At 47.2% G+C, this 1,153,433-nt stretch overlaps 5 protein-coding genes, 2 long non-coding RNA genes, 6 other non-coding genes and 2 pseudogenes across 29 annotated transcripts; 10 read left to right on the forward strand and 5 right to left on the reverse strand.

Annotated features, from left to right (window-relative positions):
• The first annotated feature begins 31,209 nt into the window (after window positions 1-31,209).
• LOC140384568 (uncharacterized) lies at window positions 31,210-39,407 on the forward strand. Of its 3 annotated transcripts, none has more exons than XR_011933088.1 (6): window positions 31,210-31,334; window positions 31,859-31,887; window positions 33,156-33,355; window positions 34,724-34,878; window positions 36,568-36,668; window positions 39,122-39,407. It is a non-coding gene; the product is annotated as an uncharacterized lncRNA (long non-coding RNA). The 3 variants fall into 3 exon arrangements; XR_011933089.1 differs by having other exon boundaries at window positions 31,297-31,429; XR_011933090.1 differs by lacking the exons at window positions 31,210-31,334; window positions 31,859-31,887 and adding an exon at window positions 31,808-31,824.
• LOC140385008 (small nucleolar RNA SNORD14) lies at window positions 34,476-34,568 on the forward strand. Its single transcript, XR_011933271.1, has one exon. It is a non-coding gene; the product is annotated as a small nucleolar RNA SNORD14 (small nucleolar RNA).
• On the forward strand, window positions 36,337-36,431 carry LOC140385005 (small nucleolar RNA SNORD14). Its single transcript, XR_011933269.1, has one exon. It is a non-coding gene; the product is annotated as a small nucleolar RNA SNORD14 (small nucleolar RNA).
• On the forward strand, window positions 36,764-36,859 carry LOC140385010 (small nucleolar RNA SNORD14). Its single transcript, XR_011933273.1, has one exon. It is a non-coding gene; the product is annotated as a small nucleolar RNA SNORD14 (small nucleolar RNA).
• Window positions 39,408-59,553: 20,146 nt separating the features above from the next.
• rps13 (ribosomal protein S13) lies at window positions 59,554-77,792 on the forward strand. Of its 2 annotated transcripts, none has more exons than XM_072466381.1 (6): window positions 59,554-59,673; window positions 60,273-60,321; window positions 70,522-70,600; window positions 72,203-72,372; window positions 73,202-73,302; window positions 77,505-77,792. In XM_072466381.1, exons 1-6 carry the CDS (start codon window positions 59,651-59,653, stop codon window positions 77,536-77,538), a joined length of 456 nt encoding a protein of 151 aa, XP_072322482.1. In that variant the 5' UTR covers window positions 59,554-59,650; the 3' UTR covers window positions 77,539-77,792. The 2 variants fall into 2 exon arrangements, with proteins under 2 accessions (XP_072322482.1, XP_072322481.1); XM_072466380.1 differs by having other exon boundaries at window positions 59,596-59,810.
• LOC140385009 (small nucleolar RNA SNORD14) lies at window positions 71,968-72,060 on the forward strand. Its single transcript, XR_011933272.1, has one exon. It is a non-coding gene; the product is annotated as a small nucleolar RNA SNORD14 (small nucleolar RNA).
• Window positions 72,971-73,065, forward strand: LOC140385007 (small nucleolar RNA SNORD14). The gene has a single exon (XR_011933270.1). It is a non-coding gene; the product is annotated as a small nucleolar RNA SNORD14 (small nucleolar RNA).
• LOC140385011 (small nucleolar RNA SNORD14) lies at window positions 73,398-73,491 on the forward strand. The gene has a single exon (XR_011933274.1). It is a non-coding gene; the product is annotated as a small nucleolar RNA SNORD14 (small nucleolar RNA).
• A 15,696-nt stretch (window positions 77,793-93,488) lies between the features above and the next one.
• LOC140384570 (uncharacterized) lies at window positions 93,489-109,099 on the forward strand. The gene is made up of 3 exons (XM_072466382.1): window positions 93,489-93,875; window positions 102,552-103,402; window positions 107,978-109,099. Exons 1-3 carry the CDS (start codon window positions 93,728-93,730, stop codon window positions 108,188-108,190), a joined length of 1,212 nt encoding a protein of 403 aa, XP_072322483.1. The 5' UTR covers window positions 93,489-93,727; the 3' UTR covers window positions 108,191-109,099.
• Window positions 109,100-136,379: 27,280 nt separating this feature from the next.
• kgd4 (alpha-ketoglutarate dehydrogenase subunit 4) lies at window positions 136,380-136,971 on the reverse strand. Its single transcript, XM_072466831.1, has one exon. It carries the CDS (start codon window positions 136,876-136,878, stop codon window positions 136,549-136,551), a length of 330 nt encoding a protein of 109 aa, XP_072322932.1. The 5' UTR covers window positions 136,879-136,971; the 3' UTR covers window positions 136,380-136,548.
• A 57,456-nt stretch (window positions 136,972-194,427) lies between these two features.
• LOC140384574 (uncharacterized) lies at window positions 194,428-208,576 on the reverse strand. The gene is made up of 3 exons (XR_011933091.1): window positions 208,448-208,576; window positions 207,970-208,177; window positions 194,428-195,648 (listed from the first exon to the last, which is right to left on the reverse strand). It is a non-coding gene; the product is annotated as an uncharacterized lncRNA (long non-coding RNA).
• Window positions 208,536-921,737, forward strand: plekha7b (pleckstrin homology domain containing, family A member 7b). Of its 13 annotated transcripts, XM_072466383.1 has the most exons (29): window positions 208,536-208,663; window positions 208,798-208,874; window positions 209,031-209,088; window positions 613,874-613,957; window positions 677,935-678,046; window positions 702,936-703,040; window positions 712,337-712,409; window positions 715,070-715,170; window positions 741,863-742,038; window positions 752,916-753,392; window positions 772,030-772,549; window positions 776,061-776,147; window positions 777,655-777,774; window positions 782,860-782,913; window positions 791,921-791,986; window positions 802,623-802,703; window positions 806,926-807,075; window positions 813,388-813,489; window positions 817,582-817,690; window positions 821,836-822,059; window positions 823,474-823,665; window positions 829,509-829,626; window positions 831,163-831,254; window positions 832,998-833,195; window positions 889,949-890,098; window positions 895,915-896,048; window positions 896,620-896,762; window positions 902,831-902,918; window positions 920,824-921,737. In XM_072466383.1, exons 1-28 carry the CDS (start codon window positions 208,581-208,583, stop codon window positions 902,911-902,913), a joined length of 3,969 nt encoding a protein of 1,322 aa, XP_072322484.1. In that variant the 5' UTR covers window positions 208,536-208,580; the 3' UTR covers window positions 902,914-902,918; window positions 920,824-921,737. The 13 variants fall into 13 exon arrangements, with proteins under 13 accessions (XP_072322484.1, XP_072322485.1, XP_072322486.1 ...); XM_072466384.1 differs by lacking the exon at window positions 902,831-902,918; XM_072466385.1 differs by lacking the exon at window positions 777,655-777,774.
• Window positions 921,738-947,699: 25,962 nt separating this feature from the next.
• Window positions 947,700-973,920, reverse strand: c10h11orf58 (chromosome 10 C11orf58 homolog). 2 transcript variants are annotated; one of them, XM_072466396.1, is made up of 5 exons: window positions 973,742-973,920; window positions 970,711-970,800; window positions 959,914-959,974; window positions 958,768-958,877; window positions 947,700-949,367 (listed from the first exon to the last, which is right to left on the reverse strand). In XM_072466396.1, the coding sequence occupies exons 1-5, from the start codon at window positions 973,820-973,822 to the stop codon at window positions 949,164-949,166; spliced, it is 546 nt and encodes a 181-aa protein (XP_072322497.1). In that variant the 5' UTR covers window positions 973,823-973,920; the 3' UTR covers window positions 947,700-949,163. The 2 variants fall into 2 exon arrangements, with proteins under 2 accessions (XP_072322497.1, XP_072322498.1); XM_072466397.1 differs by lacking the exon at window positions 973,742-973,920 and adding an exon at window positions 973,310-973,498.
• LOC140384575 (large ribosomal subunit protein uL16-like) lies at window positions 951,668-955,599 on the reverse strand (annotated as a pseudogene).
• A 19,873-nt stretch (window positions 973,921-993,793) lies between the features above and the next one.
• LOC140384577 (heat shock protein HSP 90-beta-like) lies at window positions 993,794-996,129 on the reverse strand (annotated as a pseudogene).
• Between the last annotated feature and the right edge of the window lie 157,304 nt (window positions 996,130-1,153,433).

Raw genomic sequence — 1,153,433 nt, forward strand, 5'->3', positions numbered from 1 at the left:
TCCTTAAAAAAGGACCTCCGGACGCAACCTGGATTGTCAGAGGACTAAATGGGCCAGTCAAAAGGCACGTGTGTTCGCGCACTTGCGGGCTCTAAAGGCGGACGTAATTATGTTGCAGGAGACACATCTGAAAGTGTCTGACCAGACTCGGCTAAGGAAGGGCTGGATCAGCCAGGTCTTCCACTCGGGCTTGGATTCTAAGTCCAGGGGGGTAGCAATTATGATCAATAAGCGGGTTCAATTTGAGGCGGAGGGCGTAATCGCAGATGTCAGATGCAGATTCCTTATGGTAAGGGACAAGCTGGAGGGGAGGAGAGTGGTGCTGGTGAACATATATGCTCCGAACTGGGACGACGCTGACTTTATTAAAAGAGTGCTGGGGAAGATCCCAGACCTAGACTCACGCAAGTTGATGATGGGGGGTGACTTTAATACGGTCCTCGACCCGGGGCTAGACCGGTCATGTCCCAGAACGGGTAGGCTCCCAGCAATGGCAAGGGAGCTGAAAGGGTTCATGGACCAAATGGGGGCAGTGGACCCATGAAGAGCCAGACAGCCGACGGGAAGGGGTTACTTGTTCTACTCGCATGTTCATAAAGTATATTCTAGGATTGATTTCTTTATCTTGAGCAGGGACTGTGTAGGGGAGGTAAAGAATATGGAATACCCGGCACTCAGAATTTCGGACCATGCCCCACATTGGGTGGACCTGCAGGTCAGTGGGGCGAATTACCAACGCCCGCAATGGAGGTTAGACGTAGGATTGTTGTCGGAGGAGGGGATATGTGAGAGACTGCGGAAGTGTATGCAAAATTACTTGCAGGTGAGCGATACGGCGGATGTTTCAGCAACGACCCTGTGGGAGGCGCTGAAGGCAGTAGTGAGGGGGGAGGTGATCTCAGTTCGGGCTCACAGGGATAGGGCGGCAGAGCAGAAATGGATAGATTGGTTAAGGAGATTCACCAGATAGACGAGGGGCATGCAGGGTCCCTGGGGGAGGACCTACTCAGGGAAAGACGGAGACTGCAGGCGGAAATAGGGGCTGATTTAGCACACTGGGCTAAATCGCTGGCTTTTAAAGCAGACCAAGGCAGGCCAGCAGCATGATTCAATTCCCGTACAAGCCTTCCCGAACAGGCGCCGGAATGTGGCGACTAGGGGCTTTTCACAGTAACTTAATTTGAAGCCTACTTATGACAATAAGCGATTTTCATTTTCATTTCATTTCAACTGGGGGTGCTATCCACGCGTAGGGCCGTGGAACAACTTAGGCAGGCAAGGGGAGTGGTATGTGAGCATGAGGAGAAGGCCAGCAGATTGCTCGCGCAGCAACTCAGGAAGAGGGAGGCTGCCAGGGAAATAAGTAGAGTGGTGGACAGGAAGGGGAGCAGAGTGGAGGACCCGTCAGGACTGAATAAGGTATTTCTAGTAAGCTTTACACTTCAGAACCCCCGGAGGAGCCGGATGAGATGAAATGGTTCCTGGATGGACTAACCTTCCCAAAAGTAGGCGGGGGACTAGTGGACGGGCTGGGGGCCCCGATTAGAGCGGACGAGGTACTGGGGGGCCTAAAGGCCATGCAGTCGGGGAAAGCCCCAGGACCGGATGGATACCCAGCAGAGTTTTACAAAAAGTTCTCGGAGATAGTGGGACCGGTTCTGACTAGGGTTTTTAATGAGACGAGGGACAGAGGGACCCTGCCTCCGACGATTTCGCAAGCCACCCGCTGATATTAAAGCGGGACAAGGACCCGGAATCCTGCGGGTTGTACAGGCCAATCTCCCTGATCAATGTGGACGCCAAGCTCCTGGCCAAGATCCTGCCGATTAGAATTGAGGACTGCGTACCGGAGGTGATTGGGGATGACCAAACAGGGATTGTGAAAGGCAGGCAGCTGACAGCCAACTTGAGAAGATTGCTTAATGTGATTATGATGCCCTGACGGGCAAGGAGGTGGAGGTAGTGGTGGCAATGGACGCTGAGAGGGCCTTCGACCAGGTGGAGTGGGACTATTTGTGGGAGGTACTCGGACGGTTGGGTTTGGGGAGGGACTGGTTAATTGGGTCAGACTATTGTACCAGGCCCCAAAAGCTAGCGTAAGTACGAACAGGATAATGTCAGATTACTTCAGACTACATCGCGGGACCAGAAAGGGATGCCCACTCTCCCCGTTCATGTTCGCGCTGGCCGTAGAATCGTTGGCGATTGCGCTGACAGCTGAAAAGGGGTGGAAGGGAATGACTAGGGGGGGGTGGAGCCCAGAGTCTCTCTCTATGTGGATGACCTGCTCCTGTACATGTCGGACCCACTGGCCGGGATGGAAAATATACTGGAAACATTGAGGAAGTTTGGCCGGTTCTCAGGGTACAAGTTAAATATGGCCAAGAGTGAGATGTTTGTAGCACAGGCAAGGGGCCAGGAGAATAGACTGAAGGAGCTGCCATTTAGGCTGGTTGGGGAAAGTTTCCGGTACTTGGGGATACAGCTGGCACGGGACTGGGGCAGGTTACATAAGTTAAATTTGACTAGAGTGCTGGAACAAATGAAGAGGGAGTTTCGGAGATGGGATGCACTCATGCTGTCACTTGCGGGGAAGACGGTAAAGATGACAATCCTCCCTAGATTCCTGATCATCTTCCAGTGCCTCCCGATCTTTATCCTATGGTCCTTCTTCAAAAGGACCTGCAAAATCATCATGAGCTTTGTCTGGGCGGGAAAATCCCCGCGGGTGAGGAAGGAGCTGCAGCGAGGGGGGACTGGCGTTGTCGAGTCTGATCAACTACTACTGGGTGGCTAACATATCCATGATAAGGAAGTGGATGGTGGGTACGGGGTCTATCTGGGAGCGGGTGGAGGCGGCTTTGTGAAGGGGCACCAGTTTGGCAGCCCTGGTTACAGCTCCCCTACCGCTTGCACCGGCCAGGTACTCCACCAGCCCGGTAGTGGCGGCGGCCCTGCGGATTTGGGGCCAGTGGAGAAAGCATGCAGGGGAGGTGGGTGCGTCGGTCTGGGCTCCAATTTGTGATAACCATCGATTCGCCCCCGGGAACATGGATGGAGGCTTTCGAACATGGCGGCGGGCGGGGGTGAGGAGGGTGGGCGATATGTTCCTGGAGGGGAACTTTGTGAGTTTGAGGGAGTTGGAGGAGAAAGCTTGGTTGGAAAGAGGAAATGACTTTAGGTACTTACAGGTGCGGGACTTTGTACGCAGACAGGTCCCATCCTTCCCACGCCTCCCGCCAATAGGGATCCAGGACAGAATAGTCTCTAGAGGAGAAGGAGGAGAGGGTAGATATTTACAAGGTGCTCATGAAGGGGGAAGAGTCCCAGACGGAGGAACTGAAACTCAAATGGGAGGAGGAGCTCGGCGGGTTGATGGAGAACGGGGTACGGACGGAAGCCCTGAGTAGGGTAAACTCAACCGCAACATGTGCCAGGCTCAGCCTGATTCAGTTTAAGGTCGTTCACCTGGCCCACATGGCGGTGGCTCGGATGAGCAAATTCTTTGGGGTAGAGGACAAGTGTGCTAGATGCGCGGGGAGGACCAGCGAACCACGTTCCCCTTTTTTGGGCATGTCCTAAGCTTAGGGAAGGATTTGCGGGGGTCATGTCCCGGATGCTGAAAACAAGGGTGGTGATGAGTCCAGAGGTGGCAATTTTCGGGGTTTCGGAAGACCCGGGAATCCAGGGGGAGAAAGAGGCCGATGTTCTGGCCTTTGCTTCCCTGATAGCCCGGCGGCAAATACTGCTGGCATGGAGGGACTCAAAACCCCCGAAGACCGAACTATGGCTTTCGGACATGTCAAGTTTTCTGGGTATGGAAAAAAATCAAGTTCGCCTTGAGGGGATCTGTACTGGGGTTCGCCCAAAGGTGGCAACCATTCATCGACTTCTTCCCGGGAGCGTGGACATCAGCAGCGGGGAGGGAGATTAGAGTAGAGTAACATAGAATTTACAGTGCAGAAGGAGGCCATTCGGCCCATCGAGACTGCACTGGCTCTTGGAAAGAGCACCCTACCCAAGGTCAACACCTCCACCCGATCCCTATAACCCAGTATCCCCACCCAACACTAAGGGCAATTTTGGACACAAAGGGCAATTTATCATAGCCAATCCACCTAACCTGCACATCTTTGGACTGTGTGAGGAAACCGGAGCACCCGGAGGAAACCCACGCACACACGGGGAGGATGTGCAGACTCCACACAGACAGTGACCCAAGCCGGAATCGAACCTGGGACCCTGGAGCTGTGAAGCAATTGTGCTATCCACAATGCTACCGTGCTGCGGGATAAATAGGCGGATAGTGTCTATGGGAGAGGAGCGGGTATGTGCATTATGGTTTGGTTGAAGTGTTGGTTTTCCGTTGATGTTTGCATATTTCTGTAATCTGTAACTGTTTACAGTGCCAAAAAATACCTCAATAAAATTGTTTGTTAAAAAAAATGTTGAAAGTTTTACAAAACATGACTCAGTTCCCCACAATCAAGGTTCAAGGTCTTCCTTCTCTCATCAGTTTATTATCATTCATAAAGTCCACCGCATCCTCCGCCGAGCCAAAATATAGTCCCCGACCCTCGTAAGTCACCCATAGGCGGGCCAGGTACAGCAGTCCAAACTTTATTCCCTTTTCAGACAGGGCCAACTTGACCTTGTTAAAACTCTCCCTCGTCTTTGTGAGTTCTGCTCCCAGGTTCTGGTACACCCGGATCTCAACATCCTCCCATGTACATCGCCTCGTCTGACTGGTCCACCACATAATGCGTTCCTTGTCCAGGAACCGATGCAATCGTACTATAAGCGCCCTGTGGACCCGGTCCACCTCCAACGGCTTGTTGAACGCACCTTCTCCCAACAGCTTCTCCAACATCTTCCCCACTTACGCACCAATATCCGATCCTTCTATTCCCTCCGTCAGACCCACGATCCGAATGTTCTGCCTCTGAGAATGGTTCTCCAGGTCCTTCACTTTCTCCAGCAGTCGCTTTTGCTGGTCTTGCAGCATTCCTATCTCTGCTGCCATCGAGGTGGACTGCTCCTCATGCTCCCCCGCCAGCTCCTCCAGCCTCTGGATCGGCTGTCCCTGGGTCGTCAGTCTTGCCTCCACGCGGCCAACCACCGTCCTGATCGAGTCCACCACCCGGGCCAGAACCTCCGCACATTCCTTACATTGTTGAGTGAACTTTTCATTTCGGAGGCTCACCAGCTGGTCCGTCGACCACTGAGCTGGCGGGGCCAGGCCCTGCGCATCTGCCATTGCCACACTCGATATCTGGGCCGAGATTCTCTGACCCCCCGCCGGGTCGGAGAATCGCCGGGGGCTGGCATGAATCCCGCCCCCGCCGGTTGCCGAATTCACCGGCACCAGATATTCGGCGGGGGCGGGAATCGCGCCGCGCCAGTTGGCGGGCCCCCCCCCCCTCCCCCACGAATCTCCGGCCCGGTGCTAAAATGCCTGTCCCGCCGGCGTAGATTAAACCACCTACCTTACCGGCGGGACAAGGCGGCGCGGGCGGGCTCCGGGGTCCTGGGGGGGGTGCGGGGCATTCTGGCCCCGGGGGGTGCCCCCACGGTGGCCTGGCCCGTGATCGGGGCCCACCGATCAGCGGGTGGGCCTGTGCCGTGGGGGCACTCTTTTCCTTCCGCCTTTGCCACGGTCTCCACCATGGCGGTGGCGGAAGAGACTCCCTCCACTGCGCATGCGCGGGAAACTGTCAGCGGCCGCTAACGCTCCCCCGCATGCGCCGCCCGGAGATGTCATTTCCGCGCCAGCTGGCGGGGCACCAAAGGCCTTTTCCGCCAGCTGGGGGGCGGAAATTCGTCCGGCGCGGGCCTAGCCCCTTAAGGTTGGGGCTTGGCCCCCAAGATGCAGAGCATTCCGCACCTTTTGGACGGTGCGATGCCCGACTGATTTGCGCCATTTTGGGCGACAGTCGGTGGACATCGCGCCGATACCGGAGAATTTCACCCCTGGTCCTCACTCGCCACCAACTTCGGATTCAGATTTTTTTCTGGGCCGCAGCTCCATAAACTGAGGGTCCCCCTCCTTCTGTTCCTGCTTCTACACATTTAATTTACAAAATTCCTGCAACAATCCGGCGTAAAAGCCACAAAAAGACCACCATGAGCGGGAGCTGCCAAATGTGTGACCATTCACTCCATGGCCGCCACCGGAAGTCAGCTTAGTCATTTTCTTCCAAGGTATCTGCTACTGCAAACCCACTTTCCATCTCTGAGTGTGTCATCGCCGAGCTTTCACCTTTCTCGGTGTCCTGCACAGTTTGGCATCCCTTGTGATCACCTCGTCATTGTGTGGGCCGACCCCTATGGGACTGCTTCATTTTAATGGTTTTCAGTGTGACATGTTTCCCTTTTCTCCAGTCGATGTGGCAGCCTGTGCACCCCGTAATTGAAAATATGAAGAAGCCTGACCCATCAGGCCGTGACTCCATCTGGTATGTTTTTGTAAGCACCTCATTTGTGAAGTATTCATTCGATTCAAATTGAACTCCAGAGTGAAGCTCATTGGCTGTTCTTGGTCTGAAAAATCTACGACGACGTCTTGTCGTTGCTGCAGGATGGGCTCATCAAGCTCCTGTATCATGTCACTGAGCATGTCCTCATTTCAAAGACAGCAAACCATAACTATCAAGTGTCCTTTGGATCAGTCATCTCTGTCTCTGGTTGATCTTTCTCCACTTTCACTATGACTCGTATTTCATTGGACAATTACGCCAGTGTATTGAGTTGCGAATCAATGTAAACATCTGTCAGGCAGCACGATGCGCAGTGGGTTAGCCCTGCTGCCGCACGGCGCCGAGGTCCCAGTTTCGATCCCGGCTCTGGGTCACTGTCCGTGTGGAGTTTGCACATTCTCCCCATGTTTGTGTGGGTTTCGCCCCCACAACCCAAAGATGTGCAGGCTAGGTGGATTGGCCACGCTAAATTGCCCCTTAATTGGAAAAAATGAATTGGGTACTCTAAATTTATTTTTAAAATTGAAAACATATGTCACCTCGCTGACTGGGACGTTCAGCCGCTTAACTAGCTTCAGGGCCTCACATGCATTTGCCCCAGGATGGACTCACGTTTTGTGTCTACAATGGAAAATGGTATATTGTGATTTTTATTGTATACCCATGCTTCGCGTTCACATTTCCCCGCGACTCACTCCCACTGTAGTCTATCGGCAGTCTTGATTGATTTACGACTTTCGGTAGAACTCTCAGCCCTGCAAACCACACAGACAGAGGAGGTATGCCCTCGACCCCGTGTTGTGCTGCATTTTACCAGTGGGTCGTTCAACATCACTGAATTGTCCACCTGTTCTCGATGCTACCAGCTGGACCATCACTATTCTCCCTACTGGTCATTAAACTGGTTTCTCTTTGGGTAGCACAGTGGCGCAGTGGTTAGCACTGCTGCCTACGGCGCTGAGGACCCGGGTTCAATCCTGTACCCGCGTCACTGTCTGTCTGGAGTTGGCACATTCTCCCCGTGTCTGCGAGTGTTTCACTGCTACAACCTAAAGATGTGCAGGTAAGGTGAATTGGCCACGCTAAATTGCCCTTTAATTGGAAAAAGATAATTGGGTACTTTCAATTTATAATAAGTAAATAATACTTCTTCCTCTTTTATATTTGGACTCATCATGTCCTTGATTGAAATGACATCAAAGAAACATAATCTTCAAGGGGCACCTCACCAATTGCATTGATGGACCCTGTTTGGCCCAATGTCGGACGTGAAAACATTGTTTCGCAAAATGAGTTGTACGGTCACACCTGGAACATACTTTTCCATATGGCCGTGGGCCATGTCGATTGCCACATTTCTGGCATAAGATGACCGTTCCGGTCAGCCACCTAAAATGGCCACCCACACTGAGACCACATTTCTTACTGAACTGCGTCACAGTGCTGATGGCGCAGGCATCTTCTTCCACGTTGGTGCCCAAATGTTTCAGCTGAGTGTACTGATCTGCTGTGCAGCCAACTCACTTGCATAGCAAATCTTAATCGCATTTTCCAATTTCAAGTCTACTTCCCGTAACAATCTCTCACGGAGCTTATCATTCGATATGCCAAATACTATTTGGTCGTGGATCATCGATGGTTTCAGGTTACTGAAATTGCAGGACTGGGTCTTCAGCCTCAAGTCGGTAACAAAGCTGTCAAAATATTCGCCTGGTCTCTGGTATGCGTACGAAAAATGTATCTTTCAAATGATTCATTTTTTTCAGAGAGCAATGCCAATCAAAGTACTTTACCATTGTATCTCTTGCTTTCCTCTTCACCCTCAAATGCAAAGGTATTGTAGATTTCGATTTTTTTGAAGTGATTTGATTTGATTTATTATTGTCACATGTATTAGAATACAGTGAAAAGTATTGTTTCTTGCATGCTGTACAAACAATGCACACCGTACATGGGGAAGGAAGGAGAAACTGCAGAATATAATGTTACAGTTATAGCAAGGTATAGAAGTAATTGAATTAGAACATTGTTCGAGAGTTTAAAAGAGTTAGAATGAAGTTTTAGAAGCATAGAATTAGAGGGTATGCTGTGAGCAGCAATGCAATGTGCCTCTCATCAGGCTGTGCCTGCAGGCCAAGAGCTGCAACACAGAGCTTAAATTACTGTTAGAGACCGTGCCAGTTTTTGTCTACGTTACCAGAGACTTGAAGCAGGTGGGGTGCCTTTAAACCTTCCATTTTGAACTTTACCATTGTTCATTACGTTGATTTGCCAGGTTAGTGGAAGAACCTTCTCTTTTTCATTCTTTGGCCCAGTTTCACTTCGTCTTTTCTGCTCTTACATTTAAATGTTCGACACTCCTGGTACCATGTTGCATTCTGTTGTCTTGCCATTGCAATGATGCACACAGAACATTTGGTGACTGAATTAGAAAGATGCTTTATTGAAGAACACGTGGAAAAATAACAATCAGAATAGTGTACAGGCGAGGTTACTATGAAACTACCCTATGTGCGACTGTCCTGTTGTACGCCTTCCTACCCACTGGCCAGTATCCCAATAATTCCCCCCTCCCAACCCCCCCCCCCCCGCTAGATCCCCCACTAGCGTAGTTACACCCCCCATGTTGCTCCCAGAAGTCAGCAAACTCTGGCCGACCTCGGCTTCCCCCCGTGACTACGGCTCGCACCGTGCGACGCCCCCTCCTTCCTGCTTCCCTATTCCCGCCATGATTATCATAGTGCAGGAACCGAGCCCGCGCTTCCCCCTTGTCCCCGCCCCCAATGGTCAACGCCCCATCTCCTCCACCTCCTTTCCTCCCCCCCACCACCTCCTGTGGAAGTGAGAAAAGTTACCACATCGCAGGATTAATGACATAAAACTCCTCTTCCCCCCTTTTTACCCCCCTCTTCGCCCCCCATACTCGCCCCACCACTTTGTTTCAAACGTTCTTTTTTTAATAACCCGCTCATTCCAATTTTTCTTCCACGATAAAAGTCCACGCCTCATCCGCCGTCTCAAAGTAGTGGTGCCTCCCTTGATATGTGACCCACAGTCTTGCCGGTTGCAGCATTCCGAATTTTATCTTCTTTTTGTGAAGCACCGCCTTGGCCCGATTAAAGCTCACCCTCCTTCTCGCCACCTCCGCACTCCAGTCTTGGTATACGCGGATCACCGTGTTCTCCCACTTACTGCTCCAAGTATTCTTTGCCCATCTAAGGACCATCTCTCTATCCTTAAAACGGAGGAATCTCACCACTATGGCTCTAGGAATTTCTCCTGCTCTTGGTCCTCGCGCCATCACTCGATATGCTCCCTCCACCTCCAGCAGACCCGCCGGGGCCTCCGCTCCCATTAACGAGTGCAGCATCGTGCTCACATATGCCCCGACGTCCGCTCCCTCCGCACCTTCAGGAAGACCAAGAATCCTTAGGTTGTTCCTCCTCGCGTTGTTCTCCAGCGCCTCCAGCCTTTCCACACATCGTTTATGGTGTGCCTCGTGCATCTCCGTTTTCACCACCAGGCCCTGTATGTCGTCCTCATTCTCGGCAGCCTTTGCCTTCACAAAAGAACAAGCAAAGAACAAAGAAAAGTACAGCACAGGAACAGGCCCTTCGGCCCTCCAAGCCTGTGCCGACCATGTTGCCCATCTAAACTACAATCTTCTACACTTCCTGGGTCCGTATCCCTCTATTCCCATCCTATTCATGTATTTGTCAAGATGCCCCTTAAATATCACTATAGTCCCTGCTTCCACCACCTCCTCCGGCAGCGAGTTCCAGGCACCCACTACCCTCTGTGTAAAAAACTTGCCTCGTACATCTCCTCTAAACCTTGCCCCTCGCACCTTAAACCTATGCCCCCTAGTAATCCCCACCCAGACCCGATCCCCACCCAGACCCGATCCCCACCCAAACCCGATCCCCACCCAGACTCGATCCCCACCCAGACCAGAAACCCCACCCAGACCTGATCCCCATCCAGACCCGATCCACACCCAGACCAGAAACCCCACCCAGACCTCACCTGGTTCCCACGCAGCTGTGTCCCCCCAGGCGGTGCCCCCCCGCCCATCCCACCCCATGCCAGCTCCCCCCTCTCCCCAGCAGCAGCAAAGGTTGGGTGGGGCAGGTGTTCCATTCAGGGCTAGATGCGAAAAACAGGGGGGTGGTTATATTAGTGGGGAAGCGGGTAATGTTTGAGGCAAAGACTATAGTGGCGGATAGCGGGGGCAGATACGTGATGGTGAGTGGCAAACTACAGGGGGAGACGGTGGTTTTGGTAAACGTATATGCCCCGAACTGGGATGATGCCAATTTTATGAGGCGTATGCTAGGACGCATCCCGGACCTAGAGGTGGGAAAGTTGGTAATGGGGGGAGATTTCAATACGGTGTTGGAACCAGGGCTGGATAGGTCGAGGTCCAGGACTGGAAGGAGGCCGGCAGCAGCCAAGGTGCTTAAAGATTTTATGGAGCAGATGGGAGGAGTAGACCCGTGGAGATTTAGCAGACCTAGGAGTAAGGAGTTTTTGTTTTTCTCCTATGTCCACAAAGTCTATTCGCGAATAGACTTTTTTGTTTTGGGAAGGGCGTTGATCCCGAAGGTGAGGGGAACGGAGTATACGGCTATAGCCATTTCGGATCACGCTCCACATTGGGTGGACTTGGAGATAGGGGAGGAAACAGAAGGGCGCCCACCCTGGAGAATGGACATGGGACTAATGGCAGATGAGGGGGTGTGTCTAAGGGTGAGGGGGTGCATTGAAAAGTACTTGGAACTCAATGATAATGGGGAGGTCCAGGTGGGAGTGATCTGGGAGGCGCTGAAGGCAGTGGTTAGAGGGGAGCTGATATCAATAAGGGCACATAAAGGAAAGCAGGAAAGTAGGGAACGGGAGCGGTTGCTGCAAGAACTTCTGAGGGTGGACAGGCAATATGCGGAGGCACCGGAGGAGGGACTGTACAGGGAAAAGCAAAGGCTACACGTAGAATTTGACTTGCTGACAACGGGTACTGCAGAGGCACAGTGGAGGAAGGCACAGGGTGTACAGTACGAATATGGGGAGAAGGCGAGCAGGTTGCTGGCCCACCAATTGAGGAAAAGGGGAGCAGCGAGGGAAATAGGGGGAGTGAGGGATGAGGAAGGAGAGATGGAGCGGGGAGTGGAGAGAGTGAATGGAGTGTTCAAGGCATTTTATAAAAAATTATACAAAGCTCAACCCCCGGATGGGAGGGAGAGAATGATGGGCTTTCTGGACCGGCTGGAATTTCCCAAGGTGGAGGAGCAGGAAAGGGTGGGACTGGGAGCACAGATTGAAATAGAGGAAGTAGTGAAAGGAATTAGGAGCATGCAGGCGGGGAAGGCTCCGGGACCGGATGGATTCCCAGTTGAATTTTACAGGAAATATGTGGACTTGCTTGCCCCGCTACTGAGGAGGACCTTTAATGAGGCAAAGGAAAGGGGACAGCTGCCCCCGACTATGTCTGAGGCAACGATATCGCTTCTCCTAAAGAAGGAAAAGGACCCGCTGCAATGCGGGTCCTATAGACCTATTTCCCTCCTAAATGTAGACGCTAAGATTCTGGCCAAGGTCATGGCAATGAGGATAGAGGATTGTGTCCCGAGGGTGGTCCATGAGGACCAAACTGGGTTTGTGAAGGGGAGACAGCTGAATACGAATATACGGAGGCTACTAGGGGTAATGATGATGCCCCCACCAGAGGGGGAAGCGGAGATAGTGGTGGCGATGGATGCCGAGAAAGCATTTGATAGAGTGGAGTGGGATTATCTGTGGGAGGTGCTGAGGAGATTTGGTTTTGGAGATGAGTATGTTGGATGGGTGCAGCTGTTGTATAGGGCCCCAGTGGCGAGTGTGGTCACGAATGGACGGGGATCTGCATACTTTCGGCTCCATAGAGGGACAAGGCAGGGATGCCCTCTGTCCCCATTATTGTTTGCACTGGCGATTGAGCCCCTGGCAATAGCATTGAGGGGTTCCAAGAAGTGGAGGGGAGTACTTAGAGGAGGAGAAGAACACCGGGTATCTCTGTATGCGGATGATTTGTTGTTATATGTAGCGGACCCGGCGGAGGGGATGCCAGAGATAATGCGGACACTTCGGGAGTTTGGAGAATTCTCAGGATATAAACTGAACATGGGGAAAAGTGAGTTGTTTGTGGTGCATCCAGGGGAGCAGAGCAGAGAAATAGAGGACTTTCCGCTGAGGAAGGTAACAAGGGACTTTCATTACTTGGGGGTCCAGATAGCCAGGAATTGGGGTACATTGCATAGGTTAAATTTAACGCGATTGGTGGAACAAATGGAGGAGGACTTCAAGAGATGGGACATGGTATCCCTGTCATTGGCAGGGAGGGTGAAGGCAGTTAAAATGGTAGTCCTCCCGAGATTCCTCTTTGTGTTTCAGTGCCTCCCGGTGGTGATCACGAAGGCTTTTTTCAAAAGGATCGGAAAGAGTATCATGAGTTTTGTGTGGGCCGGGAAGACCCCGAGAGTGAGGAAGGGATTCTTACAGCGTAGTAGGGATAGGGGGGGCTGGCACTCCGAGCCTAAGTGAGTACTACTGGGCCGCCAATATCACAATGGTGAGTAAGTGGATGGGAGAAGAGGAGGGAGCGACGTGGAAGAGATTGTAGAGGGCGTCCTGTAGGGGGACTAGCCTACAAGCTATGGTGACGGCCCCATTGCCGTTCTCACCGAAGAAATACACCACAAGCCCGGTGGTGGTGGCGACTTTGAAAATTTGGGGACAGTGGAGACGGCATAGGGGAAAGACGGGAGCCTTGGTGGGGTCCCCGATAGGAAATAACCATAGGTTTGCCCCGGGGAGACTGGATGGGGGATTTGGAATATGGCAAAGAGCAGGAGTAACGCAACTGAAAGATCTGTTTGTGGATGGGAAGTTCGCAAGTCTGGGAGCGCTGACCGAGAAATATGGGTTGCCCCAAGGGAATGCATTCCGGTATATGCAACTGAGGGCTTTTGCGAGGCAACAGGTGAGGGAATTCCCGCAGCTCCCGATGCATGAGGTGCAGGACAGAGTGATCTCAAAGACATGGGTGGGGGACGGTAAGGTGTCAGATATATATAGGGAAATGAGGGACGAGGGGGAGATTATGGTAGATGAGCTGAAAGGGAAATGGGAAGAAGAGCTGGGGGAGGAGATTGAGGAGGGGCTGTGGGCGGATGCCCTAAGTAGGGTAAACTCATCGTCCTCGTGTGCCAGGCTAAGCCTGATTCAATTTAAGGTGTTACACAGGGCGCATATGACTGGAGCACGGCTCAGTAAATTTTTTGGGGTAGAGGATAGGTGTGCGAGATGCTCGAGAAGCCCAGCGAATCACACCCACATGTTCTGGTCATGTCCGGCACTACAGGGGTTCTGGGTGGGGGTGACAAAGGTGCTTTCGAAAGTAGTGGGGGTCCTGGTCGAACCAAGCTGGGGGTTGGCTATATTTGGGGTTGCACAAGAGCCGGGAGTGCAGGAGGCGAGAGAGGCCGATGTTTTGGTCTTTGCGTCCCTAGTAGCCCGGCGCAGGATACTGTTGATGTGGAAGGAAGCCAAGCCCCCGGGGGTGGACACCTGGATAAATGACATGGCAGGGTTTATAAAGATGGAACGGATTAAGTTCGTCCTAAGGGGATCGGCTCAAGGGCTCACCAGGCGGTGGCAACCGTTCGTCGAATACCTCACAGAAAGATAGAGGGAATGGAAAAGAAGAAGGCAGCAGCAGCAGCCCGGGGGGGGGGGGGGGGGGGTGGAGGAACCAGAAGGACTCTCAGGGTTGTTAATATAAATGTATAATATGTATAGGTTGTTCCTATAAATAATTGTATATTGGACTGTTAAATCATATTTTTGGAGAGTGTTTATCTGAGACAAGGCAGTTGCCATTTAGTTTTAGTTTTCGTTTTTGTTATATATTATTTATTCTTTGTTTATAAAACAGGTCATTGTTATTTATACTGTTATATTATTGTGTAAAGGATACACAATGTACTGTGATGGTTGACCAAAAATTTTCAATAAAATATTTTTTTTTAAAAAGGGGCATCTTGACAAATACATGAATAGGATGGGAATAGAGGGATACGGACCCAGGAAGTGTAGAAGATTGTAGTTTAGTCGGGCAGCATGGTCGGCACGGGCTTGGAGGGCCGAAGGGCCTGTTCCTGTGCTGTACATTTCTTTGTTCTTTGTACTCTCCTAGCTACCCCTTGGCCAGCCCCTGGCCACCCCCACCAGTCCCTGCAGTCCTCACAGAAACGCCCCTGGACAGAAGCCCGGCTTCCATCTGACTGTGGTGTTGGACACAGTCCGCAGCCTCCACCCCTGGTTCCCGACCGCTGAGACCACGTTAACCGCGCTGTCAGGAACCCAGCCCATTGGGGTCGGAGCATCGGGGGAGGACCTTCAGGTGATGGGCTAAGGCCGTGCCGATGATATGCAGTGTGTGGTGCGATGCCGCCATTTCGGAGAGGGCAGAGCATAAAAAACCTGCGTCAAACAGGCGTCGCCCCCGATTTCGGTATCAAAAGGGATTCTCCGCCCGATCCCGATTATGAAATCGGTGTCGCTGAACGGAGAATCCCGCCCCCTGAAATAAGGACTTTCTCTGGGCTGAATTCTCTGCACCCCGACGGCGAAATCACATTCAGTGCCGGGGCGCAGAATCCAGTTTCACAAATTAAATCGGGACTGGTGGCAGTTCAGCGATTCTCCGCCCCCGAAAAGCGGCATTCTCGGGGAGTACAACGTGCCGAGTATCCACCACCTGCGACCATTGCTTGAGGCTCGCCACGCTATTCTCCGCCCCTGACCGGCCAAAACCATGACGGCATATTTCTAATGTGGTCCCACCGCCCGTGATACCCGCGTGGCGGCTGTGGACACAGTCTGCGGCCGCCACAGTCGGGGGCGGGCTTATCGGAGGGCAGGGGGTCCTCGTTTGGGACTGTTTTTTATTTTGTGCAGATGGTCCGGGTCGGGTGAGCGGCCGACAGCGGGCACTATTTCTGCGGTCCAGATCCGCGGTCTGAGTCCGCCATGGAGCACGGTGTGGCCACTGGAGGCAGCCGCCGTGCGCATGCGCGACCTCTGGCTGGGAGGTGCGGGGGACCGTACCAGCAGCTGGACACCAGTTTGCACGACGGCATCGGGACATTGGGCTGGATTCTCCATTTCAGGGACGATGTCCCTATGCCGCCAGAAAACTGGCGTCAAAAGGCCACAGTTTCACAGCCCTGCAGGGGGCTAGCAGGAAGCTGTCGTGGAGCTCGCAGCTCCAGCTACTGATGCGGCCCCCCGCATCTCTAGGTCAGAGGCTGCGCATGCGCATGGCGATGGCCTCCAGCGGCCGTGACGTGCTCCATGTGACAACTCAGACTGCGGAGTGGAAATACTGCCCCCGATACAGCAGTGCAGCCTGACCAATACAGCGAGACGCATCCTTTTCTACACACGTTACATCACTGCAAACAAACCATTTTGCCATTCCCACCAATGCACATAAACTCACTGCCTCTCTACCTCTCTCCACATTCACTCCCTCTTCCGCACCTTTTATTCCCTCTCGTTCAATATATTCACCACAATCAAACTTTACAACACCAACACACACTTTGCACCAACCAATTCTCCACCAGCAACTTCCGGGTGCGGCGATGACCAGCTAAGTCGCACATTTCAGCAGCTCCCGGTGGAACGGACTTTTGGGCTCTTAAAAGGAACCCCAACGGCAATTTAAACGGCCAAAAACACTGTGCGGTAAACTAGAAGGGAATCCCCCCGGACACGCATGGATCAAGGAGAGGATAGCAGCCGGATTGCGGAGGATCCTCTGGATCAGCGGCAAGGAAGGCAAGCTCAAAGCAAGATGGCGTCGGAAGGTGGCCGTTTGTTATGGGGCCCAGACCAACAAGAGTTCCTGCGGCGCTGTGTGGAAGAGCTGAAAAAGGAATTGAAGAAGGAATTGTTGGCCCTGATATTACAGGCGATTGAAGGGCTAAAGGAGGAGCAGAAGACTCAAGTGCAGGAGCTTTGGGTCGTGAAGGCAAAGGCTGCTGAAAACGAAGATGAAATACAGGGCCTGGTGGTGAAGACAGAGACGCACGAGGCGCAGCACAAAAGGTGTGTGGAAAGGCTGGAAGTACTGGAGAATAATTCGAGGAGGAAGAATTTCAGGGTTCTGGGTCTTCCCGAAGGCGTAGAAGGGGCGGACGTCGGGACATATGGGAGCACGATGCTTCACTCGCTAATGGGATCGGAGGCCCCGACGGAGGGAGGGAGGGAGCTTATTGAGTTATGGCGCGAAGACCAAGGGCAGGAGAAATACCTCGAGCCATAGTGGTGAGGTTTCACCGCTATAATGACAGAGAGATGGTCCTAAGATGGGCGAAGAAAACTCGGAGCTGCAGGTGGGAGAACACGGTGATCCGCGTATACCAGGATTGGAATGCGGAGGTGGCGAGAAGGAGGGCAAGTTTTAATCGGGCTAAGGCGGTGCTTCACAAAAAGAAGATCCAGTTTGGAATGTTACAACCGGCGAGATTGTGGGTCACACACCAAGGGAAGCACCACTACTTTGAGACGGCAGAAGAGGCGTGGACATTCATTGTGGACGAGAAGCTGGAATAGTCTGGCGAGAGAAAGAACTTTTGGGACAAAGTGGTGGGGTGATTATGTGGGGCGAGGAAAAAAGGGGGGGGGGATGATTTTTCAGTTTGTTAATCTTGCGATCCTGTAACTTTTCTCTCTTCCCCATGATGGGGGGGGAGTATGAGGAACTGTGGGCGCCGGTCATTAGGGGCGGGGCCGAGTGGGAAACGCGGGTTTTGTTCCCGCGCTATGGTAATTATGGCGGGAACAGGGACGCAGGAAGGAGGGGGCCTCGCACAGTGGGAGCCGAGGACAAGAGGGGAAGCCGAGGTCAGCCAGAGTTCGCTGACTTCTGGGAGCAACATGGGGGGTGCAATTACGCTAGGAAGGGATCTAACGGAGGAGGGAGGGGAGGGGGGACTAACTGGGTTGCTGCGAAGGAGAAGGGGGAGCTGTTATGGGATGGGGTGGTCGAGGCGGGAGGGCGCCGTCGGGGGGATACACGGGTACGTGGGAACCGGGTGAGGAGCTGGGTTAAAAAAGGGGATGGCTAGTCGACAAGGGGGGGGGGGTAAAGAGCCCCCCAACCCGGTTGCTCACGTGGAACGTGAGAGGGCTGAACGGGCCGATTAAAAGGGCACGGGTACTCGCACACCTAAAGAAATTAAAGGCAGATGTGGTTCTGTTGCAGGAGACGCATCTGAAACTGATAGACCAGGTCAGACTACGTAAAGGTTGGGTGGGGCAGGTGTTTCATTCGGGCTTGGATGCGAAGAACAGGGGGTGGCTATCTTGGTGGGGAAACGGGTACTGTTTGAGGCAAAGACCATAGTGGCGGATAGTGGGGGTAGATATGTGATGGTGAGTGGCAGATTGCAAGGGGAGGCGGTGGTTCTGGTGAACGTATATGCCCCGAACTGGGATGATGCAAATTTTATGAGGCGTATGTTGGGACGTATCCCGGACCTGGAGGCGGGAAAGTTGGTAATGGGGGGAGATTTCAATACGGTGCTTGATCCAGGGCTGGACCGATCAAGGTCCAGGACCGGGAGGAGGCCGGCAGCGGCCAGGGAGCTCAAGGACTTCATGGAGCAGATGGGAGGGGTAGACCCCTGGAGATTTAGTAGGCCTAGGAGTAAGGAGTTCTCATTTTTCTCCCATGTCCACAAAGTATATTCACGGATAGATTTTTTTGTCTTGGGAAGGGAACTGATTCCGAAGGTGACAGGGACGGAATATACGGCCATAGCTATTTCAGACCACGCTCCACATTAGGTAGACCTGGAGGTAGGAGAGGAAAAAGAACAGCACCCACTCTGGAGAATGGATATGGGCTTATTGGCGGATGAGGGGGTATGTTTAAGGGTGAGGGGGTGCATCGAAAGGTACTTGGAGCTTAATGACAATGGAGAGGTTCAGGTGGGAGTGGTCTGGGAGGCGTTGAAGGCGGTGGTTAGAGGGGAACTGATATCCATAAGGGCACATAAAGGGAAACAAGAGGGTAAAGAAAGGGAGCGATTGCTGAAAGAACTTTTGAGGGTGGACAGGCAATATGCGGAGGCACCGGAGGAGGGACTGTACAGGGAAAGACAAAGGCTACGTGTGGAGTTTGACCTGCTGACCACGGGTAAGGCGAAGGCACAGTGGAGGAGGGCACAGGGTGTACAATATGAGTATGGAGAGAAGGCGAGTCGGCTACTGGCCCACCAATTGAGGAAGAGGGGAGCAGCGAGGGAGATAGGTGGGGTGAGAGATGAGGAGGGAGAGATGGAACGGGGAGCGGAGAGAGTGAACGGGGTGTTCAAGGCATTTTATGAGAGGTTATATAAGGCTCAGCCCCCGGAAGGGAAGGAGGTAATGATGTGTTTCTTGGATCAGCTGGAATTCCCTAAGGCGGAGGAGCAGGAGAGGGTGGGACTGGGAGCACAGATTGAGATGGAGGAGGTGGTAAAAGGGATTGGGAGCATGCAGGCGGGGAAGGCCCCGGGACCGGACGGATTCCCGGTGGAATTTTATAGGATGCATATGGACTTACTGGCCCCGCTTCTGACGAGAACCTTTAATGAGGCTAGGGAAAGGGGGCAGCTGCCCCCGACTATGTCGAAGGCAACGATATCGCTCCTTTTGAAGAAGGAAAAAGACCCGCTGCAGTGTGGGTCCTACAGGCCCATTTCCCTTTTAAATGCAGATGCTAAGCTCTTGGCCAAGGTGATGGCGACGAGGATAGAGGACTGTGTCCCCGGGGTGGTCCACGAGGATCAAACTGGGTTCGTTAAGGGGAGACAGCTGAACACGAACATACGGAGGTTGCTAGGGGTAATGATGATGCCCCCACCAGAGGGGGCGGCGGAGATAGTGGTGGCGATGGACGCCGAGAAAGCATTCGACAGAGTGGAGTGGGATTATCTGTGGGAGGTGCTGAGGAGATTTGGTTTTGGAGAAGGGTATATCGGATGGGTACAGCTGCTGTATAGGGCCCCGGTGGCGAGCGTGGTCACGAACAGACAGAGGTCTGATTACTTCCGTCTTCATAGAGGGACGAGGCAAGGGTGTCCCCTGTCTCCGTTACTGTTTGCATTGGCGATTGAGCCCTGGCCAGAGCACTGAGGGGCTCCAGGAAGTGGAGGGGAGTGCTCAGGGGAGGAGAAGAACACCGGGTATCTCTGTATGCAGATGATTTATTGCTGTATGTTGCGGACCCAGTGGAGGGGGTGCCTGAGATAATGCAGACACTCAGGGAGTTTGGGGAATTTTCGGGGTACAAATTGAATATGGGTAAGAGTGAGCTGTTTGTGGTGCATCCGGGGGAGCAGAGCAGGGGAATAGATGACTTACCGCTGAGGAAGGTGACAAGAGATTTCCGGTACTTCGGGATTCAGATAGCCAGGAGTTGGGGAACCTTACACCGGCTTAATCTAACAAGATTGGTGGAACAGATGGAGGAGGATTTTAAGAGATGGGACATGGTGCCCCTGTCACTGGTGGGTAGGGTGCAGGCGGTTAAAATGGTAGTCCTCCCGAGATTCCTCTTTGTGTTTCAGTGCCTTCCAGTGATGGTCACAAAGGCTTTTTTCAAGAGAATTGAGAAAAGTGTCATGTGTTTTGTGTGGGCCGGGAAGACCCCGAGAGTGAGGAGGGGGTTCTTGCAGCGTAGCAGGGATAGGGGGGGGGGGGCTGGCACTACCGAGCCTAAGTGAATACTACTGGGCCGCCAATATCTCAATGGTGTGTAAGTGGATGGGAGAAGGGGAGGGAGCGGCGTGGAAGAGATTGGAGATGGCGTCCTGCAAGGGAACCAGCCTACAAGCAATGGTGACGGCGCCGTTGCCGTTCTCCCCGAAGAAATACACCACAAGTCCAGTGGTGGTGGCAACATTAAAAATTTGGGGGCAGTGGAGACGACATGGGGGAAGGACTCGGTGCGGTCCCCGATAAGAAATAACCATAGGTTTGTCCCGGGGAGAATGGATGGGGGATTTGGAGCTTGGCAAATAGCTGGGGTTGTGCAACTGAGAGATCTGTTCGTAGACGGGACGCTTGCGAGTCTGGGAGCGCTGACGGAAAAATATGGGTTGCCTCAAGGGAATGCATTTCGGTACATGCAACTGAGGGCTTTCGCGAGGCAACAGGTGAGGGAATTCCCGCAGCTCCCGACGCAGGAGGTCCGGGATAGAGTGATCTCGGGGACATGGGTGGGGGATGGTAGGGTGTCAGACATATACAGGGAAATGAGGGACGAGGGGGAGATCATGGTGGATGAGTTGAAGGGGAAATGGGAAGAAGAGCTGGGGAAAGAGATTGAGGAGGGGCTGTGGGCTGATGCCCTACGTAGGGTAAACTCGTCGTCCTCGTGCGCCAGGCTAAGCCTAATACAATTCAAGGTTTTACACAGGGAGCATATGACCGGAGCACGGCTCAGTAAATTTTTTGGGGTAGAGGATAGGTGTGGGAGATGCTCGAGAAGCCCAGCAAACCACACACACATGTTTTGGTCATGTCCGGCACTACAGGGCTTCTGGGTGGGGGTGGCAAAGGTGCTTTCGAAGGTGGTGGGGGTCCGGGTCGAGCCAAGCTGGGGGTTGGCTATATTCGGGGTTGCAGAAGAGCCGGGAGTGCAGGAGGCGAAAGAGGCTGATGTCTTGGCCTTTGCGTCCCTAGTAGCCCGGCGAAGGATATTGCTTATGTGGAAGGAAGCCAAACCCCCTGGCGTGGAGACCTGGATAAATGACATGGCAGGGTTTATAAAACTAGAACGGATAAAGTTTGCACTAAGGGGTTCGGCTCAAGGGTTCACCAGGCGGTGGCAACCGTTCATTGACTACCTCGCAGAACGATAAAAGAAATGGGAAGGTGACAGCAGCAACCCAGGGGGGAGGGGGGGGGGGGTGCCCGGGTGGGTCCACAGGGGTGTTTGTGTATAAATATTTGTACCAGGTTATGTATATTGGACTGTTTGATTTTATTTTGGAGAGTTATTATTTTTGATAGGGCAGTTGCCATTTAGTTTATATATTATTTATTTATTTGTTTAAAAAGGCCACTGTTATTTATACTGTTTTACTGTTGTAAAAAGGAAAACCTTTGTATTGTTTTGATTGGCCAAAAAATCTGAATAAAATTTTTTTTTTTTTTAAATTCTCCACCAGCCCTCCACGCTCACATGCACCATTCTGCAATTGCCACTTTCCACACTGCACATTCTTTGCCTCCTCAATATCCACCTCACTTTAACTGCTTCCTGGTGCTCACGGCAGGAACTGCACTGACAAAATCTCCACTTTGCCCAGTCCTGTGAACTATGGCCACGAGAGGGCGCCAAACCCTTCGTCCTTCTCCACACTGCTCAAATCGCACACACTTTCCAGCACAAGGACCAAGCACACAGCTGCCTCTCGCCTCTGACACTTGCTTCTCACTCATTCATTCATTCATTCATTCACTCACTCACTTTGGTTACTCGCTCTACTGCCATCCACGCAAATGTGGACGCATATGACTGTTTTTCCGGCTGCAATGTGTGTGTGAGAGAGTGCATCAAAATGTTCATTCTATTTCCACTTTCAGAGTTGAATACCTGTCATAATGTACACCAGTATATCATGGTGCAGACATACACTGATGGACACACAGCGGGACCAATCAACATACACAACACCGCAGCCAATCACCAGTGAGAGCACATGCACTATAAAGACAGGGAGCATCAGAGTTCCCGCTCATTCGAGTTGCAGCTAGCTAGGAGGACAGAGCCCACAGCCTGCAACACAGACATTCACCATGTGCTGAGTGCATCGACTGGTTAGGACAAGGCAGAGGTCTTTAGTTAAAGCTAGCATCGTATTAACCCACAGTCTAAGTATGTTTAAACAGTTAATGATTCAATAAAATAGTGTTGCACTATTTCAAGTGTTGGTGACCTGTATGTGATCCAGAACACCCAACACATCATGATGCCAGGAGTGGTGGGACACTAGCACTTCTTAGACCTACCTGCAAGTGATCTGCCTTCCGCCAGCATTCTGTCATCCTGCAACATGGACAACATCAGCCCGCCGCCGCCGCTCCGCATCGCCGGCAACCTCGGGGCCAACTGGAAGATTTTCCAACAGCGCTTCCAGCTCTTCCTTGAAGCCACGGGCAGGGAGGGCGCCTCGGACACCAGAAAGATTGCTCTTCTCCTCTCCACGGCCGGGGACCATGCCATCCACATTTTCAACTCTCTCACCTTCGCAGATGATGAAGATAAGACGAAGTTCAAGACGGTCCTCCTCAAGTTTGACACTCACTGCAGCGTAGAGGTGAATGAAAGTTTCGAACACTGCGTGTTCCAGCAGCGTTTGCAGGGTAAGGATGAACCTTTCCAATCCTTTCTCACGCACCTCCGCAACCTTGCGCAATCTTGCAGCTACGGGCCTACCTCCAAATCCATGATACGTGACCAGATCGTTTTCGGTGTTCAGTCGGACCCCCTACGTCAGCAGCTCCTCAAAGTAAAGCAACTCACCCTAGTGACCGCCATCGAGGCCTGTGTCTTACATGAAAACGCCACGAGTCGGTAGTCCCATATACAAGCGGCTGAAACAGCGCGGCAAGTTCCCCATAAGGCGGAACGGGTCCAAGTGATTGAGCAACTCCAGGGCCTCAGCCTGGATGAGGGCGGCCATTTTGCGCACTTTTCGCGGACTCCCGTGCTTGTACGCACCAAACGAGGGGACGGCGACGTTGAGGAACGTAATGCGCAGGCGCACACCACGCATGACCGCACCGCGCATGCACGGTGGCGCAGCGAACGTGCTGACGTCACGACGTGCGGCAACTGTGGCTCCGCCCATTTAAAGCGGCAATGACCCGCAAAATCTCGACAATGTCTACAATGTGGAAGACTTGGCCACTATGCTGCCTGCTGTCGAGCAGCTCAGCCTGCCAACTCCCATCGCCTCAGCCAGCCTCGCAGGAATGTTCGGGCAATTCAACGCACGGTCACCGAGTCCGATGCGGACCTCTCACACAGCAGTGACACCAAGGACCCGAAGGCGCCTTTGCGAGTCGGTGTCGTAACGAAAAACAGGCTGTCCTCGAAGCAAAGACACCAGCCTCTGTCGGTATACAGCATCGATCCAGACGATGAGTGGTGTGCCACCCTGACGGTCAACTGGTCCCAAATACGATTCTGCCTGGACACTGGTGCCTCAGCCAAGCTCATGGCGTGGTCTGTTTTCCAAAGCCTTCGTGTCAAACCAGCCATCCTTCCATCGTCCTGCCAGCTATTGGACTACAATGGCAACATTATTCCTGCTACCGGCTCGTGCCAACTTGAAGTGACGCACAAGTCACGGACAGCCATCCTTCCTTTCGAGATTGTGGGCGCCTCGAAGGACTCCCTGCTTGGCGCATAGGCGTGCAAGCTGTTGAACCTCGTTCAAAGTGTTCACTCTCTCTCTCCTGATGACATGCCTGCCTTCCAGAACGCTGACTTCAGGGCGCAACTCAACGCCATCATCGACCAGCACCGCGACGTCTTCGAAGGCATGGGCACGCTCCCATATACTTACAAGATCCTACTCAAACAGAACGCCACGCCTGTGGTGCATGCACCTTGCAGAGTCCCAGCACCCCTCAAGGACCGCCTCAAGCAACAGCTGCAGGACCTCCAAGACCAAGGAGTGATCTCAAGAGTTACGGAACCAACCGAGTGGGTCAGTTCCATGGTGTGCGTAAAAAAAGCCTTCCGGCGAGCTGAGAATTTGCACTGATCCCAAGGATCTGAATCGCAATATCATAAGGGAGCATTATCCAATTCCCAAGCGTGAAGAGATCACATGTGATATGGCTCGCGCCAAGCTCTTCACCAAACTTGACGCCTCGAAAGGATTCTGGCAAATCCAGCTCGACAAATCCAGCAGGAAACTGTGTACCTTTAACACCCCCTTTGGCATATATTGTTACAACAGGATGCTGTTTGGGATCATATCGGCTTCAGAAGTGTTCCACAGGATCATGGAACAAATGATGGAAGGCATTGAAGGTGTTCGTGTCTATGTCAACGACATAATCATTTAGTCCACCACCCCGCAGGAGCATGTCAGTCGCCTCCAGCGCGTGTTCAAACGCATACGGGAGCAGGGCCTACGCCTCAACAGAGCCAAATGCTCCTTTGGCCAGATGGAACTCAAGTTCCTAGGGGACTGCATCTCCCAGTTGGGTGTGCGGCCGGATGCGGACAAGGTGGCTGCTATCACAGCCATGAAAACGCCAGAGGACAGGAAGGCGGTCCTCCGATTTCTGAGCATGGTCAACTTCCTAGGGAAGTTCATCCCTAACCTCGCCTCTCATACCACGGCTCTCAGGAACCTGGTTAGGAAGACGACAGACTGGGCAGCACGGTGGCACAGTGGGTTAGCCCTGTTGCCTCATGGCGCCGAGGTCCCAGGTTCGATCCCGGATCTGGGTCATTGTCCATGTGGAGTTTGCACATTCTCCCCGTGTTTGCGTGGGTTTCGCCCCCACAACCCAAAGATGTGCAGGCTAGGTGGATTGGCCATGCTAAAATTGCCCCTTAATTTAAAAAAAAAGGAAGACGACAGACTTCCAATGTCTTCCTGCCCACGAGCGCGAATGGAGGGAACTCAAAACCAAACTCACCATGGCCCCGGTCTTAGCCTTTTTTGATCCAGCGAAAGAGACAAAAATTTCGACCGATGCCAGCCAATCTGGCATTGGGGCAGTGCTCCTGCAACGCGATGAGGCCTCATCATTGGCCCCCGTTGCATATGCGTCACGTGCCATGACCCCCATGGAACAGCGCTACGCGCAGATAGAAAAGGAGTGCCTGGGCCTGTTGACCGCTGTCGTCAAGTTTCATGATTATGTGTACGGCCTTCCTCAATTCACTGTCGAGAGCGACCATTGCCCGCTGGTCAATGTAATACAGAAAGACTTGAACGACATGATGCCTCACCTCCAGCGTATTCTGCTCAAGCTCCGGCGATACGACTGCCAGCTGGTATACACCTCGGGCAAAGTCCTAATCATTGCTGACACTCTCTCCAGGGCCGTCAACACTCCGTGTGACCCAGCGGGATTCGTCTGCCAGCTTGACGCCCATGTGGCCTTTGTGGCCTCCAATCTACCTGCCATGGATGAGCACCTCTTCCAAATTCGCCGCGAGACAGTGGCTGACCCTTTGCTACAGCGTGTCATGCGCCACCTAACAGATGAGTGGCTCAAGGGCCAATGCCCACAGTTCTACAACATCAGGGATGATCTGGCGGTAGTCGATGGTGTTCTCCTGAAACTGGACCGCATTGTCATCCCGCACAGCATGCGCCAGCTCGTCTTGGAACAGCTACACGAGGGCCATCTTGTCATGGAGAAGTGCCGCCGACGGGCCCGAGAGGCAGTGTACTGGCCCGGCATCAATGACGACATCGCTAACACAGTGCTCAACTGCCCCACCTGTCAGCGGTTCCAGCCGGCCCAACCACATAAGACCCAACAGCCCCATGAGTTGGTCACGTCCCCTTGGTCCAAGGTCGGCATCGACCTGTTCCATGCGCTGGGCAGGGACTATTTTCTGATTGTAGACTACTTTTTAAACTACCCGGGGGTGGTACGTTTACACGACATCACATCGTCTGCAGCCATCCGTGCCTGGAAGGACACCTTTGCTCGACACGGCATCCCACTCACTGTGATGTCAAACAATGGTCCCTGCTTCGCAAGCCAGGAATGGTCCAACTTTGCCAGGAGGTACAATGTTGTGCATGTGACATCCAGTCCCCTGTACCCCCAATCCAACGGCAAAGTGGAGAAGGGCGACCACATAGTCAAACGGCTCCTCTGCAAGGCTGCCGATGCGGGATCCGACTTCTACCTCGCCCTGCTGGCCTATCACTCGGCCCCACTGTCCACTGGCCTGTCGCCAGCCCAGCTGCTCATGGGTCGCACCCTGAGGACTGCGGTGCCATCCATTCATGTCCCAGACCTCGACCACGCTCCGGTCCTTCAACGAATGCAACTGTCTCGTGCACAGCACAAGGCGGCTCATGACTCCCGTGCAGCTGATCTCCCTGCTCTGGCTCCAGATGACAACGTCTGCATCCATCTTCCTGATGGTGGCTGGTCTGCAACTGCTGTGGTTCTTCAGCAGGTGGCTCCCTGCTCGTTCCTGGTTCATCTACCGGATGGCTCCATTCTGCGCCGCAATCGACGTGCCCTTCGTCTCGTTCCGCGCTCGCTACGTGATCCTCCACCATTGCCACGCCCTCCTGTTGACCCTGATGCAGAGTGATTCCGGTCACTCTGCATCCTCCTCACTCTGACGCAGTCCAGCTCGCTCCTCAGCCGGCGACTCCCAACCCACCCTTGAGGCGGTCAAGCAGAATTCGTCACCCACCTCAGAGACTTAATTTCTGAACTTTGTGGACTTTCTGATTTGTTCTGTTCTTCTGTTTAATCGTTCAAGTGGTTTGTATGTAGTGTTCATCTCGTTATTCTTGTGACACACTGTTTTTTTCTGCACCAGGCACCTTCCCATGTAATTAGCTTAGTTTTTATGTACATAGTCCTGTAAATATTTTGCACACACGTAGTCAGGAACATTCACTACACTATTTATTGTCACGCAGGTACATTTTTTATAAAAGGGGGGAATGTCATAATATACACCAGTATATCATGGTGCAGACACACACTGATGGACACACAGTGGGACCAATCAACATACACAACACCGCAGCCAATCACCAGTGAGAGCACACGCACTGTAAAGACAGGGAGCATCGGAGTTCCCGCTCATTCGAGTTGCAGCTAGCTAGGAGGACAGAGCTCATAGCCTGCAACACAGACATTCATCATGTGCTGAGTGCATCGACTGGTTAGGACAAGGCAGAGGTGGACTCTGGGGCTTGAATTGACTGTGCAGTAGCCCAAGGGGTCGTACCATAACTTGGGGGCTCATCTGGGATCTTTGGAATGGTAGATGGTGACGTTTGTGCCATAGTATAAATAAAATGAGACACCAGGTTTGTAGCAATATAACAGAATGGCTCTGGAATCTGCTAAGAATTTACTAGGATGCTACTGGGACTTGAAGGTTTGAGTTATAAGGAGAGGCTGGTTAGACTGGGACTTTTTTCCCTGGAGCACAGGAGGCTTTGGGGTGATCGTGTAGAGGTCTAAAAAATAATGAGGGGCATAAACAAGGTAGATAGTCAACATCTTTTCCCAAAGGTAGGAGAGTCTAAAACTAGAGAGCAGATGTTTAAGGTGAGAGGGGAGAGATACAAAAGGGGCCAGAGGGGCAATTTTTTCACACAGAAGGTGGTGAGTGTTTGGAATGAGCTGCCAGAGGCAGTAGTATAGGCGGGTACAATTTTGTCTTTTAAAAAGCATTTAGACAGTTATATGGGAAAGATGGTCTTCAGGGATATGAGCCAAATGCAGGCAATTGGGATTAGCTTAGTGGTACAAAATGGGGACTGTACACCTCTGAGCACCCTGATGGGGGCTCGGGGATGAAACGGTTCCTCGATGGACTGGACATGCCAGTCGTGGGGGAACGATAGACAGAGGGAGCTGAAAGCACCAATAGGACTGGGAGAGGTCATGGAGAGCATTAACTCCATGCAGGCGGGCAAGGCACCAGGACCTGATGGGTTCGTAGCCAACTTTTACAAAAGCTTCGCACCGGCACTCGCCCGCACCTATTTGCAGATGTTTGTAGACACACTAGTGAGGGGCACCCTGACTCCAACACTAACACAGGCCACCATATTGCTGCTAGCCAAAAAAGACAAAGAGTGAACAAAATGCGGATCGTACTGACCTATTTCGCTGCTGAATGTGGATGCGAAAATACTCACTAAAGTCCTGGCCAAGAGACTGGAGAACTGCGTACTGGCGGTGGTTGCAGAGGGCCAGACACGCTTTATTAAGAGTAGACATCTAACTGCGGCCATCAGAAGGCTGCTGAATGTGATACTGACCCCATGGGGAGAGAGAACACTAGAGTTGATTGCCTCCCTTGATGTAGAGAAGGCCTTCGACAAAGTCGAGTGGAAGTACCTCATTGAGGTACTAGAGCGGTTGGGCTAGGGACAGGGTTCACCTCATGGCTGAAACTCCTGTGCAAAGTCTCAAGGCGAGCATTCGGACCAACATCACCAGCTCTGAATACTTCCAGCTGCACAGGACCAAATACGGAATGGGAGAGGATGGATGAGTCCTCCTGAAAAAGAACTACCCTCCGGGCCCTCGCCATGACAGCACTCCCATCCCCGCCAGCAAAGCACTCAATGAGCCCAGTGGTGGTAGCAACATTGAAAATCTGGAACCAGATGAGGCAGCACTCCGGTCGGATTGAGGTGTCTTCCATAGCCCCCATCTGCGGTAACCACAGGTTTCCGCCAGCCATGCTCGATGCCTCCTTTAGGAGGTGGAGACAGGATCGGGGGGGAGGGGAGGGGACACACACAACACTGAGGGTTAGGGACACTTACATGAGGGACAGACTAGCGACCTTAGAATAACCGACGGAGAGACTGGAACTACCGAACAGACAGGAACTCCGACATCTGCAAGTCAAAACCTTTCGCCGCAAGGAGACGACGACGTACCCAAGGACCCCGAGAAACGTTATGTTGGAGGAGTTACAGAACGCGGAAGGGGAACTGCGGAGAAATATACTGATGACTTTTAGAAAGGATACGCCCACTACTGGACAAATCAAGGGGGAAATGGGAGTAAGAGCTAGGGACGGAATTAGGTTATGGACACTGGAGCGAAGAACTGAACAGGGCCAACTCCACCTCCTGCTGTGCAAGGTTAAGCCTCATGCAGCTAAAGATTTACAGAGCACATCTGACAAGAACCGGAATGAGCTGGTGCTTCCCGGAGGTGGAGGATTAATGTGAACGGTGCCAGGGAGGCCCATCCAACCAAGCCCAGATGTTGTGGGCCTGCCCCAGACATGTCGGGATTTGGACAGCCTTCTTCAAGGTAATCATAGAATTTACAGTGCAGAAGGAGGCCATTCGGCCCATCGAGTCTGCACTGGCTCTTGGAAAGAGCACCCTACCCAAGGTCAACACCTCCACCCTATCCCCATAACCCAGTAACCCCACCCAACACTAAGGGAAACTTTGGACACTAAGGGCAATTTATCATGGCCAATCCACCTAACCCGCACATCTTTGGACTGTGGGAGGAAACTGGAGCACCTGGAGGAAACCCACGCACACACGGGAAGGATGTGCAGACTTCGCACAGACAGTGACCCAAGCCGGAATCGAACCTGGGACCCTGGAGCTATGAAGCAATTGTGCTATCCACAATGCTACCATGCTGCCCTACCGTAATGTCCAAGTTTGTGTGGGGTTAAGGGTAGAGCCATGCCCGAGTGTAGCAGTCTTTGGTGTATCGGACCAGCCAGAACTACATGTGAGGGAGAGGGCTGACACCCTTGCCTTTGCTTCCTTGATTGTCCGGAGAATCCTGCCCGGCTGGCGATCAGCAGCACCACCCACAGCTGCAGACAGGCTGGCAGACCTATCGGAATTTCTCCACCTGGAGATGATTAAGTTCACCATCCTTCAGACGATGGCTTTCACAAAGCGTGGGGGCCATTCACCAACTTGTTCTAAGATCTGTTCAGAGCCAACAATCAACAGACTGGGGGAGGGGGGTGGGAAGCACAGCGGCCACCGGGACCAGACAGAAATGGGGGGGGGGGGGTTAACAGGGTAAGACACCCGAGTAAGCAACACGGGGAGGCCAGAAACCGTCAAAAGCAGGCGAACAGGACAGGAAGAAAGAGACGGGAGGGGGATGGCTTAACGACAGGGAGGGCACTGCCCACATATATACACCAACCACCCACGGTGAAGGGCCTCAGGGAGGGGGAAGGAGGGTACTGCCCACATATACACACCAATCAACCACCCACGGTGAAGGGCCTCAGGGAGGGGGAAGGAGGGCACTGCCCACATATATACACCAAACAACCACCCACGGTGAAGGGCCTCAGGGAGGGGGAAGGAGGGTACTGCCCACATATACACACCAATCAACCACCCACGGTGAAGGGCCTCAGGGAGGGGGAAGGAGGGCACTGCCCACATATATACACCAAACAACCACCCACGGTGAAGGGCCACAGGGAGGGGGAAGGCACTGCCCGCATATGTACACTAACCACCCATGGTGAAGGGCCACAGGGAGGGTGAAGGCACTGCCCACATATATACACCAATCACCCACGATGAAGGGCCAAGGAAAGGACCCTGAAACAGCGAAGGAAAGATGTGGAGGGGTGCCGAAAAGGGACAACATGCATGCAAACTGCAACCGTCTCATCTATCTTCAACGAATGTACAGTGTAAAAATGTAACATTTTAATAAATATATATATTTTTTTAAATGACTGCGTCCCACTGCTGCGCTCCAGGATCCCTTCACAGGACAGTTCAGCATGGTGCCAATCCAGCCTCAGTCTCCGGCCAGCTGGATAAGAGGAAGGCCCCGCGCTGCCTGGACACACCCACCTTCCCGTCAGGCTGAGCTGATCGTGACGTCACCAAAGGAACGCGGCGTGCGACATGACGTCAGGGGTAGGGGAGGCGGGGCTTGACGCCGGGCGACGTGCTGACGTCTTTCCGGGCCAGCCGCTATAACTGGCGAAGGCGCGGAACAGTCGCCCTCTTCCCTTTCCGTCGCTGCTATGGGTTGCATGCACGCTCCTGGGTAAGGGTCCGGGTGCAGGAGGTCGGCTCGGCTAGGCTAGGCCAGGCCCTACCTAATTTAGACTGCGCGGGGCTCGCATCGATCAGACGCTTTGGGTTAGTCCGCGTGGAAGCAGCAAAGGCGCAGATCGGGCGGGCGGCGTCGCTCCCGGGCTGGAGTTATTACCCCTGCCCCCCACCTAACGCATTTTACCCGGTGCAGCTGAGCGTCGTCCGTCCGGAGGCTGCATCCGCCGCTCCCACTAACTGAAACCACGTTGGCGCAAGGTCTCGGGCCGGGGCCGCTGCAACACGCGGTCCCGCACCTGAATTTATGCCCCACCTCCCAGCATATGCTCCACGCAGCCCATTTGCTGCTAATACAGAAACGGTGGATGCTCGATTCCTTAAATAAATGATACTGGGATTAGTCAGCCGGGCAGGCAGCCTTCATTTTCTGTTCCATTAAAATTCTTGCAGAGAGCCGAACGTTATCGTGATATTAGATTCAGGTACTGATCATATTTCTATTTTGCTTATTTGCAGCTTTACCCTATCGACGCAGTGTGCCTACAGTAAGTCAATTGATTTTCTCCAGTAACAGGAGCTGGTAGACTTGGTTTTGCAACAGGGGAGTGCTGTTTGACGGAGGTTTTGCCAAGGATGTAACTAGTCGATAGATGTAGGATAGTTAGAATTCAATAGTGTGCCAGCCAACTGTTTGGTACCCAAGGGCCCAAAGTGTTGGCGATTATCTCGAATCCCTGCAAGGCAGACGGCCATTCGGCCCATCAAGTATGCACCAGCTCTTGGAAAGAGCATCCTACTTAATCCCACGTCTCCACCCTATCCCGACCCAACCGTTTGGACATTAAGGGGCAGTTTATCATGAACAATCCATTGGGTGAATGTACAAACTCCACAGTCACCAATTGATCCTGGGTTGCTGGTGCTGTGAGGCAGCAGTGCTAGCCAGCCACTGCCACCGTGCTGCCATGTTAGTGTTGCGTGACCGAGAAGGATCCAAGTTGACCTGTGTAGTGACAGACCAGGATCACGTTTGTTTTATATTTAGAGTGCCCAATTCATTTTTTCCAATGAAGGCAATTTAGTGTGCCCAATCCACCTACCCTGCATATCTTTGGGTTGTGTGGGGTGAAGCTCACGCAAACATTGGGACAATGTGCAAATTCCAAATGGACAGTGATGTGGAGATGGTGTTGGACTGGGGTGAGCACAGTAAGAAGTATTACAACACCAGGTTAAAGTCCAACAGGTTTGTTTTGATGTCACTAGCTTTCTGAGCGCTGCTCCTTCCTCAGGTGAATGCAGAGGTCTGTTCCAGAAACAGTGCGTTTCTGGAACAGACCTCTGCATTCACCTGAGGAAGGAGCAGCGCTCCGAAAGCTAGTGACATCGAAACAAACCTACAAATGGACAGTGACCCTGGGTTGAACCTGGACCTCAGTGCTGTGCAGCAGCAATGCTAGCCACTTGTGCTGTCTGAGGAAACAAATTATAATGTTAAGTCAGCATTTAGTGGATAGTTCTTGAAGGGTCATTGACCAATCTGATTTCTGTCCTGCTGACCTTCATTTCCTTTTTTAAAATTTAGGGGTGTTCAATGTCTGCAACCTGTCAAATCCACGGTGTTTTGGATATTTTCATCCTGGCTGGTTATGGTTGATCTGTTTAAATTTACATAAATTTTTCAGGGCGTGTAATTGAGCTTGCATTATTTCTTGCACGGTTTTGTCATGTAAATGAAAAGTAAAAATAGCTTAAATTGGAAAATCGTCGCTTTAATTCTGCATTTAGTTATATCTACTTGTCCCCCTCCTAGTGGCTCAAGCTAACATCGGATGATGTGAAAGAACAGGTTTACAAACTGGCAAAGAAGGGCCTCACCCCATCACAGATCGGTGAGCGAACAACTTAAAAAAGTCGCAAAGAATTTGCAGCACCCGAGTAGGTCAATATCTCGTAATACAAAAGCAAAATACTTCAGACCGGAAAGAAAGACCTTATGCAGGACATACTCAGGTCAGGAGAAACACTAATCTGAAGGGCCACAACCTGACATGTTAACTTTGTTTTTCCCCCATATTTTAAGGTGTTTTTTATGTTTTAAAAAAAATACACATCGAACTTTGACATTATAAATTGAAGCAAGTGCATAAACAAAGTGATCCTCAGCTTCTTGTAAATTGCTGGTTATGCAGGACAGAAATCCGATTGGTAGGTGTCCTTTCAGAACTATCCACTGAATGCTGGTTGAGTTGGTGTTTTGTTCATTTCTGTTACATTCTTTAGAAAGAATGTCACTATTTGAGGGTGTAGAGATTATTTCCTAAAATGGTGCCAGGCTTCAGTGAGACTACAGAAGTTGGGATTTTCTTGGAGCAGAGAAGATATTAATTGAGACTAGATAAGCGGACATGGGGAGAAATCTCTGGGCTGTTGGCAGAGTTGAGAACCAGAGGATGTGCATTTTAAGTGAGCAATGCATGATGGGCTGGTCAAGGAGATCTAATGACTACTTTTAGAAAGGAGTTGGCAAATGCTAGAAATGAAAATTTGCAGGGATATTAAAAACAAAAGTGGCATGTCCCTTGATTTAGCTGTACAGTGCAATCAATCAGCTGAAATGCTGGTTGAGCTGTTTATTCCAGTAAAGGCCCACAAGGAGTAAAATTTACAATTGTGTTGTCTGACTGAGGAACTTTCCTGTTCAGAATGTGTGAACCTGGTACCTGAAACCTTAACCCAAGACTTCCTGCTGTCAGTTCTGTCAAGAGTGTGATGCTCATTGTTTCTTATTTCAGTTGTACATTATACCGTGTCTGTCCCTCAAGGGTTTAAAATGTTTTTTCGTGTGCCAATTTTCTCTTCCGTTCCTGTGGAAATGTTTGCTAGCTGGGATAATTTGCAACTTTCTTCTGACTGCTAACCCACTGCACAATGTAGTGTGGGCAGGTTATTGGATCAGCATTAATTTTTAAACAGTAAATTTCAAATGATTTCTTAATGGCGAATTTAAAGCTATATCACTTAAAAATGTTTTGGTTGTGTATGTAAATACTTTCTGTGCACCTTGATGTAGTTTCATGGAGCATTGTTGTACTGTTTCAAAGGCTTTCTTGGCTGTGGTTTAGTGATTTGCTCACAATGATGCATGTTTTTCCAACCATTCGCAGTTTCCTCCAGAATGGACTGGTCCACGTGTTGGTTTGACCTTCCTTGGATGTCTGAGTGAGCATTTGAGTTACTGGCCACAGTTTTGTCAGGAATGAGAATATATATTCTGGATTTTTGGAATTGCTATTCTAGATAAATTGGGAAGGATTGTCTTCCAACTTGAAATTGGGTGAATTAGAATTCTAAAATCCGTCTTTCTGGTGTGATCCTTAGGGATTCCCATGCTGTTGCCCAGGTGCATTTTGTTACTGGGAACAAGATTCTCAGGATTCTGAAGTCAAAGGGACTTGCTCCAGACCTTCCAGAAGATTTATATCACTTGATCAAAACTGCCGTGGCTGTCCGAAAACCAGGAGAGGAATAGGATGGTTAGTATGGTGTTCAGAATCTAGTTACACTTCATTCAACACCGCTTTGTCAAACTTTTTTTTACAGCAAGCCTGTCAGTGTAACAATGGTCTCATCAATTTGATTGTAGTTGGTGTTGCCCATTTCTCTTTACTATGCTCCTTACTCTGGCTCTGTTCCAATTAGGGCAATCAGTGAATTTGCTGCCTTTCTATATTGTCTATGTCCGAATGCTTAGATTTGCCAGGTATCGAATGATACCACCAAGTTTCAACCGGCTATCTATCAAAGAGCCAAACGCCAGTTAGTTAGTTCAAGGTCAAGGGTACTTTATTTACATACAATCAGTCATGCAACATAAACACTACTAGTTAACTACACCTATTACTAAGACAACCTGTACTTCACTTTGGGCACCCGGTTTAGGTCAGGAAACAGTGGCTGCTGTTCAATTCTGGATCTCTTGGGTTCGAAGGGGTAACTGCTGCTCAGCTGGACTTGTCCTTCTGGTAGTGGGCGTTGAACTCTAACTTGCTTCTGGTGTTGCTGCGATTGGTGATGACTGACTGGGGTACCAAGGCCAAAAGAGCGAGCATATGGCGAACTCTTCCTTTATACTTGGGCTTTTGGGCGGTCCTTTGATTTGGGCCTTACTAATTGGGTGATCCTGATCACTATGTTCGATTCCTTAGCCAATAAGTGGGTGGGGATCTGGATGACTGGGTGTGTCTCAAGCGGTAATTGACCCTGTTGTTTGCGTTTCCCTTGGACAGGGAGTGACGCCGAAATATCTGTGACAGCCCTGGTTACTGGAGTACGAGTCCTTTGTGTTGGGGGAGATGGGGCATCACCTGCTATTTGGCCTGATTAACATGCTAATGGGACGGGGTTTCAATACTGTCTGGACTTTGCTGACAGATATGCATTTCAGGCTCAGAACCTGCCTGACTCTTGGCTTGTCCATTTTACCCATCAGTCTTTGTGAGTTGCTCTGCTTAGTTGGAAGCGGCCATGTCAGATGGCTACATTGGGGAGAGTGATTCTTCAACGGCGTACCCTCTGAAGAAGTGTTGGTACTGGCAGATGTTCTGTGGGTTTCAGAAGTTGCTATATGTTTCAGTGAGGGGAATGCTGGCCAACAGAGTTTCACTGTTGTGTTCAATGTAAGGTCTGTGCCATTTATGATTTTTGTGGCCTTCTGTAAACTTCCGAATCTTTTTGTAAATTTTGGTTATGGCAGAATCTGGGCCAGAAAGGCAGTTTAAGAGTAACTGGGTTTACTGGGTGCATGTTGGAGTAAGAATGGGATGGATAGGCTTTATTAAACCAAGTTTCACATTTCAAGTTTATACTGTGGAACATTGAAGTTTGTGTATTATCTACTTGTTGAATTTTATTTAATTCTAATGCATTCTTAAAGTTGCACGCCAAGTTTTGGTGATAAAGATCAGCTTCCATTGTCTTTAATGGAGGTTAGCTCACAATGATGATCGTTTTATCCACCATTCGCAGTTTCCTCCAGAAAGGGGTTTCTCCCTAATGTTGGTAAATCCTTCCTTGGATGTCTGAGTGAGCTATATGGCTATTTTTGCCGTCAGTTTCCGGAACCTATGGTGGTTCAACCAGCTGGTAATTAAGGGGTTGCCTGTTTAAAAAGTGCATATAAATGGTTCACACTCAGTCTGGACAATTCCATATTTACACTGCAGGATAAAGATGCCAAATTCCGTTTGATTCTTATTGAAAGCAGAATCCACAGGCTGGCTCGTTACTACAAGTCCAAGAGGGTGCTTCCACCCAACTGGAAATAGTGAGTATTTAATGGATACTGTATTATGTGACACTACTAACCAAATTGAGCATGTTAAAATGGACTGGCCTGCAATATGTGCTTTTGTGTTTAGCTCACAAGGATGACTGTTTTGTCCAACCATTCGCAGTTTCTTCCAGAAAGAGATTTACTCTTCATGTTGGCAAACCCTTCCTTGGATGTCTGAGTGAACTACACACAGTAAGATGAGGTCAAGTGGACGTTGCTAAATACCTAGGCCCACTTCTCTATCCCTGTAACTTTGGATATTAAAGGACAATTTTGTATGGCCAATCCACCTAACCTGCACATCTTTGGACTGTGGGAGGAAACTCTGACCACCTAGCAGAAACCCACATGGGCACAAGAGACCGTGCAAACTCCACAGTCACCCAAGGCTGGAATTGAAAACCGGTCCCTGGTGCTATGCAACAGCAGTGCTAGCCCCTGCGCCATTAAAATGTGCTTTGAGCTGGAAGTTTGTAGTTTGCAGGTGTGAACTTCATTGGATACACATAGTAAGAAGTCTTACAACAACAAAAAGTACAGCACAGAATTCAGCCCTCCAAGCCTTAGCCGACCATGCCCGCCTAAACTAAAATCTTGTACACTTATGGGGTCCATATCCCTCTATTCCTATCCTATTCATGTGTTTGTCAAGATACCCCTTAAACATTTAAGAGTCCAACAGGTTTATATGGAATCACACACTTTCAGAGTGCAGCTCCTTCAAAGACTCACCTGATTAAGACTAGTGATTCCAAATAAACACTGTTGGACTTTAACCTGGTGTTGTAAGACTTCTTACTGTGCCCACCCCAGTCCAACACTGGCATCTCCACATCATGGAAAAACATAGTGAGTGAGGTGTCAATTAAGGCTTTTCACATCTTGAACATGGGTAAGTTACAGGGCCCAGATGAGATGTAACCCAGGCTGCTCTGGGAAGGAATAGTCATAGCTCTGACCACCAACCCTCCGGCTCGGACCTAGTACTAGAGTACTGCTAACATTGTGTGTGGGAAAGGAGGAAGGCTTATCCAAAAAAGCTTAAGGCCAGTCAACCTGACTGACATTGATAAATATATCGGAAAAATTCTTAAAGGTGGTGTAAATTGACATTTAGAGATGCAGATTAATAATCAAGCATGTTATGGTTTTTTTTAAAGAAAAGTGTGCCTGATTTATCAGGCGTTATGGGGAGAAGGCAGGAGAATGGGGATGAGAAAATATCAGCCATGATTGAATGGCGGAGCAGATTCGATGGGCCAAGTGGCCTAATTCTGTTGGCGTTGATTGACTATTTTGAGGAAATAACAATATTTGATGTAGGTACCATGTTTCATGTCGTCTACATTTTTAAAAGTGATTGTTCAGCGGCAAGAAGCAAAGGTCTATGGTCGGCAAGTAATTTAGTTTGCAAAACTATTTCCAGTGGAGTTCCTGCTAGGACATGCACTGAATGACAGGATCCTGATACGTGGAGGAGCAACAGGGCTGTGGGTGCATGTCTGCAGATCCCTGAAGGTAACTGGACTGGTATACAAGTTGGCCGAGAAGGCAACTGAGATATTTCCTTCATAAGGCTTGGAATATATAAAACCAGGGGAGGTAATGCTAAATTACATGAAACACTAGATCAAAGAGCAAATTCTAAACATTACAGGAAGAACTCTAGATGGTACAGAAGAGTTAAGGATATTGCTGAGCATGGAAATCTTCAGTGACTAGGAAAGTTTGGGTAGGCTGTTTATTTGTAACCGAGGTGGCAAAGGGGAAATTTAATTAGTCTAGCTGCATAGTGTGGATATGACAAGACTTCTTGTCCTGGAGGTTAGAAACAGGAGGGCAGGGAATCGGTTAAAAGTAATTGGTGAAAGGATTTGTGGTGGTGAGCAAAGGTTGGTGGGAGTCTGAAACTCACTGCCTGAAAGTGGGTTAGAGGTAGAGAATGTGCACTTGGGTGGCACGGTAGCACAAGTGGTTAGCACAATTGCTTTATAGTTCCAGGGTCCCAGGTTCGATTCCCCTTTTGGGTCACTATCTGCGGAGTTTGCACAATCTGTGTGCGTGGGTTTCCTCCAGGTGCTCCGGTTTCCTCCTGCAGTCCAAAGATGTGCCGGTTAGGTGGATTGGCCATGCTAAATTGACCTTGGTGTCCAAAAGGGTAGACAGCGATAGGGTGGAGGAGTGGGCTTAGGAAGGGTGCCCTTTCCAAGGGCTGGTGCAGACTTGATGGGCTGAATGGCCTCCTTCTGCACTGTTACATTCAATGCCATAACCTACCTGGCTTTAGACCAATAATTGGAAGGTAGATTAAACTCAACAGCGTTTTCTCTGCAAGTGTGTGTACATGTCTGGATGATAAGCAGGGAGAGAACTTTGCCTCTTGGATGAGTTTTGACATTTTTGTTCATGCAGTGGCCTAATGCTGTATGTTTTTCTCTTCACAGTGAATCCTCCACAGCTTCAGTACTGGTGGCCTAAAAAGTTTCTTCATTGAAATAAAAGCACCATGCTGCAGATGCCAGAAATCTGTGGGGAAAGTGCTGAGTAACTCAGCAGGTGTGAGAATCTGTGGATAGTGGAATAGTTAACATATCAAGTGGGTTTTCAACACTAACTGATTCTCTCGCCACAGATGTTACCAGGCCTACTGTGTTTTTACAGCATTGTTTTTATTTCCGGCTTCTTCATTTGGACTTTTGTACCTGAAAAATAAAATGCTATGTTGTTGCAGTTATTAGTCTGTCTGTGATTTTTTTTTGATTCAATTTGGACTTGTGTTGTAAACAGCCCTGAAGCGATTGAAAATACACCAATTGCAGAACTTTTTTTGGCACTGTTGTGATTTGATTTGATTTATTGTCACATGCACTGAAGTGAAATGAAAATCACTTATTGTCACAAGTAGGCTTCAAATGAAATTGTTTGATAAACTAATAAGTATGCTGTTCATTGAAAGAAGCCTGATTCAAGTCTCTTTTATTCTGGGTACCAGTATAGAAGGTAAACAGTTGGCCATTTTGGTGAGTAAATTAAACTTGGAAATGAATTATGCAGCCTGCGGTGTAGTAGGGCTAGATAATCTGCACACTCCTCTAATCCCAGTCATAACAATATGCTTTTTTGATTTTTTAAAAATTCATAAACATGCATGAGTAACTTATACAATTTATAAGGGATAGAAAAGGTTTGCTCTTTAACATTTGGGGTGCCTTTGCACTATAATGTAGGGTCTACATCCAGCATCAGAACTGAACCTGGCGACTTTCAGGTAGTATGCCCTACAACCAACCAGTGATGCTTTCATTAGATTAGTCCATGATTGTGCTTGGCAAAGTACTGCAGGGGCTTGCTATTCATTGCCTTGTTGCTCTTATTAGCCGTAGTTTTTATTAGCTCTATTTCTGTCACCTTTGCTCACGAGTTGCCAGGTATCTTTCTGATACCGCCACGTGGTTCAAGCTCAAGTAATGATTAAATAAGACAGCACACTGCTTAGTAAATGTTAAATCAATGATCATTTATTATAAAGAGCAATAAATACTTACACAATAATACTACCTCTAGACTATTACCACTAAAGGCCAATACTTAACTTTGGTGATGGCCCACCACGTCAGGGAAACAAATGGCTTATCGAATTGGGTCTGGCCTGCGGGATTCAAAAAGGCTGGTACGGGACGATAGTCTGAAACATGTATCAGGTAGCGATCGCTGGAGTAAAACTTATTCTTTCATTGAAGGCCCTCGAAGGTTGCGAGTAGGAGAAGCAGGGTCAATCTGAATTTGGGCCCCTATTGTTATAGTTCACAGGGGCTTCCTGCCTCTCGGGGTGGACCTTGACCCTGGTCCCAAGTGATTGGACTTGGTCCCAATCACTGGGTTCGATATGCTCCAATAATGGGGCGATTCCTTGAGCGGGAGGGTGGTCGTTCGCCTTTCTTTGTCTCAGCCACTGCTGGCGCCAAGAGGTCTGGATCGGCTTTCAATTGCAAATTTGTTGCAATTGTTCCCGGGGATCGCCGATTAAACTGCAGATGGCTGGGTTGATGTGCTGCTAATGGTTGCAGGTAACGATCTGGGCCGACTTCCCCAGCGCCGAATACACTTCTGTCTGCAGCTGTCTGTTTGTGCCCTGTTGGCTGATTTTCCCATCAGCCCTTTTTAGTTCGCCATTTTACATCGGGGTTTGGTCAAATTAATCGGGAATCAGCCATTTTAGGTGGCTACAGCCTTCTCCAGTATTAGAACATAGAACAATACAGCGCAGTACAGGCCCTTCGGCCCACGATGTTGCACCGAAACAAAAGCCATCTAACCTACACTATGCCATTATCATCCATATGTTTATCCAATAAACTTTTAAATGCCCTCAATGTTGGCGAGTTCACTACTGTAGCAGGTAGGGCATTCCACGGCCTCACTACTCTTTGCGTAAAGAACCTACCTCTGTCCTATATCTATTACCCCTCAGTTTAAAGTTATGTCCCCTCGTGCCAGCCATATCCATCCGCGGGAGAAGGCTCTCACTGTCCACCCTATCCAACCCCTTGATCATTTTGTATGCCTCTATTAAGTCTCCTCTTAACCTTCTTCTCTCCAACGAAAACAACCTCAAGTCCATCAGCCTTTCCTCATAAGATTTTCCCTCCATACCAGGCAACATCCTGGTAAATCTCCTCTGCACCCGCTCCAAACCCTCCATGTCCTTCCTATAATGCGGTGACCAGAACTGTACGCAATACTCCAAATGCGGCCGGACCAGCGTTCTGTACAGCTGCAACATGACCTCCCGACTCCGGAACTCAATCCCTCTACCAATAAAGGCCAACACTCCATAGGCCTTCTTCACAACCCTATCAACCTGGGTGGCAACTTTCAGGGATCTATGTACATGGACACCTAGATCCCTCTGCTCAGCCACACTTTCAACAACTTTACCATTAGCCAAATATTCCACATTCCTGTTATTCCTTCCAAAGTGAATCACCTCACACTTCTCTACATTAAACTCCATTTGCCACCTCTCAGCCCAGCTCTGCAGCTTATCTATATCCCTCTGTAACCTGCTACATCCTTCCACACTATCGACAACACCACCGACTTTAGTATCGTCTGCAAATTTACTCACCCACCCTTCTGCACCTTCCTCTAGGTCATTGATAAAAATGACAAACAGCAACGGCCCCAGAACAGATCCTTGTGGTACTCCACTTGTGACTGTACTCCATTCTGAACATTTCCCATCAACCACCACCCTCTGTCTTCTTTCAGCTAGCCAATTTCTGATCCACATCTCTAAATCACCCTCAATCCCCAGCCTCCGTATTTTTTGCAATAGCCTACCGTGGGGAACCTTATCAAACGCTTTGCTGAAATCCATATACACCACATCAACTGCTCTACCCTCGTCTACCTGTTCAGTCACCTTCTCAAAGAACTCAATATTGTTGACCAGGAAGCTCTTGCTGTTACCACCTGCCATCAACTGTATTGAAGGAATTACAGGCTGATAATCAAGTGGTTTGGCTACGTCTGAACACAATCTCCTAGCCCACAAGACCTTGCAACCTGACTGCAGAATGAAAAGAATGTGAATGTTTATTGTCACAAGTAGGCTTACATTAACAGTGTAATGAAGTTTCTGTGGCTGAGGGGATATAGTGAGTACATATTAGACTAAAAGAATAATCAACAGAGTACATTGACAAATGGTATGTTGACAAACTGATTAGTTACAATGCGGAACAAGGGGCCAAACAAAGCAAATACATGAGCAAGAGCAACTTGGGGTGCCATGAATAGTGTTCTCACAGGGAACAGATCAGTCTGAGGGAGTCGTTGAGGAGTCTTGTAGCTGTGGGAAAGAAGCTATTCCTATATCTGGATGTGTAGGTCTTCAGACTTCAGTATTTTCTACCTGATGGAAGGGTCTGGAAAATGGCAAAGCCTGGGTGGGAGGGGTCTCTGATAATGCTGTCTGCCTTCCTGAGGCAGTGGGAGGTGTATACAGAATCAATGTGAGGGTGGCAAGCTTGTGTGATGTGTTGGGCTGAGTTCACCAAACTGCAGTTTCTTGTAATCTTGGACCGAGCAGTTGCCATACCAAGCTGTGATGCAGCCGGATAAGATGCTCTTGCACATCTGTAGAAGTTTGAGTCTTGCTTTGATATTGCTTACAATATTCCATTTGCTTTAATGGCCTTATTTACACTCTTCAAAATTCTAGAGACCCCCAGCATATGTGATGTATCTTGGATCTGAGTACATGAAATCAATAAGGCACTAACCCAAACATTTTCAAATTCCTAAATTCTGTAGATCTGATTAAGTGATGTAAAATGGTAATTCGGAGGATGGGACAGAGGTATTTCTATTTTTCAGCACATATCGCTTGACTGTGACAAAGTTCTGTAGCTCATTGCATTATTTCTCCACCCCACATTTCATCTCAATTATCATTGCCAGTAAGACCTATGGCAATTCTGTTTCAAGATCTCTGACCTGGAATGCGTTTGTCGCTTTTTACCTTCCGGGTATTGATACATTCCTACTTTTCGGTTGGGGGCGGGGGGGGTGGTGGCAGCAGCGAGATACTTGATATTTCCTGTGCTAATCTTTCTAATGGACAACATTTCAGTGAGACTGGGTTGTATGTATGCAAAACTTTAGGTTAGAATTTCACAAACCGGTTACACATGTGGGAGATTAAGTCTGTTACTGTTATTTAGCCTCTAATTTGGACAGGAGCAGCAATAATTCTTTGACAAACAAGGGAGTAGTCAATTTTTCCATTCACAGTTGGTGGTATTGGGTGGATTGGCCACGATAAATTGCCCTTAGTGTTGGATGGAGGTGTTGACCTTGGATAGGGTGCTCTTTCCAAGAGACGGTGCAGACTCAATGGGCCGAATGGCCTTCTGCACTGTAAATTCTATGATAATCTATGATTCATCTAGGACAAAGGTTCGGCACAATATCGTGGGCGGAAGGGCCTGTTCTGTGCTGTATTTTTCTATGTTCTATATGGAAACAGCACAAATGTTTTTGTTTTTACTTCTGAGCTACAAAGCCAGGGCTCAGTGTAGGTCAGGAGCGAACCCCTAATCCAGCTCCTCGCCTGCTCCAAAAACCTAATCCAGCTCCTCGCCTGTTCCAAAAATCAATTCAAATTGAATCCAATTCATGGTCCTCACAAGAGACTAGATCTGAGCCAAAAGGCTCAATCTACACTACACTTGATCTTAGCCAAAAGGACGAGAAGCGATGGAAACAGCACAAATGAGAGTTTTAAGAATTACGAAATATTGATAGGTGTAATAAACATGCAGGGTGCAACCATGGGTGGGATTCACCGTTCCCCGACACTGCTTTCGTAACTGCCGATCAGGTGGACAACCCCTTTGACGCTGAAATCGGGGGCGGTGCCTGTTTGACACTGGTTTCGTACACACCGCATGGCTTTAGTGCGTCTGAAGGCCTGCTCCCCCATGGGCTGAGGTCCCGACCGCATGGGGGCAGTGGTCTCGGGAGCCTGGCGTGTGGCTGCAGACTGGCCACAGTTGGGCGGGAGCCATGCTGCTTCCACGAGGGCTTGGGTGGGGGGGGGGCACACTATCTGGTAGGTCAGGCCCATGCACGGCCGGCGCCGCACACACTGATCGAACCCGGACCCTGGTGCTGTGAAGCAACAATGCTAACCACTGTGCCACCCAGGCACATGAACCCAGAAAATTGAACTTTTGTGTTAATTGGTCATTAAACCAGTACTATGTAATGAGTTTATGTCTTGTTAATCAAAATAATAGATTGCAAAACACTTGTTAAACCTTTGTTACTATAAAAATCAACAGTGGAGTTCCTTTGTGACGTTTTTAAAACTTTTGGTTTCTTTGAGGGAATCAGTTGGTTGGAGCTGGTGTGGCGCCTGTGATGCACGTGGAGATGGCGGAAGGGCAGGGAGCGGCCCTGCCAGCTCAATGGTCGGCGGACCAACTGGTGAGCTTCTTAAACGAGAAGTTCACCCAGCAATGGAAGGAGAGTGGAGGACCTGGCCCTGGCGGTGGATTCGATCAGGGCGGTGGCTGACTGCATGGAAACAAAACTGGCACCCCAGGGTCAGGCAGTCCAGAAAATGGAGGAGGTGGTAGGGTCACACGAGGAGCAGTTTGCCCCGATGGCAGTGGAGATGGGGTTGATGCGCGATCAGCAGAAGTGGCTTCAGAAGAAGTCGAGGACCTAGAGAACCGATCACGCAGGCAGAATATAAGGATAGTGGGCCTGCCGGAGGAGAGTGAAGGAGCCAGTGCTGGAGAGGGAGCGTTTGCACGGCCATTGGATGTGGATGAAATGCACAGGGCGCTAATGAGGAAGGCCCAGGAGAACGAGCCGCCAAGGGCGATGGTGGTGCGGCTGCAGCAGTTCCTAGACAAGGAGCGATTCATGACATGGGTCAGGCAGACGAGGCGCTGCACCTGGGAGGACAGTCAAATTCGAGTGTACCAGGACCTGGGTGCAGAGCTGACCAAGAGGAGAACGAGCTTCAACAAGGTCAAGGCAGCCCTCTACAAAAAGGGGGTGAAGTTTGGGCTATTGTACCCGGCACGTCTGTGGGTGACCTACGAAGGCCGGGATTGTACTTTGGCTCAGTGGAGGAGGCGGTCGAACTCGTCAGAGATGATGGACCGGAAGGAGAAGGTGGACTTTGAACTTTGGTGGAGATGCTGCGCTGTTGCGGTTAACTTATGTTTGGGGCCATTTCTTTCTTTTTCAGCTTCAGGTTTGTTTTTTGTCAGGGCGGCATGTGACGCAGTGGTTAGCACTTGGAATACGCCGCTGAGGATCCGGGTTCGAATCCCGGCCCTGGGTCACTGTGTGGAGTTTGCACATTCTCTCCGTGTCTGCATGGGTTTCACCCCCACAACCCAAAGATGTGCAGGTTAGGTGGATTGGCCACGCTAAATTGCCCCTTGGAAAAAAAAAATTGGGTACTCTAAATTTATTAATATAAGTTTTGTTCCTTGTCCTTACTTAAGGGATGGGGTGGGCTGTTTTTAGTTTGCACAAAGGGGAGGGGAATCAGCAGGGGGTAGGATGCTAGGCGCCATGGGCGGGGGCCGCTAGTTTAGCTGGGCGGGCTAGTTCACGGAAGCGCAATGGGGGGTGAGTGGAAGGTCAGTGAGGGGATGGGGGCAGGGGTTATTTCTGGGGGGGGGAGGGGAAGTACTGCTGACAGGGGAGGGTATTTACAGTGTAACGGGAGGATAGGTGATGGTGGGCGCCCGTGGGCGGGCCTGGAGTGGTGCTGGACACGGGACGAAGGCTGGCCCTTGAGATGCTGTGGTTGATCGGCAGTGGGGGGGGGGAGCAGGTGCCCCCTGACCAAGTGGTCAGGTGGAACGTGTGAGGATTGAATGGACCAGTCAAGAGGGCCTGTGGGTATGCACACTTAAAGCGATCGAAGGCGGATGTGGCCATGCTACAAGAGACGCACCTGAAGGTGGGGGACCAGATCAGGCTGAGGAAGGGATGGGTTGGGCAAGTGTTTCATTCAGGGTTGAATTTCAAAACGAAAGGGCTTTGGCCAATAAACGGGTGACGTTCGAGGTGGGAAATATAGTGGCTCTGGGGGAGGTACGTTATGGTAAGTGGGAAATTGGAGGGGATGCCGGTGGTGTTAGTAAACATCTATGCCCCAAACTGGGACGACATGGAATTTATGAGGTGGGTGCCTGGAAGATTTTGTACCTGGACTCTCATCGGCTGATTATGGGGCCGGTGGGGGGGGGGGCACTTTGATACGGTCCTGGATACGAGACTGGACCTGTTGAGCTCGAGGTCAGGGAGGGTTCATGGAGCATATTGGGGGGGGGGGGGTTTGCGGGTGGATCCATGAAGATTTGGGAGGCTGAGGGCGAAAGAATTTTAGTTTTACTCCCATGTGCACAAGGTGTACTCCTGTCTAGATTTTTTCATGGTGGATAAGACGGCAGGGATGGTGAATGTTGAGTATTTGGCAATAGTGGTGTCGGGCCATGCCCCGCACTGGATGGATTTATGAGTGAGCAAGGGGAGAGGGGGGGGGAAGTACCCACAGTGGAGGCTGGATGTGGAACTGTTAGCGGAGGAAGAGGTGTCTGAGCGGGTGAGGAAGGCCATCTGGGGGTATGTTGAGTTTAATCACACGGGGGAGGTTTCGGCAGGTACAGTCTGGGGAAAAAAAAGAAAGGGTGTGGACATTAGGAAAAGAAGGGACAGGAAAAAAAATCATGCACAAGGAATGGGAGAAGTTGAGATAAATAGAGAAACGGGCACAGGGAAGGGAAAGAAAATAATAAAGCAATATGGAGAAATGATTATCCGTCAGTGATAGATATGGAACCACCTGACAGTAAATACATAGTATTAAAGGCAGAGAACCATAATTGAACATAAACACGCACTAAGACTGAGATTAATTTTTCTGAAGAAGTCATACGGACTCAAATTGTTAACTTGGTTTCTCTATCCACAGATCCTGACAGCCTGCAGAGTTTATTCTGCATTTTCTGTTTATGTTTAAGATTTCCAGCATCCGCAGTAGTTCGCTTTTATTTGAATATTCTAATACTCCTGAAATTCACCTGCCATCCTCCAGTCTCTGTAAACTTCATCTCACACTAAACACTGCTGTCTGTATGCTCATGTATAGAAAATTCCACACCTGCTGACCGATATTGGCTACTCATCACCTAATACCATCATTTTGAAATTGTCATCCTCATGTTTATAATCCCTCATGGTATCACTCTTCCCTATTTCAACCTTTCCCAGGCCTACATTTCCCCAGAATTCTCGGTTTGTCTTATATAGACAGCAGCCTTTTCCTTTAATACTCTCATTTCAACTCACAAGAGTAATCAATAGCAGTTTCCGAGCTAAGTAAATGAAACACAGCAGAATTTTTAACTGAAGGGGCTGAAAAAAACATGTGGGTACTTTCGTGTGCATTGTAATCCTGCTGCAAAGGTGGGAAACTAAACCAACAAATTAAGTATTAGTTTCAGGCATAGGGCCAGTTTTTTTCTCTGGAAATGTTATAAATTTGTTTTAAATAAAACATTTCAACAAAAAAAAGTATTAGTTTCAGCCATTTACAATTATTTTCCCAGTCACACAAGGAACGGCAGGAAACTTATACAGCTTAAAATATTTTCCCTACTTGTTGCTCTAAGGACATACCAAGCATAAAATAAACAGTAATTAATCAGCACTCTTTTATATCAAGATAAAATAGAAATCATAAAGTAAATATAACATTGTGCATTTAACGGAAAATACATTCTTCTGTCCCTTTCCAGATCAAATGGAATAGGAATGTAATGTAATTTTACTAACAGGGTGGGAGATTTGTTTAAAAATGTTTAGACTGGGTATTCTTACAGTGATGATTGTCCCCGTGAGCTAGGCTGGGTGTTCCCTCCTTGGGATTCATTTTCCTTTTCTTTTCTTCGTCTGGGTGAGTATTATATTGGTTCTTATCCTGACCTGGTGGTCTTGAGTCCGTATGACTTCTTCAGAAAAATTAATCTTAGTCTTAGTGCGTGTTTATGTTCAATTATGGTTCTGAAGTGGGAAATGGTTCAAAAGGGCACTTGGCACAGAAGATGGCTGCCTGACACACAAGATGGAGACACAGAGAATAAAGCAGACATAACTGATGCCTGGAGTCCAGCGGGGTGCCAGTAGCACAGATAGGAACAGATCCAGGACAAAGGAAGCCAGACAGAAAGATTAAGAAATACATAAATGCGGGACACCACTTGAATAAAGCTGACTTCAGCCAAGGTGTACACAATGCTAATACGAATGTCTTGGGCCATTTCCTAAAAATAAGGGACAATCGATACTACCATCCTGCTGCTGCCTGTAACCTGTTAAACCTCTTTGACTGTGGCCATGTGTAAATGGCAAAATGCTTACAAGTAGCGATGTACAATCTATAAAATGTTTAAAGATAACAAGGTGATAATTGTTTTGTATCTGGGCTCATTGTAATAGCGATGTACAATCTATAAAATGTTTAAAGATAACAAGGTGATAATTGTTTTGTATCTGGGCTCATTGTGATAGCGATGTACAATCTATAAACTGTTTAAAGATAACAAGGTGATAATTGTTTTGTATCTGGGCTCATTGTGAACCCAAAGTATAAAATTAATGACTGCCATTCAAACTGGGAGAAAGGCTGGCTACTGTACCGCGGGGTACGTACCCTTTCTCCCGAAGCTTTGTGTAACAATAAAACTGCATTTAGCTGATCACAGCAAGTCTGACTCTTGAAGTGGTTGATATTTCCCACAACATATTGGCGTAGTCTGGCAGGATCTTACTTCTGGTGAGTTCCGATCGAAGGCCTCGATCGGAAAACCGGGGTAAAGATAGTTTCGAATCTGCTGAAGTTAGAAGGTGCAGTTTAAAATAAGGTACCTATAGTGATAAGTATAGTGATATAAGTCTTGACTGTATAATGACATGATAATAGATCAGATTTGGTACTAACTGCTGATAGTATTAAGGATTTGTGGCTTGTGCTGATCAACAAACGGACAAGGTAGTGCTGCCCCAAACGCCCAGCCTTAGACTGGCTGTCAAGAGGAGGAATCTCCCACGCGAAGGTCAGGATTTGAAGTGGGTATTGAGGCACCAAAGGCACTAAGGATTGTGAAGCACAAGTGGCCGAAATCGGCTAACCCCGAACTCTGTAATGGCAAACAAACGCAGAGTTCTTGTATGAAAGTAGAGCATAAGTTGGGTACTGTGCTGTCCAATGTCTTATTAGCGGTGCGGAAAAGGAGCTGATCAACTCTGACCGAGAGCCGAACTCCGGTGGAGAAGCACGTTGCCGAGGTGGTAATAGTGGACACTGTGAGTATAAGTCAAACCCTGAGAGACGGTAGCGATAGCGCGGCACTGGAATAGTAATAGTGGCTGGGGGGTAGTGAAGTCCCTTCAGTAGAGAGCACACTTTGCTAGGAGGCAGCTGCGGCCGTACAGACGGTGCTAGGATAGTAATAGTGGCTGGGGGGTTGTGAAGTCCCTCCAGTAGAGAGCACACTTTACTCATAGTAACCGGGGGTATTGAAGTCTGCGAGATGGCAGACAATGATATAAAAAGGGGATCTGCAGGTTCTCTTATCAAGACATATATGAAAGACAGACAAGTGTTGACAAAAAAGATGAAGAAGGACGGCTGCAACACTTTCCAGACCTTAGAACAGAGGGGTTGGATAGACAAAGAGAAGAGAAACAAGACTAAAAGGATAGGGATAATGTTAGTACATCAGTTAGCAGGACTAATTGAACAAGTAGGCACCTCTACTGAAAAGTGGAAGGAAGACAAAGAGAAGATCAGGGAATTAGAATCTAGAGTAAGGGACCTGGAGAAACACAACCACGTGTTGAGAGAACAACAAGGGAGCAGGGAAACTGATCCCCAACCCCCTTACGAGCCCACACAGCAGGGGCCAACCGCCCCTCCGGCAGGGTGGGGTGCGTTAGAATACAATTTAGCGCCAGTAACCTGAGGGAACAGAGGCGCAGCCAAAAGCGAATTATAAACCCTTTACCCCAGGTGAGAAACAGCAGATAATGGCTTCCCTGGGCAAATTACAACCGAGAAGCGCAAACACCAAATTCTGGGAAGAATTAGACACAATCTGGGTAGGACACCAGTTACACCTAAGAGACGTACACCAGCTGGTCAGGGCAGCCTGTCCAGCAGATAAGTAGAGGCAGGTAGCTGGCGGACCCGCCACTCCTGCAGCCCAGGATTATAATGGGGGACGGTGGACACATGCCGTTGCTTTAACAGCAGAGATAGATGCACAGCAGGACCCCTTCGCCCAATTTAAAATGGAAATCCAGAGAGTGTTAGGGAACGCTCCCACTAACTGGAGCAAGATCACGACCACAAGACAGCAGAAAGGGGAAGGAGCTTCTGAATACGGGGAACGATTGTTCCACGTGTACAAAGCGTGCTCAGGGCAAGGGAACCCATGCCGTAGGGATCGGACGTTCATCCAAGCTTTTAAAGATGGACTCTCTAGTGCCCACAAGCCTATCCTAAAAATGGGAGTGATTATGTCCCAGGATTACGACGAGTTGGTAGAGTGGGCTAGCGGTGTACAGGTAGAGGAGACGTCCCAGGTCAGAGCAAGACCAGAAAGAGTAGCAACCCCCAGTAACGGGAACTGGGCCAAGACGAAACTGACCTGCCACAATTGTGGCCGGCAAGGGCACTATGCGAGGGATTGCGGGGCCCCACAGAAAGGAGACAGACCAGGAGACAGTGGGAAGCATTGCAGCCACTGTAATAAGTATGGACACTCAGAGGCAGTGTGTTGGGAGAAGCATGGGAGGCCCCCGACCCGATCCAGGACCACCACAGAACCGGAGGAATCACGGAACCTCCGAGGTCAGCAGGGCTGACTGTCTGCAGCCCACACTCACAAGGGTAAAAAGGAGGGAAGAATTTATGTGTCTGCACTAGTAGGGGGCAGACAATGTGAGATGCTAGTGGACACAGGAGCGTCCATATCTGTTACCAACCTACCCTTACCCCATACAAACAAAATGATTCACCTAACCGGGATAGGGGGGAACAAAACTCCCGCCTACCTGAGCGAAACCACGTTAGTAGAAATAAATAACTTGTATATACCCATGAGATTCTATGTATGCCAAAATAACAAGGTTACAATAATGGGAAATTATTTAATGAAGGAATATAAAGTTTTAATAGATTGTGGAAAGGGAGAATTGATTTGACCAAGACAGGACGGTCGGAAAACTAAAATAGGGAAACCTACAAATCACTTGGAAATCATTAAGGTGGCCACAGTCACCGCCAGAAATTGGGAATTAGACACAGCCTAGACACAGTTCGGAGCCATCTGTGCTTCCATCCCTAGAGTGTGGGCGGAGACAAAATTAGATACTGGACTGACTAAAACGGACCCGATAAGGGTACCAGGACCAGAGCATAAGCCCCACTGACAGTATCCAATTTAGCCAGAGGCAGAAAAGGCCGTAGTAGCAATAGTCAAAGGGTTAGTTGAGAGGGGAATCCTAAGGGAGACCACAAGCACCACTAACTCCCCAACCTGGCCAGTAATCAAGTCTGATGGGAGCTATAGGCTCACGATAGACTATACCAGGCTTAATAAAGTCACGCCCAAATTGCACCCCATTGTAGCAAACCCCTCGACAATCCTGAACGGACTGTCGCAGGAACATAAAATATTCACAGTATTGGACATAGCCAATGGATTCTGGTCCCTACCATTGGATCCAGAATCCCAGGACAAATTCGCCTTTACAGTAGGGGACAGACAATACACGTGGACTCACCTACCACAGGGATTCCACAACAGCCCCGCTATCTTCCATCGGGTAATGAGTGACATCCTGAGTAGGGTAGAACTACCAGAGGGCAGCACGGCCCTACAATATGTAGACAATATCCTAATAGCTTCAGGGTCCAAGTCGGGACACCAGGAAGCACTGTACCTAATCCTACACGAGTTAGAAACTGCAGGGTTAAAGGTAAGCCCCAAGAATGCACAAATCGGGAAGGCACAGGTTCTATATCTAGGACACCTTATATCCCAAGGACTTAAAGAAATACCAGCAGATCGGAAGCTAGCAATTCAACAAATGCCACGACCCGTCACCATAAGAGGGGTCAGGAAGGTGTTAGGGTTATTCAACTATAGCCGAAGTTTTATCCCGGGGTTCGCAAAATTGGCCGAACCAATACAGGGACTAGTCAAAGGGGGAAAACCAGCGTTAGAGCCTGTAAAATGGGGACCGGAGCAGGAAGGGGCTTACACTAAACTAAAAATAGAACTAATATCAGCCCCTGGACTAGGGTTACCAGATTCGAATAAACACTTTCATATCCATTGTAGCAATGAGGGAGGATTCTATTCCGCAGTAGTGACACAGGACCATGGCAACAAGAGGAGACCAATAGGGTACTATTCGACTGTAGAGGGACCGACAGTCACCGGGTTGCCAAGATGCATAGCCGCTTTAGATTGTGCCGCCTGGGCCGTAAGAATTAGCGAACCAGTAGTGATGGCAGGGAACATAATCCTCCACACCAAGCACACCTTGGTGGAAATGTTAAATACGGGGAAATTGAGGTCAGTCTCGAACATAAGGAGGGCCAAGTGGGAAGCTGTCCTCCTACCCCCAAGCAAGTCCGCAGTAATAGTAAGAGATATAGGGGAGAATCCAGCAGAAGGGATTTTAGATACAGGAGAGCCACACACCTGTGGAGATGTAGACAGAGATGAAGGAGAAGGTAGAATAAAAGACACATCATTAACAACAGCTGAGGAGACCCTCTTTGTAGATGGGTCACGAAAATATGTGGAAGGATCACCCCGGACAGGGTGGGTAGTAGTGAATGATAAGTTAGAAACTATAAGGTCAGGAAGGATTGACGGAGTAGCAAGTAGCTGAACTAGTGGCGCTCACACAGGCACTAGAGTTATCTGAGGGAAAAACCGTGAACATATACACGGATAGCCGATATGCATTTGGAATTATACATGATTACATGACAACATGGGGAGGGAGAGGGTTCATAACTGGCGGAACCCCTATCAAACATCAGCAAAGTATTAAGGCGCTATTAAAAGCCAGTGAGAAACCCCGAGAAGCCGCAGTAATCAAAATTAAAGCGCACCAGAAGGAGCCAGGAAGAGACAACCTGGATTGGTTGAATTTCAAAGGAAACCAAGCAGCTGCTGCAGCAGCACAACTGGCTCTAGAACAAAAAACGATTAGCGAGCTACCAATAGCAGCTACAGAACCAGTAGAAGAAGAGTTAGATATTAGGGAATTACAGGAGAACACCCCAAGTGAGGAGCGAGAGAGAGATGGGAAGCGCAGGGTGCAGCCAAAGGGGCTGATAATGTTTGGAGACGAGAGGAAAAGGTGATAGCACCGGAATGCATACAGAACACCCTATTGGAATTACACCATGGGCTCTCGCATGTGGGTAGAGAGGCCATGATAACCAGCTTAGGAAGAGAATGGTGGTGGAAAGGGATGGGAAGAGACGTAGCCCGACACTGCCACCGATGCGTGATATGTGCACAACACAACCCTGGTAAACCCATCAAATTTAAATTGGGACACCAACCCAGACCCAAGGGACCCTGGGAACACCTGCAAATGGATTTCACAGGGCCACTATCACAATCCCATGGAAAAACTTATTGTCTGGTCATCATAGACCAATTCACCCGGTGGGTAGAAGCTTTCTCTACCAGAAATTGTACTGCTCCCACAGTAGCCAGAATATTGACAGAGGAAATAATCCCTAGATGGGGAGTGCCCCTACAAATTGATTCGGACCAGGGGACACACTTCACTGGGAAAGTGATGAAAACAGTATGTAAGCTGATGGGGATAAAACAAAAATTCCATATCCCCTATCATCCACAGAGTCCTGGGATGGTGGAACGTATGAATAGAACACTTAAGAATACATTAGCTAAAGCCATGCAAACATCGGGAAAAATGTGGACAGAGGTTTTGCCCACTATACTAATGAGGCTAAGAGCTACTACAAACCGGACTAACCCCTTATGAGCTAATGACAGGACGGGCGATGCAATTACCAGAAAGCATCATAACAGGTGGGACCGATGTAGGTCCGCTAAAAGACAGAATCCGGAGATATGTTTCAGAACTGAGCACCCAGCTAAAAGGGATGCGCAAATTCGTAAAAGACAATCAGGAACAAAAAGACACACAAAGGGAGCTTGAAATAGTCCCTGATGTCCCAGCAGCGGGAAGTCGCGTCCTAATAAAACACTACCTGTTAAGCCAGGATTTGCCCCAAAATGGAATAGGCCATATGAAGTGATAATTAGTGGAGACGCCTGTGCTGTATTGACATAAGAGGGAAGTGACCATGGAAACACTGGACCCAGCTCAAATTGTATAAACCTGAACATGACTGAACTAATCCGATTGCTTTCCCCCAAACACAGGAGGAGACCGCGACGCGAGCGAAGGACCAGTGTACTCGGAAAGTGTAGAACAGTTCTGCAAACAAGCATACAGACAGATTATAAACGATAGTGTTAGAATTGATACTTGCTCGTTGTAAAAATGTGTGTAACCACGGATGTGATTATGATACTTTGCATTGTTGCGACTGTACATCTGACTGGGCTAGAGGATAATCTATTTTACAAAGCCCACATCAACTTACACGGGAATCGAACTGTATGCTACCCATTAGCACAGTCGGTAGAAGCCCTATTTGTAGCCACCCCTGGGTGGATCCCGAGCAATTTATACATAGTTGATACATCAGGTGCACCCTGTAAGGGAGAAATCGAAAAGTATAAAAAGGGGATACAGGGGAGATGTGTGAAACTTGTAAATCCCACGGGGGGGGGGGGGGGGGGGGGGGGGGGGGGGGGGAGAGAGAGAGAGAGAGAGAGAGAGAGAGAGAGAGAGAGAGAGAGAGAGCTCCAAAAGGAGGGAGGGAAAGCTGGTCAAGATACAGCAAGCTATCCGCTTTGTTTCACAGGGCAGGGATGGGGATGTGCCTATGCCCTGCTCCCCACAAATAATTCCTGCATACAGACGCAATGCATCCGCCAGCATTGTCGGGTTAATAAAGGGCAGTTTACTTGCACCTGCAATTAACTAAAATGCCTGAACATAACTGCAGGAAGACAGCTCATGTGTGGGCAGTGCAATGGGAGTCACGTAAGCTCAGCCACATGGACATACCCGTTTGATACTTACCAGGTGGTGGAATCCAACGGGGAGTCAGGGGAACCGAAAATTGGGAATACAGACAGACTCATAATCAGGACACTACATGCTACCGGGCAAAAGATACGTCTTCCTCTTCAATGGAACGTACGCGACAGAAACACTACATCTCCCAGGCGTTTTTGCAGTGGGAATCATAGGACCACCCACCGTACCATGTCCTCAGAAGGGACATATTCGGAGAAGAATAGTGACCCGGGATATCAGCAAGGAATTCTGCGCTGATTGGGAAACCCCGGGCACATTAGGATCATCCCTGGGGTACGAGTTCCTCGGGACTCTATCTCTGGGGGGAGCAGCAGGAGTGATTAGTGCTAAGAACAGAAATGTAATTGTTTGTGGATTAACAATCTTGGGAAACAGTACCTCAAAAGCGCTAGAGGTTGTCAACCAAGAAATGGCTGAACTCAGATTATATGCACAACAGACAAGGTATGCAGTAGACTACCAGTTAGCCCAACAAGGGGGAGTGTGTGCAATCATAGGAGATAGATGTATAACCCATGTCATAGACGAATCCTATAATATTACAGAGGCCATTCACAACATCAGGGAACAACTGGATAACTTCAGACAGGGACCCACAAAAGGAAGTAGCTGGCGAGAGTGGCTAGTGGGAAATATCTGGGGACCCTATTTAATACACAGACTGGTCATGTTCATATCGGTCACACTGGTGTGCTGCCTTAGCTTTGGGTGTCTAAAAATCTGCTGTAGTACCGTAACAAAGGTCGTGTCAGGAGCCAGTGTCACCCTTAACGAAACCACAATATTCCCCGAAGACTCCAGGAGATGTGGAGAAAGACGGGAAGTTGTGGACCTATACCTGTGAAAGGTACCGTGGTGTTGGTCTACGGGGCTGTTGGGGCGACAACAGCCCGGACCAAAAGGAGGGGTTGAAGTGGGAAATGGTTCAAAAGGGCACTTGGCACAGAAGATGGCTGCCTGACACACAAGATGGAGACACAGAGAATAAAGCAGACATAACTGATGCCTGGAGTCCAGCGGGGTGCCAGTAGCACAGATAGGAACAGATCCAGGACAAAGGAAGCCAGACAGGAAGATTAAGAAATACATGAATGCGGGACATTACTTGAATAAAGCTGACTTCAGCCAAGGTGTACACAATGATATGCTAATACGAATGTCTTGAGCCATTTCCTAAAACAAAGGGACAATCGATACTACCTTCCTGCTGCCTGTAACCTGTTAAACCTCTTTGACTGTGGCCATGTGTAAATGGCAAAATGCTTACAAGTAGCGATGTACAATCTATAAAATGTTTAAAGTTAACAAGGTGATAATTGTTTTGTATCTGGGCTCATTGTGATAGTGATGTACAATCTATAAAATGTTTAAAGATAACAAGGTGATAATTGTTTTGTATCTGGGCTCATTGTGAACCCAAAGTATAAAATGAATGACTGCCATTCAAACCGGGAGAAAGGCTGGCTACTGTACCCTGGGTACGTACGCTTTCTCCCGAAGCTTCGTGTAACAATAAAACTGCATTTATCTGTTCACAGCAAGTCTGACTCTTGAAGTGGTTGATTTTTCCCACAACAGTTCTCTGCTATGTATTTACTGTCAGGTGGTTCCATATCTATCACTGACTGTGGATAATCATTTCTCCATAGTGCTTTGTTATGTTTCTATGGTTGTGCTGGAGAGTGTTGTGTTATGCTGCTTCGTGTAGCATAAGCTGCTTCCTTGATGTATGCATTGACAAAGGAAGCTCCAGACTATGAAATGAGTTCAACTTGTTTATTGAACTATTAACACAGTTCTTAAATGAGTTCGACTCTCTGCTAATCTAACTGTAGTAACTCAGTCTATCTTTACTAGCCTGCTCTCAGCCACGTGCTGGGTGTGATGCTGTTGATCAACCCTGATGTACTCTCTAGATGTCTGTCTGTGGAAAGAGGCAGAGCATGTGTGCCCTGTCCTTTTATATGGGTTGTGAAGTGCCCCCTTGTGGTAATGCCACCTCTGGATGTCCTGATTACCCATTAGTTGTGTCCTGTTGTAATGACCCATTGGCTGTATGTCTGCATGTCATGACATCTCTGGCGCTCCCTATAGTGGTTACTTAGTTGTAGTGTATTTACATTAACCCCTTGTGTATATACAGTGATGCATATCACCACAGGGAGGATGCAATTGACCCTCCCTCCCAGGGTGCCCAATTGTTCAATTGTTGGTGTCTTGAAGGTTCTTCTTATTCTCTTATTCCCGGACCGGGGCCTCGGCCTCCACCCCCCCCCCCCCCCCCACCCCCCCCCCACCCCCCCCTTTCCTCAACCCCCACCCCCAACCGGGCTGGAGTAATCATCCACTTGTGTTGCGTTGCCCTGGATGGGATCGAAAAGGTACCAGCTCGACTGGGGTGCAGGTTCTTATAGGTCATAGAATCTACAGCGCAGAAGGAGGCCATCCAGCCTATCATCTCTGCACCAGCCCTCTGAGCCCCACCTTAGCACACACTTCCAACCTATCCCAGTAACCTCACCCAACTTTTTTGGACACTACGGGGCAATTTAGCATGGCCAATCCACCTAACCCGCACGTCTTTGGATTGTGGGAGGAAACCGGAGCACCCGGAGGAAACCCACGCAGACACTGGGAGAAACTGCAGACTCCACACGGTCAGTGACCCAAGCTGGGAATCGAACCTGGGACTCGAGCTGTGAAGCAATTGTGCTACCCTTACGGTGCCTCTTGCGGTATACTGGAGGTCCTCGGGGTTTAGTTTCGTGTGTGCTGGATGGTGCTGGGCTAGGCTAGTTCCGGTGATGTGGCTGCTATCCTGCTGCCACCTAGGGCTCAGGATGTCCCTCCTTCGGGGTGTTGTGGGGAGGCTGGGTTTTGTTTCTGTGCCTCTCTGTTATACAGGAGCCTGGGGATCGGTCAAATTTTGTGCCTTGTTGGATATCCTGTTACTCCTCTTGGGGGGTTTGGATTGCCATCTTGCTGATTGTGTAGCCTGTTCTTGTAAGGTCTCCTCCTGCTGTTTCCTTTTTGCCCCATTTCTTTATTTTTGTTGTTATAATTTTGATGCATGGATGCTTAATGAAGCAAGGGACATGACAAATTCAAAAGCTACAAAACACAACACTGCGAGCTTTCAGACAGTAGAATCCAAACTTTTGAGCACCTGCGAGATTGGTGGGACTCGGTTCAATTCGTTGGCTGGTGGCAGTGGGGGCAGCATGGTAGCACAGTGGTTATCACAGTTGCTTCACAGCTTCAGGGTCCCAGGTTCAATTCCCGACTTGGGTCACTGTCTGTGCGAAGTCTGCATGTTCTCCCCGCTTCTACATGGGTTTCCTCCGGGTGCTCCGGTTTCCTCCCGCAGTCTAAAGATGTGCAGGTTCGGTTGATTGGCCATGATAAATTGCCCTTAATGTACAAAAAGGTTGGGTGGGGTTACTGGGTTCCGGGGATAGGGTGATGGCATGGACTTGTGGTGTGCTCTTTCCAAGGGCCGGTGCAGACTCAATGGACCGAATGGCCTCCTCCTGCACTATAAATTCTATGATTCTATAAATTGAACTAAAGGCCATTCCAGGCAGTGATTGCATCCTGCCTGAGTGGGATGATTTTCATAAGAGTTTGGGGGAAAGCAGTTGGAGACCTGGACACTCAAGAGGGAAGGACCTGCTCCTGCTCTCTTTTCTCTCTCGCTCCAGAAAAGCTGCTGTATTTCTGAAACTGCAGAGACTTGAATGAATCTACGTAGAAAACCTTTACAGACTGGAAACAGAAATCTGGAATGGAGAGCCTGGATTGAAGAAACATGCGCCAGAAACAACCATCTGAAACAAAGACTTTTATCCTTTTTTCTTATTTTTAATCCCCTTCTTCTCCCCGTTGTGTTTATCTGTCTTGTGTGTGTGTGTGTGTGTAGAGGGTAGGACGAGTTTAAGTCGGTGGGGGGGGTCTAGCAATTGATAATAGTTTTAAAAAATAAATTCAGAGGACCCAATTCACCAAAGGAAGGCAGAGTTCGACACGTCGTCAGGGGGAGGGGAGCTTGACTACGGGCGACGTGTTGACGTGTTTCCGGGCCAGCCGCCTCAACTGGTGCATGCGCAGAGCGTTTGCTCTCTTTCCTTTCCGTCGCCGCCATGGGTCGCATGCACGCTCCTGGGTAAGGGGTCCGGGTGCAGGAGGAGGCCAGCTAGGCCAGGCCCCACTCGATTTCGCGGCGGCGCCCCGGGGCGGGAAGCGGCTGGCACCGCCGTGTAGCACAGACGGCGTGAGGTTCGCTTCGCTCAGCCGCTATGGGTTAGTCGGCGTGGAAGCAGCAATGGTGCAGAATCGGGCGAACTGCGTAGCTCCCGGGCTGGAGTCATCACCTCCACCCCCAATCCATTCTACCAGGGGCAGCTGAGCATCATCTGCCCGGAGGACGCATCCGCCTCTCCCACTAACTGCAGCCACGTTGGTGCAAGGCCTCGGGTCGGGGCCTGACCGTTAGCCGCTGCAACACGCGGGCCCGCAATTGAATTTATGCCCCACCTCCCAGCATGTGCTCCACGCAGCTCCACTGGACATAGCTCCTCTTCGACCCATTTGCTGCTAATGCAGAAGCGTGGATGATCGATGTTTTAAATAAACGATACTGGGATTAGTCAGCCGGGCAGGCGGCCTCCATTTTCTGTTCCACTAAAATTCTTGCAGAGAGCCGAGTGTTATCGTGATATTAGATTCAGCTACTTATTATATTTCTATTTTGCTTCTTTGCAGCAAGGGCTTGTCCCAGTCAGCTTTACCCTACCGACGCAGTGTGCCCACAGTAAGTCAATTGATTTTCTCCTTCCGTAACATGAGCTGGTAGACTTGGTTTTACAAAAGGGATGTCCTATTTGACAAAGGTTTTTCAAGGATGTAACCAGTCGATAGATGTAGGATAGTTAGAATTCAGTTGTGTGCCAGACAAATGTTTGGCACACAAGATAAGGACCCAAAGGGTTGGCGATTATATAGAATCCCTGCAGTGCAAAAGGAGGCCATTCGGCACATCAAGTGTGCACCAGCCCTTGGAAAGAGCACCCTACTTAATCCCACGTATCCACCCTATCCCCATAACCTGGTAACCCCACCCAACCTTATGGACACTATGGGACAATTTATCATGGACAGTCCACTGGGGGAATGTACAAACTCCGCAGTCACCAATTGATCCTGGGTCGCTGGTGCTGTGAAGCAACAGTGCTAACCACTACCACCGTGCTGCCATATTAGCATTGGGTGACTACCTGTGTAGCGTGACAGAGAAGGGATCAGGTTTTTTTTTAAAAATTCATTTTTTCCAATTAAGGGGCAATTTAGCGTGCCCAATCCACCTACCCTGCACATCTTTGGGTTGTGGGGGTGAAACTCCCACAAACATTGGGAGAATGTGCAAACTGAGGTCCCAGGGCCTGGATCGAACCTTGGGACCTCAGTGCCGTGCAGCAGCAGTGCTAACCACTGTGCCACCATGCTGCCGAGAAGGGATCAAGTTGACCTGTGGAGCATGACGGTGAAGGGATCCAGTTGACCGGTGAAGTGCTGCAGGCATCAGTCAGTGCTGGGCGCTCAACTATTTATAATCTATATTAGTGACTTGGATGGGGGTAGCATGGCGCAGTGGTTAGCGGCCTCATGGCACCGAGGACCCGGGTTCGACCCTGATACTGTCCGTGTGGAGTTTACACATTCTCCCCAAGAAACAAAAGTGACTTGGATGGGGAGATAGTGATAAATCTTAAGTTTGCTGATGGTATTTGACTATGTTGGAATTCAAGCTCTTTGGAGCACAAAGGCTACAAAGAGCTGTAGACAGTTTAAATGATTAGGTAAGACTGGATAGGGTATAACTTGTGAAATAATAAAGCAGAATATTTTTTTAAAGATCTGAAATTCATAAATGTTGGCATTCCGAGAGATTTGGGTATGCTTGTGCAAGGAATAAAAAAGCTGGCATGCAGGCACAACAAGAATTATATACCCCAGAGGTTTGTGCAGTTTTTGAGGCTGAAGTAGACAACTTTTTGGTGTCTGAGAATTGGAAGGGATGTTTGAAGTGGGTGGGAAAGTGAAATCAAAGCCCATGATCAACAATTGTCATACTGTATGGTGCGGCTGAGGGCTATATGATCTGTTCTTATGGCTTGCGAACAAATGATTGACAGGAAATAAATAAAATGCACCTGTATGGCCATCCACCAAAACCGTGCCCGTTTAAACTGCAAATTACTGCTGACGCTGGAATCTGATACTAAAGTGAAAATGCTGGAAATCTCAGTCGGTCTGGCAGCATCTGTAGGAAGAGAAAAGAGCTAATGTTTCGAGTCCAGATGTCCCTTTGTCAAATCTAAAAAGCATAACAAGTGGGAAATATTTATACTATGGGGTGAGAGAATCAAAGATGTCCACAGGTGCTGTGTATACCAACATTTTCTACTTTTAACCCCACATAATTGTGATGTCTAATTCATCAGAAAATAATCCAAAAGCTATCGGAGAGAGAAGAAAGGGCAGATTAAGAACCCAAGCCAATTTTGCGGTGTTGGTGGATTCCTGTGCATGACAAATTTTGCACTGTAGAATTTTAAATCCTGTCCGATAGACAGATGGAAATGGGCAATTAAACCTAAACGGGGCACATGTAGAAAACAGTGGAATAAGAGGGCATGAGTAGTTAAAATTTAGTTGTTGGTCTCTTGGAGGTAAAATTATTGTTGGATGTAAGGAAATGGCAGAGATGTTTCTCAAAACTGTTCTTGCCTTCACTGCAGAAGACCAAAATTACACATCAGAGGTAACAAAGGGGCTTTTTAGTGACGGTCTTGAGGAAATATTTGTGGAAGATATTTTGCAGAGATGTAAGGGGGTTAAAATTGGCAAATCCCTGGACCTGCTAACCTATATCCAAGTGTGTACAAGAGCTGCAGAGAAAGTGGATTTTTAAAAATTGTCTAGATTTTTAGCAAGGTCCCAATTGATTAACAAATGTAAAACCAGTATTCAAGAAAGGAGTGAGAGAAAATGCAATTAGATGCCAGTTAACCTGACGTCAGCTGCCTGATACTGTTGGAATCTTATATTGAAGTCTTAAAGCAATTCAAACAATTGTAGTGTGGTTAGACAAAGTCGGCATGGTTTTTACGTGAGGAAAATAAGGTTGGTCATTTCTGTTGAGCATGTAACTGGCTGGTTTGATAAAGGGGAACCGGTAGATGTAGCAAGTCTGGATTTTCAGAAGACATTCTGCAAGATGCCAAACAAAAGGTTAATCCACTAGTTTTGGGTTCGTAGTGTTGGAACAATATGTTAACATGGGTGGAACATTGGTTAACTTTGGCAGCACTGTAGCATTGTGGTTAGCACTATGGCTAGGGTCCCAGGTTCAATTCCCAGCTTGGATCACTGTCTGTGCGGAGTCTGCACTTTCTCCCCGTGTCTGCGTAGGTTTCCTCCCACAAGTCCAGAAAGATGTGCGATGAAGTAATTTGGACATTCTGAATTCTCCCTCTACCCGAACAGGCACTGGAATGTGACGACTAGGCTTTTCACAGTAACTTCATTGCAATGTTAATGTAATCCTACTTGTGACAATAAAGGTTTTTTTTTAAAGTAGGCGCACGGTGGAGCAGTGGTTAGCACTGCTGCCTCGTGGTGCCGAGGACCTGGGTTCGATCCGGGCCCTGGCTCTGTCCGTGTGGAGTTTGCCCATTTTCTGTGTCTGCGTGGGTCTCACCCCCACAATCCCAAAGATGTGCATGGTAGGTGGATTGGCCATGCTTAATTTTGGGGAGGGTGGAAATGAATTGGGAACTCTAAATTTATTATTTAATCTTTAAAAGTAGGGCAACATGGGGCATTTTCAAATTGGCCAGCTGTAATTTGAGTACTGCAAGGGATGTTGCTGAGGCTTCAAGTCTACATTGGTAACTTAGACAGCGGACCCCAGGTTAGTCAGTCTACCGTTATTGATGGCACAACATTCACCAAGTAGGACTTGTGAACAGAGACATGCTGAAAAGAGTTAGAAGCAGGTTAAGTAAATGGACACCAAGGTGGTTAGTTGCATTGTAACCTTGGGTGTGTGTGAGGTTATTTACTTCTGGTAAAAATAGGTGAACAATATTTTTTTTAAGATGGTAAATTTGAGTGTGTTAATGCTCAGAAGAGGAAGTTGTTGTATTGTCTAAGGAACACAGTTAATATGCAGGTATAGCAAGCAATTGAAAAGACCAAGTGAATATTGTCTATTCAAAAGGAGATTGAGGTATAAGTGAATAATTCTTGCCACACAATGTGTACAACTTTGGTGAGACCACCAGGAAAATTGTGCAGTTTTAGTGTCCATATCTAAGGAAATGTACATGCATTGGAAGTGGTAAAGATTATCTTATGATGTGAGACTGAGTAAATTGAACCAATTCTCTCTGGAGTTCAGAAGAATGGAAAGTGATCTCAGTGCAACAGACAACATTCTGAAGGGGCTTGACAGGGAATCCACGATGTAGAAACATGGCCTCCGATGAGGGGTCTTTCATTTGGGACACAGAAGAGAAGAGATTTATTCACTCAGAAGGTTGTGCATCTTTGGAATCGTCTAGCCCAGAGGGATGTGGATGACTGCTGTATGTAGTAATCCAGGATCAGATCAATATATTTCTGGCAACTCAAGGGGTGGTGGATAGGAAAATGGCATTGAGGTAGGAGACAAGATGTGATCGTGTTGAATGGTGAAGCAGGCTGAAAGGGCCAAATAGTCGTGTGTTTTCAGACAAAAGTCCAAAAGTAGGAGTCAGTAGGTCTACCAAAAACCTGGTGGGTTTGAGTTAGAAAAGAGGGGCTATCATAGGTAATATAGATTTTCAAAAAAATTTTTTTACAGGGTGTGGGTGTCATTGGTTAGGTCAGCATTTATTGCCTATCTCTAGTTGCCCTTCAGAAGGTGATGATGAGTTGCCGTCTTGAACCACCGCAGTCCTTGAGGTGTAGGTACACCCACTGCTGTTAGAGAGGGAGTTCCAGGATGTTGCCCCAGCGACAGTGAAGAATCGATTGTTTTTCCTAGTCAGGATGGTGAGTGACGCAGAAGGGACCTCCAGTTGGTGGGGTTCCCAGATATCTGCTGCTCTTGTCCTGGATGATGGTGGTCGTGGGTTTGGAAGGTGCTGTCTGAGGAACCTTGGTGTGTTACTGCAGTGCATCTTGTAGATGGTACATCCGGCTGCCACTGTTCATCGTTGGTGGAGGGTTTGAATATTTGGGGAAAAGTTGAAAGTAAGAGGTATTTGCTGGAAAGAATATTTTGCTGGACGCAAGATCACATCTTGCCAACAGTCTGTTCAACCTGTGACAGAGTTAGTAAGGGCATCAAGTCCAGTGTGGGTCAAATGCCGTTGTATTGCCCTTCCACTGGTTGCTGAATTGCAGAGGAGCGGAGGATTTAAAAAAAAAAAAAAGTATTCAAATTTTCACAAAATATTAACAACAAAATACAGAAAGAAAAGACCCCCCCCCCCCCCAAACCACCGTATACATAAATACAAAATTAACAGCCATCATCAACACAAAAGCAAATATACACGTCCACTCAAGAAAAACAAAACAACCCCCCCCCCCCCCCCCCCCCCCCCCCCCCCCCCCCCCGGGTAGCTGCTGCTGACCATCTTCTAACGCTCTGCCAGGAAGTCTAGGAACGGTTGCCACCGCCTGAAGAACCCTTGCACCGATCCCCTTAAGGCAAATTTCACCCCCTCCAATTTAATAAACCCCACCATATCGTTGATCCAGGATTCCACGGTTGGGGGCCTCGCATCCCTCCACTGAAGAAGAATCCTTCGCTGGGCTACCAGGGACGCAAAGGCCAGAATACCAGCCTCTTTCGCCTCCTGCACTCCCAGCTCCTCTGCCACCCCAAATAATGCGAGCCCCCAGCCCAGCTTGACCCTGGAACCTACCACCATCGACACTGTTCTCACTACCCCCTTCCAAAAGTCCTCCAGTGCTGGGCACGCCCAGAACACGTGGGTGTGGTTTGTTGAGCTCCCTGAGCACCTAACACACCTGTACTCACACCCAAAGGACCGGCGTATCCTTGCCCCGGTCATGTGAGCCCTATGTAGCACCTTAAATTGTATGAGGCTGAGCCTCGCACAAGAGGAGGAAGAGTTCGCTCTCCCCAGGGCATCCGCCCACGTCCCCTCGTCAATCTCCTCACAACTCCTCCTCCCACTTACCCTTTAGCTCCTCCACCGGGGCCTGCTGCTCCTCCTGCATCACCTGATACGTTGCCGAGATCCTCCCCTCTCCAACCCCCCCCCCCCCCCCCCCCCCCCCAAACAGCACCATGTCCTGGACCCTGCGTGGCGGTAACAGTAGGAACTCCACCATCTGCCGCCGAACAAATGCCCGTACCTGTATATATCTCAATGTTCCCCGGGGGGAGCCCGAACTTCTCCTCCAGCTCACCCAGGCTCGTGAACATCCCATCCACAAACGGGCCCCCCATCCTTCTAATACCAACCCTCTGCCAGCTCAGAAACCCTCCGACCATCCTCCCGGGGACAAACCAGTGGTTCCCCTGAATCAGGGACCACACCGAGGCCCCCACCTCCCCCCTGTGACGTCTCCATTGCCCCCAAAGTTTGATGGTAACAGCTACCACCGGGCTCGTGGTATACCTCGTTGGAGGAAGCGGAATCGGCGCCGTCACCAGCGCCTCCAGGCTCGTGCTCACACGGGACGCTATCTCCAGCCTCTTCCATGCCTCCCCCTCCATCACCCACTTACGCACCATCGCCACGTTGGTGGCCCAATAATACCCACAGAGGTTAGGCAGCGCCAACCCCCCCTATCCCTGCACTGCTCCAGGAACACCCTTCTCGCCCTCTGGGTCTTCTGCGCCCACACAACCCCATAATACTCCTATTAACCCGCCTGACGAAGGCCTTGGGGATCAGGAACAAAAATCTCGGGAGCAGTGTCATTTTAACTGACTGCACCCTACCCGCCAGGGAGAGTGGCAGCACGTCCCATCTCTTAAACCCCTCCTCCATTTGCTCCACCAGTCTCGTGAAGTTAAACTTATGCAGGGCCCCCCAGGTACCTGAAACTCCTCTCCGCCCTTTTTAGTGGGAGCTCGCCAATCCCCCTCTCCTGGTCCCCTGGGTGAACAACCAACAACTCGCTCTTCCCCATATTGAGCTTATACCCAGAGAAATCCCCAAACTCCCTAAGGATCCTCATTACCTCTGGCATTCCGCCCCACTGGGTCCACCACATATAACAGCAAATCGTCCGCATAGAGCGCCACCCAATGTTCCTCCACACCCCGCACCAGCCCCCTCCAATTCCTCAACTCCCTCAATGCCATGGCCAGGGGTTCAGTCGCCAGCGCAAAGAGCAGGGGGGGCAGGGGACACCCCTGCCTCGTCCCCCAGTGTAACCGAAAATACTCTGACCTCCTTCTGTTCATGGCCACACTCGCCACCGGGGCTTCATACAGCAACTTAACCCACCTGACAAACCCCTCCCCAAACCCAAACCTTTTCAGCACCTCCCACAGGTACCCCCACTCTACCCTATCAAAGGCCTTCTCCGCATCCATCGCCGCCACTATCTCCGCCTCCCGTTCCACCGCCGGCATCATTATAACATTCAAGAGCCTCCGTACATTCGTATTCAGCTGTCTCCCTTTCACGAACCCAGTCCCCTATCCTCGTGGCTAAACTCTTCACCAACAACTTTGCATCTACATTTAGGAGTGAGATCGGCCTGTGTGACCCACATTGCAGGGGATCCTTGTTCCGCTTCAGGATCAAGGAGATCAGCGCCTGAAACATCGTCGGGGGCAAAGCCCCTCCTTCCCTTGCCTCGTTAAAGGTCCTTACCAACAGTGGGCCCAGCAGGTCTGCATACTTCTTATAAAATTCGACCGGGAACCCACCTGGCCCCGGTGCCTTCCCCGCCTGCATGCTTCCTATCCCTTTGACCAATTCCTCCAACCCAACCAATGCCCCCAGCCCTGTCACCTGCCCCTCCTCCACCCTTGGGAATCTCAACCGGTCCAGAAAGCGACCCATCCCTACCTCCTCTAGTGGGGGCTTCAGACCGATAACAGTTCCTCGGAGAATTCCCTGAAGACCCCATTGATACCCATCCCACTTTGCACCATGCTCCCTCTCCATCCTTAACTCCCCCGATCTCCTTAGCTGCCTCTTGCTTCTGAAGCTGGTGCGCCAGCATTCGGCTCGCCTTTTCTCCATGTTCATATACCGCCCCCTGGGCCTTCCTCCACTGCGCCTCCACCTCCCTGGTGGTCAACAGATCGGATTCGGCCTGGAGGCTGCACCACTCCCTAAGCAATCTGTCCTCCGGGACCTCCGCGTGCCTCTTGTCCACCCTCACCATCTCCCCCACCAGCCTCTCTCTCTTCTCCCTCTCCTTATGGGCCCGAATAGAGATCAGCTCTCCCCTGACATCAGCTCTCCCCTGACCACTGTCTTCAGCGCCTCCCAGACCACCTCCACTTGAACCTCCCCATTGTCATTAGCCTCCAGGTACCTCTCTATGCACCCTCGGACCCGCCCGCTCACCACCTCGTCTGCCAGCAACCCCACCTCTAAGCGCCACAGCGGCCGCTGGTCCCTCTCCTCCCCCAGCTACCCAATGCGGAGCGTGATCGGAGATGGCTATCGCCGAGTACTCCGTATCTTCCACTCTGAATCAGCGCCCTACTCATAACAAAGAAGTCAATCCGGGAATATGCCTTGTGGACATGGGAGAAGAATGAGAATTCCCTGGCCTCGCAAACCTCCATGGGCCCACCCCTCCCATCTGGTCCATGAACCCCCTGAGCACCTTGGCTGCCGCCGGCCTCCTATCCAACCTAGATATGGAGCGATCTAGCGCAGGGGTCCAGCACCGTATTGAAATCCCCCCCCCCCCCCAACATACTCCGCATGAAGCCCGCATCGTCCCAATTCGGGGCGTATACATTGACCAACCCCACCCGCTCCCCCTGCAGCTTGCCACTTACCATCACATACCTACCGCCATTGTCTGCCGCGATGCGCGACGCCTCAAATGATACACTCTTCCCCACCAAGATCGCCATCGCCACACACACCACACACCCCCCCCCCACCCCCGATTTTTTTTTTTTTTTTGACATCCAACCCCGAATGAAACACCTGGCCTACCCACCCCTTTCTCAACCTTACCTGATCCGCCACCCTCGGGGACTCAAAATAATGATGTCGGTCCTTGTAGGTGACCCACAGACGTGCCGGCTGCAGCATGCCGAACTTCACCCCCCCCACCCCCCCCCCCCCCCCCCCTCGCTCGATTGTACCCGGCCGTCCTCTTTGCCACCTCCGCGCTCCAATCTCCGGACCTCCGTGTTCTCCCACCTGCTGCTTCACTCCTTCTTGGCCCACCTTAGCACGCACTCCCGATCAGCAAACCGGTGGAACCGCACCAGCACCGCCCGTGGCGGCTCGTTGGGCTTGGGCCTCCTCGCCAGGATTCGGTGGGCTCCCTCCAGCTACAGGGGCCCCTGGAAGGACCCCGCTCCCATCAGCGAATTCAGCATGGTGACCACATAAGCCCCCACGTCCGACCCCTCCGGGAGGCCCAGGATCCGCAGATTCTTCCTCCTCGACCGGTTCTCCCATCTCCTCGAACCTCTCCTGCCATTTTATATGGAGCGCCTTCTGCGCCTCCACCTCACCGCCAGGCCTAGGATCTCACCTTTGTTCTCGGAGACCTTTTGCTGGACCTCCCGGATCGCTGCCCTTTGTACCGTCTGGGTCTCCACCAACTTATCGATTGACGCCTTCATCGGCTCCTGCAGATCTGCTTTGAGCTCCCTAAAGCAGCGCTGAAGAAACTCCTGCTGCTCCTGCGCCCACTGCATCGACACTGCCTTATCTCCACCTGCCGCCATCTTGGTCTTCCTCCCTCGCACCTTCTTTTGCTTCACTGCCACTTTTTTGATTGCTCCACTCCTGGTCCAAGCCATACACTATTGAGGGAATGTTGCCATCTCCTTCCCACGCCGGGAAACGTCGAGCAAGTGCCATTACGGGCTCTAAAAAGAGCCCAAAAGTCCGTTTCTAGCGGGAGGTGCGGAACGTGCGACTTAGCTCTGCATAGCCGCAACCGGAAGTCTAGAGAGGAGTTTATGATTGACTTACAAATGCTGTAGAGGGATCTGGAAGCCTGAAGATCAATGACTCATGGTGCAGTTTGTAACTGGGTTGGGATGTTTCATCACTATGATGGGTGGGAGGGAGGATACCGTCGGAGGTCCAGTTAGTGAAAGATGGTCATAGAGTTGGAAAGGCAGTGTTTTCAAGCACACAAGAACCAAGAGACGTTGGAGGTGGGCCAGTTGTTGGGATAAAGATTTGGATAGGAAGATGACCCGGGGGGAGGAAACCAATTATTTTTTTCAATTAAGGGGCAATTTAGTGTGGCCAGTCCACATACCCTGCATACCTTTGGGTTGTGGGAGTGGGGTGAGACCCATGCGGACAAGGGGAGAATATACAAACTCCACACGGACAGCGACCCAGAGCCGGGATCGAACCTGGGACCTCGGTGCCGTGAGGCAGCAATGCTAACAACTGTGCCACTGCTGCGCGAGGAAACCAATTATAATGTCAAGTCAGCATTTAGTGGATAATTTTTGAAGGGTCATTGACCAATCTGATTTCTGTCCTGCTGACCTTATTTCCTTTTTTAAAAATTTAGGGGTGTTCAATATCTGCAACCTGTCAAATCCACGGTGTTTTCCATATTTTCTTCCTGGCTGGTTATGGTTGATCTGTTTAAATTTACTTGTTTTTCAAAGCGTGTAATTGAGCTTGCATAATTTTTTTGCACGCTTTTGTCATGTAAATGAAATGTAAGAATAGCTTAAATTGGAAAATCGTCGCTTTAATTCTGCATTTAATTATATCTACTTCTCTCCCGCCCCCAATCCTAGTGGCTTAAGCTAACATCGGATGATGTAAAAGAACAGATTTACAAACTGGCAAAGAAGGGCCTCACCCCATCACAGATCGGTGAGTGTACAATTTTAAACAGTGGCATAGAATTTGCAGCATCCAAGCAGGTCAATATCTCTGAATACAGAAGCAAAATACTTCAGACCGGAAAGAAAGACCTTATGCAGGACATACTCAGGTCAGGAGAAACACACATCTGAAGGGTCACGACCTGAAATGTTAACTGTTTTTCTTCTTCACAGTTTTACGGTGTTTTTTCTGTTTTAAAAAAAATACATATAGGACTTTGACTTTTCAATGGAAGTGAGTGCATAAACAAAGTTATGCTCAGCTTCTTGTAAATCGCTGATTATGCAGGTCAGAAATCAGGTTGGTCAGTGTCCCTTCAGACCTATACACTAAATGCTGGTTCTGAGTTTGTGTTTTGTTAATTTCTTTAGAAAGAATGTCACTGTCTTTGAGGGTGTAGAGGAGATTTCCTAAAATGGTGCCAGGCTTCAGTGAGATTACAGAAGTTGGGATTTTCTTGGAGCAGAGAAGATATTAATGGTGCTCGTCATTGAGAGATTTTGATAAGCGGACATGGGAGAAATCTTTCTCTCTCTGGGCTGTGGTTGGGCTGCTGGCAGCGTTGATAACCGGAGGATGTGCATTTAAGTGAGCAATGCATGATGGGCTGGTCAAGTAGATCTAATGACTTTCAGAAAGGAGTTGGCAAATGCTAGAAATTGAAAAATTGCAGGGATATTAAAAGAACAAAGCGGCATGTCCCTTGATTTAGCTGTACAGTGCAATAAATATCAGCTGAAATGCTGGTTGTGCTTTTTTTAAACCAGTTTCCAGTAAAGGCCCGTGACGAGTAAAATTTACAATTGTGTTGTCTGACTTGAGGAGCGTTCAAACTTTCATGTTCTGAATGTGTGTGAACCTGGTACCTGAAACATTTAAACCCATGACTTCTTGCTGTCAGTTCTGCCAAGAGTATGATGCTCATTGTTTCTTATTTCAGTTGTACATTATACTGTGTGTCAGTCCCTTAAGGGTTTTAAATTTGTTTGTTTTGCCAATTTTCTCTTCCGTTCCTGTGGAAATGCTGTTTGCTAGCTGGGATTGTTTTGCAGCTTTCCTCTGACTGCTAACCCACTGAACTATTTAGTGTTGGCAGGGTATTTGGGGCAGGTTATTAGATCAGCTCACCTAATATTGATTTTAGACAGTAAATTTCAAATGATTTCTTATTGACGAATTTAAAGCTGTACCTCCTTAAAACGTGGTTTATTTTTAACCGTTAGAATCTAAATGGGAAACGTAAATTTCTGTGTCTTGGTTGTGTACGTAAATACTTTCTGTGCACTTTGATCTAGTTTCATGGAGCATTGTTGTACTGTTTCAAAGGCTTTCTTGGCTGTGGTTTAGTGATTTGCTCACAATGATGCATGTTTTTCCAACCATTCGCAGTTTCCTCCAGAATGGACTGGTCCACGTGTTGGTTTGACCTTCCTTGGATGTCTGAGTGAGCATTTGAGTTACTGGCCACAGTTTTGTCAGGAATGAGAATATATATTCTGGATTTTTGGAATTGCAATTCTGGATAAATTGGGAAGGATTGTCTTTCAATTTGAAATTGGTTAAATTAGAATTCTAAAACCTGTCTTTCAGGTGTAATCCTTAGGGATTCCCATGGTGTTGCCCAGGTGCGTTTTGTTACTGGGAACAAGATTCTCAGGATTCTGAAGTCAAAGGGACTTGCTCCAGACCTTCCAGAGGATTTATATCATTTGATCAAGACTGCCGTGGCTGTCCGCAAACACTTGGAGAGGAACAGGAAGGTTAGTATGGTGTTCAGAATCCAGTTGCATTTCATTCAACACAAGCATTGTCAAACTTTTTTTTTTACTGCCAGTGTAACAATGGAAGTTCTCATCAATTTAATTTTTGTTGATTGTAGTTTGGGAGAGTGACTCTGCAACAGCGCACCCTCTAATAAGGCATTGGTACTGGCAGATGTTATTCTGTGCATCTGTGGATTTCAGAAGTTGCTGTATGTTTCAGTGAAGGAATGATGGCCAACTACTCAGTTTCACTGTTGTGTTCAATGTAAAGTCTGTGCCATTATGATTTTTGTGGCCTTCTGATGGAAAGTGGATGTAAACTGGCAAGTCTTGTTGCAAATTATTTGGTTATGGCAGAATCTGGGCCAGAAAGGCAGTTTAAGAGTAACTGGGTTTACTGGGTGCATGTTGGAGTAAGAATGGGATGGATAGGCTTTATTAAACCAAGTTTCACATTTCAAGTTTATACTGTGAAACATTGAAGTTTGTGTATTGTCTACTTGTTGAATTTTATTTAATTCTAATGCATTCTTAAAGTTACACGCCAAGTTTTGGTGATAAAGATCAGCTTCCATTGTCTTTAATGGAGGTTAGCTCACAATGATGATCGTTTTATCCACCATTCGCAGTTTCCTCCAGAAAGGGGTTTCTCCCTAATGTTGGTAAATCCTTCCTTGGATGTCTGAGTGAGCTATATGGCTATTTTTGCCGTCAGTTTCCGGAACCTATGGTGGTTCAACCAGCTGGTAATTAAGGGGTTGCCTGTTTAAAAAGTGCATATAAATGGTTCACACTCAGTCTGGACAATTCCATATTTACACTGCAGGATAAAGATGCCAAATTCCGTTTGATTCTTATTGAAAGCAGAATCCACAGGCTGGCTCGTTACTACAAGTCCAAGAGGGTGCTTCCACCCAACTGGAAATAGTGAGTATTTAATGGATACTGTATTATGTGACACTACTAACCAAATTGAGCATGTTAAAATGGACTGGCCTGCAATATGTGCTTTTGTGTTTAGCTCACAAGGATGACTGTTTTGTCCAACCATTCGCAGTTTCTTCCAGAAAGATTTACTCTTCATGTTGGCAAACCCTTCCTTGGATGTCTGAGTGAACTACACACAGTAAGATGAGGCCAAGTGTGGAAGTTGTTAAATACCAAGAGGTCAAAACTGCAGTAAGCCAAGAGGAATCGAATATAGAAAATGGAAGGATAAATTTTTTAAAACTAATTCGGGAAGCAAAAAAAAGCCATCACCAGTAAAATCAATGAATACCCATGGGTGTTTAAAAATACATAAAGAGCAAGGGGAAAGAATAGGATCAAGTTCGTCAACAAAATAACTCATGAAGGCAGAATGTTCTTATTTGCATCTATGTTTACAGAGTGCAATGAAGCAGATGTGTCACAGAATCCCGACAGTGCAGGAGGCGGCCATTCAGCCCATCGACCTGCACCGGTGCTCTGAAGGAGCTCCCTACCTAGGCCCATTTCTCTATCCCTGTAACCCCACCTAAACTTTGGATGTTAAATGACAATTTTGTATGGCCAATCAACCTAACTGCACCTCTTTGGACTGTGGGAGGAAACTGAGTACCCTGCGGAAACCCACGCAGGCACAAGGAGACCGTGCAAACTCCATACAGACAGCCACCCAAGGCTGGATTTGAACACTGGTCCCTGGCGCTGTGCGGCAGCAGTGCTCGCGCCGGTGCCATTAAAATGTCCTTTGATCTGGAAGTTTGTAGTTTGCAGGTGTGTGAAATATTATATTGGATAAACATAGTAAGAAGTCTTATAACACCAGGTTAAAGTTCAACAGGTTTATTTGGAGTCATTAGCTTTCAGAGCGCAGCTCCTTCATCAGATAGACTCACCAGATTCCAAATGAACCTGCTGAACTTTAACCTGGTGTTGTAAGGCTTCTTACTGAGCCCACCCCAGTCCATCGCTGGCATCTCCACATCATGGATAAACATAGTGAGTGAGATGTCAATTAAAGCTTTTCACATCTTGAACATGGGTAAGTTACAGGGCCCAGATGAGGTGTAACCCAGGCTGCTCTGGGAAGGAATAGTCGTAGCTCTGACCACCAACCCCTTCTAGCTCAGACCTGGTACTGGAAGACTGCTAACATTGTACTATTGTTTGGAAAAGGAGAAAGGGTTATCCCAAAAAGCTAAAGGCCAGTCAGCCTTACTGATGTTGATAAATATATTGAGGAAAATTAAAAGGTGGTATAAATTGACATTTAGTGATGCAGATTGATAATCAAACCTGTTATGGTTTTGTTAAAGAAAGGCGTGCCTGATTGTCTTGATTGAATATTTTGAGGAAGTAACAAGATTTGAAGTGGGTAGCATGTTTAATGTGGTCTACATGCATTTTAAAAAATATATATTTTTTATTCTCCTTTTTCACATTTTCTCCCAAATTTACACCCACCAACAATAAACAATAATCAGTAATAAATATGTCAATCCCCATATCAATAACAACGATCCCATCCTCCCACCAAACCCCAAACATTAGCCCGCATGTTCACACAAACAAATGACAAAGTAATTAGGGATCACTCCTAATCGCCATTAACACGCACAGCCCCACTCCTCCCAACTAATGTTCGATGTTATCCAGTTTTCGAAAGCGCATAATGAATAATGCCCATGAATTGCGGAACCCCTCCATCCTTCCCCTCAGTTCGAGCATAACCTTCTCTAGAGCCAAGAATTCCAACAGGTCCCCCTGCCACGCCAGGCCACAGAGTGGAGAGATTGCTCTCCAACCTATCAGGAACCACATTTCGGCGATCAACGAGCCGAAGGTTACAACATCTGTCTCCGCACCCGTTTCCACCCATGGCTGATCCAACACCCCGAATATGGCCTCCCGGGGGCCCAGGTCCACTTTCATGTGGACCACTTTAGAAATTACCCTAAAACCTCCTTCCAGTAATCCTCTAGCTTTGGACAGGATGAAAACATATGAATGTGATTAGCCCCCCCCCCCCCCCGGCAACGTTCTCACACATCTTCTACTCCTTCAAAGAATCTGCTCATCCTCGCCCTCGTGAGGTGTGCTCTGTATACCACCTTCACCTGTATCAGCCCCAACCTCGCGCACGAGGTGGAGGCATTCACTCTCCTGAGCACCTCACACCAGAACCTCCCCTCCATATCCTCTGCCAACTCTTCCTCCCACTTTGCTTTGACCCCGTCCAGTGGTGCCTTCTCCTCTTCCAAAATAGCTCCTTAACCCGCCGACACTACCCCTTTCTCCAGTCCCCCTGTCGTCAGCACCTCCTCCAGCAATGTGGAGGCCGGCTCCATCGGGAAGCTGTCTCCTTTCTGGCAAAATCTTGAACCTGCATGTATCTAAACATTTCCCCTGCTCCGGCCCATACTTCGCTTCCAGCTCCTTCAATCCTGCAAACCGACCCCTAAGAAACCAATCTTTTAGTGTCTTAATCCCCATTTCCTAAAATTTCCATCCCACTTCCTTGGCTCAAATCTGTGGTTCCCCCGAATCGGCATTTCCCTTGACCCTGCCCCCAACCCGAAGTGTTGGCGTAACTGCCTCCAAATTCTCAATGAAGCTATTTTAACCGGACTCCCGAGTATTTCCCCGGGGCTATCTGGAGCGGCGCTGTTCCTAGTGCTTTCAATCCCGACCCCCTGCACAAATCCTCCTCCATTCTGACCCACTGGGAATCAACCCCTCTGAACCAGCTCTGCACCTTCTCCACCTTTGCCACCCAGTAGTAATACATCCGGTTCGGAAAACCCAAACCCCCTGCCTGCCTTCCCCTCTGGAGCAGCACCTTTCTAACTCTGGCCACCTTCCCTCCCCATATAAACAAAGTAATCCTTCCCTCAATCTCTCTGAAAAAAGCCTTTGGCAGGAAAATCGGCAGTCATTGAAAAATAAACAGAAATTGCGGCAACACGTTCATTTTAACCGCCTGTACCTGACCTGCCAGTGACAGAGGGAGACCATCCCACCTTGCCAGATCAGCTTTCGCACTCCCCACCAAACTAGAAATGTTGTACCTGCGGAGCCCTCCCCACTCACGGGCAACCTGCACCCCCAGGTATCTAAAGCCTATGGAATGGCAGCCTCCCCACCCCTGTCCCCACTCCTGGCCAAGACCCCTCACAATACTCACTCTTGTCTAGATTTAGTTTGTACCCCGAGAAAGACCCAAACACTGAAGCAGCTCCAATATTTCCCCTATTGACACACTCTGCTCCAACACTTATAACAGCAAGTCATCGGGGTCTACATGCATTTTAAAGGTGTTCGTTCAGTGGCAAGAAGCAAAGGATTAGGTTTGTTCAGTGGCAAGAAGCAAAGGTTTATGGTCGACAAGTGATTTTGTTGCAAAGCTATTTCCTGTGGAGTTTGTGCACTATGAATGGCAGGATTCTGATACGTGGAGGAGCAACGGGGCTGAGGCACATGTCTGCAGATCCCTGAAGGTAACAGGACTGGTATATAAGTTGGCCGAGAAGGCAACTGAGATATTTCCTTCATGAGGCCTGGAATATATACAACCAGGGGAGGTTATGCTAAATTACATGAAACGCTAGATCAAAGAGCAAATTCTAAACCCATTACAGGAAGAACTCTAGATGGTACAGAAGAGTTAAGGAAATTGCTTGAGCATGGAAAACTTCAGCGACTAGGAAAGTTGGATAGGCTGTGTTTATTTGCAACAGAGTTGGCAGTGGGCAAATTTAATTAGTCGAGCTGCCTCGTGTGTGTATAGGACAAGATTTGTTGCCCTGGAGGTTAGAAACAGGAGGGCAGGGAATTGATTAAAAGTAATTGGTGAAAGGATTTGTGGTGGTGAGCAAATACTTCACCCAAAGGTTGGTGGGAGTCTGAAACTCTGCCTGAAAGCGGGTTAGAGATAGAGAAACATTTGAGCGTGCACTTGAGATGCCATAACCTACATGGCTTTAGACCAAGAATTGGATGGTAGATTAAACTCAACAGCGTTTTCTCTGCTCATGTGCGTACGTGTCTGGATGGTGATAAGTAGGGAGAGAATTTTGCATCTCTTGGATGAGCTTTGACATTTTTGTTTATGCAGTGGCCTAATCCTGTGTTTTTTCTCTTCACAGTGAATCCTCCACAGCTTCAGCACTGGTGGCCTAAAAAGTTTCTTCATTGAAATAAAAGCAACATGCTGAAGATGCCAGAAATCTGGGGGGCAAAATGCTGAATAACTCAGCGGGTGTGGCAGAATCTGTAGAGAGCGGAATAGTTAACATATCAAGTGGGTTTTCAACGCTTTAACTGATTTTCTCGCCACAGATGTTACCAGGCCTACTGTGTTTTTCCAGCATTGTTTTTATTTCCGGCTTCATTTGGATTTTTGGACCTGAAAAATAAAATGCTTATGTTGGTTACAGTTAGTCTGTCTAATTTTTTTTGATTCAATTTGAACTTGTGCTGTAAACAGCCCTGAAGCGATTGCAAGTACGCCAATTGCACAATTTAAGTTTGGCTCTGTCAAGTGATGTAACTTATTTGTTTAAGCCACTCTGCTTACAATATTTCATTTGCTTTTATGGCCTCTTGTACAGTTGTTAAAAGTTCTAGATACCCCCAGCATATTTTTTTATTACAAATTTAGTGTACCCAATTAATTTTTTCCCCCCAATAAAGGGACAATTTAGCATGGCCAATCCACCTAGCCACATCTTTTGGGTTGTGGGGGCAAAGCCCACGCAAACAATGTGCGAACTCCACGCAGACAGTGACCCAGAGCCGGGATTGAACCTGGGACCTCGGCGCTGTGCGGCTGCAGTGCTAATCCACTGCACCACCGTGTTGCCCCACCCCCAGCATGTGTGATGTATCTTGGATCTGAGTGCGTGAAACCAATAATGCAGCGAGATACTTGATATTTCCTGTGATTTTTCAAATGGACAACATTTCAACGAGACTGCGTTCCATATTGCATGTATGCAAAACTTCAGGTTAGAATTTCACAACAGGTTCCACATGTGGGAGATTTAGTCTGTTACTCTTATTTAGCCTCTAATTTGGACAGGAGCAACAATAATGCTTTGGCTAACAAGGTAAGAAGTCTTACAACACCAGGTTAAAGTCCAACAGGTTTGTTTCAACCACTAGCTTTTGGAGCTGCTCCTTCCTCTGGTCAATGAAGAGGTAGGTTTCAGAAACATAAATATATATATATATATATATATATATATATAGACAAAGTCAAAGATGCAAGACAATGCTTCGACTGTGAGCATTTGCAGGTAACCAAGTCTTTACAGATCCAGAGATAGGGATAACCCCAGGTTAAAGAGGAAGGAGCAGTGCTCCAAAAGCTAGTGTTTGAAGCAGACCTGTTGGACTTTAACCTGGTGTTGTAAGACTTATTACTGTGCTCACCCCAGTCCAATGCCGGCATATCCACATCTTGACTAACAAGGAAGTAGGTCATTTTTCCATTATTCATTGTCTTGGTGGTATATGGAAACCACAAATTTGAGAGTTTTAAGAATTAGGAAATATTGATGGGTGTAGTAAACCTGCAGGGGTAGGTCAAGTCTACACACGGCCAGCCGGGAGTTTTAAGTTGCGTGGCTGCTAGCCCCTCACCGGTCGCAGGATCGGTGAGGGGGCAGCGCTGACAGTGACCCAAGCCGGGAATCAAACCTAGGACCATGGTGCGGTGAAGCAACTGCTACTGTGCCGCCTGGGCACATGAACTCAGAAAATTGAACTTGTGTTAATTGGTCATTAAACCAATATTATGTAATGAGTTTATGGCTGGTTAATCAAATTAGTAGATTGCAAATCACTTGTTAAACTTTTGTTGCTATCAAAATCAACAGTGGAGTTCAATGTGACGTTTTGAAAACTTTTTTGCTACAATACATATTGGTAAGCAGTTAGAGGTTTACAGTGTAGAAACTGACCCTTTGGCCCACACCCCTCGATATCCATCTTTCCAATATAACTCAAATACTGAGGAAGCTAGTGATTCAAAACTATAAGACAGAAGCAGAATTAGGCCACTCGGCCCATTGAGTCTGCTCCGCCATTCAATCATGGCTGATATTTTTCTCATCTCCATTCTCCTGCCTTCTCCCCATAGCCCCTGATCCCCATATTAATCATCTCTGTCTTAAAGACACTCAGTGATTTGGCCTCCACAGCCATCTGCAGTAGAGTTTCACAGATTCACCACCCTCTGGCTGAATAAATTCCTCCTAATTGTTGTGAACTTCTGGAACCTTTGCAAGGCCAGCACATCTTTCCTTTGATAGGGGGCCCAAAACTGCTCACAATAATTCAAATGGGGTCTGACCAGAGCCTGATACAGCCTCAGAAGTACATCCCTGGTCTTGTATTCTAGCCCTTTTGACATGAATGCTAACATTGCATTTGCCTTCCTAACTGCTGACTGAACCTGCATGTTAACCTTAAGAGAATTGTGAACAAGGACTCCCAAGTCCCTTTGTGCTTCTGATCTCCTCATTTAGAAAATATTCTATGCCTCCATTTCTTCTTCCAAAGTGCATAACCTCACACTTTTTCACATTGTATTCCATCTGCCACTTACTTGGCCACTCTCCTAGCCTGTCCAAGTCCTGCAGCCTGCCTGCTTCCTCAATACTACTTGTCCCTCTACAGATCTTTGTATCATCTGCAAACTTTGTATCATATGTGGCACCTTGTCAAAGGCCTTCTGGAAATTAAATAAATCACGTCCACTTGTTCTCTTTTGTCTAACTTCCTTGTTACTTCCTCAAAAGGGCTCTTAACAGACTTGTCAGACACGGCCTCCCTTTGACTCAGTCCTATTTTATCATGCACTTCCCAAGTACTCTTTTTAAACAGCGGTGTTACATTAGCCACTTTCCAGTCCTCTGGGACCCCTTCATCTCCAGTGATTCCTGAAAGATCACCAATGCATCCACAATCTCTTCAGCTTTCTCTTTTAGATCCCTGGGGTGTGGTCCTTCCGGTCCAGGTGACTTATCCACCTTCGGACCTTTCAGTTTCCGCAGAACCTTCTCCTGAGTGATGCACTCGCCCCTGATTCTCCTGGAGCTCTGGCTTCCCACTGGTGCCTTCCACTGTGAAGACTGATGCAAAGTAACTATTCAGTTCATCTGCCATTTCTTTGTTTCCTATTATTACTTCTCCAGCCACATGTTCCAGTCGTCCAACGTCTATTTTTGCCTCTCTTACCTTTTATATATTGAAAAATTCTTCATATCTTTTTATGTTACTTGCTAGCTTGCACTCAGATTTCATCTTCTCTCCCCTAATTGCTTTTTTAGTTGTCCTCTGCTTGTTTTTAAAGGCTTTGCAATCCTCTGGCTTCTCACTAATCCTTTCCTCTTGGATGGATAAGGTGGATAAGTCACCAGGGGCTGGTTTAGCACAGGGCTAAATAGCTGGCTTTTAAAACGGACCAAGGCAGGCCTGCAGCACGGTTCAATTCCCGTACCAGCCTCCCCACACAAGTGCCGGAATGTGGTGACTAGGGGCTTTTCACAGTAACTTCATTTGAAGCCAACTTGTGACAATAAGTGAGTTTTGTTTCATTTCATTTCCATTTCTTTTATGCTGTTCTTGACTTCCCTAGTCAACCATAGATGCCTTGTCCTCTGCTTAGCATGTTTCCTCCTTGGCATAAATTTCTGCTCTGCATCCCGAATAATCCCCAGAATCTCCTGCCATTGCTGTTCCACTGTCTTCCCTGCTCGTCTCCTTTTCCAATCAACTCTGGCCAGCTCCTCCCTCATGTCTTTGTAGTTACCCTTATTTAATTGTAATACCATGACAACTGATTGCAGCTTCTCCCCCTCAAACTGCAGGGTAAATTCTACATATTGTGGTCACTGCTCCCTCAGGGTTCCTTCACCTTAAGATCTCTAATCAAGTCTGCCTCATTACACATCGCCAAATCCACACGCTGCTCCAAAAAAACATCTTGTAAACATTCCACGAAATCCTTTTACATAGATTACATAGAACATACAGTGCAGAAGGAGGCCATTCGGCCCATCGAGTCTGCACCGACCCACATTAATCCCTCACTTCCACCCTATCCCCGCAACCCAATAACCCCTCCCAACCCTTATGGACACTACGGGCAATTTTTAGCATGGCCTTTTCTTGGGATCCACTACCAATCTGATTTTCCCAGTCCACCTGCATATTGAAGTCCCCCATCATTATTGTGATATTGCCTTGTTCACATGCTTTCTCTATCCCCTGATTTATTTTCTGCCCCACATCCTGACTACTGCTAGGGGACCTGTTCCTGAGTACTGCTAGGGGACCTGTACATAACACCCATCAGGGTCTTTTTACCTTTACGATTCCTCAACTCTCCCCACAGAGACGCCCACGTACATATGGTGTACCCCCGGATCGATTTCTTTGTCCTGGGTAGGGCCCTACTGGCTGGGGTGGTGAACACGGGATACTCGGCAATCACGATCTTGGACCATGCTCCGCACTGGGTGGACCTGCAGGTGAGTATGGATAGCAAGCAGCGCCCGCAATGGAGGTTGGATGTAGGGCTGTTGGTGGACGAAGCGGTGTGCGAGAGGCTGAGGAAGTGTATGTTGCATTACCTGCAGGTAAATGATACGGGGGAGGTCTCAGCAGTGGTGATCTGGGAAGCGCTGAAAGCCGTGGTGAGAGGAGAGCTGATATTGATCCGGGCCCACAGGGACAGGACGGATAGGGCAGAAACTGACCGACTGGTAAAAGATTCTACAAGTTGATAGGAGGTATACAGAGGCTCCAGAGGCAGGGCTTTTAAGGGAACGCCGGAGGCGCCAGGTGGAATTTGGTTTGTTAACCATAGGGAGGGCAGTGGAACATCTCAGAAAGGCGAAGGGGCGATTTACAAGCACGATGAGAAGGCCAAGGCCAGCAGGATGCTTGCACAGCAGCTCAGAAAGGGAGGCAGCTTGAGAAATAGGGAAAGTTATTGATGGGGATGTGAACTTAGTTGTGGAGTCGGCGGGGGTGAGCAAGGCCTTTCGGGACTTTTATAGCAGGTAGTATAGGTCGGAACCCCGTGCGGGGCCAGAGGGAATGAGGCACTTGTTGGAGGGGCTGACTTTCCCGAAGGTGGATGGGAGGCTGGTAGAAGGGCTGGGGGCCCCGATCGGGCTGGGGGAGATAGTGGAGGGTTTGAAGGCCATGTAGTCGGGTAAGGACCCGGGACTGGATGGGTACCCAGCCGAGTTCTATAAAAAGTTCTCTGGAATATTGGGGCTGGTGCTGATGAAGGTCTTTAACGAGGCTAAGGAAAGGGGTTCTGCCCCAGAGGATGTCACTGGCAACGATCTAGCTCATCCTGAAACGGGACAAGGACCCGGAGCTATATGGGTCTTCCAGGCAGATTTCCTTGTTGGACGTAGATGCCAAACTTGTGGCCACAATTTTGTCCTCCAGGATTGAGGACTGTGTACCGGACATTATTGTAAGGACACCGGTCTGGGGACGCTGGTAACAGTGCCTCTGCCGTTCCCGCCGGCGCGATACTCTACCAGTCCAGTGGTGGTGGTGCCCCTGAGAGTCTGGGGGCAGTGGAGGAGACGTGGGAGCAGGGGGGGCATTGGTGTGGTCCCAATCTGCAATAATCACCGGTTTGCCCCGGGGAGGATGGACGGGGGGTTCCGAATTTGGCGGAGAGCGGGGATTGAGAGGATGGGGACTTGTTTATAGAAGGAAGCTTCCCAAGTATAAGGGCGCTGGAGAAGAAGTTTGCATTGGCGGGGGGAAATGAATTTCGATATCTGCAGGTGCAGGACTTTCTGTGGAGGCAGGTACCAACCTTCCCACTCCTCCCGCTAAGGGGGATTCAATATAGGGTGGTTTTTAGAGGATGGATAGGAGAGGGGAACGTCTCGGACATATATAAAGAGCTTATGGGTTTGGAGGAGACGCAGACCGAGGAGCTAAAGCAAAAGTGGGAGGAGGAGCTGGGGGGGGGGGGGGGGGAAGAGATAGAGGAGGGTCTCTGGGCGGATGCGCTGGGTAGGGTCAACGCGGCCGAAACATGTGCCAGGCTCAGCCTGATGCAATTTGAGGTCGTTCACCGGGCTCACATGACAGTGGCCCGGATGAGCAGATTCTTTGGGGTGGAGGACAGGTGTGCGGGAGGGGGCAGCGAACCACGTCCACATGTTCTGGGCATGCCCAAAAGTGAGGGGATTTTGGCAGGCGTTTGCCGATACCATGTCCAAGGTATTAAATGCGAGGGTGGCAATGTTCGGGGTGTCGCAGGATCTGGGAATCCAGGAGGAGAAAGAGGCAGATATTCTGGCCTTTGCTTCCCTGGTAGCCCGGAGGCGGATATTACTAGCATGGAGGGACTCGAAGCCCCTGAAATCGGAGACCTGGCTATCGGACATGGCTGGCTTCCTCTGCCTGGAGAAAATTAAGTTCGCCATGAGAGTGTCTCTGTTAGGGTTCGCACCGGTGAATTTCAATGTGCGCAACAAGCTCATTTACCTTGTTGCGCATACTGCGTGCATTAAGGTACAATAGCCTCAGTCCTGCATTGACCACCTCCCTTCTCACACTTGTCACATTTTTTGCTCTGCCTGAGGATGATGTTGTTCTCTTATTTTTGTTCTCTATTTCCCTTTCTGTTATGACACCTTCTAAGTTAATGCTCTGGTTCCCATTCCCCTGCCATACTAGTTTAAATCCTCGCGAGTGACACAAGCAGACCTCCCAGACAGGATATTGGTGCCCCTCGAGTTTAGATGCAACTCGTCCTTGTACAGGTCCCACCTGTCCCGGAAGAGATCCCAATGGTCCAGAAATCTGAAACCCTCCCTCCTACACCACTGGTTTAGCCACGTGTTTAGCTACACTATCCTCTTATATCTAGCCTCACTGGCACATGGCTCATGGAGTAATCCTGAGATTACAAACCCGAGAGATCCTGCTTTTTAGCTGACTGCTTAACTCTCTGAACTCCTTCTGCAGGGCCTCGTCGCTCTTCCTGCCTATGTGTACTACGACCTCTGGCTGTTCACCTTCTCCCTTCAGGATCTCCTGTGTTCATTCAGAGACAAACCTGTTGGACTTTAACCTGGTGTTGTAAGACTTCTTACTGTGTCTAAACTTGAATCATAGAATCAGATTAAGGTGGTTCTATGGCCTGTTGTCTTTGTGTCTTTAGATCCTCTCAATTTAACCTCAACTCATTGTGGTGAATGTATTCACCTAATGCATGCATGATACTGTAACCTATGACCTATGACCTGGAAGTGGTAATACGAGCTGCGTCCAGGTACTGTACTGTAACCCCGGTGGGCTCCGTCCTCACCAGGGCCATATATAGACCAGCCGCCTGCGGGCGGCATTCATCTGTACAACCGACTCTGGCTAGGCAAGTTTATGACTAATAAAGCCTAATGTTCACTCGCTCTCTCTGCCTCTTGGTGAATTGAAAGTATATCAATTTATTAGTCATAGACAGCACTATGGAAGCCACTTTAAAGCCAGACAGGCTCGAACTCCACGCCCGCGCATCCGAAGCCAAGGAGATATTCGAACATTGGCTTTGATGCTTCGAGGCCTACCTCGAGTCCGCCACAACACCTCCCACGGGGACCCTCAAGCTGCGACGACTCCACGCTCGGGTGAGCCATCGAATCTCAGTAATGATTGAGAAAGCGGCCACATACGAGGCGGCGGTCGCAACCCTCAAGGCACACTTTGTGAAGCCCGTAAATGAGGTGTTCGCCAGACACCTCCTCACTACTTGCCGTCAACGCGCTGGAGAATCACTGGACGAGTATCTGGAAACCCTGACTCCACTCGTGAGGAACTGCAGCTTTCGAGATGTGATGGCGGAGGAACACATGAACTCACAGATCCGGGACACCTACGGGATTACTGCGCTGTTATGTTCTATGTGGCGGGGGTCCGCTCGAACTACATCAGGCGGCGCCTGCTGGAAAACGGGACCTCCTACCTGCGGGACACGATAAAGCTAGCTACCTCGCAAGAGGTGGCCTACCAGAACCTCTCTGCGTTCCCCGGAGGCCTTGTGAACCCCTCGTGGATACCTTTGTCGCGGCCCCCGTCGGACCTGACCACGTCGCAGGCCTGCGCCGTGCGGCTGCCAGCCCAGCCTTTGGGTAGACCAAATTTCTCCTCCAGCACCCCTAAGCTTGCAAACGTCCCATCGATGAACAGGTCCCCCATTCTTCAAATCCCTGCCCTATGCCAGCTCTGAAACCCCCCGTCCATCCTTCCTGGGACAAACCGATGGTTAGCCCTAATCGGGGACCACACCGAGGCTCCCAACACTCCCCTGTGTCGTCTCCACTGCCCCCAGATCTTTAGCGTTGCCGCCGCCACCACCGGGCTCGTGGTGTACCTTGTCGGCGAGAGCGGCAGCGGTGCCGTCACCAGCGCCCCCAGGCTCGTTCCTTTGCAGGACGCCATCTCCAACCTCTTCCACGCCGCCCCCTCACCCTCCATCACCCACTTACGGATCATCGCCACATTGGCTGCCCAGTAGTAGCCACCCAAATTCGGCAACGTCAACCCTCCTCTATCCCTGCTACACTCCAGGAGCCCCCTCCTTACCGTCGGGGTCTTGCTCACCCACACAAAACTCATAATGCTCCTGCCTACCCTCTTAAAAAAGGACTTGGTGATCACGATTGGCAGGCACTGGAACACAAAAAGAAACCTTGGGAGGACCACCATTTTAATCGGCTGTACCCTGCCCGCCAGCGAGAGTAGCAACATGTCCCACCTTTTAAAATCCTCCTCCATCTGTCCCACCAGCCACGTCAAATTAAGTTTGTGCAGTGCCCCCCAGCTCCAAGCTACCTGAGTCCCCAAGTATCGAAAGCTCCTTTCCGCCCTTCTCAACGGTAGGTCGTCTATCCCTCTTCCCTGATCCCCCGGACGCACCACAAAGAGCTCACTCTTTCCCACGTTGAGCTTATAGCCCGAAAAATCTCCAAACTCCCTTAGGATCTGCATGACCTCAACCATCCCCTCCACTGGATCCACCACATACAGCAACAAGTCGTCTGCGTACAGCGACACTCGATGTTCCTCTCCCCCTCGGACCACCCCCTTCCATTTCCCCGACTCCCTTAACGCCATGGCCAAAGGTTCAATTGCCAATGCAAACAGCAGAGGGGACAGGGGGCACCCCTGCCTCATCCCTCCATACAGCCGGAAATACTCCGACCTCCGCCGGTTCGTGACCACACTCGCCACCGGGGCTCTATACAGAAGCTTGACCCAACTAATAAACCCTCCCCCGAACTCAAACCTCCTCAACACTTCCCAGAGATACTCCCATTCTACTCAGTCAAAGGCCTTCTCCGCGTCCATGGCTGCCACTATCTCCGCCTCTCCCTCCATCGGTGGCATCATTATCACATTTAGGAGCCTTCACACATTGGTATTTAGCTGCCTACCCTTTACAAATCCCGTCTGGTCCTCGTGCATCACCCCCGGGACACAGTCCTCAATCCTCATAGCCAACAATTTTGCCAGCAACTTAGCATCTACTTCCAGGAATGAGATCGGTCTAAACGACCCACATTGCAGTGGGTCCTTATCCCGCTTCAAGATCAAAGAGATCGTCGCCTCCGACATTGTGGGGGGGCAGGGTCCCCCCTTCCCTTGCTTCATTGAAGGTCCTTACCAGCAACGGGCTAATAGGTCTACAAACCTCCTATAAAACTCCACCGGAAACCCATCCGGCCCCGGGGCCTTCCCTGCCTGCATGCTCCCCAGTCCTTTAACCAGCTCCTCCATCCCAATTGGCGCCCCCAAACCAGCCACCTCCTGCTCCTCCACCCTCGGGAACCTCAGTTGGTCCAAGAATCGTCGCATCCCCTCTTTTCCCCCTGGGGGCTGGGACCTCTACAGCTCCTCGAAAAGGCCTTGAATGCCTCATTCACTTTCACCGCACTCCGCACCGTAGTTCCCCTGCCATCCTTGATTCCACCTATTTCCTTCGCTGCCATCCTCTTACGGAGCTGATGTGCTAGCATCCGACTCGCCTTCTCCCCATATTCATATATTGCCCCCTGTGCCTTCCTCCACTGTGCCACTGCCTTCCCTGTGGTCAACAGGTCGAACTCCGTCTGGAGACTTCGTCTCTCCCTGAGTAGTCCCTCATCAGGAGCCTCTGCATGTCTCCTGTCCACCCTTAAGATCTCCCCCACTAACCTCTCCCTTTCCCTGCCCTCTCTCTTCACCCTATGAGCCCTGATGGAGATTAACTCTCCCCTGACCACCGCCTTCAGCGCCTCCCAAACTACTCCCACCTGCACCTCCCGTTGTCGTTGGCCTCAAGATACCTTTTGATGCACCCCCGCACCCTCCCACACACTTCCTCGTCTGCCAGCAGTCCCACATCCAACTGCCACAGCGGGCGTTGGTCCCGCAGCTCTCGCTCCACCCAATGCGGGGCATGGTCTGAAATGGCTACGGCCGAATACTCCGTTCCCTCCACTTTCGGGATCAATGCCCTGCCCAGAACAAAAAAATCTATCCGGGAGTAGGCCTCATGTATGTGGGAGAAAAAAGAAAGTTCTCTGGCCAAAGGCCTGGCAAATCTCCACGGATCTACTCCCCACATCTGATCCATAAACCCCCTAAGCACCTTGGCCGCAGCCGGCCTCTTCCCCGTCCTAGATCTGTGTTAAAATCCCCACCCATTATCAAGCTCCCTACCTCCAAGTCTGGAATACGCCCCAACATCCGTTTCATGAATCTAGCATCGTCCCAGTTTGGGGCATATACATTCGCCAGTACCACCTCCGTCCCCTGCAACCTACCGCTCACCATCACGTATCGGCCTCCATTGTCCGCTACTATGTTCTTGGCCTCAAACGACACCAGCTTCCCCACCAATATTGCCACCCCTCTATTCTTCGCATCCAGCCCTGAATGGAACACCTGTCCTACCCATCCCTTCCTTAACCTGACCTGATCTGCCACCTTCAGATGTGTCTCCTGAAACATGGCCACGTCTGCCTTCAGTCCCTTTAGGTGGGCGAACACTCGGGCCCCCTTAACCGGCCCATTTAGGCCTCTCACATTCCACGTGACCAGCCGGATTGGGGGCTACCCCCCCCCCCCCCACCCTCCGCCGACTAGCCATCTCCTATCTTAGGCCAGTCCCGTGCCCGTGCCTCCCGCACCCTCCAGTCCCCCAGATGGGGAACCCCCGCTCCGACCATCTTTTCCATGTTCTGTTCCCCTTCGGACAGTGCAGCAGCAACCCTAATGTCTCCCCCTCTCCCCCCCCCCCCTCCCCGCTAGATCTACATCTAGCACTTTTGCTCCCCCCATATTACTTCCGTGGGTCAGCTGACTTCTGCTGACCCCGGCTTCCCCCGCCTTCCCGTTGATCTCCCCCGTGTGGGAGTCTCTCTTCCTCCTTACCTTCCTCCATCCCCCCCCTCCCTAGCGCGGGAAAAAGCCCGCGCTTTCCTGAAGCAGCCCCGCCCCCTGTGGCGTAGCTCCTGTTGCGGCCTTTGGCCCAGTTCCCCCATCCCCGAGTCCACCTCCCTCCAGCACCGACGCCCACATTCCCCACCATCTCGTCTACAGAAAAAAAAAAAATTTTAACCAGAACTCTACCCACATCCCCATCCATCATCCCACCCATGAAATATTCTTTACCCATATTTACAACCCCGTATACAACCAACATCCCCCCCCACAACCACAGCCCCTCAGTTCGAGTCCAATTTTTCCGTTTGGATAAAGGTCCAAGCCTCTTCTGGCGTTTCAAAATAATGGTGTCGGTCCTGATAAGTGACCCACAGTCGTGCAGGCTGCAGCATTCCGAATCTGACTCTTTTTTTGTGCAGCACCGCCTTGGCCCGGTTGAAGCCAGCTCTCCTCCTTGCCACCTCCGCGCTCCAATCCTGGTAAACTCGGATCACCGCATTCTCCCATCTACTGCTTCTTGGCCCATCTCAGAACACTTTCTTTGTCCGCAAAGCGATGGAACCTTGCCACTATCGCCCTTGGCGGCTCATCAGCCAGGACCTGGTGAGCCCCTTCCAGCTCCAAGGGGCTCGGAGAGGCCTCCGCACCCATCAGCGACTGGAGCATCGTGCTCACATACGCCCCGGCAACAGCTCCCTCCACTCCTTCGGGGAGACCCAGAATCCAGAGATTCTTCCTCCTCGACCTGTTCTCCAGGACCTCGAGTCTCTCGGCCCACCTCCTGTGCACCGCCTCATGCGCCTCCATTTTTACCGCCAGGCCCAGGATCTCGTCCTCGTTCTCATTTGTTTTATCCCTCACCTCACGAAGCTCCATGGCCTGGGCCTTCTGGGTCCCCTTCAGCCCCTCGATCGCCAACAACATTGGCACCAGAGCCTCCTTTTTAAGCTCCTCCACACAGCGCTTCAGGAACTCCTGCTGGTCCGGCCCCCATGCTGCTCGATCTCCGCCCTCCGCCATCTTGTTTTTTCCCCCTCGCTTTTGCCGCTGCTCCAGAGCCTCTTTTTCCGACGCTCCACCGCTAATTTCTGCCATACAACATTAGGGGGGGACCTTACTTCACCTTCCCACACGGGATTAAATCAAAAAATTTCCATTGGGGCTCCTCTGGAGAGCCCAAAAGTCCGTTATAGCGGGAGCTGCCGAAATGTGCGGCTTAGCTCCGCATCGCCGCAACCGAAAGTCATTTATTATAATTATCACCTAGTCATTCCTCTACTTTTATTCCTCTTATCCGGTTTGATACATTCCCCATTACTTGATTCAATAGTGAATTTTCCCATGTTTTTTTTACATGTGTTAGAAAGGTGTCCATTGCACATCATAGGAGGTCAATTGCAATAATAGTGCCTATTTTAATCTTCTTGTACTTGGTAAGGTTTCCCTCCTTGGTTGTCCACAACTTTCACAGGAGATGCAAAATGAATAAAGTCAATAGTCACATTAATTTTAGAAGTTCAACAGATTTTCCTTGAGTCCTTGGAGGGCATGGAGCTTTGTGGAAGATTGTTCCAGTCCTAAATTGTTCTTGAGAGAAAAGAGTTAGCAAAGGAAAACTGTTGGGATATGTAGAGTCGGAGCTGTTACTTATGAACTCTTTTGAGCAACGTCACTCTTGAGCATAATGTACTGCTTAGAAATATTTAATTGTCCATTCAAAATTGTAGAGAGGCATGTCAATCTGTAGATCTTTCTTTGGTTCTGGAGACTGCTAACCTAACAACGCGATCAATTGGAAGGCCCTGGTATCTTGTGTCAAACAAAACGTAGTTTTAAGGGATTTATACCCAACTGTGTCATGTGAGAGTACCTTTAAGAAATGGGTGTTTATAAATGGGTATGTATATAAATATCTGTAGTGAGCGTACCTTTAAGAAATGGGTGTTTCCTACTGCAGTGATGTCAGAGAGTGGGTGGAGCTGGGCTGTCTGTCAGCTTTTTACTTTTGTTTGCTGCAGGGTGTGTTTTTGTTTCGTTTTGAGTGTTTGAGCTGAAGCCAGACCAAACAGCTGTACTGCTGTTCTCTCTGCCATCAAAAGATTATCTCTTGATCATTTGGTGAATTCAGAATTATAAATGTTCTCAGTAGTGAATGTAAACCTAATGTGCTTCTGTTGAAAGGTGTTTTTAAGTCGTATGAATGTTAAAAGGAAAGCTTAAAGGTTTACTTAGTGTTGTAGTCTTTGGGGGTTGTATTTGAATTAATGGTTGCTAAGATGCTCACTGTATATTTTCACAAGGTTAACTTGAGTTCATAGAATAAACATTGTTTTGCTTTTAAAAAATACTTTTCCATTTCTGCTGTACCACACCTGTAGAGTAGGCCATGTGCTCCCCATACCACAATCTATTAAAATTTGTGGGTCAGGTGAACTCCATGATACACTTTGGGGTTCTCTAAACCCTGGCCCTAACAAACTCCTATGCGAGAATATCCCGAAACCCCGAAGGGTAACTTGGAAGACCGGTTCTGGGTGGTGTATATTTTCAATTTGGTATACTGAGGCAAAATATGCGAAACAGAGAGGAATAGTTCCAATTACCTCCGAATCCTGAACTCCGAGATGCCCCTTTGTTCTCAAACAACATTGAATATTACATAACTATGAACCAAATCCAGTAGATAATTACCATGCACAGGTTATTTTCTTCACTGTAGTTGAAGAGTAATGGAAGTTTCAATTCACGAACCCAAGCACCTTGAAGCCTGCATATGTATTGTGTACATTTCACTTTTAAATTATTTTGGATGTGGATTCCTAAGTAACAGCATTCTTTAATAACTTCAAGGGAGGAAATCATGTATTGTGTAGTTGGATACTGATGCGATTATTGAGATCTTTCTGAAGACTAACCTTACCTGCTGCTGTAGCAATGGTTCCACAGACTAAGCAGTCACCTACAAAAACCTGCTCTGGTTTGATGTTTCAGACCTCTTGTCACTGCTAAAGAGGAGCAACAAGTGTGGGAAATTGGGGCATGCTCTTCAAAATTGGCATACAGTTTGAGTTTTCACCTTTCACTGTTTGGTAAGAAATGTTCTTATCCATTGCAAATTGCATAGTGTTTCCTTGATCTAGTTTTGGCATGTGGTACATGGTCAACAGCCTTGGAAATAGCTAGATCTCTTGGTGATGTTAAAGGTATAGGTCAGGTGATAGATGGTAAGGGTTAGTGTGAGTCTGTTGATCTAACTCCAAGAAAGGTATACTGCTGGTCAAAAGGATATCAGAAAGATGAGTCATTAGCTTACTAGCAATGATAGAATTGAACCATAGGATTGCTACAGTGCAGAACAAGGCCATTCAGCTTATCAAGTCTGCACCAACCCTCTGATGGTCTCTAGAATTTACAGCAAACACTCATATGCAAAAAAAAGGTTAGTAGTTTGCTGGATCGGTTTGGGGTCCTTTCTTGTAAGTTGGAAAGGGACAGCACAGTGGCTAGCACTGCAGCCTCACAGCGCCAGGGACCTGGGTTCAATTCCAGCCTTGGGTGTCTGTCTGTGTGGAGTTTGCACGTTCTCCCAGTGTCTGTGTGGGTTTCCTCCAGGTGCTCCAGTTTCCTCCCACAGTCCAAAGATGTGCAGGTTAAGTGGATTGGTTATGTTAATTTACCCCTTAGTGTCCACAGGTTAGATGGGGTTACAGGGATAGAATGGGAAAGTGGGCCTAGGTAGGCTGTTCTTTCAGAGGGTTGGCACAGACTCAATGGGCCAAATGGCCTCCTTCTGCATTGTAGAGATTATATGATAGTTGGAGCCAGTAAACAGATAATCCTCATTGAGCTTTAGTTGGATCAATGTCATTGAGGAGTTTTGTTGTAATTATAACACCAGGCACGTTCTGAGAAGGCTGCCTTCAAGACTACAGATTATTACTCAGGTGTTCAAATTCCTTCCTTGAAATCGCTCTGGAACTCTGACCTTTTCCCCTGTCATCCAGTAGTAACTTGCCCCGACATAAATTCCAATATTATCTTTTTAAAAATGTACTTTACTCTATCTCCAAAGTTTCATGGGGCCCTTTGTCCTGGTCAATTCGGCTTCGTATTCAAGAGGCACGTCGAATCTCCCTCTTGATCACAGTCTGGTTGGGTTCAAACTTAACCCAGGCTTCTATTTTCTTCCAAGGAGCGCCGTTCCCCCACGTATGTTTAGCGCACCTATATAGTTTCCCCTTTATATAGTTTCTCGTTGTGAAGTTACAAAAGTACTCTTCTGAGGTGAACCAAAGTGTGGGGAGGAACGTAGATAGGTAAATTCAATCATCGATCAAGAATCATTGAACTCAATCTCGAGGGGGGGGGGAAAGAGGTGTATTCTGTATTTTGATACTGTTAATAAACTAAAATACAATCTCCCCCACGATGTGGATGCTCAGCCCTTGATTGCTTTATTGAGGACGAGTTACTGAGGACAGGGCAGAAAGGTGGAGCTAATAAAGGATCGATGATGATGTTATTGGACGGCGGAGGAGGCTCGAATTGCCCATTCCTTTCTTATCATCTTTGTTCTCATTCTCTGTAGATCAGGGACAACAGTGTTTGCTGCAGTGACTCTCACTTAATGAGTCACTTTCCAATCGCGGAAAGTACGCTGTTATAGTAATTTCCCTTTAATGGGGGCGGGAGCTCTGGTTCGAATCTAGTTCCGCCGCCCACTTATCAGCATTGCTAGTTTTTAAAAGCAGTCAGACAGAAGGCAGACACGGGATTAAATCGGATTGGATATTAAACAGCTGAGAGAGAATAGTTATATATATTTGTTTGTGTGAAAAGAGAAGCTCCCGTGTGTCTTTCCGTTATCTACATCGTCGTTTCCCTGCTGTCTCACATGGATCTGGTGAAGCACATTTACACCGGAGACTCGACTGCCCTCATGGTCAGCGTCCTCAGCCCGCTCGCTGTACTATGGCACCTCGTAGTTGCCCTGATGATACAGTTGAGGGACTTCCTGGGTCTGTCCATCAAATTCCACATGGGTAAGTGGGACAGTGATATAAGCGAAAGCGAGTGCGCTGTTTGAACATTAAACGTGTTTGGTGTCCAGATGACCCTTCTACAGAATTGGTATTCCGGAATCTTGAGGCCCAGAATGTCCATTGCTAATGGATATTTTGGCATTGATCTATTAGAATTTTGATTGCTCGTCTCTGTTCCTCCAGCTCCTGACTAAAGGGGAATTACGGCGACCTGCCCGCCCACTTCCCTTGCTGCACGATTCTGTGATGTAGCATCCTGTCTGCTAATCTACGTCAGTTTTGGAAAGGAGAAATACGTAAAATCCCAGACCTAAATGTAATTTACACTTTCCTTGATCGTGCAGATTAACCATTTACCAGCACTAAAGCCCTCCGGAGCCATTGAAATGAAATGGCAAGTGTCTTGCCTGCCAATATTACATCTCTCAATGCACCTGTCGGTCTGTGAAATTGATCCCTGGGGGAGTAAACAAAATAATTTCCCCAGTACTGGGGACCAGTTTCAACATCGACATCCTTGTGCAATTCCAGAGGACAGTTAGATTTTAGTGTGAGCAAACTTGAAAGCTAATGGTTGCTGTCTGCAATTGCATAATAACATCAGCAATAGAAGCAGGAGTACTGTAGGTCATAATGCCCCTACAGCCTGATCTATTCAAGACGATCAACCATGATCTTGGAGGTCGAGGTGCACCTTCCTGTACTATCCCCATGTTCCTTCATTACCTACGTATCCAAAAATCTATCTCTGGCTTCAATATACTTATTGACTAAACATCCAGAGCTTGAGTGAAGATATTTCTTCTCGTCTCAGTCCTAAATGGGTAACTCAAAATTATGAGACCATACCTCCTAGTTCTATGCTCCCCAGTCAAGGGGGAACAACCTCCTGGCATTTATCCTGTGAAGCCCCTGAAGAATGTTGTATGTCTCAATGGGATCATAATATTATATAATTATTTATTATCATTAAGCCCCTTCAGAACATTAATAGGATCATAATAATTTATTATTAAGCCTCTTCAGAATGTTGTATGTCTCAATGGGATTATCTTGTTTTTCTAAACTCGAGGGAATATAGGGCTAGTCCAATTAATCTTTGCTCATAGACCATCATCTCATCTGACTGAACCTTATTTTCTCTCCCTCTTAAGGCAAATGTACCTTTCCTTCGGTAAGGACTCAACTGTAAAAATATAAGGCCTTGTATTAATTACAGCAAAACCCCTTTAGTTTTGTGCTCCAACCCCTTTGCAACAGAGGGGCTTTACTTAATTGCTTGCAGTACCTATATGTTGGCCTTCTGTGATTCATGTCCAGGGCCCCACTGACTATTAATATTTCTCAGTCTCACTATTTAACAAAACCTTCTGTTTTTCCACCAAAGTGACTAACATGACATTCCTCCATCTGCCAAATCTTCGTATTTAGCCTGTCTAAATCTTCTTGCAGGTTCATTGCACCCTCCTCGCCATTTAATTTCCCATCTAATTTTGTATTGTCAGCAAACTTGGATACATTTCAATTGATCCCCACATCTAAGTTATTGATATAGCTTATAAATAATATGGGAGGCCCAAGCACTGATCATTGCAGCAATTTGCCAACCTGAAAATGACTCCTTTGTTCCTACTTTGTCTGTCTGTCTGTCTGTCTGTCTGTCTGTCTTAGTCAATCCCCAATCTGTGCTAATAAATTCCCGCATCCAATCTCATGAGCCATAATTTTGCGTAATAACCTCTGGTACAACAAGTTACAGAATGTTTCTTTGAAAATCCAAATACATTCGCTGGTTTTCCCTAGTATCCACCCTACCAGCTTTTATTCATTTGTGTGGTGTGAATGTCACTGAAAAGACCGGAACTCATGGCCCAGCCCCAATTTGAGAAGGTGGTGATCAGCTAAGCCCCTCCCAAGTACTTCTCCAACCAAAGGATGTTCTTAACGCTAGCCCCGAGCAGGCAGCACAACCTTTAGAACTATTGGTTATAGTTGCATGAAATTGCATCTGTTCCCCTGTGATCATAATATTTTGTCTACCCCACCCCCCAAAAAAAAATATATATCCCAGTACTGTGATGGCATGAGCAGTTTGGTCATCCATTCTACAGTCTTTATCCTCGTCCATTCAGGTAAGCATCTCCAATCTTTTGGTTGTGGATAAGACAAGGCTCCTCCAACATTGCAACTGGAGTTCTTTACCTGACTCGCAGCCAAATCCGACTATGCCTGACCACTAACAAAATCTCTGCCACTTACTAACCTTTTTTTAAAAAAAAAAATGTAGAGTTCCCAATTCATTTTTTTTTTTCCAATTTAGCATGGCCAATCCATCTGGCCTGCACATCTTTGGGTTGTGGGGGCGAAACCCACGCAAACACGGGGAGAGTGACCCAGAGCCGGGATCGAACCTGGGACCTCGGCGCCGTGAGGCAGCAGGGCTATGCCACTTACTAACCTGAGGGGTGTGACTGCCTCCAGAAACTGTGTCCAGATAACTTTCCTCCTCCCTGACTCAAAGCAGGAGATCCCTGAGCTGCGAATGCTTACTGCAGACGAGGTTAAACAATCTGATAGTAGTGGCACAGTGGCTAGCACTGGGACTGCAACACTGAGGACCCGGGTTTGAATCCCGGCCCTGGGTCACTGTCCGTGTGGAGTTTGCACATTCTCCCCGTGTCTGCGTGAGTTTCACCCCCACAACCCAATGATGTGCAGGCTAGGTGGATTGGCCCCTCTAAATTGCCCCTTAATTGGGGAAAAAAATAATAATTGGGTACTCTAAATTTATAAATTTAAAAAAAAAAAAAACAACAACAACCTGGTGGTTTCTTACTGCAAGATCCATGCCATTAATGTCTGTTGAATCTCTTAATGACACCCAAGTAGTTTTTGGAATGATATACTGAACTCTAGCATACGTTCCTGTTAGAGGAGTGATTTTCAGGGGTGAGGAGTGTCTTGAAATAAGCCTTGATTCTTGCTTCCGACCCAGTGCAGTTTGATGTTTCCGATGTCCATGTGGACATTGTGATGCTTTGACTGGCTGAATATTCTGTGAACTTTTCTGTGTAGGCAGACACATGAAGTCTGTTGGCATTGTGGTGAACGTATTGCTACTGCAATTCACCACTGTATTGTACTGTATTATGTTGAGGCCCCTGTGGGCTCCGCCTGTGGCTCCGCCCCCTCAGGGATGGTACATAAACCTGCAGCCTGTAGGCGGCACTCAGTACAGAGCAGTCGCAGGCAGGCACAGATCTAGCTTATTAAAACCACTGTTCACTTCTACTAATCGTCTCGTGTGAATTGATGGTCGCATCAATTTAATAAGCTAAGATATCGCAATGGAAGCCGCCCTCAAACCTGATCGACTGGAACTCGACACAGGCAGCTGGAGCCAAAGGAATCTTCTCACATTGGCTCCGCTGCTTTGAGGCCTACCTCGCCTCCTCCTCGCCCGCCATCACCGAGGCACACAAGCTGAGTCTCCTCAACGACCGTGTGAGCCACAGACTCTTTCTACTAATCAAGGACGCGGCCATGTACGCAGACGCAGTTGTGATCCTGAAAAGACATTACGTGAGGCAGGTGAACAAAGTGTTCGCATCTCCTCATCACACGCCGTCAACGCCCTGGGGAATAGCTGGAGGAATATCTACGCGACCTGAGTGTACCCGCTCGGAACTGTAACTACAAGGACGTCACGGCCTCTCAGCACATGGAACTCTCCATCCGGGACACCTATGTGGCTGGAATCCGGTCCAGCTATGTCAGACAGCGCCTGTTCGAAAAGGGCGCCCTCTACCTAGAAGAGACGGTAAAACCACCCACCTCATTAGAGGTTGCCTTCCAGACCCTAAATGCTTTCCCCTCCGACCACGCAATTTCCTCGTGGGTGCCGGAGGCGCGGCCATCACCCGACCTGAGGTGTCCCAGGCGTGTGTCGCGTAGCTGCCCGCCCAACCTGGGGGGCCGCCGTGTGACCTACTGCGACAAGAAAGGACATTTTGCCAAAGTCTGCTTGGCCCGTCCCAAAGTTCCAAAATCGCAGGCGTGACTCAGACCCCACAGCGTGGCTGTGTGCCTGCTGCTACCACCCCCTTCTGAACCGTCATCCGCCTTGTGTTATCCGTGGGGGCCGCCATCTTCAACGCCAGCCGACATGTGCGACCGACGGGGGCCGCCACCTTGAGACCACGTCACTACCACCGACCACCCCGGCTACCCGCAGCTCGGCACGATCACTCTCGACCAGTCACGGCCCAAGCACCTCAAGAACTCCATGATGACCGTCCGGGTCAATGGGCAGGAAACACCCTGTCTGTTTGACTCTGAGAGCACGGAGAGCTTCATCCATCCGGACATGGTAAGGCACTGCTCCCTCCAGATTTCCCCTGCGTACCAAACAATCCCCCTTGCTTCCGGATCACATTCAGTGCAGATTTGGGGGTACTGTGTCGCGAACCTCGCGATACAGGGTGCCGAGTACGCCAATTTTAAACTCCATGTCCTTTCCCATCTCTACGCTCCTCTCCTGTCAGGACTGGATTTCCAGTGTAACCTCAGAAGCCTGACCCTGAAGTTCGGCGGACCCCTACCCCCTCTCACCGTATGTAGCCTCGCGACCCTTAAGGTCGCCCCTCCCTTGCTCTTCGCGAACCTCACCTCCGACTGTAAACCCGTCGCTACCAGGAGCAGGCAGTACAGTGCCCAGGCCAGGACTTTTATCAAGTCCGAGGTCCAGCAGTCCTGAGGGAGGGTATCATCGAGGCCAGCAATAGCCCCTGGAGAGCCCAAATGGTGGTCGTCAGGACCGGGGAAAAGAACCGGATGGTTGTGGACTACAGCCAGACCGTAAATCGGTACATGCAACTCGATGTGTACCCCCTTCCCCGCATAACTGATATGGTTAATCAGATTGCACACTACCGGGTTTTCTCCATGGTAGAGCTGAAATCCGCATACCACCAGCTTCCCATCCGCCCGGAAGAGCGCCACTACACTGCCTTTGAGGCAGACAGCCACCACTTCCACTTCCTCAGGGTCCCCTTCGGCTTCACCAATGGGAACTAGGTTTTCCGAAGAACGATGGACCGAATGGTTGGCCAGCACGGGCTGCGGGCCACATTCCCTTACTTGGATAATGTCACCAACTGCGGCCATACTTGGATAATGTCACCAACTGCGGTCATGATCAGCAGGACCACGACGCTGAACTTCAGAAGTTCCTCCAAACCGCTTAATCTTGCCTACAACAAGGAGAAATGCGTTTTCCACACAACCCGACTAGCCATCTTCGGCTATGTCGTGGAAAACCTGAGTCCCAGGGTCCGACCCCAACCACATGCACCCCCTCCTGCAACTCCCCCTTCCCCAAGGCTCTGAAAATATGCCTGGGGTTCTTCTCATTATGCCCAGTGGGTCCCTAACTATGCAGACAAAGCCCGCCCACTTATCAAAGCCACCATCTTTCCCCTGATGACTTGAGGCCCACCTGGTCTTCTGCCGCATCAAGGCTAACATTACCAAGGCCGCGATGCACGTGGTGGACGAGTCCATCCTCTTCCAGGTGGAGAGCGAGACGTCGCCCTGGCAGTTACCCTTAACCAGGCAGGCAGGCCTGTGGCCGCCTTTTCCCATACCCTCCACGCCTCCGAGATTCGACACTCCTCTGTTGAAAAGGAAGCTCAAGCCATTGTGGAAGCTGTGCGATATTGGAGGCACTACCTGGCCGGTAGGAGGTTCACCATCATCACCGACCAACAGTCGGTAGTCTTTATGTTCCACAACATACAGCGGGGTAAGATCAAGAATGATAAGATCTTGAGGTGGCGAATCGAACTCTCCACCTATAACTACGATATTGTGTATCATTCTGGGAAGCTCAATGAGCCCCCAGATGCCCTGTCCCGTGGCACATGCGCCAGCGTGCAAGATGACCAACTTCGGGCCATCCACCATTACCTCTGTCACCCGGGGGTCACCCGGCTTCTCCACTTCATCAAGGCCCGCAACCTGCCCGACTCTACCGAGGAGGTCGGGGCCATGACCAGGGACTGCCAAGTCTGCGCGGAGTGCAAGCCGCACTTCAGGTGGGCCTCCCGCCCCTTTGAGCGCCTCAGCGCCAATTTCAAAGGGCCCCTTCCTTCCACTGACCGCACCGTGTACTTTCTCAACGTCGTTGACGAGTACTCCCGCTTCCCCTTCGTCATCCCATGTCCCGACATGATGACCTGTCATTAAGGCCCTGCACAGCATCTTCACCCTGTTCGGTTTCCCCACTTACGTCCACAGTGACCGGGACTCCTCTTTTATGAGCCATGAGCTGCGTCAGTACCTGCTCAGTCAGGGCATTGCCTCGAGCAGGACTACCAGCTACAACCCCCGGGGAAACGGACAGGTGGAGAGGGAAAACGCGACGGTATGGAAGGCCGTCATTCTGGCCCTATGGTCTAGAAGTCTCCCGGTTTCCCGCTGGCAGGAGATCTTCCCCGGCGCGCTCCACTCCATTCGGTTGCTTCTCTGCACAGCCACGAATGAGACCCCTCACGACCATCTATTTGTCTTCCCCAGGAAGTCCATCTCCGGGGTCTAGCTTCCGCCCTGGCTGACAACACTGGGGCCTGTCCTCCTCCGGAAGCACGTGAGGAGCCATAAGTCCGACCCTCTAGTCGAGAGGGTCCAGCTCCTACATGCCAACCCTCAGTATGCCTACGTAACGCACCGCGACGGACGACCGGATACAGTCTCCCTCCGGGATCTGGCACCCACCGGTTCCCCAGCGACCATCAGCAACGTGCGCCCCCCCCCCCCCAACACCGCCTATCACCACCAACCGAATCCCTCATGGCGGGCTACCAGCTGCCCCCCTGGGGATCCTGAACACCCACCCCCCCGCCCCTACTAGGCTGACAACCCCCCCCCCCTTCCCCCATCGCCGACACACCGTGATGAAGCTCCAGACGACACGCTCCTGGAGTCAACGAGTCCAACACCCGTGCCCGCAGCGAAGCCGGAGCTGAGGCGATCACAGAACGATTAAGGTTCTGGACAGACTCGATATGTGAGCCCACTTCTCCCCCGCTGGACTTCAATTTTTAACAGTGGGTGAATGTGGTGAACTTATTGCTACTGCAATTCACCACTGTGTTGTACTGTATTATGTTGATGCGCCTGTGGCTCCGCCCCTCGGGGGTGGTATATAAACCTGCAGCCTGTAGGCGGCACTCAGTACAGAGCATTCGCAGGCAGGCACATCTACCTTATTAAAACCACTGTTCACTTCTACTAATCGAATTGTGTGAATTGATGGTCGCCTCAGGCATGTGGACAAGTAATTGGAGTACTGACCATGCCCATAGTACCATACTGTAGCATCTTTTCAGAGAGTGGACTGAATCGGTATCTGTAAATTATGTAAACCATTGGTGACCAGTTAATATTTCTGTATATTTTAATAATGGCATTGTAGTGGCCAATAAGTCTTTATAGAATCACTCCATCACAAGTGTGGCTGTATGACTGGCCATTCATGTCTGAATATGTATTATATCTGTGGGGATTTTGTTTTGTTTTTCATGTTTAGGCGTGTAGGATTAACAGCCACTTGATCCAAAGAATTATTGAAGTGGATAATTGAAGCTTCCTCCACTCTTCAAAGTCGTGACAGTTCTGAAATTAAAAAGAAACAGAATGGCAATCCGTTCGCTTTCAAATTATTTTTGTTCTGACAAGTGATGACTTCTAGCAATTTGAATGTTTGTTTGCCTTGTTTTTATTCGTAAAGTTATCACATAATAGAGCCATTCAAATCCTAAGGTCTTCCATTTCAATTTAGAGCCAGCTAGCAGGATATAATAAATTTATCTGAACCCTCTTGTACTAGAGAAGGGGAAGAAAAGCATTGACATTGTTGGAAAGTATATGGTTATAGGTTTTGTATAAAGGCACAGTCCAGCAATGGACCATGGCTGGATACCCTGCTGATACTGACTTTATAGGCTCATATGTGTATAGAATGGTTATTTTGTTGGAGTACAGGAGCAGGACTGAAATATATGAATGGATGACACCACAAATTGGTTTATTTTGCAAAGGAGTATAAAAATTGGGAGTAGATGCTGGTGGCGAGGCAAGATTGAATGATGTATGCTGCAACCCCAATTGTACCAAGCATGTGGAGAGAATACTCGTGATGTATCAAACTAGTTGATGGTTTTGCAAAAACCACATTCCTGGGTGTAGAAATTGATTTTCTTTTTCACCATCTCTCAGCATTTTGGGAAAAGGGACAAGATGCGTGTAAGAAGAAAATGGAAGAGTTCTACATTAGTCTTTGACTGTTTGGTCTATCCCCATCCTCATGTTTACATAAATCAAATTTTTTTAAAGTAAATTTAAGAGTACCCAATTATCTCTGTTCCAATTAAGGGGCAATTTAGCGTGGCAAATCCACCTACCCTGTACATCTTTGGGTTGTGGGGGTGAGACCCACACAGACACGGAGAATGTGCAAATTCCACACAGGTAGTGACCCGGGGTCGGGATCGAATCTGGGTCCTTGGCACCGTACTGCCCAGTATGTCTTATTTTTAATGAACAGAATGTCTTATTTTTGATCTGAATTTAAGCAATCCTTGTCAATTTGATGATCTTGACTTTGATATTTTGCAGTTCTTCAATTGTGCAGAACAATGCTTCAAAAGTTTGTAGAAGAGGCACCATCAAGTTGCAGTCAAATTGACAAAATCAAAAGTGACACAGAATTACCAATCTTCCCCTGGTTTGGAGTGGCCAGTACGATTGAAAGAAGTTGCCCACAGTGCAGTTCTATGAAGCAAGACAACCTAATTCATTCACAGTTGAACTTCACCAAATGTAACTTTAACAACAAAGGATTCTCTGAGGCTCCAATCACATCAGAAGAAAATGTTCAATTAAGTCCCGAGGGGAACAACAGTCAGCATTATCTGAACCGGTCCAACCAAGATCATTTCAGGAATAATGACGACTGTAGTGATGATGACAAATGTATATCTGTCAATCACTTGAGCAGTTGTTGCATAATTCCAAAAGATTCAGTGTTTCCAACCGAATGGAACATGATGACTACTGGAGGAGACTGTGACTCTGAAGAGTGGGAAGACTCTGATGAAGATTCTGACACTGTGTACAGCAGTGATGATTCTTTTAGTGAAGGAAGTGATCAGGAACTGGACGAAGTGGTCTGGAAATCTTTCTTTACTGCTGATCCTTATAATCCTTTGAACTTTACAGCTTGCCTTGCCAGCTCTTCCACAAAAAATGTGATTGTGGATTTGAAAAGTTTGGGAGAATGTGAGAATGGAAGAAAGAACTTGACCAAAGTAAAATTGTCAACATTGCAGAAACCAGTATTATCACAGAAACATTTTAAACACTTCTGCACTGGAGAAAATGTCAGATTTTGTACATGGAGAAAGGCAGCAAGTTCCATAAAATCAGGAGGAGAGAACAAGGAAGTTGAAAAATCAATTGTTAAAAAGGTATTCCATCACCGCAATCCCCATCCTCCCCAATTCCTTTTGCTAATCTATTCTAAAGATTTTCACCATTTCTGTGACTATCTTTTGTTCTTGTACAAAGGCAAGCTAGATGTTAAAAATGCTCAGTAAGTCGGACAGCATCGGTGAAGATGGGAACCGAGTGAATAATTCAGATTGGTGCTGCTTCATCAGAACTATTTGGTTTCTCATTTGATTATTTATTATTTGGCTTGCATCAGCATTTTTGTTATTTGATCACTCCTACCTTGGGGCCCATTATTAATAATAATAATCTCTATTGTCCCAAGTGAAGTGTTGGGTGCTCTGCCACACAGATGAACCAACACGGTTGTGAATGGTACAACGCAGTTTTATTCCAAACATCTATTTACATTGGTAAACTGTTTACTGAGGTTCGATCATGACTCTTGATTCTGTGGACCTATTCCTAATTCTATCTTGTAGTGGCACTCAGCACATGGTGGATGTCTGAGTGGCCTGCAATGAGCTCTGTGCCCTGAGCCGTCTCCTGCTCGAGTGCCCAGGAAGTGTTGTGTTCCCTGTTTTGTACTGTGTATGCTCTTGCCTGTGATTGGCTGTCGTGTTGTGTGTGTTGATTGGTCCGTTGATCTGTCCATCAGGTATGTATGTATGTGCTATGATGTTTACCTGAATATCATAACACCAAGTAGGCTTACTTTAACACTGCAATGAAGTTGCTGTAAAAAGACCCTAGTCGCCACACTCTGGCACCTGTTCGGGTACACAGAGGGAGAATTCAGAATGTCCAATTCACGTAACAAGCACCTCTTTCAGGAATTGTGGGAGGAAACCGGAGGACCCGGAGGAAACCCACGCAGACACTGGGAGAATGTGCAGACTCCGCACAGTGACCCAAGCCGGGAATCAAACCTGGGACCCTGGCGCTATGAAGCAACAGTGTTAACCACTGTGCTACCAGAAACCATTTTTGTTATTCTCCTGGTCCTCTACTTAAAGGTGTTTGTCTCTCATATCTTCTGTTCTGATGCAAGATCATTGACATGAAACATTTACAGATACTGCTTGAACTCCTGAGTGGTTCTAAATTATTCTATTTTAAATTTCCAGATTCTGCTGTATTTTGTCATTTTTCTCTTTCTAAAAAAAATTAGTAAATTTGAGTACGCAATTTTTTTTTTTTTCCAATTAAGGGGCAATTTAGTGTGGCCAAACCACCTAACCTGCACATTTATGGGTTCTGGGGGGTGAAACAGACACTGGGAGAATGTGCGAACTTCACACAGACGGGTCCGGGATCAAACCTGGGTCCTCCGTGCTGTAGTGCTAACCACTGTGCTGCCTGTATCTTGTCATTTTAAACTGGTTCAGCCACCCTGCTCTGCAGTTAATTGGTTTAAGTGGCCTTTCGTCCTCTAAATCTAGAGAGGATGGAGGGAGCATCGGCTAGCAGCCTATTTCTGTTCTCCACTTAGTTTATTGGATAATGATCATAGAATGATTACAGCACAGAAAGAGGCCATGTGGCCCATTATGTCAGTACCAGCTCTCTGCAAGAGTAACTCTGTTCATCCCACTCTCCTGTCTTTTTTGCCTATCCCAATAATTTTATTTTCTCTTCAGATAATTGTCCAATTCCATTTTTTAACAACTATGATTTTGATTCTGTTTCCCCCACAAGGCCATGTGTTCCTGATCCTAACCACTCGTTGTGCAAGATGTTTTTCCCTGTGTCGCCTTTGGTTCTTTTGCCATTATCCTAGATTGGATGTTCTCGACCATTCAGCCAATGGGAACAGATTATCCCTATCCACTCAGTCCAGACTCCTCGTGATTTGATAGAGATGTTCAAAATCACCTCAATCCTCTCTTTGCTGAGCTTTCTTGAATCTATGTAATGGAAGTCCCTCATCCCAGGAACTGTTCTTGTAAATCTAGTGCCTTCATATACTCTATGGTTCCCAGAATTGTGCATAATACTCCAGTTGAGGCCAATCCAGTATTTTATAAAGGTTCACCACTCCCTTCTTGTTTTAGCCTGAAAGCCTTTTATTTTTGATGCCCTGGATCCCATAGGTCTCAATAACCACTTTACCCAATTTCTGCACACAAACCCCAAGTCCTACTATTCCTGCACACTCTTTATAACTGGTTTTGTGTCCCCTCACATTTCGTCTGCCAATGCCCTCTTTAAGCTTATCACTGTCTTCCTTACAGTTCAAGTTTTGTCATCAGCAAATTTTGAAATATTACAGTGCCCTGCACACCCCAAAATTGACATGAATCAGGAAGAGGGGGTTGGCATCGCTGCCTCGTGGCGCTGCAGATCCGGGTTTAATCCTGGCCCGGGTCACTGTCCACGTGGCGTTTGCACATTCTCCTCGTGTCTGCCTGGGTCCCACCCCCATAACCCAAAAGATGCGCAGCGTAGGTGGATTGACCATGCTAAATTGCACCTTAAGTGGGGGAAAAAAAATTGGGTACTCTATTTTTAAGAAATGAATCCAGATGAGCAGTGCTCCTATTCCCAATCCATGCAGAAACCGACTGTATACCTTTCCCGTAGTTCGCCCACATCATAACTCGCTGCCACTGTCTGTTATATAATGAGCTTTTAATTTGCTGAGAAGCCTACTACGTGGCACTTTAGCAAAAACCTTTTGGAAGTTCATGTACACCATATCAACAGTGTTATCCTTATTTTAAAAACTCGAAATGATTTAATTGTGATTTACCCTGAGCAGTTATGTGCAAGTGCTGATTTTCCTTTTAACTAACTAATCTACCTTTGTCTAAGTGACTCAAATTTTTTAAATAAATTGCAAGTGCCCAATTATTTTTTTCCAATTGAGGGGTAATTTAGCATTGTCAATCCACCGACTCTGCACATCTTTGGGTTGTGAGGGTGAGACCCACACAGACCCAGGGAGAATGTGCAAATTCCACACGGACAGTGTCCTGGGGCCGTGATGCAGCGGTGCTAGCCACCGTGTCACCCCTCAAGTGACAATTTTGTGCTACATGTAACTCAACTAAGTATTTAAACCTGGAATTTTTTAAATCGGTATTTTATCACTGAGGCATCTTTTTTTATAAAAAAGACGCTAACATTTTCTACCTGGTGGAATCCCTTTTCTATAATTCATTAAATGTCACTTTGTTTACCTCCTCTTGCATCTTTCAGTATGGCAATCCAAAAGAGCTGGTGTCTCCCAGTGATCTGACAACTGATTAACAGCTCATTTGCACCTTGCTGTTAATCTTGCATAACATCCATAATAAGGCACAACTTTGACTATATATATTAAGCACTTTGAGACATTTACTTTGGTGATCCTCTCACTGCAATTCTACTACATAAATTGGAACATTCAGCTAATAAATGTGACATTTTCTATTTATTTTTTTGCAAACAAAATCTTGCCTTTCTGCTCTGCAGCAAATTGGGGATTTGTATTGTTTCCAAGCCAAAACAATGAGTTTTCTATCACAAATCAAAACCAAATATGTTGTATTTTCATAACACAGGTTTTTGAATGACATGTTTTAGGCATTTTCAAATACAATAGCCGTGAATATAAGCAAACTGAAGGGGAGGTTTTGCCAATCTTCCCCAACCCTGCTTTCTCCGAATTAATCATAGTTGGGATTGAACTGCCTGAATTTGCATACTGCCTGCATCCACCTTCCTTCCAAATTTGCTTCAATGTAATTTTTAAACTGTGGAACTAAGCGGGATGTTCTGACAATATCTTCTGACCACAAAACTGTACAACACCACTAATTTGTGTAAATGCTTTCCCCTAACTCATACTGTCTTATGCATCATTCCTTATGCAGCCTATTAAGAAAGTTGTAGGTTATTCATCCATGAGAAGGAACTGCTGGGGTTTTGTATCTGTTTAGCTGAGTTTCATCCTGCCCTTATTTGACATCTGAAATCCGGACAAATGCCTAATTTGCTGCAGGGCTGAAAGGTACAGATACTTGCTGAATTATTTCTTTCACCCACCCATCCGAATGTTTCATGTTGATGGCATTGTGCTAGTACAGCACTTTTTAATCTCCCAAGTTGTGCTTCTGTAAATTGTAAAATTGGGAGGAGGGACTTTTTCAATATTTTCCTACTGTAAAGTATGGATAAGGGTAGCACAGTGGTTAGCACTGTTGCTTCACAGCGCCAGGGACCCAGGTTCGATTCCCAGCTTGGGTCACTTGTCTGTGTGGAGTCTGCACGTTCTCCCTGTGTTTGCGTGGTGCTCCGGTTTCCTCGGGACATGCTGTTGGGTAATTTGGACATTCTGAATTCTCCCTCTGTGTATCTGAATAGGAGCCAAAATGTGGTGACTCGGTGATTTTCACAGTAACTTTATTGTATTGTTAATGTCAGGCTACTTGTGACAATAAAGATTATTATTAATGGTGGAATAGACTTTAAGGAGTAAATGTTCCTATTTTCCTACACTGATTGCATTGACCATCTCAATAAACCATTTGCAGAACTAGTTTGTGAAATTTAGTTCACTTTCTCATTCTTAAATAATTATTTTTACACTTATTTTTTATCTTTTCCAGCTCCGATTTGCTCCTCTTGTTGAGGTTCACAAGATGGTAACATGGTCCTTTGCATCACGGGAAGCTCGCAGGGGCCAGTGGCTACAGATGGCTCAGGATAGGATCAGATTTCTGTACAGGATTCGGGACACTGAGCAGGCAATTGATTACTGTCTACAGCGAGTTCATAGGAAGAAAATATGGGAACAAAATTCACAGGCACATCAGAACTGAGAAATGAGTCCTCACCCATGTTTAGTCTTGGAAATGTGTGATGGTCAAGCACATACATTGCTGGTCTTCGTTCTACACAATAATGCTGGTCTTCGTTCTACACAATAATGGCTAAGACAGTTCAGTACAATGTTTAATGAGATTTGGGCAATTAGGGAATTTTTTTTGTGTCTGATCATTATTTATTGTCCAGCTGCACAATTCTGTGAAGAATCTTACTTTGGTGTCTATTATTTGTCCAGCACACTGCACAATTGTCATGGAAGGTGGGTTTCTGCAAATGCTAGTTTGGGCAGGCATTCTCCACAAGAAGTGTGGATGCAAGGATAAGGAGTGTCAAGTGATCATTAGTTCTCCAAGTTACAAAGTTACAAGCCCTGTAGTTCAATACAGTCATTTAACTTGCTTATGGAAGATGGACAATATTACCTTTTATTTTTCTTGTTGAATAAGTGGGGCGGAAAGGAAATCACAGTAAATCTTAGATCAACTTACAACAATGAGCTGAGCCGTAGAAAGTTGGCTGAGCACCATAAGAGCAGGAAATATAGTACCCATGTGGCGTTGGACCACCCATGATTAGCATAGAGACCGAGCAATTGGCATTATATCAAATGGCAGCCTTTCTAATCTAGTGAGACTTTATAAACAATTAGTTTAATCTAATACCATTGAGAATATTGGTAATTCAATCAGTCTTTGACGAGGGGGGAAAAAAGCAAACTCAACCAAATTTAACTGAAACACTGCCTGAGGAGGAACAAATTGAGTATCAGTTTTACTTAATGAATGCTTATTGTTCCAGAAATATAATTCCAGAAATATCAGCTTTGTGATGTATTTAAGCATAGCTGGAGTCAGCAGTTGTATAACCATGCAATAAATAAAATGATGCTGCTGAGACACAAACTGGTCGTTTCCCCCTGTGCCTCTAGGATTTATCATATTCTTGCAGTAGCAATTTAACCATTGGTGCTGGCCTGCAGGAGGTTGTGCTTGAATTGCTGACTGAAGTGACTTGGTACTACCCATACAAACAGTTACCATTGGCCTCGCAGATCGTTCCATTACCATTGGCCTCTGCAGATCATTCCCAGCTAATCGTTTTTCAGCAATCTGGAAGTACAAACTTCTGTAAGCAGGAGCCTGTTTCTATGGATGTGTTGACAGATTCTACACCAGGAACAGCCAAATCTCGTGCAGAATGTCTTTTGGATGAAATAGTTTTGTCACATAAATATATAGCATTTGCAGCTTCTGATCAGGATGGCTCATGGAGCTCTATTCATTCTTTTTTTGTTTTTAAATGTATTTATTCAAAGTTTTTGAATAATTTTACAAAACGCTCAAAGGAAAATAATACTAAGAAAGAAGGGCAACATGCCAACAAAACAACTTTACCCTCTAAACGATAAACAGTTTAACAAACTAACACCCAACTCAAAGCGAAATGGGGCATACGCCCCTTACAAAAAGGAAAATAAATCGGCCCCCCCCCCCGCCATGTTGCTGCTGCTGTTGACCTCCACCTAACGCTCCGCGAGAAAGTCAATGAACGGTTGCCACCGCCTCGAGAACCCCTGCAAGGACCCTCGCAAGGCAAACTTTATCTTCTCCAGCCTGAGAAACCCCTGCCATAATCACTGATCCAAGCCTCTATGCTTGGGGGCTTTGCGTCCCTCCACATTAACAAGAGCCTTCTCCGGACTACCAAGGAGTCAAAGGCCAGGACTCCGGCCTCTTTCGACTCCTGCACTCCCGGATCATCCGATACCCCAAATATCGCAATCCCCAGCTCTGTTTTACCCGAGTATCCAAGACCTTGGACATAGCCTTTGCAAAGCCCTTCCAAAACTCCACAAGCGCCGGGCATGCCCAGAACATATGGGCATGGTTTGCTGGGCTCCCCGAACACCTAGCTCTATTCATTCTTAATCAATTTTGAGCCAGAAATAGCCTTATTCTCACGTTGAAAGTTTAACAGTTACGTTTCATTTGTAAATTTCAACCAAAATATTTGGTATGTATCCAAAATGTAGATAATTTTTTCATGAACAACATTTGTATATTAAACAAGTACTGCTTTATTTGCTGCTTTTGTTCAGATTGGCAATTTCAATCTAATATTTGGAGAGCGAAATCCTGTTGCACTTTACTGTAATGTACTATGTAATGGGTTCTGGTGAGATCACTTGTTCCCAGTCTTGGATGCTGCAGTTGCCACGAGGGAGATTGAGCAGCGGAAATACTGGACGCTCACAGAGGGAGGATGAGGAAGTAGAGTTGGGCTCTCAGTCTTACCACGGAGCAATTCTTTTAATTCTTCTTACTGAGGAACAGTGTGTATGAGACTACTCTGCCTTGGGAGGGAGGTACAGCGAGCATGTGGTTTTGCAAAGATGGTGGGTTTCTCCATAGTGTAGTGAGCCATCAACTGTGTACATGGCCTTATGGACACTATGTCTAAATGCAGAGATATACTGCAATCAGGAAGGCGGTTAGTGAATGTCTATCCTGACAGCAGTCATAATGCCTTTATTCTGCACTACTCTGCTATACCATTAAAGCTGTGTCAAGCTAGAGGATGACTGCTGAGGGTTATCCATTCAGTACCTGGCTCCTGACTGATGCACAGCCCAACCACATGTTGGCACCGTGCATATAATAAGAGCAATGCTACCACCCAAAGCATCACTGAGTAGATCAGGGTAGTGTTTTGATGCCCATGTCTGGACTGCCCTAGGTGAACCCTGCAGCACTTGCCTGTGTGTGTGGTAGTTCATCATGGTCTGCTGCATGCCACACAACCCTGCTTTTGTGAGGATACAGCCTTTTTTATTTAGTGAACAATGAAGACTCCCTCCCAACCCCCTTTCCAAGCTGGGTATCTGCGATCGGCTCATTCGACTGAGGTACCAGTGAACACAGCACTCATTTCCTATTCAACAACTGCGTCCACAGCTTGCCTTTCTTATCACAGTGTCCTCTTGGCCATAATGCTGAGATAAAAGCCTAGGTAAAAAAATATTCCAAACTAACTATCAAATGAGCCATTCCAATATTCTGCACAAAAATCAACTCATCACTCTTGCGCCTTTCCTCAAGTGCCTGACCTCAGAGTCCCTTTGCCTGTCCTAGTGTTCTTACACAGTGTACCCCTGTGGCTGCAGCATAGCTGGTGAAAGGCTGCTGATTTCCAGTAGGAGGGATTACAGACGGCCTTAAAGTCATAGAGTCGCACAGTGCAGAAAAGACCGTTCGGCTCATCGAGTCTGCACTGACAATAACTACCCCTACTCTCGCGCTAATCCCACTTGTCCCACATCCTTGAATGTGATGATGTTTCCAGTGCTTGTCCAAGTGCTTTAAAAAAAATAAATTTAGATTACCCAATTATTTATTTTCCAATTAAGGGGCAATTTAGCGTGGCCAAACCACCTAACCTGCCAATCTTTGGGTTGTGGGGATGAAACTCACGCTGACAAGGGGAGAATGTGCAAACTCCACATGGACAGTGACCCGGGTCCGGGATCTAACCTGGGCCCCATCCAAGTGCTTTTTAAAGGTTGATGTTTCCAGCTTCCACTTCCTTCCCAGGCCGTGCATTCCAGATTCTCACCACCCTCTTGAGTGAAAAAGTTTTTTCTTAAACCCCCTCTGAATCTCCTGCCCCTCACCCTAAAACTAAGCCCCCTCAACCAAGGGGAACAGCTGTTCTATTTACCCTGTTGAAACCCTTCAATCTTTAAAAAAAATAAATTTAAGAGTACCCAATTAATTTTTTCCAATTAAGGGGAAATTTAGCATGCCCAATCCACCTAGCCTGCACATCTTTGGGTTGTGGGGGCGAAACCCACGCAAATACGGGGAGAATATGCAAACTCCATACGGACAGTGACCCAGAGCCAGGATCGAACCTGGGACCTCGGCGCCATGAGGCAGCAGGGCTAACCCACTATGCCACCGTGCTGCCCTAAACACTTCAATCTTATACACCTCAATCATATGCCCCTTTTCTGCTCTGAAAACAATCCAAGCCTATCCAGTCTCTCCCTATAGTTCAGATGCTCCATCGCAGGCAATATCCTGGTGAATGAATCTCCTCTGTACCCCTCTAGTGCAATCACCTCATTCCTATAGTGAAGTGACTAGAACTGCACACAGTACTCCAGTTGTGACCTAACCAATGTTCTGCCCATCTCTAACATAACCTCCTTGCTCTTATATTCTATGCCACCACTGATAAAGGCAAGTGCCCCATATGCCATCTTAACTACCTTATTCACCTGTTCTGGCACCTTCAGGGATCTGTGAACAAGTACCCCAAGATCCATCTGTTCCTCTGAGCTTCCTAGTAACCTGCCATTCATTACATACTCCATTGTTCTGTTTCTTCTTCGAAAGTGTATCGACTCACATTTATCAGTGTTAAAGGCCATCTGTCACTGCTCTGCCCATCTAACCAACTCCTCTATATCTTCCTGTAACCTATGACCCTCTTCTTCACTGTTAACCACCCTACCAATCTTGGTGTCGTCTGCAAACTTACTTGTCATTATACTACTTTCCTGTCTATATCATTTATATGTAAAACAATGGGTGGCAGTGGTGCAGTCGTTAGCACTGGGACTGTGGTGCTGAGGACCTGAGTTCGATCCCAGACTGGGTCACTGTCTGTGTGGAGTTTGCACATTCTCCCCATGTCTGTGTGGGTTTCACCCCCACAACCCAAAGATGTGCTGGTTTGGCCACACTAAATTGCTCCTTGGATTGGATTGGATTGGATTTGTTTATTGTCACATGTACCGAGGTACAGTGAAAAGTATTTTTCTGTGAGCAGCTCAACAGATCATTTTTATTTTTAAATTTTTAAAAAATTAATTTATTTTTTAAAAAATAAAAAAAATTAGTGTACTCAATTCATTTTTTTCCAATTAAGGGGCAATTTAGCGTGGCCAATCCACCTGTCCTGCACATCTTTGGGCTGTGGGGGCGAAACCCACGCAAACACGGGGAGAATGTGCATGCTCAACAGATCATGAGAAGAAAAGGCAATAAAAGAAAATACATAATTGGGCAACACAACATACACAATGTAACTAACATAAGCACTGGCATCGGATGAAGCATACAGGGTGTAGTGTTAATGAAGTCAGTCCATAAGAGGGTCATTTAGGAGTCTGGTAACAGTGGGGAAGAAGCTGTTTTTGAGTCTGTTCGTGCATGTTCTCAGGCTTCTGTATCTCCTGCCTGATGGAAGAGGTTGGAAGAGTGAGTAAGCCGGGTGGGAGGGATCTTTGATTATACTGCCCGCTTTCCCCAGGCAGCGGGAGGTGTAGATGGAGTCAATGGATGGGAGGCAGGTTTGTGTGATGGAATGGGCAGTGTTCACGACTCTCTGAAGTTTCTTGCGGTCCTGGGCCAAGTAGTTGCCATACCAGGCTGTGATGCAGCCAGCTTTCGATGGTGCGTCTGTAAATGTTGGTAAGAGTCAATGTGGACATGCCGAATTTCCTTAGTTTCCTGAGGAAGTATAGGCGCTGTTGTGCTTTCTTGGTGGTAGCGTCGACGTGGGTGGACCAGGACAGATTTTTGGAGATGTGCACCCGTAGGAATTTGAAACTGCTAACCATCTCCACCTCGGCCCCGTTGATGCTGACAGGGGTGTGTACAGTACTTTGCTTCCTGAAGTCAATTACCAGCTCTTTAGGTTTGCTGGCATTGAGGTAGAGATTGTTGTCGCTACACCACTCCACTAGGTTCTCTATCTCCCTCCTGTATTCGGACCCATCGTAATTCGAGATCCGGCCCACTATGGTCGTATTGTCAGCAAACGTGTAGATGGAGTTGGAACCAAGTTTTGCCACGCAGTCGTGTGTGTACAGGGAGTAGAGTAGGGGGCTAAGTACGCAGCCTTGCAGGGCGCCGGTGTTGAGGACTATTGTGGAGGAGGTGTTGTTGTTCATTCTTACTGATTGTGGTCTGTTGGTCAGAAAATCGAGGATCTAGTTGCAGAGTGGGGAGCCAAGTCCTAGGTTTTGGAGCTTTGGTATGGGCTTGACTGGGATTATGGTGTTGAAGGCGGAGCTGTAGTCAATAAATAGGAGTGGGGGGGGGGGGGGGCAAATGAGGGGTCCCACGAAAAATGGGGTTTGTATATTTTGCATTTCGGAGAGCTAGTTACCGTCAACTGTTTGGGGTTGGTTTATGGTTTATTGTATTTGGGGTGGAATGTTTTTTTTTCTTTTGTAAAATGTTAATATGCTAAAACTTTGAATAAAAACACTTTTCAAAAAAAGAGAAAGAGTGAGACGAGTTGGAACACAATGTGATGAACGTCTGGGTGAGCTGTGCTCAGATGACTCACCATGTGCTGATTCTAGCTCTTACTCAATACTAGCCTCCAAGGCATGCACAGTGCCAGCATCTGACCTGGGGCTGCACGTGTCAGATCAAGCGGGGCTCATGTGGCTGAGCAGACAGCAGAACTTGGATGTTTGAAAGAAATAACTCAGAAGGGGAAGATTGCTGTGAGGAAAGCAAGCGATCCATGATCACAGCATCAGCAGCTTGCTCATTATGTCAGATAGCAGGATACGAGTGAGCTGGGAGTTGAGAAGGTGCAGAAGGGAGCAACATACCGCCATCCTCAATGTTCCCAGCGACATCAGATGCTGTGGGCCCCATCATGATGCAGAGAGTAGGGTTCGGAAGATTGTGTTGTCCTTGCATACACTCCCTTCCCCCCATGCCCTGCTGACTCTGCTCTGCTTCCTTCTATTGTATACAAGAGAGAGGAAAGAATGTCAGTGGTATTGTAGCAATGTGTTTGGGTGGCATGCTTACCTCAGTTGACTAACTGGAGGTTTTTGTGAGAGCTGGATGTGAGTCTGGGCCTATTGGTAGATGTGAGAATATGATTTGAAGTATGTTATGTCTGAGACTTGAACCAAGGATTGGTGCTGAGTGAGTGATGGGGCAAGGTGTATTGAGCAGCATCAGAGTCTGATGTTGAGGTATGTAGGAGATGTCATGTGAAGACGCATTCACTGAGGTTAACCTCCACATGAGGTAATGCTTCTTCTTGCGGCCCTGCTGTTGTCTAGACATTGGGAAATGACCTCCCTTGCCATTGCTCCCACTCCCTTTTGAAGGTGCTTCTTGAGGGTTTCCCGGGAACCCATGGAAGCATGCTGTATTTCTTTCTGCCCAGTTCCATCACTAATGCCTCCAGTATTACATCCACCATTCTGGAACCCTCTGCCTATTCTGGTGTTCATTTTGCAATAATTTATTTTGCAGTATTATTTTTTGTGCTGCTTCCTTTTAAGATGCAGCCAGCTTGCACAAGAGCAAGCTGGCTGTCCCACATAATGTGCTTCTGGGCCCTCCTGCTGTGCACAGGCAGTCTTCAAGAGCAGACAGTACTGCCTGGATCACTTGGACCAACACTATAATCATAAAAATGAGGTGGGTATATTCGAACTCGGGTCCCCAGAGCATTACCCAGGGTCTCTGGGTGACTAGTCCAGCAACAATTAGGCTACTGCCTCCCCATAACATGAGAAATGTACTGGTAGATGTATGAGTCATAGTGGCCCTCAAGGTAAGGGACTGAGGAATTTGAGTAATGAAACCCATTGGAACACCTCCTACAATCTTGCTGTTTGTATTTACATAGCCCCATCAACCTAACATAGTCCAAGGCACTTTCACAGGAGTGTTACCAAACAAAATCTGACACTGAGCCACGTATGGAGATATTAGGACAGGCGATGAAAAGCGATGGGTTTTAAGGAGAATCTGAAAGGGGAAGAGAGAGATAGGGGGCTGGGGTTCAGGGAGGGAATGCCAAAGCTTAGTCCCAAGCAGCTGAAGGCACTGCTGTTAATGGCGAAATAAAAATCAGAGATGCACAAGAAAACAGCAGTAGAGGAGAGGAGAACCTTGGAGGATTCTAGCGCCGGAGGAGGTTATAGAAAAAAGGAGTGCGGCAATGAAGTGATTTGAAAACAAGAATGAGAATGTTAATAGCAAGGTGATAACTTACTGAGGATCTCAATACAAGGGAAATATTGTATGGAACAAACAATGGATTGCATTGTTAAGAAGGATATATACAAGTATATATCTGACTGGGAACACAACTTGAACTGAATGACCCTTTCTCCTTGCTTTGTGGTTATATGGGAGGGTGCAGAATGATTGAACAACTGATAACCACAGTTAATATCAGAACAAGAAGTGGGCGGCACGGTGGCGCATTGTTTAGCACTGCTGACTCACGGCACCGAGGACAGGATCTAGGTTCAATCCCAGCTGACTGTCTGTGTGGAGTGAGCACATATTCCCTGTATCTGCGTGGATCTCACCCCCACAACCCAAAGATGTGCAGGGTAGGTGGATTGGCCAGGCTAAATTGCCCCTTAATTCATAGAATTTACAGTGCAGAAGGAGGCCATTCGGCCCATTGAGTCTGCACCGGCCCCTGAAAGAGCACCCTACCTAAGCCCACACCTCCACCCTATCCACCTAACCTTTGGAAAGTACGGGGCAATTTAGCGTGACCAATCCACCTAACCCGCACATCTTTAGACTGTGGGAGGAAACCGGAACACCTGAAGGAAACCCACGGAGACACGGGGAGAATGTGCAGACTCTGCACAGACAGTGACCCAAGCCGGGAATCAAACCCAGGTCCCTGGCACTATGAAGCAATGGTGCTAACCACTGTGCTGATTGGAAAAAACAAATTGGGTACTTTGAATTTTAAAACAATATCTGAACAATAAGAATGATGTTGGTGCTCATCGTTTCAATGGAAATTCTAGTTAATTTTCAGAATTCCTATCCCCATTCCAATCTGGAATGTCTCGCTCAAATGACTTGTTCTATTGGTTCAGGGGCAAATTAAAAAAAACAAGTTTGATCTAATTTCTGAAATTCTGTGGATACGTCTGCCTTGCCTCCTTCCACCCTCCACCACCAGCACATAGAGTGATGTCTCCATTAGTACAGATTTCATTGTGAAAGAGCGATTGATAAAAAATCTCAGCCTTTCAGTGGGCCACAAGGTGGTGCTGTACTGAAGTATGAAGGGGATATTTATAGGTTAGATTTTGACATGTGTTGCTGTGAAATTTCCTCAATTATGAATTCTTGTCTTTTCATATATTATTGGACAGTGAAAGCCATTCCACACATCTTAATTCATCCATCTGTAGAGATCCCCACCCCCCACCCCCACATGTCCATGTGATAATTACTTTGTGTGTAAAAGTGCCCTCAGAACTGTCCTAAGAGTACCCTTCTCTAGATTGAACATGTGTTCCCAATTTCTTCTCCCAGATTTAAAATAGTATTTTGAGCCAACCTTTTCTGTATCCTGAACAATCTTCTACATCTCCAAAGGCTGACCTCTCAGAGCCCAATTTGCTCCTGATTTTCTTCACAACTTAGATCCCTGGCCCTGCTCTGTAGCTCTAATATGAAAGCAAAATACCGTGGATGTTGGAAATCTGAAATAAAAACAAAAACATTTTGCAAATACTCAGCAGGTCAGGCAACATCCATGGAGAGAATATGAGAACAAGGAGCAGGAGTAGGCAATTCAGCCCCTCAAGCCACTCTGCCATTCAGTACAATTATGGCTGATCTCATCACGGCCTCAACTCCACTTTCCTGCCTTCAACCCATTACGAATTATAAATCAGTCTATCTCCTCCTTAAATTTACTCAATGTCCCGGCATCCACCGCACTCTGGGGTAGTAAATTCCACAGATTCACCTCCCTTTGAGAGAATGAATTTCTTCTCATCTGTTTTAAATCTGCTACCCCTTATCCTAAAACTATGACCACTCGTTCCAGATTACTCCACAAGAGGAAGCATCTGTTCTACGTTTAGTTTGTCAATACCTTTAATCATTTAATATACCTCAATTAGATCTCCTCTCAATCTTCTAAACTCGGGAGAGTATCGGCATAAACTGCTCAATCTCTCTTCATCAGACAAACCCTTCATCTCTGGAATCCTCTGAACTGCCTTTAATGCAACTGCATCTCTCCTCAAACGAGGGAACCAAATTTGTACACAGTACTCCAGGTGCAATGCCTTGTACAGTTGCAGCATCACTTCCCTACTTTCATACTCTATTTCTTTAGCTATAAGGCCAAAATACCATTTGCCTTCCTTATTACCTGCTGTACCTGCATGCTAGTTTTCTGTAATTCATGCACAAGGACACCCAGATCCCCCTGCACCAAAGCACTCTGAAGTTTCTCTCCATTTAGATAATAAATTGCCTTTCCATTTTTCCGAGCAAAATGGATAACCTCACACTTAGCCACATTAAACTCCATCTCCCAAATTTTGGTCCACTCACCTAACCTATCCATATCTATTTGTAAATTTCTTATTTCCTCATTGCAACTTACTGTCTTAACTTATTTTAGTGCCATCTGCAAATTTGGCATCCAAATCATTAATACAGATTGTAAATAGTTGGGGCCTGTGGACTGAACCCTGTGACATCCCACGGTTTACATCTTGCCAATCAGAAAAAAAATCCATTTATCCCGACTCTCTGCCTTCTGTCGGTTAGCCAGTTTGCTGACCAAGCTGATAAATTACTCGTAACCCCATGTGATCCTACTGTGTGTATTAACCATCTGTGCTGGCACCTTATCAAATGCCTTCCAGAAGTCCTCATATACTACATCTACAGGATCCCCATTATCCACTTGGCTTGTTGCATCTTTGAAGAACATTAGCAAATTAGGCAGACACAATTTACCCTTCATAAAACCATGCTGATTGTAATGGACTGTCTTTTGACTTTCCAAATGCCCTCTTATTACTTCCTTAATAATGGATCCTAACAATTTTCCAATGACAAATCTTAAACCAATCAGTCTATAGTTTCCTACTTTCTGCCACCCACCCTTTTTGAATAACAGCATTATATTAGCATTTTTACAATCCACTGGCACCTCTCCCACATCCAGGGAATTTTGGAATATTATAATCAATGGATCCACTATCTCTGCTGCCACTTCCTTTAAGGCCCTAGGATATAGGCCGTCAGGTCTGACTTGTCTGACTTCAATCCCAAAAATTTGTTTAGTACTATTTCTCTATTGGTGATGACTGTTCTACGTTCTCCCTTTCTATTACCTCTGCATTACCTGTTACTATTGGGATGGTACGAATGTCGTCCATCGTGTAAACTGAGGCAAAATATTGATTTATCATCTCCGCCATTTCTGTGTTCCCCACTATTAACTCCCCAGTCTCATCCTCCAAGAGACCAACATTCAGTTTAGCTACTCTCTTCCCTTTTTTATACTTTTTAAAATACTTTCGTTAAATTAAGGGGCAATTTAGCATGGCCAATCCACCTACCCTGCACATCATAGGGTTGTGAGGTTGAGGCCCATGCAGACATGGGGAGAATGTGCAAACTCCACAGAGAGACAGGGACCCGGGGCCGGGATTCAACCCGGGTCCTTGGTGCCTTGAGGCAGCAGTGCTAACCACTGCACCATCATGCTGTCCCCTCCCTTTTTTATACTGATAGAAGGTTTTGCTGTCCTTTTTTATATTTTGTGCTTTTTTAAAAAAAAATGTTCATTAAGAGTTTTTAAACAAAATTTTCAACCATACAAACAAACCCCCCCCCCCCCCCCCGCCCCCGTAACAGAAAAGAAAGAAAGCTTGCATAGCAAGACATGAACATGGCAAGTCAATATGATACAGAACTTTGTACATTGGATTCCTCCCGTACGTGTCAGTTTCCCCGATCATTCATGTGTTTTCTTGCTCAAATGCCCCCCAGAAAACCCCCCTTCCCCCTCCCTCCCTCTTCCCCCACCCACCCCCCTTGAAAGATTACCCCCCCCCCCACGCTCCTCCCCTGGATTGCTGTTGCTGCTGTCTGACCTTCATCTAACGCTCCACGAGATAGTCTAGGAACGGTTGCCACCGCCTGTAGAACCCCTGCGCAGACCCTCTCAAGGCAAACTTTATCCTCGCCAACTTGATAAACCCTGCCATATCATTTATCCAGGCCTCCACGCTGGGGGGCTTTGCCTCTTTCCACATTAACAAGATCCTTCGCCGGGCTACTAGGGACGCAAAGGCCAGAATGCCAGCCTCTTTCGCCTCCTGCACTCCCGGCTCGTCCACTACTCCAAATAGTGCTAGCCCCCAGCTTGGCTTGACCCGGACTTTCACCACCTTAGATACTATTCCCGCAACTCCCCTCCAGAACCCCTCCAGTGCCGGGCATGACCAAAACATATGGACATGGTTCGCCGGACTTCCTGAGCACCTCCCACATCTGTCCTCCACCCCAAAGAACCTACTCAGCCTCGCCCCCATCATAGGCGCTCTGTGCACTACCTTTAACTGTATCAGGCTAAGCCTGGCCCACGAGGAAGAGGAATTAACCCTACTTAGGGCATCAGCCCACAACCCCTCCTCAATCTCCTCCCCTAGCTCCACTTCCAATTTACCTTTCAGCTCCTCTACCAAAGCCTCCCCCTCTTCTTTCATCTCCTGGTATATCGTCGACATCTTGCCCTCCCCGACCCATTTGCCCGAGATCACCCTGTCTTGAATCCCCTGTGCTGGGAGCAGCGGGAATTCCCACACCTGCCGCCTCACAAACGCCCTCACTTGCATGTACCTGAAAGCATTTCCCGGGGGTAGTCCAAATTTCTCCTCCAGCGCCCCTAAGCTCGCAAATGTCCCATCGATGACAAGGTCCCCCATTCTTCTAATTCCTGCCCGATGCCAGCTCTGAAACCCCCCGTCCATCCTTCCTGGGACAAACCGATGGTTATCCCTAATCGGGGACCACACCGAGGCTCCCAACACTCCCCTGTGTCGTCTCCACTGCCCCCAGATCTTTAGTGTTGCCGGCACCACCGGGCTCGTGGTGTACCTTGTCGGCGAGAGCGGCAACGGTGCCGTCACCAGCGCCCCCAGGCTCGTTCCTTTGCAGGACGCCAACTCCAACCTCTTCCACACCGGCCCCTCACCCTCCATCACCCACTTACGGATCATCGCCACGTTGGCTGCCCAGTAGTAGCCACCCAAATTCGGCAACCCCAACCCTCCTCTATCCCTGCTACACTCCAGGAGCCCCCTCCTTACCGTCGGGGTCTTGCTCGCCTACACAAAACTCATAATGCTCCTGCCTACCCTCTTAAAAAAGGCCTTGGTGATCATGATTGGAAGGCACTGGAACACAAAAAGAAACCTTGGGAGGACCACCATTTTAATCGACTGTACCCTGCCCGCCCGCGAGATTGGCAACATGTCCCACCTTTTAAAATCCTCCTCCATCTGTTCCACCAGCTGCGTCAAATTTGGTTTGTGCAGTGCCCCCCAGCTCCTAGCTACCTGAATCCCCAAGTATCGAAAGCTCCTTTCCGCCCTCCTCAACGGTAGGTCATCTATCCCTCTTCCCTGATCCCCCGGATGCACCACAAAGAGCTCACTCTTTCCCACGTTGAGCTTATAGCCCGCAAAAATCTCCAAACTCCCTTAGGATCTGCATGACCTCAACCATCCCCTCCACTGGATCCGCCACATACAGCAACAGGCCGTCTGCGTACAGCGACACCCGATGTTCCTCTCCCCCTCGGACCACCCCCTTCCATTTCCCCGACTCCCTTAACGCCACGCCAAAGGTTCAATTGCCAATGCAAACAGCAGAGGGGACAGGGGGCATCCCTGCCTCGTCCCTCGATACAGCCGGAAATACTCCGACCTCCGCCGGTTTGTGACCACACTCACCACCGGGGCTCTATACAGGAGCTTGACCCAACTAATAAACCCTCCCCCGAACTCAAACCTCCTCAACACTTCCCAGAGATACTCCCATTCTACTCGGTCAAAGGCCTTCTCCGCGTCCATGGCTGCCACTATCTCCGCCTCTCCCTCCACTGATGGCATCATTATCACATTTAGGAGCCTTCGCACATTGGTATTTAGCTGCCTACCCTTTACAAATCCCGTCTGGTCCTCATGAATCACCCCCGGGACACAGTCCTCAATCCTCGTAGCCAACATTTTTGCCAGCAACTTAGCATCTACTTTGAGGAGCGAGATCGGTCTATACGACCCACATTGCAGTGGGTCCTTATCCCGCTTCAAGATCAAAGAGATCGTCGCCTCCGACATTGTCGGGGGCAGGGTCCCCCCCTCATTGCTTCATTGAAGGTCCTTACCAGCAACGGGGCTAACAGGTCTACAAACCTCCTATAAAACTCCACCGGGAACCCATCCGACCCCGGGGCCTTCCCTGCCTGCATGCTCCCCAGTCCTTTAACCAGCTCCTCCACCCCAATTGGCACCCCCAAACCAGCCACCTCCTGCTCCTCCACCCTCGGGAACCTCTGTTGGTCCAAGAATCGTAGCATCCCCTCTTTTCCCCCTGGGGGCTGGGACCTATACAGCTCCTCGTAAAAGGTCTTGAATGCCTCATTCACTTTCACCGCACTCCGCACCGTAGTTCTCCTGCCATCCTTGATTCCACCTATTTCTCCAGCTGCCATCCTCTTACGGAGCTGATGTGCCAGCATCCGACTCGCCTTCTCCCCATATTCATATATCGCCCCCGTGCCTTCCTCCACTGTGCCTCTGCCTTCCTGTGGTCAACAGGTCGATCTCCGTCTGGAGACTTCGTCTCTCCCTGAGTAGTCCCTCATCAGGAGCCTCTGCATGTCTCCTGTCCACCCTTAAGATCTCCCCCACTAACCTCTCCCTTTCCCTGCCCTCTCTCTTCACCCTGTGAGCCCTGATGGAAATTAACTCTCCCCTGACCACCGCCTTCAGCGCCTCCCATACTACTCCCACCTGCACCTCCCAGTTGTCGTTGGCCTCCAGATACCTTTCGATGCACCCCCGCACCCTCCCACACACTTCCTCGTCTGCCAGCAGTCCCACATCCAATCGCCACAATGGGCGCTGGTCCCTCTCCTCCCCCAGCTCCAGTTCCACCCAGTGCGGGGCATGGTCTGAAATGGCTATGGCCGAACACTCCGGTCCCTCCACTTTCAGGATGAATGCCCGGCCCAAAACAAAAAAATCTATCCGGGAGTAGGCCTTATGTACGTGGGAGAAAAAAGAAAATTCTCTGGCCAAAGGCCTGGCAAATCTCCACAGATCTACTCCCCCTATCTGATCCATAAACCCCCAAAGCACCTTGGCTGCAGCCGGCCTCTTCCCCGTCCTAGATCTGGAACGATCTAATGCTGGGTCCAGCACCGTGTTAAAATCCCCACCCATTATCAAGCTCCCTACCTCCAAGTCTGGAATACGCCCCAACATCCGTTTCATGAATCCAGCATCGTCCCAGTTTGGGACATATACATTCACCAGTACCACCTCCGTCCCCTGCAACCTACCGCTTACCATCACGTATCGGCCTCCATTGTCCGCTACTATGTTCTTGGCCTCAAACGACACCCGCTTCCCCACCAATATTGCCACCCCTCTATTCTTCGCATCCAGCCCCGAATGGAACACCTGTCCTAGCCTTCCCTTCCTTAACCTGACCTGATCTGCCACCTTCAGATGCGTCTCCTGAAGCGTGACCACGTCTGCTTTCAGTCCCTTTAAGTGCACGAACACTCGGGCCCTCTTAACCGGCCCATTTAGGCCTCTCACATTCCACGTGACCAGCCGGATTGGGGGCTACCCCACCCCGCCGACTAGCCATCTCCTATCTTAGGCCAGTCCCGTGCCCGCGCCTCCCGCACCCTCCAGTCCCCCAGACGGGGAACCCCCGCCCCGACCATCTTTTCCATGTTCAGTTCCCCCTTGGACAGTGCAGCAGCAACCCTAATGTCCCCCCCTCCCCGCTAGATCCAGATCGAGCACTTTTGCTCTCCCCATATTACTTCCGTGAGTCAGCTGACTTCTGCTGACCCCGGCTTCTCTCGCCTTCCCGTTGATCTCCCCGTGTGGGAGTCTCTCTTCCTCCTTACCTTCCTCCATCCCCCCTCCCTAGCGCGGGAAAAAGCCCGCGCTTTCCTGAAGCAGCCCCGCCCCCTGTGGCGCAGCTCCTGTTGCGGCCTTTGTCCCAGTTCCCCCATCCCCGAGTCTCACCTCCCTCCAGCACCGACGCCCACATTCGCCACCATCTCGTCTACAGAAAAGAAAAGAATTTTAACCAGAACTCTACCCACATCCCCATCCATCATCCCACCCATGAAATATACTTTACATAAGAACATAAGAACGAGGAACAGGAGTAGGCCATCTGGCCCCTCGAGCCTGCTCCGCCATTGAATGAGATCATGGCTGATCTTTGTGGACTCAGCTCCACTCTCCGGCCCGTACACCATATCCCCGAATCCCTTTATTCTTTAGAAAGGTATCTATCTTTTTCTTAAAAACTTTTAAAGAAGGAGCCTCAACTGCTTCACTGGGCAAGGAATTCCAGAGATTCACAACCCTTTGGGTGAAGAAGTTCCTCCTAAACTCGGTCCTAAATCTACTTCCCCTTATTTTGAGGCTATGCCCCCTAGTTCTGCTTTCCCCGACCAGTGGAAACAACCTGCCCGCATCTATCCTATCTATTCCCTTCATAATTTTATGTTTCAATAAGATCAATCTTTTTTTTTTAAATAATATTTTATTGAAAATTTTTGGTCAGCCAACACAGTACATTGTGCATCCTTTACACAACATTATAACAATACAGATAATAATGACCTTTTTTATTTAAACAAGAACAAAAGAAAACAACAACAAATAAATAAATATTAAATAACAAAAAATAAAAACTAGCCCTAATTGGCAACTGCCTTGTCTCAGGCCACACCCTCCCCCCCCCACCCCCCAAGTCCTGGGCTGCTGCTGCTGCCTTCTTTGTTCTCCCCTATCTGTCTTTCCGCAAGATATTCGACGAACGGTTGCCACCGCCTAGTAAACCCTTGAGCCGACCCCCTTAGGACGAACTTAATCCGCTCTAACTTTATGAACCCCGCCATATCATTTATCCAGGTCTCCACCCCCGGGGGCTTGGCTTCTTTCCACATTAGCAATATTCTGCGCCGGGCTACTAGGGACGCAAAGGCCAAAACATCGGCCTCTTTCGCCTCCTGCACTCCCGGCTCTTGTGCAACCCCAAATATAGCCAACCCCCAGCTTGGTTCGACCCGGACTCCTACTACTTTCGAAAGCACCTTTGTCACCCCCATCCAAAACCCCTGTAGTGCCGGGCATGACCAAAACATATGGGTATGATTCGCTGGGCTTCTCGAGCACCTCGCACACCTATCCTCCACCCCAAAAAATTTACTGAGCCGTGTTCCAGTCATATGTGCCCTGTGTAATACCTTAAACTGAATCAGGCTTAGCCTGGCGCACGAGGACGACGAGTTTACCCTGTTTAGGGCATCTGCCCACATCCCCTCCTCAATCTCCTCCCCTAGCTCTTCTTCCCATTTCCCTTTTAGTTCGTCCATCATAGTCTCCCCTTCGTCTCTCATTTCCCTATATATATCCGACACCTTACCGTCCCCCACCCATTTCTTTGAGATGACTCTGTCCTGCACCTCTTGTGTCGGGAGCTGCGGGAATTCCCTCACCTGCTGCCTCGCAAAAGCCCTCAATTGCATATACCTGAATGCATTCCCTTGGGGCAACCCATATTTCTCGGTCAGCGCTCCCAGACTCGCAAACTTCCCATCCACAAATAGATCTTTCAATTGCGTTATACCTGCTCTTTGCCACATTCCATATCCCCCATCCATTCCCCCCGGGGCAAACCTATGGTTGTTTCTTATCGGGGACCCCCCCAGTGCTCCGGTCTTTCCCCTATGTCGTCTCCACTGTCCCCAAATCTTCAGTGTAGCTACCACCACCGGACTCGTGGTATAGTTCCTTGGTGAGAACGGCAATGGGGCTGTCACCATAGCCTGCAGGCTGGTCCCCCTACAGGACGCCCTCTCTAATCTCTTCCACGCCGCTCCTTCCTCCTCTCCCATCCACTTACTCACCATTGAAATATTAGCGGCCCAATAATACTCACTTAGGCTCGGTAGTGCCAGCCCCCCCCCTATCCCTACTACGCTGTAAGAATCCCTTCCTCACTCTCGGAGTCTTCCCGGCCCAAACAAAACCCATAATACTCTTTTCTATCCTTTTGAAAAAAGCCTTCGTGATCACCACCGGGAGACACTGAAACACAAAAAGGAATCTCGGGAGGACCACCATCTTAACTGCCTGCACCCTCCCTGCCATTGACAATGCTACCATGTCCCATCTCTTGAAATCTTCCTCCATCTGTTCCACCAACCGCGTCAAATTTAGCCTGTGCAATGTGCCCCAATTCTTAGCTATCTGGATCCCCAGGTAACGAAAGTCTCTTGTTAACTTCCTCAACGGTAGGTCTTCTATTTCTCTACTCTGCTCCCCTGGATGCACCACAAACAGCTCACTCTTTCCCATGTTCAATTTATACCCTGAAAAATCCCCAAACTCCCCAAGTATCCGCATTATTTCTGGCATCCCCTCCGCTGGATCCGCCACATATAGTAGCAGATCATCCGCATATAAAGATACCCGGTGTTCTTCTCCTCCCCTAAGTATTCCCCTCCATCCCTTGGAACCTCTCAGCGCTATCGCCAGGGGCTCAATCGCCAGTGCAAACAGTAATGGGGACAGAGGACATCCCTGCCTTGTCCCTCTATGGAGCCGAAAATATGCCGATCCCCGTCCATTCGTGACCACACTCGCCACTGGGGCCCTATACAACAGCTGCACCCATCTAACATACCCCTCTCCGAACCCAAATCTCCTCAACACCTCCCACAGATAATCCCACTCCACTCTATCAAATGCTTTCTCGGCATCCATCGCCACTACTATCTCCATTTCACCCTCTGGTGGGGCCATCATCATTACCCCTAACAACCTCCGTATGTTCGTGTTCAGCTGTCTCCCCTTCACAAACCCAGTTTGGTCCTCATGAACCACCCCCGGGACACATTCCTCTATTCTCATTGCCATTACCTTGGCCAAGACCTTGGCATCTACATTGAGGAGGGAGATTGGTCTATAGGACCCGCATTGTAGCGGATCCTTTTCCTTCTTTAAAAGAAGCGATATCGTTGCTTCTGACATAGTCGGGGGCAGTTGTCCCCTTTCCTTTGCCTCGTTGAAGGTCCTCGTCAGTAGCGGGGCGAGCAAGTCCAAATATTTTCTGTAAAATTCAACTGGGAATCCGTCCGGTCCCGGGGCCTTTCCCGTCTGCATGTTCCTAATTCCTTTCACCACTTCTTCTACCGTGATCTGTGCTCCCAATCCCATCCTTTCCTGCTCTTCCACCTTGGGAATTTCCAGCCGATCCAAAAACTCCATCATTCTCTCCCTCCCATCCGGGGGTTGAGCTTCATACAATTTTTTATAAAATGTCTTAAACACTTCATTCACTCTCTCCGCTCCCCGCTCCCCCTCTCCATCTTCGTCTCTCACCCCCCCTATTTCCCTCGCTGCTCCCCTTTTCCTCAATTGGTGTGCCAGCAATCTGCTCGCCTTCTCTCCATATTCATACTGTACACCCTGCGCCTTCCTCCATTGTGCCTCTGCAGTGCCTGTGGTCAGCAAGTCAAATTCCACATGCAGCCTTTGCCTTTCCCTATACAGTCCCTCCTCCGGTGCTTCCGCATACTGTCTGTCCACCCTCAAAAGTTCTTGCAACAACCGCTCCCGTTCCTTACTCTCCTGCTTCCCTTTATGTGTCCTTATTGATATCAGCTCCCCCCTAACCACCGCCTTCAACGCCTCCCAGACCACTCCCACCTGAACCTCCCCATTGTCATTGAGTTCCAAGTACTTTTCAATGCATCCCCTCACCCTTAAGCACACCCCCTCATCCGCCATTAGTCCCATATCCATTCTCCAGGGTGGTCGCCCTCTTGTTTCCTCCCCTATCTCCAAGTCTACCCAGTGTGGGGCATGATCCGAAATGGCTATAGCCGTATATTCCGTTCCCCTCACCCTCGGGATCAATGCCCTACCCAACACAAAAAAGTCTATGCGTGAATAGACTTTATGGACATAGGAGAAAAACGAGAACTCCTTACTCCTAGGTCTACTGAATCTCCACGGGTCCACCCCTCCCATCTGCTCCATAAAATCCTTAAGCACCTTGGCTGCTGCCGGCCTCCTACCAGTCCTGGACTTCGACCTATCCAGCCTTGGTTCCAACACCGTGTTAAAGTCTCCCCCCATTATCAGCTTTCCGGTCTCTAGGTCTGGGATGCGTCCTAGCATTCGCCTCATAAAATTGGCATCGTCCCAATTCGGGGCATACACGTTTACCAACACCACCATCTCTCCCTGTAATTTGCCACTCACCATCACGTATCTGCCCCCGTTATCCGCCACTATAGTCTTTGCCTCGAACATTACCCGCTTCCCCACTAATATAGCCACCCCCCTGTTTTTCGCATCCAGCCCCGAATGGAACACCTGCCCTACCCATCCTTTGCGCAACCTAACCCGATCTATCAGTTTCAGGTGCGTTTCCTGCAACATGACCACATCTGCTTTAAGTTTCTTAAGGTGTGCGAGTACTCGTGCCCTCTTTATCGGCCCGTTAAGCCCCTCACGTTCCACGTGATCAGCCGAGTTGGGGGGCTTCCCACCCCCCCCCTTGCCGGTTAGCCATCATCTTTTTCCAGCTTCTCGCCCAGTTCCCACGCGGCTGTATTTCTCCCAGACGGTGCCCCCCCGCCCATCCTTTCCCGCACCCACTCCCCCCTTTCCCCAGCAGCAGCAACCCAGTAATTCCCCCCCCCCCCCCCCGCTAGACCCCCCGCTAGCGTAATTACTCCCCCCATGTTGCTCCCAGAAGTCAGCAAACTCTGGCTGACCTCGGCTTCCCCCCGTGATCACGGCTCGCCCCGTGCGGCGCCCCCTCCTTCCTGCTTCTCTATTCCCGCCATAATTATCATAGCGCGGGAACCAAGCCCGCGCCTCTCCCTCGGCCCCGCCTCCCATGGCCAACGCCCCATCTCCTCTCCCTCCCCACCTCCCCCCATCACCACCTGTGGGAGAAAGAAAAGTTACCATACCGCAGGATTAATCATACAATCCCTCTTCGCCCCCCCCCCCCCCCCCCCCACTCGTCCCACCACTTTGTCCAAACGTTCATTTTCGTAGTCCAATCATTCCAATTTTTCTTCTACAATAAAAGTCCACGCTTCATCCGCCGTCTCAAAGTAGTGGTGCCTCCCTTGATATGTGACCCACAGTCTTGCCGGTTGCAGCATTCCAAACTTTATCTTTTTTTTGTGAAGTACCGCTTTGGCCCGATTAAAGCTCGCCCTCCTTCTCGCCACCTCCGCACTCCAATCTTGATAGACGCGGATCACCGCGTTCTCCCATTTACTACACCGAGTTTTCTTCGCCCATCTAAGGACCATTTCTCTATCCTTAAAACGGAGAAATCTCACCACTATGGCTCTGGGAGCTTCTCCTGCTCTCGGTCCTCGCACCATAACTCGGTATGCTCCCTCCACCTCCAACGGACCCGTCGGGGCCTCCACTCCCATTAACGAGTGCAGCATCGTGCTCACATATGCCCCGACGTCCGCCCCCTCCACACCTTCAGGAAGGCCAAGAATCCTCAAGTTGTTCCTCCTTGCGTTATTTTCCAGTGCCTCCAACCTCTCCACAGATCGTTTCTGGTGTGCCTCCTGTATCTCTGACTTCACCACCAGGCCCTGTATGTCGTTTTCATTCTCTGCTGCTTTCGCCTTCACGACCCGAAGCTCGTGCTCCTGGGTCTTTTGTTCCTTTTTCAGCCCTTCAATCGCCTGTAATATCGGGGCCAACAACTCTTTCTTCATTTCCTTTTTTATCTCCTCCACGCAGCGTTTCAAAAACTCTTGTTGTTCAGGGCCCCATATGAAACTGCCACCTTCCGACGCCATCTTGGTTTCTGCTTGCCTTCCTTGCCGTTGTTCCAAAGGATCCGCTGCAATCCGGCCACTTTCCTCTCCTTTTTCCATCCGTGTCCAGGGGGAACACCCTTCTGGTTTACCGCACGGTGTTTTCAGCCGTTAAAATTGCCGTTGGGGCTCCTATCAAGAGCCCAAAAGTCCGTTTCACAGGGAGCTGCCGAAACGTGCGACTCAGCTGGTCATCGCCGCACCCGGAAGTCCAATAAGATCATTCTAAACTCCAATGAGCACAGTCCCAGTCTACTCAACCTCTCGTCATAATCTAATCCCCTCAACTCTGGGATCAGCCTAGTGAATCTCCTCTGCACTCCCTCCAGTGCCAATATGTCCTTTCTCAGGTAAGGAGACCAAAACTGAACACAATATGCCAGATGTGGCCTCACCAACACCCTATACAATTGCAGCATAACCTCCCTAGTCTTGAACTCCATCCCTCTAGCAATGAAAGACAAAACTCGATTAGCCTTCTTAATCACCTGTTGCACCTGCACACCAACTTTTTGCGACTCGTGCTCCAGCACACCCAGGTCCCTCTGCACAGCAGCATGTTTTAACATCTTACCGTTTAAATAATAATCCATTCTGCTGTTATTCCTCCCAAAATGGATAGCTTCACACTTGGCAACATTGAATTCCATCTGCCAGACCCTAGCCCATTCACCTAACCTATCCAAATCCTTCTGCAGACTTCCGGTATCCTCTGCACTTTTTGCTTTACCACTCATCTTAGTGTCGTCTGCAAACTTTGATACATTGCATTTGGTCCCCAACTCCAAATCATCTATGTAAATTGTGAACAACTGCGGGCTCAATACTGATCCTTGAGGGACCCCACTAGTTACAGGTTGCCAACCAGAGGAACACTCATTTATCCCCACTCTCTGCTTTCTGTTAGTTAACCAATCCTCTACCCATGCTACCACTTTACCCTCAATGCCATGCATCTTTAGTTTATGCAGCAACCTTTTGTGTGGCACCTTGTCAAAAGCTTTCTGGAAATCCAGATATACCACATCCATTGGCTCCCCGTTATCTACTGCACTGGTAACGTCCTCAAACAATTCTACCAAATTTGTCAGACACGACCTACCCTTTGTGAACCCATGCTGCGTCTGCCCAATGGGACAATTTCCCTCCAGGTGCCCCGCTATTTCCTCCTTAATGATAGATTCAAGCATTTTCCCTACAACCGAAGTTAAGCTTACCGGCCTATAATTACCCGCTTTCTGCCGACCTCCTTTTTTAAACAGTGGTGTCATGTTTGCTACTTTCCAATCCTCTGGGACCACCCCAGAGTCTAGTGAATTTTGATAAATTATCAGTAGTGCTTTACAATTTCCCTAGCCATCTCTTTTAACACTCTGGGATGCATCCCATCAGGGCCAGGAGACTTGTCTACCTTTAGCCCCATTAGCTTGCCCAATACTGCCTCCTTCGTGATTACAATCATCTCAAGGTCCTCACCTATCATACCTTTATTTCCATCAGTCACTGGCATGTTATTTGTGTCTTCCACTGTGAAAACTGACCCAAAAAACCTGTTCAGCTCCTCAGCCATTTCCCCATCTCCTATTATTAAATCTCCCTTCTCATCTTCCAAAGGACCAATATTTACCTTAGCCACTCTTTTTTGTCTTATATATTTGTAGAAGCTTTTACTATCTGCTTTTATGTTCTGAGCCAGTTTACTTTCATAGTCTACCTTACTCTTCTTTATAGCTTTTTTTAGTAGCTTTCTGTTGTCCCCTAAAGACTTCCCAGTCCTCTAGTCTCCCACTAATTTTTGCCACTTTGTATGTTTTTTCCTTCAATTTGATACTCTCCCTCACCTCCTTAGATATCCACGGTCGGTTTTTCCCCTTTCTACCGTCTTTCCCCATTTTTCCAACCCCGTATACAACCAACATCCCCCTCCCACAACTACAGCCCCTCAGTTCGAGTCCAATTTTTCAGTTTGGATGCAGGTCCAGGCCTCTTCTGGCGTTTCAAAATAATGGTGTCGGTCCTGATAAGCCGAAGCTGACTCTTTTTTTGTGCAGCACCGCCTTAGCCCGGTTGAAGCCAGCCCTCCTCCTTGCCACCTCCGCGCTCCAATCCTGGTAGACTCGGATCACCGCATTCTCCCATCTACTGCTCCTCTCCTTCTTGGACCATCTCAGGACACTCTCTCTGTCCGCGAAACGATGGAACCTCGCCACTATCGCTCTTGGCGGCCCATCAGCCTTGGGTCTCCTCGCCAGGACCCGGTGAGCCCCTTCCAGCTCCAAGGGGCTCGGAGAGGCCTCCGCACCCATCAGCGACTGGAGCATCGTACTCACATACGCCCCGGCATCAGCTCCCTCCACTCCTTCGGGGAGACCCAGGATCCGGAGATTCTTCCTCCTCAACCTGTTCTCCAGGACCTCGAGTGTTTCGGCCCACCTCCTGTGCACCGCCTCGTGCGTCTCCATTTTTACCGCCAGGCCCAGGATCTCGTCTCGTTCTCATTCGTTTTATCCCTCACCTAACGAAGCTCCACCACCTGGGCCTTCTGGGTCTCCTTCAGCTCCTCGATCGCCAACAGCATTGGCGCCAGCACCTCCTTTTTAAGCTCCTCCACACAGCACTTAAGGAACTCCTGCTGGTCCGGCCCCCATGTTGCTTGATCTCCGCCCTCCGCCATCTTGTTTTTTCCCCCTCGTTTTTGCCGCTGCTCCAGAGCCTCTTTCTCCGACGCTCCACCGCTAATTTCCGCCATACAACGTAAGGGGGGAACCTTACTTCACCTTCCCACACGGGATTAAATCAAAAAATTTCCGTTGGGGCTCCTCTGGAGAGCCCAAAAGCCCGTGCTAGCGGGAGCTGCCGAAATGTGCGGCTTAGCTCCACATCGCCGCAACCGGAAGTCCCCATATTTTGTGCTTGTTTACCTGTGCTCTTTTTATTACTTTAGTATTACCCCTTTGTTGATCTTTATTTTCTTAAAATATTTTATTCCAGGCATTTTCACATATATGCATAAAATATCAGAAAAACAATAAAACAACTCAATAAACAACCACAACCCTTCCCCTGCCAATCAGCCATACCCATTTTTCAGCCAGGCCCCAGCCCATGTCACGCGCCCCTCCAGGCCCACCCCCGGATGTCCACCACCATCGACCACTTCCCAACTGCGCAACACAACATACACCCATGTCAGCAATCCACCCCCTCCCCCCACACTGAAACCTCCATTCCTTCCTCCTTGCAACCCCCACTTCACTCCCATTAACTAGTCTACCCAGCTAGCATGGTGGCCCCCACCCAAGGCCTCCAACTTCTCCTCCTCCCTCCAGTTCACCATCCCCCCATTCATCCTAACCACCAAAACATAAAGAGTAACAAAAGGCACACTCACCATCTCTACTCCCCCGCCAAGGCTCGCCCAGAATACCCAGCCCAAAACACTGTAAAAAGCACATAACACTCCTCCAAAGTTCAATGCACTCACACTCCTGTAAATCTGTTGTCCTTCATAAAGTCTGTTGCCTCCTCTGGTATGTTGAAATAAAGCTCCTGTTTCTGGAAAGTCACCCACAGGCGGGCCGGGTACAATACTCCAAACTTCACCCCTTCTCAAAGATGGCAGCCTTTATCCGGTTGAACCCGGCACTCCTCCTCGCCAACTCCGCACACAGGTCTTGGTAGACTCGTAGTGCACTCCCTTCCCAGGTACAGTTCCTGGTCTGCCCCGCCCATCGTAGGATATTTTCTTTATCCAAAAAGCGATGCAGCCACACCACCATCGCCCTCAGCGGCTCCCCCACCAACGGCCTCCTCCTCAGTGCCGTGTGTGCTCGGTCCCACCTCGAAAGGCCAATCAAAGGCTCCCTCCCCCTTATCCAGCATACTCGCCACATACACAGCGGCCTCCGCACCTTCGATGCCTTCAGGCACCCCAACAATCCTCACATTTTGCCTGCTGGAGCGGTTCACTAGGTTCTCCACCTTCTCGGTCAACCTCTTCTGGCTTTCCCACATCACTCCCAACTCTGCCGCCAATGAGGCCATCTGCTTCTCATGCTCCTCCACTGCCTCCTCCACTTTCTGAATTGCCCAGCCCTGGGACTCCAGCATGTGCTCAACTCGCTCAATCCAGTTTTCAACAGCTCCACCACCTTGGCCAGGTCTTCCAGGGCCTTTTTTCTCTGCTGCTGAAACCTGTTATTCAAGAACTCCACCAGCTGCTCCACTGACCACTGGGTGGGCAGTGTGGTGCATCTGTGGTGCACCACAAAAACCGCTTCAACTGGTCTTTCTTTCTAGCGGCATTCCTCTTCTGCTGATCCATGCACCAGCCACACCAGAGGAGTATTACATTCCCTGGGCACTCCTGCACCTTTTGTCCTCAAATCCTACACCCTTTGGATGGGAAAAGACTGAAAAAATCCACCTTGAGTGGGAGCCACCAAATGTGGGACCATTCACTCTATGGCAGCTACCGGAAACCCTTTTGTTGATCTTTAAATGTTTCCCAATCTTCCAGCGTGCCACTGGCCTTTGCAACATGGTATGCCTTAGTTTTTGTCTTTATGTTATCTTTATCTTCCATGCCTAGCCATGGATGTTTTTCCCACTCTTACAATCTTTCTTCCTGCTCTGGAATATATTTTAGTTGGGAAAATTTGAATGTCTCCTTAAACAACTGCCCATACTCATCAACTGTCCTACCTTTCAGCCTTTTTTCCTCATCTACAAGGGCTAAATCTGACCTCATGCCTACGTAATTACCTTTGTTTAACTCCAGAAGCTAGTGTGGGACTCCAGTTTCTCGTCCTCAAACTGAATTTGAATTCTATCATGCTATGATCACTCTTCCCTAGAGGATCCTTATCTGTGAGGTCATTAATTTAATCCCTCCTCATTATACAACACCAAATCCATAACAGCCTGCTCCCTGGTTGGTTCCACAACATATTGCTCCAAGAAACAATCTCTAATACATTCAATGAACTCTCCCTTGAGGCTACCTTTGCCAATTTGATTAATCCAGTCTATATGAGTATTAAAATCACCTGTGATTATTGTTGCACCTTTCTTACAAACATCCAATATTTCTGGTTTATTGGCCCACTGCAGAACTACTGTTTGGGGACTTATAGATTACTCCCAGCAGGGACTTCTTTCCTTTTCTATTTCTTCTTTTTACTCAGACTGATTCCACCTCTTCATCTCCAGTGCCTATATCATTTCTCACAATAGCACTGATCCCTTACTTTACTAGCAATGCTACACCATGCCCTTTTCCTTTCTGTCTATCCTTCCAAAATACTGAGTACCCTTGGATGTTCAAATACCAGACCTGGTCTCCTTGTAACCGTGTCTCAGTAACCAGCACCAAATCATAGTTTTTTGTCCCTATTTGCGTTGTTAACTCATTAAACAGACATAAAGCCTTTAAGTTTTTTCTCTTATCAATTTTCCCCATTTTTGTCTGATTCCTTGGTGCAATATGGGGTTCACACGTTATGTCTCTTCCTTTTATTTTCCGGTAACAATCCCCTTCATCACTAACCTGCACTCCTACCATCTCCTTTAACTCGGATTTTCTAATTTTCCATGCAATGAACCCTCGCTCCCACCAGTTAATTTAAAGTCCCATATAGAGAGTTGATGTTTCAGGCAGAAAGGCCATCAACCGGAAACGTTAACACTGTTTCCACATTTGTTTCCTGACTGGCTGAGTATTTCCAACGCTTTTTATTTTTTAGCTTTGTAGTACTGGTCTGCAGTGGGTCCATGGAGGGTCTTTCTTTAATGCAGCACTGTGAGTGCTGAATTGTCAAATGTGCCATCATTTGAATGAGATGCTAAACTAAGGCTTTGTCTGCATTCTCAGATGAATGTCAAAGCTCTCACGGCACTATTCAAAGAGGAACAGGAGAGTTCTCCCTGGTGACCAATACGATTAACCCTGAATGATGCACCTAAAAAAAGACAGAAAATATGATCATTTTCACATTGCTGTTTTTTGGAACTTACTGGCATGTTTTTTTCATTACAACAGTAACTACTCTTCAAATAAGGGCTTAATTTACGATTACAGCAACATGGGATGTTCTGAGGTCAAGAAAAGCAAGTCTTTCCTTTGTTTTTGTCGAGGAGGACTGAATAATATATTCATTATGTGCTCTAAATACAGTATTATGAAGTTGATTATTATTTCCTCTGACTTTTTTTTTCAAATTTTCAATGTTTATTGAAACTGTGGTATGTACATCCATTCAGCCAGAGGATATGTAATCGGCACAGCAATATAAAATGTACAAAGGTTTGCAATTATATCCACAGCTTGAAAATTTGACAGTAGAAGCAGCCAGTGATGGATGACAGCAATAAGCAGTTGCTTTTACTCTGGTCCTCCACGCTGAATGTATTCCATTTCGTCTACTGGTATTGGTTGCCTTCTGTATTTCTGCGGTAGAGATCTTATTATTTCTACAGTGTCACGTGGACCAGACAGTTGGCTAATAGGAACAGAGACGGAGCTAGGTGCTGTTGATTGCCGACCCTGGATTGAATTTGGTAGTATCGGGTTATTCATCAACTGAAGCGCTTTGTGTACATTAGGGCGAGGGGAAATATTTCTATCTGGGAACCTAATTAATTGTTGATGTGGTTTCACAATCTGCATTACTCGACCGCTAGCCGCCATCTTACTTCCCCATAAGTTGCCCATGGCGACGCTAATTAAACATGCACTTCCGAGTCAAAGTTCCGCGTGTCACCAAGAGAGCGCACGCCCAATCGTCGGCGGCTCGTGCGTTCCTTCTCGGTTTCCTCTGACTTTTAGCCTGCTCTTTTGGCAATGTAGTTCAAAGTCCTATTGTTTCTGTTGATTTCTGCTCTGCATTGACTGAACATATTTGGCATTGAGTCGAATAAGACTCCTGCATCTCTTTTAGCTCCATCCTTAACTACTGCAACACCATTAATGAACTATGTATATTGTCAATTTTTTTCTCCTTTTCTAATTAGTAATGGCTGAAAGAGTTATGGAAAATGGGCAGGAAAGTGGAGTTGAGGCCGAAAGGCGATAGGTCATGATTGTATTGAATGGCAGAGCAGGCTCTAGGGACTGAATTGCCGACCCCTGCTCCTAGTTCTTATGTGTAGCATTTTACATTTATTAAAAAATATTTTTTATTCTCCTCCTTTTTCACATTTTCTCCCAAATTTACAGCCACCAACAATAAACAATAATCAGTAACAAATATGTCAATCCCCATATCAATAACAACGATCCCATCCTCCCACCAAACCCCATTAGCCCGCATGTTCACACAAACAAATGACAAAAAGGAATCAGGGATCACCCATGGTCGCCATTAACACACACCGCCCCCTCCCCCCAGCCCTCCAACCTATCCCTCCAACTAATAGAACATAGAACATAGAAAAATACAGCCCAGAACAGGCCCTTCGGCCTACGATGATGTGCCGAACCTTTGTCCGAGATTAATCATAGATTATCATAGAATTTACAGTGCAGAAGGAGGCCATTCGGCCCATCGAGTCTGCACTGGCTCTTGGAAAGAGCACCATACCCAAGGTTAATACCTCCTCCCCATCCCCATAACCCAGTAACCCCACCCAACACTAAGGGCAATTTTGGACACTAAAGGCAATTTATCATGGCCAATCCACCTAACCTGCACATCTTTGGACTGTGGGCGGAAAGCGGAGCACCCGGAGGAAACTCACGCACACACGGGGAGGATGTGCAGACTCCGCACAGACAGTGACCCAATTCGGAATCAAACCTGGGACCCTGGAGCTGTGAAGCAATTGTGCTATCCACAATGCTACCGTGCTGCCCTTAAGAACAAATTAATCTACACTATATCATTCTAACGCAATGCATGTACCTATCCAATAGCTGCTTGTAGGTCCTTAATGTTTCCGACTCAACTACTTCCACAGGCAGTGCATTCCATGCCCCCACTACTTTCTGGGTAAATAACCTACCTCTGACATCCCCCCTATATCTTCCACCATTCACCTTAAATTTATGTCCCATTGTAATGGTTTGTTCCACCCGGGGAAAAAGTCTCTGACTGTCTACTCTATCTATTCCCCTGATCATCTTATAAACCTCTATCAAGTCGCCCCTCATCGTTCTCCGTTCTAATGAGAAAAGGCCTAGCACCCTCAACTTTTCCTCATAAGACCTACTCTCCATTCCAGGCAATATCCCGGTAAATCTCCTTTGCACCTTTTCCAAAGCTTCCACATCCTTCCTAAAATGAGGCGACCAGAACTGTACACAGTACTCCAAATGTGGCCTTACCAAGGTTTTATACAGCTGCATCATCACCTCACGGCTCTTAAATTCAATCCCTCTGTTAATGAACGCTAGCACACCATAGGCCTTCTTCACAGCTCTATGTACTTGAGTGGCAACTTTCAAAGATGTATGAACATAGACCCCAAGATCTCTCTGCTCCTCCACATTGCCAAGAACCCTACTGTTAACCCTGTATTCCGCATTCATATTTGTCCTTCCAAAATGGACAACCTCACACTTTTCAGGGTTAAGCGCCATCTGCCATTTCTCAGCCCAGCTCTGCATCCTATCTATGTCTCTTTGCAGTTGACAACAGCCCTCCTTACTATCCACAACTCCACTAATCTTCATATCGTCTGCAAATTTACTGACCCACCCTTCAACTCCCTCATCCAAGTCATTAATGAAAATCACAAACAGCAGAGGACCCAGAACTGATCCCTGCGGTATGCCACTGGTAACTGGGATCCAGGCTGAATATTTGTCATCCACCACCACTCTCTGACTTCTATCGGTTAGCCAGTTCGTTATCCAACTGGCCAAATTTTCCACTATCCCATGCCTCCTTACTTTCTGCATAAGCCTACCATGGGGAACCTTATCAAATGCCTTACTAAAATCCATGTACACTACATCCACTGCTTTACCTCCATCCACATGCTTGGTCACCTCCTCAAAGAATTCAATAAGACTTATAAGGCAAGGCCTACCCCTCACAAATCCGTGCTGACTATCCCTAATCAAGCAGTGTCTTTCCAGATGCTCAGAAATCCTATCCCTCAGTACCCTTTCCATTACTTTGCCTACCACCGAAGTAAGACTAACTGGCCTGTAATTCCCAGGGTTATCCCTATTCCCTTTTTTGAACAGGGGCACGATATTCGCCACTCTCCAATCCCCTGGTACCACCCCTGTTGACAGTGAGGACGAAAAGATCATTGCCAACGGCTCTGCAATTTCATCTCTTGCTTCCCATAAAATCCTTGGATATATCCCGCCAGGCCCGGGGGACTTGTCTATCCTCAGGTTTTTCAAAATGGCCAACACATCTTCCTTCCGAACAAGTATTTCCTCGAGCTTACCAGTCTGTTTCACACTGTCCTCTCCAACAATATGGCCCCTCTCATTTGTAAATACTGAAGAAAAGTACTCATTCAAGACCTCTTCTATCTCTTCAGACTCAATACACAATCTCCCACTACTGTCCTTGATCGGAACTACCCTCGCTCTAGTCATTCTCATATTTCTCACATATGTGTAAAAGGCCTTGGGGTTTTCCTTGATCCTACCCGCCAAAGATTGTTCATGCCCTCTCTTAGCTTTCCTAATCCCTTTCTTTAGTTCCCTCCTGGCTATCTTGTATCCTTCCAGCACCCTGTCTGAACCTTGTTTCCTCAGCCTTACATAAGTCGCCTTCTTCCTCTTAACAAGACATTTAACCTCTCTTGTCAACCATGGTTCCCTCACTCGACCATCACTTCCTTGCCTGACAGGGACATACATATCAAGGACACGTAGTACCTGTTCCTTGAACAAGTTCCACATTTCACTTGTGTCCTTCCCTGACAGCCTATGTTCCCAACTTATGCACTTCAATTCTTGTCTGACAACATCGTATTTACCCTTCCCCCAATTGTAAATCTTGCCCTGTTGCACATACCTATCCCTCTCCATTATTAAAGCAAAAGTCACAGAATTGTCTCCAAAATGCTCCCCCACTAACAAATCTATCACTTGCCCTGGTTCATTACCAAGTACCAAATCCAATATGGCCTCTCCTCTGGTCGGACAATCTACATACTGTGTTAGAAAAGCTTCCTGGACACACTGCACAAACACCACCCATCCAAACTATTTGATCGAAAGAATTTCCACTCAATGTTTGGGAAGTTCAAGTCACCCATGACTACTACCCTGTGACTTCTGCACCTTTCCAAAATCTGTTTCCCAATCTGTTCCTCCACATCTCTGCTACTATTGGGGGGCCTATAGAAAATTCCCAACAAGATGACTGCTCCTTTCCTATTTCTGACTTCAAACCATACTACCTCAGTAGGCTGATACTCCTCGAACTGCCTTTCTGCAGCTGTTATACTATCTCTAATTAATAATGCCCCCCCCCACATCTTTAACCACCCTCCCTAACCTTATTGAAACATTTATAACCAGGGACCTCCAACAACCATTTCTGCCCCATTTCTATCCAAGTTTCCGTGATGGCCACCACATCGTAGTCCCAAGTACTGATCCATGCCTTAAGTTCACCCACTTTATTCCTGATACTTCTTGCGTTGAAGTATACACACTTCAACCCATCTCCGTGCCTGTAAGTACTCTCCTTTGTCAGTGTTCCCTTCCCCTCTGCCTCACTACACGCTTTGGCATCCTGAATATCAGCTACCTTAGTTGCTGGACTACAAATCTGGTTCCCATTCCCTTGCCAAATTAGTTTCAACCCTCCCGAAGTGTACTAGAAAACCTCCCTCCCAGGATATTGGTGCCCCTCTGGTTCAGATACAACCCGTCCTGCTTGTACAGGTCCCACCTTCCCCAGAATGCGCTCCAATTATCCAAATACCTGAAGCCCTCCCTCCTACACCATTCCTGCAGCCACGTGTTCAACTGCACTCTCTCCCTATTCCTAGCCTCGCTATCACGTGGCACCGGCAACAAACCAGAGATGACAACTCTGTCTGTCCTGGGTTTTAACTTCCAGCCTAACTCCCTAAACTCATTTATTACCTCCACACCCCTTTTCCTACCTACGTCGTTGGTACCAATGTGCACCACGACATCTGGTTGCTCACTCTCCCCCTTAAGGATCCCGAAGACACGATCTGAGACATCCCTGGCACTGGCACCCGGGAGGCAACATACCTTCCGGGAGTCTCGCTCGCGACCACAGAATCTCCTATCTATTCCTCTAACCATTGAATTTCCTGTTACTATTGCTTTTCTATTCTCCCCCCTTCCCTTCTGAGCCTCAGCGCCAGACTCAGTGCCAGAGACCTGGCCGCTAGGGCCTTCCCCCGGTAGGTCATCCCTCCCAACAGCGTTCAAAATGGTATACATGTTTTGAAGGGGAACGGCCACGAGGGATCCCTGCACTGTCTGCCTGTTTGTTTTCTTTCCCCTGGCTGTAACCCAGCTACTCTTGTCCTGTACCTTGGGTGTGGTTACCTCCCGGTAACTCTTCTCTATAACCCCCTCTGCCTCCCGGATGATCCGAAGTTCATCCAGCTCCAGCTCCAATTCCCTAACACAGTCTCTGAGGAGCTGGAGTTGGGTGCACTTCCCGCAGGTATAGTCAGCTGGTACACCGGTGGTATCCCTCACTACCCACATCCTACAGGAGGAGCATGCAACTGGCCTAGCCTCCATCCCCTCTTACCTTACAGAATATAGCTGCCCTGTGGACCAACTAGACCTCTGCCCTCCGGCTCTGCTCCCAGTCAGCTGCACTCTCTGTAAACTCCTGGCTCCCTTTTCGCTCTTTGTGGAAATGCAGGAAACGAAATGAAAGGAGCACCTTACTCCCTCCTCACCTAACTCCCTCAGTCACCAAGCTCTCACTATAGCACTCAAATGCACCAAATTCAGCACTCAGTGCAATGTTCAATGTTCAATGTTATCCAGTTCTTGAAAGTGCATAACGAATAATGCCCATGAATTGTAGAACCTCTCCATCCTTCCCTCAGTTCAAACTTAACCTTCTCAAGAGTCAAGAATTCCAACACGTCCCCCTGCCATGCCAGGGCACAGGGTGGAGAGGTTGCTCGCCAACCCATCAGGATCCGCCTTCGGGCGATCAACGAGGCGAAGGCTACAACATCTGCCTCCGCACCCGTTTCCAACCCTGGCTGGTCCAATACCCCGAATATGGCCACCCGGGGTCCGGGCCCAGTTTCACGTGCACCACTTAGAAATTATCCTAAAAACCTCCTTCCAGTAACCCTCTAGCTTTGGACAGGACCAAAACATATGAACCTGATTAGCGGCCCCCCCTCCCCCCCCACAACGTTCACACACATCTTTTACTCCTTCAAAGAATCGTCTCATCCTCGCCCTCGTGAGGTGTGCTCTGTATACCACCTTCAGCTGTATCAGCCGCAATCTCGCGCACGAGGTGGAGGCATTCACTCTCCGGAGCACCTCACACCAGAACCTCTCCTCCATATCCTCTCCCAACTCTTCCTCCCACTTTGCGTTGATCCCTTCCCGTGGTGCCTTCTCCTCTTCAAAAATAGCCCCGTAAACCGCTGACACTACCCCTTCTCCAGCCGTCCTGTCGTCAGCACCTCCTCCAGCAATGATGAGGCCAGCTCCACCGGGAGGCCCTGTATCTCCTTTCTGGCAAAATCTCGAACCTGCATGTATATAAACATTTCCCCCTGCTCCAGCCCATACTTTGCTTCCAGCTCCTTCAGTCCTGCAAACCGACCCCGAAGAAACAAATCTTTTAGTGTCTTAATCCCCATCTCCTCCCATTTCCGAAAACTTCCATCCCACCTCCCTGGCTCAAATCTGTGGTTCCCCCGAATCGGCATTTCCCTTGGCCCTGCCCCTAACCCGAAGTGTTGGTGAAACTGCCTCCAAATTCTCAATGAAGCTATTATTACCGGACTCCCTGAGTATTTCCCAGGGGCTATCGGGAGCGGCGCTGTTGCTAGTGCTTTCAATCCCGACCCCCTGCACAAACTCTCCTCCATTCTGACCCACTGGGAATCAACCCCTCTGACCCCTCCACGCTGTCACAATATACAACATTACATTATGGTGCAGACACACACACACACTGATGGACATGCAGTGAGACCAATCAGCATACACAACACCGCAGCCAATCACCAATGAGAGCACACGCACTATAGAGACAGGAGACAAGAGAGTTCCCGCTCATTCTAGTAGCAGCCAGCTCGGAGCACAGAGCTCACAGCCTGCAACACAGACATTCACCATGTGCTGAGTGCATCACCTGGTTAGGACTAGGCAATGGTCAACAGTTAAAGCTGGTATTGCATTTACCCACAGTTCAAGTATGTTAATATAGTTAACCTTATAATAAAATAGAGTTGCGGTGACCTGTTTGTGATCCAGAACACCCAACACATCATGATACCAGGAGTGAACTGGTTCAGTCCAGATAGCCATACCTCAGCGTACAGTGACAACCAGTAACGATACCCAGGCAAGATGTTCAAGGGGCTGGTATGGCACACTGTGCTAAATCGCTGGCTTTTAAAGCAGACCAAGGCAGGCCAGCAGCACGGTTCGATTCCCGTACCAGCCTCCTCGAACAGACGCCGGAATGTGGCGACTAGGAGCTTTTCACAGTAACTTCATTGAAGCCTACTCGTGACAATAAGCGATTTCCATTTCATTTCATTTCAAGATCCGGGTTCCGCAGCAGCTCCAGTGCCACGGCGATCTCCGCGAAAACCGGCGGGCATTCCGGCAAAAGTTTGAAATCTTTCTGCTGGCAGCCGAACTAGAAGACCTGGCCGATCCTCAAAAAAACAGAGCTTCTCCTCACCATTGCCGGTGCCAGAGCAGAAGAAATCTTTAAAAATTCAAGTTCTCAAAGGGGCAAATCAGGAGCGACTTCCAGGCAGTCCTAGACAAATTCGGCAAATACTGTGAGGAAAACACACTCCAACCAGCAAGGAAAGGTAAGAGAAGCGCCAGTACTCACCTCGAGGCCGAAATCCCAGAGCAGAGAACAATTTTGGTCGGCGGCCATCTTTCTAAAGGGACTGCACTTGCGCAGTTGCGCGACGGCGCGCATGCGCAATCACGAAAACGGCCATTAGTAAAGGAACCGCGATCTGCGCATGTGCAAACGCCTCCTACATGCTACGTCACGCGACTCATGACGTCAGAGGCCCCGGACCACGCCCATTTAAAGGGGAAAAGTCCCAAATCAAAGAAAAAATCTTTAAAAGCTGTAAAACAACCTTCCTTCACCTGAAATGACAGCACAATGCCTCAAATTGAACCAGGAAATGAAATAAACCTCCGAAGAACCCTGCAACAAGCAGTTACCTACGCCCAAACCGAGTCCGATTCCGACTTTCCGCAGACCAGTGACACCGAGGACCTGAGAGAGCCTTTTCGAGTCGCTGTTATAACAAAGAACAGGCTGTCCCCGAATCAAAACCACCAGCCGCTGTCGGTGCACAGCATTGATCCAGACAACGAGTGGTGTGCCACCCTGACGGTCAACCGATCCCAGATACGATTCCGCCTGGACACTGGTGCTTCCACTAATCTCCTAGCGTGATCAGCCTTTCAGACTCTTGGGGTTAAACCAACCATTCTTCCGTCGACCTGCAAACTAGTGGACTACGATGGCAACGTCATTCCTGCTACCGGTTCATGCCAACTTGAAGTGATGCACAACTCGCGAAAAGCCATCTTTCCCTTCGAGATCGTGGGCTCCTCGAAGGACTCTCTGCTAGGCACACAGGCGTGCAAACTCCTAAATCTCGTTCAATGAGTACATTCTCTCTCTCCAGAGGACACGTCTGCCTTCCAGGATGCGGACTTCGGGGCGAAACTCAATGCCATCATCGACCAGCACCGCGATGTTTTCGAAGGCATGGGCACGCTTCCATACACTTACAAAATCCTGCTCAAACAAGACGCCACGCCTGTGGTTCATGCACCTTGCAGAGTCCCAGCACCCCTCAAGGACCACCTCAAGCAGCAACTGCAGGACCTCAAGGACCAAGGAGTGCTCTCCAGAGTGATGGAACCAACCGACTGGATCAGTTCCATGGTGTGCGTAAAGAAGCCGAGCGAGCTCCAGATCTGTATTGACCCAAAGGATTTGAATCGCAACATAATGAGGGAGCATTACCCTATCCCCAAGCGCGAGGGGATCACGTGCGAGATGGCTCGGGCCAACATCTTCATCAAACTTGAGGCCTCGAAAGGATTCTGGCAAATTCAACTAGACAGGTCCAGCAGAAAGCTGTGTACCTTTAATACCCCGTTTGGCAGATATTGCTACAACAGGATGCCGTTTGGGATTATATCGGCATCAGAAGTATTCCACCAGATCATGGAGCAAATGATGGAGGGCATTGAGGGTGTGCGCGTCTATGTTGACGACATCATCATTTGGTCCACCACCCCGCAGGAGCATATCAGTCGCCTCCAGCGCGTTTTCAAACGAATACGGGACCAAGGCCTTCGCCTCAACAGAGCCAAATGTTCCTTCGGCCAGACGGAACTCAAGTTCCTAGGGGACCACATCTCCCGGTTGGGTGTGCGGCCGGATGCAGACAAGGTGGCAGCTATCCCGGCCATGCAGAAGCCAGCGGATAAGAAGGCGGTCCTCCGATTTTTCGGCATGGTCAACTTCCTGGGGAAGTTCATCCCCAACCTCGCCTCCCATACCACAGCTCTCCGGAACCTGGTCAGGAAGACGACAGACTTCCAATGGCTTCCCGCCCACGAGCACGAATGGGAGGAACTTAAGACCAAGCTTACCACGGCCCCGGTATTGGCATTTTTTGATCCCATGGAGGAAACAAAAATTTCAATGGATGCCAGCCAATCCGGCATTGGGGCGGTGCTCCTGCAACGCGATGAGGCCTCATCATGGGCCCCCATTACATATGCGTCACGTGCCATGACCCCCACGGAACAGCGCTAGGCGCAGATCGAAAAGGAGTGCCTGGGCCTGTTGACTGGGATCGACAAATTTCATGATTACGTGTACGGCCTCCCCAATTAACTGTCGAGACCGACCATCGCCCGATGGTCAACATTATACAAAAATACCTGAATGATATGACACCTCGCCTCCAGCGCATTCTGCTTAAACTCGGGCGGTACGATTTCGAGCTCCTATACACCCCGGGCAAGGACCTGATCATAGCCGATGCTCTGTCCAGGGCGGTCAACACCCCATGTGACCCAGAGGGGTTCGTCTGCCAGGTTGACGCCCATGTGGCCTTCACGGCCTCCAATCTGCCATCCACGGATGTTCGCCTTATCCACATTCGCCGCGAGACTGCGGCTGACCCCCTTCTACAGTGTGTCATGCGCCACATGACGGACGGGTGGCTCAAGGGCCAATGCCCACAGTTCTACAATATCAGAGATGATCTGGCAGTAGTCGATGGTGTCCTCCTGAAGCTGGACCGCATCGTGATCCCGCACAGCATGCGGCAGCTCGTTTTGGAACAGCTACACGAGGGCCATCTTGGCGTGGAGAAGTGCCGACGGAGGGCCCGAGAGGCTGTGTAATGGCCCGGCATCAATGAGGACATCGCCAACACAGTGCTCAACTGCCCCACTTGTCAGTGGTTCCAGCCGGCCCAACCACGTGAGACCCTACAGCCCCATGAGTTGGTCACGTCCCCTTGGTCTAAGGTAGACGTTGACCTGTTCCATGCGCTCGGCAGGGACTATGTTCTGATTGTAGACTATTTTTCGAACTACCCGGAGGTCGTACGCCTGCACGACATCAATCATCGGCGGTCATCCGTGCCTGCAAGGAGACCTTTGCTCGTCACAGCATCCCACTCACTGTGATGTCGGACAATGGCCCCTGCTTCGCGAGCCAGGAATGGTCCAACTTTGCCAGCAGGTACAACTTTGTGCATGTGACATCCAGTCCCCTGCACCCCCAATCCAATGGCAAAGCGGAAAAGGGCGTCCACATTGTCAAACGGCTCCTCTGCAAAGCTGCTGATGCAGGATCCGACTTCTACCTCGCCTTGCTGGCCTATCATTCGGCCCCACTCTCCACGGGCCTGTCCCCAGCCCAGCTGCTCATGGGCCGCACCCTCAGGACCACGGTGCCGTCCATTCACGTCCCAGACCTCGACCACGTTCCGGTCCTTCAGCAGATGCAACAGTCTCGTGCACAACACAAGGCGGCGCATGACACTCGGGCGACTGATCTCCCTGCTCTGGTGCCAGATGACAACGTTCGCATCCATCTTCCGGAGGGTGGCTGGTCTGCAACTGCTGTGGTTCTTCGGCAGATGGCTCCCCGCTCGTTCCTGGTTCGCCTGCCAGATGGTTCCATTCGCCGCTGCAATCGGCGTGCCCTTCGTCTCGTTCCACGCTCGCTATGTGATCCTCCACCAGTGCCACGCCCTCCTGTTGTCCCTAACCTGGACTATGTGGAGATTACGAATACTCTGCATCCTCCTCAATCAGCCGTGGCCTAGCCCATTCCTCAGCCGGTGGCTCCTCACCCACCCTTGAGGCGGTCAACCAGAATTCGTCGCCCACCTCAGGGACTTGACTTATGAGTTTTACAATATTGGACTCTTTGATCTGTTCTGTTTTCCTGTTTCATCGTTCCAGTAGGTTATATATAATGTTCATTTCATTGTTGCTGTGACACCCTATTACTCTGCACCAGGCACCTTCCCGTGTAAAATAGATTAGCCTCATGTACATAGTCATGTAAATAACATGCACACACATAGTCAGGTACATTCACTACATGATATTTATTGTCACACAGGCACATGTTCTTTATATAAAAGGGGGGATGTCATAATATACACCAGTACATTATGGTGCAGACACACACACACACACACTGATGGACATGCAGTGGGACCAATCAGCATACACAACACCGCAGCCAATCACCAGTGAGAGCACACGCACTATAAAGACAGGAGACAAGAGAGTTCCCGCTCATTCTTGTAGCAGCCAGCTCGGAGCACAGAGCTCACAGCCTGCAACACAGACATTCACCATGTGTTGAGTGCATCACCTGGTTAGGACTAGGCAAGGGTCAACAGTTAAAGCTGGTATTGCATTTACCCACAGTTCAAGTATGTTAATATAGTTAACCTTATAATAAAATAGAGTTGAACCACTTCAAGTGTTGGTGACCTGTTTGTGATCCAGAACACCCAACACATCACACACCTTCTCCACATTCGCCGCCCAGTAGTAATACATCAAGTTCGGAAGACCTAAACCCCCTGCCTGCCTTCCCCTCTGTAGGAGCACCTTTCTAATTCAGGCCACCTTCCCTCCCCATATGAACGATGTAATCCTTCCCTCAATCTCTCTGAAAAAAGCCTTTGGCAGGAAAACCGGCAGGCATTGAAAAATAAACAGAAATCGCGGCAACACGTTCATTTTAACTGCCTGTACCCGATCTGCCAGTGACAGAGGGAGACCATCCCACCTTGCCAGATCAGCTTTAGCATTTTACATTTATTATGTTTCATCGCTGCCTCATGGCGCCGAGGACCTGGGTTCGATCCTGGCCCTGGGTCACTATTCGTGTGGAATTTGCACATTTTCCCTGTGTCTGCATGGGTCTCACCCCCACAACCCAAAGATGTTCAGGGTTGGTGGATTGGCCACGCTAAATTGCTCCTTAATTGGAAATAAAGAATTGGGTACTCTAAATTTTAAAAAACAGTTTCATCAACTTTATCCTGACTGCTCTTGTCTAATTTGTTTTGCACCTCATAGAGTCATAGATGTTTACAGCATGGAAACAGGCCCTTCAGCCCTGCTTGTATATGCCGTCCATAATGGCTGAACTGCCTATTCCAACTCCACTGTCTCTCGTAGTTTGGCACCTTTTGCAAATTTTCAAAGTTCTGTTTTGACTCCAGATCATTTTTGTAACTTGTAAACAGGACTGGTTTCAGGAGAAAAAGAAACATGCATTGTATAGACGAGATCTTTACAATCGTACTGTTGTTTTGATAGATTCTAACCTGACTTTCTGGAATGCCACATTCTCAAAATGCACAAGAATGTTTGAAACAGCAGATAATTGCCTTCCAATGATCGCCCACAGAAGAAATATTGCAGCACTTGGTGAAACTTTCTTACGTTTCATGTGGTGTCTGAAAGAAGGGGCCATTTGTTAGTTGTTCCAATGAATTGTTCTGCACAAATCTAAATTAGTCCCTCATTTCCTTTTTGTGCGCTGCAAAAAGCAGCGTCTTGATTTGAATACTTGATGCTCATAATGGTGCAATGTGCCAGGAATGGAATGCCTTGTACCAGGGAGTGATGGGTGTAGTTTGGGATGGGAAGCATAGTCATGTTGATGAAACACATTACAGTGTTATCTGAAGAGACGGCACACTTTAAAATTTTTTTTAGATTACCCAATTATTTTTTCCAATTAAGGTGCAGTTTAGTTTGACCAATCCACCTACTCTGCACATTTTTGGGTTGTGGGGGCGAAACCCACGCAGACATGGGGAGAATGTGCAAACTCCACATGGACAGTGACCCAGAGCCGGGATCAAACCTGGGACTTCAGCGCCGTGAGGCAGCTGTGCTAACCACTAGGCCACCGTGCTGCCCGTGAGACGGCACACTTACCTGGAGGCAATTGATATTAGTGGCTGCCGTCAGTAGTGCAGGTTTTGACATGGAGCAGGATGAAGAACCGGAATTCGAGAACAGGATTCTAAGTATATGGCCACGATTCTTCTGCCGCGTTGCGCTCAAGTCGAGCACAATGCAGCTGGAGAATCCTGGGAGAGGCCTGCAGCAAGCCTCCCGACAGGCCTCGTGGGATTCACCAGAGTCCCGCGAGATGTCGGAGTCGGAACTCTGCCTCAAATGGGTGGGAATGAATGACGCTTGTGGAAGTAGGTCTTAAACCTACTTACAACCTACCTGCCCGGGATCCACCAGCCTCTGTTGATTCTCTCCCTAGGGAAGCTGCAGCTGGGTGCTAATCAGTGCTGGCCCACACAAAGTGGGCGGTCTCCTGGGCTATCGTAGACTCCTGGGTGGTCAGGGTAAGTGCAGAGCGGCCCCCTGGCCCTCCCCCTGGAATGCGGAAACCTTGGCACTGCCCAACTGGAACCTTGGCACTGCCTCCATGGCACTGCCAAGGTGCCTGGATGGCACCACCAAGCTGCAGGGGCACAACCCGGGTGCCAATGCTAGTGTGCCCAAGTGCCAGGGTGGCACTGCCAAGGGCCAGAGGGTAAGGGGGCCATCCCCATGAAACAAGGATGGAGGGGGTTTGAAAGGTGGGGAAGTGCAGGGCAGTTAAGTAGGGGCCTCCATGAGGGTGGGGGTGTTGTGTGTGGGGTCCTAGAAGAAGGGAGTGTTGTAAGGAGGCATGAGGGGGCCTGAAGAGGGGGGACCCCCAAGGACCTCAAACTAGGGTGTCCCCACTTGGGGGTGTGGGTGGGAGGTGAAATTACGACGCGTCTGTGTGTGGCCCACGCGCTGACTTAGAGATCGGTGCAACCATTCAAAATGGCGGCCCGATCTCTGAGTTCAGCTCCCCAGTGCTAAAAGAAATTCTAAGCGTGGGCCCAGGGCCCAAAAAAGTGATTGACGCCTGGATTCTCTGGCCACGTTTGCCCAGCGACCGGTGAATCCTCCCCGAGGTATCGGCATCTCGCCCGTGGCGTTCATGTGGCGGGCAAAGCAGAAGAATCCAACCCCTAAGTGTCATTGCTTAGCGGTGGGGAACTCGCTTGCAAAGCCGGTGGAAAAACTCCGTGAATATACCTGCCACAAATGAACTTAGAAACTTTTTGGGAGGATCGCGCCCTATGTATTTGGTGCTGTGTTTAAGCTGGGCAAGTTCTACCAGCCCAGGTGCCTTAACAAATCATAGAACCACTCTGCTTTAGAGATATGGAAATAGCATAAACCTTTACGACAGCACTCTAGTAGCTGTGACAAAACGGGGAGGGTGATTATGAGGGATTTATCTGTGGTTGAGGGAATTATGAATGTTGTCTGTTGGATGATAAAAGTCTACAAATGGAAACGTCTGTGACAGATCAAGCTGATCTATTCCTCCTGCCTTATTCTGTCAATGCATGACTCATTAATCCTGTTAGTACCAATAAAAACTTAATCTGATGGTATATCTCAGCTGATGGTTCACAGTAGCTGATAAGAAGATTATGTTGCATGTAGGTTTTTCCCTATTCCACTCTTCCTGCTAATGTTTTCACTCTCCTGACAGCCTTGGTCCCTCACTGAAGTAACGTTCTGAAATAGAAGGTTTTAGGTTCAAATCGCACTCTGACAATTAGAGCACAAATTCTAGCCTAATTCTCCTGGGCAGTACTGAAGGTGCTGCACTGTTGGCTGTGCTGTTTCATGAATGAGATCTTAAACCAAGCCCCTGTCTACCATCTATAAAATAATCCAATTGCACTTTTCGAAGAAAAGCAGGTGTGTCTTGGCCAATAGTTAAGCCGCCATTGTCCCAGATGGCCAAAGGCTGCTTTCCCCTTTGAGGGCGAGAGCTGACTGGTGGTGATTTAACCTCAGGCAAGGGGAAAGGTTGAGAAGGCAGGACCTTCTTGAATAACTTCAGCCGGTACAGGAATTGAACCCGCACTGCTGGCCTTAATCTGCATCACAAATCAGCTGTTTCGCCAAGTGAGTTAATATTTATCCTTCAACAAGCATCACTTAAAACTGATTATCTATCCATTAACATGTTGTATTTTGTGGGAGCTTGCTGTGCATAAATTGACTGGCACCTTACCTACATTGCATAATAACATAAGAAATAGAAGCAGGAGTAAACCGTGCAGCCTGACAAGCCTGCTCCTTCACACAATGCGATCATGCCATTATACCAGTGACTATACTTCAAAAGTACTGTCTTGGCTATAAAGTGCTTTGGGATGTCTTGAGGTCATGAAAGGAATTCTGTAAATACAAGTCCTTTTTTCTGGATGGTTGGACCCTCAGAATCATAGTCACAGAGTCATAGAGGTATCTCCAGCATGGAAAGAGGCCCTTTGGCCCATCATGTCTGTGCCGGCCATCAAGCACCTATGTGCTTTAATCCCATTTTCCAGAACGTGGCCCTAAGCCATATATGCTCTGGCATTTCAAGTGCTCATCCAAATACTTTTTAAATGTTGTGAGGGTTTCCACCTCTCCCACTGTTTCAGGCAGTGACTTCCAGATTCCAACCACCCTCTGGGTGAAAAGGTTTTTCCTCACATCCCCTCTAAACCTCCTGCCCCTTACCTTAAATCTATGCCCCCTAGTTATTGATTCCTTTGCGAAGAGGAAAAGTTCCTTCCTATCCAACCTTTCTATGCTCCTCATAATTTTATACACCTCAATCAGGCCCCCCACTCATCCTTGTCTGCTCCAAGGAAAATAACCCCAGTCTGTCCAGTCTCTCTTGGTAGCTGAAATACTCCAGCCCAGGAAACATCCTGGTAAATCACCTCTGCACCCTCTCTCATGCAATCACTTCTTTCCTATAGTATGGCGACTAGAACTGCACACAGCACTCTACCTGTAGCCTAACTTACGCTTTATGCAACTTAATCTTAAGATCCCTATTCTTATACTCTACGGCTTGGCTAATAAAGGCAATTATCCCATATGCCTTCTTAACCACCTTATCTACATGTCCTGCTGTCTTTAGGGATCTATGAACATACACTCCAAGATCTCTCTGGTTCACTGCACTTCCTAGCGAATTCCCATTCATTCCCCTGCCTTGTTAGTCCTTGCAAAATGCATTACCTCATATGTTTCAGGGTTAAATTCCATTTACCACTGTTCTACCCATCTAACCAGCCCACCCATATTGTTCTGTAATCTAAGGCTTTCCTCTTCACTATTCATCACACCACCAATTTTTGTGCCATCTTCACATTTACTGATCATACCTCCTACATTCACTTTCAGATCATTAATGCACACTACAAACAACAAGGGATCCAGCACCGATCCCTGTGGAACACCACTAGACACAGGCTTCCAGTCACAAATACAAACTTTGGCCATCACCCTCTGCCTCTGCCACAAGATTTGGATCCAAATTGCCAAATTACCCTAGATCCCATGGGCTTTTAGCTTATTGACCAGTCTTCCTTGTGAGACCTCATCAAAAGCCTTCCTGAGGTCCATGTAGAATATATCAACTGCACTATCCTCATATAAGCACCTAGTCACCTCCTCAAAAATTCCATCAAATTTATAAGGCGTGATCTCCCTTTGACAAAGTCATGCTGACTATCCTTGATTAATCCTTGTCTCCCCAAGTGGAGATTAATTCTGTCCCTCTGATTTTTTCAATAGTTTTGCTACCACTGAAGTTAGACTCACTGGCTTCTAATTTACTAGTTTATCCCTACCATCCTTCTTGAATAATGGCACCACATTAGCTGTCCTCCAGTCTTCTGGCTCCTCTCCTGTGGCCAGAGATGATTTAAAAATTGTCAAGCCTCTGCAATCTCCCCCCTTGCCTCCCACAGCAGCCTGGGATACATTTCATCTGTGAATGGGATTTTATCCACTTTTAAGACCACTAAAACCATTAATACCTCCTCCCTCTCAATGTTAATTTGTTCAAGTACATCACAGTTCTTTTTTCAGTAAGCCCTGCACTATCTATACTCGGCTAGGGCTTCCGCTGTATTGAGCTCTGCCATAAACTTCTCTTTTTTTCCTTATCCAACTGTAGATATCCCTTGGCATAAAGGGCTCTCTTGACTTGTTGCTCCCACCCTTCACCTTTACGGGAACATATTGGCCCCGTACTCTCTCTATTTCCTTTTTGAATAAATCCCACTGCTCTGATGTAGATTTGCCTACAAGCAGCTGCTCCCAGTTGACTTTGGCCAAATCCTGTCTTATCCTATTACAATTGGCCTTCCACTAATTCAGAATCTTTATTTCCAGTCCATCTTTTTCCTTTTCCATAACTACCTTAAACCCTACTGAGTTCTGGTCGCTATCAATAAAATGCACCCGTACTGAAACCTCTCTGGCTTCAATCCCTAGAACTAGGTCCAGCGCCGCCCCCTTTCTTGTCGAACGTTCTATTTTCTGGCATAAAAAGCTCTCCCGGATCAACACTATTCTTTATAATGATAGTTAGTACAGCTATGTGCTTCCCCCAAAATCCCAGCTGGAAGCAGGACCATTGACCACCAAACTCTCACACAGCTTACCACAGGGATGTTGAAGTTTGAGCAAGTGCCTTCTGGAGAGGTGGAAATCAAAAGTAGAGTGGAGGAAAAAAGTGCCACTTTTTTGTTGGAAGACAATAATTCAATTTTTAAAAATGTTTTCATTCAGTCAAGCATTAATTGCCCATCTCTTATATGGACTTGTTTAGACGTTAGTTCCTCCAGTCCAGTGCGGCCAATGGGCAGAAAGACTCCACAACCAGTTACAATCCATCACAATTTATTTCGCTCCTGCCCAGCTGGTGTCCCACTCTTGAAGGTCCTCCTTCAAAGTACTTCGCCAGGTCTTCTTTGACCAGCTCAAACTTCTTCCTCCACATGGTGAAGTCTCTTCCTCTCCCACTCTGGTGGGGCGTAGGTCTGGGAGGTGAAATACCTGTCCTGCCAGCCTCAGTCATCTCTTCATCATGATATCCCACTGACACCTCTGACCAGTCCTCCGTTGCACCTCTTCGCTTTTGATGCTGTCTCTCCAAGCGATGCCCAGGATTTACGTAGGAAAGCAGCGCTAGTGAAAGATGTGTAACTTAGGTTACACTTTTGCTGTTCTCTAAGGCAGCACGTGGCTCAGAAGTTAGCACTGCTGCCTCACAGCGCTGAGGATCCAGGATCGATCACGGCCCCTGGTCACTGTCCCTGTGGAGTTTGCACATTCTCCCCATGTCTGCAGGGTCTCACCCCCACAACCGAAAACTATGTGCAGGGTAGGTGAATTGGCCATGCTAAATTGCCTCTTAATTGGAAAAAAAAATGAATTGGGTACTCTAAATTTATTTTAAAAAACCTTTTGTTGTTCTCTTCCATGTCTTCCTGGCATAGATTGCAGCTGGTATAACTACAGACATGAAGAGTCACAGCTTCATGGTGTTGGATGCCCAGATTGTGTGCAGTCACTGGAAGACGATCTCAACATCACCCTCCCTGGAGTTATTGCTTCCCAGGTAGAGGTCCTTGATGTTCTGTTGCCTGATGCCCCTGGGATGGCCTTGTTGTTGTCCAGTTGTCATGGTCTTGGTCTTCTCGCAGCTGGCGCATAAACTAACCTTGGCACCACTTCTCTCAAGACAGTGTCATGATATGCAAACATGCAGCTAATGAACACATAGAATAGGACACGATCAATGAGCAGTCAGAGCACTCAGGGGTGGTATCTCACTGTAAAAGGGATGAGGCACACACACCCCCCCTCTTTCCACAGACCAACATCTACAAAGTGAGACAGGGTGTATCCTCAGCATCACACCCCAGCACGTGGCTTAGAGCAAGGCTGGTTCAGTTAGACTGAGTCACTACATTTAGATTAGCAGAGAGTCAAACTCATTGAGAACTGTGCTAATAGTTCAATAAAACACGTTGAACTCACTTCAAGATCTGGAGCATCTTTTACTCAAAACTGCATCAAGTGGCAGCTTGTGTTATTCCAAATTACATAACACAAGACAGGTAGTCAGGTTTTGGAGTGCACACTACAGCAAGGTGATGTAATCTGTAAAATGCAGGTCCGTCAACTGATGGCTTGCCATGGGATACCAAAGTCTGCACCCTTTATTGCCATACTCATTTTTTTTTTCATAATTTTATTTTTTTAAATTTAGAGTACCCAATTCATTTTTTCAAATTAAGGGGCAATTTAGAGTGGCTAATCCACCTACTCTGCACATCTTTGGGTTGTGGGGGCGAAACCCATGCAAACACGGGAAGAGTGTGCAAACTCCACACGGACAGGGACCCAGAGCCAGGAACGAACCTGGCACCTCGGCGCCGTGAGGCAGCAATGCTAACCACTGCGCCACTGCGCTGCCCGCTTTACTCATTTTTAAGTAGGTCATGGGACACTTATGAGACAGGGGGATTGATATTCGCAAAGACTATGGGGAATACACACTCCCCCACTGGGAGTGGGGCGGGGCATTCCTTTCTATATCCTGTATAAAACCAGAGGGCAATGAACTGTGCGTGGCTCCTGTAGTAGAGTAGCTGCTCCGTACTCTTGTTCTGTTGCATTAAACCTTTTTTTCCTTTGACTCAACCTGTTAGGCTCGGTGTGGATTCCTTTCTGGACCTTATAATAGGGACAGTACACAGGCTTGCTAAATTCCTGGATTGATGTTGAAGATGGTGTCCTTCCTGATCTTAAAGTAGCTGCTTGAGTCATGGTCAAAACTTTCAAGATGTTAAATGCTGCTCCAGGATGCTGTACTGCATTGTGATGCACCACAGTGACTGCCAATGGATGCTGTCGAAAGTCTTCTTGTAATCAATGAAATTTGTAACTCTGATACTCTAGCCTCTGCTCTATGATGTTTCTGAGCATAAAGATCAAAACATAATATGATCTGCCATCTCGGAAACTTGCCTGTTGTTCACAAATGGTTGTGTCTGCTTTCAACCTGTGGGCAGCACAAGTGGATTGCACTGTGGCTTCACAGCGCCAGGGTCCCAGTTTCGATTCCCCGCTGGGTCACTGTCTGTGCGGAGTCTGCACTTTCTCCCAGTGTCTGCGTGGGTTTCCTCCGGGTGCTCCGGATTCCTCCCACAGTTCAAAGACGTGCAGGTTGGGTAGATTGGCCATGCTAAATTGCGCTTAGTGTCCAAAATAAGTTAGGAGGGGTTATTGGGTTGCGGGGATAGGGTGGAAGTGAGGGCTTAAGTGGGTCGGTGCAGCCTCGGTGGGCCGAATGGCCTCCTTCTGCACTGTATATTCTATGTTCTATGTTCTGTGGAGGTGCACCATGCTGAAGACCTTTCCAGGAATTGCCAGCAGCATTATCTCCCTCCAGTCATTGCAGTTGCTGAGGTTCCCTCTCTCCACCAGCTTGATAATTACTCCTTGTCCCCAGTCATCCGGAATGTCCGCCGCAATCCCAACCTTGTTGAACAGGTCCATCAGCTCTGTTATGATGGTGTTCCTGCCCTGTTACAATAGCACTGCTGGTGCCTCCTCAATCCCAGATGTCTTGTTGTTCTTCAGGCTCTTGATGGTTCTTTGGACCTTTGATCTGGCAATTTCTCCCAGGTTGATGTTCAGCTACTGAGGTGCGATGCTGTCTCGAATGTGGAGCTGGAGCTGGGCTACTTGGATCCCCCAAAAGTGTTCCACCCATTTTGGCTCCTGCTCCTCGTCTGTCAAAAGAGTTCTGCTGTCCTTGCTCTTGATTGGTACAATGGTATTGCAGTCAGTTCCCGCATGATTCCATACAGTGTCTTTGAGTTAGTTCAATTTGTTTTTGCTTTCATACCTTTTAACTCTATCCATCCCTAATTGAATGATTTGCCAGGCCCATTTCAGTAGACACTTAAAAGTCAAACACATTGCTGTGGGTTTGGTGTCACCTCTGCACCAGATGAGCTCAAGGTGGCAGATTTCCTTCCCTAAGGATAGTACAAACACCAGATGTGTTTGTACTAGCACCTGGTACTTACATCGTCACCAAACGGTAATGATTACCCGCCCCTGTGGGAAGGGCTGTTTAGCACAGGGCTAAATCGCTGGCTTTGAAAGCAGACCAAGGCAGGCCAGCAGCACAGTTCAATTCCCGTAACGGCCTCCCTGAACAGACGCTGGAATGTGGCAACTAGGGGCTTTTCACAGTAACTTAATTTGAAGTCTACTTGTGACAATGAGCGATTGTTTTTCCCATATAATTTTTACTCATTTTGTTGCCCAGGGATTTGAACTCATGTCCCTAGATGGTTAGTGCAGCCCTCTGGATTGCTAGTTCAGTAACATAATCATGATGTTCAACAAGGATCAGTGCCGGGACCACAATTTACATGAACTTGGAATTTGGAATCAAAAACACAATTTGTGGATGACCAAATTGTAGGGAGGGATGAGGGGTTAGTCAGGTTAGTTAGTTTGCTTGCACAAAATTACAGATGGACATTAATACACTTGCCGAATGGGCAAATAATTGAAACACAGATATATTTGAGGCAGTACATTTTGGTATGAAGAATAGGGAAGTCACTTATACCTGTAAGGTGCAAATCTAGGTGGGGTAGACGAACAAAGGGATCTTGGGAGTATCAATAGCAAACCAGGCACTAAGTTTTATTTCTAGAGGGATTGATTGTAAAGAAGGGATATTCTGCTCAAACTGCATTGAATTTCAATTGGACAAGAATCAAGTACTAGCAGCTGCGCAGCGCCTGGCTTTGCCTGCAGATACAGCTGGAGAATGACCAGAACCGTTGCAACATGGCACCGGCTGCGCGCGGACCCGGCCTGCCAAAATCTGCCCCCCAGTAACCTGCCTCTCCACCCCTGGACCAGCTCCCTCCAGTCCCCCCAGCTCTCGCCGAAGCCCCTCCACTTGTCAAAGGAACGGCTCCCCCCCACCCGACTACAGCAGTGCTTGATTCAGTCCGCAGTCACCAAGAAAGGTCCCCGAGCGATGCCGTTGGGGACTCGGCCCATGGGGGGCGGAGCATCGGGGGAGGGCCTCAGGTGACATCCAGAGGCCGTCCATACACCGTGCAGTGTACTCCCCAAGTACGCCGTTTTTGAGGTGGTGGAGCATCACAAAAATTCCGGCGTAAACGGGGATTCTCTGGCCGATCGCCGAAAGCGATTTCAGCGTCGGCGATCGGAGAATTCAGCCTCTTATGGGTAACGGTGAGAAATGAAAAACAAAGCATAATTCATCATCGATTGCTAAGAAAGTGAAGTGTTACCACTGGGATGGGAGGAGTGTGCGTATGATCTAGCCCAACTACTCTGCAGGTCATACCACTAATTAAAAGTGGCACGGTAGCACTGTTGCTTCACAGCGCCAGGGTCCCAGATTCGATTCCCGCTTGGTCACTGTCTGTGCGGAGTCTGAATGTTCTCCCCGTGTCTGTGTGGGATTCCTCCGGGTGCTCTGGTTTCCTCCCACATGCCCTGAAAGATGTGCTTGTTAGGTGATTTGGACATTCTGAATTCTCCCTCTGTGTACCCGAACAGGCGCCGGAGTGTGCCGACTAGGGGTTTTCACAGTAACTTCATTGCAGTGTTAATGTAACCCTACTTGTGACAATAATAAAAATTATTAATATTATTAATTTAAAAGTTTAATTTTCTCACCAAAATGGCTAATTTTTTACCTTCTCTACTGGTGACCAGAATAAAGGCGACTTAAACCAGGCTTCTTCAATAATTTCAGAATGAGACTTTATTATATATATGTTTTAAAATTTAGATTACCCAATTTTTTTTTTCAAAATAGTGTGGCCAATCCACCTTGCCTACACATCTTTGAGTTGTGGGGTGAAATCCACGCAGACACGGGGAGAATGTGCGAAATCCACACAGACAGTGTGATGCGACCATCAATTCACACGAGACGGAGAGTTGAAATGAACAGTGGTTTTAATCAGCTAGAACTGTGCCTGCCTGTGACTGCTCTGCACTGAGAGCCGCCTGCAGGGCAGCAGATCTATATACCTCCCCTGAGGGGGCAGAGCCAGAGGCGGAGCCCACAAGGGCACCAACATGATACAATGCGATGTAATGTAATACAATGGTCCATAGGTAGAGCCCACAAGTGCATCAATATAGTACAATGCAATACAGTGGTGAATGGTTGCATTAATACATTCACCACATTCATCCCCTGTTAAAAAATTGAAGTCCAGCGGGGGTGAAGTGGCTCACAGGTTGAGTCTGTCCGCCGCCTTGATCGTGCGCTGCGATTGCCTGAGCTCTGGTTTCGCTGCGGGCACGGGTGTGGAACTCGTCGCTGCGCGCACGGGTGTTGAACTCATCAATGCGGGCACGGGTGTTGACTCCGAGAGTGTGTCTTCTGGAGCTTCATCCCTGTAGGTCGGCGATGGGGGGAAGGAGTGTAGGAGGGGGGGGTGTAGGCCGTGCAGGGGCGGGGGCGCTGTTCGGCGTAGGTTGGGGTGGTAGGTGATGGTCGTAGGGGATCCTGCGGGTGCCAGGTCCCGGAGGGAGACTGTATCTTGTCGGCCGTCGTGGTGCGCCACGTAGGCATACTGGGGGTTGGCATGAAGGAGTTGGACCCTCTCGACCAGGGGGTTGGACCTATGGCCCCTCACGTGTTTTCGGAGGATTACAGGCCCCGGTGTCGTCAGCCAGGATGAAAGCGAGACCCCGGAGGTGGATTTCCTAGGGAAAACAAATAGGCGGTCATGAGGGGTCTCGTTCGTGGCTGTGCAAAGGAGTGATCTAATGGAGTGGAGCGTGTCGGGGTGGACCTCCTGCCAGCGGGAAACTTGGAGACTCCTAGACCGTAGGGCCAGGAGGACGGCCTTCCATACCGTCGCATTCTCCCTCTCCACCTGTCCGTTTCCCCGGGGGTTGTAACTGGTAGTCCTACTTGAGGTGATGCCCTTACCGAGCAGGTACTGACGCAGTTCATCGCTCATAAACGAGGAGCCCCGGTCACTGTGGACGTAAGTGGGGAAACCGAACAAGGTGAAGATACTATGCAGGGCCTGAATGACAGTGACCGCGATCATGTCGGGGCAAAGGATTGCAAAGGGGAAGCGGGAGTACTCATCAATGACGTTGAGAAAATACACGTTGCGGTTGGTAGAGGGGAGTGCACTTTGAAGTCGATGCTGAGGCACTCGAAGGGCCGGGATGCCTTCACCAGGTGTGCCTTATCTGGTCGATAGAAGTGCGGCTTACACTCCGCGCAGATTTGGCAGTTCCTGGTTATAGCTCTGACCTCCTCGGTGGAGTAGGGCAGGTTGCGGGCCTTGATGTAGTGGGCGAGCAGGGTGACCCCCGGGTGACAGAGCTCGTTGTGGATGGCCCGGAGTCGGTCATCTTGCACGCTGGCGCATGTGCCACGGGACAGGGCATCTGGGGGCTCATTGAGCCTCCCAGGACGATACACAAAATCGTAATTCTAGGTGTGTCATGTATCATGTGTGTCATTTAAGAAATGGATGTTTAAGCAATGTACCTTTAAGAAATGGAGCTGTGGATGATATAAGGAGATAGTGGTGGGCAAACTAATGGGGCTAAAGGTAGACAAGTCTCCTGGCCCTGATGGAATGCATCCCAGAGTGCTGAAAGAATTGGCTAGGGAAATTGCAAATGCACTAGTGATAATTTACCAAAATTCACTAGACTCTGGGGTGGTCCCGGTGAATTAGAAATTAGCAAACGTGATACCACTGGTTAAAAAAGGAGGTAGGCAGAAAGCGGGTAATTATAGGTCAGTGAGCTTAACTTCAGTGGTAGGGAAGATGCTGGAATCTATCATCAAGGAAGAAATAGCGAGGCATCTGGATGGAAATTGTCCCATTGGGCAAACGCAGCATGGGTTCATAAAGGGCAGGTCGTGCCTAACTAATTTAGTGGAATTTTTTGAGGACATTACCAGTGCGGTAGATAACGGGGAGCCAATGGATGTGGTATATCTGGATTTCCAGAAGGCCTTTGACAAGGTGCCACACAAAAGGTTGCTGCATAAGATAAAGATGCATGGCATTAAGGGGAAAGTAGTAGCATGGATAGAGAATTGGTTAATTAATAGAAAGCAAAGAGTGGGGATTAATGGGTGTTTCTCTGGTTGGCAATCAGTAGCTAGTGGTGTCCCTCAGGGATCAGTGTTGGGCCCACAATTGTTCCCAACTTACATAGATGATTTGGAGTTGGGGACCAAGGGCACTGTGTTCAAGTTTGCAGACGACACTAAGATGAGTGGTAAAGCAAAAAGTGCAGAGGATACTGGAAGTCTGCTGAGGGATTTGGATAGGCTAAGTGAATGGGCTAGGGTCTGGCAGATGGAATACAATGTTGACAAATGTGAGGTTATCCATTTTGGTAGGAATAACAGCAAAAGGGATTATTATTTAAATGATAAAATATTAAAACATGCTGCTGTGCAGAGAGACCTGGGTGTGCTAGTGCATGAATCGCAAAAAGTTGGTTTACAGGTGCAACAGGTGATTAAGAAGGCAAATGGAATTTTGTCCTTCATTGCTAGAGGGATGCAGTTTAAGACTACGGAGGTTATGCTGCAATTGTATAAGGTGTTAGTGAGGCCACACCTGGAGTATTGTGTTCAGTTTTGGTCTCCTTACTTGAGAAAGGACGTACTGGCACTGGAGGATGTGCAGAGGAGATTCACTAGGTTAATCCCAGAGCTGAAGGGGTTGGATTACGAGGAGAGGTTGAGTAGACTGGGACTGTACTCGTTGGAATTTAGAAGGATGAGGGGGGATCTTATAGAAACGTATAAGATTATGAAGGGAATGGATAGGATAGATGCGGGCAGGTTGTTTCCACTGGCGGGTGAAAGCAAAACTAGGGGCCATAGCCTCAAAATAAGGGGAAGTAGATTTAGGACTGAGTTTAGGAGGAACTTCTACACCCAAAGGGTTATGAATCTATGGAATTCCTTGCCCAGTGATGCAGCAGAGCTTCCTTCATTAAATGTTTTTAAGATAACGATAGATAGTTTTTTGAAGAATAAAGGGATTAAGGGTTATGGTGTTCGGGCCGGAAAGTGGAGCTGAGTCCACAAAAGATCAGCCATGATCTCATTGAATGGTGGAGCAGGCTCGAGGGGCCAGATGGCCTACTCCTGCTCCTAGTTCTTATGTTCTTCTGTTCTTATGTAGCAGGACGAGAAATCATGATAGCCAATGCTTTGTCACGAATGTGATGAACGGAAGGATTTCGGTTGGAGGAAGAACGGAAAAAAAAAAATCGACTATATTATTATACCTGTTTGCGTGTGTTGTTTTTTTTGAACCTGTAAAGTGTTTTTACTGTGTGCATTTCTTAACTGATGGTGCAAAGGTGAAAAATGAAACCATCTTGAAGTTGATGGTTTATTTAATTTTATCGTGGGGGGAGCTGTCATGTGAGATCACCTTTTAGAAATGGATGTTTAAGCAATGTACCTTTAAGAAATGGAGCTGATCATATTACTGAAGTGATGTCAGAGGGCGGGGGGAGCTGAGCTCACTTCTGCTTTTTGTGTTTCAGTTTGAGAACGCAACTGGGTGTGTCTGTGTGTTTTGCTGTGAGCTGCATGAAGAAACACAGAGCTGGTCTGTTGATTTCTGCAATCCAAAGACTATAAATATATTGAATGTAATCTAATGTGCTCCTACGTATGAAGGTTTGAAGTCTTTTGGATGTTTAAAGGAACACTTTGAAGGAGTATTTACTGTTGTAGTCCTTTGAGGTTATCTTTGAAGTAATGGGTGTTAAGATATTCAATGTTTGTTTTTAAAAGGTTAACTAGAGTTCATAGAATAAACATTGTTTTGTTTTAAAAATCACTTGTCCATTTCTGCTGTATCACACCTGGAGAGTACGCCATGTGCTTCCCACACCAGAGCCTATTAAAAGTTGAACTCCATGACACACTTTGGGGTTCTGTAAACCAGGACCCATAACAGGTGAAGAGTTCGATCCTCCGCCTCAAGGTTTTATCGTTCTTGATCTTGCCCCGCTGTGCATTGTCGAACATGAAGGCAACCGATCGTTGGTCGGTGACGAGGGTGAACCTCCTACCAGCGAGGTCGTGCCTCGAATGCCGTCCAGCTTCCACAATGGCTTGAGCTTCTTTTTTGACTGAGGGGTGTCGAATCTCGGAGGCGTTGAGGGTACGGGAGAAAAAGGCTACAGGCCTGCCTGGTTAACAGTAGCGGTGAGGGCGTCCTCTGACGTGTCGCTCTCCACCTGGAAGGAGATGGATTCGTCCACCGCGCGCATCGCGGCTGTGGCAATATCTGCCTTGATGCGGCTGAAGGCCTGGCGGGCCTCAGCCGTCAGTGGGAAGATGGTGGCTTTGATCAGTGGGCGGGCTTTGTCCGCATAGTTGGGGACCCACTGGGCATAATAGGAAAAGAACCCGAGGCATCTTTCCAGGGCCTTGGGGCAGTGGGGGAGGGGGAGTTGCAGGAGGGTGCGCATGCGGTCGGGGTCGGGCCCTAGGACTCCGTTTTCCACGACATAGCCGAGGATGGCCAGTCGGGTTGTGCGGAAAATGCATTTCTCCTTGTTATAAGTGAGGTTCAGGGCTTGGGCGGTTTGGAGAAACTTCTGATGGTTGGCGTCGTGGTCCTGCTGATCGTGGCCGCAGATGGTGACATTGTCCAAGTACGGAAATGTGGCCTGCAGCCCGTACTGGTCCACCATTCGCTCCATTGTTCATTGGAAGACCGAGACCCCACTGGTGACGCCGAAGGGGACCCGGAGGAAGTGTAAGAGGCGGCCGTCTGCCTCAAAGGCTGTGTAGTGGCGATCCTCCGGGCGGATTAGGAGCTGGTGGTATGCGGACTTCAGATCTACCGTGGAGAACACCCGGTAGTGTGTAACCTGATTCACCCTGTCCGCTATCCGGGGAAGGGGGTATGCATCGAGATGCGTGTACCGGTTTATGGTTTGGCTGTAGTCTACAACCATCCGGTTCTTCTCCCCAGTCCTGCCGACCACCACCTGGGCTCTTCAGGGGCTATTACTTGCCTCGATGATCGCCTCCCTCAAGAGCCGCTGGACCTCGGACTTGATAAAAGTCCTGTCCTGGATACTGTACCGCCTGCTCCTAGTGGTGACGGGTTTACAGTCGGTGGTGAGGTTCGCGAAGAGCGGGGGAGGGTCGACCTTTCGGGTCGAGAGGCTACATACGGTGAGAGGGGGTAGGGGCCGGCCGAACTTCAGGGTCAGATCCTGAGGTTGCACTGGAAGTCCAGTCCCAACAGGAGAGGAGCACAGAGATCGGGGAGGACATTTAGTTTTAAGTTGGCGTACTCGGCGCCCTCTATCGCGAGGTTCGCGACACAGTACCCCCGGATCTGCACTGAATGCGATCCGGAAGCGAGGGAGATTGTTTGGAATGCGGGGGAAATTTGGAGAGAACAGCGCCTTACTGTGTCTGGGTGTACGAAGCTCTCCATGCTCCCGGTGTCAAACAGGCAGGGCGTTTCGTGCCCATTGGCCCGGATGGTCATCATCGAGTTCCTGAGGTGCTTGGGCCATGACTGGTCGAGGGTGACCACGCCGAGTTGCGGGTAGCCGGCATGGTCGGAGGTGGTCCCAAGATGGCTGCCCCTGTCGGTCGCATGTGTCGGGCGGCGATTAAGATGGCGGCCAAGATGGCGGCCCCCATGAGTCGCACGTGTTGGGTATAGTCAAAGATGACTGCCCCCACGGGCAGCACGAGGCAGATGACGCATCTGGAGGGGGCGGTGCCGGTAGGCACACAGCCATGCTGCGGGGTCTGCGGGCCTGTGAGTCTGAAAGTTGGGCCTGTGATTTAGAGGTTTTGGACCTGGCCAGGCAAACTTTGGCAAAGTGTCCTTTCTTGCCGTAGTCGCTACAGGTCCCGTTCCGAGCCGGGCATCGCTGCCTGGGGTGCTGGTGCTGGCCGCAGAAATAGCAGGGCAGCCCCCCAGGTTGGGCGGGCAGCCGCGAGGCACCTGGGGCACCCTCTGGTAGGGTGTCCACAAGGGGGTCGCGTGGTCGGAGGGGAAAGCGTTGAGGCTCTGAAACGCTACTTCTAGGGAGGTAGATAGTTTTCCTGTCTCTTCTAGGTCGAGGGCGCCCTTCTCGAGCAGGCGCTGTCTGACGTAGTTGGACCGGATTCCAGCCACATAGCTGTCCCGGATGGCGAGTTCCATGTATTGTGAGGCCGTGACGGCCTTGTAGTTGCAGCTTCGCACAAGTACTTTCAGGTCGCAAAGGTACTCCTCCAGTGATTACCCGGGGCGTTGGCGGCGAGTGGTGGGGAGATGCCGCGCGAACACTTCGTTCACCGGCCTCACGTATTGCCTTTTCAAGATTGTGACCGCGTCTGCGTACGTGGTCGCTTCGTCGATTTGCACGGAGATTCTGTGGCTCACTCGGGCGTGGAGGAGGCTCAGTTTCTGTTCGTCGATGACGGAGAGCGAGGAGGAGGTGGCGAGGTAGGTCTCAAAACAGCGGAGCCAGTGCAAAAAAAATCCCTTTGGCTTCAGCGGCCTGTGGGTCGAGTTCCAGTCGATCAGGTTTGAGGGCTGCTTCCAACGCAATGTTGTAGCTGATTAAATTGATGCGACCATCAATTCACACAAGACGGAGAGTTGAAGTAAACAGTGGTTTTAATCAGCTAGAACTGTACCTGCCTGTGATTGCTCTGCACTGAGAGCCGCCTGCAGGGCAGCAGATCTATATACCTCCTCCGAGTGGGCGGAGCCAGGGACGGAGCCCACAACGGCATCAACATGATATAATGCGATGTAATGTAATACAATGGTCCATAGGTGGAGCCCACAAGGGCATCAACATAGTACAATGTAATACAGTGGTGAATGGTTGCCGTAATACATTCACCACACAGTGACCCAAGGCCGGGTCGAAACCGAGTCCTCAGCACCGTGAGGCAGTAGTGCTAGCCACCCGAGAATTTATCATAAAACAAAAGTTTTTTTAAACAAATTGCAGGTATTGGTTAACGCACAATTGCAATCGGGACGTAAACTACCTATATCCTCGTAAATATTACCCTGCACACACACAGATAAACAAAAGGACAAACAGATAAAGTATTTCTGCAGAGATAGGCTATAGAGTATGTGCATTACAAAATAAAGGACATCTGGGCAGAAGCCCTGAGCAGAGTAAACACGACCGCAACATGCACCAGGCTCAGCCTTTTCCAGTTTAAGGTTGTGCACCGGGCCCACATGACGGTGGCCCGGATGAGCAGATTCTTCGGGCTGGAGGACAAGTGTGCCAGATGCGCCGGAGGGCCGGCTAACCATGTACACATGTTCTGGTCGTGCCCTAAACTCAGGGGGTATTGGCAGGGATTCGCAGATGTCATGTCCCGGTTATTGAAAACTGGGGTGGTAATGAGCCCTGAGGTGGCAATCTTTGGGGTTTCGGAGGACCTGGGAGTCCAGGAAGAGAGAGAGGCCGACGTTCTGGCCTTTGCTTCCCTGGTAGCCCGGCGACGAATACTGTTAGCATGGAGGGACTCAAAGCCCCCGAGGGCTGAGGGCTGAGGTATGGCTATCGGACATGGTGAGCTTTCTTGGCTTGGAGAAAGTCAAGTTCGCCTTGAGAGGTTCGCCATTAGGGTTCGCCCGAAGATGGCAGCCATTTATTGACTTCTTCGCAGAGGAGTAAGCGTCATCAGGGGGGACGGTGGGGGGGGGGGGGGGGGGGCAGGCTAGGGTAGAGTAGAGTAGAGTAGAGTAGGGGGATATTGAGGCAGGTCCATGCGTGAACAGAGTCTTGGTTTGCACTATGTTTAATTTGTGTCTTGACTTCTTTTTTTTGTACTGTGCAATGTCACTTTTTCTATATGCCTAAAATACCTCAATAAAATTGTTGGTTAAAGAACAAAACAAAATAAAGGACAAAGTTCACAGAGTCTGGACGCTGCTGACTTGGAGTTCCCTCATGTGACGTCTGGTTGACGTCTGGGAGTTCTCACCAACTGGCCTCAGCTTTGCAGACCAGTTACACTCAGATGAGTGATCTCTGGCTGCAGGTGATAACCACACACAATTTTAGGCAAGGTAGAGCCACAGAGAGAGCCAGTCAGGGTATCCTTCCTTCCCCAGCAAGACTTCCTTCAGAACCAGCAAGTTTAGAACTGAAGTTTTTTTCTCTTGCCCATGTGACTTCCAGGAAGTTACCAACTAAAGCTACTATATAAGGAGCTGAGGGCCAGTGTCCGCACAAATAACATCAGCTCGGAATACTTTCCTCCACCGCGGGGCTAGGCAGGATGCCCTATGTCCCCCCTGCTGTTTGCACTAGCGATTGGGCCATTGGCCATCGTATTAAGAAGTTCAGGAGTATGGAAAGGGATAGTGCAGGGGGGGATAGAGCATTGGGTGTCCTTATATGCCAATGACTTGTTCTTATACTTGTCGGAACCGAGTGTGTCAATAGGGGGTATACTGGAGCTGCTGCAGGTGTTTGGGTCTTTCTCGCGGTACAAATTAAATCTAGACAAGAGTGAATACTTTGTGGTGTCTCGGCCAGGGGTGGGGGGGCCGCCATTCCGTAGGGCAGAGACTCACTTTAGATACCTTGGGGGTGCAGGTTGCTTGGGATTGGGGGTGTGGGGGGCTCCATCGGTACAACATTTCTAGTTTGGTGGGGAGGGTGAAAGCTGACCTGGCAAGGTGGGATCGTCTCCATCTGTCATTGGCGGGTTGGGTACAGGCGGTTAAGAGGAATGTGCTACCGCGATTCCTGTTTATTTTTCACTGCCTGCCGAATTTCCCGCCAACGGCATTTCTCAGAGAGATTGAAAGGATGATTACCTCGTTCATATGGGGAGGGAAGGTGGCCAGAATTACAAAGGCGCTACTACAGAGAGGAAGGCAGGCAGGGGGTTTTGGTCTTCCAAACCTGATGTATTATTACTGGGCAGCGAATGTGGAGAAGGTCTGGAGCTGGGTCAGAGGGGTTAACTCCCAATGGGTCAGAATGGAGGAGAGTTTGTGTAGGGGGTCGGGATTGAAGGCGCTAGCAACAGCGCCACTCCTGACGGTCACGGAGAGTATGGTAGTAATAGCTTATTTGAGAATTTGGAGGCAGTTTCGCTAGCACTTCGGGCTGGGGGCAGGGTCAAGGGAAATGCCAACTCAGGGGAACCATAGATTTGAGCCAGGGAAGTGGGATAGAAATGTTCGGAAATGGGAGGAGAAGGGGATTAAGACACTAAAATATTTGTTTCTTGGGAGTCGGTTTGCAGGATTGAAGGAGCTGGGAGCGAAGTATGGGTTGGAGCAGGGGGAAATATTTAGATACATGCAGGTTCGAGACTTTGCCAGAAAGAGATGCAGAGCTTCCCAGTAGAGCCGGCCTCCACATTGCTGGAGGAGGTGCTGCCGACAGGCGGACTGGAGAAGGGGGTAGTATCGGCAGTTTACTGGGCTATTTTGGAGGAGGAGAAGGCACCGCTAGAAGGGATCAAGGCAAAGTGGGAGGAAGAGTTGGGAGAGGGTATGGAGGAGGGGTTCTGGTGTGAGGTGCTCCGGAGGGTGAATGCCTCCGCCTCGTGTGCGAGGTTGGGGCTGATATAGCTCAAGGTGGTGTATAGAGCACACCTCACAAGGACGAGGATGAGCCGGCTCTTTGAGGGGCAGAAGATGTGTATGAACATTGCGGGGGGAGTGGGGGGGGGGGGCACAAACCACATTCATATGTTTTGGTCGTGTCCAAAACTGGAGGATTACTGGAAGGAGGTTTTTGGGGTAATCTCTAAAGCGGTGCACATGAAACTGGATCCGGGCCCTCGGGAGACAATATTTGGGGTGTCGGACTAGCCGGGGTTGGAAACGGGTGCGGAGGCAGATGTTGTAGCCTTCGCCTCGTTGATCGCCCGAAGGCGGATCCTGTTAGGGTGGAGATCAACCTCTCCACCCTGTGCCCTGGCATGGCAGGGAACCTGCTGGAATTCTTGATGCTTGAGAAGGTCAAATTTGAACTGAGGGGAAGGATGGAGGGGTTCTACAATTCATGGGCGTTATTCATTGTGCACTTTCGAGAATTGGATTACATCGAACATTAGAGGGGGGGGCTGGGAGGGTTGGGAGGAGGGGGAGGGGGGTGACTATGGGTGATTCCTGATTCCTTTTGTCATTTGTTTATGTTAACATGCGGGCTAATGTTTGGGGGTTTGGTGGGAGAATGGGGTCATTGTTATTGATATGGGGATTGACAATACATTCGTTACTGATTATTGTTTATTGTTGGGTTTAAATTTGGGCAAAAACGTGAAAAAGGAGAATAACAATATTTTTTAAAAGAAAGAAAAGGAGTGTCTTGGACTTTTGACTTACCAAGTTCCACAATTATGTATATGGCTTACCAAGATTTACTGTAGAAACAGACCATCATCCACTTGTCAACATCATTGAAACGAATATAAATGATATGACACGTGACACCAAGACTACAACGATGAAATTGCGCAGATATGATTTTAATCTTGTATATACTCCAAGTAAAGATTTAGTCATAGCTCACACTCTGTCCAGATCTGTCAACACTGATATTCTTCAAGAGGAATCAATCAATGACATTTGATTTAAGGGCAGCACGGTAGTTCAAGTGAATAGCACTGTGGCTTCACAGCGCCAGGGTCCCAGGTTCGATTCCCCACTGGGTCACTGTCTGTGCGGAGTCTGCACGTTCTCCCCGTGTCTGCGTGGATTTCCTCCGGGTGCTCCGGTTTCCTCCCACAGTCCAAAGACGTGCAGGTTAGGTGGATCGGCTATGCTAAATTGCCCTTGGTGTCCAAAAAGGATAGGAGGGGTTATTAGGTTACAGGGATAGGGTGGAAGTGAGGGCTTAATGTGGGTAGGTGCAGACTCGATGGGCCGAATGGCCTCCTTCTGCACTGTATGTTCTATAACTGTCCTTATCAGTACTTTGCCCCATCAGTTAAAGTGATTGCAGTTCAAAACAAACAACCAGATCTTCTGGGAACCTGATTTGTAGCTCCAGGACACAGGAGGTTGAGAGTAGTGAGGTCATGAGTAAGGTTTTAAAGTTGCAGGAGTGTACCGGCAGGCAGGAAGGTGGTTTAAAGTGTGTCTTCTTCAATGCCAGGAGCATCCGGAATAAGGTGGGTGAACTTGCGGCATGGGTTGGTACCTGGGACTTCGATGTTGTGGCCATTTCGGAGACATGGGTAGAGCAGGGACAGGAATGGTTGTTGCAGGTGCCGGGGTTTAGATATTTCAGTAAGCTCAGGGAAGATGGTAAAAGAGGGGGAGGGGTGGCATTGTTAGTCAAGGACAGTATTACGGTGGCAGAAAGGACGTTTGATGACGACTCGTCTACTGAGGTAGTATGGGCTGAGGTTAGAAACAGGAAAGGAGAGGTCACCCTGTTAGGGGTTTTCTATAGGCCTCCGAAAAGTTCCAGAGATGTAGAGGAAAGGATTGCAAAGATGATTCTGGATAGGAGCGAAAGCAACAGGGTAGTTGTTATAGGGGACTTTAACTTTCCAAATATTGACTGGAAACGCTATAGTTCGAGTACTTTAGATGGGTCTGTTTTTGTCCAATGTGTGCAGGAGGGTTTCCTGACACAGTATGTAGATAGGCCAACGAGAGGCGAGGCCACAGTGGATTTGGTACTGGGTAATGAACCAGGACAGGTGATAGATTTGGAAGTAGGTGAGCACTTTGGTGATAGTGACCACAATTCGATTAAGTTTACTTTAGTGATGGAAAGGGATAGGTATATACCGCAGGGCAAGAGTTATATCTGGGGGAAAGGCAATTATGATGCGATGAGGCAAGACTTAGGATGCATCGGATGGAGAGGAAAACTGCAGGGGATGGGCACAATGGAAATGTGGAGCTTGTTCAAGGAACAGCTACTGCGTGTTCTTGATAAGTATGTACCTGTCAGGCAGGGAGGAAGTGGTCGAGCAAGGGAACCGTGGTTTCCTTCAGCAGTCAAAACACTTGTCAAGAGGAAGAAGGAGGCTTATGTAAAGATGAGACATGAAAGTTCAGTTAGGGCGCTCGAGAGTTACAAGTTGGCTAGGAAGGACCTAAAGAGAGAGCTAAGAAGAGCCAGGGAGGGGACATGATAAGTCTTTGGCAGGTAGGATCAAGGATAACCCTAAAGTTTTCTATAGATATGTCAGGAATAAATGAATGACTAGGGTAAGAGTAAGGCCAGTCAAGGACAGTAGTGGGAAGTTGTGCTTGGAGGCCGAGGAGATAGGAGAGGTGCTAAATGAATATTTTTTGTCAGTATTCACACAGGAAAAAGACAATGTTGTCGAGGAGAATACTGAGATTCTGGCTACTAGACTAGAAGGGCTTGAGGTTCATAAGGAGGGGGTGTTAGCAATTCTGGAAAGTGTGAAAATAGATAAGTCCCCTGGGCCGGATGGGATTTATCCTAGGTGTTATAACCTGCCTGCTTACCATTGACTGAGGACTAATGACAATCCCACAATCCTGTGGGAGTATGAGCTTCCCCAATGAGGGGGGCGGAGAAACCATTAGTAAACTCCATGTATAAATAAAGCTGGCCAGTTTGGAACCAACAGGAAGGAGTGTGCAGCAAGGGAAGTTGCTGCTGCTGTTATATATATATGTTATTGTAAATAAATTTGTATCCTTAAAACTCGTGCTGGATTCTTCGTGGCCCTTACAAAACTAGGATTCTCTGGGAAGCTAGGGAGGAGATTGCTGAACCTTTGGCTTTGATCTTTAAGTCATCTTTGTCTACAGGAATAGTGCCAGAAGACTGGAGGATAGAAAATGTTGTCCCCTTGTTGAAGAAGGGCAGTAGAGACAACCCCGGTAACTATAGACCAGTGAGCCTTACTTCTGTTGTGGGCAAAATCTTGGAAAGGTTTATAAGAGATAGGATGTATAATCATCTGGAAAGGAATAATTTGATTAGAGATAGTCAACACGGTTTTGTGAAGGGTAGGTCATGCCTCACAAACCTTATTGAGTTCTTTGAGAAGGTGACCTAACAGGTGGATGAGGGTAAAGCAGTTGATGTGGTGTATATGGATTTCAGTAAAGCGTTTGATAAGGTTCCCCACGGTAGGCTACTGCAGAACATACGGAGGCATGGGATTCAGGGTGATTTAGCAGTTTGGATCAGACATTGGCTAGCTGGAAGAAGACAAAGGGTGGTGGTTGATGGGAAATGTTCAGACTGGAGTCCAGTTACTAGTGGTGTACCAGAAGGATCTGTTTTGGGGCCACTGCAGTTTGTCATTTTTATAAATGACCTGGAGGAGGGTCATTTAGAAGGATGGGTGAGTAAATTTGCAGATGACACTAAAGTCGGTGGAGTTGTGGACAGTGCGGGAGGATGTTACAAGTTACAGAGGGACATAGATAAGCTGCAGCGCTGGGCTGAGAGGTGGCATATGGAGTTTAATGCAGAAAAGTGTGAGGTGATTCATTTTGGAAGGAATAACAGGAAGACAGAGTACTGGGCTAATGGCAAGATTCTTGGCAGTGTGGATGAGCAGAGAGATCTCGGTGTCCATGTACATAGATCCCTGAAAGTTGCCACCCATGTTGGGAGGGTTGTTAAGAAGGCGTACGGTGTGTTAGCTTTTATTGGTAGAGGGATTGAGTTTCGGAACCATGAGGTCATGTTGCAGCTGTACAAAACTCTGGTGCGGCCGCATTTGGAGTATTGCGTGCAATTCTGGTCGCCGCATTATAGGAAGGATGTGGAAGCATTGGAAAGGGTGCAGAGGAGATTTACCAGAATGTTGCCTGGTATGGAGGGAAGATTTTATGAGGAAAGGCTGAGGGACTTGAGGCTGTTTTCGTTAGAGAGAAGAAGGTTAAGAGGTGACTTAATTGAGGCATACAAGATGATCAGAGGATTGGATAGGGTGGACAGTGAGAGCCTTTTTCCTCGGATGGTGATGTCTAGTACGAGGGGACATAGCTTTAAATTGAGGGGAGATAGATATAGGACAGATGTCAGAGGTAGGTTCTTTACTCAGAGAGTAGTAAGGGCGTGGAATGCCCTGCCTGCAACAGTAGTGGACTCGCCAACACTAAGGGCATTCAAATGGTCATTGGATAGACATATGGATGACAAGGGAATAGTGTAGATGGGCTTTAGAGTGGTTTCACAGGTCGGCGCAACATCGAGGGCCGAAGGGCCTGTACTGCGCTGTAATGTTCTATGTTCTATGTTCTTCCTCAAGTACTATAAAGATGACAAGATTTCTTGGAAAAGGCCTGATTGTTGATTTTTCCTATGTGAATTTAGAACTTCCCAAAATAAAAATCCCAGGTTAGCAGCCAAAGTACAAATCATACCTTGTCCTTCCATTTCATAAAGTAAAAAATCAATCATGAGAGATATGGGGTGGAATTTTCCCCCAAAATGTCATTTTGGGCTGGAAAATGGATACGAATCATGCCAGCTGTTCCAATGTGATTTCCATCATGATCCTGCCATTCTTAGTCATGTTTTTGGAGGGAGGTGTGATTTGCTCTGGCATTGAGAGGGGTGGGGCCTAAACACAATGGCAGGTCCGGCTTGCCAGAGATCAGCAAACTCAGAATAACGTCACAGACTCCCCTGCATTTTCACCAGCATCAGTTCCCCGCAACAATCACTGGCATCAGGCCAGATCGCTGGTGACAGTGCCCCCCACATCCAGGTGACCGACACCCCACTAGGGGATCGTTGAATGCCTGCCCCTCAGGCCCTGTCCATCATGTCCTGCCCCTCATGCTCCGCCCCATCACACCTCACCCATTCAAGCCCCGACCCCTGGCAATGCCAACCTGGCGTGGTCATCACATCTAGGGCTGGATTCTCCGATTCTGGGGTAATGTCCCCACGTAGGTATGGGAACGTTGGCATTTTACACCAGAAAAACTGGCGCAAAATGGCCACCGATTCCCCGTTTTGCTGGGGGCTAGCAGGATGGCAGCGTAGAGCCCCTGGGTCTAGCTGCCGATATGCCTCGGAGAATTGCCGGGTCCGTGGCTGCGCATGCGCACGGCAGCGTCCTGCAGAGACTGCGCCGTGTTACATGGCTGAGACCATTTGCGGACCCGGCCCGTGAAATAGTCCCTCCCCCTTCGACCGGTTTGTGTACCCGGGACCACCCCCCACAGTGTCCCCAGCCTTGAATAATGTCCCCCCCCCCGCCCGCGGGATCGGCCATCCCCGAACTGTGGCAGTGCTGGACTGAGTCCGTAGCCGCCACGCCGAGTTCCCGACGGGTGAGACTCCATGCGGCCCACGCCATCGGGAACCCGGCCGGTCCGTTGCAGAGCATCGGGGGCGGGCCGCAGGCAATGTCCTGAGGCCGTCGATACTTGGCGTGGCATATTCTACGAGGACGCCGCTTTGGTCGGGGTGGGTCATCGCGAAAGCGGCGCCACCTCTGATTTGATTGGAATCGGGTATTCTCCGGCCGATCGCCGAACGCGATTTCGGAGTCGGCGATCAGAGAATCCCGCCCCTAGTCTCCGCTTGTGGAGACCAGTAGTGATTCGCGCTGGCTTCACGCTGCACTGGTGGGAGGAAGAATTTCAGGAGCTGGGAGAATCCGGTTTAAAACAAATTCTGCATATTTAAATAAAGATTTAAATATGCTAATTTAATTCACACTTAACGAGTGAGTGAAGCAGATTACGTCATCTGGGAGGCCAGGAACAATGCAAACTGTTTGGAATCCAGCGCAAATCCCGTTTCAGGGTTTACCCGGTATTTTCACAATATAGCAGGATTTGTGCCAGGTGCAACACGGCTGGAAAATCACCCCCATGATCCTAACAGGAGTTGTTGCAGAAACTTGTCCATGGTGCATTTGTGAGGGGACTGAGTGAGGGCAAGGGGAAGGTATCACTACCATGTACAATTCTGAAGAAGCAGAAAGACCAGGGGCGTCATTCTCCGACCCCCCGCCGGGTCGGAGAATGGCCGTTGGCCGCCGTGAATCCCGTCCCCGCCCCCGCCGAAGTCTCTGCTCCCGGAGATTGGGCGGGGGCGGGAATCCGGCCGCGCCGGTTGGCAGGACCCCCTGCTGGATTCTCCGGCCCGGATGGGCCGAAGTCCCGCCCAGAAATTGCCTGTCCCGCCGGCGTAAATCAAACCTGGTATTTACCGGCGGGACCAGGCGGCGTGGGCGGGCTCCGGGGTCCTGGGGGCGGGCGTGGGGCGATCTGACCCCGGGGGGTGCCCCCACGGTGGCCTGGCCCACGATCGGGGCCCACCGATCCGCGGGCGGGCCTGTGCCGTGGGGGCACTCTTTCCCTTCCGCCTCCGCCACGGCCTCCACCATGGCGGAGGCGGAAGAGACTCTCCCCACTGCGCATGCGCGGGAAACTGACAGCGGCCGCTGACGCTCCCGCGCATGCGCCGGGAAACTGACAGCGGCCGCTGACGCTCCCGCGCATGCGCCGCATTTCCGCGCCAGCTGGCGGGGAAACAAACGCCATTTCCGCCAGCTGGCGTGGCGGAAATCCCTCCGGTGTCGGCCTAGCCCCTCAATGTTGGAGCTAGGCCGCCAAAGATGCGGAGCATTCCGCACCTTTGGGCCGGCGCGATGCCCGTCTGATTGGCGCCAGCTTTGGCGCCAGTCGGCGGACATCCCGCCGTTGGGGGAGAATTTTGCCCCAGTTGTTGAAATTTTATATTGAAAGTGATTCACAAAACTTCATGCATTGGTCGAAAAATGATGAACATGATTGTGTTGTGATAGAGTGGAGTTGTCAGTGCTGGAGTGAAGGCTTTCCATGCAGCAGAGCCAAGCTCGACCACGAAACATGGCGGCTGGATTCTCCTCCGTTCCTGAAACTAGGGGCCCAATTCTCCGTGAAAACTTTCTAAGTGTTGTAGCGAGCTGGAATTGTCGTGAGCCTCCCGGTGCTCGACTCAGCGAGGCTAACGATGCCCTCTCTGTGTCTCCCATAACCGTTGGGAGAGGGTCCAGACTGACAGAGGGGTGCCAGACATACAAATTCTCACCTGCTTCGAGGACCGTGCCCTGGAGGTGACCGGTGTGGCCATGGACAGATTGGTCGCCAACGCGGAAGCTGGCGGATGCCGCAGAGGCCTGGAAGCACCGGGCTCCACCCAGAGGACCTGTCAAACGTGAGTTGTTATTACCTTACTGACTGACCCATCCCTCCCACTGACCACATGTCCATTCTCCCGCAGTTCTTCCAGCCAACGCTGCCGGCCCATCCCGGGCGGCACCCTCTCCTGACTCCGAGGAGACGACCTCGAAGGAGAGCTCTGAGGATGCAATCGTAGTCCCGGCACAGCTGTTATCCCCACCCTCCACCAGCGCAGATACACACACCTCGGTGGGACATGTTAGTGGACAGGCTCTGGGGGCACAATCTGGTGAGCACCACACCACTGATGATGCACATCAGGTGGAGGCAGGAACCTCCAGGCGAGATGGCGGTCGGAAAGCTGCTGAATCCCAGGACCCAGCTGGGTCCCAGCCTGATGCTGAGCCTGTACAGAGGCACCCCGAGCTGATGGAGACCAGCCTGGGCGTTCAGAGGGAGGTGTCAGCATCAGTCCAGCAGATCCATAGCCGTTTGGAGGAGTCCCGGAGACTAGGAGTGCAGGAGATACCCAATGAATGGCATTGAGGCCAACACTGCTATGGTGGCGACCGCAATGGAGCGCCTGGTGCATGATGTCAGTGCCAAGAGTGAATGTGTCCAAGGCATCGCGCAGTCGGTGACGGCCATGGCTGAGGGTCTTGGTAGAATGTCCGACTCGTTGGGGGATGTCATCCAATGTCAGGCCGTGCTTGATGAGGCTCTGAGAGACATGTCCCATTCTCAGACGGGAATAGCCGAGGCTCTGCGGAGCATGTCCCAGGCACAGCTGGGCATGGCTGAGGCGCTGCAGAGCATGTCCCACTCACTGAGGAGCATTACTGAGGGCATTGACATTATGGTGCAGACATTGGGGAGCCGCCAGATGATGCAGGGAAGGCTGGGGCTTGAACTACCTTCCCCTCCCTCCCAAAGTGAACCCTAGGGCCCTATGGGCACCGATCAGGAGGAGGGGCGCTGTGTGCCAAGCCGGACCCGTCCCATGGACTGGAGATGGTGGCCACCAGCTCCCCCAAGTTCCACCCCTTAGATGAGACTGCGTCTCGCAGTTAGCACACGGGACAGGGCAGCAGGTGTGTGTGTGTGCAGCCGACAAGTGAGCCGGGGCCAGAGCCCCCAGAGGACCCCTGCCAAGGCCACAGGATGAGATAAGCAGTTGGCAGCCTCCAGCTCAGATGTGCATCCTGGGGAAACAGCAAGACGCAGTGGTAGAACTAGGAGGAAAAGCACGTCAAGGATCACTGATGGTACCGGGGGAGGGGGTGCAGGGGTAGGTAGGGGGTGAAGGGGGGGGGGGGGGTGGGGGGTGGAGGGACGGGACATTAGCATTGGGAGTGGGGTTTGAAAACACATTAAACACCTTTTCGCAAAACAATTATGATGCCTCTGTCACTTTCTTCCACAATGCAGGATGACCTCCAGGATGCTTTGGCAATCTTTCCAGGCACCCCCCCCTCCCCTCCCCCCCCCCATTGCGCTACCCACCCTCCGGCCGTGAACATGTGTCCCATCCCATGGGTGTTTGGATGTTGCGTGTGTGGTGCTGCCTCCATAGTGTTCAAGCACAGTGTCCATGCATCAAGGTGTGATTGGGATTCTAGGCAATGACTACCACATGCTACATGGCCCACCCGCCCATGGGGATCCACTTGGGATTGTGTGTCACTTAAGCACGATTGTCTATTCCCTATCAGCAATAACCTTCAGCCCTGCAACCAGAGGCCTCGGCAGTCGGTGGGGGTTATAGGTGGTCATTGGTGCAGATGGGCAGGGACAGGGGTTGCCCCTGAAAGGGTAAACAATCCAGGGGTTGGAATGGTGGTGATCCAAGTGGTAGCCCCCCGATTGCCCCCCAGCAAAACCGTCCCTATGGCAGCCCACCCCTGCAGAGGGTCCCCCACCCGCAGCCGAGAGTCTCCCAACCTCCACCGATGGCAAGCCCAGTTCCCCAGGTCTCTTTGCTTGTGAGCAAAGATTTATTTTTTAAATTATAAATTTAGAGTACCCAATTCATTTTTTCCAATTAAAGGGCAATTTAGCGTGGCCAATCCACCTACCCTGCACAGCTTTGGGTTGTGGCGGCGAAACCCAAGCAAACATGGGGAGAATGTGCAAACCCCACACGGACAGTGTCCCAGAGCCGGGATCGAACCTGGGACCTCGCCGCCATGAGGCAGCACTGCTAACCACTGCGCCACCGTGCTGCCCCCCTGTGACCAAAGGTGGCTACTCACCTCCTCGGCTCCCCAAAGAAGCCCTTCCGCAAGGATAGCGTTTTTCAAAAGTAGTACTAATCAGCGCCAGCGTGTCCACTTGCTGGGGAGGCTGATGAATGACAGGAGGCTGTTGGATCTGGGGTTGTTATCTTTAATTCTATGAAAATGCAGCTGAATTGGTGATAATTGGTTTCTTGCCACGCTACAGCGAGATCCCAATTTTGCCTATGGGATCTGGCTGGTTGCATTGCAAATTATTTGGCGCCTGGCGAGGATCTCGTTTTTGCCCTCTGCCACTATTTACCGGCCTGTCTAGCTTGAGCCAGAGTGCAACGAGGCCGGAAAATCGCACCCTGAGTGTTGATGCCGGGGCAGGATTCGTGGACTTCTATGACAGCAAAACTGACTCTGCACCTGGACTGATTCAGCATCTGTTGAGGGGCTAGCACCGACGCCATGTGGAACACGATTGATTCCAATGAGAAACGTTGTGGGATTCGCTGGATTCGCGATTGACACTCGGAGGTTGACAAGCTGCAGCCACATATACACACTGTACTCCCCCCACACACACTATTCCCAGCCATCAAGATGGCACTGGTTGCACTGGAGCATGCCCATCCCGCTCGTTGGCCGGCTGGGCCAGAGGGCACCTGGGGGGAGACCCGTATGTCCTGTGACCATAAGTTCACAGTGGGCAGTCAGCTGCGTGGTTGCCTTGCAGGCCGCGGCAATGGTGTTCCATACCTATCCACCCTGACCTCACAGCCCACCTCCTGGTCAACCCCCTCCTGGCCCTGGCAGAAGCCCTCCGGCCAACGGCACAACAGTCAGCAAACTATGGCTATTTTGGACACTTTCCATACCCCCTCTCTCTCTCCCTCAGCAGCCACGGTGCCTGTTTCACGATTTTTGGAAGCCCAAGTGAACCTCGCCGTCAGGAATGCGCCCCAGTGGAGGTGGAGAATCGCGGAGGCACCAGAGAATACCATGTGGGCCCGGCAACGATGTTATTGTACGTACGTTCTGGAATGCATTGATGCCGTTTTTGAGACACTGGATATTTGCGATTTGTCGTGAACCCGGTGCCCGCCGTGGGGCTGGATTCTCTGCCCTGCCGGCGCCACATTTCTGTTTTACTCTGCCAAAGGGAGATGCTCCAGTCCGCCGGCTGGTCAATGGGGTTTTCCATTGTGGGGCTGCCCCACGCCGTTGGGAAACGCCCGGGCTGCTGACAAAACGGAACATCCCGCCGGCGGAAAATCCAGCCCATAATTTTGGCGTTGGAACCGATTCTCCGTCCAATTGCGTTTCCCAATTCCGGCGTCAGCCGACAGAACTTCCCGCCCCTGAGGTTTGGATGAGCATGTGGGTACACGACAGGCTGCAGAAACTAGAGAAACTTCATGGTATCAAGTTTTTAAAAGTCTGTGATGATAAAGGCCATGGCCTCACTGAAAATGTTATTGATTAATTAGCTAAACTAATTTCAGACCAAAGCTTTCACTAAACAAATTTACAGCGCTGACAAAACTAGTCTGTAGTGGCTGTCTGTCCCTCAGAAAATGCGAGGAGCAGCTCAAGAGAATGCACCAATGGGTGAGGATGCCAAGGATGGGTCTACTGTCCTTCATTGTGCTAATACAGCTGGCACACACCAATCTAATTGGCTGTATTCAGGCAAAGGCTAAGCAGTTCACTTGATTGACACCCTGTCCCTCCAACACCAATGCACAGTAGCAGCAGTGTGTACCATCTACACCATGTACTGCAGAAACTCACCAAGGCTTCTTAAGTAGCATCTTCCAAACCTACGCACACTATCATCTAGAAGGACAAGACAGCAGATACCTGGGAACACCACCACCAGGAGGCTCCCTTCCAAGCCACTCGTGACCCTGACCTGGAACTTTATCGCCATTTTTTCACTGTCGCTTGTAATGATATGTATATGTGTATATAACTAAAGGGTTAATTATAACATCTAGCTGTAACACCACCACTAGAGGGCATCACTAGATCCAGTATAAGTATTAGCTCCTAGAGGATCTTGGTCTCTTTCTACCCAGGAGTGTTTAGTAAGCAGTTGTGTATTTAGATAGCTCTCAGTAGATTGTTAGTATTTATAGTTGTGAATCAGTTAATACAATCATATTTAATTACTTGATTGCTAGAGATAGTTCTGTAGAGTGTCGAACTCAGAAATAATCAATCGTTACTTTAATAAATTAGTTGCTGAAGTTGAAGACTCGTGGTTTCTTCAGGATCACACCATCAGACCATCGGCATCAACAACAACTAGAAATGATACATATTACTAGACCAATAATATAACATCGTTGGGTCAAAATCCTGAAACTCCCTCCCTAACAGCCTGTGGATGTACCTACAGCATAGGAACCACAGCAGTTCAAAAAGGCAGCTCACCACCCCTTTCTCAAAGGCAATTAGGGATGGGTAATAATTGCTAACTTGTCCAGCAACACCCACATCCCATGTTTGAATAAAAAGAAAAGAGAAATGTCCCCGGTGCTTCAAGCGATATTACCTGTTCACTATCCTTCCAATAAGAACTAGGTAACCAGGGACATGTTTTCTGATTGGATTTCCAACTATTTGTACCAGAGGCATATGTACATTGTAAGGAAGCTGTATTTGAAGAAAACTGTAAACTCATGTTGCTCCTGAACAATTGTTCAGTGCACACCCTGGCTGAATTGTTGAAGAAGAACAATGTTTTCACTGTTTACTTTCCTCCCAACGTAACGTCATTAATTCAGCCAATGGACCATGAAATGTAATCATAAAGACTCCTTTTTGAATAGCTCGAGTTCTCCGGCACTCAAGGAAATATTATGGCAGTCCTAAGGATGCTAGGGAAGCTGCTCCGGAAGATTACAGATGCCAGACGATGGGCTATTTATTGTAAGTACTGTCACTGGGCACAGCCAAGGCAAAGTTATAAGAATAGGCAATACTCGTGCCATTCAGAGAAGCAGCCAAGGCCAACACAGGCTCATACCATGCAGGTATACCCACTCCCAGAAGCAGAGACAATGCAACTAAACCGTGTCATCAAGACCAAAGTCGCCACAATAATGGTGGAACTGCTGGTCAATGGTCATCCACTGAAGATGGAACTAAACACGGGGCTGCTGTCTCTGTCATTGGAGAGCAGACATTTCATCATCTCCAAAGTGGTATCAAACCCTTGACTTTAGAAGACACTAGGGCCAGACTAGCCACCTACACAAGGGAACCTTTGCAGAGTAAGGGCACCACAACAACCCCGGTGGCCTACAGGCAGCATCAGCCCAACCTCCATTTATTGTTGTGTGGGGACAGGGACAAAGTCTTATGGGGAGATTTTAGCTCCAGAAGATCAGGCTGAACTGTCCAGAGATGATTTTCAGTGTGGGTTTGGGAGGACTGTATGGAGTCATCAGCAAATACCCTGAAGTCTTCCAGGATCGTCTTGGAAAAATAAAATAATAATAATCACGTATTGTCACAAGTAGTCTTCAATGAAGTTAATGTGAAAAGCCCCTAGTCGCCACATTTTGGTGTCTGTTCGGGGAGGCTGGTACGGGAATTGAACCCTCGCTGCTGGTCTTGTTCTGCATTACAAGCCAGCTGTTTAGCCCAGAGCCAGAATTTATTTTGACCCTAACACTACACCTAAATAGTTTAGAGCAGGACTCATCCAAATTCCCTGTTGGAGAAGGTAGAAATGGAGTTTAGGGGCCTGGAAAATCTAGGTATAACAGATCTGGGCAATTTGCAGAGTGAGTAGCACACGTCGTCCCTGTCTCAACATGGACAAATTGGTCCGCCTCTATGTGCATTATAAGCTTACTGTCAATCGGGTCTCCAAACTGGATAGGTACCCTATGCCGCAAATAGAAGAGCTACATGTCAAGCTAACAGGTGGGCAGTTGTTCACTATGTTAGATATCAGCCTCACCTATCTTCAAATGAAATTAAATGAGCCTTCCCACAAATACATTATGATCAATATGCACAAGGACCGATATGAGTATACTCGCTTGCCCTCCAGGTCTTGTCAACATATGCCATATTCCAACAGATCTTGGAAAACATACTTCAAGGGTTACCCAAAGTACTCGGATGTTCTGAATATGGGGACTTCAGAACAAGAGCACCTGGTAAACCTAGTAATTTTCAAAAGTTGTGGTACACCTTAAAAGGGGAAAATGCATTTCTTAAGTGAGCGAAGTGACCTATTTGTGTTATCGGGTGGATAACAAGGATTACATTCTGTGGACGAAAAGGTGAGGGCTATCAGGAAAGCACCAACTCCTAGAAACGCCACGGAATTGAAAATCATCCTCGGACTAGTCAGTTATTTTGGGACGTTTATCCCAAATTTGTCCTCCTTGCTGTCTTCACTCCACATACTACTGCAAAAGTACCAAAAGTGGTCTTGGGAGATGCCACAGGCGGAGGGAGGACTTTGAGAAAGTAAAACAACAGCTGCTGTCGCCCAATTTATTTGCCTATTTCAACCCCAAAAAGGAACTCATTCTGACATGTGATGCTTCCCCTTAAGAGGTTGGGGCTGTACTTTCACACTGCTGGAAATATGGGATAGAAAGACCCATCGCCTATGCATCCAGGATTCTCTCGGATGCCAAGTGGAGGTATTCCAAAATTGAGCAAGAGGGCTTGGTGGTTGTATTTGGTGCAAAACAATTTTATAAGTATGTCTAAGTCAGACTTTTTCGAATATGACTGACCACAAGGCCATATTGAGACTTTTTAGGAGAATAAGGCAATCGCCCTATTGTCTTCGCCCGGATACAGAGTTGGGCTCTGTTACTTTCAGCTTATGAATATCTCTTTGAGCACCGCCTTGGAATGCGACTAGCTAATGCTGATGGTGCCTTGAGTCGCCTTCTGTTGCCCACAAGCCCTGCTCTCTTGCCACCATTGGAAGAGGTCAAGAAAACTCTAAATTTTTTAACAACATTATCAGTGTCTGCAAAGCAAATCAAACGGGCCCAGGACTGTCAAAATTGAAGCATATGATCCTGAATGATAGAGTCCGAGGACACCCCTCAGATGTCATGAAACATTATCTGACCAAGAAGGACGATCTCACTGCTGAAGACTTTGGTGGTCCTGGGCAGTTGTCCCCCGCCTAGTGCAGTACCCGATTCTACTGGAACTACATAATGGCCACCCTGGGGTCTCTAAAATGAAAATGCTTGCCAGGACCTATGTCTGGTGGCCTGGTCTCGACTCAGACATTACGGACTTGGTGAAGCAGGCGGATTATACCAGGAAAATCAAAAATTCCCTCCTCCAGTCTCCCTACACTTGTGGGAGTGGCCAGGCAGGCCATGGGTGTGAGTGCATGTGGACTTTGCTGGGCCTTTTATGGGTTCCATGTTTGTGATCCTGGTAGATGCACGTTCCAAATGGTTGAAGATTCACTGCATGGGCCCCATGTCCTCCCAATCTACAATCGAGGAACTATGGCAGAGCTTTTGCATTTATGCCACACAGGAAGTCCTGGTTTCTGACAATGGCACTGCTTTCACCAGTGGTGAGTTCCAAAGTTTCATGCAATCCAATGGCATTGGACACATTAGAACAGCACCTTACCACCCCTCATCAAATGGGCTGGCAGAACGGGTGGGCAGACCTCTAAAATAGGCATGAAAAAGCAACCAGTGTTCATAGAGACCAAATTGGCACAGTTTTTATTTGATTATAGCTCCACTCCTCATACTACAACATGTATCACCCCAGCGGAACAGCTAATGGGATGGCGGCTTCGTAGGAGATTAAAAAAAAATAATGTCCAATTAAGGAGCAATTTAGCATGGTCAATCCACCCACCCTGCACAGCTTTAGTTTGTGGAGTGAGACCCATGCAGACACGGGGAGAATGTGCAAACTCCACACAAAATTAAGCCTATTATTCACAAACCTGATGGGTAGGGTGCAGTCCCTACAAGAGAACAAGAAAATAAATTATGATTCTGTGAGATCCAAACGAATATTCAAGACAGATGGTCTGGTCTATGTCAGGAACTTTGGAGATAGCTCCCACTTGGTCCCTGGAGTCATATTGGAGAAAACAGGACCAGTGTCCTACAAAGTGAAGGCAACGGGTAAGGTCTTGAGGAAACACCTGGACCATCTCAGAAGTAGGGCGTCCGTCCTGTGATTAATGTAAGAAATTGTCATAATTTATATATTTTTTTAGGCAGCACAGTGGTGCAGTGATTAGCAGTGGTTGCACTGCCTTGGGAAAGTGGGCATCATAATCAAAGACTCCTCTCACCTGGATTATTCTCTCTTCCAACCTCTTTTATCGGGCAGAAGGTACAAAAGTCTGAGAACACGCACTAACAGAATGAAAAACAACTTCTTCATCGCTGTTACCAGTCTCCTGAATGACCTTCTTATGGACTGAACTGATCCTCCATGCATCTTCTCTATTGCATAGTACTACACTTCATATGCTTCACCCGATGTCTATGTCTATATATTTACATTATGTATCTGTCGTATGCCTTATGTTTTTCATGTACGGAACGATCTGTCTGGACAGTACGCAGAACAATACTTTTCACTGTACCTTGGTACACATGACAAAAAGCCAAATCTAAATCCAAATATAGGTGTTCTGCTAATAGGTCTTGAGAACCATTTACTTGTTTACAGATAGCAAGAAGTCAATGGAATATTGTTTAGGTTTGAAGGGCCCCTGAGGTGCAGATAATTTATGAGGGGTGTTGTGTTTGGTCCTGGCTAAACAGGCCAAGGGACATCTTGTAAGAGACAAAATAATGCCTTATGCTTTGGGTACAGGGTGGCAGGTTAAAGAACTCTAATCTAAAACTTTACCATTATGAAAAACTAAGGATTTTAATGATAAGCACGGACAGAGATTGCTGACTTATATATGGAAAATGATGTTCCTTGAGCTGCCTGAATCACGGAAATGCTTTAACAGGGAATTCAACCAGTTTAGTGGTTCCGTTGTTACTGAGACTAACTTTTTAAATCAAGATTTATTTATTGAATTTAAATTCCCTTGCTAGGTAACCACAAAACCACTAGATTATTGTAAAATCCCATCTGTACACCAATATCCTTTAGGAGAGGAGTTCTGCCATCCTTAGGCGGTCTCGTCCACATGCGACTCCAGACCCACGTTGATGTTTGACTCGATATTATCCATTGTTTTCAACATTTTAAAGCGTCAATAATGCCCCCTTTCAATCTCTTCTTTCTGAATTAAACACATTTAGTGGGTAATCCCCCAAATCATATTTATCAAGGTTTATCAGAATTGGGTTACAGTATTTCAGATGCAGATCCAGGTACCTTTTTAATGAGTTGAGTGTTTCAGCCTCAACCATCAATTTTGACAGTGAATTTCAGACTCCCCAACAGGGAGAGTGGGACTGCATCCCATCTCTGTCGTTCCTGTTTAACTTCCTTTGCCAGACTGGTCAGGTTCCACTTGTGGATCCATGTCCAGTCATGGGCTATCTAGATCCCCAGGTAGAAGAGATTGTTTTGGGCTATTTTTAATAGTAGACCCTCCTCGGGTTCACCAGGAGAACTTTGCTTTTGCCCAGGTTGAGTTTGTAGCCCAAGAAGACTCCAAACTCTCCCAGGGGCTTCGTGATTTCTTTCATGACGTTTTGCGGGTCCGAGATGTAGAGGAGCAGATCATCCGTGCAGAGTGAGACCCTGTGCTCTCTGATCCCTCTTTGGATTCCCTTCCAGCTTCTCGTTTCTCGCAGGACCATCGCCAGCATCGGGTATCCCTGCCTTGTGCCTCTCTGTGCAGCTGGTCATGTTGGTCTGAATGCTCACCTTGGGGTGTTGTACAGGAGTTTCACCCATGAGATGAACTGTCCCTAGCCCAAACTGCTCTAGTACCTCAATGAGGTACTTCCACTCAACTCTGTCTGCACATGCTTTCTTGACCACGTTGTCCAGCTGTCCTGCCACTTTCAAGAACCTGTGAACATGCATTCCAAGGTCACTCACTTTCTCAACTCCTCTCAATATCCTCCTGTTTATTGTGTAATCCCTTGCTTTGATTGCCTTCTCAAAATGCATTACCACACACTTTTCCATTTGCAGCTTCTCTCCCCACTCAACCAAACCATTGATATCATTCTAGAATCGACAGTTATACTCTTCACTATCAACTACAAGGTCAATTTTTGCATTATCTGCAAATTTCCCAAGCATGCCACCCACATTTCAGGCTGAACCGTGCAGGAGGACGTGGAGTTGATCGTGCGCAGTGCCTCGATCCTGACTCCTCCCCTATCTCCATGCCCAGATCCTCTTCCCATTTCCATCTGGTCTCGTCCAGTAGTATCCTGACCTTTTCTGTGAGTCGTCCATAGATGTTGCCACATGTGTCATCCCTGAACCAGTCCAGCTACCATTGTGTCCAGAAATGTGTGTCCAGGTCTCTGGGGGAACATTTTTGTCTTCCTATAGAGAAAGTTGCACAACTACAGGTACCTGAGCTCAATCCCTTTTAGGGGTTGGAGCCTCTCTGAGACTTCCCCCATGCACATGTCCTTCACTCTCAGCATCCCTCTGCCATCATCCAGGTCCCAAAATGTGGCATCGATCCTCGCTGGTTTGAATCTATGGTTGTTGCAGATGGGGCCTCTATGGACATCTCGCCAAGCCTGAAATAGTGCCTGAACTGATTCCATGTCTTTAGTGTGGCCACTACCACTGGGCTCCGGGAGTGTGTGTGTGGGGGGGGACGGGAGTGGTGCAGTAACCAGCGCTTGGAGAGATGTCCCCATCTAGGAGGCCTCATCCATTCGGACCCAGTCCGCTACCGGTGCCCTTAGCCACCCCCTCACCCTTCCGCATTTGCCGCCCAGCGGTAGAATAGGAGGTTCTGTAGTGCGAGGCCTCTCACGTGTTGCCCTCGCTGTAAGATGGTCTTGCATATCCTAGGGACTCTTCTCCCTCCCCCAGGATGAAGGCCATGATTAGCTCATCGACCCAGGTGAAGAAGAATTTGGGGATGAGAAAAATCGGGAGTGATCTAAATATGAAGAGGAACTGAGGCAGCATGTTCATTTTGACCGCCTGCACCCTTCCCACTAGTGAAAGAGGGAGTGAGTCCCATCTTTGCAGATCCCTCTTCCCCTCCCCCACCAGGCTGGAGAGGTTCAATTTGTGGAGCCTCACCCAGGTGTGGGACACTTGGATCCCCAGGCACCTGAACTTGGTTTGGATCACTTTAACCAGTAGTTCTTCCAGCTCTGCTCCTCCCTCTCGGGGATGCACCAGGAAGATTACGCTCTTTCCCGGATTGAGTTTGTAACCTGAGAAGGCACTAAACTCCATGCTGACTAGGGGGTTTGACATGTCGAGGAGAAGGTCATCCACATAAATTGAGACTCTATGCTCTCTGCCTTCTCTCCGAATGCCGGCCACCATTCCTCTGATCAAAGGACGACGGCAAATGGTTCAATAGGGCAGCACGGTAGCATTGTGGTTAGCACAATTGCTTCACAGCTCCAGGGTCCCAGGTTCAATTCTTGGCTTGGGATATCTTTGTGCAGCATTCGTTATTGTCGGGGAGAGTGCGTCCAGCCTCCATAGTGCGTGTTGGGCCCAACCCTTCTCCAACCTAACATCCATGTAATGTGGCGTGTGGCCGTAGATTAAAATCGTGGAGTATTCTGTCTTTGTTACCCCTGGAAGCACCCTTTTGCCTATGACCAAAAAGTCTATATGTGAGTAGGTTTTGTGCATCTGGGAGATGAAGCAGAATAATTTTTCTCTCGGGTGATTGAACCTCTATGGGTCTACCCACCCCCGCGCCCCCATCTGCTCCATAAAGGCATTCAGTTCTCGTGCCATATCAGACACGGTCCCTGTCCTGGGGTTGGATCTGTCCATTGCAATTAAAGTCGCCCCCAACCCCTGTCTTCCCCGTCCCCCCATGCTAAGATGTTTGGTCCGGGATTTCGGCAATTAAAAAAAAAAAATTTACATTTATTTATTTTAACCCAATTATATATTTTTTCCAATTAAGAGGCAATTTAGCGTGGCCAATCCTCCTAACCTACACATCTTTGGGTTGTGGGGGTGAAACCCACGCAGACATGTGGAGAATGTGCAAACTCCACACGGACAGTGAACCAGGGTCGGGATTCAGTGCCGTGTTCCAGTGCCAGCCACTACGCCATCGTGCTGCCCTCGGCCATTGTTTTTTGGTGAATTCTGCATCATCCCTGTTCGGGGCGCATATGTGTATATATTTACTAAGACTAGCAGGGCCCCTTCCAGGGTCCTGTTGACCATATGGTATGGGCCCTCCCCTGGGTCGGTCACTATCCTCGCCACCATGAATGAAACTGTTGATTAATATGGCCACTCCCCTTGTCCTGGTGTCGAAACAGGAATGAAACATTTATCCCATCCATCCCTTCCTTACCCGCAGTCTGTCCCTCTCTTTTAATTGTGTCCCCTGTAGGAAGGCGACATCCACGCTTAGACTCTTGAGATGGGTTAAGACTCTTAATCTCTTCACTGAGATCTCTCAAATTCCATGTTACTATCTGGATTGGGAGGGGGTTTGCCATACTCACCCTGTGGGCCTGGCCTTATTCGGCCAGGGCCTGCCCTTGCTCATGGGCCATTCAAGATGGCCACCGACTACTTCCTCATTTTTGCCATCTCTACATGTTGTCTGCTGCAACTAGCGCTCTACCCTCTCCCGCTCTCCTCTCCCCCTACCCCTTCTGTTTCTCCACCAGTAACCCCTTACCCTTCTGCTCCCCCTCCTAGCCCCCTTCCCCCCTTGGCTTTACCCCCTTCTGTACCACTCCTGATGCCTCCTTTTTGCACTATGTTTCTGTTGTAGTTCTGTTTTTCCCTTCCTCTCTGCCAGGCGCTCCCTCCCTTCCAGGAGACAAGCCGCAGCCTCCTCCTTCGATGTTCTTCCATACATCAGCCTGCTTGCTGGTGTAGCAGCTCCCCTATCAGTCGGATTCCCCTAATTAACCCCTGTCTCCACCTCTCTCCCCTTTTGCCCCTCTCTCCCTGCCTCTACTTATGGTCGCCCCAGCCCTTCTCAAATTCTTGCAGCCTGCATTCTGACCAGCACAGTGGGAAGCTCCGTTCGCTAGAAGCCCCCTGTGTAGCGATTTTAAAATGGCGTCCCCGATCTCCGAGGACCCAGAAATGATCCCCGACCTCCCCCGCCTCCCCACCAGTGTTCTGACCATTCCCCTCTGTTGTTGGTTGCTCAGTCCATTTGCCTGGGCAAACTTGTTGGCTTCCTCCGGGACGTCAAAGTACTGTTCTTTAACCTGTGTTGCTAACTTTTGGTTGGTTCTTAATTTGGCTCTATTTAATCACGTTTGCTCAAGAGTCGCCAGGTATCTTTCGACACCGCCACAAGGTTCAGAACCAAATACTGATCAATGACTCGATACACCAGTTAGTAAGTCCAAACGCAATGCTCATTTATTTACACAGTCAAATCTACTCATGCATAAACTCTACAAACTAAACTACCACTATTACGAAGGCCTATACTTAGCTTTGGGTGCCCACTCAGTCAGAGGAACAATGGCCGTTGCTCAGTTCTGAGGCTGCTGGGTTGAGCTGTTTACAGGGTAGCAACTAGGAGCGTCCATCTCATAGCGTGCGTTGACTTGGAACTTACTTGGTCTGTTGTAGCTGCTAGGCAGGTCTCTCTCTTCGCTGAGAGCCAAAGCCAAAGGAGAGCGGTCTCCCTTGGGGGATACCTTTTATACTCAAAGGGGCTTTGCGCTCTTTTGGGCGGGCCTTGAACTTGGCCTCAACTAATTGGGTCTTTCCCAATCATCGGTATCAATTTTCCTCCAATAGAGGGGTGGTTCCCTGATCGCTGGGCGTGTCCTGGTGACTGTCAGTCAGCTTTGTCTTAACTTCTTCTGGCACCGGGGAGTCTGTCCTAACAATGTGTATCTAAATGTTTCCCTTTTGTGCCCGGAGATGGCTCATTAGTATGTAAATCGTTTGGTAGTTTCTGTCCTGTCTGAGCGTTTAAGGTTCTAATAAACAGGCAGAGCTTGCACCTGCTTGTTTCTTAGCATTATTCAATTCTCCCTGCAGTCTTTGCAAGTGTCCATTTTGTAATCGGGACGTGGCCATCCCAGATGGCTACACTTGGTACATGTCCCATAGCGTGGCAGGGTAGAGCATGCCAAACCGCATTTCATTCTGTAGAGTGCGAATTTGGCACCTTTGAATTCTGCCCGGAGCGTGGCCAGGTCAGTACCAAGGTCCTGGTACATGTGAGTTGACTGTCCTTCCCATGTGCACCCTTTTGCACTCTTTGCCCACCTCAGGTCTGCTCTTTGTCCTGGTACCTGTGGAGCCTCTGAGGGTTCGGCCTACCTCCGGGGCTTTGATAAAGCCCATCTCGCCGACTAGCTTCCTGAGCATCGCCGGTACATATTCTGTGGAATTTCTCCCCTCTGTTCCCTCCGGCAGCCCCACGATTGGTTTTGCCGACGCGATCGGCAATCTTGGCTTTATCCTTCAACACCTTTGGGTCTTGGCCAGCCTCGCCGCCTCAGCCTCCAGTGCTGCAATCTGGGCCCCTTGGTCAGTGGACGCTTTTTTGGGGTCCCATGTCATCTTTAACTGTGCCTCTAGCCTCTGCTCCATATTGTCCATTGCCTCCCTCATTGGAGTCGTTGCGGTTTCCACTGCTGCCTCCATGACTGCCAGAAGGTCTTTTCTCATCTCCTCCCCATGTCGCTGGTGCTTGAAGGTGATGAAGGACATCAATGTGTCCATCAGCGCCTGAGCTTGCGCTGGGAGCTCTGTGGGGTCGACCCTCACCAGTTCTGTGCCTCCACCTGCAGTTCCCTGCTTCAAGACTGTGGTTTCCCTCCTTTAGTCTTTATTGGCTTTTCTGCTGGTTGGCTGATCCTCCTGGCAGTGCAGTCAATGCGGGGGGGGGGAGTTTAGTCTGTGGGATTATGAGTGCTTTTAATGCCCGTTTGTTGGGGTTAAAAGGCCATATCCAACGCTCTTAGACGAGAGCCACCTTTCATGCAACCACTCAGCTCATGGCCGCCACCTCATAATTTCCATTTTCACTTCACCCCTGTACCTCCGGTACCCCTCTAGGCTTTCTACAGTATTAAGTCTTTTGTGACAGTTAAAAATTATTTTTCTGCTTTATTTTGGCCTGTATGCATCTGAACAACCAGGGGGCTCGAAATTTGTCAGTACTGATCTTTTTCTTTGTGGGGACATGTCTACACTGTGCCCGTAGAATTTCACCTTTGAATTCCTCCTACTCCACAGTTTTACCTTCTAACACTTGAATCCAATCCACTCTTGCCAGCTCAAGTCTCAGCTTTGTAAAATTTGTCTTCCCCCAATTTAGAACTTTTACTCCTGTTCTACCTTTGTCCTTTTCCATAATGATGCTAAATCTAACTTATGGTCACTTTCTCCAAACTGGTCCCCCACAGCTACTTCATCCATTTGTGCAGCTGAATTTCCTAGGACTAAGTTCAGGAATCTCCTGGGCTGCCTGCCAGCGGAGGGAATCCTGATGGCCCGGTGAGTCGGGCTTTGGGCAGAAAACGTGTTTCATGCGGGACTTGGAAACCCCTTGCGAGTGTCCTAGCCGCAGCAAGCTTCCCGACGTTCCCAACGAGGTTCCTGCCCAGGCCTGGTGGAAAAATGCAAAACGCTCATTGGAGCTGTTTTGAATGTAATTTACGAGCAGGACACCTGATTCACCTGCCTCCTGGGATGTTCCAGTCCCCCCAGCCGGGAGTCCTGCTGTTGTGAATTGGTGCACGTCTTGAGAAACAGGGACCTGGTGACCGAAAAGCATTGAATTGCATTGTTTAGATTCAATTTCACCTAGTATTGCTTTTAGGTTCCAGCCACGTGTGACAGTGACATTTACTGCCTGGAAGTAAATGCTCTTATAGATACAGGAGCATCTGTCAAAGTCACAGGAGACAAAACACTCAAGAAACTTCAGGACTTCCCTATTCTCTGCAAACCGGGGAATTTGAAGATTTTCCCTTGCAGCAGGGATGGACCACTGAGAATTCTTGGGACTTCTGAAAAGCCATCCAATTCAACTACGCTGGAACACATTCTTTATTTTATGTCATATCTGGAGAATGTGGCATGCTTATCAGTTTCCACACAGCAACAAATCTGCACATGATTGTCATCCCAAATGCGATCCCTGGCATACCAACAACATTCTTGTATTGTATGCTGACTATTTCACTGGTATCGTCAAAGCGAAAGATGTTAAATGCAAATCGCATGTAGGCCCCAATGTGTCCCCAGAAATGTGGAAATGATGATGATGTCATTTCATGTCAGGAAACAAACTGACAAGGAACTTCAATGTCTACTTGACCTTGGAATTATTGAAAAAATCGGGATAAGCCTCCCCCTTGAGTCTCACCAGTACAAGTTCTCAAGAAACCCAAGAGTCAGATTCAGATTGGAATGTGTTGATTTGCAGTCACCAAACTAACAATCTTTATTCTTTATTATTGTCACAAGTATGCTTACGTATGAAGACAGTGACCCAAGCCAGGAATCAAACCTGGGACCCTGGCGCAGTGAAGCAACAGTGCTACCATGCTGCTTAAATCTTGGTACAATACCAAACGAGACACTTACATTTCTTTAGGATCCAATGAGAGACTTGTAAACATTTTTTATGATATGAAATTTGAAATCCCAGTTACTCATTAAGAGTGTAAAGCCACATGATTCCAGTGCTTTAAACAAACAGAAGAAGTTTAATGTACAAGAGTTAACAAAGCAGTCAATACTACCTATCTTATACTCTGGCATCCACAATTAACATGAGGCAAACATGAAGTAACAGAAAAATTGTGGTTGAGCACACCACAAACTGCACGTTGAATAGTAGACAGAACCAAGTTAGGTTCCCCAGTTTTCTCAGTAATGCAACCAAACATCAGTATTCATTGTGAGTCCCTAAAATTCTTTAAAGCCCTGCCTGCCTCATAAGGAATTTTAGTTCCTCTCCTTCAAAGATCTAGTCTGATCCCCAACTGATAGCAGTTCTACTCTACCTGAGCTCCACAAATATAATCTTAACCCAAAAGGCACACTATTCCAGATTTCTCTCAAATCTTCTCCCAAATCCAAGCTTCTGGCTCTTCTTTTCCCCTGTGCTGACCTCCTGCCAGGACTGTAACCCCCCCCCCCCCCCCCCCCCGTACCCAAGTTGGCCATGCTACACTCCAGTGTCTAAACACAGGCACAGTCCCAGCTTCTCAGCAACATGGGCCTCATACTCTTGTAAGTTGAGTATTCAATGCTCTGATTGAGTAGGTGGTTTGTTATGTGTATTGTTAAACAAGCTTACTTGTGATTTATGATTGGTTCTGACTTCTACCTTGTTTCCATACAAATAGAGATGAAAATGTAAGATACCCCTTTTGTTTGTAAATAATATTGCTGTACAGGGTGTTAGCGATCTGCTCTGCAGCAAATCATGGGATCCCTTCCCTTCTCTTTTTGCATGAGTACTGCACCCAAGCCAACTAGGCTTGCATCCATGACTAGCAGATGACTGGGTGGATTTTCTCCTCGTGCTCCAGTTTCCTCCCACAGTCTAAAGATGTGCAGGTTAGGTGGATTGGCCAAGTTAAATTGTCTCTTAGTGTCCAGGGATTACAGTTTAGGCTGGGGAGTGGGCCTAGGTAGGGTGCTCTTTCAGAGGGTCGGTGCAGACTCGATGGCCGAATGGCCTCCTTCTGCACCGTAGGAATGCTATGATTCTATGGTTTTCTCAGGGTTGAAATAGGCATTTAAGCAACTTGCTGACAACATTGTTTGATCTGGTGTACAGCCTGTTTGTGTGACGTAGTTGACTCTCACTTGATGGTCTCTTTTGTCAGATTGTGTAGGAGACAGATAGCGTAGCGAGGTCAGGAATGAAGTGACTAAGTACACGATGAGTCGGAGCAAGACTCCAGACTTCCTGCACATTTGTAGAATCTGCAGCATTTGCAATGGCTTCAATTTTCCATGCATTGGGTGAAACTCCTTCACCATTTAACAAATGTCCAAAATATCTCAATCTGCTTTCATTAAACAAGCACTTGTTTTTGTTCAAGGTGATGGTTCATTGTCTAGTTCATTGTAGCCTTGCATGTAGGTGTTTTGCGAGTTCACTTTCTGCATAATCATAGCTGAGCATTTCATCACCGATGTTCAGCGTACCTGCAAGTCTTGAAGTGCAGACTGAATCATGTTTTAAAATATCGCAGCTGCTGAATTGACTCAAAAGTTGAGCCTCTTGTATTGAGAAAGTCCATTGGGAGTGAAGAATACTGTAAGATGCCTTGATTGTCCTGCATCAAGTTTAGCAAAGTGGTGAGGACGAAAGAGAAAATGCTGGAAAATCTCAGCAGGTCTGGCAGCATCTGTAGGAAGAGAAAAGAGTTAACGTTTCGAGTCCGATGACTCTTTGTCAAAGTGGTGAAGACCTCAGTCGCAAGGCCGTTGGCGCGTCATCAGCCGGCCCCCCGTGATGCTCTGTCCCCGATGGGCCGAGTTCCTGATGGCGCTGGCCACGTGTGGTCCCAGCAGTCGGGAACCTGGTGTGCCGGCTGAGACAGTGTCCAGCGATCCACACTCATCCGGGATCCGTGCTGCTGGCCGGGGGGCTGCTGCTAGGGTTGGAGGGAATGGTGGGGGTTGGCCAGTGGGTGGGCGGTGGGGTCGGCCTGGGCGGTGGGGTTGGGGTGGGCTGGTTACGGGTCCAGCACGGCCAGAGCCATGTTTTCCAGAGCGACCGGTGCAGCTCGTTAGCCCTGCGCATGAGCGGCCCAGGACCCGTCGATTCTCCGGCCATTTTCCGCGCGATGTGTGGGTGTTCCATGTGGCGCCAGTGCTAGCCCCTGACTGCTACTGGAATCGGTGAGAGGTTCGCGCCGACTTTCCCAGCATGAATCACCTGCGGATTCTCCGTTGGCGCCGGCACTTAGCCTCAGGAATGGAGAACTCCACCCACGGACTCAAATTGTTGAACAAAATGTTGAGTCCAGAAGGCTGCAAGGTGCTCAATTGGAAGATGAGGTGCGATTCCTCAAACTAGCATTGAGCTTTACTGGAATATAACAGCAGGCTGAGGACAGAATAAGAGCATGAGAAACAAGGTGGTGAATTAACATGGCAAGCAACCAAAACCTTGGAGACATGCTTGTGGAATGAGCTGAGGTATTCACCCAATCTGCATTTTATCTCTCCAAGTAGAGAAAACTACACCATGAGCAGGGAATACATTATACTAAATTGAAAGAAGTACAAGTAAATCACTGCTTCAGTGTGAGGGGTGATTTAGGCTTTGGATGGTGAGGAAAGAGGAGGTAAAAGGGTCCAGTGATTGCATGAGAAGGTGCAGTGGGAAGGGGACAGAATGTTGGGGGTGATTGAAGAGCTGACCAGGATGTCGCCAAGGGAATGTTCCCTTTGGTATGCTGACGGGGGAAGGGAAGAAATGTTTGGTGCTGTCATCACGATGGAGGTGGCCGAAGTGGCAAAAGGTGATCTTTTGAGTATGGATGTTGATGGGGTGGATGGTGAGGACAAGGAGAACCTTATCGTTGTTCTGCAAGGGAGGGGAAAGGGTTAGAGCAAAAGTATAGGAAATGGATTAAATCCGGTTGAAGGCCTGTCCGTGTCAGGGGCTGCTGTGGGGAACCCTCTGTTGAGGAATGAGGAAGCCATATCAGAAGCACTTTTCTTGAACTTTGCATCATCAGAACAGATGCAGCAGAGGTAGAGAAATTTGAAGAATTAAAGGGAATCCTTACAGGAGACAGGGTGTGAAGAACTGTAGTTGTGATGGCTACATAATAATGATTAGTAGACAACCTACCCCCAAGAATGAAGGCAGAGTGGCCAAGGAAGGGAAGGGAAGTGTCGGAGATGGACCATATAAAAGCGGAAATTGGAAGTAAAGGTGATTACATTTTCCAGTACCGGGTGAGAGCAGGAAACAGCACCAATATTCGCATCAATGAATATCTTCATATTTAGCCCTGACTTGCTGTCCTCCAAAGATGATTAATCTATTCTCCCTCTTTCCATAATCATGGGTATCAATAGCAAGTACCTGAGTGTTTTATATTTATCGATATAACATCTAATCATTTTCCCATTCACCTTACGAGCACCATTTTATAACGGTAAATACATTTTACATTTTGTACCAATTTTGTTTTGTTTTGCTTCAATAGTGATGTCAGAGCATGTGCTAGGTTGGAGCAAGTCATTTAATAATGTGGAATAAAAGATCTTGGAATAAGTGAAAGTTCCATAACTATATGGACCTTACCAATATTAAATAACGTACTTAATGTTTTCTATATTTATTATAAATGAGGTTCCTGGAGCAAGGTCTACAATGGGCTGGGACTCTCCTCTAACTATTATCTGTTTAGGAACTTGGGTTTCTCATAAGTTTTTCCGTTTTCCTTTATTGATTAGCTCTTCAGCATTAGCATTCCAGCTTCTTCAGATGAACTTGAGGTTAAACTTGGGAAGGCAGAAAAAGTACTTTGAACCTTGTTTTGAATACCATTTTATTGAATTGGATTGAAATTTAAGAGATGAATTTTCCAGTATCTGTTTTGGGCCGGTAGATTTTATGTTCCTAGCTTTGCTGTTGCTGTGTTTTCGTGTTCACCTGCTGGTGCATTATTCATCTGTCATTGGCTGCACTGCAGCTCCTCTTTATGAGTGGAAGATATGGGGGCAGGTTCAAAAATTTTGGATGTGATAGCCACTGTAAAGACATGGTGGTGGGAATCAGGTGCGGGTGGTGATGGAGTGCATGCCTAAAGGTTTCCAGTCCTGGTTGGCTGCATCCCTGAAAGTTTTAGTCCATGGCTTCCTGCCCTGTCTCCCCAAACAGTCATTTCAACATGCTCCACCCTAATAATGTATACCTAGTAAACAGAAATGTTCCATTATGTCACGTGAGAGTATCTTTAAGAAATGGGTGTTTATCAGTGATCTCAGAGTGTGGGTGGAGCTGGGCTGTCTGTCTGCTTTACTTTCGTTTTTGAGCAGGCTGCTACGGAGTGAGTTTTTAGTTTCGTTTTCAGAGAGAAGAGCTGCAGTGAAAGCCAGTAGATGTGCATGGATCTCTCAACAAGCTAAAGAGTGTTCATTTGGGTGACTTCAAAGGGATAACTGCTCTCATTAGAGAATTTAAACCTGATCTCTGTGTTAAGAGGGTCTTTTGTCTTCTGGATGTTGTTTGGGAATTTATCAAGGGTTAGTTGTCGAGTACTGTATTCTTTGGGGATTTATTGGTGTTGATAGTTGTTAAGATGTTTACTGTGGGTTTATAAAGTGTCAACTGGTTTAATGAATAAACATTGTTTTAATTTAAAAGTACTGTAACACTCTGTTGAATAACACCTGAAAGGCAGGCCCATGTGCTCCCCATAACCACAATAAATTCAAAGTTAAGGGTCAGGTGAACACCATGATACACTTTGGGGTTCTCTAAACCCTGGACCTTAACAAATTGGGGGCTCTAGGGGGATAAAAGGCTATCTATTGGATTGGCTTAGTGAACTTAAAGACAGTGAGGGGTGAGCATATTGTGGTTGCTTTTCAGGTGTGGTATTTCAGTTTAAGTGGGGAGTGTGTTGTGGACAATGGCTCTTTCAGAGGCTCTGAAGTTTTTGGTGATGGGGACGGTCACATGCAGTACCTTACGGACAGAGACTAAAACATGCTTTTAGAGTTGGCAAAAACATTGCAGTTAACATTACCTGACAAAATGGGAAAAGATTAGGTAATTATGGCAGTGTCTAAGCATTTAAAATTGCCTGAGATACAGTTTGACTCATTGGAAATGGCAAAAATTCTGTTACAAATTAAACAAATGGAACATGAGAAAGAATTAAAGCAGCTTGAATACGAAAGAGATAGTGAGGAAAGAGAAAAAGAGAAAGAAAGTGATTAAGAGGAAAATGAAAAGGAGAGAGAAGAAAGGAGAAAGGAAAGAATAGTCTGAGCAGAACGAAAAGAGAGAGAAAGGGAGATACAGATCAGGGAAAAAGATAAAGAGAGAGAGTTTGAACTTCAGAAAATGGCCATGAAACATGACAGTCAGTTAAAATTGGTGGACGTAAAGGGAAACGTACAGTTGGATGATAGTGATGAGGATAGTGAGAAAGAGCGTCATAGTCAAAGGCTTGGTGGGGATCTATTTAAATATGTCCAAGCATTGCCAAGGTTCGATGAGAAGGAGGTAGAAGCCTTTTTCATTTCATTTGAGAAGGTAGCTAAACAAATGAAATGGCCACAGGACATGTAGGTATTACTGATTCAAACAAAGCTGGTGGGTAGGGCTAGTGAAGCGTTTGTATCACTACCGGAGGAGGTATCTGGGTCATATGAGGAGGTGAAAAAATCCATCTTAGGTGCATATGTGCCTGAAGCCTACAGACAAAGGTTTAGAAATTTAAGGAAAGAACCTGGTCAAACATACATGGAGTTCGAAAGGATCAAATAGAGTAATTTTGATAGGTGGATAAGGGCTTTAAAAAAAAAGAGGCCAAATGTATGAAGCTCTCAGAGAAATTATACTTTTGGAGGAGTTTAAAAATTCAATTCCTGATGTAGTGAGAACTCATATGAAAGAGCAGAGGGTTAAAACTGTGAGGTTAGCAGCAGAAATGGTAGATGATTATGAATTAGTTCATAAATCAAAGATTGTTTTCCGACATCAGTTTCAGCCTGTGAGGGATAGAAACTGGGGACAGGAGAAATACTCAAGTGGTAAAGGTAAAGGTGATCTGATGGACGATAATAAGGGGAGTGTACCTCAGACTAAAAAAGAAATCCAGGAGGGTGGAAGGGACATGAAAAGTTTCAAATGTTTTCACTGTAATAAACTATTCCATGTAAAGTCACAGTGTTGGTGGTTGAAGAAAAGCACGGAGATGGCTGATATGGTAAAACAGGATAAGACTGGGGTTTGTTAAAGTGTTAAGGGAAAGCCCAAGTGAAGCAAAGGAGGTGCAAAAGATTGTACAGTCTGATCAAGAGGTGATTGATAAGAAGGTGCCAGATCTCTTTAAAGAATTTACTTGTGTGGGTAAAGTTTACTCATGTGTACCAGGAGGAGCAGGGAAGAAGACACAATTTTAAGAGATACGGGAGTTAGTCAATCTTTAATGGTAAGAGATGAGGAGTTATGTAGTTTGGGAAGAATGTTGCCAGAAAAGGTGGTAATATGTGGAATTCAGGGTGAGAAGAGTAGTGTTCCATTATATAAGGTAAGGTTGGAAAGTCCAGTGAAGAGTGGTGAAGTGGTAATAGGGGTAATAGAGAAACTGTCTTGTCCAGGAATACAATTTATCTTGGGTAATGATATACCTGGATTGCAGGTGGGAGTGATGCCTACTGTGATTGATAAGCCACTGGAAAATCAGACAACTGAAGTGTTGAAGGACGAATATCCTGGGATTTTTCCGGATTGTGTAGTAACAAGATCGCAAAGTCACAGGTTAAGACAAGAGGAGAAATCAAAGAGTGTAGATAAAGTTGAAGTGCAATTATCAGAAACGATTTTTGATCAGATGGTTGAAAAAGAACAAGAACAGGTGGAGGATGTAGCGGATATTTTTAGTTCAGGAAAATTGGCGGAGTTACAACAGAAAGATATAGAAATAAAACGGATGTATCAGAAAGCATACACAGAAGAGGAATCTGAGTGTATACTGGAGTGATATTACCCTAAAAATGATGTCTTGATGAGGAAATGGAGACCTTTACATATGCAGGTGGATGAAAAGTGGGCAGAAGTTCACCAAGTGGTATTGCCGGTAGGGTACAGAAAGGAGGCGTTGCGAGTAGCAGATGAGGTACCAGTGGGAGGTCATTTGAGAGTCGGGAAAACGCAAGCTAAAATCCAAAAACATTTTTATTGGCCTGGACTACATAAAGATGTAGTTAAATTTTGTTGATCATGTCACACATGTCAAGTGATAGGGAAACCTCAAGCAGTGATAAAACCAGCGCCCTTAATACCCATTCCAGCATTTGAGGAACCTTTTACAAGGGTCTTAATTGATTGCGTAGGACCGCTTCCTAAAATGAAAAGTGGGAACCAATATCTTTTGACTATAATGGATGTGTCTACTAGGTTTGAAGAGGCCATTCCAGTATGTAATATTACAGCTAAAAAGATTGTGGAGGAGTTACTTAAATTCTTTACTAGATATGGACTACCCACAGAAATACAATCGGATCAAGGATCAAATTTTACCTCAAGGTTATTCAAAGAAGTTATGGATAGCTTAGGAATAAAACAATTTAAATCAACTGCGTACCATCCAGAATCGCAGGGAGTGTTAGAAAGGTGGCATCAGGCATTAAAGATAATGTTGAGGGCTTATTGTCACGATTATCCAGAGGATTGGGATAAAGGGATTCCATTCGTACTGTTTGCAATTAGGGATGCACCTAATGAGTCAACCAAATTCAGTCCTTTTGAACTAATTTTTGGTCATGAGGTAAGAAGACCACTTAAATTGATTAAGGAAAAATTAGTGAGTGAGAAGTCAGAACTTACACTATTGGATTACATGTCAAATTTTAGGGAGCGATTGAATAGAGCAGGTGAATTGGCTTGACAGCATTTACAAATTGCACAATATGTGATGAAACGGGTAGCGGACAAGAAATCCAAAGTTCGTAGTTTTGCCAGTGGAGATAAAGTTTTAGCATTGTTACCAGTTGTAGGTGAACCTTTAAAAGCAAGGTTTTGTGAACCTTATCAGATTGAAGGGAAATTAAGTGAGGCGAATTATGTGGTAAGAACGTCAGAAAGAAGGAAAACTCACCGAGTGTGTCATGTGAATATGCTTAAAAGGTACTTTGAAAGGGAAGGAGAGCAAACGGGCGAGGTTTTAATGATTCTAACTCAAAGTGACGAACCAAATCCAGATGATTCTGAATTTGACATACCTCAAATTAAATTGGAAAATGAGGATGTTCTTAAAAATTGGGATACATTGTTGAGTTACCTTCCAGAGGAAAAATGGACTGACCTGAAAGAGTTATTGATCTCACATGGGCAAGTCTGTGGAGATAAGTTGGGAAGCACTAAAATGGCTATACATGATGTAGATGTGGGAAATGCTGTTCCAATCAAACAACATCCATATAGATGTAACCGTTTAAACTTGGCACAGGTTAACAAAGAGATTGAACGTGTGCTTAAAATTGGCATAATTGAAGTGGGTTGCAGCCAATGGAGCTCACCCATAGTGATGGTACCAAAACCGGATGGTCCCCAACAGTTGTGTGTGGACTATGGAAAGGTTAATGCAGTTACAAGAATGGACTCTTATCCTATCCCACGTTTGGAGGATTGCATTGAGAAAGTGGGACCATCAGCTTTTATTTCCAAATTGGATTTACTTAAAGGTTACTGGCAGGTACCTTTATTTTGAAAGGGCGAAATAGATCTCCCCTTTTCTGACTCCAGATGGTATATAACAATTCAAAGTTATGCCATTTGACATGAAAAACGCACCAGCCACATTTCAACGGTTAACTAACAAAGTTGTTTCAGGATTACCCAATTGTGTGGTATACATCGACGATCTGGTAATTTTCAGCTAGACATGGAAAGAACATTTAAAGCGTCTGATGGAGTTATTCGATTGACTTGAGGAGGTGGGTTTGGTGGTAAACATAGCCAAAAGTGAATTTGGAAAAGCCTAAGCCACTTTCCTTGGCCATACAATCGGACAGGGTCCAATGGTCCCACGGGATGTGAAAACAGAAGTTATTGGGGAGTTTCCAATACCCTTGACACGAAGGGAAATAATGCGATTTCTTGGCATGAGTGGATTCTACCGGAAATTTGTGCCAAAATTTAGTTGTGTGATTGTTCCACAGCGGACTTTCAACAGGCATTTTACTGCCTGAAAGCTGTGATAACGAATGTTCCTGTGTTGGAGAATTACAAGGGACTCTGTGATCAGATTGAACTAAAGTATCTGATTTTGAAGAGAAATGCCGAGGCGTAGAGAAATGGACGGATCGTGCAAAGACCTTCTTGTTCAAAGAGACTGTCAATCGAGAAGGATTCCAGTTGGAGGAAGAAGAACGAAAATGGACTATTATTATCAATGTTGCGTGTTTTGTTTTGTTAAAAAAGAAATGTATATTCACTGAACATATTTCTTAAAGGAAAGTGAAAAGGTGAAAAATGAAACCACCTTATTTTTTCTTGGGGGGAGGTGTCATGTGAGAGTACCTTTAAGAAATGGGTCTTTAAGAAATGTGTATTTATCAGTGATGTCAGAGTGTGGGTGGAGCTGGGCTATCTTTCTGATTTACTTTCGTTTTTGAGCAATCTGCTACAGAGTGAGTTTTTAGTTTCATTTTTAGGGAGAAGAGCTGCAGTGAAAGCCAGCAGGTGTGCATGGATCTCTCAACAAGCTAAAGAGTGTTCATTTGGGTGATTTCAAAGGGATAATGGCTCTCATTAGAGAATTGGAACCATGGGCGACATTCTCCGACCCCCCGCCGGGTCGGAGAATGGCCTTTGGCCGCCGTGAATCCCGCCGCCGCCAAAGTCTCCGGTACCTGAGATTGGGCGGGGGCGGGAATCGGGCCACGCCGGTTGGCGGGACCCCCCGCTCAATTCTCCGGCCCGGATGGGCCGAAGTCCCGCCCAGAAATTGCCTGTCCCGTCGGCGTAAATCAAACCTGGTATTTACCGGCGGGACCAGGTGGCGTGGGCGGGCTCCGGGATCCTGGGGGGGTGGGCGGGGCGATCTGACCCTGGGGGGTGCCCCCACGGTGGCCTGGCCCGCGATTGGGGCCCACCGATTCGCGGGCGGGCCTGTGCCGTGGGGGCACTCTTTCCCTTCCGCCTCCGCCACGGCCTCCACCATGGCGGAGGCGGAAGAGACTCTCCCCACTGCGCATGCGTGGGAAACTGTCGGCGGCCGCTGACGCTCCCGCGCATGCGCCGGGAAACTGTCAGCGGCCGGTGACGCTCCCGCGCATGCGCGGCATTTCTGCGCCAGCTGGCGGGGCAACAAACGCCATTTCCGCCAGCTGGCGGGGCGGAATTCCCTCGGAATTCCCGACCTTTGGGTCGGCGCGATGCCCGTCAGATTGGCGCCGTTTTTGGTGCCAGTCAGCGGACATCGCGCCGTTGGGGGAGAAGTTTGCCCCTGATCTCTTTTATAAAAGGGTCTTTTGTCTTCTGGATGTTGTTTGGGAATTTATCAAGGGTTATCTATCGAGTACTGTATTCTTTGGGGATTTATTGGTGTTGACAGTTGTTAAGATGTTTACTGTGGGTTTATAAAGTGTCAACTGGTTTAATGAATAAACATTGTTTTAATTTAAAAGTACTGTAACACTCTGTTGAATAACACCTGAAAGGCAGGCCCATGTGCTCCCCATAACCACAATAAATTCAAAGTTAAGGATCAGGTGAACACCATGATACACTTTGGGGTTCTCTAAGCCCTGGACCTTAACAATTAGAACATAAGAAATAGGAACAGGAGTAGACCAAACGGCCTGTCGAGCCTGCTCCGCCATTCAATATGATCATGGCTGATCTTTGCTTTCGATTCCACTTTCCTGCCTACTTACCCTATCACTTGAATCTCTCAAAGTCCAAAAATTTGTCCGTCACTTACTTAAATACATTCAATGATGGAGCACCGCTGCTCTATGGGTAAAGAATTCCAAATACACAGGAGTCTGTGACTGTGGTCCCCTGTTCTAGATTTCCCAAACAGGGGAAACAACCTCTCTACCCTATCAAGGCCTATCAGAATCTTATTTCAATGAGATCACCTCTCATTGCATCAAGTCATAGAGGTCTACAGTGCAGAAAAGGCCCTTCGGCCTAGCGCATCTGTGCTGGTCAAACACAATAACCTCTCTAATCCAATCCCATTTTCCAGCACGTGGCCCATATCCTTGTATACCTTGGCATCCTAAGTACACATCTAAATACTTCCTAAATGTCTTAAATGTCTCTGACTCCACTACCCTGTCAGGCAGCGAGTTCCAGACTCCCACCACCCTCTGGATTTTCCTCACATCCCTTCTAAAACTCCTTCCCCTTACCTTAAATCTATGCCTTCTGGTCATTGTTTCCTCCACTAAAAGAAAAAGCTTATTGCGGTCTACTCTATCTAAGTCCTTTATAATTTTATACATTTCAATCATGTACCCCCTCAGTGTTCTCTCTTCGTAGCCAACACTCTCCGGCCGAGGCAACATCCTGATAAATCGCCTCTGCACCCTTTCCAGTGCAATCACATCCCTCCTTCAATGTGGATTCCAGAACTGCACACAATACTCCAGCAGTGGCCTAACCAATGTTTAATACAGTTCCAGCATAACCTCCCCTCTCTTAACCCCTATGCCTCGGCTAATAAAGGTAAGTATACCATGTGCCTTCTTAACAACTGTATCCACCTGCTCTGCTACCGTAAAGCACAAATGTACATGCACATCAAGTTCCCTCTGATACTCAGTGCTTCCCAAGGTCCTGCAATTATCATATATTCCCTTGCCTTGTTTGTTCTGCCCAAGTGCATCCCCTCACACTTCTCCGGATTGTATCCCATTTGCCACTGCTCAGCCCATCTGACCAGCCCGTCTATATCCTCCTGGAATCTAAGGCTATCCTCTTCACTATTTATCACCTCACCAATTTTTGTATCATCCACAAACTTTCTGATCAACTCTCCTACATTCATTTCTAAATCATTTATATAAACCACAAATGGCAAAGACACCCACACTTATCACTGCGGGACCCCACTGGATACAGGCTTCCAGTCAGAAAAACACCCCTCGACCATCAGCCTCTGCTTCCTGCCACTAAGCCAATTTTGGATCCAATTTGCCAAATTTCCTTGGATCCCATGGGCTCTTACCTTCGTTATCAGTCTCCCATGTGGACCTTATCAAAAGTTTTGCTGAAGTCCATGTAGACTACGTCAAATGCATTTCCCTCATCTACGCATCTGGTCACCATCTCTTTGAAAAATTCAATCGAGTTGGTCAGACATGACCTCCTCGTTATAAAACCATGCTGATTGTTCTCGATTAATCCCGGCCTCTCTAAATTCAGATTAATTCAGTCTCTCAGAATTACTTCCAATAGATTCTTGACCACTAAGGTCATACTGACTGGCCTGTAGTTTCCTGGTTTATCCCTTCCTCCCTTCTTGAATAATGGTACCCACATTGGCTACCTTCCAGTCCTCCAGCATTGCTCCTGTGGCTAGAGAAGAATTTAAAATTATTGCCAGCACCGCTGTTATTTCCTCCCTTGCCTCTCTCAACAGCCTGGTATGCATTTCATCTGGCCCTGGAGATTTGTCTATTTTTAAGCCTGTCAGACCAGTCAGAACCTCCTCTCTTTTCCATAACAATCTTGAATCTAATGGAGTTATTTTTTAAAATTAATTTAGAGCACCCAATTCTTTTTTTCCCAATTAAGGGGCATATTAGCGTGGTATATCTACCTACCCTGCATATCTTTTTGGATTGTGAGGGTGTGACCCACGCAGATATGGGGAGAATGTGCAAACTCCACTAGGAACAGCCTTCCGGGGCCAGGTTTGAACCCGGGTCCTCGGCACTGTGAGGCAGCAGTGCTAACCACTGTGCCACCATGCTGCCCCAAATCTAATGGAGCTAGGATCACTGTCTGCAAATTACTCCCCACTGATACTTCAGCCCCTTATCCGGCATTCTTACCTGAAATTAAGTCCTGAACTGCCCCTCTCTTGTACGACCTATCTTAAAAACTTTGTGTAGATATATTTTAAGAATTCCACCCCCTCTAAACATTTTTCAATATGGCTACCCCTGTTAATGTTGGGGGAGTTGAAATCCCCCACTCTCACTATAACTTTTACACTTCTCTGAAAGGTGCCTACATACCTTCTATTTCTCTTGGACTGTTTGGGGGATGATAGAATACTCCCAGCAATGTGATTGCTCCTTTTTGGGTTTTAAGTTCTATCCATATGGCTTCAGTTGAAGATATATATTGAAGATAAACAAACTCAGGGATAAATGAAAAGGGGCCACTCCTTATCGGAGCACTTCCCAAACAAAACAAAGAGCAACAGAAACTTGTCAAATCAAAATGTGATTAACGGGATTGGTAAAACAATCCAACCTCTGTGGTGCCCGCTGGGCATGGAAGGCCTCATTGGTGCCCGTTGCCACCACATGCTCCCTCTCCAGGGACAACCGAATATAGCTGCGGAAGAGGGGCAAGAGTGCGGCTAGAGGACCCCCTTGGTCGCCTGCTGCCTGGACCTGTTGATGGAGAGTTTCGCCAGGCCCCGGAGCGGGTTCACGAGGTGGTCCTCCACCATCCCCATCCCTTTCAGCTTGGGGATGAAATGCAAACAGAAACCTCAATAAAAGGTTGTCAGGAAACTAAAAAGGCAGTGCATTCTAGAACATTCAATATAGACATGGTATACGGACTCCACAAGACCGCAAGAAGGCAGGGTTCTTGGGAGCCCATGAATCGGTGCAGAAGGTGGTTGCAAGGTACTGCTGCATGCATCACTCTCCACCCCAGGTTCCCAAGATTGGCTTCAGTTGAAGAGCCTTCCAAGATAATGTCCCGCCTTACTGCTGTAATTGATCCCCTGATCAAAATGACGATACCCCCTCCTCTTTTACCTCCTTCCCTATCTCACCTGAAGATCCTGCTTCTGAACTCCAGTTTTTTTTTGATGGTGCTATTATTCTTCTCTCGGGTTACTGGCGGTTAGTTTCTATCTTCACCAATTCCTGGAGCACAGCCTCCAAGAGTGGACATTCTTGGAGGGTTGATAATCCTTCTCCTGAACGAATGTCATCAACAGTTATACAAAAGGACCAACGGTTTTGATACACACTGCAAACCTGTCAAGAAAATAATGTTCAGTAAGAGAGCAATGAAAATGCCATCCGCCCTGTTATAATTGGTAGCGCTGAGGTTGATAAAAGAAGTTGATAATCGGATTAAGGAATCATCTGATACGTTTGGTGCAATCTTGTAACAAGTATGATGATTTGAATGCATAATGAGTGATTGTTCCTTATCAGAAAATGTTCCCACCTCCTTCTCCCCCGCCCCCCTCCCCGGCAGTTGACGCGTTAATCGGCGCCTGTGCCTCTTTTAAAGGGATTGACCTATTTTTTTTAGATGTCATTTTCTGTCGGCGGGCACAAACCCTGGCTGTCCCTTTAATCCCGGCGCGTCCTTGATCGAGGGCCGATAATCCAGGAGACCATTGAGACGGAGTTGAGTTTTCATGCCAGGATCATGGCGGCTGAATTGAGGCGGGAGACGCTACCTGCTCACTGGTCTTACGGGGTCTGTCAGGATGGTCGGATCTTTTTCATTGAGTATGTTCGCCCAGAGCAACTTTCACGCAGTCTTGTCGCTGTTTTCGAGCGCTCAGTGATTTCAGGTTGTTTTTGGAATTGCTGTTTTATTTGTGTGTGTGTGTGTGTCCCTTTCTTTGTTTTGTTTCCCGCAGCGATCAAACACGAACCACCACTTGGTTACATCCACGAACAGGCGAACCTGTCAACTCCGGCCATATGATCCGATCAGGTGGGTCGAGCGAGACTTTAGTAACTTTTTTTTGTGTGTATGTAAGCCGGCAGTTCCTGTTTATATATTGATGTTGTGGCAATTGAGACGGCCGCAAAGGTCCAAAGTTTCAGCCGCTGACTGGGGTCTCTCTCTCTTCCCCCACCTCGACTCCAGATCTACCTCGGGGATGGGAGGAAGGCTTCAGTGAAGAAGGAGCCAGCTACTTCATTAAGTAAGTCCTGTTGGGTGTTTTATTCGACCGTTTGTTGTTGTTGTTGCTGCAGAAACTTTTAACTCGCTGAGCAGGTGAATTGAGTAATCCGATCGCCCCCCTTTGCCTGTTATCCACCTGTCGGTCTGCTGCTGGGGTGCATTTGCTTTTCTTTATTAAAGGAAGAAACCCAGGTCTTTTATTTATCATAGTTCAATTGAAAGTACAAAGGTTAATCAGAAGGCGGAATTTGCAAGCGCGCTGGGTGCCTTGTGGCTGCGGCAAATATTTAATGATTTGCTGAGGCGATCATATGATTGTGGAATGTGAGCAACAGGTAGTCACGTGAAGTCTTACAACCTGTGAGATTGATAGTTTTTTGGGTTGGGGCTTTTTAAAATTAAAACCGTGAACATGTTACTTGTGGCGTTTGCTGGTATCATCCATTTATTTTAAAATGTATATTTTTAAAAAAAATGCAGCACCACGGTAAAAGGAAAGCAGATAAATGTTCTCCCTTCTGGTCCAATGCAGTTCTGACTGTTGAAGCTGTAATGTGTAAACTTAAGAGACTCCTCACAGCCCCGCGTCTCTGAGCCTTTTGAATGGGGGCTGGCTGTGATGTTGGGTAAAAAGGGAATTTATGAATTGTGCAGGAGATGTTGATGTTCGCCTTGTCGTTTCACAAATAACGCGGTGTAATGATAGTATATGTATTCTTTCCCACATTTCAATTTGTATGGTTGCTATGGCGACAAGAAGCCCCTCGCAGTGAATTATTCAATGGATAATTCAAACCGAAAATGCTCTTTCCACATCACCGTTTTTAAAAATGAAAATGAGCACGTGTGCTTATTTCAAACATGTATTACTAGAACTCGTGAAATTGTGTCTCGATTTTATATTTGCATGCATAAAGCCTAAACGTGTGGGAGTGAATTGTGAGATGGTTTCACAGATGAGAAGAGTCTTATGCCATCAGATAACCTGCTGGAGTATTTACATCTCCCATTTGAAGCACAAATTAGATTTTGTTCTGCATCTTATTACTGGCTGTCTTAACAGTTTTCTGTACACTGTACAAAAAATGGCTATGCTTAAAAAGCTCCTGAATTTCACCTGACAATGTAGACAGAAAAAGTAAAATACAAGCCTTTTGTGTTCTAAGTAGGGTGTTGGTTCTGCCAGATTCTTCAGTGTTACTGTTATCATTTAACTCGTGATTTTGCACAGTAAAAACAGAAAATGCTGGAAAAGCTCTGGCAGCATCTGTGGAGAAAAAAGCAGAGTTAATATTTGAATCTAGGGTAACACGGTGGTGCAGTGGTTAGCACGGCGCCAAGGACCCAGGTTCGATCCCGGCTCTGGGTCACTGTCTGTGTGGAGTTTGCACATTCTCCCCGTGTTTGTGTGGATTTCGCCCCCGCAACCCAAAGATGTGCAGGGTAGGTGGATTGGCCACGCTAAATTGCCCCTTAATTGGAAAAAATTAATTGGGTATTCTAAATTTATAAAAATACATATATTTTGAGTCTGTATGTTAAAAATTGCTGAAGCGGTCGAGTGTGTACATCCTGGTGTTGCATGGAACCATGTACACATCCCTGGAATGCTTGGCACTGTATGTGGATCTCCGGATGTGGTGCAAACCTTGTTTGTCCTGGAAATATCTGTAATCATGAGTGAATTCAAAATCTGAGGGATGGAACTTCAGTTGGAATCCATGTGGCGGGAGATGGGGACGGTTGCTAAGGAAGGAAATGTGGCTGTGAAAGTCAGTTTTGATAAATGCATGTGGCTCCATATGCCATAATTCATTGGATGGTGAATATGTCCTTGTGACAAGCTCCAAAGATGTGGGGCTGGATTCTCCATCGGTGGGATCCTCCTTTTCGCCGGCAGTGCACTCTCGCCTGAGAATTTCCCGACGACGTGTGGGTGTCCGTAATGGAAAATCCCATTGGCTGGCTGCCGGGATAGAGAATCCTCCTGCCGGCGGGGGCGTGCTGCACCAGATAATATGTGCGGTGGGGCGGAGGACCCTGCCCGTGGTGTAATGCGCTATGCTCAGTTTCGCAGAATATTACAATGCAGAAGCCTGCAATGATGCATGAAAGACCCTGACCTGTCTACCTAATCCCATTTGCCAGCACTTGGGCCATAGCCTTGAATGTAATGGCGTGCCAAGTACTCATCCAGGTACTTTTTAAAGGATGCACAACATCCCACCTCTACCATTCTCCCAGGCTGTGCTTTTCAGACCATCACCACTCTTTGGGTAAAAAAAGGTTTTCCTCGCATATCTCTCCTAAATCCCTCACTTTGTACTTGCCTCCTCGTAACTGGTCCTTCAACACAAGGGAACAGCTCCTTCCTATCCACCCTGTTCATACTCCTCAAAATCTTGTACATCTCAATCAGGTCACACTCCGATCTTCTCTGTTCCAGAGAAAATAATCCAAGTCTATCCAACCTCTCTTTACACCTTAAATTTTCCATCTCGGGCAACATTCTGGTGAATCTTCTCTGCACCCTCTTCAGTGCAATTACATCCTTCCCATAATGTGGGAACCAGAATTGCACACAGTGCTCCAGCTGTGGTCTCACCAACTGCACCCTCTCCAGTGAAGTTACATCCTGCCCATAATGTGGGAACCTGAATTGCATGCAATACTCCAGCTGTGGCCTCACCAAAGTTTTTATAATCTATGCCCCGATTGATAAAAGTGAATGTCCCATATTGCCTTTTTCGCCACCCTATTAACCTGCTCTACTGCCTTCAGAGATCTATGGACAATCAAACCAAGGTCCCTTTGTTCTTTGGAACTTCCCAGTGTCAGACATTTCATAGTATACTTCCTTGGATAGCACGTTCAGTGAGTTGGTCACACCGCAGATTAGGATTGGTGAGGGAGACAGGGAATGGGTGACCAAAAGGCAGAGAAAGAGCAGGAAGGCAGTGCAGGTGTCCCCTGCAGTCATCTCCCTCCAAAACAGGTATACCGTTGTGGATACTGTTGGGGGAGATGACTCACCAGGGGAAGGCAGTAGTAGCCAGGCTCATGGCACTGTGGCTGGCTCTGCTGCACAGAAGGGTGGGAAAAAGACTGGCAGAGCTATAGTCTTGGGGGATTCAATCGTAAGGGGAGTAGACAGGCGTTTCTGTGGTCGAAAACAAGACTCCCGAATGGTATGTTGCCTCCCGGGTGCACGGGTCAGGGATGTCTCAGATCGGTTGCAGGACATACTGAAGGGGGAGGGTGAACAGCCAGTTGTCGTGGTGCATATAGTCACCAACGAAATCTGGTAAAAAACGGGATGAGGTCCTACAATCCGAATTTAGGGAGTTAGGAGATGACTTTAAAAAGTAGGACCTCAAAGGTTGTAATCTCAGGATTGCTACCAGTGCCACGAGACAGTCAGTGTAGAAATTCAAGAATAGTCAGAATGAATACGTGGCTTGAGAGATGGTGCAGGAGGGAGGGGTTCAGATTTTTCGGACATTGGAACCGGTTCTGGGGGCGGTGGGATCATTACAAATCAGATGGTCTACACCTGGGCAGGACTGGAACCAATGTCCTAGGGGGTGCTTTTGCTAACACTTGGGGAGGTTTTAAACTAATGTGGCAGGGGGATGGGAACCAGATTAGGAAGTTACAGGTCAGTACAGAGGGAGCAACTAAAGCCAGTAAGGTACTAGATAATAAACTCAATGTGACTGAGGAGACAGGGAAGAGATGATGAATGCAAAGGGACAGGTGGTCTGAAGTGCATTTGTTTCAATGCGAGAAGTGTAGCAGATGAATTTAGGGTTTGGATTAGTACCTGGGAATATGATATTGGTATTACTGAGACTTGGTTGAGGGAAGGTCAAGACTGGCAACTAAATATCCCAGGGTATAGATGCTTCAGGAGGGATAGAAAGGGAGGTAAAAGGGGTGGAGGAGTTGCATTACTGGTCAGAGATGATATCACAGCTGTGATTTAAGGAGGGCTCGATAGAGGATTCGCGCACTGAGGCAATATGGGTAGAGCTAAGAAATAGGAAGGGTGCAGTAACATTGTTGGGACTTTACTACAGGCCTCCCAAAAGCGAGCATGAAGTAGAGGTACAAATATGTAGACAGATTATAGAAAAATGTAGGAGCAATAGGGTGGTCGTGATGGGAGATTTTAACTTCCCCAACATTGAATGAGACTCATGTAGTGTTGGAGGCCTAGATGGAGCAGAATTTGTAAGGAGCATCCAAGAGTTTTTTTTAGAGCAGTATGTAAATAGTCCAACTCGGGAAGGGGCCATACTGGACCTGGTATTGGGGAATGATCCCGGCCAGGTAGTTCAAGTTTCAGTCGGTGATTACTTTGGGTATAGCGATCACAATTCCGTAAGTTTTAGAATACTCATGGACAAAGACGAGAGTGGTCCTAAAGAAAGAGTGCTAAATTGGGGAAAGGCCAAGTATAACAAAATTCGGCAGGAGCTAGGGAATGTGGATTGGGAGCAGCTGTTTAAGGGTAAATCCACATTTGAAATGTGGAAGTCTTTAAAGGAAAGGCTGAGTAGAGTGCAGAACAGACATGTCCCTGTGAAAATGAGGGATAGAAATGGCAAGATTAGGGAACCATGGATGATGGGTGGAATTGTGAGACTAGCTAAGATTGAAAAAAGAAGCATACATAAGATCGAGGCGACTTAAAACTGATGAAGCTTTGGAGGAATATCGGGAAAGTAGGACAAATCTCAAACGCGCAATAAAGAGTGCTAAAAGGGGTCATGAAATATCTTTGGCTAACAGGGTTAAAGAAAATCCCAAAGCCTTTTATTCGTATATAAGGAGCAAGAGGGTAACTAGAGAAAGGATTGGCCCACTCCAAGACAAAAGAGGGAATTTATGCATGGAGTCGGAGGAAATGAGTGAGATTCTTAATGAGTACTTTGCATCGGGATTCACCAAGGAGAGGGACATGACGGATGTTGAGGCTAGGGATGGATGTTTAAATACTCTAGGTCAAGTCGGCATAAGGATGGGGGAAGTTTTGGGTATTCTAAAAGGCATTAAGGTGGACAGGTCCCCATGTCCGGATGGGATCTATCCCAGGTTACCGAGGGATGAAATAGCTGGGGCCTTAACAGATATCTTTGCAGCATCCTTGAGCGCGGGTGAGGTCCCGGAGGACTGGAGAATTGCTAATGTTGTCCCTTTGTTTAAGAAGGGTAGCAGGGATAATCCAGGGACTTATAGACTTGTGAGCTTGACGCCAGTGGTAGGCAAACTGTTGGAGAAGATACTGAGGGATAGGATCTATTCACATTTGGAAGAAAATAGACTTATCAGTGATAGGCAGCATGGTTTTGCGCAGGGAAGGTCATGTCTTACAAACCTAATAGAATTCTTTAAGGAAGTGACTAAGTTAATTGATGAGGGAAGGGCTGTAGATGCCATATACATGGACTTCAGTAAGGCGTTTGATAAAGTTTCCCATGGCAGGTTGATGGAAAAAGTGAAGTCGTATGGGGTTCAGGGTGTACTAGCTAGATGGATAAAGAACTGGCTGGGCAACAGGAGACGGAGAGTAGCGGTGGAAGGGAGTGTCTCAAAATGGAGTAAGGTGGTGTTCCACAGGGATCCGTGCTCGGACCACTGTTGTTTGTGATATACATAAATGATCTGGACGAAGGTATAGGTGGTCTGATTAGCAAGTTTGCAGATGATACTAAGATTGGTGGAGTTGCAGATAGTGAGGAGGACAGTCCGAGAGCACAGCAAAATATAGGTAGATTGGAGAGGTAGATTGGAGAGGTAGATTGGAGAGGTAGATTGGAGAGGTAGATTGGAGAGGTAGATTGGAGAGGTAGATTGGAGAGGTAGATTGGAGAGGTAGATTGGAGAGTTGGGCAGGGAAATGGCAGATGGCAGTTCAATCCAGGCAAATGCGAGGTGATGCATTTTGGAAGATCTAATTCAAGAGCGGACTATACGGTCAATGGAGGAGTCCTGGGGAAAATTGATGTACAGAGAGATCTGGGAGTTCAAGTCCATTGTACCCTGAAGGTGGCAACGCAGGTTGATAGAGTGGTCAAGAAGGCATACAGCATGCTTGCCTTCATCAGATGGGGTATTGAGTACAAGAGTCATCAGGTCATGTTACAGTTGTATAGGACTTTGGTTAAGCCACATTTGGAATACTGCGTGCAGTTCTGGTCGCCACATTACCAGAAGGATGTGGATGCTTTAGAGAGGGTGCAGAGGAGGTTCACCAGGCTGTTGCCTGGTATGGAGGGTGCTAGCTATGAAGAAAGTTTGAGTAGATTAGGATTATTTTCGTTGGAAAGATGGAGGTTGAGGGGGGACCTGATTGAGGTCTACAAAATTATGAGAGGTATGGACAGGGTGGATAGCAACAAGCTTTTTCCAAGAGTGGGGGTGTCAATTACAAGGGGTCATGATTTCAAGGTGAGAGGGGAAAAGTTTAAGGGAGATGTGTGTGGAAAGTTTTTTTTATGCAGAGGGCGGTGCCTGGAACGCTTCGCTAGCGGAGGTGGTAGAGGCGGACACGATAGCATAATTTAAGATGCATCTAGACAGATATATGAACAGGCGGGGAACAGAGGGAAGTAGATCCTTGGAAAATAGAAGACGGGTTTAGATAAAGGATCTGGATCAATGCAGGCTGGGAGGGCCGAAGGGCCTGTTCCTGTGCTGTAATTTTCTTTGTTCTTTGTTAAACTCCTTCCAAAGTGTATCACCTCACACTTTTCAGGGTTAAATTCCATCTGCCACTTATCCGCCCATTTGACCATCCCGTCTATATTTTTCTGTAACTCAAGACACTGCATATATTTGCAGAGGACTTCAGTTTGGTGGCATGGCAAGTATTTAAGATTGTTTCATGAAATCCGTCAGCATTTTGTTTAGTTTTAAAATATAATGTTAAATCTCTACTTTTAGGACTGTAACTGGCACTTATAAACAAGTGAAAAGTGGATTCAAGTCTGATAACAACCAGAACTATTTTGCCAAATGGTGATAAATATCTGTAAAGATGCACATTTTTGAAGTTGTTGAAAGAACGGCTACATGGCAATTTGGTAGGAATTCCAGAAGGATGTGTTTCAGTGGGACAAAATGCTCATTCCCATCATTGACTTTTTGTTGTAAGCATTTAAATGTCAACCACAAAGGTTTATGGAGTATTCTGCTCAAATTTGACTGCCCTCCGAAATGTATCAACATCCTCCACCTACTCTACAGTGGCTTGGTGACCATGATGAACTGTTGTCGTCTATGTCTGTCTTTGTCGAGAGGAGGCTCCCAAGATATGGAAAATGGTCTATGTTTTCCCGAATCTTGCTGTTAATCTTGATTGGAGGAGTGCTTTGCAGGGAGAGCTGTTGAAAGAAGACCTTCATTTTCCAGGTGTTAGTGAAAAGCTTATTTTTGTATATCTCCGAGGAGGACAGTGCAGGTGCTGAAATCAATTGGGGGGGGGGGGGGGGGGGGGGGGGAAGAGGTGGTAGTTTTGGTGCTAACTGGATACAGACACACACATACTATAATGTTGTCTATTTTTTGAGCAGTCATCCAGCTTGTCACACCTTGTGTGCTGTCGGCTAAAATATGTTAATTCTTTTTGCCTCTGGGTGCCTCTCTCTGATTGTATTATGGGTGACACAAGCTGCAACTGGCCTCTGTTTATTTTTAAAATGACAACAAGCATTGACTGGCAGGAAGAATCCTTCAAACCCTTGAGGCAAGAGCAGGCTTTTAACCCAGGTTATGAATGTACATGATCAATTGCTGGAGAACAAAGTGGAGGAGAGTGTAATGCAGGTCAGGGTTCCTGGGTGAACAAATCAGCAGTATTTGGGCAAAGGCTGAATGAAACCAGGCCCTTGACTGAAATGAGATGCATCATGGATTTGAGACTATACCTGGCCATAGGGACATAGATATTATCATTCCTGTCTCTTGTGGCCTGGCTGTTTCAAATGGTGTCTGAGAGCTAGGTTCATTTGATTATCTGGCAATGGCTCCAATAAATTATCCCTTGACCTTCCTCGCCCTTCATCAATTTCTGCACTTCCCTGAATTGGGCTAACTGTTTGTCCCCAGTGCCATGGAATTGGAGGATTTCTGCCTATCAGTTAATGATGCATTTGGTATCTCATGTTACCTGTAATCCACCACCACCTACCAGAAATCCCATTATCCAGATGAATTAGCCAGAGCCATCAAGGCTATTTTGATGATTGCTGCATGGGTGGGTGTAAGAAAATTATCCATTTGCCCAAAAGCCAGAGAGTTTGGAACAAATTATTTTTGTGCAAGTTAGTTTTTGTCCCCTCAAAAATGCAACTGTTTGAATATTGCAGCAAGAGTTCATGGCCCACTTCACTTTCACTGTAACTACTTTTTGCATGATGTGAGTTTACAGTTTCCCTTTCAGACACAACATATTGGAACATGTCATTCCAAATGATCAATAAAGCCTCCTGATATCTGACACAGCACAAGAGTGTTAACCTACTCAATTGACAGTGGCCTTGGCTGCATGGTTTTTATGGAAGTATGTTTTTTTTGAGTTATCAGCTCATTTGAAGCTTTTCTGGGATTTTTCAAGTAGCATGCATATATTCGGATTTGAATTCATTCTGAAAGTTGTAAATATGAATGATTTTTGCAATTCTTAAACATTTGTAGAATTTATGTAACAGAGTTTCTAAAGATTTGTGCTGACTGATCTGCAGAGACCAGGCTATATTTTATTCGGCCTATGCAAATTTAGATTTGGGCATGACGTTATTTTTGTGCAGGTAGACTGCTTAATTTGATATTTGCCTGCGTTTGAGTGTCATATTAGGCAGCATGATGGAGGAATAGGAATAAACTACTTCATACTCGTGCTAGTTCTGCATTCATTAAGATCATTGCTGATTTGCAACTTCAATCCATATATCCTCCTTTGCCCATTATAGTGTAGTTCCTTCATCAGGTGATGAAGGAGCTATGCTCTGAAAGCCAGTGATTCCAAATAAATCTGTTCGACTTTAACCTGGTGTTGTAAGACTTCTTGCTGTGCCCACCCCAGTCCAACGCCGGCATCTTGACATCACTTCATCCTTTTGGTCAATAATCCAACAATCTCAATTTTAAAATTAATCATCAAATACTATTCCAAACTTCCACAACCCTTATTGTGCAAAGAAGCACATTCTAATTTTACTCCTGTATTTTTTTAGATAATACCTTAGTCCCAGGCTCCACAGTGAGTGGAAATAGTATCACCCAATCTACCCTGTCTATTTTCCCCTTCATACCTTTTTGAATTCTTGGAGCAGATCAACCGCTAACTGTCTAAATTCCAGAAAGTGCAACCCCTAATTTGTTTAATTTCTTCTCATAGCTTAACCCTTAGACTCCAGATATTGTTTTAGTAAAGCTACACTGCACTCCCGACAAGGCCAGTATATCAGATTGCAAGTGTCATGTTTCTGTGCTCCATAGCTCTGTGTGTAGAATCAGACGGGAGAGACAACAGGGACGCATGGTAAGGTAGAAATGAACAGCAGGTTGATTACGGTATACGCAAATAACAAAACTACAACTCCTCTCCCCGAAGGGCAACCCTCCCTGACCTGGAACCAGGTCAGAGTTTTTATACTGAGTGGGTCCACCTTGTTGAGAGAAAAGTCTGCCCATTTACTGAGAGGAGTTCATACTCTGCTGTATAAGGGGGGAATCGTATAGCACCTAGTCCTTGGCCTCCAAAGGGGTTGTAACACCCACTGTGCCTCCAGTAGGGGCTGGTTTAGCACAGCAGGCTAAACAGCTGGCTTATAATGCAGAACAAGGCCAGTAGCGCAGGTGCAATTCTTGTACCGGTCTCCCCGAACAGGTGCCGGAATGTGGCGACTAGGGGCTTTTCACAGTAACTTCATTAAATCCTTCTTGTGACAATAAGTTATTATTATTCGAGATCATATCTTGCAGTAACTCATTTCCCTGCAGCACTTTCCTTTTCTTTAATGCTAAATCTAAAGCCAAGCAAGTATACTTGAAGGGGAAGGTTTTTCGTAAATTCCTCCAGCTGTAATCTATTGTGACCATTCTGTAACTTGTATTTCTTCCTATTTGAAGAAATGCTTTTTAAAAAAAAATAAATAAAAAAATGCTTTCAGTCTTGTGGTTTGTAGTGGTAAGCTTTTGGTGAACTCGATTACCCAAAACATAATGCAAGGGTGGGGAAGGGCTGGATGTGGAGGAGGGAAGACAACTAAACTCCAAGTTTTGCAAAAGAGATGGTGTTGTAACAGAGTGCTCTCTGCGTGCTGGTTTAGTCCAGTTGGCTGGACAGCAGGTTCATGATGCAGAGCGAGACCAACAGCACCGGTTCAATTCCAGTACCGGCTGAGGTTATTCATGAAGGCCCCGTTTTTTTCAACCCTCGCTGTTAGACGTTTTAGTTGCTGTGAAATGAAGAGTCTAAAGTTCTTGTTTCCTTTTCACCAAACACCATTTATTTCACTTCCACAGCCTCTGCACAAAACTCTTCACAACACACCGCCTGACAGAGGCCACCTGAAGCCCCTTTACATGTCAGTGTCAATTAATGGATACTTAACATAAATGAGACGACTAATTGCAATGTCTCTTAACCCATTACTTAACACTCACCTGAGGTGTGGTGATCCTCGGGTTAAATCGCCACCAGTCAGCTCTTCCCCCCTCAAAGGGGAAAGCAGCCTACGGTCATCTAGAACTATGGCAACTTTACTTACTTGCTCTATACATGTGATCTCTATATTATAGAACCCAGAAACAAACCAGGCCTTGAATTTCAGAACTGGTTTCTTGTTTTGTGTGTAATTGTTTCAATAAATCTAAAGCATTGTACCACAAGTTGGATATTGTTGAATGGTTTTTATGAAGCAGTTATATTCACCAGTGTGTAAATAATTACCAGATTTTCACTTCCTGTCATGGTAAGTATGTAGGGAAGGTACTTAACAGTCTCCCCTTCCTTGGAGAAAAAAAATAATTAGGTGAAAACAAAATTTTAAGAAACTCAAAAACACACACATGATGTCTCTTCCCCCCCCCCCCCACCTTTTTTTTTTGGTTTGGACGAGAAAGAGAAAAAAAACAGTCACAGAAACAAGCGCCCTTCATTAACAATATCCAAAAGTTCCTGTGAACTCGCCCCTCTTTTTGGAAAACAGTGACAGTTGATAGCTCCTGTCGACCCATTTAATTTTTTGTTATTTCCCCTCTGTCCAACATCTGCTTCAAACTTGCGATGTCTATCCGTAACCTTTTTTCATTGACACTTTTTGTAGAGCGCACATTTTCCCACAGGGATTTATTGTCAATGTGACAGTCAATAGGTATATTATCCAAATCGCCTAATCCCAAATTTTTTGTCAATATCATACTTGTATAAAAAGCCATATCCACCGCATCTACAAGGCTTAACGTCAAAGCAGCTAAAGTGCTTTTTACCACTCTCCTTATTTTCTTTGTTTCCCACACAAGTGGGCAACATTTACCATTATTCCCCAAAAGGAAAATTATAAAACCTCCTGTGCTTGAAACTCCATCACATAAATTTGCGTATCACTATAAACTATGAGTTTCAAGTGCTTAAGGTCACCTAAAACCGGGAACTTCAAAACACACTCCTGCATTTTTAGTTCAGCCAACGCTTCATTTGCTCTTATTAGGTCTTCCACTTTGGGATCATTCATTTTTGTACTCAACTCTAAGACATCAAAACTCACGTCCGGTCTAGTCTGCCTACCTAGCCAGTTCAGTTGCCAATTAAACTTCGCAGTTGCTCTTTTTCTATCTTTGAAACCATTGCGTCTTTTTGTGAAACTCGGCCACGACTAATTGCTATTGGGGTGATGCTTTCCAAATACGATTGCTGATGTAAAGTTGCCCCTAACTTAGTCTGTCCAATTTCCAGTCCAATATATTTAAATGCACTGGAAGCCTGACTGCCAACCCTGAATTCTTTCCTCAAACCAGAGATTACAATAGCTTCAAAATCATTAGTCCCACCCCACAAAAAATTATCGACATGCATCATAAAAATGCCAGAAAGATTTCCTTTTATAGTGCCAGTAAAACATTGCAGGATCTGCTTTCAACTGGCAACAGCCTAACTTTAACAAAACTGACCTTACCGAAAAATACCAGACTCTAGATGCATCATTTAATCCATATACACATTTGTTCAACTTCCAGAGTATCCCTTCTGTGTTAGCTGCTTCTTTAGGAGGACGGAGAAAAATGTCTCTCTGGAGCTGATGCCCCTGCAAAAAGGCAGCTTTTATATCTATAGATTTGCATTCCCATGCCTTTGTGGCTAATAGAGCCAAGAAGATCTTTAAAATAACCTTTCCTGCTGTAGGTGAATGTACCCTTAAATCCTGATCTTCTAAGTTTTCTTCAAATCCCCTTGCCACAAGCCTGGCCTTTGCCTTATAAGTTCCATCCAGAAGAACCTTTTCCGTGCAAATCCATCTGTGGGATAGAGCTCTTTGTCCCCTATCCGGTACTTCCGTGTATACCCCAAATTCACTCCAACTATACAATTCTTGCTGTTTAGCTCTTTAATAACTTTTTCATCTAATTTATTTGAAGCCACCAAAATCTCACGTGCATGTGGGCTTCTACTCCTATTAGTATTCGTAGTCTTACTCCTGTTCCGAGATCTTGACAAACTATGTCCCCACTCCCGCCTGGTATCTCGTTCTGTACTGCTAGATCTTTCCCTTCTGCTGTGGGATGTCCCTTCAATAGTTCTCGGCCTTTTCCTGCAGACCTGTTCACTATCCGATGTACTATCTGAACTGGCACTGCGTTTCTGTGCCCTCCATTTTTGAACTTTGTTTTCCCAATCCATTGTCTTGACTCCTTCCCCTGAATGCTGTACATTCAACCAATGTTTATACTTTCCAGCGGCCTTCCCTGCTCTACTAATAACAGTTGCATCCTTCCATTGACTAGACCCTTCAGGCAAGCATGTCACTTTTGTACCAACTTTTGGCAGTTGCCCTTTTGGAAAAATGGCCTGTTTTAATTCACCAGAAGTGTTGTGTTCCTCCACAGAAACCCTGTCTATATCAGTTAATTGGTCCTCATAGTTCTGTAACATGCGTACCAGATGACTCTGGTTCCTCGTCATGTCTGTCTGCTCTGTCTAAATTTGTAATCTGTACCCATTATCCTTGATGAATGGACCCTAACAGTTTGATTACCATGTTGCAAAATAATTGCTTTGCCATCTATGCCTATGATCATCCCTGGGCCTTTCCATTCATTAGAATTGTCTCTCTTATAGTATAACATGCCTTCTTGCTGAAAAACGGCACCTGATGGCCGTATGTTATGTCTTAAAGCTCTGCAAATTCTTTCAGAGACTTCTGCTTCCCAAAAAGCTTTTCTACTGCTATGTAATGCATTTAAATGTTCAGCAAAACCAGAGCTAATTGTAGTCCCCTCCCAAGCTGGAGGCTAGTCATCCAAAATGGACGGAATTTTAGGATTTCTACCAAACACTAATTGATAAGGACTATAGCTCCCAACCATCTGCTATGAATTCTTTGCATGTACTGCGCATCCTAAAGCTGAATTTAGCCTGCAATTTGGTCGATCTACCAAAATTTTCCAAAGCATGTCATCGATGCCACATGATTTCTTTCACAGACACCATTACTAAATGGGCTTTCTGCAGCCGTATTCATAACTCTGATATTCATGTTTTCACACACATCCCTAAACTCATCATTAGCAAATTCTCCCCCATTGTCCGTAAGGAATTTTGCCGGTGGACCCATTCCTGTCCCTCTCCATTTTTCCACGATTTGATCCAGAATTACTCTCTTTTCTTTACTTCGTACAATCGTTGGTTGACTAAATCTGGTTGCTAAATCTACAAAATGCAAAATAAATATATTATTTGCTTTATCCCAGATCTTAAGGTCCATGGCCACAATGTTGTTAAAATCCCTGGCCAAAGGTAGGGTTACTATCGGTCGTGCTGGTGTCCTTCTGTACTTCCTACAAACTTCATAGCGGTCACTAACCTGTTCTATCAGTTTAGTATAGTCGTCATCCCTTACCCCTGCATCTTTTAATAAACTTTTCAGCCTCTGAGGAGACGGATGCACACATTGCCGATGCAGTTTTAATACCACAAGCTTTTTATCAGCTAATGTCCCATTTTCAACTGCCATTAACACATCCTTAACCACTCTACTTGAAAAATTATTTGTCAGTAATGGAATACAATAGTGTCCCGACTGTGTAAATTGTAAGTCCACTGTCTTTCCAAAAACTGTTGCCTTATCCTGTTCCATATCCAGTTTCATGTGTGCTTTCTTCATCGACGGTCTGCTCAGAAGCAAAGGTATCTCACTTGATACAACATCCGTGCTAATGAAACGATTCACTCTGGCAATATTGCAAGGGATCACCACTCTTTTCAGCAACTTCAGAGTATTATCATCCTCAAACCTGAAACTTGTGGAACTTTCAAATTCCTTAACCTTGTTACAATTTTCAGCATTCAAAGAGTCCAGGTAACATTTTAACCAGTCAATTCCACACCCAGTAGATGTGCAGCCACTGTCCAATACAGCACAGTTGAAGGATTCTGCAACCAACACCCTCATTACCGGCAGAAAACTGCTTGTCAATAGGACAATGCCTTCTTTCTGGTCACTATCTTTTTCCTCTTCTGACTCTTCCGTGTCATGTGTTGCTTCAAACACTCTATCATAACGAGTTGGACAGTTGAAAGCATAATGGTATTGTTATAACTTGCCTGCTTACCATTGGCTGCGGACTAATGACTATCCCACAATCCTGTTGGAGTATGAGCTTCCCCAATGAGGGGCGGAGAAACCCTTAGTAAACTCCATGTGTAAATAAAGCTGGCCAGTTTGGAACCAGCAGGAAGGGGTGTGCAGCAAGGGAAGTTGCAGCTGCTGTATATATGTTATTGTAAATAAATGTTATTACTTTGTATTCTTAAAACTCGTGCTGGATTCTTCGTGGCCCTTACAAAAGGTATTGAGAGTCACATCGATTTATCATGCCCTGCGCATTTCTGGGGTTCATCTTCCTGTTGTAGGTTCTAACTGGGTTTCTGTCTTCATAATTTCCTTGTCTCGGTCTCCTTCTATAGTCTTGAGCCCTGTTCGTAGCCATACGATTTCGCCATCCTGTTACTAGTGTGTATCTTCCATATTCTGCCTTATTGCAGGCTGACCTATTTGGGTCATCAGAGCCATCGGAATCGAATGTTTCCCCAGAAACCTTTTTGTAAAGCTTTTGTCATTTGTTCGAATAAGGTATCCTTATCAGTAAACTGAACTCCTGTCAAACCAGGAGCTTATCCATGTTGCTCACTCTAGCACAGTCAAGTAATTTAAAGGTCAACACAGACTGTGGAAATTCCAGGTTGTGTTTCTGCAGCCTTTTATATAGTCTGCCAAATTCCATTATATAGTCTTTCATGGAGATATCTTCCATTTTCCGGAACTTATCAAAATCCGACCATGCTTCATACGCACTTAACAAGTCATCTTTCTTATAAATCTTATCCACATAATGTAATAAAGTCTCCAGACCTTCTTCTGAGTCTAACTCTTCCAATTCCAGCTCAGAAAGCACTTTGTTTCGGATTTTACTGCCATATGGTAGAGAAAGAGCCAATGCCATACCTTGTTTTCTCTTTTCCAAAGCAGTTACTTTAGTCCACATAAGTACTGCACTTCTCCATTGGTCGTACGATTCCCTTTCAGAAAATAAGGGAGGATAGTCATATCCAGCCATCTTTATCCTCGGTTCAGCCATATATCCCTTTTTTTTTCTTCTTTTCTCATTCAGTCCTTGGTTTGATCTGGAAAAGTTGTATCTTTCAAACCTTCACATTTACACAGCAAACATTCTCTGCTACCATTGTTAGACATTTTAGTTGCTGTGAAATGAAGAGTCTAAAGTTATTGTTTCCTTTTCACCAAACACCATGGGCGGGATTCTCCACTCCCACACCGGTTGGGAGAATCGCCTGGGCCGCCAAAATTTCCGGGGACGCCGGTCCGACGCCCTCCCGCGATTCTCTCAAGCGGCGGGAACGGCCCGGTCGAGTTTCGCAGGCTGGAGAATCGCCGGAGACACCCAAAATGGCGATTCTCCGGCACCCCCACTATTGAGGCCCTGATGGGGCCAGGCCAAAACGGCGGGTTCCTCCCCGGCGCCGTCCACACCTGGTCGCTGCAGTCGTGGGTGGTGCGTAAACACTGGGGGGGGGGCGGCCTGTGAGGGGGCGAGGGGGGATCCTGCACCGGGCTTCACCTGGAATGTGGGGTGGCCCGCGATCGGTGCCCACCGATCGTCGGGCCGTCCTCTCTGAAGGAGGACCTCCTTCCTTCCGTGGCCCCGCAAGAACCGTCCCCCATCTTCTTGCGGGGCAGATTTAGAGAGGACGACAACCACGCATGCGCAGGTTGGCGCCGGCCAAGCCGCGCATGCGCGGATGACGCCCGTTATGCGGCGCCCGCCGCGTCATTTATGCGGCGCCGCTTTTACGCGGGCGACAAGGCCTGGCGCGTGTAGATGACGTGGCCCTGATCCTGGCCCATTGTCAGGGCCTGAATCGGTCGGGACCGGGGCCGTTCCGCGCCGTCGTGAACCTCGACGGCATTCACGACGGCGCGGCCACTTCGGCGTGGGAGTGGAGAATCCTGCCACATTTATTTCACTTCCACAGCCTCTGCTCAAAACTCTTCACAACACGCCACCTGAAGCCCCTGTACATATCAGTGTCAATTAATGGATACTTAACAAAAATGAGACAACTAATTGCAATTCTCTTAACCTATTACTTAAAACTCGCCTGAGGTGTGGTGATCCTCGGGTTCAATCACCACCAGTTTTTTAGTTTGCTTGGGATTTTTAAGTCCATGGAGGTGCAAATTGAAGATGTTTTCACACAGTAAAATTTGTATAAATGGCCTCTCCTCTGGGAATCTTTCTCTCTTGCTTCCATGTGCTTTTGGAAAAAAATACTGTTTAGATTCTGATGCATTGAGCAATGGCTTGTAAAATGGAATGAATTCTGAACTTGTGTAGAATCAGATTGTGAAAATAAAGTGTTGGGAGTCCAGCAGGATTCTGCTGAATAATTTGAGGCATGAATAAAGCTAACAATGCATGCTACAATGCATATTTTTGCACGTCTTTCAGCTGTAATTTTGGAAAATATACTAGAACAAGCTAATCATGCAGATTGACCGAAAAGGTAGTCATTTAATTCGAAGACAGTAGACTTGATTTTCCCTTTTTTTCCTTGTCCCCTCTGACTGTGTTTTGGTCCAATGGATTCTGAATTTGGTCTGGGACCTCATTTATTCTTCAATAGTGATCCTAAAGTTGGTGAAGGGGATGCACCTTCTAGCTGACCTCAATTTCTGTTTGCTACTATCTAGCAAAGCAAAGTGATCAGGAATTAAATATTTTTTTTCCCCTCGTTCTCTTGGCTGGAATGCTGAGGCCAGTTCGCATGTCTGTCTCAGTTTAGCTAAGTTCAATCAAAGCAGATCATTATTGAGTTGGATCTGCTTCATCAAGTGGCTCACCGCCCTGCCGAGTAGTAAAGTAATGAATTCAATTCTCCGTCTATGTTGAGTTGGCTTATGTCAGGCACTGTGACAGTCAGGGCGCTCCAGCTCACTCATACTTATGATGTTACAATGAACCAAATGCATAACGTTGAAAATGGAATAATTCAGAAATGGAAGTGTGGAAGGTGGGGACAAACTGTCTGTCTCTCGGATAAGTTGCTGGACAATGGACACAGTTCTGTATTTATGGCAGAAAACTAAAAGGAGAAAAATTATGTAAAAAGGAAAGAACTTTTACAAACCTGTTATGTACTGCAATCACTGTAGCTTGGGTGTGAAATTCTTCCCTTTTGAGGTAAGATGAAGTTGGTGAAAAATCACTTAGGAATGTGTATCCAAATGAAGTGGAAAATTGACAATCAAATGGTTCTGCTTGTCATGTTCAAACATTAATTCTGATTTATATGGTTGGTCTTCGTAGGTCTCGTTCACCGCATTGGGCTGTGACTGGGAAACGATTTATAGTTTGGCTACATGATTACATTGCTGCACTGATGGCTCAGTAACTAAAGGCATCATAGTCTTCCACTGAGACCTACAAAATCCCAAATTCAGTACTCGGTCTCCATACGCAAACGCTTTTATATATAAAAAAAAAAAAGTACCCAATTCTCTTTTTTTCCAATTAAGGAGCAATTTAGCGTGGTCAATCCCTTGCCCTGCACATCTTTTGGATTGTAGGGGTGAGACCTACGCAGACACTGGGAGAATGTGTGCAAACTCCACATGGACTCACCCGGGCCGGGATTGAACCCAGGTTCTCAGCGCCAAGAGGCAGCAGTGCTAACCACTACGCCACTGTGCTGCCCCTCAACCATTTATGAGCACAAACCAGTGAAGTAGTTTAGATGGACACCGGGGTGACCTGCATAAATATTGTGCAGTATTGGATAATTTTATATTGCCCTATTATAAAGATGCCTGAAACACATTGTCTTGCAATTGCAAAAGTCATAATGGCCTTTAAAATAAATGTTTTTCCTCGCTGCATTTTCTCCCTTTCATTGCATTCAGCCATGCAATATATTTCTGTGCAGTTTGGCTTAAGTATGGAAATTGTGTTCATATAATGCAATATTCGTGTGATGATTATTTTTGTGAGGTGAATGCTAAATATTTATTCTTCGAACACAAATATATTTTTGAACGAAATGTTATTTCCAGTGATAGGTAAACAACATTATCTTTTCTATAGCACCTTTTAACATAGTAACACATTCCGAGAAGCGATGCTTCACCGGGGTATTATAAAACAAAATGTGACACCAAGCCACAAGGAGATATGAGGCTGGATTTTGAGTTGGGAGACTCCATGGAAGTAAACAAAAATGATGGTCGGGATCCAATTCTGGGATTCCACGCCCTGTACTCTCAACCTGACCGACTGCATAGCAGGGATAGGCATCCGCTACAATTTTTATTGGAGTCAGGCCGGCTTTTAAAGAACTTGTGGTTTATGACCCTTCGGAGGGATCATGAGCAATAATGTGGATGAGGGAAAGTGCAAATGTCTTGCCCATTCCTCTGAATCACCAGTATGGCTGGTGACTTGATGTGTAAATGTTTCCTTTCCTATCTCCTATATATTAACATGGTAAACTCTTTGCCACTTCTTCTGCGAATTTAAACAGCTCAGAAGGACTGCGAGCCAGCGATTTGGGTTGATGGTGTCCTTTATTTTTATTTTTTTATTCGCTCATGGGATGTGGGCATCGCAGGTTGTACCAGCATTTATTGCCCATCCCTAATTGCCCTTGAGGGGCAGTTAAGAGTCCTATTGTTGTGAGTCTGGAGTCACATATAGGCCAGACCAGTTAATAATGGCAGATTTCCTTCCTTAAAAGACGTTAACCAGATGGGTTTTTAAGACAATTGACAATGACTTCATGGTCATCCTTAGACTTTAAATTCCATATTTTTATTGAATTCAAATTTCATCATCCACAGTGGTGGGATTTGAACCTGGGATGCCAGAGTACTCTGAGTCTCTGGATTACTAGTCCAGTGACAATACCACTGTGCCACCACCTTTTGGCTGTGTAACACACACAGACTGGTTTCCTTCAAACTTAATTAAAATTCTCAAGGCTTCGGCCCAAGGATGTTACTGGGCTGCATTTGCCTTGATAGCGCTGGTGTTAGCCACATCTGTACTTGGCATGAATGCTGCTGCTTCAGAATGCCCATTATGATAAAATCATTTGCAGTTTGAGGGACCAGGGAGGAGGGCGTAGGAGCTTTTGTCAGAACAGATGACTTGCTATGGTGCACTCTCACTCTCACTCTCTCTCTCTCTCTCTCTCTCGGTTTAAAGTTTGTATCTTTTTGTGTCCGAGCCTAACTGACAGGGAAACTGAATCTTCAGGTTACATAGAACATAGAAAATACAGCCTTAGAAAATACCCTTCGGCCCATGATGTTGTGCCGAACCTTTGTCCTAGATTAATCATAGATTAATCATAGATTATCATTGAATTTACAGTGCAGATGGAGGCCATTCGGCCCTTTGAGTCTGCACCGGCTCTTGGAAAGAGCACCCTACCCAAACTCAACACCTCCACCCAACACCAAGGGCAATTTTGGACACTAAGGGCAATTTATCATGGCCAATCCACCTAACCTGCACATCTTTGGACTGTGGGAGGAAACCGGAGCACCCGGAGGAAACCCACGCAGACACTGGGAGGATGTGCAGACTCCGCACAGACAGTGACCCAAGCCGGAATCGAACCTGGGACCCTGGAGCATTACCTGGGAAAGGCTAATGAGTTGATACCAAATAAAAGACACAGAGCAACTGCACATCATCGAAGGCTGGATAAAGGAGTTGGGAATAGGAAAATGCAAGGTGGCCGCAGTTGTTTCTGTTAAAGTAATTGACTGACCAGAACCAGCCGTACCATACAAGGTTGTCACGGAGAAGTTTGGAATACTGGTAGATCTACACCATGAAAATTCTCAAGCAGAGATTAGGAGGTTCTGGGGAAGTGTGCTATTTTGTGAAGACCGTACCCGTGGAGCTCTGGTTCCTGAGGAGTTTCTGTCGGAACAGAATTAGTACCCATGGAGCTCTGGTTCCTTCGGAGTTTCAGTCAGAAGAGAATTAGTCGCTAAAACCTTGAGTTCTACCAGAGGAAGATCAAAGCCTTTGAGGAACCAATGGCTGAAATTGGTGGTGAATCGTGCAGAGTAGACCGTCTAGTCAATCATGAGAATGATCTTTGTTTTATCTCCTTTACATGTAATTTATTGTTTATATTGATCCTGATTTGGTTGATAATTCATGTTCAATGGATGTTGATCTTGATTTGATAAACTAAAAGTTTTATAAAAAGTGAAATTTTGTCCATTAGTTTTCTCCTGGGATTGTTCGGTAAATTTGGTTTTATTGGTTAGTTAGTCTCCACAGGAATCATAACACCACCCTTTCCACAAAAAAGAAATGGACCAATATCTTTTGCTGCTCCCTGTTGGTTTTGCAGTCATTCCATATGATCACTCCTGCATAGAATTTTGGTGATTATATAGTTTAAAAGAAAATATCTAGATGCACTGAGGTCGGTGTAAACGTTATTTTTGAAGGATGATACCAGAAATGTGAGTTGATATTTATTGGGGAGAGATGAACATGAACTGCTGGCTCTTTCTTTTATCTTGAAAAGGGAAGGCTGGAATTGACCTAATAGAGATTCAGAAAATCATTTTGATCGCATCGACTCGGAGCGGGTGGGTTGAGCAAAGCAAGAGGCTTTTGATTTGAGATGGTCGCCAAGAAATCAAAAAGTGTCCGGAGGAAGAAACATTTTTCTCAAAAGTGCTGGTAATCTGGAGCTTATTGTCATGGAGTAGTTGAGGTGACGCGGACTCACCATTATTAAAAATAAGTGATCGCCCATTTAAAATAGAGATGTGGTCAACTTTCTTCAATCAGAAGGTGATGAGTCTGTGGAACTCTCTTCCTTAAAAGGTGGTGGAAGCAGAGCCTTTGATTATTTTTAAGGTGGTGGATAGATTCTTGTTAAGCAAATGGGTGATAGGTTATCAGGGGTAGACAGAATGCAGATTTGAGGTTCCTATCCTAAACAAAATCTTATTAAATGGTGGAGCAGCCTTGAGGGGCTGAATGGCCTACTCCTGCTTCTCATTTGTATGCAGTTTAAGAAGAGGTTAGATAAGCATACAAGAGAAAATTTAAATTATGCTGATGGAGTCAGATGAGCGGTGGGTGAAATAGAGCATAAATTTTTTTATGCCCATGGGGCAGCACGGTAGCCTTGTGGATAGCACAATTGCTTCACAGCTCCAGGGTCCCAGGTTCGATTCCGGCCTGTCACTGTCTGTGCGGAGTCTGTACATCCCCCCCGTGTGTGCGTGGGTTTCCTCCGGGTGCTCCGGTTTCCTCCCACAGTCCAAAGATGTGCAGGTTAGGTGGATTGGCCATGATAAATTGCCCTTAGTGTCCAAAATTGCCCTTAGTGTTGGGTGGGGTTACTGGGTTATGGGGATAGGGTGGCGGTGTTGACCTTGAGTAGGGTGCTCTTTCCAAGAGCCGGTGCAGACTCGATGTGTCGAATGGCCTCCTTTTGCACTGTAAATTCTATGATAATCTATGATAAATATCAGCGTGGATGGTTGTGTAAACTTGTATCTCCCAGCATTGTATTTTTCGTTTTCATTTGCTGTATTATACTTTCCCCAAACGTTGACAATAAGACATCATATTGAGTGGGATTAATTCCAAGAGCTAATCACTATATTGATGTGTTCTTAAAAAATATATAAAAATGCCTAGATGTTGCCACATGGGTAGTAACATCACTGCACAAATTAATCCAAGTTTAATTTTCGATATCCCTCCTTTCTTGAGGATGCTCAGCTCAGCACTGATTGGGATCTGCTGGTCAGTATGTATGGTGCATTTTGTCCATTGAACCATCGGAGACTACAATGGGAATATTTCTACAATTATTTCACTTGATGAATGGGACTAAATAAAATAAACTCTGCAACACCCCTCTTCTTGCCCAATTCTGCTCCTGTAGCTGGCGTTCTGATCCATGCAAATATGATTTTGAAATTGAATCATATATCTGCTGAATGCGAATAATTTATTTTCCATTTTTGCACAGTCCCTTCCGTTTTGTAGTAAATATACACTGAATCGATTTACTGCTGCGGTTGCACAGTTTAATAAAAAAACGATTTCACTTTTCAAGCTTGAATTTGTTTTGAGGATGAGTTTCTTGTGCTTGTTTTATCAGAAATAATAGGCCCATGAAATTAATGTAGAGGAGTTGAGTTTAGTTAATCATTGTTTCATTAGAACAAGAAAGGTCTTACAGTTGTTGCTGAACATCATTTCTGATGTTGGGCTCTGGGTGTTCTTTAAACACATTCTTTTTAACATTTTTTTTTTGTTCTGCGATTCTTTGCTAAATTAGAATATTCTCCGCAACCCATGCAGATTGGATTGGATTTGTTTATTGTCACGTGTACAGAGGTACAGTTAGGAGTATTTTTCTGCGAGCAGCTCAACCGATCATTAAGTACATGAAAAGACGGGCAGCAGATCATTAAGTACATGAAAAGAAGGGCTGAATAGTGGCGCAGTGGTTAGCATTGCTGCCTCACGGCGCCGAGGTCCCAGGTTCGATCCCAGCTCTGGGTCACTGTCTGTGTGGTGTTTGCACATTCTCCCCGTGTTCGCATGGGCTTCGCCCCCACAACCCAAAGATGTGCAGGGTAGGTGGATTAGCTATGCTAAATTGCCCCTTAATTGGGAAAAGAAAATGAATTGGGTAGTCTAAATTAAAAATAAAAGAAGTACATGAAAAGAAAATACATAATAGGGCAACACATGGTACACAATGTAACTATATAGACACCGGCATCGGGTGAAGCATACAGGGTTGTAGTGAGAAATACATAATAGGGCAACACAAGGTACACAACAAGGTACACAATGTAACTATATATAGACACCGGCATTGGATGACGCATACCAGGGTGTAGTGTTACTCGGGTCAGTCCATAAGAGGGTCGTTTAGGAGTCTGGTAACAGCGGGGAAGAAGCTGTTTTTGGGCAGCAGCCTCTGGTCATCTGGGAGTATGGCGACTTTACCGTATCCAGTTAAATAAGACAATGATTAGTTTGCCTCCAACAATTTCTGGCCTGAAACAAGCCTCTTTGATGTATAGAGTGAAAGAAGGAAATTTTTTAATTCAATACTTTGTGTTGCAGAAGAACAACTTAGATTGCACTTGTCATATCAGTGTGGATTGAGCCCATCAACTTACCTACAAAGAAGGTACACCTGCTGAATACTGGAATACTGGTATAAGCAGTTCAGAAGTTTACAACACAGAAATAAGTCATTCGGGCTGTTTTGTCTGTACTGGCTCACTTTTACTTGAGTAATACAAAACTCATTGTCCTATAAACATTCCATTTGATGTTGAACTAATGCACCCTCGTTTGTTATCTGAGTTTGGGATGATGCTTAAATTCTTAAGTGGCCAGCAGGAGGGCCCAATACGGGATCCTGGAGTGGGAGATAGGCGGAATCGCCTTGCATTCTGAACAGACCGAGCAATGGTTTGTGATCTGCGATAATCGTGAAACATCAACCATACACATTGACAGAACATTTTCACAGCAAGGACAACTGCCAAACCTTCTTTCTCGATTTGTGCATAATTGTGCTTGGCCGCGGCCAAAGTCCGGGAGGCGAAAGTGATCAGCCTTTCCTTGCCATCCTCCATGTGGTGCTAAAATGGGGCCAATGCCATATGGGGACGCGTCACATGTGACAAGTAGCCGTTCGGCGGGATCATACGCTGGTACGCCGGAAGAAGTCAATTGTTTCTTTACCTGTGTGAATGCCCCTTCCTGTTGCTTTCTCCATGCCCATTCCTGGATCTTTTTCAGGAGAAGATGTAGCGAGACTAATATTGTCATGAGGCTGGGGATGAACTTGCCATAAAAGTTGACCAGTCCTAGAAAAGACCGTAGCTCCATTGTGTTAGGAGTAGGGTCCTGCTGAATGGCTCATACATTCTCTGTGACCGGGTCCACTCATTGCCCATGTTTGATTTGTTTGTGGGAGAGCACTTTGGAGATAGTGACCACAATTCGGTATCTTTCACTATTGCAATGGAGAGGGATAGGGCCATACGGTAGGGCAAGGTTATAATTGGCGAAGGGGTAATTATGATGCGATTAGGCAAGAATTAGGGAGCATAAGATGGGAACAGAAACTGTCAGGAAAAGGCACAAATGAAAAGTGGAGCTTGTTCAAGGAACAAATACTGCGTGTCTTTGATAGGCATGTCCCTGTCAGGCAGGGAGGAAATGGCCGTGTGAGGGAACCATGGTTCACAAAAGTGGTTGAATGTCTTGTCAAGAGGAAAAAGGAAGAGTGTGTAAGGATGAGAAAACAAGGTTCAGTAGGGTCGCTTGAGGGTTACAAGGTAGCAAGGAATGAGCAGAAAAAAGGGCTTGGGAGAGCTAGGAGGGGGCATGAGAAGTCCTTGTCGGATCAAGGAAAACCCCAAGCCTTTTTAGTCTTATGTTTAGAAATAAAAGAATGACCAGGGTGAGAATCGGGCCGGTCAAGGACAGTAGTGGGAACTTGTGCATGGAGTCAGAAGAAATAGGAGAGGCGTTCAATGAATACTTTTCTTAAGTGTTCACAAAGGAGAGGGGCCATGTTTTTGAGGATGAGAGTGTGATTCAGGCGGGTAGGCTGGAGGAAGTAGATGTCCTGAGGAAGGATGTATTAGCAATTTTGAAAAACCTGAGGGTCGACAAGTCCCCTGAGCCAGATGGGATATACCCAAGGATTCTTTGGGAGGCAAGGGATGAGATTGCAGAGCCTTTAGCTTTGATCTTTGGGTCCTCGCTGTCCACTGGGATAGTGCCAGAGGACTGGAGAGTGGCGAATGTTGTTCCTCTGTTCAAGAAAGGGAATCGGAATGACCCTGGTAATTATAGGCCAGTTAGTCTTACTTCGGTGGTCGGGAAGATAATGGAAAAGGTCCTGAAGGATAGGATTTATGACCATTTGGAAAGATGCAGCTTAATCCGGGATAGTCAACACGGATTCGTGAAGGGTAGGTCTTGCTTCACAAATTTGATTGAATTCTTTGAGGAGGTAACTAAGTGTGTAGATGAAGGTAGAGCAGTTGATGTATACATGGATTTTAGTAAGGCATTTGATAAGGTTCCCCATGGTCGGCTCATGAAGAAAGTAAGGAGGTGTGGGATAGAGAGAAATTTGGCCTATTGGATATGTAACTGGCTATCACATAGAAGACAAAGGGGGGTGGTGGATGGAACATTTTCAGACTGGAGACCAGCTACCAGCGGTGTACCACAGGGATCAGTGCTGGGTCCTCTGCTATTTGTGATTTTTATCAATGACTTGGAGGAGGGGGCTGAAGGGTGGGTCAGTAACTTTGCTGATGACACCAAGATTGGTGAAGTAGTGGATGAGGTGGAGGGCTGTTGTAGGCTGCAAAGAGTCATTGATAGGATGCAGAGCTGGGGCGAAAAATGGCAGTTGGAGTTTAACCCTGATAAGTGCGAGGTGATTCATTTTGGTAGAAAAAATTTGAATGCGGATTACAGGGTCAATGGCAGGGTTCTGAGGAATGTGGAGGAACAGAGAGATCTAGGGGTTCATGTCCACAGATCTCTGAAGGTTGTCACTCAAGTGGATAGAGCCGTGAAGAAGGCTTATAGTGTGTTAGCGTTTATTAACAGGGGGCTTGAGTTTAAGAGCCGCGGGGTTATGCTGCATCTATACATGACCCTGGTGAGACCACATTTGGAGTATTGTGTGCCGTTCTGGTCACCTCATTATAGGAAGGATGTGGAAGCATTGGAAAGGGTTTAAAGGAGATTTACCAGGATGCTGCCTGGTTTGCAGGATGGGTCTTATGAGGAAAGGTTGAGCAAGGGCATTTCTCTTTGGAGCGGAGGAGGATGAGAGGCGACTTTATAAGAGGCTTATAAGATGATGAGGGGGATAGATAGAGTGGACGTTCAGAGACTTATTTCCTCGGGTGGATGTAGCTGTTACAAGGGGGCATAACTATAAGATTCAGGGTGGGAGATATAGGAGGGATGTCCGAGGTAGGTTCGTTACTGAGTGGTTAGGGTGTGGAATGGACTGCCTGCTGTGATAGTGGAGTCGGACACTTTAGGAACTTTCAAGCGGTTATTGGATAGGCACATGGAGCACACCAGAATGACAGGGAGTGGGATAGCTTGATCTTGGTTTTGGACAATGCTCAGCACAACATTGAGGGCCGAAGGGCCTGTTCTGTGCTGTACTGTTCTATGTACACCACTACCCTTGCGTGAAAGATTTACTTCTCTTTCTGCAGGCAGACGCCTATCTCTGAGAACCGATGGAACATCTCGTCCAAGTTACATAAATTATCATGTTTGGTCGTCCCCTTGTCATACACGTCATACAGATACACTGCTGCTCGCTGGAATTCTCGTAGTATGTTCTCTATCACCCTCTAGAATATGGCACAGGCTGACGGCACTCTGAATGGTAGCCTGGTGTATTCGTATAAGCCTTTATGCTTATTTATAGGGGCAATGATGAAAATCCTGATTGATTCGAATGCACTACCGTAATATCTCAGAGCTCACCCCGTTCCTTGTTCGCAAAAAGTAGAGACCGAACTTAACGGGCTCTAAGGTTAAGTTTGGTCTCTACGTTTTGCCAACAAGAAACGGGTCCAGCTCTGAGAAATTGCGGTTGTGCATTCGAGTTAATCTGGTTTTCCATCACGGCCCCTTTTATTTCCCCAATACGGGCAGAAAAACCTTAGGATTTTGTCCTAGTACTTTGCACCGTGACCAAATCCCAACTGCCAGTCCAAATGAAGGCATTTCAGCCAATTGTGGCCTAGCGGGCCTTGTTTGGGGAATGCGCCCCGATACCTGCATTCCCTGCTGGAAGAGAAGTGCGGCCTCAGCGGGGCCTTCCCCACCGAGGCCCAAAGTCCCATGCGATGAGTTGCTTCCGGCGCTTGGCTTGCTAAACCTGCCCACAATGTCTCTTTCTCTCCCCGCACCTCTGGGCGAAGAATTGCACCCAATATGTTCAGGAGAAAAGAAAGAAAGACTTTGTATATCATGCTTTTGACAATCACTGGACGTCCTAAAGCTCCTTTTTCTGCCAATGAAATTCTTTTTGAATGTAATCACTGCTGTAATGTAATAATGTAAGAAGTATGGCTGTCAATTTGTCTTCCACAACTGCCTCCAAAGCAGTGTGATAATGACTAGATAACGTTTGTGATGTTGTTTGGTTAAATATTAGTTGGGCCACCCAGGATAACTCCCCCACGCTTCTTTGAAATTGTGCCCACTTGGTTTGACATCTCATCCGAAAGACTGCACTCCCTCAGTGCTGCATTTGAGAGTCGGCCTAGATTTTTCTGCTCAAGCCCTGACTTAAACCTGGAATTGCTGATACAGAGATGAGTGAAAAATCAGGAAGGAAGATCCGCATTTGTGACCTCGTTGTGTATTAGTGTTCTACTGTTGGCTTCAGATTGAGTGACTTTTTGGGGCAAGAATCTGAATTTAGACAATCATGCTAAACTTTTTACGTATTGCTGGTTAGACCTCAGTTGGAGGGAGTACAGTAGACAATGCTGGGTACCACAATGGAAGGATGTCCAGTCCTTGCAGAGGTTTACCAGTATAGTAGCAATGATCAGGAACTTCCGTTCTGTGGCGAGACTAGAGAAGATGGGATTGGTCCAGGAGAAAAAGAAAGGTTAAGGGGAAATCTAATGAAATATATTCACAATGATGAGGGGTTTGATTGAGCAGGTTGAAAGAATCTGTTTCCTCTAGCAAGTATGTCAGTCATCAAAAGGACGTGGATTTGAGATAATTGACAAAGTACAAGAGGGGAAATGTTTGCAGCCGGACCATTTGAGATTGGAAATGAGGTAGTAGAATTGGATTTCATAGGAACTTTCAACAGCTCTTAGACATGTACTTGAAGACAAATTTGTAGGGGTGTGGGACTTAATTGACTAAAAGTTTTTTTCAAAGAGCCACACTGGCTGCCTATGCTGTAAGATTTATGATTTTATCTTTCAACTGTCCCAAGGTGCTTCATTTATTCCAAACCCAATGTGACTGTGCAACTGGAAGCAAATGAGTCATTATAATTGCCATGAACGGCAGAGAGGCATATTTGTTGAGCTATTTAGAAATTCTGGGAGGAAACCAAGTATAGAGTCGACGTCACACCATGGGTGGTTTACATGTACCTAAGACTCCGATTTCTTCTGCTTTAGAATTATTATCGTTTTACAGACCATTTCTGACAGTAAAGAAAGAAAGATGCAGAATGAAATTCAACCCAGCTCCTTTGTGAATATGTTCTCTACACTGACATGTTAGAATGGATCAACATTCCAGTCAGGGTGAGGAAGAAGGATCTTTAATGAATAGCTTTCAGAGTAGTTAAATTTCTCAAACATGAATGGGAACAAAGTTCCAGAGTGCCCAATTCATTTTTTCCAATTAAGGGGCAATTTAGCGTGGCCAATCCACTTACCCTGCACATCTTTGGGTTGTAGGGGCGAAGCCCACTCAAACACTGGGAGAATGTGCAAACTCTACACAGGCAGTGACCCAGAGCCGGGATCGAAGCTGGGACCTCAGTACCACGAGGCAGCAGTGCTAACCACTGTGCCACCATGCTGCCCACTGATGTGTAATATTTACACCTTTTTTTATACCCTCTGTCATTTTTGCATTAAAATATTTTTTGTTCTCTTTGTAGACTTCTAAATTAAATTCCACCTATTGGAATTTAAAAGTCTCACCAACATAGGATAGGATTGTGTCTCTGGAAAGCCTTTTTCAGGTTTGTAGGGGAGGGGTAGGGATCTGACTGGGACTTGGGGCTTTTCTGTGTCTCGTCTTGGGGTGGAGTTGGTGGCTGTCTTACATGGGTCTGGGGCCTGCCAGAGGTGGCGACCTATGTCGTTTATCTTTCAGAATTAGCCACTGTCAGTGGGTCGGGGGGGCTGCAAGGGGGGCGTTTTGTGAATTGGCATTGTTTTCAAGGGTAGGAGTTTGTAAATTGTATTTTGTTTGTATGGATCTGGTTATTTTGTGTATTATTTAAAAAAAAGACTCAACAACATTGTGTAACTGAATATTTTTGTGTTATAAATTTGTACATTTAAATATTAGATGTGTATGCATGCAAGTTTCACTCTTACACTGGATTAATCAAATCCAGTTGGCAAGGGTGGCCTCGAGGGAGAGTTCATTGAATGTATGAGAGATTTGTTTCTTGGAGCATTATGTTCAGTCAGGCAGCAGACTATTCTGGATTAATATTTTGTAATGAGGAGGGATTCATTATTGACCTCCATAGTTAAGGATCCTCTTAAGGAAGAGTGATCATAGCGTGATAAAATTCAAAATTCAGTTTGTGGGTGAGGAACTGGAGTCTCACAATCACGATCTGGAGTTAAACGAAGGTAATTGCGTAGGCATGAGGACAGATTTGGCCCTAATGGATTAGGCAGGGAGACCTAGGATATTTGATGAGCAGTTGTTTAAGAAGATATTCAATTCCTGCCAACTGAAATATGTTCCAGAGAGAAAGAAGGGGAAAAACATCCATGACTAAGCAAGGAGGTTAAAGGTAACATAAAGACAAAAATTGAGGCATACAATATTGCAAAGGCCAGTGGCAGGAAGATTAGGAAACATTTAAAAAAATCAATAAATGGTATAAAAAAAGCGAAGGCAAATTTTGAAACAAAACTGCGCAAAATATAAAAAAGAAAAGGAAAAGTAGTATATAAAAGGGAAGAGATTAGCAAAAGTGAATGTTGCAAGCATGAGACTGGGGAGTTAATAGTGGGGATCAAAGAAATGGCGAAGTCACTAAATCAATATTTTGCCTCCGTTTTCATGGTGGAGGACATGGCTAACAAGGAAGGCGAATGGAACTTTGGCATGTCTAAAGGAATAGAATATAAATGTAGGGATGTGTTGCTGCAATTGTTCCAAGGCATTGGTGAGACTGCACCTGGAGTACTGTGAACAGTTTGGTCCCTTGCTTGAGGTGCATTGAAGGTGATTCAGAGGAGGTTCACAAGATCTATTCCAGAGGTGAGTTTGTCTTGCAAAGAGAGATTGGGCAGTTTTTGTCTGTACACTCTTGAACTTGGAAGAAGACCTAACTGAGGTATGTAAGATGATAAAAAGTATTGACAAAGTAAATGTAGAGCAGATGTTTCCTCTTGTAGGGGCGGATGTTTCCTCTTGTAGGGGCAATCTAGAATGAGAGGTCATAGTTTTACGATAAGGTGTAGCAGATTTAAAACTGATGTGGAGAATTACTTATCTCAAAGGGTCATGAATCCCTTCCGGTGGTGGAATGTAGGAGGAGGTCATGCACTAGGTAGTTCCTGCTAGAGTACTTGTTTTTTTGCCTTTTTTGGAAATAGAAGGAGTCTATTGTTCACGAATGTCCAACTAGAACTAAATAGTACGTGGGTGGAAATTCTTTGACACAGGTTTTTCATCGAGCCTCAGCAGGGAAGATGGTGGTTGCGGCTGTCCCGGACAAGCATTTCGAGGGGCAATGGAGAGTGATGTTTGAAACGCTCTGTAAGTCGATTTTTGAGGAGGTGCTGGGTCATGTCTGAGAAAAGTTGGAGAGAACTTCGGAAGCTGTGAAGGAGCATGGTGAGGAGCTGAAGGGGTTTGTTGAGGCACAGTAATGAAATTGCCTCGCTGGAGGTCGAGATCTTTTTGGTGGCGGAGAAAAATAAGAGTCTGACGGCGGTGGTGGATGACCTGGAGAATCAATCGAGGAGACAAAATCACTGTTGTGGGGTTGCCGAAGGGTGTGGAGGGCCCGAATCCTATTGTGTTTTTTTCGCAGATGTTCAGTAAGATGATGGGGGAGGGTGCACTGTCATCCCTTTCAGAGTTGGACAGGGCCCATCAAACATTCCGGGCAAATGAGCCACCACTAGCCTTTATCGTAGGGTTCCATAACTTCCAGGAGACGGTGTGGGTTTGAGGTGGGAAGGGAGCGGAGCTTGCGACAAAGCGATGAGGCCAAAGCCGCATTGTACAACAATGGAGTGCAGTTTGTAGTGGTGTACCCGACGAGGCTAAGATTGCCTTCAAGTAGAAGGACTATTACTTTGACTCTTTGGAGGAGGCTGAGGCCTTTGTTACAGAACATGGACTGGGATCAATGCTAATCGGTTCTTGTGTGGACTTTTATGGCTGTTTATGAGAATTTGGAGTATTTTGTATATCTTTGTTGTGATTTCTTTGTTCTTCGGATAGGGTGTTCTTCGGATAGTGTGGGAATGTTTTACATAAGTTGCAGGTTCACTGTTTTGAGGGATATTGTATTTTTTTTTTTTTCTTTGGAACGATATGGCTCCCAGTGGGATTTTGTGCTTTTGTCGGTGTGTCGAAATTTGTTGGATTCTTGTAACTGGGACTGGTAGGGGTGTTTCTTTCTTTCCTTTTCTCTGCCCAGGGCAGGGGCTACCTCGCTATGGTAAATTTTTAGCTAGTGAATGAGAGCGAGGTGAGGAGTGGGGCCTGTTGGACCAGGATTTTTCGGTGGCTCAATGAGCCTGGCATTTTAGTTTTCTTGGTGTTGGTTAGGTTGGTTAGGTCTTTGGCGTTCTATCAACATGGACATTTGGGTGGGGTCTGGTTCGGGGGCGGGGGGGTGGTGAGGGATAGTTTTCTGATGGTGACTATGGGGTATTCTTTGTTTCACTGTGGGTTTGGTGGCCACCTTGGCTGTGCCTTGGACCTACATCCTCTGGGCAGGCTCTTGATAATCTTTCATGTTGGAAGTGGCTCACTCAGGTTGAAAGGAGGGGAGGCGGTGGTGGTGGGGAGGCCCCCGATTCGGTTGGTCACCTTGAGCATAAGGTAATTGGGGGGGGCCCCGTAAAAAGGTTGAGTTTTCACTCCCCTAAAAGAATTTGAGAGTTGATGTGACGTTTTTTTTAGGAGATTAATTTGCCGGTGAGAAATTAGACCGGGCTGCGGAAAGAGTGGGCAAGTCTTTCATTCAGACTTCGACAGCAGGGCTTTGGGGGGGGGGACAGCAATTTTAAATCCATAACCAGGTTTGTTTTTCAGCGGACAAGGTAATGGCAGATCCATATGGTAAGTATGTGACGGTTGCTGGATCTTTGGCAGGTATGTTGATGGTACTGGTTAATTTAGCGTGGCCAATCCACCTATCCTGCACATCTTTTTGGGTGGTGGGGGTGAGACCCATGCAGATATGGGGATAATGTGCAAACTCCATATGGAATTGGGATGATACAGCATTTATTAGGAAGCTGTTGGCTTCCAATCCAGATTACGATACACACCAACTAATTTTTGGAGGTGATTTAATTGCATACTGGATCCGAAGTTGGATTGCTCTAAGCCAAAATTGTTGGCACCCTTGAGGGTGGGGAAGACTCTTTCAGCGTTTATGGAGGAGGGGAGGAGGGGTTGGGGGGCAGATCTATGGTGGTTTATGCACCTGGGGGAAAATAATTCTCATTCTCCGGTATATCAAGTTTGTTTCAGGATCGACTTTTTCATGGTGGATACATCTCTTCTCATCTTGGGTGACAAAGGCAGAGCAGTCAGTCACTGTCATGTCAGATCATTTGGTGGATTTGGTTTTGGAGTTGTGCCCTGTTCAGCACCCACCATGGAATTTAGATGAAAGGTTATTGGTGTATATGGGATTTTGTGGGCCCACGTCTCAGGCCATTATGTAGAATTTATTAGGAATGAGACTGTTTCGCCTTCTACGGTTTGGAAAGCCTTGAAAGCGGTGATTAGAGGTGAAAAGAGAGATTATATCATATAAGGTGCATATGGATAGGGAGGTAAGGGTGCAACGGCAGAACTTGGTGGATGATATCTCAGGTGGTCGCCTTCTCGTGGGGGTGAGGGGGAGACAGAAAATGCAGAGTGTTTGGCAGTCGGATGCATACAGCACAGGGGGTGGGTACTTGTGTGTCCCTATCCCAGAGCTCCTGGTGAGCAGGAAGAAGTTGCAGATGCAGTTCAATCTGCTGCCCACAAGCAAGGTGGTGAGCCAGCTGCAGCAGTCGAGGGGGGGTCTTTTATGAAAATGGGGAGAAGGCCACTCGTATGCTAGCTCGTCAGCTGAGATGGCAGGCAGTCTCCTGGGAGATTATTCAGGTTAGGGACTCTAGTGGCAGCTTGGTTTCTACCCCAGACAAAGTGAACGCATAATTTGAGGCTTTCTACAACAGTCTCTATAGATCGGAGCCCTCGGTGGACTTGTCAACGTTTTTGGATGGGTTCGAGTTTCCAGTGGTGGGGGACGAGATGCAGAAAGAGTTGGCAGCCCCGTAAGGCCCTGAAGGGATCTTGACTGGTATTGGGCAGATGCAAACAGCTAAAGCTACCAGGCCTGATGAGTTTCCTGTGGAACTCTAGGTTCCATTGCTGGTTGACCTGTTTAATTCTTCGTTGTCCTGATGATCTCTGCCCGCTATATCTGGATGGATCTGGAGCCTTGTCCTCTTGCGGCCATTTTTGGGATGTCGGACTTGCCAGACGGGACTGAAGGCAGATGTCCTTGCCTTCGCCTCGTTGTTTGCCTGGAGGAGAGTCCTGCTGGGGTTGAGGTCTCCTACTCCGCCCAGCACCTCGGTAGGGTTGGATGACCTAATGGAATTCTTGTACCTGCAGAAAGTCAATTACACCGTTAGGGGGTCGGTTGAATGGTTCTACCGGAGATGGCAGCCATTCATTATCTACTTTAAGGAATTCGTCTCTCATCAGTTGTGGGAGGTTTAAGTGGCAGGAGGCGGAGGAGAGGGGCGTTCTTTGGGGTTTGTTTCTTTTTTTTTGTGGATAATGTGTGTATGGTTGGTTGGTTGGTTGGGTTTTTGTTTTGTGTAACATCTGCTGTGGATAAAATGGGTTTGGTTATAAAATTTACTATAAAATGGAAAATCTTAAATAAACATATTTTTTAAAAGGTTCATGAATCTATGGAATTCACTAGTGTACCTAACATGACATAGCTTTTTATGGGAGTGATGGATGCTGGGAGGAGTAAATTTAAGGAGGGAGGTGGACAGATTTTTAATTAATAATAGGTTGAAGGGCTATGGAGAATGGGCAGGAAAGTGGAGTTGAGGCCAAGATGAGATCAGCCCGATTGTATTGAACGGCGGAGCAGGCTCAAGGGCCAAATTCCCTAATCATGCTCCTAGATTCTGCGATTTTCATTTCTTTTTTAAAATAAATTAGTACCCAATTCCTTTTTTCCAATTTAGTATGGCCAATCCACCTACCCTGCACATCTTTGGGTTGTGGGGGTGAGACCCACGCAGACACTGGGAGAATGTGCAAACTCCACAAGACAGTGACCCAGTCTGGGATCGAACCCGGGTCCTCAGCGCCGTGAGTCAGCAGTGCTAATCACTGCGCCACCCTGCTGCCCCGATATTCATTTCTAATGGATGATCAGGAGAATCCACATTATGCCCAGAAAATATATTGTTTTCATGTTTCTCAAAATATTTGAGCTTTTTGCTGTACACTCCAATCATATATGTTTCAGATGAGACATTAAATCAAAGCCCTGCCTCCTCATGAAGTGGATATAAAATGTACTATTGTACTTTTGGAAGAAGAGCAGGGAGTTCTGATGTCCAGATCACCATTTACCCATAATAGATGTCAATGAAAATAAATTGATTTGTTGCTGAAAAAAAGAGATGTGGTATCGGTGCTTTTCATCTTGCACTTCATTTTTTGCTCTTTGCAGACAGAAGGTGCATGCAGGTACACGCATTCCTCCTTTTTCAACGAAGCGAAAGCTTGGGGGACAGCCGTTCCCTGGCTCTTTCTCCGTAGCAACGTCTTGCCAAATCAATGTCGACCTGCCTACTTTGAATTTTGAATTGAAAACTTGGCAGTTAACTGTTTCCCCAAAGAAATGCCTCTACCAATCAGAGTCCACTTGCAACTAATGAGCACACTCTTTCTCTTGCAGTGTAAATTATTATTTCCTTTTAATGTTGGTATATTCTGGCATGCCATGCAAGGTCAATAGCCTGTCTTTCGGCAATACAAGTTCTATAATTGCTAAACTACTATTAATTGATTCATCTTGTTGCTTTTTGTGGAATCAATGCTATGTGGAACTTGACTGCTGTATTCATCTACTTAAATAGTGATGGCATTTCAAAAGTAGCTTTTTGGCATGAAGTACTTTAGCATGTCTGGTATGTTCCTAATACATACCAGACCATACTGTACATGCTCAGTCTGTCTTTGGATGTAAACACGTTTTACTGGTTTGACTGGATGGGTAAGGCCTGTTTTGTCGGTGGGCAATAAACCAGGCTGAATAGACAGCTAGAAGCACATTGGTTGCTACTGAAAACAGTTGCAACATATTGGTTATGCGTCAAAGTAGTAGTGGTTTTTAAAATTCTTATTTCATATGCCGAACAATTGTCTTTTTTCCATTTTATAAAAAAAAAGTTACACACTCTCCTCATAAGAAAATCCCTCCATACAAGAGATCAACCTCGTGAAACTTCTCTAATGCCAGTATACCTTTTACTTCGACAAAGGGGTCGGATACCGTTCGGATTCTAGGTGTGGTCTAACTAGTGCCTTGTATTATTTTAGCAAAACGCCACTATTTTTTATACTCTACTCCCTTTAAATTAAAGGTAAACTTTCTGTTTCTTTCCCTATGTCCTGCTGAACTTTCATGTGATTTTTTTTTTTCAGATTTTGCATACATCTTTATGCTGCAGCTTTCTGAACTCTTTCCATTTAAATAATACTTAGCTCATTTATTCTTCCTACCATGCATAACTTCACATTTTCCCACGTTATATTCCATGTGTCTATAATCAATACGCCAAGTTTCTGCTCACTCTCTTAACCTGTTTCTATCCCTCTGTTTTTATCCCCCTGTAGACTTTGTCATCCTCACCACTTGTCCATCCACCTATTTTTCTGTCATCCACAAACTTGACAATAGTGCATTCACTTCCTCGTTCAAGTCATCAACAGATATTGTAAATAATTGTGGCACCAGCACTGATCCCTGTGGGACTCAAATGAGTTACAGGTTGCCATCCTGAAAATGTGGCTTTTATCCCAACACTGTCTTCTATCAATTAGCCAATCCTCTATCCATGCTAATACTACTACCCTCAACACCATAGACTCTTAAGCATGGCTAATCCATCTACCCTGCACATCTTTGCGTTGTGACGTGAGCCCCACTCATACACTGGGAGAATGTATAAACACCACATGGACAGAGGGCTGGGATTGAACCGGAGTCCACGGTAGCAGTGAGGCAGAAGTGCTAACCACTGCACCACCATGCCATCCCCACTGATTCCCCTTATCCTGCTCGTTACCACCTCAAAAGAATTCTAATGAATTGATCAGGCATGATTTCCCTTCATGAAGCCATGCTGGCTCTGCTTGATTGTATTGTATATTTCTAAATGCTCTGCCATTGCATCCTTATAATGGACTCTTAACATTTTCCCGGTGACAGACGTTGAGCTAACTGGCCTATAGTTAACTGTTTTTTGTCTCCCTCCCTTTTTGAATTGGGTGTTACATTGGTAGTTTTCCAATCTTTTGGGACATTTCCAGAATTTAAGAATTCTTGGAGGATTACTACCAATGCATCCACTCTCTCTGTAACTACTTCCATTATTATCGTGGGATACAACCCACGGGACTGAGTCCAGGGGACTCAGGCATTTTGCCCCATCAGTTTCCCTTTAATTTCTTTTCGCATGAGAGCTGTTGTATTTATTTCCTCCCCAACTTTTCTCTCTTGATTATTTAGCATTTGTGCAATGCTATTGATGTCTTCTACTGTGAAGACTGACACAAGTATTTATTTAACTCCTATTTCCTGGTTCCCCATAATTATTTCCCTCAATCTCATTCTTTTTTTTTTTACATTACTTGCTCGGCCACTCCTTCTCCCTCCTTACTTTTTTGTCATCTTTTGTTGGTTTTAAAATTTCCCCATACTTCTGTCTTAGCATGGCGCGTCTTGCCGGATTCTCCGATGGTGGTTATGCCTCGCGAGATCTCACCAGATCCCAAGAGATGTTGCCATCTGAATTCCGTGACAATGGCCGAGACCCAGGCTTGCACAGTTTTCAAAAATGAATTTAGAGTACTCTCGTCTTTTTGTTCAATTCAGGGGCAATTTTGCATGGCCAATTCACCTACCCAGCACATCTGTTTGGGTTGTGGGGGTGCGACCTATGCAGACACTAGGAAAATGTGCAAACTCCACACGGACAGCGATTCAGGGCCAGTATTGAACCAGGGACCTCGGTACTGCGAGGCAGCAGTGCGAAACACTGCATCACCGTGCTGCTCCAGACCCGCACAGTCTCACTGAACCATGCTGGCACCAGATCGAACAGCCACCCAGTTTCTATTGGCCCCGCTGAGGAGACCCCAGCCAGGTGCCATTTGGCACTTGTGGGAGTGGGGGCCACTGGGTGGTTGGCATCCAGGCGAGGTGGCACCTTGGCACTGCTGATGCCACCTTGGCACTGCTGCTGCCACCTTGGCACTGGCAGAATGCCACCTGGGTGCCATCTTCAGCCAGGGTGCCGAGGTGGTGCTGGCAGGGGCACTACCAGTATGCCAAGCTGCTATTTTGCCCATGCTGGGGATCGAGCCTGGGGGTGCCCTGCCCATGTGGGGTGCGGTGAGCTCGAGGACCCCCCCCCCCCCTATAAGGTGTGTTTGGGGTGGGGGGTCAAGGACGCCCTCTAGGTGTGTTGGGGATTGTGTCGAGGGGTCGGGAAATCGGTGCGCCATTTTTAAATGGTGCCCCGATATCTTCCTGCAATGAGGAGCTTCACTCACCGGAAAAGTGCCGATAGATAGCGGTGTCGCTCCTCGCGCTTACCCCTCTCATTTTGCCCAGAATGAACTCTATTTCAGTTAAATCACACCCCATGATTTTCTTTCAGTTTAATACTATCCTAAATTTCTTTGGTTAACCATGGTTGGTTACCCGCTTCCTAGAATCATCCTTTCTAACTGGGATATATCTTTATTGTGTTTCCGATCCAGACCAGGCCCCAACATTTGTTAACATACTAGACAAGAACCCCAAACACTTTTTTCGATTTGTAAAACTGAGGAAAGGATACACACCAGAACTAATGAGTCTGACCAATAGGCATCTTTTATGTTAAAACAAATGATATTTTTAACACAGAATTGACTGTATTCACATCAAGGACATAAAGCTATTAAACAGAAGGAAAACCTTAGTTAGTACCAGATATAGATACTAACTCCAATTATGCAACCCCAACACCGTTCAAATGCCACTTATAAAGTTAACAGAATGGGTTTACGTATCTGTGCAGAGCTTTGGAGGCCGAGTCTCTTTTGGGAAGAGCCTGAAAATCCTTCTGTCTTGTCAGACTCTTTTGTTCAACCTGACAGTATTTGGCAAAACAGCTGTTCAACATAAAATCTTCTAGCAGACTGCAAAACTACAGACAGACCTGGCTCCTCCTATTAATTGCATCATCTGTATCCCAGCAAAATGTTCCATCACCTGCTTGGCTAGGACTACATGCAATAATCTACTCTGCAGGGAATCTCCAGAAATTATAAAATGAATAATTACCTTTTCATTTATGACCTCTTGCAGCTTTAGCAGTCATGCCATCTGGATACCTCAATGTGGCTTCTTTAATAATATTACTGCATCAAATATATATCTTTTAAAAATATTCTTTACTGCAACAGATATAAAATATAAAGAATTAATTTCTTCCATTCATCACAGTTGTGAGTTACAGACTGTATTCCTGATCAGAATGGAGACAATTGGGTACGCATCAATAAAACCCAAAGACCACACTGTTGAAACTGATTTGATTTTTACACTTTTATTCCAATTTTCTACATTATACAAAAAAAATCGCCCAATAAGATAGCCTCACCCCACCATTACAGTCGACTGTTAACTAACTCTCCCAAATGCTGATGGAACCAACTCCAAATCTGTGGAATCCATCACTTGCCCCCCCCCTTTAAATTTCACCTTCTCCAGGGCTAAGAACTCCAATAGGCCCCCTGCCATGCCGAGGTACAGGGTGGAGAAGCTAAGCTCCACCCCAATGGGACCTGCCTGCAAGCAATCAGCTAATCTGCCCCTACACCTGTCTGCAACTCCAGCCATTCCAACACCCAGAATATGGCCTCCAGGGGATTGGGCTCCACATCTATGTACGAAACTGCCGGGATGGTGCTGAAAACTGACCCCCAGAACCATTCCAACTTCGGGCGCAACCAGAACATGTGCACATGATTAGCAGGACCACTCCCGCACTGCTCAAAGATGTCCTCGACCTCCTCAAACTCCGGCTCATCCTTGACTTTGTCCGGTGCGTCCTGTACACCACCTCCCGCTGCATCAGCCCCAGCCTCGCACATGAAGTCAAGGCATTCACTCGCCGCAGCACCTCGCACCATAAGCCCTCCTCCAATGCCGCCACCCCCACTCCTCCCCAACCTGGCTTTAACCCCCTCCATGGACAACTTATCCACTTCTAATATCCTCCCACAAATCGCTGAGATGACCCCCCAACCCCACCCCCCGCAAAGTCCTGCACCTGCACGTACCAGAAACTCTCCTCCCAGCCCATACCTCTCATTCAACTCCTCTAAGCTCACAAACCACCCTCCCAGAAATGAACCCTCCATCTCACTGAGCACCTTATCCTCCCTGGTTTGAATCTGTAAGATTTCCCCCTGATCAGCATCACTCTCGACCCCATTCCCTACCTATTAGTGCTGCCAGAGCTGCTTCCAAATCTTCAGTGAGTTCACCACCACCGGACTTCCTGAATGCGTCCCTGGAGCCAACTGGAACTCTATTGTTGCCAGCAGCTGCAAGCCCAGTCCTGTACATGAACCTGCTGTCATCCTTACCCACAAAACCTCTGCCTCCCTATTCCAACCCCGTACCTTCTCTGCATTCGCTGCCCAGTAATAATAAATTAAATTGGTGCGGCCTAACCCCCCCACTTTCCGCAAGCTGTCGTCTCTAAAGTGCCAGCTTCCTTATCTTGGTCACCTTCCCCGCCCAGACAAACGTAAGAAATCAGCCTTGAAAAATTCCTTGCACAAAAAAGAGCCTTTACTCAGTGCATTTTGTTGAATGAATCCCAATGCAAATCATAAGTTGCTGCAGTTCCAGCCTGGAGTTCTGTTTGGTGCAGATTAAATGTTTAAAAAATTGATGTTGCTTGCTGTAAAACCCTGCCCAGCCTGCCTCAGTGGTGTCAATAGACACTTTGCCTGTTTCCCAATCCTCACATTTTTCAAAGTCAAGAGATCCTCTTGAAATCTCGGTAAAACTAAACATTTGTTTGATGCACTTTAACAGGTCACTCTGAAACATGACAGAGACACTGCTTAATTTTTCTAATAAGTTTATAAATACACTACTTCTATTCACCTCTAGGTTTTGTGGCAGTGAAGTGAAATTTTATTTCCTTAGGAAGTTTAAAATTAACTGAGACCCTTGGAGACAGAAATCCAATAATATATTAAGACTATTTTTGCAGATCTTCTAGAATTATTCTTGCCACAAAAAGGACCTGAAAAAAATGGTCTTGGTCTTCTAGCTGTGGATCAATCAGTCTCTGGCTGTAGACTTTGGTCCCCCTGTGTTGAGTGTACAGAGCATCAATTATTCTAGTTTAATTGCAACAAGTTGATTGAATGATACAGGCAATTACCAGAAATAATTACTTCACTTTCTAAGTGAATGATAATGTCTTTAACTCCGTGCAAAGTGATGATCCAATCTAGTGTTTTGTATTTCTTGAATCTCAATTGGATTGCACCCTTGCAGTCCACTTACTCACTGTCTGTGGTGTCAATTTGGCCCTTTTAAAACTATAGTACAGATTCAGTGACTAACTGAGCTATGTGTGCATTTCAAAAGCTGTGAATGTGGCACTGTACAAAAATTAAATGCCTGAATCTTGGTGTGTATCCAAATTTGCCATTCCGATCAGGACTGTAACTAATGTTTGTGGAATAGCTGTACAGACCATCAATGGCGAGGACCCAAATTGGTGACAGGTATGAAATGGCATGGATTAAATTGTTGCCAGTTCAAGTACTGATCAGGATATTTTTCCCATTCCACAGGTTTTCATTTCCTTAAAGATTAGCGAGCGAGTTGATTTGGAGCAGAAATTCTAAAATTGCTTTAATTGTTATTGGTTTCTGAATTACATTTGGGCTTTATGCAGCCATCACACATGTATATTAAGTTACATTTGCTGACTTTTAGGCAATATCAATTAAGCTTATAGGTGGTGCAGTGACACATCTTTGGAACATTCAGAGAATCATCTGTTGCCCCATCTATGGATGTTTCAGGTCTCCTTGCAAAACCCAAGTCTCATCACTTGATGGCACGGCAGCAATTGATCCACTTTGTAAACAAAAGGCTGAGCAAGTGTTTTTTGAGAAAATGGTCAGTGTTGTATTTTATACTCCATATATACATTCTGCTGCATGGAGGGGACAACAAAGCAGCAATCAGTGTTGGCTATATTTATTGCTCAGATTTCTGTTTCAACTAATTTTCTTTTCGCCTACACAAAACCTGTCTTGAGCCAATGTATTTCAGAGTGTTTTTGAATGTTAATAATTGCCTCCTTTAAGAAAAAACTTTTAGTTTTGAGGGCTCACAAAGGCCCATGTATGGATGTGATGAGCAGAAACTCGCAATGGTGAGTAATCTGATTGGGGCAGGTGGCCAGTTTTATTAGTGGGGCAAGTTACTTAAGCAATCTTTTCTAAATTAACTCCAAAACTCAGTTTTTGCTGAAAGCAATTTTCCCTGAAATTACTTCACCTTTAGCACTGGTTTGACTGACTTTTGTTGATAGCACCATATCTTAATGGGAACCCAAGGCCTTAATGTTTGAATTGGGCCATAACACTCAAACTTCCCAGACCAGCAAATTCAGACAGGACAAGCAAGCAAACAGTAAACAATTTAAGTGTAAATAGTATTAAGTTACTCGTCTTTCGTAGGCAGGATCATCAAGATTCGAGGCTAGATAATGGTCCAAATTTGGAAGTGATAATAACTGTCGGCATTTGCCATCATCGTCTTGCTGAAACTGAAAGCAACTTCTGAAGTCTGCACATGTACAGTGAAATGGGGAAATCTCAAAGTTGCTGTTGGTAATTCTACACTTCCCCATAGGGTGCACTGTTGAAGTTTCCCCCGACTGGAATCAAGTAACAATCTCTGAACAAGAATTTTCCCTCAAGAGTATTGGTCTTGTAAAAGCCCTTGAAAAATAGTTGAATTTTCAGATTGAATTGTCAGATCCTTGCTGAATGAGGTTTAACTGAGTTTTTAGCATCATACTGGGAAATTAGTTTTATATTTGTGGGATGTCAAATTTTAAATGATTCAACTTCTGCTTAATCCCATTTGTATCACTCACTGTATAAATGTAATTAAATGTGAAGGACATTGGTACATTTGACTTTTGATTTTGCTGGCTGAGAATAATTCAATGTGATTAGCTGTTAACCCTGCTAGGTAACAACTCTGTGGCTATATGCCTTGTGATTCCCTTGAATTGGTACCGGAGTCATAACCAATATTGGGAAAGGGAAATATACACCACTATTGGACTAGGTGCTTATAACCTTAATCTATAATACCTAATCGGTGAATAGAAATCTGTTTCAATTAATTTAACATGCACTTCAAAGGATTAGTTTAATGTTTGTTTTACATTACCCAGACTTTGTTCTTTATTGGCACTCTTATTAAGATTTGTCAGGCTCTTTCCTGACATCTAAATTGGCTGTTGTCCTCCTCTAAGTAGTGTTTTCCATGGTAACTGACTTCCAGCTTTCCTTCTACTAAGTGTCTCCTGAGCAACAAAGGTGGCAGCCAAAAATCACCAGGCTTCAGAAAAGGTGGATTTAATCAATGTGGTACCTTTTCAACATTGTTTGTTGCCAGATTGGTGTCCGACTTGCTGTGCAGTGATGTCACTGTTGTTGCATTTTGAAGGCAGTAGCACCAGAGGAACAATATAAAAAAACCCTAATTTAAAAAAAAAACGCCACTCGTTTGGTAAATATGAACCGTGTCATGCTGGAAATGAAAGTTGTGATTCATGCATTTGGAGTAATTGCACATGTGGACAATTCTACTTCTGCTGCTTAACGAAATGAGGCAGGTTTCTTATTATTTCCTCTTGGAATGAGTGTCACTGATAAGGCCAGCATTTATTGCCTATCTCTAATGTGCCCTTGAGAAAGATGGGGGTGAGCAGTCGCTTAAACAGCTCTGGTCCATTTGCTGAAGGTGTCTATAGGATTGTTAATGAGTTCTAGGATTTTTTTTAATGCAGTACTCAAATGGGTCTGGTGTTGGTGTTGTCACTTGCTTTTCCCGGACGGATTTCATTGCCATCGTCGTCTTGCGCTCACCTCCGCTTCAGCCGTTCCTCCCGTCTTCCTCTTGTATTCTCCTTTTTCTCTGTTCCTGTAGAGCCAAATTTGTTAGCGGTTCTCTGCCTGCCTCTCTCTCTCTCTCTCTCTCTCTCTCTCTCTCTTTTTCTCTCTCTCTTTTTCTCTCTTTCTCTCTCTCTTCTCTCTCTCTTCTCTCTCTCTTCTCTCTCTCTCTCTCTCTCTCTCTCTTTCCCCCCCCCCCCCCCCCCCCCCCCCCCCCCATCTCCCATGGTTCTCCTCTACTGTTCCCTGTCTCTTCCACTTGTGGATCCCTTTCCAGTTATGAGCTATTTGGATCCCCAGGTAGTGGAATTTGTGTTGGGCTTGTTTAAACGGCAGTGCTGTTAGTGCTACCCCCCCCCCCCCTACTTGTGAGTGTACCGGGAAGATCTTGCTTTTGCTCATGTTGAGTTTGTAGCCTGAGAAGGCGCCAAACTCTTTCAGGCGCGCGATGATTCCGTCCATACTGCTTTGTGGGTCCGAAATGTAGAGAAGCAGGTCATCTGCGTAGAGTGGGACTCTGTGCTCTCTGCCGCCCCTTTGGATCCCCCTCCAGCTTTTTGCTGCTCTGAGCGCAATTGCTAGTGGTTCGATCGCGAGAGCAAACAGCAGTGGGGACAGTGGGCATCCTTGTCTGGTGCCCCTGTGCAGATGAAAGTATCGGGAGTTGGTGTTGTTGGTGCGTATGCTCGCCATGGGAGCGTTATATAGGAGTTTTACCCAGGAGGTGAATCCTGTTCCAAGCCCGAACCGCTCCAGTACCTCTGAGGTATTTCCATTCGACTCTGCCGAGGGCCTTTTCTACGTCTAGGGAGACGATCACCTCTGGTGTACTCTCGCCGGAGGGAGTCATTATCACGTTCAGCAGGCGCCTGATGTTCGAAGTAAGCTGTCTACCTTTGACAAAGCCCGTCTGGTCCTCTGCGACCACCTGTGTGTACGCAGTCTTCTAGCCTTTTGGCTAGAATTTTGGCCAGTATTTTGACATCTGCGTTCAGCAGTGAGATGGGTCTGTATGACCCACATTCCGTTGGGTCTTTATCTTTCTTGGGTATCAGCGAGATTGAGGCCTGTGCTAGCGTGGGTGGCAGTGTGCCCCTAGCCAGCGAGTCTGTGAACATCTCCCGCAGGTGCAGGGCCAGTGCTGTCCAAATTTTTTGTAGAAGTTTGCCAGGAACCCGTCTGGTCCGGGCGCCTTCCCCGCCTGCATGGAGCTAATGCTGTCCATGATCTCTCCCAGTGCTAAAGGTGCTTCCAGGCCCCGTTTTCTGCCTCCCCCACGACTGGCATGTCCAGTCCATCAAGGAACTGTTTCATCCCGGACTCCCCCATTGGGGGCTCTGAGGCATACAGCCCTTGGTAGAAGGCCTTGAAGGTTTTGTTGATCTTTTCTGGTTCTGTTTCTAGAGTGCTTCTGGTATCCCTGATTTGTGCAATTTCTCTGGTGGCTGCCTGCTTTCTCAGCTGGTGTGCCAACAGGCGGCTGGCTTTGTCTCCGTGTTTGTATAGGGTCCCACGTGCCTGGCGGAGTTGGTGCACTGCTTTCCTGGTGGAGAGCAGGTCACAGTTCCTTTGTAGCTCTTTCCTCTCCGCCAGGAGCTCTACGGTCGGGGCCTCGGAGTATTTACCATCTACCTCCAGAATGGAGTAGACCAGCTGCTGCCCAGCAGCCCTTTCCTCCCTATCTCTTCGCGCTTTGAAAGTGATGATTTCCCCTCTTAGTACGGCCTTTAGCGCTTCCCAGAACGTGGAGGGTGAGACCTCTCCGTTGTGGTTGTTCTCGGTGTACTCTGCTATGGCCCGCAATATCGTTTCGTTGAAGGCCTTGTCAGCTAGTAGGGCAATGTCCAACCTCCATGTGGGGCTTTGGGCCCTGCCCGTCTCCAGCCTCACGTCCATGTAGTGTGGAGCGTGGTCTGATATCACAATTGCGGAGTATTCTACCTTGTCTATCCCCGGAAGCACCGTTTTCCCCACCACAAAGAAGTTAATTCTGGTGTATACGTTGTGTACTGGGGAGAAAAAGGAGAACTCCTTCTCCCCTGGGTGGATGAACCTCCAGGGGCCCACCGCTCCCATCTGTTCCATAAAGTGACGGAGTTCCCTTGCCATACTTGAGGTCTTCCTGTTTTGGAGTTTGATCTGTCAGTCGTTGGATCCTGTACACAACCCCCCCCCCCCCTCCTAGGGATTTCTGCCATGGTCTTCTTGATGAAGCTTGTGTCATCCCAGTTGGGCGTGTACACGTTAACTAGTACTACTGGTGCCCCATCCAGGGCCCCATTGACCATGACGTACCGTCCCCCTGGGTCCGTAACCGTCATTTCTCTGAAGATTGTTACACTGAAAAAACTACATAACTCTACTGCTGAGTAAGTTTCCAATTGGAGTTCCTAATTTTCTGATGAACGTAGCCCATTAACTATGCACACAACAGAGCTTCAGTTTGAAAGGCCTGTGCTAAAGTCACAGAACTTCTACAATTATTTGTTAGCGCAATGAATGGCAACTTTCCTTTGTGCAGATCATCTAAATACTTGCCCCAAAACTGTTGGCTACTTCGATCTTGTGCGATTCTTTTTGTGTGAATGGATGATTAGAAGAACTTTTATTGACTAGTCAGGGGTCATAATCCTCAGCCCAACCATCCACATTGAAAATGGTTGGTTTGGTAAGCAACACACTCTACATTTTGTAGATGTAAAACCTGCTTTAATGTAATCATTAGTGATTGTATTGTCAGCGATTCGAAGTGAAGCTAGTTATTCTGAACTGTTCCTACTCAAAGTTCACCTTAATTCCGCTTGGTCCAAGAACCTAATGAATATATCAGTCCTCTATTTTTCTGGAGCAAACTTCAAACATGGGGCGGAACTAGGCCGTAGTTCTGTTGATTTTAAAGATTCCCTTGTGCTATATCACAGTACCCAAATCTAGCTACAGTTGATTTCCGTTCTCTCTCTATTTGCAGTATTTAATTTGCTCAGTACTGCACAGAATTATGTGAAGCACATGTGGAACAGTATTCTCATTTAAATATTTAACTCCTCTGGAGGATCTCAATTTTTACATGGGAAATACCTTTTTTAAAAAACCAGCCTGAGAGCTAATCTGCACACGCAATCACAATGAGGAACTGTTGCAATAACCTAATACAGTATAATTCATAATGTGTGATTCATAAATGTAAAATAACCTTAGTTGTCACTTGGCATTTCCTGTCATTTTGTGCTGCATACCAATTATGCATTATTGTTTTAATGAGAATCCAAGTACATTATTTTAAAATAGTACAAATTTGCATTGAAAGTTATTGAATTTACGATTATTGTTGTATAGTAAAAGGTCATCTTTTTTCTGAACGGCGTTTTGAATACTCTTTAGTTGAAAGATGTAAAATAGGTTTAATTGAGGTCATGGATTTGGCAGGGAAATGTGAGCTTTGAATGCTTGAGTGATAGAGCCCATCTGTGTTTGTCTCATCGATCTCCTGTGTTGTCCTTTTAATGCCAGTCTTTACAAGCTTGGATATCACTCCTGCAGTAAATACATATAGTCTTCCTTTCAATACCGCTCTCCAGACCATATCAAGCCAAAATAAAGCGCTGCAACAACTGATATTACCGTTTTTGTTAATTTTGCGACCTAATAAACTGTTTCAAGAGCCAAGTGTGAAACTGTATGTAGGTCTGACTTTGAAAATGAGGCAAACATCCTGCCACATGGATTTTTAGAAGACTCAATGGTTTGCAGGATCCTGATCGTTATTTATTTAATGGTGCAAACCATTGCTACTCATAACTACATTTGCTTTTAATGTTTAAAAATGTACCTAATCATTCCAGGACTTCAGGGGTGGGTGGTAGGATGCAGAAAAGAAATTTCACACCTTCCAAGTCAAAATTGTCAAATGTACCTTCTGAAAATTTTGCATATTATGTACCTTGGTTTCTTTTTATCTCTCTAATGTACCACTGGTCATTGCGTAGGTTAAAAGTCACGTAGTAGTGAAACAAAGTCCTTGTTAGACCGCACATGGAGTGGCTGTTCAGTTATGTTCATCAGATCCGAGAAAGGGTACACTTCCCTTGGTGGAACTGCAGCATGGACTCACTAGAATGACGTCTGAACTGCAAGGATTAAATTATGAGCAGAGGTTGACAAACTAGGTTTACATTCGCTGCAGTGTAGAAGGTAAAGGTAGATTTTCTCAATGCTTTCAAGATATTGAAGGACATTAATGGGACAGATGGGTGTGAGGAGGGTGAAGGGGGAGGGGGGTGTCCGGAGGGGGTGTGTGGAGTGTGTGTGAGGGGTGGAGGGGTGTTGCGGAGTGTGGGTGAGGGGGGGGGGGGGTTGCGGAGTGTGGGTGAGGGGGGGGGTGTAAAAAAAAAAAAAAAGGGACAGATGAACAGAAACTATTGTAAGGATCCTCCTCTTAATCCCTGTCTGTCCCTTGTTTTTTCCTTTTTAATTTCTGTTTCAATTTTGCACATGGACAATTAAGGGGACCTATGGCATTAAGGTAGACTGCATCTAAAGAGGTTTGGTCTGACATTCGTGATGCCACCTCTTGATGGACTTGGCTGGTGGCCAATGAGCTGTTTTACAATTGCTGGGTCTCAGCTGATACTCCATGTTGATTGGTGCTGATCACTCTGGAACGCCCCTTCCTTTGTTACACTGTGTTTCCAGATTTTTGGTTTTGTTTTGAAATGAGCTGAAGGAGGCTCTTTCCCTTAAAGGATAAATCTCTCTCAGACACTGGATTGGAGACGCTATCTTCCCCTTCCGCACAGTTGGAGTACATTCTCGTGAGACTGGGAACCAAACAAGGCAGAGACAATGCTGTAGTTTGAAGGGAGACTAAGGAAATCCAGACAAGCCACCAGCTGAAGGCAGGGTCAGTGGTTTAAAACCCCTTTTTAAAATCCTGCGTGGGGAACGCTTCTTATCTCAAAGGCTGTTGGTCATTCTGGTAGAGTTGGAAACAAATAACAATTATACAGGCCTGAGGCTGGGAGGGAATCTTACAGCTGGGAGTTCTGACAAAATGCTCTTGCCAGAAGATGCTCGTTAGCAATCCAACTGGTGCTTTTGATCCATGAGCATCCTGGGAGGACAGCCTACTACACAAACGACGTTAACATCGGAAGCAAGGACACACTTCTTCCAGTTCATATTAATCCTCTTATTATTTTGCCCTTTCCCCTCCCTCAGTGTGGGGGGGTCGGTCTTGTGTGTTTAGGTAGAAAGTGGGCTGATGAAGGGCAGGGGGTTGAGTAGTAGATTAGCTGGCCACTGTTCTATCGTAATTACATGTCATCTCTATTTTTGTTATAAACAGTTGTTGGGCTGCATGGTGGCGCAGTGGTTAGCAATGCTGCCTCATGGCGCCAAGGACCCGGGTTCGGCCCCGGGCCACTCTCCGTGTGCAGTTTGCACATTCTCCCCATGTCTGTGTGGGTCTCATCCCCACAACCCAAAGATGTGCAGGATAGGTGGATTGGCCAAGCCAAAGTTGCCCCTTAAATGGAAAACAAATGAATTGGGTACTTTAAATTTATTTTTTAAATAAATAGACAGTTGTGTTTCACTTACAAATCTAGTGCCTGTAAGTCATTGGAGCAGTTAAAGGCCAAAGATCTCTGAAATTTCTTATGAGTTACTGAGTAATTCATTTGTTTGGGGACTCCGGGGCTGGGGCTGGAATTGACCACTCACAGCCAGGGTGTAGTAACACGATTCTGTTGGTTAAGGAATCTAGGACCAGAGTATGGAGCTATGAAATTAGAGCCAGGCATCGCAGGAGTGAAATTAGGATATACGTCGACCAACAAAGGGTGGTGGAAGTTTGAAATTCTTTTGCAAATAGTTGATGATATGATGAATTTTAAAGCTCTGATTGAAAGACTTCTGTGAAACTAAGGCATTGAGATATGGGAATGGGGGTGTGGGTGGGGGTCCGGAGGTGGGGATGTGCGTATCTGGAGTATGATATCAGGAGCCAGGATCTGATTGAATGGCAGAGTTATCTTGAGGGCAAGGACCCACGCTTGTCATGACAAAACACATGTTACTACACATTGCAACTATTTTTGTATGTTTGATTTTTAAAAATTATATTTCTATTAAAGTTTTCATTTTATAAAACAAAAAATAAACAAATCCACACAAATGAAATACCAGTACCCTTGAAGAGAAAAGAACCCCTCCCCTGACTGTTATCAATTCCTAAAGATAAACTGATCACTTGATAGTCCTTTGTCCCAGTCCAATCGTCTGTTCCTTCCACCACCCACATAACCCTGCAAAAAGCTTTCCCGAAAAACAACTCCATCCTAACTCCTGCACAGTGGTTTAGCACTGTTGCTTCACCGCTCCAGGGTCCGAGGTTCGATTCCTGGCTGGGTCACTGTCTGTGAGGAATCTGCATGTTCTCCCCGAAGATGTGCTATTAGGTAATTAGGACATTCTGATTTCTCCCTCGGTGTACCCGAACAGGCACCGGAATGTGGCGACTAGGGGCTTTTCACAGTAACTTCATTGCAGTGTTAATGTAAGCCTACTTGTGACAATAAAGATTATTATATTATATATTCTCCGGGCCCCTCCCCCACCAAACAAATAAGCTGAGCTCCCTAAACATTGTGCTCAGGTCCAACAAGCTGTAGCTCCTCACCCTCCCTCACTCCTATTCACTAGGTGAAACTTTACAGCTGCTCAAAGTAAAACAACACATTTCAGCCTATACCAGCTACGGAAGCATAACCAAAGTCCCGCACACTTACAATACTTAAACTCCGCTAGGGGGCCATATCTTGATTAATAAGGCCATCAGGGGTTATGGGGAAAAGGCAGGAGAAGGGGGATGAGAAAGATATCAGCCATGATTGAATGGCGGACCAGACTTGAGGGGCCAAGTAGCCTAATTCTGCTACTATGTTTTCTGGTCCTCGACCTGTTACCCAAGTTATCCACCTTTTGTGGAGTCTTGTTCTTCTCCACCACTAAGATAATCTCAGCCTCAATTGAGGTGATCAACCCCCATGCCGCAATGAGGCCGCCTGCACTTCACCGCCTCCGAGGTTTTTTTTTCCATTTCTCCAGGATCGGGCCAAATGCCTCTTCTTTTGACTGCTTGAAGGTTTCCATCATCACCCTGCCCTGCACCTCAAAATGCTTCACAAACTGTTTTTCAAACTCCTGCGGCATCGCCTCAGTCAGCATTTCCACCCGAGCAGCCCCATCCATGGCCTGGTCCGCCGCCTTCCCTTCTGCTGAGCTACCCTCCACATCTTTGAGTTGTGGGGGTGAGACCCACACAGATGCTGGGAGAATTTGAAAACTCAGAGTGTGGGCTGGGATCGAACCCGGGTCCTCAGCATCGTGAGGCAAAAGTGCTAATCACTGTACCACTGTGCAACCCTGCTTTTTTGCTTTGTCGAAGAATTATACCCTGCACTGCTCTTGCCACCAGCCTTTGTATATTTCAACATGTTTTCACCAACAAATTCCTTATCACATGATGGGCCGGTTTTGGAACCAGGTTAAAAAGTCCAAAAAACAAAGACCTCAGCTGGAGCTACCCTCTGTGCAACCTTCTCCTATCAGTCGCCACCGGAAGATTCCATGGGCGGGATTCTCTGTCTCGCCAGCCGGCCAATGGGGTTTCCCATTGTGGGCAGCCCCACGCCGTCGGGAAATCCCTGGACATGGGTGCGCTGCCGGCGCATTGGAGGATCCAGCCCCATATGTTTAATTTTTAAGGCAATTGAGTTAAATTTTTCATGAATTTTTCATGAATTCAGGCTGGCTGCCTATTTTTCCAATGTAATAAAAAGGACATTATTTTATTTAATGTCCTTGGTCCGAGGCCCTTTATTCAGCAGTGTGAGTGATGGATTTTTTTGTGGTGTGGGGTTCGTATAGCAGGGGTAGTGTGAACATCTTTTTCATCCAGGTTTCCCCTTTTATGTTGGTTGACAGAGGGTTGAGTTTCTGTCTCTCATTTTTTTTTTTTTTTTTTTTTTTTTTTTGCATACTTTTCACTGCAATCAACCTGCTCACTGGACTAATTACTGCCTATTGTTATCAACTGCCTATTGTTATCAATGTAATGCAGTAGTATCAGTAAGGCACTATTATTTACCCTCTGATTTTCCCTGTGTATATTTTATGCAGCGAAGAATTACTCATAGCGACCTATTCTGTCGGGACAAAGCCAATTGTGGATAATGTGTCTCATGTTCTGATGTTAACGCATGTTTCTTTCATTGTGTGGTAGACTCTGGTTCACGTAATTCCTTTAGACTTGCGTTTGGGTTGTTTCTTTGTATTATTAATGATTCTAAGAAAAATGTCCAAGGAAGTTTACTATTTTATTTATTCAATTTTCAAATGAACTTGTTTTTTCCTTTTTAAATGTTCATTAATTCTTCAGATGACTTTGTTCTCAATACGGTGCCAAGTTACAGGTGGGTGGAGAAAGGGAGTAGAAAAGGCAAAAAGAAAGGTGAGCTGGTGACTGCTAAACGTACAGACCTGGACATATTCAAATCCTATCGGTCTGCTGAGAGTAGTTTAATTGGCGCCACTAACCAGTGGTTTACACGGAGCCCAATAAATGAAACAAAATATAGCTGAACAGCCCATAAATTAAGGGTCACAAAGTTGTCATTATCTGTCATTTGAAATCTTGCTGATGGTTGAAGTCTGTTGCACTTTGGTTAAATTCAAGTCTGGTCCGTGAACACCTTTTAATGCCTATAAATAAATAGATCGAGTAAGGGTACATTCACAGCGCTGTCTAGAATATTTAGCGGAGAAATGACTGAGTAAAAACAAATTGATCGATTTTTCCCCCCCCCCCCCCCCCCCCCCCAATGACTGTTATGGGAATAACTCAAAGCTACATTGCTCTGTGTCAGAAGATCAATTTCTCAATCTTTTGTGTTCTGCATTGCATTGAGACTAGATTCAAATGTTGATGTTTCTTCAATTTTATGTTCCAGTTTGCTTTGATGCTATATCGATTCCGGTGACTCCTGCAGAGGGTATTTTGGAAGTGGTAAAATCTATGTTTCTGAGCAATATTGTGGAGCGGGTATTTTTGCCTTTATTTTTCTTGCGTCCTTCCCTAAAGGCATTGATCAGTGTTATTGGAAAAAAGAGGCATCCTGTCAAAACATTTTGTCTTTCACTCATCAGGATAATTCACAAGAACACTAATGGTGAAGGGAATAACAAATAATACTGCATAAGAAGAGCATGGTGATTGGTTGGCAAGTGAACACTGGTCAAGGTGTTGCCATAGAGAATGAACCAGGGAATAGCTGTCTGCTAAGCTTTTGTTTAGTTGAAATAGGCTTAATGCGTGTACATGTTTCTTCTGTCTGCGAAGGATCGGGCCCTGTCTGTGAACATGTGTAGCTTCTGGCATGCATAAGTGAGTCTCACTGTGAGCCTGACTGATGATCTTAAATTGGATTTCAGTGTGTTTCTTGGCACAATCAGGGTTATTTTACGAAGTTAAGGTTTTCACTTGCACTGTTGGGGGATGGTGGTGTGCTTGTTTTTGATCTTGGTGTTTTTTCTGTTGGGCATTTGTGTGGGGATTGTTTGATGCTGTAGTTTGTTTCTATGAGGCGGGAGGGGGGGAGGGAATAATAGGTGTATGAGCGGGTTGGGTGGGGAGGGAACAATAGGTGGGAGACTATCTGGTGACGGGGAGGGGGGCCACCAAGCTAGTTGGGAGAGCTTGCTCTCTGAAGCACAGTTGGAGGTGGGGGGTGGGGGTGCATATGTTTGGTTGAGAAAAGGGGTTGGGTTACAGGGTGTTGTTACTCGCGGGGGGGGGGGGGGGGGGAAAGCGAATGTTCTGCTGATGAGGGAGGGACTTGAGCTGAGGGACAGAGAGGAGGTTGGGGGCGGGGGCTGCCTGGGGATGGACCGGTGGAGGCGCGGAGCACGGGCTGGAGGCAGGCCTAAAAAGGATGGCTGATCGGCAGGGGTGGGGGGGGGGGGGGAAATGAGCCCCCCCAACTAGGCTGATCACCTGGAATGTTTAAGGGTTAAATGGGCCGGTCATAAGGGCACGTGTGTTCGCGCATCTTAGGGGATTGAAGGCGGACGTGGTAATGTTGCAGGAGACGCACCTTAGAGTTACGGACCAGGTTAGACTGAGGAAAGGCTGGGTCAGTCAGGTCTTTCACTCGGGATTAGATTCTAAGACTAGAGGGGTCGCAATCTTGATTAATAAGGGGGTGGTGTTTGAGGCGGGTAGAATAGTCTCGGACGTGGGAGGTCGGTACATTATGGTCAGTGGGAAGCTGGAGGGGGAGCAGGTGGTATTAGTAAATGTATATGCGCCAAATTGGGATGATGTGGAGTTTATAAAGATACCGGTGAAGATACCAGACCAGGACTCGCACAGGTTGGTCATGGGAGGTGACTTCAACACCGTTATGGACCCTGGTTTGGACCGGTCAAGTCAAAAACAGGCAAGGTGCCAGCAATGGCAAAGGAACTAAGAGGGTTCATGGAGCTGATTGGGGGGGGGGTGGGGGGTTTGGGCAGCCAAGGGTGAAATGAGTTCTCCTTCTACTCACACGTGCATAAAGTGTACTCCCTTGATTTGATTTCTTTATTTTGAGTAGGGCCTTGCTGGCTTGGGTGGTGGACATGGGGTACTCGGCGATTACGATCTCAGACCACGCTCCACACTGGGGTGACCTGCAGGTTAGTAAAGACAGTAATCAGTGCCCGCACTGGAGGTTGGATGTGTGACTTTTGGCGGATGAAGGGGTGTGCGAGCGGCTGAGGAAATGTATTCAGAGCTATCTGCAGGTCAATGACACGGGAGAAATTTCAGTAGCGGTGGTCTGGGAAGCACTGAAGGCGGTGGTCAGGGGGGAGCTGATTTCGATCTGGGCCCATTGGGAGAAGGTGGACAGAGCAGAGACAGACCGACTGGTAAAGGAGATACTACAGATTGATGGGAGGTATGCGGAGACCCCAGAGGCAGGGCGTTTAAGGGAATGGCGGAGGTTACAGACTGAGTTTAGCTTGCTGACCACCGGGAAGGCGGTGGAGTGCTTGAAAAGTGAGGGGGGCGATTTACGAACATGGAGAGAAGGCCAGCAGAATGCTTGCACAGCAGCTTAGGAAGAGGGAGGCAGCTAGGGAGATATGGAAAGTAAAGGATGGAGATGGGAACCTGGTTGGTGGTTCAGTGGGGGCGAATAAGGCGTTTAGGGACTTCTATAGCAGGCTGTACAGGTCGGAACCCCCTGCGGGGCCGGAGGGGATGAGGCACTTCTTGGCGAGGCTGAATTTCCTAAAGGTGGACGGGGAGCGGGTAGAAGTGCTGGGGGCTCCGATCGGGTTGGAAGAGATGGTGGAGGGTTTGAAGGCCATGCAGTCGGGTAAAGCCCAGGGGCCGGACGGGTACCCAGTGGAGTTCTATAAAAAGGTCTCTGAACATCCTCATCAATATCCCAATGAGGCAAGGGAAAGAGGGGTGCTGCCCCCGATTATGTCACAGGCAATAATTTTGCTGATACGTAAGCGGGCCAAGATCCTACAGGCCGATCTCCCTGTTAAATGTGGATGCCAAGTTGCTGGCCAAAATCTTGTCCTCCAGGATTGAGGATTGTGTTCCGGATGTTATTGGGGAGGACCAGACTGGCCACCGACTGCCTGCCCTTAACGAACCCAATGTAAGAGGGCTGTTAAATGTGATCATGATGCTCCCGGAAGGTAGGGAGGTGGAGGTAGTGATCGCAATGGATGCAGAAAAGGCTTTTGATCGGGTAGAATGGGACTATCTGTGGGAGGTACTGGGACAGTTCGGATTCGGGTGGGGCTTTATCGACTGGGTCAGGTTGCTGTATCAGGCTCCTGTGGCAAGTGTACGGATGACTAGGACTACATTGGACTATTTTACACTGCACCGGGGGACGAGACCGGGATGCCTCCTCTCCCCACTGTTGTTTGCGCTGGCTATATAGCTGTTGGCAATTGCTCTGAGAGCCTCAAGGGGCTGGAGAGGGCTGGTCCGGAGGTTGGGGGGAGGGGTGGTGGTGGAGCACAGGGTTTCCCTCTATGCGGATGACCTGCTTTTGTACGTTTCAGAGGGGATGGAAGAAATCATGAGGGCTCCAGGGGAATTTGGCAGGTTTTCAGGGTATAAGCTTAATTTGGGAAAGAGTGCGATGTTTGTGGTCCAGGCGAGGGGACAGGAGAGGCGCCTGGGAGACCTGCCGTTTAGATTAGTAAAGGGAAGCTTTAGGTACCTAGGTATCCAAGTGGCGTGGGAATTGGACCTGCTGCATAAATTGAATCTGGCCCGGCTGGTGGACCAAATGAAGGACGATTTTCGGAGATGGGACGCGCTTCCGTTGTCTCCAGCTGGGAGGGAGCAAACGATAAAGAGGACGGTCCTCCCGAGATTTCTATTTGTATTTCAGTGTCTCCCCATTTTTATTCCGCGGTCCTTTTTTAAGCGGGTCATGGGCTTTGTCTGGGCGGGTAAGACCCCACGAGTAAGGAAGGTAATGCTTGAGCAGAGCCGGGGCGAGGGCGGCTGGCGCTGCCAAATTTGAGCAATTATTACTGTGCTGCTAATATAGCCATGATCAGGAAGTGGGGGGGGGGGGGGTCGGCATGTGTGCGCATGGAGGCGGCTTTATGAAAGGGCACCAGTTTGGGGGCGTTGGTAACTGCACCTCTTCCATTTCCACCGGCACGGTACTCCACCAACCCAGTGGTGGTGGCGGCCATGAGAGTTTGGGGCCAGTGGAGGCGGCATGTGGGAGCAGTGGGAGCATCGGTTTGGGCCCCAATCTGTGATAATCACCGGTTTGCCCCGGGGGTGTATGGACAGGGGGTTCCGGTTATGGCGGAGAGCAGGGATTGAGAGGATGGGGGATATGTTTATAGAGAGGAGCTTTCTGAGTTTGAGGGCATTGGAGGAAAAGTTTTGGGTTGGTGAGGGGAAAAGAATTCACGTATCTGCAGGTGCTGGACTTCCTATGTAAACAGGTGTCGACCTTCCCGCTCCTACCGCTAAGGGGGATTCAGGACAGGGTAGTTTCCCGAGGGTGGGTAGGAGTAGGGAGCGTCTTGGACATTTACAAGGAACTTATGGGGTCAGAGGAGACGTAGACCGAGGAGCTGAAGCACCAGTGGGAGGAGGAGCTGGGAGGTGCGATAGAGGATGGTCTATGGGTGGATGCGATGAGTAGAGTCAACGCGTCTGCAACATGTGCCAGGCTCAGCCTGACAATTCAAGGATGTTCACCGGGCCCATATGACAGTGGCCCGGATGAGCAGATTGTTTGGGGTGGAGGTGCGCAAAATGTGTGGGAGGACCGGCGAACCATGTCCACATGTTTTGGACAGGTCCAAAGCTTAGGGGATTTTGGCAGGGATTTGCGGACATCATGTCCACAGTGTTTAAAAAAAAAAAACAAGGGTGGGGCAGCATGGTGGCCTAGTGGTTAGCACAGCTGCCTCACGGCGCTGAGGTCCCAGATTGGATCCCGGCCCTGGGTCACTGTCCGTGTGGAGTTTGTACATTCTCCCCGTGTCTGCGTGGGTTTCGCCCCCACAACCCAAAAATGTGCAGAGTAGCTGGATTAACCACACTAAATTGGCCCTTAATAATAATTGGGTAATCTAAATTTATTAAAAAAATATATAAATAACAAAAAAAAACAAGGGTGGCGTTGAGTCCAGGGGTGGCGATTTTCGGGGTGTGAGAAGACCCGGGAATCCAGGAGGAGAAAGAGGCAGATGTTCTGGCCTTTGCTTCCCTGGTAGCCCGGAGACAGATAAACAACCCTTTTATGGACTGATCTGATTTCTTCACACATCATCTCTACTGAGCAGTATTACACTCCTGTATGCTTCACCTGATGCCTGTGTCTGTGTTTACATTGTGTATTTTATGTTTGCCCTATATATTTTCTTTTCATGTACGGAATGATCTGTCTCAACTGTACCTCTGTACACGTGACAAGAAACATCCAATCCACAACAAAACCTACGGTGGGAGGCATGGAAAATCCCGCAAGCGCGGGCAGGTTGAGAGCAGTCTGTACTTTTGCCTGTTGCAATCAGCCAAGGGATGTGCTGTTTGATGTGATTAGCTAGTTGTTGCACATACGACCTAAATACCTGCCATCACACTGGATTCAATTCTGGATCTCTTGAGTTCGAAGTGGTAACTGCTGCTCGGCTGGGCTCGTCCTTCTGGTAGTGGGCGTTGAACTTGAACTTGCTTCTGGTGTTGCTGCAGTTGGCAATGACCGTGACCGGGGTACCAAGGCCAAAAGAGAGCGAGCATATGGCGAACTCTTCCTTTATACTTGGGGGGGCTTTCGCACTCTTTTGGGTGGTCCTTTGATTTGGGCCTTACTAATTGGGTGATCCCTGATCACTCCATTCGATTCCTTAGCCAATAAGTGGGCGGGGATCTGGATGACTGGGCGTGTCTCAAGCGGTCATTGACCCTGTTGTTTGCATTTCCCTTGGACAGGGAGTGGCGCCAAAATGTCTGGGACTGTCCTGGTTTCTGGAGTACCAGTCCTTTGTGTTGGGGGAGATGGGTCATCACCTGCTAATCGGCCTGATTAACATGCTAATAGGACGGGGTTTCGACACCTTCTGGACTTTGCTGACAGATATGCATTTCAAGCTCAGAACCTGCCTGACTCTTGGCTTGTCCATTTTACCCAACTCTGTGCTTAGTTGGAAGTGGGCATGTCAGATGGCTACCGTATAATACTTTGTTTGATCAAAACTGCATTTCTCCCACCCCCCCCCCCTTTTTCTCCTTCCCTATGTTCCCTGAATACCTTGTAGCCAGGAATATAAGTCCAATCCTCCTCTTTGTCACAGGTTTGTGTGATTGCCACTATATCATAGTCCAGGGTAATATGTGCCTACAGCTCACCAATTACCATGCTGCATACATTCATGCACATGTACTCAAAACCTAGCTTGCACTGCCTTACATTTGTTTCTTTTCTGAATCCTCCAATTTTTGAACTATTGCTTATCCAGTGATAGTTGTCTCTCTCCCAGTCCTCTCTGCACCTTGTTTTTCTTTAATATTTCAATTTGGTGTCCAGCCCTGCCGAATTAGTTTCAACACTCCCCCTTACCACAAGTTTTTTTTTTTTTTTTTTTCTTTTCAAAATATGTTTATTCAAAATTTTCATCAATTTTCAACCAAACACTCCAGAAAGGGAAAAACAAAACAAAATTGTACATAGGAAATCAAACAAAGATACATTAACCCCATTTAACAAATAAATACAAAAGTGGGGGAAACACTCCCTTTTAACAAAAACATAAACCAAACCCCCCCCCCCCCCCCCGGGTTGCTGCTGTTCCCCACGTTGAGCTCACTCTTCCCCACGTTGAGCTTGTAGCCCGAGAAGTCCCCAAACTCCCTAAGGATCCGTATAACCTCCACCATCCCCTCCACTGGATCTGCAATATATAACAACAGGTCATCAGCATACAACGACACCCGGTGTTCCACCCCTCCACGGACCAACCCCCTCCAGTTCCTAGACTCCCTTAATGCCATGGCCAGCGGCTCAATTGCCGACTTGAACACCAAAGGGGACAGGGGACACCTCTGTCTCGTCCTCCGGTACAATCTGAAATATTCCGATCTCCGCCGGTTCGTAGCCACGCTTGCCACCGGGGCCCTGTATAACAACCTGACCCACCCTATGAACCCTTCCCCGAACCCAAACCTGCTAAGCACTTCCCATAGGTACTCCCACTCCACCCGATCAAAGGCCTTCTCCATGTCCATAGCCGCCACCACCTCCGCTTCCCCCCTCACCGAGGGCATCATAATCACGTTCAGGAGCTTCCGCATTTAACTGCCTGCCCTTCGAACCCCGTCTGGTCCTCGTGTATGACTCCCGGGACACAATCCTCGTAGCGAGGACCTTCGCCAGCAACTTGGCATCTACGTTAAGGAGCGAGATCGGCCTATCCGAACCGCACTGCAGTGGGTCCTTATCCCGCTTGAGGAACAGCGCCCGAGACATTGGCGGGGGCAGAGTCCCTTCCTCCCTCGCCTCATTGAAGGTTCTCACCAGCAACGGGCCCAACGGATCCACATACTCCCTATTAAATTCAAGCGGGAACCCATCCGGTCCCGGGGCCTTGCCTGCCTGCATGCTCCCCAATCTCTTAACCAGCTCCTCCAGCCCATTCGGGGCCCCCAGGCCAGCCACCTGCTCTTCCTCCACCCTCGGGAACCTCAGTTGATCTAAGAACCGCCGCATCCCCTCTTCCCCCCTCCGGGGGCTCTGACTTGTACAGCTCCCCATAGAAATCCCTAAATACTTCATTTATTTCAACTGCACTCCGCACCGTAATTCCCCCCCCCTATCCCTGATTCCCTCAATCTCCCTCGCCGCCTCCCTCTTACGTAGCTGGTGCGCCAGCATCCGACTCGCCTTCTCCCCATACTCATATACTGCCCCCTGCATTTTCCTCCACTCAGCCTCTGCCTCCCCCGTCGTCAAATCAAATTCCGTTTGGAGGTTCCGTCGCTCCCTCAGCAGCCCCTCTTCGGGGGCCTCTGCACAGCTCCTGTCCACCCTTACTATCTCCCCCACCAACCTCTCCCTCTCCATCCTCTCTCTCTTCTCCCTGTGAGCCCTAATTGAAATTAGCTCTCGCCTAACCACCGCCTTCAGAGCCTCCCAAACCACACCCACCGGCACCTCCCCATTATCATTGGCCTCTATGGATCTGTGAATGCACCCCCGTCCAAATTTGCCAACAGTCTCACATCCAGGCGCCACAGCGGGTGCTGATCCCTCTCTTCCCCCAACTCCACCCAGTGCGGGGTGTGGTCCGAAATCGCTATAGCCGAATATTCCGTTCCTTCCAGTCTTGGGATCAGTGCCCTACTCATCACAAAGACGTCTCTCCGTGAATAGGCCTTATGTACATGGGAGAAAAAAGAGAAATCTCTGGCCACCGGCCTGGCACACCTCCACGGATCCACTCCCCCCATCTGGTCCATAAACCCCCTTAGCACCTTGGCCGCAGCTGGTCTCTTACCCGTCCATGACCTGGATCGGTCCAATGCTGGGTCCAGTACCGTATTAAAGTCCGCCCCCCCCCTTAATCAAGCTTCCTGCTTCCAGATCTGGGATCCGGCTCAACATGCGCTTCATAAACCCTGCATCATCCCAATTCGGGGCATACATATTCACCAGTACCACCCGGGTCCCCTGCAACCTACCACTCACCATCACGTATCGACCCCCATTATCCGCCACAATACTCAGCGCCTCGAACGACACCCGATTCCCCACCAGTATTGCAACCACTCTGTTCTTCGCACCCAGCCTTGAATGAAAGACCTGCCCGACCCATCCCTTTCTCGGCCTGATCTGATCTGCCACCTTCAAATGCGTCTCCTGAAGCATAACAACGTCTGCCTTCATTCCCTTTAAGTGCGTGAACACCCGGGCCCTCTAGACCGGCCCTTTCAGGCCCCTCACATTCCATGTTATCAGCCGGATCAGTCAGGGGGCTACTCCCGCCCGCCCCCCCCCCCCACCCCTGCCGACTAGCCATCTCCTTTCTTAGGCCAGCCACGTGACCGCGCCTCCCACACACTCCAGTCCCCCAGGCAGCGAATCCCCGCCCCCACTCTCCCTTTTACCTCCAGCTCCCCTTCGGTCAGTACAGCAGCAACCCAGTATCCCCCCCCCCCCCCCCCCGCCCCCCAAGCTGGACCACCTCCTAGCCCCCTTGCTCCCCCCATTGCACTCCCGTAAGTCAGCTGGCTCCTGCTGACCCCGGCCGCTCCCACCTTTGCCAACGACCTCCTGTGTGGAATCCCCATCCCATCCCCCCCCTTCACGCCAATGTGAGCACCTCTCCAGCACCGCGCCGACCCTCAGGCCCCCCCCCCCTCAGCGTGGGAAAAAGCCATGTTTTCCACCTGGGCTGGCCCCGCCCCCTATGGCGCAGCTCCTTTTCTCCTACAACCTCACCCCAGTTTTCCTCGACCCAGGGCCTGGGCTGTCCCCCCCCCCCCCCCTTTGCACACGGGGACCGGCCCCTGCAAAACAGTACTGATGCCCACAAACCCACATATCCCATCCACTCACCCCTTCCCCCTCCCCAGCTTTCCCACACAAAAATTTAAAAACAAACCCAACCCCACTTCGAACCCTTGGTTCGAGTCCAACTTCTCGTTTTGTATAAAAGTCCACGCCTCATCCGGCGCATCAAAATAGTGGTGGTGGTCTTGAAACGTGACCCACAATCTCGCTGGCTGCAACAGCCCGAACTTCACACCCTTTCGGTGGAGCACCGCCTTGGCCCGGTTGAATCCAGCCCTCTTCTTACCGAGCTTTGCATTCCAGTCTTGATAAATATGAATCTCCGTATTCTCCCACCCGCTGCTCCATTCCTTCTTCGCCCATCTCAGGACGCACTCCCTGTCCATGAAGCGGTGAACCTCACCACTACAGCCCTTGGCGGCTCGTTGGCTTTAGGCCTCCTTGCCAGGACTCTGTGAGCCCCATCCAGCCCCAAGGGCCCCGGGAAGGCTCCCGCGCCCATTACCGTGTTCAGCTACATGTGCCCCAACGTCGGACCCCTCCACCCCTTCAGGCAGACCCAGAATTCTTCCTCCTCGACCTATTCTCCAGGTCCTCAAACTTTTCCTGCCACTTCTTGTGCAGCTCCTCGTGCACCTCCACTTTCACCGCCAGGCCCAGAATCTCGTCCTCGTTTTCAGAGGCTTTCTGCTGCACCTCTCGGATCGCCCCCCGCCCCCCGTGGGCTTTCAGGGTCTCCACCAGCTTTTCTTTTTTTAAAAAAAAATATATTTTATTGAAAATTTTTTTTTTCCACCAGCTTTTCTATCAACGCCTTCATTGGGGCCAGCATTTCTGCATTCAGCTCTGCAAAGCAGCTTTTCAGGAACCCCTGCTGCTCCCGCGACCATTGCGCCCATGCTGCCGGGTCTCCATCCGCCGCCATCTTACTTTACCGCACTCGCTCTCCTCTCTTCTCCAAAACCACTTTTTTAATCCACTCCTGGTCCACTCCATACAATGCTGGGGGAACCTTACTGCTGCCTTCCCACACTGGGAATCGCCGTCCAAGTGCCGCTGGGGCTCCTCCAATGGGCCCAAAAGTCAGTTTTTGGCGGGAGCTGCCGAACGTGCGACCTACACAGGCATAGCCGCAACCGGAAGTACACCCCCCCCCCCCCCCCCCCCCCCCCCCAACCACAAGTTAACCTTCCCAAAAGGACTTGGTCTTGGTCTCGTGAGGTGGCCATCTGTCCATATTTAACAGGTTGCTCATGCCCTAGAATTTGGTCCCAGTACCCAGGATTCTGATGGACCTTTGCCATCACCATTCCTTGGAACTATCTGTTAACCTGTCATATCCGTACTATTTCTAATTCACCAACAGTATATTCAACACTTAAAGGTCCTGCTCTTTAATTTCTCAGGACCTCGACTCTTTTCACTCATGTCATTAGACCATCACTTCATCTGTTTCTTCCCTCGTGTTTTGCACCTTCTCAATGGTGTTCCTGGCACCAGGGAAACATTGCACCACACAGGCCGCATAGTGCCAGAAACACCAATTTGCTTGCCTGATTATTGAATTCGCAATGACCTCTGCAGTTGTATTTTGTACTTGGGGCAATTAATTACATCAGTGGCTGTGCTCTTGTTGACACATCCTCGAGCTGTGATCACCCTCGCTGGTATTCGGCATTGAAAACCAGTTTGAGTGCCTCCCCCTTGAGGACCCCTGCGCTATCGGCCTCTTCATACCCTTCCAGATGACCACCCATTTACTAGGCTTCTAAACGCTCTCTGCAGCTGTGCACTGGAGGATACTTTTGGGTGATCCTGCAGTGATTCCAGCTGCTGGGAAGCACTGAACTGGAGTATGAGCAACTAAAGGCACTTTCTCTGACCAAGTTTGCTAATCACCTGGACTTCCTTGGTACTGATTGAGATAATCTTTACTATTGTCACAAGCAGGCTTACATTAACACTGCAATGAAGTTATTGTGAAAATCTCCTAGTCACCACACTCCTATCCAAGCTGCTCCCATTGCAAAAGGATGATCACAACCCCTTGTAGCAGGGGAGCCCAGAGTAGATATCAGTAACCATCTGCCAAATGTTGGAGATCAGGGCATGTGGTTATCCAGAATGCAGGAAATATCGTGCAGCCCCCATAGGAATTGCAGGCAGCGGGACACATCAAATGTTCCAACATTTGACTTAAAACATCAATTTAATTTATTATTTAATTACTTGTGCACAGCAGAATTTTATTTAATGGCATTTGGCTCGCATAGTGTTGACATCTTCCACTACTTGTTTATTTATGATTGACCCTTGGTTTAAAGTATTTAGTACATTTTTCTCCCTTCGCACACATTTCCCAGTTTACTCCAAATTCTTGTTGCCACTCTGCTCAGCAAGTGATTTTGTTTTGCAAATACACTTAACCTTCTGCACACAAAAGCTGTCGGACTTTGTGCAAAACTGCCTCCCGTCCATTGACTCTGTCTACACCTCCCTCTGCCTTTTGGAAAGCGGGCAGCACAATTAAAGACTCCAGGCAGCACAATTAAAGACCCCTCCCATCCCAGTTATTCTCTCTTCCATCGAGCAGGAGATACAAAAGTCTGAGAACAGGCACTAGCAGGTTCAAAAACAGCTTCTTCCCCGCTGTCAGCAGACTCCTGATTGACCTTTTGTATGGACCGAACTGAACTCTCCACACATCTGGGCGGTACGGTAACACCATGGTTAGCACTGTTGCTTCACAGCACCTGGGACTCTGGTTCGACTCCCGACTTGGTCACTGTCTGTGCGGAGTGTGCACGGTTTCCCCATGTCTGCACTAATTTTCTCCCACGAGTCTTGAAAGACGTGCTTGTTAAGTGAATTGGACATTCTGAATTCTCCCTCAGTGCACCTGAACAGTTGCCGAAGTGTGGCGACAAAGGGATTTTCACAGTAACTTCATTGCAGTGTTACTGTAAGCCTACTTGTAACACTAATAAAGATTATTATCTTCGCTGCTGAGTAGTGTTACACTCCACATGCTTCACCCAATGTCATGTATTTACATTGTGTATTTATCGTATGTCCTATGGTTTTGTTTTCATGATCTGTCTGGACTGTATGCAGAACAATACCGTTAACTGTACCTCTACATGTGACAAATCAAATCCAAGTGGCTTATGAAACAAATGTTAACTGTGCAAAACTTTTTCCTTTTAAAATTATGAATTCAGAAGACCTGAAGGAAAAAAAAAACTAAAATGAGTTTAAGTTTGCACATATCTGAAGAACTTTATAACGCAAATGTACTCCATTGTTCTCTTCAACTGTTTTGCACCCACCATAATCTTCCAACCGAGTTGATCTGATTTTAGTTCAGACAAATAACCTGTAAACATGTGATCTGACACACATTTCACTTTCAGCGTGCTGTCTTTGCCTCTTTTCTGTCTCTTCCCTCTTCACTTGTGGTCTGTCATTTGTGGAATTGTAGCTAGATTGGTACTCTGACAGAAACACACTGCATACAAAAAAAAATTAAACTGTTGTTTTCAGTATCTGATCAATTCAAGAATTAACCATTTGATTTTCTCATTATCAGAATCAACATCTATCTTGCAGGAAACTGGTTAGGTGAAATTAGTTAATTTTATCTGAACTCAATTTACATATTTTGTTGATCTGCATCTGTACTTAATACTTCTGTGATTTCACATTTCTGTTTTATTTATATAACTGATTTATCAACTTTCCCAATTATTGTACGTTGAAATGGGCAGAACTGACTGTTGTCTTCGCATCTAGAGCACATATTGCAGGCATTGTAGCATTTTGGACTTTATTTACCTCTGTCTACCTGTTTACTATGCTATAGAACAGTGGTGGGCAACCTAGGCTAGTGAATGGGCCTCCTTCATCTCCATGGGGCACAAGATTGAAATCAGGCTTGTTCCCTAACCGTGACCTGTGGATAAGATTGAATCCACGGCTAATACTTCAAGTTATAGAAAATGCTTAATCATTCATATATTTATAGAACTGTCATCAACTTCAAACAGTAAAACCATAAGAAATATCTATGCTTTGGAAGCATGGCACTCACAGTCAATGTTGCGTGCAGCATGCACCTCGCTTAACTTACCCTTGCTTTATGTGCGTATCACTTCAGTCATACGCACAGGGGAAACAAAACTACGCAAATGGAAATCTGCAGAATGTGGCAACCTTGTGTGTGGGCAATGGTCAACAAAATGCCTGTTGGCTGCATTCAGAACCTAGATGGGCCGCAGGTTGCCCACCACTGCTATATAATGTGGTCCTTCCAGTTCAGACACCGGCAAACTGGAAAAAATACTGGCTAAGTGAATACAATAATATTTAGATGAAAGCAATTATAGCGGATGCTGGAATCTGAAACAAAAACAGAAAATGCTGGATAATTTCAACAGGTCTGACAATCTGCGAGAGAGAATGGAGCTAACGTTTCGAGCCTGGGTGACTCTTTGCCATCCTTTTTGGAATGCAAATTGCATTTGTTGATATTGCATTGTGTATTTTCCTCCAATGTCTTTATCATCACCAGAGTTTTGAGAAGCAGAGAAAGTCTCTTTTGATCCAAAATATGCATCTGTTGTCCTCTGGGTTTGGCTTAATGTAGCCTAATTGTGAGGGAGTATGGGAAGCAGAGAAAACTACTCATTTAGACTGAAATGTACAGGCAAAAGTTGGGATTACAATTTTCTGTTGCATGCAGATATGTATTCCATGATCAGAACTCTGGTATGATATAGTGGTCAAACTTATTCTTATTCTCCTCTTATTCTTCAAAACAGTCTTGGCAACAAATTTCACATTGTTTATTAAAGTTTTAATGGCTGTTGTTGCACAAGTGACATTCATCAGATAACCTTTACATGTCTGTTTTGGTTGAATTATTCATCGAAACAATAATTGTGGTGCACAGAACCTTCTTCCAATTATATTTTTATTCTTTTATCAGTGTTACAAAGCCAGAGTTCAGTGTGGACAGGGACAAATCCCTAATCCAGCTCCATGCCTGCTCCAAAAACCATTCAAATTGAACCCAATTCATGAAATGAAATTAAAATCGCTTATTGTCACAAGTAGGCTTCAAATGAAGCTATTGTGAACAGTCCCTAGTCGCCACATTCCGGCGCCTGTTTGGGGAGGTTGGTACGGGCTGATCCCCTTGAGAGACTTACCAGATCCAGGCATTACACCTGAGCTCATGTTCATCTTAGCCAAAAAGCCAAGAGGCGATCTTCTTCCAATAATTAAGTCTCTTACAGAAAAGCGTTGTGACAATGAAATCTTCAGCATTTTAAACCGGTTACCCTTGACATCAAAAAGAATCCTTCCATCAACCAACTGCTTTTTTGGAAACAAACTTACATTGAGATTTAGTAGAGTGCAATGTTCATTTTTATACCTATTTAAATGTACACACTTTTTTACGTCACATCTCACTCCACGAACAGTATTCAAGCAATTGGCTCAAAACTTTGTCCTGTGATTACTCCCCCTTCCCCCCCCCCCCCCTTTTTTTTTAAGAGAAGCTGAATTCATGTTGAAAATCAAAGCATTTGGATGCTGGAAATCTGAAATAAAAGCTGAAAATATAGATAACGTACTGCAGGTCAGTTGGAGAGAATTGATGTTTCAGGTTGATCTTTCATCAGTACTAGGTAGGATGTAAGGGGTTTTGTGGAAGTACAGGGGCAAGGGAAAGTGGGAGGAGAGAAAAGATCAAAAGGGAAGGTCTGAAAATGATATTGATTAAGCATTACCAGAGCAACTGCTGTCTGAAAGAAATGGGAGACATGGTTATGATCTGAAATGTCAACTCAAATGGTGAATCCAAATGGTAATAAAGTGTTTAAATCAAGAGATGAAGTGCTGTTCCTTCAGCCTCTATTAGAGCAATGTAGGAGGCCAAAGACAAGAAAGGACAAGAGGAAAAAAGTGACAAGTGACTAGAAACTCAGGGTGACACTCGCGAATCGACCGGTAGTGTCCTGGAAAATGATTTCCCAATCAAACTTTGTCCAATATAGAAGAGACTGCATTGAGAACAGTAAATACCATATAGGAAATTGGAAAAAAATATTTGTCTCTGTATCACCTGGAAAGAGTGTTTGCTGCCCCGGGCAATGGGAAAGGTCAAGATTAAAAAGGTAGGCTTGACATCTCCAATGCTTGCATGGGAAGGGGAGTGAGTTTTGGAGTTTTGAGGCTGGGTTTCAGGAGGTGGGGGTGTCAATAGCCACTTTTGGAATGCTGAAAGAAGGTAGAGGGGAAGATGCATTTTGTGATGGAGACTGGGAAAACGTGCCTCTGGGGAGGCTGTGGAGTAGGGACTCATGATCAGGTGGAATATCTGTAATTTTTTTAATAAAATAAATTTAGAGTACCCAGTTCATTTTTCCAATGTGGTGTGGCCAATCCACCTACCCTGCACATCTTTGGGTTGTGGGGGCGAAACCCACGCAAACATGTGGAGAATGTGCAAACTCCACATGGACAGTGACCCAGAGCCGGGATCGAACCTGGGACCTCAGCTCCGTGAGACTGCAGTGCTACCACTCTGCCACCGTGCTACCCTTGGAATATCTTTTTTTTAGTAAATTTAGAGTACCCAATTCATTTTTTCCAATTAAGGGGCAATCTAGTGTGGCTAATCCACCTTCCCCTGCACATCTTTGAGTTGTGGGGGCGAAACCCACGCAAAGACGGGGAGAATGTGCAAACTCCACACAGACAGTGACCCAGCGCCAGGATCGAACCTGCCCTTGGAAAATCTGTAATAACATTACATAATAAGCCCTGCTGCAAAGCCGCCAGCCAGAGTTGGTAATGCAAATTTCCAGACATGCTAGTAATTGAACCTACTGTCTATTTTAGAGTTTGTCCATTTTCCCTGTGTCTGCATGGGTCTCACCCCCACAAACCGAAGGATGTGCAGGGTAGGTAGATTGACCACACTAAATTGCCCCTTAATTAGAAAAAAAAGGACTGGATACTTTAAATTTAAAATAAAATACTTGTAATTGAACCTGAGCTTTTCCTTGTATGAGTGTCTGTGATGCACAGTGCAATTCTCAACTAAATCATATGGGGAAATTAACGTTGGGGATAACCCACTCTCCACACTGTGATCTCGTTTACTTGTATTTATATCAAAATTTAAGTTTTTTTTTTTTTAAAACAATTATGTATATTTTAAATCTTGGAGCGAAATTATACCTGAAACTAATTTGGCCATTTATTGCTCATTCCTAATTGCCATTGAGAAGGTGGTGAGCTGCTGTCTTAAACTGCTATAGTCTGTGTGGTGTAGGCATACCCACATTGCTGTTAGGAAAGGAAGGTTTTGGACAAGATGACTGGTGCCACAGTGCCACTGGATGTAGCAAGTAATTGTGCGCAGGTGCCAGACATTTTCTTCACAGATGGAAGATGAAATCATGCAGCTGTTGCTCCCTCCATTACAGACCAAGCTGCTGACCCACAGATTCTTGGCAAAGGCCCTGCAGGAGGTTGCCTGCTATTTTGGCTCCAATAAGTTTATGATTTGGAGAGGTCAAGGAGATTGAAATGCTGGACGGACTAGTATTATCGTTCGAAAACAAAAAGCAGGCAGCATGTCACTTTGAAACACATGAATTCTCTGGCTGTTCTAAAAGAGATTGCAGATCCAGTGGATTGATTGTGGCCTGATGTGGTGCATTGACAGTGATGGAACCTTGTTGGTACCATTTAAGAAAACTTGTCTCTCTTTTCATGCCAGTGCCATGACAACAACTTGCCGCCTACTTGTAGCTTTGTGGGTGAGTCACTTAGCTTTGTGAACAATACTGGGCCTTGTTAGGTACCATAGCTGCAGAATGACAGATCCTGGTGTAATTAATTTCATCAGTAACAAAATTGCAAAATTACTTTTCAGCAGTTTAGTAAGTCAAACCAACAGGGGAGAAAACTAACATTTTGGTTGTACTTCATATTTGTAATGAGTCAAACATGCTGGGCACGATTCAACGGAAGGAAATCTATGTTTGGTTTTGGGTGCGTTTGGCGGGGCGTTTCTTGGTGCTGCAGCCCCGCTATTCAACGGCACTTTGCCATTTTATTGGCCTCCGAGTTTCTGTCCGCCAAGGCTGCCTCGAGTCATTTCCAGCTGACAGCCCAGCAGGAAGGGCTCCTCATAGATCGGGGCACCAATCTCTTTCGCCTCCCCCACTCCCCTCTGGGCCTGATCCCTGATGGGCACTTGGCACCCTGGCAGTGCCTGAGTGCTAGAATACCATCCTTCCCTGTCCTTGACCACTTGGGGGTTCTATTGGCATGAGAGAGACCCTCCCCCCCCCCCCCCCCCCCCCTCCCCCACAGGTGCCATTACGACTGGTTCACGTTTGTGGAAATCGACACTAAAAGCTGCCCTGGCGAGGTCTCCCAGGCACGTGGCCGTTAGGTCCTGGGCTCTGGGAGGAATCCATGAGTGCATATTTAAACGAGCCATTAAATATACAGATCTGGATGACACCAGCAAGGGTGAGGTACAGATCATGACCTCTCGCAAGATTCAACATCCTCGTCCTGACTCCAAGTCTGGTGCGATGAGGCCACTGAATCACGCCCTTTTTGCCTCGCAGGCTTTCCTGGATATAGGACCCAACTATGGGTGAGATCGTCCGGTGGTTCGAACTGGTGGGATCTTCTGGTCCAGCCAATGGCACCGCACCTCCGCCATGGGTTTCCCCGTGACGTTGGGTGAATTCTGACCCCAGCGGGACCAGAGGATCGGCAGGCCACCTCCTGCCACCGAGAAATGTCGTGCGTGTCATAATATACATCTATGTATACAATGCAGTGCAGACAGGCAGTGATTGACACACAGGATGACCAGTAAGCGCACACAACAGAGCAGCCAATCACCAGACAGGACACGACCACTATAAAGCCAGAGGGCACCGGTTTCCCCGCTCTCTTGGGACCCAGCCTCTGAGACAGTCGGGGTTCATGCCTACACCATGTGGTAGCTAAGTTAGTCTGGTCAGGCCTCCAGTCAAGTCAGCATCGTGTCGACCCACAGTTGAACATGTATAATAGTTTGGATATTGAATAAAATCGTGTTGCATTTTATCAAGTGTTGGAGGTCTGCCTCTCGCTACACTGCATCAAGTGCAGTTCACCTCGACCCAGCCTACCCAACAAATCTTGCCCTACATCTATCATGTATTTATCTTGTGATTTACTAACATTGTACTTCGAACAATTGTATCATTTTTTAAAAATTGAGTAGAGAAATAAAGAAAATATTAAATGTTGAGAAGTCATAGCATCCAAAAACTAAAGGCAAGTTACCATTTCATCTTAATCTTCCTTTTTTAGACACTAGTAGATTTGCTTTCTCTGATCCATTCCTCCAGTGCTCACTAATCTACATTTAGCTCCTGGCCAATCAACATCTGTGACTTTACAATTCTCACCCTTGTTTTCACACAGCCTAGCCCCCACTAGTGGCAGATTTGCAGTTGGTGTGGCCCTGAGCTCCACTTTATTTTGATCACTCTCGCCGTCCTGGGGTCCAACCCCTCACCTGGGGTTACTTATTCCAGCCATTTGAATTTGCCTTCCCTCCCATTCTTCGTTGCTCGTCCAATCACAGGCTAGTTTCTCTCTGCAAGGGGAAGCGGTGGTGTAGTATTGTCGTTGGACTAGTAATCCAGAGACCTAGGGGTTCTAATCCCACCATGGCAGATGGTCAAATTTGAATTCAATAAAAATCTGGAAGTAAAAGTCTGATGATGACCATGCAACCATTGTTGATTGTCGAAAAAACCCATTTTGTGGATGATGTATATTGCTACTGTGCTTTGGTGATGGAGGGAGTGAATATTTTGTGGATGGGCTGCCAATCAAGCTGGCTGCTTTGTCCTGGATGTTATCACACTTCTTGAGTGTTGTTGGAGCTGCACTCATCCAAGCGTGGGGGGTGTATTCCATCACTCCTGACCTTCACCTTGTAGATGGTGGACAGCCTTTGGGGAGTTAAGAGGTGACTTACTTGCTGCAGAATTCCTAATCCATGACCTGCTCTGGTAGCAACTAAGTTAATATAATGTTATGGATCAGGGCATAGGAACTCAAGTGTATTATGAAGCTCACCTGACTGAAAACTTTTATGTTGAATTTGGCTAGGATGAGCACAAGAGCCTTCCCTCCAGGTGTGATTCATCAGATTTCCTAGGAGCTTTTATCAAAACAAATTTATTATAAGAATGTAGTTAACATATATAAAACATTTGGCAAGAATTTGTTATCAATTACAAACATGAAAAAACACAACACCTACAGTAATCTATGTATATAACTCTTAATGAATCCTCCTTAGCTGTTCCAATTCAATACAAAATCCAATGAAACCAAAACCCCTTTTAAGGGTGTGGCCCAGCACACTGTAATCTTACTTGAATGGGACTAGTCCTTTCCCTGAAATTCTGATGCAGTTTCCAACCAGCACTCCTTCAGGAAAGCAACTCTAACTTTAAGGTTACTAAGGCACTTTGCCACACCCAATGTGCTTACAGTTCACTGGAACAGCTTTAAAAATAAAAGAGAAAACAGGGAATCTTCCTGCAGCTTAACACAGTGCTGCTTCTTTTGCAGTCCAAATGAACAAACCGAAAGTGAAACCAAAACACTAAACCCCCCCCTCACCTGACAGCCAGCTCCACCCACAAATTACATCTCTGAAGCCATGCGGTAAAACAAAACCTTTCTTAAAGGGACACTCACATGACAATGGCTAGTCCAGTTCAGTTTCTGATCAAAGGTTACCTCCAGGATGTTGATTGTGGGGGATTCAGCAATGGTGAATGCCATAGTGGGACTTTTGTAGAATTTAGCCTTCTCCTATGGCCAGCGACATTGAACCCAATCGCTGTTCTTCACTGTCATACATACTAAAATGGCACAAGCTGAGCTCAGACCAAGCATCAAATTAGGATTGTTTCTTCACAACACACTGAGCTATTAGGGGAATTATTGTGTTTTTAATGCACTCACTATAATCGGGGAGCTGTAACACTAATTTAGGCACTGCAGTTTAAATGGGGAGAAATAAAACAGTGGTGCAATCTTAGGTGCAGTTATTGCCTACATTATTAACCTGTGATGGAAAGTAAAATGTCATAATTGACCCACTGCCAATGTTAATCCTGTACCTGGACGACATAACCCAAATGCAACTGCCTGTTCTCCGACACTAATTTATTTGCATAGTAATCAGCCTTTTCTACTTTTAATAAGCTGATCTGATACAATTCCGCTATATTGTGTCTTTTGTTCCTACTTTAATGAATATAGTTCAAAATTAATAGGCTCAAGGAAGGCTGTATTAGAATTATATTTCCGCCCCTTCAGAGTAATGAATGTGTGAAACCGCTTTGATACTGCCAATTAACCTAATTGAAAGCGGTGCTTGGAATCATAAGGATAAGTAGTCAAAACTTGGATGCTAATTGAAACATGATGGCATCTAAGTGTTGGGGAAGACAAAAAATCAAGAAAGAATAATATTGTGTGCGCAGTTAGGTGTCCTGTAGTTATTTTTGATTTGACCTTGGGAGCTGGTGAGAGAAGCATTCAACCTTCCTCTGAAAGTGCATTTTGTCTGATTTGTTTTTTTACTTATCTGCTTTGGAATTTGTATCAGCCGGGGCACTGCTGGTAAGAGAGGTTCGTGATTCTCATAATGCTGAAACGTTAGTTTTCTGGAATGCTGATCTTGCATTTATTACTCTGAAGGGTTAGGGTGAAAGGTCTTATGTGGGCAAACTAATGACTGGTCCCTGGATGTGACCAGCTCAGGAAGTAAAATAAACAAATGTTCATATTTCTAATTGACAGAAATGATGGCATTGCATCACTGAGTTTCTTTTTAGCAATTCATATACCAATGCCCCCGGTCTCTTGAAAGTTAACACACGCGGTCCCTGGAAGCATGTCAAAATATTTATAGGAGATTCCCTAAGCATATTTGAAAATTTATAATGTTAAACTAGTCCATAGATAGTTGAATGTTATTATTGGGTGGGGATAGGGGTAGTAGAAGTCCAAACCTTTCTTCTTTCCGAAGAAACTGGGATAACTTGAAGGTCATCTTCTGCTGTATTTTCTTGTGAAAGCCATTGGAAACAAAAAGAATTGCACAGCAGTTGAAGTTCACACTGGCTTGGAACAATGAGAAATGTGGCTGCCTTTCAGGTACAAACGAACACTTGCTTAAGGGCAAATTTGATGTTCGCTGCTCTATTTTTGAAGATATTGGTTCTTTCAATTTGTTAATTAATGACAAATGTAGGAGTCCTTGATGATGTGCAGACATGTCAACTGAAAATTGAATTGAGGTTACTCAAACTTGCTTCTTAAGGATCCTAACAAATGTTTGGGAGAATGGAGACCTTCATTACTTCTATCTAGGTTGGTTTCCGACATAGGTACTCGACTGTGTGAAATCTGCGCTGCGTATTGCTTTTTCCCAGTTGGTTTAAAAGTTGAATGGTGAAAAGGCACCCTTCTCCTCTGTGCCAATCTCAGAAGCTGACGTTCAAAGCTTATTCAGATATCTGTTTATGGTCTGGAAATATTAATAAATCAGTAGGTTTCAAGCTTTTCAAGTGGACACTCCAGGGGATGACATCCAACTTCTAAAAGACCATATTAACTGCTCAAAGTGTTAATGTTGCAGAATTTCTTACATACCAACAAATGTAGGAAAGAGAGGATCTGGGATTCTTTTATTTTAAAAGGGCAATTTCATCATGGCCAATCCACCTAACTTGCACACCTTTGGATTGGGAGGAAATCGGAGCACCTGGAGGAAACCCAAACAGACACGGGAAGAACGTGCAAACTGCACGCAGACAGTAACCCAAGGCTGGAATTGAACCCGGATCCCTGGTGCTGTGAGGCAGCAGTGCTAACCACTGTGCCACCATGCAGTCCAGGATCTGGGATTCTTAAAATATTGTCGTCATGATATACGGTTTGCCCAGCAACAAACTTTTTAGAATTTTTGGTTTGAAAATCAATATTTGTTGTATGATTTTTAAAAATGGCCCTAGTTAACTACAGCTGCTGTGACTATTTAGTACGGTTGAGGGAGCTATTTAGCCGATTTTATCTCCATCCATCAAAACATCCAGTCTACCTTCTAAAACGTGGCTTTCAACTTCCGATTAAATGATCTGTAATATGCTCAGGCTTCCAATATTGTGGAATATGCTGCATTTACACTTACACTGTACTTCCCAATGTAACAAATTTACCCATTCCTACTTTAAAAAAAAAAAAATGCTGCCCATGAACACTTGGCGTATTATTTTTACTCCAGTATAATTTGCAAGTTTGTATGTCATTCTTTCTCGTACTGTATTCCAATTCTGGGACAGAATCCTGTCGGACATCATACTATCCACTTCCAATGACTCCGATACTGCCCTCTGATTCGTTTTGACCAGCTTTTGATACTCTTTTCTATCTGCCCTCGAATTCATTATGTCTAATCTTCAACTGTCTCCTGTGTAGTAGTACTTCATTCAAAGCTTTCTTTTTAAAAAAAAATATATTTTATTCAAAATTTTGTGGCCAAACATAACAGCACATAGTTTTTCTTTTGAACAACAACAAAGCAATATAAATAACCGTGGCCAATTTTAAACAAATAAATAAATAATATATAAACAAAAACAAAACTAAGTGGCAACTGCCTTGTCAAAAATCGTTACTCTCCAAAGATACAATCCAATATACATTACCTATAACAAGTGTCTATACATATACAATGACATCCCTGAGAGTCCGTCCGGTTCCTCCCCCCTCCCCCCCGGGTTGCTGCTGCTGTCTTCTTCTTTTCCATTCCCTCTATCTTTCTGTGAGGTAGTCGACGAACGGTTGCCACCGCCTGGTGAACCCTTGAGCCGAACCCCTTAATACGAACTTGATCCGTTCTAACTTTATAAACCCTGCCATGTCGTTTATCCAGGTCTCCACACCCGGGGGTTTGGCTTCCTTCCACATTAACAATATCCTGCACCGGGCTACAAGGGACGCAAAGGCCAACACGTCAGCCTCTCTCGCCTCCTGCACTCCCGGCTCTTCTGCGACCCCAAATATAGCCAACCCCCAGCTTGGTTCGACCCGGACCCCCACCACCTTCGAAAGCACCTTTGCCACCCCCACCCAGAAACCCTGTAGTGCCGGGCATGACCAGTACATGTGGGTGTGATTCGCTGGGCTTCTCGAGCATCTCCCACACCTATCCTCTACCCCAAAAAATTTACTGAGCCGTGCTCCAGTCATATGCGCCCTGTGTAGAACCTTGAATTGTATCAGGCTTAGCCTGGCACACGAGGACGATGGGTTTACCCTACGTAGAGCATCAGCCCACAGCCCCTCCTCAATCTCCTCCCCCAGCTCTTCTTCCCATTTCCCTTTCAGCTCATCTACCATGATCTCCCCCTCGTCCCTTATTTCCCTATATATGTCCGACACCTTACCATCCCCCACCCATGTCTCTGAGATCACTCTATCCTGCACCTCCTGCGTCGGGAGCTGCCGGAATTCCCTCACCTGTTGCCTCGCGAAACCCCTCAGTTGCATATACCGAAATGCATTCCCTTGGGGCAACCCATATTTTTCCGTCAGCGCACCCAGACTCGCAAACGTCCCATCTACGAACAGATCTCTCAATTGTACTACCCCAGCTCTTTGCCATGCTCCAAATCCCCCATCCATTCTCCCCGGAACAAACCTATGGTTATTTCTTATCGGGGACCGCACCGAGGCTCCCGTCTTTCCCCTATGCCGTCTCCACTGCCCCCAAATTTTCAATGTAGCCACCACCACCGGGCTTGTGGTGTATTTCTTCGGTGAGAACTGCTCTGGATTTTCTTTGCCCATTTGAGGACCATCTCTCTGTCTTTATATCGGAGAAATCTCACCACTATGGCTCGAGGAATTTCTCCAGCCCTCGGTTTTCGCGCCATAACTCGATAAGTTCCCTCAACCTCCAACGGGCCCGTCGGGGCCTCCGATCCCATTAACGAGTGAAGCATCGTGCTCACATATGCCCCGACGTCCGCCCCTTCTGCACCTTCGGGAAGACCAAGAATCCTTAAATTCTTCCTCCTCGCATTATTCTCCAGCACCTCCAGCCTTTCCACACACCTTTTGTGTTGTGCCTCGTGCATCTCTGTCTTCACCACCAGGCCCTGTATGTCATCCTCATTCTCAGCAGCCTTTGACTTCACGACCCGAAGCTCCTGCTCCTGGGTCTTTTACTCCTCCTTTAGCCCTTCAATCACCTGTAATATCGGGGCCAACAGCTCCTTCTTCATCTCCTTTTTAAGTTCTTCCACGCAGCGCCGCAGGAACTCTTGTTGGTCAGGGCCCCATATTAAACTGCCACTTTCCGACGCCATCTTGCTTTGTGCTTGCCTTCCTGGCCGCTGCTCTAGAGGATCCACCGCAATCCGACCACTTTCCTCTCCTTTTTCCATCCGTGTCCAGGGGGGATTCCCTTCTGGTTTACCGCACAGTGTTTTTAGCCGTTAAAATTGCCGTTGGGGCTCCTATTAAGAGCCCAAAAGTCCGTTCCACCGGGAGCTGCCGAAACGTGCGACTTAGCTGGTCATCGCCGCACCCGGAAGTCCATTCAAAGCTTTCTGACAAACCGTGTAACACACATCTCCTTCATTCTTACCACTCACCATTGCTATCATTTCCTCAGACATCTCTGTCTGCTTCTAATTACTTTCCCTATTTGCACAGATAGTAATTTTAAATTTAATAAGAATCCATAATTTTCCCTACTGCATATGTTTAACCAGGAGATGCCAGAGATAACTGTACCTCCCTTTCTGAAAATGGTTGTTCCCTATTTGTTGCCAATCTCCAGTACTTCAGCTGACATTTCCATTGTTAATTACAGGTGGAATACTCTACACTTGCTTGGATGAATGCAGCTCCAACACTCCAGAAGCTAAGCACCATCCAGGACAAAGCCACCAGCTTGATTGGCTTGCCCTGCACTACCATTGCACAGTGGCAGCAGGGTGTGCTATCTACAAAATGCATTGCAGGAACAAACCTTTGAAACCCATGTGCTACCATCTAAAAGGATAGGTGTAGCAGACACATGGGTTGACTACCACCTGGAAGTTCCCCTCCAAGCCGCTCATCATGCTGACTTGGAAATAATTTGCCATTCCTTCAGTGTTGCTGGGTCAAAAGTTTGGTACGCCCTCCCTAATGGGTGTGCCTATTCCAGCATGGACTGCAGAGGTTCAAGTCACCACCACTACCTCCAGGGAAGTCCGGGATGGGCAATAACTGCGAGTCAGCAATTCTCCAATCCCATGAATGAATTTTAAAACGAGGTTTAGAAGATTGTATTTGAGACAGTCTTTAAAATTAAAGTTGTGATGAATGTAGAAATTGTTATATCCACTGCAGTAATATTTTTAAAATCCTGGGTTAAGGTATATATGTGTTGCAGTAATTGTTAAAGAACTTGGGTTAACGTAGCCACGTAGCCAGACTATGTTGCTTCAGCTGTAATTAAAAAGTCGGAAAAGGTGAGGTCATGATTGAAAATCGCTTATTGTCACAAGTAGGCTTCAATGGAGTTGCTGTGAAAAGCCCCTAGTCGCCACATTCCGGCGCCTGTTTGGGGAGGCTGGTCTGGGAATTGATTGATTCTAAATGTTTACTTGTTTACATATAGAGGGGTAATATTGTTATGATTGCTGGAGGTGTGTATTTAGTTCTAGCTAAGTAGGTCATGTGAAACCTTTGTGGGATGTAGATGTTATTAATGGGAGGAGCGATGTCTGTCTGTAGTTTTGCAGTTTGCCATAGGATTTGAGTCTGACAAGACTGGAGGAATTTAAGTTTAAAAGTAGTTTTGCCAAATGCCGATAGGTTGAACAGAAGTGTACTGAATCTTCTCTTGAAAGGAACTATCTCTCTCACCAAATGTCTCAACACAACTAAGGAAGTAATCTGTTTGTTAACTAATTTTATTTAGAAGTGGCATGGTTTGCTTAATTGGAGTTAGTAGCAGTAAGTTCAAGTTTTTCCTTGAGTTTAAGAACTGTTCAACTGATCACTGTAAAGCTATTTTCTTAGTTAATTCTGTGTTTAAATTAAAGTTTGTTTTAAAATAAAAGATACCTATTGGTCAGAGTCATCACTCCTGGGTGAAGGGCAGCACGGTAGCACAGTAGGTAGCACAGTTATTTCACAGCTCCAGGTTCCCAGATTTGATTCTTGGCTTGGGCCACTGTCTGTGTGGAATCTGCATGTTCTCCCTGTGTCTGTGTGAGTTTCCTCCGGGTGCTCCCGTTTCCTCCCACAAGTCCTGAAAGATGTGCTATTGGGTGAAATTGGATATTCTGAATTCTCCCTCTTGTGTACCTGAACAGGCGCCGGAATGTGGCGACTAGGAGCTTTTCACAGTAACTTCATTGCTGTGTTAATGTCAGCCTACTTGTGACAATAAAGATTATTATTATTATAAGTATCCTTTCCCCTCAATTTTGCAAATTAAAGAAATTCTTTGATGTTCTTGTGCGGTATCCGAACAAAGTAAAATGAAGGGAATCATGTGACCTGTTCTGACACCTGCCTGACAGTAAACCTGGGCGGATTGATTGTTAAAGATCAAAGGAGGGTTTAAATTGTATTACTAGAGACAATGGCAGTGGTCTAACTGTTCGCAGTAGAAGCTGAGAGACTGCAACGTCGTAGAAGATTTGTTGGAAATGTTGGCTTGCAAACACATGTGCTTTAAACTGTCCCTTTCGTTGCATTTAGATGAAAGAAAGCTTGGTGCTCCAAGGATAGCTAATTAGCATTTTTACCGGGACATTACGCCCATGGGAAAGGATACACAAAGCTTTTCTAGAGTATCACTAGTATTATAGGCAGTGGGTGCAATTTTTCAAAAATTGATCGAGAGAAAAGCTGTATGAAACTCGCTGGTTTCACAGCTGCCATTTCTAGCCAAATGACACTCTGAAGTAGCAGAAATCTGAGATTCAGAGATCAAGGTGGCCTTTCGTCCTTTTGAAGTTAAAGAATGCCCCCCCCCCCCCCCCTGTCATAGCTGGCATTGGTGCATTAGAGCCCCCTCCCACCAATGCAGGCATCCCTCCTCCCCCTCACCCGTACCAGTACAGCCATCTCCGCCCCCCCCCCCCCCCCCCCCCCCAAATCATAATGGGAAGCCACCTATGTGGTTCTCTGAAGGCATGACCCCTGATATTTGATATTTGATTTGATTTATTATTGTCACATGTATTAGTATACAGTGAAAAGTATTGCTTCTTGCATGCGGTACAAACAATGCATACCGTACATAGGGAAGGAAGGAGAGACTGCAGAATATAATGTTACAGTTATAGCAAGGTGTAGAGAAAAGATCAACTTAGTACGAGGTAGGTCCATTTAAAAGTCTGATGGCAGTAGGGAAGCAGCTGTTCTTGAGTCGGTTGGGACGTGACCTCAAACTTTGGTATCTTTTTCCTGATGGAAGAAGGTGGAAGAGCGTATGTACGGGGTGCGGGGGGTCCTTAATTATGCTGGCTGCCTTTCTGAGGCAGCAGGAATTATAGATGGAGTCAGTGGATGGGAGGCTGGTTTGCGTGATGGACTGTGCTGCATTCACAACCTTTTGCAGTTTCCTGCGGTTTTGGGCAGAGCAGGCTCCATACCAAGATGTGGTACAACCAGAAAGAATGCTTTCTATGGTGCATCTGTAGAAGTTGGTGAGGGTCGTAACTGACATGTCAAATTTCCTTTGTCTTCTGAGAAAGTAGAGTCGTTGGTGGGCTTTCTTAACTATAGTGTCGGCATGGGGGGGACCAGGACAGGCTGTTGGTGATCTGTACACCCAAAAACTTGAAGTTCTTGACCCTTTCTACTTTGTTCCCATTGATGTAGATCGGGGCATGTTCTCCACTATGCTTCCTGAAGTCGATGACAATCTCCTTCGTTTTGTTGATATTGAGGGAGAGATTATTATCGTCGCACCAGTTCACCAGATTCTCTACCTCATTCTTATATTGTGTCTCGTCATTGTTTGAAATCCGACCCACTACGGTGGTGTCATCAGCAAATTTGAAAATCGAGTTGGAGGGGAATTTGGCCACACCGTCATAGGTGTATAAGGAATATAGTAGGGGGCTGAGGACACAGCCTTGTGGGGCACCGGTGTTGAGGATGATCGTGGAGGAGGTGTTGTTGCCTATCTTTACTGATTGTGGCCTGTGAGTCCGAAAGTTCAGGTTCCAGTCGTAGAGGGAGGAGCCGAGGCCAAGGCCACATAGTTTGGAGATGAGTTTCATAGGAATGATGGTGTTGAAGGTTGAGCTGTAGTCGATAAATAGGAGTCTGACATGGGTGTCTTTGTTATCTAGGTGTTCCAGGGTAGAGTGCAGGGCCATGGAGATGGCGTCTGCTGTGGACCTGTTGCAGTGGTAGGCGAATTGTACTGGATCAAGGCAATCTGGGAGGCTGGAGTTGATTCGTGTCATGACTAACCTTTCGAAGCACTTCATGATGATGGATGTCAGAGTCACTGGATGATAGTCATTAAGACATGCTGCTTGATGTTTTTTGGTACAGGGATGATGGTCGTCGTCTTGAAGCAGATAGGGACCTCAGATTGTTTTAAAGAGAGGTTGAAGATGTCTGCGAATACCCCCACCAGCTGATCCGCGCAACACCTGAGTGCTCGCCTGGGTACTCCATCCGGGCCAGTGGCTTTCCATGGGTTGACCTTCGAGAAGGCTGCTCTGACGTCTGCGGTGGTGATCTCAGATACAAGTTCTTCTGCGACTTCTGGGCTGGAGGGCTTGCTCTCACTGACCTCTTGCTCAAAGCGGGCATAGAATGCGTTGGGCTCATCAGGGAGGGGTGCGTTGGAGCTGAAGATTTTACATGCCTTCATCTTGTAGCCCGTTATGTCTTGCAGACCTTGCCATAGACGGCAGGGATCTGTGTGCTTGGGACTCAAGCTTGGTCCAGTACTGTCTTTTGGCATCTTTGGATTTCTTTAGATCATATCTGGCTTTCTTGTAGAGGTCAGGGTCGCCTGACTTGAATGCCTCAGACCTAGACTTCAGCAGGCAGTGGATATCCCTGTTCATCCAGGGTTTCTGGTTGGGAAACACACGGATTTGGCACACCGTCTTCTACACACTTACTAATGAAGCCATGGAAGTGCCAGGGAGCGGTCAGTGCATTGCCCAGCTATGCCCCTCTCCACCAATGGGCTATACTCACCAATCCCAGCATGGTCCTAACGACTGTTTTCCATCCATGCCTGGTTTTCCCTTACACAATTCAGGATTTGTGTTCCCTCAATATCCTTCTCTTTTGTAAGCACTGTAGCAATGTGCTTGTCAAATATTTTGCTTTTTTAGTAACTCGTTATTCCTTTTCGCAGTTGCAGCTGTGCTGTAACAATTCTCATTTTACTATCACCTTTGTGGAATACTGAATAACATTTCTTGAAAACCTGTTCTCAAAATCGTCCCTTGTGTTCCTGATCTCAACCACTTATTCGGCACAATTTTCCACCCTCGCTGCACTCTTGCTCAAGTGAAACGAGGCCGGTGAGTAGCTGGAGACGCCAAAAACTAGAACCGCTCAAAGCGGCAAACAGTTTCCAATGACACTGTGGGCGAAATCGGGATCTCACCGTAACGAGGTGAGAAACCAATTATCACCGCTTAAGCCCAATTTCCATACAATTAACGAGAGCCACCCAAATCCAAGGGTCCCCTGTCATTCAGCGGCTTCCCCAGAAAGTGCTCACGCTGGCGCCAATTACTACTCCTTTTGAAAAGCATGAATCTGGCGGCAGGGCTTCTGTGGGGAGCCGAGCAGGGAAGTAGCCATCTTTGCTCACAGGCAAAGAGCCCAGGGATGCTGGGCTCGCCCCCCCCCGCCCCCCCCAGTGGTCGGGTGGGGTGGTGAGGGACCCTCGGCTGTAGGTGGGGACCCTCCGTAGGGATGGGCCACCATAGGAGGGTGGTGTGGGGTGCTAGTGGGCAACCGAGGGAGCAACGTCTTGGGGCACCACCATGCCAACCCCTGGATCGTTTATCCGTTCTGGGGGCAACCCTTGTCCCTGTCCCACCCTTGTCCCTGTCCCACCGACCACCCATAACCCCCATCGACTGTTGAGGTCACTGGCCCTGCAGCTGAAGGCATTGTTGATAGGGAATTGGCAATCGTGGTTAAATGAGCACTTCACACAGCCCAAGTGGATTCCTGCGGGTGGGCGGGCCATTTAACCTGTTGGAGTCATTGCCTAGCATCCCAATCCACCCTGAGGCTTGGACACTGTGCCTAAACATTGTGGGTGGCAACACTACACACGCAGCAGCCAACATCCGAACACTCGGGATGAGACACAACTCCGGGGACATGTCCACGGCTGGAGGATGGGTGGGTGCCACTGGGAAGGGAGATGCCTGCAGAGATGGGCCAATGGTTTGAAGGTCAGCCCGCATTGTGGAAGATAGTGACACATGCATCGTAAAGGTTGTATTTTACAATACCCGACTCTCCCGATGGTGCCACCCTACGTTACCCCCCCCCCCCCCCCCCCGGTGCTCTCGGTGGTCCTCAATGTGCTTGGGCCTCCTAGCTCTACCAATACTTTGAGATGTTTCCCCAGGATGCACATCTGAGGTGGAGGCAGCCAGCTGCTTACCTCGTCCTATGGCCCTCGATGCCCCTGGCCGGCGTCTCTGGGGCCTCTGAGGCTGGAGGACCGCGGCACACCCATGCCGCCCTGTCCTGATTACTGACTTTGAGACGGGGCTTCATCAGAGGAGTGGAACTCTGTGTGGAGCTGGTGGCCACCGTCACCACTCCATAGGGCCCTGGGGTTCACCTTGGGATGGAGGGGCAACCGGCTGCCCCTGTATCATCTGGTTCTGCCAGCCCTGGCGGCTCCCCAATGTCTGCACCATTGAGTCGATGCCCTCTGTAATGCTCATCAGTGATTGGGACATCCTCTGCAGCGCCTCGGCAATGCCCACCTGCGACTGGGACATGTTCTGCAGCATCTCAGCCATTCCCATCTGGGAGCGGGACATGTCTCGCAGAACCACATCAAGGTCAGCCTGGTACTGGATGACATCCCCCAGAGAGTCGGACATTCTGCCGTGGCCATCACCGACTGTGCGCTGCCTTGCACACCTTCACGAATGGTGCTGACATCATGCACCAGGCTCTCCACTGCAGTCACCACCCGAGCAGTGTTGGCCTCAGTGCCACGCCTTGCCTGCGCCATCTCCTGCGCCTGTAGCCTCTGGGACTCCTCCAAGCAGCTATGGACCTGCTGGAGTGAAGATGACATTTCCCTCTGCATGTCCTGGCTGCTCCTTATCATCCCAATCAGCTGTCAGTACCTCTGTACCGCAGGCTGGGATCCAGCAGCCCTCCTACTGCTGACTCGCCTGTGGGTTCCTGCTTCCATCTGATGTACATGTGTGGTGCTCTCCGGATTGTGTCCCAGAAGTCTGTCCCACTAATATTTCCCACCGCGGTGTGTGTATCTGCACTGGTGGAGGGTGGGGATGACAGCTGTGCCGTGACTTTAACAATTGCATCCACGGAGCTCTCCCCTGACATGGTCTCCTTGGAGTCAGGAGAGGGTGCCACCTGAGCTGGGCCAGCACCGACAGCTGGAGGACCTGCGGGAGAATGGACATGTGGTCAGTGGAAGGGATGGGTCAGTCAGTAAGGCAATAACAACTCGCGTTTGACAGGTCCCCTGGGTGGAACGTGGTGTTTCCTCACCTCTGCAGCATCCGCCAGCCTCCATGTTGATAACCAATCTGTCCTCAGCCACCGCAGTCACTTACAAGGCATACTCCTTGAAGAAGGTGGGGATTCTTAAGTCCAGCACCCCTTCGCCAGTTTGGGCCCTCTCTCGAAGATTATGGGAGAGCTTTTCCTGAGGGGAGACATGGGGGTCATCGTTAGTCACATGCATGGTTCACTGGGAGTGGGTGTATGAATGGAGGTTTGAGGAGCATTGGTGTCTACTCACTCGTGCTGCACGGTGTAGGTCATTGATCTTCTTACGGCTCTGGAGGCAAGTCCTCCTGGTCACACTCCCTTAGCTTACAGCTGCTGCCACCTCATCCCATGCTGCACTGGCTAACTTGTGGCTGACTCTCCTGTATCATTGGGGGAACAGGACATCCCTCCTGGCCTCCATTGCGTCTAGCAGTCTCCCAAATCTGCGTCCCCGAATCTTGGGGCTGGTCTCCTCGGCACCATTGTTGCGAAATGGCTCGTTGAGCAAGTGCAGCTTAAGAACTGCTCGACCTTGTTAGCGGGGGGCTGTCGAGCGCGGTCCTGGCAAATCAGCTAATGAGCCTTAATTTTCGGCGAGAAGCCTGCGAGGCCTCGATAAGTGGACCAATTAACGCTGAACAGCATTGCCGGCCTTACTGGGCCGAGTGCCGGGAAGCCTGCGGTAGTTCCCACTCGTTACCACACTTAGATATTTTTCCAGGGAATTGCGCCCATTTTCTTGTAATTTCATTTTTTTTCAAGTTATTGCTGTTCTCCTCATTGCTGCTGTCTTCGTTTGAAATTTCTTTTCCAACATTTATCCATCCACAGCATTCTGAAATTTGAAGGATTTTTTTTGAAAGGGTGTGCATTCATTCCGGATATTTGAAACCTCCTGATCCATTTTTCTTTCATGGCATCTTGGGCATCGCTGGCAAGGCCAGATTGGAGCTGGCAAGGTAGGACAGGAGCGAGGTTAATTTAAACAGCACTGATTACTCCTCTTAAGTGCTCATCCGTAAACAGAAAGGTGTTTTTTGACTTGTTTCTCTCTTTATAATTGGTGGTGTATTTCTGAACCACTTTAATTTCCCAATACCTGCTTTTTTTTTATGTCATCCATTTTTCTGTTGATAACCCCACAAGAAACTCTCGAGAGAATGAACTCCGAGTTAATTTATTTGCACACACCCAAAAACGTGGGAAGGAGGGTTTGCAACGTCACCTCTGCACTCACAGTAAAGAGAGGGCTGCGGAAAAGATGATTTTCGAGTACACACAAGAAGTGTACAGAGAAAATAAATATTGGTTCACGTGAATTCCAGGGTCCAGAATCAAAGTCCAGTGAGGTATTTCTTCATGGAGGTCGGAGTGGATCAGTGCAGACTTAATGGGCCGAATGGCCTCCCTCTGCGCGGTAGGAATTCTATGATTCTATGAATGTTTTGAGACTGGTTGAAATGATTACTTGCTGTTGATCATCTTTAAAGGTTGCTTGATGCAGTGCTGCATGCTAACAGTTGATAGTTAGCAGGTTTTGCTCATGACTTGAAATTATTCAAATTGACTTAAATTTCATAATTTTCTGTCACTCCTTCCTTATTTCATCCAATAAATTAAGAAAATTTCCATGTTTGGACCTTAATTTCAATTTTCCCCTTTTTTCTGAAGGCACTGACTTGATAGGGTATCGCAAGTGCCAGCAATCCTCCAGAATGCACCTTGGGATGTTGTGGCGTGGGATTGGATTGGATTGGATTTGTTTATTGTCACGTGTACCGAGGTACAGTGAAAAGTATTTTTCTGCTCAACAGATCATTAAGTACATGAGAAGAAAAGGGAATAAAAGAAAATACATAATAGGGCAACACAACATACACAATGTAACTAACATAAGCACTGGCATCGGATGAAGCATACAGGGTGTAGTGTTAATGAAGTCAGTCCATAAGAGGGTCATTTAGGAGTCTGGTAACAGTGGGGAAGAAGCTGTTTTTGAGTCTGTTCTTGCATGTTCTCAGACTTCTGTATCTCATGCCCGATGGAGGAAGTTGGAAGAGTGAGAAAGCCGGGTGGGAGGGATCTTTGATTATACTGCCCGCTTTCCCCAGGCAGCGGGAGGGGTAGATGGAGTCAATGGATGGGAGGCAGGTTCGTGTGATGGACTGGGCGGTGCTCACGACTCTCTGAAGTTTCTTGCGGTCCTGGGCCGAGCATTTGCCATACCAGGCTGTGATGCAGCCCGATAGGATGCTTTCTATGGAGGCATGATGGCGCAGTAGTTAGCACTGCTGCCTCACAGCACCAAGGACTCTGGTTCAATTCCGGCCTTGGGTGACTGTGTGGAGCTTGCACTTTCTCCCTGTGTCTACAAGGGATTCCTCCGGGTGCTCAGGTTTACTTCCACAGTCCAAAGATGTGTGGGTTAGGTGGATTGACCATGCAAAATTTGCCCTTGGGTTTTATTTGCAGGTTTTATTTTTAATTTAAAGTGCTCAATTCTTTTTTTTCCAATTAATGGGCAATTCAACGTGGCCAATCCAATTAGCCTGCACATCTTTGGATTGTGGGGGTGAGACCCACGCAGACACTGGGAGAATGTGCAAACTCCACACGGACAGTGACCCGGGGCCAGGACCTCACCTGGGTCCTCGGCGCCGTGAGACAGCCGTGGTAACCACTACACCACCATGCCGCCCAAAATTGCCCCTCAGTGTCCGAAGATGTGCTGGTTAGGTGGGGTGACGCCAATAGGGTGGGTAAGTGGACCTAGGTAAGGTGCTCTTTCAGAGGGTTGGTGCAGACCCGATGGGCTAAATGGGCTCCTTTTGCACTGTAGGAATTCTAAGGTTGTGGTTTGCCAAGTTGCCTCCTGCTTGAATTCCACAGTGAGTCGCAAACAATTCAATTATGGGAGGAGAGATGAGAAGTGAGCCCCATCTTGTTCTCAGTTGATGTTTACTTCACGTCAATTTAGAATACGATCTGGTAGTTTTATTTCCCAGCCCGGCACCCAATAAGCAATTCTCTATCCATTTCCATCATCCAGCTGAGGTCTGCTTATTCAGTACATCTCAGGGATTGAATCTGAAAGCCTCCAAGTCTGTACGTTTTGCAACCACAACAAGTTGTGTCCACCAAACTATTAATGATGTTTTTAAAAAGGAACAACATAACCTCAGGAAAAATTCTTGAACAGCTTGTAAAGTTTCTTGTCAAAAACAAGAATGTGTCAGTCTTGTGGATTTCTCCAGCTTGATCGATTTGAGTTTACTTGTACCGTGATTGAGTTTATTTTACCGTGTAACGTGCAGAATCGGAGTCGAGAGTGTCTTTCTCACATTCTACTTATTTGTTTTGCAATGAAGTGACTCACCGTTGATAACTTGTCTAATCATTACAATACGAAGAGCATACCCTAATTTTGTACACTCAACGTAGTTCAACCACCATTAAAAGCCAGGGGGCATCCTAACCTATCGTTTACAAATGGTGAAAATAATTTCAACGTGGCTTTGTCAAGTGAAACATTTATTATCCTGACAATTATGAAGCAATCGACAAAATGTAGAGACAAGATTTTTTTTTTTGTAAGACAGTTGAGTTGTTATGAACTAGATTGCACGACCTGAAAGAGTTGTGGAAGCAGAATTGATGATGTAAAATTGGATAAATGCTTAAATGGAATCATTTTCAGGGCTGTGGGAAAAGAGCAGGGGAGTGGGACTAACTGGCAGAGCCAGCATAGGTACGATGAGCAGAATGGTCGTCTACTTGCTCTATTAGCCTTTGATTCTTTTAATTCCTGTCGTCGTTTGTTGCCAGTAGGAACTTAGAGCTGGAATGATTTTTATTTTGGGCGCACAGCAAAAACCCTGTTAACAGTTGAGAAACAGGAAGGAAAGACATTCTGTAATCTAAACTGCTCCACCATTTTGTTGTGTAGAAATACCCTTCATTTAAAAAAAAAAAAAAAAAAAATCCAATTCTTGCCTTTTCTCCACATCCTTTAATATTCCTACATGTCGATGGGCATTTCTTGTCACTTTTTAAAATCTTGCGGCTCCGGACATTGCACTTCACATTCTCGCAATATTTATGTAATAGTTAGTTAACTGTCTTGGATATCATTTTGAATAAAGTCTCCTTGTTTGAAAATCTTGTACTAAAGGAAGTAATTGTTCCCTGTTCACTCTTGACAAAATCCATCATTGTTTGAGCATTTTGTTGCAATCATTCTTTTGCCTCATCTACCCCAGGAAATATAACCCCAAATTTACTCCATTTTATATCAATCATCTGGATCCCTTCGTTAATAAAAAAACATTCATGGGATGTAGGCCAGCATTTATTGCCCTTCAACTGAGTGGTGGGCAGTTACATGTTGAACAGACCAGATGAGGATGGCAGATTTCCCTCCCTAAATTACGGCAACACAGTGGTTAGCATGTCGCTTCACAGCTCCTGGACCCCAGGTTCCCGGCTTGGGTGACTGTGCAGAGTCTGCACGTTCTCCCGTATTGCGTGGGTTTCCTCCGCGTGCTCCAGTTTCCTCCCACAGTCCAAAGATATGAAGGTTAGGTAGATTGGCCATGCTAAATTGCCCTTAGTGTCCAAAAAAGGTTAAATTGTGTCACTGGGTTATGGGATAGGGTGGAGGCGTGGGCTTGAGTCGGGTGCTCTTTCCAAGGGCCGGTGCAGACTCGATGGGCCGAATAGCCTCCTTCTGCACTGTAAATTCTACGATTCTATAAGGGCGTTACTGAACCAGAAGGGTTTTCACGAGAAATCAACAATGGTCATTGTTAAACTTTTCATTGAACCCGGATCCCCAAAGCATTATCCTGGGTCTCTAGACTACTCGTCTGGTGAAAAACCACTGTTTCCCCATAGATCATCCCAGCAGATTGTGATGTAACTTTGCAAAATCTTTCTTTCTATGAGATGAAGCCCAACATTGTAAAAGTATTTTTGAATATTAATGTTTACAGCTGCATGCTAGCTTACATTTATGTGCTTGGAGTTTTTATTCCTAACTCCTCCTTCACTCAGATTAGTAAGGTGCTAGTGGTGCCTTTTGGTGTAGTGTCGTTCCCTGGGTTGGAGACTTACTTTTCTCCTTCAAAGATGAAGTCACAAGGGATCAAAGGTGAGCTGGCAAGATGGATACAGAACTGGTTAGGTCACAGAAGGCAGAGAGTAGCAATGGAAGGATGCTTTTCTGATTGGAGGGCTGTGACTAGTGGTGTTCCGCAGGGTTCTGTGCTGGGACCGTTGCTGTTTGTAGTATATATAAATGATTTGGAGGAAAATGTAATTAGTCTGATTAGTAAGTTTGCAGACGACACAAAGGTTGGTGCAATTGCGGATAGCGATGAGGACTGTCTGAGGACGTAGCAGTATTTAGAACGTTTGGAGACTTGAGCGGAGTGATGGCAGGTGGAGTTTAATCCGGAAAAATGTGAGGTAATGCATTTCGGAAGGTCTATTACAGGTAGGGGATATACAGTGAATGGTAGAACCCTTGAGTATTGACAGTCAGAGAGATCTCGGTGTACAGGTCCACAAGTCACTGAAAGGGGCAGCACAGGTGGAGAAGCTGGTCAAGAAGGCATACGGCATGTGCCTTCATTGGCCGGGGCATTGAGTATAAGAATTGGCAAGTCATGTTGCAGCTGTATGGAACATCAGTTAGGCCACACTTGGAGTATAGTGTTCAATTCTGATAGCCACACTACCAGAAGGATGTGGAGGCTTTATAGAGGGAGCAGAAGAGATTTACCAGGATGTTGCCTGGTGTGGAGGGCATTAGCTATGAGAAGAGGTTGAATGAATAAACTTGGTTTGTTCTCACTGGAACGACGGAGGTTGAGGGGCGACCTGATAGAGGTCTACAAAATTATGAGGGGCATAGACAGAGTGGATACTCCAGAGACTTTTTCCCAGGGTAGAGGGGTCAATTACTAGGGGGCATAGGTTTAAGGTGTGAGGGGCAAGGTTTAGAGGAGATGTATGAGGCAAGTTTTTTTTTTACATAAGAGGGTAGTGGGTGCATGGAACTCGCTGCCGGAGGAGGTGGTGGAAGCAGTGGTGATAGTGACGTTTAAGGGGCATCTTGACAAGTACATGAATAGAGGGATACGGACCCCGGAAGTATAGAAAATTTTAGTTTAGACAGGCAGCATGGTCGGTGCAGGCTTGGAGGGCCGTAGGGCCTGTTCCTGTGCTGTACTTCTCTTTGCTCTTTGTTCATATACATAAATGGTATCCACATTGTTATGGGAGGAACAATGCAATTGTAACATTTGCTGATGATGTGTCCTTGGTTGTGAATGGATACAGAAAGGCACAGCTAGGTTAGGGAGTGATCAGCTATACAGTTGAAGTTGCATGATACATTTTGGGAAAATGGGGTTTATGGAGTGGGGAATGACAGGGAAAGAACCACAGAATATTCAATTTAGTAACATTTTTAATGGAGTGGAGGAACAGAAGACGAGAAGTGCCAATAAGCAGGTATAAAAGCCAGATTCACACTTCTGTGAACAGGCGATGGTGAAACTGTACAATGCACTGGTTAGGATATGGGGGAAATACTGGGCTGGATTCTCCGCTTACATCAGCTGAAATGCGAATCACAATCCGGGCAGAATTGGACGTCATGGGCAAATCGAGGTTTGCGGCCACCACTAATTCCAGAGCCATGCTCCAGTTCCTCCCTGGAGCAGTCTTCTGTGAGCCATCCTCACGGTTGCAGTGAGTGTGTGGTAAGTGGAGTGCTTAAAAATACCCCCAGCTGCCAGGCTCTTTAGCGATAACTCTGTCCCCAGTGGTTAGAGCACCTGTTGGCCCATGAATTGCTCTAAATTCGCGCTGACCTATTTGCATGTTCTGACTCTCCTACTGTATAGCGCCCCCAACAGGAACGTGAATCGCGCACAATTCAGATCCGGTGGCAACACCAAGGACGCGATTGAATGGCCATCTAATTCGATCTCGCGACGTTGCGATGTAAATCCTGGCCACAATGGGTGTGATTACTTTTTGGCAAATCTGCATATCCGTGCGAGACAGCTAGTCTCACTGCAATATGCAGTTTTCCGAGGCACCCGAGGCGTTTGGATCGATCTCCTTTGCCTCGGACACCTCGGGTGAGTGCTGTTCAATACTGGTCTCCACAAACGGGAGTCTCCCAGGAGAACAGAAGCCCCGAGGTGCATGCCCTTTGGGCAGAGTGGTACACTCGCATGGTAGATACCAGCCTGCCACCCTGTCAGTGCTACCTATGCGCCAGCCTTGCACGGTCTCAAGGTGCCCAGGTGGCACTGGATCTGGTAGGTGTACTGTCAGGGTATCAGGTTGGCACTGTCAAGGTGCCAAGCTGGCATTTTTCACGCTCTGGCGATCTGGTTGGCTGTGCCCTGTGCAGGTGCAAGGGAGCCCGGGGACCCCCTTCAAGTGGGTTAGGGCTGGGGGTGTGGTGGGGTTGGGAGTCCCGTCGGGGCTCTAGAGATCAAGGCGCCATTTGAAAATGAAGTGTTCCAGCAAGTGGAGCTCCTCAGTATCTAGAACGTGGCTATGCGTGGCCTTGGCTGCCTGTTCCCCGCTAAGGCTCCCTATTTAACCCGCGTGCCATTCGATAGCGTGTATTTCTTGGTGCTACGAGCACCACGACTAAAAGCGCCCGCTATGGGATTTTGTTCCCATTTAACTAAATCACGCTCCTAATCTCCCAGATGGAGAATCCAGCCCATTGTGTGCAGCTTTGGGCACTTAATTTTGGAAAGGATTTTGGAGCCATGAAATTGGATTTGAGACATTAGGGAAAAGGATCACCAGCAACGTGGAAAAAACTAGTGCAATGTTCGCTATAACAGTAAAGATTATGGGGAAGTGATTGTGTGGCTAAATAGATTCAGCATCCTGTTTACTTCTGAGCTAAGTTTAAAAAAATTTAACATCCACTTATCTCCACAATGTTACCCAATGCTATTGTTTCAGCCACACATCTCTACAATGTTGCCCAATGCTATTGTTTAAGCCACAGACGCAAGTCCTTGTCCACTATTTTATTGCTTCCATTTTTGATTTCTCCAGTACCCTCTTTGCCATGCTGCCTGAGACTAATTTCAACTCTTTTTCCAAGCTCATCTTGTCCTGCTCACCCAACACTCCTTCTCAATTAGCTCCCTAATACACAAAATTCAATCCCCTACCTTATCCCTGCTACCTCCATTCAACATTACATTCCAGTTGGTGATCTTCCATGTTCCTGTGAATGCTGCTTATTTCTTTCAGCCATTTGAACCCCACTCTTTGGAACTTACAGTTTTAAGGATGTATTCTATGAAACCTATATTTTCAAACAGGCCATCTCTGGTAAATTATTGTATCACTCTTTGGTATCTGTAACACATCTGTGAAGCACTGGAGGCTCTTTCTACATTAGGGACACGGTATGAATGCAAGATGGTGCTGTATGTCAATTTTCAGTGGGATATTTGATTTGTGGGATGTAAGTGTTTTCACATTTCGAACGGAAGATGCCCTTGACAGGATGTCAGGCTGATTCTTCAAGCCTTTAAGTGCAGCTCCCACTGACAGCATAGGAGTCGGAAATTTACCCTTTGGTGTGGCGACTAGGGGCTTTTCACAGTAGCTTCATTGAAGCCTACTTGTGACAATAAGCAATTATTATATTAGGCCTTGTGCCACCAACCACTTTGTGATTTAACTCTCTTGTTTCCACCCTATTATCGATTTTGTTCTAGTTCTCACTCGTCCCTTCACTTGCTCAAAACCTTTTACACTTCCAGCTTTTTCCAGTTCTAATGAAAGGTCATTGACCTATAACATTACTTTGGTTCCTCTTTCCACAGATGCTACTTGACCTGTTGAGTATTTTCAGCATTTTCTGTTTTTATTTCCGTTTTCGAGTGCCTGAAGTATTTTGCTTTTGCATCGGCAACTTTCATGTATTTGTTTTTGGCTTCATTCTACTCTTTAAATCTTGAATCATTCTGGGAGCTCTGGATTTGGTTGCCCTCCTTTTCACCATTGCTGGAATGCATCTAGACTTTAGTTGAACCATCTCCTCTTTGATCTGTTGCACTCCACTTTCCAGTCCTTGACTCCAATATGCTTGGGCCAGGTGACTTTTTAGGTCACTGAAATTAGCTCTACTCCAGTGAGTTGTTTTCTACATTGCTCATTTTCCTTCTCTATAACTAATCTAAATGTTACAATATTGGAAGTATTTTGGTGCAGTGGTAGTGCCCCTACCTATGGGTCAGAAACTTTTAAGTTCAAGTCCCACTTCCTGGAATGTGTCCCTAATCTGATTGATTGTCAGCCTCTAAATCCTTCTAGTACACTTTGATGGCAGATGGTAAGAGCGGGAGAGGTTCCTGATCAGCCAAACTGCAGAAGGCAACGGCAAACCACTGCAGTACTTTGCCAAGCATAATCATGGCCAATCCAATGAAAATCCTTGATTACCAAAGCCCTCGTATGGCATGGTACCTGAAGAAGGAAACCTTACAGTCCTGTGACCACTGTTCCCATGGTGCTACTCAATTGCAACATTTTCCAATTGGCCCACTTCATTTCTTAGTCCTGGATACAGAAGTGTCACCTCCCTCCTTTTTTAAAAAAACATTTTTTTTAATGTAAATAAATGTACCCAATTATTTTTGAATTGAGGGGCAATTTAGCATGACCAATCCACCTAACCTGCACATCTTTGGGTTGTGGGGTGAGACCCACACAGACACGGGAAGAATGTGCAAGCTCCATACAGACAATGACCCGAGCCTGGGATCGAACCTGGGCCCTCGGCCATGTGAGGCAGCAGCACTAACCACTGCGCCACCGTGCTGCCCTGAAGCAGCAATGTTAACCACTACACCACCGTGCTGCCTCCCTCCTTGGTCAGAGAACATACAGAGTAGGACATTCTCCTATCACACTTCAGAAATTCGACTCCACCTTTACTTTAATGCAATTGTTTGCTCGGGGTTTTCCGTTGATGCTTATTATTAACAATATAAGTTTGAATTGAGAACCAGATGCAATGTCTCATCAATATATGTTCTGCAATACGTAGAATAAGCAAATAAGTGCCATTTAAAAATGACAAATTTGACCTGGAGAAAATAATACAGCATTACATTTGTCCAGAAAAATAAAGAGCTGTTTTGGAGCAAAGATTGGTATAGTTTTAGTGCTAGGAATTTGTATGTTTAGCTAGAAACAGTGGATAGGCTCTGGGCTTTTATTTTTTGTGCTTTAAGTGGGTTACCTCTTTTTTTTTTTTATGGGGTTCTATTTCTTATCCTACTGTGTCCATCTTAGAATAAATGCTGACTAATCTGTTCAATTCTGTACCATTTACGTCCTTTTTTTAATAGAAGGGTTGTCACCCTGTGAAACCAATTTTTTAATGCACTCTATATTTTCCATTACCCGACATCGTTCTGTAATGAGAGTTGCATAAAGATTGTTAGAACGTGTAATTGAAATGGGATGTAGCCATAAAGGCAATTGAATCCCCTCGGTTAACTAAGCATCCGGACACTGGCGCAACATCTTGTTAGCACCCTTAACTGTAGACTCAACTCAGTAAACTTCCATGTTCCACCACATAAATTTCCATACTGGTTTTAAATGACACCGTTTCAATTGCCATTTTATGGAACCATCAAATTTCTACAGTGCAGAAGGAGGCCACTCGGCCCATTGGGTGCACCGACCCTCTGAAAGAGCACCCTACCTGACCCACTCCCCCACCCTATCTCCGTAACCCCACCTACACTGCTAAGTGGTAATTTAGCATGGCAAATCCACCTCGCTTGCACAGCTTTGGACTGTGGAAGGAAACCCACGCAGACACTGTGAAAGTGCAAACAACACACAGTCACCAAAGACTGGAATTGAACCCGGGTCCCTGACGCTATAAGGCAGCAATGCTAACCACTTTTGCCATCTGCTGCCCTTGCACCCCTTCCTCTGGCTTTCGAAATCTAGCTGGGCACTGACCTGTCTATATTAACTGGGACTTTCCTCCTTTTTTTCCTCCCTCTGTATTATTTGAAATTCTAAGCAAAAAGTGTGGAGCCCTCGTAAAATCTGACCAAGTCAGATTTTATTGCTCTTTGATTTGTTTAGAGTGTGCATGCTGTGAAACCCCTACTTATGAAGTTGTCAGAGCAGTTCAAAGACTCGTTAGAATTGTTTTTTAAAATAAATTTAGAATACCCAATTATTATTTATTTTTCAATTAAGGGGCAATTTAGCGTGGCCAATCCACCTACACTGCACATCTTTAGGTTGTGGGGGTGAAATCCACACAGACACTGGGAGAACGTGCAAACTCCACACAGACAGTGACCCAGGGCTGGGATTGAGACTTGTTAGAATTGTGTTGAGAGGATTAATACAAGGTCCTGTTTAGAATGTGGTTTGTTTGCAGTAAGTTCTACGAGGCATTGTGTATCTTTGGAGTGAATGTTGATATAACATTTTTTAAAAATCTGTACAAAGAGTCCACTGGCTCGTCGGAGACTAATGACTGACATCAAATATGCTGCTTGCTACAAGGAGGTCATTTTGGTGCCACTCGAACTGTGCTGAACCTGCACTGACCTGGAATTCCAGAGAAGTATCTTGACATATGCAGATTAGTTTGCATTACTGTATCTGGGTGTTTGAGGAGAAAGATTATAAATAGAGTGTGAACGTTGGTTTCAAGAGCTGAGGATCCTTCTCCAGAAAGAAGACTTCATGACTGAATCAGTTATCAGCCTATCTGTCTTAACCTGCAGTATTCAGTTGGCTATGAGCTATGCAGGTGATGTCTCTTGTTAATTATTTTTAGATGCGTGTCAGGCAAAGTTCTAATTCATGTCAGCTCCAGTGTGGTCTGCTTGTGTTGTTCTTGGTAATATCACATCAGTTTTAAAGACATTTATTGCTACTGGGAATTTCTTTTTGTGGAAGAATCACCATATATTGATGTGCCTAATTTACATTTAAGCTTGGAATTTAAAAAGCTTGTGAATTGTTGGAGGAATTTCTGAGGTGGGAGAAAAGTTCTGCAGTTAAATAACATGAGGAGACATGTTAAAGTAGGAGAACAAGCAATACATTTCATATCCACTTGGGCAGCATGGTGGCGCAGTGGTTAGCATTGCAGTCTCAAGGTGCTGAGTTCCCAAGTTCGATCTCCGCTCTGGGTCACTGTCCATGTGGAGTTTGCACAAGCACCCCATGTTTGCATGGGTTACGCCCCCACAGCCCGAAGATGTGCAGGGTCGGTGGATTGGCCACACTAAATTGCCCCTTAATTGGAAAAAATGAATTGGGTACTCTAAATTTAAAAAAAAAAATTAATATCCACTCGAGTTCTCCCAGTGAGCCAGAGAAGACACAGCCAGAGTGAGACAGAACCAAGAGTGAGTTTGGGAATTCGAAGCTGGGTGGGGAGGAAGTGCTTTTTATCCCTGGCAAGTGACTGGTAAATAGTTTTTCTGTTTTCTTTTTCTTTTCATTTGTATATTTATTTATTTTTTCTTCTTTGTTTGTTTGTTTTTATTTAATTTTATTTATATAATTAATTTTTGGGGGACATTGTAATTGTTGAAGTTAACCGAAGGTTTAAGACATGGCAGGAGATCTCAGACCCGTGTCATGCTCCTCGTGTGCGGTGTGGGAGCTCAGGGACACATCCACTGTCGCTGGCTCCTTCACGTGTAAGAAGTGTGTCCAGTTGCAGCTCCTGTTAGACCGCTTGACGGCTCTAGAGCTGCGGATGGACTCACCTTGGAGCATCCGCGATGCTGAGGACATCGTGGATAGCACGTTTAGCGAGTTGGTCACACCGCAGGTGAAGGGTACTGAGGGAGATAGAAAATGGGTGAACAAAAGACAGACCAAGAGTAGGAAGGCAGTGCAGGTGTCCTCTGCGGTCATCTCCCTGCAAAACAGATATACCGCTTTGGATACTGTTGAGGGAGATGGCTCACCAGGGGAAGGCAGCAGCAGCCAGGTTCATGGCACTGTGGCTGGCTCTGCTGGGCAGGAAGAAGAATGGCCGGGCTATAGTGATAGGGGACTCGATTGTAAGGGGTTCTGCGGATGCAATCGAGACTCCAGGATGGTATGTTGCCTCCCTGGTGCAAGGGTCAAGGATGTCTCTGAGCAGCTGCAGGACATTCTGGGGGGTGGAGGGTGAACAGCCAATTGTTGTGGTGCACATAGGCACCAACGATATAGGTAAAAAACGGGATGAGGTCCTACAAGCTGAATTCAGGGAGTTAGGAGTTAAACTAAAAAGGAGGACATCAAAGGTAGTAATCTCAGGATTGCTACCAGTGCCATGAGCTAGTCAGAGTAGGAATGTCAGGATAGATAGGATGAATGCGTGGCTCGAGAGATGGTGCAAGAGGGAGGGATTCAAATTCCTGGGGCATTGGAATCGGTTCTGGGGGACGTGGGACCTGTACAAACCGGACGGTCTGCACCTGGGCAGGACTGGAACCGATGCCCTGGGGGGGGGGGGGGGGGGGGGTTTGCTAGAGTTGCTGGGGAGAGTTTAAACTAATGTGGCAGGGGGATCGGAACTGATGCAGGAAGTTGGAATGGAGTAAAACAGGACAGAAACAAAAGGCAGTTAGGGGGAACGTGTAAGGCAGAGAAACCATAGTCAAAAATCAAAAAGGGCAACAGTACAAGGTACAGTGACTGAGTGGAGCTCAGTGAATAGGACCAGGAATACTAAAAGGAATAAAACGGGAAGTGAAAACATTAATGGTAAGCGACGCGGCAGGTTGTTACATGAAGATATGGGTTCAACGACAAGGAAAATTAGGAGAAAAGTTATGAGGAAATATAACTTAGGAGAGGTTACTGATCGAGGTGTTAAGATTCAGAACAGTGGTAAAAAAGCCAACATAAGTTTACTTTACCTGAATGTTCGTAGTATTCGGAATAAGATAAATGAGTTGATGGCGCAAATCATCGTGAATGACTATGATTTAGTGGCCATTACTGAAACATGGTTAAACGATGGTCACGACTGGGAGTTAAATATCCGAGGGTATCAAACTATTCGGAAGGACAGAGTGGATGGTAAGGGAGGTGGTGTAGCTCTGTTATTTAAGGATGACATCCGGGCAATAGTAAGGGATGACATCGGTGCTATGGAGGATAAGGTTGAATCCATTTGGGTGAAAATCAGGAATAGTAAGGCGAAAAAGTCACTGATAGGAGTAGTCTATAGGCCACCAAATAGTAACATTATGGTGGGGCAGGCAACAAACAAAGAAATAACTGATGCATGTAGAAATGGTACAGCAGTTATCATGGGGGATTTTAATCTACATGTCGATTGGTTTAACTAGGTCGTTCAAGGCAACATTGAGGAGGAGTTTATAGAATGTATCCGTGATAGTTTCCTAGAACAGTATGTAATGGAACCTACGAGGGAACAAGCAGTCCTCGATCTGGTCCTGTGTAATGAGACAGGATTGATTCAGTATCTCATAGTTAGGGATCCTCTTGGAAGGAGCGATCACAATATGGTGGAATTTAAAATACAGATGGAGCGTGAGAAGGTAAAATCAAACACTAGTGTTTTGTGCTTAAACAAAGGAGATTACAATGGGATGAGAGAAGAACTAGCTAAGGTAGACTGGGAGCAAAGACTTTATGGTGAAACAGTTGAGGAACAGTGGAGAACCTTCCAAGCGATTTTTCAGTGCTCAGCAAAGGTTATACCAACAAAAAGGAAGGACGGTAGAAAGAGGGAAAATCGACCGCGGATATCTAAGGAAAGAAGGAAAAACCATACAAAGTAGCAAAGATTAGTGGGAGACTAGAGGACTGGGAAATCTTTAGGGGGCAACAGAAAGCTACTAAAAAAGCTATAAAGAAGGGTAAGATAGATTATGAGAGTAAACTTGCTCAGAATATAAAAACAGATCGTCAAAGTTTCTACAAATATATAAAACAAAAAAGAGTGGCTAAGGTAAATATTGGTCCTTTAGAGGATGAGAAGGGAGATTTAATAATGGGAGATGAGGAAATGGCTGAGGAACTGAACAGGTTTTTGGGGTCGATCTTCACAGTGGAAGACACAAATAACATGCCAGTGACTGATGGAAATAAGGCTACGACAGGTGAGGACCTTGAGAGGATTGATATCACTAAGGAGGTAGTGATGGGCAAGCTAATGGGGCTAAAGGTAGACAAGTCTCCTGGCCCTGATGGAATGCATCCCAGAGTGCTAAAAGAGATGGCTAGGGAAATTGCAAATGCATTAGTGATAATTTACCAAAATTCACTAGACTCTGGGTGGTCCCCGCGGATTGGAAATTAGCAAACGTGACACCACTGTTTAAAAAAGGAGGTAGGCAGAAAGTGGGTAATTATAGGCCAGTGAGCTTAACTTCGGTAATAGTGAAGATGCTGGAATCTAACATCAAGGAAGAAATAGCGAGGCATCTGGATGAAAATTGTCCCATTGGGCAGACGCAGCATGGGTTCATAAAGGGCAGGTCGTGTCTAACTAATTTAGTGGAATAGTTTGAGGACATTACCAGTGCGGTAGATAACGGGGAGCCAATGGATGTGGTATATCTGGATTTCCAGAAAGCCTTTGACAAGGTGCCACACAAAAGGTTGCTGCATAAGATAAAGATGCATGGCATTAAGGGTAAAGTCGTAGCATGGATAGAGGATTGGTTAATTAATAGAAAGCAAAGAGTGGGGATTAATGGGTGTTTCTCTGGTTGGCAATCAGTAGCTAGTGGTGTCCCTCAGGGATCAGTGTTGGGCCCACAATTGTTCACAATTTACATAGATGACTTGGAGCTGGGGACCAAGGGCAATGTGTCCAAGTTTGCAGATGACACTAAGATGAGTGGTAAAGCAAAAAGTGCAGAGGATACTGGAAGTCTGCAGAGGGATTTGGATAGGCTAAGTGAATGGGCTAGGGTCTGGCAGATGGAATACAATGTTGACAAATGTGAGGTTATCCATTTTGGTAGGAATTATTATTTAAATGATAAAATATTAAAACTTGCTGCTGTGCAGAGAGACCTGGGTGTGCTAGTGCATGAGTCACAAAGTTGGTTTACAGGTGCAACAGGTGATTTAAGAAGGCGAATGGAATGTTGTCCTTCATTGCTAGAGGGATGGAGTTTAAGACTAGGGAGGTTATGCTGCAATTGTATAAGGTGTTAGTAAGGCCACACCTGGAGTATTGTGTTCAGATTTGGTCTCCTTACTTGAGAAAGGACGTACTGGCACTGGAGGGTGTGCAGAGGAGATTCACTAGGTTAATCCCAGAGCTGAAGGGGTTGGATTACGAGGAGAGGTTGAGTAGACTGGGACTGTACTCGTTGGAATTTAGAAGGATGAGAGGGGATCTTATAGAAACATATAAAATTATGAAGGGAATAGATAGGATAGGATAGGCTAGAATAGATAGTTTCCACTGGCGGGTGAAAGCAGAACTAGGGGGCATAGCCTCAAAATACCTCTTCACCCAAAGGGTTGTGAATGTATGGAATTCCTTGCCCAGTGAAGCAGTAGAGGCTCTTTCGTTAAATGTTTTTAAGATAAAGATAGATAGTTTTTTGAAGAATAAAGGGATTAAGGGTAATGGTGTTCGGGCCGGAAAGTGGAGCTGAGTCCACAAAAGATCAGCCATGATCTCATTGAATGGTGGAGCAGGCTCGAGGGGCCAGATGGCCTACTCCTGCTCCTAGTTCTTATGTTCTTATGTTCTTATGCAGGATTGCAGGTGGGAGGTAAAAGTGCGTCAGATGGCATAATTGGCGATTTGAAAGAACACAAAAGGAAGGTTCAGCAGAACAATGACCGTAGAAGTTTTATTTTTAAGTAGAGAAAAGGTTGCAACACGAGAGAGAGACCTCTTAAGTGTGTACTCTCAATTGTAAAGGAACTAACTGCTCTCTGGCACTTTGGTTGCTTCACAAGTTATTTTCTCTCCTTTTCAGTCTCCAGGTTGACTGTTATCTCTAATTCCTGGAAGATGCTGACCCCTAACTAGTTCCATGAGTGCCATTTGTTCTTTACCTTGTGCCATTATTCTTGAGTGAACTATGACTATCAGGTAATTTTAACAAGCAGCATCACGGCTGAGACCAATCTTGTTGTTGCTTCTGCACTTCTCATCTGCCATGCTGAGAGCAATTAACTTGACATAGATGGGGGATTCATTCTGTGGCGATCAACTGCTTGGTGCTTCAACTCAAAAAATCAAGAGGCGGGATTCATCGGAAACTGGTGGGGCGGGCAACTCCGGCGCGAAGGAGTGGCGTGAACCACTCCGGCGTCGGGCCGCCCCGAAGGTGCGGAATCCTCCGCACCTTCAGGAGCCAGGCTGGCGCTGGAGTGGTTTGTCCCATGCTGGCTGGCGCGGAACGGGCTTAGCGCCGCGCCGAAGGGCCTCCGCCGGTCGGCGAGAGTTGACGCATGCGCGGGAGCACCAGCATGTGCTGGTGTCATCCCAGTGCATGCGCAGGCGGGGTTCATTTCCACGCCGGCCATCGCGGACCGTTACAGCGGCTGGCATGGAGGAATAGAGTGCCCCCACAGCACAGGCCCGCCCACGGATTGGTGGGCTCCGATCGCGGGCCAGCCCACCATGGGGCACCCCCCGGGGCCAGATCCCCCCCCCCGAGGACCCCGGAGGCCGCCCGCAGATCCAGGAACCGACGGTAAATACCTGTCGTAACGTACGCCGGCGGGACTCCGCGAATACAGGCGGCCACTCGGCCCATCGCGAGCCGGAGAATCGCCGGGGGGGCCGCTGCCAACGCCCCCCGACTGGCATGGCGCAATTCCCACCCCTGCCAAATCCCCAGCGCTGGAGAATTCGGTAGCCAACGGGAGCGGGATTCACGCCGCCCCCGGGCGATTCTCCAACCCTGCGGGGGGTCGGAGAATCCCGCCCGAGGTATCTGAAAATGAGCCTCCGGAGACTGTTTAAAATGCACATGCAAAATCTACTTGTATTTTGTTTCCTTCACCATGCTGAACTGTGATGTGATATAAATTATTCAGTACAATGAGAGAGTTCATGCTTAAATCACCATGCACATAAATTTTGTGCACCAAGTTGATACTTATCACACTGACACAGAGTTTAAAATATGGTAGTGAAAATTTCTGAAATTTTTAGTTGTGGATTCCTCAGTAGCTCTACATGGTTTCCTAATGCTTTTATTCTACATGTCATTCATACACGGTTGATGTTAATTACATGCAGTGACTTTATTCATGATGGCCTTGCTGTAACACTGCTCTGTTGCATCTGTGAAATTAATTTCTTGCAGTATATTTAATAAAGGGACTACTCTGGCAAATTACATTTTATAATCAGCTAATTATTTTTAAAATGAAGTGCAGTGAATTGAAATTTGAATAGAATTGGTCTTTGTACTGGTTAGGAAATTGGCACAGTCCCAGATCCTTTATTTTGTGCACTTCCTTTCATTACACCTTCGGGTTGTGGAAATCTGGAACTTGCTCCCAAAGAAGACTGTGGATGCTGGGTCAATTGAAAATAAGATTGAGGTAGATGTTTTCTAGGTAAGCGTATCAAGAGATTTGGTTTAAAAGATGTTGAGAGGTTGTTTCTCCTTGTGGGAGAACCTAGATCTAGAGGACAGATTCTGAGCAAGGGGTCACCCATTTAAGACCGATGAGGAGGAATTTCTTCTCTTGAGGACAGTGTATCTGTGGAATTCTTTACCGCAGAGAGCTGTAGAGGTTGGGTTATTAAGAGAAGAAGGCTAAGAGGTGACTTAATTGAGGCATACAAGATGATCAGAGGATTGGATAGGGTGGACAGTGAGAGCCTTTTTCCTCGGATGGTGATGTCTAGCACGAGGGGACATAGCTTTAAATTGAGGGGAGATAGATATAGGACAGATGTCAGAGGTAGGTTCTTTACTCCGAGAGTAGTAAGGGCGTGGAATGCCCTGCCTGCAACAGTAGTGGACTCGCCAACACTAAGGGCATTCAAATGGTCATTGGATAGACATATGGGCGATAAGGGAATAGTGTAGAAGGGCTTTAGAGTGGTTTCACAGGTCGGCGCTACATCGAGGGCCGAAGGGTCTGTACTGTGCTGTACTGTTCTATGTTCAAGGCTGAGTTTGACAAGATTTTTAATCAGTAATGGAATCAAGGATCATGTTGATTAAGGTAGGAAAGTGGAGTTGAGGATTATCATACAAGTTCAATCACTATCTTATTGAATGGTGGAGCAGACGCAATGGACCGAAAGACCTACTTCTGTTCCTATGGGCGCGATTCTCTGGCTGCGTTGCACTTGAGTGAGAGCACAACGTGGCAAGAGAATCCTGGGAGAGCCCTCTCTCTCTGTCTCTGTCTCTCTCTCTATATCTATATCTATATCTATATATATATATGAGAGAGAGATACACCTCGCGGGATTCACCCAAGTCCAGCGAGGCGTCGGAGTTGGAACTCCACCCAAAAAGGGGGTGGCCAAGCAACGCTCCCAGAAGTAGGTCTTAAATGCACTTTAAGATCTACTCGCCCGTAATACACCAGCTTCTCTTGATTCTCCGGCCTCCCTAGGGAAGTTGCAGCTGGGCCCGATCAGTGCTGGTCCACAAGAATGTGGAACAGGGGGAGGGGTCTCTGGCTATTGGAGACCCCTGGGTGGTGAGGGATAGTGCAGGGTGGTTCCTTGGAAGGTGGGCACCTTGGCACTGCCACCCTGACACTGCCAAGGTCCTGGGTGGCACTGCCAAGCTGGCTGGAGCACTGTCCAAGTCCCAGGGTGGCAGTGCAAAGGTGCGTAGGTGCCAGGCTGGCCCTGCCAAGAGTCAGGGCCTGCAGGGGGCCATGCCAAGAGTCAGGGTCTGCAGGGGGCCATGCCGATGAAAGGAGGGTTGGAGGGGGGGGGGGGGTGTTGAAAGTGGAGTGTGCATGGCTGGTAAGTGAGGGGCCTCCGGTAGGTTGGGGGGCTGACTGGTGGGAGTCCTGGAAGGGAGGGATGCTGTAAGGGAACTTGGGATAGAAGCTGAAGAGGCCCCCCCCCCCCCCCGGTACCCCATAGCGGGGTGTCCTCACTTGGGAGATGTGGGGTAGTGTCCATGAGTGTGAGTGGGTGATATTGCTCATGGATGGGGGATATAAGCTCACTTGGAAATTTGGGCATCCTTTCAAAATGGCGACACGATCGGCGTTCAGCTCCCCAATTCTACAAAAACAATTTGTACTGTGTGGGCTTAATCGGTGAGTAACTCCCCAGGGCCCCAAAAGTGACTAGGTGTCATTGAATAGCGATGGAGAAGTTGCTGGCAGAGCCGGTGGGAAACTCCCTGAAAAACCTGCCACAAATGAACCTAGAAATGTTTGCGGAGAATCACACCCTATGTATTTTGGTCTTGTGGAGTAAAGGAAGCTACAAATTAAGTCATGTATGGACCAGTCATGATCTAATGGAATAGTGCAACAGATTTAACGGGCCGAATGGCCTAATGAGGTTCTGATGCATGTTATGCTAAGATTTCACATGTGCCTTCCAGCACCTTTTATGAAGTATTTTCTTACTGTAAACATAGATCATGTAATGGGTATGTTTTTGAGCCACAGTTGAGCCTGTCCTTGGCCTTCCTCAATAGCCACATTCACATGTAACTTTCTAGCGTAAGTCCACCAGATAGCAGCCAGGAGCTTATTTTACTTTTTTATTTCCTTTCCTCAAACAAATTCCAACACCACCACAGCTGGCTGCGATTAAATAACTTAATATAAAGTGGGAATGCAAAACCGGGCCTTCTTTGTGCAACTCACCTTTGCATTGGATGCTTCATTTAATTCTTGGACTTGGGTGAAGCTGCAGATCCTTATTTTTTAGTTTAAAAATAGCAGCTACTTGTAACTCTGATCTTGGGTGACGACACCTCATAATTGTGGTAAAATTACCTGAGAGCAATCATTATTCAACATCCCAAAAACGACTTTACATTTTAAAATTAAAAATTGAAGATTATAACGAGGACAATGGTAACATGATCAGGAAGGATTTCAAACCTGTTATGTCAGTAAGGATATTCTGTCTAGTCGTGAACGTAGTAGAATTGGTAAGGTTTCTGTGTCTTATTCGTAAGGCTAACATCTGTAGAAGGCTGTTTTATCCTTTTAGTTTTTGTTTTGAACTGCCAGTCACTGGAGAGTACAGTAAGCTTGTGTGTTTACCTCACTGAATGGGATATTATTACCCAGAGTTAGGAATTATTGATGAATGCTGCAGAAGTAAAATTCTCCCTCTGTTCATTATGCAGAAGGAAGCTAATGGAATGTTACTATTTACATTGTAAGAACAATTGATAAACTGAGATTGTAATGAAGAGGGACGAATATTAGGTGAACTTCAACACTTGATGGCATGTTTGCAGAAACATCCTTACTTTAGTTATTCGGTTGAGGTTGCATATCTAGGTTTTAGTTCAAAATATTTTTGATATAGCCTTGAAAAATAAAGTAAATTTAAGGTACAGTGTTACAAACTTGCTTTCACTCCTATCCTTTAACTCCAGGTGAGGAACATAGTCTGTGCTTGTGCTTCTCTGTGGTTGAGTGGAATGCAGGCTCCGTTTTATTTTGCAGGCGGTGGAATAGGTAAATAGAGGTGGCAGAATCAAAAAGGAGATTTGACGAAGCAGGTCTCCCATGTGATTTGATCCTGTTCAGAATGATGAAGTGGCTTCCAGCAGATTCTTCCTTGGCGAGCTGCACAAACAATGAATGTATATAGCTTAGTGGAAAGTGAAACATTTTTACATAGCCAAACACAGTGCCTACAGCTTGGCATTAACTGCTTCAATTTTTTGTTACGCCTTTTATGATGCAGTCATTGTGAATTCAGAAGCTGGCATGTGTGAGAAACCATTCAGTTACTGAATTATACAGTAAATATTCCAACTTAATAGTTTAGAACAGTGACGGGCAACCTAGGCCAGTGACTGGTCTGCATGAGTGGACCTTCTTCATCTCTGGGCCGCAAGATTGAAATCGGGCATGTTCAATAACATACGCCGAATGTTTCATAACTAGTTGTATATGAATGATTATTTCTGTTAGTAGAACTGTCATTAACTTCAAGTGGTAGAAACAAAGTAACTATTTATGCTTGATGGATGCAGAGGGAGTGCGCGGCTCTCAGTCACGGCCATTAGCATGCACTTCACTTCACGTATCCTTGCTTTACGGGCGTATCATTTCAGTCAGACTGGCAGAAAAAGATGCTAGCGGTAGGAAAAAGGCTGTGTGGATGGAAATCGGCAGAACGTGGGCAACAGTCAACAAAATGATCATGGGCCCCACTCAGAACCTCGATGGGCCACAGGTTGCCCACCACTTTAGCCAAAAGTTTTGAATCAAATTTCCAGAAGGAAAAAACAGTTCAAAATTGTCAGATCCTAGTAGATGTTAGTAATACTGGATGTTAGTAATGTTTACTGGAGGGGCAGCACGGCAGCACAGTGGATAGCACTGTGACTTCACAGCGCCAGGGTCCCAGGTTCAATTCCCTGCTGTGTCACTGTCTGTACAGAGTCTGCACGTTCTCCCCGTGTCTGCGTGGGTTTTGTCTGGGTGCTCCGGTTTCCTCCCACAGTCCAAAGATGTGCAAGTTAGGTGGATTGGTCATGCTAAATTGCCCTTTGTGTCCAAAATGGTTAGGAGGGGTTATTGGGATAAGGTGGAAGTGAGGGCTTAAGTGGGTCGGTGCAGACTCAATGGGCCAAATGACCCCCTTCTGCACTGTATGTTCTATGTTTTATGTTCCATTTTAAGATACGCAAGACTTGTTCAGACAGGCTTCACGGTTGTCCTTCATTTCCAAGTTTTCCATTTTGGGATTTGGCAACATAGCTGTTTGTTTAAGATATTTCACTCATAAGCATCTCGAAGTAGCAATAAGGATCATATTTATACTGGAGTTTTAAGACCTGGGACTTTGTTAGATATTTCTTTCTTTTCCAGTTTTACTGCATGTTCTGTTGTTGAGAGAGTAGTTTGATTTTCTATTCTTGTGTTAGAGGTTTCTGAGGATCAAAAGAGGTTGTATTTCTTTCAATGTGAATGTTTTTGACTAATTTAAATAGTGAACACCCATCCATTCCCTTGTAGGTTTAATCCATCTGAAGGATATTCGGGTAGCATACTGGCAGTTACAGGTGTGGCACTAGTGATGTGACTAATATTAAGTGATGAATTCCGAGAGTCTTCGAACATCTTAACAGAATTGAAAAAATTCATGTCGATAATCTTAGACTGAGGCTGAACCATATTTGCTTTTTCAACTTCAACCCCCTTTTCTCACTCCCATGTTTTCCCTATACCGTAAGATTGAACACATCTGGATTTCTGTCATTCATAAGATAACTCCTGTGTCTAAAAGTGGGAACCAATGAAAATATCCCGTCACCCAAATACAGGTCTGCTCGTTGAGCTAGTGAAAGGTCTATGACTGGTATTGTTGTTAAGATCTGACTGCTTGAACAGTTGAACCCCTTGATTAAGTCTGGTCCCATGAAAATCAAATCTTATTTCTAATCCTTCTGTCTGAGATATATAACAGACTAATCAAAAGAAAATAATTACAGCTATGTTTATTTGCTGAACTTTAACCCAGCAACTTTGGAGAACTTTTACTTCTTTGAATATGAGAAAATCTTTTGCAGTCTCTTGTGTGTCAATGTGTTACCGTGAGACTGTGTGCCACCCTTGAGTCTGTTAATAGCATACAGTATTTGCCTTTCACAGTTCAATAACTTGAGAATGCCAGTGGTAAATGATCATTAATTTATTAACTATTTACAGAGTTCTGCTCAAAGCAGCGCATCACTCCTAGTACAGTCCTTGCTGGGAAAACTAACCACATTAGGCCGTGCTTTGGGCTGGCTTTTATATTAGTACAAAACGAGCCCCAGACAGATGGCCTCTGCCCCCTATCTGGGAAGCTCGTACTCCACGAGTCCCGCGGGGCGAACAATGATGGTTTCTCTGTGGTCCTTGTAGGAGTCATGATAGAGTCACAGAATTGTGATGGTGCATGAGACCATTTGGCCCATCATGTCAGCTCTATAAATGCTGAGCCTGTGGGTCAAATGATTGTGGGGTGTGCCCTATATCAAAAATTCAGTTCAAAAGGCAGGCTGGTGCTTTAATGCAACTATTTGGAGAAATGCTATGTTGAGTTGCTGGGCTGTTTCTAGCTCATGTGGACATTAAAGATCTTATTGCATAATTTTTTTTGAAATATTTTTATTGGTATTTTCAATTTTTACACACATTTGCATTTTATGTTTATATGTCTTGTTGCATCATTAACGCCATTTTCTCACTGATATTTGTTTAGTTCCGGTCGCAGTTAGCTCGTGTTTGTATGCTTGACTTTTGACTATTAAAATATTGTCTTTGCTCTGGTAGCAAAATTACATCCCCACGTTTACTGGGTGCTCCCATGTTCCCATTCGAATAGTGCAACTGTTTCTAATGTAAATTGGGGAAGCCAGCAAGAAGATACCCATCTCCTGCACTTAACAAAAATGATCAGGGAACTCTCGTAGTGTCCTCGCCAATAATACCTCCTTAAACCAAATCAATTCATTGGCAGTTAATTTTGTTGTTGGCACAGAAAGTCTACTGTGTTCATAGACAGAACAGCAGCCTTTAAATTGAAATGTTTTGATGTGATGAGTATACAAGTCCCAGTATTATTATTATTTATCCATTTCCCTCGGTCATATGTGAATACTAATGTGCTTTCTTAGGTGTTTTTCAGAATGTTGGTATTTTATGTTCCTTTAAATGGTTCAGAAAATTGATCTTATTCACTTCCAGTCAAGGGATTCCAAATTCCAGAATGATATGAATTGAAATATGTGGGTCGAGCACAAGTACGTGTTCCTATGATGGAATGGTGGAACAGAACATCATATGAGCCATTCTCTGTACTTCGCTCATATGTTAAAGCACAAAATGAAGGCTCAGCACTACATTAGGAAGAAGCGTACTCAAATTGGGGGTGGGGAGAAAGACTTGCAATTATATACTGCCTTTTTATGATGTCTGAACAAGCTTATTTCTTTTCAATTTAACAAACTTCAAAAGTTTCCCCAAAAGCTCATTTGAAAAGGAAGAAGGGGCTCATGTTTGCCGACTAGGGAGCTGTCTGGTTTGACCGGTGTTTCCCAGTGAAGCTACTAAATTCAGTTGGTAGGCCCAATATTCCACAAGTCCGGTGGTGGTGGTGGCTCTGAGAATCTGGGGGCAATGGAGGAGATACAAGAGAGTAGAGGGGACATCGGTTTGGACCCCGATTTATATTAATCATCGGTTTGTACCAGGTAGGCTGGATGGTGGCTTCTGGAGATGGCAAAAGGCAGGAATTAGGAGGATGGGGGATCCATTTATAGATGGGAGCTTTCCCAGCTTGAAAGCCTTGGAGGAGAAATTTGAATTGCCAGCAGGGAACGGGTTTAGGTATTTGCAGGTGCGAGACTTCCTGAGAAAACAGGTGCCGGCCTTTCTGCTGCTGCTGCCATGGGGGATACAGGATAGAGGAGTCTCCAGTACCTGGGTGGGAGAGGGGAAGGTTTCAGATATTTACCAGGAGCTTTCGGAGGCGGAGGAAACTCCGGTGGAGGAGCTCAAGGGCAAGTGGGAAGACGAGCTAGGAGGAGAGATAGAGGCGGGTCGAGGGCGGATGCACTAAGCAGAGTTAATACCACCTCATCATGTGCCAGGCTCGCCTGATACAATTTAAGGTAGTCCACCGGCCACACATGACAGCGGCTAGGATGAGCAGGTTTTGCGGGGTAGAAGATAGGTGTGCAAGGTGCACGGGAAGCCCAGCAAATCATGTCCACATGTTTTGGGCATGCCAGAAGCTTAGAGGGTTTTGGCAGGGTTTTGCTAAGGCTCTGGGTGCTCCGCTTTCTTTCCACAGTCCAAAGTTATGCAGGTTAGGTGGATTGGCCATTCTAAAATACCTCTTAGTGTCCAAAAGGTGAGGTGGGGTTACGGTGATAGGGTGCACTTTCCAAGGGACGGTGCAGACTCGATGGGCCGAATGGCCTCCTTCTGCACTGCAAATTCTATGAACTATATCCACGGTGCTAAAAACACAGGTGGTGCCGAATCCGGAGGTAGCGATCTTTGGAGTGTCGGAAGAGCCGGGAGTTCAGGGGGCGAAAGAGGCTGCCATTTTGGCCTTTGCCTCCCTTGTAGCCTGGAGACGGATCTTGTTAATGTGGAGGGACTCGAAGCCCCCGAGTTTAGAGACCTGGGTTAATGACATGGCTGGGTTTCTCAGTCTCGAGAAAATAAAGTTTGCCTTCAGAGGGTCAATGGTCGGGTTCACTCAGAGGTGGCAGCCGTTCCCCGACTTTCTCGGGGAAAATTAAAATGTCAGCAGATGCAGTATTCCAAAGGTGGGGCCGGATTGTTGTTTTATGGTTGGGGTGTGTGAAGATTGAGATAGGGGGGTGGGGGGAGAAATGTTTGTTATATCCTGTTGATGTCATTGTCTATGTAATTGTTTTTAAAAATTACAAATATCTTAATAAAAATATATTTTTTTAAATACATGAATAAATAAATTCCGTTGGTAAGTGCCAGTAGATCTCTGGTCTTGTCAACCTGGATTCCGGATGGGGGAAATTAGCCATTCTCCCCATGCTTGATTTATTGATTAATACTATTACCAAAGCCGCCCCAACGAAAACAAATTTCTTTCCATACATCCAAGTGTTTTTTTTAAAGCTGGAGAGAATTCCTGTCCTTCCTTATTTTTAACAGGGGATGTACAGGTATGAACCTTGATGGGAGGCAATATTGCACTCATGGTGAAGTAGACCATAGTCAGTTGTGTATGAAGAATGGCCACAAAACAAAGCAGCGGAGGGTTGCTGCCCCTTAATTGACTTGCACTGCGGGAGGAATCAGCAGTTTGAGGGAAAAACATACAACCTGTGTCTGCATTTCTACTTTGTTGAAATCAATAAGAAGGTGTGGGTATATAATCTGTAGTTAATGACTGTATTGTAAAGTATTGATGTTGATTATGTTTGTTATGTTTGGATCTCCAGTGCATATGATTCCATTGTGTAGACCTGTTTGTTAATTGAAAGCATGGGGATGAATGGTGATTTGTCACCTCCTGGAGCAACATGCAGGAAATATCTTTGTAGGGATTTTAATACAGATGAGCTGATGCTGTGTACATTCATCTTATTTGAGTGCACAATCTCTTGTTTAAAAGATTTACCTGTGCATCATCTACTGAACAATACATCATAATCACTGTTGCATTCAACTTTTGAATTGATTTCTCACTGAAGAGTTGCTTCCTTTCCAAATTTCACCCATCCGCTCCTGTCGATTGTGGTTCCAAGACTTCACACAACTAGTAATTTGTTGAGGTAAGTTTTGCGCGTGGTTCCAGAGAAAGGAGAGCGAGGTGGAGATGCGCAGATTTAGGGAGGAAATTTCAGAACATAGTGCCCAGATGGCTGAAAGCACAGCTGCTACCAGTGGAGGAGTTCTGATGTTTGAGAGTTGTAGGGTTGGTGAATGTTCATGCAGGGAGGAGCGAAGCTGTGAAGGGATTTGAATATGAGGATGAGAATTTTATATCTGAAGCATTGGTGGACCATGAACAACAAACACATGAGGTAATGGGTGGACCACTGCAGGTTTGATGCAGGCAACAGAGTTTTGGATGAACACAAGTTTAGGGAAAGTTGGATGGAGATGACAGAACCTGGGCTGAGAGATTTAGCAGCAGACAGTGTCATGTGAGAGTACCTTTAAGAAATGGATGTTTAAGCAATGTACCTTTAAGGAATGGAGTTGATCATATTACTGAAGTGATGTCACAGGGGGGATCTGAGCTCACTTGTGCTTTTGGTTTCCGTTTGAAAAAGCAGCTTGTGTGTCTGTGTGTTTCCAGAGAGCTGCAGGAAGAAAAGCAAGGTGCTGGAGCTGAAGTCAACCAAGGCGATATATCTCTGCCATCAAACAGAAAATATATATGTTCTGTGACCTGGTGTGTTACTGCTTTGAAGGTTTGTAGCCTTTTGGATGTTTGAAGGAACATTTTGAGGGATTAGTTAGTGTTTGTGGTAGTATGCATTAGGGGTCATGTGGGACTGTGAAGCCGTGATGTCATTGGCTGACAGATCCCGGGTCCTGGTTGGTCGTTGACCTCTAGCTCCGCCCTGAAGGCGGTGTATAAGAACCAGGAGTCCTCCCCTGCAGGCCAGTCTACTACTGAACTGCGGGGGAACAGTCACGCTTAATAAAGCCTCATCGACTTCACTCTATTCGTCTCTCGGAGTCTTTGTGCGCTACAGTGTTGTATTATTTTCGGGGTTATCTTTGAAGTAAAGGGTGTTAAGAGATCCAATGTTTATTTCATAGGTTAATTTGAGTTAATGGATTAAACATTTTGTTTTAAAAACCACGTGTCCATAATTGTAATATCACCCCTGCGGAACAAGCCGTGTGGTTCAAAAGCAACAATCCATTAAAGGGAGAGGTTGATTGAACTCCATGATACATTTTGGGGTTCTGAAAACACCTCTCCCATAACAACAGGCTGAGGCAAGGATAGAGGATAGGAGATGTTACAGGCGGACCTATACAATCTCTGCGCTGGGGTCAGAAGCTAAGACCGGAATAAAGTAGGATGTTGAAGTTGCAAGCAGTTGACTTAATTTGAAATAGTAGCCAGGAAGGGAGATGGAATTGGTGCTCAAGCTACAGAGTTTCTGAAAGAGTAGGTTATGGCTTTGGTTTTCCGTGTACTTCAGTGGACAGAATTGCAGTTCATCCAGGTCTGGATGTTGGACAAAGTAGTTGAGAACAGAGGCAGTGGCAATGATGAGCTGATGTCCTCAGCACCCATGTGGAATCCGATGCTGCAATTTTACAATGATGTTGAGGGACTGCATGTCGACAAGGGTGGGGCTAAGAATAGACACTTGGGTAACTTCAGAAATAATAATGCAGAGGTGGGAAGAGAAGCTACTGTTGGAGATGTTCTGGAGATGATTGGCTAGTTATGAGTGAACCAACACAATCTTAGTTGCATCATCTAATAATGTTTTAGTGTCACAAGTCAGCTTACATTAACACTGCAATGAAGTTACTGTGAAAATCCTCTAGTCGCCACATTCCGGTGCCTGTTCGGGGTACACTGAGGGAGAATTCAGAATGTCCAGTTCACCTAACAAGCACTTCTTTCGGGACTTACTGGAGTCTGGTGGTGTGTTGACCACAGTTTCAGACAGATACAAAAGAGGGGGAATGTTATTCAGTGGACACAGTTGCAGAGGATGTGATTTGTGACGTTGATTAGAATTGATTTTGTGCTGCATTGGGATGGACACCTGATTTGGTGTGATTCAAACAGTTGCTGGATTCATTATGAATAATGCAGAGCGTGTTCTGACTGTTTTAAAACCATGGGCGGGATTCTCCGGTTGCTGACGCCGAAATCGCGATCTGCTGGAGAATACCCGTTTCCGACCAAATTGGGGGTGGCTCGCTTACACAATGCTCCACCCCCTCCAAAGTGCCGCACGCCTTATCGATGGCCTCAGGACATTGCCTGAAGCCCACCCCCTGATGCTCTGCCCCGACCGGACGAGTTCCTGACGGAGTTGGTCACGTGTGATATCATCCGTTGGAACCCGGCGTGGCAGCTGCAGAGTCAGTCCAGCACCGCCACAGTTGGGGGAGGGACGAATCGTGGACAGGGGGGGGACTCTGTCAGGGGCTGGGGGCACTGTTGGGGGATGGTCCGGGACTTGTGAGCCAGCCAAAGGGGGCCACTATTTCACAGGCCGGGTCCGCGAGCGGCCGGCGCCATGTTGCACAGCGCGGCCGCCGCCCTCCGCATGCGCGGCCACTGACCCAGCAATTCTCCGGGCCATATCGGCAGCTAGAGCCGGGTGCTCTACGCTGTTCGCCTGCTAGCCCCCAGCCAAATGGAGGACCGGTTGTATTTTTGGTCGTAAAGGCCACCATTGCTGGCCTGGGGACATAGCCTCAAAATGGGAGAATCCAGCCCCATGTATCTGGTAGAAATTATATTCTTTAACATTTTTTTACTTGCTCACCTATGTTTTGCCCTTGTTTCCCTGCCTCCTTCTCTAAAAACATTGATTTCCCACTCGGTTAGTAAATAACAGATATCAGTTACTCCATTTCCTTCTCTCCTCCAACATTCTATTGAGGACCTCACTCAAATTGATACTAATTTTCTTCATGCGTATCCTACGGTGCATGTAGCCAGAAAGTATAGATGGAGGTCACTTCATGATCAGCACCCCTCACCATATCCATACTCAGTGTCCCGACATGTGCACTTAAAACACCGGATGGCAAACCATGGAGAGCGAACCCTGGAGAACTTTCCACTTCATTGCCCAGAAGCGATGTGCTGGTCCTGGCTGAGGTCAGCCAGCTCTTCACAAACAATGGACTGAATATGCTCCATATGTCATGAGCACTGGGCAGTTGCTGTGCTTCCAATGTAATAAAAACAACATAGACACAGCGAAAACATTGGGTTGATGTGAGCAAATGAACTCTGGAATATGGGGCGTCATTCTCCGACCCCCCGCCGGGTCGGAGAATGGCCGTTGGCCGGCGTGAATCCCGCCCCCGCCCCCGCCGAAGTCTCCGCTCCCGGAGATTGGGCGGGGGCGGGAATCCTGCTGCGCCGGTTGGCGGGACCCCCCGCTGGATTCTCCGGCCCGAATGGGCCGAAGTCCCGCCCAGGAATTGCCTGTCCCGCCGACGTAAATCAAACCTGGTATTTACCGGCGGGACCAGGCGGCGTGGGCGGGCTCCGCGGTCCTGGCGGGGGGGGGGGGGGGCGCGGGGCGATCTGACCCTGGGGGGTGCCCCCACGGTGGCCTGGCCCGCGATTGGGGCCCACCGATTCGCGGGCGGGCCTGTGCCGTGGGGGCATTCTTTCCCTTCCGCCTCCGCTACGGCCTCCACCATGGCGGAGGCGGAAGAGACTCTCCCCACTGTGCATGCGCGGGAAACTGACAGCGGCCGCTGACGCTCCCACGCATGCGCTGGGAAACTGACAGCGGCCGCTGACGCTCCCGCGCATGCGCCGCATTTCCGCGCCAGCTGGCGGGGCAACAAACGCCATTTCCGCCAGCTGGCGGGGCGGAAATCCCTCCGGCGTCGGCCTAGCCCCTCAATGTTGGGGCTAGGCCGCCAAAGATGCGGAGACTTCCGCACCTTTGGGCCGGCGCGATGCCCCTCTGATTGGCGCCGGCTTTGGCGCCAGTCGGCGGGCATCCCGCCGTTGGGGGAGAATTTCGCCCATGGTTGGCTATGCTATGTTACAATAATTCTTAGTAATTTCTGTTTATGGCTATATAAAAATGTGTCGATGCATGAATATTGTCGATTGCAAGGGCACAGCCCTCGCTCACTTCCCCACCGGATCAACAGATAAGGCTTATATATACACCACACGTTATGACCTGCAGATGTTTTCCTTCACTATGCAACTTGTTTTCATTGTATTCAGCAGACTAACTGTCTTTTTTTTAATTTAAATTTCGAACATCCAATGAAGGGGCAATTTAGCGTAGCCAATCCACCTAACCTGCACATCTTTGGGTTGTAGGGATGAGACTCATGCAGACTCGGAGAATGTGCAAACTCCACACAGACAGTGACCCGGGGCCGGGATCGAACCCGAATCCTCGGCGCCGTGAGTCCGCTGTGCTAACCACTGCGCCACTGTGCCGCCCTTTCCTTTTTCCTAGGCTATTGAGTGCATTGCTTAGAAAATATATTAGATTGCTAGTCATGTTGATCAGCTAGCTCTAAGTACTCAAATAATTTCAAGAGCTCTTATCTGCACATTTAGACTTCTGAGTACTGATTAAATAGAACAGCATTGATTAGACTTTTATAATATCCCACAGCAGCAGATTGCAGCACAAGTCCACTCTTAACAGTACCTCCTCTTGTAATACCAAACATACTGCTCTCCTAGATGCCAGCTTGAGGTTCTAAGACCAATTGTTGAGACTTGGTAACTTGCCACTGACTGCATCAATCCTGTGATCAAATCTTTCTGTAAATAGATGTTTCACAAATAGCCCTTTTAAGTCAGATTCCAAGAATTGAACATGTTGTTTGTGCTTTTCACCTTATGGTTTATGTGTACACCGCGGTGGCAGACTTGCAGACCCAGATTTAGTTATGTTTACAGGCCACACTGGTCTCTTGGAATCTACTTTCAAAGAAAACTAGTATGCAAGCAGCTGAAGGCCCATTATCTCACTAAGCCACTTGCTATCCCATTCAATTGGTTTTCAATTAAATGGTTCTGTTGCATCGCCCTTCCAAAGGAAAAAGAAATGAGGAAATTAAACATTTTATTCATATTCTAAGTGAAGAAACCACTCCAAAAGTTAATTTAGGCCCCTATTTCCTTCTGTACATGGAATTACCAGATTCTTGTGTCCTTATGTTGTACAAGGGCTTTCATGCAATTCGGTTCCAAGTCCATCAAGCATTTTATATCAACATTGTCCTTGTACAGAATATTTGCTCAATGATTGCTTTTCCATTTTGTGGATAGCCATTAATGTAAATGGCCTCTTTCTGCACAGTTATAGAATTTAGAATCATAGAATTTACGGCCCATCGAGTCTGCACCAGCTCTTAGAAAGGGCACCTTACTTTAGCCCACACCTACACCCTATCTCCTTAAGCCAGTAACCCCACCTAACCTAATGGCAATTTAGCATGGTTCTATGATTCTATTCAATAGAGCTGCAGACCTCTGAGCTGTCTGTGAATAAGTCTTCGTAACTGGCACTTAATTTGTGGGCTGGCCCCCACCCCCCCGCAAAAGAGGACGACAAGGTGGTCATGGTGACTCTCCAGCCAGCATCAAGATCCCCATCACCTCCGTGAAATCCAGCTCAGTGGGTGTAGATGAAAAATGCACTTCGCATTTTCAATATTTGTTTGCTTGAGCATTAAATGGAGCCTGTTTAAAGTTTTCTGCCATACATTATAAAGTATTTATATTTATCATCTATTTAAAATTATTTTGTGACTATGTGAGCAAGAAATGCTATGACTGGTGAAACTGTTTATCTCCAGTTGTGAATGTTGAATATTTGATTGAAACCATAATTCATCCAGCCGCCTTTGCAATGGTCTGCACTGCACCTGATGCTGCATATGCAGCAGCGGGCAATGCGCACACATCACAATCAAACCAGCAGCAATGCAAACATTTATTAGATAATGTGTTTGAGGCAAATTAAATAATATTAGTGACATCTCAGATTGCGGAAAAAATGCCTATTCTCTGCTCCGTTTTCACATTCCAAATTAAGTTACTTTTGTGACAAATAAAAACTGTCTTTAACTACACTCTCTATTGGCTCCTGTGCCTGGCTGAGACAAGCCATGAGACACTGTTGAGGAATGAAGGCGATGAATGCTGAGGCATAGCGCTAAATAGCTACCTGCACTGGTTGCAAATAACTAGTGCATGTCTGTTGCATATTTTCTCATTCTGATTTGTGTAGACAAAATAAACTCGAGAAAGATACAGTAAGAAGTCTTACAACTCCAGGTTAAAGTCCAACAAGTTTGTTCGGAATCACTAGCTTTCGGAGGTCAGCTCCTTCATCGGGTGAGTGAAGAGGTGGGTTCCACAAACCCAGCATATATAGACAAAGCCAATGATGCAAGATGATACTTTGAATGCGAGTCTTTGCAGATAATTAAGTCTTTAAGACCGGGCGACTGGAGAGAGGGATAATCATGGGTTAAAGAGGTGAGAATTGTTTTAAGCCAGGGCAGTTGGTAGGATTTCGCAAACCCAGGCCAGATGTAATGAAACATCGCTCGTCCTGAAGGCTGCATTGGAGAACACTTACCCGAAGATCAGAGGCTGAATGCCCTTGACTGCTGAAATGTTCACCGACTGGAAGGGAACATTCCTGCCTGGTGATTTGTCATGTGATGTCCGTACATCCGTTGACTCAGCGTCTGCATGGTCTCGTCAATATACCACGCCTCGTATACCTGCAGCGTATGAGGTAGACAACGTTGGCCGAGTCGCGCAAGTATGTACCGCGTACCTGATGGGTGGCGTTCTCGCGTGTAATGGTGGTATCCATGTCGATGGCGATTACATGCATTTGATCACCAAGCTTGTTTTGAGGCACCATTACTAACTGAATTGTCCAAGACCTAAAGGACATAGCGGCGAAACTGGCAGTCGCTGATGAGGGAACCAACAAGAGGGAACACTTACTTGACCTTGTCCTCACCAAGTAACATATCACAGATGCATCTGTCCATGACGGTATTGGTAGAAGAAACCACTGCACAGTCCTTTAGAAGACAAGGTCCTGCCTTCACGTTGAGGATCCCCCTCCATCATGTTGAGTGCTATGACCATCGTGCTAAATGGGATAGATTTCGAACAGACCTAGCAACTCAAAACTCAGCATTCACGAGATGCTGACTGCAGAAGCAGAGTTGTATTCAACCATAAGCTCTAACCTCCTGGCCCTTGCACAGTATGGGGGCACATGGAAAGGCGAGTAGGTCAGTAAGCTGTAGACAGAGTGTGTAGTTCGGAATTTGGTTCAGGTGGGAATTCATGCAGAGGGGCAAAGCGAAGTGCCTGTTCGTGATTTTTATTTCCAGCCTCCAGTAGTTGGTGAATTTCTTTCCTTTTCTCCAATCTAGGTGAGCATCACATTCTGTTACTTGTAAATTATTAACTAACTGACTAATGAATGAAAGAATGTTGGGTAGAAATGGCAGGGCTGGGGGTGTGCCATGACTGCAGCATGTGGGAATCTCTGGAATTCGCTGCATTCCCAGACAACCATATCTGACGGTAAATGTCTGCAGTTTAGACCATTTCAGCTCAAAGGTTGCTCAGATGGATTTTGCCGGAAGGGGGTGGGTGGGGCGCGGGGGGGGGGGGGGTACCTAGACATTCCCACCGCTTGTGTTAGGCAGAACATTGAGTTGGTCAATGGTCAGGGAGAGGAGGGTGTGAATGTGAGTCAGGGAGGTATGTAGGGACCTGTTGTCCAGTGCCTGCTGGAGGGCCACTGATATCCCCTCTGAAACTTGTAGCCACACCTTGGTATCTACACCAGCTCTGGGTAGGCCTGGTCCAAAGGGCCAGCACCTGACGTGACCCAGTTGGGTTCTGGGATCCAGCAGACCTCTCAACTGCTGTCTCGCATGGGTGTTCATGCTTCCACCTGATGTACATCAGCAACTGTGTGGTGCTCACCAGAATGTAGAGTGGAGAGTGTAGGGGGAGAGTGGAGAGCATTGGGGGTGTTTGGGGGGGGGAAAAGAGAGGAGAGTGGAGAGTATTGGGGACGAGGAGAATGGAGAGTATTGGGGACGAGGGGGAGAGTGAAGAGTATTGGGGAGGGGAGTGGAGAGTATCCTGGGCGGGTAGTGGAGAGTATCGGGAGCAGGAGGAGGAGAATGGAGAATATCGGGGAGAGGGAAGAGTGGAGGATATTGGGGTGGGGGGTTGGGGGTGGAGAGTATCGGGGTGGGGGCTGGAGTGTATTTGGGGGTGGGGAGAGTAAAGTGTACTGGGGGGGGGAAGAGTGGAGAGTACTGGGGACGAGGAGGAGAGTGGAGGGTATTGGGGGGGCGGGGGGAAGAGTGGAGATTATTGGGGATGAGAAGGAGAGTGGAGAGTATTTGGGGGGAAGAGTGGAGAGTATTGGCGGACAGTATTGGGGATGATGAGTGGAGAGTATTGGGGGGTGGGGAAGAGTGAGAGTATTGGTGGGGGGAAAGAGTGGAGCGTATTGGTGGGGGGAAAGTGGAGAGTATTGGTGGGGGGGGGGGAAAGAGTGGAGAGTATTGGGGGGGGAAATGAGTGGAGAGTATTGTTGGGGGGTAGAGTGGAGAGTATTGAGGGGGTAGAGTGGAGAGAATTGGAGGCGAGCTGACGGCTGCTGCCCTGTGGTTGACCCTCAGACTCTCAGGGGAACATGTCATCCCATCTGGCCTTAACCCATCATATATTCTGCCCTGGTCAGCAACCCCAAATCGTGGGTCTGGCTGGTCTTCTCAGAGGCATGGTTGTGAGTTGTGTGGGGTTGGCTGCGCAGGAGCTGCTCTTCCTTGTTAGCAGGGGGCTGGTGAGTGCGGTCCCGGTGAATCAGCTGGTGGGACCATCATTTGCAGCATGAAGCTCGTGGAGCCTCGCTGATAGAGTATCGGGAAGCTCGCGACAATTCCCGCCCGCTAACGCGCTCAGAAATAACATGATTAAATAGCGCCCTATACCGAGGAGCTAAAAATAGTGAGGAAATCGAGGAAATTAATATGCACAGAGAAAAAGGTATTGGAAAAACTTAAGGGACTAAGGTCTGACACATCCCTGGAACATATCCTAGTGTTCTAAAAGTGATAGCTGCAGAGATGGCGGATGTACTGGCCTTGATTTTCCAAAATTCCTTGGATTCGGGAACAATGCCATTAGGTTGGAAGCTGACAAATGTTACACTGCTTTTCAAGAAAGGAGGGAAAGAGAAAACAGTTAGCTGAGGAAAATTCTGGAATCCATAAGGAAGTCTTAGCAATGCATTTAGAAAAGCATAGTATGATTGGAACAAGTCAAAGTGGTTTTGTGAAAGGGAATTCCTGTTTGACAAATGCAATAGTTTGAGGATGTAACTGATAGGATAGATAGCGAGGAACCAGTAGGTGTAGAATATCTGGATTTCCAAAACTTGTTTGGTTAGGTGCCACACAGTGTTGATAGGCAAGATAGGGGCTCATGGTGTTGGGGGAAATATTTTAGAGGATTGCTTAATGGATAGAAAGCAGGGACTTTTTCCAAGTTGACAGGCAGTCAACATTGCAATACCACAAGGATCAGTTCATAGAGGCCTCAGCTATTTGCAATCTATATAAATGAGTTGGATGACGAGACAGTAGTGTATCAAAGTTTTCTGATACCAAGTTAGGTGGGAGGTCAATTTGCAGGAAGGACACAGACTGCAAAGTGACACCGGTCAAGTGATTGGGCAATAAAATGGTAAATTGATTTTAATCTAAAGATTGTGAATTTATTCACTTTGGTCACTGATGTAGAAAAGCAAATTTCTTTTTAAAACGTGTGAAACTTGTGTTAATGTTCAAAGGGGCCTGGAGTGTAGAAACTCCGCATGCAGGTACAGCAAACAAATAGGAAGGCAAATGGCATGTTGGCCTCCATTGCAAGGGGATTGGAGTGCACAAATAAAGATGTCTTGGTACAGTTGTACAAAGCTTTGGTGAGACCACATCTGGAATACCATGTCTTCACATTTCTAAAGGATATATTTGCATTGGGGGCAGTACAGCAAATGTTTGCTATATTGGTCCCTAGGATTGTCATGTTCTGTCGACTGGCCAAAGTAAATGATAAACTACAGAACATCTAATTTAAATAATTTATTATTAAACAACTATGTGATTAAGATAACTAAGATAAGTAAAATAATGAATTGCCAACACCAATTAACGATTGTAGAGCTACTGCAAAATACTCCTGTCTCCTAGCACGACCTACTCCCAGAGCCAGAGTCACGTGGTTGGTTAACACTGCCACCTAGTAACATTATGCACATAACTGCTTTATGCATATATCACAGGGACGAGAGAGGTTTCTATGACAAGAGGTGGGCTCATTTTCTCTGGAGTTTAGGAGAATGAGTGGTGATCTCACTGAAGACTGCAAAATTCTGAGGGGTTTGATAGGCTAGACACAGATTGTTTTCCCTGATCCGGAATCTAAAACATGGGACCACAATCTCTGGGTATGTAGCCAATCATTTAGGTCTGAGCTTAAGTGAAATTACAAACGGTTGTGAATCTTTTGAATTCTCTACTCCAGAGGGTTGTGTATACTTGTTCATTCAAAGCTTGGGACAAACAGATTTTTGGTCTCAGGGAATTAAAAAAAATATATTTTTATTTGCCATATTTTCTTTATTTTCACCATACAAAATAATGAAAATAGAACAACCCTAACAATATAAACCATAAAACATAGAATCATAGGACAGAAAAGAAAGTATTCCCCTCCTTGTTATTCAACGGCAACCAACTCCTGAAAGTGCATAATAAACAAACCCCAACAATTGTAGAAACCCTCCCGCCCCAACTCAACTCAAACTTTGCCTTCTCCAGGGTCAAGAGCTCCAACAGGCCCCCCTGCCATGCCGAGGCATAGGGGGAGAGGCTTACCTCAACCCCAACAGGACCCACCTACGAGCGGGTGAAGGCAAAAACATCAGCACCCGCCTGCAACTTGGGCAGGTCCGACACTCTCCAATACCTTTCCAGCTTTGGACAGAACCAAAAAGGGCAGCACGGTAGCATTGTGGATAGCACAATTGCTTCACAGCTCCAGGGTCCCAGGTTCGATACCAGCTTGGGTCACTGTCTGTGCGGAGTCTGCACATCCTCCCCGTGTGTGCGTGGGTTTCCTCCGGGTGCTCCGGTTTCCTCCCACAGTCCAAAGATGTGCAGGTTAGGTGGATTGGCCATGATAAATTGCCCTTAGTGTTGGGTGGGGTTAGTGGGTTATGGGGATAGGGTGGAGGTGTTGACCTTGGGTACGGTGCTCTTTCCAAGAGCCGGTGCAGACTCGATGGGCTGAATGGCCTCCTTCTGCACTGTAAATTCTATGATAATCTATGAAAACCTATGAACCTGGTTTGCGGGGCCTCTCCCACATCGCTCACAAACATTCTCCACACCCTCAAAACAGCCGGCTCATCTTTTTAAAAAAAACATATATATATATATATTATTAGGATATTTGCAATTTTTATAATAATGACAATAACAGCGACATGAACATGGAACAATAAACATTTCCATCCCCATCACAATCTTCACACAGCCCAACCCTAACCAACAGACTACCCTCCACCCCCTTTGGCATTCTGCTTCTGCTGACATTTTAGTTTCCCCCGAGAAAGTCGCTGAACAACTGCCACCTCCAGGTGAACCCGAACATTGACCCTTATAAGGTGAACTATATTTTCTCGAGACTGAGAAACCCAGCCATGTCACTAACCCAGGTCTCTACACCCAGGGGCTTTGAGTCCCTCCACATTAACAAGATCCGTCTCCTGGCTACCAGCGAGGCAAAGGCCTCTTTCGCCCCCTGGACTCCCGGCTCTTCCGACACTCCAAAGATCGCCACCTCTGGACTCGGCACCACCTGTGTTTGAGTACTGTGGACCTAGCCTTAGCAAAGCCCTACCAAAACCCTCAAAGCTTCGGGCATGCCCAAAGCATGTGGACATGATTTGCTGGCCTTACCGCGCACCTCGCACACCTGTCCTCTACCCAAAAAAACTTGCTCATACGGGCCACCGTCATGTGTGCCCGGTGGACTATCTTGAATTGTATCAGGCTAAGCCTAGCACATGATGAGGGTGTATTAACCCTGCTTAGGGCATCCGCCCACAGACCCGCCTCTACCTCTTCCCCCAGCTCGTTTTCCCACTGGCCCTTGAGCTCCTCCATCGGAGCTTTCCTCCGATTCCAAATGTTCATAGTAGATATCTGATACCTTCCCTATTCCCACCCATGTACTGGAGACAACTCTGTCCTGTATTCCCCGTGGCGGCAGCAGCGGGAAGGCCGGAACCTGCCTCTCAAGAAGTCTCGTACCTGTAGGTACCTAAACCCATTCCCTGCTGGCAATTCAAATTTATCCTCCAAGGCTTTCAAGCAGGGGAAGCTCCCGTCTATAAATAGATCCCCCATCCTCCTAATTCCTGCCCTTTGCCATCTCCGGGACCCACCGTCCCGCCTACCCAGTACAAACCGATGGTTATTATGAATCTGGGTCCAAACCAATACTCCCTCCACTCTCTTATATCTCCTCCACTACCCCCAGATTCTCAGAGACGCCACCACCAACGGACTTGTGGAGTATCAGGCCGCGAGAATGGAAGAGGTGCCGTTATCAGTGCTCCCAAACATGTGTCTTTACATGACGCCGCCTCCATTCGCTCTCACACCGACCCCCCCCCCCCCCACTACCCACTTCCTAATCATGGCTATATTAGCCAGCCAGTAGTAATTACAAAAGTTCGGCAGTGCCAACCCACCCTCCCCCCGACAACGCCCCAGCAACACTTTCTTCACTCGCGGGTTTTGACCCGCCCACACAAAGCCCAAAATAACCTTATTTACCCGTTTAAAAAAAGACCCTGGGGATGAAGATGAGGAGGCACTGAAAGACAAACAGAAATCTGGGGAGAACCGTCATTTTCACGGTCTGTATCCTCCCCGCCAGTGATAGCGGGAGCATGTCCCATATCTTAAAGCCCTCTTTCCTTTGTTCTACAAGCCGGGATAGGTTTAACTTGTGCAGTGTCTCCCATTCCAGGGCCACCTGGATTCCCAAATATCGAAAGCTCCTTCCTACCATTCTAAACGGCAGCTCTCCCAGTCTCCTCTCCTGCCCTCTCGCCTGGATCGCGAACATCTCGCTTTTCCCCATGTTCAATTTATACCCCGGAAAATTACCAAATTCCCCTAGGATCCGCATAACTTCCCCCATCCCCTCCCACTCCCACAGGTCTGAAATATACAAAGAGCAGGTCATCTGCGTAAAGCAAGACATGGTGCTCCAAACCCCCCCCCCCCCCCCCCCCGAACCAGCCCTTTCCAGTTCCTAGAGGCTCTTAACGCCATTGCCAGTGGCTCTATGGCCAGAGCAAATAGTAGCAGGGAGAGGGGGCACCCTTGGCTCGTCCCTTGGTGTAGTCTAAAATACCCCGACCTCAACCGGTTCGTACGCACACTAGCTACTGGTGCCTGAGAGAGCAACCGCACCCAGTCAATGAAGCCCTCACCAAACCCAAACATTCCCATAACCTCCCACAGGTAATCCCACTCCACCCGATCAAAAGCCTTCTCCGCATCCATCGTGACCACCACTTCCATCTCTCCTTCTGAGGGCATCGTAATAACATTTAAAAGCCTTCGAACATTGGCCGTGAGTTGCCTGCCCTTTACAAATCCCGTGAGGTCAACCCCTATCACCCCCGGGACACAATCCTCTATCCTTGTGGCTAATATCTTAGCCAGCAGTTTGGCATCCATATTCAGTAGAGAAATTGGCCTGTATGACTTGCATTGCTCCGGATCCTTCTCCCGTTTCAGGATCAATGAAATTGAGGCCTGTGACATTGTTGGGGGGAGGACTCCTTTCTCTCTTGCTTCATTAAATGTCCTCACCAGCAATGGGCTTAGTATCTCCAAAAACGTCTTCTAGAATTCCACCGGGTAGTCGTCAGGCCCCAGAGCCTTGCCCGACTGCATGCCCTCTAGCCCCTCAATCATTTCCTCAATTTCAATTGGGGCTCCCAGCCCTTTCACCAGATGCTCATCCACCCTCGGGGACATCAAGTGACCCAAAAAACTGCCTCATCCCCTCCAACCCAGCTGGGGGTTCCGACTCATATAATTTGCTGCTGTAGAAGTCCTTAAACACCTCATTCACGCCCACTGGTCCAGGACCGTGATCCCACCTCTACTCTTTACTCTCCCTATATCCCTGACTGCCTCCCTTTTTCTATGTTGGTGCTCTAACATTCTACTTGCCTTTTCCCCATACTCCTAGATCGTCCCTCTTGCCTTCCTCAGCTGTTCCACCACCTTCCCTGTGGTCAATAGCCCAAACTCCACCTGTAACCCCGGATACTCCCTCAGTAACCCCGCGTCTGGGGCCTCCAAGTATCCCCTGTCCACCTGGAGTATCTCCTCAACTAACTATCCCTCTCAGCCCATTCCACCTTTTTCTCTGTGGGCACGTATCGAGATTAATTCTCCTCTGACCAGTGCCTTCAAAGCTTCCCAGACCGTTGCTGCAGAGACCTCTCCCGTATCATTTGTTTCCAGGCAGTTCTGGATGGAATTGTTCACCCGCCCACAGACCGATTCGCCTGCTAACAACACCTCATCTAGCCTCCATAGCGGGCGTTGTCCACTCTCCAAGCTAACCCATAGATCCACCCAATGTGGGGCATGATTCAACACTGCGACTGCCGAGTACTCGGTATCCATCTCCCCCGGTATTAGAGCCCTGCTCAGAACAAAACAGTTGGTTCGAGAGTGTACCTTGTGGACATGTGAGAAAAAAGAAAACTCCTTCGCCCTTGGCCGTGCAAACCTCCATGCGTCTACTCCCCCAATCTTTTCCATAAACCCCTTCAATTTCTTTGCTGCGGCTGGCACCCTCCTTGTCCTGGATTTTGACCGGTCCAATTCCGTATCAATGACTGTGTTAAAGTCTCCCTCCATGATCAAGTTATGTGACTCTAAGTCTGAGATTTTACCTAACACCTACCTCATAAATTCCACATCGTCCCAATTCAGAGCATATCCGTTCACGATTACCACCCGTATCCCCCCCAGCTTCCCACTCACCATTATGTACCTGCTCCCAGTGTCTGACATGATTCTCCCTGCCTCGAATGCCACCCGTTTATTAATCAAAATCGATACCCCCCCTGGTCTTCTGAGTCCAGTCCTGAGTGGAATACTTGGCCAACCCACCCCTTTCTCAATCTCGTCTGGTCTGTAACCTTTAGGTGTGTCACTTGCAACATTGTCACGTCCGCCTTAAGCCCCCTCAAATGCGTGAACACGCCTCTGGACCGGCCCATTCAGCCCTCTAACGTTCCATGTAATCCGCCTGGTCGGGGGACCCCCCCCCTCCGCCGACTAGCCATTACCCTTTTTAGGCCAGCCTCCAGTTGCGTGCCCGGCCTCCTTGAGCCCCCCCCCCCCCTCGGGCATCCTCTGTCCCCAACCTTCCATTTGTCCCCTAATAACAGTTCCTCCCCTGTCAACAAAGCAGCTCCCCCCCCCCCTCTCTCCCCCCTGGTAACAGCACCAGAAACCAACCCCCCCCCCCCCCCGTATCAAGCTCAAGCTTATCACCTGCTCGTCCCCCACTGTGCTTCCTTGAGTCAGTTGACCTGATAGCTCCCATCCATGGCACCCAACAGACTGTCTCCCCATTGTTCTATCACTTCTCCCCCTACTTGAAAATACATATTCAAAGCATCACATTCCACAGTAAACAAACAGCAGAAAAAACAGTGGAAAAACAACCTGTCATGTGAGAGTGCCTTTACGAAAAGGGTTTATTACTGCAGTGATGTCAGAGAGTGGGTGGAGCTGGGCTGTCTGTCAGCTTTTTACTTTAGTTTTTTGCTGTTTGCTGCAGGGTGTGTTTTAGTTTCGTTTTCAGAGCTGGATAGCTGCAGTCACAGCCAGAAGGTGTGTTAGAGTCTCTCTCTGTAATCTAAAGACTGTAAATCGATCTTGGCGATTTAAAACTAATAACAGTAGTGACTTTAACCTGCTATGCTTCTGGTAAAAGGTGTTTTAAGTCTTATGGATGTTTGGGAAGTTAGTCAGGATTACTTAGTGTTGTATTCTTTGGGGTTGTATTTGAATTGATGGTTGCTAAGATGTTCACTATGTTTTAAAAAGGTTAACTTGAGTTCATAGAATAAACATTGTTTTGATTTTAAAAATACTTTTCGATTTCTGCTGTACCACAGCTGTAGAGCGGGCCATGTGCACCCCATACCACAATCTATTAAAAGTTGTGGATCAGGTGAACTCCATGATACACTTTGGGGTTCTCTTAAACCCTGGCCTATAACAAATTGGGGGCTCGTCTGGGATGAAAGTCTATCTATTGGATTGGCTTAGTGAACTTAAAGACAGTGAGGGGTAAGCATATTGTGGTTGCTTATCAGGTGTGGTATTCTAGTTTAAGTGGGGAGTGTGTTGTGGACAATGGCTCTTTCAGAGGCTCTGAAGTTTTTGGGGATGGAGACGGTCACACGCAGTACCTTACGGACAGAGACTAAAAGCAGACTGTTAGATTTGGCAAAAACATTGCAGTTAACATTAGTTGACAAAATGCGAAAAGATGAAGTAATTATGGTGCTGGATAAGCATTTAAAGTTGCCTGAGATACAGTTTGACTCATTGGAAATGGCAAAAATTCAGTTGCAAATTAAACAAATGGAACATGAGAAAGAATAAAAGCAGCTTGAATACGAAAGAGATCGAGAGGAAAAAGAAAGAGAGAGAGAGGAAAAGGAGAAAAGAAAGAATAGCCCTAGCAGAACAAAAAGAAATAGAAAGGGAGATACAGATCAGGGAAAAAGATAGAGAGAGAGTTTGAACTTCAGAAAATGGCCATGAAACATGACAGTCATTTAAAATTGGCAAGCGTAAAGGGAAACGTACAGTTGGATGATAGTGATAAGGATAGTGAGAAAGAGCGTCTTAGTCGAGGGCTTGTTGGGATCTATTTAAATATGTCCAAGAAGGAGGTAGAAGCCTTTTTCATTTCATTTGAGAAGGTGGCTAAACAAATAAAATGGCCACAGGACATGTGGGTATGACTGATTCAAACAAAGCTTGTAGGTATGGCTAGTGAAGTGTTTGCATCACTTCTGGAGGAGGTATCTGGGACGTATGAGGAGGTGAAAAAAATCCATCTTAGGTATATGAACTAGTGCCTGAAGCTTACAGACAAAGGTTGAGAAATTTAAGGAAAGAATTTGGTCAAACATGTGTGGAGTTTTAAAGGCTCAAACAGAGTAATTTTGATAGGTGGATAAGGGCTTTGAAAATAGACCAAACGTATGAAACTCTCAGAGAAATTATACTTTTGGAGGAGTTTAAAAATTCAATTCCAGATGTAGTGAGAACTCGTGTGGAAGAGCAGAGGGTTAAAATTGCGAGATTAGCAGCAGGAATGGCAGATGATTATGATTTAGTTCATAAATCAAAGCTTGGTTTCCAACATCAGTTTCAGCCTGTGAGGGATAGAAACTGGGGACATGAGAAATTCTCAAGTGGTAAAGGTGACCTGATGGGAGATAATAAGGAGAGTGTACTTCAGATTTAAAAAAATCCAGGATGGTGGAAGAAACATGAAAAGTTTCAAATATTTTCACTGTAATAAACGAGGCCATGTAAAGTCACAGTGTTGGTGGTTGAAGAAAAGCTGGGAAGGCTGATGTGGTGAAACAAGATAAGACAGTGAGGTTTGTTAAAGTGGTAAAGGAAAGCCCAAGTGAAGTGAAGCAGGTGCAAAAGATTGTACAGCCTGATCAAGAGGTGATTGTTAAGAAGGTGCCAGATGACTTTAAAGAATTTACTTGTGTGTGTAATGTTTACTCATGTGTATCAGGAGGAGCAGATAAAGAAGTCACAATTTTAAGAGATACGGGAGCTAGTCAATCTTTAATGGTAAGAGATGAGGAATTATGTAGTTTGGGAAGAATGTTGCCAGAAAAGGTGGTAATATGTGGAATTCAGGGTGAGAGGAGTAGTGTTTCATTATATAAGGTAAGTTTGGAAAGTCCAGTGAAGAGTGGTGAAGTGGTAATAGGAGTAATAGAGAAACTATCTTGTCCAGGAATACAATTTATCTTGGGTAATGGTATAGCTGGATCGCAGGTGGGAGTGATGCCTACTGTGGTTGATATGTCAGTGGAAAATCAGACAACTGAAGTATTGAAGAACTAATATCCTGGGATTTTTCCGGATTGTGTAGTAACAAGGGCGCAAAGTCACAGGTTAAGAGAAGAGGAGGAATCAAAGAGTGAAGATGAAGTTGAAGTGCAATTATCAGAAACTAGTTTTGATCAGATGGTTGAAAAAGAACAAGAACAGGTGGAGGATGAGGCGGATATTTTTAGTTCAGGAAAATTGGCGGAGTTACAACAGAATGAACAGATGTAGATCAGAAAGCACACACGGAAGAGGAATCTGAATGTATACCAGAGTGTTATTACCGTAAAAGTAATGGCTTGATGAGAAAATGGAGACCTTTACATATGCAGGCGGATGAAAAGTGGGCAGACGTTCATCAAGTAGTATTGCCGGTAGGGCACAGAACATAGAACATAGAACATTACAGCGCAGTGCAGGCCCTTCGGCCCTCGATGTTGCGCCGACCTGTGAAACCACTCTAAAGCCCATCTACACTATTCCCTTATCGTCCATATGTCTATCCAATGACCATTTGAATGCCTTAGTGTTGGCGAGTCCACTCCTGTTGCAGGCAGGGCATTCCACACCCATACTACTCCGAGTAAAGAACCTACCTCTGACATCTGTCCTATATCTATCTCCCCTCCATTTAAAGCTATGTCCCCTCGTGCTAGACATCACCATCTGAGGAAAAAGACTCTCACTGTCCACCCTATCTAATCCTCTTATCATCTTGTAAGCCTCAATTAAGTCACCTCTTAACCTTCTTCTCTCGAACGAAAACAGCCTCAAGACCCTCAGCCTTCCCTCATAAGATATTCCCTCCATACCAGGCAACATTCTGGTAAATCTCCTCAGCATCCTTTCCAATGCTTCCACATCCTTCCTATAATGCGGCGACCAGAATTGCACGCAATACTCCAAATGCGGCCGCACCAGAGTTTTGTACAGCTGCAACATGACCTCATGGCTCCGAAACTCAATCCCTCTAACAATAAAAGCTAACACACCATACGCCTTCTTAACAACCCTCTCAACCTGGGTGGCAACTTTCAGGGATCTATGTACATGGACACCAAGATCTCTCTGCTCATCCACACTGCCAAGAATCTTACAATTAGCCCAGTACTCTGTCTTCCTGTTATTCCTTCCAAAATGAATCACCTCACACTTTTCTGCATTAAACTCCATTTGCCAGCTCTGCAGCTTATCGATGTCCCTCTGTAACTTGTAACATCCTTCCACACTGTCCACAACTTCACTGACTTAGTGTCATCTGCACATTTACTCACCCATCCTTCTACGCCCTCCTCCAGGTCATTTATAAAAATGACAAACCGCAGTGGCCCCAAAACAGATCCTTGTGGTACATCACTAGTAACTGGACTCCAGTCTGAACATTTCCCATCAACCATCACCCTTTGTCTTCTTCCAGCTAGCCAATTTCTGATCCAAATTTCTAATCACCCTGAATCCCATGCCTCCGTATTTTCCGCAATAGCCTACCGTGGGTAACCTTATCAAACGCTTTACGGAAATCCATATACACCACATCAACCGCTTTACCCTCATCCACCTGCTTGGTCACATTCTCAAAGAACTCAAGGTTTGTGAGGCACAACCTACCCATCACAAAATCGTGTTGACTATCTCTAAACAAATTATTCCTTTCCAGATGATTATACATCCTATCTCTTATAAACCTTTCCAAGACTTTGCCCACAACAGAAGTAAGGCTCACTGGCCTATTGTTACCGGGGTTATCTCTACTCCCCTATTTGAACAAGGGGACAACATTTGCTATCCTCCAGTCTTCTGGCACTATTCCTGTAGACAAAGATGACTTAAAGATCAAAGCCAAAGGCTCAGCAATCTCCTCCCTAGCTTCCCAGAGAACCCTAGGATAAATCCCATGCGTCCCAGGGGACTTATCTATTTTCACACTTTCCAGAATTGTTACCACCTCCTCCTTATGAACCTCGAGCCCTTGTAGTCTAGTAGCCTGTATCACAGTATTCTCCTCGACAACATTGTCTTTTTCCTGTGTGAATACTGACGAAAAATATTCATTTAGATCCTCTCCTATCTCCTCAGACTCCACGCACAACTTCCCACTACTGTCCTTGACTGGCCCTGCTCTTCCCCTAGTCATTCTTTTATTCCTGACATGTCTATAGAAAGCTTTAGGGTTATCCTTGTTACTACCTGCCAAAGACTTCTCATGTCCCCTCCTGGCTCTTCTTAGCTCTCTCTTTAGGTCCTTCCTAGCTAACTTGTAAATCTCGAGCACGCTAACTGAACCTTCATGTCTCATCTTTACATAAGCCTCCTTCTTCCTCTTGACAAGTGTTTCAACTGCTTTAGTAAACCACGGTTCCCTCGCTCGACCACTTCCTCCCTGCCTGACAGATACATACTTATCAAGGACACGCAGTAGCTGTTCCTTGAACAAGTTCCACATTTCCATTTTGCCCATCCCCTGCGGTTTTCCTCTCCATTCGATGCATTCTAAGTCTTGCCTCATCGCATCATAATTGCCTTTCCCCCAGATATAACTCTTGCCCTGCGGTATATACCTATCCCTTTCCATTACTAAAGTAAACGTAATCGAATTGTGGTCACTATCACAAAAGTGCTCACCTACCTCCAAATCTAACACCTGTCCTGGTTCATTACCCAGTACCAAATCCAATATGGCTTCGCCTCTCGTTGGCCTATAGAAAGCAGGAGTTGCGAGTACATGAGGTACCAGTGGGAGGTCATTTGGGAATAAGGAAAACTCGAGCTAAAATCCAGAAACATTTTTATTGGCCTGGACTACATAAAGATGTAGTTAAATTTCAGTACAGAGCTACACAAGCACCAATTCAATGATCAGGAAGATAATGGACATGGTCCAATAAAGAGCCTTGACAGATGTACATTGTAAAAATCCAGATCTTCAGCCTTGCATCACAAGAAGACTTGAGTTGACAATGCGGAGTGGAACTTTATTACTCGATTGATTATTCCTCCATGCATGTGGGATAAAATCCTTGACCAACTACATGAGGAACATCCCTGGTGTGGTGAGAATGAAAGAAGTGGCACACAGTTGTTTTTAGTGGCTGGGATTAGATGCTCAAATCAAAGTGAAATTGGGGCAGTGTCCGTCCTGGGGAAGGCCGACACGGCTGTGGCAGAGAATATGCTTAGACTGGTCCAGTTGAGGGACACGTGTTCCTAGTCAGTAGATGCAAATTCTAAATGGCCGAAAGTAGTGATATGAAATCCACAATAACAGAACCAACTATTGAAAAGTTGAATGAAATATTTGCAAGATTTGGTAAACCAGTATACCTAAGCAGGTCATAAGTGACCATGGATCTCTGGTGGGCGGCACGGTGGCACAGTGCTACCTCACAGCACCAGGGGCCCAGGTTCAATTCTGGCCTTGAGTGACTGTTTTTGTGCAGTCTGCACTTTCTCTCCATATGGGTTTCCTCCAGATGCTCCGTTTTCTTCTCACAGTCCAAAGATGTGCAGGTTAAGTGGATTGGCCATGCTAAATTGTCCCGTAGTGTCCAAAGGTTAGGCGGGTTATAGGGTAGGGGAGCGGAGCTAGGTACGGTGCTCTTTCTGAGGGTCGGTGTAGACCCGATGGGCCGAATGGCCTCCTTCTGCACTGTATTGATTCGATGATTTCTATGGTCCTCTTCCAAGGAGTTTGAAGAGTATTTAAAAGGAAATAGTATACAGCATATGAAGTCAGTTCCATACCGTCCTGAAACAAATGGATTGGCTGAGCGATTCGTCCAGTCACCTAAACACTCAATCAAGGCATTAAAGTGCCATGGAACATTGTCAAGACGTGAAAAATTTCTTGATATCATGCCAAACCCCGCACACGCAACAACATCATGCCAAAACCCCGCACACGCAACAACAGAGTTCACCAGCAATGCTCCTTTTCAAACAAAAGCTAAGAACAAAGATTGACCATTTGATACCACCTGACATTTCAGAGGTTTTCAAATGACAACAAGCACATATTTCTAGGAGGGAGCAAAATTATTTTCTTTAAAAAAAAAAAGAGTATTCATTTGAGAGTGAGTGCTATAGCAAGAAGCTACAATAAAATGAGAAATGGGTACCTGTGGTTATCCTAGCAAAAACCAGGTCCAATATCATACACCATACAAACGGATAATGGGAGTTGGAGATGACCAACTACTAACTTCATGAAGTGAAATTGCTGAAACTTCCCAAGAAATATTTCCATCGGAAATCTCAGCAGTGATACTTCTGAACAGAGACCAAACTCTGATTTTATTTCTGGATAATCTTCAACACCAATGTAGACGGACTACTGAAGTAACTTCACATGAACGCCTCCCCACTAAAGAAAAAGGAGACCTTTGAGTCTCGAGTACCCAGATTCCAGAATGTAGAGTGCAGCCCAAAAGAAGAAGACGTCTTCATGGGAGACTTTGTTATTAAGTTGTATATTTGTAAAAAGATAATGGCGCCAAGGAATGTATTTCATGTACAATTGGGCCTATTGTTTGTTTGTACTTGAGACGTACATCCCTGCTGGTGGATGTCACCAGGGGCCTGGGTTCAATTCTGGCCTTGAGTGACTTTGTGTGGAGTCTTCACTTTCTCTCCGTATCTACGTGGGTTTCCTCCAGATGCTCTGTTTTCTTCTCACAGTCCAAAGCTGCGCAGGTTAGGTGGATTGGCCATGCTAAATTTTCCCGTAGTGTCCAAAGGTTAGGCAGGTTATAGGGTAGGGGAGGAAAGCTAGGTAGGGTGCCCTTTCAGAGGGTCGGTGTAGACCCGATGGGCCGGTCACCGTGATCTGTAGCAATCTCAGCAGAGTGTTTGCATGGGCGTCAGTTCTCCATCTTAGATTGCAAGAACCTGAAGAAGATTTTGTCAACATCCTATATTTGTCACATGTAAATAATGTACCTGTGACTTCATCTCTAGTACAGAGCTACACACGAACCAGTCCAATGATGGGGACGGTAATGGACATGGTCCAATAAGGAGCAATGACAGATGTACATTGTAAAAATCCAGATCTTCAGCCTTGCATCCCAAGAAGACTTGAGTTGACAATCCAAAGTGGAGCTTTATTATATTATTCCTCTGCACATGCGTGATAAAATCCTTGACAACAAAATGAGGGACATCCTAAATAAACTTTGCATCGTGTTTGAAAGAAATCCAAGTGGTCGGCACCACCATACTGATTCTCTTTGTGGCACATTTAGAATATAACCAATACCTTCTAAGGCTGGAATAGACTGATTTTTGGTTTCTCGGAGAAATAAAGGGCGCAGATGGGAAAGTGAGTTGAAACCCACGATCAGTGGTGATCGTGTTGAATGGCAGAGCAGGCTGGGCGATCTATATCTGCTCTCATTTCTTGTGTCCTTGAATTGATATTGTCCAGGTAAAATCCTAACCTTAAATCATCACATTCTGCACTATATCTTTAATCCTGTCTCTAACTAGATTTCAATTGAGCTTTCTTTGCCTTTTCGAAAGGTGATAATTGGCACAATTGTAGCTGGGAATCTGTAAAATGTTTTGTTGCACGTTTCAAAAAAACACAGCTTGACATGGCCTGATCTTGGAAATGCTTTACCTTGTTCTAGGGCATTGGGACCCATAGTTTCATGGATCATGGACTGCAGAATAATAATAATAATAATCTTTATTGTCACATGTCTGCTTACATTAACACGCAATTAAGTTACTGTGAAAAGGCCCTAGTCGCCACATTCTGGCGCATGTTCAGGTTGTAGCCATCTGGGATGTCCACGTCCCGATTACAAAATGGACACTTGCAAAGAATGCAGGGAAAATTAGACAATGCTAAGAAACAAGCAGGTGCAAGGTCTGTCTGTTGATTAGAACCTTAGGTCTCAGATAGGACAGAAACTGCTAAGCAATCTACATACTAATGAGCCATCTCCGGGGACAAAAGGGAAACATTTAGATACAATGTTAAGGCAGACACCCCGGCGCCAGAAGAGACTAAAACAAAGCAGACCAACGGTCACCTAGGACACGCCCACCAATCAGGGAACGACCCCTCTATTGGAGGAAGATCGATATGAATGATTGGGAAAGGCCCAATTAATTGAGGCCAAGTTCACGGCCCGCCCAAAAGCACGCGAAGCCCTTTTGAGTACATAAGCACTCACCAAAGAGAGGATCTTTCTTCTTTGGCTTTGGCTCTCAGCGAAGAGAGAGACCAGCCTAGCAGCTACACCAGACCAAGTAAGTTCCAAGCTAATGCATGCTACGAGATAGACGCTCCTAGTTGCTATCCTGTAAACAGCTCAACCCAGCAGCCTCGGAACCGAGCAACGGCCATTGTTCCTCTGACTGAGTGGGCATCCGAAGCTAAGTATAGGCTTTAGTAATAGTTTAGTTTGCAGAGTTTATGCATGAGTAGATTTGACTATGTGTAAATAAATGAGCATTGCTTTTGAACTTACTAACTGGTGTATCGCGTCTTTGATCAGTATTTTGTTCTGAACCTTTTGGCGGTGTTGAAAGATACCTGGCGACTCTTGAGCAAACGTAATTAAACAGAGCCAAATTAAGAGACAACAGCCAAAGTTAGCAACAGGGTTCAGAATGTCCAAATTACCCAACAGCATGTCTTCAGGGGCTTGTGGGAGGAGACCGGAGCACCCGGAGGAAACCCATGCAGACACAGGGAGAACAGTGACCCAAGCTGGGACCCTGGTGCTGTGAAGCAACGGTGCTAACCTTTGGGCCACCCAGGTTTGTTCATTAAAAGCAAGTCTCGCCAAAGGGGACTAGCTTTAATTCTAGATCACTTGAAAGATTCTGTATTCCTGGTTCATAGCTTGATCTGCCTGCTTGCTGCTGTTCAACCTTTTTACTTTGTTGTCTTCGATTTCTGTTATGCTGAGATTTTGATTTTCTTTCGCAAGAGGAAACAAAAACAGTCTCAATGATTTGCATCCCCTGAAAGAAAACATACATTACTCTATCAGAGGAATTCAGGTGAGGTGATGCATTTTGGTCGAAAGCGCATTGAGAAAAGACCATATAAATAAGGCGTAAAATTCTTAAAAGGGTGCATCTGTGTGTAACTCATTAAAGGCAGCAGGATAGGTGGAGAGAGAAGTTGATAAAGCATATAGTATTCAGGGTTTTATTGATAGGGGCATTGAGTACAAGACCAATGTGGTTATGCTGAATTTATACAAGTCGTTGGACTTCAGCTGGAATATTGTGTACAGTTCTGGGCACCACACTACAGGATGGATGTGAATGCATTGGAGAGAGTGCAAAAGAGGATGGCAAGAATGCCTCGGGGATGAAGAGACACTTCAGTTATGAGAGCAGATTGGGCCTGTTCTCTTTGGAGAGAAGAAGACTAAGAGGAGATTTGATAGAGATGTTCAAATCATTAAGAGGCTTGGCAGATTAGATGGGGAGAAACTCTACCCGCATGTAAAAGGGTATCAATATGATTTACAAAAGAAGCAAATGTGACGTGAGAAAAATCCTTTTGACACAGCGATTGATTTAGGTCTGAAAGTGTGGTGGAGGTACATTCAATTGAGACATTCAAGAGGGTACTGGATGGTTATTTGAATAGAAACAATACGCAGGAGTACAGGGAAAAGGCAGGGGAATAGAGCAGGTGCAGGCACGATAGGCCAAATGGCCTCCTTCTGCACTGGAACAATTCTGTGATCTGTGTCATTCTTTTTGAAGGCTATCATTGCTTGAATGTTTTGTACCCATCCAAAACTTGTACAATGAGCCATGAGCTTTTCAGAAATCTAGATTTCCCTGTTTTGACATTGAGTCCAACTTTAAATCAAATTGTCAAATGTTGCACATCCATCTAATAAAATGGAAGCAGTTGATGTATTTTCTGTTGAAATTGAGGCACATGGCAGGATAATTCAGCTCTATTGTCCAAATGCTAAATAAGAATGTGGTTTCAAGAATAGTTATGGTTGTATCCAGGTTCCAGGCTGCCTATATCAACCAATGAAGAAATAAAATATTCGCTGGATAGTAATCATATTGATTAATTTAGTGGGATATGCTGTTCTGTGGTGTGTGGGATTGTTGCTGGTTGATGATGCCTTTTCGTTACTAAGGCAAAATGCACTCAAAACACTTTTGAAGCCAGGACACACAAAGATTGTTTGTGTATGAGTAAAAACGCAGTTGCACAAAGCCAGTATTGAGTTTGATTGTAGTGGGTGTTACTGCAAGAATATGGTGTAATTTTTCATTGAGTTGGAGGATGACTTTTGTGGGTTTTGACATTGAAAAACTTAGCTCACTTTAAAAAAGAAAAATTGGCTTAATCCAGATACGCTTCATGCAAGATGGAGCAGTCGTCCAAGCGACAGAGAAGGAGAAGGGGCAAAGTACAATTTAGTAGAAAGTACTCAAGGAGGTACAAAATGGGGTACTTTTGCAGCTGTCTGCCAATAAGAAGAACGAAGAGTTTATTCAGCCAAGGCATCTTTGGCACAAACAGACGGCCAAAGAAATGTTTTATCTCAAAACTTTCAAGGTAAGACTTCAGTTCGTGCTGTGAGTAGGAGATTTAGCGAAGTGTAATGTCTGGTGAGTGAAATTTTCAAAATATGTTCACTTGACTCATGAAAAGCGATCAGTTGAACAATTTTGGATCTTTTTCTTCCAAACTTCGCTTGCATCTGGAGTGCTTTGAACCTGGGTAAATCACTGACTGTTTAATGTAGTGGGGGCAACCTGCGGCTCATCAGGGTTCTGAGTGTGGTCCACGAGACGTTTTGTTGACTGTTGCCCACATGCAGGGTTGCCACATTCCGCTGACTTCTATCCGTGTCGTTTTTTTTCCTACTGGTATGACTGAAGTGTTATGCATGTGAAGTGAGTTAATGAGTTGCATGGTGATTGCATAGCTGTGAGAGCCATGCATTCTCTCTGTGCAAAGCAAAAATATACCTTTTGTTTTTATCATTTGAAGTTGATGACCGTTCTATTATATGTAAATGATCAAACATTTTCTATAACTCGTTATGAAACACTTGGCTAAACATGAAATGTTTAATTTATGGGGTCATGGCTCATGCACAAGCCCAATTCCAACCTTGCAACTCACTGAGATGAAAGATGGGCCACTCATGCGACCCATTCACCAGCTTAGTTTGCCTATCAATGTCTGTCATTGATAGTGGTAGTGATGTGATGAGAATTTCGCACAAAAAACTCATAGACACAATATTATGCAGGTTCCCTACATCTTTATTCTCTGCAATTGCAATTTTGTGCAATCAGTGTGTATGCAATTGTGTGTATGTCAAATAAATGCAGTGATCAGTTTTTAATTAAGTTGATAGTTCGAAGAAAGCTATATTGATTGATTGTATTGGGAAGTTGGAGATTCAAATATTTGATTTCATGCACATCATAGGGCAGCACGGTAGCATTGTGGATAGCACAATTGCTTCACAGCTCCAGGGTCCCAGGTTCGATTCCGGCTTGGGTCACTGTCTGTGCGGAGTCTGCACATCCTCCCCGTTTGTGCGTGGGTTTCCTCCGGTTGGTCCGGTTTCCTCCCACAGTCCAAAGATGTGCAGGTTAGGTGGATTGGCCATGATAAATTGCCCTTAGTGTCCAAAATTGCCCTTAGTGTAAGGTTGGGTTGCTGGGTTGTGGGGATAGGGCGGAAGTGTGGACCTTGGGTAGGGTGCTCTTTCCAAGAGCCGGTGCAGACTCGATGGGCCGAATGGCCTCCTTCTGCACTGTAAATTCTATGATAATCTATGATATGATAGAATATATTTGTTTGGAGCTAAATCAGACCTGGATTTTAGTGAACAATTAAGCAGTAAAGCTGTTCATTGATCATAGAATTTACAGTGCAGAAGGAGGCCATTCGGCCCACCGGCCCTTGGAAAGTACACCCTATCACTGCAACCCCACCTCACCTTTTGGACACTAAGAGGTAATTTAGCATGGCCATTCCACCTAACTTGCATAACTTTGGACTGTGGAAGGAAAGCGGAGCACCCAGAGGAAACCCACGCAGACACTGGGAGAAAGTGCAAACTCCACGCAAGACAGTCACCCGAGGCCGGAATTGAACCCAGGACCCTGGAGCTGTGAGGCAGCAGTGCTTGCCCCTGTGCCCCTGTTGGATGGGTTAATCTATTTAAATGCAGAGAAATCCTCTGACCTGGAGTGTAAATACTTATTTTACACGCTGCAGAGGTTTGGTAGTATGTTAAGTCGATACAAGTGCTTTAAAAAGTCCTATGGCGGCAGTACTTACGGGCGTTTATCGACCTGAGAATTTTTGTCTTCAATGAGGAACTAGACAGGGTTGCCCATTATCCCCATTGTTGTTTGCAATAGCCATAGAACCCCTGGCAGAGTCAATTAGACAATATCCTTTGGCTTTGAGTAGTGGAGGGAAGTAGCATAAAATCACATTTTACGCAGATGACGTGTTGCTGTTTGCGTATAAGCCACTGTTCCACACCTGTGGTTTAGCCTATTCTCGGTCTACAAAAATTAATATTACCAAGTCTGAGGATATGCCATTGGGCGAGTTCAGAGGGAGACCTCCCCGCTGTCCTAACATTCCATCCAAGTGGTGCCCATCGGGGATTACTTAGCTGGGTGTAGTGACTATCTTCTCCTTTAAGCATTTGTATGGGACAAATTTTCCCCGTTAACTGCATCCATCAGGTGGGACCTGCTCTGTTGCAGGTCCCATCTTATGGAGGACATCGCAGGATCAAACACTTGTTGTGATATGCTGATCATGTAATATTTTGAATTAAGTCTCCTTTGTTCTATTAGAGACTGTTATTTTATTGGCAAATTCCCAGTGCTAACCACTGCGCCACATGCCGCCCTTTGATCCATTATCCTTCATTCTGGGGCTCCCATCGAAGAACCATTGACGTTAATGAAAGAAGGCTATATAATATCCTCCTCTTCGTGGCACAGAAGAACATTCTTTGCTACTGGATTAGTGTCAAGTATCTCTCAATTCAGAATTTGCATAAAATGATAATGCAGTGCATCCCTATGGAGTTCCTAACTTGTATACTATGTTCTAAATCGGATGCATTCTTAGGTTCGACTCTGGTCTGAATTGATCCTACAGGATTTCCAGAAGTTATGTAGCACGGTTTAAGATCCAATTACCATCTCTGATCCTTTAACAGAAAGTTACATGTTGGCTAATGTTCTATTAATTTTAGTTTTGTGTGATGCACACTTGAGCTTTGATAGTATGACTTTATGTCAATGAAATAAAAGGTATTCTTGAACTTCGGAATAATACTAATAATCGCTTATTGTCACAAGTAGGCTTCAATGAAGTTATTGTGAAAAGCCCCTAGTTGCCACATTCCAGTGCCTGTTCGAGGAGGCCGGTACGGGCATTGAACCCGCGCTGCTGGCCTTGTTCTGCATTACAAGCCAGCTTTTTAACCCACAATGCTAAACCAGCCCCTGTAAGGAAATGGCAAGGTTGGAATTGCCATTACTTGATTACCCAAACTTGGTAGTTAGAACCAGATTTATCGTATGTTTATCTTACAAAAAGAACAAAATCAAGTTGTAACAATCAAGTTGTATTATGCTATAAAGAAATCTAAACTAAAGCCAATCAATAGAAGGAAAATCAAGTAATGGTTAACATGAATTAGAACCATTTGATATCTTGCTAAATTTCCAAATCACCAACAATCTTAGTGAAATGAATGGTGAAAATGAAGTGAAGACAAAGACTGTTTAACTTATTGAATTAAGTCATTTTACATTGAAACCAAAAGATGCAGCATCAGCCTGCACAAAGTGGCATAATGGAATCCTCTTGGGTAGATAAAAGCTGGCATGTGTAATGGAAAAGACTACAGAAGAGAGTCACTAGAAGAGGAAATATTGGGGTTTCAAGCAATTTTTGTATCTCAACTTCTCAAATGCAGCTTTTCCATCCCCACCATCCCTGTCACTGCACATTGTGCTGTTCACAACAACAATCGTGCTTACTCCTTGAACCACTTTGCCCCTTCTCTCTTATTCCTAGCCTTGCCATTTTTCTCCCTACCTTTTTTGAAGGTCCCTTGTTACCTTTGCCACTGAATGGGGGCAGAAGTAGTGTTGCCATATTCTTTGTGTTGTTGTTTGTCTGTGAGTAATGTATCCCAAACACAAATGGATGGATTTCAACGAAACCTGACACAGTATGACCCAAGGACAGTAGCACAGTGGTTAGCACTGTTGCTTCACAGCGACAGGGTCCCAGGTTCGATTCCTGGTTTGGGTACTGTCTGTGCAGAGTCTGCACGTTCTCCCCGTGTCTGCGTGGGTTTCCTCCGGGTGCTCTGGTTTCCTCCCAGAAGTCCCAAAAGATGTGCTTGTTAGGTAAATTGAACATTCTGAATTCTCCCTCTGTGTACCTGAACAGCTGCCGGAGTGTGGTGACTAGGGGATTTTCGCAATAACTTAATTCCAGTGTTCATGTAAGCCTACCTGTGACAATAATAAATGTTTTTATAAAGATTTAACTGATTTTTGACAAAGATGTGGATCTGAATCCAGATTCTGTAATTTTTAAAAACGATCTGCTAATGTTATGAGATTTGCAAAAAGTTCTTTGGGAACTCCCTAATTGAGTCAGCCGCATTGGGTCTGGCATTGGGTAAGGATGGCAGATTTCCTTTCCTACAGGATGTTATATACCAGAGAGGTTTTTACAGCAATCATTGACCGCTTTACAGTCACCATTACGGTGAGCAGCTTTTAGTCCCAGATTTACTAGTTAATTGAATTTAAATGGCATCAGCTGTCTTGGTATGACTTGATCCCTTGTCTATCCAGAAGCCTTATTAGTGTTGGTTATTTAAAATGTTGGGGTTTGTCTCAGCTGCCGTGGTGGAATTTGTTTGTTGTCAAAATGTGAGCAGTTTTCAGAGCAGGTTGTTAACTGTGAATTTGCCTGAAGGTTCCTCAGTGAGATGGAAGCTCTGAATGAGAATATTTCTTTTTTCATCTTGGTCAGAGTTAAATAGCATCAAACGGGCAGGAAAAAGCCTCAGGTCAGAGCTGCATAATTGTAATAATGTGGAGTTAATACAGCCTGGCAGAGGTATGCCCTCTACTAAGTGCAGTCTTCACCCTGTTTAAATGTGTTTTTGTCCTTTGCTGGTACATTATCTCTTCTTCACATCCTCTTTATCTTCTTGCTGTCCACCTCTAATCATGCCTTTCAATACAATCCAATCTATGGAAAAACAGGTTGTTACTTATATGAGGTTAACTAGGTGACTTGGACTGGTAATTGAATGTTGTCAGGATCTGCTTTGATGTAAGTTTTGATGGCTCGGGAACGAAAGGCTACTTGGGCAGACAGGTTAAAAGCAAGACATTATGGATCACGGCCATGAGCCTGGTGCTGAAGGCTAAACATTCATCTCCATTTGGTCAGTTTTCACTCTCTCATCTAGGAGCATCATAGTCAATTAGAGAACTAAACCCTGAGGCTTTGGTTCAGATCAACCAAACCAAGGGAACTTTAGAAGGTCACAACCAATACATCTACAATCTCAACATGCCATATCTTTTTGCGACACTAGGATGCAAGTCTTGTTAACCATCCAATAGTTTTCCTTGTACCTGTTCCTCTGTTTGTAATTGTTTTCAGTTTCTCCCTCCCTTTTACCTCTTGATTTTTAAATGTTCGCAGGATGTTTTTCGTGTCTTTTACATTGAAGACTGACACAAAACACCCGTTTAATGCTTCTGCCATTTTTTTGGTCCCATTTTTAACTTCTCAATCTTGCTCTCTGAGGGACCAGCTTTCATTTTAGTTACACTTTAAAAAAATATTTATAGAAACTCTTCATATCTGTTTTTATATTTCGAGCTAGATTTCTTCCTTTTTTGAGTCATTCTGTGCAGGAACCTGTACACTTTTAAAAAAAATTTAGAATACTCAATTCATTTTTTCCAGTTAAGGGGCAATTTAGTGTAGCCAAACCACCTACGTGACACATCTTTGGGTTGTGGGGCGAAACCACGCAAACACTGGGAGAATGTGCAAACTCCACATGGACAGTGACCCAGAGCCGGGATCGAACCTGGGACCTCGGCACCGTGAGGCAGCAATGCTAACCACTGCGCCACCGCGCTTCCGTACACTTCTTATTTCAACTTTCCTTTGATAGCTACGGGTGGAACAGCCTCTCTACATCCCTCCACCTCGCTTTCCTCAAGACACTCTTTGAATCCTATCTCTTTGGCCAAGCTTTTGATCATCTGACCTCATATTTCCTTATGTGACTCAGTGTCATACATATAATGTTCCTGTGAAGTGATTTGGTACATTTCATTTCATGTGTACATATAGGAGTCATTATTGTCATTGTTGAATGGGTGAACACAAATCCATGCGTTTGTGAAGGAATGGAACCTCTGGAAATGCAACATTCCCTGACTGCTGTAATGGAGTTACAGCCTGGAAATACACACCCGAGCCTTGATATACCATATGAATTTATGACTTTTTAAAAAATTCATTGGATCTGGGTGTCACTGGCTAGACCAGCATTAATTGCTCAATCCTAATCACCCGCCAACCTAGTGAATTGATGGGATGGTCAAAGGGCATGTCAGAGTCCCATGTCGGCCAGGTGGGGTTGGCAGATTTCCTTTCCAAAAGGACATTTGTGAACCTGATGGTATTTCTGTGAATCTATAATGGTTTCATGGGGTGGGATTCCCCGACCCCACGCCGGGACGGAGAATCGCCGGGGGCTGGCGTGAATCCCGCCCCCGCCGTGTCCCAAAGTCTCCGCCACCAGAGATTCGGCGGGGGGCGGGAATCGCACCGCGCCGGTCGGCGGGCCCACCCCCGCCGATTCTCTGGCCCGCGATGGGCCGAAGTCCCGCTGCTGGAATGCCTGTCCCGCCAGCGTGGATTAAACCACCTTTTGAACGGTGGGACAAGGCGGCGCGAGCAGGTTCTGGGGTCCTGGGGGGCGGGCGCGGGACGATCTGGCCCTGGGGTGGGGGGGGTGGTGTGGGGGGGTGCCCCCATGGTGGCCTGGCCCGCGATCGGGGTCCACCAATTCGCGGGCGGGCCTGTGCCGTGGGGGTACTCTTTTTCTTACGCCTTCGCCATGGTCTTCACTATGGCAGAGGTGGAAGAGACCCCCCTCCCCTGCGCATGCGCGGGGATGTCGTCAGCAGACGCTGACGCTCCCGCGCATGCGCCGACCGGCGTAGACCTTTCGGCCCCGGCTGGCGTGGCGCCAAAGGACTTTCCTGACAGCCGGTGGAGCGCAAACCACTCCGGTGCGGGCCTAGCCCCTGAAGGTGAGGGCTTGGCCCCTAAAGGTGCGGAGACTTCCGCACCTTTGGGGTGGCCCGACGCCGGAGTGGTTCCCGCCATTCCATTACGCCGGAACCCCCCGTCCCGCCGGGTAGGGGAGCATCCCGCCCATGGTCAGAATCGGACTTTTAATTCCAGATTGATTTTAAATTCGAACCCAGGTCCCCAGAGCATTGCTCTTGGTGTTTGGATTACTAATCCAGTGACAATACCACCACACCACTGCCTCCCCCATGAACCCAGAAATAATAATGGAAGGATCTGAGACAAAGTGATGATCAGAGTTAGTATATACTTCAAATTACTCCCAGCAAAGATAGACATTTGGAAATAGACCATTTAATTTTTGTTCTCAAAAAGAAAATGAGTCCTTTTTACATAGTTTCCTATATCTACAACAATCTGTGCTGTCACAAACTAATAAGTAATTCAAAGCAACTAGCTCACTTCAAAGTGGAGGAGTTTGACTGTATTAAAATGGAAAGGGCAACCAGAAGGAAAATTCCAATTACGGGGTTAGTCTAGGCGATGAAGACAATTTCCATTTAGCTGCAAACGGTAAAACATCTATAGTATTTTACTTGAAACTTCAGATGGAATAAAATGATGTGAATATAAAATGAATTTCCTGTTTAGTTATATTAAGTGCTCCTTTATCTGAAAGAGAGAAAATTAAACTATACACAAATCGCTGAATCAATTTTCATTTCAGAGAGGGGGATGGCTGGTCTTAGGGAGCGAAGCATTCAGCCTACAGCTTGATTATATTAGAATTAGACTCTGCTTGAAAATATAAAATGCATGTGAAACGTGCAGATCCTTCACACGACCCTGAGAGTATGTTCTCAGCTGTTTAATTTGACGTGCAAGTCAGATTTCAGAAGTTTAAAAAAAAAAAAAAAAAATTTAGTGTACCCAATTATTTTTTTCCAATTAAGGGGCAATTTAGTGTGGCAAATGTGTGTGTGTGGGGGGGGGGGGGGGGTGCTCGTGCAGATACTGGAGAATGTATGTGCAAACTCCACACGGAGAGTGACCCAGGGCCAGGATGCAACCTGGGTCCTCAGCGCCGTGAGGCAGCAGTGCTAACCACTGCATCGCCCAGATTTGAGAAGTAACCTAGATTTGAAGTTGTTATCCCCAGTCAAGGTGGTAAAATTGATTCATAACATTGCATGATTCATGGATACCAGAGAACTTAACACTGCAAAACTGTTCTAGTTCAAAGGAATCTGGAAGATAAAAACAAATGCAGCCACTATTTCTGCAGCTAACTCTTTTACAGCCCTCGGATGCAGGTCATTGGGTCCAACGGATTTGTCGTCACGAAGTCCCAATAATTTCTTCAGTACTATTTCTTTTACTAATACAGTGAATCCGTGCTTAACGTTGATGTTGTTTAGATTACCATTCTTTTAACATGGTCCATTTAACATTGTCTGTTCAACATTGTCATTTTCACTTGCCACAGACCTCCTCTTCTGTGGCCTACCTGCTCACAGAAACTTTCCTCTAAGCCCTTCTGCTCTTGCCTTCATTCCTCGGTATCCCCTTGCCACCATTGCTTCCTGTTCTTCCTTGCCGCCTGGCACTGCTTTTTGCCCTTGCCTCCTGGTCTCCCCTTCCAGGCCTTGTCACCTCGCCTCCCCTCCTGGGCTTAGCCTCTTGCTCTCTGTTCTTAATTTAAGGCTCTGATTTGTTCCATTACTCCTTGCTGCTGGTTGCACTCCTGGCTTTGGCCATGACGGGCTCCAACTAGTGGCAGAGGTTGGCTTGTGCTGGTAATTATGGGACTTGGGTAACTGCACTGACCAACTTGTGCCACTAGATGGAGCCTGATAAATCAAAGTATGGTGGGTGTATTTTTTTTATTGTACATTGTATTGTACAGTATTTATTTTGTATTTAGTGATGTGTTTCAGCTAGAAGTGCACAGTGCTGCACATGTATGGTACAGTATTTCAACTTGTATGTTTTTTACAACCAATAATATCGCAAGGAACCTATCTCTGGCTTTTACACTGATTCCTATGGGAACCTCCGATTCTCTTAAAGTCACAATTTTCCGGAATCAAACCTTAAGTGAGGACTTGTACTGATTTTAAAAAATTCTCAATTGCCACTAAATCCTTGTTCCCCATTATATCTGAAATATTTTTGTGTCTCCTACTATCAAAGCAAATGCAAAGTAGGATTTGAATGTCTCTGCTATTTCCATATTTCCCAATATAATTTCACCCGACTTTGCCTCAAACAGGCTCCTGTTTACTTTCACTCCCATATTACCATTTACACACCTACAGAAACATTTGCAATTTGTTTTTGAAGCCACTTTCTACTCTCTTTTTTTTCTGTGTCAATTTAATCTTCCGTTTGCCAAATTCTCCCAATTCTCAAGCTTATGGCACTTTTTGGTAACATTAGAATGCCTCTTCATTTGATCTGATGCTTTCTTTAGTTTCTCTTAGCCATGGCTGGACCATTTTTTTTCTGTGGGGCGTTTGTGCTTCGAAGGAATGTATATTTGTTGCAAATTACTTTAAAATTCTTAAATTGCTAGTCATTGTTTTGTCTCCTGTCACATCTTTTTTTTAATGTAGTTTCCCAATCTGCCTCAGCCAACTCACCTTTCATACCTAGGAAATTTTCTTTGTTTTGATTTGAATCCTGAATTTCAGCCTTAACTGAATCACTTTCAAACTGAACATAGAATTTTAAAATCATATAATGGTCACTCCTCCCTAGATGCCCCTTTACGACACCGTTATTAATGAACCCTTTCTCATTGCACAGTACGAGATACATTGAGCAAGAGCAGCATAGGGCGTCGTGAATAGTGTTCTTACAGGGAAAAGATCAGTCCGAGGGGGTGTCATTGAGGAGTCTTGTAGCTGTGGGAAGAAGCTGTTCCTATGTCTGGATGTGCAAGTCTTCAGACTTCTGTACCTGCTGCCTGATGGAAGGGTCTGGAAGAAGGCAATGCCTGGGTGGGAGGGGTCTCTGATAATGCTGTCTGCCTTCCTGAGGCAGCGAGAGGTGTACACAGAATCAATGTGGGGGTGGCAAGTTTGTGTGATGCGTTGGGCTGGGTTCACCGCAGTCTGCAGTTTCTTGCGATCTTGGACTGAGCTGTTGCCATTCTAGGCTGTGATGCAGCTGGGTAGGATGCTGTCTAGCGCACATCTGTAGAAGTTTGTGAGAGTCGATGCAGACATGCCAAATTTCTTTAGCTTCCGCAGGAAGTAGAGATGTTGTTGGGCTTTCTGGACTGTTGCATCAACGTGAGTGGACCAGGACAGACTGTTGGTGATAGTGACCCCCAGGAACTTAAAGCTATCGACCATCTCCACTTCGGAGCCATTGATGCAGACTGGAGTGTGTGTCGTGCTGCGCTTCCTGAAGTCGATGATCAGCTCCTTAGACTTTCCAACATTTAGAGAGAGGTTGTTTTCGGTACACCATGCAACCAAGTGATTTATCTCCCTCCAGTAGTCTGATTTGTCGTTGTTTGAGATGCCACCCACCACAGTCGTATCATCCGCAAACTTTTAGATTGAGTTGGAGTTAAATGTTGCCACACAGTCATGTGTGTATAGGGAGTACAGTAGAGGACTGAGCACACACCCTTGCGGGGCTCTGGTGTTGAGGACTATTGTGGAGGAGGTGCTGTTGCCTATCCTGACCGATTGCGGTCTGTTGGTGAGGAAGTTGAGGATCCAGCTGCACAGGGAGGGGTCAAGTCCAAGATTGCAGAGTTTGGTTATTAGTCTTGTTGGGATAATGGTGTTGAAGGCAGAACTGTCGTCTTTGAACAGCAGTCTTACATAGGTGTCCTTGTTGTCGAGGTGTTTGAGTGTTGATTGCAGAGCCAGTGAGATAGCGTCTGCTGTGGACCGGTTGCGGTGATAGGCAAACTGCAGTGGATCGAGACCGTCTGGGAGGCTGGCTCATGATTAGCCGCTCGAAGCATTTCATGATAACAGATGTTAGGGCCACCGGTCGGTAGTCGTTGAGACAGGCTACCTTTTTCTTCTTTGGTACTGGTATTATGGTGGCCTTCTTGAAGGAGGTGGGGACCTCAGAGCGGAGGAGTGAGGTGGTGAAGACAGCTGCGAATACACTCGCCAGCTGGTCTGCGCAGGCTCTGAGTGCTCGCCCAGGGACTCCGTCAGGGCCGGTTGCTTTCCGTGGATTCACTTTCAAGAAAGCAGCTCTTACCTCTGAGGCTGTAATAGTGGGTATGGGTGTGTCCAGGGCTGTTGGGGCGGGTGCCACTAATACATTGGCTGACTGCTCAACGCAGGCACAGAACTTGTTCAGATCATTGGGTAGGGATGCTCCAGCGCTTTATAGCCTGTGATCTTGTGTAGGTCCTGCCATAGTCGTCGTGGGTTAGTGTCGTTGGCCTGGGACTCTAGTTTGATGCGGTACTGTCTTTTTGCATCCCTGATGGCTTTCCGTACGTCGTACCTGGATTTCTTACATAGGTAAGGGTCGTCAGACTTGAACGCGTCCGTCCGGAACTTCAGCAGGGAGTGAACCTTTTGGTTGAGCCAAGGTTTATGATTGGGGAATACCCGTATTGTCTTCTTCGGTACACAGTCCTCGACACACTTACTGATGAAATCTGTGACGGTGGTTGCATTGTTGCTCTCTTTTGGTGGCTATAAATATGGCGATTAATAAGGTTGCCTCTCTTAATCTTAATTATGAATATGCTTTCAGAGTCACCAGATATCTCTTGATACCGCCACAAGGTTCAACCGAATACTGATCCAAGAACCAATACACCAGTTCGTTAGGTCAAAGTCAATGCTACTTTATTTACACACCGTATGATCTACTCATGCACAATAACACTACAGGCTAAACTATGTCTATCACTAACACCTATACTTAACTTTGGTACCGGGACAAGGATGAGCAGGTTCTTTGGGCGTGAGGACAGGTGTGTTAGGTGCTCAGGGAGCCCAGCAAATCACACCCATATGTTCTGGGCATGCCCAGCGCTGGAGGAATTTTGGAAGGGCGTAGCGAGGACGGTGTCGTGGGTGGTAGGATCCAGGGTCAAACCGGGCTGGGGGCTCGCAATATTTGGGGTGGCAGAGGAGCCGGGAGTGCAGGAGGCGAAAGAGGCTGGAATTCTGGCCTTTGCATCCCTGGTAGCCCGGCGAAGGATTCTCCTTCAGTGGAAAGATGCGAGGTCCCCAAGCGTGGAATCCTGGATCAGCGATATGGCAGGGTTCATTAAATTGGAGAGGGTGACATTCGCCTTGAGAGGGTCGGTACAAGGGTTCTTTAGGCGGTGGCAACCGTTCTTAGACTTCCTGGCAGAACGATAGACATTGGTCAATGGCAGCAGCAGCTCGAGGGGTGGGGGGGTTTACTTTATTTTTGTTTATGTTATTTACAGTGGAAGGGTCTGAGGGGGTGTATACACCTGTTGTCTTAAGTCGGGGTGTTAATGTTAATTTATTATTTAGGCACGGGGGGGGGGGGGGGAGGGATTTGGGGGGTTGCTTTTTTAGATTGTGTTTTGTACTTAACCCTGTTGGGTTCTTTTTTCTTTCTCATTTTGTTATTGATATTTAATGAAAACCTTTAATAAAAATTATTTTAAAAAAACAACAACTTTGGTGCCCACTTAGGTCAGAGGAACAGTGGCCGTTGTTTGGATCTGAGGCTGTTGGGTTCGAAGAAGTAGCAGGAGTATAGCTATGGTCGTCCGTCTGGTAGCGAGCGTTGAACTTGAACTTACTTGCTTCTGGTGGTGCAGGTGGAAGGGTCTCTCCAGTTGAGAGCCGAATCCAAGAGGCTGAACATATGGCAGGGGTTCCTTCTTATACTCGGGGGGTGGGGGTGGAGGGGGCTTGCGCGCTTTTAGGCGGGCCTTAACCTTGGCCCCAATTAATTGTGCCGCTTCTCGATCACTGCCATCGATCTGAGCCAATGAAGGGGCGGGTGCCTTGATGGCTGGGCGTGTCCTAAGTGGTCATTGGCCTTGCTTTGTTTGTTGTTTCTTGCTGGGGGTGGTAGCGCCGGAATGTCTGGGACGGTATCGGCTACCTGAGCACCAGTCTCTGTTCACCGGAAATGGGCCATCAATGTGCAAATCGGCCAAGAGTTTCGGTTCTGTCTGCAGTCTGTCTTTTAAATACACATTCAGGCTCTGTGCCTGCTTGTTACTTTGCATTGTCCATTTTTCCCTGTATGCTCTGAGAGTGTCCATTTTATATACTGGAAGTGGCCATCCCAGATGTCTACAGTATACTCGTCCAGGTTAGCTGCCGCGGCCTTGAATATGGACCAATCCACAGTCTCCACTATACTTTGGGTTTCTGAGCATAGGTACTTTCCCTGAACTGTTTTTATCCCGTTTTATCCCGTCCTTTATTAGCAAGGCTACCCCTCCATTTCTCTGTGCCTGCTGCCTCCACAAGTTCGGTATACTTGAATATTTAGTTATCAGCCCAAGTCTAATTCTTTTATACACAAACGATTGTCAGATTTATCCTACAAGGTTCAGTTACAGTGCTTTGCCATTTTTTTTCAGAATTGTAGACGGCATGGTGACACAACACAATCTTCTGCGCAATAGGGCAATTGTTAGTCCCATCATGTGTTATTCCCTTATCCCATATAAAGCAGCAAGTTTTATAAGCGCAGGGACTGCTTATTGAAAATACACCTTGGTATGAACACTAATGAAGAGGGTTTAAAGAGAGCCTAAAATGTAAAAGATACATTTCGGTAAACCTCTGTTTTGTTGCTGTTGATATATTTTGTGATTTCTAACAACAGAGGTGTAGTTCAAAATGTATTAATGCATTCAACTTTGGATTTTGACTGAATTCACATTAATTTTGAGCCTAGAAGCTTGACGACACCTTCCACAATATAAATGTTAGTTTCAAGGCCATAGATCTTAAGCTATTTTTCCTCCATAGTCCCTCCCCCATCTCCTTTGCAGCCAATAATTGTTGCAGGGTGTATTTGTGCCTGCACAGTCAGCACTGCGATACTTCACTCAAGTGGGTTAACCTTAATGCAAGAGCCTTCACGGAATGTGTTAACTGGCTATTTAACTGTCAGATTTTGCTGGGCTGTTATTATGTAACACATTTTCTGCTGGCATTACTTCATATTAATGGTGAAGAGTGAGAATGTCTGCCTGTTTATTTTTAAATAACCAAGGCTCCTTAGGCAGAACCTTACAAACCCATAACTGCTACAAACCCATAACTGCTACCATCTAGGAGGACAGGGCAGCAGATACCTGGGAACCCCACCAGTTGGAAGTTCTCCTCCAAGTCGGTCATCATCCTGACTTGGAAATACATTGCCGTTCCTGGGTCGAAATCCCACCCTAACAGTACCATGGATGTACCTACACCTCAGGGACTGAGGCCACAGGAGAGCTCCTGGAGGACTGGATGGTAACCAATGTGGTACCTTTATTGAAGAAAGGATGAAGGGATGAACCAGGAAACTAAGTTTAACCTCCGTGGTGGGAAAACTATTGGAAGCAATCCTGAGAGTCTGAATTCATCTGCATTTGGAGAGGCAGGCATTAATCAAAAACAGTCAGCATGGTTTTGTTAAAGGGAGAATTGTCTGACCAATGAATTTTTTGAAGAGGTGGCCAGGTATGTAGATGAGGGAAATGCATTTGACGTAGTCTACTTGGACTTCAGCAAGGCTTTTGGTAAGGTCTCACATGGGAGACTGATAGCAAAAGAAAGAGCCCATGGGATCCAAGGAAATTTGGCAAATTAGATCCATTATTGGCTGAGTGACAGGAAGCAGAGGGTGATGGTAGAGAGGTGTTATTTTGTATCCAGTGGGGTTCCGCAAGGACCAGTGTTGCGGCCCTTGCTGTTTGAGGTTTATATAAATGATTCAGATAAGAATGAAGGAGGGTTGATTTGCGGAAGATATGAAAATTAGTAGGGTGGCAAATAGTGAGGGGCTGTTCAGATGGACTGATCAGTGGCAAATGGAACTCAATCCAGATAAATGTGAGGTGATGCAGTTGGGCAAGACCAACAAGGCAAGGAAATATGTGATAAACGGCAGAACCCTGGGAAGCACCGAGGATCAGAAGAATCTTGGTGTGCATGTACATCCTTCAGGTAGCAGAGCAAGTGGATACAATGGTTAAGAAGGCATTTGGTATACTTGCCTTTATTGGCCGAGACATAGAGTTTAAGGGCAGGGAAGTTTTCCTGGAACTGTATAAAACATTGGTGAGGCACAACTAGAGAATTGCCGTTCTGGAATCCACATTATAGGAGGGATGTGATAGCACTGGAAAGGGTGCAGAGGAGATTTACCAGGATGTTGCCGGGGCTGGAGATTATTAGATATGAAGAGAAATTGGATAGACTTGGACTGTTTTCCTTGGAGCAGAGGAGACAGAGGGGGAACATGATTACGATGTAAAAAATTATGAGGGACATGAGAGTAGGCAGGAACAAAGTTTTCCCCTTGGTGGATGGGTTAATTACCAGGAGGAATAGTTGCCCTGCCTGAAAGGGTGGTGGAGGCAGAGACCTTCTAACATGCAAGAAGTATTTTACACAGATGCGATGGGCTGAAGGGCCTTTTCTGTGTTGTATGATTTTAAACCTCTGACTACAGCAGTTCAAGAAGGCAGCTCACCACCACCTTCCCGAGGACAATTAGGGATGGGCCACAAAGGCTGGTCTAGCCAGTGAAGCCTGTAAAATCCTGTGAAAACATTCCGGGGAATGGGGAATGGGGGATGGGGGAATGGGGGGCTGGGCATTTGTGCTACAATTAGAAGAGCTGTTCCAAAGACCAGTCAAGCACCAGACTTGCATAGTCCTACTCACCGAATCATACTGAACTGCTAATATCCCAGACACCACCATCGCAATCCCTGGGAATGTCTTTGCTTACTAGCAGGACAAGACCATCAATGTCATGGCACAGTGGTGTATGGACAGGAGGGAGTGAACCTGAGAGTCTTCAAATTGACTTCGGACACTGGAAATTCTTGTGAAATCAGGTCAAACATTGGCATGGGAACCTCCTGCTGATTGACACCTACTGTCCTTTCTCAACTTTTGAACCACTACTGTTCCATGTTAAACACGACTTGAAAGAGGCAGTGACTTTAGCAAGGGCACAAAATATACTTTTGGTGAGGGACTTTGCTGTTTAGCATCAACATTTGCTCAGTGACATTATCATTGATCGAGCTGACCGTTCCTGAAGGCCATAGCTGCGAGACTGGGCCTGCAGCAGGTGAACCAACGAGAGTGAGAATCCTACTGAACCGCAGCACCCTACACTCCCCCAGTCACAGGTGCTACTGTTTATCACAGCAGGAGGGACCACCGCACAGATTTGTCTTCACACTGTGGACACTTTCCATCGTGTTATGTGGCACTAAAAATGTTCTAGGATAGATTCAGGACAGATCTTGTCGCCGGGAGATGTTATGGGCCACCATCAGCAGCAGAATCGTACTCCAAAACTGGTATGTCACCTCGGTCTTGCAGATCCTTCACTCTCCATTATCATCAAGCCAGGGGACAATCCTGTTGCAGTGAGGTGTGTGGGAAAACATTCCAGGCACAACACCAGGGTGAGCTTAAAATTGAGGCACCAACCTGGTGAAACCTCAATACAGGACGACAGACATTGGAACAGCAGAAGCAGCACATGAAAGACCGAGGGAAGCAATTAGGTTAAACAACAGATGGGCAGGGCAGCATGGTGGCACAGTGGTTAGCAGTGCTGTGTCACGGCAATGTTTGATCCCATCTCTGGGCCACTGTCCTTGTGGAGTTTGCATATTCTCCCCGTGTTCGGTGGGTTTCACTCGCACAACCCAAAGATGTGCAGGTAGGTGAATTATCCACGCTAAATTGCCCCTTAATTGGAAAAACTGAATTAGGCACTCTAAATTTACATTAAAAAAAACAACAACAAATGGGCTAGAACTCAGCAGCACGGTGGCGCAATGGTTATCACTGCTGCCTCACAGTGCCGAGGTTCGATCCAGGCTCTGGGTCACTGTCCATGTGGAGTTTGCACATTCTCCCTGTGTTTGCATGGGTTTCACCCCCACAACCCAAAGGTGTGCAGGGTAGGTGGATTGGCCTTGCTAAATTGCCCCTTAATTGGAAAAATGAATTGGGTACTCTAAATTTATAAAATAAAACTCAGCAGCCCTGCCAAATCCAGTCAAAGTTGGTGGTTAACAATTAACATAGATTAACATAGAATTTACAGTGCAGAAGGAGGCCATTCGGCCCATCGAGACTGCACCGGCTCTTGGAAAGAGCACCTTACCCAAGGTCAACACCTCCACCCGATCCCCATAACCCAGTAACCCCACCCAACACTAAGGGCAATTTTGGACACCAAGGGCAATTTATCATGGCCAATCCACCTAACTTGCACATCTTTGGACTGTGGGAGGAAACCGGAGCACCCGGAGGAAACCCACGCACACACTGGGAGGATGTGAAGACTCCGCACAGACAGTGACCCAAGACGGAATCGAACTTGGGACCCTGGAGCTGTGAAGCAATTGTGCTATCCACAATGCTACCATGCTGCCCCAATTAGATGGTTGAAATGATGAGGCCCCATGTATATCCCAGTCCACCATGATGGGGAACCCAGTATATTAGCGCAAGGGACAAGGTTGTTGTGTTTGCAACCATTTTTAACCAAAAATACCAAATGAAGGATCCAAGATGACATCCCCTTGAGCTCCTCTAACATCACAGCTGCCAATCTTTGGACAATTCAATTCACTGTAATATCAGGAAATGGCTTAATGCATCAGAAATGGCAAAAACTATGGCTATTGATAAAACCATGCTGCAGTGCTCAAATCCTATTTTCCGGAATTTGCTTTGGCCCAATAATCTGCAGAACATCTGGCATCAATTTGACTGTGTTCAAAATTGTCTAGGTATGTCCTTTGCACAAAAAGCAGGTTAAATCCAATTTGCCCAATTCTCGCACCATCCTCCTACTCTCAATCATCAACAAGGTGATGGAAGATGTCTTCAACATCGCTGTCAAGTTGATCTTACTCCCCAAATGCCTGCTTACTGATGCTCAAATTGATATCCACCATGACACTGTGTTGCAGATCTCATTGTAGCCTTAATCCATACAAGGAGAAAAGAGTTGAATCGATGAGGTGAGAGGAACTATCCTTGACAAGAATGCAAAATTAATGGGAATTTGGGGAAATCTTTTCATGACCTGGAATCAAACCCAACACAAAGGAAAAAGGTTGTGGTTGTTAGAGGCAAACAAACTCAGTCCCATGAACTCTGCAGTGCAGGAGTTCCTCAGGATAGTGTCCTTGGCCGAACCATCTTCAGCTGCTTCATTAATAACCTTCCCTCCACCGTGAGGTCAAAATGGGAATGTTTGATGATTTGCAACTCAAATATTAAAATGGACCATGCACGCATGTAGAAACATCTGGACAACACTCAGGCTTGGGCTGGTAAAGACATACATCCCACGTCGGTACTAGGTGATATCCAAAGACTGCGGTTCGAAGAGCAATTCCGCGGCTGGGAATTCTGCAGCAAGTAACTCTCCTCACTCCCCAAAGCCTGTCCACCAACCACAAGGCACAAGTCAGGAGCGTGATGGGATACTCTCCACTTGCCTGCATGAATGCATGCCCAGTAACACAAAATACTGGACTCAATCCAAAACAAAGTAGCCTGCTTGATTCCACCCCCCCCCCCCCTCTCTCTCTCTCTCTCTCTCTCTCTCTCTCTCTCTCTCTCTCTCTCTCTCTCTCTCTCTCTACCATCTTCAAAACTCACTACCATTGCACTGTGGCAGCAGGGTGTGTCATCCACTAGATGGAACTTGTCATGGCTCCTTTTGAGAAAAACAAGTACTCCCGTTCCCTCGGGTGCGGAAACCTCCAAGGTTCTACCCCTCCCATTTCCACCATTAGCCCTGCCAACGCCTTCGCCCCTCTTTCCCCCCCCCCCCCCGCCCCCCGATGGGACCAGCGAGCGCGACCGTGACCTGTCCAACCTTGGCTCCTGCACCAAGTTCTAGGTCCCCCCCCCCCCCCCCCCCCCCCCCCCCCCCCCACTATCAGTTTGTGTGTGTCCAAGTCGGGGATGGCCCCAAACACCTTTGCAAATCCCACATGGTCCCAATTGGGACCATATACACTTACCAGCACCACTAACCTCCCCTCCAGCGCCCCTGTCACAATTACATATCTACCCCCCTGATCTGCCACCACTTTCTCCATCTGGAAGCGTACTCGTTTGCTTACAATTACCGCTACCCCTCGAGCCCTTCCGTCAAATCTAGAATGAAACACCTGACTAACCCAGCCCTTTTTAAGTCTCACCTGGTCCTTCACCCTCAAGTGAGTCTCCTGCAGCATTGCTACATCGGCTTTCAAACTTTTAAGATGCACAAGCACCCTTGACCTCTTGACCGGACCTCCTAACCCCCTCACGCTCCACTTGACTATCCTAACTGGGGGTCTCTCACCCACCCCACCCTTCTTATCCACCGTCATCATACCACCGGGCCCTGCCCCATGAGCCTGACCTGCCCCTATCCATTATGAACATCGAACCCCTTCCCTCCGCCCCCCCCCTACATTTCCTCTCGAAAAAACATCTCCCAGCATCACCCCCCTCCCCCCCCCTCGCTCGCCTCGTAGGCCCATCGAAATCTGCTAACCAGGCTCCAATGTCCACAGCCCTCCTCTCACCTCCGTTCACTAGCCAACTTTAGTTAGCTAGCGCGGGTGGCTTCCCCCGCCAAGATATACCGTCCTCTCCCACCCATTCCCAGAGAAAGAAAAAACAACAATCCAACCCATACAATTCACTAACATAAGATATAAGAGTGGCAACACAGAATGCCAATCAACCCAACCAATAACTTGAACTCTGTAACAATGTGAAGAGAAGTAAATTACAACATACATCAGTAAAAAGAGAGTTATAGCACTTATACATTTTCCAGCTCCCCAATCACAGTCCACAGTCTCTCTTCCAGCTCTGCTCCTCACGTCTGTCCCAAGCCTTCTGCCCTCACGAACGCCTCAGCTGCCTCCGCTCTCTCAAAATAAAAGTCTTTGGCATCAGACGTCACCCTCAGATTCGCCGGGTATACCACACCAAATCACACACCATCTTTGTACAGTGCCGCCTTCACTCGCCCGAACAAGTCTTTTTGCCAACTCCACCGTCAGGTCCTGGTAGATCCAAACTCCAGCACCATCCCACTGCACCTCGCGCTTCTGCTTCGCCCAGCTTAACACCTTCTCCTTCATGCAGTAATTATGGAAGCAGGTAATTACTGCTCTCGGCGGCTCATTCACTTTGGGCTTCGGCCTTAACAACCGATGGGCTTGGTCCAGTTCGTACCGGGAGAGGTTCTCACCCTCCCCCATCAGCTCCGCCAACTTCTTAGCGAAGTACTCTGTTGGCCTTGGACCCTCTGCCCCTTCGGGCAAGCTCACAATTCTCAGATTGTGCCGCCTCGTGGTGTTCTCCAAGTCCTCGAGCTTTGCTCGGAGTCGTCTGTTGACCTCCGCAGCTCGTCCCCCATCGAGGTGAACTGGTCGCTGTGCTGCGACATGGCCTCCTCCACTTCCTTCATCTTCTCGCCCTGCTCTCTCACCTCAGCCGACGCCTTTGCCACAGCTACCCTCACCGGGGCGATTGCCTCCTCCACAAATGACTTCAATGCGACCGCCGTGTCCTTCCTCAAAGCCTCTGTGCCTCGCAAAACGCTTTTCCAGCTCCATCGCCATCACCTCGGTCATCTTCTCCAACGTAAGTAGTGTGGCCCCACCATGCGGTCCGGCATCCGCCATCTTGTCAGCACTAATGCTCGTCCTCTCATTCAACGGCGAGCCTGCGTTTCCTCCCTTCTTCGACACTGCTCTTCGTATCCTTTAACGGCTTATTAGTTTTCCTTTTTTTCCCCCACCCTTCTTTCCTTCTTCAATCGTTTTTGTTCTTTTTTTTTTAATAGAAAAAACACAACATTTTTGTTTTCCTTTATAAAAAAAAAGGAAAAAAAAACTTTCACCAAATTTCTTTAAAACTTCTTTCTCTTCCTTTTTTGTATTCCTCCAGAATTTCCCTGGGACTGGACTTCAATCTTCTCACCACATTCTAGGCGGCAGCCATCCGATGGGAGACATCTCACCTACATCACGCCCTGGCTTCGGGCCTGCCGCCTCGGCCTCTGTTTAGCTCCGCCCCCGCTGCTCCGACCTCCGCGCGCACTGGGCCTGACGTCTCAGCACCAGCCGCCCCACACATGCGCGGGGTTCCTCGCCGGTTTTCAAAACGGCCCTGCTTGCTACCTGGGACGGCCCCAAAGGCCGCCAATAATCGGCGGGGGGAGAGCGAAGAATCCGGGAAACCCCCAAAAGCGCCGCAAATAGTGGCCACCGGCGGGAGCTCTTCTCGATCTGGCCGACTCGCTTCCAAACACCACCGGAAGTCCCTCATGGCTCCTTATGACAGCACCTTTTAAGCCTGTGACCTCTACTACCTAGAAGAGAAAGGCAGAAAACTCATGGAGTGAAACCTTACATCCTCCTGACATGGAACTCTGTCACTGTTCCTTCGCTGTCACTGCGCCCCTGGAATTGCTTCATGAAGAGCACTGTGGGTATTCCTTGCACTACAGGGACTCCTATGGCTCAAGAAAGCTGCTCACACCACCTTTTCGAGGGCAGTTAGGGATGGGCAATAAATGTTGGCCTTGCCAGTGATGCTCGTAATACATGAACATACACTGTAGTGTATCTTTTTTCTATGAACGTGGACAAGGAATATGTTGAAAAGTTGGCAAAAAATTGTGACAATCGCTGGACTTGAATGCCAGGCTTTGATCGACTAAAGCCATTATTCACACTCTAGCTGAGTTTCTCTGGTTCATTGGTGTTGGAGTGATGGAGCTGGTGAGTGTAGTGTTTTAAGTGTGTTGACATTAAGCTGCTGTCAGATTTGACACAGGTAAATTAAACAGCAGCAGGAAAAAACCTTGTGCTTTGTTCAGGGCATTTGTGGCAACAGTTAATGTGACACAATGCACTCAGTCAGTGTCATGTTGATGCAATTATACTGAAAATGGGAACTTTTGAGTCTGCCTTCTGCGTGAAATGCATTTGTAATGCTGATTATGCGATGGAGTAATTTAAACTGCTGCACACTGCAACATTCTTGTAACAGACTGGACATTGTTTACCTTTTCCAAGTTTCTGATCTGGCCTCGAGGTTGCTGGATAGAAAACGTTTGTCTACAAAAACAGAATGTGTATTGTTTCAAGATTTTCAGGTCATTTGTTTGCAAAAAGAGTTTTGGATGTTTTTCTGACTATTTTTGTCTACAAAAAGGGTTTAAGAAAATCTAACAGGAGTGTATGGGCTTTGAAAAAACGAGTGGATTTGCATAGATTTTCAAAAAGGCAGTCCACAGGCTGTAGGAATGTGCTGATTTTGTATTAAAACCCCCACATTGATGCTGTTATTCAGTCTACCATCTGCAGAATTTTGCTTTTGACGAACAAGGTCTTCTAATTAATTGCTCGGCAGGGGGAGGTGGCAGAAACTAAACCCTGACTTTCTCTGTGCTGGAATAAGGTAAACAGAGCTGCACTTTGAGAGCTGAATGGCAAAGCGCTGTGAGAAGGATTTTAAAAATGTACTGCAGGAGCCTGCAGCAAAAAGAGGCTCTGCTATGGACCTTGTGAAATAAGACAGAATATTATTTTCTGCTTAAATTTAAGTTAGACAAACAAAATAGCATAACTCACCAGCCCAAATCATGAGGGGATAACATTGTTACATTCTTGGATAATGCCTTTGTACAAGGAGATGTATAGCAGTGTAATGAAATCCCATGAAAAACCTGCTCTGCCCATCAGCGGCTGATAGTGAACATGGGAATGGACATCGAGAAAGTATTTGATAAAGTCCCACACAAGAAACTGTTAACTAACGTGGAACCTCACAGAGTTGAGGGCAAATGTTTGACATGGTAGGAAACTGGTTGAGTGGCAGACAACAGACAGTGGGGATAATGGGTAAATGCTCATTTGGCAGGATATGCCTAGTGGTGTACCACCGGGATCTGTCTTGGGGACTCAATTATTCACAGAATTCCTTAACGATTTGGGATAATGGCACAGAATTTGTGGATGATACAAAATTAGGTGGCACTGTAGACATTGTAGACAGCCTAGATGATAGCATAAAATTGCAAGGAGATATTGACAGACTAGGTGAATATACAAAATTGTGGCAGATGGAATTTAATGTAAGCATGTGTGAGGTTACCCATTTTAGACCAAAAAAGAATAGAGCAGAGTACTTTCCAAATGGGAAGAGGTTGGGTACAGTGGATGTCCAAAGAGACTTGGGGGTTCAAGTGCATTGGTCCTTAAAATGGCAGGAACAAGTGCAGAAAATAATCAAAAAGGCTAATGAAATGCTAGCCTTTATATTCAGAGGATTGGAATATAAAGACACCGGGATTATGCTGCAGCTATGCAAAACCCTGGTTAGACCCCACCTAGAGCACTGAGCAATTCTGGGCACCACACCTTAGGAAGGATATTTTGGCCTTGGAAGGAGTGCAAAGTAGGTTTACAAAAATTAGACCTGGATTACAGGGATTAAGTTACCAGCAGAGAGTACACAAATTAGGCCTGTTTTTGCTAGAATTTAAGAGGTTAAGGGGTAATTTGATTGAAGTATTCAAGATATTCACAGGGAAATACAGGGTAGATAAAGATAAACTATTTCCAATGGTTCGAGACTTTAAAATGAGGGGGCATTGTCTAAAAACGAGGGGCATAATCTAAAAATGAGGGCTAGACCATTCAGGAGAGATGTTAGGAAGCACTTCATGCCAAGAGTGGTAGAGGTTTGGAACTCTCCCACAAACAGCAGTTGAAGCTAGAACAGTTTGTCATGTGAGAGTACCTTTAAGAAATGGGTGTTTATCAGTGATGTCAGAGTGTGGGTGGAGCTGGGCTGTCTGTCAGCTTTTTACTTTTGTTTTAGGCTGTTTGCTGCAGGGTGTGTTTTAGTTTTGTTTTCAGTGTGAAGCCAGACAAAGCAGATGTACCGCTATTCTCTCTGCCATGAAAAGACTATCTCGTGATCATTCGGTGAATTCAGAATTATAAATGTTCTCAATCATGAATGTAAACCTATTGTACTTCTGTTAAAAGGTGTTTCTTTTGTCTTCTGGATGTTGTTTGGGAATTTATTAAGGATTACTTAGTATTGTATTCCTTGGGGGTTGTATTTGAATTGATGGTTGCTAAGATGTTCACTATGTTTTAAAAAGGTTAACTTGAGTTCATAGAATAAACATTGTTTTGCTTTAAAAAATACTTTTCGATTTCTGCTGTACCACACCTGTAGAGTGGACCGTGTGCTCCCCACACCACAATCTATTAAAAGTTGTGGGTCAGGTGAACTCCATATACACTTTGGGGTTCTCGAAACCCTGGCCCATAACAAGTTGTTTAGTTTTAAATCTGTGATAGATGTGCGTGCCAAGTTATTAAGGGATATGGGCCAAAGGCAGGTATATAGAGTTGGTCACAGCCATACTGTCATTGAATGGCAGGACGTCCGAAGGGCTGAATGGCCCTACTCCTGTTCCTCTGCCACTGAATCCCTGAATTTGCAAGTTGGTGACTAATGCAGGGTTTTTTTCATTTGTTCATTGGATGTGCGTGTTGCTGGCAAGGTCAGCATTTGTCGCCCTTCGCAAGTTGCCCTTGAAGTGAGCCACCTTCTTGACCCTCTGCAGATTGTGTGGTGTTGGTATACCAACAGTACTGTTAGGTGAGAAGTTCATCAACCAGAAATGATGTAAAATCAGCAATTTGTGCCCTTCCCAAGTCAGTGCAGTGTGTGACTTGGAAGGGAACTTGCAAGTGGTGGCATGTGCATGTTTGGCTCTACTGGGTAATATGTCCAACTAGACTTTTGGGCTTACTGGAATATTGAAGTATTTATAAAACTTGAAAGGTTAATAAGAAATAACAATACTTCAGAGCCAGTTTAGATATTGCTGTCTTTGTAGTTTTGCTGAAGTTTGGCAAAATAAAATCAGAGGACTGGAATTGTACAGGAGTGGTGTTAGAAATGTTCTTTTAGTTACTCCAGAAAGGGCACTGCTCTTGTATTATTTTGACTATACCGGAGCGTGACATTACTCGTCTTGCTATACCTGGGTGCATGAAGCTAACAGCACAGTTGTCGCAAAATTTGGTTTGGGAATCCATTGAAATCACTGTTACAAAAATAAAATTGTCATTGGAAAAATTTAGTATTTTCCAACATTTGATCTTGTTATACTTGATCTTTCAGATCCTAATCACTCTGTGTACAATTAAGATTACTTAAATTCCGTTCAAATCATTAAAACTGATTCAATCCCAATTAATCCACTGCCGTTGATAGGGCAGTGGCCATGGTGGGCTGGTTGAATATAGTATTGTTATTGAAACTTCATCCAGAACCAGATGAGAGGATGGGAGGAGTTTGTTATTTGCCCCTGAATTAAAGCTAAACAATTGATGTGTTAGAATGAAACACAGCCAGTTAATGGAATACAATGAATGCAGTTGTAACATTGTGCTGATTTAAAAAAAATACAAGAATGGAAGCATTAAAAAATGCCATTTGACAATGTATAACCTGGCCTCAAGACTTGAGATGTTCATGCTGATGGCATCCAAGTCCCATGACTGCATTTACAACCATCCAGAGGTGCAGCTAACATTTTCATGGTGTGGTCAGAGCAAATTATCCACTCTGCCTGAATGCTGTGAAATAATTGAACTCCTAATTATAAGACATTTTCCTCTGTTGGTAGTGTTTCCGCACTTAGTACATTGAAAGTGAAAAAACATCAAAATTTTAATTACAGTTCACCTACTTCTGACAGTATGTGCAGCTTATCGGTAGATTTGCTGGTACCAATCTTCAAGTTTGAGCAGCATTCTTTTCAGTGTTTTTTGTAAAACTTATGCAAAAAGAGGTGGAATTATTAAGCTATGTTGTCAGTCGGCTGGAATTGCGTTGCGCTGAAATGACACCATCAGTGCCTTGATTCTGGTTGTTCATTAGCAGAATCTGGGTCAGGTGCATTCCTTGGCAAGGCTACATAGGTTTCACTGAGTTCACAATGTTGGCCGAAATGGATTTCAGATTTTAATTAATGTGCTCAACGGATTTTAGATTCCTGGGTCCAGTCATGCTGTGTTATTGCTCTGCAGATGGAATAGCCTGGGAATCTGAGACGCAACCTGCCCAGGTCCAGCAAGTCACAGCTGAGGAAATGTTCCTTTCCTAACTACATTTGTAACAGTGAAGTATTTGTGTGACTGCCAGAACACCGCTGTACAACGATAAGCCTTAGAAATAAGAATGATTGCATTTCCCGTGTGGCTCGGTCGGTAAGTGCACCATGGAATGTGACATTGAGCTAACAGCCCATGAGCGGTTCCACTCTCGAACCTGGGTTCTATTCTGAGTCAGTCGTCCTTGCCAGGGCAGAATTTGGAACATCGCAATTGACTTCAACACCCATGAATGTGGTGGAAAACAGACAGGCTCCTGCTATTGATTGCTTCCAGTAACTCTGCTTGGGCAATCCTCTATTTGAATATCAACTGAGGACAGGATCACGTTTGGCAGGGAAACCCTCCACAGTTGATTTGTTTGCTGATATTATTATTGAGATTCAAACATGGTGGCATGGTATTTAGCACTGTTGCCTCAGCGCGGGGATGTGCGTTCGATTCTGACCTTCGGTGATTGTGGAGTTTGCACATTCTCTCCGTATCTGTGTGGGTCTTCTGGGTTGCTGGGTGCTCTGGTTTCCTCCCACAGTCCAAGGATGTGCAGGTTAGGTGGATTAGCCTTGCAAAATTGCCCCTTGGGATGGGGTGCTCCTTCGGAGGGTTGGTGCAGATATGATGTAAGGATTTATTATTATTATTATTACTTTATCAGAGTTACAAAGCCAGAGCTCAGAGTGTGGACAGGGGCAAACCCCTAATCCAGCTCCTTACCTGCTCCAAAAACCAATTCAAATTGAATCCAATTCATGATCCCCACAAGAGAGACACACCAGATCCAGGCATTGCACCTGACCTCGCGCTCATCTTAGCCAAAAGGCCGAGAAGCGATCTGTAAGGATTTTATGAGGACTGTCTGTTCAGATGAGGCTGTGGTAATCAGCCAGCCCTGGTTTAATCGTACCACAGTAAAATGCAGCATCTCTGTTGAGGGAAATGCCACAAAAGAGTTTTGTTATTGCTGTAAGAGTCCTCATCTGGTGCACAGCCATTGCCAGAGTGTGTAAAACATGATTAATAGTGGATGTACTCACTGGATGTCAGCTACTCAATGTACCAGTTTCCTTGGAAAAGCCACTACTGTGATGCACCAATTAAAATGTCATGGTTGAGCCGATGTAGCAATGCTGCAGGGAGCCGATGTAGCAATGCTGCAGGACACTCACTTGAGGGTGAAGGATCAGGTGAGACTTAAAAAGGGCTGGGTTAGTCAGGTGTTTCACTCTGGATTTGGATTTGGTGGAAGGGCTCGAGGGGTAGCAGTAATGGTCAGCAAAAGAGTACGCTTCCAGATGGAGAAGGTGGTGGCAGATCAGGGGGGTAGATATTTAATTGTGACAGGGGCGCTGGAGGGGAGGTTAGTGGCGCTGTTAAGTGTAGACGGTCCCAATTGGGACCATGTGGGATTCGCAAAGAAGGTGTTTGGGGCCTTCCCCGACTTGGACACACACGAATTGATAGTGAGGGGGACTGGAACTTGGTGCAGGAGCCAAGGTTGGACAGGTCACACCTGCGCTCGCTGGTCCCATCAGGGGGGGCGAAGATGGTGGCTGGGCTAATGGTGGAAATGGGAGGGGTGGACCCTTGGAGGTTTCTGCACCCGAGGGAACAGGAGTACTCTTTTTTTTTTTCTCAGCAGTCCATAAGGTATACTCGCGGATCGACTTTTTCGTGGTGGGGAAGGCTTTGCTGGCTGGGGTTAAGGGGTCGGAATACTCGGCAATTGCAGTGTCAGATCATGCTCCGCATTGGCTGGATACGGTACTGGAGAAATACGGGACAGGGCTACATTAGAAGGAGCGATAATGGAGCAGGAAATGAAGGATGCGTTTGGGAGAATGCCGTTGGGGAAGGTGGCACGGCCGGATGTGTTTCCAGTGGAATATTATAAAAAATTGAAGGATAAGCTGGCACCCCTGATGGTGGGGATGTTTGAAGAGGCGATAGCGAAGGGGGTGTTGCCACAAACTTTGGGGCAGGCATCGATTTCCCTGTTGCTAAAAAAAGATAAGGATCCGACGGAGTGTGGGTCGTATAGGCCCATATCACTTCTGAATGTAGACGCAAATGTTTTGGCGAATGTAGTGGCAGGTAGGCTGGAGGAGTGCCTCCCGAAGGTGATAGGTGAGGATCAGCCGGGGTTAGTGAGAGGGAGGCAGCTCTTTTCAAACATTAGAAGGGAACGTCATTATGGCACCGGCAGAGGGGAAGGAAACAGAGGTGGTTGTGGCATTGGACGCTGAGAAGCCGTTTGACCGGGTAGAATGGGGGTACTTGATGGCAGTTCTGGAGCGGTTTGGGATTGGACCAAGATTTGTGAACTGGGTAAAGTTACTATATAAGGAGCCGAGGGCAAGTGTCCGCACAAACAACATCAGCTCGAGATACTTTTCTCTCCACCGTGGGACTAGGCAGGGATGTCCTCTGCCCCCCCACCCCCCCCCCCCCCCCCCCCGGCTGTTTGCACTCGCGATTGAGCCGTTGGCCATCGCATTAAGAAGTTTGGAGGTATGGAAAGGAATAGTGCGGGGGGGGGGTGGTGTTGATGGAGCATAGGGTGTCCTTATATGCCGATAACCTGCTGTTATACGTGTCGGAATCGAATGTGTCAATATGGGGAATATTGGAGCTGCTTCGAGTGTTTGGTCTTTCTCGGGGTACAAACTAAATCGAGAGTTTCGGAGGAACTTCTTCACCCAAAGGGTTGTGAATTTATGGAATTCCTTGCCCAGTGAAGCAGTAGAGGCTCCTTCATTAAATGTTTTTAAGATAAAGATAGATAGTTTCTTGAAGAATAAAGGGATTAAGGGTTATGGTGCTCGGGCCGGAAAGTGGAGCTGAGTCCACAAAAGATCAGCCATGATCTCATTGAATGGCGGAGCAGGCTCGAGGGGCCAGATGGCCTACTCCTGCTCCTAGTTCTTGTATGGGGATTGACATATTTGTTACTGATTACTGTTTATTATTGGTGGGTGAAAATGTGAAAAAGGAGAACAAAAAATAATTTAAAAAAATAAAATGTTATGGTTTGAAAACTAGGGCAATTGGCAGTGAATTAATGGTGCAGCACAATATAAAACCGATGCGTTTAAAATTATTCCTTATATTAAATACATATGAAAATCACATGTTGAAATGAATATACAATCCAATGAAATAATCTACCTACTAATCCTTGCATTAGTTAAGATATGACCCATCAATTATATCTCATCTCATTTTCATGATTTGTGTAGCCACCTGGATAATGGAATCCAAATATGAAATGTTCAAAACTGAAAGCTACGATACTCCTCAATACCAGGGCCCCACAAGGCTGCGTACTTTAGCCCCATACTATACACCTTGTACGCACGTAACTGCGTGGCAAAATTTGGCTCCGTCTCCATCTACAAGTTTGCTGATGACACTACTGTAGTGGGTCGGATCTCAAACAATGATGAGTTAGAGTGCAGTAGGGTGGTAGAGAACTTAGTGGCATGGTGCAATGACAACAATCTTTCCCTCAATGTCAGCAAAACTAAGGAGCTGGTCATTGACTTCAGGAAGCGAAGTGTCGTCACGTCCCTGTCTGCATCAACGCTGCCAAGGTGGAGAGGGTTGACAGCTTCAAATTCCTGGGTGTACACATCACCAACAATCTGTCCTGGTCCACCCACGTCGACCAAGAAAGCCCATCAGCGCCTATACCTCCTCAGGAAATTAAGGAAATTCGACATGTCCACAATGACTCTTACCATTTTTTATTGATGCACCATAGAAAGCATCCTATCTGGCTGCATCACAGCCTGGTATGGCAACTGCTTGGCCCAAGACCATAACAAATTGTCATGGGAATGTCACTTTAAGAAATGTCTGTCTTCCTCAAGTGGCTGCAGTGATGTCAGTGTGAGGGTGGAGCTGGGCTCTGGCTCTGCTTTTTACTTTTTGTTTTGAGCTGGAAGCTGTTTTTGGCTCTGAGTTTTAGTTTCGTTTTCAGTTGGAGAGCTGCATTCAAACCAAGGAGGTGTATTTTGCTCTCTCTGCATGCTAAAGTATGTCTCCAGATACTTGATGATTTCAAAATAATACCTGTTTCTGTAAGGAATGCAAACCTACTGTCTTTGTTAAAAGGGTCTTTGGCTTATAGATGTTGTTAGGAAAGTTATCAAGGGTTACCTATAGTGTACTGTATCTTTGTGTGGTGTGGGGGGGGGGGGGGGGGGGGAGAGAGAGTATCAGTGTTGGTAGTTGCTACGCTATTTACTGTGTGTTTATAAAATGTTAACTGGATTCATAGAACAAATGTTGTTTTTGTTTTAAAATACTTTAGATCTCTGTTGCATCACACCTGTAAAGTGGGCCTTTGTGCTCCCCATAACCAAAGTCAAAAAGTTGTGGGTCAGGTGAACTCCATGATATATTTTGGTGTTCTCTAAACCCTGGCCCATAATAATTTGACATGTCCACAATGATTCTTAGCAATTTTTATAGATGCACCATAGAAAATATCCTATCTGGCTGCATCACAGCCTGGTATGACAACTGCTTGCCCAAGACCATAACAAATAGAGTCATGAACACAGCCGAGTCCATCACGCGAACCTGCCTCCCATCCATTAACTCTGTCTGTGCCACCCGCTGCCTTGGTAAAGTGGGCAGCATAACCAAAGACCACGCCCACCCAGGTTATTCTCTCTTCCAACCTCTTCCATCCGGCAGAAAATACAAATGTTTGAGAACACGCACAAACAGGTTCAAAAACAGCTTGCCCTGCTGTTTACAGAGTCCTCAATGGCCCTCTTATGGACTGAACTGATCTTTCTACATATCTTCTATACAGTTGTAACAATATATTCCGTATGCTTCACCTGATGCCTATGTATTGACATTGTGTGTTTATCGTATGTCCTCATTTTCATGTATGGAGCGATCTGTACGGACTGTATGCAGAACAATACTTTTCACTGTACCTCTGTACACGTGACAATAAATCTAAATCCAATCTAAGCTGAATTTTTAGACAACTTTGCGAAAACCGTGATTATTCCTGGTGTTTGTGTATTTTCAGTGGATTTTGGCTTGGACTGAACTGAGATGCAATAAGTGGCATCCAATGCCCCAGGTACAAGGAGAAAAATTAACAGAGGTCATTGTTTCAGATGGTTATCCTGTGATACCTGCTGGTATAGTCTTCCACTATTGAATACTGTCTTTGATGGGATCTTGAAGAGCTTTTGCCATCTTTGAAACTGTAGCACAGGAGTTGTTGGCATGCTTGTCTCTCTAGAGGACAACAACTTGAATTTGCATACCGCCCTTAACAGAGGCAAATATCCCAGCGCTGTTTGCAGGAGTGTTACAAAAGAAAATTTGACACCAAGCACATAGAGGTATTGGGACAGATGACTAAAAGCATGGTTTAAGAGGTAGGTTTTAAGGAGGATCTTAAAACGAGCAGTTGTGTGTTGGAACATTTTAGGGTGTAGGTAGTCGATGACGCAGCCAGCAATGGTGGACAAGTTAAAAGCAGGGATGCATAAAAGGCCAGGAGTGCAGAGACCTCTGATTGTCAGGCTTGATGGGTTTACAGAGATGAGATGAAAGCCACAGAGGCATTTGAAAACAATGATGCGAGTTTAAACTTGAGGTGTCGTCAGAATGGGAGCCAGTGTAAGTCAACAAACACGGAGTGGTGTGTAAATGTACTTGGGATTAAGATTTTTTAAATTCTTGTATATCTACCCTGGCCTTGCTCCCTCCCCACTTCCATCTTCCTATAACCTTCCTAGGTAATCACACCTCCAATTCTGGGCACACACCTTGCATTAATCTCTGTTACCATTGGCAGCTGTACATTCAACTGTTGAGCCCCTGAGCTTTGGAATTCTTTTCCCAAATTCCACAGTCTCTTTCCTCCTTTAAGATGCTTCTGAAAAACATGGCCTTTTGCTCAACCTTTTAGTCACCTTCATATGTGGCTTTGTGTTGCAAAAATGTTTGATAATGTTCCTATGAAGCACCTCAGGACATTTTACTCCATTTCATGATGCTGGGTAGCACAGTGGCACAATGGGTAGCTCTGCCCCCTCAGCGCCAGGGAACTCCAGTTCAATTCCAGCCTTGGGTGACCGTGTGGAGTTTGCACGTTCTTCCTGTGTCTGCGTGGGGTTCCTCTGGGTGCTCCAATTTCCTCCCACAATCCAAAGATGCGCAAATTAAGTTGATTGACCATGAACTATCAGTCAGTGTCCAAAGATGTGCAGGTTAGGTGAGGTTACTGGGATAGGGGAGTGGGTTAAGCTAGGTTACTCTTTGAGGGTTGGTACAGACGTGATGGGCTGAATGGCCTCGTACTGTAGGGATACTATGATTCTATACGTCAGTTCAAGTTGTTTTTGGGTGAGATCAGCACAGTGTTCGATGAACCTGGGAGTATAAAGAATGGAAGTTTAGGATAGCATTGGAATTGTTGAAATTGAGTTCTTTCAGCCCTCCGTCTGGTCTCAGTCAAGCGCTGAGTCGGATTCGTAGGTATTGATTTATTTTATTTCAAATAGCTTGCAAGCTGCACTCACCCTGATAAAGGCATGAGACTACAAGCCTCTTGAAATTTCCAGAGCGAGTGAACAAAAAGAGACAAAGCATGTGTTTTCATATACATTCATGTAGCATCAAGTTTCACATACACCCGACCAAATAAGGTAATGGTAACGAATGCAAGATTTTCATAGGTCTTTCTCACACATTCCTTGACCTGGCCATAAAACCTGACCCTGGGGCCCCTCTTACCCAGCATCCTCTGCACAAAGAACCGGTCCTAATGGCTGCCCATCCCCCTCTTCATGCTTTGTGAAATCCCAGTTACAGGCAATTACACACTGCCCCCCCATTTTCTCCAGCCTAAGCTAGAGATGTTTAAAAGTCTGCTAACCAACTCCTTATTCTACTGTAGTAAGGTTTTACTCCTAACTTGGCCTAACTGCTTATAGCTACTTATTCCCTTTCTAGTACCTTGCTCTTGCTCCATTCCTCAGAATAGTCAAGTGCATAGCATTGTAGCTAGCAAAGTATTGGATAAGAGTTTCAACAGCAGATGAGCGGAGGCAGGGAGAGAGGTGGGTCATGCACCCACTGATTACAGAGTACATAGGACGTGCTGAGGTACAGATATGGCACAATATAAACGCAAGTTTTTATTTTTTGCTCTTTATCCCCCCCCCTTTCATCCTTTCTTTCACGACCATGACAGCACTCCAAAAAGCAATTAATTGGCTGTAAAGTATTTCGGCTGCACTGAAGATTTGACCTTTTATAGGCAAGCTGTGTTTTTTCAGAAAAGGATGAGAGAAAACCCGGGAAATAAGAGAACATGCCTTTCCGAAGCAAAGCCAAAAGCAATTTTTTCTTTTGCAATTTAAAATGAAGCGATGAACCCTATAATGGGTGATTGTAAACTGAATTTGTGGAACTGTGTTTTATTTCCAGTTGCTGTCATTTGCTGTCATTTCTTCAGGCATTGATTATTGTCATCGGATCTATAGGGAAACTGATATGCCTTGGGTTTGTAGGAGGCAACGAATCAGAGTAATTAAAACTACTGTCTGAGGCAAGAAGGATTTGATGCATTTAATCTACAGGAAAGTTAAAAATTCTGAGTGATTCAATAAAATCTTTAAGTAAAATGCCCACTGTGCAAAGGACTTGATGTAATCAATAGGAAGTTACGTTTTTTTTCAGGCTGAAGATTGTTTCAAAGCCAACTTTCCAAGACACACAATTGATTGAGCAGAGTTGCATCTATTACTGATTTGATTCAGTAGGCAGTAGAACGTAAAGTAGGTTCGTCCCAAGTTACACTTTCACTGTACTCCATGCCTCTGATTTTCTATCAAATCTTTGCTAATGCTAACTCATGAATGTCACTGGGGGAACTAATTGAATATCACTCTTTACAACCATGTGAGCTGAAAATAACTTTACGTCAATGCATGATGTGCTGTAGAACTGTGCCAAAAACACAATTCTGGAGTGGTTTCTTATTGTTGATGTCTATTGGACTGTGAGATATGTAAAGGTTTGCATTTTTGATTCTGAACTTTAATTTGTAACATTGTTTTCAATGAATAATGTCATTCATTGGTCTATAAATCCAATATACCCTTGATTATTGTATGCTAATAACTGGAAAATGGAAAACTTCTGCTGTTTCTGTTTTTCAACTGGCAATTCCTCCTCACTAACTGCTACGTCTGTGTTAGCAGCTTTAAACACTGGCCTGTGCTTGTATGTCATTCATTTTGTGTCAATAACCAGAAGGAAGCCCTTGAATTCTCTCAGCTTTGCGCTCAGACTATATACAATTGCAGTACTTTATTGAAGAGTTATTTCAGAAGAAGTCTTTACGGTTTTGCATCTATTTTCAGAATGATGAGTTTGCACTTATTGGCATATGGATTACAAGATATCTTCCTCTCCTGGCTGAAGAATAAAGTGCAAAATCTGTGAAAACAGAACTGCGTGAGGCATTTTGTCAATACCAGAGACTAATGCTAACAGTTAATAAAGTCTTTGTACAGAAACTGGTGCATAATAGATTGTAATCCACAATGGTTCACAGATGATGCCATCTCATTCTTGTCACAGTACATGGCAAACTATTTAGTGCAGTAATGTTCAGTGGTGTGTGACCGCTGCCCCCAGTATGACTACCAATATTATATGTAACTCGATTGATTTGTAATATTTATTTGATTTGCGCGCTCAATAGAAGTACTCATGAGCAGAATGTGAACAGTGCACATTACCTTCATGTGTCCCCTTTTAAATTTCCATAGAACCCCAACAGTGCAGAAGGAGGCCATCCAGCCCATCAAGTCCTCACTGGCCCTCTGAAAGAACAAGCCACATTCACCCCCATCCCGGTAACCCCACCAAACCTGCACATCTTTTGACACTAAGGGGTAGTTTAGCATGGCCAATCCACCAAACCCGCACATCTTTGGACAGTGGGAGGAAGTTGGAGGATCCAAAGGAAACCCACACCAACATGGGAGAACGTGCAAAATTTGAACAGTCACCCAAGGCTGGAATCGAATCCAGGTCTCTGACACTGAGGGAGTAGTGCTAACCACTGTGCCCTAATTGATGGTGACCAGAATGTTGGTCTTAATGGAGTAGTCTACTGGCCCCATTTTGAGACACTCCCAGCATTGCTAACCCCAGTATAGTGAGTAAAAATCAACCGTATTAATTTCAGGTGGCAATGCCAATTTTAGTGCCTGACTGTGGCCCTACCCATGACTAGCAAAGTTGGCTGAATGTTTTGTGTGTCTCAGTTGCATGCCGCTGTTAACTGAGCTCATGGGGAAGCTTTGGATCCAAGGCCTTGGTCTGTATGTAAAAGGTTTATATTCTTGATTTACTTTTATTCATGTAAGGTGCCCGTTAATCCTCTTTGGTTTGTCAATATTTCCTTCTCCTGTGCTAATTTGTAAATCCCTGCCTTGTCAGCGAGCCACACTTTTTACACTAATTGGAAACGTTCAAATTTACAGCATGTCTCAAGGGTGTTTCATATGTGCAGCAAGCATGCAATAACCAGCAGATGCAGATTGTGCCAAAGTAGCTGAATTCTTCTGTAGTGAACCTTTTAACAAAACATTTAGTGTAATTTAAATATGTGTTGCAATGTAATACAATGTAAAATTTCTTGGCATTGACGATGCATTCTTTTGGATCTAATTGTATTAAATCTGTTGAATGCAGTTAGCAATCTTTTGTAAGGGCCACGAAGAATCCAGCACGGGTTTTAACAATACAAAGTAATAACATTTATTTACTATAACATATATACATAACAGAAGCAGTAACTTCCCTTGCTACATACTCCTTCCTGCTGGTTCCTAAACTGGCCAGCTTTATTTATACTAGGAGTTTACTAGTGGTTTCTCCTCCCCCCACATTGGGGAAGCTCATACTCCCACAGGATTGTGGGATAGTCATTAGTCCCCAGCCAATGGTAAGTAGGTAGGTTATAACATCCCTCCCACCCCAAAGTCCAAGGAATCCACCAAAGACCCTGGCGAAGGAGGGCATCGGACGCGTTTGGCCGCAGGCCGGACACCATTTGCACCCGGCGCTGGATCAGGCGGCGTGTAACGAGACGGAGACCGGCGCTTCCGTGATGAACGGCGCAACGGTTGTACATCCACGGCCCGTGGACGCGAGGATTCCCCCTCTGATGCATCCTGTGTCTCCATCTCGGAGTCAGAGTCTGCTGCCTCCGTCATGTCAGCGTCTCTATCTCCATTTGGTCCCGTAACGACCTGCGCAGGCTTAGAGTGAGGCACCAGTGGAAGATTGTGAGGACTACCTTCCCTTGTCTCTGGGGCTGTAGAAATGAGCTCCGGGGGCGGGGAATCTTTTGAGGGGATAGTCTTCTGGACCGAACGTGGTCTACATGTTTTCGCTGGAGACAACCCTGGGCTTGCACTTGGTAAGATATAGGGCCCGTTTGGTGAAAGATTACACCAGGAACCCATTGGGCACCACCAGCAAAATTCCGAACGAACACTGGGTCACCGGGCGCAAACTGCCGAATCGGCTGATGCCGAGAAAATCCTTGTCCCTGCCGTTCTTGTGTGCGGCGTACTTTTGCGCCAATGTCCGGGAAAACCATACTAAGGCGGTTGCGAAGTCTCCGGCCCCTTAGGAGTTCTACGGGAGCTACCCCAGTCACTGCATGGGGGGTGGTCCTGTACGTAAACAAAAAGCGAGCCTGTCTCGTGTCCATTGATCCGGAAGACTGCTTCTTTAGGCCTCTTTTGAATGTCTGCACTGTGCGTTCTGCCAACCCATTTGAAGCCGGGTGGTAAGGGGCAGTGCGGATATGGCGGATGCCGTTCATCTTCATGAACCTCGCAAACTCCTCACTCGTGAATGGAGTGCCGTTATCCGTGACCAGCACCTCGGGGAGGCCATGCCTACTAAATGCTAAACGCATCTTTTCAATTGTTGCGCAGGATGTTGTCCCCTGCATCTTATGCACCTCTAGCCATTTGGACTGGGCGTCAATTAGTAGAAGGAACATGGATCCTTGAAAAGGGCCTGTGAAATCTGCATGCAAGCGTGCCCAAGGCCGCCCTGGCCATTCCCAGTGATGTAGGGGTGCGGCCGGCGGAAGCTTCTGATGCTCCTGGCAAATGGAGCAGTTTTGGGCCACCTTCTCAATGTCGGTGTCGAGGCCTGGCCACCAGACATAACTCCGGGCCAACATTTTCATTTTGGTCACGCCTGGATGTCCATTGTGCAAGTCTGTTAGTATCAGCTCCTGGCCTTTTTCCGGGACAATCACACGCGTCCCCCACAAGAGGATGCTGTCCTCCACGCTGAATTCTGACAGGAAATTCTGGAGGAAAATGCCCGCAACTCGCCTGGGAGCTGTCTACGCTGCCCACCATACAGGACTATGTGCCGAACCTTTGACAGGACTTGCTCCGTCTGGGTCCACTCACGGATCTGTGATGCCGTGACAGGCAAGGTGTCCATAAAGTTTCGGGTTGCAACCACCTCACCGGTCGTGGGGGTCGACATGGGGCCGGTCGATAAAGGCAATCGGCTCAGTGCGTCGGCATTTGCTATCTGCGTACCTGGTTTGTGCTCCAGAGAATACTCGTATGCAGCAAGCAACAAAGCCCAGCGCTGGATCCGTGCAGAAGCAATGGGTGGTATTGGCTTATCCTCTCTGAAAAGTCCCAGCAGGGGCTTATGATCAGTCACGATAGTGAAATGGCGGCCGTACACGTACTGGTGGAAGCGTTTCACCGCAAAAACCACTGCCAGGCCCTCCTTCTCGATCTGCGCGTACTTTTTCTCCGCTGCAGTCAATGTGCGGGAGGCGAAAGCTGTCGGTCGCTCGGCCCCGTTCTCCATCTTGTGGGACAGGACGGCCCCAATACCATACGGGGATGCATCACATGTGACTAGCAAAGGCTTTCCAGGATCATAGTGGGTTAGTAACCCAGACGACGACAATTGTTGTTTTACCCGCCAGAAAGCGGTTTCTTGCGGCTGACCCCAAACCCAGGTGTGATTTTTCTTTAGCGGAAGGTGCAAAGGGGCCAGATTGGGGAGGAACTTCCCATAATAGTTTACGAGACCGAGAAAAGAACAAAGATGCGAAGTGTCAGTTGGGGCGGGGGCATGTTGAATTGCACGCACCTTCTCTGCGACGGGGTGCAGACCTTCGCGGTCCACCCGATAACCTAGGTAGACTACTTCCTTTGCCTGAAATACGCACTTTGTGCGACGTAAACGGACTCCAGCCTCCGAAAGGCGTCTAAGGACAGCCTCCAGATTTTCCAAATGTTCCTGCTCCGACGTCCCTGCAATCAAAAGGTCATCTAGGTAGACAGCCACACATGGTAAACCTCTCAAAATGCCCTCCATAACACATTGAAAAATAGCGCAGGCAGAGGATACTCCAAAGGGCAACCGTGTATATTCATACAGGCCCCGGTGTGTATTAATTGTTACATATGGTCGGGAGGCAGGGTCCAGCTCCAACTGCAGGTAGGCGTGACTCATATCTAATTTTGTGAACGAGAGTCCACCTGCAAGTTTCGCGTAGAGATCCTCTATGCGAGGCATTGGATATCGGTCGAGTCGGGAAACCGTATTCACTAAGTTTATAGTCGCCACACAAGCGAACTGTGGCATCTGGCTTCATTACAGGTACAATTGGTGCTGCCCAGTCAGCAAAACGGACAGGCCTGATCATCCCCAAACTCTCCAAACGAGTGAGCTCCCCTTCTACCTTGTCGAGCAAGGTGTAAGGCACCGAGCGCGCCCGGAAATAGCGCGGCGTGGCTCCTAGTTCAACTTGGATACGGGCTACGGCCCCTTTTATTTTCCCCAAACCAGGCTGAAATACATCTGGGTATTGTCCTAGCACCTCAATCAACCCTTCAGAAACTGTTTGGAGGATGTGCTGCCATTGCAACCGCAAATGGCGCAACCAGTCCCGACCCAACAGGCTGGGCCCATGGCCGCGCACCACGATAAGTGGGAAACGCCCCTCCTGGCGTCCATAGACAACAGGGGTCATTGTAGTTCCTGCAATGTCCAGTGGTTCCCCCATGTAGGTGGCAACCTGGCCTGTGAGTCGGTTAATGTAAGGGTCTGTATACCCTGCTTGATGCGGTCGAATGTCCTCTGGGCGATCACGGAGACCGCTGCGCCAGTATCCAACTCCATCTCAAGCGGGTGGCCATTGACCCGTACTGTCACCTTAATGGGGGCCGCACGGGGAGCTGCCACACAATGCAGCTGCAGGTAGTCGTCCTCCGTCTCCACGTCCTCTGGAGTAGTCGCCGCAGGTTCATCCACATGGAAGGTACGGCCTCTGGGCTGGTCCCAGTTATGGCCCCTGGGCTGGTCCCAGTTTTGGTCAGAACGACGGCGCCCCGAGGACCGCGGTCCACGACGGGGTCGGCGCCTACAAGTCTGACACGGACATGGCTCCTCATCCATTGGCTCTGGAGAAGGCTCCCTTCTGGGAGGAATGTCCGACGGCCACTGGCTTCGGTCCGGACGTTGCCTCGCCCAAGGTACCGCAGGAGTGCGGGGGGACATTTTCGGACGGAAGGGGTTGCGCCCCAAGGCATGTACTTCCATTCCCTGTAGCTCCTGTACTCCTCACTCTGCGCTCTCCCGGGGCAATACTATTTGAATGGCCTGTTGAAAAGTCAATGTTGGCTCCGCTGACAACATTCTCAGGGTGGCCGCATTGTTAATAACGCAAACCAAACGGCCGCGTAACATTTCTGACAAGGTCTCACCATAGTCACAGTACACCGTAATCCTGCATAGTCTGGATAGAAAATCGGCAAGGGATTCTCCAGGGGTCCTCTCAGCGGTATTAAACCGGTAACGCTGGACTATCATGGACGGGGTTGGGTTAAAATGTTGCCCCACTATATTCACAAGTTCATCAAACGTTTTGGTGTCCGGCGCAGCTGGGTACGTAAGGCTCCTAATCACCCCAAACGTATGCGGGCCGCAGGCGGTGAGCAATATGACCACCTGGCGCTCGTTTTCGGTGATATTGTTTGCCCGGAAATAGTAACGCATCCGTTCTGTGTACTGGTTCCAGCTTTCCAGCGCAGCATCAGAAACATCCAAACGTCCGTACAGAGGCATGGTATAATAGGAAACAACTTCCAACCTGTATCCAACAAAAATCCAGGGAGGTGGCTTCAGCAGTGTAGACGGCTATTCACTTTAACCTTCGTCGCCAGTTTTGTAAGGGCCACGAAGAATCCAGCACGAGTTTTAAGGATACAAAGTAATAACATTTATTTACTATAACATATATACATAACAGAAGCAGTAACTTCCCTTGCTACATACTCCTTCCTGCTGGTTCCTGAACTGGCCAGCTTTATTTATACTAGGAGTTTACTAGTGGTTTCTCCGCCTCCCTCATTGGGGAAGCTCATACTCCCACAGGATTGTGGGATAGTCATTAGTCCCCAGCCAATGGTAAGTAGGCAGGTTATAACACAATCTAATTAAGTTTTAGTCCACTTTTCCTCCTTTCATTGTGTTTCTTCAAGCTTTTGTGGTCTTTATGTGCAACTAATATTTCCTCTGTTCTTCATCTCCTACGGGAACCATGGCAAAGCCCAATCTGCAAACTGTGCTTTCCTGCAGGTTTTATGACCTTATTCATTGTTTAGCTGGCCATTCTAAATATTAAGGTGTAACCTTTACATTAGAATGATGAATACACCAGACGCTACTGTGGTGGTTCAGTGTTGAATGGATTCTTTCTGGAGCACTGCAATATGGGGCAATGTAACTGGAGTCGTTTTGTTATTACTTTGATGAATTCCTGATTTCAGCCATACCACTAAAAGCGGTGACCAAGGGAAGACTAAGAAACCAGGCCTGGTAGTTCTAATCTTTTCAGTCTCCTTCACTCTATCTGGACAAAATCCTGTTTCCTAATACCACTCTATTATCTTCTTTCACTGGGGAAAGTGGCAGAATAGGTACTAATGTTCTTTCCAAGGAGACTTTCAATGGAGACTCCGACGTATATGGGAGCAGCATGTTTGCTGAGTGGCAGCAGGCATAAGTTCCCTGGGCAATGTTTTTAACAAACCCTTTTGTATCGCTCTTTTGAGAAGGACTGTGGTGTACTTTGTGCAGTGTCTGTTGACACCTTTAGCCAATGAGTTGGAGCTGGGGCAGGATTTATGACGGGGCTTGATGGATACAGCCAATGGATTGGGTACAAAATTGGGCCCAGCAGTGCCTGTTAAGTGCTACAGGTGTTCTTCAGGAACGACAATGCGGTCGTCACATGCACACTTATATCTGCTGTCAGTTGTGGCTTCTTACTGGTGAAGACATTATAGCTTGGGCAGACTGCCCACTGGAAATATGCAGAGCAGACAGGTTGAGCATTAAATTCAAGTTGATGTCAACATGTCATTTTGGAACACCATACTCTTTACCTCCACACAGCATTGAGCAGCGTGAAGGACCCCTCTAGTGTTATTTAGGGATCATCAACTACTTACAAGTTAGTTGCTGGTTGATTTAGAACATAGAACATAGAACATTACAGCGCAGTACAGGCCCTTCGGCCCTCGATGTTGCGCCGACCTGTGAAACCACTCTAAAGCCCATCTACACTATTATAGAATATAGAACATTTCTTCTGGTTAGTACAAGTGTTTGGTGCTTGGCATCATGGCTTCAAATTACTTAAGTCTACAGGAAGTGGTGTGTGGCATGTGCTACCTCCTAAGGCTTCCAAGTGAGCAGTTGCTCCCAGATTTGGTTTAGCTTCCTCTTGGCCTTGAATGTATCTGGTAAAAAGGAGCAGGGGGACCACAGGGCAAAGCAAAATTCTAGAAGGAGGGTGGGGAGAAGGACTCCCAGCAGGAGGCCATATCTGATGTGGGTCTTTAGGGAGCAGATCTTTTGGAAACGAGATTGCAGGAGTACTGCAATGCCCTGTGAACCCCTTTGTACATACAAATGCACCAGCACAACGACTGTGATGGCAGTAGTCTGAGTTTCACTGCAGCACTTTGACTTTGGGTGGATGCTGCAATAGAAGCTGAGACATTAGCCATCAGACACTGCATCAAGTGTGCTCGTGGAGTTGGCCACTACTTCGATGCTGGAAAAGATAAGCTCCAGGTTCTGTGTAAAACACTCTGCCAATTTGATGTGAGACACCTCCATACTCCTAATTATTGAATGCAGGTTCTCTGGCAGCTTCTGGAGATGCGCTTCCTGACTGTGACATCTCCTGTGAGGCCACTGACCCATTTGCGCCACTGGACCTAGGTCCTTGAGGCTGGACTCCTGGCATTGACCTGCATGGCTGTCTTCTCCCACTGCCTTTTCATAGTGAGTCTGGAGAGCCTTCTGACTCCTGGCAGATACAGGCCATTTTTCCTCCATTTTACATCCTCCGTGTGATACTCTGTGTAGAGGTGTTACGGTACCTGGTGATGCTGGAACACCATTGGTAGTTATTGTAGGTTTCCTATTGGTCAAGCTGTATGGTAGCTCCGCCCTGCAAGGCGGGGTATAAGAGCCCGTGCCGCCCCAGCAGCCTTCATTCTGTACCTGAGCCGCTGGGGGAAACATCTAGCTTATTAAGGCCTTCAGTTGGACTACAACCTCGCTTTAGTGGTCATTGATTGTGCATCAATTTAATAAGCTAGATTTAAAAGGATGGAGCTCCGAATCAAGCCGGAGTGTCTGCAACTCAGCCCCTACACGGCGAACTCAGCGGCAATCTTCAAGCACTGGCTGGCGTGTTTTAAAGGAGATCTCGGAACGGCCGAAAACACACCCACGGGAGAACAGAAAATGCAAGTCCTGCACTCGAGGGTGAGTCTGGACATTTACACCCTCATCGAGGACGCGGAAGACTTCGATGCAGCAATAGAGCTGCTAAAAGGACATTATATTCGCCCGGTAAACCAGGTCTACGCACGACATCTGCTAGCAACGAGGTGACAAATCCTTGGGGAATCACTGGAAGAATTCTACCGTGCACTCCTGGTGTTGGGGAGAAGCTGCAGCTGCCCGCAGGTTTCGGCGAGCGACCACACAGAACTCTCGATCCGGGACGCTTTTGTGGCAGGTATGCTGACCTCCCAAATCCGCCAGCGATTGCTGGAAAAGGACACTCTAGGCCTCAAGGAGGCACGGGCCCTTGCAGGCTCCCTGAATGTGGCCTCCAGAAACGCCCGCGCTTATGTTCCCGACAACGCGGCAGCCCCCTGGGCAGCGTGGAACCCTTCCGTAGTTGACCCTGAGACATCCCCCATCCCCCCACAAGTTTGTGCTGCAAGGCGGCCTGGCAACCCCGCGGAGCCCCGCTGCTACATTTTGATGGCAGGCCAAGCACCCCCGGCAGCGCTGCCCGGCCCGCGCATCCACCAGCAAGGGATGCAGTATAAAGGGCCACTTCGTGGTGGTATGCCAGGCCCGTGTGGTCGCCGCGGTCTCCGGCGGCGAATGCAGACCGCCACCACAAACCTCTCCACGGTCCCTGTGCAGCCAGCGGGTGCCGCCACCTTCCTACTCCAAGTCCACGTGCGGACCCCGGGCGCCGCCATCTTGTCCCACGGGCACCACGTTCGATGGATGAGCGCCACCATTTTGTGCACCCCCAGCCATGTGCGACCAATGGGGAGCCGCCATCTTGGATGGACCCCCAGGACCCCAGCTCGGATGACCGTACACCGCCCAAAGAGAACACTCAACTGCTGAGATTAGCCTCGCTAACCCTGGATCAGTCCAGGCCTCGAACACTCTCAACTGCTACAACAACAGTACTAATCAACGGGCACGAGACGTCCTGCTTAATCGACTCTGGGAGTACGGAGAGCGTCATACACCCCAACACGGTAAGACGCTGTTCTCTCCTCATCACCCCGTTAATCAAAAAATCTCCATGGTCTCCGGTTCCCACTCAGTAGAGATAAAGGGGTTTTGTGTAGCAAACCTCACAGTCCAGGGAAGGGAGTTTAAAAATTACTGGCTCTACGTCCTTCCCCACCTCTGTGCGGCCACACTCCTAGGTTTAGACTTCCAGTGTAATCTCTAAAGTCTAACTTTCAAATTCGGTGGCCCTATACCCCCGTCATTGTCTGTGGCCTCGCGACCCTCAAAGTCGATCCGCCTGGGGACTTCCGGTGACGGCAGGCGGGAGGCAGCCGCACATTGGAGGGCTCCCGTTCGGGAACGGCATTTTCGCGGAGTAACGCCCGGTCCTATGGCCAGCGACGGCAGTAAAAGTCGGGGGATAGCGCAAGGAGAAGAAGGATGTCGAAAATCACCAAAAAAAACGGCCGGGAAAAAAGCGGCTGAAAGCCCGTTGGAGAGGGGAAAGGTCACTGCGGGGTCAACAAAGAAAATGGAGGCTGGAGCACCAGGGGAGGCCGCAGAGCGTACGGCTGAAGAACTGATGGCTGCGGAATTCCAAAAGCAGTTGGCGCAGATTGAGAAATGTATGGAGATGGTGAGGAAGGAGATGAGGGAGGTTTTGAATGTGCTGGTGGAGGAGGCGGTTTCCCCGGTGAAGACGGCGGTGGCGAGCGCAGTGGCTGAGGTGCGAGAGCAAGGGGAGGCGCTGAAGGAAGTGGAGGAGATGGTATTGCAGCACGGTGATCAACTTGCCTCGATGGGGAAGGAGATACGGAAGGTGATGGACACGAACAAGAATCTGAGGGAAAAATGGAAGATCTCGAAAACAGATCCAGGCGACAGAATTTGAGGGTCGTGGGGCTGCCAGACGGAGTTGAAGGACCGAAGCCAACTGAGTATTTTGCCGCGATGCTGGCAAAACTACTGGGGGAGGGGGAGGACCCCTCCCGATATGAACTGGATCGGGCTTATCGGTTGTGGAGGCCTGTACCAAAGGCGCGTGAGCCGCCAAGGGCAGTGACTCTGTGCTTCCGTAGGTACAGTGTGAAGGAGAAGGTCCTGAGCTGGACCAAACAGAAGCGGGTGGTGCAGTGGGCTGGAGCTGGTATACGTGTATACCAGGACTTTACGGTGGAGCTGGCGAAGAGGCGGGCTGCCTTCAACCGGGTGAAGAGGGCACTGTACATTGGCAAGATGCAGTGCGGCATTGTATATCCAGCGAAGCTGAGGGTGACTTACAAGCTCGGACTTTTATTTTGGAACGGCGGAAGCAGCGGAGGAGCTTGCGAAGGCAGAAGGACTGTGGCAGAACTGACAAATTGAGGAATGGTCATGTGCCGATGTAACCTCATGACTGTATTTTCTTCTTTTTTTTTTGTATCACTGCGCGTGGGTGTAGAGGCTAAAGGAGCCAATGTTGCATATATTTGGACAAGGGAAGGGACGGGACTTTCACTCGAAAGGAGGGCTCTTTGGGGTGTAGGTGGATATGCGGGGTTTGTGTGCTAAAAGGGAATCTTTGGCCTTTCCTAGGGCCGGGCAAGGGGTAAAGGGACCCGGGCGGGGGCCTCCACGCTGGCCGGTTTAAGCCGGCCAGTGAACGGGAGTAAGGTGGGGGGAGGGGCTGCGGCCATCGGAGCCTGACAGAACGGGGTCTGAGTGGTCTAGCCGGGGTGGAAAGTTGGGGGGAGGGAACCGAGGTTGGGGGAGGGAACAGAGGTTGGGAGGAGGAGTTTTACAAGAGGCATTGGAAGGGAGGAGCTGGAGACTTTGGGGGGGGGGGGGGGTGCAACTTTGGGGTATCATGTACGGTACTCTCTTAGAGGCTGGATGGCGTTGGTTGGGGGGGGGGGTGGGGGGGGGGTGTGGGGGGGGGTGTGGGGGGGGTGTGGGTGGAGAGCCGTGTAGATTAAGGGTGACTATGGGTAATCCCTGATTCCTTTTTATCATTTGTTTATGTAAACAGGCGGGTTGAGGTTTGGGGGTTGGTGGGCGGATGGGATCGTTGTTATTATGGGGATTGACATATCTTGTTGATTATTGTTTATTGTTGATGGGTGTAAATGTGGGAGAAAACGTGAAAAAGGAGGAGAATTAAAAAAAAATTTTTTTAAAAAAGTCGATCCGCCTTTCCCATTTGCGAACCTCACCCTGGATTGCAAACCTGTCGCCACCAGGAGCAGACGGTACAGTGCCCAGGATCGGATCTTTATTAGGTCAGAGGTCCAAAGGCTACTGAGGGAAGGAGTCATTGAAGCTAGCAACAGTCCCTGGAGAGCTCAAGTAGTGGTGGTAAAGACCGGGAGAAGCATAGGATGGTCATCTACTACAGTCAGACCATCAACAGGTTTACGCAGCTGGACGCGTACCCTCTCCCCCGCATATCCGACCTGGTAAACAGGATCACGCATTACAAGGTCTTCTCCACGGTGGATCTTAAGTCCGCCTACCACCAGCTCCCCATCCGCACTAGTGACCGCATATACACTGCCTTCGAGGCAGATGGGCGGCTCTATCATTTCTTAAGGGTTCTCTTCGGTGTCATCAACGGGGTGTCGGTCTTCCAGCGCGAGATGGACCGAATGGTTGACCGGTACGGTTTACGGGCAACATTCCCGTATCTCGATAATGTCACCATCTGCGGCCACGACCAGCAGGACCACGACACCAACCTCCGAAAATTCCTCCAGACCGCAAAGACCCTTAACCTTACATATAACAAGGATAAATGAGTGTTTAGCACCGACTGCCTAGCCATCCTCGGCTATGTAGTGCGAAATGGAGTTATAGGCCCCGACCCTGAACGCATGCGCCCCCTTATGGAGTTCCCCCTCCCTCACTGCTCCAAGGCCCTGAAGCGCTGCCCAAGGTTTTTCTCTTACCATGCCCAGTGGGTCCCCAACTAGGCGGACGAGGCCCGTCCCCTGATCCAATCCACAGCTTTTCCCCTGTCGATAGAGGCCCTCCAGGCCTTCAGCCGCATCAAAGCAGACATTGTAAAGGCCACGATGCACACATCGACGAGTCCCTCCCCTTGCAGGTCGAGAGCGATGCGTCTGACGTAGCTCTGGCGGCCGCCCTCAACCAAGCGGACAGACCCGTGGCCTTCTTCTCACATACCCTCCATGCTTCCGAAATCCGCCACTCCTCAGTCGGAAAGGAGGCCCAGGCCATAGTAGAAGCTGTGCGACATTGGAGGCATTACCTGGCCGGCAGGAGATTCACTCTCCTCACTGACCAATGGTCGGTTGCTTTCATGTTAAAAATGCTAAGATCTTGCGGTGGAGGATCGAACTCTCCACCTACAACTACGAGATCTTGTATCGTCCTGGGAAGCTAAACGAGCCTCCTGATGCCCTGTCCCGCGACACATGTGCCAACGCACAAGTGGACCGCCTCCGAGCCCTCCACGAGGACCTCTGCCACCCAGGGGTCACTCGCTTTTTCCACTTTATCAAGACCTGCAACCTGCCCTACTCCATGGAGGAGGTCAGGACAGCCACCAGGGACTGCCAAATCTGCGCGGAGTGCAAACCGCCCTTCTACCGGCCAGAGAAAGCGCACCTGATAAAGGCTTCCCGTCCCTTTGAACGCCTCAGCATGGACTTCAAAGGCCCCCTCCCCTCCACCGACTGCAACACATACTTCCTGAACGTGATTGACGAGTACTCCCAGTTCCTATTCGCCATCCCCTGTCCCGACATGACCACAACCACCGTCATCAAGGCCCTCTATAGCATCTTTGCACTGTTCGGGTTCCCCGCTTATATACATAGTGATAGGGGGTCCTCCTTTATGAGCGACGGACAGCGTCAATTCCTGCTCAGCAAAGGCATCGCCTCGAGCAGGATGACCAGTTACAACCCCCGGGGTAACGGACAGGTAGAGAGGGAGAACGGAACGGTCTGGAAGACCGTCCTACTGGCTCTACGGTGCAGGAATCTCCCAGTCTCCTGCTGGCAGGGAGACCTCCCGGATGCCCTCCACTCCATCCGGTCACTACTTTGTACCACAATCAACCAAACACCCCACGAACGTCTCCTTGTCTTCCCCAGGAAGTCCTCCTCTGGGACCTCACTCCCAACCTGGCTGGCAGCTCCCGGACCCATCTTGTTCTGAAAACAAGTGCGGGCGCACAAGTCGGACCTGTTGGTCGAGAAGGTCTATCTTCTCCACGCTAACCCCCAGTAGCCCTACGTGGCGTACCCCGACGGCCGACAAGATACCTGGAGCCCGCCGGAGCCCCACGCACACCCCAGCCACCAGTCCCACCCTCCTTCTCACCAGTGCACCTTACAGGAGGATCGGTCCTTCCGCCGGCCCCGTCTAGGCCCCCCCCACCCACCGACGCACCCCGCAGATGCTCCCTTCCCAGGTCAACCGTTTTCCCCACCAGCGCCGTCTAGGGGTGTCGAAGCTGCCACAGAGATCGAGGCCACGCTCCCGGAGTCACAGACGCCCGAGCCTCCACCGGAGTCACCAGCGAAGCTTCGACGATCACAGAGGACGACCAGGGCCCCCGATCGACTGATTGCTTCATTTTAAAGTGTATAGCTAATTATGAATCATTAATTGTAAATTGTAAATAGTTACAAAACGCTGTACGGAGGTATTACGGTACCTCCATAACTATAATTTCTACCACGTTACCATGTTGTAATATCAGGCCACCACCCACGGCGGACTATATTTTTTAACAGGGAGTGAATGTGGTAGTTGTGTAGAGGTATTATGGTACCTGGTAATGCTGGAACACCTTTGGTAGATATTGTATGTTTCCTATTGGTCAAGCTGTATGGTAGCTCTGCCCTGCAAGGCGGGGTATAAGAGCCCGTGCCACCCCAGCAGCCTTCATTCTGTACCTGAGCTGCTGGGGAAAACATCTAGCTTATTAAAGCCTTCAGTTGGACTACACCCTCGCTTTAGTGGTCATTGATCGTGCATCACTCCGCCAAGACTTTCAGTGCAGCGTTGGAAAACCTTGATGCTGCTCTCTCCCATGTTGTGCCATTCTGTACTCTTTCCCCAGTGGGAATCACTTTTTGCATGATTCCCAGCAACTGCTGCAGTCCTCTCTGGTTAGCTATAGCTGGCTAGCTTCAGATTAACCTGGAAGTTATAATTTTTGATGTACCACGTCTTGGGACATCATTTCCTATTGCCAAGACCAGACTCTGCGACAATGGATGAACAGACATTGCATGACAATTACCACTTCAGCAGTCAAGGGCATTCAGCCTCTGATCTTCGGTAAGCGTTCTCCAAGGTGGCCTTCCGGACTCACGACAATGCAGAATCCACGTTCTGCACGCATGAGTACGGCCTCAACCGGGACCTTTGATTCATATCTCACTACATTTAACCCCTCACCATCTGGCCTGGGCTTGTGAAATCCTATCAACTGTCCTGGCTTGAGACAATTTGTATGTCTTTAACCTGTGATTATCCCTCTCTCCATTTGCACTGCCTGGACCTGTAAAGACTTAATTACCTGCAAAGACTTGCATTCAAAGTATCATCTTGCATTATTGGCTTTGTCTTTATATGCTGTGTTTGTGTAACCTACCTCTTCATTTACCTGATTAAGGAGCTGCGCTCGGAAAGCGAGTGATTCCCAATAAACCTGTTGAACTTTAACCTGATGTTGTAAGACTTCTTACTGTGCCCACTCCAGTCCAATGCCAGCATCTCCACGTCATGGCTTTCCTGATCTGGCCTACATGTGACTCCAGATCCATGACAATGTTGTTGACTCTTAAATGCCTCTGAAATCTGAAGGGCAATTAGGGATGGGTAATAAATGCTGGCACACATCCCATGAATGAATTAAAACCGTTGTCTCCTTCATTTTCAACTATTTCAAATTTGTTTTTGATAGTCTGTCCCAATCAATTTGAGTAATTCAGTCCTCTTACTTTTGTTGCATGTTTAAGCTACCCTTTAAGGCTTTGACTATTAATTAATTTAGCTTTATTAAAATAAATTGCAAAGGATGCAGACTGCATGCACACTGGAATTATTTTTCTTCCTTCACCCCTTCAAATATTTTCCATTTCCACAAGGCACTGTGATATTGGGGTTTTATTCAACAGATACCAGGTGGCCCTCTGGCCATTCATGAATTGTGACTCATGACTCATGAACGTCATCAGGCGCTTTGACTATAGAGACATCACACCAAGCTCCATACTGACTTCATTTGATATCCATGTGGAGCTTTCTTTACTTGGAGGTGATCAGAATGGAAAACATGGCTGGTGATTAACTCCTCCCTCTGAAACACTGACTGCTGCCTTGTTCAATAACAATAATCTTTATTAGTGTTACAAGTAGGCTTACATTAAAACTTAATAGCGTTACTGTGAAAAGCCCTTTTCGCCACATTCCGGTGCCTGTTCAGGTACACTGAGGGAGAATTCAGAATGCCCAATTCACCTAACAAGCACGTCTTTCAGGACTTATGGGAGGAAACCGGAGCACCCGGAGGAAACCCACGCAGACACTGGAAATGGGAGGAAACTGGAGCACTGGGAGGGAACACATGCAGACACGGGGCGAATGTGTAAACTCTGCACAGACAGTGACCCAAAGCTATAATCGTTCATTCAACAAAGCTGAAAAATTTTACAAAAATTACTCCTATTTGCACTGTGTGTCCACTTAAATTGAAACAAGCAATACTTATGCAGTGCATTGCAAAGGAATAGAATCCAGCGTTTGGACCAAAACATGAACAGAGATTAGGAAGGGTGCTTTTACAATTGTATGCTATAGGCGTCCGTTGCCATGTTGCTTTCTGCTGTTGTGGTAGTGTTCAGAGAGTGCTTTTATCTAAATTGTTTCAAAATGAGTGCCTGAGCTTGTCTTTGCTCTTGAGGCATCTAGTCTGGCAGACGTGCCACACTCTGGAGTCAAAACTTTGAAGATCTTGGTCTATTAATTTTAATTTAAGAAGATTCTTTTTGTGATTAGCTGCGCATTAACTGCCAAGAATGAAACGTGGAACGAATGTAGAAAGAGAGAGAAGACTGCGATACCTCAGCGCACATTGTAGTGCTTCCTTAGCAACTATGCTTTGAAGGGGTGAAAGAGCAGTCATTTTTTCAGTGCACAGTGCAGTCAAACAAGTGAATTAAACAGATTATATTTGGCACTGGTATGTAATTTATTCCCGATTGACCATCATTCATTTTAGGGAGGAGATGTGTGTGCGTGTGAATTTTGTTTGCTTTATGGATGAAATTTTGATCAGAGAGAATATTTATGTAGTTCACTTAATTGCACTGTGGTTATTACTTGGGGAAAGCACAAGTAACCAAGATTCTTCACTTCCATTCCTGTTTGTCATCCTCCAAGGAGATAGAAATCGGAATGAGTTCAAACTGTAAATTTGTTTTTTGGTTTGGTTTACCACAGAGATTCAATTGATGGAGTAGCCTATGTCTTTAAACTTTTCACTGTTGCTAGCTGTTTTTCAATCTATCAGTCTCCAACAGGCTGCAATTTAAATTTCATAGCATTCCTACAGTGCAGAAGGAGGCCATTCAGCCCATGAAGTCTGCATCGACCCTCTGAAAAAGCACCCTAGCTAGGCCCACTCCCACACCCTATCCCTGTAACTCCACCTAACCTGTACATCATTGGACATGTCAAGGTAGCATGTCCAATCCACCTAACCTGCACATCTTTGGACTGTGGGAGGAAACCAGAGCATCCGGAGGAAACCCACGCACACACGGGGAGAAAGTGCAAACTCCACATAGTCACCCAAAGCCGGACTTGAACCCAGTCTCTGGCGCTGAGGCAGCAGTGCTAACCACTGTGCCAACGTGCCGCCTGATGACTAATGTTATTTATTTTCCGTTGATGCTTTTTTTATCTACAAAATAGTGTATATTATGCTTTAGCTGAATTTTCCAGTTCTCCCCGTCATCCTGTGGTGTGTTTAATGGTGGATGAGAGGTTGGAAACAAAGTCAGTTTCCCTACGGTGTAGAATGATGGCGGGAACAAACACTTCACGCATCAAGGTGGGTCGACATTCCTGCCGAAGGCCTGCGTGAAACCATTTATCCATCGGCACCCCCACCCCCAAAAGTCTGTGCTGCTGACTGGTTTCTACGCAGGTCCAGAACATATTTTTCTGATATAATCTTTATTGTCACAAGTGGGCATTGTCCCAAGTAGGCTTACATTAACACAGCAATTAAGTTACTGTGAATAGCTCCTAGTTGCCACATTCCGGTGCCTGTTCGGGTACATGGATGGCGAATACAGCATGTTCTTCGGGACTTGTGGGAGGAAACTGGAGGACCCGGAGAAAACCCACGCAGACACAGGAAGAAGGTACAGACTCCGCACAGATAGTGACCCGAGCCAGAAATCGAACCTGGGATCCTGGCACTGTGAAGCAACAGTGCTAACACTTTGCTACCGTGCTGCCCATCTTGGCTAATGTGCCGTGCAAACGTCAGCAGTTATCTGAAGAAGAATTGGGCCACACTGCAGAGATCAGATGGGAGCCTGCAGTGAACCTTGGCCCTAAAACACCACATCCAGCCGTGGGTGGGCAGAGCTTCAACCATGTGACTCCTCTCACTCCAGCTTCTCCCAGGAAGTGGATCATCAGCAGCTTGTCCCAGGAGGTGAGCTTCTCCCAGGAGGTGGATCTTCAGCAGCTTCCCCCAGGAGGTGGATCTCCAGCAGCTTTCCCCCAGGAGATGGATCTCCGACACCATCCCCCAGGATGTGGGTCTTCAGCAGCTTCTCCCAGGAGGTGGATCTTCAGCAGATTCCTCCTCCAGGAGTTGGATCTCCAGCAGCTTCCACAGGTGGTGGACCATCTGCAGCTTCTCCCAGGAGGTGGACCTTCAGCAGCTTGTCCCAGGAGGTGGACCTTCCGCAGCTTATCCCAGGAGGTGGATCTCCAGCAGCTTCCACAGGTGGTGGACCATCTGCAGCTTCTCCCAGGAGGTGGACCTTCAGCAGCTTCCCCCAGGAGGTGGACCTTCAGCAGCTTGTCCCAGGAGGTGGATCTTCAGCAGCTTGTCCCAGGAGGTGGACCTTCAGCAGCTTGTCCCAGGAGGTGGATCTTCAGCAGCTTGTCCCAGGAGGTGGACCTTCAGCAGCTTCTCTCACGAGGTGGATCATCAGCAGCTTGTGCCAGGAGGTGGACCTTCAGCAGCTTGTCCCAGGAGGTGGACCTTCAGCAGCTTGTCCCAGGAGGTGGACCTTCAGCAGCTTGTCCCAGGAGGTGGAACTTCAGCAGCTTGTCCCAGGAGGTGGACCTTCAGCAGCTTGTCCCAGGAGGTGGACCTTCAGCAGCTTGTCCCAGGAGGTGGACCTTCAGCAGCTTCTCCCAGGAGGTGGACCTTCAGCACCTTCTCCCAGGAAGTGGATCTTGTGTAGCTGCTCCCAGGAGGAGGCTTTCCCCGGGGTAGAGGGGTCAATAACTAGGGGGCATAGGTTTAAGGTGAGAGGGGCAAGGTTTAGAGTAGATGTACGAGGCAAGTTTTTTACACCAAGGGTAGTGGGTGCCTGGAACTCGCTATTGGAGGAGGTGGTGGAAGCAGGGACGATAGTGACATTTAAGGGGCATCTTGATAAATGATAGGATGGGAATAGAGGGATACGGACCCAGAAAGTGTAGAAGGTTGTAGTTTAGTCGGGCAGCATGGTCGGCACGGGCTTGGAGGGCCGAAGGGCCTGTTCCTGTGCTGTACATTTCTTTGTTCTTTTGTTCTTTGAGGTGGACCTTCAGCAGCTTGTCCTCGGAGGTGGACCTTCAGCAGCTTCTCTCAGGAGGTGGACCTTCAGCAGCTTGTCCCAGGGGGTGGACCTTCAGCAGCTTCTCTCAGGAGGTGGACCTTCAGCAGCTTGCCCCAGGAGGTGGACCTTGTGCAGCTTCTCCCAGGAGGTGGACCTTCAGCAGCTTGTCCCAGGAGGTGGACCTTCAGCAGCTTCCCCCAGGTGGTGGACCATCTGCAGCTTGTCCTCGGAGGTGGACCTTCAGCAGCTTGTCCCAGGAGGTGAACCGTAAGCAGCTTGTCCCAGGAGGTGGATCTTCAGCAGCATCACCCAGGAGGTGGACCTTCAGCAGCTTCTCCCAAGAGGTGGATCTTCAGAGGCTTCTGCCAGGAAGTGTATCTTCAGCAGTTTCCTCCTCCAGGAGTTGGATCTTCAGCAACTTCCCCCAGGAGGCGGATCTTCAACAGCTTCTCCCAGGAGGTGGACCTTCAGCTTCCTCCTCCAGTAGGTGGGGCTTCTCCCAGGAGGTGGTCTTCAGCAGCTTCCTCCTCCAGTAGGTGGTTCTTCTGCAATTTCTCCCAGGAGGTGGACCTTCCGTTTCTCCAAGGAGGTGGATCTTCAGTTTCTCCCAGGAGGTGGACCTTCAGAAGCTTCTCCCAGGAGGTGTTTAATGACTAAGGAGACTGGTGATAAATGAACACACAGGTCCGCATAACTCAGCATATTGTTCCCAGTACAATCATAGCTGGGAGGATTACCTAACCAAGCCCTGTTTTGTGCTTGATTTTATGTTAGCTCAAAACGAACCCCAGGTGGTTAGCCTCCGCAACCTCCATGGGAAGCTGGTACTCCATGGGTCCCACGGGGAGATCAATAATGGTTTCCCATGGTACTCATGGGGGTTATGACGAGGTGGACTTTTAGCAGCTTCCCCCAGGAAGTGGATCTTAAAACTATAGGTGGATGGCTACAGGACATTTGTTGGTCAGCGATGGTCTGGGGTGTTGGGGAATAAATGGGGAGGAGAGGAATGAAGAGGCGAGGGGGTTTGGGATCTTAAGAGGGGGCAGTGGAGTTTGAGGGTTGTAGGGAAAAGAGATGTTGCGAGGGTCTTCGAATGGATGAGCTGGCATGGAGCAGGTGGGAAGGGGTGTGCATGTGTGAATAGTCATGGGGGGGCTAAGAGGGAAAGGGGATCAGAGGAAGGGGTCAGTGGTGTTAATTGAGGAATCCCAGGGGCATGCACGGAATCAGTGATGGGAAGCAGGGGCATGCACTGAATCGGTGATGGGAAGGGATAGTGAAGGTAAGAGCTTGGCCAAGGTTGGTGAAGATGAGATGCTGTTCCTCCAGTTTGTGTTGGGCTTCACTAGACATTGCTGGAGGCCAAGGACATTTGCACGAGAGCAGGACGGTTAGTTGAAATGGCAAGCGACAGGAAGGTGAGAATGTTGTGCTCTCCTTTTGAAGAGTTCCACGTTTACTGTTAATGTTTCAATCCTGTCAAAAACGAACTTCATATTCTCATTGTGAGAACAGTTAGACCATAAGACATAGGAGCGGAAGTAAGGCCATTCGGCCCATCGAGTCCACTCCACCATTCAATCATGGCTGATTTCAACTCCATTTACCCACTCTCTCTCCATAGCCCTTAATTCCTCGAGAAATCAAGAATTTATCAACTTCTGTCTTAAAGACACTCAACGTCCCGGCCTCCACCGCCCTCTGTGGCAATGAATTCCACAGACCCACCACTCTCTGGCTGAAGAAATTTCTCCTCATCTCTGTTCTAAAGTGACTCCCTTTTATTCAAGGCTGTGCCCCCGGGTCCTATTCTCCCCTGCTAATGGAAACAACTTCCCTACATCCACCCTATCTAAGCCATTCATTATCTTGTAAGTTTCTATTAGATCTCCCCTCAATCTCCTAAACTCCAATGAATATAATCCCAGGATCCTCAGACGTTCATCGTATGTTAGGCCTACCATTCCTGGGATCATCCGTGTGAATGTCCGCTGGACCCGCTCCAGTGCCAGTATGTCCTTCCTGAGGTGTGGGGTCCAGAATTGCTCACAGTATTCTAAATGGGGCCTAACTAATGCTTTATAAAGCTTCAGAAGTACATCCCTGCTTTTATATTCCAAACCTCTTGAGATGAATGGCAACATTGCATTTGCAGGACTCAACCTGCAAGTTTACCTTTAGCGAATCCTGGACTAGGACTCCCAAGTCCCTTTGCACTTCAGCATTATGAATTTTGTCACCGTTTAGAAAATAGTCCATGCCTCTATTCTTTTTTCCAGAGTGCAAGACCTCGCACTTGCCCACATTGAATTTCATCAGCCATTTCTTGGACCACTCTCCTAAACTGTCTAAATCTTTCTGCAGCCTCCCCACCTCCTCCATACTACCTGCCCCTCCACCTATCTTTGTATCATCGGCAAACTTAGCCAGAATGCCCCCAGTCCCGTCATCTAGATCGTTAATATATAAAGAGAAGAGCTGTGGCCCCAACACTGAACCCTGCGGGACACCACTCGTCACCGGTTGCCATTCCGAAAAAGAACCTTTTATCCCAACTCTCTGCCTTCTGCCTGACAGCCAATCATCAATCCATGTTAGTACCTTGCCTCGAATACCATGGGCCCTTATTTTACTCAGCAGTCTCCCGTGAGGCACCTTATCAAAGGCCTTTGGGAAGTCAAGATAGATAACATCCATTGGCTCTCCTTGGTCTAACCTATCTGTTATCTCTTCAAAGAACTCTAACAGGTTTGTCAGGCATGACCTTCCCTTACTAAATCCATGCAGACTTGTCCTAATCTGACCCTGCACTTCCAAGAATTTAGAAATCTCATCCTTAACAATGGATTCTAGAATCTTGCCAACAACCGAGGTTAGGCTAATTGGCCTATAATTTTCCATCTTTTTCCTTGTTCCCTTCTTGAACAGGGGGGTTACAACAGCGATTTTCCAATCCTCTGGGACTTTCCCTGACTCCAGTGACTTTTGAAAGATCATAACTAACGCCTCCACTATTTCTTCAGCTATCTCCTTTAGAACTCTAGGATGTAGTCCATCTGGGCCCGGAGATTTATCAATTTTTAGACCTCTTAGTTTCTCTAGCACTTTCTCCTTTGTGATGGCTACCATATTCAACTCTGCCCCCTGACTCTCCGGAATTGTTGGGATATTACTCATGTCTTCTCCTGTGAAGACTGACGCAAAATACTTATTTAGTTCCTCAGCTATTTCCTTGTCTCCCATCACAAAATTATCAGCGTCATTTTGGAGCGTCCCAATGTCAACCTTTGCCTCCCGTTTGTTTTTAATGTATTTAAAGAAACTTTTACTATCATTCCTAATGTTACTGGCTAGCCTACCTTCATATTTGATCCTCTCTTTCCTTATTTCTCTTTTTGTTATCCTCTTGTTTGTTTTTGTAGCCTTCCCAATCTTCTGACTTCCCACTACTCTTTGCCACATTATAGGCTTTCTCTTTTGCTTTGATGCATTCCCTAACTTCCTTTGTCAGCCATGGCTGCCTAATCCCCCCTCTGATAACCTTTCTTTTCTTTGGGATGAACCTCTGTACTGTGTCCTCAATTACTCCCAGAAACTCCTGCCATTGCTGTTCTACTGTCTTTCCCACTAGGCTCTGCTCTCAGTCGATTTTCGTCAGTTCCTCCCTCATGCCCCTGTAGTTACCTTTATTTAACTGTAACACCTTTACATCTGATTCTACCTTCTTTCTTTCAAATTGGAGATTGAATTCGACCATATTATGATCACTGCCTCCTAAGTGCTCCCTTACTTTAAGATCTTTAATCAAGTCTGGCTCATTACATAACACTAAGTCCAGAATGGCCTGTTCCCTCGTGGGCTCCATCACAAGCTGTTCCAAAAAAAAAGTTTTACCAGTTGAGGAAGGGTTAGGGCATTATTCTTAAGCGTGTTGACCACTCGGCTGAAAAAGGCACCTCGAACAACGCTGCAGTCTCTCAGCACTGGACTGTAGTGCCAGTTTAAATATATACTCCAGTTCAGGTAAGGTGTGAATTCTCAATCTTCTGACTCAGAAGCAAACGTGTTCACAGCTGAACCAAGTTTACATGTGACATACAGTAGAGATGAGGTTGTCACAAATGTTTTATTGAAGTCACAGACCTGAAGAGGAATTTGTATAAAGGGAATTTCTATTTCCACTAATTATACATTTAAAAACAATCAGTTTTTTTGCTAGTGAATTGGGACAATTATACTGCCATATACCTCCTTATGAAACAAATTTTTCAGCTTTGTTCTATGACATTGAAAACCTCTCAGACTGTAAACTCGTGGCTACAAGTGAAAGGGAGGTGACCACAAGTTGTACCTTAACCAGAGTGTGTACACAGTGGGTGTAAGTTCACATTCACCAAAGAACCACTGTTCTGACGGACCCAACCTAAACTATGACTGGTTTGTTACAAGTATACGTGGGAAAACTTTATTTTGTCTTAGACTAATTAAAACTTTTTGAAGGGCAGCATGGTGGTGCAGTGGTTAGCACTGCTACCTCACGACGCAAAGGTCCCAGGTTCGATCCCGGCTCTGGGTCACTGTCTGTGTGGAGTTTGCACGATCTCCCCGTGTTGCGTGGAATTTGCCCCCACAACCCACAAGATGTGCCGGGTAGATGGATTGGCCTTGCTAAATTGCCCCTTAATTGGAAAAAAATGAATTTATAAGAAAAAAACTTTTGAAAATTTATACTTTTATAGCCGAAAGGTTTTCATTGAATTATTATTCAAATCTAACATGTAACCTGCACATGTTTTGATGCTCCCTGGCTGGCATATGTTTGAATGATAACCGCTTTTTTTTGTACTGAACTTTAGTGACAAGAATTTGGGAAAGTATTGTCTCCAATTCCATTTTAGGCAGCAGTGAAGGTTTTTGGATATTTTGGTACAGTGATAATGCAAGACAAAACCGCTGTGGTTGGATAGATGGAGCAGCTGAGATTTCAGACATCAAAGGATTGAAAATCTTCCAGTGGAGGAAACAAAACAGAATATTGTCAATTAATGGTTCCGATCCTGCCAAATTCTAATTAGCATGCGGTCTGGGTTCAGATGACATGTGGTTGTTACAATACGAGCGTTGTACCAATACATTTGGATTTATTCCATATATTTCTGTGTTTGCCCATTTCATTCTGAAGTGTGTTCTGCTACATTGCCAAAAGAATCTGGGGCGGGATTCTCTCTGGAGAATTGGCGCGACCGGTGAGAATTGCGCCACGCTGCCCCGACGCCGGGACATAGGAAAATTGGGCTGCTGCAGTCGGCGCGGCGCCGGCCGCGGTCCGCTCTACAGCCCCCCCACCCCGCCCCGGCGATTCTCTGCCCATGATGGGCCGAGCGGCCGTACCGAAAAACCCGGGTCCCGCCGGCTCCGTTCTAACCTGGTCTTACCCAGCAGGACCTCGGCGTGGAAGGGTCCGGGGCCAGCCTGTGGGGGGGTGGGTTTTCTCCACTGGGGGGGTGCCTCCACTGTGGCCTGGCCCGCGATCGGGGCCCACCGTTTAGCGGGCCGGCCTCTCGGGCTGGGGGCCTCCTTTGTTCTGTGCCGGCCCCTGTAGCCCTACGCCATGTTGCGTCGGGGCTGACGCGGAGAAGGGAGACACCGCGCATGAGCGGAAATCGCGTCGGCCCACTGCGCATACGCAGACCCGCGGTGCCCATCTGACGCCGGGATCAGCAGTTGGAGCGGCGTGGGTCGCTCCAGTGCCGTGCTGGCCCCCTTGGGGTCAGAGTTGCTGATTCTGAGGCCACGTTGACTCCATCGGGAAACGTGACGGCATTTACAAGGGCATCAACACTTAGCCTCAGGATCAAAGAATCCCGCCCCTGGTATATTAACAACAGTCTGTAGAACATTCTGCTTTCATGTGCTTGCTCCATTTATCCCTTTGGCTCGACCCGAGTGATTCTTATTGGGATTACCATTCTACAGGTGCCCTTGGCTCTCTAACACGACACGGTGGCACAGTAGTTAGCACTGCTGCCTCATGGCATCCGGGACCTGGGTTCAATTTCAAACTTGGGCGACAGTTTGCACTTTCTCCCCATGTCTGCCTGGGTTTCCTCAGGGTGTTCCAGGTTCCTCCCACAGTCCAAAGATGTGCAGGTTAGGTGGATTGGCCATGTTAAATTGCCCCTTTACTGTCCGAACATTAGAGAGGGGGTGGCGGGGGAGTGGGTCTATGTAGGTGCTCTTTGAGAGGGTTAGTGCAGACTCGATGGGCCAAATGGCCTCCTTCTGCACTATAGGGATTCTATGATGATCTTGCCAATTGTTCTTCATCTGTAAATCTGGACAATGACCTTTTGGAGTTTGATTCATACCAAGTGTAACACTTACCAAGGGTTAAGTATACTAACAGGAGGTCTGCCATCATTGGTGACAGTCATGGGAGAATTTGAGTGATGAGTTATCTCACATGAAGGAAATTGAGAAGAAATGTGTGTCACTAAAACTTGGTGATTTAGCTGCAAATTTTCAAATTTTGCTTTGGTACCAAGTTACTGATCAAAAATGATTTTTAATGTAATGGTGCCAGCCATTGATATCGTTATCAATTGACTGCAATCTGGAATTTACCATAACTGCACCATATGTTTTGCAGAAGTATCAATTCGGTGGAATCAGATGTACCATTTTGCAAAATTAAGCACTCAACATAGACCAGTGATTGATTGTCATAACAAATTGGAATTAATACCACCGATAGACTGGTTGCTTTAAATTTGTTTTTAAGATCTGTCTCCAGTCACGTAGCTTGCTCTAAACCTAGATATTAGCCGTCTCTCTCTCTTTGAATAAAAATCTAACTTTAAAACTTCCAAGAAGCAACTAAATTAAAGACTTCCACCTGTGCACACAGCAGTATATTGCAAGAGTCTTATGTACTTTCAAGCTTTTATTTCCAAAACACATTATATTTCGTGCACCTTCAATCCAACCACCACTGTTTCATCCTGTTCCTGCATGTACGAGCACTGGGAAAATCCCCGTTAATGCCCACCTCCTAAATACAGATAATCACCCAATTATAGCACAATACGAAGAAATGCAGACCCAAGATCTTTATTTGATTATCAATCTGTGTTTAGTTAAATAATTTCAGATGGAGGTTTCATGTGGATGATGAAGGGGGGAGGGGAGAATTTGGTTGGATCACCTCTCTGGACCACTGTCCAGTGAGATCAAATGGAAAAAAGCACTTCTGGTTTTCTGGCAAAATATATCCGACTCTGCAGCATTAACTGTAGTCCAGCAGCCTGCCAAGGTTCAAGTTTCAAGAGTGAGCACTTGGCTGAGGCTACTGGTATCTGTGGAATCACATTCCAGCAGCACTTGGCAGAGGAGACAATTAGCAATAGGTGGGAGCTGAAAACTTTGGACAGAAGATGCTATCACCAGCAAAACATGGCAGCGCACTCTTTTTTTTTCCAACTTCCCGACATCTAATTTTACTTGATCGCTCTCCTTCTGCCTCCCCTTTACAATACCTCATACATTATAATGTCTCTCAGTCACCTTTAGGGTGTATGGCAGCAAGTCTCTGACATTGAGTGTCATGTGTCAATGTGGAAAGCCAAGTAGAAACATCCTACATCCTAGGTTGGTTTCTGACACCTCCTACCAGTCAATCTCAGAAAGCAAGTGGCAGAATCCCATCCGTTTGAAGCTGGTGTGATTTGTGCATGGGAGCCAGAATACAAATATATCTATGATTCAACACCCAGAGCAATAAAGCTGCAGCAACTCGAAACTGTCTATTTATTGGGTTTTTAAGGTTTTCTTCTCCTGTTGGCCTTCCAGCCACCGTGTTGTCTGCACTGTTATCAATGGGTTTGAAAACGTTCCATGTTTTCTGGGTTGTTTGGTACAGGCATTCCTTTTAATAGGCATTGATATGGTCTCTCGAGAAGAAGCTTGCATGTTTGAAACGGCAGTATTTCTTTTGTGCAGTGGGTGATCCTTCTTCGTGCAAGAAAACAGTTCCAGACAGAAAACAAGATGTTCCTACTTGTTTCCCAGTACTGAAAGAAGAATTCTGGTAAATGCCATGTGGAATTTTAACCCCCCCCCCCCCCCCCCCCCAGGCAGACATTTCTAAAGCTGTTTGTTGCATTATTTTTCTCTTGTGAAAGACTCCTATTGATGCATGTTTTGTGTAGGCTGTTCATTTCTCCACTATCTCGCTGAAGTGGATGTCGACAGACAACATTATTACCTACTCGGTTTAAATTTTCAATTTCTATCAGTGATCAATGAGACAGCATCTAAAATTGGGAAGCCTGGGTGTGTTTTTTGGCAAAGGAAACAAAGATTGGCAATGGCCCTTTAGATGGGAACAGTTAGTAGGTATTTGTTATTTTTCATTCTTAACATTTTTCTTCTTTGGCGCTAGAAATGCAAGAAGTTATTTTATATTCTATTCAATGCTTCGTGCTGTAGATGAGTTCTCTGTCCAACAATTGCATTTTAAAACACTGTTGCTTTGAGTACATCAATCTTTAGATTTGGAGGCCTTTGGCGCGATTGTGCAGCCTCGTCGTGCCCAATGCAAACTGGCTGTTAAAGCTCGTGAAGGCCTCTCGTGAGATTTGCAAGAATCGAGATGCCTTGCGAGATCTAATGAGATCTCGTGATATGTTACGAACTGGATCTTGTCCTCACTGTGTGGGATCCAGATTTGCATATTTCTGAGCGGTGAGCTGGCTGCGCCGAGTCTTCCAAGGTCCGGGATTGAACGCTCACGCTGTGGCGCTGTTTTAGCACTGGTCCACACAAATGTAAACCAGGTGTAACAGCATCTGGGGAATGGAGGTGAGTCTTTCAGACCATCGGCTACCCTGGAACTCCCATGCGGCCACCTGGACACCTTAGCACTGCCACCTTGGTACCCTACCTAGACCCACTCCCCAACTAACCTGTACAAGGTGCAACAGGTTAATTGCAACCCCAACTAACCTATACATCTCTCAACACTAAGGGGAAATTTAGCATAGCCAATCCACCTACCCTACACCTTTCGATTGTGGGAGGAAACAGGAGCACCTGGAAGAAACCCACGTAGATACTAGAAGAATGTGCAGACGCCACACAGATAGTCACCCAAGGCCGGAATTGAACCCCTGTCCCTGGCGCTGTGAGGCAGCAGTAACAACCACTGTGCCACCCAGGTAAAGACAGATAGCACCTTACCAAGCGGTGCACTAAGCTGCAAGTAACAAAGAAACTTGCTCAAAGATATTACCCAGCTAGAAGAAGGGCACATAGGTTCTTGGATGCAGTTATAAGGAATTGGTACAGCTTAGCAACAGGAGGAGGAAGAGGTCATGGAGGAGGTCAACACCAGGCAATGAAATTTTCGGCATTTTAGCCCTGTACAGGGAGCTAAAATACTTAGCTCCCTGGACAAGGCTAAAATGCAGAAAATTTCATTGCTCTTCAGAAGGGTTATCAAGTAAAATTCGTACTGATCACCTCAATTACTCAGGCCTCATATCCGCTGCCACACACTATTCCCAACTTCCCTTCATTCTCCTGTTTGTACAAAGAACAAAGAGAAGTACAGCACAGGAACAGGCCCTTCGGCCCTCCAAGCCCGTGCCGACCATTCTGCCAGTCTAAACTAAAATCTTCCTGGGTCCGTATCCCTTTATTCCCATCCTATTCATGTATTTGTCAAGATGCCCCTTAAATGTCACTATCGTCCCTGCTTCCACCACCTCCTCCGGCAGCGAGTTCCAGGCTCCCACTACCCTCTGTGTAAAAAAACTTGCCTCGTACATCTCCTCTAAACCTTGCCCCTCGCACCTTAAACTATGCCCCCTAGTATTTGACCCCTCTACCCTGGGGAAAAGCCTCTGACTATCCACTCTGTCTATGCCCCTCATAATTTTGTAGACCTCTATCAGGTTGCCCCTCAACCTCCGTCTTTCCAGTGAGAACAAACCGGATTTATTCAACCACTCCTCATACCTAATGCCCTCCATACCAGGCAACATTCTGGTAAATCTCTTCTACACCCTCTCTAAAGCCTCCACATCCTTCTGGTAGTGATGCGACCAGAATAGAACACTATACTCCAAGTATGGCCTAACTAAGGTTCTATACAGCTGCAACATGACTTGCCAATTCTTATACTCAATGCCCCGGCCAATGAAGGCAAGCATGCCATATGCCTTCTTGACTACCTTCTCCACCTGTGTTGCCCCTTTCCGTGACCTGTGGACCGGTACACCTAGATCTCTCTGACTTTCAATACTCTTGAGGGTTCTACCATTCACTGTATATTCCCTACCTGCATTAGACATTCCAAAATGCATTACCTCACATTTGTCTGGATTAAACTCCACCTGCCATCTCTCCGCCCAAGACTCCAAACGATCTAAATCCTGCTGTATCCTCTGACAGTCCTCATCGTTATCCGCAATTCCACCAATCTTTGTGCCATCTGCAAACTTACTAATCAGACCAATTACATTTTCCTCCAAATCATTTATATATACAACGAACAGCAAAGGTCCCAGCACTGATCCCTGCGGAACACCACTAGTCACAGCCCTCCAATTAGAAAAGCACCCTTCCATTGCTACTCTCTGCCTTCTATGACCTAGCCAGTTCTGCATCCATCTTGCCAGCTCACCCCTGATCCCGTGTGACTTCACCTTTTGTACCAGTCTACCATGTAATTGTAGCATCTTGGAAGACTGATGACCATTAAGTAGATTAATGAATAAACAGATGATTAAGGCAAATAACTAATTACAGAGAGTGATATAAAGGCAACCATTATCCACGACTCCTAACTAATAGTAAAACCTGCACTCAGCCGCAGGATTCATGCGCACAAGCCCGATTGGTCCTATGGGTCAGACGACCCACTGAGAACATTGAGAACAATGGGGCTCATCACGACCGTGGAACATCTCACTGTGAGGCAGCCTGTTCGCATGCTAAACCACAGATTAGTTGAGGCCCAGTCCTAGTGTAATGGCAGTGATCCCATGGGAGAGGCCCTATCTATTTTGCCTTGAGATGAGGGCTGGACTCGAACCTAATTCCTGGGATTGCTCCGGTTTATGCTTGCTGAAATCTGCAGTCAGGTCTTCAAAACCAGAGCTTCATTTTCTTTATTCATGGTATATTGGTGTTTATTGCCTATCCATAATTGCCTTTGAGAAGGTGATGGTGAGCTGTCTTGAACGGCTGAGGTCCACGTGGTGCAGGTGCACACACAGCACCATTAGGGAGGGAATTCCATGATTTTAATACAGTGAAAGAAATATATTTCTAAATCAGGTTGGTGTGACTTAGAGGGAAACTTGCAGCTAGCGTTCCCATGTAGCTGCTGCTCTTTCCTTCCAAATGGTAACAGTCGTGGGTTTGGAATGTGCTGCCAAAGAAGCGTTGGTGAGTTCTTGCAGTGCATCTTGTAGATGGCACACGCTGCTACTACTGTGCGTCAGTGGTGGGAGTGTATGTTTATGAAAATGATGCCAGTCAAGCAGGCTGCTTTGTCCTATATGGTATTGAGCTTCTTGAGCCTTGTTGGAGTTGCAGTCTTCTAGGCAAGTGGAGAGTATTCTATTAACTCCTGACTTGAGCCTTTTAGATGGTAGACACTCTCCACGTGACTCCTGATCTTTGACCTGCTCTTTTAGCCATAGTCTTTATATGACTGATCCAGTTCAGTTGTTGGTCAATGGTGACCCATTGGGGGGGGGCCCCACCCAACAAGATGATAGTGGATTCTTCAGCGATAGTAATGGCATTGAATGTCAAAGGACGATGATTAGAACTTCTGTTTTTGGAGATGGTCATTGCCTGCTGCTGCTTTGCCGTGAATTTCACTTGCCACTCATCAGCCAAAGACGTGATATTGCCCAGGTCTCGCTGCATTTGGACATGGACTGCTTCAGTATCTGATGAGTCACGATTGGTGCTGAAGATTGCGCCATCATCAGTGAATGTCCTTTCTGACCATGTGATGAAAGAAGTTCATCAATGAAACAGCTGAAGATGGCTCGGCCGAGGACGCTACCCTGAAGAGCTCCTGCAGCATTGTCACTCACCATAACCATCTGAAACAAAGCAGCATTTCATCTCTCTGGCTGTAATCACTTTGTAGGATCACTTGAAAGGTAAACAAGGACACCGTTAAAAAAGTGATTCTTTCTTTCTTCCTTCTCAAAATTGTAGATTTTGATGGAATGTAGATATTGGATAATCTTTCTGTATTTGATCTGTCTGTGTGGAGTAAGCGAGGGCAAGACAAAGGAAGCAAATTAGATGGTGGTAAGAGTGGTAGTGATGAGGATATTTGGTCATTTTAATAGTGTATTGCTGTTATAGAAAATTGCTCTCTAATAGCTCTCGCAGCTGGAGGTACTGGTGGCCGATGATTTAACTGTTCTTCATATAGCATTTCCTGCAAGATAGGTGGAGGGAGAAACCAAGTTAATGGGCTTGATTTTTAAATGTGTAAATGAATTGGTTTTGAGTGAGTTAAAATCAGCCCCAACGTTTCGGGGCAATAATCTTTTGTCAGATGAAAGGTCGGCAACCTGCAACATTAATTCCATTTCCCTCTCCACAGATGCTGGCAGACCTGGAGTATTTTCAGACTTTTCTGTTTCAGACTTTGAGGGACTTATACTGCTCTTGATTTAAGATCTCTTCTGACAAACAAAACCCTCGACTCCCTGAATGCAATATTTCACCGGATTGAGTTGCCTGAAATCTTGAGCTGCCACTTTGTGGCAGTTTAAGGATTGAAGTAAAATATGTACATTAGTGTGGAAATTGATTGCACTTTTGTCGTATATTTTAGGTGTACAGTGTGCATAACACAGTCATTTATAGTGAATTGATCCCAAGTCATTATTTTACCAAGATATTGCGTTTCTCTGCACATTGTTGCTTGTAAATCTTGAGCAGCGAGGCCTTGTTATGAGCTCAGCAAGTATGCATTCAGAAATCAAAAATACTCTTGCTGCCAAGAACCATAAAAGTAACCATGGCACAGTCGAGGAGTCTAAATGGATATATTTTAAGAGTATTGCCTATTATGCAAACTTGATTGACTATCTCAGTAAAGATTGCATGTGTCTTATCTGGAGAATATTCATAGAATCATAGAAGTTTACAGCATGGAAACAGGCCCTTCGGCCCAACCAGTCCATGCCGCCCAGTTTTTACCATTAAGCTAGTCCCAGTTGCCCGCACTTGGCCCATAACCCTCTATACCCATCTTACCCATGTAACTATCTAAATGTTTTTTAAAAGACACAATTGTACCCGCCTCTACTACTACCTCTGGCAGCCCATTCCAGACACTAACTACCCTCTGAGTGAAGAAATTGCCCCTCTGGGCCCTTCTGAATCTCTCCCCTCTCACCTTAAACCTATGCCCTCTAGTTTTAGAGTCATCCGGCAACTATCCTCTGCATCTCATAATTGGCTGATTTTGAAATTGTAGCTAAACAAAGAATGAACTCGGCAATTAAAAATAGCATATACACTGTACTTCCCAATCTATCAAAAAAAAACCTTTGTAAATGGAGCCAATTATATCGGCAGGTGCTACGGTAATAAAGATTTTGGGCCCATCACTATTTGAAAGCAGCAGGTTAGGAATGTAAAGTCTGTAACATGCTTGCTCCTGTTTTGCCCCTACCATATTCATAAAACAGCAACAAACCGCTGCAGAGCAACTTTGAAAATTCTCTTGGGGTTACCAGTCCCATAGCCTTGATTACAGGTCCATCTCTGACAACTTTTTTTGTATTCCTTACCACCCAAGTGAACTGGGAAACTAGGTTAAGGGATAAGTCGGTCAAGATGCAGTGGCAGAGATTTAAGGAGAAATTTCCTAACACTTGGCAATAATACCTTCCAGTCAGGATGAATAATAATAATCTTTATTGTCACAAGTAGGCTTACATTAACGCTGCAATGAAGTTACTGTGAAAAGCCCCTAGAAGATTCTAGAGGAAGGACAGACCATCCATGGCTAACTAAGGAAGTGTTAAAGATAGTATCGAATTGGAAGAAAAAGTGTACAATTCTGCAAAGATTAGTGGCAGGTTAGAAGATTGTGCAGAATTTTTAAAAAACAGCAAAAAATGGCAAAAGAAAATGAGGGAGAAATTGGTAAGTGAGGAAAAAGCTCGAAATATAGGGCGGGGCTTTCTGGCTATTCACTGGTGGGACCTTGCAATTCCGCCGAAGGCGCACCCCTGCCGCAGGTTTCAGGGCGGTGAGGGATTTGTTTAACTGAAAACCCCATTGACAACGGTGGGACCAGAAAATCCTGCCACTGGCGGGTCAACTCCCACCACTGGGAGACACACCCAGGAGGGGGGAGGAAAATCCCATCCATAAAAATAGATAATAAGAGTTTCTACAGGGAATTTAAAAGGAAAAGAGTAAGAAAAATGAATGTTCATCTTCTGCAGAGTGGGTCCGGAAAATCTATAACAGAAAGTAAGAAAATAGCGGATGAATTGAACAGATATACCTTTACAAAAGGGGGATAAAAATAATATCCCAGAAATAAATGTACATCAAGAGGTTAAAGGGAGAGAGGAACTTAAACCAATCCAACCACCAGGGAAACAACACTGACAAACATATTAGAACTAAAAGTTGGCTAGTCCCCAGGTATTTCTGAAAGAGTCATCCAGACTCGAAACATTAGCTCCCGTCTCTCTCCACAGATACTGTCAAAGCTGCTGAGATTGTCCAATATTTTCTGTTTTTGTTTCAGATTCCAGCATCCGCAGTAACTTGCTTTTATCTTATATAGGTCTAAGGGGACCTGTAGCTGTGGTGTACTTAAATTTTCAGAAGGCATTTGACAAGGTGCCATTTCAGAGGTTACTGCACAAAATAAGAGCTCATGGTTTATGGGGTAACATATTAGCTTGGATAGATGAATGGTTGGTTAATGGAAAAAAGAGAACGCATAAATGGGTCATTTACAGGTTGACAGGAGGAGTTCCACAGGGATCATTGACTTCACTTCCACTCAACTTCCCTTACTGGCCCAATGCTAGCTAACATTGTATATGGTTCCCTATCCTCACTGTAATAACCCTTGAGACCCATGGAAACTACCCAATTTATCTCCTTGTGGAGATCATGGAATACGAGCTCCCCCACTGAGGAAGGTTTGGGAGGAGGGGGGGGGGGTTGCTGGTGGTATAGTACATTTCCCTCCTCATTATACTCTACCTGTTTGCATCCTTGACATGGACATCTTCTAGTGAGCTCAGTGGGACTGCCCCTGTTGAGACTACCTTTCCCAATTTAGTCACAGCCATTGCATCTCCAGCAATGATTTCTGTAGGTGCCATGCACAGTTACCGCTGGTGTCCACTGAAGATGCACCTTTGAGCTCTTCATTACTTTCATCGTCCACCTGGTGCTGCTGCTTAGTGGCATCAACTGTCGACACAGGATCATCTTCCACCGGTGATGTGCCATCAATGAACACAAGACGAGTAGTGAACGTAACTGAGGCTTTAATAAACTAAACAGAAAGCCTCCTGGCCTCTGATCCCGAACTGGAGCGGAGGCGGAGACCAGCCACCTTTATACCGAGCCCAAGGGGAGGCGGAGCCATCAGGCAGTGGTTTAGCACATTACATGTAATACAGTAGCCGTTTACCACAATACATATATAATATACTACAGTGGTTTACCACAACCGGTAACATCCAGCTCCACCTTTCCATCTTCTCGCTCAACACTGACATGGCTTCAGTGCTGTTACATTTCCATCCATTCTCAATGAGCAGATGTTTCCTCCATTTAAATGATGGCAAAACCAAAATCTCCTCCTTTTAAGATCTTTTTTATAATCCATTGTTTTGATGAAGCTTTGGGTGTCTCTTAATTATCTTGACTTAGCTACATTTATTGGTTTAATTGAGTCTCTGTGAAGCACTTGTGGATATTTTTCCATGTTGGAGCCATTCTTTTAAGGGCAAATTGTCATTGATTATCTTTCCACTCCCCATGGGATGTGCAGTTTTACATGCAGTTGGTAATCTAGAGAGGAACTCTTTTTGATCAAAAGTAATTAGCTTTTGATTGATCAGTAGATGTGCCTGATCAGAACACTTCACCACAGCCACTTGAGCACCTTTTTAACGGGGCAGGCCTGCTTCTGCTTCGACCATATGTCAGACAAAGAAATCCTAAAGGGGTTGGCGTAATATCCTGGACTGGATTTGCTGTTAAAAGTGGACCGGAAGCTTTGTTATTAAAAGTGTAATTTGGAAAACCTGATCTGGATTTCTGAAGCAAACCACTAAGATATAATGACAATAATAATCTTTATTATTGTCACAAGTAGGCTTACATTAACACTGCAATGAAGTTACTGTGAAAATCCCCTCATCGCCACACTCCGGCGCCTGTTTGGGTTCACGGAGGGAGAATTCAGAATGTTCAAATTACCTCAGCACGTCTTTCGGGACTTGTGGGAGGAAAGCAGAGCACCTGGAGGAGAGTGAATATTTTAAAGGTTGTTTTGGGGAGTTTGGAGTCACATGATAATCATCTGGGGGCATGCTGAGGAGACACTCACAAACATTAACTTGGGGTTCAGAGTGTATTTTCGCACAGTCATCTTGTGTGCTTCGAACGGACTTTGTGTCAATGAGGCAGTTGTAGATTAAGCTGTACTATGTAATCCATTTTAATCCTAAAACGTGTGTAATTGTTAAGGTAAGAGGATCATCCAATTTTTTTTCCTGTTAAAATTAATTAGTTGTCCTGTGACTCTGTTCCTCCATATGTTTTTTTTTAATGTAAAAGTTGTGGTCTTTTGAGCTAGGATTCCATTCTGGGATCTTCCTGTCCAGTTGTAACATCAACTGGGATCGTAATAGTTGTGACTATTTTCTTTGGCAAATTGTTCCATTGTGATATTGTCCTTGGGAACAAAGTTTGCTGATACTGTCACACACAAATTGTATTTCATGTTTGTCCATGTTCAAAGTGTTTTAGTTTGTGAGGTTAGTGCATATTTCCTTCCCCTCTGAGTAGTTGTCCCAAATTTAGTAATTTCTGGCAGCAAGCTTTTCTAAATATTTTAAAAATAATGAATGATTTATTATCATACATTTTCCCCAGAGGTTTTAATACAACATCTCGCACATACCACCACACACACAACGCTGAGATACAGGTGAAAGAGAAAACAATATAACGACAAGTTATAATGATTTCAGTCTCTTTTGTAGCAGGCCTGTAGTTTCTCTGTTGAAGTGATACTTTAGTTGGAATGGAGAGGAATCTCAGTCAGCAGCGGTGCTTTTTGAAGTTGAATTTCCAGGAGGCTGGTTATCAGCTGAACTTTAAGTCAGAATGGTTGGAGGAGAGATTCCTTTTTCCCCTTTCAAGATATAGTTTTTTTTTTTACATCGGCTGCATTGTTTTTCTTGCAGCTGGTTTGCTGGCTTTTCAGGTGATGTTTCTGATCTGAACAGCTGCAGCTGTTAGTTTTAAAAGAGAAAAGATAACAAAAATAGCTGCCTTAAATCATGTGACCAATTACAAGTTCAAAGACCTTTTGAAAAGAAAGTGTTGGTTTGTTTTTCTTCACATTCTGTGTTTTTAGTCTATCACACATTGAGAGCTTTTAAGACAGACAGCCAAGGTCATCTTAATTGAGTGATCCATTCAATTCAAATGATCCTTTGACTTTTCATGCATAGCGTTGGCTCGATGGCCCAGGATGACTACATGGCTGATGCCTGATGGTCTTTTTCTGTTTACAATTGATCTTTAATAAAAGGACTTGAGTTTCACAAGCTGCTGAGATTGTTCATATTTTAATGAGGTATTTGCAGGGCTGATACTAAAGGTATTTGTGGCCCCAAGCAACCTTCAGCCTGACTCTAATCTCTCTTCCCCCCCCCCCCCCCAAACACATGCATGATTAGCATACCCCTGTACATTAACAAAATGACCATACTCTCAGGCAAAGGTTAAAAATTGTCAAACTCCTGGGTAGTTGATATTTGCAGCCTGCCTTCAACCTTTGCTCTGGTCTCTGCTTCCTGTCCCTTCTCACTGCCCTGCTTTTGCAGCACCACTTGGGAAATTGATGGGATTGAAGGCTGATAAACCTCCAGGGCCTAATGATCTACATCACAGAGTACTTAAGGAAGTGGCTTTGGAATAAGCGGATGCATTGGTGGTCCTCTTGCAGCATTCTATAGACTCTGGAACAGTTCCTACAGATTGGGGGTAGCTAATGTAACTCCACTACTTAAAAAGGGATGATAAGTGTGATAAATTTGGATCAGTGTGAGGTTATTCACTTTGGAAGCAAAAAGGGGAAGGAAGATTACTACCTGAATGGTTGTAAATTGGGAGAGGGGAGTGTGCACCGGGACCTGGGAGACCTTGTGCACCAGTCGCTGAAGGTAAGCATGCAGGTGCAGCAGGCGGTAAAGAAGGCTACTGGTATGTTGGCCTTCATAGCGAGAGGTTTCTAGTATAAAAGCAGGGAAGTGTTGCTGCAATTATACAGAACCTTGGTGAGGTCACACCTGCAGCATTGTGTGCATTGGTCTCCTTCTCTGAGGAAGGATGTTCTTGCTCTCGAGGGAGTCCAGCGAAGGTCCAGGGAAGGCGGGACTGTCATATGAGGAGAGATTGACTAGGTTGGGATTGCTCTCGCTGGAGTTCAGAAGAGTGAGGGGGGTGGAATCTCATAGAGACTTATAAAATTTTAACGAGACTAGACAGGGTAGATGCAGGGAAGATGTTACTAATGAAGGGTGTGTCCAGAACTAGGGGTCATAGTCTGAGGATTCAGGGTAAACCATTTCGGACAGATATAAGGAGACATTTCTTCACCCAATGAGTGGGGAGCCTGTGGAATTCATTACCACAGGAAGTCGTTGATGCTAAATCATTAAATATATTCAAGAGGCGGCTAGATATAGCACTTCGGGAGAATGGGATCAAAGGCTATGGGGAGAAAGCAGGATTAGGTTATTGAGCTGGATGATCAGAATGATCGTGGTGAATGGCGGAGCAGGCTCGAACGGCAAAAAGCCTCCACCTGCTCCTGTCTTGTATGTTTCTATGTAGAGAGAAAACAGAGAATTATAGACCTGTCAGCCTGATGTCAGTAGTGGGGGAGATTATAGAATCCATTATCAAAGATTTTATAGCAGAGCACTTGGAAAACAATGGCAGGATCAGACAGAGTGAACATGGATTTATGAAGGGGAAATCCTGCTGAGCTTGTCAGTGCAGGAAGAGATCGGGGTGCCATTTTTAAATGTCACCCTGATCTTTCGACCCCCTCAGCCAACATGCCACAGCCTCCAGACTCTCTTTCTCCCGCCCCCCCCCCATTCCCCATCCCCATCTTACTTCTAGGGGGTCCTTGAGCCCCGCCCCTCCATACCCCACCTCTTAAGGGTAGGGCACCCCTCGGGATAATCAGTCACAGACATATTTAAATAAGCTACTAATCTGGATCTTGCCCAACGAGGGCGAGATCCAGAATGCGGCATCTCATGAGATCTCTTTCAATCTCGCAAGGCGTTCTGAGCGTTGCAAATCCCAATATGGGGAGGAAGTGGCTTATTGGTATTGACACTGGACTTGTAATCCTGAGACTCAGGGTAATGCTCTGGGAACATGGGTTTGAATCCCAACAGGGCAGATGGTGGAATTTGAATTCAAGAATTTAAAAAAAAATCTGGAATTAAAAGCCTACTGCTGACCATGTTTAGCACAGGGCTGAATCGCTGGCTTTGAAAGCAGACCAAGGCAGGCCAGCAGCACGGTTCAATTCCCATAACAGCCTCCCCGAACAGGCGCTGGAATGTGGCGACTAGGGGCTTTTCACAGTAACTTCATTTGAAGCCTACTTGTGACAAGCGATTTTCATTTAATTTCATTTCATGAAAGCATTGTCGATTGTTGTAAAAACCCATCTGGTTCACTAATGTCCTTTAGGGAAGGGAATCTGCCGTCCTTACCCGGTCTGGCCTACATGTGACTCCAGACCCACAGCAATGAATGAAATGAAATGAAAATCGCTTATTGTCACAAATAGGCTTCAATGAAGTTACTGTGAAAAGCCCCTAGTCGCCACATTCCGGCGCCTGTTCGGGTATGCTTCCCGGGGTGGTACAGGGCAGCGAAAGTGCTTTGGAGAGGGGGGGGCCCACGGGGCAGCCAGAGCGCTCCCGGGGGGGGGGGGGTATCGAGGGGCCGCAAGAGCGTTCCCGGGGGGGGCTGCGTGGGGCCGCGAGAGCGCTCCCAGGGGGCGGGTGCGGTGCTGCGAGAGCGCTCCCAGGGGGGGGGGCCTCGCGGGCGCCCGTGGGAGCGCTCCCGGAGGGGCAGCGCGGGACCCTGACAATGCCCTTAGGGATGGGCAACAAATGCTGGCCCAGCCAGCGATGCCCACATCCCATGAACGAATAAAGAAAGAAAAATAGGCCTCTCGCAAAATTTAACGGCCTTGTCGCATCACAAGTCGGTTCAATCGCGATCAAGTTGTTCGATTCATACCCAGAACCTTTACAATTGAATACACAATGCAATTTTTATTGTATACTCAAAACTAGCTATTTTCGTTCTGTATCTATCGGGTAGTGCTACAGTTGATGTATGCTAAATGCATGAAAACAACTTATGAACATGTTCTAACCGAGGTTTGTTCATGTAGATTCAGAAAAAGACGGGCAAAGTGTATATTATTGATTTTTATTTGGTATGAACTGTTAGCCCCAGAGACGAAACAAACTCTGGAAAGAATAGATGGACAGCGGTCAAATGAAAAGCAGTAATTTAATCAAGCTGTCCTATTCGAGTAAAGCCTGAGTGACCTACAAATGTCAACTGGACCCTTGGATGGAATTACTGTTGTAAATGCTCTGCCAGCCCTTTGTTGTTCATTAATAATAGTGTTAAACTATACCAACCACAAACAAAGTTACACTGACAATAAATGGTACGCAAAGAGTGGTCAAAAGACCCAAAGGTCTATGGCTGCTTGGTATTTATTTCATCCTTTATTTCCATACGGTTACCAAAAAGTGAATAGTGTCCAAAATTGTGTAGAACATTTCCTATTGTCTACAATTTGACAATTTGCATGATTCGCAAGTATGGGAAAGGCAAACACAGTTCATGTAATTATTTATAAACTTATTTGTCTTGCTAGTTACTTGTCTATCAATCAGGCATTTAAAACAATCCATATTTAAACAGTCCAGGGAATGGGAAATAATTGAAAATGCTGATGCTTACTGGATTGTTTGTGACTTGGGTCGGTGAGATAGGGGACCAAAAGCATAGCAGATTAGCTGTTGCATATATGAACTGAACTTCACACCAGACAATACTATAGCTGAGTAAAAATTCAATACCCTCTTTAAGTTAATATTTTCAGGCAATGTAACCTATAGTTTCAATAGTTTTTGAAAAATCATTCTGTATATTTTAGTCTCGAATGTTCAATTTCGTATTTCATATAAAGTGGTTCATCCTATTGATTTCTGCAAGAGCAACAGAAGTGCTGAGTGAAGAACGTTTTCTTAGGCCCTGCTGGAGACATGTGATATCAGCTGCACCTAGTGCAGACAGCAGTGTTTTGACAAAGGAGGAGGGAGGGGAGGGCAATGAATTGAATGCTGTAGATTCCAAACACTGAGCCTGGAGCTAAAGCCTGGTAAAAGTGAATGTGTCCCATCAAAGTGCCCTTTATAAAGAAAGTTTCTGTCAGTTTTCAATCTAACAAGATCCAAACCTGTGGCATGGTCTAAAGGAATGCAAGAAGCTGAAAAAATTTGAAAGAAATCCAACCTGGTTTACAGGGAGAATTTGATTCATCAGGCCTTGTAGTGTTCAGGTAAGGGCACTAAACTTAAACTGTAGACTTGTTGCAGCAAGCCATTAACTTCTGAACGAACGCTATACAGTTTCCATTCACTAGCTCAGTCACCTTTAGCCACACTTGTAAGTCATCTGTATTAATTTACTTTTATTTGCATTTGTGTTTGCTTATCTGAGGTGATTCATTTAAAAATGTGATCTGTAAACATGCTTAAAAGGAAAAGTCTTGCAACGTGTGATTTTGTCTTTTGTTTGACTGCAGCTGAGTCACTGTTGCTCAATGTGACTTTGCTGTTGTACTTTGTCATTGCTTTACTGGCTACAGAAATTCCTTTGTTTTGATAACCTTCTGCACAATACTGTGTTTAAAAAAGACTTTGATCAAGAAAGTTTGTTGCTACATGTCTTTTGTCTTAAAAGAATAGAATTGAACACAAATTTTGCTATTGTTTATTCTGTTTAGTTTTACAATGCTGTGGGATATGTTCCTTCGTAAGAGTGACCTTGTAGGCTTGCTTACTCTAGTGTGTATTTTCCATGTTCATGCTTTGCTTGCTGGTCACGACCCATCAGTTTGTTCTTTTGGGGTGAAGCTGACCCATGTTCATTATCAGGAGTGCTGGGTGGGGATGCAGGTGACTGTTGAAGCTGATCTGTGCCTGCAGGTTCTGCTGCAACGAGGACAGGACGCTGCAGACCTCATAATAGAAGGAAAAAACGACGGATGCTAAAAATCTGAAATAAAAACAGAAACTGCTGAAAAAGCTCAGCAGGAGCTGATGTGGACAGATGCTACCTGGCCTGCTGAGTTTTCCCAACATTTTTCTCTTTTTTAATTTCAAGATACTGCTGATGATTGAGTTTTGGGTGGGCTGCTGGCTTGGGGTTTACTCACCACATGTTTTCTCTTTGGCTCCGATATGCGCTCTATTTCGATGGGGGCTGCCTCATTTTTTTCTTCTTTGGTTGCATTAGATGCAGAGATCCTGGGTGAGTTTCTCACACGTTTTGAAAATCGACCTCAAAACTCCTGAGTGAAGTCTTCAGAGTGTCCTTTGAATGTTTTCTTTGACTGCTATGAGAGTGCACCACAGGCTCGGGTCTCCAATGAAGATTTGCTTTGGTTAGTCAGTGTCATGCATCCTGGCAACATGGCCAGCCCAAATCGATTGTGACTGTCTCAATCTGATGTGAATGTTTGGCATTTTCCCTCGAGTGAGCATCTCAGTGTCTGGGATTTTGTCCTGTACCTGATTTTCACAAGCTTCGAAGACTATTCAAGTGAAAGTGATTGAGCGTCCTACTATGATGCTCAGACACAGCCGGCCCGAGCAGAGTGGGCAGGACTAATCCTCTCTAGGCTTTCAGTTTAGGAGGTAGACTTGTTCTCCTTTCATCCCAAACAGGTGTTGAAAGTCTGCCAAAGACCACCCTTACTTTAGCAATTCTTGCACCTGTCTCATCATTGAAATAAAGAGCTTGAGAAGTATGTGCTGAGATAAATGAGCTTATCCAGTGCTAACAGACTCAGGCCATGGACTTGTTTTCGAGGTAGGGTGGAGTAGGCTGGTATATCACTTCAGTTTACTTCATGCCGATCACAAGGCTGAAGTTGTTATACGCATTGAAGATCAAGTCAGTGCTACATTGCACTAGCTTCCACTTCAGAGCAGGACATGCACAGTCATCAGCAAACAGGAAATCACAGAATATATCCTTGGAAACCTTTAGTCTATACCTGGAGTCATCTCAGATTGAGCGACTTCCCATCCTTGCGCTATCTGCTTTCAATGACAGGAGCACCGTCATGTAAGGCATCTGAGAGCCTGGCAGAGAGAAATGTACTAATGATGGTTGGCACTACCATGCATCCTCTTTAACTCCATTTGTGACTGAGAATGAGTCAGAAGACTCCCCGCCTTCCAGGACATGTGCAAGCATGCCATTACAGAACTGTTAAACCATTGTGATAAATTCCTTAGGCTCGTGTAGCTGACTGAGTCAAAGGCCTTGGCCAGAGAAACAAAACTGGTGGGGTGGTCCATATCCTGTTCTTGGGCATTTCTCATGAAGCTGTCTGACTGCAAACACCATAACAGTGGTTTCTAAACTGATTCTCTGCAGCAGGTCCTGGTGGAGATTTTATAATAAGTGGTTCAGAAGGATTCTGAGAAATCAGACATAATTTGCAACAAGCATTCTATATTTTGAAGATTTACTATGGATACGTTCTTTGGCACAGCAATATTAGTTCGGATCCCCATCCCCTTTATGTTAACTGGCACTACTCACTATCTTGTACTATCATTAACCCCACAGCTATGACACTAGTAACCCTTTGAGATCTGAACTGGACATGTGTGTCTTCCATGTCTACCTTTGGCATTCCTCTCCAATGTTTTTGAAGGTGGACTAAGTAAACACCCAGTTTACTGGAATGTAACAGTTATAATCAGACTCCATTATATCAGTACAGTTTGGCTTAATGTAATCATTCAAAATAATGAGTACCATATTTCCTCACAGTTGTGTTTGTCATAGAATAGTGCAGCATAGAACCGCCTGTTAAGTGTTCTAGCTACTCTGTAACATCATCCACCTTCCTTAGCCTATCATTCAAACTTTGATATGTTTCCCTTTTTGGGAGAGACTAGAGTAGAGGGATACATTTTAAAAATAAAAGGTCTCCCATTTAAGATGGCGATCAGGAAAACTTTCTTACTCTGAGGGTCATCTGTAGGTGGAATTATCTTCCCTAGAGAGCTGTGGAGGCAAATGTTATTGAATATTTTTTAAGCTGAGTTGTATTCTTGAAGGACAAGGGAGTCAAAGATTATAGGGATAGACTGAAAAGTAGACTTGAGTCCACAATCACTTCAATTTAAAATTCTCCATTCACATCTTTTAATCCTTTCATGGATCTCGCTGATACCAGCTCTGTAACCTCTTCCAACATAATTTTAAATGAAGGCCGATCATCAAAGACGAAGTAGTTCAGGGTATGTGTGATGGGGAACCAAGTCTAGAGCGCTGTAGATGACTATAGATATAGAGGTTAAAATGAAACTGAAAAACCAGGCTTATGGTAACTCTTTAATTCATTACAGTATTTTTAAAAAAAAGTACAGGGGAGAACTGGAAATGGAAGACAGCATGGCAAAGAGAGTACATGACAATGGATTAGCAGATGACATAAACCTGTAAATAGAATAAAAGTGGGGCCATTAAGGACCAAAAGCGAGACGCCCTTGTTGAGGTATGGAGAAGGATATTATGGCAGCAACTTCTTTGGTGAAGACAGATGCAGTGTCACAGTAAAAGAGGGGGCAGTGGAGAAACTGAATGGGTAACAATAAAGGCATACATTGGGCAGCGTCCTCTGTATAAACGTTACTTGGTACAGATGTGATCGATGCTAGACTGCCGGGCAACATAAGGTTGGAAACCTGGAGGCTCTGGCTATAATCCTCCCATCCTCCCTAGTTCTGGGAGTGGTGCTGGAGGCCTGCATGATTGCAAATATTGCACCCCTGTTATGAACCCAGCAATTACCAGCCAATATCTGTGGTGGGCAAGCCCGTGGGAGATATTGGGCTGAATTTTCTGAGTGGTGGTAATCTCCGTTGAATATCTTTCTGCTGTATGTTAATGATTTGAATGTGTCTGTAGAGGCATAATTTCAAAATTTGACGGTCACATGAAAATTGGAATTGTAGTTATCAGTGAGGATGAACATGAAGAACCTTCAGGTCAATGACAGATGGGTGAAATGAGCGGATACATGTCGAATGAAATTACCATACAGAAATGTGATGTGATTTATTTTGCAAGGAAAAATTAGGAGAGGCAATATAAGTTGCATGGTACAATTTTATAGGAGGCACAAGGACAAAGAAACCTGAAGGTACGTGTGTGTGTATATCTCACACACACACTCGGACAGACACACACACACTCGGACAGACACACACACACTCGGACAGACACACACACACACAGACCGACACACACACAGTCGGACAGACACACACAGGTTGTTAAAAAGACATACCTGATCCTTGGCTTTAAATGCAAAGTTATATAGTCAAGATATTATGCTAAACATAGATAACTATATTGCATAATTAAGTCACAGCTGGAGTATTGTAGCTATTTCTGGGTACCACTGTTAAAAAGTTGTTGAGGCTTTTAAGAAGATGCAGAAGAGATTAAGGGCAGTGATTTACTAGAATGACACGATGGATGAAAGAATTTGGTTCATAGGAAGACTAGAAAAGCCAGGAGTTTTTATCCTTTCAACAGAGCAGGTTAAAGGGAGCTATGATCATCAATTTCAAAATCTTGAAGGATTTTGACAGAAGAATAAGAATGATCTAATTCCAATAGCAGAAGAACTGGGGCGGGATTCTCCGACACCCCCCCCCCCCCCCCCGCTGGGTCGGAGAATCGGCGGGGGGGGGGGGCGGCGTGAATCCGGCACCGGAGATTCGGCAGGGACGGGAATCGCGCCAGTCGGCGGGCCCCCCGGCGATTCTCTGGCCCGTGATGGGCCGAAGTCCCGCCTGCTGTAATGCCGGTCCCACCGGTGTGAATGAAACCACCTCCCTTACTGGCGGGACCAGGCGGCGCGAGCGGGCTCCGGGGTCCTGGGGGTCGCCCCCACGGTGGTCTGGCCCGCGATCGGGGCCCACCGATCTGCGGGCGGGCCTGTGCCGTGGGGGCACTCTTTCCCCTCCGCGTTGGCCATGGCCTTCGCGATGGCCGATGCGGAGGTGACCACCCTCTGCGCACGCGTGGGGATGACGTCAGCAGCAGCTGACGCTCCCGCGCATGCGCGGACTTCCGCAGGCTGGCGGAGTCCCTTCAGCCCGGCTGCCGTGGCGCCAAAGGCCTTTCACGCCAGCCGGCGGGGCGGCAACCACTAGCCCCTGAAGGTGAGGGCTTGGCCCCTAAAGGGTGCACTTTGGGGCGGCTCGAAGCCAGAATGGGTCATGCCACTCCATCCCACCGGGATCCCCCGCCCCGCCGGGTAGGGGAGAATCCCGCCCCTGGTAACCAAAGGACACTGATTTAAGCAAACGAACTAGGGGTGACGTGAAGAAAAACAAATTAACATAGCCATCTTAAGTTTCAGCAAAGGCCTAATGGTCTCTGTTCGAACCTTGGATCTGAAACAGCAGCCTTTTAGCAATAACTTGTTTTTGGGAGACTGCTTTCTGAAGATGGGTGTGGCTATGATGGTAGCTTTCTACTGTGTTCCTTTCTCCAGTTATTATGCTATAGATATATCATTCTTTCCCATTGATGTTACCCACTCTGTGGATCTGGATTTTAGCAAATAAGTGCCAATTCCCTTATCTCTCCACTTTGAAATCACCTCTTCTACACTCCTGGTCACATGGCTAAACACGTGGTTTTCTCACTAGTATGCTGCTTCACATTTCAAAATGCCCCTTCAGACAGCTGCACTTATCTATCCCATTTCTTTATTTTATCCCAGTTTCATTTCTTTAATCTTCGTTTTCCTCCATTTGTAATCTCTTCAAACTGCTGGTAGAACTAACTTGCATGCAACAGTTTGGTGCAATGACCGTAATTCACTGAATTGATTATCCCTATGCAAAATGCAATATAGTTTGTTTATTCTCCACAGAGTTTACATACATAGATACATAGAAGATAGGAGCAGGAGGAGGCCTTTTGGCCCTTCCGAGCCTGCTCCGCCATTTATCACGATCATGGCTGATCATCCAACTCAATAGCCCAACCCTGCTTTCTCCCCATAGCCTTTGATCCCATTCTCCCCAAGTGTTATATCTAGCCGCCTCTTGAATGGGAGTTTAATGGGATTTTATCTGTTTTTAATAAAATGGAAATATTTTAACAATGGATGATCTCAGTGCAACCTGAAATGTTCAGTTCAAATTGCAACCATAAAGTTTAAAAATATGTTGATGACTCTCACATATTGATATTGTCCTTTGCAGCCACTGTACATATATGTTAAAGACCGCCTTTCAATTTACTGAACTGACATTGTAAGGAGAGTGGAGGTCAAGAAAAATCTCATTAGGTTTTAGAGGATTCTTGGTCTTATTAGTTTCTTGATTAATAAGGGAATCAGGTGTTACAGGGAAAAGGCAGGATAATGGGGATGAGAAAGCTATCAGCCATGATCGAATGGTGGAGAAGACTCAATGGGCTGAATGGTCTAATTCTGCTCCTATAGCTTATGGTCCTATATGTCACAGAGGATAATTGAGTATGCTGCTTCCACACTGTGATTCTCAATTTTAATGAGGCAACTTCTACTATATGGCCAAACAGATGAGGCCCATTTAGCAGCACACACATAGCGCCCCTTATTCACTGCCAAAGTTAAGAAACACAAAAGTTATAGACTTTCATTGCAAACCGGCGTGAGCAAATTATTGCCTTGAAAATGTCAATTTCAGTCGCATGATGTATGAATGCCTCCATGTGTCACGCAGTGCTCTTTTTAAATATTTCATACGACGTCTGCATCACTGGCTCAGCCAGCATTTATTGTCCATCCCTAATTGTCCTTGTGGTGGTGAGCTGCCTTGAGCACTTGCAGTCCCTGTGGTATAGATACATCACAATGTTGTTAGGGACGGAGTTCCAGGATCTTGACTCCGTGACAGTGAAGGAATGGCGATGCAGTTCCAAGTCTCAGTAGTGTGAGACTTGGAGGGGAACTTGCACATGGTGGTGTTCTCATGTATCTGCCCTTGTTCTTCTTGCTAGTAGAGGGCATGGGTTTGGAAGATGCTGCTGGAGGAGCTTTGCTGAGTTGTTGCAGTACATTTTGTAGATGCTACACACTGCTGCCACCATGTATCAGTGGAGGAGGGAATCAGTGCTGAAGGTGGTGAATGAGGTGACAATCAACTGGGCTGCTTTTTTCTGGATCATGTCTAGCTTGAGTATTGTTGGAGCTGTGCTTAAGGCAAATGGAGAGTATTTCATCACACTCTTGAATTGTGCATTGTAGATGAAGGACAGTCAGGAGGTGAGTAACTTGCTGCAGAATTCCCAGCCTCTGAACTGCTCCTGTGGCCACTGTATTGATATGGCTGGCCCAATTCAGTTTCTCATCAATGTTAACCCCAAGGGTGTTGATACTGTCTCTTTTTGTCCAAACTACAACAAATTTATCCATTCTCGTGATGGGATGGATGACGAAGGCTATTCAGGCATTAAGTCTTTACATTGGCTATTCGGCACAGAAACTGACCATTTGGTCTAAGGAGTCCAAGCTGATGTTTATCCTCCCATCCAATCTTCTCCCATCTTTTCTCGGCTAAATCTAACATTATAACCACCTACGATCTTCCCCCTTCACATTTTTCTAGCTTCCTGTCATCTATACCATGCACTTCAACCACTTCCTGTGGTATCGAGTTCCACACTCTCAGCACTCTGGGTGAAGAAGTTTCTTCTTGATTCTCTAATGGATTTCTTGATGACTATCTTATATTAATGGCCCCTGTTTATGCTCTTCCCCACAAGAGGAAACCATATTTTGTATCCACCTTGCATGATTTTAAAGACCTCTGTTAGGTTACCCTTCAATTGCCTTTCTTTCAAGAAAGAAGAGACTCAGTCCGTCTATCTTTTCCTGATATTTATACCCATGCATTTCTGATATCCTCCTTGTAAATCTTATCTGCACCCTCTCCAGCACCTTTACATCCTGTGTATAATATGACAACCAGAACGGAATACAGAACTCTAAATGTGGTGTAAACAAATGCATATTTAGCATACTTTGCCTATTTTTCAATTCTATCTCTCTGAAGATAACGCTGATTGCTTGGTTTGATTTTTTTAATGATCTTACTAACCCGTTGCACAACTTTTAATGATTGATGTATTTGTACTTCCAAGAACCTTTTTGTTCCTCTACCACACCTAGACCTGCAACTACGTGATAAGTTACTTTTTGATTCTTATTGCCAAAATGTGCTATATCACTTTTATCTGTGTTGAACTTAATTTGTCAATTGTTTCTCCATTCTGCAAGATTATTAATGTTGTCTTGAAATTTGGAATTTGGTGTAGTCCTCCTCCCTATTGACTATCCTCCCCACCCACCCTAATTTGTTATCCATCGTTTGCAAATTTAGAAATTGTGTCCAAATCATTGATGTAAATTGTGAACAGTGGTCCCAGCACCGATCCTTGTGGAACACCACTTCCAACTATCTACCACTGAATAATTACCCTTTAATTCCCATTCTCTACTTTCAGTCCTGACAGCTGGACATCCATTCTGCCGTCCTGTGACTTCACATTCTCTGTCCCCTATTTATTCGTCTATTATGGGTCCCTTTTTTGAAAGCATTTAGAAAATCCATTTTAATTACGCCCTCTGCATTACCGCTTGCCTACTCTTTGTATTACCTCCTCAAAAAATTCAACATTTATCATCAAGCAGAGATTTTCCTTTTTGAAATCCATGCTTGTTATTCACTACACTTATAAATTATGGATGAAGAAGGGTATTCTGAAATGTGCTTTTGCTATAGTCCATGAATTATGTCATTTTAAACATTGGTATGAAAACAATGCAAAGACAGGAAATTAAAATAGGAATAAGTATAGCATGGTAGCAAGGATTTGCAAGAATCCTGCGTGATAGGTAGGGGGACGAGGACCATTGAGTATGAATAGGTAGGAATGTCAAAAGCAACAGATATATGTTTGAAAAAATAGAAGTCATGCATCTCATCCTGAAAATTTGATGTACACTAGTTGTCTGCCTACTTTTTACATGTTTGTTGCTCATGAGAGGGCCATGTCTGAACATAACTAACCTCTTCCAAAGAGTGAAACAAAGTGCTTGTATTGATGTAAGCCAAGGAGATCTCTTTGAGATATGTTGACATTTTAATAAAGTACATAATTCTTTTGTCATTTGGATTTCTCCACCCTATGAACCATCCATGGCACTGGGCGTTCGGTGGACAATCTGTGACCAGGCTTCTCCTTATCTTCTGGAATAACCATATGGCGCATAAATGCGGCTTGAAGATGTGTCTGTCTCCTTAAATGTGCAGCCTGAGATCTGATTCTCCGTGGGTGGAGGATGAGAATTGCACACACAAATCCACATTCCATCACTTCTCTGTCACTTCCCCCTTCCCCTCCTTCCCACACACATCCTAAACCTATGAGCTATGTTTCCAGTTTGGTCTTTCCATTTACACCCTTGTTATGATATGCTGATTACAGCCTGTCTGGATATGTAAACTCTTATAATTGTGCAGTTCTTTTCATTCATTTACATAACACTAAGAAATAAGGTGTTTTTGTTATTTGCAGTAGGTTAGTGTCTTTTACTGTAAGACTATAAGGCTAGCGTGTCTATCTTACAGCTGGAAATTGGCAATTATTTTTAAAGAAATTAACCTTCAAATGACCCCCACCTTTAGCCCTCTCCAGATTCTTTGACAGATGGTCTTGCTCACTCCTGCTTTATCAGAGACACTTTAGATTTTCTGGATACTGGTTTAAATAGACATTAACCAGGGCACGTTGTAAAGCCTTTATAAGGAAAGTTGGGTTTTGTAGCTGCGTAGTTATCAGTAACCTGTCCTCGAGTCAAAAAGAAGTTTGCCATAAACAGTGTTACAATAGCACTGAAGACAATGCAGGCTGTTTTTCTTGTACGCTTGATAAAATAACTTGGATTTATATGGATGGCCCATCATGAGTATTTTACATAGATTATGCCACGAGGACAAAGCTATTATTTTCTTTCTTAAAGAAGTGTTGTTGATCAAGAACGCTTAGCTGTAACTTAATTTTTTAATAAAGCTGTTTCTCTTTAACTTTATAAAAGCTAATCACTACAGTATTGTGTGACATGACAAATGTGCTGTGAAGAATAATTGAAACTTCAATCCTTTCTGTTGAAACCCTTAACTTGATATTAGTCAATTTGCATGGCATCCTGTTGGAATACAACTGGGGGTTGACATAATGTCCTACATCACATGAACAAAGCTTGTATTTGTGGCTTGAGTTTTCTCTCTCTGTCTTCTGTCTATACCCTTTTTTCCCACCTCTCCCTCTTCACTTTTCTCTCTTTCCCTCACTCTTCCCCTCTTTTCCTGTTGCAGCACAGAGGACACTTGGCCCATCTTGCCTGTGCTGGCTCTCCTTAATCGCAATTGACCCTAGTGCCACACACCTGCCATCTCACTGTAGCTCTGCACATCTTCCTTTTCAGGTGACAATCGAATTACCTCCTTGAGTGCCATGATTGAACTTGCCTCCACCACAATGTCGAGCAGCGCAGATCCTAACCACTCGCTGTGTAAAAGGTTTTCCCTTGTGTCATCATAGCTTCTTTTGCATCCGTGCCCTCCTGTTCCCGATCCTTCCACTAATGGGAAGTTTCTATCTGCTCCTTCCAGATTATCCACGTTTTCTTTTTCATTCCCCCACCCCCAACCCCCACCCCCCTCGCTCCAATTTCTTTCCCTCTCCTTTCCATTTTTCTCTTGCCCCTTCTCAAAAAAAAAAATCTTGCTGTGATATTTTGAAATTCTAGCCACAGTACATTTCCTGTTGGATTTAAAATGTTTTTGAGAATTTGTTCCCATCCCTATCGAAGATGGCGAGTCACTGCCTTGCGGGTGCAGTTACATGGGTCATGGCAACCTTTCAGCACCTCACTCGAGTGGAGATTCTTTGTGAATGAGCTGGGGGGGGGGGGGGGTGTCAGCACGGCTTCCATTTGAAATAGGAGCATGTGAAAGATGAGATTAATTCAGTCCCCAACGAACATTCAAATGTTACATTCTTCCCATCAGGTATTTTGAATAGTGCTGGGCAATGGAACCCTGCGTTTACCCCTCTCTCATCACGGATGCTGAAATGCTCAAAATATTTCAATACACCATAATTTTATTGTTTAAGGCTGTTGGTACCTCAATGCAAAATGTTATTTTTCAGAGCAAAGTTTGAGATGTACAGAAATTTGCTTTGTTATGTCTGTATTCTCTGGGTGTACTTTGCCTTCACTTATTGGTAGAGATGCGATAAAAGTTTATCTGGGGTATGTTGAGTGTTGGCATTTCTCTGCCTGTTGATCAGTTGCTAGCCAAAACAAGAAGTGCTATGCACAGAGAACCATATAATCCTCATCCCTTACTTCCAGGACAAAATCTTTTTACCACTACTTTCCCTTGCACAAGATGAATTGATATGAATATCAAATTTGGTGTTGCATTTAATTCCAAAATGAGCTTCTGCCATCATTAAGGCCACCTACCTTTATACCCATAATATTACTTCACCTCTGTCTCAGTTTATCTGCTGCTGAAACCTTGATTTATGCCTTTGCTACCTCTAGTTTCGATGCACTTCTGGTTGGTTTCCCACATTCTACCCACCATCAACTTGAAACTTTGCTGCGAGTGTGGTAATTAGCTGTAGATCACGTTCTGCGAGCAGCCTGTGCTCACTGACCTATATCCCGGTCAAGGAACGTCTTGATTTTAAAATTCTCATCCTTGTTTCCACATCCCTCTATGCCCCTTGCCCTGCCCCATATCCCTATAGTTTCCTCTAGCCCCAGAAACCTCAAAGATATCTGCGCATATCTAATTCTGGCCTCTTGCACTACTCCAGTTAAGTTGGTCCATTGTTAGTCGCTGTACCTTCAGTTGTGCAGACCATGCATTCTGGAATACCTTCCACATATCTGTTTGCCCCTCTTCCTGACTTGAGGGCACTTCTCAAACATACCTGTTCGATTAAACATTTCCTTGTGTGTCTCAGTGTCATACTTTGTTTTCTAATGCTCCTGTGTAGTGCCTTGGGATGTTTTATTATGTAAAGGTGCTATACAAATATAAGTTATGAAATTATCTAGTAGTGTGCAGGATATTGGTAGATGAGTAATATTGTACACCAAGAATCAGTCACAAAGTGGTTACTTTATATAATTCCATTGAAATCTGATTCTATTTCAGTGTGTTTTCATATTCAACGTAAAAATGCTGTGGAAATGTTGGAGTCAATTAATTGAAATGATACACCAATGAATACTTAGGAGCTGTAGTCATGATTTGAGAAGTAACTTGATCTGTTTCATTGTCAAGATGTCTCTTGTGCTTTGGCAGTGAATAGAGGACTCCAGCCATTCATGATAAACTGTAGATTGTAGAACTGCGATTTGCCACTGAGTCCATGTCGGGGTAGCAGGCACACTCTTCCCTAAACTCTGCTGAGTTCTCTGAGACTTTGATAATGGTGCTGGGTGAAAGTCAGCCGAAGCTGCTTCATGGAGTGTGACGACAGGAATAACACAGGCCCAGATCATTCCCTTCCAGCATCTGAATAGAGTACTTTGACAGAGGCCTGGGAGCTATCACGCCACCAATTCAAAGCCATTTTGAGGCTTGGCCAAGAATAATCAGGTAGAAAATAGTGATTTTTGTAGTCTTCTCCGCCCAGTTGTTCACTATTATTATATATGTCTGATTTTTTTAAATAACTAAAATTTAGGAAATCATGTTATGTTCAAAGAATATGGCTTGTGTTGAAGTACAATAATTATGGAGAATGGCAGGCTATCTGGTCTCTATTGTTAATGTAAACAAATGTAGGTCAGAGTTTGCTATGTACTGATGTGTTTGCACTGAAATAATCCTGAAAAAAAGCTCTGGCAGGTATAGAATTATGTAATGCCTGAATGCATTTCGCCCAAGTCAATCCCATTTCCAACAAATGGTTGACCACTTCCCTTCCTGGGCCCCATGTTAGCTGATATGGTTAATTGTCCTCTCACTAAGTGTTGGCCTTCTCTCCTTCAAATCTGCTACCATTGCACTTCTCTCCAAAAAAAAAAACACTTGCAAACTTTGACACTTGCAAACTATTTTCTCTCCAAAATCCTTAATGTGTTGTCTTCTCCCACATTTGTCCCGATCTTCCCTAGAACTCATATTTAATTCCCTCCAATCAGGTTTCTTCCCCTGCAATGATAGTGAAAGGTTCTAATCAAAGTCACAATGGCATCCTATGTGTGTGTGTGTGACAACAGTAGGCAGTCTTTGATCATTCCTCTTGAAGTGCGTGGAGACTTCAACATGGCGGACCACACCATTCTCCTCCAAGACCTTTCCATTGCTGTCTAGCTGGTTAGGATGGTGTTTGCATGGTTCCACTCTGTTATAACCTGCCTACTTACGATTGGCTGGGGACTAATGACTATCCCACAATCCTATGGGAGTATGAACTTCCCCAATGAGGGGGGCGGAGAAACTCCTAGTATAAATAAGCTGGCCAGTTCAGGAACCAGCAGGAAGGAGAAGGTAGCAAGGGAAGTTACTGCTACTGTTATGCATATATTATTATAGTTAATAAACGTTATTACTTTGTATCCTTAAAACTCGTGCTGGATTCTTCGTGGCCCTTACAAAACACTCATACTAATTGTAGCCAGAATGTCACTGGCAATGACTTCTCTTCCTCCTCTTGCGACCTCCCGGGAAAGATCCTTGCCCCCTCTCCTCCTTCTCAACTACATGGTGTTTCTGAAAGGATTAATTTTCGCACATACACTGTGGACAGCCATTTCTTTTTTTTTCTCTCCTTTTTAAAAAAATAAACTTAAGAGTACCCAATTATTATTTTTTTCCAATTAAGGGACAATTTAGTGTGGCAATCCACCTAACCTACACATCTTTGGGCTGCGGGCGTGAAACCCACGCAGACCAGGGGAGAATATGCAACTGCCATACGGACAGTGACCCAGGGTCGGGATTCGAAGCCGGGTCCTCAATGCTGTAGGCTGCAGTGCTAACCACTGTGCCGTGTGCTGCCTAGACAGCCATTTCTACCTCACCTTCACCACTCTTGACTTCTCCACTATTGTTAAATTATCAGATATCCAGCACTGCGTGAGCAATAATTTCCTGCAATTAGATGGTTCAAGCCATCTTTTTTGGCTCATGTTCTAATCGGCGTTCCTCAGTTACCAACTTCATCCCTCTTTCTGGCAATAATCTGGATTTGAACTCGACTGCTTGAAAACTCGCTATTAACTTTGATCTTGTAATGAGCTTCTGACCACATAACTCACACCCATCAGTACGATGGCTAATTCTACCTTTGTACCATTATCCGACTTCATCGTCTCTCAGCTCTTCTGCTGCTGAAACTATCAGTTATGCCTTTGCTACCTCTAAACTTGACTGTTCCAATGAACTCCTGGCTGCTCTCTCACATTCTACCCTTTGTAAACATGTGGTCATCCAATCCTGTACCAGCCTCCCCGAACAAGCGCCGGAATGTGGCGAATAGGGGCTTTTCACAGTAACTTCATTTGAAGCCTACTTGTGACAATAAGCGATTTTCTTTTCTTTTTTTTTCTTGGCTGTCCATGTCTTGACTTGCACCACATCCTATTTATCTGTCTTGTGCTCATGGACCTTCATTGACTCTTCTCATAGATGTCTCAGCTCTGAGTCATAGAGCTTTACAGCGCAGAATGAGATCCTTCAGCCCATTAAGACTGCACCGGCGAGAAGCACTTATCTATTCTAATCCCATTTTCCAGCACTTCTGTAGCTTTGTATGCTGTGACTCTTGACTATGCCTCATTATGTGTTCTTAGCTGAGAGCCCAGGCATCCATAGAGTGCTGAAACAACTGTGCCCCAGGGAAAACATATTGCTTGAATGAAAGCTCTGGCTTTCTGATCTATTCTCTCAATTTCACAAAGTTTATTTACACAAGATACATGTTTCAAATGCTTGTAGTTTCTGTTGGCTTTAAAGGGTCTGGATGATTGACACTTTTTACTGGGCTGTAGTAAAAGCTGTTTTTATGAATGGGTAACTTTTTACAAATCTTTCTCACATCCTATCTTACAAGTCTTATTGAATTCTTTGAGGAGGTGACCAAGCATGTGGATGAAGGTAAAGCAGTGGGTGTAGTGTACATGGATTTTAGTAAGGCATTTGATAAGGTTCCCCATGGTAGGCTTATGCAGAAAGTAAGGAGGCATGGGATAGTGGGAAATTTGGCCAGTTGGATAACGAACTGGCTAACCGATAGAAGTCAGAGAGTGGTGGTGGATGGTAAATATTCAGCCTGGATCCCAGTTACCAGTGGCATACCGCAGGGATCAGTTCTGGGTCCTCTGCTGTTTGTGATTTTCATTAATGACTTGGATGAGGGAGTTGAAGGGTGGGTCAGTAAATTTGCAGACGATACGAAGATTGGTGGAGTTGTGGATAGTGAGGAGGGTTGTTGTCGGCTGCAAAGAGACATAGATAGGACGCAGAGCTGGGCTGAGAAGTGGCAGATGGAGTTTAACCCTGAAAAGTGTGAGGTTGTCCATTTTGGAAGGACAAATATGAATGCGGAGTACAGGGTTAACGGTAGAGTTCTTGGCAATGTGGAGGAGCAGAGAGATCTTGGGGTCTATGTTCATACATCTTTGAAAGTTGCCACTCAGGTGGATAGAGCTGTGAAGAAGGCCTATGGTGTGCTCGCGTTCATTGACAGAGGGATTGAGTTTAAGAGCTGTGAGGTGATGATGCAGCTGTACAGGACTTTGGTAGGGCCGCATTTGGAGTACTGTGTACCGTTCTGGTCGCCTCATTTTAGGAGGGATGTGGAAGCTTTGGAGGGGGTGCAGAGGAGATTTGCCAGGATGTTGCCTAGAATGGAAGGTGGGTCTTATCAGGAAAAGTTGAGGGTGCTAGGCCTTTTCTCATTAGAACGGTGAACGATGAGGGGCGACTTGATAGAGGTTTATAAGATGATCAGGGGAATAGATAGAGTAGACAGTCAGAGACTTTTTCCCCAGGTGGAACAAACCATTACAAGGGGACATAAATTTAAGGTGAGGGGTGGAAGATATAGGAGGGATATAGAGGTAGGTTCTTTACCCAGAGAGTGGTGGGGGCATGGAATGCACTGCCTGTGGAAGTAGTTGAGTCGGAAACATTAGGGACCTTCGAGCAGCTATTGGATAGGTACATGGATTACGATAAAATGATATAGTGTAGATTTATTTGTTCTTAAGGGCAGCACGGTAGCATTGTGGATAGCACAATTGCTTCACAGCTCCAGGGTCCCAGGTTCGATTCCGGCTTGGGTCACTGTCTGTGCGGAGTCTGCACGTCCTCCCCGTGTCTGCGTGGGTTTCCTCCGGGTGCTCCGGTTTCCTCCCACAGTCCAAAGATGTGCAGGTTAGGTGAATTGGCCAATGATAAATTGCCCTTAATGTCCAAAATTGCCCTTGGTGTTGGGTGGAGGTGTTGGGTTTGGGTAGGGTGCTCTTTCCAGGAGCCGGTGCAGACTCAATGGGCCGAATGGCCTCCTGCACTGTAAATTCAATGATAATCTATGATTAATCTAGGACAAAGGTTCGGCACAACACCGTGGTCCGAAGGGCCTGTTCTGTGCTGTATTTTCTATGTTCTATGTTCTATTTTCACTATCTGGTTTATTTATACGAGTATAGTGGGTGAAAGGGCATAGAGGTTCCATAGCTGGCATGAAGAATATGTGGGTCTTTGGGGGTGGATCATAGGCGTAGCTTGGCATGAGGGGCCTGGGTGAGATATTTTAATAATTCCCTCATCCAGACTATGGGTCACAATATCTCTGCGATGCTATAAACCATGAGTCCTTTAAAAGTTGGCCCAACTCTATCATAATTGCTGGGGACATGCCGGTCCTTGCAATGGGGCCAGGCAAGTTGGGAGTGCAGGGTGTCGGCTCATGATCCTAACCAGCCCTCACTTGTAAACGGCAGTGGTGGAAATCAAAAATTTGTGAATGGGGTCTGGAATCCGGTGCTGGTCACTATTTTTGCACCTCCATGAAAATCCGGCCCATTGAGTTGAAAAGCCTCTGGTCACTTCTGGCTGGTATCACAGTAACTAGTGAAGAACAGATACAGTTAGTTATGTCTAGCAACAGCTGCAGTGTCAGTCAGGTTGTTAAAATGGAAAGGAGCGTGAAGAATATTTGATCAACAGAAACATGGCATGCTTGAAATTATTAGCAGTTATTTTGTTTAAGTAAATATTGTGGGCAGCATGGTCGCACAGTGGTTAGCACTGTTGCTTCACAGCGCCAGGGTCCCAGGTTCCATTCTGGCTTGGGTCACTGTCTGTGCGGAGTCAGCACGTTCACCCCGTGTCTGTGTGGGTTTCCTCCGGATGCTCCGGTTTTGGCCCACAAGTCCCAAAAGACGTGCATGTTGGGTGAATTGAACATCTGAATTCTCCCTCCGTGTACCTGAACAGGCGCTGGAGTGTGGCGACTAGGGGCTTTTCACAGTAACTTTATTGCAATATTAATATAAGCCTACTTATGGACAATAATAAAGATTATTATTATATTAAAGGACATTTGTGGGGAAGCACGGTGGCGCAGTGGTTAGCACTGCTGCCCTATGGCGCTGAGGTTCCAGGTTCGACCCCGGCTCTGGGTCACTGTACATGTGGAGTTTGCACATTCTCCCCATGTTTGCTTGGGTTTCGCCCCCACAACCCAAAGATGTATAGGGTCGGTGGATTGGCCATGCTAAATTGCCACTTAACTGAAAAAAATGAATTGGGTACTCTAATATTTTTAAAAAGGACATTTAGAGCTGGATTTATACATTTCTGAATTCAGGAAATCCCAATGCATTTTGGAATGTAAATATTGTAATACAGAAAAATCAGGTAGAATGACCTACTGATGTGTGGAACAGAATGTATTTGTTACTTTGCATTATTATCCATTGTAACCTACAGGCAGGCGGACTGTCTGCAAAAGGTGCAATTAAGATGTCATCAAAGTGAGATCATCATTCATTCCAACCATGTATATTGCTTATCTATATAGGACCAATGGAATTTTGTTTACAGGAAGAAGGTTCCCTTGGGTTTACATAATTGAGAGGTTGTGGTTAGCTTTAGTAAGGTGGTTGTAACCCAGTTAAAGGGATAGAGATTATTTAATTAATGGGAGGAGCTAGGTCTGTAGGAAGCAGTTTAGCTTTTAGTTTTTCTCGGAGCTTGAAGCTGAGCAGGAGCTTTTTCCAAAGGTGGGTAGGTTAAGCAGTTATCCCCAAAAGACAGCAAGACATGCACTGCTGCCAGAAAAGGTTTCTCTCTCTCTCTTCAAGCAGTATTTCTAATAAATCTCTATTCCGATGTACAGCAAGTACCCTTGTGTTTGCTAACGTTGAGTGGCTTTTGACCTGTGATGGGTGTTGATTAATTGAAGATAAAGAAGGCATCAGTTAGAAGTTAGTGTTTCCTTTTATTGTTAAGAATTGTTTCACTGTTAAGTGTAAGCTATTTTCTGAGTTCAATCCTGTATTAACAATAATGTTTATTTTAATATAAAAGATACCCATTGGTCAGTGGAATCACTCCTGGAGCAAAGTATCCTTCCCTCAAAGTTTTACAAATTTAAAAAGAATTGTTTGGGGTTCTTGTCCGGTGTCCTAACAAACGTTGGGGTCTGGTCCTGGATCTTAACAGGATAGGCACAGAAGTGATCAGAGTGTATAAGACAGAAAATTGTAACTGGACATTTTTATTTAATTTACCCTATGTGCAAGCAACAATGAAATTTATCTTTTAATGTCGATCCTTTTGGGACATCAAACCTCAGCTCCCTGTAATTTTCTTTCCATTATTTCCTGGATGCGCAGATTTGAAGCCGGACAATGTTTCCACGGTATTTCAAATAAGCTTGCATTCTTTATGCATGAGCTTAATGTTAGAATATTGGTAAAATAGATTCATAGATGTTCACAGCACAGAAGGGGACCATTTAGCCCATGTCCACATCAATCGACAAAGATCTGACTACACTAATCCCATTTTCCAGGACATGGCCCATAGCCCTGGAGGGTAACCTCCAATCAATTGCACATACTTGTTCTCCACCAACAATCTTTGGGTAATCACCTTATTTTTCTTAATTCCCATCATCACTTCCAGATACAAGATAGTGAGAGAGCCAAATTCGAACTCTTGGGGCCCTAGCACCCAGAATATTCAATCTATTAAATCAAATGTGCCATAAAATGTATGAAAAAGTAGGCTGATAGAATGTTACGTATTGTATTAATAATAAATCTAATTGTATCAGAATATCCTCTGCTTAAATGAAATATTTAGCAGAGACCCCAGGGAGAAGGCTCTGTAGGTTAATTCATTAATCTGACCTAGAAATTAAGCCAACCGAAGTATCCCTCCTGTTATCATTATTGTGACCAGCCAACACCTCACAAACCGGGATTGTACAATAACAGTGCCTGTTGTGATTTTACTGTTCACCATCTGAATTATGTGGCACTAGGGAATTAAAGGAAAGGTCATCAAAAGGTTAATTTTCAGCAAGCTATCATTCTCTGCTTCTGATAAAATTCTCAATTCATATGTGTAGCTGGTTGATGGCGCTGATCTGAAATTGACAGGAGGGGGTGTGTATCTTTAACTGTATAATTTGTCTCTTCAGAATATAGAGTATGAACCTTAAAACCCACATCAATAAATTGTGAATGTTATTTAATCCCGGAGGAGTTTACTCTCATTAATCAATATTGATTTCCTTTGCAAAACTGAGTTAACGTATGAGAATTTCTGATTAAACTTCCCAGTTTTCTCATTGGTGCATTGTGTTCTGTTGAATCGTAATGGCATATGCTAGCACACTGACAATACCTAAAGTCAACAAAATTGATGTTACGATTAAAGTATTGATCTTGACCCTGATAATAAATGCCACCAAAAAGCTTGTGAATTATTAAGTTTGCACATATGGTTTCTGTGGAGTGATTGATATGGACCGCGTTGGTGACATTGTATTCTTAACAAGTAAGCTGCTGTCATTGCTACATGCGCATTATTTCATCTTGTTCACATTAGTGCAATAGATCCTGTCTGTCAAATGGGGCGGTAAAACACATGCTCCCTAAAGTGCATTTGTTTGTCATGCAGTTCACAGCAGTGTATTAGTCGACTATCTGTTTGCCTCCATGATTTAACTGTTTGTTTTCTGTTGTGCGTGCGTAACTGGAGTGTATTTCTAAGCAATTGGGATCTTGTGTCACGTACAGTTGCATTGCATATACAGCATATAAACAGGCCATTCAGCCTTGTTGCCCCAAGCTGGTATTTATGCTTCATCTAACCCTGTCAGCATAACCTTCTGTTGTCTGGCATGTGTTTTTCTAACTTCCCATTAAGTGCACCTATGCTAGCCACCTCTACTACTCCTTTTATGGAATTGAGTTTTACATTCTAACCACTCTCTGGGTTAAGAAGGTTCTTCTGATTGCCCCCATTAGGTTTATTAGATTTTATTTATAGCCCTTAGTTTTGCACCCCCCCCCCCCCCCACCCCCCCATGAGGAAACCAAAACCGTATCAAGTCATTTTATGCATCCCATTTCTAATAAACTATATTATTTTTGTCACCTTGTATCAGGAGAGAAATATGGATTTAATTTCTGTATATATAGCGCAGGCTATGAAGTTGTCATGGATAATGCAACATCCTTTGTATGTTTGAAATTCTGTATGTTGGTTTGTTAGAGCATATTTTCGGTGTACTCTTTCCCTGTGTTTACATTCTAAATGGTGTTGTTGACGAAGTGCCCTCTGAAATGGCCTAGCAAGCCATTCAGTACAAGCGTATTGGGGATGGGCAACAAATGCTGGTGTTGCCAGTGACCCCACATCCTATGAAATAATTCATTTTTAAAATTAGAGTTTTTCCATTATTTATAAATAAACGCAACAAACCTTCATAAAACAAACTGTCCAGTATAGTGCTTCTGCAGTTGGTTCTTCAGCTTAATGCCTCCAACCAAACAATATATTAAAAAAACACAGATAAACTAGAGAATAGGAGAGAAGCAGTTAAGGCCATGCTAACATGGCAAACTGATGCACACCTTCACTTACATAAAATTCATAACTGTGCTGCATAACTTCTGGAAATCCTTGTAGGATCAATTCGGACCAGAGTTGAACCCAAGAATGCATCCGATTTAGAACTCCGTATACAAGTTAGGAACTCCATAGGGATGCACTGCATTATAATTTTATGCCAATTCTGAATTGAGAGATACTTGACATTAATCCAGTAGAAAAGAATGTTCTTCTGTGCCACGAAGATGAGTGTATTATATAGCATTATGAGTGTATGATATATTGACATTATTTTTTCATTAATGTCAATGGTTCATTAATGTAATGTGGCACACAGGTTTGATCCTGCGATTTCCTCCTGCAACAGAGCAGGTCCCACCTGATGGATGCAGTTAACGGGGGAAATTTGTCCCATACAAATGCTTAAAGGAGAAGGTAGCCACTATACCCAGATAAGTAATCCCCGATGGGGACCACTTGGATGGAAAGTTAGGAAAGCGGGGAGGTCTCCCTCTGAACTCGCCCAATGGCATATCCTCAGAATTGGTAAAATTAATTTTTGTAGATCGAGAATAGGCTAAATGACAGGTGTGGAACAGTGGCTTAGATGCAAACAGCAACACGTCATCTGCGTAAAACGTGATTTTATGCTACTTCCCTCCACTCTGTAACCCAAAGCCAAAGGATATTGTCTAATTGCCTCTGCCAGGGGTTCTATGGCTATTGCAAACAATAATGGGGGTAATGGGCAACTCTGTCTAGTTCCTCATTGAAGACAAAAATTCTCAGGTCGATAACCGCCTGTAAGTACTGCCGCCATTGGACTTTTAATAAAGCACTTGTATCGACTTAACATACTCCCAAACCTCTGCAGCATGTAAAATAAGTAATTGCACTCCAGGTCAAAAGATTTCTCTGCATTTAAATAGACCGTTAACCCATCCAACAGGGGCACGGTGGCACAGTGGTAGCACTGCTGCCTCACAGCTCCAGCGTCCTGGGTTCATTTCCGGCCTCGGGTTTGCACTTTCTCCCCGTGTCTGCGTGGGTTTCCTCTCGGTGCTCTGCTTTCCTTCCACAGTCCAAAGTTATGAAGGTTAAGTGGATTGGCCATGCTAAATGACCTCTTAGTGTCCAAAAGGTTTGGTGGGGTTACGGTGATAGGGTGCACTTTCCAAAGGCCGGTGCACACTCGATGGGCCGAATGGCCTCCTTCTGCACTGTAAATTCTATGATCTATGAACACTTTTTTTTTTTTTGAAAGACCTGAATAGGACTCAACAGTCCACTACCATTGTTACACGAGTTCCGACCCTTTCTGAGCTCAGCCTGATCGCCCTTGATGATCAATGGGAGAACTCCCTCGAGGCGCTGCACTAACACTTTAGACAACAACTTCAAATCTACATTCAGGAAAGAAGCTGATCTATTGGGTGTGCTTCACAATTCTTGCCTACCTTCAGGATCAGGGCGATATAAGCCTCTCGAACGATCTGAGGCAACTACAAATAATAATAATAATAAGTGACTACCCATCCTGATCAGCAGATCTCATAGCCAGTCTTTAAATTCTTTGTAAAATTTGCATCCAAAATCATCTGGCCCTGGGGGCCGTACCATACTGAAGTCCTTCAATGCAAGAGCCACTTCCCCCATTAGAAATAGGAGCATTTAGGCCCAACCTTTGGTCCTCAGAAATCGCTGGGAGCTTGAGGAGAGAAGACGCACTCCATCAGTGTCAGTGCATCCCTAGACTGGTCTGCGGTGTCCCTCAAGTAATAACTAGGCCCTTAAGTAATAACTAGAAAAACAAGATCATGATAATAAATCACTAATGCCGATGGAACTGCAGGCCACCAAATGCAGGATTGAACTTGGAATAATAAATAGTCAATTCTCTATCCTTAGGATGAAGAGCTCTCCACTTCACCCCCTTGCAAACCAACACTAGCACCCTTGCCTGTTGGTGGGGGGATTTCTGCTTACTGGAAGTTTGTTCATCAAGGCGTTAAGGTGAAAATTGAAAATGCTACCTATAAGGGAATTAGCTGATTCCAGGTCAGTAATGTCCGCAAAGACATCAGTAACAAAATCAGGGGAATGACTTCGAGGACCATACACATTAATTATCAAGACAGATTCCCAATATAAAAGTCCCTTGACAATTGCATATCCGTGCCCCCAGCCCCCCCACCCCCCTCCCCCAGGCTTGTCCTTCACACTCAACTCTATGTTGAAAGGAACATTTTTATTGACACATGCTGCTAATCCACAACTACCGCTTGAGAAGAAGGGGAAAGAAACCTGCCCCGCCCGGTCCCGCTTCAACTCCTTCTCCTCTAAATGAGTTTTATGCAACAAAGCTATGTTAATTTTCCTTTTTAAGGAGAGACCAATTTGTTTTTTCTCTTAATAGAATTATGTATTCCCCGTACATTCCATAAGCAAACTTTTAATTTAGCTACCCCCACTGCTCAAACAGCCAGAGAAGGTATCGGATAGGATTTTCGCACCACGTTCAGGTGTGCACCAAAACATCTCTCTGCCATTTCAAGACATGTCGGCACTTTTTCTTCCCTTATCAGTGCTGTAGTGATCTCTGTATATCAATATACATGATCAAACTATGTAAAACTAGTACAGGCAATTGAACACGGTAGCATTGTGGATAGCACAATTGCTTCACAGCTCCAGGGTCCCAGGTTCGATTCCGGCTTGGGTCACTGTCTGTGCGGAGTCTGCACATCCTCCCCGTGTGTGCGTGGGTTTCCTCCAGGTGCTCCTGTTTCCTCCCACAGTCCAAAGATGTGCAGGTTAGGTGGATTGGCCATGATAAATTGCCCTTAGTGTCCAAAATTGCCCTTAGTGTTGGGTGGGGTTACTGGGTTATGGGGAAAGGGTGAAGGTGTTGACCTTGGGTAGGGTGCTCTTTCCAAGAGCCGGTGCAGACTCGATGGGCCAAATGGCCTCCTTCTGCACTGTAAATTCTATGATAATCTATGAACACTAGATGTCTCACTATCAGGACCTATATAGATAGTTTTCCCGCTCTTTCTAAGAGGAGTGTGTATCAGGAGTGCAGAGAGAACAGACGTAGGAAAGCTAGAGAGAAGAAGTTATTAGTTAACAAAGTATTGTATTGTATATTTATTTATTTATTTATTTATTTTAGTAGTTCAGTATTAAGTAAAACGAACTCACAATATTAATTTATATTACTCAATAAATTAGTTTATCTTTACAAGAAGACTACTGCTCATTTCAATAACTTGACTGGTTCAAAAGAGTAATCCATATATTACACAAAGTAATTTAACATGGTACCAGGCTAAAGCAGGCTTTTAAGAAAGACTGGTGAAGAAAATTTGAACAAAAAAGACAACAACAACAAAAAAACAAAAATCAGAATCAACTATTCGACTGGTGAAGCCATCGCACCATCGGAATCCTCAACAAAACACAGTTTTGATGGACCAAGTGCAAGCTCCCAGACATCTAAAGACCACTGGTAATCTTAATTTAAATTGAAGATTGTTTAAACAACTACTCCAGCTCAATCTGGAAGCTAGTGATTTAAATGTGGCGTCTGAAGCAAGACCAATTGCTTTGCTTCTGTCCTGAGCAGGACAGCAAGCAATTGAAATCTACAATTTGTTTATTTTTGCTGCTGGCGTAAATAAATCAAAGTTTGAACATGTAATCGTGGAATTCGATGACCATTGCAAAATGTAAACTAATGAAATTTTGGAGCGTTTCAGGTTTCATAAGAGAGTCCAAAAGGTTGATGAACCGGTGAATAACTTCATTACAGATCTCAAACTCTTAGCTCAAACTTGTAACTACCCTGATCTTCATGATTCTCTTATGAGAGATCAAATTGTTTTTGGAATAACTGATGATACTGTAAGAGAAGCTTTAATTCGGAAAAATGATTTAACCTTGAAAATCGCGATAGAGAAATGCATCTCCAGTGAACAGACCAAAAGTCAGTATATAGAGTTTTATCCCAAGGAAAAAGACTCCAAATTCCACCACGAGGCTGAGAAAAAAAAATGGCGTTGCATGCACCAGAGAAGACTGTTCGGAACAGCAGATACCCAGCGCATGCATTTTCCAACTTGGGACATGCGCACTTCGCACAGAAATGCAAGACTCCACAAAAGTGGCCTGCGCATGCACAAATGTCACTAATACATCACAGCGACAACGTGATGACGTGTCATAGATGTAGCAACTGCTCTGTTTTTGGAAAACGCTGTTTGAGATGTTCAAAGATGAATCATTGTACTTCTCAGTGTCAATCATCTGCAAGTTATCTTCCTCCTGCACATAAAAAGAACTACAATGTGAGAGCTGTTGACAAAGATGAACAAATCAACACTCAACAAGATTTTTCCCAAGATGATATGTTCTCGTTCGAAAATACTTTCTTTGTTGGAGTGGTTGAAGCATCCACGAAGACTGATCTGCAAGTAAGCAACAATGATCTTCAAGCAACAAAAAAAGCTCTTCACAAAAATAAAAATGGAACTTCAAGCAACAAAAGATCAACAAGTCAATGTCGTCAGCAACGAATGAATGACTTGCACGTATTAATAATATTCCAATCTCATTCAAATTAGACACGGGTGCTTCAGCGAATCTTCTCAATTCCAAAGACTTGTCTACTATTAAGGTCACTATGACATAGTACCTGCAGAATGTTCGCTAAAAGATTATAATGGCAATCCAATTTTCTCACATGGCTCGTGTTATTTAAGTGCCACCAACAGGGACATTCACAAACAAATCCAATTCGAGATAGTGGATGACAATTGTTCTTCACTATTGCGTGCTCAAGCTTGTAAACATTTGCAGCTCATTCAGGGAATTTTCCTCAATACTTGTGAATCAGCTGCAATTACATAGATTTACATAGAACATACAGTGCAGAAGGAGGCCATTTGGCCCATCGAGTCTGCACCGACCCACTTATAAAATTATCAAAGATATCCAGCAACTTTTACATGAATACCCTGATGTGTTTCATGGCATGGGAACACTGCCATATCAGTACAAGATACTTCTGAACAAAGATGCCAAGCCAGTGATACATCCACCAAGACTAGTACCAACTCCTCTCAGAGAAAGATTGAAGGCTGAACTAACAAGATTGCAATCGCAAGGAATCATATCAAAGGTAACACCCGACAGATTGGGTCAGCTCCCTAGTCTGTGTAAAACAAAAAAAGCAACATGTGATATTAGAATCTGTATGGATCCTAAAGATCTCAATCGTAATATTAGACAAGAGCACTACTCAAAACCAAAAAGAGAGGAAATCACATCAGAAATGGCCAATGCCAGACTTTTTAACCAAACATGATGCAGCACAAGGTTTTTGGCAGCTGCAGCTTGATGACTTCAGCAAGCTCCTCTGTACCTTCAACACACCTTTCGGAAGGTATTGTTTCAACAGAATGCCCTTCGGAATTATTTCTGCATCAGAAATATTTCATCGTATAATGGAACAAATGACAGAGAACATTGAAGGTGTTCGTGTTTATGTAGATCACATAATCATGTGGTCTACAACACCAGAAGAACACATGAGTCGTCTCAGAGGTGTTTAAGAGAATACACAAGTACGATTCAAAGCTGAACCAAGTTAAATGTATGTCTGCCTCCTCTTTGAAATTTTTAGGTGACAACATTACAGCCAATGGTATCAAGCCGGATGAAGACTAAGTACAAGCCAGCTAGGGTGCTGGAGTGGAGGCTAGTGGCGCTGATAAGTGTATATGGTCCCAATTGGGACGATGTGGGATTCACGAAGAAGGTGTCTGGGGCCACCCCTGACTTGGACACACACAAACTGATAGTGGGGGAGTACTGGAACTTGGTGCAGGAGCCAAGATTGGACAGGTCATGGCCGCGCTCGCTGGTCCCGTCAAGTTGGGGACGAAGACACTGGCTGGGCCAATGGTGGAAATGGGAGGAGTAGACCCTTGGCGGTTTCTGCATCCAAGGGAGCAGGAGTACTCATTTTCTTCAGCGATCCATAAGGTGTACTCGTGGATCAACTTTTTCATGGTGGGGAACGCGCTGCTGGCTGGGGTTAAAGGGTCGGAGTACTCGGCAATTGCAATATCAGATCATGCTCCTCATTGGGTGGATATGGTACTGGAGAAGGGGGTGGTACAGAGACCAGGGTGGAAGTTAGATGTGGGACTGTTGGGGGACGGAAGGTTCTGTGACAAAATTGAAGAAGTAATCGAAGAATATGAAGGTTTTAACTGCACGGGTGAGGTGTCGAAGGCGGTTGACTGGGAGGCTTTAAAGGCAGTGGTGAGGGGTGAGGTGATCACGTTCAAGGCTAGGCTAGACAAAAAGGAGAGGTTGGAACGTCAGAGGTTGATAAATGAGATGCTGGAGGGAGACAGGAGGTATGCAGAAGATAGGGACCCAGCGAAGTTGGAAAAGTGGAAGGAACTCCAGGAGAGCTTTGACCGACTATTTATCAGGAAGGCGGTACGCAATTGAGGCAGTTTATGAGCATGGAGCAAAAGCTGCGGCTAGGGAAATTGTCCAGATGCGGGACAGGCAGGGAAGTTGGTGGTAGCTCCAGATCAGATTAACAAGGTCTTTAAGGAATTCTATGAGAGGTTGTACTGGTCAGAGCCACCTGGGGGAGGCCAGGAGATGCAGGAATTTTTAGATGGGCTGGAGTACCCGAGGTTAGGGGAGGGGGAGAAGGGTATTTTAGAGTGGGCGACAGTGGAGCAGGAGATAAAAGATGCGATTGGGATGATGCAGTCGGGGAGGTGGCAGGGCCGGATGGGTTTCCGGTGGAATATTATTAAAAGTTCTAAAATGCTGGTACCGCTGATGGTGGGGATGTTTGAGGAGGCGATAGGGAAGGGAGCGTTACCACAAGCTTAGGGGTAGGCATCATTTTCCTTGTTACTTAAGAAAGATAAGGATCTGGAAAAGAAGTAGACAACAGCAGCAACCCAGGGGGAGGGGAGGAGAAGGGGGGGAGGCGAAGGGGGAGGGGAGGAGAAGGGGGGGGGAGGAGAAGGGGGGGGGAAGAAGGGGGGGGAGGAATCGAACGGACTCTCAGATGTTATTGTATATGTATAATATGTATAGGTAGTTGTTATAGGTAATTGTATATTGGATTGTTGGATTGTATTTTTGGAGAGTATTTATTTTGGACAAGGCAGTTGCCATTCGGTTTTGTTTTTGTTTTTATATTATTTATTTAATTGTTTAAAACTGGCCACTGTTATTTATATTGCTTTATTGTTGTGTAAAAGAAACACTACGTACTGTTATGTTTGGCCAAAAATCTTGAATAAAATATATTTAAAAAAAAAAGAAAGATAAGGATCCGATAGAGTGTGGGTGGTATAGGCCCATATCACTTTTAAACGTGGACGCAAAGATATTGGTGAAGGTACTGGCAGGTAGGCTGATAGGTGAAGATCAGATGGGGTTTGTGAGAGGAAGGCAGCGCTCTTTTCGAACATTAGGAGGGTACCGAACGTGGTTATGGCACTTGTGGAGGGAAGGGAAACCGAGGTGGTTGTGGCATTGGACGCCGAGAAAGCGTTTGACCGGGTAGAATTAGAATGGGGGTAGTTGATGGCTGTTCTGGAGCGGTTTGGGATTGGACCCGGATTTGTGGACAGGGTAAAGCTACTATACAAGGAGCTGAGGGCCAGTGTCCACACAAATAACATCAGCTCGGGATACTTTCCTCCATCGCGGGACTAGGTAGGATGTCCTATGTTCCCCCCTGCTGTTTGCACTCTCGATTGAGCCATTGGCTATCGTGTTAAGAAGTTCAGGAGTATGGAAAGGGATAATGCAGGGGGGGATAGAGCATGGGGTGTCCTTATATGCCAATGACTTGTTATTATACTTGTCGGAACCGAGTGTGTCAATAGGGGGTATACTGGAGCTGCTTCGGGTGTTTGGGTCTTTCTCGCGGTACAAATTAAATCTCGACAAGAGTGAATACTTTGTGGTGTATCGGCCAGGGGTGGGGGGGGGGGGGGGGCGCCATTCCGTAGGGCAGGGACTCACTTTAGATAATTTGGGGGTGCAGGTTGCTCGGGATTGTGGGGGGTGGGGGGCTCCGTCGGTACAACATTTCTAGTTTGGTGGGGAGGGTGAAAGCTGATCTGGCAAGGTGGGATGGTCTCCCTTTGTCATTGGCGGGTTGGGTGTATGTGGTTAAAATGAATGTGCCGCCACGATTCCTGTTTATTTTTCAATGCCTGCCAAATGTCTTGCCAAAGGCATTTTTCAGAGAGATTGAAAGGATGATTACCTCGTTCATATGGGGAGGGAATGTGGCCAGAATTACAAAAGTGCTACTACAGAGAGGAAGGCAGGCAGGGGGTTTTGGTCTTCCAAACCTAATCTATAATTACTGGGCAGCGAATGTGGAGAAGGTCTGGAGCTGGGTCAGAGGGGTTAACTCCCAATGGGTCAGAATGGAGGAGAGTTTGTGTAGGGGGTCGGGATTGAAGGCGCTAGCAACACCGCTGCTCCCGACGGCCACGGAGAGTCTGGTAGTAATAGCTTCTTAGAGAATTTGGAGGCCGTTTCGCCAGCACTTCGGGTTGGGGGCAGGGTCAAGGGAAATGCCAATTCAGGGGAACCATAGATTTGAGCCAGGGAAGTGGGATAGAAATGTTCGGAAATGGGAGGAGAAGGGGATTAAGACACTAAAAGATTTGTTTCTTGGGGGTCGGTTTGCAGGATTGAAGGAGCTGGGAGTGAAGTATGGGTTGGAGCAGGGGGAAATATTTAGATACATGCAGGTTCGAGACTTTGCCAGAAAGGAGATACAGAGCTTCCCAGTAGAGCCGGCTTCCACATTGCCGGAGGAGGTGCTGACGACAGGTGGACTGGAGAAGGGGGTAGTATCGGCAGTTTATGGGGCTATTTTGGAAGAGGAGAAAGCGCCGCTCGAAGGGATCAAGGCAAATTGGAAGGAAGAGTTGGGGGAGGGTATGGAGGTCCGGAGGGTGAATGCCTCCACCTCGTGTGCGAGGTTGGGGCTGATACAGCTCAAGGTGGTGTACAGAGCACACCTCACAAGGGCGAGGATGAGCCGGCTCGTTGAGGGGCCGAAGATGTGTATGAACGTTGCGGGGGGAGTGGGGGAGAGCGCACACCATGTTCATATGTTTTGGTCCTGTCCAAAACTGGAGGATTACTGGAAGGAGGTTTTTGGGGTAATCTCTAAAGTGGTGCAAGTGAAATTGGATCCGGGCCCTCGGGAGACAATGTTTGGGGTGTTGGACTAGCCGGGGTTGTAAACGGGTGCGGAGGCAGATGTTGCAGCCTTCGCCTCGTTGATCGCCCGAAGGCTGATCCTGTTAGGGTGGAGATCAACCTCTCCACCCTGTGCCCTGGCATGGCAGGGAACCTGCTGGAATTCTTGATGCTTGAGAAGGTCAAATTTGAACTGAGGGGAAGGATGGAGGGGTTCTACAATTCATGGGCGTTATTCATTGTGCACTTTCGAGAATTGGATTACATCGAACATTAGGGGAGGGGGGTGACTATGGGTGATTCCTGATTCCTTTGTCATTTGTTTATGTTATCATGCGGGCTAATGTTTGGGGGTTTGGTGTGAGAATGGGGGTCATTGTTATTGATATGGGGATTGACATTACATTCGTTACTGATTATTGTTTATTGTTGGGTTTCAATTTGGGCGAAAATGTGAAAAAGAATAAAAATATTTTTTAAAAGAAAGAAAAGGAGTGTCTTGGACTTTTGACTTACCAAGTTCCACAATTATGTATATGGCTTACCAAGATTTACTGTAGAAACAGACCATCATCCACTTGTCAACATCATTGAAACAAATATAAATGATATGACACATGACACCAAGACTACAACGATGAAATTGCGCAGATATGATTTTAATCTTGTGTATATACTCCAAGTAAAGATTTAGTCATAGCTGACACTCTGTCCAGATCTGTCAACACTGATATTCTTCAAGAGGAATCAATCAATGACATTTGATTTAAGGGCAGCACGGTAGTACAAGTGAATAGCACTGTGGCTTCACAGCGCCAGGATCCCAGGTTCGATTCCCCACTGGGTCACTGTCTTTGCGGAGTCTGCACGTTCTCCCCATGTCTGCGTGGATTTCCTCCGGGTGCTCCGGTGTCCTCCCACAGTCCAAAGACCTGCAGGTTAGGTGGATTGGCCATGCTAAATTGCCCTTGGTGTCCAAAAAGGTTAGGAGGGATTATTAGGTTACGGGGATAGGGTGGAAGTGAGGGCTTAATGTGGGTCGGTGCAGATTCGATGGGCCGAATGGCCTCCTTCTGCACTGTATGTTCTATGATTCTCACCTGCAACTTTTCAGAAAGTTACTTCCTGCCTCTGGTTCAAAGTTTCAACAAATTCGTACAGAAACACAGAAAAATGCTGCTTTGACCAAAGTTATATATCATTTCCAACATGGATGGCCAAAACGTCATTGTCCACAATACCAGAGTATACAGTCTGAACTGATTATCTTGGATGGTATTTTGCTGAGACAGGATCGAATCATCATTCCAGACAGCATGAAGTCAAAAATGCTCACGAAGGTCATCTAGGCACAGAGAAATGTAAATGCCGAGCCAATCAATATATTGGCCAGGTATAAATAAAGATATCGCAGACAGGAACTCATCATATTCAATCAGAGTCAACAATGCACGGAACCATTGCAACAGCATGACATCGTTACGTCGCCATGGGTGAAAGTAGGCATCGATCTCTTTCATTCATTTGGCAAGGATTATATTTTAGTCATTGACTATTATTCAGCAACAGAGACGGAAACAGAAACGGTATTTTGATCATGATGTGGAGATGCCGGCGTTGGACTGGGGTGAGCACAGTAAGAAGTCTTACAACACCAGGTTAAAGTCCAACAGGCTTGTTTCAAACACTAGCTTTTGGAGCACTGCAAAAATGTTGACAACTCTAGCAGAAAATGATACTGTTTGATTCAGATTTCCTGAAGGAGGTTGGTCTGACATTGCTCACAACATCAGGCAAATCTCTCCCAGATCTTATCTGATTAAAACTTCAGATGGTAACATTTATAGAAGAAATCATCGTAATCTACTTCAAGTCAAAGATCAAAAACAGATTTGACCTCATCTTAACTTGCATCACACAATTTCAAAGCAAGTTGAACAACAACAACATTCTACTCGGACAATCAACAAGGACATTAAAACTTCTTCTTCACCTTTGAAATTAAGAAGATCGACAAGGAGACGAAGAAGACCAAATCGACTGAATTTGTGTACTTTTACATAATTCTAGTGATTATTGTACTATGTAACCACAGCATTTCGAATGTAAAATTTTCTTTTAATATTTACAAGAAAATGTTTTTTTTAAAAAGGGGGGGATGTAGTGATCTCTGTACATCAATATGCATGATCAATCTATGTAAAGCTAGTACCGGCAATTGAATACGAGATGTCTCACTATTAGGACCTATATAAATAGTTTTCCCGCTCTTTCTAAGGGGAGTGTGTATCAGGAGTGCAGAGAGAACAGATGTAGGAAAGCTAGAGAGAAGTTATTAGTTATCAAAGTATTGTAATGTATAAATTAATTAGTTATATTTACAATTGTTTATTTGTTTAACTAGTTGAGTATTAAATAAAAAGAACTTACAATATTAATTTATATTACTCAATAAATTAGTTTATCTTTACAAGAAGACTACTGCTCATTTCAACAACTCGGCTGGTTCATATATATATTACACAAAGTAATGTAACAATTGCAGGATCCAGTTAACAATTCTGTGCAGTGGTTACATAGTACAGCAATCACTAGAATTATGTAAAAGTTCATAATTCTTTACCCCCAAAACAAAAAAAAATTAAAGATTCACAATGGCACCAATTCTAAGGGGACATTCCTCAAAGCAGATGAGGACCTGCAAGGCCATCCCTACAATCATTCCTTCATTATACTCGGGAGACATACTCCCCAGGAAAGAGGACAAAAGATGAGCCAGAATGAGACTGGAAGCTAAATGCCCCTCCTGTATATTGACCCTACTCATAAAGACCTAAACCACTCACTCACCTCCTGGGAGTGGCACTCCTCCTGGGAATGGCACTACTCCTATTTATCATGATTAAAGTAAAGAGACCTTCAAGCATAGATTATCTAGAATGGATAAGAAGGAGACCGATAACTCTCTCACAGCCCCCTACCATATTCCTACACAGCGCACCCCTTGAGTAGAAGGAGGACACTGAACGGTGTTTTCCATTTAAAAATAAAGTCCAGGTGACACAGTGGCTAGCACTGCTGCCTACGGCGCTGAGGATCTGAGTTCGGCCTTGGCCCTGGGTCACTGGCTGTGTGGAGTTTGGACATTCTCCCCGTGTCTACGTGGCTTTCACCCCCGCAACCCAAAGATGTGCAGGGTAGGTCGATTGGCCGCGCTAAATTGTCCATTAATTGGAAAAAAAATAATTGGCTACTCTAAATTTATTAAATAAATAAACAAACAAACAAATAAATAAATAAAGTCTCTGATATTCTTAAGGGTAAAGCATTCATATAGTGCTCAACTGGTAACATATCATTGCTAAAATGATAAATAACAACGTACAATCAGACAAAAAGAACTATAGTCCAGATTTTACAATGCGCTGCAGAATGTTACTGCAAGTTATTGCCTTCCGTGGCATGCACATAGTCCAAGACCAAGGCCGTAGCTGGATTATCAAATGTCTTTACGGAGTTGTGGGATATCACCTTCTGTGTCGCAGGATAAAGCAGGGCATAATTCAACCCAACAGCTTTGAGACATTTTCTCACTTCAGCAAAGCCTCTGCAGCGTTGCCACTGAGAAGTCTTGAAAGAAAGCGACCCTCAACCCCTTATGGAGCCAGGAGCCACCATGCCTCGCTGCCTCCAGCACTCTGGCGATCTCCCAAGTTATGAAAATGGATATTTATGATCCGCAGACATTGGTTGTCCCTAGGCCTCGGAGAAACGACATGGTGCACCCTTTCCAACTTAATAAGCCTAGCTTTCGTATCCAACGTAAGAAAGCGTGGCAGCCAGCTCTCAACATATTTAATAGGCAGCTTAGCCTCCACTCCTGGCAAACCAAAGACCCGGGTATTTTTCGTCAGGTCTCTGTTCTCCAGATCCTCCAGGATTTCTGACACATCACGGAAGCTGTTATTGCAGGATTCTCTCCTCCGTTTCATTGAGCCTCTTATTATCATTCTGCAGCTTAGTCTCGTGAGCATTAATATTCTGTGCCAACCAGCCGAGTTTATCATCAATGACTTTAATGATTTTTACGGTCATCACCTGCAATGCCTTTGAAAGAGCCGAATCAAGAGTCCGGTCAAGGATCAGCTCGTCATAGCTCCAGCCCAGTCGCATCCAATTTTTTTTTTCAGGATTACTTGGCATTTTTTCGACACCACCTAGCCAAATATCTTCTAGGGACATAGTGTGGATTGTCACTCCTGGATTAGGTAATATGTGCTGCATAAAATGGATAAATGAGAGGATTAAAGGATGAGCAGCGCCAGATCCCACGGAAACACTGCTATCCCCACGCCTGCATCATGTGATCCTCCAAAGAATACAATTTTAAAAAGCTCCATTATCCTGAAGATGCTTTCTTTTCCTGAATTCTTGGCCAAGTTTCAGTGATGTGGGAGTTCAAAGCTGTTACTCCCATGTGAAAATAGATTCAAATTAATGTTTTTCCGCTTCAAAACTCTGGATGCAAGGAAGGCTGAGAAGGAGTGCTAACACTGAAGGTAAAGAGCTGACGCAGATTAGGATAGACTAATGTACAATCCTGGGTTTACAACTGGTGGCATTAGTTGCAATGTTATTTGACTATTACAATTGGTCACCGCATCCCTGGGCTAGTGAAGGGAATAAAAACTGAATATGCTGGAAAAGCTCAGCCGGGCTGGCATCATCTGAGGACAGAGAAAAACAAAATTAATGTTTCAAGTCCAACTTGACTCTTATGCGGAAGGGAAACCTGAACCTGGGATTGAAGGCAGTGAATGAGATGATTCAAATGATAGGGGGCCAGATGTGTTGCCAAGATTTTTAGGTTGAGTTTAAAGTACCCATTGAAAAGTTTGAGGATGTGTGCATCATTTAAAAAAAAAAGGATAAATCAATTTCCCTTGCATCCCATAGTTTGTTTTCTTGTAGCTAACTAAGGAAACAAATAACACAGAAACAACCTTATTTTGTGCTCTTGGACCCTTTTCTGCAGCCTGGAGTTACATGGTATGAAAAAAAATAACTGTTTGCTGTGCCATGAGAAAGAGGAAGCACTTCAAGAATAGCATTAAATTCCAAACCCACCTTCTCTGAAAAGCAGCAGGTTATATTCAAGTAATCTTGCTGTCCTACAGATGCACATCTCTTTCCTGTTCAGTCTACAAAGGCCTTTTTCCATATTCCAGAAATGACAACTATTTCAGTGCAGTGGAAAGTGTTTGCGGAATGCTAGCTACTTATTATGATTACTTGAATGTCCAAAATACAGCGAGGAATGCTGTGGCAAGGATTTGGTCTGGAATTACTGTTGAGTAGCAAATTAAACATAAAGAGAGGGCCTGTATTAATTGAGAGTTCCTACATCCAATGTCAATTTCCCTGGATAACCTTAGTGCAAAACCGGATGTGTTTTTTAAAAGAAAATCTTTTTATTGGCTTTTCTCATATTTATAAACAGTTGTGTATATACATTACATTTTTCTTGCCTGCGCTAATTTACTTTATTTTACAGAGTGGTTTGTTGTGTCCTTCATTTAAATAAAAAACCTGGGGCGAAATTCTCCGGTATCGGTGCGATGTCCACCGACCGGCGCCAAAAACGACGCAAATCAGTCTGGCATCGCGCCGCCCCAAAGGTGTGGAATCCTCCGCATCTTGGGGGGCTGAGCCCTAACCTTGAGAGGCTAGGCCCGCGCTGGACTGATTTCCGCCCCGCCAGCTGGCGGAAGTGCCCTGCCAGCTGGCGCGGAAATGACATTGCCGGACGGCGAATGCGTGGGAGCGTTAGCGGCCACTCACGGCATCCCCGCGCATGCGCTGTGGAGGGAGTCTCTTCCGCCTCTGCCATGGTGGAGACAGTGGCGAAGGCGGAAGGAAAAGAGTTCCCCCATGGCACAATCCCGCCCGCGGATCGGTGGGCCCCGATCGCGGGCCAGGCCACCGTGGGGGCACCCCCCCAGGACCCCGGAGCCCGCCTGCACCGCCTTGTCCCGCCGGTAAGGTAGGTGGTTTAATCCATGCCGGCGGGACAGGCATTCTAGCAGCGGGACTTCGGTCCATCCGGGTGCCGGAGAATTCGGCAACCGGCGGGGGCGGGATTCATGCCAGCCCCCGGCGATTCTCCGACCCGGCGGGGGGTCGGAGAATCTCACCCCTGATCTTTTAAGTATGGAGCAAACAACCCGTCTGAACGAAGAACTTGCCAGAAACAAATTAATGCTTTAATTATGGGAAAGCTTGCAACCAATTACATGTGCCGATAACCGGTTTCTCACCTGGTTGTGTGTGTGGAGTTTGCACATTCTCTCCGTGTCTGCGTGGGTTTCCTCCGGTTGCTTCAGTTTTCTCCCACAGTCCAAAGTTGTGCAGTTTGGGTAAATTGGCCATGCTAATTTGCCCCTTCGTGTCCCAAGATGTATACGGTCGGTGGGGTTATTGGGATAGTTTCTAGCTAGGGTGCTCTTTCCGCATCAGTGCAGACCCGATGGGCTGAATGGATTCCTTCTGCAATGTAGGGATTCTATGATTCTTTATGTGTAACAAAGTGATGTGTGACAATGAGGTAGTCTCATTGCAGTATAACTGCAACCAGTATAAAGTGATGTTCAAACAGTCCCATCTGACCCAACCAATGAAGTCAACAATATATTGACTATCTCTAATATTAAATGTTCAGCTCTGTGTGCATATGATGGATCCATAGGATCATCTAGTATAAATTCCATAGATCATAGAATTTACAGTGCAGAAGAAAGCTATTCGGCCCATAGAGTCTGCACGGCCCTTGGAAAGAGCGCCCGACTTAAGCTCCGCCCTATTTCCGTAACCCAGTAATCCCACCTAACCTTTTTGGACACTGAGGGCAATTTTGCATGGCCAAAACATCTTTGGACTGTGGGAGAAAACCGGAGCACCTGGAGGAAACCCACGCCGACACGGAAAGAATGTGCAGACTCCACACACACACAGTGGCCCAAGCCGGGAATCAAACCTGGGACCCTGGAACTGTGAAGTAACGGTGCTAACTACTGTGCTATCATACCGTCCAAAGCAATTCTATATTTTATATGAATTTGCAACTTGTCATTGAACATTTTACAGTGTATGCTACGGATGCTGTGTTTAAGATCTTTTTGAGGCCAAGTCCTGTTAACCCCTCTCTGGCAGCTTTGTATATTAACGATGGATAAACTTATCTCTAGTCTTGGACTTGAATCTAATTGTCTTAAATCTCAATTTCCAACATCCTTACTTCTAGATTCATGCAAATGTAAGAACTGGGAGCAGGAGTAGACCACATAGCACCTCTGCTCCACTATTCAGTACGATCATAACTAACCGTCTGTCACAAGTAAACGTGCTCGCCCGCTCCCTATATCTCTTGATTCCCTGAAAGACTGAAAGTAAGCTTTAAATATACTCCATGATGGAGTATTCACAAACCTTACGGGGTAGACCATTCCAAAGATCCGCAAACCTCTTCAGTGCTGACATTTCTTCTTATGTCAGTGATAAAAGGTCCACTCATGTGCTGAGGCTGTTCATTCATGTTCTGGATTCCCCAGCTAGGGGAACCACCTCTTGTGTCTACCCGTTCAAACTCATTTAGCATCTTTACCTCTATTATTTAAAAAAGTATATTATATTCAACAAATTGCAGGACAACACAATAGTGATACAGCTTGTGAGCGCAATGGGTGTAGCACAAATCATGGGCTGGATTCTCCATCCCGCCACGCCACATTTCTGTCTCACCCAGCTGGCGGGATGCTCCGTTACGCAGGCTGTTAAATGGGGTTTCCCAATGTGGGGCAGCCCCATGCAGTGGGAAACTCCCCGGGCTGCCAGCAAAACGGAGAATCCAGCCCAATGTGTTTGGCAGTATTGTGAATGCTGCCCCCCCCCCCCCCCCCCCCCCCCCGTCTCTCCCCTCCCCTCTATTAAGCTCCAGAGCATGTAGACCCAAGTTACTCAACCCCTCATTATAGGTCAACCCTCTGAATCTCGGAACAAATCTAGTGAGCCTTTGCTGTACTGCTTTCAGTGCAACTACACCCTTCCTTAGTTTGGAGGTCAAAACTGACAGGTGCACTCTCACCAAAGTTCTATCGCAGCATGGCTTCTGTATTCCTGTACTCCAATCCTCTTGAAATAAAGGCCACTGTGCCATTTGTCTCCCTCATTGCTTGTTGTATCAGCGTGCTAACTTTCCAATCCTCAAGTACACCAATTCTCTCGACATTAACATTTCAATGTTTCACATATTTAAAAAATATTCTGCTTCATTCTTATGACCAAGGTAAATAACCTCATATTTCCTCATATTATACTCCCATCCATCACCTAGTTGTCCACTCATTTAGCATGCCTATATTTCTTTGCAGCCTCTGTGTGCTCCCCACGGTCTATATTCCGACCTAGCTTTGTATTGTCAGCAAACCTGGACATATTACTTGGATGAAGAAAACGAGCATCACTCATTGTAAATAACTTGAGGCCCCAGTGCTGATCCTTGCGGAAGTCCGCTTGTTACAGCCTACTAACTCGAAAATGCCTCCTTTATACCTGCTCATTGCTTCTTTCTGTCTGTTAACTAATCATTTTCTGTCTTTGGTCTCCTGGTACAAACCACAATTGGAAGTCACCCATTTCTGATGAATTGCGAAGACTGCCTTTTTTAAAACCTTTCTCTGCTCGGCTGATCATGAAAGCAGAATCAGAGATGCAATTAATGATTTTTCCTATTATTCTGTGTACTTTCCAGATGGGTTGGCAGAAGCTTAATTCAGTTTGTTTTATGTACAAAACTTAATCGTGGATTCATGTTTTGAAGTGAATGCAAAAATATTTTTTCACTTGTTTGCTAACAGGCTGTTGTAAATTTGTGTTTGCAGTGTTTATCTGCTCAATAACACTTCCATGTGTAATTTGTCTAACTACAAAGTCTTGAGCATTAAATGTGAGGGCTGTTAGTAAGGTGATTTTCATAGTTCTGAGAGAATATATATATACACAGTGAATAGGCTGATAAAGACTTGAATGATCGAAGTGATCATGGTGCAAATGGTCAAATCCTCTTTCTTCATGTTGTGTCCTTGGTGAGACCATACTATCACAATGGGGCAAATAGAAGAGGCAGACCCTAAGTACTACCTCAGCTGATATGGGACCCACATTGTTGATGCTACTGAGCACATACTCCAACCAACTGAGCTAACCGGCCTGACTGCTAAATTTATCACAACTCGCATGATCTAAATGTCAATCAACAGAAAATTTTAAGTGATGTGAATAAAACTGGTTGGAAGGTAATTGGAACAATGCAGTGGCTCAAGAAGGGGGCATCACCGCCAACACCCTGAGCAATTAGGGATGGGAAATACATGCTGGCCTCGCCAGTGATGCCCACATCCCATTTAAGACTGTTAAGTAATGGGTTAAGAGATATTGCAATTAGTTGTCTCACTTATGTTAAGTATCCATTAATTGACACTGATATGTAAAGGGGCTTCAGGGAGCCTCTTGTCAGGTGATGTCTAGTGAGAGTTTTGTGCAAAGGCAGTTGGAATGAAATAAATGGGTGTTTGTGAAAAAGGAACAGAACTTTAGACTCTTCATATCACAGCAACTAAAACGTCTAACAATTGGTAGCAGAGGATGGTTGCTGTGTAAATGTGAAGGGTTGAACGATACAACTTTTCCAGATCAAACCAAGGACTGAGTGAGAAAAGAAGAAAAAAAAAAGGGATATATGGCTGAACCGAGGATAAAGATGGCTGGATATGACTATACTCCCTTATTTTCTGAAAGGGAATCGTACGACCAATGGAGAAGTGCAGTAGTTATGTGGACTAAGGTAACTGCTTTGGGAAAGAGAAAACAAGGTATGGCATTGGCTCTTTCTCTACCATATGGCAGTAAAATCCAAAACAGTGCTTTCTGAGCTGGAATTGGAAGAGTTAGATTCAGAAGAAGGTCTGGAGACTTTATTACATTATATGGATATGATTTATAAGAAAGATGACTTGTTAAGTGCGTATGAAGCATGGTCGGATTTTGATAAGTTCCGGAAAATGGAGGCTATCTCCATGAAAGACTATATAATGGAATTTGGCAGACTATATAAAAGGCTGCAGAAACACAACCTGGAATTTCCACAGTCTGTGCTGGCCTTTAAATTAGTTGACTGTGCTAGAGTGAGCAACATGGATAGGCTCCTGGTTTTAACAGGAGTTCAGTTTAATGATAAGGATACCTTATTCGAACAGATGACAAAAGCTTTACAAATGTTTCTGGGGAAACATTCGATTCCGATGGCTCTGATGACCCAAATAGGTCAGCCTGCAATAAGGCAGAATATGGAAGATACACGACTAACAGGATGGCGATCGTATGGCTACAAACAGGGCTCAAGACTATAGAAGGAGACCGAGACAAGGAAATTATGAAGACAGAAACCCAGTTAGAACCTACAATAGGAAGATGAACCCCAGAAATGCACGGGGCATGATAAATCGATGTGACTCTCAATACCATTATGCTTTCAACTGTCCAATTCGTTATGATAGAGTGTTTGAAGCAACACATGACACGGAAGAGTCAGAAGAGGAAAAAGATAGTGACCAGAAAGAAGGCATTGTCCTATTGACGAGCAGTTTTACGCCGGTAATGAGAGTGTTGGTTGCAGAATCCTTCAACTGTGCTGTATTGGACAGTGGCTGCACATCTACTGTGTGGAATTGACTGGTTAAAATGTTACCAGGACTCTTTGAATGCTGAAAATCGTAACAAGGTTAAGGAATTTAAAAGTTCCACAAGTTTCAGGTTTGATGATGATAGTACTCTGAAGTCGCTGAAAAGAGTGGTGGTCCCTTGAAATATTGCCTGAGTGAATCATTTCATTAGCACAGATGTTATATCAAGTGAGATACCTTTGCTTCTGAGCAGACCGTCGATGAAGAAAGCACACATGAAACTGGATATGGAACAGGATAAGGCAACAGTTTTTGGAAAGACGGTGGACTTACAATTTACACAGTCGGGACGCTATTGTATTCCATTACTGACAAATAATATTTCAAGTAGAATGGTTAAGGATGTGTTAATGACAGTTGAAAATGGGACATTTGCTGATAAAAAGCTTGTGGTATTAAAACTGCATAGGCAATTTGCACATCCGTCCCCTCGGAGGCTGAAAAATTTATTAAAGGATGCAGGGGTAAGGGATGACGACTATACTAAACCGATAGAACAGATTAGTGACCGCTGTGAAGTTTGTAGGAAGTACAGAAAGCACCAGCACGACCGATAGTAACCATACCTTTGGCCAGGAATTTTAACGACATTGTGGCCATGGACCTTAAGATCTGGGATAAAGCAAATAATATATTTATTTTGCATTTTGTAGATTTAGCAACCAGATTTAGTCAATCAACGATTGTACGAAGTAAAGAAAAGAGAGTAATTCTGGATCAAATCGTGGAAAAATGGATAGGGACAGGAATGGGTCCACTGGCAAAATTCCTTACGGACAATGGGGGAGAATTTGCTAATGATGAGTTTAGGGATATGTGTGAAAACATGAATATCAGAGTTATGAATACGGCTGCAGAAAGCCCATTTCGTAATGGTGTCTGTGAAAGAAATCATGCTGTCATCGATGACATGCTTCGGAAAATTTTAGCAGATCGACCAAATTGCAGGCTAAATTCAGCTTTAGCATGGACAGTACATGCAAAGAATTCATTGCAGATGGTTGGGGGTTATAGTCCTTATCAATTAGTGTTTGGTAGAAACCCTAAAATTCCGTCTATTTTAGATGACCAGCCTCCAGCTTGGGAGGAGACTACAATTAGCTGTGGAGGAACACAACACTTCTGTTGAATTAGAACAGGCCATTTTTCCGAAAGGGCAACTGCCAAATGTTGGTACAAAAGTGACATACTTGCCTGAAGGGTCTAGTCAATGGAAGGATGCAACTGTTATTAGTAGAGCAGGGAAGGCCGCTGGAAAGTATAAACATTGGTTGAATGTACAGCATTCAGGGGAAGGAGCCAAGATAATTGATTGGAAAAACGAAGTTCAAAGATGGAGGGCACAGAAACGCAGTGCCAGTTCAGATAGTACATCGGATAGTGAACAGGTCCACAGGAAAATATCGAGAACTATTGAAAGGACATCCCACAGCAGAAGGGAAAGATCAAGCAGTAGCAGTACAGAACAAGATACCAGGCGGGAGAGGGGACGTAGTTTATCAAGATCTCGGAACATGAGTAAGACTACGAACACTAATAGGAGTAGAAGCCCACATGCACGTGACATTTTGGTGGCTTCAAATAAATTAGATGAAAAAGTTATCAAAGAAGCTAAACAGCAAGAATTGCATAGTTGGAGTGAATTTGGGGTATACACGGAAGTACCGGATAGGGGACAAAGCTCTATCTCACAGTTGGATTTGCACGGAAAAGGTTCTTCTGGATGGAATTTATAAGGCAAAGGCCAGGCTTGTGGCAAGGGGATTTGAAGAAAACTTAGAAGATCAGGATTTAAGGGTAGATTCACCTACAGCAGGAAAGGTTATTTTAAAGATATTCTTGGCTCTATTAGCCACAAAGGCATGGGAATGCAAATCTATAGATATAAAAGCTGCCTTTTTGCAGGGGCATCAGCTCCAGAGAGACATTTTTCTCCGTCCTAAAGGAGCAGCTAACACAGAAGGGGTGCTCTGGAAGTTGAACGAATGTGTGTATGGATTAAATGATGCATCTAGAGTCTGGTATTTTTCGGTAAGGTCAGTTTTGTTAAAGTTAGGCTATTGCCAATTGAAAGCAGATACTGCAATGTTTTACTGGCACTATAAAGGAAATCTTTCTGGCATTTTTATGATGCATGTCGATGATTTTTTGTGGGGCGGGACTAGTGATTTTGAAGCTCTTGTAATCTCTGTTTTGAGGAAAGAATTCAGGATTGGAAGTCAGGCTTCCGGTGCATTTAAATATATTGGACTGGAAATTGGACAGACTAAGTTAGGGGCAACTTTACGTCAGCAACCTTATTTGGGAAGCATCACCCCAATAGCAATTAGTTGTGGCTGAGTTTTACAAAAAGACGCAATGGTTTCAAAGATAGAAAAAGAGCAACTGCAAAGTTTAATTGGGCAACTGAACTGGCTAGGTAGACAGACTAGACCGGACGTGAGTTTTGATGTCTTAGAGTTGAGTACAAAAATGAATGATCCCAAAGTGGAAGACATAATAAGAGCAAATAAAGCATTGGCCAAACTAAAAATGCAGGAGCATGTTTTGAAATTCCTGGTTTAGGTGACCTTAGGCACTTGAAACACATAGTTTATAGTGATGCGTCCTACACAAATCTATGTGTTGGGGTTTCAAGCGCAGGATGTTGTATAATTTTCCTTTTGGGGAACAATGGTAAATGTTGCCCGCTTGTGTGGGAAACAAAGAAAATAAGGAGAGTGGTAAAAAGCACTTTGGCTGCTGAGATTTTAAGCCTTGTAGAGGCGGTGGATATGGCCTTTTATATAAGTATGATATTGACAGAAATTTGGGGATTAGGGGATTTGGGTAATATACCTATTGACTGTCACATTGACAAAAAATCCCTGTGGGAAAATGTGCACTCTACAAAAAGTGTCAATGAAAAGAGGTTACGGATAGACATCGCAAGTTTGAAGCAGATGTTGGATAGAGGGAAAATAACAAAAATTAAATGGGTCGACAGGAGCTATCAACTGTCAGACTTTTTTTTCGAAAAGAGGGGCGAGTTCACAGAAACTTTTGGGTATTGTTAATGAAGGGCACTTGTTTCTGTGACTGATTTCTTTTCTTTCTCATCCCAAAAAAAAGGGAGAGAAATCATGTGTGTTTTTGAGTTTCTTGAAATTTTGTTTTCACCTAATTATTATTTTTTTCTCTAAGGAAGGGGAGGCTGTTAAGTAATGGGTTAAGAGACATTGCAATTAGTTGTCTCATTTATGTTAAGTAACCATTAGTTGACAATGATATGTAAAGGAGCTTCAGGTGGCCTCCGTCAGGTGATGTATAGTGAGTGTTTTGTGCAAAGGCTGTTGGAATGAAATAAATGGGTGTTTGTGAAAAAGGAACAGAACTTTAGACTTTTCATATCACAGCAACTACATGTCTAACAAAGAATAGTTTTAACAAACTATTGCAATGGCACATGCATGGAATTTCTGTCCAACCTCAGTGTAAGATATTTTTGTTTCCATCAAGATTTCAATAAAGTTGAAGATTGAGTGTCTTGTGTTTCTATGTATTGTTCACTCAGTGATAAAAACCATTGCTGAATGTATCCATTTAGTCTTTCTAAACCGAGCTATGTCTGGGCAGCATTTTGAACTTCATAATTGCTTGGATGCTTCGGGTCTGTTACTAGTTTACCAACTTTTATAACCTTTTTGTGCTGGATGAGAATAAAAGCTTGTTCCCCTGCCGCATTCTAAAAGGTGGTGTGTGTTGTGACCTGCTGAGTATTTCCAGCATGTTTTGCTTTTATTTCCACTTTCTGGCACCTGCAGTATATTTGCTTTTGTGGTATTTTGAAAGTTCTCAGTTGGATCACTAACTTCAGTACTTGGCCAAGCACTATGATCTTGCTCTGATAAGGAGAAAGAATGGAAAGCTAATTGAGCCAAATCTACCCCGTTAAAGGTGGCATGAGTTGGGTAGTGGGAGCAACACTAATGATAGGAGTATCATTAATAACCTGGATATTTCCCCCCAGTCTATTTTAAATATATTCATCTCAAAGAGACAGGCTGGTACCTATGGAGGATTTAAAGGGGATGAGCAAATTTAGCATCAATTCTTCTTTCATGGAATATATTTCTTAGCATATATTGAGTTCTCAAGGTGGCTGTGCCTGATGACCGGCAAAAGGTTGGCTCTGCTGAGTGTTGCATCTCAGCTGTTGGCAGAGCAGTCTGGCTCAACTGGCTTTGTGGCACCAGGACTGACAGTGGATTGGTGAGGCGACATCTCGAATACTGCGTGCAATTTTAGTCTCCTTATTTAAGGAAGGATGTAACTGTGTTGGAGGCATTTCAGAAGAGGCTTACTAGATTATAACCTGGAATGAGCTGGTTGTCATGTGAGGAAAGATTGGACAGACTGGTCTCATTTCCACTGGAGTTTAGAAGAGTGGGTGGTGACATGATTGAAATGCATAAAACACAGCATGGTCTTGACAAGGCATATATGGAAAGCATGTTTCCACTTGTGAATGAGTCCAGAATTAGAGGCACTATTTGAAATGGGGGGCGGGGAGGGGGGGGGTCACCCTTATCAGACAGAGATGAGGAGAAATATTTTCTCTGAGGGTTGTGCAGAAGACAGACAAGTCCCCGGGGCCTGATGGCCTACATCCTAGGGTATTGAAGGAAGTGGCAGCGGAGATAGAGGATCCATTGGTTATAATCCCAAATTCCCTGGACAAGGGAAAGGTTCTAGTGGATTGGAAAAATGCTAACATAACGGCCTTATTCAAAAAGGGAGGGCGGCAGAATGTGGGAAATTACAGACCAGTTGGTTTAGCATCTGTTGTTGTGAAATTGTTAGAATCAATTATCAAGGAAGTAATATCAGGACATTTGGAAAGTCAAAATGCTATCTATCAGAGTCAGCATGGTTTTATGAAGGGCAAATCATGTTTGACTAATTCGAAGATGTAACAAGCCAAGTAGATGATGGGGATCCTGTAGATGTAATATATCTGGACTTCTGGAAGGCAGTTGATAAGGTGCCACGCAGAAGGTTACTTCACGAGGTTAGATCACGTGGGATTAGGCGTAATGTATTAGCTTGGATAGAAGACTGGCTGGCGGACAGGAGACAGAGAGTCAGGATAAATGGGTCATTTTCTGGATGGCAAGATGTAACTAGTGGGGTGCCACAGGGGTTTGTCTTGTGGGCCCCAGCTATTTACAATATATATTAACGACTTGGATACAGGGATATAAGCTTCTATAGCCAAATTTGCAGATGACACAAAAGTAGGTTGGACAGTAAATTTCAATGTGGAAATAGGAAACTTACAAATGGATAAAGATAGGTTAGGAGAGTGGGCCAAAATGTGGCAATTGGAGTTTAACATGGATAAATGTGAGGTCATGCATTTTGGTTCGAAATATGGAAAGGCAACTTACTATCTAAATGGGGAGAGACTTTGGGGTGCTCCGTTGCATAGGGATCTGGGGGTCCTCGATCATGAGTCACAGAAAACTAGCATGCATGTACAGCAGATAATAAAGAATGTGAATGGAATAGAGTATAAAGATAAGGAAGTGTTGCAACTATACAAGGTATTGGTGAAACCACTGCAGCACAGTTTTGGTCCCATTATTTGAGGAAAGGTGTAGTGGCATTGGAGGAAGTTCAGAGGAAGTTCACTAGATTGATTCAGAGATGAGGGTTTGTTGTATGAGGAGTGATTGAACAGTTTAAGCCTACGTTCTCTCGAGTTTAGAAGAATGAGAGGAGATCAAATTGAGGTATATAAGATGATAAAAGATATGGATAAAGTAGACATGGAGCGGATGATTCCTCTTGTCGGGCATTCAAGGTCATAGTCTTAGGATAAGAGGTATCAAAGTTAAAACTAAGATGAGGAGAAACAACTTCTCCCAAAGGGTCGTGAACCTGCCGAATCCACTACCCCGGAGTGTGGTGGATGCGGGACAATAGTAAATTTAAGGAGGAATTAGACAGATTTGTAATTGGTAATGGGTTGAAGGGTTATGGAGAATGGGCAGGACATATAAGTTAGAGGTAGATAGAGAAGAATAGAAGGTTATTGGGGGTAGCTGACAATGTGAAACTTGAATCACTAACCGATTAGCAGTGATCTTATTGAATGGCACTGAGTTTGGCCAAATGGCCTACTCCTCCTATTTCATATGTTTGTATGTTGATATGGATGTGGCCACAATCCAGTAGAAGGTGTGCTGTGATCCTGAGGGAAGTTGGCATTCATCTCTTCCTTGGTGCCACTTTCACTTGCATGGGCTTGAGCCTCAACACTCAGATATGAGGAGAGAAGGGTAGAAAGGTGCTGTGACAATTGGGAAGCCTTTATGCATGCTTTCTCGCAAATATTGGAAGCTGCAGAAAATTGTGGAGTTCGGAGCGAACACATCAATTGGGAGTGAACTTTGATATATTGTCTGTCACGTTACATAACCCCCACCCTATCCCAGTCACCCTGACAGCCACACCATTGCACTTCACAATTTCTGGAATGGAACAATGCAACTAAGGTTCATATTTTAAAGGCTGGATTCTGGCAGTAGCATCCTGCTCTCTCTCATGGGGCAAGAACACAGTCTTGAGCTGTCCTTTGTTTCTTCTCTTGTTCCAGTAAACATGTGCTCATTGCATCGTCCAATGCAGACCCTTCTGTTAACTCTTCTGTTTCTGAAATGGAGTCAGTCATGGTGCCTTGCAGTTGTAGATCTTTCCTCCCCTCTCTCTACTGCTAAGGAACCTGGGACAATGGCAGAACATGGGAGGGAAAAAAAGGACAGGGAAAATAGTTGGTAACTAGAGACATCTGGTTAAATGATGAAAAATGAATGGTTGTAGGTCTAAGTACACAGTATGCCACTCTTCTTCCTGGCTCACCATCTGCATCTGCTCTTGATCTTCCTCTGCTCAGGAAATTCATTTCAAACTCCCCAGCAGATGTCAGCATTTCATAGAATCATAGAACTTACAGTGCAGAAGGAGGCCATTCGGCCCATTGAGTCTGCACCGGCTCCTGGAAAGAGCACCCCTTAAGCTCACACACCCTATCCCCGTAGACCAGTAATCCCACCTAACTTGAGGTCAATTTAGCATGGGCAATCCACCTAACTTGAACATCTTTGGACTGTGGAAGGAAACTGGAGTACCCGGAGGAAACCCATGCAGACACTGGGAGAACGTGCAGAGTCCGCACACAGTTACCCAAGCCTGGAATAGAACCTGGGACCCAGGAGCTGTGAAGCCACTGTGCTACTGTGCCACCCCGTGAAACTAGGAAGACCATCCTCTGGCGAGGGTCTTCTCCCTGCAACATTGTGTGCTGTTTTGGCATGTAGGAGGATTGGAACGCATTTGTAAGTGACGTACGGCATATCTGAACATTTGTTAAAGCAGATAGTTTGTCCTGTGTTAAAACCAGCAGCAGATGTGTGCAAGGGAGGCTATTAATAATAGTGCGAACAGTGGCAATGCCAGAGTTTGAAAGTGTCAGCAGGAGGAGGACGAGTATTGCAATGGTTGGATGGGAGGAATGTGAAACCTGAAGGTCAGGATTTTCATTCACGTTGTTGCAGTAATGTAAAATGAGGCTGTGTTTGCAGTGATGGGGGTACGAATTTAGTAGCCAAGTCATTGAATTCCTTTCTAAACATGTGATGGCCCTCATGAGGACCATGGAGGATCGCTGATTGATGTCCACGTGTGCTTTGTAAAATCGAGTTGCCGTGATGAGCTGCCGAAGGCCTGGCCTAGCTTAGGGAGTCATTAGAGGGACCTTTAAATGTAGCTGCCAGACCATGACCGACAGTTCCTGATAGTCATGGACTGGGACATTTGTTTTGTGTGCCGCAGTAGCGACTTTATTTTCAATTTAAAATAAACCAGTTTGGCCTTTCACTCCGTGCCTCCTGGAATTGGTATAGTACAGTTTGGGTCCAAGAGGCTAATTTTCAGGCACTCCCATGCCGTGTAACTTCGGAGCATCCCACCCTGGCAGTGTGGCTTGTCCGCCTTTATTACCCAAAGGGAACAGCATATTCTTCCTCCTGCCAAAGTACGTCATTGAACGTTTCAGGGCATTATCAACAACTGGGGTGTTTTTCCAGTCAATTTGTTTAGCCTCGGCTCCACAATTAATACTGCACCGCCCCTCTTAACAGGTGCACATCATGCGGAGGCGGAGTGAGTGAATCACTCCAAGGATAACTTCACTCCCTCTCGGCCGTCCCCTGTCCAATTAGCAGCAGAGTTCACACTGACAGTTTGCCGACCTATTTTTAGTGAGACACAAACCTGCAAAACTATCTCATGTTGACGTCAGTGAGCTTGTGACGTAGTGACTCATTCAATTTGTGTCTGCTTTGGGCAAAAATGGAAAATCTCGCTTTTGGTTGCATTTTAAAGCTCCACCCAGTGGCCTGACTAGAACTGCAAGCACTTGTTGATTTTGGACAATTGAATTAACCACCAGATAACTGGCAACTAATTTGCTGCGAACTGTTAATACAGAGCAGTATTTAATTTTTACAAATATTTTACTGAGTGGTGAAATATTTTAAATGCCAGCAAGAAATAACAAGAATGGAAAACATATGCGCTGTAGCTAAATAGGATTTTTAACTGTTGTAACTTTGTTTAAATATTGTTTAAAATCAGATCCCACTAAGTTCCCTCTTAGCTCCAAGGTATTGGCTGGTGTGAAACACAGCCACGCTGACCAGCAGGTTCCAAGTTCAATCTTGCTCGGTATGTGCTGTGCTGCCTGATCTTGGCCAGTGCAACATTTGCGATCTTCCTGATTCAACATTGTTGCCATCAGCTTTGGATTATAACCACTGATCCCCTACCCCCCTTTTTCTTTGTATCGTAGTGTGCTGGTAATGGTTCTACTGCTGCCGTTTCCAGCTGCTTTATAACCGTTATTTGTTTCTTTACTTCCATTACCACCCCCTTTCGCGTTGCACCATTAGACATAGGAGCAGAATTAGGCCACGCGGCCCATCGAGTCTGCTCCGCCATTCAATCATGGCTGATATTTTTCTCATCCCCATTCTCCTGCCTTCTCCCCATAACCCCTGATCCCCTTATTAATCAAGAACCTATCTATCTCTGTCTAAAACACACTCCGATTTGGTCTCCACAGCTTTCTGCGGCAAAATATTCCATAGATTCACCACCCTCTGGCTGAAGAAATTCCTCCTCATCTCTGTTTTAAAGGATGGTGTCCTCTGGTTTCAGTTTTTCCTACAAGTGGAAACATCCTCTCCACGTCTACTCTATCCAGACCTTGCAGTATCCTGTAAGTTTCAATAAGTTCCCCCCTCATCCTTCTAAACTCCAACGAGTACAGACCCAGAGTCCTCAACCGTTCCTCATACTGATGTGTTAGGCAGGTTGGTTCGGTGTGGACTGCACTCGATGCAGGGAAGTTAGAAACAGACGTCTAACACAGGAGAAGACCCAACACTGGTTTATTCAACTAGATGAATTGCTGTACATATTCAGCTGTGGGTCGACACTATACTGATCTTTTTTTTAAAGAAATATTTTAATTTTAATTTTTACATATTTTCACCAAAACCCCCCCTTACTGAAAAAAGAAAAACAAAGAACACATAAATAAACATCTTACAACTACATCACGAATTCCCCCAATATACAAACCCCTCATGAAGCAATAATAAACACAGTACACCTCCCCCACCCCCTCTGGGCTGCTGCTGACCACCCCCTAACGCCCCGCTAGGAAGTCTAGGAACGGTTGCCACCGCCTGAAGAACCCTTGCACAGACCCTCTCAAGGCAAATTTTACCCACTCCAATTTAATGAACCCTGCCATGTCGCTGATCCAGGCTTCCACGCTCGGGGGCCTCGCATCCTTCCACTGTAGCAGAATTCTCCGCCGGGCTACCAGGGACGCAAAGGTATACCGGCCTCTTTCGCCTCCTGCACTCCCGGCTCGTCCGATACCCCAAATAGTGCTAACTCCCAGCTCAACTCAACCCGGGTGTTCACCACCCCAGACACCATCCTCGCAATACCCCTCCAGAACCCATCCAGCGCCGGGCACGCCCAGAACATATGGGTATGATTTGCTGGGCTCCCCGAGCACCTCCCACACCTGTCTTCCACCCCAAAGAACCTGCTCAGCCTCGCCCCTGTCATATGCGCTCTGTCTCCCCAAGCTCCTCCTCCCATTTACCCTTTAGCTTCTCCACCGAGGTCTCCTCCTCCTCCTGCATCTCCTGGTAGATCGCCGAGACCCTGCCCTCTCCAACCCACACCCCCGAGAGCACCCTATCCTGGATCCTGAGTGCTGGAAGCAGCGGGATCTCCCTCACCTGCCATCTTACAAATGCCCTTACCTGCATTTACTTGAAGGCATTTCTGGGGGGAAGCCCGGACTTTTCCTCCAGCACCCCAAGGCTCGCAAACGTCCCATCTCAAAACAGGTCCCCCATCCTTCCAACTCAGGAACCCTCCATCCATTCTCCCCGGGACGAACCGATGGTTCTCCCGGATCGGGGACCAAACCAAAGCCTCTACCTCACCCCTGTGCCGCCTCCACTGCCCCCAAATTTTCAAAGTCGCCGCCGCCACCGGACTCGTGGCGTACCTAGTCGGCGGGAGCGGCAGCGGTGCTGTCACCAGCGCTCCCAGACTCGTGCCCATACAGGACACCATCTCCAGCCTCTTCCACGCCGCTCCCTCCCCCTCCATTACCCACTTGCGTATCATCGCCACATTGGCAGCCCAGTGATACCCACACAGATTAGGTAACGCTAACCCTCCTCTGTCCCTACTCCGCTCCAGAAACACCCTTCTCACTCTCGGGGTCTTTTTTGCCCACATGAATCCCATGATGCTCCTACTGACCCGCTTAAAAAAGGCCTTAGGGATCAGGATGGGGAGGCACTGGAATATAAAAAGGAACCTCGGGAGCACCGTCATTTTCACCGACTGTACCCTACCCACCAAGGAGAGTGGCAGCATATCCCACCTTTTAACTCCTCCACCATCTGCTCCACCAGCCTCGTCAAATTGAGCTTGTGTAGGGCCCCCCAGCTCCTGGCCACCTGGATCCCCAGGTACCGAAAACTCCTTTCCGCCCTCTTCAGTGGAAGCTTGTCTATCCCCCTTCCCTGGTCCCCTGGGGTGTACCACGAAGAGCTCACTCTTCCCCACGTTGAGCTTATACCTGGAAAAGTCCCCAAACTCCCTGAGGATCCGCATCACATCCGGCATCCCCCCCCCCCACTGGGTCAGCCACATACAGTAACAGGTCATCGGCATACAACAAAACACGGTCCCCCCCCCCCCCCTCTCGACCAGCCCTCTCCAGTTCCTGGACTCCCTTAGAGCCATAGCCAAAGGCTCAATTGCCAATGCAAATAGCAAGGGGGATAGGGGGCACCCCTGCCTCGTGCCCCGGTACAGCCAAAAGTTTTCCGACCTCCTCCGATTCGTGGCCACACTCGCCACCGGGGCTTTGTAAAGTAGCCTCACCCAACTAATGAACCCTCCACCGAACCCAAACCACCTCAACACTTCCCAAAAGTACCCCCACTCCACCCTATTGAAGGCCTCCTCCGCGTCCATCGCCGCCACTATCTCCGCTTCCCCCTCCACTGCAGGCATCATGATTACGTTAAGGAGCCTCCGCACATTGGTATTCAGCTGCCTTCCCTTAACTAAACCCGACTAAACTACAATCTTCTACACTTCCTGGGTCCGTATCCCTTTATTCCCATCCTATTCATGTATTTGTCAAGATGTCCCTTAAATGTCACTCTCGTCCCTGCTCCCACCACCTCCTCCGGCAGTGAGTTCCAGGCACCTACTACCCTCTGTGTAAAACTTGCCTCGTACATCTACTCTAAACCTTGCCTCTCGCACCTTAAACCTATGCCCCCTAGTAATTGACCCCTCTACCCTGGGGAAAAGCCTCTGACTTGCCACTCTGGCTATGCCCCTCATAATTTTGTAGACCTCTATCAGGTCGCCCCTCAACCTCCGTCGTTCCAGTGAGAACAAACCGAGTTTATTCAACCGTTCCTCACAGCTAATGCCCTCATACCAGGCAACATCCTGGTAAATCTCTTCTGCACCCTCTCTAAAGCCTCCACATCCTTCTGGTAATGTGGCGACCAGAATTGAACACTATACGCCAAGTATGGCCTAACGAAGGTTCTATACAGCTGCAACATGACTTGCCAATTTTAATACTCAGTGCTCCGGCCAATGAAGGCAAGCATGCCTTCTTGACTACCTTCTCCACCTGTGTTGCCCCTTTCAGTGACCTGTGGACCTGTACACCTAGATCTCCCTGACTTTCAATACTCTTGAGGGTTCTACCATTCACTCTATATTCCCTACCTGCATTATACCTTCCAAAATGCATTACCTCACATTTGTCCGGATTAAACTCCATCTGCCATCTCTCCGCTCAAGTCTCCAAACAATCCAAATCCTGCTGTATCCTCTGACAATCCTCATCGCTATCCGCAATTCCACCAACCTTTGCGCCGTCTGCAAACTTATTAATCAGACCAGTTACATTTTTCTCCAAATCATTTATATATACTACGAACAGCAAAGGTCCCAGCACTGATCCCTGCTGAACACCACTAGTCACAGCCCTTCAATTAGAAAAGCACCCTTCCATTGCTTACTCTCTGCCTTCTATGACCTAGCCAGTTCTGTATCCATCTTGCCAGCTCACCCCTGATCCCATGTGACTTCACCTTTTGTACCAGTCTACCATGAGGGACCTTGTCAAAGGCCTTACTGAAGTCCATATAGACAACATCCATTGCCCTACCTGCATCAATCATCTTTGTGACCTCTTTGGAATAACTCTATCAAGTTAGCGAGACACGACCTCCCCTTCACAAAACCATGCTGCCTCTCACTAATACGTCCATTTGCTTCCAAATGGGAGTAGATCCTGTCTCGAAGAATTCTCTCCAGTAATTTCCCTACCACTGATATATGGCTCACCGGCCTGTAGTTCCCTGGATTATCCTTGCTACCCTTGTTAAACAGAGCAACAACATTGGCTATTCTCCAGTCCTCTGGGACATCACCTGAAGACAGTGAGGATCGAAAGATTTTTGTCAAAGCCTCAGCAATTTCCTCTCTAGCCTCCTTCAGTATTCTGGGGTAGATCCCATCAGGCCCTGGGGACTTATCGCCCTTAATATTTTTCAAGACGCCCAATACCTTGTCTTTTTGGATCTCAATGTGACCCAGGCTATCTACACACCCTTCTCCAGACTCAACATCCACCAATTCCTTCTCTTTGGTGAATACTGATGTAAAGTATTCATTTAGTACCTCGCCCATTTCCTCTGGCTCCACACACAGATTCCCTTGCCTATCCTTCAGTGGGCCAACCCTTTCCCTGGCTACCCTCTTGCTTTTTATGTATGTGCAAAAAGCCTTGGGATTTTCCTTAACCCTATTTGCCAATTACTTTTCGTGACCCCTTCTAGCCCTCCTGACTCCTTGCTTAAGTTCCTTCCTACTTTCCTTATATTCCACACAGGCGTTGTCTGTTCCTAGCCTTCTAGCCCTGACAAATGTTTCTTTTTTCTTTTTGACGAGGCCTACAATATCTCCCGTTATCCAAGGTTCCTGAAATTTGCCGTATATATCCTTCTTCCTCACAGGAACAAGCTGGTCCTGAATTCCTTTCAACTGACACTTGAAAGCCTCCGACGTGTCAGATGTTGATTTACCCTCAAACATCCGCCCCCAATCTAGGTTCTTCAGTTCCTGCCTAATATTGTTAGAATTAGCCTTCCCCCAGTTAAGCACATTCACCCTAGGACCACTCTTATCCTTGTCCACCAGCACTTTAAAACTTACTGAATTGTGATCACTGTTCCCGAAATGCTCCCCTACTGAAAATGCGACCACCTGGCCGGGCTCATTCCCCAATACCAGGTCCAGTACAGCCCCTTCCCTAGTTGGACTGTCTACATATTGTTTTAAGAAGCCTTCTTGGATTCTCCGTACAAACTCTGCCCCGTCTAAGCCCCTAGCACTAAGTGAGTCCCAGTCAATATTGGGGAAGTTGAAGTCTCCCATCACAACAACCCTGTTGTTTTTACTCTTTTCCAAAATCTGTCGACCTGTCTGCTCCTCTATCTCCCGCTGGCTGTTGGGAGGCCTGTAGTAAACCCCCAACATTGTGACTGCACCCTTCTTATTCCTGATCTCTACCCGTATAGCCTCACTGCCCTCTGAGGTGTCCTCCCGTAGTACAGCTATGATATTCTCAAACTTCCAGTTGCGGCTATGCGGAGCTAAGTCGCACATTCGGCAGCTCCCACTAAAAATGGACTTTTGGGCTCTTTTCAGGGCCCCCAATGGCACTTTTTCGACGTTTCCCGGTGTGGGAAGGAAATTGCAATAGGTCCCCGACAGTGTATGGCTTGGACCAGGAGCGGGGCGACTAAAAAAAGTGGTGGTGAACCCAAAGAAGGTGCAAGGGAAGAAGAGCAAAATGGCGGCGGGCGTGGCCAATCCACCTACACTGCATATTTTTGGGTTGTGGGGGTGAGACCCATGGAGGCACAGGGAGAATGTGTAAACTCCACACGGACAGTGACCCGGGTCCTCGGCGCTGTGAGGGGCGAACACATTTAACAAAAGTAAACTAAATTACCTCCAGCGTGAACTAATATACAGATTTTGTTTGGTGATGTATCATAATTACCTATTCCATCTAATTAACAGAAATATTATTGACACTTGAGTCGAAGTGACAACATGTCTTCTATTTGGTTGTGTGACGTAAATGACAGTGTGCAAAGCTTAGCTCCATTTACAATAATGATATAATGGACAGACATACTATATTCTTCTAAACTTCTAAAAGGCTAGATTTTTGGAAATACAAGATGCACTATTCAGATAGGCCTTAGGCCTGTTTCATTTATATGTGTCAACTGTTCAAACTGGTTTCACCAGTTTGATGTGAAATATAGGCTTAATCTCAAAAAGCCACAGCCGTGTTTAGTGAGTTCAAACAGTAGGTTTGTTGCAGACTGTATGTCTGTGTTGTCTACCTTGCATTAAAGAAGATAAAAATAAATGCTATCCTTTTGAGCGAGATTCTCCCATGGTGAACAAAAAGAAGCATTTATACCAGCCCATCTTCATTAGCTGATGGAAGGGATTTGCAGTGTTCGCGGTATTTCATAACAGGTACTGGCACATTGCCAGACAAAGCACGGCTGCTGTTGTAAGGCTTCTCCTTCAGCTTTCCATAGCACTGTCAATGAAGGAGAGGAGCACATGAAAGGTTTCTTCGGGATTCTGTGAGGAATACACCTTCTATTCGTAGCAGAGAAAGTGGGTCCTGACTTTTGATAGATTGTATTGCTTTTGGGATTGTGCGCTACTGGGACACTGCAAGCTTTTCTTCTTTTGAGTGGCGGAGGCAGAATGCTGGGACGATTTGGATTTTCAGGTCTGCTACCTCAGGTTGCACATGCTTTCTCTCAAGTACAAGACAGGTGTGTATAAAGACTGGCATGCTGAAGGATTCCATTAATGACTGTTATTTTCACTCAAGGTCAAACATAGAACAAATTTTGTCTTGTGAAATTTGTGCATGTCCTGGCTTGTATTTTGTAGATTTATCACATTGATAAATTTAGAATGATTTAACCCATTCTTTTAAAGAGATTTAATTAATCTGACGGGAGTAGACTTGTGACTTGAACTATCTAATTAATGTGGTAGGTGCAAGCCAGAGTATGATAATTACAGGGTCCAAGGCATTTGTATAGATGCTATATTATTATCAAGTAATTTTAACTGACTTGCACAGATCTGTTTTCGAGACAATGGCCACCATATAAAATCTATGCAAGCACTCATTGTTTATAAAAGCAAATTCTGTCTTTTCCTGTTGATTGATTATTATAGTTAAAGGGTTCCATATAATAATTTTGAAATGTTGGCAATAAGCAGTGCTGTTTCGGACTGAGGAATAATGGTCCATACTCACTGTTAGACCTTGAAATTGCTGACATCCAGCTTTCAGTTAACTCCTATTTACACCAACTGGCCACTGTTCCATGCCTGAAGTAGAATGTTTGCAATTTTGACCCCAAGCTGAGATTCCTACCCTTAATAGTTTGCATCATAATCTACTTCCTTCCATCTCTGTCATGTCACCCACTCTTGCCACAGTTAAGTAACAGCAATAGCAAGATTGCTTTTATGTAGCACCTTTAACAGAATAAAATATCTCAGTGCTCTTCACAGGAGTATTATCCAACAGAATTTGACACCGTACAGGTGACCAAAAGCGTCATCAAAGGGGGATGATTTTAGGAGTGTCTTAAAGGAGGAAGGTGAGGTGGGAAAGGTTTAGGAAGGGAATTCATGAGCTTCAGACATGACTGTCAATGGGAGAAATAATTAAACCTCGGAAAGGACCAGGACCTGGTTGAATTTGCAGCATGAGAATGGCCAGTGAGCACAGGGATGATGGTGATGGAAAGTGGCACTAGTTAGGACATGGGCAGCAGAGTTTTTCTTGGCCTTTAGTCTAGAGAGGGTGCAAGGCGGCACGGTAGTACAATGGTTAGCACTGTTGCTTTACAGCACCAGGGACCCGGGTTCGAATCCCGGCCTGGATCACTACCTGTGTGAAGTCTGCACCTTCTCCCCGTGTCTTCGTGGTCTTCCTCCGGGTGCTCCAGTTTCCTTCCACAAGTCCCGAAAGACCTGCTCGTTAGGTGAATTGGACATTCTGAATTTTCCCTCCGTGTACCCAACAGGCACCGCAACTTCATTGCAGTGTTAATGTAAGCTTACTTGTGACACTATTAAAGATTATTATTATTAAGGTGGAATGCCAGCTAGCAGATGCTGCTGACATCCTAAAGTATGCTTCCACCACATCAGAGTTTATTCTAGGCCATGTTCTCGTGTTCAAACTTCCATCCTCCAGCTTGCATAAGGTTCCTTTTGTCTGGACCCCAGTTGCCCATATCCTAACCTATATCAAACTCTGCTTCCAATCCTCTGAACAACATCAGTTCCTGTCCACTGATGCCTCAACTTAGAAATGTTATCCTGTTGTTTAAAAATAACTCCGCGTCAGCCCTTCAATTAGTGTGGCTCACTAATCTCCACTTCCCATCACAACCATCTATCCCTCAAGACCATTCTTCTGTCTCTCACATCTTGCATTGCCCCACCATTGATAGGTGTGCTTTTAGCCCTCTAGGCCTAGCACTGTGGAATTTCCACCCGAACCCCTTCTGTCTCATCACTGTTTTCTTTTTCTTTCAGATTACATAGAACATACAGTGCAGAAGGAGGCCATTCGGCCCATCGAGTCTGCACCAACCCACATTAATCCCTCACTTCCACCTTATCCCCGCAACCCAATAACCCCTCCCAACCCTTATGGACACTACGGGTAATTTAGCATGGCCAATCCACCTAACCTGCACGTCTTTGGACTGTGGGAGGAAACCGGAGCACCCGGAGGAAACCCACGCACACACGGGGAGAACGTGCAAACTCCGCACAGACAGTGACCCAGCGGGGAATCGAACCTGGGGTCCTGGCGCTGTGAAGCCACAGTGCTAATCACTTGTGCTACCATGCTGCCCAAATCCTATAGGGATAATCCTAAAATTCGCCCCATGCTTAAACTATTTTTCACCCCCTTAACATCTCTCTGGCTTGATATGTGCTTTTCCACAATATATCTTATGAATGCTCTTGAAGATAGTTTATGATCTGAAAGATACTGTATTCATGCACATTGCACATCTGGATGTTGACCCAGATGTACATTCGGTGGAAACCACTAGAGAACGAACGGGAATGAGCAGGCGGGAACCAAGCTGATATTTTGTTTCCTATTCTGACCTCAGTGAGGTCTATGTGTCACCTAATTCAGTTGTAGTTGAAATCCGCTAACTGGGAATAGAACATGAGCCTTCCTTGATATGTTTGTATAATCATACGTACTATTGAAATTGGGGCAGAAGAAGGTCATTTGGAGCTCCTCTGCCATTTTGTGTTAAGTTCCGCATTCCCATCTATCTCTGATGCCCTTTCATTCCCTTGCCTAACAAGAATCTAGCTACTTCTGCCTTAAAAATATTCAGTGAGCCCGCCTCTACCGCCTTCTGAGGCAGAATTCCAAAGTTGCCCAGCCCTCAAGAGAAAAAAAATTCTCCTCATCGTCCTTTTAGGGTGGCCCCTAATTTTAAAACAGTCCCCTTGTTCTGTACTGAGCGACAAAAGGACATATCCTTTCAATGTCTGCCTTCTTAATACCCTTCAGATCTTATATACTTCAATCAAGTCGCCCCTCACTTTTACTCCAGTGAAAACAAGCTCATCCTGTCCAACCTTTCCTGGTAAGTCAACCAGCTCATTCCAGGTATCAATCTGGTAAACTTCCTCCGAACTGCATCCAACATATTTACATCCTTCCTTAAATAAGGACACCAAAACTCGAGGTGCAGTTCTCACCAAGGAATCTCATTCATTGAATAACGTGACTCAAAAATCACGTTCAAGTGCCTCTTCCCTGTTGTCGTTTGCGTGGAACTGAAGTGTACGATGACCTGTTTTATGCTGAGTATTCGAGAGAGAGATGCATTTTATATCTTGTAGGATCATTTCAGCAGCGAAAGAGATATCGTGCACGTTAAATTTGTTTTAAAAATTCTCAAATAATTGGGGTGTTTAAGCGTTTTGGTGTAGTTGGTCATAAGTGCACATCTACGATGTGCTTGTTCTGCGCGGGATGTTCTTTCACTTTTGTTAACAGTTGCTTTCAGTTAATGGAAATTCCTGGGAGGGGCGTGTTCCGATGAGCTGATATTATTTACGTCTGGTGACCTATAAGGGAGTGCACCTTACGTGGGAGTAGGTTTGCCTGTGTCAGTTTCATGTGAAAATGAATTGGTGGTTTCGTAACGAAGTGGGTCGGAAAGAGAGTGGTTTGGCAGCTTCTTTTCTCTGTGACTGGGGTTTGAGTATCTTCCCTGTCGTACCGTCAACTCCTGGTTCTTCGAGTCTGTAAGGTATGTTTATTTGTCCCCCTTTCTGTGGGTAATTTTGGTACAAATGTTCGATTGCTTAGCTGTTATTTTGATCAACCTCACTTTTGCTCATCTTGAGGAGATGCCCTTGCACGCAGCCTGTGTTTAAATTCCAGCTGTCCACTGCATTACTTACTCTTGTCGTCACTCATCAAGCTGAGTATGACAGTGTCTCCACTACGAAGGGGCAGGAACGTGAGACCTCCACCATTTCCACGTTGCTTGGGCTAAAGCACATTACATTGAAAGCGGCTGGGGCGGGCATGGCTGGACACTGTAGCGTAAAGGCCACAAGAATTAACAGCATTGCAGGCATATAAAAGGAGTGGATCTACGATTCTCTCGTTGCAGTAAAGACAACCTCAGCATTCGCACCCGCAGATTATGATCTGTGGGTCTCTGCAACGCTGGCCAGTGCTGAGCAAGCCAATTGAAAGCAGTGTGGAATGTTGAAGGGGAGAGCAGCGCACAAAAGTTGCTCTTTCAAAACTGCCTCCGGAACCCAATGCACTGAAGTGAATAATTAACAGAATCCACGGCTAAATAAGGCTGAGAAACACGCCACCGTCGACAGTCCAATCGATTTACCTACAGCAGAAGTTCCAAACACTGGCACCCCAGTCTGATTTTCTAAACGCCTGTGTATTTTAAAGAAATCCAGCTGCCTATTTACATCAGCATTGAATGAGTGTTGGCGCTGTGATTGGCTATGGGCGTATTATTAAAGCTCTGCTGCACACCCTTTGAGTGCTCCTGATGGAATGTTTATTGTGTCCTTCACTAGCCTCTGAAGAAAGATTCAGTCATCACCAGTGTGACTGGCATACCCAGTTCAGGCTCTGTGGAAACTATTCTCGACCATTCCTTTATTTTTGAAAGAAAACTTATTTAAGGCCACATCAGACTTAATTATTTGCAGTTCAGTGTACAGAGCACAGCATTGAGGAAGTATTGTTGGCACCTTAATCAGAATCTGTGGTTTCCCAGTTCCGATCTGCATGCAAACATTTTCATTTAATATCATGCAGTTTGTTGTCTTTTTGTTTTAAAGAAAAGGATGTAAATCAATGCCCCTCTCGATGGACATTCATGACATTTCAGAATTTAGAGGCTAACACTGCATCTCCAGCACAGAGACAAGCCATTTGGCTTGATTGCTCTATGACGTCATTCATGCTCCACACATGCCTCCTCCTGCACCTCTTCATCTAACCCTATCAGCATAGCCCACTGCTTCTTCCTCCCTCGTTGATTCCCCTTAAATGCATCCATGTTATTTGCCTCCACTGGTCCTTGTAGCAGCACACTCCATATTCTTATCGCTGTCCTTCACAAGCCATTACATTAATTACACTCATTCTATTGTAAAACCAGGCTGCTGTTTCTGAGCTGATCCAGATGTGGTACGCAATACTTTGAAAATGTCTTGAGGTGGTTTGTCTGCCATATGCTCCACTCCTTTTTCCCAGACATAAGGAAGATGCATCTGTTCAGCTTTTCCCACAATGGGGCTGATAAAAATTGGGAATTTATCCAAAGTGGAATATGTCTTTTGCCATTACCTGGCACATGTATCCTGTGCCATCTAAGGCCACAGTCAGATTGAATTTTTGCGTCCTGAATCCTTGATAGTTTAACAGTCGCCTTCGTTCAATGGTAGCAAGTTGTTCTCTGAATCAGAAGTTTAGGTTCAGATTTGGATTTGGATTTTTTATTGTCATGTGTACCAAGGTACAGTGAAAAGTATTTTTCTGCATGCAATTCAAATAGATCATTTAGTACATGGGGGGGAAAAAAAGAAAATACATAATAGAGCAATACAAGATACACAGTGTAAATAAATAGTCACCGGTATCGGGTGAAGCATACAGGTATATAGTGTTAATAAGGTCAGTCCATAAGAGGGTCATTTAGGAATCTGGTAACAGCAGGGAAGAAGCTGTTTTTGAATCTGTTCATGTGTGTTCTCACACTTTTGTATCTCCTGCCCGACGGAAGAAGTTGGAAGAGTGAGTAAGCCGGATGGGAGGGGTCTTTGATTATGCTGCCCACTTTCCCAAGATAGTGAGAGGTGTAGATGGAGTAAATGGATGGGAGGTGGGTTCATGTGATGGACTGGGCGGTGTTCAGACTCTCTGAAGTTTCTTGCGGTCTTGGGCTGAGCAGTTGCCATGCAGCCAGCTAGGATGCTTTCTATGGTGCATCTGTAAAAGTTGGTGAGAGTCAATGTGGACATGTCAAATTTCCTTAGTTTCCTGAGGAAGTATAGGCGCTGTTGTGCTTTCTTGGTTGTAGCATCGACGTGGGTGGACAAGGACAGATTTTTGGTGATGTGCACACCTAGGAATTTGAAGGTGTCAATCATCTCCAACTCGGCCCTCTTGATGCAAACAGGTGTATGTACAGTACTTTGCTTCCTGAAGTCAATGATTAAGTTTGGCTTGCATGAGATTAACCTGGTGTTCCCTTATCTCCAATTAATTATCAATTTAGTTTAAAGTGATATTTCAAATGCACTTATTCCATACTTCAATTAGTTTGAATACCACGAGAAGATCACATTTCAGTCTCCACCTTTCAAAACTGGGGTGGATCTTGCATGCCACTTGGGAAAGATAAGTCAGGCATTTTGTTTTCAAGATGTGCCAATGGCAGAACAGTAGCACATTTTACCTTAGACTACATTCTAATAATGTTAAATCACCAAAACTTGCAGATGACCTTGAGATTTCTCAAGCTTTTGGATCTATCCCTTAAGCCTCGTTCGTTCACAGTAGCCATATTTCTAAATCCTGTTACGTGGTCAATTCTGTTCCAGCCAGATATTGTTGCAAATCAGTTTTGTTTTTATGGCCCTGTTGTTTGACAGTTAACCAGCTGTTGATTCAGCCAGAAATTGGCGATGTGAAATACTAACCAGGAGAGAACAAGTGAAGCTGCTGTTTAATAACCGACGGTTGAATTATTTCGGAGCGAAAAAAGATCCCCATCTCATTGCAGTACAATAGACTTTATATTGTTATAATTGTGAACCATACAGAATACTTCATGTAGCGAGGCTCAGGAGGGTATTAAATGATTTCTCTGTTAACAGGGATTTATCGTAGTACGGGAGTATAAATAAAGGATATAATTTCTCTGATAATCCATACACTGAAAAGAAGTTATTGGAGTACCGGTGATGCCATCTTTCATTTCAATAAAGCATTTAAAATGTTGTGACAATAAATTGATGAAGTATAATGCGCACATGCATCCAAAATTGCTATTTGTGTCATGGTTTCCAAGATTGCACTGGAATACATTAATGTGTGTGATTCAAACCAGTTCTGATGTTTAAAAATAAGCATGTTATGAGGCATGCTGAATTGACTCCTTAGAATCATCATTTAATTAAATCTGTTGTGGCAGTATGAAACAAATGATAATCTGAATGAATAAGCGCAAGAACTTTCTCTTGTAAATGGGCACAACGGATGTCATATCAGTGAGCCAGTTGAGATTTCAAGATCTCAAAGTGAAAGCTTACAAGAAATTGAGGTGAATGCTTGTTTCGTGCCGATCAAACGAACACATATGGACATGTTGCTGCAATTGTGCTCTGCAAGTTAAGGACGGAATACAAACTGCTATAAGATCACCATGCCCATCAGGGTGTGATGGTTATAATTGCTCCTGTCTGGAAATGTGCTTGGTTTTATCTTGTCAAAACAGCCAATTGAAGCGTACAGTTTAAGGACTAATTTGTACTGTTATGTTCTGTGACTCAGCTTCACTGGTTATTTTCACCAGGTTATTCAGGACAGTCCTGCGTTTATTGAGTCAAGGCTGTATAAATTGCTTGAAACTTCACAAATGAGCATGTGTAGTATGGGGCTATGCTGACCAGGAAACCTTTTTAGTCCGTGCCTTCAGTAGAGGGTGGGAACTGGAGCGAAGGGGAGAAAAAGGGAAGAGAGATGTTGAGGAAAATGTATTAAATACGATTAAAATTACCAATATGAAGTTTACAAGACGTTTTTATTTTTGATTTGCTTCTGTAAGCCTATGCCATGTCTCAAAATGACTTTCTATTGTGCAATACTTGCACTCCAACTCTATTTGTTGACCTAGATGTGGTATTTCAGGTTTTGTATATCTAATGCATTAGAGGCTGAAGAACTGAAGCAGCCCTGTCAATTCAGAATACTAAATTCATGGTTTGATCCTTCATTAAATACTTATCATCATTTTGTTGCTTCCAGCCATGTATGGTGTTGGATCATTTTATCCATGAGAAATACAGAGTACAGTTTTTTAAATTCCTTTGTAGTTTGATGTAAATCTTCCCAAGGCATCTATAAGACTTAAACTGTCAACCAGCAGCAGAGCATGTTTTCCTGTCTCCAGTTTGGCACCATTGTTGCCAATCTTTCCCCAAAATATCAAGAGGTTCCATTTAAATATTATGATTACAATGAATAATCACTACTGTAAAGTGTAATTTTTTTTTCCTTGGGAAGAAAGTTCTGTTTCCCAGTAAAAATATTTGCTGAATATTTGTCCCTTTGTTTGCCTTCATAATTGTATGAACATTATGATCTTGGTAATTAAATGGCTAATTATAGGTTCTACAGTGAATATATCATTATTATGTCTATTCATAGACGTGCTTTGCTTATCCAAGAACTTTGTTAAAGTATTCTGAATCCGTTGTGGATTTGGATTTTTGTGTGGTTACCTTCACTGAATTGACCTGTTAAATTCTACGTGTGTCTGCTGGTTATTGCTGTATGCAATGCTATTAAGGTTCCTGATGGTCCGTTTTCTGAAAAGTCCATGTATGCTTTTCTGTGCACTTTTAAATACCTTCCTATATTGTGGCAAAAGTTCACTGTAGCAAGAATGTTGCAACCACTGCTTGGCATATTGCACGTGGAACAGAAGGGATGGACTGATTATCATGTCTGCACACTTGGGCCAACAGAATGGTAATGCTGTTGTGTGATGATCTTAATTCATTACTTCAAATTACTCCCACAGTTTTATTCTCTCTCTATTTCATGGAATGTGGGCGTCACTGGCAAAGCCAGCATTTGTTGCCCACCTCTAATTGATCTTGAACTGAGTAGCTCGCTCGGCCACTTCAAAGGGCAGTTAAGAGTCACCACATTGCTTTGGTTCTGGAGTACATGTCGGCCAGGCCAGATAAGTAGGGCAGATTTCCTCCTCTGAAGGGCATTAATGAGCTTTTATAACCACTGATGACGTTTGTCAACTTGGGAATTTCTGCCAGAGTATTAACCTGAGGTTCTGGGTTACTACTCCAATGACATTACCGCCACACCACCAATCTCCCTTACCAGTGACACTCTTACAAACTCTAGTACCTCGCCCCAGTGCCCATGTTGTGAAAAGTACACACTCCAGGCACAAGTCAAGTGAGAAAGAGAAAAATCTATAACCAGGTTGTGTTTTTTTTTTCCTGTCACATTGCAATTGGATGTAACATTCCCAGGCTGATTGGAATGGAATGTAACAACAGAGTCGATATTGTATTTTCGAAATATACACTCTTTTCCTGGGTTTTTATGGCTGTTCTATCAAAGTAATAGATATTTGCAGAAATTCAACTCCTTACAAAATTTGTGCAATGTTTTTTATAATTTCACCCTTTCTAGAATGCCTTGCTTTACACAACAGACTTGCAGCAACAATGGAAGGTGTTTGTATGTTGCACAAGACCAGTGCTCGTGCCACTGGGTTGTAGAAGGGTATGTTTTGTGCAACTCGATAGACAAATGTAAAACTTGAGGACTCACTAAGACTAACTGCTGAGAGCTGTGTTTAGTGGATCTTTTGTAGTCACAGGTCTAGGTGAATCCTGGCACTCTTTTTATTTGCAACTGACTATGCCTGACAAGGCTAGTCAAATGTAAAATTCCAACAATGCCATTTTAGTACTACTGTGTTAAACAGATCCAATGTGACATGAATGGCAAAGGTGTAGTATAAAAGCTGCATTAGATAATGTGCTGTGTTGTTAGGTTAACATGCAATTCTAACAAAGACATATTTATGCTGCAGCTATTTTTTATCTTCTGAAGCCTGTTGATGGTTTTGCTTATATTTATAACTGTGAAGAGATGTAGAAGATGTTGCAATCCAATCCCATAAGATTTGTAATATCAGTGGCAGAATTCTTTATTATTTTAAAAAGGCAGTTATAGATCGGTTATGGCACAGATGTAGGTCATTCAGCTCATTGGGTCCTTGCCAGCTCTGTTGAGCAATCCAGTCAGTCCCATTCTCACTCTGCATTCCCATAGTGCTGCAGGTTTCCCTCCCTCAAAAGCCCAATCAATTTATTTTTGAAATCACTGATTGTCTTTGCTTCCACCACTCAAGTAGGCAGTGAGTTCCAGCAGTGGTAACAGAAAGCAACTAAATGACAATGAACCACACCCAGCAACATACTTCCCCTCTTCCTTGAGGTATTGATTTCTTGTTTGGGGTATGGTGCCACTGGAACATTTCCTCCCTGCATCTTTGCCCAAGTGGTTATCTGTGAGCCTTGACAGACCATATTCGCAAGCTGTTTCATCATGGGCCAATACAGTCAAAGAGGAACTTTTCCACCGCTTGGGATATATACTCACAGCACAGGCTGTTAGGTATTGACCAGAATAAAGTATTGACCAGAATTTGGAGTACTGGGCAATTTTTGTCCCCCATTGAACTTTAGTTAAGCTCAATTTCATCTAAGCATGACTGCAATATGGGGAAAATTGTTTTAAAATCCCAAATTTATAGTTTATTTAGGGAATTGATTTCCCAGTGTTCAAATAGTTTCATTTTATTCAAAAGTCAAAGACAACAAAATTGTCACTGGGGGTGAAATTGGACATGGACAGTGCAAAACACACAGGTTCATATTATAAGATATCTGGTATTCAATTCCATTGAGGTCCAATAAAAATTGAATTTCAACATTTAAATGAATGAATTTAAATTGAGAATGTAATAGAAACTCCCATTGGAATCGGTTGATATCTTGATATCTTGCATGTGCACTTGTTGCAAAAAGAAAATGCAGAGCTAGAATATGAGACTTGTTGAGTGTTTTATTACTGTAGACATGTTTGGAATTCCAGATGAATTTGCAAATACATGTGAAAAATCCAGCTCGGGCAGTTTTACACCTTCCCATTCCAGACTGTATTTTAGAAACATCTTTTCTCAACTTTGATGAATGTTTTGCTCTTTTAAATAAAATTACCAAATGGATAGCAAAAGGATGTGTTGAGAGGTTTTATTGAATACTGTTTTATCTGGAGATTTAAAAAGAACCCATTTTATTAAGGCATTTAGTGTTTTATAATAACAAAAGACACAAGTACAGATATAAACATCGTTCAACGCGTAACACCCCCCCCCCCCCCCATCTCCCACAGTTCTCACCTAAGTTAGACCGACACAGTCTAACTCCCTCCCCCCTACCCCCTATATTGCTCCCAACCCCCCCCCCCATATTGAATCTGCTGATGGTTCAATTTTCTCCGAAGAAGTAGACAAACGGCTGCCACCTCCAAATGAACCTTAATGTTTCACAAGCATGAGAAACCCAGCTATGTCACTAATATCAGTGGCAGAATTCTTTTCATTTTTAAAAAGTCAGAGTTATAGATCGGTTATGGCACACATGTAGGTCATTCAGCTCATTGGGTCCTTGCCAGCTCTGTTGAGCAATCCAGTCAGTCCCATTCTCCCTCTGCATTCCCATAGCGCTGCAGGTTTCCCTCCCTCAAAAGCCCAATCAATTTATTTTTGAAATCACTGATTGTCTTTGCTTCCACCACTCAAGTAGGCAGTGAGTTCCAGCAGTGGTAACAGAAGGCAACTAAATGACAATGAACCACACCCAGTAACATACTTCCCCTCTTCCTTGAGGTATTCAAGCCCCCTGCTTTCGGGGGCTTCGAGTCCCTCCACGCTAGTAAGATCCGTCTCTGGGTTACCAAGGAGACAAAGGCCAAAACATCAGCCTCTCTTGCCCCCCTGGACTCCTGGGTCTTCCCACACTCCAAAAATCGCCACCTCTGGACTCGGTGCCACCTCCCCTCTAACACCCTGGACATGACATCTACAAATCCCTGCCAGAATCCCCAGAGCTTCGGGCATGCCCACAACATGTGGACATGATTTGCGGGCCCTCCTGCACATCGCCCACACCTGTCCTCTACCCCCAAAAACCTGCTCATCTGGGCCACCGTATGTGTGCCCGGTGGACCACCTTGAACTGTATCAGGCTGAGCCTGGCACATGATGAGGACGTATTGACTCTGCTCAGGGCATCCTCCCCCAGACCCGCCTCTAACTCCTTTCCCAACTCGTCTTCCCATTTACGTTTTGTCTCCCCTATCTGCGTTTCCTCCCACTCCATTTGTAAATTTCCGATAACTTCACCTCCCCCACCCCAGTTCCAGAAACTACCTTGTCCTGTATCCCCTGAAGTGGAAGGAGGGAAGAGGTAAAAACCTGCCTTAGCACAAAATCCTTTACCTGGAGATATCGAAACCCATTCCCTCCCGGCAATTCAAACTTCACCCAGATCCTCCAGACCGGAAAGCTCCCATTAATAAACAGATCCCCCAGCCTCTCAATATCCGCACCCTGCCACTTCCGAAACCCCCCATCCATCTTCGCCGGCACAAACCGGTGATTAACACAAATTGGAGCCTACACCGACGCTTCCTCTACTCCCATATGCTTCCGCCATTGCCCCCAGACTCTCAGGGCTGCCACTACCACTGGGCTTGTGGAGTGCTGGGCCAGCAAGAACGGCAGAAGTGCCATTACCAATGCCCCCAAACTTGTGCTCTTACATGATGCCGCCTCCACCCGCTCCCACACTGACCCCTCCCCAACTACCCGCTTCCTAATCACGGCTATATTCACCGCCCAGTAGTCGTTCCTAAAGTTCGGCAGTGCGAGCACTCCCTCCCCTCGGCTCCGTTCCAGCAACACTTTCTTTACTCGTGGGGTTTTACCTGCCCAAACAAACCCAGATATCACCCTGTTCACCCGCTTAAAAAAAAAGGCCTTTGGAATAAAAATAGGGAGACACTGAAAAACAAACAAAATCTTGGGAGAACTGTCATCTTTACGGTCTATACCTTCCCCTCCAGTGACAGCAGGAGCATGTCCCACCTCCGGACGTCCTCCTTCATTTGTTCCACTAATCGGCCCAGATTTAATTTGTGTAACTGCTCCCATCTCCTTGCTACCTGAATACCCAGGTAACGAAAACTACCACCTTAAACGGCAACTCCTCCAGTCTCCTCTACTGTCCCCTCGCTTGGATCACACAAACCTCACTTTTACTCATTCAATTTGTACCCCGAGAACTGGCCACATTCCCCTAAGATCTCCCCCCATTTCCCTACTGGGTCGGAAATATATAGCGAGATCGTCTGCATATAGCGAGACCCTGTGTTTACCCCCCCCCCCCCCAAGACTAGCCTCTTCCAGTCCTTTGATGCCCTCAGCGCCATCGCCAATGGCTCTATAGCCAAGGCAAACAACAGTGGGGTGAGGGGACATCCTTGCCTTGTCTCCCGGTGCAATCGAAAGTGGTCTGAGCTCACCCGGTTCATCCGCACGCTCGCCATCGGTGCCTGATACAGCAAACAAACGCAATGAATGAAGCCCTGCCCAAACCCGAATCATCCCAGGACCTCCCACAAATAATTCCATTCCACCTGGTTGAAGGCCTTCTCCGCGTCCAGAGCGACCTCCACCTCTGCCTCCCTCCCCTTGGGGGGCATAATGATCACATTCAGGAGCCTTCTAACATTGGCGGTTAACTGCCTACCCTTAACAAACCCCGTCTGGTCTTCCCGTATCACCCCCGGAACACAGTCCTCTATCCTCGAGGCCAGGATTTTGGCCAGCAATTTGGCACCAACGTTTAATAAGGAGATTGGTCTGTATGACCCACATTGCTCTGGGTGCTCTCCCGCTTCAGGGTCAATGAAATCTAGGCCTGTGACATTGTTGGGGGAAGGACACCTGACTGACTTACCTCATTAAATGCCCTCACCAGCAGCGGGCCCAGCATCCCAGAATACTACTTGTAAAATTCCACTGGGTAGCCATCCGGTCCCGGGACCTTGCCGGACTGCATGGCCTCCAATCCCTCTAGTATTTCTCCATTCCTGATTGGGGCTCCCAGCCCCTCCACCAACCCTTCCTTCACCTTCGGAAACTTCAACCTTTCCAAGAACTGCCTCATCCCCTCCACCCCAGCTGGGGGCTCCGACTCATACAACCGACTGTAAAATTCCTTAAACACCCCATTCACCCCCGCTGGGTCCAGTACCATGTTTCCTCCTCTGTCCTTCAGTCTTCATATCTCCCTGGCCGTCTCACTTTTCCTTAGCTGGTGTGCTAGCATCCTACTGGCCTTCTCACCATACTCGTATATCACCCCTCTCGCCTTCCTCAACTGTCCCACCGCCTTCCCTGTAGCTAACAGCCCAAATTCCATCTGCAGCTTCTGCCGCTCCTTCAACCCTACCTCCAGGGCTTCCGAGTACCTTCTGTCCACCTGGAGTATCTCCCTAACCAGCCAAGGGGCCTAATTTAGGTGGCCAAGTAAAGTCAGAAAAATGTCTGAAAAAAGCTTTTGGATCGACAGCCTAAAATAAGTTTCAGGTCCCTCTTCAAAGAGCTAATTGGGGATCCAGCTCCTGTTTTGAGACCCAAACCAGCAATCCTTTCACGCTGAACACAAAAATCTTTTTAAGTGATCAATATTTGTATTGCTGGATGTTAGCAATGTCAGATTTAAGTGAGTTTAATTTAGTGTTTCTGTGTAGGAATGGGTACAATTCTCCTTGGATTCATGTTAGACAGTGGTATTCACATATGAGGGTTTTTAGTTTTAGTTCAAACTGTTTCTGTTGTTCTGAGAGTTTGACCGGAAAAGTAAGTATGAGCTTGGAGAAAGAATGAGCTGTTGCTTAGCAACTGGGGGCTACCTTTAAGAAAGAAACTTTGAGTGTATTTAACTGAACTCAAAAGACAATTTGAGTGAGGAAGCGAGAGAGTGAATAGCTCTTTGGCTTGAAGCAGAAAGCCTTACATTGGAGTTATGGGAAAGAATGCAAGTCCCAGAAACTAAAGGACAGTAAGTTTGAGAAACTAGAGAATGAAGAGAAGTTTCCAGGAAGATTGAAGTAAAAAGGAATTATGAGGAACTGCAATTGAAACTAGATACTTATCGTTGAAGTTAATGTCAGAATTGAGAAGAACAGAGCTGATTAGGTTGGCAAGATAAAAGCCATGTACCTGTAGCAAGCGCAAAGTTTGGTATCCTTATTTCCAGTCATTGAAACAGTAGTATTCTGTTGGGGACTGCGTATCTGAGAGTTTGTGTGGAAGTTTGGATGCATGTGGCTATTCAAGACAAAGGAATACTGAAAGAGTTTGAAAACCTGGAGGTAGATCCTTGCTCGTTGTTTGAAGGGACAGTTGGAAAACCTGGAGGCGGATCCTCGAATGGAAACAGCTGAATGAATGCATTGTTGGAAAGAGGATTTTGAGGCATGCATTTTTGAGAGGAGAATTTGGAAACATCCATGACAAACATCTGGGGAGAATTGAGAATAAATCCTCAGAAGATAATTTGAGTGGCACCTGCCTCTGGGTTTTACAGTGGGGTGTTGTCTGCCCACAATTGGATTACAGACACTATGAATTTATTGAGAATATGGTAAGATATCTAATGTAACGTTTATCCTTACAATCCCTATACTTTGTGAAGATAGGTGAGTGTGAAGTCTTATAGTCAAACATTTCATGTTTAATAATTTTTTTGTTGTTGTTGGTAGCTAATTGGCAGTCCTGTGACTCTCTTCCTCCACATTTTTTAGAAGAAAAAGTAGAACGTTACAATCCTCTGAGCCAGTGTTCAAATCTGGGACCTTCCCGTCCAGTAACACCACCAACTGGGATGGTAATATTACTTAAATATGGAGCTGACTGAAGCTGGAGAACTCCACATGAAAACCACAGGCAACCATCTCTCACCCATGTTTGCAGACCCGTATTATTGGCTGATATCCCATCCAACAGGAGCTGGTTTAGCACACTGAGCTAAAATCACTGGCTTTTAAAGCAGACCAAGGCAGACCAACAGCATGGTTCAATTCCCATACCAGCCTCCCCGAACAGGCGCCGGAATGTGGCGACTAGGGGCTTTTCACAGTAACTTCATTTGAAGCCTACTTGTGACAAGCGATTTTCATTTCATTCAACTGACTAACAGCCCCCTGTGACTGACTATGCTTTTGGGGTTGCAAGTGTCTCTTGCATCTTGTTGATGAGACTATTGGAGGAAATTGTCTTTTTCTATGTAGAGGCTCAGATTGCACCATTGGAAGAAATAAGTAGGGCCGTTCGCTTTCTGTGAGCTGCCACTTGCAAGAGACGGACAGAATCACACCTGCCGCAGTCTCCAAACCATGAAGTAGAGTTTCTGTTCGCCTGGCGAATGTTATGTGCTCTCTTCATAAGCAGCTTTGAAAAACGTACACTTAGTATACAACTCAATCATATTGGGTATCAAGATCTGGATATGTACTCTCGGGTAATCCTATTTCCCCACAATCTTTGTGTGTTAATCAGTTGAGTGAGGGATCCATAGAAAATGTTAACTATTCTCGCTCAGCTTCTGACTGGCCTGGCTTGAAATATGGCATGTTCTATTTTTATTGTTTATTTTCAGCCTTCACATATTTTCTGTCAGATTGCAACTGTCTTTTCCCTAAATTTCAAATGACTAATACATGCATTATTTTTTTATTTAATTTTGCATTCTGTCGACCTGCTTGCGGTCTTTGAGCATTTTCAGGGTATGCTTTGATATTTTACTTTCATTAAATGCTGCGGCGTACAAAATAGAGTAATTCAGAAACTGCATTGTAATTTGGTGATCCTCTACTTCAAAACCAGGTATTGATAAATTACATGGTGTCATTACTTCCAGAATTAGGCTCCCTCTGCTGAATGTGTACACAATTCTGTGATGTATTAAGTGCTCTCAATTTGGCATTTTAATTCGTACAATTTATGTGGCTCTCTCTGTCTTCTGAGCTTCCAATTTGCCACATCTTATTTGCCACAGCTCTGGAAATGAATTTTGGCTCTCATCGAGTCTCTGCTACTTAGTTTAATAAATGTTGTGTAGAGCATTTGTAAATCGTGCCAAATATCTCTGGAGAAAGGCATCCAAGAATTTAATGGTGAGATGTTCCTGATTCATTAAAAGTCGTTAAAAGGTGGCTCATCCAATAATTTGATTGCTGGTTTATTATGCAGGCGACGGAACTGAAGAGAGTGGTCCAAAATTCTTCATTTTTTAAACGATTTTCTTATATGCCTAGATTTTCTGTCAATTAATTTATGAAAGAGCAGAATTCTAGCCACAGCCGTGGTACTGATTGTAACTGTAAATCAAAGTAGCTTTGTTTACGGAATCTCCTTGATCTGAAGTTGATCAGATTGAATCCTACCATCCTAAATAAGCAATGCTGTATGTACTTTAGATGTAATACAGCACAATTGCTCTGAACCCTTTGAAATACAGTACAAAATTATCAGGATGTCAGTGTTTCAAATTATTCTGTTAGCAGTTCTACAGTTAATTTAATTGCTCCTTTAAATCATATTTTGTGCAGTTGTAATAATCTTTTATTGTCACAAGTATGAAGTTACTGTGAAAAGCCCCTAGTCGCCATATTCTGGCGCCTGTTTGGGTAAGCTGGTACGGGAATTGAACCCACGCTGCTGGCCTTGTTCTGCATTACAAACCAGCTGTCTAGCCCACTGAGCTAAACCAGCCCTTTATAGGATACCACATTCACATTCAAGAGCTCAGTTTATTAAATGCGTAAGCGCTCCAAGGAAATGAATCTAATACAAACTGGAAGCAAAATCCATTCAGTTTGACTGGTGGGCTACCTGAAGGTGTGAAGTGGCAGTTTGGTTCAAAAATGCAACCAAGTCAACTTGACTTGATGGCCACATTTATGCCTTGGTTATGGGCTCCAACTCCATTTCAAGATTACAGCAAATATTTTAGGGACTGTATTGTTACAGGTGTCAACATTGAGATGCAACATTACATTAAGTATATGTCCAGGTGAAAATAAAATATCCTGATACATAATTCCGGGGGGTGGGGGGATTCCTGATCTTGCTAATATTCATCCATGAACAAGCAAATGACAACATAACTGACTGATAATTTTGAATGCAGTTTGTATCCAAAATGGCCGTTTTCTCCTGCATCATAGTTGCTCCATGTCGAAACAATTCTTTAAATACAAAGTACTTGGAATTTTTCTGAGATTTAATGAGGTGCTATGTAAATATGAGTTTTTAAAAGCACATGAGAATGCTTGTGGCTCAGAAATCAATTGTTTTATGTGATGAGGTAGATGCAAGTTATAAACTGGCTCCAGCCAACTGTCTCACCTGTGATAAATTTCTGTGAATATGCCCAATCAATTCCTCTGATTGTTAGTAATATATCAATAACTTGTGATTTTAATTTTATTTCACTGCTATACAACTTCTTCACATCCATGTAAATAATTTAGCCTGTGCCAGAATCTAATGCTGTTTTAAAAAACATAATTTTAAAGTACCCAATTCTTTCCAATTAAGGGGCAGCTTAGCGTGGCCAATCCATCTACCCTGCTCATCTTTTGGGTTGTGGGATGAGACGCACGCAGACACGGGAAGAATGTGCAAACTCCATAAGGGCAGTGACCTGGGATCAAACCCAGGTCCCCGGCGCCATGAGGCAGCAGGCGCCGTGCAGATTTGAAAGTAATCCTTGAGCAAGATATTATTTGTGATTGCAGAGTTAGATTAAAAATACTGTTGTAAGCATTGGTCACTACACTAACCAAGACTTTGACTCAGTGGCAAAGGAATTGTTTTTGCGGTTTACCACATGTACAGTAGCCTGGAGATGAGGGCTTGTCAGTGGTGTTTTCACTACTGTTTCAGTGTCGCTTCTTCTGAAATGAAATGAAAATCGCTTATTGTCACAAGTAGGCTTCAAATGAAGTTACTGTGAAACGCCCCTAGTCGCCATAGTCCGGCGCCTGTTCGGGGAGGCTGGTACGGGAATTGAACCCGCGCTGCTGGCCTGCCTTGGTCTGCTTTAAAAGCCAGCTATTTAGCCCTGTGCTAAACCAGCCCCTATCTGCAGCAGATTTGCTTTTCACAAATAGGATCAGAAACAATAGGATAAGAACCAATGAGGCTTCTTAACCAATCCGTTCAATATTCTCACTTGTGCCAATTTGAAAAAGGATATAAATACATTAACAGTTCATAGAAGGGTCACTCTACTCATTCCTGAAGGGCTTATCTTCTGAATAAAAGTTGAACAGGTTGAGCCTATCCCCACTGGGGTTTAAGAAGAGTGCAAAGTGATCTTCTTGGAACACACAAGATCCTGAGAGGACTTCACAGGTTGGACACCAGAAGGATGTCTTGCTCCACTTGTTGGGGAAGACTAGAACTAGGTTTAAGAACAAGAGCTCTCCCAAAAAAGACAGACTTTTTTTTCTCCCTTGAGAGCGGTTAGCATGTGGAACTCTCTTCCCCAGAAAGCAGTGGAGTCTAGGTCACTGAATGTATCTGAACTAAACAGATTTTTGGTAGACAAGGGAGTCCATGGTTATCGGGGGAAGGCAGGAAAGTGGAATTGAGACCACAGCTAGATCAGCCATGTTGAATGGTGGAGCAAGTTTGAAGGGCAAAGTAATGTGTTGGGTGCTCTGCTACACAGACGAACCAACACGGTTGCGGAAGGTACAACTCAGTTTTATTACTAACAATATTAACATTTGTAAACTGGTTGCTGTGGTTCGTTCATGACCCTCTAACCTGTGGACCCAGCCCTAACACTATCTTGGAGAGGCACTCAGCACATGGTGAATGTCTGAGTGGCTTGCTGTGAGCTCTGTGCCCTGAGCTGTCTCCTGCTGGAATGAATTGGAAGTGTCATGTTCCCCGTTTTATAGTGTGACTGCTCTTGCTTGTGATTGGCTGTGATGTTGCGTGTGTATTGATTGGTCCGTTGATCTGTCCATCAGTGTGTATGTGTGTTTGCACCATGATGTTTATCTGAATATCATGACAAGTAACTCCTCCTGCTCCAGAAAGAAGCCCTGTGTTTCCTAAGCAGCCAAAAAAGAAGTAATTTATATTTCCTGTCTTCCGAATAAGTAAGGATCAGGAAGTGACATAAATCTTGGAGAATATAGGTGGGATTAAGGGAGAGATATGAAAGAGACTAAAGTAAAAAGATTTTTGTATCTAAAATAATTTTTTCGGGAATGAGCCTCCTTCGTTGTAAAGTTTTTTTTTTTCTGGTGGTGCGACTTTTGAAATGTTAAATGCAATTAGACCTAGCTGCTTAACATGTTACCACAAATTCAGTTCAGAGCTGCCTGCTTTTTCAGTCGTTTTTTTGCTGTTGGACAGTGAGTTAGCAATAGTTGCCCATGGGTGTGGATGACAATGGCAGAAAAGGTTAAAAGAATAGAACTTAGTTTAAGGTTGCATTTTTCCCTCCATGGCCTGCCCACTTGATTCTGAATTGATCATAAACCATTCTGGTCACTAGTCTGTATCCTTCAGCACTGAAAGAGAAATGTCTAGCTCATAACATACTTTACAGCAAGTTTTCGATCACTTGTGGGATTGGATGAAAATAGCGCAATCCTTTCATTTGGTTGGGGGCATGTCAAAGTTGCAATGCTCTTGGAAACTCCGATCAAGGGCTGTAGTGTGCAAAGTTCAAGAGGTTATAAGCAGTATTGCTGCCGCTAGGACATGTTCCAACCCTAAGAACTATCTCTTATTCTAATTACTTGGAGATTCTTGACCTTTTTAACCATAGGAAAGCTTTTCTCTTTGCATGTTAACATTGTACTTTTGTTGCCGTTTTATTTGTTGCTTTGTTGCCGTTTTATTTTGTTGCTAAGTGTATTAATTCATGTTTTTTTTTTTTTGGAATTAAAACTAAGCACATGAAAACCTATTAATAACTGAAGCCACATATGCTTTCCACATTTGGTTATCAGTAATCCCTTACTCTTGCTGTTATACCTGGTAAATTGTGTGGACTGATTCACATCTTGGAGATGTTTTGCAAAATTATAAGGATTGACCAGAAGGACACTAGATTCATCTTTTAGTCTGCAAGTTAAAATGTTGTGTTAGAAATGGCACTTTGGGTCAGTAAGTAAGCCATTGTTACTGACCAATGATTTCTGCTGGAAATGCACACACAAGTTGACAAATTAAAAAATATATATATTTTCATAAAGGCATTTATAAATAAACATGAAATAAGATAACCAACAGATAACAAACAGGAGAACATAGCATAACACAATAAATAGCCAACCTGCCATCCCTACCATACCCCCCCTCCCCACCCTCTCTGCCTCCACTTTTTCTTGTTGACCCTAAACCCCCTTCCTGCTGACTTAATTGTCCTGGAAGAAGTCAATGAACGGTATCCATCTCCAAGCAAACCCTTCCATCGACCCCTTTAAGGCAAATGTAATTTTCTCTAGCCTAAGGAAATCCGCAAGGTCGCTCACCCATGCCCCTGATGTTGGAGGCTCCGAGTCCCTCCACCCCAACAAAATCCGTCTCCAGGCTACCAGAGAAGCAAAGGCCAGAACATCAGCCTCTCTCACCCGGGGTGTTCCGACGCTCCAAACACTGCCAATTCTGAACTCCGGACCACCTTCACCCCTAGTACCTCCAACATCATGCCAGCGAACCCCCGCCAAAATCCCTGCAACTTCGGGAAGGTCCAAAACATGTGAACATGATCTCCCCCCCCCCCCCCCCCCCCCCCCCCCCCCCCCCGTAAAGTGGGGTGAGGGGAGGGCTAATGTATAATAATGTTGGACGGGGAATTTTTCTCCCCCCGATGTGGGGGACATGAAGAAATGTGGGCGCCGGTGGAAAAGGGGACAGGGAAGGGGAATGAGGGAACTGCGCCATTAGGGGCGGGGCCGAGAGGAAGGCACGGATATTCTCCCGCGCTCCCGCGCTATGGAAACTATGGCGGGAAAAAGGGCGCAGGAAGGAAGGGAGCCTCACACACAGGGAGGTCAAAGGATGAACGGGGGAAGCCGAGGTCAGCCAGAGATAGCTGACGTCCGGAAGCAATATGGGGGGAGTAATCAAGCTAGAGGGGGATCTGGCGGTGGGGGGGGGGGGGGGGGAGAGGGGGGATTAACTGGGTTGCTGCTGCTGAGAGTAAGGGGGAGCTGATACGAGACGAGGTGGTCGGGACGGGAGGGCGCCGTCCGGGGGACAGACGGGTGCGTGAGACCTGGGTGAGGAGATGGTTTAAAAAAGGGGATGGCTAGTCGACGAGGGGGGGGGGGGGGTAAATGGCCCCCCAACCCGGCTGATCACGTGGAATGTGAGAGGCTTAAATGGGCCGATTAAGAGGGCAAGGTTGTTTGCGCACTTAAAGAGACTGAAGGCGGACGTAGTTATGCTCCAGGAGACGCACCTGAAGTTGGCGGATCAGGTTAGACTAAGGAAAGGATGGGTGGGACAGGTATTCCACTCAGGGTTGGACGCGAAAAACAGAGGGGTGGCAATACTGGTGGGGAAACGTGTATCGTTCGAGGCTAAGACCATAGTGGTGGATAGTGGGGGCAGGTATGTGATCGTGAGTGGCAGATTGCAGGGTGAGGCGGTTGTGCTGGTGAACGTATATGCCCCGAACTGGGATGACGCGGGATTCATGAAGCGAATGCTGGGACGTATCCCGGACCTGGAGGTGGGAAACTTGTTAATGGGGGGGGGACTTTAACACAGTGCTTGACCCAGGGCTGGACCGGTCCAGATCCAGGACCGGGAGAAGGCCGGCAGCGGCCAAGGTGCTTCAGGGGTTCATGGAGCAAATGGGGGGAGTAGATCCGTGGAGATTCGCCAGACCGATGGGTAAAGAGTTTTCCTTTTTCTCCCACGTCCACAAGGTATATTCCCGGATAGACTTTTTTGTTTTGGGAAGGGCACTGATCCCGAAAGTGGCAGGAACGGAGTACTCGGCCATAGCCGTTACAGATCACGCCCTGCATTGTGTGGATCTGGAACTAGGAGAGGAAGGGGACCAGCGCCCACTCTGGCGATTAGACATGGGACTACTGGCGGACGAGGGGGTATGTGGAAGGGTGAGGGGATGTATCGAAAGATACCTGGAGGTCAATGACGATGGGGAGGTCCAGGTGGGAGTAGTATGGGAAGCGTTGAAGGCGGTGGTTAGAGGAGAGCTGATTTCCATCAGAGCCCACAAGGGGAAACAAGAGGGTAAAGAAATAGGGAGATTAGTAGGGGAACCTTTGAGGGTGGATAAGAAGTATGCGTAGGCCCCAGACGAAGGGCTATACAGGGAAAGACGAAGATTACAGACGGAGTTTGACCTGCTGACCACGGGAAAGGCAGAGACACAGTGGAGGAAGGCACAGGGGATACAATATGAATATGGGGAAAAGGCGAGCCGGCTGCTGGCCCAACAACTTCGGAAGAGGGGGGCGGCGAGAGTGATTGGTGGAGTTAGGGACAAAACGGGAAAGATGGAGCAGAGAGCAGGGAAAGTGAACAAGGTGTTCAAGACATTCTATGAGAGGCTGTACAAGTCCCAACCCCCGGAGGGGAAAGAGGGGATGAGACACGTTTTGGACAAAATTGAGTTCCCGAGGGTGGAGGGGCAGGAGGTGGCAGGTCTGGGGGCGCAGATTGAGGTGGATGAGGTGATCAAAGGAATTGGGAGCATGCAAGCAGGGAAGGCCCCGGGACCAGATGGGTTCCCGATGGAATTTTATAGGAAATATATGGACCTGTTGGCCCCGCTTTTGGCGAGAACCGTTAATGAATCTAAGGAAAGGGGGACATTACCCCCGACAATGTCGGAGGCGACGATATCGCTAATCCTGAAACGAGACAAAGACCCGCTGCAGTGCGGGTCATACAGGCCCACCTCCCTCCTAAACGTAGACGCCAAACTGCTGGCCAAAGTGATGGCGACAAGGATAGAGGATTGTGTCCCAGGGGTGGTACATGACGACCAGACAGGGTTTGTTAAGGGGAGACAATTGAATGCCAATGTACGTAGGTTGCTGGGGGTGATGATGATGTCCCCACCGGAGGGGGAGGCAGAGATCGTGGTGGCGATGGATGCAGAGAAGACATTCGATAGGGTGGAGTGGGGCTATTTGTGGGAGGTGCTGAGGAGATTTGGGTTCGGGGAGGGGTTCATCAGATGGGTTAGACTCTTGTACGCGGCCCCGGTGGCAAGCGTCGTTACAAACAGGCAAAGATCAGGATACTTTCGATTACATAGGGGTACAAGACAAGGTTGCCCCCTGTCCCCGTTACTGTTCGCGTTGGCAATTGAACCATTGGCCATAGCGCTGTGGGACTCTAAGAAATGGAGGGGGGTGCTTAGAGGGGGGGAGGAACATAGAGTGTCACTATATGCAGACGATTTGCTGCTATATGTGGCGGACCCGGTAGAGGGAATGCCAGATGTAATGCAGATACTCAGGGAGTTTGGAGAGTTCTCGGGATACAAATTAAACGTGGGAAAGAGCGAACTTTTTGTGATGCACCCCGGGGAACAGGGCAGGGGGATAGATGCTCTGCCGCTGAGGAGAGTAGCAAGGAATTTTCGATACCTGGGGATTCAGGTGGCCAGGAATTGGGGAACCCTACATAAACTTAACCTGACGCGATTGGTAGAGCAGACGGTGGAGGACTTCAAGAGGTGGGATATGGTGCCCCTGTCATTGGCGGGCAGAGTACAAGCAGTTAAAATGGTGGTCCTCCCGAGGTTTCTTTTCGTGTTTCAGTGCCTCCCCATCTTGATTACAAAGGCCTTCTTTAAAAAAAATAGACAGGAGCATTATGAGCTTTGTGTGGGCGGGAAAGACCCCGAGGGTAAAGAGGGGGTTCCTGCAGCACAGTAGGTACAGAGGGGGATTGGCACTGCCGAGTCTGAGTGACTACTATTGGGCCGCCAATGTGTCGATGGTCTGTAAGTGGATGAGGGAAGAAGAAGGTGCGGCGTGGAAAAGGTTGGAGACGGCGTCCTGTAAGGGAACGAGCCTAAAAGCGCTGGCGACGGCGCCACTACCGTTCTCCCCGAAAAGGTACACCACAAACCCAGTGGTGGTGGTGAACTTGAAGATCTGGGGGCAGTGGAGACGACATAGGGGAGTGACGAGTGCCTCGGTGTGGTCCCCGATAAGGAATAACCACAGGTTCGTCCCGGGGAGGATAGATGGGGGATTTCAATGTTGGCAGCGAGCAGGAATTAGGAAGCTGAAGGACCTGTTTGTGGACGGGACGTTTGCGAGTTTGGGAGCATTGGAAGGAAAATATAAGTTGCCACCAGGGAATGCTTTCCGATACATGCAAGTGAGGGCATTTACGAGGCAACAGGTGAGGGAATTTCCGCGGCTCCCGACGCAGGGGGTCCAGGATAGAGTGATTTTGGGGGCATGGGTTGGAGAAGGTAAAGTGTCCGAAATATACAGGGAGATGAGAGGCGAGGGGGAGGCGATGGTAGAGGAGCTGAAGGGAAAATGGGAAGAGGAGCTGGGGGAAAAGATTGAGGAGGGGCTGTGGGCAGATGCCCTAAGTAGGGTAAATTCCTCGTCCTCGTGTGCCAGGCTTAGCCTGATTCAATTTAAGGTTCTACACAGAGCGCATATGACTGGAGCAAGACTGAGCAGGTTTTTTGGGGTGGAGGACAGGTCTGGGAGGTGCTCGGGAAGCTCGGCGATTCACACTCACATGTTCTGGTCATGTTCGGCACTGCATGAGTTCTGGGAGGGTGTGGCAAGAGTGCTCTCAAAGGTGGTGGGGGTCCGGGTCAAACCAAGCTAGGGGTTGGCTATATTTGGGGTTGCAGAAGAGCCGGGAGTGCAGGAGGCGAAAGAGGCCGACGTCTTGGCCTTTGCGTCCCTAGTAGCCTGACAAAGGATTCTACTTGTGTGGAAAGGAGCGAAGCCCCCAGGCGTGGAGGCCTGGATAAACGACATGGCAGGGTTCATAAGACTGGAACGAATAAAATATGCGTTAAGAGGATCGGCTCAGGGGTTCACCAGGTGGTGGCAACCGTTCCTTGACTATCTCGCGGAACGATAATGGAAAAACAGAAAAGACAGCAGCAGCAACCCAGGGGGGAGGGGGTGGATTATTCTGTGTTCTTTTTTTTTCTCTTAGTTTTTGATATTTGCTTTTTGTGTATTTCTTTTTCCATCTGTTGTTAGTTTAATATATTATTGAAATGACGTTTAATGTATATTTCTTTATTAAGTTGTAAAAACGGAAAATCTTTGTTTGGAAAACTTCAATAAAATATATTAAAAAAAAAAAACTGGCCACAATGGTTTCATGGTCCAATTGCAGGCAGTCTCATTTAAGATTTTGGCCTGAGGGTTGAACTTTGATACTGAAAAGTCTCATAGAATCAAATTTTTCAATTCGCAAATTAATTTCTTTGGTGCATGCCTAAGCTCTGGAAGCATTCCTCCATTAATCCTCTTTGGTCCTCCAGCTCTCTCTCCGGTTGTGAGGCCACTTATTCAAACCTATCTCGGTGACCAATTTTGCTCACCTTGTCCTTGCGTGTCCTCCTTTTGTTGGTGATTGATGTTTGGGTTTTTTTGAAGTTATTGTTTGGCAGGTGTAAATGAAAGCTATCCCCATGTGGAAACTTTCTAATTTCAGGTTTCTGAATATTATTTGAGTGCTAATACTTTGCAGGATGATGGATTGCTTTTGTGACTTATTTTCAATTTCCACATATCATTAGAATCCCTACAGTGCAGAAGGAAGCCATTTGGCCAATCAAGTCTGCACCAACCCTCTGAAAGAGCACCGTACCCAGGCCCACTCCCACACACTATCCCCATAACCCCACCTAACCTTCACATCTTTGGACTGTGGGAAGACACTGGAGCACCCGGAGGAGACCCTTGCAGACACTGGGAGAACGTGCAAACTCCACCTAGTCACCCGTTGTTGGCAAGGCCTGGATGTGTCTGCAAACCGTTATTGCCTCAGATTGTTCCACATCTATTGCTATCGATGTCATGGCGTAGTCAACACTTGATAATAATGAGATTGAAGCGAGAACATCGCTTTGACGTGCATTGATATTGAATTAGAAAGCCTCGGAGCTCTCTGGTAAAACAGACCATTATTTGTGGTATAAAACTTCCTTATTTAATTATATAATTTTGAAGACATAAAGGAATATAACAGGAGCCATTGGCCCTATCTCTTCAATGTGCCTCAAACCAATGCAGGCAAAATTTAAGCAAGGCTTATAACCAGATGTTTATCTCTCGAGCAAGTATCACCTGCTCTTGGAATCCTCACCACTTTGGTCTTTTGGAAACATTGCCAAGCCTGAATTGTTTCAATATTCTAGATGCTCTCGCGAATAATGAGGGATTTTCTGGTTTCTGTTACAGTCAGTTAGATTTGAACTTCGTTTGGTTGTTTTTCTGAATGTCCTGTTTGGCTCCAAAGATTTCAATGCTGTCTGGAAATGCCTCATTCAGATTAATTTGAGGAAGCTGGAAACGGCAACATTTGTCATTTTGCACCACATTGGGGCCTGTACTGTTTGAAGGGCAAGTAGGATAGATGTTAAAGTCAGAGTATTCATGTAAGCTGAACAATGAATTCTGTTCAGCATTTTAACATTTGGAAGTGAAAAAAATGAGGCTTTTATAAATGTACTAAGTGTTGTGACCTTCTCTGAATGTCATTTGCTGCAGCATTTCATGTTTCTGCGTGACAGTATCCTTCAGTTTCCACAAAATTCTTTCTTTTGGTTTCTAGATTCTTCAAATGCTGTATCGATGCAGCAAAACAACGATTGAACATTAGGAAAGACAATGATATGCTGCAAAATTCAGCATTATCTCCAGTGCTGCTAGCTGTAGTTAACACTGCACTGCAGACACCTTGACCGTACCTATACATAATTACTTGGCAAATTCATTCTGTGCACAAATATTGTGCTGTCAGCTGTCTGTACCTTAAATGAAAGTTATCGTACTGTCATGCCCTGGTGGGCCTTTTCTTTGTGTTGGAAAGTAGAAGTGCAAAATGTTGATATTTTTAAATAAAAATCTTATGGAAGATTTGTCTACACAGGACATAACTGTGAAAACGTTCAGGTTTTGTAGTGCGAAAAGGAAATGTTTGAACTGACTAATGCCCCTTTGATCCAACAAAACTGTGGGGTAGATTGGAAGGAACCCTGCACAACCAGAAATTGGTGCATATGGGCAGGGTTGGTGCTGAGTTTGTTGCTGAATTCATCTGATAACACGTGTCAGTCTTGGTTATAGGACGGGCTTTCTGGCAATCTTTGGGCAGAACAACGCACATTTTAAACATAAATGCCCAGAAATTTCTAAACTATAAGCTGGGCATTGAAAAAGTGGTTTGCTAATTCATTTCAAAATGTAATTCTGGGATTGATGAGGTGAAGCCCTTTTGCCTATTATAATGATAAACAAAAGCTTGGCCTGGATTTTGCATTAAGCATCACACTGAGGCAAGCTATGTGTACAGTTGTGGAATAAATTGAGCAGCAACATCTGGCGTCTGCGCATGTGTAGTCAAACATGGAATTTACTGTCTGATGTGCTAATATATTACATGGTACCTGACGAGGAGACTTAATACTGAAATTTATATAAGGGTTTGAAGTTGCTGTACTTTCCAATAGTTGACCACACTAAACATACCAGAGAAAGTTGAGACTGATGAATTCCTGTGTAAGTGAATTTGTAATGGCAGGGTAAATCTGAATTCTGCCAAATAGCCATGTTGTGACACTGAAGTCTCAATCCTTCAGAATTTAATTTGGTTGGTGATTTTAAAAAAAAATATATATTTTTGTTCTTTCTTTCCCTTCCCCTTTTATATCTCTTTCATAATTCAATCTACCGTTCCAACTCTTTGTGTAATCGTGTGGAGAAAGTGAAGCAATTAATTACGTTTTCCAGAAAACTCCAGATGGAGCAGTTAATGGCCTTCAGCAAAGAAGAATTTCGCCAGCAAAGGGAGAAGACCATTGAGGGAGCGGTAGCACCTCTGCGAGGATTGATGGACCCACCGGATAGAGAAAGGCCTTGAGGCACAAGGGGTGATGAAACGCGAGGTGGAGAGGGTGGTATCTGACTAGAGCAATTGGATCGTATCCCTGGAGGTGGAGTTGGGGATCCTGAGGGATCTATGCAAGTCACTACGAGTGAACGTTGAGGAGCAGGAGAACAGGTCCAGGCAGCAGAAACTGCGAATTGTGGGTCTACCAGAGGGTGTGGAAGAAATGAGCGTCACAAAATATGTGTTGAGGATGCTGGCCGGGTTGGTGGAGGAGAGCATGCTGGACAAGGCCCCAGAGGTGGACCGGGCCAACATGCGAATCACACGCATATGTTTTGGGGTTGCGAAAAATTGGGATGATTCTGGGCTGAAGTGTTCGCGGTCTTAGCCAGGATAGTGGAAGAGGAGGTGGATCCGGACCCTTTGGTGGTGATATTTGGGGTTTCGGAGAAGCTGGAGCTCATGGGGAGGAGGAAGGCCGATGTCATAGCCTTCACCTCTCTGATTCCACGGGACAAATTTTGCTGGAATGGCGGTCGGCATCGCCACCGGGGGTAGCGGCTTGGTTGGGTGACCTGTACGACTTCCTGCGGTTGGGGAAGATAAAGTATAAGTTAAGGGGCTCTGCAGGGGATTTGAGAAATGGTGGGCGATGTTTGTGACCATTTTTAAGGAGCTGTTCATAAGGTGTGGGGGTGTGAGTGATAAGTGGAAAAAAATCAGTACAGACTGTTTAGTTGTTTGTTGGGAAGTACATTTCCTGGGGTGTTTATTTGCTGTAACCTATTTTGATAAATGTTTGTAATAAAATACATTTATTTTTAAAAAAGGAATATGGAAAGAAGGCGAGTGTATGCTGGCCCACCAGCTGCGGAGGCAGGCTGCGTCTCGGGAAATTCAAAGGGTGCGGGCAGAGAAGGGGGAGATAGAGTCAGAACCGGGGACGATACATTAGGTGTGTTTCAGGGGTACGATGAGAAGCTGTCCAGGGTTGAGCCGGGTGGAAAGAAAGGGGATATGGGATGTTTTTTGGATAGGTTGGAGTTTCCAAGGTTGGGTTGGATTTTCCAAGGTTAGAGGAAGAGAGGTCGGTGTTGGAGGAGCCACTGGAGCTGAGAGAGGTGGTTGAAAGCATTCGCGGGATGAAGTCAGGGGAGGCTCCTGGACCGGATGGCTTCCCGGTGGAGTTTTATAAGGCATTTGTGGCAGAGTTGGCACCGCATTTTCTCGATGTTTCATGAGAAGGGGGAGTTGTCAGAGATGATGACACCGGTGTCGATCACATTAATCCCAAAGAAGGGGAAGGACCTGTTGAGTGTGGGTCGTATAGACCCATTTTGTTGTTGAATACAGATGGGAAAGTGCTGGCTATGTTGTTGGCGGGGAGGATGGAGAGATATGTGCCACCGGGTGGTCACTAAAGATCAAACGGGTTTTGTGATGTGCCAGAAATTCTCCAGCAACATCAGGAGATTGTTAAATGTGGTTATGACTCTGTCAGGGGGCGGGTGCTGGAGGTTATTATTTAATGAATGCAGAGAAGACCTTTGATCGGTGGAGGTACTTATTTGAAATTTTGGGTACGTAGCCTCGGTGGCAAGTGTACGTTCAAATGAGATGAGTTCCGAGTCTTGGACTGCATAGGCGGATGAGACAAAGGTGTCCACTGTTGCTGCTGTTGTTCGCATTAGCAATTGAGCCCATGGCGATGCCCTTGGGGCTCTGTGGAGCGGCAGGAGATTGTGAGGGGGAGCAGGGAGCACTGGGTATCGTATGCGATTGTTATTTGTGCCGGACCCGCAGGAGAGTATGGGTAGGATCATGGGAGTATTGGAGAGGTTTGGGGTCTTCTCTGGGTAGAAATTAAATGTGGGAAAGAATGAAGTATTTCCAGTGATCGCGGCGGGGCGGTGTTGCCATTCAAGGTAGCTCGGGAAATGTTCAGGTATTTGAGGATTTGGTTGACGAGGGAATGGGCTACGATGCACAGGTGAATTTGACAACGTTGGTGGAGGACATTAGAGGGATTTTAAGAGATGGGATATATTACAGCTGATACTGGCAGGGACCCTGCAGGTGGTAAAGGTGAATGTGCTGCCAAAGTTCCTGTTTGTTTTCCAGACCCTCCTGATCTTTCACCCAAAGGTCTTCTTCTGGAAGTTGGTGACAGTGATTTCATAGTTTAGAATGGGCAGGGAAGTTGTCGAGGGTAAAGAGGGCTCTGTTACTGAGGGAGACTCAGAAAGTGGGGTTGGCGCTCCCGAACCTGCTGCACTGCTATTGTGTGACGAATGTGGAGAAGGTGAGGCGGTGGTGGGGGAGGGGAGTGGGTCAGGATGGAGGAGGAGTTCTGTAGCTATTCTAGTCTGAGGGCTATGGTGAAGGGCCTGCTGCCACTAGCAGTGGGGATGTATACGGGGAGCCCAGCCCAGTGGTAAGTTGACGATCAGGGTCTGGAATCAGCTGAGCAGACGCTTTAAGTTGGAGGGGGTGTCGGTGTTGACACCACTGTGTGGAAATCATAGGTTTAAGCTTGGGGAGATCAGCCGAGCGAGATGGATGGGATGTATGGGAAATGGAGGGAGGCAAAGCTGGAGAGGTGAGTACTTGACAGGGAAGTTTGCAGGTCTGAATTGGTTGGGGCAGAGATTTGAATTACCGAGGAGGAGTGAATTTAGATATATGCAGGTGCGGGACTTTGCACGAAAGGAGTAGAAGACATTTCCCAGGTTGTTGGAATACACTTTATTGGAGCAACTGCAGCCCCTGGATGAGTTGGGAGAGGGTAGAATTAGGGATATTTCCAGGTGGTTGGGGGAGCGGGGCTGGGGGGTGTGCAGGTGGTGAGGATCAAGAACAAATCTCTGGAATTCCTTGCCCAGTGAAGCAGTTGAGGCTCCTTCTTTAAACTTTTTAAAGAAAAAGATAGATGCCTTTCTAAAGAATAAAGGGATTCGGGGATATGGTGTACAGGCCGGAGAGTGGAGCTGAGTCCACAAAGATCAGCCATGATCTCATTGAATGGCGGAGCAGGCTCGAGGGGCCAGATGGCCTACTCCTGTTCCTAGTTCTTATGTTCTTATGTCCTAAATGGGAGGAGGACTTGTGAGGGGGTGGGGAAAATAGGCTGGGGACTGTGGTGCGAGGCCATGCATAGGATGAGCTTGATGCAGTTTAAGGTGGCACATAGGGTGCATTATGATCCTGGCGAGAATGAGTGGTTCTTCCAAGGTGTGGCCGATGAGTGCGTGAAATGTGGGGTGGCGGGGGGGGGGGGGGGGGGGGGGGGGGGGCAGTGAATCATGCACACATGTTCTGGGGTTGCGAGCAGCTGGAGAGATTCTGGGAATGCTGTGTTTGGGTGTTATCTAAGATTGTGGGGGGTGGAGATCAGGTCGGACCCAATGGTGGTGATCTTTGGGGTATCAGAAGTGCCGGAGCTGCTGGAGGGCAAGGGGCTGATATTGTGGCCTTCGCCTCTCCAATTGCCCGGCGAAAGATCCTGCTCACTTGGAGATGGGATACGCCGCCGGGGTGGTGGCCTGACTGGAGGTCTTGTCCGATTTTATCTGGTCGGAAAAGATTAAGTTTGAGTTGAGGCGTCAGCGAAGTGCTTTGAGACATGGTGGGAGTTGTTCATGATGATGTTTGAGGAACTGTTTGTCGTGCGGGGGTGGAGGCGGAGGGGGATGCGATGGGCTGGAAAGGGGAATATTGTACAAATTGTGAACTGTGCATTTGTGGAGTTTGTTTGTATATGTTCCTGTTTTTTTACACATGTTTGGAACAAAGTGCATTTTTAAGTTTTCTAGTTGCTGCTTCCTGCTTGAGACACTGCATGTCTCCCATGGGGGATTCTTCAAACTGGATCAAGAGCACTGCTCACAGATGCCATCAAACCCTTATGGAGGGCTCCACATTCGATCAGACGACCCAATAACAGCACATTGCCACTCACACCATGGGAATCTGTAAGCATTACGAATGGTGGTCAGCAATGATATCTTTTAAGAACCAAAAGAGATACGTTAAATTAGAGTATTATAGGGGCAGCGCGTTGGCACAGTTGTTAGCACTGCTGCCTTACAGCGCCGAGGGTCCGGGTTTGATTCTGGTCACGGGTTACTGTCTGTGTGGATTCTACACATTCACCCCGTGTCTGCGTGGGTCTCACCCCCTCAACTCATAAAAGATGTGCAAGGTTAGGTGAATTGGCCACGCTAAATCGCCCCTTAGTTGGGAAATAAATTGGGTACTCCACATTTCTATTTAAAAAAATTAGTGTTATATCTGGTAAATTCTGGGGATATTACAAATGGCGTATGCTATATTTGGCGGGGGGGGGGGGGGCAGTTCTCAAAGGACTTTTGATCTTAATCTACTGTTCTGACCACACACTTTTTGAGTACGTGCTGCGTGATGAATCAGTGGTGAGAGTTTCCGGTCCGGCCTGAGACCGAAGGTTTCCGCTGAGGTCAATGGATCATTCAATGATCTGTCAAATTTTCCGTCCTGCCTGCGACGATTCCTGGGGCGATCAGGACCAGACAATTTATCTGAATGTTCCCATCTCCTCAGTAACTGTCCCCCGCCCTTTCAAAGCTACTGCCAGGATCCTTGACTCAAAATACCCACTAACAGCCTGATTGTCCTTGCAAACTACTGCAAAAGGCAGATCGGTCTTAATCAGTCACGAAGCACCCACTAGCAACCTGCTTGCCCTTGCCAACTGCTGCCCTGACTCGATCTTTCTTTCCTCACCATAGTCCTTTGAATGTGTTGTTCATGACTACATCCGTGCCTCTCTTTCCGATGACTCCATTCTCGTTTCCACCCGTGCTGTAATCAGTTACAGATCAATGCTCTCTGGGCAAGGCTAGAGTTCTCCATTCCTCCACCCCCCCCCCCCCCCCCCCCCCCCCCCCGGGCGTCATCGTCAATCTGTTTGTTTAAAGGGATGCAAATACGCAATCTACTGTTTGGAGGTGCTAAGTATGGTGCAGTTTGAGTGTATTCTAATTAAGTTTCACTTAAAATTACCGATCTGCCAATAGCCAGCCAGCCTTGTAACCCTTGCGTATTTCATAGAATTTGTGTGGGTGAATTCGTTTATGATGAACGGTGAAGTTCAGTTATATTGATTTTGATTAGCCTGTTGTACCTTTGTAGAGATTGTTTATCATGGAAAGAATTTCATGACTCATACATCTGTCATCTGCACAGGCGAGGAATATCATCCTTAGCTCACATATAGTCAGCTACAAATTGAAATATTTGGGAAGCTTTTATTTCACTCCCTATAAGTTCACTTTGGAGTTCAATCTGCCGGTGAGATTTGATTTGTGCTGTCACCATGGAGAGAAAAAAAATCTAAAATTTTACATAATCCTGCAAGTTGTCAATTTCCATGTATTGTAAGCGAGCCTGAAAACTTTGTTGCCTGCCCTCCATACTTTGCAGCAACGTAGGGAAGTGTGGTTGCTTTTTTAAAAAAAAAAGCCTTTTCTTTATTCTCCTTCCCCAGGAAGCACTGAGGCAAATTCTAATATAATTGCTGCCCTCCTAAGTCTGTACACACTTTGCAATTATCCATCCTAAAAGTTTGGGCTAATGCAATTTTGCTTTGGTTAATAATAAAGGGATTCCCTGGGGTATTAATTAGTTTCCAGATAGGTGCGATTATGTCATTGCTGGGTGGAGCTAAAGCATAAGGCTGTTTGAGAAAGCAATTTTCAGTTTCCGTTCTGATCTGGGTGAAGGTGTGCACAGTGAAACAGTGCTGCTCTCACTGTAAGTTAGTTAAAATAGGTTATGTGTATTTAAAGCAGTGCAGACTTGTCTGAGGACAAGGGGGAGCTGAAACCACCCAGTTGAAAACAGCTTTTGAAGACATTCAGCCAGAGTTTCTGCAGGGGTTTTGATCGGAGTGAGATATGTTCTGTAAGGCAGTGTCAAGAAATCTCTTTCTCAAAGAATAACTCTGTAGGGCAGCATGGCGCCGAGATCCCAGGTTCGATCCTGGCTCTGGGTCACTGTCTGGAGTTTGCAAATGCTCCCCGTGTTTGCGGGGGTTTCGCCCCACAACGCAAAGATGTGCAGGGTAGGTGGGTTTGCCACGCTGAACTGCCCCTTAATTGGGAAAAATGAATTGGGTACTCTAAATTTAAAAAAAAGAATAACTCTGTAAAGTAAGTATTCTTCTGTGCCATTAGTATTTAGTTGGGTTGAGAGCTGAGATCGCCTATTTTCTTGTTTAAGCGGGAACGAGATGACAAGTTAGGGTATTGTATACCCTGTGTTAAGTAGTGTTACTTGAGGGGTAATTGTAAGCTATTTTTGGAAGTGAAGTTAAAGATTTTACTACTGTATTGGTAATAAAGTTTTGTTTTAAAATACCATATCCTTATTTCTTTGTGCAATCACTCCTGAAGCGGGGTTTCCTTTCCTCACAGTTTTACAAAATTAAAATAAAATATTGGGGTTTTGGTCAAATAACCGAACCACTGTTGGGGTCTGGTCTGAGATCATAATAGTCATAAATCAGGGCTTCAAAATGAAGGCGGCACGGTAGCACAGTGGTTAGCACTGTTGCTTCACAGCACCAGGGTCCCAGGTTCGATTCCCGGCTTGCGTCACTGTGTGGCGTCTGCACGTTCTCCCCGTGTATGTGTGGGTTTCCTATGGGTGCTCTGGTTTCCTCTCGCAAGGCCCGAAAGACATGCTGTTAGGTAACTTGGACATTCTGAATTCTTCCTGTGTACCCAAACAGGCGCCAGAATGTGGCGACTAGGAGCTTTTCACGGTAATTTCATTGCAGTGTAAGCTTACTTGTGACAATAAAGATTATTATTATTAATTTATTGCACAGCAATTACTGTTCATGGAATTGTAACCCAATGTGAGTTATCGCATCCAAGAGAGGAGAGCTTAACATTGGCGAGAGGAAGGTGGATATTGGTATGTTACCTGATGCCCAGCATTTCATGGTCGGTGTCAAAAAACAATTGTGCTGCTCTGATGAAAGGTGCCCACAAAAATGTATCAATCTCTGGCATAGTTTTCACTTTTTTCTGTTACCTTGCTTACGACATCAGCTAAGAGTGTTCTCTGGCATCCTGCAACAGTGGTATCCTTAAGCAGATTAAGCAGTCAATTGTATTAAAGAGCTCTCACAGACAGAAAATCAGGAAGCAAAACTCATCCTTCACTTTTTAAATCATTTTCCAGAGAGCCAAAAAAATTATTTGCACATAGATTAAGTTTGAAATGGCAGTAATTTTTTAAACGTTTATTATTTTTTCAAAAGTTAATTTTTAAAAATCGTAATAGAGAAATTTGACATTCTGCAAATATAAGATTTGTTTCTCGAGGCCAGAAAGGTTGTCCAGCTATAATTATGGTTATATGCCATCATAACCTAGTTACACCTCATTCAACAGGGTATAAGATCCTTTGCAAATGTTTTCACTGTGAGAGTTACAACATAAAAGTTAGAAGTCAAGTCTAATAACGTGAATTTGGAAGAATTCCATTTGCTGGGATGGCAACAGGGCACTCTGTGCGGAAGCAACGGGTCACTGATAGCAACCTGATGTGTTCCTGCGCATGTGCAGATTGCAGAAGGTGCTGTCAGTTCACCATTGCCTTGAAAGATTTCCTGTCATTACCACTGTAAAATCCAGATCATTGTCAAATCAGTGATTTCTCCCACTGCCAATGATACCTTTTAAGTAATTGTGTTTATGCACATAAATGCTGGTGATATCGAGAAGGCTGTGACACAAGTGTTGTATTTTGTACATATTAAGCCATTTCTGTTCTTTACTGTGGAATTGTTGCCTGTAATATTGCACACAAGTTAATGAATTATGTTTTTTATTTGCATTTCCTGTGTTAAATATTGAGAAGCCTACATACCGTGGGGGAGAGGAGCGAAGTTGACCTCAACAATGAAACCTTGCTGGAAATAAAAGTACATTGAGTAGTAATTATGGTCTTGCAACCTGACTATTCTGTTTGTTACCTTTTAAAATAAGAAGATAATCAACTGATCAATTTTGACTAACTCAAACAACAAATGGTCACTGGGGTGTAGATTAAACTATTTTGCCCAGTACCGCACAAGATCATAAATAGCACCGTCAGTTATCCAGAGCTGAATTAGATTCCGATCATTTTTTTAATATAGCAGTATACGTATTTACAGTGTGAGAAGAATTGGATAAGTCTCCATTCCAATTAATATTGCTGAGCAGCTGCTACAGTACATAAATTCTTCACTGTGTGCCTTCCATTAGATACGGTTTTGTAATTAGCTGCAGGATAATTGTCATGGGGCACATATTTCATTGTCCTTTTAAGCAAGCATTCCCGTGTCTACTTGAAGAAAGAATTTTATATGGTGCATTTCAGAACACTAAAGGGTAATGAAATTCATAGTCGAATAAACTTCCTTTACTCATAGCTCAAATTCCTTAATTATCTGTAAAAACATGATTTGCCATTTTATGGAGCTGTGTTATATTAAAACAAAATGATATCCTTTTTCTGTCTCCAATTCTCAAGCTAGTTCGGTCGGACGTTCAAGGCCATTGCCTTCACTGCTGTTTGAGCCATTGTGTGATCTGCCAGCACTGCATTTTTCTCCATCTCATTGCTCCTTTTGTCTTGGGCACAGAAGGTTCTGTTGTCATACAGTGTGCCATTTAGCCGCTTATCTACGATCTTCATCAATGGAACTGGATGAATTTGAATGATAGTCATAAAATAACTTTCTTTTCAATTTTAGTTGCATGTTCTGGTTGAAGATAAGACTTGTTTTGGGAGCAGTGACTGCTCCAGAAATGTAATATTTTTCTGATAGATTACACTTAATGGGTGAAGATACCATCCAGTGTCTCAGGTCAGTCCTGTGTTAAGATACAACAGTTTGGTGGTCCTGGGAAAGAACACAATCATCTTTATTAGTTCCACAAGTAGGCTTGCATTAACACTGCAATGAAGTTTACTGTGAAAATCCCCTAGTTGCCACACTAAGGCACCTGTTCAAGTACATTGAGGGAGAATCTAGAATGTCCAATTCACCCAACAAACATGTTATTTGGGACTTGTGGGAGGAAACCGGAGCACCAGGAGGAAACCCACGCAGACACTGGAGAACGTGCAGACTCCGCACAGACAGTGACATAAGCCGGGAATCGAGCCCCAGTCCCTGGAGCTGTGAAGCAACAGTGCTAATAGTGCACTTCTCCCTGTGTCTGCGTGGGTTTCCTCCGGTGTCCGGGTGTTATGATAACCGGTGAAGAAAATGCCTTATTCAAGACTTATTAAATCATCCATAAGGGGGCAGCACGGTGGCAGGCGGAGACATTAAATCATCCATAAGGGGGCAGCACGGTGGCAGGAGAAGGCATTGTGGAATGTGGTTAGAATGGGAAGCAGTCTGTTAGATTTTGGGGTTCAAAATGTTTTTACAAAACATGGTGTTATGTTAGCTGCACCGGTTTTGTTTGATTCTTGTATAGTAAAATGTTTTTTGTTTAGAATATGAAACCATGTGGAGTAATTATTTCAGTAAGAGTTTGAAATTCTTCTTACAATTTCAGTAGAAACAATAACTTTTAACCAGATAAAAAAACCTGTGAATTCTTTTATCAGAAGGGAGAAGTTTGATATTACACAAATATAAAAGTGGTTTAACAGGACCTGAGAAGTTGTTCCATATTTATGGCTTAGTACATGTAGTTAAAAAAACCCAGTTACCCACTTCATTCAAGAAGACATAGGGCACGATCTTCCAGCCATGCCCACAATGGGCGGGATCAGTTTTGGGCTAATCTGCATATTAGAGCGAGGAAGTAAGCCTTACTCTAATGTGCAGATTCCCGAGCTACCTGAGGCTTTGGTATCCAATCCCTTCACCTCGGAGACCTCGGGTGAGCGCCGTTTGGTAATCAGCGACCGGACGGAATGGCACTTGTGGGGGATGCCAAGGGGAACGGAGGTCTCCAGCTGCATGCCCTTGGGTAGGCTGGTACCCTGGCAGTGCTGTCTGGGTGCCAGCCTCGCACTGCCAAGATGCCAAGCTGGCAGTTTGTGCATGTGCGCGATTGGGCCGGTGTTTCCTGCCATGGGTGTTGAGGGGTGTGTGGAGCAGCAGACCCTCCCATGTGCATTTGGACTGGAATGAGGTGAGGATTTCTTTTATGGGCCTAGGCGATCGGCGCGGCATTTAAAAATAGCGTCCCAATTTTGCGCTCCAACAGGGATTTCCGGCGAGCGGAGCTCCCCGTTGTAAAAGAACGCCTCGGCCGCACGTTCCCCGTTTAAACCGCTTATCTAAAGCGAGTCTTGTTGAATAGCCATGTGTTTCTCGGCATTGCAAGTGCTGGGAAACACGTGGGTAAACGTGCTTCCTCGGGAACTTTGTTCTCTTTTGGGAAGATCCCGCCCATAATGTTTGAGATTTTTATAAAGCGATTATAAAATCAACAAACCAAAGTATGATTACATCACAGAATAAGGTCATTTGGCTCATCTGTATTTATGCTGGCACTTTGCAAGGCTAATTCACTAAGGACCATTCGTGTCGCTCTGCACATTTTTCTCTACGTATAATTATCCAACTTCCTTTTTGCGATCCACAATTCAATCTGCCTCACTACAATTTCAGGCATTATACTCTGGAACCTTACCACTCACTGTGCTCAAGAAAAGGCTTTTCCTCATTTTGTCAATGCTTCTTTTGCCAATCACCTGAATTCTGTGTCCTATTTCCAATGGGAACAGCTTCTCCATATCCAGTATATCTAGACCCACGTATTGGCTCTCTTCTCAGCTTGCTCTTCTCCAAGGAGAACACTTCTTCAATTTATGTCCTTGAAGTTTCTCGTCCCTGGAAAATTTCTCAAGAATCTTTTCTGCACCCTGTTTAATGCCTCCATATCCTTCATGAAGGTGATGCCCAGTACTAGCTGGAATGCTCCAGTTGAGACTGAACCAGTGTTTAGCATAACCTCCTTGCTTCTGTACTCTTATGTCCAATTTATAATGCCAAATGCCTTATTAACTATGCTTGAAATCTGTCTTGTTGCCTTCAAGGATTTGTGTACATATAACTCCAGGTCCTTCTGCTCATGCTAACCCCTTTAGAATGACAATACAATGTAAAATGTGGAAAATCCTGCCAATTCAAATGATTACTAAAGATTTCCATGTCTGGGGACTTTAACAGCACTCTGTGGAAGAGCAAGAAATCACTGATCGCACCTTTTCAGTTCCTGCATTTAACTGGAGTTTCAGTCTCGCAATTATAATTACCGTGGACACTGGCAGTCTTGCAATCATTACAACTACAAAATCTGGGTCCCAGGATATGAAGGAGATCATGATGTAACAATTCATAAGTTTTGAGAGTAAGGAAGACCACTTGCTTTTACCATTGATACTCTTACGTATTTTAATCCCTTAGTTATCAATCCCTTTCTCAGCATAGTCATACACCTAGACGCAATTTCTTTGTTGCCTCCTTTGTTGTCATTCTAAATTCTAGTATTCTGAAATTTCATCTCCCCATACCTGCTCTTATCCTGTCTTGCACTAGGTCGCATTATCTCTCATCTCTGTCCTTATTGCCTTACATTGGTTCTCTGATTCCACATACATGGAATTTAAAATCCTTTGCCCTGATCTATATATTGATCCATTACTCACCCATATAACACCACCAAAATGTTCTCTAGTCTCGCTTCACCTACTTTCTGCGTTTCCAGTTTTCTTGCATTTTTTGCACTGCTCTTCAGCTGTCTTGATCTATCCTGTCCAAGGAGAGCTACTATTTATGCAGTCAGAAATGATTTGCCGCTTTTGTTCACACTCATTTCAAGGGTGATTTTTGGCAGTGACGTTGGAACCAATTTCATGCCTGTGCCGTGGACTTTGAAATGATATTGGGCATTTAAAAAGGAAAATTTAAATATTTTATAATGAATAATTGATGCAAAGATTTGTATGTCAGTGTACTGAGTCATAAACTAAGTAAACATGTGCGTGTGTGTGTGAGAACCAATCAATGGACAGCACGGTAGCACAGTGGTTAGCACAGTTGCTTCACAGCTCCAGGGTCCCAGGTTCAATTCCCAGCTTGGGTTACTGTCTGTGCGGAGTCTGCACGTTCTTCCCGTGTTTGTGTGGGTTTCCTCCGGGTGCTCCGGTTTCCTCCCACAGTCCAAAGATGTGCAGGTTAGGTGGATTGGCCATGCTAAATTGCCCTTAGTGTCCATAAAAGGTTAGGTGGGGTTAGGGGGATGGTGTGGAGTTGTGGGATAGGGTGGAGGTATGGGTTTAGGTGGGGTGCTCTTTCCAAGGACTGGTGCAGACTCCATGGGCCAAATGAAATAGAAACATTCAGTTCTCTGTCTACAGGGACTGTTTATATGTATATGAAAATTCATTGCACAGGAGTGGAAAATTTCTCCTGAAATGAGGTTAATTAAAAGCAAAATACTGCAGATGCTAGAAAACTGGCGTTCTATTCTGCCCATCTCTCTCCTCAACTATATGATTTCTACCCGGCTTCCGTTCTAGTCATGTGGGCTTGAAATATTGGGTTGGATTCCCCACAGCCCGACGCCGTAATCACGGCTGGCGCCGGGGTGGAGAATCCAGTTTGACGTTGTAATCGGGCCTGGCACCAGTCTGCCGATTATCCGGGCATCGAAAATCGCTGTCACCGTGGAGTACGCCGCGCTACCGGGGACCAATTGCCAGAGGCCCGCTCGGCAAACCTCCGCTCCCAACCGGTCGAGTTCCTGACGGTGTGGAACTAACCACCTTTTGCCGGTCGGGATGCTCGTGTGGCGGCTGCGGACTCAGTCCGTGGCTGCCCTGGTTGGGGTGGACGGAACGGAGACCGAGGGGCCTTATAGGCGGCCGGCGATTAAATGCACAGGGTTTGAGGCTCGGACGCACGGCCGATCGGGGGGTTGCTTTCTTCGGTGTGGCTCCGCGGTCCAAGTCCGCCATGGAGGACAGCACAGCCGCTGGAGGTCTCCGCTATGCGCATACGTGGCCTTTGACCCAGAAGTGCGGGTCCGTATCTGCAGCAAAAGCTGCAAGATTTATTTCGGGTCCCTGCTAGCCCCCTGTAGGGCTATGAATTAATTGAACTTGTTTGCGGGAATTTCTGGAGTAAAACTCTACCGTTTTTACACCGGTGTGTGGACATAGTCTCATTTTGGGAGAATCCAGCCCATTAACTTTGTTTCTCTCTCTCAGATGCTGCCAGATCTGGTGAGTTTATCCAGCTTTTGCTGTTTAAAAAAAATCATATTTAAAGTTATTTTGCGGCAGAATATTTTTTTTTTCATAGAATTTACAGTGCAGAAGGAGGCCATTCGGCCCATCGAGTCTGCACCGGCTCTTGGAAAGAGCACCCTACCCAAGCCTCCACCCCTATCCCCATAACCCAGTAACCCCACTCAACACTAAGGGCAATTTTGGACACCATGGGCATGACCAATCCACCTAACCTGCACATCTTTGGACTGTGGGAGGAAACCGGAGCACCCGGAGGAAACCCACGCAGACACTGGGAGAACGTGCAGACTCCGCACAGACAGTGACCCAAGCCGGGAATCGAACCTGGGACCCTGGAGCTGTGAAGCAATTGTGCTAACCACTATGCTACCGTGCTGCCCTATTGAGAATTTGAACATTTGCCCCTCCTGAATATTAGCTCAGTAATCGACTCAAAATGGTGTGGCGAATACAAGTCAGTACAGAAACTACAATCTTGCCCTTCACTTTAGAAGCAGGGCTGAAAACCTCTCTATCTATCTTTGTGGTTAACATTGTTTTCTAAATTTCTCCCATTGTGCTTTGTTTCCTGAAGCATGAATACATGTGTGGCACAGTTCCCTGGGAGGTGGCTGCCATGTGGCCAAGTGAACACAATATGTGTGGTCCTAGATAGTGGGTGGCTCTGAGCTATTTAATCATGCAGGATATTACAATGGAATTTGATCTTAGATTACCTCCCTTCCTTCAGAGGATTTGTAGCACCTCAGTTGCTGCTCTGTCAGATCAGGTAACTTGGCACGAAGCAAGTTTCAAATGTGGGATCTTCAGGTTTCTCTGGCTTTGGTCCACACCCTGTTTGTATTTAGTGACTAAGTCAGCAACAAAGCATAAAGTAAGCTTACTTTTGTGCCGAACCTTTAGTTTTGTTCAAGTGTAATAACATTGCAGGCAACTTGAATTATAATACTTATGAAGATATTTTACAGTCCAGTTTTTTAAACATAGAATGTGGAATATGAAAACTATGCAGACTGTTTAATTATTTAAGACTAATTGAATCCTCAGGTTTCAGATCAAGTGGTTAGGATGTTGTAACCACTCATTATTTTGAAAAGTCAATTGGAAAATAAATGGAAGTGGGCGGTTCAATTTGTATTAATTGTTTGAGATTTTCAACCTCATTTGAGACATTGTGCAACAACATTCTTTTCAATTTATTTCTCATTTTTCAATCACTCTGGTTATACTTCGATTTAAGGTGATTTGTGTTAATTATGACTTTTGGCATGTAACATTTTGTGTTTATTCGGTTAATGCTCTTTGAGTTCCTGATCCAAATAAGTCACAAACAGTTGAAAAAATCTATAGATTTACTGATGAAGAGAGTCCCAAGATTTCTGCTGCATACAATCACTCCAACTTCAAATTCAGGCTTGCTTAGGAAAATTCTGCTAACACGCTGATCTCCAAAGATGCTCCAGCAAAATTCCAGAATATTTGTTTATATTCTCATCTTTGCCACCACTCAACCTTTCCAGCTGCCTTGTACAGACAATATTTATTTCATCCTCCGGTTCTAGCAGTGACGAAACATTTGTGTCCCTCGAAATAATTGAGTTCACGTATATCTTTCGAATAACCACTGTTGCAGTGATCAACTCAGAGTACCCCAATTCTTTTTATTCCAGTTAAGGGACAATTTAGCGTGGCCAATCCACCTACCCTGCATAGCTTTTGAGTTGTGGGGGTGAGACCCATGCAGACACCGGGAGAATGTGCAAACTCCACATTGGCAGTGACACTGGGCCAGGATCGAACCAGAGTCCTTGGCACCGTGAGGCAGCAATGCTAACCACTGCGTCACCGTGCATCATGTTTAACCAATTCTGCTCACAGTTGAGGTCAGTCGGTAAATATTCATAACTGGGTCTCTCATTTGAGTAATCTGGATCAGTTCTTCCCTCCAGTTTTCTCCAGAACAACTGAATCTGACCTATTCGTGGCATGGTGTTTGTAGATCAGCCCTAAGATCCACTTAATGATGAGTTTTAACATAGTTCAGAAGCCATTCCGTCTACATGGAGGAAAGAAGCTTACCACTCCTGTCTTTAAACCTTTGCCTCTTGCTTTAATGCATATATATTGCGGTTCCAGGTTTGTTCTGATTGATGAACTCTCGAGAGTGTTATTGACTAGTGTGTGATGGTGAAACATAGTTCATGTACAAAAGAGATGATTATCTGAAAACTAACCCCACAAACAATCAATTCTGAAACATTTTAAATATGATCTTCTGTAGTAATATGGACAGTGTTGTCAATTTTAAACTATTATTCAGAAATGGGTGAAGTTATAACTGGATTTGGATAGCACTGTATTTGTCATCAATTCATGTGATGTTTGAAGCACTTGGATATTGATTTCTCCTGCATTGTTTATTGAAGCGTTGTCCATGAAGACTGCTGCTGATTATTTCAAAAACTGTCCAAAAGATTAAATTTTGCAATGGATTATCTAGTATGAATGATTCAGAAAGGATTGAGACTCCCAAGTATGTGAAGCTGCTTTATTGAGCTAAATCCTGTTCAAAGCAAGTGTTCAAATGCCTGATGTGGAGATTAATTGAAAAGAAGTTGAAAGCTCTCCGCAATTGATCTTCATAAAAGCATGCGCTATCATATGAAGCATTGTCTTTTGATTTAATTCCATTTCTTGGTTTAAATCTTCTCATCTTCACTAATTCCTTATCAGCAAATTGAGAACTCTTCATCTCTCAGTCTCTGTAAAAAGAACACAAAGCAAGCTTGGTGTTACCTAAATTGCTACTTTGCAACTTTTCTTGTCTTCTATCTGATGGCTCGAAATGTATCCGTATTTTGCATTTACCTTCTACAAATCTATAACATTGCTTCGTGATGCAGTGAGGATTTCTTTCTCCGAGTCCATTCAATCTCTCTCCTTGGCCATTGAGTTTTGATATCACATACTATAATCTTTGGCAGTCTGATTTTCCAATAAAAGAAATTGACAGTCATTTGAGGTTTCAATAGCCTTTTGCTGTGTACATTTTATGGCCATTTGCTTTTTATTATGTGCCAGGCACAAATCTTTACAATATTTGCAATACTTTAGATCTCTGAAATACAAAAGACAGATTGAAACTTAAAATTTAACGTTTGAAGGATACCCAATTCATGATTAGGAACATGCCAGTTTTTCAAGGTTCAGAAAATGCTTGCATGGAGCTAGTCTTTGAAGTCTCCTGAGGGATTTCATTCACATTCCATTGTCTAAAAATATTTGACCATCTTAAGCCTGGCTCTGAAAATGAAATCCCAAGGTTAATTTGTAGCCATCTCACATTGCCTTCAACATTCTGTTGAGTTGATTGGAGTAAAATCTAATGTGAACAATTTTGCCTTTCAACTAAGTGAAGCAAGTATCAGTATAAGGAAGCAGCAGCTGAACTGAAGTTGGTTTGGGCAGACATGTGAGTTTTTGACAATCCATTTCTAAAAATGTTGTGATATTCTGGTTGAGGTATTGGCTGGGGCACATCCGTAGTCAATGGGTACCTCGTGTAAATAGCCATTCTTCATTTCTGAGGCTAGATTTAAAAAAAATTAATACTTTCTAATGCTAACCCATTTATTTCAAATAGATTTGCGTGGACACTAAAATGACGCTGTTAGAGAATATAGGCTCGTGTGTGAGTGAAGCTATTTTACTGTAAAGAGATTCTTTATCACCACATATACTTGCTTTAGTTGAGATCATTAAAGAGGAAATCCTGTCTCCCATCTTTCCTTGTCTTCTCCTGTCTGGCCCTGGCTGAGATCAGTTGCAATGTTCCAACTGTTTGTGTGGTGTAAATGATTTAACTTTGCTCAACTGAAGACTGAATGTGGATCTTGCACTGATGCGGTTCCACACATTAGAAGCCATCACTGCAACTTACTAGTTACGCAATATTAAATTGGGCAAGTTTGCTGTGTTATTAAATATGGCATAATTATTAAACATGGTGAAACTGAGTTGAAAATAAAGTAACGGGGGCGCTATCTTTCTAACCAATACTGTATTATTTTGACATTTAATATTGTGTTGTCTCACATTTTCACAGCTTGCCAACTTACTTAAAAAGACAATTAAAAAATCATAAAAAGGGAATGGAGCGTTACACTGTTACCTTTCTGGCAGGACTCTCATTTAAGGATAAAATCATGATGCTGTTAGCAATTAAATGTGATAACATTTCTGTAATGATTTCTGATGTGGAATGTCCCATGCAGTTGATATGCCAATATGAAGATCTTTTTCTTGCAAAATTAGCGTCTTGACTAGTGTACATTTGTTGCAAAGTAGACACCTATGGGACTTCATATGATGAAAAGTTGTAACGAAATGGACTTAACCTAGTTACAGCTGTCAGCAAAGGCCTGCAGCTGAGACATCAGGCATGGCTTTGAAAATTAATATATGGGGGATGGGAGATGGCGAAGTGATGAACATTGCTGGCTGTAATCTTTTAGACAGGAGTGTATAAACAGAAAATATTGGTCCATTTGTAGTAGACATCAATTAGTTTGATTTAATATCAGTGATAGTGCAGTCAACAAAATTATGCAGCTTGGATTCGTTAATTTATATTTTCGAATGGAACAGAAATTTCAGCTGCTTGTGGAAAAAGCAATTAAATACTTCAAAGTATGAACAACAAAAAGATCTTTTACTTCAAACCCGAGCCGCTGCTTCCTACAGTCTACCGGCAAGGATTTTATTTTTTATTGACTATTCATTATTTCATAGCCTGAGGGAAAGTTTGACATTGTTTCTCTTGACCTCCCAAAACCATTGGGCAAAATTCTGGAATATTGATGCATTTGCACACCTCTGTTAGCTTGTAGCTTTCCATACGTGACATTTCCATCTCCTTGTTGGTGTATCAGTTTGTTCTCAGTGGCAACGTCTCTTGAGTCAGAAGGTTGTGGGTTAAACTCCATTCCACAGATTTGAGTGCATAATTCAGAGGACATTTCAGTCCAGCACAAAGGGGGGACTGATTTTTCGCAGGTACTTGTCTTCCAGATGAGATGTTTGTTGTGTTAAGCACACTGAGATAACACGGGCTGTAACTGGATGCAGCTTTAACTGAAAGATACTCCAGACCTTGAAGTTAGTTCAATCTGATTTATTGAACCTGTCACACAGTTAGCACAGTTCTCTGTGAGTTCCACTCTCTGCTAACCTAAGTGTGATTACTCTGTCTGACTGAACCAGACTAGCTCTTAGCCATGTGCTGGAGGTGTTATGTGATATATACACCCTGACTCACTCTGCAGATGTCCCCAGTGGAAAGAGATGGAGTGTGAGTGACTTGTGTCTTTTATAGTGGGAAACCACCCCCAAGTGTTTTGCTTGCTGATTGGTTATGTCCTGTTCTCTGTGTTCATTAGCTGCCTGTCTGTATCTCATTATGTGCATGTCTGCATATCATGACAATGTTAAACAAAGGCCCCACCTGCTCTCAAGGGGTAAGACTGAAAGATTTCCATTGCCCTATTCTAAGCAATGCAATGGTATTTAGCTAATCATCCTGGCTAACATTTATCCAAGCAATCAACATCCACTATAATAGATTATATGGCCAATTATCTCATAGTGTGAGACTTTGCTGGGTGCAAACTTGTCATGATTCATTACATTCAGAAATAAAAGCAAAATGCTGCGGAAACTGCAATCCAATAAAAACTGAGGATGCTAGTAAACCGCAGCCGATCTGGCAGTATCTGTAGGGAGAGAAAATAGTGCAAATCTGTAGGACTATGAAACTCCTGAAGAAGTCCTAGAATTCATAGAATTTACAGTGCACAAGGATGCCATTCCGCCCATCGAGTCTGCACCGGCTCTTGGAAAGAGCACCCAAGGTCAACACCTCCCCCCTATCCCCATAACCCAGTAACCCCACCCAACACTAAGGGCAATTTTGGACACCAAGGGCAATTTATCATGGCCAATCCACCTAACCTGCACATCTTTGGACTGTGGGAGGAAACCGGAGCATGCGGAGGTAACCCACGCACACACTGGGAGGATGTGCAGACTCCGCACAGCTAGTGACCCAAGCCGGAAACTAACCTGGGACCCTGGAGCTGTGAAGCAATTGTGCTATCCACAATGCTACCGTGCTGCCCTATGGACTCAAAACATCAATTCCGTTTTCTCTCCCTACAGATACTGCCGACCTGAGTTTTCCCAACATTCTCTGTTCTTGTTTTACACTTCAAAAATACTTCAATTGACTGTAAACTGTTTGGGGTCTGTGGAGATCGCAAAAGGTGAAATATAAATGTGTGCCCATTATTCTCGGAAATGCAAAATCATTTGCCTTATCCTTTTTACAAGTATTCCTGTAAACCTCAGTCCCATTCTTAACCTGATGTTTATCCACCACCTTTCTTAGCACCCTTCCCTTTTGCTAAGACTCTGGGACAGTGAGTAATTTATCCTACTCTTGGTTAAGCTTGTTAGCCACCTTGTGCTCTCCAATTTGACATTTTTGGGTTGAGGTAATTGTTCTGTTTGCGTTTGCTACAGCTCCCTCAGTTGCTTCGAAATAACTGCAGTGAAGAAAATGCTGCTAAGGAGGAAGGTAGATTGTTTAAGGGATCTAGGACAATGGGTTGGTTCACTTACCATTTTACTTCTGATGGTAGCACATTTTACTTCTATCATGTCAGTGATCCAGTTTAACACTATATTGATAAAAATAAATTACTGCAGATGCTGAAATCTGAAATAAAAACAAAATACTGGACAATCTCAGCAGGCCTGACAGCATCTGTGACAAGAGAAGGGAGCTACCGTTTCGAGTCTGGATGACTTTTTGTCACAGCTAGAGGGAACTGGAAATGGGGACAGATTTATATTGTTGGGTGGGGGGGGGGGGGGGGGGGGGGCATGGAGTGGTGGGGCTGGATAAGGGGCCAGCTATAGGTGGAGATGGACAAGGATGTCCAGGCCGGAAGACAAAAGGAATGTAAATAGGGGTCTTTAAAGCTAAGAAGAGTGCTGATAGTAGCGGTATAAAAGATTAGAATGTGTGAATGGCAGAACAAAGGCGAGCAGTGTGTCAAAGGGTAACTAAGAACAGTTGGCCGGAGTGGAGGGATGGGAAAAATGGTGAGAGAAAAACAGATCAATGGAAGAAATTTAAATTAATTGATAGAAATAGAAATGGGATGAAGGGGAAGAGCGAGTTCACAGTCTGAAGTTGTTGAACTCGACGTTAAGTCTGGAAGGCTAAAACGTGCCTAATCGGAAGAAGTACTATATTGATTAAAGTTTCCTCTTTTTGTCGGACTTGATGACAGGACTTTGATCTAGTATATTAATTTGTTCATAAATAAGTGAACCTCTAGGTGCAAACTTGGCTCTTTTTTGCCATTCCATTTTCCAAACCCCCACTCCCTTTCTGAGGTCATAATAGTCATAGAATCGAACAATACAGAAGGAAACACCAATGGCCCATCAAGGTTGTGACGGAGCTGGCACTTGCTGGAGCCGGTTTGCCAATTATCATTTATGAGTGGTGGGGGGTGTGGTGGACGGCTCTACTCCACGCCGACCCACCCTGGCAGTCTTAACGTGCTGCAGATGGGCTAAACAAAGGCTGAGCCGTTCCTCACTGGGGTGGAAGTCCTGCCCTGGTCAGGAAGCTCAATCAGTCCTGGCAGTGTCAAGAGCACATTAATGGACGACGTCAGGACTGCAATGGGGCACAAGGAGGAGCAATGGATCCCGAGGTTCATGCAAGTCTGGGATCTCAATCAGGGTGGGTTTGGACAGGGCGTTGTGAGTGATGTGTTTGAAGCTTCAGGCAAGTTGGAAGAAGCCCCCCCCCCAACCTAACAATCTGCAAATGGTCGCCCCCTCTCCTGCTTAATTGTCTGCACCAAACATTTTACGATGTGGGTAGCATGGTTACCAGGGTTAACTAACTTGGTAACTAGCCTAATTGACCCCTGATTGCTGACATAAATATGGCGTGCAGGTTGCCAATTTCAGCCCCCCCCGGATTATGTGAGTCAACACTGGGTGAAGTAGTGGAATGGCCAGCCACCTTATTTTACATGCTCCCTACTGAAAAGGCGCCGGCAGGGGAACATAAAATGATGCAGCTGCTTTGCGAAAGAATCCAAAAGGCTTTAAATCAAAATCTGAGATTATCCATAGAAGACACACTTTCCAGTTCGAGGTCATCGAATATGTATCAGGACCATACCCGTGGCAGATTTATTCCCCATTCCCCAATTCTGCGACATGAAGGTTAATTGCAGTGCCCCTGCCATTTGAACTGTGTTCTGCTAACTCTACACAGGTGGGAGATCAAAGTGGGAAATCTCCTGGTTTGTGCAAGGAAATTTCACAAGTTGCAGCAAATTTATTAACCGAGTCACCGTCATAGCTTTTTGGTTTAGGTATATTTATTGTAATTGGATTTTGTACAATGCAAGCATTGTGCAAAGGACAATATTAAAACCAAATTTCCAGTATGAGGAGTTGTTCATCGACAGGTGCTGAATTAAGCTTCGCTAATGAAAATTTGCGAAAAGAGTTTAAGACTTTTTATTTTGCTATCGTGATTTTGCAAGTGAGTTTGCAGTTAGTTTAATGTGGCAATTTGGTAGAATTTAATTCAGATTGGGTTACTAGTATTATAGAAAGATAATTTGACAGATGAGTACAGTGATAAAGATATTCAGACCTGACTGCATGTATTGTAATTGTAGGAGTATCTGAATTGGGCAGCACTTCAACAGATTTGTTTGAACTGCATGAAATAAACCATAAGAGCCAATTTCTTAGCTAAATACCATGAGCTTATCCGAAAGGCAAGATAATAAGTGTTGTCAGTCAGAAAAAATAAAATGGTGCCTTGATGGTTTGATGTGAGGCAACCAAACCATCATTATAACTGTACTTGTTCAAAGTTGCAGAGTATCTGCCAATTTAGCTAGCATTAGGAACGTCATAGTATTTGAGCTATTCTGCATTGAATAAAAACTGTGGCACAGTGGTTAGCACCGATGCCTCACAGAGCCAGGAATCCGGGTTCAATTCCGGCCACGGGTGACTGCCTGTGTAGAGTCTGCACCCCCCCCCCCCCCCCGTCTGCGTGGGTTTCCTCCTCGTGCTCCGTTTCCTCCCACAATCCAAAGATGTGCAGGTTAGGAGGATTGGCCATGATAAATTGCCCCTTAGTGTCCAAAGGTTAGGTGGGGTTATGAATTACGGGAATGGGGCAGGGGATATGGCCTAGTTAGGGTGCTCTTTTGGAGGGACAGTGCAGACTCGATGGGCCAAATGGTCTCCTTCTGTACAGGAGGGATTCTATGATTATTGATGTGTTTGACCAAGATGCTGTATAAAATCCTTACAGTGCAGAAGGAGGCCATTAAGCTCATCGAGTTTGTACTGACACTTCGAATGAGCATTCTACTTACGCCCCCCCCCTCCACCAAACCTATCGCCGTAACCCCATAACCTGACCTGCATATTCCTTTTTTCTTTTTTTCTTCTTTTTTTAAAATATAAATTTAGAGTACCCAATTAATTTTTTCCAATTAAGGGGCAATTTAGAGTGTTCAATCCACCTGCCCTGCACATCTTTGGGTTGTGGGGGCGGAACCCACGCAAACACGGGGAGAATGTGCAAACTCCAGACGGACAGTGACCCAGAGCCGGGATCGAACTGGGACCTTGACGCCGTGAGACTGCAGTGCTACCACTGCGCCACCATGCTGCCCCCCACTGACCTGCATATTCCTGGACGCTAAGGGGCAATTTAGCATGCCCAATCCACCTAACCTGCACAGTTTTGGACTGTGGAAGGAAACCGGAGCACCTGCAGGAAACCCACAGATACTCTGAGAACGTGCAAACTCCACCCAGTCGCCCAAGTCCAGAATTGAACCAGGGTTTCTGGTGCTGTGACGCAGCAGTGCTTGCCACTGTGCTGCCCATCTGGATTAACTATTGTAAACAGGTCTGAAGTTGGCCTAATATTGGTATAAGAGAAAACTGCCACCAGTCGGTTTGCTGTTGAACTATTATCTCAACCCCTACTTTAAACTGTTCACATATTCCAGATGTGCAATAAATGGAATTTTATTGTAAGATGGTCACCAAGTTTTAATTGGAAGTGTGCAACCTCCCCTTGAAAAGGCAGTGGTTCTCTCTGCTGTCCACATAATTAGCTAGAATCGGGACCACTTATTTGAAATGCTGGTGGAAGTTTTTGCGTCACTGAATCTGTCGAAAAAGCAATCGACATGTCCAGGAACGGAGGAGCAAAGGACGAAAGAAATTGATATGAAAAGATTGGCGAGGGAGGGAGGGGGCTAGAACTGTACCAAATGGATGGCTGCAATTTTAATTTCCAAACTTTTGGCATGACGGATTGTAAAATGCAAGTTGAACCGTTAGTGAGTTTTTATACCTCTATATGGCCACTGGTTTGAATGCTGGTTAAATAAACACTCTGGAAAAGCATCGCAGATCTTCAAAACAGCAAGGAATGTCATGCAGGGAACAATGGATTCCACACAGACTAATGGTCACCTGACACTATCACTCAAAACTGTTTTGGATAAAGTAGCTAAATAATCAGTGACTATCTGAATGGTGTTTACCGTAATGAGCAATTTCACATTCCTCAAGCTATTGTTATCTACAGTTTGCACCGTTCATTGATTTATTTTTATGAAGAGTGTTTAAAAGCAGTCTCCTTGAATTGACACTTCAAGGGTGTTTAGCGCTGCTGCCTGACGGCACTGAGGACCCGGGTTCGATGCCGGCCCCGGGTCACTGTCCATGTGGAGTTTGCACATTCTCACCATGTTTGCATAGGTCTTACCCCATAACCCAACGATGTGCAGGCTAAGTGGATCGGCCACGCTAAATTGCCACGTTTTTGAAAAAAAAAAATTGACACTTCAGAAACTCCTGATCACATTGCATCATCACATCATCACTAAGACCACCAATTTCGACCTCCGTAACATCACTCAACACTCTGTCTCAGCTCCCCTATTGCTGAATCTTCATGTCCATGCCTTTGTTATCTCTAGACTTGACTATTCCACTGCACTGCTGGTCAGCCTCCTATCTTCTACTCGCCATAGACTTGAGGTCATCCAAAACTCCCCTGTCCATTTCATTGCTCCCAAGAAGTCCTGTTCACCCCATCGCTCTTCTGTGTGCGGCACTATATCGGCTACTGAACCAGTAATGCCTCAATTTTTCAAATCCTTATCCTTGTTTTTCAAATCTTAGATCCCTACAGTGTAGAAGGAGAGCCCACTGAGTCTGCACCGACCCTCTGAAAGAGCCCCCTACCCAGCCCCACTCCCCCGCCCTATCCCAACAACACTGTAACCCCATCTAACCGTTGAACATGAAGGGACAATTTAGCACAGATAGTCCACCTAACCTCCATATCTTTAGGCTGTGAGAGGAAACTGGAGCACGCTGAAGAAACCCACTCGGACACGGGGAGAACGTGCAAACTCCACTCATTCATCCAAGGTAGGAATCGAATCTGGGCCCCCGGTGCTGTGAGGTAGCAATTTTAACCACTGTACCACCAAATTCCTTTCATGGCATTGTGTCGCCCAATCTCTATAACATCCCCCAGCCCCACATTTCTCAGATATCTATGTTCATCTATTTCTGGCCTCTTGAGCATCTCTTAATCACTCAGCAACTGGCAGCCACCCCTTCAGCTGCCAAGACCCAAAGCTTTGGAATTCCAACCCTAAATCTCTCGGCTTCCCCTCCTTGTTTTACTCCTTTATCATTCCTTAATATGCAAGTCTTTGACCAATCTTTTTGTCATGTCACCACATTTGGCCTGGTGTCGTATGTTGCTTTGCAATACTCCTTGAAGCATCCTGGAACATTCTGTTATGCTAAAGGCACTCTATGAATACAAGTTGTTGAATGAATAGCTACTGGTGAAGAGTGACATGTGGTAGGTAAAGCTTTGTGCAAAAGACATCATCTTTTTGTTTTCATGTGCAACTCTATCGGGAAGGAATGAAAAAAGAGCTGTTGCTAATTTGAATCAAAATTAAATGCAAGGGCCACTGAGTTAGTTTTGTAACGGAGTAATATAGATTGTGCATCTATTAGCTCAGTCACTGGCAAATCTGGATTGAATAAAAGAACACAGGCCTTGTACAGTAAATTGACAATTGTCTGAAATTGAAAAGGAGTAACCTTCACATGTAACTTTAAACATATCTTTTTTTGTTATGAAGGGATTTGTGCATTTCCAGATTTTTTTTAAACTTCGATGTTACTGGGATTAGAGGTTATGAATATGAAGAAAATTGGTGCCGTTTCTATTAGAGCGGAGTTCAACCAATAGCCTGACTTAACATTTTCATAGTTAAGATGGGATATAATTTTTCATTTAATCAGCCATTGCAGTTTTGTAACCTTGCCCAATGTGATGCTTTTTGGCATCGCTCGCTGTACAGAAATAAAAGAAAGACTTGCATTTCTCTCAGCAACTTGTATTTATTTATTTTTAAAAAAAATGTTTTTCTTGAAGTTTTCACATTTTATACACTACATTCGGTAAGGATATATGCGCCGGTTCTAATATACAAGTTTTTTTCCCTCTGTACCTATCCCCTTGTCCCTTTGATTTGTTCATTCAGGGGCCGTTCCAGTGTCACTTACTTTACATTGAGCCATTACCAGCTATTTACATTTAAGCGGTGTCTCCCCTTCCCTCCCGCCACTCCCCCCCCCCTTCTTCCTTCCCTCTATCTTGTTTTCAGCATTTCTTTGGGGATTCCTATTCTTGTGGCCCCCTGGCCTCTGTATCGGCTGTTCTCCATCCTCCCCTCTTTCTCTGGCCTCCTTTCTCTGTTCCCTTCCCTGTCTGTTCCCTGCAGTCCCTTTTGCTCTCGCGCATCCCCCTCCTCCTGCTCTATTGCTGTTGGCTTCGAACAGGTCCTGGAACATGTTGGTGAATGGCACCTCGCTTTGTGGAAGCCATCCTCTGACACTTGGCTGGTGAACTTGATCTTCTCCAGGTGGAGAAATTCCAACAGGTCTGCCAGCCAGTCTGCAGGTGTGCGTGGTGCTGCTGATCAGCAGCAGAGCAGGATCCTCCGGCGGGTGATTAGGTTAGCAAAGGCAAGGGCGCAGCCCTCTTCCTCTCGCAACTTCTATGACCCCAAATATTTCAAAGTCCTGTTACACCCAATGAAGTGCAGCACTGTTGTAATCTAAGAAATGTGGCAGCCCATTTGACCAATCTGCAGCCATTTACCCAAATTACATTCTTCTGCTGGCTCTCCATTTCTTTTGAGATTTCTCTTCCTCAAGTAATCACTTAATTGGCTTTTTACGGAAGTTGTGCGTTCTGGTTCAGTCAGGAGTTTAGTTCGAATATTACAAATTTTCACCATCATCAATACAAAGATTTTGTTTCTCCACCCGCCCCTCAACATTCCCCGAAAGTGTGTGCCTTCCCATTACAGCCTCGTTGTATTCCGCACAGTGACAACCATCTATCATCATTTATAACTCTTCACGATATAGACTTGGATCATTTATCCCTTAACCACTGCTGGAAAAAATGAAAACGCAGCAAGTCTCTACGTAACCATAACCTCTAATCTCTGCTACACATTATCCAATGTTTGTGTAATTCGCATAATGAGATCCCTAAAATGCATAGATATGACCGTTACAGTGGCTTGTGATTGCTTTGGATCTTTCTTAACAGATACCGCTTGCAAACTGATGCATAATTATTCCTGCTATTTTGAAATTGCAGTTTATGGTACATTATTATTTTATCTCGTTAGAATCTTTAAAAATACAACCATATCATATATTACTGTAGACTGAACAGTCATATTGCGTTTGGTCTTCTATACCTTGCAAAAGAATCCACCAAACACCTTGACTTGCCCAAGCCAGGATCTTTATTGAATCTCGTGTGGTGAGATAGCAATCTGTTACAGAGTTTCTTTGTACTCCTCTGGAACAACACCTAGCACGATTGTTCACCTGTATGTCTTACAACCATCTGCTGATGGCCGGATGTGTCTCCACTTATATGGGAGTCCCTGGTCATATGACCACGGTCTTGAGATGGCATGGTGCGTCTGCACCGCCACCTGCTGTTTGGAGGTTGCACACCTTCATCTATGATATTGCTTGCAGGCATATCACCACAAATTGTGCAAGTTCAAAGTATAAAGCCATATACATTAAAATGATTCACTGTAATATGTTTTAATGTGCAAATGTAATAAAGATTTTTGTCTGTCCTCTTTTTGAGGGAAAATAGTCTGCAATAATCAGAATCCATACAGAATCACTCAAAGAAAGAACTTTCATTTGTACTGCTTATAACCTCTTTACAGTCAGCGATGTATTTTTAAAGTGTAGTCACTGTTATAATGTACAAAACTATGCCTCCAACTTGCGCACAGTAATGAAATGGGTTTGAGGGAGAAATGTTGACTAGAAGCCAGAGAGAACGACCTTGATCTCCTTTACATCGTGCCACAGGACCTTTTATGCCCACCTGAGAAGGCCGCATCCTTACATTGCTGGGCTGAAGTGGTAGCGTAGACTGTACGCAAGCCTTATCTGTGTATTTGTCACCTTCAGTCTTGACTATTTCAATGTTCTTTTGGCTGGCTTTCCATTTTCCACTCTTCCTAAACTTGCTCTTCCGAAATTCTGCTGTCCATTTCCAATCACCCACCACAAAACAGTGGAAGCTCAAAGAGACTTTGGGGGTCTGTGTACATAGACCATTGAAATATCCCAAACCCGCGACAGAAAAGAATAAGAAAGGTTAATCGGATGTGAATGTTCTAGAGGGCTAGAATTTAATTCATTCATTCATGGGATTCGGCATCACTGGCGAGACTAGCATTTAATGTGTATCCCTAATTGCCCTTGAGAAGGTGGTGAGCCGCCGCCTTGAACCACTGCAGTCCATGTGGTGTACGTACACACACAGTGCTGTTGGGAATTGTGGTCTTGTTAAAAGCTAGGGTTGCAGACCATGAAGGCACAAACAAACAATAGCTTTCTTGGAAAGGTGTTTACTCTACAGGCTTAGACTGCCTGTTTGCCTGCACAAATAGTTGATGATATCCTCCTTATCTCATGTGATCGGACTCTTAAAGTGACCCTGTTCCAACTAAGAATAACCATAAATACACAACACTTTCTCCCCCCCCTTTACATCAGATGTTCCTGCAATGAAACACAGTATAACATTATCAATCAAAATTTACAATATCAACAATTAATAAACACAACATTCAATAAGTGATGCACGATCAATTGCACAAAGACTAAAGTTGGGTACAACTGTGGCTTTATTACATTCAGATGCATGGCCTCCTGCTGCAGCTGGTGAAATGGCAGGGCACTGGAGGTCATGCATATTTATACAGTTCTCCGTGGGCGGAGCCAGCCAGCAGGAGCTACCGGCGAACCTGTAGTGCAGGTCCTACCTTACATCTCCTATTACAGTGGTTCACCACATTCACCCCTGTTAAAAATTAGTCCGGTGGTGTGACGTGAAACTATATACAATTAGTACAATTATGTACAGTGGTAGGGAAAGAAAAGTTGACGGTCCGGAGTCCGTCAAAGGTTCAGCCGGTCCGGTGCTTTGGTGCTTCGTTGGAAGTGGCGTAACGGTGGCGGCGAAATCGGTGCTGGCGGTGGTGGAGGTGCTGATGCTGGCCAGTCATCGGGGAACTCCAGGAGCGTGCAGAAGTCCTCTTCGTCCTCTTGTGCGGCAAAGGGGAGGGGAGGGGGTGCTCTGGTGGGGTCAATATTGGCGGCGCGGTGGGAGGTGGGGGGGGGGCGCATTGGTGGGGTGGGGGGGGGGGGGGGGTATGTTGGGGTGGAACATGATAGTGCCAGATCCCTGAGTGAGACAGTATGTTGGCGGCCGTCGGGGAACTCAACGTAGGCATATTGAGGGTTGGCATGGAGCAGGTGAACTCTGTCCACCAAGGGGTCCGCCTTGTGGAGTCGGACGTGCCTACGGAGAAGGACCGGTCCTGGAGCAGCGAGCAACACCCCGGATGTGGACTTCCTGGGGAAAGGTAAAAACATGTTCATGGGGTGTGTTATTAGTGGCGGTGCACAATAGTGATCGGACGGAGTGTAGAGCGTCAGGGAGGACCTCCTGCCAGCGAGAGGCTGGGAGGTTCCTGGACCGTAGGGCCTGCTGGAAGGCCCTCCAAACCGTCCCATTCTCCCTTTCTACTTGCCAGTTTCCCCAGGGGTTGTAGCTGGTCATCCTGCTGGAGGCTATACCCCTGCTGAGCAGGAACTGACGCAGCTCATCGCTCATGAATGAGGATCCCCTGTCACTGTGGATGTAGGCGGGGAAACCAAACAGAGCGAAGATGGTGCTGAGGGCCTTGATAATGGTGGCAGACATCATATCGGGGCATGGCCTGGCGAAGGGGAATCTGGAGTACTCATCGCCCACACTGAGGATGTACGTGTTATGGTCGGTGGAGGGGAGGGGCCCTTTGAAATCCATGCTGAGGCGTTCAAAGGGGCGGAAAGCCTTCACCAGGTGCGCACGGTCTGGCCGGTAGAAGTGCGGCTTGCACTCCGCACAGACCTGGCAGTCCCTGGTGACTGTCCTTACTTCCTCGACGCAGTAGGGCAGATTGCGAGCTTTGACCAGATGGTACAATCGAGTGACCCCCGGGTGACAAAGGCTGTCGTGTAGGGCCCGGAGTTGGTCCACTTGTGCGCTGGCGCATGTATCTCGGGAGAGGGCGTCTGGGGGCTCGTTGAGTTTACCGGGGCGATACAAGATCTCTTAATTATAGACGGAGAACTCGATTCTCCACCTCAAGATTTTATCATTTTTGATCTTGACCCGCTGTGTGTTATTGAACATGAAGGCTATCGACCGTTGGTCCGTAAGGAGAGCGAATCTCTTACCGGCCAGGTAATGCCTCCAATACCGCACAGCTTCAACGATAGCTTGGGCCTCCTTTTCGACGGATGAGTGTCGAATTTCAGAGGCATGAAGGGTGCGGGAAAAGAATGCCACAGGTCTGCCTGCCTGGTTTAGAGTGGCAGCAAGGGTGACGTCTGAAGCGTCGCTTTCTACTTGGAAAGGCAGTGACTCGTCCACTGCGCGCAACCCGGCCTTGGCGATGTCTGCTCTGATGCGGGCAAAAGCGTGTGATGCCTCGGCCATGAGGGGGAATTGGGTGGACAGAATGAGTGGGCGGGCCTTGTCCGCATAGTTTGGGACCCACTGAGCGTAGTAGGAAAAGAACCCCAGGCAGGGTTTGAGGGCCTTGGGGCAGTGGGGGAGGGAAAGTTCCACGAGGGGGCGCATGCGGTCGGGGTCGGGCCCGAGAAGTCCGCTTTGGACTACATAGCCGAGAATGGCTAACCGGGTCGTGCTGAACACACACTTCTCTTTGTTGTAGGTCAGGTTGAGAAGAGTGGCAGTGCGGAGGAATTTATCGAGGTTGGCATCGTGGTCTTGCTGGTCATGGCCGCAGATGGTGACATTATCTAAGTACGGAAAGGTGGCCCGCAAACCGTACTGGTTGACCATTCGGTCCATGTCTCTTTGGAAGACCAAGACCCCATTTGTGACACCGAAAGGGACCCTAAGGAAGTGGTAGAGGCGACCATCTGCCTCGAAGGCAGTGTATGGCCGGTCCGACTTCCGGACGGGGAGCTGGTGGTAGGCGGATTTCAGGTCAATTATTGAGAAGACCCGGTACTGTGCAATCTGATTGACCATATCAGATATGTGTGGGAGGGGGTACGCGTCGAGCTGCGTGTACCGATTGATGATCTGGCTGTAGTCCACGACCATCCTGTGTTTCTCCCCAGTTTTAACCACTACCACTTGGACTCTCCAGGGGCTGTTGCTGGCCTCGATAATACCCTCCTTAAGCAGCTGCTGGACTTCGGACCTGATGAAGGTCTTGGCCTGGGTGCTGTATCGTCTGCTCCTAGTGGCAACGGGCTTGCAATCCGCAGTTAGATTGGCAAAAAGGGAGGGGGCAAACGGTAAGGGGGGGTAAGGGCCCGCCGAATTTGAGGGTGAGGCTCTGGAGGTCGCACTGGAAGTCCAGGCCCAACAGGAGTGCAGCGCAGAGATTAGGAAGGACATAGAGGCGAAAGTTACTAAATTCTACGCCCTGGACGGTGAGGTGACTGTACAAAAGCCTTGGATCGGGACGGAGTGAGATCCGGAGGCTAGGGAGATCCTTTGATTGGCAGGGTGGACTGCGAGGGAGCAGCGCCTTCCCGTATCTGGGTGAATGAAGCTTTCGGTGCTCCCGGAGTCCAGCAGGCACGAGGTCGCGTGGCCGTTGATTTTAACCGTCGTTGTCGCGGTGACCAGGTTGTGCGGGCAAGATTGGTCCAGCGTCATCGAAGCAAGCTGCGGGTAGCCATCGGATGCTTCGGGTGGTGAGTGTGTGCGGTTCCGATGTCGGGATGTCCGGAGACCCTGTGGGGGGGCAAGATGGCGGCGCCCATGGTGCGCACATTGCGGGGTCGGGACAAGATGGCGGCACCCTTTGGTCGCACATGGACCCAGGAGGAAAAGATGGCGGCTCCCATTGTGCGTCTGGCGTGGGGGAGGGGGCGATAGCGGGCGCGATCGCAGCGACTGCGCGGGCCTGGCACACAGCCGCGAAGTGGCCCTTTTTACTGCAGGATTTACAAACTGCAGTGTGGGCTGGGCAGTGTTGGCGGTGGTGCTTCTGCTGACCGCAGAAATAGCAGCGGGGTCCCCCGGGGTGCACAGATCGGCGTGCAGCGCAGGCGTATTGGGAAGGCAGGGCCCTGGGTGAGGAGGTCGTCGGCGGGGTCCAGGAGCGGTAGGAAGGAGTAGAAGGGTGGGCAGTGCGGCGGAGGGGTACGATTGTACGTTACGGGATGCGACTGTCATGGAGAGCGCCAAGGTTTTCGTCTCCGCCAGTTCGAACGTGGCCCCTTCCAGTAATCGTTCTCGGATGCGGTCCGACGCAATCCCCGTCACGAAGGCATCGCGCATGAGGAGATTTGAGTGTTTGGCGGCCGTAATGGCCTGACAGTCAAAGTCCCGGACGAGTGGAATTTGGGCCCGCCAGAAGTCTTCGATGGACTCACCAGGTAGTTGCGAGCGGGTGGCGAGTACATGCCTGGCGAAGAGCGTGTTCGCCTTCTGCGCGTAGTGTTCCTTAAGGAATTCCATTGCTTGTGTGTAATTCGTGGCGTCTTGGATCAACGGGAACACGTTGGAGCTCAGTCTGGAGTACAGGACGTATATCTTCTGAGCCTCCGTTGGCTCGGGGTCCGCAGCCTTGATGTAGGCCTCAAAACACGCTAGCCAGTGAGTAAAGTCTTTTCTGCAGGCGATCGGGCTTAATTCGGATATCCATTCTGTGGAAAATCTGACTGTAATAAATTGATGCACGATCAATTGCACAAAGACTAAAGTTGGATGCAACTGTGGCTTTATTACAGTCAGATGCGTGGCCTCCTGCTGCAGCTGGTGAAATTGCAGGGCCCCGGAGGTAATGCATATTTATACAGTTCTCCGTGAGCGGAGCCAGCCGGCAGGAGCTACCGGCGAACCTGTAGTGCAGGTCCTACCTTACATCTCCTATTACAGTGGTTCACCACAATAAGTTTGATGTTTCAGCGGACGTCGAGTTCTGTGTAGTTTCCAGTGAACTTAAGACATCTGCTTTTTCGCGTTGACTGCAACCTGTGGTGATTTTGGTTTGGTTTAGACGTCATCTGTAGTTGCCTCAAGCTAAGTCGACGTAGTGTTCAGAGTGTTATTAACTGAATGAATGAAAATGAAATGAAAATCGCTTATTGTCACAAGTAGGCTTCAAATGAAGTTACTGTGAAAAGCCCCTAGTCGCCACATTCCGGCGCCTGTTCGGGGAGGCTGTTATGGGAATTGAACCGTGCTGCTGGCCTGCTTTGGTCTGCTTTCAAAGCCAGCGATTTAGCCCTGTGCTAAACAGCCCCTGTCTTCTGTTGTCAGATTCTCGGGAATGTCTAGGTCTTTACTTAGCAGAGTTTGTTGTGGACTCTCGGTTGAATCTGTCTCTGGCAAACTAGTTCTAGTTGCGAAAAGTTGATTAGCGTGTCTCCTCCACAAAGCATCATCCTGAGTTTGGACAGTGTAGAAGACAGGTCCGCTCTATGCTAAGATGATGGCAGGTATCCACTCCTTCCTTACCAATACTTCCTGACCTTTCTGAAACAGTTGCCGTTTAACACTGTTCTCGTGTCACAAAACCAGACATTGCTGTTTCCTGTTAACAATTTCTCTGGTCTTAGGCGGCTTCAGCAAGCCAAACACTGTGCGTAACGGATGTGTTATTACCATGAGTAATGCCGGAGAACTTTGGGTTGTCGAATGTGATATTTTCCTGTATGTTTAGACAATGACCCTTGCTCACGAGTTAGCTAAAATGAATGCTTCATTGCCTGAATAAACCTTTCAGCCGGCTCATTTATGACAGGATAATAGGGAGCAAATTGGATGTGTTGGATTCTGATTTCATTCAGATAATTTGTGAATTTCTTACGAAATCAACTGTGGCCCATTGTTACAAGTTGTTCAGGGTAATCGAATCTCGCAAAAATCTCACCCAGTCTTTCTTTGTTCTCTCTGGGGGTGCAGTCTTCATAATGGCGACTTCAGGCCACTTTCTGTGCGCGTCTACCACAGTGAAAAACATTTGCCTTTCAAATGGACCAACATGATCTGTATGAACTATTTGTGCAGTCCTTTTGCATGTATGATGTGCATGCATGATAATAGAAGATTTGAAGAATTCACATTTATCCTTCCGTATCCTTAGTTTGTAATATTCTAATCTCTGGAGTTTTGAAGACGCTCTTCTTTATTCTTCCCAGTAACTGAGATATTGTCCATGTCGCACTAGACTCATTTGCATAAAATTTGATCCATGGCACGTTGGAACAACATAGGTGCGACATGATGTCAAATGGAAGTCTTTTATATCTGAACAATCTTTTGTGTCACAATTGTCAAACATTGTTGGGATCTGGATCCACATTCATCTGGAGATAAGCTTGACTAAGGTCAACTTGACTGAAATTTTGGTCTCCAGCCAACCCAGCAAAGAAATCAATTAAAGGCAGAGGTACTGCTCTACTCTGACATGAGATGCAGCTCAGCCCAGATTAGTTTCATTCTCTCCAGCCAGGTTCTTCCCATTCTGTCTCGATATATTCAATGACATGCAGGATCAAATCTGCGGTCTGTCTGTTTCGCTGAACATTGATGTGGCCCCTCGACAGAATAACTCGCCCAGTATAAGTTTTTAGTATTATCATTTGAGGATCTTGAGGTGATCTGCTGCAATTTCTCTTGGTAAATAGCAAATCTGCTGCTCCAGTGTCCACTTCCATTTTCGCCAGTTGTCCATCCAGTAAAGGAGTGACCCAGTAATGGTTTGTTGTGCCCACAATGTGTTCAACGACAGTTAATCATCTGACTGTGACTATCGTCCTTTTTCACGCCCTTTGTGTATCACATGGATCCTTTTCCCTCTATTCGATTTTCCATTTGATACACTTGGTTCTTATAGTTCTTGTGTGGAACTTGTTGTTTCTTTTTCCAACGCGCATGTTCGATGCCACAATTCCTATATTTTGCATCTTTGCACCAGCAGTCTGCTGCTGTGTGCCCAGTTTTTGCACATCAGTGGCAATTTGCACCCATGTGTGTTTAGGTCTCAGCTGGCATTTTATGCATTCTAGTGCCCAAACTTAATTGTTGGGCTTGCATAGCTGTGAATTCCAAAGAGGTCAAAAGCCTTCTTTAGGTTTAAGTTGCTTTCTGTTAACAGTCTTTTTTGGATAACTTTAATGGTGTCGTTCAAGACATCTCCAAATTCACAGTAGTCAGCTAATATCTTCAAAGGAGCTACGAACTATGAGATTCAGCATCTTATTGGTTTTGTTTATGGAACCGGAACCCCTCGGTGATGACCTCTCGGTGAGAAGCGGCCCTGCAATATTTCCACAATCTCTTTGTGGGTTTTCGTGCCTGGCTTTTCTGGCTTACCAGACTTCGCATGAGGTTGAATGTTTACCCCCACATTGTACTCTGGAAAGTTGGTGTAATACGCCGCATGGGTTTTGCGGGGTGTGAATGATTATCTCCCCCAAGGCTCTCGTGGGGTACGAGCTCCACCGCTGAGAGGCAGGGGAACTCCATTCAGTTGTGTATAAAAGATTGGCCAGTAAGGCAAATAGATGTAAACAGATATGATATAGTCAGGTAGATGGAGACATGGCTGCAGGGTAACTGGGAATGGGAATTGATCATCATGGGGTATTCAGAATACTTGAAAAACAGTGGCAGAATCGGGCGGAGTCTGGACAGTCTTGACAAATCTACCGGAATTTGTTGGAGGATGTAACTAGTAGAGTTGACGAGGGGGAGCAGTGGATGTGGTTTATTTGGATTTTCAGAAGGCTTTCGATAAAGTCCCACATAAGAGATTGGCGTGTAAAATTTAAGTACATGGAATTGGCGGTAGTGAAATGCGATGGATAGAAAACTGGTTGGCCGGAAACAAAGAGTAGGAATAAACGGGTGTTTTTTCCCGGAAGTGCCTGGTGGGACTGCAGCGATCAGTGCTAGGAGCCCAGCTATTCACATATTAATGACTTAGATGAGGGAACTAGATGTAATATCTCATTCTTGCCAATAGTAATCCTGTTGTTGTACACACAAAATACCCTGTTCCTTGGTTGGTTCTGGAATGTATTATTCAAAGGCTTCAATCTCTGAACTCCTCCTTCCAAGCTACCTTTGCCAATATGATTTATTCAGTCTATTTGAATATTAAAATCTCCCACAATTATTACAGTACTTTTGTTACAAGCCCTCATAATCTCTCGATTTATACTCTGTCCTACAGTGTAGCTACTGTCAGGGAGCCTATAAACCACTCCTACAGTGACTTATTTACTATTTTGTATCTCCACCTAGACAGATTCTATATCTTGATCCACAAAAACAAGATCATCTTTCACGACTGTACTGACCTTCTCCTTGAACAGCAGATCAGGCTTGAAGGGTTAAATTGCCTCGTCCTCTTTCTATGCTACTGTGTTATTAGCTGTCTGCAAATTCACTGTGTCTCTGCTGAGAGGGACACATGCAACTTACTTCCAACGTATCCTCCTATTATAATAATCATAATCTTTATTAGTGTCACAAGTAGGCTCACAACACTGCAATGAAGTTATTGTGAAAATCCTCTAGTCACCACAATGTACACTGGGGAGAATTCAGAATGTCCAATTCACCTAACAAGCCCGTCTTTCGGGACTTGTGGGAGGAAACCGGAGCACCCGGAAGAAACCCAGGCAGACATGGGGAGAACGTGCAGACTCTGCACAGACAGTGACCCAAGCCGGGAATCCAACCCAGGTCCCTGGTGCTGTGAAGCAACAGTGCTAACCACTGTGTTACCACGCCGTCCATAACGGTGAGTTGCACTATTTATGATTATCCATCTCCAGTCCTGCTCGCTCCCTGAATTTTGCACTCTCTTTGACAAAGGCCAAGAAACAGCAGTGAGTGATGATGATTTACTGAATTGATGAGTACGTCAGTGAGATGGATGAAAAACATTGCATAATGGTTGGGGTTACCTCAGTGGTGGATTGACAAATTGGAGCGGGTGAACTGATGAAGTACATTGAGCAGTGAATCCTTCCCTCACATTCCAAGTTGAGAGGCATTAGGATCTCTTATTTTCTCATAACTGACTGGGTCCGGTGATAGTTTTGAGATTGAGTTTATTGTAAAACTTGGTTAGTACACTTTCAAAAACAATTAAAAGAAGCAAAAGCCCAGCAGGGCAAAATAAAGAATGATGGAAAGAGAACGAAGAAGGGAGAGGGCAATGTGCACCAAGAGCTTTTTACCTGCATGTACTGGTCCCGACCCCTCTGTGCCCCCTATTAGTTAACAAGTTTTCAATTGTGATTTCTGAATGGTGCTCCATGCCAGCACTCTCAGGTATCTAACCTACTGGCTCTGCACATTTACAGTCTGTATCCTGAAAGGCTGGTGTAACACTTCACCTTTTTCACCGCCAAACTGCAAATGTATAATCTGACCTTGACTCTGAACAATAGAAGTTTGTATTTCATCTATAACCCAACTAATTATTTATTTGACTTTCCCACAGTTACGGTATTTTCAAAACTTGGTTTTAGTATTTCCCCACAGGAGTGAGATGTGATTGAGCACCCTTAGCAAGCTGGCGTGGAAGTAGTAGGTGCTTAATGCACAGGATGTCATTGATCAGCACTTCCCCTGACCTGATTAAGCCATTAAACTGGTTCTTGTATTGCATTGCTAAAAACAGGTGTAAATTCTGCTGCTCATGTACTCAGCTGGCTGCAACCATGTCTTCTCACCAAGAGCTGCAGCTTTCTTCCTCCGATTCTCCTACTCCTGACTGTGCCCACAGTCTTTCGAGTCATGTGTCATTGAGCCTCTGCATCATCGATCATGAACACCTCCAGTTTCCATTTGAGCATTGTCATAAATGCAGCTGAGATCACAGCAAGCTGCTGTGCACCTTTTGCGCCCCCCCACCCTGCAAATCACAGAAGTCGCAGATTCATACACGTTCATTTGAATTCTGTGTTTCATCCTTCCAATCGATCTCTCCCTCACCAGCTCTGAAACTGCCTTCACGTTTATATTGGGACCTGTGTCAATTTGTTCCTCTGTCCATGGATGCTGCTTTACCTGCTGAGTGTTTCCAGCATTTTCTGTTTTATTTCAGATTTGCAGTATGTTGCTTGGTCCCTTCTCACTTTGTTGTGCAGAATTAATATGTTCTTTATTGGTATTTCTTGTAGTTTTTTGAGATCACAACTTGACTATTTCCATTTAAGACAGTGGACATAGAATTTTAATGGTGCAATTTTAGCAATCCCTTTCTCTGCCACAATTATGCTGTATTACTCGGCATATTTTTTTTTTAATGTGTCTCTTTCTAAAATGGAAAATTTCAGTGTTCAGCAGGGCAGAAATGCTTAATGATGTAATGCAGTGGTGTAGTGTGCTTTTCACAATTTGTCTTCACATCTGTCAACATTGGCTTCCGCAAAAATCATACTTGATGGCTCACAAATAAGTATTTATTACTAGTATTTGCAATCTGATGCTAAATTATTATATTGAAATGCCTCAAAGCACGTTACCCAATGAATTACATGTGAGCGTTGTTACTGTCATTTCAGCCAATGTGGCAGCTATCTAGCAGTACCACATCCTCAAACAGCAATGACATGGATGACCACTTAGTCTATTTTTCATGCTATATACTGAAGGAACAATGCTGATTGGAGCATCAGGTCAGCAAGCACCTACTCTTCAAATCGTGCCATTGAATTTTGAACAGTCATGGAACTGCTCACTGCCAGCGGACCTAAACTGCTGGACAAAATTTCACTTAAAACTTGTACTGTAACAAATCAACAGTATTCAAACAATAATTAACAGGCAAAGGTATTTCAAACCAACTAAATTTCACTTTAAGTGTTCAATGGAATGAAGCTATGCCTCATGTAATTAAAAGCACTCTCATTACTTCCCACACAAATGTGCAACCATATGCAATCTTAGTCTTTCCAACTCAGCCCACTTTGTCCGATATTTCACTTTCCATCCAATTGTTTTGCCCTTAGGTCACATTCATCAGCATCCGTATTCCACCATCTCTCCGGATTGGCTACCACCAGCAAGGCCCACGTCTCACTCGCGTCATGTCAGTCATGATGGCATTGCATCCTGAGTGATATCTTTTTCTGACCCCTTTAAATGGTCTGAGGGCTCTGGCAACACTGAGGCCGCAGCAATGGGCCTTGTACAATCCACAATATCTTGCCTTTTCTGTCCTTTCTCTCTGCTCTTTCCAACTGTATAACATACAAAAAATACTGTCTGTGCTCTATTCTCAAGAGACCTGCTTCAACACCAGGATTTATTTTAAGAATGCCAAACAGAAAACAGTTTAATTTGCTCGTTTCTCCTTTGCATACTTTGTAAAAATTCATTCATGGGACGTGGGTGTCGCAGGCTGTGCCAGCATTTATTGTCCATCCGTAATTACCCTTGAGGGGCATTTAAGAATCAACCACATTGCTGTGGGTCTGGGATGACCTAGGTCTGGGATGGCCAGACCAAATAAGGATGGCAGATTTCCTTCACTAAAGGACATTAGTGAACCAGATGAGTTTTTTCACCAATCGACAATGGTTTCATGGCCATCACTAGACTTTAAATTCTAGATTTTTATTGAATTCAAATTTCACCATCTGCAGTGGTGGGATTTGAACCTGGGACCCCAGAGTATTCTGGGTCTCTGGATTACTAGTCTAGTGACAATACCACTACGCCACCGCCTCTTCAGCATGATCAGAACTGTCAAACAGAAAATACTGGCTGATTCAACCCGCTACAATTAGCTTTCAATTTAATCCGAGTTGTTCATCCCTATAGCACCCCTAGGTCACTTAGATATTTCTTGAAATCTAATGATGTCATAATCAGAAAACCAAGTAGCCCTCATTCAGCATATTCAGCAGCCCACTTTAGCCTTAAAGGGACATCACACTAAAGAAAATACATGCTTCCCAAAGCTCACGCGTCATCATACACACATTCCTATTTTACCAAACCGGGCGTTATGTTGCTCCTTTCTTCCTTCCTCTCTTCCTTGTGTTTCAAGCTATCAGGCTGAATTTTGATGTGATTGAACACAATATGTGATTCATGCTATCTTTAGCAATACCTCTGGAGGATGTGCAGTCTTGTTGGAGAAGCAGGAGCACGGTATGTAATTTCTCTCGTATGGGTTGTGTGAGTGATTACAGTGAGCTGGCTTTCCCTGCTATTTTTAACAGTGGCATTAATAAGGTTCTAAAAGCGTTATTGTATCTTCAAATTGCAGACAAGGGAATGTGTTTGTACACTAATATTACAAGTGATAATTCCTGGATGTCTGGAATTACACTGCTATTATGCAGATTGAGAATTAAGATTCATTTATATAATAAGACTGTATGTTTGTAGTGAGTGTGAGCATTTTAATATTAAGTGGGGATTTACATGTTTGAAGTTTTTTGGAATGTTCATGTCACAATATCTAAACATTGAAATCAATCTGCCTCTGCATGTATGTTTTCTAGTTTATTAAGACTGCAGGTTTTTGTTCCACGTGAATGATTTGAATATTTTATAGTTTGATATGTCCCGTAATGTGTTCAGACTGATTGCCTAGGTGTTCCTTTACTTTTTAAAATGTTTATACGTTCTCTTTTATTCCATTTTCAGCTTTACATGTACAGTGTCTCATTGTTAATGTATTCTCATACAGCTGACTATTCATGTTTAATCCATTATAACCATGTGAAAGGTTTGTACCACGTAATCTATGTACTTCCAACACTGAATATCTGTCCCTTGTCCCTCATGGAAACCAATGAATGAAGAAGAGCAATGAGCATTAGATTGTGTATCAAAATACTTGAAAAATGTACAGCAAGGACACGTAGTGAGTCAGCCAACTTTAACTCCTCCTTGAATGTTTTAATCTATGTAATAATACAGGGCAGCTTCTTGAATGCTTATAGTCTATGTAATAAGACAGGACAGCTTTAAGGCTCAGATCCAGCTGAACGTTTGGGTATTTTCTCTCCTCTTCGAACAGCATTGGTTTTTGCCAGTTTATAATTCCATAGCTACCCCTCCAGTAGCTCACCAGTTCATTATTCATGAGCTTCACAATAACATGCCATTTGTTCCTGGTGGGACATTATAACAAGGCCTAATTCAATCTTTACTTCTGTAAAAGTAAACCTTCTAGCAAGATGCAGTGGATAATGGTCGGGGTTGGAAACTTGGCTGCTTTATTCGCTCTTGGACGTTGAAGCTAAGCTACACAAACCACTTCATTTGGTTTCAACTCCCATCTGCACATTTGCTGATGACAAGACGAGTCAGAGTACAGGAGGGAGATAGATAATCTCATGGCGTGGTGTAACAACAACAATCTCTCCCTCAACATCAGCAAAATTAAGGAGCTGGACATTGACTTCAGGAAGAAAAGTATTGTACGCATCCCTGTCTGAATCAATGGTGCCGAGGTGGAGATGGCTTCAAATCCCTAGATGTAAACATCACCAACTATCTGTCCTGGTGCACCCACATCGACACTACGACCAAGAAAGCACAACAGCGCCTATACTTCATCAGGAAACTTAAGGAAATTTGGCATGTCCACATTGACTCTTACCAACTTTTACAGGTGCACCATCGAAAGCATCCTTTCTGGCTGCATCACAGCCTGGTATGGCAACTGCTCGGCCCAAATCCTTAAGAAACTACAGAGAGTGCCGAACACAGCCCTGCCCATCACACGAAACCGCCTCCTATCCATTGACTCTGTCTACGCCTCCCGCTGCCTTGAGAACATTGGGCAACATGATCAAAGAACCCTCCCAACTGGGTTATTCTCTCTTCCAACCTCTTCCATCGGGCAGGAGTTACAAAAGTCTGAGAACACGAACTAACGGGTTCAAAAACAGGTTCTTCCCCACTACTAGACTCCTGAATGACCTTCTTATTGACTGAACTGATCTCTCCACACATCTTCTCTACTGAGTAGTACTACACTCTGTATGCTTCACCCGATGTCTGTGTTAGTGTACTTACATTGTGTATTTATTGTTTGTCATGTGGTGATATGCATCACTGTAAATACACAAGGGGTTAATGTGAACACACTACACCTAGCTAGACACCAGAGGGAGCACCAGAGACATGACACACAGACATTCAACCAATAGGTCAGTAAGATGGGACATGACCAATGGGCAGTCACGACACACCCAGACGTGACACTACCACAGGGGGGCATTACACCAACCCATATATCAGGACACAGCACACGTGATCTTTCTCTTTCCAGTGGAGACACTTAGTGAGTACAGACAGGGTTGATTGAAACACATTACACCCACCACGTGGATTGTAGCAGACTGGTTAGTTAGTCTGAGTAGCTATAGCAGGATTAACAGGAGTGTCGAATCCAAGTAGGAGAATTGTTAACAGTTTAATAAATGTGTTAAAGCTACCTCCAAGTCTGAACCTTCCTTTGTCAGAGTGCACATCAAGGAAGCAGCTTATGCTACGTCAAGAGCATAACTAAACATGGTACCAAGGAGTGACCTGTTGAATCCCTATAGCTCAACTCAACAAATTTGTGACAACCAGCAGCAGCGCCCAGGCATGATGTTAGAAATTCCGGATCCAAAGCGGCTCAGGTGCCACGGCAATCTCAGTGCAAACTGGCGTGCATTCAGGCAAAGGTTTGAGATTTTCCTGGTAGCAGCCGACCTACAAGACGTGGCCGATGCTGAAAAGACCGAGCTTCTGCTCACAATTGCGGGTGCAAGTGCAGAACAAATCTTAAAAACCTTCAAGTACTCCAGAGGGCAAGAAAAGAGAGACTTCCAGACAGTCCTGGACAAGTTCAAACAATACTGCGAGGAAAACACAAGAAAACCAGAAAATGGTAAAAGAGGTGCCAGTACTGACCACGAGGCGAAGGTAGGCTTTCCACTGCAGAAAACGGCAGTTTTGATTTTCAGCCACCTTGGAAAGGGTGCTAACATGCGCAGGTGAGAGAAGGGCGCAAAGTAAAGTAACAGTGATCTGCGCATGCGCAATCCATTCCTACGCTCTACGTCACAAGTGTCATGACATCGGAGGCCCCGGACCACGCCCACTTAAAGGGGAAATGTCTCAAAAGAAGAAAAAAACATTTTAAAGCCACAAAACACAATTCTTTCACCTGGAACGACAGCACAATGCCTGAACTTCGACCAGTAGCTGAAAGTAACCTCCGCAGAACCCTGCAACAAGCAGTTAGCACCACCCAAAGAATGATACAGTCCTTGAAGATTACGACTCAGACCTTGATTATTTCTTTGGACATCGCGAGCCCAATGCCAGCTCCGACACAAAAAGTGATGATATGGTCTTAGAAGACTACGACTCAGACGAAGATTTCATCATTGGACGTGGCGACCCAGTACCAAATCCGAACCCCAACTAGAGGTGTTGTACATTGAAGACCCCGACGATGAGTTCTTTGGATTGGAGAATCCTCAGCCCAGCATATATGACGTCCCGACTCGTGAGTGCAGGATTATGCTGCGGCCTGGCGCCAAGAGACAGAGAGCGGTACAAGCCGCCACAGCAAGCTCGTGGACAGACTCCACGATAGAAGCAACGCAAAGACTCCAGAGCACAGTCCTTGCATGAACCAGAAGTGACTCCAGTGACCCAAGCCTCCACAGCGAGCTCGTGGACAGCCTCCACGATAGAAGCAACGCAAGACTCCAGAGCGCAGTCCTTACATGAACAAGAAGTGATGACAGTTTCCACAGCGAGACCTATGCACGATTCCACACAGGGAACGCTGCAAGACTCCTCAGAGGGAGTGACACAAGCCTCCACAGCGAGTTTGTGGACAGACTCCACGATGGAAGGAACGCAAGACTCCAGAGCGCAGTCCTTGCATGAACAAGACCATGAGGGTCTAGCAACCTCCTCTGAGCAACCAGCAGCAGACGCTGCAGGTCTGCCATGCTCAAGTGAACAATAGAAAGACTCTGACAGTCTGCCGTGCTCAAGTGCACAGCAAGAAGACTATGACAGTCTATCACGCTCACGTGAACAACAAAGCGACAATGACAGTCCACCCAGATTGTTGAGCCACCAGAAGAAGACTCTGACAGTATACATGAATGACACGAAGACACTAAGGCTCTACCCACTGTATGTGCGACAAGTGACGACGGCATACCACTTCCCATACAAGATGTGCAACGTGGCAGACCTCAGCTAGTGTGTACAGATGCACTCACAATCACAGTGAGACGACTGGTGACTCCGGTGACACCACGTTAATTCAATCCTCATCCGCTTGAGCCTCTCCACAAGCAAATGCATTCCTGAACGTTTTGACTCCGGACGTGGAGTATCAAGAAACCTCAGAAGATGCAAGTGAACCTGAAATGACTCCGGGCGGGGAGCATCAAGAAGCCAAAACTGACTCAGGTGAAACAGACCAGACTCCAGACAGGGAGCATCGACAAGCCAAAGCTGATTCAAGTAAGCCGGACATGACTCCAGTCGGGGAGCGCCGTGAACTCTGACGGCACGCTCAAGGAAACAGCAGATGCCACATAGGACGCTACCACGAGTAACTGTGTGAAGGACTTGTATTATTCACAGAGTGTGGTCCTTGAGTGCAGCAAACATGACAACAAAACCAACCAACGCAACAACAACATCAAAGACAATAACGAGAAGCGTACCAGAGGCGGCAACGTCGACAGCAAGCACGACAGAAACAACACCAATGGAACTACAACTGGTACGACATGGTACAACTCTGCAAATGAGGGACACTGTTACTGCTCAGCTCAGTACAATGACATACCATGGCAGAACGATGAATCTTACCAATTCACGTTTGCTACACTACCAACAGGCAACCCGGCTTTCAGGACAGATGCCATCAAGAATTGCTACCTTAAGCATCAAAAGAAAGAGTCCAAATCAGTCAATGAAGTGATTTGAACACTTGAACAGCTCCTGATGACCAAACACCAGGACACTGACGGTGTTCACAAGGGAATGACAACGTCACCATTGACACTTCTATACCAGACCATATAAATTCATGAACTATTGGACTCATAACTTTAATTTTGTATTGTCTTATCTGGATTGTAGCAGACTGGTTAGTTGGTCTGAGTAGCTATAGCAGGATTAACAGGAGAATCGAATCCAAGTAGGAGAATTGTTAACAGTTTAATAAATGTGTTAAAAGCTATCTCCAAGTCTGAACCTTCCTCTGTCGGAGTGCACATCAAGGAAGCAGCTTATGCTACATCAAGAGCATAACAAAACATGTCCTATATTTTTTCATGTATGGAATGATCTGTCTAGACTGTACGCAGAACAACACTTTTCACTGTACCTCAGTACACATGACAATAAATCCACTGCAATCCGATACAACTCTTTGCTCTGGCCAGTTAATAGTGTGCGACAGGGAATTGAACTGGCCTGCAAGGCCTTTCACTGCACCAGGAGGTTGATTCACCCAAAGATTGGAAGGCAAAACTGTAACCGAACAAGAAAAGGTTGTGGGATTTGATGGTATTCAAAATTATGAGCTAGCTGGACAGTGTAGACTTGGAGAACCAGAGAACAGTGATTTATGGTGAATGGCAAAAAAGCCAAAGGCGCCAGGAGGGAAACCTTTTTTACGCAGTGAGTGGTTAGGATCTGGAATGGAGTAACCGAGTGTGGGCGGAGGTAAATTCAACCATAACGTTCAAAGGGGAATTGGAGAATTATCGGAAGAGAAGAAATCTACAGGCCTACAAGGAAGCAAGGAGAGTGGGAATAGCGGAGTTGCTCTTGCAGAGAGCTGGCACGGACATGATGGGTTGAATGGCCTCATTCTATGATTCTATGCTTTGTCACAAAATGAACCGTTATTAGTTTATTTATGCCACTTACCATGCTAAATATAATTAAGATAAATGACTCATCACTTAGAAACTGGCATTTTCATTGCCACCAAAATGTTGATCTCAAATTGATATAGGCAGGCAGCAGAAATGTTCAGGTGCTTATGATTTGCCATGGAGTCCACCTAGTTTATTGCTATATATTCTACTGAAGGAAACAGTGGATCTTTAAAAGTCTTTTTCCTGTGTTGTTTGCTTTCTTATATAATGTGTTCTTGTGGATTTTGCTGAAAACATTTAGCTCTTCAGCTGCCGTTCTACAAAGAACTTGAAACAAGCATAACATTCATCAGCAAACTGGTTTGTACATGAAACTGCCAGACTGGTAGCTCTTTTACTCACCTACATATTAGATTCATTAACTGTTCTGTGTACAGTAAACTTCTGTCAGTGAAATATAAAAGTATTGACTGAGAGTTCACAATATACTGGAACGTGACACTGCTTTGGAAGTTGCCGTCGAAAGAGCCTTGGTGAGTTGCTGCAGTGCATCTTGTAGATGGTGCATGATGAGAGTCAGTAATGGAGGGAGTGAATGCTTAAGATGGTGGATGGGATGCCATCAAGCAGGCCATTTTCACCTGGATTGTATTGAGCGTCATGTGTTGCTGGAGCTACACACATCCCTGGTAGGTGGGGAATATTTCATCACACTATCTGACTTGTGCTTTGTAGATCATGGTCTGGCTTGGGGGAGCGAGCAGGGGTTTCGGGGGGGCAGGGTGTAGTTATACTCTATGCAGAAATCCCAGCCTCTGACCTGCTATTGTAGCTACAGTATTTATATGGCTGATCCAGTTCATTTTCTGGTCAAAAGTAACCCCCAGGATGTTGATATTGGAAGAATTTTGCGATCATAACACCATTGAATGTCAAGGGGATGGTTAGATTCTCTCCCATTAGAGTTGGTCAGTGTCTGGCACTTCTGTGGTGTGAATGCAGCTTGCCATTTATCAGCCCAAGCCTGGATATTGTTTAGATCTTGCTACATATGGACACGGACGTTCTTCAGTGAAGAGGAGGTGTGATTGGTGCTGAACATTGTGCAATCATCAATGAACCTCTCAACTTCTGACCTTCTGGTAGACAGAAGGTCATTGATGAAGCAGCTGAAGATGATTGGGCCTAGGACACTACTCTGAGGAACTTCGCAGTGGTATCCTTGGACTGAGATTTGGATTTTGTTTATTGTCACATGTACCAAGGTACAGTGAAAAGTATTTTTCTGTGAGCAGCTCAACAGATCATTAAGTACATGAAAAGAAAAGGAAATAAAAGAAAATACATATTAGGGCAACACAAGGTACACAATGTAACTACATAACACCGACATCGGGTGAAGCATACAGGGGTGTAGTGTTAATGAGGTCAATCCATAAGAGGGTTGTTTAGGAGTCTGGTAACAGCGGGGAAGAAGCTTTTTTTGAGTTTGTTCATGTGTGTTCTCAGACTTTTGTATCACCTGCCCGATGGAAGAAGTTGGAAGAGTGAGTAAGCCGGGTGGGAGGGGTCTTTAATTATGCTGCCCTCTTTCCCCAGGCAGCGGGAGGTGTAGATGGAGTCAATGGATGGGAGGCAGGTTCGTGTGAAGGACTGGGCTGTGTTCACGACTCTCTGAAGTTTCTTGCGGTCTTGGGCCGAGCAGTTGCCATACCAGGCTGTGATGCAGCCAGATAGGATGCTTTCTATGGGGCATCTGTAAAAGTTGGTAAGAGTTAATGTGGACATGCCGAATTTCCTTAGTTTCCTGAGGAAGTATAGGCGCTGTTGTGCTTTCTTGGTGATAGTGTCGACGTGGGTGCACCAGGACAGATATTTGGAGATGTGTACCCCTAGGAATTTGAAACTGCTCACCATCTCCTCTCGGCCCCGTTGATGCTGACCAGCTCTTTAGTTTTAGATGATTGACCTCCAACAAATGCAATCAATTTCCTTTGTGCTACGTATGACACCAACCTGTGGAAAGGTTCCTTCCCTGATTCCCATGGATGTAGTTTTGCTCGGGCTCTTTGGTACGACACTCGTTTAAATGCTGCCTTGATGATTAGGGCAGTCACTCTCCCCTTGCCTTGGGAGTTCAGATCTTTTTTCTACTTTGTTTGGATCAAGGCTGTAATGAAGTCAGGAGCTGAGTGGCCCAGGCAGAAGCGAAACTGAGCTTGGTGAGCAGGTTATTACTGAGTAAGTGCTGCTTGATAGCAGGAGTGGAATGAGAAAAGCCTTCTAAATATTTCAGAGGGGAGAAGTTTGAAACTTCTTTTAGAACCCGGATTGATAGATTTTTGGTTATGAAACATATTCATAGAATCATAGAATTTACAGTGCAGAAGGAGACCATTCAGCCCAACGAGTCTGCACCAGCCCTTGGAAAGAGCATCCGACTTAAGCCCATGCCTCCACCCTATACCTGTAACCCGGTAACCCTACCTACCTTTTGGCCACTAAGGGGCAATTTAGCACAGCTAATCCCCCTAACCTACTCATCATTGGACTATGGGAGGAAACCAGAGCATTCGGAGGTAACCCACGCAGACATGGGAAGAAGGTGCAAACTTCACACAGACAGAAAGGGAATATGTGCCAATGGTGGGTATATGATATTGGCTCATAGATCAGCCATGATCTCTGTGGTAGTCTGTGTAGAGGTATTACGGTACCTGGTAATGCTGGAACACCATTGGTAGATATTGTATGTTTCCTATTGGTCAAGCTGTATGGTAGTTCCGCCCTGCAAGGCGGGGTATAAGAGCCCGTGCCGCCCCAGCAGCCTTCTTTCTGTACCTGAGCTGCTGGGGGAAACGCCTAGCTTATTAAAGCCTTCAGTTGGACTACAACCTCGCTTTAGTGGTCATTGACCGTGCATCAATCTCATCTACACTTGTTCCTACATTAGTGAAAACCAGAAACTCCATCTTGTATTTCTACCTTTTATTTCTTTCGCACTGATGGATTGAACGGTTTTATTTTATCAAAGCAAACAAATAAAAATTTCCAATTATGTGTCATGTGCTTATGCTAGCTCAAGCGCAATTAATGTTTAACTGTAGCCAAACAGTATGTGAAAGCTCTTTGGTAAACACCATCTCTGTACCAGAATGAGAGTGGAGGACGAGCCAAGAGTGCTAATTAATGACCTTGATGTGATGGATTGTGAGTGGATACCGAGAATGCGGACAGAGGGGCCATGGTTAGGCTGAGTTCATAATGCATAATCAAGATAAAAATTCCCCTCTTGCTTGTCACAATGCACAACATGTGAAGGAGGAAGCTCTTTTTACAGCTTTCGTGCATTTTGAACCATTGAGTGAGTGTCAGTGGTGTAAGGCTAACCTGCAAGCAGTCACAGAATAGATTTCAGCACTGTGCACTCATGTGGGACGCAATTGCCAGTTATCCAACAGTATCGATGCAAGTACGGTACTAACCATTCGTAATATTTGTTGCAGGCAGGACAGAATTAAAAGCTAAGCACAAAAATATGAAAAGCATGCTATTTAATTACTGATACTGGACTTCAGGAAGTATTCTAGTGGAATTGAATCATTTGTGTGAAGGTACAGGTTTCTGATGTGAGGACTATTTCTGTCCCTTTTCCTTTATGTGGAAATTGTATTATTTGGTCGCAAAAAGTGTGTGAAACCTGATGAGCTTCCTAAGCTCCACGTCTCTTAATGAGCTTGGAGAATGGGATGAACTTTGACATTTTTATCTGCTGCTGAGTGAATCTGAAGTGAAAAGATATTCCTCAAGGAAGGCGTGCAGCAGCAGATGTTGGTATTTGTGATCTAGTTGTTGGTTCTCTTCGATTAATATATGGGTGACATTGAAAAATTACAGGACGTTAGATCACCTTGAGCTCGACGGCATCTATATTTTAGGAGCAACTTCAGATTTACTGATGTAATTTGCATGTGATGTATATGTCCTGTGTTTTCAATAGTTAATGTAACTTGCCTCATTTTACTTTTTGTCTTAAAATACCTTCCTCCTATATGTTCAATAGCTGTATTATTCTGTGAATTTTTTAAAAAAGTGTTTTGTTCGGAGTATAAATTCGAGGGGGTGGGGAATCAATTGGGACAGGGTACATTAGGTGCCAGACGTCTTCTGGAATTTAAAAAACAACGTTTTATTAGATTGTTGTAGTTTTTATAATAATAACGATAACAACAACATAATAAATAAAACATTTCCTTCGCTGTAACGTTCTTCGCACCCCCATTCAATGAAACAATAGCCTAACACCCCCTCCTAGATTTCTGTGTCTGCTGACATTTTAATTTTCTCCGAGAAAGTCGACGAACAGCTGCCACCTCCGGACGAACCCGAACATTGACCCTCTCAGGGCGAACTTTATTTTCTCGAGACTGAGAAACCCAGCCATGTCACTAACCCAGGTCTCTAATTTTGGGGGCTTCGAGTCCCTCCACATTAACAGAATCCGCCTCCGGGCTACCAGGGAGGCAAAGGCCAAAACATCAGCCTCTTTCGCCCCCTGGACTCCCAGCTCATCCGACACTCCAAAGATCGCAACCTCTGGACTCTGCACCACCCGTATTTTAAGTACCGTGGACATAGCCTTAGCAAAACCCTGCCAAAACCCTCTAAGCTTCGGGCATGCCCAAAACATGTGGACATGATTTGCTGGACCTCCCACGCACCTCACTCACCTTTCCACAACCCCCAAAAAACGTTCTCATCCGGGCCATCACCACATGTGCCCAGTGCGCTACCTTAAATTGTATCAGGCTAAGCCTGGTACAAGATGAGGTTGTGTTAAACCTGCCTAAGGCATCCACCCACAGACCCGCCTCTATCTCTCCCCCTAGCTCATCTTCCCACTTGCCCTTTAGCTTCTCTATCTGAGTTTCCTCCGACTCCATAAGTTCTTTGTAGATATCTGATACCTTCCCTTCTCCTACCAATGTTCTGGAAACTACCCTGTCCTGTATCCCCCGTGGTGGCAGGAGTGGGAAGGTCGGAACCTGCCTTCTCAGAAAATCCCGTACCTGCAGATATCTAAACCCATTCCCTGCTGGCAGTTCAAATTTCTCCTCCAAATCCTTCAAGCTAAGGAAGCTCCCTTCTATAAATAGATCTCCCAGCCTCTCATAGAACATACAGTGCAGGAGGTGGCCATTCGGCCCATCGCGTCTGCACTGACCCAGTTAGGCCCTCACTTCCACCCTATCCCTGTAACCCAATAACCCCTCCTAACCTTCTTGGTCACTAAAGGCAATTTATCATGGCCAATCCACCCAACCTGCATGTCTTTGGACTGTGGGAGGAAACCGCAGCATCCGGAGGAAACCCACGCAGACACTGGGAGAACGTGCAGACTCCGCACAGACAGTGACACAGCGGGGAATCAAACCTGGGACCCTGGCGCTGTGAAGCCACAATGCTATCCACTTGTGCTACCGTGCTGCCCTCAATTACTACTCTCTGCCATCTCCGAAACCCTCCATCCAGTCTTCCCGGCACAAACCGATGGTTGTTGTAAATCGGGGCCCAGGCCGATGCTCCCTCCGCTTTCCTATATTTCTACCACTGCCCCCAGACTCTCAGAGCCGCCACTACCACCCGGCTTGTGGAGTACAGGGCCGGTGAGAATGGCAGAGGTGCCGTTATCAGTGCCCCCAGACTTCTGTTCTTACACGATGTCGCCTCTACTTGCTCCCACACCGACCGAACCCCCCACTACCCACTTCCTAATCATGGCTATATTAGCCGTCCAGTGGTAATTACAAAAGTTCAGCAGCGCCAACCCACCCTCTCCCCAACTACGCTCCAACAACACTTTCTTCACTCGCGGGGTTTTACCCGCCCACACAACCCCAAATCACCTTATTCACCCGTTTAAAAAAGGCCCTGGGGATGAAGATGGGGAGGCAATCAGCCGATTCGTGCACACATTTGCTACTGGTGCCTGATGCAGCGACCGCACCCAGTCAATGAAGCCCTGACCTAACCCGAACCTTCCTAACACCTCCCACAAGTAATTTCACGCAACCCTATCAAAAGCCTCATGATAACGTTTAAGAGCCTTCTAACATTGGCCGTGAGTTGCCTGCCCTTTACAAACCCCGTCTGGTCTTCCACGATCCCCCCCCAGGACACAGTCCTCTATCTTTGTGGCCAATATCTTAGCAAGCAATTTGGCGTCCACATAAAAATAGGGAGATCGGCCTGTATGACCTGCATTGCTCGGGGTCCTTCTCATGCTTCAGAATCAATGAGATCAAGGCCTGCGACATTGTTGGGGGAAGGACTCCCCTCTCCCGTGCCTCATTAAATGTCCTCACCAGCAGTGGGCCCAATATCTCTGAGATCTTCTTGTAGAATTCCACTGGGTAGCCGTCTGGCCCCGTTGCCTTGGCCGACTGCATGACCTCCAGCCCCTCCATTATTTTCAATTGGGGCTCCCAGCCCTTCCACCCTAGCCGCCTCATTCACCCCCACTGGGTCCAGGACCGCATTCCCACCTCTGTTCTTTACTCTCCCTATCTTCCTGGCCGCCTCCCTTTTCCTCAGCTGGTGTGCTAGCATTCTACTGGCCTTTTCCCCATACTCATACACCGTTCCCCTTGCCTTCCTCAGTTGCTTCACCGCCTTCCCTGTAGGTAACAGCCCTACTCCACCTGTAACCTCTGCCGCTCCTTCAGTAGCCCCGCATCCGGGGCTTCCGAATATCTCCTATCCACCTGGAGTAGCTCCCCAACCAACCTATCCCTCTCTGCTCGTTCCATCTTTTCCCCATGGACCCGTATCGAAATTAACTCCCCTCTGACCACTGCCTTCAGAGCTTCCCACACCGTTGCTGCCGAGACTTCCCCCGTATCATTTATTTTCAAACAGTTCTGGATGGACTTGCTCAGTCACCCACACACCCCCTCATTTGCTAATAGTCCCACATCCAACCTCCATAATGGGCACTGCCCTCTCTCCATACTAGCCCGTAGATCCACCTAATGTGGGCAGCACGTTGCACAAGTGGCTAGCACCGTGGTTCGATTCCCCACTGGGTCACTGTCAGTGTGAAGTCTGCTCGTTCTCCCCGTGTCTGCGTGGGTTTCCTCCGGGTGCTCCGATTTCCTCCCACAGTCCAAAGACGTGCAGGTTAGGTGAATTGGCCATGCTAACAATTCCCCGTAGTGTCCAAAAAGGTTAGGAGGGGTTATTGGGTTACGGGGATAGGGTGGAAGTGAGGGCTTAATTGGGTCGATGCAGACTTGATGGGCCGAATGGCCTTCTGCACTCTATGTTCTATGTGGGACATGATCCGACACCGCGATTGCCAAGTACTCTGTATCAAATACCCCCCGCAGTAGAGCCCTGCTCAGGATAAAAAAATCGATCCGAGAATATACTTTGTAGACATGGGAGAAAAGAAAACTCCTTCACTCTTGGCCGTCCGAACCTCCATGGGTCTTTTCCCCCCCCCCCCAATCTGCTCCATAAACCCCTTTAAATCCTTCGCTATGGCTGGCATCGTCCCTGTCCTAGATTTTGACTGGTCCAATGCTGGATCAATGACTGTATTGAAATCTCCCCCCATGATCAGATTATGTGACTCTAGGTCCGTGATCTTACCTAACACCCGCCTCATAAATTCCACATCATCCCAATTTGATGCATATACATTCACCAGTACCACCCGCATCCCCATAAGCTTCCCACTCACCATAATGTACCTGCCTCCCGCGTCTGACACGATTCTCCCTGCCTTAAATGCAACCCGTTTGTTAATTAGGATCATGACCCCCCTGGTCTTAGAGTCCAGCCCTGAATAAAATACCTGGCCGACCCACCCCTTCCTCAATCTGGTCTGGTCGAGAACCTTTAGGTGTGTCTCTTGTAACATTGCCACATCCGCCTTCAATCCCGTCAGATGCGCGGACACGCATCTTAATCCCCTCTAATGTTCCAAATAATCAGCCTAGTCAGGGGGGCTTCCCCCCCTCCCCACCGCCGCCAATCAGCTATCACCCTCCTTAGGCCAGCAGCCAGCTCGCCTCCTCGGGCGCACCCTCGGGCATCCGCCATCATCGACCTCCCCTTTGTCCCCTAGCAACAGTTCCTCCCCATCAGCAGAGCAGCTTTCCCCCCCCCCCCCAATCCCTCTGTCCCCCCCAGTAACAGCACCAGAAACCCAACCCCCCCCCATATCATACTTATCACCTGCTCACCCCCCACTGTGCTTCCGTGAGCTAGCTAATCTAGCTAGCCTGGTAGCTCTTGTCCATGGCACCAAACATCCTATCTCCCCATTGTTATCTCTCCTCCCACCCGCTTGGACATACATATCCAAAGCATCACAGTCCCCAGTAAGCAAACAGTAGAAAAAAATCCCTCCACCCAACTTCAAATGGAACAGAGTTAACTTTACATTTCTGAGCAGCTGCTCAAACATCTTATCACAACAAAAAACAAAGAAAAAAGGAAGGGGAAAAAGCATCCAAAGGAAAAAAAAGGACCAAGAAACAAAAATAACCCCTTGTTACAGAGAGCACTGCATATTCAAAACAATATTCAATGACCTTAATCCCCTGCTAGCCTTTTGTCCTTGATAAAGTTCATCACTTCGTCTGGTGATTCAAAATAAAGTACCTGGCTCTCAAACGTGACCCAAAGACACGTTGGATACAACATCCAGAACTTCACCCCCTTTTTGAAGAGGGCCGATTTTGCCCTATTAAATCTGGCTCGCCTTTTGGCCAGTTCTGCTCCCAGGTCCTGGTAGATGCGCAACTCACAGTTCTCCCACTTGCAGCTCCATACCTGCTTGGCTCACCACAAAATCTGTTCCTTGTCCAGGAACCGGTGCATTCGCATCACCATCGCCCTCGGCAGTTCATTCGTTCATGGCTTCTTCGCGTGAGCTCTGTCCACTTCCAGGGGTCGAGAAACGCCCCATCCCCCATCAACTTTTCCAACATACTTGCCACATATGCCCTCATGCCCAATTCCTCACTTCCCTCAGGGAGGCCGACGATCCTCAGGTTCTGTTTCCTGGACCTGTTCACCAGGTCCTCCACCTTCTCCTGCAGCCTTTTCTGGTGGTCCTTCATCAGCCCCACCTCAGCCTCCAAAGCGGTTAGATAGTCCTTGTGCTCGGACACGTTTTCCTCCACCTTCTGCATCGCCCGTCCGTGGGTTTCTAGACACTGTTCCACCCGATCGATCCATGCCTTAATCGGGTCCAGCGTATCTTTCATTAGCTTGGCGAAGCACACCTCAAAGTACTTCACCAGCTGTGCCATTGACCACTGTGCCACCGCACCAGGATCCTGCACCTCGGCCATGTTTTCCTGTGCTGTCGGCTCTGCACGCGTCTTCCTTGCTTGACTATGTCTCTTTACCTGGCCACTTCTAGTCCAATGCTCCATACACTGGCGGGGGTTTCTCCTCACTGTCTCACTCTCCACCGATTTATCCAGTAAAATTCCGCAAAAAATGGGAGAAAAGGTCCAAAAGTTTTGTCACAAGCGGGAGCTACCAAATGTGCGACCTCCTACTCCATGGTCGCCACCAGAAGACGTCTTCTGGAATTTTAATGATTCCTCATTTCTGTGTCGATTAAATCAGTTTGGGCAAACTGTTGATCTGGGTTGGATTAAATCTCAGATCAGCCTGACCCTCTCCCTGCCGTACATATTCATGTATGAACTGTGGCCACCGGATCATAACCAAAGTCAGAGAGACAGTGTTTTCTAAATCCCTCTCTGCCACTCTTTTTGTTTACTCCCTCCTGCTCGGGGGGGCTTCAGCCAATTGTAGTGCCCCTAACATTGTCCCAGCTGAGTTCAACTTTCTCAGTGCGGACAGGGGATCAAAACTGAATGTTATGCTTCTAAGGCTCAGTTTTTTGTTAAACTACATTGCATAATCTAACATCAAACAAGTCAATCACTTATTAGCATTCCATATTGTTCCAGTACAACAAACGTGTAATATTTCCAGTCACAATAGCCTTGCGTCAGAGCATTTCTTTGGGACAGAACTTCCTGTATGAATGAAATATGAAATTTTATGACTCTGTTGAAGGATGTTTCAGTGCTGTTTATCAAATGTTAAGTATGCGAAGGACTCCTTGGTAGAATGTGTAGGAAGATTTCCTTTAATTAATTCTCCAAAGGGCAGCATGGTGGTGTCGTGGTTAGCACTGCTGCCTCACGGCGCCGAGGACCCAGGTGTGATCCCGGCCCTGGGTCACTGTCCGTGTGGAGGTGCACATTCTCCTTGTGTCTGCGTGGGTCTCACCCCCACAACCCAAAAAGATGTGCAGGGTAGGTGAATGGGTCATGCGAAACTGAACCGTAATTGGTAGGAAAAAAAATTAGGTCCACTAAATTTAATTTAAAAATAGAATTCTTTAATTAATTCCCCAAATCCCATAAACCTTTGATCCCATTTATGTGTTGCTAGCAGGAATGTGTTCTTTTGGGGGAAAATAAACATCAATAGTCAATGATGTGTTAACAATGTTTAAATTTGCTCAAAGTAATTTAATGATCTGTAACATTTGGGCTATCATACTGTGGATACAAATTTGCAATTTGCTTTTACTTTCAAGAACTACATTGACAATGTACTTGACTCTGGAGGTGTTATCTTGCTGCAGCTCCATGGTATCTTCCTCAAGTGTCTTTTAATAAAATAAATAAATGACCAGGTAAGTCAATTGACAACCGATTCTCATTTACGATAATGACCTGGCCAAGAGGCTAATGCTGCAGCAATAGAAATTACATAACAATACAATGTACACACTTAAAAGGAATAAAATACAAATTAGCAGTGAAAGAAAATTGACAATTTAGCAAGTATAAGATCAGTCAACAGAGTCTTAACCCTTCGGCGAAAGGCATCCCTGGTAATAAAATTAGTTAGCTTTTAGTTGTACCTTGTTCCAGTCATTGGCAACCACCAGCTGAAATAAATTACGCCCAAAGACGTCCCTCACTCTGGGAGTGACCAATTTGATTAAGTCACATGCTCATATTTTGTCAACTATCTGGTCCCAATGAAGTGGGTGGCAGATGGTCTGTTCATGTTCTCACTTGTGATCCACGCACATTAACTTCAGTGAAGCTCAGAAGTGGCAACCCTGGCCGATTATGTGTTCTTCACGTCCCCAACCCAGGGTCATGCTAATTAATTGTAATCTTCGTGTGCCGTGCTGAACTGGAAACAGTTAACTCGGCTTAGAAGTTGGAAGCTTTCATGGAAAAAAAATTGCATGAAAACATCTGTCATTATCTGTGGGCTTAATAGTTCCAACAAACACACAGATGAACTTTTCAGCTCAAGTCAGTGAGTAGGGATCAGGAGTATAAACCCTGTTTTATATGCTGCCCTGGCTAACCCCAGCATGCTGTGGCAAATTGCAGCCCCTTTGCTTGCTGAAAACAAAACAATCAATCCACATGGGAAAAAGTTGGAGTTATTGAGAACCCAAATGGAGATCTTAATGTTGAGGGAGAGGACGTGGTGAAGTTTTAAATGAATATTTGCGCAAATCTTCACAGAGGAGGCAGATGATGGGAAAGTCGCACTAAAGGTGGAGGAAGTTACACTAATAGAGGAGAGGGAAGTTATCCAACAGGATAATAGATAGAGAAAAACCTATGAAAGCCATGACCATTAATGAAGGTTGGTAAGTCACCTAGTGCAGATGGAATGCATCCTTGGATGCTGGAAAGCAACGGTATAAATAGCAGAAGCATTGGTTGCAATCGATCAATCCTCATCCGATTGCAAGAGGACTTGGGAGGGTTGTTAATAATATATGACTTTGAGAGAAAGGAGAGGGATGAATCAGGGCCAGTATTCCACGTTGCTCGGGCGGGCATGCATCTGACCCAGAAGCATGTAAAATCGCACGGGAAGATGTTGGGCTCATGCCATGATGTCATTGTGCCCTTGTGCGATATTTTGGTTGGTGCATGCGCAAGTCTAAAGTGTGCCCGCTGATGATCAAGAAGCCAATTTCAATTAATTAAACAGCGATTGATTGGGATTTTATGTCGCCTGTCTACTTTTACGGTTGGCAAGCAGGTCGATTGGTCAGGTGGCCTTTACCTTTTAGCTGCACCCTCACTCCAGGGCAGGATGAAATTCGCCCCCCCCCCCCCCCCCCCCCCACCACCCAGTCATTGAAATTGCAAGTCCACACATTCCCTTTTCTTGGTGCTCATCCTCTTCCTACCCTCCCCGCAGTGCTCAGCCTTTCACAGAGCATGTTTCCTGCTGGATGGCCATCCAACATAATATCAAGTAAATAATGCGATCCCGGGTGGGAGTGGGTTTCATATCTGCTTCTGCCCCAATAATTTTGGGGACACGCCGAATGTAAACTTTAGACTCCGGAAACTACGGCCAGTCAGATGAACGTTAGTTTGGCCAAGTTAATGGAAACCATTATCAGGGATGAAAGACGGCTGCATTTTGAAAGCTACAGGCTAATTCAGAGGAGCCAGTATGAATTTGCTGAAATCCTGTTCACTAAGTTGATTCAATTCTTTCATACAATAACAAGGAAGGTTGATCAAGGTAATGTAGTAGATTTTATACATGTAGACTTTTGAAGACATTTGATAAACAGCCACAAGGATTTTTATTAAGATGATGAAAACCCAAGAAATTAAGGAAAAGTGACTATTAGAGGTTCAAAATGGGTTCTGATGGGAAGCAAAGGGTGGTACTGGATGGATGATTTTCAGACTGGCTGATGGTTTGTAGTGGTGTTCCATAAGAGTCAGTTTTGAGTCTCTTCAGTTTTTATAAACAACTTGGACTCATTTGCAAGCAGCATTATAAATTTTGAACGTGAAATGAAGTTGACAAAGTAGTAGATGGTAATGCGGATAGCTTAAAGGCTTCTGGGTGCAGAAAAGGGCAGATGCAGTTCAAAGGGATAAGTGTGAGGTGATGCACTTGGCATGACTATCATAAAAATTGCATGACTTTGAAACTCTAGATGAGCAGAGAGACCTTCGTTCCCATATACAACAATCTTTAAACGGTGACGGGGCAGATTGGTAGGCTGCTTTGAAAAGAAAACACATGGACTACTTGGATTTATCAATTGCAATATAGACTAGAAAAGCAAAGTTGGAAGTTTTCACTGCTTAGATCTCGGGTGGAATATAGTGGACAATTCTGGACACCACACATCAGCAAAGGTATAAAAGCCTTACAAGGCATACACAGGGTATTAACAGGAATCCAAGCCTTCAAATACGGCGAGGTTGAAAAGATTGCAACTGCTTATGTTGAAACAAAGAAGGTAGAGATGATCTGACAGATTTTTATGATGGGCGGTTTTGACAAGAATTGAAGGAGAACAACTTTTTCCTCTGATGTGTGGTCAACAATTGAGGTCATAGATTTAAAATCATTGGCAAAAGATCTAGAGAATCATTGAAGGAGATTTTTGTTTTCCAGAGAGGTGTCAGAATATAAAGTGCTCAATCTAACTAAAAAGCAAAAGTGCCCGATTTCCATGAAAAATTTGAAAAGGAGATGGACGTGTACTGGTTGAAAAAAGGAACTGTCAGGGTTATGGATTTAAAAAAACTGGGTATGGGATTAAGCGTGACCGTTTAGTCAGCCCAGGCTCAACGGGCCGAATGGCCTCTTTTTGTGCTGTAGGTTTCTATGGGTCTCCAATAACGGGTATTGAATCTGGAACCATCTTATTCTGCATGGCTCCTAACACACCAGGTTATCCCTTTAACAGTCAATTAAAACAACTGGTCCTCCTGGCAACAAGTCTTGACAAATTTTGCAAATTTGCTTTCGGGTTTCTGCTGATTGTGTGACAGGAACTGATAGCATGGGAAAAGTGCCCTAAGCTGACAAAACAAAACTTTGTTTGCAGAGATGTTATGATTTCTAGCCAGCAATTACTGATCAGGTACAAACTGGAGTTGAAAATCACTCAAAACGCTGAGTAAAAGGTTTGTTTGTACAAACAGAACCGTACTATTTTGGTTAATTTCAGCCGAAAGGGTGGTAGGTTTGATGTAATGAAAACTAGTACCTGTTGGATAGAGCGAGAAGCTAGAATCGCTTTCTAGCGCACAGCTTCATTGCTGCTAATATCACAAAGTGCACGTTAGTATTTGTCAAGGACAAGATTGGAATATTTTTGTGTTCTCAGCACACCCCTCCTAAGTTGATGCTCGCTAGCTTAGCTCGCACAAAGAACATCATTTGGAAAAGATATTTAAGGTCTGTTGGCATCGATGAATTTGTATCTCAGTAGAAATCTGTGACTTCAAGAGGGCAGAAAAATGGGAGAAAAGATCTTTTCAAGGAGTTTGTTACTTGAATCTTTTCATGGGTTTCAGATGTTGTAAATTGTGGAATTTCACGTAACGCTTTTTGAACTCCATTCCACTATTGTGTTTGTTCTGTTGCCTTGCCGTTGCAATGATGCTCACGGAACTGCTGATCACTTAACTAGAATGATGATTTATTGATGAATACGTGGAAGGATATCATACATAATACTATACAGACGAGGTTGCTCTGGAACTACCCGATGTGCGACTGTCCTGTTGTATGCCTTACTACCACCTGATGAGTCTCCCACGTCATGTGATCAAGCTCTGATGCCACCAGCTGGTTAGAGGTTGAATTACTAACTGCCTACAATACTATTTACAGGCATATCACCACATATACTTGGTTATATTATGGGCCGGGATTTACCGGTTGTTCACGCCAGTGGGAAATTCCGGTCCCACTGCGGCGCATGGGTTTCCTGGCAGCGAGGGGTACTGTCAACAGGAAATCCCCTTGACCAGGGTGGGACTGGTAGGTCGCCTCCCTCGCTGAAAAACATGCATTCACAATACGCATTCACAATTTAAGTTTAGCTGCTTTGCTAAAATGATTTTCTTTAGGGTTGTACTGCATTCCTCGGTAATGTTACCAGTTCCAGTTTGTCAGTGAGGAAGAGTGTGGAATTTGTGAAAATGGTTTGGCTTTTTCAGTGGAGGGATTAATTGTCTCGTATTGCACTTCTCATTAGGAGAGATCACAGGTCGATAGTTATTTAACCTGTTAACTGGTGTGTATACGAGATCCAGGCTCCTCATTGCAACGTGCTCTTATATTGTGAAAGGTGCAGCTGACAACTGCTTTTCTCCTACTGCTGGCGAGGCTCGGACATAAAAGACTGACTTACACTGGCAGCAACAGAGACTCACTACTTTTCCTGTGGTTTTGTAACCTCGCATGAAACTTTCTGGTTTCCTCTAACAGCTGAGGCATAGTCTTGGCTGAAATATAAATGGGGAGAGGATAATCAGGAAGCTGGTATCATACCATTAGTCCAACATCAAGATGCCTTCTATTTTATTCTGATGTTGATAATATGACCTGTGTTTTTTTTTTTGTAGGCCTGTTTCAATTTATTATTTGCATCTGTGCCTCTATAATAGACTCAATCTGCCGAAGAATATATACCATAGGACTGACTCTCTGCATTTAACTTGCATGGCTTGCATAAAAAGAGGCGCTTGATTTGATGCCTTCCTCATGGCTGGAGAAATTTTGCGCATCTGCAAGGCCATTGTTTCAGTCAGGTCGGCTGTTTATATACAGCTCAATGTTAAGCCTCAGTGCCAACTGAGTTATGAGCAGAGATAAAGAGTCGTGGGCAGAATTAAATTGCTGAGGGCAATAGGTAAAAGGAGGAAGATCACGTTGTGAATAGTACTGCAGAGATGTGGGAGGACTCGCGATGACCAAGTGGAGTTTACAGAATTTGTGTCTTAGTGGATCAAAATGGCCAATTATTAAAGCAAGCACTTTTGGAATTTTTTCTTTTCTGGGATGTGGGCATCGCTGACTAGGCCAACATTTTTTTATGGCCCATTACTAATTGACCCAGTGAAGGTTGTTGTGAACTAGTTTCTTGAGTCATTGTAGTCTACGTCGTGTAGGTAAACCTATTGTACTGATAGGAAGGGAGTTCTAGCATTTTGTCCGAGACTGGATTGCAGAGCCTATGGTGGAATTGATTATGTTACGACATTCTATGAGAAGAATCTGATGGGCAGCTGCCCATAAAGTATGTTCATCTCTAATCAATTTTGTTTCACCCATAGGTAGATACATAGAAGATAGGAGCAGGAGGAGGCCTTTTGGCCCTTCGAGCCTGCTCCGCCATTCACCATGATCATGGCTGATCATCCAACTCAATAGCCTAATCCTGCTTTCTCCCCATAGCCTTTGATCCCATTCTCCCCAGGTGCTATATCTATCTGCCTCTTGAATATGTTCACTGATTTAGCATCAACTACTTCCTGTGGTAATGAATTCCACAGGCTCACCACTCTGGGTGAAGAAATGTCTCCTCCTTTCTGTCCGAAATGGTTTACCCTGAATCCTCAGACTGTGACCCCTGGTTCTGGACACACCCATCATTGGTAACATCTTCCCTGCATCTACCCTGCCTAGTCCTCTTTTCAGTTGTGTACTCCTTTAATCACCCTTCCTCTGGGCAAAATACCATAAAGGTGATGGGGATCTCGGCTGCTGACTGGAGAGGCCACGAGAGCCCTGTGTTGCCTCTTTTCAGGAAGGCCCACTACATCATGTGCCAATCAGGCAATTGACAGGCCAGTGGTGCATCTTCTCCTGGGGTCAGTGAAAGATCTATCTGCTGAGAGATTCCAGCCAGTCTGAGGTTGGCAGCTCTATTGAATGGCAGCACCGCCAGAGAGACTGTGGCTGCTGCTGGTACAATGGGATCCAAAGTCATAGGTCAGTGCTGGTTGGCGGGGACTCACGGGAGAAGAGAGTGGATGGGGGTTGGCAGCAAGCGCAGAGGATGGTTCTCAGTGGCCCAACCTCCTTCCTGATGCCAAAACCCTCAGTCACGCACAGAGTGCTTTTGAATGTGAGGCCCTCACTTGGAGCCCGCAAGCCACTATTCTTGGGTTTGCCTGTCATGCTCCCTGCATGGCAATGCCCTGCCCTCCGTGCTTTTGGATTGATGCCACCAGTGGTGGGATGAGGGCATTAATTGACCACTTAAGGGCCTCAATTGGTGGTGGTAGTGCAGGAAAGTCAACTGGGACCTTCCGGCCACTGACTTGATCGGGGTGGAGGTGGGAAGATGGCAGGATCCCTTTCTGCCGTCTTCCAGCTGATTAAATGCCACCTGCCACCAAACTCTCCATGGGTGACAGCACAAGCCACTGCCTTGTGTATGTACATTCTATCCTTAGCGTCAGAAATAATTTGGACTATAATTCACGAGGATCTACTCCGAGTAGATAGAGAGAAACTGTTTCCTTTGGCAGAGGGGTTGAGGAGACAGATTTAATATGATTAGCAAAAGCCAAAGGTGACATATGAAAAAATGTGTTTGTGCAGCAAGTTCACAGTGGTGGCAGATTCAGTTGTGGTTTTCCAAAGGGAATTGGATAAGTACCTGAAGATTAGAAATTGCAGGGGTATGACGAAAGGACGGGGGAGTGGGACTTAAATTTGCTCTTCCAGAGAGTTGGAATGGGCTTGACAGGCCGAATGGTGGCCTTGGTCCTGTGGCCGTTCTATGATTCTGATTCAGATAAAATGGGTTTGATTAAGCAAAACCAAGAAATTTGTGTAGGGCATTATGGATACGAGAGCTTCTGTGTGATGTCAACTTAAACGTGGCCAACATCACACAGCATAATTGTAAATGACGGCCATCAAAATGTTTGTGCTTGGAAAAACATTCTGTGCTGTTTAAAATTCAGAGGAAGTATAGGCGAGGTTAACATTTCTTTGAGGAAATATTACACACCATTAAAGTGTTTTGAGATGTATGTGTTCCTGAAGTATATTGGTAGCAAAGCCCCAAATAAAGTAATGACAGGACTAGTATTCCCTGAATGGGTCACACTTTGAATTTCTTTCTCACTCTTGCGTAACTACATTTTTCCACTCATTTGGGTTTTCTTTTTTTCTGAACACAGCAGATGATATCACGAATCTTGAATAAAACAATACCTTGAGAGTCTCTGGCTGTGACTCATTGAGGGCTGAGGTTATAGATACCCATCCCGCTATTTATATAAGTGAGACCTCACTCTAAATGAGAATGCTGTGGAGTGTGGGGAACCGATACATAATGAATTAGGTGATCATTGACCGTTTTGGCAGTCAAGGAAGTGTGGGGAAGTAGCTGAAATTCTCCTTCATATGAGTCACAGTTCTGAGCTCAAACAACAGACCTGACCTTTGAACTGACATTAATGTTGATTAACCCTGTCAAGCTTGATGTTGAGTATATTTTGCAGTCACCTGCCAAATACATCAAGGTCAGCACTTGATAGCAGACTTTTAACCCTATTAATGATTGCACATAATGATGCGATTTATCAGTTGCTTCCCTCCGGAATCTGGATGGGACATAGATGGTAGATTCCGCGAGAGGCCTCTTCCGGGTTTCCCCCACAATGGGCAGGCTTGCAGAATTGAGTGAGCTTAATGGGCTCCGTTTAACACTGGTTCCAACAAATGGGGACGAGGTGTAACGGCACTTGGAGACCCCCCCCCCTCCCCCCCAAGGTGATGGGAGGTCCCTGGGTGGATTGTATCTGGGCAGGGGGCACCCTATCATTGCTGTTGTCACCCTGACACCTAACATCTAGCCTAGCACCCTGGCAGTGCCATCTGGATGCTATGTCAGGCTGGCAGGGGCACTGCCAGGGTGCCAGGCTGGTGGTGCCAATCTGCCCAGGTGGTATTTTGCCAGGGATTGGGCCCAGGGGTGACCTGGGCTCAGGGGTGACGTCAACTGTGCCCCATATGAGGTGGAGTGCCGGGGGCTTGAGGACCTACCAACAGGTGAGTTGGGGCATTGGGTGGGGGGTCCTGGCATTATTTTAAAAATGACTCTTCAAAAATTTTGTACCTCAATAATTGTAAGGCCAGAAGCTGAACCTCGTGCTGGACACCAAATCTGGAAGGTTTTACGTTGGCCTCCACCTACCCTGCACATCTTTGGGTTTGTGCGGTGAGACTCATGCAGACAGGGGGAGAATGTGCAAACTCCACATGGACAGTGACCTGGGGCCGGGATCGAACCCAGGTCCTCGGTGCCATGAGGCAGCAGTGCTAACCACTGCACTGCCGTGCCGCCTGCTGTTCAACACAATTAAATTGAACATTTACCTAATCTAACCTATCTTTTCTACTCTATTTTTCATCCAAAATTAAGTATGGTGATTCTTCTTTCTGCCCTCCTGGGAGCCAGCGCAGACTTTGAAACACTGGAACTGCCTTTAAAGGCTGCACTTCTGTGCTCTTAGTTGTCAACCTTCACACCTGCTTTTGGAACCTCTGTAAAACTGAACCTAAGAATCTTGTCTATTTGCAGTGAAATGCCAATTAAATTTAAAATTCTGTCTTGGTGTAGTTTAATGAGAGCCTGTATATTATGCAGTCGTGATTCCCGATGCCTTTCACTGTTTGTAGCCACTTCAGAAACCAATTGATGATGTCTGCACCAGCCATTTTCTTTTCTCTGCCAGGAAAGTATATGTTCAAATAAATAAATCATGGCTTTCTTATGCAAAGTCAAATTTTGAGCCTTGACATTTATCATAATGACAGTGGGTGTGCAACACTTTCATATAATCATTTCATCGGAAAATGCCTCAGCAGCACAGTTGACGTTTCTAAGCTACGTTCTATTTGGAGTGACAACAGTGAGCTTTGTAACAATAGGCTGCACGGAAGTCTGTCATGGGTGGTGGAAATAATTTCAGATGAATTAAGAGCTTCACCAATATAAGTGTGTTGGTCGAACGTTAAGGAATATTGAATAAAGTGTGATGTTTTCCCTGTCGTGTATTGGTATCCATTAAGCTATTAACACCCAGAAATTTAGATAGAAGTTTGGGAAATCTGATAGACTCCAGAGAGTTAACAAACCAGCATGATTTAATATAGCTCCATGTGGTTCTGTATGAATGCAGAAACACTGGCTTTGGCAGTGAGGTCATTGGCCCAACTGTCTATGTCCTTGCTCTTGAACACAAGGAAATCACCTAATCTACTTTACCAGCCAAGGTAAATACACACTCGTCCCGGACGTTTAATATTTTCTGGGGGGGAAATTCTCAGATGAATATATGTTTAATGTCCCCTTTTGCTTGTTAATATTGGATGTGAAATTGCTTATTTGGTGTGAGCACTAGAAATTGTTAAGGTGGTTCCTCTTCCTCACCAGAGGATAGATAGTTTGTACTGGACCACGTTTGACAGCATATACTGTAATATTACAAACGCAATATCATGTGACATTTCAGCTGGGCAGAAAGTTAACACAGCTCTCTTGCAGGATGGGTGCTGGGGGCAGGAGGGGGGGGGGGTGCTTGGGGGAGGGAAATGGATTTGATGCTGGTGACATGGGTGGGTTGGTGGAACATAGAACAGTACAGCACAGAGAAGTATCATTGCAGTGTTAATGTAAGCCTACTTATGACAATAATAAAGATTATTATTATTTTGCGGAATGTAGCACAGTGATTAGCACTGTTGCTTCACAGTGCCAGTGTCCCAGGTTCGATTCCCATTTGGGTCACTGTCTGTGCGGTGTCTGCACGTTCTCCCTGTGCCTGTGTAGGTTTCCTCCGGGTGCTCTGGTTTCCTCCCACAAGTCCCGAAAGACGTGCTTGTGAGATGAATTGGACATTCTGAATTCTCTCCCAGTGTACCCGAACAGGTGCCGGAGTGTGGCACCTGTTCACAGTAACTTTATTGCAGTGTTAATGTAAGACTGCTCGTGACACTAATAAAGATTATTATTATTATAAATGTAGCTTTGATAGAATAATATACACTATAACAGCTTTGTATTAATTGAGCTTGGACAGTTCAACCTTTTCTTTGCTGGTGGATGTAGACCTACAGCATAAGGATATACCTAACTTGGCACTAAGTTAGCAAACTCACAGGGACAGTCCAGAGGATGGAAGGCACCATTGAGATGCCATGATGAAGCAGATTAATGTGGCCATGCAGGATGAGATTTACTCTGCATAATTTCTGCCCTGAAAAATCTTTACCAACTGTGCGTTGTTGGAATGGAAAATATTAACATCACCGACCACCTTGCCCCAAAAAATTGCTGTGGTAATATCTCAATTTAAGATTCAAAATTTCTACTGCAGGGTGCTGGAAGGTTGTTGTTTGTTTAATGGGAATACTTATCAACATCAGACTGGGCATTTTGATTTTGGTGGAGTAGGGGGCAGGTGGGGTCTGTGTTGTGTGTAGCAAGAGTTTATGTTAAGCTGCTGACTTGTCCTTTCACAATACTTTCGTAAATTTTCTACACTTGATGTAATATTTAGTACTTGCATAAAAGCAAACATTGCAATTTAATAGAGGAACTCTGTGCAAAATTCTTCCCCCAATAATAAGCAGTCTTTATTGTCCGCAATTCTGTGATACCTTTGACAGAAGGACCTTTGCTAAGTCTGATTCATTTGACAAGTTTGCTTTCAGTCCTTTTGTTAATTATAAACTTTTGTGAGCATGAAAGTCGAAGTGTCACTTGGAGTAAATATTTGCAGTTTATTTTATAACTTAACATTAGAATGCACATTGCAGCCTTTAATGCTTTATCTGTAGTTCAGTTTCTTTCACGTGTTGTTTCAAGGTGAACCCTGAATTGAACACAACTACTGGGACATATATGTCAGACAGAGCCACATCAACTCTATATATGCTCATTGTTGGAGAACTAAACAATATTTAAATCTGGGATATGATTACAACAGTACACTCACTACCTTCTCTCCAGTAGTTTGCTCAAATTACCACTTTTCACCTCTCCTCAAAGAATGTTGGGTGGCTACTGGGCTGCCTGGGTCAGTGCAAGGTGCTGGTGTCGGATGACACGCAATGGCTGGTGGCTAACCCTATTCCTTTCTGACATGACCAATTGCACTTAACAGTCTTTAAATAACGCTGAGGTATGGAAAGCTGGATTCCTTTTCCTTTCCCAGCCCAAAGGTCCAGAAGCCAATTGAAGCATTTTTGCTTTCAATTAAACTACTGTAATTCACCGTCTCCAATTTAACCCAAGGCCTTCCTGGAGCAAATAACCCCGCGCATGAGCCATGTGCACTGAGTGATCTCTAGCATTTTGATTCATTTGTTGTATCTGCCCCCTCCAGACATTGATAGTTTAATTTATCTCAGAATAACAATTAAACCTGAGCTACTGATTTATTCTCTTATTTTTCTGTATTCTCTTGGTGAAACAACCTAGGAGTGCAAAATAAGTGTTGGCTTTCAATTCGCATATGATACAATTGTTGTCTTGTCTGTGTTTGCTTAAACCCCATTCTGCTTGGTAGTGTAGATGGCTTTCTATATCACTGATAAATTTGATGCAGCCACGGCAGTTGTACAATGAATCAATTTTATAGACAGCTCTGTAGAATTGGTCGGCTCTGAGTTGCAATTGTAGTACCATTGGTTGACTTTAGGTATAATAATTCTAGATTGTGAAAACCAATATTAATTGGTAGGCGTCCTGTTGCATGCAGCTGCCTTTGCTGGATTGGGATCATTTGCAATGTGAAGATGAAAATCATTCGGAATAATTGTTTGAAACTGTACAATATGTCCTAACAGTTCTTCTTATGCCAAGGTAGGTTTAAGTAAAGAAGGCTCATCAGTTCTTTTGATCTTATTCTTCAAAACAACCACTTCATATATTCCTGTTACGTTACATGGCAGTTTCTTCTATGAGTTCCGTGTACTGGTTGCCATATTCTTCATTACTATTCGTTTCAGCAATTAATCATCTCTACTATTTTCCCTATCCTTTTCATCCATGAACCTGCCTTTTTGCCTAGATATCTGAAGGTGTTGTTTTTCACTTCCTATTAAATTAACTTTATGCTTTCACTTGAGGCTGAAGACCTTCAGATTATTAATGTGCAGCAGAACGATGGGCTATTTCATATATTCTTAGTGCACAGGTGAGAGAACCCATTCTTGCTAAACAGGTGCCTACCAAACTCCCTTCTGGGGAGCCTTGTGGGTTACCTTGTAAATGCTTCTACTTCAGTTACTGTTCGTTTTCCTTTCAAAACTGTAGCCATCACCTTTCAAAACTATGATAATCACCTCACCCACCTCTTCCAAAAAAAAGGTCTTGCCTTTTCAACAACACTCCACAACTTTTCCTTATCCACCAATTTTTATTATTGTCTCCCACATCCGTGCTTATCTCTTCGGCAACTCCGGCAATACCTCGTCATCAAGTTTATCAACCTCTCCACAACTTCTCTCGCCACCTCTCTCGTCATTTCCACTGCTGTGTTGTTGTCAAGTATCTAACCTCAACTTACTCCAGCTAAATCTTGGAAAGACGGAAACGTTTAGGACCACCATAAACTTCCTAACTGTTGCTTCCAGCCAGTGTCTCAGCCTTGGCATTATCTGACGCCATGTCAAGCTTCTGGCCATATATGCCCTTCATCAGTAAGACTGTCAGTTTCCGTCTCTGTACCATCATTTGTCACCAATCCAAACTCAACCTACCTCTGATGAAACCTTCATCCATGCCTTGCTCACCTTTTGGTCACAAGTTTTCCAGCTGCTCTTTCTCTGTGCAAGCTTCAGCTTGCCAATTTTCTACTGCCCTTATCCTTCCCACGTTTAATCCCACTTGTCATTACATTGAGATTACATCTTGCTTCAATGCCTCAGATTTCAAATTCCCATCCCTGTGTTCAAATAGCTTTAGTCTTTTCAACCTCCTATAGTTTGAAGACCAAGATTGGGGGAATGGTACGGGTTAGATAACTCTTTTATAGAACCAGCACAGGCACAATACACCGAATGGTTTTCTTCCGTGGTGTAATGATTGGTATGATTCTAACCCCACACCCTGAACTCACTGATACCCAACCCTTATTCGGCCCCGTGAGTCTCTTTTTTCACCCATTCCTCCCTTTGCTTCACAATCAGTGGCCATGTCTTTCATCATCAGCCCACGTGTTTTGGGGTTTCCACCTTCAATCTGACAATATTTCAGGTCCTGCTTAAAATAATCTTTAACTGAGCTCTTGGTCACCCACTTCACCCAGGGGAAACAAAGGCTTAGTGGTAATGTGACTGCACCGGTAGTCCAGAGACTCAGGGTTCTGCTCTGGGAACAAGGGTGGAAGTTCATTTAAAGTAATTTAATCGAAAGATGATCTAGAATGAAAGTTAGTCCGTAATAGTGGCCACAAAACCATCATCAATAAGTTGGAAAAGCCCATCTCATTCACGGATGCCCTTTTAGAGGAGAATGTCTGCTGTCTTCAGTTGGTTTGGACATCATGTAACCCCAGACTCTCAGCAATGCGGTTCACTCTTGACTGCCATTAAAAGGCATTTAGAGATGGCAACAAATACTGGCACCCACTCTCCATGAAACAATAAATAATAATAAAAAAAATCTCCATGGAAGTGTCCGTTCTATCTCACCCCTGTGAAGGACTTTGAGGTGCTTTTTCACCTTAAAGGCACTAAATTAATGGCAGTTATTGTTGATGCTGTTGGTTCTGTCTTTGCAAGTGAATGCGTGGCATGACCTCAACCATCCAGATTTTTAACTGAATGCATCTCGTGTGTGAATTCTTGAGGCTATTAGATGATATCAAACGAGGGCTCTCTTTGAAAGTGTAAACACTGCATATACTGGAGTTTTGGTCAATCTTGTGTAAAGATTGAACCCTGACTTTTTGAACAAAAAGTATCCAAACTCTTTGTATTTGCCTCCCATTCTCTGCTGAAGTCAAACTCTTCCTGGTGTAGAACTGTAGAATAGCACATCGAGAAGGCAAGGTTCTGGTATCCCACTATGCTGCCTAATTGCATGCCACTCCCACCTCCTGGTTCACCAGCAGGAGCACAAGACCTCCGCCCTGTGATGGGCAGGAAATCTAGACATTGCAGATTTCAAAGCCAGCCCTAAATGATGTTTCAGGTTTATGAAGAGAAACAGTTTTACACTGGCAACAGAAGGCCAAGATTTCACAACGTCTCCCAGCAGCATGACAGGTCTATCGCATTTCATCGGTTTGTAATCAAATATCAACAAAATAATATATACAGATTGGCCTGAATTGAAAACGTGGATGACACTCCCATGAGTTTTGACATGCCCATCAATCAAACAGTGAGGAAAGTTGGAGAGAAAATACTAGTGACCCAGAAAAAAGATGCATGTAATTGTATAAATTTGTTTAGATGTCTTGTTTTATTTGAATTTGAGTAATTTAATGTACACTAATTAATTTCTGCATTAATGGAGGTTATTATATTTTTGTGAATAAAAATTGTATTAATACTCCAACTTCTTTTGCATTACTTTTGGGGGTGGACTTGGCAGGAACAGTCTCCGAACTGATGGCCCTGTGGTAGAGACGATGCGAGAGGATGGATTTCAACCTCTCAAATATAACTTGTGTAAAAGTCAATTCTCTACTATTTGGCTAAAAGTTTAGACTTCGAAACCCAACATTCCCACAAGTACATCATACAGTAAGGATTGTGCCAATTTTGCCATCTGTTCTCAATAAAATGAATGAAAATTAGTTTTCAAATAATGTGTGTGTTACGGAGGCTATTGTTTGAGAAGTGGATAGTATATCAATGGTAATAAAAATGACAACTTCTTCCTACGTTGAAAGATTTTATGGCCTAATCATTCATCATGTAAACTAGATTTCTTACTGATAATTTGAAATTTGTTGAATCTTTCTCACTGATTCTCTCCTAACCCTATCAAAATCTTAATGGTTTGAAAGAAAAATTATCTCTCTCAATCGGAAATATTGCTGGTATGTCGAGTTGCTCCTCAAAACTATTGCTCAATAGCCAGGTGATTTGACTCTGAGCAATCTCAAAACTGAGCGTTATCACATTTTCACTTGATATCTGCTTATGTACATGATCAGATATGTGAACTTGGACCGATTTTCCTTGCCGTGTTTCAAGGTTAATAAAGTAAGATGTAGTTGTGATCTTTACAGAGCATTAATTGAACCTGCTACCTACTGGAATTGTATTGCATTTCTGTATTTATTTTTCGCGCTTCATCTCGATGTGAACGTCTTGGCTTCAGTTCGGGCACGCCTGTACAGGCTCCAAGCAGCCTCCAGCATCTCCCACTTATTAATGTGTGAACCACAGCAGTAACTGTTGATGGGCTGGCTGACTGAAGGGCAACATAGCCAAAAATGAAACACACACACGCACATATACTTTCCGCAGAGATTGCCAGTACAGCAATTGTTCCTGATTTTGTGGCAATGAGCATTGGAACCCACACTACTGTACTGAGTGACGGAAAAACAGTAGAAACTGGAGGCCAAACCTGACATTTTTTCATTTAATAAACGTGGTGAACTACTGGGGGAGCTGCAGACCTTTCTTTAAAAAAAGTCACTAATGATGATGCCTCACAAATAGCATTGTGGTCCATTTCTCCAGCGGAAAGTGAAATTTCCTCACTCGGGCAAATGTAAAGTATTGGCACTGATTTAATTCCTGCTCTCTGAAATTATCCAGTTCTAATCCTATCAAGAAAAAATGAAATGCTGAGGGTGCCGGAGAGCTGAAACAAAAATAGTGGAATACTGGAAGTACTGTGGGTCAGGTGAAGTTGCCTGACCTACTGAATATTTCCAGCATTTTCTGTTGTAATTGTATAATACACTCATTTAATAATGAGTTCCTTCGCAAGTTAGCGTCATTGATGGCATGTGTACACATTTGCAGTTTCATCTGTATTAATGGCATGCAATATTTTGTAAATGCAGTAAGTCAGACACTTCTTACTAGCGCTAAAATGCTAGTGGTTATCAACTTAAAAATGGAAATGTGATGCAGAGCTATCAACACCATGGCATGGTTTCTGAGTTGCTTTGCTGGCTGCTTTTGAAAAGAGTGTAACCTGAGCCTCGATGGACAGTTGGTAATCAGATAGAGAGTGAACTACTTTATCTTTTCTGCTCCTGTAAAATACAGAGCTGGACCAATGCTGTCTTGCCACACAGTAAGAATAATCCAGGCTAAAGCCACTTCATTTGGTGCTTGTATCCTTTTTGCTGTGGTGCAGATTCTTGATCTTGGCCAGTGCAGCAAGAGCTTAACTTCTGCTGCAGAATGAGAAGTCATTGTGATCCAGGATGCTGAAATTCCGAGTGGACAGCGGGAAACCCTTTGAGAAAAGAGCAGTTTTAGCAGAAAGGTACTGTCTAATTTGCAAGTTGGTAATGGAAAGGGCATTTACTCATTCAAGCTTTAAAACAGACTGTGCTCGCTTTTCTGCAGCTGATCCTAAATCATATCATGCAGCAGTTCTGGCTTGGCAAAGATTTAATTCTTGCTGAATATAACAGTAAGTCGGACCATCACTGAATCTCCTACCAATATCCCAAAGGCAAAATCTTTGCTATAGAATTGCTCTTGTTGTATTTGAGGTGGGTCTGGTAGGAGAAAGAAATGGTATTAATTGATTAGTTTTATAGTACTGTATCGCAATAAGATTGAATAATGTACTCTTGAATTATTACTTTAAGACTGCATTTTGAAAGTCATGTTGGATGGGAAATCCAAGTGGTGCCAACAACCCCAGTCTGGAAAAAGTTGGCTTTATTAGGGATGAATCTGGAGAAATTAATTTCTCTCCTTTCTTGCACCTCACCCTCACTAGCCATTTTTAACATTAGTTTTAACTGCAGTTTCCATCCTTCCCTATCCCTTAAGCCATTGATGTGAACAGTAAGGCTGTTCCATTACATCGACAACACGCAAATACCTGACCCGAGTGACCATTCTTGGTGAGTGTTGACAGGATATTCAATTGTGGGGCAATTGCAGCAAGCTGTGATCCTGTGCTTACCTGGCATCAATGCAGTTGCGGTTTGTAGGAGGAGTTATTGGAGAAGAGGAACCCTGGCTGACGTTTTTGCCCCATCCTAGCCTATGAACATTAAGTGTATATAGGAATGTACGTTTTAATATTTACAGTCAACATGTACCGAAGCATAGTGAAAAGTATTGTTTTTTGCGGCCAAGGGAACGTACACAGTACATAGTAGACAAAAAAAAGAATAATCGACAGAGTACATTGACAATGGTACATCGACAAACAGTGATTGGTTACAGTGGGTAACGAGGGGCCAAACAAAGCAAATACAGAGGAAGAGCAGCAGGGCATCGCAAATAGTATTCACGTGTTGACCTGGTTTTTAGAACAAGCAATGAGATTAATTAAGGGTTTGCCCAGTCCACTTTGCGCATTGGTTTTGTAACTTTAAGATTGTATAAAAACTATTTGAAAAGGAGAACTATTACATTAATTGAATAATAGAAAGAAGATTGTAATTCTCAAAGGAAAACGAATTTGATTGCAAAATTGTTTTGTAACACATCTAGATATAATCACTGGAGTGGAAAATAGTACGTTGCTATTTGTTTTAGTAGTACCCAATATCCTAGAGCCAGTTTCGCAGAGGCTCTTGATAGTAGAACATGAGGATAACTTATCTCCCACAACTGCTAGCATATTTTATTAGGTATTGTGAGAACTCCAAAGAGAAAATCTGCAGGACCCTCGACGTCAGGAAGGACTCATTTGGTAGTGGTAAGATTTAATCAAACTGGAAATCAGCAAATGTAGTGTATGTATTTAAAAAGTAAACACATCTGACTAGCATGCTACATGCTCCAAAATAAGAAATGAGCGAGTTACATGAAAAGTGTGGTATTCGGATAGGGTGGAAGGTGGGATGAGTGTTGAGTGGAACCTTGAAGACCACTGCTTTCTCTTTCTGTGTTATGAAACCAAAAGTGACCTTCAGGTTTTAGTGACATTAATTGTAGTCAAAGATTTGCAGAAAGATTTAGATGTTAGAAGACAAGTCTGTGATATCCCACACGGGACCTATGATGTGGGCATGCTCGACTTCCTTGTGCTCCTTCCGGAGTACGAGTTTCTCCGCTGGGGGTGGTGTATCTCAATTCCCTAATGTATATAAGGTCGGCAAGTAAGGCACCGACCAAGGAGGAACCCAGTAGGGATCTGCCAGGTAATGTACGTATCATTTGTACAAATAATACTTTGTTCTTATTTTATTGGTGTGGACTTCCTGTGTCCTTATTAAACTGGCGACGAGGAGTAAACTGGTTTGCTGTCATCACTGCGATCTACTCAACAGAGCCACCTCCCTGGTTTTCTGGACCCAGGTTTGGGTTTCTTTGATTCGCCATGCCTCTAGGCAGTTAGATGCATTTGATGTTGGTGTTGAAGACTGGAACCAATATGCTGAATGATTGCGTTATTTCTTCCGGGCCACCAATATCACTGAGAACGAGCGCAGACGATCATACTACTGATGGCTGTGGACCGCATACGTTTGGGGGTGAGCCGAGTCTCATGTACCCAGTGACGCCAGAAACGTGAACACTCGACCAACTCATCACACTTGTGGTGCAACACTTTAACCCAACCCCGTTGATAATCACTCAAAGGTTTTAGTTCAGTACGGCAGAGAGATCCACCAGTGGGTCCATTACCGAGATTGTACCTTGGCTGCGGAAGATAGCTGAGTTTTGTGAACATGGAACTGTTTTGTCCGATATGTTCTGCGATCGCTTGGTCTGCGATATCAATAATATGGAAACTCAGAAAAAGCTTTTGGTGAAGTCTCCCTAACTTTTCAGCAGGTGCTGCAGATATCCCTATTCCAAGAAAACGCGGGACACGGCATCCAAGAGCTACAAGGGATGGAGGTGAACGCTTTGGGGTGTCACACCTCACTGGCTACCCATGCGGTCCGGACCGAATGCCACCATGACTCCAGGCGAAGAGCTGGCCGCCGTGAAGTGCAAGATCCCTGAACTCTGTGAAGGTGATTCCGGCCCGTATGAACATAGAACATTACAGCGCAGTACAGGCCCTTCGGCCCTCGATGTTGCGCCGACCTGTGAAACCACTCTAAAGCCCATCTACACTATTCCCTTATCGTCCATATGTCTATCCAATGACCATTTGAATGCCCTTAGTGTTGGTGAGTCCACTACTGTTGCAGGCAGGGCACTCCACACCCTTACTACTCTCTGAGTAAAGAACCTACCTCTGACATCTGTCCTATATCTATCTCCCCTCAATTTAAAGCTATGTCCCCTCGTGCTAGACATCACCATCCGAGGAAAAAGGCTCTCACTATCCACCCTATCCAATCCTCTGATCATCTTGTATGCCTCAATTAAGTCACCTCTTAACCTTCCTCTCTCGAACAAAAACAGCCTCAAGTCCCTCAGCCTTTCCTCATAAGATCTTCCCTCCATACCAGGCAGCATTCTGGTAAATCTCCTCTGCACCCTTTCCAATGCTTCCACATCCTTCCTATAATGCGGCGACCAGAATTGCACGCAATACTCTAAATGCGGCCGCACCAGAGTTTTGTACAGCTGCAACATGACCTCATGGCTCCGAAACTCAATCCCTCTACCAATAAAAGCTAACACACCATACGCCTTCTTAACAACCCTCTCAACCTGGGTGGCAACTTTCAGGGATCTATGTACATGGACACCGAGATCTCTCTGCTCATCCACACTACCAAGAATCTTACCATTCGCCCAGTACTCTGCCTTCCTGTTATTCCTTCCAAAATGAATCACCTCTCACTTTTCTGCATTAAACTCCATTTGCCACCTCTCAGCCCAGCTCTGCAGCTTATCTATGTCCCTCTGTAACTTGGAACATCCTTCCGCACTGTCCACAACTCCACCGACTTTAGTGTCATCTCCAAATTTACTCACCCATCCTTCTACGCCCTCCTCCAGGTCATTTATAAAAATGACAAACAGCAGTGGCCCCAAAACAGATCCTTGTGGTACACCAGTAGTAACTGGACTCCAGGCTGAACATTTCCCATCAACCACCACCCTTTGTCTTCTTCCAGCTAGCCAATTTCTAATCCAAACTGCTAAATCATCCTGAATCCCATGCCTCCGCATTTTCTGCTGTATGCGACATGTGGATGTAAGTTTAGGCACACCTGCAGGCAAGGGGGGGCGGGCCCAAAGGTACAGGTGTCTCGATTGAGGTAGACATCAGCCTCGGGGCCGGATCTTGCATCTGGATGACCCAGAAGAGGCAGAGGATAAGGTTGAGATGCAGCTGAGCTGTTGGGCATCGCCCATTGTTGCCCCCATTCATGTTCTGACACAAGTGAATGGTCGGATGCTCCAAATGGAGCTGGATACGGGAGCGGCCATTTCTTTGGTGGCGCAGAGCACTTTGGATCTTATCAAACAAGGAACGCATGCCTTGTCTTTGGCTGCAGGATGGCTTGTTTGGTCACTTACATGGGGGAACGACAGAATATCGTGGGGTCCACCATCACTTCGGTGGTTTATGGGCACCAATCAGTACACCTTCCCCTCATTGTTGTGCAAGAAGATGGCCTTAGCCGGTTGGACTGTGATTAGCTACACCAGCTGCAGTTTGATTGGCAGCATATCTTCCAGGTGGGGTCTAGCGGTCTGTGTACGGTACTGAGCAAATTCCTGGAGGTTTTTCGGCCTGGTTTGGGTACCATTAAAAGGGGCCATGGCTAAACTCCAGGTGGACCCAGAAGCCCAGCGCTGATATTTTTGTACCTCTGCGGTTCACTACGCTATTGGGAGAAGGTTGAGACCTAACAGTTGGGCATTATTCGGCCTGTGAGTTTTTGGGTGTCGCCGGTGGTCCCTGTAATGAAGCCAGATAAGACCGTTCACTTAACGGTGACCATAAATTGACGGTGAACATGGCTTTGAGATTAGACCATTACCCTTTCCTTCGCAGCGAGGATTTGTATTGGGATTTGTATGAGGAGGTGGTGGCGTAGTGGTGTTGTCACTGGACGAGTAAACCAGGCACAGAATAATGCTCTGGCGACTCGGTTCAAATCCCGCCACTGCAGTAGGTGAGATTTGAATTCAATTTGAAAAAACTTGGAATTAAAAGATTGCCGGTTGTCGTAAAAACCCATCTGGTTCACTAATGCCCTTTAGGGAACAAAATCTACCATCCTTACCTGGTCTGGCCTACATGTGACTCCAGACAGCAATGTGATTGACTCTTAACTGACCCCTCAAGGGCAGTAGGGATGGGCCACCTCAAGGGCAATTAGGGATGGGCAATAAATGCTGCACCAACGTCCCATGAATGAATTAAAAGCAACTCTTATCGACAGTTGGAACTCAATGAATCCTCACGGGAATACGCCACGATTAGCCCAGACTTGGTGCACTACTCCTCAGTGTGCGCAGTCTCCCAGTGTGTCAGGGCGAACAGCCTGTGTGGATTTCGCTCGTTGTGGTTTACTTGGATGGTGTGTTAGTCACGGGCCATGGAACAAAAACATTTGCTGAATCTTGAGACGGTGTTGAAAAGGTTTTCTGATTATGGGGTCCGCTGGCAGCGTGCGAAATGCATCTTTGACGTGAAAGAAGTGGTATATTTGGGATATTGGGTGACCCAAGATGGCCTGCACCCGGTTGCCCAGAAGGTACCGGCAATCAAAATGGCACCCCCTCTTCGGGACGCCATGGACCTCGCTCTTTTCTTGGATTAGTAAATTATTATGGGCGCTTTATTCCGAATTTGGCTACCCTCCTCGCCACCCCTCCACTTGCTCTTGAAGAAATATCAGCCTTGGGCTTGGGGCAAGGCCCAGGATGTGGCATTTAAAAAGGTGAAGAGGCGGTTGTCGTCTTCAGGTGTGTTGACACATTTTGACTCTTCAAAACCGTTGTCACGTGCCATGCTTAACCATGTGGCACTGGAGCATTTGGCCCCATCGGATGGATGGTGGCCATGACTATCCGATCATTTTTGCCTCCCGGGCCCTGGCTGCAGCCAAAAGAAAATATATCCAGATCGAAAAAGAGGGCCTGGCGGTCATATTCGGTGTAAAGTGATTTCACCGATACATCTATGACTACCATTTTTTTAAATCATCACCCATCACAAGCCTCTTCCATGAGGACAAGGCATTTCCACCAATAGCATCTGCAAGGGTTCAATACTGGGCTCTGTTATTGGCTGCTTACGATTACTCTTTCAGGCACCACCCAGGGACCCAGATTACACATGCTGATACATTGAGCCATCTTCCCCTGAAGATCGAATCCACGAACTTTCCTATGGCATACAAAGTGATTACTGTTCTGAATTTCATGGATTCCTTGCCCGTCCTGAATTTCATGGATTCCTTGTCTTGTGTGTTCGTGACTGGACGCAATCAGACTCTATTCTTGTTCATGTGCGTCATCTGGTGCTATACGGTGGGAAGCATCACCAGCTCCCTTGGTAGCTGGTGACTTTCTCCTCAAAATTGTCAAAGCTGACTGGTGGACGGCATCCTCCCTTGGGGCACCAGAATAGTTGACCCAGCGAAGGGACAGGCTGACGGTGTTGAAGGACATTCACCATGGACATCCTGGAGTGTCCGAAATGAAGATGCCACCCCGGAGTGTCCAGAATGAAGGAGCTGGTGGCCAGGTTTGAACACGGATATAGAAATGCTGGCCCACTAGTGCTCCAGCTGTCAGGAGCGACAGAAGCTCCCTGCAGCAGAACTAGCCAGGAATGCCCAGGGCGCCCTTTTGCCTGCATACATGCTGGTCGCTTCTTGGGTTTGATGCTTTTCGTCCTGGTGAATGCCCACTCAAGTGGCTGGAAGCGAATGAGATTCAAGCAGCTGGAGGTCCACAAGATGGCATCTATCACTTCCAGGCGATCGTCGAGCGATCGTGCATTTCTTTTTCCACACATCGAAAGCCGGAGGTACTCGTGATTGATAATGGGTCTCTTTCACAAGTGGAAGAGTTTGCTGATTTTGTGGAGAGCAACAGGATTCTCCACATCCACACCAGCCCATACCATCCGGCATCAAATGACTTGACAGAGGTCCATGCAGATGGTTAAATGGATGCTCGAGAAACAGACGTCCAGCTCGATGGACGCAAGACGGGCAAGAGTTTTATTCTCTCACAGGATCACGAAATATGCAGCAACTAGAGTAGGCCCCACTGAGATGTTTTTGTTAAATATAATTTGAGGGCGGCATGTGGTGTAGTGGTTAGCGCTGGGGACACGGGCCTGGGTCACTATCCATGAGGAGTTTGCACATTCTCCCTATGTCTGTGTGGGTTTCACCCCCACAACCCAAAGATGTGCAGATTAGGTGGATTGGCCATGCTAAATTGCCCCTTAATTGGGAAAAAAAATAATTCGGTACTCTAAATTTAAAAATATACATATAATTTGGAGCACCCAGTTTTTTCCCCCCAATTAAGGGGCAATTTAGCATGGCCAATTCACCTGCCCTGCACATGGGGTGAGAACCATGCAGACACGGGGCGAATGCGCAAACTCCACACGGACAATGATCCGGCGCCGGGATCGAACCCAGGTCCTCGGTGCCATGAGGCTGTAGTGCTAACCACTGTACTGCCCCTCCTCACTGACATGTTAGGCAGCACGGTAGCACAGTGGTTGGCACTATGGATTCCCAGCGCCAGGGTCCCAGGTTTGATTCCCGGCTTGAGTCATTGTCTGTGCGGAGTCTGCACGTTTTCCCCCTGTCTGTGTGGGTTTTCTCCGGGTGTTCCGGTTTCCTCCCACAAGTCCTGAAAGACGTGCTCTTAGGTAATTTGGACACTCTGAATTCTCCCTCTGTGTACCTGAATAGGTGCCGGAATGTGGCGACTAGGGGCTTTTCACAGTAACTTCATTGCAATGTTAATGTAAGCCTCCTTGTGACAATAAAAGATTATTATATTATAGTGGATCATAGACTTCGTATGCGATTGAGTTTGATTCTACTGGACGTCGACGCGAAGGTGCGCTGTAATCAAGATTTTCAAGGGCATTGCCCAGTTCGACGTCAACCTCTGACACTTCGCAGCTGACTATGTGATGTTCGTTTGTAACTTCAACAACGATTACCGTCTGTCAAATGGGACGTGTCTCTTAACGAGCTTGGGTCCAGTGACAGCTAATGAAACGACACCTAGGATTCACCCATGAAGGTTCCTCCCTCATAAAGTACCTTGAAAGAAGCCTGTCCTGGTTCCTACAGCTCCATTGCTGAACCAGTCTGCTGTGACACCTCCTGCCTCGATGCCAACTTGCCCGATGTTGTGTCTTCTGACTCCCTAGATACAGACCCAGACCTTTGATGTCTCGGACGCCAACTCCATAGTTCAGCCTCTTCCTGGTGATCGTCGGCCACCTCTTTCCTGCCACAGAAGACATTCACCAGCGCGATATATGAACCATTGATCTGCCGCATCAGCTCCACGAGGACTAACCGGAGCCAAAGAGACTCCAATGTCCTCCGCCTGCTTCTCTTTCTTGGTCTCATTGCTCATCAAGGGGAACTTTGAACTTTTGGGGTTGGGGGGGTGGGGGGGGGGGGGGGGGGGGGGGGTGGGGGGGGGGGGGGAGTGGGAGGAGGAGAAGAGCAATGTGATATCCCGCACGAGACCTATGGGGTGGGAATTCTTCTCTTCTCCATTCTCCTTGCGTAGTACGAACTCCCCTGCTAAGGGTGGTGTATCGTGGAATCGGCCAGTAAGGCATGACCAAGGAGGAACTTGGTAGGGATCTACTGGGTAGTGTATATATAGTTTGTATAAATAAAACTTTGTTCTTATTTTGCTTAGAGTGGACTCCCCATGTCCTTATTAAAAAGTCACATATCAATTTTCAGCACTGAAAGATTTTTTAAAAAATGTTAGAATACCCAATTATTTTTTTCCAATTAAGTGGTAATTTAGTGTGACCAATCCACCTAACGTGCACATCTTTGCGTTGTGGTGGTGAAACCCACGCAGACACAGGGAGACTGTGCAAACTCCACACGGATAGTGACCCAGGGCCGTGTCTCCAGCGCCGTGGCCCTAGTGCTAACGACTGCACCACATGCCACCCCAGCACTGGGAAAGATGACTAGCTCCAACAAGTGCACATTGCAAGTACAGAATAAATGAAATAGCACAGGGAGCATTAGGAATGGTCCAGAGTATTTATCAACTCTCAATATTCATAAAATGTTGAAAAAGTTAGTTTGAGATTATGCAACCTGAACAATAACATACAAATTACTAACAATTACTAATGCACTTTCTAGAGTATAAATGGAGCGCAATGCTCTGTGCCAGTCACCATTTCACATGTTATAGGCATTATGAGTGGTATGTGGAGGGGTGGGGGGACGGAAAACAGCAAAGCGTGTTCTAATTCTTTTTTAAAAATATATATTTATTAAAGTTTTTTAACACAATTTTTCACCCTTACAAACAATAAACCCCCCCCCCCGTAACAAAATAACAAGAAATCGCACAGAGCAAGATATATACATGGTAAAATGATATGTTACATAGCTTTGTACACTGGCTCTCTCCCGCACGTGCCAGTTTCCCCAATCCCTCATGTTATCTCTTGCTCATCCACCCTCCCAGGCAAGCCCCCATTCCCCCCCCCCCCCCCCCCCCCTCCCAGGACGTCCCCCCCCCCGGTTGCTGCTGCTGCTGACCGACCTTCCTCTAACGCTCCGCGAGATAGTCTAGGAACGGTTGCCACCGCCTGTAGAACCCCTGCGCAGACCCTCTCAAGGCAAACTTAATCCTCTCCAGCTTTATGAACCCAGCCATGTCGTTTATCCAGGCCTCCACGCTGGGGGGCTTCGCCTCCTTCCACATTAGCAAGATCCGTCGCCGGGCTACTAGGGACGCAAAGGCCAGAATGCCGGACTATTTTGCCTCCTGCACTCCCAGCTCGTCCACTACTCCAAATATTGCTAGCCCCCAGCTTGGCTTGACCCGGACTTTCACCACCTGAAAAATTGCTCCCGCCACTCCTCTCCAGAACCCCTCCAGTGCCGGGCATGACCAAAACATATGGACATGGTTCGCCGGGCTCCCTGAGCACCTTCCACATCTGTCTGCTACCCCAAAGATCCTACTCAACCTCGCCCCCGTCAAGTGCGCTCTGTGAACCACCTTAAATTGTATCAGGCTGAGCCTGGCACACGAGGAGGAGGAATTAACCCTACCTAGGGCATCAGCCCACAGACCTTCCTCAATCTCCTCCCCCAGCTCCGCCTCCCATTAACCCTTCAGCTCCTCTACCAGCGCTTCCCCCTCTTCTTTAACTCCTGGTATATTGTCAACACTTTGCCCTCCCTGACCCATACACCCGAGATCACCCTGTCTTGAATTTCTTGTGCCGGGAGCAATGGGAATTCCCTCACCTGTCGCCTCACAAACGCCCTCACCTGCATATATCTAAAAGCATTTCCAGGGGGTATCTCAAACTTCTCCTCCAGTGCCCGTAGGCTCGCAAACGTCCCGTCAATGAACAGGTCCCCCATTCTTCTAATCCCCGCCCGATGCCAGCTCTAAAACCCCCCGTCCATCCTCCCCGGGACAAACCGGTGGTTACACCTGATCGGGGACCACACCGAGGCTCCCATTGCACCCCTGTGCCGTCTCGACTGGCCCCCGATCCTTAGCGTTGCCGCCACCACCGGGCTCGTGGTGTACCTTGTCGGCGAGAGCGGCAGCGGGGCCATCACCAACGCCCCCAGGCTCGTTCCTTTACAGGACGCCATCTCCGTCCTCTTCCATGCCGACCCCTCTCCCTCCATCACCCACTTGCGGATCATCGCCACATTTTCTGCCCAGTAGTAGCTCCCTAGGTTTGGCAGCGCCAACCCTCCTCGGTCCCTACTGCGTTCCAGGAACCCTCTCCTTACCCTCGGGGTCCTATTCACCCACAAAAAACCCATAATACTCCTACCTACTCTCTTAAAAAAGGCCTTGGTGATCACGATGGGAAGGCACTGAAACACAAACAGAAACCTCGGAAGGACCACCATTTTGACCGGCTGCACTCTACCCGCTAGCGAGAGCGGTAACGTGTTCTAATTCTTAAGGAGTTGAGCTATGAGGAAAGATTAGAGACAAAGTTCCGAAAATATAAAATAAAAATGTTAATCTTGTCAAAGTATATGAAACAAATTGTATAGATAAAACAGACTAAGAACATGTATTCAAAATGAACTAGAACTAGTGGACATACATTTAAATTAAAGCAGCTATCGGGAGGAAGCCCATTACTTAAAATAAAATGCTTGAAATAATCTACCAGATAGGGGAGCAAAGACAAAATATTTAGTGAATGCAATTGGATAGAAAATGGGAGAATTGGGGTAGTACATGGATGAACCTTGGGTTAACTGTTTCTCATTCTTGATAATTCACCTTTGTAAGTATCAGAAAGATCAATTGGATAAACAGTATGTGTGGGCTTCAGATTCAGAGAGATTTCTAGAGGTGGAATATGGAGGCAATGTGGATCAACAGGATTGTGATCAAAAAGGGACATGTTGGGCTTTATGGTTGATAGCTTAATTAAGTTTCCGTGTGCTCTGTCAAAAAATGAAAATTGTTACTATAAACCTTGCCTCCGGACTTCAGTATATAATCCAGGCTGACACTTAACTTGTAGTAGTAAGGGAATGCTGTCTCGTTGGAAGTGTGATTTTCCGCATGAGATGTTGAACCAATGATTGTCGTGTCCTGTGGAGCCAGAGGATTCTATTCCATTTTGAATATCATATGAGAGTTTTCCCGGTGTACTGACTGGTGTACCTATCTTGAACAACACTGTGGTGATATGCATGTACACATAAATGTATATATTTGTATGTCAGTGCACATAGTTATCGGTACGACCTCCGACAGCAGGTGGCATCAGACATCCATCACGTGACTGGAGACACCTGCCAGTTGGTAGTAAGTCGTACAAGAAAATAGTCACACTTGGAGTAGCTCCAGGAGAATTAACTGAATTCATTTAGTAGCCATTGTCTGTAAAATAGTCGGCATGGTAGCACAGTGGTTAATACTGTTGCTTCACAGCGCCAGGGTACCAGATTCGATTCCCAGCTAGGGTCACTGTGCAGTGTCTGCATGCTCTCTCCATGTCTGTGTGGATTTCCTCCGGGTGCTCCGGTTTCCTCCAACAAGTCCCGAAAGACATGCTGTTGGGTAATTTGGACATTCTAAATTCTCCCTCTGTGTACCTGAACAGGCGTCAGAGTGTGGCGCCTAGGGACTTTTCACAGTAACTTCATTGCAGTGTTAATGTAAGCCTACTTGTGACAATAAAGATTGTTATCGTTTCTTAGTTATCTTTCCACGTGTTTGTTAATAAATCATCTTTCTAGTTAAACAACTAGATGTTATGTATGTATCATAACAACGGTTATATCACAGAACACACCAAACACCACTAAAAATTGCTCAACTGTCCATTTATCTTGTTTTGCTGCCTCTAGGACTTTGCTGTTTATAGGTTGTTTGCCACATTTGCTTGCATGAAAACAGCGCTGCTTCAAAAGTAATTCATTAACTGTGAATTGCTTTGGGGCATGCTAAAGATTGATGAGGCAGTTATCAATTAAAAGTTTGTTTGCAGTTTAATGATTTCCCGTTCCTAAATGCTTTTCCGTTTTTACTAACTGAGGCATTGGCTGATCAGCCGCCATATTTTTATGTTTTCTCCGCAGCTGTTCCACTCTTGCTCAAACTCCATCAGTAAGAAGCTTCCCCACATTTGTCGGGAGTGCCAGCATGCAAATTAGTCATTGGTCCCTCGCCATCACAGCAGTGGTGCCTGTGATCTACTGCTGTGGGTAAACAGAAACTTTGCTGGTACCAAATTGGCCACAGTCATTAACTGGGCAAACACCGAACAACCAATTCTGTGTTTGTTCTCGGAGGATGTTTTGCCCTTGCACTAAATTTAAGAGAAAAACAACAGCTTTAATCCCTTTCGAGCATTATTTAATATATCTGTTGAATAAGCAGAGAAATGCTATCATTCAAAGAGCAAGAGATTAAAAACAGGCAGCACAGTGGTTAGCACTTCTGCCTCAGAGCGCTGAGGACCAGGGTTTGATCCCGGCCTCGGGTCACTGTCTGCGTGGAGTTTGCACATTCTCCCCGTGTTTACAACCATGTTTTGACCCAAAGATGCGCAGCATTGGTGGATTGGCCAGGATAAATTGCCCCGTAATCAGAAAAAAAAGAATTGGGTACACTAAATTTATTTTTTTAAATAAAAAGAGATTAAAGCAGTAAAACCCGAGGGCCTATAGCTTCAACTGAATATTTTTTGCTATTTCTTCTGTTGTCACTGTAGGGAAAGCGCTTGGCGTCTAGTTATTAGCTGCCCAGGCTGTTGGGTTTAAAATCAGCCAGAGAGTTTACAGGCACACTCCATGTTGTCACATGAAAGTTTTACTTGTAGGCTTGAGGCAAGATATTGTTTGGAATTATGGACCTTGATGAAAAAAGTTAGTGTATAAAACAACAAAAATTACATGAGTGTAGCTGTTCTCATGACAGCCTTTAGATCTCAGTTGTCCATTTATCAAAACTTAGAAGCTGACATTGTTTCAACAAGAAGCTCGTGTTTTTTCTGCTGTGTTCTGATGATTTGCTGCCAGTTGTTTTTTGTTTGTATAAGACAATCATTAGCAAATCAGATGTGCTGTAATCAGCAGGGAGGTCACATTGAAGAAAACACTCCTGTTTGACTAAAATCCCATTTGTTGGAGAAAGCAGACTGTCATGTGAGAGTACCTTTAAGAAATGGGTGTTTATCAAATAGCTGCAGTGATGTCAGAGTGTGGGTGGAGCTGGGTTTTGGTATGTGGATTTTTACTTTCGCTTTGAGCAAAAAGCTGGTGTGTCTGTGTTTTAGTTTCGTTTTCAGAATTGGAGCTGCATCCAGCCAAACAAGGTGTAATTTTGGTATCTCTCTTCATGAAAGATCACGTGATAATTTAAAAGTGATAACTGCTCTCAGTTGAGAATTTAAACCTGCCGTCTTTGTTAAAGAGAATATTTATCTTATGGATGTTGCTAGGAAAGATTAAGGGTTACTTATAGAATACTGTGTTCTTTGGGGGGAGTATTTGTGTTGATAGTTGCTAAGATGTTTACTGTGTGTTTATAAAACGTTAACTGGATTCATAGAATAAACATTGTTTTGTTTTAAAAGTACTTTAGATCTCTGTTGCATCACATCTGCAGTGTGGACCCTTGTGCTCCCCGTAACCAAAATCTATTAAAAGTTGTGGGTCAGATGAACTCCATGATACACTTTGGTGTTCTCTGAACCCTGGCCTATAATAAGACCAGTTCTCCAATTGGGTGGAATCCCCTCGCAAATGCAAGACTGAAAGGGTAAGAATAATGGTCTAGGGAGAGAAGTGCTTCAAACAACAAGGTTACAGGGTTGATTTACTTTGCACCTCGGATAAACTCGATAGTCCACTAAATCTACTCCCTGTAATTATTTCCTTTGTTTGCGGGAAGCTACAGTGAAAAATGCCAGTACATTTTACAGCAGTAAAATGAGATTATCTGGGCATGCATCCCTGTGGTGAGCATGGTATTTTGTGTGAATAATAACCTTTAATTGTCACAAGTATGAAGTTACTGTGAAAAGCACCGAGTCGCCACATTCCGGTGCCTATTCAGGTAAGCTGGTACGGGAATTGAACCCGCGCTGCTGGCATTGGTCTGCATCACAAACCAGCTGTCTAGCCCACTGAGCCCTCTCAAGTCACTAGAGTGGAGCTCAGTGATCTTCCAATGTAGGGTGAAAGTGCTACCAGACTGACACTTAAATTCAGGACTGAGAAAAGCTATTCAACTATAGAAGCTCACCCCTCTTGATAATATTCTAACTAGAAGCTCATCCCTCCAACAATATTCTAAATTTCTCAGGATAGCATCTGTCTGTCCATGTGCTTTAAGCATTCGAATGTTGGTGTCTCTACTAATCTGCCTGTCAAAATCATACTAGATCATGTATCACTCTTTATGTGAGGATGTTCTTTTGTTTAAATTCATATTTCACTTTTTAATGCTCATGATTTCTGGTCTTTAATTTTGAGGTATTTAATATGCTTGACAATCACCGTTGATCATTTTCTCTGTCCAGGACTAACCTTATTATCCATTTCCTCATAGCTTATGTTTGTCACACTTAACTTAGCACTTGTTGTTATAACGTTTTTAAAATACCTGGACATACCTTTTGAGAGCAAAAGTGCAATTCTTGCCCAGTGGGTCATGGTCTTTCCACATAATTAACCGTTCATTTTTTAACATACTTGTCTCTTTATTCCAAGCATACAAAAGGACATTTCACATATATGCACAATATTTGTTTTCCCAATTAAGGGGTAATTTAGCATGGCCAATCCACCTACCCTTCACATCTTTAAGCTGTGGGGGTGAGACCCACGCAGACATTGGGAGAATGTACAAACTCCACCAGGGCAGTGACCCGGGTCCTCGACGCTGTGAGGCAGCAGTGCTAACCACTGCACCACCATGCGGCCCTTTGGACACAATAGTATACCAAGTTTTTTTATTTTTTTTAACCAATAACACAACCAGGGAGGAAAAAACTGATCCCTTTGCCTCCCTGAGATGAGATGCAATCTAAAGCTAATTTCAAACCTAATTTATGTCCATGCTAATTCTGTGAGCCCACAACCACTAAGTAATTTCTAATGAGATACTTACAGCCAATAGAGAGGAAACTGGTATTCCATTAGCTTGCCTCGGTTTTGAACCAGTTGTGAGGATTTGTTAATGATGAAGTGCAAGCTTTTTCTATGGTTAAATACTACAGTGGAAATATTACATCAGATTGTTTTTTATGTAACGTGCAATACTCTCTAATAGGCATATCAGAAATCCGAACAATTCCTCTTCCAGTTTTCCCCCCATTCTTTCCCAAAGGTTCTGATTCATTTATCTGTCCGTCATGTTTAGAGAGTATGTACTGGCACTCTGTTTCATCATGGGGAGCAGTACAGCTGAGAACTTCGCCTGATCTTCTCCATATTCAATTCAAAACACAATTTCCAGCCAGAGGACATACAACAATGATCAGGAACCAAGTTTTCTCCTTCCCTCGTTCAAGGGTATCTGAGAACAATTGACCAAGAATTTAATCCGAGGTGATGTTGCTCACAGGGTAGTGAACCGTGCGCCTTTCAACAAGTATGATTTAATACTAATTAACTCTCTTTGCTTTTTAAAAAATTAGTGCTAACCACTGCACCACTGTGCTGCACATTAACTCGATTTGCTAACTAAAACCTGCAGCGCACCTTTAGTTTGGACAAAAGTGATGTTGCAGTGAAATTATATTTCCATTTAAAATTTGGGTGACTGAGCCTTCCGGTCACTATTTGTCTGTAAAATTATTTAAGAAAAGGAATGCGCCAACAATTTCACGACTTTAGTAACAATCAGAAATGGTGATGAGAAGAATTGTCCATCACCCATGCCCTGATAGTTGAAACATCTTAAAAGACAAATAAAAGCAAAATACTGCTAAAAATCTGATATAAAAACAGAATATGCTGGGGAATTACTCTCCACAGATCCTGCCAGACCTGTGGGATTTATCCAGCATTTTCTGTTGTTATTTATGCTAAAGACAACCTGTGACTTCAGAGTATCCAATTGTGGCAGGTAGTTTAAACAATATTTGCCCAAAGTAATTGCCGTCTGAAGTGGAATCGTGAAATGTACCTTTCGTGCAGCTGCTGTGCTTTTAATCATTAGTCTTTTTGTCCAATGAAAAAATGAGGTGCTGGTCCTTGGCCTTGTGTGAGGTTTGTTGAAACAAGGTAGGAGGCTGAGTTCTGGGTGGGAGATTGTGACTCAGAATTAAAATATCAGGCCAGATTACTATTTGTAATTTGTTTTATTTACACATTTTAAGATTTTTAATTCAGAACTGTTAATTGAAATAGAAGAGATTTTGTGCAGCTGAAGGCTATCCTCCAATTTTCAACTTGGCCTGTAATGGGAACCAGCCTGCAGAAATCTATCCTCTCAACATGAAGAATTAGTAGATCAAATCAGGGCAGGACCTACTCAGTTAATGGTAGGGAGTTGGGGAGAGTTTCAGAACAAAGAGATCTCGGGGTGCAGGCTCATTGCTCCTTGAAGGTGGAGTCACGGGTGGACAGGGTGGTGAAGAAGGCATTCAGCATGCTAGGTTTTATTGGTCAGAATATTGAATACAGGAGTTGGGACGTCTTGTTGAAGTTGTACAAGACATTGGTAAGACCACAAATGGAATACTGTATTCAGTTCTGGTCACCCTATTATAGGAAGGATATTGTTAAACTAGAAAGAGTGCAGAAGAGATTTACGAGGATGCTACCAGGACTTGATGGTCTGAGTTATAAGGAGAGTCTGGATAGGCTGGAACTTTTTCCCTGGAGCGTAGGAGGTTATGGGGTGATCTTATAGAGGTCTATAAAATAATGAGGAGCATAGCTAAGGTAGCTAGTCAACATCTTTTCCCAAAGACAGAGGATTCTAGAACTAGAGGGCATAGGTTTAAGGTGAGAGGGGAGAGATACAAAAGAGACCAGAGGGGAAATGTTTTTCACAGAGAGGGTGGTGAGCATCTAGAACGAGCTGCCAGAGGCAGTGGTAGAGGCGGGTACAATTTTTTCCCTTTAAAAAACAGTTAGACAGTTACATGGGCAGGGTGGGTATAGAGGGATATGGGCCAAATGCGGGCAAGTGGGACTAGCTTTGTGATAGAAACTGGGCGGCATGGACGAGCTGGGCCGAAGGGCCTGTTTCCATGCTGTAAACGAGAGAAAGTGGAGGCTTGAGTTAAACAGACTGGAAGAATTGGGCATTATCCAACCAGTTCTCGCAATCGGCATATTGAAACCGGACAATACCCATCTGCATTTGCGGCGTTTGCAAGCTAACAGTTAATCAGGCCGTCAAGCTGGGTAAAGATCCAATCCCGCGAATTGAAGACTTGTATGTAAAGCTGGTAGGAGGTCAATCTCGCTCAAAGCTGGATGTGAATCACATGTAGCAGCAATTTAAAAAAATTTTTTTAGAATGTCCAATTAATTTTTTCCAATTAAGGGGCAATTTAACGTGGCCAATCCACCTTCCCTATACATCTTTGGGTTGTGGGGGCGAAACCCACGCAAACACGGGGAGAATGTGCAATCTCCACACGGTCAGTGACCCAGAGCCGGGATCGAACCTGGGACCTCGACGCCGTGAGGCAGCACTGCTATCCATTGCGCCACCATGCTGCCCTCCTGTAGCAGCAATTCTAATTAGATGACACTTCCCGGCTGTATTTCATGAAAAGCATACAAAAAGACCATTCCAGTACACGTGCTTGCCTTTTGGTGTTTTGTCGGCATGTGCAATATTCTAAAGGACAATGGAGAGTCTGCTACAGGGTTGTTGAATACTTTGATGTCCTTGTAACTGGATCGGCAGGGCTGAGCATCTAACAACCATAGAAGAAGTATGATATTTCTGGAGGCTGGAGTTTGCTGCAAGAGAAGTGCACCTTTCAAGCCACTGAGGTGACCGACCCAGACACTGTGTAGATGCACATGGGTTACACTCCATGCAAGACTAGGTCAAAGCTATTAAAGGAAGCATCTGCTCCCACAAACACAACTGAACTCTAATCATTTTGCGGGATGGCAAACTACTGTGGACGTTTTTTTACCAAATCTATTGACCGTATTGGTCCCCTTGCATAGTCTGCTAAAGAAACACATTGTGGGTCTTCGAAGGCTCCCCAGGAGGAAGCTTTCAACAGAGTACAGCAATTGCTGCAGTCCAGCCCTCAAACCTGTTGGTACATTTCGACCCATCTAAAGTACTGATATTGACCTGCAAAGCCTCTCCATATGCTGTTCCATGAGATGGACAACGGCTCTGAAAGGCCAATTGGGTATGTGTCAAAAACCCTCTAGAGGCCAAAAGACGCCACTCTCAAATCGGGAAGGAAGGACTATCAATATTGTTTGGTGTGAAGAAATTCTACCGGTATTTACATGGTAGACACTTTACCATTGTTTCTGACCACAAACTGCTCTTGGGTCTCTTCAAAGAGGACAAGGCTATCCGCCGATCGCCAAGGCTATCCACCGATCGCCACGGCAAGAATTCACTGATGGGTGTTAATTCTGTCTGCCTATGAACATGCTTTCAAGCAACCACCTGGAACACACAAAGTGAATGCGGATGCTCTTAGCCGCCCATCCTTGCAAGCTGCATACCCAAGAAAGTATCACCTGTACTCCAGTACCACACGATATCATTGTGGCATTAAATTTTTTAAACACAGTGCCAGTCTCGGCGGAACAGATTAGTAACTGAACCAATCGAGGTCTCCTTCTGCCCAAAGTGAGAGACAAAATGCTAATAGCTAAATGTGCCAGTTTCCGAGGAAATGAAACCATTCTTTACCTGCAAGAATGAATTAAGTTGTCATGATGGCATCGTGCTCTTGGGCAGGCAGAGAACTGCTCTGAAGTAAATTATGCAGCATTCATCCTGGCATCTCTAAGATGATACTTGCCAAGAGTTGTGTGTGGTGGCCTGGCATTGATGCTGATATTGAAGCTAGTCGAGCACTGTCAACAGTACCAAGTGGAACAAAGGTTGCCTACTACAGCCCCACTGCACCCTTGGGAATGGCTTGGCTGGCCAGGAGTATGGATCCATATCGATTATGTTGGTTCATTCATGGGCACAATGTAGATGATTGATGCACACTCTAAATGGAGGGATATTTTTGAGGTGAGTCACCTACATCTCATGCTACCATCAAATGATTACGCCAATGCTTTTCAACCCGCGATTGCCTGAAGTCAAGGAATCAGAAAATGGAACTGTATTCAAAAGTACTGAGTTTAAAAATTTCACTGCTTTCAACGGCATCAAATACATAAGAATTACACCTTACCCTCCAACATCAAACGGGCCAACCGAGCGAGCTGTCCAAACTCTCAAGTCTGACCTAAATGTCAGGAGGAACCTTGGGGACAAAAATCTCAATTCCCCCTTAGCTATCATACCATTCCCCATGCAACAATTGGAGTTCCACCAGCAGAACTGCTAATGAAACCTTGTGTCAGAACTCGTGTCAGAGCATCATGTTTCCAAATTTACCAGGGAGAAGCCAGCCAACTAAGGTAAGCCATGATTCACATAGTACAGCACAATCATTTATGGTACATGAAGCTGTATATTTGAGAAACTTCATTAGTGGATCACGTTGCAATCCTGGAATTATTGTCTCTAAGACTGGTCTCCTTTCATACCAAGTAGACATGGAGGGATGGATCGTTTGTAAACACATGGGCCACTTTAGCACAGTGGGCTGAACAGCTGGCTTGTAATGCAGAACAAGGCCAGTTCGCAGGTTCAATTCCTGTAAGACCATAACACCATAAGACATAGGAGTGGAAGTAAGGCCATTCGGCCCATCGAGTCCACTCCACCATTCAATCATGGCTGATTTCAACTCTATTTACCCGCTCTCTCTCCATAGCCCTTAATTCCTCGAAATCAAGAATTTATCAACTTCTGTCTTAAAGACACTCAACGTCCTGGCCTCCACCATTCTCTGTGGCAATGAATTCCACATACCCACCACTCTCTGGCTGAAGAAATCTCTCCTCATCTCTGTTCTAAAGTGACTCCCTTTTATTCTAAGGCTGTGCCCCCGGGTCCTAGTCTCCCCTGCTAATGGAAACAACTTCCCTACATCCACCCTATCTAAGCCATTCATTATCTTGTAAGTTTCTATTAGATCTCCCCTCAACCTCCTAAACTCCAATGAATATAATCCCAGGATCCGGCCTCCCCGAATAAGCGCCGGAATGTGGTGACGAGGGGCTTTTCACAGTAACTTCAGTGAAGTCTACTTGTGACAAGCTATTATTGTTATTATTATTAAGAGATGCTCCAGCAGTCAGTGTTGTCATCCAGAAAGTTTTTTTAACCCATAAGTGCCGAGGTACCTGATTGACTTGTTACAGACATACCTGAAGTTTCTGTGGAAGCCAATAGTAATGAGCTGCCTGTGCCAGAAGAAGTACCTGTTAGTGCAGTTCCTGTTGATGTTGATCCTGTGGAAACATCTCAGACAACAGAATTGCGCCACTGTACAAGGAACAGAAAACTCCCTCAAAGGCTTGATTTATAGTTGTCCATAATGTTTGTAAACACATGGGCCACTTTAGCACAGTGTTATGTTATGTACATAATGTTTCATTAATACTTAGAACTGAGTGAATTATTTAAAAGGGGGAGGGATATGATCATTGTCTCTTTAGGGGCAACACAACAGAATAAGTGTCGCCTGGCTTGTGCGACCAATTGGGACTCATTCACCCCATAGTGTGAGAAGTTGCTGAAGATAAAGGGACATTTTGGGAGCTAGCTACAGCCATGAGGTTGCTGTTTTCTTATTAATAAATACCTTTTATGTTTCGAATGAAGTTTATGAAAGAGCATCTTTGCATATCTGCCGTTTGGCTACCGCCAAGATGATATTTTCCATGAATTTCATGTCATCAGATTGGAAAGGTTGTGCCAAGTGTGCCTTTATGAAGATGGTGCCTTTTAAGTATCATTGTAAGAATATTTTGAAATTTGCTTGTCCTATTTTAAATAGAAAGACGAGCGGCCAGGACTTATTAACTGAGCAACCTTCAGTTATTCTATGCAACACCAATCCAGAAGTTGCACAGCAGTCCATGCATTCTACCAGGCCGATGTTGATTTTTAAATTCAGTACAACTTGTCTATAATAATTGGGTCTGAACAATGTGCGAGTAATAAAAAGAGCAGATATATTTGTGCTCTTCTGGTGGATACCTGTTTTTAATGTACATCCGCTGTTTAATTTTACAACTGATTTGCGATGTTTTGCACCACTGAAGCGATTCTATGCGGCCATAAACCGTGAGTGGCATTTTGTGCCTATACTAAAACTGGCTGCTAGTACATGAGCTTTTAGTTGCTTGGGCAAAATTAAGTTAATGGTGTGCTATCTAACTACGTATTTATTGCTGTTAAACAGCTTATTTTCCCATATAATCAGCAAGTTTCCACTTGAATCTATGTGCCTTAATATGCTTGAGGCGTGTTGTTCGTAATTCATCACCTCAAATTGCTCTAACCAACAGGACGAGATGTGCAATCACCATGTTTTCAAGGCTCATAATTCTCTTACCAAATACAATCCAAGCTTGGAAGTTTGCAGAGGCTGACTGCTTTATTGTGTTTTTCAAAATTTGAATGAGTAATGTTTGAGAATGTCACATAGAAACGACAGTTTCAAAAGATCTGACTGAAAATGTTGATTGACATGTATATAAGGAAGATTATCTGAAACTTCTGAAAATATTGGTTTAAATTAGCATATTGTTTAGTTAATTAGTTTAAAATCATATTGAATTAAAATGGCATGATAATCTTGTGATTTATGTGCGTGCAGCTTCAAAGTTAGTAGTAAAATATTGGTTTGTGTGAAAGAAAATTCTGAACTCAAAAATGCACTTCTATTCTGATATTGAGCTCTTCAAAAAGAAAGGAGGCCTTGCTTTATTTACCCTAGTGGTCTTCTTGACCACTGGATATCTCTTTTTAAAAAATATTTTTATTCTCCTTTTTCACATTTTCTCCCAAATTTACACCCACCAACAATAAACAACCAGTAACAAATATGTCAATCCCCATATCAGTAACAACGATCCCATCCTCCCACCAAACCCCAAACAATAGCCCGCATGTCCACATAAACAAATGACAAAAAGGAATCAGGAATCACCCATAGCCACCATTAGCACACACAGTCCCCCTCCATAAACCCCCCCCCCCCCCCCAATTAATGTTCGATGTTATCCAGTTCTTGAAAGTGCATAGGGCACAGGATGGAGAGGTTGCTTTCCAACACATCAGGATCCGCCTGCGGGCGATCAACGAGGCGAAGGCTACAACATCTGCTCCGCACCCATTTCCAACCCCGGCTGGTCCGACACCCCGAATATGGCCTCCCGAGGGCCCGGGTCCAGTTTCACGTGCACCACTGAGATTACCCTAAAAACCTCCTTCCAGGAATCATCCAGCTTTGGACAGGACCAAAACATATGAATGTGATTTGCGGGGCCCTCCCCGCAACGTTCCCACACGTCTTCTACGCCTTCAAAGAATCGGCACATCCTTGCCCTCGTGAGGTGTGCTCTGTATACCACCTTCAGCTGTATCAGCCCCAACCTCGCGCACGAGGTGGAGTCGTTCACTCTCCGGAGCACCTCACACCAGAACCCCGCCTCCATATCCTCTCCCAACTCTTCCTCCCACTTTGCTTTGATCCCTTCCAATGGTGCTTTGTCCTCTTCCAAAATAGCTCCGTAAACCACCGACACTACCCCCTTCTTCAGTCGCCCTGTCATCAGCACCTGCTCCAGCAATGTGGTGGCCAGCTCCACCGGGAAGCTCTGTATCTCCTTTCTGGCAAAATCGCGAACCTGCATGTATCTAAACATTTCCCCCTGCTCCAGCCCATACTTCGCTTCCAGCTCCTTCAATCCTGCAAACCGACCCCTAAGGAACAAATCTTTTAGTGTCTTAATCCCCTTCTCCTCCCATTTCCAAAAATTTCCATCCCACTTACCTGGCTCAAATCTGTGGTTCCCCCGAATCGGCATTTCCCTTGACCCTGCCTCCAACCCGAAGTGTTGCCGAAACTGCCTCCAAATTCTCAATGAAGCTATTATTACTGGACTCCCTGAGTATTTCTCCGGGGCTATCTGGAGCGGCGCTGTTGCTCGTGCTTTCAATCCCGGCCCCCTGCACAAACTCTCCTCCATTCTGACCCACTGGGAATCAACCCCTCGGACCCAGCTCCGCACCTGCTCCACATTCGCCGCCCAGTAGTAGTACATCAGGTTCCGAAGATCCATACCCCCTGCCTGCCTTCCCCTCTGTAGCAGCATCTTTCTAACTCTGGCCACCTTCCCTCCACATATGAAAAAAGTAATCATTCTTTCAATCTCTCTCTAAAATTGGCGGGCATTGGAAAATGAACAGAAATTGCGACAACATGTTCATTTTAACCGCCTGTACCCGACCCGCCAGTGACAGAGGGAGACTGTCCCACCTTGCCAGATCAGCTTTCACTCTCCCCACCAAACTAGAAATGTTGTACCTGCGGAGTCCCCCCACTCCCAGGCAACCTGCACCCCCAGGTATCTAAAGTGAGTCCCTGCCCCACGGAATGGCAGCCCCCCCGCCACCCCCACCTCCAGCCGAGACACCACAAAATACTCACTCCTGTCTGAATTTAGTTTGTATCCTGAGAAAAACCCAAACACCCGAAGCAGCTCCAGTATTCCCCCTATTGACACACTTGGTTCCAACACGTATAACAGCAAGTCATCGACATATAAGGACACCATATGCTCTGCCACATCTCCCCCCGCACTACTTCTTTCCATATCCTCGAACTTCTTAATGCGAGGGCCAACGGCTCAATCGTGAGTGCAAACAGGAGGGGGGACATAGGACATCCTTGCCATGTCCATGGCTGGAGCAATATCTCAGGTGGTGAAAGCCAAGCTGGGGGCTAGCAATATTTGGAGTAGTGGATGAACCGTGAGTGCAGGAGGCGAAAGAGGCAGGTATTCGGGCCTTTGTGTCCCTAGTAGCCCGGCGAAGGATCTTGCTAATGTGGAAGGAGGCAAAGCCCCCCAGCGTGGAGGCCTGGATAAACGATAAGGCTGGGTTCATGAAGTTGGAGAGGATCAAGTTCGCCTTGAGAGGGTCTGCGCAGGGGTTCTACAGGCGGTGGCAACCGTTCCTAGACTATCTCGCGGAGCGTTAGAGGAAGGTCGGTCAGCAGCAACAGCAACCTGGGGGGGGTGGGGGGGGGGGGGGAAGCTGCCTGGGGGGGGTGGATGAGCAAGAGATAACATGAAGAGTCGGGGAAACTGGTACGTACGGGAGAGAGGCAGTGTACAAGCTATGGAAATATACTATTTTGTCATGTATATATCTTGCTCCGCGCGATTTCCCGTTTCTTTTTTTTTTTGTTACGTGGTGGGGGAGGGGGGGGGGTTTATTGTTTGTAAGGGAGAAAAATTGTGTTAAAATCTTTAATAAATATATATATTTTTAAAAAATCCTTGCCTAGTCCCACGGTGGAGAGAAAAGTATCGCGAGCTGATGTTATTTGTGCGGACACTCTTCCTCGGCCCCTTATATAGTAGCTTTACCCAGTCCACAAATCTTGGTCCAAACCCAAACTGCTCCAGAACTGCCATCAAGTACCCCCATTCTACCCGGTCAAACGTCTTCTCAGCGTCCAGTGCCACAACCACCTCTGTTTCCTTCCCCTCCGCCGGTGCCATAACCACGTTCAATACCCTTCTCATGTTTGAAAAGAGCTGCCTCCCTCTCATGAACCCCGTCTGATCTTCACCTATCGCCTTTGGGAGGCACTCCCCCAGCCTACCCCCCAGTACCTTCGCCAATACTTTTGCGTCCACGTTTAAAAGTGATATGGGCCTATACGACCCACACTCTGTCGGATCCTTATCTTTATTAAGCAACAGGGAAATCGATGCCTGCCCCAAAGTTTGTGGCAACACTCCCTTCCCTACCGCCTCTTCAAACATCCCCACCATCAGGGGTGCCAGCTTATCCTTGAATTTTTTATAGTATTCCACCGGAAACACATCCGGCCCTGCCACCTTCCCCGACTGCATCCTCCCAATCGCATCTTTTATCTCCTGCTCCACTATTGCTCTTTCTAATGTAGCCCTATCCCCCTCCCCTAACCTCGGGTACTCCAACCCATCTAGAAATTCCTGCATTTCACGGTCTCCCCCAGGTGGCTCTGATCTGTACAACCTCTCATAGAATTCCTCAAAGTTCTTGTTAATCAGATCCGGAGCCACCAGCACCAACTTCCCTGCCCTGTCCCTCAGCTGAACAATTTCCCTTACCGCTGTCTCCCTCCGAAGCTGACCTGCCTTATCTCCATGCTCTTAAACTTCACCCCTTACTCGCCTCAGTTGCCGCACCCCCTTCCTGGTAGATAGTCGGTCAAAGCTCGCCTGTAGTTCCTTCCTCTTTTCCAACTTCGCTGGTTCCCCATCTTCTGCATAACTCCTATCTACCTCCAACATCTCATCTATTACCCTCTGCCGCTCCAACCTCTCCTCTTTGTCCACGCTGGCCTTAAGCAAGATCATCCCACCCCTCACCACCACCTTTAGAGCCTCCCAGACAACTGCCTTCGACATCTCACCGTACAGTTGAAACTTACATATTCCTCAATTACTTTTTCAATTTTGTCACAGAACCCTTGGTCCCCCAAAAGTCCCGCATCTAATTTCCACCTCGGCCTCTGCGCTACCTCCTTCTCCAGTACCACATCCCTTAACCCCAGCCAGCAAAACCTTCCCCACCACTAAAAAGTTGATCCGCGAGTATACCTTATGGTCTGGCGAGAAAAACGAGCACTCCTGCTCCCTCGGGTGCAGAAACCTCCAAGGGTCCACCCCTCTCATTTCCACCATTAGCCCAGCCAACGCCTTTGTACCCCCAGGTACAGCGCCACTAACCTCCCCTCCAGCACCCCTGTCACAATCATGGTGGTTAGCACAATTGCTTCACAGCTCCAGCGACCCAGGTTCGATTCCCGGCTTGGTTAACTGTCTGTGCGGAGTCTGCACGTTCTCCCCGTGTGGGCGTGGGTTTACTCCGGGTGCTCCGGTTTCCTCCCACAGTCCAAAGATGTGCAGGTTAGGTGGATTGGCCATGCTAAATTGCCCTTAGTGTTCAAAATTGCCCTCCGTGTTGGGTGGAGTTACTGGGTTATGGGGATAGGGTGGAGATGTGGGCTTGGGTAGGGTGCTCTTTCAAAGAGCCGGTGCAGACTCGATGGACCGAATGGTCGCCCCCCTGATCTGCAACCACATCCTCCATCTGGAAACGTACGCTTTTGCTGACCATTACCACTACCCCTCAAGCCCTTCCGTCAAATCCAGAGTGAAACACCTGACTAACCCAGCCCTTTTTAAGTCTCACCTGGTCCCTCACCGTCATGTGAGTCTCCTGCAGCATTGCTACATCGGCTTTCAAACTTTTAAGATGCGCAAGCACTCTTGACCGGAACTCCTAACCCCCTCCCGTTCCACGTGACTATCCTAACTGGGGGTCTCTGACCCCCGACTACCGGCTATCTGAAAGCACTTTTTGAAGTGTGGTCATTGTTGTAACGTATCAGTGTGTCAGCCAATTTGCAACAGCAAGTTTCTCCAAAGAACAATGTGACAATGACCCGATAAGTCTGTTTTTGTGATGTGGATTGGGGGATAAATGTTGACTAGATCAAGGGGATAACTCCCCTGCTGCTCTTCAAAATAATGCTATGAGATCTTTTACATCCATCTAAGTGGGCAAAGGGCCTCAATTTAACATCACGTTTAAAAGACGGTGGGCGGGATTTACCGACTGCCCCGCTGCGGGTTTTTCAGCGGGGGAGCCAGGGCCTGCCAGCAGAATCTACTCATCCCGCCATTGTCAATGGCATTTCCCATTGACCGACCCCTCGCTGCCGGGAAACCCGTGCGCCGGTGTGGGACAGCGGTTAATCCCGCCCGGTACCTTTGACAGAGCAGCACTCACTCAGTACTGCAAAGGAATGTCGGTGTCGAACATTTGTGCTCAAGTCCTGGAGTGGTACGTAAATATTGTACAAGTATATGGCCTGTTTTATTTCTAAGCTGTGCTTTACCTAACTACACATGACCATTGTGAGTTCAGTACAGCCTTGCAAAGATGCCTTGGCGCTTTGAGTTGCCTTGTGAGGTTCTACAGAAATTGCCTGTTTCAGAAGATTCTCTAAAAACTGTTTTATAAAATGACACCCTGAACATAAATTAATTATTCACCCCCTCCCCCGTTCCCAACAGCACTCATCACTAGAAAATAGAGGCTTTGTGTGCGGCCAGGTGCCTTGTGTCTCTATCAAACACAACTTGCATGGCCATGGATTCTGGAGCTACTTAATTTATAATGATGTTGGTCAGGTTTCCATCAGAAGGTCACATCTGGTTCAGCTGGTGCTAAGCAATGCATGTTGGTGGTGTTCGGACATTAGTCTGACACAGCCAAAGCAGGGATAGAAACAATGGTTCTCTCCTTTGAATTGAATTGTCAAGGAGGTTCAGTTTTCATAATGTTGATAACAAACTAAAATAAGGCAAATCTAGTATTTTTGTGTGAAATAATTTCTTCCGTTTATGTAGCTGTGATGCATGATGTTTTATGACTATCTTCCATCGTTTATATGGTGCTTTCAAAGCATTCTTGCTTCTGTGTCTGAAGGTTGTCGGTTAAGGCCCCAATTGAGCACTTCTAATCAAGATTGAGAGCAGTAGCCTGTGAGTGCAGCATTGTTGGAGGCACCGTCTTTAAGAGATTAATTCAAGGTTGTGCATTTTGGTCAATCCCATGACACCATTTAAAGAAGGTCAGGCAGTACTGCCAAAATTTCCTGACCTTCATGTGTCCTTCAGGCAATACTATCCAAACTAGTTTAGTTAGCTAGGGGCCTCGCTGTCCATTCTGTCAGGGTGAAAATTGACAGTTGCATTGGCCTGAATAATAAGTAACTACATTTCAAAACAATATTTCACTGGCTGGTTTGGGCTGTATTGAGACCATGATATACACTATGCAAGTGTAAATTCTATGTGAGATTGATTAAATTGGTAATGCTATCATTGAAGAATAAAGAGCTTTAATTTGAAGTGGATTACTGGGAAATAGCAAGGTTTTATTAATATTTGTTTAGTGTAATAATTGTTAGTGCAGGAAGATTAAAGAGCACAAATATCTGGGTGAAGCATGGGATGTGCAAGATAAAATAATTAACCAGAGAAGTGACCAGCTCACCAGTGCCTCAATTGCAGAACAGTTTGCCCTCAATGTAACAAAATTGTGCAAGGAAAGAAGGTTCCATATTGAATCTCTCGTCCATTGTGGTAAATTTTGAAGGGGCAATGTGTTAAAATTAACATTGTAAGAAGTCTTACAACACCAGGTTAAAGTCCAACAGGTTTGTTTCGATATCACTAGCTTTCAGAGCGCTGCTCCTTCCTCAGGTGAATGAAGAGGTATGTTCCAGAAACATGTATATAGACAGATTCAAAGATGCTAGACAATGCTTGGAATGCGAGCATTAGCAGATGATTAAACCCTTACAGATCCAGAGATGGGGTAAACCCAGCTTTAAGAGGTGTGAATTATGTCAAGTCAGGACAGTTGGTAGGATTTCGCAGGCCAGATGGTGGGGGATGAATGTAATGCGACATGAATCCCAGGTCCCGGTTGAGGCCGCACTCGTATGCGGAACTTGGCTATAATTTTTTGCTCGGCAATTCTGCGTTATCGCGCGTACTGAAGGCCGCCTTGGAGAACGCAGAATCGCCGAGCAGAAACTTATAGCCAAGTTCCGCACACATGAGTGTGGCCTCAACCGGGACCTGGGATTCATGTCGCATTACATTCATCCCCCACCATCTGGCCTGCAAAATCCTACCAACTATCCTGGCTTGACACAATTCACACCTCTTTAACCTGGGGTTACCCCATCTCTGGATCTGTAAAGATTTAATCACCTGCTAATGCTCGCATTCAAGCATATGGTCTGGCATCTTTGAATCTGTCTATATATATGTTTCTGGAACATACCTCTTCATTCACCTGAGGAAGGAGCAGCGCTCCAAAAGCTAGTGATATCGAAACAAACCTGTTGGACTTTAACCTGGTGTTGTAAGACTTCTTACTGTGCTCACTCTAGTCTAACGCCAGCATCTCCACATCAGAATTAACATTAGCAGACCTGGGTTAGGGAATGGGAAAATCAACTGGGGTTCCACTTCTGGTTGTGGTACAACATCAACTGCTGGGCCAATACATCTTTATGCCAAATGAAGACCAGATTATGTTTGTTTGTCATCATAGAATCCCTACAGTGAAGAAGGAGGCCACTCGGCCTATCAAATCTGCACCGACCCTTCGACTCCACCCATTTACACTCCCCCATCTGCCCCACCTAACCTGCACATCATTGAACTGGGAGGAAACCGGAGCACCCGGAGGAAACCCATGCAGGGGAGAATGTAGATACTCCACACAAGCAGAGGCCGGAATTGGACCCAGGTCCCTGGCACTGTGAGACAGCAGTGCTAACCACTGTGCCACCATTCTGCTGGTGTTAATCAGTATTTGCAGTTGTGGGGAAGAAATTAAAATATTTGAAAAAATCAGATCTTGAATTTTGCATGAAAACATTATTTAATTCCTAAAATACTCTCAGAAACCTTGCAAGAAAGCAGCGTAAAAGAGTGCAAATACGAGAGGGAGGTGACTGTGAATCAATAATTGTCAGATCTGCTGATTACTCTGCTGGAGCAAGTATTTGATGAAAGCTGGGAGATGTATTTTTGGTGCATTTGTTCACATACAATACAACGGTCTTGCATTGCCTGGACATGAAGAAATTCAGGAAAATGTGGGTCTTAAAAGTAATAGTGTTAATTGCATGTTTTTTTGAATGCTGCTGTTTCCTTAGAAACATTAAAATATTGTTGACTTTTTTGAATCAATAGAAGCCTTGGCTCAATTTGAGTCATTCTGAGTATTGTAACCAGCAGAACATAATATATGACCTGAGAGCTGGCACCAATACAGTGCCGCAGGCTGTTGGCAGATTCAACATACCTGTGTTGAAAGTGTAGGAAAATATTGAAATACAAGACCTATTTGTAAAATATTAAATTACTCTCTTATTCCCTTATGCTCAGAAAATCTAAGCAGTATTAAAATCACATGGTGGGTGTGGGGAATGTATTTTATACAATGATGAATTGTTGCTAATTATATTGTGCGATTTATTACAGTCATAATGAATGGACATCATCGTTCAGGCACCCAGTGACTGGGCAGATTTCATCAGAAAACACCGAGTACATCTTGAAAGAGCAGTAAGTATTATGCTGCATTAAAGTGTACACCGGGAGCTATGACTCTGGAACTTTATTTTAATGGTGCATTAATTATCATAACTGGATTTAATTCTAATGTGAAAGGAATGCTTAATTTCTTTGATCACTTAAAAAATAAATATGACCAGTCACCAAGCCTGTGCAGCTGGAATGTCTATTTGTTATGTTTGCTATTTGTGGAGTATTGCAAGTTTTGTCTTTTGAGAAATGTACTTTGTTTCCGGTGGAATGCTAGCTTAAAAGAGTATTGTCCGAATGATGAAACACACCTCAAAAGTTAACAGTTTTGCCCCAAGACTCCCCCAGCCAACCTACATGCACCAGGATGGTTCCTGCCATTATTCTAGATGGAATGAATTTGCTGAACTCAGCTGGGGCAGCAGTACGACCCTCCTGCTTGGCATGGGAAAGATTCACTTGGCGGGGGAGGGGGGGGTAATTAGAGGACCATTTAAGTGTAGAGGCCACTACAGAAGATCAGGGACTTTGTGAATAAGACAGCATCACTGTCTCTTTCTTCAACCTATGTCAACTGGTCATTGAGTCTGGATATGGGTTAAGCGATTTGATAGCGCACCTTTTTTTTAAATAACAATCTTTATTGTCACAATTAGGCATACATTAACACTGCAATGAAGTTACTGTGAAAAGCCTCTAGTCACCACATTCCGGCGCCTGTTCGGGTACACGGGGAGAATTCAGAATGTCCAAATTACCAAACAGCACGTCTTTCGGGACTTGTGGGAGGAAGGTGTAGCTGACTGTCAACAGTACATGTCAAACGTGGCATCAAGTCTTCCAATGATGCCACGTGGGGCAGGATGTTGATGAAAACTAGGAGAGGATCAAGTACTGACCCGAGCGTGGGGAGATAATCCAGCTCCGATAACAGTATAGTTAAGATGTGAAACAAGGACAGTTATATAATCCTTACTGAAATCCGTAGGGCTGGATTCTCCGGTCGCCAAACGCCGAAATCATTTTCTGCGAACTGCCAGAGATTCACATTACCCGACCGAATCGGGGGCAGTGCCGCTTTTGTGATGCTCCGCCTCCTCCAAAGCAGCGTACCCTCCGAGTACGGCGCACGCCATATCGGCCGTCCCCCAATGCTCCGCTCCCGACCGGCCATGTTTCCGATGGCGTGGGACACGCATGGTCTCACCTGTCAGGAACCCGACTGTGGCGGCTGTAGACTCAGTCCAGCACCACCACAGTCGGGGGAGGGCCGATCCACGGGCGGGGGCGGACGTTATTCGGGGCTGGGGAAGTGTGGTGGGGTGGACCGGAGAGCGCGAGCTGACCGAAGGGGGGGGGGGGGAAACTATTTTGTGGGCTGGCTGCGTCCGCCATGGAGCATGCGCAGCCGCTGCAGGGCCGTACGCATTCGCTGACACAAACCTGGCAATTCTCTGGGGCGTATCGCAGCTAGAGCCGGGTGCTCTATGCTGCCAGTCTGCTAGCCCCCAGCAAAACAGGGAGTTGGTGGCCATTTTGCGCCAGTTTTCCTGGCATAAAACACCACCGTTCCCACGCCGGCATAGGGACATAGAATCCAGCCCATAGAGTCAGCGCAGAGAGTATCAATTAAATGTTTTAACTTAATGTATGTACAGAAAACGAGAGAGAGCTGGGATTGAGAGATGGAAAAAATAAATTGTTTTAATTTTTCTTAAATCTCCAATAATTGGGAGCCGGAACAATAAGACTTGATATCTGTAGGAGTACATTTTCAGCATCAGAATGACTTGAAACTTATCTTGCTGTAAGCTCAAACGTTTTCTGGTGTGTTTAGTGGTTAAGTACCTTTCCTGTCTGTTGGTGCCAAATCTATTGGCAAGGGACTGGTTAGCTCAGCTTGAGGAGAAGCAGGACAAATTGGACAGCACTTAACTAGGCATGTGAGCTGCATGGTGGCACTGTGGTGAGCTTTGCTGCCTCATGGCGCCGAGGTCCTAAGTTCGATCCCGGCTCTGGGTCACTCTCCGTGGACCTGACTGGACAGTAGGGGGCCTCCGTTAAGTGCCTAATCTGAAAGATGGCACCACTGACAATGTTGCTGTTCGTCTGGATTATGTGCAGAAATCTTGAAATGTACACTGGGGCGTAACCTCTGAGCTCCAGTACACCATATCTGGGAGGGTGCCCCTAAAGTTGTACTGGAGACCTTGCCCCCAGAATTTCCAGGTAAGGATTGCCCTGCACTAGGAACCATCCTTAAATTGTGAATTAAATTGCAAACTTTTTGAATGGTTCTCACTGTGTTGCATCAATAGTTGCACAGAAAAGATTTGAAGAATTAAAACCAGTTCTAACTTCTGGGTAATTGTTATACCGATCTCCCCATTTTGAGAGATCTGACTTGACCCGATCAGACCCCTGCCAAGATTTGACCCCACTCACCTTATAGACTTTTAAACTCACCTGTTAAAAGCAGCTAATGCTGTAAAAATGGGGGCTTGACTTATATGCCTCGATGATACAGCCCTTAAAGCTAGACCTTGGGGACGTGCTGTACCGTCCAGATCCGACCCAACCTGAGTCAGAAGGTGGTGCAAGATAGGATTGGCTCGATTTTCAGGTAAAAAGCTTTGAACAGAGTGACGATAATTATCAATTGCCACTCCATCGGACGTTGCAGCCGATAATTTATTTGACTTGGGGACATTGGACCAGGAATAGACCATTTAGCTCCTCAAGCATGTTCCACTCTTCAGTGAGATTGTGACTAATCTGTAACCTAATATAGGCATAGTCCTTTGCCCCATATTCATGGATACCTTGAGTTAAGCTATCAATGTCAGATTTAAGATTAACAATTGACCTAGCACCAAGGGCCATTTACGGAAGACAGTTCCAAACTTGTTCCACTGTTATGATCAGAACCATTTCCAAATTTCTTTCCTGAAAAGTTTGGCTTTTCCAGACTCCACAGTCCATGGAAATAGTTTCTGTCTGGTTACTCCAGTTCCTTTTTAATATCCTGAAAATTTCAATTGAATTGGCCCTTAATCTCCTAACGTTCATGGAATGCATCCCTAGATTGAGTCATCTCCTTGTGGTGTCCAACTGTCATTCTGATAATCCATGTTGTACGCTCTCCCAAGACTAGTGTATCCATCCTAAGGTTTAGTTACTCCATGTGTTTGAAATCTAGACTTTGCATAGTTGTAAACTAACTTTTGCCTCCTTTTGCTTGGCTCCTCTAGATACAAAGGCCAACATTCCATTTGTCTTTTTGATAATTTTCCGCACATGCCAATGATCTATTCATAGATGTCCTAAATCTTTTTGGGGCCTCAACTGTTCTTAAATTTTCATCATTTAGAAAGCACCTTTTTAGGTCCAAATTGGGTGACCTCATATTTGCCCACATTGATATTTTGTAAAATATATTTGGCACAGCTGTACATCTTACTACTTTGTGTTTCTCCCTTCTGCTATCCCCTTGAATGGTGTTGACAATTTTTGAGGGTACAGTTCCAGGGTCATTGGATGTCCAGCCGCATCATACCGAATTGCCCATTCTGCCTGCATGAACTTGGGCAATAAGTGGGGGCAGTGTATGACATGAGAGTCCTGCTGAAACTGTTTCTTGCCTGATGTTTAAACATGGACTTTCCACTTCTTCCCTTGATCATTACCAGCAATGAAAAATCACTGCTGTTTTTTTTTAAAGAGGAATGATACCGAGGTCGGCATCTCTCCCAAGAGTCAGAGATAACAAAGATCAAGATTGAATCAAATAGGTCATTAGAAGGGCAATTTTTGTTGCAATTTCTCACCTGGATTTGTTACACGATATGTGGTAATTGTGTGATTCTTTTTTTTTTTGTCCACCAAAACCGAGTGAGTTATTTTTAGGATCAATAAATAAAGATTCAGTCAGCCTATTCAATAACTATGCAATTGATGTGCGGCAGCTCATTTTTATTAATTGCTACTCAGCTAATTACTGCTCTGTATTTCTAAGTGACTATATTTCAGCCTAACATTTTCAGCTAGTGGTTTCCGATTGCAAATTGAAATGTACAGGGCGAGGATATGTTGAACTTAATATTGTTGTGCCTCTAATTTGTGGAGCTCTTGTTTTTGGGTGCTCAGAGCAGATGAGGCATCGCCTTGTGCGATTTGTTATGTGTTATTTGTGAAAAATGTAGAAAGGTGCAGCTCATGAATGTGTATTCTTAGCAGGGGCAAATTAGTGCTGAATTATTTTGAATCTCAAAAAGTGACACAGGATAAAACTGGCAGCTGAAGAAATAGATCACCTGTTTGAAGTTCCTACCCTCCCCCCTCCCATTTCAAAGTAATAGCAGTTACGTGATCCATTGGGATTTAAAAGATATTCATAAGGGGACAACACCTTTATTGTTAACAACACCGGGAAAGCACCACACACCTCTTTAAAAATAAATACAAATCTGGAAATGTGCAAAGCAAAAGAAAAATGCTGATTATTTGATTTTAGTTCAAGCCTATCTTCTGATCTGTGGTCATGTAGAATCCATCATTCAACAACAGTTAGTTATCACTCCCAGTGTTGAGCACTCACTGCAGCTGTTAGTACCTGTAATAGAGCCCCGGAGAATCAGCCATGTGCTCTGTCGTATCCCATACATTCAGTTGCTATGGCAGCAGTAGATGAAAAATATAAGCACCTGGGTTGCTGTGCCTGAAACTTCGGCAAGTGGGTGAGGAGAACAATAATTTGTTGTTTTCAGCACCCAAATGGATCATTCATTTTGGTAAGTACGATTATTTGAGGAATTGATGGAATATTCTAAACGATATTTCTGTATTTGGTTCAGAAAGAAAAGGTGTAGCTTCATTTTATGTACCTTTGTCAGATGTCCATGTTAGTTTCTGAGTACTGTACAGTCAATTTCACGGAGATCACCTTCTATTTAATGATGTTGGCAGATACGTATGTAAATAGAGAGCAATTATATATATTTTTTAATATGAAAGAATGAGGGAACACTTGCCAAGAATAGATGTAATTCAGTGTATGGATAAAAAAGCAGTTTAAAAAAAATATATAATAATTGGGTGTGGGCAAGCTGATAATTCAACATTTATTCCCCATCCCTTGTTGCATTAATGGTGGCAAGCGATCTTGTTGCAACCTTTACTGTGATGCTAATAATACAATGGTGTTCAGTAGAGAGATTTCAGGATTTTGACCGACTGAATGGTGTATCAATTGTGGCTGTGTCTTGGAGGTTATACCCTTGACTTGAGATTTGTGGATGATGGAGAGGGTTTGAGAAATCCAGAGATAAGCCATTCAACTAAGAACCAGTTATGGATTGTACATCTTAAACATGGTTGATTTAATTAAGCATCTGGTCAGTGATGATCTCCAGGATGTTGTCCTTGTAGTATTTGACAATGATGGAATTGCTAAAGGTTGAGGGGAAAGAGTTGAAATTTTTCTTCTTCGAGATGGTTATTACCGTAAACCTACACAGGGCGCAAATATTTCCTGGAAGTAATCCGGAACGTGGCTATATGCTGACATGTGTACTTCATTGTCGGAAGTATTGTGATTAGTGTTGTGTATATTCAGGAAATAGCTCAATTTTTAGCCACAAGATAAAAGGAAGATCACTGATGCAGTTGGTAGTTGGGCTGAGGACATCTTGTTGAAGAACTCTCTCTTGCAATGGGATACTGTGATTGGCTTTGAACAGACCATCTTTGTGTCATCTATGACCACTGACCAGGGAAATGGTTTTCCCTTTTTGATTCAGTTTTGATATGGTTCTTTGGTTCCAGACTCAGCCACTTAATGTAATGAGCAGTAAACTGAATTGGGTAGACACTGGCATCTGTGATTATCAGAAAACTTGGGAAGGAGGCCAGGGAATTGTCCACTTGAAACATTTTTGATGAACACCTGAAGACATTTGCAAAATGTTCAGCCAGCCCTGCTCCTTAGGGTGGAACAATGAGAAGGTTAATGAAGCCACCTCCAAAGTTGTTTGGTTGTCCACCGCCATGCTCAACTGGATGTGGTAGTGCTATAGAGATTTGCTCTGAGCTTTTGGTTGCTCTGGATTCAGCCTACTGCTTTTTGGCATTTATCATGCTGGTGATCCAGTGTAGTAGCTTCCCAAAGTAGGTGCTTCATTCTAATGTGCCAGCTCATTGCATGCTATTTATATTTCCCATTAAGCCAGCGTTATTGTTTGGAGGAGAGAGGGATACATTGGTCCATGTGGTCACAGATTGTGGTGGTATAAAAATGGCTATTGATGGTGATTGTAGAAAACGCCTATTGATAGTGACTTGTGTGAGCCCGGTCGGCAACGGCATTTTTGGGGCTTTAAGCCCGGTCCCAGGGTCCGCGGAGGCGGCAGAAGAAGGGAGAAGGCACGGAGGAGGCACAGTGGAGACACAGGAGGAAAAAAGGAACAAAGAAAAATGTCGAGGGTGAGCAAGAAAACGGCCGAAAAAAAAACAGCTGGAGGTCCATTGGGGAGTGGAAAGGTCACCGCGGGGTCACCAGGAAAAATGGAGACTGGAGCACCAGGGAAGGCCGCACTGCTTACGGCTGAAGAAATAACTAAGGTGATGGCTGCGGAATTTGAAAAGCAGTTGGTGCAGATTGCGAAATGTATGGAGACGGTGAGGAAGGAGATGAGGGAGGTTTTGAGTGTGCTGGTGGAGGAGGCGGTTTCCCCGGTGAGGACGGAGGTGGCGAGCGCAGTGGCGGAGGTGCGAGAGCAAGGGGAGGCGCTGAAGGAAGTGGATGAGACGTTATTGCAGCACGGTGATCAACTTGCCTCGATGGGGAAAGAGATGCGGAAGGTGATGGATACTAACAAGGATCTGTGAGGAAAAATGGAAGACCTGGAAAACAGATCCAGGCAACAGAATTTGAGGATTGTGGGGCTGCCCGAAGGAGTTGAAGGACCGAAGCCGACTGAGTATTTTGCCGCGATGCTGGCAAAATTATTGGGGGAGGGGGAGGATCCCTCCCAATATGAACTGGATCGGGCTCATCGGTTGTGGAGGCCTATACCAAAGGCGAGTGAGCCGCCAAGGGCAGTGACTCTGTGCTTCCGTAGGTACAGGGTGAAGGAGAAGGTCCTGAGCTGGGCCAAGCAGAAGCGGGTGGTGCAGTGGGCTGGAGCTGGTATACGTGTATACCAGGACTTTACGGTGGAGCTGGCAAGGAGGCGGGCTGCCTTCAACAGGGTGAAGAGGGCACTATACATTAGCAAGGTGCGGTGCGGCATTGTATATCCAGCGAAGCTGAGGGTGACTTACATGCTCAGGGACTTTTATTTTGGAACGGCGGAAGCAGCGGAGGAGTTTGCGAAAGCAGAAGGACTGTGGCAGAACTGACAAATTGAGGATGGCCATGTGCCGATGTAACCTCATGACTGTATTTTCTTCTTTTTTGTATCACTGCGCGCGGGTGTAGAGATTAAAGGAGCCAATGTGGTATATATTTGGACAAGGGAAGGGACGGGACTTTCACTCAAAATGAGAGTTCTTTGGGATGTAGGTGGATATGCGGGGTTTGTGTGCTAAAACGGGATCTTTGGGCTTTCCTAGGGCCGGGCAAGTGGGAAAGGGACCCGGGCGGGGGGCCTCCACGCTGGCCGGTTTGAGCTGGCCAGTGAACGGGAGTAAGGTGGGGGGAGGGGCTGCGGCCATCGGAGCCTGGCAGAACAGGGTCCGAGTGGTCTAGCCGGGGTGGAAAGTTGGGGGGAAGGAACCGAGGTTGGGAGGAGGAGTTTTACAAGAAGCAGTGGACGGGAGGAGCTGGAGACCTGCGGTTGGGGGGGGGGGGGGGGGGGGGAAGAGAGAGAGAGAGAGAGAGAGAGAGAGAAAGCTGTGTAAGATTAAGGGTGACTACGGGTAATCCCTGATTCCTTTTTGCCATTTGTTTATGTAAACATGCGGGTTGAGGTTTGGGGGTTGGTGGGTAGATGGGATCGTTGTTATTATGGGGACTGACATATCTTGCTGATTATTGTTTATTGTTGATGGATGTAAATGTGGGAGAAAATGTGAAAAAGGGGGAGAATAAAAAAATGTTTTTTAAAAAAAAAGATAGTGACTTGTGTGATGTCCAATTTGGATTGATGGATCTTTCCCACTTGTCACAATGGTAGTGCTGTAACACATAAAAGAGAATGTCCTCAAGACGTTATTTTCACTGTACAGTGGTCACTTCGACCACCACCAGTGCTATCATGGAACACAGACAGATAACAGGTAGATTAGTCGGGACAAGGTCGATCAGGTTTTGTTTTCTTCTTCCATTGACACAGGCCAAACATTGTCGGTGCTGATGATTTTTTTTTTAACAAACATTTTATTAAGGCAAGATACAAGTACAAATGTATATATAATTCAGTAAGTAACACCCCCCCCCCCTCCCCCTACCCAACCAACAACCATACCCTGCCAACATAGCTTATACAAACAATTCCCAAGTGCCTCCATCTCCTCTTGCTGATCCCGCCTAAACTGAACTGAACTAACTTCCCCTACCCCCTCATTCCCTAACCGCCCTCCCATCTTATTGTATCTGTTAACAGTTTAGATTCACCGAAGAAGTCGATAAACGGTTGCCACCTTCAGACGAACCCTAACATTGACCCTCTCAGGGCAAACTTAATTTCCTCAAGCCTGAGAAATCCGGCCATGTCACTAACCCATACCCCTGATTTCGGGGGCTCCAAGTCCCTCCACGCTAATAAGATCCATCTCCGGGCTACCAAGGAGGCCAAGGCCAAAACGTCAGACTCTCTCGCCCCCTGGATTCCCGGGTCTTTCGACACTCAAAAAATCGCCACCTCTGGACTCGGTGCCATCCTTGTCTTTAATACCGTGGACATGACATCAACAAATCCTTGCCAGAACCCCCTAAGCTTCGGACATGCCCTGAACATGTGAACATGATTTGCGGGCCCTCCCGCACACTGCCCACACCTGTTCTCTACCCCAAAAAACCTGCTCATCCAGGCCACTGTCATGTGTGCCCGGTGAACCACCTTGAATTGTATCAGGCTGACCCTGGCCCATGATGAGGACGTGTTGACTCTGCTCAGAGCATCCTCCCACAGACCTGTCTCAAGCTCCTAACCCAGCTCATCTTCCCACTTGCACTTCACCTCCCCTATCTGAGTTCCCTCCCACTCCATCAGTTCTATATAAATTTCCGAGACCTTCTCCATCCCCACCCCCATTTTTGAAACTACTTTATCCTGTATCCCCTGTGGCGGTAGAAGCGGAAAGGTCAAAACCTGCCTTCGCACAAAATCCCTCACCTGCAGATTGCAAAACCCATTCCCATCCGGCAATTCAAACTCCTCCTCCAAATCCTCCAAACAAGGAAAGCTCCCATCAATAAACCAATCTCTCAGCCTCTCAGTACCTGCTCTCTGCCACCTCTGAACCCCCCATCCAACCTCCCCGAGACAAACCGGTGATTGCCACAAATTGGAGCCAACACCGATGCTCTCTCCACTGCCACATGCTTCCACCACTGTCCCTAAATTCTCAGAGCCACCACCCCATCAGGCTTGTAGAGTCACGAGCCAGTGAGAATGGCAGAGGTGCCGTTACCAGTACTCCTAAACTTGTGCCCCTACATGATGCCGCCTCTACCTTCTCCCATACCTAGCCCTCTCCCACTACCCACTTCCTGATCTTGGCTATATTTGCCACACAGCAGTCCCGCCCCCCCCCCCCCCCCCCCCCCCTCGGCTCCGCACCAGCAGCACTTTCCTTACTCGCAGGGTTTTACCCGCCCACACAAACCCAGAGATCATCGTATTAACCCGCTTAATAAAGGCCTTCTGGTATAAAAATAAGGAGACACTGGAAAACAAACAAAAATCTCGGCAGAACCGTCATCTTTATGGTCAACATCCCCACCAGTGACAATGGGAGCATATCCCTCCTCCGGAAGTCATCCTTCATTTGCTCAACTAACCGGGCCAGATTTAATTTATGCAACTGCTCCCATCCCCGTGCCACCTGAATTCCCAAGTATCGAATTCCCACCACTTTAAACGGCAACTCCCCCAGGCTCCTCCTCCTGCCCCCTCGTGTGGATCACAAATACCTTACTTTTTCCCATATTCAATTTATACCCTGAGAACTAGCCAAATTCCCCTAAGATCTGCATAATCTCTCCCATCCCCCCCCCTAGTCGGTCAGAAATATACAGCAGTAGATCAGCTGCATATAGGGACCCTGTGCTTCACCTCCGGACTAACCCCTTCCAGTCCTTTAACGCTCTCAGCGCCATCGCCAATGGCTCGAGAGCCAAGGAAAACAGCAGTGGGGAGAGTGGACATCCCTGCCACGTAGCCCGGCACAGTCTGAAATATTCAGAGCTCACCCGGTTCGTCCGCACACTTGCCACTGGCGCCTGGTACAGCAATCGGATCCAGTCTATAAAACCCTGCCCAAACCCAAACCGCCCCAAGATCGCCCACAGATACCTCCACTCCACCTGGTCGAAGTAATTCTCTGCATCCATAGCGATCACCACCTCCACCTCCCTCCCCTTGGAGGGCATCATGATGACATTCAAGAGCCTTCTAACATTGGCTGTTAACTGCCTGCCTTTTAACAAATCCCGTCTGGTCCTCCCCTCTCACCCCCGGAACATATTCCTCAATTCACGAGGCCAAAATCTTGGCCAGCAATTTGGCTTCAACATTTAGTTAGGACATTGGTCTGTATGACTCGCATTGTTCTGGGTCCATCTACCTCTTCAGGATCAATGAGATCGAAGCCTGTGACATTATTGGGGGAAGAACACACCGCTCCCTTGCCTCATTAAATGCCCTTACCAGCAGCGGACCCAGCACCCCAGCAAACTTCTTATAAAATTCCACTGGGTATCCATCCGTTCCCGGGGCCTTGCCCGACTGCATGGACTCCAATCTCTCTACTACTTCCACAATCCCGATCTGGGCTTCCAGCCCTTCCAAACACTCCAAGACGTGCCTCATCCCCTCCACTCCAACTGGGGGCTCCAACTCCTACAACCAGCTGTAAAATTCCTTGAAATCCCATTCACCCCCGCTGGATCCAAAATAGTGTTCCCTCCCCTCTATCCTTCACTCTCCCTATCTCCCTGGCCGCCTCTCTTTTCCTAAGCTGGTGTGCTAGCACCATACTCGTATATCGCCCCTCTTGCCCTCCTCAACTGTCCTACCGCCTTCCTTGTGGATATCAGACCAAACTCCATCTATAGCTTCTGCCATTCCTTCAACAACCCCGCCTCCACGGCTTCCGAGTACCTTCTATCCACCTGGAGGATCTCCCTAACCAAACTATCTATCTCTGCCCACTCTACCTTCTCCCTATGAGCCCGTACCGAAATCAGTTTCCCCCCCCCCCCCCCACCTACTGCTTTCAGTGCCTCCCGTACCGTTGCTGCTGAAACCTTCCCTGTGTCATTTATCTCCAAATAATTCTGGATGGCCTCCCTCACCCGCCTGCACACCTCTTCATACACTGACAGTCCTATATCCAATCTCCATTATGGGTGCTGACCGCCTCCTTGCTCACCGATAAACCCATCCAGTGTGGGGCATGATCCGACATAACAATCGCCAAATATTCAACATTCACCACCCCCGCCAGCAAAGCCCTATCCAAAACAAAAAAATTAATCCGGTGTACATGGGGGAAAAAAAGAAAACTCCTTCGTTCTTGGTCGTCCGAACCTCAACAGATCCCCCCCCCCCCCCCCAGATTTATTCCAGAAACACGTTTAGTTCCTTCCCTCCCTGTCCCTGAACTCGACCGATCCAACCTCTGATCTATAACCGTATTAAAGTCGTCCCGTCCCCCCCCCCCCCCCCCCCGTCCCCCCCCCACCCCCCCCCCACCATGATCAGCCTAAGTGAGTCCAAGTCTGGGATCCTCCCCATCACCCGCCTCATAAGCTCCACGTGGTCCCAGTTTGGTGCATAGATATTCACTAATACCACCGGCATCCCCTCCAGTTTCCCACTCGCCATAACGTACCTAACCCCCGATTCCGCCACTATGCCCCCGACCACAAATGACACTCGGTTATTGATCAAAACCCCAACCCCCTAGATTTAGAGTTGAGCCCCGAATGGAATACCTGCCCAACCACCCCTTCCTCAGCCTCGTCTGATCCACCACCCTCTGGTGTGTCTCCTGTCGCATTGCCATGTCTCCCTTCAAACTCTTCAAATACGCGAGCCCTCTTGACTGGCCCATTCAGCCCTCGCGTTCCATGTGGTCAGCCTGGTCAGGCCCCCCCCACCCATCACCTTGTCAGCAGATCAAAAAAAAACCTCCCCCCCCCATAACAAAATAACAATCCCAACCACCTCAACAAACTGATCACCTGCTCGCCCCCCCACTGCGCGTCCGTGAGCTGGCCCGCCCAACTAGCCTGGTAGCCACCGCCCATGGCGCAAAGCATCCTATCCCCACTGATCTCCCTCCCACCCACTCGAGCACACATATGCAAAAACATCACAATCCCCAAAAAACACAAAGAAGAAAATTCCACCCACCATCCCCCATTAAGACCAAAGTTAACCCGCAAACAAAACTGAGCAACGGCCCCAAACTTAGTGCAAAACAATACATACAAAACCCAAAGAGAAAATAAATTTTGCAGCATATCAAGAACACAACTACTCGCCCCCAAGTTCAATGTCCTCCATCACCTGCCAATCCCCTGTCCTTAACTAAGTTCATCGCCTCATCTCATGATCTGAAATAAAGTACCTGGCCCACACAAACGCACCAGGTACAGCATGCCGAAAGTCAGCCCCTTTTTAAAGAGGGCCGATTTCACCTTGTTGAAACTCGCCCTTCTTTTGGCCAGTTCCGCACCCAAGTCCTGGTAAATACGCAGCTCGTTCCATATGCCTCTCCTCGTCTGCCTGTTCCACCACAAGATCTGTTCCTAGTCCAGGAACCAGTGCATTCGTACCACCATCGCCCTTTGCAGCTCATTCCTCAGCGGCTTCCTCATCAGCGCTCTATGTGCCCTGTGCACCTCCAAGGGTCGAGCAAACGCTCCTTCCCCCAGCAGCTTCTCGAACATACATGCCACATGTCCCTGTGTCCGATCCCTTGTGCCCTCTGGAAGGCCAACAATCCTCAGATCTGCCTGCGCAACCTGTTCGCCAGACCTTCCACTTTCTTTTGCAGCCTCTTCTGGTGGTCCTTCATCAGCCCCATGTCCACCGCCATCGCGGCTAACTGGCCATTTGGTCAGCAACCGCCTCTTCCATCTTCTGGATCACTTGGCCCTGGCTACCAATCTCTGCTCCACCCGGTCAATCTCCGTCTTAATCTGATCCAGGTATTCCTTTCTTTGCTGAGCAATGCTCTCCTGGAGAATGACCACCAGCTGCTCCATTGACCACTGGGTCGGCAGTTTCGATCCCTGACCTTCCGTCAGATCCTCCTTTGCTGCAGACTCCACTCGCGCCTTCGACCAACGATCTCTCCTTTTCAGACCACTTCTGGTCCACAAATCCATACACTGGTGGGGAATCCTTCTCCTCTACTTCACCAGTGTTCTGTTTTGTCAATCAATCCACCGTAAATCGGTGAAAAATATCTCAAAGGTCCACCACGAGCGGGAGCTACCAAATAAGCTACCACTCACTCCATGGCCACCACCTGAAGTCTGTGTTGATGCTTCTTAAGCACACGTTGAATTCAAAAGTACAATCTAAGTTATTAATGTTCTGCCTCTATGATGTTCACAATAGAGACATACATATTTAGCTGTTGAGGGGCTGCAATAGGTGGTGATTAACAGAATGCTTCCTTGAGCTTGTTTGAATCAGAGCTATGAGGCTTCACATGGCCCACAATTAATGTTAAGGATTTCCATGGCCGAATGCAGTACCCACTGGGGGTGGAGCTATCCCATCATAGGACACGTCCAGGAATAGTGATGCTGCAGCGTGGGATGGTCCATTTCTTCACCACCATTGGATATAGTGGTGATCCCCAACCTCACCCCACTGTCTTTCTTTCTCATCATCTAGTTCATTGTTCCCATAAATTCAGGTTTTTTAAATATCAATTTAGAGTACCCAATTCTTTTTTTTTCCAATTAAAGGGCAAATTAGTGTGGCCAATCCACCTTGCCTGCGCATCTTTGGGTTGTGCGGGTGAGACCCCAAACACACAGGGAGAATGTGCAAACTCTACACTGACAGTGATCTGAGCAGAGATTGAACCCAGGTCCTCTGTGCCGTGAGGCAGCAATGCTAACCACCACGCTGCCCCCTTTACTGATTGTTTGTTGAGGATCCATATTAGTTTCATTCTACCTATGGCAACTGTATCTCGCCACAGGACCCCATTAACTCTGGGTTTCCCCCCAATTGGCTCTCCTCCATTTCCTGTTTTCTACCAGAATATATGTACCCTTCTCTGGTTACGTAACCAGGTCCATAGAAGTTTAGTTTTTGGTGTTCATTTGTGGGCGTTTTCGGCTGCTGCTTAGGACCTGAGTCCATCATTTTGGCAGCACAGTAGCATAGTGGTTAGCACATCTGCCTCACAGCATCAGGGATCCAGGCTCAATTCCGGCCTTCGGTTTTTATCTGTGTGGAGTTTGCACATTCCCCCCCGTGTCTGCGTGGGTTTCCTTCAGGTGCTCTGGTTTCCTCCCACAGTCCAAAGGTATGCAGGCTAGGTGGATTGGCCATGATGAATAGCCCTTTTGTGTCCCAAAATGTTAGGTGGTGTTACGGGGATAGAGTGCGGGGCATGGGCCTAGGTAGGGTTCTCTTTCAGATGGTTGGTCAGACCCGATGGGCACTCCTGCACTGTAATGAATCTATGATTTCTATTTCCATGTTTTTCTCCCATCCTTAACTGTTTACATTTACTTCTCTTAGATCCCTCTCTCACATTGCCCTGCAAAAAGGCGAGAAATTAAAGGAAGCGTATTTCTCTCCTTCGGTACTCTGCCCTCCCTGATCTCTACCTCAACCCATCAGCATACCTTGATTTTCTTGCTGCTGTCTCACGAGTGATTTGCTCTTAGCTGAGTCTGCAGCTTCTTTCTGTGCTCTTTGAACATCCTCCAAAGGACATATTACGAATGTTGATGTTTTTTTGAGCAACCCTATTCTACTCTCTTGCTGACCTTCCCATGATTCCTGCAGCAAACTTCCAATTAAAAACTTTACATCTGCTAAAGGTGTGGAGAACTGTACGAAAAACATTCAGTGGGGGAGTTTGTGCGCCTTCCAGTTTGACAGTGCCCTGCTGGGTTTTGAGGCAGTGCATGCAAGGTGTGCTCTATGTTTGGCCTGTTTTTGTTTCCAGCACCTGCAGTTTACTTTTATCTAAAGTAATCCAAAGACCCAGGTTAATGTAACCCAGAGATCCAAGCTAGCTTGTGGAATTTGAATTCAATTAATAAATCTGGAAATCTGGAATATAAGCTCATCCTAGTAATAGTGATGATGTGGAGTTGCCGGCGTTGGACTGGGGTGGGCACAATAAGAAGTCTTACAACACCAGGTTAAAGTCCGACAGATTTGTTTTGAATCACTAGCTTTCGGAGCGCAGCTCCATCATCACGTGAGTGACCTGATGAAGGAGCAATAGTGTAGTAATAGTGACTTTAATAAGGACACTGGGAGTCCACACCAAGTAATAATAAGAACAAAATTTTATTAAGAAATGAGATGTGAACACATCTCGGCCGCCGTCTACTGGGTTCCTGCTCTGTTCTTGCCTTACTGTCCGATCTTATATACACTGGGTAACTGAGATGCCCTGCCCCTAGCAATGGAGTTTATACCCCGCATGGAGCATTGGGTAGATAAGGAGCATTCTCGCCCCGCATGTCCAGTGCGGGATATTACATTCCTCCACACCCCATAGCCCAAGGTCCAAAGAACCCCACGACGAGCATTGGGACGGGGAAGAAGAAGCAGTCTTGGTCTCTTCAGTCTTTGTGGAACTGATGCACTGGATCAGTCAGTGTACACCGCATCAGCGAAAACAGTCGGCGGCAGGAATGATGTGGCAGATGATCATCAGGAAGTAGCTGAACCCCAGCCCCCAGGGGGAAAAGAGGGGATGCGACGATTCTTGGACCAACTGGGGTTCCCGAGGGTGGAGGAGCAGGAGGTGGCTGGTTTGGGGGCGCCCATTCGGGTGGGGGAGCTGGGTAAAGGACTGGGGAGCATGCAGGCGAGGAAGGCCCCGGGGCCGGATGGGTTCCCGGTGGAGTTTTATAGGAAGTATGTAGACCTGTTAGCCCCGTTGCTGATAAGGACCTTCAATGAAGCAAGGGAGGGGGGGACCCTGCCCCCGACAATGTCGGAGGCGACGATCTCTTTGATCTTGAAGCGGGATAAAGACCCACTGCAATGTGGGTCGTATAGACCGATCTCGCTCCTCAACGTAAATGCTAAGTTGCTGGCAAAACTGTTGGCTACGAGGATTGAGGACTGTGTCCCAGGGGTGACTCACGAGGACCAGACGGGATTCGTAAAGGGTAGGCAGCTAAATACCAATGTGCGAAGGCTCCTAAATGTGATAATGATGCCATCGGTGGAGGGAGAGGCGGAGATTGTGGCAGCCATGGACGCGGAGAAGGCCTTTGACCGAGGAGAGTGGGAGTATCTCTGGGAAGTGTTGAGGAGGTTTGGGTTCGGGGGAGGGTTTATTAGTTGGGTTAAGCTCCTGTACAGAGCCCCGGTGGCGAATGTGGTCACGAACCGGCGGAGGTCGGAGTATTTCCAGCTGTATCGAGGGACGAAGCAGGGGTGCCCCCTGTCCCCTCTGCTGTTTGCATTAGCAATTGAACCTTTGGCCATGGCGTTAAGGGAGTCGGGGAAATGGAGGGGGGTGGTCCGAGGGGGAGAGGAACATCGAGTGTCGCTGTACGCAGACGACTTGTTGCTGTATGTCGTGGATCCAGTGGAGGGGATGGTTGAGGTCATGCAGATCCTAAGGGAATTTGGAGACTTCTCGGGCTACAAGCTCAATGTGGGAAAGAGTGAGCTCTTTGTGGTGCAGCCGGGGGATCAGGGAAGAGGGATAGACGACCGACCGTTGAGGTGGGCGGAAAGGAGCTTTCGATACTTGGGGATTCAGGTAGCTTGGAGCTGGGGGGCACTGCACAAACTTAATTTGACGTGGCTGATGGAACAGATGGAGGAGGACTTTAAAAGGTGGGACATGTTGCCACTCTCGCTGGCGGGCAGGGTACAGTCGATTAAAATGGTGGTTCTCCCGAGGTTTCTTTTTGTATTCCAATGCCTCCCAATTGTGATTACCAAGGCCTTCTTTAAGAGGGTAAGCAGGGGCATTGTGGGATTTGTGTTGGCGAGCAAGACCCCGAGGGTAAGGAGGGGGTTCCTCGAGCGTAGCTGAGATAGAGGAGGGTTGGCGTTGCCGAATCTGGGTGGCTACTACTGGGCAGCCAACGTGGCGATGATCCGTAAGTGGGTGATGGAGGGAGACGGGGCGGCGTGGAAGAGGTTGGAGATGGCGTCCTGCAAAGGAACGAGCCTGGGGGCGCTGGTGACGGCACCGCTGCCGCTCTCGCCGACAAGGTACACCACGAGCCCGGTGGTGGCGGCAACGTTAAAGATCTGGGGGCAGTGGAGACGACATAGGGGTGCAATGGGAACCTCGGTGTGGTCCCCGATCAGGGATAACCATCGGTTTGTCCCAGGAAGGATGGACGGGGGGTTTCAGAGCTGGCATCGGGCAGGGATTAGAAGACTGGGGGACCTGTTCATCGACGGGACGTTTGCGAGCTAAGGGGCGCTGGAGGAGAAATTTGGACTACCCCCGGGAAATGCCTTCAGGTATATGCAGGTGAGGGCGTTTGTGAGGCGGCAGGTGAGGGAATACCTGCTGCTCCTGGCACAGGGGATTCAAGACAGGGTGATTTTGGGCGTATGGGTCGGGGAGGGCAAGGTGTCGGCGATATACCAGGAGATGAAAGAAGAGGGGGAGGCTTTGGTAGAGGAGCCGAAAGGTAAATGGGAAGAGGAGCTAGGGGAGGAGATTGAGGAGGGGCTGTGGGCTGATGCCCTAAGCAGGGTTAATTCCTCTTCCTCATGTGCCAGGCTTAGCCTGATACAGTTTAAGGTAGTTCACAGAGCGCATATGACAGGGGCGAGGCTGAGTAGGTTCTTTGGGAGGGGGAGGGGGGGGGGAAGGACAGATGTGGGAGGTGCTCAGGAAGTCCGGCGAACCATGTCCATATGTTTTGGTCATGCCCGGCACTGGAGGGGTTCTGGAGGGGAGTTGCGGGAACAGTATCTAAGGTGGTGAAAGTCCGGGTCAAGCCAAGCTGGGGGCTCGCACTATTTGGAGTAGTGGACGAGCCGGGAGTGCAGGAGGCGAAAGAGGCCGGCATTCTGGCCTTTGCGTCCCTAGTAGCCCGGCGAAGGATCTTGTTGATGTGGAAAGAGGCAAAGCCCCCCAGCGTGGAGGCCTGGATAAATGATATGGCAGGGTTTATCAGGTTGGAGAGGATAAAGTTTGCCTTGAGGGGGTCTGCGCAGGGGTTCTACAGGCGGTGGCAACCGTTCCTAGACTATCTCGCGGAGCGTTAGATGAAGGTCGGACAGCAGCAGCAGCAACCCAGGGGGGGGGGAGGGGGGGGATATCTTTTGGGGGGGGGGGGGGAGGGAGGGGGGGGGGGGAGGGGGGAGGGGGAAGGGGGGGTTTTCTGAGGGGCATTTGAGCAAGAAAATACATGAATGATCCGGAAAACTGATGTGTACGGGAGGAATCCAATGTACAAAGTTCTGTATCAGATTCACTTGCCTTGTTCATGTCTTGCTATGCGAGCTTTCTTTATTTTGTGTTACGGGGGGGGGGGTTTGTTTTGTATGGTTGAAAATTTTGTTAACAATTCTCTCTTTTTAAAATATATTTTATTCAAGTTTTCAAACACAATTTTTCCCCTTACAAATCAAAAAAAAAAAGGTAACATGATAGCACGAAGTAATACTCCCCCCCGCCCCCTCTCCCCCTCCAAAAACCCAAACAATTTACCCCCCCCCCCCCCGGGTTGCTGCTGCTGGCCATCTATCTTCCCTCTAACGTTCCGCTAGGTAGTCGAGGAACGGTTGCCACCGTCTGGTGAACCCTTGAGCCGATCCTCTCAGCGCAAACTTCATCTGCTCTAGTTTTATGAACCCCGCCATATCGTTTATCCAGGCCTCCAGTCCGGGGGGTTTCGCTTCCTTCCACATGAGTAAAATCCTACGCCGGGCTACTAGGGACGTAAAAGGCCACGACATCGGCCTCTTTCGCCTCCTGCACTCACGGCTCATCCGCTACTCCAAATATAGCTAACCCCCAGCCTGGCTTGACCCGGATTTTCACCACCTTCGAGATCACTTCCGTCACTCCCCTCCAATACCCCTCCAGTGCCGGACACAACCAAAACATATGTGTGTGGTTCGCCGGGCTTCCCCCGCACCTCCCACACTTGTCCTCCACTCCGAAGAACCTGCTCAACCTTGCTCCCGTTATGTGTGCTCTATGCAGCACCTTAAATTGGATCAGGCTAAGCCTGGCACACGAGGAAGAGGAATTTACCCTGCTTAGGGCATCAGCCCACAAACCCTCCTCAATCTCCTCCCCGAGCTCTTCTTCCCATTTTCCCTTCAGTTCGCCCACCAACTCCTCCCCCTCTTCTCTCATCACCCGGTATATCTCTGACACTTTGCCCTCCCCGACCCACACCCCCGAAAGCACCCTGTCCTGGATCCCTTGTGTCGGGAGCAGCGGAAATTCCCTCACCAGTTGTTTCGTGAACGCTCTCACCTGCATATATCTAAAGAAATTTCCCCGGGGCAGCTCATACTTTTCCTCAAGCGCTCCCAAGCTCGCAAACGTCCCGTCTATAAATAAATCTCCCACTCTCCTGATTCCTACCCGGTGCCAGCTCTGGAATCCTCCGTCCAGCCTCCCTGGGGCAAACCTATGGTTGTTCCAGATCGGGGACCACACCGAGGCTCCCAGCACACCCCTCTGTCGCCTCCATTGCCCCCAGATACTTAATGTTGCCGCCACCACTGGGTTCGTGGTAAATGTTTGGGGGGAGAGCGGTAGTGGCGCCGTCACCAGCGCTTTTAAACTCGTCCCTTTGCAGGACTTCATCTCCAACCTTTTCCACGCCGCTCCCTCTCCCTCTATCATCCATTTACGAATCATCACCACGTTGGCGGCCCAGTAGTAGTCACCCAAATTCGGCAACGCCAGTCCCCCTCTGTCTCTGCTACGTTGTAGGAACCCCCTCCTTACCCTCGGGGCCTTCCCTGCCCACACGAAGCTCGTGATGCTCCTATCTATTTTTTTAAAGAAGGCCTTAGTGATCAGTAAGGCCTTACTGATCCTTACTGGAACAGTAATTGGAACACAAATAGGAACCTCGGGAGGACCATCATCTTAATTGCCTGCACTCTGCCCGCCAGTGACAGCGGCTGCATGTCCCACCTTTTGAAATCCTCTTCCATTTGTTCCACCAGCCGTGTCAGATTGAGTCTGTGTAAGGTTCCCCAGCTCCTGGCTATCTGAATGCCCAGGTATCGGAAGTTTCTTTCCACTCTCCTTAGCGGTAGGCCATCTATCCCTCTACTCTGGTCCCCAGGGTGTATCACAAAAAGCTCACTCTTTCCCATGTTAAGCCTATATCCCGAGAAATCTCCAAACTCCCTCAATATCTGCATGACCTCTGTCATCCCCCCCATTGGGTCCGTCACATACAGCAGTAGGTCATCCGCGTAGAGTGACACTGTGTTCCTCTCCCCCTCTAATCGCCCCTCTCCATTTTCTGGAGTCTCTCAGCGCTATGGCCAGTGGTTCAATTGCCAGCGCGAACAGTAATGGAGACAAAGGGCATCCCTGTCTTGTTCCCCTGTGTAGTCGAAAATACTCCGACCTTTGCCGACCTGTGACCACACTTGCCGTTGGGGCCCCATAGAGGAGTTTAACCCAGCTGACAAACCCGTCCCCGAACCTCCTCAGCACCTCCCATACATACTCCCACTCCACCCTATCAAATGCCTTCTCTGCATCCATTGCCGCCACTCTCTCTGCCTCCCCCTCTGCTGGGGGCATCATTATCACCCCTAATAGCCGTCGCATGTTGACATTTAGTTGTCTCCCCTTTACGAACCCTGTCTGGTCTTGGTGCACCACCCCCGGGACACAATCCTCTATCCTCATTGCTAGCAACTTGGCGTCCACATTTAGCAGTGAGATAGGCCTATAGGATCCGCACTGCAGCGGAACTTTATCCCGCTTCAAGATTAGCGATATCGTCGCCTCCGACATTGTCGGGGGTAGGGTCCCCCCTTCTCTGGCCTCGTTAAAGGTCCTTACCAGCAGCGGGGCCAACAAGTCCACATATTTTCTATAGAATTCCACCGGGAACCCATCTGGTCCCGGGGCCTTCCCTGCCTGCATGTTCCCCAGCCCCTTGGTAACCTCGTCCACCCCAATCGGCGCCCCCAGGCCTTCCACCTCCTGCTCCTCCACCCTCGGGAACCTTAATTGGTCCAAAAACTGCTGCATCTCCTCTTTTCCCTCCGGGGGTTGGGACCTATATAGTCTCTCGTAAAAGGTCTTAAACACCTCGTTTATCTTCCCTGCTGTCCGCACCGTAGCTCCCATTTCATCACTAATTCCCCCTATCTCCCTCGCCGCTGTCCTCTTTCGCAGCTGATTGGCTAACAGGCGACTCGCCTTTTCCCCATATTCATATCTCATCCCCTGTGCCTTCCTCCACTGTGCCTCCGCCCTCCTTGTGGTCAACAGGTCGAACTCCGTCTGGAGTCGTCGCCTCTCCCTGTATAGTCCTTCATCCGGGGCCTCCGCATATTCTTTATCTACCCTCAAAATCTCCCCCAGTAGTCTTTCCCTTTCCTTGGCCTCTATTTTCCCCTTGTGGGCCCTGATGGAGATCAGCTCTCCTCTGACCACCGCCTTTAGTGCTTCCCATACTACACCCACTCAGACCTCCCCGTCGTCATTGGCCTCCAGGTACCTTTTGATACATCCCCGCACCCTTCCGCAGACTCCCTCATCCACCAGTAATCCCACATCCAGTCGCCAGAGTGAACGCTGCTCCCTCTCCTCTCCTAGTTCCAGGTCCACCCAGTGTGGGGCATGATCTGAAACAGCTATGGCTGAGTACTCAGTTCCTTCCACCCTCGAGATCAGTGACCTTCCCAAAACAAAGAAATCTATCCAGGAGTACACCTTGTGAACATGGGAGAAGAAGGAGAACTCTTTGGCCATCGGCCTAACAAATCGCCACGGATCCACTCCCCCCATTTGGTCCATAAACCCCCTAAGCTCCTTGGCCGCTGCCGGCCTTCTTCCGGTCCAAGATCTAGATCTATCTAACCCTGGGTCCAACACGGTGTTGAAGTCCCCCCCATTATCAGGTTTCCTACCTCCAGGTCCGGGATACGTCCCAGCATCCGCTTCATAAATCCCGCATCATCCCAATTCGGGGCATATACGTTAACCATCACGACCTCCATTCCCTGCAGTCTGCCACTCACCATCACATATCTGCCTCCGCTGTCTGCTACAATGTTCCTAGCTTCGAATGACACCCGTTTCCCCACCAGTATGGCCACCCCTCTGTTCTTTGCATCCAGCCCTGAGTGGAACACCTGTCCCACCCATCCTTTCCTTAACCTAACTTGGTCCGCCACATTCGGGTGCGTCTCCTGAAGCATGCCCACGTCTGCCCTCAGTCCTTTCAAGTGCGCAATCACTCGGGCCCTTTTAATCGGCCCATTTAGGCCTCTCGCGTTCCACGTGATCAGCCGAACTGGGGGGCTGCCTGCCCCCCTCCCCTGTCGACTAGCCATCACCCTCTCTAGGCCAGTCCCACGTTCCGGTTCCGCGCACCCACCCGTTCCCCAGGTGGCGCATTCCCGCCCCGACCACCTTTTCTTGTACCAGTTCCTCTTCGATCTCTGCAGCAGCAACCCAGTTATCCCCTCTCTCTCTCTCTCTCTCTCTCTCTCTCTCTCTCTCTCTCTCTCTCTCTCTTTCTTTCCCCCCCCCCCCCCCCCCCCCCCCCCGCGCTAGATCCCCAGTAAGCATGATTACTCCCCCCATATTGCTTCCGAAAGTCAGCTGACTTCAACTGACCCCGGCTTCTCCCGCTCTCTCCTTGACCCCCCCGTGTGGGGAACTCCCATCTACCTTGCGCCTATCTTCCCACCATCATCTTTCTGGCACGGGAACAAGAACAATAAGCCCCGTGTTCTCTAGAGCCGTCCCGCCCCTCGTGGCACAGCTCCATCTGCCGCCCCACTCCCATTCCCCATCCCCCGCCTATGTCTCTTCTTCCCCCCCACCGGCGCCCACATTTCTCAGTGTGTCCCCCTCCCCAATTTACATCTCTATATACATCAGCATTGTCGTTTCCCCTCCAACATCAGTCCCTCAGTTCTGATCCAGTTTCTCGTTTTTAATGAAGGTCCATGCTTCTTCCGCCGTTTCGAAGTAGTGATGCCTCTCCTGGTGTGTGACCCACAGTCGCGCCGGCTGCAACATCTCGAACTTCACCTTCTTGTGTAGCACCTCCTTGGCTCGATTAAAACTCGCCCTCCTTCTCGCCACCTCCGCACTCCAATCCTGGTACACCCCTACCACCGCATTCTCCCATCTACAACTTTGTACCTTTTTGGCCCACCTCAGAACCACCTCTCTGTCATTGAAGCGATGAAATCGCACGATCGTCGCCCTAGGTGGTTCTCCCGCCTTTGGTTTCCTCACAGGGACCCGATGGGCCCCTTCCACTTCCAAGGGGCCCGAGGGGGCCTCAGCTCCCATTAGCGAGTGTAGTATCGTGCTCACGTAAGCCCCGCTGTCCGCTCCTTCCACTCCCTCGGGGAGACCCAGGATCCGAAGGTTCTTTCTCCGTGATCTGTTTTCTAGGACTTCAATCCTTTCAATGCACTTTTTGTGGAGCGCCTCGTGCGTCTGCATTTTGAACGCCAGGCCCAAGATCTCGTCCTCGTTGGCCGTCACCTTCTGCTCCACCACACGGAGCTCCATCTCCTGGGTCTTTTGTGTCTCCTTAAGCCCCTCAATTGCTTGTAGCATCAGGGCCAGCAGCTCCACACACCGTCTCAAAAATTCGTCTTGGTCTGGCCCCCATGTCGCCTGGGCTGCCTCCGCCGCCATCTTGCTCCTTTTTCCTCCTGCCCCTGTCCTCGAGGATTCTTCGTGATCTGGCCGCCGGCGCCGATATTTTTCTTTTTCGTTGGGGGGGACTCCCTGTTGTCTCACCCCACACCGGGTTTCGTCCCGAAAAAATTCCCCGTTGGGGCTCTTAAAAGAGCCCGAAGGTCCGTTCGAGCTGGAGCCGCCGAAACGTGCGGCTTAGCTGGGCATCGCCGCAACCGGAAGTCAAAACAATTCTTAATAAACATTTTTTTTAAAAAAAGGAAGTAGCTGAACTATGGAGTCGGCGTCCAAGACCTCCTAAGTGTGCGTCTCCATCTCTGAGTCGGACAAGGGAGCAACCATTGTGAACGAATGTAATGCTGGTGTCTCTACATGAATTGTCTCCCAGACCCAAACTTCGTACGAGCCTGGTCTTGTTGGATGGGTGACAATCTCACCCTGGTCGCCTGTTTAATGAGGACACGAGGAGTCCACACAGTAAAAATAAGAAACAAGTTTTATTATCAAACGATATATGTATACTTCCTGGTGGACTTCTACCGGGTTGCTCGCTGGTCGGTGCCTTACTGGCCAACCTTATGGACACTGGGTAATTGGCTACCCCGCCCCTAGCAAGGTGCACCGGGTAGACGAGCGTTCCCACCCTGCCTGTCCCGTGCAGGATATTACATTAACCATGAAACTATCAGTGACAAAACCCATCTGGTTCACTAATGTCCTTTAGGGAAGGAAATCTGCCGCCCTTTCCTGGTCTGGCCTTCATGTGACTATTTGAGATCCATAGCCATGGGATTGACTCTTAACTGCCTTCTGAAATGGCCTAAGAAGGCATTCAGTTCAAGTGCAATGAGGGATCGACAACTAATGCTGGCCTTGCCAGCGACACCCATGTCCCATGAAAATAAACTAATGATCAACATTCCTGGAGATTGTAGTAGATTGAGCCAATTGTGTGTCTTGCCCATTGACACCCTTGTTCAAATTTTCCAACCATCACCCCAGATCTCAACGATTAACATCTATTGTATTCACTGTAGTATTGCTTGGTTATAACCTGTTGTTTTGACATGTAAACATTTGGTTGCACGGGCAAAATCTGAAACAATCCTATAACAGAAGTAGATTCCGTAAATCTGAAACAAAAACAAAGTGCTGGAAAAATGTAGCCGGTCTGGTAGGATCTGTAGGGAGAGAACTGGACTTTTCGAGTCCAATATGATTTGTCTTCGGAATCTTACATTGTTTTTTCTTGTTACTTAATGGGAACCTTGATTTGACTATGTATGAATTCCCACAGGGCAATGATTAAGTGCTTGAGACACATTTCCATTGTGGATGCTCTGCTTTTATCATGCACTTTTTGATTTAAGAAAAAGCCACAAGATAAGTGAGTGCCACTTGAATTCATGGCTTGTGTATTACAGCAATAGTGTTGGTGTTTTCATAATTGTTAAACTGCCTCAATGCTCAATTTATATGACAATGAAAATAAGCATTGTCCTGTTAACTATCGCCAATCCTGCAGTTTTCAAAAGAGTTGTGTTTTGAATCTATCCACATGGAATTTATTAAATTAATAGCCGTGTGTGGTCATGTTTTTAGCCATTTTGCTTAATGTACAACAATAGGGAATTCAGAATTGACAATCACACCAATCCACTTTTAAGGTCAGTTTTATGATGTTTGGTTATATTTTGTTTTTATTTTTTTAAATTTGGAGTACCCAATTATTTTTTATTCCCAACTAAGGGGCAATTTAGTGTGGCCAATCTACCTAGCCTGCAGATCTTTGGGTTTGTGGGAGTGGGACCCACGCAGACACTGAGAGAATGTGCAAACTCCACACGGACAGTGTTCCGGGACCGGGATCGAACCGGGGACCTCAGCGCCGTGAGGTAGCAATGCTAACCACTGGGCAACCGTTGCATCCTACGTTTGGTTATATTTAATAACCAAAAATTGTTGGAACTGTTTGATTTCATGTAGAAACTTGCTGTCTCCATTTCCCTGCATTGTCCTGACATCAGGGCTTGTATCCAGTAAAGTCACAAAATCACTCCCAGAAAGTTTTGATCAGCAATGAATCATGTTTCAGAAGACTTTTAATGAGATAATTTAATATTAAAGTGGATTTCCAATTGATGTGGAAATTAATTGACTTAAAGACATTTGTGCTGATATTCCCAGTGAATTTGGTTTAATTGATGGCTCCATCCATCTCCGCAGATGATGGACTGCACCCAGGGTGTATCACTTCTGCATTGAACATTGTTGTGCCTGTAGTGGACATTTAAAAAAAAATGTTTAAATAATTTTTATTAGGATTTTCACAAAATATCAACAACAGAATGAAAAAGAAACCCAATAGGATTAAATACAGAACAAAGTAAAACAACCCCCGTGCCCCCCTCCACCCTATACATAAATAATAAATTAACACCCCGAGTTAACACAAAGCAAACATAGCAAATATATACACCCCCTCAGATCCCACAGGGTAAATAAACAAAAATAAAATAGAACCCCCCCCCCCGGGTTGCTGCTGCTGCTGACCATTGTCTATCGTTCTGCCAGGAAGTCCAAGAACGGTTTCCACCGCCTAAAGAATCCTTGTACCGATCCCCTTAAGGCGAATTTCACCCTCTCCAATTTTTTTTATTTAAAAAAAAATAATTTTTATTAAAGGTTTTCATAAAATATCAATAACAAAATGAGAAAGAAAAAGAACCCAACAGGGTTAAGTACAAAACACAATCTAAAAAAGCAACCCCCCAAACCCCCCCCCCCCCCCCGTACCTAAATAATAAATTAACATTAACACCCCGACTTAAGACAACAGGTGTATACACCCCCTCAGACCCTTCCAGTGTAAATAACATAAACAAAAATAAAGTAAACCACCCCCACCCCCCGAGCTGCTGCTGCCATTGACCAATGTCTATCGTTCTGCCAGAAAGTCTAAGAACGGTTGCCACCGCCTAAAGAACCCTTGTACCAACCCTCTCAAGGCGAATTTCACCCTCTCCAATTTAATGAACCCTGCCATATCGCTGATCCAGGATTCCACGCAGGGGAGCCTCGTATCTTTCCACTGAAGGAGACTCCTTCGCCGGGCTACCAGGGACGCAAAGGCCAGAATTCCGGCCTCTTTCGCCTCCTGCACTCCCGGCTCCTCTGCCACCCCAAATATTGCGAGCCCCCAGCCCGGTTTGACCGTGGATCCTACCACCCTCAACACCGTCCTCGCCACGCCCTTCCAAAATTCCTCCAGCGCTGGGCATGCCCAGAACATATGGGTGTGATTTGCTGGGCTCCCTGAGCACCTGACACACCTGTCCTCACCCCCAAAGAACTGGCTCATCCTTGTCCCGGTCATGTGTGCCCTGTGCAGCACCTTAAACTGTATGAGAATGAACCTCGCGCACGAAGAGGAAGAGTTCACCCTGCCTAGGGCTTCTGCCCACGTCCCCTCTTCGATCTCCTCTCCCAACTCCTCCTCCCACTTACCTTTCAACTCCACCACCGAGGCCTCCTCCTTCTCCTGTATCACCTGGTAAGTTTCCGAGATCTTCCCCTCTCCAACCCCCCCCCCCCGAGAGCACCCTGTCCTGTACTGTGCGTGGCAGCAGTCGCGGGAATTCCACCACTTGCCGCCTGGCAAACGCCCTTACCTGTAAATATCTGAAGGTGTTCCCCGGGGGGAGCCCATACTTCTCCTCCAGTTCACCCAGGCTCGCGAACAAACAGGTCCCCCAACCTTCTGAACCCTGCCCTGTGCAACCCCGACAACCCTCCATCTATTCTCCCTGGGACAAACCGGTGGTTCCCCCGTATTGGGGTCCACACCGAGGCCCCAACTTCCCCCCTGTGCCGCCTCCACTGCCCCCAGATTTTGAGGGTAGCCGCCACTACCGGGCTTGTGGTATACCTCATTGGAGGGAGCGGCAGCGGCGCCGTTGCCAGCGCCTCCAGACTCGTACCCTCACAAGACGCCGTCTCCAGCCTCTTCCATGCAGCCCCCTCCCCCTACATCACCCACTTGCTCCGCATAGAGCGACACCCTATGCTCTTCCCCGCCCCGCACCAGCCCCTCCAGTTCCTCGACTCCCTCAGTGCCATAGCCAGGGGTTCAATCGCCAGTGCGAAGAGCAGGGGGGACAGGCGGGACCCCTGCCTCGTCCCTCGATGCAACCGAAAGTACTCAGACCTCCTCTTATTCGTGGCCACACTCGCCATCGGGACCTCGTACAACAACCTAACCCACCTGACAAACCCCGCCCCAAACCCGAACGTCTTCAGCACCTCCCACAAGTACCCCCACTCTAACCTATCGAAGGCCTTCTCAGCGTCCATCGCCACCACTATCTCCGCCTCCCCCTCCCTCGCCGGGTTCATAATAACGTTCAGGAGCCTCCGCACATTCACGTTCAACTGCCTCCCCTTCACGAATCCCGACTCCTAAATTACCCTCTTATGGACTGATTTCATTAACACTACACCCTGTATGCTTCATCCGATGCCAGTGCTTATGTAGTTACATTGTATATGTTGTGTTGCCCTATTATGTATTTTCTTTTATTCCCTTTTCTTCTCATGTACTTAATGATCTGTTGAGCTGCTCGCAGAAAAATACTTTTCACTGTACCTCGGTACACGTGACAATAAACAAATCCAATCCAATCCAATCTGGTCTTCGTGGATCACCTGCGGCACACAATCCTCAATTCTCGTGGCTAAGACCTTCGCCAGCACCTTGGCATCTACATTTAACAACAAAATCGGCCTGTAAGACCCACACTGCAGGGGATCCTTGTCCCCCTTCAGGATCAAGGAGATCAGTGCCCGGGACATCGTCGGGGGCAAAGCCCCCCCTTCCCTTGCCTCATTGAAGGTCCTAACCAGCAACGGCCCAACATGTCCACATATTTCTTGTAGAATTCGACCGGGAAACCGTCTGGCCCCGGTGCCTACCCGGGCTGCATGCTCCCTATCCCTTTGGCCAGCTCCTCCAGCCCAATCGGAGCTCCCAATCCCGCTACCAGTCCCTTCTCCACCTTCAGAAACCTCACTTGGTCCAGAAAGCGGCCCATCCCTCCCTCCTCCAGTGGGGGCTCGGACCGATACAATTCCTCATAAAAGTCCCTGAAGACCCCATTGATGTCAACCCCACTCCGTACCACACTCCCTCCCCTATCCTTAACTCACCCAATCTCCCTAGCTATGTCCCGCTTCCGAAGCTGATGCGCCTGCATCCGACTTGCCTTTTCCCCATCTCATAAATCGCCCCCTGGGCCTTCCTCCACTGCGCCTCCACCTTCCTGGTGGTCAGCAGGTCGAATTCGGCCTGGAGGCTACGCCTCTTCCTCAACAGTTCCTCCTCCGGCACCTCTGCATACCTCCTGTCTACCCTCACCATCTCCCCCACCAGCCTCTCCCTCTCCCTCTGCTCTCTCTCTATGTGGGCCCGAATGGAGATCAGCTCTCCCCTAACGACCGCCTTCAGCGCCTCCCATACCATCCCCATTCGGACCTCCCCGTTATCGTTGGCCTCCAGGTATCTCTTTATGCTTCCTCGGACCTGCTCACTCACCTCCTCGTCCGCCAACAGCCCCACCTCCAAGCGCCACAACGGGCGCTGGTCCCTCTCCTCCCCCAGTTCTAGGTCTACCCAATGCGGGGCGTGATCTGAAATGGCTATCGCCGAGTACTCGGTATCCTCTACTCTCGCTATCAGCGCCCTACTCATAATAAAGTCAATCAGGGAATAAGCCTTATGAACATGCGAGAAGAATGAAAATTCCCTAGCTCCCGGCCTTGCAAATCTCCAAGGGTCCACCCCTCCCATCTGGTCCATAAACCGCCCACCCCCCCAGCACCTTAGCCGCCACTGGCTTCCTACCCGTCCTAGACCTGGAGCGATCCAGTGCCAGATCCAACACCGTGTTGAAGTCCCCCCCCCCCCACCCCCATTATCAGGCCCCCCACTTCCAAGTCCGGGATCCGACCCAACATGTGCCGCATAAAACCTGCACCGTCCCAGTTCGGGGCATACACATTGACCAGCACCACCCTCTCCCCTGGCAGCTTACCACTTACCATTACGTACCTTCCGCAATTGTCTGTCACAATGCTCGACGCCTCGAACGACACCCTCTTTCCCCCCAAGATCGCCACCTTCCGATTTTTGGCATCCAACCCTGAGTGAAACACCTGACCTACCCACCCCTTCCTCAATCTCACCTGGTCTGCCACCTTCAGGTGTGTCTCCTGGAGCATGACCACATCCGCCTTCAGCCCCTTCAGGTGTGCGAACACCCGGGCCCGCTTGACCGGCCCGTTCAGTCCCCTTACGTTCCAGGTTATCAGCCAGATCGGGGGGCTACCCGCGCCCTCCCCCGCCGACTAGCGATAACCCCTGCTTGGCCAGCCACGCACCTGCACCCCACGCCCGGCCCGTTCCTACGGCGGCAGACCCCCGTCCCAACCCCCTCTACTCGCTCCAGCTCCCCCTTGACCATAGCAGCAGCAACCCGGTCCCCTGTCCCCCCCACCCCCCCCACCCCCACCCCCCCAACCCCCCAGCTAGGATCCCTCCTAGCTGCTTTACTCCCCCCCCATTGCACTCCCGCAGGTCAGCTGACTCCTGCTGACCCCGGCTACTCCCGCCTCTCCTTCGACTCCTCCCATTGTGGGACTTCCCCTCCTCCCCCATTACCCACCAGCAGGCTCTCCGCCTCCCCCTTCCATCCCAAGCGCGGGAAACAACCCTTGCTCCCCGCCTCGGCCCCGCCTTCACCAGCCTTTAGCGCGGAAAAAAGCCCACGCTTTCCACCTGCCCGGCCCCGCCAACACTGTCGCCACTCCTTTTACAGGCCCAGTCCCCTCACCCCCGACTCAGGCCTCCCCCTCCCCTGCAGGGCCCCATCCACCCTACCGGCCATCCACCCCTACTCCATTTACTTACCCCCCCCCTCCAAGAGCCCACCCGACAGACCCAACCAAAACAGTGCCCAACCCACCCTAACCACCCTCATCGAACCAAACAGAAATAAGAGGAAAGAACCCCCCTCAAAGTGTAACACCCCAACAGCAATCCCCGACCACCCAGCCCGACCCTCATTTTGTGTCCAGTTTCTCGGCCTGAACAAAAGCCCAGGCCTCCTCTGGAGACTCAAAATAATAGTGCCGGTCCTTGTACGTGACCCACAGTCGCGCCGGCTGCTGCATGTCAAACTTCACCCCCTTTTTGTGCAGCACCGCCTTCGCCCGATTGTACCCGGCCCTCTTCTTCGCCACCTCCGCACTCCAGTCCTGGTATATTCGAAACTCCGTGTTCTCCCACCTGCTGCTCCTCTCTTTCTTGGCCCACCTGAGCACGCACTCCCGATCAGCGAACCGATGAAACCGTACCAGCACTGCCCGCGGCGGCTCGTTAGCCTTGGGCCTCCTCACCAGCACTCTATGGGCCCCTTCCAGCTCCAGGGGCCCCTGGAAGAACCCCGCTCCCATCAGCGAGTTTAACATGGTGAGCACATAGGCCCCCACGTCCGACCCCTCCAGCCCCTCCGGGAGGCCCAGAATCTGCTAATTCTTCGGCCTCGACCGATTCTCCATCTCCGCGAACCGTTCCTGCCATTTCTTGTGGAGCGCCTCGTGCGCCTCCAACCTTTACTGCAAGGCCTAAGATCTCATCCTCGTTGTCGGAGACCTTTTGTCGGACCTCGCGGATCGCCACCCCCTGGGCCGTCTGGGTCTCCAGCAGCTTGTCGATAGAAGCCTTCATCGGCTCCAGCAGGTCCGCTTTAATGTCCCTGAAGCAGCGCTGGATAACCTCCTGCTGCTCCTGCGCCCACTGCATCCACGCTGCTTGGTCCCCGCCCGCCGCCATTTTGCTGTTCTTCCCTCGCACCTTCTTTGGGTTCACCACCACTTTTTTAGTCGCCCCGCTCCAGGTCCAAGCCATACACTGTCGGGGAACTATTGCAATCTCCTTCCCACACCGGGAAATGTCGAAAAAATGCTGTTGGGGGCTCTGAAAAGAGCCCAAAAGTCCGTTTTTAGCGGGAGCTGCCGAATGTGCGACTTAGCTCCACATAGCAGCAACCGGAAGTCATCTAGTGGCCATTTTATTTTTTTAAAAATATTTTTTATTAAGGTTTTTTAACAACACAATTTTTCCCCTTACAAACAGTAACCCCCCCCGGTAACAAAATAACGCAACATCTCCCTGAGCAAGATATATACATGGCAAGATGGTATATTTACATAGCTTTATACACTGACTCTTGGCCGCACGTACCGTTTCCCCCCACCCTCCATGCTATCTCCCGCTCGTCCATCCCCTCAAACAATCTCTCGTTCGGCCCCCCACCCCCCCCCCGCCACACCTCTCCAGAACCCCTCCAATGCCGGGCATGACCAAAACATATGGACATGGTTCGCCGGGCTCCCTGAACATCTTTCACATCTATCCTCTACCCCAAAGAACCTACTCAGCCTCGCCCTCGTCAAATGCGCTCTGTGAACCACCTTAAATTGTATCAGACTGAGCCTGGCACACGAGGAGGAGGTATTAACCCTACCCAGGGCATCCACCCATAGCCCTTCCTCAATCTCCTCCCCCAGCTCCTCCTCCCATTTACCTTTCAATTCTTCTACTAGCGCTTCCCCCTCTTCTTTCATCTCTTGGTATATTTCCGACACCTTGCCCTCCCCGACCCATGCCCCCGAGATCACCCTATCTTGAACTTCTTGTGCCGGGAGCAACGGAAATTCCTTCACCTGTCGCCTCACAAAAGCCCTCACCTGCATATATCTAAATGCATTTCCCGGGGGTAACTCAAATTTCTCCTCCAGTGCCCCGAGGCTCGCAAATGTCCCGTCAATGAACAGGTCCCCCATTCTTCTTATCCCTGCCCGATGCCAGCCTTGGAACCCCCCGTCCATCTTCCCCGGGACAAACCGGTGGTTACCCCTGATCGGGCACCACACCGATGCTCCCACTGCACCCCTGTGTCTTCTCCACTGGCAACAGATCCTTAGTGTTGCCGCCACCACCGGGCTTGTGGTGTATTTTGTCGACGAGAGCGGCAGCGGTGCCGTTACCAACGCCTCCAGGCTCGTTCCTTTACAGGACGCCATCTCCATCCTCTTCCATGCCGCCCCCTCTCGCTCCATGACCCACTTGCGGATCATCGCCACGTTTGCTGCCCAGTAGTAACTCTCTAGGTTTGGCAAAGCCAACCCTCCTCGGTCCCTGTTGCGTTCCAAGAACCCTCTCCTTACCCTCGGGGTCTTATTTGGTCACACATACCCCATAATATTCCTACCTACTCTCTTGAAAAAGCCCTTGGTGATCACGATGGGAGGCACTGAAACACGAACAAAAACCTCGGAAGGACCACCATTTTGACCGACCCGCACCCTACCCGCCAACGAGAGCGGGAGCATGTCCCATCTTTTAAAATCCTCCTCCATTTGCTCCACCACCCTCGTCAAATTCAGTTTATGTAGGGCCCCCCAGCCTCTGGCTATCTGGATCCCCAGATACCGAAAACTCCTCTCCGCCCTCCTCAGCGGCAGGTCCCCTATCCCTCTTTCTTGGTCCCCTGCCTGTAATACAAAAAGCTCACTCTTCTCTACATTAAGCTTGTAGCCCGAGAACTCGCCAAACTCCTTCAGAGTCTGCATGACCTCCACCATCCCCTCCATTGGGTCCGCCACATATGGCAGCAGGTCATCCGCATATAGCGATACCCAATGCTCCTCTCCCCCGCGGACTATCCCCCTCCATTTCTGAGACTCCCTAAGTGATATGGCCAAGGGTTCGATCGCCAATGCAAACAACAGGGGGGACAGGGGGCACCCCTGTCTCGTCCCTCGGTACAGCCGAAAGTACTCCGACCTCCGCCGGTTCGTCACTACGCTCGCCACCGGGGCGCTGTAAAGGAGCTTAACCCATCTAATAAACCCTCCCCCGAACCCAAACCTGCGCAATACCTCCCAGATGTACTCCCACTCTACTCGGTCAAAGGCTTTTTCCGTGTCCATAGCTGCCACTATCTCCGCCTCTCCCTCCTCCTCCGATGTCATCGTTATCACGTTTAAGAGCCGCCGCACATTGGTTTTTAACTGCCTGCCCTTTACGAATCCTGTTTGGTCCTCATGAATCACCCCCGGGACACAGTCCTCAATCCTAGTGGCCAGTACCTTCGCCAATAGCTTAGCATCCACATCGAGGAGCGAAATCGGCCTGTACGATCCACATTGCAGTGGATCCTTGTCTCACTTTAGAATCAAGGAGATTGTCGCCTCCAACATTGTCTGGGGCAGGGTTCCCTCCTCTCTTGCCTCGTTGAAGGTCCTCACTTGTAGCGGGGCCAGCAGGTCCACATATTTTCTACAGAATTCCACCGGGAACCCATCCGGCCCCGGGGCCTTCCCCACCTGCATGCTTCCCAAACCCTTACTCAACTCCTCCAGCCCAATTGGTGCCCCCAACCCAACCGCCTCCTGCACCTCCATCCTCGGGAACCCGAGCTGGTCCAGGAATCGCCTCATCCCCCCCTTCCCCCCCCGGGGGCTGGGATCTGTACAGCTCTTCATAGAAGTCCTTGAATACCTTATTTATTTTCGTTGCATTTCGAACCGTGGCTCCCCTTCCATCTTTGATTCCCCCACTTCCCTCGCTGCCACCCTCTTACGGAGCTGGTGCGCCAGCATCTGACTAGCCTTTTCCCCGTACTCGTAAGTCGCCCCTTGCGCCTTCCTCCACTGTGCCTCCGCCTTGCCCGTGGTCAGCAGGTCAAATTCCGTCTGGAGCCGTCGCCTTTCCCCAAGTAATCTTTCCTCCGGGGCCTCTGCATATCTCCTGTCCACTCGCAAAATCTCCCCCACTAACCTCTCCCTTTCCATTCCCTCTATCTTCCCCCTATGAGCCCTGATGGAGATCAGCTCTCCCCTGATCACCGCCTTCAACGCCTCCCATACCACCCCCACTCGCACCTCCCCGTTGTCATTGGCCTCCAAGTACCTTTCAATACACCCCCTCACCTTCCCACACACCACCTCATCGGCCAGCAGTCCCATATCCAGCCGCCACAGCGGGCGCTGGTCCCTCTCCTCTCCCAGCTCCAGTTCCACCCAGTGCGGGGCATGGTCCGAAAAGGCTATGGCCGAATACTCCGTCCCCTCCACCTGCGGGATGAGCGCCTTGCCCAAAACAAAGAAATCTATCCGGGAGTAAGCCTTATGCACGTGGGAGAAAAAAGAAAATTCCCTGGCCTGCGGTCTTGCAAGCCTCCATGGGTCCACTCTCCCCATTTGATCCATAAACCCCCTAAGTACCTTGGCCGCCGCCGGCCTCCTTTCCGTCCTTGATCTGGAGCGGTCCAGTGCTGGGTCCAGCACCGTATTGAAGTCCCCTCCCATTATCAGTCCTCCTACCTCCAGGTCTGGAATGCGTCCCAACATGCGCTTCATAAATCCCGCATCATCCCAGTTCGGGGCGTATACGTTTACCAACACTACCCACGTCCCTTGCCAGCCTACCGCTCACCATTACAAATCGCCCTCAATTGTCCGCTACGATAGTCTTGGCCTCAAATGACACATGCTTTCCCACCAGAATTGCCACCCCTCTATTTTTTGCGTCCAATCCTGAGTGAAATACCTGTCCTACCCATCCCTTTCTTAACCTGACCTGGTCCGCCGCCTTCAGGTGTGTCACTTTGAGCATTGCCACGTCTGCCTTCAGTCCCTTCAAGTGCGCGAACACTCGAGTCCGCTTCACCGGCCCATTCAGGCCCCTCACGTTCCACGTTATCAGCCGGATTGGAGGGACTATCACCCCCCCCCCACCCCCCAACCCCCCCCCCCCCCCGGCCGACTATCCATTTCCTTTTCTGGGCCAGTCCCTTGTCCGCGTCTCCCTCACTCTCCAGTCCCCCCAGCCGGGGCACCCCCGTCCCAGCCACCTCTTCTGTGTCCCGTTCTCTTCCTTCGGCCAGTGCAGCAGCCCCCCCCCCCCCCCCCCCCCCCCGCTAGATCCCCATCTAGCTTTTTTGCTCCTCCCATATCCCTCCTGTAAGTCAGCTGACACCTGCTGACCCCGGCTTCCCCCGCCATCCCTTTAAGCCCCCCCCGTGTGGGAATCTCCCAATCAATGTACATTCCTTTGTTCCCCTTCCCGCCTTTTTTGCCGCGCGCGGGAAAGACAACCCCGTGCTTTCCAAAGCCTGCCCCGCCCCCATGGCGCAGCTGCTGTCGTGGCCTTGTCCCTCTCCCCCAGCCCATGTAGCATTTCCTGCGTGTGGTTGACCCCTATGTGCAACAACCATCATACTTCAACCCTCAAACACCCCCCTCCCACACAAACCCTCAATTAGAGTCCAATTTTTCAGCTAGTATAAAGGTCCACGCCTCTTCGGGCGTTTCGAAGTAGTGGTGTTGGCCATTATGTGTAACCCACAGTCGCGTTGGCTGCAACATTCCAAATTTCACTCCTTTCCGAATAAGCACCGCTTTGGCCCGGTTGAAACCCGCTCTCCGCTTAGCGACCTCCGCGCTCCAGTCCGGGTATATTCTGATCTCCGCATTGTTCCACTTGCTGCTCTGTTCCTTCTTGGCCCATTTCAGGACCCTCTCTCTGTCCATAAACCGGTGAAATCTTACCACCATCGCCCTTGGCGGCTCTTTTGCCTTGGGCTTCCTCGCTAGCACTCGGTGCGCCCCATCCAGCTCCAGCAATCCCAGGGGGGCCTCCGCACCCATCAGCGTCCCGATCATTGTGCCCGCATATGCGGCGGCATTGGCCCCCTCCACTCCTTCTGGGAGACCCAGGATCCTCAAGTTGTTTCTCCTTGATCTGTTCTCCAGGTCTTCGAGTCTTCCCGCCCACGTCTTGTGCAGCGCCTCGTGCCGCTCCACTCTCTCCACCAGGCCCACGAGCTCGTCGTCGTTCTCACTCACTTTTTCCTGGATCTCCTGGATCTTCACCTCTTGGGCTTTCTGGGTTGCTCCAATTCTTTCAACCATTGCCAGTATAGGCGCCACCATCTCCTTGCGCAGCTCCTTGAAGCAGCACTTGATGAACTCTTTCATCTCCTCTCTGTCCGTGGGCGCCGCCATTTTGTTTTTTCCTTCTTTTTCTTCTTTCTTCTCCCGCTGCTCCAGGGCCGCTTTTTTCGCCGTTTCGCTGTGGGTCCAATCCATGCAGGTCTGTCGGGGACTTTCTTCTTCCTTCCCCACGGGGGTTTTTTTTTTTTAAATGCCGTTGGGGCTCCGTTCGCGGGCCCAAAAGTCCGTTTTCGCGGGAGCTGCCGAATCGCGCGGCTTAGCTCCGCATCGCCGCAACCCGGAACATCCTAGTGGCCATTTTATGAGTGACGGTCCCTTCTGCAGCTGGCACTGATGAACAGGGTTGGCCTGTGATTGACTGATGTCTTTTCCTTCTGGAGAGCACCCTTTTCCATCATCTGGTCATTTATTTTGTCCTCTGCTTTTCCCAAGCCCTTCCTGACTGTTTGTCTCCAGACACTTTGGTCAGCAGCACAAACCTCCCGTGCATTGACTCTGGTCCCAGTTGACATGAGGTCTCTCTCATAGAAATGGGCAACCTGTTGGTCTCATGCAAATAGCAGACTTGCCACACACCATGGGCAGAATTCTCCAGCGGCCGACACCCGATTTGGGAAACACGATTGGGAATTTGGTGTCAGCCGAAAATCGGGGTTGGCACTACGGAATTCCCTCGTCAGCGACGTGAATGCGTTCTACGCCGCACGCTGGCATGGGCATGCAAATTGTACAGTAAGGTCCAATGGCAGATCATTAACGGGCCCGACCTGGCATTTTCCATACCTTCTGCGATGCTCCACCTCCAGCAGGAGGCATTACCGACGCCGCAGTTCACTTGTGGTGTTACAAATCGGGACACCGGTCCCGTGGCTGCTGACTGTGTGGGAGGTGGTGCAAAAAGTGTCCACAATCGCTATGGTGTGCTGACGGTTGTGCCGTTGGTGGGGAGGAGGGAGGGGGGGATGGAGAATAACAGGGGCGGCTAGGAGGTGGGCCGTGGGATCAGGGTGGCATGGCACGGACCACCATTGCCACAGCCTGCAAGGCAACCATGCGGCTGCACACGGTGCTGATTGCCCACTGGGAACTTAGCACAGGGATCATATGTGTGCCCCTGCAGGCCACCCCCCAATGTACCTTCTGGCCCTTTGCCGATCCATCACCAGGATGGGCATGCTCTAGCGCAACGAGTGACGCAACTTGGCTGGGATGAGGGTCGCTATGCATTGGAATTGCGCGAGTTCTACATGGCGCTGGTGCTAGCCCATTGACAGGACCTGAATGTCTCCAGGACTGGCACCGCTTTCGTCCATGTAGAACACTCACGATTCAGTCCTGGCATCCACACTTAAATTCTCAAATGGAGAATTCACCCCCATTTCTTTGGGGATGTGGCCATCATCGATTAGGCTTACATGACTCAGCATATGAGGTTGCCGCTGATTCCAGTGCAAAAGTGTATAGGATCCCTGCACAATGCTGTACTTCTATATCCAGTATTCCGTCTTGCCAAGAGTTGGCCAATAGTCATTAGAGGCAGAGGAGGAGGAAACTGTTCAACTGTTCAATTTACTTGGCTTGCATATGTTTTCTGTGCCTCACAGCTGTAAAGCCGTGTGCTGAGAACACTGACCTGGTCTTCACAGAGCTTCAGATTTTCAGTTAATTTGCATTTGGTTCACTCACAACTTCTCAACATTACATGACAGCTGTGGCCTTGGCAATCCTGGTGCTGATTTTGGCAAGAAGCTGGTTTCTGGTGATTATTGACTAAAAGTATGTGAAGGTATTCATGAACTCCAGAGTAGATTGTTAATGTTTTTTTAAAATTTATTTTTTTGCAAACATGTATCAAAACAGGTTATAACACATGAACACCCCGGGCAACATACTTTCCAGCAATCAACCAAACAGTCTGTTCAAATTTTTTCCCCTTTTTCACCCCCCCCCCCCACACACATACACACCCTGCGACAAACAGCTCCCCAAATGCGGTCGCAAACATCCCCCACCTTTTATCAAACTCCTCTGCAGAGCCCCTTAACTCATATTTTATCATCTCCAACCGAAGAAAGCCGTACAGATCACCCAACCAAGCTGCTCTGGGAAGTGGAGTCTCTTCATCCCGGCCAATGACCCTGGAGTGTTCGGTGGCGGTCATAGTGGGAGAATATGGCAAGAGGCCCAGAAATTAGTTTCACACCACTGTGAATTTTCAGCAGGATCTTATGCTGGAGTCCGCCATAGTGGGTTGGAAAACTCACCAGAGGCCAGCTTGAACCTCATTGCACCCCGTTAATGGGATGCAGATGAAGACCCAATCCCTCCCACGTCAGATTCTGCACAATGCTGACATGAAACACGTTCGGAACAACGTGGCATACAAATGTTGGGACTCATCTGAATAATGCCGGAGGGGACCCCAGCTGAGCACCATTTAGCACTGGTCTCCACAAAAGGGGACCAGGTGGAGTGGCACTTGGGCCTCTGATCACCTGGGAGACCCCTTGGTGTTTGGCCTCTGTGCAGGGTGGCACCCTGGAATTGTTGATGCCATCTGGATACCCTGGCACTGCCAGCTTGGCACCCTGGCAATGGCACCTGACTGGCAACCCGGCACTGCCAGGACATTCAGGTGGTGCTGCAAGGCTGGCAGGGGCACTGCCAGAGTGCCAGGCTGGTAGTGCTATGGTGCCAAGGTGGCATTTTGCCTATGTTGGGGATCGGGCCTAGGAGTGTCCTGCCCTTATGGGTTTTGGTGCAGGGGGGGCTTGAGAACCGCCAACAGGTAAATTGATGCGCTAGGGGGGTCCGGGTCCAGGGGCTTGCATTGGGGAGGGGGGATTGAAACATCAGGGCACTATTTAAAAATGGCACCCTGATTGGAATGGATTGGATTGGAAAACAAAAAGGGCAGCACGGTAGCACAAGTGATTAGCACTGTGGCTTCACAGCGCCAGGGTCCCAGGTTCGATTCCCTGCTGGGTCACTGTCTGTACGGAGTCTGCACGTTCTCCCCGTGTCTGCGTGGGTTTCCTCCGGGTGCTCCGGTTTCCTCCCACAGTCCAAAGACGTGCAGGTTAGGTGGATTGGCCATGATAAATTGCCCTTAGTGACCAAAAAAGGTTAGGAGGGGTTATTGGGTTACGGGAATAGGGCTTAAATGGGTCGGTGCAGACTCGATGGGCCAAATGGCCTCCTTCTGCACTGTATGTTCTATGTTCTAATGCCTGTGGCTGATTCCGGAGTTGGAGATGGAAGGTGCCTTTCGCCCTGGATCCTGAAACATCACAGCAATGTGTCAGCGGAGCATCTGCAGGTGGACCTTCCAAATTCCGTATCCACCTTCCGGCCTTGGAGTGACCCCAGAGACCCGTCTTCATTTTCAAATCGTCCACCTTCTTTGGGTCAGTGATTTTGGATGCCTTTCCAATATGGCACCCAGGCATGATGACGGACCAGACACCACCCAGGCCTTTCCCGCCACTGAATATGGAATGAAACACCTGGGTGTCAAAAGAATAAGGTCGGGTGGCGTGTTTTCCCACCGACTGCCTCAGTGGGAAACACTCCACATTCCTGCACTTGCCACGGCACTTTGTCTCAAAATGGAATAATTCCACCCTATATATCTAATTTTGTCACTACTGATAAGCTCACATGGAGAGGTAACAAAGATGACTGGCTTCGGAAATGGAAAATATCATCTTTGCACGCTCTGATGATCGACTATGGAGCTTCCTCTCTGTCCAATAATATTGAATCTGATCTGGGAATGTCTGAAATGGAGCAGGATTCCATTTACCAGTGATAATATCTCTCAACTTGAATTTTAAAAATCGTCTTTTATTGCAACTCAGTGCTGATTTCACGAAAGTCAATGGAACTGTCTAGAGCACAGTCAGGCCTCCTGTCATTCTGTCCTCAATGGCACATTTGTATTATGGAAGGCTTTGCGCTTTACACTTTAGGTTCCCATTACAATGATCTTATTTCCTGAACTGAAGTCCATCTACAGAACATGGAGAAAAGCCAAGGAAAGTGATTGTACTTTATACTTCTGACTTTATACGGTGTAGGCATTCTAAGTGTTTCTATTCCTGGTTTGTGATTTCACGAACAATGCTTGTTCCAAGCAAGAACTTGAACAGTAAAGAAACGCTCAGTACTACACCGTCACCAACAAGGTTTTCAGCATGCCTTTTTAGATTATCTTGTGGCTTTTTATGCCAACTCTTTCTTCATTCTTATCTGTTAAATTCCAGTCAGCCAACTCAACAATTAAGAATAAACCAGTGAGAGTTGGGGAAGAATGGCGAACGGCGTTAACATAGACATGCAGTATGATGAAAGAATGTTACTGTTTTGTTTGTCACCTCTTTGAGAAGTTTCTTTCTAAAAAAAGAATAGGAAGGAGGGTCACGTGGATGTGGAAATAACTTGGAACAAAAGAGGAACTCCTCCCTTTGCCTCAATTCTTGTTCACTGAATTCCTGTCAGTTTGCCTCCTCCAACCCATGATTCTCTTTCTTTCCTTCAGTAGTGGATATAGACGTCTCCCTCTCTGGCACCAGGAATTGCTAATTACTCACTTCACTAAGTAGTATGTGTGCACGATATTTTGCTTTGTTGAGTCAGTGACCAACTCCTTAGTTTTACTGATGTTGAGGGAAAGACGTTTGTCATTACACTACACCACGAGGTTATCTATCTCCCTCCTGTACTCTGACTCATCTTTTATTCAGGGTCGGAAAACTGATGCCTGGATTAAACCCAGGGCCTGATCCTGCATTGTGTCAGAATTGTCTGTCTCGGTCTGGAGGTGGGAACAGGTTCATCCGGCATGGCTTGACTGGCTGTGCAATGGAGCAGCAGGGACTTTGGAGAGCCAATTTCTAACATGGATAGGCAACCGCGGGTGACATGATGATTTTCAGATGCTTCGAATTGGGCTGTAATGGATGCCATGTCCAACAGGAGAGAGGTTCTGGAAAATGAAACGGGAATGAAGGAGCACGAGCGGATCTGATGACAGACCGAGGTCCACAACAGTGGAGTCACTGATCTGGGACAAGGATCTAGTGCAGATAGCAATTCAATGAACTAATGAGGCCTGGAAAGGTGAGTAGCAAGCAGCACTCCAGCTGAGCAGACTGAGTCCATAGTTCTCTTGAACATTTTCAGATGAAATGGCCAGTTGCATCATTTAGACATCAGCGACCGTCATATGTAGGGAAGTTGAACAGGAGGGCATCACCCGGGAGAGCAGCATCTCATGTGAATGTCACACTGGAATAGGTGAGGGAGGACAGTCTATTCCTATATCTTTTGCTCTCTACAGGAGAAGTGAGTGCATAATTGGAGGGAAATATTAGGGATAGCGATGTGCTGCAGCTCAACTGACTGACCACAGCGGACGAGGCAGCACTGGAGGTCATGAGTGTGCCATTGAGTTGAACCATGGGCAGCTGTAAGACGGGAAATTTTGAAGAGCAGGTTCGTTTGATAGCTCCATCTTGGAGCTGAAGGGCATGGAGGTTACTTCTGCCCAATCTGTGCTGTGGTTGTATGGCCATTGTCAGCCATGGGATTGGTTATGCTGAGGCACCTACTGAGTAGCCAGAGCTCTCATCAGTGCCTTCTTGTGCTTCCCATGGGACCAGTCATGAAGGGAGGCTGATTGACCCAGCCCAGTCAGCGTCCATTTCTTCAGCTGGGAGAGATGTTCCAAAGCTAGCATCATCACATCATTCGTCTTCTTCCACAAGTGCCGAAACATTTGCTTGGTTGAGCCTCCGTATTGCTTACAACGGGGGTATGAGGTGAACTCCACTTCACAGATAAACTGCAAGAGGAGAGAGAGACAGAGTCAACTGTAGCCAGTCCCTCCTTAGGACAAAAGACAGGCACAATCATTGGGTGTAGATGCTAGGCCTTGGGTGTCACAGACAAGGATGGTCTTTCTGGACCCTCTGTTCTCCTGTGCCCCGTGACTGAATATACAAACATACCAAATAGCAGCAGCAGTAGGCAATTCATCCCCATGAGCCATTTAATAAGATAATGATTGATCTGTTTGCGTTTCAAGTTCCACGTCCTCCTCCAGCTCCATAACCATTGATCCCTTTGCCTAACAAGAATCTGTCTACCTCCACCTTAAAAATATTCAATGATTCTGCCTCCATCACCTTCTGAGGCAGAGAACTCTGACACTACTGCTCAACAGCCTGTTCATGAGCTCTACAACGAGCTCAACAACTGGTTAATAGGAAGTGTGCTGGATGCCAGCTCTCTCTTTCTCACTCCTCTCACCACCTTACGTCCACCTTTTGAAAATTAGTTTTCATTCTGGAGGTGCTGGGGTCCAGTGACATAATCGAGAAGGCTCTTTACAGTGCACACCCGCACAGAGTATTGAAAATCCAGCCATCGCAATTCGCTTGTTCAGTTCTCTGCACGTCCCCAGCATCTAAATGCCACCCCCATGATTTTGCAAATGGCATGGTGACATAGTGGTTAGTACGGCTGCCTCACAGCACCAAGGATCCGGGTTCAGTTCCAGCCTTGGGTGACTTGTGGAGTTTGCACTTTCTCCCTGTGCCTGCGTGGGTTTCCGCCGGGTGGAGTTACAGGGGTAGACTGGGTGAGTGGGCCTCTGGTAGGTGCACACTCGATAAACCGAATGGCCGCCTCCTGCACTGTAGGAATTCTATGGTTCTTGTCGTGTTATGTACTCTGGGATAACACAGGCTGCAACTGGATGCAGCTTTAACCAAAAGATACTCTAGGCCTTGAAGTTAGTTCAATCTGATTTATTGAACCAGTAGCACAGTTAGCACAGTTCTCTGTGAGTACCACTCTCTGCTAACCTAAGTGTGATTACTCTGTCTGACTGAACCAGACTAGCTCTTAGCCACGTGCTGGAGGTGTGATACTGTAAATACACCCTGACTCACTCTGTAGATGTTCATCAGTGGAAAGAGGCGAAGTGTGAGTGCATCGTGCCTTTTATAGTGAGATACCACCCCTGAGTGTCCTGCCTGCTCATTGGTCATTTCCCGTTCTCTGTGTTCATTAGCTGCCTGTCTGTGCCTGTCTGTACATCATTATCTGCATGTCTGCATATCATGACAGTTCTATGTTCCCACAGTCCAAAGATTGTGTGTGTGTGTGTGGCGGGGGGAGGGGGGGGGGGGTGTAAGAGAGAGGGAGAAAGAGAGTAGGCCCATATAGGTGACTGTATCGGAGGGTTGACGCAGACTCAATGGGTCTTTTGGCCTCCTTCTGCACTGTAGGGATTCTAAGAAGATTTTTGTATCTTTATGTGACAGTTAATATGCAGTCTGACGAGAATATTTTACATGTTTAATCATGGCATTCTCACAGATGTATTCTTCTGCTTTGATCATGTGTTGAATATTCTATTGGCTCCTGTTCATAGATTGCCAAGTACTGAAGTGAATTAACTTCCTAATTCATTTCGACATGAGGAATGAGAGAGGAAGAGGTGACACTGGATGCCTATTGGGCCTTGTAAAACTATCACAATACAAAATCACTCTGCTGGAAGCTGCAGAGATATTTAAAGGATAGCAGCATGCAGAAGACATTTTAAATGCCGAAAATTATATAGTTTTTTTTCTAATGAGTTAGTGAGTAAAGATAGTGTTGTGGAATTGTATTGGGCCACAGTGCCATGTACAAAGGTTCATTATTCAATTCTTGTCTTTGCTGATTTACTTGAAGCAATAGGGATCCTCCAATTTAGACAATGGCCGAAATTCTCCGCCTTGTGATGCCGCAAACACGAATCGTGATTGGGCGGAAATCGGGTGTCTGGCCAAAATAGAGGTCTGTGGTCGGCCCCGTTTCGGGCTTCATGCTCTGGCCCCCCATTGGTGGTGATAATGAGGTTAGCACTCCGCGCCGGCAACTTCATGCAAAAGCGATACTTGGCTCTTCTGCGATACTCGGGTAGCGCAGTGGTTAGCACAATTTCTTTGCAGCTCCTGGGTCCCAGGTTCGATTCCCGGATTGGGTCACTGTCTGTGCAGAGTCTGCACATTTTCCCTGTGGTCTGAGTGGGTTTCCTCCAGGTACTCCGGTTTCCTTCCACAGTCCAAAGATGTGCAGGTTAGGTGGATTGGCCATGATAAATTGCCCTTAGTGTCAAAAAAGGTTACTGGGTTACGGGGATATGTTGGAAGTGTTGGTTTAAATGGGGTGCTCTTTCCAAGGGCCGGTGCAGTCTCGGTGGGCCGAATGGCCTCCTTCTGCACTGTAAATTCTATGATTCTTCCCCGGTGGACGTCTCGCAGGTGTGAATTACTACAAGTATTTCCAAATGTGGACTGGGTGTCATGGCTCTGGAGGGGAAGCAGGAGGCTACAAAAAAACTGAAAAACTTTTGATAACTGTTCAACTTGCAGAGGGATGGCTGCTCGGGCCGGGGGCAGTAGCGGGAAGTAACTTGGTGCCAAGTCTGTGGACTTGGGGTGTCCCCCTTGGGATTGGCATGGCCTGGCTCAGACTGGCATTTCTGTAGTCTGTCTTTTAAACGCACCCCTCTGGTGCTACACACATGCTCCTAGCTGCTCTTAGTGCTGAGTGCTGCCTGCGTCCTTTAAATGCTCAGAAGGCCTCTGGTCATCTGGGAGCCCACCAGTTATGGCACTCCTCAGAAGCGCTGCCCCGTAGCAGAGGAAGCAGGGGGATTAGCAGAGCTCACCCCAACCAGAGGACAGGGGAGGGAAATTGTTCAGAATTTGTGCTGGCCCATTAGACTGTCTCTAATTGCTCCACAAATACCATCCCCAACGGAAATGCGAACCGCAAGCAATTCAGTCCCGCCGTTAACACTTAGTCTCCCAAACAGAGAATTTCACCCATTTGTCTTTGAGTGAGGAAATGATTTCAGCTATGACACTGCTACAGGCACCTAAACTAACACAATTCAGTATAAATGAGCACAAGCAGTGGGATATGGTACGGGACAACAATTGATTTCTTTGTATCCCAGCATAATTGACCGCTGTCACGCGAAGTGGGGAGAAAATTGGGGGAATATATAATTTAGCAACAAAGTTGTGAAATTATGAAGATCATAAGAATTTGGCGCTGGCTTAAGCTTTTTGGGTTGTTTCTGATCCTGTGTACTCTTTTGTGTTCCGAAGTCACAACGACACATCAGGTAGTCTTGCCTTCATATTTTGTCTATGCTTGGATCTTAAGAGGAAATACCTTGCACATGCTGCCCTCCAACATTTATGCAGCATGGTAAACTACCAGTTCTCCCTTTTGCATTAAAGGCATCACAAAACAAAAGCTTATTTTGCTTTATTAATTCAAGTTTTTGAGCATCAATGAAACTCTGTTCACTATACATTATTCAGTCTAAAGGTGATGTCAGCATACGTCTACACTGAAACTCTTTATTTGTGCAAACTAATGTAGTGAAAACGAAGAATTGCATGCAGTAATTGTTTTAAACTTGATGTGCAGACCTAATGTGATTCTGAGCTGGTCCAGAGCACCATGTCACACAATGGATGAAATGTGATCATTTTTGCACAAAGTGCTGGCTCAGGTGAGAAAACTGGTTTGTAGTTCGCTGGCTGGACAGCTGGCATTTATCATCAAGTATCCAGCACTTGGTGCAGAATAAATAGAGGTGTGGCCGATGCCATCATGCTGGTGAGCTGGGTGCTTAAAAAGCTGCCAACGTCAGGAATCCCAGGATTGGAGCATCCTTTTTAAAGGGAACCCTGATCTCCAATATAAAAAAAGATGAAGGCCCCCATGCACACAGGCAATCTCCCCAATAGAGCTCTCGAGAGGGGCCCCTGGCACTGCCCCCTGGAGGGAAGGGGGGGTTGCCAGGGGGCAGTGCCAGGGTACTGACCAGGTGTGTCCCCCTCAGTCCACAGGTTGTACTTAGCTGTGCCCCCCCCCCCCAACCCCACCCAACGGGTCCCCTTCACATGGTTCCTTTTGTAAGTTGTAAACCTTGCTGACGTGATGTCACGTTTGCGAGGGGCGGTATAATTGGTTGAGGAAGCTCTTTAATGATATAATTAATTTAAATAAGGTTCCTGACTTTTCTGGGTGGGGACCTTGTTGCGTGAATGGCGGGGGAAAGCTGAAAAAGCGATCTCACCGGCGAGATTCTTGATTTTTGACTGTCGTGGGATTTTGCGCCCACAATCCTGGCCAATATTTTTTTTAAGAAACATTTTATTAGGGTATTTGTAGTTTTTATAATAATAATAACTATAACAGCAACACAAACATGGTACACAAAACAATTCCATCCCTATCCCATTCTTCGCACCCCTAACAGCAAGACACTAGCCTAGCCCCCTCCCCCTTCCCTAGATTTCTGCCTCTGCTGAACATTTACATTTTCTCCGAGAAAGTCGACGAACAGCTGCCACCTCTGGACGAACCCTAACATTTACCCTCTCAGGGCGAACTTTATTTTCTCAAGACTGAGAATCCCAGCCATGTCACTAACCCAAGTCTCCAATTTTGGGGGCTTCGAGTCCCTCCACATTAACAGTATCCCTCTCTGGGCTACCAGTGAGGCAAAGGCCAGGACGTCAGCCTCTCTCGCCCCCTGGACTCCTGGCTCTTCCAACACTCCAAAGATCGCCACCTCCGCCTTCTAACATTGGCCGTGAGTTGCCTGCCCCTTACAAAATCACGTCTGGTCTTCCCCTATCACCCACAGTCCTCTATCCTTGTGGCCAGTACCTTAGCCAGCAGTTTGACGTCCACATTCAATAGGGAGGTCGGACTGTATGACCTGCATTGCTCCGGGTCCTTCGCCCGTTTCAGAATCAGTGAAATTGAGGCCTGAGACATTGTTGGGGGAAGGACTCCCCTCTCTCTTGCCTCATTAAATGTCCACCACCAGCAGTGGGCCTAGCCTGGCCAATATTTTAATGTCAACATGTTGACATACTGATTCACTTTTGTGCAATTGGGGGTGCTTAGGGATCCCGGATTACTTGTACAAGGTATGAAGACCTAGGAAAAATCTGGGCCTGCATGATAACTGATTCTACACAGGCTGGTCGATTTACATTTGTCAATGGAGTTGACCATGTGGACCAGTTGGCTCAGTTGGTGAGCTGGCAAGTGTGTGGGAGTTGATGGTGCAGTGGTAATGTCACTGGACTAGTATTCCAGAGGCACAGGCTCAATGATCTGGGGGCATGGACTCGAGTCCCACCATGGTAGCTGGTGGAATTTAAATTGAAATAATAAATCTGGAATTGAGAATAATGGTGACCATGGAACGACCAAATGTTGTTAAAACCTCTCTAGATCACGGTTGATCTTCAGGGAAAAGAATCTGCTGTCCTTACATGGTCTCGTCTACGCAGCACTCGAGACCCACAGCAATGCGGTTAACTCTTTACTGCCCTCTGAAATAGCCTAACAAGCTACTCAGTTTCAGGGCAATTAGGGATGGGCAACAAATGCTGATACAGCGATGCCTGTATCCCATGAAAGAATGAAGCAAAAATAACACCATCAGCAAAGGGTTCAATTCCTGTTCTGGCTGAGGTAGACTTGGGACCTGCTTCTGAGGGTGGAAAACTGCCAACAAAAGCTCAGGATGAAGCATTAATAGACCATGAGCCAAGCGACCCGCCTTTGAGTAGAGCAGACATAATGAATGGAGTTAACTATGCAGGAACAGTTTATGGCATTCACTTGGCTACTGTTTGTGTTGTAGTTTTGTAGTGCCGTATCTGTTCGATTCATCCAATGATTGCATTTGCTTCTGATAGGGTTGCCTGATCCCAAAGCATTTTACAGACAATGAAATACTTTTTGAACTGTAGATTCTGTTGTAATGTAAGAAATGTGGCAGCCAGTTAGTGCACAGCAAGTGTGATCATGACCAGATACTCTGGGGAGATTCTCTGGCCTCCCTTTGGCATGATTCTCAGAGGCGGGGGAGGGGAGGGTGGGGGCCTGCTATTAGCCGGCGGCGGGATCTTTTGGTCCCACCAGTGTCAATGGGATTTCTCATTGAATCCACCCCACGCTGCCAGGAAACCCGCGGTGAGGGTGCGCCGTCAGCAAGACTGAAACATCCCACGAAGTGAACAGCTGGAAGATCTTCCCCTCTATATTTATGATATCGAGCGTTGGATAAATATTGGCTTAAACTCTGGGGATAACCCCTCTTCTTTGAAATAGTGTCTTGAGATCATTTACACCCACCTGAGAGGGCTTGTGATTAACATCTCGTCCTAAAGAACGCCCGTGCAGCCAGGGTGACCCAACTGTCCAGGATTTTATGGGTTGGTCCCATAATGGACACTATTGTCCTGAGTCGAATTTTGCTGGAACGCTGATTTTTTTGTCTATCCTGGCATTTATGTGCAGTACACAGTTGCACTGATCCCAGTTGCCGCGAGGATCCCAGGTACCCCCTCTGCTCTCTCCAATTCACCAGCAGCCCCCTCTTTTGGTCTCCTATGCCAATGTTTCCCTTAATTTCAACCCAGAATTATTCACCCTGCCTGAAACAGTGCAGCAATTGACATTCAATGGCATTGCCATCGCTGAATGCTCCACTGTCGCAACCTTAGGGTTATCATTGTCCAAAATCTCAGCTGGACTTGCCATAAAAATATCATGGCAAGAAGAGCAGGTCAGGCCCTAGGAATCCAGTGGCAAGTAACTCACCACCTGACTCCCCAAAGCCTGTCCACTATTTACAAGACACACATCAGGAATGTGATTGAATACTCTTCACTCCAACAATCCTCAAGAAGCTCAACATCATCCAGGACAAAGCAGCCTGCTTGATTGGCACCCCATCCACAAACATTCACTCCCTCCACTGCCAGTGCACAGTGGCAGCATTATGTACCATCTGCAAAATTGCACTGCAAGAACTAACCAAACTCCTTAGACAGCATCTTCCAAATCCATGGTCAATTCTACCTAGATGGGCAAGGGCAGCAGACACATAGGAACACCACCACCTGAAGGTTCTCCTCCAAACCACTCATCACTCTGACTTGGAAATATGTCGCCGTTCCTTCACTGTTGCTGGGTCAAAGTCCTGGAACTCCCTCCCTAACAGAATTGTGGGTGCACCTATGCCACATGGACTGCAGCAGCTCACCACAACCTTCTCAGTGGCAATTAAGGTTGGGCAATGCATGTTGGCCTAGCAAATGATGCCCACATTACATGAATGAAAAGAAAAACCTCCTTCAGTACTGCATTGGAGTATTAGCCCAGACTGTTGTGTTAAAGTTCTGGAATGGGACTTCAGTGCAGTGAAATTTGAGTCAGAGGCCAAGGGCTCGCAACTAAACCATTGTTAACATGAAAATGCAAGTTCAAAAACAAAATATTTCAGATACCGGAAATCTGAGATAAAAACAGAAAATGTAAATTCTCAGCTGGTCTAGCAACATCTGTGGAGAGAGAAATAAAGTTGATTCTTCAGGCCAGTGACCTGAGTTCTGATGAAAGGTCACATACCTGAAATGTTAGTTCTGCTTCTCTCTCCACGGATTGTTGCTAACTTTCCGGTTGGTTCAAATACTCTGTTTTATTACCTTTGCTCTTGAGTCGCCAGGTGTCTTTATGATACCGCCATGAGGTTCAAGTCCAAGAAATGATCAATAACTCAATACACCGATTAGTAAGATTCAAATCAAAGCACATTTATTATACACAGTAATCGCTACTCATGCACAAATTCTACGTCTAAGCTACTTCTACAACTAGCAGGCCTATACTTAACTTCGGACTGGCCCACCAGGACAGGGGAACAAATGGCCTTTCTTTCGGGTTCTGAGTCTGCGGGATTCGAAGTTGGTACGGATTGGTAGCTAGGAGCGCCTATCTCGTAGCGAGCGTTGACTTGAGACTTACTTCTTTCGGCGGTCACTGCACCGGTCACGGTCAAGGTTGGTTCGCGTTGCTGGGTGACCCGGGCAGGAAGAAGAGAGCGAGTTGAACTTGGGGCTCAATTCTTATAGTCCCCAGGGGCTTCCCGCCTTTCGGGGCGGACCCTGTACCTGGTTCTAGGTGATTGGACTTTGTTCTAATCGCTTGGTTCGATGGTTGGGGGGGGGAGGGGGGGGGGAGAGTGGATGTGATGGGGAGGGAGGAAGGGTGGATGTGGTTGGGAGGGGGAGGGTGGATATGGTTGGGGGGGGGTGATGGGGGGTGGGGGAGGGGGAGGGAGGGTTTGGGATGGACGACGACAGGGCTAAGGAGGATGGGTTGTGTAAAGGAGTACAGGGAAGGGGGATGAGGTAGGAGAAGGGGACGGGGGGTGGGGGATTGAGAAGGGACCAGGAGGAGGGGGCGGGGCAAATTATGCCACCATCCTGTCAGGTTGGGGGGTCGGGCCCTCCACGGTTGCCTGCGGGACCGAGACCCCCAGCTGGAGTGCCGCATCAGGAAGGTGGCGAAGACACCCTTCCAATTCGAGGACATGGTGAAGGGCTGTGTCCGCTGGCGCTGCAATGAGGAGGGATGGGTTGAACTGTGTGGGAAACGGATACTGTGGGCAGGTGGCACTGTGCGTGCCTGAATGAACAGTGACCAGGCAGCCGGGGTACCCATTCATTTAAAGGGCCCTGGCTGTCTACGTGCCAAAGCGCCCTCCTAACAAATTTTGTTGCCCCTCCCTCCCAAACCTACCCCCGCCCCACCCTTCACGTTGATGATGTATTCACAGCAGCCATCGATGTTCGCCGCCGTGGTGGCAATGGAAGCCATGCAGATGGGCATCCGTCGGGGCCGAGCAAGGCGGCTCAGGGAGGGTGCTGCAGAGGCGGGTGCAGCAGAGGGAGTGGCTGCAAAGGGCCCCGTGCCAGCCGCTGCCGCTGCAGGCCATCACGCCCGACAAGTCCAAGAGGAGGCGGAGGGTGCAGATCACCTCCACGTCGTCGGCCAGGAAGAGGACGACGACACCGATCCTGATGGGTCACCAGGGGATGAGCACTAGCAGGTGGTCTTGCCAAGGCGGCGGAGGCGTCCCATGCGTCACCGTGTGTACAGGGACCGCATTTCCTTCGAGGACCTAACGGAGGCGGCATGCAGGAGGAGACTCCGATTGAGCCGTGAGGCGGTCGGCCATACATGCCACCCACCTAATGGCGCATCTGGAACCTCGTGGAACTGGGGAGGACATGCTATCCCAGTGAGGGTGAAGGTGACAGTCGCCCTGAATTTCTTCGCGACCGGCTCCTTCCAGTTGCCGAGTGGGGACCTTTGCGGTATCAGTCAGGCCTCGGTGCACCGATGCATCCGGGCAGTCACCGACGGCCTTTATGCAGTCGCGGGACGATACATCAATTTCCCGGAGGACCACGCACACCAGGCTGCCTGGGCATCGCAATTCGCTTCAGTGGCCGGCATCCCGATGGCACAGGGCGTTGTGGATGGGGTGCACGTCAACCTGAGTGCACCAACGCGGGACAGGGACGTCTTCCTAAATAGGAAGGGGATATATTCGATGTACGTCCAGGTGGTGTGCGAACAGGGAATGAGAATAATGCACGTGTGCGCCCAGTACCCAGGAAGTGTGCATGACGCCTTTATATTGGCGCAGTTCTACATCCCCGCAATTTTCGAGGGTCACCAACCCGGATGAGGGGCTGTTTGCTGGGTGGCGGGTTATCCGTTGCGGCCGTGGCTGATGACGCCCATATGGAGGCCACAGCCCAGCGCGGAGAGCCGGTACAATGAGGCCCATGTTGCAACCAGGGGTGTAGTGGCGAGGTGCTTCGGCCTCCTTAAAATGAGGTTCCGGTGCCTGGACTGCTCAGGAGGCCCTCTACAGAACGACCCCGACAGGGTCGGAAGAATCGTCGTTGCCTGTTGTGTCTTGCACAACGTCGCCTAACAGAGGGGCGATGTGATGGAGGAGGAAGAAGCAGATGAGCCCGAAGAGGGCAGCGACTCTGAACATGAGGAGGGGGAGGGGGAGGATGGGAGGGCGGCGGGGCACAGACATCATCGGGGTGCGGGATATGGCCGGCATGCCGCATGATGCCACCGTTTGGGACAACGGGCACGCGATGCGTTGATCGCCACACGATTCCCTCACTAGGGGGAGGGCATCATTGTTCAGAGCACTCGCACCATTGACCATGCACACTGGCACCACCCAGCAACCCCCTCGCCCACCTCCCGCACCATCGCACGGCCCTACCACACACGGCACCACTCTCAAGCAACACTACAGCTGTGGCACCTTGTTACTGTCGGTAGACTTTGACTTCCGTAAGCGGGTATGAACAGTGCCATGTTGGATGATGACAACCCGCTCTGCAATGAGCTGTGAGCTACAGATCGCTACTGAATGTCTGACTCATGACCATATCTGAACACCCCCACCTTGGTGTCCCCTCTATGCGTCACGGACATTCCATCACATGTCCATGTGTGGCAGCGGGCGTCGGAGCCCTGAGGACGACGGGGTGTTTGGTGTAGGGGGCGGGGGGGGCACTCTCGGCTTCACCCTTGCAATGATCCTCGAGCACCATCGTTACTGGGCACCCTCGCGCGCCCCCCCCCGGCACCGGAAATAGGACAGACGCATGAAGGTTTGGTGTAACAACTTTAATTGTGACATTGAAAGACACATGCCCTAGCCCCTATAACTAATCTGTGCCCTGCACCCGTGCCAGCTTACTAAGTGTATAGCTTTTTGGCCTTACGTGCCCTACCACTACGTCTAGGTGTCTCCCCAGACAATACATCAGGAGTGGAGGTGGACTGCTGAGACGTGGCTCCCCGTCGGCATGCGCTTCCTGGGGCCGTCCGGCCTGGATGGGCCAGGTGCTTGGCGGGCGTGCTGGATGGTGTGATGCCACCCTCCTCTGCCTGCTGCCCACCAGATGCACCAGGGACAGGACGGGGGGAGTGCGAGTGTTCCGGTCCCTCCCTTGCTGTGTGTGGTGATACCAGGTATTGTGGTACCTGAGAGGTGGATGACCATTGGTTAGACCCAGGAGTCTACCATTGGCTGATGTACGTAGCTCCGCCCTGAGAGGCGGAGTATAAGAACCGGTGCCGTCCCAGCAGCCTTCACTTTCTGTATCGAAGCTGCTGGGGAAGAGTTCTAGCAGATTAAAGCCTTCAGTTATGAATCACTTTGTCTTGAGAGTAATTGATTGCGTATCAATTTAATCTGCTACAACTTCAGTTGGAAGGATGGATCTCCGTATCAAACTGGAGTGCCTTCAACTCAGCCCCCACGCGGACAACTCTGCTGCTATTTTCAAACATTGGCTGGCGTGCTTTAAGGGCTACCTCGACACGGCCGTCGACACCCCCACGGAAGGACCAAAGATGCATCTCCTACGCTCACGGGTCAGCCGTGGGATCTACCCTCTTGTCGGGGAGGCGGAGAATTATGCTGCCGCGATCGAGCTGCTAGAAGGACATTATATCCGCCCTGTGAACCAGGTCTACGCTCGTCAGGTGCTGGCGACTAGGAGGCAAAGCCCCGAGGAAACGTTGGAAGACTTCTACCGGGCGCTGTTGGTGCTGGGCCGAAACTGTGGCTGCCCGCCAGTTTCGGGGAGCGAGCACACGGTACCTTTGATCAGGGATGCTTTCGTGGCAGGTATGACCTCCCCCGATATCCGTCGAAGGCTCCTAGAAATGGACACTCTGGGACTTAGAGGCACGGGCCCTGGCAGGATCCATGGACGTTGCCTATAAAACCACGCTGTCCTTTGCACCCGATCGCACGGCGGCCCTCTGGGCTGCGTGGCACCCCGTAGCGGCAGCCCCTCAGACCTTTCCTCTGACCCCGCAAGCCTGCGCTGCGAGATGGCCCGCTAACGCCACCGGACACCGCTGTTTCTTCTGCCGGCAGGCGAATCATCCCCGCCGGCGCTGCCCGACCCGCACCGCCACCTGCAAAGGGTGCGGCAAGAAGGGCCACTATGTGGGGGTCTGCCAGGCCCGCGTCGTGGCCACGATCTCCAGCGACTATCGGCAACCCCCCTTTCAGGTCCCGACCGCCCAGCGCTCACTGCCACCCCCCCTATCTGCCCCCCTAAATGGCGGGCGTGGCCATTTTGCCCGCCGGAGACCACACTGGACGGGTGGGCGCCACCATTTTGTCCCTCGCCGCCGCCATCTTCATCCCCGGACACCATGTGCGACCCATGGGTGACGCCATCTTGGATGGGGCCCCAGGTCCCCAGCACAGCCGACTGCATGCTGCGCGACCAGAACTCTCAATTACTTCAGCTGGCCTCGGTGACTCTGGACCAGAGTCGGCCCCGGACGCTTGCAACAGCTACAACGACGATCTCCATCAACGGCCACGAGACGCCGTGCTTGATTGACTCTGGGAGCACGGAAAGCTTTGTTCACCCCGACACGGTAAGGCGCTGTTCTCTTGTCACCCATCCCGTAAATCAAAGGATCTCCCTGGCCTCCGGGTCACACTCGGTGGAGATAAAGGAGTTCTGCCTAGCGAATCTCACTGTCCAAGGCAGGGAATTCAACAATTTCTGCCTGTACGTCCTGCTGCACCTCTGCGCAGCCACCCTCCTTGGGCTGGATTTCCAGTGCCATTTGCAAAGCCTGACTTTTAAATTCGGCGGCCCTATACCCCCCCTTACGGTCTGCGGCCTCGCGACTCTTCAGGTCGACCCGCCTTCCCTGTTTGCGAACCTCACCCCGGATTGCAAACCCGTCGCCACCAGGAGCAGGCGGTACAGTGCCCAGGACCGGGCCTTTATCAGGTCGGAGCTCCAAAGGCTGCTGAGGGAAGGGGTCATCGAAGCGAACAACAGTCCCTGGAGAGCTCAAGTAGTGGTGGTAAAGACCGGGGAGAAACATAGGATGGTCATTGACTACAGTCAGACCATCAACAGGTTTACGCAGCTGGATGCGTATCCTCTCCCCCGTATAGCCGACCTGGTGAAACAGGATTGTGCAATACAAGGTTTTCTCCACGGTGGATCTCGAGTCTGCCTACCACCAGCTACCCCTCCGTAATGGTGACCGCCAGTTCACTGCCTTCGAAGCAGATGGACGGCTCTTTTCACTTTTTAAGGGTTCCCTTCGGTGTCACGAACGGGGTCTCGGTCTTCCAGTGAGAGATGGACCGAATGGTTGACCGGTACGGCTTACGCGCAACGTTCCCGTATCTGCGGCCATGACCAGCAGGACCACGACACCAACCTCCGCAAATTTCTCCAGACCGCGAAAATCCTTAACCTGACATACAATAAGGATAAATGCGTGTTTAGCACCGACCGTCTAGCCATTGTAAGCTACGTAGTGCGAAGTGGAATCATAGGCCCTGAGCGCATGCGCCCCCTCATGGAGTTCCCCCTCCCTCACTGCCCCAAGGCCCTAAAGTGCTGCCTCAGGTTCTTCAGCTAATACGCACAGTGGGTCCCCAACTACGCAGACAAAGCCTGACGCCTGATCCAGTCCACAACCTTCCCCCTGTCGACGGAGGCCCACCAGGCCTTCAGCCGCATCAAAGCAGACGTTGCAAAAGCCACGATGCACGCCATCAACGAGTCCCTCCCCTTCCAGGTTGAAAGCGATGCGTCCGACGTAGCTCTGGCGACCACCCCCAACCAAGCGGGCAATCCTGTGGCCTTCTTCTCCCGTACCCTCCATGCTTCCGAAATCCGCCACACCTTGGTCGAAAAGGAGGCCCAGGCCATAGTAGAAGCTGTGCGACACTGGAGGCATTACCTGGCCGGCAGGAGATTCACTCTCCTCACGGACCAACGGTCGGTTGCCTTCATGTTCGATAATGCGCAGCGGGGCAAGATTAAGAACGACAAGATCTTGCAGTGGAGGATAGAACTCTCCACCTACAATTATGAGATCCTGTACCGTCCGGGGAAGCTAAATGAGCCTCCTGATGCCCTGTCCCGCGGCACATGTGCCACCGCACAAGTGGACCGCCTCCGATCCCTCCACGAGGACCTCTGCCACCCGGGGGACACTTGTTTTTAAAATTTTATCAAGACCCGCAACCTGCCCGACTCCATCGAGGAGGTCAGGACAGTCACCAGGGACTGCCAAATCTGCGCGGAATGCAAACCGCACTTCTACCGGCCGGAGAGGGCGCACCTGATAAAGGCTTCCCGTCCCTTTGAACGCCTCAGCATGGATTTCAAAGGCCCCCTTCCCTCCACCGACCGCAACACGTACTTCCTTAACGTGATTGACGCGTACTCCCGGTTCCCATTCGCCATCCCCTGCCCAGACATGACCACAACCACCGTCATCAAGGAGGCCCTCCAGGGTATCTTTACACTGTTCGGCTTCCCCGCATACATTCACAGTGATAGGGGGTCCTCCTTTATTTTTTTAATTAAATATTTTATTGAAATTTTTTGGTCAACCAACACAGTACATTGTGCATCTTTTACACAATATTATAACAACACAAATAACAATGACCTATTTTATAAACAGAAAATGAAAAAATAATAAATAACAAAAATGAAAACTAACCCTAATTGGCAACTGCCTTATCACAAGTAACACTCTCCAAAAATATAATTTAACAGCCCAATATATAATTATCTGTAGCAATGACCTATACATATTATACAGTATATATTAACAACCCTGAGAGTCCTTCTGGTTCCTCCTCCTCCCCCCCCCCCCCCCCCCCCCCCCCCGATCCTGGGCTGCTGCTGCTGCCTTCTTTTTTCCATTCCATCTATCTTTCTGCGAGGTATTCGACGAACGATTGCCACCGCCTGGTGAACCCTTGAGCCGACCCCCTTAGGACGAACTTAATCCGCTCTAGCTTTATAAACCCTGCCATGTCATTTATCCAGGTCTCCACCCCCGGGGGCTTGGCTTCTTTCCACATTAGCAATATCCTACGCCGGGCTACTAGGGACGCAAAGGCCAAAACATCGGCCTCTCTCGCCTCCTGCACTCCCGGCTCTTGTGCAACCCCAAATATAGCCAACCCCCAGCTTGGTTCGACCCGGACCCCTACTACTTTTGAAAGCACCTTTGTCACCCCCATCCAAAACCCCTGTAGTGCCGGGCATGACCAAAACATATGGGTATGATTCGCTGGGCTTCTCGAGCACCTCGCACACCTATCCTCCACCCCAAAAAATTTACTGAGCCGTGCTCCAGTCATATGTGCCCTGTGTAATACCTTAAACTGAATCAGGCTTAGCCTGGCACACGAGGACGACGAGTTTACCCTGCTTAGGGCATTGCCCACAGCCCCTCCTCGATCTCCTCCCCCAGCTCTTCTTCCCATTTCCCTTTTAGTTCATCTACCATAGTCTCCCCTTCGTCCCTCATTTCCCTATATATATCTGACACCTTACCATCCCCCACCCATGTCTTTGAGATCACTCTGTCCTGCACCTCTTGTGTCGGGAGCTGCGGGAATTCCCTCACCTGTTGCTTCGCAAAAGCCCTCAGTTGCATATACCTGAATGCATTCCCTTGGGGCAACCCATATTTCTCGGTCAGCGCTCCCAGACTCGCGAGCTTCCCATCCATAAACAGATCTTTCAGTTGCGTTATTCATGCTCTTTGCCACATTCCATATCACCCATCCATTCCCCCCGGGGCAAACCTATGGTTGTTTCTTATCGGGGACCCCCCCAAGGCTCCAGTCTTTCCCCTATGCCGTCTCCACTGTCCCCAAATCTTCAGTGTAGCCACCACCACCGGGCTTGTGGTGTAGTTCCTCGGTGAGAACGGCAATGGGGCTGTCACCATAGCCTGTAGGCTAGTCCCCCTCCAGGACGCCCTCTCTAATCTCTTCCACGCCGCTCCCTCCTCCTCTCCCATCCACTTACTCACCATTGAAATATTAGCGGCCCAATAATACTCAGGCTCGGTAGTGCCAGCCCCCCCCCCCTATCCCTGCTACGCTGTAAGAATCCCTTCCTCACTCTCGGGGTCTTCCCGGCCCACACAAAATCCATGATGCTCTTATCGATCCTTTTAAAAAAAGCCTTCGTGATCACCACCGGGAGGAATCTCGGGAGGACCACCATCTTAACCGCCTGCACCCTCCGTGCCAGTGACAGGGATATGGGAGTCCTCCTTTATGAGCGACGAACTGCGTCAATTCCTGCTCAGCAAGGGCATTGCCTCGAGCAGGACGACAAGTTACAAACCCTGGGGAAACGGGCAGGTAGAGAGGGAGAACGGAACGGTCTGGAAGACCGTCCTGCTGGCCCTACGGTCCAGGAATCTCCCAGTCTCCCGCTGGCAGGAAGTCCTCCAGGTGGCCCTCCACTCCATCCGGTCACTGCTCTGTACAACCACAAATCAGACACCTCATGAACATCTCCTTGTTTTCCCCAGGAAGTCCTCCTCCGGGACCTCACTCCCAACCTGGCTAGCGACACCCGGACCCATCCTGCTTCAGAAACATGTGAGGGCGCACAAGTCGGACCCGTTGGCCGAGAGGGTCCACCTGCTGCACGCCAACCCTCAGTACGCCTACGTAGCCTTCCCTGACGGCCGCCAAGACACGGTCTCCCTTCGGGACCTGGCACCCGCCGGAACCCCACGTGCACCCGAACCATTGCCCCCACCCTCCCCGCAGCACCTAACTGGAGGGTCAGTACTCCCGCCACTCCTGCCTAGGCTCGAACACACACCGACGCCCCCTACAGGCACTTTCCCCCCTGTCAACCTTTTGCCCCAACAGCGCCGCCTAGGGGTGACGAAGCTGCCTGGGAGGACGACATCACGCTCCCGGAGTCGCAACCGCCGGGACCCCATCAGAATCACCGCCGAAGCCCAGACGCTCCAGAAGGACAACCAGGCCACCTGATCGACTGATTGCTGCACTATGAACACTTTGTTAATACCCTCGACATCACGGTACCTCCATACATGGTCATACCATACAAAAAGCCACTATTAACGCTGGCCATCACCCCGCCGGGCTCTTTTTAACAGGGGGTGAATGTGGTAATACCAGGTTTTGCGGTACCTGAGAGGTGGATGACCATTGGTTAGACCCAGGAGTCTACTATTGGCTGATGTACGTAGCTCCGCCCTGAGAGGTGGAGTATAAGAACCGGTGCCGTCCCAGCAGCCTTCACTTTCTGTATCGAAGCTGCTGGGGAAGAGTTCCAGCAGATTAAAGCCTTCAGTTATGAATCACTTCGTCTTGATAGTAATTAATTGCGCATCACTGTGGTAACCGGTGCAGGCACCGGGACCACCTCCTCCCTCGGGGAGCCCGTTGGTCCCCGGGCCTCTCTAAGGGACGGTGGTGCGCACAGAGGCAAGCCCCGTTGTACCACCGACACCTGGCGCTGCCAGCCCTGGAGGCCCGCTGTGGAATCGACCAGGGTCTGAACGTTCCCGGCGATGGAGCTGAGGGAGTGCGACATCCCTGTGCGTGACAGCGCTACCTCCCGCTGGGTCAGGGTGACGCCATCCATCACATGGGCAAGGCCTGCTGAGACTGGGCCAGACCCTGGAGCGCGGCAGCAATGTCCATGTGGCTCTGGAGCATGGCTGCCTGTGAGTGGGCAGCCCTGTCATGGGCCACGGATGACGCGTGCACACTAAGCCCCACGCCCTGAAGAACCTGACCCATGGCAGAAACCGTTTCCCCCATTGCCTCCATCGCGGACGCCACCCGGTGTCGGCCTGGGTTGCAGCCATGACCGGCACCGCTCCCTGCTCATGGACGTGGATGGACTCCTCCAGTTGCCGGAAGACAACCGTCATCCCGTCGTCTGGTCCCTGGGGTAGCGAATGCATCGGGTCTGTGGGTGGGCCTGGAATGCCCAGGAACCCGGGAGCCGCCTGGGCAGCAGCTGGGTGCTGGGCCTGGCCTGCCCTCCGACCGTCCAGCCCCTCGGCTGCTCCTACCTCCACCTGCTGTACCGGTTCGGCGGTGTGGTGCGCAGCAGTCTGTGAACCAGAAGCCTCGTCACTTACACTCACCTCGGTTGGGCAAGTATCTGCGATGTTGGAGGTGTGGGTGACAGCAGTGCCGCGGCCGCTAGGCCCTCATCTGTCCCCAGCTCTGGTGTCTCCTGTGTGGAACCTTGGCCGGGGTAGGGGGGGACGGGGGGGGGGACGGACGGACGGTGGGGGTGAGGGTACCAATGCTGAAGGACTGCATGCATACAGTGGATTCTCACTTGGAGCTTCGCCTTCGACCTGGCATGGCGCTACCTCCCGGCTGGCGGCTCCCCCAGCAAGGTCCAGTGCCCTTTGCTCATAGACGGTCAGGGGATGCAGCTCAGGTGATCCCCCTCCGGTTCTTGCACGCGCCCTGTAACTGTGAGCTGTCTTGCCCTTCGGGGGTGGGGAAGGAGGAGGGAGGAGGGAGGATGAACCTCGGGGTTAGGCGGACATTGGCAGGATGCTCACATGAACGCAACTTTATCACAAGTCCGAATACAGGAGGGAGATAGAGAACCTAGTGGAGTGGTGTAGCGACAACAATCTCTCCCTCAATGCCAGCAAAACTAAAGAGCTGGTCATTGACTTCAGGAAGCAAAGTACTGTACACACCCCTGTCAGCATCAACGGGGCCGAGGTGGAGATGGTGAGCAGTTTCAAATTCCTAGGGGTGCACATCTCCAAAAATCTGTCCTGGTCCACCCACGTCGACGCTACCACCAAGAAAGCACAACAGCGCCTATAATTCCTCAGGAAACTAAGGAAATTCGGCATGTCCACATTAACCCTTACCAACTTTTACAGATGCAACATAGAAAGCATCCTATCGGGCTGCATCACAGCCTGGAATGGCAACTGCTCGGCCCAGGACCACAAGAAACTTCAGAGAGTCGTGAACACTGCCCATTCCATCACACAAACCTGCCTCCCATCCATTGACTCCATCTACACCTCCCGCTGCCTGGGGAAAGCGGGCAGCATAATCATAGATCCCTCCCACCCGGCTTACTCACTCTTCCAACTTCTTCCATCGGGCAGGAGATACAGAAGCTTGAGAACACGCACGAACAGACTCAAAAACAGCTTCTTCCCCACTGTCACGAGACTCCTAAATGACCCTCTTATGGACTGATTTCATTAACACTACACCCTGTATGCTTCATCCGATGCCAGTGCTTATGTAGTTACATTGTATATGTTGTGTTGCCCTATTATGTATTTTCTTTTATTCCCTTTTCTTATTATGTACTTAATGATCTGTTGAGCTGCTCGCAGAAAAATACTTTTCACTGTACCTCGGTACACGTGACAATAAACAAATCCAATCCAATCCAAGGTTGTGACACTACGGCCCACGCCATGGCACCTGGGGTGGGGGGTTCCACATGTGTCCCGGGTGCAACATGGGTCCTCAGGGCCCCCCCCCCCCACCCCCCCGGGCGGGGGGGTTGCCCGGGGGGAGTGTCAGGGTACTTACCCTTGCTGCCCTCGTGAGGCCATGAAGTTTTTTCCTGCACTGGTCTCCTGTGCGGGGGATGTGCCCCACAGCGCTGACGGCCGTCCAGACCTCTCGCCATCCACGCCTCCCGGGCTGCATGGCTGCCGATGTCCACATCTGGGAAGAGGATGGCCCGGCGCTCCTCCCTTGCCTCCAGAAGTGCCTCCAGGTCGCTGTCCCGGAAGCAGGGAGCGGCGCAACGGGGCTCATCCATGTCGGAACCCGGTGTGTGTGTGTGCCGATCCGTGCACTTCCTTAAATGCAGCGTGGCATCATCCTGGCATCGCGCGATGACGCCGCTGGTCCTGCGCAACGCCCACTGCGTTTCCCGCAGCGCTGCTGCTGGCCCCTTTTCTGGCTGTGAATCGGTCACGGTGGGGGCCTGTTCACGCCGTCGTGGAACGCGACGGAATTCACGGCGGTGCGGCACTTAGCCCCGTGATCGGAGAATCGCCCCCAACATCTTCCATAGTTGCTCCAAGAAGACAAGTCAGATATTAGGATTGTAAGCAGAAAGCTGCAAGGAAGCATGCCAGGATTTCCAACTCTTGTCTGCACTGCGTATTAAGTTGACAGAAGATTACTTTACTTCAAGAGTCTCCTTTTGGCTTGATTTTTATTGCTGCAAAGCCAGTTGACTACGATGAGCGGCCTGGTGTAATTGTTGGTTCATAGCAGTCAGTTCAAGATTAACTGTAGGCTTTGAAGCAATTCCAGTTTTAATGGCTCCAGTTTTTCTGGGTAATGCAGAACCAAGGCTGGCACCTGAAATATATCCAAGTGATAGGAGGAGTCCCAAAGGTTTGTCCTGATATAAAATGGAGTTTTGGTTTCAACACATTGGGGAAGTCGGGAGTGAAGTGGAGAATGTATGTGAACGTGTACTTGGAGCTTAGGGGGAAATTAGAGGAAAGACCCGAGATACATAATGAAAAACAGATGATTAATGCTGACATTGCTGAAGTGTTTGAGCTGCTTGTACAATTGCTTAATGCAAATTACAAGGCTTGTTTTTTTTAATTGTAGGATCCACTTTGCTGTTTGGCTTTTTCTCTCCACTTCGCATGCACTTCATATTTTATTCCAAAGCAGTGATGCAATAGGTTTGATAAAATAAATAGCGACCAGAATATCTCCATACATTCCCCAAACTTGTCTGTTCAGTGCTTCTGTTGATTTCAGCAGTACAGGCTTTTGACAGTATTTTCTTCAACCATATGTGAAATTTGGAAATACTCTGTAATTGACTGTACTCGTCCTTATGATTTAGACCAGATATCCAAATGTCCAAGCATCAGACAGACCAAAGGCCACAAAGTATGATCAGTGAGACCTCCACAGCAGTCACTACATCCACGGTGGACGCTGCTCCAGGTTCAAAGGTGAGGTTGAGAGTTATTCTTTCCATTTTATTAATAATAATAGTATGCTTACAGTGAAATGGTCCATCCTGCTGCAATTTTCAGCAATTGTAATCGTCCTGGTACTCCGATTTGTTCATTAACAGTATTAGGGTATCTGTCCTAAAATGCCTATTGGGACTCTGCGTATGTGGTTATCAGGTGGATCAGCTGTGATGCACCCTCACCTGCTGTGATCCGATAACTTGCTAAAAGTCTTTGAACTGCTTTTTCCCCTCTGTCTTTAAGGGACACCCTTCAAGCAATCATACAATACCAATAACACCCTGGTCCTTGCTTCTGAAAGACATTACCAACCAATCAAGTGCATGTTTGAGTATGTACACGGTGATAGCACTAATGTGTTTAAGAGTAAACAGAAGCCAAATAACTCAGAAGTGTGATAGACGGATTGCAATCTCACCTATCGACTTCATGGAAGCGGTCATAGATTTTCTGTGGCTCAGGGACACCAGTGTGAACATTTTAATTCATGCAAGCTAGGTGTCGATGCTTTTATGAGAGCAAAGGGGGTTGGGTGGGGGAGAAAGAAAAGGAAAATAAAAATTTAAGTAAAGAAAATAAAATTTGGAATTGGACCACTTTTATAGTGCTTTCCCAAACATGCTCTCATCAACTGTTTATTGTTGGGATTAAGAAGGAAGGCATTCATATTGATCATCTTGCAAATTGCCTATTTCATTGCCAAGATAGCCCACAAAATCAAAAGCTACTCGAACGGCTTGGCAGGGCCAATATAAAGTAAATGAGTAGTGCTTACTCTGGAGACCGAGAGATACTAAAGCCAACCAAGTGCTGCAGTTTGCAATGCCTGTTGCCATATATCTCACTGCAGGCAAGCTGAGTGAACAGGCAGTATTGTTCAGTTCATCAGTGTGACTCATCAGGATCCTTTACAAACGAGATCCTGGGGAAGAAATGAGACTGTATGTGAGGTTGTTATAAATGTGAGATTGTACAGCCTCGTTAGCGCAGTGGGTAGTGCCTCAGTCTTATAAATGTGAGATTTTGTAAGATATTTATGCTTTGGGGCAATGTCTTTGGTTTGGGGTGAGTTGGAGGCATGAATTTGGTCATGTGACCCTGAATTCTGATGCTTTAAGGGGGTCTCGGGTTGTTTGACTTATGAGTTCTGAAGAAGTCATGTTTGATTCAAAACGGGAACTCTTATTTCTCTCTCCACAGATGCTGTCAGACCTGCTGAGTCTTTCCAGCACATCATGTTTTTATGTCAGATTTCCAGCATCCACCTTGTTTTGCCTTTATTTACTTCTGTAATGTAGTTGAGGGCATTCTGAAACTTTGGTTGATGGCCATTAGACAGCATTAACGGAAGGCTAAGAATGAAACTAAGCTCTTCTATCCAGGGTTCAGTGCCAAGAATATAACACAAGAAAATAGACGCAGGAGTAGACCACATAGTCCGTCAAGCTTGATCCGTGATTCAGTACGATCATGCCTGATCTTGTGTTTCAGCTCCACGTTCGCCCCTCAGTGTATCCCTGAAGTCCCTGCGAGACCAAAAATCTGCCCGTTCTGGCCTTAAGTATATTCAATGATGGAGTGTCCACAACTCTCTGGGGTAAAGAATTCCAAAGATTCACAACCCTTTGAATGAAGACATTTCTCCTCATCTCCGTCCGAAGTGATCAGCCCTTTATCCTGAGAGCCAGCCCACGTTTTGGCTCTCCGACCAGCAGAAACAATCTCTCAGCAACCACCCTATCAAGCCCCCTTCAGAATCTTGTATGTTTCAATGAGATCGACTCTCGTTTCTTTCAACTCCACCTAATTTACTCAGCCTCTCATCATAGGACAACCCCCTCATCCCAGGGACTGATTTAGTGAATTATAGTACCACCTCCAGTGCAATCCTTTCTTAAATGCGGATACCAAAACTGCACACTGTATTCAAGATGTGTGTCTCCCCAAAATCCTGTATACTTGTGGCAGGACTTTTCATTGGTTTAGCACACTGGGCTAAATAGCTGGCTTTTAAAGCAGACCAAGGCAGGCCAGCAGCACGGTTCAATTCCCGTACCAGCCTCCCCGAACAGGCGCCGGAATGTGGCGACTAGGGGCTTTTCACAGTAGCTTCATTGAAGCCTACTTGTGACAATAAGCAATTTTCATTTCATTTTTAATTTCATTTCTGTACTCCAATTGCCTTGCAATATAGGCCAACATACCAGTTGCCCTCCTAATTGCTTGCTGTACTTGAAGCTAACTTTCTGCATTTTTTATAGAGGCATGCCCAAGTCTATTTGAACATCCACACTTATAAGTTTCTCACCTTTAAAAGAAAATAATATTCTGCTTATCTATTCTTTTGGACATTTCCTACGTTATACACTCATTCTGCCACCTTGTTATCAATCCACTTAACCTGTCTATATATCTTTGCAGCCTTTGTGCCCTCCCCACAGTTTACTTTTCAACCTAGCTTAATATAAAACAAGAACAAAGAAAAGTACAGCACAGGAACAGGCCCTTCGGCCCTTCAAGCCTTGCCGACCATACTGCCCGTCTAAACTAAAATCTTCTGCACTTCTAGGGTCCGTATCCCTTTATTCCCATCTTATTCATGTATTTGTCAAGATGCCCCTTAAACGTCACTATTGTCCCTGCTTCCACCACCTCCGGCAGCGAGTTCCAAGCACCCACTACACTCTGTGTAAAAAAAACTTGCCTTGTACATCTCCTCTAACCCTTCCCCCTCGCACCTTAAACCTATGCCCCCTAGTAATTGACCCCTCTACCCTGGGAAAAAGCTTCTGACTATCCACTCTGTCTATGCCCCTCATAATTTTGTAGACCTCTGTCAAGTCGCCCCTCAACCTCCGTCGTTCCAGTGAGAACAAACTAAGTTTATTCAACCTCTCATAACTAATGCCCTCCATACCAGGCAACATCCTGGTAAATCTCTTCTGCACCCTCTCTAAAGCCTCCACATCCTTCTGGTAGTGTGGCGACCAGAATTGAACATTATACTCCAAGTGTGGCCTATCATGAACAAACTTCGATACATCACTCTGTTTCTTCATCCAAGTCATTAATATAGATTGTAAATGGCTGAGGCCCCAGGACTGATTCTTGTGATATTCACTGCCTACCAACTTGAAAATGCTCCATTTGAACTCATTCTCTGCTTCCTGTCCATTAACCAATCCTCTACCCATGCTCATGTATTACTCCCAACTTCATGATTGCCTATTAACCATCTGTGTCGTACCTTATCAAATGTCCTTTGGAAAGCCCAGTTGTACTCCCATCTACTGGTTTCCTTTTATTTACCTTACTAGTTACAACCTCAAAAAATTCAATTTGTCAAACTGGATTTTCTTTTAGTAAAACCATATTGACTGTTCTAATCATATTATGCTTTTTAAATACATTAGACCATAGGAACAGGAGCTTGGACCATTCAGCTCTTTGAGCCTGCTCCGCGATTCAATACGATCATGGCTGATCAGACACATACACTACCCCATCACCCTTTACGTTATTGTTAATCAGAAATTTATCCATCTCTATCCAAACGTTAATAATAGGCTTCAGCATTTTTCCAACGAATGATGTTAGGCTAACATGCGTGTAATTCACTGACTTCTCTTGCACTGCTTCTCAAGAAAGGAGGGCAACATTTGCCAACTTTTAATCTGGTGGGACAGTTCCCAAATGCAACGAATATTGGAAATTTATAGCTAGCACATACACTATCCATGCAAATATCTCTTTTAGACCCTTGGGGTGTAGGACATCAGGTCCCATGCATTTGTTGAAATTTCGTCTCTTAATTTTCTCCAATTCTATTTCTTTGCTGATATTAATTTCCTCACTCTTTTTCACCCCTAGGTTATTATTCACACCTGGTATGTAACTTGTATCTTCCACTGTTAAGCCAGACACAAAACGTTAGTTCAATGCCTCCATCAATTTTTCATTACCTCTGCTTTCTCCGTTTTTAAGGGGCCAATATTTAATTTAGCTACTCTTTTTTTTGTTCATGTGCTTCGAAAACTTGTATAATCTGTTATTATATTTCTGGCTTTTTCATTCTTTTATATTTCATCGACATTTTGGTGGCCTTCTGCAGGTTTCTAGGACTATCCCTATCCTCAGACGTGCTATTAGAAACATAGAAAATGGAGCAGGAGGAGACCATTCAGCCCTTCGAGCCTGCTCCACCATTCATTATGACCATGGCTGATCATCCAACTCAATAGTCTAATCCTGCTTTCCCTCCATATCCTTTGATCCCTTTCACCCCAAGTGCTATATCTAACTTAAAAACATGAAATGTTTTGGCCTCAATTAATTCCTGTGGTAACAAATTCCACAGGCCAAACACTCCTACGTGAAGAAATTTCTCCTCATCTCTGTCTGAAATGGCCTACCTGTATACTCAGACTTTGACCCCTGTTTCTGGACACACCCACTATCCGGAACATCCTTCCTGCATTCACGCTGTCTAATCCTGTTAGAATTTTACAGGTTTCTATGAGATCCCCCCTCATTCATCTGAACTCCAGCGAATACAATCCCAACCAATTCAATCTCTCCTCATACGTCAGGCCCGTCATCCCAGGAATCAGTCTGGTAAACCTTCGCTGCACTCCTTCTAGAGCAAGAACATCCTTCCTCAGATAAGGAGACCTTCCAGGTGTGGCCTCACTAAGGCCCTGTATAATTGCAGCAAAACATCCCTGCTCCTGTACTCTAATCCTCTCGCTATGAATGCCAACATACCATTTGCCTTCTTTACCATCTGCTGTACATACGTACTTACCTTCAGTGACTGGTGTACGAGGGCACCCAGGTCTCGTTGCATATTCCTCTCTCCTAATTTATTGCCATTCAGATAATAGTCTGTCTTCTCATTTTTGCTACCAAAATAGATAACCTCACATTTCTCCAAATTATACTGCATTTGTCCACTCATTCAAATTGTGCAAATCACACTGCAGAATCTTCGCATCCTCCTCACAGCTCACCCTCTCGCACAACTTGGTGTCACCTGCATATTTGGAGATGTTACATTTTGTTCCCTCATCTAAATCATGAATATATAATGTGAATAGCCGTTTCCCACTCACTCAAATTGTCCAATCACACTGAAGGATCCCTGCATCCTCCTCTCAGCTCATCCTCTTGCACAACTTGGTGTCAGCTGCATATTTGGAGATGTTACATTTTGTTCCCTCATATAAAGCATTAATATATATTGTGAATAACTGGGGTCCTCGCATCGATCCCTGGTACCCCACTAGTAACTGCCTGACAATTTGAAAATGACCCTACTCTTTGTTTCCTGTCTGCCAACCAGTTTTCTATCCATCTCAATACACTACCCCTAATCCCATGCCGGGTGGGGTTACTGGGTTATGGGGATAGGGTGGAGGTGTTGACCTTGGGTAGGGTGCTCTTTCCAAGAGTCGGTGCAGACTTGGTGGGCCGAATGGCCTCCTTCTGCACTGTAAATTCTATGATATAATCATGTGCTATTAAAATTGCCATAGTCCCAGATGATCATAGGCAGCTTTCCCTGAGGGGGAAAGCTGACTGGGCGATTTAACCTGAGGATCACCGCACTTCAGGGGAAGGTTGAGAAGGCGGGGCCTTCATGAATAACGTCAGCCAGTATGGAATTGAACCCGTGGTGTTGGCCTCAATCTGCATCACGAACCAGCCGTCCAGTCAACTGACGACTTTCATTCTAATCACAAGTTTGTGAATTGGAAAACACGCAATATAAATATTTACCTGAAACATAAAGCAGTGCTAAAGCATTATAAAGCTGAATAAAAATAATTTTACTCATCCATATGGTACCATTCTTGTTTCCGTGCCCAAAGTACTATAGAAAGTGATACCAATAGTCCTTGGTCTTCTCAAAAGATTTCCAGACAACTGGTCTTTCTGAACAATAGATTTCCAACTGGGGAGGTTTGGTCCTCAACATTAGTAAAGAGATGGAACTGGTTGATGTTTTAGGTGCAGATCCTTCATTGGAACTGAAAATGTGAACACTCAGAAAAGGGCGAAGAAGTAGAAATCATGAGTAAGGTGGGCTAACTGCCGTTGCAATTTTGGTCAAGGTGTAAAGGGGACGGTTAAGGGTGGGAAATAGCTGTGGACCCGCAGCAATATTAGTTTGGTAGTTTCCAGGCACTGCATTAAAGAGAATTAATTTCTTAAAAAGCTTACCTGCAGGCTACTTTCCCAATCACCAATGATTACAGCATGAAAAAGGAATTGAAATGTTTAATTAAAGTTTCTAATCCTTCAGGAAAGGCTCTAGCGATGGGTGCAGAACTTCATTTTGTTATTGAAATGAACCCTGCACCCACTTCAGCACCCCATTTTGTTGTTGAAATGAAGCCTACACCCACTTCGGGCAGCTGCCATAACTACCTAACAATAGGCTCACCTGAATTTTGCAGTGGTTCAGGTGCATATTCACAGTGGGCGATACCCTTCATACTGCAAAGTTTGTCGTCATTGCAATGGTGGTGAATTTAGATCCAAGTTTCTGAAAAGGTTTCATTGACTCGGCACAAAGCCAAGTGGTCAGCTTGTGTGATTATAGAGTGAAAATGTTACATGGGAAATGTGGACATAGTTCATCACGAGCAAAATTGTGACAATAGAAGTGATAATTGGCAACAGTTTTACAAAGATCGTTTTCAAGACAGAGGATTTGAGTTGATGTGACCCATGGATCACAGATGGCATAAAATGTTTTCTATGATGTCAGCCACCTAAGTTTTGCAGACGTTGAAGTTTTGCTGCTGATGTGGTGTTTGCATGAGTATTCTGGCTGCTTTATGGATTATTGGGTTCCATTGACAGGAGGGGCAATGTGCAGTCAATGGTAAAATACAGATTAGCTTTTATATAAACAGTCTGCCTCATGCCACTGGTGATCAGTAAATGTAGCAATGATTTTTCCATTCCACTTTTCTCTCCTACTGAAGCTGGACACTCGCACTAGGCTACATTTTGCTTGTTATGAGAAACCTAGATGAAAGAGCTTCACAACCAATCCCGGACCTGCCCTTTCCTGTTTATCCATAGCAGCAGTTGCTGGATGATGATCAAGACTGTAGTGATATGCATCACTGTATATACACAAGGGGTTAATGTAAATACACTACAACTAAGTAACCACTAGAGGGAGCACCAGAGATGTCATGACATGCAGACACGCAACCAATGGGTCATTAGAACAGGACACAACCGATGGACAATCAGGACACCCAGAGGTGGCATTACCATAAGGGGGCACTACACGGCCCATATAAAAAGGACAGGGCACACAGGCTCTGCCTCTTCCACTGGCAGAAACCAAGAGAGCAGGACAGGGTTGATTATCAGCAACATCACACCCTAGCACATGGTCGAGAGCAAGCTTGTATAGTTAGCAGAATAGACTGAATTACTAGAGGCAGATTAGTAGAGTGTCAAACTCATTTAAGAGCATTGCTAATCGTTCAATAAATACGTTAAACTTATCTCCGAGTCTGGAGCATCTTTGAGCAGAGCCTACATCAAGTGGCAGCTTATGTTACTAGCCATAACATAACATGGTACAGGAGTGACTGCTCAATCTCCCTATTTCAACTCAGCAAGGTTAGAGACAACCAGCAACCGAATCCAGGCACGATGAACAAGATTCAGGCTCCTCATCAACTCAGGACCACCGGTAATCTTAGTACTAGCTGGCGTTCGTTCAAACAAAAATTCCAACTATACATGGAAGCATCCAACCTGAATGGCGTGACCGATGCTCAGAAGATAGCTCTTCTACTCACCATTGCGGATGAACATGCGATAGAGATCTTCAACTCGTTTCAATACTCAGAAGGGCAGGACAAAACAAAATACCAGACTATCCTGGACAAATTCGACAGCCACTGCGAGGTGGACACGAACGAAATCGGTAAAAATGGCGTGAATACTCACCAGAGGCAGAGGTAGGGTTGAAACAGACACAGATGGCAGTTTTGAATGGCAGCCATCTTGCGTGTGTGCAGTCTGACCGGTCCGCACATGCGCACTTCCCTAAAAAACACAAACCGGTGTTTTGCGCGCGCATGGGCAGTTGCGAAAAGAGCGCACAGTAAAGGAACCTCGGCGTGTGCATGCGCAATTGAGTCCTACGCATGACGTCACGAGCGTCATGACGTCAGACGCCCCGGACCACTCCCACTTAAAGGCGAAATGTCTGAAAATTGAAAAGAAGAGTTTTAAAGCCACAATGTTTTCACCTCGAAAGACAGAACAATGCCTGAACTTCTACTAGACGTTGAAAATAATCTCCGCAGCACCCTGGAACAAGCAGTTTGCACCAGCCGAAGTGAAGAGCACAATGACAAATCCGAAACCAAGGAAAATGATTTGTTCATTGAACAAGAAGAAAACGATGCCACACAGAGTACTGAACGACTCCGTTGGCATCAGGAGTGTGCGACACCAAACGCATGACTCTGATCACAGTTAAATGCTACAGATCCAGACGATGACTACCTGGATAACGCATACTGATAGGCATCATCACGAAGTGCGAATATGCCACACCGGGCACATTACAAGTCCCGTCAATCCTTGCTGTGGATTTCGAGGATGAATGGAATGCAGTGATGGATGTCAACCAATGCCCCATCCAGTTCAAACTGCACACCGGTGCCTCCGCCAACCTGAGTTCGCAGTCGGACTTCAGGAGCATCAAGAAGGCTCCCAAGCTCCTTCCAGCTGCCTGCAAACTCCAGGACTATACTGGCAATGCAATTAAGGCACTGGGGTCCTGCCACCTGACAGTGTCCAACCGACTCATAAAGACAAGCCTACACTTCGAGATTGTTCAGCCAAACAGGGCATCCCTGCTAGATGCGCATGCCTGCAAGCAACTGAACCTCATCCAATGGGTCTACACCATGACGCCGTTCATCCGGATCCTCAGGCCAGCATCGACGGCATCCTAACCCAGTACCCAGATGTCTTTAGTGGGATGGGCACACTTCCGTACGAGTACAGGATTCTACTGCGGCCTGAAGCACCACTAAGAACCCCCGACTCCACACAGACAGCGATGAAAGACTCCACAGCGAGACCACTGCACGACTCCACACAGCGAGCGATGAAAGACCCCTCCGAGAGAGCGATACGAGCCTCTACAAAGAGCTCATTGACAGACTCCACAATGGAAGCAACTCAAGACTCCATAACGAAGTCCATGCATGAACAAGACCATGAAGGTCTATCAACCTTATCTGAACAACCAGCAGCAGACTATGAAAGTCTACCCAGCTCATTTAACCAACAAGAAGACACTGAATGTCTGCCCACTGTATGTGTGACAAGTGACGAAGAAATCACAATTCCCATACAGGATGTGCAAGATCACAGCAAGACTGACAGATCTCAGCTCGTATGTACAGAGGCACTCAACAATAAAAGTGAAACTACTCTTGAGTCCAGTGAGACCACGTCAATTAAAACATCATCCACTCGAGTCTATCCACAAGAAAATGAAATCTTGAAGATTTTGACTCCAGACGAGGAGCATCAAGAAACCAATGATGATTCAACTGAACCAGAAATGACTCCAGAAGAGGAAACACATCAACCACAAAGGAGTGATGTCACCAAGATCAATGCAACATCCGGTCATTCTCACAATCCTCAAGAAGAAACGCTCAATGAAGCATCAGATACCACAAAGGACACTGACACAAGTAACTTTGCGAATGACTGGAATTATCCACAGGGAACAGTCATTGAGCGCGACAAGCATGACAAAAACAACAACTATAAAACAACAACTTGTACGACATGATACAACTCTGCACATGAAGGACAATGTAACAGCACAACTCAAAACAATGGGAAGAGTACAAACAAGCCATGGCATGACAACAAATCTCACCAATTCACGTTTGCTCCACTACAAACAAGCAAACCAGCTTTCAAGAAAGATGACATACAGAATTGCTACCGCAAGCATAGAAAAAAAAAGTCTAAATCAGACAACGAAGTGATTTGACCATTCGAACACCTCATGATGGCTTCTTGGTTACTTAAACACAAGAATACTGACGGCGTTCACAAAGAAATGACATCAACATCACTTCAACAACAGAAGAAGAAAGCAACTCAACCGTACAAATTCATAAGATTGGACTCATAGGTATTTATTGGTATTGTACAATCATCAATATCATCACAACTTGTACATGTCATCATTCATCTACCTGTTTTCTACAATTTTCTTTAACAAAGTACAGAAAATATGTAACATGAAAAAAGGGGGGATGTAGTGATATGCATCACTGTATACAAGGGGTTAATGTAAATACACTACAACTAAGTAACCACTAGAGGGAGCACCAGAGATGTCATGACATGCAGACACGCAACCAATGGGTCATTAGAACAGGACACAACCAATGGGCAATCAGGACACCCAGAGGTGGCATTACCACAAGGGGGCACTATACGACCCATATAAAAAGGACAAGGCACACAGGCTCTGTCTCTTCCACCGGCAGAAACCAAGAGAGCAGGACAGGGTTGATTATCAGCAACATCACACCCTAGCACATGGTCGAGAGCAAGCTTGTACAGTTAGCAGAATAGACTGAGTTACCAGAGGCAGATTAGTAGAGGGTCAAACTCATTTAAGAGCATTGTTAATCATTCAATAGATACGTTAAACTTATCTCCGAGTCTGGAGCATCTTTGAGCAGAGCCTACACCAAGTGGCAGCTTATGTTACTAGCAATAACATAACACAACAAGGACCAGAAAACTGGGGATTGTTTTTGGCTTTGTGCTTGGGCCTATTGTGGCAACCGTGTTGAAACGAGCAAACCTGGCACAAATGGCGGTCGAACATGGGATCCTCTTTCTGAGTTTTAAAAATGATTTCACGGCATATGGGCGTCGCAGGCTAGGTCTGCGTTTTTATTGCCCTTGAGAAGGTGGTGCTGAGCTACCTTTTTGCCCCTTTGCATCTATTGCCCTTGTCCTTCTAGGTGGTAGAGGTCATGGATTTGGAAGTTGAAGACCACATTGGGCTGTAAATGTACCTGCTGAGTCAGTGGTGAAGTCATTGAACAACTTGGGTTCAATCAATAACATATTCATAACCTTTTTGAATGCCGTTTGTGGACTGGTCATTCTCAAATGTATTCCAGTGCGTCTTATTGCAGAAGCTATAAACTAGATCAAACCTGCTGAGATAATGGCAGCATTTTAACGCTGACTCCTTGATGGACAGCTTTTTTTTTTTCTTGCCTCCTGGATGTTTTAATTTTTCACCAAAATTGGTTCACAAGAATTCAGTATTTTGAGCGTCACTTTCATTTTTTTTATAGAGATTGTGTTGCTTCCCAGCCAGAAACCTGTCACCATTGTCAAATATTTAGTCTAAGTTTTCTTAGCTGTACATCATAAAGAAAATGGTTGCACTCCATAAATGTAGTTTTATTGGTCAAAGTATTGGCAATTTAATACAGTAACATTCAAAGCATCAATTTATTTGCAGTTGTGATGGCCCATTTGCTTTTGGGGAGAAAAAGCTGTGTTTTATGCTAAGGTGATGGTCCCTTTAAGAGCTTTGTTCCTTTTGAAAGATGTATTTAAAGCACCTGGCTGCAAGTAACTGATCATATAAAAAAAGCCTAGGCAATTAAAAATAGAAAGAAGATGAACAAAAGTTATTTAAAGGGGCGGTTGTATTGTGGAGGTGGTTCTGGTCTCGAGCAGGGTTTTTAGTTTGGAACAAGCTTGCTGCAGGTAAACATTTATTTCCAGCAGAGTTCAACTGAAATTCTGTGTGCTGGCTAAATGAGTTAAATCTCATGTTTTAAAAAAAATATTTTTTTATTCTCCTTTTTCACATTTTCTCCCAAATTTACACCCAACAATGGACAATAATCAGTAACAAATGTAATGTCAATCCCCATATCAATAACAACGATCCCATCCTCCCACCAAACTCCAGATATTAGCCTGCATGTTAACATAACCAAATGACAAAAAGGAATCCGGAATCACCCATAGTCACCATTATCACATGCAGCCCCCCTAATGTCCGATGTGATCCAATTCTCGAAAGTGCATAATGAATAACGCCCATGAATTGTAGAACCCCTCCATCCTTCCCCTCAGTTCAAATTTGACCTTTTCAAACGTTAAGAATTCCAGCAGGTCCCCCCGCCATGTGAGGGCACAGGGTGGAGAGGTTGATCTCCAGCCTAATAGGATCAATGGGCGATCAATGAGGCGAAGGCTACGACATCTGCCTTCGCGCCCGTTTCCAACCCCGGCTCGTCCGACACCCCGAATATAGCCTCCCGAGAGCCCGGGTCCAGTTTCGCGTCTACCACTTTAGAGATTACCCTAAACACCACCTTCCAGTAATCCTCCAGCTTTGGACAAGACCAAAACATATGAACATGGTTTGCGGGACATCCCCCACACATTCACACACATCTTCTACCCCTCAAAAGCCAGCTCATCCTTGCCCTTGTAAGGTGCACGCTGTACACCACCTTCAGCTGCATCAGCCCCAACCTCGCACACGAGGTGGAGGCGTTCACCCTCCAGTGCACCTCACACCAGAACCCCTCCTCCATACCCTCTCCCAACTCTTCCTCCCACTTTGCCTTGATCCCTTCTAGTGGCGCCTTCTCCTCCTCCAAAATAGCCCCGTAAACCGCCGACACTACCCCCTTCTCCAGTCCCCCTGTTGTCAGCACCTCCTCCAGCAATGTGGAAGACGGCTCTACTGGGAAGCTCTGTATCCCCTTTCTGGCAAAGTCTCCAACCTGCATGTCAACCTGCGTGTATCGAAATATTTCCCCCTGCTCCAGTCCATACTTCACTCCCAGCTCCTTCAGTCCCGCGAAACAACCCCCAAGAAATAAATCTTTTAGTGTCCTAATTCCTTTCTCCTCCCATCTCCGAAAATTTCCATCCCACTTCCCTGGCTCAAATCTATGGTTCCCCCGAATCGGCATTTCCCTTGACCCTGCCCCCAACCCGAAGTGCTGTCGAAACTGCCTCCAAATTCTCAACAAAGCTATTACTACCGGATCCGAGTATCTCCCCGGGGCTGTCTGGAGCGGCGCTGTCGCTAGCGCCTGCAATCCCGACCCCCTACACAAACCCTCCTCCATTCTGACCCATTGGGAGTCAACCCCTCTGACCCAGCTCCAGACCTTCTCCACATTCGCCGCCCAGTAATAATACATCAGGTTCGGAAGACCCAACCCCCCTGCCTGCCTTCCTCTCTGTAGTAGCACCTTTTTAATTCTGGTCACCTTCCCTCCCCATATGAAGAGGTAATCATCCCTTCAACCTCTCCAAAAAATGCCTTTGGCAGGAAAATCGGCAGGCATTGAAAAATAAACCAGAAATTCGGCAGCACATTCATTTTAACCGCTTGTACCAGACCCGCCAATGACCGAGAGAGAGATCATCCAACCTTGCCAGATCAGCTTTCGCTCTCTCCACCAAACTAGAAATGTTGTACCTACGGAGTCCCCTCCAATCTCGGGTAACCTGCACCCCAAGGTATCTAAAGTGAGTCCCTGCCCGACGGAATGGCAGCCCCCCCCCCACCTCGAGTTAAATCTCATGTTAAAAGAAGGTCTCCTAACAGCGAGTCTCCTTTTTAGGGATAGCCAAGCTGAGAGGAGAGAGAAAGTTTAAGATACAAGACCCTAATACGAAAGAATATTAAAGCCAGATAGGTTCTGACCCGAGGTAGCTAGGTTGGAGACATTAGTAATTCTTGTGTTAAACTGGGGCGTCTACAACCATGGGTCAATTGGAGGGGATTTGAAGGGAAAACATTGCCAGAATAAGCGAAGGCCCACAAAATCTAAGCCCTGATATGTAACTTTGAAATGGTATTCAGATCGAGCAGTTAATCTTTCGGTTGCTGCCAGGTATATGGCTTGGGTTTTGCATTATTACACCACTGTCTTAATTGTGCCTTTAATATATTTAACATAACTAAATTTACTAAGCAACATTCCTTGTGCCTTTATTAATTTAATAAATATCTGGGTTTTCAGATTCTTGAAAAAACACATTACAAGATTTTAACAGGGTGTAAAAGGTGATCTGATCGGAGTAGTCAAGATTTTAACAGGGAAAGACCGGGTAGATAAAGATCAACTATTTCCACCGGTTGGAGATTTTAAAACTAGGGGGCATAGTCTAAAAATGAGGGCTAGACCGTTCAGGGGAGATGTTAGGAAGCACTTATTCACTCAGAGTGGTAAAGGTTAGGAACTTTCTCCCACAAACAGCAGTTGAAGCTAGATCAGTTGTTAATTTTAAATCTTGAGATAGAAAGGTTTTAGTTAAGCAACAATATTGAGGGATATGGGCCAAAGGCAGGTATATGGAGTTAGGTCACAGATCAGCCAAAATCTCATGAATGGTGGGACAGGCTCGAGGGGCTGAATGGCCTACTCCTGTTCTTATGTTCTCTAAAGAGATCATAGCACAGTGCATTATCACTTTCGATCCTGAAGGAATATTCCAATAAAATAAACAACATATTGGGTAACTATTGGTGTAAATTTTATTCATGTTGAAAACCTGTTCTCTCCTTGCCATTAAGAGTTGTTCATTTATAATACAAAACAGCGGATATCATTCTTCTGTACACTTTTTGCCCCTTAAAACTACTTTATGCAGTTAATCAATGCAAAGCATTTTATAGACAGAAAAATGGAATAGTGCGATATAAAGTTATGAAAATAACATTCGCTTTGACATTGTGCTGCAAAGTATTGACTGAAAGTGTAAACTATGTTAATTAAGGTTCTAACCAGGTTTTAAAAAATCAATTGTTGCATTCAAATGGGGTGATAGTGGAACTAAAAATTGAATGACAGCTGGTAATGCAGATATATTGCTGCATTGAGGTTAGTTCTGAATTTAGGACTGACCTGTATCCCAATAGCTGGAGGTCCCAAAAGACCCAGCACTGGATATATACATTTGGGCAGGGACTTGAAAAATTGTTTCGTTCCCAATTTTGCTAGTTTTGTCTTTGCCTGCTTGATTATCACCACCAATTCCTGCTCATCAACTGGAGGTAATGTAAGTCTGTAATGTTGGGGCAGCGCAGTGATTATTACTGCTGCTCACAGTACCAGGGACCCAGGCTTAATTCCAGAGTTGGGTAACTGTCTGTGTGGAGTTTGTACATTCAACCTGTGTCTGCGTGGGTTTCCTCCGGGTGCTCCGGTTTCCTCCCACAGTCCAAAGATATGCAGGTTAGGTGGATTGGCCATGATAAATTGCCCTTAGTGTCCAAAAAGATTAGGTGGGGTTCGGGGATAGGGTGGAGGTGTGGGCTTACATGGGTTGCACTTTCCAAGGGCCGGTGCAGACTCGATGGGCTGAATGGCCTCGTTCTGCACTGTAAATTCTATGATCTATGGGTTATGGGGTTACAGGGTTACATGGGTGAGTGGACTTAGATAGGGTGTTCTTTCAGAGGGTCGGCGCATACGCGATGGGCCAAATAGCCTCGTACACTGCAGTGATTCTATGATGAAGTCGGGAGGCAATCATTTGGAAGGAGAGGGAAAGGGACCCTTGACCTGTGTCGTGTAACACTGGATAGAGCTTTTGATGATGTTTTCCTGAAAGTTGCTTGTGGGTATTGTATCCGTTCTGAATGTCTTGTGTGGCTTGTGCCATATGTTCTGCAGTCATGTCACTTTCTCCTTTACGGTGTTACCTTTTTAAGCTGCTACATCTGCAAGGATTCGGCAAGGAACCACACCATCTGATTTCCTGTTCCATGCCTATCAGTGCATGTTTCAAGCTGGTAGTTCATTGGCCACATTATGTTGAGAGCTCATCATAAAATTCAATTGGACACCCTGTTGGTCCTTCCAGAGGGTGGGATGGTGGGGCTACTGGGCATATCTTTTTATTAAAACAGTAAAAAATATATACAAGCCCAAACGGTACAAACACTAATTTTGTGTTGGAGAACCAGGGTACCCTCCCCTTAGTACCAGTGTACGGGGAGTGGGAGGACACTCTGATTATTAAAACAGTTCACAACACATTTCTGCAAAAAACAAATGGCACAAGCACTAAACTTTGCGCTGGAGAGACCAGATACCCTCGCCTCTGTACCAACAGAAGGGAAAGGAAGGGGATGGTGGGGAGAGAGGGGAAAGGAGGGTGGTGGGGAGGGAGGGAGTCGGGGTGTTGGTGGAGGCGGAGAGCCCAATAGGACACTGCCTGAACTATCTACGGAGGCAGAAAAATAAAAGAGCCTTCAATTATGATGTGCCAGGTTCCGAAAGTCCCCCAGACGGGGTGAGGGGCAACACCGTGTCAGGCACGAGTGCGCCCCGCACCCTGCTACAGAGCATCGCTGCATTCACGAAACACCTGTGTACTAGTCACACATGGAAAATTGCCCTGTAGTTCTGCCTCTGCTGAAATAGCAGATAGAGGAATTTCCGATGAATGTGTTCAATGTCATCAACAGTTCACAATGACTTCAAGGCAATTGACTCTTGCAAAGTATATAGATGCAGCAAAAATACATCTAGAAGAGAGAATGAAAGATCTTTTGTGCCTTCGGCATCCATGAATCATCTGTTCCACCTTCCTCCCATTATAAAAAAAACTCTGCACTGACCATTCATGCACAACAGTTTTAGGATTAAAATATATGAGATTCTTCTATCCATTCCTTATGCTACCTAAGAGCTTTAAATAATGAACATTGCCATCAAGGGGAGAAATTTCACTATGCAGTATCTATAACACGACCACTGATATTTCAATGTGTCAGAAAAAAATGAATACTGATATAAAGTCCATCATTTCATGCTTACTTTTCTGACCTCTATTTACCTGGCCTCTCCCACGAATAGATGTTGGTGATATACAAGAAATTGCCAATTTATAGAAATTTCCTGCAATAATTATGCCACAATTGATTCCAGTTTGCCTATTTAGATTATTTTTTTTAAAAAAATAATTTTTATTAAAGGTTTTCATAAAATATCAACAACAAAATGAGACAGAAAAAAGAACCCAACAGGTTAAGTACAAAACACAATCTAAAAAAGCAACCCCCCCCCCCCATACCTAAATAATAAATTAATATTAACACCCCGACTTAAGCCAACAGGTGTATACAGACCCTTCCAGTGTAAATAACATAAACAAAAATAAAGTAAACCCCCCCCCCCCCCCCCCCCCACCTGCTGCTGCCATTGACCAATGTCTATCGTTCTGCCAGAAAGTCTAAGAACGGTTGCCACCGCCTAAAGAACCCTTGTACTGACCCTCTCAAGGCGAATTTCACCCTCTCCAATTTAATGAACCCTGCCATATCGCTGATCCAGGATTCCACGCTTGGGGGCCTCGTATCTTTCCACTGAAGGAGAATCCTTCGCCGGGCTACCAGGGACGCAAAGGCCAGAATTCCAGCCTCTTTTGCCTCCTGCACTCACGGCTGTTCTGCCACCCCAAATATTGCGAACCCCCAGCCCGGTTTGACCGTGGATCCTACCACCCTCGACACCGTCCTCGCTCCGCCCTTCCAAAATTCCTCCAGCGCTGGGCATGCCCAGAACATATGGGTGTGATTTGCTGGGCTCCCTGAGCACCTAACACACCTGTCCTCACCCCCAAAGAACCTGCTCATCCTTGTCCCGGTCATGTGTGCCATGTGCAGCACCTTAAACTGTATGAGGCTGAGCCTCGCACACGAAGAGGAAGAGTTCACCCTCCCTAGGGCATCTGCCCACGTCCCCTCTTCGATCTCCTCTCCCAACTCCTCCTCCCACTTACCTTTCAACTCCACCACCGAGGCCTCCTCCTCCTCCTGCATCACCTGGTAAGTTTCCGAGATCTTCCCCACTCCCACCCACCCCCCCCCCCCCCCGAGAGCACCCTGTCCTGTACTGTGTGGCAGTAGCCGTGGGAATTCCACCACCTGTCGTCTGGCAAACGCCCTTACCTGTAAGTACCTGAAGGTGTTCCCCGGGGGGAGCCCATACTTCTCCAGCTCACCCAAGCTCGCAAACTTCCCGTCCACAAACAAATCCCCCAACTTTCATATCCCTGCCCTGTGCCACCCCGAAAACCCTCCACCTGTTCTTCCTGGGGCGAACCGGTGGTTCCCCCGTAATGGGGTCCACGCCGAGGCCCTAACTTCCCCCCTATGCCGCCTCCACTGCCCCCATATTTTGAGGGCCGCCACCACCACCGGGCTCGTGGTATACCTCCTTGGAGGGAGCGGCAACGGCGCCGTTGCCAGCGCCCCCAGACTCGTACCCACACAGGACGCTGTCTCCAGCCTCTTCCATGCAGCCCCCTCCCCCTCCATCACCCACTTGCGCACCATTGTCGCATTGGCGGCCCAGTAGTACCCACAGAGGTTGGGCAGCGCCAGCCCCCCCCTATCTCTACTCCGCTCCAGGAACACCATTCTCACCCTCGGAGTCCCTCGCGCCCACACAAACCCCATTATACTCCTGTTAACCCGCCTGAAAAAAGCCTTCGGGATAAACACGGGGAGGCACTGGAACAGGAACAAAAACCTTGTGAGCACCGTCATTTTGATTGACTGCACCCTACCCGCCAGGGACAGCGGCAACACGTCCCACTTCTTGAACTCCTCCTCCGTTTGCTCCACCAGCCTTGTAAAGTTAAGCCTATGCAGGCCCCCCCAGCTTCTGGCCACCTGGACCCCCAAATATCTGAAGCTCCTCTCCGCCCTTTTTAGTGGGAGCTCGCCAATCCCCCTCTCCTGGTCCCCTAGCTGAACTACGAACAGCTCGCTCTTCCCCATATTGAGCTTGTACCCCGAAAAGTCCCCAAATTCCCTAAGGATCCTCGTTACCTCTGGCATTCCTCCCACCGGGTCCGCCACATACAGCAGCAGGTCGTCTGCATAAAGCGACACCGTATGCTCCTCCCCACCCCGCACCAACCCCCTCCAGTTCCTCAACTCTCTCAGTGCCATAGCCAGGAGTTCAATCGCCAGTGCGAAGAGCAAGGGGGACAGGGGACACCCCTGTCTCGTCCCTTGGTGCAACCGAAAGTACTCGGACCTCCTCCCATTTGTGGCCACACTTGCCATCGGGACCTCATACAACAGCCTAACCCACCTGACAAACCCCTCCCCAAACCTGAACCTCTTCAGCACCTCCCACAGGTACCCCCACTCTACCCTATCGAAGGCTTTCTCAGCGTCCATCGCCACCACTATCTCCGCCTCCCCCTCCCTCGCCGGCATCATGATAACGTTCAAAAGCCTCCGCACACTCGCGTTCAACTGTCTCCCCTTCGCAAACCCCGTCTGGTCTTCATGGATGAATTGCGGCACACAATCCTCAATCCTCGTGGCTAAGACCTTCGCCAGCCCCTTGGCATCTACATTTAGCAAGGAAATCAGTCTGTAAGACACACATTGCAGGGGATCCTTGTCCCGCTTCAGGATCAAGGAGATCCGTGCCCGGGACATCGTCGGGGGTAAAGCCGCCCCCCCCCCCCCTTGCCTCATTGAAGGTCCTAACTAACAGCGAGCCCAACAGGTCCATATATTTTTTATAGAACTCGACCGGGAAACCGTCTGGCCCCGGTGCCTTCCCTGCCTGCATGCTTCCTATCCCTTTTGATCAGCTCCTGCAGCCCAATCGGGGCCCCCAGTCCCTCTTCCACCTTTGGAAACCTCAATTGGTCCGGGAAACGGCCCATCCCTCCCTCCTCCTGTGGGGGCTCGGATCGGTACAATTCCTCGTAGAAGTCCCTGAAGACCCCATTGATGCCAACCACGCTCCCTCCCCTGTCCTTAACTCCCCCGATCTCCCTAGCTGCGTCCCGCTTCCGAAGCTGATGCGCCAGCATCCGGCTTGCCTTTTCCCCATATTCGTAGACCGCACCCTGGGCCTTCCTCCACTGCACCTCCGCCTTCCTGGTGGTCACCAGGTCGAATTCAGCCTGGAGGCTGCGCCTCTTCCTCAACAATCCTTCCTCAGGTTCTTCCGCATACCTCCTGTCTACCCTCACCATCTCCCCCACCAGCCTCTCCCTCTCCCCCCCCCGCTCCCTCCACTCCTTGTGGGCCCTGATGGAGATCAGCTCTCCCCTCACCACCGCCTTCAGTGCCTCCCATACCATCCCCACTCTGACCTCCCCGTTGTCGTTGGCCTCCAAGTACCTCTCTATACTTCCTCGGACCCGCTCGCTCACCTCCTCGTCTGCCAACAGCCCCACCTCCAAGCGCCACAGCGGGCGCTGGTCCCTCTCCTCCCCCATCTCCAAGTCCACCCAATGCGGGGCGTGGTCCGAAATGGCTATTGCTGAATACTCGGTATCCTCTACTCTCGCTATCAGCGCCCTACTCAAAATGAAAAAGTCGATTCGCGAATAAGCCTTATGGACATGTGAGAAGAATGAAAATTCCCTAGCCCCCGGCCTTACAAATCTCCAAGGGTTGACCCCTCCCATTTGGTCCATAGATCCCCTCAACACTCTAGCCGCCGCTGGCTTCCTACCCGTCCTAGACCTGGAGCGATCCAGTGCAGCATCCAACACCATGTTAAAGTCTCCCCCCATTATCAGGCCCCCCACTTCCAAGTCTGGGATCCGACCCAACATACGCCGCATAAAACCCGCATCGTCCCAGTTCGGAGCATACACATTGACCAGTACCACCCTCTCTCCCTGCAACTTACCACTTACCATTATGTACCTACCGCCATTATCTGCCACAATGCTCGACGCCTCGAATAACACCTTCTTTCCCACCAAGATCGCCACCCCTCGATTTTTGGCATCTAGCCCCGAGTGAAACACCTGACCTACCCACCCTTTCCTCAGTCTTACCTGGTCTGCCACCTTCAGGTGTGTCTCCTGGAGCATAACCACATCCGCTTTGAGCCCCTTCAGGTGCGCGAACACGCAGGCCCGCTTAACCGGCCCATTCAGTCCCCTTACATTCCAGGTTATCAGCCGGATCAGGGGGCTACCCGCCCCCCTCCCCCGCCGACTAGCCATGACCGCTCCTCGGCCAGCCACGCGCCCGCACCCCACACACGGCCCGTTCCCCACAGCGGCATCCCCCCCCCCCCCCCCCCCCCGGGCTAGGACCCATCCTAGCTGGTTTACTCCCCCCATTGCACTTCCGCAAGTCAGCTGACTCCTGCTGACCCCGGCCACTCCCGCCTCCCCCTTCGACTCCTCCCATTGTGTGGCACACCCTCCTCTCCCGCTCCCCATTCACAGGCTCTCTCCCTCTGTTCTAAGCGCGGGAAACATTCCTCGCTTCCCCGCCCCGGTCCCACCTCCCCCAGTCTTCGGCGTGGGAAGAAAATCCCGCGCTCTCCACCTACCAGGTCCCGCCACCAACCAAAACAGTGCCCAACCCGCCCCATCCGCCCTCCCCAACCCGAAAGAGAAAAACACAGAGAAAAAGAAACCCAAAACAATGCAGAGGCCCCCCTCCCGAACCAAAAATAGACATAACATATCCACCACAGTCCCCAATCGCCCATCCCGACCCTCAGTCTGTGTCCAGCTTCTCGGCCTGAACAAAGGCCCACGCCTCCTCCGGAGACTCAAAATAATGGTGCCGGTCCTTGTAGGTAACCCACAGTCGCGCCGGCTGCATCATGCCAAACTTCACCCCCTTCCTGTGCAGCACCGCCTTCGCTCGATTGTACCCGGCCCTCCTCTTCCCCCACCTCCGCACTCCAGTCCTGATATATCCGAACCTCCGCGTTCTCCCAGCTGCTGCTCCTCTCCTTCTTGGCCCACCTGAGCACACATTCCCGATCGACGAACCAATGGAACCGCACCAGCACCGCCCGCGGAGGCTCGTTAGCCTTGGGCCTCCTCGCCAACACAGGAAGAGAGAAATCTTTGTCCCTGGCAAAAAAATTAGAGGGGAATTGAAGAGAAATATTTTCACTCAAAGCATTATTAGGATATGCAGTGCACTTTCTGTAAAGGTAGTGGGATCAGGTTCCAGAGGAACTTTCGAAAGGCAATTAGCCTTTTGGCTAATGGACAAGTTTGGGGGTGGGGGGGGGGGGGGGGGGGCCTGTGGTGTGCAGTGTTTGGCATTTGACTGAACAACTCGTTCGAAGAGCAAGATGGTCCAAATGGCAGCCACTTGCTCAGCTATATTCTGTGTTGATTCATGATTGAAATACTTTTCATAGATGCTGCGAGAAAGGTGTAGCTTTTACTCTTGTACCATTTTGCAGCAATCTACATGGTGGGTGAAAATTCTGTGCTGGAAAGGGTATAATGAATTTAATCTCAATTTGCTGAGAACAAACGCATGAAAGATATAAGGAAAGTGAGTTTAATCAAGGTGCGAACGAGAGGCAGAAAAGAGGTTGAGAACGCAAGACAGAACAGTAGGCAGAAAAGGGGAAATAGCAAGGATGAACAGTAGTTGAGAAATGGATATAACCCTGGAGATGGAGGAAATAAGGTGAAGAGAAAAAGATGGGTCAAAAAGATAGGGATGGATTCAAAATAAAGATGTAAAAGAAAGCGGATGCAATGTTATCATTTATCCAGAGCAATGCCATGGAAGATCAATTTGAGCTCTTAAAATCTGTTTAAAACATAACTAATCGAGCATGTCCATGTGGATTCCTAGATCTCAGCCAGTATCCAAATGCTAAGATTCTGTATACAGAGTGTGTTCTTTCTCGGGAACCCCATGTATTAAGTTAACTTTGGAGGTACATTTCCCTTGAATGCTGATAAGTTGTTGTGTTTGTATGAATTGTTTATTAGCTCCTTAAAACTGATATTGAAACAGTTCCAAGGAATAGCTCTGGCAAGAGTATCTCATTTCATTCTTGGTGTTCAATCAGTACAGTCACCTTTTGCATGAGAGTAAGGAGGGGTATTTATTACTCCTGCTGAACCAAGCTGGAAAATAATTGAAATAGGAAGCAGTTCAAAGAGTATAAAACATTCTAAGACAATTAATGACGTGAAATAGGGTGCATAGCACACATCTCTTATCTCAAAACTGAATGTCCCAGTGGCTTTAATTTATGCCCAGAATGATCGAATGAAACTTCTGTCTGTTAACATAATGTCTTGAAATTTGCCTTTTCAAATATTTGGGTATGAGCACTTAACACATTGGCATTCCATTGCTATCTAACTTAGTTATTATAAATGATGTCTTGTCTCTGTTGAAATAATTTATACACACAATGTGTTAAATATTGTTTAACACAAATATTTTTAGAAGCACAGCTTCAAGGAATGAGAGTCACATACAAAGTGAGTTGGAATGGTTTTGATCAGTTATGAGTTACTTTGGACATATTTTAGCACAAGGTTGATGGTCAACATTCTGGAGGTTACCATTGACCAGAAACTGAACTGGACTGGCCACATAAATACATTACCTTCAAGCGCAGGTCAGAGGCTAGGAATTCTGCAACAAGTAATTCACCTCCTGACTCCCCAAAGCTAGTCCACAATCTGTAAAGCATATGTCAGGAGTGTGATGGGATACTCTCCTGCATGAGTGCAGCTCCAGCAACACTCAAGAAACTTGACACCGCCCAGGACAAAGCAGCCTGCTTGATTGGCACTCCCTCCACCATTGACACACAGTAGCAGCCATGTTTACCGTCTGAATTCCTGCAGGAACACACGTAGGTTTCTTAAACAGCACTTTCAAAAGCCACAACCACTACAATCTAGAAGGACAAGGGCAGCTGACATATGGAAACATCACCATGTGTACGTTCCCTTCCAAGTCACTCACCATCCTGACTTGGAAATATATCGCTCTTTCTTCACTGTCGCTGGGTTAAAATCCTACAATTCCATTCCTTACAGCACTCTGAATGTACCTACGCAACATGGACTGCAGCAGTTCAAGAAGGCACTTCGCCACCTCCTTCGCAAGGGTGATTAGGGATAGCAGGCAATAAATGCTGGCCTAGCCAGCGAAGCCCACATCCCTGAAATGTGACCATAAGAGGGACCATAAAAGTGGCTTGTGCAAGAAAGGGAAGTTTAACAGTGTGCAAGGAGTGCTTCTCTAAGTTTGGTGAATGATAAATATTGTTGGAGCACAGTAGCGTTTTTGAGCATGTTGGAAAGTTCTTGATGCTGACACATGATATTCAAAATGGGAATCTACAGCTGCTACTTACTGTGAATTTGTTTTCCAAACAAGAAGAAAAATGTTAAAGCTTGAATAAACTTGCCAACTTTTTCATAATATTGCTCACATGTTTGTAAATGTTACAGAAGCTTGCTGGAAAATAACTGATGTGTTGTGTCACACCCCATGGTGATTTAATCACTGGACCATATTTGGTGGAAGTTACTGTGCTTTTTTTTAAAACAACATTTTAACAGTAGAGCCATCTAATTAGTCACATGTTTCTGTAGCGCATTATCAATTTGTGGTAATCGCAGACCGCAACCATTTTAAGATTGCGATTAAATGCAAAACATGGGGCAGCACGGCCCCATGTGGTTAGCACCGCTTCCTCACGGCGCCGAGGTCCCATGTTCGATCCCGGCTCTGGGTCACTGTCCGTGTGGGGTTTGCACATTCTCCCCGTGTCTGCGTAGGTTTCACCCCCACAACCCAAAGATGTGCAGGATAGGTGGATTGGCCATGCTAAATTGCCCCTTAATTGGAAAAAAAAGAATTGGGTACTCTAAATTTTTTTATTTAAAAAAAAATATATAATAATAATGCAAAACATTTTTAATTAAAAGATTGATTTACTGAGCAAGTGTTTTGTTTTAACTTAATGCAAATATATTTGTTTCTAATCAGATTTCCAAACCAAGTGGCAAAGTCTACAGCTTTGGAAAGAGGGAGCAGTCAAGCAGGAGGAACCCAAATGCACCAGTTGTGGTGAGAGGATGGCTTTACAAACAGGTATGGCACCGTGTGGACCCTTATCCCCTGATAACTACCGGTAATTTTTCAACTACACATGACATAGAATACAAATGACTGATTTAAATAGAACATACAGTACAGAAGGAGGCCATTCGGCTCATCGAGTCTGCACCGACCCATTTAAGCCCTCACTTCCACCCTAACCCCGTAACCCAATAACCCCTTCTAACCTTTTTGGACACTAAGGGCAATTTATCATGGCCAATCCACCTAACATGCACATCTTTGGACTGTGGAAGGAAACCGGAGCACCCGGAGGAAACTCACGCAGACATGGGGAGAACGTGCATACTTCGCACAGACAGTGACCCAGCGGAGAATTGAACCTGGGACCCTGGTGCTGTGAAGCCACAGTGCTATCCACTTGTGCTACCAAAATAGGGACCCAGTTCAGAAGAAAAGCCATGATCCCACTGGTTGGATTTTCTATTTCTTCTTTTGTCCACAAAGAAACACGTTTAATTAACTGTGCAATGACTTGGCACAGAGTTGTTTACAGTGGCCTGGTAATCAAAATTAAATTTCACAAAGTAGCCCTCAGTGGGAGAGAAAGTGAAGACCAAATCATCTTTTTAACATTTTTTTATAAAAACCTTGAGGTATTTGAGGAATATCTTGATCAAAGAGGAGTACCCCCCATTGCCCACATTAAGTACCGGCCACAGTAAAACATTCCACGGCACTTCACACAAACATTATGAAACAAATTTTGACACCAAATAGGGACAGAAGGAAACATTAGAGTAGATGACCAAAACTTAAAGAGTTTAGATCTGTGGAGTGTCTTAAAGGGGACAAGAGAGGTAGGGAAGGGAATTCTGATTAAAATTGGGAGTGTTCAAGGGTCCAAAACCCGAGGAGCACTGATATCTTGGATGGTGGGGGCATTGGAGAAGATTGCAGAGATAAAGGGTGGGATTCTCCAGTGCCCACTGCATGTTTCTCGGTGGTGCACCGCTTGTTGGTGGTGAGATTCGCTCTTTCTGACTGCTTATCAATGGGAATTCCTATTGAAGCCACCCATACTGCTGGCAAACCTGCTGGTGGGGCTGCGCTGCCAGCAGGAAAAGAGAATCCCAATCACCAGAGACTTCCGGCCGAGGTCTACAAAGCCATGGCAGAATTTTAAAGTAATGATGCAAATGTTAAAATCAAAGCATTGCTTAACCCGGAGACACTATAAATTTCAAGGTCAGGGTGAAATGTGAACATGATTGCCGCAAGTTAAGATATAGCACGCAGTTTGGATGTCCTCCGGTATATGGAGGGTAGAAGTTAGGAGAGCAACCATAATTGTGTTGAAATTGTCAAGACTATAGGTGACAAATACATGGATTGAGGGCTTTAGCAGCAGGTCGGTTAAAGAACAGACAGTGTCGACCAATGCTATTGAGATGGAAAATTGCTGTCTTTGTGGTCAGATGCTCATCTTGGGGTCAATATAACACCGAGTGCCAGCAGCCTGGGTAGCCTCAGTTCCCAGGAAGAATAGGATTGGTGACTAGCGAGTGGAGTTTCTAGTGGGGTCTGAATACTGTGGACTCAATTTAACAGAAAAGTTTCTAAGTGTCATTTGTGGCAGATTTTGCTGGGAGTTTCACACTGGCTCTGTGAGTTCCCCAGCGCTATCTACTGACAGTCACTTTTTGGGCCCAGGAGAGTTTCTCACTGGTTTAGCCCCCACAGATCGGGCTGCCATTTTGAAAGTGTGCTCCGATGTCTAAGTGAGCATGTAGGTCACACCCACTCATGGACAATGTCCACTCATGGGCAATGTTACTCCCACACACATACACACATGGGCAATACCCATCCCTCCCCCAACTGAGGACACCCCGCTATGGGGTCCTTGGGAGGGCCTCCTCTTCATGCCACCCCCACAGCCCCTTGAAAGCCCCCCACCAACCATTCAGAAGCCCTTACTTACCTGCCCTGAACCCCCCAACCTTCATGCCCCCCTCGCCCTCCATTCATGGGCATGGCCCCCCTCCCCTCAGACTCTGACCCTTCGCACTGCCACCTTGGCAGTGCTCATGCCAGGATGACAGTGCCTAGGTGCCAGCTGGGCAGTGCCAAGGTGGCCGCCTTCCAGGGGGAGGGCCCGGGGGTGGGTGGGGGGGAAGCATCCTGCACAGGCCTGGAGATCCCCAGGATGCCATTCCGCTTGGTCCACGTTCGAGTGGACCAGTACTGAAAGGCGCCTTGTTGCAGTTTGAACCTTTCTTCGGCGAGCGTCGTTTGGTTACGCCCATTTTTGGCGGGGTTCTAATTCAGACACCTCGAGATCTGGGTGGATCTCGCGAGGCATGAAGTCCGCGGGCGACCTCCTGGGATCTACTGGCCATGCCATACTCTCGCTCAAACACAACATGGCCAGTAGATTGCGCCCCAAATCTTTAGGATTTTAGATTTAAGTGGAGGAAATTCCTCCTTATCCAATACTGGATGTCTGATAAGCAGTCCGATAATATAATAACAGTGGAGGGAGCGAGAAAGAGTGAGGTGATAGTGAAAGAGAGCTGAATGTTGCTAACATACATAGGAAAACTAACATTGTTTTTGGATGAATGATGTTGTTGAGGAGCAGCATGAGTTGAGAAATAGGAGATGGCCAGGATAGATCCTTGAGGGACACCAGAGGTAAGGTGTGGGAGAAAGAAGAGAACCCAGTGTAAGGGATTTTCTGGCTAAAGTTAAATAGATATGAATGGAAGCATGTTGGTGCCAGCTGCCCCACCTTGCAGAGACATTGGAGGAGGATGGTGTAGTCAACATTGCCAAAAGCTGCAGACAGGTTGAGAAAGATAAGGATGGATAGTTTACCTTTGTCACAGTCACATGCATGTCATTTGTCACTATGATTGCAGCTTTTTTTTTTTACTATAAATTTCAAGTGCCCAATTATTATTTTTTTTTCCAATTAAGGGACAATTTAGTGTTGCCAATTCACCTACCCTGCACATCTTTGGGATGTGGAGGTAAGACCCACGCAGACATGGAGAGAATGTGCAAACTCCACACGGACAGTGACTTGGGGCTGGGACCGAGCCCAGGTCCCCGGCACCGTGAGGCAGTAGCGCTAACCAATACACCAACGTACCTTCCTGATGGAAGCTGTTTTGATAGTGCGGGAGGGTCAGAATTTGATTGATGTTGTAATCTTCACAATGTCAGAAGGCCCCGATCAAGTAGCTGAAGTGCAGATCATAGAATCTACTACAGTGCAGAAGGAGGCCGTTCAGCCCATCATGTCTGCACCGACCCTTCGAATGAGCACCCTACCCATGTCCACTCCCCCATCCACCCCACCCTATCCCCGTAACCCCATAACCTAACCTACACATTCCTGGACACTAAGGGGCAATTTATCATGGCCAATCTACCTACCCCATCATCTTTGGACTGTGGGAGGAAACTGGAGCACCCGAAGGAAACCCACGCAGACACTGGGAGAATGTAAAAACTCCATGCAGTAACCGAAGGCTGGAACTGAACCCGGGTCCCGAGCGCTCTGAGACAGCACTGCTAACCACTGTGCCACAGTGCCGATATGTTGTAATACAGGGGGAAATGGGAACTAAATTATGCAGAGCAATAAATATCCCACAAACAACAATGTGAAAGTCAGCCTGATCATCTGTTCTGGACTAGGTTGAGTATGCTGGACAGGCATCATGAAAACTCCCTCACATCTGAAAACTGCCACAAGATTTAGTACCCAAAGGGCTGATGGGAACTCTCTTTCACAGAATGATGCGCCATGGAAGGAGACTATTTGATCCATTGTGTTTGTGCCAGTTGTTTGAATGACCTATCGAATTTTTAAAATACATTTAGAGAACCCAATTATTTTTTCCCAATTAAGGGCCAATTTAGCATGGCCAATCCATCTACCCTGCAAATCCTTTTGGGTTGTGGGGGTGAGACCCACGTAGACATGGGGAGAATGTGCAAACTCCACAAGGAGAGTGACCCGGGGCCGGGATCGAACCTGGGTTCTCGGCGCCATGAGACAGCAGTGCTATCCACTGTGCCACCTTTGAGCTATCCAATTAGACCAGGCTTGTCCAAACTTATTACGTGAGGGTCACATTTCCATTTTTTACTCACTCAAGGGGCCAATGATGATTTTTAAAAAATGAGTAATAAATAAAGATGACCATGAGAGAGAGCGAGAGTCACTCTCTCTCTCACACACACACACACACACACACACTTTCACTCTCTCTCTCTCATTGGATAGACAGCTTTACAAGATTGTTGTCTGAATGACACTGTTGAATTTGCTTATACAGTCCTTCCATGTAATGGTTTCCAGATCATAAAACAACTTGTCACATAAAAACAATTCTCATAATTTTCCTCTTTGGTTCTTTTACCAATGATGTTAAAATTGGGTTCCTCTGATGGAAACAATTTCTCCTCTGAAACACAGGACTTTCACCATTCTCTCTGTACCATACTGAAGTGTAGCATAGATTACTGTTTTCACGTCTCTGAAGTGGGGCTTGAACCCACAGTCTTCTGACTCAGAAGTAAGAGTGCTACCACTAAGCCACGTCTGAGTGATGATAATGCACATTCCTGCCTGCCAAGATATGCAGTGTCTTGATTGTGTCGTCTGGTGCTTTTTAAAGAACATGATTTAGCATCTAATCATTCTTTGCTTGCTATTGCAACGAAAGGGTAAGTATGTAATCGTGTGAATTAGCACCATGCAGCATTTTTGAAGTCAACAACAACAAAGGCAAAGTCTCACTTTAGGTTATTTTGATATATTTGTCATTTTGGGTTAACCGTCATTTTAAGCGAATGCTAAAAAAGGACATTTTATAAATCCCAATAAATCTTTCCACTGTCATTTTTGCATACTGGAAGGAGAACAGGTGCCAGAATGTGGCGACTAGCGGCTTTTCACAGTAACTTCATTGAAGCCTACTTGTGACAATAAGCGATTATTATTATTATTAGACATCCATTGGCATATAAGGCAGAAGAAAAATTAAAAATTAATTTAGAAATAGTTTTCCAACTGTTCATAGTTAACAGGTTTATACTTGTTTGTTGAATGGGGCAGAATTATGTGAACAGGCAAGGAGCTTATGTGATGGTGGTAGTCTTATCGTGCCGATGTGTCTGTATCATTGGAAGTCAGTTGTGCTGCTATATTTATTTGGTTATAAATATGGCGGTCAATATGGTCGCCTTTCTTAATCCTAATTATGAGTATACTTTCAGAGTCGCCAGGTATCTCTCGATACCGCCACAATGTTCAACCCGAATACCGATCAAAGAGCCAATACACCAGTTAGTTAGTTCAAAGTCAATACTATTTATTTACACACAGTAAGATCTACTCATGCACGATAATACTACAAACTAAACTATCTCTATCACTAACACCTATACGTAACTTCGGGTGCCAACTTAGTCAGAGGAACAATGGCCGTTGTTCGGATCTTAGGCTGTTGAGTTTGAAGAGGTAACAGGAGTACAGCTAAGGTCGTCTGTCTGGTAGGGAGCGTTGACCTTGAATTTACTTGCTTCTGGTGATGCTGGTGGATGGGTCTCTCCGCTTGAGAGCCGAATCCAAGAGACTGAATCTCTGGTGGGGGTTCCTTCTTATACTTGGAGGGGCTTTGCGCGCTTTTACACGGGCCTTAAACTTGGTCCCAATTAATTGGGCAGCTTATTGATCATTGTCATCGATCTAAACCAATAAAGGGGCGGGTGCCCTGATGGCTGGGCGTATCCTATGTGGCCATTGGCCTTGCTTTGTTTGTGTCTTTTGGTTGGGGTACTGGCGCCAGGATGTCTGCGACAGTATCAGCTACCTGACTATTAGTCCTTTGTTCCTCGGAGATGGGCCATCAATATGTTAATCGACCCAGAGTTTCGATTCCGTCTGCTGACTGCTTTCCAAATACACATTCAGGTTCTGTTCCTGCTTGTTGCTTAGTATTGTCCACATTTACCTATAGTCTCTGTGAGTGTCCATTTTGTGTTCTGAAAGTGGCCATCCCAGATGGCTACAATTGGAAAGGAGAAAAACCTAATTTCAGCTGAACATCCTTTAGCAAAGGATTGCTGCTGAGACTCCAACTTGCCTAAGCTCATTGGAAAATTACCCATGTCCACATGCCATTCAGCAGTCAGTCAGATGGTGCAGTGCAGTAGAGTCAAAGCTAACATTTCACAGGAATGCTATGGTCTCCAGTCTGCTTGAAGGCTGGAAACAAATAGTATTAGTTTGTAATAATGCGAGATTGCAGGAGTTTAACAGAATAGTTTAATAGGTAGGGAGTTGGGGAGAGTTACAGAAAAAGAGATCTAGGAATACAGGTTCATCGCTCCTTGAAGGTGGAGTCGCAGGTGGACAGGGTGGTGAAGAAGGCATTCAGCATGCTAGGTTTCATTGGTCAGAATATTGAATACAGGAGTTGGGACGTCTTGTTCAAATTGTACAAGACATTGGTAAGACCACACATGGAATACTGTGTTCAGTTCTGGTCACCCTATTATTGGAAGGATATTATTAAACTAGAAACCCTGCTGAAGAGATTTACGAGGATGCTACCAGGACTTGGTGTGAGTTATAAGGAGAGGCTGGATAGGCTGGGATTTTTTTTCTTGGAGAGTAGGAGGCTTGGGTGATCTTATAGAGGTCTATAAAATAATGAGAAGCATCGATCAGGTAGATAGTTGACATCTTTTCCCAAAGGTAGAGGAGTCTAGAACTAGAGGGCACAGGTTTAAGATGAGAGGAGAGAGATACAAAAGAGACTAGAGGGGAAATTTCTTCTCACAGAGGGTGGTGAGTATCTGGAACATGCTGCCAGAGGCAGTGGTAGAGGGGGTACAATTTTTTCCTTAAAAAGCAGTTAGACAGTTACATGGGCAGGGTGGGTTTAGAGGGATATGGGCCAAATGCAGGAAGTGGGACTAGCTTAGTGATAGAAACTGGGCGGCTTGGACCAGCTGGGCCGAAGGACCTGTTTCCATGCTGTAAACATCTATGAGTCTGTGACAATGGAAAATTATTGGCTTTTTTTACCCAAGGCTAGTATCACTTCAATTGATTATTGCTACTACTCAAAACATAACTGAAGTTGACGTTTTTTTAGATACTGAACCAATGAATTCCAACACAATCTACCTAACTGGAAGGTGCAACATGACTAGCAACATTTAATTCAGCTGCTTCATTATTCTCTGTCAGGTGTAATTGTGTTACCAATTGTGTTACCAAGAAACCAAACCAATAAAGCTCAAACCACTTGACATTGCCATTAATTATGATCTGTGCTCGTTTTGGGTTCCATTTCTCTTTGACTAATTGTTGTGCTTTTTAAACACCTGATCTGTGGTCTGGATTTTGTAGATTTTCTGTGAAGATTATTCTGCACTGACGTTTGCAGGATTTTATTGAGACTCCTGTAAGGATGGATTTGATTGAAGGATTAGACATGCCTATTGTGTTAATGATTGAGCATTCATCTCCGAGACTCATAGGGCTGTTGTATTCCACTGTTGCTTTACACCAATCCTGGTACAACTGCAACTTGAAATCCGTGCAGTTCCCCATGGGTCTTCAGTGAAACTAGTTTAGGCAGAATCCATGTGAGATGGCCTGGTTGATATCGATTTATATTGCAAAGCTTATTTTAAATAGGCATCAGTTGGCTCTGAACTTAGTGTTCCTTCAGGCGATCGTGAACAAAAGTATTTTCCAAAATTGAAAATGTTGCAGTGAGATTCCATTGAGACATGATTTTTAAAACTCATTATTTCTGCCTCGGGCTTTTCAAAGCCGAGGATGGCTCATGCCCAATATTATCATTGGGTGATAAAATTTCCATTTGTGTGGATGAGGAGCAGGTACAGGGAAAGGACTTAATGCTCATGACATTTCAGACGGAATAGCTGGTACACATATTGTGTTTTATTGAGGCACGCTGCTGCTAATGTGAAAATCAACCAGCAAATTCAGGGAATAATAATAATAATAACCGCTTATTGTCACAAGTAGGCTTCAATGAAGTTATTGTGAAAAGTCCCTAGTCGCCACATTCCGGCACCTGTTCGGGGAGGCCGGTACAGGAACAGGATTAAGATATACCAAATGAGTTGCGGATCACCAGAACTTGCTGGTTAATTTATGCTGTTCTGCTGTTTGCTTTGCACGTGCACCACTCGGCCTTAACCTCCCCATTATTTTTAAGAGCACGCTGGATTTGCACATTAATTGTCAATTAGAGTCATTACAGAAATATAAGTTTCATAATGGTGTAAATGCCTTTTTAATGATGTGATCCTTATGAGTACTATGGCAATCAATCTCTCCAGCCCACAGGGGAAATACATAAACTGTTCAGTCTCATTCCTATGGGGGGGCAAATTGTTGTTGGAGATTTAAGTTGTCAGATTTTTAAGAAATAATATTTTCCCTTTTCCTCACTTTCACTTGTATTTTTCGTTCCCCTCTTATTTTTGGACCTAATTTGACCAATTCCCCCTCTTCCTATATCCCTCTGTTTTATTTATCTCAATCTTTGCATCTTCTTGACCAGTGAGTTTTACTGTTGGTCCCACCAAGGCCAATCAGAGAGGGGGCCAGGAAGGCCATTTGGACCTCAAACTCAAGGATGCCTCAAACTTAGACACTTATTAATGTTTTGGCATCTTATAAGTTTTGCAACTTGTTTTTAGGCACATAGGAAATAATATAAGGAAAGAAAGTAAGTTTTGCTGTTCTGTGATGTACATCAGACAGCACCTGCACAGCCTATCTTACTGGCATAATAATAATTGCTTATTGTTACAAGTAGGCTTCAATGAAGTTACTGTGAAAAGTCCCTAGTCGCCACATTCCGGCACCTGTTCGGGGAGGCCGGTATGGGAATTGAACCCGCGCTGCTGGTCTTGTTCTGAATTACAAGTCAGCTGTTTAGCCCACTATGCTAAATCAGTCCCAGCATGTGAAGGAGGGTGGAAGTACTGCATATGTTAAGGCAGCAGAGCTAGAATTATCGTACTATTTGTTCACAGGAACTCTCCACAATGGATAGTTTCTCAACATATAGTCCTAAGAATGAAAACACTCTTCTCTGGATTGCAAGTCAAAGGAATTGCAGCAATCTGGATTCTGTTACATCTTGCTTAACTTCCATCTGCTCTTCTAATCTCTGATGTGTTGCAGGGATATCAACACCTTTGTTGTGTTTATTAAAGTTGCTACGACTTGATGGATGATTGTTGCTTTGTGCTTGTAGGACAGTTCTGGAATGAGGCTGTGGAAACGCCGATGGTTCGCACTCTCTGAATATTGCCTGTTCTATTATAAAGGTGAGTACCAGAATGGCGCTTACTTCTTTAAAAAGACAAGTTGGAATACCATACACTGACTGACTATTGGAATGAAGGGATTTTCACCATCAAGTCGGGAATTTTCCCGACTCAGCAGACTTGCCTATTTCGTTTGGGGAAGGGAGTGATGTAAATGAGTCAGGCCTGTTGCCTCGAGACGCAAGACACAGATTACATCAGAGGGAGGCGAGTGTTGAGGTGGGCAGGCTAAAAGGTCCACTTCAGCTTTTGAGACAACGGCTATTAAGCCCTCTAATCCCCTCCCTCCCCATATTTCCCCATAGCCACTCGCTCCGGATCCATTTTGAGCAGATGTCAGGAGCCATAAGGAGATGGAAAGAAAAGGTAAACTTCCAATAGAGCGATCACTCATACATGTTCAATACAGAAAAAACCCTCTCATTTATGATACCAACTCAAAGATTTCAAATTCCCCCCCCTGCCAAGTGGTTAACCCATGATAAAAACAAATCCATTTCTATTCAGTACCAACATCAATTATAGCTAATCCTTTAATATCTTCTTAAAACTATCAATTAAACTGTGAACTCAGCGCCCATACTGCGATGAGTGTTTTTTTTTTACCTTTTGAAACTCAGCCAAGCATTAATAATATGCTCAGCTGTAATAAGAACCTTTGGGCAAAGTAAACAATGGAGTCGATTGAAACAGATATTAATGTGTTTTTCTAAACTGCACTAGATGGCCTGTCAATCAATGCACTCCAGCAGTGCTTTTTTTCTTCAATGGACATGTTTTCCTTTGTTTTTAAATGGCTGGGATTTAAATAACTTCAGATCATGCCACTGAAACAGACTTTATCCTCTCTTTCATATCCTCCATGAATTCATGATTTTCATACTGCAGTTTAAGGTCCTTGGAGCTGTTAAAATGATTAAACTCAGGGCTATTTTCAAATTACCCAGCATATTTGTATTTGCTGCCTGTACAATTCACGCCCTGCCCCCTTTCCCCTTCCAAATCTGAAATTATCTGCCCTTAAGTGTTCCTTGATGTAATTCCTTTCAAATCAGGCATTATGGTAGCACAGAGGATTGGGCAGCACTGTTGTTTCACAGCTCCACGGTCCCAGGTTTGATTCCCGGCTTGGGTCACTGTCTGTGCGGAGTCTACACATTCTCCCAGTGTCTGCGTGGATTTCCTCCCACAAGTCCCGAAAGACGTGCTATTAGGTAATTTGGACATTCTGAATTCTCCCTCTGTGTACCTGAACAGGCGCTGGAATGCTGGGACTGGGGGCTTTTCACAGTAACTTCATTGCAATGTTAATGTAAGCCTACTTGTGACAATAAAAAGATTATTATTATTATTAATAATACCTGTCAAAAGTGAACGTGCAATGGTGATTTATAGGGCTGGATTCTCTGCCCCGCTGTGCCACATTTCTGCCACGATCTGCCGGCGGGATTCTCCATTACGCCGGCCAGACAATGGAGTTTCCCATTGTGGGGCGGCACCACGCTGTCTGGAAACCCCCGGGCGCCGACAATATGGAGCATCCTGCCGGCGGAGAATCCTCCCCAGAATCTTGAATTTCCTATCCATGCTAACAATTTATAAGCATGGAACCTCATCAATATTATAATAACAAACTTTTATTTATTTGTGTGCATTCTCCTAATCACTGTGCTCTGCAGGTCGGGAGGAAAAAAGTAAGCTAGGATAATTATTTGATCATTTTTCAGTAGCTATTTCCCTTAGCACTCTTGGTCAGATAGGTATCAAGGATCTGAAACCTATGTTTGCACATGAACCCCGGGCTGAAATCCTGGAGGTGTGCTGGAGCATGTGGAGTCATATTCTAGGGTAGTTGTAGGGGATGAGAAGATAGAAAATCTAGAGAGGAGAGAGAGGAGCAATTTACTTTGTGAACGTTGATTATGTTGATTGCTGATTCTGTCTCTGATAAACAGATTATTAAACAAATGACTTCAGTAGATTTTCTGTTATCATTGCTAGGTTCATGTTTAATTCATGTGAATGATTTGAGGAATAGATAATACACACAATTTTTAATTTAATTAAAAAGGAAGGGTGATAACTAATCTGATGTTGCTGTTAAGTGTTTAATAGAAGGTGTTTTTACATTTTTATGTACCATTGATTTTATCAATGAAAATCTGTTCTAACTCTGGCTTGGTTGCTATTTGAAAATGCATCGCAAAACCTTTGAATATTTCAGTTGAACTGGAGAAAAAAATCTTTCAGTTGGGAGAGGGAATCAGTCAGAGTTTTCTGACTGATATCAGAAGCAACTGTTGCAAAGTGCATATGTCTGTATGGTTATTAATGACAGAATACGTTTTGATGTCCCCCCCATGTTTGAATAGCACACCCACCATCAATGTTGAGTCTTGTGTAGGTAAAGTATGGGATGGCTGCTGGGCCCATGGAATCAATCCCTAGTATGATTCATTGACCTCTGTATAAGAGGAGCTAATTATGGAGAAATGGAGAAGAATCAATTTCTCTGTTTTGATGAACATTTGTCTCAGTAAAAATCAGAGTGCTGTTGCGTTTTGGTCAAGTTGTTGAAAAGTTTTCACCCTGTGAATGTCTAAGCATGTGAAGTATATGAAAAGAACTGAAAACTTTGTTGTTTGTTTTGTATTACACAGATAGCAGAGAGGAAACCGTGTTGGGCAGCATTCCTTTGCCTAGTTATGTAATCGCACCAGTTGAACAGGAAGATCATATAAGTCGCAAATATGCTTTCAAGGTACAGATCTGCAATAAATTTAGCACATACAGTTTGAAGGGTGTTTATTGGTCAAGTATTTTGTAAAGGTATTAGATATAGCTTTATTTAGAAATGCAAAAGTATCTTGAAAGATCTCGTGCCTAATTTTCCCAATCTGTGACTGAGCCATACAAATTGTCATGATATCCAGATCAGCATATCATGGTGCAATCACACACACACTGATGGATAGGCAGTTGGACCAACCAGCACACACATAACATCACAGCCAATCACCAGTGAGAGCACACGCACTATAAAACAGGGAACACCACAGTTCCCGCTCATTCTACCAGGAGATAGCTCAGAGCATAGAGCTCACAGTGTGCCACTCAGACATAGATCATGTGTTGAGTGCCTCACTAATATAGTGATAGGGCTGGGTCCACAGGTTAGCTGGTGAAGCATGTACCCAAGCCAGTAGTTAGTTGTTACCGTTGATTAGACAATAAAACAGAGTTGTACCATCTACAGCCGTGTTGGATCATTTGTGCATCAGAACACCCAACACGACACAAATGAATAACTACTATTGATGCCCAAAGCGTGCTTCTAGTGGTGCAGGCACTGAGAGCATTTAACTCTTTGAACTCATCTTGATCCAAGTGGAGGGGTCAGGCATAGAGATCACCTGTCACTTGGGCCAGAAAGTCAAGCCCATCGATGTTGAGCCCTGGACCTCCTCAATACGGCTGTCAACAGAATGAAGCAACGTCGACAACAAAAGAACGCCATCATGAACCTGACCTAAATCGTGTGCTGCTCTTGATGTTGACATGTACATTATAATCATTATAAAATCAGCTTTCTACACAATTAGCATTAAATTGTTGTCTACAGAGTGTAAGATATTTCCGCATGGTGACTGGGATAATGAGAGCATTTAAAATGGAGTGTGTGAAATTGACTGATCCCCTGCAAATATTGTTGGTTGATTATTGAATAATTGTTTGGTTAAAATTTCTAATCGCTATACGAACAGGCACATACCAAAACAAAACATGAGTCAGTACATTTCCATTTCTGATTGGCTAGCTTTGAGTTTATAAACACTGGCATATTTAAACCTGCACATCTAGTTACAGTCGCTTTATGTTAAGTTATATTGACTTAATCAATTCCCTAATCGGCTTATTACATTCGCTGTTAAAAGTATCTATAAATCCAAACATTCAAAAGTGTGGAACAGATGTATCAAATCAAATATTTAATAGCACTAATGTTCTTGTTGATAAATTAATCTCGTGGTTTGAAAAAATACTTTAACCGTGTAACATCTGGATCGAGCTTTCGTGTAATTGATTGTTATACGATGGCAGACCATCTGGTCCATTCTGTCCATTCCACATAATTGTGATATCTGTTCAACAAAATATAAACGCTCCCCAACCCACTCACAGTCACATGATCGCCTAGGAAAGGTGAACAAACAGGTTTAAAAATTCAACAACCAGGACGACACGGTGGCACAGCGGTTAGAACTGCTGCCTCATGGCGCCGAGTACCCGTGATCGATCCCAGCCCTGGGTCACTGACTGTGTGGAGTTTGCATGTTCTCCTTGTGTCTCCGTGGGTCTCACCCCCCACAACCCAAAGACGTGCGGGTTAGGTGGATTGGCCATGCTAAATTGTTCCTTAATTGTAATCTTTTTTTAACAACACAACAACTGAATTCCTCTCTTCCCAGCGCCATCCTGCCAGCCGATCACAAATGCCCACCGTTAGGCAGCACGGCAGCACAGTGGTTAGCACTGTCGCTTCACAGCTTGGATTCGATTCGCGGCTTGGGTCACTGTGCGGAGTCTGCATGTTCTCCCTGTGTCTGCCTGGGTTTGCTCCAGGTGCTCTGGTTTCCTCCCACAAGTCCCGAAAGACGTATTGTTAGGTAATTTGGACATTCTGAATTCTCCCTCTGTGTACCCAAACAGGCACTGGAATGTGGCGACTAGGGGCTTTTCACAGTAACTTCATTGCAGTGTTAATGTAAACCTACTTGTGACAATAAAGATTATTATTATTCAATATTGCGGAAGATTACCCTGGCCTTGAATTCAATGCAGCAGCCACCATTTGTGCGAGCTGATCTCTGCATAACCATTAACGGATCCAGCTGTTGCTTGAAAGAATTCCAAGAAATGGCATCCATACCATGAGGTGGTGAGGTCCACTATTTCGAAAAAGGAGCATTTCCTGAAATTTTATCTAGCTTGTGTCCTTCTACAACTTAAAATTGCAACCCGGGTCCTCATTGACTTACTTAATTGTAACAAAATGTCAACTTGAATACAGTCTGTTCCTTTAATCATCCTGTAAACCTTAATTAATTAACCCCACTATCTATAATTCTATAAAGTGTTGAGTCCCAGCACTTTTAGTCATAATAACTAAGTCACTTTAAACAGCGAATGAAGCTCCTTTGGACCCTTTCCAAAGCCTCAATAACGCCCACCATGTGAGGAGAGCACCAATGGGCAATTTTCTAACTGACCAATCAAGTTTTTGTACAAAAACAAAGTAGTATATTTTGCCGTGTAGCCATTTGTCCAATAAATACATCCAGCACCATATTCGCTCTAGCTATTACTACATTGCATTGTATGTTAAATGTATACACTGGAGCGCCCACATTTCCTCCTTTCTCCACTGCTTTAATGCTTTTCCCTCAGAGTGTATGCACATTCAGCATACACCTTTCCCAAATACATAAGACAGCAATCTTCCAAGTTGAGCATCATTTGTCAGCCATGAACCTAATACCTCAAGACAACCCCCAAGATTCTTCTGAAGCAGCTGAGCATTATTTGCTGTCCTGTCACCTCCACAAATCTTTTCATCAGAAAGGCTGCAAAACATGCCCCTGAATAACTACATCTAGACCATTAACAAAATATATTAGAGCAACAGAGCAATATTGTAATATTTTTGCTGCCTAACATAGACTGTGGCTGGGATTTTCTGGCCCTCCCATGTGGCTGGATCCTCAGTGAAAAGTCCATTGGCTTTTATTGGGACTGAAACATCCCAGCGGCAGGAGGGGATGGAAAATATATGTATTCCAGAACAATTAACAATCGCACCTACACTTCTGCTTTTAAGTGCAAACCTGTCACAAAGCTCCACGCCACTATTACTTGCTGAGTAATGCAGCCCACAATTCCCAAGTGTCCCAACAATGTGACATGTGGAGCTCAGCATGTCGGGATATATCCCACAGGGCAAGAAAAAGGAAGCAACCAACTTTACTAGAACTGTTGGCCCCTTGGAATTCCCTTGTTTTTTTCTAATTAAACAATAAGACAAGGTAAGGGAGCAGAATTGACTCGCTGCTCTAGCAGGCACCCCAAATTTGAACAGGGTTGTGGAGCAGCAAGCCTGCTAAGGACCAGAGCTAAAGAATCAGGAATGACATTTAGGCGATTGCATGGACACCATTCTCCTACGTACTGAAATGCCACCAACCAAGTTAATGTATAAAGGTAATAGGAAGCAACCCTAAGAATGCAAGTTTGTCAAGTAACAAATGTGTGCATTCGCTGAAATAATCTATTAATTTTGGAGAATCGATCAACAAACTTAATGATCATAATCTGTTAGTTTTTAACTTGTCATGCTTCACACTGTCCATGATTACAGTTCTTGCGCAAATAGTTCACAAGTGCTCCCAGATTACAGTGGGTTGCTTCCCTTTTTATTATCTGGCTGGGTAACTTCTAATTCCAGAACTATCTCTTACTTTGAGGGTTATACTGCAAACTTCTTCCAAATTTCAAACAATCGCTACAATAGACAGACCAGGAGAAGATGGTGTTGATTGGTTGACAAGTCAGCTTTAATTGGTTGAGAGAACGCCACAGGGAACTATCTACCTCAATGTAAATAAACACAGTAGCTTGCAGGAGTTTGGAACAGGGGCAAAGAGATGTTAATGACCAAATACAGGAAGTTTTACCCTACATTGAATTGCTCTACTTGACTTGGTATGTTTGCTGCTGATAACTGGTACCTGAAATGGGGGCTATATTTCCTACCGTGGTGAGCAGATATATCAAAAACCCCAAAGAGCAGTAGTAATATGGAGGTGAATAAATGATGCTGTAACATATTAAATATAATTAAGACATGGTGAAGCACATAGGGGGAAAAAAATAATCAAAGCCAAAAATGTACCAGAAATCCTAAATGTTTTGCTAATGAACACAGTGTTGATTATGAACTTAGCTGTCAGAGTTGGGATTGGACCAAATGGACAGAAGGGAAGCCAGATATCTTGGAAAAGTCTTTGCATGTAAACCAAAAGAAGTCTGTGTGCAGTTCAGTCTGTTGGTTCTTGATCATTTATAATCCACAGCTTCTTCTTTGGTTTTCTTTGCAATGGATTTGTGTTCAGGGTGACTAATGTAAATCAAAATTCATTACCCTAATCTTTCTACTGAGCTATGTTCGTATCAAAGGTTTTGTATTTGTAGGTTGCTACAAACTGGGTGAGTATGGTTTAGATGTTACATGTTGGCACCTATCCAATACATACCTCCAGCAATTTGTCCCCACATGGGTGGGGGTGGGGGGGGGGGGGGGGGGGGGGTGGGGGGGGGGGGCACGGCGGGTGTTGGGCTGGTGATTTTGAGCTGCAGGGCATATTACCTAGGCTGGCTGGAGGACCATGCAAGACTTACTGATTGTCATTCGGTTTCAATCATTCAGATTACGATTAGTTGTAGTAGTTTAATGTATGCAGGGTCAAAAGTGGGACAATTTAAATTGAACTCTTTGAGGTTCAAGTTGAAAGTCTATGAGGGTTTGTGTTTATTTTGAAGGACTAACGTAGGAACAGGAGTAGGCCATTTAGCCCCTCGGTTTGGGTGCAGGGGATCAAGTATCCTGAAACCGTACATTCGAACTGAGATGGAGATTACCCTTTTGAACTCACAATTGGCAGTCCTTTAGAATACTCATTCAGCATTTTTACTTGGTTTGTTAAGTGACTGTTTGGATCCTCCACATCAGATCAAGCAGATTTCATTGTTGATAACTCCATTGTGCCTGGAATGACAAAAGCAATAATTATGTAATTTCTCATCAGCCTTGTTTCTTTTTAAAGGGAGGGAGTGGAAGGAAAATAGTTTCATTTAGCAAACCTATACATTGGCCAAAGCAAGAGGTTATGGCAAAAAAATTTGGCCTTAAAGATTGAAACAGGACAGTGAATCTATTTACAGTTCAGAACTCGTATATTTTATTATTCCATCACATTGAGTAGATTTTAGAAATGTAATCAGAAATTTGTGATAAAAATGTGTCTTGATCTATGCAAATGCAGTTCGAAAAATTAATCATGCTCATTTCCCTCCCCTCAAATTAAAGTATTAAAATTATAACAACATGAGCAGCGCCAGCTCAAACACAATTGACTGCTGACCTCGGTTGTCATTTCCTGAATGGCTGTCAGTTCATGTTAACAATATCCCCTGTGGAGCTTAGTTTTAACTGTGTGAGATTACGGGACATGCTCCAACTGTTGGACAGGGGAACAGAATGTTGCGGCAGTCTTAGCTGTAGCAATGGGGTGAGGTGGCTGCCAGTGGTACATGTTCAATAAGTACACATTATGGACCAGCTTGCTAAATGATGTGCGGGAAGAAATTGCAAAGCCAATGACAATATTGCAGAAGCAACCTTTTGGGAAATGAAAAGGCAATGACCATTGTCAGTGAAGATGCAAATATCCTGGCATCATTGTTGTAGTTTGGATCAGCTTGTAATGTCCTGGTGAAGGCTTATCAAATATTGAACACAGGAGTGCTCTTAGCACAAGCAGTGGATGTCAGCAGAAGGCATGGAGCAGGTAAGCAAAGAAAAGGTTAGAAATGTTCTATGTAGTTTGAACTTATGATTCTTGAGGGGAAAGTGATGCTTGTGCATTGTACATTGTGTTGCTTTCAGTGGGTTTTTATTGGTTTAGAATATCCATGATCCTTTTTCTTATTGTTACCAATAGGTCTTTGGTGCAAAAATCAGAATGACTTTTTTTTTAAAAAAAAGTCCTTTAATGCTTTCCACTCATTAAAGCTAATTCCTGCCGGGGTACAGTTCCATGGGTTCCAGGAAACCTCTAGTCTCTCACCCGCATGCCCAGTCTCCGTATATTGGAAGGCTATTTGATCATGCCGGACAACAGCCAAGCTTCCTCTTGTCCTCCACAGCATCCACACATGTATGCACATAGCTTGCTGGGATTCATTAGATTGCAGTTCGAAGCCCTGGCTATTTTCTCCAATCTTCAGTATTTTTAAATCAGCTGCAGTTTTGTAAAATATTTCTTTATATTAACTCCAAACTGAATTTGCATTGATCTACAAAGATCAGACCCCCACCCCCTCTCCCCCGCTTCATTGGAGCTGTTTTTACTTCCGATGAAAAGAAGTGTGGAAATTAAATCTAAGATTTCAATATGACAGAATTTATTTACAGCAATGAGTGTAAGCAAACTGGGAATTCGAGGAAAATGGCTATAGATATATTCCGATACAGTTACAGGTTATGTAAAGGTCTCACAAAATGAAGGTTGATTTAGTTAGTTTTGTAAATAACCATTGTGTCAATTATTTTTATTTTTAGAAATCCGACCGAGGTACACAAGGGAGTAGCTGAGGCATGTTGAAGTTCTTTGCTCGTCACTGTGCAATTAATTCATTTTGTTTCCTCTGAGGCCCATATTTATGGAGTCGTTAGTTGTAGGTTGTTTACAAATCAGGTGAAAAAATAACGTGATGTTGCAAGGATCTTGACTTGGAAGAGCGGGAAGTAGAATATGTAGGGGTAGAGGAAAGAAATAAGCAGATCAAAATAAGTTGGTGGAGTATATTATGGACCCCCCCCTAACAGTAGATGTAAGTGTTGACCAGCGTATTAATGAATAAGGAAAAGGAGTTTGTAATAAAGACAGTGGTGATAATCATGGGGAGATTTTATTTTATAGAATGGACAAATCAAATTGCCAGAAGTTGTTTTGATGATGAGTTCATGGAATGCATTCGAGACTGTTTCCTAGAACTGTACATCATGGAACCAACCAGGTCGAGGCTCTTTTATTTAAATCTTGTTTTGGGTCAGGAAACAGGGTTAATTAGTAATCTCATGTTTAATCTCATGGGGCAGCACAGTGACATTGTGGTTAGCACTGCTGCCTCACAACGCCAGGGAACCGAATTCGATTCTGACCTTGGGTGACTGTCTGTGTGGAGTTGTACATTCTTCCCGTGTCTGCGTGGGTTTCCTCCGAGTTCACCGGTTTCCTCCCACAGTCCACAGGTGTGAGGTTAGGTGGATTGGCCATGCTAAATTGTCCCTTTGGGTTCAATGTATTAGGTGTCCAATGGTTAGGTGGGGTTACGGGGTTAGGGTGGGGGTTTTGACCTGGGTGGGATCGGTGCAGATTTGATGGACCAAATGGCGGCCTCGTCCATTGTAAAGACTTTGTGAAAGAATCGTTGGGAAAGAATGACCAAAATTTGATAGAACTTTAAGTTGGGTTGAGAGTGATGTGCCTAACTCTAAAGCTAGAGTACTGAACTTAAATCCAATTACAAAGGTATGAGGAGACAGCTAAGTGGATTGAGAAATTAAATTAAAAGTTACAACGAGATGAGCAATGGTCATAGAATTTGGGAGAATTTGATTACTAGCAGAGTCTGAGAAAAGAGAACCTGAGAGTAAATTAGCCAATGAGAGCTCTACGAGTAGGTTAAAAAAAGATAGAGTAGCAAAAGTGAATGTGGGTCACTTAGAGATTAAGACATGAGCAATTATAATTGGGAATGAAAAAAATGACATGTTGAACAAATATTTGGCTGAATTTTACCATGGGCTTCAGGATCCCTGGTGTTGGGTTAAAATAGGGTCCTGAGCCCACTTATCAGCAATGGGATTGGCTCAGTGATTTTGCCAGAGCTGGCTTTGTAATTGCCTGCCTGAGGACCAATCATCCAAATAAGGATGGGTAGCAGAATCCTGGTGCTGCTGACCTAATTAGAGGAATTGATGGTCATGGATTGATGGTGACTGGTAAGGTATTGGGGTATTTCGAATGAAGGTGTCATGGGCAGCTAAATACAAATTAAAATTTAAAGGGACAGAGATAACCCCTTGGCCGGGGAGGAGGGTGGCATATTGATGGGGCTGTAGTGTTTGCCTGCAGCTCTAATGACTCCCAGGCTGCTTCCATGTCACTAGTAACCTCCCCCACAATAGTGGGCCATCCCACCATCGCTAAAATTCCAGCACTTTGCCACTCAGTTGCTGGGAAACCTGGCTGGCAGGATTGTGCTGAGGAGCTTCTGGATATAGCTCCCTGTTATTTTGCCAGCCACGCTTCCTCCAATTTTGCCACATAGGGGCTGGTAAAATTCTGTCTTCACAGTCGAAGACACAAAAGCTGACCAGAATTAGCGGGCAACCAAGGGCCTAATAAGAGTGAGGAACCTAACGTCACAAAGAATGCCAAATTGCCAATGAAACAAAGATGACCAACATTGTTCATGGAAGCACAGAATTGCAAAGTAAAATTGATAGCGATTGGTGATAATATTTCTTTGCATCAGAGAAAACTCAAGATCAGATCAAATCAGTGCAAGATGATCTTATGGAATTGCAAAAATGGCAGGACCAATACGGAGATGGCATTCAATGCAAAAAAATGCTACATTGTGTGTGACCAGCCGATAGCTTCAAGTTCTGTAATCAAATTCACCAACAGGTAGATACACAACCATGCATGGGAATTCATCTTATAAACCGTTTTCAGCGGTGATTCCACATTCAGCCGATAACATCAAAAGCAAACAGGGTTCCTGAATTTCTGAAGAGAAATCTTTGGTATTGCTGCAAAAGTATCGAGAATTAAAGCTTACCAAAAAGGAAAATCAGGAGTTCTAGTTTGCCGTATATTTACTCATTCAAGTTGTGTGTGTGTGTGATCCTAATATGGCAAGAAATATAAATAAGATTGATGTAATCCAAAGGCGTGCTACTTGACCGTATATAAATCAGTGTGGGAAATGCACCAATGTCGCAGACTTCATCAGTGATTTGAAATGAGAATCCTATTGCTGCTCTCGACGTGCTCCTCTGCATTTCTCAATGAGGGTAATGATGACAATGGTGTGTTGAGGGCTATGCCAGGACAGGAGGATACAAATTGTGGTAGAATATAAATCTTCTGTTGCTGTTGACCCGGAGTGTCACAAGGATGCCCAGTTTTGAGCTTAGTTTTGAACTTCCTGGTCTGTTCTGAGTCGATCCCATTTAGCATAGTCAAACTATGATCATGTAGGTCATAGAGTCATAGAATCTCTACAGTGCAGAAGGAAGCCATTCAGCCCATCGAGTCTGCATCGACCCTAGGTAATAGCACCTTACATAGGCCCGTGCCCCACCCTATCCCCATAGCCCCTCCTAACCTTTTGGATACTAAAGGGCAATTTGGGATGGCCAATCCACCTAACCTGTACATCTTTGGACTGTGGGAGAAACCGGAGCACCCGGGGGAAACTCAAGCAGACACGGGGAGTAATTACAAACTCCACACAGACACCTGAGACTGGAATTGAACCCGAGTTTCAAAGTACTGTGAGACAGCAGTGCTAACCACTGTGCCACCGTGGGTGTCACTGGCTGGGCCAGCATTTCTGCCCATCCCTGAGGGCATTCAAGAGTCAACCACATGGCTGTGAATCTGGATTTACATGTAGGCCAGACCAGGTAAGGACGACAGATTTCCTTCCCTAAAGGACATGAGTGAACCAGATGGGTTTTTACAACAATTGTCAATGGTTTTGTGGTCATCTTTAGACTTTTAATTCCAGATTTTATTTATTGAATTCAAATTTCACCGTCTGCAGTGGTCGGATTCAAACCCGGGTCACAGAATCACAGAAAAATACAGGGCAGAAAAGGCCCTTCGGCCTATCGAGTCTGCACTGCAGCATGAAAGCCACCTGATCTGCCAATCCAACACCCGTTTGCCAGCACTTGGCCCATAGCCTCGAATGTTAAGATATGTCAATTGCTCATTCGGGTACTTTTAAAGAATGTGAGGCAACCCACCTGTACCACCCTCCCAGGCAGTGCATTCCAAACTATCCCACCCTCTGGGTAAAAAGATTTTTTTCAAATCCGCCCTGAACCTCCCACCTTTCACCTTGAACTTGTGTCCCCTTGTAACTGACCCTTCAACTAAGGGGAACAGCTGTTCCCTATCCACTGTGTCCATGCCCCTCATAATCATGTACATGAGAACATGACTCTGAGTCTTTGGATTACTCGTCCAGCGATGATAATACTACACCACTGCCTCCCTTTTTAAATGGTTTGGACAAAATATATGTGTGTATAAGAATGAGTGTATAAGAATGACAACATTTCAAACATAGAGAAAGATTGAATTAACAATTTTGAAATGGCAATGGGTAAAGCTGACGGAAACACGGGACTCTTGGAATACTTGATGCTAACACCATAACCAAAACAGTAAAGTACAAATTAGTGGCAGTTATGATCAAATTGTACATTTCTAAATCACCAAGACATTCTAACACTGCAGACCGAACAGAGAGAAGAGCTACAAAGATGGTCCTCAATATGAAAGTTCTGATGTACCAAGATACAAACCACAAAATGCTGGAAATACTCAACAAGTCTGCCAACATCTGTACAGGGAGGAGTACTTCATAGTTTAGCTGTTATGATCTTTCATCAGGTGTTCTTGTGAACATTCACTGACCTGAAAAGCACTCGCTCGCTCTCACTCACACTCTTCTCACACTCACTCACTCGCTCTTTCTCACTCACTCTCACACACATTCACTCTTTCTCACTCAATTACTCACTCTTTCTCACTCACTCTTACTCTCACTCACTCTTTTTCTCACTCGCTCTTTCTCATTCACTTTCTCACACTTTCTCACTCACACTCTCACTCTCACTCACTCACTCTCTTTCCTCACTCTCTCTCACTCACTCACTCTCTTTTCTTTCTCGCTCTTTCTCTCTCTTGCTCTCTCTCACTCTCTCTCACTCTCCACAGGTTCAGCCAGAGCCTGATTATTTCCAACATATTACTGTTTTCCAACATCTGCACTACCCTGCTTTTCTTTTGTTATCCAATAAGATTGGAGAAATTAGCGTTTACAAATTTTAGAAGAAACATCTAAGAGATGATATACAAATGTATGGTAGTTACTTCATTCGTATTTAATTTAGTGTATGTAAAAAAACAAATCGGGTAAGTTACTTCAAGTTACATAAGTAGGGTGAAGTAAAACTGATGCAAATTATTAAAAGACAAATTTTGGACTGAAATCAGGAAGATTGTTGGTGAATGAATATATTGGGCTTAGCTACAAAATTGTTGAAAAGCTATATAATATTTAGGACGAGAATAGACCCCTTATTGGCTTTCTATGCACAATCTTCCTATTATTGATTGATTGATTAATATTTATTGTCACATGTACCGAAGTACAGTGAAAAGTATTTTTCTGGGGACAAGGGGACATACACAGTACGTACATAGTAGACAAAAGAATAATCGACAGAGTACATTGACAGTGATTGGTTACAGTGCAGAACAAGGCCAAACAAGAACAGCATAGGGCGTTGTGAATAGTGTTCTTACAGGGTACAGACCAGTCCAAGGGAGGGTCATTGAGGGGTCGTTGTGGGGAAGAAGCTGTTCCTATGTCTGGATGTGCGAGTCTTCAGACTTCTGCATCTTCTGCCGGATGGAAGGGTCTGGAAGAGAGCAAAGCCTGGATGTGAGGGGTCTCTGATAATGCTGTCTGCCTTTCTGAGGCAGCGGGAGGTGTATACAGAATCAATTGGAGGATGGCAAGCTTGTGTGATGCGTTGGGCTGAGTTCACCACACTCTGCAGTTTCTTGCGATCTTGGGCCGAGCAGTTGCCATACCAAGCTGTAATGCAGCCAGATGGGGTGCTCTCTATGGCACATCTGTAGAAGTTTGTGAATCGATGCAGACATGCCAAATTACTTGACTGAAAGAGGATTGGTCCATTTGAATCGCGGTTTATGTATGTGTCTGTCAGTATTTCCCTTTTTTTTGTTTTCTTCAGTTTTCAAAAATGCTAGATTGGAAGCCACAATCGAACATGTCACAAAAATGCACAAGCAAAATGCTGTGAATGTTTGAAATCTGAAATAAAAATGGAACTACTTGAAGTACTCATAAAGCCAGGCAACATCCGTGGAGCGAGAAACGGAGTTAACAGTTTGGGTTGATGACCATTCATTAGAGCTGGAAGAGGTTAGAGTTGTAAGAGATCTTCAGAAAGTAGAGAGACGGGGAAAAGTGGGCCGGTGGAGTGAGTGGTGTGTTGGTGGGGGCTACTGTGAGATGGCTGTGGGTAGGAACTAAAGGAAAAGTCTCTGATAAAGTGGAAGGCAGAGGAGCTAACATGGTAAAAGGAATGTGGTGAAAGCCAAAATGAAATGGTGATTTAAAAACAAGCAATGGGTATGTAGGAGTTGTAAATTTGATTACCAGAACAACCACTGGCTTCTGGTACTATCCAGAATCAAATAACTTCTCTCTTTTTTTTTTTTTAAATTATCTAAAATTCCTGAACTTCGTGCTCAGTATGGAAGTCTGTTAAGTGCCTCATCAAAACATGTGGTTCTGTCCCTTGACTTAATGTTGAGCTTCATTGAAATGCGGTTGGAGGCCAGAGACGGGCAGGTCAGAGAGAGAATGAGAAAATAAACTGACAGGTACTAGCAGCTCCGAATTTATAGAATCATAGAATCCCTACAGTGCAGAAGGAGGCCATTTGGCCCATCGAGTCTACACTGGCCCTTGCTCCGATAGAGCACCCTACCTAGGCCCAATCTCCCACTCCTAGCCCTGTAACCCCATCTAATTTATGGGCAAATTAGCATGGCCAGTTCGCCTGACCTGCCGATCTTTGGATGTGGGAGGAAACCGGAGCACCCGGAGGAAACCCACGCAGACACGGGGAGAACATTCAAACTCCACACAGACAGTCACCCGAGGTCAGAATCGAACCTGGGACCCTGGCGCTGTAAGGCAGCAGTGCTAACCACTGTGCCGCCAAAACACCAATCTCAGGTTTATTAATATGACTTCTACTGGCATCTGCTGCTTTTCATTTATTCCACACTCCCTTCCATCTTTTGGCTGAAGCGCGCCTCCGTAGCTTCTCTCCCGAATAACCCCGGCACTAATCAATATAAGCCCACTGCCTCCTGCTGGCACAAGCGTGAAGGGTTTTATTTCCACCCACCACATATCAATTTGAGCTCAGTCCGTAGTGGAGATGCGGGGGTTTGAATCCGGGGCCTCGTACATGCAAAGCAGGCGCTCTACGCTGAGTTACATCCCCGCGATGGAAAATCTACCACAACCAGAGTGTGCTGTTGGCACTAATCTGATTCACACACTAGCTGTCGAACCATCTGAGCTAACTGGCCCCCACTGAAGGGGACAATTTAGAGTGGCCAATCCACCAAACCTGCACATCTTTGGGTTATGGGGGTGAGACCCACGTAGACACTGGGAGAATGTGCAAACTCCACACAGACAGTGACCCGGGGCCGGATCCTCGGCGCCGTGAGGCAGCAGTTAACCACTGTGCCACCGTGGTGCCCTTTACTGATTTGATTTATTGTCATGTGTACCAAGGTATAGTGAAAAGTATTGTTCTGCGAACAGATCATTCCATACATTTTAAAAAAAACCCAGGGCATACATAAATACACAATGTAAATACATAGGCACAGGCGGGCGGGTGAAGCATACGGAGTATAGCACTGCTCCGTAGAGAAGATGTGTGAAGAGATCAGTTCAGTCTGGTAACAGCGGGGAGGAAGCTGCTTTTGAACCTGTTGATGCGTGTTCTCAGACTTTTGACCTGCCCGATGGAAGAGGTTGGAAGAGAGAATAACTCGGGTGGGAGGAGTCTTTGTTTATGCTGCAGCGGGAGGTGTCGACAGAGTCAATGGATGGGAGGGGGGTTCACATGATGGACTAGGCTGTGTTCACGACTCTCTGTAGTTTCTTGGGCAGGGCACTTGCCATACCAGGTTGTGATGCAGCCAGATAGGATGCTTTCTATGGTGCATCTGTAAAAATTGGTAAGAGTCAATGTGAACGTGCTGAATTTCCTTAGTTTCATGAGGAGGTATAGGCACTGTTGTGATTTCTTGGTCGTAGCGTTGACATGGGTGGACCAGGACATATTGTTGGTGATGTGCACACCGAGGAATTTGAAGCTCCACCTCGACACCATTGATGCAGACGGGTGCGTACGATACTTCACTTCCTGAAGTTATGGCCAGCTCTAGTGTTTTGCTGACATGAGGGAGAGATTGTTTTTTTTTAATGAATACAAAACATACACTAAAGTACAAAAGCATGTATCAAGAAACATTATCAACAGCCCCACAGTTCACAGTTTGTGCCTTTTCCCCTTTTCAACCCCCAATTGTCAACAAACAATTTCTCAAACATTATCATGAACAATCGCTATCGTGTTTCAAAGCCCTCTGCTGATCCGTGCCACAGGTCTCCAGTTCCTTGACCAGGTCCTTAACCTTTTTCTGCTGCATCTGGTAACCAATGGACATTCCACTCATGGGGGAAATGTCTCCTCCACATCTTCTGCTCCACTTTCCTGTTGAAATTACCCCTCTTTCGGGTAAAAAGAGCTCAAACCAACACCTTCAAGCCGGAGCTGCCCTGTGTGCGTCCACTCCATGGCCACCACCAGATTCCAGGGAGAGATTGTTGTCATTACAGCATGCCACTAGCTTCCCTACCTCCTCCTGTACTCTGACTCATCGTTGTTCGAGATCCGACCCACTACGATCGTACCATCAGCAAATCTGAGATAGAATTGGAGCCAAATTTTGTCACACAGTCGTGTATGTATAGGGGGTATAGTAGGGGGCTATGTATGCAGCCTTGCGTGGCCCCGGTATTGAGAACTATCATGGAGGAGGTGTTGTTGGTTATCCTTCTGATTGTGGTCTATGGGTCAGGAAGTCGAGCATCCAGTTGCAAAGAGAGGAGCCAAGTCCTAAGTTTTGGAGTTTTGATATGAGCTTTGGCTGGGGTTATGGTGTTGAAGGCGGATCTGTAGTTGATCTGTAGTCCTTGTTATTGAGATGCTCCAGGGATGAGTGTAGGGCCAGGGAGATGGTGTCTGCTGTGCACCGGTTGTGGCGGTATACGAATTGCAGTGGATCAAGGCATTCTAGGAGTATGGAGTTGATATGTCTCATGACCAACCTCTTGAAGCACTTCAGAATGATTGATGTCAGGGCCACCGGACTGTAGTCGTTGAGGCACTTTGCCTGGATTATGCTTTCACACAGAAAAGACATGATTCCCAAAGTGGGCATCCAGTCATAGAATCATAGAATTTACAGTGCAGAAGGAGGCCATTCGGCCCATCGAGTCTGCACCGGCTCTTGGAAAGAGCACCCTACCCAAGGTCAACACCTCCACCCTATCCCGATAACCCAGTAACTCCACCCAACACTAAGGGTAATTTTGGATACTAAGGGCAATTTACCAAGGCCAATCCACCTAACCTGCACATCTTTGGACTGTGGGAGGAAACCGGAGCACCTGGTGGAAACCCACGCACACACAGGGAGGATGTGCAGACTCCGCACAGACAGTGACTCAAGCCGGGAATCGAACCTGGGACCCTGGAGCTGTGAAGCAATTGTGCTATCCACAATGCTACCGTGCTACCTTTTGTTTCCTTTTGTTTATGGAATACTAGCAAGGCCAGCATTTAGTGGCCATCTCAAATTACCCTTGAGGCGTTTGTTGGGTGTCATCTTTGCAAGAATAGCTTGCCAGGTCATCTCAGAATGCAGTTAATTGGCAACCATATTGCTGTGTATCTGGAGTTATATATGGACCACATCGGGTAAGGACAACAGATTTATGACAAATCGGGTAGGTCTCGTGTTCGCCATTACTGACACCCAACTTTTAATTTCAGATTCATTTAACTGACTGAATTTAATTCCTCTGCTGCCATGGCGGGATTTGAACTTGCGTCTCCAGATTATAACCACTGAGCTACCATAGCCCCATTGTAGAGGAAGGCGGCAATTATTGTATCCTGAATTGAAAAAAGTACATCTAAATCGCTGTTTCACATGGAACAAATGCTTCAGACTTGGATTGTGATAAGGAAGGAAGTACAAAATGTGACAAGAATTGTTCTTTTGTCTAATTGTGATTGGTAATAACAAATGAATTGGATAAATTTTAACTCCCAACAATGAGCATTCCAGCTTACTGCCAAGCCATAAGTGTTTTCCATGCACAGTTCTTTTGGGTTATTATTTACAGCAATTATCTGGTCAATTCTATCTTCTCACCTTTATCTTATCATTCCTTCCCTGCACTTGTTTGTTTTTTAAAAATATTTTTATTCTCCTTTTTCACATTTTTTCCCAAATTTACACCCACCAACAATAAACAATAAGCAGTAACGAATATAATTTCAATCCCCACATCAACCACAACAATCCCATCATCCCACCAACCTCCAAACAACTGCCTGCATGTTAACATAAACAAATAACAAAAAGGAATCAGGAATCACCCATAGTCACCATTGACACATACAGTTCCCCTCCACCCACTAATGTTCGATGTTATCCAAAATGCATAATGAATAACGCCCATGAATTGTACAACCCCTCCATCCTTCCCCTCAGTTCAAACTTACCCTTCTCAGGAGTCAAGAATTCCAACTGGTCCCCCTGCCAACCTCTCCACCCCAACAGGATCCGCCTTCGGGCGATCAACGAGGCGAAGGCTACAACATCTGCCTCCGCACCCATTTCCAACCCCGGCTGGTCCGACACCCCAGATATGGCCTCCCGAGGGCCCGAGTCCAGTTTCACGTGCACCACTTTAGAGATTACCCTAAAAACCTCCTTTCAGTAATCCTCCAGCTTTGGACAGGACCAAAACATATGAATGTGGTTTTGCCCCCCCCCCCCCCCCCCCCCGGCAACGTTCACACACATCTTCTACCTCCTCAAAAGCCGGCTCATTCTCGCCCTTGTGAGGTGTACTCTGTATACCACCTTCAACTGTATTAGCCCCAACCTCGCGCACGAGGTGGAGCTGTTCACTCTCCGGAGCACCTCACACCAGAACCCCTCCTCCATACCCTCTCCCAACTCTTCCTCCCACTTTGCTTTGATCCCTTCCAATGGTGCCTTCTCCTCTATCAAAATAGCTCTGTAAACCCCCGAACTACCCCCTTCACCAGTCCCCCTGTTGTCAGCACCTCCTCCAGCAATGTGGAGGCTGGCTCCACCGGGAAGCTCTGTATGTCATTCCTGGCCACAATATCAAACCTGCATGTATCTGGACATTTCCCCCTGCTCCGGCCCATACTTCGCTTCCAGCTCCTTCAATCCTGCAAACCGACCCCTAAGGAACAAATCTTTTAGTGTCTTGATCCCCTTCTCCTCCCAGTTCCGAAAATTTCCATCCCACTTCCCTGGCTCAAATCTGTGGTTCCCCCGAATCGCCATTTCCCTTGACCCTGCCCCAACCCGAAGTGTTGGCGAAACTGCCTCCAAATTCTCAATGACGCTATTATTACCTGACTCCGAGTATTTCCCCGGGGCCATCGGGAGCGGCGCTGTTGCCAGCGCCTTCAATCCCGACCCCCTACGCAAACTCTCCTCCATTCTGACCCACTGGGAATCAACTCCTCTGATCCAGCTCCGTACCTTCTCCACATTCGCCGTCCAGTAATAATATATCAGGTTTGGAAGACCCAAACCCCCAATCTGCCTTCCCCCCTGTAGCAGCACCTTTCTAACTCTGGCCACCTTCCCTCTCCATATGAACGAGGTAATCATTCCTTCAAACTCTCTTTTTTTAAAAAAAAATTGCCTTTGGCAGGAAAATCGGCAGGCATTGGAAAATAAACAGAAATCGTGGCAACACGTTCAATTTAACCGCCTGTACCCGACCCACCAGTGACAGAGGGAGACCATCCCACCTTGCCAGATCAGCTTTTACTCTCTCCACCAAACTAGAAATGCTGTACTTACGGAGCCCCTACCCCCACAATCCCGAGCAACCTGCACTACCCGGTATCTAAAGTGAGTCCCTGCCCTACGGAATGGCGGCCCCCACCCCCAGCCGAGACACCACAAAATACTCACTCTTGCCTAGATTTAATTTGTACCCCGAGAAAGACCCAAACACCTGAAGCAGCTCCAATATTCCCCCTACTGACGCACTTGGTTCCTACACGTATAACTGCAAATCATCGGCATACAAGGACACCCTATGCTCTATCCACCCCCGCACTATCCCTTTCCAAACCCCCAAACTTGTTAACGTGATGGCCAATGGCTCAATCGCGAGTGCAAACAGCAGGGGGGACATAGGACATCCCTGCCTAGTGCCACAGTGGAAAAAAAAGTATCTCGAGCTGATGTTATTTGTGCGGACACTCGCCCTCGGCTCCTTGTATAGTAGCTTTATCTAGTCCACGAATCTTGGTCCAATCCCAGACCGCTCCAGAACTGCCATCAAGTACCCCCATTCTACCCGGTCAAACGCTTTCTCGGCATGCAATGCCACAACCACCTCTGTTTCCTTCCCCTCCGCCGGTGCCATAACCACGTTCAATACCCTCCTAATGTTTGAAAAGAGCTGCCTCTCTCTCACAAACCCCGTCTGATCTTCACCTATCACCTTCAGGAGGCACTCCTCCAGCCTATCAGTCAGTACCTTCGCCAATACTTTTGAGTCCATGTTTAAAGGTGACATGGGACTATACGACCCACACTCCATCAGATCCCTATCTTTATTTTTTAAATATGTTTTATTGAAATTTTTTTCCCAAACAACAATTTTTCCCCTCTTACAAAGCAAACGCAACAATAACAATACAGAAATTTTTAACAATACACAAGTAACAAAACCCCTTTATCTTTGACCTAAACTAAACTAACCCCCCCCCCCCCTTCCCCCTGGGTTGCTGCTGCTGGTCATCTGTCTTCCCTCTAACGTTCCCCTAGGTAGTCGAGAAATGGCTGCCACCGCCTGGTGAACCCTTGAGCCGATCCTCTCAGGGCAAACTTTATCTGCTCCAGTTTAATGAACCCCGCCATATCATTTACCCAGGCCTCCAGTCCGGGGGGGTTTCGCCTCCTTCCACATGAGTAGGATCCTGCGCCGGGCTACTAGGGTGGCAAAGGCCACAACGTCGGCCTCTTTCGCCTCCTGCACTCCCGGCTCTTCCGCAACTCCAAATAGAGCTAACCCCCAGCCTGGTTTGACCCGGGCCTTCACCACCCGCGAAATCACTCCCGTCACTTCCTTCCAATACCCTTCCAGTGCCGGGCACGCCCAAAACATGTGTGTGGTTTGCCGGGCTCCCGCCACACCTCCCACATTTGTCCTCCACTCCAAAGAACCTGCTCAATCTTGCTCCCATTATGTGTGCTCTATCTAGCACCTTAAATTGAATCAGGCTAAGCCTGGCGCATGAGGAAGAGGAATTTACCCTGCTTAGGGCATCAGCCCACATACCCTCCTCTATCTCCTCCCCTAGTTCTTCTTCCCACTTTCCTTTTAGTACGCCCACCGACTCCTCCCCCTCTTCCCTCATCTCTCGGTAAATCTCTGACACCTTGCCCTCTCCGACCCACACCCCTGAAAGCACCCTGTCCTGTATCCCCTGTGTCGGGAGCAACGGAAATTCCCTCACCTGTTGTCTAGTAAATGCCCTCACCTGCATATATCTCAAGAAATTTCCCCGGGGCAACTTATACTTTTCCTCCAATGCTCCCAAGCTCGCAAAAGTCCCATCTATAAATAAATCTCCCACCCTCCTAATTCCCAACTGGTGCCAGCTCTGAAATCCTCCAGCCATTCTTCCTGGGGTGAACCTATGGTTGTTCCTGATTGGGGACCCCACCAGGGCTCCCCGCACCCCTCTCTGTCGCCTCCACTGTCCCCAGATATTCAATGTTGCCGCCACCACCGGGTTCGTGGTAAACTTTTTAGGTGAGATCGGTAGCGGCGCCGTCACCAGCGCCTCTAAACTCGTCCCTTTACAGGACTTTCTCTCCAGTCTTTCCCACGCCGCTCCCTCACCCTCCATCATCCATTTACGTATCATTGCCACATTGGCGGCCCAATAGTAATCGCCCAAGTTCGGTAGTGCCAATCCTCCTCTGTCCCTACTACGCTGAAGGAACCCCCTCCTTACTCTCAGAACCCTCCCTGCCCACACGAAGCTCGCGATGCTTCTGTCTATTTTATTAAAAAAGGTCTTGGTAATTAGTATAGGGAGACATTGAAATACAAATAAGAACCTCGGGAGGACCATCATCTTAAGATCCCTATCTTTTTTAAGCAGCAGGGAAATCGATGCCTGCTCCAAAGTTTGTGGTAACACCCCCTTCCCTATCGCCTCCTCAAACATCCCCACCATCAGGGGTGCCAGCTTATCCTTGAATTTTTTATAATATTCCACCGGAAACCCATCCCTGCCACCTTCCCCGACTGCATCCTCCCAATCGCATCTTTTATCTCCTGCTCCACTATCGCTCCTTCTAATGTAACCCTGTCCCCCTCCCCTAACCTCGGGTACTCCAGCCTATCTAGAAATACCTGTGTTTCCCGGTCTCCCCCAGGTAGCTCTGACCTGTACAACCTCTCATGGAATTCCTCAAAGACCTAGTTAATCAGATCCGGAACCACCACCAACTTGCCTGCCCTGTCCCGCACCTGAATAATTACCCTTGCCGCCGCCTCCCTCCGAAGCTGATCCGCTAACATATGCCCCGCCTTCCCTCCATGCTCGTAAACTGCACCCGTTGCTCGCCTCAATTGGCGCACCGCCTTCCCGGTAGATAAGCCTGTCAAAACTTGCCTGCAGTCCCTTCCTCTTTTCGTACTTCGCTGGGTCCCCATCTTCTGCATAACTCCTATCTACCTCCAGCATCTCATCTATTACCCTCTGCCGTTCCAACCTATCCTCTTTGCCTGCACTTATTTGTTTACAGCACTTTGCGTTTAAAATAAAATGGACGGTCTACTTAAAAAGAACCATAATAGGACTAAAAGTATAAAGGTAACCAAATTCATTGCTCTGCATCCCAAAATATTGAAGGATCTCAGGGAAGAGAATTTGAGCTGATAATTTTCTGTAAAAACTCTTTGGGAATGGAAAGTTTGATTTACAAAAGAGAGAGCATGTGGAACTGGAAATGGCTTTGGGATATGGTTTGAAAATTAGTTGAAAGATAGGAGACAGAGGGCGCGATTTAATGGAAATCAAACAGAGTCCCATTTTGGGTGTGTTTAGCGGGATGTAGTATGTAGATAGGCCAACGAGAGGCGAGGCCGTATTGGATTTGGTACTGGGTAATGAACCAGGACACGTGTCAGATTTGGAGGTAGGTGAGCACTTTGGTGATAGTGACCACAATTCGATTACGTTTACTTTAGTGATGGAAAGGGATAGGTATATACCGCCGGGCAAGAGTTATATCTGGGGGAAAGGCAATTATGATGCGATGAGGCAAGACTTAGGATGCATCAGATGGAGAGGAAAACTGCAGGGGATGGGCACAATGGAAATGTGGAGCTTGTTCAAGGAACAGCTACTGCATGTCCTTGATAAGTATGTACCTGTCAGGCAGGGAGGAAGTGGTCGAGCAAGGGAATCGTGGTTTATTAAGGCAGTCGAAACACTTGTCAAGAGGAAGAAGGAGGCTTATGTAAAGGTGAGACATGAAGGTTCAGTAAGGGCGCTCGAGAATTACAAGTTAGCTAGGAAGGACCTAAAGAGAGAGCTAAGAAGAGCCAGGAGGGAACATGAGAAGTCTTTGGCAGGTAGGATCAAGGATAACCCTAAAGCTTTCTATATATATGTCAGGAATAAAAGAATGACTAGGGTAAGAGTAGGGCCAGTCAAGGACAGTAGTGGGAAGTTGTGCTTGGAGTCTGAGGAGATAGGAGAGGTGCTAAATGAATATTTTTCGTCAGTATTCACACAGGAAAAAGACAATGTTGTCGAGGAGAATACTGAGATTCAGGCTAGTAGACTAGAAGGGCTTGAGGTTCATAAGGAGGAGGTGTTAACAATTCTGGAAAGGGTGAAAATAGATAAGTCCCCTGGGCCGGATGGGATTTATCCTAGGATTCTCTGGGAAGCTAGGGAGGAGATTGCTGAGCCTTTGGCTTTGATCTTTAAGTCATCTTTGTCAACAGGAATAGTGCCAGAAGACTGGAGGACAGCAAATGTTGTCCCCTTGTTCAAGAAGGGGAGTAGAGACAACCCCGGTAACTACAGACCAGTGAGCCTTACTTCTGTTGTGGGCAAAATCTTGGAAAGGTTTATAAGAGATAGGGTGTATAATCATCTGGAAAGGAATAATTTGATTAGACATAGTCAACTCGGTTTCGTGAAGGGTAGGTCGTGCCTCACAAACCTTATTGAGTTCTTTGAGAAGGTGAGCAAACAGGTGGATGCGGGTAAAGCAGTTGATGTGGTGTATATGGATTTCAGTAAAGCGTTTGATAATGTTCCCTACGGTAGGCTACTGCAGAAAATTTGGAAGCATGGGATTCAGGGAGATTTAGCAGTTTGGATCAGAAATTGGCTAGCTGGAAGAAGACAAAGGGTGGTGGTTGATGGGAAGTGTTCAGACTGGAGTCCAGTTACTAGTGGTGTACCACAAGGATCTGTTTTGGGGCCACTGCTGTTTGTCATTTTTATAAATGACCTGGAGTAGGGCGTGGAAGGATGGGTGAGTAAATTTGCAGATGACACTAAAGTCGGTGGAGTTGTGGACAGTGCGGAAGGATGTTACAAGTTACAAAGGGACATAGATAAGCTGCAGCGCTGGGCTGAGAGGTGGCAAATGGAGTTTGATGCAGAAAAGTGTGAGGTGATTCATTTTGGAAGGAATAACAGGAAGACAGAGTACTGGGCTAATGGTAAGATTCTTGGCAGTGTGGATGAGCAGAGAGATCTCGGTGTCCATGTACATAGATCCCTGAAAGTTGCCACCCAGGTTGAGAGGGTTGTTAAGAAGGCGTATGGTGTGTTAGCTTTTATTGGTAGAGGGATTGAGTTTCGTAGCCATGAGGTCATGTTGCAGCTGTACAAAACTCTGGTGCGGCCGCATTTGGAGTATTGCGTGCAATTCTGGTCGCCGCATTATAGGAAGGATGTGGAAGCATTGGAAAGGGTGCAGAGGAGATTTACCAGAATGGTGCCTGGTATGGAGGGAAGATCTTATGAGGAAAGGCTGAGGGACTTGAGGCTGTTTTCATTAGAGCGAAGAAGGTTAAGAGGTGACTTAATTGAGGCATACAAGATGATCAGAGGATTGGATAGGGTGGACAGTGAGAGCCTTTTTCCTCGGATGGTGATGTCTAGCACGAGGGGACATAGCTTTAAATTGAGGGGAGATAGATATAAGACAGATGTCAGAGGTAGGTTCTTTACTCAGAGAGTAGTAAGGGTGTGGAATGCCCTGCCTGCAACAGTAGTGGACTCGCCAACACTAAGGGTATTCAAATGGTCATTGGATAGACATATGGATGGTAAGGGAATAGTGTAGATGGGCTTTAGAGTGGTTTCACAGGTCGGCGCAACATCGAAGGCCGAAGGGCCTGTACTGCGCTGTAATGTTCTATGTTTCCTAGCGCTTGCAGCGCCAAGAAGAACCCTACTATTAACACTGGACTCTGCTTCTTTTCTGGGCCTCAGCGAGGAACACCATGCCCAGCGCCCGACCACCCAGGGGCCTCTGATCGCCTGGGAGAACCCCCAAGTGCCATTATACCTGGAAACCAGGGCTAAAACGCATCCCGGCAGGGTGTTTGAGGCTGGGCCCTTCAATCCTGCACCCTGGGTAATCCTGCTGTAGACATATTCAATATATTGTATAGATTGGGGCTGGAAGTTGCAAAGGAATGTGGACAAATTAAGTGATAGGACAAAACTGTGGCACAATGTGGGAAAGTGTGAAATAATCCAGATTGTATTCAAGAGAGCCAAACTAGAATATTTTCAGAAACAAAAAGAGAAAATACTGGATAATCTGAGCAGGTCTGACGGCATCTGTGCAGAGAAAAAGGAGCCAAAGTTTCGAGTCTGGATGACTTTGTAAGCGCTGTCAGGACTGCTGAGATTGTCCAGTATTTTCTCTTTTTGTACCAGATCCCAGCATCTGCAGTAATTTGCTTTTAATGGAATATTTTCAGATTTATCTGAGACTAGGAACAATGGAGGAGCAAAGAGATTTTAGATGTCCACGTACATAAATGGTAATCAAAAAGTTTGTTATCTCAACAGAGTTGGAACACAAAAGGGAGGAAGTTGTGCTTCAATTACATAGAAACCTGACCAGACCTTGCCTGGAATATTCCATTTTGTTCTGGGCAACATACCTTTGGAAGAATATATTGATCGCACAGTGGTTAGTACTGTTGCTTTACAGCACCAGGGTCCCAGGTTCGATTCCCGGCTTGGGTCAACGTCTGTGCGGAGTTTTCATGTTCTCCCTGTGTCTGCGTGTGTTTCCTCCGAGCGCTCCGGTTTCCTCCCACAAGTCCCGAAAGACGTTTTGTTAGGTGAATTGGACATTCTGAATTCTCCCTCGGTGTACCCAAACAGCCGCCGGAATGTGGCGACTGGGGGATTTTCACAGTAACTTCATAGCAGTGTTAATGTAAGCCTACTTGTGACAATAATGAAGATTATTATTATCTTAGCACTTTGCAGATTTATCAAAATTATACTGGGCACAAAACTTTGTGTATGCGTTAAACAAACTTGAATTTAGAAGGTTGAGAAATGATCTATTTCAAGGTCTTTAAAAACAATAAATTGATGCAGTGTATTACATACAACAGAGCTATTTTCTCTGTTAACGGAATGCAGAAGTACAGATCTGACTGAGATTGACAGATTTGTATTAGGTACATGTATGAAAAATATGGGTCCAAGGCAGGTAAATTGAGTTGAGGTGCAGATCATCCTGGTGCATGGGTTCAAAGAATTGGCACAGTACTGAATATGGCTGCTCTCATTGATGCTGTCTCATCGACAAGGAGATCCAACTTCTGGTCAGCTGAAGCAAAATACAAGAAATCTGAAATAAAAGCAGAAAGAGATGACCTTTCACAAACACGAACATCTGCCTGACCTCAGTATCTCCAACATTCTGTTTTTATTTCAGCCTCTGACATTGTTCATATGCTCTAATCAGTTGAGGCATTTCTGAGTTGGCAATTTATAGGGATCAAATACTTCAATTCTGCTCTTTAGGTGCCAAACTGTAATTACTGCAACTGTAAAATTATTCCATTTTGAAATTTTTGCTTCTTGCTCGGGTTAGTTGAAAGCATTTGACACTGAAAATTGATCTAAAATGATTTACCTTTCACATTACAAAATTGCTCTCTGTATCCGAGCAAGTACTTAGTTTGCACATAGAACAATATTGATTGGCTCATATTACATTAGATTTCTTTCCTTGGGCTGTTTGGCAAACAGTTCTATGTTGATTAATGCTGGAAGAAATTGTACATTTTCCCTGTCTGCAGTGAAACTTCAAATGAATTTAAGATCATTCCTACAAATGCATAATACAGGCTGCAGTGTAAACAAATTTGCTTTATCCATAGATTTTCAGGTACTGACTTTAAGTCTGTAACTCTGGTAACCTTTGCTCCAGCATATAATTGTAGGTTTCAGGAACATTTAACAGACTGTATTATATCTAAAGGGAACCACACAATTTTCTCACAGCAATGAAATTATACCAACACAGACAAGTTTGTGATTTGAAGTGTAAAACCAAAATAGATAGTCGTTGCACAAGTACAATCAACCTGTGGTGAGCTTTGACAAAGGGTCATCTGGACTTGAAACATTAGCTCTTTTCTCTCCCGACAGATGCTGCCAGACCTGCTGAGATTTTCCAGCATTTTCTCTTTTGGTATATGACATGTGCATTGGAGAACAGTGATGCATGTTATCAGTGACATGCTAAATATTCTTTTGCTTACTTTATGGTTGGATTTGATTCCTTTTCTTGTTTTTAATGTTGTATTTCCTTCAATGTGGCTCATTTTTAGAATGCTGCTTTTATTAAATTGTGTTAGGAAATCTAAAGTATTCAGCATTATGTGGGAGATTTCATTTGGCTACCATGTTTAATAAATGTCGGGTAAGCTTGGAGTGAAAGATTGATATTATTGCAACATGCTATGGAGATGGTGTAGATACAAGAAGAATAGATTCCACTGTGATAGGTTCTCCAGATTTACCCCACCCCGAGCAATCAATCCAGTCAAACAGATGTATGTTATGCCCCTTTTGCTGCTGGGGGGACCAAATGATTTTCACCAATGCTAACCTGAGAGGTGCAAAAACATTCCAATTGCCAGCATTGCTATCTATTTTTCTCCCTCCCCTCGGCCCTTCCCAAATTAGCATAAAACTGCAGATGAAGAAAATAAATCCTGTGTCAGCACTCTTCCATTGTTGAAATGTAGCTTTGTGTTTTGATACATGTGTAAATTATTTTTTTTTTTCTATTCCCTTACAGGCTACCCATACAGGCATGAGGACGTATATTTATAGTAAGAATTCTATTCTTGGCTCGCAAGGAGACCACACAGGCATGAGAACGTATTATTTCAGTGCAGATACACAAGAGGATATGAACGGCTGGATCAGGGCTATGAACCAAGCTGCACTTATGCAAGCATACACTTTGAAGAGGTCATTGTGAATTGTTATTCAATTCTTAACCAATTATTAATTTGTATATATTAACAATATAAATATCGGCTGGAATTTTCCAGCAGTTCTCGCCAGCGGGATCTTCTGGTCCCATCAATGGCAAACCCCTGCCTTGGGTTCCCGGCGGTGGGGGCTGCACAAAACGGGAAACCCCGTTGACAATGGCGGGACCAGAAGATCCCACTGCCGGCCTATGGTGGGCCACATTCCTCCACGGTGGTACAGTGGGTGGGTGGTGGTGGGGGGGTGGGGTGGGGATCCCACTGTAAAAATACATTTTCCAAAGAGCAATAGAGTAAACAAGGGTAATGCAGTTGATGTAATTTATTTAGATTTTTAAAAATTATACAATATAATAGGCTAATAAATAATGTTACAGAATATGGGGTTGGGATAAGTGGCAAAATGGGTAGCCAGCTAGCTTCAAGATAGAAAACTGAGAAGGGGATTGAGGATTCCGTGTAGCAGAAACTGCAAAGTGGTGTTCCACAATGATCAATGCTGGGGCCACTCATGTTTGCCCTCATTGTCCTTGATCTTCTTTAGCGGCACCCTCCTCTCCAAGTTGGACTACTGAGGCTCTAAATCTGCCAGCCCTCTGATTCAGCCGGCAGCATCGAGCCCATTAGGAGGCAGCCTTCAGGAAGATTGCGACGCTGGTCTCGCTTCCAGCAAGTCAGGACATGGGACCCCTATTTGGTCATGACATCAGGCCCCATGGTAAAGTGCAGTCCAAAGACTCAAATGGAGATAGGTTAAATGAGTGGGCAAGAAGGTGACAGATGGAGTATTATGTGGAGAATTTTGAGCTTATTCGCTTTGGTGGGCAGAGAAGAAAAACGGTAATTTTTAAAATGTTGGGAACTATTAAATGTTTGTGTTCAGACTGATTTGGGTGGCCTTGTACAAAAAGGCATGTAGGTACAAGTATTTAGGTAGGCAAGTATATTTTGGCTTTTATTCCAGGGAGATTGGAATACAAAAGTAAGCAAGTTTTGTTGCAATCGTACAAAGTTTTGGCGAGACCACACCTGGAGTACTGTGTACAATTTTGGGCTTTGTACCTAAGGGAAGAAATACTTGCCTTGGAGGGGTACAACAAAGTTTCACCAGGGATTCCTGAGTTGAGAATGCTGTTCTATGAGGGGAAATTGAGTAGAATGGCCCTATACTTTGTTACAATCCCAGTTGCTGTTCCAATGGATGGGAAGAGGGTCAGTGCAGACTCAATGGACCGATTGTATGCACTGCAGGAATTCCATGGATCTATGGAATCTAAGATAGGTTTTACCCTGCCAGGCACCGAAACATTAAATAAACCTTTTTAAAACTGTACTTTCTCAAGTTCTAATGTTTATCAATACAAATATAAAATCATACAATCATAAAATTTACAGTGCAGAATGAGGCCATTCGGTCCATCGAATCTTGGAAAGAGCATCCCATTTAAGCCCACACTTCCAACCTATCTCCGTTACCTAGTACCCCCACCTAGCCTTTTTTGGACACTAAGGGCAATTCAACATGGCTAATCCACCTAACCTGCACATCTTTGGACTGTGGGAGTAAACCGGAGGACTCGGAGGAAACCCACGCAAACACAGGGAGAATGTGCAGACTCTGCACTGACAGTGACCTAAGCCGGGAATCGAACCTGGAACCCCGGAGCTGTGAAGCAACTGTGCTAACCACTGTGCTAACATGCTGCCCACAAATATAAATCACTTAAAACTACCTTTATTGTCCTAACAACTGTCAGAGGAATGCAAGGTGCTCTCACTGAAACATTCAAGGTTCTGAAGAGATTTGCCAGGGTAATTGCTGGGAGAATGGTTGGCCATTTTGGATTGAGTTGAGGAAAACATTCCTTCACTCGGATGGTTTAAATATTTGGCATTCTCTAGCCCAGAAGTGTGTGGCACCTCGGTGTTTGAGCGTGTGCAAGGCTGAAGTCGATAGACTTTTGCACTCTGGAGTTGAGGGATGTGGGGATAACACAGAGAAAGTAGAGTTGAAGTCAAGGATCGTGATTTTATTAAAAGGTCTCGGGCTCAAAGAGGCATATGGCTGACTCCTGCTCCTACGCATATTGATCCATAATTTCACAATCTAATCAGAAATTTTGGCAAAATGTCACAAGATGAGAAAATGAATGCAAAGCGATGAGAATGCTCTTCTTCATTGATGCTAAAATATCTTGAGCGACAATGAAAAGTACTTTGTCCTGTATTTAACCCATGCTTTTCCAGACCTGGCAGTACTGGGTGCCCAAACTGAAGTTAAGTTGCCTCCAATTAATCTCTTACTTAAATTGGAGCACAGCTTGTTGCTCTGTTTGTATTGCATCCTAATTATAGGAAATAAATTTTCCCCCAAAATTCTGCAAATCAATAAGCTTTCCCTGCAACAAGAAATGGAAAGAAGTTGGGAAGCATGTCCCGAGTGAAAAATAAGCATGTCAGCATTGAGTCTACAGCTTCAAGGTATATCAATGCACAGTCTACAGATCTAATGCATTATAAATATAGGGTGCTCACTTGGTAGCATAGAGTAAAAGCTTTATACTGGGAATTGGATTTTGAGGAGTCCATGTCTAATTTATATGCCAAATGCCACTGGCTTGCAATGGATTTGAATTGAGAACAATGAATGGGAAAGGAATTGATGGTTCTTTTGTCATCCTTCAGGTGTATTTCCTCAGACTGTGCTTAAGATGTAGAGTTAGTTTTTTTTTGGAATCAAATTTGAGGCTGAAAATATGCATTAATATTTTTTTAAGTTATAGAAATAAGAATGGAAGCAAAATGAACTTGGGGAAATTAGTTCTGTCACAATGATTTATAAGTATGATGTGAATGTCACTGTGAAATTGTTAGGTGAAATGTGCTGGGCGTACCACTTGCATGATAAATTGATGCTAGTTTTTAGGGCACAAAATATAACGACTGCTGAAAATTCAATTTAAAAATGTGGCACTGTCTTCTGTTATGAATTATTGTGTTCTGCCGAGATGTTTGACTTGTTTTAAATGCAGATGGAGTTTTAAGCAACACTTGTCCATGTGCTATTTTCAGAAGATTGATACGCTTTCAAAATAATTTGACAGGAAATTTATATTCGGATCAAGTGTGCAACTTCACTTCATGAGATTTTCCCTTTAATTGTATTTTGCTCGAGGCTGCATCTTCCACATTTATAATTACATCAGTAAAACATAGTTCAATTTAATGCTTTTTAATTAAGAGCAAATGTAATGGAGAGTTATAAATATTTTCCTGAAAGATAGCTGATGAGATGCGTGATTGTATGTGTGTAAAGCCTAAAACTTAGGCTGGCGGGGGTGGGGTGGGTGTGTGGCATTAGTAGTATTGTCACTGGACTTGTATTCCGGTGTAATGTTCTGAGGACAGGGATTCAAATCCCAGATGGTGGAATTTGAATTGAATTAATATCTGGAACTAACAGTCCAATGATCATGAAATCATTAACGACTGTCAGAAAAGCCTATCTTTAGGGAAAGAAATGTGACTCCGGATCCACAACAATGTGTTTGGCTCTTAAGTGCCAAAAATCTAAAGATGAGGTGTCAACCAAATGAAGTAACTCACACACTGACTTGTATGCCAAAGAACATAAGCAACAAGTGATGGACAGAGCTAAGTGGTTCCACAACCAACGTAAAATCTGCATTCCTGCCACATCCAGTCGTGAATGGTGGTGGACAATTAAGCAACTCACTGGAGGAGGCGCCACAAACACCCCATCCTCAATGATTGAGGAGTCCAGCACATCGCTACAAAAGATAAGGCATTTAGCCACAAGTACCAAGTGAATTATTCATTCCGATGACCTCCTGAAATCCCCAGTATCACAAATACCTGCCTTCCACCAGTTCGATTCACTCCACGTGATATCAAGAAACGACTGAAGACACTGGTTTCTGTAAAGGCCAGGACAATATTCCAGCAATACTACTGAACCCAGAACAACCCGCGCCCCTAGGCACACTGTTCCAATATAGCTACTGGCTTCTACTTGGTACTGGCTTCTACTTGGTAATGTAAAAAATTGCCCAGGGATGTCCTGTACGCAAAAAGGACAACAAATCCAACCCTGCCAATTACCGTCCTATCAGTCAACTGTTGATCATCAGTAAAGTGACAACTTGTGACAAAAATAAAGTTATTATTATCAAATGGCACTCGCTTAGTAATAACATGCTCACTAACATTCAATTTGGGTTCCGCCAGGGTCACTCAGCACCTGACCTCTTTATAGCCGTGGTCCTAACATGAACAAAAGAGTGGAGCTTGAGAGGTGAGAGTGACTGTTCTTCACAAAAGGCAGCATTTGATTGAGTGTGGCATCAGGGAGCCTGAGAAAAACTTGTGTCAATGGGAATTAAGGAAAATCTTCCATTGCTGGAGTCCTAGCTTAACACAAAGGAAGATGGTCACGGTTGCTGGAGATCATGCACCTCAGTTACAGAAGAGGAGTTCAACACAGGAGTGTCCTAGGCCCAACCATCTTCAGCTGCTTCATCAATGACCTTCCTTCCATCGTAAGGTCCGAACTGGGGATTTTCACTGAAGACTGCACAATGTTCAGTGCCATTCACGATTCCTCATGTCCGAATGCAGCAACACCTGGGCAATATCCAGGCTTGGTCTGATCAGTAGAAGTAATATTTGTGCCACTCAAGTACCAGGCAATGGCCATTTCCAACAAGAGAGAATGTAACAATTGCACCTTAACCTTAATTAGCATTACCATTGCAGAGTCCCCCTGGTTCAACATTCTGGTGGTTACCATTGGCCAGAAACTAAACTAGACCGGCCGAATAAATATTGTGACTACGAGAGCAGGACAGAGGCTCTGAATCCTGCAGTGAATAGCCCATTGCCTGCCCACCATCTACAAGACGCAGTTCAGGAGTTTGATGGAATACTCTCCACTTGCCTGGATGACTACAGCTCCAACAACACTCGAGAAGCTCGACGCCATCCAGGACGAAATAACCCACATAATTGTCATCCAATCCACAAACAGTCACTCCCTCCACCACCAAGGCAGTGACAGCAATGTGTGCCATATACAAGATTCACTGAATAAACTCATCAAGGCTCCTTAGACGGCACCTTCCAAACCCACAATTGCTAATAATAATGCATATCAGCTGAAGACTGGATTAGAATTGACTGTGATGCCTCAGCAAATGAAATCTCTACTTGGTTTCAGGGATAATACTTGTAGAATGGTCACTTTGGGGGGGATTATAGAACTACAACCATTGTCTCCAGAATTATACCTTGATAATCATATTACTGGAGAGAATTCTTCCATCTATTTAGAGAAGAGAATACATTTAGAACAGGCTGTAAAGAATATTGGATTAGAAAATGAAACCCTAAACATTGTGAATTTAATTTATTAATCCTGATTAAAAGATCACGCACGGAATATATATTTATCTTTAATATCAAGTTGGGAGAGTTATTCACTGTGAACACAGCCCTGTCTGCAACATTCAATTTAATCTTTTTGTTACTGACACTGCTGCATAATTGCACCCCAGACCACTTCCCATTCCCCCTCCCCACCCTGCCACGATCCCCACGTCTCTTTCCCCTCTCACCACGTCTCTTTCCCCTCTCACCAAGTCTCGTTCCCCCACCACCACGTCTCTTTGCCCCCATAGGCATGAATCTTTCGCCCCCAACCGCGTCTCTTTCCCCCCCAACCGCGTCTCTTTCCCCCCCAACCGCGTCTCGTTCGCCCCCCAACCGCATCTCGTTCGCCCCCCAACCGCATCTCGTTCGCCCCCCAACCGCGTTTCTTTCCCCCTCCCCCAACCGCATCTCTTTCCCCCCCCAACCACGTTTCTTCGTCCCCCAGCCGCATTTCTTTCACTCCAGCAACCGCGTCTCTTCTTACCCCCCCCCCCCCCCCCTGCATCGTCCCCCACCTCCACCGCATTTTGAATCCAAACTCAAGAACAGGTACCGAAACACCCCATCAAAAAAATGTCGCTTGCAACATGCAAGTCCTATCTTGCAGAGAGCGATCTCAAGCAACCTTGCAGCCCAGACTGGAACACCCTGATCTCACTGCTGATTCCACTCCCGAAGAACTCTGGGAACACATCCAGTCTGCAGTTCTGGATGTTTCCAGTGAGCACCAAGAAAAACAGGGACTGATTAGATGAAGATGACAAGGAAATTGAAGAGGATTTGAGTTCAGAAGTAGAGATGACTTCCTGCAGTTATACAGGGTCTTGGTGACACTACACCTGGAATATTGTGTGCAGTTTTGGTCTCCCTACCGAAGAAGGAATACATTTACCATAGAGTTGAGTGCAGCGAAGGCTCACTATTCTGACACTGGGATTGGCAGGGCTGTCCCATAGGAGAGATTGGTTTGATTGGACTTGCATTTGGACGGCACGGTAGCAAAGTGGTTAACACTGTTGCTTCTCAGTGCCAGGGTCCCAGGTTCGATTCCCAGTTTGGGTCCCTGTCTGTGCGGAGTCTGCACGTTCTCCCTGTGACTCTGTGGGTTTCCTCCGGGTGCTCCGGTTTCCTCCCACAAGTACCGAAAAACGTGCTGGTTATGTGAATTGGACATTCTGCATTCTCACTCGGTGTACCCAAACAGGCGCCGGAGTGTGGTGACTAGTGGGTTTTCACAGTAACTTCATTGCAGAGTTAATGTAAGCCTACTTGTGACAATAATAACGATTATTATTAGATTATTATTCATTGGAAGTTAGAAGGATTAGAGGAGGTCTTAATGAAAGGTATAAATTCTAACAGGGCTGGACAGATGCAGGGGAGGATGTTTTCCCTGGTGGGGAGTCTAGAACAAGGTGACACAGTCTCAGGATACGGGGTAGACCATTTAAGACTGAGATGAGGGAACATTTCTTCACTTGAAGGGTAGTGAACCTGTGGAATTCTCTGCCACAGAAGGCATGGCGGCCAAGTCACAATGTATTCAAGAAAGAGATCGACCATTTTTAGATTTTAATGGCATCAAAGGGGTATGAGGAGGAAGCAAGAATATGATGTTGAGATCAAAGATCAGCCATGATATTTAATGGCGGAGCAGGCCCAAAGGGCTGAATGGCCTGCTCGGAGTTTGTTTCTGCTCCTATTTTGTTTCTATCTGCTTATCAGGCTCACCTGGCCCAACTGGCTAGCCAAGAGAAAAAGTCAGCTTATCATCCAGTGTGCAGCAGACCTCAAATGTAAACTCAAGAACATCCAAAATGACTGGTGGGTTAAACTTGTGGAAAACATGTCGAATGGACGCTGATACTGGCAACATAGGCTTCTAAAAAGCACTAAGATCTGTATATGGACCATCATATCAAACCCAAAACCCCCGAAGAGCACCAGTGGCAGGACACTACACACGACAACGAAACAGTACGGAATGCTGGTCCCAGCACTTTGAGACAGCACTTGGCCCTGAAGATCAAGTGCTTGATGCTGCCATCATCTGCATCCATTAACAGCTGGTTGAAAAGAGCTGGATAAGAGTCCAACCCTGGAGGAAACTGTGACCACCATCAACCAGATGAAAAGCAACAAAGCTCCCACAATGATGGAATTCCACTTGAAACATGGTGGTCTTGTCCTACAGTTCCACAAGTTATTCATGTCCTGCTGGGAACAGGGCACGATTCCAGCGGACCATTGTGATGTCGTTAATATCACCTTGTACATAAACAAGATGGAGAATAGTAAGACTTCTCCAACTATCATGAGATTACCCTCATTCCGATTGCCGGGGAGATCCTGGCTTGACAACTTCTGAACAGGCTAGCATTGCTGAAGAAAGTCTCACAGCGAACCATTGTAGCTACAGAGCTAACACAAGCATGGTATCGCACTTGGACAGATATAAGAAAAGTGTCAGGACCAAAACTGACCTTTGTAGACCTTAATGAGGCATCCAGTGCTTGAGCAGGGAAGGCCTCTGCAAAGTCCTTGAAAAACTTGAATGCCCATCAAAGTTCCCACTTATGATGAAGCAGTTTGACAAATCAGTACAGACAAGCCAAGCACAACAGAGACGCCTTGAGTCCCTTCTATATTTCCAAAGGTGCAAGGTGCTGCCCCAACCTCATTCATTATCTTCAGCAGCAGGATACGGTAGACATGAGTAGGGAGTTTACGTACGCTTCCAGACTGATGGAGGTTTTTTCAACCTCTAGTGTATTCAGGCTCATCTAAAGGTTCAAGAAAATCTCAGCCATGAACTTCTTTTCACTGATGACTAAGCACTCTAGGCCCACAGCCAATCAGACCTGCAGCATATAGCAACACGTTTCTCCAAGGCAACACAGATCTTTGGGCTAAAAATCAGTTTAAAGAAAACTGAAGTCCTGCATCAACCTGCACCCCAAGAAGATTATAGGTGACCAAGCATTGCCATCGAGAGAACCCAGCTAATTCTAACAACATTTTACCTACTTACGTTGATTGCACCATGGACAAGGAAGTGGACAATAAATTTTAAAAAGCAAACTGCATTCGACAGATTCTACAAATGAGTGTGGAGCAACAAAAGCCTCAGAGCATAAAACAAGTAAAGCTGTGATCATTAACACCCCTTCTGTATTGTACTGAGTCATGGGCCCCCTGCTGCAGTCATTTATGCCTTCTAGAATGCTTCCATCAGGCTGCCTCCATAGCATCGTCGAATTCACAGGTAGGACCGCATGGCAAACACTGAGGTTGCGAACCTGTGGCCATGCAGCGCCGGAAAAGCAGCTCGCCATGGCACAGTGTGGCCGCTGAAAGCCTTGAGACCCCGCTCCCAGGATGTAGCCGGCTCATAACGCCTAGCGAGATACAATGCAATCTTGCAAGATGTTGCGATGTGAATGGGCGGTATCACTTTATGGCAAATCTGCATATTAGAGCGAGGCAGTAAGTCACACTCTAATGTGCAGTTTCCCGAGGTACCTGAACCTTTGGGATTCAACGCTTCCGCCTCGGAGACCTCGGGCGAGCGCCGTTCAGCACTCGCCCCCGCAAATCGGGACTAGACATGGGGACGGCACTTGTGGGGCCCTCCCAAGGGATTGGAGGCCCTCAGCTGCATGCTCTTTGGGCTGGTGTGCTGGCACCCTGGCAGTGCCACTTGGGTGCCAGCCTGTCACTGCCAAAGTGCCCAGGTAGCACTGCCAGCTGGCATGGGACTGCCAGGTTGACACTGCCAAGGTGCCAAGCTGGCATTTTTTACACGCGCTGGGGTTTCCCGGCTTGGGTGTTGCGGCGGGGTGGTGGCCCTCCCATATTGCGTCCAGAGGGGAGGGAGGTGAGGGATTGTTTCAGGGGCCCCTGAGACCGGGACGTATCTGTATCCTCGTTATAACTAACATCTCCAACATCGAAGCCATTCTTCTGTGAAGTCAGTTGCGTTGGACTGGTAATGCCCTGATGGATGACAGTTGGCTTGCCCAAGATCTTTGGCTGACCACTGACAAACAGAAGAGAGGGGCTCTGCGCAAATGTTTCTAGGACTCCCTGTCGAAATTCCTCCCTGTGTGCTTCATTGGGAAATGCAGGCACTCAATCGTGATGCCTGGAGATGTGACATCAGGGAGCTCCTGACAACTTTGAGATCAAGCTAAAAAACAGCATGGATGAGAAGTGATGGTCGAATAGCCTTGAGTAGTGACTGCACCCGCTGTGGGAGAAATTGTCGATCATGGTTAGGCCTGACTATCAGCAGGACTGCAATTGTTTTTTCTTTACTCTTTCATGGAGTCCAGGTGTCACTGACCAGCAAGTCAGCCCTATTTGCCCTTTCGCAGATAAGAATTCATGACATTATTGGGAATCTGGAGTCAGATGTAGGCCAGATCAGCAGATTTCCTTCCCTAAAAGACATTAATGAACCAGGTGGGTTTTTACAACAATCGAATAATGTCATGAGACTTAATTCCAGATTTTTATTGAATTCCAATTTCACCATCTGCCATGGTGGGATTTGAACCCAGGTCCCAAGAGAAGTACCCTGGGTCTCTTCGTTACTAGTCCAGTGACAATGCCACGGCTGTGGTCAGCCTCCACCCCTTCGAATTTGAGCACAAACTTTCCTAGAGTCTTTATCTGTGAAGAAATGCCAAGAGAGACACACACGTATAATAGCTTGTTTTGCCTCCTCCACCAGCCCCCCCCCCCCCCCACCCCAACCCTGTCTTCCTGCCTAAACAATCTGTGTTACTGAGGGTTTTGTAGTTCTACCAGTATTGTTTCAGCACAGACCAGAATACATATAGCTCCTATTTTACATCATTCCACACCACACCACGTAGTACATCGACTTGCTGAGCATCACTCTCACCAGATAACAAATGTGACACCTACTAGGTAAATATTTCTATGCCTATCATCTGTTTGAGATTATACCTCTGGTAGAATTTATAGCTTTACAATAACGTGCAATTAGAGTAGAGTAAAAAAATACAATTTCATGCATAACATAAAATCGTTAGCTAATTACGGCATTTGGGGCAGAATTTTGTTATCTTTGAAATTTAGAGCCGCCTCCGCCCCCAAAAAACACACGACGGGTGGTCGGTAAATCCCACGCAGAGTCTTTGACTATTTTTAAGGCAGAGCTAGATTGATGAGCAAAGGAGCGAAAGGTTATCAAGGTCACCAGGAATGTACGGTTGAGGTTACAATCAGATGAGCCATGATCTAATTGAATGGTGGAGCAGGTTCAAAAGGATTTGTGGCCTATTCCTGCTCTTAATTCATATGTAATTTTGTTAGCTTTCAAGCTTTGTGCATTTGTTTTGCATACGTCAATTGAAAATATTTTCTTTTAACTATTAGAGAACCAGAAAAGGCAGAAAGGCCACGCCTTATTCAGAACAACCACATCAACTCGTACAAGGGCTTCACTAAGGCAGACGTGCTTCAGAGCAGAGAGAATGCTGGTAAATTGGATGGAAAGTTTGGGTTTGAAAAACATGAAGAAATGAAGAAGGAGTGGAATGATGGAGAGAGATATGGTTTCCAAAAGGATCCTGTAGAGATGGTGGCCAGAAAAGGGAATAAGAGCACGGTGCAAGCAAGTTCTATGGAGAGCAACATGTTTACAGTCTATCGTCCTTCATCCCATCCACATCCCACACAACGCAACGGCACAATTCCGCCTGCCACAAATGCTACTCTTGTGGACCAGAATGGTGCCAATGTTTATCAGAGGGGGTTTGTGCCCCGAGCTGGAACAGAGAAAAATGTCCAGCGGAAAAGTTCCATGGTGCAAGTGCAACACTGGGTGAAATCACACACAGGAGACAGCAAAAGGTCAGAATGCATTTTTATTAATTAATCGTCTACATTCATTACTTGAACACCAAACCACGACAGAAATTAAAAACTGTTCCAAGCTGGTTAATTGCATGGTTCTCAAGAGTTTCTGCTTAATGACCATTTTTGTATTCTTCAGCTTTAAAGGTATTATTGTCACACAAAAAAATCCACATTGGGAATGTTTACAGTTAAGCCTACTGTAGTTTTCTGCAAAGTATTCAGAACTGATGGAAACACTGCCGACGATTGCATTTTTTTGGAATTGCTCTACTGTTGCTGCTTTAATATTGGAAGGACTGGTTTGGTATTTTTCACAGAAAAATGGATTGAATCACAGAAAATGATCCCAAAAGTAACATAAAATTCCCATATGACTGAATAAGTCATGGTCAACTGGGTTCTGATGATAAATAGCAACCCAGTTATGTATGATGGAAAACCCACTGGTTTTCTGTTTTCAACAGTGACAGATTTGCAGAATGTGATTCCCGAAAACACATGCCAAAATCCCAAGTCATAAAATGGAATTTGAGTTACTTGGCTGGAGTTAACCAGTGATCCTCTGTGATGTGAAAAATGACTCTGGCTGGAAATCTCAAGGGGGTTACAGTACAGGTAGAGGTCAGGAGTGTCACTTATATAGAGAAGAATGAGGAACTGCGGCTCATAATTGATATGAGATTATTACCTTTGACTTATTGAAGATTGGTTTGTAGTGCCAGCAGCCTAATTAAATGGATTCAAATATCTTGTACTGCAGGGACACCGGGTAGAAATTGCTGGTTTCACTGGTTGCTGACATACCGACAAGTATGCTACTGGTGGAAAACCCCGTCAGCAAATTTGCCTTGATTATATTTGCTTTTTGTGGGCTGTGTACCTGCATGTTTTGTAAAAGTGGTATCTATGCACTTCACAGGACCTTAGAATCTTACAGCATGGAAGGAGGCCATTTGGCCCCTTGTGTCTGTGCTGGCTCTTTCAAACGAGCCACACCTTAGTTTCTCTCCCCTGCGTTGTCCCCATAGCCTATCAGAGTGCTATTGATTGTAAGCACAACCAGTTGAATGTCGAGACACACCGTGGGCGGTTAAAGATAGATCTGATGAGGTGCTAAAAATTCAGTAGATTTTGTTGAGGTAAGTGGTGCTGTGCTAACTAGAGGACGTAAATTTAAGATGATAAGCAAAAGAGTAGAGAGAGGGGCTAGAATTACGTTTTTAAAAAACTCAACACATTTTCAGGCCTCACCAGAAGCCTTGCTGGAAGTAAAATCCACAATAGCCTTAAATGGGAAGTAGATAACATGAAAATAAAAAAATATGATCAGGAATTCCATCCGAAGCAGAAGTTCAACTGTTCTTAACTTCCACAACACGTCACCCCCAACTTCTCACAAAACTGCTCTCTCTTCATGTCTGCTCCCCAGTCTTCCTTCCTGCCTGACTGATGCAGCCAAATTCACTTGGGTCAGATTGCAGCTGAAGCATCAAGAGTCACATGGAAATGTTGAGTGGGATAGATAGAATCTGGGACCAATACCAGGGTGGGAAGGATGAAATTTGTGGGTTGGGGATGTGGTGGTTGGGGAAGGTCCAGAGAGAGAATGCCAACATGAGCTAGGATGGTAAGGCGAGAGAATCGATAAAGAAAAATGCCTTCATAAGTTGAGGAAGGAGAGTGCAGCACGAAATTCAGAAAAACATTTGTGAGTAATGAACTTGAGGCAAAGTGTCAGCAGAAACTGGGGGCAGGATAGATGAGTGCATCATGAACATGATTGCTGCTGGACTCTTCATTATTTGAGTATGTCCAAGCTATGGGTCCTGTCATGGCTGCCCGACTATTTGTGGGAACTACTAGCAGATGCAACGCCTTTGACATTCCTCTGGACATATTGGATGTTGCCAAATGATCCTCAAAGCATGCTGAAACAGATTTCAGTGCTTGCCTCCACATGGGCTTGTCGAGTACACTGTTTTCCCAAGAGAGGTGGGCTGTAGTGGACAAGTTTGTAAGGCTTCTTTTGGGGCATTCTTGTACAAGGCCATCAGACATAGGAGCAGAATTAGGCCACTCAGCCGTCTGCTCCGCCATTCAATCGTGACTGATATTTTTCTCATCCCCATTCTCCTGCCTTCTCCCCATAACCTCTGATCCCCTTATTAATCAAGAACCTATCTATCTCTGTCTTCTGCGCTGACCAGCTTGATTGTTAACTTAATGCAGGTGGTGCAGTTGTCAGCATGTATCGTGGGGAGGCAAGTTAGGAGAGTGAATGTAGCAAAGTTATATGTGTATAACTTGCTGTAACAAACAATGAGCCTACCCCACCTCATTGCCTTTCAAATAGGTTTTTCTATCTCCAACTGTGGGCTATTCTTTGCTAAGAGACCATTTTACAGAAATATTAGTTGGAATATTATATTACTTCGAATCAATGTGATATGAAAATGGCAAATGGCTTTGTGAAATAATGATTGAATGGGTGTTATTTTATAAGCAATAAATGACAATAAGATTGATTCACAGTCATTTATTAAGTCTAATATAGTTACCTCTGATATATATTATCTCCACATATGATCCGCAGTTCCTGCAAAATAATTTCAGGTAACTGTGTTCTACATTCCCCCAGTGCAGCTATTGCCTCAGTTGGGTGCTTTTAATAATTCTCTTGCCAGTCGTATCATTTTATTTCCATTTGGCAATATTAAGAAAAGTCTACCCATAAAAATTTGCTTTGCCATGAGAGGTTTTAGCTGTTCCTTCCTTTATTTAACTGTAATGGCTAGTTATGTGTATAACACTATTAATAATGTCAATGCCCTTGGAACATCTTTGCACTCCAGTATTCCAAAACAAATGAGTTCATTAAATAATTTCATTTCCATAACTATTTAGCTTTAAATATAAATTGTGCAGCATTTTAGTCTCAAGTTGTTTGAAGCACTCAGAAATTCTACTGTTCCTGAGCTTAATTTTGTGAAGTAAAACAATCTGTCCTTAAGCTTTGCATGAGTTAAACGTATCTCTTATGTCGGGACCATTTGCCTTTGTGTTGAATGGAGAATTACTTTGCAGGCCAAGGAAACTGCCTTGCATTCCCCCCCCCCCCCCCCTCCCCCCCGAGTTCTTTATAGGGAAGTAATTGGCCTCTGCCTAATAGTTTTCCTGAGGGTTCAACAAAGAATAAACCTTCAGACGATTGACTTCAGCCCCAAAGTGCACTTAAAAATATTCTGCGCTTTTAAGGTGTCGATTTGTAGCCATCTTAGAACCTGAGAAGTAATGAGGCTTATTTTGGCGTACTGGCCTCTGACAGTGCTAATGACTGCTTCAGATTTGAAATTCTTATCTTTTACTGGGTGCCTAAATTTTAGAATGGCCTTACAGAAGTCTGGGTAGAACCATTAAGCAGTCTGGGGCTGGTTTAGCACACTGGGCTAAATCGCTGGCTTTTAAAGCAGACCAAGGCAGGCCAGCAGCACGGTTCAATTCCCGTACCAGCCTCCCCGAACAGGCGCCGGAATGTGGCGACTAGGGGCTTTTCACAGTAACTTCATTTGAAGCCTACTTGTGACAATAAGCGATTTTCATTTCATTTCATTTCGGTCATGCTTTATCACTCCCATTCTGTGCTGTGGACAAACCATTTGTCAGATTATAAGACAAGCCAAAGATGCTCTTATCTAAAAAGAGGAAAGAGCTTTATTTAATGTTAAAATGTATTTTCTCATTATTTTCACCAGTGGAAAACATGATGGGACAGTATATTCTGGGCTCAGCGGAGGTCAATATCCAAGAAGTTTGTGAATACATTTTCTGAAAGTGGGATTTGGTTCCACATTATTTTCCATGCTATTCATTCTCCTTTTAAAAGTTTAGACCAAAGATTTCAGGTTTTTCACTCATTTCTATTTTCCTATTTTTTTGGAGAGTGAAGAAGATAATGGGCGCGATTTAAGCGAGGATACGTGCAGGCCGATTAGATTGCAGGAGAGGCCCAAAACGGGAAGCACACTGGGCGCCCGGCAGTTTGCGATCTAAGTGGCCTGCTCTCCATGACTGGATCCAGATCCCATCTAGATGCGGCACAAAACCAATTTAAGACCATTAAGGGCAATCTCCATCTCATTAACAAGATGGAAGTCCGATTTAACAGCATGCCGTGGTCTTAACGGCTAGCCAGAGAGAGGTCACACGGGCGCCGATTAGTACTGGCCCACACAAAAGTGGATCAGGAATCACGGCACCTGGGGGGGGGTTCCCAGGCCATTTGAGACCTCTGCTTGGTCAGGGACAGGGCAGGGTGGCATCCTGAATCTCCCTATGGCACCTGGGCACCTTGGCATTGCCAGGCTGACACAGTGACACTGCCATCGTGGCACTGCCAAGATGCCGGGAAGGCACTGCCAGGCTACCAGGCACTAGGGTGGCAGTGCCATGCTGCCAGGGTGGCACTACCAAGAGCTGTGGCCTGAGGGGGGGCTACGCCATGAAAGGAGGGATGAGGAGATATATGACGGGTAGGGGGGGGGTGGTTGTGATAAACGGGTATGAAGGAACCTCTGGAAGGTTTGGTGGTGGGGGGTGGTGAACGAGGGGGCAGGAGGGTCCTGAAAGGAGACGTGGGAAGGCCTGTAAAGGGAGGCCCCTCAGCGACCCTGTTGAGGGGAGTCCTCACTTGGTGGGGAGAGAGGTTTGGGGTAATGCCCATGTGTGTGTGGGGTAACATTGCCCCTGGGTGGTGAGTGTGGGGACCCTCAGGCTCACTCAGCGATCCAGGCCCCTTTCAAAATTGTGGCCCGATCTCCGAGGAACCGGTTTGGCTAGCGAGTTCAGTTCCTCAGTGATGAGAAACTCCTCAGGGTCCACTAAAGTGACTAAGTGCGGTTACATAGCGGCGGGGAACCTGCCGACAGAGCTGGGGAGAAACTCCCAGCCAAACCCGCCTGGAATGACACTTCAAAACATTTCCGTTAGATCGAGCCCTATATGGGAGTTTGATTGATGGCAACCATGAAGTTGCGTGAACCACTGCACACAACTGGATAGCCTTCATTATTTTTTTTATTCATTTATCCAGCTTTTATTCCCCATCCCTTATCACCACTGATGGTGGACCTTCTTGAACCCATGTAGTCTCTGTGGTTAAGGTACTCGTGCAGTGCTGTTGGGTAGGAATTTTGCTCCAGTGCAGATGAAAGAGCGGCAAATTATTTCTAATTTAGAGTGGTGCTTGAATTGAGTAAAATGTGGAGATTGTGGGGTTTCCATATGTTTTTTGCCCTTGTCCTTCAGGTCACCGGTTTGGGGGGGTGCTGTTGAAGAAGCTTGGGTGAGTTGCTGCAGTGCATTTTGTGGATGGTAAACACTGCGGTCCTGATGGAGTGAGTGGAGGAAAGGGAAAACAGTAATATTACTACTTTGGAAGTAATTGTTTCAGTAAAATTGAAAATAAATTAAAAGTTTAGGAGGCTTTTAAAAAAAATTTCTGCCAAATGGAAAGTGACCAAATTCTTTGCTGTGTGTTAGATTTGGAAAGCTCCAATTCTTTTGTAAGTCGACTGCAGGACAGCATAATCTAACCATGCTGACTGAACTTGCACTGACTCTGAAGTCAAGTGAAAGTGTGTTTGATGAATAGTCATGTTGAAGTTTGCTAAACATCACAAACCATATTTAAGGATGGTGAATGCGGTACTGATCAAGTGGACTGCTTTGTCTTTCTTGTGTTGAGCTGTTTGAGTGTTGTTGGAGCTGCATATATTCATGAAAGTGGAGAGTATTCCATCACACTCCTGACTTACAGAAGGCTTGAGAGATTCAAGAGATGGGTCACTTGCTCCAGAAAACCCAGTCTCGTTGTTCTGGCCACAGTATTTACAGTTTGGTCCAGTTAAGTTTCCGATCACTGGTGACCCCCAGAACGTTGATGACAGGCTGTCGAGAGAGGTTGTTAGACTATTAATTGTTGCAGAATTCTGCTCCCTTTTCATCAACTCCATCCCTCTACCTGGCAACTGTCTTTGCTCACCACCTTGGTGCATATTTCCATGCTCGTAACATTCCATTCTTCTGCTGTTCTGTTTAAAAACTTCATCCAGGCCTTTTTTTTAACCTTCATACTTGACTAGTCTAAAGCTTTCCTGGTCTACCTCCACATTTTATCCTTCCTAAATCTGAGACCATCCGAAACTCCGCTGCCAATGTTCTAATGTGCACCAAATTCCATTTTACCCATCACCTCTGTGCAACATTTCCATTTTAAAATTCTTAGCCTTGTTTTCAAATTCCTCTATGGCCAAGCCCCTCCCTATCTCTATCTCCTCCAGTTTTCCCAGATAGCTGCACTCCTCTAATACCAGCCTCTTGAATACGCCTGATATTAAACGCTCCACTATTACATAGTTTACATAGAACAGTGCAGAAGGAGGCCATTCGGCCCATCGAGTCTGCACCGACCAACTTAAGCCCTCACTTCCACCCTACCCCATAACCAATAACCCCTCCTAACCTTTTTGATCACTAAGGGCAATTTATCAAGACCAATCCACCTAACCTGCACATCTTTGGACTGTGGGAGGAAACCTGAGCACCCGGAGGAAACCCACGCAGACACGGGGAGAACGTGCAGACTCCGCACAGACAGTGACCCAGTGGGGAATCGAACCTGGGACCCTGACGCTGTGAAGCCACAGTGCTATCCACTTGTGTTACCGTGTTGCCCAATAGCTGCCCACTATTGGTAGTGCCAAGGCCCTTAGCTCTGGAATACACTTATTACACCTCTTCAACAGCCCACCTTGCTTTCTTACTTGAAGGCATTTCATAAAACCTACCCCTTTGACAAAACTTTTAATCATCTACCATAATATCGTATTTTATTTTGTAATGCCCCTGTGAAGAGCCTTGGGGGACATATTATTATGTTGAAGGTGCTACATCAGTACAAGTTGTTGTTGGAGGTTGTCCTTAGTGTGAAGATCAAGACTTCCACTTCCACAAGGATTGTGCAGTGCATACCTACCAGTACAATCATGTACCTGTGACAGATAGATTGCGGAGGACAAGGTGAAGTAGGTATTTCACCCGAGTTTCTTCTTTCATTGGCTTCTGCAAGCCCAGTCTGGCTGATATTTCCTTCAGGGCTCTCTGTTGCTTTGGCCAGTAGCAGCCTGATTGAGCCACTCTTGGTGATGGATAAGGAAATGCCCTACCGCCAGTGCAACTTTGCACAAGACTCCACTCCATTTACATGCAAGTTGCCTGTGTCTATCAAAACAGCTCAATGTAAATAACACTCACTTCTTAGCCAGGACTCCTGGAATCTTCATTTGAAGGCAAATCACCGTGCTGTAATTATGTAACATGAAAAAGAAACTATAAAAATGATTGCTTGAAAATTTATGTTAGGCTGTGAAATCTCAATGCCTGACACCAGTGCACTGATCCTGAACAGCAACAGAGTGTGAATACAGATAGGGTACTGCAATCAGCAAGATCATTACTGAATGCTGTGAAATTTAAGTTGCCAAAGCCCCAGAGGACCATAGGCTGTTTTCCCCTTTTCAGAGAGAGCTGACTGGTCGTGATTTAACCTGAGGGTCACCACACCTCGGGTGAGAGGCAAAGTTGAGAAGGCCGGTACGGGAACTGAACCCACACTGTTGTCGTCACTCCGCATCATGAACCAGCCGGCCAGCCAACTGAGCTAACCGGGCCCCCCAAAGCTGAATATTAATACTGTGGGTTGAATGAACGAGTTTGACTCAGTGATGAGCAGATTCCTGACCCGACATTGGTCTCCCTGCTATGTCCAGATCTATTTACATAAAATTGCACCCACTATTTCAAATGCTTGGGCAAATTAGGGGTCACCTTTAATTCAATGTAACGTAGTCTGCAAGATCATCATAACAGGCTGTTCATAATTTCTCAACCCAAAGAGACCAGCTTATGAGAAAGGAGGTACAGCTAAAATTCAAATATGATAAAGTGAAGCCAGAATATCTTCCATTCTTGGAAGCAGAATGGGCGATGTGCCAGGTACTTGTCCTTTAAAAGCTGCAGCTGTGCACTATTTTCTACCTACGTAATTCCCACAAACAAGTCCAACTCAAACTGGAAACTTGTTCTGAATAGCTAATGAGGCTAACCGTGGGAAATTCCAAAAGTCAGCCAAATGTAATTTTAGTGCTCATTCCACTTGCTGCTCTGGTGTCCCATTGCTTTAGTGCTGTGGCCACAAATAGTGATTCTCAATGTGATTCTCTGTCTTATCCTTAAGAAAGGGTCAATCTCAAACATTCATCAACCTGCAACGTCATCGGGAGGAATGAGGTGTTGCAGTGGTCCTAGTGTCCACAACACTGTACTTCAGTAGGAGGCAACAATTTGAGCTGGAGGGAACAATTAACAAATAATGTATTTTAAAGAATAATGTTTCTGGGTTGATACACTGATTGGGAGAAAGACTCACATTTCTTGTCATTTGTCTCTGAAATGTGCAAGTGCTTCACTGACATTAATATATTCTGAAGTGCTTTAATTGTTATGATGTAGATATGCACAGCAGTTATTTGTCTTGGACACAAGATTTCACATCCACCACTGAGACTGAATGGGCAGTTAATGTATTTCCAATGATTTTCAGGGAGAACTGTTGATCAGGTTACTGGAAGAACTCACTGCACTTCAGATTGTAAGTTCTCTGCACTTCACGAGACCTCTGGAAAAGGCAGGTAGAACTTGGTGTCGTGCATAATCTACAGGGTATGAGACCTTTGACAGTGCAACACTGCTCCAGTGCTGTGCTGGAATATCATCCGAGATCATGTGTTCTTATCCTGGAGTGGGGCTTAATGGAGTCCTAGTTAATTGTGTGGAATTCGTAGGCGCGAATATCAGATCGTTAGTTCTGGATGTTTTGTCTCTGTGGGTGTCGTGTAGTGTCCAAAGTAGTGTCTGCTGGGTGAGTTACATAGAGACCACATTGGTGAGGACATGAGGATGCATGCAGGGAACTGCTGCCAGAAGTGCACAGGAGAAGGAAGATCATTCTGTGCAATGCTGATTTCATACGATGCATGTCATTTTGGAGCTCACCCTCTGTCAGTCCTCTCTCTTAACTGTGTGTAGCTAAACATCCATTCAGCGTCAGGAAATAACCCCCACCAACCATTTAAGGGCTCATCAACTACTTGCAGTTTATTTCTTGGTTGATTCTTCTGGCCATTGCTTTGATTTAGCAATGGCTTGTGCTTAAGGTTCTAAAGCATGCTGAGAGTGAAGTAACAGGTGCTAAAATGTTTTTGCTGGCTGTAAGGCTTCTACGCAAACCAGTTTATCCCAGAAGAACAAAATACTGCAAATGCTGGAAATCTGAAATAAAATCAGGAAAAAATGGATAATCTCTGGTCTGGCAGTTTCTATGGAGAGAGAAAGAGTTCACGTTTCGCATCCATATGACCCTTCTACAGAACCCCCAGTCATGTGTGCACGTGCATGACTTGAAAAATGAACAGAGGCTATAGAGAGCAGGACAAGCTGCTGGAAGAGAGAGAAAAGCTCTTAATTGGGAACCATATTTCCCAAGGGTACACAAGAAGCAGGTCCGTTTGGCTCCTTCTAGGCTGGAAATTGATATTGTTTGTCCATTGTTGGATGAGAGAGCTCATCGAGTCTGCACCGGCTCTTGGAAAGAACACCCTACCCAAACCCACACCTCCATCCTATCCCCATAACCCAGTAACCCCATCCAACACTAAGGGCAATTTTGGACACTAAGGGCAATTTAGCATTGGTCAATCCACCTAACCTGCACACCTTTGGACTGTGGTTGGAAACCGGAGCACCTGGAGACACCCACGCACACACGGGGAGAACGTGCGGACTCCGCACAGACAGTGACCCAAGCTGGGAATCGAACCTGGGACCCTGGAGCTGTGAAGCAATTGTGCTAACCACTATGCTACCGTGCTGCTCAAAGTTAAAGTTCATTCTCTCTTGCTGTAGAGTAGGAGGCAGATTGAGAACATGACTTTTGCAGGATTGTAAGCTTCCCCATGGTGCAGGCTACCATTGACTGCAGGTCAACCCTACCCTATAGAGGAACCAAAAGGGATTGCACCCCTTTGAATGTCTGCCTGATGTGTATGATCATATGCAGAGGATTATGCAGGTCAACAGTCATAATGGTTTCAACCTGTGGCCATTCATTGTGCCAGCTGCACTGAGCCATTAGGGTAAATGGGTGGCTACTAGGTGATGAGGGCTATCCCACTGACTGTATTGCTGATGACCCAATTTCCACAACATAGAAACTAGGTGCAGGAGTAGGTAATTCAGCCCTTCGAGCCTGCACCACCATTAAATATGATCATGGCTGATTATGCAAATTCAGTATCCCACTCCCGCTTTCTCTCCATACCCCTTCATCCCTTTAGCTGCAAGGGCAACATCCAGCTCCCTCTTGAATAAACCCAACAAACTGGCCCCAACAGCTTTTTGTGGTAGAAAATTCCACCAGATCACATCATCTCAGTCCTGAATGGCTTACCCCTTATTCTTAGGCTGTGACTCCTAGTTCTGGACGTCCCCAACATCAGGAACATTCTTCCCGCATCTAGCCTGTCCAGTCCCATCAGGATTTTATATGTTTCTATGAGATCCCCTCTCATTCTTCTAAACTCCAGTGAGTACAAGCCCAGTCAATCCGGACTTTCTTCATATGTCAGTTCTGCCATTTTGGGAATTATTCAGGTGAACCCTCAATAACAAAAATGTCCTTACTCAAACTTGGAGACCAAAACTACACACAATACTCAAAGGCGGCACGGTAGCACAGTGGTTAGCACAGTTGCTTCAAAGCTCCAGGGGCTGGTTTAACACGGCTAAATCGCTGGCTATGAAAGCAGACCAAGGCAGGCCAGCAGCACGGTTCAATTCCCGTACCAGTCTCCCCGAACAGGTGCTGGAATGTGGCGACTAGGGGCTTTTCACAGTAACTTCACTTGAAGCCTCCTTGTGACAATAAGCGATTTTCATTTCATTTCAGGGTCCCAGGTTCAATTCCCGGCTTGGGTCACTGTCTGTGCGGAGTCTGCATGTTCTCCCCTTGTCTGCGTGAGTTTCCTCCGGGTGCTCCGGTTTCCTCCCACAAGTCCCATAAGATGTGCTGTTAGGTGAATGGACATTCTGAATTCTCCCTCAGTGTACATGAACAGGCGCCGGAGTGTGGCGACTGGGGGATTTTCACAGTAACTTCATTGCAGTGTTACTGTAAGCCTACTTGTGACACTAATAAAGATTATTATTATTACTGTTTGCCGTGCCATAACGCTACACTATTCTGGAAGAGCCCCGCAAAATGGGTGTTGAGTATCATGTTGGTGCACTGCATGCCGCACAATCTCCTAAATGTGAGCGTGTAATCTTGACCCTAGTTATGCAGCAAGCAGCCTAGTAGTAGAAGCACGATGAGGAGGAGCAAAAACATTAGAAGGAAGGAAAGAGGGAATGTAGACAGTCCCTTCATAGCCGGATTGACCGTCCATGAAATGATCTCCGAATGTGATAGTAGTAACTGCAGATGCAATTCCCCATTCAACAACAGTCTCGCACCTTACCTTCACTGGTTATCTTGCGTTCACATGGCAATGGAAATAAAAAAAGCCACACCAAAATAAAATATTCATACGAATTTGTGAATCAAATCATTCCGTATTGCATACAAGCCCTTGTGCATTCCTTCGGTGCCCATTTTCTGTGTGCCTTTTTCTGTCCTGGTGCATCAATGTGGTCCTACCCCAGTAGCTGGAGCCGGGCTGGTGGGAGGCTGCTGACTGCTGATGTGCACTGAGAGAGATGAGGTGGCTTTGCAGGATGGCCTCGAGCAGCTCTGGGCCTAGATGTCCAAGATCTATGCTGTACCATTCAGCATGGGTACCTGATAGGCAGTTGTGTCAAAGGATGAAACTAAATGAGTATGAATAATACAGCATGATCACTATTGTGACTTGGTTTAGGTACAGATTGTTGGTACGGGTGCAGGAAGCTGATTGGAGCGATTCAAATAGGAAGTTACCAAAGAAGTGGATACATATTTAAGAGGCAAAAAGAGGGGGAGGGTGGGGTTGTTTGGTTGGTTACGAGGTGGGAGGGGGAGGTTGGCGATGAGGTGGGTGGAGGGTGGTGATGGCGAGGGTGGCGACAGGGTGGAGGGGCAATGGTGGCAACAAGGCAGGAAGGGAGGAGGCTGGCGAAGAGTGAGGAGGAGAGGGGAGGCTGGCAATGAGGCAGTATTTTAAATGGACAGTAGTTCTGTCTTTGGAGAGGGGACCATATTTGATTAGAAGGAACCATTTACAGGGGCAGTGGTGGGAGGATGAATGCTTTCCTCCTGAGAGAGAGCAACACTTTTCTGCTTCGTGGAGTCACTGCCACTTCTCCAGGATGTCGTCTCAGCCGTCTGACTGGAAGACCAGTTACAGGACAGCTGTGACCCCCTGCAAGCTGCCCTTTGCACACTGCAATCCAAAACCATGATGCCCCAGTTTGAGCTTGCGTGGCAGTCAGCTGACTTTACCTGACAACAATCTATGCTTCCACTGCAGTGCCAGGTGTTGTGTGGCTACTGCTCAAGCTGCAATGAAAGCCCCAACAATGAAGCTAGGTTCTCCGAGTTTGACTCCTGGCATTTCCCTACACTGCTATCTACTCCCATTGCCTTCTGAACATGGACTTGGAAGGTGTCCTGGCCCCAAGCAGACCAGGGCATCTCTCCGACTTTCTCCCTCCTCCACCATGGCTTCCCGGGTGAAGGGTGTGAACATCTTGGAGATGCACTCTCTCAGGTTGTGCCATTCTTCTGCTTTTTCCAAGTTAGCTTCAGCTGCCATAGGACTCCCACCACCTGCTCCAGCCACAATCCTTCTCCCCTTTAAGAAGTGCAGGCTAGCTTTAAGCAGTGCAGGCTTTAAATAGAGCTGGCCTTTTTATGATACTGACCCCCTGCTACACCATCCAGCCAAACAACAGCAAGGCTAATGCTGACTGAACATTGATTTTATTTAAAGCAGCGGGTAACATGATTTTATTTAAAGCAGCAGGTAACGCTGCAGTCAACAGGCACGGATTAACTGCAATCTCCAAGCCTGGTTTTGGGGAGAATTGACCTTAACCCTCTTGATGTCATTACCTGAATGTATGTTGCAGATGATGCTTGCGATTACATTCAGTTCTATTACTTGGAACCTGCTCGGTACATTTCTTCTGACTTTTCTATTAGTATTGCTCTGAATGTTTAATGTTTACACATTACTGCTGAGCTATGCTTCACAGTTTATTGAAATCTTCTTTACCCCTGTTGCTTCTGGCCCTTTCATTAATAATTTTAATAGAATTCTAATGCTAGTGCTGGCTTGTTTTATACCTGTTTAATATTAAACGCAGAGTAGTAATGGTTGCTCTGGTTGAGTTTGAATGACTATAGCTGTGCTGTAAATTGGTGCTGTCGTGATACAAAACCTATCTAGATACAGGCATTGCTTTCTCAAGGGATCAACAGTTATATAGTTTAAACAGAAGTGATGGGCTATGCTTAATCTTATAAACAGTGGCTCTGTTTGACTAACAATATTCTATTATGGTGGTTCTTATTGCTAATTAGTTATTAATTGAAAGCAGTGGTATGCTAACTGGCATAAAATTGGTTCATGCGATTCTTCCCCTTATAGTGGCCAGAATGGTTTCTTTCCTCCTGAAGTACACTTTAGGGATATTCACACAGTACAGACTGACATTTAAAATGTGTGGTCTGACATTTTTTTTTTTGTATTGGATGAGATTTGGAAAGAATTATTATTGCACTACATTGATTTTATAGAAATATTTAATTGTTTTTAGACAGTTTGAGAGTAACAAGTGCACAACGCAATTTCATCAGGATTGTTGGTGGAGGGACTGGATGAGATCATTTTACTCATTGAAGCCAAAAGTATAAAGGATTACATAGTCCGTTCAGCCCCATCCGTCCATGCCAGTATTTATGGTCCACTCAAGCCTCCTCCCACCTGTCCTCATCTAAATCTACCATCATAATCATCCATTCCCTTCTCCCTCATACACTGGTCTAGCTTCCCTTTAAATGCATCTATACTATTAGCTTTAATCAGCTCTGCAGTAGTGAGTTCCACATTCTTATCACAGGGTATCCACAGGGATCAGTGCTTGGACCCCAGCTATTCATAAAATATATCAATGATTTGGATGAGGGAATCAAATGTAAGATTTCCAAATTTGCTGACGACACAAGACGAGGTGGAATTGTGAGGAGGAAGTAAAGATGTTTCAAATCGCTTTAGGCAAGTTGAGTGAGTGGACAAATACCTGGCAGTTGCAGTATAGCGTGGACAAGTGTGAAGTTATCGACTTCAGTAAGGTAAACGAATGGCAGAGTATTATTTATATGGTGATAGGATGGCAAATGTTGATGTACTTCGAGGCCTGGGTGTCCTTGTATGCCAGTCATTGAAAGCAAGCATGCAAGTATAGCAAGCATTTAGGAGGGCATGTTGACCTTCCTTGCAAGAGGATTCAAGTACAGGAGCAGGGATGTCTTGCTGCAGCTGTACAGAGCCTTGACGAGACCATGCCTGGATTATTGTGTGCAGTTTTGGGCTCCTTATCCAAGAAAGGATGTACTTGCCATAGAGAGAGTGCAGCAGGAAGTGCCTTAGAGGGAGGTTCACCAGACTGATTCCTGGAATGGCAAGGTTGTCGTATGAGGAGAAATTGGGTCAACTAGGCTTGTATTCATTGGAATTTAGAAGAGTGAGAAAGGATCTCATTAAAACATATAAAATTCTGGTAGGACTGAACAGACTGGATGCAGAGATGTTGCGTCCTCTGGTTGAGGTGTCTAGAACATAGGGTCACAGTTTCAAGAAATGAGGTAGGCCATTTAGAACTGAGATGAGGAAAACTTTGTCACACACCAGGTAATGAACCTGTGAAATGTTCTACCCAGAAGGCTGTGGAGACCAAGTCACTGAAACTATTTAAGAAGAAAACAGATTTCTAGACTCTAAAGGTATCCAGGAGTATGGGGAGACAGACAGAGTTTGGTATTGAGATCAACCATGATCACAATAATAATAAGCTTTATTATTGTCACAAGTAGGCTTACATTACCACTGCAATGAAGTTACTGTGAAAATCCCCCAGTCGCCACATTCCGGCGGCTGTTTGGGTACACCGAGGGAGAATTCAGAATGTCCAATTCACCTAACAAAACGTCTTTCGGGACTTGTGGGAAGAAACCGGAGCATTCGGAGGAAACCCACGCAGACACGGGGAGAATGTGTAGACTTCGCACAGACAGTGACCCAAGTGGGAATCGAACCTGGGACCCTGGTGCTGTGAAGCAACAGTGCTAACCACTGTGCTATCCCCCATTGAATGATTGCGCAGGCTTGATTGACCAAATGGTCTACTATACTCCTATTTTCTATGTTTCTATTACACTTTGGGTAAAAACATTTCTTCTGAATTCCCTCTTCTCAAAAGCAGCCTCTGAAGACTCACTTGGTCAGTGCAGTTCCCTGTGTGCTACTGCAGTAGAGACCCGGACGGTCCTAAGTTTGATTTCTGACAGTCCTGAAATAACTAATGTGACCAATTGTACCAGTAAGAACACCTAGTGACACTTTCTGGAGGAAAAGTGGATCTCTGATGACAGTGGGAATGGGCTGTGCTTTGATGTCCTCCACGTTCAGAATTGCTATCCACTGTACTACAGGCTTCAATTGGCCATTGAATTCAACACAAGGGAAAAGCGCCTTGTTGTTGACATGCCTGACTTCAGCCTTGTTAATGGTGAAGAGGCTTTGAGGAGTCATGAGATGAGCCCCTTGTTGGCGATACCACAACCTCTGTTTTACTCTTGCAGCCACATTGGTGATTCCAATTCCAATTCGCTTCCCGCATCCACTGTTGTGATACTCTGTTCTAATTAAAATTTAGTCCTTGTTGATCCTCCCTCGAGTTATTGATCTGTGGGGAGCTCTGTAATTTCAGTACCACTGAGGTTTAAAGAGAATTAGCTGGGTTTCCTCGTTTGATATTCTCATAGCTCAGCACTTGGTGCGAATCTTACCTTCATATGGCAGACCAAGCCTGATTTTATCTAGCATGTTTTTCTGTGGCCGGTATCTATTACTTTATGATCAGAGGAGTTGTGAATGGAGCTCCGTAGTTGTGAGATCATCAGTAAACAGCCCCACGCCTGACATTATGAGGGAAGGAAGGTCATAGTTGAAGCAGCTGTAGATGATTGGGTGGAGTCCACCATCCTGTTGAATTCCTGTTGTGATGTCCTGGTGCTAGCATGACTGGTCTTTGAACATTATCTTTGCGACAGTGGTGACTCCAGCATTTAGTGCTGTATCTAAATGTTGCTTTGAGGTTGAGGCATCTACTTTCACCACTCTTCTGTTGTTCAGCTCTTGCAACCATATCTGGATCTAAGTTTATGGTTCGAGTTCAGCAGCTCTGGCAGAACCTGAACTGAGTATCGATGATTAGGTTATTGGTAAATTATTCTTGCTTGAAGGTGCAATTGATGACTCCTTCTGTCATTTTACCATTGATCAGGAGGAAACTACTTGGGCAGTAATTAATTGTGTTAAATTATTTTCTGTTGCCTCCAGCAATTAATTCACAACTGCCAAGAATGATAGAAACAGCCTTTCAGTCTATCAAACAATCAGTTTATGTCTGTGTTCCATTATTGTTTGGGGAGACCAGCCTCAGTTTTGACCCTAGATGATTTGGCTTTAAAAAGAAAACTGGGTGGCGGGCAGCACGGTGGCAAAGTGGTTAGCACTTCTGCCTCACAGCGCCAGGAACCTGGGTTCAATTCCACCCTTGTGGAGTTTGTATGTTCTCACCACGCTTGCGGGGTTTCCGCCGGGTGCTCCGGTTTCTTCCCACAGTCCAAAGATGTGCAGGTTAGGTGGATTGGCTGTGCTAAATTGCCCCTTCGAGTCCAAAAGGTTAGGTGGGGTGACTGGGTTAAGGGGTAGGGGAGGGGAGTGGGTCTAGTTGGGGTGTTCAAGGGTCAGTGCAGACTCGATAGGCCAATTTGGCTCCTTCTGCACTGTAATGATCCAATGAAATTGAAGATAAATGATTGCGTGCCGCTCTGTGCTATTTTAGCTAGCTAGTGGTAGAATAAGAAGCAACACAATTAGGTTTAGAATCACTAGTTTAGGGAGAGGTTTGTCAGGATTTCGCCTCTGACCATTTACTAGCAAATTAAGCTAAAATTGGCAACATGTAAATGTTATATATAGCTAGTTGAGGCTTCAACTAGCCTGCTGTTTTGTGCTGATTCCTGAGCACTCGGAGAGATACTGGATGGCATATGCCAGCAGTAGAATCATACTCATGGTCAATGCTTTCAGATGACTAGAAGGAAGGGAAAGAAATGGATGGGGTGATCAGTGGTGAGTGACATTCGTGCCGCACAAGTGGCAGGCAGTGGCCATCTCTGTTAAGCGAGAACCTTAACCATCTCCCCATGACATTCAATGGCATTACCAACGTTGAATCTCCCATTATCAACATTCTAGGGCTAATCATTGAACCGAAACTTGAACTGGTCCAGCCATATAAATTCAAGAGCGGTCAGAGGCTGGGAATTCTGCAGCAAGTAACTCACCTCCTGACCCCCAAATACCTGTCTACCATTCACAAAGCACAAGTCAGGAGTGTGATGGAATTTTCTCCACTTGCCTGAATGAGTGATGCTCCAACAACACTCAAGAAGCTTCACACTATCCAGGACAAAGTGTGCTTGATGGGCACCCCTTCCTCCAACGATAAACATTAATTTCCTCCATCACCAACACAAGGTGGCAACAGCATGTACTATATACAAAATTCACGCAGCACCTCCTGACAGCAGCTGCCAAATCCATGACCTCTACCACTTAGAAGGACAAAGGCAGCAGACATATGGGAGTACCCCCACCTACAGGTTCCCTTACAAGCCACGCACCATCCTGACTTCAAACTAAATTGCCATTCCTTCACTGTAATTGGGTAAAAATCCTGGAACTCCCTCCCTAATAGCACAGTGGGTATACCTATATCACATGAACTGTAATGGTTCAAAAAGGCAGCTCACCGCCACCTTTTCAAGGGCAATTAGAGATGGGTAAAAATGCTACCATTACCTTGTGATACATTTATCTAAGGCATCAGGGAGCTGACACCCAAAGTTGTATAAACAAAAAAATGATTTGTGGAATTAATCAGATGTGAATGAAAGATTTGTGTTTACATAGCAAATAGCTTGAATCTTAGCAATGTCTGATAAACGCAGCATAAAAATTAATTATTTAGAAGTTTTGGTAAGTAAATATATGTGGCAACTGTTTAGCATGCAACATAATCCTATGAACATCAATGAGATGAAAGACTAATTAACATGATTTTTCGTGTTTGTTGAGGGAGGAAGTTATTTATATTTATATCAAATGCAAAATCTGAGCATATTTCAGAAATTCTGTGCCGTGTGCATGACTTGCCATTTACTTCTCTCTTTCGTTCTGTTTTTCAGCCTTGCATCTGCCCAGACGCTGCCACATCGGACAGTAAACCAACCTCAGCCTTACCAAGAGAGCTACCAAACTCTGCCAAAGAATATCGGGCAACCTTCAGAAAGCTCCACTGCTGCGAATCATGACTTACCAAGCGATTACAAGTACGCACAAGACCGTGTTATCCACTTAAAGATGTCGAATGAAGATCGGAAGGCCACGAAGGAGGGCACAGTATGGCAGCTGTATGAGTGGCAGCAGAGGCAGCAGTTTAAGCACGGCAGTCCAACTGCTCCACTCTACCCCTCACATGCCACAGACTTTGACTCTGGCTTACCAAAATCTGCCTTAGATATTCCTCGTTCAATCTCTGTTCCTCCATCTCCCTCAGATATCCCGCCACCAGGCCTTCCAAAAACCCTCTCACCTAGAAGACCGCACACTCCTGCAGAAAGAGTCACTGTCAAACCGTTGGAGGAAAGGGCATTCGAGATCTTAATAACAGGGTCTCCGAGAAGAGTCCGTGGGCCCTTGACAAAGGTAAAGTCTGTGTTTTATGCAGTTTTGAAACACATCAGGTTTTTTTCCTACATATGCAGTAATTAGTAAGATGGTGCATATAATAATAATAGACACCGGGCTTGATCTCCTACTCTGTGCTGAGCTAGTTAATCTCGGATAGATGTAAGATCATAGATTGTAGAATTTGCAGTGCAGAGGAGGCAATTCGGCCCATCGAGTCTGCACCAGCTCTTGGGACGAGCACCCTACCCGAGTCTATATCCCCATAACCCAGTAACCTCACCTAACCTTTTGGACACTAAGGGGAAACTTAGCATGGCCAATTCACCTAACCTGCACATATTTGGACTGTGGGAAGAAACCGGAGCACCCGGAGGAAACCCACGCAGACAACGGGAGAATGTGTAGACTCCGCACAGACAGTGACCCAAGCCGGGAATCGAACCTGGAATCCTGGAGCTGTGAAGCAACAGTGCTAACCACTGTGGTACCATGCCGCCCCAGAGGCAACATCGTACCACAAGGTTGGTAGGGAAAAACAGTTTGGATTCTAGAGCCTGTTTATGGCTCCTAGATGGAAGTTGCTCAGCTGTCAAAATTAGATGAAGAAGCGGTTGGCTGTGATATTCATTCTTGCCTCCACCCTGGGATCTCGTGGCCATTGAAAGCAGGGATGTTGGCTGACATATTTTCCTCTGCCTTGCCCAGGGGTGTTGTGGTCAGTTATGGAATCCCTCATATTACCTCAGCTGTAATTAACTAACTTAAACCCATTGGGGATCTTCCTGTTCTGTTTGTATTCTGGCACAAAAATTGATTATTTGCGAAGTTGCTAAGAAGCTGATGTGCCTCAAGTGAAGATTAGAAGGAGCAATAATTTTGATTGGAGGTCAGCTGTCAGACATTGGGCAACCTCAACGTTAAACTATTGAGCATTTTTTTTTTTTTTAGTGAATCATTTTAAAAGGATAATGGCGGTAATTCAAAGATCTCAATGTAAAATCATCCTGTCTGATTATTTAGTGCAATTTTTAAGAAACTTTTGTCCTTTTTATGCAGAGTGGCAGGGAGTGGACTGTCAGCAACAGTGATAGTTGTGACTTAGCGGCTCTTCACTCCATGTAGCTCCTACAGTTTACTGACAGGGCAGAGGTATTGACTTCAGTGCAAAGGAAAATCACACATAGTGCCGAATGGACGGCCAATTCACTCTCGCCCATTTTACATCATTGCTGAAAGGCATATGTATTTTAACAATGCTCCATGCCAATGCTTTTCCAGAGTCTTGACTCATTACTATTCCAAGCATTAGGAAAGTAGACGTCCATCATATCCTGTAGCTCAGTGCAGGTGACATGGAGGCCACCTCGGTTTCCCATTCAATGGGTTCAAAAGAATGTGGATCTGCAGCAAGTGCTCCGAACTACTGACCAGAATATTAGTGGTTGAAGTCACGGGGCTGGGTTTTCCAATTCGCCTGTCAGACTTCTTTCTCTTCTTTCACTTTAATGGGCTTGTATAAGTACAAAATATCAGCCACATGTAACGACCTATTTTTGATTTCTTATTTAAAAAGTCCTTTCTTATTGACGCATGAGTCACATTCTGGTATTTAGAGACCTTGCATTCCCCTTTCCCAAATGTGGTCATTAATTCTGAACATCCTTTAAGAGCCAGCAAAGAACGACTTTTTTAAAGAAAAGCAGAGCATGAGATGAAGCTAGCTGGTAATATAAACATTGATGGTAAGAGCATCTGCAAATATTTGAGTAGGAAGTGAGTAACTAAAGCTAGTGTTGATTTGGTAGAGAGAGAGAGACTGGGGAATTGATCATGGAAAACAGGAAAATGGTAGAATCCAATGAGGCGGTACTTTGTCTATATTCACTGTAGAAGGCTTCGAAAACTTGCCACAGATACTTAAAAATGAAGAGGTGAAAAGGAGGGAGAATCTTAAAACAACTTAAAGGTGTTTTGGGGAAATGATTAAGACAAGTCCCCAGGACCAGATGACCTGCATGCTAATATCATAAAAGAAGAGGCTGCAGAGATAGTAGAGGCATTGGTTATAATTTTCTAAAATTCCTTAGGTTTTGGGGGCATTCCAGCTGATCGGGAAAATAGAAAATGTGACACATCCTTATTCAGGAAAGGAGAGAGACAGAAAACAGAAGGCTACAGGCAGTTATCCTAATATTCGTCCTAGAGAATCCATTATTGAACAGGTTATACAGCAAAATATTTCAAAAATCAAAATGGAATCAGGCAGAGTCAACATGGTTCTGTGAAAGGGAAAGTCATGTTTAATTAATTTGTTGGACTACTTTGAAGAAGTAACCAGTAAATGGATAAAGAGGACCTGTAAATGTGGTGACCTGGATTTCCAAAAGGCATTTGATAAGCTGCCACATCAACACATCGCCTTATTGGGCGTCAAATTGGTTAGCACTGCTGCCTCGCAGGGACCCAGGTTCGATTCCGACCTCGGGTGACTGTCTGTGTGGAGTTTGCCTATTCTCCCCTTGTCTGCGTGGGTTTCCTCTGGGTGTTCTGGTTCCCTCCCACAGTCCAAAGATGTGCCGGTTATATGTGTTGACCATGCTAAAGTGCCCCTTAGTGTACAATGGTTACGTGGATTTACTGGGTTATGGGGATAGGGTAGGGTTGTGAGCCTAGGCAGGGTGCTCTTTCAGAGGGTCTGTGCAGACTCGATGGTAATCTTTATTAGTGTCACAAGTAGGCTTACATCAACATTGCAATGAAGTTACTGTGAAAGTCCCCTAGTTGCCACACTACAGCACCTGTCCGGGTACACTGAGGGAGAATTCAGAATGTCCAGTTCACCTAACAAGCATGTCTGTCGAGACTTTTGGGAGTAATGCGGAGCGCCCGGAGGAAACCCACACAGACACCTGGGGGGGAGGGAATGTGCAGACTCCACACAGACAGTGAATTGAACCCGGGTTCATGGTTCTGTGAAGCAACGGTGCTAACTACTGAGCTATCATGCCACCTCCCATGGGCCGAATGGCCTCCTTCTGCACTGGTGTGATTTTATTCTAAATGTTGATGATAGCACATGGCATAGGGGGTGATATATTAGCATGGATGAATGATTGGTTAGCTAAGAGGAAGCAGCGATTAGGAATAAATGGGTCTTGGGTTGACAAGCTGTAAGTTGTAGAGTGCCACAGTGCTGGAGTCTCAACTATTTACAATCTATATAAATGACATGGATGAATGAACCAAATGTATGGTGGCTGGCTTTGCCAATGACACCAAGAGAGGTAGAAAAGCAAGTTGTTAAGGAAAGGTGAAGATTCTGCAAAGGGATATAGATAGGTTAAGCAAATACGTTAAAATGTGACAGATGAAGTCTGAAGTGGGAAAATGTGGGGGGACGGGATGGGGACAGGGGGGAGGGGGGCGGGGTGCTTTCGGTGGGTCAAGAAGATCCTGCTAGCGGGAAGGACTGGAAAATTCTATCCTATATCAACCTGCTATTTAAACATTCTGTATTTTCTGGCAGAGTTCGGCGCACATTGACAGGCGTTCCATGCCTCCTATGGGTTATATGACACACACGGTCAGTGCCCCCAGCTTGCATGGAAAGACAGTAAGTTCCATTCTGCATATATATCTAATTTCATAATTGTATTGCAAGACTGGGGAGGGAAAGTTTGAGTAACTACATCCGTACTTCACGCCAGCACCATTAGACTGCACCCTAGAAAGTTATTATTGGTAGAAAGAGTAGCACCCAACAGTACTCGATATAGTCTGATGATGTGAGATTGCAAATTACATTTCCCAGTTACAGCTCCCAGTCAAATAAATACGGTTTCACAGTAATCAACAATAACACTTTAGAATAAGCACTTGCATTTTTGCTATGCTGCAGAGAATTCGGTATTCGCACGCTGTACATCAGAGCTAAACAAATTAAGCTGCAGAAGACTAGATGTTCCTGTAGTTTTTAGAGATAGTTTTTATTTTAATATTGTTCCTAACCATGAAAAAAATATCATTTTTGTACTGGCATTTTTGTGACTCCAAATTGAGCAGTATTAACCACACTTGATGCAGATGAGTTTTTACAAATGTAATAACTCAAACGTGCCTTGTATGAAGGACCTGTTAATTCACCATGTGTCGTCCACCTGGATCTTGTTAATTGATGCTGTTACTAGGACTCTTGTCGAGGTCCACATGTGGTCCTCGCATATGTTTTTTGAAATGGGATACTGCTTTTACATTAACTCAAGCATTCATTACTGTGCTGTTGTGATTTTTCTTTCTCATTCTAAGAGAGTGAGCAAAGTATTAAACTTTCCAAAGGCAAATGTATGTTTACTGAACAGGTGCAACAAAACAAATCCTCCAGTTTTGTGAATATTGCAAATTTAGTCTACCAGTTTAATGCATTGTCATAGATTAACAGTATTATATGTATGTGCAGAGGGACATAAGCATTTTCATCTAGAATTCCTGTTTAATTGCAATTAACTTACATGAGTTCTCTGATTTTACAATACTTGGAAACTCAAGTTCAATGAAACGGCCTATATTTTCCTGGTGCATTGATCACAAAACATAGTTTTCTGAATTTAAGTCTAGTAAGCTCTGAACTGACTATCTCTGCGGGGTTTAAACCAGTCAATAGCTCAGTTTATGCATAAAGCATGATGTATTTATTTGATTTTTTTTTAACCCTGATTGAAATGTATTGGCAGTTCAGCCAAATTCATTTGGAAGCTAAGAATGAGTTTACAGTCACAAAATAGTGAAATATACAATCCCAAGTGAACTGCGGAGGAGATTTGTAATTTATGTTTAATTTATTATTCAGTCAGGATGTAACATTTCAAGATGAAATATTTCTTAGCCTGCTACAGGAAAGAAAAGGAAGTCACAGAAATTCTTTCATTGAGGTTTCAGCAACATTTTCCCCAGGCGTGACTTTTACATGTAGATTTTAACCAGTCTAATTTCTGGAACATGATTAACACTTTTGGTGCTTTTTGATTGTCATGTGCTCATAGCGAGGTAGAGTGCCTCAGGTTTTGGACTGACGTATTTTAATTGCTAATGCCTCCCTTTATGACCAACTATATTACCTGCAGCCAGAAGAACTAACTTTACTGCTCATCCGATTACGGAGACATCAATCCAAGCTGGCTAATGTTCGAAATCATACACTTGCCCAGTTGCAACTAAACGAGCTGAGCCAATCCAACCATCAGGTCAGCTGTCGATTGGCTCGCATATGTCACCTGATGTAGCTGTTTGTCCCAGAATGTTTCATGAGGTTCCTTGTCGTATGCTTTGTGTGGCTTTACATTAATATTATTTTAAATGTTCACGTTTACAAACCATAGCCAGCAAATTCAGCTTTCAACACTTATGCCCATTGAACATCACCTTAGGTCATTACCCAGTTGCCATCAGTAATAAGCTTTCATGTTTATACATTTTATTCTGTAGTTCCCACAAAATATGTGTCTCAAACACAACCTTTCTATTGTTGCAACAGAGTGTTTGACTGTTTATGGCTCGGTTATGAAATGTAGTTTAAACCCATATCTAAAACTCCCCTCAGCAAAAACAAGGGGGAAAAAGCTGTTCAAGTTTCTGTCAGAAGCCAGGGATTGCTGCTGCAAGAGAGGGAAGGCTCAGTCTCTGTCAGCACACACTACGTAGGTTCACACAAGAAATGAGCAATTAGAACATAGAACATTACAGCGCAGTACAGGCCCTTTGGCCCTCGATGTTGCGCCAACCTTTGAAACCACTCTAATGCCCATCTACATTATTCCCTTATCATCCACTAGTCACCACATTCCGACGCCTGTTTGGGGAGGCTGTTACGGGAATTGAACCGTGCTGCTGGCCTGCCTTGGTCTGCTTTCAAAGCCAGCGATTTAGCTCTGTGCTAAACAGCCCCTGTTTTTTACGCCATCCTCCAGGTCATTTATAAAAATGACAAACAGCAATGGCCCCAAAACAGATCCTTGTGGTACATCACGAGTAACTGGACTCCAGGCTGAACATTTCCCATCAACCACCACCCTTTGTCGTCTTCCAGCTAGCCAATTTCTGATCCAAACTGCTAAATCACCCTGAATCCCATGCCTCTGTATTTTCTGCAATAGCCTACCATGGGGAACCTTATCAAATGCTTTACTGAAATCCATATACACCACATCAACTGCTTTACCCTCGCCACCTGTTTGCTCACCTTCTCAAAGAACTCAATAAGGTTTGTGAGGCACGACCTACTCTTTACAAAGCCGTGTTGACTATCTCTAATTAAATTATTCCTTTCCAGATGATTGTACATCCTATCTCTTATCAACCTTTCCAAGACTTTGCCCACAACAGAAGTAAAGCTCACTGGTCTATATTACCGGGGTTATCTCTACTCCCCTTCTTGAACAAGGGGACAACATTTGCTATCCTCCAGTCTTCTGGCACTATTCCTGTAGACAGTGATGACACAAAGATCAAAGCCAAAGGCTCAGCAATCTCCTCCCGAGCTTCCCATAGAATCCTAGGATAAATCCCATCCAGCCCAGGGGACCTATCTATTTTCACACTTTCCAGAATTGCTAACACCTCCTTCTTATGAACCTCAAGCCCTTCTGGTCTAGTAGCCTGAATCTCAGTATTCTCCTCGACAACATTGTCTTTTTCCTATGTGAATACTGATGAAAAATATTCATTTAGCACCTCTCCTATCTCCTCGGACTCCAAGCACAACTTCCCACTACTGTCTTTGACTGGCCCTACTCTTACCCTAGTCATTCGTTTATTCCTGACATATCTATAGAAAGCTTTAGGGTTATCCTTGATCCTACCTGCCAAAGACTTCTCATGTCCCCTCCTGGCTCTTCTTAGCTCTCTCTTTAGGTCCTTCCTAGCTAACTTGTAACTCTCGAGCGCCTTAATTGAACCTTCACGTCTCATCTTTTCATAAGCCGCCTCCTTCCTCTTAACAAGTGGTTCAACTACTTTAGTAAACCATGGTTCCCTCGCTCGACCACTTCCTCCCTGCCTGACAGGGACATGCTTATCAAGGACATGCAGTAGCTGTTCCTTAAACCAGCTCCACATTTCAATTGTGCCCATGCGCTGCAGTTTCCCTCTCCATCCTATGCATCCTAAATCTTGCCTTATCGCATCATAATTGCCCTTCCGCCAGCTATAACTCTTGCCCTGCGGTATATACCTATCCTTTTCCATCGCTAAAGTAAATGTAATCGAATTGTGGTCACTATCACCAAAGTGCTCACCTACCTCCAAATCTAACACCTGTCCAGGTTCATTTCCCAGTACCAAATCCAATATGACCTCGCCTCTCATTGGCCTATCTACATACTGTTTCAGGAAACCCTCCTGCACACATTGGACAAAAAAGGGCCCATCTAACGTGCTCGAACTATAGCGTTTCCAGTCAATACTTGGAAAGTTAAAATCCCCCATAACAACTACCCTGTTACTTTCACTCCTATCCAGAATCATCTTTGCAATCCTTTCCTCTACATCTCTGGAACTTTTCGGAGGCCTATAGAAAACCCCTAACAGGGTGATCTCTCCTTTCCTGTTTCTGACCTCAGACCATACCACCTCAGTAGACGAGTCCTCATCGAACATCCTTTCTGCCACCGTGATACTGTCCTTGACTAATAATGCCACCACTCCCCCTCTTATACCACCTTCCCTGAGCTTACTGAAATATCTAAACCCCGGCACATGTAACAGCCATTCCTGTCCCTGCTCTATCCATGTCTCCGAAATGGCCACAACATCGAAGTCCCAGGTACCAACCCATGCCGCAAGTTCGGATGCTCCTGGAATTAAAGTAGACACACTTTAAACCACTTTCCTGCCTGCCGGTACACTCCTGCAACTTTGAAACCTTACTCCTGACCTCACTACTCTCAACCTCCTGTATATTGGAGCTACAATTCTGGTTCCCAGACCCCTGCTGAACTAGTTTAAACGCTCCCGAAGAGCATTAGCAAATTTCCCCCCCCAGAATATTGGTACCCCTCTGGTCCAGGTGTAGACCATCCCGTTTGTAGAGGTCCCACCTACCCCAGAATGAGCCCCAATTATCCAGGTATCTGAAACCCTCCCTCCTGCACCATCCCTGTAGCCACGTGTTCAACTGCTCTCTCTCCCTATTCCTCGTCTCGCTAGCACGAGGCACGGGTAACAACCCAGAGATAATAACTCTGTTTGTTTTAGATCTAAGTTTCCACCCTAGCTCCCTGAATTCCTGCCTTACATCCCTATCCCTTTTCCTACCTATGTCGTTGGTGCCTATGTGGACCACGACTTGGGGCTGCTCCCCCTCCCCCTTAAGGATCCCGAAAACATGATCCGAGACATCGCTGACCCTGGCACCTGGGAGGCAACACACCAACCACTAGTCTCTCTCGTTCCCACAGAATCTCCTATCTATCCCTCTAACTATAGAGTCACCAATGACTAATGCTCTACTCCTCTCCCCCCTTCCTTTCTGAGCAACAGGGATCTACTCTATGCCAGAGACCTCTACCCCATGGCTTACCCCTGGTAAGTCATCCCCCCCAACAGTATCCAAAGCGGTATTCTTGTTATTCAGGGGAACGACCAGAGGGGATCCCTGTACTGGCTGCTTCCTCCCAGCCCCTCTCACCATCACCCATCTGTCTTTATTCTTTGGAGTAACTACATCCCTAAAGATTCTATCTATGACTACCTCAGCCTCCCGAATGATCCGAAGTTCATCCAACTCCAGCTCCAGTTCCCTAACACGGTTTCTGAGGAGCTGGAGATGGGTGCACTTCCCACATATGAAATCAGCAGGGACACTGACGGTGTCCCTCACCTCAAACATTCTGCAGGAGGAACATTGCACTGCCTTCCCTGCCATCCCCTCTAGATAAAACAAGAAGAAAGAAGAAGAAAAAAAAAGAAGAAAACAAGAGCTTACCTTATATTCACTAAACCCCTTAGGTTAGAGGAGGTGGAAGGGTGGGGGACATTACAAGTGTAGTGTCTCGGGTTTAGCAACCGCCCAACTTATATACAGAACCTACCTGCGTCCCAAGCTGCACTCCGGCTCCCTCTCTCTCTCCCGCTCCAGGAAATGAAGGCTGCTGGAACCTGGGAGTAAGTTTAAAGACTTACCTGCTTCCCAAGCTGCAGCCTGTGCTTTGCAGCATCATGTCCTCCCAGGACCTAGTACCTTGGGGAGAAAAATTGAACAGTTTGAGTAAGGGGCCGGGGGGGGAGGGGGAAACCAGATATGTTGCATTGCTCTTTCTGAGACTGTTATCCATCATAAAACTCTGACGTTTGAACTTCATCCCAAATTACCCTGCAAGTGGATAGAGATGTCTCTTTATACTCTGATAACATTGTTAAGTTAATTGTCAGATGGTTTGCCTGTTGAGTAATCTAATTTACACACATGTGAATTTTTAAAAAATGAATGAAATGAAATGAAAATCGCTTATTGTCACAAGTAGGCTCCAAATGAAGTTACTGTGAAAAGCCCCTAGTCGCCACATTCCGGCGCCTATTCGGGGAGGCTGATACGGGAATTGAACCGTGCTGCTGGCCTGCCTTGGTCTGCTTTATTCTGCCAGGATGTAGGCCAGAAAAATATGGTTCTCTGATCAAATCTTCCCATTTTTGCAGCCAATAGCTGTTTGATCATCTATCTCTTTTTTTCTTTATATAATGAAATATTAATCCGATTGCAATCAAGTATTCTGGGGGGGTTTCAAGGTGATGCTAAATTTTTTAACACATAAAATAATGTGACATGGTACCAAGATTGAGTTCCTGCCTGACTGCTCAGTCTCTGCCCTGTGAATGCTGCTGTTTGAACTTCTGGATTGTTTTTTTTTCTTTTGGAAGAACAGATCAAAACAGACTTTTTATTTCTAACAAGCATTTTGTTTATTCCCAAATCTTTGGTGCAGAGGCTGTTGAAAGTGTGCATAGCATTGATGTATTTGTGTACTAGCCTGCTTCTGAATAGCTGAAATCCAGAACTTTGTACCTTCAACAACTTAAAATCTCCTTTTTCCTCACGAGGACATTTGGATTAGATTTAATGATTGAATGCTGTAAATATGAGACATTGGCCATGTTGAAAGATTTGAACATAAGAAACTGTTCCGTTCAAAGTTCTGGAGGTGCATTGCGCAGGTGGATTTTGCTTTTCTGTTAAAGTGGTGCAAGTGAAGGGGATAAAATGAAATTTGTGTGAATTTGATTAAATCATTCATTTTTTTTTTTTTGTTTGTTTGTTTTCTCAACTACAACATCAGGCTGATGACACATATATGCAACTGAAGAAGAATCTGGAGTACCTAGATCTAAAGGTGGGGCTTTGCAATTGTTACCTCCCTCCTCTTCTCTGCCCCTGTCTCTCTGCTTCCCTGTGTCCATTCTTATATCACCACTGTGGTTCCCTGTATTCCTCTCATCCTGTCTCTGTTTGGTTTCTCGCTATTGCTGCCAGTTAGTGAGTGGCTGAAGGTCATTTGTCCAAGAATGTGTAGCTGATCAGTAAATGTTATCAGTTTGCCTGTTATTTAAATAATACCGTACCGGTTTCAGCAATGGGGACTGTATGGCCCCATGAAATGCAATCTTTTCCTGAACACTAAATTAATACAGGAATTCAAATAAATCCAGCTTCTAGTTTTTCGATAACTCAATGCAGTTGCTAACTGAAAACAAGTTGTTTGCCCATAATTGCCAACTGAATCACAGTTATGTCATGGTTTCTGCCAAGTAAATGATAACAAGTGGCGATTAAATTTGAAACTAATTGCACTAGAAAATGCTCAAGGTAGTTGGTAATTTAATTGCTCTAACCATGCATGAGATAATCTTCCATCTTGTGACAAATTAAATTCTAGTAAGTCATATTTGCTCCCGAGATAATGAGCTGACTTTTGGACTTAATTGAAAGCTTATTTGTTTTGACTAAAAGTGCGATTTTCAGTTGTCCACTTCTGCAACAGCTGTGTTGGGAAAGATTATAGGATTATGAAAAACTGAAAATTTATATCACTCCAGGAAACTGAACACAATCTCTGTTAATTTACATTATTTTGGGACTGCTCTAGTTCCTACCTTAAAGTCCTGTTTTTCTGTTCACATTGAACCCAGAACAACCAGTTTCATTGGTGAATTGTTTCTGATTGCTATAACTTCCAAAGTGCAACTAACCGATCCCAAATTAATGACACTCGGCTATCAGACTTTGCAAACTTTGAATGTCTCACAGGATTAAAGCAAATTTGGACCAACTACAGCAGGGATTAAATTTCCCCTTCTCTGTAACTTTGAACTCATAAAGTTACCTCCTCCTCATATAAAATTTTGCTTCCCGCTGTTAAAGTCTCTTCAAAATTGATGTCAAACGGTCACTTGTATTACTGGTTAAAATGCGGATGAATTTCTCATTGATCAGCGGGATGCTGGCTATTTGTGTGAAAAGGTAGTCTATTGCTGAGGAACATGGGCAAGAGGTTCCAACCAATGGATTTGGTGCCGGAGGTAGGATCTCTTGTTTGTAACTTGATAAGTAATTTTTTTTCGAAGTGCCACTGATTCACTTACTTTTAAGGTGATGAGGCTGATTTTCCGAATTCATGCCCCTGGTGCAGTTCCTCACCCACTGAGAGCATGTATCAGTAAATCGTTAACACCTGCTTTGATGGGAAATCATGGGGATGGCATTTCCAGGACTGCTTGCTAATCGCTGTGTGAATGTGACTGCTCACTTGGAGTGTGCATTCAGAAAATTTGCCCTGCCTTTAAAACACCACAGTTTGAACACCCTGAGGTTTAACCACAAAATGGATATCCTCTAGCCATGGATATCAATGACTGCCTTATCAGTAATTGATAAACAGATTATTGCTTTGGGTGATTGATTAAGATAAAATTTCACAAACGATTCGGAGGTTGCAATTTCCCATCACATGTTTTTAGCTCTTTGTTGTCTACCTATTTGTTATTTGTATGTGTGACAACACTGTGCTGCTGTGAATGCTATTGTTGGTCAGCTAGTAACTTTCAGCATTGTCACGACAATAATGTATTCACAGATAGTTTTACATCGAATCCACAGGAAAGAAGCAGGCCATTCAGCCCAGTTGATCAATCCCAGAAGAGTCTTCTCTCATCCCGCTTCATCTAACCTTAGCACTGAAAGATTTTGTGACTGGAACCTATTAGAGATGGCTGACGCAGCAAATGGCACTTGTCAATGTTGCTCTAGAAAAGGATTTGTTCTAAGCTACGCGAGCTGATATCAATAGAAGCAACTAAAGGCTGTAGTGCCTTTAGTTAGTGAAGGGAAAACAGCTGTGGGAACTGCTGCTTGCTTTACAGTGGCTGTTGCTGGACGTTTATATCTGTGTGTGCCGAATAGAACTGGGCTTGACTGGTCTATTCAGATTAAATAGTCGACTGATCCCACTTGAAGCTCTTTGTCATTTGACAAGGTATTAGAGGGAGACCCTTGCACGTGAAACAGCACCTGGGGCGAAATTCTCCGGTATCGGCGCAATGTCCGCCGACTGGCGCCCAAAATGGCGCAAATCAGTCGGGCATCGAGCCGCCCCAAAGGTGCGGAATGCTCCGCATCTTTGGGGGCCGAGCCCCCACCTTAAGGGGCTAGGCCTGCGCCGGACGAATTTCCGCCCTGCCAGTTGGTGGAAAAGGCCTTTGGTGCCCCACCAGCTGGCGCGGAAATGACATCTCCGGGCGGCGCATGCACGGGAGCGTTAGCGGCCGCTGACGGCATTCCCGCGCATGCGCAGTGGAGGGAGTCTCTTCCGCCTCCGCCATGGTGGAGACTGTGGCGAAGGCGGAACGGAAAGAGTGCCCCCGCGGCACAGGCCAGCCCGTGGATCGGTGGGCCCCGATCGCGGGCCAGGCCACCGTGGGGGCACCCCCCCGGGGCCAGATCACTCCGCCCCCGGAGCCCGCCCGCGCCGCCTTGTCCCACCGGTGAGGTAGGTGGTTTAATCTACGCCGGCGGGACAAGCATTTTAGCGGCGGGACTTCGGCCCATCCGGGCTGGAGAATCGCGGGGGGGGGGGGGCCTTGCCAACCGGCGCGCCGCGATTCCCGCCCCTGCCGAATATCCGGTGCCGGAAAATTCGGCAACCGGCCGGGGCGGGATTCACGCCAGCCCCCGGCGATTCTCCGACCCGGCGGGTGGTCGGAGAATCTCGCCCCTGGTCTGGGAATCTATGCCTCAGGATTCAAACGTAGAGGTGGAAATTGGAGATTTTCTTTAAAAACAGGACTTGTGCATAGAGTTGCCTACCCATCTCGTTGAATACAGGGTGTGAATGAGTAAGCTAGTTTCAAACAGAATTTCAGATACCAGCATCCACAGTAATTTGCTTTTATCCAACATAATTTAGTCTGGTTCTAGCTGGAATGTGCTTGTTTGTGCTGTTTTCTCTACTTGTATAATGGTGCAAGCCAGATTGGTTTCCAGATATGTTGGTGCTTGTTGTCTGTGCTTTTTGATAACTCCTTCATGAATTGTTAGTGATTTTGGCATCACTTTTTTCTGTTTTTTTTTTTGTTGCCATTTTTGTCTTGTGCATTTCCCAGTTGATGTGATGAGTGGGCACCACAGTTCTGATACTTGTGGTTGGTTAATGCTAAGGGGGAAAAAAAGGCTTCCTTCAAAAGAAGCTTGTGAATTGACGACCATTTCAACTTGCTTAGTCAGTGAGACATTTCTGTTTAATTGTGTTATTTATCTGAGGGGGGGAAAAAATCCATTGGTGAAAACAGCATTACCTGTATCATAGCAAGAGGTGAGGGGGGCCACCAAAATCGCACTAGGTTGACACTGAATTGTTTTCTTCTGCTAATTTGATGTTTTAATCTAGTTAAATAAATAATTTACCCATCTTTGTTAAATGAATAGACCCCTATCTTACAATACAAATTTACCACATCATGAGTCAGCACAAATTAATAGGCCATTTGTTCCATTGGACATGGAAACATAGGAATTTTAGTTAAGAAAAAGACACCAGAGTCCCAGATGACCATAGGCTGCTTTCTCCTTTGAGGGGGAGAGCTGACTGGTGGTGGTGTAACCTGAGGATTGCCACACCTCAGGCGGGAGGCAATGTTGAGAAGTAATATAGGAATGTAGGAACCGGAGTAGGCCATTACTTATCCAATTCCCTATCGAAAGGTATTGTCGAATCTGCTTCCATCAACTTTTCAGGCAGTGTAATGCACAGCCTGACAACTTGCTGCACGAAAAGAAAACTTCCTCGTGGCCCATCCTGATTCTTCTGCCAAATACCATACATCTGCGTCCACTTGGTTACTGACCCGTCTCCTACTGGAGCTGGGATTGGATCCTTAACATTGTTTAGGCTAATATGTGACATGATCTCATGACAATCAGTGACACTAAGAAGATCCTGCAGGGCATGAGATGATGTTTGTTTGCACTTTGCTTTCCTATTCGGACTAAGAATGGGTGCCCCAGAGAAACCGTCCCTGAGGAAACATTCTTTCAATTTCACATCTTTTCATGGTTATGTACCATAGACAAGAGATGCCCCCCCTGGTGGCAAAATCTGTTGCAACAATTTGCGCAGGTCTGATGAGAATCCGAAGAATAATACTGTCATCAGACTTATCTTTATAGAATAGCCTGTCATGCCAAAATACTCCAAAATATTTAGCGCATTATTTATTTAATCTATCAAAACCTGTGAACACCTCTATCGAATCTTTGCCTTAAGTAGAGTACCTCAGTTTCTTTAGTTTCTCCACTTAACTGAGGTCTTTCATTCTTGGCACTACCTTCTCTAAGACCCTGACACCTGTCCTACAGTGAGATGCCCATAAATGGCCCACAGAACACAGCTGAGACCTGATCAATGCATTATGAAGGTTCAGCACAACTTTGTACTCTGTTCCTCTATTTATAAAGTTGAGCAGCTCGATTGTCTCTTCACAACTTTTAACATTTTTTTCCTGCTATCTGCGGGTACCCGCCGTGTCTCTGCAAGTGTACCATTCAATTTTCTAGTCTTTCCTCATTCCTCCTGCCAAAATGAATCACTACATACGGCTGAAGCCCAAAATACTCTGAATAAGTTTAGCACAAGGCTAAATCACTGGCTTTGAAAGCAGACCAAGGCAGGCCAGCAGCACGGTTCAATTCCCGTACCAGTCTCCCTGAACAGGTGCTGGAATGTGGCGACTAGGGGCTTTTCACAGTAACTTCATTTGAAGCCTACTTGTGACAATAAGCGATTTTCATTCATAAAATTGTTTTTCACATTCAGGCCCATAATTGATTATTTTGTCAAATTATAATGGTGGAAAGTTTAAAATACTAAAAGATATATTGTTTGTGTAAAATATGGGATGTACGTTGCGTTCCCCGATAGTCCTATGCTTTCACTTCAAATACCTAATCTCAAGTCTTGCATGGTCAATCAGAAATTTATCCAGGGAGAGGATTTATTGAACAAAGAGGTGAGGTCAATAACTTCAGCCATGCAGTATAAGAAATAATTGCAGCATTTTCAACCTTGATACGTTGAATTTGCATAGAAGACTTCTATCGAGTTGGCAGAATTAATACAAGTTCACTGCACCTTTCATTTTAAAATTGTCTTAATTTCTTCTATATTTTGTCCTTGTATTAATTCACTGAGCAAATAATGATTTTACTAGTAACTTTGAAATTAATACGTGCCCCAGCATGAGATTCAGCAAAAGGTTTATACCTGGACGCGGATCACGTGATTTGAACTCTCAACTCTGTAGAAGATCCTGTTTTTGAGCTTTCCTATTCAGACGAAGAGTGGGTGTCCCCAGATCAATGGTATCTGATGAGAAATGTGTGTGGTTTCACCCCCTGGTGGCAAATTTTGTTACAGCACTGCGGCAGCTTTTTGCACAGGCCTGCTGAGAATGCAGATAAAAATAATCCGATTTACCTTTAGAGAATAAATCATGTCAAAGTGCTGAGCGCAAACATTTACTTGGAAACTTGGACTGCTGTTAATTAAGCAAATGAAACAGCCATTCTGCACTAGTAATTGGGTGAATGACTAGTTTTATTGACATATTTGGTTGAAGAAAGCCAAAGTAGATGGGAGTTTCAGAAATTTGAAGGAGAATATGAAAGCTTTACAAATATTAGCAGGGTGTTGATGATACTGATTATCAAGCTTTGCTAGAGGACAGTTGATGAATCTTGTGAAGACTGTTTAGGGAATGGTGTGGCACATTCATCATACTTTGAAGTATTATTTGGGATGGTGACATTACACTTGGTGACATTATATGATTATAAGGAAGAAGCCCCCATTGTTGTAATGAAATATATTCCTCTTCTGTTTGGAACAGATGAAATCTAATGTACCTTTGATCAACACGGTTCACAGAATGGTAATGAAAGTCACACCAAGGTTCCGACCCAGTCTCCAAGTAAGGCTGCTTGTTCCAGCTGAAATTCAGAAAACAATTCATGTGCCTATTCCATCAGCAGCTTGCTTTCCACCATGGTTATATATTCCGTGTTTAGAAATCAGCGTGTTCCCTTTCGCACTGAGTTGGTCCGTCCTGTCATTTTTGTGATATTAAAAATGTTGATTTCAATGCTTGATCTTCCATTGCAGGCTGCAAGGCTGGGTTTATTTTCTAATGTTCAAGATTTTGTTAAACTAATTGTTTTCATATGTACCTTGTGTGAGTGTGTGTTTGATTTCCTTAAAGGGGCACCTATTATTGTAAAATCATTTGGAATCAACTTTTTTTAAAATTGAAATTGCATCGAAATGCAACATTGCAATTCACATCCTGAAAGTAATGTGCAGTTTATGTGCATGCACATACATGTGTGTAGATGCTCTCAATCCTTTGGTACTCGCATTTTTCTTAAAGATATTGTCCCTTTCAGGAAGGCAACTTGAGCGACATAACGCATGTTTGTGGTGGCAAACTTCAGCATTTTACTGTGTGCCATAACAACTTTCAGTGTTTGTGTAATCAAAATTGCTTTTGACAGTTTAGCACAAAGGTGCAGTTGGTAATAAAAAATTAGGAACAATACTTGCTAAAATCCATTTTTGTTAATCAAGTTGGATAATTTAGGATGCTTTGGAAAGATGTTGCTGCAGATGAGTTGATCCAAGGTTGATGTTGGTGGATTGTTGCAATAATCTGATGGTATGGTTAAACATGTTTCTTATCCAAACGTAATAAATGGCACCTGAAGAAGAATATTGCAGACTAATTGTAGGACAATTTCAGGTTTGCAGCATGTACAAGTGCCATATGTCAATAATGCTTCGCTCTGCAAAAAAAACCCATCCAAGATACACATGCTTCACGATACTCATTTTTTGCTGTGTCCAATATGGAGAATGAGCCATGATAATAGTTCAGAACTTTAGGTATTTGGTCAGCTCAGTGGCTGGATGACTAGTTTGTGATGTGGAACAATGCCAACAGCATGGGTTCAATTCCTGTGCCCACTGAGGTCCTTCTCAATCTTGTCCCTCGCCTGAGGTGTGGTGACCCTCTGGTGAAATCACTACCAGTCAGCTCTCAATTTCCACAGATATTAGCAGCCTATGGTCCTCGAGGACTATGGTGACTTTCACTTTCATTTGGTGTGAAGGAAAGAATATGGTTTCATGCTAACCATCAACATCCTGGGGGTTACCATTGACAAGAAACTGAACATGACCAGCTATATAAATACAATGGCTACAATAACAGGTCACAGGCTGGGACGTTTGTGGTGAGTACCTCGTGCGTCGACTTCCCAAAGCCTGTTCACCACCTACAAGGCACAAGTCAGGAGTGTGTTTGAATTCTCTCCACTTGCTTGGATGAGTTCAACTCCCAAGAATACTCGAGAAGCTCAACACCATCTAGGACAAAGCAACCCGCTTGGTTGCATCCCATCCATCTTCTTCAACATTCACCCTCTCCACCACCAATGCATAGTGACAGCAGTGTGTACCAGCTACAAGTTGCACTGCAGCAACTCACCAAAGCTTCTTCGACAACACCTTCCAAACCCATGACCACTACCGCCTAGAAGGTCAAAGGCAATAGATGCATGGGAACATCACCAACTCCATGTATCCCTCCAAGCCGCACACCATCCTGACTTTGAACTATATCACCCATTCCTTCACTGTTATTGGATAATAATCCTGAAACACACTCCCTATCATCACTGTGGACGTACCAACCCCACACAGTCTGCAGCAATTAAAGAAGGAGGCTTATCACCACCTTCTTGAGGGCAATTAGGAATGGGTTATAAATTCTGGCTTCGCCAGCAGCACCCATAGCCCATTGAAAAATGTATATATCACTGATATTTTATAACTATTAGCCTAAATTTGTATAGACCTTCATCTTTAAATGTGTATATTAGAGTGGCTAGTACATTAGAAATCATCCCATTGATCTTCTTTTATTCATTATTCTCTCAAATTTTTCCCTTCCTAAATACATTGGATCAATTTGGATTACAATTTCCACAGATATTAGCAGACTGCTGTTACCTCACCGAACTGACCGTTCTTCATGTGATCAACCTAAACAGTGAACTAGAAATTGGCACAAATGGTGGGATGTATATATCATTTCTGTATCCACTATCTTAACAATGGTGTTTACATGCCTACATCACTAACAGTCATTTATTTGTCAGTGATGCTGGTGAACAACTCCTCCATGACGGGAGGTGGGGTATCATTCTGAGCCGTACCCACTCCTTACCAGATGGTCTCAGGCATGTACCTCCCATCAGGGGTCATTGGAAAATAATCAGGAGTGGGATCCCTGCTTGATTCTCTATAACCACATATCCCACCCCACCTCCAACTCGGGAAACAATTATAGCATCTATACCTCAGGTTAATCACTTGAGCCTTAATCACAAAATTAGTGGCCCATATGGAAAAGTTGGAGAATTGTTTAGGAAGTACTTGCTTATATTTTACATACCCTTGTTAATGTTGGTTTAAAATGTTGCGTGATTTATTTGACCCTGGGGTTTTGCTGTCAAGGCCGTTAGTCCTCTGCTGTCCCTTTTATAATTCCTCACTTGGCCTGTACTTGCCTTACTTCTGTTCTTACTACATATGTTTAAGAAACAAACTTGAATATTCAATTATTGTTTTACTAATGTAGTACAAAATGACAATGTATTTAATACTTTTATAAAGTGCGCAGTCTTCTTTTGTGGGGGGGGGGGGGGGGGTGCGAATCCCTAAAATTAATTGGTAACATTGTCGTAATTGTTTGCTACCTGTTTTCATCCATCTTTATCTTTTTTGTACTAAGGTGACGGGACAAGAACCAATCCGGCGTGTTGTACAACCAGTTAAAATTGCAGAAAGCAATGCTGATGTAAGTTTACTTTTTTCCTCCAGTTTTCTCCTGGCACCAATACGTGATATCACAGATCTGGACTGGCTAGCATTTTCTTCCTGCTTAATTCTAGACGAGGAGTGCTGTCAAGCTATTTGACTGTGAGAAGTTTATAGTCTGATCCCATCTTCTCCAGTAGTGAACTGTGGCAGGAATGTTGATTGATTAACTTTTTGCCTCTCGATCAACCAGGAGTAAGGACTGAGACGACAGCTACTGCTGCTGAGATCAGCAGAGATTAAAGCTGAAACATCCATCATTTATGTCTTAATATCACAGCCAATGTGATAAACTGATGCATCAAGAGCTTGAATAAAATGCAACTCCAGTTAAACTTGTCTTGTTCCTTCACACTACACAGGCTAGGTTTACGCAGATTGAACCTGTAGCTAGACTATTAAAATTGAAAGTATAAATCTATGCTAAAACAAAACTAATAAAATGTAGTTACCATGGCAATGAGCACAATTGGGATTTTTAAAAAGGTTATTAATAACTAATTATTTTTCAGTTGTATCATTTTCTCCTTGTGAGCAATGCAATGCAGCAATTATTGACTTTCCATCTGTGATTTCTCCACTTGCTGCATGTTCAATCCCAACTGAGTTGTCCTTGAGAGGCAGAAAGCAGACCATATATTCAGGAAATTGCAATGCCGATATTAAACTACAAATGTTAATGCTACTCTTAATACCAGGAGCCGTTTTTTATGATAATATTAATCAGTGCACCAAAACAAAATCCATTTTGGTTGGAACATTTTAAATACCCTAATTCAGCTCGCGTCATCCCTGTTCTTTTCCCACATCTGTCTATTCTCCATTCTTTCTCCATTGTATTTCTATTTTCTTAGCAGTTTAACTATTTCAAAGAACAATACAGCACAGGAATAGGCCCTTCGGCCCTCCAAGCCTGTACTGGTCATGATACCACCCTTGGCCAAAACCCTCAGCACTTCCTTGTGCCGTATCCCTCTATACCCACCCTATCCATGTATTTGTTGAGGTGCCTTTTGAACGCCGTTAATGTATCTGCTTCCACAACCTCCCCTGTCCGTGCTGTCCAGGCACTCACCACAATCTGTGTAAAAACCTGCCTCGCACGTGTCCTCTAAACTTTGCCCCATGGACCTTAAACCTATGCCCCCTGGTAACTGACCCCTCCACCCTTGGAAAGAGTGCCTGCCCATCCACTTTATCCATGCCCCTCATAATCTTGTAGACCTCAATCAGGCCACCCCTCAACCTCCGTTGTGCTAATGAAAACAGTCCGAGTCTATTCAGCCTCTCCGCATAGCTGACACCCTGGTAAACCTCCTCTGCACCCTCTCCAAAGCCTTCCCATCCTTCTGGTAGCATGGCAACCAGAATTGTGTGCAATATTCCAAGTGCGGCCTTACCATGGTTCTATAGAACTGCAGCATGACTTGCCAGTTTTTATGCTCAATGCCCCGTCCAATGAAGGCAAACATCCCATATGCTTTCTTGACTACCTTGTCCACTTGTGTTGCCACTTTCAAAGATTTGTGGAGCTGCACACCCAGATCTCTCTGACTTTCTGTATTCCTAATGGCTTTGCCATTTACAGTATATTTCCCCTCTATTTTAGACCTACCAAAATACAGTACCTCCCATTTGTCTGGATTAAACCAAATTTGCCATTTCTCTGCCCAAGTCTCCAACCTATCTATATCCTACTGTATCCTCTGACAATCCTCAACACAATCTGCCACTCCACCAATCTTATAGAATCGTAGAATTTACATTGCAGAAGGAGGCCATTCGGCCCATCGAGTCTGCACCGGCTCTTGGAAAGAGCACCCCACCCAAGGTCAACACCTCCACCCTATCCCCATAACCCAGTAACCCCACCCAACACTAAGGACAATTTTGGACATAAAGGGCAATTTATCATGGCCAATCCACCTAACCTGCACATCTTTTGGACTGTGGGAGGAAACCGGAGCACCCGGCGGAAACCCACGCACACAGGGGAAGGATGTGCAGACTCCGTACAGACAGTGCCCCAAGCCGGAATCGAACCTGGGACCCTGGAGCTGTGAAGCAATTGTGCTATCCACAATGCTACCGTGCTACCCATCTTGGTGTCATCCACGAACTTACTAATCAGACCACCTACATTTTCCTCCAAATCATTTATGTATACTACAAACAACAGAGACTCCTGCACAGATCCCTGTGGAACACCACTAGTCACAATCTTCCATTCAGACAAACACCCTTCTATGCTACCCTTTGCCTTCTGTAACCAAGCCTGTTCTGTATCCATCTTACTACCTTACCTCTGATCCCATGTGACTTCATCTTTTGTACCAGTCTGCCATGAGGCACCTTGTCAAAGGCTTTATTAAAGTCCATGAGAACAACATTCACCGCCCTCCCCATATCAGTCATCTTCGGCACCTCCTCAAAAAGCTCAATCAAGTTAGTGAGGCATGACCTCCCCTTCACAAAACCATGATGTCTATCGCTGATGAGTCCATTTGTTTCCAAATGGGTATAAATCTTGTCCCTGAAAATTCTCTCCCAATAATTTACCTGTTACCGACGTGAGGCTCACCGGCCTATAGTTTCCTCGAATATCCCTGCTAACTTTCTTAAAGAGTGGTACCGCATTAGCTAATCTCTAGCCCTCTGGGATCTCACCTGCAGCCAATGAGGATATAAAGATGTTCGTTAAGGCCCCAGCAATTTCCTACCGTGCTTCCCTCGGTATTCTGGGGTAAATCCCATCTGGACCAGGAGACTTATCTACCTTAATTCCTTTTCAAAGACCCAATACCACCTCCTTTTCAATGTCAATATGAGCCAGACTGTCCACACACACTACCCAAGAAACATCTTCCACAAAGTTATTTTCTTTGGTGAACACTGATGCAAAGTATGCATTTAGTGCCTCACCCATTTCCTCTGGCTCAACACATAGATTCCCCCCCACTGTCCTTAGGTGGTCCAATCTTGTCCCTGGCCACCCTCTGGCTTTTTAAATATGAATAAAAAGCTTTGGGATTCACCTTAATCCTACTTGCCAAGGACTTTTCATAACCCCTCCTAATTTCCCGCTGAAGTACTTTCCTACCTACTTTATGCTCCTCAAGGGTTTTGAATGTCCCCACCCTTCCAGACCGTACAAAAGTCTCCTTTTTCTTTTTGACAAGGTTCATAATATCCCCCGTTATCCAAGGCTCCTTAAACTTCCCATACATAGGACTTCCAGTGGCGGCAATGAGTGAGTGAGCTGCACATTCGGGGGCTCTCATTCCGGTGGGATTTGAGGACCTGGTTCCCCGGTTTTGCGGAGCTGTGGAGCGCTGAAAGGATGGCCACGGGGGGCTAAGGAGCGAGCAGAGCTGCATGGAACTGCGGGAGAGCAGAAAGCAGCGCAAACTGGAGAGGAAGGGACAAAGGCAAGGTGCAGGGGAAGCTGACCCGGGAGCAAAGATGGCGGATCTGCAGAACCTGGACCCGGCGAACCAGCAAGCGCTGGAAAACATGCTGCAGGTGATAAAAATCAGTTTTGAATCGTTGAAGCGGGATAACTTGGACCACTTCAGAAGGCAGTGGATCAGCTAAACCAGAGACTGGATGCCCAGGACGAAAAAGCTAAGGAGCTGGGGGAGGCGGTGGAGGAGCAGGCGGACGCACAGACGATTGCTGCGCTAGAAGTCGACGGGTTGAAGGAGAGACAGAGAAGACTGCTGGACAGAGTAGAGGAGCTGGAAAATAGAGCCCGTAGACAAAATCTGAAGATCATCGGCCTCCCGGAGGGGGCGGAGGGAGCTGATGCCACAGCGTTCGTGGCGGACCTGTTGATGCAGCTGATGGGGGCTGAAGCCTGTCCGCGACCGCCGGAGCTGGAGGGGGCACACAGGGCACAGGCGAGACAGGAACGTCCGGGGGGGCCCCCCGTCCAATGGTGATTAGGTTCCACAGGTTTGTGGAGGAGCGGGTGCTGCAGTGGGGAAAGAGCGCTAAGAGCAGCACGTGGAATAACAGTGTCCTTCGCATTTACCAGGACCTAAGCCAGGAGGTGGCTAGGCGGCGAGCAGCCTTTGAACTAGTTAAGGAGGTGTTGTTCAAAAAGCAGGTGAAGTTTGGTCTGCTCTTCCCGGCCCGTCTTTGGGTTACGCATCAGGGCCAACACCACTACTTCTCCGAGCCTGAAGAAGCGATGGACTTTGTGAGGGATCAGGGGCTGGTCTCGAAATAATGACCCACGGATGCAAGCTAGGGTCGGAGAATTACTGGTTGAAGGGACGCCTACTGTGCCTGGACTGCAGGTCGACTGTTTACTGCTTTAAAGGTGCCTTGTGGTGTATTTTTTGTGGGCAGTTTTTGCCCCCTTTCGAATTGTCTTTCTCCTTTTTTCTGTTGTTTTTTTTTTTCTCTCCTTTTTGTTTCTTCTGTTGTGGTGGGTACCTTTTGTTGAGCTCTCTGAGTGCGCTGGAGCCTGTATTGTAACAAAAGGATGGCCGGTCAGCAATGGGGATTAAAGATGTTGGTTGGGGGCTTTTATTTCATTTATGTCTATGGTTTTTATGTTTGTTTCGGATGGGGGATGTACGGGTGCTGGGTTATTGCGGTGTTATATATATATATATATATTTTTTTGGTGCTCAGAAAGGGACGTGGGCTAACACTTTTCTGTGTACACAACTGGAACTGTATTGTACCTGGAGCAGCCTCGTGTTGCCGTTTGATGTTTACATCTTGTTTGATCTTTCCCATCTTAGTGAGACTGCTCCAGTGGGTCGGAGGGGGGGATGGTATGCTGGGGAGTGGGGAGATGAGGTTGGGGAAACAATGGAAGTGAGACAAGGGGATGCCGGAGCGATGAGTCACTGGGCTAGCAGATTGGCTAGTCAAGGGAGTGAGGTGGGGGGGAACGCATAGACAGTGAATGGCAGGGGTGGGGTTATCGGGGGATGATGCTGGGGGGGGGGGGGGGGGGGGGGGTTTATTTTGCTGACGTGGGGGGGGGATCTGAAGTAGGTAATGGAAAGGAGGTCGGGGGTGGAGGCAGCCAAGAAGCGAGCCAGGAATGGAATGGCGCATGGGGCGGGTCCAAGAAAGGTTATGGCTGACCGGCAAGGGGGGGGGGGGAGTTTGGGCCCCCCAACCAGGCTGATCACCTGGAATGTCAGGGGACTAAATGGGCCAGTTAAAAGGGCACGTGTGTTCGCCCATTTGCGGGCTCTAAAGGCGGACGTAATTATGTTGCAGGAGACACATCTGAAAGTGTCTGACCAGACTAGGCTAAGGAAGGGCTAGATCAGCCAGATCTTCCACTCGGACTTGGATTCTAAGTCCAGGGGGGTAGCAATTATGATCAATAACGGGTTCAATTTGAGGCGGAGGGAGTAGTCGCAGACGACGGGAGCAGATTCCTTATGATAAGGGGCAAGCTGGAGGGGAGAAGAGTGGTGCTGGTGAACATATATGCGCCGAACTGGGACGACGTTGACTTTATCAAAAGAGTGATGGGGAAGATCCCGGACCTCGACTCACGTAAGTTGATAATGGGGGTCCTTTAATACGGTCCTTGACCCGGGGCTGGACCGGTCATGTCCCAGAACGGGCAGGCTCCCAGCAATGGCTAGGGAGATGAAAGGGTTCATGGACCAAATGGGGGCTGTCGACCCATGGAGAGCCAGACAGCCGACGGGAAGGGGCTACTCGTTTTATTCGCATGTTCACAAAGTATATTCTAGGATTGATTTTTTTTATCGTGAGCAGGGACTGTGTAGCGGAGGTAAAGAATACGGAATACGCGGCAATCACTATCTCGGACCATGCCCTGCACTGGGTGGACCTGCAGGTCGGGGGGGGGGGGGCGAATTACCAACGCCCGCAATGGAGGTTAGACGTAGGACTGTTGTCGGAGGAGGGGATATGTGAGAGACTTTGGAGGTGTATGCAAAATTACTTGCAGGTGAACGATACAGGAGAGGTTTCAGCAGCGACCCTGTGGGAGGCGCTGAAGGCAGTAGTGAGGGGGGAGCTGATCTCAATTCGGGCTCACAGAGTCAGGGCGGACAGAGAAGAAATGGACAGATTGGTTTGGGAAATTCACCGGATAGACGAGGAGCATGCGGGGTCCCCGGGGGAGGACCTACTCAGGGAGAGACGGAGATTGCAGGCGGAACTGGGTAGGTCCATGGAACAACTTAGGAAGGTGAGGGGAGTGGTGTATGAGTATAGGGAGAAAGCCAGTAGATTGCTAGCGCAGCAACTCAGGAAGAGGGAGGCAGCCAGGGAAATAAGTAGAGTGGTTGATGGGGAGGGGAGCAGAGTGGAGGACCCGGCAGGACTGAATAAGGTATTTCGGGACTTCTATAGTAAGCTGTACACTTCAGAACCCCCGGAAGAGCGGTGGAGATGAAAAGGTTCCTGGATGGACTAACCTTCCCAAAAGTAGGCAGGGGACTAGTGGACGGGCTGGGGGCCCCGATTAGAGCGGAGGAGGCTGATACTGAAGCAGGGCAAGGACTCGGAATCCTGCGGGCCAATCTCCCTGATCAATGTGGATGCCAAGCTCCTGGCCAAGGTCCTGGCGATTAGAATTGAGGACTGCGTACCGGAGGTGACTGGGGACGATCAGACAGGGTTTGTGAAAGGCAGGCAGCTGACGGCTAACTTGAGAAGATTGCTTAATGTGATCATGATCCCCCCCGACGGGCAAGGAGGTGGAGGTAGTGGTGTCAATGGACGCTGAGAAGGCCTTCGACCGGGTGGAGTGGGGCTATTTGTGGGAGGTGCTTGGACGGTTTGGGTTCGGGGAGGGACTGGTTAATTGGGTCAGACTATTGTACCAGGAGCTAGCGTTAGGACGAACAGGATAATGTCAGATTATTTCTGACTACACCGCGGGACCAGGCCGGGGTGCCCACTCTCCCCGTTGCTGTTCGCGCTGGCCATAGAGCCGTTGGCGATGGCGTTGAGAGCTGCGAAGGGGTGAAAGGGAATGACATGGGGAGGGGGGTGGAACATAGGGTCTCTCTCTATGCGAACAACCTGCTCCTGTACGTGTCGGAACCACTGACCGGGATGGAAAATATACTGGAATTATTGAGGAAGTTCGGCCGGTTTTCAGGGTACAAATTAAATATGGCCAAGAGTGAGATGTTTGTAGCACAGGCAAGGGGCCAGGAGAATAGACTGAAGGAGCTGCCATTTAGGCTGGTTGGGGAAAGTTTCCGGTACTTGGGGATACAGGTGGCACGAGACTGGGGCAGGTTACATAAGTTAAATTTGACTAGGGTGGTGGAACAAATGAAGAGGGAGTTTAGGAGATGGGATGCACTCCCGCTGTCACTGGCGGGGAGGGTGCAGACTGTAACAATGACAATCCTCCCTAGATTTCTGTTCATCTTCCAGTGCCTCCTGATCTTTATCCCACGGTCCTTCTTCAAAAGGACTGGCAAAATCATCATGAGCTTTGTCTGGGCGGGAAAATCCCCGCGGGTGAAGAAGGCGATGCTTGAAAGTAATCGCTGCGAGGGGGGACTGGCATTGCCGAGTCTGATCAACTACTACTGGGCGGCTAACATAGCCATGATACGGAAGTGGATGGTGGGTACGGGGTCTATCTGGGAGCGAGTGGAGGCGGCTTCGTGCAGGGACATCAGTTTGGCAGCCCTGGTCACGGCTCCCCTACCGCTGTCGCCGGCCAGGTACTCCACCAGCCCAGTAGTGGGGGCGACCCTGCGGATATGGGGCCAGTGGAGGAGGCATGTGGGGGTGGGGGGTGGGTGCGTCTGTCTCGGCTCCAATATGTGATAACCATTGATTCGCCCCCGGGAACATGGATGGAGGGTTTCGAACATGGCGGCGGGCGGGGGTGAGGAGGGCGGGCGATATGTTCCTGGAGGGGAGCTTTGCGAGTTTGAGGGGCTTGGAGGAGAAATTTGGGCTGGTAAGGGGAAATGACTTCAGGTACTTTCAGGTGCGGGACTTTGTACGCAGACAGGTCCCATCCTTCCCACGCCTCCCGCCAATAGGGATCCAGGACAGAATATTCTCTAGAGGAGAAGGAGGAGAGGGTCGAGTCTCGGATATCTACAAGGTGCTCATGAAGGGGGAAGAGTCCCAGATGGAGGAACTGAAGCTCAAATGGGAGGAGGGGTTTGGCGGGGAGATGGAGGACGAGCTCTGGGCGGAAGCTCTGAGTAGGGTAAACTCAACCGCAACATGTGCCAGGCTCGGCCTGATTCAATTTAGGGTCATTTCGGTGGCCCACATGACGGTAGCTCGGATGAGCAGATTCTTTGGGGTGGAGGACAAGAGCGCTAGATGCGTGGGCGGACCAGCGAACCATGTTCACATGTTTTGGGCATGTCCTAAGCTTAGGGGGTACTGGGAGGGATTTGCAGGGGGTCATGTCCCGGGTGCTGAAAACAAGGGTGGTGATGAGTCCAGGGGTGGCAATTTTCGGGGTTTCGGAAGACCCGGGAGTCCAGGGGGAGAAAGAGGCAGATGTTCTGGCCTTTGCTTCCCTAACAGTCCGACGGCGAATACTGCTGGCATGGAGGGACTCAAAACCCCCGAAGACCGAACTGTGGCTTTCGGACATTAAGTCAGCCTTGAGGGGATCTGTTTTGGGGTTCGCCCGAAGGCGGCAACCATTCATCGACTTCTTCGCGGGAGCGTGAACATCAGCGGGGGAGGGGGGGAGATTAGAGGAGAGTAGGAGGGATAAATAGGCAGGTAGTGTCTGGGGGAGAGGGGCGGGCATGTGCAGTATGGTTTGATTGAAGTATTTGTTTTATTTTGATGTTTGCACATTTCTGTTATCTGTAACTGTTTACAATGCCAAAAAATAGCTCAATAAAATTGTTTGTTTAAAAAAAAACTTCCCATACATATCCTTCGTTCTCTCAGGAACGTGACTTTCCTGAATCCTTATGTCGCTTGAAAGACTCCCAGATATTTGATGTTGATTTATCTTTCAACAGCCACACCCAATCCAAATTCTTCAATTCCTGCCTAATGTTTAATTTAATTTGCCTTTCCCCAGTTTAGCACCTTAATGCAAGGGTTACCCTCATCCTTATCCAAAGGGTCCCTAAAACTTATGGAATTGTGGTCACTACTCCCAAAATATTCCCCTACTGAAACCTCAACCACCTGCCCAGGCGTATTCCCCAGTACCAGGTCCAGTACTGCCCCTTCCCTAGTTGGACTATCTACATATTGCATCAAGAAGCCTTCCTGGATGCATCTTACAAACTTTGCCCCATCCAAGCCCCTAGCACTAAGGAAGTCCCAATCAATATAGGAGAAATTAAAATCCTCTACCACAGCAACCCTGTTACTTTTGCACCTTTCCAAAACCTTGCGACCTATCTGCTCCTCTATCTCTTGCAGTTGGGGGGGGGGCTGTAATAAACGCCCAACATTGTGATTGCCCCCTTCCTGTTCCTGCACTCTACCCAGATTGCCTCATTGTATGAGCTCTCCGAGGTGTCCTCCCGCAGTACGGCTATAATATTCTCCTTAACGAGTAATGCTACACCCCCACCCCTTTTGCATCTCCCTCTATCTCTTCTGAAGCATCTGTAACCTTCAACGTACAGCTGCGAATCCTGCCCTTCCTTGAACCACATTTCTGTTTTAGCCACAACATCATAATCCCAAGCACTAATAAGTGCTCTTAAGTTCATCTGCATTACCTGCTATAACTTCTGTCGTTGAAACAAATACACTTCAAACCACTGCGTTTGAGCAGACAAGATGATTTTGTTCTCTTATTTTTGTTCTCGGTTTCCCCTTCAGTTATTACACCTTCTAAGCTAACGCACTGGTTCCCACCCCCCTGCCACATTAGTTTAAATCTTTCTAACAAATTTAATTTATTCCCATCTATTCTAACCACTTGTTTGTTTGTTTCTCAGCTTGTTTTCTTTCTTCCTCTTGGCTTCCAATATCATTTTCGGAAGTTTTAAAGTAAGAGTTTGTGAAAGAAACAACGGATGGAGTGAAGGAAGAGAAAGTACAAAACATTTGCATTTTTAAACCAGCCAAAACGTCCAGATATTGAAAATGGCCATGTCAGTACTTGTGTTAATCTTTGCTATATTTCATGTGCATCATATTACAGTGAATTTATTCCGTGACGTTCTCTGGATCCCAGAGATACATGGACAATTCATTGGCTAGTAACCTTATTTGCAGTGTTGGATTTGGTGAGAATTTAGTGGATGTTCATTGCTCATGCGGTTACTGATTTTACTGAAATCGTTTTTTTTAGGCTTTACTTGATTGGTTAGGGGATGGTTCTCCTACCTGTCAGCTGCAGCAACCCATGATGAAGTTGAGCTCATTGCATTTCTGACAGTATATCTTGCCCGGGACAGGCATGTCGGATGGGGAGCGGACAATTCACAGTTAAAATGAGCTCAGCCCAGCTTTGTACGCAACATGTTTTTTGGTCAGGTAGCTGCTGTTTCAGTAATTAATTTTAAATGGAGTTATGTTTTTTTTTTCAGATTGGTGGTGATAGAATCACACTGTTTGCAATCCTCTCACCAATAGTGCCAAATCATTGTTTACAGCTTCCTTACTGTTTAATAAATATTCATTCCTTCTGCCTCTAGGCTAAACTGAGCAGACTTTGTGAACGGGACAAAAGTCTCCAAGACCTGGAAGCCAAAGTTTTGCAGCTGAAAATGGATAAGGTACACTGCAAGGAGAGGCAGAATGACAGCACAAATGTGAAATATGTACATCATAGAATGCATACAGTGCAGCAGGAGGCCACGTGGCCATCGAGTCTGCTCCTACCCTCCGAAAGAGCACACTACCTAGGCCCACTCCCCCGCCCTATCCCCATAACCCCACCCAACCTCTGGACACTGAGGGGCAATTTAGCGAGGCCAATCCACCTGACCATCCACCAATCCACAATCCATCTTTGGACGATGGGAGAAAACTGAAGCACCCGGAGGAAATCCACGCAGACACGGGGAGAATGTGCCAGCTGAACACAGGAGTGTTCCGTCACCCAAGGCCGGAATTGAGCCCGGGTCCCTAGCGTTGTGAGGTAGCAGTGTTAATCACTGTCCACTGTGCCACCGTGCCATACATATTATAAGAAATAGGTGTAGGAGCAGACCATATGTTGCACAAGACTGCTCTACCATTCAATGAGCTCATAGTTGAATTTCTCCATCAACTCTTCTTTCCTGTCCTCTTCCCATAATCCCTTGATTCCCTTAGTTCCCAATCTATTGATCTTAGTTTTGAATATCCTCTCAGCCCTCTGGGGTAGGGAATTCCAAAGCTTCACAACCCCCTGAGTGATGTGATTTCAGTCCAAAAAGGCCAACCTCCTTATCCGGAGACTATGACCCTGAGTTCTAGGTTTTTCAACCAGAGGAAACAGCCTCTCAGTGTTGGCCAAATTAAACTCCCTCAGAATCTTGTATGTTTCAATGCGATTATTTTTCATTCTTCTAAACTCCAAAAGCTTTGGACCCCAATTCTGCTTGATCGCTCCCCCAAGACAAACGTCCCATCCCAGGAATCAATTTCTGTAATAAAACACCTAATGCAAAAAAAATACACAACAGAGTGATCAAAATAGGTTAACGTTCTGTTTATTACTCTTCAGCTGAATTATTAGCCAGTAGCAATTACGTGGTAATCCATAAGCTCTGTTCAGGAAAGGCGCACTTCAGGCAAGTGAAGTTTAAGTGTGCAATGTTGGGTTCTGTGGAACTATTTTCAAAGAGAACACTGCAGTTATTTTTGTTTGGCTCTCTTTTAAATTACCTCTTTGATTAAAGCAGTGATTCTTACGGCCAACTGTTTGACTGTAAGGAGTTCCCTTTGCAAGTCTCGACCCTGTTGTTACCGATGGCCCACAAGTGTACTTCCCAGCATGATCAGTCGAGTGGGGTACTGAGGACAATTGTTGCTCAGCTTGAGAATGTATAACTTTCTCAATTTGGCGATAGAGCCTTGGGCCTTCCTGGTCTCTGTGGCTTTATAGATCTGCTGAGTGGGTTTGATAGGGAGTGAGCTGATGGGCAAACAGTGGTGTAGTGGTTGTGCTACTGAACTGCGAGTCCCAAAACCTGGACTAATAGAGTAGAGTTTTTACAGCACGGAACGAAGCCCTTCGGCCCATCGTGTCTGTACTTGCTGTCAAGCACCTATCTACTCCAATCCCATTTTCCAGCACTTGTCCCTTAGCCTTGTATGCTGTGGCATTTCAAGGGCTCATCTAAGTACTTCTTAAGTGTTGTGAGGGTTCCTGCCTCTGCCACCCTTTCAGGCAGTGAGTTCCAGATTCCAACCATCTTCTGGATGAAAATGTATTTCCTCAAATTCTCTCTAAACCTCCTGAGCCTACCACCCTTTCTATGTCCCACATAATTTTATATACCTAAATCTGGACCCATTTCAGTCTTCTCTACTTCAAGGGAACAACCCCAGCCAATCCAGTCTCTCTTGATAGCTGAAACGATCAAGCATGGGCAATATACTGATGAATCTCCACTCTCTCTCTAGTACAATCACTTCCTTCCAAGTGTGTGACAAGCAGAACTGTAAACAGTACTCCAGCGTGGCCCAACGAGTATTTTATGAAGCTCCATAATAACGTCCCTGCTCTTATATTTTATGCATGTTTCCCATTGCATTTAATCAAAGAGGTCATTAAAACGCATGGTGGTTAACACTACTGCTTCACAGTACCAGGGACCCGGATTTGTTTCCAGCCTTGAGTGACTGTGTGAAGTTTGCAAGTTGTCCCTGCGTTGGTTTCCTCCGGGTGCTCTGGTTTCCTCACACAGTCCAAAGATGTGCAGGTTAGGCAGGTTAGCCATCGTGGGGTTATGGAGATAGGGTGGGCCTAGATGGACCGTTCTTTCAGAGGGTCAGTGCAGACTCGATGGGCCAAAAGATCTCCTTCTGCACTGTAAGGATTCTGAGGATTCAATATGCCTTAAGTACCGTCTCTACCTGTCTTGTCTTCTGGGATCTATGGACATGCACACCAAGGTCCCTCTGATTCTTTGTACACCATTTGTCCTACCATTCATCATCTCTTCCCTTGCCTTGTCAAATACGGCTACACACCATTGCTTCTCGCTTCAGCATATGTTCCCACCACCCAGCCCCATCACTGCTCATTTTCAAAAACAGAAACCAGTTGTGATGACTGTACTGGGGGCTCAGAAGTGAGTATAGTCTTCGGATGGTGAGGGACTTGGCTGGGCATTGCCCTTGCACCTTGATCCTGTCAGTGGCACTCTGTCTTCCCATTTTTTGGAGGGCAGCTGCTAGCATTGGGAGCGGGATGGGGGGGGGAGCGCACGGAGACCTGAATTGGTATTATTGTGGGTGGGGATGGAAGGCCTGCATTGATGTTACGGTGGGGCTGGGGTGAGGCCCCCATAGGTGATGTGAGATGGGGGGGGTGGGGGGGGAGGGCTTTAATGCCCCTATGTCAGCTATGATGGGGGAAAGGGTCTTTAACTTCAATCTGAGATCAGGGTGCCCAATATGAATAACCCACGAGGGGAGCTGCTGAATTTAAATTCAGTTAATTAACTTGATCTAAAATAATAAGTTGGAATCAGTAATGGTGATCATGAAGCTACCAGACCAGTCCTGTGAACAGACAAAGAAAATGTTTGCTATCTTAGCGGCCGCAGAAACTGATACTGAATCTGCACTGGGTGTCAGACAAAGGCAGGACAGGGCTCTTCTCTGGAGCCTTAAGACAACCACAGAATGATTTGTCATGGTGGATTTTGCTTGCTTGCCCACCTTGTTCAATGAGGGTAGAACAAAGTGAAGCCAGCGCATTGGTAACAGTCCCAACAACTGAAGATGGCTGGTGCTGAAACCTTAAAGGTGAATTGCTATGTTTCATCGCGCTTCTAGATAGAGTGTAAGAATCCAAGCAATTGAAATTAGCATGAGGAAAGGATTGGAGACAAATTTTATAAATCATGAATGTTTACTCACAATCCCATTCTGACTCGGTATGGACAAGGAATTGATGCCTTCAGCCAGTAAACCACTAGGGAATGAGCAAAGATGAGGATCAGTGCCTTTACCACTAAATCCATAGTAGGAGACTTTCAATCTTTTGAAAAAGAGCAACTTAAGTTGGATATTTGAGCTTTGATTTGGGGAATGGTTTAGTGTTTGCTGAGTTGGTTTGATCCAAGTTATGCACCTGTAGGTCAACATTTGGTGACTTCAATATTGTACCAAGTGTAGCAATTATTAATCTATTTGATACAAGTAAGAGGAAAAGGTCCTCTGTTTAAAGCCAAGTTGTGTCTCATAATTTCTGCCATACTTGGGTAATCCAGATTCCTCCCCTATACAGTCACGTGCCCATCTTGGCTGCCAATCTAGACTTGAGCCCGTAACTTCTTTCCCTCCATTGCACCCCTGGCCTTCCACCCCACTCCTGCTGCCAGATATTTAACTCCCGTCTCCGACTCCTCTTCTCACTCAGTCATGCAATCTTTCATTTCTCGGATACTTTATGCTCTCCACAGTCCTTTGACTTCCTTCTACTCCGACCACCATTCCAGGTGTGAGCCTTATTTGATCGCATCCATAGCAATCCTATATGTCACTCTCTATATTCTCCAATGGCCTGTTGCAGCTCTTGTCACTGCATATTTATGAGTAGCAGCTTCACCTCTTGTCTTGTCAAACTTGCATATCTTGGGTGCCAACCTCCTTCCCTTGGGGCTCTGTCAGTGGATCCGTCACTGCACTTCTCCACATTTCTCTCCAAAGTGTCCATTCACTGATGTCGCTTCAACAGAAACTTGCTTATCTGGGTGTTGGTGATAACTGCACCCTTCGTTTTATTCAGATATAATGAGAATGGCTTCCAATCAGTTCTAATCTGTCATGTCTCTTCAGGACAAGCTTGAATCAGTACTGGACGTAACGCATAGGCAACTGGATCAATACAGAGGTCAGCCAACCCACACTGAGAAGATTGCCTATCAACAGCGACTTCTGCAAGAGGACCTAGTTCAAATCAGAGCCGAGATTTCAAAAGTCTGCACAGTAAGTGCTCCCTACATACTTCACGTCAAACCATTTAACCAGTTATTGCAGCTTGCAAAGTCTATGAAAAAGACCATTCTCAAAATATCAGTTCTCAATAATCAATTGACTGAAGGTGGCATTGTAGGTTCGGTGTCTGACACACACTGAGTACACTAAAGCCAAACCTTGTAACAACTCTACCACAAGGCTGCTTCATATCAATTTCATTTTCCACTCACAACGGCGGCACAGTGGCCCAGTGCTTAGCACTGCTGCCTGCTGGGTTCGATCCCAGCCCCGGGTGACTGTCCATGTGGAGTTTGCACATTCTCTCAGTGTCTGCGTGGGTCTCACCCTCGCAACCCAAAGATGTGCAGGGTAGGTGGATTGGCCACACTAAATTGCCCCTTAATTGGATTTTGTTTTTTTAATTCCATTCACTTTGATATAACTTCAGTCTGGTGAGAAGCCACATTTAGATGTGCTCAAGCAACCAATCAGATACTAAGGGAAACCTGAAAACCTTGTGTAGAATCTCTTTCAGTTTCTCATCATATTAAAATGTTCGTTTCTGTCTGCTGTCCTGTTCATAAAAATTGATAATAAGGAGAGCAAAGTTGTTAGTCAGAATGCAGTTTTTCTGCAATGTAACAAATATGCAGCCCTCGTTGCAACCAGCAAGTCAGAACCTACAGTATAGCTGCAGCTTGGTAGGTACGAGTGCTGTCGAAAACTGTTACTGCCGTGGTAGGAAGTATTCAGAGTATTGCCACAGTTGTGTTTCAACTTTTAGGGCAATGAGGTTCTCTCTTTGAGGTCAAACGTTTGGAGTCATTTTATTCAAGTAATGATGATTGGTTATTGAAATCATAGAGCCATTTAGGCACAGAAGGAGGCAGTCAAGTCTCTCTGTATTGCAATCTATTCGGTCTCATTCCCCCTACTCCATCCCTGTAGCTCTGCAAGTTTATTTCCTTCAAGTGCCCATTCAATTTTGTTTTGAAATCACCAACTGTCTCTGTCCCCACCACACTTATTGGCAGCGAACAGCGGGTCATTATCATACGCTGCGTAAAAAGCTCTCCTTGTGTATCTGTCCTTGTCACAACATGAGTTGCAATGCCTAAAATGTATCTGACCCTGTGCACCCAGACAGGGTCTTCATAGCGGCCTCCGTGTTCATCGTTGATGAGTCTGCTTATCAATCATCGTCTTTGAACTCAAAAGACACCATCCTCCTCATCACTACCTTTGATGTCTTTTTTAACTTCCTCCCTAGCTCCTGAAAATCCAAATATAGGCCTGAGCACACTCTGTCAGTGGTACTAACATGTAACAGCTTCTGGCTTACTCTCTTCTCCCTGCAGAATATTCTGCACCCTTTCCTGGATGTCCTTTACACTGGCATCAGTGAGGCAACACACCACGTGAGATGTGCAATAAACCACTGCGCACTGCCTTCAATTATAACCTGTCACACATTGAGCATTTTAAGGGTTAAATGATATTTTAAAAAGTTTGGTCATTGGTGCTGAACAGTAGTGCTTCTCCGAGGCCAAATGCAAACTATGAGCAACATTTTTTCTGAGTCAGAAATCTCGAAAGATTTATGGTGTGGATTAGCAAACTGTTCAGGTCGAACATTTTGCTGGTCTTTTGAATGAATGTTTGAACTCTTCTTGGGAAATTAATGCAAGACTGGAGCTAGGAAAAGCTCCGTCGTAGAGAATATATGAATCAGATGACAAGGTCAAGCAATTGAAGCTGTAATGATAAGCTCCTTCAAAAAGGAATTGGGCTATTAAGTACCATCTATATTCTCAGGTCTTTGCTATGACACTGGACTTCATACAAACCAATTGTTCGGGTGTTTCTGAGAATTGTCTTCAGGGAAGTGACGCACTCCACTTGAGGCCAAATGTTTGGAGTCTAAATAGTCCTGATTTCTTCTCTGAAGCATGGGCTAGGGAGGAGAAATTAGTTTCTTCATTTGACTCTTAAAGTACATATGTCAAGATTGGAGCTGGGATTAATCCCTCCCCCTTCATAATCCAATCATCAGTGTGTTAATCGGAATCATTGAGGTCTCAGCATGATATTTTTTTTTCTGGCCATTTCCAAAAGGATTTACATAGAAACATACATATAAATCAATAATCTTTATTATTGTCACAAGTAGGCTTACATTAACACCGCAATGAGGTTACTGTGAAAATCCCCTCGTCGCCACACTCCGGCGCCTGTTCGGGTACACAGAGAGAGAATTCAATATGTCCAATTCACCTAACAGCACGTCTTTCAGGACTAAAATAGAACAGGAGGAGGCCATTTGGCTCTTTGAGCTCCGCCATTCATTGTGATCATGGCTGATCATCAAGTTCAATACCCTGATCCAGCCTTCTTTTCCCCCTCCATATACCTTGATCCCTTTAGCTCCAAGAGCTATATCTAACTCCTCCTTGAAATTACACAACTTTTTTTTTGATAAACAATTTTATTAAGACATTTTGGCATAATAACAACAATATAAAACAGTGTGCAAAGAACAATCAATATAGTGCAAGAAAACCAGCTCCCCTCCTACAAGGACCAGCCTAACCCCCCCCCCCTGCTGACGATTAATTTTCTGCGAAGAAGTCGATGAATGGTTGCCACCTCCGGGCGAACCCTGACAGTCACCCCCTCAAAGCGAACTTAATTTTCTCCAGACCGAGGAAGCTCGCCGTATCCGATTGCCAGGCCTCCGACTTCGGGGGCTTAGAGTCCCTCCATGCCAACAGAATTCGTCGCCAGGCTACCAGGGAAGCAAAGGCCAAAACGTCAGCCTCTCTCTCCTCCTGGACTCCCGGGTGCTCCGAAACCCCCAAAACAGCCACCTCTGGATTCATCACCACCCTTGTTTTCAGTACCCGGGACATAACATCCGCGAATCACTGCCAGTACCCAGAGTTTTGGACATGCCCAGAACATGTGGACGTGGTTCGTAGGTCCTCCCGAACATCTGGCGCACCTGTCCTCCAATCCAAAAAATGTACTCATCTGGGCCACTGTCATGTGGACCCGGTGGATGACTTTGAATTGAATCAGGCTGAGCCTATCGCATGTTGCGGTTGTGTTTACCCTACACAACGCCTCCGTCCATAAGCTCTCTTCCATCTCACCCTCGAGCTCCTCTTCCCACTTAAGCTTCAGCTCCTCGATCTGCGTCTCCTCTGCTCCCATAAGTTCTTTATATATATCCGAGATCCCTCCCCTCCCCCACCCATCCATTGGACACTACCCTGTCCTGGATCCCCCTAAGTGGCAGGCATGGGAAGGATGGAATCTGTCTGCGTAGAAAGTCCCGCACCTGCAAGTACCTTCTCGCCAGCCCAAATTTCTCCTAGGACGCCCTCCTGCTCGGGAAGCTCCCTTACAAGAACAAATCCCCCATCCTCTCAATCCCAGCCCTCCGCCATGCTCGGAACCCACCGTCCATATTCCCCGGGACAAACCGGTGATTGTCGCAGATTGGGGACCAAAGCGATGCTCTTACTTCCCCCACGTGCCTTCTCCATTGGACCCAGATCCGCAAAGTCGCCACCACTATAGGGCTGGTGTAGTACCGCGCCGGCGGGAGCAGCAGGGGTGCCGTAACCAGGGCTGCCAAGCTGGTGCCCCTGCACGAAGCGGCCTCCATTCGCCCCCAAACCGACCCCGCATCAACCATCCACTTACTTATCATAGCTTTGTTGGCCGCCCAATGGTAGTTACCAAAGTTTGGCAGCGCCAGCTCCCCCCCCCCCCCCCCCCCCCCCCCCTCCCCTCGATTCCTCTCGGGCATCAATCGCCTCACCCGCGGGGACTTTCCCACCCACACAAATCCCATAATCATTTTATTGACCTTCTTGAAAAAGACCGCGGAATCTAAATGGGGAGACACTGGAAGATGAACAGGAATCTCTGGAGGATTGTCATTTTAACCATCTGCATTCTCCCCGCATCCCACCTCCGGAACTCAGCCCTCATTTGCTCCACCAACCGAGATAAGTTCAACTTGTGCAGACGGCCCTAGTCCCGCGCCACCTGTATCCCTAAGTATCTAAACCCCCCCGTACCAGCCCCTTCCAACCCCTAGAAGCTCTCAGGGCAATTGCCAGCAGCTCTATTGCTAGCGCAAGCAGCAGTGGGGAGAGGGGACACCCCTGCCTTGTCCCTCGGTACAGTCTTAAATAGTCAGATGTCGTCCTATTCGTCCTCCCACAGCAATTGATGCACTGAGACACCAAGGACTCGCTGAGTATCCCCCTCTCTCAATTTACACCCATTCAAATAATGATCTGCCTTCCTAATTTTGCTACCGAAGCCGATAACTTCACATGTATCTGTATTGTACTGCATCTACCATGCAAATGCCCACTAATCCCACTGACGTATTTCTGCATCCTCCTGAAAATCGCTTATTGTCACACGTAGGCTTCAAATGAAGTTACTGTGAAAAGTCCCTCGTCGCCACATTCCGGCGTCTGTTCGGGGAGGCTGGTATGGGAATTGAACCCGCGCTGCTGGCCTTGTTCTGGTTTACAAACCAGCTGTTTAGCCCACTGTGCTAAACCAGCTCCTCACAGCCAACCTCCCACGCAACATTATATCACCTGCGAATTTTGGGATAATGCATTTGGTTCCCTTATCCAAATCATCAATATATAATGTGAACAGTTGGGGTCCTAGCACAGAATGTTGCAGTACCTCACTCGTCACTGCCTGCAAATGGGAAAATGACCCATTTATTACAACTTTTTGCTTCCTGTCTGCTAACCAGCTGTCTATCCATCCCAAGACACTACTCATAATCCCATGTGCTTTAACTTTGCATAATAGTCTGCTATGTGGAGCATTGTCGAAAGCCTTCTGAAAGTCTAAATACACCACATCCACTGTTTCTCCCTGGTTAACTCTACTGCATACGTCTTCAAAGAATTCTAGTAGATTTGTCAAACGTGTTTTCCCTTTTGAAAATCCATGCTAACTTTCACAGAATCACAGAATTTACAGTGCAGAAGGAGGCCATTCGGCCCATCGGGTCTGCACCGGCCCTTGGACAGAGCACCCTACCTAAGCCCACACCTCCACCCTATCCCCGCACTTCCACCCTCTCCCCGTAACTCCACCTTACATTTTATGGACACTAGGAGCAATTTAGCATGGCCAATCCACCTACCCCTGCACATCTTTGGATTGTGGGAGGAAATCGGAGCACCCAGAGGAAACCCACGCAGACACTGGGAGAAAGTACAGACTCTGCACAGACAGTGACCCAAGCCGGGAATCGAACCTGGGACCCTGGCGCTGTGAAGCCACTGTGTTAACCACAATGCTACCATGCTGCCCACTTTGTTTGATTATACCATTGTTTTCCAAATGTTCTGCTATGAAATCCTTGATAATTGACTCTAGCAACTTCCCTATATCGACATTAGGCTCACTGGTCTGTTCCCTGTTTTCTCTCTACCTCCTTTTTTTGAATAGTGGGGTTATATTACCGACCCTCCAGTCTGTATGAACCATTCCAGAGTTCAAAGAATTTTGGAAAATGACCTCCAATGCATCTACTATTTCTAGAGTCACTACCTTAAGTACTCTGGGATGAAGATTATCAGGCCCTGAGGATTTATCTGCCTTCCATCGCATTTAATTTCCCCAAAACAGTTTCGCTACAAAACAAATTACCTTCAACTCATCACTAAAACTTGTGTTACTCAGATCTTCCGGTACATTATTCATGTCTTCCTTTGTGAAGACAGAAGCACAGTATGTATTTAGTTCCTCAGCCATTTCTTTGTTCCCTGTTATGAATTCCCCCGTTTCTGACTGTAAGTGGCCAACATTCATTTTTATCAATCTTTTTCTCTTTACATAACTATAGAAACTTTTCCAGTCAGTTTTTATGTTCCCCACTAGCTTTCTTTCATATTGTATTTTCCCCTACTTAATCAATACTTTGGTCTGTTTTTGCTGAATTTTAAACTGTTCCCATTCCTCTCTATTGCTTTTTCTTGCTTATTTATATGCCTCTTCTTTAAATCGAATACTATCTTCAATTTCCCCTTTTTCTTCACATTTAATATTGAGGGAGGTCATTCAGATAATTTTGCCAAACTGTATAGTGATCTGTGCTACGTTTTGCTGCATTAACAGTGCCTTGCGGGATGATGAGTCAATAAAATAGACCATGAGTGAGAACAATAAAATAACTATTGTCCACTCATTTCAAATCCATTCATTGGCGTATTTGTTTTTCCATCGAATACACTGTGGAATTAAACAAACTCCTGTATCATTTTTCTGTAGGAGTTGGAGAATGCATGGAAAGAATATGAACAGACAGAAAATGATGTGAACCAGCTCAAGGAAGCAATCCTGGGACACATGAAAACAGTATCAAGTCCCCAGGTAAGTTCATTGCGTAGGGGTTGTATTTTATTGAAATAATCAACTACTGGCTAAGTGCAAGACAACACTTAAGATATCAAATTGTTATGTTACTGTTTTCAGGAGTGAGTGAAAAGGAAATGCCATGTTTCATTTTTAAAAGCACATAGTCTGTTGGAATATCAAAGGCTTTGATTTCTTGGGAAAGGATGAGTTCTAGTAGCAGCTAATTGGAGGTTGGTGGGAGGTGGTGATATGGGGGGGGGGGGGGAGGATACGGAGCAAAAAGTAGAGTAAAGGTCAGAGGGAACTTTCCTTGGGCTTACGGGGGCAATATTCCCCAATCTGTAGTAAAGTAGATAAATTCCCATTACTACAGTGGGAGGAGATACTGTTTGGACATTGCAATTAAGGCACCATGTTAGAGCAGAGCTGAAGCAGGTTTATACTGAAATTTGACCATATGCTTTTGCTGATCTTCAGGAGCTTGATTTGAGCAGTTGAGGTACAACCGCAATGATCATAAAATTCATTAAAAAATATTAACTATAATGAAAAACAGTGTAGTTGATAATGTTGCTTGTTTGTTCATCATTCTAATATCAACACTATATTTGAACGTGTATGGATTTTAAAGAATTATTTTCCCTTTCTCCTTTAATCTACCATTTTCAGACCATCCTGAAGGTGTTAACTTGTTGCTGGGTAAAATTTCACAACTTAAACTCTCATTCATGCCTTTGTTTACCTCAAGATTTGACTGATCCAAAGCACTCCTGGCTGGCCTATAAACATAAGTTAATCTAAAACTCTGCTGCCTGCAGCCTAACTTGCCAAGTTCTGTTCAGCCATTAACCCTCTGCTTGCTGACCCGCATTGGCCCCAGTCAAACAATGCTTCAATTTTAAAATTCTCATTCTTGTTTCAGACATTTCCATGGTTTATCCCCTCCCTACTTCTGAAACCCTCCTCCAATTCTAACCACGGCCACATCCCTGGTTTTAATCAACCTTCCATTGACTGCCATGACTTGAAATGTTGAGGCCCTAAGCTCTGCAATTCCCTCCATGAACCCCACTACTTTCGTTCTTCCTTTAAGATGCTCCCTATCCAGGCTATTTGCCTTCTGCCCTGTATCTTTAATATTATCTTAGATGCATATTTAATCAAAGTTATGATCTTTAGATTTCATAATATCTGTTGTCTTCTCCAATTGGACCATTGTGTTTCTGAAAATGTCTTCTGTACATCTTCTTACACAATTCTCTTGATGCCTGATGGGCGGCATGGTGGCCCAGTGGTTATCACTGCTGCCTCACCACACCAGGGACCTGGGTTCAATTCCTGCTTTGGGTCCCTGCCTGTGTGGAGTTTGCACTTTTCCCCCCCCCCCCCCGTGTCCGGTTTCCATCCACATCCAAATATGTGCAGGTTAGGTGGATGGCTATGCTTAATTGCCCCTTAGTGTTCATAAAATATGTGCAGGTAAGGTTATGGGGTTTTTGGATAGGGCGGTGGAATACTCTTTCAGAGGGTCGGTACAGACCTGATGGGCCAAATGGCCTCCTTCTGCACTGTCGGGATTCTATGATTCTGTCTTAAGTCCTTTTCTTATTTCTGCGGGGATTCCATCACATCCTTGTGCTTCAGCTTATAGAATAGGTTCCATCTATTCTTTACTTCCTCGGGTTCTATAAACAGTTTACCATCTCCACTGTCCGTTTTTCTTTGTGCTTGCATTTATTTTCTCATGCAGTGCCCATGCTTCCCTTTTTCTGTTCTTCCAATTCTCTGCACTGCTCCTCCCACCATCCCTCTCTTGCGGTATTTTGCTTTGAACTTTTTTTGATTTCCCCTGATCCTCTTGAGCTGATTTTTTAACTTTCATGGCAATTAGATATGAGTAGATCCTCTGAAGTAGATTGGAAGCCACAGCAAACCATTACATTAGCTGTGATCAATTGGGTTTTAGGAAAGGTTGTGGAACTAAAGGGCTGTGGCTGTTAAGTGAAAGGAACATAGAATATAAGCAAGAAGTGTGCTCCTGCATTGTGTATTATGAAAAGACCAGTTGAACTGGCAAAAAGCTGTTGAAAGGGTTGGAGACTATCAGAGTTGATGGGAAAGATTGTAGCTCTATATATGGAACAGACATTTTAGTTTTAGTATTTGGTGTACTGAACCCAATGTAATTAGGCAAGAGTGGAGACTAGATTGTTTACTGCCACCACTGGTTAGCACTGTTGCTTCAGAGACCCAGGTTCGATTCCCGGCTTGGGTCACTGTCTGTGCGGAGTCTGCTAGTTCTTCCCGTGTCTGTGTGGGTTTCCTCCGGGTGCTCCGGTTTCCTCCCACAAATCCTGAAAGACGTGCTTGTTAGGTGAACGGGACATTCTGAATTCTCCCTCTGTGTACCTGAACAGGCGCCGGAGTGTGGCGGCTCGGGGCTTTTCACAGTAACTTCATTGCAGTGTTAATGTAAGCCTACTTGTGACACTAATAAAGATTATTATTAACATCCACGTGGAAGCCATGATAAAAGAGACACCAGATCAGATATGGGGCTGGTTTAGCACAGTGGGCTAAAGAGCTGGCTTGTAATGCAGAACAATGCCAGCAGCGTGGGACCAATTCTGTATCGGCGCTGGAATGTGGCGACTAGGGGCTTTTCACAGTAACGTCATTGAAGCCTACTTGTGACAATAAGCTATTATTATTATTATTATTATTAGATGAAGCATAGAAAGGTGGCAATGCAGGAGGTCAAATGGTGAAGGTAGCGAAATCTGGTGATGACCAGGCCCGAGCAGCTCACACAGCAGAAGACCAATGATATTAATGGATAGAATAAATGAAGTGGTGAAAGCTAACAATGAAAATTAATGTAAAATAGGCTGAAGCTATGAAGATGGGAAGAAATGATGGTGGGAAAGCAGAGGGTAACATCCACTCTCCGTCTACTTTGTCAATAGTTGGGGCCCGGGCACCCCACTAGTTGCATCTTACCAACCAGAAAAATACCCATTTTTCCCAACTCTCTGCCTTCTGTCGGTTAGCCAGCCTTCTATCCAAGCTAATATATTACCCTAATCTCACGTAGTCCAGATATACTACATCTATAGGATCCCCATTATCCACTTGGCTTGTTACATATTCTAAGGCATGAGAATTTGCTAAAGAAGGTGATTGAAAGATTGTTAGAAGGATATAGACAAAGAAGGAGAAGGAGAATGATGTTGTTAGTCAACTTAAAATTGACAACTGGAGGCTCCTCATAGCAACTGAAGAGGATGGCAGAAGACCAGGAGGTATGAACCTGCCCTTAGGGACCTGACTATTACCACTGCTATCTAGCATCTCTGCGTGATTTGCTGTCAAATTCTGAGCTTACCATCATGGAAGCCCTGCAGTGGAGAAGTAGTCCATTCAGCTCATCAACCTTCTGAAAGAGCACCCCCACATTGGCCAACTCCCCCACCCTATCCCCGCAACACCGTAACCTAACACTTTCGCACAAGGGGCAGTACTGTAGCACAAGTGGATAGCACTGTGGCTTCACAGCGCCAGGGACCCAGGTTCGATTCCCCGCTGGACCACTGTCTGTGTGGAGTTTACACGTTCTCCCCGTGTCTGCGTGGGTTTCCTCCAGGTGCTCCGGTTTCCTCCCACAGTCCAAAGACATGCAGGTTAGGTGGATTGGCCATGATAAATTGCCCTTAGTGACCAAAAATGTTAAGAGGGGTTATTGGGTTGCGGGGTTAGGGTGCAAGTGAGGCGTTAAGTGAGTCAGTGCAGACTCGATAGGCCGAATGGCCTCCTCCTGCACTGTATGTATGTTCTGTGTTCTAACCTACACAGCTGTGGACACTTAAGGGGCAATTTAGCATGGCAAATCTACCTAACCTGCATATCTTTGGACTGTGGGAAGAAACCAGAGCATCCAGAGGAAAGCCACACAGACACGGGAGAACGTGTAAACTCCACACAGACAGTCACCCAAGGTCGGAATTGAACCCTGGTCCCTGTCGCTGTGAGGCAGCTGTACTCACCACCGTGCCGCTTGCTTTGAGTAATTTGAATTTGTAAGCTGATGTCTGATTTTGCTGCATTCAGGATCAAGAACAGATAAGAAAGGATCTGTGGAGGATCGAGGATGTTATGGGAGGCCTCAGTGTGAACAAGAACAAATATAGAATGATTATTGAATCCATTCAGAATCCTGGTGAGTAAAGGGTGTCTGTGTCTGTGTGTGTGTGTCTGTGTGTGTGCGCCTGTGTGTGTGTGTGCCTGTGCGTGCCTGTGTGTGTGCGTGCCTGTGTGTGCGCGCGCCTGTGTGTGCGCGCGCCTGTGTGTGGGTGCGTGCCTGTGTGTGTGCGCGCCTGTGTGCCTGTGTGCGCGTGTGTGTGCCTGTGTGTGTGTCTGTGCCTGTGTGTGTGTCTGTGCCTGTGTGTGTGTCTGTGCCTGTGTGTGTGCCTCTGTGTGTGTGCCTCTGTGTGTGCGCGCGCCTGTGTGTGTGCCTGTGTGTGTGTGCCTGTGTGTGTGTGCCTGTGTGTGTGTGTGTGCCTGTGTGTGTGTGTGCCTGTGTGTGTGTGTGCCTGTGTGTGTGTGTGCCTGTGTGTGTGCCTGTGTGTGTGTGTGCCTGTGTGTGTGTGTGCCTGTGTGTGTGCGCCTGTGTGTGTGTGTGTGCCTGTGTGTGTGTGTGTGCCTGTGTGTGTGTGTGCCTGTGTGTGTGTGTGCCTGTGTGTGTGTGTGTGCCTGTGTGTGTGTGTGTGCCTGTGTGTGTGTGTGCCTGTGTGCCTGTGCCTGTGTGTGTGTGTGCCTGTGTGTGTGTGTGCCTGTGTGTGTGCGTGCCTGTGTGTGTGCGTGCCTGTGTGTGTGCGTGCCTGTGTGTGTGCGTGCCTGTGTGTGTGCGTGCCTGTGTGTGTGTGCGTGCCTGTGTGTGTGTGTGTGCCTCTGTGTGTGTGCCTCTGTGTGTGTGCCTCTGTGTGTGTGCCTCTGTGTGTGTGCCTCTGTGTGTGTCTGTGTGTGTGTGTCTGTGTGTGTGTGTCTGTGTGTGCGTGTCTGCGGCTTTGTCTGCGTCTGTGCCTCTGTGTCTGTGTGTCCGCTCTGTGGCATTAGCTTCCACCTGCAAACTTATCCCAGGAAGATCTCATGGTGTTACTTGAAGGGAAGCAAAGCATTTTTGCCAGTACACAATGAAATAACGAATCATTCGAATTGTTGCAATGGGATCTTGTTAAGCGAAAATGTTTGTCTTGCTTGCCTATGGAGCATTCAAACAGACCATGTACATCAAGCAATATATATTGGGCCACAACTGCCAGGCTCCCCGGTATTTGGGGGGTACCCCAAAGATGCGCTGGGAATCCCTATTGGAAGTTCCCACATAAGGATTACCTGGCAAATGTTCAGAAGGGGTAACTACCGCTGGACAATTGCGCTGGGCTGGGGCATAGCGACAAATCGATTTAAATCATGAACTTTGGCTGGTTCAGCCAGTTTTACCCTTCTAACTCCAGAGTAGCTGTTTTAAACACCCAGACCAAACCCCCTCCTTCCCCCGGGGACCCTGCTATACTGCTCGACAGCCACGGCCCGACTTCCACTCTCCCCGGCGCTGCTGCTGGTCTCCCCGTGGCTCCGCCACCCACCCTGCCCGTGGCTCCGCCGCCCACCCTGCCCGTGGCTCCGCCGCCCACCCTGCCCGTGGCTCCGCCGCCCACCCTGCCCGTGGCTCCGCCGCCCACCCTGCCCGTGGCTCCGCCGCCCACCCTGCCCGTGGCTCCGCCGCCCACCCTGCCCGTGGCTCCGCCGCCCACCCTGCCCGTGGCTCCGCCGCCCACCCTGCCCGTGGCTCCGCCGCCCACCCTGCCCGTGGCTCCGCCGCCCACCCTGCCCGTGGCTCCGCCGCCCACCCTGCCCGTGGCTCCGCCGCCCACCCTGCCCGTGGCTCCGCCGCCCACCCTGCCCGTGGCTCCGCCGCCCACCCTGCCCGTGGCTCCGCCGCCCACCCTGCCCGTGGCTCCGCCGCCCACCCTGCCCGTGGCTCCGCCGCCCACCCTGCCCGTGGCTCCGCCGCCCACCCTGCCCGTGGCTCCGCCGCCCACCCTGCCCGTGGCACCGCCGCCCACCCTGCCCTTGGCTCCGCCGCCCACCCTGCCCGTGGCTCCGCCGCCCATCCTGCCCTGATCTACAAATGTGAAGACTGTCTCATGCTCAGTTGGTGGCACAATTGCCTCTGAATCACAAGGTTCTAGGTTCAAGCCCCACTTCAGTCATTAAACACAAAATCTAGGCTGATACTCCAGTGCAGTACTGAGGGAACACTGTGCAATTGGAGGTGGCATCTTTTGAATTTTTCTTTATTTATTCATGTAATGTGGGTGTTGCTGGCTAGGCCAGCATTAATTGTCCATCCGTAATTGCCCTTGAATCAAATAGTTTTCTAGGCCATTTCAGAGGGCATTTAAGAATCAACCAATTTGCTGTAGGTCTTGAGTCACATGTAGACCAAACCAGGTAATGGGGCAGATTTCCTTCCCTAAAGGACATTAGTAAACCAGATGGGTTTTATGTCAATTGTCAATGGTTTCATGGTCGTCACTAGACTTTTAATTCCAGATTTTTATTGATCCCAGGTCCCCGGAGCATTACCCTGGGTCTCTGGGTTACTAGTCCAATGACAATACCACTTGAAAAATGCTGCTCGACTGGACTGTAAAAAGTCCCATGGCACTAATTCAATGAAGAGCAGAGGAGTTATTTCTGTTGGCCAACATTTATCCCTCGATTTACATTGCAAAAACACATTGTCAAATTGCTGTTGTGAGAGTTTGCTTTACGCGTATTGGCTACTGCATTTTCCACATTATAATAGTGATTACATTCAAAAATGTACTTAATTGGCTGCAAAGCGCTTTGATATACAAGTGGTCATGAAAAGCGCTCTGTTAATGCAAGTTTTTATTTTTTCTCTTTATGACCTTTGGCACTACTGAGGTCTGTTATTTTGTACAATGTTTGGCGGCATAATTGAATCACCACTTAAGATTATGGCAAAGTAGGGCAGGACAGTTAAGGGGAGAGGCACTTTTTAAATGAAGAACTGCTGTGTGTTAGCACCAATCCCATGTACCTAAATTGAAGCAAGTTCCTCTATTTGAAAAATATCTGTTGAGCTACTTCAGTTATTAATTTTAGTATGTAATTGGTTTTGAAGATTATTCTGAGCAGCTTTTTGAAGTTTGTATTGTATGCCAATTTAATGATTTGTAATTTGATCAGTTGTTGGATTAGTTGAAAGATGGGAAATACCACCTGATCCTTAATTCAAGGTATTCAAGCTAATAATAATGACCACACTTCACTATCTCTCTTATGCAGACCAACAGACCAAACAAACTATGTTGCAGTCATAAAGATTTTGCAAGGGACCATAATTACTGTTTTGCAGTGTTAAATCCAAATGCTAGTTTTCATAGAACTTGAGTTTTATCCCCTTCAAAATGGAATCTGATGTGGGAGATTTATCTCTGGTAACCCTTGAAGGCAGCAACAGCGCATCTTAGTACAAGCTGGCTTTGACAGTAATGACTAACTCATTTCTTCACAGTCTGTTTGAAAAGTACAACCAATGTTGGACCTGTGTTCTCCACATAAGTTTCCCCTAAATCTTGAACTCGTACTGAGGTATACCCAGCTGGAAAGAGATTTGTTTAGGAGGGGGAAGAAGTCGATGGATGGGGCCATTCTTTTAACCTTGCTCACTTTGTTTGGAAAGACACAAAGTGTGAAAATATGTTCTTTGACCACCCAAGTCAAATACTGCCTTTTGGGAAAGACCGCTCACATGTGTGTTTACCCCTATGTTCATTGACCTGCATTGGTTCTTAATCAGCATTGCTTCAAATTTTGAAATTCTCATCTTGGTTTTCAAATTATTCTTTCCTATCTCTGTATTTCCCACCAACTCTATTACTGTCCAAGATCTCTGCCCCAGTCTTGCCTCTTGTACATCCCTGATTTTAATTGCTCCATCATCAAGGCCATACATTCACCTGCCTGCACCCTAAACTCTGGACTTTTTTCTCCAAACCGTTGTTGTCCTTCAAGTCTAGGCTACTCGTCTGTGCTCATACCTGCCTATGTGGACCAGTCTGAAACTTTGTTTGGTAACGCTCCTGTGAAATGCCTTGAGACGTTTTATTAACTTAAAATATGCTATATAAATGGAAGTTGTTTTTGTTGAAAATTGTCAGGAACTGGCCCAAGATAATAACGCAGCTAAGAAAAAGAAAAAGCTAACTTTGGATTAATTTCCATGCTTTCCTGATTGTGACTAAAAATGTAGTTGTTTCTTCTTTGTAGAAAAAAAAACTGTGCCTTCAGTGCCTTTCTCAATGGTGCCTTCTGTAATAAACACACTCACAGTGAAAGAGGGGAAAACCAGTTCTCGGCTGAGTCCCTCAGTCAGTCCGATGCTGCCTTCTCCAGGGTCTGTGGAAACACAACTTCAACCTCAGCAACAACCTGCTAGTCTGCCACTGTTCAAACCTCAACCTCTGCCTCAGTTCAGACAACATCCAAAGGCGGTAAGTCTCTCCATACATAGCATGGTCATACTATAAACTTCCCTTGGGCATGAAAACTTAAAAAGGGAAAGAATTTTTTCAACAGATGGAAATTGAACAGGAAGTGACCAGGAAATCTGGCATTTCACAACCATGCCAAGACTCCTGCATGAATCTTCACAATGTTGATTTTCCTGTCCGGTTTCAAACCCATGTTGATCAATCTCATATTTTCAAGTTTTGGGAATGGGAAATGGCCGTTTAATCCAACTAGATCTCCACGTCACATTCCATGGGTGGGATTTTCCTTTGGTCAACGGTTAATTTGGGGCGTGCGATCGGGCAGAGAATAGCTCCTGACGCCAAAATTGAGGGAAGTGCCAGCTTGATACCGAATTACGATGCTCCGCCTCCATGAAAATGGCGTCAATGTGACGCACACTGCGAGTAGTTGAAACACAGTTCGCATATGATTAGTGGGCCCATCCATGATTCTCCGCCTTCGATGGAGCGAGTTCCCGACGGGTGGTCCACGTGTGCTGTCGCAAATTGTGAACCTGCCATGTTGGCTGCTGAGAGAGGGCGTACTGACAGTGTCCAATATCACCATACTTTGCTGACAGTCGAGCCGCTGGCCGGGGGGCTATAGACAGGGCTGGGAGGAATAGTGGGGGGTGGCCAGGAGGTGGGCTGTGGGGTGGACGAGTACGCAACACCATTACCTCAGCCGGCAAGGCAGCCACACCACTGACAGCCCGCTATCAACCTGGCGTCCTGGGTCGTATAGGTAACCCTCCCCCCCCCCCAGGTGCCCACTGGCCCCAGCCGACCCATCAGCTGTATGGACGCTCCAGCACAACCTGTCCCATCTTTTCGGCCCCGATCAGTGTGTGTTTGGGGGTGTATAGTTTAAGCGCGGCTGCAGCTTGTCAGCCCTGCGAGTGTCCATCATGGAGATTCCCGCACCATTTTTTGTGGGTTTTGATGGTGTTCCAAGCAGCGCTGGTGCTAGCCCCTCTTTGATAGCAGAATCAGTGCAGGTGTGGCACCCATTCTTCTGATGTGAAGCTCCACGGATTCTCCGTTGGCATCAGCACTTAGACTCAGAAACTGAGAATCTGGCCCTAGGTCCTTTGCCCTCTGCGTATCATTGCGCTGCTTCAATTCCCCACTTCATTATATCCTCTAATTTTTGAATCCTTTAATTTGTCTCTCAGTTTTGGAAAACCGCTGTCATCTCTAAATCAATTTTCTGGCTCTTTAATCTTGCTGATCACTGAGACATGGTATCATTGTGGTTGGCCTATGTCAAAGGCAATATTCTTCTTGTTGTATGATGATCTGTGCTCCAACTGTGGACTTACGAATGTCTTGTACAGATCTGATATCATCATAATGATGTCTCTTTTTAATCCTATTAAAAAATCTCATGTAGCTGGAGGATCAAGCTCCTCCGCGACCACCTCTTCCCCACATGTACAGTCCTGATGACCAGCCACCAGCTGTACCACCTCTTCCAAAAGATGCGACCGTCATCAGGCATACATCAGTTCGGGGACTGAAACGCCAGTCTGATGAAAGGAAGAGAGACCGGGAGTATGGTCAATATATGAATGGAGATTACAAGGTAAGCAAATGAAGTATAACTTTCTACCAATGGCAAGAAAATAGCCATTATCAATATGTATTTAAAAAAATGTTTTTATAGAGTTTTTGTGATGTACAAAACAAGTATAATGAGACAAACAGTAGGATAAATAAAAATATTTACACATAGGTCGGTTTCAATTATTTACATACATACATGGTCGTTCTTTCTCTTGTGCTATTTACAGCGGTGGCTGAGATTTCCTGTTTTCGTTCCCATTGGTTTTTTGGTTCTGGCTCTTTCCCCTGCCCCTCTGTCTTTTTGTTTCCTCCCCTCCTCCTCCCCTCTTGTTCATTTGTCTTGCTTTCTTCCCTCTGTAGCCACCTGGGTTGGCTACTTCCCGACTTAAAATGGAGGTCCGCAAAGAATGCAGGGAAATTCAGTCAAGCCAGGAAAAACTAGCAGGTGCAAAGTTTCCGGTGTATTAGAACTTGCAGAAACCCAGACAGCACTGAAACTCACAGCCATCTGCATAGTAATGAGCGATCCCCGGGAACAATTGAAACATTTAAGGTGAAAAAGGCCAAGCCAGACTCCTCGGTTCCAGCAGGAGCCAAGACAAAGGAAGGCCAACGGACACTCAGGGACCGCCCAGCGATCAGGGAACGGCTCCAGTATTGGAGAAATCGATCCAAGTGATCGGAACGTAGTCCAATTACTTGGAACCAGATACGGGGTCCGCCCCGAACGGCGCGAAGCCCCTGGGGACTATAAAGTAGAGTCCCCAAGTTCAATTTGTTCTTCTTGGCAGGGTCACTCAGCAGCTCGAACCAACCCTTGACAGTGACCTGCCTCGCTGCCACACCAACCAAGTAAGTCTCCAGTCAATGTTCGCTACGAGATAGGCGCTCCTAGCTACCAGCCCATACCAGCTTTTGAATCCTGCAGACTCAGAATCGAGCGAAAGGCCATTTATTCCCCTGACCTGGTGGGCCAGTTCCGAAGCTAAGTATAGGCCTTTTAGTGCTAGAGATAGTCTAGTAAGTAGAGTTTTATGCATGAGTAGTGATTGACTGTGTATAATAAATGTGTTTTGATTTGAATCTTACTAATTGGTGTGTTGAGTTATTGATCAGTACTTGAACCTCGTGGCGGTATCATAAAGATACCTGGCGACTCTAGAGCAAAGGTTATAGAAACAGAGCAAATTAAGTAAAGACACAACTGGCAACAAATTAAGAGCCAACCAAAGTTAGCAACACCTCATCTGTGCTTGTGCCCTGTTCCTGTTATGTTGGCGCGATACTGCTTCTCATGCTGCTTTTGTTGGGCATGATTGGGTTCCATGTCTCACTACCCCCCCCCTCCACTCCTCCTACCCCTCCCCCCTCTTTGCTGTGTCATGGCTGCTCCCTCCTGTACTTTGACTTCTTAGTTTTTGGCTACAAGCAGGGCTTGGAACAACCGAGTGAATGGCTCCCACGTTTTGTGGAAGCCATCCTTCCACCGTCGGATGGCGAATTTAATTTTCTCCATTTGGAGAAATTCCAATAGGTCGGACAGTCAGTCTGCAGCTGTTGGTGGTGCTGCTGACCACCAGCCGAGCAGAATTCTCCAGCGGGCGATTAGGGAGACAAAGGCAAGGGTTGGCCCTCCTCCCCATGAAGAGCTCTGGCTGTTCTGAAAACCCAAAGACTGACACTCTTGGGCATGGGTCCACCCTCATCCCCACCACCTTGGACATTGCCTCAAAGAAGGCTGTCCAAAACCCAATAAGTCTGGGACAAGACCAGAACATGTGAGCGTTGTTGGCTGGCCCTCCTTGGCACGGTTCACATTTGTCCTCCACCTCCGGGACGAACCTGCTCATTCAGGTTCTAGATACGTGGGCTCTGTGCACCACTTTAAGCTGCATTAGTCTTAGCCTTGCGCTTGTGGAGGTGGAGTTGACCCTGTGCAGTGCTCCGCTTCAGAGTCCGTACCCTATTTCAAACCCCAAATCCTCCTCCACATCTCCCTCGTCTTGTCCAGTTGGGTATTGGCCCCCCTTAGCAGTTGCCCGTACATGTCAGCACAGTTCCTTTTCCCTAGGATGGTCCTCTAGTAGTGATTGTCGTGGTGGTCATGGATACGTCCTTGTTTCTCTTCGTAGGAAGTTTTTGATGTGTAGGTATCTTGGTTTGTTTCCCCCATCAGCTGGAATCTTTCTCTCAGCTCCTCGAGCGTTGTTAGCCTGTTATTGGTGTAAAAGTTCCTAACTGTCAGCCCCCCCCCCCCCCCCCCCCCCCACCCCCCACCCCCCGTCCTGTCTCCTCCCTCTGAAGCATCCATAGTCGTCGGCGTGAACTTTCGGTTGTTGCAGATGGGGGGCTTGTCGGACAGTTCAATTAACCCGAAATGCTGTCGCAGTTGGTTCCACGACCTGAGTATTGCTGCCACCACTGGGCTTGTTGAGTATTTATTAGGTGGGGATGGGAGTGCCGCCGTGGCTAGGGCCCGGAGGGAGATCCCTCTGCAGGAGCCCTCCTCCATTTGCATCCACTCAGCTTCTGGCTCCTTTATCCACCCCTTTACCCACTCCACGGTTGCTGCCCAGTGATGATATTGCAGGTTTTGGAGGGCTAGGCCCCCATAGGTCTCGTTCTCTTCAGTATTCTCTTTGGGATCCTTGTGTTCTCTTCTCTCCTCTCTTCTCTCTCTCTCTCTCTCTCTCTCTCTCTCTCTCTCTCTCTCTCCCCCCCCCCACCCCCCCCAACATAAATGCTATAATCAGTTTGACGAGTGAGTTGAAAAAGGCCTTGGTGATGCTGATCATGATGGATCTAAACAGGAAATGGAACCTGGACAGCACGTTCATCTTGATCATCTGCACCCTCCCCGTCAGGGACAGTGGGAGTGTGCTCCATCTCTGCAGATCCGTTTTTACTTCCTCCATTAGGCTAGTCACGTTTCACTTGTGGAGCCATGTCCAGCCATGGACGATTTGGATCTCCAGGTAGCGGAATTTGTGTCAGGCCTGTTTAAAAGGCAACCCCTCCAGCTCTGTCCCTTCCCCTTGCCGGTTCACCGGGAAGAAATCACTTTTGCTTAGATTAAGTTTGTAGCCCGAGAAAGCTACAAGAACGGCAAGATTCCTTCCATGCTGCTCCAAGGGTCCGAGATGTAGAGGAGCAGGTCATCTGCATAGAGTGAGACTCTGTGCTCTCTGTGTCCTCTCCAGATCCCTTTCCAGTCCTTTGCCGCCCTAAACGTGATCGCTAGTGGTTCAATCGCCAGAGCGAAGCCATTTGCAATATATGACCACTTAAGAGTTTCTTTAAATCAATTATAGAATCATAGAAGTTTACAGCATGGAAACAGGCCCTTCGGCCCAACCAGTCCATGCCGCCCAGTTTTTACCATTAAGCTAGTCCCAGTTGCCCGCACTTGGCCCATAACCCTCTATACCCATCTTACCCATGTAACTATCTAAATGCTTTTTAAAAGACACAATTGTACCCGCCTCTACTACTACCTCTGGCAGCACATTCCAGACACTCACTACCCTCTGAGTGAAGAAATTGCCCCTCTGGGCCCTTCTGAATCTCTCCCCTCTCACCTTAAACCTATGCCCTCTAGTTTTAGACTCCCCTACCTTTGGGAAAAGATGTTGACTATCTACCTTATCTATGCCCCTCATTATTTTATAGACCTCTATAAGATCACCCCTAAGCCTCCTACGCTCCAGGGAAAAAAGTCCCAGTCTATCCAGCCTCTCATAGAACATAGAACATACAATGCAGAAGGAGGCCATTCGGCCCATCGTGTCTGCACCGACCCACTTAAGCCCTCACTTTCACCCTATCACCAATAACCCCTCCTAACCTTTTTTTGGACACTAAGGGCAATTTAGCATGGCCAATCCACCTAACCTGCACGTCTTTGGACTGTGGGAGGAAACCGGAGCACCCGGAGGAAACCCACGCAGACACGGGGAGAACGTGCAGACTCCGCACAGACAGTGACCCAGCGGGGAATTGAACCTGGGACCCTGGCGCTGTGAAGCCACAGTGCTATCCACTTGTGCTACCGTGCTGCCCTATAACTCCTTATAACTCAAACCATCAAGTCCCGGTAACATCCTAGTAAATCTTTTCTGCACTCTTTCTAGTTTAATAATATCCTTTCTATAATAGGGTGACCAGAACTGCACACAGTATTCCAAGTGTCGCCGTACCAATGTCTTGTACAACTTCAACAAGACGTCCCAACTCCTGTATTCAATGTTCTGACCAATGAAACCAAGCATGCCGAATGCCTTCTTCACCACCCTATCCACCTGCGACTCCACCTTCAAGGAGCTATGAACCTGTACTCCTAGATCTCTTTGTTCTATAACTCTCCCCGACGCCATACCATTAACTGAGTAGGTCCTGGCCTGATTTGATCTGCCAAAATGCATCACCTCACATTTATCTAAATTAAACTCCATCTGCCATTCGTCGGCCCACTGGCCTAATTGATCAAGATCCCGTTGCAATCCTAGATAACCTTCTTCACTATCCACTGTGCCACCAATCTTGGTGTCATCTGCAAACTTACTAACCATGCCTCCTAAATTCTCATCCAAATCATTAATATAAATCACAAATAACAGTGAACCAGCACCGATCCCTGAGGCACACCACTGGTCACAGGCCTCCAGTTTGAAAAACAACCCTCTACAACCACCGTCTGTCTTCTGTCGTCCAGCCAATTTTGAATCAAATTGGCAACCTCACCCTGGATCCCGTGAGCTTTAACCTTCTGCAACAACCTACCATGCGGTACCTTGTCAAAGGCTTTGCTAAAGTCCATGTAGACAACGTCTACTGCACTGCCCTCATCTACCTTCTTGGTCACCCCCTCAAAAAACTCAATCAAATTTGTGAGACATGATTTTCCACGCACAAAGCCATGCTGACTGCCCCGAATCAGTCCTTGCCTCTCTAAATGCTTGTAGATCCTGTCTCTCAGAATACCTTCTAGCAACCTACCTACTACAGACGTTAGGCTCACCGGTCTGTAGTTCCCAGGCTTTTCCCTGCTGCCCTTCTTAAACAAGGGCACAACATTCGCTACTCTCCAATCTTCAGGCACCTCACCTGTGGCTGCCGATGACTCAAATATCTCTGTTAGGGGACCCGCAATTTCCTCCCTAGGCTCCTACAACATCCTGGGATACATTTCATCAGGTCCCGGGGATTTATCTACCTTGATGCACTTTACTGCAAATTCATTGCAGTAATTATTTTTTTGCAACTGCAAAGTGCTGGTTCAAGAGAGGATTGTCAAAATAAAGTGCACTGCAAAATAAAATTCAATTCATCTAAAGTGAAACATTATACATCACAAGGCAATTATGGGAGAGAAATGCCAAGTTCCTACAGTCTTCCCATTCCAGCATCGCTTCTTAAATGGCTCAGGCATTTCACCTCCACTGCTCTGCCTGGAAGTAATTTCCTGATATTCACTCAAATTTACCTTTTCCTAGTTTAGCTCTGTCTCTCCTGGTACTGCTCCCACAACTTAAGTAATATTCCAGATTTTATCTTTTCCATTCATTTAACCATCTCCTATATAAAACGGCTTCTCTGGGGCCTATTTTTTAGGCTGAAATTCAAAATTTCTCCAGTAATTGGATGTTGACTCGATCAATTTAGTTACCAGACTGTGCTCAAGGTCTGGTCTGACCAATCAATTTTACAGATTGGTCAAATAGCTTTGCAGATTGGGAAAGAGAACCCATCATTTGACCACCATCTCTCAATTGACTATGATATCAAGTATGAACAGTTTGGAAGTGGCATTAGGAGAATTCTATGGCTGGATTCTTAATTGTTATGTTTGTTTATTTGTTTCAGTCAGAACTACGTACCTATATGAGTGAACCTGAACTCATATCATTAGGAAGCGGGCTCAACAGGACGACGGCTGGAGCCTTAGGCCTGGACAGTTGCCTGCAGACACTGCCCGGTAAAGGTAGGTTAGGACAGATAGTAACGTGTTAGAAAATATTTTAGTTTATTTTTCTGCTCGTGTTTCTCCACTCCTGACCTTGTTGGTTTCTTGCATGGGTTTTGTTCTACATGTGGCCTCTAATGTGTGCGTGCGTTGTGTGTCCATGTGTTGCGTGTGAGTGTGTTGCATGTGTGCATAGGAAAACACCAACAAATTAACAGTTTGTATCTAGATGGTTGACATCAACTAACTCTACTTGGACTGAAGATCAGACCTGGGACTTCCTTGTTTTCCGTCCCTCAGCTAATAACTGCCATAACAAAATGAGGTATTGCAAAAAAGCTGTGGGTGCAGTACTAACCAATGTTGGGGTGCAGCTCTGTATTTGCATTCATGCTGTGATTGAGGCTGACAGCAGAGACAAGGAAGTTCACATGGTCACAATTGTACTTCCTAGCACCTGGATTCTCAAAATGACATTGGCACAGGTAGGTTATCAATAAGTTGTTACAACGAAGCCTGGCAGGTCCCAGAAAACAAATGGAAAGAATTTCACTGGAAAATATTTCAACAGTCATGAGCAGATCTCCATCGAATTGCTTATGCTGGGTCAAGAGGGGCGATGTTTGAAGTGTGATGCCTAAAATGTGAAATAAGGTCATCAGGATTCATATGAAAAATGAATTCAATATGCAAGATTTTTAACATTGTAGATTGCAATTTAGATGTAGCTATAAGAGTGAAGGCCATTTCAGCTCGAGTATGTCATCCTGGAGCCTGTGCACACTGACATTCTGATGGCCCAACTGGAAGTTTCTTACCTCGGAATTGTGGAAATCAACCCAGAATCTTTGTCAAAATGACTTGTCTTGCTTCAGATTGATCATCCGATTCCTGTACCTCTCGTCACTTGAAACTCTGAACTGACTTATTAACTCACCAACATTTGATTCCACGGGCAGAAATTGCCCACAGGCACCTTACTCAAGTGCTGACTAATGCAAGCTTTCAGCGTTCAAGGAGGTGTTGGCCTGTCAGGACTGGTAACGCTGACCAATGTTCAACTTGCCTAACTCTTCAACTCTAGTTGCTGATTGGAATGTGCCCACCAGTAGCCCAGTTAAGATCAGGAACTCAACTGAGACTGGCAACTGAACCTCATCTATGTGATTCAGAATTAAATCTACACTAAAGCCAAATGTTTAACACTGTTACATGTTGGTAGAGTTAGAAGTCTTACAACACCAGGTTAAAGTCCAACAGGTTTGTTTGGAATCACTAGCTTTGGGAGCACAACTCCTTCATCAGGACTCACCTGATGAAGGAGCTGTGCTCTGACAGCTAGTGATTCCAAACAAACCTGTTGTACTTTAAACTGGTGTTGTAAGACTTCTTACTGTGCCCACCCCAGTTCCACTGCCAGCATCTCCACATCACATGTTGGTAGGATAATGCACTGGATCCTTGTACAACTACTGATTTACACCTTCCTTATATTTAATCTAAGATATTAAGAAAGTCTTTTTCAAACAGTAATTTCCCTTTCCATGTTCTCAGGATTGTCATCATCCAATTCAGGGCTGCAGCAGTCATCGACCATAGCGTCTTATGTCACACTTAGGCGGAAACACACTGAAACTAACTCTAAGGTAAAACCGTCTTTTAATCTACATTTCTTTTTGACTTGTTCTAGAATTCCTCCTTTCATCAGCAAGTTAATATTTCCTTCAGTTGGTGATGGTGGGCATTTGAAGTTTTCATGTAGTGTTAGTTTGAAATGCTTAGCAGTCCAATTATAGGTTTTCACCTCCCCCACTTGAGAGAAAGCATTTAAAGTTGTTTAACACTGAGGTGAGGTACTGTTCAATGTGTAGAAATCTCACGTAGTGCCAGGAATTTCAGATGTTGTATGAAGAGCATTGTAGAAGAAGTTTTTAACCCCACAGTAAAGAATATAGGTTGTGGTACATTTTTTTCCGATAATGCAGTGGAACTAATGAATTAAAGATACCCACTGAGATAACACTGCAAAACATTCTCAGTACTGAGATATTGAAGCAATATAGTCTGAGCCCCTCCCTATTTTTGCTAAATGGTATCTGTGACCTGAAGAAGACATGCCAAGTAGAAGGCCTCCTCCTTAATGGAATCAAGTAGTGGCATTGCTGTTCCCACTGCAATCTGTACAGGGGGAGATAGAATCTGGAAAGACTTGAGCCAATGTAGCCAGCTCTGTACAACTAAGCTCACTTAAAAATTAATTTAGGGAATACAGATACACTCTATTCCGATGCAGTTTACGAGTCGGATTATTTGAAAGGTTTCTAGGAATTGATACCATTTCCCATTTGCATTAATGAGTTTTTTTGTTTTGTTATTCGTTCATGGTATATGGGCATCGCTGGCTGGGCCAGCATTTGTTGCCCATCCCTAGTTGCCCTTGAACTGAGTGGTTTGCTAGGCCATTTCAGAGGGCATTTAAGAGTTGACCACATTGCTGTGGATCTGGAGTCACATGTAGGTCAGACCAGGTAGGGATGGCAGTTTCCCTTCGCAGTTGGGTTTTTACAACAATGGACAATGGTTTCAAATCATTATTAGACTTGTAATTCCAGATTTGTACGAGAGTCAAATTCCACCATCTGCTGTGATGGGATTCGAACCCAGAGCATTACCCTAGGTCTGTGGATTACTAGTCCAGTGACAATACCACAATGCCACCGGCTCCCCTCAGATGATATACTTAGTACGCCTAACTCCAGTTGCTGCAGTATAATGGAAGTGACTAAAATTCCACACAAAAGATTTCATCATCTCGACTCACTTTAGGCAACTTTTTTTGCATTTTCCAAGTCTGCAGCTCTCAACCTTTGATTAATAGGAACCTGAATGCTAACTACTTCATGTGCAATTTGGTGAGAAATTTTCTGCATGGGTGACTGATTTTGTGGTTGGTAGATCTCTGATTATGAAAGCACTTCTAAAGTGTTAACTGCCTAGATTCAATGTTGTTCCATCCAGCTCCTCTTGCCTTTCCCCAACACCAGTTGTGCCAGAAGTATAACTTACCCTCGTACTAAACCTGGAATTTGCTGCTCTTGTAACCTCTGGCTGGAATGCGTTTTGCTGATGGTCAGATCAATAAGACTCGGCAAGAGATTTTACTTGCCAATCTAAAATTAAACGTCATTGGAGAAGACCTTTTTTTGGAGGAAAGAATAAGTAACATTTGGCAAAGTGGGTTGATTAAAGCGTAATCAATTTTTTGAAAAATCCCAAGTTTAGAGTAACGGAACACCAAATGTAAATGCTAAAAATATTGCTATGTATAAAATTCCTACAATATAACTTTTCATCTCCCTTTTCCTATGTTGTTGGTGGTGGTGCTACAGGAAAGGCCAAAGAGTGCCTTGGAACGTCTCTATGGCGAACATCAAAGAGGTAGAATGAGTGCGGAGGAACAATTGGAGCGTATGAAGAGGCATCAGAAGGCTTTAGTCCGTGAGCGAAAGAGAACACTGAGTCTTGGAGAACGACATTCTACTTCATCCCGGACAGCTTCTAGACCCTTCTCTGCTGATGTTGGCTCAGTACGTTAGCTTCTCCAAAAATGTATAGTAGCAAATAAGAAACGCGATAGCTGAGATAAATAGGATATGGATTTCTTCCATAAGAAGGATCTGTCTAAGTAATGGGGCTGATGAAATGAATATTTTGTTCTATGTAATCTGAAAGGATTATGCAAAGGTATTAGCAATTATATAATTAATAATAAAATGAGTAGCTGCTTATTTTTACCAGCTAGCAAATGTGGGGAGGTTATCTGGAGTAACTGCAGGTAAGTTGGTAAGAGGACTTTGTGCAGTTTGAGTAGGGTTTGAACATTTATTAGATGGTTTTGGATTTGGAACAATAGTCCACTGGAGAAAAGTTGTTATTTTGTTAATAGTGCGCGCTTTCACTATAACCCACCTAGTTAACCATTTCATGCATGGAGCAGCTTGAGCATTTCAGAACCTCCTTTGGCAGTTTTATTGACTGGAATTTCTTTTTTTTTAATGAAACTGAAAAATTAAATTATTTTTTGAAAACTATTTCTAGAATTTAATGATGCCAAATATGTCGTTTGTACTTCAAAAAGATCAATTTGAATTGAATTTGGAAATATATATTGGTGCTGTACTATTGTCCAGAAATTTTCAGCTAAAATGCTTTATTTGATTCTTCTTAGAATTAAGAAAGTGATTTAAATAATTCCAGATGCCAATGAATGTAGATTAATCAAATAGATCTGTCAGGATTGATAGCCAGGTTCCTTGCCATGGATGAATTAGAATTTTTAACTGTAGATGCTGATGAGGTTCAATGTTCTTGTACTCATTACTAAAGGGCATTAAGCAACAATGCTGCAACCAGTACAATCAAGGTGCTGCATCCCTTAGGAAAGAAATCGTGTAAGTGAATGGTAATCCCGCTCTATCACTAACCATGTGCAATTAAACCACTCATTGGCAATCAACCTAGAGTGCAGCATTAGGAGCTGCAGTCGCATTTCCAATTGTATTGCACAGTGCACCTTTTGATTTTTCTTTGCAAAACCTCTATATCTGAATCAATGCACAAGTTACCCAACTGTTGGCAATCTATCACCCGTTTCTCATGCTTTCATCATTAAGACCTTTACTTACTTGTCAGTAACATCTAACAGAATAATTTGTCTTTTATGTATTACCAGGCCTCACTGTGTTTCTGTATTGCTGTGCTTTGTGGTGCTCATATAGAGATGCAGTACTTATAACCCATTTCAGATCCTTGTTCTGTGTACCTGTTCCCTTTTGGATCTAATATTTTTTTTAAAAATCAGCTCACTTTAACTCGCCCTTAACCCAGACAGAAAAATGGCAGTGATTTTTGTTACCAATTTACTACATTCCTGAATATTTCAGGCATCCTCAAGAGGTAAGATGGTCTCTAATCCTGTTGATATCAAGCAGACTTTTATTTAGCATAGCACTTTGATTAAATTGCTGGACAAGGTCGTTCCATTATCTTAGGTTTTAAATTTTAAAAGTCTTTAATTTAAAAGAAGTTGAATTTTCAATTCCATTTCTTGTTTTGTTAAATTTAGACTACCCAATTTTTTCTTTCCAATTATGGGGCAATTTAGCGTGGCCAATCCACCTACCTTGCACATCTTGGGGTTGTGGGGGCGAAACCCACGCAAACACGGGGAGAATGTGCAAACTCCACACGGACAGTGACCCAGAGCCGGGATCAAACCTGGGACCTCGCCGCCGTGAGACTGCAGTGCTACCACTGCGCCACCGTGCTGCCCTGGACATTGCTTGTTTTAATGTACAGAATTAAGTAGGTGTTGATACTTGGTACAAAATCGCTGCCTATCTCTGGAAGTAATCCCCAATAACATACGGAAAGTTCAAGAACCGGGAGGGGGTGGGGGGGTTTAAACAAAAATTAATAAATACGTAAAACTCCTTGGAGTTTAATTGTGAGACAACTAAATTCATGAGCTGGAATGTGTTTTGCGCAAGTGTCCTTAATATAGTAAATTAATTGCCTGCACTTTTAACAAATGGTTTTATATGTACATTTTCTGGTTTACCAGCATTTGTGCTAAACTGAATTTTTATCATGTATAAAATAACTGCCAGGATATCCAGAGCAAAATTGTATACCGTAAAACTCCATGTATAAGTTGCATCTTCATTACCGAGATATTATGTCTCAGTAGAAAGGTATGATCTATATTCCAGTGCAAGTTTTTTTTAAAAAAAGAACTACGCCTTTGTAATCAAAACAAACACAATAAAAGTAGGATGCAATTTGTACATGGCTGTGATTTGTAATCTGGATTTAATGGTAGCTAATGGCAAATGATACAACATAGTTGTGAAATGTAGATGCCATTTATTTGTTATTTAACTATAGACTCTCACATCAAATGTAGTTTGCTATTATATGAAAAGCAAATAAATCTGATAATTAAGACATTAATCTGTGATGGATTTCCTTATCATTTTGATCTATTCTGATGTATTTTTATGTTCCGGTGATTAATCCTATCACATTGAGGCCTGGTTCTAGTTGCAAACTGTTCAGTTGTTTGTGCGTACAGACGTGCACTCTCTCTCTCTCTCTCACTCTCTTAAAATGAAAGAGTTGCATGTGAACACACACACTCCCTGAAAATGAAAGAGTTGCATGTGAATGTAATATAATCTTGGAAATGAAAGGATCATCTTGTGACTTCATTCATCAAAAAATGAAATAAGATCTATGAACATAGTCTACCACACAGTCAGAAATCTTGAAAGTCCATGTGGCTTTAGAACAAAGCGGTGAGATTTATTTTACTTCTTTCACTCTTTCCCTAATTTACACCACATTTGGTACTTGTGCATTTTCAATTCAGTAACAAGGGGTGGTTGAACTATTTGCGAAACATTAGCAAAGTGGAATTGATGGCGACCACCTAAATTATATATTAATGTGGCTTCATTATTCAGCTTCTTCGTGCCTTGAGTATATTCGTTACCCATAGTCTGAAGTTTAGTTCACAACTTATTTTCCTAATGTAGACTTTATTTATTTTGTGTATACAATTGGAGAGTTTTATAGGATGGAAAGATTATTTGCTGCTGTCATTGAAGAACCTTATTTGTTGACATGCATGCATTAAAGTTTGTATCTTCAAAATAACTATTTGGGTTTCATAGGTTCTCTAATTTTCTGAACATTGTGTCATGTGAGGGTACCTTTAAGACGTGGATGTTTAAGCAATGTACCGTTAAGAAAACAGTGATGTCAGAGAGTGGGTGGAGCTGAGCAGTTCAGCCATTTTGAAGTTTCAGTTTTGAGGAAAAGAGCTTGGGGAGCTGAGCTCACTTCTGCTTTTGGTGTCAGTTTTGCTGAGAGCAGCTAAAAAGTGCCTGGCTGGTTTTGCTGAGAGCAGTTTAAAAGTGCCTGACTGTTTTTGCTGTGAGCTGCTTAAAAGGAGAAAGCCAGTTTGAGACAGCAGCTTGAGAAGTTCTGGTTTTCTGTGATCTGCTTGAAGGGAGAAAGCCAGGTTTTAGAAAGCAGCTTGGGTGTGTCTGTGTGTTTCCAGAGAGCTGCAGGAAGAAAAAAGCAAGGTGCTGGAGCTGAAGTCAACCAAGCTGATATATCTCTGCCATAAAACAGAAAATATATATATTCTTTAACCTGAGGTGTTTCTGTTTAAAGGTGTTAAGTCTCTGGGATGTTGAAAGGAATAACTGAAGGAGTAGTTACTGTTGCGTTATTTTCGGGGTTATCTTTGAAGTAAGGGGTGTTAATTGATCTAATGTTTATTTAAAAGGTTAAGTTGTGTTCATAGAATAAACATTGTTTTGTGTTTATAAACCCATGTGTCCATAATTGTAATATCACACCTGGGGAATAAGCCGCGTGCTTCAAAAGCAACAATCCATTAAAGGGAGAGGTTGGTTGAACTCCATGATACATTTTGGGGTTCTGAAACCACCTCGCCCATAACAATTGGGGGCTCGTCCGGGATGAAAGTCTATCTATTTGATTGGCTTTTGTGAACTTAAAGACAGTGAAGGATTGTTGCTTTTCCGTTGTGGTATTTTAGTTAAGTGGGGAGAGTGTTGTGAACAATGGCTCTTTCGGAGGTTCAGAAGCTTTTGGGGTTGGACTCGGTAACACATGATACCTTGCGGACAGAGAGTAAAGACATACTGTTAGGTTTGGCAAAAGGACTGCAGTTAACACTGCCTAGCAAAATACGAAAAGATAAGGTACTTAACGCGGTACCTGCGCATTTACGTTTGCCTGTGATACATTCTGACTCATTAATATGGCAAAGCTCCAGTTGCAGATTAAGCAACTTGAACATTAAAAAAAAATTAAAGCGGCTTGAATATGCAATGAAAGAAAAAGAAAGAGATAGAGAGGAAAGGGAAAAAGAGAGGGAGTTTGAACTTGGAAAATGGCTCTGAAACATGAAAACCAGTTAAAATTGGCAGACGCAAAGGGACACGTACAGTTGGAGGAGATGGATGAGGCTCATGAGACAGAGCGTCATAGTCGAAGACGTGTGGGGATCTATTTAAATATGTCCAAGCGTTGCCAAGGTTTGACGAGAAGGAGGTAGAAGCCTTTTTCATTTCATTTGAGAAGGTAGCTAAACAAATGCAATGGCCACAGGATATGTGGGTATTACTGATTCAAACAAACCTGGTCGGTAGGGCTAGTGAAGTGTTTGCATCATTACCGGAGGAGGTATCTGGAACGTATGAGGAGGTGAAGAAATCCATCTTAAGTGCATATGAGCTAGTGCCTGAAGCTTACAGACAAAGGTTTAGAAATTTAAGGAAAGAATTTGGTCAAACATACATGGAGTTTGAAAGGCTCAAACAGAGTAATATTGATAGGTGGATAAGGGCTTTGAAAACAGATCAAACGTGTATGAAGCTCTCAGAGAAATTATAATTTTGGAGGAGTTTAAAAATTCAATTCCTGATGTAGTGAGAACTCATGTGGAAGAACAGAGGGTTAAAACTGCGAGATTAGCAGCAGAAATGGCAGATGATTATGAATTAGTTCATAAGTCAAAGATTGGTTTCTGTCACCAGTTTCAGCCGGTGAGGGATAGAAACTGGGGACATGAGAAATACTCAAGTGGTAAAGTTGATCTGATGGGAGACAATAAAGAGAGTGTACCTCAGATTAAAAAAGAAATCCAGGAGGGTGGAAGAGAAATGAAAAGTTTCAAATGTTTTCACTGTAATAAACTAGGCCATGTAAAGTCACAGTGTTGGTGGTTGAAGATAAGCACTGGGAAGGCTGATGTGGCAAAACAGGATAAGACAGTGGGATTTGTTACAGTGGTAAAGGAAAGCCAAGGGAAGCGAAGGAGGTGCAATCGATTGTACAGCCTGTTCAAGAAGTAATTGTTAAGAAGGTGCCAGATGTCTTGAAAGAATTTACTTGTGTGGGTAAAGTTTACTCATGTGTATCAGGAGGAGCAGGTAAAGAAGTCACAATTTAAAGAGATACAGGGGCTAGTCAATCTTTAATGGTAAGAGACGAGGAATTATGTAGTTTGGGAAGAATGTTGCCAGAAAAGGTGGTGATATGTGGAATTCAGGGTGAGAGGAGTAGCGTTCCATTATATAAGGTAAGGTTGGAAAGTCCAGTGAAGAGTGGTGAAGTGGTAGTAGGAGTAATAGATAAACTTTCTTGTCCAGGGATACAGTTTATCTTGGGTAATGATATAGCTGGATCGCAGGTGGGGGTGATGCCTACTGTGGTTGAAAAGCCAGTGGAAAAACAGACAACTGAAGGGTTGAAGGACGAATATCCTGGGATTTTTCCCGGATTGTGTAGTAACAAGGTCGCAAAGTCACAGGATAAGACGAGGAGAAATCAAAGAGTGAAGATGAAGTGCAGTTATTAGAAACGATTTTTGATCAGATGTTTGAAAAAGAACAAGAACAGGTGGAGGATGAGGCAGATATTTTTAGTTCAGGAAAATTGTCGGAGTTACAACAGAAAGATGTGGAAATAAAACGGATATAACAGAAAGCATATACGGAAGAGGAATCTGAGAGTATACCAGAGTGTTACTACCATAAAAGTGATGGCTTGATGAGAAAATGGAGACCTGTACATATGCAGACGGATGAAAAGTGGGCAGAAGTTTATCAAGTAGTATTGCCGGTAGGGTATAGAAAGGAGGTCTTGTGAGTTGCACATGAGGTACCAGTGGGAGGTCATTTGGGAATAAGGAAAACTCAAGCTAAAATCCAGAAACATTTTTATTGGCCTGGACTACAAAAAGATGTTAAATTTTGTCAATCATGTCACACATGTCAAGTGATAGGGAAACCTCAAGCAGTGATAAAACCAGTGCCCTTAATACCCATACCAGCATTTGAGGAACCTTTTACGAGGGTCATAATTGATTGTGTAGGACCGCTTCCTAAAACAAAAGTGGGAATCAATATCTTTTGCCTATAATGGATGTGTCCACTAGGTTTCCAGAGGCCATTCCAGTACGTAATATTACAGCTAAAAGGATTGTGGAGGAGTTACTTAAATTCTTTACAAGATATGGACTACCCACAGAAATTCAATCGGATCAAGGATCAAATTTTACTTCAAAGTTATTCAAAGAAGTTATGGATAGCTTAGGAATAAAACAATTTAAATCAACTACGTACCATCCAGAATCACAGTGAGCGTTAGAAAGGTGGCATCAGACATTAAAGACAATGTTGAGGGCGTATTGTCAAGATTATCCAGAGGATTGGGATAAAGGAATTCTATTCGTATTGTTTACAATTAGGGATGCACCTAATGAGTCTACCAAATTTAGTCCTTTTGAACTAATTTTTGGTCATGAGGTAAGAGGACCACTTAAATTGATTAAGGAAAAATTGGCAGGGGAGAAATCTGAAATTACACTATTGAATTACGTGTCAAATTTTAGGGAACGATTAAATAGAGCAGGTGAATTGGCTAGACAACATTTGAAAGTTGCACAAAATGTGATGAAATGGGGAGCGGACAAGAAATCCAAAGTTCGTAGTTTTGCCAATGGGGATAAAGTTTTAGTGTTGTTACCAGTGGTAGGTGAGCCATTAAAAGCTAGGTTTTGTGGACGGTATCAGATTGAAAGGAAATTAAGTGAGGTGAATTATGTGGTAAAAACACCAGATAGAAGGAAGACTCACCGAGCGTGTCATGTGAATATGCTTAAAAGGTACTTTGAAAGGGAAGGAGAGAAAAAGGAGGTTTTAATGATTCTAACTCAAAGTGACGAACCAAATCCAGATGACTGTGAATTTGACATCCCTCAAATTAAATTGGAAAATGAGGATGTTCTTAAAAATTGGGATGAATTGTTCAGTTACCTTCCAGAGGAAAAACGAACTGACCTGAAAGTGTTATTGATATCACGTGGGCAGGTTTGTCGAGATAAATTGGGAAGTACTAAAATGGCTCTACATGATGTAGATGTGGGAAATGCTGTTCCTATCAAACAACATCCATATAGACTTAACCCTTTAAAATTGGCACAGGTTAACAAAGAGATTGTGAGTATGCTTAAAAATGGCATAATTGAAATGGGTCGCAGCCAGTGGAGCTAACCCATAGTGATAGTTCCTAAACCAGACGGTACCCAACGGTTGTGTGTGGACTATAGAAAGGTGAATGCAGTTACAAGAACGGACTCTTACCCTATCTCACTTTTGAAGGATTGCATTGAGAAAGTGGGACAATCTGCTTTTATTTCCAACTTCCAGACATGGAAAGAACATTTTAAACATCGTGTGGAGTTCTTTGATCGACTTCAGGAGGCGGATTTGGTGATGAACCTAGCCGAAAGTGAGTTTGGAGAAGCCCAAATCACTTTCCTTGAGGAGTTTCCGATATCCTCAAGACGAAGGAAAATAATGCGATTTCTTAGCATGAGTGGATTTGATCGAACCTTTGTGCAAAAGTTTTGTGGTGTGATTACTCCACTGATGGACTTGCTAATGAAACGTCAAAAATTTCAATGGACAGCGGACTTTCAACAGGCATTTGACTGCCTGAAAGCTGTGATCACCAATGCTCCTGTATTAGAGCAAGGGGCTCTGTGGTCAGATTGAACTAAATTATCTGATTCTGAAGAGAAATGCCGAGGAGTAGAGGAATGGATGGATCGTGCAGAGACTTTGTTCAAAGAAATTGTCAATCGAGAACGTTTTCGGTTGGAGGAAGAATAACAAAGAAAAATGGACTATATTATTATACCTGTTTAAGTGTGTTGTTTTCTTTAAATGAAGGTGTATATTTACTGTGTGCATTTCTTAGTGGATGGTGAAAAATGAAACCATCGTGAAGTTGATGGTTTATTTTTTTTTCTTGGGGGGAGGTGTCATGTGAGAGTGCCTTTAGACATGGATGTTTAAGCAATGTACCGTTAAGAAAACAGTGATGTCAGAGAGTGGGTGGAGCTGAGCAGTTCAGCCATTTTGAAGTTTCAGTTTTGAGGAAAAGAGCTTGGGGAGCTGAGCTCACTTCTGCTTTTGGTGTCAGTTTTGCTGAGAGCAGCTAAAAAGTGCCTGGCTGGTTTTGCTGAGAGCAGTTTAAAAGTGCCTGACTGTTTTTGCTGTGAGCTGCTTAAAAGGAGAAAGCCAGTTTGAGACAGTAGCTTGAGAAGTTCTGGTTTTCTGTGATCTGCTTGAAGGGAGAAAGCCAGGTTTTAGAAAGCAGTTTGGGTGTGTCTGCGTGTTTCCAGAGAGCTGCAGGAAGAAAAAAGCAAGGTGCTGGAGCTGAAGTCAACCAAGCTGATACATCTCTGCCATAAAACAGAAAATATATATATTCTTTAACCTGCGGTGTTTCTGTTTAAAGGTGTTAAGTCTCTGGGATGTTGAAAGGAATAACTGAAGGAGTAGTTACTGTTGTGTTACTTTTGGGGTTATCTTTGAAGTAAGGGGTGTTAATTGATCCAATGTCTATTTAAAAGGTTAAGTTGTGTTCATAGAATAAACATTGTTTTGTGTTTAAAAATCCATGTGTCCACAATTGTAATATCACACCTGGGGAACAAGCCGCGTGCTTCAAAAGCAACAATCCATTAAAGGGAGAGGTTGGTTGAACTCCATGATACATTTTGGGGTTCTGAAACCACCTCGCCCATAACAATTGTGACTTTAATCAAAGTGAATTGGAGGTTGTTGTTAGCTTGCCTGGATCTTTCATTATTGCACTACACAAGTTCCCCAGAATACAGCATTTTAAGGTTGAATAAGGATTTTTAATATTTGTACATGGGAGTGTGGAATGTGCCGGGATGTTGAGATTTATTGTCCATCTCTAATGTTCCCTCAGAAGATGGCAGTTTGATGTTGACCCAGTGACAACAAAGGAATGGCAATATATTTCCAACTCAGGAAGGTGTGTGGCCTGGAGGATAAATTGCAGGTGGTAGCATCCCCATGAAGATGCTATCCTTGTTAAATTCTAAAAATCCTGGGTTTTGCAGATGCTGTCAAAGAAACCATGCTGAGTTGCTGCTGTGCATCTCTGTGGCTATGGTGCGCTAGTAGCAGAGAGATTGAATGTTTAACATGATGGATTGGGGTACCAATCAAGTGGGTTGTTTTTGCCTGGATGCTATTGAGCTGCTTGAGTGTTTCCGAAGTTGCATTCATCCAGGCAGGTCAAGAGTATTCAATCATATTCCTGACTTTTGTGTTGTGGATAATGGAAATGCTTTGGGAGACTGGAGGTGAATCACTCAGTTTCTGACCTGCTCTTGTATCCAAAGTGCTGACCCAGTTAAGTTTCCCATCAATGGTAACCCTGAGGATATTGTTGGTGGGAGATTCAATGTTGTAACACCATTGAACATCAATGGAAGCTGGTCATTGTCTGGCACTTCTGTGTTATGAATGCAGAACTTGCTACTTACAAATGTGGTCTCGATCTTGTTGCATGCAAGCTCTGATACTGCTTCACTATCTAAGCAGTTGCAAATGAAATTGAATTCTGCACAATTATCAGTGAACATCCACATGATGGAAGACAGGTTAATGCAACTGAAGATGGGACTTCCGGTTGCGGTGATGCCTTGCTAGCCGCACGTTTCGGCGGCTCCAGCTCCGACGGGCCTTCGGGCTCTTTTAAGAGCCCCAACGGGGAATTTTTTGAAGACGCAACCCGGTGTGGGGTGTGTGAGAAGGGAGTCTCCCCCCCCCCCCAACGAAGGAGGAAGAAACCGGCGGCGGCGGCTGCAGCGTGAGGAATCGTCGACCAAAGGGTCAGAAAGAGAGAAGCACAAGATGGCGGCGGAGAAAGCGCAGGCGACATGGGGGCCTGAGCAGGATGAAATTTTGAGACGGTGCGTGGGGCTGCTAAAGAGGGAGGTGCTGACCCCGATGCTACAGGCAATTGAGGGGCTCAAGGAGACACTAAAGACCCAGGAGGCAGAGCTCCGCGTGGTGGAGCAGAAGGTGACAGATAATGAGGACGAGATCCTGGGCCTGGCGGTTAAGACACAGACGCACGAGGCACTTCATAAAAAGTTTACTGAAAGGATCGAGGCCCTAGAAAACGGAGCACGAAGGAAGAACCTTCGGATACTGGGTCTCCCTGAGGGTGTGGAAGGAGTGGACTGTGGAGCTTATGCAAGTACGATGCTGAGCTCACTGATGGGTGCTGAAGTCCCTACGGGCCCCTTGGAGGTGGAGTGGGCACATCGGATCCCGGCGAGAAGACCAAAAGCGGGAGAACCACCCAGGGCGATAATCGTGCGATTTCACCGCCTTAAGGATAGAGAAGAGGTCCTGAGATGGGCTAAAAAGGTGCGGAGTAGCAGATGGGAGAATGCAGTGGTACGGGTGTACCAGGATTGGAGTGCGGAGGTGGCGAGAAGGAGGGCGAGCTTTAACCGAGCCAAAGAGGTGTTGCATAAAAGGAAGGTGAAGTTCGGGATGCTGCAGCCGGCAAGACTATGGGTCACGTATCAGGAGAGACACCATTATTTCGAGACGGCGGAGGAAGCATGGACCTTTATCAAAGAGGAGAAATTGGATCGGAACTGAGGGACTGATGCTGCAGGAAATGTTATTGTTAATGTTATGGTTGAAGTTAATTGAGAAGTAAATTGGGAAGGGGGGAGACATGGGGAAATGTGGGCGCCGGTGAGGGGGGAAAGTTGGGACATAGTTGGAGAATGGGGAAGGGGAGGGGGAGGGGAAAGGGAGCTGCGCCATAAGAGGTGGGTCAGGTAAAGGGATGTTCCCGCGCCAGAAAGAATAAGGCGGGAAGACAGGCGCAAGGCGGATGGGAATTCCCCACACGGGGGGCGGGGGGTCGAGGAGTGAGCAGGAGTAGCCGGGGCCAGTTGAAGTCAGCTGACTTACGGAAGTAATATGGGGGGAGCAATCACGCTAGAAAGAGATCTAGCGGGGGGGGGGGGGGGTGAGGAGAGGGGGGGGGGAGACAACTGGGTTGCTGCTGCGGAAATCCAAAAGGAAATGGCTAATGAGTGGGTGGACGGGGATGGTGTGCGACGCTGGGAGAGCGAGTGGGAGCGCGGAGGCGGGGTATGGGTCTGGCCTAGAGAAGGTAATGGCTAGTCGACACGGGAGGGGGGCAGGTAGCCCCCTAGTGAGGCTGATCACGTGGAACGTGAGAGGCCTGAACGGACCGATAAAAAGGGCCCGAGTGCTCGCGCATTTGAAAGGACTAAGGACAGACGTGGTTATGCTCCAAGAGACGCACCTAAAGGTGGCGGACCAAGTTAGGTTAAGGAAAGGATGGGTGGGACAGGTGTTCCACTCAGGACTAGACGCAAAGAACAGAGGGGTGGCCATTTTGGTGGGGAAACGGGTAGCATTTGAAGCAAAGAACATCGTAGCAGATAGCGGAGGTAGATATGTAATGGTGAGTGGCAGGCTGGAGGGAATGGAGGTCATGTTGGTTAATGTGTATGCCCCAAACTGGGACGATGCGGGATTTATGAGACGGATGCTGGGGCGTATACCGGACCTGGAGGTAGGAAACTTGATTTTAGGAGGGGACTTTAATACGGTGCTGGACCCGGGGCTAGATAGATCCAGCTCAAGGACCGGAAGAAGGCTGGCAGCGGCCAATGTACTTAAGGGGTTTATGGACCAAATGGGGGGAGTGGATCCATGGCGATTTCTTAGACCTAGGGCTAGGGAGTTCTCCTTCTTCTCCCATGTCCATAAAGTGTACTCTCGGATAGATTTTTTTGTTTTGGGAAGATCGTTGATCTCTAGGGTGGAAGAAACTGAGTACTCAGCCATAGCGGTTTCGGACCATGCCCCACATTGGGTGGACCTGGAACTAGGAGAGGAAAGGGAGCAGAGAGCACTCTGGCGATTAGATGTGGGACTGATGGCGGATGAGGGAGTGTGTGCAAGAGTGCGGGGGTGTATTGAGAGATACCTGGAGGTCAATGACGACGGCGAGGTCCCTGTGGGAGTGGTATGGGAAGCACTAAAAGCGGTGGTCAGAGGAGAGCTGATCTCCATTGGGGCCCACAAAAGGAAAGCAGAGGCCAAGGAAAGGGAAAGATTACTGGGGGAGATTTTAAGGGTGGCTAGGGAATTTGCAGAGACCCCGGAGGAGGAACTGTACAGGGAGAGGAGACGACTCCAGACGGAGTTTGACCTTCTGACCACCAGAAAGGCGGAGGTACTGTGGAGGAAGGCACAGGGGAGGAGGTATGAGTATGGGGAAAAGGCTAGTCGCCTGTTGGCTCATCAATTGCGGAAGAGGACAGCAGCGAGGGAGATAGGAGGAATTAGAGACGAAAGGGGAGACACGGTGCGAAGGGCAGGAAAGATAAATGAGGTGTTCAAGACCTTTTATGAGGGACTGTATAGGTCTCAACCCCCAGAGGGAGAGGAGGGGATGCGGAAGTTCCTGGACCAATTGAGGTTCCCGAAAGTGGAGGAGCAGGAGGTGGTAGGCCTGGGGGCACCGATTGGGGTGGACGAGGTTATTAAGGGACTGGGAAGCATGCAAGCAGGGAAGGCCCCGGGACCAGACGGGTTCCCGGTGGAATATTACAGAAAATATGTGGATTTGTTGGCCCCGTTGATGGTGAGGACGTTCAATGAGGCCAGGGAAGGGGGGACTCTACCCCCGACGATGTCGGAGGCGACGATATCGCTAATTTTGAAGAGGGATAAAGATCCGTTGCAGTGAGGGTCCTATAGACCTATTTCATTATTGAACGTGGACGCCAAATTGTTGGCAAAGGTACTGGCATCGAGGATAGAGGACTGTGTCCCGGGGGTGGTGCACGAAGACCAGACAGGGTTCGTAAAAGGGAGACAACTGAATGTTAACGTGCAACGACTATTAGGGGTGATAATGATGCCCCCAGTGGAGGGGGAGTCAGAGATAGTGGCAGCAATGGATGCAGAGAAGGCATTTGATAGGGTGGAGTGGGAGTATTTATGGGAAGTGTTAAGGAGGATTGGGTTCGGGAACGGGTTTATTAGCTGGGTTAGACTTCTTTATGGGGCTCCAACGGCAAGTGTAGTTACGGGTCGACAAAGATCGGAGTATTTCCGACTAGAAAGGGGAACAAGACAGGGATGCCCGCTGTCTCCATTGTTGTTCGCGTTGGCAATTGAACCTCTGGCCATGGCGTTGAGAGACTCCAGGAAATGGAGAGGGGTGATTAGAGGGGGAGAAGAACACCGAGTCTCGTTATACGCAGATGACCTATTGTTATACGTGTCGGACCCAGTGGGGGGGATGATAGAGGTTATGCGAATGTTGAGGGAGTTCGGGGATTTCTCGGGGTATAGGCTAAACATGGGGAAGAGTGAATTATTTGTGATACATCCAGGGGACCAGAGTAGAGAGATAGAAGACTTGCCCCTAAGGAAAGTGGAAAGAAACTTCCGATACCTGGGGATTCAGATCGCTAGGAGCTGGGGAACCTTGCACAGACTTAATCTGACACGGCTGGTAGAACAAATGGAGGAGGACTTCAAGAGTTGGGACATGCAACCTCTGTCGCTGGCGGGCAAGGTGCAAGCAATTAAGATGATGGTCCTCCCGAGGTTCTTATTTGTATTTCAATGTCTCCCTATACTAATCACTAAGACCTTTTTTAATAAAATAGACAGGAGCATAACGAGCTTCGTGTGGGCAGGGAAAGTTCCGAGAGTAAGGAGGGGGTTCCTTCAGCGTCGTAGGGACAGAGGAGGATTGGCACTACCGAACTTGGGCGATTACTATTGGGCCGCCAATGTGGCAATGATACGTAAATGGATGATGGAGGATGAGGGAGCGGCGTGGAAAAGACTGGAGAGAAAGTCCTGTAAAGGGACGAGTTTAGAGGCGCTGGTGACGGCGCCGCTACCGTTCTCACCTAAAAAGTTTACCACGAACCCGGTGGTGGTGGCAACATTGAATATCTGGGGACAGTGGAGGCGACAGAGAGGGGTGCAGGGAGCCCTGGTGGGGTCCCCAATCAGGAACAACCATAGGTTCACCCCAGGAAGAATGGCTGGAGGATTTCAGAGCTGGCACCAGTTGGGAATTAGGAGGGTGGGAGATTTATTTATAGATGGGACTTTTGCAAGCTTGGGAGCATTGGAGGAAAAGTATAAGTTGCCCTGGGGAAATTTCTTGAGATATATGCAGGTGAGGGCGTTTACTAGACAACAGGTGAGGGAATTTCCGTTGCTCCCGACACAGGGGATTCAGGACAGAGTGCTTTCAGGGGTGTGGGTCGGAGAGGGCAAGGTGTCAGAGATATACCGAGAGATGAGGGAAGAGTGGGAGGAGTCGGTGGGCGAACTAAAAGGAAAGTGGGAAGAAGAACTAGGGGAGGAGATAGAGGAGGGTATGTGGGCTGATGCCCTAAGCAGGGTAAATTCCTCTTCCTCATGCGCCAGGCTTAGCCTGATTCAATTTAAGGTCCTACATAGAGCACACATAACGGGAGCAAGATTGAGCAGGTTCTTTGGAGTGGAGGACAGATGTAGGAGGTGTGGCGGGAGCCCGGCAAACCACGCACATATGTTTTGGCCGTGCCCGGCACTGGAAGGGTATTGGAAGGGAGTGACGGGAGTGATTTCGAAGGTGGTGAAGGCCCGGGTCAAACCAGGCTGGGGGTTAGCTCTATTTGGAGTTGCGGATGAGCCAGGAGTGCAGGAGGCGAAAGAGGCCGACGTTGTGGCCTTTGCGTCCCTAGTAGCCCGGCGCAGGATCCTACTCATGTGGAAGGAGGCGAAACCCCCCGGACTGGAGGCCTGGGTAAATGATATGGCGGGGTTCATTAAATTGGAGCAGATAAAGTTTGCCCTGAGAGGGTCGGCTCAAGGGTTCACCAGGTGGTGGCAGCCATTTCTCGACTACCTAGGGGAACGTTAGAGGGAAGACAGATGACCAGCAACAGCAACCCGGGGGGGGGGGGGGGGGTTTAGTTTAGTTTATGTCAAAAGATAATGGGGTTTTGTTATTTGTGTATTGTTAAAAATGTCTTTATTGTTACGTTTGCTTTGTAAGAGGGGAAAAATTGTTGTCTGGAAAAAATTTTCAATAAAATATATTTTAAAAATTTTTTTTAAATGCAACTGAAGATGATTGGCTTGGAACATTTTCCTGGGAAGCTCCTGCAGCAGTATCTTCATACTAAGATGATTGTCCTTCAACAACCACAACAGTCTTCCTTTTAGCTCCATATGGTTCCAGCCAGTGGAGAATTTTCCTCCTAATTTCCACTGACTTCATTTTTTAATGCTGCCTTGGTGTCAAAAGGCAGCTACTCTCATCTCACCTCTGGAATTCAGCTCTTTAGTCCATACTTCAGCTCAGGCTGTATCATGGTCAGGAGCTGTGTAGTCCTGGCAGAATCCAAGTTGAGCATTAGGTAAGCAGGTTATTGATGAGTTAAATTTCACATAGCTGTATGGAAACAGCTTGGCAAGAGGTGTAATTATTTCTGCAATGTCGATTTCAGTGCTACAACTGGGATTGTTGCCTGGCCCTATGTATAACATTTACTGTTCCAATGTTCTTAGCCGCTTCCTGATATCACAAAGAGTAAATAGAGTTGGCTGAAGACTGCCATCTTTGGAGATCCTGGGATGATGAAATAAATTTTTCACTCGGCACTTTTGGCTAATGATAGTAGGAAGCACTTCATCTTTGACTTTTGCACTTGGGTGTTAGGCTCCACCACCATTTGAGGATAGGGATGATATTTGGTTTGATTATCCACCACCATTCTTATCTGCATGTGGCAGGACAGCAGAGCTTTGATCAGGCACAAGTTAAGGTATGCAAAAAGGAAAACTGTTGTGGTTGTTGAAGGACAATCATCTTAGTATGAAGATACTGCTGCAGGAGCTTCCCAGGAAAATGTTCCAAGCCATCATACTCAGATGTTAATGATGAGGACTTTGCAGGTAGAATAAATTAGAGACATGTCTTTGCCAAACTCTTCTAATCCTAGAAAGCTCTGTTATATCAGAATATTTGCCGCCTTGCATTGCTGAATAATTGTGCTCCTCCCCAGTCTAGCTCTCGACAAAGATCTGCATACCTTGTGCAGATTTTTAGTGCAATGCATTCTTTGGTCCAAGCTTAAAAGAACCTCTTCCTTCACCCCCCCCCCCCCCCCCCCCCCCCCCCATGTACAGACCCAAGTGAATATGGTGCACCTGCTATTTTTAAGGCTGATTCACTTTTCTCAACTGGCAGCTTGGCATTAATCACATTCCTATAAGCCAGTTTTCATTTTGGTGGGGGAGGTTTGTGATCTTTGAAACTGATTTCACTGCTATTGAGCACAAGAGTTCAAAAAATTGCATACCTTAACTTGTCAGGCGCACAAGTTAGAGCATACCAAATAGCATACTCTTCAGTGAATCAATGAAAGTGAGCATAGCCAATTCCCAGATTGACAGAATTATTGGCATCTAATTTTCGAGACTCTGTGGTCAGGTACAGTGGGAATCAATGACGAGTCTCCTATTTAAATATTAGTGGAACAGAATGTAGAGGCTCTGAATCAGGCTCTGATCACTTGCAGTGATCGTAGGCAGAATTAATGGCATTGGGTGTAAGCCACAATGTTTAGGTCATGTTCCATGACTTGCCTATTGAAGTGCACATTTATGCAATTAATATCAAAGATTCGCTGCACAAACACCCCAGTGTAAGGATTTTAAAACTGAAGAAGGTGGAGTAAATTAGAGTCGGTCTTTATCTAGCAGCTCCAGTCAGAGAAAGCTCTATTTTATTGCAGCAAGAGCAACAGAGAAGGATTTCCTGCTATATGTTGATGGATAACAGGGAATCAATTTTAACTAAGTGGATGGGTTTGAATGAGTTAAAATCTTGCCCCAGATTTCCAGGTCGCTCTGTCTGTCTGGAGCTAGCCATAACTGTGAATACCAGTGCCATAACAAATCAAATGCCTCACTGTGCACCAAGGTAGAAAACCCTACCATAATTAATGCTGATGAACGGACATCGCGTGACAATCGCCAGGCAGGAATGTTCCCTTCCAGTCGGGGAACACTTCAGCAGTCAAGGGCATTCAGCCTTTGATTTCCGGGTAAGCGTTCTCCAAGGCGGCCTTCAGGACGTGCACTTCAGGACGTGCGACAACGCAAAATCGCCGAGCAGAAACTTATAGCCAAGTTCCACACACATGAATACGGCCTCAACCGGGGCCTTGGATTCATGTCGCATTACATTCATCCCCCAACATCTGGCCTGGGCTTGCGAAATCCTACCAACTGTCTTGGTTTGAGACTATTCACACCTCTTTGACCTGAGGTTACCCCTATCTCTGGATCTGTAAAGAATTAATTACCTGAAAATGTTCGCATTCAAAGCTTGTCTTGCATCTTTGACTTTATATATATGTTTCTGGAACATGCCTCTTCATTCACCTGTGGAAGGAGCAGTGCTCCGAAAGCTAGTGATTTGAAACAAACCTGTTGGATTTTAACCTGGTGTTGTAAGGCTTCTTACTATAATTAATGCTGTGTATTAAACACCAGTGTTATCTCCCTCTCCCTCAAGGGGACCTTGAACTTTGGGTATTGCTTTATTTGGAAAAAAATGTTGTGCCCTCTTATGTTGTTGCCATTTAAATTGGTCATACTGCCATCTCCATGAAAAACATGTTAGTCAACTGCTTCATGCATCTGTGCACCACAAATTGATAAATATTGCCGGTGACCCTTGTGGCAGCTTGGGATGAATTTCTGGGGCTAAAAGTGAAGTGTTCTGGCCTTTACACTATGGCATACAGCACAACCCTGTCAGGATATTCTCATTGAATCTTAATCTATCTCTACACTGTTCCTCAGTTAATCCAAGTAAGTTTTGATTTGTCTTTGGCTGTTGTTTGTTTGGACATATGGTTGACATCTCTCCATTTTTCGCCTCTTCTCATTCTTCCTCTTCATAAGGTAAATACTGTGGAATTACCATAGGGAGATTGAAAGTACGAAACAAAACCAAACTTAGCCTAAAATGGGTGCAGCAAAACTCCTGCATACTCAGTTGTCTTAAAAAGGCGACACGGTAGCACAGTGGTTAGCACTGTTGCTTCACAGCGCCAGGGTCCCAGGTTCGATTCACGGCTTGAGTCACTGTCTGTGCAGAATCTGCATGATCTCCCCATGTCTCCATGTGGGTGTTCTCTGGTTTCCTCCCACAAGTCCTGAAAGACGCGTTTGTTTGGTGAATTGAACATTCTGAATTCTCCCTCTGTGTACCCGAACAGGCGCTGGAGTGTGGTGACTAGGGGCTTTTCACAGTAACTTCATTGCAGTGTTAATGTAAGCATACATGTGACAATAATAAAAATTAGTATTGTGGGTGGCACGGTGGCACAGTGGTTAGCACTGTTGCTTCACAGCGCCAGGGTCCCAGGTTCGATTCCCGCTTGGGTCACTGACTGAGTGGAGTCTGCACGTTCTCCCCGTGTCTGTGTGGGTTTCCTCCAGGTGCTCCAGTTTCGTCCCACAAGTCCTGAAAAAGTTGATTGAACTGGACATTCTGAATTCTCCCTCAGTGTACCCGAACAGGTGCCAGAATGTGATGACTAGGGGTTTTTCACGGTAACTTCATTGCAGTATTAATATATGCCTACTTGTGACGATAATAACAAATATTTAAAAATGATGAAAATAATCAAAGGAGAAAAAAATGGCAAAACCTTTTTTTTTGTATAAATTGGGAAAGCAGAAATTTCATACCTGAACCCAAGATCATGTCCAGTTTATATGAAGGATTTTTTCCTAAATCTCATCACTTTACATACATTGACATTCATTTGCCTTTTACCAGCCCCAGATCACATGATCAGCCAGTTGTTAATTGTTTGTCACTATTGAAATGAAATGAAAATGAAAATCGCTTATTGTCACAAGTAGGCTTCAAATGAAGTTACTGTGAAAAGCCCCTTGTCGCCACATTCCATGCCTGTTCGGGGAGGCTGGTACAGGAATTGAACCGTGCTGCTGGCCTGCCTTGGTCTGCTTCCAAAGTCAGCGATTTGGCCCTGTGCTAAACCAGCCCCTGTTCTATCCAAACACGAGGCGGGGATTGTGTTGTGTATGGGTGAGTTTCTAAAGGAACTGTAATGAAGTTATGTGGAGTTAGGGATGACTTCACTGTACCATGGTGAGTGCTTGGATTACTGTGAGGGTGGGGTTAATAGTGAGGCAGCTGCAATTTCCCGGTGTGATGAAGAAGCTGATGGGGCCAGAATCCTAAAGTGCTACAAAGTGGATGGAACCAAAGGCGTCTTAGATGATTGTAGTTGTGGAATTGGCAAAAGAGGTGTAACGGCAGGGCAGTACATGAGGTGTTCAAGATGTTGTGCAGTGACGGGTAGGGGTATGGGGGTTGGTTTGCTTAGTTATGGTGGGCTGGTTGCTTGTGTAGTGAAGAGAAGATGTCACCAGAGAAAGGGAACTGGATTGGGTGAAATGCTGCTTGGTAGAGGAGGAGCTTTCAAGATTCTGGAGGAGGAAGGGTCGGAGGTACGGTGGCAAATGATTTGTCATTCAGTGTTGTGGGGATATGGAGGAGGATTGGATAAGAATGCTGATATGAGTGCGAGGGATGATTATACAGAAAAACATGCATCCATATAACTCTTTACAATATCTCAGTATGGGCAGCACAGTAGCATATTGGTTAGCACAATTGTTTCACAGCTCCAGGGTCCCAGGTACGAATCCCGGCTTGGGTCACTGTCTGTGCGGAGTCTGCACGTTCTCCCCGTGTGTGTGGGTTTCCTCCGGGCGCTTCGGTTTCCTCCCACAGTCCAAAGATGTGCAGGTTAGGTGGATTGGCCATGCTAAATTGCCCTTAGTGTCCAAAATTGCCTTTGTGTTGGGTGGGTTTACTGGGTTATGGGGAAAGGGTGGAAGTGTGGGCTTGGGTAGGGTGCTCTTTCCAAGAGCCGGTGCAGACTCGATGGGCCGAATGGCCTCCTTCTGCACTGTAAATTCAATGTAAATTCTATGAAATGTCATAAATCACCTGGCAGTCAATTGAATTATTTCTAGAAAGTACAGTCACCGCTATAATGTAGAGATCGTGACAGCCAATTTGAACACGTCAATGTTCCACAAACCGCAAATTGATAATAAGATTGTCTGTTGTTTGAGGGATAAATATTGGCTACGGCATGGATAGAAAAGACTGGCCTGCTCTTTAAAATAGTGTCACGGTATCCTTTACATTGTAAGAATCCTTTGTGTATATTTCCTTTATTCCCATTTCTCTTTATTTATTTTATTACTTTTGGTCCATGGTCCCACAATCGGGATGTGCCATTAAACAGAAGACTTAGTTAAAACAGCTTTCTTGCCAGGAAAGTGTGTTCCAGGGTTTTTATTTCGGAGAGGAGAAACTAGACTCTTCGGTGCTGTGTGGATCTTAGCAACCAGCTTTGGAGGGACTCCGATAGATTGGTGGTTAGCCAGGAACATTGTTCCGCCTGACAATAGTCAGTGATTGGTTCCTGCACGATGCTTTCGAAGAGGACTGGGCAAAAGTATTTAAAGCTTGGACTTCGCTTGCTGAAGTGAAAATATTGCTTTATTGTTCGAAAACCAGTGAGTGCCTGGCACATCTTTGCTGTGAACTTGAAATGATCCTGAGTGTGCAGAGAAAGTAGACAACCTTGCCAGAGAAAACCATGTCAAGCCTAGAAGGAAGAAGTACCAAGCGAAAGCCTGAACTTCAGAAAGACATTGATTGGATTTCCAGTACAGCCAAACTCTATTTCCTTTTATTTTATTGATATTTTCTTTCCCTCTCAACCACCCTTACCCTGTTGTTTGTATGTGTATGTGTGTGCAGAGAGTAGGGAAAGTTAGGAAGGGGAGATTGCGAAAGAGGTAGTAGTCAGTTACTTTTTTTGTCAGTTTAATTATAATACAGTGCATAATAAAAAGTTACATGTGTTCAAGTTACAAACCTGGGGCGGGATTCTCCCCTACCTGGCAGGGCGGGGGGTCCCGGCGGGAACCACTCCGGCGTCGGGCAGCGCCAAAGGGGCGGATTGCTCCGCACCTTTAGGGGCCAAGCCCTCACCTTGAGGGGCTAGGCCCGCGCTGGAATGGTTGGAGTGCCGCCGGCCGGCGGGAAAGGCCTTTGGCGCCACGCCAGTCGGGGCCAAATCGACTCCGCCAGCCAGCGGAAGTCCGCGCATGCGCGGGAGCGTCAGCGGCTGCTGACGTCATCCCCGCGCATGCGCAGGGGCGGTCACTTCCGCGTCGGCCATGGCAGAGACTATGGCCGAGGCTGAGGGAAAAGAGTGTCCCCACGGCAGAGGCCCGCCCGCGGATCATCGGTGGGCCCGATCGCGCGCCAGGGCACCGTGGGGGCACTCCCCGGGGCCAGATCGCCCAGGACCCCGGAGTCCGCCCGCGCCGCTGGTAAGAGAGGTGGTTTAATTCCCAGCGGCGGGACTGGCATGACAGCAGCGAGACTTCGGCCCATCGTGGGCTGGGGGGGTGCCTGCCGACCGGCGCGGCGCAAATTCCGCCCCCGCTGAATCTCTGGCGCCGGAGAATTCGTTGGCCGGCAGGTGCAGGATTCACGCGGCCCCCCAGCGATTCTCCGACCCGGCAGGGGGTCAGAGAATCCCGCCCGAGGTGATTGTAGTTTATTGGGCTGAGCCAAGGACCTCCTGGTATTTAAAATAGAATCTAATTTTACCTATGTTGCGACTCTGGGGGGGCTGGAGCTGACCATGCACTCGCCCAGTGTGTTGTGACAAAATTCACTTGCCACGTGGGAAAGGAGTGCAGTTCTTTGAGCTGAGCAATCAGTAGCTGCGATGTGAGATAGCCAGACAGGCACCTCTTTAGAGGAGGTGAAAGGAATAAATGTCTGGCAGGTGAGCAGCAATGCTCTAGTTCAGTGATCAGGGCTTGCAGAGTCGGGGGTCAGGCACACGAGCTCTATGAGCGGGTTAGCATGAGATAGGATGTCACAGTGGGTAAGGTAGGAAGATGTCTTGGGAGCGGTAAAGAGTCAAGAAATATTAGGAATGTTTCAAATTGATTTATTAACTTCAAGATTATATATCTTTGATAGTTATCACAGCATTGGCTTTTGGCTAAGATAAAGTTAGACTGTTGCAAAGTGACACTTGGTGGCCAGAACCTGTAACTGCAACAGATAAACCTTTTTTGGTGTTTAACTGTGAATACACTATATTGCAGCTGCGGCTTTAGCAGCAAACATTGTGTGTGACATTTAACATTGAAAATTACTATCATAGTGCCACCTACTTGCATAACAGGAACTGCAGGTAAGTGTTGATACATTTTTACAATGGCGTATCCACCTGGCGTATCCGCCTGAGATAGTGGGTCAGAAAATAACAGCATACAGTTATTTATGTTAGCTAATTATTCAATTTGGACAGTACTTTCAGGTAAGCATGGATGTGCAGTTAACTTTGCAAATTCATATGTTGCAATGCATCACATAAACAATGTGAAACCTTTCGGCGACGCCGAAATCACATTCGACGACCGGCCAGAGAATCGACATTTATCCAAAATCGGGGGCAGCGCTTGCGATGTTCCACCCCCTCAAACGAGAATGCCGCATGCCGTATGGACAGCCTCAGGACGTCACCTGAGGGCCTCTCCTTATGCTCCGCCCCTGATGGGCCGAGTTCCCACACTGCGTGGATCATTCATGCTATTTATTTCCATGAATGTGGTGGCTGCGGACTGAGTCCAGCGCCGCCACAGTCGGGGTGGGGGGGGGGGGGGGGTCATTCCACGGGCAGAGGGGGCTCTGACGGAGGGTGGTCTGAGGGTGGTGAGGGGCTGACTGGGGGCCAGTATGTGGCAGGCCGGGTCTGCGAGCAGCCGGCGCCTTGTTGCACGGCACGGCCGCTGCAGGCTGCCGTCGTGCGCATTGCCACATAGCCAGCAATTCTCCGGCCCTATCCGCAGTAAAGCCAGGCTTTACGCTGTGTGCCTGCGAGCCCCCACTAGAAGGAGGATCGGTGTAGCTTTTGCGCCATTTTTTCTGGCGTAAAACACCACTGTTCCCACACCGGCATCAGCACTTAGTCTTCAAATTGGAGAATCCAGCCCCGTATCTTTCTATCCAGCTCCCCATTAAAACATGTAGCAGGAAATTTCTTTACTGACATCCTAGATACAGACTAAACTTGCCACAGAATATTAGGGGGTATCCATTTCAGTCTAAGTACCATTTTATTGTGATAAACCTTAATTACTGCCAAACATCCTCTCTGGCACAGAAAGTTAACGTATGCAGGTGTGGAATCTCATTTCTTCGTATTTGAATTGTCAAAATTTCAAAAGATAGTTTGTTTTGTTGCTTTTTCTTCCTGTCTCTCTTTTCTCTCTCGCTAAAATGACCCCATCATTCCCTCCTTATTTAGCTTTCTGCCCCTGATTTGATAGTGAATTTCCTGTTCTAACTTGCACTTCCTGTCTTAGAGTTGTCCTGTTCACACAAGTCTCAAATACCCTCTAGAATGCGCTGTGCGATTAAACATGGAAACAGAGCCTCAGAGCAGAAGTAGGCCTTTTGGCCCTTTGAGCCTGCTCCTTCAATATGATCATGGCTGATCCTCGATCTCAGGTCCATATTCCAGCTTTCTACCCAGAGAGTGTGTGAGAGAGAGAGGGGGAGAAGAGTGTGTGAGAGGGAGAGGGGGAGAAGAGTGTGTGAGAGGGAGAGGGGTAGAAGAGTGTGTGTGTGAGAGAGAGAGGGGGAGAATGTGTGAGGGAGAGGGGGAGAAGAGTGTGTGAGAGGGAGAGGGGGAGAAGAGTGTGTGAGAGAGAGAGAGGGGGAGAATGTGTGAGGGAGAGGGGGAGAAGAGTGTGTGAGAGGGAGAGGGGGAGAAGAGTGTGTGAGAGGGAGAGGGGGAGAAGAGTGTGGGAGAGGGAGAGAAGAGTGAGGGAGAGGGGGAGAAGAGTGTGGGAGAGGGAGAGGGGGAGGAGAGTGTGCGAGAGGGGGAGAAGAGTGTGTGAGAGGGAGAGGGGGAGAAGAGTGTGTGAGAGGGAGAGGGGAGAAGAGTGTGGGAGAGGGGGAGAAGAGTGTGGGAGAGGGAGAGGGGGAGAAGAGTGTGGGAGAGGGAGAGGGGGAGAAGAGTGTGGGAGAGGGGGAGAAGAGTGTGGGAGAGGGAGAGGGGGAGAACAGTGAGGGAGAGGGGTAGAAGAGTGTGGGAGAGGGAGAGGGGGAGAACAGTGAGGGAGAGGGGTAGAAGAGTGTGGGAGAGGGGAGAAGAGTGAGCGAGAGGGGGAGAAGAGTGTGGGAGAGGGGAGAAGAGTGTGTGAGAGGGGGAGAAGAGTGTGTGAGAGGGAGAGGGGGACAAGAGTGTGTGAGAGGGAGAGGGGAGAAGAGTGTGTGAGAGGGAGAGGGGGAGAAGAGTGTGTGAGAGAGAGAGAGGGGGAGAATGTGTGAGGGAGAGGGGTAGAAGAGTGTGTGAGAGGGAGAGGGGGAGAAGAGTGTGGGAGAGGGAGAGAAGAGTGTGGGAGAGGGAGAGGGGGAGAACAGTGAGGGAGAGGGGGACAAGAGTGTGTGAGAGGGAGAGGGGGAGAAGAGTGTGTGAGAGGGAGAGGGGGAGAAGAGTGAGGGAGAGGGGGGAGGAGAGTGTGGGAGAGGGGAGAAGAGTGTGTGAGAGGGAGAGGGGGAGAAGAGTGTGTGAGAGGGAGAGGGGGAGAAGAGTGTGTGAGAGGGAGAGGGGGAGAAGAGTGTGGGAGAGGGGGAGAAGAGTGTGGGAGAGGGAGAGGGGGAGAAGAGTGAAGGAGAGGGGGACAAGAGTGTGTGAGAGGGAGAGGGGGAGAAGAGTGTGTGAGAGGGAGAGGGGGAGAAGAGTGTGGGAGAGGGAGAGGGGGAGAAGAGTGTGTGAGAGGGAGAGGGGGAGAAGAGTGTGGGAGAGGGGGAGAAGAGTGTGTGAGAGGGAGAGGGGGAGAAGAGTGTGTGAGAGGGAGAGAAGAGTGTGTGAGAGGGAGAGGGGGACAAGAGTGTGTGAGAGGGAGAGGGGGAGAAGAGTGTGGGAGAGGGAGAGGGGGAGAAGAGTGTGTGAGAGGGAGAGGGGGAGAAGAGTGTGGGAGAGGGGGAGAAGAGTGAGGGAGAGGGAGAGGGGGAGAAGAGTGAGGGAGAGGGGGACAAGAGTGTGTGAGAGGGAGAGGGGGAGGGGGAGAAGAGTGTGTGAGAGGGAGAGGGGGAGAAGAGTGTGTGAGAGGGAGAGAAGAGTGTGTGAGAGGGAGAGGGGACAAGAGTGTGTGAGAGGGAGAGGGGGAGAAGAGTGTGGGAGAGGGAGAGGGGGAGAAGAGTGTGGGAGAGGGAGAGGGGGAGAAGAGTGTGGGAGAGGGGGAGAAGAGTGTGGGAGAGGGAGAGGGGGAGAAGAGTGTGGGAGAGGGAGAGGGGGAGAAGAGTGTGGGAGAGGGAGAGGGGGAGAACAGTGAGGGAGAGGGGGAGAAGAGTGTGGGAGAGGGGAGAAGAGTGAGGGAGAGGGGGAGAAGAGTGTGGGAGAGGGGAGAAGAGTGTGTGAGAGGGGGAGAAGAGTGTGTGAGAGGGAGAGGGGGACAAGAGTGTGTGAGAGGGAGAGGGGGAGAAGAGTGTGTGAGAGGGAGAGGGGGAGAAGAGTGTGTGAGAGAGAGAGAGAGGGGGAGAATGTGTGAGGGAGAGGGGTAGAGGAGTGTGTGAGAGGGAGAGGGGTAGAAGAGTGTGTGAGAGGGAGAGGGGGAGAAGAGTGTGGGAGAGGGAGAGAAGAGTGTGGGAGAGGGAGAGGGGGAGAAGAGTGAGGGAGAGGGGGAGGAGAGTGTGGGAGAGGGGGAGAAGAGTGTGTGAGAGGGAGAGGGGGAGAAGAGTGTGTGAGAGGGAGAGGGGGAGAAGAGTGTGTGAGAGGGGGAGGGGGAGAAGAGTGTGGGAGAGGGGGAGAAGAGTGTGGGAGAGGGAGAGGGGGAGAAGAGTGAGGGAGAGGGGGACAAGAGTGTGTGAGAGGGAGAGGGGGAGAAGAGTGTGTGAGAGGGAGAGGGGGAGAAGAGTGTGTGAGAGGGAGAGAAGAGTGTGTGAGAGGGAGAGGGGGACAAGAGTGTGTGAGAGGGAGAGGGGGAGAAGAGTGTGGGAGAGGGAGAGGGGGAGAAGAGTGTGTGAGAGGGAGAGGGGGAGAAGAGTGTGTGAGAGGGAGAGGGGGAGAAGAGTGTGGGAGAGGGGGAGAAGAGTGAGGGAGAGGGAGAGGGGGAGAAGAGTGAGGGAGAGGGGGACAAGAGTGTGTGAGAGGGAGAGGGGGAGAAGAGTGTGTGAGAGGGAGAGGGGGAGAAGAGTGTGTGAGAGGGAGAGAAGAGTGTGTGAGAGGGAGAGGGGGACAAGAGTGTGTGAGAGGGAGAGGGGGAGAAGAGTGTGGGAGAGGGAGAGGGGGAGAAGAGTGTGTGAGAGGGAGAGGGGGAGAAGAGTGTGGGAGAGGGGGAGAAGAGTGAGGGAGAGGGAGAGGGGGAGAAGAGTGAGGGAGAGGGAGAGGGGGAGAAGAGTGTGGGAGAGGGGGAGAAGAGTGAGGGAGAGGGAGAGGGGGAGAAGAGTGAGGGAGAGGGGGACAAGAGTGTGTGAGAGGGAGAGGGGGAGAAGAGTGTGTGAGAAGGAGAGGGGGAGAAGAGTGTGTGAGAGGGAGAGGGGGACAAGAGTGTGTGAGAGGGAGAGGGGGAGAAGAGTGTGTGAGAGGGAGAGGGGGAGAAGAGTGTGTGAGAGGGAGAGGGGGAGAAGAGTGTGTGAGAGGGAGAGGGGGGGGAAGAGTGTGTGAGAGGGAGAGAAGAGTGTGTGAGAGGGAGAGGGGGACAAGAGTGTGAGAGGGAGAGGGGGAGAAGAGTGTGGGAGAAGGAGAGGGGGAGAAGAGTGTGGGAGAGGGGGAGAAGAGTGTGGGAGAGGGGGAGAAGAGTGAGGGAGAGGGGGACAAGAGTGTGTGAGACGGAGAGGGGGAGGGGGAGAAGACTGTGTGAGAGGGAGAGGGGGAGAAGAGTGTGGGAGAGGGGGAGAAGAGTGTGTTAGAGGGAGAGGGGGAGAAGAGTGTGGGAGAGGGGGAGAAGAGTGTGGGGGAGGTGGAGAAGAGTGAGGGAGAGGGGGAGAAGAGTGGGAGAGGGGGAGAAGAGTGTGGGAGAGGGGGAGGGGGAGAAGAGTGTGGGAGAGGAGGCGGGGGGAGAAGAGTGTGGGTGAGGGGGAGAAGAGGGTGTGAGAGTGAGAGGGGGAGAAGAGTGTGGGAGAGGGGGCGGGGGAGAAGAGTGTGGGAGAGGGGGCGGGGAGAAGAGTATGGGAGGGGGGAGGGGGAGAAGAGTGTGTGAGAGGGAGAGGGGGAAAAGACTGTGTGAGAGGGAGAGGGGTGACCCCATCATTCCCTCCTTATTTAGCTTTCTGCCCCTGATTTGATAGTGAATTTCCTGTTCTAACTTGCACTTCCTGTCTTAGAGTTGTCCTGTTCACATAAGTCTCAAATACCCTCTAGAATGCGCTGTGCGATTAAACATGGAAACAGAGCCTCAGAGCAGAAGTAGGCCTTTTGGCCCTTTGAGCCTGCTCCTTCAATATGATCATGGCTGATCCTCGATCTCGGGTCCATATTCCAGCTTTCTACCCATAGAGTGTGTGAGAGGGAGAGGAGGAGAAGAGTGTGTGAGAGGGAGAGGAGGAGAAGAGTGTGTGAGAGGGAGAGGGGGAGAAGAGTGTGTGAGAGGGAGAGGGGGAGAAGAGTGTGTGAGAGGGAGAGGGGGAGGAGAGTGTGGGAGAGGGGGAGAAGAGTGTGTGAGAGGGAGAGGGGGAGAAGAGTGTGTGAGAGGGTGAGGGGGAGAAGAGTGTGTGAGAGGGGGAGAAGAGTGTGGGAGAGGGGGAGAAGAGTGTGTGAGAGGGAGAGGGGGAGAAGAGTGTGGGAGAGGGAGAGGGGGAGAACAGTGAGGGAGAGGGGGAGAAGAGTGTGGGAAAGGGAGAGGGGGAGAAGAGTGAGGGAGAGGTGGACAAGAGTGTGTGAGAGGGAGAGGGGGAGAAGAGTGTGTGAGAGGGAGAGGGGGAGAAGAGTGTGTGAGAGGGAGAGGGGGAGAAGAGTGTGTGAGAGGGAGAGAAGAGTGTGTGAGAGGGAGAGGGGGACAAGAGTGTGTGAGAGGGAGAGGGGGAGAAGAGTGTGGGAGAGGGAGAGGGGGAGAAGAGTGTGTGAGAGGGAGAGGGGGAGAAGAGTGTGGGAGAGGGGGAGAAGTGAGAGGGAGAGGGGGGGAAGAGTGTGGGAGAGGGAGAGGGGGAGAAGAGTGTGTGAGAGGGAGAGGGGGAGAAGAGTGAGGGAGAGGGGGACAAGAGTGTGTGAGAGGGAGAAGAGTGTGGGAGAGGGAGAGGGGGAGAAGAGTGAGGGAGAGGGGGAGAAGAGTGTGTGAGAGGGAGAGGGGGAGAAGAGTGTGTGAGAGGGAGAGGGGGAGAAGAGTGTGTGAGAGGGAGAGGGGGAGAAGAGTGTGGGAGAGGGAGAGAAGAGTGTGTGAGAGGGAGAGGGGGACAAGAGTGTGTGAGAGGGAGAGGGGGAGAAGAGTGTGTGAGAGGGAGAGGGGGAGAAGAGTGTGGGAGAAGGAGAGGGGGAGAAGAGTGTGGGAGAGGGGGAGAAGAGTGTGGGAGAGGGGGAGAAGAGTGAGGGAGAGGGGGACAAGAGTGTGTGAGAGGGAGAGGGGGAGGGGGAGAAGAGTGTGTGAGAAGGAGAGGGGGAGAAGAGTGTGTTAGAGGGAGAGGGGGAGAAGAGTGTGGGAGAGGGGGAGAAGAGTGTGGGGGAGGTGGAGAAGAGTGTGGGAGAGGGAGAGGGGGAGAAGAGTGGGAGAGGGGGAGAAGAGTGTGGGAGAGGGGGAGGGGGAGAATAGTGTGGGAGAGGAGGCGGGGGGAGAAGAGTGGGCGAGGGGGAGAAGAGGGTGTGAGAGTGAGAGGGGGAGAAGAGTGTGGGAGAGGGGGCGGAGGAGAAGAGTGTGGGAGAGGGGGCGGGGAGAAGAGTATGGGAGGGGGGAGGGGGAGAAGAGTGAGGGAGAGGGGGCGGGGAGAAGAGTGTGGGGGAGGGGGAGAAGAGTGTGTGAGAGTGAGAGCGGGAGAAGAGTGTGGGAGAGGGGGCGGGGGAGAAGAGTGTGGGAGAGGGGGCGGGGGAGAAGAGTGTGGGAGAGGGGGAGAAGAGCGTGGGAGAGGGGGCGGGGGAGAAGAGTGTGGGAGAGGGGGAGGGGGAGAAGAGTGGGAGAGGGGGAGAAGAGTGTGGGAGAGGGGGAGGGGGAGAAGAGTGTGGGAGAGGAGGCGGGGGGAGAAGAGTGGGCGAGGGGGAGAAGAGGGTGTGAGAGTGAGAGGGGGAGAAGAGTGTGGGAGAGGGGGCGGAGGAGAAGAGTGTGGGAGAGGGGGCGGGGAGAAGAGTATGGGAGGGGGGAGGGGGAGAAGAGTGAGGGAGAGGGGGCGGGGAGAAGAGTGTGGGGGAGGGGGAGAAGAGTGTGTGAGAGTGAGAGCGGGAGAAGAGTGTGGGAGAGGGGGCGGGGGAGAAGAGTGTGGGAGAGGGGGCGGGGGAGAAGAGTGTGGGAGAGGGGGAGAAGAGCGTGGGAGAGGGGGCGGGGGAGAAGAGTGTGGGAGAGGGGGAGGGGGAGAAGAGTGTGGGAGAGGGGGAGGGGGAGAAGAGTGTGGGAGAGGGGGAGAAGAGTGTGTGAGAGGGAGATGGGGAGAAGAGTGTGGGAGTGGGGAGAAGAGTGTGTGAAAGGGAGATGGGGAGAAGAGTGTGGGAGAGGGGGAGGGGGAGAAGATTGTGGGAGAGGGGGCGGGGAGAAGAGTGTGGGAGAGAGGGGGAGCGGGAGAAGAGTGAGGGGAGGCGAATTTGGGAGAGAGGGAGGAGGAGAGGTTTGTGGGAGAGGGGGCGGGGAGGCGAGTGAGGGAGAGGGGGCGGGGAGAAGAGTGTGGGAGGGGTGGAGGGGGAGAAGTGTGTGTGAGAGTGAGGGGGGGAGAAGAGTGTGTGAGAGGGAGAGGGGGAGAAGAGTGTGTGAGAGGGAGAGGGGGAGAAGAGTGTGTGAGAGGGAGAGGGGCAGAAGAGTGTGTGAGAGGGAGAGGGGGAGAAGAGTGTGTGAGAGGGAGAGGGGAGAAGAGTGTGTGAGAGGGGGAGAAGAGTGTGTGAGAGAGGGAGAAGAGTGTGGGAGAGGGGGAGAAGAGTGTGGGAGAGGGGGAGAAGAGTGTGGGAGAGGGGGAGAGGAGAGGGGGAGAACAGTGAGGGAGAGGGGGAGAAGAGTGTGTGAGAGGGAGAGGGGAAGAAGAGTGTGGGAGAGGGAGAGGGGGAGAAGAGTGAGGGAGAGGGGGACAAGAGTGTGTGAGAGGGAGAGGGGGAGAAGAGTGTGTGAGAGGGAGAGGGGGAGAAGAGTGTGTGAGAGGGAGAGGGGGAGAAGAGTGTGTGAGAGGGAGAGGGGGGGAAGAGTGTGTGAGAGGGAGAGAAGAGTGTGTGAGAGGGAGAGGGGGACAAGAGTGTGTGAGAGGGAGAGGGGGAGAAGAGTGTGGGAGAAGGAGAGGGGGAGAAGAGTGTGGGAGAGGGGGAGAAGAGTGTGGGAGAGGGGGAGAAGAGTGAGGGAGAGGGGGACAAGAGTGTGTGAGACGGAGAGGGGGAGGGGGAGAAGACTGTGTGAGAGGGAGAGGGGGAGAAGAGTGTGGGAGAGGGGGAGAAGAGTGTGTTAGAGGGAGAGGGGGAGAAGAGTGTGGGAGAGGGGGAGAAGAGTGTGGGGGAGGTGGAGAAGAGTGAGGGAGAGGGGGAGAAGAGTGGGAGAGGGGGAGAAGAGTGTGGGAGAGGGGGAGGGGGAGAAGAGTGTGGGAGAGGAGGCGGGGGGAGAAGAGTGTGGGGGAGGGGGAGAAGAGGGTGTGAGAGTGAGAGGGGGAGAAGAGTGTGGGAGAGGGGGCGGGGGAGAAGAGTGTGGGAGAGGGGGCGGGGAGAAGAGTATGGGAGGGGGGAGGGGGAGAAGAGTGTGTGAGAGGGAGAGGGGGAAAAGACTGTGTGAGAGGGAGAGGGGTGACCCCATCATTCCCTCCTTATTTAGCTTTCTGCCCCTGATTTGATAGTGAATTTCCTGTTCTAACTTGCACTTCCTGTCTTAGAGTTGTCCTGTTCACATAAGTCTCAAATACCCTCTAGAATGCGCTGTGCGATTAAACATGGAAACAGAGCCTCAGAGCAGAAGTAGGCCTTTTGGCCCTTTGAGCCTGCTCCTTCAATATGATCATGGCTGATCCTCGATCTCGGGTCCATATTCCAGCTTTCTACCCATAGAGTGTGTGAGAGGGAGAGGAGGAGAAGAGTGTGTGAGAGGGAGAGGAGGAGAAGAGTGTGTGAGAGGGAGAGGGGGAGAAGAGTGTGTGAGAGGGAGAGGGGGAGAAGAGTGTGTGAGAGGGAGAGGGGTAGGAGAGTGTGAGAGAGGGGGAGAAGAGTGTGTGAGAGGGAGAGGGGGAGAAGAGTGTGTGAGAGGGTGAGGGGGAGAAGAGTGTGTGAGAGGGGGAGAAGAGTGTGGGAGAGGGGGAGAAGAGTGTGTGAGAGGGAGAGGGGGAGAAGAGTGTGGGAGAGGGAGAGGGGGAGAACAGTGAGGGAGAGGGGGAGAAGAGTGTGGGAGAGGGGGAGAAGAGTGTGGGAGAGGGAGAGGGGGAGAAGAGTGAGGGAGAGGTGGACAAGAGTGTGTGAGAGGGAGAGGGGGAGAAGAGTGTGTGAGAGGGAGAGGGGGAGAAGAGTGTGTGAGAGGGAGAGAAGAGTGTGTGAGAGGGAGAGGGGGACAAGAGTGTGTGAGAGGGAGAGGGGGAGAAGAGTGTGGGAGAGGGAGAGGGGGAGAAGAGTGTGTGAGAGGGAGAGGGGGAGAAGAGTGTGGGAGAGGGGGAGAAGTGAGAGGGAGAGGGGGGGAAGAGTGAGGGAGAGGGGGAGAAGAGTGTGTGAGAGGGAGAGGGGGAGAAGAGTGAGGGAGAGGGGGACAAGAGTGTGTGAGAGGGAGAAGAGTGTGGGAGAGGGAGAGGGGGAGAAGAGTGAGGGAGAGGGGGAGAAGAGTGTGTGAGAGGGAGAGGGGGAGAAGAGTGTGTGAGAGGGAGAGGGGGAGAAGAGTGTGTGAGAGGGAGAGGGGGAGAAGAGTGTGGGAGAGGGAGAGAAGAGTGTGTGAGAGGGAGAGGGGGACAAGAGTGTGTGAGAGGGAGAGGGGGAGAAGAGTGTGTGAGAGGGAGAGGGGGAGAAGAGTGTGGGAGAAGGAGAGGGGGAGAAGAGTGTGGGAGAGGGGGAGAAGAGTGTGGGAGAGGGGGAGAAGAGTGAGGGAGAGGGGGACAAGAGTGTGTGAGAGGGAGAGGGGGAGGGGGAGAAGAGTGTGTGAGAAGGAGAGGGGGAGAAGAGTGTGTTAGAGGGAGAGGGGGAGAAGAGTGTGGGAGAGGGGGAGAAGAGTGTGGGGGAGGTGGAGAAGAGTGTGGGAGAGGGAGAGGGGGAGAAGAGTGGGAGAGGGGGAGAAGAGTGTGGGAGAGGGGGAGGGGGAGAAGAGTGTGGGAGAGGAGGCGGGGGGAGAAGAGTGGGCGAGGGGGAGAAGAGGGTGTGAGAGTGAGAGGGGGAGAAGAGTGTGGGAGAGGGGGCGGAGGAGAAGAGTGTGGGAGAGGGGGCGGGGAGAAGAGTATGGGAGGGGGGAGGGGGAGAAGAGTGAGGGAGAGGGGGCGGGGAGAAGAGTGTGGGGGAGGGGGAGAAGAGTGTGTGAGAGTGAGAGCGGGAGAAGAGTGTGGGAGAGGGGGCGGGGGAGAAGAGTGTGGGAGAGGGGGCGGGAGAGAAGAGTGTGGGAGAGGGGGAGAAGAGCGTGGGAGAGGGGGCGGGGGAGAAGAGTGTGGGAGAGGGGGAGGGGGAGAAGAGTGGGAGAGGGGGAGAAGAGTGTGGGAGAGGGGGAGGGGGAGAAGAGTGTGGGAGAGGAGGCGGGGGGAGAAGAGTGGGCGAGGGGGAGAAGAGGGTGTGAGAGTGAGAGGGGGAGAAGAGTGTGGGAGAGGGGGCGGAGGAGAAGAGTGTGGGAGAGGGGGCGGGGAGAAGAGTATGGGAGGGGGGAGGAGGAGAAGAGTGAGGGAGAGGGGGCGGGGAGAAGAGTGTGGGGGAGGGGGAGAAGAGTGTGTGAGAGTGAGAGCGGGAGAAGAGTGTGGGAGAGGGGGCGGGGGAGAAGAGTGTGGGAGAGGGGGCGGGGGAGAAGAGTGTGGGAGAGGGGGAGAAGAGCGTGGGAGAGGGAGAGGGGAGAAGAGTGTGTGAGAGGGGGAGAAGAGTGTGTGAGAGAGGGAGAAGAGTGTGGGAGAGGGGGAGAAGAGTGTGGGAGAGGGGGAGAAGAGTGTGGGAGAGGGGGAGAGGAGAGGGGGAGAACAGTGAGGGAGAGGGGGAGAAGAGTGTGTGAGAGGGAGAGGGGAAGAAGAGTGTGGGAGAGGGAGAGGGGGAGAAGAGTGAGGGAGAGGGGGACAAGAGTGTGTGAGAGGGAGAGGGGGAGAAGAGTGTGTGAGAGGGAGAGGGGGAGAAGAGTGTGTGAGAGGGAGAGGGGGAGAAGAGTGTGTGAGAGGGAGAGGGGGGGAAGAGTGTGTGAGAGGGAGAGAAGAGTGTGTGAGAGGGAGAGGGGGACAAGAGTGTGTGAGAGGGAGAGGGGGAGAAGAGTGTGGGAGAAGGAGAGGGGGAGAAGAGTGTGGGAGAGGGGGAGAAGAGTGTGGGAGAGGGGGAGAAGAGTGAGGGAGAGGGGGACAAGAGTGTGTGAGACGGAGAGGGGGAGGGGGAGAAGACTGTGTGAGAGGGAGAGGGGGAGAAGAGTGTGGGAGAGGGGGAGAAGAGTGTGTTAGAGGGAGAGCGGGAGAAGAGTGTGGGAGAGGGGGAGAAGAGTGTGGGGGAGGTGGAGAAGAGTGAGGGAGAGGGGGAGAAGAGTGGGAGAGGGGGAGAAGAGTGTGGGAGAGGGGGAGGGGGAGAAGAGTGTGGGAGAGGAGGCGGGGGGAGAAGAGTGTGGGTGAGGGGGAGAAGAGGGTGTGAGAGTGAGAGGGGGAGAAGAGTGTGGGAGAGGGGGCGGGGGAGAAGAGTGTGGGAGAGGGGGCGGGGAGAAGAGTATGGGAGGGGGGAGGGGGAGAAGAGTGTGTGAGAGGGAGAGGGGGAAAAGACTGTGTGAGAGGGAGAGGGGTGACCCCATCATTCCCTCCTTATTTAGCTTTCTGCCCCTGATTTGATAGTGAATTTCCTGTTCTAACTTGCACTTCCTGTCTTAGAGTTGTCCTGTTCACAGAAGTCTCAAATACCCTCTAGAATGCGCTGTGCGATTAAACATGGAAACAGAGCCTCAGAGCAGAAGTAGGCCTTTTGGCCCTTTGAGCCTGCTCCTTCAATATGATCATGGCTGATCCTCGATCTCGGGTCCATATTCCAGCTTTCTACCCATAGAGTGTGTGAGAGGGAGAGGAGGAGAAGAGTGTGTGAGAGGGAGAGGAGGAGAAGAGTGTGTGAGAGGGAGAGGGGGAGAAGAGTGTGTGAGAGGGAGAGGGGGAGAAGAGTGTGTGAGAGGGAGAGGGGGAGGAGAGTGTGGGAGAGGGGGAGAAGAGTGTGTGAGAGGGAGAGGGGGAGAAGAGTGTGTGAGAGGGTGAGGGGGAGAAGAGTGTGTGAGAGGGGGAGAAGAGTGTGTGGGAGAGGGGGAGAAGAGTGTGTGAGAGGGAGAGGGGGAGAAGAGTGTGGGAGAGGGAGAGGGGGAGAACAGTGAGGGAGAGGGGGAGAAGAGTGTGGGAGAGGGGGAGAAGAGTGTGGGAGAGGGAGAGGGGGAGAAGAGTGAGGGAGAGGTGGACAAGAGTGTGTGAGAGGGAGAGGGGGAGAAGAGTGTGTTAGAGGGAGAGGGGGAGAAGAGTGTGTGAGAGGGAGAGAAGAGTGTGTGAGAGGGAGAGGGGGACAAGAGTGTGTGAGAGGGAGAGGGGGAGAAGAGTGTGGGAGAGGGAGAGGGGGAGAAGAGTGTGTGAGAGGGAGAGGGGGAGAAGAGTGTGGGAGAGGGGGAGAAGTGAGAGGGAGAGGGGGGGAAGAGTGTGGGAGAGGGAGAGGGGGAGAAGAGTGTGTGAGAGGGAGAGGGGGAGAAGAGTGAGGGAGAGGGGGAGAAGAGTGTGTGAGAGGGAGAGGGGGAGAAGAGTGTGTGAGAGGGAGAGGGGGAGAAGAGTGTGTGAGAGGGAGAGGGGGAGAAGAGTGTGGGAGAGGGAGAGAAGAGTGTGTGAGAGGGAGAGGGGGACAAGAGTGTGTGAGAGGGAGAGGGGGAGAAGAGTGTGTGAGAGGGAGAGGGGGAGAAGAGTGTGGGAGAAGGAGAGGGGGAGAAGAGTGTGGGAGAGGGGGAGAAGAGTGTGGGAGAGGGGGAGAAGAGTGAGGGAGAGGGGGACAAGAGTGTGTGAGAGGGAGAGGGGGAGGGGGAGAAGAGTGTGTGAGAAGGAGAGGGGGAGAAGAGTGTGTTAGAGGGAGAGGGGGAGAAGAGTGTGGGAGAGGGGGAGAAGAGTGTGGGGGAGGTGGAGAAGAGTGTGGGAGAGGGAGAGGGGGAGAAGAGTGGGAGAGGGGGAGAAGAGTGTGGGAGAGGGGGAGGGGGAGAAGAGTGTGGGAGAGGAGGCGGGGGGAGAAGAGTGGGCGAGGGGGAGAAGAGGGTGTGAGAGTGAGAGGGGGAGAAGAGTGTGGGAGAGGGGGCGGAGGAGAAGAGTGTGGGAGAGGGGGCGGGGAGAAGAGTATGGGAGGGGGGAGGGGGAGAAGAGTGAGGGAGAGGGGGCGGGGAGAAGAGTGTGGGGGAGGGGGAGAAGAGTGTGTGAGAGTGAGAGCGGGAGAAGAGTGTGGGAGAGGGGGCGGGGGAGAAGAGTGTGGGAGAGGGGGCGGGAGAGAAGAGTGTGGGAGAGGGGGAGAAGAGCGTGGGAGAGGGGGCGGGGGAGAAGAGTGTGGGAGAGGGGGAGGGGGAGAAGAGTGGGAGAGGGGGAGAAGAGTGTGGGAGAGGGGGAGGGGGAGAAGAGTGTGGGAGAGGAGGCGGGGGGAGAAGAGTGGGCGAGGGGGAGAAGAGGGTGTGAGAGTGAGAGGGGGAGAAGAGTGTGGGAGAGGGGGCGGAGGAGAAGAGTGTGGGAGAGGGGGCGGGGAGAAGAGTATGGGAGGGGGAGGAGGAGAAGAGTGAGGGAGAGGGGGCGGGGAGAAGAGTGTGGGGGAGGGGGAGAAGAGTGTGTGAGAGTGAGAGCGGGAGAAGAGTGTGGGAGAGGGGGCGGGGGAGAAGAGTGTGGGAGAGGGGGCGGGGGAGAAGAGTGTGGGAGAGGGGGAGAAGAGCGTGGGAGAGGGGGCGGGGGAGAAGAGTGTGGGAGAGGGGGAGGGGGAGAAGAGTGTGGGAGAGGGGGAGGGGGAGAAGAGTGTGGGAGAGGGGGAGAAGAGTGTGTGAGAGGGAGATGGGGAGAAGAGTGTGGGAGTGGGGAGAAGAGTGTGTGAAAGGGAGATGGGGAGAAGAGTGTGGGAGAGGGGGAGGGGGAGAAGATTGTGGGAGAGGGGGCGGGGAGAAGAGTGTGGGAGAGAGGGGGAGCGGGAGAAGAGTGAGGGGAGGCGAATTTGGGAGAGAGGGAGGAGGAGAGGTTTGTGGGAGAGGGGGCGGGGAGGCGAGTGAGGGAGAGGGGGCGGGGAGAAGAGTGTGGGAGGGGTGGAGGGGGAGAAGTGTGTGTGAGAGTGAGGGGGGGAGAAGAGTGTGTGAGAGGGAGAGGGGGAGAAGAGTGTGTGAGAGGGAGAGGGGGAGAAGAGTGTGTGAGAGGGAGAGGGGCAGAAGAGTGTGTGAGAGGGAGAGGGGGAGAAGAGTGTGTGAGAGGGAGAGGGGAGAAGAGTGTGTGAGAGGGGGAGAAGAGTGTGTGAGAGAGGGAGAAGAGTGTGGGAGAGGGGGAGAAGAGTGTGGGAGAGGGGGAGAAGAGTGTGGGAGAGGGGGAGAGGAGAGGGGGAGAACAGTGAGGGAGAGGGGGAGAAGAGTGTGTGAGAGGGAGAGGGGAAGAAGAGTGTGGGAGAGGGAGAGGGGGAGAAGAGTGAGGGAGAGGGGGACAAGAGTGTGTGAGAGGGAGAGGGAGAGAAGAGTGTGGGAGAGGGGGAGAAGAGTGTGTGAGAGGGAGAGGTGGAGAAGAGTGTGGGAGAGGGAGAGGGGGAGAAGAGTGTGGGAGAGGGGGAGAAGAGTGTGTGAGAGGGGGAGGGGAAGAAGAGTGGTGGAGAAGGAGAGGGCGAGAAGAGTGTGGGGCGGTGGATAAGAGTGTGGGGGAGGTGGAGAAGTGTGTGGGAGAGGGAGAAGGGGAGAAGAGTGAGGGAGAGGGGGCGAAGAGTGTGGGAGAGGGGGCGGGGAGAAGAGTGTGGGGGAGGGGGAGAAGAGTGTGTGAGAGTGAGAGGGGGAGAAGAGTGTGGGAGAGGGGGCGGGGAGAAGAGTGTGGGAGAGGGGGCGGGGGAGAAGAGTGTGGGAGAGGGGGCGGGGGAGAAGAGTGTGGGAGAGGGGGCGGGGGAGAAGAGCGGGGGAGAAGAGTGTGGGAGAGGGGGAGAAGAGTGTGGGAGAGGGGGAGAAGAGTGTGTGAGAGGGAGATGGGGAGAAGAGTGTGGGACAGGGGGAGAAGAGTGTGTGAGAGGGAGATGGGGAGAAGAGTGTGGGAGAGGGGGAGGGGGAGAAGATTGTGGGAGAGGGGGCGGGGGAGGCGAGTGAGGGAGAGGGGGAGGGGGAGAAGATTGTGGGAGAGGGGGCGGGGAGAAGAGTGTGGGAGAGAGGGGGAGCGGGAGAAGAGTGAGGGGGAGGCGAATTTGGGAGAGAGGGAGGAGGAGAAGTTTGTGGGAGAGGGGGCGGGGAGGCGATTGAGGGAGAGGGGGCGGGGAGAAGAGTGTGGGAGGGGAGGAGGGGGAGAAGTGTGTGTGAGAGTGAGGGGGGAGAAGAGTGTGTGAGAGGGGGAGAAGAGTGTGTGAGAGGGAGAGGGGGAGAAGAGTGTGTGAGAGGGAGAGGGGCAGAAGAGTGTGTGAGAGGGAGAGGGGGAGAAGAGTGTGTGAGAGGGAGAGGGGGAGAAGAGTGTGTGAGAGGGAGAGGGGGAGAAGAGTGTGTGAGAGGGGGAGAAGAGTGTGTGCGAGGGGGAGAAGAGTGTGTGAGAGGGGAAGAAGAGTGTGTGAGAGGGGGAGAAGAGTGCGGGAGAGGGGGAGAAGAGTGTGGGAGAGGGGGAGAAGAATGAGGGAGAGGGGGAGAACAGTGAGGGAGAGGGGGAGAAGAGTGTGTGAGAGGGAGAGGGGGAGAAGAGTGAGGGACAGGGGGAGAAGAGTGAGGGAGAGGGGGACAAGAGTGTGTGAGAGGGAGAGGGGGAGAAGAGTGTGGGAGAGGGAGAGGGGGAGAAGAGTGTGTGAGAGGGAGAGGTCGAGAAGAGTGTGGCAGAGGGTGAGGGGGAGAAGAGTGAGGGAGAGGGCGACAAGAGTGTGTGAGAGGGGGAGGGGGAGAAGAGTGTGGGAGAAGAGTGTGGGAGAGGGAGAGGGGGAGAAGAGTGTGGGAGAGGGGGAGAAGAGTGGGGGGGAGGTGGAGAAGAGTGTGGGAGAGGGGGAGAAGAGTGTGGGAGAGCAGGAGGGGGAGAAGAGTGTGGGAGAGGGGGCGGGGGAGAAGAGTGTGGGGGAGGGGGAGAAGAGTGTGTGAGAGTGAGAGGGGGAAAAGAGTGTGGGGGAGAAGAGTGTGGGAGAGGGGGCGGGGGAGAAGAGTGTGGAAGAGGGGGCGGGGGCGAGTGTGGGAGAGGGGGAGGGGGAGAAGTGTGTGTGAGCGTGAGAGGGGGAGAAGAGTGTGTGAGAGGGAGAGGGGGAGAAGAGTGTGGGAGAGGGGGAGACGAGTGTGTGAGAAGGAGAGGGGGCGAAGAGTGTGGGAGAGGGGGAGGGGAGAAGAGTATGGGGGAGGGGGAGAAGAGTGTGGGAAAGGGGGCGGGGAGAAGAGTGTCGGAGAGGGGGCAGGAAGAAGAATGTGGGAGAGGGGGAGGGGGAGAAGAGTGTGGGGGAGGGGGAGAAGAGTGTGGGAGAGGGGGCGGGAGAGAAGGGTGTGGGCGAGCGGGCGGGGGAGAAGAGTGTGGGAGAGCGGGCGGTGGAGAAGTGTGTGGGAGAGGGGGCGGGGGAGAAGAGTGTGGGAGAGGGGGCGGGGGAGAAGAGTGTGGGAGAGGGGGCGGGGGAGAAGAGTGTGGGAGAGGGGAGGCGAGTTTGGGAGAGAGGGAGAAGATTGTGGGATAGGGGGCGGGGGAGGCGAGTGAGGGGGAGGGGAGGGGGAGAAGATTGTGGGAGAGGGGGCGGGGAGAAGAGTGCGGGAGAGAGGGGGAGGGGGAGAAGAGTGAGGGGGAGGCGAATTTGGGAGAGAGGGAGGGGGAGAAGTTTGTGGGAGAGGGGGCGGGGAGGCGAGTGAGGGAGAGGGGGAGGGGGAGAAGATTGTGGGAGAGGGTGCGAGTGTGCGAGAGCGAGGCGAGCGGGTGTGTGAGTGTGAGAGAGGGAGTTGAGCGTGTGTGTGAGAGGTAGGGAGGTGAGCGTGTGTGTGTGAGGGAGGCGAGCGAGTGTGTGTGTGTGTGTGAGCGGGAGACGAGCGAGTGTGTGAGAGCGAGGTGAGCAGGTGTGTGTGTGTGAGCGGGAGGTGAGTGTCTGTGAGAGGGAGGTGAGCGTGTGTGTGAGAGGGAGGTGAGCGTGTGTGAAGAGGGATGGAGGCGAGCATGTGTGATCGAGTGAGAGAGGGAGGTGAGCGTGTGTGTGAGAGGGAGGTGAGCGTGTGTGTGAGAGGGAGGTGAGCGTGTGTGAAGAGGGAGAGAGGCGAGCGTGTGTGTGAGAGGGAGGTGAGCGTGTGTGAAGAGGGAGGGAGGCGAGCGTGTGTGAAGTGGGAGGGAGGCGAGCGAGTGTGAAGAGGGAGGGAGGCGAGCGAGTGTGTGTGTGTGTGAGCGGGAGGCGAGCGAGTGTGTGAGAGCGAGGCGAGCGGGTGTGTGTGTGAGAGAGGGAGGTGAGCGTGTGTGTGAGAGGGAGGGAGGTGAGTGTGAGAGGGAGGTGCGCGTGTGTGAGAGCAAGGTGAGCGTGTGTGTGAGAGCAAGGTGAATGTGTGAGAGGGAGGTGGGCGTGTGTGTGAGAGGGAGGTGAGTGTGTGTGTGAGAGGGAGGTGAGTGTGTGTGTGAGAGGGGGAGAAGAGTGTGTGAGAGGGGGAGAAGAGTGTGTGAGAGGGAGAGGGGGAGAAGAGTGTGGGAGAGGTAGAGGGGGAGAAGAGTGTGGGAGAGGGGGAGAACAGTGAGGGAGAGGGGGAGAACAGTGAGGGAGAGGGGGAGAAGAGTGTGGGAGAGGGGGAGAAGAGTGTGGGAGAGGGAGAGGGGGAGAAGAGTGAGCGAGAGGGGGACAAGGGTGTGGGAGCGGGGGAGATGGGTGTGTGAGAGGGAGAGGGGGAGAAGAGTGTGTGAGAGGGAGAGGGGGAGAAGAGTGTGTGAGAGGGAGAGGGGGAGAAGAGTGTGTGAGAGGGAGAGGGGGAGAAGAGTGTGTGAGAGGGAGAGTGGGAGAAGAGTGTGTGAGAGCGAGAGGGGGAGAAGAGTGTGTGAGAGGGGGAGAAGAGTGTGGGAGAGCGGGAGGGGGAGAAGAGTGTGGGAGAGGGGGACGGGGGAGAAGAGTGTGGGGGAGGGGGAGAAGAGTGTGTGAGAGTGAGAGGGGGAGAAGAGTGTGGGAGAGGGGGCGGGGGAGAAGAGTGTGGGAGAGGGGGCGGGGGAGAAGAGTGTGGGAGAGGGGGCGGGGGAGAAGAGTTTCGGAGAGGGGGAGGGGGAGAAGTGTGTGTGAGAGAGGGAGTGGGGGAGAAGAGTGTGTGAGAGGGGGAGAAGAGTGTGTGAGAGGGAGAGGGGGAGAAGAGTGTGGGAGAGGGAGAGGGGGAGAAGAGTGTGTGAGAGGGAGAGGGGGAGAAGAGTCAGGGAGAGGGGGACAAGAGTGTGGGAGAGGGGAAGATGAGTGTGTGAGATGGAGAGGGGGAGAAGAGTGTGTGAGAGTGAGAGGGGGAGAAGAGTGTGGGAGAGGGGGAGAAGAGTGTGGGAGAGGGGGAGAAGAGTGTGGGAGAGCGGGAGGGGGTGAAGAGTGTGGGAGAGGGGGCGGGGGAGAAGAGTGTGGGAGAGGGGGTGGGGGAGAAGAGTGTGGGAGAGGGGGCGGGGGAGAAGAGTGTGGGAGAGGGGGCGGGGGAGAAGAGTGTGGGAGAGGGGGAGGGGGAGAAGTGTGTGTGAGTGTGAGAGGGGGCGAAGAGTGGGAAAGGGAGAGGGGGAGAAGAGTGTGGGAGAGGGGGAGAAGAGTGTGTGAGAGGGAGATGGGGAGAAGAGTGTGGGGGAGGGGGAGAAGAGTGTGGGAGAGGGGGTGGGGAGAAGAGTGTGGGAGAGGGAGAGGGGGAGAAGAGTCTGGGAGAGGGGGAGAAGAGTGTGGGAGAGGGGGAGAAGAGTGTGGGAGAGGAGGAGAAGAGTGTGTGAGAGGGGGAGAAGAGTGTGTGAGAGGGAGAGGGGGAGAAGAGTGTGGGAGAGGGGGAGGGGAGAAGAGAGGGGGAGAAGAGTGTGGGAGAGGGGGTGGGGAGAAGAGTGTGGGAGATGGGGCGGGGAGACGAGTGTGGGGGAGGGGGAGAAGAGTGTGGGAGAGCGGAGGGGGCGAAGAGTGTGGGAGGGGGAGAAGGGTGTGGGAGATGGGGCGGGGGAGATGAGTGTGGGAGAGCGGGCGGGGGAGAAGCGTGTGGGAGAGGGGGCGGGGGAGAAGAGTGTGGGAGAGGGGGCGGGGGAGAAGAGTGTGGGAGAGGGGGCGGGGGAGAAGAGTGTGGGAGAGGGGGCGGGGGAGAAAAGTGTGGGAGAGGGGGCGGCGGAGGCGATTTTGGGAGAGAGGGAGGGGGAAGCGAGTTTGGGAGAGGGGGAGAAGATTGTGGGAGAGGGGGCGGGGGAGACGAGTGAGGGAGAGGGGGCGGGGAGAAGAGTGTGGGAGAGAGGAGGAGGGGGAGAAGAGTGAAGGGGGGCGAATTTGGGAGAGAGGGAGGGGGAGAAGATTGTGGGAGAGGGTGCGAGTGTGTGAGAGCGAGGCGAGCGGGTGTGAGAGAGGGAGGTGAGCGTGTGTGTGTGAGGGAGGCGAGCGAGTGTGTGTGTATGAGAGCGGGGGGTGAGCCTGTGTGTGTGAGAGGGAGGTGAGCGTGTGTGAGAGGGGGAGGTCAGCGTGTGAGAGAGGGAGGTGTGCGTGTGTGTGAGGGAGGTGAGCGTGTGTGTGAGCGAGGGAGGTTAGCGTGTGTGTGGGAGGTGAGCATTTGTGAGAGGGGGAGGTGAGCATTTGTGAGAGAGGGAGGTGAGCGTGTGTGTGAGAGGGAGGTGAGCGTGTGTGTGAGAGGGAGGTGAGCGTGTGTGTGAGCGGGAGGTGAGCGTGTGTGTGTGAGGGAGGTGAGCGTGTGTGAGTGAGGGAGGTTAGCGTGTGTGTGGGAGGTGAGCATTTGTGAGAGGGGGAGGTGAGCATTTGTGAGAGAGGGAGGTGAGCGTGTGTGTGAGAGGGAGGTGAGCGTGTGTGTGAGGGAGGTGAGCGTGTGTGAGTGAGGGAGGTTAGCGTGTGTGTGGAGAGGTGAGCGTATGTGTGAGAGGGAGGTGAGCGTATGTGTGAGAGGGAGGTGAGCGTGTGTGTGAGAGGGAGGTGAGTGTGTGTGAGAGGGAGGTGAGTGTGTGTGAGAGGGAGGTGAGTGTGTGTGAGAGGGAGGTGAGTGTGTGTGAGAGGGAGGTGAGTGTGTGTGAGAGGGAGGTGAGCGTGTGTGTGAGAGGGAAGTGAGTGTGCGTGAGAGGGAGGTGAGCATGTGTGTGTGAGAGGGAGGTGAGCATGTGTGTGTGAGAGTGAGGTGAGCGTGTGTGTGAGAGGGAGGTGAGCGTGAGTGTGAGAGGGAGGTGAGCGTGTGTGAGAGGGAGGTGAGCGTGTGTGAGAGGGAGGTGAGCGTGTGTGAGAGGGAGGTGAGCGTGTGTGTGAGGGAGGTGAGCGTGTGTGTGAGCGAGGGAGGTTAGCGAGTGTGTGGGGAGGTGAGCATTTGTGAGAGAGGGAGGTGAGAGTTTGTGAGAGTGAGGTGAGCGTGTGTGTGAGAGGGAGGTGAGCGTGTGTGTTAGAGGGATGTGAGTGTGTGTGTGAGAGGAAGGTGAGCGTGTGTGGTAGAGGGCGGCGAGCGTGTGTGTGAGAGGGAGGTGAGTGTGTGAGAGGGAGGTGAGTGTGAGAGAGGGAGGTGAGTGTGTGTGTGAGAGGGAGGTGAGTGTGTGTGTGAGAGGGAGGTGAGTGTGTGTGAGAGGGAGGTGAGCGCGTGTGAGAGAGGGAGGTGAGCGTGTGTGTGAGGGAGGTGAGCGTGTGTGTGAGAGGGAGGTGAGCGTGTGTGTGAGAGGGAGGTGAGCGTGTGTGTGAGAGGGAGGTGAGCGTGTGTGTGAGAGGGAGGTGAGCGTGTGTGAGAGGGGGAGGTGAGCGTGTGTGTGAGAGGGAGGTGAGCGTGTGTGTGAGAGGGAGGTGAGCGTGTGTGTGAGAGAGAGGTGAGCGTGTGTGTGAGAGGGAGGTGAGCGTGTGTGTGAGAGGGAGGTGAGCGTGTGTGTGAGAGGGAGGTGGGCGTGTGTGAGAGGGAAGTGAGCGTGTGTGAGAGGGAAGTGAGCGTGTGTGAGAGGGAGGTGAGCGTGTGTGAGAGGGAGGTGAGCGTGTGTGAGAGGGAGGTGAGCGTGTGTGAGAGGGAGGTGAGCGTGTGTGAGAGGGAGCTGAGCGTGTGTGAGAGGGAGGTGAGCGTGTGTGTGGGGGACGTGAACGTGTGTGTGAGAGGGAGATGAGCGTGTGTGAGAGGGTGGTGAGCGTGTGTGGGGGAGGTGAGCGTGTGTGTGGGGGAGGTGAACGTGTGTGTGTGTGTGCGGGGAGGCCAGCGTGTGTGTGAGGGTGAGGCCAGCGTGTGTGTGAGGGGGAGGTGAGCGTGTGTGTGAGGGAGGTGAGCGTGTGTGTGAGGGAGGTGAACGTGTGTGTGAGAAGGAAGTGAGCGTGTATGAGAGAGCGGGAGAGGGAAGTGAGCGTGTGCGCGTGTGTGAGAGGGAGGTGAGCATGTGTGAGAGGGAGGTGAGCATGTGTGTGAGAGGGAGGTGAGCGTGTGTGTGATCGAGGGAGGTGAGCGTGTGTGTGAGAGGGAGGTGAGCGTGTGTGTGAGAGGGAGGTGAGCGTGTGTGTGAGAGGGAGGTGAGCGTGTGTGTGAGAGGGAGGTGAGTGTATGTGTGAGAGGGAAATGAGCGTGTGTGTGAGGGAGGTGAGCGTGTGTGTGAGTGAGGGAGGTGAGCGTGTGTGTAGGGTAGGTGAGCGTGTGTGTGAGAGGGAGTTGAGCGTGTGTGTGAGCGAGAGAGGTGATCGTGTGTGTGAGCGGGAGGGAAGCGAGCATGTGCGTGTGTACTGAGAGGGAAGGAGGCGAGCATGTGCGTGTGAAGTGAGAGGGAGGACGCGAGCATGTGGTGCGTGAGTGAGGGAAGGAGGTGAGCGTGTGTGTGAGAGAGAGGTGAGCGAAGGAGGTGAGCCGGTGTGTGAGAGAGAGGTGAGCATCTGAGAGTGAGGGAGGGAGGTGAGCAGGCGTGTGAGAGGGTGAGGTGGCATGTGTGTGTTGAGAGAGAGAGAAGGGAGCATGTGCCTGAGGCATGTGAGAGAGAGAGAACGAGAGGGAGGCGAATGTGTGGGAGAGTGGGAGGCAATGTGTGTGTGTATGAGAGAGAGGGAGGCAAGCCTGTGAGAGCGAGTGAGAGAGGCGAGTGTATGAGGGAGGTGAGCATCTCTGTTGGACAATCACTCCCACCATTAAAAATGACACAAAGAAAGTAAAACTCGAGTACTGTTTTGAACAAGAGAACTTTTTAATTGTAAATATATATATATATATATATATTAGAATTTGATAAGACTTTATCAATTTGTTTTTGTATGTGTGTACCTATGTCACAAAAACAAGCTTTTTTTTGTGGTTTAATTCTTCAACACAATAGTAATGTTTCTCTGGGGCTCCATCAGTCTGAAGTGTTCTATGGGCTGGAACCGTTTGAGAAACCCTGGTATACTGGATAGTATCAAGCAATCTGTATTGTACGCATTGCCACTCCATAGAATGAATGGGCACTGAGATTCCTGCATCCTTCAGCATCATTGTCCTTGTTTAACTATATAAACGTCACAGGAGATGAAAACTGGAATGAAAATACTGAACAGTCCTTGGTGCCATAATTGCCAAACACTTGAGATTTGTTTCATTTTAGACCCTGTTTTGCACGCCTGGATCCAGGAACCTTGCACATATTCTGGATGGTTATAATTGCCCGTTAGTACATCACAGGTTATATCTTTTATGCATTATCGGGTCTTCAGCCATCTAACATTGCAAATGGGAATCCATTTTATGCTCACAATTCATAGACCAAGAATGGTAACAAGAGGAATGAAAAGGGAGCCATTCATTGGATCTCCAGCTGATCCAGATGTTCCTCCTGCCTTTTGATCCTATCACAGTATATCAGTCAATGTGTTGTGAAGAGATTGAAGACAATTTCAGCGCATAACTGAATCTAAGAGGGCGATGTAGAGTGTGTTGTGATGGAGACCAGCTTATGTTTCCTGCATCAGAAATGACATCTTGTTGATGAACAACAACTTGTATAGCATTTTAAGACATAGTAACATCCTGTAGCACCATCGATCACACACGAGGCGAGACGTAAAGAACTTCAATCGAGGCTTTATTGAGCAGACTTGTTCAGACTCGTTCCCCAGCAGCTCAGTCACAGAATGCAGCTGCGGGGATTAACCCAGGTTCTTATATCCCGCCTATCTGGGTGGAGCCCAGTAGGCGGCGGATCCAATCGGGATCCAGCATCTGTCCTCCAATGGCTCCTCGGCATTCATGGTGTACCTTATTACCCTTAATACATACCACCACACATCCAAACACGTTTGAGGATCATAATCCGAGGGACAATTGACACAAAAACCAAAGAAGGTGATGTTCAAGAGGGCGAAGGCATTAAGAATTACTTGCTGAATGAGGTGGATTTAGGGAGTGTCCTAACAGGCGGGAGATGGGGCAGAGAATTCCAGAGCTTGGCACTGAAGCAACTGTTGTCTTTTAAAGTTTATTCTTAAAATAATCATAAATATCTATTGGCTAATGCTGAACTTTTTTAATGGATCACATTTACTGTTGCAATCTGTGAAATGTGGATATATAAAACACTGCTTCCACAAACATAGAAACATATAAAATCGGAGCAGGAGCAAGCCATTTGGCCCTTTGAGCCTGCTCCACCATTCATTATCATCATGGCTGATCATCCAATCTGTTCCCGTTTGCTCCCATATCCTTTGATTCCTTTAGCCCCTGGAGCTATATCTACCACCTCTTGAAAACATACAATATTTTGGCCTCAACTGCTTTCTGTGGGAGCGAATTCCACCAGGTTTATCACACTTTGGGTGAAGAAATTTCTCCTAAACTCAGTCCTAAATGGTTTATCCCATATCCTTACACTGTGACCCCTGATTCTGGACTCCCCTGTCATCAGGAACATTCAACCCTGTCTAGTCCTGTTAGATTTTTATAGGTTTCTATGAGATCCCTCCTCATTCTTCTCAACTCCAGCACATGTAAACCTAACCAACTCAATCTCTCCTCGTACGTCAGTCCCGCCATTCCTGCTATGAGTTTGGTAAACCTTTGCTGCACTCTCTCTATAGATCCTTCCTGTAATAAGGAGACCAAAACTGCATAAAATATGTGGTCTCACTAAGGCTCTGTATAATTGTAGCAAGGCATCCCTGCTCCAGTACTCGAATCCTCTTGCAATGAAGGCCAGCATACCATTAGCCTTCTTCACCGCCTGCTGCACCTGCATGCTTACCTTCAGTGACTGGTGTACGAGGAAACCCAGGAATCTCGTTGCACATTTCCCCCTCTCAATCTATAGCCATTTATATAATAATCTGCCTTCCCATTTTAGCTACCAAAGTGGATACCCTCACATTTATGTGCAGCACGGTAGCACAGTGGTTAGCACAGTTGCTTCACAGCTCCAGGGTCCCAGGTTCGATTCCTGGCTTGGGTCACTGTCTGTGCTGAGTCTGCACGTTCTCCCCGTGTCTGCATGGGTTTCCTCCGGATGCTCCGGTTTCCTCCCACAGTCCAAAGATGTGTTTCCTCCCACAGTCCAAAGATGTGCAAGTTAGGTGGATTGGCTATGCTAAATTGTCCTTAGTGCCCAGATTAGTTGGGGTTATGGGGTTAGGGTAGAGGTGTGGGGATAGGGTGGAGGTGTGGGCTTGGGTAGGGTGCTCTTTCCAAGGGCTGGTGCAGACTCGATTGGCCGAATGGCCTCCTTCTGCACTGTAAATTCTATGTTTCTATGATTTATCCACGTTATACTGCATCTACCATGCATTTGCTCACTCACTCAATTTGTCCAAATCACACTGAAGCATCTTTGCATCCTTAATGCTCATCGTCCTACCCAGCTTTGTGTCATCTGTAAATTGGGGGATATTACATTTAGTTCCCTCATCTAAATCGTTAATCTTTATCAGCAGCACAAGTAGGCTTACATGAACACTGTAATGAAGTTACTGTGAAAATATATATATATATTGTGAACATCTGGGGTCAGCACTGATCCCTGTGGTACCCCACTAGTCACTGCCTGCCACTTGGAAGAAAAACTATTTATTCTTTGTTTCCTGGCTGCCAACCAGTTTTCTATCCATCTCGATACACTACCGCCAATCCCATGCACTTTAATTTTACACACTCTTATGTGGAACTTTGTCGAAAGCCTTCTAAGATCCAAATAAACCATATCCCTAACTCCCCCTCATCAACTCTACCAGTTACATCCTCAAAGAATTCCAGTAGATTTGTTAAGCATGATTTCCCTTTTGCAAATCCATGTTGACTCTGTCCGATCATGTCACTGTTTTCCAAGTATTAATTCTTTTCTAATGGACTCTTTTTAAAAATAAATTTAGAATACCCAATCCATTTTTTTCCAATTAAGGGGCAATTTAGCGTGGCCAATCCGCCTACCCTGCTGCACATCTTTTTTGGGTTGTGGGGGCGAAACCCACACAAACACGGGGAGAATGTGCAAACTCCACACTGACAGTGTTCTAATGGACTCTTAACATATTCCCCAATACTGATGTATGGCTGACTGGTCTATAATTACCTGTTTTCTCTTCCTTTTGAAATAGTGGGGTTACATTAGCTACCCTCCAATCTGCAGGAACAGTTATAAAGTACACCAATGCATCTTCTATTTCTTTGGCCACTTCCTTAAGTGCTCTGTGATGTAGATTATCAAACCCTAGGGATTTATCAGCCTTCAATCCCATCAATTTCCCCAAGACCATGTCCCTACTAATACTGATTTCCTTCAGTTCCTCCCTCTCATGAGAAACCCTGTGTTCCCCAAGATTTCTGATACCTCATTTGTGTCCTCCTTTGTGAAGACAGAATAGAAGTATATTTTTAGTTGGTCAGCCATTTCTTTGTTCCCATTATAAATACCCCTGATTGTATGAGACCTATATTTGTCCACACCAGTCTTTTTCTCTTTACATACCTATAAATGTTTTTAGTCAGTTTTTATGTTCCCCCTCAAGCTTGCTCTCTTACTTTATTTTCCCCTTCTTATTCAATCCCTTTATCCTCCTTTGCTGAATTTGAAACAGCTCCCAATCCTCAGGTCTGCTGTTGTTTTCTAGTCAATTTATATGCCTCTTGTTGCAATGCACCCATGCGCTCTTTGAATGTTTTCCATTGCCTAATCACCATCGTCCATTTAAATAAGGTTCCCCAATCCATCAGAGCTAACTCATGCCTCATACCATTGTAGTTACCTTTATTTAGGTTCAGGAACCTAGACTCAGAATCAACTTCGCCACTCTCCACCTTGATGAAGAATTCTGTCATATTATGGTCGCTCATCCCCAAGGAGCCTCTCGCAACTAGATTGCCAATTCTTACTTTCTCATTACACAATACCCAGTTTGGATGGCCTGTTCTCTAGTTGGTTACACAACATATTGGTCCAAAATACCATCCTGCATACACTCCAGGACTTCCTCATCTATGGTATTGTTACTAATTTGAATTGTCAATCTATATGTAGATTAAAGTCACCCATAATTACAGATGTACCTTTATCACAAGTGTCTCTAATTTCTTGTTTAATGCCATTCCCAACACCATTGTAGTTGGCAGGTCCATGTACAATCCCCATCAAGATTTTTTGCCCCTTGGTGTTTCTCATCTCTACCCATACAGATTCCACATAGTCAGAGCTAATATCCTTCTTCACTATTGTGTTAATTTTGTCTTTAACCAACAGTACAATCCCATTGCTTGTTCCTTTTTGTCCTTCCTAAATACTGAATACCTCTGGATATTCAGTACCCAACCTGAGTTCCTCTGCAGCCATGTCTCCGTAATCGCGACTATATTATACTCGTTTACATCTATTTGTGCAATTAATTCATCCATTTTATGCCTGATCATTAAGGCTTGTCTTTTTAACATTCCTTGTCCTATTCCCATTATTTTGCACTATGGCCCCTGTTTGATTCTGCCTTGATTTCTCTGCCTTCTCTGTTCCTATTCCTCTTTCTGGCTTTTGTTCTTGTCCATGTTTCACCCTCCTTTGAATCCTTCCATAGGTTCCCAACCCCGTGCCATTTTAGTTTAAACCCCCCCCCCCCCCCCAACCATTCTAGCAAATTCTCCCCTTAGGACATCAGTCCTGGTCCTGCCCAGGTGTAACTCATCCAGATTGTACTGGTCCCACTTCCCCAAGAACAGGTCCCCATGTCCAGGAATCTGAAACTCTCCCTGCACACCATCTCTTCAATCATATATTCATCAGATATACTTTGCTATTTCTCCTCTGGTAGTAATCCTGAGATCACTACATTTGAAGTCCTACTTTTCCACTTCCTAACTTCCTATATTCTGCTTTTCGTAACTCATCCCTTTTTTACCTATGTTGTTTGCACCAATGTGTATCACGATCACTGGCTGTTCACCCTCCCCTTCCAGAATGTTCTGTGGCGGCTCCGAGACATCTTTGACCCTAGCACCATGAAAGCAACATACCACCCTGAAGCCTCAATTGCGGCCACAGAAGTGCCTATCTATTCCCCTTACAATTGAATTCCCATAACTATTGTATTCCCACAATTTTTATTCCTCCCATGTGTAGCAGAGCCAACCAATGTGCAATAAATTTGGCTGTTGCTGCTTTTCCCCTGAGAGGCCATTCCCACAACAGTATCCAAAGCAGTGCATCTGTTTTGCAGGGGAATTGCCACAGGAGATTCCTGAACTGCCTGCCTCATGCTCTGGCTCTGCCTGGTGGTCACCCATTTCCTTCCTGCTTGTGGAATCTGAGCATGCGGTGTGACCATCTCTCTATACATGCTATCCACAATACTCTCCTCCTTATGGAGTGCCCCCAGCCACTGCTCCAGCTCTGAAAACCGGGCTTCCAGGAGCTGCAGCTGGAGACACACCCTGCACATATGCTGGCCCTGGGCTCAGGGGCTTCCCACACAGAGCGGGAGGAGCATACCACGGCTTTGAGCTCTCCTGTCATTACCTACCCCATTAAATTAAACCTTTTGGAAGATATTTAAGATCAAATAATAATTTCTTTAGGGCCCTTCTTCCTTGGTCCTTGTCACTACAGAAGTATAGACCACAAAATATAGGCCTCACAAATAAGAAGCGATAGAAGTAGTAAATAGTTACCCGACAGTACACAACTGTTTTCACTGGCCTTCACTTTTGAATCCTGATGTCACCTCAGCAGCTCCAAATTCCAAGTTAGCACTCCGCCCTCATTCTCGCTGCTTCTCATGCTCCTTTAACCTCCCAGCTCCGCTCTCAGCCTCGCCCTTCTCCTGCTCTTTTATCTTCCGGCTCTGCTCGCTCTTTCGCGTGCTCTTTTGTCTTCCCGGCTCCACTCACAGACTCGCTCTTTCTCATGCTCCTTTATCCTGCTGGCTCTGCCCTCAGCCTCGCTCTTTCTTTTTTTTTATTCTCCTTTTACACATTTTCTCCCACATTGACATCCATCAACAATAAACAATAATCAGCAAGATATGTCAGTCCTCATAATAACAACGATCCCATCTACCTACCAACCCCCGAACCTCAACCCGCATGTTTACATAAACAAATTACATAAAGGAATCAGGGATTACCCATTGTCACCCTTAATCTTACACAGCTCCCCCCTAATCTTACACAGCTCCCCCCCCCCCCCCCCCCCCCCCCCCCCCCACCACCACCGCAGGTCTCCAGCTCCTCCCGCCCACTGCCTCTTGTAAAACTCCTCCTCCCAACCTCGGTTCCTTCCCCCCAACTTTCCACCCCGGCTAGACCACTCGGACCCTGTTCTGCCAGGCTCTGATGGCCGCAGACCCTCCCCCCACCTCACTCCCGTTCACTGGCAGGCTTAAACCGGCCAGCGTAGAGGCCCCCGCCCGGGTCCCTTTCCCACTTGCCCGGCCCTAGGAAAGCCCAAAGATCCCCTTTTAGCACACAAACCCCGCATATCCACCTACACCCCAAAGAACTCTCATTTCGAGTGAAAGTCCCGTCCCTTCCCTTGTCCAAATATATACCACATTGGCTCCTTTAATCTCTACACCCGCGCGCAGCGATACAAAAAAGAAGAAAATACAGTCATGAGGTTACATCGGCACATGGCCATTCCTCAATTTGTCAGTTCTGCCACAGTCCTTCTGCTTTCGCAAACTTCTCCGCTGCTTCCGCCGTTCCAAAATAAAAGTCCCTAAGCTTGTAAATCACCCTCCGCTTCGCTGGATATACAATGCCGCACCGCACCTTGCTAATGTACAGTGCCCTCTTCACCCGGTTGAAGGCAGCCCACCTCCTTGCCAGCTCCACCATAAAGTCCTGGTATACACGTATACCAGCTCCAGCCCACTGCACCACCCGCTTCTGCTTGGCCCAGCTCAGGACCTTCTCCTTCACCCTGTACCTACGGAAGCACAGAGTCACTGCCCTTGGTGGCTCACTCGCCTTTGGTACAGGCCTCCATGACCGATGAGCCCGATCCAGTTCATATCGGGAGGGATCCTCCCCCTCCCCCAATAGTTTTGCCAGCATCGCGGCAAAATACTTAGTCGGCTTCGGTCCTCCAACTCCTTCGGGCAGCCCCACAATCCTCAAATTCTGTCGCCTGGATCTGTTTTCCAGGTCTTCCATTTTTCCTCGCAGATCCTTGTTAGTATCCATCACCTTCCGCATCTCTTTCCCCATCGAGGCAAGTTGATCACTGTGCTGCAATAACGTCTCCTCCACTTCCTTCAGCGCCTCCTCTTGCTCTCGCACCTCCGCCACTGCGCTCGCCACCTCCGTCCTCACCGGGGAAACCGCCTCCTCCACCAGCACACTCAAAACCTCCCTCATCTCCTTCCTCACCGTCTCCATGAATTTCGCAATCTGCACCAACTGCTTTTCAAATTCCGCAGCCATCACCTTAGTTATTTCTTCAGCCGTAAGCAGTGCGGCCTTCCCTGGTGCTCCAGCCTCCATTTTTCCTGGTGACCCCGCAGTGACCTTTCCACTCCCCGACGGACCTCCAGCTGTTTTTTTTTCGGCCGTTTTCTTGCTCACCCTCGACATTTTTCTTTGTTCTTTTTTTCCTCCTGTGTCTTCACTGTGCCTCCTCCGTGCCTTCTCCCTGCTTCTGCCGCCTCCGCGGACCCTGGGACCGGGCTTAAAGCCCCGAAAATGCCGTTGCCGAACGGGAGCCCTCCATTGTGAGCTGCCTCCCGCCCGCCATCACCGGAAGTGACAGCCTCACTCTTTCTGACGATCTTTTATCCTACCAGCTCCACACTCAGCGTCGCCTCTTTCTCACGCTCCTTTATCCTTCTGATCTACTCTTTCTCGTGCCCCTTTATCCTCCTGGCTCCGCTTTCAACCTTGCCCTTTCTTGTGCTCTTTTATCCTCCCCACTCAGCTCTCAACCTCACTCTTTCTCACATTCTTTTATCCTCCTGGCTCCACTCTCAATTTGCTCTTTCTTGTGCTCCTTTATCCGCCCAACTACGCGCTCTGTCTCACTCTTTCTCATGCTTCTTTATCCTCTCGGTTCTGCTCTTGGTTTCGCTCTTTCTTGTGCTCCTTTATCCACTTGGCTTCCCTCTCACTTTCTCACCCTTCTTTTTATCTCTGTGACTCGCTCTTTCTCGTGCTCGAAGTGATGCCTTGATTCTGTAGCAGATATCATGAGTCCCAAATGCAACCCTGTTATGATTTACAATGCGTTAATAGCACAGACTACAAACACTGACCAGAACACAGCTCTATTCCCTTCAGCTTTTGTACTGAGACTTGTCTGGGAAAGCAGCCTGAATTAAGTAAAAGTACCAATTGAAAATATTGAGGACCTTGCAATTTCTGTTGCTGTTGGTTTAAAACTTGTTGCAACTGTGCCGGCAATACTGCCACAATGTTTTTTTTAACCAATCTGAGATGTTCACAAATCAAGGTGAATGGGCAGCATTCAACCCACCACACCACCCACCCCACAAATTTCTGCCCAACCATTCTTTGCCATGTGTCTCATATCCTCCATAGTTTTAGATTAGTTAAAAGCATGAAGTTAGTTGATTTCTTGATGGAGAGCCCTGACAAACCTGTAAGGAGTTTCAAACCTTGCTGGTAAAGTGCTGTTGAAGATGTAAGAAGCAAGATCTCATAGGAAAGATGGGATGTGGATCTGTCTCACTACATGTTGATGACATTTTCAAGCTTGCTGATCTTTTCGCGTCTGTGCCCAGTAACTGGCGTTGGCATCTTCAGTGACATTGAGAATTTTATTTTCTAAGCTGCTCTTCAGAACATAAGAAATAGAACACAGCCATTTGGCCCTCTTTATTTCTTTTATGTTTGAATGAGCTATCCAATTATTTTTTTTAATACATTTAGAGTACCCAATTATTTTTTTTCCAATGAAGGGGCAATTTAGCATGGCCAATCTACTTGCCCTGCACATCATTGGATTGAGGGGATGAGACCCACGCAGACACATGGAGAATGTGCAAACTCCACAGGGACAGTGACCCGGGGCCGGGATGGAACCCTGGTCCTCGGTTCCATGAGGCATCAGTGCTAACCACTGTGCCAACATGCTGCCCTGGCACTCTTTATTTTCGTCTTCATATTCCCTGAATAAAAAGCACATTTAACGTTAAGCAAACTGAAGTTGATCCCAAAATACCAGTAAGAATCCTGAAACTAAACTTGATAGAGAGGAATCATAGGTCTTTACCCAAGACCCATTTTTATTTGCATATTGTTTTTTAAGTTATTGGTTTTCTCCGGTTGTACCAGCTTTCTTTGAAGGTGTTCAGCAACTTTTCCAAGATTTGTGAGTTGCCATATATGTTGTCTAGACATGTTCATATTATTTATTTCAGAAAATTACAGTCCATGCTTTGCCATTCATTTTTTTTAATCCCCAGATTTATTTAATGTCCTTCAATTTTCCAGCATTTTAAAATATACTGTGTGCTTTAGTTCAGTTAGCATTATTCTCACTAAAAACCTTTGTTTGTTTTTTCCTTTGGTGTTTTTCATTTCAACGCATGTAGTTGTTCATATTAACTTACATCTCTAGAGGTACTGGACAGGTTATTCAAATGGTCCTTCATGCATGAGCCTACACAGTAAGAATTGACTGGCTATTTGATTGTGGAAGGCATTACAATTTAACCTTAGTGATTTTGGATATTTCTCTCTCTCTCTCTCTCTCTCTCCCCCCCCCCCCCCCCCCCCCCCCCCCCCCCTTACAGCTCAGGGTAGTTGTGTCCACTTTTTCTGGCTGAGATTGTCTAACTCATCTTAGACTGGGACGCTCTATGCTTTTTCAGTTTGTTAGTCCCACAGTCTCTCTTCTATTCTTGGTTGTAATGAAATAACTTTAAATATCTTTGTAATATATCCACATCCAAAATAACTGCATCCTCTTGGACATGCTAGAAATGATTGACATTTTATCCTTTAATAGTGAAACTTATTCTGACATTTGGCAATATAGATTCTGATGAAAGAGAAGGCTGAATTCACTGGAATTTCTACTTGGACCAGGTTTGAGTACGTGCATATATGTTTGAAGGCCTTTTATTCCAGTTCTTAATGACGGTCTAGTGTGAAGATTTGTCAATTCTGTATCTTTCTTGTTGATTGTCCCCATATTAACTGTATGGTGCAGCTATACCGAGTGGCTGACTTGAATGTAGCCATAGAGCTAAATGTGCCATCTCTTCATGTGTCAATGCTATAAAACACTTTGAACAACAAAAGGATGCCTTGATAACAAAAGAAACATTGTTGAAGATGATACTTCGAGGCCACAGACGCAATGTGTTACAGATATCTCAACTGAAGATGCTCTAGTAATAATTCCAAAATTAAATGGAAATGTTGCCACATTTATAGTTAGCGTACCGAGGCCTTGGCAATAACACAGTATAGAGAAATGTCTTATTCTTCTACATGATTTCCTCTTGCTGTGATATTATATTTGGGTGTGCATTGATAAACAAAAGTAGCCTATAAATATTCAATAATTTGAAAAAAGAAGTTCTCTCAATTATCTATTGCGCCACCACCCCAAAGTGATTTTGTAATGCCAATACTCTGAGACGTGGTTATTGCAAGCACAATACATTGGAAGTTTGCAGCACACAAAGTGGTTATTCAGCCCATTTTGTGAGTTATTTGCTTTAGAGTAATTCCACATCCTAAAAGTATTCCCACATCATACAACTGAGGGGATTGTTCTTGCCATCCTAAAAACTGAGCTTTGGGCGTTGCTATGGTGAAGGTGAGGAAACCCAGCATACACCTATACAGAAACAATACCAAAACAATCTGGCCTGCCCTGCATTACTCCAGAGTTGAGGATAGTGCAGGATAGGATACTAGATGGCTCGCAATACTTTTCAATCGATAATAGACTTTATAGGAATACATGTCTTCAAATCCTTTAAACATGCTGGTTTACCACAGTGGGCTAAATAGCTGGCTTGCAATGCAGAACAATGCCAGCAGCGCGGGTTCAATTCCCGTACTGGCTTCCCCGAACAGGTCGGAATGTGGCGACAAGGGGCTTTTCACGGTAACTTCATTTGAAGCCTACTTGTGACAACAAGCTATTATTATTATTATTATTATATGCATTTTTACTCCAGGGATGTATCTTCTGGCTCTGCCTAATATTGCAGCAGTATGTTAACAGATTGCAATTATTTGTTTGTCCTCTTTAGTGGAAACGTGAACAAGAATTTGATTTGCAGTTATTGGAAAAAGCAGTGAAAGGAGAACAGAATAATCATCAGGATGGGCTTATAAAGTCGGTGCCAGTGGTGGAAGCTGATGTGGAACCATTAGACTACGACTTGGATCTCAGCAAAGAGGTAATAATATTACTGCATATGTCTCCCAATTATCTACTTGGAAAGGAAAGGAAGGAAGAACTCGCGTTTATAAAGCACCATTCACAGCCTCGGGAAATTCTGAGACACTTCACAGCCAATGATTTACTTCTGAAGTTTAGACACTATTGCAATGGAAGAAATCACAGTGGCCAATTTGCACACAGCAGGGGCTCACCGAGAACAAAATGGTGAGATAACCTGGTTGGGTGAAGGGTAAATGTTGATCAGCACACTGGGAGAAAATATTACCACTGGCTCTCTGAGGTCTTGGTTTAACATCAAGTCCAAAGGACATCTTTCTCAGGACGGAAGTTAAGCTCCACCCTAGATTATGCGCTCAAATCTTTGGAGTGGGACTTGAAGCCATGACCTCCTGTCTAACAGTCCCACAGCTGAGCCGCAGCTGACATCTAATATACATTCTTATGCTAGACCAGAAACCTTGTCTTCTTGATCTAGCAGGAATGATGAGTACTTACAGGGTGTGAATGTGCATTGATTGTACACCGTTCCAATGTGATCAAATTTTCCAGTTGTAGTGTAAAAAGGTCAGGACGAAAAGATCACAATCTTAAGGATCCTCAAAGGTACTGTGATGTCGCCAGGGGATGGGGATGCATTGGTGGGGTGGAAGTTCTCTCAGATCAATAACTCACAGTTGTCCTGAAGCAATACAAAAGTGAATGTTTATTTACAGATCTTCAGACACTCACAAAAGTAAATAAATATCTAGCTCTTCCTTGAGCCAATCTTTACACGCAGCAAGGTCCTCCACAATGTCCTCCTCTCATTCACCCAGTGGGCTTCTCCTCTAGCAGGATTCAGTACTCTGTGTCTATAGTCTGATCAGGCTGCATAGCTGACCCCTGATGCACTGATTTCACATCAGTCTGTCATGTGATTTCCTGTGGCCATCTTGGTAGTGAGAGTGCTTGTCGAGAAACTGGAGGAAAGTACTGTCGTAGAATCATAGAATTTACAGTGCAAAAGGAGGCCATTCGGCCCGATGAGTCTGCACCGGCCCTTGGAAAGAGCACCCTACTTATGTTTAAGCCCATGCCTCCACACTATCCCAGTAACCCCATCTAATCTTTTGGACACTAAGGGGCAATTTAGCATGGCCAATCCACCTAACCTGCACATCTTTGGACTGTGGGAGGAAATTGGAGCACCGGGAGGAAACCCTCGCAGACACAGGGAGAAAGTGCAAACTCCACACAGACTGTCATCTGAGGCTGGAATTGAACCCCGGACCCTGGCTCTTGTGAGGCAGCAGTGCGAACCACTGCGCCACAGTTTTTATTCAATCAGGGCAGATTAGCCCAAATACTATGGCGTTCCTAATGCTAACTGAATTGACAGATACTGTCTGGAACTTCAGCCCCTGTTTGCAACTTTGAACAAGTACAGTTATAATGATGGTTTGGTTGCCTCACATCAAAGCATCAAGGCACTATTTAAAATTTTTGGGGCTGACGACACTTATTATCTTGCCTTTCGGATAAGCTCATGGAGTTTAGCTAAGAAATTGGCTCTTATGGTTTGTTTCATGCAGTTCCAGCAAAATCTGTTGAAGTGCTGCCCAATTCAGATACTCCTACAATTACAATACATGCAGTCAGGTCTGAATATCTTTATCACTGTACTCATTTGCCAAATTATCTTTCTATATTACCAGTCACCCAATCTGAATTAAATTCTACCAAATTGCCACATTAAACTAACTGCAAACTCACTTGCTCATAATCACGATGGCAAAAAAAGTCTTAAAACTCTTTTCGTAAATTTTCATTAAGAAAGCTTAATTCAGCACCTGCCTGTGAACACACTCCTCATATTATAAATTTGGTTTTAATATTGTCCTTTGTACAATGCTTGCATTTTCCAAAATCCTTGCAGCACACTACCCCTGATGACACCCCAGTATGGAAAATTAGAAAAGATTGAACCATGTCATGAACTCTTACTGAACCAACCCATTCCGCCTTCAACCCATAGCTCAAACCTCCTAGAAAATAACGCTGCTCAGAATGATTCCACAGCAAGCAAATTCACAGAATATTAACCTACTTTTCCAGTCCCCTATTTACAACTCTAATCAGTGGGTCCCACCATAGGTTATCTGCAATCTCAGCAACAGCTTCTGTTTCTTTGAATGCCTGATTATTTATATCTATTCTTTTGACCCTTGATCATCAAGTGGAAGTTTATTAAGCCCTGCTTAACAGATGTACATTTTCTAAGTCTTTTCCATTTGAGGGAGAGAGTTCCAGATTTCCATGGGTTTTTGTGTGAAGAAGTGATTCCTGAGATTACTAATGAACAGCCTAGCTCTAAATTTAAGATTCAGCGCACTTGTCCTGGACTCATCCACCAGAGCAAATTGTTTCTTACCATCTACCCTCAATTAGACCACCCCTTAATCTTCCATACTCAAGAAAATATAAACTTGATTGATTAATCTTCACCTCTCTGTGATCGAGAGAGACTTGAGATCAGCAGCAGTTCTCACAATGCCACATCAGCTGATGCATCCAGTTTAGGGATCAAAGATGAAGATCGGTCCCATATTATATGATCGATTTTCCCACTGGAACATTGATGCTCAACTTAGCAAATATTGGATATTGAAGTTGATTGATTGAAATTAGCATGTCTCTGACTTCAGTCATCATACAAACTGTTTTCTGTTGAAATATAATTAAATATTTTCCATTTTTCCCAAATGGATGAGATGTCAATAACCTTAAACTGCATGTTACCTCCCAAAAAAGGGTGGGATGGGGGCGTGTCAAATGAAAATGCCTGGAACAGGAGCCACGCCTGCCTCAAACTCTCCCACTTTCTGTTTTAACTGAGGCGATGTGGGGGGTGGGTGACCAACCTGTTGTGAGAAATGGATTGCCGATTTAAATATTGAGGCTTCGTGCCTTCATTTCAGTATTCATTCTATTATTGACCTGTTTGACATGCCCCCATCCCACGCTATTGACTCAAGGTGGCAGGATTTTCCAACCACATGGAAACTTGTTAGATAATAGGGATGAGAGGGACTGAACGTACAAGTGCCTTTACAGCACTGCTTGTTGACCAGGAGAGCAGAATTGTTTCCATTGTGCCCAACCAGCTAGCTAGTAAACCAATGACCCTCCTCCTCCTTCATTCCCGATCTCCTGATCTTTCAGCACACCCTTCCCGATCTCCGAATACCAACAGAATTCTTGACCACTATTTGACCCTTGCTCCCCTGTCCAGCTCTCCCCTCTCCCCCACCCCTGTGATCCAGACCCCCCAATTTCCTATGATTGATCTCACTTCACATCTCCCTGTTCTCGAGCCCTTCAGCTTTCCAGCCCTGAATTCCGCAGGACGTTCGGGAAACTCATTTTCAAACCACACAACAGCACCTCTGTGTTCCACCTCCACTCCCTTTCCCCAACCCTGCACAGAACTCAGTTAAAATCCAGCATCTCATGGAGTATTTGAATCAGAAGACTGAAGACTTTGTGTTTATTGAGTTTTTCAAGTTGTTTTGTGCTGGCTGGGTACACTGGGTCAACAGATATTACAACTGTTATGTCACTTGAATGATTATCTATTTAAGACAATGCGTGAGGCTGTTAATATTATATTTGAAAAAAAGTTGAAACTATTTGACTAGCCAAAAGAAAAAAACTGGAGGTGTGCGATGAGAGCTGCTGTGAAGTGCAGTATACTGAATGTTATACAAAGGTCCTTTCAGACAGCCTTTGGCAAGGAACTGCATCAAAAAAGTAAACTCAAACAAAACATTCATGCATTTTTCAACTCCCCATGCTGTCAGTGAGGAACTCGTATTACCTGCCGTTGCTGAATGAGGACTCAAACTAATACTTGTAGTGTCTAATGGCACTGGGAGGAAGGAAGGCATTGAAGTGACATGCTTGAAGCTGGAAATGTTAACTTGCAGATGTAATTTTCATCTAACCCATCGAAATTGTATCAGCCTCCTGCGTTGCAACTATAGGTGGCTGAATTGATGCCCTGTTATCCAAGCCAGTGTCCCACATCCTGTGGTTGTCAGCATAGCTTGATAATGGCAACTAAAAGGAAAAACAGGTCTTCATTGGTTGGGAGTCTTTTTAATTTGTTTGCTTTTATCAGGGCGGCATGGTGGCACAGTGGTTAGCACTGCTGCCTCACAACGCTCGGGACCCGGATTCAAATCCGGCCCTGGGTGACTGTGTGGAGTTTGTACGTTCTCCCCGTGTCTGCGTGGGTTTCCTCCGGGTGCTCCGGTTTCCTCCTAGAGACCAAAGATGTGTGGGTTAGGTGGATTGGTCAAGCTAACTTGCCCGTAGTGTCCAAATGTTAGTTGGGGTTATGAGGTTACAGGGATAGGATGGGAGAGTGGGCCTAGTTGTGGTGCTCTTCCAGGGTGTTAATGTAGACTCGATGGGCCAAATGGCCTCTTATGCTGTAGGGATTGTATGATTCTATGATAATTGTAAATGTAAAGAAATTAATCATGAAAACCTATCAGACATTTAATAATGTTTGTCAAATCAAATGACTGTGTCTATGTCTATAAGGTCATAAATATAATTATTTGTGTTTTATTAAAATGTTCACTGTACCACAACCATAAGGTTGACTAGCTGCCATAAACCTCAAGGATGCATATATGCCATTAATATCCTGTCACCTAACTGGATGCAACGAAGTATCATATTCTTTCCAAGATCCAGTACCAGAGCAAAGAGTTGCAGATTCTGATGTTAGCACCAGAGTTCTTAGTGAGAGCTTTTCTGTAGTAGCAATAACATTATAGAACCAATTCTATACCAGCTCTTTCGTAAAATGCAGTAATAGCAGCAATAGGCCCAATCATTATGTAATAGTCTGGGGTAGGGGGTGGGGTGCAGACAGGAAAGTGGAGTTGAGATCACAACCAGATTAACTATGATCTTATTGAATGGCGAAGCAAGCTTGGAGGGCTGAATGGCCGACTCCTCCAACGTTCCTATGCTGGGTGTCCTTAGTCCTTGATTCTTAGCTCTGCATGATTTTAGTTAAGGAGTTGAGACTGTGTAGAACTAAATTGACCATACAGAGCGTTTTACCTGCTTAGATATAGAGTTCTTGCATACCTTTTCTTTGTCCTCCCACCAGACAAATCCTCATTCACAGAGGATTAACCCAGATGAAAATCTGATTAGTATCACTGTCACTGGTGGTGGCCTTCAAAATCATGAGATTCGGACCTCTTTATTCAGTTCCGAGCAGACTGTATATGGATGTTTTGTGTGATGTGTTTATCTGTTAATTACTTGCAGATTAGTGGTTTGCATGAATGCAGTGTTTAGACATTATGGTTGTGTTTGTTCTCATCATATCAGCGAAATCGTATGCTTACTGAGTTGAAGGGTTTCCGTGCAGGGGAATGGAATTCTCCCAGTTTGGTCTCCCGGTATTAGCATCAAGCCATTGGTCACTGTTCCTCAAAGAAGAACATAGCCAGTATGATATTTTCCACACCAGCCTTTTCCAGATTGTGCGACATGGTGCAGCAATGTTGTGAATGAAACATGAAACAAAAGGTCCTGCCTGTCTGGTCTCTTCAATACGGAGCTGCAAATTATCTAAATAAATGTCATGCAGGATCCCTTGCAACCAGGAGAGGGTGGAGACTTATTATTTCAATCAGCCGAGCTAAATTTAAACACCGGTCTGAAAGGTAAATGCAGTGTCTACCCAAATGCACCAGTCTGTCCTCCCATTCCTTGTTAATCATTTGGTCCTTTCTTTCTTTTCAGTTATCGAAGCCGGACATGGTTCTAATTCCAGAACGTTACATAGAGATGGAACCCGAGGAACCGCTCACCATTGAGGAATGCGAGGCGCGGAGGCGCAAGGTGCAAAAAATCAAAAACATCCTTTCCAAGTTGAGGTACATATATATATATATATATATATATATATATTTATATATATAAATATATTGTTTCTTTGTTATTGCGTAAATTGAAAAAAAAATCTATCAGTGTTGTAAGAATACAAACTGTGAGTTTTAATGCAGGACCTTACTGTACAATTTCAAATCTTTAAAAGGATCAAAAATCAGTTTACACCACAGCATTTCTATCTTTCCCAACTCTCAATAATCATTGGTTCCTACATTATAACTATTTGGGGTAACAGTGGGTGGAAGACGATGCGGCTGAACGGGGTCAAATGAGCAAATGTTTATCAGAGAATTAGGACTCCTTTCCTGCCACGTTTACTGTTTAATACCTTCAGTATTGAAGAGACCAGATAGACAAGACATTTTGTTTAATGTTTCATTAATCACATTACTGCATCATGTCACACAATCTATTTCCCATTACCTCACTCCAGGAGAAAATGCACATGACAGTACTGTTTTGGCTGCCATATGTTAACAACTCTAATGGTGAACTCTGCTGTTTTACTTCTGGATGTGTCACGCATAATTACGGTGTGTTTTTGTTGTGCATCAGTTATCAGAATGTGCAGCCAGGAGTTAACTACATCAGTGAGAACTCCCTAGATCTCGATTCCCACCTGCAGGAACGCGAACGCATCATCACTATGTCATATGCATTAGCATCTGAGGCTTCCCAGCGTAGCAAAATGGTAGCAGGTAAGTACCATAGAATCCACATTAAAATGCATAAATTGAATAAAACTGTTCTGTTGTTTCTTGTAAAGTCTGCTTTCATATCCGTTGTCGAAATATGGTTTTGAGAATAGAGTAAGGCTTCCCCATGCTTTGGTAGTGAAAATTGGAAGCTCGGAAGTGCTGGGATGCTTTTATGTATCCACTGCACTGGCCGATCATTCATATTAAAATCAGTGTTATTTGATAAAGTTAAACAAATGTCAAAATTGGTTTTTGAAAACACAAACATGTACATGAGACATGTAGAATTCTCAGCGGGCTTGAAAGGGTAGATGCTGAGAGGTTGTTTCCCCTTGAGGGAGAGTCTGGGATCAGAGGGAGTAATCTGAGTAAGGGGTCACTCAATTAAGACCAGATGAGGAGGAATTTCTGCTGTCAGAGGGTAGTGAATCTGTAAAATTCTTTAACACAGAGGGCATTGGAGGTTGGGTCATTAGGTATGTTCAAGGCTGAGGTAGATACGTTTTTAATCAGTAAAGGAATCAAGGATCTTGGGGATAAACTGGGAAAGTGGAGTTGAGGATTATTATATCAGACCAGTCATGATCTCATTGAATGGTGGAGCAGACTCGATGGGCCGAATAGCCTACTTCTAATTCTGGGATCCTCTCAGCCCGGGACCATGCCGAGAAATTCCCGTGACCGGCTCGAATCACGCCACGCCGCCCCGACGCCAGCACGCGATTCTCCGCAGAGCGGAGTATCGGCGCCATTGTCGCCGGCGTGGTTGGCGCGGGCCGCTCTACGCGGCTGGCCCACCAATTTTCAGCCCAGGATGGGCCGAGCGGCCGTCGTGAAAACGTCGAGTCTCGCCGCCGCCGTCCACACCTGGTCTCAGCCGGCGGGACCTCGGCATGGAAAGGTCAGGGGGGGGGCCTGTGGGGAGGGGAAGGAGGGTCCGACCCCGGGGGGGGGGGGGGGGGCCTCCGAGGTGGCCTGGCCCGCGATCAGGGCCCACCGATCGGTGGGCTGGCTGGGTGCGTCCTTTCCTATGCGCCGGCCCATGTAGCCCTACTCCACGTTGCGTCGGGGCCGGCACGTTGAAGGAACCCACTGCGCATGCGCGAATCCCGTGGCGCCCAGTTCGCGCCTGGATCAGCAGCTGGAGCAGCGTGAACCGCTCCAATGCCGTGCTGGCCCCTTGTAGGGGCCAGAATTAGTCATGGGGTCGGCCCGTTCACGCCGTTGAAAATGCGACGTCGTTTACGACGGCGTGGCCACTCTTCCGCGGGATTAGGGAATCCCGCCCCCTATGTCTTGTTGTCCAAAACATACATTGTAATTAATGGCTATTGTGCAAATTTGTACGATGCAGTGAAGTTAGATCAGTCACGATCTTATTGAATGGCAGCGCAGGCTTGATGGGCTGAGTGGCCTACTCCTGCTTCAAATTTGTATGTTTGTATATTAGTTACTGGTTTTAACTGAGGCCTATGAGACATTGCTCACTTTGCTCCTGTCTACCCATGTAGGTGTGCTAGACTGAAAGTACTTTGACCAGAATGTTAAAGCAATTGCTCAAGTGTCAATTCCGGTATAAAATTTTTCTTCTTTTAATTTGCATCATAGTCTGTTAGAAGGAGGAAACACAAGAATATCTTTGATTGAATTAACCACTGAATCCTCCCTCGTTTACTATAAGGAGGCGTCTACTTTTTAACATGTTCTCTAAGAATGAGAGCTCATTGTCAGTGCAAATTCATTTTTTAAAGCATTATGGGTTGAATCATGTAGCAGGTACCCTGTAATTTCAAGAAATGGAAGTGGAGCTAACCAGACTGTTGGGACAACGTCTCTGCTTTGCTGGCTGCAAGTATCTGCCATGAAGCAAGTTTGGGCAATTTCAATCCCAATCCTAATTGGACATTAGACAAGTTCATAACAAATCTAAACTGTTTGCTATAGAAATGTCTGGAGTTCTGTTGTGGGACCGTTCTTTACGGGTGCAGACAGATTTGCTCTGTTCAAGGACAATCTCCAAACTCTACCAAGGTAGACACCAGAAAAAAGTTTGTTTTATATCCACTTTTCAGCTGATGATGCCGGCAAGTGCTGGGCTACAGTTCCACAGGTACGAGCAATCCTCCAAGTGGCCTTTTTCCATGTGTGAGCCCATAGGGATGGCAGGTTATTTGACCTCAAAACCAAGTCCTGTTCTACTCTACCCTCATCTAAAATCACATATAATTGTTTCCATGCAGAATCACCTGATAGCAGGGAAATGTGGTTGACTGTTTACCTCACTCTAGCCCAGCCAGCATTACAACATCCTCACTACTATTCCAATTGAGCTTAGCTAATTTAAGAGATCAAACCCAAGTGCCAGAGCAGCTGATATATTTCGCTATTAAACCATCAGCCGAACTAAAGAGAAGCTTTATGAGCAACTAAGTAACACATTAACTCATTTTAATTTCCTCTTCAGTCTTCACTCATACTGTATTAACAGAATGATGTGCGAAATATGCAGTTGCATGTTCATTGCTGTTGCTGTACAAAGTGCAAAAAATTCAATTTGATTTCTGCACAATGATTTATAACAGTCACGTGGGGTTTTAATCACCTCAAGTGAAAGTGTTCCTCAGTCTTGCCGAATGTGCAGTTGGTTTGAACGCAGGTTTTTTTACTTGGGGCTCTGGCATCAAATCCAGTACAAATTGATTGGATACATGTTCTCTCTCTGACTGTAAGGACCAAACTGAGCTGGGTCAGCCTTAATCCAATTTTTCCACTGGCTATGAGTCACCAGCACCAAACCGCTTAGAGTGCTGCACGTAATGCCACTGAATGACTTATTTTGGACAGAAAGCCCATAAGGATGGCAGAAAATGGAAAGCTCAAACTGAAACAAACTTTGGTCTACATTAAAGTTAAGGCATGGACGTGAGATGAAGTAAAACTACTTTTATCCTGTGTTTCATATATTCAATAGCATCCTGGGGAATGTACAATATTGAATTGGGTTACAAAGGTTGGGAAAAATGTCCCATAGAACTACATAGAAATTGCAACACCTTAAGTAGGCCCTTTAGCCCAACCAGTCTATGTTGATGTTTATATACTACATGAGCAGTGTTCCTGTTCTCCGGTGACCCCTCTGTTCCTCTCTCCCTTTAAGCCTTGTTCCTTCAACAATCTGTTTAACCTATTCTAAATATTAACACTGTCACTGCTTTGTTCACTAATTCTGACAGCGTATTCCACAGCCTCACAACACTCTGTATAAAAAGGTGTCTCCTGCTCTGTCCTAAATCTATTATATTTAATCTTGTATCAATGTCCCCTCGGCCATTAGAAGCAATATATTTCTACATGCTGTGTCCCATTAATTCTCTTTGCCTCAGCAAATGGTGTATGTTGGTTGTGATCAGCTAACAAAGGGGTTCAGAGACCTAGATGTTTGAACAATAACTGGTTTATTGTAAGAGCATAACTATGTGCAGACATACAAGACTACAGGTATTACTCAGCCTAAGCCATGAACTTTCTCTAATTAGACTCAGTCATGTGACTCTAACATCATGTGGCTGGTACTGTTTCTGCAGTCGCACACATTAACTCTTTCAGCCCTGACCACTCTCAATGGGCAGCACGGTAGCATAGTGGTTAGCACTATGGCTTCACAGCGCCAGGGTCCCAGGTTCGACTCCCGGCTTTGGTCACTGTCTGTGTGGAGTCTGCACATTCTCCCCGTGTCTGCGTGGGTTTCCTCCAGGTGCTCCGGTTTCCTCCCACAGTCCAAAGATGTGCAGGGTTAGATGGATTGGCTATGCTAAAATGTCTTTAGCGTCCAAAATAGATTAGATGGGGTTACGGGGATAGGGTGGAGGTGTGGGGATAGGGTGGAGGTGCGGGCTTAGGTAGGGTGCTCTTTCCAAGGGCTGGTGCACAGACAATGGGCCAAATGGCCTCCTTCTGCAGTGTACATTCTATGATTCTATGCCACAGTGATCTCCCTATATGATGAGCCTGACTTAGCAATTGTGGTGTCATATGTAGATGCCCTATTGGGCGCGATTCTCCACTCCCACGCCGGTTGGGAGAATCGCCTGGGCCGCCAAAATCTCCGGGGACGCCGGTCCGACGCCCTCCCGCGATTCTCCCAAGCGGCGGGAACGGCCCGGTCGAGTTTTGCGGGCCGCAGGCTGGAGAATCGCCGGAGACACCGGAAATGGCGATTCTCCGGCACCCCCGCTATTCTGAGGCCCGGATGGGCCGAGCGGCCAGGCCAAAACGGCAGGTTCCCCCCGGCGCCGTCCACACCTGGTCGCTGCAGTCGTGGGCAGTGCGTGAACGCTGGCGGGGGGGCGGCCTGCGGGGGGGCGAGGGGGGATCCTGCACCGGGCTTCACCTGGAATGTGGGGTGGCCCGCGATCGGTGCCCACTGATCGCCGGGCCGTCCTCTCTGAAGGAGGACCTCCTTCCTTCCGCGGCCCCGCAAGATCCATCCCCCATCTTCTTGCGGGGCGGACTTAGAGAGGACGGCAACCACGCATTCGCGGGTTGGCGCCGGCCAACCCGCGCATGCGCGGATGACGTCCGTTATGCGGCGCCGGCCGCGTCATCTATGCGGCACCGGTTTTACGCGGGCGACAAGGCCTGGCGCGTGTAGATGATGCGGCCCCGATACTGGCCCATTGTCAGGGCCTGAATCGGTCGGGACCGGGGCTGTTCCGCGCCGTCGTGAACCTCGACGGCATTCACGACGGCGCGGCCACTTCAGCGTGGGGGTGGAGAATCACGCCCATTGTGTCTCAACTTCATTATTCTCTGCTTCTTTCTGCAGCCCATTATCCCTTCCACTTATATATGGCCTTATGAACTCGTGGTGATGCTTTTAATGTCTTGTGAACCTAAATCCTTCAAATATTCTTTCACATCTCCAGCTTTTATCCAATTCAAAGTATAATAATTATTTTTAATTCTATTTTTCTTTTAACCAAAATGCTCCTTATTTTGACTAATTGCCATTGGATTCCATCTGCCACTGAGCCTATTGTAAAATCATTGTAAAATAAGTTACAGAGCACCCTGTGTTCATTACCAGCTCAGTTAATTTGAATTCACACTTTCGATCACATCAGCTCCTCTAATCCAGTTCATCCCCTGGTTCCTCTCTGTAGTGACTGTTCATTTCCTGCGAGGACATAAACGTCCTGGGAGTACAGGGGAGGTTGCTGTTTCTGGACCACTGCCAAATTAGTCTCCAGGAGGTGCAGGAGAAGTATTTGGTAAATATCCAGCATTTCCTCAGACCACCCGCAGCAAGCAGGAGCCTAGCCGTTATTTGGCATCTCTTCAGAGCACCAGGCTGCGATTAGTAACACAGAAAAGTCTGTGATCAGATCTGTGCCCACCATTCCAAGCTACCATGTTGAGTCTCTGTTGCAGCACAATAAATATATCAAATTATGGTTAGTTTAGCTGTTTAGGTTCAAAAGGAATTAAGATGCTAATACACTTCTGCTAAGTAACAGAAACATCTCATTATTCCTGCCACTAAATTAAATTGATCCTGACCAGTGACATCTATAAGAAAAAGCATGTGCAGACATTGGCTGCGAATGCAATTACTATCAGCCGCAGTGCCCTTTTGGTTGAGTAGCCTGATGACAATTGGTGTCTGCGTATGAAGAATGTCCACTTGGGTATGACCTGGAGGTTTACTATTGCTTGTGAAACTGTATCCAATGTGACGGTGCATTCAGGAAAAAAAACTGAAGTTCCGAGGAAGGTACGAATTATTTGAGTTTTATTGTAGTTCCTCTCATTTGATACCTTCGAAAGATCACCTTGTGATCATCCCTAGGTATCTTTTATTCGGTACATAAATGTTGATTACAGTTGTGTGATTATTGCATGTGGGCAGAATGTTATTAAGCGAATAACCTGCTGCCAAAGCAGTGAGAGAAAATGAAGAATGCCATCACAAACAGGCTGGCTAACATTGTAAAATTGCCACTGTCTTGTTGTTAACCCTTGTCTTTAACAATTTGTGCCCTTGTCTCTCTGTATGCGATCCCTTCCAGCTCAACAGCAAGTCCATCCGTCTTCAGCACCTTCCCCTCCTCACTCCCCTCTTAGCAATGGATTCCACTACACATTTGTCTAAACAAAGTAAGAACTAACAGATTTTTAACCTATTTTTTCTGCTTTAACTGGTCCATTCTGTTGATTACAATCTTAGATGTACACTGTGCACTAATCTGGTAGCTCCGTCAATTTGTCATTTAAGGTTAAGCCAGAAAGAGGAGTAGAGAGCAAAGTTTCACATTCTCAATGGTGTCATCAGCTGATCCTGGTCTTCTATTCCAGAAATACTCAGCAGTTAATGCTACGGTCATCCACTTCAAAATGAGTGTTTTATGAAGTGAATGTTAACTTGACCCTGCTATTTGGCTTCAAAGATATTCTGTAAAGTATTTGGAAAGGTTGCAAACACAGTACTGATGACGGGGGCAATGTTATTTAGTTGGGCTTTGGAACTTCGGCAGAAGAAAAAATGTGAATTTCAGAGGAACAATAACCATAGTAATATAAAAACAGCTGAGAGAGTAAGTCAGGGGCTGGAAGTGAGCGAAGACCTGTCAGATGTCTCTCCTGACTAAATAGCACTGTGCCGCTGACACCGCTGCTAGGTCTGTCCTACTAGTCAGACAGGACATACCAGCAGAGGTGGCGACACAGAGGTATACAGTCGGGAGGGAGTTTCCCTGGGAATCCTCAACATCGACTCTGAAGCTCATGAACTCTCATGGCTTCAAGTCAAACATGGACAAGGAAATCTCCTGTTGATTATCACTGTTAGCTGATAAATCAGTTCTCCTCCATGTTAAACACTGGGTGGGGGAAGGACTGATGGTGGCAAGAGCACAGAATATACTTTGGGTAGGGGGCATCAATGTCAATCCCCAAGTATGGTTTGGTGTCACAGCTACTGACTGAGCTGATTGAGACTGAAAGAACATAACAACTAGACTGAGTCAGCGATAGGTGGTGAGGGATGCATTTTTCCATGGTAGTATTGGTAGGAGTGACCACCACACAGTCCTTGTGGAGACAAAGCCCCATCCTCACATTGAGGATACCCTCCATCATGTTGTGTGGCACTACCATCATGATAAATGGGATAGATTCAGAACAAATCTAGCAACTATTCACTGGGCATCCGTGGGGCACTGTGGGGCATCAGCAACAACAGAATTGTATTCAACCACAATCTGCAATATCATGGCATGGCATATCCCACATTCTATTGTTGTCACCAAGCCGGGCGATTAACCCGAGTTCAATGAAGAGTGCAGGAGGGCATGCCAAGCCAGGCATACTGAAAAAAGAGGTGTCAACCTGGTGAAGCTATAGCACAGGACTACTTGCATCCCAACATAAGCAGCAAGCGATAGACAGCGCTAAGTGATCTCTCAACAAATGGATCAGATCTAAACACTACAGTCCTGCCACATCCAGTCATGAATGGTGGTAGACAATTAAACAACTGGAGGAGGAGGCTCCACAAATATCCCCATTCTCAGTGATAGAGGAGCCCAGCACATCTGTGCAAAAGATGAAGCATTCGCAATTATCTTCAGCCAGAAGTGCCGAATGGATGAAACATCTCGGTTTCCTTCAGAGGTTCCCAGCATCACAGATACCAATCTTCAGCCAATACGATTCACTCCACGTGATATTAAGAAACGGCTGAAGGCAACGGATACTGCAAAGGCTTACAGGCCCTGACAATATTCCAACAATAGTACTGAAGACTTGTGCTGCAGAATTTGCTGTGCACCTAGCCAAGCTGTTCCAGTACACCTACAACACTGGCATCAACCCGGCAATGTGAAAAATTGCCCAGGTGTGTCACGTACACAAAAAGGAGAAATCCAACCCGGCCAATTACCTTTCAGTCTACTCTCAATCATCAATTAAGTGATGGAAGGAGTCATCAACAATGATATCAAGCAGCACTTACTTAGCAATAACCTGTTCACTGGCACTCAGTTTGGGTCCCACTCGGGTCACTCAGCTCCTGACCTTATTATAGCCTCGTTCAAACATGGACAAAAGAGCTGAACTCCAGGGGCGAAATTCTCCCCCAACGGCGCGATGTCCGCCGCGCCAAAAACGGCGCCAATCAGACAAACATCGCACCGGCCCAAAGGTGCGGAATGCTCCGCACCTTTGGGGGCCGAGCCCCAACATTGAGGGGCTAGGCCGGCGGCGGAGGGATTTCCGCCCCGCCAGCTGGCGGAAATGGCGTTTGTTGCCCCGCCAGCTGGCGGAAATGGCGTTTGTTGCCCCGCCAGCTGGCGGTGAAATGCGGCGCATGCGCGGGAGCGTCAGCGGCCGCCGACAGTTTCCCGCGCATGCGCAGTGGGGGGAACCACTTCCTCCTCTGCCATGGTGGAGACCGTGGCGGAGGCGGAAGGGAAAGAGTGCCCCCACGGCACAGGCCCGCCCGCGGATCGGTGGACCCCGATCGCGGGCCAGGCCACCGTGGGGGCACCCCCCGGGGTCAGATCGCCCCGCGCCCCCCCCCCCCCCAGGACCCCGGAGCCCGCCCACGCCACCTGGTCCCACCGGTAAATACCAGCTTTGATTTACGCCGGCGGGACAGGCAATTTCTGGGCGGGACTTCGGCCCATCCGGGTCGGAGAATTGAGCGGGGGGTCCCGCCAAACGGCGCGGCCCGATTCCCGCCCCTGCCCAATCACCGGTACCGGAGACTTCGGCGGGGGCGGGATTCACGGTGGCCAACGGCCATTCTCCGACCCGGCGGGGGGTCGGAGAATGACGCCCCAGAAGTGAGGTGAGAGTGACTGCACTTGACATCAAGGCATTTGATTGAGTATGGAATCAAGGAATCCTAGCAAAACTGAAGTCAATGGGAATCAGGGGGGAAACCCTCCCCTGGTTGGAGTCATACCTAACACAAAGGAAGATGATTGTGGTGTTGGTCGGTCATTTCAGTCTTGGGATATCACTGCAAGACTGCCTCAGGGTAGTGTACCAGGCCCAGCCATTTTCAGATACTTCATCAATGACCTTCCTTCCAAATTAAGGTCAAATGCGGGGATGTTTGCTGATTGTGAAAACATCAGCGAACTATGTTCAGCACCATTCGAGACTCCTCCAACACTGAAGCAGCCCATGTGCAAATGCAGCAAGACCTGGACAATATCCAGGCTTGGGCTGACAAGTGGCAAGTAACATTCGCACCACCCAGGTGCCAGGCAATAAGAGACAATCAAACCATCACCCCTTGTCACCAATGAATCCCCACTATGAACATCCTGGGGGTGACTGTTGACCTGAAACTGAACTGGACTAGTCATATTAATACTGTGGCTACAAGACCAGATCAGAGGCCAGGAATCCTGCGGTGAGTAACTCGCCACCTGACTCCATAAACCCTGTCCACCACCACAAGTCAGGAGTGTGATGGAATACTCTCCACTTACCCGGATGAGTGCAGCTCCAACAACACTCGGTCCACACCATCCTGGACAAAGTCAGCTTGATTGGCACCCTTCCACAAACATTGACTCCCTCCATCACCGGTGCACAGAGGTAGCAGTATGTACCATCTGCAAGATGCACTGGAGGAACTCACCAAGGCTCCTTAGGCAATACTTTCCAAACCTAAGAAACTACCACCTAGAAGAACAAGGGCAGCACACACTTGGGAACACACCATCCGGATGTTCCCCTCCAAGTCACTCACTATCCTGACTTGGAAATAGATCGCCGTTACTTCACTGTCGCTGAGTCAAAATCCTGGAATTCTCTCCCTTGTAGCAGAGTGGGTGTACCTACACTACATGGACTGCAGTGGTTCAAGAAGACAGCTCACCACCACCTCCTCAAGGGCAATTAGGGATGGGCAACAAATTGTGGCCTAGCCAGTGAACCTCACATCCTGTAAAAATAAAGTTAAAAAAAATATATTAGGATGGGCAGCACGGTAGCACAGTGAATAGCATTGTAGCTTCACAGCGCCAGGGTCCCAGGTTCGATTCCCTGCTGGGTCAGTGTCTGTGCGGAGTCTGCACGTTGTCCTCGTGTCTGCGTGGGTTTCCTCCGGGTGCTCCGGTTTCCTCCCGCAGTCCAAAGACGTGCAGTTTAGGTGGTTTGGCCATCCTAAATTGCCCTTAGTGTCCAAAAAAAGTTAGGAGGGGTTATTGGGTTACGGGGATAGGGTGAAAGTGAGGGCTTAAGTGGGTCGGTGCAGACTCGATGGGCCAAAAGGCCTCTTTCTACACTGTATGTTCTATGTTCTATCAGTAGTCACCTTGTCCTGCTAGATCCAAGAATCTTAACTTGTACTTCTAGCCTATGGCTCTCAGGAGTTCTCTATGTATTTAACTAATTTTAACCCTGGTTAACCTATGTCATTGAAACCCACGAGCAGGAGGAGTAGGCCATTCAGCCCGTCGAGCCTGCTCCGCCATTCAATAGGTGATAATCTAATGCCTTTCCCCACCGTCCCTATATCCAGTTATGTCATTGGTATTTAGAAATCTGTTGATCTCTGCTTTCACCGTAATCAATTACTTAGATTCCAAAGCCCTCTAGGGTAGAGAATTCCAAAGATTCACAACCCTCTGAGTAAAAAAAGGTTTCCCATCTTGCTCCGAAGTGGCGTTTCCCTAAAATTGTGCCCCCTTGTTCAAGACTCTCCAAGAAGGGGAACCATCTGACCTGCATCTATCCTGTCTATTCCTTTAAGTATTTTGTAGGTTTCAATGAGATCCCCTCTCGTTCCTCAAAACTCTATAGAGGCCCACTTTCTGCCATCACGCTTCATGGGGCAGTGCCACCATCCCTGAAAAAAGTCTGTTGAACCTTCGTTGCATTCCCTCTATGGCAATAATATACTTCCTAAGTAAAGGGGATCAAAACTGCACAGAGTGCACTCTAGGTGTCGTCTAGCCTCGGTTTTATACGATTTAAGCAAGACTTTGCTATTCCTGTACTCAAATCGTCTTGCGATAAAGGCTAACAAACCGTTAACCTTACTTGCTTTCTGCATCTGCATGTTAGCTTTCACTGACTTATTGACCAGGATACCCTTTGTACACTTTATCGTTGCTTACCATTTCAAATATAATCTGCACATCCATTCTTCCTCACGTCACACATTCCCACCTAGTTTTGAGTTATGCGTGAATTTTGAAATATTACTTTTGGTCCCCACATGCAGATCATAGATATATATTGGGAACAGTTGAGGCCCTTGCACTAACCCTTGCTGTACTCCACTAGTCATAGCCTGCCAATGTGAGAATGACCCATTTATACAAAGAACAAAGAAAAGTACAGCACAGGAACAGGCCCTTTGGCCCTCCAAGCCTGCGCCGACCATGCTGCCCGTCTAAACTAAAATCTTCTACACTTCCGGGGTCCATATCCCTCTATTCCATCCTATTCATGTATTTGTCAAGATGCCCCTTAAATGTCACTATCGTCCCTGCTTCCACCACCTCCTCTGGCAGCGAGTTCCAGGCACCCTCTACCCTCTGTGTAAAAACAACTTGCCTCGTACATCTCCTCTAAACCTTGCCCCTCGCACCTTAAACCTATGCCCCCTAGTAACTGACCCCTCTACCCTGGGAAAAAGTCTCTGACTATCCACTCTGTCTATGCCCCTCATAATTTTGTAGACCTCTATCAGGTCACCCCTCAACCTCCTTCATTCCAGTGTGAACAAACCAAGTTTATTCAACCTCTTCTCATAGCTAATGCCCTCCATACCAGGCAACATCCTGGTAAATCTCTTCTGCACCCTCTATAAAGCCTCCACATCTTTTCTGGTAGTGTGGCTACCAGAATTGAACACTATACTCCAAGTGTGGCCTAACTAAGGTTCTATACAGCTGCAACATGACTTGCCAATTCTTATACTCAATGCCCCGGCCAATGAAGGCACATGCCGTATGCCTTCTTGACCAGCTTCTCCACCTGTGTTGCCCCAGTGACCTGTGGACCTGTACACCTAGATCTCTCTGACTGTCAATACTCTTGAGGGTTCTACCATTCACTGTATATTCCCTACCAGTATTAGGATTCCTCCTCTCTATTTTCTGCACTTGGAGCAGGCACAGAGCTACTGCAATTTCAATTGAATAATATTTTAGGTTCAAACAATTTCTAATTGTTCACGCTGCCACAAAAATGAGAAAATACAGGCTCTGAGTTTCCTGTTTCCAATTGCCACTTGACGCTGAACCAATTCTGCTTCGACCCCCTCTATCTTCTAGTTTGCCCAACTGCTCCATCCCCCTCCCAGCTGTGGGAAGTGAGCAGAATGTTGGCTAGCCTATACATCAACAGGCGAGAGAGAAAATATTTTTACCAATTGTTTTGCAAGTTATTTCTTTTCCCCTTCAATTCTCTCGGCACTTCACACCAGAGGGCAAACAAGCAGGGATACAGGCTCCTCCCAAAACGCTGCCTGGATTCGGTGACAGACTGCATGAGGATAGCACTGGGTGACTTATCCTTTGAGTTCTCCCCCTTGCTGTAAGGAAATGCTTTTTGCGATTGACATTTAATAATAATAACAATAACCTTTATCAGTGTCACAAGTGGGCTTACATTAACACTGCAATGAAGTTACTGTGAAAATCTCCTAGTCGCCACACTCTGGCGCCTGGTCGGGTACATTGAGGGAGAATTCAGAATGTCCAATTCACCTAACAGCATGTCTTTCAGGACTTGTGGGAGGAAACCGGAGGACCTGGAGGAGACCCACGCAGACACGGGGAAAACGTGCAGACTCCACATAGACAATGACCCAAACCGGGAATCGAACCCGGGTCCCTGGCACTGTGAAGCAACAGTGCTAAACATTATGCTACCGTGCCGCCATTAGACTTTAATAGGTTCCCCATGCCCCACTCCACCCTGCTGGCTAAAATGTCGGGGGGGGGGGGGTGAAGGAAGAGCCCACCCATGATCCAATTGTTGACCTGCAGCACTTAAATACTGGGTTCAGTATTATTGGCTGGACTTCTGTCCCTATCTCGAGGCGAGACAGTGGGGGTAGTGGTAATGTCGCTGTGTGAGGAATTCAGAGACCCAATCTAATACTTCTGGGGACATGAGTTTAAATCCCACCACTGGTAGAACTTAAATTCTGTCAATAAATCTGGAATATAAAGCTAGTCTCAGTAATTGTGACCACAAAAGTATCAGCAATTGTTGTGAAAACTCATCTGGTTCCTAATGTCCTTTAGGAAGGGAAATATACAGCCTTCGCCTGGTCTGGCCTATATGTGACTCCAGACCCACAGCAATGTGGTTAACTCTTAGCTGCTATCTGCTGGATTTCACATGCCCCACCCCGTTGTGGTGGTTGGGGGGGGGAGGTTTAACACCCAGCCCCTTATGTTGTGAGTGCGGAATATTTTTTTAATTCAAAGCACAGAAAGTGAGTCCAAAATAAAAATTGGTCGGCAATCTACAACCACTAAATACATCCGTTTAAAATTCAGGAAAGTACTAAGCTAAGAACAGCCAGGAAAGTTTGGGGGGGGTGGGGGGGACCATTTGCCCACTAAAGCTTATTCCGCCAGCACATCCACTCTTCCATCATGACTTGTATTGTGAATAGTACAATAATAATATTGTGAATAATATTATTATGTTTCCGTTTCTATTTCTTGGCCTACTTTCAAGCAACAAACTGGATTTACCTTATTCATACCATTTAATATTCTGTGATGCTCCAGCCCCAACTTAATTGCTTCATTCTTGACCATTTGTTTCTCTAATCTGTACGCTGAGGACCAGTCTTGCTGTTCTTTGTACTGTTTTTAATGTTGTATGATATAATAACAAAAACTGAACATTAAATACTCCACCGTTTAATGTTATCCCGGGGATTAATGAAAGAAAAGAGCAAGTCAATATCATGTGTTTCAGAGGTAATGTTTGCGTGAAATGTCTTTGGCTAACTATTTTTGATTTGGAAACAGAGTAGAGATAGGAGAGCCACAAATCATTTTTGTCATGAGGTATATGTAGGATGCATTTTGAATCAGACTCTGTGGGCCTGCTGTAAGTTTCATTATCAAGCAATGTAAATGTTAATTTTGTTTCAATCATGAAGATGGGGATGGGGGCGAGATATTCATCCACATAGCCCCGGATCAAGCAGCACCATGTAGTCTTGCATAGATTCCCAATGGGCAGACAGCACCACAGGCAGACATCTTACCTCTTTGCAGCCCATGCGCATTGATACTTTAAAAAATATATATATATTTATTCAGGTTTTTCAACAAACCCTCCCCCCCCCCCCCCCAAACAAGAAGAAAGAAACAAGAACACAACAAGCAGAAATTATACATTGGATTTCCCCCATATAATTTTTAATTATATAATTATTTAATAACCCCCATATAACAGTAAAAAACACAAATAGTGAAACAAAAACACCTTAATCCAAACGCCACCCCAAAAGAAACCCCCCCTCTCCCCCCGCCCCTGGGCTGCTGCTGCTGACCTCCTCCTAACGCTCCGCGAGATAGTCTAGGAACGGTTGCCACCGCCTGAGGAACCCTTGCACAGACCCTCGCAAGGCAAACTTTATCCTCTCCAGCTTGATGAACCCTGCCATGTCATTGATCCAAGCTTCCACACTAGGGGGCTTTGCATCCTTCAATAGTAGCAAAATCCTCCTGTCCACCCTTAAAATCTCCCCCACTAACCTCTCCCTCCTCTCTCTCTTCTCCCTGTGGGCCCTAATGGAGATTAGCTCTCCCCTGAACACCGCCTTCAACGCCTCCCAGACTACCCCCACCTGCACCTCCCCGTTGTCGTTGGCCTCCAAGTATCTTTCAATACACCCCCGCACACCCCCTCATCCGCCAACAGTCCCACATCAAAGCGCCACAGCGGGCGCTGGTCCCTCTCCTCCCCCAACTTGTTTTTGAAAACTCACCACTATTCTTAGAAGTCCCCCTATACCAAAAAGGGCCGACATTCTAAATGGTGATCAGGGATTCTCACTCCCCGACTCCGATGCAAGCTTCAGTGGGTGCTATCCCCCGGAATAACCCATACCTTCACCGAAGATTTCATCTACTTACCACTTAGTAGCATCGATCCTGGGTCCTGCATTGCTAAGTAAGTAAAGTAGACTAATAACCACTGTTTCAGGTTAAAACTTTTAAGTTATTTTTTTATTTTTTTCTCTTTTTAAAAGATGCAATCACTGTCTTTACAGAAAAGTAAAAAGATCTTGCTTCTGGATTCTTCTGGTTGGTTGAAGGGACCTTCAGGCCCAACTTGACAATCAATCTTCTTTAAAGTCTGGTCTTCTTTAGATGTATTCGCTGATGAGCTCAGTTGCTGTGTCCTATCTTTCCCATGTACAGAGCTGTGAGAGCTATCTCTGAGCTGACTCTGCCTACTTTTTAAATTCTAGTCTTCCTTAGATGTACTAGCTATTTTAGCTCGGCTGCTTTGCCCTGTCTCTTTCCCATGACCGAGCTGACTGTAATCTGACTCTACTTCTCCCCTCCCTCTCTCTCTCTCTCTCTGAGTTCTGGTTGTCGTTCTGGTAGTTTCTGCTCTTCTCTCGGTTTATATTCGCTTTCTAACAATTACGTTTTTATGATGTTATTGGGAAGTAACTCTTATTTTCTTTGATTGTAAAAAGTATCTTTTGATCTAAACCTTTTAATCCAAATAAATATTGATTTTGACATGACTTCATCTCATAGATCTGATTACATTGTTTCCTTTGTGATGTTCAAAATGCTTTGGTTTTAAGAGGTGTTACTTTTAATTCCTGTTATTTCTATCGTTTTATTTTCCAATTGTGCCCTTAGCTCATAATTTTGACTTTGATTTTGGCTTTGAATTATGTTTCTCATAGACTGATAGCCTCCAGTTTTCTTTAATTTACCTGGTATTAGCAACTTTTCACACCTAGAATTCTCACCAAATTCAACTGAACCTCATCCATTCTTTTCCAGATCCTTACTAAGACAGTTACTTTCAAATGAAGGTGTGAGCTATTGTTTTTGGCTTCATTCAAAATCCTGTTTGTCTTGTTTGCTAAGCCTGCTTGACCAAGGATATCTACATTTTACAATCCTGCTCTTTGCAGCTGCTGTTAACCCTTTGTGGGATCTTTCCCTGTTTCCTCATGTTTCTCTCAGACCAGATATTGCCAGACTTCCATGTTTCAAATGACACATCTTTCCATATTTTCAATAACAAACTCCAACTCCACCCAATGCGGAGCATGGTCTGAGATGGCTATGGCCGAATATTCCGTTCCCTCCACCTTCGGGATTAGCGCCCTACTCAAAATGAAAAAATCTATCTGGGAGTAGGCTCTATGGACGTGGGAAAAGAAGGAAAATTCCCTGGCCTGTGGCCTAGAACGGTCACGTCTCCCCCCCCCCATTACCAAGCCTTCCTACTTCCAGATCCGGAATCCGAACCCAGCATGTGTTTCATAAATCCGGCATCATCCCAATTCGGGGCATATACTTTCACCAGTACCACCCGCACCCCCTGCAACCTACCACTCACCATAGACCTCCATTATCCACTACAATATTCAGTGCCTCGAACGACACCTGCTTCCCCACCAGTATTGCAACTCCTCTGTTCTTCGCATTCAGCCCTCTATGGAAGACCTGCCCTACCCATTCCTTTCTCAGCCTAACCTGATCTGCCACCTTCAAATGTGTCTCCGGGAGCATAACCTTCAGTCCCTTTAAGTGCGCGAACACCCGGGCCCTCTTGACCGGCCCGTTCAGGCCCCTCACATTCCAAGTTATCAGCCAGATCAGGGGGCTACTCGCCGTCCCCTCCTCCCCTGCCGACTAGCCATCTCCTTTTCTAGGCCATCCACGTGCCCACGCCTCCCGCACCCTCCAGTCCCCCAGGCGGCGGCGGACCCCGCTCCGACTACCTCTCCTACTTCCAGCTCCCCTTTGGCCAATGCAGCAGCAACCCAGATTTCCCCCCCCCCTCTCCCCCCCCCCCCCCCCCCCCCCGCTAGATCCTCATCTAGCCATTTTACTCCCCCCATGACACTCCCGTAAGTCAGCTGACTCCTGCTGACCCCGGCCTCTCCCGCCATTCCATCGACCCCCCCAGTGTGAGAATCCCCTCACCCCTTGGCAGTCATTGTGCGCTCCTCTCCAGCACCGCCCTCCCCCCCCCCCCGCCCCATCCTTCCCTAACGCGGGAAAAAGCCCGTGCTGTCCGTCTGAGCTGGCCCCGCCCCCTCTGGTGCAGCTCCTTTTTGCGGCCTTACCCCAACTCCCCATCCCCGGGCCTCCACCCCCCCCCTCTTCCTCCGCGGGGCCCTGCCCCTCCAACACCGACGCCCACACTCTCCCACAGCCCCCACATCAAATCCATTCACCCATCCCCACCCAGCACCAAAACAAAAAGAACATTCCCCACGACAAACCCTCAGTTTGAGTCCAACTTTTCAGACTGGATAAAATTCCATGCCTCATCAGGCATTTCAAAATAGTGGTGCCGATCTTGGAACGTGACCCACAATTGCGCTAGCTGCAGCATCCCGAACTTCACCCCCTTCCAATGGAGAACCGCCTTAGCCCGGTTAAAACCAGCTCTCTTCTTAGCCACCTCCGCACTCCAGTCCTGGTAAATTCGGATCTCCGTGTTCTCCCACCTGCTGCTCCGTTATTTTTTGGCCCATCTCAGGACACACTCTCTGTCCATAAAGCGGTGGAACCTCACCACTACAGTCCTTGGCGGCTCGTTGGCTTTGGGTCTCCTTGCCAGGACCCGATGAGCCCCATCCAGCTCCAGGGGCCTCGGGAAAGCTTCTGCGCCCATCAGCGAATTGAGTATCGTGCTCATATATGCCCCGGCATCGGGCCCCTCCACTCCTTCAGGGAGACCCAGAATCCGAAGATTCTTCCTCCTCGACCTATTCTCCAGGTCCTCAAATTTTTCCTGCCACCTCTTGTGCAGCGCCTCGTGCGCCTCCACCTTCACCGCCAGGCCCAAGATCTCGTCCTCGTTCTCCGAGGCTTTTTGCCGCACCTCCCGGATCGCCGCCCCTTGGGCCTTCTGGGTGTCCACAAGCTTCTCAATCGCTGAGTTCATTGGCGCCAGCATTTCTGTCTTCATCTCCGCAAAGCAGCGTTAAGAAACTCCTGCTGCTCCTGCGACCACTGCGCCCATGCTGCTTGGTCACCACCCGCCGCCATCTTGCTTTTCCTCCCTCGCACTTTCCGCTGCACCAGGATCACTTTTTTAACCGCTCCACTCCTGGTCCAATCCATATAATATCGGGGGGACCTTGCTGTCACCTTCCCACACTGGAAGCCGTCGAACAATTGCCGTTGGGGCCCCTCTGAAGAGCCCAAAAGTCCGTTCCCGGCGGGAGCTGCTGAACGTGCGACCTACCTAGGCATAGCCGCAACCGGAAGTTCGCATTAATACTTTTGACAAAACCCGCAGGGGCCTCACCATGAATGAGTTCCTCTCCCCCCACCACCGTAATCCCTGGGTCTCCAGGTGCTCAGAAATCGAACTGTAGTCTTCAACGTCCTACCAACTGTCCTGGCTTGACACAATTCACACCTCTTTAACCTGGGGTTACCCCATCTCTGGATCTGTAAAGATTTAATCACCTGCTAATGCTCGCATTCCAAGCATTGTCTGGCATCTTTGAATCTGTCTATATATGTGTCTGGAACATACCTCTTCATTCACCTGAGGAAGGAGCAGCGCTCCGAAAGCTAGTGACATCGAAACAAGCCTGTTGGACTTTAACCTGGTGTTGTAAAACTTCTTACTGTGCTCACCCCAGTCCAACGCCGGCATCTCCACATCATATAGTCTTCAAAGCAGCTAATGATGTTTAATCACTGCATGCAAAGGGACGTTTAACCCGGCCAGGTTGCTACTCTTTAAATGATGCATAGGATGAATGTCTATGAGCTCATTTACAATTGGATATTTGTAGACTCGGTAGTTCAGTTCTTTCTGTTAAAAGTAAAGTTCAGTAACAGTGCCACCTGGTGATTATTAAACAAAATAGCATTGCACCAAATCCCTATATATAGTATTCTACAAGATATACATATGTATACACACTAGAGTTAGTTGATTCTTTTGATTGAAACTAGCAAGCACCTACTAAGTTTTAAAAAGGACCCGAGTGTAAAACGAAAATTTGAGTTCATAAAAAGATCTCATGGAAGTTATTGAAAGAATTTCAAGTTGGGATATCAACCTAAGAATGTAGCGCATTTAGAATGGATAACCAAATATTGCTTTCAGTCAAATCGATAAAGGTTTTGCCTATCATTAAAAACCAAAATCAGGGGGAGTTTAGATTCATGAAAAGCCATATGAAAATTAGTAGTATTTAAATGATAGCCAGGATGAAATGGCAAATGTTTTTGCATTTTTGCAAAATGTCTCTGTGATAATGCTGCAATCCTTTTCTAAATGTTTAACTTGCTACTCTTTGTATTAATAAAGTGTCAGAATCTCAAACTGTGTTACAATGTATGTGATATACATACCAGAAAGCCCCTAGTGCTCATGACTGATCTCTGCTGAATCAATGTATCAAAGGCTGAAGGGATATGACTACGATCTCCCATTACATTAAGCAGAAATGTGCAAACTCTGCCAGGGTTCCTACTCCTGATGATTATTTAAGATGGGGCTTGAACAGTAGAAATAGAAGGATTGATAAATATTTTGATTTTTCTTTTTTGCTCCACCTTTTGGGAATCAATAAATTATTTACATGTAAAATTTTTTGGGAGATTAGGCGAGTGGTATAGACGACTTGATCCGAATTTTCATCTTTTGAGGTGGGAATTGTGAATTGGGACATTTCACAATGTCACTACACTGCCCCTGCCTGGAGTACCCCACTATGCTATTTTCATGGTTGGGACAGGCTGCAGTCAGTGCTGCTACCAACAAAACAGGCTAAGGGAAGAAACCAAGACAAGCAGATGTTGAAGAAGGCAGGTTAGAAGGTCTGCCTCTGTTCACCGACGAGGTGTTGGGTGTCTTAAAAAATATTAAGGTAGATAAGCCCCCAGGGCCTGATGGGATCTACCCCAGAATACTGAAGGAGGCTGGAGAGGAAATTGCTGAGGCCTCGACAGAAATCTTTGGATCCTCCCTTTCTTCAGGTGATGTCCCGGAGGACTGGAGAATAGCCAATGTTGTTCCTCTGTTTAAGAAGGGTAGCAAGGATAATCCAGGGAACTACAGGCCGGTGAGCCTTACTTCAGTGGTAGGGAAATTACTGGAGAGAATTCTTCGAGACAGGATCTACTCCCATTTGGAAGCAAATGGATGTATTAGTGAGAGGCAGCATGGTTTTGTGAAGGGGAGGTCGTGTCTCACTAACTTGATTTTTTTCGAGGAGGTCACAAAGATGATTGATGCAGGTAGGGCAGTGGATGTTGTCTATATGGACTTCAGTAAGGCCTTTGACAAGGTCCCTCATGGTAGACAGGTACAAAAGGTGAAGTCACCTGGGATCAGGGGTGAGCTGGCAAGGTGGATACAGAACTGGCTAGGTCATAGAAGGCAGAGAGTAGCAATGGAAGGATGCTTTTCTAATTGGAGGGCTGTGACCAGTGGTGTTCCGCAGGGATCAGTGCTGGGACCTTTGCTGTTTGTAGTATATATAAATGATTTGGAGGAAAATGTAACTGGTCTGATTAGTAAGTTTGCAGACGACACAAAGGTTAGTGGAATTGCGGATAGCGATGAGGACTATCAGAGGATACAGCAGGATTTAGATTGTTTGGAGACTTGGGCGGAGAGATGGCAGATGGAGTTTAATCCGGACAAATGTGAGGTAATGCATTTTGGAAGGTCTAATGCAGGTAGGGAATATACAGTGAATGGTAGAACCCTCAAGAGTATTGAAAGTCAGAGAGATCTAGGTGTACAGGTCCACAGGTCACTGAAAGGGGCAACACAGGTGGAGAAGGTAGTCAAGAAGGCATACGGCATGCTTGCCTTCATTGGCCGGGGCATTGAGTATAAGAATTGGCAAGTCATGTTGCAGCTGTATAGAATCTTAGTTAGGCCACACTTGGAGTATAGTGTTCAATTCTGGTCGCCACACTACCAAAAGGATGTGGAGGCTTTAGAGAGGGTGCAGAAGAGATTTACCAGAATGTTGCCTAGTATGGAGGGCATTAGCTATGAGGAGCGGTTGAATAAACTCGGTTTGTTCTCACTGGAACGACGGAGGTTGAGGGGCGACCTGATCGAGGTCTACAAAATTATGAGGGGCATAGACAGAGTGGATAGTCAGAGGCTTTTCCCTGGGGTAGAGGGGTCAATTACTAGGGGGCATAGGTTTAAGGTGAGAGGGGCAAGGTTTAGAGTAGATGTACGAGGCAAATTTTTTGCACAGAGGGTAGTGGGTGCCTGGAACTCGCTACCGGAGGAGGTGGTGGAAGCAGGGACGATAGTGACATTTAAGGGACATCTTGACAAATATATGAATAGGATGGAAATAGAGGGATACGGACCCAGGAAGTGTAGAAGATTGTAGTTTAGTCGGGCAGCATGGTCGGCACGGGCTTGGAGGGCCGAAGGGCCTGTTCCTGTGCAGTACATTTCTTTGTTCTTTGTTTGAGTACCAACTCATTCCTGAGCATGAATGTTAGGCACTCTAGCCCTCACCACACAATATCTCATATTGCCCTCATCCCCCCCCCCCCACCCCACATCCTCCCCCCCAATGCCCACTCACCCAGTATCCATTATGGGCAATCATGAGCCCTATAATAACATTAGGGAAATCTTTGTGATGTTCATGAAACTGTCAAAAAAAACACTTTCTAACACCCTTTCAAAAAGCTTTAATCCTATTAAGTGCTCATAAAAATGTCAAACAAATACACAGCCATTAAAAGATCTCCATAGAACATATAATCATATTAGCTGCTCTTAAAAATGCCAATCGTGGCGCAGCACAGTGGTGCAGTGGTTAGCACTACAGCTTCAGGGTGCCAAGGTCCCAGGTTCGATCCCGGCTCTGGGTTACTGTCCATGTGGAGTTTGCACATTCACCCTGTGTTTGCATGGGTTTTGCCCCGACAACCCAAAGATGTGCAGGGTAGGTGGGTTGACCACGCTAAATTGCCCCTTAATTGGAAAAAATGAATTGAGTACTCTAAATATTTTTTTTAAGATGTCAATCAAACAAAGCTCACGGCCCCCTTCAAAACTGGGCCAGCCCAACTAAACTGAATCCATTGTGAGTTTGAAACTCCGACAAACATTCATAATTGGATTCCATTACACAGCTGTGTCATCAAAGCCTTAAGAGGGGAGTGCATTAAATCCTTGAACCTTTAATGGCCATCCCTATCAACAGCTTGGACTGTCAATGAAAGAAACCAACCATCTGTTCATCTATTTCGAAGACTCAACAGATTGATGGGCTGTCAATCATAATGACATCATTGGGAAAAATCAGCACATTAAAATCTGAATTTCAATAATGTTGAATGTTGAAGAACACTTTATCCACTTGATAAAATGCTTTACTACACCTGAACACACTCAATGCTGGCTAATTTAAACATCACTTGCCTTTTCTAAGCAAAGCCTAATCATTAATCACTGTACTAAAAACAAATTAACTCACAGTATACCATTGCATTATGACATGTGGTGTTGTCAACACTTTTAAACTTACTTGTCAAAAGATTCCCAACTCCACAACAGGCTTCTCCCATAGCTCATGAACCAAAACACACCTGACTTCATGGAAATAATGGGGGATGGGGGAGAGGAGTGTGAAACGCCCACTCCTTTAATAGAGTAGGCCAAGGGCGGGATTGCATTTTGCAGGCTAACACCCTGCATCTTACCCATTCCTATAAATGTGCCATGCTGGGAATATGGGTGGGAATCCATTTCAATTCCTACCAACCTCCATTTTGACCACGACAGAAGCATGAAAATCCAGCTCTTGTACAATAAGCACAGAAATTGCTGGACCTACTCAACAGGTCAGACAGCATCAATCGAGAGAAAAAGAGTTAATCAGAATTGGGGAAAATTTGACTTGTAATAGGTTTTAGGCAAATAAAAGTGGGGCGGGGGGATGGGGTTGGAGGAACTACAAATGGGAAGTTCGTGATCGGGTGGGAAGCAGGAGAGGTTAAATAACACAAGATCAGCAATGCGGGTAATGGGACAGATAAAGAAACAAAAGATATGCCCAGAGTAGGTGTGAATGGCAGAATGATGAACCGCTGCCGCCTGAAAGTAGAAATGAGGGAAAAACAAGACTACAGTCAGAAGCTGCAAAAAAAGAAACCCGGTTGGTCAAAGGTTATGACCTGAAATTATTGAACTCAATGTTGCATCAAGAAGATTATAGAGTGCTTAATTGAAAGATGAGACGCTATTCCTCAATCTTACATTTGAGCTTTGTTGGATCACTGCATGAAGTCACAGACAGAGATGTCAGCCTGAGAGCAAGGTTAGGAATTAAAATGGCAGGCAACCGGAAGCTAAGGGTCTGACTTGGGGATTAAGCAGAGATGTTCTGCAAAGTGTTTGCCTTGACTGTGTTTGGCCTTCCCAATGTCGAACAAACTAAATTGTGAGCGGTGAATGCAATATACTAAATTGAAAGAAATACATACAAATACATGTCTTTCACCTGGAAGGAGTGTTTGGGTTATTGGATGGTGAGGGGAAAGAAAGGTTAATAGGGAAAGTGTTGCATCTCCTGAACTGGCGAGACAAAGGGAGAGGGTCAGAGAGGGACTGAGTAATGGAGCATGGGTGTCGCGGAAGGAATGATCCTTCAGAGTTGTGAAAGTGGAGGCAAGGGGCAATATGTTTGGTGGTGGTGCGTTGAATTGTGGAAGTACAGCCAGTGATGGGGCTATGCAATGCTGCCTTTCCCATGTTTTTTGTTAAAACAAATTAATTACATTGTTTTAAGTGACTGAAGAGGTGAGGCTTACTTGAGAATTATTTCTGTTCTGCCTCAATCTAGCCAAAGCCCTGACTGAACACTAAAAAAAAGAGGAAGAAAGAATTGAACAAGGAAAGCAAGAAACCTGCAAAGCTGATCTGATGGAGAGCAACACTGTATTGCGTTTAACCTGTACTAACCAGCCAGAAATTAAACTAATTTCACCAATTTGCTTTTTGTACTAAACAAAACAAAGACACATTTTCTATAATGGGCAACGAAGCAGGATTATAATGAATCACTGGATTAAGTATTTGAAAGGGAAGCTATTTTTCTAAAACCTAAAGCATATGTATGAAAACGTTCACGGTGTAATTTTGGTGACTCGGATGTTAGAAACTAAAGTTTTTCTTAACACAGCAGAAGTGTGTGAAGTAGGTTTAATTTTTTTTTTTAAGAACATATATATGGTATTGCACTTTATACACATACCATGAAAAGATGATTTGCTGCATTTTAGAATCAGAATGTATTACAATAGATTTGTACAAAACATGCAATTATTCAGAGCAATTTTGCAGTGTTGTGAAATATGTGTTTAATTTTATTAGCCTGTTTTCAGCTGCAATGCTATATTGTATTCCAATGGTGACTACAGAAACTTCAGAACGAAACGGACCAATTCCCTGGTTCTCTCATAATTTACCTTAAAATACTGATCTATTTTTGAATCTGAAATTAAAATGTGATATTCCTACCATTTTTGGATCAATTTTAAAATGAATTTATTTTGTCTGAATCGAACACTGCCAGAATGAATTTTATTGCCAAAACCAAATGGATTCCATCGTCATTTCCGCACGGACACATGCAAAGTGAAAAGCACATTGAGAAGATATTTTGAAAGACTTGAAGAGGGAACATTGACATTTTTTTAAATTTGCAGGGGAATAGGTTGCATATGTGTAAATATTAAACGAAAAAATTCAACAAGATACTGTGTTTCATTTCAATAGACCAAATGAATATATGAATAAATTTGATTTTGTGATGGTTCAGAATCTTTTTTTGCAAATAAGGTGAGAGTTCAACTTGTAACTCAAGAGCAAAGGCGCTACATCTTCTAGTAGTAAGCCATACAAAACACAAAACTCCCAGGTTTGTGTTCAGTTTCCTGATCAGCCGAGCAGTTAGTGTTACAGTTTACATCAGCGCTTTGGGATAAAGGAAAGGCAAAAGACATCGGACATATCTTTCTTTTTGAAAATGTTTTTATTAGAGTTTTTCATTTTTACAAAACAAACATCTGTGCAAACCACATACAATTTACAAAAGCCAAACATTAGAAATAACCCCCAACCCCCTTATCCCTTTATATTTTGAAATATTTTTATTGGAATTTTGCAGTTTTTTTACAGTTTACAAAAGGTGATCTATATTACCCATCTTAATCACTATTAGTGACTTTGTTGGAAAGACGGTATGCATGGAAACAATTGAATACCAACTAATTATCAAGCTCTTAAATAAAGAATCACCAGTTGTCCAAGTTCCAAACAGCTACCTTACCCCAGCAAGAGGGGTGAAATGAGGGTAGAAAGTTGAACACAAAAATAAATGGTGGGGGTATGATTGGGAAGAAGTAAGTACATATAAGGAGAGACCTATTGAGAGTAATAGTTAACAATGAAAATCTACGGTAATTTACATTGATAGAAGTGGTGTGACAGGAACTTTAAGTTTTTATTCTGTTAAGCTATGAATGGTGCAGCAGTGCAAGGGTGCATCTGTCATGAAACGTCTTCCCCATCATTGGTATCTGGGTAATGAATGAGAAAATAAATTAGAGGATGGTTCACCCTTGTGCAATTAAAGGCAAGTAAATGGAGTCTAGTATGATCTAATTCAAGAGCAGAATAATATGTATTATCTGTGCCTCAGCTTGACTCAGAGAACATAGGAAATTACAGCGCAGTACAGGCCCTTCGGCCCTCGATGTTGCGTCGACCTGTGAAACCACTCTAAAGCCCATCTACACTATTCCCTTATCATCCATATGTTTATCCAATGACTATTTAAATGCCCTTAATGTTAGCGAGTCCACTACTGTTGCAGGCAGGGCATTCCACGCCCTTACTACTCTCTGAGTAAAGAACCTAACTCTGACATCTGTCCTATAATCTATCTCCCCTCAATTTAAAGCTATGTCCCCTCGTGCTAGACATCACCATCCGAGGAAAAAGGCCCTCACTGTCCACCCTATCTAATCCTCTGATCATCTTGTATGCCTCAATTAAGTCACCTCTTAACCTTCTTCTCTCTAACGAAAACAGCCTCGTGTCCCTCAGCCTTCCCTCATAAGATCTTCCATCCATACCAGGCAACATTCTGGTAAATCTCCTCTGCACCCTTTCCAATGCTTCCACATCCTTCCTATAATGCGGCGACCAGAATTGCACGCAATACTCCAAATGCGGCCGCACCAGAGTTTTGTACAGCTGCGACATGACCACATGGCTCCGAAACTCAATCCCTCTACCAATAAAAGCCAACACATCGTACGCCTTCGTAACAACCCTCTCAACCTGGGTTCTCATTCAGGGATCTATGTACATGGACACAGAGATCTCTCCGCTCATCCACACTACCAAGAATCTTACCATTAGCCCAGTACTATGTCTTCCTGTTATTCCTTCCAAAATGAATCACCTCACACTTTCTGCATTAAACTCCATTTGCCACCTCTCAGCCTAGCTCTGCAGCTTATCTATGTCTCTCTGTAACTTGTAACATCCTTCCGCACTGTCCACAACTCCACCGACTTTAGTGTCATCTCCAAATTTATTCACCCATCCTTCCATTTATAAAAATGACAAACAGCAGTGGCTCCAAAACAGATCCCCCAGGCTGAATATTTCCCATCAACCACCACCCTTTGTCTTCTTCCAGCTAGCCAATTTCTGATCCAAACTGCTAAATCACCCTGAATTCCATGCCTCTGTATTTTCTGCAATAGCCTACCATGAGGAACCTTATCAAACGCTTTACTGAAATCCATATACACCACATCAACTGCTTTACCCTCGTCCACCTGTTTGGTCATCTTCTCAAAGAACTCAATAAGGTTTGTGAGGCACGACCTACCCTTCACAAAACCATGTTGACTATCTCTAATCAAATTATACATTTCCAGATGATTATACATCGTATCTCTTATAAACCTTTCCAAGACTTTGCCCACAACAGAAGTAAGGCTCACTGGTCTATATTTACCGGGGTTGTCTCTACTCCCCTTCTTGAACAAGGGGACAACATTTGCTATCCTCCAGTCTTCTGGCACTATTCCTGTAGACAATGATGACATAAAGATCAAAGCCAAAAATCTCCTCCCTAGCTTCCCATAGAATCCTAGGATAAATCCCATCCGGCCCAGGGGACTTATCTATTTTCACACTTTCCAGAATTTCTAACATCTCTTCCTTATGAAACTCAAGCCCTTCTAGTCTAGTAGTCTGTATCTCAGTATTCTCCTCGACAACATTGTCTTTTTCCTGTGTGAATACTGACAAAAAATATTCATTTAGCACCTCTCCTATCTCCTCGGACTCCACGCACAACTTCCTACTACTGTCCTTGACTGGCCCTACTCTTACCCTAGTCGTTCTTTTATTCCTGACATATCTATAGAAAGCTTTAGGGTTATCCTTGATCCTGTCTGCCAAAGACTTCTCATGTCCCCTCCTGGCTCTTCTTAGCTCTTTCTTTAGGTCCTTCCTAGCTAACTTGTAACTCTCGAGCGCCCTAACTGAACCTTCACATCTCATCTTTACATAAGCCTCCTTCTTCCTCTTGACAAGTGATTCAACTACTTTAGTAAACCACGGTTCCCTCGCTCTACCACTTCCTCCCTGCCTGACAGGTACATACGTATCAAGGACACGCAGTAACTGTTCCTTGAACAAGCTCCGCATTTCAATTGTGCCCATCCCCTGCAGTTTCCCTCCCCATAGCGTTTCCAGTCAATATTTGGAAAGTTAAAGTCCCCCATAACAACTACCCTGTCACTTTCGCTCCTATCCAGATTTATCTTTGCAATCCTTTCCTCTACATCTCTGGAACTTTTCGGAGGCCTATAGAAAACTCCTAACAGGGTGACCTCTCCTTTCCTGTTTCTAACCTCAGCCCATACTACCTCAGTAGATGAGTCCTCATCAAACGTCCTTTCTGCCACCGTAATACTGTCCTTGACTAACAATGCCACCCCTCCCCCTCTTTTACCACCTTCCCTGACCTTACTGAAATATCTAAACCCCGACACCTGCAACAATCATTCCTGTCCCTGCTCTATCCATGGCTCCGAAATGGTCACAGCATCGAAGTCCCAGGTACCAACCCATGCCGCAAGTTCACCCACCTTATTCCGGATGCTCCTGGCATTGAAGTAAACACACTTTAAACCATCTTCCTGCCTGCCGGTACACTCCTGCAACTTTGAAACGTTACTCATGACCTCACTACTCTCAACCTCCTGTATACTGGAGCTACAATTCAGGTTCCCAATCCCCTGCTGAACTAGTTTAAACCCTCCCGAAGAGCATTAGCAAATTTCTCCCCCAGGATATTGATACTCCTCTGGTCCAGGTGTAGACCATCCCGTTTGTAGAGGTCCCACCTACCCCAGAATGAGCCCCAATTATCCAGGTATCTGAAACCCTCCTGCACCATCCTTGTAGCCACGTGTTCAACTGCTCTCTCTCCCTATTCCTCGTCTCGTTAGCACGTGGCACGGGTAACAACCCAGAGATAATAACTCTGTTTTAGATCTAAGTTTCCACCCTAGCTCCCTGAATTCCTGCCTTACATCCCTATCCCTTTTCCTACCTATGTCGTTGGTGCCTATGTGGACCACGACTTGGGACTGCCCCCCTCCTCCTTAAGGATCCCGAAAACACGATCCAAGACTCATGTGCGGCTAGAGCAGGAGATTGTATGTGGGCTTGAGCTATACAGCGGATTTGGAAAAATAATCTAGACTAACAGTGCGGTGTCGTCAGAAGCACATCTCTCACTGAAGCAACGTCCTGCCTGGCACCTTTGATAAATGCGGTAAACATGAATGTTCCCACTATTATTTGGAAAAGAGCTATGAGTTCTCTCTCTTTTTTTCAACAAAGATTATAAAGACACATTAGCAGATCATTCATCCTGTCACTTTTTGCGAGATATTGCTGGTTTCCTTTTTATTTATTCATGGAATGTGGGTGTCATTGACTTGGCCAGCATTTATTGCCCATCCCCAATTGCCCTTGAGAAGGCAGTGCTAGATTGAGTGCCACATTTGCCTGCGTAATAAAGTAACTATACTATTTGTGAAATGCATTGTGAGATTTGAATATTGTGAACATTATGTTCGTATTCAAAGTTCCTTTAATATTAGTCCCAAGTCCAGTCTTTACAGCTCATGAAGTTGTGTGTGTTTTAGGCATGTTTCTTTGTTGCCTTTCTTGCCCCATCACCACTCTCAATTACCCTGAGAGACTAACTGCCCTGGCATTCAAACTCTGCGTTCTTTCCCCTGCATGTTGTCCTTGGCCCACCCATACCTAGCTTAAAACCTATTGCATTGCTAACATTTTCTCGTACTGATGAAAGGTCACAGTCCTGAAACATCAATCTGTTTCTCACTATAGATGTTCTTGTGTATTTCCAGCATTTTGTGTTACTATTTCAGAAGACAATGGCGTCTAACGTTTTCTGTTCTTTCAGCATCAATAGCAAACACTGAACAGTTGAGCACTACACGCGTCACATCTTACATTACTGACAATACATAGCTAGGTGACAAACTTCGATACATTACTCCCTTTGTCTATGTTGCTAATATAAATTATAAACAACCAAGGTCCCAGCACTGATTCTGTCGTGCTCCTTCAGTTACAGCTTGCGAACTTGGAAATATACTGTTTATCCCTACTCTCTGCTCCATGTCCATTAACCAATTCCCCATCCAATTATCCCAATTCAAACTTGCGTTTTAACCTTTTGTGTGGCACTTTATCGAATGCCTTTTGGAAATCAAATAGATTGTTGATGAGGGTGATGCATTTGACGTGGTCTGTATGGACTTTGGCAAGATTTTTGATAAAGTCCCTCATAGCGGACTGGTCAAGAAAATAAGGGCCCAAGGGATCCAAGACAAAGTGGGACATTGGATCCAAAATTGGCTTAGAGGCTGTTGGTCGAGGGATGTTTCTGAGACTTGAAGTCTGTTTCCTGCGGAGGGGGGAAGGGGGGAGGTGTCCGCAGGGCTCCGTGCTGGGGCTCTTGCTGTTTGTGCTGTATCTAACGTGCACATCTTTAGAAACTAAGGGGCAATTTAGCATAGTACACACTCCACACAGTCACCCAAGGCCAGAATTGAGCCTGGGTCCCTGGTGCCCTGAGGCAACAATACTAATCATGGTGCCACCCCGGGAGATTGTGACTGTCTAGGAGGATGGTGACTGACATCTGTGCCTTTCTCTGTATACACCGCACCTGATGCATCACCGATTGCTATGCCCTGCCAGTAGCCGTCAAGGTAACCATGTGTAGCCATCTGGGATGGTACTTCCAACTAAGCACAGAGCAACTCGCAAAGACTGATGGTTAAAATGGACAAGCCAAGAGTCAGGCAGGGTCTGAGCCTGAAATGCATATTTGTCAGCGAAGTCCAGACGGTATCGAAACCCTATCCCATTAGCATGTTAATCAGGCCAATTAGCTGGTGATGACCCATCTCCCCCAACACAAAGGACTGGTACTCCAGCAACCGCGACAGTCCCAGACATTTTGGCGTCACTCCCTGTCCAAGGGAAACACAAACAACGGGGTCAATGACCACTTGAGACACGCCCAGTCATCCAGATCCCCGCCCACTTATTGGCTAAGGAATCGAACGGAGTGATCAGGAATCACCCAATTAGTAAGGCCCAAATCGAAGCACCTCCCAAAAGAGTGCGAAAGCCCCCCCAAGTATAAAGGAAGTGTTTGCCATATGCTCGCTCTCTTTTGGCCTTGGTACCCCGGTCACGGTCATTGCCAATCGCAGCAACACCAGAAGCAAGTTAGAGTTCAACGCCCACTACCAGAAGGACGAGCTCAGCCGAGCAGCAGTTACCACGTCAAACCCAAGAGATCCTGAACAGCGGCCACTGTTTCCTGACCTAAACCAGGTGCCCAAAGTTAAGTACAGGTTGTCTTAGTAATAGGTGTAGTTACCTAGTATTGTATGTTGCATGATTGATTGTATGTAAAGAAAGTACCCTTGACCTTGAACTAACTAACTGGTGTTTGGCTCTTTGATGGATAGCCGGTTGAAACTTGTGGTGGTATCATTCGATACCTGGCGACTCTAAGCATTCGGACATAGACAATATAGAAAGAAGGCAAATTCACTGATTGCTCTAATTGGGACAGAGCCAGAGTAAAGAGCATAGCAAAGAGAAACCGCACAACAGTTATTGGTGACTTCTGATGGGACTCGACCCAGAAGTGACCGTGTCACTCCGAGAGAACCCACAAAAGCATTTGAATTAGAATCCAAATTGGCAAAGTAAAAGAAACCACAAGCGAAACCAGCATCGATCAAACCTCCAGAATTCGGAAGTGTGTAATTTGTATGCGTACTAACAAAGGGATATAAGGTAACCTCGATAGGTTTTGTTGCTGAAACCTTCGGGAGTTGCATAAACCGGAAAATAGCTTGAGCCGTACCCGTGTTTGCACCACCGCTTTATTCCCCCTTGTTCCAAATTTCCGGGAGACAGAAGCATTTGTAGGATGGCCATGAAGGCAATGGAACGCCTTATGCATCCACAAGAGCCCGAGGTTGCAGCGACCAATAGATCAGAACAGTGTCCCATTTGCAAGGAAGAGATCAGGAAATACCTGAAAGGGAAAGGATGGCCCCTATGGTCGGAATTTTGCTCGAATGAAGAGACAGGTCCTGGCAGCATAGGACAAACGTGGTGGGACAGCCTGACCGAGATCCATAAAAAGAGTTTAGCTAAGGTTCGTAAGCCGATGGCAATCGTGTCCTGTCTGGCACAATTGCGAGGCACAGAAGAGGTCATGAAGACGCTCCGCAAGCAGCTTGAGGAGAAAGAGAAAAGTAGAGAGGGAGATTTAAGTGAGTGCGAGAAGTTAAATGTACAGCTCCGGGAGCAGTTAGCGGTGAAGGACAAGGAAATGGATGATGTCAAGAGGGCACATCAATCCTGTCTCGCCCACCTTAGCAGCTTCCAAACCCAATATGATAAGGTCTACCAGGATACACAGCGTGCTGTACTGGTAAGAGAAGAGACAGAGAATCAGATACAGATCCTAAAGAAACAATGCGATGATTTAAAAGCAGCCCTCCGAGCACTCCACAGTTCCACCACGGAACAGAGGCAGAGTTCGGTGGACCATGCCAAGTGCAGACAGCAAATTGCAAGTTGCAATCCCTGCTATCAGTTCAAAATGGGGTTAGAGAAACCTTTGGCTCACAGCTAGACCAGGAAGACGGCCCCGATTGGCAGGACCTCAGCGAAACGGCCCAACAGTACGTAAGCAAGACGGAGAATCAAAATAGAGCCCTTCAGGCCCCGAAGAGAAAAGCACCCACCCCATGGACAGCACAGGCAGCACCCAACCTAATGAACCCCATCATCACACAGCGCAGGGTGACCACAGAAGACCAACCTGATTTTGTATACACCACCCCATTATCGATCACCCAGTTACGAGACACCCGGGAGAAGATAGAAACTTTCCACCCCACATTAGACCCACACCACTTTTTCGAGTTAGTGAAATAACAGACCCTCGTGTACAGTTTAGATGAGCCAGAGCAGGTTAAGCTCATAGTTATGTGCTTACACTCCTCAGTAATTTCAGCCCTTCCCGACCCACAAAATGTAGGAGGAGGTATCTGCCAAGAAATGAAAACGGCCATTTTAGACGCCATAGGATATAACAGAGGAGATCCGGTAGCGGACTCAACCGTTACAGGCAGAGAAAGGAAGAGCATCCAACAGCATTTGCTGGACTTCCTTAGATCTATTTCACAGCGGTATTCGGTGCATTAGCCCGCGCCCATTTATCGGCAGACAATACGGCCAAATGGACCCGTACGTTAGTGACCCACGCCACAGAGGCAGGACAGAAGGCTTGCGCCAATTATGACCCCTCAGACCCAGCGCACAATGAAGTGTGGGTTCTGAAACGATTGTCCAGAGCTTGGGAACAGTCGGTACTGAGAAAGGCAGAACACGAGAGAGTAGACGCCACCATGAACCCAGTAAAGGCACACCAAGACCTGGCATGGGTAAATGAAGGCAGAGGTACAGCGCAGCACCCCAAAACACAGGAATGTTATAACTGCGGACAGAAAGGACATTACGCATGAGAATGTCAAGCCCCCCCGAAAAAGCAACGGAATCAGCCCACAAATGCCCCCCCCCCGAACCAGCAACGACACCAACAGTCCAACCCCCCACCCAGGGAACCATACCCAAGGGAGCAATACACCAGAAAGCTTGCTCCACCTTACGTGCCCCAGGGGTCATGGTACAACTGTGGGCAGTCAGGGCACTTCGCCCGAGATTGCAGGAGACCCCCACCACCAGCTAGACTAGCTCCCAGATATGAAAGCGAACATCACCCACAGCAGCTACAAGATCTCAGCTGCCCCATGCAAACTGTGAGCGCTTACCTGCCACTTCTCATGGCAGGGACACCCCAGCAATGCCATTTCATTTTTGTTTCTCTCATCCTTCCTCTCTTCTTCGGTCACACTACACTGACTCCATATGCTAGTTACACCCCAGGCCAAATGTGATTTACGGTGTCCTATACTCTGATGGAGTCTGCCCGTTTGTTTCTTTAATTTGTTATTTTTAAATATTGAATGTTTGTTTATTTGTGCGACTACTCGTGTCGATCTCACTGAATTTCTTGATACAGTTTCTTCTTTCGGTCTCACACCAAAGTTCTTGATGCAGCCATAATTACTCATCTGGCGCCACATGGCAGTTAGTGAAACTAGTTTGTTGGCATCCCATATTGTTACAAATTCGTTCCACTCTTGGAAGGTCACTCAGGCAGTGGAGTAATGGCACTGATCCCCGCCCTGCCTGGGGACCCCTATACATTTGGTCAGCCAAGCTCAGGTTGTGGAGTAACGGCACTGATCACGACCCTACCCAAGGATCCCACCCATTCTTGTCCTGCCACGGATCATATGCACCACCCCATTCGACTACTTGGTTTTGAAACTCTTTTTCTGTTCTTTTCTAGTCCTATGGTTTAAAGAATGCACTTTGCCACAACTTTTGCCCTTCCCGGCAACCCTTCGGTTGCTATTCCCCCACATACTATTTACATGTAAGAAACACTTGGTTGGAAAAACAAGTTTGCTGAGGACGGAGAAATTGTGCGCCCACTCACAGTATTTTTTTGGGATGTCTTGTCTCCGCAAATGGTTGTTTAAAAAAAAAAATGAGGGAGTCACATAGGGTGACGATTATAATGGGAGAATTGACGTTAAGGAAACACAGGCAGAAATACGAAATGTTAAAGATGATAACAGACACTATGCTTGTTCCCTTAGAGAGATACAAAGACACTCGACGGTGAAGGAAAACCAAAACTCGAAGACGACCCTGATGATCGGCATCATGATCGTCGCTGGAACAGTCCAGTTGCGCGCGTTACCTACCTCCACCTCCCTCACCACACAGGCCCCGAACACGACCACCCAACTCAACACCCCCAGCCTGGACACTACACCCCCCATAGACCCAGCCATTGATACCCACACATGGTGTGAGAACCTCATCAAGTGGTATTCACTGTCCTACACAGTGGAGGCCTTACTAGTAATAGCCGTATTGTAGAGCGTCATTCAGACACTAGATTGCGGAAATGGAGACGGAGAGCCTCCCACCCCCCAGCATATACATTCAGAACCCCTTTCCTCGGACTCCAGCAAACCCCGCACTCTTTCTGAACCTTTTCTTTAATAAATTTCGTGGTTGTTGTTGGTTTGTTAATAAAGTTTATTTTTCCGTGTATGCAAGTGTCAGTGATAGGAAGAAATGCGATGCTGCTATTGGATATTTTTTGTATTGTAACATAAGTTTTGGATTGTAAATAGCAGCATGAGTGTAGTCGAGTCAGAGGTTCCCTTTTACTGAATGTTAAATGGCCCCCTAGGAATTCTTAGACATGTGTTGTTTAGGGAAATTAGGTAACTGTTTTTGGACCCATAGGACAGAGTAGAACCTGTCCTTGGTTAAGGGTACCCGGCATCCCAAGAGAACAAAGACGACCCAGTATTGTGATCCTTCACGCTTCGCGTTGTGGATCAAGAGGATGGAGTGTAGCCATCTGGGATTGCCACTTCCAACTAAGCACAGAGCAACTCGCAAAGACTGATGGATAAAATGGACAAGCCAAGAGTCAGGCAGGTTCTGAGCCTGAAATGCATATTTGTCAGCTAAGTCCAGACGGTATTGAAACCCCGTCCCATTAGCATGTTAATCAGGCCGATTAGCAGCTGATGGCCAATCTCCCCCAACACAAAGGACTGGTACTCCAGCTACCGGGACAGTCCCAGACATTTCAACATCACTCCCTGTCCAAGGGAAACACAAACAACGGGGTCAATGACCGCTTGAGACATGCCCAGTCATCCAGATCCCCACCCACTTATTGGCTAAGGAATCGAACGGAGTGATCAGGGATCACCCAATTAGTAAGGCCCAAATCGAAGGACTGCTCAAAAGAACGCGAAAGCCCCCCCCAGTATAAAGGAAGAGTTCGCCATATGCTCGCTTTCTTTTAGCCTTGGTACCCCGGTCACGGCCATTGCCAACTGCAGCAACACCAGAAGCAAGTTCGAGTTCAACGCCCACTACCAGAAGGACGAACCCAGCCGAGCAGCAGTTACCACTTCGAACCCAAGAGATCCTGAATAGCGGCCACTGTTTCCTGACCTAAACCGGGTGCCGGAAGTTAAGTACAGGTTGTCTTAGTAATAGGAGTAGTTACCTAGTAGTGTATGTTGCATGATTCATTGTCTGTAAATAAAGTACCTTTGACCTTGAACTAACTAACTGGTGTTTGGCTCTTTGATCGATAGCCGGTTGAAACTTGTGGTGGTATCATTCAATACCTGGCGACTCTAAGCATTCGGACATAGACAATATAGAAAGAAGGTAAATTCACTGATTGCCGTAATTGGAACAGAGCCAGAGTAAAGAGCATAGTAAAGAGGAATCGGCAACACATGCCCTTGAATTTCTTCACCACTGGATCCTTTCAAGGGCCAGCTATGGCCCTCTGTCTTAACTTGCAGCTGGCTGCACAACAGTGCCCACCAAGTGACACATGCCCTATTCATCAAGGCTGGATAACAACACATTCACAACTGACAGGCTTAGAGGGCATAGAGTCCAGTGATGCCCTTGGACCTTGAGGGTGGTGAAACCCTAGAATGGGACAGCTCGTGGGAAGCAAGTGATGAGGAGGATTTGAAGGTAGGTGAAGATGATTATGAACAGAAGTACCCCTACTGCATGGTAAGGTTTTCCCCCACTGCCACCCTCCAGGTAGAGGAGCTTCCACCCTTCACTCATGCCTCCGACATTAGATCCAGGTCGGCATTGCTGATGCGACAGTTTGTTTGCTCTGTGTGCCAGGCCAGTGGCTCCCCTGTGACATATTGCTTTTCTGTGTAGTGGAAGACTTTGTGACAAACTACAGATCTCCATACTACAGGTCTCCGTCAGGAAAACCAGCAACTTCAGTGATGACTGCCATGGGTGCCTGAACCACCCTTCATCTGATATGCCTCCATTCCAGTACCCACTTACTTACTTGGACATTTTTAGCCATTCTTTCATCATCATTGGGTTAAAACCCTGCAACTCCCTATCTAACATTCACAACACAAGTCACAACAGTTCAAGAAGAAGGTCCATCAATTTTCTCGGGGCAATGAGGGATGGGCAATAGATGCCAACCTTGCCAACATACCTGAAGAATTGTGCTTTCCCCCACATTTTCTCTCTGCTTAACATAAGGTGGAGCAATGTGTGGGCAGTGAGGCATTGTGAATTCCTTTTCTCTAAACACTTCACATTTCTGCTTGTTCTTTTATCTTTAAAGACCTGCCCAAAACATCTTATCATATCTTCAGTTACCTCAGTCAACACTTTCTTAACTCTTCGATCTTCATTCCCCCTTCCTATCTTCCATGCCCCACGCTGTCCTGCCAGCCATCCTTGAATCTCAGGATATTTCAAAATATTGGATAGCAATTTTTAAGTGCAACATGTGAAAAAAGCTAAAAACAAGGATCCTGTTTCTTGAATCCTAAATAAAGAATGATGAAGTATAATATGGATGTTGTAATGTATAATTTATAAATTAATTGAAAAAGTGGGAGTAACAGTGTTTTGAAAGTTGAATGTAAAATCATTGGCTCATGTACAAAGAGTTGATATTGAACTTGACATGTTTGGATTTTTCGAATAATTTTCTTGGAAGGATCTTGTTGTAATTTATGTTAATATGTTACTTTTTATTTTCTTGCTCGGGCTAAATTCACTAAATAACCAAGAATCAGGGACCGGCATTAAAGTGACCCAGTTGTAAAATACTGCTTTTCCCATTTCACTTCGACTTGAGAGGAAATAGCTCCTATTTTCCTGTGAACATATTGGAGTTGAAATTTGTCATGAACTAAAGCACAAACAGGCAAAAGCATATAGTGAACCTAATTTTACACTCTACCCGATTTTCTTTTCCATGGATCCTCCTGGCAAAAATGACCTATTAAGGCAAAATAGTTCCCTAAGTTCATTCTGCTTTATAAACCGTGGCAGTAACAAACTTTACTTTTTCCTCTTTATTCTTCCTCCACCCCCATCTCTTTTGTTAGGCATTGAATTCATTATATTTTAAGGGCTCAGAATGTAAATGTGGAATCCTCTTTACCTGAGCCATTCATTCGCACATCATTCATTTAAGTGGAGATCTGCAGTTAGGTTTGAAACTAATGTTACAGTACTGTACACACCCCTGTCAGCATCAACGGAGCCGATGTGGAAATGGTTAGCAATTTCAAATTCCTAGGGGTACACATCTCCAAAAATCTGTCCTGGTCCACCCACGTCGACCCTACCACCAAGAAAACACAACAGTGCCTATACTTCCTCAGGAAACTAAGGAAATTCGGCATGTCCACATTAACTCTTACCAGCTTTTACAGATGCACCATAGAAAGCATCCTATCTGGCTGCATCACAGCCTGGTATGGCAACTGCTCGGCCCAAGACCACAAAAACTTCAGAGAGTCGTGAACACAGCCCAGTCCATCACAATACCCTGCCTCCCATCCAGTGACTCCATCTACACCTCCCAATGCCTGGGGAAAGCAGGCAGCATAATCAAAGACCCCTCCCACCCGGCTTACTCACTCTTCCAGCCTATCATAGATTATCATAGAATTTACAGTGCAGAAGGAGGTCTTTCAGCCCATCGATTCTGCACCGGCTCTTGGAAAGAGAACCCCACCCTAGGTCAACACCTCCACCCCATCCCCATAACCCAGTATCCCCACCCAACACCATGGGCAATTTTGGACACTAAGGGCAATTTATCATGGCTAATCCACCTAACCTGCACATCTTTGGACTGTGGGAGGAAACCGGAGCACCCGGAGGAAACCCACGCATACACGGGGAGGATGTGCAGACTCCGCACAGACAGTGACCCAAGCCGGAATCGAACCTGGGACCCTGGAGCTGTGAAGCAATTGTGCTATCCACAATGCTACCGCACTGCCAGCTTCCATGAAGCTTCCGAGCTTCTTCCATCGGGCAGGAGATACAAAAGTCTGAGATCACACATGAACAGACTCAAAAACTGCTTCTTCCCCACTTTTACCAGACTCCTAAATGACCTTCTTATGGACTGACCTCATTAACACTACACCCCTTTATGCTTCACCCGATGCCGGTGTTATGTAGTTACATTGTGAACATTGTGTTGCCCTATTATGTATTTTCTTTTATTTCCTTTTCTTTTCATGTACTTGTTGAGCTGCTCGCAGAAAAATACTTTTACTGCACCTTGGTACACGTGACAATAAACAAATCCAATCCAATCCAGTACTCGGACCAGGTCCCAATTTATATTAGAAAACTGGATGAGACCCCATGAATTTTTCAATTTGTAAAATGAGGAATGGATACTTCGCTCCAGGAGTGATTCCACTGACAACTCATGATCTTTTGTATTATCTTTTATATGTTTTATACACATAACTTCCCAGATTGCACTCCAGATTTATTCTGCTCAGCTCCGCTCCCGATTTGAAGGTCGCAGATCCCTGAGGTAGGTTTTAATACCACATCCCTTCCCAGATTGCACTCCAGATTTCTCCCGCTCAGCTCCACTCCCGATGTGTCATTGGAATTTAGAAGAATAAGGGGGGATCTTATAGATCTTATAGATACATATAAAATTATGAAGGGAATAGCTATGACAGAAGCAGTGAGGTTGTTTCCACTGGTGGTGAAACTTGAATAAGGGGGAGCAGATTTAGGACTGAGTTGAGGAGGAACTTCTTCACCCAAAGGATCATGAATCTGTGGCATTCCTGCCCAGTGAAACAGTTGAAGCTACCTGGTTGAATGTTTTTAAGGCAAAGGTAGAAAGATTTTTCAACTGTAAATGAATAAAAGGTGAGCGGGCAGGTAAGTGGAGCTGAGTCCACAAAAAGATCAGCCATGATCTTATTGAATGGCGGAGTAGGCTCGAGGGGCCAGTTGGCCCACTCCTGCTCCTAGTTCTTCTGTTCTTGAAACAAACTATATTATTAACACAGAATTGATGTTCACATCCAAGAAAAAACAGCTTATCGATGAACAGTTAAACAGTTCGAAAAAAAAGGCCTTTGAACGTACATTCGCATCTACTACTAAACTTTCAATTAAGCAAAATCCACACAAACAGGTCAAATGGCAACAGTTAACAGTGGCATACAGATTTAAGCACAAAGTCCTTGGGAGAGAAGCTTTCAGACATCAGTCTGAAAAACACATCTCCTTCCCTCAGAAACCAGAACAGAACTCTATAAATGAAACTAAAAACAGACACTGGGCAGTGCTGAAAAACAAAACTCAAAACCCACCCAGCCCCTCCCATGAGAGATATCACAGCCTGCCTAGCTGTTAACCCCTTAATCACAGCTTTAGTAGACATATAATCTGGATGCCTTAACCTATGTATTTTTAATAACATGACTGCAATAAACACATAATACAATTTATATGAAAAAAATTCCTGCATTCATCACTCTAAAGAACCTGAGTGCTGGTGGTAAATGCAGTGGTAGTACAGCTGGAACTGAGAGCAGGCGTGTTAATTTTTTGGCTGAACTTACGGAGGAGGTCCTAGTAGACCTTAAGAAATGTTACTGCAATAGATTTGTGGATGACTACAATGCATGATGTAGTGCAAGGTGTGCACCAGAAGACCCTAAGTCCTATGCCTAATCAGTGATGGAACAACAGTTGGCTGCTACAATGAGCTCAAGCGGCACTGTGTTGGCGAAAGGAAAATTGGCTAGATCTCCCACTTTTGATGTTTATTTGGTGACCACAAAATAATGGAAGTTGGGCATGGGCAAATTTTTGTTAAGAGTTCTGAATTGTGATTCCTAATATAGTTCGCTTGATTGCTGAAACTGTCTACATTCACACACAAATCATAGCCATTGGGTGAAGGTGCAGCTGGTAACACTACCGCCCCCTCCCAGTGGAACAGTAAATTGGTTGGGGGTGGAGGGGAGAGAGAAGGAAATTGTACTGAATTACTTGTCATACTGACTCTCGGTGTTATGAAGGATAAGCATGGAGAATTGAAGGTATGAATTTAGGGCTTCTTTGGTATATATGCACTCTCCAGATATTTGAATGGCATATAACTAACAGCATATATACCTATTTTAGACATAACTCAAGCAAACCATGAAAAAAGTTGACAATGCTGTTGCAAGTCAGATAGAAACATTCTGATAAATGTAACCTGGATACCGATGAATGGTTACACCTAAAGTGGGTAGCACAGTGGTTATCACAGTTGCTTCACAGCCCCAGGGTCCCAGATTCGATTCCCGGATTGGGTCACTGTCTGCGGAGTCTGCACATTCCCCCCGCATGTGCGTGGATTTCCTCCGGGTGCTCTGTTTCCTCCCACAGTCCAAAGATGTGCAGGTTAAGTGGATTAGCCATGCTAAATTGCCCTTGGGTTAGGTGGGTTACTGGGTTACGGGGATAGGGTGGAGGTGTGGGCTTAGGTGGGGTGCTCTTTTCAAGAGCCGGTGCTGACTCGATGGGTTGAATGGCCTCCTTCTGCACTGTAAATTCTATGATTCTAAAGTGCTAACTTTGTCTTTTTGTCTTACAGATGTGGCCTGATTTGCATTTCCAGTATTTTCTATTTTTGTTTCACAATGACTTGGCTTTGTTTAAAGTGTTTATCATGTTGACATTTCCACGGAATGGGTCACTTGTTTTTTTGAAATGGTTAACTTAGTATATTTAATTCAATCAAAAGTGCAGAAGCCTGCAGGCAGCCCAACTGTAGTGAGTGTACACCTCCCTTCACCTGAGCAACATAGTTAGCTAGCTGAAAAGGGCAACAGCTTCCATTGCATTTTAGGCAAAAGGCAATTTTTCTTCTTAGAACCCAAGTACAAAGAAAAAGACAAAATGTACATACATCACAGTCCCTGCAATTCTGTTTGAACAGTTGTATTGATCATCTTGAGCCAACTGATGTGTAGTTTCTATTAAAATTTCTTGAGCTGATACTCGGAGTTCAAAGTCTGTGATTTTTAAAGGGCATTTTTAATTTGGGGCCCCATGGTGTATTATGCTGGAAAATATGATGTTAACATAGTCATAATGTATAGATGCATAGATACATTGCAAGGGATCTGAGAGCTGGCTATGCTGTGTACAAGCTGTTTTTGTTTCAGTTGCATGTACTGCCAAACAGTAGAGATGCTAAGAGGAGGCAACTGGGGGAAGGGTAGAAGCCTTCAAAGAATCACCACCTGCTTCCTCTTTCACCTCTTAGTCTGGAGTTTGGCCAGGAACATTATTTTGAACTACTTCTGAGTGTTTCAGCCTCTGAGAAGCTGGGTTGCTGCCAAATTCGGAAACCACTTCAATGCACTCTATTTGACTGACAGCCGGTTCGCTTTCAAGCCTCTTCCCTGACACCTTTGATTGTATCATGACTGCTAATGGCAGAAAAGCTCAAAGGTGGAGATAACAAATGGACCTTGGTCTGAATCAGAGCAGCCTCTACTTTTTTTTTTAATGACCTTTAAAGGTTTCAGTCGAACTCAGTGCGCTGGGATGTTTGCTCTGCTCCATTTCTCACTATTTACTGCAACAACTTGTACCTTTCTGGTACATTTGTCAAGGTCAGTAATATCCCAAAGGTGCCTCATTGAGGCAGAAGGAATAATGATTGCCGAGCCAATGGAAAAATTGTTAGGAGGGGATACCTATGTCAAAAAGATGGGTTCAAGGGGGGTTTGAAAGGGAAAAAGGGAAGATTTAGAGATGGCATTAGTTAGAAGCTTCAAGTTGATTCACATTACATGCCAACTGATGCTACAGTCAACATCTTCTGCATGGGGTCACAACATTGGAATAAGGCGACAGCCATTTAGGACTAAGGTGAGAAATTTCTTCACTCACGAGTTGTGAACCTTTGAAATTGTCTACCCCAGAGAGGGATATAATCAATACACCGACCAATAGTTTTTGGATACCAAGGGAATTAAAGGATATGGCGTTAATGTGAGGAAGTGGGGTTGAGGTAGGAAATCATTCATGCCATGTTGAATGGAAGAGCAGTCCCAGAGGTCTAAATGACATACTCCAGCTCCTATGTCTTCCTGGTTCTATGTACTCCTGGTGCACGCATGAAGGTGGCTCAGAATAGCGTCTAGCACAGCTGACACCAGAGGTGTGCGCCCCTGGCACAGGCATCATTTTAGTACCGGAGCATAACTTGTTTGCCAAATATATGGATTTATGCAACCGCATTTTGTATTATTTATTTTTAAATCTCAGTGCCGTCCTTCTGGAGCCTTATCTTTGAATTAGTGAAAAATGAGGTCAAGAGGTTTAGAGAGGTAATTCCAGAGTTTATCATCGAGGCAACTCAAAACACAGCCACCAATGATGGGGCAATGAAAATTGGGGATGTTCAAGAGGCCCAGAATTAAAAAGGCACAGCTATTTTGCAGTGTTTTAGATGGAGGAGCTTACAGCAATGGGGATGGGCCAGGCCAGGGAGGGATTTTAAAGCATGTTTGTGAATTTTTAAATGGAGATATTGCTTAACCGGAAGCTGGGAGTGGGTCAGTGAGCACAGCGGGGGATGGGTGAATGGGATTTGGTGCAAGAAAAGAAACAGACAGCAAAACTTTGGTGACCTCAAGTGTACGGAAGGTAGAATGCAGAAAGCCAGCTAGGAATTTGTTGGCATAGTCGAGTATGGAGGTAACAAAGGCATTAATGAAGTTCAACAGCAGCTGTACTGAGGCAATGCTATGGAGGTGAAAATTGGTGGTCAAAGTGATGGCACAGGTATGTGGTTGAAATGTCAATTCTGGATCAAGTATGACAATGAGATTGTGAACAGTTTAGCTCAACCTGAGACAGGAGCGAGGGTTGGAATTGGTAATGAGGGAGCAGAGACTGTGGCATGGGCTGAAGGCAATGGCTTCAGCCATCCTAATGTTTAATTGGTTGAATATTCTGCTCCTCCAGACCTGGATGTCAGAAAAGCAACCTGATATTTAGAGAGATAGAGAGGTCAAGGTGAGGTAAATTTGGATGTCGTTAGCATATATACAGAAACAAATGTTTTGAATTATTTTCCAAGGGGCAGGAAGCAGATGAGCAATTGAAACACCCAAGGATTGATTGGAGGGGATAGTACTTTGTGGGAATAGGAAGAGATGCTGATTCTCTGGCTGTGGTTAGATAGATAAGAATGGAACTAGGAGGGTGCAGCCCCACTAAACTGGATATTGGTCGAGAGGCAATGGAGGAGGATTTCAACAGAAAATGAGCTGTGGCAAGGGCAGGATCAAGCAATGGTCCAGAGTCAAAATAGGTATGAACCAGTGTCAAAGACAGCAATATGTTCCATTTGTCAGTCACATAAAATGTAATTTTATGACTTTGATAAGAGCCGTTTTGGTACATTGACAGGGGAGGAAAGCTGAGAGGGAATTAACCAGAAATTCCCATGAAAGATGGGCATGAGATGAGAACATGCTCAAGGAATTTGGAGAGGAAAGGAAGGTTGGAAATAAGGTTCAAAATGACCTTTTTTACTGTGGAGAGTAATATGATAGCAGATTTAAAGGAGAAAGAGGTGGCATCTAAAGAGAGAACTGTTAACGATGTCAACTAATATGGGAGCCAGGAAGGGAAATTAGATGGTCAGTGAGAAGGGAGTTAAAGAGCAGAGGGGTGGGGGCTCAGGGACAAATTAGTTCAGAAAGGGCCTGTAGCCACCTGGGTTGGCCAACTCCCGACGCAAAATGGAGAACAGCAAAGGCTGCAGGGAAATTCAGCCAACAGAGGGAGAAACTAGCAGGTGCAAGTTACTGTGTATTAAACTCTGCAAAAGCCCAGACAGCATCGATACAAGCAACCATCTGCATAATAATGTAGCAGCCAGCTACATACTAATAAGCGATCCCCGGGTACAATCGAAACATTTGGGACAAACAAAGCTAAGCCAGACTCCCCGGCGCCAGCAGGAACCAACACAAAAGAGGTTAACGGACACCTCAAGACCACCCATCGATCAGGGAACTGCTCCAGTATTGGAGAAATCGAACCAAGCGATTGGAACGAAGTCCAATCACTTGGGACCAGGTACAGGGTCCACCCCGAAAGGCGGGAAGCCCCTGGGGACTATAAAGTTAAGCCCCCAAGTTCAAATCGTTCTTCTTGACCGGGTCACTCAGCAACACGAACCAACCCTTGACAGTGACCGGTGCAGCTGCCGCCGAGATCCAGTCTTAAGTCAACGCTCGCTACGAGATAGGCGCTCCTAGCTACCAATCCGTACCAACTTCGAATCCTGCAGACTCAGACCCCGAACGAAAGGCCATTTGTTCCCCTGACCTGGTGGGCCAGTCCGAAGCTAAGTATAGGCCTGTTAGTTGCAGAAGTAGCTGAGAAGTAGAATTTATGCACGAGTAGCGATTACTGTGTATAATAAATGTGCTTTAATTTGAATCTTACGAATTGGTGTATTGAGTTATTGATCATTACTTGAACCTCGTGGCGGTATCATAAAGATACCTGGCGACTCGAGAGCAAAGGTTATAATACAGAGCCAATTGAACCAACCAAAAGTTAGCAACAGGCCTGAGAGAAGATTAATGAGGAACTAAAGGAACTTGTATTTATGCAAATTCAGGGCTAAGGCACATTAGAAACTGAGAGAAAGTTTAGTCTGGTCGGTTAGGTAAGGGGATGGAAGTGACAAAAGGCAGCTGATTGGATAGTCTCAATCTTGGTAACAAGGAAGTCCACAAACCCTTCTCATTTATTATTGGAGGTGAGGTTTGAGGAGTAAGGGGAGAGAGGTTTAAGACAGTTTGCTGTACATTCCCAGATTATTCTGGAATAGTGAGCAGCATTCACAGGTCCAATAGCTCTCTGCAGTCCAGTCAGATCTGACTGTAAATGGCTAAGGGAGTTGACTATTATACCTACTCAAGTCTGTATGCTTTGGATGTAAGAAAGTCGAGATAAGGGGGCACAACCTTGGTGAGAGGGATTCATGGTTTTACTGGGGCCCGGGCCATCAAATGTGGAGGTGATGATGTGGATGAGCAGGTTGGTAGCTGCAGAAATGTTGTGGTCCAAAGTGAAATTGTAAGTATTTGGAGGCTGAGGGGAGATTTGAATTGAAAGCAATACAAGGAAGTAATCAGAGATGGTTGTTTCTGTGATTGATTACATCGGAGTAGCGAGACCTTGAGATGGTAAGATTAACCAGGTGGCTATGAATATGGATTGGAGAATTTACATGAAGGGAGAAAAATAGATCAATGAACTCAGGGGAGAAAGAACACTATGAATTGGGGTAGAGGTTAAAATCACGTTGGACGAGAAGTCATTCAGTGCAGAGGTTGAGGGAGAAAAGCAGTGAAGGTAGGTGGATGGTAAAACTGACATGGTTCTTGTGAGGGTGGTAGTCAAGAGCAACAAGGTGAGACTCTGAAAGGAGAAGTGCCAGAGGAATAAGGGCATGGACCAAGATGAGCTTTGGCTAGAAAGCACCCCCTACACCACCAAGATCTGGGTGAGGCAAGTGGTGGAAGGTATAGCCAGACAGAAAGGCTTGTTTGAAAGTGAGATCATCACTTTATGGCCAACATTTCTCTTCTGATATATTCTGAATCCTGACTTATTTTCTGATGCAAAATTCCATGGCAATCAAATTTTAGGACAATAAAGGTTTGACTCATGACAACCAATTTATGTGTTTTGTTAGTCGTTGAAAGATAGTATTCTGAAGAGGGTGTAAATGCGGAGGAACCTGGGAGTGTATGCTCACAAATTTTCAATCTGGTACGGCAGGTTGCTAAGGCTGTTCAGAAAGTGTATGAAACACTTGACATTGAATTAAGAAAAACAAGGAAATCTTTCTTAACCTTTCAAAATCACTGGTTAGGGCTCAGCTGGAGTACAGTACCTAATTCTGGACTCTAAACTTCAGGAAATATGTAAAGGCCTTGAAAAAGGTGGAGGTGGTGTACTCGGCTGAGACCAGAGATTAAAGATTTAACCATGATGAAAGATTGGAGAAGCTGGAATTGTTCGCCTTTGAGAAAAGATCTGGCCTGCAAAATCCTACCAACTGTCCTGGCTTGACACAATTCACACCTCTTTAACCTGGGGTTACCCCATCTCTGGATCTGTAAAGATTTAATCACCTGCTAATGCTCGCATTCCAAGCATTGTCTGGCATCTTTGAATTTGTCTATATATGTTTCTGGAACATACCTCTTCATTCACCTGAGGAAGGAGCAGCGCTCCGAAAGCTAGTGACATCGAAACAAACCTGTTGGACTTTAACCTGGTGTTGTAAGACTTCGTACTGTGCTCACCCCAGTCCGCCAGCATCTCCACATCGAGAAAAGATTGAACAGAGGTATTCAAAATTGAGGGGTTTTGCTAGATCAGGGAGAAACTGTTTTTTGCTAAGTGTGTCAGCAACTGGAGGTCTTGGATGGAGTGATAAAAATCCTCTATTTCCTGTCTCATTCTATTCAAATTCTGTAGCAAGTCATCTATCATCTGTAAAGAGAAACTATCTGTGAAAATTACAGATGCAATCCTTGGTCAGAGTTGAAAGCCAATAGCTGAGGAGACATTTTAGTATGTCTTGGGACAGTGGGCGGGGGGGGGGGGGGGGGGTTAACTCTTTAAGAGTTCCTGCAGAAATAAGAGTCAAACCATGGAGAAGGAATTAATGAGTTGAATAAACTGTTTGATTCAAAATCTAATAGATGATATGTGAGGTAATAAACAGAAGAATACGAAAGGTGCTGGAGGCTGGTGCATGTAAAGAAATGAACAAATTGTAAAAAGAGAGCTCCAGATTCAAGAAGTTTGAAATGCAGAAAAAAAAAGGCAAAACACAGGAGCTCCTCCCTTATGCTGTATTTGGTCTCACCATTCCACTTTCTGCAGCAGAAAATTTGAAATCCACTCTTTTTCTCATTAACTTAGGTTTTTCTCATTAACTGAGATTTCCCCAACAGTAGAAGGTTAAAGCACAAGTCACTGTCCTTATTTTTTTTGCAGATGGTGACTGATCTATAGATTTCTAGGACTTCTAAATGCATAAGAAATAACTGCAATGACGACTGCTCCAATTATACTCCAAATTCACTGGCAACAATCATGCTACACGAGTTTTGTTCAGTCATTACTTTTCTGACAGCACTGTAAAGATTAACATGCCAAGAAATACTCAGTTTTCAAACTATCTTCTCCAGAACTATATATGGTGCCAGTTTAACAAAGGGCTAATAATATTATCAATGACCAGCGTTTTTTTGATATTTTGTAATTGTGCATCATTCTGAATATCTACTTCACTCACATTTTTAATAATTATTTATGATAAATTTGTATTTGAATGTAATAAATTATTTAAATTTGTATCACACAAGATCTGATGCAGCAGATTATTTGTGAGTTTATTTTGTGACATTTTACATACGGGAAATAAGCTGTGATCAAATTGAAGTAGATTTCGCAAAATTAAACCTTCTGATTTGTGCAATTCTTAGTTTTGAGTTCCTGTGTTCAAGCGTGGATCAACAGTGCTGGAGATTTGGAACACCTTTACAATTCAGCTGCACATGGGTCAGCATTCAACAAGATTAAATAGAATAGCTAAAAATAGAGTAAAGCTGTTTCTGCTCTGCCTTAGTATCAACCTCAAAATTACACTTCTTACGCTTTATTGCAGTGGGAAGATTGAAAAATCTATAAATCTATGAGATGGGGAAGAAAAGCAACTTAAATTTCAACTGACATGAGAAAATAGAAGTCTATATTTAACCTAGAAAGGAGATATATAATTACAGGGAAGTTTCAGAATCATAGAACAGTGATAACGGGGAACCTTTAATTTCAGTACCCTAATATAGACTGGGATATTAATAGGGTAAAGCAGGGGAAGAGTTCTGAAGCGTGTTCAGAAGTACATTTCTGGCTCACTGTTAACGCCGGCATTGTTCTGGAGGGGAACATGTTGGGAACAGTGATCAGAGTATGATAAGGATTAGCTATAGAAAAGGACAAGGAACAATCTATAGTAAAAATATTTAATTGGCGGAGGGTCAATTCCAGGGGATTGAGAACAAATCTGACCCTGGATAAATTGAAGTCATAAATTGTCAGGCACAATTGTAAATGACAATGGGTTGTGGTGATGTGCATCAATGTAAATGCATGTAGGCTAACTAGACACTAGAGGGAGCACCAGAAACATCACACACACACTCAGCCAATAGATCAGTTAGATAGGAGACGACCAATGGACATTCATGATACACACGGAGGTGACACGACCACAGGGGGGCATTACACCAACCCATGTATAAAGGACACCACACACATGATCTGCCTCTTTCCAGTGGAGACAGTCAGTGAGTAGAGACACAGGGTTGATTCAATATTACACCCACCACGTGGATTGCAGCAGCTGGTTAGTCAGTCTGGGTAGCTATAGTAGGATTAGCAGTAGTGTCGAACCCAAGTAATAGAAGTGTAAATAGTTTAATAAACGTGTTGAAGTTATCTCCACGTCTGAACCTTTGTCAAGTGCACCACAAGGAAGCCGCTCATGTTACACCTACAACATAACAAATAATGGGTTACCTTTAAAGAGAAAATCTGGGCTTGAATTGTCCCCTAACCGGCGGGGCGGTGGGTCCCGGCGGGAACCCTCCGGCGTCGGGCCGCCCGAAAGGTGCGGATTTCTCCGCACCTTGAGGGGCTCGGCCCGTGCCGGAGTGGTTGGCGTGCCACCGGGTAAGGCCTTTGGCGCCAAGCCAGCCGGAGCCGAAAGGACTTCGCCGGCTGGCAGAAGTCCGGAAGCGTCAGCTGACGTCATCCCCGTGCACGTGTGGGGGTGTCTCCTCTGCGTCGGCCATGGTGAAGGCTGTGGCCAAGGCAGAGGGAAGAGTGCCCCCACGGCACAGTGAGCCCCGATCGCTGGCCAGATCGCCCCGCGCCCCTCCCAGGACCCCGGAGCCTGCCCCCGCCGGTAATAGAGGTGGTTTGATTCTCGCCGCGGGACTTCGGCCCATTGCGGGCCAGAGAATCGCCGGGAGGGGGGGGGCGGCTGGCCGACCGCCGCGATTCCCGCCCCCGCCGAATATCCGGTGCCTGAGAATTCGGCAACGGGCGGGGGCGGGATTCACACCAGCCCCTAGCGATTTTCCGACCCGGCGGGGGGGGGTCAGAGAATCCCGCCCCTGATGTGCAGTTGAGGTACATTTCTACGAGGGGGAAAATGTCAGGAAAACAAAGTTGGAACTTCTTAGATGATGATGGAGAGCAAAAGTAGGTTCAAGCAGAAAAAGAATGTGCTTGGCAGATATCAGTTGGTAATACACAAGAACATATCTGAATATAAAGTTTAGAAGCGAAATGAAATAAGAGCAAAGAAATAGTATGAAAAGGGACTGGAAGCTTATATGTATGGGAATCAAGAAGTCTTGTACTTTCATATAGTTAGAAGGTTGAGGCTGATGAAGGACAAAACAGAATTATACATATATGGGCAGAGGTCATGGCTGAGGTACTAAATGAGACTTTGCATCTGTCCTAATGAAGATGTTGTCAAAGTCATAGGGCTGAATTTTATATGGATGCAGATTCTCCGTCCTCTCCAAACAGGAAAGTCAGTCTTGAGCTTGCTGATACAGAAGTCGGCAGCTTCGCAGCAATTATGTGCTGGGTGCAGCCTAGATTGATTCATAATGTGACCTCCACCCCCAGAATGATGAAATCCGATTGTCCAGCAGCCCTATAGGACACACAGCGTCACAATCAAACAATGCCACTGCTGGGACAACAGCTAGTCCTGGATTCTCTGTTCTGGAGCCTAAATGCTCCCGCCAGTGGAGAATGGTTACTGGTCTCCGCTGGCACTAGAAGCAGGGCCGATACAAGTCTCTCTCCTTTGGGAAGAGCTCACCGGATTCTGTTGGAATCCTGGTATTAGGCTCAGCCCGTTAATCAAAAGGAAATGGGACAGCAAATCAGGAAGTAAACACCACTGCATCCCACCAATTGTAATTTTATTTTTTTAATACAAGACAGTGAAGTACATGATCAGGCCATGCACATGCAATTAAGGTAGAAGATAATAAAACTATTCAAAAAATTTAAAATGTGGAATTGCATACCACAAAGGGAAAAATTTGACATTCAAGATTACTCTTTGAGGGCCAGTGAGGCCATTCAGCGGTAATTATGAACCTAGTACACCATTAAAACTCCAGTTACACCTCATTCAACAAGGTGTAACTTTAAAGGGGTTTTAGAGTAAGACGAGTGCAAGCTCTCATCATTTCACCGACATCCAAATGAGGTGGGGGACAGGGGCAACCCTGATAGTGGAGATGTCTGGAGTCATGACAGCAACTTCTAGATTCCCATGTTTAACTGCACATGTGTAGACTCCAGAGATTGGTGTCAATGTAAGAGTAGTGACAACGAATGCTGCATTTCAGTCATTACTGTAAAATCTGGGCTTTTAAATCTGTTGTAACATATTTTCCTATACTTAAATTACTGTACTGCATCAAGTGACTACAAAGTGATCAGAAACCCTGCTACGAAATGTGGATCATTTATTGACCCAATCACATGGAACGTCAAATCAATCCTGCTAATGTGCAAGCTGCCCACTGTTTCAATGATATTGCTACCATGATACTGGCTTCCACACCACATGTTCCTGGCTCCAAAGAGCAACCATTTTAGAGGATTAAAGATGGTGCCACAAATTGGAGTGTGTTGCAATGTTTCAATTCCAGAATTATAGAAACAATTTTTTTTCCAGTCAAAATTAAACATTTTGAAGAGTTACAACTTTGTTGAAGGAGAGGAAAAGACTTCCGGTGCATATTGTGGTAGCTGATTCTTTAAAACGTCCTGCTTTGTATTGGAATTTCTTGTTCATAAACTGCAACCTCCTGACAATGATCCAATATTCATCCATGTCAAAAAATCCTTTTGCAAACGTGAGACAATAGCAAAACCTGCAACCGTTTTTCTCCCCCAAGTTTTATTTTATATATACAGTATATGAACAGCTAAAAATTCTTTTGACTTTCAACTAGCCTTCACCATTTAAATTGAATTAAGTCCCCTGTCTTGGACATTACTCACTTAAAAAAATTTGCACAAATGATATGCATTTATAAATTACATAGAGTCATAAGAAGTATCTCATCTGCGTTTAGACGTTACACACTTGGAACTCAAAATATGAGCAGGAAACTTTGGAAAACATAGCTCTAAAAATAAAGTGAAAAAATGAGGATCATTTTCACAAAAGAGATTTAAAAACTGAAAATGTATGAAATAGAACATGGCAACACATAACTATGTCGTAGGTAAGAGGTCAAGTCATGTACACTTAAATTGGAAACTAAACCAATGCGATCGGTGTTCAGTAAAAATGTATTGTGATCGTACAATCCAGAACAATAAACAGGAGATTGTGTTAAGGGATTGGAGTTAGTTTGTAGATGACTTTACGAACATCATTTTATAATTGCTTTTCAGGTCCTGCTTTTTAGCGTCTGCATCTTCCGACTGATGCTCTTCGCCACTAGATTTCACGCTGTTCAAAGAATCCTTAGTTTCAGAATCGTTCGAGCTGTCGGTTGCTGAATCTGCTGGAGCACTGATCTGTTGCAGCTCTGGTTCTTCTGCCTCTGGCTGAAAAACAGGTGAAAATTTTACATTTCTAGTCAAGTATCACTAAAAATAATCATCTTTAAATAGGCTTATATTAACACTGCAATGAAGTTACTGTGAAAATCCCCTAGTCGCCACATTCCGGCGCCTGTTTGGGTACACTGAGGGAGAAGTCAGAATGTCCAATTCAACTAACAAGCACGTCATTCGGGACTTGTGGGAGGAAACCGGAGCACCTGGCGGAAACCCACGCAGACACAGGGAGAACGTGCAAACTCCGCAGAGTGATCCAAGCCAGGAATCAAACCCGGATTGAATTGCTAAGTAATTGAAGAGCACGGGGCCTGGACCATGAGTGCCACAACCACAGATTGCACTTTTATCTTGTAAAATAAAAGGTTAGGTAGGGTTACTGGGATAGGGTGGAGGTTTGGGCTTAGGTTGGGTGCCCTTTCCAAGGGCCGGTGCAGACTCGATGGGCCGAATGGCCTCCTACACTGAAAATTCTATGATTCTATACCCTGCTCCACTGCCTGTTGCAAATGTTGGTTTACTATGTCACGGAAACAAACCCAACTCTATATATTTTTAAACTTTATTCTTATTGCTCTTTATTTTTAAAACTGGTCTTTTTCTGCTGAACAAAGAAAATTAAGGTGGCTGCTACAAGTCACATGGGTTTGGCCCGTCTGGGAGCTACCCCCAGGTGTTTCAAGGATAAAATAATAATTTTCGGTTTCTGGGATGTCACACCTCATTACTAAGAGAGCTATTACCAAACTCACATCACACCTAGGACTGTTCAGACCAAATGCAATAAGAAAAGAGATGTAATTTGCATTTAATAAGCCAATCATGCTAGCTGAGTGAATGGGTCTGCTGAGACAATGACTTCCCAAACGCCAGGCCCTCAACATAGATGGAACCCATTCCAACAACTAATAACTGAGACATTATCAGTCCTGAAACCAAAGCCAATTCCAGACACTGGCTAAACATCCTTTTTGAAGACAGTGCTTCTGGACAATTTAGTATAACGTCTTTGGATTTCATAGTCAGTCTGCTGTTTAACATCCAACTGGTAAGCCACTAAGTAAAAATAATAAGCACAGGAATGAGTCTTTGTTTCAGATGGTTATTTGTAGCACACCTTCCTTCAATTTAGACTTTGAGAGAGGAGAGAGCAGCTTCTTTCCTCTTAAGCGTCCAGGAGTCCATCTGTTTCCCCAGGCTCTATGAAAATTATCCCAATCAGGCAGGACCCAATCACCACCTATCACTGAGCAGAATAGACCTTTTGGCTAATTCATTGGCCACCAGCCAATCAAACAGTCCACCGATCTCTCGGGTGCCGAATAGTCGGGTTTGTGCTGTACGAGAGCTAGCAGTGTTCTCTTCTGTAACTTTTGAATATCTCATGTTCCCTGCTCAATGTTTTTTTAATATAAATTTAGAGTACCCAATTCATTTTTCCCAGTTAAGGGTCAATTTAGCATGGTATGCACATCTTTGGGTTGTGGAGGCGAAACCCACACAAACCCTGGGAGAATGTGCAAACTCCACACGGAGAGTGACCCGGGATCGAACCTGGGACCTTGGCGCCGTGAGGCTGCAGGGCTAACCCACTGCGCCACCGTGCTGCCCTCCCCTGCTCAACTTAAAGATATGTGTCCATTAAGCCTCCATGGATCAAAATGATAACAAAAAATAAAGAAATGGGAAATGAGGAAATCAACAGGAAGGGCCCTTTGGCTATGTCCAGTCTGCCTGCTCTGGCTCTAGGATACCATTTATTTGACTTTCTACTCTGGGGAGGATAAACGGGAAAGTTGGTTAAGGGGGACAGAGAAAGAAAATAGCCAAAACACATTAAAGGGAGTGTTGCAGAAAAACCACACCATCTTGACGGTGTTAAAAAGTTCCTTCACCTACGTACTGATGCATGCAATACACCAAGACATGGATCGAATTAAGCTAACCCTGTTTATCACTGGACAAGTCGTGTTTCAATAAGTATCTACAGATCCACAAGATAACAGTACAGAGCCTTGAAGTTAGGCCTGTAAGCACCTTTGACAATTTTAATCTTAAAATACGAAAGGAAATTTTCTGCAAACTGTATAGGAAGTTTTTCTATATTTCCTAGGTTCACAGATTTAAGTAGAACGAGTGCTTTTATTTTAAATTCAAAGAAATCAAACATAGAACATAAAGTGCAGAGGCCATTCGGCCCATCAAGTCTGCACCGATCCACGCAAGCCTATCCCCTATTCCCACCCTATCCCCCTAACCCAATAACTCCTCCTAATCTTTTTATTTGGACACTAAGGGCAATTTAGCAAGGCCAATTCACCTGCACGTCGTTGGGACTGTGGGAGGAAACCGGAGTACCCAGAGGAAACCCACGCAGACACGGGGAGAACATGCAGACTCCGCATAGACGGTGACCCAGCATGGAATCGAACCTGGGACCCTGGCGCTGTGAAGCCACAGTGCTAACCACTATGCTATCATGCTGCCCTAAAACATGTTCAAGAGGTAGTTATATCCAGTTAATTAAAGTGCCGTGGTAAGAATAAACTCAGAAATACTGCGTGAAGTAGAATTGATTGGCTTTACCTCCATTGCAACCCCCTTCTTGCCCCAAACACTGATCCAGGCTGATGAGTCATGTCATTGAGCAGGTAGTTCTTTGTCTCCTCCTCCCAAGAGCATCAGATAATGCAAGACATTGTCTCCTCTTCCCTAGCCCAAGGCCATCTCTAATGTCATCAGAGCCAAACTTTAACCAACAGCGAAAGCCAAAGGTCAAACGTCAGATCTGATTCTATACAATTCAAAACAGATCAGATTCTACTCACTGAACCAGAGGGAAACCCTCGCTGTAAAATAACAAGGCCCTTGCAAATGATTTCCACTACCATCTTATTTTATAAGCACAAACAAGGCAGAAGTAAAATTAATATATTTTCAGGAAGGCCTCCACTTGGGCAACCACTGCATCTGATAAAAACAGGCAAGAACCTCAATAAGCCATGTAAATTGTTTTTTTTTATACAAGTGCAACTTAACCTCCTTGCTCTTATACTCTATGCCTCTAATTATGAAGTATAGGAGACTTTATACTTTATGAATCTATGGAGATAGCTGCTCAGAGTCCATGGCAGGACAAAGTAGGGCGAGTGTGAGATATATAAAGAGCAAATCAGGATGCAAAGCCTATGTGTGTTATATGTAGGGAAGTACTGGCAACTGAGCTGGATGTTAACTATGTCGTACTTCACAGACATCTTTTCAATTCTAAATTAACTAAACCTCAAATTGCAAGAGAAGGATGAGGATTGCTTTCGGCAATAGAAATAGATGCTTTCCAAAAGTCATTGAAAGTTTTGCAAGTGCAGGTACAAAGCCAAAACTATTACATGTTCCCCACACTGCTATGACACATGGAAGAAAATAGTGTTAGTAAGGGAACTGTCAGTAGACTGGCAACCCTTATTCAGTCACATCTTTCTGCGCATATCAACAGTTTTTGTCACGACTTTCCAAAGGATTCAGATTTTGAGAGAAGTGGATGAAAAAATCTTTTGGGACCCCAAAGGCAATTATTAACTTACAGCTGACTCCAAATGAAGAGACTGAACTTCTGTGCCTCAGCTGTGACTCATCATCATTATCATAGAATTTACAGTGCAGAAGGAGGCCATTTGGCCCATCGGGTCTGCACCGGCTCTTGGAAAGAGCTACCTACCCAAGGTCCACACCTCCACCTTATCCCCATAATGCAGTAATCCCACCCAACACTAAGGGCAATTTAGGACACCAAGGGCAATTTCTCATGGCCAATCCACCTAACCTGCACATCTTTGGACCGTGGGGGGAAACCGGAAGAAACCCACGCACACACGGGGAGGATGTGCAGACTCCGCACAGACAGTGACCCAAGCCGGAATCAAACCTGGGACCCTGGAGCTATGAAGCAATTATGCTATCCACAATGCTACCGTGCTGCCCATTAAACCCATACAATGCTACCGTGCTGCCCTGTGACAGCACATTAAAAACACGCCACAAGTCCATGAGGCTGTCAGCATTCTGGAGTAGTGCCTCAGGAGTATCCAGTGCTGAGTAAAACAAGCATTTTGTTGCTACATTTTTTTCTGGTTCGCAAAATTCTTTTAATTTTCAAGCTGTTCCACGCGTTCAGGGAACGCCACATGGTAAGGGGGCCCCGCGGGGGTATGTACTTCACCCCACAGCCGTCGGCTACCAGCCACTTTCTCCGCCACCATGTCATTCAAATCATCGTGTGTTGACCTTGGTGAAGCCCCACTTCTTGGAGTTGTGGATCTTCTGCCGCCCAGGGAACTTAGCCTGCCGGTGTGCCTCAAACACATGCTCTTTGTTCTGTATGTTGGTGCGCACGGATATGATGACGTGGCCGATGTTCACACGGGCCTTGGTGCACTGGAGCGTGCCAAAGGCTCCGCGCATTCCTGTCTGCAGCTGATCAGCGCCGGCACACATCATATTGATACAGATGACGTGGAAAGGATGCAGGCGCATGAGAATGTGGAAGCCATCCTTGCCACAGGTCTTCACTATGTATGTGTTGGCAGAGATACAGGCAGCCTCCAGAGCTTTGGAGGAGAGCTGCTCGTATGCACCACGTGGCCACATAGCGGGAACTCGTCCACCTTGGCTTTCTTGCATCCAATGTCAGAATTCCTGATCTTGGGATCGGGGACATCCCGACATAAGCGCGATTTGGGGTACGGCTCGTTATTACAGTATCTGAACAACGAACTGACCGGCATCCCATCTTCCTGCCTTGGCGGGGGCGTGGCCACGGTTTTTGTTTGGTTGTAAATCCCAGTCGGGGCCTGCAGCCTAGTCGGTCACTGTCGCCCAGTCCGTAAAGAGCATATTTTATTGCTGTTGTCTGGCACAATAACCTACATGTGTGACGTCGGATTTTCCATCCTCACAAAGATGAAGACAGCACAAAGAAACCAGCTGAACTCTGCACCCGATATGTGCATTGCCCTCACTTCCTGAGAACCTGAATGGAGTGAGATCGCGAGGACCAAACAGGCTCACCTGTCGCATTAAAGATAAGCAAAAATGGTGTTTTGCGAAGGTCAGCCAGCGTGCGTCGCGAAGGTCAGCCGATTGGTAAAATTGGGTCCCGGGAAAAAGAGTTTGAAAAACACTGCTCAAGACTACACGGAACAATGTAGCTGCACGTTGTTATTTAATTCTAACCAAATAGATTCTGTCTTTGATTCTCTGGGATATCCTCTCCCTCCACCATTGCAAAGTTTTATGCGGGGATAGTTATCTCGGACCATGCACCCCACTGGCTGGAGATTCGGTTTAGAACGGTACGAGAGCAGAGGTCGGCATGGAGGTTTGGACTCAGGGTTGTTGGCAGATGGAGGTTTTTGTGGTACGATGTGGTTGGCAATTAGGGATTATGTGGAGTTGAATCAGAATGGGGAGGTGTCAGCGGGCATTTTTTGGGAAGCACTGAAGGCAGTGGTCTGGGCCGAAATTATTTTGTTTATGGTTCGTGCGAATAAGGAAAGGAGGGCGGAAGATGACCATCTAGTGAGCGAGATAGTGGAGGTGGACAGGGAATATTCGAGGGTGCCCACCGTGGAGGAACTGGTGAGGAGGAAAAAGTTGCAGGGGCAATTTGACAGGCTGATGTGAAGGGCAGTAGGGCAACTGCGTAGGGCAAGAGGGGTGCAATATGAGTATGGGGAGAAGGCGAGCCGCACGTTGGTGCATGGGCTGCGGAGGCAGGCTGCATCCAGGGAAATATTGAAGATACGGACTGGGGCTGAGGATGTGGTGTCGGAGCCAGGGAAGATAAATGAGGCATTACCAGGGACTTTATAAGGCGGATCCGGGGGAGAGGAGGGGGACATGGGGCGGTTTCTGGATGAGCTGGAATTTCCCCAGGTTGAGGAAGCAAAGCGGGAGGATTTGGAGGAACCCCCCATTAGAGTTTGAGAAAAGGTGGGGGGGGATGTTTGTGACCGTGTTTGAGGAGCTATTTGTCGCAGGGGGGTGGGTGATGGGGAAAGGGGGGGGTGAAAAAGGAGAAAAATGTGTACAGACTGTATAAGTTGATTGTTGGGAAGTATGTTTCCCGGGGTGTTTACTTGCTGTAACCTGCTTTGATACAAGTTTGTAATAAAAAATGTGTTTTTTTTTTAAAGAAAAAAAAATTCATTGCAAAGTTCTCCTTAAACAATACCATCACATCTCCCTCTTTTCTTCCTTTCCTATCTTTCTTCAACACCTTCAATCCACTCTGTGCCTAAACGTACTCCTCTGTGAAGGTAGCCCATTGTTCAGCTACCATCATTTTTAATTGGCCTTTCGAGACTGCTCTCTTGTGACCGACTTCCATTTTCTATTTTTCCAAAACCCAGAGCTCAAGCTGCAACTGACACTTCCTGCACAAATGGTTATCAGGACCACTGAAAGCGTCCTGGAGTTTCCATATAGCACAGGTTGGAGCAGCCTTGCCATTCCTCCAAGAACTAAATAACATTGCTCCTGTTAATAAATGTGACTTACTTATACTGATAAACGTTATTATTAGCAGTAAGCCTTAAAGATAAAGCTCACCAGTCTATTTCCTTATTTAGTTAAGATAAACAGGAAATATACACCAATCACCTACCTGATTCCTTGTGATGGCACATAGGTTTCTGAACAGAGGCTCTGAACCCACAGCCCGGCTCCTGGTGGCTACAGTCCCAGTTTTGCTCTTGCTCACCAAGTGAAATTTCACTCACTGTGCTATTTTATGCACAGCTCTACCCTCGTTGTTTCTTGCAGCTCACCAAGTTAAGGACTGTTCTCTCAATGCTGTTTTAAGCCCACTCCAAGTTCGCTTTCGACATTCACCAAATCTAACTTTGGAGAATGAAAAAGCAACAATACTCACCAGCCAATTAACTCATGGCTTTCCAGTGGTATCATACTGTTGATTTTATTTGCCTCTCTTCTCACTCCAGTGATGCTGACCTGCTTCACCCTCCATCCAGCCACTTCACAGCGATGCTGACCTGCTTCACCCGCCCTCTTGATCTCTTCTGACCTGCTTCACTCGTCCTCTTGGGTCTCTTCTGACCTGCTTCACCAGTCCTCTTGGGTCTCTTCTGACCTGCTTTACGCACCCTCGTGGGTCTTTTCTTTTTATTTAAATATAAATTTAGAGTACCCAATTCATTTTTTTACAATTCAGGGGGCAATTTAGCGTGGCCAATCCACGCCATCCTCCCCTTCACAGTGATGCTGAGCAGCTTCATCCTCCCCTTCACAGTGATGCTGACCGGCTTCATCCTCCCCTTCAGTGACGCTGACCAGCTTCATCCTCCCCTTCACAGTGACGCTGACCGGCTTCATCCTCCCCTTCACAATGACGCTGACAGGCTTCATCCAGCAGGGGCTGGTTTAGCACACTGGGCTAAATCACTGCCTTTTAACGCAGACCAAGGCAGCCAGCAGCACGGTTCAGTTCCCGTACCAGCCTCCCCGAACAGGAGCCTGAATGTGGCGACTAGGGGCTTTTCACAGTAACTTCATTTGAACCCTACTTGTGACAACAAGCGATTTTCATTTCATTTCATCCTCCCCTTCAGTGACACTGACCGGCTTCATTACCCTTCACAATGACGCTGACTGGCTTCAACTCCCCTTCGCAGTAACGCTGACCGGCTTCATTCCCCCTTCACAGTGACACTGGCCGGCTTCATTCCCTTCACAGTGACGCTGACCGGCTTCATTCCCCCTTCAGTGACGCTGACCGGCTTCATTCCCCCTTCAGTGACGCTGACCGGCTTCATTACCCTTCACAATGACGCTGACTGGCTTCAACCCCCCTTCGCAGTAACGCTGACTGGCTTCATTCCCTTCACAGTGACGCTGACCGGCTTCATTCCCCCTTCAGTGACGCTGACCGGCTTCATTACCCTTCACAATGACACTGACTGGCTTCAACCCCCTTCGCAGTAACGCTGACCGGCTTCATTCCCCCTTCGCAGTAACGCTGACTGGCTTCATTCCCCCTTCAGTGACGCTGACCGGTTTCATTCCCCCTTCAGTGACGCTGACCGGCTTCATTCCCCCTTCAGTGACGCTGACCGGCTTCATTACCCTTCACAATGACGCTGACTGGCGTCAACCCCCCTTCGCAGTAACACTGACCGGCTTCATCCTCCCCTTCACAGTGACGCTAACGGATGTCATGCTCCCCTCAGTATCTACACAATACTGACCTGCTTCACGCTTCTCACAGTGCAGCAGAAACTGGTGCAACCTAGATAACGTTGAAAGCATGTCTGTCAAAGAAACAATAACCATTTTATTGTACGATTTCTGGGCCTCAGAAGAGTAATTGCTAGCTGTTCCTCACTGGGAATGGATTCTCGTATTTTTCCCCTATCAACTTGGTCGCCTTTGTCAATTTGCCCAGCCTATCACTTGGCTTTAGGCCCATGCTCATAAATCTAGCCAAAACAACTCGGGCGTGTTTCACAATCATTGCTTAAAACTGAAGAATTTTTAAGTCACCATTCAACCACCATCCCTGATAGTTACCAGTAGATGTATTTCCCACTACCCAAAGGACTGCTATAGAAACTGGAGTCGGAGTGGTACACAATGTATGCTATATCTCAGAAATTCACTGCTATAATTTCACCCAGAGAGCAGCCAACCTGAGGCTAACCACTTCTCCATGTTAATTCACTCTGAAGCAGATGGTGAATTAGGAATCAAGACACCATTAAAAACATACTGCTAGATTTATTTACAGAATGCTACATTACATATGTCTGTCTCCTCACTAACAACCACAAATTGTGCCAAAATACTTTCTTTATATGTACTCAAGGTACTTAAATCAATACTCTTCACCTGATATTCTGAAACGTGATAGTATTATTAACATACCATTAACACTCACAGTGAGAGGTGATGAAAGGTCAACCGAGACACTGGCTCACCTCTCCGACAGGATGATTTGAGAATTTCACTCAGTTGTCAAAACTTAGGAACAAGAGCAAGCCATTCAGCCTCTTGAACTTGCTGTGTCGTCAATTAAGTCAAGGCTGATCGGCAACACCCCTCCATATGACTTGATAGCCTTATCAAAAACCTATTGAACTCAGCTGAAGCTACGACTTTCACAGCAATCACAGGGGGTAGGGAGAAGAGAGTCCCATACTTTAACCACCCATTGTTGGGGGAAAAAAAACTCTTTGTTGCCATTTCTCTCCCACTTAGCAGCAGCAGAGGGTTATTATGCGGGGGTGGGGAGACTGGTCTGGGTATGATGTGCAGAAAGGCAAATAAGGTTTTGACAATAGGTTGATGCTTCTGGGAACAGGATGCCCTTTACCTCACTGAAGCCTAATCCACAGTGTCGTCTGTTCCTTCCCGACAGCTGACTGTCCAAACTCTGATGAAACTGATGTTCCAGCTCCTCATTTATTTTCTTCTCTTCATCACCTAAAAACAAATTACCATCACTCAAAGTCTCCTTATCAGCCATTTCTTAAACTGATTTAGAAAAACTATATTTATGGCAGAATAATGATAAATCCCAGAAATACTAAAAAAAAGAATCACAGCAGTCTTTGTGCTGGCTCTCTCCACCCCTCCCTCACCACTCTGCGGTAAGATAGGTTAAAGAAATTGCAACATTAAAGAAACAATCACTGGGATAGAGTAGCTTCAAGAAGCTTTCAATAGCACCAAAGCTGTTTGTACATGCTCTGTATAAATTAATTTTAAGTAATTTGTTTCAAAAAATTGTATAATTCTTTATTTAACAAGCCATGAAAGTCCAGCATAATAAAGCTCATCACTGATCACTACCAATCAATGCTAAATTGTTATTTTCTTATCCTCAAAATGGAAGCATGCATATCCACCACTCCCAAATAAAAATCTGGAAATGTCTTCCATTTTAATATTCACAGTAAAAATAAAAGTTGGTAGCTTGTAGTCATGGTACTGGACTCACAACGAAGACAAGAAAATAAATAAATACATTTTTAAAAAGAGGATTTTATTAATTATTCTGAAATGTACTCTTTAAAATTAACCAACATCCACAGCCAAAATATTGGCTAATAACCGAATTGTTGCCCCTCACATTTCAGAAATGGATTACGTGCATTCATAAGTAATGGCTGCTTACATACAGTTCTTTATTCCCTTCATTTGCTGTTCCAAGTATTTAAAACGAATCTTGGGAGATTGAAAGATCATTTATCTGGCTCCTGTGTGGAAAATACCATGATACTTTTTTTTTTTAAGTTTAAGCCTTGTGGGGACAGAAAGGCTGCCATTGAAAACGTAACCGTAGAAACAAAAACAAAATACTGGACAATCTCCGCAGGTCTGACAGTATCTGTGGAGAGAGAAAGGTGCTGTTTCGAGTCTGGTTGACTCTTTATCAAAACGCAACTGTAGGAATTGGGTTTCTGAGTGGAGACCATATTAGAGCAGGCCAATAACTCAATACAATTTCCTTGCTCACCTGTCCTGAAATGCGAGGTTGATTTGTGATCTCCTGGATGTGGCCGTCCAGTAGGATCTTTCTAAAGGAGAAAAATTGACATTGCATTCTACATCAGAAATATTTGGACAGAACAACTATAGGTGGGTTTTAATATTGTACAGACTAACCTATAATGTAAGATTAGATTTTATTATGCTAGTTATGCATGAAACCCATTCTCGAGCCATAGAAAACTATGAAACAATCCCTATCAGACATTACAAAAGACCACCAAAATTGCTCCACTCACAATCTTCACAGTAAAAAAAGTACTGCATTGTAATCGCTTTTGGAATAGCTATGTTGAAATAAATATTTGCCATAGGACGAGTCACACCATCTTTAGCACATTTCTACTGGGATCAGGAGTGAACAATTGAGTTTACTGGATGCAATTAAAGCAGTTACTGATAGCTGATCAATATAGAAGGCCAAAGGTAATATTTTAATTAAAGAATTCCCCCCAAAAAATCAGTGAATTAAAACTTTTGTGCATTGCATTTCATGAATATGGGCACGATCTAACAGCCTCATCGTGCCCGATTCGGGATGCGACGAGGCCAGGAAATCTCGCAATCTAGATCTCGCCCTTACTGGGTGTGATCTAGATTTGCAGATACAAGTGAACAGTTAGGCTCACGTGGGATTGAACAGTCTTGCCTGAGACATTGACCGAGTGCTGTTTAGCACTAAGTTCTACAAACGTGGACCAGGCGTAACGGCACTTGGGTGGGTCGCCCAGATGGTCGGGCTCTGGGCATGGTGATACCCTGGCACTCATGATGCCACCCATGCACCGCAACACAGCCAGCCTGGCAATGCCACCTGGGCACTGCCCAGAAGTACTTCCAGGATGTCAGGACCAAGGTGGCATTTTGCCTGTGCTGGGGATCGGCCTCAGGGATGCCCTGCCCTTATGAAGTGGGGTGCGGGGGGGGGGGGGGGGGGGGGGGGGTAACAAGTCAGATGACGCTTTGCGCAGCCGGGAAGGGGGGGGGGGGGTGTCCAGAGGCCACGGTGAGGTGCAAGAGACCTCTTCTTGCACTGGCGACCTGAGCTTGTTAGTGCAGCAAGAGAGTCTGGGCAGCATGCGCTGGGAAACACCCTGCTAAACATGCCCAAAATGGGACTGTTTCTTTTCCATTAAATCATGCCCATATGTCTGAAAACGTAATTAATTGAATCTTTATTCATGTTTTTATACAGAAAATGCAACAACATTTTTAAAGCACAACTGGTACAGTACAAAACATTTCTGCAGATGTAAGAACAGAGAAAGACGGGATAAATTCAGAACAACGGTTCTTCAGAACTAGTGCCTCTATTAATAGACCGGATCTATCAAAAATGGGAAGGGAGAAAGAGGTACAAATAAATATGATAGAATAAAATGTCAAGATGTATGGCGAGATCACGACTTGCAAAATGGCTCATGGGAAACCTTGCAGGAGCAGGCCAGACAAACGGAGCCTAGAAATAGGATAGGGAGCCCACACTTTACGGAATGCACCCGGCTTAGAATGATGGATTACAGACATCAAGACTTCTAAAGGGATAGGGCAGTACGGTGGCGCAGTGGTTAGCACTGAAAAAAATGAAATGAAACGAAATGAAAATCGCTTGTCACAAGTAGGCTTCAAATGAAGTTACTGTGAAAGGCCCCTAGTCGCCACATTCCGGCGCCTGTTCGGGAGGCTGGTACGGGAATTGATCTGTGCTGCTGGCCTGCTTTCAAAGCCAGCGATTTAGCCCTGTGCTGAGACTACCGCGTTGAGGACCCGGGTTCGAATCCCGGCCCTGGGTCACTATCCGCGTGGAGTTTGCACACTCTCCCCGTGTCTGCGTGGGTTTCACACCCACAACCCAAAGATTTGCAGGTTAGGTGGATTGGCCATGCTAAATTGCCCCTTAATTGGGGAAAAAAAATTGGGGTACTCAAAATTTATGTAAAAAAAGATTTCCATAGGGATACATTCCATGATTATTTTATGCCAATTTTGAATTGACGGATATAGTCACTAATTCAGAAAAATATATATTTACGAGCGCAATGGTTAGGACATTATGCAGTCTTTTTGCATTCACGTCAATAATTCTCCTATCTGGAAGACCCAGAATTAGGAACAAACAATCTCTCCAGCACCTTAACTACATCTGACAATAGGATTGAATCATGACACAGGACCATATGCAGTGTATATAATTACCCTCGACTACCAGGCACTTTAGGCACATTGGGTATATAGCACGGTCAAACCTGTGTCTCAGACCTGGAGTAATATGTAAGCAGCACAGAATCTTAAAAGGAGTCTCCTTCATTCTATAGCACACCAAAATTGTATTGGCATAATCCCCTATACCATTCGATGTTCTCCTCATCAATATTGGCTGCCACGTCTCTTTCCCAAGACTGCAAAGTATCCAATGTATTAACACAAGATCGAGAGCACAAGTTAAAACTTGATAATTAACTGTCTACGCTCTGCAGAAATCAGGATTTTTTTCAGCGGGGAAATAGAAGAGCCAAGATATATTATTTTGTTAAGGATAAAGTCTCTAAGAATGTCAAATTGTTGGCTTGGCTGCTCAAACAATGACCAAGGAAGCACCACTGAACATATCTCCCAGCCTGCAAATGCCTCTAGCTCTCCAAGTATCGAATCCATGGTCCATAAAACCTGGTGGGAGGTCTGGGCAGCCCTGGATAGGAGAGAGTGCTGAATTCAGTTTAGATCTCCCTTCTAATTGACAGACCATCCTCCAAGCTCCAAGGTATTAATAATAATAGCACTGCACACCTAGCACAACTGAACTAAAGTCCCCATAAAATAACAAAACCAACCAGGGGAAAGCCGACTGGACTGCTTCAATATCGAGCCAAATGGAGAGGGTCCTTCCTAACCCAGTCCCTTATAAACCTAACATGAGGCGCTAACTGGTACACTTAATTATTCGGGACCCTAAAGACCCCCCTTAGAAGCTGGGAGCTGCAGCTTGATGAACTTTAGGCAAGACTTATTTTTATTCCAAATAAACTAGCTACTCATTCCATTAATCTCCTGCAAGATTCTAGCAGTGTTATTCAAAATCTTTTCCCCCCAGGACCCACTTTTATCAACCGGCCAACCTTCACGACCCACCATTATTGCTTACCTTTAATGCGACAGGTGAACCTGCTTGGTTCTCACAATCTCACTTGCTTTGCCATTCAATGTTAGATTCCTGCTAAGGACTTCAGCTGACGATTTAAGTTCTCGCTACATCCTTTGAAAAAAAATCAAGAGGTTTGTCCTCAAACTCGCCATGCTTAGTCTTCAAATGCCTTTGACGTTTTGAGGGTTTTAAACGTCTGCCAGTACTTCCCTGCATTTAACACACATGGGCTTCCGGATTTGCATTGGCAAAATTAACAATGCCCCCTCTCAAGAAATGATCTTTATACTGCTTTGTTCCTGATTTCAGTTTCTTCTTAATTATTTATTCACCAGAGGCCCTGGAGCTCTGGATAAAGCTCACACCAGCACTGCTTTGTCCTGCAATGGACACTCCAGAGCTCTCTCCAGTAGATTCAATTGAGAGATCCTGGCCTGTTTGGGTCTCTGTCCCTCTCTTCCTTTATTACAAAATGATCCATCTTTAGTTCTTCACACATTCCTGTTGCTTGCTTGCTGGCAGCTAAAAAATGGAGGAATCTCTCCACCGTGATATCATGCCCAGAGCACTTTACGTGTATGGGGCACGTAACTGCTCTCTGCCACCGTTTCTGGCGGGAAGACTCCATCAATTTAAAAAAAAAATCTGGTCATGGGAGTACACTGAAGTCGGGAGGTAGCGGTCTGTCCCGCTGGGCTATGGGCCTGCGCACTGCTAGATCCAGCTGAGGAGGCACGCATGTGCGAGACAGCCAGCATTCTAGAAAGCTGGTGGCGGCCGGCGTTTTTAAAAGCCAGTCGCTGGGCACTTCTTCCCACGATTGGGAACGTCCTGATCAATTGCTCCGCGACCCTGAGTTTGAAAATGACTGCTCCAGCAGACAAGATTGGCAACATCTGCAAGGTATAAAGCAATCTAGGCAACATATTCATCTTAATCAAAGCAAACCTCCCCAGCCACGATACAGGCAGGGAGAACCAATGTGTCAGGTCCCATCTAACAGATTCAATGAACTGATGAAAATGAGCTGCGTGTAGTTGTTTGCAACACCCAGACAAGTGAACCCCAATGGAGACCACCCTAGGGAAATTAGTGAGGGGTGGTGGTTTACCCCTCATCTCTCTCACCAGCATAGCCTCCAACTTTGTGAAGGCAATCTTATAATCGGAGAAGGCACAAAATCTATCTACATAAATGATGGCAGGAGCTGAAACAGCTGAGCTTTCGACACAAGCAGCAGCACATAGTCAGCGTAAAGCATGATGTTGTGTTGATGGAATTAATTTTAATGAATATTTATCTTTTATTAAATATTGCACTATATTAAAATTGCCGGCTAGCATCTAAAGGCTACAGGTGATTTGAATCCCTTTGCTACAAAATCTATTTCAGAAGCTACTTGCAGGTGTACTCTTTGTTTTAAAGCAGCATTTATTAAGAACGTAACTCTGGTCTTTGAGATTACTGTCAAATCTTGCTCAATTTTTGCCCATTTCCCTTCTAGATTATTCTTCCTCTTTTGTTGAGTGCAGAGTCAGGTGGCATGTAAAGATTTTTTAAAAAGTAGAGTAATCTATTTGTCCTACATTTAAGGCATTTTTACAATATCAGCAATATTTGTATATAATTTGTATTTAATATGACCCATATTTCCCTACAATATGCTCTTGAAAAGATGCAATGGCTCAAATTGGGTATCGCATTCTGAAGAGATTCCTTGACCCAAGCACGGATTGTGGTTTCTGCTTAAACTGCAACTCTGTGAAGAGCTTAGGGTTGAAACCTATTCAACTGATCACAAAGGTTATCATGAAAAACATGATGCTGCTGATGCCATAGTCTCCACGTTTGAGACAGAAGCAGCCCCCAGGTACCAGATTTAAAACACTGAAAGGAACCAGTCAACCAGACACCAAGACTTGGCTTGGAATAGTGGAGAACCACATAATCATTCAGGGCAACGTAGAGAAATTGAATTCAATTTACAAATCATTCTCAACCGTTATTTGCATAAACTAAATAAAATCAAAATAATGTGGATGCTGGAAATATCAAGTAGAAACAGTAAATGTTGGAAAAACTCTACAGGTCTGGTAGTATCTGTAGAGAAAGAAAGAGTTAATGTTTCGAGTCCATACGACTCTTCTTCAGAGCTCTTTCTCTCTCTACAGAAGCTGCCAGACATACTGAGTTTATTCAGCATTTTCTACATAATGCAATTCTGTTTCGCAGCACACCACGCCAACCCTGGATTGTGTTTACCTATTCCTGGAGCAACGCTTGTCCCTGCCTGTCTGCCCCACTGACCACCCATAGGCCCTACTGACTGCTGAGGCCTCTGGCTGCGCAGCTGAAGGCAATTGCTAATAGGGAATTGGCAACCGTGGTTAAGTGAGCACGTCACACGTGCCAACATGTGCATTCCAGTGGGTGGGCAGGCCATGTAGCATGTGGGAGCCATTGCCTACCATCCCAATCACACCCTGATGCCTGGACACTGTGCTTTAACATTGCAGGAGACAACACCACATACGCAACATTCAAACACCCAGGGAATGGGACACAGCTCCGGTGACATAGCCAAGGCCAGAGGGTGGGTGAGTGCCACGCGGAGGGGGGATGCCTGGAGGGATGACAAAGGGTCCAGGGTTCAGCCCGCATTGCAGAAGAAAGTGACAGAGGCATCATAATGGTTGTGTAAAAATGAGTTTAATCTGATCAACGATACCCCATTCCCGGTGGTACCCGCTCCCTCCCCACCCCCCGGTGTCCTCGGTGATCTTCAACGTACCTGGCTCTCCGAGCTCTACCACTACGTCTTGGTGTTGCACCAGGATGCACATCTGAGATGGAGGCAACCAGCTGAGTACCTTGTCCCGTGGTTCTCGATGCCCCTGGAGGTTGTCCTCTGGGGCCGGAGGGCCCTGGCTCTCTGGTCGTCGGCACATGCACAGTCATGCCGCCTATCCCGCCTGCTGACCTCAAGACGCGGCCTCATCAAGTCCCGACAGACGTGCTTGTCAGGTGAATTGGACATTCTGAATTCTCCATCAGTGTACCCGAACAGACGCCAGTGTGGCGCGACTAAGGGATTTTCACTAATAAAGATTATTATTAGAGAATGGAACTCAGGGGAACTGGTGCCCACCATGCCACTCCATGGATCGGATCTGGGTTGCCCTGAGCGCCCCCTCATCGCTCATAGTGTCCTGGTGTTCACCTTGGGGCAGTGGAGCAGCTGGTTTGAGCCCCGCCTGCCCCTGAATCATGTGGCTTTACCAGTCCTGGCTGTCCCCCAATGTCTGCACCATGGTGTTGACGCCTTCGACAATGCTCCTCAGTGACTGGGACGTGCTCTGCAGCACCTCAGCCATGTCCACCTGAGGCTGGGACAAGCTTCGCAGCGTTCCGATCAGGCCCACCTGAGAGCGAAACATGTCCCACAGAATCCCATCAAGGTCAGCCTGGTACTGGGTGACACCCCCAGTGAGGCGGTCATTCTGTCGAGGCCCTCAGCCATGGCCATCATCGACTGCACGACACCTTGGACACCTTCACCCATGGTGCCAACGTCATGCACCAGGCTCTCCACTGCGGTCACCACCCTGCAGTGTTGGCCTTGGTGCCACACATTGCCGGCACCATCTCCTGCGCCCGTAGCCTCTGGGACTCCTCCAAGTGGCTATGGATCAGCTGGAGCGATGCTGACATCTCCCTCTCTACATTCCGGCCGCTCCCTATCGTCTCCATTAGCTCCGGGTAACCCACTTCCAAACGCTCAGCATCAGGCTGGGACACAGCTGGAGCCTGGGATTCAGTAGCCCTCTGACTGCTGTCTCGCTTCGGGGTTCCTGCCTCGAACCCATGTGCATCAGCAGCAGTGCAGTGTCGCCAGATTATGCCTCAGACGGCTGACCACGAGTATTTCCCACCGAGGTGTGTGTATCTGCAGATGTAAGAGTTGCATCCTCCGAGCTCCCCTCCGAGGTGTTTTCCTCGGAGTCATGAGACGGGGCCGTGCGGGATCGGCCGGCTCCATTGGCTGGAGGATCTGCGGGAGAATGGTCAATGGGAGGGATGGGTCAGTCAGTAAGGCAATCAGTACTCATGTTTGACAGGTTCTCTGGGTGGAGCCTGGTGCTTCCTCACCTCTGCGGTGTCTGCCAACCACTGCGTAGTTGACCGCCCTGTCCTCGGCCACACCAGTCACCTCTGGGGCCCGTTCCTCGAAGGAGGTGAGGATTTTGATGTCTGACACCCCACCTCCAGTCTGCGCCCTCTCCCACCGTTTGTGGGAGAGCTTTTCCTGAGGAGACAGAGACGGCATTGTTCGACACAAGCGTGGTTCACAGTGGTGAGAAAGGGAGTGTGAAGGCAGGGTTGCGGGGAGGGGGCATTGGTGTCTACTCACTCGTGTGTAGGTCATTGGCCTTTTTCTGGCACTGTAGGCCAGTCCTCCTGGTCATGCTGTTCAAGGTGACGGCTGCCATCACCTCGTCATCCCAAGCAGCACTGGCTGCCTTGTGGCTGACCTTCCGGGACCCTCGGGGAACATGACATCCCTCCTGGCCTCCACCGCATCCAGGAGCCTCCCTAGGTCAGCGCCCCCGAATCTTGGGACTGATCTCCTCGGCGCCATTATTGCGGGTTGGCTGAGCAAGTGCTGCTCAAACTTGTTAGCGGGGTGGCTGGCGAGCGCTGTCTCGGCAAATCAGCTGGTGAACCGTCATTTGCGGTGTGGGCCAATTAACGTTGAATTGCATTGCCAGCCTCGCTGGGCTAAACGCTAGCACTTATAACTTTTTCCGGAGATTTTTCTAGGGAAAGGCTTAAAATTTGCAATTTGGATTGAGTCTAATTTAGTAAACACTGAAGTCTCGGTGCCAGGTTAGCCAGGAAGGATCCCTGGTGCATGGATGTTTGGACCTGTGCAGAGCTCGCTATGTCCCAGAAGATTCAATGGCTAAGAAAATAGATGCCGGAATACTAAAGTCCAGCTAGTTGAGGAAACTAGAGAAATGAAGAGAAATCTGGAGTTACCAAAATAGAGGAAACTGGGAACTACTGGGTAAAGTCACAGAGTTGAAAAGGCATTGGATGGCGAGAAACCAGAAAGATATCCGTAGTAGTGCTACGGTTTGAGAGAAATGACTGCAGTTGGGACACATTATTCAAAATTGTGTATTCATAATGTTTCCTCACAAGCGACTTGCAGCTCATCTGGGGCACTTTAAGAGAACAATTGCGTGAGGTATTTGGAGATGTCCAAGTTACATGGATTGGCCATGCTAAATTGTCCCTTTGTGTCCAATGGTTAATTGGGGTACAGTGTTATGAGGACAGGGTAGTGCAGTGGGCCGCTCTTTCAGAGGGTCGGTGCACTCGGTGGGCCAAATGGCCTCCTTCCAAACTGTCGTTATTCTATGAGATTGACATCAACGGCCATTTGCACGGCCAAATGGGCAGTCTAACATCGCAGCCTGTAGTGTTAACATTTTCCAAATAAAGATCTACATTTTGTTTGAACCTCCAAAGCCTGCAGACACGATCTTTAATCCACCACATAAAAACTGGCGACAAGGTAAGCATCCCAACAAAAGGCAAACGACATTTGTAGGCACCCAAATAAATAATTGAAATCACTGCTACATGAAAACTGGTGATGGGGGAGCCTTTGCTATACCAGGTACCCAAGAAAAATATTAATTGAGCTCACTCCAAATAAATCTAATTTATCACTGCTTCAAAGACATCTCTTCATAAAAACAGGTGCTCAATGTTACACTAAGTATGTAGTCAAATCAACCCACCCAGCTCATCGGCATACCTCTCATACTTGAATCTACAGTAATTTTCATTTTACATACCACAAATCAAACGCTTGTCCTCTAGCCACATACTTGCATTTGATTCTCACTTGGTTGCTGACAAACAGTGCAAACATTACTCCTGTGCACAAAGGAATATGTCCCTGTGCCTCCACTGCTCTCACTTTCTTGGAATAGAACTTGACAAACGTGATAAAGAACTAAAAGCATAGATTTTGCACTCGGACAAATCAGAATAGGAATTTTTGCACCAATCAAACAACATTTTCCAAGATCACAACTTATGGAGGGGAAAGAGTGGACAAACTTAAAAGTTATGCCATACCTCATCGCATCCTCAGGATGTTTCAGGGTACTTTACAGTCAACTAATTATTTTGGAGGTGTATTTGCTGCTATGGTGCAAACGAACATGGCAGCCAATATTCTCACAAGGTTACACAAACAATTAAGCTAATTTTGGTGATATTATTTAAATGAAGGAACGTTGGCCAGGACACAAGAACTAAGTTCCTCTTCTTCAAGCTGTCCCATGGAACCTCTACCTTTCACCTAAAAAGGCTGAATGGGCCTCCTTTTAACATCTCATCTAAAAGGATTGCACCTCTGACAATACATCACTTCTTCAGTACTGTACTGGAGTGTATCGGCATAGAAAATGCCCTCAATTCTGGAATAGGCGTAACCATCTAAGCCAAGGGAACTTCAAATCTCTTCAACTTCAAATTTATTGCACTAGTGCGCTATTTACACGCCGGCCAACTCTGGGGTTACTGAATGTAAATGGCAAATTTTGAGCAGTTGTGCTGTAAATCTAGCTGAAACTGCCCAGGCTTATTCCACTCAGTGACTGGATGAAAATGCACTGGAAGCAGTTCGGAGACCAATACCTTGAATATCTTAGGAGGAAAGAGGGCAGCACGGTGGCACAGTGGGTTAGCCCTGCTGCCTCACGACGTTGAGGTCCCAGGTTCAATCCCGGCTGTGGATCACTGTCCGTGTGGAGTTTGCACATTCTCCCCGTGTTTGCGTGGGTTTCACCCCCACAACCCAAAAGGTGTACAGGTTAGGTGAATTGGCCACGCTAAATTGCCCCTTAATTGGAAAAAATGAATTGGGTACTCTAAATTTTTTTTTTAATTTTAGGAGGAAACGTTGGACAGGCTGGACTTGTATCTGCTGGAATTTTTAGAAGCAGAAGAGCCGACTTGATTGAAACATACAAGATGATCCTGAGGGTTCTCGACAGGGTGAACGTGAAGAGGTTGTTTTCCCTTGTGGGAGAATCCGGAACAAGGGGTCACCCATTTACAACGGAGGTGAGTGAATTTCTTTTTGTGGCAGTCGTGAGGCTTTGGAACTCTTCCTGAAAAAGTTGCGGAAGCAGTCTTTGGATATTTTTAAAGAAGAACTGGATAGATTATTGGTAAGGAAGGGGTGATCAGATCAGCCATTATCTCATTAAATGCCACAAGGCGCAATATTAGCTACAACTGCTCATTGTTTGGGTATCAGCTGGTTTGGCTTTAAATTTACACGAAACACCAATTCAATCGGAAAGATTCCAGGTGGCTTAGTCATTTTATTAGTCTTCTGTGCTGGTAGTATTTGAATCAGGAACCTAGCACCCTGGAACAGTACATCATTCTGCCCTTCGAGCCTGCCCCATCATTCACAGGAATCATGGGTAAAAAAAACATGTGATGACGCTCAAAAGAGTAATTGGAATGAGAAATTTTTATCTTCCATTTCCCATCCCCATTACAATCTACTACAGAAACGAACTTGCAGTTTACCTTCCCAGCTCCCATTAGCCTTAGGAATTTCAACTTCCGTTCATCGTCACCTAAGTCAGCTGATTCCCAAGTCGTACTACATCCTTTATTCTGTAAAAGAAAGAGTGTGATAAACGCTGGAACAAAACAATGAATTCTTTACACTCTGATCTCAGTAATTCTTACATTTGGAGTAACACTGATATCTGAAAGGAGCCAAAATTCTTTTTGCACCAAATTTTACATCTTAAGTTAATTTTAAATATCCCATGGTTAGACTTAAGTTTCAGATAAATGAGCTGCATATCCAGCATATGCTGTCTGTGTTTAAAATGCAGAGGCGCTGGTTTAGCACAGGGCTAAATCACTGGCTTTGAAAGCAGACCAAGGCAGGCCAGCAGCACGGTTCAATTCCCGTACCAGCCTCCCCGAACAGGCGCCGGAATGTGGCGACAAGGGGCTTTTCACAGTAACTTCATTTGAAGCCTATTTATGACAATAAGCGATTTTCATTCATTTCAAATGGTAACTTATGACAATGTGCAGCGAATTAATTTGGTAAATTTTTTCCCCCAATTAAAGGGCAATTGACCGATCCTGCACATCAGGTTGTGGGGGTAAGATCTACAGATACGGGGAGAATGTGCAAACTCCACAGGGACAGTGACCCGGGATCAAACCCAAGTCCTCGGCACCGTGAGGCAGCTAACCACTACGCCCCCTCTAATAAGACCATAAGACATAGGAGCAGAATTAGGCCACTCGGCCCATCGAGTATGTGCTGCCATTCAGTCATGGCGGATATTTTTTCATCCCCATTCTCCTGCCTTCTCCACATAACCCCTGATCCCCTTATTAATCATGAACCTAGCTATCTCTGTCTTAAAGACACTCAGTGAATTGGCCTCCACAGCCTTCTGCGGCAAAAGTTCCACAGATTCACCACCCTCTGGCTGAAGAAATTCCTCCTCATCACCGTTTTAAAGGATCGTCCCTTTAGTCTGAGATGGCGTCCTCTGGTTCTAGTTTTTCCTACAAGTGGAAACATCCTCTCCATGTCCACTCTATCCAGGCCTCACAGTATCTTGTAAGTTTCAATAAGATCCCCTCTCATCCTTCTAAACTCCAACAAGTACAGACCCAGAGTCCTCAAACTTTCCCCATATGACAAGTTCTTCATTCCAGCGATCATTCTTGTGAACCTCCTCTGGACCCTTTCCAAGGCCAGCACAGCCTTCCTTAGAAAACTGCTCACAATACTCCAAATGGGGTCTGACCAGAGCCTTATACAGCCTCAGAAGTACATCCCTGGTCTTGTATTCTAGCCCTCTTGACATGAATCAATTTCAATTAATAGAATCGTACAATCGCTACATTTGGGCTATTGAGTCTCCAACACTCCGTAAGTGCGCGCTAACCAGGCCATCGCTAACCCCTGAATACGTGCCCCAAGTGCAGCTGTGACAATAATCAGCAGTTCTAAGACATTTTTAAACATAGAAAGTGTGTGTTTGTATAGATTTCAGCTCACACATCACAATTTCGGCACAGGCAATTGAATTCCATATCTGCTGCACATGAAAGAAACATTAATTTCACACATTTACCAGACATGATCCATTGATATCGAACAATCAACCAAAGATATATTTTCTTATAAATTCCAAACCAAAGTTTCAGTTACTTAAACATTTAAATCCAACATTCTTTCAATAATTTAGTTATCATAGTTGCAGCCTTAAATAAACACACTTTTTATACCACGGTATAGAAATCACGTCCTTATAAAATGGCACCCCTGGTGACTTAGGAGTATGTAAATACATTGCATGAATGAATCAAAAAGGTTTCATTGCTAGTATTCATAGTATCAGAATTTACAGTGCAGGAGGCCATTTGGCCCATTGAGCCTGCACTGGCCCTTTGAAAGTGCACCTGCCCGAGCCCACATCTCCACCCTATCCCCATAACCCAGTAACCCCACCTAACCTTTTTGGACACCGAGGGCAATTTATCATGGCACATCTTTGGACTGGGAGAGGAAACCGGAGCACCTGGAGGAAAGCCACGCAGACACGGGGAGAAAGTGCAAACTCTAGTCATCCGAGACCGGAATTGAACCCGGGACCCTGGAGCTGTGAAGCAACAGTGCTAACAACTGTGCCGCCCTTATCAAATTAGTTGATAGAACTGACCTGAAACAGTGACCAGAAATGCTACAATTTTACCCAGATATCAGAATCTTTGGAGTAGGGGGAAGAGAAAGGGGGTGCACTGTGCCTACTTCTAATTGTTAACCAGGGAATCACAGAATAGTCACAACACAGGAGGCCATTCAACCCATCGTGTGTTGGCTTCCCATTCAAAAGTGCACAACTGCATACATTTAGTTGAAGTTCAGCTGTGTGGTCAAATTGTCCCTGCACCAACAACAGGTACTGACCGGCTATTCTGACAGGAGGAAACATGGGAGTCGTACCCCAGCAGTGATTCAAGTGGGAAGGCCGCATAAACACAGTTCCACGTGTTTAGCTGGGTTAGGAAATCCCATGCACCTTCCAAAGTCTCATTGGAGCCATTGACAGCCCAGCAATTGAGCCAAAAGCTCACCAACACACACCTGCCTCGATCTAACACGCTGTGCTGGTGTCATTCAGCACGCACTCACAACAGGATGCCTTCTTTGTTGCTCAACTTTGTGGTGGATCGACTGCAGGGCTGAACTCAGAGAGAGTGCCCCCACCCCCCAAATATTAACTTGTCCAGAAACAAAGGTAAAGAGACAAAAAAAAACAGGATCTAGGAAGGACGTCGAGTCACGGAATCCCTCAAAAATGGTTCTGCAAGCTCCCGTGGGCTGCACAAAGCGACTGCGACCGCCCCAATTCCTGGAGGAAACCCCCTCCCTCCCGGGGATTTACACCTTCCAGCCCCCCCCCCCCCCCCCCCTTCTCCGGGGCCCACCTGAAGCCCCAGGCCTCGGGCTCTCAGTCAGCCCCGGGCCCTATTCAAAACCGCGGCCCTCACCCGGCTAGTTGAGAAAGTGCATTACATTGGGTGAAGCGGGCCTCTTGGCGCCGTGTTGCTCGGCCCGAGGCCGCTGTCTCGCTCGCTCACCGTCCGCCGAGCTCATCCTCGTCTCCGTGTCCCGGCCGCGCACTCGCGGAGCTGCGGCCTAGCCCCCCTCCCCGGTCACCGCGCGCTCTCCCGCCAGCCTCAGCGCGCGGCTCCTGCCGCGGCGCACCCTGGGTGTTGTAGTCCCGCTCCCCCCACTCCAGAAGGTTCGCCTCCCCCTACGGACTGCAGTTCCCGGCATGCCCCGTGCGCCGAGGTAGCTGTGTTTGTTGCTCGAGTGAGGCACAAGTGCGAACTTCAAATAAACCAGTGAGGGTAATGCTGGATTGCACTAACAGACAGGCAACTGCAATAACGTCTCCTCCCCAACTGAGAAGGCCCCACCAATATATTTATATTATATTTATAATTATAACTATATTTGGCACCTGCTTTGTTCTTTAACACTACCTTTGTCTTCTGTCCATGATACCTTTATCAAATCTCTCCTGAGTTCCCACCACTCCCTGAGCAATTTTGCTCCACCTGCTCCAAAACACACATCATGGCTGGGATTCTCCGCCCCGATGGACCTGCGGGATTCTCCATTACGGCAGCCGGTCAACGGGATTTCCCATTGTGGGGCAGCACCATGCCGTCGAGACCCCCCCCACCCCCTCCCCCGCATAACGGAGAATCACGCCGGCGGAGAATCCCAGCCCATATTTCTACCTCTACCTCTCTTCAGCTCTGATGTGGAGATGCTGGGGTGGGCAGTCCCCCACCATCTGGCCTGGGCTTGCAAAATCCTACCAACTGTCCTGGCTTGAGACAATTCACACCTCTTTAACCTGTGATTATCCCTCTCTCCAGTCGCACCGTCTGGACCTGTAAAGACTTAACTATTTGCAAAAACTCACATTCCATGTATCATCTTGCATCATTGGCTTTGTCTACACATGCTGTGTCTGTGTAACCTACCTCTTCACTCACCTGATGAAGGAGCTACACTCTGAAAGCTCATGATTGCAAATAAACCTGTTGAACTTTAACATAGAACATGCAGTGCAGAAGGAGGCCATTCAGCCCATCGAGTCTGCTCCGACCCACTTAAGCCCTCACTTCCACCCTATCCCCGCAACCCAATAACCCATCCTAACCTTTTTGGTCACTAAGGGCAATTTATCATGGCCAATCCACCTAACCTGCATGTCTTTGGACTGTGGGAGGAAACCGGAGCAGACACGGGAGAACGTGCAGACTCCACACAGACAGTGACCCAGTGGGGATTCGAACCTGGGACCCTGGTGCTGTGAAGCCACAGTGCTATCCACTTGTGCTACCGTGCTGCCCAACCTGGTGTTGTACACGTCTCACTCTCTTCAGCTAGCACGATCTCCAAATGTTAACTCTGTTTCTCTGTCCACAGATGCTGGCAAGACCAGCTGAGTCTTTCCAGTATTTTTGTTTTTATTTCAGATTTCCATTATTGCTGTATATTGTTTTAATTTTAGTAGTTAATTATAGAATGCAATTAAATGCAATACACTGCCCATTTAAATCACAATTTCATTAACAATGTCGACGGATGGCAGCACGGTGGTGCAGTGGGTAAGCCCTGCAGCCTCACGGCGCCAAGGTCCGAGGTTCGATCCCGGCTCTGGGTCACTGTCCGTGTGGAGTTTGCACATTCTCCCCGTGTTTGTGTGGGTTTCGTGCCCACAAGCCAAAGATGTGCAGGGTAGGTGGATTGGTCACGATAAATTGCCCCTTGAGTGGAAAAAATTAATTGGGGACACTAAATTTTTTTATTTTTTTTAAAATGTCGACGGGACACTCTTATGCCTTATGGGGTCCACAGGTTGCGGAAGGCCTTGAGCATACTGCAAATCGCCCCCTTAGAAGCACTAGGGAACATTTTGCAATGTTAAAAGTGGGCACTTGGAGGAGGGGGGGCAATTCCAAGTGGTAATGTGCTCTAATTGGACTTCCGGTGGCGGCCATGGAGTGAAAGGTCGCACATTTGGCAGCTCCCGCTCATGGTGGTCTTTTTGTGGCTTTTACACCGGATTGTTGCAGGAATTTTGTAAAGTAAAGGTGTAGAAGCAGGAACAGAACGACAGGGACCCCCAGCTTATGGAGCTGCGGCCCAGACAAAATCGGAAAAGGAGGCATCAGAAGTTGGTGGCGAGTGAGGACCAGATATCGAGTGTGGCAATGAAATGAAATGAAATGAAATTGAAAATGAAATGAAAATCGCTTATTGTCACAAGTAGGCTTCAAATGAAGTTACTGTGAAAAGCCCCTAGTTGCCACATTCCGGCGCCTGTTCGGGGAGGCTGTTACGGGAATCGAACCGTGCTGCTGGCCTGCCTTGGTCTGCTTTCAAAGCCAGCGATTTAGCCCAGTGTGCTAAAACAGCCCCTTAGATGCGCAGGGTCTGGCCCTACCAGCTCAGTGGTCGACGGACCATCTGGCGAGCTTCCTAAATGAGAAGTTCACTCAACAATGTAAGGAGTGTGCGGAGGTTCTGGCCCGGGTGGTGGACTCGATCAGGACGGTGGTTGGCCGCGTGGAGGCGAGACTGACAACCCAGGGACAGGCAATCCAGAGACTGGGGGTGCTGGCGGGGGAGCATGAGGAGCAGTCCACCTCGATGGCAGCAGAGATAGGGATGCTGCAAGACCAGCAGAAGCGACTGCTGGAGAAAGTGGAGGACCTGGAGAACCGTTCTCGGAGGCAGAACATTCGGATCTTGGGTCTGCCGGAGGGAAAAGAAGGATCGGATGCTGGTACGTATGCGGGGAAGATGTTGGAGAAGCTGCTGGGAGAAGATGCATTCGATAAGCCATTGGAGGTGGAACGGGCCACAGTGCGCTTATGCGTAAGCCCCAGGGGGGTGAGCCCCCCAGGGTGATGGTGGTATGATTGCATCGGATCTTGGACAAGGAACGCATTATGAGGTGAGCCAGGCAGACAAGGCGATGTATGTGGGAGGATGCTGAGATCTGGGTGTACCAGGACCTCGGAGCAGAACTCGCAAAGAGGAGGGCGAGTTTTAACAAGGTTGTCGCACAATCAATCACTCACGAGACGAGAAGAGATGGAGTCAATCGATGGCTTTATTACGCAGACATGTTCCCCAGCAGCACAGTTACATTATGCGGCTGCTGGGAGAACCCGGACTCTTATACTCCACCTTACTGGGTGGAGCCAGTAGGCGGCTGATCCAATCGGGACCCAGCGTCTATCCACCAATAGCCTCTCAGCATCACAGGGTACCGTAATACCCCTAATACATACCACCGCATCACCCCTTGTTAAAAAAGAACCCGGCGGGGGTAGTGGGCCATATGGTGGTAGGGGTTTACAGAGTCGGTACCTAGGATGCCGCTAACACGGCGGCTATGCTCCGATATAAAACTACCAGTACTATTTACAATGCCACTTTTACTGGGCAGCTGAATTATTTACAGAGGCATTTCTTGCTTTGTTATATGGATTCGATGAGTCGAATGGGTGCCTTGGTCGTCCTCGCCGATCGTCTCAGCCCCTGTGGTGATGCAGCCGCTGGCTCGGGCACCGTCGTCTCTGGAGCGTAGTGACGCCTCTTCCTGCTCCACTACCCCAAGTCGCGACTGAGGGGAGGACCGATCCACCCAGGAAGGGGGCGGCTGTGGGGTGCGCCGGTGGGAGGGAGGGGGTGATTGGTGTTGGGGGGTGTGTGGAGCTCCGGAGAGGGCGGCTGTGGGAGGGAGGGGTACATGGAGCTCCGGTGGGCACCAGGTCCCGCACGGAGACCATGTCCTGTCGGCCGCTGGGGTACGCCACGTAGGCGTATTGAGGGTTCGCGTGGAGGAGATGAACCCTCTCGACCAACGGGTCAGATTTGTGCGTCCGCACATGTTTTCGGAGCAGGATGGGTCCTGGGGCTGTCAACCAGGTCGGAAGTGACGTTCCGGAGGAGGACTTCCTGGGGAAGACCAGGAGGCGTTCGTGAGGTGTTTGATTCGTTGTTGTACAAAGCAGCGACCAGATGGAGTGGAGGGCGTCCGGGGGGACTCCCTGCCAGCGGGAAACTGGGAGACTTCTGGACCATACGGCCAGCAGGATGGTCTTCCATTCTCCCTCTCTACCTGACCGTTCCCCCGGGAGTTGTAACTGGTCTTCCTGCTCGAGACAATGCCTTTGCTGAGCAGGAATTGACGCAGTTCGTTGCTCATGAAGGAGGACCCCCTATCGCTATGTATGTAGGTGGGGCAACCGAACAGTGTAAAGATAGTGCAGAGGGCTTTAATGACCGTGGCCGCGGTCATGTCGGGGCAGGGGATGGCAAAAGGGAACCGGGAGTACTCATCAATCACGTTCAGGAAGTACATGTTGCGGTCGGTGGAGGGGAGGGGGCCTTTGAAGTCCAGACTGAAGCGCTCAAAGGGACGGGAAGCCTTTATCAGGAGCGCATTATCTGGCCTGTAGAAGTGTGGCTTGCACTCTGCGCAGATTTGGCAGTTCCCGGTGGCTGTCCTGACCTCCTCGATGGAGTAGGGCAGGTTGCGGGTCTTTACGAAGTGATAGAACCGAGTGACCCCCGGGTGGCAGAGGTTCTTGTGGAGGGTTCGCAGATGGTCCACTTGTGCGTTGGCACATGTGCCGCGGGATAGGGCATCGGAAGGCTCGTTCAGCTTTCCCGGGACGATACAAGATCTCATAGTTATAGGTGGAGAGTTCAATCCTCCACCGCAAAATCTTGTCGTTCTTGATCCTGCCCCGCTGTGCATTATCAAACATGAAGGCAACCGACCGTTGATCAGTGAGGAGAGTGAATCTCCTACAGGCCAGGTAATGCCTCCAATGTCGCACAGCTTCCACTATGACCTGGGCCTCCTTTTCCACTGAGGAGTGGCGGATTTCTGAAGCGTGGAGGGTGCGTGATAAAAAGGCCACGGGCCTGCCCGCTTGGTTGAGTGTGGCCGCCAGAGCTACGTCGGACGCGTCGCTCTCGACTTGGAAGGGGAGGGATTCGTCGATCGCGTGCATTGTGGCCTTTGCGATATCCGCTTTGATGTAGCTGAAGGCCTGGCGGGCCTCTGTCGACAGGGGAAAGACCGTGGACTGGATTAGCAGATGGGCTTTGTCCGCGTAGTGGGGGACCCACTGGGCGTAATAAGAGAAAAAGCCCAGACAGTGTTTCAGGGCCTTGGAACAGTGAGGGAGGGGGAACTCCATAAGGGGGCGCATGCGTTCAGGGTCGGGGCCTATAACTCCATATCGCACTACGTAGCCAAGGATGGCTCGATGGTTGGTGCTAAACACGCATTTTTCCCTGTTGTACGTGAGATTCAGGGCGTTTGCGGTCTGGAGGAATTTTCGGAGGTGGCGTCGTGCTGATCGTGGCCGCAGATGGTGACGATATCGAGGTACGGGAACGTAGCCCGCAAACCATACCGGTCAACCATTCGGCCCATCTTCCATTGGAAGACCGAGACTCCGATAGTGACGCCGAATGGAACCCTTAAGAAATGATTTAGCCGCCCATCTGTTTCAAAGGCAGTGTATTTGCGGTCGCTCAGGCGGTTGTGGAGCTGGTGATATGCGGACTTAAGGTCCACCGTGGAAAAGACCTTGTACTGTGCAATCCGATTGACCATGTTGGATATGCTGGATATGGTCAATCCGATTGACCATGTTGGATATGGGGGAGAGGGTACGCATCCAGCTGTGTGTACCCATTGATGGTTTGACTATAGTTTATGACCATCCTCTGCTTCTCCCTGGTCTTAACAACTACCATCTGAGCTCTCCAGGGACTTTTGCTGGCCTGGATTATGCCTTCCCGCAGCAGCCGCTGGACTTCCGACCGGATAAAGGTTCGGTCCTGGGCGCTGTACCGTCTGCTCCTAGTGGCGACGAGTTTGCAATCCGGGATGAGGTTCGCAAACAGGGAAGGCGGGTCGACCTTGAGGGTCGCGAGGCCGCAGATAGTGAGTGGGGGTATAGGGCCGCCGAATTGGAATATTAAACTCTGGAGGTTGCACTGAAAATCCAACCCCAGGAGTGTGACAGCGCAGAGGTGGCGGAGGACGTAAAGCCGGTAGTTCTTGAACTCCCTCCCCTGCACCCTGAGGTTCGCGATGCAGAACCCTTTGATCACTACGGAATGGAATCCTGCTGCCAGGAACATATTTTGATTACTCGGGTGGATCGGAAGAGAACAGCGTCTTACCGTATCGGGGTGTATAAAACTCTCCGTGCTCCCAGAGTCGATCAGGCAGGGCGTCTCGTACCCGTTGACGAGTACAGTCGTTGTTGCCGTTTGGAGTGTTCGGGGCCGCGACTGATCCAGGGTCTCCGAAGCCAGTCGCTGTTGCTGCATCGGGGCGTTTTCTTCAGGCCCCGTGAAGTCGTCCATTCTGGGGTCCTTGGCCGTCAGCCAAGATGGCGGCGCTCCTCGGCATCACAGGTCACCACAAAGGTCAAGTCGCCCCTGTCTGAAAAGGGAATAAAGTTTGGACTGCTGTACCCGGCCCGCCAAAGGGTGACCTATGAAGGTCAGGAACTGTACTTTTGATCGGCAGAGGAAGCGGTGGACTTTATGAAAGATAATAAACTGATGAGTGAAGGAAGGCTTTAAACCTTGACTGTGGGGAACTGAGTCATGTTTTGTAAAACTTTTAACCTTTGACTTGCGATTTTCGGACTGACTTTGGAGGGTCTGTATATATTTTTTCTATTTTTCTTTCTGTTCTGTTTGGGATTAGGTTAACAGATAGTATGTTGTTAAGGGAGGAGGGGTGGGCCTTTGTGCTCGGACCTTGGGAGGGACTGTTTGTTTGTTTTTGCTTCTTGCCATTGTTTTGATTGTTTGCACTAAGAATGGGGGGGGGAGGGAAACCAGTGGGGGGGGGCGGGTAAGATGCTAGGCGTCAGGGGTGGGGGCTGCCAAGCTAGCTGGGAGGGCTAGTTCACGGAAGCAAAGTGGGGGTGAGCTGAACACCAATGTGGGGGGGGAGGGGAGTTGCATGGGGGGGGGGGTTGTGGGTGGGGGGCGTTAGACTGCGGAGGGAGAGAGGACTTTTAAGTTGGTGGAGGAGGAGAGCTGATGGCGGTAGCTGCCTGGGGGCAGGCCAGGTGAGGTGCAGGGCATAGGCCAAGGACTGGCCTAGACGAGGTTATGCCCCCCCCCCCCCCCCCCCCCCCCCCCCCCCCCCGCCCCACTAGACTGGTCACGTGGAATGTTCGCGGGCTAAATGGGCCGGTCAAAAGGACCCGTGTGTTTGCACGTATGAGGCACCTGAAGGCGGACGTGGTCAGATTGCAGGAGACACACTTGAAGAGATTAGGTTAGGTTCAGGAAAGGATGGGTCGGACAGGTGTTCCATTCGGGATTGGACTTTAAAACGAGGGGGGTGGCAATCCTGGTCAATAAGAGGGTGGCATTTGAGGTGAGGAAGATGGGGCAGACCCGGGGGGTAGATTCACCATGGTTAGTGGGAAACTTGGGGGAATGGCCATGGTACGGGTGAATGTATATGCCCCAAACTGGGATGATGTCGAATTCGTTAGGAGGGTGCTAGAGAAGATCCCGGACCTGGATTCACATCGACTGATTATGGGGGGAGACTTTAACACGGTCATGGATCCAAGGCTGGATAGGTCGTGCCAGGTCTGGGAAGGTATCAGCTATGGCAAAAGAGCTACGGGGGTTTATAGAGCACATGGGAGGGTGGACCCATGGAGATTTCGGAGGCCAAGGAGTAAGGAGTTTTCATCTACTCCCATGTGCATAAGGTGCACTCCCAGATAGACTTCTTTGTGTTGGACAAAACGCTGCTGGCTGAGATGGTGGATACTGAATATTCAACAATTGTGGTGTCAGACCACGCCCCACACTGGGTAGACCTGCAAGTGAGCAAAGGAAAGGCCCAGTGGCCACAATGCAGGTTAGCTGTAGGGTTGCTAGCGGAGGACGAGGTGTGTGAGTGAGTGAGGGAGGCCATTCGGGGATACATAAGGATCAATGATACGGGTGGGATCTCGGCAGGGGTGGTGTGGGAGGCACTGAAGGTGGTTATCAGGGGGGAACACATTTCGATTCGTGCCCATAAGCAGAAGACTGAACGGACGGAGTTGGACAGGCTGGTAGGTGAACTTTTACAGGTGGACAGGAGTTATGCGTAGTCTCCGGATGAGGGGCTTCTGAAGGAGCGTCAGAGACGGCAAATGAAATTTGGGCTCCTGTGCACAGGTAAGGCGGAGCGGCAGCTGAGGAGGGTAAAGGGGGTGGTGTATGAATACGGGGAAAAAGCCAGCAGGATGTTGGCGCATCAGCTGAGGAAGCAGGAGACGGCGAGAGAAATTGGGAACGTAAAGGATATAGGGAGGAAGGTGGTTGTGGATCCGGTGGGGGTGAACGATGTGTTTCGGGAATTTTATAGTAGACTATTCAAATCAGAAGCCCCAACCGGGGAGGAGGGTATGAAGCGATTCTTGGGGGGGGTTGGAGTTCCCAAGGATAGATGAGGAGTTGGTGGAAGGCTTGGGAGACCAAATCGGGCTTGGGGTGATTATAGATGGATTGGGGGCGATGCAATCGGGTAAGGCTCCGGAACCCAATGGATACCTGGTCGACTTCTACAAAAAGTTTTCCGGGCTGCTGGGGCCGCTCCTGGTAAAGGCTTTTAATGAGTCCAAATGCTGGGAGTGCTCCCCCCAACGTTATCGCAGGCATCGATTTCCCTTATTCTGAAGCGGGATAAGGATCCAGAGAACTGTGGATCATATAGGCCTTTTAAATGTGGATGCGAAATTGTTGGCAAAGATCTTGGCCACGTGCACAGAGGATTGTGTCCCAGAGGTGATAGTGGAGGACCAGACGGGGTTTGTGAAGGGACGTCACCTGACATCCAACATTAGACAGCTCTTTAATGTGATAATGTTGCCAGCGGAGGGGCGCGAGGTTGAGGTGGTGGTAGCCATGGATGCAGAAAAGGCCTTTGATCGGGTAGAGTGGAAGTACCTGTGGGATGCCTTGGGAAGGTTTGGGTTAGGGCAGGGATTCGTTGACTGGGCCCGGCTGTTATATCAGGCACCAGTGGGGAATGTAAGGACCAACCGGGACCGGTCAGAATATGCCCGGTCAGAATATAGGTTTGTGTAGGGGGACGAGACAGGGGTGTCCACTCTCCCCACTACTGTTTGCCCTGTCCATAGAGAACCTGGCAATGGTGCTTAGGTCATCGAACATCTTGCGGGGGATAGTGAGGGGGAGGGGTGGAGCATAGGGTTTCACTCTACGCGGGCGACTTGCTCTTTTACATATCAGACCCGTTGAGAGGGATGGCTGGGATTATGGAAATATTGGAGGAATTTGGTCGGTTCTCAGGCTACAAATTAAACATGGGTAAGAGTGAGGTGTTCGCGATCCAGGCACGGGGGCAGGAGAGGGGACTGAGGGAATTACGTTTAAAGTGGTGGGAAGGAGTTTTAGGTATCGGGGATTCAGGTGGCAAGGGACTGGGGTCAGCTCCACAAGTTAAATTTGGGGAGGGCGGTGAGCAAATGAAAGGGGACTTCCGCTGGTGGGGCATGCTCCCGCTGTCATTGGCGGGGAGGGTACAGACTGTGAAGGTGACAGTCCTCCTGAGATTGCTATTTGTGTTTCAATGTCTTCCAATTTTTATCCCTAAGGCATTTTTCAGGAAGGTGAACGTGGTGATCTCAGGTTTTGTATGGCTGGTAAGGCCCCGAGGGTGAAGAAGGTCCTGCTGAAACGGGGATGTGGGGTGGGGGGCTTGGCCCTTCCCGATTTGATTAATTATTACTGGGCGGCGAACATATCGGTGGTTAAGAAGTGGGTAGTGGGGGAGGAGTCGGTGTGGGAGCGAGTGGAGGCGGTGTCCTGTAAGGGTACGAGTTTGGAGGCTTTGTTAACGGCACCTCTGCCCTTCTCGCCGGCTCGGTACTCCACAAGCCCAGTGGTGGTGGCAGCCCTGAGGGTGTGGGGGCAATGGAGGCAGCACATGAGACTGGAGGTCACCGATCTGTGACAACCACTGTTTTGTTCCGGGAGGGCTGGACGGGGGCTTTAGGAGGTGGAAGCGGGCAGGGACTGAGAGATTTGGTGATCTCTTCATTGAAGAGGATTTTCTGAGCCTGGAGAGATTAGAGGAGGAGTTTGAGTTACTGGGTGGGAACAGATTTCAGTACCTACAGGTACGGGACTTTGTCCGGAGGCAGGTTCCAAGCTTCCCTCGCCTCCCTCTAAAGGGACTGCAGGATAAGTTGTTGGGAAGGGGGGGTTCTCAGAAATATATAAGAAATGAGGACAGGGTAATTTCCAGAGGGTGGTTATGAGAGGGGAGCGTTTCGGACATCTATAAGGAGCTTATGGGGTTGGAGGCGATGCAGACCGAGGAGCTGAAGCGTAAGTGGGAGGAGGAGTTGGGAGGTGAGATAGAGGATGGTTTATGGGCAGACGCGTGAGTAGAGTCAACGCATCTGCAACATGTGCCAAGCTCAGCCTGATACAATTTAAGGTTGTGCACCAGGCTCACATGACAATGGCCTAGATGAGCAGATTCTTTGGGGTGGAGGACAGGTGCACAAAATGCGCGGGAGGGCCAGCAAACCATGCCCATATGTTTTGGACATGTCCAAAGCTTAGAGAATTTTGGCAGGGGTTTGCAGATGTCATGTCCAAGGTTTTAAAAACAAGGGTGGCGCTGAGTCCAGAGGTGGCGATTTTCGGGGTGTCGGAAGACCCGGGAATCCAGGAGGAGAAAGAGGCAGACGTTCTGGCCTTTGCTTCCCTGGTAGCCCAGAGATGGATACTATTGGCATGGAGGGACCCAAAGCCCCCGAAGTTGGAGACCTGGCTATTGGACATGGCTAGCTTTCTCTGTATGGAGATAATTAAGTTCGCCTTGAGAGGGTCACTGTTAGGGTTCACCCGGAGGTGGCAACCGTTTGTTGACTTCCTTGCAGAAAATTAATTGTCAGCAGATGGGGGGCGGGGGGGGGGGGAGTAGTTTAGGTTAGAGTAAGGGGGTAATGAGGGTGGGACCTGTACGAAAGGTAAACGGTTTTTTGCACTATGTTTATGGTTTCATGTATCTTGTTTATTTTGTTGTTGTTTCTATATCAAAAATACCTCAATAAAATGTTTATTTAAAAAAAAAAGAAATATACAAGAAATTGATGAAGTGGGAAGGGGTCCCAATCGGGGAGGTGAAGAGGAAGTGGGAGGAAGAGTTGGGAGGGGAGTTGGAAGTCGGACTATGGGTAAAGGCCTTGAGGAGAGTTAATTCATCCTCGTCGTGCGCCAGGCTTAGCCTGATCCAGTTCAAGGTGGTTCACAGGGCTCATATGACTGTGGCCCGGATGCGTAGGTTTTTTGAGGAGGTGGAGGACAGATGTGGGAGGTGCGGGGAAAGTCCGACGAATCAGATACACATGTTTTGGGCATGTCCGATGCTGAGGGGATTCTGACAGGGATTTGCGGACGTCATGTCAGAGGTCCTGGAAGGGAGGGTGACTCCGAGTACAGAGATGGCAATATTTGGGGTGTTGGAAGATCTGGGGTCCCAAGAGGGGAGAGAGGCCGACGTTTTGGCCTTTGCCTCCCTGGTGGCCTGGAGACGGATTTTGCTGGGATGGAGGGACTTGGAGCCTCCAAAGTCGGGGGTGTGGGTCAGCGACATGGCAGGGTTTCTCAGGCTGGATAAGATTAAGTTTGCCTTAGGAGGTTCAAGTCAGGTGTTTGCTCGGAGGTGGCAGCCGTTCATCGACTTCTTTAAGGACAACTGACCGTCAGCAGAAAGGGGGGGGGCGAAAGGGGACGAAAGGGAGGCAAGGCATTGTAGAATAAGGATAGGGAATCTAATATACGGGCAGTCAGGAGGTAGGGGGGGGGGGGAGTTGGGTATTTTATTGTGATGTTGTTGCGTGTGTCGGACCGCTCTGTTGTTTAGAATGTTTAAATGTTAAAATTATAAATGCTTCAATAAAATGTTTTCTAAAAAAAAAGGTCATGTGCTCTCATTTCGATACAGCAGTTAGCTGAATTCAACTAGGGTGACCAGACATCCTAGTTGCCAGTTTTCATTAAATGGCCCAGTATCATGACAATTTCCCAAACTAGTTCAAATGGCCTGGTTTTCACTTTTTTCCTTTATGCCAAATGCAAACTGGGCCAAGGGGAGAAAATCTGTGTGAAATGTTATCCTCCTTTCTGTAAACACCCATTGCATTGCATGCATTGGACTTGTTTTGTGACTGTGTTATGGGCCAGGGTTTAGAGAGCACCAAAGTGTATCATGGAGTTCACCTGACCCACGACTTTTAATAGATTGTGGTTATGGGGAGCACAAGGGCCTACTTTACAGGTGTGATGCAACAGAGATCTAAAGTACTTTTAAAACAAAACCATGTTTATTTATGAATCCAATTAACACTTTATAAACCCACAGTAAATATCTTAACAACTATCAACGCCAATAATCCCCACAGATACAATATTCTATAAGTAACCCTTCATAACTTTCCTAACAACATCCATAAGACCAAAAAACCCTTTTTACAGAAAGACAGCAGGTTTATATTCTCTACAGAAATAGGTATTACTTTGAAATCCTCAAATGAGCTGAAGACAGTCTGTAGCTTGTAGCGAGTGATCATTATACAGCTGCTTGCTTTGCCTGCAGCTATCCAACTCTCAAAACAAAACTAAACACACACTGTAGCTGCCTGCTCAATAACGAAAGTGAAAGACAGACAGCCCAGCTCTACCCACACTCTGACATCACTGCAGCTATTTGATAACACCCATTTCTTAAAGGTACATCCACTACAGCTATTTAATAAACATACTTAAAGGTACTCTCACATGACAACCTGTGCAAAGTCATCGACACACAAAACTATTAATTGTGTGAAAAATAACACGTGAAGCTGACTAAAAGGAAAACTGAAAGATAAACAGAAGTTGATGGCTTTAATCTGAGACAGGGTTTCAATCTGAAATCAACCTTTTGACGTGAGGATCTTCTCCATCTTCTTTTGGAACGGTGTGTTTTTTTAAAATGGTAACATATGTAAAAAATTATGATTTTCCTTTGATTTTTTTCTCTTCCGCATCCAAGGCTGCAATTCTTGTTGAGGTTTTACAGATATAATGTATTTTCAACCCTGATGCTCGATCAATAACTCCAGAAGCGAGATTGGAGACAATTGAAGGCTTTATTACACTAGATGTTTCCCCCAGCAGCGCAGGTACAGAAGGTGGCTGCTGGGGAGACACGGGCTCTTATACTCCGCCTTATTGGGTGGAGCCAGCAGGCTTAACCAATGAAAACAGTACCTCCTACACCAATGGTCTTACAGCATTACAGGGTACCGTAATACCTCGAATACCGACTACCGCATTCACCCCCTGTTAAAAAAATTGTCCGGTGGGGGTGGTAGCCTCGCATTACACAGTGGTAGAGGTTAAGGTTATGGAGGTACCCTATATACATCAGTACAGTGGTTTTGCTGTACTGATGTAGATCGGGTACCTCCATAACCTTAACCTCTACCACTGTGTAATGCAACTATGTTACATCGCAACTATTTACAAAATTTATTTACAGTTCAGAATGAAGCAATTAGTCGATCGGGGGCCCTGGTCGTCCTCTGCGATTGTCGTAGCTTCGGTGGTGTTGCAGGTGCCAGCTCTGACATCTGTGGCTCCGGGAGCTTGCCTTTGGCTTCTTCGGCAGTTTCATAACCCCTAGAAGGGACCGTTGGGAAGACCGATCCACCTGGGAAGGGGGCGGCTGTGGGGTGCGCCGGTGTGAGGGAGGGTGGGATTGGTGGTGGGGGTGTGTGTGGGGATCCAGCGGGCGCCAGGTCCCGGAGGGAGACCGTATCCTGTCGGCCGTCGGGGTACGCCACGTAGGCGTACTGAGGGTTAGCGTGGAGGAGATGGACCCTCTCGACCAATGGGTCCGACTTGTGCGCCCCCATGTGTTTGCGGAGCAGGATGGGTCCAGGAGCTGCCAGCCATGGGAGCGATGTCCCGGATGAGGACTTCCGTGTTGGGGTGTGTGAAGCTCTCCGTGCTGCCAGAGTTGATCAGCCAGGATGTTTCATGCCCATTGATGAGCACGGTCGTTGTTGCAGTCGAGAGTGTTCGGGGCCGAGACTGGTCCAGGGTCACCGAGGCTCGTCGTGGCAGAAGTTGGATGTTCTCCTCGGGCGGTGTGTGGTCATCCGAGTCGGGGTCCTGTGAGTCTAGCCAAGATGGTGGCGCTCACTGGTCGCACATGGCTGGGGGTGCACAAGATGGCGGCGCCCATCCATCACACGTGGTGTCCGAGAGACAAGATGGCGGCGCCCGGAGGCCGCATATGGCCCTGAAGGAGGAAGATGGCGGTGCCCGCTGGCCGCATGTGGCCCGTGGTGGCGGTCCCGATTCGCCTCCGGAGACCGCAGCGACCGCCCGGGCCTGGCATACCACCACGAAGTGGCCCTTTCTGCCGCATCCTTTGCAGAGGGATGAGCGGGCCGGACAGCGCTGTCGGGGGTGCTTGGCTTGCCCGCAAAAATAGCAGCGGAGCCCTCCGGGGTTGCCTGGCAGTCTCACAGCACAAGCTTGTGGGGGGGATGAGGGATGCATCAGAGTCGGTCGCGGGGGGGTTCCACACTGCCTAAGGTGCTGCCGCGTGGTCGGGGCGTAAGCGCGGTCATTTCGGGAGGCCACAACCAGGGAGCTAGCAAGGGCCCATGCCTCCTTGAGGCCTAGTGTCTCTTTTTCCAGCAATCGCTGGCGGATTTGGGAGCACAGCATACCTGCAACAAATGCGTCCCGGATCAAAAGTTCTGTGTGGTCGCTGGCCGAAACTTGCGGTCAGTTACAGTTCCTCCCCAACACCAGGAGCGCACGGTAGAACTCCAGCAATTCCCCAGGGATTTGTCGCCTCGTTGCTAGTAGATGTCGGGTGTAGACCTGGTTTACAGGGCGAATATAGTGTCCTTCCAGCAGATTCATTGCGGCCTCGAAATTGTCCGCGTCCTCGATGAGAGTGTAGATCTCTGGGCTCACCCTTGAGTGCAGAACTTGCATTTGCTGGTCCTCCGTGGGTGTAATTGTGGCCGTCCTGAGATATCCATTGAAACACGTCAGCCAGTGCTTGAAGGTTGCTGCTGAGTTTGTCGCGTGGGGGCTGAGTTGCTGCCACTCCGGCTTGATTCGGAGTTCCATTCTTTAAAATCTAGTGTAATAAATTGATGCTCGATCAATAACTCCAGAAGCGAGATTGGAGACAATTGAAGGCTTTATTACACTAGATGTTTCCCCCAGCAACGCAGGTACAGAAGGCAGCTGCTGGGGAGACACGGGCTGTTATACTCCACCTTACTGGGCGGAACCAGCAGGCAGGTTTAACAATGAAAACAGTACCTCCTACACCAATGGTCTTACAGCATTACAGGGTACCGTAATACCTCTAATACCGACTACCACAAACCCATACTTAGTAGTCACTCCTCAATGATAAATACTTTCCTGGCGAAGTTCCCTTTGGTTATAGAATCATAGAATTTACAGTGCAAAAGGAGGCCATTCAGCCCATAGAGCCTGCACTGGCCCTGGGAAAGAACACCCTACTTAGCATTGATAGGATTTATAGCTTTTAGGATTGATAGCATTTGCTATATGTCTGAATTCCACAACTTGTAACCTTGAGGGATATTATTGTCTGCCAAGTAATTCAGTTCATCAAATCTATTCCCCCATTGTGACATCTAATTGCACTTGAAAAACTCCACTTTTGGATCCATTTGTCTTCCTTGAAATATTGTTCCAAACATTCATCATTCTTTGGGTTAAAAGCTTTTGCAGATACTTCATTCTAAATTTGCTTTCAACATTTCTCTTAATAGTTTAAACGTGACAAATCTTTTATGTCAGTGAGTTAAAACTGTAACCAGTTGAGGGCCCAATTAAAAACTAGTTATTGAGTAAAATGGCATCCAGAGAAACGGCAAAGTTAACCTAGAACTTAAGTTTGCATTGATAAAGGAAGTCAGTCTTCACTATTCTCCAGAAATCTGATAGTAGAAATTATGGATCACACAATACTAATGAATGTGGAGTCATCATTGATCTATACACATCAGTGTACATTGTTTTACAATACACAAGTCTTTTTTCTGTATCACTATGAAAAAATATTTATAGACATACAAAGGTACATGGGAAAATAATTGGACTTTTATAATTAGCAGCCAACGGGATATCCCTCACAACTGGATCAATGTCAATAATCCCCAAGGAAAAGTGCAAAGAATCAAACTGAACAGTCCTAGAACAGTTAGAACTGCCCAGGTTAGTGATTAGTGATTGAAATAAAAGGGCTGCACAATATACAGGTTGAGTTGCATATGCTGCAATGGAGTACAACAGAAGGCACTGAAGATATAAGTGTCCTTTCTCTGTTTCTAGACCTTGCGATCATTGTTATTCGGGTCTTTGATAGACTCTTTTGATCTAACTTTCTTCAGGTTCTATAAACAATACACCATCTCCACTATTAATTCCTCATTATGCTTGCTTGCTTCTCCTTCCTCCAATCAATCCCATTATTTTCTCATACAAATTTGTGAAAGAAATACATGAATAAATATGTACAATTTATATGTATTTGGAACATCATACTTTCGAATTGAGAAAGTGGACACATATTCATGGATAGCCATTTTTACCCAGAGGCCTTAAAACATGTACATGGATGTTGAGTTTGTGTTCGTTGTCTAGCAAGGAATCTATTGAACTGCTGGTGACTTGTCCAAACCAGGATTTTTATTGAGGTAATGATCTGATACAGAGCAAGTTATCATGGAGTTTCTTTAGACTCCCCTGGAACTACCTCTACGCACAACTGTCCTCATGTACGTCGTACAATGTCATCTGGCATTGCTAGTCCTGGAGGCCCGCCATTGTCTGCACCATGAAGTTGAACCCCTCAGCCACGATCCCTGAGGGACTGAGCCATGCTTTGAAATTTCCGTGTCATGGATCCGACCTCCTGCCCCAGGCTTTCCACTGCAGACTCCACCTTTGCAGTGTTGATCTGGGTGCCACAAATCTCCAGCAGATTCTCTTGTGACAAAAGGCTTTGGTACACCTCCATTCGGTCTTGCAGTCACAGGAGCGTTGCTGACAACTCCTCCCTGTTTTTTGCGTCTGTGCCATTGCATCTCCAGCAGCTGAGGGACAAACGTCTCCAGAGGCTCGGCATCTGGCTAGGACACAGCTGAGTCCTGGGATCTACAGACCTCTGACTATCTGATCCCTGGGATGCTCCTGCCTCCATCTGATGTGCATTAGAAGCTGTGCGGTGCTTATCAAAAAGTGACCCAGAAACCTGTCTGCTAAGTTCGCGCACCGAGGTGCTTGTCTCTGCGACAGTGGATGGTGTGGATAATAGCTGTGGTGCTTTCTCCTCTGAGATCTCTTGTAAGATTGTGTTGAGGGTGCACGATGCAACACTGGTGGTAGATGGGCCAGACTCTTTGGATGATGGTAATGTAAGACAAGGGACATAGGTTTAGTGCATGGCCAAATCAAGGGTTTGCACTTCACAGGACCCATTTGAGACTGATCATTGAGATGAAGGTGCAGTGGTTGCCCATTTTTCTCTTGCAGGCCCACCTCACTCTCAGTGCAGGCCCACTCCTGCTCCTCTCTTGCAAGCTCCTTGTACGGAGTCAGGAACCTCAGCTCAGGCATGCTATTTTCTCTCGCTCGCGGCAGTTATGAACGAGCTTCTCCTGCAGGAACACCAAAGGGATAATGTGAGCTGGATGCCTGGTGGGTCAAAGGCCTATGACACATGGCATGAGTGGGCACTGTGCCCAAGCAGGAAGGGTTGTGATGAGGAGTGCTGGGGGAGTTTGAGGATGCTGGTGTGGGGTCGGTTACTGGGGCCATGCGAGGGAGCGGCATGTTGGATTGTGGAGACATTCCAGGGTGTGATGAAAGGGTGGAGTGCAGAGTAGGTAATTCATCTTTTCTCTGCATTCTACACCCACATTCATGGTTAGGCTGCTGGCACTAAACAGTGCTGCCACCTTTGCCAAGGCAGAATTTGTAACCTTGCTGGAGGGCCTCCTGCCTGCCCGAAGGTATATTGTAGCCCGTCTCTCCTCCACGGCATCCAATAAATGGTTGAGGGCCCCCTCAGTAAATCTAGCAACTGGTTTCCTAGTTGCTCCAATGAGAGGAAGTGCATTTGAATGCACCGGCCCCCTTCATTGAATTGCTCAGATGATCCCCGGGGCAGGCCAATCAGATGCTCCGCCCCTCAGGCATGGTGTTATTCAGACGGGAAATCTATTTTTCAAAAAGCCTGAATATTGTGGTCTAGCTTGGGTCACTGGAACTGGCGGGAATTGCGCTGATTTTCTCGCTAAAATTACTCTCATTTTTTGGGAACATTCCACCACGTGTTTTTTTAATCTTTTATACTTATTACCGCTGCAATATACTTATCCACTTTTGGTATGTTATGAAGGATAAAAGAATGGACATGTTGAAGCACGTGGATTGAACACGATAATCAACATTAGATATAGATGCTTGTACATAAGAACATAAGAACTAGGAGCAGGAGTAGGCCATCTGGCCCCTCAAGCCTGCTCCGCTATTCAATGAGATCATGGCTGATCTTTTGTGGACTCAGTTCCACTTTCTGGCTCGAACACCATAACCCTTAATCCCTTTATTCTTCAAAAAACTATCTATCTTTATCTTAAAAACATTTAATAAAGGAGCCTCTACTGCTTCACTGGGCAAGGAATTCCATAGATTCACAACCCTTTGGGTGAAGAGGTTCCTCCTAAACTCAGTCCTAAATCTACTTCCCCTTATTTTGAGGCTATGCCCCCTAGTTCTGCTTTCACCCGCCAGTGGAACCAACCTGCCCGCATCTATCCTATCTATTCCTTCATAATTTTATATGTTTCTATAAGATCCCCCCTCATCCTTCTAAATTCCAATGAGTTCAGTCCCAGTCTACTCAACCTCTCCTCGTAATCCAACCCCTTCAGCTCTGGGATTAACCTAGTGAATCTCCTCTGCACACCCTCCAGTGCCAGTACGTCCTTTTTCAAGTAAGGAGACCAAAACTGAACACAATACTCCAGGTGTGGCCTCACTAGCATTTTATGCAATTGCAGCATAACCTCCGTAGTCTTAAACTCCATCCCTCTAGCAATGAAGGACAAAATTCCATTCGCCTTCTTAATCACCTATTGCTCCTGTAAACCGACTTTTCATGTTTTAATATTTTATCATTTAAATAATAATCTCTTTTGCTGTTATTCCTACCAAAATGGATAACCTCACATTTGTCAACATTGTAGTCCATCTGCCAGACCCTAGCCCATTCACTTAACCTATCCAAATCCCTGTGCAGACTTCCAGTATCCTCTGCACTTTTTGCTTTACCACTCATCTTAGTGTCGTCTGCAAACTTGGACACATTGCCCTTGGTCCCCCAACTCCAAATCATCTATGTAAATTGTGAACAATTGTGGGCCCAACACTAATCCCTGAGGGACACCACTAGCTACTGATTGCCAACCAGAGAAACACCCATTAATTCCCACTCTTTGCTTTCTATTAATTAACCAATCCTCTATCCATCCTACTACTTTCCCCTTAATGCCATGCATCTTTATCTTATGCAGCAACCTTTTGTGTGGCACCTTGTCAAAGGTGTTCTGGAAATCCAGATATACCACATCCATTGGCTCCCCGTTATCTACCGCACTGGTAATGTCCTCAAAAAATTCCACTAAATTAGTTAGGCACGACCTACCCTTTAAGAACCCTTGCTGCGTCTGCCCAATGGGACAATTTCCATCCAGATGCCTCGCTATTTCTTCCTTGATGATAGATTCCAGCATCTTCCCTACTACCGAAGTTAAGCTCACTGGCCTATAAATACCCGCTTTCTGCCTACCTCCTTTTTCCCCCCCTTTTTTTTCATTTTTTTTTTCACCAGTAGTTTCGGATTTTATTTTACAGCAGAGCTGCAAAAGTATAATTGACATGCATTTGAAAATTTAAAAAAAAGGACAGTAACATCTGATAACGACTGTAGTTCAAGACTCCGCCCCCTAAAGAGAGGAGGTCCAATCCACATTGATCTGATCAGACTGGTCAGACAATCATTACTTCACACACTGCACAACAGATCCTTTCAAAAGTCTAAATTAAATACAGCAGTCCAATTGAATACACCAAGGAAGAATACAGGAAGGAAGAGAGCAGCTTTAGTCAACTTCCTCCATGCGGGATGCATCCTCATCTCCCTCCAGGCGTGGGATATCTTCAACAGGTTGTGGAGTGGTCTCTTCCACAGGCACCTCATCATCATCAATACCCAGACCCAGCTTGATCATTCTGTAGATACGGTTAGAGTGCGTCTGTGGATCATCCAATGAAAACCCAGAGGACAACAGCGCAGTCTCGAAGAGCAGGATCACAAGGTTTTTAACAGCTTTGTTGTTCTTGTCTACATCAGCTTTCTGCCTCAGAGTGTCCCCGATTGGGTGGTCAGGGTTGATCTCCAGGTGTTTCTTGGCCATCATATAACCCATGGTTCAATTGTCCCTCAGGGCTTGAGCCTTCATGATCCTCTCCATGTTAGCAGTCCAGCCATAGGTGCTGGTCACAATGCAGCATGGGGAGGAGACAAGCCGGTTCGAAACAGTCACCTTCTCCACCTTCTTGTCCAGAATCTCTTTCATGAGCTTGCACAGGTTATCATACTTGGCTCAGTCTTCTTCGCGCTTTTTCTTCTCCTCATCATCCTCAGGCAGCTCAAGTCCCTCCTTTGTGACAGAGACAAGCTGCTTACCATCAAACTCCTTCAGCTGCTGCACACAGTATTCATCGATGGGCTCAGTCATGTATACCACCTCAAAGCCCCGCTTCCTGACACACTCCACAAAGGCAGAGTTAGCTACTTGATCTTTGCTTTCACCGGTTATATAGTAGATGCACTTCTGGTTTTCCTTCATTCGGGAGACATAGTCTGATAATGGGGTGAGCTTGTCTCCACACTGCGAGGTGTGGTAACGCAGCATTTCAGACAGCTTCTTGCGATTCTGGGAGTCCTCCTGGATCCCCAGCTTCAGGTTCTTGGAGAACTGCTCATAGAATTTCTTATAGTTTTCCTTGTCCTCTGCCAGCTCGGAGAACAGCTCCATGCACTTCTTGACAATGTTCTTGCGAATGACCTTCAGGGTTTTGCTCTGTTGAAGCATTTCTCGGGAAATATTCAAGGGCAGGTCCTCAGAGTCCACCACACCACGAACAAAGTTCAGATACTCTAGGATCAGCTCCTTACAACTGTCCATGATGAAGACTCGGCGCACATAAAGCTTGATGTTGTTCTTCTTCTTCTTGTTTTCAAAGGGAGCCCTCCTGGGAATGAACAGGAGGGCACGAAATTCCAGCTGGCCCTCAACAGAGAAATGCTTCACAGCAAGATGGTCCTCCCAATCATTAGTGAGGCTCTTGTAGAACTCGCCATACTCCTCCTGTGTGATGTCATCAGGATTGCGAGTCCAAATGGGTTTTGTTTTGTTCAGCTCCTCTTGGTCAATATATTTCTCTTTGATCTTCTTGGTCTTTTTCTTGTCCTTCTTTTCACCATCTCCTTCCTCATCAGAACCTACTTCTTCAATCTTGGTCTTCTCTCCTTCATCCTGAGACTCAGCCTGATCTTCTTTCAGGTGCAGAACCACCTTTGTACCACGGATGACTGCATCAGCAGAGTATTCCCCATCACCCTTTCCAGTATAAGTTTTGACAGTGAAGGAGCCACCAGCTAATGATTCCCAGGCATATGCCTCATCGTCATTGTGCTTGGTGAGCACTGTAACCTTCTCAGCCACCAAGTAGGCAGAATAGAAGCCAACACCAAACTGGCCAATCATTGAAATATCTGCACCAGCCTGCAGAGCTTCCATGAAGGCTTTGGTGCCAGACTTGGAAATGGTGCCCAAGTTGTTGATCAGATCAGCCTTGGTCATCCCGATCCCAGTGTCGATGACGGTGAGGGTACGTTCGCGCAGGTTGGGGATGATTTCAATCTTCAGATCCTTGCCAGTTTCCAATTTTGAACGATCGGTCAAGCTTTCATATCGGATCTTGTCCAGAGCATCAGAGGAATTGGAGATAAGTTCCCGGAGGAAGATTTCTTTGTTAGAATAGAAGGTGTTGATGATCAATGACATGAGCTGAGCAATCTCAGCCTGAAAGGCAAAGGTCTCCACCTCATCATCAACGGTGCGAATTTCTTCAGGCATCGTGCTGGCTCTCTGTTCCCCTCACCGTGCGGGCTCTCTGTCCCCCCTCACCGTGCTGGCTCTGTCTCTTTCCGCTCTGCGCTGCCTTCTCTCCGCTCCCTCCGCCAAAAGGCCGCTTCCTCGCGGGGCCGGCACTATGTCAGGGCCTCCTCGCCCCGATCCCCGCCCACATCCATCCGCGGTGGTCCAGGTATCGGCGGCCTGGGCCCCTGGAGCCAGTACCGGGACCTGCACCTGCCGCCGGGTCGAACCCTCCCGCTCCGCAGCACTGTCGCCGGTCCCAAGCTGCGCTCCCCCGGCCCCGGCCCCCGCGCACTACATGTCTGCGCGGACGGGCACCCCTACCTCCTTTTTTAAACAGTGGTGTCATGTTTACTAATTTCCAATCTGCCGGGACCACCCCAGAGTCTAGTGAACTTTGGTAAATTATCACTAGTGCATTTGCAATTTCCCTAGCCAATTCTTTTAGCACTCGGGGATGCATTCCATCAGGGCCAGGAGACTTGTCTACCTTTAGCCCCATTAGCCTGCCTTCTTAGTGATAACAATCCTCTCAAGGTCCTCACCTGTCATAGCCTCATTTCTATCAGTCACTGGCATGTTATTTGTGTCTTCCATTGTGAAGATCAACCCAAAAAACCTGTTCAGTTCCTCAGCCATTTCCTCATCTCCCATTATTAAATCTCCCTACTCATCCTCTAAAGGACCAATATTTACCTTAGCCACTCTTTTTTGTTTTGTACATTTGTAGAAACTTTTACTATCTGTTTTTATATTCTGAGCAAGTTTACTCTCATAATCTATCTTACTCTTCTTTATAGCTTTTTTAGTAGCGTTCTGTTGCCCCCTAAAGATTTCCCAGTCCTCTAGTCTCCCACTAATCTTTGCCACTTTGTATGCTTTTTCCTTCAATTTGATACTCTCCCTTATTTCCTTAGATATCCACGGTCGATTTTATCTCTTTCTACCGTCCTTCTTTTTTGTTGGTATAAACTTTTGCTGAGCACTGTGAAAAATCGCTTGGAATGTTCTCCACTGTTCCTCAACTGTTTCGCCATAAAGTCTTTGCTCCCAGTCTACCTTAGCTAATTCTTCTCTCATCCCATTGTAATCTCCTTTGTTTAAGCACAAAACACTAGTGTTTGATTTTACCTTCTCACCCTCCATCTGTATTTTAAATTCCACCATATTGTGATCGCTCCTTCCGAGAGGATCCCTAACTATGAGATCATGAATCCATCCTGTCTCATTACACAGGACCAGATCTAGGACCGCTTGTTCCCTCGTAGGTTCCATTACATACTGTTCTAGGAAACTATCGCGGATACATTCTATAAACTCCTCCTCAAGGCTGCCTTGACCGACCTGGTTAAACCAATTGACATGTAGATTAAAATCCCCCATGATAACTGCTGTACCATTTCTACATGCATCCGTTATTTCTTTGCTTATGGCCTGCCCCACCATAATGTTACTATTTGGTGGCCGACAGACTACTCCTATCAATGACTTTTTTGCCTTACTGTTCCTGATTTCCACCCAAATGGTATCAACCTTATCCTCCATAGCACCGATGTCATCCCTTACTATTGCCCGGATGTCATCCTTAAATAACAGAGCTACACCACCTCCCTTACCATCCACTCTGTCCCTCCGAATAGTTTGATACCCTTGGGTATTTAACTCCCAGTCGTGACCATCCTTTAACCATGTTTCAGTAATGGCCACTAAATCATAGTCATTCACGATGATTTGCGCCATCAACTCAATTACCTTATTCCGGATACTACAAGCATTCAGGTAAAGTACAGTTATGTTGGCTTTTTTACCTCTGTTTTGAATCTTAACACCTCGATCAGTAACCTCACCTAAGTTATATTTCCTCTTAACTTTTCGCCTAATTTTCCTTGTCGTTGAACCCATATCTTCATGTAACAACCTGCCGCGTCACTTATCATTAATGTTTTTACTTCCCGTTTTATTCCTTTTGGTATTTCTGGTCCTATTCACTGAGCTCCCCTCAGTCACTGTACCTTGTACTGTCGCCCTTTTTGATTTTTGACTATGGCTTCTCTGCCTTACACTTTTCCCCTTTCTGCCTTTTATTTCTGTCCCTGTTTTACGACCTTCCAGCTTCCTGCATCGGTTTCCATCCCCCTGCCACATTAGTTTAAACCCTCCCTAACAGCTCTAGCAAACACCCCCCCTAGGACATCGGTTCAAGCTCTGCCCAGGTGCAGACTGTCCGGTTTGTACTGGTCCCACCTCCCCCAGAACCGGTCCCAATGCCCCAGGAATTTGAATCCCTCCCTCTTGCACCATCTCTCGAGCCACGCATTCATCTTATCTATCCTGACATTCCTACTCTTTTTTTTAAAGAATATTTTATTGAAAATTTTTGGTCAACCATCACAGTACATTGTGTATCCTTTACACAATAATATAACAGTATAAATAACAATGACCTGTTTTATAAACAAAGAATAAATAATATATAACAAAAATGAAAACTAAAACTAAATGGCAACTGCCTTGTCTCAGATAAACACTCTCCAAAAATATGGTTTAACAATCCAATATACAATTATTTATAGCAACAACCTATACATATTATACATATATATTAATAACCCTGAGACTCCTTCTGGTTCCTCCCCCCCCCTCCTCCCCCCTGGGCTGCTGCTGCTGCCTTCTTCTTTTCCATTCCCTCTATCTTTCTGTGAGGTATTCGACGAACGGTTGCCACCGCCTGGTGAACCCTTGAGCCGATCCCCTTAGGACGAACTTAATCCGTTCCAGCTTTATAAACCCTGCCATGTCATTTATCAAGGTCTCCACCCCCGGGGGCTTGGCTTCCTTCCACATCAACAGTATCCTGCGCCGGGCTACTAGGGACGCAAAGGCCAAAACATCGGCCTCTCTCGCCTCCTGCACCCCCGGCTCTTGTGCAACCACAAATATAGCCAACCCCCAGCTTGGTTCGACCTGGACCCCCACTACTTTCGAAAGCACCTTTGTCACCCCCACCCAGTACCCCTGTAGTGCCGGACATGACCAGAACATGTGGGTGTGATTCGCTGGGCTTCTCGAGCATCTCGCACACCTATCCTCTACCCCAAAAAATTTACTGAGCCGTGCTCCAGTCATATGCGCCCTGTGTAACACCTTAAATTGAATCAGGCTTAGCCTGGCACACGAGGACGATGAGTTTACCCTACTTAGGGCATCCGCCCACAGCCCCTCCTCAATCTCCTCCCCCAGCTCTTCTTCCCATTTCCCTTTCAGCTCATCTACCATAATCTCCCCCTCGTCCCTCATTTCCCTATATATATCTGACACCTTACCGTCCCCCACCCATGTCTTTGAGATTACTCTGTCCTGCACCTCATGCGTCGGGAGCTGCGGGAATTCCCTCACTTGCTGCCTCGCAAAAGCCCTCAGTTGCATATACCGGAATGCATTCCCTTGGGGCAACCCATATTTCTCGGTCAGCGCTCCCAGACTTGCGAACTTCCCATCCACAAACAGATCTTTCAGTTGCGTTACTCCTGCTCTTTGCCATATTCCAAATCCCCCATCCATTCTCCCCGGGGCAAACCTATGGTTGTTTCTTATCGGGGACCCCACCAAGGCTCCCGTCTTTCCCCTATGCCGTCTCCACTGTCCCCAAATTTTCAAAGTCGCCACCACCACCGGGCTTGTGGTGTATTTCTTCGGTGAGAACGGCAATGGGGCCGTCACCATAGCTTGTAGGCTAGTCCCCCTACAGGACGCCCTCTCCAATCTCTTCCACGCCGCTCCCTCCTCTTCCCCCATCCACTTACTCACCATTGAGATATTGGCGGCCCAGCAGTACTCACTTAGGCTCGGTAGTGCCAGCCCCCCCCCTATACGCTGGAAGAATCCCTTCCTCACTCTCGGGGTCTTCCCGGCCCACACAAAACTCATGATACTCTTTTCGATCCTTTTGAAAAAAGCCTTCGTGATCACCACCGGGAGGCACTGAAACACAAAGAGGAATCTCGGGAGGACTACCATTTTAACTGCCTGCACCCTCCCTGCCAGTGACAGGGATACGATGTCCCATCTCTTGAAGTCCTCCTCCATTTGTTCCACCAATCGCGTTAAATTTAACCTATGCAATGTACCCCAATTCTTGGCTATCTGGATCCCCAAGTAACGAAAGTCCCTTGTTACCTTCCTCAGCGGAAAGTCCTCTATTTCTCTGCTCTGCTCCCCTGGATGCACCACAAACAACTCACTTTTCCCCATGTTCAGTTTATATCCTGAGAATTCTCCAAACTCCCGAAGTGTCCGCATTATCTCTGGCATCCCCTCCGCCGGGTCCGCTACATATAACAACAAATCATCCGCATACAGAGATACCCGGTGTTCTTCTCCTCCTCTAAGTACTCCCCTCCACTTCTTGGAACCCCTCAATGCTATTGCCAGGGGCTCAATCGCCAGTGCAAACAGTAACGGGGACAGAGGGCATCCCTGCCTTGTCCCTCTATGGAGCCGAAAGTATGCAGATCCCCGTCCATTCGTGACCACACTCGCCACTGGGGCCCTATACAACAGCTGCACCCATCCAACATACTCATCTCCAAAACCAAATCTCCTCAGCACCTCCCACAAATAATCCCACTCCACTCTATCAAATGCTTTCTCGGCATCCATCGCCACCACTATCTCCGCTTCCCCCTCTGGTGGGGGCATCATCATTACCCCTAGCAGCCTCTGTATATTCGTATTCAGCTGTCTCCCCTTCACAAACCCAGTTTGGTCCTCATGGATCACCCTCGGGACACAATCCTCTATCCTCATTGCCATTACCTTGGCCAGAATCTTAGCGTCTACATTTAGGAGGGAAATAGGTCTATAGGACCCGCATTGCAGCGGGTCCTTTTCCTTCTTTAGGAGAAGCGATATCGTTGCCTCAGACATACTCGGGGGCAGCTGTCCCCTTTCCTTTGCCTCATTAAAGGTCCTCATCAGTAGCGGGGCGAGCAAGTCCACATATTTCCTGTAAAATTCAACTGGGAATCCATCCGGTCCCGAAGCCTTCCCCGCCTGCATGCTCCTAATTCCTTTCACTACTTCCTCTATTTCAATCTGTGCTCCCAGTCCCACCCTTTCCTGCTCCTCCACCTTGGGAAATTCCAGCCGGTCCAGAAAGCCCATCATTCTCTCCCTCCCATCCGGGTGTTGAGCTTCGTATAATTTTTTATAAAATGCCTTGAACACTCCATTCACTCTCTCCGCTCCCCGCTCCATCTCTCCTTCCTCATCCCTCACTCCCCCTATTTCCCTCGCTGCTCCCCTTTTCCTCAATTGGTGGGCCAGCAACCTGCTCGCCTTCTCCCCATATTCGTACTGTACACCCTGTGCCTTCCTCCACTGTGCCTCTGCAGTACCCGTTGTCAGCAAGTCAAATTCTACGTGTAGCCTTTGCCTTTCCCTGTACAGTCCCTCCTCCGGTGCCTCCGCATATTGCCTGTCCACCCTCAGAAGTTCTTGCAGCAACCGCTCCCGTTCCCTACTCTCCTGCTTTCCTTTATGTGCCCTTATTGATATCAGCTCCCCTCTAACCACTGCCTTCAGCGCCTCCCAGACCACTCCCACCGGGACCTCCCCATTGTCATTGAGTTCCAAGTACTTTTCAATGCACCCCCTCACCCTTAGACACACCCCCTCATCTGCCATTAGTCCCATGTCCATTCTCCAGGGTGGGCACCCTTCTGTTTCCTCCCCTATCTCTAAGTCCACCCAATGTGGAGCGTGATCCGAAATGGCTATAGCCGTATACTCCGTTCCCCTCACCTTCGGGATCAACGCCCTTCCCAAAAGAAAAAAGTCTATTCGCGAATAGACTTTGTGGACATAGGAGAAAAACGAAAACTCCTTACTCCTAGGTCTGCTAAATCTCCACGGGTCTACTCCTCCCATCTGCTCCATAAAACCTTTAAGCACCTTGGCTGCTGCCGGCCTCCTTCCAGTCCTGGACCTCGACCTGTCCAGCCCTGGTTCCAACACCGTATTGAAATCTCCCCCCATTACCAACTTTCCCACCTCCAGGTCCGGGATGCGTCCTAGCATACGCCTCATAAAATTGGCATCATCCCAGTTCGGGGCATATACGTTTACCAAAACCACCGTCTCCCCCTGTAGTTTGCCACTCACCATCACGTATCTGCCCCCGCTATCCGCCACTATAGTCTTTGCCTCAAACATTACCCGCTTCCCCACTAATATAGCCACCCCCCTGTTTTTCGCATCTAGCCCCGAATGGAACACCTGCCCCACCCAACCTTTGCGTAGTCTCACCTGGTCTCTCAGTTTCAAGTGCGTTTCCTGTAACATAACCACGTCTGCCTTAAGTTTCTTAAGGTGTGCGAGTACCCGTGCCCTCTTTATCGGCCCGTTCAGCCCTCTCACGTTCCACGTGATCAGCCGGGTTGGGGTTTTTTTTACCCCCCCCCCCTTGTCGATTAGCCATCCCCTTTTTCCAGCTCCTCACCCGGTTCCCACGCAGCTGTGTCCCCCCCAGGCGGTGCCCCCCCCCGCCCATCCCACCCCATACCAGCTCCCCCCTCTCCCCAGCAGCAGCAGCCCAATAATTCCCCCCTCCCACCCCCCCCCCCCCGCTAGATCCCCCACTAGCGTAGTTACACCCCCCATGTTGCTCCCAGAAGTCAGCAAACTCTGGCCGACCTCGGCTTCCCCCTGTGACCTCGGCTCGCACCGTGCGATGCCCCCTCCTTCCTGCTTCCCTATTCCCGCCATGATTATCATAGCGCGGGAACCGAGCCCGCGCTTCCCCCTTGGCCCCGCCCCCAATGGCCAACGCCCCATCTCTTCCACCTCCTTTCCTCCCCCCACCACCTCCTGTGGAAGAGAGAAAAGTTACCACATCGCAGGATTAATAACATAAAACTCCTCTTTCCCCCCTTCTTCGCCCCCCATACTCGCCCCACCACCTTGTTTCAAACGTTCTTTTTTGTAATAACCCGCTCATTCCAATTTTTCTTCCACGATAAAAGTCCACGCCTCATCCGCTGTCTCAAAGTAGTGGTGCCTCCCTTGATATGTGACCCACAGTCTTGCCGGTTGCAGCATTCCGAATTTTATCTTCTTTTTGTGAAGCACCGCCTTGGCCCGATTAAAGCTCGCCCTCCTTCTCGCCACCTCCGCACTCCAGTCTTGGTATACGCGGATTATCGCGTTCTCCCACTTACTGCTCCGAGTTTTCTTTGCCCATCTAAGGACCATCTCTCTGTCCTTAAAACGGAGGAATCTCACCACTATGGCTCTAGGAATTTCTCCTGCTCTCGGTCCTCGCGCCATCACTCGGTATGCTCCCTCCACCTCCAGCGGACCCGCCGGGGCCTCCGCTCCCATTAACGAGTGCAGCATCGTGCTCACATATGCCCCGACGTCCGCTCCCTCCGCACCTTCAGGAAGGCCAAGAATCCTTAGGTTGTTCCTCCTCGCGTTGTTCTCCAGCGCCTCCAGCCTTTCCACACATCGTTTATGTTGTGCCTCGTGCATCTCCGTCTTCACCACCAGGCCCTGTATGTCGTCCTCATTCTCGGCAGCCTTTGCCTTCACGACCCGAAGCTACCGCTCCTGGGTCTTTTGCTCCTCCTTTAGCCCGTCGATCGCCTGTAATATCGGGGCGAACAGCTCCTTCTTCATTTCCTTTTTGAGTTCTTCCACGCAGCGTTTCAAAAACTCGTGTTGTTCAGGGCCCCATATTAAACTGCCACCTTCCGACGCCATCTTGGTTTTTGCTTGCCTTCCTTGCCGCTGCTCTAAAGGATCCACCGCAATCCGGCCACCTTCCTCTCCTTTTTCCATCCGTATCCAGGGGGGATTCCCTTCTGGTTCACCGCACAGTACTTTTAGCCGTTAAAATTGCCGTTGGGGCTCTTATTAAGAGCCCAAAAGTCCGTTACACCGGGAGCTGCCGAAACGTGCGACTCAGCTGGTCATCGCCGCACCCGGAAACCCCTGACATTCCTACTCTGACTAGCACGTGGCACTGGTAGCAATCCTGAGATTACTACCTTTGAGGTCCTACTTTTTAGTTTAACTCCTAACTCCCTGAATTCAGCTTGTAGGACCTTGTCCCGCTTTTTACCTATATCGTTGGTGCCTTTGTGCACCACGACAGCTGGCTGTTCACCCTCCCCAGAATGTCCTGCAGCCGCCCCAAGACATCCTTGACCCTTGCACCAGGGAGGCAACATACCATCCTGGAGTCTCGATTGCGTCCGCAGATCCGCCTGTCTATTCCCCTTACGATTGAGTTCCGTATTACTATCGCCCTACCATTCTTCTTCCTGCCCAGCTGCGCAGCAGAGCCAGCCACAGTGCCATGAACCTGGCTGCTGCTGCCTTCCCCTGGTGAGCCATCTCCCTCAACAGGATCCAAAGCGGTACATTTGTTTTGCAGGGAGATGACTGCAGGAGACACCTGCACTTCCTTCCTACTCTTGCTCTTTCTTTTGGTCACCCATTTTCTATCTCCCTCAGTACCTTTCACCTGCGGTGTGACCAACTCACTAAACGTGCTATCCACGACGTCCTCAGCATCGCGGATGATCCAAAGTGAGTCCATCAGCAGCTCCAGAGCCGTCAACCGGTCTAACAGGAGCTGCAACTGGACACACCTCTTGCACGTGAAGGAGCCAGTGACAGTGGATGTGTCCCTGAGCTCCCACATCGCACACGAGGAGCATGACACCGGTCTGGGATCTCCTGCCATGTCTTAAACCATAGGTAAACTTATACAACGACAATTCCAAAAAAACAAAAGAAAAAATAAGTAAATTAGACAATGAAAAGAAAAACTACTTACCAGTCACTTACCAGGGATAAAAGCACCTCCTCCCCACCTGGATTCAAATTCCCAAACTCACTCTTTGCTGTCTCACTCTCGCTGTGTCTTCTCTGGCTCACTGGGAGAACTCACTGGGAGTGAGTTACAAATTCCTCTTTTTAAATTGGCCTGAGTTGACTCTCCTCCCCCACCTGCTTTTAGATCAAAGTAGATTAAAGTGACTGATACTTAACTGCCAACCAGTTATGTGAGTGGCTGGGGCAGCCCTTGTTAACCTACACTGCACAATTCTAGATTAATTTAAATTAAGTTAAACTCCTGAAATTTAAAAGGAATTGCCTTACCGATTTGATTGGATTCAATTTCCACCTAGATTCAAATTCCCAAACTCATTCTTTGCTGTCTCACTCTGGCTGTGTCTTCTCTGGCTCACTGGGAGAACTGCACCACAGCTCTAGACTGAGGGAAAGCCCGCAAAGTAACCGATGATGTCACAGACTATAAAGTAACTAAACTCTTAAATTGATATTGCAACAACCCACATTTAAAAAAATAAAAAAATAAAAAATTTAAGAGTACTCAATTTTTCCAATTAAGCGGCAATTTAGCATGGCCAATCCACCTACTCTGCACATCTTTGGGTTGTGGGTATGATACCCATGCAGGCAAGGGGAGGAATGTGCAAACTCCACACGGACATTAACCCTGGTCCGGGATTGAACCTGGGTCCTTGGTGCCGTGAGGCAGCAGTGCTAACCATTGTGCCTCCATGCCACACCACTCCGTGTTAATTAATGGTTTTGGGGCATAATGATCATCTAATATTTTAATCAATTTTTGATAAGTTTTGTCACCAGGTTTCTTGGGTGGACCAGACTAAAGTTTTACTGCCGACGGTACTTAAGAATGCTGGGACCATTGGAGCGGCTTGGTGACGAAGTGGTTAGCACTGCTGCCTATTGTGCTGGGGATCTGGGTTCGAACCCTGCCCTGGGTCACTGTCTGTGTAGAGTTTGTTTGCATGTGTTTCACCCCACAACCCAAAGATGTGCAGGTTAGGTGGATTGGCCATGCTAAATTGCCCCTTAATTGGAAAAAAAACAACTGGGTATTCCAAATTTTTTTTTTCCAATGCCGGGACTATAATATCTTTTGAATTAAAAAAAATATATATATATTTATTAAAGTTTTTTAACAAAACAATTTTTTCCCCTTACAAACAATAACCCCCCCCCCACCCCGTAACAAAATAACGCAAAATCTCCCTGAGCAAGATATATACATGGCAAGATGGTATATTTACATAGCTTTATACACTGGCTCTTGGCCGCACATACCGTTTTTCCCCACCCTCCATGCCATCTCCCGCTCGTCCATCCCCTCAAGCAATCTCTCGTTCCCACCTCCCCCCCACCCACCCCCCCCCCCCCACCCCCCCGGGTTGCTGCTGCTGCTGACCGAACTTCTTCTAACGCACCGCGAGATATTCTAGGAACGGTTGCCACCGCCTGTAAAACCCCTGCGCAGACCCTCTCAAAGCAAACTTAATTCTCTCCAATTTTATGAACCCCGCCATGTCATTAATCCAGGCCTCCAGGCTAGGGGGCTTTGCCTCCTTCCACAATAGCAAGACCCTTCGCTGGGCTACTAGGTGCGCAAAAGCCAGAATTCCGGCCTCTTTCGCCTCCTGCACTCCCGGCTCATCCACTACTCCAAATATTGCTAGTCCCCAGCTTGGCTTGACCCGGATTTTCACCACCTGGGATATTATTCCCGCCACACCTCTCCAGAACCCCTCCAATGCCGGGCATGACCAAAACATATGGACATGGTTCGCCGGGCTCCCTGAACATCTTTCACATCTATCCTCTACCCCAAAGAACCTACTCAGCCTCGCCCTCGTCAAATGCGCACTGTGAACCACCTTAAATTGTATCAGACTGAGCCTGGCACACGAGGAGGAGGTATTAACCCTACCCAGGGCATCAGCCCATAGCCCTTCCTCAATCTCCTCCCCCAGCTCCTCCTCCCATTTACCTTTCAATTCTTCTACTAGCGCTTCCCCCTCTTCTTTCATCTCTTGGTATATTTCCGACACCTCGCCCTCCCCGACCGATACCCCTGAGATCACCCTATCTTGAACTTCTTGTGCCGGGAGCAACGGAAATTCCCTCACCTGTCGCCTCACAAAAGCCCTCACCTGCATATATCTAAATGCATTTCCCGGGGGTAACTCAAATTTCTCCTCCAGTGCTCCTAGGCTCGCAAATGTCCCGTCAATGAACAGGTCCCCCATTCTTCTTATCCCCGCCCGATGCCAGCCTTGGAACCCCCCGTCCATCTTCCCCGGGACAAACCGGTGGTTACCCCTGATCGGGCACCACACCGATGCTCCCATTGCACCCCTGTGTCTTCTCCACTGGCCCCAGATCCTTAGTGTTGCCGCCACCACGGGCTTGTGGTGTATTTTGTCGGCGAGAGCGGCAGCGGTGCCATTACCAACGCCCCCAGGCTCGTTCCTTTACAGGACGCCATCTCCATCCTCTTCCATTCCGCCCCCTCTCCCTCCATGACCCACTTGCGGATCATCTACACATTTGCTGCCCAGTAGTAACTCCCTAGGTGTGGCAAAGCCAACCCTCCTCGGTCCCTATTGCGTTCCAAGAACCCTCTCCTAACCCTCGGGGTCTTATTTGCCCACACATACCCCATAATACTCCTACCTACTCTCTTGAAAAAGCCCTTGGTGATCACGATTGGGAGGCACTGAAACACAAGCAAAAACCTCGGAAGGACCACCATTTTGACTGACTGCACCCTACCCGCCAGCGAGAGCGGGAGCATGTCCCATCTTTTAAAATCCTCCTCCATTTGCTCCACATCCCTCGTCAAATTCAGTTTATGTAGGGCCCCCCAACTTCTGGCTATCTGGATCCCCAGATACTGAAAACTCCTCTCCGCCCTCCTCAGTGGTAGGTCCCCTATCCCTCTTTCTTGGTCCCCTGCCTGTTATACAAAAAGCTCACTCTTCCCTACATTAAGCTTGTAGCCCGAGAACTCTCCAAACTCCTTCAGAGTCTGCATGACCTCCACCATCCCCTCCATTGGGTCCGCCACGTATAGCAGCAGGTCATCCGCATATAGCGATACCCGATGCTCCTCTCCCCCGCGGACTATCCCCCTCCATTTCTTAGACTCCCTAAGTGATATGGCCAAGGGTTCGATCGCCAATGCAAACAACAGGGGGGACAGGGGGCACCCCTGCCTCGTCCCTCGGTACAGCCGAAAGTACTCCGACCTCCGCCGGTTCGTCACTACACTCGCCACCGGGGCGCTGTAAAGGAGCTTAACCCATCTAATAAACCCTCCCCCAAACCCAAACCTGCGCAATACCTCCCAGAGGTACTCCCACTCTACTCGGTCAAAGGCTTTTTCCACGTCCATAGCTGCCACTATCTCCGCCTCTCCCTCCTCCGATGTCATCATTACCACGTTTAAGAGCCACCGCACATTGGTATTTAACTGCCTGCCCTTTACGAATCCCGTTTGGTCCTCGTGAATCACCCCCGGGACACAGTCCTCAATCCTAGTGGCCAGTACTTTCGCCAATAGCTTAGCATCCACATTGAGGAGCGAAATCGGCCTGTACGATACACATTTCAGTGGATCCTTGTCTCGCTTTAGAATCAAGGAGATTGTCGCCTCCGACATTGTCTGGGGCAGGGTTCCCTCCTCTCTTGCCTCGTTAAAGGTCCTCACTAGTAGCAGGGCCAGCAGATCCACATATTTTCTATAGAACTCCACCGGGATCTTTTGAAATTTTATTGGCTAGGATTTGAAATGTGGAATATTTCTGCATATGATATCCAGTTTTCTGTGTCTTCCTCAAAGTGGCCCATTGCAACAAATCTTTCTGCCATTTTTCAGCAATATTGGAAACTGCTCTCAACTTCCCTTTTATTAATGGTCTAGTTAATAATGTTGAATAACTCAATTGTAGCAGTTTGAGATGCCAGAATTATTTTTCTGTTTGCCCCACCCTACCTCCATGTTTTACTCTGTTGCACGTGGCGAGCTCTGCAGCCAGAACTCTTTAGGCTGCCAAACTAACTCTAAGGTATGGACCTTTCTTTTTTAAAATTTGTACCCAACAACCTTCCTGGTCAGATGGCAGGTGCGGGATGCAATCGCTGACTTACTGTTGATCTGCCTCAGCGTCAACCGTCAAAAACCTTGATTTTCTTTTTCTGGGAAATAATTTTTCTACTGAACCATTTGTCATCGCCGGATTTCTGTTTATCCTGTTGTGTCTTGTACTTGCAGGATTAAAGAGTTGAAATGCTGAAGCACGTGGGTTGAACACGATAATCAAAAAGTTTATTAGATGGTTGTGAACTATCCAAAGGCTTGATCCAGACTGAGTGAAAGCCTGTGAAGTAACCAACGACATCATGGACTATCACATTACTAAACTCTTAAAGTGACCATGCAATAACCACAACAATAAGATTATTGTGTGTTAAATTGGTCTGTAATAAAAGTGTAAATAAGTTGGTGACGTATAATGGGTGTGATGCAGCGGCCTCGTCATACCCGACTTGGTGTCAGGACGAGGCTATTGAATCACGCGAGAGGCCTCTCATGTGATTCGCGATATCAAAATGTCTCACGATATTCAACGGATTCTCACGAGACATCACAATCTGAATACCGTCCTCGCTGGGCGAGAACCAGATCAGTATGTTTCAATGAGCCATTAGGCTAATTTAAATGGACATTCGGCGGATTCATCTGGCGCCCGGGTCTACGGCTGTGCCTGGGAGACCTCACCAGGGTGGCACTTAGTACTGGCCCACACAACCATGGACCATGTGTAATGGCACCTGGGGGCCAGGCCATTGGAGACACTCCCCCTGGCACCTGAGCACCTTGGCACTTCCAGGGTGCCAGGGTCACTGACAAGGTGCCAGGCTGGCAGTGCCAAGGTACCCAGGTGACAGTTTGGTACTGCCAGAAGCTGGGCCGTGGGGGGGGGGGGGCATTGCCACGTAGAGAGGGTGAGGGGGAGATACCAGGGGACTCCCCATGGTTGAGGTGGTGAGGGTGTGGGGGGGTCACAAAAACAGGGAGGGGGTCGGGATGATCGGGGCAGCCAAACAAAATAATGCCCCTATCTGCGAGGAGTCTTTCCTGCTAACTAGGTTAAATCCCTCTAAGTGCGGCCTCGGTGGAGAGAATCTCCCCGAGGCTGAAACAAAACGGCAAAGTGCCGTTGAATAGGGGGATATTTCTCTGCACTGCAGCCGCTGAGAAACATCCCCCAACCACGCCATTCAGTGCACTTTAACTCAAGTCTGCTGAATTGCGCACAACATCTCCTGTTGTCTTCTGCATGCATTATATGAACCCACCTCCCTTGTATTTTGTATTTTTTGAGAGTGGGAAGATACAATTTCTAAAGAAAGAACCCCCGAGCTTTGTAATATCTCGATAGTTGTAACTTGGCCGACAGATTATTTAACAAGCTATCTGGGAAAAGGTAATATCTCTTAATGGTCACTTTCCTGGGGGGAAACATGGTTCACTTTCCCAGATCCAAAATAAGTATCTGTGTGAAGTTGCTGCCTTGAACTCAGGTGAGGGTGATTGTTGAGGGAGTGGTCCCAATCTTGTTTATCCATATTTTGGGCTAGAGTTATAATCCACTTCAGAGTGTCTGTGCTTCCCTTTTTTTGTCATTCTTCCAATTCTCTGCATTGCTCTCCCCATGATCTCTGTCTTACCTGGCTAGTCTCTTTACTTCAGTCATTGTCCTTTTCTATACATGTATTAATGTTTTTATTCTTCTACTTTCTTCTCTCATCCATTTCCTTCAGCATTCTTCTGAGAACCATGACTTTACAACCTTTTAACTATAACCAATGTTCACTTAAGCACATTCAAGCTATCCATTGACATTGGCAACTCCTTTCTGAACTGCTTATTTTTCTACTGCTTCATGAAACTTGATCCCAAAACTGCCCTGCATCTTCCCTCCAGCTTTCTAGATTCCTAGAAAGCAGTTGCCTGCTTTCTCTTGCTTTCCTTTCTTGAATAGAGCAGTTACATTCACTATTTTCCAATCTGAAGGGACCGTTCTAGAATCTAGGGAATTTTGGAAAAATTATAACCAATATATCTGCTATCTCCGCGGCCACTTCTTTTAAGACCATAGGATGCAGGCCATCAGATCCTGAGGACTTGTCAGCCTTTAGTTCGAGAGGATTTCTCAGTACACTTTCCCTGGTGATTGTAATTATTTTAAGTTCTTCCTTTCCTTTCACCTCCTGATCAAATTTATTTGTATCCTCAACAGTGGAGATAGGTGCAAAATACCTGCTCAGTTCATCTGCCATTTCCTTATTTTCTATTATTGCCTCCACAGATACACTCTCTAGAGGAAAAACACTCACCTTACTTACTCTTTCCTTTTTTAAATAGCTGTGCAAACTCTTATTATCTGATTTTATATTTCTGATCAGCTTTCTCCCTGCTTATTCATTTCTACGTCATTCTTTGCTATTCTTTATTTCTATCCAATCATCTGACCTGTTCATCTTTTCAGAATTTTCCTTTTAATTTAATAATACCAGGGCAACATGGTGGCACAGTGGTTAGCAAGGCTGCCTCACGGCGCCGAGGTGAAATGAAAATGAAATGAAAATTGCTTATTGTCACAAGTAGGCTTCAATGAAGTTACTGTGAAAAGCCCCTAGTCGCCACATTCCGGCGCCTGTTCGGGGAGGCTGGTACGGGAATTGAACCGCGCTGCTGGCCTGCTTGGTCTGCTTTAAAAGCCAGCGATTTAGCCCAGTGTGCTAAACCAGCCCCTGGTCCCAGGTCCCAGGTTCGATCCCGGTCCTGGGTCACTGTCCGTGTGGAGTGTGCACATTCTCCCCGTGTTTGCATGCGTTTTGCCCCCACAACCCAAAGATGTGCAGGGTAGGTGGATTGACCATGCTAAATTGCCCCTTAATTGGAAAAAATGAAGTGGGTACTCTAAATTTTAAAAAAATTAAAGTAATTTGGATAATACCTAATTTCCTAAGGTAATCACGAATGGTGCACTCTTTTCCTAGGACCTGCCTTTCTCACTGGAATGTATCTATGCTGAAGATGATGAAATACCTTTTTAAATGTCTGCTACTGCATTTTACTGGCCTACTCTGTAATCTAAATTACCAGTTCACTTAAGCCAGCTCTGTCTTCATACATTTGTAATAGCCTGAATTTAAGATTGAATCACTAGTCTTAGACCCACTTTTCTCACCCTCAAACTGAGTGTGAATAGCTCTGGGACACAGATGGTTCAATTTGAATTCAATAAATGTATCTGGAATTAGAAGTCTAATGATGACCATGTCATTGTTGATTGTTGTAAAAATCCATCTGGTTCACTAATGTCCTTTAAGGAAGGAGATCTGTCACCCTTACCTGGTCTGGTCTACATGTGACTCCAGGATCACAGCAATGTGATTGCCTCTTAAACGGTCTCAGGGATGGGCAGTGAATGTTGGTGCAGCCAGCAACGGCCACATCCCATGAATGAATAAAGAAAAAAAAAATCAATGATATTATGGTCATTGCTGCTTGGAGGCTCCTTCACTATGAGGCAATTCATTAATCCTGTGTCATTGCACATTACCATGTCTAGAATGCCTGTTCTGCAGTTGGTTCCAGAATGTGCTGTTCTAAGAAATTGTCCCAAAACCCATCTTCTAGATTTAGACCCTCCATGAGACATGGAGGTATTATTTAGAGACAGTAGAGGGTTCAAAAGAGAGATGGTGGTAAAGCTGGGTGTCATCAGCTTACATGTTAAATTGACAGTATGTGTTCAAATTATTATGAATGGTTATGCTTTAAACTTTGCTTTTAAGTTAAAAACCCCACTGATGTTACCTGCAAGAGTGTTACGAAACCATGAAGGATAACTTGAAACATTGGTTCTTAGTGGTGTATTTTTGTTTGGAATAATGTGAGGAACCATGTACAACCCAGTGAGGAACCAGTCCAGTTGTTGTGTCAAAAATAATAAAGAATATTTATTAAAGTAAAAGAAAAAAAACACGCAACTAAAGAAAATTGTATACTGTGACACTTAAGTATATGAATAACTAAACATACCGTTTTATCTGACGTTACATCTTGTTTCCAAAATATACCCACATTCACTGAACTCACTGAAACACCCCTTGTCCCAAACAACATCCAATGTTAGTAACTCTGTAGGTCAAATCCAGTTAACAGCTACCCACAATACCACTTAGGCGACTAAGTCTGGGAAAATGCCTCTTCCTGGTTCAGCGAAGGCACAAAACTGCCTCTTTTAGAAGAGAATATCCGCAATCTGCAATGGCTCTCGATGTTGGATGGAACAGGCCTCTGGCTGGGATCACAGATGGAACTGGCCTGTCTGACTATTGGATGGAGAACTAGCCTCCTTCTCCAATAACGGTGCTTGTAGTTATACTGTTACAGTCTCTTTGATATTCGCCACTGTGGATTCTGCTGTCTACCTCTCTCAAATTCCTTGCCTTTAGAAGTTACAATTTGTAAAGCTTGACTGATCTCTGGTAAACAATGTTTCTGATATTGTCATTCATACCTCAATGTCTCTAGACTCCTGCTAATCTTGTTATTGGGCAAATCAAATCTCAGTATTCCTCTAGATGCCTACTAGTCTTGTCACTTGTCTGTTATTTTACTTTCATCTCAAGTTCACTGTTAATCTCATTAACGTCCCACATTCCTAACATTTAATTCAAGATTACCAGGGAGAATGTAACCTTCTGCTAGATATTCTTGGCATAAACCAATGTGATCTTGTTACCAAGGAAACAGACGGCCAAGTTCAAGTTCTGTTGAAATATAAGTGTCAATTGTAACAATTGCAAACAAAGGACAGAATAGCTGGCTTTACCATGGGTGGTAAACTTAGCAACTCTCAGGCAATCTTCTTAAAAAATACTCTAGATGATAACGAGGAAGTGAGAGAGAGAGAGAGTCCCAAAGAGAAGGACGGCAAAGCAGCTGTCCCATTGTGAGCAGACTAGGCAGTATGCTGGTAGGCACCTGCAAGAACATATGGCCACTGGACGATCTAGCTTAGCGTGGTCGGGAGAAGGAATTACCGGAGTGAGCCATGTTGCTGGAGTTTGGTACAGGATATCTCAGCAAATTGAGAGACTACTCACTGTTGCTAATAACGACAAGCTGCGAGTATGTTTCTTGTATTGACCAAATGACCACACAACCAGTATGTTAGTTCAAAAGACAGTTTATTATTAAACACAAGAATTATCTCTATGTGCAATGATACACACGGCTACGCATTAAACTATACCTATCAACTAAGATGACCTTTACTTAACTTCTGTGTGACCGGCTCTGTGCAGGTAGATAAGGCCTTTATCTGAGTCCCCACGTGTGTCGGCTGGAAGTCGTCAGGTTCGTCTCGACTGCGGCTCACGTCTCTCTCAGGTAGCCATCGCGGGTCTTGAACTTGGCTGGTCGTTATGCTGCAGTTGGTGTGGGCACAGGCCGGTCCCAAAAGAGACCGATCCCTAGTTGTGCAGTGCCTCTTATCCTTCTCCTTTTTCATGCCCTTTTGGGCAGTGCTATCTCAGGATCCAATGGATCGATTAGGTCTTGATCACCCTAATTGATTCTCGCCAATTAGGGGCTTTCATATCTCTTTTTAAAAGCTATCGGTCTCTATGGAGGTCAAAACAAGATGATGTTACCAAGTATTGGAGGAAGGTTAAAGATAGATTCCGTGGGCTCTAATAGAGTGGGAATGAGAAGGGATGCCATGGATGGCAATTCTCTGGCTATGATTAGATACATGAGGCACGATCAATTTGACTGGAGACGAAGTTGAATCCAAACTGCGGCTTTATTAGTATCAGATGTGTGGCCTCCCACAGCAGCTGACGAAATGGCTGCGAGCTGGAGGCCACGCATATTTATAACCCGGCTCCTGGGCGGAGCTAGCATGAAGGGGCCCAGGTGAACATGTAGTGCAGGTTCTACCGTACAACCCTTAATATAAGAACACAATGGTTTACCACATTCACCCCCTGTTAAAATTGAGTCCGGCGGGGGTGGTGGAGAACTATATACAATTAGCAATCTTTAATATTTACAGAGCAGTAAAAAACAATGTCTCTGGTCATCTGGCGGGCCGGTCAGAGGTTCAGCCGGTCCGGCGCCTTGATGGTCCTTTGAGATCGACGAAGTGGAGCCGGCGATGTTGGAGCTGTCGTGGTCGAAGTTGACTCCGGGAGCGTGCCAAAATCCTCTTCATCAACGGGGGTGGGCAGTGGGAGGACGGACGGTCCTGGGGGGGTGATGGGGGCGGCAGGGGAGGGGAGGGTGGCGCAAGGGGCGACGGGGGTGGCGTGGGGGCGGAACCTGCTGGTGCCAGGTCCCTGAGGGAGACGGTATCCTGCCGGCCGTTGGGGATCGCCACGTAGGCGTACTGTGGGTTTGCGTGTAGCAGGTGCACCCTTTCCACCAACGGATCCGCCTTGTGGAGCCACACATGTTTACGGAGAAGCACAGTTCCCAGAGCTGTGAGCCAAGTTGGGAGCGATACCCTGGATGTGGACTTCCTGGGGAAGGCAAAAAGACGTTCATGTGGTATACTGTTAGTAGCAATGCAGAGTAATGAGCAAATGGAATGTAGTGCATCAGGGAGGACCTCTTGCCAGTGGGAGGCCAGGAGATTTCTGGACCATAGGGCCAGCTGGACGGCCCTCCATACCGTCCCATTGTCCCTCCTTTCTACTTGTCCGTTTCCCTGGGCCGGGTTGTAGCTCGTCGTTCTGCTGGAGGCGATTCCCCTGCTGAGCAGGAACTGACGTAGCTCATCACTCATGAATGAGGATCCCCTGTCACTGTGGATGTAGGCGGGGACGCCGAACAGAGTGAAGATAGAATTAAAGGCTTTAATGACGGTGGCAGACGTCATGTCGGGGCATGGGATGGCGAAGGGAAACCGGGAGTATTCATTGATCACACTGAGGAAATATGTGTGTCGATCGGAGGAGGGGAGGGGGCCTTTGAAATCTATGCTGAGGTGTTCAAAGGGGCGGGAGGACTTCACCAGGTGCGCGCGGTCCGGCCGGTAGAAGTGCGGCTTGCACTGCGCACAGACCTGGCAGTCCTTGGTGATCGTCCTTACTTCCTCGACAGAGTAGGGCAAATTTTGTGCCTTAATAAAGTGGTACAACCGAGTGACCCCTGGGTGACAAAGGCTGTCGTGCAGGGCCCGGAGTTGGTCTACCTGTGCGCTGGCACATGTACCTCGGGATAGGGCATCTGGGGCTCGTTGAGTTTGCCAGGGCGATACTTAATCTCGCAATTGTTGGTGGAGAGCTTGATTCTTCACTGCAAGATTTTATTATTTGTGATCTTGCCCCGCTGTGTGTTGTTGAACATGAAGGCTACCGACCGTTGGTCAGTGAGGAGAGTGAATCTCCTGCCGGCCAGGTAATGCCTCCAATGTCGCACAGCCTCAACGATAGCCTGGGCCTCCTTTTCGACGGATGAGTGCCGAATTCCAGAGGCATGGAGGGTGCGGGAAAAGAATGCCACAGGCCTGCCTGCCTGGTTGAGGGTGGCGGCAAGAGCGATGTCCGATGCGTCGCTTTCTACTTGGAAAGGAAGTGTTTTGTCTACAGCGTGCATTCCAGCTTTGGCAATATCAGCTCTGACCCGGGCGAAAGCCTGTTGGGCTTCGGCCGTCAGGGGGAAATGAATGGACTGTATGAGTGGGTGGGCCTTGTCCGCATAGTTTGGGACCCACTGTGCGTAATATGAGAAGAACCCCAGGCAGCGTTTGAGGGCCTTGGGGCTGTGGGGGAGGGGAGGCTCCATGAGGGGGCGCATGCGGTCAAGATCGGGCCCCAGAACTCCGTTCGGGACTACGTAGCCGAGGATGACTAAGCGGTTTGTGCGGAACACACACTTCTCCTTGTTATACGTGAGGTTGAGGAGAGTGGCGGTGCGGAGAAATTTAGCGAGGTTTGCGTAGTGGTCCTGCTGATCATGGCCTCAGATGGTCACATTGTCTAGATACGGAAACGTGGCCCGCAAGCTGTACCGGTCGACCATTCGGTCCATCTCCCTTTGGAAGACTGAAACCCCATTGGTCACGCCGAAGGGGACCCTAAGGAAGTGATATAGCCGGCCGTCTGCCTCGAAGGCGGTGTATGGCCGGTCCGATTTACGGATGGGGGGAAGCGGATTGTAGGTCCACCGTTGAGAAGACCCGGTACTGTGCAATCTGGTTAACCATGTCAGACATGCGTGGGAGGGGGCACGCATCGAGCTGCGTGTATCTGTTGGTGGTCTGGCTATATAGTCCACGACCATTCGGTTTTTCTCCCCAGACTTAACCACTACCACTTGAGCTCTCCAGGGGCTGTTGCTGGCCTCAATGACTCCCTCCTGAAGCAACCGCTGAACCTCGGACCTGATGAAGGCCTTATCCTGGATGCTGTACCGTCTGCTCCTGGTGGCGACGGGTTTGCAATACGGAGTTAGATTGGCAAAGAGGGAAGGAGGATCGACCTTTAGGGTCACGAGGCCGCACACATTGAGGGGTGGTAAGGGTCCGCCGAATTTAAGGGTCAGACTCTGGAGGTTGCACTGAAAATCCAGGCTGAGGATAAGTGCAGCGCCAAGGTTAGGGAGGACGTAGAGGCGAAAACCGTGGAACTCTACGCCTTGGACTGTGAGTGTGACCGTGCAGTACCCCCGGATCGCTACGCGATGGGATCCGGAGGCCAGGGAGATACTTTGATTGGTAGGGTGTACCTTAAGGGAGCAGCGCCTTACCATATTCGGGTGTACAAAACTCTCGGTGCTCCCGGAGTCCAGTAGGCAGGAGGTCACATGGCCGTTGACTTTCACGCTGGTGGATGCGTTGGTCAGCGTATGTGGTCGGGGCTGGTCGATTGCCATGAATGCGAGCCATGGTTGATCATCGGGTAGTGAGGCGGCCGTTGAGTTGGGGTCCTGAAACGCCGTTGATATCCATGTGCTGCGGGGTGGACAAGATGGTGGCGCCCGGAGGTCCTGAGGATTACAAAATAGCGGCACCCATACAACGCACGTTGCGGGGGTGGAGCAAGATGGCGGTGCCCATGAAACGCACGTGTTGTGCGGGGGAGAAGATGGCGGCACCCATTGCTCGCACATGGCCTGGGAGGAGAGGAGGATAGCGGCGCCCATTGTCCGTGACAAGGTGGGTGGGAGCGACCACGGCCACTGAGCGGGCTGGCACACCGCTGCGTAGTGGTCCTTCTTCCCGCAGGTCTTACAAAGGGCAGCGCGGGCCGGGCAGCGTTGGCGGGGGTCTTTACTGGCTGCAAAAACAGCATCGGGGCCCCCCGGAGATCACTGGCTGGCGTGTAGCGCAGGCGTATTGGGTGGGTAGCGCCCCCGCTGGGGCGGCTGCCTGTGGCGCCCATGAAGCATAGGAGGAGTGGGCTGCGCGGTTGGGGGCATAGGACTGGACATTGTGCAGGGCGACCATCATGGAAAGCGCTAGTGTTTTAGTCTCTGCGAGGTCGCCCTTCTAAGAGCCGCTGCGTGATAACATCAGACCCAATCCCAGTTACAAAAGCGTCCCGCATAAGGAGATCTGAGTGCTCCTTAGCTGTAACGTCCTGGCAGTCACAGTCCTGCACTAGTGGGATCAAAGCCCTCCAGAAGTCCTCGATTGACTCACCAGGTAGTTGAGTACGCGTTGCAAGCGCGTGTCTGGTGAAGAGCGTATTCGTCTTCTGTTCATAATTTTCTTTGAGTCGAGTCATGGCATCAACGTAATTGGGCGCATCTTGGATCAGCGGGAAGACTTTGGAGCTGAGTCTGGAGTACAATATTTGAACCTTCTGAGCCTCTGGAACAGGGGTCGGCGCCGCGTTGATATACGCTTCAAAACAAGCTAGCCAGTGCTGAAAGTCCTTTCTGGCGTCGCTTGCGTGTGGATCCAGCTGCAGGCGATCTAGTTTAATCCGGAGGTCCATCTTCTGAATCTGATACTAATAAATTGAGGCACGATCAATTTGACTGGAGACGAAGTTGAATCCAAACTAAGGCTTTATTAGTATCAGGTGTGTGGCCTCCCACAGCAGCTGACGAAATGGCTGCGAGCTGGAGGCCACGCATATTTATAACCCGGCTACTGGGCGGAGCTAGCATGCAGGGGCCCAGGTGAACCTGTAGTGCAGGTTCTACCGCACAACCCTTAATATAAGAACACAGTGGTTTACCACAATACATAAAATGGGACTAGGAGAGTGCCCTCCCAGATTGATGATTGTTGAAGAGAATGCTGGATCAAATGCCACAAGCAAGTTCAGAAGGATGAAGGGGGTAGTTTAATTTGTCACCGTCTCAAATGGTTTTAAAGGAAATAGGTGAGAATATTGACAATGGCCTAACTATAATTTCCCAACTTTCTCTTGATTCAGGAACTGTTCCTTTAGATTATAAAATTGTATCTGTCGTTCTCCTATTTAAGGAAGGTGAGAAAGGAAATTCAAGGAATTGTAAAGAAATAAACTAACACAATTTGTTAGGAAATTATTCAATTCTACAACTATATTTAGAGTGGATGAGCACCATGAACATTTTCAGCTGATTAGGAATCGCCAGCTTGAGTTTGGGCATCTTGAGAACCCATCGGAACTGCTGTCTGGGCTGGTGTCTAATGCTTGGCTGGTGGAGGCTTTGGGCTGTTCTCCTGATGTGCATAAAAGAGAAGGGAGATGGCATTAGTGCATGGCAGGGGAATAAGGATAATAGAGACAGAACTCATGCGAGATGGACAATATAGTGGGTACTCACCAGCTTGAATTTATAAAGGGGAGGTCATAAGAACGTAAGAACGATGACCTCCGGTTGCGGATATGAAGAGCTACGTCGCACGTTCGGCAGCTCCCGTTTGGAACGGACTTTTGGGCTCTTTTCAGGGCCCCCAACGGCATTTCTTCGACATTTCCCAGTGTGGGACGAAGACTGCAACGTTCCTGCGACAGTGTATGGCTTGGACCAGGAGCGGGGCGACTAAAAAAGTGATGGTGAACCGAAAGAAAGTGCGAGGGAAGAAGAGCAAGGTGGTGGCGGGCGGGGACCAGGCAGCATGGATGCAGTGGGCGCAGGAGCAGCAGGAGGTTATCCAGCGCTGCTTCAGGGATCTCAAAGCGGACCTGCTGGAGCCGATGAAGGCTTCTATTGATAAGCTGCTGGAGACCCAGACGGCCCAGGGTGTGGCGATCCGCGAGGTCCGACAAAAGATCTCAGATAACGAGGACGAGATCTTGGGCCTAGTGGTAAAGGTGGAGGCGCACGAGGCGCTCCACAAGAAATGGCAGGAACGGTTCGAGGAGATGGAGAATCGGTCGAGGAGGAAGAATCTGCAGATCCTGGGCCTCCCGGAGGGGCTGGAGGGGTCGGACATAGGGGCCTATGTGGTCACAATGTTAAACTCGCTGATGGGAGTGGGATCCTTCCAGGGGCCCCTGGAGCTGGAATTGGCCCATAGAGTGCTGGCGAGGAGGCCCAAGGCTAACGAGCCGCCGCGGGCGGTGCTGGTGCCGTTTCATCGGTTCGCTGATCCGGAGTGCGTACTTAGGTGGGCCAAGAAAGAGAGGAGCAGCAGGTGGGAGAACGCGGAGGTTCGAGTATATCAGGACTGGAGTGCGGACATGGTGAAGAAGAGGGCCGGGTACAACCGGGCGAAGGCGGTGCTGCACAGGAAGGGGGTGAAGTTTGGCATGCTGCAGCCGGCGCGACTGTGGGTCACCTACAAAGACCGGCACCATTATTTTGAGTCCCCGGAGGAGGCGTGGGACTTTGTTCAGGCCGAGAAGCTGGACACAAACTGAGGGTCGGGATGGGGGGTCGGGCATGGGGATGGTCGGGGATTGTTGTTGTGTTACATTTTGAAGGGGGATTCTTTGTTCTTGTTTCTTTTCGATTCAGTGTGGGTGGTTAGGGTGGGTTGGGCACTGTTTTGGTTGGGTCTGTCGGGTGGGCTCTTGGAGGGGGGCAAGTAAACGGAGTAGGGGGGTGGATGGCCGGTAGGGGGGATGGGGCCCCGCGGGGGAGGGGGAGGCCCGAGCCGGGGGTGTGGGGACTGGGCCTGTAAAAGGAGCTGCGACAGAGGAGGCGGGGCCGGGCAGGAGGAAAGCGCGGGCTTTTTCCCCCGCTGAAGGCTGGAGGGGGCGGGGCTGGGGCAGGGAAGCACGGGTTTTTCCCACGCTTGGGATGGAAGGGGGAGGCGGAGAGCCTGCTGGTGGGTAATGGAGAGGGAGGGGAAGTCCCACAATGGGAGGAGTCGAAGGATGAGCGGGAGTGGCCGGGGGGAGCAAAGCAGCTCGTAGGGGTCCTTGCTGGGGGGGGGGGGGGGGGGGGGGGGGGGCGGGTTGCTGCTGGTATGGTCAAGGGGGAGCTGGAGCGAGTAGAGGGGGTTGGGACGGGGGTCTGCCACCATGGGGAACGGGCCGGGCGTGGGGTGCGGGCACGTGGCTGGCCGAGGAGGGGTTATGGCTAGTCGGCGGAGGAGGGTGGCGGGTAGCCCCCTGATCCGGCTGATAAACTGGAATGTAAGGGGACTGAACGGGCCGGTTAAGCGGGCCCGGGTGTTCGCGCACCTGAAGGGGCTGAAGGCGGATGTGGCCATGCTCCAGGAGACACACCTGAAGGTGGCAGACCAGGTAAGATTGAGGAAGGGGTGGGTAGGTCAGGTGTTTCATTTGGGGCTGGATGCCAAAAATCGGGGGGTGGCGTTCTTGGTGGGAAAGAGGGTATTGTTCGAGGCGTCGAGCATTGTGACAGACAATGGCGGCAGGTACGTAATGGTAAGTGGTAAGCTGCAGGAGAGAGGGTGGTGCTGGTCAACGTGTACGCCCCGAACTGGGATGATGTGGGTTTTATGTGGCGCATGTTGGGTTGGATCCCGGACTTGGAAGTGGGGGGTCTGATAATGGGGGGGGGGGGGGACTTTAACACGGTGTTGGATCCGGCACTGGACCGCTCCAGGTCTAGGACGGGTAGGAGGCCGGCGGTGGCTAAAGTGCTGAGGGGGTTTATGGACCAGATGGGAGGGGTGGACCCTTGGAGATTTGCAAGGCCGGGGGCTAGGGAATTTTCATTCTTCTCGCACGTTCATAAGGCCTATTCCCGGATCGACTGTTATGAGCAGGGCGCTGATAGCGAGAGTAGAGGATACTGAGTACTCGGCGATAGCCATTTCGGATCACGCCCCGCATTGGGTAGACCTAGAGCTGGGGGAGGAGAGGGACCAGCGCCCGTTGTGGTGCTTGGAGGTGGGGCTGTTGGCGGACGAGGAGGTGAGCGAGTGGGTCCGAGGAAGTATAGAGAGATACCTGGAGGCCAACGATAACGGGGAGGTCCGAGTGGGGATGGTCTGGAGGCGCTGAAGGCGGTCGTTAGGGGAGAGCTGATCTCCATTAGGGCCCACAAGGAGGGGAGAGAGCAGAGGGAGAGGGAGAGGCTGGTGGGGGAGATGGTGAGGGTAGACAGGAGGTACGCGGAGGTGCCGGAGGAGTGTCTGTTGAGGGAGAGGCATAGCCTCCAGGCCGAATTCGACCTGTTGACCACCAGGAAGGCGGAGGCGCAGCGGAGGAAGGCCCAGGGGGTGGTTTATGAATATGGGGAAAAGGCAAGCCGGATGCTGGCGCATCAGCTTCGGAAGCGGGACGCAGCTAAGGAGATCGGGGGAGTTAAGGATAGGGGTGGGAGTGTGGTGCGGAGTAGGGTTGGCATCAATGGGGTCTTCAGGGACTTTTATGAGGAACTGTATGGGTCCGAGCCCCCACTGGAGGAGGGAGGGTTGAGCCGCTTTCTGGACCAATTGAGGTTCCCGAAGGTGGAGGAGGGACTGGTGGCGGGATTAGGGGCCCTGATTGGGCTGCAGGAGCTGGCCAAAGGGATAAGGAGCACGCAGCCGGGAAAGGCATCGGGGCCGGACGGTTTCCCGGTCGACTTCTACAAAAAATATGTGGACCTGTTGGGCCCGTTGCTGGTTAGGACCTTCAGTGAGTCAAGGGAGGGGGGGGGCTTTGCCCAGGGGGCTTTGCCCCCGACGATGTCCCAGGCACTGATCTCCTTGATCCTGAAGTGGGACAAGGATCCCCTGCAGTGTGGGTCTTACAGGCCGATTTCGTTGTTAAATGTAGATGCCAAGGTGCTGGCGAAGGTCTTAGCCACGAGAATTGAGGATAAGGTGCCGCAGGTTATCCACGAAGACCAGACGGGGTTTGTGAAGGGGAGGCAGTTGAACGCAAACGTGCGGAGGCTCCTGAACATTATTATGATGCCGGCGAGGGAGGGGGAGGCGGAGATAGTGGTGGCGATGGACGCGGAGAAGGCCTTCGATAGGGTAGAGTGGGAGGTGCTGAAGAGGTTTGGGTTTGGGGAGGGGTTCGTCAGGTGGGTTAGGCTGTTGTACGAGGTCCCGATGGCGAGCTGCTACTGCCCATACTCTGTGGGTCCTACTGGGCCGCCAATGCGGCGATGTTGCGCAAGTGGGTGATGGAGGGGGAGGGGGCTGCATGGAAGAGGCTGGAGACGGCGTCCTGTGAGGGTACGAGTCTGGAGGCGCTGGCAACGGCGCCGCTGCCGCTCCCTCCAATGAGGTATACCACGAGCCCGGTGGTGGCGGCTACCCTCAAAATCTGGGGGCAATGGAGGCGGCACAGGGGGGAAGTGGGGGCCTCGGTGTGGACCCCGATAAGCGGGAACCACTGGTTTGTCCCAGGGAGAATAGATGGAGGGTTTTCGGGGTGGTACAGGGCAGGGATAAGAAGGTTGGGGGACCTGTTTGTGGATGGGAAGTTCGCGAGCCTGGGTGAGCTGGAGGAGAAGTACAGTCTCCCCCCCGGGGAACACCTTCAAGTATCTACAGGTAAGGGCGTTTGCCAGGCGGCAAGTGGTGGAATTCCCGCTACTGCTGCCACGCACGGTACAGGACAGGGTGCTCTCGGGGGTGTGGGTTGGAGAGGGGACGATCTCGGCAACATACCAGGTGATGCAGGAGGAGGAGGAAGCCTCGGTGGAGGAGCTGAAAGGTAAGTGGGAGGAGGAGTTGGGGGAGGAGATCGAGGAGGGGATGTGGGCAGATGCCTAGGGAGGGTGAACTCTTCCTCTTCGTGCGCGAGGCTCAGCCTCATACAGTTTAAGGTGCAGCAGAGGGCACACATGACCGGGACAAGGATGAGCCCGTTTTTTGGGGGTGTGGACAGGTGTGTTAGGTGCTCAGGGAGTCCAGCAAATCACACCCTTATGTTCTGGGCATGCCAAGCGCTGGAGGAATTTTGGAAGGGCGCAGCAAAGACGGTGTCGGGGGTGGTAGGATCCAGGGTCAAACCGGGCTGGGGGCTCGCAATATTTGGGGTTGCAGGGGAGCCGGGAGTGCAGGAGGCGAAAGAGGCCGGTATTCTGGCATTTGCATCCCTGGTAGCCCGGCAAAGGATTCTTCTTCAGTGGAAGGATGCGAGGCCCTCAAGCGTGGAATCCTGGATCAACGATATGGCGGGTTTATTAAATTGGAGAGGGTGCAAGGGTTTTTCAGGCGGTAGCAACCGTTCTTGGACTTCCTGGCAGATCGGTAGACAATGGTCAGCAGCTGCAGCAACCCGGGGGGGGGGGGTCTATTTTATTTTTGTTTGTCTATGCGGGGGGATCTGAGGGGGTGTATATATTTGCTATGTTTGCTATGTGTTAATTCGGGGTGTTAATTTATTATTTATGTATAGGGGGGAGGGGGGCACGGGGGTTCATAGATTATCATAGAATTTACAGTGCAGAAGGAGGCCATTCGGCCCATCGAGTTTGCACCGGCTCTTGGAAAGAGCACGCTACCCAAGGTCAATACCTCCACCCTATCCCCATAACCCCACCCAACACTAAGGGCAATTTTGGACACTAAGGGCAATTTATCATGGCCAATCCACCTAACCTGCACATCTTTGGACTGTGGGAGGAAACCGGAGCACCCGGAGGAAACCCACGCACACACGGGGAGGATGTGCAGACTCCGCACAGACAGTGACCCAAGTCGGAATCGAACCTGGGACCCTGGAGCTGTGAAGCAATTGTGCTATCCACAAGGCTACCGTGCTGCCCCGGTTGTTTTGTTTTGTTTTGTATTTAATTCTATTGGGTTCCTTTTACATTTTGTTGCTGATATTTTGTGAAAACGTTAATAAAAATTATGTTTTAAAGAAAGAGCATAAGAACATAAAAACATAAGAACTAGGAGCAGGAGTAGGCCATCTGGCCCCTCGAGCTTGCTCCGCCATTCAATAAGATCATGGCTGATCTTTTTGTGGACTCAGATCTACCTACCCATCCATCATGTCTGTCGACTTGGTTAAACTTTTGAAGAAGTGATTAAAGTAATGGACAATGGAATTGTTATGGACATTATATGGATATCCAGAAGTCATTTGATATAGTTCCTCATAAGAGACTGTGAACTAAATTTCGGCTCATGGAATTGAAGGCAAATTGTTGGTCTGGCTAAGAAAATGACTGAGTAGTCAAGGACAAAGATTTAACAGGTGGGTATACCAAGTGGTGCCATTCAGGGATCTATCTGTTCACTGTATTTATTAATGCTTAGATGATGGGGTAGAGAACCACATATCCAAGTTTGCTGATGAAACATGGTGGCAGTGTAGATGGAAGCATAAAAGTACAAAGAGATTTCTAGATCAAGTTAATAGGCAAACCTGAGGCAAATCAATTTCAATATGTGAAAGTCTGGAGTCAACGGCTTGGACCTAAAAAGGAGAGAACAAAGTACTTTCTAAATGGTGAAAGGCTAGAAACAGGAAGACCAAAGAAACTTGAGGGGCTAGGTTAGTACGGGGAAAGCACCTGCACTTTCTAGGAAACTCTTCAGAAACAAGGAGACAGCCTCTTTAAAGAAAGAGCAGTTAGAAAATCAGCTGCGCCTCAGAGTCAATGGAGAGCTATAGAAATAAACAATGGTAATCATTCCTTTGATATTGCCTTGACCTGTCCGTCAAATAGCTTGTAGAAGGCAATGGTCCATGAAATTGAATGTAAACAATGCAGTTCAAAGCTTTTAGGCTTCTCGGCATATACACACAGGCTTGAAAAAGATAAAGGACACGCAACTGACAGTGAAAAAAAACAACTTCAATGGTTTCCAGCACATTAAAGGGAATACATTTACCTTCATCTCACAGATCATTGAATTTGGCATGCTGACGGACAGTTTAAAGGGTTTAAGGCTACAGATCGGAAAACTCTCACTTTATTCTCAGAGAACTTTAATTTTGACACAACTGTTTAAAAGATTTAAAGTCTGCAGATGGGAAGAGCAGCTAAACGGTCCACATCCCAGGAAACACCCCCGACCTAAGTCCCTCCAGCCCAGCACAAACCCCTGCACCCAACCCACACCTCCCATGAAGGACCTCCCGCAGCACCCTGGAGGCAATTGTAGGGAAGGTACTCACCCCTTTACCATTCTTTGGAGTGGAAGGTGCCAGTTTGGTACTGCCAAGAGGAGGGGCCTGAAGGAGGGACTGGATGGGGGGTGGTAAATGTGGAAATTAAGTGGGTGGCTGAAGAAGGGACTGGGGGGGGGGGGGGACTACTGACAGTGGAGGACTGAGGGGAAGAGCCCTTGCCAGCAATTTAGGTGGGGGAGCCTTGCCAACATTTTGAGATCAGGCCGTCCTTTAAAAAGGACGCCCTATCTCTGAGGAGTGGGACCTGTCCGAGAGATTAGGCGCCACCCTGCTTAAGTCCAGCGAAAACCCTGGTCCTCTTTTAAACATTTAAAACATGAAAAGCCTGATTTTGGTTTAAAAAATTCTAAGTGCCATTGCATGGCATGTGAGGTTCACTCCTTATGCCAGCGCGAATCACTCTGGTTTTCCAGCTGTCGAGAGCAATTAGTTTTCATTCGGGAGAATCAGACCTTAAATCTCTCTGTCTCTCTTCCTCACTGTCCTCCTGTAAGACACTGCTAACCATCCTTTTGGTCATCTGACCTGATATCTCCTTATTTTGCTTGGTGTTAAATTCTGTTTCACAATGCCTGTGTGAAGCACATTGCGATATTTTATTATGTTTAGAGGTGTTATATAAACACAAGTTGTTGTTGTTGATGAATGCTCCAATGGGAAGTACTCAGGGATATGTTAGAGATGTTTCCTACTGCCACCTGGAAGCACCTGGATGCTAAAAGTTTAATACCACTCTGATCTTTACAACCACTGGTATTGCCTTGCTTGGCAAGGTCTGAGGCTCCAGATCAGGTTGTATGAGAGGGCATAACTCTGTCATCAGCTCCTCACTGAACCTGACTCACCTCAGGCACTGCTCCTGGGGGAAATGGAGGGAGGATAAGGGCTCTGAAAATCCTTTGGTGGGTAGTACCTTCTGATGTAGATTTTACAGTTTTAAAAAATTTTTAAATGTCATTCACATCCCCTAAGGAAATTAATTGCAGCAATAAGTGCCGATACCCACTCACCTTTGCTGATTCACATTCCAACTTCAGTGAGTAGGTTAATCACAGGGGTGCATCTGTGCCTCAGTTAAATGCAGATGCTGACACATTGGGGTGGGCTGCCGTTTGTAGTAGCAGGGTCTGGTACATGAAGGGTTCATGTGGGACTGGGCACGTTACCGCCCACACAGTGGTGTAAGAATGCATATGCCCGAGAGCCAGGACCAGTCTAGAGATGGGTTAAGACCTATACTTGAGTCAGCTCCATACTTGTACCCGCTACAGTAAATATGTACATAGTTAATAAAGACTTGCTGTTAACATACTCTAGACTACAAAGCCTACTTCATGGTGTCCGAAGCAGGAGTCTTCAAGGTCGAAGCATTTGGATTAAACCCTTCTTCTCACAAGAATACTGAGAAACTTGGAAAAAGGATTCGGCTCTGAACACCCAACTGAAGCTGAGAAAACTCACTGGAAAATGACAGAAAATCGCTCTGTGTCTTGCTGGGCGAGTGCAATCGTGAAGATGAATATTTTGCCATGATTTTTGTTTTTTTGTTTTTATTCCAGTGCCTGCTGGTTTCTACCAAAGGCGCTCTTTGTAAGGTTTGATATTGTCATTTATATGGGCGGGTAAGGTGGTGAGGATTCAGAAAAGGGACCTAAAGAGGGACCGGCAGTCTGGGGGTTTGGCACTGCCGAAGCTGATGTATTATTACTGGACAGCGAATGCAGAGAAGGTGTTGGGCTAGTGTGGGGATCAGGAGGCAATCTGGGTGAGGATGGAGGCTAGGTCGTGTAAGGGGACAGGTTGTGGGCGTCAGTGACAGCTCTGCTGCTGTTTGTCCACGAAAAGTTTCAGGGAATCTAGTGGTGGTGGCCACATTAAAAATATGGAGGCAATTATGGCAGCATTTTTAGGAGGGGGGAGGATCGAAGATGATTCCGATTAGGGACAATCACATGTTTGAATCGGCTAGATTGGATGGCAGGTTTAGAGGTTGGGCGGATTAGGAGGTGGCACTAATGAGGGATTTATTCCCTAAGGGGCTGTTTGCGAGTCTGAAGGAATTACTAGAGTATTACGGGTTAGTGCAGTCAGAGGGGATCAGGTACTTACAGATTCGTAATTTTACTTGGAGGATTTTTCTGATCTTCCCGGTGTTGCCACCACTGTCGTTGTTGGAGGGGTTACTGTAGTTGGCAACGGTCAAAGAGTGGAGTACTTCTGGAATTTATGGGAGGACTCTGGTGGAGGTCACAGCAATGCTGGAGGGGATTAGGGCCAAGTGAGACGAAGAATTAGGAGGGGAAGTGGAGGTGCAGGTGTGGTGTGAAGTCCTGCGGAGGGTGAATGCCACCTCATCATGTGCAAGGTTCGGGCTCATAAAGATGGTGTAACGGGCACATTTCACAAGAGCTAGGATGAATCAAGTGTTTGAGGAATTAGAAGATAGGTGTGAGTGGTGTGGGTTGGGCCCAGCGAATCATGTACATATATTCTGGGCATGTCCTAAGCTATCAAACATTTGGGGTTCCTTCTTCAGCACCACATCAGTGATCTTACAAAGGCAATTGGGGCCTGGTCCTGTAGAAGCCACTTTCAGGGTGTTTGGACCAGCCAGAGCTACAGACGGGACGGGAGGATATGGCTTAGCCTTCGTCTCGCTGATTGCTCGCAGGCGGGTTCTGTTGGAGTGAAGGTCAGCTTCTCCACCCAGTGCGTCAGTGTCGCTGGAGGATCTCATGGAGTTTTTGTACCCTCGCTCATACACCCATTCACCCAATGTACAAACCAACATTCCCAACCTTAACATCTCACACACCACGAGGTCCATGGTCTCTCATAAATTCACCCGCCTCCTCCGGCGTGTCAAAATAAAACTCCCAGTTCTGATGCATGACCCACAAACGAGCGGGGTACAACACCCCAAACTTCACACCTTCCTTTTAAAGGACAGCCTTGATGCGATTATACCCGGCCCGCTCTTGGCCAACTCCGCTCCCAAGTCCTGGTAAATTCTGTGCTCATTACCTTCCCAGGTGCACTTACTTGTCTGCTTCGCCCCATTCAAAATCATTTCCATGTCAAGGAAGCAATACAAATGTACCAACATCGCCCCCGGAGCCTCTCTCTCCTTCGGCCTCCTCCTCAGTGCGATCGGTCCAACTTGGGGGGACGGTTAAACACCCCCTCACCCACCAACGTCTCAAACATGTTCACCACACATTTTGTGGCCTGCGCTCCCTCGATCCCTTCAGGCAGCTCCACAATCTGTAGGTTCTGCATTCTTGACCGATTTTCGAGGTCCTCCACCTTCTCCCTCCACCTCTTATGGCTCTCCAACACAAGCGCCATCTCGACCTCCATTGAGGCAAGCCTTTCCTCATGATTGCCCACCGACTCCTCAACTTTCTGGAGTGCTTGGCCCTGCACCTCCAACCTCGGTTCTACTCTCAATCGCCGCCCTCAGCGGCTCCACCACCTTCGCCAGGACATCTGAGGCCTCCAGCCTCTGCTGCTGGAACTTTGCATTCAGGAACCCCACCAGTTGCTTGGTAGACCATTGGGCGGGCAACTTCGCTCCAGCACTCTCCGCCATTTTTTCTTGTGTCACATCTTGAGTACCATCTCGCTCAAGCTCCTGCCTCCTACTCATCACACTTCTGGTCAAGTAAGCTATAAACCAGACTTACTGACGGAGCACCACTATCCTTTGGTGCTCATGAACCTTTCACCAACCAACACCCCTTAATTTGGGTGAAAAAAAGGCCAAAGAAGTCCACCTTGAGTGGGAGCCACCAAATGTGCGACCACAAACTCCATGGCTGCCACTGGAAGTCTGCTTTTTTATCTTCTGAATAGAGATGCCTGCGTGACTCTCGATCTTATCCAGCCAGCAGAAGATTTCAAGACTACTACAGTCATTAGCCAGCCAGAATGGCACTATCCTGGGTCCTCAAACACTACACAATATTCAGATTCAGATTTCAACTGTGATTGCTCTTCTCTTTTCGCGGAGCAGATTCGTCCATCATCACTCCAGGTCCTGGAAAGTCCCCAATGGTCAGACCAACCTACTACATTAACCTTCGGTGAAAGCGGGAATAGAGAAGAATCAACAGTCTGAGGTGCCTCTTCCTCCAACTGGTACAGTCGGTAGACACACCAACCACTGTGTGCACTTAGCAACTTCTAGCCAGCGTACCTGTGGTAGTATGTATTGGGGGTCATGTGGGACTGGAAGCCCTAATGTCATTGGCTGACAGATCCCGGGTCCTGGTTGGCCGTTGACCTCAAGCTCCGCCCTGAAGGCGGAGTATAAGAAGCCGGAGTCTTCCCCCACAGGCCAGTTTACTATCGAGCTGCGGGGGAACAGACACGCTTAATAAAGCCTCATCGACTTCACTCTATTCGTCTCATGGAGTCTTTGTGCGCCACAGTACCAAAACCACAAGGGATTCTGGAACCAGGCAGCAGTTGAGCACCATCAACAATAAAAAGCAGAGGTGAGCATGTTGTTCAATCATCCTCTTGCTCAGGAACACCCTTCCTCAGCCTCAGAGCGCATCCCGACAGCCCAAACAGAAAAGCACCACCAAACAACGAATATCATATTCATCCACCCAACAAGCAACGAACAAGAGTAACTGTGACCATTCACGACCAAAGAAGCTAAACCAAACGGGTGAGGTTTAATATCAAGCAATGGAACAAATAAGTGAAACCAGACCCAAGCACCAGTCCAATCTCCAAGCTAACAACAAGAACAAGCAACACAGAGCCTGCCATTTTCCCAATAGAATGGTGAATGAAATTTGTAACAGTTATAAAGCCTCCAGACCGCCTGAACCTTTGATCTCAAGGACTTGAACGGGGGGACATGGGGTAGTGAGAAAGTTGTTAATGCTTGCAATGTTAATTCTGCAGTAGCAAGCATATTAGAATAGCATTAAGGTTGTAACCATAAGGTTACTGCACAGGACTTATAATAATGTAAGACTTGAAAGTAAACTTAACTCTATGGCATTGGGAAAGACTGAGGGGGAGGTATAGTAGTAGGGTCTGGTGTATAAACGGTTTATGTGAGACTGAGTACCGTACCGTCCATGCAATGATGTATGAAGGCACATGATCCATAACCAGGGTCAGTCTATCGATGGATAGAAATGTGTAAAGATGTAGACTGGAGTCTGCAGCATTCCTATACCTTTTACTGTATGTAATGAGTTGTTAATAAAAACTTGCAGTTAACATGCTCTGGACTACAAAGCCTGCTTCATGTTGTCCAAAGAAGGATTATTCACAGTTTCTGTCCAAAAATCAATTGTTTCAACTTCCCAGTTGCCTTGATCCATCCATTCTTCCATCTACCTCCACCTTCCCAACCCCGACAGTAGATGTCTCACTCTCCACAGATGTTGTCTGACTTGCTGTGTGTCCTGAAGGACATGAAACAGTGAACCTCGATGCACAGAAAGAATGAGTTAACTGAAACCCTGACTCATGATCGGTTTGGAGAACATTAACAATTGGGCAATGCTATAAGTTAACTGCAATTATGAATCACCATCAGTTTCTGACAATAATGGAAGAAACGTTGACATGGGCATAATTTATAAAAGATAAATTTAGTGGGACCAATTCTTTTCTTTTCCAATTAAGGGGCAATTTAGTGTGGTCCATCTACCTATCCTGCACACCTTTGGGTTGTGGGGGTGAGACCATGCAGACAGAGACACAGAGACAATGTGCAAACTCCACACAGACAGTGACCCAGGGCTGATATTGAACCGGGTCTTTGGCACCATGAGGCAGCAGTGCTAATGACTGCGCTACCGTGCTGCCCTTTGACATTGTGTTGCTAACTTTTGGTTGGTTCAATTGGCTCTGTTTTATAACCTTTGCTCTCTAGTCGCCAGGTATCTTTATGATACCGCCACGAGGTTCAAGTTCAAGTAATGATCAATAACTCAATACACCAATTAGTGAGATTCAAATCAAAGCACATTTATTATACACAGTAATCGCTACTCATGCATTAATTTTATTTCTAAGCTACTTCTACAACTAACAGTCCGATACTTAGCTTCGGACTGGCCCACCAGGTCAGGGCAACAAATGGCCTTTCATTCGGGTTCTGAGTCTGCGGGATTCGAAGTTGGTACAGATTGGTAGCTAGGAGCGCCTACCTCGTAGCGAGCGTTGACTTAAGACTTATTGGATATCGGCGGCAGCTGCACCGGTCACTGTCAAGGGTTGGTTCGCGTTGCTGAGTGACCCGGTCAAGAAGAACGATTTGAACTTGGGGGCTTAACTTTATAGTCCCCAGGGGCTTCCCGCCTTTCGGGGCGGACCCTGTACCTGGTTCCAAGTGATTGGACTTCGTTCCAATCGCTTGGTTCGATTTCTCCAATACTGGTGCGGTTTCCTGATCGATGGGCGGGCCTGAGGTGTCCGTTACCCTCTTTTGTGTTGGCTCCTGCTGGTGCCGGGGAGTCTGGCTTAGCTTTGTTTATCCCAAATGTTGCGATTGTTCCCGGGGATCGATTATTAGTTTGTAGATGGCTGCTACATTATTATGCAGATGTCTGCTTGTATCGATGCTGTCTGGGCTTTTGCAGAGTTTAATACACAGTAACTTGCACCTGCTAGTTTCTGCCTCTGTTGGCTGAATTTTCCCTTCAGCCTTTGCTGTTCTCCATTTTAAATCGGGAGTTGGCCAACCCCCTCCTTGTGATCCTAACGCGAAGCGTGAAGGATCACATAACTGCGTTGCTTTCCATTCCTTGACCCGGCGAGCACTCTTCTATGGCCTCTACACTGACCATAACTATGCAAAAAAATTTTAACTGACAATTCTGAGGGGCACTATGTCAAACAGGGACATGCATTACAAAACAAGAAAATCGGAACCTCTAACTATCCTTAATAAACTACACTCACCCAAATATTTCATCACACTAACTTCTTAAACCATACAAACAAAATCATAGCAGTATTATACACATTTTCTGGCTTGGCAGTCAAGCTCAGGATTGTACAATTGCTCATGAACATTTCTTTATTTACAACAAATCGCAAACAAATGCTCTTTATTATAGATCGCGGGTCTGGTCATATCCGAAAATAAGGGATCTTATCCAATATACCGGGGTGCGAGCACGGTAGGCTCTCCTTCTCCATTTTCTCAGACAAATAGTCTGCACGATGCAGCAGAGTATCGCCAATACCAATAGGGATTCTATCAAGTAGGACAGGGAGTACCAGGTTATAAACCTGTCACACCAAGATGGTGCGGTGTCACTTGTGACTGGGCTCTGGGTACTGTGGGGAAGTGAATCATTGACGGCTGGGGGAGTTGAGGTCAGGGGGTTCGCGTTCGCGTACAACCAAATGTCCATTAGGGCTATGAGCCACGCGGAGGATGTCCTCATGGTTCTTCTTCTTTCACTTCTCTTCTCTTCTCTTCTCCGGTCTTGGAGCTTCTGGAGTTCTGTGGGATCAAGATAGTATCTGTTACTATCTTGGTTTAATATCTCGTATGACAGCCTGTCTGTCCTTTAGTGCCAATTACTCCCTTTATAATTGGTCACTATGTATGACTCCCTCATTTTTATTTCTTCAAAAACCAAATTTCAGGACAAGACACACTTACAAATAATGAACCAGTGCGAGCCGTCTCGCAGACTGTGCGGTTTACCATCCAAATATTTGAGGATGTAAATAGCAGAGGGTTGGCAACCTAAGGGTTACCTGAAACAAAACAAAACTTTTTGAACAAAACGTGCCAAAATGAGGTGCGTATGGGCCGCGACGGGTAAGATTTGGATGGAGTCCCCGGGTAGGACGGCGACCAATGCCGTGTGTGCCCTACCCGAGCGTAGCTGACCAGAGGGGGGGATCCCAGGCAGGGCGGGTCCCAATGCCGTTTCTCCACTGCCTGAGCAACCGACAAGAACGGGCAAGAAATGTAGTCATCGTAGGGGTTTGCAGTATTGGTTCTTCCTTCGAACCAGAAGAGCAGTTACGAACGGGGGTCTGTGTTTCAGTCGACAGACGAGTTCCTCTGAACTGGCGTCTGGGACATTAACAAGTCTCTGCGGACAAACAAGTTCCACTGAACTAGCGTCTGGCCAAACTAGTTTCTCTGACTGCCAGTGGGTGTCAGAAGGGTGGTGTCGTGGGGCCGCGGGAAAAAAAAAAATTCCGGTCTAACATACAACATTTAACAGTACAAGTACAAACAACATCAAACATGCTGCAGGTTCCATCAGAAAGGACACCGTTTTCTCCCAAGCGGTTAATTTTAAAACATCATCTGGACACCTCAGTTATCGGTTGCGAACAGGGTCGCAAAGGGGTCCTCGTTTTGGGAGTCAGACTCAAAGTCATCATCTTCTCCCAGATGCCACACTCTCGAGTGTATCAAGGCTGATAGGGCTGCATGGTGTGATCTTGGATCGCTCTCGTCGTTCCGGACGAGTCTGTACGAATTATCTCGGTGCCAAAAGATGGTGTCTAGTTCGGTGGGGACGGAATCGGGGTCGTCATTGTAGTTCGGTGGTTGGTGGTGGGGTTTGTTTGGGAAAGTGATCGTGAAGGGATCACTCGAATCGTGGTCAGATTCGCTGGGTGTGGGTCCTGTTGCATGGGGATAGTAGGGAGGTGTGCTGTGGCTATTGTCCGAGTCACAGTCGCTGTCGGTGCTGCTGCTGTCTGTGGGCGTTCCGGGGCGGAGTGTATATTTCAGGGGTGGAGTCGAGGTTGAGTCCGTGGCTGGGCTGGACGTGTTGGGGGAGGGTAGGGTTACGTTGGATGTGGGCGGGGTGTGGTCTGCTGCGTCGAGCATGACGTGGTGTGCGTGGTTAGACTGTGTTCCATATGCCTTCTTCTGTTTGATATGAAACCATGCAGTCTTTCCATTGGGGTACTTTATTTTGTAGACGGAAGGGCTTACTTTGTCCGCAATGGAGTACGGACCCGAGTACTTTGGTGACAGGAATGTGCTGGGGTTGTATACGGAGAGCATGACTTGCTGTCCTACACTGAACTCAGTCGCATGCACTGTCTTATCGAAACAGGCCTTGTTCTGTTTCTTTCTTGTGCCCAATTTCACTGCGGTTGCTAGCTGAGCCATTTTAACATTTGCCACTAATTGTTCTACTGCTTTCTCGTGTGTGAGGGCCATCACTTCGGGGCTGGTCAAATCTAATCCTAATAAAAATTCTGTGCCTTTCGTAGGGCGTCTGGTCATGAGGGTATGTGGGGTGTGACCTGTGGATGTGGAAACTGTATTTCGCAGAAACATCAGCGCAAAAGGGAGGACTGTGTCCCAAATGGTGTTGTTTTGCTGGACCATTTTCCTGAGGGTGGATTTTAGGGTCCGATTCATGCGCTCCACGATACCACTTGACTGGGGGTGGTATGCAATGTGGAATCTTTGGGTAATGCCAAATATTGTGAGGACGTTCTTCATGACACGTCCCGTAAAATGGGAACCTTGGTCGGATTCAATGCTGCGGGGGAGTCCCCATCTCATAAAGATGTGGTGGGTTAGGATCTTGGCTGTGGTATTTGCCGTGTTTGTTCTGGATGGGAATGCTTCCACCCATTTTGTAAACGTGTCTATCACCACGAGTACATATTTATAACCATTCCTGCAAGGGGGCAATGGTCTAATATAATCAATCTCGAAGTTAGTCCAGGGGCCATTAACGGGTCGGGTGTGACTGAGCTGAGCCTTTTTGGCGTATCTGTCCGGGTTGTTCTGGGCACAGATAAGGCAATTCTCAATGTAGTGATTGACATCGTCCTTTAAACTCGGCCACCAACAGAGCTGCCTGAGGCAGGCTGTAGTGGGATCGATTCCCTGATGCCCATGACTGTCATGGAACAAACAAATCAGTTGATTCCTGTCCTGTTCAGGAACCACATAAAGGGTGTCTTTTAACACCACACCGTCATGTGTGGTCAGAGCATTTTTAAACCTCTCATAGCGGGCTGGATAGTTTCCTTTCCAAATCTCCCTGAGATTGCTGTCCTGCTTCTGGGCCTGCGGTAAATCCTCGATATTAGTCTGCGAGACCTGAACTGCATTCACTGGTGCGCTTTCGGGGGGTGTCCAAAAATGTCCATGCCTGGAACCTGCTTTAGCCAGCGCGTCGGCTTTTACATTTCCAGGGGGGGGGGGGGGGGGGAGGAACGATGGTGACTACGAACTTTGATTATTCCAAAAGTCCTGTTCTGTGCTCTCTCTAAAATGTGACGGAGCAATGGGGCTGAAGTGAGGGGTTTTCCGTCTGCGGAAACAAATCCTCTTGCTTTCCACAGGGGTAGGAATTCCGTAAGGCTGTTGCAGACATAGCGGCTGTCCGAATATATGTCTGCTGGGCTGGGGAAGCAATCTAGGTGTTCCACTGTGTATGCGATGGCCGCAAGTTCTGCTGCCTGCGCGCCTAAGTGTCCTGGAAGTTTTGTTGCTGTTTCTTCTAGGGCACGTCCCTGCGTGTCCTCGACGTAAATACCGCATCCTGTTATGCGCTTCCCTTCTAATATTGTGGAAGATCCATCCACATATATCTTTATGCGTTCGCACGTGTCTGTGTGCTTGGGGTTCTGGGTTGAACTACCTATCTTTCTGGGGGGTGTTTTAGCAATAAAGGGGCCTGTGTTGTGGTGTGGAGAGATAATTTCACATTCATGGGGGGCTCCGGGGTACTGTAAGTTGTCGGCTAAAAAAGTGTGGGTCTTTGTCCTTTTAACAGTGGTGTCCCGTCCCTGCAAAAGAAGAGTCCATCTAGCTGCTCTAATCTGACTAATTTTACCGTCCTTGAGTTGTCCGTCCAGTAAAAGTTGGGTGGGGGGGGCGGGGATGTTCCGTGAGGATTGTGATGGGGTTCAGTCCAGCAATGTAAGAAAAATACTGTACTGCCCAAAAAACTGCGAGTAGGTGCCTTTCATAGGCTGACAATCCCTGCTTCACAGCATCTAAAACTCTGGAGGCGTAAGCCACGGGCCTTAATTGTTCGTGCCGTTCCTGTAGGAGCATGGCCGAAAGGGTGCAATCTGTGCTTGCTACCTCTATCGCATAGGGAGAAAGCGTGTCTGGAACTTGTAGTGTGGGGGCTGCTGTGAGTGCTCTTTTCAACGCATCCACAGCATCCGTATGCTGCGGAAGCCACTCCCAGGGGGCTCCTTTCTTTAGGTCTGAGGGGGGCGCTGCCTTGCTGGCGAAACCGTCAATGTGGTTTCGGCAGTAGCCAACCAGTCCTAAAAACGACCAGAGGGCTGAGACATTCTGGGGAAGGGGCAATTTAGCAATCGAGTCAATCCTTTTGTGCTCGATCTCGCATTTACCATGTGTGATAATTGTACCCAAATATATCACCTTATTTTCCAGAATCTGGGCCTTTTTGGGGTTAACTTTACATCCAATTGCTTGTAGGAGTTCCAGGAGTTCGGACAGAAGCTCGATGTGCTCTTCCTTGGTGTCTGTCTGCAGTCGTAGGTCGTCTACGTACTGGACCAGACATTTGCGGCGAGAAAATTTGGCTAAACCCCCAGCTCGGTGGAAAATGGAGGGGGAGTTGTGGAATCCTTGTGGAAGGCATGTCCACGTGTACTGTTGATTTTTAAAGGTGAAGGCAAATTTGTACTGGCACGCCTTTGCCAATGGAATGGACCAGAATCCATTACTGATATCCTAAACCGTAAAGTATCGGGAATTGAGTCCCTGCTTGAGCATGGTCTCGGGACTTGTTGCTACCGTGGGGGCTGCTGCGGGGGTGACTTTGTTGAGTTCCCGGTAATCGATGGTCAGTCGCCATGATCCATCGGGCTTTCTCACTGGCCAAATTGGGGCATTATTAGTGGAGGCTACTGATATAAGTACGCCCTGCTCTAATAAGCTGTCGATAACTTTTGAGATTTCTCCCTCTGCCTCTTGGGGAAATCCATATTGTTTTTGGGGTCTAGGGTCAGGTCCTGTGATTTGTACTGAACCAGTCATCCGTCCACATTCGTGTTTGTGGGTCGCAAATGCTGTCCTGTTCTTTTGTAACACTGCCCTAACCTGCTTGTCCATGCTAATTGTCGTCGGGTTAAACCAAAATTTGCCTACTGCGCTAATTTTGTTGGCGTATTCTCCTATTGTGAGCGTTGCGGGGGCTCTTGCAGATTTTGCCATTTTCCAGACACATTGGTTGACTGGATCAAATGAAAGGTGGTGGGAATTCATAAAGTCTATGCCCAAAATGTGTTCTGCTGTGTCGGGCAGGTCGACTAAAACTATGGGGTGCTTGGTGATGATGTTGCCGATTTGAATGGGTACAGGGGCTGTGATGTGTCCCTGCTGTGAGTGGCCTGTAAAGCCGCTGAGGGTGATGGTGGCTGTAGTGGGCCACGTGTCCTTTTCGAACATGGTGGAGGAATTTATTGTGGTGCGGGACCCTCCTGTGTCCCAGAGAAACTCGATGGGCTGTCCCCATACCTTTGCTGCAACTATCGGTCATCCGGACCTATCCCAAAGGGTGCCGCAGACCCAACTGGGGGAGCCCGAACACCGTCAGGCCGTTCCGGTCAGGTCCGTCTGATCTGAACGGGTGCTCACACTATGTATGGGCTCTGTCTTATTCTTACTTAGAGTGCCCATCTGCTGGGCTCTCTGTGGCTTTCGTGGGGCATTGCATTCTCTTGCAAAGTGTCCCAAAAGTCCACAGTTGTAACACTCCTGTGACTTTTGGGGGGGCTGTTCTTGCTTTCATTTACCCATGTGGGGTTCTGGTGTGTTTTAACTGCTTGGATGTCTGCTTCTGCCTGCTGTTCTTTGGGATTTTTAACTGCGGGTTCGTTTTGTACAGACTGCTCCCAGGCGCGGGACAATCTTTTTACGACCCATTTCTCATTATGAGCCTCCTCTGAGGGATCATAATTCGCGCAACCTTTTTGTCCTGTTTCTGTGGCATGGGAGATAAGGGTGCGGGTCCATTTGGCCATGTTGTCTGGGAACAAATGGGTGTGGTCTAAGTCTCTGAAAACTGCCGCAAAATGGATCCACAGGCATCCAGCTGTGGGGTGCTCGGTTTTCTTTTGCCTGCATTTATTGAGGCCATCTACAGGGTCACCCCTGTTATACCCGATCGCGTCTAGGACCGCAGTATGCATTTCTGCAAGGGTGCCTCCTCCTACATTCTGTGGGTCGGGAAGGGCTGCTACGACCGAAGGGTCTAAACTCAAGACTGTGAGCTTTACATGCTCTCGCTCATCCAGGCCGTCAATGGTCGCCTGCTGCTTTACTCTGGCAAAGAAGTGGTGGGGGTCCGAGGTGGGGAGGAACGGTGTGATTTTCTTGCACGCGTCCCGTAATTGGGTCACTGTTAAGGGGGTGGTGTACAGAAATTCCGTATCGTCCTATGTGGCTGTACGGTGGGTGGTGACTGGGTTCATTGGAGCCTGAACTATCTGCTCTGTGGGGGTTTGGGGCGCTTTCCTTTTTTGGGGCTTTCCCTGCGCACATGTTCCCTGAACATATCTCTGCGCTGTCTCATTCAACTCTTCCCAATCAGGACCGTCTTCCTCATCTAATTTTGCTCCAAAGGTTTCCAGGAATCCTTTTTGAACTGAAAACAGAGATTGCAGCTCTGCAATCTGCTTCCGGCACTTTGCGTGGTCTAGTGAGTTTGTCTTTGCTCCGTGGTGGCAGCATGGAGTGTTCTGAACGCTGCCTTCAGGTCACTACGCTGCCTCTGCAATGCTTATACCTGCTTCTCGGTTTCTTCTCATACCAGTCCTGCACGTTGCGTATCCTGATAGGCCTTTTCATACTGGGGCTGAAAGCTGCTTAAGTGCGCCAGACAAGCCTTGGTGTGCCCTTTTGGCATCATCCATCTCTCCGTCTTTTGCTGCCAACTTCCTCCTTAACTCTACCATCTCTCTTTCTACCTCACTTACATCGACCTTGCTCATTCGATGTATGCCTTCTATCTCTTTCCGGAGCGTCCTAACGACCTCCTCTGTGCCTCGCAATTTTGCCAAGCAGGACACGATTGCCATTGGCTTGCAAGCTTTTCCTAAGCTCTTCTTGTGAATCTCGCTCCGGTTCTCCCAACAAGTATGTCCTATACTCCCGGACCTGTTTCCTCATTGCTACAGAATTCGCTCCAAAGGGGCCATCCTTTCCCTTTGAGGTACTTCCTGATTTCTTCTTCCCATACGGGACACTGTCCTGCTCTACTGCTGCTAGTCACTGCGACCGCAAATTCTTCCGGGTTCATGAGGCATTGCATTGCCTGCATTGCCATCTTTCTTATCTGAATGCTTCTTTTAAATTTGGAACAGGGGAACTAAGGCGGTGCTGTATTTACGGGTACGGCTTTCGCTAATTTCCGAAATACAAACTCCCGACAGTTTTGTCGCAACAAAAAGATCTATCAGTATTACCTTATAGCCCTGTTAGTTACGCATGTATACACACACTTCCGAATTATGAGGATTGATCAGAACTGCTTGAACACTTGTGGTTTTCTGTTCCCAATTGGATCTCTAATTCAAATTTTTGGGTTCTCCCAGAGTGGTTAAGCCACTTCTAGTTCGGATCCCATCAGAGTCACCAGTAATATGTTGCTAACATTTGGTTGGTTCAATTGGCTCTGTTTTATAACCTTTGCTCTCGAGTCACCAGGCATCTTTATGATACCGCTACGAGGTTCAAGTTCAAGTAATGATCAATAACTGAATACACCGATTAGTAAGATTCAAATCAAAGCACATTTATTATACACAGTAATCGCTACTCATGCATAAATTCTACTTCTAAGCTACTTCTACAACTACCAGGCCTATACTTTGCTTCGGACTGGCCCACCAGGTCAGGGGAACAAATGGCCTTTCATTCGGGTTCTGAGTCTGCGGGATTCAAAGTTGGTACGGATTGGTAGCTAGGAGCGCCTATCTCGTAGCGAGCATTGACTTAAGACTTACTGGATATCGGCGGCAGCTGCACCGGTCACTGTCAAGGGTTGGTTCGTGTTGCTGAATGACCTGGTCAAGAAGAACAATTTGAACTTGGGGGTTTAACTTTATAGTCCCCAGGGGCTTCCTGCCTTTCGGGGCGGACCCTGTACCTGGTTCCAAGTGATTGGACTTTGTTCCAATCGCTTGGTTCGATTTCTCCAATACTGGAGCGGTTCCCTGATCGATGGGTGGTCTTGAGGTGTCCGTTACCCTCTTTTGTGTTGGCTCCTGCTGGTGCCGGGGAGTCTGGCATAGCTTTGTTTATCCCAAATGTTGCGATTGTTCCCGGGGATCGATTATTAGTTTGTAGATGGCTGCTACATTATTATGCAGATGGCTGCTTGTATCGATGCTGTCTGGGCTTTTGCAGAGTTTAATACACAGTAACTTGCACCTGCTATTTCTGCCTCTGTTGGCTGAATTTTCCCTTCAGCCTTTGCTGTTCTCCATTTTAAATCGGGAGTTGGCCAACCCAGGTGGCTACAATTGGAATAATGCTTCAGCTTTATCGCCCTCTTTGGAAGGGTCGGTGTAGACTCGATGGGCCGAATGGCCTCCTTCTGCACTGCAGTGTTTCTATGAGATGAGAGTTGTCCGTGAGGGAAATCACCTTATCTTCTGCTGTGCAAACAACAAGGGAGGAGTTAAGGAATTGTCTTTGATCTTGCAGCAGTTTTGCGTAGCTCAGGAGATTGAGAGACCAAGATAAAGAGGTATGAAAGCCCAGGTGATCCAGCAGGCTGTTAACTGAATCGAAGGCTGAGGCCCAGGTGTGCGAGTGTGTGGCTGGGACACCATAAAGAAGAGCAACATCGAAGTGCGGGGACTGCAGTCATGTGAAGAAGGACAGGGTCTGGTCATCTCCAGACCCAGGCTTCCAATCAACACTAGTTTTGACCAGCTACATGCATGGTGATAAGTTCCAGTCAAATCATAAAGTTGTACTGGAGTTTTATTGGTTTGATAAACTAACAGATTTAAGGTTGAGCCAGAACCTGTTTGTCGCATGTATGTAACAATCTTTTATTGTCACAAGTATGAAGTTACTGTGAAAAGCCCCTAGTCGCCACATTCCGGCGCCTGTTCGGGTAAGCTGGTACAGGAATTGAAGCCTCTCTGTTGGCCTTGTTCTGCATCACAAACCAGCTGTCTAGCCCACTGAGTTAAACCAGTCCTTGAATTAGGCCACTCGGCCCATCAAGTCTGCTCTGTCATTCAATCATGGCTAATATTTTTCTTATCCCCTTTCTCCTGCCTTCTCCCCATTGTTGTGTTTGTGATCTTGGCTTTGCAAGTATACTACAGAACTGTTGGTGACTTAACCAGAATGAAGGTTTATTGATATGCACATGGTAAGGTAACACTCAGAATGTAATACAGACCAAGTTATCATAGAGTTACATTAGACTCTCCTGGAACTACCCTTCTGTGCGATTGTCCTGATGTACAGCTTACAACCTTCTGTCGATAGCTGGATGTCACATGACTGATATCTGATGCCACCTGCTGGTGGGAGGTCACATTGCTGAGTACAAGTAATATTATCCACAGGCCTATCACCACATCCCCCTTCCTTTGGAGATATTGATGTTTATGTACAAACATGATTAATATTGTTACTTTACACATTTGCTTTATGTATAAACAATATAAACAAATTTAACTAGTGTGCCCATAGACATGATATGCCTGTTCGGTGTATGTCTCTTGCTCACAGCTCATTGTGCCTCCCTCATGGGATCGCCCCTCTGATTGCTTGGGCTGTTGCCAGCCTTTTTGAAGACTGGTTTGTGTGCCGGTCTTTTGCTTTGTGTCCTTTTGACGTGATGCTTTTTGAAGACATGTATCCTTGTTGGCTACACCTGCTTCACCTGTTTTTCCTTTCTGCTTTTCTTCACACAACGCTGTTTGCTGCTTCATTGTATGTTCTCTCTCTCTGGCTTGTCAGTCACACCATCAACATCTTCTCTCTTGGTTTCATCAGTGAGATGTGCTGGCTCTTCCACTCTTCTCCTCTTCCTGTTTTTTGCTTTTGATGATCATTTGGTGAGTGCTTCTCTTTTTGCGTTTAGGTTTGGCAACTCCAGTCTTACTCCTGGTCTGCATCCTGTGTGCGGAACTTCAGTTGGGACCTCTAGCACCTGTGTGCTTCCGAGGGATTGTGTAGCCACAACCAAGTCTGTACTCTCAACTGGAGATTGGAGAGCCTCGCCCTCTGGTGCCTGGGTGGAAGTCACATCTATAGCATCAGGTGCTGTCCCTTCTTGGCTTGTTGGAACATCTATTGATGTATCCTCATCACTAGAGATTACAACACACATGTTCTCTGGCCCTGACAATCCAGGCAATGAGTCATCCTGGCCTTGCGCTAGTATGCATTTGTGATCCGTCGAGCTACATAGCGACATGTCATCAGCTCCTCTAACTCACCTTCCAGTGGAATAGCCTCGAGCATGAGGGAGTTGATTAGCGGAACCATTTCAGAGGCCTGAGACGATTCACCATGTGCCTCTGGAGCTAGCTTCTCCAAGATCGGTACGATGTCTTCTGTTATTAGTGTATTCGAGACATGTTCTGCCGAAGTGTCAGCCACTGCAATCTCACTTTTCATTACGGAGTGTGCCATCTCAGAGCTCTTGCACTTCTCAGGGTCCTGTGCAGTCTGGGCATCCCTTGTGACCACCTCGTCATTCCCCCAAAACCACCGGAGCAATGTTTCTCGGGCTTCTTCATCTAGTTTGCCATTACTCTCGCTAAACAGGTTTACCAGCATTTCATAGTTGTCTTCATCTGGCTCACCTTCCACCTCTTTACTTTCTGCATCATCTTCATGGTCGTCATATATGTCATTATAGTATTCATCATCAGAGTCAGTATCTTCTGCAAAACTTCTCCTGTAAAATACAACATTGCACACAGAATTATGTGTTCACGCAGAAGGCAACCAATTTCAATGTAAGCACCGAGTTTGCTGCAGAACTTTTATTTAACATTCCATGCTGAGGAACTTCAGGAGGATTGAAGAAATTGAAGGATGAGCCATTTGGTGCAGTTTCTGTTACTGTTTTGTGAGTAATCCGACCCTTGTGCTTTGGCTCAGTTTAAATTGCACATTTCTTCCTTTCTTCCAGTCGATCTGGGAGCCTGTGCACTCCATGGTTTCTAGTTTGTCAAAGAATGAAGATCCAGGCATGTCAGGCCACGATTCCAGCTGATATACTTTTGTAATCACCTCAATTGTAAAATACTCATTAGGCTCGAACTTAAACTCCAGAGTGCAACTCCTCGGCGGTTAACGCTTTGAACGTTTAACATTCACACCTTGTAGATGTTTTAATACAGGCTCATCATACTCCTGTATCATGCCAGTGACTATATACACCTTCTTGAAGGCCGTTAACCAGAAGTCTGGAATGCCCTTTGGCTCTTCATCTCTTCATCTGATTCGTCGTTCTCTGCCTGGACTTCTGCTGGATCCTTATTGAATGACCGCACTATCATATCTCGTTGGGATTTGTAGAGTTTGGCTGGCCACCCGCTTTCTGGAACATACAGCCACTCAACTAGGTTCAGGGCCTCACGTTCATCTGCTCCTACGATGAACATGATTTTCATGTCCACAATATATAACGGTAACATGCACGTTCCTCTCCCCAGTCCAAAGATGTGCAGGTTAGGTGGATTGGCCATGCTAAATTGTCCTTAGTGTCCAAAATTGCCCTTAGTGTTGGGTGGGGTTACTGAGTTATGGGGTTATGGGTATAGGGTGGAGGTGTGGGCTTTGGTAGGGTGCTCTTACCAAGAGCTGATGCAGACTCGATGGGCCGAATGGCCTCCTTCTGCACCGTAGCTTCTATGTCTATGTCTATGTCTATGTCTATGTGTCGTGCACGCTTAACTCAAGTTCACATTCACCCAACGTCTCCATCTTTTTCATACCATTGCATATCGACAGTCCCGACCGATCAATGACTTTCGGTTGTGTGTTCAGCCTGAGGAGGTTGGCCCTCATTTGCATGTTGAGGTCGCATCGTACCAATGAGTCATTCATCCATGAAATGTTTCCATCTGGTTTTAAGGGCATCAGGTTTGTTCTCACTAACTTTGTTATTTTTTTGAAATTATATATTCATCTTTAAGGGTCGGACTCTTCTGGTCCTTGGTTGAAATGAAATCGATGACGAACTGTTCGTCCGGAGACATCTAATCAGCTGCTTTGACTGATCTGATTTGGTCCACTGTAGGACGAGAAATACACTGTTTCGCAAAATGACCAACACGGCCACACCTGGAATAATCAGAATGTTATACTGACCAAGTTATCATAGAGTTACACTAAACCCTCCTGGACTATCCTTATGTGCAACTGTCCTGATATACGCCTTACAACCTTCTGCCGATAGCCGGATGTCACATGGCTAATGTCTTACGCCGCCTGCTGGTGGGAGGTCACACTGCTGAGTAGAATTCATAGAATTTACAGTGTAGAAGGAGGCCATTCGGCCCAACGAGTCTGCACCAGCTCTTGGAAAGAGCACCCAAGGTCAACACCTCCACCCTAGCCCCATAACCCAGTAACCCCACCCAACACCAAGGGCAATTTTGGACACTAAGGGCAATTTATCATGGCCAATCCACCTAACCTGCACATCTTTGGACTGTGGGAGGAAACCGGAGCATGCGGAGGAAACCCACGCACACACGGGGAGGATGTGCAGACTCCGCACAGCTAGTGACCCAATCCGGAATCGAACCTGGGACCCTGGAGCTGTGAAGCAATTGTGCTATCCACAATGCTACCGTGCTGCCCTATGGACTCAAAACATCAATTCCGTTTTCTCTCCCTACAGATACTGCTGACCTGAGTTTTTCCAACATTCTCTGTTCTTGTTTTACACTTCAAAAATACTTCAATTGACTGTAAACTGTTTGGGGTCTGTGGAGATCGCAAAAGGTGAAATATAAATGTGCGCCCATTATTCTCGGAAGTGCAGAATCATTTGCCTTATCCTTTTTACAAGTATTCCTGTAAACTTCAGTCCCATTCTTAACCTGATGTTTATCCACCACCTTTCTTAGCACCCTTCCCTTTTGCTAAGACTCTGGGACAGTGAGTAATTTCTTCTACTCTTGGTTAAGCTTGTTAGCCACCTTGTGCTCTCCAATTTGACATTTTTGGGTTGAGGTAATTGTTCTGTTTGCGTTTGCTACAGCTCCCTCAGTTGCTTCGAAATAACTGCAGTGAAGAAAATGCTGCTAAGGAGGAAGGTAGATTGTTTAAGGGATCTAGGACAATGGGTTGGTTCACTTACCATTTTACTTCTGATGGTAGCACATTTTACTTCTATCATGTCAGTGATCCAGTTTAACACTATATTGATAAAAATAAATTACTGCAGATGCTGAAATCTGAAACAAAAACAAAATACTGGCCAATCTCAGCAGGCCTGACAGCATCTGTGACAAGAGAAGGGAGCTACCGTTTCGAGTCTGGATGACTTTTTGTCACAGCTAGTACATGTAATATTTTCCACATGCATATCACCACACCCATAAACGCTGATCCCCTTGTTAATCAGGAACCTATCTATCTCTGTCTTAAAGACACTCAGTGATTTGGCCTCCACAGCCTTCTGCGGCAAAGAGTTCCACAGATTCACCGCCCTCTAGCTGAAGAAATAAGGCTTTAGGGTGGCCATTGGACTCAAACCATAAGATCATAAGGTATAGGAGCAGAATTAGGCCATTCCACCCATCGGGTCTGCTCAGCCATTGAATCATGGCTGATATTTTTCTCATCCCCATTCTCAGCCTTCTGCGGCAAAGAGTTCCACAGGTTCACTGCCCTCTGGCTGAAGAAATTCCTCCTCATCTCTGTTTTAAAGGATCGTTCGTCCCTTTAGTCTGAGGCTGACCCTCAGGTTCTAGTCTCTCCTACTAGTGGAAACACCCTCTCCACGTTAACGCTATCTCAGCCTCGCGGTATTCTGTAAGTTTCGAACAAGTTTTCAGAAAAGGAGGCGGGGAAATTGTTGGAAAAGGAAATATTAAGTAAGGAATCTTAGCTTCTGGAAGCTTTACTCCCAGGGTGTCAGGGCCATTTGATGAATGATGGTGTACAGACAGGAAGGTTTAGTACCCTTTGTGCTTTTGTCACCATTCCATCTATCTGGTAGCCATCAGAGTCGGTGGCAGGATGCAGAAGATGGTGATGGTTATCGCAGCTTAGTTGCAAATTGATTTCTGTGCTCTGAGGCATAAGAACATTAATAGCATGAGGCTGGCATCACCAGAATTTACGATTGTAAAACTGAACATCAAGCATGTTAAGGTTTAAGATTTTTTCAATTAGTTAACAGATTTTCCCCATAAAATTTTAACCAAATGTTAAAGGTTTTCATAATGACCAATTAAGGATGACTATGCCAGAACATTTCAGTGATTACAACTAAACTTATTAGCTAAATACTTTGTCAGAGCTTGCAAACAGATTTGCAGGTCCCATGCCACCATTCAGAATCTACTTTACCCTCATTACAACAAATTGCAGCTATAATTATCGTGGCATTCACAGGAAGTGTGGAACGTGCCGTGAAAAATTCCCAGCCATCAGCATTCTGAACTAAAGGAATAGAATCAAAAGAGAAACTCAATCATAGGTGAGAAGTACTTCCTGCAGACCTTGCATATATAACAAGGAATTGAAAATAACATTTTTGTTTTTGCGTGTGCGAAGATTGCAGTTGCAGCTACCAGATTGGGACTACAATAACTATGTTCCAGGTCTCACCAAGCTCGCTAATCCCCTGTTTACATTGTTTGGATGAAATTTGCCTGGAAGAGAGCTGTGAGCCTGAATGTGCCATGGGCCTCTCCTAGTTAAAATGTTAACGTTTAGATATTGCAGACGGCAGTGTCTGTAAGCTCTTGTCATTTGAAATAATTGAAGGTAAGTTTAAAAAGTGATCTGGGAGACCCAACAGACACCCTACTTTTAAAATCTGGCGTGACATTTGCATGAGATTTCCTCCCCCAGGGGATCTTTGGGTTTCTCCTGAATCAGGTAGGAGCCTGACTTTGAATTTGCATTGCAACAACCCATCAGTGAGATATGGAAACCAGCACACAAACATTTCATATAACTGCACCCTTTAGTACAACGATTACTAGATTACAATATTGGGCGCGATCTCCCGGCCGCGTCCCGCCGGATAGGAGCGGTAGATCCTGGGAGAGGCCTTCCCCAAGTTTCGCGATTGGATCTCGCTAGATGGCGCAACCTGGGTGGGCAGGATCAAGTCTCGCACGGCTAAGTGAGCTTAAGAAGCCACTTAGCCATGCTGCCACCAAATCGAAAGGCTTTTGGCATCTACCGGCCTCGCTGAGGAGACCCCAACCGGGCCCCATTCCGTACTGGTCCCCACAAACAGGGATCGGAAGCCCATGGATGGTCGGCCTCCAGGCAGGGTAGCACCTAGCACTGCTGGTGCCACCCGGATCCTTCGCACTGCCAGCCTGTCACCCTGGCAGGGCCACCAGGGCACCCTGGCAGTGCCACCTGGATGCCAACCTGGCAGTGCCAGGGTGTGCAGGTGGCACTGCCAGGCTGTCAGGGCACCAACAAGATGCCAGGCTGACGGTGCCAAGGTGCCAGGCTAGCATATTGTCCACCCTAGGACCAGGCCCAGGGGGGGGTGGGGGTGGGGGGGCGGGCGGTGACCTGCCCATATGAGGTGGGGTACGGGGGGTTGGGTCTCGATGACTCACATACAGGTGAGTTGGAGTATTGGGGGTGTCCGGGGGTTGCGTTGGGTCTCAAGAGATTGGGACGCCATTTAAAAATGCTGTCCCGATTTCTTCTTGCACTGAGGAGCTCTACTCGCCAGAGCTCCTCAGTGCAGGAAATGATGCTGAGTGCGACCTCGGGGGAGTGTTCCCCGCTGAGGCACTGAAAAAAACCAGAGAGCGGAATTCTCCGTTTCTGCGGCTAAGTGCCGACACCGGCGTGGGACCTGTGGTGTTTCACGACCAGAAAAGTGGCGCAAACCCCTCACCGATTCTGGCACCAGTGCCTTGTGAAACGCCCGTGGAGCACGTCGAAAACGGCCGGAGAATGGCCGGTCCCGGGCCACGCTTGCGAGGGGCTGACAACCTGCATCGGACGCGCAGTGCAACATGGCGCCGGCTGTGCACGACCCCAACCTGCCAACTGCAACCTCACAGCCCACCCCCTGGCCACACCCCCACCAGTCCCCCTAGCCCTAGCAGAAGCCTTCCTGCCAGCGGCACGGATCCCAGCTGAGTGCGGCAGCGCTGGACACAGTCCGCAGACATCACGCCGGATTTTCGCACAGTTGTGACCACATGTGGCCCGCTTCGTAGGGAACTCGACACATTGGGGGCAGAGCACCACGGGTGGCCCGGCTGATGACGCGCCAACGTTGTTGAAACGGCACGCGGCGAGTATCACAATGATGGCAGTTTGGAGGGGGCAGAGAATGGCGGACCGGTGTCAAAGCGGCGCCGGCCCCAATTTCTGCGTCAAAATCCATTCTCTGCCCGATCGACATCGGGCTGTGGAGAATCCAGCCCAGAGTGTCGGACCGACCCACTCATCCAGTCCAGAACGGACTTTTTTTTAGTTAGAGCATGTCCATTGTAACTACCATTCTCATTTGATAATGCAAATGTTAAGATTCTACATGGCTCAGTGGTTAAATATATCTTGCTTCGCTGCAGACAGATTTGAAGGTTAATCCCCAATCTCACCTGAATTATTTCATCTGAGCCAGAGTGCTAAAATTAGTCTTGATATCCCTGAGCATAGAAGGTGAGAAAAAGATAGTTATCAGGGGTGTCATCCCAGATAATAAACCCTGTGACCTCGGTCACCTCCATGCCAAAACCAGGCTGTTGGTGACTTTGATGGTTTTACTTTAAGATGTTGTCACCAGCGTAATGTTGGGAAGTGTCAATTTGCTCACAGTCTGGACCTCAAACAGCAATAAAGCAAATGACCAGATCACTTGTTTCAGGTTTTGGTTGAAAGATAAATATTGGGCTGAATTCTTCCAAAAAATGACAAAGGGGGCAATTCTCTGACCGTGTTGCGCCCTGCGCCGATCCTCTATGTCGGGAGACTAGCAGGAGATCCCCAAAATGAGATTTGTGCCAGGTGCCAAACAGTTTGCCATTCTCCCGGCCTGATCCAGCTGGTGTGATCAGGATCTCGCCCAGAAAAGGTGAGAACCTGATCACACCCCATTTACATTCACTTTCTGTAATTTAATTTTGTTTTTTATGTGTTTTTATTGGGTTTTCACAGTTTGGGCTGGATTCTCAAAAAATGGGACTATGTTCCCACGCCAGCCTAAAAACGGTGGAGTTTTACTCCAGAAATTCCGAGAAACATGTTGAGCTAATTCAATGCTCCGCAGGGGGCTAGCAGGGACCTGAAGTAAATCTCACAGATTTAGCTGCGGATACGGGCCCCCGCACTTCCGCTTTGGAGACCGTGCATGCACATGGCGGCAGCTTCCAGTGGCCGCGCCATGCTTCATGGCGGACTCGGACCGCGGAGCCAGACGGAAAAATGAGACCCCCCCCCGATAGGCCGCACGCCCGAGCATCAAATAGCGCGGATCTAACCCCTAGCCCCCCCACCCGGGGTCCGATTCCCCCGCCCCCGACCAGGGCGGCTGCAGACTGAATCCGCAACCACCGCACCAGCATCCTGACCGGCAATAGGTGCTTAGTTCCACGCCGTCGGGATCTTGGCCGGTCGGGAGCGGATGTTTGCTGGGCGGGTCTCTGTCACGGACCCCCGGCTAGGCGGCACACTGCGCGGTCACGCTGATTTTCGAGTCCCGGAGAATTGCCGAACTGGCGCCAGGCCCGATTACGGAGTGAAAGTGGATTTTCCGTCCCCGCGCCGGCCGCGATTTCGGCACGGGACTGCGAAGAATTCAGCCCCTTTTATTTCACAGTTCATAAGTTACATATTACATAACTGCGCAAAAAAGGAAAATAAACAAGGCAATCAGAAATCAGCACATATATTTACAGGCAATTCTCTTCCCTCTCACTGCGACCGTGGCCCCCCTTTCAGCTGTTCTCATCCGTAGTATGGCCACAGCACGTATGTACAGGTGTCGAAATACAGTTTCATTTCAGCTTTCCCTCGGTCCTGCCCCCTGCGACTTTGTCCCGTGTCTCCCATGCTTTCTTTGCGTGCCTTCGCCCCCCCCGCCGTTCCCCCCATTTCCCTTCCCACCCCTCTCCTTTTCCCCATTGCCCCGTGGCTCGTATGTGTCCCCCCCCCCCGCCCCCCCACACCCTCACCTCCCTCATAACCTCCCACCCGCTTACTCTACTGGTTGCTGGCTACAAACAGACCTTGGAACAAGTTGGTGAATGGATCAAGTTTCCTTTGATCCCCGGATGGCAAATTTGATTTTCTCCAGCATGAGCAATTCTGTCAGGTCGGACAGCCAGTCTGCAGCTTTGGGTGGTGCTGCCGATCGCCAACCGAGCAGAATTCTCTGGCGGGCGATCAGGGAGGCAAAGGCTAGGGCCCCCCTCCCATAAAGAGTTCTTGCTGATTTGATACCCCGAAGATCACCACTTTAAGGCATGACTCCACCCTCACTCTCACAGCCCTCAACATAGCCTCAAAGAAGGTCGTCCAGTACCTGACAAGTCTGGGGCAGGCCCATAACATGTGGGTGTGGTTGGCCGGGCCTCCCTGGCACTGTTCATACTTGTCCTTCCCCTCCGGAAAGAACCTGCTCTTTCGGTTTCTGGTTAGGTGCGCCCTGTGCACCACCTTTAACTGTGTTACGCTCAGATCTGTGCATGTGGAGGTGGAGTTCACGCTGTGTAGTGCTTCGATCCACAGCCCTCTCGCTAATTCTATGCCTAGTTCGTCCTCTCACTTTTCCCTTGCCTCATCCTGGGGGAGCGTACCTCCTCCAGCAGTCGCCCACACAGGTCCCCACAGTTTCCCTCCCCTAGGAGGCCTGCGCTCGAGTAGTGAATGTCCTGGTATCTGGGGGTATGTCGTCATTTCCTTATGTAGGAAGCTTTTGACTTGTATGTGTCTTGGTTTGTTTTCTTTTGGTATTTGGAACCTCTCTGTGAGTTCCTCCAGGGTTGCTACTTTGTTGTCTGTGTACCTGTCCCTAACCGTCAGTGTCCCCTCATCCTGTTTCCACATTTTGAAGGTGGCGTCCATTTTTACGGGAGTGAATCTGTGGTTTTGCAGATGGTTGTGACTAGGGCTCAGAGGGATGTTCCTATGCAAGAACTCTCCTCCATCTTCGCCCATTCTGCTCCCGGTTCCTTCACCCATCCTCTCACTCTTTCTGCTGTGGCCGCCCAGTGGTAGAACTGTAGGTTTGGGAGGGCCAGGACCCCCATCGTTCTTTTCCTTTGTAGGACCTTTTTTTGGCACCTCGAGTTTTCTTTCCCCACACAAATGCCATGATTAGCTTGCCTACTGTGATGAAGAAGGCTTTGGAGATGTAGATCAGGAGGGATCTGAATAGGAATGGGAACTTGCGCAGTACGTTCATTTGATCATCTGCAATCTCCCTTCCAGGGAGAGTGGGAGTGGACCCCACCCTGCAGGTGCCTTTTGGTTTCCTCCACCAGACTTGTCAGGTTTCATTTCTGGATCCATGTCCAGTTGTGGGCTATTTTGATCCCCAGGTAGTAGAATTTGGTCTGGGCTTGTTTGAACGGCAGTCCCTCCAGCTTTGTCTCTTTCCCCTGTGGGTTCACCGGGAAGATCTCACTTTTGCTCAGGTTAAGTTTGTAGCCTGAGAAGGTTCCAAACGCCTTTTGGATTTTCCTTCCATGCAGGCCCGGGGTTTGAGATGTAGAGGAGCAGATCATCCTCGTAGAGTGAAACACTATGCTCTCTGTTCCCCCTCTGGATAACTCTTCACCACTTCACCGTTCTGAGGGCCAGTAACTTGACTGCCAGAGCAAACAGCAGCGGGGACAGTGGGCATCCCTGCCTCATGACTCTGTGCAGTTGCAAGTATTTACAGCTGGTGGTGTTTGTCTGTACAGTCGCCATGGGAGCACTGTACAGTAATTGAACCCTGGGCCAAACCCAAACCATTCCAGTAACTCTATGAGGTATTTCCACTCGCCTCTGTAGAAGGCCTTTACTGCGTCCAGGGAGATGATCACTTCTCGTGTTCTCTCCCCGGAAGGGGTCATTGTCTGTTCAGCTTGTTGTTCGACGTTAGCTGCCTGCTCTTCACAAAGCCTGCCTGGTCTTCCATGACTACCACTGGCACACACCTCTCCAGCCACTTTGCCAGGGTTTTTGCCAGGCTCTCTGTATTTATGTTGAGTAGCGAGATGGGTCTGTAAGACCTCACACTCAGTTGGGTCTTTGTCCTTTTTGGGTATCAGCGATATTGAGGCTTGTGCCAGTGTTGGTGGCAGGGTGCCCCTTACTAGCGAGTCTGTGAACATCTCCCACAGATGTGGGACCAATGCTGCCGCAAATGTTTTGTAGAAGTCCGCCGGGAATTCATCTGGCCCGGTGCCTTCTCCGCCTGCATGAAGTTAACACTCTCCATGACTTCTCCCACTTCTAATGGTGCTTCCGGGTCCCGTCTCTTCATGTCTGGTCCATCGAGGAATTGCTTCATCGGGAGGCTTGGAAGTGTACAGTCCCCGGTATAAGGTCATGGACCCTTTCTGGTGTGGCGACTAGTCTGCTGTTGCTGTCCCTAACCTGAGCTATTTCCCTCGTGGCTGTCATCTTGATTTCTTGGGAACACCCGTAACAGGACAAACCTCAGCTGCAGTCTATCTGTGTGGGTGTAGGTTATGACAACAACCACTTGGTCATCATTATTATGCCTCAGCACTCTCAGCTACAGCACTCTACAAGTCTGGGTCAGGGGAAGACTCCCTCAATGGCAAGGGCTGAGGACTGAGGACTGCAGGCCAGGAAAACCGCGTGGTCGCAATCTGATGGGTGGTCAGCTGCCAGGATCATGAAGGCAGGGTTTGTGGGGAGGGTTGTGGGGGTGGAGGGTCCTGGGATGGATGACATTATGGACTGTTGGTCTCGCTCTTTCTCCATACCAGAGAAAAGATTAATTTGGGGGTCAGTCCAGCTGAGATGGCTGTGATCCTGATAGTCGCAGCTGAGGCAGGCAGATGTCACTGACTGCATTATGACCAATGCAGGTGGAGCCTGTGCCACAGCGACAGGCAGCCGCCACTCAAGACTCGGCCACCCATCACGCTGAGGAGGAGGCCAAAAAGGTACGCCGATGATGAGCTAGGGTGTACAGGACTCAATGGTCTTTCAATGAGCTAATGGGCACCATGTGCTGCAGAAGACCACGGGGACCTGGCACTCCCTGGAGGAGGAAGACACCCGCTCTCAGTAGCCGTGAAGATCATGTTGCCTTCAATTTCTATGCCAATGGATTTTTCCAGGACTCGAGCGGGGACCTGTGTAGCATCTCACAGTCAAAAGCCCACAGGTACATCCGGGAGGTGAGGATGCTGTGCAAGCCCGGGCATCCGACTATATCACATTTTACCTGGAACAGGCCCAACAAGGTGCCACATCACTCTAGGGTTGGCACCATCAGCAGGTCACTACTCAAGGCAGCAGAGTGATGTTCACTCACTGTGAGGAAAGCTATGCCGCTCCTCAGGTTCTAATTAAGCCTGACTCCTGACTTTCTGCTGACTGTGCGCTGACTCCTATCCTCTTGCCTGAGTGTGGGTCGGGGCACTTTATTTTGGACCACAGTTGGGGTAGTGGGGAAGGGGAGCTTCAGTGCCCAGTGAATGATGGGACTTGCATTCCAGGATGTCCGTGACTGTGGGTTTCATGGGCTTTCAGTGGTGGCACCACTTGGGGGGTCTGTAGCAGAATGCAAGTCTAGATGGGGAGAGAGACCCACCCTGTTGTAAAGCTTTAAATGACAGAGGTATTGCATGTTTCAGGCGTGACATATTTTAACTGTGGACATTTCATGTGACATTAAGCTTTCCTTAACTACACATCCTGACCTCACCAGTGCCCATTCAGTGCTCCTATAACTTCTTAATCTTCCGTGGTTTAGTGCTCGGTCTAGGAGTGTTCCCAGGATGCACACCAGAGGTGCAGGCACCCTGCTGCCTTCTGCGCCCTGTGGCCTTTCATGCCCTTGGCAGTCATCATCTGGAGGTCCTGGATCTGGAGTCACAGGTGTTGTCATGCCACGACGTTCTGACCGCTGCCTTTGGGATTCGACGGTGTCAGGATGGTGGGTGGAGTCAGAAGAACTGGCGACCATCCAAGTCCTCGTGGGGGAAGGCCCAGGATGGGCTCCATGGTTTCCTCCTACCTCGAGGTGCTCGTGGGTCCCTGTGTGACTCCATGGGATTGAGGGAACCTGGAGCCTCTGTGGTAGGCTATATTAGGGTCATCGCAGTACCTAGGTGGGATGTACCTTATACTGTAGTATGAGTGGTGGAACCTGCCTGCTGGTTCCGCCCAGCAGGCGGAGCATAAGATTCTGTGTTTCACCCACAGCAGTCATTCTGTACCGGAGCTGCTGGGATAACTACTTGTTCATTAAAGCCTTCAATTGGACTACATCTCGCTTCAGTAGTGATTGATCGTGCATCAGCCTCTAAGTCACCTGGTCTGCCAGTCCTGGAGGCCCCGCATTACCTGTACCATGGTGTCAAAGCCCTCAGCAATGGTCCTCTAAGACTAGCCTAAGCTCTGGACTGCCTTGGCAATGTCCATCTTTGTCTGGGGGGAATCCAGGGGCAGGACCGGTGCCGGGAGGAGAGAGTGGTAACTTACGCTTGCAGCTCGTAGGCGGTCATTCATCTGCTTCCTACATTGGACAGCGGTCCGCCTGGCCATGCTGCTGGCACTCACTGCAGCTGCCACTGCTTCTCCAGCATGATTTGTTCCAGTTCTCTGGGGTCTCTTATCCCCTCGGGGTTACAGGGTGCTCCGTCTCTCCTCCACGACATCCAGAAGCCTGGCCAGATCGGCTCCCACAAATCAAGGAGCAGACCTCCACGCTGCCATCCTCCTGATTTGATTGGGAGTGAGTGCTGAGGGACCTTGTTAACAATGAACAGCTGAGCCCCGAGTCAGGTGAATCAGATACCTGGGGACCCTGGCTCGGTGTGATTCATGTGGGGGATCATTTTGTGCACTTCGTGTGAGTGAATTGAGATCAGGATCACACCCATCCGCCTGGCAGGAATCACCCTGTGGCTCCCGTCCGAAATGGCACTTTGGGCGCGGCTTCGTTACGTTCTCGCTCAAGTGAAACGAGGCCCGTTAATAGCAGGAGAGGCCAAAAATGGGAACCACGGCAGACGCCAGTTTGCAATGCAATCAGTCCGCTCCCATGAGCAAAATCATGGCAAGAAACCAATTATCACCACTTAAGCCCTATTTCCATACAACATTTAAAAAATATATTTTTATTCTCCTCCCTTTTTCACATTTTCTCCCAAATTTACACTCAACAATAAACAATAATCAGTAACGAATGTAATGTCAATCCCCATATCAATAACAACGATCCCATTCTCCCACCAAACCCCAGACATTGGCCCGCATGTTAACAAAAACAAATGACAAAAAGGAATCAGGAATCACCCATAGTCACCATTAACACACACAGTCCCCCTCCCCCCAACCCTCCCAGCCCCCAACCCCCCTAATGTCCGATGTGATCCAATTCTCAAAAGTGCATAATGAATAACGTCCATGAATTGTAGAACCCCTCCATCCTTCCCCTCAGTTCAAATTTGACCTCTTCAAGCGTTAAGAATTCCAGCAGGTCCCCCCGCCATGCCAGGGCACAGGGTGGAGAGGTTGATCTCCACCCTAACAGGATCCACCTTCGGGCGATCAACGAGGCGAAGGCTACAACATCTGCCTCCACGCCCATTTCCAACCCCGGCTGGTCCGACACCCCAAATATGGCCTCCGAGGGCCCGGGTCCAGTTTCATGTGGACCACTTTAGAGATTACCCTAAACACCTCCTTCCAGTAATCCTCCAGCTTTGGATAGGGCCAAAACATATGAATGTGGTTTGCGGAGCCTCCCCCACAACGTTCACACACACCTTCTACCCCCTCAAAGAGCCGGCTCATCCTCGCCCTTGTAAGGTGCGCTCTATGCACCACCTCCAGCTTTATCAGCCCCAACCTCGCACACGACGTGGAGGTGTTCACCCTCCGGAGCACCTCACACCAGAACCCCTCCTCCATACTCTCTCACAACTCTTCCTCCCACTTTGCCTTGATCCCTTCTAGCGGCGTCTTCTCCTCCTCCAAAATAGCCCCGTAAATCGCCGCTACTACCCACTTCTCCAGTCCCCCTGTCGTCAGCACCTCCTCCGGCAATGTGGAAGCCGGCTCTACTGGGAATCTCTGTATCTCCTTTCTGGCAAAGTCTCGAACCTGCATGTATCTAAATATTTCCCCCTGCTTCAGCCCATACTTCGCTCCCAGCTCCTTCAATCCCGCAAAACGACCCCCAAGAAATAAACCTTTTCGTGTCCTAATTTCTTTCTCCTCCCATCTCCGAAAATTTCCATCCCACTTCTCTGGCTCAAATCTGTGGTTCCCCCGAATTTCCCTTGACCCTGCCCCCAACCCGAAGTGCTGTCGAAACTGCCTCCACGTTCTCAGCGAAGCTATTCTACGTGTTGTCGCTAGTGCCTTCAATCCTGATCCCCAACCCAAACTCTCCTCCATTCTGACCCACTGGGAGTCAACCCCACTGACCCAGCTCCAGACCTTCTCCACATTCGCCGCCCAGTAATAATACATCAGGTTCGGAAGACCCAAACCCCCTGCCTCCCTTCCTCTCTGTAGTAGCACCTTTTTAATTCTGGTCACCTTCCCTCCCCATATGAAGAGGTAATCATCCCTTCAATCTCTCTAAAAAATGCCTTTGGCAGGAAATTCAGCAGGCATTGTAAAATAAACCGGAAATTCGGCAGAACATTCATTTTAACCGCCTGTACCCGACCCGCCAATGACAGAGGGCGACCATCCCACCTTGCCAGATCAGCTCCTATTTCCATACAATTAACGGGAGCCACCCCTAATTCAACCGCCTCCCCTCATTCAGCGGCCTCCCCAGCAAGTGATCACACTGGTGCCGATTATTACTCCTTTTGAAATATGTGAACCTGACGGAAGGGCTTCTGTGGGGAGCCGAAGAGGGGAGTAGCCATCTTTGCTCACAGACAAAGAGTCGGGGGGCGCTGGGCTTGCCGCCCCAGGGCTCGGCAGGGGGAGGGGAATCCTCGGCTGGCGGTGGGGGGGGGGGCACGGCTGGTGGTGGGGGACCCTCCGCAGGGGTGGCAGCCATGGGAGGGTGTGGGAGAAGCACTGGGGGGGGGGGGGGGGGGCAACCATGCGCGACACCACCATGCCAACCCCTGGATTCTGTGTACTTTGACGGGGTCAACTCCAGTATCTGCCCGTTTGCCACACCAACCACAAATTACCCCCAATGACTGCCGAGGCCTCAGGCCGTGTGGCTGGAGGCGATTGATAATAGTGAATTGGTGATCGTGGTTAAATGAGGACTTCACACAACCCAAGTGGATTTCCGTGGGTGGGCAGGCCATGTGGCATATGGGAGTCATTGCCTAGCATCCCAATCACACCTTGATGCCTGGACACTGTACCTGAACACTGCGGGAGACTACAATGCAACAGCCAACATCTGAACATCTGGGGGATGGGGCACAGCTCCGGAGACATGCCCACAGCCAAAGGGAGGGAGCGATGCCTGGAGAGAAGGGCCTAAGGTTCGGATGTCAACACGCATTGCGGGAGAAGGTGACAGAGGCATCTTTGTGCACAGAGGTGTTTGTTGTGTTTTACTACTCCCCACTCTCCTGATGGTGCTGCCCCCTCGTCTCGTGTGCTGGAGATGTCACCGGCAATGCGTGGCACTGAGGCCAACACTGCTAGGGTGGTGACCACAGTGGAGAGCCTGGTGCATGACGCCGGCCCCATTAGCAAAAGTATCCAAGACATCGTGCAGTCGGTGTCAGCCATGGCTGACGGTCTAGGCAGAATGCCCGACTGGAAGCCAGTTCTCCTGCTCACACTCCCGGTGCTCACATCCGCCACCACCTAGTCCCAAGCAGCACTGGCTGTCCAATGGCTGACCCTCCTGGACCCTCACGGGAAAAGTACATCCCTCCTGGCCTGTACAGTGTCCAGCAGCCTCCCCAGGTCAGCTCGCCCGAATCTTGGGGCCAGTCTTCTGGGTGCCATTATTGTGAGCTGGCTGGGGTTGACTCAGCAAGTGCTGCTTAAGTGATGCTCGACATTGTTAGCGGGGGGCTGACGAGCATGGTGAGAAGCCCGTGAGGCCTCATTAAGTGGACCAATTAACATTGAATAACGTTGACTGCCGAGCACCGAGAAGCTCGCGGCAGTTCTTGCTCGCTACAATACTTAGAAATCTTTCCGGAGAATCGCGCTGTTTGTCATTTTTCAGGAGAATTGTGCCTTACGTGTAATTTTGGATGGGAAAACTGGTGAGAATCTCATCGGCTGTTCCGATGAGATTCCCATCGCAATTCTCCTATACTTAATCATTTTTTTGGAGTCTAGGGTGAAACCCGCTGGGAAAGTGATGCATGAGACCCGAAGACGCCAGCAAGTCCTGGTCTCAAAGAAATCGGTGTCGGGTTATTCACCCTGGGGTAATACGGACTGCAACTGGATGCAGTTGTACTGGAAAGCAGACACCAAACTTAGTGCTGTGGGTTGACACTCTACTAATCTAAGTGTGCTAACTATAACTAACTAGACCAGACTAGCTCTGAGCCATGTGTAGAAGGTGCTAACTGATATATACACCCTGACTGTCACTACAGTTGTCATCAGTGGAAAGAGGCAGAGTGCTGATGCCTCATGTGTTTTATAGTAGGAAACCCCCCTCTAGTGTCCTGCCTGGTGATTGGTTGCGTTCTGTCCTGTGTGTTGATTGGCTGTACTGGGTGTCTGTCACTGCCTGTCTGCATCTCATTATGTGCATGAGTGCATATCATGATATCCCCTCTTTTTAAAAAAAAAATTGTCGGTTGCTTAGAGCATATGCGACTGTATGTACATGTATAACTATTGACATTAAATGGCGAGTGAATGAATATGTACATGAAAGGTGTCTAGCGTGCAGATACAGAACAATGTTTACAAGATAAATGTGTCTATAAGTCCAATCTTTGGGGCTGGCGTTGGATCCTTATCGACTGCCTGAGAGGTGGAGGTGGGGACGACGGCGCCTTGACAGGCAGGATTGCTGCCAGATTGGTGGCCTCGTGGTGCGAGGTATCCGGAGGAGGCATAACAACATCTGGAAAGGTGAGATTTGGTGGTGGGCAGGCAAGTTTGCGTAGTGCCCTTCTGTTGCGCCTGACAATGGAGCCATCAGCCATACGAACCACAAACGACCTGGGAGCAGCCTGTCGAACAACAACAGCTGGGGCTGACCAGCCTCCATCAGGTAGCTTGATGCGAACAGCATCTACCGGAGATAGCGCAGGCAAATCGGTAGCATGAGCATCGTACGTCAGCTTTTGCCGGTTCCTGAGTTGCTGCACCTTTTGCAGCACTGGGAGGTGATCCAGGTCTGGTAAGTGTATGGATGGAACAGTCGTCTGCAGGTCTCTATTCATGAGGAGTTGTGCCGGAGACATACCGGTGGAGAGAGGGGTTGCCCTGTACGCCAACAGCGCAAGGTTGAAGTCAGAAGCAGAGTCCGCAGCCTTGCAGAGCAGTTGCTTCACTATATGGACACCTTTCTCAACCTTCCCGTTGGACTGCGGGCAATGTGGGCTTGAGGTAATGTGTTTGAATTGGTACGACTTGCCGAAATTGGACCACTCTTAGCTGTGGAAGAAGGGACCTTTGTCACTCATGACAGTGAGTGGAATACGATGCCTGGCAAATGTCTCCTTGCAGGCCTTGATGACTGTCCTTGATGTGAGGTCTGACAGCTTCACAACTTCCGGGTAACTTGAGAAATAATCTATGATGAGCACATAGTCACGCCCATTGGCATGAAAAAGGTCGATTCCCACCTTGGACCACGGAGAGGTCATGATCTCGTGTTGCTGGAGTGTTTCTTTCGCCTGAGCAGGCTGGAAGTGCTGGCAAGTCGCACAATTGAGGACCATGTTGGATATTTCCTGGTTGATTCCAGGCCAATGTACAGCCTGCCGGGCCCTGCGTCTACACTTTTCAACACCGAGGTGTCCCTCGTGGATTTGTTTGAACACTAAGCTCTGCAGGCTGCGAGGAATAATGATACGATCTAGCTTGAGGAGGAACCCCTCAACAACTGTCAGGTCGTCCTTGACATTAAAGAACTGAGGGCATTGCCCTTTTTGCCAACCATTTGCGTGGTGGTGCATTACACGCTGCAGAAGAGGGTCCTTGGCAGTCTCTTCTCGAATGTTGATCACATTCAAGGCCAGGAGGTTGCTGGCACACAGTTGCACCTGCGCCTTAAGTCAACCTATTCACAGGGCGAGGGGATGGAGCATGACAGGGCATCCGCAATTATTAGCTCCTTGCCTGGTGTGTATACTAACTCAAAATCATACCTGCGGAGTCGAAGGCGAATACGCTGAAGCCTGGGCGTCATGTCATTCAAGTCCTTATGAATGATATGGACCAAGGACCTGTGGTCAGTCTCCACTGTGAAGGTTGGTATGCCGGTTAGGAGGCCCAGGCACTCTTTTTCTATCTGGGCATACCTCTGTTCAGTAGGAGTCATGGCCCTTGACGCATAAGCCACTGGAGCCCAGCACGAGGAGTCATCCTTCTGGAGGAGCACCACACCAATGCCGTCCTGGCTTGCGTCTGTGGAGATTTTTGTCTCCCTGTCCGGGTCAAAAAACGCTAGTACCGGAGCAGTGATGAGCTTTGCCTTTAACTCGAGCCACTCTGCTTGATGTGTGGGTAGCCACTGGAATGCAGTGGACTGCTTCACCAGATGCCTGAGAGCCATGGTGTGTGAGGCCAGGTTAGGAATGAACTTTCCCAAGACGTTTACCATACCGAGGAAGCGTAGTACCGCCTTTTTGTCTTCCGGGGTCTTCATGGCGTTAATGGCCTTGACTGTGTCCGAATCTGGGCGCACACCCTGCTGGGATATCTGGTCGCCCAAGAACTTGATGGATGACATGCCAAAGGAGCAGTTGGCCTTTTTCAACTTGAGGCCGTTTGCATGGACACGTCGAAAGACTTGTTTGAGACGAGATATGTGTTCCTCGGGGGTCGTGGACCATATGATTACATCATCTACGTAGACCCGCACACCCTCAATGCACTCCATCATCTGCTCCATGATCCTGTGGAAGATTTCAGAGGCTGAAACAATGCCGAACGGCATCCGGTTTTAACAGTACCTTCCGAAAGGTGTATTGAACGTGCAGAACTTCCTGCTGGACTCATCCAGTTGTATCTGCCAGAAGCCACGCGAAGCATCAAGCTTCGTGAAGAACTTGGCGTGTGCCATCTCACTGGTCAGTTCCTCCCACTTCGGGATCGGGTACTGTTCCCGCATTATGTTCCGGTTAAGATCTTTGGGATCTATACATATCCGCAACTCTCCTGAGGGCTTCTTCACACAGACCATCGAGCTGACCCAGTCAGTCGGTTCCGTCACTTTAGAGATTATGCCCTGGTCTTGGAGCTCCTGCAGCTCTGCCTTTAAACGTTCCTTCAGAGGAGCCAGCACCCGGCGTGGTGCATGGATCACAGACGTGGCATCGGGCTTGAGTAAGATCTTGTAGCAGTATGGCAGCGTACCCATTCCACTAAACACATCCGGATATTGTGCCAGGATGTCAGCCTGAAGATCCACATTGGAAGGGGACATGGCATGGACTCGCTGTACGAAGTTGAGTAGCGTGCATGCATGGGCACCAAGCAGGGATGCCTTGTCAGGCTTGACGATTTTGAATCGCAGTGTGACATTGATGGCCTTGTTGGAGACAAACAGATGACAAGATCCTAAGGCAGTTATGGCATTGCCATTATAATCAAGGAGCTGGCAGGCTGGCGGAAGAATTTTGGGTTGCTTTTTAATGCGGTCAAAATCAGCTTGAGAGATGAGATTGGCTGAAGCACCAGTGTCCAGGTTAAACTGGATGTTGCATTGGTTAACGTGTATGACAGCACGCCATTCGTCCGCAGAATCCACATTGAGGATAGATAGGCATCTTGCTGAATTTGAGGAGGCATATTCACATGAAGTGATGATACCCACACGATATGGGGACTCCAGGCAATTGTCCTCTGGATCCGTAGTGCTACCAGAATCAGAATCCAGTAGACCTTGCTGTACACATCGAACGCGTTTGCATTGGAAATGGGGTCGCTGGCCCTGGACCGGTGGTGCAGACCTGCACAAGGCTGCATAATGTCCAGGCTTCCCACAATTTAAACATCGGCTGCCTTTTGCAGGGCATTGCCGCTTTAAGTGGGCGGTGCCGCAGTTCGGGCACGTCATGACGTTGACGTTGTTATGCTCCGTGCGTCGTCGCACATGCGCAGTGCAGTCAGCCGACGTTCGCACCTGCACAATTTGGTCTTCGGCTGCTTCGTTCTCCCGTTCGTGATGCGCATGGGTGGGACCCTGGGAAAAGCGCGCAAAATGGCCGCCTTCATCGATACTGAGGCGCCGCATCCGGGCGAAGGCCTGCACACTCTGCCTCGTGGGAGGCAAGTTGTTCCTGTTCTGCTGATTTGAAACGGGAGTACCGATTTCTTGCCTGTTCATGCACTTTACACGTCTCGATTGTGACGTGTAAAGGGATTAAGGGTTATGGTGTTCGGGCTGGAACGTGGAGCTGAGTCCACAAAAGATCAGCCATAATCTCATTGAATGGTGGAGCAGGCTCGAGGGGCCAGGTGGCCTACTCCTGCTTCTAGTTCTTATGTTCTTATGATTGCGACTGGCAGGGTCGTGTTTTTAATTTTGAGGAGTTGCTCCCACAAAGAGTCGGAGTGGACCCCAAACACGATCTGATCCCTGATGATGAAGTCAGCGGTGTCAACATAGTTGCAGGACTGCGCTAATATACGGAGATGAGTTATAAAGGATTGGAAAGGTTCATCCTTACCCTGAAGGCGTTGCTGGAAGACATAGCGCTCAAAGCTCTCGTTCGTTTCGACTTCACAGTGACTGTCGAATTTAGCTAAAACGGTCTTGAATTTGGTCTTGTCCTCGCCGTCGGCAAAAGTGAGCGAGTTGAAAATTTGGATGGCTTGGTCCCCCGCAGTCGATGGGAGCAGCTCGATTTTTCTGGCATCGGACGCATCCTCGAGGCCCAAGGCCTCAATGTAGAGAAGGAACCTCTGCTTGAAGACCCGCCAGTTGGCGCCGAGATTGCCGGATGTCCGTAGCTGTGGAGGGGCCTGGATCTGCTCCATGTCGCTGGAAGGCACTCGCTGATCGTCACTGAATCACTCGAGGTAAAGCACTTAGATAAAGTAGACTACTGGTACCATGTCGGGTTATTCACCCTGGGGTAACACGGACTGCAACTGGATGCAGTTGTACTGTAAAATAGACACCAAACTTAGACGTTAGTTCAATATGTTTTATAGAACTTCTGGAGCAGTGCACACAGCTTGCTGTGGGTTGACACTCTGCTAATCTAAGTGTGCTAACTATAACTAACTAGACCAGACTGGAGCAGTGCACACATCTTGCTGTTGGTTGACACTCTGCTAATCTAAGTGTGCTAACTATAACTAACTAGACCAGACTAGCTCTGAGCCACGTGTAGAAGGTGATATATACACCCTGACTGTCACTACAGTTTTCACCAGTGGAAAGAGGCAGAGTGCTGATGCCTCGTGTGTTTTATAGTGGGAAACCCCCCTCTAGTGTTCTGCCTGGTGATTGGTTGTGTTCTGTCCTGTGTGTTGATTGGCTGTACTGGGTGTCTGTCACTGCCTGTCTGTGTCTCATTATGTGCATGAGTGCATAGCATGACAATCAGGGCGCAATCTTTAAAGGATGTCCCAATCTCAAAGTGAGACTGTAGTCGCCTCCCCCCCATCAAGGATTGCTAACATTTGGGACCTCCCAAACAGTCCCCTTTCGGGTCCCGCCCCCTTCTAGCCAGCATCAGGCACCTCCCCATATGACAGACACCCTGCTATGAGTCCCCCCTTCATGCCCCCCATTTCATGGCCTTCCCCCGCAATTCCCCCCACCCCTTCATGCCCTCCAATCCCCCCTTTCATGGTCATGCCCCCTTTCAGGCCCCACCTCCGGCAGTGTCAACTTGGCACACTGGCAATGCCAACCTGAGGCTCCAATGGCCTCTGAGTCCTCCCAACGTGGTCTTCTCATCTGGTGTCCATTGATGGAGACCAGTAGTGATACCTGCCGGCCTCACGCTACACCAACGAGAGCAAAGAGACTCCGGCTTGGAATGGGATGAGCATATTTGAATATTTATTTAAATTTGTTACATCCAGTGAGGGCGTGAACCAGATTGTGTCCGGTTCTGTGGGCCGGGAGCATCGTGTGCCCGTCGTGAACTCCGTTTTGGGGCTCTCTTGTTATTCTCCAGAAATAATGGGATGTGTACCAGTTGCAATGAGGGCGGAGAATCGCCTCCATTGACTGTGATACCGAGAGAAATGTCACGCTGGATCCACTGGGGATCTGCCCATGATGAGTTTTGTTAATACAAGAGCAAAAATGGACGGCACGGGTCAGCACTGCTGCCACATGGCGCCTAGGAGCCGGGTTCGATCCTGGCCCTGGGTCACTTTCCGTGTGGAGTTTGCACATTCTCCCTGTGCAGATTAGCAGTGTCTGCGTGGATCTCACCCCACAACGCAAAGAAGTGCAGGATAGGTGGATTGGCCGTGCTAAAATTGCCCCTTAATTGGAAAATAAAAGAATTGGGAACTCTATGATGCACTATCAATTACGACGAGACGAGAGGAGGATGTAATCGAGGCTTTATTACACAGAGATGTGTGGCCTCCTACAGCAGCTTACGAAATGTTGTTACGGCTGCTGTTCGGAGAGCACACACATTTATACTCGGTCTCCTGGGCGGAGCCAGCAGGCAGGGATCTACCCCTGTACCTGTAGTACAGGGGCCTTACCGTAATACCCATATATACAATATAGTACAACAGTGGTGACTACCACACTCTAAAATTATTTTTAAAAATACAAGAGAAAAGACTGCAGATGCTGGAAACCTGAAGTAAAAACAGGAAAAGCTGGTTATACTCAGCTCAGCGGGTCTGGCAGGATCTCTGGAGAGAGAAACAGAGGCCGGAATTTTCCAGTTCTTCCTGCTGGCGAGAACTTCCCATCCCGCTGATGTGAATGGAAATTTCAATTGCTCGCCGACCCCGCCGCGGGTTAACCAATGGTTGTTGGGCTTGTGGGAGTTGGAATATGCTATTCAGGTCGATGACCTTTTCATGAATGGTCACTGATCTGAAACATTGACTGCTTCACTCTCCACAAATACTGCCACACCTGCTGAGCATTTCCAGCATTTTCTATTTAACGAAAATAGATGGGCTTGACCATGAAGAAAGATGAATGAACAATGCTAACAGCTAGGCTGTTTGGAAGCTGTCAATCACAGCCTAGGGGTGAGGTGGGGATGGCGGGGGTCTGGTGGCGGTGGGGTGAGGTGGGCAGGTCTTGCGTTGTTGTGGGGGGAGGGGAAGGTAGCCTTCGGATGGACGTTGGGGACAACTTTGGAGTGGCCCCCTACGGCGGCATGGTGGCACAGTGGGTTAGCACTGCTGCCTGCGGCGCCGAGGCCCTGGGTTCGATCCCGACCCCGTGTCACTGTCTGTGTGGAGTTTGCACATTTTCCTCGTGTCTGCATGGGTTTCACCCCCACAACCCAAAGATGTGCAGGTTAGGTGGATTGGCCGCACTAAATTGCCCCTTAATTGGAAAAAATAATTGGGTACTCTAAAATTTTTTTTTTAAATTTGGCCCACCGCGAGGCCCACCATGCCAGGGCCTCGCTTACCGGGACCAGTAGTGATTCTCTCCCATGTGATTCCCAGCCCAGAGGATGGGAGAATCAAATGGGCCTAGCGAAGTCATGAAGACCCATTTGCACTCTCCCGTTGGCGTGGAGCGCAAATCTTGACCTTGACGCCAGTGGGGGCTGGAGAATCGGAAACCCATTATCTTCACAACCACTGGATTTTCCGCCTCATCAGGAACTCCACAACCGGCAGCACGAGGCGGGGAATTTTGCCCAATATATCATTGTATTTAACAGATATTTCTGTCAAGGCCTGATGGTATGGATGAAATTAATTTCCTTAGAATAACTTTATGGTATTTAAATTACAAACCCCAACTTTGCTTTGATCTTTCTGGAGAAAAAAATCCCTGGACGTGGAATATTGCAATGTTTTGGGAGGCACCCTTTTCATAGATTGGGTTTTAGAGAAACGGCATCTAAGTGACATTCTTTTGTATTTCTCGACAGAGAAAGAGGCTTTCATAGACGATAGAAGACTCAGGCAGCGCTGGAGATGAGATAGACTCTTGTGTTTTTTTCCCCTAGTGTTTGCAGCTTTGATAGGAGCTGCTCTTGTGAAACTTTAGCAAAGGCCTTTCAAGTAGTCTCGGTGCTCAACCTCATCGGGTTTCCCATAGTTGTCACTTCAAAGAGACCGAGGAGTTGTTTTAACAGGGATTTTCCTGCTTAAAGTTGTGCTGGCCTGTTTTTGGATAGACTGATCATCCTTAAGTTGAATCCCAATAATCAAATCCGTTATTTTACATGGAATTTAAATAGACCTAATAGTCTATTGTTGTCTTCGATTTACCAGTCTGTTTCTTACAATTGCTGAAAGTTCTTTGTGTGCGCATGTTCAGCATATCCTGTTTTACATTCAGATTTCCAGCATTTGTGGTTATTAAAATGTTAAATTGGGGAATAAACGTTGTGCCCTTATTTTGAAAGAGAATATTTAATTTACAAATTTCTTTGGGGTCAGGAGTGTACTGATGTGCTTTTTGAAACCTAATAACATCTTACCAATCAGACACATTCTTTGATTTTGCTTAAACTGTTGAAGTACATATGTGTGGTTGTGCAGTCAAGCTGGGTGTAGGGTACAGTTGGCCTATCATCAGGGCAGCAAAATCTGACCACATGCCGCTTCCTCTTTATTTAAATGAGTTATTGAGCAAGATGAAAATAACTGTGAACATGTTTGTTATAACCCCCACGGAGGCAATCCTCCTCAGAATATGACCTCCTCAGAATATGAACTTCCCCGATAACGGGGCCGGGGCTTCACCTTAACTAGGGGAACCATCACTTGTATGTAGACCCCCACCTGGGTGTAGGTCGAGGAGGGAGACCCTTCGGGGAGACTTATTGTATACCGAATAAACCTAGATATTGCTTCCTACCTGCTGGTTCATGCATGCTACTTTGGCGGATTCTACACTGGCGATGAGAATAAAGTGGAGCTGAAGTTGGCGCTAAATACTGCACACCGGAGCCATTTTGTCTAGGCCTCAGGAGGCCTCTCATTAAACAGCCGAAATGCCACACATTGGTAAACTCGAACCATTTCAGTCATGTGTCGATGACTGGGGACAGTATGTGGAACATATACAGTACTTTTTCCAGACAAGCGGGATTATCGGGGACAAACATCCAACACTGATGCTATTGATGCCTGGCGCAGGCCCATTTACAGCCTCATAAAAAGCCTCACCCACCCAGATGCAAGGGATACCTGGTCATTTGCGACTTTAGTGGCCCTGGTAACGGAGCACTTCGACCTGAAACTTCCGTTGATCGTCCGGCACATTCGTTTTCATACAGCAGCCCAGGCCCAGTCTGAGCCCACCAGCGACTTCCTGGCCTGCCTCAGAAAATTGGCTGAAATATATGAGTTTGGCGCTGCACTCAATGAGCCCTTGCGAGACTGGTTTATATGTGAATTCCACGACACTGATACACAGCGAAAACCTTTGGCTGTGACTGACCTAACCTTGCAGCACACTGTGGAAATTCCCATCTCCCGCGAGAGTGCGGAACAGGGGGTCCAGGAACTCCAGGGAATCATGGTGCTGAGCCTCAATCGCAAGGCATATGGTCAAGTGCGAAAGCTGAGCCTCGACCGCCAATCCATACGACACTCAAATCCTGCCTGCGACACAGGCCCCCAGCAGTGGGACCCCCTCCGCAGAGACGCTGGCCACTGCCGCCAGGGTCCGGAGCGCCACCAAGCTTTCTCCCCCGACCATGACAACCCAAACACGGGTGCAGCCCAGTGGCTGCAGAGACCAGGAGGGCAATAGGTCCCGGGTGGGACCCCCTGTCGCCCCGTCAGGTGCAGACCAACTATGTGGAGGAAGACAACATTTTCTATCACCAGCTAAACTGTGTGGCCTCGCCATGGGTTGCCCCTGTCCAGTTTTGCTGCAGGTACATGGGTACTCCATTCACATGGAGGTAAGACACCGGAGCGGCGGTATGCGTGGTCAACCACTCTGCCCTTCGGGACAGGTACGTCTGCCTCGCCATGTCCACTGGAGAACATCTGGTGATTGTGGATACCTCGACGATCCCAGTTGAGTATGGGCAACAAGTGGCAAATCTACATTTGGCAGTCATCCATGTCAGTGGACCAAGTCTGTTGGGGCGGAATTGGTTGCGCCACCTCCATTTGGACTGGCAGAGGGTTTGCCGGATGCACAAGAATGGCCCAGAAGGAGTCCTGCCGAGATTCCCATCTGTATTCCAGGAGGGTTTTGGCACCATAAGAGGAGCCATGGCTCGTATCAGCATTGACCTAATGGCACAACCGTGATACTTTCACACTTGACCATATGCCTTGCGATTGAAGGTGGACGCAGAGCTGAACCACCTTGAAGGCTTGAAAATCATACGCCCCATCCAATTCACGATCGGGCGGCACCCGTCGTACTCGTTATGAAACCCAATGGCTTCATCCGCCTCTGTGGCACTATAATCTGACGATCAACACTGTCTCCCGATTGGATCGCTACCCCATCCCGCGAAGGGAGGATCTATATGTCAAGCTCAGTGGCGGCCACTCATTTTCAAAAACTCAATATGAGCTATGCATACCTCCAACTAATGTTGGCTCCTGATTCCAGACATTTTGTGACCATCAACACACAACACGGACAACTCAGTCACTTTATGAAGCAGATGGGAGCGGAGGACCCCTGGAGGTTTGCCCACCCGGGGAGAAGGAATTCTCCTTCTTCTCCCCAGTACACAACGTATACACCAGAATTGACTGCTTTGTGGTCGGGAAAACGGTGCTTCCGGGGATAGACAAAGTGGAATACTCCGCAATTGTGATATCTGACCACACTCCACACTACATGGACTTGAGGCTGGAGACGTGCAGGGCCCAACGCCCCACATGGAGGTTGGACGTCGCCCTACTATGGGGAGGTCTCAACCGCCACGTTCTGGGAAGCACAAAAGGCCGTACTAAGAGGGGAAATCATCGCTTTCAAAGCGCGAAGGGATAGGGAGGAAAGGGTGGCTAGGCAGCAGCTGGTCGACTCCATACTGGAGGTAGATCATAAATACTCCGAGGCCCTGACCGTGGAGCTCCTGGCGGAGAGGAAAGAGCTACAAAGGAACTGTGACCTGCTCTCCACTAGGAAAGCAGTGCACCAACTCCGCCAGGCACGTGGGACCCTATACAAACACGGAGACAAAGCCAGCCGCCTGTTGGCACACCAGCTGAGAAAGCAGGCAGCCACCAGAGAAATTGCACAAATCAGGGCTACCAGAAGCACGCTAGAAACAGAACCAGAAAAGATCAACAAAACCTTCAAGGCCTTCTACCAAGGGCTGTACACCTCAGAGCCCCCAATGGGGAAGTCTGGGATGAAATGGTTCCTTGATGGACTGGACATTCCAGTCGTGGGGGAGGGCAAAAAACGGGGCTTGGAAGCTCCCCTAGCACTGGGAGAGATCATGGACAGCATTAGCTCCATGCCGGCGGGGAAGGCGCCGGGACTCAACGGGTTCCCAGCGACACCCCGTACCTGCGGGAGATGTTCACAGACTCGCTAGCGAGGGGCACACTGCCGCCCACGCTAGCACAGGCCTCAATCTCGCTGATACCTAAGAAAGACAAAGACCCAACGGAATGTGAGTCATACAGACCCATCTCACTGCTGAATGCAGGTGCCAAAATACTGGCCAAAATCCTCGCCAAAAGGTTAGAAGACTGTGTACCTGAGGTGGTCGCAGAGGACCAGACGGGCTTTGTCAAAGTTAGACAGCTTACCTCGAACATCAGGCGCCTGCTGAACGTGATAATGACTCCCTCCGGCGAGAGTACACCAGAGGTGATCGGCTCCCTAGATGCAGAAAAGGCCTTCGACAGAGTCGAATGGAAATACCTCATAGAGGTACTGGAGTGGTTCGGGCTTGGAACAGGGTTCACCTCCTGGATAAAAGTCCTATACAACGCTCCCATGGCGAGCGTACGGAACAACAATACCAACTCCCGATACTTCCAGCTGCACAGGGGCACCCACTGTCCCCACTGCTGTTCGCTCTAGCGATCGAACCACTAGCAATTGCGCTCAGAGCAGCAAAAAGCCGAAGGGGAGGCAGAGAGCACAGAGTCTCACTCTATGCAAATGACCTGTTCCTCTACATTTCGGATCCACAGAGCAGCATGGACAGAATCATCGCGCTCCTGAAAGAGTTTGCCGCCTTCTCGGGCTACAAACACAACATGAGCAAAAGCGAGATCTTCCCGGTACACCCACAAGTAGGTGGGGCAGCCATAACGGGACTGCCGTTTAAACAAGCCCGACTCAAATTCCGCTACCTGGGGATCCAAATAGCCCATGACTGGAAAGGGATCCACAAATGGAACTTCACCAGTCTGACAGAGGAAGTAAAAAAGGACCTGCAAAGATGGAACTCACTCCCACTCGCCCTCGCTGGGAGAGTCCAGACGATCAAAATGATTGTGTTGCCCAAGTACCTCTTCCTATTCCGATCCATCCCGATCTACATCCCCAAGGCCTTTTTCAAAGCACTAGACAAACTAATCATGGCGTTCGTATGGGGGGGGGGGGGGGGGGGGGGGACTAATCATGGCGTTCGTATGGGGGGGGGAAGAAGAACGCTAGGATCCCAAAGAAGGTCTTACAAAAAACAAAATCCGGGGGGTGGGGGGCGGGGGGGGGGGGGGGGGGGTGCGGGGGGGGGCTTGCCCTCCCAAACCTACAACTTTACCACTGGGCGGCGACAGTCGAGCGAAGAAGGGGATGGATCAAGGAGCCAGAAGCCGAATGGGTGCGCGCGGAAGAGGCCTCCTGCAAGGGGCCTCCCTCCGGGCCCTCGCCACGGCGGCACTCCCATCCCTACCCAGAAACATTCCAGCAGCCCGATGGTAATAGCCACCCTCCAGTCCTGGAACCAACTACGGCAGCAATTTGGCCTGACCAGAATGTCGAGTAAAGCTCCCATCTGCAACAACCATAGGTTCACGCCAGCGCTGACTGACGCCACCTTCAAAAAGTGGGGACAGGACAGGAGGACACTAACAGTCAGGGACCTATACACGGACGGCAGAATCGCAACACTGGGCGAACTGACAGAGAAATTCCAGCTAGCCAGGGGGAACGAGCTAAGGTACCTGCAACTAAAAAACTTCCAACGAAAGGAGACAGGGACATACCCACAATCACCATGACAGACACTACTGGAAGAGTTACTGGACGCAAGCATATTAGATAAAGGAAACTGTAGTGACATGTATGACCGACTGGTAGAAGAGGCCGACACCGTACTGGACGCAACAAGAATGAAGTGGGAGGAGGACCTGGGGATCGAAATAGGGTGGGGACTCTGGAGCGAAGCACTGTATAGGGTCAACTCCACCTCCACGTACGCAAGGCTCAGCCTGATGCAACTAAAAGTGGTACATAGAGCCCACTTAACAAGAACCCGTATGAGTAGGTTCTTCCCGGAGGTGGAGGACAGATGTGAGCGGTGCCAAGGAGGCCCAGCCAACCACGCCCACATGTTCTGGTCCTGCCCCAGACTTGTGGAGTACTGGACAGCCTTCTTCGAGGCAATGTCCAAGGTGGTGGGGGTGAAGGTGGAGCCATGCCCGAAAGTGGAGGTCTTCGGGGTTTCAGACCAGCCAGATCTATTCCTGGGAGGAGGGCGAACGCCCTTGCCTTTGCCTCCCTGACCGCCCGCCGTAGAATCCAGTTTGGCTGGCGGTCAGCACCACCACCCAAAGCTGCAGACTGGCTGTCCGACCTCTCGGAATCTCTCCAAATGGAGAAAATCAAATTCGCCATCCGAGGGTCAGACGACGGCTTCCACAGAACGTGGGAGCCATTCACCCAATTGTTCCGAGTCCTGTTTGTGGCCAACAAACAAACAGAAGAATAGCCAGGTAGCCAAGAAACAGGGGAGTGTAGCCAAAGCATGAGAGGGAGAGATAGACCGGGAGAGGGGAGGGGGGTGGGGGGGGACAGCTAAATCTAAGAGGAAGGAAAGATGAGCCACAGGGGGGGTGGGCAGGAGCGGGGAGAGGGTGGGGGGGATAGGGAAGAGACGGACCAATAGAGGAGAGCCAGGGAGGGGGAGGGGGGAGGCAGGGAAACGTTAACAAACTTAACGTCCACAGGAACAGAGAAAACGGGGAAGACGGGAGGGCCACAGAAGCGGAAGTGCGCAGAAGCGGAACAAGACGACAACGGCAGCGAACTCCGTCTGGGAGAAGCAAGGGACGACAACACCACGAACAGATGCCTACTTATGTGTGTAAATAATTTTGCCAAGTGTACAGAGCTGCTGCTGTTGAGCGGGGGCATAATACCGTCCGATGGCTTCCCAGGGAAAATTAAAATGTCAGCAGCAGCAGCGACCCATAGCGGAGTGGGGGTGAGTGCTCCGTTGGGAGGGTGTGGGAAGACTGAGGCGCGTGGGGTCACGTCTAGTCAATTGCTGTTGTATATTCTCTTTTTGTACTATGTTAATGTTCACTCTATTTTGATGTGTTAGGATTATTACTATTTATTATGAAAAACATTGCAAAACTTAAATAAAAAAATATTTTTTTTAAAAACACACAACACGGACTATATGAGTATGGCCAGCTACCTTTCAGGGTTTTCTTGGTGTGTGCCATTTGTCAGCAAGTGATGGAAAACATCCTGCAGGGGCTCCTACGGGTGGTGGCGTACCTGGTCGATGGATTGATCACATGCTCGTTGGACCTGAGGCATTTGGAAAACTTGGCTGAAATCACCGGCGGTTTGAGGAAGCTGGAGTCTGCCTCTGGAGGGAAGATTGTGTGTTCAACGTAGCCAAAATTACCTGCCTTGGTTTTTGCATGGACATCCGTGGGCTGCATCTGGGGGAGGAAAAGGTCCAGGCTCTCTGTCAGGACCCTTTTCTCACCGGCCCAACGGAACTACGCTCATTTTTGGGCTTTATCAACTACTATGACAAGTTTACACTGAACTTCATCCAGTTATTGGCCCTCCTCCACCATCTGTTAAAAAAGGTTAGTGATGGGAATGGTCCCAGGCCCAAGGCGTTCACATCAGTCAAACGGCAGCTGTCATCCTCTCGCCTGCTAAAGCACATTGACCCGTCCAAACCGCTCTTGTTAACATGTGATGCTTCTCTCTACGGGGTTGGGGCTGTCCTCGCCCACTAAATGGACGATGGACCGGAGCGCATTTTGGCCGTTGGCCGCTGCTGCAAAAAGCTATATGCAGATCGAGAAGGAGGGTTTGGCCCTAGTTTTTGGAGTGACAAAATTCCATCAATATGTCTATGGGCATCCTTTCATTGTTTTCATGGACCGCAAGCCCGTACTGGGAGGACAGAGCAATTCTACCCATCGCCTCTGCCAGTATTTAGCATTGGGCGCTATTATTAGCTGCATATGAGTACATATTGGGGCACCGTTCCGGTACCAAGATTCCACACACCGATGCAGTGAGCTGTGTTCCTCTTCCTACCAGGCCACCTGTGTCGGCTGACGAGATTATCGCCGCCCTCCATTTTATGGACGCTCTACTGGTCACGGCGTTCAGTGCCCGCAGTTGAACCCAGACAGACTCACAGTTGTCCTGGGTGCGACATCCTGTTTGGATCCCAGCACCATGCATTGCCAAGTGACTTGAAGGCCTTGACCACCAAGGCACCGGAGCTAAGCATTGAGGACGGTGTCATCCTGTGGGGATTGCGTGTGGTAGTACTTGAGCAGGAACGTAAGCCCCTCTTGCAGGACTTCCACAACGGACACCTGGGGATGTCCGAGATGAAGATGCTGGCCCGTCGCTACATTTGAAGGCCAGGATTTGATGCAGACATAGAGAAGTTGGCCCAGCGCTGCACCCAGTGCCAGGAGCACCAGAAACTGTTGCCGCCACTCCACCAATGGGAATGGGCAGGCCGTCCTTGGTCACTCCACAACAGAGACTTTGCGGGACCATTCCAGATGGCGATGTTCCTCAATGTCATGGACACCAACTCAAAGTGAATGGAGGTGACAACCACTCAGGCCACCATCGAGCGGCTGCGACACTCATTCAGCATGCACACGGAATACCTGAGGTGCTGTTTTCAGATAATGGAATGACTTACACAAGTGAGGCGTTTGGGACATTCATGGCCACGAAGGTAATTCGCCGCGTGTGCACTGCCCCATATCACCCAGTGTCAAAAGGATTAGCGGTGCGGGCCATCAAGACTTTTAAGCTCGGCACGAAGAAGCAGATCGCTGGTTCTTGGCAGACTCGACTAGCACGTTTCTTATTTTGCTGTCAAATGCCACAACGGGGGTTGCTCCAGTCGAGTTGCTGATAGGCTGCCGCCTCCGCACCCAGTTGAGGTTGATCATCTGAGACATTGGCGGGAAAATTCACCGTAGCCAGGGCAAGACAGGCTGAGGCCGGCCGGCATATGCCTTGTACATGTTTGCTCTTGGTGATTTGGAACACGTCCAGAACTTTGGAGAAGGGGCATTTTGTTCGCACAGACAGGGCTGGTCTCGAATCGAGTGCGTTGCAGAGACGGAAGTCTAATCGACACTTGGACCATCTCCGCAGCTGTATTCCTGCCACTCTGGACCCAGTTGCAGAGGCCCTTATCCAGGCCCGTCCACCACGTGCTGCCACCTCATCCGTTGTCACCACCATTACCCCTGGTAGCCAACCATCGAGAAACTGGACTCTGACATTGAAGATTACGAAATTCCGGACAAAGACCGGCCCAGTTCCGAATCAGAGAGGGACATGGATGTTTTGCTACAACTGGAACCTGTCGTGCTACATCCCAGTGCCTCATCGGTTTCTCGGGCGGCATCCAGGCGCTCCATGCGAAAACGCCGCTCCCTGTTCCGGTACACGCCACTAGAAGCCACGCGGTCAGCTCCAGGCTATCGTTCCCGGGCGAAAAAAACTAGAGACTCCACATGTCGGTCCACGGACATGGTATTTCTTTGGATTTGGGGGGGGGGGGGGTGGTTTGAGGAGTTTTTTAACTCCCATGGAGGTCACAGCGTTAGGATAACCCAATTCCCCGTGACATCCAAGGAATATGAACATCCCCGGTAATGCCCTATGCTGTGCTTCGATCCAGGGTCCTCCCCCCATATTTATGCCTAGTTCCTTCTCCCATTTGTTCCTTGTCTAGCCTAGTGGGCAGAGCACCTCCTCCAGCAGTTGCCCATACATGTCCCTACAGTTCCCCTCCCCGAGGTCACCCGAGTTCAGCAGTCTTTACACTAATGAATATCCTGGTATCTGGGGGAATGTCGTTCTTTCCTTGCGGAGGGAGCTTTTGACCTGAATGTATCTCAGGTCGTTCCCTCTTGGTAGCTGAAACCTCTCTGTGAGTTCCCCCAAGGGTCGCTATTCTATCATCCGTGTAAATGTCCCTAACCATCAGAGTCTCCTCGTCCTGTCGCCACCTTTTGAAGGTGGCGTCCATTATTGCAGGGGTGAACCTATGGATGTTGCAGTTGGGGGCCATGATGGACATTTCGGTTAGGACAAAGCGTTGACTCATTTGGTACCACGTTCAGAGCATGGCTCCTACCACTGGGCTCCTCGAGTATTTGGTCGGGGTTCACAGGAGCTCGGAAGGTTGTCCCTGTGGAGGAACTCTCCTCCATCGTCACCCACTCTGCTCCCAGTTCCTTGACCCATCCCCGTACTCTTTTTGTAATGGCCACCCAGTGGTAGAACTGTAGGTTCCAAAGGGCCCGGCCTCCCATATTCCTCCTCCTTTACAGGACCTTCCTTTGGATCCTTGGCACTGCCCCCCCCACCCTCACCACCCGCCAACCCTCCACCCCACACATACACACAAATGCCATGATTAGCTTGTCCACTGTGTTGAAAAAGGCCTTGGGGATGTAGATCGGGAGGGATCTGAACAAGAAGAGGAACCTGGGCAGCACATTCATTTTGATTGTCTGTATTCTCCCTGCCAGGGAGAGTGGGAGTGTGCCCAACTCTGCAGGTCCTTTTTAACTTCCTCCACCAGACTGGTCAGGTTCCAATATAGATCCATGCCCAGTTGTGGGCTTTTTGGATCTCCAGGTAGCGTAATTTGGTATGGGCCAGTTTAAATGGCAGTTCCCCCAGCTCTGTCCCTTCCACCTGCAGGTTCACAGGGACGGTCTCGCTCTTGCTCAGGTTAAGCTTGTAGCCTGAGAAGGCTCCAAACTCCTTTAGCTGTTTCATTACCCCTTCAATGCTGGTCCGGACGTTTGAGATCTAGATGTGCAAGGCATCCTCATCGAGTGAGACTGTAAGCTCTCTGTCTTCCCTTTGTCTACCTCTCCGCCCCTTTGCCGCACTGAGGGCGATCGCCAATGACTCAATTGCCAGAACAAACAATAGAGTGGATATGGGCATTCCTGCCTCATGCCTCTGTACATCACAAAGTATCTAGAGCTGGTGGTGTTTGTCCGTACGCTCGCCATGGGAGCACTGTACAGGAGGTGAACCCTGCCCTAAACCCAAACTGTTCCAGCACCTCTATGAGGTATTTTATTCAACCCTTTTGAAGGGCTTTTCTGCATTCAGGGAGATAATCACTTCTGGTGTTCTCTCCCCGGATGGGATCATTATCACACTCAGCAGGCGCCTGATGTTCGATGTTAGCTGCCTGCCCTTGACAAAGCCTGTCTGGTCCTCTGCGACTATCTCTGGCAGGCAGCTCTCCTGCCGCCTCACCAGGGCCTTCGCCAGAATCTTTGCAGCCACGATAAGGAGTGAGATGGGGTTGTAAGGTCCGCATTCTATCAGGTCTTTGACCTTTTTGGTTATCAGGGATATTGAGGCTTGGGGCAGTGTTGGTGGCAGGGTGCCCCTTACTAGCGGATCTGCGAACATCTTCCGCAGGTGTGGGCCGATGCTGATGTAAATCTTTTGTAGAAGTCCCCCAGGAAACCTTCTTCTTTGAGGCCATATCCAGGGTTGTGAGAGTGAGGTTGGAGTCATGCCCAAAAGTGGCGGTCTTTTGGGTATCAGATCAGCCAGAGCTCTTCATGGGGAGGGGGCCAGTGCCCTAGCCTTTGCATCCTTGATTGCCTGCCGGGGAATCCTGCTCGGCTGATGATCGGTAGCACCACCCAAGACTGCAAACTGGCTGTCTGACCTGGCGGAATTTCTCAGCCTGGAGAAAATAAAATTTGCCATCCGCGGATCGAAAGAAGGCTTCTATACGACGTGGACTTCTGTAGCCAACAACCAGTAGAGCAAGGAGGGGGTGGATGGGGTGGGAGGGAGGGGGAAGCAGCGGTGAGAAGGCAAACAAAAAGGAACATGAGGTACGAGCAGGAGAGTCAAAGCCCGTAAGGGACCTGTCCAATGACAAATTGTATATAAGTGACTAAAAATGTGTCTCGTCCATATTGGCGAATGTAAAATATTCATGCAGGTTAAAGGGGGGTCATGGCCACAGTTGTTATTATGAAGATGCTCGCTTGTAAATATAATTGTTTGGTTTCTGATAAGGTATAATTTAAAATTTGTTGGATGTAAAAAATTAAAACTCAAAAAAATAATTTCAAAAAATAATAAATAAATACATTAACTTTGCACCTGAAAAGAACAGCTTACCCATCAACACCATGACACAATTTCCCATCAAACAAGAAAAGAAACATACAGCTCTCAATCTCTCTTAAAATTAGCAGGGTGCAGAATAATACTTGCAGTACAGAACAAATTCAGACTCTGGCTAAATATCTTCAAATAGCTCCTTCCACTAGATTGTTTCAGCTCTTCATTGTCTTCAGACAAGACTATTCTGCTTTTAAATCTTATTAGACTTGTTTTAAACTCTCTTACTTGGAAAGAATTGTGGATGCAGAGTCAGGCAGATCAGAACTCAGCTGCTCTCTCTTTCAAAGTTTCTACAAACGCACTGCCCCTCTGAGCTCCACCCAACAATGGCCTCATCTCCCCAGCTGAAAACACATCTGCCGGCTACAGAAGCATGTTAACTCCTCAGACGGAATAAATTGGGAGGTTGGGGTAGCTCTTCCTCCCATTCGGCAGACCCACCGAATCTCCACCCGCTCCATGGACCTTCCCGACCTCCATCTGCTCCAGGGACCTACCTGCCCCCCACCTGCTCCACAGATCTCCCTGCCCTTCACCTGCTCTACAGACCTTCCCGACCTCCATCTGCTCCACGGATCTTCCCGCCCTCCACCCGCTCCACAGACCTTACTGTCCTCCACCCACTCCACAGACCCTCCCGACCTCCGCCTGCTCCACGGATCTTCCCGCCCTCCACCCGCTCCACAGACCTTACTGTCCTCCACCCACTCCACAGACCCTCCCGACCTCCGCCTGCTCCACAGACCTTCCCGGCCTCCACCCGCTCCACAGACCTTCCCGACCCCCATCTGCTCCATGGACCTTCCCGACCTCCACCCGCTTTGCTGACCTTGCTAACCTCCAACCATTCCATGTACCTTCCTGTACTTCACCAGCTCTGCGGAGATCCCGACTCCAGGACCTTTGGGGACCCTCCCGCAGCAACTTGGCAGTGGCAAAGGGGCACATGGGCACTGGACTTTCCTCTTTGACACCCCTCAGGGTCTACATGCCAAGCCAGGGTGTCAGTGTCAGTGTAGCAGGGGCAGTGCATTAACCAGAACAAAGGGAGGTAAGTGCATTCCAATCACTAAGTGCATTCCAATCACTCAAGCATGTGATTGCAATGCACTTATCGCTCTTTTATGCATTGATGCTTGTAAACATTGGGGTTTAAGCCTGTAGAGGCACTCATCCATGAAGGGAGATGAATTAATCAAACCGGCAGTTGTTTTGGGGAAGCTGTTGATCACATTCCTGAGAATAAGTGTTGACGCCAGGACAAGATTCACTTCCACCACAGCAAAACTGCCGCACCTGGATCGATTCAGTGACCATGGAGGGGCTAGCACCAGCACCATTGTGGAACACAAATGTTCCAATGAGAAACTTCGAGTGATTCGCTGGATTCGCAATTGCCACTCAAAGGCTGACAAGCTGCAGGCGCAGATACACACCATAAGCGCTGGGAGTGGGAGAAGACTGGAGGGAAACTGCCGGACCTGCTTTCCCTCACTGCAGCAGAGCAGTGGCCCTGGACATGGTCGCCGGGCCCGAGGAAAGGACAGTCGCTGGGGTGGAGATTGGCCTTGGGCGAGGAAGTGAGACCTGGCTGAGTTGCGGTTCCCTCAGCCTCACACCATCCCCACACCACCCTCACACACCCTCACCCCCATACTACCCTCACCCCCACACATGCTCAACCCCACACCATCCCCCCGGTTAGGCCAGAAAAGTACACACCAGTTAAGTTGGCACGGGTGCAGGGCACAGTTTAGTGATAGGGGCTTGGGCACGTATCTGTACATATGTTTCCACATTAAACACCTGTGTACAATTTTACAACCTGCCTCGGTGCTCTGTCAGATGTGTGTGAGGGGTAGGCCGGTCAGGCCGGCCGCAGAGCGGGCGCAGATGGTGGTGGTGGGTGTGGTGAATGTATAATTACTGATAATTCACCAGTGCACTGTGTTCTGTTATTAACCCTGTGGGCTCTACCTATGGGTCATTGTGTGGCTTCACCCACAGGGGATATGTTGGGGCATGAACGGGCTCCGCCCATGGCTCCACCCCCTTTACAGGAAGTATAAGAGCTGCTGACCTGAGGGGCCGCCTTCAGTGTTGTACCGGTCACGGGCAGGTTCAGTTCTAAGCTGATTAAAACCACGGTTTACTTATCCACGTGTCTTCGAGTGAATTGATGGTCGCATCAATTTAATCAGCTTAAAATACTACTATGGAATCAGCCCTCAAACCTGACAGACTGGAACTCGATCCACAGGCCGCGGAGGCGATAGAAATGTTTTCACATTGGCTTCGATTCTTCAAGGCCTATCTCGCCGCGTCGTCTACGCCATCCGTCACTGACGAACAGAAGCTGAGCCTCCTCCACGCACGGGTGAGCCATCGCATTTCTGTCCAGCTCGACGAAGCCGCTTCCTATACAGAGGCCCTGGCACTACTCGAACGCCTCTATGTGCGGCCTGTGAACGAGGTATATGCGCGACACATCTTCACCACTCGCCGCCAGCACCCCGGGGAGCCGCTAGATGATTACCTACGTGACCTCAAAGCCCTCGCGCGCAACTGCAACTACCAGGCCGTTACGGCCACTCAGCACATGGAGCTCGCTGTCTGAGACGTTTACGTGGCGGGGGTCCAATCGAACTATGTGAGACAGCACCTGCTCGAAAAAAGGGCCCAGGACCTGGACGACACGGTAAAACTGGCTACCTCTCTGGAGGCCGCTTTTCAGAGCCTTACTGCGTTCCCGGCCGATCACGTGACCGCCCTCGTGGGCCCCCGACCCGAGACTACCCCAGGCCTGTGCCGCGTGGCCGCCCGCCCATCATGGGGGGCTACCCTGCTACTTTTGCGGCCAGTCCCAACACCCCCGACTGCACTGCCCGGCCCGCAACGCAAACTGCAGCAGCTGCGGGCAAAAAGGACATTTCGCCAATGTCTGCCTGGCCAGGTCTAAGAACTCGAACTCACAGACCCGATCCACAGACTCACAGGCCCACAGACCCCGCCAGGTGGCAGCGTGTCTGCCGACTCCGCCTCCGCATAACATGTGCGACTCATGGGGGCCGCCATCTTGGCCATCCTCCACCATGCGGCCGGCCACGTGCGATCCATGGGGGCCGCCACCTTGGCCGCCATCTGCTATGCCGCTCGATGCATACGACCTACACGGACAGCCATCGCGAGGCCGCCCCTGCACCTCTGATCACACCGCTGGCTACGCACACCTCAGCGCGGTCACCCTGGACCAGTCGCGACCTAAGCACCTCCGGAGCTCCATGATGGCCGTCCGGTTTAACATGTACGAGACACCTTGCCTTTTCGACTCCGGGAGCACAGAGAGCTTCATTCACCCGGACATGGTAAGACGCTGCTCGCTCCCAATATTCCGGACGCAACAAACCATATCCCTCGCCTCTGGGTCGCACTCGGTGCAAAGCCAAGGGTGCACTACTGCAACCCTAGCAATACAGGGCACTGAGTACGCTAATTTTCAACTATATGTGCTCCCACCTCTGCGCTCCTCTCCTTTTGGGACTCATCTTCCAGTGCAACCTCAGGAGCCTAACTCTTAAGTTCGGGGGGCCCCTGCCCCCGCTCACCATATGCAGCCTCGCGACCCTAAAAATCGACCCCCCCCCTTCGCAAACCTCACTGCCGATTGCAAGCCAGTAGCCACCAGAAGCAGGCGGTATAGTATGCAGGACATGACGTTCATTAGGTCCGAGGTCCAGCGTCTCTTGCGGGAGGGGGGTCATCGAGGCCAGCAATAGCCCCTGGAGAGCTCAGGTGGTGGTTGTCAAGACCGGGGAAAAGTTCCGGATGGTGGTTGATTACAGCCAGACCATTAACCGGTTTACGCAGCTCGATGCGTACCACCTTCCCCGGATTGCAGACATGGTAAATCAGATCGCGCACTACCGCGTGTTCTCCACGGTGGATCTGAAGTCTGCATACCACCAGCTCCCAATCCACCCGGAGGACCGCCCCTACACAGCATTTGAGGCAGACGGCCGCCTTTTCCATTTCCTCCGGGTTCCCTTTGGCGTCACGAACGGGGTTTCGGTGTTCCAACGAGCGATGGACCGAATGGTGGACCAGTACGGGCTGCAGGCCACGTTTCCGTACTTGGACAATGTCACCATCTGCGGCCATGATCAGCAGGACCACGACGCCAACCTCCACCGATTTCTCCAAACCGCCCAAAAACTCAACCTCACCTACAACAAGGAGAAATGCGTTTTCCGCACAACCAGGCTAGCCATTCTCGGCTACGTCGTGGAAAACGGGGTCCTAGGGCCCGACCCTGACCGTATGCGCCCCCTCCTACAACTCCCTCTCCCTCACTGTCCCAAGGCCCTGAAGAGGTACCTTGGATATTTCTCCTATTATGCCCAGTGGGTCCCCCAGTATGCAGACAAAGCCCGCCCACTATTTAAGGCCACCCTCTTTCCACTGGCAGCCGAGGCTCGCCAGGCCTTCAACTGCATCAAGGCGGACATCGCCAAAGCTGCGATGCGCGCGGTGGACGGGTCCGTCCCCTTCCAGGTGGAGAGCGACGCCTCAGAGGTCGCTCTCGCCGCCACCCTCAACCAAGCAGGCAGACTGGGAGCATTTTTTTCATGCGCACTCACCACCTCCGAAATTCGACACTCCTCGGTCGAAAATGAAGCCCAAGCCATCGTGGAAGCCGTGCGGCACTATCTCGCTGATAGGAGGTTTACCCTCGTCACCGACCAACGGTCGGTTGCCTTCATGTTTGACAGTACGCAGCGGGGCAAGATCAAGAATGATAAGATCTTGAGGTGGAGAATCGAACTCTCCACCTACGGTATAGTATATCGTCCTGGGAAGCTCAACAAGGCCCCAGATGCCCTGTCCCACGGCACATGCGCCAGCACGCAAAATGATCGACTACAGATCCACGATGACCTCTGCCACCCGGGGGTCACCCGGCTCGCCCATTACATCAAGGCCCGCAACCTGCCCTACTCCACTGCTATAACCAGAGACTGCCAAATCTGTGCGGAGTGTAAACCGCACTTCTATCGACCGGATAAGGCCCACCTGGCAAAGGCATCCGGCCCTTTGAACGCCTCAGTATCGATTTCAAAGGGCCCCTCCCCTCCAGTAACCGCATCACGTACTTCCTTAACATCATTAACATCTCCCGCTTCCCGTTTGCCATCCCCTGCCCTGATATGACCACCCCCACTGTCATTAAAGCCCTGCATAGTGTCTTCACTCTGTTTGATTTCCCCAGTTATGTCCACAGCGACAGGGGCTCGTTGTTCATCAGCGATGAACTGCGTCAGTACCTGCTCAGTAAGGGCATCGCCTTGAGCAGGACTACCAGTTATAACCCCAGGGGAAACGGGCAGGTGGAGAGGGAGAACGCGACGGTCTGGAAGACCGTCCTACTGACCCTGCGGTCCAGGTATCTCCCAGTTTCTCACTGGCAGGAGGTCCTCCCCGATGCGCTCCACTCTATTAGGTACCTCCTTTGCACTGCCACAAACCAGACTCCTCATGACCGTTTGTTTGTTTTCCCTAGGGGAGCTACCTCAGGGGCCTCACTTCCGCCCTGGCTGATGACACCGGGTCCAGTCCTCCTCCGAAAACATGGTCGGAGCCATAAGACCGACCCCCTGGTAGAGAGGGTCCAGCTCCTGCACTCCAACCCACACTATGCGTACGTCGAATACCCCGATGGCCAGCAAGATACCATCTCCCTCCGGGACCTGGTGCCCGCAGGCTCCAACGCCACTCCCACTACTGCATTCCCCACACCATGTCCTGTCCAACCTCCCATGTTCAGCGCCCCCACCCCTATATGGTTCCCGCGCTCCCTCCCACCCGCCGCACCGGTCCACAGGAATGAAGCTCCGGAAGAGCCGCTCCCAGTGTCCACGCCTGTGCCTGCTCCGGACCCACTTCCACAGCCACCCGAAGCGGCTGCAACACCAGTGCTTCGGCGGTCGCAACGTACGATCCGGGCACCGGACCGACTGAATCTATGAGCCCGTCACCCACGCCGGACTTCATTTTTAAACAGGGGGTGAATGTATAATTACTGATAATTCACCAGTGCACTGTGTTATGTTATTAACCCTGTGGGCTCTACCTATGGGCCATTGTGTGGCTTCACCCACAGGGGATATGTTGGGGCATGTAGGGGCTCAGCCCATGGCTCCAACCCCTTTGCAGGAAGTATAAGAGCTGCTGACCTGTGGGGCCGCCTTCAGTGTTGTACCGGGCACAGGCGGGCTCAGTTCTAAGCTGATTAAAACCACGGTTTACTTCTCCACGTGTCTTCGGGTGAATTGATGGTCGCATCAATGGGGGTGGGGGGGAATTGGCAGATAGACATAGACTAAGAATTAAGAGGCCATTCGGCCCTTGGAAAGATTGTGCACCAAGCCTACACCTCTGCCCCATATCCATAAGGCAGCAACCCCACCCTTTGGAAATGAAGGGCAATTTAGCATGGCCAATCCAACTAGCCTGCACGTCTTTAAAAATAGAAAATAGTAGAAATGCAAATCAGGCCACATCTGTAAGACAAAAAGACAAAGTTAGCACTTCAGAATCATAGAATTTACAGTGCAGAAGGAGGCCATTCATCTCATCAAATCTGCACCGGCCCTTGGAAAGAGCACCACACCTAAGCCCACACCTCCACCCTATCCCCGTAACCCAGTAACCCCACCTCACCCAAGGGCAATTTATCATGGCCAATCCACCTAACCTGCACATCTTTGGACTGTTGGAGTAAACCGGAGCACCCGGAGGAAACCCACGCACCCACGAGAAGAACGTGCAGACTCCGCACAGACAGTGACCTAAGACGGAAATCGAACCTGGGACCCTGGAGCTGTGAAGCGACAGTGCTAACCACTGTGCTACCATGCCGCCCATTTTGTGGCTGGGCTTGGCCCAGGAACCGCAGTTTAGCCACCTCTGACACCCCAGGGATTTGATGGGACCGTCTGATAGAATGGCCAGCTCGCATTCAGGAATCACATAAGTGGATGGTGGAAAGTGCTCCCGTGGGCAGTAGTCAGATATTGGCATACGATGCGGAGCACCAGAGCTCATTGCGGAGTGGGATATCATCCTCCATCCCATGGACCAGTCCTGCTGTTACTGCCAGCCCAGGGCCCGCACCCCGTCGTGTGACAGGTATGTAGCATGGAGGGTGTTGGAGGCGGGACGTGGCTTGGGGGAATGTGGGGCGATGTGGTGTCCGTGCCCCTGGTCAGTACCCCGCACCCCAGTCAGTGAACCTGGAGGCGATCAGAGTGTCCTGTGTACGTTGGTCCTGGCGCACCCGTCGTACGGTCTCCCCTGCCTGCCTGGGCTCCATGTCCTGCTCATCGTCCCCCTCCCCCACATCCTCGCATCCTCCTCGTCGGAGCAGGCCTGGCATTCACCCTCCTCCTCCAGCACATCGCCCCTCTGCTGCACGATGTTGTGGAAGACGCAGCAGGCCGCTGAGATGCAGGCGACCCACCCAGAGCCGTACTGGAGGGACCCCCCGAGCAATTCAGGCACCTGAACCGCATCTTCAGGAGGCCGAATCTTAATCATGGACCTGATCGCTGCATGGTCGTCATTGTAGTGAGACTCCACGTCTGTCTGTGGCTTCCAGAGAGGCGCCATCAGCCAGGGCCGCAGTAAGTAACCCCTGTCACCCAGGAGCCAACCTCCCAGTTGGGTATGTTCCTCGAAGAGGCCGGGAATGATCGAATGTGCCAGGATGAAGGTGTCTTGCACACTCCCCGGGTATCAGGCGCTGACGTGCATGATGCGCATCTGATGGTCACACACCAGCTGCACGCTCGAGTCGAACCCCTTTCGGTTTGTGAAGACCGGCCTGTCATCTGCAGGTGCTTGTAGGTGGACGTACATCCCGTCGATCACCCCCTGGATCCAGGACATCTCGGCGATGGTGGCGAAGCCCGCTGCCTGGGCATCCTGGTGGGCTCGGTACATATTAAAATTGGTGTATTGTGCCGACTGGGCATATAGGGCCCCTGTGAAGGTGCGGATGCATTTGTGCACCGAGCTCTGTGAGATCCCGGACAGGTCCCCACTCGGCACCTGGAAGGAGCCTATCGCGTAAAGGTTCAGGGCGACCATCACCTTGATGGCCACTATCCTCACACTTTCCCCCGCGGTGCCAAGTGCAGAACAAGGGGCAAAACAAAGCAAACAAAGCAAATACATGAGCAAGAGCAGCAGAGGGCGGTGTGAATAGTGTTCTTACAGGGAACGGGTCAGTCCAAGGGGGAGTCGTTGAGGAGTCTTGTAGCTGTGGGGAAGAAGCTGTTTCTATGTCTGGATGTGCGGGTTTCCAGACTTCTGTACCTTCTGCCTGATGGAAGGGTCTGGAAGAAGGCAATGCCTGGGTGGGAGGGGTCTCTGATAATGCTGTCTGCGTTCCTGAGGCAGCGAGAGGTGTATACAGAATCAATGTGGGGGTGGCAAGTTTGTGTGATGCATTGGGCTGAGTTCACCACAGTCTGCAGTTTCTTGCGATCTTGGACTGAGCAGTTGCAAACTTATAGATTGCAATAGATTGCAAGACTCATCCGCAAACTTATAGATTGAGTTGGAATTAAATCTTGTCACACTGTCATGGGTGTATAGGGAGTATAGTAGAGGACTGAGTACACATCCTTGTGGGGCTCCAGTGTTGAGGACTATTGTGGAGGAGGTGCAGTTGCCTATCCTGACAGATTGCGGTCTGTTGGTGAGGAAGTCGAGGATCCAGCTGCACAGGGAGGGGTCAAGTACAAGATTGCGGAGTTTGGTTATTAGTCTTGTTGGGATAATGGTGTTGAAGGCGGAGCTTAGTCTATGAACAGCTGTCTTACATCGGTGTCCTTGTTGTTGAGTGTTGATTGCAGAGCCAGTGAGATAGCGTCTGCTGTGGACCGGTTGCGGTGATAGGCAAACTACAGTGGATCGAGACCGTCTGGGAGGCTGGCAGTGATCCGTCTCATGACTAGCCGCTCGAACCATTTCATGATAACAGACGTCAGGGCTACCGGTCGGTAGTCGTTGAGACAGGCTACCTTGTTCTTCTTTGGTACTGGTATTATGGTGGCCTTCTTGAAGGAGGTGGGGACCTCAGAACGGAGGAGTGAGGTGGTGAAGATATCTGCGAATACTTTCGCCAGCTGGTCTGCGCAGGCTCTGAGTGCTCGCCCAGGGACTCCGTCGGGGCCCGTCGCTTTCCGTGGATTCACTTTCAAGAAAGCAGCTCTTACCTCTGAGGCTGTAATAGTGGGTATGGGTGTGTCCAGGGCTGTTGGAGCGGGTGGCACTGATACATTGGCTGACTGCTCAAAGCGGGCAGAGAACTTTTTCAGATCATCGGGTAGGGATTGCGCTTGGGTGGGCTGTGTAATGGCCCGCTGGCGGGTAGTGGCCAGTTGGGTATGGCAGAGGGTGGGGTTCATAGAAATTACAGTGCAGAAGGAGGCCATTCGGCCCATCGAGTCTGCACCGGCTCTTGGAAAGAGCATCCTACCCAAGGTCAACACCTCCACCCTATCCCCATAACCCAGTAACCCCACCCAACACTAAGGGCAATTTTGGACACTGGGTATTTTATCATGGCCAATCCACCTAACCTGCACATCTTTGGACTGTGGGAGGAAACCGGAGCACCCGGAGGAAACCCACGCACACAGGGGGAGGATGTGCAGACTCCGCACAGACAGTCACCCAAGCCGGAATCGAACCTGGGACCCTGGAGCTGTGAAGCAATTGTGCTATCCACAATGTTACCGTGCTGCCCAAACCGTTCGGCAGTGGTGGGGTGGGGGCTGGGGTGCAGGGGGTGATGGGGTGGGACAGTGGGGGCTGGGATGAGGGGGTGAGAGCACTCATACAGCCGTTGGCACTCTGCAGAACCAGGGGCCAATGTGGGTGGTCAGTGGGATGCGCACGTTTGACTGTCTTGCAGGCCGTGGCAATGGTGGCCCGTGCCTGGACACCGACCCAGTCCCATGGGGGGTCACCCCAGCCCCACGTCCTGTCCCCTGATCACCCTCCCCCTGGCCATGGCAGGGCCCCCACCCCCAGCCCTGCCAGCCGCCCAATGTCAGGACTGGCAGCCCACGGTCACGCCTCTCCGTGTCCTACCTCCTCTCCCTGCCTCATCAGCCACGGCACCTGTTTCTCGATTTTTAAAAGCATACGGGAACCTCGCCGTCCGAAAATCGCCACGATGGGGGTGGAGAATCGTGGAGGCCCCGGAGAATATCAGGTCAGGTCCGCTAATGATACGCTGGCAGCGTTGACTGTATGTGCAGAGTGGAACGCAATGGTGCTGCTGTCAAGGCACCGGAGAATTGCAATTTGGCGTGCAAACAGCAGCCGCCATGATTTTGGCATTGAACCCGATTCTCTGTCCAATCTCGTTTCCCAATTCCGGCATCAGCCAACGGAGAATCTGTCTGAGCCATTATAAGGACAGTTTGAAACATTGTTAAGTAGTTGGACTTGATTGTTTCATACTTCATGAGAATAGTTTATTCTGCAGCAACAGCCAGTTTGCAAGTGCATTGTCTTTTTAAAAAATATATTTTTATTAAAGTTTTTAACACAATTTTTCTCCCTTACAAACAATAACCCCCCCCCCCCCCGTAACAAAAAAAAAGAAACGAGAAATTGCGCAGAGCAATATATATACATGGCAAAATAGTATATTTACATAGCTTTGTACACTGGCTCTCTCCCATACGTGCCAGTTTCCCCGACTCTTCATGTTATCTCTTGCTCATCCACCCCCCCAGGCAGCCCCCCCCCCACCGAATGTCCCCCCCCCCGCAGGTTTCTGCTGCTGCTGACCGACCTTCCTCTAACGTTCCGCGAGATAGCCTAGGAACGGTTGCCACCGCCTGTAGAACCCCTGCGCAGACCCTCTCAAGGCGAACTTGATCCTCTCCAACTTTATGAACCCAGCCATATCGTTTATCCAGGCCTCCACGCTGGGGGGCTTCGCCTCCTTCCACATTAGCAAGATCCTTCGCCGGGCTACTCGGGACGCAAAGGCCAGCATACCGGCCTCTTTCGCCTCCTGCACTCCCGGTTCGTCCACTACTCCGAATATTGCTAGCCCCCAGCTTGGCTTGACCCGGACTTTCACCACCTGACATATTGCTCCCGCCACTCCTCTCCAGAACCCCTCCAGTGCCGGGCATGACCAAAACATATGGACATGGTTCGCCGGGCTCCCTGAGCACCTTCCACATCTGTCCTCTACCCCAAAGAACCTGCTCAACCTCGCCCCCGTCAAGTGAGTTCTGTGAACCACCTTAAATTGTATCAGGCTGAGCCTGGCACACGAGGAGGAGGAATTGACCCTACCCAGGGCATCAGCCCACAGACCTTCCTCGATCTCCTCCCCCAGCTCCTCCTCCCATTTACCTTTCAACTCTTCTACCAGCGCTTCCCCCTCTTCATTCATCTCCTGGTGTATTGCCGACACCTTGCCCTCCCCGACCCATGCACCCGAGATCACCCTGTCTTGAATTTCTTGTGCCGGGAGCAACGGGAATTCCCTCACTTGTCGCCTCACAAAAGCCCTCACCTGCATATATCTAAAGGCATTTCCCGCAGGTAACTCAGACTTCTCCTCCAGTGCCCCTAGGCTCGCAAACGTTCAGTCAATGAACAGGTCCCCCATTCTTCTGATCCCCGCCCGGTGCCAGCTCTGGAACCCCCCGACCATCTTCCCCGGGACAAACCGATGGTTACCCCTGATCGGGGACCACACCGATGCTCCCATTGCACCCCTGTGCCATCTCCACTGGCCCCAGATCCTTAGCGTTGCCGCCACCACCGGGCTCGTGGTATACTTTGTCGGCGAGAGCGGCAGCGGTGCCGTCACCAACGCCCCCAGGCTCGTTCCTTTGCAGGACGCCATCTCCATCCTCTTCCATGCCGCCCCCTCTCCCGCCATAACCCACTTGCGGATCATCAACACATTTGCTGCCCAGTAGTAGCTCCCCAGGTTTGGCAGCGCCAACCCTCCTTGGTCCCTACTGCGTTCCAGGAACCCTCTACTTACCCTCGGGGTCTTATTCGCCCACACAAACCCCATAATACTCCTGCCTACTCTCTTAAAAAAAGCCTTAGTGATCACGATGGGAAGGCACTGAAACACAAGCAAAAACCTCGGAAGGACCACCATTTTGACTGACTGCACTCTACCCGCCAGCGAGAGCGGTAGCATGTCCCATCTTTTAAAACCCTCCTCCATTTGCTCCACCAACCTCGTCAGATTCAGTTTATGTAGGCCCCCCAACTCCTGGCTATCTGGATCCTCAGATACCGAAAGCTCCCCTCCGCCCTCCTCAGCGGTAGGTCCCCTATCCCTCTTTCTTGGTCCCCCGCCTGTAATACAAAGAGTTCACTCTTCCATACATTGAGCTTATAGCCCGAAAACTCCCCAAACTCCCTTAGGGTCTGCATGACCTCCACCATCCCCTCCATTGGATCCGCCACAGGTCATCCGTACAGCAACAGGTCATCCGCATATAGCGACACCCGATGCTCTTCTCCCCCTCGGACCACCCCCCTCCATTTATTAGACTCCCTCAATGACATGGCCAATGGTTCGATCGCCAATGCGAACAACAGGGGGGACAGGGGGCACCCCTGCCTCGTCCCTCGGTGCAGTCGAAAGTACTCCGACCTCCGCCGGTTCGTCACTACACTCGCCACCGGGGCTCTGTAAAGGAGCTTAACCCAACTGATAAACCCTCCCCCGAACCCAAACCTACGCAGCACCTCCCAGAGGTACTCCCACTCTACTCGGTCAAAGGCCTTCTCCGCGCCCATAGCTGCCACTATCTCCGCTTCTCCCTCCACCGATGGCATCATTATCACGTTTAAGAGCCGCCGCACATTGGTGTTTGGCTGCCTACCCTTTACAAATCCTGTCTGGTCCTCGTGAATCATCCCCGGGACGCAGTCCTCGATCCTCGTGGCCAGCACTTTTGCCAGCAACTTTGCATCCACATTAAGGAGCGAGATCAGCCTGTACGATCCACATTGCAGAGGGTCCTTGTCCCGCTTTAGGATCAAAGAAATTGTCGCTTCCAACATTGTCGGAGGTAGGGTCCCCTCCTCTCTTGCCTCATTAAAGGTCCTCACTAGTAGCGGGGCCAACAGGTCTACGTACTTTCTGTAGAACTCCACCGGGAACCCGTCCGGTCCCGGGGCCTTCCCCGTCTGCACGCTCCCCAAACCCTTGCTCAGCTCCTCCAACCCAATTGGTGCCCCCAGACTAGCCACCTCTTGCTCCTCCACCCTCGGGAATCTCAGTTGGTCTAGGAATCGTCTCATACCCTCTTCCCCCGCTGGGGGCTGAGATCTGTACAGCTCTTCATAGAAGGCCTTAAATACCTCGTTTATTTTCGTCGCACTCCGAACCGTGGCTCCCCTTCCATCTTTGACTCCCCCTATTTCCCTCGCTGCCATCATTTTATGGAGCTGGTGTGCCAGCATCCGACCAGCCTTTTCCCCATACTCATAGGTCGCCCCCTGCGCTTTCCTCCACTGTGTCTCCGCCTTCCCTGTGGTCAACAGGTCAAACTCCGTCTGGAGCCGTCGTCTTTCCCCAAGTAATCCTTCCTCTGAGGCCTCTGCGTATCTCCTGTCCACTCTCAAAATCTCCCCCACTAACCTCTCCCTTTCCATGCCCTCTGTCTTCTCCCTATGAGCCCTAATGGAGATTAGCTCTCCCCTGACCACCGCCATAAACGCCTCCCATACCACCCCCACCCGCACCTCCCCGTTGTCGTTGGCCTCCAAGTACCTTTCGATACACCCCCTCGCCTTCGCACACACCACCTCGTCCGCCAGCAGTCCCACATCCAGCCGCCACAGCGGGCGTTGGTCCCTCTCCTCTCCCAGCTCCAGTTCCACCCAGTGCGGGGCATGGTCCGAAACGGCTATGGCCGAATACTCCGTTCCCATCACCCTCGGGATGAGCGCCCTGCCCAGAACAAAAAAATCTATCCGGGAGTAGGCTTTGTGTACATGGGAAAAGAAAGAAAATTCCCTGGCCTGCGGCCTTGCAAACCGCCATGGGTCCACTCCCCCCATCTGATCCATAAACCCCCTAAGGACCTTGGCCGCCGCCGGCCTCTTTCCAATCCTTGATTTGGAGCGGTCCAGTGCTGGATCCAACACTGTATTGAAGTCCTCTCCCATTATCAGGCCTCCTTTCTCCAGGTCCGGAATGCGCCCCAACATGCGCTTCATGAATCCTGCATTCAGTCTGCCTTCAGTCCCTTTAAGTGCGCGAACACTCAAGCCCTCTTCACCGGCCCATTCAGCCCCCCCACGTTCCACATTATCAGCCGGATTGGAGGGCCTCTCACCCCACCCCCTCTGCCGACTAGCCATCTCCTTTTCTGGGCCAGTCCCGTGTCCACGCCTCCCTCACCCTCCAGTCCCCCAGACGGGGGCCCCCGTCCCGACCACCTCTTCTATGTCCCATTCCCTTTCGGCCAGTGCAGCAGCAACCCTTTCACCCCCCCACCCTTCCCTCCCCCCCGCTAGACCCCTGTCTAGCTTTTTTGCTCCCCCCATGTCACTCCCGTAAGTCAGCTGACACCTGCTGACCCTGGCTACCCCCGCTATCCCATTGACCTCCCCGTGTGGGAGTTCCCCCTCCCACCTTTCTTCCCGCGCGTGGGAAAAACAAAAAAAACCGTGCTTTCCAAAGCCCGCTCCGCCCCCTCTGGCGCAGCTCCTGTCGCGGCCTTGTCTCTCTCCCCCAGCCCATGTAACATTTCCTGCGCGTGATTGTGATTGACCCCCTATATTCAACAACCATCACACATCAAACCTCAAATATCCCCCCCACCCTCACAAACACTCAGTTAGAGTCCAACTTTTTGGTTTGTATAAATGTCCACGCCTCTTCAGGCATTTCAGAGTAGTCGTGTTGGCCCTTGTATGTGACCCACAGTCGCGCTGGCTGCAGCGTTCCGAATTTCACTTCTTTCCGGTGCAACACCGCTTTGGCCCGGTTGAAACCCGCTCTCCGCTTTGCAACCTCCGTGCTCCAGTCCGGGTATATCCGGATCTCTGCATTGCCCCACTTACTGCTCCGCTCCTTCTTGGCCCATTTGAGGACCCATTCTCTGTCCGTGAACCGGTGGAACCTCACCACCATCGCCCTTGGCGGCTCATTTGCCCGGGGCCTCCTCGCCAGCACCCGGTGTGCCCCGTCCAACTCCAGCGGCCTCGAAGGGGCCTCCTTGCCCATCATCGCCCCGAGCATCGTGCTCGCGTATGCCCCGGCATCGGCCCCCTCCGCTCCTTCAGGGAGACCCAGGATCCGCAGATTCTTTCTCCTCGACCTGTTCTCCAGGTCTTCGAGTCTTCCCGCCCACCTCCTGTGTAGCGCCTCGTTCTGCCCCACTCTCACCGCCAGGCCCGAGATCTCGTCCTCGTTCTGACCAACTCTTTTTTGTACCTCCTGGATCTGAACCTCGTGGGCCTTCTGGGTGATCCCTAGTCCTTCGATTGCCGAAAGCATAGGCGCCAGCATTTCCTTACGCATCTCCTCGCGCTGCTCCTCGAAGCAGCGCTTAATAAACTCCTGCAGCTCCACTTTGTCTCTGGTCACCGCCATTTTGTCTTTTTTCCCCAGTTTTTCCCGTTGCTCCAACTCCTGCAGCTCCACTTTGTCTCTGGCCGCCGCCATTTTGTCTTTTTCCCCCGGTTTTTCCCGTTGCTCCAATGCCACTTTTGTGGCCGTTACGCTTCGAGTCCGTTTCATAAAAGTTGGAGGGGGACCTCCCTCTTACCTTCCCCACGGGTTAGTATCGAAAAAAGTTCCGTTGGGGCTCTTCTAGCGAGCCCGAAAGTCCGTGGTAGCGGGAGCTGCCGAATCGTGCGGCTCAGCTCCGCATAGCCGCACCCGGAAGTCGCAAATGCATTGTCAACCGTGCAATTGAGCCTAATGAACAGGTAGACCCAGGGTGGCTCTGTAGTCTGTGCCTGGTAAGTTGATATTGGGGCAGTAGTTGAGTCAGGACAATTGATCTCAGTGGCTCTAGGGAGTGGAGAAATGATTAAGCAGCCTTGGGGCATATTTTTCCTATCCTGTGATTCCTGTCTGACCTGTACGAGGTTCAGTTCTGAGACCACCGAGAGACAAATGATTTATTCATAGTCACATTATGGAACAGTAACTTGCTGAGGTGCCAGTCAGTGGTACCTTGCTCCAGCACCTTCAAGTGGGGGAGTAGAGTTAAAGAGTTCATTCTTAATGTTTCGGAACTAAAGATCAGGCTGAACAAAGGAAAGGAACATCAGCTTTCATTCTGTACAGTTTTTCTGAATTTGATCTGAAGTCAGTCGACCTGAGCAAATTGAACAGGACCTAATTGATTAAAAATTTACAGCCCCCTTAAGCTCTAGTAAGCATTTTCAAGCAGATCTGGCTGTAAAAGTACATTTCAAACTAAATTTATATTCCTGAAATGTGTGTATAGACACCACACTCTCCCCTAACATCAGCAGCAGAGGGGAAGGAAAATTGCCTCTGGCATTTACTGCTGTCTGGTAATTTCTTTTATATTCAAACATCAGAGAAGCTCTGTTTTTTTTAAATAAAGAAAGGTCTTTAATCCCTACAGAAAATGTTTTTTCAACCAGACTCCCCTTGTACTTGAGTTGCACGCTGCCAGATCTGACTTATTAGAAATAACAGCTATATATCTTTATTCTATCTTTTAAATACTGTGTAAAATATAAGGGGCATTCGCTTCGCTCTGCACAAACACACACACAGACACACATATATATATAAAATGGAAAAATATATATGTATGATATATATTTATAATGTGATACTTGATGACAGACCTATTTAACCTGATAGACTGCAGAGTTGGACTCTTAATGTTTTGTTAGTATGTGACAGTTAATTAGGTAAATGAATAACTGTTTCTTTGGCTCAGGCAGTGGGTTGAGTGCACTCACTAATGCTTATTGCATATAATAAAAATGAGTGATGGGTAGTATATTGATATTTCTTGTGAATTTTCTCTCCCTTCTCCTCAAGGCGTCGATGCTGCTTCACATACTGTTACCCCTTGAGCTGACTGGTCTCTGTTGCTTCGTTCCTCATGTGTGCGCTTGGGGACAGCGATATCCCAGCACAGGTGTCAGGATTCACCCACCAGGAATCATCAGTAGTTGCCATGGCAGACTTATTGGGCCAGGTGATGGTGCTCCAATTTTATTGATCCTGCCAGCTAGCCACGTCACGAGGGTGTGTTCTTTTAGGTGGGACAGCCCAATCCCTAGAAACGCATGCTGAGTTTGCCCATACAAGGGCACTGAAAGCAAATCGTGAGTCCATTTTCACCGGTCAGCAGCTGTTTGCCTCTTCTCAGTGGGAGTCTTAAGAACACAAGAACTAAGAGCGGGAGTAGGCCATCTGGCCCCTCAAGCCTGCTCCGCCATTCAATGAGATCATGGCTGATCTTTTGTGGACTCAGCTCCACTCTCCCGCCCGAACACCATCACCCTCTATTCCTTTATTCTTCATAATCTTGGCTCCTCAGAGGATTAAAGGCTGAGGCTAAGTGACTTCCTGGCCTGGAAGTACTTCTCTGTGACCATGTCCTTCTGGTGTAGGTTTCTTTGGGTTGTCCAAGTTTTCGTTCAAAACAGCGACCCTTCTCAGCCTAATTGCCAGTCCTTCACTTTCATTGGAATTCGTGTGACCTGTGGGCTCCTATGTGTCTAGAGTCAAATATGGAGGGGTGAGGGATCATGGGTTGAGCCAGTTTCTGATATCTGCATGCACATTGTAAAAGGGATCAATGATTGATAAACAGGAGTGAAAAGTAAGAATTATTTCACCCCCTATCTCTAGTTTAATGCTTCTGAAGTTAAATGGAGCGCCTATACTGTTTTCCTGAACTAAAATCACCTTAATCAACACAAAACCAGAGACTATTCTGATAATTTTCACTCCACTTGGGATGATATATTTATTCAGTGATGCATCAGGAGAACAATTTCCTGTCTTTTTATGTTCTCCCGATTCTCTTTTACTTTTTGCATGTTACCCTACTTAAGCCCATATCTTCACCCTATCCCCGTAACCCAGTAACTCCAGCTAACCTTTTTTGACAGTAAGGGCAATTTAGCATGGCCAATTCACCTAACCTGCACATCTTTGGAATGTGGGAGGAAATCGGAGCACCCAGAGGAAACCCACGCAAACTCGGGGATAACGTGCAGACTCCGCACAGGCAGTGACCCAAGCCAGGAATCGAACCTGGGACCTTGGAGCTGTGAAGCAACAGTGCTAATCAAAGTGCTACCGTGCTGCCAATTTAGATTTTTACTATAGGTCAGAAACCCAAAGGAAGAATTAATAGAATCAGCTGAGTGTTGGTTCATAAGTTTATAAGTTATAGGTGCAGAATTAAGCCATTCGTCCCATCAAATCTGCTCCGCCATTCTATCATGACTTATATGTTCCTCATCTGTTACCTACAATGCTACAGACCAAGAGCTGGATTGCAAAATCAGCCAGAGCATCACCCCCTTAGAACACATGACCTAGGAGCAGGAGTAGGTAATTTAGCCACCCGAGCTTAAACACCTTCAATGTGATCATGGCTGATCCCATCCTGGCCTCAACTCCACTGTCCTGCCCATTCTCCATAACCCTTCAACCCATTACCAATTAAAAATCTGTCTAACTCCTCCTCAAATTTACTTACTGTCCCTACATCCATATCACTCTGGGGTAGCAAATTCCACAGATTCACAACCCTCTGGGAGAAGTAGGTTCTCCTCAAATCTGTTTTAAATTTGCTGCCTCTTATTCTGAGATTATGACCTCTCATTTTAGAATGCTACACAAGAGGAAACATTCTACTTTATCCATACCTTTTTGCACCTTTTTCAGAGCACTTGCGACAGAACTGCTCCTGCTGATGAGGCTCACTGGACCTCAAGAATAGAGGAGATAGATCAATAATATCCTGTTTACCTCATTTGAAGAGTCTAATGTTGGTCAACCATGGAGCAGCACTGATAGCCATCTTGGACAGCAGACAAGAAGAGCCACACCCAAGACAGTACACCCCCAAAATGGGAGGGAAGTAAAAGGGAATAATAAAATCAAATGAGATTTATGAATTTATCCACAAAAGACAGTGCAAAATTATTTCACAATTGGAACATCTTCACTTATCAAGCTTGTTGATTATTGATGTGAAGGCTTAATTTTATAATGGGATTAATTTTAGTAATTTGTCATTTTAGAAAGAAAATCGAGCATTTGCCTCATCATTTGAAGACTACCGTCACCTGTCTGCTCCATCCATTCAGGGTTGGGTGGTGCAGTGTGTACTAAGACAGTCAGTGATGCTTACTGGGGACGGGATTTAGCAATCACCTCACCGTGTGTATTTCAGCTGGGAGGCATCCTGCCAGCGGGACCTACTGGCCCCGCCGTTGTCAATGGGTCACTCGCGGCAACAAGGAACAAGATGGCACCACAAGCAGCCACCTTGGAAGGTCCCTGAACAAAGAGAAACCCTGGAGTGCAGGGGCTCACCCACATGGCAAACACACAGTTGGCGGCCATGATGGGTGGTCCCTGGACAAAGAGAAACCCTGGCCTGGCCTCATGGTGAGTACCATGACAGCGGCCATTTTAGATGGCCCCTTAACAAAGGGGAAACCCAGTGCGGAGGTGTGCATCCACAAGGTAAGTATGGCTAATCCCGCAGGGAGTGGTGGGGGGGGGGGGGGGGGGGGGAACCCATCAGAATAGTCAACTGGAATGTCAGAAGACTTAACGACCCAGTAAAACGGTCCAGAGTCTTCGCCCACTGAAACGTATGAAATCCGACATAGTCTTCCTCCAAGAGACCCACCTGAGGGAGAAGGAGCAACTGCAGGTAAGAAAGGGGGACGAGAGCTGGGGGGGTAGCCATACTACGTAGCAAGAGGACGACATTTACTGCAACGAGGATAGTTACGGACCCAGGGGGACAGTAAGTCATGGTCAGCGGCGTCCTGGATGGGGCACTGGCAATCTTAGTGAATGTGTACACACCCAACTGGGACAACATGTAATTCGTAAAGAAGACCATGGCGGAAATCCCCAACATAGACACCCACAGACTAATCATGGGGGTTGGACTTTAACTGTGTACAGGGCCCACTGACGGACTGGTCAAACCCCAAAATGAGAAAAGTGGCAAACATGGCTAGCGAACTAAGGACATTTATGGAGCAGATGGGGCAGTGGACTAATAGAGGTTCACGCACCCGGGTGAGAAGAAGTTCTCATTTTTTTCACAAGTACACAGGGTCTATATCTGCATCCGGGTTCAATTCCGGCGTGGGTCACTGTTTGTGTGGAGTCTGCAAGTTGTCCCTATGTCTGCATGGGTTTTCTCTGGGTGCTCCGGTTTCCTCCCAGAAGTCCCGAAAACATGATTGCTAGGTGAATTTGACATCCTGAATTCTCCCTCAGTGTACCCAAACAGGAGCCATAGTGTGGCAACTAGGAGATTTTTACAGTAACTTCATTGCAGTGTTAATGTAAGCCTACTTGCGACAATAATAAAGATTATTATTATTATTATTGTGGTGGGGAAATCGGTGCTTCTAGGAATAGTAATCTCCGCCCACAGTCCACACTACATGGATGTGAGGTTAGAGACAGGCCATGCCCAATGCCCTCCATGGAGGTTGGACACTGCACTACTGGCCGACAAAGTCTTCTGCTAGAAAATATCACAGGTCATAGACAAGATACTACCAACAACCAGAACGGGGAGGTCAAACCCCCCACGTTCTGGGAGGCCGAAGGCTGTGATCGGAGGAGAAATTATCGGCTACAAGACACGCAGGGATAGGGAAGAGATGGTGGCGAGGCAACAACTGATTGACATAATTCTGGAGAGAGATAGGCAATACTCCGAGGCCCCGACCATAGAGCTTCTGTCGGAGAGGAAGATGCTACAAATGGACTTTAACCTGCAGAGCACTAATTCCGCCAGACATGAGGGACCTTTTACGAACACGGAGACAAAGCCAGTCGCCTGTTGGCTGACCAGCTGAGAAAGCATGCCGCCACAAGGGAGACACCGCAGGTGAAGGATTACAGAGGCAGACTAGTAGCCGAAGCAAATAAAGGTTAGCAAAGCATTCAAGTCCTTCTACCGAGGGCTGCACACCTCTGAAACACCCGACGGACCCCAGTTCCTCAGTGAACTGGACATGCCATTTGTGGGGGATGAAAGGAGGGGGGGCTGGAAGTACCACTGGAACTGGGAGCAGTCATGGAGAGCATCAGCTTCATGGCTTCCCGGTAGATTTTTATAAACAATTTGCAGCAGCCCTGCACTTGTGGGAGGTTTTTGCAGATTCATTAGTGAGGGTCTGTGGTGAATGTATTATACCAATAATCCAGCACTGTATCAGTACCATGCTTTGCCTTTGTATTTGCATCTATGCTATGTGTTGCCCTTGTGGGCTCCACCAATGGGCCATTGTATGGCATCATCCATAGGGGAACATGTTGGCCCATGGCTCCTCCCCTTGAGGGGGTGTATAAAGAGCAGTTGACCTGTAGGCGGCGCACAGTATTGTCTCAGTCGCAGGCAGGCACTGTTCTAAGTTGATTAAAGCCACGGTTTACCTTTACTCTTGTCTCGAGTGAATTGCTGGTCGCATCAGGGTCACCCTGCCTCCAACACTGGCACAAGCTACGATATCACTGTTACCCAAGAAAGACAAAGGCCCAACTGAATGGAGATCCTCCAGACCCATTTCGCTGCTCAATGTGGATGCGAAAATACTCAAATTATCTTGCCAATTGACAGGAGAACTGCGTATCAGAGGTGGTCGCAGAAGTCCAAAGGGACTTTGTTAAGGGTAGACGGCTAACAGCGAACATCAGGCGATTGCTAAAAGTGATCATTCTCCTGGACGCAGAAAAGGCCTTCGACAGAGTCGAGTGGAGGTTTGGGATGGGGACAGGGTTCGCCTCATGGGTGACGAGGGTGGCAAGTGTACAGATGAACACCAGAAGCTCTTGTTAATGAACGAGGTGTTTTCAGAACCCCAAAATGTATCATGGAGTTCAACCAACCTCCCCCTTTAATGGATTGTTGCTTTTGAAGCACATGGCTTATTCCCCAGGTGTGGTATTACAAGTATGGACACATGGTTTTTAACACAAAACAATGTTTATTCCATGAACTCAAATTAACCTTTTAAGTAAACATTGGATCGCTTAACACCCCTTACTTCAAAGATAACCCCGAAAATAATACAACCCCACTCAACCCTTCAAACTGTTCCTATACACATCCCAAAATACTTCACCTTCACAAAAACAGTAACACCAGGTTACAGTTAACATACATTTTCTGTTGGATGCAAAAGATATATCAGCCTGCAGTCCCAGCACATTTTCATGCAGCACACAGCCAACACAGGCACTTCTCAAAAGTCTTCCTCAGGACTGGCTTTCTCCTTTCAAGCAGCTCTCAGCAAACCAGCCAGGCATTTTTCAGCTGCTCTCAGAAAAACACACAGACACACCCAAGCTCTCTCCTCAAAACTGAAACTAAAAAACTTCAAAATGGCTGATCTAAAGCCCAGCTCCACCCACACTCTGACATCACTGCGTTTCTTAAAGATACATTGCTTAAACACCCATTTCTTAAAGGCACTCTCACATGACACTCTGAATACTTCCAGCTACACAGAGGCACAAGGCAGGGATGCCTGCTGTACCTGCTCCTATTCACCCTGGTAATCGAGCCATTGGCGATCGTCCTCAGAGCAGCGAAAAAATGGAAGGGAATCCGAAGAGGAGAAAAAAAGCACAGAGTCTCACTCTATGCTTCTCTACATTGTGGACCCACAAAGCAGCATGGAAGGGATCATGAAGATCCTGAGGGAGTTTGAAGCCTTCTCGAGCTGTAAGTTCAACCTGAATAAGAGTGAAGTCTTCCGAGTGAAACCGAAAGAGGGAGAGGCAGGGCTGGGGGGATTCAAGTGAGCCCAATGCAAATTCTGTTATCTGGGGATCCAGATTGCCAACAACTGGACATGGATTCACAAATTGAACCTGACCAGTCTGGCGGCTGAAGTTACAAAGAACCTACAAGGTGATGCACTATCAATTACACAAAGATGAGAGTTGGATGCAATCGAGGCTTTATTACACTAAGTTGTGTGGCCTCCCACAGCACCGGGTGAAATGGCTGCTGTACGAGGAGCACACATATTTATACTCCGCCTACTGGGCGGAGCCAGCAGGCAGGGAACTACCCCCGTACCTGTAGTACAGGGCCTTATCACAGAACACCTAATATATACATCAGTGGTGACTACCACATTCACCCCCTGTTAAAATTGAGTCCAGCGGGGGTGGTGGAGAACTATATACAAGTAGATGTTTTAAAGTACAGAAACAAATTGAGTCCAGCGGGGGTGCAGAAGAGTTATACAGAAGGATGATGTTTTTCTTTTAAGAGTCCCGATCAAGTTACAGGTTCAGTCGGTCTGGAGCCTTGATCTGCCGTTGGGAGCGCCGCAGTGATGGCGACGATTCCGGTGTCAGTCTGGTCTTCGGTGACTCCGGGAGCATGCCAAAAACCTCTTCATCCTCGGGCGTGGGCAGGGGGAGGACGGATTGTCCTGGGGTGGGGGTTGCAGCTGGGTGCGCTGGGGGAGGGGAGGGTGGCGCCGGGCCTGAGGGGTGTGTGTGTGTGGAACCAGCTGGTGCCAGGTCCTGAGGGAGACAATATCTTGGTGGCCATCGGGGTATGCTACGTAGGCGTACTGTGAGTTGGCATGGAGTAGCTATACCCTCTCAACCAACGGGTCCGCCTTGTGGAGTCGTACGTGCTTACGGAGGAGTGCGGGTCCTGGAGCTGCGAGCCAAGTCGGGAGCGACAACCCGGAGGTCGACTTCCTGGGGAAGGAAAAGAGACGTTCATGGGGTGTGTCATTAGTCGCAGTGCATAGGAGCGACCGAATGGAGTGCAGTGCGTCGGGGAGGACCTCCTGCCAGCGTGAGGCTGGGAGATTTCTGGACAGTAGGGCCAGCTGGACGGCCCTCCAGTCCGTCCCATTCTCCCTCTCCACCTGCCCGTTTCCCCGGGGGTAAGAGCTGGTCGTCCTGCTCGAGGCGATACCCTTGTTGAGCAGGAACTGACGCAGTTCATCGCTCATGAATGAGGATCCCCTGTCGCTGTGGACGTAGGCGGGGAAGCTGAATAGAGCGAAGATGGTGTTGAGGCAGTGGCAGACATCATGTCGGGGCATGGGATGGCGAAGGGGAATCTGGAATATTCATCGACCACACTGAGGAAGTACGTGTTACGGTCGGTGGAAGGGAGGGGCCCTTTGAAGTCCACGCTGAGGCGTTCAAAGGGGCGGGAGGCCTTCACCAGGCGCGCACGGTCTGGCTGGTCGAAGTGCGGTTTGCACTCTGCGCAGACCTGGCAGTCTCTGGTGATTGCCCTGACTTCCTCGACGGAGTAGGGCAGATTACGGGCTGTGGTGAAGTGGTACAAACCTGTGACTCCCGGGTGACAAAGGTTGTCGTGCAGAGTCCGGAGTCGGTCCACCTGTGCGCTGGCACATGTACCTCGGGATAGGACATCGGGGGGCTCGTTTAGCTTACCGGGGCGATACAAAATCTCGTAGTTGTAGGTGGAGAGCTCGATCCTCCACCTCAAGATTTTATCGTTCTTGATCTTGCCCCGCTGTGTGTTGTTAAACAGGAAGGCTACGGGCAGCACGGTGGCGCAGTGGTAGCACTGCAGTCTCATGGCGCCGAGGTCCCAGGTTCGATCCCGGCTCTGGGTCACTGTCCGTGTAGAGTTTGCACATTCTCCCCGTGTTTGCATGGGTTTCGCCCCCACAACCCAAAGATGTGCAAGGTAGGTGGATTGAACACGCTAAATTGCCCCCTTAATTGGAAAAAATGAATTGGGTACTCTAAATTTTTTTTTTTTAAACATGAAGGCTACTGACCATTGGTCAGTGAAGAGAGTGAATCTCCTGCCGGCCAGGTAATGCCTCCAATGCCGCACAGCTTCAACGATGGCTTGGGCCTCTTTTTCGACAGAGGAATGCCGAATTTCGGAGGCATGAAGGGTTTGTGAAAAGAATGCCACGGGCCTGCCTGCCTGGCTGAGGGTGGCGGCTAGAGCGACGTCTGATTCATCGCTCTCGACTTGAAATGGTAACGTCTCGTCGACTGCGTGCATCCCGGCCTTGGCGATGCCGGCCTTGATACGGTTGAAGGCCTGGTGAGCCTCGGCCATTAGGGGAAAAAGAGTGGATTGAATGAGTGGGTGGGCCTTGTCTGCATAATTTGGGACACACTGGGCGTAGTAAGAAAAGATCCCCAGGCAACATTTGAGGGCCTTGGGGCAGTGGGGGAGGGGCAGTTCCATGAGGGGGCGCATGCGGTCGGGATCTGGCCCCAGAACTCCGTTCTGGACCACATAGCCAAGGATGGCTAAGCAGTTCGTGCTGAACACGCACTTCTCCTTGTTATAAGTTAGGTTGAGGAGAGTGGCGGTGTGGAGACATTTGGCAAGTTTGGCGTCATGGTCCTGCTGATCGTTGTCTAGGTACGGGAAAGTGGTCCGCAGCCCGTACCGGTCAACCATTCGGTCCATTTCCCGTTGGAAAACCGAGACCCCGTTGGTGATGCCAAAGGGAACCCTAAGAAAGTGGTAAAGGCGGCCATCTGCCTCGAAGGCAGTGTATGGACGGTCCGCCTTACGGATGGGGAGCTGGTGGTAGGCAGATTTTAGGTCTACAGTTGAGAAGACCCGGTACTGTGCAATCTGATTGACCATATCAGATATGCATGGGATGGGGTATGCGTCGAGCTGCGTGCACCGATCGATGGTCTGACTGTAGTCCACGACCATTCTGTATTGCTCCCCAGTTTTCACAACTACCACTTGGACTCTCCAGGGGCTGTTGCTGGCCTCGATGATGTCTTCCCGAAGCAGTCGCTGGACTTCGGACCTGATAAAGGTCCTGTCCTGGGCGTTGTACCGTCTGTTCCTGGTGGCGACGGGTTTTCAATCTGGGGTTAAGTTGGCAAATAGGGAAGGTGGATCGACCTTTAGGGTTGCAAGGCCGCACACAGTAAGGGGTGGTAGGGGCCCGCCGAATTTCAATGTTAGGCTCTGGAGGTTGCACTGGAAGTCCAGGCCGAGTAGCAAGGCAGCGCAGAGGTTTGGGAGGACGTAGAGGTGGAAGCCGCTGAACTCCACGCCCTGGACAGTGAGAATGGCTATGCAGTACCCCTGGATTGCCACAGAGTGGGACCGAGAGGCCAGGGAGATTCTCTGGTTGGCGGGGTGTACCGCGAGGGAGCAGCGCCTTACCGTATTGGGATGGATGAAGCTCTCGGTGCTCCCGGAGTCCAGCAGGCAGGAGATCTTGTGCCCAGCGATTTTCACGTTGGTAGAGGCCGTTGCTAGGTTGTGTGGGCGGGACTGGTCAATCATGACCGAGGCGAGATGCAGCTGGTCATCGATAGTGGCAGATGATGGGGTGCCCGGGGGTCTTGGGTCCTGGTACGATGGCGGCGCCCACGGGCCGCACGTGTCGTGGGGGGAACAAGATGGCGGCGCCTGATGATCCTGGGGAGGACAAGATGGCGCCGCCCACGGGCCGCATGTGGTGGGGGTCGAACAAGATGGCGGTGCCCACGGGCCGCACGTGGGGGGGGTCAGAACAATAGGGGCGACTGCGTGGGCCTGGCACACCGCAGCGAAGTGTCCCTTCTTGCCGCAGGCCTTGCAAAGGGCGCTACGGGCCAGGCAGCGTTATCGGGGGTGTTTTGGCTGCCCACAGAAGTAACATTTGGGGCCCCCAGGGTTGGTTGGCTGCCGCGTGGCACAGGCGTGGGTTTGGCTGAGTGGGGTCTCCGATGGGGCGGCCGCCTGCGGAGTCCACAATGCGTAGGAGGAGTGGGCCGCGCGGCCGGGGATGTAGGCCTGGATGTTGCGCAAAGCGAGTGTCAGCGAGGGCGCTAGCTTTTTGGTTGCCGCGAGGTCGAGCGTGGCCCCTTCTAAGAGGCGCTGGCGGATGTAATCCGACCCTATCCCCATAACAAAAGTGTCTCTCATGAGCAAGTTCGAGTGTTCCGTGGCCGTGATGGCCTGACAGTCACAGTCTCTGACTAGGGGAATTAGAGCTCGCCAGAAATCTTCCACTGACTCACCAGGAAGTTGACTATGAGTGGAGAGGATGTGTCTGGCGTAGAGCGTGTTAGTCCGCTGAGCGTAGTTTTCCTCCAGTAGCGCCATGGCGTCTTCATAGGTCGGCGCATCTTGGATAAGTGGAAATATGTTGGAGCTCAGCCGCGTGTAGAGGATCTGACTCTTCTGAGCTTCCGGAATTGGGTCTGGTGCAGACCTGATGTAAGCTTCGAAACAGGCTAGCCAATGTTCAAAGTCCTTTGTGGCGTTACCTGATTACAGATCCAGCTGCAGGCGATCCGGCTTGATGCGGAGGTCCATCTTCTGCAAACTTTAGTGTAACAAATTGATGCACCATCAATTACACAAAGGCGAGAGTAGAATGCAATCGAGGCTTTATTACACTAAGATGTGTGGCCTCCCACAGCAGCTGGCGAAATGGCTGCTGTACGAGGAGCACACATATTTATACTCCACCTACTGGGTGGAGCCAGCCGAGGCAGGGAACTACCCCCGTACCTGTAGTACAGGGCCTTACCACAAAACACCTAATATATACAACAGTGGTGACTACCACACAAGGATCCCGAAAAAGGTCCTGTAAAGAAAAGGAAGCATGGCGGGCCTGGCCATCCCAAACCTACAATGCTACTGCTGGGCAGCCACAGCATAAAGGGTGAGGGGTTGGGTGAAAGAACCGGAAACGGAATGGGTGAGGATGGAGGAGAGCTCCTGTACAGGAATGACCCTCTGAGCCCTCACCACAGCGGCATTCCCATCCCCACAAGTCACACTCTCAACAAGTGCAGTGGTGGTAGCCACACTCCGAACCTGGAATCAAATGAGACAGCACTTTGGTCGATCTGAAATATCCACTATGGCCCCCATCTGCAACAACCATAGGTTTGTGCCAGCCATGTTGGAGCCTTTAAGAGGTGGAGACAGGACGGGGGGGGGGGGGGGGGGGGAGAGGCCGGAATTGGAGGTGAGCAGAGGTCTGGGAGGGTTGTAGGAGGTTACAGAGATAGGGAGGGAGGGATTTGAAGAGGAGGATGAGAATTGTAGGGGACTGGAGGAGGTTACAGAGATAGGGAGGGAGGGAGAGGGCGAGCGAGAGTGGTGCAGGGGAGCGCGGGTGTTCAAATCCCATCCCTCCCTGTGTTGTTGATCCAGTTGATGTTGTAGTTGGATCCAGTCGTTGTTGTAGTCGCCCCAGTTGTTGTTGTAGTCGCCCCAGTTGTTGTTGTAGTTCGGCCCAGAGACCCCACCGCTGAGACCCCTCCCCCTCTCAAGAGACCATGCCCACTCCTCTGAGACCACGCCCCCATTCCTAGACCCCGCCCCCTGGTGAGACCACACCCCTACCAAGAGATCACACTCACTCTCTGCAGGCCACGCCCCCTCCTCCGTGACCCCCCCCCCAAAAAAAGATTCTATCTCCCTCTAAAGTGTGGAGCAGTGGGTCCAGGCGCTCCAAGGGATGACGGTCCTGACTTTGGGACATGCAGCTGCATCACTTCCGAGGCCCAAAGAGATGGGCCCTGGACCTTGGGGCCGCTACTGCGGGGAGCCACACCACCGTCAAAGAGGCCCGGAGGGTCGTCGAGCAGTCTCACCCAATCGGGAATACCCGCAGCATGGATGCGGGCCAACAACAGGCCGTCGAGACCGGTGCAACAGATGCTGAAGAGAAGGATCACCCCCTGCCATCCCGCCAGGCGCAAACGCCCTCCCTGTGTACTGCCATAGCGGCATCGATGGTGATGCCAATCCACGCCACACTCCAAGTGAACGGGCACCCCAGTTGGGTGGTGTTAGATACCGGGGCAGCAGTTTCCGTGATCAGCCCCCGCATGTTTGACCAGATCAGATCGGGCATCTGTCATGTACACCGGGGTGCCATTGGCCATCACGGGTACCTCAGTGGTCCCGGTCGTATACAGACAACAATTGGCCACTCTACCCCTGGTAGTGGTGCGTGGAAGTGGGCCGAGCTTACTGGGCTGTGATTGGCTGCTGCACCGCTGCTTCGACTGGCAGCGAGTCTGCAGCATCTATCGCAGCAGACCAGAGGATGTTTTGGCTAAGTTCCCAGAGGTCAGGAGGGTCTAGGCATCATCAAAGGAGCAGCGGCCAAGATCAGTGCCTACCTATTGGCAGAACATGCTATTTCCGTGCCCGACCAATCCCATACGCTTTAAGACCCGGAACTGGACCGCTTGGAATGCTTGGGCATAATCCGCCCCATGCAGTTCCCTGATTGGGTGGCCCCGGTCATACACGTACCGAAGTCTGATGGCTCTGTCAGCCTCTCCGGCAACTATATTATGACCGTGAACAGTATTTTGTTGGATTGTTGGCCTGTCCCGCGCATAGAGGACCTCTACGCGAAGCAGAGCAGTGGCTGAACATGCACAAAGCTGGATATGAGCCAGGCGTATCTCCAACTGGATTTGGACATGGGGTCCTGGAAATTTAGTACGGTGAATACGCACCGGGGACTGTACAAATACACTTGTTTGCTCATGGGGTCTCCTCCGCTTGTGCTATATTTCAGCAGCTTATGGAGAATATCCTGCGGGATATGCCACAAACAGCAGTCTACCAGGACGATGTGCTAATTATGGGGGGCTCCGACCAGGAGCATTTGCAGAACCTGGCTGAGGTTCTCTGCTCTGAGCAATCTGACATCCCCCCTTTTCTAAAAAAATGTGTGTTCATGGCAATAAATAATGTAGTATGCGAACGTTCCTAACTATGTGTGGCACATGCGAGCATATTTACAGGATTATGTACAGAAACTCTAAGATATTTACATTGGAAGGTGTCTAGTGCAGATGGACAGTATGTAACACCAATATAACTAGAACAACAGTATGTACAAACCAGTGAGTTCATCAAACAGGGTAACAAAACAATCAGTTCATGAGTTCAAAGAGTCCATAAATTCAGGCAGTTCATAAATTCAGTCTCTGAGGTGGGCGACAAATTCTGGTTGACCGCCTCAAGGGTGGGTCAGGGGCCACCTGTTCTGGAATGGGCGGGACTGTGTCAGACGCAGAGGGTGGCAGAGCAAAAGGGAGATCTGCAAAGTCCGTGACGGGTTCGTCGTGACGGCGAGGCAGGACATGATGATCTGGTGGCGAACGAGGAAGGAGTCGTAGTGCCCGCCTATTTCGGCGAAGAAGAGAGCCGTCTTGTAGACGAACCAAAAATGACCTGGGGGCCACTTGTCTGAGCACCACAGCGGTGGCGGACCAACAACCATCGGGACGTTGGACACGGACCTCGTCATCAGGAGCCAGAGCAGGGAGATAAGTGGCGTGGGCGTCGTACGCTGATTTGTGTTGGGCCCGAGACAACTGCATTCAATGAAGTACCGGAAGGTTGTCCAAGTCCGGGACACGAATGGCCGGCACCGTCGTCTGCAGCGTGCGATTCATCAACAATTGAGCCGGTGACAGGCCGGTGGACAATGGAGCTGATCTGTAAGCAAGCAGGGCGAGGTAAAAATCGGATCCTGCATCGGCCACCTTGCACAGGAGTCGTTTGACAATGGGCACCCCCTTTTCAGCTTTGCCATTGGGTTGGGGGTAATGGGGACTGGACGTGACATGTGTGAAGTTGTATCGTTTGGCAAAATTGGACCACTCCTGACTGGCAAAACACGGGCCATTGTCGGACATGACCGTGAGCGGGATGCGAGCGAAGGTTTCCTTGTACGCACGGATGACCACAGTTGAGGTGAGGTCATGTAGCCTAATTACCTCCAGGTAGTTTGAGAAATAGTCCACTATGAGGATGTAGTCCCGGCCAAGTGCGTGGAACAGGTCGATGCCCACTTTGGTCCAGGGGGACGTGACCAACTCATGGGGTTGCAAGGTCTCCCTTGGCTGAGCAGGCTGGAAACGCTGGCATGTTGGGCAGTTAAGAACGGCGTTGGCAATGTCCTCATTGATTCCAGGCCAGTACACTGCCTCATGGGCACGTCGGCAACATTTCTCCACTCCCAGGTGGCCCTCATGGAGCTGCTCAAGGACGAGGTTCCGCATGCTGTGCGGAATGATGATCCTGTCCAGCTTTAGTAAAATTCCATCTACCACCGCTAGGTCATCTTTAATGTTATAGAATTGAGGGCATTGGCCCTTGAGCCACCCGTCTGTCAGGTGGCACATGACACGTTGGAGCAGGAGATCGTTGGCCGTCTCACGACGAATCTGGATGAGTAGTTCTGACAAATGTTGAATTCTTTACCCGTCAGTCTGGCTTCAATAAAACTCAAGATGGATTTGTAGACATAGTATTATTTATTTTTACCCGACTTGCAAGTCTGACTCGCTTCACAAAAACCCAGAACACAAGCTGCCTCCTGGGTCTTCAGAATTGAGTGCTATTGGACTCATACAAATGGCATCAAGTTTCACATAAACGATTCCCATAGGTCATCCTATACCCCTCCTAACCTGGCCATACATCCTAATTGCTCACTTCTCATTCCTTAACCCTGGCCTCTTGTTACCCAGCATCCTTTTCTCCTCATCTACTAGCCACCCCTCCCCCTTCCTTGCCATGCTTGCTGAAATCCTTTGTCTGTGAACTCACTAGAATTAGACCGGCCTACATCTACATTACTGTAACTAATATATTTAAACTAAGTATTTTATATCACATTCGTCATTCCCTCCTTTTATCATTTCATGATAACCTCTCTATTAAATCCTTAGCTGCGGCCCCTCATCTAAAAAGATTTGTCGCTGCATTTCCAATTCCTGTTGTAGCCCCCTTCATCCGCTGCACCCTCGTGGATCCTAACAGCCAAGATTCTAGGGGTGTCTATCTGTTCTAGTGTACCCCGCATTCTACCCATCACGCATTTAAGGATGGCCAGGCCCACAAAGATGCAGCCGAGTGCCACTGCTAAATACATGGCCATATTTATAAACCATTCCTTCCAACCTCCAAATCCCCAGTTACCCCAAGAGCCAGGGTCCTGCATTCCGTCCAGGTGATCCTGTATGCGATCCATAAATTTAGTGATGTTAGCGGTTAGGTCTTGAACTCCCATGATACACTTGCCCTGCACTATGGTACATACCCCACCCTCATGGGCCAGAAGATAGTCAAGAGCATACCGGTTCTGCATTGCAAACAACCGCAGCTGAGACAATTCCTTGGTTATTGCCCCGAGTGATCCCAAGGTTTCGTTTCCCAGGATGGTAAGGCCACAAATAAAATAATTCCTATCGCTGACCGCCAAGGAACCCCCCACACCCCCCAGTGTCAAGACGCTCAGAATTCCCCCCATCCGGCTGAGTGGCCCCGGTTCGGTGCGAGAACTTGAGGTTTTTTCCAGTTCTCGCAGAATTCAGTTGAGACTGCCCGGCGTGCCAACTGATTGTGCAGCATCCACGCCGAGGGGCAGGGGACTGTGGTAGGGACTAGAGTCCCGATAGCAATTTGGCGGGGAAATGGGGGTGACAAAACATTGGTCGCTGTGCCATTAAAACAAAAGTAGTATCCTTGCTCCGTGTACAGGCTAACATCACAATCAGTATATCGGTTGCATAGGGATCCCCCAGTAGCCCAGTGTATCCAGCTTTGGAATGCCCATTCGGGCCTCCCAGCAATGCGGAAGGCCCTAGTCCCAACAGTGATATATGAGAGACATTCGCCCAGCCACAAAGGAGCTGGAGGCCGGCGTTCAATGGAACGCAGGTGGTGTTGTAACAAACGCATTGGCCAGACGCCTGAGTGCTATGACACCTCCTGTCCGTACAGGTGGGGAATAGACATGTTATATTCGTTTCCACCTCTACCAGCAAACAGCCATACCCGTCACTGCTGAAACAATTCTCGTACGACCGGGAATCCCTATTGGGAGTGAAGTGGCTAGGTATGTATGCCCTCCACCGTTGCAGCCTATCATACTGTGAGTGGGAATTATCCCGAGGCTGGGGAAGGCAAATAGCCGGTGGTACAGAACCGGGATCGTAAGGAAGAGTGACTTGCTCGGGCGGTGGCTCGGAACGCTGACAATGAACCACCATTTGGGGAGTGCCCCAAAGCGGTGAAACAGAAAATAACCTAGACACCGCTGCGGGGTTCGGGTAGCAGACAACCCGTCCCTGGCCATACAAGCAGTGGTAAATCTGGTAGAAGAGATTCATACTACCCGGGTTTTCCTCAGTCTGGGCCCTAAATGAATTAACTGTATCTCCTGATAACCTACGTTCTAGTTGTACTCCCCTCCTTACACGCCCCGCCCTCTCTCTAGTCCCCCTCTCTCTCTCACAACCTCTTCCTACCCTCTCCGCACGGTCTGATTTTACCTTTATGGCACCAATCTTAACACATCCAAAATCAAATTTACATGTACTCCAAAAACAAGGCAATGTCCATGTAATGTTCCCTTCCCATCGCCGGGACCGGTGCAATTGCTTCATGAGTCCTGCATTGTCCGTTAACCTGATGACCTTCCATGAGTCGATACCATGTCCTCGTATATGGAGGCAGCGAAGGACATCACCTCTGCATAAACAAAATATCCTTGTAGTTTGGTTGGGGTTACAGATGTAGATGATATTTCCCTTTTCCATGTCCGTCGCCGATGTCACTCCAAGCGTGGTGAGGCCGAAGATCACACAGGCGGTGCGCAGCCACCCCATCATGCTTCACACCTGTAAAACAGCGCTGGGGGAGGGAGGCAGGTTAGTAACCGACCTTTTTACAGTGGTAGAGGTGGACCCAATTTACAGTGGTGGAGGTGGACCCAAGCACTCCGCCCCTCCATTTTAACTGCCGTGGGGGTGGTAAGGAGAACTTGGAAGGGCCCCTCCCATCATGGCTCCGACCCTTTCCGAGTCCAGTTTTTGACCATGACATAACTACTGGGCTGCACTGAAAGTGAGCTAGGTAATGGGGGCGGTGGCTGGTGAGCCGCGCGGACCTGGCCATGGAGCTCTTTGAGGACCTTAGTGAGGGCTAGAACATAGGTGGTCATTTCTTCAGTCATATGGTGAAACTGAACAAGTCTGGGAACATGCAGGCTCCAGGGAGTTCTAAGGGGCCTGCCATAAAGGATCTCGGCAGGAGAGAGCCGGGCCGGTCCCGCAGGTGTAACCCGCAGGCGGAAGAGGGCAACGGGGAGCAACTTAAGCCATGTCAGTCCCGTGTCTGCTCTTAATTTAGCCAATTTAGTTTTGAGGGTCTGATTGTGTCTCTCAACCAACCCGGCCGCCTGTGGTCTGTACGCACAGTGTAACTGCTGGCGTATGCCCAACTGGGAGCAGAACGCCTTGTTAATCTGTCCAATAAAATGAGGCCCGTTATCAGAACTTAACTGAGCTGGTATACCGTACCGGGGAATGATTTCCGGCATCAGAACTTTAACCACAGTAGCAGCTTTATTATCGGTAGTCGGATACTCCTCGACCCATCTTCTGAACACATCCACAATAACCAAAACATATTTATAACATTGACACCGTTCTAACTCAATGTAATCCATTTGGAGCGTCTCAAAGGGACCATTAGGCAACGGGGTTTGCCCCATACCACAAGGGATACCTTTGCCGGTGTTATATTGCTGACAAATCAATCACCGATTACTGATACTCTGGGCCAACCCCTGCATTTTAGGGTGCCACCAAGCGTCCAGCAACAAATCACTAGTCCCCCGAGCCCCACAATGAGTTGCAAAGTGTACACATTCTGTAATAATCCACAGGAGGCAAGGGTTCCGTCACCAGACCAGTATTTATTTGCAATAACTTCTATACAAGAGCAGCTTCAAACCGTGCTGCCAGCATTCCAATCAACTTAAGACTGCCTCACAAAGCCTACACAGGTGCTTATATGGGCCCCTTCAATGAGCTATCATTGAGGGAGCTCATACTCCAATTGGCCAACCAATAATGCCAATTGGAGGTCATTACACCCCTCCCCCCCAAGGTCCGAGGAATTCCTGCCAGCTGGCATTCCTCTGAGCTTCTTCCTGCTCCTCCTGTCCGGCTCTGTCACCTCTGTGGCGTCCGCCGGGTCGTTCTCCGACGTGGGTGGGGTGTACCTTGTAGGTGCCCGTCTTTTTCTTGACGACCTCCTTGGAAGTTGTACTTCCTCCTCCTCGGGGAGAGGTGTCGCGGCGGCCTCGTCGAACGTGTCCATCTCCGACGACTGGATGACAGGGTCTGGAGAAATTGCTTGGGGCTGGGGTGTGGGTATCCTTCCTGTCTGAGCTTTCCCAGCTTGAGGCGGTCCAGCTTCGACTGCCTCCAGGTGTGGTTCCACTGCCCTTATTTGGTCTAGGTGTTTCTTCAGCACCTTACCTCCTATCGAAACTTCGTATGACATGGGCCCTGTTTGGGACTCTACCGTGCCTTTGACCCACGTTGGTCCATTCCCATAATTCTTGACCCAAACCGGTGCCCCCAGCTGGAAATGTCTCTGCTGCCGACTATTATCATTCCCCCTGCGTTGGACCTCCTGTTGTTTCTCCACTTTCCCCGTTAAATTTGGGAAAAGGAGTCTCAGCCTCGTTCGCAGCCGCCTTTCCATTAAGAGTTCAGCTGGCGGTATGCCCGTTGTGGAATGCGGTGTGGTCCTGTAATCAAACAGCCAGCGGGAGAGCTTTGTGTCCATTGATGCTGCCGGCTGCTTCTTGAGTCCCGCTTTTAGTGTCTGGACCACTCTCTCTGCCAGGCCGTTGGACGCTGGATGGTAAGGGGCAGTTTTGATGTGGCGGACTCCGTTTCCCTTTAGGAATTTTCCAAATTCCCCACTTGTGAATGCTGTTCCGTTGTCCGACACCAATACCTCCGGAAGTCCATGTGTTGCAAACGAGGCCCTAAGCTTTTCAATTGTCGATGCTGTGCTTGCCGCGTTTACCCGGTGGACGTCCAACCATTTGGAGTGGGCGTCCACTATCACCAAAACATTGAGCCCATGAAAGGGTCGGCGTGGTCAATATGCAGGCGGGTCCACGGTCTGCCTGGCCATTCCCACGGGTGCAATGGCGCAGCTGGTGGCACTCTTTGCCCCTGTTGGCACTCCTGGCACCGACATACCAAGGCTGCTATGTCTGTGTCCAATCCTGGCCACCAAACGTAGCTTCGAGCTAGCATCTTCATTTTAGACACCCCTGGGTGTCCGTGATGTAACTCAGCTAAGATTGCCCAACGGCCCTGAGCTGGGACTATTACCCGGGCTCCCCATAATAAGGATACCATCTTTTACGGTTATTTGGTCCCTTCTGCTCCAGTATGGGTGCATCTGGGGCTCCACTGGTCTCTCCAGTTCCCCTGTTAGCAGTAAATGCTTCAACTTGGCTAAAACTGGGTCTTTTTGCGTCCACAACCGAATATGTTGTGCGTCCACTGGTAGGGTGTCCAAAAAATTTAGAGTCATCACTGTCTCCTCTACTTTTGGTATTAGCGGCGGGGTATTTGGGAGGGGAAGTCTGCTCAAAGCATCTGCATTTGCTATTCGTGTTCCCGGTCTGTGCTCCAGAACGTATCTATATGCCGCCAGTAGAAACGCCCAGCATTGGATTCTAGCTGATGCAATCGGTGTATTGACTTGTCTTCTTTTAATAACCCTAATAACGGCTTATGGTCCGTCACTATGGTGAATTTCCGCCCGTACAGATACTGGTAAAAACATTTTACTGCAAATATCACCGCCAGTCCTTCCTTCTCGATTTGGGCGTACTTTCTCTCAGCCATCGCCAAGGTCCTCGAAGCATAGTCTATTGGCCGTTCTTCCCCATTCCTTCCTCTATGGGCTAAGACGGCTCCTATCCCGTAAGGTGATGCGTCACACGTGACCACCAACTCCTTCCTTGGGTCATAATGCTCTTCCACCAATTTTGTTAATTCTTGGAAAGGTATCGTGTCCGGCGTATCGGGATAAGTTAGACTACGTATAATGGCGAAAGCCGACAGCAGTATAACCCATTTCCTTCCGTACTCCGTTATCTCATTGGCCTGGAAAAAGTAACACATTCTCTCCACATACTGGGACCAGTCCTCAATAGTCGGGTCGAATGCATCCAACTTCCCAAAAAGAGGCATTTTTGAAAGAGCAAGGCCTTCCGAGTGCGGCAGCTGGTCTCCGCAAGGTTCTTTGTTTACCTCGTCGCCACTGTAATAATCCACAGGAGGCAGGGGTTCCGTCACCACACCAGTATTTATTTGCAATAACTTCTATACAAGAGCAGCTCCAAACAGTGCTGCTAGCGTTCCAGTCAACTTAAGACTGTCTCACAAAGCTTACACAGGTGCTTATATGGGCCCCCTCAATGAGCTATCATTGAGAGAGCTCATACTCCAATTGGCCAACCAATAATTTCAATTGGAGGTCATTACACATTCGATGACCCATAAAGCCAGTACACCAGGCATACAAGTCTGATGTGCTGGCGTGGTCCATAAAGAGGAAACAGAATCATATGTACAACCTAACCGATTCCACATTTGTTTATCACACTCAGGAGCATCCTCCTGTAACCTTATGACGTCTTGGATGATTGGCATTGGCTTGTCAGAAGCAGACATATTTATAGCAGATTGTTTAGTCTGACTCAACATTTTAGGCACCATCACTTGCTGAATTTGCGCGGCTGTCCGCGCTGCACAATCTGCTTGTTCATTACCAACATCAACTGGGGTCTTACCGTTTGTATGGGCAGCGCATTTAATGATGGAAATCTGTGCGGGCATAAGGAGGGCCTGCAGAAGGTCATTAACTAAACCCCGGTGGGATATTTCCGTGCCGGCCGAGGTAAGGAATCCCCTATTTTTCCAGAGCTGTCCGAAGTCATGAACTACCCCAAAAGCGTATCGGGAGTCAGTGTAAATATTTACCCAACGATCTACCCCAAGTATACATGCACGGGTGAGTGCAAAAAGTTTGGTTTGTTGGGCTGAATAAGGGGTCTGAAAAGCGGCCGCTTCTAGGATCAGACCATCCTGATCTATGATTGCATAACCGGACAGTCTCCGGCCAGTGGGGCTTACTAATGCACTGCCATCAACATACATAATCACGTCAGGTTGTTCTAACGGAATATCACTCAGATCGTCCCTTATTGTGGTAGTTTCCTGAATCAAGGCTAAACAGTCGTGGCCAGGCGCATCTTCATGGACAGGGGGACCGCTAAGAAAACAGGCTTGGTTGATAGTGGTATAGTATTTAAATGTCAGACGTGGATTGTTCAAAAGGTATATTTCATACCTATTCTGACGAGCTGCGGTAAGATGCTGAGTCTGCAGTTGCCCCAGTAGTGTGATGGCCGAGTGGGAGCTATACACCGTAATATCCTGTTGGAGAGTTATATTGGCAGCAGCCTGCAAACTATTGTATATCGCTGCCAAGACCTGGGTGCAAACAGGGTGGCCCAACGCCACTGGATGAAGTTTGGAAGAGTAATATGCTACGGGCCGGTGCTTGTTCCCATGTTGCTGGGTGAGTACCGCTGTTGAACATCCTTCCAGAACAGCACAGTATATCTGGAACGGTCGGTCGTACAAGGGCCTACCGAGGGCCGGTGCTTGTAACAAGGCCTGCTTCAGGCAACGGAAGGCTTCGAGTGCTCGGTGGTGAGAGTAAAATTCCCCCCTTCACTAGTGTAAGGCGTAAGCAGCTTTGTATAGACAGCGATGTTTGGTATCCACTGCCTACAATAATTCACCATACCCAGCCAATGACGGACCTCCTTGGCTGTGGTAGGGGCAGGGAATTGGCATATTGATTCAATCCTACTGGGTTCGAGACTTCTTTCTGTGGCTGTAAGTAAAACTCCTAAGAACTTGACCTTTGTCTGAGCCACCAGGACCTTTGATTGTGAAACAACATAACCCAATGAGGATAGGTGGTTTAATAACTGGATCACATCATCCCTGTTACTGGGCTCGTCAGAACTCGCTACCAATATGTCATCTACATACTGCACTAGAGTGGAACCATACTCCAATGTCAAGGCCTGGAGTTGGGTCTGCAGACATCTGGAGAAGAATGTAGGTGAGTTGACGAAATCCTGAGGCAGTCGGGTCCAGGTATACTGCTGTCCATTGTAAGTGAAGGCAAACAAATATTGGCTTTCAGATGCGAGTGGAAGGACAAAGAAGGCGTGCTGAAGGTCAATTATGGCAAAGACCTGGGCTCGAGCTAGAATTTGAGCCAGTATGTGGGCAGGATTAGGGACGAGAGCATGTAACGGCTGTGAGATGGCATTAATTGAACGTAAATCCTGTACTAATTGGTACTGGTCTGGATTGGCTGGTTTAGGCACAGCAAGTATGGGGGTGTTACATTCTGATTGGCAAGGGACCAAAATACCCTGTTGCAACAGCTCTCGGATGAATTTGTCTATAGATGGGGCAGCTTGGGGTTTCGGGGGTATTGCCGAATGGAAGGCAGCTTTACATGGTCCTTAATCGTTACCTTAATAGGTGTAACATTTGTCTTTCTCACTTGTGATGGGTATTCCGCCCAGACCTGTGGATTGACATATTCCAAAACGCCACATCCCCGGTGATGCTGAAGTCGAGTGTTAATCGTTTCAGGGACCTCAAAATATTTTATGGAAGTGCCGTCCCGCGTGACTTGAAGTGCGTACTCTGTTGGATCTGAATGATCCACTGCTCTCCTTACCATAGGCCCCAGATCCTTGGCATGGTACTGGTCGTGGACCTGAAGTGTAATATGAGGGCCTACAGAAGCTGACTGTGGCCATAAATGTGGTGGTATTGTAACAAAATCGGCTGTACCTTCTTTTCCCGTGACTGTGGCTGTAACCTTGACTGGCCATTCGGTCCCAATTAACGGCCGGTATTTGTCCTCCAACTCCCTGTTTTGTCCGGTTCTGTCATAGGCCAGGGTAACGTGATGCAGTGAATGTTCAATGTCTAACGTCCACCACTGGGGAGTGATAGAAATATAGCACTGTTGTCTCATCCTCCATGATTGAACCATTACCCCTTTGTCTCCGCACTCTAGCTGTAGCTGGAAGATACACAGTAAATTTCGGGCCAACAAGTTACAGTCCAATCCAGTAGTCACCACAAACTGATGAACTGCAGACTTATTCTCGTAAGTGACTGTCACAGGTTCAGAAATAGGATATTCACACACCTGTCCTTGGAACCCCGACAAATGCTGCGTGTGGTCAGATAGTGGTAGTCGAAGTTCTGATTGCACCGAAGACATGGCTGCTCCAGTGCCAATTACAAATGGGCAGTGTTGATCTCCTATCTGCAGTGATATAATAGGTTCCCTGTCCGATTGGAGAGTCCTTATGACTAAATTAACTAGTCAATCCTGTGTTGGGAAAGGTTTTGCCTGGGAGAAGTCAGTGTATCTCGTCTGTCCTCCCCTTGGTGGGTCCCCCTCCTTTGGGTCGGGTTGTCTCCTTCTGCTGCCCGTCTTTTACAGGGGCATTCCTGTTGCCAGTGATCTGTACGGCCACAATTAAAACATGCATTGTTCCCTCTATATCTGCCCCGTCCTCTTTTCCCAGTAGACCAATGGCCCCTCAGAGGAGGCGGCAGTTGTGAAGCTGTTGGTGCATACGGTGGGCCATAAAGATCCACCCACCCAAGGTCACAATATTGGGGTTCCAGCTGGTAAGCCACCGTTTCTGCCGCTGGTTGGGGTCTCAGGTCATCCTTTTTCATTACATACTCAGTCTTAATCTTTGTAACTGAGCCTCCTTCCTGGCCTACACCCTCCTTCCAATAAAATCTGACTGCCCTGGCCATCTGAGAAGGGTCGTTCTCTGTCCAATTCATGTGACTACATTTCACGGCAGTAGCCCCGGAAGGTGGTAGGCAATGCATTAATATAGAACAATATTGAGGGGAATTCTGACTATTTTGGTATGGCAAGTCACCTGACTGCCCACGGTAGATTTCATTAAAACGTTCCAGAAATTCCTCTGGCTCTTCAGTCTTTTTAGGTTTGAGGTTTAAGATAGCAGAAATGTTTATGGGCTTTTGAAATGTGACATTCAACGCATTCAGGATTTGTGCCCGTCTATCATCGTCCAAAGCATGGGCCTGCTGGAGTGCGGCGTGGCTAGCATAATTCAAGTGATTGAGATGATTGCGGTACTCTGCTGGGGTTAAAACCTGCTGGACTAAGGCCCAGAGGTCCCTAGAATCAGCTTGATAAACTGAGATGGTAGTTCTCAGATAATCCACAAAAGCAGCAGGAGATTTCTTCCTGTCTGGGATTGCAGCCAGAATAGCCATCATCTCACTGGGTCTCTATGGGAAATAAACATCTATCGTGGGCTGGGCGACCGCCGTTACCGCGTCAGGATTTGGTATTTTCCTAATCGGCAACTGTCTCAGAGTCTCACTAAGGGGCGCTCTAGCGAATTCCTCTGGCTCTTCAAAGACTTCGACATCCTTCCCTGGAACTAGGGGGAGCTCCAGCTCCTCAGAACTATTCCCATCCTCTTTCTTTGTTCTCATACTTTTCTGTCCTACCATATCGGTCTGAAGGGATCCAGGTGGTATGCGTGATTGTTTTTGGATAGGATCAGGCCCCTCTCTCACTGTCTGAGATCGGGTCCTAGAGCTAACTGGGCTTGTTGAACAGAGCTCCCCTTCTCTAACAGACAGTGAAGATGCTGTAATCGGACCCAAGCTATCAATCGAAGGGGCTGGAGAGGCTGGCATGATTTGAATCTGGGGAGCAGTGACTGGATATAAATTATGATACCCTGGTGGTTCCGGAATTAGTGCAGACAATGCTACTGGTGCAGTCGGAACTCTAGCCGATCTGGTCCAATTTTCGAAGTCCTCATCTCATTCTGTCAATGCAAGGCCAGCCATTGAACTATGTAGCCCTTTTTTTTTTTGAGTCCACCCTCTCTTTACTTGCGCGTTTTTTGAATGCACACTCCTTTTTCAAGATCTCCAGAGTTTTCTGGTTCCCCCCTTCACTAATTGGAATTCCCATTTTAAGGGCATTTTCTTGCCAACTTGATAACATGATCTTATCTCTTTCCTCTTGACAATATTGTCCCCATAATCCAATTAATTATTTTGCTTTCATACTTTGGCTCTTTTTCCAGATTTTTCCCTGAATTCTCTTAATGATGTCCAGGTCTTCAGTGCCCCCTAGTGGCCATTCGTCACCCAATTTGTTCCTTAAGGTTGCTGACATTTTCCTAAAATCTCTCGCTTTATCTGGATAAATATCACATAATATTTGCAATGGCGTGCCTGGATCATTCGTGTTATCCAAGCAATTCCCCATAATCTCAAACTAGTCCTCAAGACTGCATTTTTTCGCCACTACAGTCCAAGGATACAATTTTAGCTTAATCAACTATAGTTTCCAAAACACTCACACGTGGAATTAAATCAATTCCAAAACACACACACCTGGAATTAAACCATCATCCGATGTCCCATCAATTCCAAAACTACACACATATGGAATTAAACCATCAATTTTGATGTCTCATCAATCCCAAAACTACACACATATGGAATTAAACCATCAATTTTAATGTCCCATCAATTCCAAAACTACACACATATGGAATTAAACCATCAATTTTGATGTCCCATCAATTCCAAAACTAACCCAAAACTGAACCATCAATTATGAAATCCTATCATTTACATTTTCTAATCCCCAGACTGACCTTTGATTTCGTTGAGACGATCTTTCCGTACCAACCGCGAGTGACCAGACCAATCAGACAATATGCAGAAGGGAAAATCAATGCGCGGTCATTTTCCAGCTACTCATTGTGGGCCCTTTTCCACTTTCCTTGTCCAAAATCAGTCTAATTCTGATTTTGCGGTTGGTCAGTAACCGTCTTGAGAAATCCCGGGTTTCCAGCACCAAATGACAAATGTTGAATTCTTTACCCGTCAGTCTGGCCTCAATAAAACTTGAGATGGATTTGTAGGCATAGTATTATTTATTTTTACCCGACTTGCAAGTCTGACACGCTTCACAAAAACCCAGAACACAAGCTGCCTCCTGGGTCTTCAGAATCGAGTGCTATTGGAGACAAAGGAATCTCTACAAATACATTCCAAATGGCATCAAGTTTCACATAAACGATTCCCATAGGTCATCCTATACCCCTCCTGACCTGGCCATACATCCTAATTGGCTCACTTCTCATTCCTTAACCCTGGCCTCTTGTTACCCAGCATCCTTTTCTCCTCCTCTACTAGACACCCCTCCCCCTTCCTTGCCATGCTTGCTGAAATCGTTTGTCTGTGAACTCACTAGAATTAGACCGGCCTACATCTACATTACTGTAACTAATATATTTAAACTAACTATTTTATATCACATTCGTCAGTTCGTCCATGGCGGGCAGATTGGATGCGGCGAATGCCACCTGAGCATCAATTTGGCACACGAATCCCGCTGGGTCGCAGGGTGTGGTGACAGATCGGGAGAGTGCATCGGCGACGATGAGCTCCTTACCCGGGGTGTAGACGAGTTCGAAGTCGTACCGCCTGAGTTTAAGGAGAATGCGCTGCAGGCGCGGCGCCATGTCGTTAAGGTCTTTTTGAATGATATTGACCAGTACCCTGTGGTCTGTCTCGACTGTGAACTTTGGGAGTCCATAGATATAGTCATGGAATTTGACAACTCCGGTAAGAAGGCCCAGGCACTCTTTTTCAATTTGCGCATAGCGCTGTTCGGTGGGCATCATTGCACGTGACGCGTATGCGACAGAAGCCCATGAGGAGGCATCGTCACGTTGAAGGAGCACTGCTCCAATGCCGGACTGACTGGCATCCGTGGAGATCTTTGTTTCTTTGGCCGGTTCGAAAAATGCCAACACCGGGGCCTTCGTCAGCTTCGCCCTGAATTCCCGCCATTCTTGTTTGTGGGCGGGGAGCCATTGGAACTCGGTCGTCTTCTTAACCAGGTTCCTGAGAGCCGTGGTGTTGGAGGCGAGGTTAGGGATGAATTTCCCCAGGAAATTGACCATGCCAGGAAGCGGAGGACCGCCTTCTTGTCCTCCGGTGTCTTCATGGCCTTAATGGCAGATACCTTGTCAGCATCCGGCTGCACGCCAAACTGTGAAATGTGGTCTCCGAGGAATTTAAGTTCTGTTTGACCAAAGGAGCATTTGGCCCTGTTGAGGCAGAGGCCATGCTCATGGATTCGTCGGAAGACGGGTTGGAGTCGATCAATGTGCTCCTGCGGGGTGGTAGACCAGACGAAGACGTCGTCCACATATACGCGAACCCCTTCGATACCTTCTATCATCTGCTCCATTATTCTGTGGAACACTTCCGATGCAGAGATGATGCCAAACGGCATCCGGTTGTAGCAATACCAGCCAAATGGGGTGTTAAAGGTGCAGAGCTTCCGACTGGATGCGTCGAGTTGGATCTGCCAGAACCCCTTGGATGCGTCTAGCTTGGTGAAAAATTTGGCGCGAGCCATCTCGCAGGTGAGTTCTTCGCGCTTTGGAATGGGATAGTGTTCTCTCGTAATATTGCGGTTGAGGTCCTTGGGATCAATACATATGCGTAATTCGCCGGATGGTTTTTTTCACGCACACCATAGAGCTGACCCAGTCAGTCGGTTCTGTAACTTTCGAAATTACGCCCTGGTCCTGAAGGTCCTGCAGCTGCTGCTTTAGACAGCGTCGGGATTTTGCAGGACATTGCCGCTTTAAGTGGGCAGAGCCACAGTTGCCGCACGTCGTGACGTCACAACGTTCGGTATGCCACCGCGCATGCGCGGTGCGGTCGTACGTAGTGAACGCCTGCGCAGTGCGGTCTTCGGCCTCGCCGTCCCCTCGGTCAGTGCGCGCATGCGCGGGAGCCCGCGAAAAGCACGCGAAATGGCCGCCCTCATCCAGGCTTCGGCCCTGGAGTTGTTTAATGGCTTGCCACATGGGGACCTAGCCGGGCCGTTTCAGCCACTTGAATGTGCGAGTATCGGTTAGTGGCGTGTTCATGCAGAACGCAGGTCTCGATGGCTATCGCAAGGGTGAGCTGTTTAACATTGAGGAGCTGCTGGCGTAGGAGTTCCGATTGCACACCGAAAACGATCTGGTCACGGATCATCGAGACGGAAGTGGAGCCGTAATTGCAGGACTGCGCGAGGATGCGAAGGTGTGTGAGGAAAGATTGAAAAGGTTCATCCTTACCCTGCAGACACTGTTGAAAGGCATAGCGCTCAAAACTTTCATTTACCTCGATGTCACAGTGACTGTCGAATTTGAGCAGGACTGTCTTGAACTTGGACTTGTCTTCACCTTCAGCGAAAGTGAGAGAGTTGAAGATTTGGATGGCGTGGTCCCCGGCCGTGGAAAGGAAGAGAGCAATCTTCCTGGCATCTGAAGCAGCTTCCAGGTCTGTAGCTTCAAGGTATAGCTGGAATCGTTGTTTAAAGATTTTCCAGTTCACAACGAAGTTGCCGGTGGTGCGGAGTGGCGGGGGAAGGCGGACGCTGTCCATACTACCGGATGGCTGATTGCTGGTCGAAAGCAGATCACTTGAAGGTAGGTCTATTAAACTCTAATATCACATACTGGTACCATGATATGTTGGGTTCTCTGGATCTGTGGGGACTACATTTATCTTAGCAGTAACATAGACAGGCTACCAACACTTGTAATAGTACAACACTATTTTTTTTAACTAAGAGCTGTTAAACATACTTGCACTGTGGGTCGACACTATGTTAGGTTGACTGAAGACCTATGCCTAACCTGACCAGCCTATACTGCTAGCACATGGTGGATGTTTGTGCTACTGACTGCGGGCTTTGTCTGTCTCAGAGGCTGCATCCTGAATCAGCGGGAAAACTAGTGCTCTCTGTCTTTATAGTGACCGTGCCCTAACTGGTGATTGGCTGCTGTGTTGTGTGTGTTGATTGGTCTTGCAGTGTGTCAGTCAGTGTGTGTGTACATTATGACAAGGACCTTTAAACCCTTCGGCCGATGCAGACTGCGTTCAGGTCTTATGGAGGGGGGTGTTACAACCCCCACGGAGGCCACAGGGTGTAGATCATCAGGTTCCCCGTGACCTCTGCGGAGTACGGACCTCCCAGGTAATGGGGCAGGGCTTCCCCTTAATGAGGGGAGCCTGTGCAGTATAAAAACCCCGACCTAAGTGAAAGTCGAGACGGGAGAACCTTTCGGGGAGTGGAGTCGTCTAATTTACGTATGTTAATAAACCCAGTATTTGCATCCTACCTCTCGTTTTCTTGTGGTCACTCTGTGCAGATTCTATGATAAGCATGCAGTTGCAGCTGGCAGTAAAGAAGGCAAATGGTAAGTTGGCCTTCATATTGAGTGGATTTGAGTACAGGAACAGGAAAGTCTTGCTGCAATTATACAGGGACTTGGTGAATCCACAGCTGGAATATTATGTGCAGTATTGGTCTCCTTATCTTAGGAAGGATGTTCTAGCTATAGAGGGAGTGCAGCAAAGGTTTACCACATTGATTCATAGAACATACAGTGCAGAAGGAGGCCATTCGGCCCATCGAGTCTGCACCGACCCACTTAAGCCCTCACTTCCACCCTATCCCCGTAACCCCTCCTAACCTTTTTGGTCACTAAGGGCAATTTATCATGGCCAATTTACCTTACCTGCATGTCTTTGGACTGTGGGAGGAAACCGGAGCACCCGGAGGAAACCCACGCCGACACGGGAAGAATGTGCAGACTCCACACAGACAGTGACCCAGCGGGGAATCGAACCTGGGACCCTGGAGCTGTGAAGCCACAGTGCGAGCCACTTGTGCTACCGTGCTGCCCAAATTCCTAGGATGGCAGGATGGACATATGAGGGGATTGAGTCGTTTGGATTGTATTCAATAGAGTTCAGAAGAATGAGTGGGGAGATCTCATAGAAACCTATCACATTCTAACAGGATGAGACAGGGTGCATGCAGGAAGGATTTCCCGATTGTGGGGGTGTCCAGAACCAGGGGTCACAGTCTGAGGATATGGGGTAGGCCATTTAGGACAGAGTTGAGGAGAAACTTCTTCACCCAGTGAGTGGTGAGCCTGTGTAATTCATTACCACAGCACGTAATTGAGGCGGAAGCATTGTGGGGTGAATTCTCTGCCTCCCCAGCTGCGTATGTCTCAGCGGCATGCCGTTGCTGACAGCGGGATTCTCCGTTCCTGCTGTTGGCCAATGGGATTTCCTATTATAGGCTCCCCAGGCTGCTGGGAAACTCGCAGGCGGGGATGCACAGCCAGCGGAACGGAGAATCCCACCGGCACTTAGTGTGAAAGGTGTCATTATATGCAGACACGCAACCAATGAGTCATCAGAACAGGACACAACTAATGGGTAATCAGGACACCCAGCGGTCGTATTACCACAAGGGGGCACTACACGACCACGATAAAAAGGTCAAGACACACAGGCTCTGCCTCTTCCACCGACAGAAATCAAGAGAGCAGGACAGCAACATCACACCCTAGCACATGGTCGAGATCAAGCTTGTATAGTTAGCAGAATAGACTGAGTTACTAGAGGCAGATTAGTAGAGTGTCGAACTCATTTAAGAGCATTGTTTATTTTTTTTTTATTTTTATTTTTTTTAAAAGGTAGAGTACCCAATTAATTTTTTCCAATTAAGGGGCAATTTAGCACGGCCAACATGCAAACACGGGGAGAATGTGCAAACTCCACACGGACAGTGACCCAGAGCTGGGATCGAACCTGGGACCTCGGTGCCGTGAGGCAGCAGGGCTAACCCACTGCGCCACCGTGCTGCCCTTTAAGAGCATTGTTAATCGTTCAATAAATACGTTAAACCTATCTCCGAGTCTGGAGCATCTTTCAGCAGAGCCTACATCAAGTAGCAGGTTATGTTACTCGAAGTAACATAACATAACATGGTACAGGAGTGACTGCTCAATCTCCCTAGTTCAACTCAGTAAGGTCAGAGACAACCAGCAACCAAATCCAGGCATGATGGACAAGATTCAGGCTCCTCATCAACTCAGGACCACCGGTAATCTTAGTGCTAACTGGCGTTTGTTCAAACAAAAATTCCAACTATACGTGGATGCAACCGACCTAAAGGGCACGACCGATGCTCGGAAGATAGCTCTTCTACTGACCACTGCGGTGACCATGCGACAGAGATCTTCAACTCGTTTCAATACACAGAAGGGCAGGACAAAACTAAATAACAAACCATCCTGGAAAAATTCAACAGCCACTGCGAGGTGGACACGAGCGAAATATTTGAGCGCTACATCTTTAAGCAGAGGATGCAAGGTAAAGATGAATCCTTCAATAGTTATCTAACTAACCTTAGATTGCTAGCGCAATCCTGCAACTTCGGTGACATAACCGACTCCATGATCAGAGACCAAATCTTTTTTGGAGTCCACTCTGTCCTATGCGAGAGCAATTGCTGAAAATCAAGCACCTGACCTTAAAAGTCGGTATTGAAATGTGTACTGTGCATGAGCATTCAAAAAATCGCTACTCACAATACAAAAATGCTGAGAGTGAAAAACAAGCCTCCCATGAGGTGGAGAGTGTTCAGGCCATCTCCCAGATGCAGCGCCTCCACATCTCCGATGGCAGCCATTTCACACGCTCATCCCCGGGCCCGGCGCATGCGTAATACGACCGGGAATACGAAAGCGGCTGAGAACCGCACTGCGCAGGTGCAAACGGCCGAGAACCGCATCACGCATGCGCAACAATGCACTGAGCATCATGACGCCAACATCATGACGTGTGCAAACTGTGGCATCGCCCACTTTAGAAAACATTGCCTTGCAAGAGGCAAACGCTGTTTACACTGTGGGAAACTTAACCACTATGCAGCCCTGTGCAGATCTGCACCACAAGTCAGGAGTCAGCGATCACAATTCAGGCAGGATCGCATCAGAAGTGTGCAACACCAAACGCATGACTCTGATCAAGGTAGTGCTCCAGATCGAGACGATGACTGCCTGGATAACACATACCGAGTAGGCATCAGCACGAAGTGCAAATACGCCACACCGAGCGCATCACAAGTCCGGTTAGTTCTTGCCGTGGATTCCGAGGACGAATGGAACGCAGTGATGGATGTCAACCAATGCCCCATCCAGTTCGAACTGGACACAGGTACCTCCGCCAACCTGATCTTGCAGTTGGACTTCACGAGAATCAAGAAGGCTCCCAAAATCCTTCCAGCTGCCTGCACACTCCAGGACTACAACAGCAACACAATTAAGGCACTGGGGTCCTGCCATCTGACAGTGTACAACTGACAGATAGAGACAAGCCTACGCTTCGAGATTGTTCAACCAGACAGGGCGCCCCTGCTAGGTGCGCATGCCTGCAAGCAACTGAACGTCATCCAAAGGGTCTACACCATGACGCCGTCTCATCCGGATCTTCAGGCCAGCATCGACGACATCCTGACCCAGTACCCAGACGTCTTCAGCGGGATGGGCACACTTCCGTACGAATACAAGACTCTATTGCGGCCTTACGCCAAACCAGTGGTCCACGCACCACGAAGAGTCCCTGCTCCACTGAGGGAGCGACCGAAAGCAGAGCTCACAAGCCTACAAAAGAAAAGCATCATCTCTAAGGTCACTGAACCAACCGACTGGGTCAGCTCGATGGTGTGCGTAAAAAAGCCTTCGGGGAATCTACGCATCTGCATCGACCCCAAGGATCTAAACAAAAACATTATGCGGAAACATTACCCAATCCCAAAAAGGGAAGAAATCACGAGTGAGATGGCACACGCGCACTTCTTCACAAAACTGGACGCATCCCAAGGATTTTGGCAAATTCAACTAGAAGAATCCAGCAGAAGGCTCTGCACCTTCAACACGCCTTTTAGCAGATTCTGCTACAACCGAATGCCATTTGGCATCATCTCGGCATCAGAGATATTCCATCGCATCATGGAACAGATGATGGAAGGAATAGAAAGGATTCGTGTCTACGTTGACAATATCATAATCTGGTCTTCAACTCCGGAGGGACATGTGTCACGACTAAAGAGGGTATTCCGACGCATACATGCACATGGCCTCAAACTAAACAAAGCCAAGTGCTGTTTTGGGACATCCACACTGAAGTTCCTGGGTGATCAGATATCGAAACATGATGTACGCCCGGCGACGGACAAAATAAAAGCCATTGAGGCAATGAAAGTTCCCGAGGACAAGAAAGCAGTACTGCGCCTCCTTGGAGTGGTAAACATCCTAGGCAAATTCATCCTGAATTTGGCTACACACACAGCGGTCCTCAGAAAACTGATCAAGAAATCAACCGCCTTCGAGTGGAAGACGGAACACCAGACAGAGTGGTTGGAGCTGAAGGCCAAGCTCACCACTGCACCCGTCCTTGCATTCTTTGACCCAGACCGGGAAACTAAGATATCGACCGATGCAAGTCAGGATGGCATTGGGGCAGTGCTGCTACAAACAAACACTTCATCATGGGTCCCAGTAGCATACGCGTCACGGGAATGACACCGACTGAGACCAGGTACGCGCAGATTGAAAAGGAGTGTTTAGGTCTTCTCAGCTGCATCCTCAAATTACATGACTACGTCTATGGCCTGCCGACATTTACCGTTGAGACGGATCACAGGCCTCTGGTCCACATCATCCAAAAGGACCTGAACGACATGACGCCCCGATTGCAGAGGATTCTGCTCAAACTCCGGAGGTACAATTTCAATCAGGTGTACATGCCTGGCAAGGAGCTCATCATTGCCATCATTGTCCCGCTCCGTCACCTCACCGAGTGAGCCACTGGAGATCATCCAGCACATTGAATCACAGGTACAAATGTGCGCAAGCAACCTCCCTGCAAAAGACAAAAAGCTCGTTCTCATCAGAGAAGAGATGGCCGAGGACCGAGTCATCCACAACCTCAACAATGGGTGCCCGAAAGGGCAATGCCCTCATTTCTATAACGTCAAGGACGACCTAATGCTGATCAACGGCATCCTGCTGAAGGTGGACAGAATAGTGATCCCGCTGCGTCGCCAGCGCATGGTGCTGCGGCAGATTCATGAGGGACACCTGGGCATAGAAAAGTGGAGACGCAGGGCCCGACAAGCCGTCTACTGGCCCGGCATCAACCAGGACATCACGGACATGGTCCTGGATTGCGAAACCTGTCAGAGGTTCCAACCAGCACAGAGCAAGGAGACGCTCCAACAACACGACCTGGAAACCTCTCCATGGTCCAAGGCCGGCATTGATCCATTCCACGCGAATGGTCGTGACTACATCCTACTCATTGATTACTTTTTGAACTATCCGGAAGTGATGAAACTGTCCGAACTCACCTCAAGGACCGTCATCAAAGCATGCAAAGAGACATTCTCGCGGCATGGCATCCCGAATACAGTCATGAGAGACAAAGGCCCGTGTTTCCACAGTCGAGAATGGTCCACGTTTGCTAAGAGCTACAACTTCAGTCATGTCACCTCCAGTCCGCACTACCCGCAGTCCAATGGCAAAGTCGAAAAGGGGGTGCACATCGTCAAGCAGCTCATCCACAAGGCCTCGGACTCCGCCTCCGACATACACCTTGCACTATTAGCGTACCGGGCGACTTTCTTATCAACTGACATGTCACCAGCTCAACTGCTGATGAACAGGGACCTTCGAACAACACTTCCAGCCCTACACCTGCCCAACCCAGATCACCTACCGGTACTATAAAAGATGCTACATCTGCGCAACAGTCAGAAACAGCACTATGACTCACATGCCACTGATCTGGATGTGCTATCCCCAGCAGACACTGTCAGGATCAAGACACCTGATGGTGGGTGGTCTGCCCCGATTGTCATCGTTCGGCAGATCCTATGTGCTAAAAATGTCTGACGGCACCATTGTTCGCAGAAATCAAAGGGCACTGCGGAAAATCATACGCCCACAACCAATTCCCCCTCCACTTGCACCTGTTGAAGAGCCACCTCCAGACACTACAAACCACAAGTCCACCAGTCGTGCCTCCCACACACCTATCAAGACACCAGCATCCCCTCCGCCACCACTCCGGCGGTCATCGAGGATCAGACGGAAAATCCAGATACTGGACTTATGAATAGATGTTTTTTTTAACTGTATTTCTGTCCACTGTATATACCAGTCATTCTTAACACTGTCAGCCGTAGCTCCCATTGCCACATTAGACAGGCACATACACATGTATGTATATAAAAAAGGGGGAGATGTCATGATATGCAGACACGCAACCAATGGGTCATCAGAACAGGACACAACCAATGGGTAATCAGGACACCCAGAAGTGGCATTACCACAAGGGGGCACTACACGACCACTATAAAAAGGACAAGGCACATTGGCTCTGCCTCTTCCATCGGCAGAAACCAATAGAGCAGGACAGGATTGATTATCAGCAACATCACACCCTAGCACATGGTCGAGAGCAAGCTTGTATAGTTAGCAGAGTAGACTGAGTTATTAGAGGCAGATTAATAGAGTTTCGAACTCATTTAAGAGCATTGTTAATCATTCAATAGATACGTTAAACTTATCTCCGAGTCTGGAGCATCTTTCAGCAGAGCCTACATCAAGTAGCAGCTTCTGTTACTCGAAGTAACATAACACAACAAAAGGGATCAAAGGATATGGGGGGAAGGCGGGATTAGGCTACTGAGTTCGATGATCAACAATGATTATAATGACTGGCAGGGCATCACGTGACCTGCCCAAGGGCAATGGCCACTGTAGCCCCTACAAGGGGGCACCGGACAGAGGCCGTGGGTCATACCGCTGGCAAGGGCAGCACCGGGTGACAGTACCCCTGGCAGCAGGGATGGTTGCCAGGGCCAGAGGCCCCCATGGTGCCAGGCGCCGAGGGAGCTAGGAGTGCGATGATCGGGTGGAGGGGGGACATGTGAGGGCAGGGTCCACAGTGCCAGATGGGGGCCACTGTGTAGCCTGTTGGACCTGGTTGGGCATGGGGGTATGCACCATGCTAACATGTTAGCCCTTCATCCCCTGCAGACAATGGATATTGGAATACAATCAGCAATGGTGGCCTTCCTGCTAGTCGCCGCAGCCCTGGGGGATGCCCTGCGGCTGTACGAGCTTATGCTGCACAAGGAGGAAGAGGAAGCCGCAGCAGCGGAGCCTGCCCCAGAGGAACATGAGGCAGCAGTGAGGGTAGAGAGCCGGCCACACGGCAGGCCGAGGAGAAGGAGGTGTAAAGGGAGCACCCGAGAGGCCTCGCATGTACCGGCAGTGCATGTCATTCGAGGACCAGACGGACCGGGCATGCCGTCGAAGCCTCTGTCTGAGCAGGGTGGCAGTGCAACATATCTGCCAGATAAAGTCGCATCTGGCTTCTGCGGGGGAATGGGGGAGGACATCTCTCCCATTGGCTGTCAAGGTGACGGTCACCCTGAACATCTACACCACAGGATCCTTCCAGGCGCCGAGTGGGGATGTGTCCAGGGTCTCACAGAGCCGCCACGGAGGCCCTATTTACCCAGTCGGCACAATACATCCATTTCAATGTGGACCGAGCCCACCAGGATGCCAGGGCAGCGAGGTTCACCACCAGTACTAAAATGCCCTGGATCCAGGGGACGATTGACGGAATGCATGTCAACCTATGAGCACCTGCAGATGACAGGTTGATCTTCACAAACCGAAAGGAGTTCCACTCAATGAACGTACATCTTGGACTGGATTCTCCATTTTTGGGACTATGTCCCCATGCCGTCGTGAAAACTGTGGTCTTTTATGCCAGGAAAACTGGCGTCAGAAGGCCACAGATCCACTGCCTTGCTGGGGGTTAGCAGGAAGCCGTCGTAGAGCTCGCAGCGGCTGCGCTGTGCTCCATGGCCCCCCCGGACTACTCCATGGAACGAGGCTGCGAGCGGGGCTAACACCTTATGCTCACCCGTCACCTGGCGCTGCCAGTCCTGGAGGCCGCTGTCATCCCGACCACTGTCTGCATGTTCGCGGCCATGAAGCACAGGGAGTGGACCACCTCCGTCTGGGACTGCACCACTTCACGTTGCAACTGTGCCACCACCTTCTGGTTTGTGCCATGTCAGCCAATGACTGCGCCATCTCATTCTGGGACTGGGCCATCTCCCTCTGGGTCTGTGCCACATCGGCCAGCACTTGGGCAATGCCGCCGACGCTCTCATGCCATGGCCCGCTGTGACTGGGTCACGCTCAGGAGCGCTGCTGCAATGCCCAGGTGGATCTGGGACAAGGCTACCTGTGATGGGGCAGCCCTGTCCTGGACTTCAGCCACCGCCTGCACAGAATGCCCCAGGTCTTGGACATCTTGCCCATTGGCCGAAACCTTTGCTCCCAAGGCATCATGGACGCCACCCGTGCTGCGTTGGCCTGAGTGGACTCCTCCAACTGCACCTGCAGATGTTGAATGCTCGCCGACAACCCCTCATGTAGCCCTAGCTCTGTGACTGCATCTCCACAATCGATGGTACCATCTGTTCCAGTAGCCCAAAGCTCGTCTGAACACCAGCTAATCTCTGGTGTCAGCCCGCTCTCCAACTGTCCGTCCCCTCGAAGTTCCTACCTCCACCTGCTGTACTGGAGAATGTATGTGGTGCGCACCATATAGTGCCCCAGAGCCTCTTCACTAAAACGCACAGCCGAGGCGAGTGTCTCTGGGATGGTGGAGGGTGTTGGAGACAAATGTAATGACATCAAAGATGATGTCATTTCCAGACTTGAGCTCCGGTGTGTCTGGGGATAGGGATCGATGGCACCCGCCTGTGTCAGCTGCGGCTGGGGTCGGGGGCGGGTGGGGGGGGGGGGGGCACCAGACCAGCCCGTCCCATCACCAGCAGTTCCTGCAAGACACAAGACACAATGATTGCAAATCAGGCCGGGGCGAATGGGAGTGGAGAGGGTGTGTGGAGAGAGGGTCTGGGGGTGATATGGGTGTGTGGGTGGTGTGGAGGTGGTGGTGGGTGTGGCGTGGGGTGCTGGTGTAGTGGGGTGGGTGGCGCTGTTGGGGGAGGTGACATACCTGCCATGGGGAAGTGCAACTCAGTGGGCTCTCACTTCCTCATCCGATGCTGACCTCTATCCCGGCGACTGCCCTTTCCTTGGGCCCTCCGAACAAGTCCAGTGCTGTCTGTTCTGCTGCTGTGAGGGGCCACAGGTCCGGCAATCCCCCTCCAGTCTTCTCTCGCTTACGGCGGTTCTACATGGCTTTCTCCTGGGGGTGGGCAGTTGGAAACCCCCCCCCCCGAGATCACCCCAGTACACGCAGTTCAGGTCTCACAGACCAACATTCAGGATTTAGCGAAGGCACAGAAAAAGGACAAGGAACTAAGGGAAGTTTTAAAGGGAACCTTCCCAGCCCCGTACGTCAAATTTAAAAACTCAATAACCACATATGACGGTGTGATTTTAAGGATGGCATTTATATAGTTCCCAGCCAGGACAGGAACCAGATCATTTGTCAGTTCAATAACAATCAAGGAATTGAACCCACCCTAGCCCACCTCAGACCACTTTGTTGCTGGCCTGATTGAAAAACCGATGTAACGCACTACATTGAGAATTGCTTAATCTGTGCCCAGAACAATCCGGACAGATATGCTAAAAAGGCTCAACTTAGTCATACCCGCCCCGTTAATGGACCCTGGACAAATCTCCAGATAGATTATGTAGGACCCCTACCCCCCGTGCAGAAATGGTTACAAGTATGTGTTGGTGGTCATAGACACCTTCACAAAATGGGTGGAAGCATTTCCATCACGAACTAATACGGCCAAGACAACGGCTAAAATATTAACACACCACATCTTTACAAGATGGGGCCTCCCACGCAGTATAGAGTCCGATCAAGGCTCCCATTTCACCGGACGTGTAATGAAAAACGTCCTGACGATTTTCGGCATTAGACAAAAGTTCCATATCGTATACTACCCCCAGTCAAGTGGTATTGTAGAACGAATGAATAGGACATGAAAGCCACCCTCAGGAAAATGGTACAGCAGAATAATAGCACCTGGGATTCAGTACTTTTGCTTTAATGTTTTTAAGAAACACGGTATCCACGTCCACAGGATACACCCCCAACACCCTCATGACCGGACGCCCCATGAAAGGCACTGAGTATTTATTAGGACTGGATTTGGCCAGCCCCGCAGTTACAGCCCTCATGCATGAAAATACGGTTAAACAACTGATACAGAATATAAAGGCAGCCCAACTCGCAGCAGCAGTGAGACTTGGAACCAGGAAGAAACAGAGCAAGGCTTGTTTCGCCAAAACAGTACACGCCACTGAGTTTACAGTAGGGCCACAAGTTATGCTTTCCCTTTACAATCTCAGTTCATTCCTCGCCCCAAAATTTTCCGGACCATACTCCATTTCGGACAAAGTCAGCCCCTCAGTAAACAAAATAACCTATCCCAATGGTAAGTCTGCGTGGTTTCATATAAACCAGCTCAAGGCTCACGGCTCGCAGAATAACCACACACACCACATCCTGCTCGCAGCAGCAGACGAGCACGCCCCACCCACAGATGACGTATTCCCACCCTCACCCAACCACTCCAGCTCGCCCTCAGACACGACTTCAACTCCGCCCCCAGAGGCACCACACCGCCTCTCCCTTCCTTCAACCAGCAGCGACAGTGATAGCGATCACGTTGACGATAGCCACAGCACACCACGTTACGACTATACCCCTGTACCAGGCCCCACTCCCAGCGAAGCTGAGCATGATTCGACTGACCCATCTGAGATCACTTATATCAAAGCCCCTGACCCAGACCCACTGCCCGACGATTACGGATTGAAGCATAGTAGCTCCAACCTCGGCACACGATTCTGGCACCGAGACAATTCGTTCAGGCTCATCCGGAATGATGAGATGGATCCCAATTCACCCCAAGCAGCTTTAGCACGGTTGCTACAGACAAGAGTTTAGCAGCCGAGAGAAGATGATGACTTAGAGTCTGACTCCCACCAAACAAATCCCTTTGCGACCCTGTTCGCTATTGAACAGTGAGGTGTCCAGATGATGGAGAAAAAAGGAACCGATGGAGACATACGGTGTCCTTTCTGATGGAACTTCCACCATGTTTGTTAAATGTTTGTTCGTTAGTGTTAACATTAAGTGTTGTTCGTAAACTCGAAAGTTTTCACAGCCCTACGTCACCACTCCTTTAACTCCCCCTGGCTGTTAATGGAACAAGTTTGTCCCCAGACAATAGTTCAGAGGAACTAATTTGTCGACAGAACACGATTCATATCTACTCTCCGAATTGAAAATGAAATGAAAATCGCTTATTGTCACAAGTAGCTTTCAACGAAGTTACTGTGAAAAGCCCCTAGTCGCCACATTCCGGCGGCTGTTCGGGGAGGCTGATACGGGAAACAAACCGTGCTGCTGGCCTGCCTTGGTCTGCTTCCAAAGCCAGCGATTTAGTCCAGTGTGCTAAACATTCGAGAGGAAGCCCCCACGATGACCACATTCTTGTCCGTTCTTGCCGACTGCTCTGGCAGTGGAGAAACGGCATTGGTCCCCGCCCTGCCTGGTCAGCTACGCTCGGGTAGAGCACATACGGCATTGATCACCGTCCTACCCGGGGATTCCACCCATTTCTTACCCACCCCATACGCACCCCATTTTGGCTCATTACGTTCGAAATTCTTTTGTTTGGTTTTGGCAACCCTTAGGTTGCTTCCCTATGCTACTTACATCCTCAAACACTGGGATGGTAAATCACACAGGCTGCGAGACGGCTCGCAGTATGGCAGTATTTTTCTTAGATGTCTTGTCCCAATATTCGGTTAAAAAAAAAATTTTTAAATGAGGGAGTCACAGATGGTGACCAATTATAAAGGGAAATTGGCAATAAAGAACAGACAGACAGACATACGAGATTTTAAGCAAGATAATAACAAATATTATGCTCGTGTTCACAGAACTCCGGAAACCCAGAAACCCCAGAGGGAGACAAAGAAGAACACCGACAAAGGTGAAGACAGCCTTCGTGTTTCCATGGATCTTAGCGGGATCCCTTCAGTTGCACGCGGACGCTACCCCTTGACCCCTACCACACAAACCATAAATGATTCCCACCCCTGCAATACACGGAACCCCGAGATAACTAGCCCGGCAACAGCTAGCAATACCCCGACCTGGTGTGATAAGTTTATCACCTGGTACTCACTCTCATATGTAGTCGAAGCACTCTTAGTGCTGGCGATACTTTGCAGTGTCGTGCAACATTTAGAGTTAGGAAATGGCGAAGGAGAGCATATCGCTCTTGCACCCCGGTATACAGTTTTAGGTCCCCCATTTTCGGATTTCACCAGACCCCCGAAACCATTGGGACGGATTAAAGTGCATCCATTTTTCTTTATGTATTCTGTGGAATAAAGAGATGTAGACCTCTGTGTCTGACTGCCAGGCCACAGAAATTTGTGTGCTGCTATTTTGTACAGGTTAAGATGTATAGATTTTTGGATTGTTTGAACAAGGATAGTTTATGGAGAATAGTTAGAGGTTCAAGTTTTTTTATTTTTCTGTAATGCATGTATTAATGTCATAGCGCCCCGTAGAGTTTTATGATAATGAATGTATTTAAAATGGTTTAGATAAAATTGTATTGCATAGGATTGACAGTGTAGAGCCTACGTATGGGTGCCCCAGTTGGTCAGAGGATGACGATGACGTAGTAGTGTGACCCTTCATGCTTCGCGTTGAGGATCACAAGGAGGGAGTGTAGCCATCTGGGATGGCCACATCCCGATTACAAAATGGACACTTGCAAAGAATGCAGGGAAAATTGGACAATGCTAAGAAACGAGCAGGTGCAAGGTCTGTCTGTTGATTAGAACCTTAAGCTCGCAGACAGGACAGAAACTGATAAGCAATCTATATACTAATGAGCCATCTCCAGCGACAAAAGGGAAACATTTAGATAAACAATGTCAAGGCAGACAAGCCAGAAGAGACTAAAACAAAGCAGACCAACGGTCACCAGGACACGCCCAGCAATCAGGGAACCACCCCTCTATTGGAGGATGATTGATACGGATAATTGGGAAAGACCCAATTAATTGAGGCCAAGTTCAAGGCCCGCCGAAATGTGCGCAAAGCCCCTTTTAGTGTTAAAGGAATTCCCCAAGGGAGAATCTTTCTTCTTTGGCTTTGGCTCTCAGCGAAGAGAGAGACCAGCCTAGCAGCTACATCAGACCAAGTAAGTTCCACGTCAACGCACGCTACGAGATAGACGCTCCTAGTTGCTACCCTGTAAAGAGCCCAACCCAGCAGCCTCAGAACCGAGCAACGGCCATTGTTCCTCTGACTGAGTGGGCACCCGAAGCTAAGTATCGGCTTTAGTAATAGTGGTAGTTTAGTTTGTAGAGTTTATGCATGAGTAGATTTGACTGTGTGTAAATAAATGAGCATTGCTTTTGAACTTACTAACTGGTGTATCGAGTCATTGATCAGTATTCGGTTCTGAACCATGTGGCAGTGTCGAAAGATACCTGGCGACTCTTGAGCAAACGTAATTAAACAGAGCTATATTAAGAAACAGCCAAAGTTAGCAACACCCGTGGATAATGTCACCACCCACCTTCCCCAATGGACCCCACTTTGGGGTCGCTGACGATCCCCCATTTTAAGCTTCCATCTTTCAGGGCCCCCTTTCACATTATGGTGCCCTTTATGGTGCAATATAATGTGGATAAATTTGAGGCTATCCACTTTGGTAGCAACAATAAGAAGGCAGATTATTATTTGAATGGCTGTAAATTGAGAGAGGTGGATACTCAGCGAGACGTTGGTGTATTGGTGCATCAGTCGCTGAAAATAAGCTCGCGGGTGTTATATTACTCAATAGTAATGTATCATTACTCTTTGCTTCGTATTCCAGAATGGGCGGATGGCGTTATCCTGAAGAAACCACCAATCTTTAACTGAAAGAAAAACTGATTTATTGAATAACGAATTGATGAATATTGATTTTGTACACTCCACAGAACCATAACTAGAAATCAAATAATCTATATTAAAGTATTAACTAATTTAAACTACATGTGCTAAACTATGCTGTGATCTATCTCTGTAACAGTCTACTGTCTAGTCACTCCTGGTTGGAAGAGACCCAAGATCCTTTGAGTTCTCATATATATATAGTGGAATCTAGTGTTGCCCTCTAGTGGTTGTGTTACAGCGAGATGTAGTCATTAACCCTTTGCTTGCCTATATATATATATACATATCATTACAGCGGACACACCAGGAAGTAAAGAAGGCAAATGCTATGTTGCCCTTCATAGCGACAGGATTTGAATATAGGAATAGAGATGTTTTACTCAATTGCATAAGGCATTGGCGAGGCCACACATGAAGTATTGTGTGCAGTTTTGGTGTCCTTATCTGAGGAAGGATGTTCTTGCTATGGGGGGAGCGCACTGAAGGTTTACCTGGCTGATCCCTGGAGTGGTGGGACTGTCATATGAGGAGAGACTAAGTCGGTTAGGATTATATTCATTGGATTTAGAAGACAGAGAGGGGATCTCGTAGAAACTTACTAAATTCCTTTTATTTTTTTATAAATTTAGAGTACCCAATTCATTTTTTCCAATTAAGGGGCAATTTACCATGTTCAATCCACATACTTTGCACATCTTTGGGTTGTGGGGGTGAAACTCACACAAACACGGGGAGAATGTGTAAACTCCACATGGACAGTGACCCAGAGCTGGGATTGAACCTGGGACCTCGGCGCCGTGAGACTGCAGTGCTACCACTGCGCCACCGTGCTGCCCTAATTTACAAAATTCTAACAGGATTAGACGGCAGATTCAGAAAGAATGTTCCCGTTGGTGGGGGAGTCAAAAACTAGGGGTCATATTTTGAGGATAACGGGTAAACCTTTTAGGACTGAGGTGAGGAGAAATTTCTTCACCCAGAGAGTGGTGAATCTGTGGAATTTGCTACCACAGAAAGTAGTTGAGGCCAAAACATTGTGTAATTGCAAGAATGAATTAGATATCGCTCTGGGGAGTAAGGTATCAAGGAATATGGGGGAAAGACAGGATGAGGATATTGAACTTGATACCCTGGCAGTGCCAACCTGACACTGCCAAGGTGACTAGTTGCACTGCCAGGGTGCCCAGTGCCAGGGAGAGTGCCAGGGTACTTCTCTGCCCTGCCCCCGACGACCCGGGGGACTGTAATGGCCTCCGCGGCTCCCAGAGGGCCATCACTCCTTGTCTCTGCTTGTGAAGACCAGTTCTAATCAGTGCCTGGGTAAGGCCTTGCCAGTGTGGCCGATGACACCCAGACACCGGGAGAATGTGGCCTCAAATAGGCCGTGCATATTTAAATGAGGCTAAATGTAAATAATGGCTTACTTAAATGTGATTATCTGAATTACACCCAACGAGAGTGCCGCAGGTCAGGTGGCACGGTAGCACAGTGTTTGGCATTTTTGCTTCACAACTCCAGGGTCCCAGGTTCGATTCCCAGCTTGGGTCACTGTCTGTGGGGAGTCGGCACTTTCTCCCCGTGTCTAAGTGGGTTTCCTCCAGGTGCTCTGGTTTCCTCCCACTGTCCAAAGATGTGCAGGTTAGTTGGATTGGCCATGCTAAATTGCCCTTAGTGTCGAAAAAAAAAGGTTAGGTGGGGTTACTGGGTTATGGAGATAGGGTGGAGGTGTGGGCTTAAGTAGGGAGCTCTTTCCAAGGGCCAGTGCTGACTTGATGGGCTGAATAGCCTCCTTCTGCACTGTAGATGCTAAGATCTAAGACTTGTGCACGGTTTTGCGCCCAGTGCGACGCCCGATTTGGGCCTCTGCCGCAATGCTCCCAGCGTGCCGAAATCAGTGCCGGGCACAACGGGGTGGCAAAATCGCACCCTTTACCTTAACACCGTATTCAACTTTAAAAATATACGTTGTTCAACATGGTTACTTGATTGGTGGAGTAGTGGGTGAGGTGGAGGGCTGTTGTATGCTGCAAAGAGACATTGATAGGATGCAGAGCTGTGCCGAAAAATGGCAGATGGAATTTAACCCTGATAAGTGCGAGGTGATTCATTTTGGTAGGACAAATTTGAATGCAGATTACAGGGTCAACGGCAGGGTTCTGAGGAATGTGAAGGAACAGAGAGATCTTGGGGTTCATGTCCACAGATCTCTGAAGGTTGCCGCTCAAGTGGATAGAGCCGTGAAGAAGGCCTATAGTGCGTTCGCGTTTATTAACAGGGGGCTAGAGTTTAAGAGCTGTGGGGTTATGCTGCAAATGTATAGGACCCTGGTGAGACCACATTTGGAGTATTGTGTGCAGTTCTGGTCACCTCACTATAGGAGGGATGTGGAAGCATTGGGAAGGGTGCAAAGGAGATTTACCAGGATGCTGCCTGGTTTGGAGGGTAGGTCTTATGAGGAAAGGTTGAGGGAGCTAGGGATTTTTTCTTTGGAGCAGAGGAGGATGAGAGGCGACTTAATAGAGGTTTATAAGATGATGAGGGGGATAGATAGAGGACATTCAGAGACTATTTCCTCGGGTGGATGCAGCTGTTACAAGGGGGCGTAACTATAAGGTGCGGGGTGGGAGATATAGGAGGGATGTCCGAGGTAGGTTCTTTACTCAGAGAGTGGTTAGGGTGTGGAATGGATTGCCTGCTGTGATAGTGGAGTCGGACACTTCAGGAACTTTCAAGCGGTTATTGGATAGGCGCATGGAGCAGACCAGAATGACAGTGATGGGGATAGCTTGATCTTGGTTTCGGACACAGCTCGGCACAACATCGAGGGCCGAAGGGCCTGCTCTGTGCTGTACTGTTCTATGTTACTAAGGCCAAACAGGGAAGGAAAAATCAGTATTAGACAGAAATTGCGTGGTGTGGTAATTCCTAGAAGCCAAAGATATTCCGCATTCAGCACATGATATTATTGGTTCTTCCCAGTCCTTTTCTATTTCTAAGCAAGCTCTAAGCTATTTTTAACCAATATTATTTTGCATTGAACTTGCTAAAAAAAAAGCACGTTCTGTTGCTTCTTATCCTATCGCTCTTGCAGCTCTTTTCACTTTGTTGTTAATGGAATGTCATTGAGTCTGCATCAAACTTCATTCAATATTGATGCTATGTTTACAATCGGTTGTTCACAGCTACTGTGAAATACCGCACTGTCATTGCTGGAGAGTTAGAATTTATTTTACTTCTGTAGTTTTCTTGCACTATAGCGTGACTGAAATAGTCATGTCAGACTGTTTGGGCAGAGCTGCATTTCTAATCTTTGTTTGTTTATTCAATTTACCTGTGGCCTATTACTTTTGTTAGGTAACGGAACCAAGGCTCCAACTGTAGCTTTTGATCAAATATCCTTGTCTGCGGGATTCCATGAGGAAAAATGTAAATGAACCATAAATGCCACAGCAAGTACGGAGAACGCTGGGAAAAGTCTTGTTTTCCGAATGTTCTGGACTTTAAACTTTTCAACTGCAGTAGCTTTCAGACTGATTACTAAGCTGCTTCTGTACATGCTTACAAATTTGGCATAAATCCTTAATTGACGGGTAGAGGCCATAATCTTCTCCCCATTGTGGTTTGCTTTTATCATGTAATGGTTTTATGGCACAGGGGAGTAAGTATCCCAGCTGGGAATTGGAGAACAGGAATTTAGAACATCATTATTTGAATTTGAACCACAAAGAGCACGCGTTTTTATGCAATGGCACAGTGGAGTCACAGTTGTGGGTAATTGGACCAGTGCACACAGACACCAAGATGCCTGTCCCAATTTTTATAAAATACTTTGATTTAATATTATCAGTAGTTAAATAGCAATGCTTATTGCAGTTTGGGAAGCAACTTTGTAGGGTTGACTGGACTTTATGAACTTTTCTGTATGAAAGACTAAGGGAGCTAGGAAATGCCAAAATTGAGGAAATGCAGTTCCACCATTAGTGGGACAGTGAACCCATTACTTCTATCTCCGTTTTATTTTTCCCTTGTTCCCCTTTTTATTCTCAGATACTTTGCCCCCTCTTCCTTTACCCACTCCATTTCTACTTCTCTACCATCCCACTCTCCTTGAACATGTTGTAACCTCCCAAATCTTTTCCCACTTCCATGTTTGAAGTTCCGCAACCCAGTTTCCATCCAGATAAAGCATTCAAACAACTCTAATCGACGTCAGAAATTATACACTCCGTGACTTTGATCACAGTCCATTTTTCCTCTTCACTTTCTCTGAACTTGTGTCACAGACAACTAATTTATGCTCAATACTATTTCTCCAATCGTCTAGTTGTGAAACATTGTCCTCACTTCATTCTTTTCTCATCTATTCAATCATAATGTGGAGATGCCGGCGTTGGACTGGGGTGAGCTCAGTAAGAAGTCTTACAACGCCAGGTTAAAGTCCAACAGGTTTGTTTCAAACACTAACTTTCGGAGCACTGCTCCTTCCTCAGGTGAAGTCATAGACAGAGCATCTTAAGCAATCTTCACATCACATCATGGTTACTTCTGGAGGCCTCCAGCTATGTAACTTAATTCTCTTTCTTTCTCATCAGAAGCTGCCCTTTCCTCATCTACCTGCTGCCTTGACAACATCATCCAAAGACAGAGGCTCAAAATTCATTGATGAAACACAACTGTACCTCTCCATCATCTGTTGTGCTGCCTCCACTGTTAAAGGTTGTGTGATATCATTTTCAGTTAAAAGCACAGAGGGCTGACGTTATTTTCTTTGGCCCCTACTGACTATTGTTCACCCTTGCCGCTGATACAATCCCCACTATTTGGCCACGATCTCTGCTTGAATCAGATTGATTCTAGCTTTATTGCGTTATTTAATCTTAAAGTGAGCTATTGACATAATGGGTGCGATTCATCAGAAAAAAGTTAAAGTCCACTTTTGGGCACATTTTGTGGGGTGTGTTGCGTCAGCGCATTGGCAAGATCGTAGCCTGTATTCGATGGAACTTAGTGCGCCTTAGTGAGTCTTCACGTGAATCTCAACATTCCTGGATCCATTGCTGTCTGATTTGCTCGACTCGTACCTCAGCTGATCGTCACTAACATGGGGAGCTTCTTTTCAGCGCCCCCTCATCACCCACTCCCAGTCAACGCACAAGCATGGCAGCACGCCAACCTGTTCCTTGCTTTGGTGATGCCAACCTGACAAGGTTTCCTGACGCCGCCGATGAGATGCGGGGCACCCTGTTCTCCCGAGAGAGTCAGAGAACCAGTCGCAGAGTTAGCAATGCCGCCTGGGAGGCAGTGGCAGCGGCTCTTAGTGTGGGCAGCATGACCAGGAGGGCTGTCGTTGAATGTAGGAAGAAGACGAATGACGTCCAACAAGCTACAAGGGTAAGTTACCATCTCTCTCCTGGCATCAGTTCCCCCTGCCATCCCTCAAATTCTCAAATCCCTCCATCTCCCCCGCAATCCACTGGCTGACACCTCGCACCCTTCCCACATCCGTTCTTCAAGCTTGTAGCTCAGAACCCCCTGGCACTCACCAACCCCTTCATGTCGCGGTGTGGAGCCCACACATGATACCTCCTATAGGCCTCACAGTGCCCTCGCTTTGTCGCCGTTTGAGAAGATAGCCCATAATAATGGGGGAAGGTAGGGGAGGAGTCCCAGAGATTTGAGTTTCCACCCCTTAAGAGGAATGGGCTCTGGAGATCACAGGGTTTCCAATGGATAGACCAGTGATCGACAGACAGGTTGGCATGTGCCAGAGAGGTGAGGATACACTGCCCCTTCATCTAGATGACCTGTCTCAAGTGAATTGTTGATGTTCCACAAAATTATCCTTTGCTCTCACTGATCACATGTTCATTGTCTTGCACAATCACCATCTGAGCCGGAGTTTCACCCCCCCCCCCCCCCCCCGCCCCCTCGCCACCCAAGAGAACACCTCGGAGGAGAGCTCAGAGGATAACACTGGCAATGCACACAGCTATCACCCGCACCGTTATTACAATCCCAGACCAGACCAGACCCCAGTCGTGGCTAGGATACTGAGAAATCACAATATTTCATTATAATTTTGTACGACTGAGGAAAGGATACCTTGCTCCAGGAGGGATTTCACAAAGAAATAAGGATATGGCATATTGAAACAAACTTTATTACTAACACAGTATTAAAATATATTTAACATCACCTGAGAAAACAGCTAAAATTACCCCTTAAACGATGCTACTCAATACAGTGAATACAATACCCTTAGCTGCTATCTTGACCCCAATTAAACAACAAGGGAAAATGCCCATCTCAGCTCTCAATCCACTGTTAAGCTATTAGCACATTGGAATACCTGCTTTACTGAGAAAGCAAAATCTTTTGGCACTGCTTTAAGGACAAGACCTGACTCCTGTCAGACCCATGCAGAAATTCTGACTGTATGTCTTCAGAAGCTGTTTCTCAGCTTGTTTCAGCTCCCCTTGTTTTCAGACAATTCTGCACTGCTGTAAGGACTGTTAATCTCTTTTAACTGAACTGCAGTGACAGCTCACAACTGAACTGCTTTCTGCAAAATACCTGATGCCTTAGCTCCACCCAGCAATGACATAATCTTACCAAGCTGAAATCTAATTAACTCCACAGGGATTCCCCTTTATCCAAACAAAATTGTATTAGCAAAAGCTTTTTACGATGGCTTAGTTGCACCCCTGGCTCCCAAAATATACTTGCCTTTCAAAATAGGATTTATTTTAAAAAATGATTGCAGCAGTGACACAAACACTAACCTCGGCTGTTAACCCTTACTACACCAAATAATTATAATATGATATATCTGAAATTCTTACATTCTTCACACCTTCCATCAGCGCAGAGACACACAACTCAGTGGCGACATTTGTGGGCAGGCTTTGGGGCACTATCTGGTGAGCACCACATATCAGCTGATGCACATCAGACGAACGCAGAAACACCCAAAGGAGCCAGCAGTTGGATCCTGGGACAGAGCTGGGTCCCAGCCAGATGCCAAGACTCTGGACAAGGTTCTTCCTGAGCTGATGCAGATGATAGGACAGAGCCGTGGGATTCAGAAGGGGGTGTCAGCAACATTTCAGTGACTGCAAGGCCGATTGGAGGAGTCCCAAAGCTTTCAAATCCACGCGATGGTGCCGGCAATACATGGCACTTAGGCCAAAACAGCTAGGGTGGTGATTGCAGTGGAAAACCTGGAGCATGACATCCGTGCCGTGACTATCCGTGTGTGAGGCATGGCTCAGTCTGTGATGACCACGGCTGAGGGCTTCTACATCCCAGTCTATGAGGGACCTGTCCCGGGCGCAGATGGACATTGCTGAGCCACTCCAGAGCATGGCCCAGTCACTCAGGGCCATTGCTGAGGGCGTCGACAACATGGTGCAGATAATGGGGAGCTTCCAGGGCTGACAGAACCAGATGATTCAGAGGCTTCTGGAACTCACTCCAGCTGCCCTCCATCTCATGGAGTCCCCAGGACTCTACGGGCACCCTAGGGGAGGAGGAAATGCTGGAGGTCAACCTGGGGCCTGCCATCAAGGAGACTGCAGTGGTCTCCAGTTCTTCTGAATCTACCTCTCCTCTACTGGCTCATCATAAGGGCAGCGGGCAGAACAGGGTGGCAGGTGATGCCTGTGACACCGGTCAGTCAACCGGGGCCCTCCTGCTCCAAGCCCTCCAGGGAACGTCCGCCAAGGGCATCAAAGGCCACAAGGCATGGAAAGCAGCAGGCCGCCTCCTCCTCTGATGTGCATCCTGGGCACACACCTATATGTTGCACTAGAGCACGAAAGATCAAGCAGTGTGCGGATCACTGAGTGGGCACTGGTGAGATTACTGTCCGTATTTAGGGGGGATGGAAATCTGTAACAGTGAAATGGTCACTATTAAAACGTGTCACACCTTATGCATGTGAAGCCTCTATCACGTTATTCTTCACATGGGGTCTATCTTCAACTCCTCCCCCCCCCACCGAGAGGGAGTGAGTGGGGGGGAATGGGGGGGGGGAGTGGGGGGAATGAGGGGGAGTGAAGGGAGGAAATAGGGGAGTGGGGGATAATGGGGGGACTGTGGGGGAAATGCAGGCAGTTGGGAGGAAATGGGGGGTGGAATGAGTAGGGAGGTTGGGGGGAAATGACAGGGTGAAAAGGTGGAGAGCGCTGTTGTGCTGATGGACACAACATCATCCTCGGAGAATCTTGCGACGATGAGGGTCTCATATGTCGGACCCTCGCTGCAGTCTGTCCTCCATCCTTGGGCCCCTCTGCGGTCTCATCCTCCAGCCCCTCTTGGACCGTCTCCTCCTCAGATGAAGCTGCATGTCCCATCGCCTGGTCCTCCTCCTCCTCCAGCAAGTAACCCCGCCGTTGTGCCAGATTGTGAAGGGCACAGCATATGACCACAAGCAGGAGACCCTCTGGAGGGTGTACTGCAGTGCACCACCAGAGCAGTTGAGGCATCGGAATAGCATTTTGAGTTGCCTAATGGACTGCTCAATCACAGCACGGGTGGCGACATGGGCCTAATTATATCGGTTTACGTATTGGTCTCAGGTCTCTGAACTAGTGTCATGAGCCATGAGCTCATGAGCTCAGCGGGTATCACTTCCACCCCCCCCCCCCCCCCCCCCCCCCGCAAACCAACCCATCATCTTGGGGTAGTCCTCGAAGACACTGGGGATCTCTGGGTGCCCCAAGATGTAGCTGTCATGCCGCTCCCCGGGTAGCGGGCACACACCCTCATGATCCTCAGGCGGTGGTCGCACACGATCTGAACGTGAAATGAAATGAAATCGCTTATTGTCACAAGTAGGCTTCAAATGAAGTTACTGTTAAAAGCCCCTAGTCGCCACATTACGGCGCCTGTTCGGGGAGGCTGGTACGGGAATTGAACCATGCTGCTGGCCTGCCTTGGTCTGCTTTAAAAGCCAACGATTTAGCCCAGTGTGCTAAACCAGCCCCAACATTCAGGGAGTGGAACCCCTTGCTGTTAATATAGGGCACTCACTGATGCCCCGCTGCTCATAGTCTGACATGCATGCCATCGATCGACCCTTAGACCTGGGGCATCCTGACGATGGCAACAAACACTGCAGCCCAGGCATCTTGGTGGGCCTGATCCAGGTCAAAGGTGATATAGTCTGATGCCCAGGCATACAGAGCATTCATCACCTCCCGCATGCACCTGTGGGTGGAAGATTCTCCCGTGTCCGCGTGTGTTTCCTCCGGGTACTCTGGTTTTCTCCCACAGCCCAAAGATGTGCAGGTTAGGTGGATTGGCCATGATAAATTATCCTTAGTGTCCAGAAAAGGTTAGCTGAGGTTATGGGGTTACAGGGATAGGGTGGGGGTTGGGCTTAAGTAGGGTGCTCTTTCCAAGAGCCGGTGCAGACTCGATGGGCCGAATGGCCTGCTTCTGCACTGTAAATTCTATGAAATTGCGATATGCCACACAGGTCCCCACTCGAGCCCTGGAATGACCCGGTCGCATAGACGTTTAGGGCTGTGGTGACCTTAATGGCCACTTCGAGCAGGTGTCCTCCTCCACAGGATGCCACCTCTGCGAGGACATGGGACAGCTGCCACACTGTCTCTCTACTGAGACAGAGTTTTCTGCGGCATATGCTGTCCGTTAACTCATGGAAGGACCAACAATGCCTGTACGCCTTGGGCCATCACTGACTTCCACTTCTGGCTCCCTCTTCGGCCTGATGGGCGGCCAGGTGTTCAGGGTGTGTGGTGGCCCCCTGCATATGTGGCGCCGTCTCCAGCCTCTGTTGGCGTTGCTACCTTCTCCGGCTTCAATCCCAGCACCCTCAAATCCCCCAAGCCTTCCCCACCCTTACCATGACTGTCCTGCTTTCTTTCAGAGTACCATCCAGTGAGCCAGTTGTGCTGGCAACCCTCACCCTGCACACTCATTCCCGGCCGCATCAGGAGCCTCTTGACCCCAGACCTCTGCTGGAAACATCACAGAGGCCGTGTTCAGCTGCCCTCTGCTCATCCTCATACTTACCCTTTGTCTGCGAGAAGATCCTCAGGGGTGAAGCCCTCCTCTTTAATGTTTGATTGTTGGCAGCTGCTTCTATGGTGCTGACACTCCTAGAGAATAGGCACACTGTTCAGGCATCCAAGGTTGCTGGACATGCAGTGCACTAATCATCCCCTGAGACATGGCACATGGGCCTTTGAGGAAGCACTTGAGTGTTGAGGAGTGTGAAGTGCTAATTCCTCATTATAAATAGCCTTCAGCTGTGAAGCTAGAGGCCGCTCACAGTCAAAGGGCGTGAAATTGCCTTTCAGGAGAGAAGCTGCAGCCGGGCTCTGTCCTGGGCGAGTTTGGTAGGACAGACAGGCTGAAGTTGCGGTTGCCCCTGTTATGGATCTTCACAATATTCAAAGATGTCTTGAAGACCTTACAGATGCAAAGCCCCTCCTCCCTGACCCAGGGGCGATCCCCAACCTGCAACCCTCCAGCCTCCCGACCAAGCCCAACCCCCCTGAAGGGCCCCTGCCACAACTGAGCATCGGGACAGCAGCTCTGGTGTCCTTAAGCTGCATCCTGGAAAATGGAAAGGGCTACTCAGTAGCCATTGCGCTAACTTCCCCTTTTTGAAAAGGGTTACTAAACGACGCCCGCGTGACTTCCACTGAGAGTCAGGTAATTCCCGGGAGGTCGCTGCATTTGACTTTAATCTCATTGATGAGAATGAAATGAATGCAAATTAGTGTTAATGATATTCTCGCAATTTTTGGGAGTGATCTGGAACTCACCTTTGGCAGCAGGCCAGGTGAATTTCAAAATGCTTCACGCCCGGTGTGAACCGCGATTTTGCCCTTTCCCACTATTCACCTGGCATGCCCAGATCCATGCCGGGCACAATGTGGTCTCTGAATCACGCCCAACATCTTCTTATTCCAGAGACTACTAGCTTCCACTTACAATAATATAGCCTTCTTGTGTTTCTGCCTTTACAATAATATAGCCTTCTTGTGTTTCTGCCTTTACAATAATATAGCCTTCTTGTGTTCCTGCCTTACCCCATTTTCTGCCAAAGTCTTTGCAATTGTCACCTCCAGAATCAATTATTCCAATGTTATCTTGCCACATCTCTCATCCTCGCTGCTCTGTAAATCTCAGTTCGTACAAAACTCATATTGCATTCCACACTATGTCCTACACATCCATCGCTCATATCCTTCTTGACCTACATTTCCGTTGCTCCCCACGCCTGACTTGTAACTATTCAGTCCCGACAGTCACATTACCCAAACATATTGCAGGACACTCAATCGTCCTTCTTTATTGTAGATGGTGTATGACAGGAAGCACTAGTAAGCAGGGGGTCAAGCAGATCTGCCTTTTTCATCCCCACGGAGAAGACAGTACTGGGCATCACGGGAAAGAACATCACCGAGGCCACAGCCACGGCTGGTGGGATTGATGATGAGCTATCTGCTTACCTCATGCTCCTTCTCGCAGACTACTAATTTCAGTCTCTTCTGATTCACAAGTTTCAAATGGTGTAAGCAAGCCGTTCTCACTTTCTCCTCACCACAAGCCATCCCTCAACGCTTTTCCTATTCTGATTCCCAAGAACCAAAAACTCCCCAGTCAGGGGACGAAGACAATGAAGTTGAAAAGACATTTGTTACTGATTCTTCCACTCACAACCACCAAGCTCAGAGATTGAAGCCAGAATTTTCCAGGACCTTTGCAGATGGACGGGGAGGTGAGAAGGCTGGCAAAATGGTGCGGGATGTCTTGGGGTGGGGTTACCCAATGTCTTGTGCAAATTGGCATAGGGAGGCAAGAATAAGGGAAATTAACACGTGGCTGAAAGAGTGGTGTGGGAAAGAGGGGTTCCTTTTCATGGGACACTGGCATCAGTTTTGGGACAGGGGGGACCTATACCGTTGGGATGGTCTCCATCTGAACCGAGCTGGGACCAGTGTTCTGGCGAAAAGAGTAAATAGGGTGGTCAATAGGACTTTAAACTAGAGATTGGGGGGGGAAGGGAAAGTCAGGGAACCAAGAGGTGAAGTAATCAGTGGGAAGCGTAGCTGCTTAGGAATACAAAAAAGCACAAAAAGACAGAACTCAGGAGAGGTTACGATAGTCCCCATCCCACAAAATATGACACAGTGTATGGAAAGGCTCAGTAAACCAAGGTCCACCACACTAAGAAAACAAAAAGGGACGGTCAATAGAGAATTAAAGGTGCTATATTTAAATGCGCGCAGTGTACGGAACAAGGTAGATGAGCTTGTGGCCCAGATTGTGACTGGCAAGTATGATGTGGTAGGCATCACAGAGACGTGGTTGCAGGGGGTTCAGGACTGGCATTTAAACATCCAAGGATTCACAACCTATCAAAAAGACAGAGAGGTGGGCAGAGGGGGTGGGGTTGCCTTGTTAATTAGGAATGAAATTAAATCAATAGCACTAAACAACATAGGGTCAGATGATGTGGAGTCTGTGTGGGTAGAGTTGAGGAACCACAAAGGCAAAAAAACCATAATGGGAGTTATGTACAGGCCTCCTAACAGTGGTCAGGACCAGGGGCACAAAATGCACCACAAAATAGAAAGTGCATGTCAGAAAGGCAAGATCGCAGTGATCATGGGGGACTTCAATATGCAGGTGGACTGGGTAAATAATGCTGCCAGTGGACCCAAGGAAAGGGAATTCATTGAATGTTTACAAGAGGGCTTTTTGGAACAGCTTGTGATGGAGCCTATGAGGGAACAGGCCATTCTGGACTCAGTGTTATGTAATGAGCCAGACTTGATTAAAGATCTTAAAGTAAGGGAACACTTAGGAGGCAGTGATCATAATATGGTAGAATTCAATCTGCAATTTGAAAGAAAGAAGGTAGAATCAGATGTAAAGGTGTTACAGTTAAATAAAGGTAACTACAGGGGCATGAGGGAGGAACTGACGGAAATCGACTGGGAGCAGAGCCTAGTGGGAAAGACAGTAGAACAGCAATGGCAGGAGTTTCTGGGAGTAATTGAGGACAAAGTACAGAGGTTCATCCCAAAGAAAAGAAAGGTTATCAGAGGGGGGATTAGGCAGCCATGGCTGACAAAGGAAGTTAGGGAATGCATCAAAGCAAAAGAGAAAGCCTATAATGTGGCAAAGAGCAGTGGGAAGTCAGAAGATTGGGAAGGCTACAAAAACAAACAGAGGACAACAAAGAGAGAAATAAGGAAAGAGAGGATCAATTATGAAGGTAGGCTAGCCAGTAACATTAGGAACAATAGTAAAAGTTTCTTTAAATACATAAAAAACAAACGGGAGGCAAAAGTAGACATTGGGCCGCTCCAAAATGACGCTGGTAATCTAGTGATGGGAGACAAGGAAATAGCTGAGGAACTAAATAAGTACTTTGCGTCAGTCTTCACAGTAGAAGACATGAGTAATATCCCAACAATTCAGGAGAGTCAGGGGGCAGATTTGAATAT

Source organism: Scyliorhinus torazame, chromosome 10 (assembly GCF_047496885.1).
Source record: "Scyliorhinus torazame isolate Kashiwa2021f chromosome 10, sScyTor2.1, whole genome shotgun sequence".
Classification (NCBI taxonomy): Eukaryota; Metazoa; Chordata; class Chondrichthyes; order Carcharhiniformes; family Scyliorhinidae; genus Scyliorhinus; species Scyliorhinus torazame.

Excerpts from the sequence above, each read along its gene's own strand:
- rps13 (XM_072466380.1), top strand. The coding sequence starts at position 59,611 with ATGCGCAGAGCGTTTGCTCTCTTTCCTTTCCGTCGCCGCCATGGGTCG. Across the intron at positions 59,811-60,272 it reads GCTTCGCTCAGCCGCTATGG|CAAGGGCTTGTCCCAGTCAG; the intron begins GTTAGTCGGCGT and ends GCTTCTTTGCAG. Across the intron at positions 72,373-73,201 it reads ACTTGGAGAGGAACAGGAAG|GATAAAGATGCCAAATTCCG; the intron begins GTTAGTATGGTG and ends TTTACACTGCAG.
- LOC140384570 (XM_072466382.1), top strand. The coding sequence starts at position 93,728 with ATGGATCTGGTGAAGCACATTTACACCGGAGACTCGACTGCCCTCATG. Across the intron at positions 93,876-102,551 it reads GTCCATCAAATTCCACATGG|TTCTTCAATTGTGCAGAACA; the intron begins GTAAGTGGGACA and ends GATATTTTGCAG. Across the intron at positions 103,403-107,977 it reads AAAAATCAATTGTTAAAAAG|CTCCGATTTGCTCCTCTTGT; the intron begins GTATTCCATCAC and ends TATCTTTTCCAG.
- kgd4 (XM_072466831.1), bottom strand. The coding sequence starts at position 136,878 with ATGGGCAACTTATGGGGAAGTAAGATGGCGGCTAGCGGTCGAGTAATG.
- plekha7b (XM_072466383.1), top strand. The coding sequence starts at position 208,581 with ATGGCGGCTGAATTGAGGCGGGAGACGCTACCTGCTCACTGGTCTTAC. Across the intron at positions 817,691-821,835 it reads TGAATCCATTCAGAATCCTG|AAAAAAAAACTGTGCCTTCA; the intron begins GTGAGTAAAGGG and ends TCTTCTTTGTAG. Across the intron at positions 823,666-829,508 it reads ATATGAATGGAGATTACAAG|TCAGAACTACGTACCTATAT; the intron begins GTAAGCAAATGA and ends TATTTGTTTCAG.
- c10h11orf58 (XM_072466396.1), bottom strand. The coding sequence starts at position 973,822 with ATGAGCTCGGCGGACGGTGAGCGAGCGAGACAGCGGCCTCGGGCCGAG. Across the intron at positions 958,878-959,913 it reads AACCTCGCATTTCAGGACAG|GTGATGAAGAGAAGAAAATA; the intron begins GTGAGCAAGGAA and ends ATTTGTTTTTAG. Across the intron at positions 949,368-958,767 it reads GTGGATTAGGCTTCAGTGAG|CCAGAGGCAGAAGAACCAGA; the intron begins GTAAAGGGCATC and ends CCTGTTTTTCAG.